Below are 1,153,433 nucleotides of genomic sequence, written 5' to 3' on the forward strand. Positions count from 1 at the left end.
GACATGCCCTAATGCTTGCATACTTACACAACAATCTGTCAAATTTTCCATACACTCTTAACAGCCTGTAAATTCACTCCTAACAACACCCCCTCCACTCTTCCAGTATAGGCCAAAAGGGTGATTATTTACAATACCATGCTTGTGGAACATTACTATCTATGAATCTTACAATTGTTTGGTGAAAAAAATTAGGGGACCCTCAAGGTTTGAGTAGAACACAACAGTGATATCCTATCCCTAGTGCATACTCCAACCACCTAGTGCATACTTTTTGCAGGGTAACATTACTTGAAAAGTTCATACTGCAGATTATTACTACGTAATCAATGTTTAAAGTGGCTTGTGCTAGTAAGGGTTTCGCATATAGTTGCAGTCTGCGTAATGGATTTCTAAATGGTGGCTAAGCGAGCTTCTTGATACGTACACATAGTTACTTCGAAGAGCGCAGAGATGGGACACAGGATAGACCACGCAATACAGGTACTGTGTAGTATGCTTTAAACCATGAGCAACTATGTGCATGAAATGTTTTTAAACTTGATATGCACCCAGTACATGGTCCTAAGAGAATACTCCAGTAGCATTTGTGCCTTTTGTTTTTCGTGGCTGCTTTAAACAACGAAGTCATTATGATAATCACACGTTCTGATGGCCAGTGGCAATGCACATTTGTACCATGAAATACTGCGATATTACATATTGTATTGTGAAGCGTGTATACTAGACGCGTGTATTTGTAAAGCATGAAAATTATTTTTGAGCAGGCACGTGGCTTTGTGGTAGAATGCCTGCTTGCCACACAAGCAGCTTGGCTTCTATTCTCACTCAGACCTAGAAGGTTTTATTTGTTATTCTTTTTATTTCCATGTTTTTATATAATAGACCAGATGTAAAGTGAACATGGAGAATTTCATGCACCAAAAAAATGCCAACGCTGCAGCTGTACAGGTGGAATCACACTTATCCAGAGCAGCGGAGCGCATGGCTCTTGTTAGTGACGGCTTCTACTTCACCTTAGCTACATGCTTCTGTTCACGCTTAAGTTATCGCACAAAGGCCTAGCACGTCGTATGCCATGTTAGATATTCATACGGCGTCGCCATTAACATATTTCAGCAGAAAACAGCAACTGGAGCGGTTGGCTGGGTGTTTTAGACAAGTGTGATTCAATCTCTAGAAATATAAGTGATTTAACACTCCAAATTTAATTTTGTTGTGTTCAATTCAACAGTCATGATTTGCAAAACTGTATATGTTTTAAAAGTTTACTAATGTTTTAAAATGTTAAGTACACCAAAATAAAAGAAAACTTGTGCAACAGTATGATACACAGCATCCGCCTTGGCACATTAAAAGAAAAAAGACTTGAGAAGTTGTGTAGTGCAGCTGGCTACTCAGCTCCAGGAATGTGCTTGTACCAATGAATACTTACCCTTTCTCAACGGTTCTGTGGATTTCGAGGGCTTGATTATTTCCTACGGCCAATCAATTTTTTTAATGTACATTTCTTTTATGTCACTGGAAAGCTCGTAATTCAGAATGTCTAATCACGCATTGGCAACACAAAAAAGGCAATGAAACAGTTTTCACCAACCGTTGTTGCTGATGGAGTCTTATATGCAACACATGTTGAAAACAGTGGCCTACAGCTGTTCACTGCATTGGTACCAAATTCTGCCATGACAGAGTGCATGAGCAAAGTGCTGGAGAGATGGTGTGTGCATGCACTGTGGTTCAATGCAGGTTTTTTGTTGCTGTGAAGGAAGCTCCACTGCTGCGCATCAATTTCTTAACCTTTTGATGGTTAATAGGATAAATGCAGCCCACTTTTTCCTCAGTAAAACTTTCTCTGCCACTTTATGTTGCCATCAGCACAATGCCTTCCAGTTGTGGTGTACCAGAAACATTAAGGAAACTGAGAAACTATATATTGCACATTTACAATGCATGGTATCAGTGATACGTTGAGTTTAAAATCTTTTATTCTGTTAATATTTTTTTTTCAGCCGGTGTCATATTGCGTACCAGGTAGCTAAAGTTTCAAATTTATGGTATTCTTCTGTTCAGATTTTTTAAAGAATTTTAGCATGCAACTATAGATTTTCTTTCTAAATTGCAAAAATTATATCTGCCTAAAATCATTGTGGAAGTGCACTCGAATGAAAAATGATGAAGCAGTTCCTTGCATAGCCTAACAACATAGCATACATGCATAACTGTTTTTTTATCTTTGATGGATGCCACAAAACAGCACATTCTTTTATATTTTTTATCATTATGAGGAGAGGCAATGAGACCAAAAGCTGTGGCTAAGACACTGTTGCTAAAATTTCGTGCCAAAGGAAAAATATGGCAAAATAGCTGCTTCATACAGCCAGGAAGCCAAAGAGAACATGAGTTTTCAAGATCATCAAATCATGCAAGATATATGAGAAAAGCAAATATGTCACACCTTAATAGAGTTCACGAATATGATGCAGCATTTGTTAATACACTTACGGCATTCAGTGCATTGACACCAAGTCAAAGTGGCTTGCCATGATTCATTACCACAATTTTAATTATTTGCGAAAATGCAGGCTTAACTAAGATGTTCGCCCTTATTCATTGCAGATACAAGACAAGACATGCATAGACACAGCTTCGTTAAATGTGAATGAAAAGCAATATTCTCCTTTTTCTTTATTTTCATATGAATGCGGGCAATCATCTATGCCTGCTGTTTTCTCCTTGTTTTCGACGAGTTTCAATATTATCGCCACCTACCGACAAGACAGACACAAGCTGAAAGGGTACGTGTATGTGAAGGCCTTGGGACAGAGCCGCTAGACTCAATGCCACAGGCAGAGGCGCAGAATTGCGTAGAAAATCTGAAATTAAGGTTCACTGCAATTTTTCTCCCACAGTTTTAGAAGTGTTCCTCTGTACTGCTTCCATTGGGCCTTTTTGGGCAAGAAATTTGGCAGCAGAATTACAGCTTAGTGCCCTTATGAGACAATGTAAATGTGTTGCCCCACTTATTCAAAGATGCTTCATGGGTCGATGAGCCACATGCGTCCCACTTTTTTCTCATAAACTGATGGCCATATTTCAGTGAAGACTGTGTCACACTATTTTTAGGCATGAAGTTCTGCAAATTTCTGTTATTATGTGAAAAATATCGATGAATTCACGAAGGGTAAGTTAAATTGCATTATAAGCAAAATTGAAAGCGAGAATGCAATATATATGCTATATAATTTTAAGCCAGATTAACGATTGTCTGAGCTGCAGCAGGCAACGTGCAGAAATTCTCCAGAACTCGATACTAAGCTTTTGCCACGAAGCGGTGTAATGGCACAGCTGCTGTGATTTTCAAACACCATTTCAAAATACATATACAACTCAAATTACTCAAGGGAAAGGGAGCTTGACTTTATCATACTTCTGCATGTTTCCAAATAAAGATCTATTTACACTTCCTGGCCAGTTAATTGCTGTACCCCTAACCAGACATAAAAGTGAAAACCATGACATTTGGTAGTCTAACAATGGACCTAGGGATTTCAACATCACACCAATGTGATTTGGCATAAGCTGCAAAAGCTTATTCAATCAGTCATACATTGTTACCCTTTTATGCCAGTTTTAACGCGATAGTTTTAAAAATCTCGTGGGCATCGTTGATTGTGAGTGATGAACCTTGTGAGCAACCGGAAAAATCAAGAAAGATGCAAATAAAATAAGTAATAAAAAATTTCCCAGTTTGCGGGAGGATCAAGCCCAGGCCGTTTGCATGGCAAGCAGGCGTTCTACCGCACAGTCACACATCTACTTGGAAATTAAGGAAAATAGCTTCATCTGCTTGAAAATGCAGTGAAAATAATGTTAGGCTTTGCAAACACATGTGTCCTGTATACTGCCTTCACAATTCAATATGTAATATCACAGTAATATTTCTTGATACAAGTGTGCATTGTAATCAGGCATCAGAACATGTGCTCATCTTAAGGACTTCATAGTTACAAGGTGGCCAGCCATAACAAAACGCACACATTTTGCTGCACACATTTCCTTCAGACCACATAGTGAGTGCATACCAAGTTCGAAAATATTTCATGCACCAAGTGCTTGAAGTACGCACTAGGGCCAGGGTATCATTATCGTGTTCAATTCTTGAAAGCGAACCTTAAGGGTCGCCCAATTTCCTATGATGCAGCTGTGATATCGGGTTGACGTCAACTGTTGCTAGGTGCCATGCACTGAAGTTGATTTATGCAGCAGCGTCCAGGGCTACCATCCTCACTAGCACCAGCACTTCATACCAGCTTATTGATTCTGGTGTTCCTAATGCTCAAGTTCATGTTTGCATCATTGCACAAGTGCAAACAACTGGTTATATAAACACTTGGAATTCTTCAATGTATGTCTGTGTGTGGAACATTTGGACGTATATTTGGCATAATTTCATGACGTGCCGCTATAAAAAAATCACAACATGGTCACGCTAAGCATGCCTTCGCATGCTTTGCATAATGTCGATTCCGGAGCTACGTGGAATATGCTGAATTTTTCAAAAATAACCTTGGGCAAGACGTACCTTCGGCACGAATCTTGACATAAGTATGTGTCAGTTTTTTACAAGAAAATGTAACTCTTAGAAATGCCGATTACCATATCTTTAATTGTATAGTCAGTGTACTTAACATTTTAAGCAGTACTCTCTTTTATATTCACACAAAACATAGCTGTAGTGTATGCCTCATAGTTGAGGAAAATGCTGGCAAAGCACAACTTGCACTTTTGCAGTTAAGACAACATAACTTAAAGGCCCACTGAACGTTTGTGTTATGCATGGTGTACTACTAAGTTATTACCGTTACTTCGTGCGATCAGGCTGACATTATGATCTGTGCATGATACAGCTCCTCAGCTGCACGACAGTGATTTTCATTGCAAAGCTGTTTTCTGGCACGACAGGCATGAGAATTTTAGGACAGGATGTGACAACGAGCATGTACGCTAAATATGAGTGTGCCGTCAATTATGTCGATCTGTGTATAGGAGCAAAAATTTAGCCAGGTAACGGTAAAAAAGTGACACAGGGAAAAAACGAGGAGCCCTCAAAAATGAGGGTGAGAGAAGTTCAGTGTGCGTGTGCCTCCTTCTTTCTCTCTTTTCTTCTCTCTTTCTCTTTGAGAGCTCGCCTTTTTTTTCTTGCTCTGTTCCCTGTTTTATCTTTCCTGTTTGTTTTCTTTTCTGCCTTTGGATGCATCACTTTCTACATTCTTTCCTTTCCAGGTGAAAATACTCCACGGTTTCTGTTCACTTTAACTGAAACCATGGCTATATACAGCTGGGACTAAGTACAAGCCAACACATTAGCAACATGTTCCAGTTGGTCCCAGCATGAACCACTCGAGACTGAAAATGACACCAGCTGGCCTGGAAATAGAATCAGCTGGAATCATTTGTTATAATGAAACCAGTTGATGTGAATTATTATTATTATTATTATTATTATTATTATTATTATTATTATTATTATTATTATTATTATTATTATTATTATTATTATTATTATTATTATTATTATTATTATTATTATTATTATTATCTTCCTTATGGCCATTCTCTTCATCCCAGAATAGCTGTAGTGCAAGGGAAATAAGTGATAAGGCACATTGCCTTCATGATGTTTTTTTTTTTTTTTTTACATCTAATGCTGACAACATTTACAGTTCATTGTATGCCAGTACAAGTTTCATTTCAAAAAGGCACAGGGTATTTCAAGCATTGCAAACAACTAAAAAACAGTTTGTGTTAAGCACAGGACATATGCACAACCAAATATTGCTGTGTGCTGCATCGAAGTTTAAACGGGCTGGCACTCCCTTACCTCCTATTGCCTAGCACCTCTCTGCCAGAGGAGGACATGGCGCTGCAATTTATAGAAAGGCATAAAGCTACCCTGAAAAGGTCTAACTCCTTTGCCTCATACTGCCATCACCTGATCTTTTGGAGATAAGGTAAGGTTGCATAAAAAACAGGTAGCCGTGCATCAGTCATTCCCTAATACATACCTCGTTCAAAAATCCAAAACATCCCCGGGATGTCCTGAAATGTCGAAAATATTCTTGTCTTGTAGGGTGTGCCACAAGACTGGCTGATATATCTGAGTCCATCAAATGCAGTTAAGATATGTAGGTCTTGGTAATGACATTATAAATACTGCCTAGAACAGTGTAACAGTGAAATACAGATTTAATGAGTAAACTGCAAATCAAGTGCAATGTTATCAATGCAATAATAATAATAATAATAATAATAATAATAATAATAATAATAATAATAATAATAATAATAATAATAATAATAATAATAATAATAATAATAATAATAATAATGAATATATTACTAACATGATTATAATAGTATTGTGGGGTTTACACATACAAAGTAACTAATTGCAAGGATTAAAAGGGGGTGCACAGGAAGGCAGTGAGGTATATTTATAACAAATTCAATCTAACGAATTCTCCTACTGAGTTGCAAACGAAAGCTGGTCTATTAACACTACAAGATAGGGCAAAAATAGCAAAACTAAAGATTTTATTTCAATTAATTCATAGTGACATAAACATCGACACGTCAGAAGTAATTTTTTTCTGTCATTTTAAGTTAACACTTTACAGGCACTCACAAACACATAATAAATACACTTTTAAATCAAGTTGCTATAAATATTCATACTTCCCCCAAACCATGAAAGAATGCAAACCAAATAAGTCCTTTTGGTACTGATGCCTCATCTTTCACTGTGTCCTTAGATATGGTACAAGCATCACGCATAACCGAGAGAAGAGAAAACAAAGAAAGGAAGGCAGTATTTGCCGAACAGTATAATAGACAGCGCTTTCTTAAGAATTAAATAGAAACTGCAGTTGGGTAAAGATAACTAGATGGCGCTGTACCCCTACTCTCAGATTGGCTGCATGGGGGGCTGTGCCTGGATATGCATAGAACGAGCGGATCTCTCAGTCTCCTTTATAGTCACCATACGTAGTGGATCGTTGGTGGGGCATGAACGAGGCAGAGTGGCGGGCACGTTAAAGACGCTTGCGCTCGGCTCCTTTGGCACGCGTCTCATCGGTGTTACCCATGCGTCACCTGCATTCTCAAACGCGATCGAACGCATAGACGCATGCATGGACGGACGCTTCACCCCACTCATAATCAATCACTACATGAATATGCTGTAATTTTTTGTAATTTTCTTTTTTTCTTCTGGAATTTAAAAATTTATTATTATTTTTCCTCATTTTAACTTGCACATATGTTGTAATACCACTACTATTATTATATTCTAACAAAGCTTATTCAGCAGCTAAGTACCTCTATATCACCCTACATTTCATACAACACTACGCAGTATAGATTTAAAACTACGCTTCAAAGTTAGACTCCACTTATTTACTCATAAATTGTGCCATTCTCTTGATGGAGTGATTCATAGACTGAATTATTTTATAATTTTCTAACACATTTGAGAGGGTCAGTCATAAACATTTACCTTAAAATTAAGTCATCTGGACCTTGGCACTACCGAACAAAGTTTAGTACTTTGAATGCTTCGCATGAAATTGAACTCGCTTTGTGCTCAGCTAAGCCCAGCTTATTTCTCATTTTAACTGCCAATGCCCCTTCCCTGCTATCATATAAATTTCGTCATGATTTGCTGATAATAGTGTTGTCATTTGTGAAATTACTAACAGAAACTATTTGTACCACATGTTATAGATATATTGCTAAAAAATAGGCTGGAATTAGTCTGAAACTCCCGCACTAACAATAAAGTTAGTGCGGGATAAATACCATATTCTTTCGTCACGATCGTAAAAATTCACATGGCGGAGGCATACTTATCGCCACTAAAAAAGAACTATCATGCTCTCTAATCAACACATCTTCACAACTAGAATCATTATGGGTAGGTAATATGCCGTGCCCCTCCCGAAGCAATAATGCTTGGCGTATGCTATAGGCCCCCTCGAACTGACCCAGACTTCCCGCGCAAACTTAACGAAATCTTATCCCAGGTAACTAATAAACACCCTAACGCACGTGTTCTGCTTTATGGGGATTTTAACTTTCCCTCCATTAATTGGCTCAATCAGGTTTCACCAACCTCGGGAAATACTGAAGCAAGAGAATTCGTCGATGTTTGCCTCAACTTTAACCTCATCCAACAGGTAACCAAACTAACGCACGTCACTAGTGAATCCTCAAACATTTTAGACCTGGTATTAACAAATAGCCCCGAAAGCTTGAAATCTATTGCATACTTACGTGAAATCAGCGATCACAAAGTCATCTATACCATATTTAACTTCACCCCAAAAATACGCTCCATTTTCCGGAAAACGATTCACTTGTATGATAAGGGTAATTATGAATTAATTAATCGTGAATTACGAGATTTTCTATCATACTTCGAACTCAATCTAGGTTCCTGTTCTCTCAATGACAGCTGGCTAATGCTTAAGGACAAGATAACTGACTTGACTAATAAATTCATCCCCACAGTGAGCTTTACTGCCAATAAAAATAAACCATGGTTTTCCACAAGTTTGAAAACACTTGAAAATAAAAAAAGCACCTCTTTCGAGCTGCGAAGTTTAATGGTAATGCGTGTGCATGGAGCAAGTACTATGCTGCGGAAGAAGCTTATTATGCTGAAATTAGAAAAGCGAAACAGACATTCTATCACAATGATTTAACTAAAATTCTGAAATCTAACCCTAGAAAATTCTCGGAAATCATAAACCTGCAACTAACACGAGACATCACGCTTACAAACGATAAAAATGAAGACGTAAGTGACACTGTTTGTGCCAATATCTTTAACACCGCGTTCTCATCAGTGTTCACTAAAGAAGCCAACGTACCGTTTCTTACGCCACCTACTACGACATTACCAGCGATGGACCCTGTTGTGTTATCCGTTAGTGGCATTTCATCACTCATTGACAAATTAAAACTTTCATCATCAGCTGGCGTAGACAATATTAACTCTAAATTGTTAAAAAATACTAAGGAAATTATTGCAGTGTACTTTTCGATGATGTTCTCATTGTCACTCGAAACAGGAATTTTACCAGACGACTGGATGGAGAGAAAGGTCATTCCAGTCCACAAATCAGGTAACAGACAGTCGCCCCTAAATTATTGACCCATCTCTCTAACAAGCGTCCCCTGCAAAATCATGGAACATATCATATAATTACACATCATGAACTTTCTTGACACCAACAATTTTTTTCATTTTTCCTAGCACGGATTTCGTAAATCATTATCCAGTGAATCCCAACTTGCTATATTTATTCATGATATACACTCTTCTCTCGACCATCACTTTCAGACCGATTCAATCTTTCTCGACTTCGCAAAAGCCTTTGATAAGGTACTGCACAAACGCCTACTGTTAAAACTTTCCCAGCTGAACCTGCACCCCAACATTCTTGCATGGACAACACAATTTCTTACTAACCGCTCTCAGTTCGTCTCCATTAAAAATACCCGTTCTAGCTCCCTCCCAGTAACATCCGGCGTCCCCCAAGGATTTGTACTCGCACCCCTCTTGTTCCTAATATATATTAATGATCTTCCTGTTCATGTATCTTCCCATATCCGTTTATTTGCCAACGACTGTGTCATCTATCGCACAGTTACTAACATTTCTGATCAAACTACACTCCAACAGGATCTGGATCTCGTGCAACAGTGGTGTGATCTTTAGTTAATGAAGCTTAACCCTACTAAATGCAAACTCGCCTCATTTCAACGCCAGCGTAATCCTTTATCATTCTCATACCTAATCTCTAATTCCGCTATCGAACAAGTTCAGTCATAAATACCTAGGCGTCACCTTAACATCTGACCTTTCCTGGAACACTCACATAAACATCATATCATCCGCGAACAGACCCCTCGGTTTCCTAAAGCGTCATTTGCGTCACGCACCACTAGACATAAAACTTCTGGCTTACAAATCGCTCATCAGACCTAAACTAGAATACGCAGCGCCCATCTGGAGCCCGCACCAGATATACCTAATAAACGAAATAGAATCTGTACAAAATCGTGCCACTAGGTTCATTCACTCTTCATATTCATACGAAATAAGCATATCATCCCTCAAACATGACATTGATATTGATAATCTTTCTGTGCATCACCGCATCGCCAGCCTCTGTTTGTTTCACAAGTTCTTTCACAGTTTCCTCAATCGAGCACCTTACATTAACCCACCAACGCGCATATCTCACCGCACAACCCATTCTTATTCAATCGCATGCGCACGCGCTGGCACTACTACTTTTGCTGCCTCATTTTTTCTTTGCACAGCAGTGGACTGGAATGGCCTTCCCCATGACATTGCAGCCATCACGTGTTCATCAACGTTTGCGCAAAACATAAATACATATTGCTTGTCAGAAGATCCCTCTCTGTAACCTCCGTTTGTTAACCTACCCCTTATGTAGTACCCCCTCACCGGGGTCTTTAAGATAATAAAGTGAAGTGAAGTGAAAGTTAGCAATGCTAACCACATGCTTGGCTTGTGCGAGAAATGTCGCACCACTCCTTCCTTTCTTTATGTTAACGTACAATCAAACCAAAACATGTGCACGCATGTGCCTTTAACACATTTTGTAAACAGATTTGTCCAATGCCTATGAACAAGCCTTACCAATGCCTTTTGGCCTGTTTGGCACTTCAGGGCCTTCGATGCACTGTAAGGGCACAAGAAAACTTGTGGGTCTTAAAAGTGACTTGTTTCAAGACTTTGCAATATGATGGTTAATTGAAAGGGATAAAATACTGAAGTTGATAAATGAGTTAGTTGTGGTGTCTTGTATAATAATATGCATACTATTAAAAAAAGAAGCAAGCATGCAAATTTCTAAATTCATAATGAAAACATAATGACATCAGTGGAAGATTGGTTGTTGTGGTAACTCACCTGCAGTTTGATCGTAATTATGGAATATGAATGTTTAACTATCTTGAGTTTTAATGAACTGGCATTTAGTTTGTGAATAACAGTATGCTAAAGAGCATGTACATATTTTTGTTTGGTTGTACAACAACAGCGTTAGGAAATATTTTTAAAGAATGAGGGGTAAAAAATTTGTGGCACAAGCCAAGAACATTATTAGCATTGCTCATTTTGTAGCCAGCCTGGACATTCGAGAATAATTTAACAGACATCTGCCCAGCCAAGTATTTAAAATTACCAAGGATGTTTCAAGGGATGACTACATAATAATTGCACCTGCATGCATGAGCTTTTGTCTCTCAAGTTTCATGCATGTGCTTCGTCATGGCAGAGCATGGTGCAAATACACCCAATCGTTGTCAGCCACTGTTTGGTACACAAGTTGCGCAGCAAAACGAATTTGAAATAAAATTTAACACAAAATGTTTCATTGCTATTTCCCAGTTGATGTATTATTTCCATTGCAGTATAAAAACAAGTACATCAAATACTGGCTGTATCTCCCTTTGCAGCTATGATAAGGACTCCTAGAAATCTTAAAAGTAGGAATCGAGTATCTGGCGAAAACATCAAGCCCTTAAAATCTACAGAAGTGTTAAGAAAGGGTAAGTGACAATTGTATAGGTAGCAAAATTACTTTCCTAGAGCGAAGCAGCGAGCTGCACTAGATAAGCTGTCATGTTTAATGCGTATAACCTGCCAGGGATGAAACTTATGACACTTTTACACATTTTTGCTTTATTTCAGTGCACTTAACATTTTAAATTTTATTAAACTAGTAAAAAATGTTTAGTTCTACAAATAAGGGCGACTGAATCAAATAGAACAGTATTCAACTTGGTATGTGAAATCGTAGAATATTTTGCACACTCTTCGAATTTGGCAGTTGCAGAATTTCCCTGGGACGCATACTTCTCCATATGGGCTTTACATGTTTTCTAGAGAAAGCTTCTGGCCATCATCGTGAAATAATTTTTTTAATTAAGCCATCATAGCAAGTGTGGTACTTCATTTTTTTTTTGCAAAGCAGTTGTAGGGTTCACATATCTCTATTTTCAAGAAATATGAAGTGAATGAATGAAAGTATAGTTAGGCAGCTAACTGAATGATATAATGACCCGTATGGACTATGACCACTGGAAGGGTGAGGCGTGTGTTGTTACACGTGAACTTACAGGCTGTTAAGGGTAGATAGACAAATATGGCTGATTGTGTGTAAGTATTAGGGCATGTCAGTTCAGATTAAATACCAGACAAAGATTACAGGCAGCAGTCCTGATAGATGTGAACTGTTCGAAGCAGTTCAAGCTGGAAAAGAAGTGGTGTATTTAATTGTGACACATTTGTTGAAACTTTGAAAACCAGGAAAATTTCTCGAGCAGGCAATGTTAAGTGATGTTGTTGATGACTGTGACATTGCACACTGTCACTCTTCACATGTGTCTGTTTCCTTATATATTTTCTACCAAAGCCACAAACAAAGATAGATGGCAGTTAACTTGCGTCCTGTTCCCTGTCTTATGCAAGTATCATTCTGCACTTTATTACCTTAGAAGTACTTGCTGCTAGGCAGGTTGGTACAACATTATTAGGGAAAATTCTAGACGATGCGAATGTGTGGTGCAGTGTAAATATTTTCTGTAGTTCAGCTGCGACCGATGCTTTTTTTCTGTGCTTTTTCATTTTTCCAGTGGTGCTTAGGCGTCTATAATTTTTGCCCCTTAGCTTAATTAGCTCCCTGAAGCTATGCATCATCTTGCCCATTAACAACCATTGTTAAACTATTGTATGTGGCATTGTTGATGAAAAATGACCTTAGAATATATGCTAAAGCTCCTGCAGGATCACCGGCTGAATGTGACAACCAGTTCACCATTTATAGGACCCAAAGTATTGACATTTTCAATATATCTGTTCCCACAGTACTTCATTGGAGTCATGCAAGCTTAAAATATGGTGCTCCCACAGAGAAATTTTTCTTCCTGTGCTGTGACCAATGGAAAAACTATGCAGACAATAATGAAAAGAGATCACAACTAGGCTTAGCTGTGTGATGTCTGCCTCAATAAAAATGTAATAAATTAATGCAAGTGTGCTTGTATCATCATGGTGTTGCCAGTTTATTACTACATTTGATATGAATCTCTGCTCGCTCCACCATGGTGTTCCTAAGGGCGTACACAGTCTTACCTCTGAGACAGCATTGCCAGAACTAATTTCACTGTCACAATCTTGAACAGGTGTGCAACAAGCATTCGCCAGTGCAGAGAACACAAGAGAAGTGGTCACTGCTTGCATGTCCAAGGTCGTATACACGCACACCGGACTATGATTTTGCAGTGTCTTACATTTTGAGTGGAGTATACATCGTGATGGCGGGAGCCATCTCTGTGGTCACCAGCTAGACTGTCACAATGTGCATATTGTTGCTTCAGACAACTGTTTAGGACAAAAAAAGGGCACCGTAGAAAAAAAATATTTTTAGGCTAATGTAAGAGCTTGTGGTGAGGAGACTCTCAAAAGGTATATGGTGTGTCATCTTGCAATAGAGAAGCAACATTTATACCTAGTTTATGTTAGTAGGAGTCTGCTAAACATTGGCCATACAAGCTTGTGGCTAGAGAAGGATGATGTCCAGAAGATGCCCTCCTGAAATGTTAACCTGCACCGTCCTCCCTTGCCCTTCTTGGTGCACTGGAATTTTTGCCCTATAGGTACTAATTCCTTCAGTGGGTACTCTTGAAGGGCTTCTGAATAAGCTCACTCTTACCACCTGCTTTACCCAAGGGCAAATCCTACTGTTAGAACTTGTTTGCTTGGCAGAAATTTTTAACAGGAAAAGAAGCTTCACTCGTTACACAAATAAAGCTACAGCATTGCAAGATTACTATGATGTTATGTACACAGACCTCCCACATACAACTCACTAAAATGTCACCACTTACCTCTATGGTGAGCCTGATTATGCCTTAAGACAGCATGTAAGTTTCTAGATTCTATACTTTTTAATCAGTACATGAACCTTGAAAAAACAAGATCATCACGTGCAGTCCGTAAAACCAGTGCTTATGAACTGCAATGATGCCATCGAAAGCATCAGCGAAAGTAAATGCACCCTGCTGGAAAGCAAATTCTGCATGAAGCCTGTAAATGTACTGTTAACAAAGTCTTCTCGACAACTTCATTACGTCTATTTCTGCAATTTGCATAATCCGGTTTCATACATACCTTGCTGTTCACCCTATAATTATTGACCTCTGAGTGTTACTCAAGTGACCATGCTCATTTAACATACCTGCAAGCCTCAGTGCTAACCTAATGAAATTGGAGACTTTAATAAAGTAATGCTCTCTAATGCTCAACCCTTCAAAAAAAGTTTTTAGCATCCCCTGAAAACCTATTCTTTAAAAATTTGATCATCAGAGATGCGATGTATCTCCACACCTGATGACAGACATTTGTCCAATTACAGCCACATTATAACAACAAGCAGCCTTTGTAAGATGCGTGAACACGTGCCATCATCTCAGATCAATATGTTTCCTGAAACCAGCTTGCTCTTAGTTATGCGACAGAATGGTTTTCATAAAACATTTTCTTGCTAAGCTCAACTAGCCCCATGACAAACTGTGTGTTTAATTTTAGACCATTCTTGGGGAGCTATTTCTCTTAATAACTAAAGAAAGCCCGATAAAGTGAAGCATGAGCTTTTAAAAGGAAATTTGCAAAACATGCACAACCATCTTCAATACCTAGCCTGAGTATATATTTCACTAATAATGATCATTTTCATTTTAGAGCACATATCTGATGGCACAAAATCTGGAGTACCAAGGAGTCTGTCACAGGTATCTTTCACTTCTTTATTAGGGGTCATGCAACAATTTTAAATTATTCATGCGATATACTAGAAGTTTACCGCAGTGTGAATCACTTGTCACAATTAAAAAAAATAATTATGGGGGGAACATATGGACTATTTACAAAGGTTGAAGTTGGTGCTGATGCCGTCTGTCGCATGACCAGTAATGAGACAAAGCACGGCACATCGCATTAGGCCTAATAGCAGTGCTACGCTTCCATTTCACACACACGCGCGCGCGCACAATGTATGCTTTACTGCAATACACTGCAAGCACTTCACCCCATGACACTGATGTATTGCGGCAATGTTAACATTTAAAAAGACCTTTACGGGTTAGCAATTGAAGCTCGACAATGCTCCCAGCAATGAAACTTCTATTTTATTACATTTTTTTTTCATTGTTATACACTTGCCTAAACTAGTGTTACCAGCCGTCCCGAATTTCGCTGGACTGTCCAAGACTTTGCCCGCGCTGTCCCAGTCGGGACAAATGTCCCCGATTTTTTCCGGACTGTTCAGTAAATGAAAAAAAAAAAGAAACGTTTTGCGTTATAAAAGGCATGCCAAGAAACGAGCGTCCGTCTGATAACATAGACAAAGAAATGTTGCTGTGGTTAGCTGCAAGGAACTTTAAACACTTCAGCTGAACTTTAGCGTCAACTTTTACTAGAGCATTCTAGAGCGAGAGGAAGTGTCACGAAGAGCACATAGCAAAATTTAGTGCCACATCAAGAGACCGACGCAATGAAGAGAAGAAATAACGGATTTGTTTGGAAGGCACCGCAACAAAGGAAACTAATTTCCTCACCCACACACAACTACCTTCACTGTTGGTTACCCCATTCTAAACACACACTGCTAAGCAAACAAATTGCCATCATTTGCGACTGCTTAATAAAGCCACTCGAACAAGAACGTTCTCAAATTCCAACTTGTGCATGCCGTATCTATCTCGCGCACTTACGCAAGAACAAGCTTCAATGAAAGCGTTGGCACAGTATATACTTCCTCCCATGTGACACCAGCTGTTTGATCGGTCCTCAAGCAACACGCATGCACCTACCATACATCCGCGTAGTACATGCATCAGACCAATATTCACAAATCGCGTTCCAAAGGCCTTTATTTTATGCTCGTTGTCATTGCTTGTAGATTTGGTGGCAAACACTTCGGGCTGGTAGGTGTTAATTCTGTGCTTCGGGCGAATGACGTTAACTACTCGATAAGCACGGCGACATCACAGGAATTAAGAAAAGCGGCAGCGACTTGCGTATGAATCACTTTCTAACAACAGAAAGCGACCACGACCCCACGGGCAGAGGCGGTTCTCGCCATTTCAAACAGATTACAGTCCAATCCAACACCAACATCGGAGAAAAAAACATCACGACTAGAATACGATGAACCCGCCACAGACTGTGTGTCACAAGCTAGTGAGGAACTCTACCTGAACCACAGAATAAGAACGCCCGAATCGCCTGAAAAGTGTTTTTTAACACACCGATTCTAACGCCATCTATTCATACACTTTAAGCCAAGTCAAGTCGGTTTTAAGCGGCTATTGGGTGAACCGAATCGTTTTGCCTCGAAATGGTTCGTGCCACCGGGGGAACCGAAACACTTCCTCTCGTCAGTGGTTGTAGGCTGTGATACCGAAGTAATCAGCTGCGCAACCATCCACACTCTAGCTCCAGCGTTGTCATTGCTCTTGCATTGACGGACGGTGTACATGACACAATTTATTCAGATTCCAGGGCTGCTATCAAGAAGGAAAATAGGAAAAAAAAAAGAACGGCAGGGAGGTAACCAGTCTATAGGCAGCCGGTTTGCTACCCTGCGCATGGGAGAAAGATGGGGGTGATTAAAAATAAAGAGGGGAGAGGGAAGAGAGATAAACACAGCACATTGAGCAACACACGCGCACGCACTCAGTCATAGTCCACTCTTGTCTTTCGTGGTGTGTGACATGGCTGTTACAGCCGCTTTTGCAAGTAAAATGGGTATGGTGGCTACCCAGGTCATATATATACAGATCCCTAAAAAAAGCTTAAGACCTCAAAAATCACTCATTGGTTTGGTTTCCTGCACACCTTGGACCGATTGAGGGTGCTTCGATCAATCCGAACAAGGGGGCGCATTCGGTTGCACGTGGTTTTACTGACCGTGTGCCGGGTAACGCGTCATCTCCTGGGCGATCCGAGCTAGAGTTGCTGTATACAGGTAGCATATACAGTAACTCTAATCCGAGCCTCTCTGCACGCACAAAGAGATGTGTTAGCACCATTATCTATCAAGAATAGTGCTGCCCCTGCCCCACTCCTCGCTGCGCAGGGCCCAGGCTGTTACCCTCAGACTGCTCCAAACAAGAACCTATACCCGAGCCCTGTGGCATTGCACACAATATGCCCCGAACGCTTCTAAAGCCCGGTGGCGGTTACGCGGACTTCGAGCATGTCCTATGGGGCTGCGCTTTTGCCGGTCCCCCTTTCCAGCAAGAGGAAATGAGCACGCTGATTAAAACGCAGGACCTCACTTCTCAAATCCTAGCCACCCAGAAGGCCCGCGCGAGGGCGGTCAGGTTTAACCTGACCGTCCCCGAGTGGGCCTAGCCAGGTGACGCTTATGGTGCATTCAGACGACGGACCGAATCCGGATTTGTCGTGGACGCGGACAGCTAATCCGCGGATGGTCCGCCTGCAGGCGCATCCACACGACGGACGGTGTCCTAGGGGAAAGCAGCCGGATTACCCTCGACAGCAGATTCGGCGCTCACGTGCGCCCGCTGGCAGCAGACCGGTTTGAGAGTATTCAACATGAATGCCCGCAAGAAGCGAAGCTTGGCTGCGATGTCTGTCGTGTTGTGACAAATGAACGAGTAGTGTTATTCTTTCAGGAGAAAAGGGAGTTGCTAGCAGGATATTCTTTCAACTACATTATTCCCCACTTGTAGAACTTCTAAACGTGTCTCCCGCCTTTTTTTAGAAGCGGCACGTCGCCGGTTGCAAAAGTTAGAATATTTCACCACCATGACGGCTAAGATTAATCTCGCGTGTTGAGCGACGGCGGCGACATTTCCCGAACCACCAAAAGTGATTTCTGCATATTTAATCACCTGAGAACAAAGTCTCCAGAAACTAAGTAAACAATGCTCAAGCGTAGATGATGCCGACCAGTCATGCAGCTGTCCGCGAGCCATGGAGGACATGCCGCGAGCAGACGAAAAGTGTACTGGTTGCCACCGACCCCGAGCTAATCCGCTGAAGTACCGGCTCTCCCCCGCCAGAATCCCGATGTGAGAAACAGGTTGGGTTCATCCGTCCGCGAGCCGCGCGGACGAGTCGCGGACGAGGGGAATCGCTGATGTGAGGTCACGTGACGCGCCGTCCGTCCCGCCACATCGGGATTCGATCCGTCGTCTGAATGCACCATTAGTAAACACGTCTATATACTGCGGACCTAATGAAGTTATTTCACTCACTCACTCGCCGTAGTGGCAACAGGTGGTGCTGACTGAAGCTTCCACGTTTAAATGTGCATATATATCCTATAAAGTGGACGGGGAGATGACCGCCACCGTATCTAAGTGCACGGGACGCGTTATTCGAAGATCGCAGATTCGAATCCTGCCGGTGGCACGTTATCCACGTTTCTTTCTTTACATTTACATTACAACTATTTCTATTGACATCCCCTATACATCCCCTAGCTATACGATAGCTCACGTTTCGGCCGACTGTACAAATATTTGCGGCAAGGTAACACTATTTGTTTAATCCCCGCTATTACTTACGTTAACGCTAAACTATACCAACACTCCACATTCAGTTGTTTACAAAAGCCCCCTTGCCTTTGAGCATGCACGCCCACGACAAAAGCCTTCGTCTTGTAAACGCCGCATTGCGCCACCCTTGACGCACGCAATAACACTGACCCACAAAAGCGCAGCGGGATCCGAGCCAGATTCCTCGGGGGTCGAGCACCGTGGCTCCGATGAGCAAGGGCGCGCGTCCTGAAATAGGCGCCGCGCGCGCGTCAGTCGTAGAAGCGACACGCGCGCCCGATCACCATGGGGTTGTATGCAGGTAAGCGATTCTGCTGCATGTATGCACACAAGAGCCAGCCGCGAGTACATCAAATGGAATCGTGATTCTTGCACGCACTAAAGCTCGTCTGCGCCGCTACATATCATACCTTTCGGCGTTCTCTCAAGTACGACAATTTCTGCTGATCACAATTTAAGCGCGGAGCACGCAAATTACGATCTTAAATTGCGAGAGGGGCGGGTTGTCGTAAGTCACTGGTCGTATATGCTGTCGTCGTCGCTTGGCATAGTAAAGGCAAAACCTCACATAGCATAACAAGGTGGAGCACGCGCGCGCCAAGGAGTGTATTTGTTTTTAGGGCGTCTTCATAATAAGTATGCGAGCGCTCGCGTCACCTTCCTCTTTCTCTTTGAGCGCCTTGTCAATCGAAACTTCAAGTGCGGAGCACTTTATATATAACAACGAATAAAAATAGAAAAAAAATGAAGCGCGAACTTTAGAAAGAGAAAAAAATGGGAAGAAAAATGGACATAAAGAAAGTGATAAAGAGAGAAAAAGTTAAGAGAAAAAATAAAAGAAGAGGATCTAAACAGAAGACCAAAAATAAACACTGTACTTTCTTGAGGCTCAATTGCGAAGCTGCTTTATTTTTTTTTTTTTAATTGAAGCCGCCCTAAACATAACGAAAGGATATTCAACGCGCAAAATACCAAATGGCGTCCCCTCTCATACATTAACATATAACAGTTAGCTTGCATCAGCGCGACAAAGGCGAAACAACGCGTAGCAGTTGCGACTTGCACCAGTTGGGCACGGGCCCAACAACGCGCGCGCATCATACGCGCGACGAATGCAGCTTTGTTTAGCTGACTGAAGCTCGGCACTTTCACTCGACACCATTATATAGTTATAACACGGCGGATTAAGTTGTGAAAACATTGCACGAAACAATTAACGTCTCTTTTTGCGCGTGGAAACGAATCTTGAGAATGCGAGATTGAAGAACAGGCAGTGTTGATATTGCTACTTCTCGTTTGCTGAAATATACATAGTTTTCATTGACATCACCGTGGTCGCCATCTTTGAGAACCATCTGGTTGAGATGCTGCGTGAACTTTCACTCGAACGCGTGAAGCAAGAAACGCGACGTCAGATTAGTGCCGGTGCCCTCTCGCATTCCTTTGTGTTCCCCCTAGGCGCCGCTGGCGTACAGAAGCGGGGAGAGCACAAAGAACGCGGGGACCGAACGACTGTTGTAACTGTGGTGTCCTCCAGCTGCACAGACACGCTCTGTGATAGCCATGGGGGCCGCCATGTTGCGGTACTTAGTGCAAAGAACCTGTCTGTAACGTCTCATAAAAACTGTGTAGTTTTCACATGGCTACATAACCAAATGAGATGTCACGGTGGCTGCCATGTTGAGGTAATTAGCACAGATAACCCATTCTGTAACTTTATCTAAAAACTATGTAGTTTTCCTTAGCCCGAAATATCCCTACCAGGTTTCTGGACCACTATTTTAAGAATAAACCTCAATTTATTATTTCCCTCTAGTATTCGCCGCCGTGAAACTGCCCCCCTTGACATCGAGAACGAGATTGTTCTTTTTAAAGGAGCAGAATAAGAATACACTGAATGGGGGAAGTGATTCTTAAATGAGTGAGAAAATAAAAGTAAGCCCCGTAACTGTCTCTCAGGGGGAGGACACCTCAACAGTAGCTCACGAGGGATAGGGGTAAGGAAGTATTAAAACGATAGGGAGGATTAAAAGGCATAAAGATAGAGAGAGGGGCATGGACAGAGAGACCCACATAGTGAAGTAAGGAGAAGATAGGAAAGATGGACACGGTCGCAGGAGTCCGAGGACGGGGCACCACTCAGCGAGAGCTTTTGTCGGCGTCAAGAGATGACGTAGGGCGAGTCAGTCGGCCAGAGCTGCGCTGTCGTCGGAGATCGCGAGGGCACAACCAGTCGGCACGAAATCCAGCGAGCGAGTCTTACACTGAATGGGGGGAAGTGATTCTTAAATGAAAAGTGAGCCCCGTAACTTGTCTCTCAGGGAGAGGACACCTCAACCATATAGGAGGCTATGCCTCAACAGTAGCTCACTAGGGTGGGGGTAAGGAGGGATTAAAAATTATAGAGGTAGAGAGAGCGGAAGGAGAGAGTGAGGTGCAGGGACAGCCACACACGAAAGTAATTTAAGAAGATAGGAAAGATAGACACGGTCGCAGGAGTCCGAGGACAGGCCACAACTCAGCGAGAGCTCTTGTCGACGTCAGGAGATGGCGTAGGGCGAGCCAGCCGGCCAGAGCTGCGCTGTCGTCGGAGATCGCGTGGGCACAACTGGTCAGCACGAAATCCACAGAGCGAGTCCCGCATATGCGTTGTCAGGCCTTTAGCACTTCGGCGACGCTGGCATTCATGGCCAAGTAAGCCCCGGCGTTCCAAACGAGCAGCCTTGCTCGGCTTACGTGTATCAAACGTGCCACTTACGTTACGTTAATTCAAGGCATATGAACCAAGACTTATCGGGCCAAACACGAAGGGGTGTACATGGTATGCAGTGCGTGTGGACAGGAGGAGGAAACTGCCAAACACTTGATAATGTTCTGAAAAGCGCTCCACCCTATAGTTCACGATGATGGTGCAGAGTTTCACAGCACTGGGGTTTAGAACAGGGAGGACAAAATAGACTTTAAAAGGGTAGAATTAACTAGAAGGAGGTTATCTAATTGGTGGCTACAACCAGAGTGCTTCAATGCTTTGAAGGACTCTGCTACAACCAAAACACGAGTGAAAATTAAGCTCTTCACTGCAAACTGCGAGGAGTTAACTTTAACATTAAAAAAAGATAAATTTAGTTTTTGTTCACTAAGTATTACGGCTAGGTGTCGTTAGCCGCCGCCCGATCTAAAGGGTACAGCCATATCAGTCCATCCATCCATCGACATAAAGTCCTTAGATGAAACTTGTTTTCATCTTTCATCTAGGGAACCTAGGCCTATCGGGTGTCTAGAGCGCGATCCTCCACAGGGACCGGAAGTAGGAGAGTGGGTTGCCCTTGCAGTCGCCGATGGTCGAAAACCTTGGGTGCAAACAGGGGAGTGAAGTGTGGCTGTGGTTTCAGGCTTTTAGCTAGCGGCAGTGATAATATAGGAGATGTAGGGCAGAAAAGAAAAAGCGGCGCCAATGGTGAGGAAGAAAAGGTGGAGGGTAAACTAGGCAAACAAGAACTAGAAGCGGCATGTCCACCAGAGATACTTCGACGAGCCAAGCGACAGGCATTCTAGGAATTTTTGAAGAAAATTTAGTGTGCAGTGCATGTGGCGTCCTCAAGTTCCTAATGAAGAAACTATGCACACAGCTCGGAAAAATTATTCTCATAACACTCGTAGTTGGGCTAGTTGCTGCATTGCTTCAGATGAAAAATTCCAGCCAATAAAATAATGAACACAGGAAACGAAAAAGGAGACAGGAAAGCGGCTAGACTACAAACTGCTTATTCACAAACGCGTGGCTCAAGTATATGTACTCATGCTGATACATGGTCAAGCTAAAGCTTTCAACAAAAACACTTAACAAAAATTGCAAAATAAAATAAACACACAATCTTTCAATGCAATCTTTGCCATAATAATCACTCAAAAATTACAAAAAAGATTCCAGGAAGGTTTTTACTTCCTGCGCAATGCCACGGAGCTATCCCAGCAGCATGCTCCACCATTCTTTGCAATGTGAAAAGCTTCTAGTATTTCACGTGCCAATTTTTCATGGCTTCTGCCCAAAATCCTGATTTTGTTCAGCACTGGCTTACATTTACACGGTTTACAATGAAGAGCTAAATTGGAGCCCGTTCCTTTCTCTAACAATTTAAAATGTTCCCACACTCTAAAATTCACACAACCCTATGTATAACATCCCGCAAGTCAATGGAATTGCATACATTACGCTAACAACACATTTCACAAAAATCTGCTCATGCCTCGCTTCACACTCAGACTTCTTTTTTTTTCGATGCGTGCAAATAAACCACCCAGTTTTCTTGGTGCCGAAAACACCACGGACACACCATATCTGAAAGCAACTTTTTTCAAGCCATGCGCAACACGGTGCATGTAGGGCACCACCTGTGGTTTCGTTTGCTCTAGACCGGTCTATGTGTGTTTCTTTTTTCCTTTAGTTTTTTGTAGCAAAGATTCAGATACAGTCAACAAAACGGATCTTGGAAAGACAGCGTTATTTAGTCTATCGTTCTGCACGATGAAGCCCATCTCAAGCATGTGTTCACAGGACTTTGTCGGGGCAGATTCAAGGCAAAGAGAACAGATGGCCCTCTTAACAGTTTTATAGTGTGTCCAGCCATACGGTAACAACTCTTTCTTTGCTCTTGGCAAATACATCCAACAAACGTGTCCTTCACAATACATAATGTTTATGTCTAAAAATTGCAGACTATTGTTCACCGGCACCTCATGTGTAAAACTCAGGCCCTTCCCTAGAGTTTTAAAGCAGCACAGTAGGCTTTGCACTGTGTCGTCGCAGGCCACGTTAAAATCAGTTGCTAAAATTAGCAAAAGTCATTCACGTACAAAAAGTCGCAGGACAGTGCCTTTGTAAAATGGGAATTCTAACTCCCGGTCAATAGAAGAAAAAAAGATGTTACACAGCACAGAGGCAACACAGGATTCTATGCATATCCCTTTCTTTTGAACATACAAGGCTGTGTCAAAAGAAACAACCGTCCAGGGAAGATAAAACTCAAGGAGCGACATACACTTTTCCACACTAATGCCCACAAAGTTCTGAAATGTAATACTTACATTATACTTAATGCAATCTCGGACAGACTTAATCAGTTCTGTATGCGGTATGGAGTAGAATAAATTTTCGACATCAACAGAAAATATTTCATTTCATTTATTGCATCCTTAAAGGACCGAGGGCATTACATATAAAACCTATTTCCTGCTGATTTTTTAGAAAAGCAATGATGTGTGTCAAATTTTTTAAAGAATGGGTCATGCAACTCAAGCCCTCACAAACCGGTCATGTAAAAATGAGCTAACTTCCTGTAACCAAGTGCCGCGTTCACTGACGATACACCTGAATGGCATGTGCAGCTTGTGTGTCTTCACTGCAAAGAACACGTTCAGAGTTGCTTTATTGCATTTACTAATGGCACTCGCTAACCTAGGAAGCTGCATATCATAGCACATAGCTATCGCCTTTGTTTTCCCTCTGCAAGTTTTGCTGCTCACCAGTACAAAGTTCTTTGATAATGCTTCAGTAGCCTTTTCATCGTACGTTGACACAGACATCACCACAAATTCGCCTTCTTTATCTCCTTATAGTAGTCGTAGGTTGTTCCTTTCAAAGTAGGAGACGACATGCTGTGTGCTGTCCTTTGGTAGAAGGTCTCTTTTCATGATGCTGTCCCCACCATTTAACAGACACCGCTCACTGTCATCTCCAGCTTTATAAGCCAACTTCCTGTTTAACGTGAGTAGATCGAGTGCCTGGATCATAGGCAGCACACTGTACTTCGGTCCTTTCTGCAAAATGGCAGCTACACCCTCAGGAACAGACGTGTCATCCAGGAGAACCAGACAGTAGGGTTTTGTGCGCGCCTTTCCGGCCTTCTTCAGCGAGAACTGAAGGACTCATTGCCACAGGAACTTGGCATTCTGCATTACGCTTCGCCTGAAAGTCTTCATCTTTTCTTCAGCAATCCATGCTGCGTCACGAGCACAGCAGAACACATTATTCAATCGTACAGTAGCCTAATTTGCCTCCGAATTTCTGACTTCATGATCCAGCAGATACGCTTGACGTGCCCACTAGACGGTGTAGCTTTTTAAAAAAAAGCTGCAATTTCTGGTGGCACCAGACCGTTTCGTAGGTAGTAGAAATGACGCCTTGCACAACATGTTGCCGTGGCAATTTGACCGATGAGGACGTGTACTTGAGCCCTGTGATGATAGGAACATAGAACAGGCTTAACTTTAGCCCTTCATTGTTAACAGTGTAAATGTAAGCCAGTGCTGAACAAAATCAGGATTTTGGGCAGAAACCATGAAAAACTGGCACGTGAAATACTAAAAGCGTCTTACATTGCAAAAAATGGTGAGGCATGCTGCAGTGATAGCTGCGTGGCACGGCGCAGGAAGGAAAAAACTTTTCTGGAATCTTTTTTGTAACTTTTTGAGTGATTCGTATGGCAAAGATTGCATTGAGTGATTGTGCATTAGTTTATTGTATGTTACAATTTTTGTTAAACGTTTTCATTAAAGGGCGCCTAAACCCCCTCTGATATTTTCCCAAACAATTCAAGTAAACAAGCGCATCGTGTGCAGAATGCTGTCGCGATCAACGATGCCACACGCCGTAGCGCTACAGGTAGTAGGTGTGCCACAATTTCGAAATAACAATAGCTTCTCCTTTCCGGTTCCCGCCATTCCCGCCACTGACATGTGTGACATCACCAGTGAAACTCGATGACGTTACCACTTTGGATGCTTGCAATTGGCTGAACGACAACCGATGACATCCGGTCACTCTGCAAACAGCTGTTCGCGCGCACCTTGCTGTTCTTGGTCGTGTTGCCGCTTGCGAATCGACATCTGCGGCCCGTAACACAACACAGGGTACATACCGGCACGATTCATAGGGATGCTGGTTGGCACGACAGCAACAGTGGTTAGTCAACGATCAGTGCACCCAGATGACGCACACAACACAGTTGATGGCGAGCTGGGTCGTCGGAGTGGCGGATTGTGGCAACTGGAAGTAGACACTGTCTCAAACAGAGCATCAGCGGTGAGGTATGCCACGCGAGATGAGGAGGGGCACTCAGCTGACTCAGCGAGGAGGGGCCAAGCGGTTTTGGGAAAGGGTAGCATAGGAAAGAAGGGATCGTCGCGTTTTGATCATCAAATACGTGTAACTCCGCTATTATGGCACCGTTTCAAAAAATTATCACGACTACGTGTTCGTTGTAAACTCGAGCACAACTTCCTCACCTCAACTAAATTTCGACCGCTGGGTGGTTTAGGGGCCGTTTAAGAGCTTTAGCTTGACCATGTGACCGCATGAGTACATATACTTGAGCCACGCATATGTGAATAAACAATTGGTAGTCGAGCCGCTTTCCTGTCTCCTTCTTCATTTCCTGTGTTCATTATTTTATTGGCTGGAATTTTTCATCTGTCGCAAAACTGTATGTGATGCAAGCAGGTTGGTCCTCTAAAGACTCTGCTGACAGCAAGGAAAAATGTACAGTGTATAAGAATGTCGCACATCTCGCGTGCGATGCGATGTGCATGCGAGCGTATCTGCATACTTGATTTTTTTTCCCTTAAATACAAGTGCACACATCTTATATACACTATATAACGTTAGCAATGTACCGTTGCTGTTTTAGGAGTACCACCTGGCAAACCTTTCGATATAGTATGCCACAGCATATTTCACTCAATATAATGGTGGAAACTTGAAATTACGTGTAGCACACCAACGGAGCGAAATGCTACACGTCTTAAACTTCCCGTTTTCAGTGCATGCTAATGCACTACAGGTGGTCTAACTAAGCCGATGCCCTGAATTACGGCATGATCTTACATAACCTTGGTCGCTTTGGGATGTTAAACCCCACAAAACGCAACAAAACAGCATAGACACGTCATTATATCGATATACAGGGTGTTTCAATAAATGTGCCCAATATTATTTGGTTATTACAGAAAGGGGATCTGTGTCTTATACCTGCGGCACTCCTTTTACTTTGGCAGAAGACATCTTCAGATGCAGAGAAACATTAATTATGGCAGTACTTATAGAAATTAAAACAATAACCTTCTTAACCAGTGGAAATAGCCAGTCGAGTCAAATGGGCCAATTAAGGTGCCTACGAATAGTCTACAGCCACCTATAAATTTGAGAAAAGTGATCACTGGTAATCACTGCGAAGCGATAAAATCTGGCAAATTTAGCAGGCAAATCCAAAACTGATGCACCAAACAGCGCATTTACCGTTCACTTCGAAAACACCCTCAATAAAAAGTTAATTGCTTTGATTTCTTTAATTACTGTTTTAATCAGCGTTTGTAAAAATCTGAAGATGTCTTCTGCCAAAGTAAAGCGAGCACCACAGATAGCACACAGATGCCACTTTTCCGCAATGTCAGAATAATATTGTACACATTTCTTGAAACACCCTGCATGAGACCCAGGCCTAATATGGGCCTGACCCAAGCCCTGCCCAACCTGAGCTCGAAGGTCATGTCGATCCAACAATGTCGTACTAGGCCCGGCCCAGGTCCCTGCAGGGCTCTAGTGGCGACCACCTCAAATTATCAATGGTGGCGGCATGTGCGGTGCTTATCGCAAGTGTCACCAGTCTACTGATGCAAAGTGCGCACCACGATGAGATGCTCTGTTGAGCTTCAGAATAAATGTCACCACAATTCTCAGCCAAGGTTACTCAATATAATAACAAGACTTACATTATCACACTTTCTCATTTGATCGACTGTGGAGAACGCAAGTAATTCGCTTATGCAACACGTTTGCAACAGCCCGTATCCAGCGCTCTTGCCGTTCTGCTTCGCGAAAGCTAAGGAAATCGTAAAAACTGAAGTCCTTTACATCCGTGGCAATTCAAAATGCAACAGTAGCTTCAACTAAGGTCTTTCTTTGTAGAGAGTGAAGCTGTTGCGTCTGCTCTTGTTTTCGCTGTAGTTCTTTCTGGTACAGTGCAGTTCTGTTGAGCGAGCTAGCAAGCACTTCATGGCAGTTTAGTGACGCATCCGACTAGCAGAGAAAAATTTGTAGCGCTTTTTCTGGTAGTTCAGTGCGCAAACACGTCTATTATTTCGCTTAATCGTTGTTTCACACGCACTACATGTACCTGGCTGCGCAGCAGACCGTGCAAAGAAGTCGAGCTTTGCACTACCCAAAACTTTGCCGACAGTTGGCGCTACGTGTCTCTAAAACTCCAAAATCTGAAACACGCGGACTGCGGGTTCACATCGAATAAAGCTTCATGACTTTGCTAAATAGTACTCACATTTTTTTTCTTCACCAATTGCAATAAATAGTACTTCTTTAGGGTAAGAAAAAGATGGGGTCAGGTCCCAAGAATTTCTTTTCGCGAGATACAACATGAGGTCAATATGAGCTGAAATAAATGTTCTATTAAGTATAGCATCCAGATTTTAGTTATTATGAAAATCGGTATCGATACTGTTTTCAGAACATGATGTTAAATAACAGTGAGAAATGACCTATACAGTCGAACCCCTTTATAAGAGGCACTGGCATAAGAGGCAAATGGGTGTAAGAGACATCAGCATGCCTAAAGTAAGATATGGGTATACAAAAAAAAAATGAATATGGGGTACCCTTATAGGAGACATCTCATATAAAAGACAAGAACTGCTACCTGGAGCATGCCTCTTATAAAGAGGTTTAATTATATGGAATGGTTGAAGGTAAAAAAGAAAAAAAGAAAACCCGAAGACACTGCGCCAACCAAAGTGAAAAGTGATTAAAACACATAAAGAAGTTTCGGCTCCCACACAGGAGCCTTGTTCTCAAGTGAAATGAAAATATGTCAATCAGTTTTCTACATACATGGAATGTGGGGACGTTAAGTTAAAATGCAATGTTAAGTGGCATTTTGTTCAAACTCGCTGCTCCCCCCTCCCCCTTCCTGATTACACTATCCTCACTGTTCTGGTCATTGTGTTTTGACTGAATTTCATGAAAGCAGCCTGCTGGCTAGGGCAAGTTTTTATAATTTGCGTCAGTACTACTTGAAGCATTCTTCACCACTAATTGAGACCGTATCTCAATAACTGGGCTGAATTATAACCAAAATATGGTTAGCAACACATCATTACTGAATTCTACAGCAAATATGAAAATTGTCACAAAATGACTAATCATCAGTGCAGGATGCTGCCTCGATACATTCGAAACGGGTGGCTCACACTTCCACAGGTTGTGCACCGCCACCTTGCCCTATGTATGGATGACCTTGCATGTATGCCTTACCGTTAAATGCTATATTATGATAATAGCATATGTATGCGACAACTATGGCTACATCATTTCCATTCTGCGCATGCACAGTGTGCAGTGAACAGTGCTAACATCAAACCCTTGAGTTTGCATGAGTGCAGGTTTATCCTTTCTTAGGTTGAACACGCTGCTGCATGGCACCCCTCTGCAAAGCACCAGTGCATTTGGAATGGCCAGGAATTGAATTTATTTGACGCAGGCTCCCCATCAGTGCCTCCTCTATTTTTTCAGTGCCCAGGCGAAGGAGCAGATTTCAATGGGCAGCGACCGTTGGTGCTATTGCGGCGATTCACCGCCAGGCGCCGTAACTGGAGTAGAGGTGTCGCCGCATCGTCTCTCGCGCAAACGAATGCTGCAGCTGCATTCGAAGCTGCTACACGGCTCGCCTTTCGACTGTGTTCGCATTGTTTAAGGTGTAATGAAAACTTGTAAACGAGAATCTGTGAAGAACTTATTGTTCTGGACATCCAGCTCATTTCAAAGGCATGCGTCAGTCCCGACTACTTAATCCAGGTGCTTGCGCTTCGTCTGCTAGGCCAATACCAGATAGCTCATGCCAGTAACTCACGGAAGATCGTTTTGTCACCGCGGTGTTCGCTTGACTGAGAGTTTCTTTTTTGACTAACTGAAAGTGGAATTTTGATAGAAGCCTTTGCCAGAAGCTAATATTAAAAGCTTGAGTGCCAAATGTTCCCCGATGCTTGCTACTCTCTAGTGGCATAGCACATTATGCGCAAGCCTGGAGTTCATGCACTAAATAGCACTAAATGCCACTAGACTGATTCCATAGATATAGGTCATCATCCGTTCCCTTCGCAAAGCATTACATGTGTTGCCACCGAGAAAAAGCAATTGTTAGGAAATGAGGAACTATGATAGGTGATTTCAACATTTGACAGCTTAAACATTGAAATCATCGTGAAATAAACAAAAACAGCTCTATATGCAGCGTGATTTCTGCGATTATGGCCCATGTTTTGAACATGCGCTATTAAAGTCAGAAGCCTAATGCCGACTCTCAACTTCAGACAAGGTGACAGACATGAAAAATGCGGTCTTTGGTCAGTTGCTTGAGTTTGTCTGTGTATTCGTGGACGGATAGTTATAGCCTTTATACGCGGCTGCTCAGCTCTGTTTCTTTCTTCTTCTCTCTGGTCTCTTAATTCGGTAGCGAGCAGAGTAGAGGCCAAATTGCTGTGTGGTGCCCATGGGCTCCCATTCAGCTTCAGGGCGTAATGTTAGCATTACACACGGCAGTGATCGCGAGGCAGCATTGTTAATGATTCTCATTTGTTGACTGTTCGGAAGCAGCGCACTCCCATTTAGTGATATCGATTGCCATGTTGCCAAACGTGACGGGCGGTCTTCAGCCACCACTACTTATATTCTATAAAATATTCGGGTTGTAAATGACAGCTACATATTAGAGTGTAGTACGAAGATTTTTTAGGAATCTAATTGTTCTGCCTTATTATGCTACCACGCTCCCCCGAACACCAGCGGAAGCTGAAATTTCATGGAGCTACAGCCGTGCAGTGCGTTAAAAAGATAGCTTTAAATTCCTCATCAAAAGCGAAAATCCATTGCAGGTTGCCCCCGGCACCTTCTTGCGTCGGCGGCGTGAACATGTGTGATGCAATAAATCATCGAAAACATCATCATACGATGTCACATATCACAAATGTTTGTGATGTATTGGAATGGCACATAACTTGATGGCATCATATAACATCTTCGCTCGGTCGAAATGGGCCGATCATGACGGGAGTGCATAGCTAGCTGAGGGGCAGAAAACTAGCTTTGTCTCCAATCCTTGAGGCAGTAAGAAAACCATGTTGGGCGTAGAAATATCCCGGAGGAAAGTAGGAAACATTCAGTGCATTGAATCGGAAGAAAACGAGGTTAGTCCCAGGCGAACTTATAAAGGAAATGGCGGGGTTTTTTTTTTTTGTAACTAATGAGAAATGAATAAAGACAATCTGATTTTTTTTCTGTCAGATATGCAGAGTGGTACACAGCAGTACTATATATTGATGCATGAAAATAATGAGCTTGCAATACCTTGAAAGAGAAAATAAAATGCGAGTGATATAAAGCTCAGACGCATATATCAAACCGGTAGCACAGCCTGACAGAGCCGGGGGAAAACAGCGTGCCACTATGTTCGTGCTACTTTTCATCCTCCCTGCATCCGTGAAAGCCGTCAAGGAGCCCGACTGCAAATTAACTCGCATGAATACACGAATTCATGAGCATCATAATACGCGCGACCGTTCAGTGCCAGCATCCCAAAGTCTACTTGCGCTGCGCCACCATGCGGCAGCAGCGAGTGGAGGGGGAGTGCGTGCTTGACGACCTGAAGAGAGCGTTCACCTGAGAACTGGAAAAAATAAAGGAGGCGCTGTCCTTTTGCACTGAAGCAGAGCAGGAGTGGTGCATTTTAATACTGTAGTAGATGATGTGAAGTACCTTAGAATAAGGGAGATGACCTAGTTGGTAAACTCATAGCCAGAGCAATAGTGGTGGATAGTGCTAGTAGCTAGTGGCAGTAGCTAGTGGCAGTAAGCTAGTGGTAAGTTGGTAAGCTAGTTGGTAAAGACAGGGCATGCGAACGCGGGCACAAGAAAGAAGTCATGACACCACAAATCATTGAAATGGCAAATTTTCTCACATGGTTGAAGTTTTCAAAGTTTTACTCTCAATATGAATTCCGCATGCTGATAAGCTAACCTCAACCAGTCGGCGTACAGCTGCTTCTGATGGCGATAGTCACGTGGAGCAAAGCAACAAATCTTGAGGTTTTCCTGGTGAATTCTGACTGGACGCCAAGATTCTGTGGTCAATACGGCACAAATTCTCTTAGCACGTCTGGCAGATCGTTGCAGAAAGCCGCAAAAAAGCATAAATTCAACTGGGCAATCTCTACTCTTAGGAAACCATGACGAAGTCCTAGCATGGAACAAACAGTAATTAAAGAAGCAGGACTGTTCAGATAAGCAGGAGAACATAAAAAATAACTTGGAGTACTAGAAATAAAGCTCAAAACAATAGAGAGCTGAGCTAGTTGTTAAGCATTAATTTTATAAAGACAGGGCAAGCAAACCCGGACATAAGAAAGAAGTCGCATATTGTTAACACAGTCACAACTTCTTTCCTGTGTCCATGTTCCCACACCCCATCTTTTTAGAATTGATGTGATGCTACTCACGTGGGTCCTAGTGCATTTGCATGAATTCATTATGATGCATAGCCACGCTAAAGTAGTGCTCCGCAGAGTTCAGCCAGAATAAGCCACGTTCACCCTATGTATGGTTCTGTGTCAGTGCGTGAATAATTATACCGTCAAGGACGTGCTGACAATTCGATATGTTCGTCGTGTGGCTGCTCTAAGACACTAAAACACGCTATTTTAGAGTGCCGTAAGTTCGTTGTACAGCGAGCACTACTCAAGAAGGACTATGGACTGATTGGACTTAGATGCATGACCCTTGACGATTTCTTGTTCCCAGGATGATGTGCTTCTAGGCTTGACCAGGCTCCCAGCGCCCTTTTAACTTTTTTAACGAAAACAGACTTGGCGTCATGTTTATAAACATCTTTCATGTGACTATTTATTCTTTTTTACGTGTGGTTTTTTTTTCCTTCTTTTTTTTAAACTTTCTTTTCTCTCCTCCTTACTTCCCATATTTCCACCATGCCTCCCCTTCCTGAAGGAGCAGGCAGGCAGTTGTCAGCCTGTTCCCTCCCTATTTCTTGTCTTCGTATTTTCTATATACTCAAACCAAGTAATAATAATAATAATAATAATAATAATAATAATAATAATTATTATTATTATTATAATAATACACAGTGAGCACATTTATAAAATGCCATGCAACCTTTGACAAACCAAAGGCTTATCTATCTGACAGCCTTGCACTGCCATGGTCGCTTCATCTACTTCGTATGCACTAAAATTGGGATGGTATAATATGAATGCACGCCGAATATAAACACAAGGTTGAGACATGACCAGCTTCACATTCATGTCATACATCATTATGTACATGACAAAGTAACATCGTGATGCAATGATTGTCGTTCGATCATTTGCTATATAACATACCAGAACATATAACTTAGAACGTTTGTGCACACTAAACATGCATGACAGCTCACAACCCAAGTATTCATAAATTATACAAGTGACACTGCAGAGTTGTCGCAATGGTTTCATTAATATGTTTTTTACCAGAACAAATGTCTGCATGACAAACATGAATCGCTTGTCAATAACCAAAAATTGGTTATCTCTTTTTCCAGGACAGCTAAATATGGGTGACAAAACATTGAAAACATGACGAGAAGAACACGAGGCAGAATGAAGCACTGCTTGGTGTTGAATCTATAGCAGTTTTCGTTTCAACAACTCCTAACTGAAACCATTCTGTAACGCGACCGTTTGGTTCATGACCTTATAAGGACAGGGTTCAATCTAAGGCACATCCATTGTTTTTATTGTACTGCAAGAGATTTTTAAGCACTTGAAATAAAACACTACAAAGAGAGAAAAATTTTTTGAAACAGGAGGAGCACTGCTCCTTCTGTTTCAAGAAATTTTTTTTGTGCCTCAGTTTTCTGCATCGAATATGAACCACCTTGCCCAAAAACAAGTTTTTTTGAAAATAATTTCCCCTGCTTGAAATGCAGTGAAAGTAACTTTCATGCTTTACAAACACACACATCCTGTATAGATGCTTCACAATACAACGTGAAATATTACAGTTATAATGCGTGGTACAAGTGCCCATTGCCAACATGTGATTATCATAAAGAATTCGTGGTTTGAAGCCAGTCACCCACTAAAAAAGGTACACACGCTACTGCACCCTAAAGGCCACTTAGTGGGTGCATAGCAAATTCGGAAAGGTTTAATGCACTGTTTGAAGTAGTCACTAGGAACAGAATATGGCTATCGCGTTCAACTCCTAAAGGCGAAGCTATAGGGGCCCCCCATTTTTTATTTGTGAAATTTGGTTCTAGTTGCATGCAATACCTTGTACATGTATAAACCTTTTTTTTTATAATGGGTAGATTTGAATGTCTGTTTCAACACTTGCTATTTTGAGCAAAACAAACCCCATTCAAAGTTGATGAAGGTAATCTCCACACAGTGGAACAGTACAGTAGGAAGAATTGATAATCGAAAGTCTCCAGGCACACATATTCCTGCAGACAAAGAAAGCAGATATTGACACTCCAGAGATAAATTAACCGTTTATTATTATAACTTTAGTGTCATTCACTGTACTCTACACAATGATCACTGAATTAGAAAAAAGGATATCAAAGATTAAAATGAAACATGACAAAACATTACATGATGTGTGTGGAATGTTCTTCCTCCATCCACATTTTTCGAACTGATATCCTCTACAGGTGCTGAGTCTACAACTGTACATATAAACTTCAGAGGCGCATCACGCAGCACTTGTTTTTTCAAATAGCTTAACTAGAGTGTGCACATATGCGCAGGCTTCTTGTGTGGACAATTAGCATATCAAAGATTAAAATGAAACATGACAAAACATTACATGATGTGTGTGGAATGTTCTTCCTCCATCCACATTTTTCGAACTGATATCCTCTACAGGTGCTGAGTCTACAACTGTACATATAAACTTCAGAGGCGCATCACGCAGCACTTGTTTTTTCAAATAGCTTAACTAGAGTGTGCACATATGCGCAGGCTTCTTGTGTGGACAATTAGCAGTCATTTAACTTAATTGCGTTGCATATTGCTGCAGAGGATCATTTTGCTAGAGACACTACCACATTTGACATGTGGTAGTGTCTATTCACAATGCGCACGGGCCTGTAGGTGGCGCGCCGTGCAATTCAAAATGGCTGCGGCAGGATGATCAACTCGTGAACTCGCATAAGCAAAGATAGGACGCACAGACGTACGCCCCACTGTCGCTTTCACCAGATGAACTCTTGATCGTTGAATGAATATACAGTATATCATACCAAGATACCCTCCCTAACGATAGGAACTATTTTGCTACCTCATTTCTTGGCGCAGTGCAAAGGGTGGTGATGTCAGCTGATTGACTGTGCATCAATGACGCCTTGCGCGATTTCGCATGTGCTACCGAAAACTGCGTGAACTCAAATTCACGTATAATCTAAATGGCACTCCGAGATAACTTGTGCCGGGCCTGCCTGGCGGCTTTGCCACAGTAGTGGGCTACTAACGAGTAGCGCGCCGTCGCGGCTGCACAATCGTACTGAATGTTTAACGTACCGATGGTTTGCAAATATATTACGCCGTAATCATTACTTGCGCTGTAAGCACCATGGAATTGCTTCTTCAATGGAACACAAGCATTTAACTTCCTATTAGGTAGCACTTGTGTCACAGACTCTAACAGTGCATATTTCACTGCTCTGAGATGTCGCAGGTTCCATCAGCGCAATCACAACAAAGATATCGAAGCGAATACATGCCTATGCTTTTCGCAACGTTGAAATTGTGAGAATTCGTCGAACAAGAAACAACGTCGTTTGGAGAGTACTGGTGAAGTGCAGGAGAAGTTAGCAGAGAGGCGTGGACTGTAGTCGTAGCTGCACATTTCATTGCTCTAACCATTTCGCTTTGCTGGTCGAGCTCGAGTGTGTTGGTGGCATGCAGCACTCCGTAATATCTACTGTAATCGGGCTACATGCAATGCACGAGAGCAACTGCTTTTATTTTGAGTTCACTGAAGAATATCATACAATAAATACAATCAAAGTGACTTGCAAGCATGAAAAAACACTAACGCATGAGGACACGTGAAGTGCGACTCGGTCGTGAGCTAGTAGCTGATTGTTCATTGTCTCTGTCACTCTCGTTGCGTTCTACATCCAGTGAAAAAGCCTATACGTCAAGACAGTTTCTTTGAACAACACTGCTGAAACTAATCTGAATAATTCACAGCGCCGAACGACTTCGATAATACCAACAATGCGTCACTCACCATGCACAACAGCAACATGACGTAACTCACCACGTTTGAGCGCAGAGAACAATTCGCTCCGAGGCCCGGCAAGAAGCGAATCGCTTGCAGTGTGCTGCTATCTATCAACAAACGAAAAAAATCAAGCGGCGCAGCATAAACCAAGGTTTAAAAGCGGAAATCGAGGCCTACGCTACTTTCCACGTACTATGAACGTTAAGGAATTCATGTACTACAAAAGTCGTGACGAATGCTATACGCATGTAACATAAGGCAAGTTTCAACTGCAAAGGTCAGACGATAACATTTAACTGTTCTGTTCAACGTGGCTACAAAAAATTTCTTGAAGCTGATATGTGTACTCTGCTGGCCATAATCCAAAGTGTGAGATGTCATGCATATTTAGGAAAACTTCGCATCTCGCAAGAACGAATCAGATTTATCGTGTCATGATTGGTCCGGTATATTCACTGATGCACAAAATATACAAAGTGGTTAGTGTTCGTTTCTTACTAACATGTTAACACTGCGGCTAGCACAGTCGAACAAGGGAGCGTTTGCCTACTGATCGTCCCCGAGAGGACACTCCTAAGTCTTGCTAGGCAACACGACAGTCCATGAACATCGCGAATCGCCAATGTTTTTTGTTGTTGTTTTTTCATTGCTCAAAACTAATACAACCAAAAAACACACTGGGCACGCGTTTTGGGCCCACCTTTAAATATTTTTATGCAAGGACTGAAGCTGACTGACTGAAGGATAATTAGGTGTTTAATTACATACTAATTACTATAATTACCAAACTTTCACAAAACAGCACATTCCTTCATTTTCTTTTTTAGAATGCAATACTTAGTGCCGTTGAAGCCTGCCATACAAATCTGATGCATATGCAGACTTAATTCTGTGCTAATTAACATTATTACTAAAGCTCGCACAAAACATTCCTTTGTTTTTTTTTTTTCTTGGAATGTAATACGAAGTGCCTTGAAATCCTGCCAAGCAAATTTGATGCAGTTGCAGAAAGTGCATCATAATTTGCCCCTGAAGGGGATATAGGTACTTACAACCTAGAACACAAAGCTTGGTTAGTACTTGAAGAACTGTACCAGTTCTGTCCCAGTTCAATTTGCGCAATTCTTTATAGTCGTGAATCACCAACGTGCCCAGCAATGAGTCCTAAAGCTTGTTTAACAAGCATGCAGAAGTGAAACATGCACAACCTCTTTTGCATGATTTGTCTTTATCCATGAATACTTGGCCATGCGCAGGACTGGAAGAGGACGAGCTCTGCCGCCTGCTCTGCCCCAGGGGCCGCCTGGAGCTGCCACGCGAGCCGTACAACGAGGTCTACCCGGGCATACTACTAGGCGATGGCACAACAGCGCTATGCGTGGGCATGCTGCGACGTCTCGGTGTGACACACGTGCTCAACGCGGCGTGTGGCCGCGACTCCTCTCTCTGCCTGGTCAACACAGGGCCAGCATTGTACCGGGCGGCTGGCATCCGTTTCTTGGGCATCGAGGCATTAGATATGGCCGGGTTCCGGCTGGACCATTTCTTCGAAGAAGCCGCAGAGTTCATCGACTGTGCTCTGGCTGAGCCCGGGGGCCGCGTTTACGTTCACTGCCACCAGGGGATCAGCCGCTCGGCAACGTTGGTGATCGCCTTCCTGATGCTGCGTCGACGACTGAGCGCCCGTGAGGCTGTGCGCATCGTGCGCGCACGCCGCGAGATCGTACCCAATCGTGGCTTTCTGCGACAACTCTGCCTGCTCGAACACCGGCTCACGCAAACTGGTGTCCACGCGATGCCAACCAGGCGACCAATTGTGTCAGGTTGCGGCAGTCATCTGCGTTAGAGTGCACAGGTGTCTTTTTAAAGGGACACTAAAAAGAACCAGGATAAGAATAAAATTTTATTATTGCATAAAATCAAGTTATCGCATCTAAGTATACAGAAGCAGGTTCTAAAGTCTGAGACTGAATCGGCACCTCCTGAACATGGCAAACACTAAAAAAAAAATTATAGCAATGACAGGGAGGAATAAAAATTACAATTTGCATCTTAAAATAAGTTATTATTTACACTGCAAAGACAGAAAAATAAACATGAAGACATGTGATGCACTTAAAATAAAATCACAAGGTTTGCACATTAAACCATATCTAAAAAAGCTTTATGCCTGTGTCGGATAAATGTAATGTTGTATTGGTTGATAACGAACTTTTTAAATTCTCTGACAAGTGACTTGAGGCATACGGCAACAAATTCCATATGAAGAATGCGCTCGAATGGGCAGTTTGTTTACTGTAGTTAGTGTGAAAACAATGAATCAGATTAGATTGATCATTTATACTTGGAGTGCTATAATGTTATTGATTTCACCATTATATGTTCATTATTACAGCAGATAATCAAGGTCAAAGGTTCGTTATTAAACTTCATGCCGAAATATCCATGCGTGGCATTACAGATTGTTTTGGCAACTCTGGCAAATAAAATTTTTTTAATATTAGTACACTATGCCTTTGGCCTCTGCAGAGGACAGTGTACTTCATTTTTACCGATCATGGGCTACGTAGGACCAAGTAGATGCCGCCAAAATCTATGATGTCACAGCCTTTGTTTAGAGAATTTGAAGGTGGCGTCGCTACCAGCACATTCTTTTCGTACGTTTTGTTGCTAACCGAACGCCACCTCACAGTAAGAGTGGTGTTTTCGGTATTGTGATACTGTATAAGGAGAAAAATAATTTTTGTTTTTAGTGTCCCTTTAAAGAAAAATGCATGTTTGGGCACATTCTGCAATGCACCGCTGCCAAAAAAAAATAAAGGCACCGTGTTGGCTACCCTGTGTATAGCCTGAAACGTCACTTTTGGCACTAAGTTAACAGGTAATGCAAATTATGCCACTTTTCCTGCCCAACAAGTAATTTATTTAAAAAGAGAGATGCACAGAATGAGCACATAAGAAGGTCTTTGGATAACAACTTTTCTGTTTCTTCATAGGTTAATAACTTAGCAATACCCAAAAATCTTTCTGCTGGACAAATTATTTCTCTATGGAACCTTGTCAAGAGACTGAAGGATTTACAAAATGAAGCAGAGAGTTTGTTACATATTATGTGCACAGCCAAGTGTATGTAGAAGGATGCAGCATTACTCAGATCAGTGCTTCCTTTTAGATTGATTGATTTGATATGTGGGGTTTAATGTCCCAAAACCTCCATAAGATCATGAGAGACGCCGTGGAGGAGGGCTCCGGAAATTTCAACCACCTGAGGTTTTTTAACGTGGGGTGAGCGCTTCCTTATGCACAGTGTAAGTATGCTCACTCCAGTTGCACAGAGCTCACTTCAATTGCAAGTCAGAAACCACACTAAGAATCCTTAAAACACCAAGATGTAAAATAAAGGTTACAACGACTTGAAATAAGGTTTGAAGTACCTTACAAAATAAATTCAATTCAACTATATAAAACAGCTACAAAGACATATTTTCGACAAGGTTAGCAGCTTGCCAAAAAATAAAAGTGACATATAGAGATATCTGCTCATAATGTATCGCCTTCTCTTTACTTCTTTAAGACACACCAACAGTGACACCAACATGGACATCTGGATTATTCTCCGGTATGCATTTCTTCCCTGCCTTTTTTCCGGCCTCGATTTCTGATTTCTAATGTAGGAATTTCAACTCAAATTTTCTGTATGAATCAACTGTGTGATAGACATGATGAAACAAAAGATATTGTAATAACAGACACACTGCAATAATTTGCCAGCTCTTTTGGGTTGGTGCTATCTTCCGCATAATTTAAACTCTCACCTTGAGTGCAGTGAGTGAGTGAATAAAGTTTGTAGAATGAACCCAAATAAGCATCATCACTTCCGAGCCTCATTTTGCTTTTTGGAGCAGAATCTGGGGCAGAGAAAATGGTGCTTCGGAGCAGCCTTGAGTGATTTTGGAGCAGAAAAAAATGCTAGTTTACTTAGCTATTGGTGTTTTTGAAGCATATGTATGTTCCTAATGACTCCTGAAGTTTGAAGCATCATTTAAGCATATATATATTTATTACTAAACATGCAGTATGCTAGTATGCAGCTAGTATACAAGCAGTATAGTAGCATCATTGGCGTAAATCATGGTGTTGTCAGGGGGGTCCAGATTTCCCTTGTGTTCAGAATGGGGAGAACAACACTTGGAAGTGTCCCCCTTGAGATTTAGCTTTAGCACATGATATAAGTGAGTCTGTTTATCGTAGTTAGTGTTAAATCAACTTGTTAAAAAATTGTTTATCCTATACTGAATAACTCTGTTAAATGCCCCTCAGCTGTGTGAACTATGGCTAAAAAAAAAAGTTAAAAAAAGACAGAAAAATGCAATTCATCCAACACCATGATTGTTTTGTTTTTCTTGAATTTTGCTTCCAAGCATACCTTAATTCTTATACATATATAAAGTTACAACCCACATTAAAAATAAATAAAATGGCCACCACGGCCTGAATTGAGTCACCCCTTGCGATTTTTTTGGATTTATGCCACTGAGTAGCATACCTGGATGACAATGTATACAGCTTGCTCTTGTTTCGTTTAGGCTCACTGGATATTCACATGGTTCAACTTCATTGTTTTTAGTTTGCTCACGCCATTTCAGAGCAGGCTTGGAGCAGTTGCTAGCAAATATTGCACTTTGCAGCAGCATGGAGCATCATTTCTATATTGGAGCAATTGGAGCAGAACTTCCATCACAGCATTGGTGGCATAGAGATTACTGAGCAGTTTATTCAATGACGACTGGTGAGTTGAATGCCTGGATTCGATTAAAGCTACAGCCCTAAATTTTGTGTAACTTTTAATAAGGTTACGTAGGCTTTTGTACAGCACACCACAATTTTGATATGTGGGATTTAACGCCCCAAAACCACCATATGATTATGAGAGACGCCGTAGTAGAGGGCTCCGGTCGACCACCTGGTGTTCTTTAACGTGCATTCATATCTGAACACACGGGCCTACAACATTTCGCCTCCATCGGAAATGTAGCCGCCGCAGCCGGATTCGATCCCACCACCTGCGGGTTAGCAGCCGAGTGCCTCAGCCACTAGACCACCGCGGCGGGGGCACACCACAATTTTGAAAGCCAGCATCTCATACTAGGCTTCCACTTAAACCCTTTCAGACTTCATCTATGAAGAACTGTCAGGTAACGTGTCAAATTGGCCTAACATTATTGTAATGCACTGAATATTCCATTTTACAAAAAATAATCCCATACCATGTTGATTTATGTATGTTATACTGACTTATTCTAACTAAACTGTAATTATATATATTTATCCTGAAGTCATTTATACTCTGTTTTTGTATAAAGTCTAATCTCAAGCTAGAAATACAGTGCAAATTCATTTTTAGTCATGTTCATTTTGAGCAAAGAAAAATTATTTTTTTGTATTTGCTCACAGGAAGCCACAGGTCAAACTATTGGTTGGACATGGTAGTGCCTTCAGCAATGTAACTATATTACACAGTACACTGCGAAATGAAATTAAATGACACAATTATCATGCAGGAGGTTGAATTGACCAAAGCGTCGGTTTATCTTGCACCATCTTAGCAACTAGTCAACCCAACTAAAAAAAGCAACTTGTCTTCACAATTGGGTACAAAGCATCCGAAAGGGTTAAAGAGATGCAGCCCAGCAAGGTGCCGGAAACTCAGCCGCTCACCAATGCCGCTGTGGTGGCGTCCCAGATGAGGCAACCTACAGAAGCGCAGTGCATCCAACAGGGTCTTGGGCCAGTGGCCCGTGCACTCGGCGAACGCCTGCACCAACAGAGCATGGGTGGCCAATGTGCTATGGCTCATATAACAATATGAACCAACTAGTCTATAAACAAGTACTTCAGAAAAGGATACAGATTCCACTCATCAGAACAACACCACTTTGCAAAAGGCCATGCATAAAACTTAAAATAAGCGACAGCTGGACTAGTTTGCAGGTATTTATTCTTAAAGGAGCACTGACATCAAATTTCAAGATCGAGTTGTGCCCATCATTCGATCGCTTGGTATGCATAGGTCTTCTTGGCCAAATTTGAACGGCAGCCGTCACGTGGAAGTTATTTTAATTCGATGTCAAACAGCGTAGAAAAGCTAAGGAAAGAAACGGAAAATAGACTGCCTTGCGACATCGACACTAGTGCTACGTGTTCGGTGTGATACATTCCACAAATACCATCCTGAGTGACGATGCCCTAGTAGTGATGACGTGTACGATCGGAGTGTTCTTATTCTGGCGCTGAAGCGCAGAAATGCACTCGCTCATCGCGTCTGATATTCGGCGCACTGGTTTGAATGATTTCGTGAAATTATCAAGATAAGAACCACCTTTAAAAGAATAGCGAAAAGAAAGAGCATGATTAAATGTGTGCTTGTTGGTCGACATGTCAGGGAATCAATGTGATGAAGCCACAACAGAGAACCCTCACAATTATGTAATTGACAAGTAGTTTGTTTCCAAAGTGCACATAATTGCTGTAGCGACACCTTCTGCAGCTGGGCTGACATCACTGGCTACACATGTGATGCATTTGCTATGGCGCTAATACATTCTTGCTCACACAACACAGAAATCAAGATGCTAGTCAGAATTTGACTTCTTTCTTGCCTGTGTTTGCATGCTTTTTCAACACCAACAGTCCTCACTGAACTTACCTTTTTCAAGTTGATCCATCGAGTCATGTAAGGCGGCACAGGTATGCCAAGGTAGGCACACTGTGAGGGGAGCCTGTGTATACCCCAACCTGCTTATTAACCACAGTTTGAACAAGAAATAGCAAGCAGTACAATTCAAAACAGCAAGAAAGGACGAGTTTTGAAGTGGCGTTTAATCGTTTAATCAGAGCATAGCACTGAATATCAAAAACCTAGTGCAGATAGATTTATGCTCATAAACTGAGTACTGGAGAGCTGTTCTCGAAGTACCCACCTATGGACATATCCACTTTGGCGGAGTGCAAAAAAACTTCACAAGTCTGAACTTGCGCATAAATGTGTTCAGATGTTTGAGAACGATGCAAGGAAAGTGTACCGACCTTCCAGGTGCATCAGGCGGATAGCCGCATTATTAAGCCTAACTCAAGTGCTAAAATCATTACAGTTCATGCACGGTCCTCAAGATGCGAGTCCAGAAGCGGATCTCTGACGCAAAGCCTTCGTTGTGTGAAATGTGTCCTGTACACCTAATTTGTGTCGAGAGTTGCAAAATCTTCACAACGTTAAAATTGCATAGCAGAAAAAGGACTGGAAACAGGGGGCACACTGCTCGCCAAACTCCAGCTAATCAGTGGAGGCCAAAGTGGATAGTTCACAAGGTGGATACATCGAGAATTGCATCCCTGGAGTGACAATTGGGTGGAATTATATGGTCAAGTGGTCACAACGGTGAAGAACGCTAGTGCAAGACTGGGATACTTTTTATTTGGGCACACCCGTGCTTGGAAAATGAAAGCTCAAAACATAAGCGATACATGCTGCCTATGAAAGTGGCATGAACAGTCATCGGCCGTGGAGTAATCTAATCTCCCATAAGGCATGTCAACATTTATACATGCGGCATTGAACATTCGAGCCTACTCGCTGGTGGCCGCGCCATTTTCGGGCTTATCTGAACTGTTCGCATTTGCACGCTCAAGCCTATCTGGAGATACAAGAATGTCGAAGATGCCCAGACATTCAGGCATGGTTTGCACGTGGCAGACCTTTGCACATTGCAGCCACACTGGATTTTAAAAAAAAAGGCTTCCACGTATCTGCTTCTCTTTAGTTCAACAGTTAGATTTCTTTTCGCACTCTTCCTCGCAATCTTACGCATGCACACATTGTGTTTACTTAAGACAAAGTGTACTGAAAGAGTGGTGCCAACTAAGAGATGAAAAAAAGAGGAAGGCATCCTCGCAAAGCGAATAACGACTGTATTTTACCTCCGACTTCCCCCAACTCTTTGAATCTCATAGTATAGAAAGCAGCATTTATTTCAGCAAGGCCAATAAGAAAATTATCAATAAATTTTAGCACTATTTTTTGGCAGGGTAGCAGGCACGCACTTCGTTTCTGTAGTGTCCACAGTGCTGTCAAGAAAAGTCGCCAAGTAACGTTTGTGACATACAAAGTTAAGCAGTATGGCCTCACATTTTCTGCAGGTCCCAATCACCAAAGGTAATAAACACTGTCCGTGCCTGAAGCAGGCCCTCCTTTTGCATCCAATCATCAAAGCGGCTGAGCACTTCCTGCAGATGTGGCTGATCGTCCACCATATCTTGCACAATGCCCGTCAGCTGCACACACGAGCAGAAAAAAATATACAAGTGAATACTGTAGTGAAACAAATAACAGAAATTATCAACTCCAGTCTGAGTCAAAAACTCAGTTCAGTTTTAAAGATTACATAACCTGCATATAAGGAACAACTAAAGTTATGCCACAGGTGAATCGGTAGCATAGCAGGTATGATCCAACAGCATAAACAGAACAAAAAAGAAAAATTATATGACAAAAATGCTTCTTCTTGCAGATATCCCCTTCAGGTGCATATTGTGATGCACTGTCTAAGAAAATTAAGAAATGTGGTGTTGATAGTGTTTAGATAATTTGTGTTAATTAGCATGTAATTAAATATCTAATTATTATTCTATTAGTAAGGTTCAATCCATGTGTTGTGGGTGTGCTATCAGCCCCTGCAAAGTGATTTGCGCCACACGTCTCACGGATAGGCCACATTTATGTTTGATAACCACAGAGCAGTAGGTGGCACAGTGCTCGTGTGAATTCACTATTACCATCATCATCATCATCGTTAGCTTGATAGCTGCAGCAGTGCCGCCCTGCGGCGAGGTTTGGTGCTTGCACAGAAAATATTTGGGACAGTCTTTGGCGTTTCGTGGCTGACGTGGATGGTCGAATCCTGACTGGGGCCCGTGGGAAGCGACAACCACGGGTCGTGTTCCATGCGTCCCTCGCGGTGAGTTGAACATCAATAACGCTGCCTTCGCATTACCTTGTGTTTTTTTTCTTTAGTGTCATATTGGGATAATTGTATAAAGTTGCTTTTAGCATGTCAGACATATTTGATTCAGCTCGTGATATCGTCGTTCGTAAAAGTAGCTGAATACATGTACAAGGATGCAGCGATGTCTTAGTGGATAGATTAGCAGCCTCGCGTGCAAAAGGTCCATGGTTCGATTCCCGGTGTCGCGCAGTTTTTAGCCGGATTGCAAAAAAAAAAATATATCCATGTGATCATGAAACTGCATTAAGAGGCCTGGGGTGTGGCCTCATCGGTGACCACCATAGGTAACGCACTCTCTCACCAGAGAAGGATTGGCCACCCTGGTGCAGTATCTGGCCACTACCTCCCACATGCATACATTAATTAACCCACAGCCCTCAGTAACCAGCGGCTACGAAGCAACTGACCACGACGGCGGTCAGATCTGCAATGCAGCAGAGGGTGCTAAGAATCTCTTGGTCCGGACAGGCCGTCATTGGAACCTCAACTTGGCAACGTTTAATGCTAGAACCTTATCTAGTTGGGAAATGTAGCTGTACTATTCGAGGAGCACAAACTGCTGGGCGAGTTGGTAATTCATCTTAACTGAGTTGCACGAAAAAATTGAAGCACAAAAGAAATGCGCAGCGCAGCGCGCCGTGTCCAAGTGTTTTCTTTTTGTACTTCAATTTTCTCGCGCAACTCAGTCAAGAGGTACTATACGAGTAGCTAGAGGGTGTTAAATGGGATGTAACAGGGCTCAGTGAAATTAGGAGGACAGATGAGATGTATACAGTGGCACAGAATGGGCACGTACTTTGCTATCATGGCTTGGCTGAAAGAACAGAACTGGGGATGGTGTTTCTTATCCACAGAAATATAGCTGGTAACATAGTGGAATACCATAGAATTAATGAAAGGGTCATAGGTACCATAATTAAACTCAATATGAGATACAAGATGAAGGTAGTACAGGCTTACGCGACTACATCCAGTCATGATGACGCACTAGTTGAAAGGCTCTATAAAGACGTGGAGTTAAAATGAGTAAGGTAAAAACAAAGTATACTATACTGATGAGTGACTTCAATGCAAAGGTGGGGAAAAAGCAGGCTGGAAACCAGGCAGTAGAAGATAATGGCATTGGTACTAGAAATGTCAGAGGGGAACTACTAGTAGAATTTGCAGAACGCAACCATTTATGGATTTTGAATACTTTCCACCGAGGGAACTGTAAGCAGACATGGAGGAGCCCCAATGCCGAAAGTAAGAATGAAATAGACTTTATACTCGGTGCACACCCAGGCATTGTGCAGAATAAGGAAGTGCTAGGCAAGGTACAATGCAGTGACCATAGAATGGTACAGTCTGGAATTTGGATGGACTTGAAGAAAAGCAACAAAAACTGATATGCAAGAAGCCAATATATGAGCTAGCACTGAGAGGGAAGTATAGGAGTTCAGAGTCTCGCTTCAGAACAGATCAGTCTCGTTTCAGGAAACCAGCCTTAGTGTTGACACTATGAATGATAATCTGACGAGTATCATGACGAGTATACGGTAGTTAGACAAGACACTGGCTAGCTGTCTCAGGAGACGAAGAACCTCAATAAAGGGGCCCTGTGACACATTTTGAGTATGTATTTCTAACCAGTTCTTCTGGTGCTGTGGAACACGCCGATATCGTTGCGCACATGGCAAAGCCGAAATTGACGCTGTTATAATGTCAATTCGTGAGACAAACTACCTTGATTTAAAACTACGGCGACACATCAGCTACTTTTGTGATGGCAAGTGACGTCATGTCATAAGACATGACGACAAGGACCGTGTGCTTTTTATTAGCTTGACGCGACAAATAGTGTGCAATATTCATATGGTAATAGCTAGGCCATACGAGTGAATGCTAAAAACAGCATAAACCTTTTTATGCTTTCTCAGAAAGAAATCATTCCTGTTTCTAAATGATGTAGTTTCAGAAGAACGAACACAGCACTTAGCCTGCGAACGAGGCTATGGTACGCCAGCAACTAAAAATAGAAACGCATGATGCGTTTTTAGCGAGCCAAAATTGCGACAGGTGGTGGGAGCCGGCGTTGCTGTAGAACGCGTCTTGCATGCAAGCCGAGAAGTGTCCCCCCCTAAGTGTATGTGTGTATCTTACACAGAGTGACCGTGGGAGAGTCTGCTACCCGATGCACGTGGTTCGTAGTAACCATGTTGACGATGCCATCAAAAAGAGCGATAGCGAGGTATTGTGTGAAGGCCTCAATGAGGTGACATTTCCGGAATGCCTGTATGAGATGTGCGCTGTGATTGGAAGCGGTCTTTGACGTCAGAACGTGGGTGAAATGCGAAAGAGAATGTTTTTCGTTGTCATCTGCTCGAGTTTACAACTTTGAAGACTCATAACTTCACTTTACGTGCAACAATTTTCATTATTCTTATTGCATTTGTTGCAAATTGTGTAGAGGACGAGGAGCGACGCTATCATCATTAGGACTAGAGCAGCGTGTTCGGGATAAAGAAGAAGCAGACGGGTGGGCTTCGCTATGGTCACGGTGGCTCATCCTAAACATTTTGAGGTCAACGTGGTGTCCATTACAAACGCTCCGCAGCACGAAGTCTCAAGCAATGTTCAGTTCAGTTTTCAGTTTTAGTTCAGTTTTATTTCCTTAAAGGCCCCCATTCAGGGGGTGTTACATAAGGGGTGGGATTACAATTCAAAACAGCGGAGATTCAATTAACATTGCAAACAAACAGTTAAAATTGAATTAACATGGCAGATGATCGGTGAGGCGTTCCAGGAAGGTAGATGATGAGGCAATTGTGACAATGTCGTAGGGCAGGCCGTTCCAGTCTGAAGCTGCTCTGAGGAAAAACGAAGCAGCAAACGTAGTGGTGCGTGATGGCGGGCGGGCAACTTGAAGTGAATGACTGGTGCGGTGGGAAATGCGTGAGGCGGCTGTTATATAAGGAGCTTGATTGAGTGAAGAATAAAAAAACTTATGATAAAGAGTTAGGCTAGCAATGCGGCGACGATAAGAAAGGAGTGATAGGCCAGATTCATGTTTCAATGGTGAAATGCTGATGTCATATGAATATGAGGAATGGATGAAACGGGTGGCCCGATTTTGAACACCTTCCAAGGCAGTGATTAGGTATGCTTGATGGGGGCTCCAGATGGCAGATGCGTATTCTAATTTTGGTCTTATAAGCGATTTATACGCGAGTAATCTAACATGTGGTGGGGAAAGGCGAAGGTGGCGTTTAAGAAAACTCAGTGTTTTGTTCGATGCTGAAATGATGTTTGTAATATGGGCGCGCCATGATAAATTAGAACAAAGGGTGACTCCTAGATATTTATACGATTCTACTAATTTGATACATGATTTAGAAATAGAATACTGAAAGCGAGAGGGATTGTGACGACGAGAGAAGGACAAGAGTTTGCATTTAGTGGGGTTGAGAGTCATTAGCCAAATATTACACCAGTTTATTATATTGTTAAGGTTGCTCTGAAGGATGTGATGGTCATGACAATTAGTAATAGTATGATAGATTACGCAATCGTCAGCGAACATGCGAATGTTACAGGAAACATGCAATGGTAAGTCATTAATATATATTAGGAATAGGAGAGGACCGAGAACAGACCCTTGTGGGACGCCTGAGGTGACTGGGAGTGGTTTAGACAGGTGGCCGTTAAGATAGACAGATTGCGAGCGGTTAGTTAGAAACTCCTCAAGCCACCTGAAGATGTTAGGATGCAAGTTTAGTTTTGAAAGTTTCAGTAACAGACGCTGGTGAGGAACCTTGTCGAAAGCTTTTGCAAAATCAAGGAATATTGAGTCGGTTTGGATATTGCAGTCGAGATTAGTCTGTAGGTCATGAACGAATTGTGCTAATTGGGTTTCGCAAGAAAGGCCCTTTCGAAATCCGTGCTGTGAAGGATGAAAAAATTCGTTGGAGTCCAAAAAATTGAAGATTTGTGAGTAGATGACGTGTTCCATGATCTTACAAGGCACGCTGGTTAATGAAATGGGGCGGTAGTTCAAGGGTGAGTTTCTGTTACCTGATTTGTAGACTGGAACGACCTTGCCCGTTTTCCAATCATCAGGCATGATTCCTGAGGTGAGTGACTGTGAGAAGATAAGACATAAGTATGCTGCGCAAGTCGATTTCACATTCTTGAGGAGTTTCGAGTTGATGGAATCCATACCAGCTGATGAAGAAAGTTTTAATTTGTGGATTATAGATGAAATGCCTTCTTCGAAGAAGGTGACAGCAGGCATGAAAGTTTCTACGCTAAATGATGGCGACTGTGAGGGCATGTCAAGTTCAGTAGTGAAGACAGATGCAAATGCTTCGTTGAATATTTCTGCGCAATCATGGTCAGTCACTGTCTCGTGTGAATCATTCGTTAGTTTAATATCGGAAGGATGTGTGGGGTTTAGAACTTGCCAGAATTGCTTGGGGTTCCTGATTAAGAGATTAGGTAAGTCTATATGGAAAAACGAGTATTTGGCTTTACGAACAGATAGCAAATATGATTTTTCAGCTTCGATGTATTTTTGCCATGCAGTAGGCTTGCCGTTGCGTTTGGCGGTACGAAAAAGTAGTTTCTTTTTGTTTTCAAGTTTTTTTAAATGCCGAGAAAACCATGGTTTATTGCGGTTAGTTTGAAAAGTAATCTTCGGGATAAACATATCAGAGAGGTGATTTACTTTGCCCTTAAAGATCAACCAGTTGTCATGAACTGAGCGCGTGTGAAATGTAGATTCATACTGATTAAAAGAGTTACTGAGATCTTCAGATATTGCACTATAGTTACCCTTATCATAAAGAACAATTGTTTTATTAGTCGTCTGTTTTTTGGTCGAGGTAAATGAAAATAAAGCATGTATGACCTTGTGGTCGCTGATCTCAGGAAGGTAAGTAATAGATAATAGGTTCTCGGGGCTATTGGTTAATATCAGGTCGAGAATATTTGCTGATCCTCGTGTGACACGGGTTGGTTGGGCGACTAATTGTGTAAGGTTAAAGTTGAGACATACATCGAGGAAGTTTTTCGCCTCTGCGTGACATGATAATGTAGAAGTAACTATGTTTTGCCAGTCAATATTAGGGTAGTTAAAATGACCGAACAGAAGAATGCGAGCCTTTGGGTAAGCGGAAGTAAGTTTTTGAATGGAATTGTTCAGATGACATGGAAAATTTGGATCCGTTTGCGGGGGCCTGTAGCAGACGCCAAGTAGGACAGTTACGGTGTTAGTACGACAAATTAGCCACAGGGATTCGGTATCGGAATCGACGATACCGATGTCAAGGTGTCATGCTTCTTGACCTGGTTCTCGGGAATGGTTTGGCTTCGCACATCAGCTTCACAAAAGTCCTCGAGGCTGCGACTGCGGTCGAAATTTGTGAACGCCGCTACGTCTCACCTCCGAAGGTCCTTTCTCCCAGGTTTCGGCACCAAAATGCTGAGGAAAAGATGAGCTGCCTTGCCCATAGCGAAGCCCGCCCGTCCATCTCTTCTTTATTCCGAACACGCTGCTCTAATCCTAGTAATGATAGTATCGCTCCTCATTTTCTACACAATTTGCAACAGCATTAATCTCAGTAATCATCGCTACACGCGCTCCGGTGCTAGATAAGAATGTCCCAAAAGTGTCGCAGGGGCCCTTTAAAAAACATCAAAGAATGAAAGCCTCAAATGCAGCAGTCAAACTAGAACTGACAGAGCTTTCGAAGTTGATTAATAAGCGTAAGGTATCTGATGTAAGATGATATAACATGTATAGATTTGACACATTCTAAAGAGCGAAGGAAGCATCAAAGCCGTGAAGAGGAAACTTGGAATAGGCTAAAACTAGATGTATGCACTAAGGGACAAGGAAGGCAAAGTAACTACCAATATGAATAAAATAGTTAAAATAGCAAAGGAGTTTTACAGGATAAGGATGAAGGGCTGGATCCAAAACTTTATGACGATAAACTTAAAATTAATGACGAAACATATGTTTGGGATGATTTAACAGGTAGACGAATGAAGCTCATATTGTCCCCCGCGCAGTCGCAGTCGAAGTGACATGATCCCGGCAGCGATTCTTATCGCAACAGGCTCGTTGTATTGAATATGAATGCCCAAAGTGTTGTCAATAAATCCCAATCCCTGGAAATTGCATTACTTGTGCACAACCCCGACGTAGCAGTAATAACTGAGACTTGGTTAACCAGCGATATCACTGACGACTGCGTCTTTCCTTTATCGTTTTCGGTCTTCAGACGTGAACGTGGGTCACGAGGGGGGGGTGTGGCTGTTCTGTTAAAGAAAAATGTGAAAGCTGTGGTTTTAAATCAAATAGAAGACCACGAAAGCCTACTTCTCAAGATAACATTTTCTAGTTTTACTTTCGTCCTATGTGCACTGTACAGACCTCCCAGTTCTGATTCTTCTTATTTGCGAAAGCTCCAAGATCATTTGTTTAGTTTCCGCAAAACCAGGCTTATGCTTGTTGGCGATATCAATCTACCAGGTATTGATTGGCCTACTGGATGTGTCGGAGCCGCAGAGCACTCTGATATTCTATCCGACATTATGCTAACTCATAATTTAAACCAGGTTGTTCTTGAGCCCACCAGAATTTGCGGTACAGCTAGGTCCGTACTCGATCTTGTGTTCTTAGATCGCAGTTTTTCTGATTATTCATTACATGTAAGTGACGGGATTTCTGATCACAAGGTTGTAGTTACCAATGTCTTTCTAGAACCTAAAAAATGTTTAGCGGGAGTTAAGCATACATATGTCAAAGACTACTCCAGGGCGAGGGATGAGTCTGTTTTGGATTACCTTGACATAGCTTACGAAAGCTTTCAAGGTAATGATGTGCGGCATTTGTGGGAAATGTTTAAAGAGCATTGCAAATTTTGTTTAAAGTCTTTTATACCTGATAAGAAAAAACGAACCAAAAGGGTCAATCCATGGATTAACCGAGATATTATTCACCTAAAACGGCGAATTAAACGTATCAAGAAGAGTCGCAGTCCCGATTGTGATGTCTTAAATAGGTTAGTCTCCAAACTTTCGAGCAGCGTAAAATCCGCAAGGAAACAGTATTTTTGTGAAAGTTTGCCTCAGTTCATTTTAAACGATCCAGGAAAGTTCTGGAATCACATCCGCAGTGCACGTAAATCGGTCGATCAATTATTGGTTGATGGCAAGATGGAAACATCTCGTCTCTCCATTGCTAATGCTTTCAATTCCTTTTTTCATTCTGTATTTTCAAACGATCTAGGTGATGAATTTTATATGGAGGCTCATTCGGAACAGATCGAGCTTGTTTCTTTTGAAGGAGTTTTTGAAATGCTTCTGCGATTAGATCCTAAGTGCACTACTGGCCCGGATGAAATCCCGAACGCCTTTCTGCGTCGCTATGCAGAATCTTTAGCTCGGTTTTTGACAGTGATTTTTTGTGAGTCTTTTCGGACGTCCGTGCTGCCCCATGATTGGCTTATGGCTAGGGTAATTCCAGTTTTTAAAAAAGGAGACCGTTTCCATGTTGACAATTATCGACCAATTTCCTTAACGTGCTGTTGTTGCAAGACGATAGAACATATTGTAGCTAACCATATTCTTGATGTACTGGAAAAGAATAAAACATTGAGTCCCTTCCAACATGGTTTTAGAAGGGGATTTTCTACTGTTACGCAGTTGGTCACCGCCGTTCATAGTTTTAGTTCAATCTTAGATCACTCCGGGCAAATTGATGTTTTGTTTTTAGACTTAAGCAAGGCATTCGACAGGGTTCCTCACGGTAGCCTTCTTTTAAAACTTAAACAAGCAGGAATTCCTTCTACACTTGTAAATTGGGTTAATTCGTATTTGAAAGATCGAACGCAATTTGTAGACATCGATGGTACTTATTCCTCCTCTCTAACAGTGACATCAGGTGTGCCCCAGGGAAGTGTGCTGGGGCCCCTGCTTTTTTTGTTGTATGTTAATGATTTAGTGTCTGTGGTTGGCGATACTGTGAATATTGGAATGTTCGCGGATGATATCATGATTTATACTGAAGTGCAGTCTGCTTCTGATCAACATCGGCTAGATAAGGCTTTATGTGACATATCATCTTGGTGCGACAAATGGGGCATGAAAATTAGCACTACAAAAACAGTTCTTTTACGTATAACCAGGAAACGAAACCCCATAACTTTCCGGTACAAAATTAAAAACACCTTAATCGAGGAGGTTAGTAAGTTTAAATACCTAGGTATCGTATTGAACTCCAGATTAGATTGGAACGACCACATTCAGCAGGTAACTTCTTCAGCGCTAAAAAAACTTGGTCTTTTACGGCATAAACTTCGAGGTACACCTAGTAACGTTAAGCTTTTAGCGTATAATTCCATAATTAGGCCTAAACTGGAGTATGCAGCGGTTGTTTGGGACCCGTACACAAACAAAAACATTAACGAATTGGAGAAGGTTCAGAGGAGGGCTGTCCGTTTTATTTATAATAAATATAAAAGAAGTGATTCTCCGTCAGGTATCATGACACTCAATAAAATCCAACCACTACACATTAGACGCCAAATTGCCCGCTTAGCTTTTATGGAATCCCTAATTAAGTGTAAGACTGGATTATCACCCACTCCATTCATTAGTCCGTCCACCACGAGGAAAACACGACACACACATAGCCACAGTTTATCCCCATTCTTTGCCCGAACAAATACCTTTAAGTTTTCATATTTTCCACGCACGGTAGATGACTGGAATAAATTGCCAGAAAGAATTTTTAGTGGAAATTTTATGACAGCCCTACACGATCATTTTAGAAACTTTTAATTACTGACGATCGGGTTTTTAGCAATGTTACTTGAAGTTGTGCGTGATTTTCTAGTTTTATTTGGATTGGAAACCCTGCTATGTTTGTGCGAAAAGTCGGTTTCACCGTGGCTTGTTTATTTTGTAGTTCTAAGTGAATTCTGCGTTTTGTTGCTTCATTGTTTTTTTTTTGCATTGCATTGTATGTGCATGAACATTCTTTTTTTCTGCCCGTCCTGCTTGGACCATTAAATTGGTCTGCAGTATTGTATAAATAAATAAATAAATAAATAAGACCTGTACAGTAGCTGGAAAAACCACGACCCTAATATAAGAACTAGCAGTAACCCACATAGCATCCCACCAGTAATGATAGAAGAAGTAAAAAAAGCCTTGGAGGGAATGCAAGGAGGCAAAGCTGTTAGTGAGGATCAGATAACAACAGATCTGCTGAAAGACAAAAAACAGATTGTGTTAAAATAACTAGCCGCAAAGTTTATGAAGTGTCTCCTGACGGGTTGGGTACCAGTATCTTGGAAGAATAAGATCTGCTGAAAGACAAAGGACAGATTGTGTTAAAATAACTAGCCACGATGTTTATAAAGTGTCTCCTGACGGGGTGGGTACCAGTATCTTGGAAGAATACAAACATCTTGAGGGGAGATGCGGGTCGAAAAACTAAAGTTTTTTTTCAAAATTACAGATTTTTTTTATTTTCGCCTGTTTTGATAAGATTAGTACCTCTAATGTTATGAAAAAAAAAATGCAGGTCAAGACTTAATTGGAAATGCTTTAAAACTGAATCTAAAGAGCACAAGGTGCCTGTTAAAAGGTCCAAATTGTGCAGTCTTTGAGCACCTTGCTGCCGATAATGCGCCGCCGCTAGCCATTGTTGATCGCATGAGTCGAAGAGTCGAGCCTCACTCTTGAAATAACAACAGTTTCTCTCGCTGATGCAGCGCAAGAAATAATAAAAAGAATCACTCTTCTGCGTGTTTTTCGAGCGCCTTGACTGGCTTATAGCGTCGTATGAATCGGGGACCGCCATTGGCCGCTGCGCGCCTGTATGTGCTGTGAAGCCTATTTGCGTGGTCCATGTCTTGTCGAGCAGCACAGCTGAACAATGCTTTTCTCTTGTAATTATCTTCTTTATGAATGAAAAAAGCTACTGCTTACAAGTGAAAGACGTTGTGCAGTGCGCTTTGTAAGAATAGGCTACGAGCAGCTGGTCCGATTTGCGGCAGTTGTTGGCGTGCAAAAGCCAATGCATCAAAATTCATTCACACCCGTCAGCCGAAAAATTCGTGATGCGGCAATGGATGACGTCAGCGCCAATCTTGCGAGATCGAAACAGCTCGCAGTGAGGGAACTTAGCGGGGACGACATTTCCATTATGTTCGACAGTATGTGGCACAAACATGGCCGCAAAATGGCATGGCACTAGACTTAGTTTGGATTTCACACTCCTAGCTTGCAGTTGGCAGAAGGCTCTGCCAAACGGAGTGGAAGTTTGGCAAGTGTTTCATGGTCCTGTCTGTGAGCGAAATCTCTGTAACGATTCGGCTCGAAAAAGACGAGAGGGACAAACTTATGGTGCTGGCATATTTTAGTGGCAGCGGCCCCTATAAGAAGCATTGTTCTTTTTGGTTGTCAAATTTCATCTGATTTAATGATACCTTTCATAAATAAAAACTCAATTTTAACTTTAAAACTCGTTTTTCTCAAAACACAAATTTTGCCATTTCTTTTCAATGTGCCCCTCCTTTTTCGGGCACTTTTAGCACCCGGATACGCATGAAATTTTGCCCGATTTTTTTTCAAAGTATGACAAATACAATTATCTAGTTTAAATTTCAATATTTTATTGTATAATGAAAAAATTGTATGTAAACTTTATTAGGGTAGGTGAGATATGGACTTTTTACGTATATTATTTTTCACACCTCTTACATATTTTGTATGTGCTACCTAAATAGTTATTTGCATTCTACACTTTATTTGAAACATTAGGAACTATGAATGGTAAAAAAATTATGGAAGTTTGGGGATGAAAAGAGGGGGGCAAAAGTTTTCCCTTTGTCATGTTGCAAAGATATAAGTGTGCAACTTGCAAGAAGAGTAATTATATATTTGAAATCAGCATAAAAAGTTCTATAAACAGATTAAGTTTCATTGCTCTAGGATGAATATTAAAAAAAAGTGACTTCGAGTAGCATCTCCCCCTTAATACATAAGAAAGGAGATGACCAGGACTTGAAGAATTCCCGGCCGATCAGCTTGCTCTTTGTCATATAAAAGCTATTTACAAAGGTAATTGATAACAGAATTAAGACAACATAAGAATTCAATCAACCAAACGAACAAGCAGGGTTTCGAACAGGCTACTCAACAATAGAATACATTCATACTATCAGGTAATAGAGAAATGCTCAGAATACAGGCAACCACTAGATAGTCTTCATAGAATATGAGAAGGCATTTAATTCAGTAGAAATATCAGCAGTCATGCAGACACTGCGGAATCAGGGCATCGATAAAGTATATATAAACATCCTGAAAGAAATCTACAGGGGATCAACTGCTACCATAGTGCTTCATAAAGAAAGCAACAGAATACCAATCAAGAAGGGCGTAAGTCAGGGGGACACAATCTCCCCAATGCTATTTACCGCGTGCTTACAGAAGGTTTTCAGAAACCTAGAATGGGAGCAGTTAGAGATAAGAGTTAATGGAGAGTACATTTGTAACCTGCGGTTCGCCAATGACATTGCACTGCTGAGTAACTCAGGGGACGAATTGCAACTCATGATTACGGAGTTAGACAAGGATAGCAGAAAGGTTGGTCTTAAAATAATCTGCAGAAAACGAAAGTAATGTACGAAAACCTCGGAAAAGAGCAGCGCTTCGAGATAGGTAATAGTGCACTTCAAGTTGTAAAGGCTATGTCTACTTAGGGCAGGTAATAACTGCGGAGCCAAACCACGAGATTGAAGTAACTATAAGAATAATAATGGGGTGGAGCACATTTGGCAAGCACTCTCAAATGATGACAGGTAGATTGCCATTATCCCTCAAGAAGAAGGTATATAACAGCTGCATCTTGCTTATACTTAGCTACGGAGCAGAAACCTGGAGACTTACAAAGAGTGTTCAGCTTAAATTGAGGACGACGCAGCGAGCAATGGAAAAGAAAATGGTAGGTGTAACTTTAAGAGACAAGAAGAGAGCAGAGTGGATTAGAGAACAAACCAGGGTTAAGAATATCATCCATCCATCCATGCAGTGGACTGCTGCGCCACCTGTAGGTCCCGCACTTTTCTCATAGTGATGCTTGTGTCGGAAGTCCACACTTCTACGCAATAATGTAGTCCAGTAACAACTTCCATGAAAAAAAAGTGGTGGCAGCAAATGCTCACCTCTGTGCAAAATGCAGTCAGCTGAGGATGTGCCTGTGGCTGGACGTAAGAGTGGAAAGTTGACTCTGTCTCAAAGGTCTGGCCATTAACCTTGAGGACTGGAAACTCAATGATTTCCTGCAGAAGTGTTGAAAAGCAGGCTTGAATTCATTGTGAAATTTTGGCAGTGCAAACTAACTGGACAAAGAAAGAGTGGGACACAAACAAGCACAGGTTTAAACTTGGATTTATTGACAGATGATATAAATACTAGAAAAAAAACATGAAAAAAAAGTGAAATACTAGAAAGAATGGTACACCAAAACCAAGTGTTATCCAGAAACAAGATCTTATTGTCTAGAAGCGATACATAAAGTGAGCTGACTCAACTATCAATGTTCTTTTTTATAAAAATGCTTTTCACGATCTCCAGAGCTTTCATGTCATGATTAGCGTAGAGAACAGACATGCGTGAACATTCAGGTATGCAACCACACTTTATGCGATGGGCAAACAAATCGAAACCTGGTGCCGACTTGAGTGCATTGTGGTGCTCTGGTATTCAGTGAATAAATACAAGTTTAAGTCTGCGTTTCTCTGTGTCCTGTTTCTTCAATGTACCACTAGTTCACACTGCCAAAATTTTACAATGAATTTTCTGCAGAACTGCGATGCCCAGAAAATTACGAAAGCAATAATGTAAAGCATCAACTCGGCAGACACTAAACCAAGGCTTGGAGTAATAACCTACCAAGATATTTCGCTATGTCCTTTGCCAGCATCATTAATTTTAGAGCCAGGGTCGAGAGCAACATATTACTGAATCTCAGAATAAGAGAGAGCTGAGCTAGTTGATAAGTATTGATTCTAAACGAGACTGGGCCTGCAAACACGGACAAATGCCGAATAAAGGTGCACAATGATGAAAAAGAAGCAAGGCATGAAAACAGACAAGAATAATAGACAACCGACATAACACGCCAACAAATTCACTAACTTTCATACAAGTGGTACCCGCACTAGGTGATTGGCCGGGATTTCGTAGTTTCAAATTTAGTACATCGTTTGAACTGTTTTCGTGTCTTCTTCCTTCTTAATCAGCGTTTGTGGTGTCTTGACTTCTTTCTTGGGTCCATGTTTGGAACCACGTTTTTTAAAAGCAACTGGCAACACACTTAGGCAAAAGCGGGCAGTGGATTACCTGCGGTGTTGGCACTCCTTTCTCTGCGCTGCAGGTGGCCTCAAAGTCAAGCACGAGGAAATAATCATACCCCTGCTTGGGCATCGCAGTGGCGGGCGAGAGGTACGCCGGCGATGCCAGGCGAGACATTTGTTTTTTGGGAAACGCCAAGTGCGTGTAACCAGCCGACTTTGCAAGGCGAGGTACTGTGGTGCCGGCCTGCAGTGCCGCATGCGTAATACGACACAAAAGCGACGCGTTCCTGTAGAGAACGAACTGTAGAGCCATTCACTCGCATGGATAAAGATACCATTCACAACGCCTTCACATACACACACATATGACACCTAGCCAGCTAACTATGGTGTCAATCAACTTTCAAGTGAGAACTGCAGTAGAGTGCCTAGAATTTGCACTAGGTTAACGCCATGTTTTGCCATGTGCTGTACGAAACTAGGGCTGTTTTGGCGCTCAGTCACCCATAACAATTTAGCTTTTCCTCCGTGGTAAATGCCAAAAATTCTGCAACTTGTGAATAAAAACAAAGCTTTTAATGTAATTTATTTTATTTATTTGACAATACTGCTAGCTCTTCGCACTAAACTGTTGTACAGGGTGCGTTCACAGCATCCTGTACATAAAGTAGTGTCATACATACATGTGTTTTTTTTTTCTTTAGCTTTTTCATTTCAATTGTTTTATTGTTTTCTAGAACAAGAAAAAAATGCTGCGACTAAGGGCACATGCGTCTAGTACAGTGCCCCCAGTGAAAGAAGACCCAACACTTATATATATATGCAGGTTGTATGTACCCAGACAACACAGAGCCATCCTTTGAATTCACCTAGGATGCGGTGCTTAGGATGTGTAGGAACTTCTAAGGATGTCCCAAATATTTCCCGGAAGCCTCCATGAAGGCTCCAAATTGAGACAAAAAAACGAGATCCTTAGCACATCTTGGGATTATAATGTGATTATATTTGGATGTCGCACATTCCACTGTATCCAGAAATTACCAGTACATGCAGCATTTGAAGGACGCATGCTAGTTAGTAGAAAGAACTGTCTTTTTGAAAGTCTTGCATTTCTTTACATGTTTTTAATACCCCTCAATGTACTCTTCCAGCGATGCGATGCACTCCTGCTTTTCCACCTGACTGCAGGCTTATAACACGTTGAGTGGTTCTGTTGCCTTCCTCTTTGCTTGTTATTTTCCAAATCTTGAAAGCACTGCTCTATTATGTGTTTTCACCTGATTATTTAATATGTGTATATTTATGAAGGGTTGCGCAGGTTCTATATATATGTACATGTGCGTTAAAAAAATGATCGCTGAAAATGTACACTAATTCATGAAGGAACGTGCATATATGAGAATATCAGTAAGTAGATTAATTGAAACCGAGTTGGATTATATATACCATGTCCATTAAACATCCCATATTGGGACATGAATGGGTGGATGCATGTAGATCTCACGCATGCATCTTCACATTCACGACCTCTTCCGGGATATTTAATGAACATCCGTTCGTTGAAGTCTACAGGACATCAATACGACTTTCTTTATTGGATGTGGGACTTAGGTACTTCTTTGGGGCATCCTTACGACGTTTCGTGTTGTCTGGGTACAGCACTCATATTTGAGCAATGATATATTATTAATACTCATTAAAAAAAACAGCTTTCGCACTTGAGTTAAAGCTGTGATATGAAGTGCATAAGAAAGGAACTTCCTATAATCAACTGGGAAGTAATGAGTCGAACAATTTTATGCTTTTGGTTTTATCGGTGGGTGGATCTAGGGTATTCAACCTAACGATTATTTGTGGTAAAAACAATACTTAAGAACATTATCCGCTTGATATGGAGTGATTGAAAAACAATGTCGTCGTCTTCGTGTACCGTAACCTGCTGAAAAACGCAAATAATTGGACATACTGCGGTTGAGGTAACCTCTAATTATTTTAAACATAAAACGTATTGTGAGATTTTATTGCTGTCCGATGTGTTAATATACTTCCTTAATGGATAATATTTATATATATGACATAACACATATATATATATAACGTAACACATAACGGCCCGTATCACATAACGGCCTGCTCAATTGCCAGCATTGAAGTAACAGTCGCTGAAATTTCAAAGAGGCTCAAGCCATCTTCTATGAGATCGCACGTACACATGCTAAATATTATTTCGTGGCTGTTGCACCTGATACTGTATGAATACTATAGACGTGTTTGGAAGAAGTAAAAAGTCTATCTTATTTTGTGTTAAATTAACAGTGGCACCTGCAATAACTGAGGTTACTTATTCTAAATGAAATGATTAGATCTGAAGCAACGTTTTTTGAAGCCCTACATATAATTAATTTCGATGCATTAGGAAAGGTGTAGCTCTTCTAGATCGGTCAGTTGTGATCTTGTATGATCCCAGTAAATGTGCTCACAATTCTTGCTTCCGCGAAAAGTGACCACTGTGCAAGACAATGCCGAAAATTTGCAAGCTTGGGCTGCAGGTCTGTAGCCCCAGCTTCCTCCTTTGTATGAAAGGAAATAAAACTTCACTTCAAAAGCAAGATTGGTAATTACCTGATGGGCAACACGCTAGACAGACATATTAAAAGAAGATTTCGCGAGTCACGCAAAAAGATGCAGATGCTCAATCGTAACTACCGCAAACAGTAGTGGTTAGAAGATAAGAAACGCGCCGCGCATGCGATTCCGTAAGCGCTAGCGACCCCCCCTCCCCCACCCACCCAGTAACGCTGCAGCGGTGGTCCGGGTAACTAAAGTGATTTCCCGCGCAATCAATCAGGAAAAATTTCTTTTTTCGGGAAATTTTTGCCCGTAGTCAAAGGACAAAAGGAAATCTTCGTGATATTGCAGGCAATTACAGGAATAGTTAAATTCTCATAGGACGACCGATAATTTGCGGCCTTCATCTGCTCAGCTCTTTTCTAGTTCACTAGGGGTGTTAGACTTGAAGCCCATAATGTGCAGTATATTAACAGTATATGAGTTAATAAAGTAATTCTTCTGTTGTGCGGATGTGGATGGGCTAGTCATAATTTTAAAAGTCGCCCGTACGTGAGACGCGTGTAATTAACTAATTATAGTGTGTGTGTGGATGGGGCGGAAATTAGACTGCTGTGCAGGGAATTTCTGGCAATTTCGCCAAAGTAGGGAAAAGTCCTCGAAATAGAGAATTTTAGTGTCTCTGAATGGGAAGTTCTCGGTGCAGTACGGAACATCACTACCGGTTTCGGAGCACGCGGCGGGCCGTACCCGTGCGCTTTTTTATCCAGCGGCCGTGCCACTGCAAAGCTGCCTTTGTGTGCGTGTTTAAAAACAGCGAAGACGTTCTTGATCGAGGCGTTCATGTCCTTTTTTAAGACAGAGAAAAACAGCACAGGCGCTGGCGTTCTACTTCGCGTCCAGTGTGAATAAAGTTCAGAGAACTTCTTTCTTTCTGTACTAATGCAAGAATTCGAAAAAAAAAAAAAACGTCGTAAGAGGACTAAAACCGAAATCGAAAATGAAAGCAAACAACGGTGAGAGGTCTCGTGACCCAAGCCACGGACATGCGCTTACATGCATGCCGAGCACAAGGTCGCAGACAGGCAGATGCAACGGTGTTTGTGGAGGCAACACACCAGTTGAGCGACGTACTACGCGACCAGCTTTGCGTTGTTGTGCTAGACTGCACAAGCAATACGGGAGAGGTGAGCGTTTTTACGGGCGCCTTAGAGCGTTGCTGAAACCGCTTGTGCCGGCAACAGCAGTTTGTAAATGTGCGGTGGTAGAACGCACATCGTGCCTTGTTCTTTGTCTCGCAGAAAGCGTGCCCACGAGGCATTGGTTTATCACCATGTTTTCTGCTCTTTCTACTCGCCTTGTGGACGCGTCAAGGTCAGTCTAGCCGAGACTGTACTTCATGCTACGCTAGCGCTGTCCCTTACTTGCTAACTACGCATGGCTGATGTTTAAAAGCACGCACAAGTACTTGCCCCTCCCGCGGGCGGTGAAGCGGTAAGCTGGAACGGTAGTCGGATGGTCCGTCGAAAATCGACGTTATCGACTTGTATATCCGCCCCGCCCCCGCCCTTAAGCATGCAGTTGTGTTGGGGGTCTGTTGCTTAGTCAACGAGAGTACCGTCGCTCAATAATCTGCACGCGTCCATTTGCAGGCTAGGAGCTGTGGTGCTAGCCCGCAAGACCATGGTAAGCAACGACTGCGTTCTTGTAACAAATCATCTCCTCACGCCGCTGTTTTTTCCTCGTTTGCAGGCGACCGCCGACGACAGTTGGAAGGACGCGTCCTCCATCTATGACTTCTCGGCCGTTGACATCGATGGAAACGAAGTTTCTCTCGATAAATACAAGTAGGCACACAAAAGCCTAGTATTAGGCTGATAGCCTCGACTGCACCTCGCGGTGGTCCTTTGTGTCGATTCTCTTCTTCTAAAAGCCAGCGTTGTTCATAGTCGCGTAGTTCTGCGTGGTTTCTGGCTGCCACATTTTGCCAGCTTGTGGCAAAACGAGAGCAAAATACATTTCTCATTGAATGAACTGAACTTTCTCCATAGGCAATATGTATCGACTTATCCTGGGTGTGCAGCATATCGTGGTGTCCTAAAATTAACTAGAGGGACTCTGGCGCTGCCATCGTTGAGCAGCAATGGGAATAACGGGTAGTACACACATTTGTCGTAGTCTTTGAATGCACTTGTAGCTTTGTTTATTGTTATTTTAATTTTGTTTTTAATGAAAGAACAAATCCTTTTGAACTTCGTGACCCAATTTGAAATGGTAAGCCTAAAGGAATAAGGTGCTGAAGGCAACCGCTGAACATTTGCTGATTTTTGTTTTGTGAGAAAACAGCTCCAAGCCACACAAAGCCAGAAGTATGAACATTAAACATATTTCTGTACTACCCATCATTCCCATGCTTGCTGTGCGTTGCAGCTGCCATATGCACTAGCGCTAGAGCTCCCTCTAATGTATTCATTGGAAACTCGTGCCTCGTACGACTGTAATAGACTATATTTTGGCGAATGCACAGCTATGTACGACAGGTCGGTCTTTGTGCCGCATTCCAGAACCAACGTTGAAAGTACTATAACCAAAAGCTAATTGTGCACACATTTGGAGGTGATCCCTTGTTGATTTTATGCCAAAATTTAATACGACTGACTGCAGGACAGTGATGCATGTATTTGCATGCTCATTACAATTATTGACTGGAACTCTAACAAAACAACACATTACTTCATTTGTTTTCTTGAAATGTAATATTCATTGCCTTGGAATTATTGTACGTGAGTTAGAGACATCGTAGGCTGTGTTATAATTTCGCTGAAGGGGATATGTTTTTGAGTGCTGGAACCAGAAATGACTAGGTGAATAATGGTTGGCAAAGATGCTCAAGTGTCGTCACTACAAGTATCGCAAGATGCACGAGTATGTCAATGGCTATTAGTACGCATCACTGGACAACCAGCAACTTTTCCTGTGCTGCTTTGCAGTTTGCATTGCCAGCGTCAAGGTTGCAAGGGCAAACTGTGACGTGCTGCTATATTCAAGATGTCATACATAACGTTTCTGCCGAGGTCACATGACATGTGGTTGCTCTGGCTGTTGACCCTAGCTCTAGCATTTGAGATTCTGGCAATATTGTGTCAACCGTGAGCCACTATGACTAAGGTTACTGTTCCCCATTCAGTGTCTCAGTAATACACTAGAGAAAAAACTGGCACTAGGGCCTATGAGAGCTGCCGTGCATTTAAGGCCAGCGTGGGAATGATCATTAGTACTAAAATTTGTCTAGGCTTCATTATATTGGCTCTGTGTAGCCTGCAGCCACTTTGTTGCAAGACAAAGTTCAGCAAAGATTCAGCAGCTCCACATTATCACCTTGATCTTTTAGGCTTGCCAATTTAGTCATGAAGTTTACAATGATCCATTCTTATATTAGAAACTAACTCCAAAATTGAATGGTAACCAAAGCCACAGGTGCTTTCAAAGCCGCAAGCATGAAGGTTAGGCATACCTGTATGCTACCTATCATTCTCGCGGTGGCTGAACGATTGAAGCATCAGAGTTCCCCAGTAAACATTGCAGGAGACATTATGCTCCTTGCGACATTGGCAAAGTAGTGATACTTGTGTTACTTTGTCATACAGACATACTTTTCAAAACTGTATGTTTTATCGGGCATGCAAGTGTAAACGACAGTGACTGGTTAAAGCTGTGTTATCCATAGCAGCGCAGGAGTATTTGTCACATCTGCCGCCAATGGATTTGCCAGATTGTTCATGTAATCTTGTACTTTTCTGTGCAGAGGTCATGTGGCACTCATTGTTAATGTTGCATCCAAGTGAGGAAAGACCAACAAGAACTACACGCAGCTTGTTGAACTTCACGAAAAGTATGCAGAGTCCAAGGGTCTCCGCATTCTCGCTTTTCCCTGCAACCAGTTCGGGGGTCAGGTGTGTAGACAAATACTGGGTTCTGACTAAGTTAGTTGCGCTTGCACTTAGTTGCATAAGGCTTGGCACAGCGAAACAGGACAATTGTGAAGACTAATTTGGTTGCTTGTACATTGTTTCTTAGCTTAGAGAGGGCGTGTCAAGGTTGGTGTAGCCCTTCCGTTAATTCGGGGTTGCTGCTGTTGCCTTTTCCGTTTTGTATTGTGTATGTATTCGGTTCACTGCCATCGCTATACAGCCATTTGTCGGGCTGTTTCCTCTTTAGTGGTATTTACCCAGTTTCTGTGGATTGTTAGGTTAATAGACCAGTGGTGAGCATTGGGGACTACCAAATTTATGTTGTGCGTGCCAGAGTCTTATGGTTCAGGGTTGAACGATTTTCTAAACAAGTTCGCTGTTGACATGCATTTACAGAGTGATGGCAGTGGTGTAAATTAAAAGGGGGGATGCACATCATGACCATTTTGATTTCATGAATATATGTTTATTTCTAATTATGCCAAAATATAAGTCATGCCTTAAAATAAAATGAAGCGAGGCTAGGGATCTAACAGGGATGCGCATTCAATAGTAGAAACGTGTGTTGGTGAAGCAAAGTTTTCAATTTTAGTTGATTAATGGGCTTTGGCATATGTCTAGTAAACAATTAATTGGGTTAAACAATAAAATGCTAATGGTTGAACATTAAGCTACTGATTTCGTTTTACTTTAGCTTTTTCTTTCTTAAAATGAACATTTTAGAAAACAAATTTGCATTGTATTTCTAAACTTGGATTTTGGTCTGTTTATGCAAAAATAGAATATGAAGGATTTGAGAATAAATATATATTTAATTACACTTTATTTAAGTATAAATACTGCCAAACATGCGAATCGATGTATTCTGGCAATAGTTTTGTTGCAATAGAATATCGACTGCCTTGCTTAATGTTGTGCAGCTTTGATGCATTTGACAGACAGTTCCTCATAAGCTGTGTCTGGAAGGGTTAAATAGGCTCCTGTGGGATACTACTGGCTCACAGTAATAACTGTCATTGTTCTGTGGCCTAATCTTCTTGTCCAGGAGCCTGGCACTGAGACAGACATAAAGAAGTTTGTGGAGAAATACAACGTGAAGTTCGACATGTTCAGCAAGGTAAACGTCAACGGGGACAAAGCGCACCCATTGTGGAAGTACCTCAAGCAGAAGCAGTCTGGGTTCTTAACGGAGTAAGTGTTTTCTGCCTGGATGAAACGAGCGCTTCTGTGCACACACTGGTCCGATTTCCTTCGTATAGGATTGCTACCACTCACTCTGTCAACAAAGTATCACTTCAGAAATTCTGTCCACGAAGCAAAGAAAACATGTGCAATGTATAGGAAGCAAGGCGAAGGGTCATACAATGGACAAAATTTCACAAATCAAATATAGACTTAAAGCTAAACATTTAAAATCTCATTATAAATAATTTATTCTTTCGACTAATGTCATAGTTGATTCAAAGGCATTTATAAGTAACAGTACTTGTACACTTAGTTGATTTTAAAAATTTCTTTTGCTGTTTATCATGATACTAAAAGAATTTATTAAAGTGTACTTTGAATGTATATTATGTAAAAAGCAGGGTGCTATACAATGTGCAACATTTTTGTGCATGTGTGCTGAAGAAAGCATGTTTAAATGTATTGACCATTTTGAATATTAATGTAAAATTATATCATGTAAAATTAAGCAAATATATCAAACTAATGAAATGTGTAAATGATGTCACTGATGTGTAAGTGTATACTGTTACAATTATGCATCACTGTTTTAGTTATCAGGTCAAAATCTCAAGCTTTTCTTAGTCTTTGCCTCCCACAAAGAATTTTTTTTTTCTGCTGCAAATGAACAATTTACAAAGTACTACTCCCTGACAAGAAATGTAACAAATTTAACTAAGGTTTAGCGTTGTCTCAGCAGTGCCATCAAATGGAACTTCACGAAGTTCGTTGTTGACAAGGAAGGTCAGCCTGTTCACCGCTATGCACCCACGACTGATCCTTTGGTGAGGCATTTCTTTTTTTATTGTTCCAGTGGCATAAATATGCAAGTTCATTCTATCCCTTTCAAAATCCTCTCCAATAAGACTGGCAATTGTGCAGAGCTGTCTATGATGCTCTGGTGCTGAGAAACAATAAGCATGACAACACTAGTTGCTATGTTGCCCTTTGTCGTATTAATGAGAGCTTTGGTAATTCAAACTTGTGATAATATAAAAAAGAATTCTGAAGTTCCCCCAATTTTGAATTATGGAGCCCAATGTGTTAGTTTTCTGCTTTTCTGTAAAAAAAGTTCAAAAATATTTTGTAAATATGAACCCTTTCAGTTATGAAAATTGGTTAATGTAAAGAGTGCTGCAAAAGCACAAGATAGAAAAAGGTATTTTGCATTGCTTTACAAAATTGAGAGCAATCTAAAATATTTTAAAATATCATGAGTAGGTGCAAATGTATAATAGCATTTGTACTGCACTGGTTTGTGTGAAAAGTGTGATTAGGACTATGGATTGGTCCCTAATCGAAAATTTGTGAATTGTGCAGTTTTAAATCGGCAGTTATTACATGGGGATGCCAGCAGTATTTGGTCCCAAAAGCCACTGTTAAACAAAGAACCCCTGATTGGCAAATGTTAATACACACACTGCCTAGTAAATCATTGCTGGCATTTTGTTACTTAACCTGGGTTACCAGTATTTTTGAGTTAAACGTAATCTATATGCACGTAAAAGGTGATTAAAATTTGCTGTTAAACTCCCACAACTAATATTTTTAAGAACAAAAATAAGAAGGACGTGCAGTGATTGTTTCACGCTGGTATCAAAAGTTCAAGCAGTGTGTAAGTGAAATTGTGCCTTCGGAAATGTGAAAACGTTTCGTTCTAGAACCTCGCCATGCTTTGAATCGTTGGGACTATTAAAGGGGCCATGACATTCAATTTTGAACTGTAATCCATGTGATGTGGTTTAATCCACAGTAAACAAGCTGGCAAAATTTCGGCACATTTGGTCTAAACATAAACATGCGAGTGGTGAGAGTCCAGCAACACAGGTGCACTCGCAAGATCGACGCTTGCTAGCTGTGAGAGTGTCTTCCGAACGATATTGCTCCATGGTTATCTGTGCGTGAAATTTGTATTTTAGCTTTTTTCAGTTTGGTACTGAATATGAACAAGGCATACAGCAATTGAAAAAGAAATATTGTAAGTACTATGTGAAAACATTTCACAAATAAGGATATCAAGATAATTTTTGGTTTGTTCAATTTCTAAAATGAATGCAATCAAATATCACATGCAAAGGTTATGAATTGAGTGCTAGCTAGAAATAAAACTGATAACCATTCAGTGGCAATGCTAGATGGAAGTGAATTCCATTGGTCTATTGATAGTGCAAGAGGTAAACTTGGTATTTTTCAGTGTGCCAAAGAATTGGTTTGGCTTTATAGGCATGGTCTAACCTAGCCAAGATGAGGTAAAATATAAGATCATAAAAAAAAACATGGTGCTATGCGGTGGCCAGCGGTAGGTGTAGTTTAAAGCCGGAGACTGCTAGGCCCCGCTTTGCATTTATATATTCTTTTATGGCACTGGGGCTTTCATATCTGTAGACATAGTAGATGCTCTACTTGTAGTTTTTCTGTGAAAACCTTGCATTGTTTGGTGGTTGTGTCATGGCCCTTTTAATCTATTCTCGGTTGGCAAATAGCTACTTCCTGACACTCAATTGAAGATGTAATAGCATCCATTACTGCATTTTCTTTTCCTGGCAGGACATTGAACCAGATCTCCTGAAGCTCTTCTGAGCTGTCAACAGCTGGCACGCTGAGGTGTCTGCAAACGTGGACTGCTTCCTGGGCAAGAGACCTTATGACGGGCAATCTACAAACCGTAATTTGCGGCTGGCTTGCCCTGATGTTTCTCCAGTCTTGAGTCGAGAAAGAAGACGCCTTTGCCGGAACTTCGGCAAGCCTTGCTTTTGATGCTGTGAGCCCAAATAATCTTGATCAAATAAAGCCTAGTTTCACTCGGTCTCACTGTTGTCCCCCCACCCTTTTTCTTTTTTTGAGCAGAAATTTAAGCGTAGATGTAAGATTCTTGAAGTGTAGCTCTTGGGCGTTTGTTCCTGCATGGAGCAGTGCTGCTGTGACTGATGGGAAGCGGTGAGTGATAGGAAGAAAAAAAAAAAGATACCCAGGATCTAATCGGATTTCATCCCGGGTCCTCAGCATGGCAGTTGAGTATTCTGCCCTAGAGCCACGCTGGTCCTTTAAATGTGCACAAAGACTGTACAGAAGTCATCTTGGACAAGGAATTGTGTGACCGACAGCGTGGCAGGTAAGTGAAATAACCAGCTGTCATGCAGTACAGATTGTGAAACGTGTTTGGTGTCTAGATTCCAGCCACTGCCAAGTACTCGGCCGCAATTCGTCATCAATATCTAATGCTTATTACATGGGAAAGTAGAGAAGCCCAAGAGAGGAAATCCCTAGGAAGTTTGTCTGCAGTTTTTTGCACAATATTTCTTGCAAATGTTGTAGGTATTCTGTTATCTCCTGGTGAGCCATGTGCAAAATCGGTCTCTGGGAAACTCCCACAATGCAGGTTGGACCTGCACTTTAGGTTTACTTGTGTATTTACGGTGCACAGTGGCATAGACACCAGCATTATGCGTAAGGATTTCAGGCCTGGTGTCTTGCATAAGGTTAATAACTTCTTCGGTAGGCTGAAAACCGCTTTCTGCACCTACTGTGGTAGGCTTGTGCGAATAATTGAGTGAATATTACTGTAATATGTTTAAGTTATTGGCAATCTTGAAGTATTTGAAATTAACAAATAAAAATCTGCATGCAACATCTTTGTAAAGACGGCTTCACTGTAGTGAAGGGGTGCTGTGCCATGAATACACCTGTAGAAAAAAAAATCTGCTGCCACGAAGCCTCACTTCAAAGTTAGCTTTTCAAAAGCTTGTTACTCGACTTATGTCCTTTAAAATGCAATGTATCTTACGGGTTATCATTTTTGCCTTCTACTGAGAGCTAAATCTTGCTACTGTTCAAACCCAGCTGCAGTGGTCTAGTGGCTAAGGTACTTGGCTGCTGACCCGCAGGACGTGGGATCGAGTAGCGGCTGCATTTTCGAAGGAGAAAATGCTGTAGGCCCGAGTGCATGGATTTGGGTGCATGTTAAACAACCCAGGTGGTTGAATTTTCCTGAGCCGTCCACTACAGCGTCTCTCATAATCGTGTGGTGGTTTTGGGATGTTGAAGCCCACATGTCAATCAATCAATGGTGCTATTTGAAATTACCCGCACTCCTCTTTGAAAAATATTAATTTTTCTTTGCAATATAGACTATTATAGGTGTATATATATATTGCAGCTGGCAGAGTATATTTGCTGAAAAGTTTTCTGCACCGACTGTAGTTGCCAGGTGGTCTAGTGGCACCAAATTCCAGAAAAATGGCTGGCGCTATCTTTTGAACCGGCGTCTTCATGCCGGCCATTTCAACCGAGGACTGCTGAACATCGCTATGCAAGCAGCCGTTCTTGTCTCCTCTGGTCTAACCATGCTGGGAGGGCAAAGAAATATTCCTGGATATGCAAATAGTGAAATTTTAGAACAGAGTCAAATAGTGATGAAACCAAATCGAATACCAACTGAATAGTAAGGGAACTATTTTCAAAGCACCCCTAGAATAGTAGTGGAACCATTTTCAAAACTAGCCCAAGAACTTTCACTAAAAATAAATATTCATAAGCTTCAAGAAAGGAACATTATGATCCAATTTAGGTGATAAAAATACCATCAATACGTACATTGATGCAAGCTTGTGCACAGCAGCAGAAGGGAATCTTGCAATAGCCAGTTGAAATACAGCAGTGTGTGTCCTGTCCACATTATCCAAGGTGAGGCTTCAGCGACATTGTGAATGTCGCGATGAAGATAGTGGATCGATGACTGCATCGCTTCAGCCACACAGGTGTTTTAAGCTAGAACACTCGCATCCTGATATCAGTATGGCGTCCATGGTCCAGTAAAATCTTGGGCTGCTTGCATCTCGGTGATGAGATCAATTAAAAAAAAAAGGAATGTTACCACTCTTCATTAAAAGATTTCATTCCTCTGAAGTTTTCTCAATGGCGCTCATCATTTGAAAAATATTACAAAAGTATTTGGGATTTCCGATATGATCTATTCAGTTCGAGAACCAAGTCGAATAGGATGGTATTCATACTTCATACATTCGTACTTGCTACGCTTTTAGAGACACAGCCTCTCTTTTTTGCATAATGCCGTCACTGCATTACCATTTCCTGGGAAGCATAAACCTATCATAGAAGTTGTTTTTTTTTTACAGTTGCTTTTAGTTCAAAAAATGACATGTAACAGAAATGTTTGTACACTTTATCCCTTTAGGTGCCAATTATGATGTACTGTCTGTTAATGTGTCACATTCACATAGCATAAATCTCTAGGCACTCAATATTGCATCCAAATAAACAAAATGAATTGGTTGCTTGGCACGAGGTTGTCATTTATTGTAAATTGCATGTAATGAAATATTCAATTATTCTTTAGTCAGTAATAAGGTTAAGTTCATCCATTTTGCTCTCTTTCTGACAGTAAGTTCACACTACTAGTATCATGGAACAAGTTGCACATACAGACGCATCCTCTGTCACTGAAAAGGACAGGAGACCCTTCATGTAAAAGACGTGAACTGCTTTCCGGTGTTTCTCTCTTATGAAAGGGTTCAACTGTATAAACAAAAACACATTGCACTTGCATTACAAGCATCATATTTCACTCTTCTTGTACAGAAAATACGAAACAGTTGACTTAAGAATATGTGGATTTCTGGTTGCACTAATTATGATAGCTTACAGAAAATTGTACTAAACCGCATATCTCATTTTTGAATAATGCATGCTATGCTCTCGTATTGAACGTAATATTTGAAGGTTGCAGGTTCAGTTCCCACCAGTGGCACGGTATCTTTTTGTCCATTTTACATGCTTCTCACTTACATCAAAATACTTGCAAATAATATCCCCCTATACTTTCCTTGGCTTTCTTGTCTGACAGTATTAGGTAATGTTGTGTCTAGCAAAGAAAAACGAGCACTTAAAGTTTCTCTTCCTTCATTTTCTTTATTTCAAAGCACAACTGATTCACAGACATGTCACATAACAGCAGAATCTATTGCAGTCCAAGCGGTTTAAACTGCACAAAGGACCAATGACTGATGTGCATTTGCAATAACTAATCCTAAAGAGGATGCTATTCAAGAAATTTAATAAACATCAGTTTTTACAAAGAATACAATAAAGTATAAATTTAAAGTGAAGTATAAATGTATATAGTGAGTTGCATGAGTATTCCTCATTGTGCCATATAAGTATACAGCACAGATTAAAAGAAAACATGAAGGTTTACCATAGCTACCATTGGCAGCTGTGGATTCGTTAAGTCATATTGCACTTCAACCAAAATGTAAAAACAGGAAACTTGCACAACCACATGCTTCTATTTAAGTTGAGAATGTTCTAATGCTTTTTGAAATATGCAAAGTATTTGTTCAATCAAAACTTAACACATAATTTTACTTGAGTATTGATCAAATAAGAAATGAAATCACACTTTTACTTTTTTAAAATTTTCTCTGTTCGGTTGAATACAGGTTCACCCCGCCGCGGTGGTCTAGTGGTGCTCGGCTGCTGACCCGCAGATTGCAAGATCCCATCCCGGCTGCGGCAGCTGCATTTTCGACGGAGGCAAAAATGCTGTAGCCCCATGTGCTCAGATTGGGCGCACGTTTTCAAAAACTCCAGGTGGTCGAAATTTCCGAAGCCCTCCACTCCAGCATCTCTCATAATCATATGGTGGTTTTGGGATGCCAAACCCCTTGTATCAATCAATCAAACAATAGATCGCATTTTGCCGCGGCAAACATTTTCCATGCCTTGATAATTATTTATTTAGTGATGGTTGGAACTAGAGCTGCTAGTTCCACTTAAAATGGGACGATTTGGGCTTCCTTATTGGCCAAGTCGCTAGTAAAATTTTCTTGTCCCTTGTTGCATTTCTGGGCTTATTTGAATTTTCTGGCAAATATAGTTAGTTTAGTGATCACCATGTTGACCAATGGCATGTTTGCCAATGACGCTGAGTAGTTGAGTGTTGAAGTCAAACATATGTTGGGCAGAATCAACAAGTAGCATTAATGATACATCTGTAAAAAAGCTTGACACTCTCGGCGTGCTGAATCGTACATGAATAAAGAGACATGGAGGCACGGGTAGGACACATACGAGCACGAACTAACAACTGTATTCAACAGAAACAAGACGAGCATGTATAGGGTGAAAGGAAAAAGAAAAGAAAGAAAGCGTAAACCTGCGCACTGCCCACTACAAAAAATCAACCATCTACATTACATCAAATCTGCATTCAAATAAATGAAGACTGAAATCGAGACAATGTTAAAAAGTAAATAGGTGCTTCTGTTCATATTTGCACATATTTTTGTTGCATGAAGTATACAGAGGAATTTTTGAGCTGAGTGATATATTTTATCCTAATTAAAAACATAACCAAGGACGGGTAAATGTCTTGAATTTCTGCATCTTTTGTGATAATTATTTGTTTGTTAGCTTAGTGGAATTTGGCAACTCTAATGGTAACCATCCTTGAATGTTGTTTTTGGAACATTAGATTTTCAACGAAGGCGTGTGTGCTGTGGTCAGTAATAAAGTGACACACTCTCATGCTAGCGAGGCATTGCATGAATAGTCATGCAAATGGTCATATCCAAGTATGCAAATGTCAACAAGGAGGAAGCAAAGCTTACATACTGTGGACCTGAAGGTCGTCATTCTAACAAGTACCATCATATTTAACATCCCTATATCATAAAGGACACAAAATGAAAAAGCATTGCAAGAACTATAAAAGCAGCTATATAAGTCTCCAGAGAGCACTTAAGGGTCTTGAAGTTTTTAGTAGTTCTTTATCTACCGAGGCGAAACTTGTAGTTTATGTATATTCAGGCACAGATTTCAAATAAGCAATTCGTTTTCTAATATATAACCTGTACTTTTTAGAATGTCCAACGTTTCGTATGCTTTTTGAGAGCCACAGTTTGCCTAAACTGAGACAGTTACACAGCAAATAGGTCCTTCGAAATGAATGAATGCTGAATGCTAGAAAAAAGAAATGACAAGTCCTAAACATGCTTGAACAAATGTTATGCAATGTTCAACATTTCTACATAAGTCTACATCAAGCTATGATTTTAGTCATAAGTTTTCAAATAACAATTTATCTTCAGAAGGTTTTATTCTTCTTTTCTTGCACGGTGTATTCATTCCAGGTAATTCTGACATGCTTATTTAATTTGCAAGTCTCTCACGAGAGTTTAGCATAGCTACCGAAATGGCACCTGCAATTATTGCACAAGGAAAATAATTTATTTGAAATCAGCACACAAATATACATCAACTTGGCGAGTTTCATTTAAACTAATGGAGAAGTTTCCAGGCACAGTGTCTCCCCTTAAAAAAAAAGAAATGGTACTAGTTGAGCAAAATTATCAACTCAAGTCACGCCTTTGAATGTTTGTCAAAGTAGGCGGATTACAAGAAGTGTTTGATTCGTTCAACAAAATAACAACACCAGTTCCTTTTTCCATGAATAATTGCACAAGACGAGAACTAAACGTGCACGTGTGGTATGCAAGTGAAACACAAGAGCCAGAACAAATTAAAAGGAAAAAAAGGAATGTTTTTAAGAAGGAAATAGAACAGGTTTATCATTACCGGGGGAGACAGTCATGATAAAGGGAGAACAACAGGATGCTCGCTTGTGTCGTGTGGTTATTTGTTTCAGTCGTCATTGCGCGCTCTCCGGAAACAGTGAATACATAGCCCAGTTTTCTGCTAGGTTGAAAACAGGTTTTGTGCGTGAATGTCCAAATAAGTATATTGGCCTCGTACAGGGGCGTAGCCAGGGGGTGGCACACCTGGCACGAGCAGTGCAGACGGTTTCGAGCAGTGCACGTTCTTTGCAGCGCTGGTGCGCACCCATGCATGCATGACGACCGCGTAATCGGAGCGACTAGTGACTCCAGATGTGACCCTGTGTCTCACATAACGATACAAGCAAAACTAAAGCTCCTGGAAACTGTCAGAGAAGGCCACCTGGACACTTTAAATGCGCGGTGCACCTTCGCAAATACTTTTTGTAGAACAAATTTTCCCCAACTCCTAGAAACACCTTTCCATTGAACATCTGGCAAAAATTTCAGGCACTTACTACTACTCAACATAGTCAAATTGCAAAGCTGACACTTTAATTCAATATTTGGCTAGCAAAGGTTCTTTTCATTACAGAACTTCGATGTTGCTGTAGCATAATCACGAGGGCCTCGCACTTCTGTCAAGTTCGCCAGCCTAATGCACTTTTTCAACAATACATGCACATTAGTTCGCGCTAAGGACCGTCAAAAATCACTATGTTGTTAAAACGGGCAAATTCAAATTGATTCCGAAAGTTGAGTGGCTGGACTAACTATTAGAAAGCGCTGTGTGCACGATAAACAAATTTAACATGCCGAAATAGATGATCCAAAAGCGTCAATCACTCGTAATCGGTTTGAATAGGCATGGTAACGAAAGAGTTAAGGGGGTGCCCCTCCCTAAATCAAAGCGGTGCCCCCCCCCCCACTCTCCCCCCAAAATATTTCTGTCTACACGCCTGGCCTCATGTGTACATATAATCACACACACAATTCAGGAAAAGCAACAGCATATAACAGACCAATGATATATGGGGTTTAACGTCCCAACACCATTACATGATTATGAGAGACGCCGTGGTGGAGGGTTTCGGAAATTTCAACCACGTGGGGTTCTTTAACGTGCACCCAAGTCTGCGCACATGGGCCTACGACATTTTAGCCTCCATCGAAAATGCGGCCGCCGCAGCTGAGATGCGATCTCATGACCTGTGGGTCAGCAGCCAAGGTACCTTTGCCACTAGACCACCATGGCGAGGCGCATATAACAGACCACGCCAAGTACATTCGATTGAACTTAAATAAGCAGCTATTACAAGAACAGTGCACAGTTTTACCAAAACTTTTTTGTGAAAGTGTGATTGCACTTTCAGGCTGCACAGAGGCACACATGAATTCTTGCACGTCAATTTTGCAGCTTCACTGGTCACTTAGTTAAGGAGCGATGACAATTGAAAGACGCAAGTTTTTTCCAAAATTACATATTTTTCATTCTCATTTGCTTTCACAATTTTAGTTTCTCTACTTTCATGACCAAAAAAACTGAAGATTGTAATTAAACTCGAAGTAGGTTAAAATCACTTTTCAATTAAAGAGCATGGGGTGGCTACTAAAAAACCAACAACTCATGGCTAAAGCTCTCTAGAAGTTGTCACCTGGCTTCTTGCCAATGGCATGGGCACTTCACCAAAGCCAGATGTTCAAAATAATTTCCCAGCTCTCATTATGAAAGAATCATTTTAAAAAACATAGTTTTTGCCGCACACATGAGCTGTCGCTTTAACATGTGTTTTTCTCAGGACCCATTTCTGGGCCAATTGCACACTGTGTTTCTGGTCCTTCTGGTTGCCAGATTAGAAAGAAACGTATTTCTAAACATGGGAAGAGTGCAAGTATTTCCTTTAAAACCTGATATCACCCATGTAATTATTATGAACCTAAGGTGAGTAATTAGTATGGACTGAAGATTCTACAAAATTTCACCATACAATGTCTATAAAAATGTCTTGTACACACATTCTTGAGACTTATTTGCATTCTACAGTTAATGTGGAGCAGTAAAAGTGATTAACGGCTTAGAACCATAAAAGTAAGTATGGGCTGAGAATTCTACAAGTTTTCACATTACAATTTTTCTTGTCTATGAAAATGTCTTGTACACACTTTCTTGATACTTATTTGCATTCTACAGTTAATGTGGAGCAATAAAAGTGATTAACGGCTCAGAATCATAAAAGCTAATTGGCATAAAAAATTTCCCCAGAACAAAAGCATACTTTACACATTATCATGGCACAAAATAAAAATGGAATAACTATAAAACTAATTACATATTTAAAGTAAGCATCAAAGCATATATATGAATATATAAATAACAAAACAATATTTCCCTAAGCTACAAATTAATGCAACTTTTGTTTCGAATTGCATTTCCTCTTAATAGGGTAAATAAACAGCAAGTGAGAAAAAAATTTAACAAACAAAAAGCAGGATTATCAGTAACGATTCAAAGCACTTCCACTGAAAATTATTATTCATGAAACCACATGTTAACAATTTTTAATGCAAAATAAAATACCGAATCTCCGTCCCCCCAGAAAAAAGAAACTGAAAACCCTCTTCCGAATTTTAAGGAAAACAAACTCCAAAAACACAGAGCCTCAGCCATAAGATTAGAAAGCCAGAACCACAGATAAGTAACTTCTAATTACGAAGGAACTTCTGAGAGCTTCTCAGAAAGAAAGAATCTCATCAAAAAAGTTTCTTAGAACTGATAATAGAACGTACCATCAGTGCCTTCTTGGGCAGTTACTCTCAGAATTAATCGGGAAGCAAGTAGATGACAGTGCAAGGTCAAGCTAACAACTAAATGGAACCACTGTGACTATAAATTAAAGGTAACAACTGTTACTAAATGCATCTAAACACGAAAACTAGGAAATCTGCCTAGTGCTCATGTTAATAAACATAAACAACGAATGCCCCCATGGTTTATGAATCGAATATTGAGTTTTCCAACTCAGCATTCATGCAGATGACGTTACAATGGCGCAGACAACTTGACTCCTGTCAAGTTGTCGCACTGCTTCTGATTTGTGAGAAACGCTTCACCCGAACCGGTTGGGCCATACATGAGACAGTTTGCCTACCAACTATACGAGGCTATTCTTTGAAATTGAAACAGATGTTTTTACAAGTGAAGAAACTATAGCATAGCACAGCGAGTCACCTGAGAATCCACATGAAAATCATCTTGTTTTGAGAGTGCATGGCACGCATGGAACATACATGGAACGCTTTGAACACTTTCCAGCATGGTTGCGGTGAGCTCTGTCTCAATGAAATTTGCAAGATTGGGAACATTGTGCTGCACAAAAGCAGATTTGCTTCTGAGTCACGTTTTTCTCTTGTAATACTGACCGTTCAAGAAGGAACTTTACTAACTTAGTAATGAGAATAGCCAAGCTGCTGACAGCAGTGATCGCAGAATCGCCTAATTATGCCATAATCATGCAGTTATGCAAAGGCCAGGGATACATGTTTAAATTGAGAACCCAACTTGGGGTACTTACAGTATTTATTTATCAATTTTCAGTCATGCAATAATGCAATAAAAATTAAATGAAAACAAATTTCATGTTACTAGAAAAAATGATTAAAGGTAAATGAAATCGTGAAAACGAAACCAGCTTGCTTTGCACAAACCACAGGGATGAAACTTCAAATGGCATCAGTAATTCTTATCAGTTAGGTATTTTGAAGCCCAAATAATCCAAGCATTACTAACACACAATACAATGAGTAAATGCTTATATCAGTCTATGTTCTGGTTTCATTCTGCTTCTTTGGGAGGTAATTACATGCATGCAATATTCAAACAAGCGACCAGCCATGCATGCTGATGGGGCACACAACGAAAAGAGAGCACCATATTTTTTTGCCTAATAAATTCAATCATATACTTATAAAAAAAAAAGCAATTGGCCATGAGGTAAACATTTTATCTAAAGTGCTTGCTGCCTGCTGTCTTGCAAATTGAAGTCTGAACACTTCTGCTGCTCTTTACAGCATCATGGACTCATGGACCGCATCAAAACAATCGTGATGAAAGGAAACAAAGACTGACATTAAGATGCATGTATTTGTGTTGCGGCAAAGATCAAACAGCCAAAAGTTAAATAAAGCTGATGAGGGTGGACTGATTACTGCCATGACTTTTTGTGTTATTACATTATGCAAGTTTGCAAATTAATTCAGTCAAAGTAAATGCAAACCTGTCAAGTGTCCATGGCTTCTTTCTCTCCACAACATTTCCAACTAGTTGATCATTGCTCTCGACTGTCAACACTGCTCAAGAATTACTCTCATGTCTAAATTATGTCTATGTGCCAACCTGCACACAATGTGCAAATGTTCAGTTAAAATCTACAATCCAAGGCAGCCTAGCAGGTTAAGGCAAGGCACTGTTAAGCCCAAAGATGTGGGCTTCATTGCCAGCCATGGCTGCCATATTAGAACAGCGACAAATTGAAAGAGCCCCCCCCGTAATTATATTCAGGTGCACAGGTGGTCAAAGTTCATCGGGAGTGCTCCGAAATAATTTGCCACATAAAATCCCAGAATTTGATTCAACTAATCAGTTAAACACTTGCTTTTCTGAACGCACATAGTGTATGGCACTCAGTAAAGCTAACTGAAAAATAAAAAATGACATAAAAACTAACCTAAAGTACGGCTACAAATTTGTCCTAGTAATGTCCTGGACTGTACAATGAAAGCCTAAACAAAGTAGAAGACCATTTATTGAGGCAAAAACAGTGCAGACAAAGAAAACACAGGACACAGTGCTATCGACTGGTTTCTTTATTAGAAAGCCAGAAGAATATATAGGGAGGCTAGCAAAACAAAAAATGGCAAATGTCCTGTTGTCCGGGCTATTTTTGCCACAATGTTCATGAAACTAAGAAACCTGAATCATTTATTATATTCCCCTTCTGATTATACCTGCAAGAGATGGGCGAAGCAGCAAGGTTCCAGCCAGAACAATACAAGCCCAATACACATACTAATTGGCAGTTGAAGAAAAACATCAAAGCACCACCTAGTGCCAAATTTTACTACGGTTCTCCAAAGCTGAAAGAGAAGCAACTATGTCGATGTCTGTAGCTTTTGCAGGTCGTAGACCACCTCCAGGAGGCATGCGTGGCTCCAGGCCTGAATGGGGCAGGCGTCGGGACAGACGTCACCATCACGGTTGGTGAGTTCGGGCAACCCTCGCCAGGGCGATGACTGAATGATCTGGTAGTTGTTGGAGAGGATCCCCTTCACCTCGTCCACTGCAGCAGCCAGCGCGTTCTTGCTGTCAGCCACCTTTTGGGCAAAGTGCAGCCTCGCTCTGAGGTAGAAGCCCATCGGCCAGAGCCACTCCTGAAAGAGCACTTCTGATAAATGATCGATGCGCTTTTCGAGCCCATGCATACATACACACACACATATATATATATATATATATATATATATATATATATATATATATATATATATATATATATATATATATATATATATATATATATATATATATATATATATATATATATATATATATATAGGGCATTTAATATACCTATCTACTTCATCTATACATTATGATCACTATACATTATCATCATGCATCCTCATTGTTGTCGTGTATGAGTGTCATCATTCTTGGTTCATCGTAGCTGTCGGCTGCCGAGTCCTCGGGGCTAATATAAGGTCATCGGCCGAAATGTAAGAATTAATAAAAGCTTTGGTACATTCACTGACTCAAGCCTATATACTATATACAGTTCACGTAAAATTTGAGACGAGAACAGAAGAAATTATAGAATGCAATGGTTATAATACAATGTTTCTAAGTTCTTAAATGACAACTTTTTCTGTCAGATATAACAAGAGAACCACCTTCTACAGAAATGTATTAAATACTAATGCATAAATATAGGTAATTGTGTTCCCTATTGTTGCATTATCAATGCAAACATTTGTAGGCTGAATAATATGTTGTATTGTTACTTATGTCACTGATGTTAATTCTATTATTGAGAACTGACAGACATTTATGCCAAAAAAGTCTAAGGAATATTATTAGAAGTAATTGTAATGTAAATGTGAAAAAAAAAAGTGGATGAAAACTTGACTTGCCTTGGGCAGAAATTGAACTTGCGACCTTCAAATAACGCATCTGATGCGCTACCATCTGAGCTACCACTGCGACTATCCCCCCCCCATCCACTTTATTGGGTGTAATAAATGTGGGAGCATTAGTCCGCACCGCCCGTTGCCCATGGCAACGAGATAGGTGAAGGTAGCCTCAGTCGAGGCTGCCCATTGCCGACAGCAACGGGTGGCGCTGACTGACGCTCCCACATTTAATGTACATACATAACCAAAAAAGTGGATGGAGAGATAGGTGCCGTGGTAGCTTTATGCCTGTGGTTGTCTCGGCTACTGTACAGATCTCTGTAAAACTCCTCCACTATTTTAACTATCCTATCTGTAATGGTAGCTATTTGCCTTCCTTGTTCCTTACTGCATACATCTTGTTTTTGCCTATTCCAAGTTTCCTTTTCACCACTTTGACATTTCCTCCATTCGTTAGAGCATGATCAATTGTTTCCATGTTGTATCTTCTTACAATGGACAGCTCATGCTTATTAAGGGGAGATGCGGGTTGAAAAACGCGAGTTTTCAAAATTACCGATTTTTTATTTTCGCCTGTTTTGATAAGATTAGTACATCTACCATTATAAAAAAATAATACAGGTCGAGACTTAACTGGGAATGCTTTAAAATTTCATCTAAAGAGCACAAGGTGCCTGTTGAAAGGTCAAAAGTGTGCAGTCTTCAAGCACCTTGCCGCCGATAATGCGCCTCCGCTAGCCATTGTTGATCGCATGAGCTGAAGAGTCGAGCCTCACTCTTCAAATAACAACAGTTTCCCTCGCTGATGAAGGGCAAGAAATAATAAAAAGAAGCACGTTTCTGCACCTTTTTCGAGCGTTGCGACTGGCTTATCAACATGGTACGAATCGGGGACCGCCATTGGCCGCTGCGCGCCTGTATGTGCTGTGAAGCCTATTTGCGGGGTCCGTGTCTTGTCGAGAAGCGCAGCTGAACAATGCTTTTCTCATGTAATTATCTCCGTTATGAATGAAAAAAGACATTGCTCGCAAGTGAAAGCCGTTGTGCGGCGCGCTCTGTAGGAATAGGCTACGAGCAGCTGGTCCGATTTGCGGCAGTTGTTGGCTTGCAAAAGCCAATGCATCAAAGTCATTCACACCCGTCAGCCGGAAAGTTTGTGATGCGACCATTGATGACGTCAGCGCCAATCTTGAGAGGTCTGAAGAGCTCGCAGTGAGAGAACTTAGCAGGGATGACATTGCCATTATGTACGACGGTATGTGGCACAAATATGGCTGCAAAATGGCATGACACTGGACTTAGTTTGAATTTTGCAGTCCTGTTGAACTTCTTCCTAGCTTGCAGTTGGCACAAGGCTCTGCCAGATGGAGTGGAAGTTTGGCAAGCGTTTCATGGCCCTGTCTGTGAGCGAAATGTCTGTGACAATTCGGCTCGAAAAAGCAGAGAGGGACAAACTCATGGTACTGGCGTATTTTAGTCACAGTGGCCACTACAAGAAGGATTGTTCTTTTTGGTGTGCAAATTTCATCTGATTTAATAATATCTTTCATAAATAAAAACTCAATTTCAACTTCTAAACTCGTTTTTTTTTCAAAACACAAATTTTGCCATTTTTTTCAATGTGCCCCTCTTTTTTCGGGCACTTCTAGTGCTCAGATCTGCATGAAATTTTGCCCAAATTTTTTTCAAAGTATGACAAATACAATTATCTTGCTTAAATTTCAATATTTTATTGTATAATAAAAAATTGTATATATACCTTTAATAGGATAGGTGAAATATGGACTTTTTACATCTATTATTTTTCACGCATATTACATATTTTGTATGTGCTTCCTAAGTAGTTAATTGCACTCTACACTTTATTTGAAGCATTATGAACTATGAATGGTAAAAAATTACAGAATTTTAGGGATGAAAAGAGGTGAGCAAAAGGGTTAAGGTTTTCACTTTATCATGTTGCAGAGCTAAAAGTGTGTAACTTGCAAGAAAAGTAATTATATATTTTAAATCAGCATAAAAAGTTCCATAAACAGCTCAAGTTTCATTGCTATAGGGTGAATATTAAAGAAAAAGTGTCTTCGAGTAGCATCTCCCTTTAATCAACTTCGAAAGCTCTGCCAGTTCTATTTTCTATGTCATATTGAGGCTTTCATACTTTTACGTTTCTTAACGAGGTTCTTTGTCTCCTGGAACTGCTTGCTAGTGTCCTAACTACCATACCTCAAACTTCTACTGCGCACTCCATAAAAATACTTATCAGATTATCATTCATTTTGTCAACACTAAGGCCGGTTTCCTCGGTAAACATTAGCCGCCCTCAATCAAATATCCCCAAACAAGCACGCCACCTGTTGGACAGTGCTAGAAGCTGGTGCAGGGGCCTTGCATATTCCTCGAACCGGGTTAGGATGCAGTCGGCTTTTGGTCTTCAAGCACACTGAGAGCTAGAAAATTGCAGTAATATTTTATTACTTCCTAGCTATCATATAAATTTTTTATTTTAGAGCAAGCAAAGAATAACAGTAAGTTTACAATTTCAAATGTGTTATGATGACTTTCGCCTCGCTCAGCTAGTACCTACGGCAGCCAACGGTGATGCATTGTCTTTCTAAAATTGCAATAATTCTAGGATTTCAAACGAGTGTCCTTAAACATAGGCTGGATAGATATTGCAACAATATATTAAGGGATCGGCATGTCCAATGCCTCTGAAGCCACAAAAATTACAACTGGGCAGCTTCATTTTTTTCCCATGATCCTTTTAAGAGGTGTTTTTTTTTAATAGTTGGTCAAGCAGAATGAAATCAAGTGCATGTTGGTGTCACACAGTGCACTGCTGACTGTGACCAAGCAGGATCAGGATTGAATTTCTTAACACTGATTGGCCCTTTATCTTGCAAAGTATGTCAAGGGGCAATCACGATCAACAAATTTGATGCAGATCACGTCTTATCACGATAAAAAGTGGTTGTGTAACAGCGGCATTATCCAGATTTTTCTTCAGACTTCGTACCACTGAGTAAATTTTTAAAGCTGCACTAAAAAAAAACATATGCCATTTCTACAGAGTTCTTTAGCATTATGGATAGTGCTGGTTGTGGTGGAGTCAGCATAGAGATTAATTGATGATTGATATGTGGGGTTTAATGCCCAAAAACCACCATATGATTACGAGAGACACTGTAGTGGAGGACTCCGGAAATTTCGACCACCTGGAGTTCTTTAACGTGCACTGAAATCTGAGCACAAGGGCCTACAGCATTTTTGCCTCCATCGAAAATGCAGCCGCAGCAGCTGGGATTCGATCCTGCAGGTCAGCAGCAGAGTACCTTAGCCACTAGACTACCATGGCGGGGCGGAGCCAGCATAGGACACAATGGACACAGAGCGCTCGTGGCTCAAGCTTTGCGGCCACAGATGGGCAGTCAGAGCCAAGCTCACGATCAGTAAAGACATGTCCATTGGTGTCTTGGCCTCCTCCTTAACGAGTTCCAGGCAGTGGTCAACCCAAAACTCAGCAGCGTAAGTTTTGTGAGAACATTTGGCAACTTCTCTTTGTCAAACACAAAAACAAGGTATTTGGTAAGATTGCTGAAAAGCTGGTCTAGCCTATGATGTAATTTATGTTCTTATAATGTTGTTCACCAAATTATAAGTGTTGATAATCATAACATGTACAAAGTGATGATTATTCACCCACACTTGCATCCACTTATTTTGTATTCAAAGTTCATTGAAAACAAATCAGCATCACTGGCTAGACCAGCTCTCTGGCAGTGTAGCTGCATAATTTGTTTTAGTGTTTGACAAAGCAAAGTTGCCAAAAAGCACAAAAAATATGCTTTCGAAAAATCTTTTGTTTGAATGAATGAAGCTATGACAGCTATACTTGAAAAAGTTAAACGAGTGTATTGAATTTCGTTCAGTTAACCCAACTAATAGAGAAAATTTTTTAAAGACCTACGTCTCTTTCCCCTTTACAGGTTTTTGTTTTGTTTTTACAGGTAAATATGTACAGGGCACAGCATTTACATTTAGGCCACTTGAGCGTTGCAAGAAAGCTGCCACACTGCATGACACTCTCTTCAGAGAACTGTTCTGTTACGCACATATTTCGTATGAGTGTCAGCTTTTGTGTTTTTGTCATCACTAGAACAGAAGCTTGGGTGAGTAGCTTCTTTAATAAACAACCAATGCAAAAAGACCAAAAACGAGAAAGGTGCGTGTTTCACTGTGTGCAGACAAGTAAAAAATGTGTTCCTTGAAAGGGGCTGACAGAATGTGTGATTAGATCATGGTTAAAATGAAATTACCGTGAAATATAGAGACAGATTCGAGCATGCATTTCATGTTGTGAAGAGGATTTTCTTTTCTAAATCGCGTTCAAAAGTAACAAAAACTAATATTTTACACCGCCCAGTGAAGGTCCTTCGGCCGCCCTATCCCGTAAAATAGCAAACAAGGTACAACTAAGTCAAGTTCCATGCCTTTCATTTGCCCCTCTTTGCCTGCGAAATTTGGTATATTCATTTAAAGCTTGAATATGGAGTCAATCACTCTACTCTATGTAGTCACATAGTCAAGTGATGTCATGTGTGCCTAAATTAGTCCTCAAAATTATAGTAAGATCATTATCCATACAGGCTCCGTTCTTTGCTGCTTACGAAGTAAAAGGAGTTGCACGGTGAGAAGCAGAGCTGCCATCGCCGCAGCCTGTGGAACAGGCATGACGCGACGCATTCAAAATTTGCGCTTGAACCCAAACTGGTCCAATGCTCATTGTTTGCAGCATGTATTGTCGTGTGCATATACGACGTCATGTTCGCCACAGATAAAAAAATTCTGTTCAGATATGTCTGGCAGCATTTTCCATGCTAAATAAAATAGGTAGAAGCATAAAAACTGTTTGTTGGTCCCTTTAACACGAGTTATTTTTACTGAGAGGTGAATCGTGTTAGAGGAAGCTGTTCCAGAAACTCTGCTTATGAAATTTACATTTACCGAGGGTAGACTACATAAGTTAGATGCCAACAAAGATTCGCTTTAGCTACAAGGAGCAATTCTCGTGTGATAACAAGAGAAGTGCACTCCAGGTAGGGTGGTGTATTCTACTTTCTTTTCACACAGAGCATGAATGTTTGCTCCCTTTCAGATGCTGCCCACAGCTTGTTTTTTCAAGGAGTGAAGAAAGAGCAACATACATTGAGGATGACCTCCTGCATTTATATTCATTCAACTTCCCTTCGTACAGTTACATACAATCACTTTGCTGAAGGCACTGCCACGTTTGACGCGTCGTTCACAGGCCGCTTCCTGTGAGCCCATGTGAAAGATGTATTTTTTCTTTACTCAAAATGAACATAGCCAAAAATGAATTTACAATATGATTCTATGCTGAGATTTCATTCAATTTCTGCCAAAACAGAGCATAAATGGCTTCAGGACGAATAGCTGTTGAATTGTAACTTGATTAAGATTATTTACTATAACACACACAAGTTGACATAATCATATGACATTATTTTTGTTTTAAAAATGTTAAGTGTTTTGAAACGATGTATTGGTTTGACACATTAACAAAGAATTCTTCATAGATGCTGCCTGAAAAAGCTAAAAATTTGAAGGCACTGCACACTTACCAAGCAAAACTATACTAGTTTTAATCAACGCAATTGCACTAAGTGACCATACATTAGTGAAAAAAATGCACCTTTTCTTCTAACCTTAATCTTAAAGGAGCACTGACATCAAATTTAAAGATCAAGATGTGCCCATCATTCGATCGCTTGGTATGCATAGGTCTTCTTGGCCAAATTTGAACGGCAGCCGTCACGTGGAAGTTATTTTAATTCGATGTCAAACAGCGTAGAAAAGCTAAGAAAAAAAAATAGACTGCCCTGCGACATGAACACTAGTGCTACATGTTCGGTGTGATACATTCCACAAATACTATCCTGAGTGACGATGCCCTAGTAGCGATGACGTGTACGATCCGAGTATTCTTATCGTGGCACCGATTGGCGCCAAAGCGCAGAAACGCACTCCCTCGTTGTGTCTTATCTTCGTCAAACCGGTTTGAATTATTTCCTGAAATTGTCGAGATCAAAACCACCTTAAAAGAATGACAAAAGAAAAGAGCATTATTAAACATGTGCTTGTAAGTCAGCAAGTCGGGGAATCATTGTGAGTTGCAGGTGAGTTGCAGTCGTCTAGTTCGAAGCACGCAAAAAGCGCAATGAGGGTGTCTTTTCATATCATGTATGTCTTACACATCAACACGACCACAAGCTATCAGAAGTGGAACAGCTTATAATCAGATATCATCGCTAACAAGTAACACGCAGGCATCGTTGAATTTTAGTTCATCTGTAGACTTTGCGTCCACGTAAAAGTGGTAGTAATACCGTGTTGACCGCAGGAGGCTGGATAGGTGGGGCCATCCGGAGGTGCAAAAAAGAACCTGGCAAGCAGGAAACGCATTCTTTTTCTCCGCTGATGCTCATCCGTGATAGCTATATTGCATTGACCCCTCTGCGTATACCTGAATGCTTTGCACGCCAAAACACACCGATATAGCTAACTGAGACACACGAGCGAACATGGCTGAAGCGGGCATCCTCGGGCACCTCTGCAGTGCTGCTTGAAACGGAGTCCATTTTGAAATCACTGTTCTGCAGAAGGTACATCGAAGCAAAAATAATTCACAACGTTGCAAATCGCGGGGATTCCAAGCTCCAGACTATCGTATTGAACCCGAGTGGGCACTTTGTACGGCGACGACAGCAATGCAGGTGACAAGGCACGACTGACTGTGTCCGCCTAGCAGACGAAATGTTTTGCGGAGCAGCTGAGCCTGACGCCACTCTTTTCTGTGGAGAAGTGGTCAGCTGTGACGTGATCTGGAGTTGATCGCAAGGTAGTGTCACTGCTGGTGCTCCCAGTGCTAAAAATGGCGGGATTGCCGGTCGTTTTGAATAGTGCTAGATACCAGTGATATAAATCAATAAATGTGATAGTCATTCATCCCTCAGTTGCATTTTAGGTCGCGAATCACTGCTATGGGGTCTATAACTACTCGCTGGCATAAAAATCTTGGCATGAGTAAATTTGATGTCAGTGCTCCTTTAAAGCTCTGCAGTAAAGTTTTCATTAGTACTGCGGCTAAGCAAACAGTTTCTCAATAATTTTCACTTGAAGCATTCTTTTACATAAAACTTTCAAAACCGTATCTATGGCTGTTCTCCTAGCAAGTAAATTCACTTGAACTAATAAAAACAAATGGTAAATTCTGGCCATTTTTTCCAGCAGGCGCTTGAATAAAGGATTGGTGATCAGGCACCAACACATGGCTACCGCCTTCATGCCAGACCATCAAATTTTAAAATATTTTGTCATGGTCAGTGTTTCTGTTCAGTTGTTCCCAGTTAGAAACTTGAAAGGCTTCATTACATGAAATTCAATGCTTGAAAAAGCAGAAAGAAGAGCTTTCTGCATTTGCAACTATAGGTGGACAAATCAAGCTCCCTCGAACTCACCAAAATTTTGCTGGAGTGGACTCACTCGAACTCAGACTCGTGAAACTTTTCCTAAATCGGGCTCACTCAGACTCAAAATCATGAAAACTTTTTTTTCGCTAAACTCACCCGAACACACTCTCACAAAATTTTTTTTTAACCAGCACATGGACAACCTGTTCTTCAGATTAAGTTCATTTAAAGAACTGGAAGAATAATGCGTGTGCGAAGTTCTGCTAAATCTTGAAAATACTTTCACATAAGCACTCCAGTCGCTTAGTCAAGCATTGAGGAGGGCTATATAAATCATGCGCTGTGTTATGGTAGGTTCAAGCATTTGAACACAGTAGAATGTTGGTCGGTGCCAATCCCAAGCCTGGATGACCTTCCATGTCAACAGATGATGACCCTATCAAAAGAGTTTGTGCTGTAATTCGAGTAAATTTTAGTTAGACCGCTTGAGAAGTTGCTGATGAAGTGGGTATTACCATAGGCTAATGCCATAAAGTTTCCTTCTAATTTCTACATTGAAAGGACACCGTGTCTAACCCATTCCAGAAAAAGCATTCTACGACGCTTCAAAAAAATGAAAAAAACGAAACGATAGGAACCGTGGATTACCAGTAGAGGGCAGTAGTTCGAGAGGGGCAATGCTCAAAATGTTGTACCACAAGCAGTGAAAGTGTAATAGAAAAAGCTCAGTTTCTGTTTGAGCACACCTCAAAATCAGCGACCATAGTGCACTTGTACTTACAAACGGAATGTAACAGCGCATCGGGTGGAAGCACAAAAGAGCGTCGTAAGCTTGGTCTGCTAACTGGGCTCACTTGGCCTCAGACTCAGAAAACTCTTCTCGAGGTGGACTCACTTGGACTCATACCCACGGAAATGTATCCGGACAGCTGTATCGGAGTCTGGATGAGTATGCTGAGATGACTAATGAGTGAATTTGCTCACCTCTGCTCACAACAGCCAGTTTCAAGAGATCAGAAAAGTGTTGATATGCCTCATGTTCGTACTTCTTCTTTATGAGCACATCTGTCTATAATTTCAGCAGACAAACTTTTTGCAAGAAGAAATTCACCGAGTGTGTCAAACAAAAGAAAGCAAGCAAAACTCACTGGACCCTGGTGGTAGTTGAAGCCGTGGGCGCACTTGTAGTCATGGGAATCATTGCTGTTGTAGTAACAGCCGTTGTAATTCATGTCACTGAAAAGTTGACAAAATTGAAGCTGGTCACAGTAGAACCCCTCTAATGCATTTTCACAGAGACTTGGCAAAAACCAACCAACCAACAAACAAAAAAGCACGCACAGTAGATGGGCAACGTAACTCAGACGTGCGGTTAAAACTGGGGAAAAAAATAGCAAAGCTAGCACTAAGCTGAGCAAACCTTGAAACAGTGAAATTGGAAGATTCTGAAGACTGGTTGTTTCTAGGTTGTTTTTAGGCTAGGTGATGCAGGACTTGCATTATTAGGCTTCAGTTGTGTGATACTAGGCTGCTTACACACTGACATTCAGCGCGGAGAGGTGCAATTTAAGCCATAGACAGTTACAGACACAACACAGGCACGTCGTCGTTGGCTTTCCATCACATTGGGCACTTCCCACAGCTGCTGTTGCCTTCCCGTTTCCTGGTGTTCTCTTGTGGTACGTATTTGTGGTTTTCAGCTCACTGCCACCACTTGCATCCTTTAGTTGAAATAACTGTTGCCTCTTTTTTTCTTTTTAGTGGACCAGGGGTGCGATTCTCGCGGTGTCCAGGGCATGTCCACTTCGCCAGAGCGTGTGCAGTTACGCAAAAATAAGGTCGAGTCGTAACGTCATGGCGCTCTTAACGTCGACGCACTGAACCCACCGGCACATTCCCAGCACAACAGAAAAAAAGTAGACGAAATGTACACTGACAGGACTTTTAAACAAACCTGACAAGTCTGACCTTGTGTATGAATGTGTTTGAAGAACGATGCAGGGAACGCACGCCAACCTTCCAGGTGCATCAGGCACACGGCCGCGTTAAACGTAATTGTGATTTAGAGTTGGTGCATGTCCTCATATATGTGCATCTAGAAGCGGATCACTGGGGGCAGCATTCATTGTGGTGAAATACATCGGTCTTTCTCATTTGCGTTGAGAGTTCTGAAAGCTGCATGGCATCAAAATGACGTTGCGGAAGAGAGACTAGGAACAGGTGGCCCACTGACCTTCAGACAATAAGTGAAGGCCGAAACGTACGCGAGTAGTGGGATTTACTCAATTGGTGCAGCCTGCTTATGATAGTTTTTTGCTACAAGGTAAACAATGTGCTTAACAGTCCTGCTGAAAATACAGATGCACTGCACACTGCATCACCTAAAAAAGAGATTGCTTCAAGTATTTCACTAACAGGGAGCAAACCAGGTCATGCAAATGTGGTCTCGGCAGCGCCTATATTCACATTGCGCTATACAGATAGTTAATGAGATGTGGGGTTTTAACGCCCCAAAACCACCATATAGATGCCATAGTGGAGGGCTCTGGAAATTTTGACCACCTGGGGTACTTTAACGTGCACCCAAATCTGAGCACAAGAGCCTACAGCGTTTTCACCTCCATCGAAAATGCAGCGGCCATACTAGGGATTCCATCCAGCAACCTGCGGGTCAGCCTTAGCCACTAGACCACTGCGGCAGGGCACTATACAGATAGTTAAACCTCCAAGCAAGGAAGCCGGTAAAGTACTTCGTTATGTTGGCACATCATTAATTTAATTTCAACTTTTTAAATAAGTTACATTCACCAAACACTTCCTTATTGCAGGGCAAGTGCCAGAAGGCTGTTAAAATAATACAGCAGTACAAAAAACTGATTACAGTGCTGTGCCAGTGAAGTCCTCTTCACAGTGGTTGTTTATCACGTCTAAATGAACACATGTTCAATGCAGTGCAGTATAATGGAATACACAAAGTTATCAGGCATGTCCTGCCTCCATGGCTTGACATGGAAACCTCAGGCATTGCCCAAAGTAAAGCTGGGGTTAACACCGGTGCCTACTGAACCTTAAGGGGGGACACTACATCTGAAAACTCCTTTATTTTAAGTTCTTTATTGATAATTAAGTGAAACTCGTTGAGTTTCACTCAGCGAGTCCCACAGATGAATCACGAATGTCAGCATATATTACCTTCCTTTACGTACTCTTTTATGGAAGTGACGTTAACATTAAAAATAACGACAGATTTAATATATTAACACAACCTCAATAAACTGAAATTAGAAATTGAGCTGGAGTTAACCAAATGCTAAGCTTGAAATGCGAGCTACCAGCAATAAATGTGTAGCTGAGGACATTTGTTGTTACATTACCAATAATAATAATAATAATAATAATAATAATAATAATAATAATAATAATAATAATAATAATAATAATAATAATAATAATAATAATAATAATAATAATAATAATAATAAAGGCATGATATAGCCCAGCAAGCCACTGCTGATGGCAGTCCTAGCCAAACCAGAAGGCCTTCAAGCCAAGTTGAAATTGTTGCCAAGAGAAGCATGTACAAATTTACAGATATGAGTAATGTTGCAATATGAAAGCCAGCTATGCCATGTGATATGCAGAAGCAACAAGCATCCAAACAGTTCTACCAACATGAAAGCTAAGTAATGCTTTAGTTGATATGAAGTACAAGTTGCCAAGCAGAGATTTCCCTGGTCTTGTTTATCATAGGCTGCCATATATATTGTGACAACCAGTACATCGGTACAACTGGTGATTTCAATAAAAGAGTTAAACAACACGAATATGACGTCGCAAAACCATGTGTGGCCTCGAATACCCTCGCTGAACAGGTGAATTCTACAGGGCACCACATTGACTGATCAAGCATGTGTGTTGTGGACAAAGAAAAGAAGCTTGCATCATGCCTACACCTGGAATATAGATACAGACGACTGCACATACACTGGACAGGAATGATGGGACGCTTCTGACAATGTACTCTCGCTGCCTACGTCACATACTTAGGCGTATTTAAGTACGCTGTGCCTTTTTTAAGACTTTTATAGTGAATAAGGCTCCCGTAATGGGTGCCAAAACATCAGTGAACTTAGTGTTCTATTGGTTGGTGTATCCTTTTGTGTTTAAACGAAGCAACAACAGTTATTCACTGCCTTTTTTTTTTCATGCCTTCTTCAGCCGACTGAGTGACTTCTAAAGCTTTGATCAATGGTAACGCTTATTTTTTGTGATGGTCACACAAACTGCTGTCAGTTTCCATGATCTGGCCAGGTTTTTCAGAAATTCCCTGACTTTTCCAGAAGGGTCCGAATTCCCTAACCTTTCCAGGTATTCCAGGTTGGTAGACACCCTGATACTAGAAAAATGTTGCATATTTGAAACCTGCACACAAATATACATGAACTCGGCAAGTTTCATCTCATTTTATGAAGAACTGAATAATTAACAGAGGCTTGGCTCAACTATGCTAGGATATATATAGTATCGGCTACAAACAGACGGACTAGTGAGTGAGCTCACACCAGTTGAGCGCCATCTCACTAGTGATAAGTCACTCCAGGAGCTTCCAGGCCTTCTAAGGCGAGCCACCTTGCGCCATGTGATGTAACTACTCCTCGGGCATGTGCAGCACGGCTCTCAATATGCTCCACGACATTGCTCAACCTCGGACAGTGTAGTTTATGCTACAAAATATCTTTCAGGACCCATGTCCCCCCTTAAGATTCGCTTTCCACTTTGTTTCGTTGCATTTACAATCATTTGAGACAGTATACTTATTCTTTGTATTAAGTTCACAACTCAAGAAAGCAGAAACGCCTTCCTGGTGTGTGTTTGTAGGGTGGGAGGCAGGGGTGAGGAAAGTGCAAGAAGGGGCATATCCATCAAGAACACCGACATTAGAGTGGACAGTTAGAGAGCAAAGCAGGGTACGGGCAAAGAGTTTTCTACAAGTACACTAGAGGGAACTCTGGCGCTAGCGTCTAGGAAGCTGCAAGGCCATCAGCCAGCATGGGAATGGTAGATGGTACACGGATTTATGTAAACATCGATCTTTGGGCGCCATGTAGCCACTTTGTCACAAGATGAAGTTCAGCAAACATTCAGCAGTTCCACTTCACCACCTTGACTTTTTTTTAGTGTCGTTAGTTCTAATTGGCTCATGAAGTTTACAATTATCTATTTTTTCATCTATAATAAATGCCAAAACACAATATAAAAAGCCACAGGTGTGTGTTTGAAGCCACAAGCACAACAATTAGGCAAGTTCGTGTGCTCTCCCATGGTGGCTGATCAATTGCAGTGCCTAAACTGCCTCTAGTAAACATTGTAAGAAGTGGTTGAGAGCCCCTCGAATTGTCACTGTTCAGCTTTAGTGATCACCTGGGATCAAGAGTCTTCATTCCAAACGGGCCAACAAGGATCTCCTTTACAACATTCAGAGCATCCCAGGCCTTTTCAACAGTGAAAAGCTCAGGTGCCTGAAATGATCAAGAAAACAGGATGCACTCTCACACAAGCGTAATTGAACGCAGAAATTTGGGTTAGCTGGTGGGCGTAGAACTTGTACGTCGTAACAAAGCAAGCGCAACATAGCAAGAAAGGCACATGTAAACAGAACGAACCCTAGACCTCAGCTAGAAGTTTACTGGCTTAAAACGATGAAAATTTACAAACTTGCCCAGAACCCACAAAGAGATGGAGACGGCACTGCTAATGCAGATACCAGCAATGTTGCTTCAGTTACGCTGTTTCTTTAGAAGGGTCTCATGCAGGGCGAGTTGGTAATATTCCATCCATTATTGATGATGAGTGGTATTTTGCGGCGCAATGGCCAAGTGATGGCCAAAGAGCGCCATTTCAGTAGGCTAGAGATATGAACAATGATATGATGCGTGGCTGTAAAGGGGCCTTAAAATTTCTTGTGCTAATGCGGGTAAAAACATAGAAGTAATAAAATCATGACAGTGGCGCGAAATATGTGCAGTGAAAGTGAATGGCAAAATGTCATGATAATAAAACCATGGCGGAGATGTAGTCACCGCAGCCACGACCACGGTACAGAGGTCGTGCTACGAATCACCTCGAAATATGGGGTGAAAGCTACGAACATCTTTTAAAAACATTAAGAGTGATTGTAGCTTAAAAAGTGGATCCCTATTTCACCCCCTTTCACCCTCTTTGACTCTGACGTTTGTAATAAATTTTTAATTGAAGTTAAGCACTGGTGTTGTGTGCTCCATGCAATAGTTGCTGCGCTTCCTACCAAGACAGATTCATACCAACCGGCCTGATACATTCACCTTGAAATTTATGATGATGGTAATTTACAAAGATTGCTTAATATTTAAGTATCAGTTTCATTTAAAAGATGTTGATACCTTGAATACTGTAATCACTGCTATTTTTCAGCCTGTTGGTACAAAATATTTTAAACCTATAGTTGCTGCTCATTTTACATAGTTGTAGTACTTTTTGTTAGTTAAAGGTAATTATAATATTCTTTTGCCAATGCTTGTCAATATTTGTTTCAAATAAAATGTAGAATTCTCGAACCGTTTTTGAAATTGCCACCTTACCAGTTAAGGCCTGCTTTGAAAATTGTTGCCTTACTAATCGAAGAGTATTTCATTTGTGCTCAATTCAGTTTTAAAATTCACTATTCACACAAACCTAATTGTAGGAGCTCCAGTGAACATGTGAGCCAAAAAATTTTGCCATTGAATGCAGCAGGCAATTCACTAGGCTTGTGCGATTATTTGAGCAAATATTACAGTGTTTAAATTAACTTCAATTAGAACTTAAACTACTGAAAATTTCAAAGTATTCAAAATGAACAAACAGGTGTATATTCATCCAAATAAACTGTACTATTTCCTTGCATAGTTTACACTCTCGCACAATTTGCACACCACTAATGTTTAGCCACTTTTACTAAAAAAAAATCTACTTGCATATCTGGCGCTCCCTGCCCCGCTCGAGCCAGCTCGCCAGGGGCACAAAAAGTTGGAACCTTTAAAAGGGCTCGCCGTTTGCCGAGCGTGCGAGCGCAGTCATACAAAAAGCAAGTGTGAAGTCCCTTCGTCTGAGGACTTGCATCGAACTTTGTCCCTAGAACACCGCACCCAAACCTGTTGATGGGTCATCGGAATTGGAACTGATTGAGCGTTTGCCTCCCTCTATCTGACCACCATGACAATGCATGTTCACATCGCAGCACAATTTTCTGGATCGGCAGTCGAGGGCCCGCCTTGTCAACTGTTACCCTGCATATGCATTGCATAGCACGCTAGGTTGATTTCGAAAGCTTAGGTTTCGCCCTCCGTTCGTCGCATTTTTATTGTTTTCCTGCAATGGGCTACAATAATCATACATATGATAAAACTCAAGCTTGCTGTTATAAAGTTTGCCAAACGAAAGGAGAACTGTGCGACCACCAAGCCCTTCAGCAAGAAGTTCAACGTGTGACAATTAGTAGGGAAGAAAGCTGAAGAGTGGGCACTTGCTAATACACATAATTCCTGCCTTTGAAAAACACCTTTTTGAAGTATGTGCAGAAGGTTAGGTTCTTCGGTATCGCTGTGCTGTGGGTATTGGTTTCTCTTAACATTGTCAAGAAGAGCTTAAAAATGTTTCTATTTTAGCAAAGTAATATGCAGGTTGGTTTGATCATGACAAATATGCTCATTTTTTTCTATAGCATGTGATACATACTATTCGTATTGGATAACAATCTTTGACCAAATTACTATTCATTTGGAAATCCCTTTGAACTTAAAATTTGTATTCGCACAAGCCTAATGAAAACAACACGCCAAGTGCTTGATGATTTTTGATATTTGCAAGAAATGATAAAATGAGTGACTTACCACAACCATAGCGATTGGAAAATTTGGCCGCAGCTGATAGTCGGCCCACGGCCAAATGGCACCGTACGAGTCCTTGTAAATCAGACGGCGATTAATCAATTCAGGGTGTAAATCATCATGGTGCACGGGCTGATGTTCAGCAGGCACCCAAAAACATGGTTCAAAGTTCTTTTTGATCAACGACCCCCACTGATCGAAAGTCATCACTGTTGTGACACCTGCAAAACAGCATAAGGGTATAATGTTGGGCAAGTGTTTCAAGTGAACGCATAATGAACAAGTGTTAACACTAATGTTGTCACTCGTTCTTTCTGCATCCTTATTTCTGTCGTTCACTTTGAAAAAAAAATGAATGGAAACTATGATGCCTCGCTGAAACTACCTCCTAAAAACTTGGAGGACACTTAAGCCTCACTTTCAAGCGTATGTAGAATGCGAAATCGGGCATCGTGCCCACCGCCTTCTGACCTGCTCGCCTGTGTTCAGTTCCCACTGCGTGCCTCAACCGTGCCGTAAGCAAACGAATGGCTGTGGTAGTAACATTGGCCATTTGCAAGTATCATTGTTTCAAAAAGTGTTAACTGCGCATAGAACGATTAGGAAAACGACAAGACAAGAAAATAAGAGAGGTAACCTTTCACTTTGTCCTTTTCTTAATCATTCTATGCACTCAAAACTTTTTAAAATCAATCCCCACCAACTTGCCCAAGCGTCAACCCTTTCTATCATTGAATGTCTACTGCAATCACAGCTGTTAAGTTCCTACTACACCATCATTCTTCCTTTGGCAAATCATCAAAGGGCCCAAGATTTCTTGAATATGTACTATCTATATACTGTTCAGGTTTCGAGGTCGATGGCAGGTACGATGGGTATCTTTAGGGTAGCTGGCTCCCCACCATCGTCCGCTTAGCCGATGCTCACCAGTGAGGAGACATCTTCTTAGAGAGGGAACGAAGGTTTATTTACATGATGCAATGAGATGGAACTGTACAGTGATCCAGCAGCGATTCAGCTCTAATTTAGCTAGTATTTACAAATTGTCCACCGCTTTTATAGCTTGTCGTCTCCTTACATGGAGGTTCGAAAAAGGTGGTGACCACTCTTGCCCACGAATCAGGTGACGTTAAGTCTCAGTGGTCCACCCACCATAAAAAGTGCAGAAATTGGGCCACTCGTGAGAAGAACGTGGTTGAGAATGTCCAATGGTTATCACGAGCGCACCGTACAATGACGCACCCGGCCCACGCCTTGAAGGCATCGCAGGGTGAGGAGGTAAAGTCCGGTGGAGGGAGAAAGTTGAGCTCCTTCAGGGAGAAGATGGCCGCTAATACGAATGTCAGCAGCGGTCGATGGCTGCGTTATGTTACAGTGTACCAGAAGTTTCTTGAACATGGCAGTCCAGGTGCTCAATCTCTGAGAATGCTACTGCAACGCCTTCCCACGCTTCCGAACTGTCAGTGCTTTACGACGACCTCGGGAAGGTGACAATAGCCGAGTCGAGAGAGGTTGACTACATGGAAATGCAACCATGCTGCCGTCTCACGCTGTTCGGCCCGGCTCAACAAAAGGGTTGTTCCGCAAAGCTTCAGTCGAGTTTCTCGTAACCCGGCCACAGAAAACAGCCTGACCCATCTGCAGGACAGCGTGGTGCTTTTCGCTTCTGGGGCACAAATGAGATTGAAAGCATTATAGCAGACTGGCTTACGCACAATGACATCTGCTGAGACGAACTGCCGGGCCAAACATAATACACAGAGACACTCTCTCTCTCTCTCTCTATATATATATATATATTGTCACGTGGTCGTGACGTGGCCGAAGACAGGAGACTTGGTGTTGGTATTTAACTGTTTATTTGGGCGAACCTGTGCCCGGTAAACGCATTTATACTCTTGCCGTCGAATGTTCTAGCGTTATTGCTGGCGGTGGCGTAGGTTCCAGAACAATCTGTACCGTTCGCACAGTGGGCGTGATCTTATTGAAATGATCTACTACAGTCCGGAACCTTCTCGAAAACTGCAGGCGCGGTTTGCGCTGAGAATCGTGGTGTTTTGGGACGATAACAAAAACTTGGGAAATGGAACGTGGCAATATATATATATATATATATATATATATATATATATATATATATATATATATATTGACACGTGTGTACTGGTGAACCAAAACGACGATAAGGGGATTTGGCGGACACCAGGTAGTGGAGCTCTGGCTGATCTAAGATAAAGTAGCCAATCTTTCTGTTCGGCTGCTGAGAGTCGCTGTGTCAACGTTTATCTGCTTTTGGGTCGCGCTGTACCGCGACACTGTTGGAGGTGCTAGGGCGCAACCCTACCTAATGTTCCATACTCCCACTGGGAGCCGTTCATTTAGCTCGGACACATTGTCACCCATTGCAACTCCCGTGCACCAGTTCAGTCGGCGGCTGATAGGCCTCACTCCAGAGTTCACTCCTTCCACGGAACTTCGCAAGTGCCGATTACCTCTCCAAATGGCCAACGCCAGTCCGCAACCGGCACCCCAAGGCCCCCCGCCAACACAGCCTTCATAGGTAACCATCTTTCAACCAATGGTTCCCGATCACTTTAGTGGCGGCACCCATGAAGACGTACATGACTGGCTTGAGCACTATGAGCGCGTCGCCAAGATTAATCTGTGGCCTGAACAAGAAAAACTCTCACACGCCTATTTCTACCTTGACGGCGGTGCGTAAATTTGGTATGAGAACAGAGAAGGCAGTCTGTTAACTTGGGGCGACTTCCGACAACAGCTTGTCGATACGTTCCCCAATGTCGATCGACGCGACCGTGCGCAGCAGCTGTTGGAGCTACGGGTTCAAAAACCCAATGAAAGCGTTACTATGTTTGCTGAAAATATGACTCGTCTTTTCCGTCGAGCTGACACGAACATGAGTGAAGATAGGGAGCTGAGCTACCTCATGCGCGGCGTTAAGGAGCAACTTTTCGCCGGGCTACTGCGCCACCTTCCAAGTACCATAGTTGACTTTATCAAGGAGGCTACAGCTATCGAGCGGTCCCTCCATCAACGATGCAGGCAGTATCATCGAATGTCTAGCAGCGCCCCAATCAATGCTGCCGCCATACCTGAGGATCAAAGCTCCCTGCGAGACCTCATTAGGGAGATAGATCGCGAAAAACTGCAAAAGTTTCGGAATACAGTTGCTCAAACCCCCGTTGCGTACGTCGCTAACTGGTACGCGGCGAAATCCGCCACGCATTTTCTACCGCTGGTCCTGGTGACGAGCACCGTCCTATGAGCTATGCCAATGCTCTGCGACGTTCACCATCTGGTACATCGCCGCCATATCACCCAGTGCCGACGGCCCCTTGGTCACCGCTGCAAGAGCAGACCCCGAGCCGACCGCCAAGCGAACCGACGTACCACCAGGCGTCCACAGCAGCACCATGGACATCGTCGCAAGAAGGGAGGTTCAGACGTCCACCGTTCCGAAGAACAGACGCATGGCGCACAATCGATCGACGTGCACTGTGCTTTAACTGCGGAGGTGCAGGTCATGTTGCCCGTCATTGCTGGCACCGCAGTGATTCATTCCGCCCTCTTCGAACATGGTCTGACGATTGATGTGCGAACGAAGAATACATACCACGCCGGTAGGACGCCTCTTTCCATGGAGCCCATTCTCACTTTTACCAATACCGCACTTCTGACGAGGAGGCAATACCTACCCGCCAGCCAGGTTTGGGACGTCAATCCCGCTCTCCTCCCGCTCATTCACCTTCATCACACCCATGTACCTCCGCGGACCTTAACACAAGAAGGTCACCCAGCCCGCGCCGGGGAAACTGAGGCGGTGACCTCCGGAGGTAAGGTTGCAGGCCATGAATATGATGAGGAAAAGCCCCCATTACACGATGCTGTAAATCCGACAAAACGTGAGAGCGACGACATTGTGACCGCCGACCTGAGTGTTTTCCTTGACGGCCAGAAAATAACAGCCTTAGTCGACTTTTCTATTATCAGTCAGGACCTTGCCATCCGCCTCAAGAAAGTGAAGACGCTGTGGACAGGCCCTCAAATAAGGACGGTAGGTGGTCAGTTATTGATGCCCTCTGGAAGATGCACAGCGAGAATTGACATAGGAGGTTTTTCTTTCGTTGCGTCGTTCGTCGTTCTAGCCGCATGCTGCAAGGATCTAATTATTGGTATGAACTTCTTACGAGAGTACGGCACTGTCATCAATATCCCAGACAGTTTGATTACATTCCGCAACAGTTCGGGTGCACCTGATTGTACACAGGCGCGACCAAACCAATTGCGTCTAACTGATGACGATGTGATTCTCCCTCCTTGGTCATGCACGCTTGTTTCTGTGGCAGCCACTGTCCAGTTTGACAGCAAAGGAGTAGCAGACGGAATAACCTCGCTCCTCCTCACACACGGCATTTCCGTCGCAAGAGGTATCGTCAGTGTCGCCGCTGGACGCACGGACTTGCTTTTGACAAATGTTAGTGATGAGCGCCGGGACCTTCCAAAAGGCATGGCCGTCGTTTACTTCGACAATATCACAGACGCAGAAGGCTGCTTGGCAGTAGTCGACGAGGCGCCAAAACTTGATTCAACACCAGTTCTCGACGTTAGCACTACTTTGCCTAAGAATGAGCGAAAGAGGCTTCTTGAGCTACTGGCCGAATTCAAAGACTGCTTTTCGACAACATCAAGAGTTGGCTGCACGCCTCTAACCAAGCATCGGATAATTACCGAGGACATGGCGAGACCAATTCACCAAAACCCCTATCGCATGGCTGCAAAGAAACGCGAAGTGATAAAAGAGCAAGTCGACAAAATGCTAGAAGATGACGTCATTCAGCCCTCAAAAAGCCCCTGGGCATCACCTGTAGTCCTCGTTAAAAAAAAAGACGGCAGCCTGCGCTTCTGTGTAGATTACCGAAAACTCAATCAGGTGACAAAGAGAGATGTGTATCCACTTCCTCGTATCGATGACTCTCTCGACAGACTTCGACATGCTCGTTACTTTTCATCGATGGACTTAAGAAGTGGGTATTGGCAAATCGAGGTAGACCCAAGAGACCACCAGAAGACTGCTTTTGTGACACCAGATGGCTTATATGAATATAAAGTCTTGCCCTTTGGTTTATGTTCAGCGCCTGTTACCTTTCAAAGACTTATGGATACCGTACTTTTTGGGTTGAAGTGGAAAACCTGCTTGGTCTACCTTGATGATGTCGTAGTTTTCACCGCAACATCTGACCAGCACCTTAAAAGATTTGAGGCAGTTTTACAAGCCATAAGGTCTGCGGGCTTGACGTTGAAGCCTGAAAAGTGCCACTTTTGCTATGAAGAGCTGCAATTTTTTGGCCACGTTGTCAGTCACGCAGGTGTTCGTCCTGATCCTGAAAAGATCGCAGCTGTTGCACAGTTCCCGGTGCCGACTGATAAGAAGGCTGTCCGACGATTCCTCGGACTATGTGCGTATTATAGGCGATTCATCGCAAACTTCGCACGCATTGCATCACAGTTAACCCGCCTCATGAGAGAAGACGTTGCTTTCCAGTAGAGCAACGAAGAGGAAGCTGCTTTTAAGAACCTCCGCCAGCGACTACAGACGCCTCCAGTGCTTGCCCACTTTGATGAGAAAGCCCCAACGATGCTACACACTGATGCCAGCAATATTGGTTTGGGAGCTGTGCTTGTGCAGCTGCAAGAGGGCACAGAAAGAGTAATCGCCTATGCAAGCCGAACACTAACACGCGCCGAGACTAGTTACTCCACGACTGAGAAGGAATGCCTCGCCATGGTATGGGTGGTCACAAAATTTCGCCCGTATTTATACGGCCACCCTTTCAAAGTCATCAGCGACCACCATTCACTGTGCTGGTTGACAAATCTTAAAGATCCTACCGGGATATTAGCGCGTTGGAGTCTCAGGCTGCAGGAGTACGACATGACTGTCGTACACAAGTCAGGGAACCACCACATGGACACCGACTGTCTATCCCGCTCACCCATTGAATCGGCAACTCTATCCGATGAGGGGGAAACAGCATTTCTCGGTATGCTTGACTCAACCGCTATTGCACAGCAACAACGTGGCGACCCTGAGTTACTTGCCCTAATTAATTACCTGGAGGGAAGATCTCAGAAGGCACCAACTGTTTTCGTAAGAGCACTGTCATGATTTTGCTTATGGGGCGGAGTACTATACAAAAGAAACCTCTCTTCGACAGGATCTGTGTATTTGCTCGTCATCCCAGCAGCCCTTCGCTCCGAAGTACTCGAAGCATGCCACAACGAGGTGACTTCAGGCCACTTAGGTTACACAAGAACGTTGGCCAGAGTACGGCAGCGCACCTTCTGGCCAAGACTGACTATAGCCGTAAAACATTATGTTCGTACTTGCCTCGACTGCCAGCGACGGAAGTCACCGTCGACTAAACCAGCTGGCTTCCTGCACCCCGTGCAGGTCCCAAGAACACCATTCAACCAGATTGGCATAGATATTTTGGGCCCACTTCCTACTTCTACTGCTGGGAACTGCTGGGTTATTGTCGCGACTGATTACCTTACCCGTTATGCGGAAACAAAGGCTATCCAGAGAGATACAGCAGCGGAGGTGGCACAATTTTTCATCGAGAACGTTGTCCTGCGGCATGGTGCACCAAGCGTTGTAATCACAGACAGAGGAACCGCATTTACGGCAGCTCTTTTGGAACAAGTCCTCATGCTGAGTGGAACAACCCATCGTAAGACCACCGCCTACCACTCGCAAACGAACGGGCTTACAGAGCGTCTGAACAAAACAATTGAAGACATGCTTTCAATGTACGTAGACGTCAAGCCCGGAAATTGGGACGAAATCTTGCCATATATCACGTTTGCATACAACACTGCCAAGCAAGAAACAACCCGGATGACCCCGTTCAGCCTAATTCACGGAAGGAAAGTACGAACCATGTTAGATGCGACGCTAGCGCACGAATGCGACGACATCGAACCGGACGCCGAGATGTTTACAGAACGAGCGGAAGAAGCAAGGCAACTAGCACACCTACGAATCCAGCAACAACAAGAGTACGACGCGAGCCGCTACAATTGTCGCCGCAGAACAGTCGTTTACCAGACTGGCGACAGAGTATGGGTTTGGACGCCCATGCGGAAACGAGGACTCTCTGAAAAGCTCCTAAGGAGATACTTTGGGCCATATCTAGTACTGCGACGACTGAGTGATGTTACTTACGAGGTCGTCCCCGACAGTTCATATAGTATGAGGCTTCGCCAGCACCGTCCTGAACTAGTTCACGTTTTGCGCATGAAGCCTTATGAAAGGTAGTGACTGCGCAAGACACTTCTTAAAGAACAGACAAAAAAAAACTGCACTACTGGTTTAGCATCGGGGCGATGCTCATTAAGAGGGGGCCAAATGACGCGTGTGTACTGGTGGACTAAAACGACGATAAGGGGATTTGGCGGACACCAGGTAGTGGAGCTCTGGCTGATCGAAGATAAAGAAGGCGATCTTGCTGTTCGGCTGCTGAGAGTCGCTGTGTCAACGTTTATCTGCCTTTGAATCGCGCTGTACCGCGACTATATATATATATATATATATATATATATATATATATATATATATATATATATATATATATATATATATATATATATATATATATATATATATATATATATATATATATATATATATATATTCGTTGAAGGGCGTGTCAATGTCCATGTGCCAACATGAACATTGAGAGGCTCCTCAGTGGCCCTTAGGAATGTCCCTCAGGAATGTCAATTAAACGTACAAATTTGTTACCTTTGTACAACATCTGATGTACGTCCATCGGATGTACTGAATACTTTCGTGGACGTCTGATGACTGTACAGAATATCAGAAATGTGCATCTCGTCATATTACTACCGGATATCCATCTTTACTTGGGAGTTTGTCAGCTTCACATAGCCTGGTGGCCTGCTTTTGCGTTCGGGATTCGGGAGCAACAGTTCCTTTGCTTTAGGAATGAAAAAAGTGGGAATTTTAAGGGCTTGTTTTTTTTAGACACAATATTAAAGAGAACTAACAGACAACTGTCAGTGTGCAACCTGTTACAACCATCAGTGTGCAACCTGTTAACAGATGAAGATGTATGCAGTTACACGAGTTACTTGAGAGTTATGAAAAAGAACATCATAAAAAAAAAACAGAAAAGATTAAAGGACCAGTGTTGTCCACTGCTCCATGCATACGTTAACCCTAACACAGTAGAACTAGCACATCATCTACCATATTGTACACATGAGGTGTGCTGTCACTATCACTGTGGCTGTACCATGCTCAGTCTTCTCCACTGCATTGTATGGGTAGTAGCCGTCCTTGTACATCTGGTCCAGCCACCGCAAGGCAGATTTGCAGAGACCTACCAGTTCCACTGCAGACCCATCTCTGCAGAAAGGAAAAGTAAGCGCATAAAACCATCTAAAGAAAATATCTTGTTTCCAATATCCTTGTCGGCACACAAGCCCAGCAGTATGCAATTATTCACTTCCACTTCTGATCATTTACTATCAAACCACAAGCACTGACATAATAAATCAATGGTTATAATGAAAGAAATGAATGTGCATTTATTAATTTTTAGGTCTAACAAAAGCCACTTATACTTAGAACACACCTATACTATAGTGAGGCAATGTGAGTGGTGCCAGTAAAAGCATCTAGGAACGCCACACAGAAAAGATCAAAGCACCAGTGTTGCCCACTGCTCCATGCATAGGTTAACCCTAACATAGCAGAATTAGCACATCATCTACAATATCACTGTGGCAGTACCATGCTCAGTCTTCTCCACTGCATTGTATGGGTAGTAGCAGCCGTCTTTGTACATCTGGTTCATCACAACTTATATTTCTACCAAATGCATAGAGATGTGCTATATAAGATGAGTTCCTGGCATTTAGAAATGACATACTTCTCACTGTACAATCAACAAAGTACTTACTAGTCTAGGCGAGGTCCGCTATGCTGATAATACTGTCACGGGGTTGTGACTTCGAAGTTTGAAGATCAAACTGTTTATTCAGCCAAACTTGTGGCCAACCAACAAAAAGTCGGATTACAGTGATACATGCTGGTACTGAGAGCGGCGAACCGAGTGTCGACTGTCAATCAACTGACAAGTGGTAGAGCGCGTCAGCATTTATACATGTGCCATCGAATATTCCAGCATTACTGCTGGCAGCCACATAAGTTGCAGAATAATCTGTAATGTTTGCAGTGCGGGCATGTCCTAACAAAATGATCTACTAGAATCCCGAAGCTTCTTGAACACTGCAGTTGCGGTTTGTGCTGAACATTATTTAGAGTGTAATGGGGTGATGACAAAACTTGAAGAAGGAATGTGGCAATATAATAATTGTTGCGGTTTGACGTCCCAAAACCATGATATCACTATGAGAGATGCTGCAGTGGAGGGCTCCAAAAATTTCACCTACCTGGGGTTCTTTAACATGCACCTAAATCAAAGTGCACCTGAGACTGTGCAACTAGCCTCGAGTGTTTCTAACTCCATTGAAAAGGCGGCCGCAGCGGCTTAGATTCGATCCCACGACCTGTGGGTCAGCAGCTCAGCACCATAACTACTAGACCACTTCAGCGGGTTAGGTCCACTATCTTGTTAGCCAATCATTCTGCGTCTTTTGATAAATGCAGAATACAGTATAGAACACCTATAATGCTTGTTGCCATGGCCATAAACATTCGCACTATAAGTATGACACTTCAAAAGCTCCAAACATGCATAAATCTGTGCAGACATGTGCGGGTGAATGCATCGTCATTTTCAGGTTGATGCACTATAAAGCTGTTGTCAATACAGCTCCTTTTGTCTATGCCATTGACCTTGTTCTTCAGTGTGAGCCGTTTTATTTCTGTTATAGTACATTGACAGCCTTATCTGAAAGAAGAAAAGAAGTAAACTTCAAGTGCTTGTTTTTCTTTGTTAGACACAGTACTAATGAGTACCAACAGGCAACTATGCCAGAAACAGCCTTTTCGTCCACTTTTCTTTCTTCACATTTACATTAGAATTATTACTCAATATCCCCTATACTTTCCTCAGCATAATTGCACACACATGTGTTCGTTTTCGTTGCATTCAACTATTGTTTCAATAAACTTCAGTAGTCCCATGCTCTGTCTTTTTTTTCTTCTGCTCCATCTTGTTCCCACAATTTTTTTACAACACGCATCACTTCTAACATACTCAGCTCACTACTTTACTGGTACTTAAATTCTGCCTACTTTCCTTCAATCAGACAGAAGATTCTGTTCTGATAGATTTGATGCCTTCGGGTAGTATGCAAGACATCATTGGTCAGCTACCAGCTAGTAATAAGATCAGGTGTTACAACCACACACGCCATCATAGCTACTAGCAGTGCTGACTGACACTACCAGGTTGAAATGCACGTACATACCCCATAATGTGGATGGAGCATGACCACTGGCATAGCTCAGTGGTAGAGCATCGGACGCATTATTCGAAGGTCGCAGGTTCAGCCCCTGCCGGTAGCAAGTTACGTTTTTGTCCACTTTTATGTCTTCACATTAACATTACAATTACTAATAATAACATCCTCAATACTTTCATTGATGTCACAGTCTGTTAGCTCTCATTAATACTGACGGTAGTGAATGGGTGAAATTTATTAGGGAATGTTTTTGTGAACTTTTGGTGGAATTTCAAAATGTTCGTGCAGACATACAAGGAAGAAGAAGATGATGACAAAAAAGCAAGCCAGTGGCAGGTGGCATACGTGGCGGTGGCATGACAAGGAAAAAAAAAGCAGACAAAGAAGAGGAGCATGAAGAGGGCTGAGCCAAAGCTGGCCAAAGGACACGCCGGGCCAGGGCACTTTCCTCGAAGATTCCTTTGGCCATGCTTGGCGAAGCTTTGGTGCTTGCCTGGTGTTCCAGCGGCTCCAGCTAGAGCACATCAAACCTGGGCACTCTTCGTGGAGCTCCTCCAGTTTGTTCCTGGTGATAGAGGCCCGGGAGCCACCCCGGGCCCCGATACCTGTCTGGGGCTACCGACACCGGGCTCGGCTTCTACTGTGTCAGCGTGCGGGACAGGAACGACCAGGTTCAGACACAAGGCCTTAGGGAGGCCTTATCTTCGTGCCAAGACTGCACGTGTTCCACCCACACGTCTGGGCTCGCCACCTACAAGGGTCATTGCCGCACGTGGACTGCTGCCTTCTGAAGACGACATTCGCTACAAGACCATGAGATCTTGCCCTTACCCCCTAGACCGAAAACTTCATTGATGGTAGGACTTTAGGTGTGCTCAGCTCTGTGCATGTTTGTGTGTAGTGTACCTCATTAGTTCCTTGTCTTCGTAAACATAGCTTGAAACTCTCTCGTATAAAGGTACTTTTCAAGGTGCTAATTGAAGGTGCTACAAATCTAGCGGTCTCTACAAATCTAGCGATCCATGTGCACCACCCTCACTGCAGGACATTGAATGTGTTCTCACTGGCTCTGTTTGGCAACACCATCTCAAGTTACCTGGGTGTGGCAGGATGCCCCTTGTTGCCAGCTTTCTCGGAGCTTCCCATCTTGTCCATCCATGTTCCACAATTCCAAGGATTGCCGCCATACACGAAGCCATTCTTGGTGTCTACGCCAGCCTTAACATTGAAGCCTGAAAAGTAAAAGACATGCTCGGTACCTGCGCTGCTAAAGACAAACGAGCATAAAGACAGGCAAACGTAGGCAGCGAGTTAGGGGGGCCTGGGGGCTCGGACCCCTCAAGGCTGCTTCATCAGGGGCAAAGCGTCCCCTGGCACTGGCCTGAGATATTTTTTAAGAGCTTGGCTAAGGCTCTCATCTATTGCCACTGAACTGTTTGCCACCCTTTTTTGCTGCTATATCACAGAGGACTGTTTATGCCAGCTCCTTTTCCTTTCAGGCTTTTAAAATTTCGGTTAAGGATTAATGACAAGTAGGAAGTCTGGCGCTATGGTCATATTGAAAACAAAGTCACCCGAAGACAAATATTGTGGCGTTTGCATGGCTCTTGTGCAAAATAAGTACAGGATATACGCATCAAGAAAATGAGTTTTGTTTTATGTAAAAGACAATTGTTAAAAGCAAGTTCAGAGTACACAAACTAGTGACATAGTGACAGGTAAACTGTAGCACAATCGCACTACAGTGTAATACATGAAGCTCTGCGAAAAGCTTCATAAAAAGCTTCACAAAACACCCACACAAATTACTGCTGCAAAACCTGACCGATTCAAACCAAGTTAAAGGAGTACTGACACAAAATTTTAAACGTGAGATAACCTGTGTGATATAGTTGCGTGAATGCATGCATCATCTATGAAATATCACTGAATAATATATCCTAGAACATCGGACGTAATAGCCTAGAACCACTGCCCGTAAAACAAGCCTTCGATTTTCGTGTAAACAACCAACCACCCCTTGCAGCACGAGTGTGTTGGCTGCCCCAATCTTTGCGAGTGCTTTCTCTGAACAGAAATGGAAAGAGAGGGCATACTTGCATGGGAGTACAAAGAGCGATGTCCTTGCATCGGTGGTGCATTTTTTGGAAGTCATGCACATTTTCAACACCCCTTAGGGGATTATAGCAGCACTCAGGATACCTTCATTGAAATAGTTGTCAATGTGTGCTCAGTTGTTAACCTAAGCAATGTGTGCTCAGGTTAAATAAAAGATTAAAAAGCAATTCAAATGTCCTGCACAAAAATGCAAAAGCAATGCTAACATTTAAATTTCAGGACTCTGTCAGGTGCATCAAAGATACCACTTTGAACCACGTGAAAATTACAGGAAAAGTGGAATGCTTTGCATCTATCCATGCCTTTATGCACCGTCTACAGAGTGCTAGTTGCACTAGCTGCAGATGCCTCTGAAATGCGTACTCAGAAAAACGAGGACATATTCGTCACCGTGAACCTTTTGGTCATGATAAACAAGAGACCTTCTTTGTGTCCCTGCTTCTGTTTTTTTCTTTTGCTAGTTTTTAACCTTGCATCACGTCTTTCATGAAGTTATGCACCAACAGGCCTAACGTCTTATATTGTTATATTTAGTGGTTCCAGCACAATCATGCAAAAACTCAGGAGATGCCAATTGTTCCACTGCTTAGAGAACTAAAAACAAGGCACAAGCACTGAACATTCCAAAGAGCACTCTCCAAAACATAATCTTAAGAATTAAAGATTATTCGTGAGAGAGCAGTAAGAAAAGAAACAAGAATAGTCGCGCATTAACGTAACCAAAAAGGGTGAGAAGTTTACACCTGTCGTGTAAAGCTTAAATAAAGAGCAAAGCAGGTTGATCTTAGGGGCTTAACATTGCCTTCTTGGCCGATACTGGGACTTTCCTTGGCATAGACAGAGCAGTGTCCAACCACAGCCTTTCACGGATGGTGCAAAAATATCCAAACTCCAGCACCGGAGCTAATGTGCGAAACTGGCTGTGGCACCTATGGTAGAAGCACAGGCCTTTTATCGCTCGTAACAGCTCGAACCATGCTGGGAAACTCGGCGCAAAGGCTGCACGAACTGTCGCCATCGGTGGACGTGGCTGGTAAGCAATGGCACATGACAAGCAACGACGTGGAGGGTTTTTTGTGGACATCCAACATTTCACCTCGTGCTTTAACAGCTTTGCTCTTAAAAAAACAGATAATATCCCCAAGTAGCCTTTTTTCCAGAGAGTACCACTATTTCTTAAATCTTTGAAGCAAGTAACAATTCCCAAAAACATAATATTATTTTTTTAATCAGTAGTTATATGTCTACAAACTAAAGTGCGCACACTCGACAAAATGAGGAACACTGCTAGTGCACCATGCTGGCATCACATTCAGTACATTCATAAATGTGCATTTTATAAAGTCACAGCAAGCTGCTACCGACAAACCTGGTCCAACACAGCTCGAAAAATTGGTTTTCACCGACAAAGTTGAATAGCTCTTCTTCAAATGACTTCAGCTGTGGGTTTGTGCACTGGCATAAATCCAGAAAAATCACAAAGGGAGACACAAATCAGACCATAGCAGGTTTTTTTAATATGGGTTGTATTTTTATTTACAAAAAAATAAAATCATGCTCTGAAATAAATTTAAAAAACAAGCATGAGGTCCGAGCTCGAGTAACTGCACTGTTTGGTACAGTCTCTTTTGAACCAGTCGAGGGGCTATACCGATCTCCAGTCTCACACAGCTGAGTGGTATTGAACACAGGTACACACTAAAAAATAATCTGCCTTTAAAAAAAATTCGAATGTGCTGCACTCAACTGTCAAGTAACTAAAATATATGATGTTCTAAAGCTAAATCACAAAGAAAGACACTTGCAAGGGGTTTCATGCGCCCTCCCCTCCCCCACTTGAAAATGAGGGGGGTCCAAACTCCCTTGAGCCCCCCCCCCATGATCTACGCCAATGGACTTGTGTGGTACTCACCTTCATCGATTGATTTGATTTGATTGATTTGTGGGGTTTAACGTCCCAAAACCACTACATGATAATGAGAGACGCCGTAGTGGAGGGCTCCAGAAATTTCGACCACCTGGGGTTCTTTAACGTGCACCCAAATTTGAGTACACGGGCCTACGACATTTCCGCCTCCACTGGAAATGCAGCCGCCACAGCCGGGATTTGATCCCGCGACCTGCGGGTCAGCAGCCGAGTACCTTAGCCACTAGACCACCATGGCGGGGCTACTCACCTTCATCGGTCATCTGGCTGTCGATCTGGTAGCCTGCATTCCTCTCCCTAAATGCAATGCCTGCAAAGTGGCGCTGGAGGGCTTCCTGTATCACTTCTTCAAGAGGCATCTCCTGCACAAGAGAATGGATCAGTTGCATGCGTGCCAATGACCAACCTACGTACATGCTGTAAGATGTGAGGACACTCGTGAGACACAATTAATCAGATAAAGTAACAATGCCAACCGCTCGTCGGATCGTTCATAAGCGGGTGATGCAACTTCAAGACAAAAACGTGTTTTCGTTGCAGCTCGCACTTCGTGGGAAATCTGCTTTTCCCAGTCAGTAAATGCGGCTACGACATGCATGCAACTAAAGTTCGATATGCATACCGTGTCTTTCACGGACAAAAAATACCACATGCGTCAGATGTCGGCACTGCTTTGGCGAAGATGAAGACAGCACTTTCTGTCTTTGGGTTGCGTCTTTCAGCCAACAGATATCTGCTGCCATCAACAGACACTCGCCGTTTTACTTTATTTGGTCGAACGTGCCTTGCATGCAAGCTGAGAAATATTCCCACCAGAAAAGAACTTACACCATGCCTCTGTACAGCCACGCAAGACACTGATGCACTTATGCCTCTGAAATACAGTAGGATCTGGACAAACTCTGGCATGCTATGTATACTACTCGTATCAACTAGGGGCTAAGAAAGAGCTAGATACATTGAGCTTTGGATTAATTTAATCCACTGCATAATAAATTTGTCTTCATTCACCTTCATTTAGTAGTGTACTGTTGCATATGGTTACTTTGCAGAAAGCACAGCCACGTTTCGCACGTCGTTCAACGTGTCGCTTCCTGTGAGTCATGTGAAAAGTGTAATTTTTCTTTGCTCAAAATAGATATGACCAAAAATAAATTCGCAATCTAGCCTGCAGTTTCGGTCTATCTATGCCAATTTTCAAGTCTCGGTTTGATAACGTGCAATTTATTATCCGTTATTTATTAGGCATTGTCAGATTTATTAGGCATTGTCAGAACGCACAGAGCTGCCGTCGTAGGAAGGGTTTCATGTCAATTGCAGGGACGGCCAGTGATGTATTGGCGGGTGCGTGGTCGTGCACAGACCCAGCCAGCTGGTCCACCACTACGTTTTCAGCAATCTCGCGGTGCCCTGGCACACAGCACACCACAACCTGTCATTTGAGTGCGTAAATTGTGCATAAAAAAGAGTAAAGTGATATAAGGACAGGATTTTTATGTTTTTTCAGCGTTTTCAAAGCTGTTACGACATTCAGCTAATCTGTGTACACAACCGCACGTTGCAGTTCTAACTCATTGATATGCTTGACGGCCACAGATATTGCATGGGCTTCTGCAGTGAAAATACTTGTTTGCGGGTGCAGAATACCGGATTTTGAAAAGAATGGGCACACAGCTACATAGGACACACCAGTACGCATCTGTAAAAAATTCCGGGCAAGTGAATTTATGTTGAAGTTCAAGGAAGTGTGTGCGGAAGTGTGCAGTAGGTGCGTGTTTGGTAACCTCCACGAAGGATACGTCACAGTCAATTATCTGCCACTGCCACGGCGCTGGATATGCTGCGAGAGCCATCAACCGGTGCTCTAGAAGTGGCACGCCTGTTTCCTCAGTGAGGCTCCTCACACGGAGCGAGTAGGGCCGTCTCAGTGAAGGACAGTTGTTGAACAAGGCACCATTGGACACATCAGTAATTATGGTGTGAGTAGGATGTTCCTCGCCTGCGTTAACCTTGTGGTAGTATGTAAAGGACATGCAACATCTCTGCAGATGAAGCGATCATTCACTTGATTCTACATACATGCTTTTTACGGGACTAGTTCGAAAGGCACCTGTAGAAAGGCGAATGCCTAGATGGTGGACAGGGTCGAGCATCTTTAAGGGTGATGGGGTCACAGACTGATAGGTGATAGTACCATAAACTAGGCGTACGCGTACGAGGCTTCTATACAAATCCATCAGGCATTTCCTGTCACTACCCAACGTAGTGAGTGACAACACTTTAAGAATATTCATTGTCTTTAAGCACCTGTTCCTTAAATACTTAATATATGGCATGAAGGTTAGTTTTGCGTACAATGTTAGGCCCAGAAACTTATGCTCAGACTTTACAGCCAGACGTTTACCATGCAGGTCCATCTCAGTATCGGAATGAACGCTCCTCTTCCAGCAGAACTGGATGCAGGTTCTCTTTTGCGCATTCAGTTTAAAGCCATTCTCATCTGCCCATTGAGAGACCTTGTTCAAACCTCATCGAACCGGACTTTCACACACTGAGAGGTTACAGGACTGGAAACCAACCTGCACATCATCAACATATGTACAGTAAAACATATTTCATGGTATAGTGAGGCGCAAGGAGTTCATTTTGACTATAAATAGTGTACAACTCAATACACCTCCTTGCGGCACTCCTGTTTCTTGAACAAATGTACAAGACAATACAGTGCTTACTGGTACACCGAACGTCCGATTGAACAGGTATAGCCAACATTCTGCCTCACACACCTAGGTGTGACAGGTCTCGAAGTATGCCAAAGGGCCTAGTTGTGTCATAGGCCTTCTCCATATCTAGGAACACAGAAAAAAAATACTGTTTGCAAATGCAAGCATCACGAATTTGTGCCTCGATATGGACAAGGTGGTCAGTAGTGAATTTAGCCTCCTGAAACCCGCACTGGTATGGGTCAAGCAGGCTATTTGTTTCAAGAAAGTGCATCAGTCGCCTGTTTATCATTTTTCAAAGACCTTGCACAGGCAACTCGTCAATGCTATGGGCCTGTAACTTGATGCTGAAGATGGGTCCTTACCCTGTTTAAGGATTAGAAAAATTATGGCTTCTTTCCAGGTGAAAGAGATCACTCCGGATAACCAAACAGCATTATAAAAAGAAAAGAGGGTTTTTTAGGTTTCAGGGGGCAGACGTTCCAGCATTTCGTACACTATACAGTCAGAGCCTGGGGCGGTCCTGTTACAGGAATTTAGCGATGCTTCTAGCTCTACCATAAAAGGTTCATAGTATGCGTCATTATTTGTGGATTTCCGTTCTATTTTTTGTTTTTCTGTTCTTGCTTTGTAACGCTAGAAAGCTGGACTGTAATGGGTTGAGCTGGAGACCTGTTCGAAGTGTGCACCGAGAGAGTTTGCTTGGTCTTCCAAACCGTTGCCTTGTGTGTTTGCTAGAGGAAGAGGATGTGCATCTCGCCCTACTACCCTACTGACCATGCTCCAGACTTTTGCCTCATGTGTATATGATTTGATGCCAGATAGAAACTTCTGCCAGCTCTCCCTTCTGGCTTGCTGACGCATTCTCCTGTTTTGTAATTTGATGTTTTCAAAAATTGACAAGGTTCTCGGTGGTTGGAAAGTCTCGAAAACGCTTCCATGCTTTGTTTCGTTGTTTGCGCGCATTGAGACACTCACTGTTCCACCAGGGAACACGCCGTTTTTTGGATAGTCCCGATGTTTGCGAAATGCACTTAGCAGCAGCTTCAATAACAAAAGCAGTAAAGTACTCTACAGATGGATTTATGCTATAACCGCATATGTCAGTCCAACTTAAGCTAGCTATCTTATAAACTGGTCCAAACTGGCTTTTTCTATGAGCCATTTGGGACCATGTGCAGGACATTCAAATGATGTTAGTGTACTCAAAATTATAGGAAAATGGTCACTTCCCTAAGGATTATTTCTTACTTTCCATGTGAGTTTCGGAAGGAGCGATGGAGAGACAATGCTGAGGTCTATCGATGAGTAGGTATTATTAGCCAGGCTATAGTATGTTGACTCTTTTCGATGGAGGAGACGCGCACCAGAAGAAAAACTGTTCAATAAGGCGGCCTCGCGCATCGCAGCAAGAGTCACCCCATAGGCTACTATAAGCATTAAAGTCGCCTAGGACAAGACACGGTTCTGGAAATTCATGGATCAGCGACTGAAATTCCTGTTTATTCAGTTGATGGTGTGGAGTTATGTAAGTACTGCAAATTGTTACCAATTTGTTGAAGATGACAGCTCGGACAGCTATTGCTTCCAGGGATGTCTGAAGGGGTAAACTTGTACAGGCTGTTCCTTGATTAACTATTATGGCAACCCCACCGGCTCATCTCGGTCCTTTCGAAAGATAACGTAATTGTGTAGAAAGTTAGTGTGTCTTGATTTTAAGTGCGTTTCTTGCACACAAACACTTTTGGTGTATGTTTGTGTAAAAGTTCTTGGATATCGTAGAGGTTCCTCAGCAGTCCTGTGATGTTCCACTGTATTATATGTGTCATTTTAAAGTTATCACCTCCTGTGAGGTGGCAAATGGTGCCCCTTGAGTAGGCACATTCACAGAATTTTTGGACCTAACTGCAGGTGCAGTGGTCTGGGTCTGGCAGACTTTGAAGTCTGCTGAACCTGTTTAGCAGGAGGAAGAGCAGCACAGGCTACTCTAGCCATGGGCGCAGACGGCAAGACCGCGGTCACACTTTGTGTGACATTCGCGGGTGCGGTAATATGTGATGCGGCGCCCTGACGCGTCACATCTGCAAAGGAAGGAGAGTGCTTGTTATGGAGAGAGAAGCACTGGCGTGCCTCTTGAAAAGACAGATTGAATTTCCCTTTAAGTTCAAGAATTTGTTTTTCGTTTTTTTAGGATGAGCATAATCGCGAGTAGGCGGGATGGTCTCCTTTGCAGTTCGCACAGCGGGTTGCAGCAGTACAGCCGTCCGATGGGTGTTCGTTGGAGCTACAGTTTGCGCAGGTAGCGCGCCCTCTGCAGCTTTGCGACCAATGTCCGAAGAGCTGACATTTGAAACAGCTATGAGGATTTGATATGTAGGGCCTGACACGAAGCTTGCAGTAGCCAGTCTCAATTGAATCGGGTAAGTAACTGGTACCGAAGGTGATAATTACATGTATCGTTGACAAATTTCTTTGTACCTTCCCTACATTATGGTCTGGTCAGCCTTCCAACAGTTCACTCTCTGATAATCTAAGAAGATTATCAAAAATGACACTGCGAACTGTGTTCAAGGTTGTGTGGGGGCTTATGGAAACTGGGACATCCCCAAACGCTACTAGTTTAGATAGCTTGTCGTATTGGAGCTTGTCGCGAACCTCCAAAAGGGGGTCGCCGCTTCCCAACTTGCTTACACGATAGCTTGGGCCAATTGCTTCAGTGAGTGTTTTTGAGACAAGGAAAGGTGAGATTGCTCGGACTGTTTTGTTTTATTTCTGACTATGCACAACATTAAACTTGGGGAAAGACTGCTTTGGTTTTGACGAAAGGAACTGTTCTTCGGTGTGCCACCTTATTGGGCGGCGATCAGAGAGAGTGGGGAAAAAGTTGGCCATACAGATAGAGTAAAGTTCGGCAGCGATAGTGGCCACCCACCACCGAGCCCAACAGGGGGCGCTACAAGGTAGAATAGTAAACACTTGGAGACCCCAGCCATGGATCCCCGCTATAACCGAATATAACTACCGAAGGTTGGGTAACTACACAGGGTTAACCCTCGCCGCCAGGAAATTTGGAAGTAAATGGAAAAGAGAAGAGACAGGACAGATAAAAAGTGAGAGATAAAGACGAAGATGTAGGGAGAGAGAGATAAGAAACGGCGACTGCAAATTCCCCCTGGATGGGTCAGCCCAGGGGTGCCATATATGTGAAGCCGGGGCCAAAGGGGTGTATTACCTTTTCCAGGGGGCTTAAAGATCCAAGCACCCAGCTTCAGCTCAATTCCCAGGATCCCCTTTTCCCCGGACACCGCTCAGCCATGCACGGCTAGGCATGGGAAGGAGTCGAAACCCCCCATTAGCTCAAGTACGTGGTGTCACTACACACCAAACGCCTGCTTATGCAGACGCCCCTGTGGGGAAATGGTCTCATCGAGCGCTGTGGGGAAATGGTCTCATCGAGCGCACAATGAGACCATTTCCTCACCAATATGATTCTATGTACGTCAATGCAAGGCACAAGAATTGGGATGATATCCTCTTCTTTATTACGTATGCCTACAACTCGGCAAGGCATGAAGCCACTGACTACGGCTCCTTCTATCTCCTTTACGTTCAACCATCGCGGATCTTCCTTGACACCATTCTGCCAATTCATACTCATGTGGCCCGTTCGATTGCTCGGACTCTCTGCCACGCAGAGGAAGCATGGCATGTAGCTCAGCTTCATACATTGGCATCCCAGGACTGTTCTAAGATCACCTACAATTCATAGCACAAAGATGTCTCTTCCAACAAAGGCAACATAGTTTGGCCCTGGATGCCGCTATGCAAGTGTGGCCTGCGTCAAAAGTTTCTGGCACGTTGCACCAGTCCCTTCATCATTTCTGATTGCCTCAGTGACCTGACATACTCAATAGCTCATCTCCTAAATCGTGGCTACCATTCTCCGCACACGCAACATGTTCCTGTCACACGCCTGAAGTGCTGTCATCGGCGCGACTCGGCGTTAACATAGCTGTTACTCACCCGGCGGGCTTTGTCTCTGGAGGGAGGAGTGCTACACTAATGCAACAGACAGGATGAATAGCGCTTGTGTATCGGTGTGGGGGGCAGCCATTCAGCCCCTTTTTCTATCAGCGCATCTTCAAACAGACATCTTTCATTGTAACAATATGCTGTGTATTGCTGCAAAGGATCGATGTGCCGCGTACCAGGACCAACATTGACAGTATTTTTTTTCTTCGCTGACAATGAATACACCTAACAGACAAACTGTGAAAGCATATTGGGGCTAATATTCGATTATTTTTTTGCAACAGTTGAAGCCATTTTGCAGAATTAGACATTTAACTGCATGCTTATTAAGATTAATTAGTAAAACTTATGCAACACACTACATTCCTTAATTTTCTCTTTTGAAATGTAATAATACTGAGTGCCTTGGAATCATGTCTTACAAATTCGGCATATTTACGGACAGTGCATCGTAATTTGCACCTTAATACAATGCTCCAGAGGCAACGAACACACACCTTAACACCGGGCTCCTGCGGTGGGCTGTCGTCAGTCGGATAGAGACGTGCGACCTTGTCTTTGAGGATAAGGTAACCATCAGGAACCTCCTTGGTGTAGTCCTGAATTGCCTGGATCCACCACCACACAGCGTCACGACAGTTGTACCTTGCGTGCGTGCCCTTATCCAGCAGGTTTGGAATGAGACCGTGTCGAAGGCAGCCCGCAAATGCCAGGATTATGTACCTGCCATTGTTGCACACAATACAAATGTCAGTATGTTTTGCCAATTTTAATTTGAAGAGACACAAAAAAATGAGGTGCCAACTTGCCTGCCTCCTCCTTTTGTGTTTGTTTTAGGCTTGTGAGGACATTTGAGCACTTCGAATATTTGGAAATATTCTAAAGAATATTACAGTATTTGAATTCACTTTGATACCAATTTTAATTATCCGAAATTTAGAGCTATTCGTAATGAACCAAAATTTCCGCATGTACACAAATGGAACGATGATGAAGGAGCTTGCTCCAGAGGTTAAAACCAGTAAACTGTGAATCCTCTGTACATATGCTCAATCATCTTCATATAAAGACATGACATGAGAGCTGTTATGGTGTGAGCATGTATACATGTTATATACACAATGTTTATTATTGACATATCCATGTACTATATAAGGATATTTACATACTGATGCCGTATATACATTTTGTTCAAGAGCTTATTTACTGATCACATAGGCTCAGAGGTACTTTCATTTAGTATAATGGCTTTGTGATCCGTAAGGTAAAAAGCCAGAAGATATCAAATTATAGGATATAGTGGAAAGTTCGAGAGGGGTCCTGACAGCGATCCCGCACTGTAGCCGTGTTGCAAGTGGGTAACACCCCGAGTGTTGTCCGGCAAAAGAGAGAAGAAGCACGTCGAGGGAAAGTGCTATATATAGGTGCGGCCACCTAGCGGTTTCCCACCAAACCAGAGCACGCGCTGAAAGTGGAGCGAGTGTCGCCCGAGCAGCAGCACACCATCTAGTGAGCGCTCTTGAAACGAAGAGCACAGCTGCGCCTTTAGCGGGAGCAATGATCACTAGTGTTCACACCGGTGCAACAACGAGAGACAACACCCAAACAATAGAAGCAAGCTCCTAATAACTATACATAATTCTGAATTCAACTTTTTGTAAAAATGGCTTCACTGCAGCAATAAAATGTTATGCCAAGAAAATGCCTGAAACACTATGCCGTGTAAACATTTACACAAAAGAAATCCACACTGCTGCAAAGTCTTATATCAATGTTAAATGAGTACATTATCCTCACATCGATTCATAACTGTTTAGTTTGAAAACTTGTAATATTGGCTTATACGTTCCAAGTATAGTAAATACAAATTTTACAGGTTATCACGTGCGTTCTGTCGAAAGTCATGTCCTGGTAGTATTTAAAGTTGCTTCCTTTTCACTTGAACCAAAAAAAATGGCACTTGCAGGAGCCTCATTTCAAACTTACAAAAAATTGTGTGGGTTAGTCGAGTTCTGACAATAATGACCATTTTTCTTTATAACATGTCATATATACTATTCAAATTCGTTTCGAAATTATTTGATGAGATCACTATTCACTTCAAATTCACCTCAGACATAAGATTTACTATTCACACAAGCCTCGTTTATTTTATTACTGCTAAATCAGTAAGTTTGTAATGTAAGACTAACTGGCCCAACTGTATGCCTTACAGACATAGCACACGCTAACTACTAAATCTGTAAACAGAGCTCTCTGTGTCACAATTACATTCCAGAATATGCACAAAGGACACATTTGTGTGCTTATCTATGCAGCAGTTGGTGACCACCATAGAGTATTGTTGAAGTACAAGCTCTATTTTCACTGAAAATTGCCTTTATTTACATACATGCACTAGTCAAGTTGTAAGAGCAAAAACAATAATGGCAGCCGACGAAAACGTTGAAGGCAGCAATGCAGTGGCTGCAGTATCAAATGTTGAATTCCAATAGTAGAGTCGGAGCAGCCAATGAATTTCGCAAGCGAGCACTCGACTCTGGCGTAAATGCAACATCTCCATGACTGGAACATGTGTTGCTGGAGCAATGCGGAAGTGGAAGGTCCACCTTTCAAGTGAAATGTTGCCCAGAGTATCTAGCACCCAGTTTCAGTAAAGGCTCATTAATTTGAACTCAAGCGAGACTATAAAATTGTTCAAATTAAGTGGAGTTCCAATTAGTGGGCAGGCACTAAAATTTACAAACAATGCACCACACTGCGCAGGCTGAACTCAAAGAAACCACCTCAAAGAAGCATTGCACACTATGCACTACTACAGGTTTGTAGAAGGTGAGTTTGTTGATTAAGTTCATGGAGCTTTTATCAGTAAACAAAATTAATGCATCAGTCAATGATGTGCCAGAAAACCACCAGTATACATTCATGTGAGCAGTGAATCATAATCTGAAAATATATGATGCCATTCATATTTAGATAGTTGAGTAATGCAATCAAAATTATAAGTAATCGGGGTCTTCCGTGAATGTTCTTTGGACCAGAATAAGCCTAATTTTAGTTTACTTGCACTTCTTCTCTTGCAACTCCATGATAATTGTTTGTTGCTTGCCCAAAAGCTCCAGCGCAGCATCAGAAATCTCATCTGCTGAGAAATACTGCTGTTTGTTGTTTCAGTTTGGTTTGCTTTTGCAACCTCTTGTGATCCCTCTGGGCTGCCTTCTGCATGGAGCAATGAAAAACGAGTACTCCCAGTTTAAATTATCGGGAGTTCCCTTCACAGAAATACACAGGGCTGTGCCAGGACCAGGGCATCAGTTCGAATCAACTGCATGTTTGAACTGACGCACTTTTATTGTATTCCATTGAGCTGTGAAATTCTGTCACATCTCCACTTGTTCATGGCAGTTTTAGCATCTCTGTTACTATCTGATGGTTCATGCAAGAACATCTTTACGACTCGGAGCTGTCACTATTGAGCATCAGAAAAAACAATGGCACACAATTTGCTGGCTGGTCCATGTCGTCCACCATTACCACCACTACTGTTACTGTTAATGCACATTAAAGCATTAACAAGCAACTACAGGCAACATCCTCAAGCAGGAAAAAGTGAGTGAGTAAACAAACTTTATCCAAACCAGCAGACTGAGGTGTGGGCCTAAGCTGCGCCAGGGGTGGTGGAGAGACCCTGGCTCTCAGCCACCTCCCGTGCTCGCTGGATGGTCCATATTTGATCTGCCCAATCTGAGCTAATCAGCGCAGCTTTCCACCACGCTACCAAGCTGTTCTGGGGAGACTGCATTGGCGTCCTGTATCTGTGCGCATCATTTTTATTGACATCAAAGTGTATGAAATATGGTAATTTAATTAATACACTATGCTTTTACCGTAGTCATAGAAATTTAACCGTAGTGAGGTGCCCCTGGTTTCTCATTTCTTTTGCGTAACTAGCGGTACAAGGTACGGTTTCGATTCTAAGTTGATCGGGTTCTTAAATTTGAAAAAATGGGTCAACCTACAATCGTGTTAATACCGTAAATTTCCAAAACCACCTTGACAGCCTGTCAACAGAGCAAGAGGGGTGAGGAATAATAGCCCTCGCTGGGTGCCAGTAGATTTCATGTGCGCCTCGTAAATGTTCTGTGATGTCAACAATACTCGCTTTTCCTGTAAAGTGCCACGAGAGGCCTCTGTCTATGTCACACTAGTGGCGATATCGCAAGGTGCTGACAATTCAGATGAGCACTTACGCTTACTTCAAAACCTAATTAAAATATTGTAAAGGCAATGAGTGATTAATTGATTGGTTGATTGATTGATTGATTTGTGGGTTTTAACGTCCCCAAACCACCATATGATTATGAGAGACGCCGTAGTGGAGGGCTCCGGAAATTTCGACCACCTGGAATTCTTTAACGTGCACCCAAATCTGAGCACATGGGCCTACAACAATTCCGCCTCCATCCGAAATGCAGCCGCCGCAGCTGGGATTCGATTCCGCGACCTGTGGGTCAGCAGCCAAGTACCTTAGCCACTAGACCACCACGGCGGGGCTATTGTAAAGGCAATGTTCGTTAATCATAGCCGGTCAGAAGTGCCCACCCATATGGGACTATCAAACAGAAGTTTCAAATTTGGTGTCAGGGATACCTTAAGGGTGAGACATGCTACATTGCTGTAGGTAAAAATGACCTGTTGAAGGTAGGTACCATGCAAGAGTTATAAAGTTGGGTTTTTGAGACCTAGCAAAGTGCATGTTTGGACTAGCTAGCAGTCCATTGCTGCTAGGTACTTTCATGTAAACTTCACTATACTGAAAATATGAAAAATGCTCTTTACTCGTGCTGACAAAAAAAAACACAAGAAAAAGTCAAAGCAGCAGAAATGGCCAAGCATGATCAGCGTACCTTCCACTGCCCTGTCAAAAAATTGTGCTTTCTAGGTGTAGCACTTGACAGTGCCACATGTATTATGTATAACTTCCTAGCTTTGCGTGTAACTGATGTTTTTTATCCATCTTGTGAGCTCACTTCACTATTATCACATTTGGGTGTCGTATGTGGAGCTGAAGTGGTGCAGGTGAGCAGCTATCGTTACACATTATCATCATCATCATCATCATCATCATCATTTATTGTACCCTCAACTCTTTCGTTACTGCGCCTATTCAAATGGATCGCCGCTGATCGACACTTTGGATCGTCAATTTCAGCATGTTGAATACGTTTCTCGTAAACCCAGCACTTTCTAGTAATTGGTCCAGCCACTTAACTTTCAGAATCAATTTGAATTTGCCAGTTTAGACATCGTAGTGGTTTTCGACGGACTTTTATGCAAACCAATGTGCGTGTGTTGTGGGAAAAATGCACTTGGCTGGTGAACTTGACAGAAGTCCATGCCCGTCGTGCTTATGCAACAGTAACATCAAAGTTCTGTAATCAAAAAAACCTTCGCAAGTGAAATATAAAATTAAGGTTGTCAGCTTCACAATATGAAAGTGTTTATCACTAAGAATTGCCAGAAATTTATACCAGATATTCAATAGAAAACCGTTGCTATAGAAGTAAGGAAAAATTTGTTCGACAAAAAATATTTCCGAAAGTCCACCACATGTCTAACGTGTGGAGGCGGCCTTCTCAGCCAGTTTCCAGCAGCTTTAGTTTTGCTTGCATCGTTATATCAAATGCAGTGCCGCAACTGGTGTCACTGGTCGCTCCTATGGCGGCGGCGTCAAGCATGCATGGGTGTGCAGCTGTGCTGCAGAGTGCACGCGCCACTCAAAACTGTGTCACTGGTCGCTCCTATGGCGGCGGCGTCAAGCATGCATGGGTGTGCAGCTGTGCTGCAGAGTGCACGCGCCACTCAAAACTATCTTGCAACCGCACCTGTATTGAGTGAAAACTAGATTAGAGTCCAAGGATGACAGCACCTCTGCTTGAAGTTCAGTGCCGGTGATGTTTTGCGCCAGCCTGCAGCTGTCTAGGGTTTGTTTTCTTTACGGCCTCAAGTTGTCTCCTCCGCCGCAAGTGTGTAGCTGCTGAAGTTTGAGCACAATCTTACAGCTACTCTGGTAACGGGACACGTCACTGGGGTGCGGCAAGCTGGCGTCAGCTGCAGAGCTTTTCCTCGCGACAAGAAGGCGAATGGAGCACATTGGGCCCGACTATGAAACAGCGCAAAACGTTTTATAACTGCGCGCTATAATGTTATTTTCTTTAATATGATGTGCAAAATTCAAAGAAATACGCTTGGAAGCTTATATTGGAAAGCCAGCCTATGCGGAGAGATATGGCTCATGGAGAGAAGTGATGCTAGACGATATAGTGAAGTTCCTTATACATATGATTGATAGAGGGATTATTCACATCATGGGCATCCATCCTATATTAGAACACCTACAGGCTTTCATTGCAAAAAAACAAAAACAAAAAAGAATACTGAGAAAAGCGTATGAGTTCACATGTGTAACACGAAAAACCAAGCAATGTTGCACCGCATCGCACGAGGAATGAAGTGGTTTATTATTATTATTCCTATCTTTAAATTATATATTTTAGTTTTTCACGGTTTTGAATATTTTAGCATATATAGCATTTTTTATAGCACTGCTTACCAGCAGGCTACTAAAATTGTACACTTTTCCTATTTTTATTTGTGTCAAGATATTTTTGTTGCTCTACAACATATACTTTTCAGAAGGAGCATTTCATTGTGCAGAATTTGGTATGCTGCAATGCATGTTGAAGTACTTTTTAAACTAGCAAAAGCTATCTTCCGGAGACATATTGCCATGTTCTTTTCCTCAAGCTTTGTTATCACCCTGTTAGACTATGTTCAGCGCAAACCGTGCCTACGGTGTTAGAGAAGCCTCGAAGCTTCTCTAACACCGTAGCTTCTCTTTTTTTAGAGAAGCTTCGAGGCTTCTCTAAAAAAAAAAATGTTTGCAAAAATACAGAATAAATGATTTCACTTTCAAAAGCTAAGCAAGGACAGTGCAATAGGCAGAACAAGTGGTATAACTGCTTTTAAAAAAAGGAATAGTACATGAAATAATACTGTGATGGTGGCAGATTACGGGCCGAGAAAACATGAAAGTATGTGCCTACATATGTGTCTTAACAGTAAAATTCAGTTGGAAGTTAGAGCTTGCATGTGCCATGTTCTTTTGTCCCTAGTTTTGGAAGTTTTTATTTATTTATTTATTTATTTGATACTGTAAACCCCGTGCTATTGGTCATTACAGGGAGGGTGTTACATAATACATAATATTCACACAATAAAGCAGTATTCAATATCACAGAAATAAGAGATCAATAATCATCACCATGAAAAGAAGAAATAAACAGCAGTTACTATGCTGATTAAAAATCGAGAAACAAATGCTGCTAACAGAAGTTAGCAATTATCACTGCAGAGAAAGCTGTATAAAGCATCTTTTAAATTGCGAGGGTGCTTTACCTTTACCCCACAACTTTACCCCCTGTAAAGTTGTTTGCGCTGCGTGGCGCACGTGTTTTGCCTAAGAGCTGCATTTTGGGTTACAACTACTGTGTGGTAGGTGGCGTTGTGTTTGCGAGTATTGATCACCACTATCATCATCATCATAGTATAGCGCGGGCGGTGACAAGCCTTGGTAGTGGCGAGCGGGAAATAAGCTGGTCTCTTTGGGTGGTGGCGTTTGGCGGGAACGGTTGTCTCTCGTGGTGGGTGTCTGCCGTGGACGCAACCGTGGGCCGCCTGCGGTAGGCCCACGTGGTGAGTCAGGCGTTAGAGACACCGCCTTGATTGTCATGTTGTTGAGTGTTGTTTAATATTGTGTAAAGACGTCTTCGAGTATTAATTACAATTGATGTATAATCATTCGGCTGACGATATCGTCGTTCTAAATTAGTTAAATAAGTGTGTGTATCGTTTGGTTTGGACAACCGCGTCTGCTGTGTTCGTTCACTCCAAGAGCATGGTGGTGGCGCTCACCATTTCAAGACACCACAAAGTTGATTTACATCGTTTGTTGCACAACTAAATCAGGTAAGCTATTCCACATTTCTGTTGCGTCTGGAAAAAAGGAGTGGCGGAAAGCATTCTGCGTGTGAAATAGGGTTGAATAGCTCTACTATTATTAAGACGATCACGTCGCCTTCCAGTTGGCTGAAGATATAAATACTTGTTTATTTTTGTTTGCCCACTTATAATTTTAAAAAGAAATTGGAGGCGTTGTTTGCGTCTACAATATTCTAAAGACCCAAGCTCACAGGACTCTGACAAGGCCGTGACGGAGTGTGTGCGTTGATATTTACCACATATGAAATGGACTGCTAATTTTTGTATTCTCTCAATTTTAGTCCTCAAAACCCTTTGGTGAGGGGACCAGACAATACTAGCGTACTCTAAGACTGCTCTTATGAATGCTTTGTAAGCAGTTAGTTTCTCGTCTGGTGTGGCATGTTCCAGCTTTTTCTTGAGGAAATGAAGTTTTTTATTCGCCTTAGAACACATGTTATCATGTTATCGCCTTAGAAGACATGTGTGCATGATACTAACTCCTAGGTATTTGAAACAAGCGGCATTATTTAAAGGTCGATTTCCGATGTGGTACATGAAAGACAGTTGCCGCCCACCTGAGTGAATATGCGTGGATGTTGTCTTGCCATACTTCATTTCCATGTCCAACTTTTTGCACCACTCATCTAATGCCAGCAAGAGCCTGTTCAGATTAATTGGCTAGCTTTCACAAGTCACTGGGGAATAAATCAAGCAGTCATCTGCAAACAGTTTCATTTCAATAGGTGCCTTAACCATTGAACATATATCATTATCAAATATCAGAAAAAGAATTGGTCCTAAAACAGACCTATGGAAAACGCCTGAGTACACGCGTAGTGGTCTTGAAGTATAGCTTTCAATTCTTACATGCTGTTGACGCATTGATAAATAAGCTCCTATCCATTTTAAAACTTCTTCGCTCGTACCTAATCTTTCAAGCTTAAAAAGTAACTTACGGTGAGAAACCTTATCGAAAGCTTTCCTGAAATCCACACAAATTACATCAGTCATTTTCGCGCATTTTCGTACATGTGGGCATCGACATTTCTATAGAAATCGTGGAGCGTTTCTGCTAATTGTGTGACCGTTGAAAGTTTATACTAAGGTAGCATCAACAAATGGTGAGAGGTGCGGCTATGTACAAAGTTATGGGGCAGCACAGAATCATACGTTACCTTGCCTCCTGGAACCGGCCAGTAAGCAAAAAGAGGCCCCGTAGTGCGATGAACGTGTCTCGGCCCCAATTCCTCATGTAGCCAGCTGCAAAGTGAGGCAGCCCTGCAAGCACACCAGCAAGATGTTACTGTCTGACAGGTGTCTTGCTCAGCAAGTTGGTACGATAACATCATTAAAGGTACTCTGCAATGCTTTTTTGTCAGCAGTCTGCAGCGCTGGAGTGCGTGTAGTGCTGAATAGTGAGATAAACACAAAAAGAATTACAGTACAATCTCTATGATACGATTACGGTTGATGCAAATTTTGCAATGATACGAATTTTAAGGTTCCTTTGAATTGACATTATACCAAGTACGCCGTGATTAGGTGTTATACAAACAAGTTCCCCAGCCACAGCTGATGATACGAACGCGCGATTGATCGCTGCACGCAAACGGCGCAACGCGGCTTGTCTGTGGGCGGAAGGCTCGTTCACACCGTGCCTGGAAGAGAGTGAACGTGGCAAAACTCACGAGAATTTTTAGCCACCTAAGTGGCCAGAAAACTACGCCGCGAGGCTGACGTGAAAAAATCCTCACGAGACTAATTTTTCTACCACATGATAGCGGATCACCTATTTGCTTCACAACTTATGCTACACAGGCTGCACTAGGTCTCAAACCACGTGATGTAAACAACGAGCCGCAAATTCAACATGGTGGCAAAGGCAACGGCGGTGACTTGCATCGATGCAGTCGCGAACTACATGCGCAGAACGACAAAGTTAACAGCCTTGACAACAACGCCTTCATCGAGAGTCTGGTTTATATTATGATCACTGTGAACACCGAAAGTAACAGGTGCAGCAGGAGCGAGTTGGCATGACCTAAGGTGTCTCGCTTGCTTTTTTACTGCTGGCTGAATCCGTCGGCATCGCTGTCAGTGCATCCGCTCGTGTCGCTTCTGCTGACTTATCTCCCGAACTAACCTTTGTAGTGGTGTAAACTGTTTCTTTTGAGTGCTTTGAATGCATAACTAGGACTCGTTACGAACTTTAATGCTCAGGAAATGGGCAAAATGGCGTAAATTCTCAGGAGGCCAAGGAGGCAGTGGTAGGCAGAACGAATTTGAACAATTTTCAGTGGGCCCGATTGTTGTTTCGTGGCCACTCTGGCAATTTCACTTGAATTCTACCGTGTGAATGATTTTTTTCAAGTCGACCTCGCAATGCGTTCTTCCGGCCACTTAAGCGGCAAAGCGAGTGAATTTACAATAAGTGTTGTTGCTTTCCCTCCTTTCGATGCCAAGTGTGAACGCGCTTTAAGTGCCAGCAACATGAGTGTGGAAACCATGGCCATTATTCAAGAGGCGGTGAAGGCAGAAAAGTCCAAAATAAAATCATGGATGTTTTTTGAGTAAGCATTAGTTTACCCCAATAAAGTTCTTGTTCATCTTCCTGATCAGCTTCAACTGGTTTTTGGCTCATGCGAATTCGGGATGATATGAATACTTTACAGGCGCCCTTTGAACACGTATCATCGAGATTTTAGTGTATTGAAATTGCTGCATGTCAAGACAAGTTATTAGTCATATAACTGCAAAAGCCCAGTAGGGAATGAGAAAAAAGTTTCATTTCATTCTCCCAGTTGACATCAAAGGCCAGTTCCAATCCCTGCGTGCCTCTTACATGGCGGAGGACTTGTCTCGTGGTGGCCATTGTGCAACGCACCTATATTCCATCCCACCACTACCATTCAGCACAACCGAGGCTACAGGGTGTGAGCAAGCCATACAATTACGCAGCGAAACATAGTTCCAGACGTTATTACCTTACAATTGACAGTGATATTTGCCCTTGTTTGAAAGATGTTACACCACATCGATGCATCATATGTTTATTTTTCTTCACACTGGTGTCATTGTGCCGTGAATAGCTGCATTACTAAGTGCTGGTAGCAGTAGTTATACAAATCAACATGCCAGCGTCCATGCAGATATGACTGCCCGCTTCAATTTGAACTAGTGCTTACTCGCCCACTGCACTGGCAGCAACAAATGAAAAAATGAGCCATCAATTAGTGCCATCTTAGGCTGAGGACAAAGCATCAGGTAAATTCTGTTGTTATTAGCGAGATAAGCTGTTTGTTTAGCCATGTCTGTTCAGCCTAACCAACAGAGAATTCAGTTATGGTTGTTAAAATTACCACATTGCTGTCAAAGCATCAGCACATTATTCTAAAGCAAATACAAACATCGGTCTGTAATTTAAGCGTCATACAAAGCACAATGACAACTTGATAAATTCGAAGCACAGAGCACCAACTGCAACAGGTGCGGCCAATTTTATTTTTCTTTGCGATGCCATCAATTCGCTTCACTCGCCCTATGCATGCAAACAGATGCTAGGTAGACGCAATGCGGATGAATACATGTCGAGAGGCTAGTTGCCCATCTCGTTCGCTACCGGGGCCCTGTAGCCTTCACAGTGATGAAAGGAAGTTCTGAGATGGAGTATAGCACTGTGATATGTGTCGTGCGCGAAGCTTCAAAGTGCGCGCCATTCAAAGTGCGCGCCATACAAAGTGCGCGCTTGAAGCAGACAACGACGAAGGTAGCACGAGCGCTGAGTAGCGTGGCGGCGAAGGTACGAGAAGGAACGAGGAAGACGGGGCTCTCGACTCGGCCGTTGGGTTCCGGACCCGAGCCTAGTAACAGTCGAGCCCGGCCTACCTGCCACGTTCTACCTGCCACGGCCGTGCGTCGCTGACGTGCTGCGGCTTCAAGGCATCCTGTGCTTGAGGACACGCGGAGCTGTCGGGCTACGGGCACGAGTTCCAGCAGAGGTGTCCGGCCGGGACGCGGCCGGTGGTAGTGCCTGGTCTACCGCGCCAACGGGTCCACCTGGTCTACCGTGCGAGCAACGCGGAGCTGTCGGGCTACGGGCTCGAGCTCCAGCAGATGTGTCCAGCCGCGACGTGGCTGCGGGGGCGGAGCCTACCCATCAACTAGTCGCCTGGTTGACCGTGCGGACAACGCGAGCCAGCTCAAGACGTAGCAACGAACCTCGGTGAGACCGACCTCATGTCTTGCGTCCATGCTAAAAAGGAGGGACGGTTAGTTTAGGACTTTGATAGTTCACAGAGACAGTGAAGGATTCTTTAAATAGCCTGTCCATGTTATGTGTGTTCGTTTTTCGTGTGTATAAAGTGTGGCGTACAAACGGCCTCGTCTTTTCGTGGGAGTCTGGGGCGACGGCTCGGACACCCATTAACTAAGAACCTGCACGTTGCTATAACACCCACTGCAATGTAACACTGGCGTCCGCTGCGACAGGACGAGGCCATTTGTATCGCTTGAGTCAGGCTGACGATTAGTGAGGAAAAGATGAGCTCGACAGATTTAATGGCGTTGGCCATGCGCATGGGTTTGGAAGGTGCGGAATTGAAAACTTGGATTGATGAGCGAGAAGCTCGAGCTCGTGAGGAAAGGGCGGCAGAAAGAGAGGCGAAGAAGGAACAAATGCAGTTGCAATTACAAGTCGAGGAGCAGGCCCAAAGGACGATCCAATTGCGCCTTCAACTGACTCAGACTGAAACCGCCAGAGAGCCTGTCGGGGCAGACATAGGTCGATCATCAAGGGTGTCTTCCAACGTCAATCCTCATAATTTTATACCAGGATTTGATGAAAACCGGGATGACCTAGATGCGTACTTAAAAAGGTTCGAGAATGTGGCGACAGGGCAAGAGTGGCCTAGAGACAAGTGGGCCACGGCTCTGAGTTTGTGCCTAAGCGGAGAAGCGCTAAAAGTGTTTGGTCGCCTATCCCCTGAAGATGCACTTGATTACGAGAAAGTGAAACTGGCTCTATTTCAGCGATTTCGCTTCACAGCGGAAGGGTACCGTGAGAAGTTCCGGCACAGTAAGCCTCAAGAGGGAGAAACCGGCCGGCAGTACGCTGCACGATTAATGAGTTTTTTCGACCGATGGGTGGAAATGTCGAAAGTAGACAAAGAATACGCGTCAGTTCGTGACCTGATTGTAGCTGAACAGTTCATCAGTAAGTGTCATGATCGAGTGGCGCTCTTTTTGCGTGAAAAGAATTGCCGTAAACTTGAAGAAATGGCTGAAGCGGCAGATCAGTTTTTAGAGGCACAGCGACAGTCTAACCTGCTTGTTTTCCGAGAAAAGGCTGAAAACGGCATGGCTGTGAAAAGTGGGAGCACGACCTCAAAAACTTCAGTGCAATGTTTTGTTTGCAACAAAATCGGCCATAAAGCCTCAGATTGTCGCGCTCGGACGAAGCAACCTTACTGTGGGCATTGTCGTAGGGCAGGACACGATACCCAAGTTTGCACCAAGAAACCCGCCACGTATAAAAAGGCTTCATGTATATTGTCCGAAGAGAACTCTAAAGACAATGATAACGCATCCGGCGGCGGGCCCGAGAATAATGTGTCGGGGGCAGTAAACACGCAACAAATGGCAACGAAATATCAGATGCCAGTTCTCCAGGGTCTCCTATTTGGTAAGCCTGTCTCTGTTCTTCGGGATACAGGAAGTAACACGACGGTTGTGCGACGTTCCCTCGTGCCCGACGAAGTGCTGACAGGAGCTATGACGACAGTATTTTTAGCCGATGGGAGCAGAATAAAAGTTCCCGAAGCAAAAGTGGAGATATTTTCGCCCTATTTTTCTGGTACGGTGATCGTTAAATGCATGACTTCCCCATTGTATGACGTCATCGTGGGAAACGTGCCAGGATCCCGTGATCCCAATGATCCAGATAGCAGGTGGAGCGAGGGACTGTCGGAAAGGAAGACGAAGTCTAAAAGCGTCAAGGAGAGATTAGGGGTGATGAAAGCAGATCGCTACGAGAGACCAATGATCAGCGTAGTCAAGAATTCAAGTACTTCGTTGGATTCGGTGAAAGCAACCGCTTTGAATATCAACCAACGAATCTTCAAGATTGAGCAGGCGGAGGACAAGAGCCTAGATCTCTGTAGGAACAAAGTTGGGCAGGTGTTTTTTGGGAGAGGATCGACAGAATATTCGTTTGTTATGCAAAAGGGAGTTTTATATCGCCATTATCGGTTATCCTCCGGCAAGATAGTACAGCAGGTAGTTGTTCCTCGCAAACTGCGGAGCCAAGTACTGCAGCTAGCTCATGAAAGTCTGATGGCGGGCCATCAAGGCATCAAGAGGACAATTGACCGAGTACTAGGATCATTCTATTGGCCAGGAGTTCAGGAAGAAGTAAAGAGATACGTGCGATCCTGTGACATTTGCCAAAGAGCATATCCAAAAGGTAAAGTGGGCAAGGCGCCTCTGGGCGTAATGCCGTTGATCGACACCCCTTTCGAGCGAGTGGCAATCGATATTATCGGTCCTTTAAAACCTGTGTCGAGAAACGGAAACCGCTACATATTGACCATGGTGGACTTCGCCACGCGCTACCCGGACGCGGTGGCCCTGCCAGCAATCGATTCGGCGACAGTAACAGAGGGCCTGGTGGAGATGTTCTCACGCGTAGGATTCCCGCGTGAAATTCTATGTGATCAAGCATCTTGTTTTACTTCCGAACTGATGAAAGAAGTCAACGAGTTACTGGCCATTAAGCACCTCAGTTCTACACCTTACCATCCTATGTGTAACGGGTTGGTGGAACGATTTAACGGTACGTTAAAACAGATGTTGCGGAAGCTCTGCCAGGAGGAACCAAGATCCTGGGATCGGTTGCTTGCCCCACTCCTTTTTGCCTATCGTGAAGTGCCTCAGACCAGCACGGGATTTTCTCCCTTCGAACTTATTTACGGGCGTGACGTCAGAGGACCACTTAGTTTGTTAAAAGAATTATGGATTGGAGAACACATCGGCGACGAGGCGAAGACAACTTACGGATATGTATTGGATCTGCGAGATCGTCTTGAAAAAACACTGCAGTTGGCTCATGAGAACTTGACACGAGCAAGAAAATCACAGAAGCAATACTATGATCAGCGAAGCACGAAACGTCAGCTTGAAGTAGGCGACCGGGCCCTTATTCTACTCCCTACTACGGAAAATAAATTACTCATGCAATGGAAAGGACCTTTTAAGGTCACAGGGAAAAAGGGCAGTCATGACTACTGGTTGGACTTGGGACGTGACACCAAGTTGTTCCACATCAACATGTTAAAGCGTTACGAGGATCGCGAACCGGAGAGGTTTACACAAACAGCGTCATTCGTAGTGATGGAAGAAGAGGAGGCAGATTCACCTATACCAGTTTACACTATTGACCAAGGGACTGGGGTGGAGACAATTAATATAGGTGAAGGGCTGGCTGAAGAGGAAGCTGCTGAGCTCCAGCGGATTCTGACCAAATACCAAGATGTGTTTTCCGAAATGCCAGGAAAGACCAATTTGCTGGAATGCCCGCTTCGACTGACAACACCGGATCCGATTTGCACTCCGCAGTACCCACTACCACTGGCGATGAAAGAAGTGGTTGAAAAGGAAGTTCGAGATATGCTCAAGCTCGGGGTGATTGAGCGATCCAATTCGCCATACAATTCCCCCTTGGTGCTAATTAAGAAGCCAGATCAAACTTATCGGACATGCATAGACTTTCGTCGCATCAACGAGGTGTTGATATCAGATGCGGAACCCATACCACGGACGGATATGATGTTCGCAGAGGTTGGGACCAAGAGGTTTTTCTCGAAATTCGATCTTACCAAAGGATACTGGCAAGTTCCACTGGAACTGGAGTCGAGATCGGTAACCGCATTTTCAACTCAGACCGGACATTACCACTTTATCTACATGCCATTTGGAATCAAAACTGCGTCTGCAGTGTTCACGCGTTTGATGAGAACACTTCTCCAAGGCCTCCCGAACGTAGCGCATTATATAGACGATGTTCTCATCGCTACTATGACATGGAAAGAGCATTTAGACACATTGCAGCAATTCCTGCACAGAGTGAGAGAAGCAGGATTGACTATCAAACCCCAGAAATGCGAAATCGCTATGACTTCCGTCGTATTTTTAGGCCATCGTTTAGGAGGAGGGACCATCCGAGCAGTGGATAGTACTGTCGAGAAGATTGCCAATGCACAAAAACCTCAAACAAAGAAGCAGCTTCGATCGTTTCTTGGATTGGCGGGATATTACCGCGATATGATTCCCCATTATGCGGAGAAAGCTCAGCCTCTCACCGAACTAACTAGGAAAAAGGAGAGAAATAAGATTTGTTGGAATCCTGAAAGAGAGACGGCATTCGAAACACTTAAGCAAGCCCTTGCTTCTGGACCAATTGTAAAGGCTCCTGATCCGGAGCGAAGGTTTGTACTTCGGTCGGACGCATCTGACACCTGCATCGGAGCGATATTAATGCAGGAACATGACGGATTGTTACACCCTGTATCTTATGCAAGCCGCCAGTTGCTGCCCCGGGAAAAGAATTACTCTACCATAGAGAGGGAGTGTTTGGCATTGGTATGGGCGGTACAAAGGTTTCACATTTTTTTGTATGGGAACCAGTTTGTTGTACAAACAGATCACCAACCTCTACAGTACTTAGCCCGAGCCAGACACTTGAACAGTAGGGTCCTGAGGTGGAGCCTGGCATTGCAAGAATACTCATTTAGCATTCAGCATATAAAAGGGTCGGAGAATACCGGTGCGGACTTCATGAGTAGATTGTGAGCCAAGAGTTCGGACTTCAAGCACTGTGATATTGGGTGTTGGACACTCAAAGTATGTCAGTGTATTTAACGGTGTTCTTGTGTATTTAGTAAATATTGGACCTCGACATGTGAACTATTCAGAGGACATATACAGTGAAGGGGTTTACAGACCGCGCACGTGTCAGCAGTTTTTTTTTTTTTTTTAAAAAAAAAAAAGAAAAAACTCATTTAAGGGGGGGCTTTTGTGATATGTGTCGTGCGCGAAGCTTCAAAGTGCGCGCCATTCAAAGTGCGCGCCATACAAAGTGCGCGCTTGAAGCAGACAACGACGAAGGTAGCACGAGCGCTGAGTAGCGTGGCGGCGAAGGTACGAGAAGGAACGAGGAAGACGGGGCTCTCGACTCGGCCGTTGGGTTCCGGACCCGAGCCTAGTAACAGTCGAGCCCGGCCTACCTGCCACGTTCTACCTGCCACGGCCGTGCGTCGCTGACGTGCTGCGGCTTCAAGGCATCCTGTGCTTGAGGACACGCGGAGCTGTCGGGCTACGGGCACGAGTTCCAGCAGAGGTGTCCGGCCGGGACGCGGCCGGTGGTAGTGCCTGGTCTACCGCGCCAACGGGTCCACCTGGTCTACCGTGCGAGCAACGCGGAGCTGTCGGGCTACGGGCTCGAGCTCCAGCAGATGTGTCCAGCCGCGACGTGGCTGCGGGGGCGGAGCCTACCCATCAACTAGTCGCCTGGTTGACCGTGCGGACAACGCGAGCCAGCTCAAGACGTAGCAACGAACCTCGGTGAGACCGACCTCATGTCTTGCGTCCATGCTAAAAAGGAGGGACGGTTAGTTTAGGACTTTGATAGTTCACAGAGACAGTGAAGGATTCTTTAAATAGCCTGTCCATGTTATGTGTGTTCGTTTTTCGTGTGTATAAAGTGTGGCGTACAAACGGCCTCGTCTTTTCGTGGGAGTCTGGGGCGACGGCTCGGACACCCATTAACTAAGAACCTGCACGTTGCTATAACACCCACTGCAATGTAACAAGCACCATTCTACAGTTGTTTTCAAAATTTCATATTTAAAAACAAAGATCGTTTTGTATCTAAGAAAATATATAAAATGCTTTGATAATTTTTAGTGCACAACAGCGTGGCCTAGCTGGAATCATATGAATATTACGTGAGGCTTGTAGCGTCAAACCAGTCAAAACGTACGGTCAATATCATCACTCCCATGTGATCAAAGCATTACTGCCAATCACAAAATAGCCATTGTGAGTTACTCTAGGCCAAAACCAATGTGGTTTCTCTATTGAAATAAAATTATAGCAGCTTTGCTTTTTGCACTGCCACTCGCGCAACACTATCAGTGCGTTCCACTGTTCAAAGAGCAGCAATAAAAACTACACGCATAATTTATGTCACTGGGCCCCTTTAAAGGCCGCACAAAAAACACGGACAGAGAAAAGGAGCACACATACTACACATTCTAGTGATGGACAATGCTGGTATTGTGACTAACAAGATAATGATTATAACTTGGCAGCAAATTATGTACTATAAACTTTCTTTAGCTCCTTCACTCAATGCAATCCACACATTTTCATTCTGTGATGTCTCTTACTTGTTTGACGGACAACTGGTGTGTTCATAAATACGTTTCATTGAAGTAAGCTACAAGGTTCCCAATTGACACCTTGCCTACGTCTACATGCTTTGTCCAAGTCATGGAAAAGATCTCAAGCGATAACCTTCTTCAAGTGTTAACAAATTCAAGTGATGGAGAATGCTGATATTGTGACATTGTGGCAAATAAAATAGTGATCACAGGGATTAGAGTGAGATAGTGACATGGTAACAAACGATGTACAAACTTATGCAAGACGCATGTACCACAACATAAAGCAGCAAAGGTCCATGATATTAACTTTTCATCATAACTAGGCTCGTGCAAACATTCGAGCACTTCAAAACTATTCAAAACTTCGAACTATTGAAAGTGAACAAATAAGTGAGGAGCTTTTTTTCTAAATGGGCCATATCCAGAATCAAACCTAAAAATCAAATAAGGCTCTATAGGTGTATACATACTCCCAACTTTTCTCTAAAACAGTATTAATAAATTATGATGATAGCTACCCATTTACTATTACAGTTTTATAGAAAAGTTGATAGTATGTATATGAGAATACGATCTTTTTTGAGCTAGTTTTGGCTCAGAATTTGGCTTATTTAAAAAAATGCTCCTCAAGTGTATATTTGTCCGCATATAATGCCCCTGTAAAGACGTTTTCACTGCAGTAAACGATCACTATACTGTGAATACACATACCAAGAAAAATTCCGCACTTCCGTGAAACCCCACTTTAAAGTTATATGAGCACATTGCCCTCGCATCATTTGTTTTTTTTAAGTTTAAAAAAAGCCTGATATACTGACTTGTGTGATGTAACGTAACACATTTCACAAACAATTAAATTTGCAAATTAAATTTGCAAAAAATTAAATTTGCATGTGTTCTTTTTTTCTGCACAATTTATCCCATTTCAACCTGCGCAATTTGAAAATAATTTTGTGCAAGTTAGTAGAGTCGTGACAAATATGCTTATTTTTCGGTATAACATGTGATATATTCTATTCAAATTCAATTTAAAATTATTTGACCAAATCACTATTCGCTTTGAATTCCCTTCGAACATAAAATTTACTATCCACACAAGACTAATCTTGACGGAAAAAAGAGCTTACTCAAGCACACAGACCAAGGAAGGCATAAATGATGAAACGGGTGCCCACTCGCAAGGGAAAGTTCTCTGATAAAATATGGATTCACAGCTTTTTCATTAGGCACAGGGCAAGGTTTCTGTCGTGGAAGACACAAAATACAAAGCCTTCCACATTTGCCTTCCACATTGAAATTTGCCTTCCACATTGAAATTTGCCTTCCACATTGAAGGCAAATTTTATGAGGGCACATGCATTAAACAGAAAGGCAATGTGGAAAAAAAATTACTTGTGGGATGAGTTGAATGCGATAGCACAATCGGACGTAGTGTGCGTCACCTTCTGAGCTGCTCACCTGCTTCACTTCTCAGTGAATGCCGTGAAAAAATGAACAACTGTGCGCGTAACATAGGCTGTTTCAAACTGTCCTAAAGGCCCACTGCAAGCACAGTTGTGATGTGCCCACTACACCATAACTACGTATTCCTCTTGCGAATGGCGTGTCCGCATAGGCCAACACGCGAACCTATATACATGCAGCTGTTCACTTTGTTGAAGCGTCTGCTACTGCTGATGATGATGAAATGTGTCCAAGCATTTGCGATAGGTGGGCCTTTGAAACACCCACTCATTTCACCATTCACATGCTCTGATATTAGGTGCGATTCTGTGCTCCTTCCATGCAATATTACATGCGTTAAGAAGACTTCTTCCATTTCATCACCATCACAGTGCTTTTTCTGAACGAGTTTTGAGCAATACCATCGCTCAGTGGTAGAGCACCTGCTTGCCACACAGACCGCGTGGGTTTGGTTCTGACCAAATTTGCGTAACATTAATTTTATTTGCACCTTTTTTTTATTTTCAAGTCATAGACGTGATAAAAAATTTTTCCCTTCCAACCAATGACACATGTACCAACGCCGAAACCAGAATTCCTGCGAAACAAGCTCCAACACTGTCACATAAATAATGTGATAAGGTGGACATTACATATGCATCAGATCACAAATACCACGTGAATACATTGAATACTATCTACCGTATTTTTCTGTGTATAAGACACCCTTTTTTCCCTGACATTTTTGCTGGTGCGTCTTATACATGCAAAAAATCACGCGATTTTTCAAGACCACGTCGCCATTTCATTCAAGATTTTGATAAACTGAGCACGAGAGCATTCACAAAAAATATCTAATCTTGTCACAACAATTAAGCGAGTGTGGTTTTTGATGTCAGCCACATGCTGTTCAAGCAATGTGGTGACCGCAGAGATTTAGGCCACAACAAATGATGCCATTGTCACGTGCATAGAGTTTCCTAAATATACACTAGAGGGAACTCTGGCGCTAGTGTCTATGGGAGCTGCAACACATGGCACTTCAGCGAGCATGGGAATGATGGGTAGTACACAGATTTGTCTAATCTTCGTACTTCTGGCTTCGTGTGTGTTCGTGTGGATCGGAGCTGTTTCCTCACAGAACAAAAATCAGCAAATGTTCAGCGGTTTCACTTCACCACTTTATTCTTTTAGCCTTACAATTTCAAATCGGGTCAGGAAGTTCGAAAGAGTTCGTGCTTTCCTTCGAAACAAACCTCAAACACAACAATAAATGAAGCCACAAGTGTGATTTGCCTCCTGCCAGTACGAAGACTATGCAAAGCCGTGTACTACCCATCATTCTATGGTCACTGAACGACTGCGGTGCCAGGGCCCCCTGTAGTTAATTTTAGGAAATTATATGTTGCTCTCATCCTAGTTAGTATTGGTAGAGCGACCACCCTGAGAAGGTGTACGTCATGGGTTAGATCGCCAGTTCAAGATGAATTTTTCTTTGACCGGGAAGCTTTCCTTTCTAGAAAAATTGTGTGGATTTCCTTGTTCATTTACGTTAAAAGAGAGGTGGCAGTAAATTATCCTTTCCATGCTTTCACGCCTCTATGAGAAACATGAACGAGAGCATTTTAATGAGAAAAACCAGACTCGTGTACAGCATGAGTACGACGATGTATAGCTCTGCGTGTTTTTGATTCCCACATCCTGAGGGGCAATCTGAGCGTTTGTTATTATGTGCGCGCAGAACAAGCTCATACACGTATACAACGACATTCAAGACGCGATGTCTGAAAAGCCAGCGCCTCCGAATTCCTAATAGACTTGACGCAACCGTCGCTGTTTACGCAGTGCTCTACACGTGGCCAAGGCTGCGAGACAAGTACAAGGCCAGTGATTTACTGAATTAAAAAAAAAAAAAAGCGGAGTTACTTAAACAAAGCCACGAGTGCATTCGGCGCCTGCAAGTACGAAGACTAAGCAAATCCATGTTCATACCCATCCTTCCCATGGTCGCTGAATGATCACAGCGCCAGAGTCCCTTCCAGTTAATTTTAGGAAACTCTATGGCCACGTGAACCATGGTATTGTTCGAATTGCTTATTTTTAAACGAACCAATAAACCTATGGAATGAGAAAATAAAGCAGGGTAGCTCAACTATAGTGCCTAAAATATAATTACTAGTGTGTCAACCGCCGAGCGTTTCCAATGGGAGACGCTGGCACTGCTGATGATGCCTTCCTCCGGAGGCCACAAGACGGTGACAACCTTAGGGACCGTGCTATCCGAGCAACGGGGCGCACCGAGAGAGAGCGCGTGTCCCACACGTGTTCATGTGCGTCGCTTGCGCTTTGGATGCACTTCGGATGCACTTGCACTTTGGATGCACATTCATTCCAGATCTGCTGTTCGTTAGTTAAAGCAACACCTTTTTCAATGTTCCTTTCACAGTAGTACAGCTATTTTTGAAGTATGCTTTCAGTGCTTGCTATTCCTGTCACAACTGTTCCATTTATGTTTTCCCTCACGATACCAATGCTAACATAAGTTGCTTTCTTCAATCATGTATTTTATTTCTATTGCCTTTCGGCATGGTTTCAGCTCTGTATAATGGCTATAACTTGCTTTGTATCTTGTGATTATTGCATACATTGTGTATTAATAACATAATTAACGTTTAACTTCTGTACTGCTCAATGGTTATATGATCCTCATGTCCTGTTATTATGCTTGCATGTTTTTACGTCTACATCCTTTTTTTGTGTGTGTGAAAAATTACTACATTGCCCAACTGCCACGCTCTAGAAGGAGAGTAGCAGTATTGTAAATAAAAAATAAATAAATTAATTAACCCAGTCGGTTGCGGTGTAGTTGAGGGGCATTTCTGCTGTTACGAACATAGCACATGCCTCCGCATGTCTTTGCCCTGTTTATTTTCTGTGCATGTTGTTAACGTTTGTGTCCCTTCATGAAACCGGGATGTCGTTGCAGAAAAAAAAATGCAAGGAGAGCGTTCGTTTTTTTTTATATATTGTGTGAGTGGACACTGCTATAACAACGAGCGCATTTTATTATTGAGTGGCCCTGCAGACCCAGAACGCTGCGCCGAGTAAGATAAAAACATAAAGCGAAAGAATCGAAGACTATCTGTGGCAGCTGTTGTTAGTGAGAAACATTTTAGTAATTGCTATATTTAGTGCTCCTTCAAAATCGCAGTCAATGGTGTCATCAGTGAAATTCTCTGTAAAATATTCAAACTAAAAATTTGTGTCCTTCATTTTATTTGCCACTCTCAATTTCTTTTGACGGCCAAGATGATTTCTCGCTTAATTCGCCGTCGCCGACACCGGCATTTCTACAAATAGAGCTCTCTAATGCTGTTGCGTTATTAATCATTATTTTTCTTACACTACTCGACAATGTCTGCATCGGTACCGGGTGTTTCAATAAATCTGTCCAAGATTCTCAAAAATGAAAAAAAATTCTATATGTGCTGTAGCACTCAGACCATATTTGTTATGAAATTAAGCTATTTACATTTAATTAGTACAGTTAGCGTCAACGTCATTGGAGAATTGAAGTTCATGTGAAAAACTCATCCTACCTTTGAGCAATAGAAAAGTGGCTTATAGTAAGTAAATTTTGTGGCATAATTAAATCAACCAAATACCGTGTGTTTCACTGTTGAGTTTCATCAGCTTTATTAAAGTTGACTTTTTTTCTCGGAAACCATGCGCATTCTTTTATTTATTGATAATTTTTTGTTCAAATCCTCGATATCATGTACCGTATTAATGATAACGGAGGCATGCACATTTATAAAAGTGCTACAAAAATACTTCTTTGATTACGCATCGCCTCCCAACCAGCGTTCTACAGTTCTAAGTGATCGGCGCCTGTCACACGCGCGCGTGGGCAGAGAGACGGTTGCGCCCGTGATAGAGATGCCGCCGACACCGCTCCGCTCAGGCTCTCGCTCGGGCCGCTCGGCTATTGGCTCGGCATAGCACAATCCCTGCGGCTATCGCCGTCTGGTGGCCGTCGATGGAAGGCATCATTCTCCGTGCCACCGCGACGGCCGCAGTCGGCACACTAGTAAGTATATTCTAGGCACTATAGCTCAACATTTTATTGTAACATACTAGCACTCGCAATACCAGTTGCGGCAGCGAACGCACCACTTTGCTACCCTCATCATCAGTTTCCGTGCAGTAGTTGCAGCTTCCGGCTTGCTATTGCCATTTGTGTCGTGTCTTAATTCGAACTTCCGGTTATTCGAACTCACGATGAGGTCCCGTCAAAGCTATGTGTATTCTAATGGGCAGAAACGCCCGGTAATTCGAACATCCAAGCACTTCCGACAGTTAATTCGAACATACCGCGCTCCGAAAATGCTCTCAGCACCCAGCCCGATCCCGCAGCGGCACCTGTGACACCTCAACGCTGCCCGCAAAAGGACTGAAAACGAAAGAAAAGGCTGCGGTCGAATGTTTGCTCTCTTTCAAATGCCGATCTGCGACGCGCCCGTGTCACACTTCTCCTTTTTCCGTCCCTGCCAGTTAAAGACCCTCCTCCTTTCAATGCAGTGGGGAAAGAGGGAGAGAGAAAGAAAAAAAAGCCGTCGCTGGGTTGAATGATTGTGTGGTTGAAGGAAAGGAAAAAGGCACAATCTTATGCAGCCCTTGCCCCTTGTGGGAGCATGGCTCTGGGCCTTGAGGGGGGTGTCTCTCATGCGCCGGTGCCACGCTTTCCCCTTTTCCTTCCCTGCCACCTTTCTCCTTTCAACTACATGTGCGAAGAAAGCAAAAAAAAAAAAGCTGCCGTGGAGTGTTGGTTTTCTCTGAAATGCTGATCTGCTTTTCTCCGCGTGGAGACGCTCCTCCTTTCTCGTCACGTGCTGGCCCTGCTGCGGCTGCGTAGCGGAGAGCGGAAGGCTCTGCTATGCAGCAGTCGTTGTTGTCATCTTTAAAAAGTGTCGACGCTGGACATTTTTGCGTGCAACTTCTTTTACCAGAAGAATGCTGAAGCCGAAGTAGAAATGCTTTGCAAGCTGCGTGCGAAATCGATTTACTCGCTGCAAGGCAAACGTGTGCAGACGCGCATCACCGATTATCACCAATTCAATTATTAACGAATGTCCTGTGATTTTGTGAATAAATGTAAATCTTCTTAAACTACCCCCTGTGTGCACCACCGATTACTTCAATTATTAACGAATGTCCTGTGATTTGTGAATAAATGTAAATCTTCTTAAACTACCCCCTCATGTGTTAGCCCAATGCACATGCGCCACTGCATGGAGAGCCGTCCGTTTATTTAGCTTTCATTAATTCAAACTTCTTTTATTTTGAACAAATTTTCAGGCCCCTTCGAGTTCGAATTATCGAGATTCGACTGTACCGTAGAAACGATGTCAATGATGTGCTTGAAGGTGCTTTCAATGCCATGTAAGAGTTAGTACTAAGAGGCTAAAAACAGCAGCTCCACGATACCACTAACCGAGGTGAAAGTGCACCCGAAGATGTGGTTTCGGATCTCGAGGAATAAATACCGTGAAACACCATCAATACTATGTGCCAGAAACGGCGGCATAACTACGCACTATACATACTACGCATTATTCACCAGCTACAAGTTTACATCTACTGAAATGTGCCATCGCCACTAAACATTGAATAAATTCAGTGCCACAAGAAATATTGCCGAAAGTGCCCACTGCAAAGCCGTGTCTTTCTTTTTGCCAAGGTGCGGAAAAGTTTCTGGCTTTTGCACAGCCGCCCAATAGCACATGATGGCGACGCCGGGGAGCTTTTCGAAACTACTGTGGAGTCCGGGACGGCGTGTTGCATTCAGTGTACACAGGGTGGTAGAGCGACAGAACGGACACAATTGGCTGTTCGTGAGACAGTTGTTCCGCAGAGTGCTTCTAAGCGAAAAGTGATGCAGTTTTTTTTTTTTTTTAACCCTGTACAGTCGCATGGAGCCGAATTGTTTACTCTATGGCTAGTTGCGTGCAGTGCGTTTTTACTCGGCGCACAACATCACTGCCGATCCGCTTGCTGTAGAACGCCCACTGTGCTTCTGGCCATGCACAGTTGCGGCGAGTAGCCAGCTTGGTTAACGTGGCGATAACGAGCTTTCCGCAAGCAATGGGCTCTCCGCAATGCTCTAGTAGTCCTGGCAGCAAACGAAGGTGCGTTTTGGCTGTCGCTGAATAGAAGCGCCCATCATGGTTACAACAGCGCTGCACTTGCTGTATGGTGCGCATGTTGCATAATACAGCAAGGTTTCTCGATGCCCACGACCTGCGACAGCGAGCTGCTTGCGTTTCTGAGTGTGCGCTTCAACATGGTCCCACAAAACAAAGCGGCAGCGATCAGCGGCCAAGCACATTCAGGTAGTCGCCTACTAAAAAAGTACAGTAGACATAAACAGACGCTACACCACACGCCTGTCCAAACAGACAACCGAGGATGCTTACTGCAATAAGGATTTTCGCGGCAATAGGTCACACTGGTGCGTTTGTCAGTGATCGCCACCTCTCCTTTGTTTTTCCCCGATGATTGCATGGCAAGCCACCACTGCGATCGCGCGTAAGTCTGAATCGGCTGATCTCCACCCCCTTAACATGACAGAAAACTGTGCAAGGCACATTGTGGCATCTGCAACTTAAGTGGCACAGTAAAACTTTCTGCCACAAAATGTTATCACGATACACAGTTAATATGCACTAACCGGTAGGCATAAGCCATAAACTACAATTTAAGCGATCCGCGAATGCATTAGTCTCTATGAGACTCGATAGGAGATTCGTTGCAACTAGGTTTTAACGATTCGTATTCCTAAAGAGGGTACGTACTAACAATGTTTGACTTCATTCGTTTTCTGCACCTCAAGACAATGTTATTTACATGTTTTACACAGCTGCTTAGACGTATTCAATGCCGTGCATGACTCCGTTTTCAAATGCGGCGTCAAAAATAGGAGCGTTATACCAAGGTGCACCTTATTAAACTTTTTTCTCCACGAAAGTCGTAAAAGGTAGAGGGTGAATCTTATACAAAGGCGCTGCTTGTACACTGGAAAATACAGTTCTTCAAAGCCTCAGCTAAGTACACCACTTCCTACCAGCAGAAATCGTGGTGCACGTCTCCTGGCGAGCATTGGTCTTCTCGTCGATTCGGTACGGTGGTTGAGGTGGTGTCAGCTGACGCGACAATGGTGGCAGGTGCGCTCCCGGGACATAGCCACCCAGGACCACTGAACCAAAGGCCAGTTCTCGTACCAGCATGGAACCATTCTTCACAAAACTGCAGTGCACATCCATAACAATGATTTTTGGGGTTTAACATCTCAAAACCACAGCATGATTATAAGAGATACTGTAGTGGAGAGCTCCAGAAATTCAGACCACTTGGGGTGCTTTAAAGTGCACCTAAATCTAAGCATAGAGGCCTTGAGCATTCTCGTTTCCATCAAAAATGTAACCGCTCCAGCCGGGATTCGATCACGCAACCTGCGGGATCATTGAGCACCATAACCACTAGACCACTGGAAATGAATGCAATGCCTGTTCATACAAACAGAGTTACCAGATCCGCTTATAATGAGCTGATTTGGGCTGCTTTTTCGATGAAGTTACTAGTAAAAACTTAGAACCGCTTGTAGCATTTTTTGGGGCACTTATTTGCATTTTGCCAGCAAATATCCCTTTCCGGCTCAGATTAACGTGCATTCTCTAGTGTCAAATTCACAAAGCATAAATCCAAGGTACTCAATATTACATACATCCTAATAAAGAAAATGATGCAATTTTATGTCAAGTGTGATTCTCTAGTCAGTCATGTTGCATTTTATATCATAATAATAATACAACAGGCCTCAAATGCGTGCGCAAAATTTGATTGATATGCGAGGTTTAATGTCCCAAAACCACCATATGATTATGAGAGACATTGTAGTGGAGGGCTCCGTAAATTTCGACCACCTGGGATTCTTTAACGTGCCCCCAAATCTGAGCACACGGGCCTACAGCATTTTCGCCTCTAACGAAAATGCAGCCGCCGCAGCCGGGATTCGATCCTGCGACCAGCAAGTCAGCAGCCGAGTACCTTAGCCACTAGACCACTGCGGCGGGGCAATGTGTCCGCAAATAGTTCTGGAACGTATTCATTTCAAGAAAAGAAATGCAGTATTTTCGTTTGGACATTGGTTCCAGAATGCAACATGTCGAATAACCCATTGAACAGTGTGCTGCCTTCATTACACTCTCCGTGCAATTAGCATTGTGGTTGTCATTTGTTTAGTATTATGCCAGGCTATATTACATAGGCTAATGCTATTCCTTGTCCAACACGATGACTTTTTAATGTATTTTTGATAGTAATTAGATTCAAGCACCAGTGCAGCTCTGCGTTGAAATACTCGACTGTTATGCAGAGGGCTCGAGTTCAAATTCCATTCAATACTGGGCATTTCTTTTTTTCTCATTTTATTATTTTCTTTTTCATGTCTATCGGTTATGGCACCAAAGGGGACAGCAACGGCAACTCCACTCAACACAGGAACAGGGGCCTAAGAGCTGCACTTTAAAAAAAAACACACCTCCACCAAGTAAATCGTGATGAGTGGGCGAAGACCTGGGCATTATATCAATGAGCAACCACATGTTGCCCCATGTAATGAAAACTGAGTGTCATAATGTACAAAAATATGTCAATTTATTTCGCCTTCTAGTCATCTTAAGCAATTCAAGGTATACTTAGAAAATTGCTGAAGTGGAGCATATGCCTCAAAAGTGAATTCGAGAACCCCCCGCCTTACCGGAGGCACGATACCACTTTAATATAGGTAATTCACAGGGACATATAATGCTCGACATGTGCCTTTGTGTTTAAGGTTTATTTGGGAAGCCTCAACATTTTAGGCACATTTTAGCGGAGATCACCTCATCAACACTCTTTTCGAGAGGTTATTTCACCACGGAATAGCTATTTCTAATCCAGGAGTGGATCTAGTCACTCATATATATATATATATATATATATATATATATATATATATATACACGCACACACACGCACACACACATATATATATGTGTGTGTGTGTGTGTGTGTGCATGCGTGTGTGCATTTTGGGGGGGGCAGTCACAAAATACCGTACATAAGGTGGGTATGAACCCACCTTATATTCAGAAAAGTTAAGGACAATTCAGGGGGAGGGTTCATTACGCCGGAGAAAAAAATCACGGGAGTTATAGCAGCGAAAAGTTTGCATGACGGTATTGCTTGTTCTGACCCATGAAATGCACGACGAATTGTTTTTGTAGCCCGAAGCTCTTGTTTTCTCCCATAATGAATGTGCATGGATCAAAGCCGAATGTGTCATCCAGCCGTTCGGTTCCCATGTCCACTGCGGCAAACCCGACAAGAAAAACGCAGCGTCACATGGCAGCACACAAATGTTGCGGGCGATGCACCATCGGCGTGGTGGGCCCTTTGATGGCTTGCGAGATGGCAGGCGCGTGGCATGTTTATACGCCCCGCACCCGTCATCTCGAAGGCCATGCATTTGCTTTTAAAGAAGTCTTTCTTGAGGACCACGAACGAAAAAATTTTGGTATGTCTATCTGTACATTTGTCTGTTTGTCCGCCCTAACGATCACCCCAAATGGCATTAAACAGCCAACCCCATTCGCTGTGCCAACCAATATTGCTCAAGGTTTACGTGTTAATAGTTGTGCGATTGTCAATTAAAAAGCAATTATTGTGCATATCTGAGGTACCACAACAACGCTTCGATGTTTTCTATGTCTGCCTTTATACTAGAAGAGGCACACACAAGTAACTCTAAAGAATGGCGCTGCGCTGACAGTGCAACGCGCTGCTCAAAAACGTGCTTCTAACGCTTTGCTACGACGTCATGGTGGTGGCACCTGCCCGTCACTTTGCGTTCTACACCTTATTACCTTCTAGACTGGCGCACATCTTTCTTCACGGGCTGCACGCCTTCGTTTTCGAAGATAACTGCCAGATGACACTTGTGTCTAACGTGCCTAGATGCGCTCGTTCGTCTCCGCCACACACTCGAGGCACTCTAACGCAGCGCCTGCAGAATACCATTCACCGATTTTCTTGCGCAGAACATCAAATAAATGTTTTGTTCACTCTCTCCGGACGCAAGACTATTGTCTTTCGACAACATTTACAGTGTAACATGTAGATTCGGGCCATTTTTTTTTTTTTGCTTTGTTCTCATGCCACTGTGTTTGTGTGGTGCTATAAGCAAAGAGGTTTCTCCTGCATTCGGCAGATAGCGATCTGTTGCAAAAAGCGGGACTTTTAAACTTTGATTGACGTTTTCCCCGTTCGCACTGCTCACAACTGTTTAACATGACTGGAAAACTATGCTCCGACTTTTATTGCGTCATTATTTTGTGATATAATGGCTTGATTTAATGTTGTTTCGATTGGGAATGGCACTGGCTATCACACCGAAACAAAATGAACAGATACATTAAAAATTTTCTTTTTCTTTTTTTCAAGAACCAAGGGGGTGGTAGGGTTCATTATGCAAGTGCATTCATTACACGAGTAAATATGTTACTAGAAGTAAAACTGGAAAGGGAGGAGGGGGGGGGGGGGGTTCTTACTCTTGCTTGTAATAGTTGCTGTCATCAGGAGAACCACAAGAACCACATCACAACATAAATACCGCCAAGAGAAGATGTGATCCTAAAAAAAAAAAAAAGAAATGTGTAGCCTAGGCCGATGATATTTTTACTTTATGCATAGGTTTTCATGCTGATTTCAAATATGTCATTAGTTCTATAATAAATTGTACAGTTTTCGTTTTATGCCGTGACAATGTGTAAAGTATTGTTTATATTGAATAAACTTTTTATGCCACTAAACCTTAACGGTTCTGAGTCATTAATAACTCATATTTCTCTACATTAACTGTAGAGTATAAATAGCCATCAATAAAGGGTGCATAAAATGTTATAATAGACAAGAAAAACTGTATATTGAGAAAATTCTTAAAAGTCCTCAGCCCATACTATTTACTTCCTTCAGATTTGTAATAATTGGTGCTGTGCTTGCTACTGCCAATTTATACCTGCAAACTTCTTAATCTCATCTGCCCACCTAACCTTCTGTCTCCCCCTAGCCTACTTGCCTTCTCTGGGAATCCAGTTAGTGACCCTTAATGACCAGTGGTTATCCTGTCTACGCGCTACATGCCCGGCCCATGTCCATTTCCTCTTCTTGATTTCATCTATGATAACCTTAACCTCCGTTTGTTCCCTAATCCACTCTGCTCCCTTGTTGTCTCTTAAGAAAAACAGATAAAACAAGAAAAAAACGTGTAATTTTAGAAAAACTTGGAGACAGGTAACGATGGAAAGGGGGGGGAAGGGTGATGACACAGGCTAGAGGGGGAAGCTATTGCCCCTATCGCCTCCCCCCCTGGATCCACTATTGCTCTTATCTTATAATTAGCCTGTGTCTACGTTCAAGATTATCATAAAATCTTCTTTTTTGTATTTTATATGTGTTTCGCCGATAGCAACAGTTCTATACTGTGACCACATGGGAAGACAAGACTAGATCACGAGAAACTTCCCCCTTAAAGAAAAGGACACCTAGTATACATCTTTTCACTTTTGCCCCTAATCAAGAAAACACGTTGTGGTGACATTTCTATGAATATCGAACATGTAGTACATACTTTGGATGGATATGTGAGGTTTAACGTCCCAAAACCACCATATGATTATGAGAGACGCCGTAGTGAAGGGCTCTGGAAATTTCGGCCACCCGGGGTTCTTTAACGTGTGTCCAAATCTGAGCACACGGGCCTAGGGCCTAGTACAGCATTTTCGCCTCCAATGAAAATGCAGCTGGGATTCCATCCCACGACCTGCAGGTCAGCAGCCGAGTACCTTAGCCACTAGACCACTGTGGCGGGGCTGTAGTACATATTTTATATGACTAAGATTGCACTCTAGGCGCTAGTTGACAACAAATGAAAATGAGTACAATACTTACCTCGACATTTTGCTCCATACTTCCTCAAGCACAAGGCAGTATGTGCTGGTCACCACAGCATCAAAGTAGCAGGGGACCAGGTAACGAGGAGTCTTTTTTACTGAGGCAAACACTTGGTCCAGCCACTTAGCAAACTGCATGCAATGAGATAAATAATAGGGAGCTTTAGAACAACATATTCAAAATTTCACATATGCTATTCCTTGCAGTCGCAGTCACAGAGCACACTTCACGATAAAGAGTTATAGCAAGTTGCAGAAATTTGGTACACAAATACGCTACTGTATAATAGCACCACTATTCTTTAAAAATTATTTAAAAAAATATTATAAAAAAAGCTTTAAAAAATTATTGAGGGGTTGTCCTTGTTGCCAGTCAGCCTATGCATTGTTAACCTGTCGTCTGGGGGACACTGTCACTGGACAGGAGAAACACTACAGCACTGCCTTACTGCATTTGCATATCTTATCTCCATAACTTACTAAAACTCTGTAATGCTAATCGCTATTGGTGTTTGCGTTCCTCCCACAAAAAATCTAAAATAGTGTGCAGCCTTCAAAACATTTTTGTCATGACGTTGAGAACCCTCTGTGTGCTTTAGTGTCGCTGTGAGCTTGTGCTAGCATTTGCAGTGGACAAACACAATACTAAAACTCATACTGTGCCCTTCGCCCACAACACCCCCTATCTTTCCATACGCTATTCTAAAGCTGCCTAATGTTGTCATTATCAGTCTATCTTACGGTCAATGTAGGATGAAAGCCTCTCCCAATGATCTCTGGCCGATACAGAGCCAGGTTCTTTTATCCGGGACAGGCGAGTTCCTTCAAGGGGGTGCAGAGAAATCGAAAACTCAGGCACTTTGTTTAGATTGTTAAAAGAAGAAGTGCTACAAATCTGCGAGCACAAGAAAAAGAGAGCAGACAAAGGAATGGTGCTACTAACAACTGTTTATTTACGTCACATTCGAGATACCAATGAGCAAAACAATTTTTCTCATATTAGCACTAAGTTGCTCTCTCACAGTACCAAAAACACCACATTTGCAGCAAGAAGATGCTTGTGCCTAATGAAGTGCTTCATGAGCTAGACACCATTTTTATGAAAGAAAACATGCAAGCACATGACTACACCTGCAGCACCGTCAGCCAACGAATAACCTTTGGCGGCATCACCCGTTGCAAGACCACAGCAGGAGCGTCATCCAGCAGTGCCCGTCTAACAGTGTTATTATCTGTTGGTCGATGGTGCTGTCGGCAGCCACGGCAAGGCCACACGCTCCCGTTCTTAAAAAATGACAGAGTACATATATATGCTTGCAAAAGCCTGCAACGCTATTGCAAGGTAAAAATTGTGATTTAAAGAGCAGACTAAATTGACAAGGCATACTTTTAGGTTCTAAATAAACTTTCAGTTATTAGAGCAACTTGTGTACATGTCTTTCTCCTCGTCTGGTCTCTTGTTTTCACTGACGCTGCTTTACTGTGCACAGTGAATGCATAATTTCGTCATCACATCAACCAGTCTCTGTAGAGCAGCACAAGGGTCCTTGCCTTAGTGGTGGTGCGCTCCTGACTGAGGCGATTGGTGATGTACTCCATGAGCCAGTCACCAACACGCAAGTTGTCACAAACGGGGTGACCGAGGTCATTTCTGATGCGAATCTCTGAGAGCACCGACATGATGCCTGCAAGAATTAATGAGAGGCTAAAGAACAAGCATTCATCACAACGCAATTGAAAATAATGGCTGAAACACACTTGGAGCTAAAGCTTAGCATGCTATTGGCACACCACAAAACCAATTCCATCCAATCATGCAGTTCTCAAAAAGTAACTAGAGGGAACTCTCGCAATAGTGTTCTGCCACAACCATTTTATTTGCACCTTTCCTAATTTTGCAGTCACAGACAAGGTGATGATTTGTCATTCACAACTTTTGGTCATGGCTTTCCAGGGTGTAACAGCAGAATGTAAACAGTTCTCAGAATGCAAAGTATGAAGGGGTCTTTGATGGGCAACTTTTCACCAAAGACCTGTATGACCATTGTTCTGCACTTTAAATGATCACAGGACAGGGCCGTCTGAGGATGGGTACAAGGCCCTACTTAGATGATTAGGAAGGGCAACGATATCACCCCCTACTGGACACCCCCCCATGCACCTTAGGGTAAGCTGCATTCTGACGCAGTTTTCTGATGACGCTAGTGTAACAGAAATGCGCTCGGCACCACTAGTGCCAGATCAAAGAAATCACTCTCAAAACACCGCATCCTTCACCCCTCCTGAGGTTTCAAACTACTGGAGCTGAAACACCCTTCCTGACAGCTTTTATTTTTCTCATTGTGCATCTCACCTGACCTGTGTTTTGACATGCTCGACTCCCACTGAGACAAGGGGACAAAAAGGGCAGCACACGATGCACCCACCTTGGAGGCCACAGTAAACGAGGCTGCCAAATCTCGGGAAGTTGTAGGCAGACCCACCCCTGTCCTCTGCACGTTCCTCAACATCGCAGCGAAACAGAACTCGGTTCAGGTCGGACAGCGTGAGGGCCTTGAGGATGCTCACAATGCTCTCTTCATTACTGCCAACATCGGCTGAGGCAGCACGGCGCTCACGTGGTTCTGCCCCGATGTATCCCATGTTAGTCAGGTGCTTGTGGAGGTACTGAATTGCAGCTTTGCTCGTTGGATGAGGGCTGACTCTAGAATAAAAAGATAATCAATTTGTGGAAGATGAAGAGGCACTTGCTTTTACTGATTAACATAGAGTCTCTTACAACTTCCCAGAGGAAACTCTGGCACTGCGATTCTTAAGCCATTATGGAAATGACAGGTATTGCACGAATTCGCCTAATCTTCATGCTTACGGCTTTGAATGCAGTTGTGGCTTTGTCTGTTGTTGGGTTCTGGCATTTGTTTTGAACAAAGGAATGAATCATTGTGAACTTCATGAGTCGATTTTAATTGGCGAGCCAAAAAAGGTTGAAGTGGTGAAGTGTAACAGCTCAACATTAGCTGAACTTTGTCTTGTGGCTTTATATATAGTTTTGGTTTTATGCAAAGTGTCGACAACACCACAAATCGTAATTTTTGTCAAGTGGGACATTACCGACCATGCCATTATTTGTCTTTTTGCAGATAAGCAAGGTACCGGCGTTGTCAAAAATTCCCAGGCCATGCTGCTAATGGAATACATAGGATAGTGGCCTGGGAACTTTTGACGGCTCTTGTACCTGCTACACATCTGTAAAGTATGAGGTGCACTTTGTTGACACTGCACATGGCTAATGATGAAAAATCAAGGGCGAGCACATTAAACCACACATTTCCTGTCTAATTACGGCAGTGACAGTTTACTCTTCTGCTGGCACTTGCTCCCGCAGGCAATTGCTATGGCTAATGATGAAAAATCAAGGGCGAGCACATTAAACCACACATTTCCTGTCTAATTACGGCAGTGACAGTTTACTCTTCTGCAGGCAATTGCTCCCGCAGACCCGCAGGCAATTGCTCAGCATTTTAACCAGTACTTTCAAAGTGTATTCTCTGATTCTTGCGCATGTATGTTGGCGCATACCGCAGTGTATCGTCCTAGTGATGTTGGCTTTATTTCTTACTCTGGTGTGTTATCTATGCTTTTGAACCTTAATACAAAAAAATCATGTGGTCCCGACAGCATTCCAAACATATTTCTTCGTCGCTATGCTGAGTCACTGGCTAAATTTCTTGTTGTTTTATTTCGTACTTCTTTAATTTATGGCGAGCTCCCCGAAGACTGGAAGATAGCTCTGGTTGTACCTATCTTTAAAAAGGGCGACCGCCTATGTTTTCAAAATTACCGTCCAATATCACTAACATCTTCTTGTTGCAAACTAATGAAACACATTGTCGCCACTCGCATTCTTGAACACTTAAACGACCATAATATTCTAACAGGTTTCCAGCACGGGTTCAGGAAACGGTACTCCAGCGTCACACAGTTAGTTACAGTATTTCATTCGTTTGCACACACCTTAGACAACACCGGTCAAATAGATGCAATATTTCTAGACTTCAGTAAAGCATTCGATAAGGTACCACATGACAAATTAATTCTTAAGATGCGAAATATTGGCCTCCCCGAAATTCTGGTCACATGGGTTGCAAATTACTTGACAAACCGCAAACAACTGGTCATAATAGATGGAATAGGGTCTGGCTATCTTGATGTCACTTCGGGAGTTCCTCAGGGAAGTGTGCTGGGTCCATTGCTTTTCATAATGTATATAAATGATATTGTTAATGAAATTACAACTGGTGTGCAAATTCGGTTGTTCGCGGATGATGCAGTCTTGTTTCGGGATGTTTCGTGCTGTGCTGATCAGTGTGAACTTAATACCAATCTTACTAATATACTTGAATGGTGCAAGAACTGGGGAATGGTGCTGAACGCCGACAAAGCACTGTATCTTCACATAACACGAAAGAAAGTTCCGTACGACTATCAATACACACTAGGAACATCGCCATTGAAACAAGTCACCAGTCATAAATACCTCGGTGTCACACTAACCAGCAATCTCTCGTGGAATTTACACATTGACAATATTTGCTCATCTGCCTTTCGTAAGCTATGCTTCTTAAAACACAAACTCAGAAATTCCCCTTCTAACGTCAAGCTCCTCAGCTACTTTACTTTTATTAGACCTAAGCTCGAATATGCCTGTATAGTCTGGGACCCCTACACTAATCACAACATCCGTAAAATAGAAAGAATTCAGAGAAAAGCTGTAAGGTTTATTTACTCTAAATACTCACGCACTGATTCTCCCTCACAAATAATGCTTACTAACAAAATCCCCAGCCTTGAATCCAGGAGAAAGTGCTTCCGTCTTGATTTCCTTTCTTCACTAAGTAAAGGTGCACTGTCCATTGACCCATCTCCGTTCTTGTCACTGTTACAAACAAGACCTACTAGGCACCACAACCCAAATGCTTTCGCCCCATATTTTGCTCCTACTGACACCTTCAAGTACTCTTTTTTTCCGCGTACGATACAAGAGTGGAATGAATTACCCCCTGTATAAGTGCCTTGTTTGCTTGTATTGTTTGTATTTTTGCATTTTATCTTCTTGTGCCCCCCTGTTTGGACCTAACCATGGTCTGCAGTATGTATTAAATAAATAAATAAATAAATAGCTTAACGCGATTTCTTGCCCGACATGAGGCATTTATAGGGTCTTTTCGCAAATGACTTTCAGGCACCAGCACTGCTCTGTTGTTGAATACTTGACGGCCACCCAGAGGGCCCAGATTCAAATCCCATCAGATCCTGGGAATTTTTATTTTTCCATGTCTACAGCAATGAAAATGGTAATTCCGCTCAATGTGGAGAGCTGCACTCTAAAAAGTGACACCTACCTGAAAGCGATGACCGAACCTGGTGTGAAGTTGGTCAAATCCAACTCCTGCAGGTTCTCCTCACTCTCCTTACTGAGGTCCACCATTTTAGATTCCACCAGAGAAAGATGCTCATGGATCTCGAGTTGGTAGTCGTGCATCCCCACAATGTACTCCTTGTTCTTGTCCTGTTTAGTGTTGCTGTCCTTATTCACTTTAACAGTTTTCGCTTCAAAGATTACCTCCTCAATCACTCCAGGAATGCACAGCGGCGGGATACAACCGGTGTCGTTGGGGTTGGCAGGCATCTGGAACGATGTACGGGCCACCAGGACAACTGACTGATGCGTGGAAGCACTGTGTCGAGTGACAGCGATCGTGTTAGAATCAACCTGGTCAACAAAAACCTGTGTGTAATTTTGTAGGCCTAGCTCATAGTGGACCCTGTTCAGTGCCCGCTTGGCAGCAATAATTCCCGAATGTAGGTGGACGCATGAAGGCTTTTCAGATGGCTTTGCTGACCACACAGGGTACTGACGAAACTCGTCGACAACGTCAATGTGATGAGAAACAAGTTCATCATAACCACGGTTCGATCCTGTAGCACAGCATGCCATCGATACCACGGCAGCGCTCGGAAGATAGTCATATGCTGAACGTTTCTCGAAAGGTGATGGGTTGTCATGTGTGATGTCCATGAAAAGTGCGTGTGCAATGCATGGTTTAAGGCAACGAATCGGAGGTGGTATAAAGCTTCCAACCGGTTCACCACCGTACCGGTAAACGAGCCGTCCTAGCTCATGAGCATTAGGAGCGCTCATGGCTTCTCGGATAAGTGAACTGATTCCCAGTCGATTGACGAAAATGTTGTCCACTTCCTCCCTCGAGGTGAACAGCTCGGCGATCACGTAGAGGTCCGGACGTATTAGCCGGGCCGCATCGAGTACGTACTCTGCGAGAGGAAGTGGCGTGCTGTGGCAGTTGTCCAGGCGTATGCCGTGGAATATCTTGGCAGTCTCGCATACGTAATCCTTCATGTACAGCCATAAGAAAGGGCAATCATCGGGGGACTTGCCGTATCGAAGCTTGACACTGTCGCCCCAGGCAATGAGCTCGCGTCGCAGGTACACGTTCGACCCGGCCTCGGCGAAGTTTCGCAGAGGGTCATCGTTCATGACCCAGCCGTTATGTGCCATTACGTAGGCAGCTTTGTCACTGAAAATTAGCTTCTCAGCCTCTTTCAGGTCCAGGACTGGAATATCCGTGTTGACCACAAAGTATCTGCAAAGCATATCAAGCGTTAAAATGAATTGCATTTCTTTTACACTGCTGTACCCATAGAGAAGAATAACACAAAAAAGTAAGGTGCAATAAAGAGTAAAAGGTGCGCTAAAACTGATATTAAAGTATATGTTCATTTTGACTACCATAGAACAATCAAGCGTTGGGCGAGTTGGTATTCCATTGTAAACGACATTGTGCGCAAAAAAGAAAAAAAAATGGATAAGAAGGAAGAGAGCACAGACAGGCATAAACTAACAACTGAAGTTTATTTTCAGAAAAACACACATGTAAATGAAAGGCAATGACACGTGGTTATGATTACAATTTGGCAGTTAGATAATGCATCTCGAGTTTGTAAACGTTCACCGATGACCTCGCCACACATGCGCCTCAACAATCTCTCGCGGGTCATATATTTCAGCCTCGACAGCACTTCCATTTCATTTATTAAAGGATGACATCCACGATCCTTACAATGAAGGCGGAGATTAGACGAAAGTTGCCTTTTCGGAGAATTTCTGTGGTCCATTAATCGATTACTTAAACAGCGCCTGGTTTGGCCGATGTAACACTTCCAATATAATAGTGGAATGCGATAGACTACCCCCTTTCCACACTAAACCAGTCTGTCCCGGTGATTGACATCACACTCATTTCATTTTCTCGTCTTGCCACCTCTCAACTTTCCTTCCAAGCGCTGCGCAGATATGACCTAGCTTGTTCTTGGTGGAAAATGCTGCGTGCGAGTTCCACAACCACCACGTACCTGCATGAGCCAGGAGAGTAGGCTGTCGCGCGGTTGTTAAAAAAAATAACGCTCAAGGGCTCACTACTTTACTTCTGTATACAAGTTTCTAATCATTTTTATACATTTTACGACCAGCGCGGCAACTACAAGTACCAATCTCGGAGGCTTTGTATCTAAGCTGCTCATAAATTACTTCAGAGGGCGCCAACAGGTGGCGACACAGTCGTACGGTGTGCTCTGGCAGCACAAGTTGTCATCGAAAAAAGAGACACGTCTGAGGCGCCAGATGGCACACTGCCCCTTTCCAGTACACCATAACACTAGTGTCTATAAGAGCTGTGATGCATGGTGCTTCAGCCAACATGGGAATCGCGGGTAGTACACTAAATGGTCGAAGCTTATCACTCCAACCTTAACCTATTTATATTGACCCTTCTGCAATACTCAATCATGAGTCTTTAAGTTAATAGAATGAAATGCAATTTTTACACGTCTGCAAGCACCAGCAAGTATTCTGGAATATATGGCTGGTCAGCTATATATCAGACACATTTGCACAAGGGGTTGGATCCTATGGTTCATAAAAACGAGCACTTAAGATGTTTCTTTCCATTGTTCATACTACTGGGTCACATATCAAATCTGTTAGACTTGATATATGCAGGTGGTATGGGAAGAATTATTGGTCAGCTGCCAGCTTGTAAAAAAAAACATGCCCTTCATAATGCCAAGCACAAAAAAAAAAAGTGTTTTGTGTCGCTCATTTGCAACATTTTGTGCTCGGCGTGCACTGAAGATCATCCCAATCAGCTGGATTACGAATGACCAAATTAACAAGTTTGATGTCATTGCACAATATTGTAGCGATGCTGAGGCCGACAGGTTAAAAAAAAACAAGCGTCTTTATTAGGGCGAACTTGTGCCCACGATTCTAAAGACTATGGTCGTCAAGTCCGAGTAGCCGAGTGGCACAGATCCAACTATCTTCCTCTTCCTCGTTGTTGGAGAGCACGAACGCGTGGCGCATGCCAGCCGAGCCAAGTCTTGCTGGTGCTGGTGCCAAGATGATTGTGGCGGGCTACTTGAACGTGGCGAACCTGTCGCAGCATTACCCTCCTCCTCAGACGCATTGTCCCGATGCTTAAGACAGTGAAAAGATACATGCGCACTCTCACTCGTTTTTCGATGATCTGCCATGATAGGGCTTCATGCGGACTATGTGTACCACTTCCATGGGATTGCGGCGTCTTGAACTCACGTGTCCAGCGGATCTGACTTCATAAGTGACGTTGCTGATACGGTTGAGTACTTCATAAGGGCTGAAGTATCGGCAAAGAAGCTTTTCAGAGAGTCCGCGGCGGCGCACTGGTATCCATATCCACAATTTGTCACCGGGATGATAAAGTGCGTCACTGCGTCGCTTGTTGTACCGACTAGAATCGACGTGCTGTTGGTAGCGTATTCGGTATCTTGCCATTTGCCATGCTTCTTCGGCTCTTTGCAAGAAGTCATCTAAGTCAGGTGGATAGCTGCTTTCGTCCTGTAGTGGTAACATGGCATCCAGCAGGGTGGTCACTCTTCGGCCGAATACTAGTTCGAAAGGGGCAACGTGGGTTGTTTCTTGAACGGCTGTATTATATGCGAATGTTACGTAGGGTAATATTTCATCCCACTGTTTATGTTCAACATCGACATACATTGATAGCATGTCGGTCAGAGTTCTGTTGAGGCGTTCGGTTAAGCCATTTGACTGAGGGTGATACGCCGTTATTCTTCTGTGATCGGTATTTGTCATGCGCATCAGGCATTGCATTAGGTCTGCAGTAAATGCGGTGCCCCGATCCGTAATAACGACGATGGGCGCACCATGTCTGAGAACTATGTTGTTCACAAAGAACTTGGCGACTTCGGCAGCTGTCGCACTGTATAGAGAGTCAGTTTCAGCATAACGGGTGAGATAGTCTGTGGCTACGACTATCCATTTCTTGCCTGCACACGAAGTCGGGAAAGGTCCTAGGAAGTCCATGCCGACTTGTTGGAATGGGGCATCTGGAGGGTCTATTGGCTGGAGAAGGCCACAATATACATGTTTGCTCGGACCTGAGCACATGTTCAAATTATCCGATTTTCCAAAATAACTAGTGTCAAATTAACAAGCTTTTACTCTACCACAATTACTACAAAACACTAAACACAGTACGATGAACACACCATATACGTTCTTGGCTTAATTATCTGCTGGATTTCAATGATATTTTGTCACAAATAAATACAAGCCCTCAAAGCTCTCTTCCTTCATTCACTGCTATTGCAATTTGAAAGATGTTTCTCCTTCCTTCCATAAGTTTTCAGAGAGTTCTTGCTGCAACTACGACAGGCCCTTTTAGCGGAGGTGGCTGCCTAGGCAACTTGTTTGTGCCAGTTGTGTGGCCAAAAGAGAGCAAGATACAGCTTCCATGGTCAACATGTCTTGACTGCAGCCGATCACTTTTGTGAAAGCACCACAGTGTTGAACTGGTCAAAAATATTTCTTTTTTGCAATGAATTGCAAAAAATAAATTGCATTGCACAGAAATTGCACAGAAATTGCACAGACATTGCACAGAAAAAGGCATTAGTTGGTTTGCAACGCCATCAGCCGAGCGCGAGCGAGCTGACAGGCATAATCGGCTTGCGCAATCGCGTCACGGGCATACTCGCTGGTGGATGAGGTGTGAGCTGAGATGACTGTGTCCAGTGGTAAAGTTGGCTCTCTTCCGTACAATAAGTAGAACGGTGAAAAGCCCGCTGTGTCGTGACGGGATGAATTATACGCGAAAGTTGCATAGGGTAAGGCAAGGTCCCAGTCTCGGTGGTCGGGCGACACGTACATAGCGAGCCTATTTGTTACAGTACGGTTAAATCGTTCTGTGAGGCCGTTTGTTTGAGGATGGTATGCGGTTGTCAGTGTGTGTTGCGTGGAACAAGAACACAGAATGTCGGCGATGACTTGGGATAGAAATGTACGGCCATGGTCTGTGAGGAGCTGTCTTGGAGCATCGTGATTCAATATAACGTCTTGTAACAAGAAGTCAGCGACGTCAGTTACATAGCTGGTCAGTAGAGCTCGCGTAATAGCGTAGCGTGTAGCGTAGTCTGTAATAATGGCTATCCATTCGATTCCCAATAATAATGTGGCAAAAGGATTAAGCAGGTCTAACCCAACTTGATAAAATGTTTCCACAGGTATGTCAATTGGTTGGAGATGGCCAGCGGGTAGCAGCGACGGTGTTTTACGACATTGGCAAAGGTAACACGTGGCAGCGTATCCGCGTACCGTGCGAGCAAGGCCTGGCCAGAAAAAACGGCGCCGGACGCGCTCGTATGTGTGGGATATGCCAAGGTGTCCAGTCGTGGGAGCATCGTGAAGTTCGGTGAGAATACAGCGGCGCAAATGCTTAGGCACAAGAATGAGAAGGTCGGGCTCGTCTGGTTGAAAATTGCGGCAATATAGCACACCCTTTTGAATGACAAAGTAGTGGATGGAAGTGCCATTTGGGGAGGATTCCGCACGGCTGATGATGTCAAGCAGCACTGGATCACGCTTCTGTTCTTCCCCAATGTTAAGGAAGTCGAACACTGACAAGATAGAGTGCTCCATGGGCTCGTCAGTGACCTCAGGATCGTCGACAGGGTACCGGGAGAACCAATCGGCATCATGGTGTAGGTGGTCAGATTTGCAGACCACCGAATAGGAAAACTCTTGCAGGTGCAAAGCCCAGCGACCAAGGCGGCCTGACTGATCTTTCAGAGAGTTGAGCCAGCAGAGCGCGTGGTGGTCGGTAACTACCGAAAATGGGCGTCCGTATAGATAAGGTCGGAATTTCGCCACCGCCCCTACAAGGGCCAAGCACTCACGCTCTGTGATCGAATAGTTACATTCAGGGGCGGATAGGATGCGGCTGGCTTATGCAATAACGCAATAATGGCCATGTTGTTTCTGAGCCAGCACTGCAGCAATGCCATGTCCACTTGCGTCTGTACGGATTTTCAAAGGGGCAGCAAGGTTGAAGTGTGCCAGAATTGGAAGACTAGTGAGAAGAACGATAAGAGTCGAGAATGCAGAAGCCTCTTCCGAGCCCCATGAAAACGGGACGTCTTTCTTGAGGGGCTGCGTAAGCGACCTCGCTATGTGTGCAAAATTTTTCACGAAGCATCGGAAGTAGGAACATAGTCCGATAAACCTGCGTATCATGATATGTGGGGTTTAACATGCCAAAACTACCATATGAATATGAGAGACGCTGTAGTGGAGGGCTCCAGAAATTTCGACTACCTGTAGTTCTTTAACTACGCCCAAATCTGAGCACATGGGCCTACAACAATTCCGCCTCCATCGGAAATGCAGCTGGCGCAGCTGGGATTGGATCCCGCAACCTGCGGGTCAGCAGCCGGGTACCTTAGCCACTAGACCACCGCGGCGGGGCGATAAACCTGCGTACATTATTCGCAGATCATGGTACAAGAAAGTTTTTGACGGCACTGATTTTTGCCGGGTCTGATTGCACACCGATGGCGTCTACTAAATGGCCAAGTACTATGATTTGATGGCGCCCAAAGTGACATTTGCACGAATTGAGCTGCAGGCCAGCGCGACGGAAGATGCCTAAGATGGCTGAGAGGCGCTCTATATGAGTTTCGAATGTTGGTGAAAAGACGATTAAGTCGTCCAAGTAGCATAAACAGGTGGACCATCTGAATCCTCTGAGCAGGGAGTTCGTTCGAAGGTGGCTGAAGCGTTACAAGGCCGAAGGGCATGACCTTGAACTGATATAGGCTATCGGGATGATGAATACCGCCTTTCACGGTCCATTTCATCTACCTCCATCTGCCAGTAGCCGGAACGAAGGTCTATGAAAGAAAAATAGTGGGACCCATAGAGGCAATCGACCGCATCATTTATTCGTGGCAGAGGGTACACGTCTTTTTTGGTAATGTTGTTGAGGTGTAGAATGCCATGCACGTAGAAACGCCATGCACAGTCTTTCTTGCGGACTAGCACTACAGGAGAAGCCCAAGGACTGCAGGATGGCTCAATGATGTCCTTGGCGAGCATTTTGTCGACCTCACTTTGGATAATGTGACACTCTGCCACCGACACCCGATATGGACGCCTATGAATAGGATGCTCATTACCAGTGTTTATGCGGTGGGTCATACCAGTAGCTTTCCCCAACGTACGGCCGCTGAGATCAAAAACGTCGATGTAGGACAGCAGAACCCGGTGGAGCTTGTCAGTCTACTGCAGCGTTAAGTTGGAAGCGATCATCGACGTGATAGCACTGTCGGAGCAAGTGTCAGATTGATGTTGAGCTTGGGGGTCAGAAGGAGCAAAACATCTACCGCATTGTCTTTTAAGGTACAGAGCAACACCAAAGAGATCCCTTGTGGCAGCACTTGAGGTGCCAAGCTAAAATTGACAACTGGGAGGCACGTAGAATTTCCTTCGGTGGACAGAATGGTGTGCGGTAATGTAATGCCGCGGTTTACGAGGGCATCATTGATAGGGGTCAAAACATAGTCACCGTCAGGAACTGGTGGTATTGAGACGTGCTCTACGTAGGTCAGTGTCTGTGGATGGAGGCGCGCATGTCCCATCGTGCAGAGGCGACTCGGCCGTTGTGCAAGAGGTTCTGTTGCGGGCAAGTGTAGACGGAGCATACTGGTCGAACAATCTGTGAGAGCATAACGCGCGGACAGCAAGTCGAGGTCTAAGATTACGTCATGGGGGTATTTATCAAGGACGGTGAAGAGAACAACTGTGTGTCGATCTGCAATGCTTACACGAGCGGAGCACATTCCAATGATAGATGCTATTCTGCCATCCGCAACACGGATGAACTGAGTGGTCGCAGATGTGAGAACCTTCTTGAGCTTGCGGCGAAATTCACTCGTCATCACGGAAAGTTGAGCCCCGGTCGACAAGAGCAGTGACATGTACGCCGTCTACTTGTACGTCTATAAGGTTCCGTTTTGTCTGTATCGTCAAGAGAGGATTTTCTGTCAGTCCGAGCGATGCAGCGCCACCTCCGGGGGCTGCAACACTTAGTTTTCCGTCGGGGAACCTCGTGGGAGGGCGGGGGAAGGCGGTCAGCGGGGCTGCGGAGAACGAGACTGCCGACGTTGGGGGAGATGGAGAACGAGAGTAGCGGTGTTCAGTAGCAGGTTCCTGGGCAAAATGGTCGCGGCTGGTCTCATGGCGATAGGCAGGACATGCATAGAAGGGATAAAAGGAGGTTTGTGCAGGAGGACCCCAGCGACGTCTGCAATGGCGAGAAATGTGCCCGATTTGGTAACACGAGAAGCAGACCGGCTTGTCATCGTGTGTTCACCATGGGGACGGATTACGGAACGTTGAGGGAGAGCCTGTCGGGAATGGACGTGCAGGCGTGTATTGGGGCTGGTAGTCGGTGCGTGGAGGCAGTGAGATAGAGTGAATTTCCAAGCTGGCAATTTCCTGCCGGACAACTGCTTGAATGAGGGGCAACATAATTGCAGGAGAGGGGTCAGGGAACGCTGGTCCCACCTTAGCTGAAGCAGCCGCTTCAAGTTTTCGCCTGACGACTCGCCTCAAGTTGTCACAGGCGTCTGGTGGATGATGTCTGTCGAGACACGAGGACGTCGCAGCGGTGTTCAGAAGGCGCTGAAACTGATGGGAGATGTGCCTACTTTTAGCTTGTTGGAACCGGCGGCATTCTTGTATAATCGCATTAACAGATGACACATTGTTGAATACCAACAGGTTGAACGCATCATTGGCGATACCCTTTAGAATACGCGCAACTTTGTCAGGCTCGGACATGTTTTCGTCAGCTTGGTGGCATAGTGAGAGGACAGCCTGAATGTAACTAATGTAGGACTTCGTGGAAGATTGTGCGCGAGTCGACAACTCATTCTTCACAGCTTCACGACGACCAAAGGGGTTGCCGAAAAGCTCACGTATCTTTTCCTTGAAGCTGTCCCAGCTTGTAATGTCATGCTCGTGGTTGTCAAACCAAACACGAGAGGTTCCATCGAGATAAAGGATGACGTTTGCGAGCATAAGTGTAGAATCCCACCTGTAAGTGGCGCTGACGCGTTCGTAGAGGCGTAGCCACTGGTCGTTGTTAGAACCCTCGTGGCCCGAGAACACGCCAGGGTCTTTGAGGGCGAGAAGCGTCACGAAAGTTGTTGTTGGCACTGGGTTGACAGGACGGGCAGAAGGGCGGGCGACCGGGGAAGATGTAGCCAAGTTTTGAGTGGTCATGTTGAAAGCTGCGAGGTAGCGTCCGCTTCGGAGTTCCGTGGCGAGGAGGGGGATCGCACAACATCACCAAATATGTTACGAGAAGGAGACCAACTCGGAGGGGTAGTCACAGATGTATTTACAGCCAGTTAAGCGAGCCGCGCCAGCCACAGAGATTAGTTCGTGCCAGTCTATATGCTTTTTCTTTTTCAACTCCATGCACTGGTACGTAGCAGTACATTGTTTTGTGTGAATTTTAGTAATTCATGTTATTATGTAAATTAATATCAAACTGGTCGCCGCCAGGTACTCCCTACCAGTCCGTACGTAGAAAATACCGGCTATGCGCGACCTGCAGGACCAAAATAGTTTTTTTTACTCCATTCCATTCTGAACTGTGTCAGCTTTAAGTCATATGTAAAAAGAATGAATTATTAGGCCTTGAATGCCTGCACAGTTCATCTTTTGCCTGCATTCATTTCAAGCAAAGAAAAAAATCCTTGACGCTAGTCCTGGAATGTGATAACGTTTCCAACAAAGTGATCACCTGCAGCAATACGCTGCCCTATGAAGTGAAATGACCACTACTTGCCCGCTCAGGAAGTCTGCACAAATGTGCACAATGAATTTCAAGCCAGTTGAAGTAACACACGGTGCATTACACGCCTTTGAAGCTGATGTGTACGATTGTACACACAGCCACTAATGAGGATATCACTTGGGTAGACTAAAAAAATATGTACAGCCCCGCTCACCTTCCCACTAAAGGATTCTTGGCAGAAACTTCTGTTTTCTTGGGTCCATCGGCTTGAATACGGAGGTAGCGGCAACCGCGTATAATGTTTTCCACCGCTGCTTGAAGATGGCTGTGCAGTAAATTCCACTCGGTGCCATTTAGGTGCTCCAAATAGCGCCTGAACTCGGCACAGCACCTGTCGATCTGAAAGCATGCACTTGCTAGTGAGAGCTTTGGCATATGGGAGACTGCATGATCAGGTGTCGCAGTGACCATGGAGTTTCCTACAATACTATTTACTAGAGAAACACTGGTACTGTGATTGTTCGCCCACCATAAGAATGATGGGTAGCACACAAATTTGCCTAGTTTTCATGCTTGCGACTTTGAACATACTTGCAGCTTTGTTTATTCTTGTGTATAGCCGTTTGTTTCTGGTAAAAGAATGAGCCATAATGAACTTCGTGAGTTGATTGAAACAGGTATTATATATGACTGAAATCCCAGCTTGACATAGACTCACCTGCGAAGGTTCAACATACCATCACTTTTGTTCAAGTGGGCTTGGAACATCCATTCTTCTTTTCTTACACTTAGTACTCATTGTAGGATATGCTTAATTTATGATACTGTGAATTTTAGTTTAAACTGAGAGAACAAAGAGGCACTGGAAATTTCTGATATATTAAAAACAAAATATTAGAAAAATAACTGCATATCTAAAATCTACTCAGAAATACACATGAACTAAGCAAGTTTCATCTCAATCGATGAAGAATTTAAAAAAGATATATTCAGTATGCATGAATATTTTGCAACCGGCAAAAAAGAAAAAGGAAAAACCTGTTAATATCAATGAAGCAATTGTTTTGCTAATTTTGTAGAGCCTCTCTTAAAAAAGTGTTTCAGGTCCCACGTCCAGGCCTCAATCGAAATCAAATTAATGAACTCTTACTGCATTTCCACTGTTCCAGCTCACAGCCTAATATCTGATTTTTCTGGTTGCACTTCATGCAAAAACAATATGATGAGTGATCAAACTGGCACCAGGCATCTTGTTTTGTGAAGTACATGTACCACACACTTATCATTTTCACCATAGGTGTGCGCAGGGGTGGCCAGCACGGTCTGCCTTAGTCACCCTATTGGGGGGCAGGGCATGAAGTCTGCTTCATATATTAACTTAATAGGAAGGGGGTGGGGGGGGGCACTGCAACGAACCATGACCCCAGCTCACACCCGGCACACACTTCTATTTTTTACTGCAAGGATATGAATATCTACTTAAAATCAACTTGTAGGCTATTGGTTGGTCATATTTACGATAAAAATCGGCACACACTGGGATAAAACAATTTTCGTATTCTGTGTGTTTTAATCTGGTGTGCACTACCATTTACCATAGATAATTGATTGATATGTGGGGTTTAACGTCCCAAAACCACTATATGATAATGAGAGACGCCGTAGTGGAGGGCTCCGGAAATTTAGACCACCTGGGGTTCTTTAACGTGCACCCAAATCTGAGCACACGGGCCTACAACATTTACCATAGATATGAATAGTATCTGAGTGGCCAGGTCAATCGTACCCGATCAGGGGCATCATGACTGCTAGGATCCCAGTTGCGATTGAAGATCTGCAGAGCGTTCTTCATGTCGATGGTGGAGCTGTTGCGCCGGTACTCCGGATCACGCAAGATTTTTAGGCTGCCACCGTCGGGAATAGGACCGCTATTTGGCTGCCCCTTGTCTGGAAAACAGTGACATTTGTTGAAAGTGTAGGGCTTCAAATAATGCTCTATGTTAAAATTGTAACCGTATTCTGCTCAGTTTTATTACGTATTAAACCACAACTACACGAAAATATTTGTGAGCACTAACAAAAAACAGTGCCAGGGAAAGTATAAGAGAAGGTGGTAGTAGTAACTATAATTTAAATGTGTAGAAATGAATGTGGACAAAAAATAGCTTGCTGCTGGCAGGGACTCGACCTATGACCTTCGAATAACACGTCCGATGCTCAACCTACCAAGCTACAGCATGGGTGAGTGTGGAACACACTGTCTGCCTCTCTTTGACAGGCAGAAAAAAAGACTATTCCACACTCGCCATCATTGCTACTAGCGGTGCTGGCTGACACTTCCAGGTTTAAATACACATATACACCCCATGAAGTGGACAGGGGAATGGCTAGAGCTGTAGCTCAGTTGGTAAAGCATTGAAAGCATTAGTCAAAGCGCACAGGATCGGTCCTTGCCAGCAACAAGTTATTTTTTCATTTATTACTAGATATAATGTTATGTATAAAAGATACAGACACAGTAGAGACGACGTAACATACAGGCAAACCCACTTCAGTCGAAACTCACTACAACTAACACCACTTCAACAAAATTTCTGCTGCTATGAAAAGTTTTTAGTTCCCCCGTCAGGAATACATAGGAGTCAACCCATAAATATTCTTGACACAACAAACACTTCTTCTTCTGACGTTCCACTTCAATGAAATTAGACTATGCAATTTCAGGCTCAGATACTTAATACCATGCAGTAAACACAACCTTGAGCATTTTGATGCATTTTGAGAAAATAAGATTATCTCAAAAAAGTATACGAGGCTCATTGGCACCACCAGAAACCGCCGCTGTTTACTAAACACAGGGCCGCCATTCCTCGATAGCGACATCAATGAGTGCCTGCTTTATGTCACTGGCTAGCTTTTGAGCCGCAGACTATCTGAAGCTGAAGCTCAGTCGCTCAGTTCATAGTTTCCTACACACAACTGTTGGGTGCATTCATGGAATGATGCTTTAATTTGCCATTTTTTGATGCCAGTGCTTGTGGCTCATTCCGCGCGTGGCCAGAGCGGCCGTGTTGTCAATAAAATCAGCCAGCCACGACTAGTTGGTGATAAGAGTAGCATAGAAGAAAGCATAAGTTACCGTGCCACAATACCACGCCTTCGTCTCGGCACACTTTGACGGCAGACTGGTGTTATCATGCAAGTTCAACTGTTAGGCTCGTTCACTAAAGTCGTTGTGGCCATTGTTTCAGCATGCTTTTCATCATGGTGGCGCTGTGGGTTATTGAGAATTGCATTGCAAAGCTGCTGGCGAAGAAAAGGTAGCAACCGGCACTTTTTTAATTTTAGGAATATAATTTCTTTTGTTTTGATAGCTCAGGTCATCAATAATTTTTTTTAATTTCACTACAACCCAATTCTCAATTAAACAAAATTCTTTCCAGGCTCCGTCAGTTCTGTTGTAGCGTGGTTCGACTGTGGATCAATACCAACAGGCCCAAACAGCAACCTTGGTGACGTACATTACAACTAGTACCAAACACATCCTCTATACTTTCCTTGACCTCATTGTCAGTTAGTTCTCATAAATATTGCATGTGAGAGAGGAAAATGAACCCCTAAATTCTCTCCCTCACTAGTAGAGTGACCCCATACTCACAGGCTGTGCCACAAACATATCTGGTTAAGTGTCTAAGAGTATACTGATCTGCCTACCAATGATTTTCTTCCTGAAGGTGTCAACAAGGCCATCCACATTGATGGTGAAGAACTCGTGCAGCTGCATCAGCGGAAGCCAGTTCAGGTTGAAGACGCGTCTTAGCGCCTGAAACAACAAGGTGTACACACTGTCTTCCTTGGGGACGCTCGATTCAGTCACTACTGGGGCTGGAAAAAAAACTCATAGAGAGTTTTTCTACCAGCAGAATGTAAAAAAATGTTCTTTATCACAAGAGCTGTTATTCAATGCACAAGATGTCCCATATATCACGCAGCATGATTCAAAAATAGTGAAACGTCATCATGTGAAGCACATCTAGTGCATATCCATCCTAGTATACTGCAGTAGCCACTATTAATTTTTTTTTGTTAATGAAGCTTAGTTAGTTGGTCCAAATTATATTGCTAGCTCAACAAGCACTTACGTAATAATTAAAACTCGATGAGAAATATGTAGGCATGCTCAGATAACATCTAAATGCACTATTTTCAATCATGTACTAATTGCATACTCTTTTTTTTTCTGGCCGTGAAATCTGAAAAATTGCATGTTACTAGACTGCAGTGCAATTCAGGAAGCAGACCCCTCAAACAGGATTACTGTAAGGTAGCAAGTCATGACAACAGTCCTACCTTTTGGGGGTGGGAGCATAACCACATGTTACTTTTCATATTTCATGTAATTTTTTATCAGCCAGAAAATAGCGACACAATTAATTAATTTATTTATCAATTAATTTGTTCATTTATTTATTGGTATTTGAGGTGCTAATGAGGGGTGGGTATAACTATTACATGATGGTTTCTATTGATGCCTCGAAGGAAGTATGGCTAGAGTGGTGCACCATGTTGGCAGGAATGGAATGGAATGTAAAAACTTTATTTCAGTTCTGCAGGACGCGCTTAGCGGGCATATCCCACGTAGAGACTGACAGGGAGTCAATTCCAGTTCTTTGCAGTCACTTCTTATCTAAACCCTAACAATTTGTATAAGCTAACCAACACTCCTCTTCCTTATCTCCTATTGTCTCCGGCGTGCCACCAGGCACTGTTCTGTGACCTTTGCTTTTAATATACATTAACGACTTACCTAATGGTTATACTTCTAAAATTCATTTGTTTGTTGATGACTGTGTAATTTATCATCCTATACTTACAACGATGACATCCTCACCCTACAGTCTGACCTTTCTCTCATAGAATCCTGGTGTAACAAATGGCTAATGTTTCTAAACGTAAGCAAAACATCCTTTCTAACTTTTCATTGCCATCAATCATTCATTTCTACTAAATACATGATAGGTGGCTCGGAAATGAACGCTGTTTCATCATACAAATACCTTGATGTACACTACACCACAAATACACCACACCACAAATACACCACAAACTTGGCTAATCGCGCGCTTGGCTATTTGCGTCGTAACCTGTGCCTTGTTCCTCTTGCGGTGTACTACTAGCATACTTAACACTTGTTCGGCCAAAACTTGAATACGCTTGCTCAGTTTGGGACCCACATAAAACTAAGTTCTCATCCACACTGGAATTCATACAAAATTCTGCAGCTAGGCTTGTTCTTTTGGATTATTTTTACCAGTGTCACCGAACTCAGGTCATGTCTTCATCTTCAAACCCTTGAGCAGCGCCACAAAACTGCCAGATTATGTCTTTTTTTAAAAGTTCTATCGCCTTTTTACATCAACAGGCTACTATCGAACCCTGGCTTCGTTCTTCATCCCGTCATGACCACCCAAAAGCAGTTTATCCCCCTGCAGCCCGCACTACCGCCCACATGAACTCAATTTTCGTTCAGACTGCAAAGGACAATTAGTATGTTGCTAACAAATAGCATAGTTAGATGTAACTTTAACATGCCTAGATTGGCATTTAAATCAATAAGTGAGTACATCTCAAGTTAGAAACATCATTAGGACTAATTACTTAAATTTAATTAACAGAAGAATGACAGGACCCTGAGCTTCACCTTTAGGAGTTGAACACAATAGCGAAATCCTGTTCGTAATGTGTACTTCAAACACTTTGTGCATGAAACCTTTTCGAATCTACTACGCACCCACTTATACGTAGCCTTAAGGGAATAGACGCAGTAGCATGTGTGAATTTTGTAGTGGGGTAACGAGTTTCGACCACAGAGCCATTATGATAATAGTAACATATGCTGAAGCCCGTTGGCAACAGGTGCTCGAGCACGCATTATAACTCCAACATTTCATGCTGCATTTCAAAGCATATATACATGTCGTGTGTTTATAAAGCATGAAAGCTACTTTCACTGCATTTCCAAGCAGAGCAAGTTTCTTCCAGTTTACACAAGCAGAGGCATGGCCGTGTGGTAGAACATCCACTTGCCACGCAAACAACACTGGTTCGGTCCCCACTCTGCTCCAGAGTTCTTTTATCATTTATTTATTTTATTGGCATCATTCTCGATTTTTAGGTCACGCATAAGATGATGATTTCTTGCTCACAACCAACGAAGCCGACACCAACACCGACAACAAAATTTCTGTGAAACGAGCTCCTTTATGTTATTGAGTTAAAAAATTTGCAGTGGATACTACAGTATCCTAGAAACAATTTGCACTCGGTGTGCTTCACGCAACGATGATCTTGTAATCAGGCTGCATGCTATTGGGACGCCTTGTACAGAGTACTCGTGGATTGAAAGGCAACAACTTAAAGCTAAGCAATGCATTTACAATATTTTAGAACCGAAACAACATGACAATTTAGGACAAAGTGTTGCACATACTACTCTCATTTTCATCATCTTCAGTTTGGGTCATTGGCATTATTCAGAGTCAAATGCATAAACCAACATAAACTTTACAGATCAAATTCCTTGTGACGTGACGTGGTTTTCTTGAGCAATAGTGCTCACCAGTCGTTATGCCAAAAAAACTTGTTGCACTTCAATTTATGAGCACTGTATATACTTTCGTTTCCAGTCCTCAGTTCATGCCACATCAGTGCAATTCGGACTAGCACCTAAGAGTGCCAGTCCAAATTTGGTTTCATTGGTTTCAGGTGGCTTCACTACAAAAGAGGGGTGTATAACATGCTTCACTGCAAAAGAGGGGTGTATAACATGAATACATTTTTCCAAGGAAAGTCCGCACTGTCGCAAAGCACCACTTCAAAGTTGATTAACGAACATATGTATAAGCCCCCCTCACGGCACTTCGTAATTGCTTAAGTTTAAGAGCTTGTTATACCAGCTTATATGCTTTGAGAATAGTTACATTTTGAAGTATTTTACAGGTTATCACTTGTATTCCATTAAAAGTCAAATCCTGCTACTATTCAGAGGAACTTCTACTTCCCTTTGAAGCAAAAAGAATATATTGTGCAAGTTAGTTGGGTTATGAGAAATATACGCATTATTTCGATAATACGTGATATATGAACTATTTGAAATTATTTAACTAAATCACTATTTGCTTCAAATTCACTTCAAACCTAAAATTCTTAGTTTGCCTAACAAATATAAATAGTCAAAATCAATCAAGAGTTCTAAAAAAAAGAAGACCAGCGTCGGGCAGTTTGACGTACATCGAGGTGCTCCTCTCGTGTGATGGATGCGGGGATTCCCTCGGACGCCCACTTGCCTGTGGAGATCTCAAGGCTGAAACAGTGGATGGCCACATCCAGGAGGAAGGCTGGCTTGAGATGCGGCGAGTTTTTTAGATTGTACGCACACTCTGGGTGCTCCCTGAGCCAGGCAGTCTCATTGGCCGTGTGGTTTAACACAACATCTGTCAATGACAACATCTGGGGGAGACAGTGCACAAGGTGCATCACCACTCTTGCATATGCACCTCTGTCAATGAATATCAGGGGGAAAAAGTTGCAAACACCATCTGAGGACGAAACAGTTAAAAAGTTTTAATGTGCTTTCCAGAAGATGTTGTATCTTTTTGATGTGCAAATGAATGTGTCTTATATTCCTTTGTTTGTTTAATTACAAACAAAAGAGACAGCTTGAGAAGAATTCTCATTTTGCATGTTGGTACTGGTTCATAACTGAGGATACTTTTGGTGCTAACTGAACGAGGACAGAAAACCAAGAGAACAAGATGGCCACCCAACTTACAACTAATTTCATTCCACAGTAGAAAGAAGATTTTATAGAACAAGCAAACCACACAGACGATGTGTGCATGCACCTACCACGATTATCTCGGAAGTACTTCTAGTGAATGCGATTGAGAGAGAGACAGCAGTGGGAAGTAGCAGAGCCAACACCCTTTGCATCATGTCGTTGCTTCCTTTCGAGGAAACTAAATCCCTGCTTGCTAATTCTACCTGTTTATTGCTGCACATCAAGGCACGCAGATTGCCAAAAAACTATGACAACATTATTGCTTTTACTGACTTGCACTGTCATTCCTTTTCGCTTTTATGTGTTACTGAAACATGGCTAGGATCTTGCGATGGTAATCTATGGATTTCGATTATATAACTCTGAATATTGTCACCGCGATTCGGGTCACTATAGCGGCTCGGCTATCTTTATATCATCTGAGATTAAATACAAACGCAGGTCTGACCCATCTTTAAATGTTCTGAACTGCGAATCAGTATAGATCGGGGCTGACTTTCCAACTTCCAGTAGTCTGAATAAAGTGATTATTGTGTGCATTTACTGATCCCCATCTTCATCTATTCCGCATTTTCTACACAATCTAGCTGCTTCCCTCAACATTGTCACTGCTGAAAATAAGCAAGTTGTTCTAGTTGGTGACATCAATATTAACCTAATCGATACAGATAATAACAGTACCATAGCATATAGTGATTGCTTTTTGGCACCCTAACGGAGCTGCTAAGCGACTACTTCCAGATCCAGGTTACTGGCGCTTTCGCTGCGAGGCAACACTGTCTCTTTTGACCTTCTTCGTTCCACACTCTACAGCACAATGCCGCCTCATCTTTCATCTGGAGCTTTCAACCACGGCTCGCATCACGCACCACGAGCCTTTCTGTGACCAATCACGTGGCAGGAGCGCATACAATCGAGTACTTTTCTGTGGCTCCGTACATCATTGCTACTCGCAGACCTTCCGCATGTACCTTGTGCTCCTATATTCGTGACAGCATCACAGCTTTTTTTGACAACCAAAGAACTTCAACGTGCTGCTGAGAAAACTAATCTTTTTACTTTGAAGGAATAATGATTTGAGGCCTTCTGTTTCAGGAAGCTGAAAGCCTCAATGTCATATCTGAACTGCTGCACGAAGGTTGCTACAATTTTCGGACATAACAGTTTCGTTCACTTCCACAGCGCACACTTGTTGGGCATACTATCCCCGCGGCAGGAAAGGCCTATCAATTTATCAAAGTGCTCATTCGAAAGTTATAAAAAGACGCATTGCAACCATGTGCTAAAAGCAGTTTGTCCAAAAACGTGCATTCATAAAGTGACAGCTAGTGTCGTAGCACAGCTCAGCCGGAGAAGGAAGCTGGATACCCTTCGGATTTGATATCCAGCGTTAGTGATACAGCCTTGAAGCAGATGACACGCCCAGACGATGCCCAGAGAAGAACAAGAAGAAAAGAAGAAAAAGAGAGCATGCTGTTGCAAGTGGTTCAATATATTCATGCTACATCACACAATCTGAAAAAGATAGCATCCCACTATGGGGTCCATATCGCACTGTCAGTGCCATGTTAGCTCTATGCTTCGTGCCCTATGATGAACAAAAAGGAGGAGATGATTTGTTCTACAAAGCATGCAACAGTTTTTATTTATTGAGTGCACCACCTCTGGAGTTGTGTACCTTACTCCATTGAGTTGTGGGAAGGAATATATGCCAAACTGGCAGTGTTTCAACGACAGGGCCAGACAATGCCGTCTCAATGTAAAAAATAGTTCTGGCTGCCTGATGGAAACACATCGCAAGGTGTGTGGATGCTACCAAGGTTCACTGAAGCATCGTTTATAGGCAGAGAAAAAGAAAGGTGGAGAGAGTGGCGTGTTACATAAGGCCAAGAGACGACGCCCGCGTCTGTACAGCTTCGCTTTTCCTTCAAGATAAAGAGATTAGATTTCTGAGCAGCACATTGTGGTTCTTTGGTTGTTAAGAAAAACTGCGACGCGCACACATTGTCACATGGATTGCTTGTGCTTTATATATAAAATCCTCTTTTCACTGTAGAATAAAATTAGTTGCAAGTCCGGCAGCAATCCTGTTCCTTTGTGTTATGTGTGCTTATTCAGTTTGCGCTAAAAGTATCTTCGGTCATGAACCAGCACCAACTAGTTTAAACCAGAATTATGCTAGGGTTGTCTTCCCTGTGATAATTCCTTTGAGGCAAGGCAAGTATACTGTAAACAAAAAAAAAAAAAAATCACCAAATATCACATTTACTCGCGTAATGAATACACTCGCATAATAAATGCGCCCCCAACTTCGATAGTCAAAATTTGGATTTTCTTTTTCCTGCATAATTGACGCACCCCTTACATTCATCCACTGCAGTCCCAAAAACCGACACCTGGCACCTTCTTGTCTGTTAGGTCTTTTCCGTTTTTTTATTATTCCAAAACCCAGAGGCTCGCTACTTCCCCCTTTGCCCGCTGTCATGTACAGTTTTGTTTCTCTTTCTATATTTGCATCGTAAGTCCCCTGTTTTCTTTTAATTATCCGTGCGTCACAGCAGGGTTCAGGAATAGGGCAAATACAGAGACATTGCAGTTGGTGAGCACACAGCGAGCAGAGGTCACGAAACTGCCCGTGCCAACCATAGAGCTGCGCTAATAGTCGCTTCCGGCAAATACAACTACATGCACGCGACTTTTCAGCGACGACGACAAAATTAGCTGTTGCCATGGCTGTCTCAAAAGGCCATTCTTTAGTGCAAGAAGTATTCCAAGTTAAGAGACAGCTTTAGTAACAATTTGTAGGGTTTAACGTCCCAAAACCATGATCTGATTATGCAAGACGCCGTAGTGGAGGGCTCCGAAAATTTCGATCACCTGGGGTTCTTTAACGTGCACCCAAATCTGAGCACACGGGCCTACAACATTTCCGCCTCCATCGGAAATGCACTTTCTCGGAGTGGCCAAGCCTAGCAAAAACATTGAATGGTTCTGGCATGTAGGTGTGGGTATAAATGCCTGTTTGGTTACAAAAGGTGAAAATTTTTAAATCCTGTAATTTTTTCCTTCTATGCGTTGCTTTATATCACCTCCTAAATGTACCCCTAATTACCCTGAGACTACACTGCACGCTCCTGCGATCCTTGCCAGCATTACTCACTTTCCATTCATCACACATCATGTTGACCAGTTGCTCTACGTCCGTCATGTCGTATGTGTGATCTGGCGTGCTGAACATGGGATTAAGCTTGCGATGGTCACGGAGGGAGTAGGAAGAATGGGAGGCCCCGAGCTCCTGGATGGGCGTGAAGTGGACAAAGTTGTAACCACTCTCACGACTGACTGCGAGCTTGTCCTTCCAGCTATCAAAGTGGCCTAGGCACTTGGTCAGCACTGTCTGGCACTGGATACAGTCCAGGGGCAGCACCTCTCGATCCTTGCCACGATGAAGCACAGGATCAACAAGAAAGTAACCCGACCCAGCTTGTTCATTTCTGCGCACACCACATCATGGGCATGTAAGTTTCGATTTAGCCAAACAAATATGACCAGAGTTACCAGATTCTGCCAAGTTAACAAGCAAATAATCATCCCAAAAGAAAACCAAAAAGTGCACGACTTTTGCCAAAAAGCTTGAAAGTGGGTACTTCATTAATTCTCTCATTCTTGACAACATTCTTTAAGTGCAATAAGAAGTCGCTCAAATACGAAAAGAAGGCAAAAAAAATACCATATCTATTCAGTACAGCAAGCATACGCACAACTACGAGCGAAAGAACATATTTACTTTTTAACATAGTCTCAGGGTAGTCTCCACTCTTCTTAATTATTCGTGCACATTTGCCAGTGCATGAATAAATTTATTGAATACTTCAGTGCATGTTTGATTACAACACCAAGCTATACAAAGTCCTCGACAAAAGCTCTATCACTGAATGGGAGAAGTGCTAAAATAAGTTTGTAATAATAAATAAATAAATTTGTAGAGAAAGTATGAATAAAACAATAAAAAGCAACAATCAATGAAAAAGTTTTCAAGCAACTTGGTAAAAAAAAAAAAACAAGCCCGATTCTGCTTATTATAAGCAGAACTGGCAACTCTGAATATGTTTGAACTTCAAACCATAGTGTTTTATGAATACACTAGAGAAAACTCTGGCACTAGTGTCTATGGGAGCTGTAACACACAGCACTTCAGTGAGCATGGGAATGATGGGTAGAGCATAGATTTGTCTAATCTTCATTCTTCTGGCTTCGTTTGACTTTGTGTAGTTTGGAGTGGCTTTGTCACGAAACCAAAACGAGAAAATGTTTAGAAGTTGCAGTTCACTACCTTAACCATTTAGCCTCACCATTTGAAATTTGCTCACGATGTTCAACCATCCATTCTTTCACCTGAAACAAAAGCAAAACACAGTAATAAACAAAGCCACGAGTGCATTCGAAGCCCGCAAGCACAAAAGCAAATTAGTGCACTACCCATCATTCCCATGGTAGCTAAACGATTGCAGCATTAGAGTCCCCTCTAGTTAATTTTAGGAAACTCTATGCATCAAACATAGTCATGGAGTCATAACCAGAGCCCTTCACTAACAAAAGTTGCAGAACTACCCACAGGTTCACTCCATGTATGAAAATCTAGACCATCAACCAAAAATTGCAAAGGCTTCCCAATCGTAGAAAAAGCCTGCAAGCGATGCCATGTTGATCAAACAAACAGTGTGTTTGGAGTTTTACATTTCGCAGACGCGATTGTGGCCATAGTACTTTTCTACCTTTCTTGAATTACTTTTCTTAATTCTTGCCATCCCAACTTGCGCAATGACCGTGATGACTGCACAGCCCTGATAATGTTATAGAGCACTGGGAGGCCGCGTTGACCAGCTCAGACCCAGTCGTCCAGTTAAGGGTCGTGGAGTGGGCCACACAGGTCGCTGCCAACCTTGGGTTGATGGCCATCTAACACAGAATCATCCTCAGTTGCTTTCTGACGAAATAAAGTTTTTCCACCCATCCATGTTATTGCACTAATGTGGCACTTCAGTTTGTTATACTCAAAAAGTTTGCAACTTACCATGAGGGTGTATTGGTTAGACTTGAAGGTCGCAAGATCTGATTACAACCATGGCGACCGCATTTCAATGGAGGCAAAATGGTAGAGGCCCACATGCTCAGATGTAGGTGCACTTTAAAGAACCCCAGGCGGTTGAAATTTTCAGAGCCCCTCATGTAGAATTTCTTATAATTATGTAATGGTTTCGGGAGTTAAAGCCCTAGAAATTATTATTATTATTATCTGAAAATTTTGTCTATGTTTATGTCCCCATTCTAAAGTTTTGTTGTGCAACTGGTTAGATCTAAGGTTAGAACAACGCAAACAAATAGACATAGAAGTGTTGCCAGCTGTGGTATGATGTGCCCGAGACAAAGAAACCATTTTTACAGAGAGAAGCACAGAAAATGCATGCTTTTAATCGAGCTCTATGATACTAACTAAGTGTGCCTAATTATTGTGGCGAATTAAGCGTGCCTAATTAAGCTTACTCTGGTACAGTGAGATCAGGCAACACTAAAGTACTTATAATGCTCTTTCACCCCAGAAAGCACCATCTGCTCTGACGCCAGCAACACACAAGGGCAATTTTCAGCATTGGAAGGGCCGTTTGGTGATATGACAAGGATGTCGGTGGCTGAACCTTCCAAATGGTTTGACATGCCTAGTTGCACGTAGAGTAACTGCATATGGTCCCTATGGGACAGAGTAGCGCAACTGTTTTCCAACGCCGCCGGCGCCGCCAATAATCATGCATTGGGGAGGAGCTGACGCTCAGGCCAATTTCGTATTTTCCGCCGCCGCTGCTGCATTGCAGCGGATCATCGCCAGTCAAGTTCAAAGCGAATCCGGCTGGTCTTCCGCACGCATCCATGAACCGGCTGGTTCGTGGATGTGTGCGGATGACTGTGGATCAACTCTATGTGCGCACCAGGTCTGCAGTTCTACCATTACAGCCATCAGAATGTTACAATGACTGGGTAAACTGGTAAAGGATGTTTTTCTAGCTGCTGAGTGCTCCTTTGTTAGTGGTGTACATGCTAAAAGAGAACTGCACTTTTCTTTGTTACACATTCATATCTGTTCAAAGGGAGCCAGATTACCTATCTTCATGCAAGAAAAGTATATTTATTCTCCACTGATGTAGCTACAAGAGCACAGTTGTGAAAGTCACTGAATATTACAGCAAAAGCTCTTATGAGATCACAAGAGTGACTCCGGCACCACAGATGTTCACCACCACCAGTGTCCGGGATCACTATTGTATAAAATTTAAAAAAAGAAAAAAAACATATATTTCCTACTTGGGAATCGAACCCGAGTCTTTTGCATGGCAGCAGAGTACTCTACCGCAAAACTATGACAAAACTGTGAGCTGTACTCTAAACTGACTTTATGTAGGCTGTCTATCGGGTAATAATTTGCGTTTACGTGTAAAATCGATTGTTTTAGAACAGTGAAGTAACAATCGTGCGTCACACAACACAAATTATGCAAAGAGTGCACCGTTATGCTCTTACACACTTCAAAAGCCATTGGGTTATATTCACCGTGACTAATTTGGCAATTTCATGTATTGTCAAGGTCAGTGAATGTCACATATTTCACCAGCGTAATGTGAATACGAATGCTCCAGCTCGTTATCCGGTCAAAACTTCTTAAAAATTGCGAACTAAGATGAAAATGTTCACTCTTCACTTTTCGTCACACGCTGAACAACACGTCGTTTTTTTTTTTCTTTGGCCACGCAACTTGTTCAGCTCTTACGTTGCACTTTGTTGGCAGTTGGGCAGAAAAGCGGCCTTCAAACACTGCAAACAGTGCTTGAAGAATGCAAGCCAAGCTAGTATGTCAATATGCAGCACGGCAAAAAAAAACACGGCAGGGGTATTGTCTACAAAAACAGAGGGTGACTTCGCTGCATAGCTGGTTGCTAGCCAGGCAAGATGGCGGACCTATGCGTTACTATGGTCCCGCAGGGACCATATACAGTTATTTTAGTTGCCATAACCTTCACACAGTCTCAGCTAGGCCATACTACATATTGTGAAATAAAAACACATTTCACTTGATCAGACACAAAAGGATTTCTGTTTGGTTATATTTTTCAGACAATTGAAACATAACACCAGGTGTCTGTCCTGTGCAGTTGGTTTGCAAAGACCACCATGGTGCAACACTTCCGGCATATGTCATAACAAATGCACGGTGATTGAAAGCAATCATAGATGCCACTGGAAGGGTGAAATGTGAAAAAGAATGTCTAGTATCATTGTCTACTTAGGTTTCAAGAATATGAACATTAGTTTTCATTCATCAATTCCAGAAGTTTTTTTTTTACTCGCATTTCTACTGGTATTCACTTGGCTCAAAAAATCTTCAGGAACTTGGTATTTCAAATCTATGACCCCCATAGAGGTACATCTACTTCATTTTTACCAACCAGAAGCGAAAAAAAGTTAGACACTGCCAAAGTTTATGGCATCTCAGCCTTTGGAGCGGAAATTCCTGGCTGGTATCGCCACTTACACTATCCTTTTGTATAGTTTCTCGCTTGCCAAGCATCTTCTTACAGCAAGAGTGATGATTTTGAAATTGTGAAAAGAGATTTTACTAAAATAAGAAAACTTTATTTTCTCTTCAGTGTCCTTTTAACAAATCCAACAGAGATAAGATATTGTTCATAGTCATAAACATCATTATTTAGTGCAATTAGTCAGCTCTAAAAAGCCAACATTAAAATTTCTAAATTTATTTTAGAGCCGATGTAAAGGCACCCTGTGTTGCAACTTGTTTTTTGCTTTACTTTGTATGTTTCACTGGGCTTTCTATAAAGTCTAAACAGAGTGTGAGGCACTCCACTGTATGGTGGTAAAGAAAGACACACCTGTTTTTGTGTAGTGCTTGATGTTTCTTAACTTCTCACTCATTTTTCCCCATCCTTGATGCCCCTTTTTCGTTCAAGGCTACATGCACATTTTTGAAACTTCTGCATTTTTATCATGCCCAGCAACTTTGGACATGCCTCACCAAACACATCCAGCGACTTCAGTGCTCGTTAACCCAATATACCTTTCAGCAGCTATGTGTAACACGCCAACAAGGATTGTGCAGCACTGTGAGCACAGTGTGTTTCTTTAAATTGCCTTAAACGCAGCTTGAATATTTTTGCGGCCTTGCTGAGTATAAAAGTAGGGGTAATTTAATGTCATTGTGTTGCGTACTGCTGCAGAAGATCACTTTGTTGCAGACACCACCATGTTCCATAATTGTTCCAACGTGACATAATTGGAACAGCGGCAATAGTAATATTTTTCTTTGCTCGGAACAAATACAACAAAGAAAAGAAAGTAGGCATGCATTTTGAGACGAATATTACATTCTTTTAATCTAAACATTAAACCTAACGATGGTGTAAGAATAATTAGGTGTTGACACTGGGCATGCCTGAGCACCCAGATAATACTCGGCCTTGCGGACGCGCTGTGCTGCGAGCCCCCAGGTGGCGCCACGGCCAATGCACCCAGCAAAGCAGTGCTGGCGCATTAAAATTCATCTGCCTGACAAACGTTTTTGCTCCAAACAGTGTGATTAACACTCAAAGAACGAATAAAATTTGTTGTTTCAGATTAAAAGATTAAAGTTTACCAGGTCTAAGGATTCATTAACATGAAAATAGCTTGTGCAGGGCATTAAAAGTCGTCAACATGGATCGATCTGGAAGTGCTCGAAGCTAAGTTCTGCACTAGTATTTTTGTCTGTTCACGGCGTTTCTCGATACAAAGTAATAAAAAAAACGTTATACAGCGTGCTATTGCTTTATCAAAATATTTTCCCGTGGGGAAGAAATGCAAGAAACTGCTGCGTGCTTAGATTCAGGTGCATGTTAAACAGCCCAGGATGGCCAAAATTAGTCAGGAGCCCTCAAATACGCCGCCCATCGAAATCAAATTGTGCTTTTGATGTGTCGACCCCCAGTAACGATGATTATCCCCTAACTAAGGAGAATAGTTACTGCAATAGAAAGGTATTTTATTCGTATCACTGCTTTTTTCTACACAGGCAGTCATTGAATCATAGTTGTGCTTGTTACATGTGAATGTGATATAAGGCTTGCATGTTTCAAATATTTATATTTGAAACATGCTTCATATGGAATGCTTGCGTGTTTCAAATATTTATATTTGAAACACACAAGCATTCCATATGAAGCACACAAGAGCGATGCAGTTGTTCCACGAAATATATAAATAATCGAACCAAGTAAGTCTTTCATATACAGCCCACTAAAGCAATGCGGCTGTTTATGCCTAGATGTTACTATGCGAATTCACATATTTACATCAACGATCATTGTCAGGCGTCATTTTGAAGAGAGGCACACGTTCGCACAATTCCGATAGCCAGAACGAAAGTTCAGTACAAAGCACGTTCTACCCCTTTTGGGAAACTCTCAGGAGTTTGATGTTACCTTCATCGATAGATCAAGCACATGCAAACAAAAAAACCTGGCTTAAAAACAGCATTGTCACACATGCCAACAAGAAGACCCAGAATCAGCAGCATGCGCATTTGCGCTGAGCGTGCTGCCGAGATGGCTGACCCCGCTCGTCATAGCGCCATCTAAGAAGGCACCAACGGAGCTGCAACATAACTGATAACGGCCTGAACATTATCTGGACGCACTGGGATTGTGCCTTTCAATGCGTTGCGAGGAGAGAGTCAGCACTTTTATATTCTTACACCGTTAACCTGACTGACTACAAATATTTAGATATTTTATTAAATGCAAATTAATATTAATTATTGTAGCTCACACAAAACGACACATTCCTGCATTTTCATTCTTGGAATGTAATACTATCGAGTACCTTAGAATATGCTTTTCAAATTTTATTAATTTGTAGACGGTGCAACATTGAAGGGGATATAACTGTTACCTAAAAAAATGCCCCCACCCAATTGAACTATCGGACCAACCGAATCACCGTGTGATTGACTGATTGGCAAAATAGAGAAAAAACAGCTTTCACATGATGTGCAACTTCTTAAATAACATTAATATTCAGTTGCACCAAGGTCCTCCAGACACATCTTCAGAAGCCCTCACGAAGAACCAACATCACATTTTTAAAGTCCTGTGAAATATGTGACGATATCAAGAACTTGTAATTTCACATGCTAAACTTATTACCAGTGCTTATTTATTTTTTAACAACCTTGTACTAGTGACAAAGGTTTTTACAGTGTCATTCATGCTGTCATTTGCAAATATATGTTAGAGCAGCGCATAAGACTGGCAACAGCTCAAAAGGCAAATGAATGCAGTTGCATTCTGCGTGTGTAGTCTGTTTAGCTTGAAAATGCAATTAAAGTAGTTTTATACAGACAATTCAACTCATAATAGGTTAACAACATGGAGTTTTCTACTATATTTACTAGAGGGAACCCTGGCACTGCAATTGTTTAGCATGATGGGTAATACACGAACTTGCCTAATCTTTGTGCTTGGGGCTTCGAACTCACTAGTGGTTTCGTTTATTGATGTGTTTTGGCTTTTGTTTCAGATAAAAGAGTGAATCGTTGTGAACTTTGAGAGCTGATTCAACTCAGTATGCCTAAAAAGGTCAAGGTGATGACAAGGAGCTGCTAAATATTTACTGAACTTCATCTTGCGATAAAGCAGCTGGATGCCGCGCAGAGCCAAACAAAGCTGAAAGAATGAAGTCAAAACAAATCCTTGTGCTACCCATGCGGGCTGAAGTGTCGTTACAGCTCCCATAGTTTATGAATGGTAAAAACGCGCTGAAAAAAACACACAACAAGAGCGCAACTTTCAATAGTTTATTTTGTGATCCCAACACTACTTTTACGGCAGAACATGAGCACATCTACTGTGAAAATTCAACAAGAACATTACTAGGCAACATCATGGACACCAAAGAAATAAAATTTTTAGCAGGAGTACTCATGTTCCGCCATATAAGTATTGTTGAGATCACAAAATTAACAGCTAAGTGAGTGCATTTGTGTTGCGTGATAGTGTGTTCATCTTCAGGGAACTCTTCCCATTCATAAACAAGGACTACAAATGAGCCCACATTAATACCTTGGTGAGCTTCCATAGACACTAGTGCCTGATTTCCTTCTGGCGTATTATTGGGAAACCTTACGGTTCATAGACAGAAATAAAACTGTATGGCTTACTCCTCATTGCATGTGAAGTAGTAATGAAAGCTTCCAGCCAGTGTGAATGTGACATCAGCAAAGTATGCCGTCTCATCATTGGGGTTGTGGACGTCATGGCTCCAGTGAACTTGGTTATACTTTGTCCTCGAGTAGCCAGAGCCAGCTACAAGAGGGGTGTTTATGAAGAACTTGACATTTTTGCCATACAGCAAGGGACCCAGGATGAACCGAACTTTTGTACCTGCAATAAAGTTGTCATATACAACAAGACCCAGCAAAATTTACCACAATAGCATTAAAGAGAAGTAACGGACAATTATGCCAAGGAGAGTATTGGGCATTTGATCAGTACTAATTGCAATATACATGTGAAGAAATAAAAGTGGATGAAAAAGTAGCTTGGCACTGGCAGGAACCGAACATGTGGCCTTTGAATAATGCGTCCAATGCTCTACCAACAGAGCTAAAGCGGTGGTCATTTCTCTGACTACTTCATGGAGTATGTATGTGCATTGGAATACATAAAATGTTGCTGCATTAGGTGCTACTTCATCCCCAACAATAATAAGTACCAAAACCAGGAGCACACTGCACAGATCATTATATATAAAGTGATATTCATATCCACAGTTTCATTTGAATAAAACCTAACAGCTCAGCTAGTTACCTTTGGAAAGCCGGTAAATAGTGCTTTCCAGGACTCCATTGTTGAGGTGGAAAACATTGATTGGAAGGGCCGATTGTGATGACTCTTCACCGGACCAGTTGGCGATTTGCATGGCGTGCTCTGACAAGCCGTTCGATTCAAATGCTGCGACAAGGTGGGGGTCTGCAAATTACAATTGGGGCAAAACAACACGTCAAAAACAGTTGGTTAGTAAAACCTCAAGCTATAGAGTAAATGGGTGTAGCAAAAAATCATCCACAGGAAATACATCTCTGGAAGGCATGTCAACAGAAGGTTCCACAACTGCTCGAGATGGCCACATCATGTCACTACGAATCTGGCCTCCAAAGATATTGTTGGCTCTATCTACACGCTTGAGATGAAATTATGCCAATGTGATCCAAATTTAAGATCTTGCAAACAAAAGGACAGGGATTCTTAGCCTCAAATTGTCCTGTTTCAATCTACGAGCACATCTCTGGAAGGTAACTCCACGTAATGTGTATCCCCAATTATGTATCAGCGCGATGCAGTGTTATCAAGGCACGTCACTGCAACGTCACATGGGCTTAGTATAAATACAAGCTGCTCAATAAACCATCGTTCTTGTAGCGTTATCTGGCTTTCTTGTAGCATCTGGACAGCACCATAACAGTGGCGACGAGCAGACCTGTGCAATCACGAGTGCCGGGCAGCCGCTTGAATTCGGAGGGGTGAATGGTACCTGGCCAATGTATCGTGTTCATTTGGAGGCTTACTTTGAAGCTCGTAACATCGCAGACGAAGCAAAGAAACGAGCACTCTTGATATCGTCCCTAACGGACAATGCAGTGGGAGTTGTTCAGGGGCATTGCCACCCAAAGAAGGTCAACGAGCTCAGCTATGACGAAGTTGTCGGGTATCTGGAAGAACACTACACCCCGCACGTCAACGAGACCGCCACAAGCTATGCCTTCTTCATGAGAACACAAAAAGCTGGTGAGTCTGTTGAGGATTTCATTGCCGAAATCAGGCGGCTGGTGGAGAAGTGCAATTTCAGGACATCGCTGAAGCGCATGCTGAGGGACCGAATTGTGTGTGGCGTGCACGATGAAGACGTCAGGCGACATTTATTGACGCAACAGAAGCTCACGCTAGAACAGGCAGAATGCTTTGCTATTTCGGCGCAAGACGCCGCTGAAAACGCCCGAATAATGCATTCTACCGACCAAAGTGCTGTAAATTTCGCACGCCAGAGGGACCGTACTCAGAAATTGCGACCGAAACTGGATACTCGCGGCTGCTGCGGTCGGTGGGGTAGCGCGAAAAATGTAGCGTAGGAATGTAAACACCTGCGCACAATGTGCCACAGGTGCGGCAAACGAGGCCACTTGAAACGAATGTGCCAGACAGCCAAGTCGGGTCACCGACAGAGCTCACATACGGATGTACGATGGCAAGGGGCGTACGCGGCGACAGCGGAAAGCTGTTCAACCTCGAATAGTTAAAAGGCCTTGTACACTATACAGGCCGTCCTTCATCAAGAAGCAAGCATACGCAAGGTGAACCCCATTTACAAAGTAGTAACCTGGGATAGCGTTCCTCTGACAATGCTGGTGGACACTGGATCACCTGAAAGCATCTTTTCAGCATTGGTGTTTCGGAAGTATAAAATGAAGTGGCCGCTATTGGGAAAAACGAAGCAAAACTGTCCTGCCTATTGGGCGAACTTCCAGTGCTTGGACGGCTACGTATGACAGCCTGATGCGACGGCAAAAATATGCAAGGCACGGTTGATAGCATGGGACCATCGTTTATGTGGCAGAGACACGATAAAGGCTTTTAACGAAATCGTAGTTTCCATGCTGACAAACGTCGTCGCGAGCGTGCATCCCATTAAGTTGAACGAAGCCAACACGAAACTAGAGGCCCTGCTCAGCGAATATGCTGATGTCTTCGCTCGAGGTCTTGGACTTTGTAAAGGACCACCGGTGACATTCCAATTGAAAGAAAAAGTAGTTCCGCGGTTTTTCAAGGCCCGCACCGTACCTTACGCTTTGTGGGACAAGATGTCAGAAGCGCTGGATCAACTAGTAGCCCAAGACGTCATTACGCCCGTGAAAACCGCCGAGTGGGAACACCAGTCGTACCCGTCATCGTAATAAAAAAGGATGGTTCGCTCAAAATGTCCGGAGATTTTCGCATGACTGTCAATGTGGCCACTTTGACGAAGCAGTACCCGTTGCCGCGAGTGGACGACATTTTTGCAAAGCTGAACGGCGGGGAAGTTTTTCACAATGTTGGACCTGCGCCAGGCTTACAACCAGTTACTGTTGGATGAAGACGCCCAGAAAATAGCAGTATTCAACACGCAAAAGGGTCTTTTCTTTTTCAAATGATTGTCTTTTGGTGTGAGTTCCGCACCAGTCATGTTTCAGAGACGAATGAACGCACTTCTGAGCGACATTCCAGGAGTACAGGTGTACCTGGATGATATCATCATGGTGGAAAAACGAAGTGACATGTCGCGGCCGCATTAAGTCTGTCAGAGATTACGAGAATATGGTCTACGGTTGCACAAGGAAAAATGCAAACTTCGACAAGGTGAGGTCACTTTTCTTGGCCATCGTATCGACGCAAACAGATTTCGGCCGACAGACGAGAACACCAAAGCTGTTCGCACAGCGCCGGAGCCCACATCAGTGAGTGAGCTGAAAGCCTTTTTGGGTCTTGTGAACTATTACGGCAAATTCTTGCCGAACCTAGCAACCACACTAGCACCGTTGTACGTGCTTCTCCAAAAAGGGGCCAGATGGCAGTGGAATCAGGAGCACAAAGAATGTTTTCGGAAAGTTAAAGAGGCATTACAAGCATCCAAGTTTTTGGCCCTTTTTGATCCTGATAAGCCACTGAAGCTGGAGTGCGACGCATCCCCAGTAGGTATCGGAGCGGTTTTGACCCACCGTGTCAGTGGTGCTGATTACCTGATAGGTTTCCGTTCCAGAAAGCTTACAAAGGCAAAATACAATTACTCATAGTTGGAAAAAGAGGCCCTAGCACTTGTGTTCGGGGTTGCACGGTTCAAGGAATATTTGTACGGTCATGAGTTTGTCTTGGTGACTGACCATAAATCTCTTACTGGGTTAATAAATCGAAAAAAAGCGATACCACTGATGGAAGCCGCTCAGATTCAGCGTTGGGCCTTGTTTCTAACTACAACTATATGGTACAGTATCATAAGGGCAGTAAACATTCAAACGCAGATGCCCTCAGCCGATTGCCGCTGCTGGTTACAGAGCCATGAGAGGGCCATTCCAATGAAAGGGAATATGTTTTGTTTGCCCAATTGATGGAGGAAACAGCTGTGCGCTCGAGAGATGAAACAAATGACCAATCAGAACTCTACTCTCCAACAGGTCAGCGAGTGGATTTTACAGGGATGGCCGCGGTTCCGACCCCAAGATCACGAGCAGTACCAGCCGTACTTCAACAGAAGGATGGAACTGACCGTAAGTGACAATTTGGTGTACTGGGGCTATCGCATTGTTGTACCTGTAGCGGCAAGAAGACGCTCACTAAGCCTGCTGCATAAAACTTATCCCGGCATAGTTGCCAAAAAGAGTATTGACAGGATGCTATTCTGGTACTTGGGACTACCCTCTGACATTGAGCGACTGGTCAAATCATGTGATATTTCTGCACAGGCTTCCGCGATGCCATCTGATCAGATGCCTGTATCCTGACCAGTGACCGGGGAGAGCTGGAGCCATCTTCATGCCGATTTCGCCGGGCCGGTAGACGGCCACATGGTCTTGGTCATCGTAGACTCGGAAACAAAATGAATTGAAGCGGTGCCAATGAAAACTGCTACGTCTGAAGCTATGGTCAGAGCTTTGCGTTCAATATTTGCACGGTTCGGGCTTGGCTTCCAAAAATGTTCGTGTCAGACAATAGACCGCAGTTCGTGAGCTCATACTTTTGTGAGTTCTTGGCACGTAACAATATACAGCAACTAACAACAGCACTCTATCATCCACAGTCGAATGTCTTAGCCGAGAGAGCGGTGCGCACGCTTAAGGAAGGATTAAAGAAAAATCCAGGATGTGACTTGATAACAAGGTTGAATCAACTTTTGTGCAGATACTGAACTCCGGGAGAAGATAGTAAGTCAGCGGCGGAACGTTTGCTGGGTTATCAGATTAGAATCAAGATACAGCATCAAGTCCAAAGAAAAACATGCTGATGGTTCGCCAACAGCAAGTGCAAGAAAGTTCAATGCAGGTGGCCCGGTTTAGATGTGCAGTTTTGGAAGAAGTCGAAGATGGATTCCAGGAGTAGGGCAAGACCATCAAGGTTCCAGAATGGTGACCGTGGATTGTGCTCAAGGACTGCACCAATGGCATCTAGATCAGCTGAGACATCGAGCGGAATTGGTGGACAGTGACCCTGGCCAGAAACAAAAGCAGAAGCCAGTTGAAGCCACCACGGAAACTGTGCAAGACAGCCCGAAAAAAACGGTGACGGAATCAGCACCAACACCACCACTTTTGCGAAGATCAAGTCGGCCACGAAAACAACCTGAACGCTATGGATATTAAAAGGGGAGAGATGATGTGTCAGTGCGATGCAGTGTTATCAAGGCACGTCACTGCAACGTTACATGCACTTAGTATAAATAGAAGCTGCTCAATAAACCTTCGTTCTTGTTGCGTTATCTGGCTTTCTTCAAGTATCTGGACAGCCCCATAACACCCAAGTGAAAAAGTAGATGAAGAGTAAATTTTGTGGAAACTCACGTTACAAAGAACATTCAACACTTGGCATAATTTTTGGCCCCGTTGGTTTCGAAAAAAAATTATGTTATAATCGAATACTATGTCCAATAGCCCTCAAGAAATGACAAATGGTGCGAAGCGCAGGGCAATTACAGAGACGGACTAAGTGCTGCCCTGCATTTGTCATTGTCCTGTTTCATGCTGCTTCAAGTTTCCTTGAATATGTGCCAACCTGCCCAAATATGTGCTCTAGAACCCTCAGGAAATCTTCAATTTTCAACTTCCCAATGGTGTAGTTTTTGCACAGGTTTTGTAAATGCTTCTGCATGGCGATGAGCACTGACAGGTTCATGTTGTTTTGGAGCGCACTGACTCAATACTGGGCCATCTTCATAATCATGGTGGCTTCTTTCGAGCGCAAGGTGTCAATGGCCTTCCACTATGTTCAGCGGACGTGGGCCATGGTGTTTCTCAGCCTTCTGTTCCAGGCCTTTGCACATTTTTCACCCCATGCCTTCCATGAACAGTAGCCTAGTTAACGTATAGGGTATGCTAAAATTTACTAGAGGGAACTTAAACGCTGCTATTGTTTAGTCACCATGAGCATGATGAAATGGGAAGACTTCAAATACACTTGTAGCTTTGTTTACTGTTTTGTTTTGGATAAAAGAATGGAGCGTTGCAGACTTCGTGAGCTGAAGGTTATTGTGGTAAAATGAGACTGCTAGACTTGGTATACCGACAAAGCGAATGCAGGTCGCAAGGGAGCAGGAAGAACACAGACAAATCCGTGTATATTATCCATCATTCCCGTTCTGGCTGAAGCATCATGCATCGCAGATCCCATAGTGCCGTAGAGTGTATTCATCGTAACTAAGTTGTGCGAAAAATTAAAGTGCAAAAGTAAAACACCTGGACACTGCGCACACTAACTTTTCACTGTGTCAAGGTATGTTCCTTGCACTTCAATTTTTCTGGCAACTCAGTTAAGATGAATTACCAAATCGCCCAGCAGTCCGCGCTTCTCATGTATTTGTAGGAATCTTTGTAAGTTCAAGTACTGCATGTTGCCTCCTTTCTGCCTTTGCTTCTGTAAACAGTAATCTTTGTGGGGGAAGCTCTATGATTCAACTGTCTCTTATTAGTGATAAATGAAGGAGTGGCTGAGAAAAAGGTGTTACAGTCAAGGCAGTAATGTGGGCTGGTTGAATGGAATCCCTGGCATTTATTTCAGTAGCACAAAAAATAGACGCATACATAAGACGGGTCACATCAACTGACATTATGTGCGTGTCTGTCTAATGGGTTTTGTATATTTCCTTGCAACAAAGTCAGTTCATGTTTTGCACCAATCGTGTTTATTGTGTCTGCTGGAGCCTGCATTTTTATTTCTTGTGCTACTGAAACGAATGCCAGTGATTCAAGCCAACTAGCCCCCATTACCACCTTGACTGTAACACCCCTTCTTCAGTTCCACCTTCAACGGGCACATGAACTGACTTTAGTCCAAAGAAATGTACAAAACCCAAAGCCTATTGCACAGGTACACATGCAGTCAGTTGATGTCTAACACCTGTACTCTTTATGTGTCCTATCTTATGTCTGCATATTTATTTTTTGTACTAGAGCCTTGATAAAGGCAAATCTGCTTGAACTAATCTAGCATTGAAGAAAAGTCCACTTGTTGAAACGTCGAGTGGAACACATATCCCCTATTTACGGCATCAATATACTGTACAAGAGTGAAATTAAATTGTTTTGGTGTCAAATGTTCTTAGCCTGATAAGTGGTGTTGCCCCAAATGCACTCGGTCCCTCTGCACAATTCCTATGCTCTGTATTTTATGGCAACTTTAGCAATATACCAGTTGTTAGTAGCGCTTAGTACTGTCTTCTATAGAGTGTCCGTCTTTCTAAACGCAAAAAAATGAAGACCTTTATTTTTTCTATTTTTTCGGGAAAGACTTTTTTTTTTTTTTTTCAGGAACAGTTGTTCCAATTTTAGACTTCATCACTGCCGGTGTTCCAGTACGGAAACAGATTCTAGCCAGAATCACCGCACGTTGAGCCACGCTCTCAACGCTGCCTGAATTTATTATCGCTTTAGGACGCACGACAGGGAATAAGACCTCTGGTAGACTTCAATGGAGGCCAACGGACGCATTCGAAACTGCAGAGTGAACAGCTTGCAACATCAGATACTTCACCATTCTAACACCTGGACTATATTAACGTCGAAATGTACATCAAGTACTCTTTTAATTCTAACATTAGGCGGTGGCACAAAACGTCAACCTGCAATGACTGATCGTGGTCTGCGATTAATGCGCGGTCACTGGACTTGTTTGATTTGTTGACAACGCAATGCAAATAACGCCGCAGTACGATGACACTTTGATCTTCGCAATCCTTTTAAACTAAACAATGAAATCAACAGTTAATCATGTGTACGCTCCTTTGGAAGACATCACAAAACCGGCATCGAAGACAGGAGGGCAACATCTAACGCATAAGCGAAACTAGCACCTACCTAAGCCAGAGACGATCTCACGGTCGCTGCAAGTTGCAGGGAAAGTTCAACGCGCTTTCATCGTCGGCAGTTCTGGCTTAATTCTAGCAGAAAGAATACACCGGCGCAGCTGACAGTTCAGGGGGTCCGCCGTAATAAAACAAATGAACCGCACAGCCCGTAGAGGTCACCCCGCTGAGCTGCGTTCACGTGAGCAGCGGCAATAGTAAACAATCAAGAGCACTAGAGTCCCTAGATATTTCCCTAGAGAGAAAATTCCAAGGAACGTAAAAATATAGGAGAGGCCCCCCGTGCCCTACGTTATCCCAATGCTAGAGTGCCTAGAATATTTCTCCTAGTGTCGTGAACGGGCCGGCCGAGGGGAAATGGTATGCAATACAGCCGCCAGGTGGCAGTACCGCTCTCTAGCGCGCTGCTTTTTCGGCAAGCTGGGGAGGCAGCAAGCCGGAGCAGACGCTTTGCGTTGAAATTACAGTGGTGGTTTCATGGCTTAGCACGCGATTGCCTTGTTATCCTGCGTTTTCCATGCAGACTGTAAATAAAGCATGTGAATTTGAACGAAATGTATGCGAGCTCTCTGCCTTGTTGAGATTTTGTGTCCTCCTGCCGTGCCGCCTCTTCATAGATTGGCCGCTCGCGCGTTACCAATGCTACTTTTTAAATTGCGGTAATTAAGGGGTGGCCAACCGGGGGCTCCCAGCGGTACGACTGTTCAACACAAAAAATCACATATTTCTCTCCTCATCCGCGACCACCATTCCCTCCTGTAGGCTGCTGTCGCGACTTTGTTGTCATGTGCAGAATCGCAGGCACTGTACAAACCCTCTTCTCGCAACTTTTTATATATACAATGTATTATGGACACTTACTTTCCCTGCACTCGGTGGCAGGCCTGTATGCACCCACGTACAAGGGTCATTATCTCTTCGATTGGCCTTTCACGCCTCGAAGTAATCAGAAAAATAAATAATGCCAAAGCAATGACAGTGCTGATTTTCTGACAGTGCTGATTCCGCTGATCTTGAATCAGTCTCCTCAGGTACTTGCACCTCAAGCAAGCTTTCCCATCCTGCGTAGTAACCAAGCACTTGGTCGAAAAACATCCGCTTCCGAAACGGACGCACTTAGTGCCAGCGGCAGGCTCAATTTCGCAGCCGCAACAAAGAAGCAGATCGTCGGCCCTTTTCAGCGAAGCGAGTGCGTCAGTTTCGGTGCTGACATAGTGCTCTTCCACATTTATGCCGCGGCAGTAAGTACTGCAAAGGTACCCATCTGCAGCACCTACTTCCTTGCTTGACGAAAACACTACGTGTTTCAACACGCACACGTCACCCGGCACTGTATTGTAGTGCCATGCGAAGCACAATGCTTCTGGGTTACTGGGCAAGCAAATTTTGCTGCAAAATGCCGACGGCGGCGTTATGCTGTGAAACGGGTGCGGCGCCTGTGCTGTTTCCTCGCCAGCGGCAGCATCGTCACAGGCCTGGGAAGTCGTGGGTTCATTCGGCGCTTTACGCTTAGAGCTGTGCAGTCAGCAATATTCCTGTCTTTTCTTTTTCGAGGCACTGGTTTAGTCAGGTAAGCGGGGCCATCCGGGAAAATGGTAGGAACGGCGTCCGGCGTTAGCGATGGTCGTTCACGGTCGAATTCGACGTCCTCGCCGTTGATGACATGCTTGAAAGTTCTTTGGATGTAGCGATCATCAAAATGACGAGAACACGCTACACAAGTTTCGTCTAGAACTTTGTCACCTCTTTTGATGTTTCGCGCCCATTCTTGAAGACGAACAGAGACACCTTCTCCTTGAAAGACTTGTACCCGCCTTTGCACAAAGGCACAAAGCACGTTCTTCCTTTTTTTTTTTTCAGGCATAGTCACACACAATCGCTGCACGAGAATTCACGGTACATATTCGAAACGTAGCGAGAACACGCTTCACCACACAGACAATTCGCCACCCGACACAACGTTGAAAGGCCCGGCCGGCACGCAAACTGACGCGCCAGTTGCAAGTAGCGCCCCCTAACGCTGAATCCAAATCAATTTCCCAGTCGCCGATGTGGAAGGCGCCTGTTCATGACACTAGGAGAACATTCTAGGCACTCTACCAATGCATTGTGGCGGAAGTGACGTCAATGGGGCAAACAAAACAGCAGACGCTCTGCGGCGTGCTCTCAGCGCTGGTTCACTTCTGTGCGGACTTATGGCCCCGGCGTAAACTTGACGCGTATTGTATGGTTTGCATGCAATAAAATGTTACAAGCACACCTTTCCGAAGTTTGTGCATGGCAGGCCCGAGCGCGGCGTGCTGATATACTTCGTGGAGTGTTTTCATGCAACAGCATAGGAAGCACCGGTACATGTCGTAATCGAAATCATTCAGCCCCTAAATTATCGTACTCGAACTCACCCAGCAGTGACTTACGCGTTCTACTCGCCGTAACCCCCCCCCCCCTTTTTTTTTTCTCTTAGCCAGATTTTCCAATCTACGGGCTGATTAGCAGTTCTTTGCTCGTATATAGTGTCATTGTGGCAATACACGATTTTGAGAGCTTGCTTCGTAGCTATTCCGTGCAACGCCAGCCTAGTACTTGACGTACTTCCCGTCAGTAAGAAGGCACCACTGTATTGTACACGCAATCGTGGGCGTAAAGTGTGTAATTCCAGTGCGTGCGCACACAACACGCAGCGAGTCCACACCGTACGATACATACACATTTAGTCCGATAACTAGAAAAGTTTATTGTCCTTCCGTATGAACGACACAACTTGTACAAACGCGACACGATGCCTACAACACTAAAAACAAAAGTTAGCGTGTGTTCTCAGTTGACACAATGAGTAAGAACCAACGGAGCTTGTATACAGCAGAGAGCTCCACATGCAAATACCATGCATTACTGAACAACAGTGAAGCGAACATACGTGCAAAGTGCCACCAGGTACGTCCGGTGGTGCACGTACGCGATTCGCACCGAGTATACACTACAGCTGGGCATCGCACAGCTTTCCTAAAAAACACGCAAGAGAAGCAGTACTCGTGAATTGACTCGCTGCCGGCAGAGAACACCTACAGGCTTCCACCCTGCCGGCGCCGCTTCCGCCACGGCGACAGCTCGCCGGAAATCGTGAAGTGTTCATTTACTTTTCCGCTAGGAGGTAGTGCGAGTGTTAGCGATTCAAAAGTTGAGGTCCACGGAGAAAGGAATCTTCCTCCGTGAGCAGGTCGGTTGGTGCAGAGGCAGTGCGCAACATGAGATAATTTTTCCTTTATTTCTTTGTGTTTATAAACATTATTATTTTTTTTCTTTCTTAATCAATAACTTGCGTTGCGAGAACTGTAGGTATGGGACACATGTAACGTTGCAGTGACGTTGACCACGTGAACGGGGTAGGCGGCTGTTTTGAAGAAGTTCGGTGTGCCCATTTAGTTGTTAAACAGCTAGAGCCGAACACGAAGGGGACCTAGTGAGAGGCTACTAGCGAAATTGAACACGTGTGTGTGCGGTGTAGGCGGCAGCTTCAAACAGTTGTTGAGGTAGGAGAGTTAGCGTAGACGGCTGGATAGCGGAATTAGGGTTGAACTTAGGGCTGTCGGGCGCTCGGTTCGATGGTCGGGTAGGCGATGGCTAAAGAGGCTAGGAAAACCACGGGCGAGAGTGAGCTGGTGCAGTGCGAAGAATGAAAGCGCTGGTGCTACTTGTACGAGACAGCATTCACGAGTTTCGCCGACGCGCAGAAGGCGAACTTCGTGTGCAGGCTGTGCAAAGCACTGAAGGCGGCCGTGCAGCGCATGGAGGCTAGCATCAAGGGGCTTCAGGGGCAGCTTAGGGCGGAAAGGGAGCAGAGGATAGAACTTCAAAAACAGCTTGGAGCGTCGCGTGAGCGGGAGGAGGCTACCGCCAGCTAATTAGAGCAAATGAAGGGCGACCTTCGAAAAGAAGGGGAGGGGCGGACCGAGCTCGAGCAGCGCTGAAAGGAGCTAATGGCGCTTTGCCCCTGCCCCGAGCGGTGTGAGACGGAAGGCGTGAGTAGCGGAGAAAGCGACAGGCGAGAAGGGAGGTCAGGGGGCCGCAGTGTCTGGCCACAGCACGGAGGCTCCGAGAACATACAGCTCAGTGGCGCGGCAGTCTTCGAGCAGGGCAGGAACACAGAGTAGATGACAGAGAGAAAAACAGGTAAATCAAACAGGGTCGCCATCACAAACAGGAAGCCAGCGATTGAGGCGTCGAAGGGTCCAAGTGGTGGGGGGCTCTAACGTGTCCAGGGTTAGAGATGGCGTCTTCACGATAGTGAAGGAAGATGGGAGAGTGAGGGTGGAGGCCCAGTCAGGGAAGAGTATGATGGATGCACTGGGCAAAGCTCAGGACGTTGTAGAGGACACATAGAGGGCGAAAATGTCGTCATTATTCATGCTGGACTCAATGATGTGCTGAAGGGCAAGGATCAGAACCTTCTGAGACAGTTAAAGGATGGGATGCGTAAGCTCCGAGAAGCCTCTGGGGGTGTGCATGCGAACATACGCACAGTCCCAGAGGTCCGGGGGCAGTCTCGTGGGATTTAGTGGAGGCCAACTGTGTGATCAAAGGTATAAGCCGGCAACTCGGATACAGCGTAATGGAGGTGAACCAAGACGTGTGCGAGACCGGCGCTCGCCCCTTTGCACAGGATTGCACTCATTACAGTGGTGCGACGGGCAGGAGGGTTGTTAATGGGATGGGTCGTCAAGCCACAGTTTTTTTAGGGGGACCCAGAGCCCTGAGGCCAACAGTGTAGCCAAAGACGGTTCTAAAGGGGCACAAATATTCAAGCCACGCGGAGTCCATGCAGAAGAAATCAACGTAAGCACAAGGGCCGAGCCAAGTCAGACATAGGCTATATTAAGATGCAGGGTGGCAGGAATAGGTTAAAGTGGGAATAGATAGAAGAGCAGTTGAGGCAGGAGGAGCTGATGGTATATGGGGTTGTGGAGACACATCTTCGAGACATGGAGCAACCACCTTGCAATACGGACTACGTATGGGAATATTGCAATAGAACAGAACGCAGCAAAAAAAAAGAGGGGGGGTGGAATTGGTGCATTCATACATAAAGGTATGGGTCGGCAAAGAGTCAAGCAGGGATGCATGGAGCATTTATGGTTAAGAGGGAAAGTAGCTGGGCAGATGACACTCCTTGGTTTGGTGTACTTGTGCACAGGAGCAAAGGCCAGAGAGGAAAACCAGGCAATGGTGGAGTGTATATCAAAGGATATTGAGGAATTAGGAGGAGAGTGCGAGGTAATTATACTAGGAGATATGAATGCGCACATAGAAGATATAGATGAGTATACTGACCCAACAGGCAAAATGATCATGGATATGTGTGAAAAGCATGATTTGATCATTTGCAACAGTACTGACAGGTGTGAAGGGCAAATAACATTTGAGTTAGGAAGGCTGCAGTCGACGATAGATTATGCATTGATGTCACATAAGATGTATGACAAGCTCAGGGGAATGCACATAGATGAAGGTGGCTCCAGAAGTCTGGGTAGTGTTCACAAACGTGTCAGGCTAAGTTTCGGAAGAGCAGTGAAAGTAGGAAGGAGGCAAGATGGGCAACTATGGGGAAATTTTTATTCAGAAAGGCAAATAGAAATAGCTACTGAACAAATTGAGAAATTAATCACTGAGGATAATAAAACAGTACGGACATACACGAATCTAATTAGACTGTTTGAGCTAGAGCTTGCTAAGGCACGTGACAAGTCACCCCGGAAAACAAGACACAAACCAAAGAGTTGGTGGGATGAGGAACTTAAAAGAGCCATAACAAAACGTCAGGAAGACTCTAGGGAACACAGACATGCTAAGCAGCGGGGTGAACCGACAGATGATGTTGAAAGAAAATGGGCCATCTTTCTAAGCTGTAAAAGGGAAGCATCCCTTCTGATCAATGAAAAGATTAGAAGAAAGAGGGCTCAGTGGCTGGCAGAAGTACATAAAAAGGATAGAAAGGCAGCTGCGAAATTTTGAAATCATCTAAACTCTCTTAAGAAATGAGACACGCCTAGAGCAGAGGTTTATAACTACAGCTCAAGGTGCTAGGCTAGAAGGGGACGAAGCTATTGAATATATAAGAACAAGGGTGACAGGAAAATTTCAACAAATAAGTGACTTATGCACCACAATAGACAAGCATGGATCAAGAGGCGCAATGGCTCCATTTTCACAACGAGAGTGGGAAAGAGCTGAGAAGAGGGTTCCTATAGCAGTACATCAACAGGCCCAGATGGCATTCCAATTATGCTGATAAAGACATTGGGTCCGAAGAATAAACAGACTTTGAGAGAGGCAGTGAGCTAAACAATAATTGATGGTGAAGTCCCCGATGAATTAGAAGCCAAATTAGAGGGAAGTGGACTTGGCTTCAACCTTTCTTTCGTCAAACAAGGAAAACTCATTGTTCGGGCCCTACCAGCATTAATGTACGCAGATGATATAGTGCTAATGGCCGACAACAAGGAATATTTGCAGAGATTGATGGACATATGCGGTAATGAGGGAGATAGGTTAGATTTTAGATTCAGTATGGAAAAGTCAGCAGTCATGATTTTTAATGATAACGAAGGTAGTGAGCTTAGAATACAGGAAGTCACGCTAGAGATAACAGATAAATACAAATATCTGGGCGTATGGATAAGCAATGGGACCGAGTACCTAAGGGAACACGAAATATACCTGACGACTAAAGGTAACAGGAATGCAGCAGTGATGAAACATAGGGCACTGTGGAATTACAATAGGTATGATGTGACAGGAATATGGAAAGGGGTCATGGTTCCTGGTCTGACTTTCGGCAATGCGGTCTTGTGCATGAGATCGGAGGTTCAAGCAAGATTAGAAATTAAGCAACGTGGAATAGGTAGGCTTGCTTTAGGAGCTCACGGGAATACACCAAATCAGGGAGTACAAGGTGATATGAGATATCGTGCGAGGGCAAGGAAGCTAGCAGCAAGATTAAATTTGAGAAGCGATTGAGAGAAATGGGTAATGAGCATTGGGGTAGGAAGCTTTTCAGCTACTTGTAAATGAAGAATGGCGATACAAAGTAGAAGCGAACCAGAAAATTATCGAGGAAATACTTAGAAAAGAGCAGGGGGCCCAACCAAAAAGAACCATTGGTTAAGAAGAAAGTGAAGAAACGGGTACCCATATGTGGAGAATTGGCGTGATCAAGAAGTCCGCACTAGAGATCTATCGAACTTTTAAGCAGGAAATTGCCAAGAAAAGGATCTATGATAATACTCGGGGTAGTTCTCTTCTGCGTGATGCCAGGACGGGAATATTAGGAACCAAGACATAACGGGCCAAATACGACGGGGTAGACACGGTATGCAGGGCATGTGGAGAAGAGGAGGAAACTGCCGAACACTTGATAATGTTCTGCAAAGGGCTTCACCCTATAGTTCAGGATGATGGCGCAGAGTTTTTCAAAGCACTGGGGTTTAGGGACAGGGAGGGCAAAATAGACTTTAAGCGGGTAGAATTAGCTAAAAGGAGGTTATCGGATTGGTTGCTAAAGTCAAGGCGCGAGTGAAAATAAACCGTTCATTGCATAGTACCAGTCCTAAACTTTACTATCTAAAGAAAAAAAAAGATAAATCAAGTGGTTCACTAATTATTACAGCTAGGTGGCGTTAGCCGCCACCCGATCTAAAGGGTACAGCCACATTAATCCATCTATCTATGCGGCAGCTTCACGAATATGACGTCATGGCCTCTCCTATATTTTTCCTTCGTCCATGCTATAGATACTCTAGAGAAAAAGCTCCCTATAGGGCCCATGCATTAAATCCAAGGAGGATACATGTATCCTCCTAGATTAAATCCCATAACCACTCAGGTGCCGCCATGATGGAACGATATTCTGCTTTCGGGTGACGTTCACTTGCAGTCGCCACAGCATGCTGAAATTACACCCGGCATTTTCTCTGTTTCGTGGATCTCTGTAACGTCGCAGAAAGATATTGTCACATGAAGTCGAGTTTTTGGCGCATGGCAAAAAAAAAAAAAAAAAACGGACGCCGATTCGCCCGGCGTGCAAGCTATATATAGTCCAACGTTTCTGAACTAGAAAGTCGGCGCCATCGGCCACACGCCGCATCACCACACTCTCAACGTTAGAAGAAAGGTGGCGCTATCTACTAAAGAAACCTAGAGTTACTGTATAAGCATATACAGTAACTCTACAGAAACCTGCAAGCGCTTCTCTATACGCCAGTAAATAGATAAACACCCACTGCATCTTATCTAAAAAAATATGTATTTTATGCTATTTTGTTTATTTTTTTACGTGAGCACGCTTGTTTATAATTTTTATTGCAAAAGTTCTAATGTTTTAACCATTTAACAATGACAACGTTCCAAGATGTCAGCGTTTTTTTGGTTATAGCTTTTCCGGCCCAGCTTTTCCACTAGAGTATGTATATTAACCAGCGTTTATATTAACTCTAGGCTCACAACATGTAGTCAAACCAAAAGTCAAGTTTTGCGCTCTTTTCAAATTTCAGACTTACTTGAATTTTTGTATTCTCTGTGAAATCTTCTCGGAAAGTACTGATTCGTAAGATGTTCTGCGAGGAAAAACAGGTGAAGCAATGAGACAGAGGAGCAGTGCTATATAGATATGGTTCATTTTTTGTGTTAATAAAGATAAATTACGTGAGGAAAATTGCCATTTTGGCTTTGTGAGCGAGAAAACGCGCAAGAGAAATAAAAAGAGAGAAATGCTTGAAGTTTCCGCATCAGCTTGCCATGACAGCCACTGTATTAAAAAAAGCAAAAATGTGGCAGACTATTTTAATCAGCTCTGAGCATGGCCGTGGAGGAGGTGGGGAAAGGGGAGAGGTGCAAAGACCCCACACTGTGGTGTACTACACGGAGGAAGGTGGTGTACAACATTGTTGTAATGAGAAGGGGCACTGTTAAGCCGCAGGCAGCTGTGTGTTTATATATATATATATATATATATATATATATATATATATATATATATATATATATATATATATATATATATATATATATATATATATATATATATATATATATATATATATATATATATATTTAGCCACTTACGTTTGGGTGATCTCGTGGTCGCCCCGTTAATTCTTGGGAAGTAAAAACAGCGCAATAATATAGACAAGGACGGAGGAAGAGACGACACTACACTGAACTCGCAAGTAAACTTTATTGGAAGATACACGCACATATATCAAGCATTCAACCCGGTCACGTGGAAAACCAAAGGCGTCTGCGCATCAAAGCAAACAAGGTACGAAACAAGCCTGATCATATTGAACATCAACACGTGTGTAACAACCGAGGAAAAAAAAACACCTTCATACTTGCCAAAAACATACGCAATAGTCCACACACAACAACACACGATTTACACGGAACATATCTATTTTTTCTCTTCTCCGGAACGAATGAGCCGGTCTTTCGTAAACCCGAACCTCTTTTCTGCACGGCTGTGGTACAGTGTACTAGAATAGTTGTGGTGCCCTACGTGCACAAGTTTTCACATTGCTTGAAAAATGTGGTCAGTAGGTATGAGGTACGTGTGGTGATTTCCGCTCTCAAAAAGTTCAGGTTTACGAAAGACCTGCTCGTTCGGTCCGGAGAAGAGAAAAATAGATATGTTCCGTGTAAATCGTGTGTTGTATGTGTGTTGCCATTGTCATGCGGGGAGGGGGTATATAGGATAAACCGGGTGGTGAGACTGAAAGAACACTTAACCTCTTTAACGGCCCCTGGCGGGTTGCACCTGCCAGCTCATTGTAGGGAGTGTGGCTGCGAACCTTTGGCAGATAAAGCAACTTGTTTGTTTGGACATCGGGACAAGTGCACTAGGGAAGTCATGGAGGCTTTTTTTCACTGAAAAGGAGAGAGAAAGGTGTGTAAGCAAGCAGTCTGTGGCCCTTGGTGTAAAAGAAGTTCGGTACCTGGGTTCAGCGCTGCCATGTTAAAGTGATTGTTAGTTTATTAGGGACTGTTGCGTATGTTTTTGGCCAGTATGAAGGTGTTTTTTTGTTTTTCTCGGTTGTTACGCACGTGTTGATGTTAAATATGATTAGGCTTGTTTCGTACCTTGTTTGCTTTGATGCGCAGATGCCTTTTGTTTTCCACGTGACCGGGTTGAATGCTTGATATATGTGCGTGTATCTTCCAATAAAGTTTAGTTACGAGTTCAGCGCGGTGTCGTCTCTTCCTCTGTCCTTGTCTATATTTTTCGCGCTGTTATTACTACCCAAGTATGAACCACCAACTACCCAACTTAAGCTATTGTTGCACCCCCTTAACTTTGCGTGAACCAAAGTTAACATATGAGAGGGTTACATGGTTTGACGAATGTGATGCGCTGGTCAAGACAACAATATGTCACAATCCCGTGGCGTACGTCGTCAAACACTTACCGCCAGACCAGTGGTACATACCCACGGGTGGTGGGTATGTGCCACCGCTATGCGGGTATGTGCCATAGGTGATTGACCCTACGAAGGACGAGAAGATACATGGGCAATTTAACGCGCGAGGGTTTAGAAATGCCCGACATCGGCAGCGACGACCCGGCAAATTCAAAGAATAAATGTCAGGGTGCCAGCTGGAGTCGAAACCAAGCATTCTGCGTGGTAATGAAGCATTTTACCACAGTTATGCTAGGTCTCAGAACTACTTTTCGAATAGACGCTAATCTTCGTGAAACATCAGTTGTGGTTGCAGTGCTGCCTACAGAATTTTATAAACATTACATGCGTACTCCTTTGATACAGCCGTCACGTGGGGTTAACGTCAATTGTAGTTAGTTGCCAGGCGCTGAAGTTGATTTATGTAGCAGTGCCCAAGGCCAGCATCCTCGAGAACATGAGCGCTTCATATGAGCTTCTGGCGTTGCTAATGCGTACGTTCCATTAGGCATCGTTGTGCAAGTGCAAACAACTGGTTATATAAACACCTGCAACTCTTCAACATATGTCTGTGCGGGCAACATTTTGTACATATATTTAGCGTCATTTGATGACGGGTCGCTGAATAAAAAAATTGCAAAACGGTTACCTTCCCTCCGCATGCTTCGCAAACATTGACTGCCAGTTACGTGGGATCTACCAAATTTTTATGATTAGAGGTAGCTGCTTTAATTTGCCGCGTGCCCTGTAGATTTGAACGTCGTTAAATTATGTGCGACGCCGGGAGGGTATGGGGGGTTGCTCCTGGGCTCACGTGACGTGACTGGAAGGTACAAGGCTTCTTATTTTATTTCCTCTCAGTCGATATACTGATCCTCCCCTCTGCGATATTTCTGCAGCTAACGTGGTTTGGTTTCACTGTCTCCATGATCAGGGCGTTGCAAGTTTTCTCCACCAAACTTGATTTTGTCCCGGTGAACGACCCACTCTCGTCCAAGCAAAGATGCCATGCGATGACTCGAGTACGTAACGTCCCGTGACGCCATTGTTACGTCATGCAGGCACTGTGCACGGCAGGAGCCACTATAGGATAAGACGTCTGCGCCTGAACAGGCCGACGGAAGGTTTGGCGATTTGTGAAGTCATGTGCTGACGTCATCACTAGATTATTACGTCCTGCGTAGCTCCTGTGGTCGCCGACACTGTCGACTCAACTTTCACGTTTAATGAAAAAAAAAAAAACACTGATATGACCGAGGAGCGGGGCTACAGCAGTGAACCATGGTGCCGGGGCAGAAGAACCCTTGCGAGGCATCTTGCTTACACAAAGGACAGACGATTTATTTACATAATTACAGAACTTGGTCACTAGGCAAGTAGACGTGAGCAACGCCATGAGATACGACCGGCCGTAACGAAGGCCAAAGAGAGAGCGCAGACCCCCCACACGCGACACGCTTTTTATAGATGTCCGACTCTGGAGTTTTGCCGACACGCAGCGCCACTTGTCGACTCAGTTTTGAGTGGTGCAAAGCCGGACTCCCTCGCACAGATTGCTGCGCAACCAGGTGCAACTGCAGCGTAAAAAAACAGCGATTGTGCCAAATATTAGGTGTAATTGAGCATTGAACTATTACACAAAGAGCTACGAGTTTTTCTGCGCTAGTCAGGCGTGTCACCGAACTAACGAACCACAGTGAAGTGCTTGCTGGTTCAATTGCCAGAACGACGGCGAAAACAAGAGCAGGCGCAACAGCTCCGCGCTCTACGAAAAAAGACCTCAGCCGACGCTACAGTTGCGTTGTGCATTGCTGCGGAAGTTAAGGACTTCGTTTTACCGTTTTCCGCAGCTTTCGCGAAGCAGAACGGCGAGAACACTGGACATGTAGCTGTTGTGTTGGGTAAGCGAATCACTCGCGTTGTCTACAGCCGCTCGCGTGAGAAAGTGTAATAATGTAGGTCTCCTGTTATTGTTTTGGGCAGCTTTGACATCAAAGGGAACCGTAGTAACCTTGATTATGGAGCTTAACAGAGCTTCTGACCGTGGTGCGCACCGTGCAACAGTAGACAGGTGACACGCACGATCGCACATGCCGCGACTGTCGATAACCTGCAGCTCTACAGCATTACGCCTGAGGGCTTTCAAGGCTCGAAGTTCTGGCTTTATCTATGAAATCTGAACATGCACGTCATACAGGCAAATAGAAAAATGATCATGACCACAATAAGTTTTTTTTTCTTTCTTGTCGTTGTTCTCCATGATTGTCGTAGCTGTCTAGGAGGCCTCGGTTTTGCATGTCGTTGTACACCGAGACAGTGGACACGCATGCATCCCTATTTGCAGCATACACAAAACGAATATGACAACCGTCAACAGAACATTCTATCATGCGTAATAAAACAGTGTAACGCACGTACAGGAGGCGAGACATCAATGGAGAATGTAACTGCAATGGCGAAAATCGCCAGGGCTATTTGTGCCGAATAAAGTGAACTTCGTACCACTGATCGTGAGATAGATTGCTCGTGTATGCACTTCATCGCTTCGGCATCATGTGCATTCCCACACTTAACGCATTTAGGCATTACAGAACGGACGTCGGAGTGCTTGCCTGTAACTCGATGTCATGCGATGCTCGCTTGCACTTATAGTGCCAGTTGCAGTGTGCCGAATAAACTGAGACATCTTTCGCATTGTACCCACAGTTTTTTTTGATGAGCTTCCTACTTTTTTGAAACGTGGTTGGATTGAAGTAAGAAGCTTGTCAGGTCCTTGATTTTCAGGAAACAGCGCCTCAATGCCAATGAAAGAGGAAGGCCTATGCACGTTCGCTTGCGGACGGCTCGCTTTGCACTACCCATTTATGACCGGCGCGTCTATGGGGGCGCCGATGGCGGCATTTTTCGCAGCGCCGCCTGCGCAGAGTCTGACGTCTATACCCCTCGTCCGTACATGCGCTTCTTGTCCGACGCCGACTGCATGTTTCAGCGATGCTGATGCGCGTTCGATGTGGCGCGCACGGACGCCTCTTGCGTTGCTGCAGGATGCGGACCGCGTTAGCAGGGTTCGCCGATGACTGTCTCTTGCAGGGCTATGTCCTTGCTCTGCCAGTCATAACAGCTTAAGCCTCTATAATGCATTATTGTTGCGGCAGTGAAAAGTAGAGCTGCGGAATCCGTAGACGATTATAACTGTATAGGTGTAACGTCCCAGAACGACATGATTATGAAAGGCCTTACTGGGTTCTGCAACGTGCTCCTAATAAGAACGCGGGACTCTATAACGTTTTGCGCGCATATAAATGCTGCCGCCGCGGCCGATATTCAATCCCGCAACCTTCGGGTCCATATAGTCGAGCACCGAAACCAGTAGCCCACCGTTGTGTGTAAGGCGAGAGATAAAGAACTAAACTCTTTTCGGCGAGCCTGCCCCAGACAAAGCTGGTGTGACGCGAAGCCAGAGCAGTGAGCTCACGCGTCGAGGTGTAATACTGGGTGAAACGCGTTATCTGTTTAATAGTCTGTTCATGACCATGTGCACTGACCCAGATTTGGTAGGTTCTACAGCATACACCACTCTCGCGTCGTATTTAAGTTCTGATTAAAAACGCGATTGATATCACTAAAGAAATCGTAGAAATTTCAGAACACCAATCTGATTGGCCGCTGTTGTCTTAAATTGCGGCTTGAAATGACGTTATTAATACTTAGCTTAATTATTAATACAGCGAAAAGTATGACTTCGGGAGAGGCGAAAAAATCAGTCAGAGATCTTGTCAGAGACCGAGGCTGCACATTGCCCTCCTTTCCACCCGCTTAGGTGATGAAACGGGCAAATTTCTGCTGAGCTTTGCCAATTTCGCCCATTTCAAGACCAAGTGTGAATGCACATTCAGAGATTGGTTTATGCTGTATCGTAGTCACTCCTGGGCCTCAATCATAAGGGCACCCAAACAAAGCTGACTCACAGTTTGTCAGTAGCCCAAGTATAGTCACGTAGCGAACTCGTCAAAGTCGACGCCAAGTCTTTTTTTTTTTGTAGCCTAATTTGGCTATATATAACCAAATCTGGCAACACTGAGACATGACGTAGACGACGGAATTTCTCTACGTAAACGGTATTGCTGTGACGGTAGTGCTCTGACGTCGCTAACTATATCACGTGACACGGCGAAAATTATTTCACACGACGTGCAGTCTGTGTAAAAAATGAATAAAACTTGCGATAAATAATGAAACACAAATAGGGAATGTGCGCGTGTTTTTCTTATTTCTTCCCCCTGTGAATCGCAATGAGATGTCGGGCTAATGTGTCTGCGTTTCGAATGCGCTCATGTCCCCGCGGTTCATGCCGTGGTTAGCGCATCGGTTTCGCGCCGCTTCAAAATACTTGTATTTTCAGCTCGTAATAAAACGATTGAAAACAATCGTTCTATTACGAGCTGAAACAATCGATTGAAAACAATCGGTGACATAATGATCTTCTTCGTTCACACAAATTCCAACTATAATTTGTTATGGGACCTGGTGAAGGGCCATTTCAAAAAATAACTTTCGAGTTGAAACAGATTTTATGCTGCTGCATCGTAAAAATGAACTCAAAAATGTTGCCGTATAATCAGCTAGCTTCCCGCATTCCAATGAGGTCAGGCTGCGGGGGGGGGGGGGGGAGCTATAGCTCTTGCAAACCCTCCTCCCCACCTTTATCTTTATTTATCCTTCAGACTTCCTATATTTCTACTGCTTGGCAGTTATATGGCATTGAACCTTTTAAATGCCTTTTTATTTTGTAGTGATGCACCTGTGTAGGGTCACGTCAATTGTATGAGTCGTTTAAATCACAACTGCCACTCTGACGAGACGAGGATTTGTGCAGTTACCTTTTATTTACACATTCATCTGCCAGCAAACGGTCGAGAGTGAGGCGCGCGCTTCACTCCATTTTATATACGCACGACCTCCACCAAGCTCCCGCGATGTGAGCGCCCTCACACGCCAGGGCACGCTCCGCCTCTTTACTCACTCTCCGCTACTTCACCTGCACCACCATCTCCGGTTGCTAGGGGCGAGGATACGCGCGCGTGCCCACAGCTGTTGCTATGGCAGAGGGAGTGGGAGCAAAGAGATACCTGCGGGCGCGCGGGCGCCGCCTGTCGCCTCATATAGCTTAGCTAAGAAATGCACTCGCATTAAAGACAAAACCTACATTTATAAGAACGAAATGGCCGCCATGGCGATATGTAGGGCCCTTCTAATTTTTCGTTTATAAAGAACACAAACACGCTAGGCGAGAACAAGGACAACAGATGCATCTCGTTCTAATGTCGTACCACCCATGTGCGTAAGATACAGAACGCCTATGCTACCATCTGCATAAGCCGTATTCCTTCCCTGTTTCCCCTCTCTTATTTGTATATCACCCTTTTTATACATGTTAGCGCACAATAAACCAAATGTTGGCAGTCAGCGCACGTCATTCCTCGCATCATGTGTTTGCGTTCTTGGTGTGTATTAATTTTAGTGAATTGTGCTTCGGAATAACACTAGCGTTAATGGGGCCCTGCGACACTACTTGAGTGTGTATTTTTCATCGGTTCCTCAGGTGCTGTGGAACGCGCCGACATCGTTGCGAAAATGGCAATTAACGCCAAAATCGACGCTGTTAATTTCAATTAAAGGCACCAACTACCTTGATTTTAGACTATGGCGACATGCATTGTCTATTTTTGTTATGGGAAGTGACGTAATGGTATGTGACGTGACGATAAACATCGTTCGCTTTTGATTGGATGGACGCCAAAAATGGCGTGCATTATTCATATTGAAACTTTGGCGCAAGCACAAAGGGACACAGAAAGGAAGAGAAGCGGGCGCAATTCAACTAGGCCGAATGGCAGTTTTGCTTTATTCATATGGTGATAGCTAGGCTATAATTGCTAAAAACAGCAAAAACCTTTTTTAATACTTTCTCAGAAATAAATCATTCCTGTTTCTAAATGATGTATTTTGAGAACAACGAACACAACACAGCCTGCGAACGAGGATATGATACGCCAGCAAGTAGCAAAGCAACTAAAAGTGGAAAGGCATGCCGCGTTTTTAGCAAGCAAAAAGTGCGGTGGGCGCCTGCGTTGCTGTAGAACGAGTCTTGCATGCAAGCCGAGAAGTGATCCTGCTCAAAGTGTATGTGTGTATATTACGCAGTGTGACCGTGGGAGGGTCTTCTACTCGACGCACGTGGTTCATAGTAATCATGCTAATCGGACGCCGACAAAAAGAGTGGTAGCGAGGCATTATGTGAAGGCCACCATAAGGTGACATTTCCAGAATGCCTTTATGAGATGCGCCCTGTGATTGGAAGCGGTCTTTGACGCCAGCATACGAGTTTAGTGCGAAAGAGAACGTTTCTCCTCGCTGTCTGCTCGAGTTTTGAACTTTGAGGACTCATAACTTCACTGTCCGTGGACCAATTTCCATTACTAAATTATGTTGCATTCGTCTCAGTAATCATCGCTACACCTGTTGCGATGCTAAATATGGCTGTTCCAAAAGTTTCGCAGAGCCCTTTTAATAAAATACGACAGTGAAACAATGAGTTAACTAAGATTGATAAATGTTACACTGAGAACCATTATTTGTTAATTTCACCAGCATATGCTTAACAATAAACAAGAAAATAGGAAGTTTCATTCCTAAATTCCGTGCTGAAATTACCACGTGTGACGTCACGTATTTCAAACAATATTTTTCGTATTTTGGCGACAATGGCCGAATGGAATTTCTTGAAAGTTGGTGAATCATGCATATGGCACTTTCACAGTACGATGTACTTGCCGATTCCCAACGGCGTCGAAATCGGTGAAGTCACTGCATTTGGTGCCGGAATGTCAAAGTGGCGCCACCAACCACATTTTCTTTTGATAATTGGCCAATGACGCAACGCAACACCCTACAGACGAAAAAAGAAGGGGACATCATAGGTCCTCAAGAGCGAGATGTGTGCGTCAAGGACGTCTGTAACCCAGCGTGAAGCAGAAGGGCATTTTTTTTTTTACATCACGATGTCATATATAAGTGTGGGATTGTACGCCATTATCCTGCACATATTTCTGCTCGTATATAAAACAGAGCTTTTTAAAAATATATTCAGTACGTTGCAAGTCAGCGCTCTATACTGTCCCGTCCTTTTTTCGTCTACGTAGATTGTGTTAATAATCTTTCTTCGGCAACTAACCCAACAACATGTTTATAGAATTATTAAGCTACATTTTCTTTCCATGCGTTTCCTCGCTTACCAGGCGTATTTTTGTGGTGCAGTGCCTAGAATGTACTATTCGAGGCACTGTAGTAATTGAGTAGTGTGTTTGGTGTTGCCATTATAATTCAGCAATGCGTGAAAGAATTGCTCTGGTGGTTAGGGAGCACGAACGCGGGGATTATTGATGAAGTTTGAACATACGTACTCCTGCGTTCCCTGGCGGACGCAAACGTCACGAATATGCCAGTGTTGTAGGAGGCCGAGTTCAGCGTTTCATCGAACGCACTCGTCGACTTCTTGCGAGACGCCGTCATCTTCAACTCCAACCATCGCCACGAAATTTGGAAACGGCTGTGGGGTCATTCGTGCGGCCCGGTAAACAGTATGGGGGTGAACGGGACCTGACTGGCGGCCATATTTATGGTCACCAACGCGCACGAGACTTCTTCCTCTTGTAGCGACTAGCGAGCATGTTGCATTTGATAAATTCATTTCGGTGCATATTCCGACCATATACGGCAGCGGTGGTTGCAAACATTTTTTCCCAATTTTATTACTTACCAATTTTTTTATTTATATATAAAAAATATGGAGAGTTAGGCAGCCCGTGTCCCCCTACCCCGAACTTTTTATTTAGAAGCTTGCTCGGTAACCTCTTATAGGCATCACAAGCTCGGCCAGGGGGCGCTGCGCCACGCGCGTTTGGCTGCCTTTCTAGCGAAAGCCGGTCGCTCGGTTAGTTCACTCTACTAGGGTACAGTATACTAGAAGGGGGCAGTGGAATGAACGAGGTGCCGCGCCGCATCTCGGCAGATTCTCCGGCGGGTGACAGTAGCGGCGGCACTGTTGTCCCATGGTACTTGAAGTCCCTAGATGAAACAACTGTACCATAGAACAATATATATATATATATATATATATATATATATATATATATATATATATATATATATATATATATATATATATATATATATATATATATATATATATATATATATATATATATATATGTGTGTGTGTGTGTGTGTGTGTGTGTGTGTGTGTGTGTGTGTGTGTGTGTGCGCAAGCACACGCATTCAATTCACACCATGCAATGCCCCTTCGCACAGCTACTATTTTTAGGCGGTGCATTTCTCGTCCCACTACGTTAGACTTGAACTACTTTTAAGACGTCATAATATCGAAAAGGTGAAATTCACAGTGCGCATTTGTAGAGAGAACCACTATTTGAGCTTCGCGAACTGTATATGGTCGGCGTGAAGCTAGCACCCAGATTTTTTTATTTTTTTAGAAAGTGGGACGGGGGGGGGGGTGCTGCAAACGACTAACTTTGACAATTGGTGGTCGCTGTGAATGCGTGTAAATATGTTAGTATACCATAAAAAGTTACATTACGAAAAGATTTCGTGGTGTAGGGGGTTCAGATTCCCTTCATCGCCACTCTCTACTTACGGCCTCCTGGTATTGCGTGCGTTTGAAATGGTATTTTTTTAATCTCACAGCTTTCTGAGCACAGCTAGCTTCCAATAAATCGGCTCAGTTATTTTGAATATTGTAGACGCCTAACTAAAGAAGAAAGTGTTATGACAGAAGATATCTGTGTAAGACACGCTCTTTCTGAATTATTCTCAATCTCTCATAAGGGCTCTTATGGAGCTCAAATTCAGTGGATTGACGTGTCATACTTCAAGGGCTATGGAATCATGTGCTAGACATGAATTATGGGCAGGTACCAAGAAACCTTCATCAAGAAAGCGCGACGGAGGAACCGAAGCGCATAGTAGTTCCTGCACGTGGCGCGCGCACGCCGACAAGAACTCTCGCAAGTGGTGCCCCGTCCTCGGACTGCTGTGACTGTGTTTTCATCTTTCCTATCACTCCTATACCCTCGATATGTCCTCGCTCGCTGGCTTAGCACATCTCTCTCTCTCTCTATACCTTTAATCCTATTCTTTTATTCCTTTCTCATCCCCATCCCTTGTGAGCTACTGTTGAGGTGTCGCACCGTGATGCAGACAGTTACGGGGCTCACTTTTCTCTTCCTTTCTCTCTTAGAACCACTTTGCGCGCGGCTCTTTCAGTGGACGGATGGAATGATATCGCTGTACCCTTTAGATTGGGCGGTGTATTACTAAGTATTACCAAGCCGTAATACTTAGTGAACCAAAAACTAGATTTTTTCCCCTTTAAATAGTGAGGTTGAGGACTCGTACTTTGCAGTGACGGGTTTAATATTCACTCGTGCTTTGACTTTAGCCGCCAATCAGATAACCTTAACCTCCTTTTAATTAATTCTACCCGATTAAAGTCTACTTTGCCCTCCCTGTCCCTAAACCCCAGTGCTTTGAAAACGTCTGCGCCATCATCCTGAACTATAAGGTGAAGCCCTTTACAGAACATTACCAAGTGTTCAGCAGTTTCTTCCTCCTCTCCACACGCACTGCGTACCATGTCTACCTCTTCGTATTTGGCCCGATATGTCTTGGTTCGCAATACTCCCGTCCTGGCCTCAAACAGTAGAGAACTACCTCGAGTATTATCATAGATCCTTACCTTGGCAATTTCCTGCCTAAAAGTTCGATAGATCTCTAGTGCGGACTTTTTAATCATGCAAATTCTCCACATGTCAGTCTCTGTTTCCTTCACCTTCTTCTTAACTGATAGTTCTTTTTGGTTTGGCCACCTGCTGTTTTCTAAGTATTTACCAGTCAATTTTCTGGTTCGCTTCCTCCATTTTGTATCAGCACTATTCGACTGCAGCGCCGCCACTATGGGCAACGAGGAAGGGATCAGGTGGCGAGGCGTGGTCACGCCACTCAACACTCTTCTAGTACACTCTAACTAGTGTGAAACCGGGGGAGACACGAAGAGACTTCCTCCGTGTGAGTGTGGGAGCTTCCTCCATGTACAGTGTTTAGAAATATACAAGACACTGTACTCCGCTGTACTCCATGGGTGGGAGTGGTTATTTTTTTTAAACACTTAAATTTGGCACTTATCTCCATAGTACCAATGATATGTTATAATTAAGTTTTATAAAATCGCTGAACATCGAAAAATCGCCAGAGTTCCAACTTGAAAAACGAATTGAATGATTATACATAGCCTGTGGCCCGTGGGGCTGAACGACGTTTTATGACTGCCAGTGATAATGGTGGCACCTACTGCATGCAATTTCTTTTCGTTTTCTCCGAAAGACTGTCCTTTAGCAGAATGCATAGAGGAATGGTATAATGCGAAGCCTGCTCAAAACTCAATATATGCCGATTTCGCTGGCATTTCATAACGGAGTTCGAAACCTGTCTTGTTGAGTGCCACATACATGGTCACATATCCAATAACATTGTCCGATAGTACGCCCACGACTCTCACACGAAAAAGAACTTCTTTTTAAGGTAGGGGCCGTGGCTGGCCGCGTAATACGACGAGTGCAGAACACGGCTCACTACTGGCACGATGCTTCAAAGCGTACAACCGCGGTGTCCTTTCTTAAGTTTTCCAAGTTGCCTGAAAAAAATGGCTTGTTACGACATCAGCAGATTCTGCAAAGCGTGATAGTTGTCCGAATATAACTAATCGAAGCATCGATTCCAAATTGATAAGTCGGCTTATGCAAATGCATAGCACTGTCGTCTGCTAGCTTAGTCTCGTTCCCATGACGTATCTAAAGTAAGATACTTTAGCATCACATGTCGTTTAGCTATTTCCACTCAAACCTACAAAAGTGCTAATTTAACAAATACAATGTTATTGACATAACTTGCAGAAGTTTTATTAATAGTTTAGACTCACTGTTTTATTTATTAGTTTACGCCAAGAAAGGTTAATTCGCACATGCTTGATTCGCGTGAAGTAACAGTAGTTGTGGTCTTCATTCTATGGACTGTCGGGTTATCTCACTGATTGTTAATCCTAGGCGTTCCCGTATAACTGTAGAGGACCTGTGGAGTCACTACTGTTGGTATCACTTGACCTGCCGACGAGAGTAAGCGCGTTTCTCTCTTTCTACGGCTTCCCTCGAGTTCATATTCGCCGCTACCGCCGGGAATTGCTGATTTAGCGGTGAGTTCGGCGTTCATTTTCGATAAGTGCACGGATTTGTCAGTCGCGCAGTCGGCCTGTTTGTCTCTCGCGAACGCGGCAGTGGGTAGTGACACCGGTTGAGAACGCCGGCGCAAACCCGATTAAGTCGGCGCCACAAGTACAAGTGGTGTTGTTAGCCCTAACCACGCCGCAGCTTCGGGGGCGACTTGTGAATTGACCGGGCCGTGATCGCTTCTCAAATCGTCGCACTGCGCCGTGAAAAGATGGCCGTGGGACTTAAGGAAGACGGCCAACCGCCTTCCCACGCAGGTTTGATACCGTGTTTCCTTGGCATTTACCTTTCCCTTTCTGCGTTTGTCGATTACGTTGACGTATTGAGTCACAAAGGCCTCTTCACCTCTACTCGCCGGGCTACCCGCTAAGCATTGTTCTATTCCTTATGCAGGCATGAATGCCGACAAGCTGAACAAGCTCCAGGCGCAAGTCCGCATCGGCGGCAAGGTAAGTGTGTAGTTGGCTTTCTTTTGCTCAAGTGCGATGCGTCTCGAGGCGCTCCAGGTTACCCGCCACGGTACTCGACTGTTGACCCGCAGGCCGCGGTGATGGAGGCCCGCGTGCTTACATTTAGGCGCAGCTAATAAAACCACAGGTGTGCGAAATTTCTGGAGCCCTCTACTGCGGCGTCTCTCGTGTTCATATGCTTTTGGGACGTAAAACCCCAACAATTGTTATCAGCGCTCCAGTTTTCGTAGTTGTTGCCAACGCTCAAGTCTTGCGGTGGCAACGTGACGGTCGGTGAAACAGCTCGGACTGGTGTCAACTTCACATTTCCGTGACCACGTTTGGATGTCAACTCTCGTCCCCCCCCGATTGCGTCACAGCGGCAACACCCCTAGTGTGGCGCAGTTTCTCGTTGCAAAACGGCATATTTCTATTTATAATTCGGATTTGATTGTACACTTTAAATGCTCCAGCTACGGTTGTGCTTATCCCGAAAAGTTCGCCCCGTGCTGGACCGCAGAGAAAACTCGGCGCCTATGGAATGCAGTAATTCCGAGTGCCGCGTCTGCAAGTAGTTTTAGTGGTTTCAACTTCACAACATACGCATCTGTTTTATTGTCAAAATCTGTGTTGCATTCCTGGAGTTGTTATCGGGCCATCGTATCCCCCCCCCCCACCCACCCATTCACTTTTTTTTTTTTACTGATTTTCAGCTACGGCGAATTGTAGTTTAAAGTTCACGATTGAAAATTATTAGTTGAAGTGTATACACGATTATGTATGTCTAGGGCAACTATTATCAGGAGAGCCTAAGTCAGAAAGAGAAATTCCTTTAAGAATAAGAATGAACTATGTGGATTCACTGTTATTAAGGCCCAACTATATCCAGCGTTCTGCTGGTGTTTTCTTGGCGTTTTGTACACTGACGTCACTCGGCGTTGACGGTGGCTGAAGCATCTACAACTGGACGATTCAAATATCTGCAGCATCGATGCCGGAAGTGAGCCCATGGATGGAGAACCAATCGGCGCACAGCTGACAGCAGCTTCAGCCACCTAATAGCATTGTCGCTGCTGCCAAAATGGCTGCCGCCCGCCTCGGATCTATTTAGTTGTCGCTGTGCTCGAAAATTCTCAACTGATGCTTGTTCCTCAGAAGCTTTGAGAGCAAGTGCTCTGGATTTCTTCGAGCCATTTTTGAGCGCCATACTCAAGTCCATTGGTAGGGTTAGCAGGCCCGAGTGTATTGACTGAATACGTGGCCTCGCAGAAGTAGTACAATGGTTACTTAAAGGGGCCCTGAAACACTTTTTGAGCATGGTCAGAAAACGCCGATCGGTAGTAGAGGCTCCCAACAACAGGCGACCTAAATACACAGCACAGCACGCGGCCTGGAATTCACAATAAATTACCTAAGTCAGCTAAAAACTGCTTTCTCTTCTCTTGACAAATGGTGGAATATGCCTAAAAATCACACGTGCTCAAGGCCACGAGGCGCGTGTGACGTTTTTATGGGGCCCGGCCATCTCTCCCTGCTTAGCTTCTAGCGCTTTCATCGTGACTAGAGAAGAGAGAATGCAAGTGCAGAATGCGACAAACCTTTGTAACTCCACTCGCACTAGACGGATTCTTAAAATTTTTCAAGCGTTGAATTCGTGAGGCAATAAGCTTTTCTAGTGAATTCATTCTGTGGTTACTTGAAAAAGCATTTCAGGGCCCTTTAATGGCTGGACACAGCGGATGTAGGCTCAGGCCCAAACAACGAAACGTTCCTTTCCTTTGACCGCGTCCTCTCCTTACGTGAGGCTTCCTTACAACCAAGTACCGACGGAGGAAGCAAGCGTACTCTGAAAGCTCCCTTAACCCGTCCTCGCGGGAGGAATGGTTGCCGCGCTCCTGCGTTCGAGATTATCGACTATAAGCTTTGCTCACAAGCATTTATTCTGTAAAAAAAAGTTAGGTCACCACATCACTTCCAAATTGAAGTGTTAATATAGAGACGCGTGTATGCTTTCTTCCAACTACGATTACTGAATGTGAAAAGCCACCGTAGTCGAGCGCAAAACGTGGTGCATTCTAGCAACACTGAAACGCCCCACGGAGGAAGGAAAAAGGTTTCCTTTCCTTCCTCCGTGGTGCAGTGCACGCACGCTCGCCGCTCGCGTCTCCCCGCAGAGGTGGGGTGGGAGGGTTGCCTCGAAAACGAAAACATCACGTGGGCTAGCTGTGAGGCGAAGCGCTCGTTCAGGGCAAGGAGCGGACCTAAGGGCGCACGAAGGTAGCCCCAAAGCAACCTTAAGCTGAAAAAGCGCCAAGGAAGCCTTCACCGAGGGCTCCTTAGTGAGGAAGCTTTCAGAGTGACATAAGGCGGCCTCACAAAAATGAAGGCTTCCTTACTGAGGAAAGGAACGTTTCGTTGTACGGGCCTCAGAGTTAGTGACCAAACTAAGAAGCCCGCAGGGATAAGGTGCTCACCTACGCCACATGGGCACAAAAAATGGCACTGGACTCACTCTCTGGATTTCCTCGCTGATCGGTTATGCCCCCGCGATCTCCGACGACAGGGCAGCTCTGGCCGACTGGCTCGCCCTACGCCACCTCCTGCCGCCGACAAGAGCACTCGCTGAGGGGTGCCCCGTCCTCGGACTTCTGCGACCGTGTCCATCTTTCCTATCTTCTCCTCGCTTTTGGGTGCCGCTGTCCCTGCGCCACGCTCTCTCCTTCCCCCTCTCTATCTCTATTAATTATATCCTTTTAATCCCTCCTTATCACCATTCCTTGTGAGCTACTGTTGAGGTGTCGCAGTCTGATGCAGACAGTTAGGGGGCTCACTTTTATCTTTTTCCCTTTTTAAGAATCGCATAATAAAATGGTACTGTACATCCTTAAAGGGGCACTAAAAGGCAACTGTTAAGACGACATTGATTGTCGAAAAAGTGATCTAGAAGCCTCATAGTTTAGCTTTTGTGCCAAGAATGTGCTTATCTTGAAATAAAATTGTTTCAGTAGCTTGCATCGAGTTAGCGCACTTCAAATCACCTTACTAAAGTAGAGCGACTAGAGTTATTGTTGCCGTACACAACGCTGCCCGGCTTACTGCGCGGCCGCCGACACTGCAGCAGAACAAAAGAAGCGGGAGCAACAACAGTGATCGAACAATTTTTTGCCATAGGCTCCTAAATGGCAGGAGTGTTTTGGTTCAACTGCTCCCCTCTAAATGGCACGACCTGTCCTCATTAACGAGGCGAAAATTGAAATTTTGAACCACTCGTGCCATACTCCATAATAACGTTCGGCAGTTCTTTTTTCCATGAATGATACAGAAACCAGCAAGCAGTATTTTATTACGTCTCTTGATGCACACGGAAGGTTCTTTATTTAGTGCAGCTAGTTATATTACTGGTGATTAATTGTAGGCTATCACTCTGACGTCCTTGGGAGAATTTGCAAATATCTTAAAACGGCATACGTGTTCCCGTGCATTTACTTTACTTTCTCGGTAAGTAGGGCACTGCGTTGATAATGTTGTCGTTTTAGACCTTGTCATACATTGAGCTTTCACTCTCATGTAAATTATTTGACTTTAGTGGTCTTCGAGGACACTGTAGAGCAAAACTATTATTTGCATATTAGTAAATTACAATTTGACTGTCCCAAAACTGCCACTCTTATCGCGACATGGCGCTCGGGTAAGTGAGAAAACGCGTGATAAAATATGGGTGGAGACGTCAGTTTGGTAGGTAGGTAAAAACTATTTTTCCTGCACTAAACAGAGTGGTGTCGTAGGTTTTTAAGACATCTAGTGGGCTATACGTAGCTTCAAATTGATAAAATGAAGTGCATTGTCAAATGTGGGTGCCATAGGCTGGCCAAGCTATAAAAAAAAATTAATAGAACCAGTGGCCCAAAAATACCAAAAATACATTTTGAATTTTCAGGCATCGCGTGAGGATTTCGAAGCAAAATTCATAAGTGAAACCTCAACCTTGATTTTCTCCGCTCCTAATGAACTTATGACAGCGAGACACGGCATTAGTGTCCTGCAGTTTTTCATTGGGCAATCTAAACTAACTTTAGTGTCCCTTTAAGGCTTTGCGATTTAATGTCATTTACATGATGTAACACCGAAAAATGAAATGGCATTCGCTTTAGTTCCATTTGTCACGAAATACCTTTGCTAAAACCTATTCAACTAAGAAATGCGTAGTCTTGACATCAGAGCTTGCTTTGAAGTAGCATCTCTCTTGCCATAAATATTCTATTCACGAGTTTCAACTCATAGTCTTTTATTTTTTATTGCTTATTTTCCTGTTGCACGAAATTCACTTAAGAATTGCGATGGCTTAGACTGACAGGCACCATGTTGGAATGTTGACTTCAGATTCAACATGAATGGCGAAATGGACGAATGGCTTGCTGTGGTTTGTCGCAACATTGAGGAGGACAGGAACCAACTCAAGCTAATGGCATTATAGTATGCTTATTCCTGCATTTCACTCATGATTGCAGAGGTAGTTCTAAAGAGCGTCTTTTATTTCGTTATTACCCTGAAATTGCAGACATTGAAAGTCACTGTTATCAACATCATCCAGTCTAATACCATTAAATTTAAATTTGTTGCAACTTGGCTGAAAAAATTCAGGAACTTGAAAGGGTTATGAAACTAAGATTAACCTTTCCTATTTGCAATTTTTTCTCCTTCAATGAGGATTAGGCATACTGATGCTGAAATGTTTCAACACATTATTCAGTCTGTAATTAATGACGCCTGTTTGATATGTTTTTTTGTGCTCGCTAGCTGCCATGCGGGACCATTGGCAGCTATAGGCATTAACATGCGACGTCTGTGAAATGTCAAAGAGAAGTTACAAACAGGGTGTGAGGTAATAGATTTATAGGAACCTAACAAAGAAAAAAAAGAAAATAACAGCAATGTTTGCGCTCTGAGCTGTATGCTGTGCAATCGCAGCGAGTGGTCTGCCTGGTTCCGCTTTCAGGTACATCCGGGCTCTGTCACGAGTGTATCTGGGCTTTCTCGCCGATTGCCTTGGCTCGATCAGTGCAGTGTCCCAGTTTTTCTTTAGTTGTTGGCTCCGGTTGTGTTCTACTGCGCGTTCTGAGTGACTTCATCCTCGCTATGCCAACAATGTGCATTGTCGGACAGTGTGGCACAAATACTATTTACATTCGCCTCCACAAACTGCCCTGCAAGCCATAGTGCAGAGCTGTGCGGCTTTGAGAGATCAACCGTGATGGCCCTGATGGTATGGACAAAAACGGGCTCATAGTCTGAGTTTCAGCAAGCAGAGGTTCTGCCACGTGGTTTTGATAAGAGTGCTTCTGGGGTGCGGGCTTCTTCGCCGCCGCTGGCTTGCTCTGACAATGGCCAATCATGCACTCTCATGGGTGCGTCGGCTCAAAGACCAAGAGCCGATTTCGCTCTTGCAGACAGCACTGTAGTTCAGGAAGGTCAGCCATCCTATGCTGTGTGACGTTAACCAACCTGGAGAAGATTGTATAAATCCACGTGAAAGCATGTCGTCTATTTGCGCCGTAATGACGCGGTGCTCTTCGGCGGAAACTCGGTAAGGACGCTGTCGATAGTATGACTGATAGTCGTGGTGCGGCCTAATGAAGGTTGGTGACAGTCGAAAGAAGAAAGAAACTTGTTAAGGAGAGCAACAAGTTAGTGGTGATGAGAGGGGGGAAGGTCTGTGTCAATGGCGTTGTCGAAGGCTGGCAAACTTGGTGGCACAGATGCATGAGGAATTGATTCAATGTTACAACATGGGGTTTCATCGGGAAGATCAAGACCATTGATATGATAGACAGGTTGTACATATCCTAAAGTTTCACCTTGAAGTAAGCCAGTGGGGTAGTTGCTGTGGTTAGTAACTAGCATTATGGTTGAACCAGATGCAATTGTGAGAACGGCAAATGGAAGAACGGTGCCCTTGCGTTCAGTAAACACTATAGATGGCGTAAACACCTATAGGCGTAAACACCTCATTGGCGTCAGGTTGAGCAGCACATGAATGGGTTATAGGGACTGAAGCTTCCGGAGGCAAGTTGGTGTCGTCAATGATGAGTTTGCAGGGCACAGGAGAATGGTCTGGCGATGGAAATTCACATGTTGGCGCAAGGGACACTTCCGCACGTGAACAATGAATGATAGTTGTACGACATGATAGGAAACCCCAACCCAGGATGAGGTCATGAGAGCAAGACGGTATATCGAAAAATTGGACGATGTACAGAACGCCTTGAATGACGACGCACGCCGTACACACAGCCGAGGGATGAATGCGTTGCACGCTTGCTGTGGACAGCACCGTGCCACAGAAAGATGTGGTCACTTTTTTGAGTCTCCGACACAAGTTTTCGTTCATCACACACACGGCAACCCAAGTATCAGCAAGCGCTAGTGCGGCGACTCCCTCAACATAGACATCAATAACGTTTTCCGGCGAATATAGAGGCCTTGAGAATTGCGCAGAAGTTGCAGTTCTTGCCTCCGGAACTGCACTGATTGTTTACCTCCTCAGGAGGTGGTAGACCACGCATAGGTGATGGCGATCGGCGATGCAGGGATGGGAAACGAGCACTTGATGAGTGGCGATCTGAGTCGGAGTGCCTTTGTTCAGATGCAGATGTGATGGCATGCTGCGGCGTGTAGGTAGGAGTTCCAAAGGAGGCGTACGTAGGTGTGGGACGGCAGCAGCAGACACATGCAATATGGCCAGCAATGCCACAACCGAAGCAGACTAAGTCATGGGTGCTCCACGCATCACATGGACGAAAAAAAGTGAGGTAGGGGCCTGTAGACTGGAGGCGAGGCGGGATTAGGTAGTGCTGAAAACAAGCATGGATGCTGCAGGAGCCATGCGACCATAGCTGAGAGGTGAAGTTGGCGCAGGTGGTGCGTAGTCGGCAGTCGAGAGAGGGGATGGCAAGGAAGGGCACGGGTAAGATGCCGGAGTGAGTGATGAGGGTCTTGAAGGTGGACCATTTGGCAATGGCGGTTTCGCAGTTGGTGAACCAAAGCTTAGCTATGTCAGCCAAGTAAAAGATAATGTAGCTGAGCTTAGAATAGTCGTCCCACTTGTTGCTGGCGCTTACGCGTTCGTACGAGGAGAGCCAGTCTTCGACGTCTTGCTCAGCACTGCTGCGGAAGATTGGCAGGTCCCGTTGACGGGTAGCGCCGGGGCAGGGAGACGGGACAGCCAGTAGTGCGGGCTGAGCTGGGGTGGGCTGGTTGGTGACGGAGTCGGTCATGTTGTGCGGTGGTCTTTAGGCCAACTTTCAAGAGCGGAGCTCAAGGTCTGTTTGGGGATCTTGGCAATCTCCACCAAATGTGATGAGGTTTATTGAATCAGAGAGGTTGCAACGGAAAAGAGCCGTACAGCAAGGCTGGGAAATGCGGCACAGGTTCTCGCGCAAAACCGAGAGCAGGCATTTAGTCCTCCTCCGAAGGTGCATACGCATTTATTTATTTATTTATTTATTAGAATACCCTCAGGGCCCGTAGGGCATTACAGAGGGGGTGGGTACAACATATATAACACACAAGAAAAAAAGACAAAATAAAGAAACAAGTATCAGATGCGCAAATCAGGAAGGCAACATAAGTCAACTAAAAATGTATAAGAATTCAAGCACATACAAGACAAAGATAGATAATGGAAACTGCGTATGGTTACAAGCATTGCTGAGAAATTGCAGTCTTGAATAACAAAGGGTCTGTTATTGATACAACGAAAGAGGGAAGGTGGTTCTAATCGGCGGCTGTTTTGGGTAAGAAGGCTGCTGAAAAGAATTTGGTGCGGCAAAACGGAATGGCAACCTTATGCTGATGATCAATGCGCGATGAGTGGTATGACGGTTGTGAAATGAGGTCTCGCTTCATTGATGGATTGTGAAAAAATATCTTATGAAAAAAATGCAGTCGCGCCAGTTTCCTCCGGACAGTTAAATTGGGTAGGTCAAGGTTAGATTTCATTTCTGATATGCTAGCAGCACGGGAATAATTAGAACAAATGAACCGAACTGAGCGGTTCTGAACATGCATATGCATTGGTGCATATGCTCCACCACAGCTGTCTTAAAGTGACATTAGCTGCAAAGTTGAAAGGAACTTGAGCTGGGAAACCGAATTTAACCTTTATAAACAACTCAGCAAGCCCAGACGATGAAACGAGTCTAGGTACATTTTTGCACGAACGGCCAGGATTTTGAATGTGGCAAAATGTTTCTCATCGGACACCCAACAACCTCCACGATCTAACAAAAATTTGGTATGAAGCCTAGTGAGTGGCCCTTCAACACTGAAGAACGTGGTGGTTATTTTGTAAGCATTCAGTGGTGGACAGAAATGCTGCTGGAGGACGAGAGGGAACCGCACAGGATTGTTCAAGCCTAGTCTGACAGTCGGACATGGGAATAGCAATTGGAAATGGCAGTGCTGTCAATTATTTTTGGCTCAGAGTGGGCGGAAGCACTGTTTAGTCTCCTAGAATAGATGTATTGTAGTGTGCACATATCCCAAAGGAGTACGGCCACTAGCGTGGGTTTGGTCTTAGCGAACCGCAGGGCACGCATTAACCATCGCCGTGGTGAGAAGTAGATACTGCTCAAGGTCGCAACACTTTATTGCCTGCGGCAACAGCAAAACGTAGTACAGCCCGTTGCAAAAGCGCAGCGGGAAAGCAAATGGGCTTGCGCCACGGGCGAGAAGCACTACACAGGGGTGTTGCGAGCACGTCTCCGTGGTAAAAGTGATTAACGGTGACACCGGGACAAAGGGCTTTGTTGCTCGAGCGAGGACAGACTCATTGGCTTCCGAAAGATGCGGGTCTGCGCAGTTTGACCATGCACTAAGACACCGTACCGCTCTTCGGCCTAGCGTACGTAAAGAGGCAACAAAAAGGTGAGCGTTCGCCTCTGGCGCGCCGCTGGCGAAGTCCGACGAGCCCCAAACAATGGGAGTCAACGAACAGAAAAGAGAGTGCATGCTTACCCGTAGCTGTCCCAGAGAAATCTGACTCACTCCTGACGCGCGCGCGCGATACCTCTCAGGAGACTGCGCGCGGTGCCACAGTCAACATCTACTACCAGGTGAGAGGGGTTAAGCGTCGCTTCTCGCTCTCCCAGCGCGGCAGACCACGGGAGGAGGGGTCATGTCAGGACATTAGAACGGCAGAAATAAGCAGCAAAGCCTGCGCAAAGGCAGCGGGCTGGCCTCAATTCCCACAATATAAAGATCTCCGAATCTGGATCAAACACTAGCGCTAGGGTTAGAGAATCGAATGAGCCTGCTTTGTGTCAGGCCTACTCCAGTGCTGCATCGGTAGGTGGCAAAAATCGCAACGAGCACCCCGATAGTTGTACGTCTCATGAAATTGTGACATCACTTAGTGTCCACTCACGTTAACTACATGAATTGATCAAGTCATTGAGTTCTTGAATAGTATTAAGCTTTGAAAAAGATGCCTGCCAACCTTGATATTCTGTAACAATAATCGAATTTATTCATGCACCACCAAACATCTCCTGAAATTGCTACACCACCTAGCATTTATTTAAGACCTTAACACCAATAAATTCTTAGTCATTGAGCTTCATTCTGAAGCATTAAAAAAAAGTGCCTGCCTATACTGTTGTATGGCTATAATAATTCTGTATTCATGCGTTGAAAGCATTTCCGAATTCCCCCAGCTCACCTATTCTAAACCCTTTTAACAAAAGTTGTATGTCGGACAATCAGTATGTCACGCTGGTATTGTGGGCACAAATGTTCAACATACAACTTCAGTTAATGTCGGTTTAGAACATCCCCTGTTTTTTCCTGCATTCTGTACTCAACACGGGTTATATTAGTATGGTTTCAAAATGGCACCTGAAATTTAAACTACACGGGAGACCCGCTCAAGTTTGCCCGGCGACGCCAGCGCTTGCTTTTCCCCTGCCAGAAAAAGCGCACAACAGTAGAGCGTTCCGACCATTCCGCTCCCTTTGGCTTCCACGCATTTACGAAGCACGCGCTGCACGTGAAACGTCCATCGTTCCGCGATGTCACCCCAACAGAAAAGGGGGTGACATCGCTGCGTCGTCAACTGTCACAATAACAATGCAAACACGGAGAGGTCGACTCCACCAGTGAAATTCTACCGATTCCCAAACCGATGGTACGAAACAAGCAGACGACAGAAATGGATTAAAGCAGTGCGCCGAAAAAAGTATGTAAACAATTTTTTTCATAAACATTAGCACGCGCACAATATTCAAAATTACGTCTGTTAATTCCAGCGTCACCGTTTCTCTAATCTATCGAGTTACTGGGAGATGCACGTCCCCATCTTAAAAGTATAGATTTTCAACGCCCGTCTTTAGAGCACTGTTAAAAAATAGTGAATAGTTATTTATGCTGCTACTATTATTCGATATTGTTGGGGACGTAGTAGTTGAAGCTGTGTGCACATGGGGTATTGGTAATGTGTTTTATATTTTTAAATCTACGTAGCGCCGACGGAAGTGTGTGGTTGCCAAAAGCTTGGACAGCTATGAAAAAAAGAACAAAATGCATTAGCCGTTGTTGCACGTCCGTTGGCAGATACAGTGAACTAGTTGTTACTGAGTGTGCAGGGGCAGCCCGAACAACACGGTGCATTTTTGATACGTGACCAAGATAAAATGCCTTTATAGCAATGCGCTTAACCGCTTAACTTAAAGCACCGCTTAACCTAAAGCACGAGAAGCGGCCTTACCCATCCATCCAGGAACAAACATAGTGCATAGTACACAGAGTAAACCAAATAAAACAAGTATATAATAATGAACGTACAGAAAGTTTTTATTCACCTCTAACGTTGTAAACAGCGTCGTCTTTCACTTGCGAAACGCACTTCGCTCTGACGAGAACGGCGTCGTCTGCTACAACTTGCTTCGCTGCCCTTTTACTAAATTGCTGCCACGGGAAAAAATTCCTCATTTGCGGCATCCTAATAAATGCGGACAGAGCGCACCGCATGCGACGCGAAACTCTCAAAAACACGTGCAGAACGCGTGCAGCGCGCGTGCAAAGAAACGCGTTTTCAAGGCAGGTTGAATGGGACAGCGGAGGGGCGAAGACTCGAGTAACCAGTTTTCTCCCCGCATTGACTGACAGCGCCACGCTCCCTCCCTCGGCGTGGGTCTCCCCTACACAGTCTACTAGAAAAGAATTGCATATTTGAAATCTGCACACAAATATACACTATGATGGTTTCATTCAAATCGATTGAATTGAAAAAATTGAAGTTTTCAGGTGCAGCTTCGCCCCATGAGAAAATGTACCACTAGGTTAATCAATAAAAGCACTCTTCTATCTCTTAACAGGGCACGGCACGCCGGAAGAAAAAGGTGGTCCACAGGACAGCCACAACAGATGACAAGAAGCTGCAGAGTTCCCTCAAGAAGCTCACTGTAAATAACATCCCTGGAATTGAAGAGGTGAGGCTGTGAGCACTGATCTCTGCTCCAAGTACAGTAAAAGCTTGTCAATTTGACACATGCTATATCGGAAAATAGGATAATTTCAGGAGTGTTTTTCATTGGGGTAGTTTTTCACACATTGTAAAAGAAAAGCAGTGCAACATGCAGTGATTATAAAATAAAAATGGTGCAAAATTCAGATGCATTCTTCAGTCCCGGCAAGTCTATGCATTGTTCAGTGGCATAAACTCCTTGTTAATTGCCACATTTTGCTGTAACTTGGTCTGTTAGGATGATTCACATAAAACTCGGCGCCGCAAACGTCCGATGCAAATGAGCGGAAGCGGCCTTTGCGGACGACAACCAAAGCGAGGCGGCAGTCTACATTGCTGTCATCAGGTTGAAATGTTTGGTAACCCCTGTAAGGACATTTCGTTCAAGTTAATCTCTGTTTACATGAGTCACATCGGGAGTGAAGTTGTGACTGGCAAAAGTTGCCGTGTTTACAGTGTTTTGTTTAGAAGTACATGATCTTTGTATACATCATGAAAGGGAAAGGGTATTGACATACCATATTTACTCGCGTAATCCTCGTACTCCCATAAATAATTCTCGCATCCCCCCACATTGCCGAACAAAAATACGATTTTTTTTCTTCGAGTATTTATCGCACCCTCAGAAATTGTCGCAATAATGTCGTGTGGTCGTTTCAGCTGTTGGTAAACTTTATTGCTTCAGAAGGAAACTGGGGACGATTCTGTTAAATAGCCATCGGCCCAATACTGACACCCTACGCTTACTTTTTGAGGGCTCCGGTTGAGTGACGAACGCTACTGCAACGCCCACAAGCTTTGCGTAGGGTATTGTAATTCTAGACTATTTGCTTGCACTTTTTATGCCTCAAATAAATCTTGCCTTGTGTTGAACCTCTGCTTTTATTGTTGAAGTAAATTTTAATTACTACTTCTCAAAGCTTGCGGTTAGTTGCTGGTGTAAGAATCCAAATTTGCGGCCACTTCGTTTTCTTTTTCGCTCTGTACGTTTTCGTCGAAAGTTTTCCCCGCGCAATTCTCGAACCCCCGAACTTGGCATTGGTTTTCCGCCGAAAAAAAGTGCGAGGATTGTGCGAGTAAATACGGTAATACACGTTTGTTTACTCACAGTCGACGTCTGATTTCCTGGACCATGCGGGGACGACGAAAATGTCCGGAAAGTCAGGCAGTCTGAAAAAGCCGATACAAGCGAAAACGCAATTTTTTAATAGTTTTTTTTGGTGACTGAGAGGGTCACAGCAAGAGTACGAGATTCTCCTTGCAAATCAGCGAATGCCTCGTTTAGGCGGCTCTGCAAAGAACTGTCTGTATACAGTTAAATCTGCTTATAACGAATTTCTCAATGTAACGAAGTTTTTATTCTCTGCCGTTGCTTCATAGAAGAGCATGCATTTGCTATCTATATGTAACAAAGTAACAGCGGGAGACAACCTTGATATAACAATTTTTCGCATGGACAATGCATACATCTTCCGTGGTGGCGTGGCGCACACGTTGCAATAGGCAAGTGAGAAGCTCGTCCTTGCCGTCGCAGGAATCTGTGCGGATGTGCTCGCTCATCCTTCACTGTCCAGAGAGGTTCTCTCACTCCCGCCGGGCGCGTGCGTGAAACTTCTCGCGAGACTTGAGCATGTCGCCACATATATTGCCGGGAGGTCAGTGTCACTCCTGCTCACCCAGCGTACCGCAAAGGAGGAGATAGTCATGTACATGACAGTGGCAGAAATAGGCGACAAAGCCCATGCAGTGTCAACAGGCTAGGCTCAATCCCCACACATTCTAGCAAGACATTCTGTCTCGCTCTCTGCTTTTCTAATCAGCCTAATGGGAATAAAGTTCATATTTCGCACTCATGAATATTTGGTCGAGGTACGATTCGAGCCAATGTGGTTTTCTTCAACGGAATCTGAATGTCGTAAGATGCAGGGTCAGCGTAAATGTGCTCCGTATAACCAATGTTTTTAATACATTATTAAAGACGATAGTCTTTCCTGGGAAACTTCAACGCAAAAATTTTCGTCAGTTTGTCTGTACATGAGTCTGTCCGCTCTTAACGGTACCCTAAACAGCACCTAAGTGGCCAAACGATACTGCAAACGGCCGACCCTATCCGCAGCGCCCACCAATATTGTTCAAGTGTCAGCTTTCATGCTTGTGCGATTGTCAATTAAATAGCAATTATTGCCAATTTGAGGCACCATAACAACACGTCAACGTTATGTATGTGTATTTTTTACTAGAATTGGCATGCATAACTAATTATAAGGACCGTAGAGTTTATCACGCTGCGCTGACCACGCAACACTTGCACGAAAAGGCAAGTGTTTTCAACGCTTTGCTAAGACGACACGGTGGTGGCACCTACCCGTCGCCTTGCGTTCTACACCTTATCACCTGAGACGGGCGCGCTCAGCGCGCGCCTCGTTTTCCAGGATAACTGCCAGATAGCGCTTATGTCTGGCATATGACGTGACTTGATGCGCTCGTTTGCCTCTGCTGCACGCTCGAGGCACTCAACGCAGTGCCTTCAGAATACCATTCACAGATTTTCTTGCTCAGAACATCAAATGAACATTTTGTTCACTCTCCAGATGCAAGACTTTCTTTTTCGACGACATATGCACTGTAACATGCAGATATTGGGCCAATTTTTCTGTGTGGGGATCTTGCTGGGACTAAACTTGATTTATCGTAAAATTTGGGTTGTTGCAAAACAGGGGGATGTGTAATTCATGTTTCACTGTATACCAGCATGCTCAACTCGCAATTACTCGAAATATGTGAAAATGTATTGGAAAATTTGTGTCAAGACTCCTTTAACTGTACCCGACAAAATGGAAAGCTCATTGTGCCTTTAACATGATTGGGTTAGAAAAGGAGATGGTTAGAAAAACCATATTGTGTAATGCTATTGTACTTTAACTGAAATATCAATGACATGATGTTATTTTCATTCAATACTAATGGCCTCAGTCCCAAATAGTGCTCAGCTCCTGAGCCGAATGCTTTGCTTGGTTTGTGCATATGCAGGTAAACATGATCAAGGAAGACGGCTCGGTGATTCATTTTAACAACCCCAAAGTCCAGGCTTCGTTGGCAGCCAACACATTTGCAGTCACTGGCCATGCTGAGACAAAACGTAAGTACCATGTGGTGGCCATTTTATAAGGAGGAAGCGTTTGGATCACAGTGTCTTCATCACGCTCTCAGGAATGACATTCCTGTTCCTTTAATGTTTCTGATACTATATGAGAAAATTCTTATGGGAACAGAGCCAGTGAAGCGTTTCTCTCTGCACAAAGTAAAAGTTCATAACCCAAATGTACTGTTGACAATTTTTCAGACCTTCAAGAGACTGCAAAATTGTCTGGGAAAATCAGGCAATTCGAAGAAGCAAATGTGCCCTCGAAATGCTCAATTTATTGCTTACTATTGAGATAGAGGGCTGAAAAAGTGATCGCTTGCATCAGCTCAGCTGTCATTGTCGTCGTCGTCATCCTCGCTGTCTTACTCCGGAAGCACTTAGCGAATGATTTCCTTATTTATGAGGCCAGTCCACAGTTCTAACTCTTTGTCAACACACGCAAACTCTGAAAACGAGACATCTAGGGGAATCTGGAAGCCCGCAGTGCGAAGGTAGTCTATGAGCTCCTCGCTTTCATACAGCTGGTCATGTCGCTGTTTTCGTCCAGTGGGGCCGCCCCGCCGCGTTGGTCTAGTGGCTAAGGTACTCAGCAGCCCGCGACCTGCGGGCTGCTGACCCGCAGGTCGCGGGATCAAATCATGGCTGCGAGGGCTGCATTTCTGATGGAGGCAGAAATGTTGTAGGCCCGTGTTAAACAAAATGTTGTAGGCCCGTGTTGTAGGCACGTTAAACCCTACATATCAATCAATCGTCCAGTGGGGCCGACTCTCCTTTCAACACAAATCCCACATGGCCGGTACACTTACGCAGCAAATCGACAGAGTATGCTTTTCCGCTGCTGATGCTCACCACCACATGCGGGAGCAAGCGTGACCAATAGTTCACTTTGAGTGTGTGCTCGACACCCTGGTCCATTTCTTTAAGACACTTGTGTTTGTTAGCAAGAACTCGACACTCATAGCCTTCAAGCTGTTAATGTGGCCGTATTTATGTTTATTTACATAATACTGCAGGCCCAGTGAAGGGCCCAAGCAGGAGGGACGTATTTACAAAGCTCGTAATAAGGACAACAGAAGATCAAGACCATGAAAAGCGCGAAGAATAAGGATATAACTCAAACAATGAATGAGAAAGACATTTAACACTTTAACAATACAGGTCAAGATACAATATGTTCAATTGAGTCTATGATATTTATGAATAATGCTGCTAATTGATTCCATTCGGTTACAGTGCGCGGGAAAAAGGAGAATTTGAAAATGTTAGTTCTAGCATTGAAGGACGTTAGAGAGTCGAGAGTCGTTGGAGAGTATGTAGCGGAGTTGTCCTCAAACAAGAAAATTTTGCGGCTTCTAGATCGAATTTGAGATCTAGTCTTTCGACATACCTTTCAAAAGTATGCCGAGTTGCCCAGGCCTTTTTGCTAGCCTTGTACAAAGCAGGCAGGGACTTTACACCTTTGAAGCATCTCAGAGCTTTTGACTTGTTCTGTGCTTGACATATTGTTACCGATTTGTACTGTAATTCAGTCCTTTCTGCGTTTTCCATCATTGCAAGGGTCGTTTGCAATGGCAGGAGCCTTTTCTCATCAGCTTGAAGAAAAGTCCGGTCTTGTCACAGTTGAATGTATTGTCTGGGAAATACTCCTGTAAACGGGACAGCAGCTTTTCAGAACGGTAGTTCGTAACGGTGTTATGGTCGGCAAGCACTTTCACTGCACAGCTTTTTAAAACTGAGGTTGAAGTGGTTATTGAAGTTTCTTAGCCAGCTGTCACTGACCTGGAATCCTTCGATGTTCATTTGAAGTGCCATCGTCTAAGCTTTTTGTTTGAGGGGGCCCCCGGAGACGGGAACCTTGCTTGGCATTGTTGACTTCAGCCACACAAGGAGGGCCTCCTCGAGCTTTGGGTAGGTGACTTGGCTTACATTTTTTTGGCGACATCCAGTACACTTTTCTGCTGCCTTCAAAAACTTGTTTGTTTTTCATGTAGTCCTAAAAGGTCTGTTTGGAAATTTGAAACTTTTTCACAACGTCTGCCTGCGATTGACCACTTTCAACAAGCTTGACGATGGCAGCTTTCTTCACGATCGACATGGTGACATGCTTTCCCCGCTTCATCGGAGCTCTCGAGCCCGATGATCACATTGAGGATCTCTTATTCATTACAAATCGGCACATTGAGTAGCTAGGCGACACGTGGAACACATAGCGCACGCACAGGCGAACAATCCTCAGAGGGGGTCAGGTCCATTCAATGATGACAGCAGAGAAAAAAGAAAAAATGTTTGGCAGTGGCGTGGCGCTGATGCGGAAATAGCATCGATCCAGCAGTTCCAGGTGTTTGGGATAGCCATCCTAGCGGAGGCATCGATGGCGCGCAAGGCCAGCACCGGTTCGAGGCTATTAGAGGAAGACGTCAACAAACAAGATGGCGACACGAAAAAATGGTAGTCTGCTCAACTGACGCTTGGCAAGTCCGAAATATCGAACGGCCTGTCCTTTTGTGGGAAATGGGACCCAATAATGAAATATGTTAGTATTAGGCCTAGAGACACGATTTTTTCAGGGAATATCCATAAAAAAAATTACTATTGTTATTTTATGAATTTGGGATGTGACTTGCATAAAAAGTAATGCATCAAAAGAGCTTTAATTGAACCTGGGAAAACTGGCTCGTGTTTTTTCAGTCTTTGGGAAGAACTGCCTGGTCTTGTGTAAAAATTCGCTATGAATTGAGCGTGGTTTATGCCCAGTCACGCGCATATGTACCGTCCTGGGACAGTGCAAGGAAGTGCATAGACTCCGTGTTTCTGACAAGCACGTTTTACCAAGAGGTAGTTAGCTTGGCTGCAAAATCGCGGCGAAACTAAGTGGACGCACCCTCTGCTCAATCAACTTCGTAAGCGGAGTAAGATGTGTGCTCTACGCTCCACTGCTTGCATGATAGTTTTGCACATGTGCTTTACACTTCCTTTAATGATTTTGTGCATTAATCACTACCATATGCCAGTCTGACCGCTGCGAACCATAAACGCTCTGGTAAAGGTGCCTAATGGGCATAGAGTCCGAACTCTCATACTGACGGTGTAGTTCTAACCAGTGCCTTCTTGTTCCGAGCCCAGATTTTACGGCTTTCAAAGGCGTGTATGAAGACAATTTCAGACTAGAGTTTTCGGGCATCTCGATATTGTGGAAAAACTACTGGCACAAAGCAGAAACGCAGAGTGCGAGCCCAGAAGCAGGCGCACACATTAAGACAGTCACAGCATTAAATTCATCCAAAGGAAAAAAAAATCACTTGCCGCTGCGCCAGCCGATGGGTGACATGAGAACGGTGCACTCTGGAAAGCGTACCATGTGAGAGCCAATCAGGAACCTGAAAATGACCCTGGAAAAAAAAAACGCGACAGTGGTCACTCAGCTTGAGCAATGCCACTTTGAGAGGGCGCAAATTATGTACAAAGAGAACAGCTTCAAAGCTAGCTCATGATGATGGCGCTCTGCCCACTGCGACGCTTGTGGCATGCACGCGAAGTTCGAACAAGTTTTGTTCTTTTAGGGGCATTTTACTGCTGCTGGGGTGCTTTGAAGGCCTGTTTTATTGCGGTTCGAGACTGAATTTAGCATTCCTAATTTGAAAGTAGGTGCTCAGAAGTTCTGCTGCTGTCTGCATCACTGCTCCTATTGCCCACAGAAATCACAGAGATGCTCCCTGGAATCCTGAACCAACTTGGGGCTGAGAGCCTGACGCACCTGAAGAGGCTGGCCAGTGTCCAAAGTGCAATGGGTGAGTATTCACATTGCATGGCTTGCTTTCTTGTTTTTCAATGCAGTAGCATTAATGAGCACGTTTTGCAGAAGTTACAGTGCCATTAGTTGTGAGTGAAACATCTTGTCCGTGACTGAAAAAAATTAAGAAAGATGCAAATGAAATGAAAATTTTAGGTTTGCAGTGAGAATTAGACCCAAGCCGCTTCTCTGCATGGCAAGCAGGCCTTCTATCACTGAACCGCATCATTGCTTGAAACTGGTTTCAAAAAAAAAAAAAAAAAAAAACTGAATGTCATGTAGTGGTGGGAGCCTCTCTAGAACACGTAATACAGTGCAGTTTAGTTACAGGGATACCACATACTATAGCGATTGTCTACTCTTGTTACAACGGACTGCATAATCCAACAAAATGGGTCTGTATTGTCCGAACTCTGTGCAAGGGGTAGGGGGTGCGTCATTGTGGGATGATTATTTCGATTTTGCTCAGCAGTATGCGGGCAGGCTAGTTATGGCCTGCGACAAGTCTTGCAACGCATACATATGTCGAAAGAGCGAGATAAAGGGGGACACGGGTCTTAAAAGGTTTTCAGAATCTGTACCTTTCTTCGCACCTATCGGAGAAGTTTCTAGCTTCTCGCGTCATTCTTTCTGACACAAAATCAATTTATAACATCCCTGTGAGATGAATGTGAGCGCAAATTGACTATAAAATCGCGCTTTTTTCGCGCCGAACTGTTGCCGTTACACACAAGCTATTGTGTTCATCTTGGTCTCGTTTGGAAGGGTCGTTTTTCCTTTTCAATTTCTCGCCACCACTGGCTCGCCTTGCTCATTGGTTTTTCAGCAAAAACGCGACATCTAGAAATGCTCACGCGCGATTCTATTGGCTGCTTAGGGCACGTGACAAAACCTAGGCATCCCATTGGCCAAGTGGAGTTTCCGGCGTCTGCTTCCCGATCGTGACGCACACATGCGCCATTTTGACATGCGCCATTTTGTCATGGTGCTACTGACTACCTGCGGCAGTAAAGAAGTGCCGTGCTACAATAATTTGTGAAGTGGGTGTGGTGATTGTTCGTTTGCTGTGAACTTCAGAATGAGCCCCACTATGACCCAGGACAACGACGATAACGAACTCGACGCGATCAACGGCGGTCGCCGAGTCACCGGTGTAGGCCTAGCTCACGTAAGAGCCCGTTGGTTGCCGACAACGTTACTGAGAACGGCTGTGTTTTGCAGCTTCTTCAGTTAGAGGACGGCAAGTAAAAAGCAGAAGTGAAGCTACAAGAGATATCAATCTTTGTAGTGACAGAATGGAAGCGCAGTCTTACCGCTAAACGCGCCGATGGCGCGATTCCCCCCGCCTGACGAAAGGACCTTGAACTGCGCGACGGGTCGTCAGAGTGGAGTACGCTGCGCGTCGACGAGCAACAGCAAGTCAATCCGTTCGCGGTGAACGTGCTCGCCGCCCCCGCAATGGAGGCTACTGGCAACAGGTAGCCTGCTTTTAACGATGCGTTCGCAACGTTGTCGCGATCTTCGCTCAAAAATGCGGCAGTCTTACGTGAAAAGGAAACTTAACACCTCGGCACTCGCGTAGCCTCGAAATTGATGAGCGAGGGAGCAACTTGCTGGCGACATTTACGGGTAACTCATTCTGGAAAAGCCGGAAAACATCGCCGTGTTATTCGACGGATCGCGGATGACGCACGCACATTCGTCGCACATCGCCGTCAGTACAGTTACCGAACTGATAAGCGGCCTCACGGCAGACGAGCACACGGTGACAACTTGCTACAGGACTAGAAGAAACGACACGCTCGTGCAAGCAATCAGTCCTGTTACATTCTCGGTCTCTGTGCATATTAACTGACTAGAAGTATGTGTGCCGTGATATTTTTTCCTCGGAACGGCGAAATTAAGTTTTAACAGCATTATTCTCGAAGCACAGATTTTGACCACTTTCTTTTGCTTGTACGGTAAAAGTGGACCTAGGACAGCTAGAGCTGTAATTGTTATTGCACAATGTAGCTAAATGTGCACAGAAACAATGCTGGGAGCTTATTTAATTGGACAGCTTCATATTTTGTTAATAAAAAATTTTTTTATTTGGTTACATGCAATTAACTTTACTGCGATGTAATTCGAAAAGTACTCGTTCAATTTTCGATCAGCTTGCAGCATTGCACTGCTTAGGCTTTCTGGCATTCATTTATATGTCAATGGCTATGTGATTCTAAATACATACATTTTTACATTAAAAATGTTAGAACTCTTTGTTTTCTTCATTTTCTCAAAATGGCAATTTTGTACACCCTGCATGAAAATTAATGCAATATATCGGAAACTATTACAGATAGCAGAATATTGTTTTTTGCAGCATAAAGCTGTATGTTTGGAGCACACAACATAGGAAGCAGATTTTGATTTCTCTTGATGCAAGTTTTTTAAACTAGTCTTTTGTGTGACCACACAATGGCGACATTCAGAGCTGTAAAATTTATTGTTCTGTAAAGTAAGAAATAATGACCCAATCAAAAAGTGCTTCCTATGTTGTATGTCTTATGCTTTCTGCTGTCAATCGCTATGTCATTTATAAATTTTTGATAGGTGGTTATTTTTTCTATTGTGGTAAAAAATATAGAACTTGTTATCTTGATTATTTAATCAACTAATGAAGCAACAGAAAAAATAACTTTATTTTTAGAATCTGGAGAACAAACTAAGTAAGCTTGCCAACTTTTGTCACATTTAGTTCAAGAATAAATGAAATAGCCCTAAGACCCATGTCCCCCCTTAATGCACCCCATATTTATTATCAAGCAAGGAGGAGGTTCATTAACACTGGCGTCTTTGCTGCGTCGCTTTCTCTGTTAAACGCTAGATTTTTATTGCTGTCGCCAACACCGACGAACGACCCTCAATTGTGACCATCTCCCAGGCCCCATCATTATGTCACGGTTCAGGCAGTGGTTCATCGAGCAGAAGCAGCGACGACCTTGTGTACGCTGCGCATTTTGACTTCGACCTCATCGCCACCAGCTCAAGCGATGAGGACAGCTTTGAAGAGGGGTCAAACCAAGATGCTAACGACCTCGGCATTGTGGCAGACGCTGCAGACGACCTTCCGCAAGGATAAACAGCTTTATTTTAAGAGAGTTTGGCATACAGGCGTCTGTTGATGCTGCATTCATGAACAAGTGTTACTTTGTGCAGGGGATTTGGTAAAGCGTGCAGATTTTGTTTGCTAGTACTCTGCGTGCATGCTCGACTTTTGGTGCTGAACATATAGTATAAACCGGACTATAGGTCGAGTGGGAATATAGGTCGACCCCCCAAGTTCAGGTTACCGAAAAAGAAAAAAAGGAAAACAACCCAAAACTGCCGAACCACATTTATTCGTGAGTTGGGTGCACCACACCCCGATCGTCGGAGCTCCCCTCAACCACCATCGCAACTGGATCCTATTCGTCCGACGAAGCAACACTGTCTTCTGAAAACGACTTTGTTGCTGGCCGCCTCCCATAGTGCGTCCCCCTCCGTGCGATCCAGCGAGTTGCTGATGCAACACTTCTTAACAGCCTTTTTCACCATAGAATCTGGCAAGGAACGCCAGGCTGGAAAGCATCCAGCCACAAAGAGTTGCAAGCGGAGGCCTCTGTGGGTGGCCCGTCGGTGTTTTTGGGTTGTTGCCGGACATCCACTTTTGGTACTCTAGCCGCACTCGGTCCTTGAACGGCTTGTTCAGCACAACATTGAGCGGCTGGAGGGTGGACATCATACCACCTGGTATCAAGGCGAGGTTCATTTTCTGTCGTCGAGTGTGCGTTTCACAGCGTCTGATAAGTGACCACGAAACACATCCAACACCAGCATGCTGCGAAGACGCAGCAGTGCACCTGCCCGACGGTTCTACACTACTCTTATCCGTTCGAGCATCATGGCCTCGTCCATGTATCTCTTTTTGTTGACGTGAATGACAACACCGGGTGAGAACACTTCCTTCGACATTGTCTTCCGTTTGAAAATGATGAAGGGCGGAAGCTTTCTACCATCTGCTGTGCATGCCAGCATGACAGTGAAGTGCGAGTGCTCGTTGCCAGTGGACAACAGCTTTACATCCCTGGCGCCGCACTGCGTGATCGTGGTCGACAAGGCCTGTCAAACCACACGGGGTCTCATCGGCGTTGCCAATCTGCTCCATCGTGTAGTCGTTCTGCTCCCGAAGCTGGTTCACGAAGCGCTGAAAGTTTATAAGCTTCTCCTGGAACGCCTTGGCCAACTTCTGACAGATGGATGTGTGCCGCCGGACAGAAAATCCTTTGCGTCGCATAAATCGACACACCCAAGAGTTTGGCACACGAAACTTTTCTCTCGCGAGCCCAGCTTCTTGAGCGTGTTCCACGGCTTTCTTACGAATTGTATCCGCGGTCACTGGCAGCGAGCGCGCACGAACTTCCTGCACGAAGTGCGCTAGCTTATCCTCCAGCTGCGGATGAACGGCACTTCGTCCACGAAACGACATCTTTCGAGGATTGCACATCAGCAGCTTCCCTTTGTGCGCCCTCCAATAGCGCACGCTTTTTTCCCGATACACCAAAGCAGCGCTGAGCAGCCATATTCCCGTTCGCTTCTGCGAACTTAACATTTAGTTTAAATGCAGCCAAGTACTGCCTCCTCGTACCGCTACTCATATTGAGTGAACGAAAAAAAATACCACTAAAAATGCAGCGCAATCTCAAGTGGAGCGAAAACTCTGAACAGATCGGAAACAAATCATGAACACGAAAAAAACAGACCGAGAGCAAAAAAAAAACAGCCTGCGATTGGATTTGGATAAGGTTACGGCCGCGTCCAGCTTCTCAAGCACATGCAAGCCACATGTTGCCAGACAGCGATGCACTTTCGGCTAGGCACCGCTATATAAGACGAGGGGCGACTTAAGGTTAATATTTTATTAAAAATATCTCTACTTATATTCCGGTTTATTCGGTGATAAGTAGTCGTAACAATGCTGCGCATTGGGAGTTTTTATCGGTTATTGCGTGCAGCGTATGTAAATTAGTCGATGCGGACGGCATGTCGGTGCGGCACTTTGGTCGATCACGATATACATTTCGGTTGAATTTTCGCTTAAACTCTATGGATTGCATTCGGTTCCAGTAAGAAAAATGGCAAATTTGACACTGAACCATGACTCTGTCTGTGAGTAGTTCCAATAAATATTTATTCATAGTGGCAAACGGCATACACGTTGCACATCTACAGGACACTTTTTGTCAGATTGACAAAGATTGTTTGCTGGAAGTACCAGGGCTGCATAAGTGATAAGGTGGCATTGTTCAACCGCTGCAAGTCATTTAGTTCGAGCAGCAAGTTGAACAACACAGTAAAAGCTCTTTTGCAAGTGCAGCTGACCATGGAACACGATCTTCCTCCGGAATGCAGACCATGCAGCAGCTCACTACATCACAGCTAGCGAGTGAGCCAACGTTGCCAGACTCTCGGGCTGCTTGCTCGTTCATTAACATATCCAATCATAAATTTACGGCACGACCAAATGCGCTAAAATTTTACCAACTATTCTAAACATACAAGGATCAACCCGCATAACACAGATTATGCTTGACAATCTGGTGTCATGACCCCTTTAAGGGGAAACACTGCTCTTGGGACCCGAAAATTCGCCCATAAATCGAATTTCCCAAAAGTGTCATTTTCTTATTCTTTCTACCATTGTGCACTAGTGTGCAAGTTTTCGCTTCAAAATCCCGCATAATAGCGGCATAACAGTAAATCAAAGATGCAATGGCACACCCTAGCCCTTTAAATTAAGGACAAATCACACTTATTTTGGCTGCCTGTAACTCTTGAACGGCCCACTCCAACGATCATGTAGCTAAAATGGCGTAGTCTGATTGGCTTAGGGCGCTGTATTTGAAAACCTGGCTTCTACGATGAACGTGCTTGGAGGACTGAGAACTACTTGGTGTATCAGATCAGCCGAAGGTGAGCCAAAAGGAAAAAAAAGTGCTAACAGCATGACATCACTGGCTTCTGCAAGCGAGCGTAGGTGCTTTGGCACCCGATTATGGTGATGGAAATGATTGCGGCCCACTCTGCAAATGCACGGTATCTCCGTGCTGGGGCATCCTACATTGTCGGGGCAGGTAATAGCAGTTCGCAAGATAAGGGCATGCCGTCGTTCAGCTTTAGAGGCGATAATCAAGCGACCCACGATGATGCAACCGTCAGCAATTCAATTGAGAACGACAGCATTCTTCACGCTGACTCTGTAGCCTTGTGCAAGTTCAGAGTGAAGCTGTCACTAGCAGCGACATAGCCCAAGTGAGTGCGCGTGAGCAAGTCATGCCTGAACATCAGTTGACACCGGCGACAGTGCAAAAGACTGCGGCTTTCACCGATGCAAGCAACACGTTATATCGGCCTTCGCCGCGGACACTGTAGCTTCGTATTTGAAAGTGACGATGGCATGTAACTCCCTCAGAGGAGATAGTGAAAAGTCCTGCAATGCTTTAAGATCAACATTTTATATTCACACGTGAATAGGCACTGCAAGCTTTGACTAAGCATTTTCATATGCCACTGTCTTTGATCACTACTAGCATTCAAGAGAAAACTCGCCTCCAAATTAGTCGATGCAAAAAACATGAATTTCTCGATGTATTGAAAGTATTTGTTACACGGAAATCAAATTGCATATTTGAAATCGGCATGTCAAAATACATAAAGATGGAAATTCGATCAAAATTCACACACAAAAAAAATTTAAGTAGGGATGCTTCCTTAAGGGCTAGTTAATACGAATAAGTTAATACTTCGTGCTAGCAGGGACCGATTTTTCTGTTTTGTACCTCTTAGTTGTCCTCTTCAAGCACTTTGTGAGTTTCACATCTTGGCTCTGCTATGATTATACCCTAATCCCTCGTTAACTTGAAGTCTTAAAACCCAGGGAAAATTTTGAGATTAATGTATTTTAGGTATAAGCAAAGTTGTACTAATCGTCTGGAAAAATGAGTGCTTTAAAAAAAATCGCTACTACCGTAAAAATTCGCATATATTTCGCGTTTTTTTTTTCTAGATTTTAAGGCTGGTGCACACCGGCGACTAGCAGCAGTCGCGCGACCATTTGCGACTGGTCGCAACCAGTCGCGAACGGTCGCAAACGGTCGCAAAGCGACTGCGTTGGCCAGTCGCTTCTTGACCGATTTTTTGGTCGCGCGACTGCAGTCGCAAAGCTGCTTAACCAATCAGCGATGCTCAATTTTTTTTTCATTGCGCTGGCTTCCTGCCGCCAGATACAAACGAGTGCGTTCCTCTAGGTCTGTGGCACCATGGCCACCACGGAATACTTGGCTTGGAGATGGCGGGCCGCAGCAACTCGAGCAAATTGTCGAATTTACGTGGTGGCATTCGCAAGAAGCTAAACACCGTCAAAGTAAAGAGAAAATAAATTGTGCACTGTCTTTTCCCCGTATTCGGAAACTTTTTTTTGTCTTGAACTTGACTTGTCAGCGCATTCAACGCAGCGTGTTTGGAAGGCGTTTGTACTTCATGCCTTGGCAACGACTTAAGAATACACGTTCGAGACGCATTTGTGCTGCATTGTAGGCTGTGGCAAGTCAAGGGAAATTTAAGGATGGTTTCTGAATACGTACGACTCTCGGAAATACTCCTCGTCGTGTCAGCGCAGCTCTGAAGGTAGGCGGCTTGCATGGCCGGTCGATTCCCGCGATCGAAAGGATGGTCACATCCACTACCGGCTTTTTTTTTTTCTTTGGAGGCATCTGTGATGCCAGCGCTGACACCATGGCACAGTGCATCAGCACCATGAAATTGTCTTGTTATTCGCTTGAATCGAACTTGACGCTGTTGGGAACGCTGTGCGAGAACGGACTCAGCTGGCGGCGATCAGCTGATCGCGCCGGTCTCAGGAGTTCTCGCTCATAACGAGATCCGGACGTGACTCTCCGGCTTTGCGACTTCCGGTCGCTCGCATGCAGCCTCTGTCGGTGTGAACATCAGTCGCTTTTTGGTCGCCAGTCGCGAATGGTCGCGCGACCGCTGCCAGTCGCCGGTGTGCACCAGCCTTTAGGGTACGAAGTATCAGCCTGTACTTTATGCGAGTCCCAAAAATTTTCTGCTGGAATTCAGTTTGGTTTTGGCATAGCATGGTGCTATCATCATCAAGTGTTTGTGCACTTCTTTGCTAGGTGCTAGGTAGGAATAGCGGGGGTAGCAGGTGTTAGCCTCACAGACCCAGATTTGCAACAGTGGTCAGTGGCTTTTGCTTCAACTTGGCACGCATAACGACGGCCACAATATTGCTCCTGTGATTTTATGCCATGTCGGCACCGTGGAGTCAGTACTTGGCTGCTTTTAATAGGAAAGTTATGGCTACTGCCGAAACCATTGGCAACTGTGCCACGGAGCGGCAAGTTCGGAGTCAACGAGCAGAGTATTCGTGGATCGCAGAAGCAAAAGGACACCCTTTTTGCTTGTAGTGGCCAGCAGAAAAGTTTTGACAAGCCAGAAAATGGAGTGTTTTTTGACGTGAAACAAGAACTTGCAGACTTTGTGTGGAAGGAGCGAGCTGCACATCTCGCTGTTAATGTCAAGCTGCTACAAGCAAAGGCAAGAGAGATTGCCTGAGACAAAGGCATTCAGCCGGAGGATTTCAAAGCGAGCAAGCATTGGGTGTCTCTCTTTATGTGCTGCACTGGGTTCTCCCTACTTCAGCATAGTATGTAATTGTGTTGCCAGAGGCTGTCCATTTCAGCTGGACCAGAGCGGCAACGGGCATCAAATGCCACTCTACCTGGATATTACCTCGATGCTGGACCAGAGCGGCAACGGGCATCAAATGCCACTCTACCTGGATATTACCTCGATGCTGATGGTGCATCAGAAAGGCTCCAGGCAAGTTATCGTGAAATCGACTGAGAACGAAAAAAACTTGGGTGACTGTAATGTTGTGCTGTACTGCAGACGGTCGCAAGCTACCAACCTACGTGGTGCTGAAACGAAAGACGCTGTTGAAGGGGAAAAGTTCCCAAAAAATGTCGTCGTCAGCTGCCAAGACAAGGGGTGGATGGACGAATTGCTAGTGCTTGACTGGATAAAGTCAGTGTAGTGTTGATGGCCCGGAGCACTGCTGGTACTCCCTTCAATGGTTGTTTGTGCTTTACTGGTTTCGGTGTCCCGTGACCAACTCTGTAAAGCGACTGCTTCTCAACTCCCTCACCAAGCTCGTCATCATCCCTCCCGGGATGACATCACAGCTGCAGCCATTTAAGTGCCATGTCAAGTGCCTGTACGTGGAGTGGATGAGGTCTGGAGACTCAAAAGTGACACTTTGCCGCACGGCTAAAACGGGCCTCACCACCGACGCTGTGCTCGTGGATAGTTGAGGCTTTGGGCCTGCATACTCGGCGTGCTCGTTAGCCACACGTTCGAAAAGTGCTCCATCTTGAACGTGCTTGATGGCACTGAGGATGGTGTGCTGTGGAAGGACATTTAAGACAAGGGAGCTTTTGAAGCAAGTGCGTCTGACGACGATGAATGAAGATGCCATTAAATGCTTTTTTTTTGTTTTACTTTGGCTATATTCGAGTGAAATTTTTTTCTTCTCGGGTTTATCCCCGAATTACACCACGGACTATATGCGGGGGTCCGAGCTATATGCCGGCTTTTATGGTATATACCGGCTCTTAGCGGCAGTTCCTAATCTTTCTTCTCGTGCAGGAAAAGAGAAAAAAATAATATACAAGAGACTGTAACCAGCTGGGTTTTGTTGCACTACTATTTTATTTAGCAGAGAGAAAACTGCCTAATGCTCGTCTGCTTTGGGGTGGTACTCGAGCCTAGGAAGGCGTCCTTCAGCTGCTTGACGCATCACATCAGTCTATCTTCCCTGTCACTGCACTCGACCTTATTTCGAAGCAAGTGCAGCAAATATCTAGTCTCAAAAGATGTCTGCACCTCGAAGTGGTTCGTCGTCGCCGTAGTCTCCGCCGCCCCCTACGTTAGTGGCCGTATGAACTATTTTGGCCTCCAGCATTTCTCCAGTCTCCGCCACGTCCGCTCACGCAGCGCGTACTTTAGAAAAGTCATGTCATTTTCGGCGGAACCTTTACCTCTAAGCTTGATGATCTCTTGACAAACTTCCTCACAGTCTGTGAAGTCGTCTGTCTCTGCTTCTGGCAAACTTGCGGCACGTGGAAACCCAGCGTGCGCAAAGCGGTAGGCGATAGCTTCTGCGCGAAATCGCTGCCACTCTGGCATTTCGCAGCCATACCATCTACGCCATTTCAGTGTCTGGGAACTTCAACCCTCGAACTCGCTTCCGCTGGCTGGAGAAGCTCTGCTGACATTCATCCAGCACTTTCTGCTTGTTTTTCAGCACCGTTGAAAGTGCAGGCAAAGATATGCTGAATTCTTGTGCGATGCTTGATTTTGTTCGGTTTCCTTTCTCCACATCCTTAAGCAATTTTTTTTTTCTAGCGTTAGCATGGCGTCTGCTTGCCACACTCACGCTAAGTTGCCGCTCCTCACAGTCAGCGGAAAATCTCTATCGCTCTGTTTGCTCAGATGAACAGGGAAAATCACAAGCACTGCACTCGCAGTTAGCGAAATATCCCTACCACGTGGTTTGTGCAGATTAACGAAATCATACCTCAGGGAAAATTACGTGCACTACACGAAGTGAACGAGACAAACTATGCCAAGCGTGGGTAGAGGGCCTCCCTGCTCAGTGCATGTGTCACATGATGTGCCACAAGACTGCTTGACAAAGTTGAGATTTCGCTGGGCTGAGACTATGCGCACTTCGCGTTCATGGAAAGCATCGACGTAGTGACAGCCGCGGCCAAATTGAAAAAAAAAAAAAAAAAAAAAACAAGGGACTTCAGGCGTGGCAGCATCACGCGAATCTTGTAAAATAGTGCAGCGGTGGAATTTCCTTCTACTCCCAGTCCAGATTTAAAGTGATTCAGTATTTGACCCCAAAATACTTCAAGATAAAAGGAAAAATGTACGTGGGACATATAACGCGGAATTTTGACTTAGCCGATGAAGTGATTCAGTATCTGACCCCAAAATATTTCAATATAAAGGAAAAAATGTATATGGGACGATTAAGAAAATGTTAGGTGCCGTAGAATTTTGACTTAGCCGATTTTAGATATGCCAGTTGAAGTTAATGAGGTACAGTTAAACCTCGCTATAATGAGATGGGCTATAACAAAATAATGGATATAAAGAGCAAATCCTAATTCCCCTTGAAAGTCCCCTTACAAACCAATGTATTCAAAACCTCGTTTCAACGAGGCAAAATTTGCCTGTTATGGGATATAAAGAACAAATTTTGTTAAGAAGTAAAATTTTGAGCCGATGTCACGACAGTGCACAACGCGAATTTGAGATGGCGCGCAACGCAAGAACTGTATTTAGCAGTTCAAAACTCCCGCCACGCGCCCTCCAGCAAGGCGCGCAAAGCAGACGGCACGCGCTGTTTCCGGAGGAGAGGTCGCTGCACGTGCGCCGCTTGGCTACCACCGACAGCGGAGCGCTCCGCGAAAGTCTCGCCCTTTTCTTTTCTTTTGTGTCTTTATATTCTTCCTCTCCCCTTTCTCATGGCGCTGAGGCGCGCTTCTTAATCTTACATACCTCCTTCCCCTTGAGTAACCGATTACTAGAGGGCAGCGCAAAAGAGCGCCCCTTCTCCCCCTTCCTCTTCACAGTCACTTTCTCTGCAAGTGTTGTCGCTCGCCGACGTGAGCCGCGTTGCTTTTGCGTGCGTGTTTCTTCTCTTTTTCGACCGCTTCCACCTTATTTTTTATTGTGCTGCGCTCGTGATTCCAGCAACATGAATGCGCCAGGCGGGAAGCGAACGCGCGTAACGCTAGATCAGAAGGCGGCTATGATAAGAGCCGTCGAATCGGTGACCAAGAAAGGCAAAGTGGCAAGAGACTTTGGCGTATCGACGAGCACACTGTCAACCATCTTGAGCAAGCAGGAGTCCATCATCGACGCTGTTGCACATGGCGTGAAAGGAAGCGCTAAGAGGATGAGGGCACCTGCCTTTGAAGCGGTCGAAAGGGCCGTTTTTAAATGGTTCTTGGACACGCGGGCCGTGAATCTGGCGGTGAGCGGCGCCTTGCTGCAAAGAAAAGCGAGAGACTTTGCCTGCATCATGGGCTATGACAACTTCGTGGCAAATTCGGGTTGGCTCCAACGCTTCAAGGAGCGCCACGACATTGTCGGGAGAGCGGTCTGCGGCGAATCGCAATCTGTCGACGAAGCAGAGGCTACCAAGTGGGCGAAAGAAAACATCATGCGGCTGCTAGAAAAATACAGCGCGGAGGATATTTTTAACACGGACGAAAACGCTCTCTTTTTCAAGATGTTGCCACACGACGTTAGCCCTCAAAGGCGAGCCGTGTCATGGCGGCAAACAAAGTAAGCTGCGGATCACTGCGCTACTTTGTGCAAACATGACCGGCTCTGAGAAGCTGCCAATTTTTGTAATTGGCAAAAGTGCATCCCCTCGCTGCTTTAAGGGAAAGAGGCAGCTCCCAGTCAAGTACGTAGCCAATCGCAAAGCCTGGGTGATTAGAAAGATTTTTTCAAAATGGCTTTGCGAATGGGACGAGAAGCTGGCAAAGGCGAACCGCAAGGTGTGCCTTGTTTTAGATAACTACACCGCCCACCATACCGCTGCCGTGCTTCAAAACACTGAGCTGCTGTTCCTTCCTGCCAACTGCACAGCAAAAATACAGCCGTGACCAAGGCGTGATTATGTCGCTGAAGGCAGGTTACCGCAAGCGTGTGATAGACAAGCTCGTGCTCAACATGAGGATGACGCGAGACACCGATGTTGACTTCTACGCTGCGCTCGAAATGCTTCAGGCGGCGTGGATTAGTGTGACGGCGACCACGATCGCAAACTGCTTTCGACACGCCTCGTTTGCCGGCGCACTAGACGCCAGCGATGAGCCATCAGACGAGCCCACTGTGCCGGACGGTCTTGCCACATCAGAAGTCGCTGCATCATGGACGGCACTTCGTGACGCTGTTGTCGTGCTTGACAGCGAGTCGTTTTGCGACTATGTGAGTGCGGACTGGGAAGTGGTGGCAACAGAGCAGCTCCTGGATGATGATATTGTGCGCGCTATCAGTGATCGTAACGAAACCATTGACGATGACTCTGTCGACGAACAGGAGACAAATGTGCCGACGGCGTCGGAGGCATTAGACGTGGTGAACGTACTGCGCTGCTACTTCGGCACTCACGAGGGCGGCGAAGATGGCTTGAACATTGCGGCCGCAGCTGAGCGAGCCATCGTCGCATCGGGAAGATGCATCAACGTCCAATTACGGACTTCTTTGCAGCTAAGGCTGCCTGAAATGCAAGCTGTGTATGTTGAAGTGCATTAAAACAGGTGCATGACTTTTTCCTTTTTATTTGGGAATGCGGTTATTTTGTTGCATACCACGGTGCGGCGGTATGCTACTTCGCCCGCTATTTTTTTTGGGGGGTAAGTACAGTGCGTAATATTTGCGGTAAATGCCCGCTACGGCTATAACGAAACATTGGTTATAACGAGCAAATAGCGGCGGCCCTCCAATTTCGTTATAACGAGGTTTAACTGTATTACTGTAATTGCATTGGCAGTGAAAGTGGTGTATTTGTTTCGTTTCAGTGAGCCATTCAGAACAAAGTGGAGGTGCCGGCGCCTGTGCCGGCGACGATGAAGACGACGATGTTCCAGATTTGGTTGAGAACTTTGATGAACCTTCGAAGGCTGAAACACTCTAGGCTGTTCGTTCGCCAAATGCAAGCACAAGGACATGCAACATTTTGCAAGGGTGGGCTCGAAAGCAGCAAGTTACGGAACATGAAGCAACAAGGTGCTCATCAACAGCAGCATCGCTTGCAAATGCTTGTGGTTCTCCCCGTGTTTTTCCTCGCGGTGCCACGCTGGCATTGTGTGCATATGCAGGACTTTTTTTGTTAAGTGTATCATCATTATTAATAGTTTGCAGATTGTTTTGGGGCTCTCTGGGGAGGCATGTCGAAAAGGCATTGATCGGCAAGCACCGAAAATAAAGTGCTGCAAAGCGAATCTGCCCACATGTGGCTGTTCCTTCGCGGAAGGGTGTGGAGCACCTTGGGGGCAAGGCTGGCTGACATTTCCTGTCATCACAGTGGGGTATGCCGGACAATTGGTAAATCCCACTGCTCTTCTCCACCAAACTGGACAAAGACAACAGATGGCCGACGCTATATTCCCTACATGCTGTAGGAAATGGGGTATGCAGGGAGGAAATGCCACGTTGGGGTAAGCTGCATTCCGACACAGTTTTCCCACGTTAGTCGAGTGGAAGCACCCTTCCCTAAAAGCCTGGTTCCAGGCTTGGTATCACAAGTGTTTCATCAAACAAATTGTAACACTGCCTGCTTTGCCCCTCCGTGGGTTTGACATTGAAACATGCTTCATCTCCCCTCCCGTTTGACATCACTGTTTCTTTCAGTAGTTGTATGGGTGTGCGGAGGAAAACTGGTTTATGTCCACTTGTCAGGAAAATGTGTGAACAAGGAATTTAATGAAACACCACAGTGCATTTAATGTGAATTCATTGTTCATTCCACTCTGCCAAGGTGTTTTACCAGTGAAGCTGATGTGGTGGTTGGTAGAGTTTGTACTAAGCACAAATGCATTTTTGGGCGTATATGTCTACTGGGGCAATGTAAGCCATTGCACATAACTTGGTCGTGTGACAGCCTTGAAGAAACTGAATGTTGCTTGCAAGATTCATACAGCTGTGGCTGATAAGGCATGTTATTTGAATGTATTGCCTAATAATTACGAAGGCCACATCATGATATAGGATGTTGCGATCTCGCGCAGTTCCTCGCATAGAATGTAATGGGTCTTATGTGCTACAAAATCACTGACTGATATGCTATATACAAGCCAAACAGCGCGAGTTATGACCGGAAAGGCAATACACTAACAATTTACTAATCTGCTTTTTGTGTGTGCTATGGACCATAATCCACAGCATACGATTCGCCTGCGTGCGTTGCCATGTATTTGCTAGTCTTGAAAGAAAGAATGGCATTACACATGCTACAGAGGTTCCGATTTGTTTAGCTGTGCCTTAAACAAGTAATGTCATCATGCTTACTGCCAATGCGAAGTCAGGCTAGGTCAGCCAACAAAGGAGCGGCCCTCACTTTGTTGTTTGCAAACCCTCCTTCTGGCATCCGTTTGGTGGCGTAACACTCTGTGCATTGGGAATGGCAGTCTAACATTATGCACTGGACTCTCAAATACCCGAAACTCGCTTAAACGAAAATGCCTTATTAACGGAACTAAACGGGCTCATATGGCTGGATTTCTATGTCCTGCGCAGTTAATTCATCGGTTGATCGAAACAGTGCTTATTGGTCACCTACGGTTAAACGGCACAAACTCTAAACACAGCATAGACTCGCTCATGCCAAAAGTAGTCTTACAACCATGGCGACACCTCGAGATCGAGACAAGCCAATCCAGTAGCCATTCTCGCTTGTGGCTGTTGGAGCAGTCAGCGAGTCAATTGTGCGTTAGTCCTATTTGTGCAGCTAAGTGCGGTGGATCACTGTGTTATTTTAGCCCGATAGAAAGGAAGCAGCCGCACCATGCACTCTCGCTTGAAAAAAAGCTGCAAATTCTTCTGAAGCTCGATCGAAGCGGTCTGCCCAAGATGGAGGTGGCGAAAAAATACATCCCGAAATCGATGCTTTTGTGGATCTGGAAAGACTGCGAAATGGTTGAAGGCACTGTTGAACATGACCTTTAGATCGAAATGGATGTGGGTGCAGACGACGCCTTATGAACAACTAAAAAAAGTTCTTTTTCTGTGGTTCAAGCGTGCACAAAGTTCCAACTTGCCCATAAGTGAACCAATTCTCGAGCAGAAAGCTCGAGATCGCCATGCAAATGGGTGTTAAGAACTTTGTCCGAAGCGACGGATGGCTCAGCCGCTTCAAAACACGCCATGGCCTAGTCTTCAAAGCAATCTCAGGTGAGAGTGGTGCAGCAAACAGGGACATTTGCACAGGCTGGAAATAGGTGGCTTAAGGAAATTTCGATGAGCTTTGAGCCACGAGACGTCTTCACCGTCGACGAGATGGGTCTTTCTTTTATAAGGCGCTTCTATCAAAGACTCTCACCTTCAAAGACGAAGCCTGTAGGAAAACGCAGTAAAGATCTCATCATTGTGCTGGTGGGTGCAAACATGGCAGGAGATGAGCAATTGAAGCTGTTGGTAATAGGAAAATCAAGGCACCCACATTGTTTCAAAGGCGCTTGACACCTTCCCTTTGCGTACGATGGGAATGGAAGAGCGTGAATGACCATGGCAATTTTCGAAAACTGGCTTCGGGAGGAAAGACTCCAAGATTCACGAGGCAAGGCAGGAAGGATGTCTTCATCGTGGATAATTGCCCAGCCCACGGTCGGGTTCAAGGACTCTAAGCCATCACTCTGGAGTTTTTGCCAGCCATTGCAACGACAGTGATCAAGCCAATATATCAAGGGGTTATTCAGAACAATAAAGTTCATTACCGTAGACAATTGCTCTATCAAATGCTGCTTAGAGCAGGCAGCGGGAAATTCTACAGCATAAATTTATTGCCAGCCATCTATATTTTTACTTGTGTCTGGGAGCGAAATTAAGGCAAGAATACAAAGATGCTTTCACCATGCTGGCTTTCAAGCGCACGAAAGCAGTCCCTGATATAGAAGAAAGCCCTGCCGATGCCGACATCGAGACAGTATTCAATCAGGTCGTGCTATCTGCCCCTTTCATGCTGCTAGACTATGAACCGATTGATAAAAATGTTCGTACCTGTCGTCAAGAGACTGTCAAGGAAATGATTGCCGAAGTGCAAGATGAGGATCAACCGTTCAACGATGAATGTGATGATACTGCCATTGCAGTGGTGCCACCAGACCGATCAGCTGAAGAGGCTGTTGAACTTTTGCAGCGCTATTTTGAGCATGAGGCTTGTCCAGAATTTCTAGCTAGTTTGTCAAACATGGATGCGTACCTTGTGAAAAAACAACTCAAGCTTGCCAAACAAACCACTCTTTACTCCTTTTTTTTCCTACTCGTCTTCGTGAGCAAGGTGAAGTTTGTGCAATTTGAATGAAGGTCTTGGTTCACTAAATAAGTGTACCTTGCTGAAATGAAACTTTTCGTAAACGGAACAGTATTATGGATCCCCTTCGAGTTCTGTTTAAGAGGAGTCGACTGTATTTGCACCCCTCTCATACAGTGAACTAGTACACTGTGCTTATAATTCAGTGTAGTGTTCTAAAAGATTCAGCCAGCTACTTTGAAATGTTGCCTGATTGCAGAGGATTATGCCAACAAAAGTTGCATATGATACAGTCGCCGACCGATTTTAGGACTCCGAAAATTTGGACTTGTTGGCTATTCCAGACTTCAATAATGCACCGTCAGGGTTCCCATAGGGCTAATGCATTTTTTCCACCGATTTTTCGTACTAAATCACTTGTTTTGTGCCGTGCCACGAGCTTGTAGGACTTTGCCATGTTGGGTTTTTCGCCGGCTTGACTTAGCTTGGCGAATTTGTTTTAAAATGACTTTCATGCTGAGATTGGAAAGCGAACATCATATTTCAAGTTCCGGAGGCTGTGTTTGTTATAGAAAACGCGGCACGGGACCATTTTTTCGTCTTCTGTCAGCTTAGTGGTCAGCACTATCGTCATCGCACCATATCGGGAGGAAGCGGAGTAAAGATTATTTTTCGCAGCAGTTGCAGCTTGCCAGCTTGTTCCAGTCCTCATTTACCACGTGTTCTGTCGGGTCGGATCGAGACGTTGTGTGCTTCGCGGCGGCTATCTGCGGCATCGAATTTCCTGTGCTCAAGCTTGACGCCGTGGCTCCGCCATCTGTACCATCGCGAGAGCCAGGTGGTGCGAAAAAGCCTGGGAACCATATGACCATGACATTGAGAAGAAAGCTGCAATTATTAAGTTGATAAAGAATGGACGGTCACAGCTTGATGTCGCCAAAGAATACCACCTCTCAAAGCAGACGGTATCCGGCTATGTCAAAAACTGAATGAAGATTTTGACAGCGTTTCAGAATTCATACAAGAGCCAGAAAAACGACAGCAAAGGCGTACATCCAGCCCTTGAAGATGCTCTGCAGTTGTGGTTAAAAGGAGTGTTGGTGGAAAACCTGCCCGTGTCGGGAGATTTGTTGAAGGAAAAAGCAGACTTGTTCGCACTCAAAATGGGCATTGAGGATTTTAAATTCGGTGACTAATGGCTTCTGTTCAAGAAAGTGAGCAGTGAAAGCGGAGTGGTCAACCAGACTCTTGTGTCCGATTACCGTGTCACGAAGTTGAGATTCTTGCTTAAAGAATATGCTTCTTCGGACATCTTCAACTGCGATGAGACAGGACTTCGTTTTAAGATGCTCCCAGACCGTACGATAGCATTTTCGGGAGAATCGTGCTCCGGCGGGAAGCCTAGCAAGGAGCGCTTAACAGTAATAGTAGGTGCCAACCCCACCGGTACAGAAAAACTGCCTCTTTTTGTAATCGAGAAGGCGAGAAATCCTAGGTGTTTTAAGGCGGTGAAGACCCTCCCTGTGGACTACAACAGTAACTCCAAAGCATGGGTCACGCAGTCTTTATTTGAAAAACATCTTCACAAACTTGACCGCAAGTTTGGGCGTCAAGGCAGGAAAGTCATTTTTTGTTGTCAAGTGTGGCGCCCACAGTAGCATGCCGAACCTGAGGCCATTCGGCTAGAATTTTCGCGGCCTAACACTACAAGCGTGCTCCAGCCAATGGACCAAGGCGTGATACGTAACATCAAAGCAGACTCGCCTGCTCAGCCGCACCGTCTTGAGCCTTGACAATGGGAAGACCTACAAGGTTAACATTCTCGCTGCGATCTATATGTTGGCCGAAGCATGGAAGGTGGTGAAAGCAGACACCACTGCACGTTGGTTTAGGCATGCCGTGTTCGTTGCTGCCGAACAGCCCGAGGCGGAGGACCTGGACGTAGGCGATCCGAACAGCACCTATGGCGGGGAAGACCTAATGCGCGACCTGCTCAGTGGTGGAGTGGATGTGCCTGCCACGATGACATGTAAGGACTTCGCTCGTGCGGACGATGACATTGTTTCGTGCGGGGAGCCCGCAGACGAAATTTTTTGCCAGGTTGTGCCGCAGCAAGAGAGCGGCTCGAAATTGCCCTGCCGCAGTGGTTAGTGGCTAAGATACTCGGCTGCTGACCCGCAGGGCGCGGGTTCGAATCCCGGCTGCGGCGGCTGCATTTCCGATGGAGGCGGAACTGTTGTAGGCCCGTGTGCTCAGATTTGGGTGCACGTTAAAGAACACCAGGTGGTCTAAATTTCCGGAGCCCTCCACTACGGCGTCTCTCATAATCATATAGTGGTTTTGGGACGTATCAATCCACATATCAATCAAATCAGCGGCTCGAATGATGAGGATGATCACCCTTGGCTGTTGGTGGCAGAGATCGCCACCACTGTGACGCTTTTGTCAAGCATGCCGACGCTTTTGTCAAGCAACGACGATGTCACCTTGGCGCAAATATGGGCGAATCAAATCGCTTCCAAGCATAGCACGAGGCAAGGCAGAATCATGGACTTTTTTAAGTCTGCCTGATGCAATAAAGTTAATATCTTTGACAAAAACGAATTTTTCAGACTGTTCGATTTTTCGGACTTGCCAGGTCTGAAAAATCGGTTGGCGATTGTATACAATGTATGTGCTCTCTAACGCGAGTGCCGACGTTTTAGCCGACTGTGTTGCCTTTTATATGTAGATGTAGTCGACGCGCCTGGTGCACAAAACTTAGTCGTAGTGATGATCCAATTGCACCAAAGTTCACTAGTCGTCCTTTTTATGCAACATCGGATCGTTTAAAGCCCGAAACTACTTTTGGTTGCAACAAACACAACTATAGATTTTTTTTAATGCCGCTGCTAACCTAAGTATCTACGCCGCTGCGCGAGTCTTCGTTGAGTTTAGCATGCCATCAATAGCCCCTCTTATTTTTTATGGAACTGGTAATAACACATACAGAAAAGTGATTTTTTTTTTTTTTTTAGGGGCGAAGCTCCTCATGCTGTGGGTCTGTCCATGCATATCTCTTTGTGACCAGTTCGTAACCACCCAGTTGTAAGACTCACTTAGGAGGTGGCACTAGTGTAACAAACGGATGGACAGACAGGACAAACAGACAGTTGGAATGCTCGGATGGACGAACGGGTAAACGGACGATTGGACACACGGATGGGCGCTTTTCCCCACTCATCCTCATTTACTTTGTGAACATGCTGCGATTTTTTTCTTCGTTTGCGAGTTATTTCGGGTACCGTAATGTAGTCACAGAGGCCACTGGGCAAAAGGCAGTGGCACTGCGTGTTAGAAATGGCCTATTCATGCAAATTAAGATTAAGCCGTGAAACATTTTGTTCGATATTTCGCAAAAAAAAAGTTTATGCGTCTTCATTGTGCTGCGCATCGTTCCTCGGCATGTCTATCGTAAAGTTAAACTTGAATATCCCTGTAGAGTGTGTCTGGCGTGATGAGGTGCTACTGCTGCTCATGTATGTTGAAGGGCTCGTCATGCATCTTGATTGGGAAACCGACTGATCGCGGGGGATAGCCAGTGCACCTACAAATTGAGCCACGAAGTTGGCCACAAATAAAGAACAAGAACTGCTCTCGCACCTCCTTAACACGGTTAGAACAAGCGGCATTATCGTCAGTAAAAATAAAAAAAATTTTACCGGAACTCCTTTCATTTAATGCTCACGAGTCCGGTTCTCATACAACAACTCAAGGCTGTCCAGAAGGCCCACGATGCGGCGGTGAGGCTGGGCCTCCCCGTCCCAACGTGGGAGCGGCCCGCGATTCTACCCCTATAAAACGGAGGTGGAATCCTTCAGGACCCCAATAAAAGTTTTTCATCCATCCATTTTACCGGAAGGGTGAAGCAATGAATTTCAATAGAAACAAATTGCAATGTTATATTAAGCAAGGCTGGCAGCTCACTCTTTAGGATTAAATGTAGCGCAGATGTACAAAACGCGGCTTTAAGTGATTACAGCCACTTCAGGAGCACTTCACACCTTCTCCTCGCCCTGACAGCATAGCAAGATAACGCGTGGCCAGTGGTGACCGCGCTCATCACTGCCGTTCTGGTCTTCAAATTATAGGCTTCATCTTAATTTCAGCAGCGCACTGAGGGACGAGGACTAAGGAAAGAATGTGCACAACGTGGATGCTATGTTGTGCATTCTTTTCTTCTTAGTCCCCAGTGCGCTGCTAAAGTCGAGATGAATACGTACCAACTTGCTCAAGTTTCAATTCTCATGCACTTTATAATAAAGGCTTCCTTCGCTGAGGCACGCAACAGCACAGTGCCGAAAGAAAGCAGCAAAGCTGCGGCTCCAGCCATTTTCGGAAAAGTGGTCACGAGCTTCGAAAACAACCTCTTTTGACCTCAAGCAATATAAAACTTGCAACCGTGGAGACCAACTCTCACTGTAGGCTTCTGACACATTGCAACATCTTTGAAGTGACACAGCTGCATTAGAACGCACAGAAGACAGCATGAGACGCCAGCGTGCCCTCCTAGCCCTACAACCCCCCTGCAAAATCACGCGACTTCTGCCACAGTTTTCGTTCTGCAGCTTGCATTGCGAGGGACTCTCCTCAGGTTTCTTTCCTCCATGACTTGTGCACATCACGCACATCTTGTACAGTGTAGTGAAACAAGAATGTGATACTTTGGTGCTAAGAACCAGATTAATGACTGCCCTCTGGATGTCTGTTTTGTCTCTTGGTTAACATTGCAGCAGCATTTATACTTGGCACACTAATAAAAACATTCATACAAAATTTAGACATGTTTTTTGCCAAATGATCCTAAATTTTATTTTGCTCTAAAATACTTTTTCCTGCTATAAAAATTGCTCCAAATCCATTGCACTTGCAAGAACCTGTGGGTGCACCTCTTACCGCTTGACTGCTTCGCACAAGACATTTCCACAAGGTGTAGGGTCTCCTGAAGTTTTTTTTCTTTTTATTGAGATCCGATTGAAGTTGGGGATGTTTTCTACTATTTTGCATAGAAGTCGCTGTGCAGCTTGTATGTGCCGAGCGTGTGCTTTGCATCATAGGCGCACTTTTTACCATATGACCCTTATATGCACCATATCGTAAAATCTTTCCATGGCATAATGCCCCGAAAAGTACTTGAAGTAGCCCTACGACACTTGCCCAAGTATTCATCAAATGACCTCACACTTATCGCTTGTGGGAATCGTGCTAATTGAGCAACTTGTGTGATGTGCTGTGCACCAGTGATGTGCGTGTCCCATAACCGGTGGCGCTGCCGAGAGAATCTGCAATGGACTGCTGCGCAAGGGGAGGGTATGCCCCAGCGGGATGAAAGTTAGGGGCAGCGTTGCGTGTGACCGCACTGTTGTGTCGTCTAGCTATTGCGTGGTTTTGTTAGTGTTTGTTTTTGGAATTCGACCCGGCCCCCATCATTTCCTTGGCAGTAAGATGACACAAACCCTTCATGTTTTACAAACTGCTTGCCACAAATATTTCTCTCATCCATCATGTCAAGGCGGGAACGTGGTGGTGTTCCCTACAGTAGCGGCTGCTAGGATGTCCCTCGTGGACACCTTGGTGGCTTAAACTCGTCGGGACCTTTTCATAGAGTTCTTGACTGAGTGATCCATCATGTACTGCCAGAGTTAAAATATTTGTTGCGCGCTTTAGACATTTTCTCCCTCCTTTCAGCCCAGTGAGTACGCTTTTATAAAAGCACTGACCTCCACTACAGTGGCTAGAATAGGGAAGTGTTATGAACACGCCACCTAGCGGGCAACACCTTGGGAGGAAACTGCCAAATGGTGCTGGCACACGTTTGTGCGTTTAGCTTGAACTGACTTGGTGGATGAACGTGTTTTGCGAGGGCTCTCGATCGACTGCGCAGATAAGTGTTTTTGCACGTGTCGAGCTTGCTTTTATAATATTAAGGCAGCAGTGTAAACATTTATAGCACTTACTGCATTGTGCGTCTTTTGGGAGAGTAAGTCACCTGGTATTTACTTGTCTGCGTTTTTCTCCTGCCACCGCAAGGTGGGGGTGTGCTTACACCAAACACGCAAATTTTCGTAGTAGAGCCTAGATTTTTTGCTTGGGACAAGGTTCACCGTCTTGCAATTATTGAGCGGGATAATTCAGCAGAGCGATTGTTGTCAAAAAGACCTAATTAAAAAGACTGTGAAATGTTCAGGATGCGGGGTGGGTTTGGAAATAGATGCTAGTGCGGACGCGAATGCTGGGAGGCTGACGCCAAGTGTAGGCAATGTGAGGTTGAGGGAAAAATGGGGGAAATGGTGGTTGCCTAGAGTGAACTGCTGATGAGAATCGCTGGGCTGGAGACTGCATTGGCGACAGAGCAAGAAAAAACGAAGGCTACAAGAGAAAGGCTTAGGTCGGCCAAGGAGGCACTAGCGAAGGTGAACAAAGGAGCGGCCGATGTAGAGAACGGTAAGGCACCCAGAACAGCAGACATGAAAGGGAAAACAAGTTGATTAAAAACAGGTTCAATGGTCACAAGACCCAGCTTCAGCGAAGTAGTGGTGGGGGTGGGAGGAGATAAAGCAGCCCGCGGTACAAGCCCAAGTAACCTCCAAGTGCGGGACACTAGCAGAAAAGTTGGAGCATGTAATAATTGCTGGGGACTCGAATTTAAATGATGCGCAGAAGCAATCAAAGAGAGGGCTAGAAGAGGAGGAATAAACATTTATTTTTCGAAACGGTGTAGCAGTGTAGGTTCCGTGTTCACCTTAGGTGGGAGGTCTACTCATTCCAGAAACCCTCTGGCCTTCGCTGCCTCTTTGGCCCTGGGGACTAGAGGGTTTCATAGGGACGTTCCTCGGACATAAGCTGGGAGCAGTCATGAGGCAAGCTAGAGCAAAACTCGTAACTAAAGCTAATGGACGAAACCTCGTAATAATTGTAAACGGTCTAAACAATGTCTTAAATGAAGAATCGGCAGGAATAGCGACCACACTGGTGAAAGGGTCAATGGCATGCGGGCCATTTCCTCTCGGGTACAGGTAGCAATATGCACTATACCGGAGGTACCAGTACGTGACGGCAACCTGCAAAGTGTGGTTGTCGATGCAAACAGAGATATGGCAGATGAGTCTAGAGAAAGGCTTTGAGGTAGTGGAGATAAACAGTGGTGCATAGTTGGGGTGATTTTCAACGAGACAGAATTCACTTCGATAGGAGGCTAGGTCATGAGGTGGGTCGGCGACTTGCAGGATGCGCAGTAGCTTTGCTGTTGCAATAGCTTATAACAAGCAAAACAACCAGGGGGACTCTTTGACAAGTGGTATAGACAGATCTGATTCCAAAGTGCCGCCAATATCATATCTGTCTGTCTATCCATCCGTTCATCCATCTAGTGAACACTCCAAGTACTGCCATCTCGCGTCTTTTCAGCATATATTCATCATATAGAAGCACCGCCGTCCAGCAGACATTCCAAGGACTAAACGAGAGGTGGCACTCGCGCACTTTATTACGGCCTGCGCTTCGTGACTACTTCTCACCTTTCACCGCCTCTAGTTCATGGCTGTATACTAGTTCACTATATTCAAAGACACGTAGAGTCCGGCGTAGAAATCGACGTATGCACAAGGGCCGAGCAAAATCAGACGTTAAGTATATCAACATGCAGGGTGGCAGGAATCTGTTGAAGAGGGGAGAGATAGAAGAACTACTAAGGGAGGAGAAGCTGATAGAAACACATCTCAGGCACATGGAACAACCACCTAACCATCCAGACTACGCACGGGACTGTTGTAATTGAACAGAATGCAGCAAAAATGGGGGTGGTATTCTGGCATTTATTCATAAAAGCACAGGACGGCAAGGGGTCAAGCAGGAGTGGAACATTTATGGCTAAAAGGTAAGTGACAGGGCAGATGACGCTCCTGGGCTCTGTATGCTCGTGGACAGGGACAATAGCCAGAGAGGAAGACCAAGAAATGGTGCAGGGAAAATGACATTGAATAATTAGAAGAGTGTGAGGTAATTATATTACGAGATATGAAAGCATACGTAGAAGATATGGATGGATATACTGACCCAACAGGCAGAATGCTAATGGATATGTGTGAAGGCATCATTTATTTTCAATAGTACCCAGAAGTGCGAAGGGCAGATAACATGGGAGGTGGAAAGGCTGCAGTTGATGATATATTGCGCAATGATGTCGCATAGGATGTATGATCGGCTGATGAACATAAATGAATATGGGTCGAGAAGATTTTGTAGTGATGACAAACTTAGAGTTTTGGAAGAGAAATGAAAATTGAAAGGGGACATTATGAGCAACCACATGGTAATATTTATTCAGAAAGGCAAATAGAAATAGCAACTGAACAGGTTGAGAAAATAATCAGCGAGGATACTAAAACAGAGTGGACGTACACAAATCTAACTCGATTGTATGAGTCTGTAGTGCCATCATCACCATCATCATTTCTCAATCGCCGCGCCGCGCCTCTCGCGCAGCTGATGCTAGCTCGAGCTGCGCGAGGATTAGAACGAGCTCACGCACCTGGCGCGTCGGACGTGGACAGCCACCGCGGCTCCTCTTCAGGCGTGGAGTAAAGTGGCGAGATCAGCACGGCCGCCTTCGACGCCGTCTCACGTCTCTTTTCTCTCGCCGCTACAATGGTGACCCGGAGAACCCGCCCTTCGCCGAGCGGCCCGCTGCCATGTTCCCGCAACTCTGCCCGCCAGTGCCGCCGTTCCAATCTACCTACCCCAAGGTATGGTTCATGCAGCTCGACGCCGTTCTTGCGTTGAATGGCGTCACGGACCAGCCGCTGATGCACGCCATTCTTCATGACGCCCTTCCGGTAGAGTTGCGTCATCTCTCTGCCACTTCAACCTCCAGCCAGCAGCCTTACGATGACCTCTGCTCTGCGGTGCTTGCCAGCTATGGCCTCACCTACCACCCGCTGCCGTTTACCCGCGACTCTCAGGTTTTCCCTGCGTCGCAGCGTGCTGGACCCTCCGGCCCGAAGCTCTCATCTGACCGCAACCTAACTTCCCCGACAACGTCTCCCTCCACCTTGGGTCCGGCCACTAGCGCAGTGAGTCTCGCACCCGGTCACATATCCGACGAGGTTCTTGAAGTCGTTCCTGCTGCCGACAACCTGTCCATCACGAAGTGCGTTCTTTCGAAGTCCTCGGCCGATGGTCCTTCTGGCATGCTTGCTACCTCCATGTTTTCCACGAAAGCGACGGCACGAGACACCGTGGCCCCACCAGACTCCATGACGACCACCTTGCCGCCCACATCGGAGTCTGGCACAGGTAACCTTTCGCCACCGAGCTACGCGGCCATGTTCCAGTCAGCACAAACCTGGCAGTCTCAATTCGACCCGCCACTGCCCCCGTTCCGGACCTCTCGCCTAGAGTCGTGGTACGAGGAGTTTGCGGCGGCCTTGTATCACAACGGCATCTGGATCCAAGAGCTCATGTATGAGGTATTGGAATACCATCTTCCACATGACCTCAAACACCACCTCACATACTTCTCCTGGAGCCCTCGCCCGTACGATCACTTGCGAGACGCCGTGCTCAAGTTTTACGGCCTTAAACATGCTCCTCCTCCCAAAAATGACACAACTGCACCTGGCTCATCACCTTCCAGGACGCCTCTCGCCCCACAACCAGTCCAGACCATTCCCCTGCCGGTCACTGGCCACATAGATTCGACACCGGCCGCTGCCCCGTACACCGTCGCATTCGCTGCGGAGACTTGGTCGGCTGAACTGTCTGTCCCGGGCGATTCGGCGACCTCAGCTGGGCCATCTAACCTTCCTGCAGACTCCCCGCCTGTCCCGGCATCTGTGGAGACCCGCGACATCACTCACACTATGGACCCAGAGCCCGCTGTGACACTGCACGCCATCAGTTTCCCCTGCACACCGGTGCCTGCTGCTCAAAACCTCGTGGACTGCCAGCACCTACTAACATCATCCTCGATGTATCCTACAGAAGTTCAAGCCCCTGAGCATGCACAGCTCAACGTGCATGATGCTGTGACGATGTCAGGAAATCCCGAGGGCCGCACGCCTGGCTCACCACAGGTGGAGCACACCGTGCATGCCCCAACAAATGCGCAGTTAAACCATCCGCCTACCACTACGTACGCGTGCTTGAGCATTTCAACGCCGTCGACGGCCCATGACAACTGTGACGCCACATACCCGCCGCTCGATCTCGCATCACCAAACGCCGGTTCTAGCTCGAACAACGCGACGACTCATCGGCGTACGGCTGCGCGTTACACATCGTCAAAGGTCGGAAAAAGCAATCTATCAGTGCCCTCTGAGCCGGCTCGTTATCACTGTAAACCATGTCGCACTTCATCGGTCCAAAGCGCACCGTTTTCAACTTATCTGCACCCTACTCGGCCGACCAGGCGGCCGCCGCAGCCGGTAATGTGCTACCGGAAGCGACGGTACCAGCACTGTAGTGCCTAGAGTATATTCTAGGCACTATACCAGCACGGTAAACACACTACCAGGGTTGACCGCACTCCCCGTCGACGTTCCCACCAGCTTCAACAAAGGAGTAACACTAGACCTTCTGGACTGGCCGTACTACACTCATGCTACAGTCCATCTTTTAAGCATCAGTGTCCGAGTGCGCGCGACAATCGACCGCACCGAAACGGCCCGTGTGTGTTCTCGGCCCTTGACCATTTTTCGCCTTGTCGTTGGTACTCGCTATCAACAAAAGTGCCCCTTCATCACGACCCTCGCCCGCTCCTTCCAACAGCGTGCCTGCGTAGCCACCCTCGTCCGCTGCGCCATTCCCAGTGTCGCCCGCCAGAGACCCGCTGCTTACCGATGGCCCATCAACGTTGACAACCTGGACTTTTCAAATGAACACTTTATGGATTGTCGTTCATGTATATAGCTTTTGTCACTATCTTTTTTTTTTTTCATATGCCTTCAAATCGCGCAAAGCGCTAGGGGGGAGCCCTGTAGTGCCATCATCACCATCATCATTTCTCAATCACCGCGCTGCGCCTCTCGCGCAGCTGATGCTAGCTCGAGCTGCGCGAGGATTAGAACGAGCTCACGCACCTGGCGCGTCGGACGTGGACAGCCACCGCGGCTCCTCTTCAGGCGTGGAATAAAGTGGCGAGATCAGCACAGCCCCGTCGGCCGCCTTCGACGCCGTCTCACGTCTTTCTTCTCTCGCCGCTACAAGTCATATCAACCGGTAAAAGGAAACACAAACCCAAGAGCTGGTGGGATCAGGAAGAGTCATAGTAAGATGTCAGGAAGCCTCCAGGGAACACTGGTATGTTAAACAGAAGGGTGAACCGAAAGATGGTGTCAAAAGAAAATGGGATAACTTTCCGAGTTGCAGAAGGGAAGAAAGCCTCCAATCCGATCAGTGAAAATATTAGAAGGGGGAAGTAAACTAGGCAGTTGCAAAGTTTTGGAACTATCTCAAGTAATAAGACATGCATCTAGCAGAGGTTTATAACTAACGTTTAAGGGGTTAGACTAGAAAGGAATGAGGCAATGAAATATATAAAAACAATGATAACAGAAAAATTTAACACCGAAAAAGTGCTGCATGCGTCATACCAGATTAGGATGAACCAATTAGTGTAGTGGCTTCACTGGGACGAGAGTGAGAAAGGGCAGAAGACAGAGTTGCTAATAGCACATCAACAGGCCCCGACGGCATCCCAATCATGCTAATAAAGAAACTAGGACAAAACTCTAAGCAAACATTAAAAGAGGCAGCAAGTAAAGCAATAATAGATGGTGAAGTACTCGGGGGATGGAAACTTAGCAGGATGAGTATGATCTGTAAAGGAAAGGGGGAAAAAGCCGACATAAACAACTACTGTCCTATAACAGTGACATTAGTGGTCTACAGGCTGATGGTGCAGATTATAAAGGGAAGACTGCAGGCATGGTAAGAGTACGAGGCAGTGCTGGGGAACTGCAGAATGTGTTTCGGAAACAAACGAGGTTGAAAGACGATCTGTTCTCACTGACGCAGTGCATCGAAATAGCAGAAAAGGAAGACAGGCCCCTGTAGCTAGCATTTTTGGATATCAGGGGAGCGTACGATAGCGTGGTTCAAGAGGACTTGCGGGGAATACTGAACACACTGCGTGTAGAAGATAGTCGCTAATCTTTTAAAGGATATCTTTAAAAGTAACAAGGTAGTTATAAAATGGGAAAAACAAGTATCCAAGCCCACAGAGATAAGACGGTGGCTTAGGCAGGGGTGTTCTCTGTCACCCTTGTTGTTCTTGATGTACCTACAAGGATTAGAGAGCAAATTTGAGTGGAGTGGGCCTGGGCGGGTAACCCTGCAGAGTTTCCTTTTTTTTATGTTTTTTCATCCGTCCGAGGGGAGTGGACTTGGCTTCAGCCTCTTTCGTCAAACAGGCACTACCAGCATTGATGTACACAGATGATATAGTGCTAATGGCCGAAAAGGATTTGCAGAGATTGATAAACATCTGCGGTAATGAGGGAAATTGGTTAGATTTCAGATTCAGTAAGGGAAAATCGGCAGTCATGATTTTAATGATAATGATGGTAGTGAGCTTAGGATACAGAAGGTTTACATTAGAGATAACAAATAAATACAAATATCTGGGCGTGTGAATAAGCAATGGGACTGAGTACCTAAGGGAGCATGAAAGATACGTAATAAGTGAAGGTAACAGAAATGCAGCGGTAATAAAAAATAGGGCACTGTGCATTTACAATAGGTATGATGTTGTAAGAGGAATTCGGAAAGGGGTCATGGTCCCGAGTATGACGTTCAGTAATGCGGTATTGTGCATTAGATCAGAGGTTCAAGCAAGATTGGAAATAAAACATGGCATAGGCAGACTTGCTTTGGGAGCTCACAGGAATACCCCTAATCAGGGGATACAGGGTGACGTGGGTGGACATCGTTTCAGCGCATGGAAGCTCGCAGCAAGATAGAATTTGAAGAGCAATTGATTGATTGATATGTGGGGTTTAACGTCCCAAAACCACTATATGATTATGAGAGACGCCGTAGTGGAGGGCTCCGGAAATTTAGACCACCTGGGGTTCTTTAACGTGCACCCAAATCTGAGCACACGGGCCTACAACATTTCCGCCTCCATCGGAAATGCAGCCGCCGCGGCCGGGATTTGAACCCGCGCCCTGCGGGTCAGCAGCCGAGTACCTTAGCCACTAGACCACCGCGGCGGGGCGAAGAGCAATTGAGAAATATGGGAGAGGAGCATTGGGCTAGGAAAGTTTTCAGCTACTTGTACATTAAGAATGTTGATACTAAATAGAGGAAGCGAACTCGAAAATTGTCAAATAAGCATTGAGACAACAGCAAAATACCAAGCCTAAAGGAAACATTGCTTAAGAAGGTGAAGGAAACGGAGAGGGACATGTGGAAGATTGGAATGCTTTCGAAATCATCACTGGAGACCTACCGAACTTTCAAGCAGGGAATCGCAGTGAAATTATCTATACAGGCGGTTACATGCAGACTAATATACATCCATTTGTTTATAGGGAACACTTTGTAATCTTCAATAATTTAAATTCAAATCGAAGGGAATTTGAACACTCTACTATTCGTTCGAAATTTCGCACAAGCCTTAAATTTTGTTATAAATGCTGGATACTAGTTGGGGTGTGCCACGGGAACCCTATTAACTTGTGTAGACTTTATGTAGTTTACATGGTTCGGCTTAAGTACACCCTCCTTGTTTACAGATTTTCACTGCAACCACCACTGGCATTCATGACCTGTAGAGATTGATTAATTTGTGGGGTTTAACGTCCCAAAGCCACCATATGATTATGAGAGACGCCGTAGTGGAGGACTCCGGAAATTTTGACCACCTGGGGTTCTTTAACGTGCACCCAAATCTGAGCACACGGGCCTACGACATTTCCGCCTCCATCAAAATGCAGCCGCCGCAGCTGGGATTTGAACCCGCGACCTGCGGGTCAGCAGCCGAGTACCTTAGCCACTAGACCACCGTGGCGGGGCGATCTGTAGAGGTTCCATAGTGTACATTATACTGTAATGATTTTACAATGTCTGATGCTGGAAAGTGCTTTATTGAAAAAATAATAAAAGGGGGAGGCACAAGACCCATGTGGGGATAAGCTGGACTTTCTAACTACTCTACTGTAAATTTTCACTGTCGTAGGTTTTGCACTTATTATAGTCACTATCACTAGTACTGAGGCAGTATGCGGTTGGTACTGTGGTTTGACGGACCCCCTAAACCACTCCAACTTGCGTATTGCGCAAATAACTGCATGCTTGGGTTCATAAGGAGCGCCTCACAATAATTTGTGGCCTGCAAAGCTTGTATGGCCATTCACCCTTTATCAAATGCAGAACACTGCCACAGTAAGCGGTGAATGTCTGCGGCAGCACAGCACGCAGCGATTGCACATCATTGTTGCCATTGTGCCAAAGAGTTGAGTGTGTGCACAATTTGCGTGGATATCACGATTATTAACGAAGACTTCTTGAGAGTGCGAAGGCGAACACTTGCTAGAAAATAGGACTGGTGGGGTAACCTGCGCAATGGGTTTTCTACTAGCATGTCTCGGGGGCATGCGCACGTAGTGCATCATGACTACTGAGGGAGCCATTTGACTTAAGAGCTCATACGAGTTTACCCCGAGGGGCAGAGAAAGATTGGTCGACCCACCTGTTCAAGGAGCAGCGGCATGTGCCGCCGTATGGCCCCAGGGCACACCTGTAGGCCCCAGCATCTAGATAATTTCTATCAGCCTGCAGGCTTTTTCATGCTTACGAATGATGCTTTGAATAGCAGCAGCTGTAGCATCTTCTCACGCTGGACAATGTTGATATTCAGTTGTACACAAATAAGAGAAGTAGACTACATATGCTTGAGCTTTTATTTACTTCCAGAGGCAGATGTTACTTGAAAGCCTCGTATCAACAATACAATGAAAAAAAAAAAGCACCTGTGCATTGGAGCTTCTATCACATCCGCAAAGCAAAGCCAAGTTCCTCATGGCAAACATTTAGTGTCTGCTTTTCTTGTGATTTGATGTAATTAATTACAAGGCACACAGAACAAAACTTCTGCACATGAAACATGAAAATGCACGACCGAAAGAAAAGGAAGAACAAAACATTCTCTCGTGTTATTTTCACAATAAAGGTGAAGAGTTTTTATCACAAAATGCTCGTCGAAATGACATGTCAAAAGAATGACAAAGAAACTGCCTCCACATTGGCCCCCTTTCAACACAATCGCCACAATCGTGCTGACCATTCCTTGTTTCGCCATATATAATAGCAGAGAACATTGGTACGAAAATTTAGAGCACATTCACGAAGTGCAATATTGCATATGCGTTCCGTGGTCATAAATGGCCTCACAAAGTGAGCAGTGGTGAACTTTGATAGTATTTTAGGCAGGCGTGAAACTCTTGAAGTAGCTCTGAAAATGCTGGCAGGGCAAAGCTGTCGAATACACATGTTTATGAAAAACTTCATCACGTGATTTTGTACATACTTATGCAAACTGCCATTACAAGGTATCCGAAGAAAACACTAATGCAGTTAGAAAAATTCACCCGGACAGCGTGCTGAAAAGTGGACTGCCATGCAGTCATAAATTGTTTCATTCGCAACTATTGCTTCTACGAACCAAATGAAACACTGCACTAGCCATTACACAATTTCTTTATGTACAATGCTCAGAGTGGCACACTGTTGCTAGGTGGCTTTCTGGTGCACTAGTAAGTTCACACCTTGAGACATCTGTGAAAATTGTGAAAGAGGATAAAAGCAACAAACAAGCTTCTTTTTACTGACAACCAGTGCCTATTGCAACTTAAGAACTATTGGTAAATAGACGAGCAAGAACTCAAAAAATGGCATGCATGCTTCGTTGGCAAAAATATTACGAGTGACGAAGGTGATAAAGGTAGCCGATTTGAGATTCTCTACCCAAACAAGTTGATGCAAAGACACGCTGAAAGAAGTACAACACGAGGAAGTGTTTCTTGTTGAGGAATGCAGCTAAAGACATTTCTTGGTTTTCCTTTACATGCCATTCATTTCGTACTTGAGTTCCATGAGGTTGTCGTTTATCCGTTCAACAACCTCACTTAACCTGAAATGGATAAGAAAAAAAAAAAGATAAAAATGCATGGAACAAGTCCAATGATTACAGCATACTAGGCTTGTGTGAATATCGCAAATTTTAGGTTTGAATATAATTTCAATACAATCTATCGCATAATAAGAAAAATGAGCACAATTGTGACCAAATAAACCTGCACAATATTTTTTTACAAATTGAAAGGAGGCATGTGCAAATGTCGGGGGGTCAAAAGAAAGTGTAAGCAACTTGGAAATGCAGCAGGATCAGGCGGATACTAAAACAGTGCGAAAGACTGTGCACAAAAAGAAAAAGACGCAACAGTGCTGACTTACAACAAAGTTTATTCCTTAACACCGCACAATATATATTTGCACAGTACCAAATGAAAGAATACAAAGACAAACTATGATGAAAACATATCTGCAGCATCACTGCTAACCATGCACTTCGCGCATGCATCGGGCAGAATCAATTTCTTTGCCTGTCAAAGCAACGGAAGGTGCTGTTCACACATGCACTGCCGCAGAATCTTGCAGTTTCTAACAGCTCAAATTTTTCGTGCCAGCTGGTCCCGATGATGCTTTACAACCATGCAATGCAGACACTCAGGAATGCAGCCACAGTCGCAGTAGTCGATACCAATGTGGCCAGATATCACCTAAGAAACACTGTAAGCATGTTCATTTAGACACTCGTAGAAACGTCTGCCCGTTTGGCCGATGAGACACTTGCCACAAGACAGTGACAAGAAGTATACCACACATTCAACACATGGCTTTTATCAATGCCTATAATTTTTTCCTTCCTTTCTTTTATTTGGGACTGCACAGATAGATATTATGGTGTGTTAAAGGGGCACTGACAATATTTCATGGCCATGATCACCAGCAGGATCGATTCCTCTGAACATTCATATAACACTGCAAAATATCAACAGCAAATATAGCTTGGATGGCATTTTAACTTAATTTTGAAGTTTGATTTTTTTACCCCCTTCCCTTATGTTACCACATTACAGTTTATATGTATATTCAAAAACAAAAAAGCTATGATGACGTCATAGCCACCATTTTTCTTTTGTAACGTTTGTTCCAGCTGCCTATACTTTGAGGCTGCTCGGGAGCCCTTGGCTGCAGCACACGCATTGAAAGTCTGGCGTTTGGCGACACTGCTGTCCCATTCCTTCTTCGAAAGGATTTCATGATGCTCACCATGCGGATGTGCGTCACAGTTCTGCATGCTGACGTGGTTGAGGGCTGCACATGAATGCTAGGTGGTGATAGTTGCACCTGATGGCTCATAGTTCTTCGAGCTCTCTCAAACCGAAACTGGTCGGTAATTATCCATCGCCAATTAATTATCCATTGCACACTGCAGCCATGTTTTGACTAACATGGCCCCCAGCAACACACGGCAGCAACAACACGAGGCCAAAGTTTGTGCGAGTACCCTTTAACAAATAAACTTTGTTGTAGAAGTGTCCATTTTCTTGTGCTCCATCTTTTGCACTGTTTTTCTATACACCATGATGTACCAACACTCCCAACGATTCGCTGTACTTAGAGCATATAGCCGGTATAAAGAACTTTGAATCGATGTGAAGGTAATATGCTCAATTAGCCATGAAATGGGGCTTCGTGACAGAGCAGATTTTTTCCTGTATAGGTGCCTTAACGTTATAGCAACCCATTGACCTCCATGAAAACTTCCCTGCTACTGGAGGCCAGAGCATCTGAAGCCACTGGAAGTTCCTCAAAATCTGCCCCGAAAGCGGCCATTTGCTGCCTTTTTATGCGCGCTGAGCTGTTTTTGTTATTGTATTCGAGCTGTTTTTACATCACTTCTTTTGTCATCAATTGCAAGACAAGGGAGCATGCGGCAGTTAACGATGCAAATAGACAGACTAAATGAACTTTTTGAAATGAAAATACATTCACATACGTCTTTTTCAAAGTTGCGCCTTCATATGAACACTCCATGTTGCGATTTTATAAATGCTGATTGCGATGTGCATAGAAGTGAGGCCATCCGATTACGCTAAATGTGTTCAAGATACCGGAATAGCTACACATTGTTAATAGCGACATTGATATCCACGCATTTTTTTTATGGATAACTCAAAATGATGAGTTTCAAGACATGCTTGTGGGTGTCTGATCTAATAGTGTTGCTATTTGGCTACTCTATATATTTGAATAGTGATGAACACTAATTTTTGTATGTGATACAATTATGCCTTTCACGTGAAGCATAAATTTGTTGGGCTCAGCAGTCGATTAAAGCTTGTCCTTCTGCAGCTCTGGTTGTGGAAAGGAAGTCTGCCAGGAGCTCGGTCATGGTTGACACAAGAGTGAGACATTCTCTCTCCAGAAACCTAGGCTCCCGGGTGCCGCATCAATTTCTCTTTTGTCTAAAAGATGGTGCCGTCTGTACAATGACAGTTTTACTTGATGAAATTTTCACAACTTGCGACTGGGCACACCGTGAGGTCTCGCTATCCTGATAGCATGACCGACATGACAGCGACATCTTAAAGACTGGGCTCATTCTCCAAGTTCCAAGTTAAGTGTCGTACGACGTTATCGACATAGACATGACCAACTGCGTAGCAAATCAATGCAAATGCTGCTTACCTCTGCAGTTACACTAAGGTGTGTTGCGGCAAAATGTGCCGCATGGACGTTCTAATCTTGCACATCGCATAAAAAACCATCTTCCGTTAGGTTGTCATGCGTACTAAGAGACGCAAATCTGCATGCCTGGCCAAACCAATGAAAAAAACCGACCAGCACACCAGAGTACAAATCAAAACTAACTTGCACAGCCTTTATAGTGTGGTGTAGTGCGCACCGTGTTGGCTTCGAGTCCTACCCTCGGCATTTTATTTTTCCCTTTTCTTTTGTCACAGCCATTGTGTTTTACTCAAAATTATAATTTGGGCATGAACAAAACTTTCAAAAAGTGGTTGAATTGACTGATTCTGGCTTACAACAGGTGTCAGTGTGCTGGGTGCCAGTGCCAAGCGTGCGTCGTGCAGTAAGCCAGTCCCAGTAACCGTTGCTGCAATGGTACGATAACCGTGCATCACGTTGGAACAGCGCCCCTAGGTTTTCCAATAGGGTAGCCAGTAATGAGCGCATGTGTTGCGGTACCTACACTTGTGAGGAAACGTGAACCACCCGATATTTTATGCGAGGCTGAAGTTGATAGTACGAAGTGGCTCGTGGCTCAAGGGATTTGCCGCCTTAGAATCAGAACCACAAAGCCTGCAATGTAGCCAGCTACATTGTCAACATAGTGTGACAGTGAAGGATTATGCCTACCCTTTAAATAAATTTTTTTCTAGGGAAGCTCACAAAAATGCTCGCAATTTTCACTACCAACAGATCATACCTCACAGCTTATTCCCTAGTAATGCGAGCAAAACTCGGTCGAATTTCCTGGTACCCACTCGTGAAATGCCTACCTTGAAGGCCTTCTCAGTCAGTTTGAGAACTTTACAGTGCCATACAGGAAGGCGTATAAGGCAATATAGAGAATGAAATGCTGGTCCGCCACCAGCAAACGAGTGGTTGCGTGTTTTGTTCCAGGACACCAACGGCGGTTTCCGTCGACTTCAACTCTTCAACTGCGCACGCTCGATTCGCCATCCAGCTCCTAGTGAATATGAGTGCAACACCCCTCTACTACAGTGAAACCACCCTTACAACTACAATACGCCTACTTGTTCACTTTGAATACTGCAAAATTACCAATAAACTAAATTCGAATTGAAGTGAATCAGATATTCAGTTGAATATATGAGGTGCTCGAATACACGCCTAAGCCTAGAATTTTTAAATACTCGTCAATGATCTGGTTTTGCTGGATTTGGTCATTAAGGTGTGATCGTAAAATTTTCAACTATGTTTAAATATTGTAAGTCATCACTTGCCTAGCCTTCATGGATGCCACATCGGCTTGGTTCTTGTACTCCTCTGGATTGTCCAGCAGATCCTGCTTGGCTAGCTGCAGCTTTGCTGTCTGTACCACAAAACAAGCACTAGTAAAAAACACCAATCACTGTACAAGGTTGCATCAGAAACTCTGAGCCGGAGATTTCAAACTTTGAGTGACTAGTAATGTTTGTAATGTTTAACTAATTTCAATTACAACATTTGTTAACATTTAATTGCTTGTGTGTTTCTTAACAATTGCATTGCCAGAGTTCCTTTGGGTCAATACAGTAAGAGCCCGTTATTTCTGAGCTCAAAGAAGACTAAGATTAGATTAGGTGGTGTTCAAATTAGGGGGCATATGCTGGAATGAATAGGCACCACGCCACACTGTGTAGAGAGAACACATAGAAGCCACCTCTGGGCTCGTTCTTCCAAATTAGGCGATGCTACATGTTTGTGGTGGGTAATTTTGTAAACCAAGTTTACGCTCTAATAGTGAACAGAATTTATTGATCAGTTAGTGGTACGCCAGAAACAAGCAGTGACTTGCATTCACGAGAGCAGTGAGCCTTAATGCATGTTCGTTTACATGGTAGAGCTAAGGAAATCAAACGTGTCCAAGGAGACACGGCTAAAGGCAAACATTGCCCGACTGGTCCGTGCCACCCAAACAGCAGCAGCAGACAGACAACATTTGCAATAATGACAACATACACGAAATTTATTTGTAACACAGAGATGCAAGTAACGAGTCATTTCAGTGACGAAGGCCAGGGGGCTCCCAGTTTAATTTGACCTTTGTAGACACTAACGCACATGAATTATAGGTAGAATCATCCCAATAGAAATACAGAAGACCGTAGTGACACTAGGATATCAGTTCTAATTAACTGTAAGCACAAATTAACAAGCATTTACTGTATTGTAGATAACTATAGTTGAGCCCTTTTACAAGAGGCAATGATGTAACAGACAATTGGGTAGAAGAGACAATAGTGTGCCTGCATTAAAATAGGGGTTGATGAGAGAACGTGCACGTGGTACCCTGCTTATGAGAGACGCCTCATATAAAAGGGTTCAACTGTAATTAAATATAAAAGAGCGGTTGTCCATACCAGCTCCAGCTTGACTTTTTCCTCTTCTTGTAAGGCTCGCACATAATCTGCTAGGTGTCCCGAATTATAGTTGAGCCTCAGCCGCCGTTCAATATCCATCATGCCCTCCGAGATGCGCTTGAACTCTTGGGTCACCTCACGCACCAGCTCCCGAAAAGTGGGGAAGTCGTAGTTGGGGGCAGTCGACAGGTATATCTTGTGGCCCCTGGAGAACACCGAGCACAACACCAGTCTTTCTACCATCAGAAAAGAAGAAAGCTGGCAACTATTAAAGCAATAGTTGCACGAGATCACTGCAGAAATAAAATTATCAATTTAATAAATGCCATAGAGTTTCTTACAAAACTACCAAGAGGGAAATGTATTGCCACCATCTATGCGATCGCTAAGAATAAAGATGTATGTGTCTGCGAGGCTTGTGTAGGCGGATGTTGAGTGAGGCTTCAACTCAAAAGCGAATAGAACTGCGTAAAAAAAGCTTCTCTAAAACAAAAAGTTTATAAACAGATCTCATTCACGCAAATTATATTTTAAAATAAATATCCACTCATCTTGGCGGCACAACAAAATGGCAAAAGAAAGAAACGGATGGCATGAAGTGGCAGAGGGAATGCTCGTTTTGTCGTCTGCCTGCCAAGTTTAGCGGCCGTTGGTTGCTTCTTAAGCTTCATAAAACTGTACTGTACATCGACACAGAAGGTTTTAGTGTTAAATAAAACACGTTTCCATGCAATGACAAAAAATAAATGTGCTATTTTAGTAAGAAATCAATCATTTTAACTTGAAGCCAGACGTGTATTCGAGGTATACGAATCCGAGTCAAATTCGAAGCTCGCATATCCCGGCATTCTCTTGCATCCAGCAGCCCACAAGCGCCAGATTTCCCTCAACACAATTTTGTGAGAAACTGACAAATGTCACTCCTCAGCACACCGCAATGTAGATGTCTCAAATCGAAAAAATGGCAAACTAGTGCTACATGACGCCAACAAGAGGAAAGTGTTCCACACTTGCCATTATGGCTACTAGCAGCACTGACCACTTTCCCCAAGTCTAAGCAAAAATATACACCCTAAAAGTGGACGGGTGAATTATCGCCACTGTAACTCAGTTGCTAGAGCACAGGATGCGTTATTCGAAGATCGCATGTTTTAAGTTTTGCCAGCAGCAAGCTATTTTTTCATCCAGTTTTCTTCAAGTTTACATAAAAATTACTACTACTGTATTTACGCGCGTAGTCCTCGCATTTGCGTAATGCTTGCACCCCCCACATTGCCCAACAAATTTTTTTTTGTGAGCAATTGTCACACCCACAAAAATTGCAGCCATATTGTCGTCTGCTTCTTCCAATCACTGATGATACTGCACGACAGCCTGGCGCCATCTTTTAAGCATTGTGCGTATTATCAACGCATGATTCTCCAATCTAATTCAAGCCAAGCCAAAGCGACAAGTGCACGTTGTGGCGTATTAGTGTATGCTGTGTTGGTTCTGTGGTTACGGCTACTTTGAAGTTGAAAGTGATTGATCACGCACTAAACAATAACATTGGGGCCGCCAGAAGGCACTTGTGTTCGCTACTGGTGACGACAGCATGTGCAGCTGAAAGCTACCAAGTTGCGCTGGGCCTTCCGTGTGCCCAAGACTGAGATGGATGGAACTATTTCGTCAGAAGGTAACTGCGGACGATTTCGTGTTGCCATCAGCACAAGGCTGACATCGTATGCTAACCTATTGTAGGCTCCCGTTCAATGAAAAACGCTGCTACGCCCGCAAGCTTTGCATGCGGTATTTCACGACTCTGCTATTCGATAGCAGTTTTTGTGTCTCAAACAAATCTTGCTTTATGTTGAACCTGTCGCAATATTATTAAGGCAAGTCTTGATGATGTTACGAAGCCGAGACGCCAAAACGGTCCCGAAGGCGCCACTGCTCCGAACTCCGCCGACACGTTCTGCAGCCGTTTGGTAGCGTAGGTTTCTCAGCTCGCGACTGCTTCAGCGCAGAGCTGATAGACGAGCGGACAAGATGACAGCGAGTTAAAGCAAGGTTTATGTACAGCATAGAAATAGAGGCGTTACAAATTTGGCACTGGGGCCGTCAGCTTAGAGACTCGAAAAGCCGAGATGTTTTCTCTCGCACGCATCCGTCGGCTTCTTTCTCTGTTACGAAGCGCACCGCCCACGAGGTTACGAAGGGCGCTCCTCGCAATGAGAGGCTTCTCTGACACATAGGTCTGCTGCTGGCGATGCGCCGCCGGGCTTTTTTTTTTTATAGGCACCGGGTGGATCCTTTGAGTAACCAAATATCCAACCAGAAGCGCTGCTGGCCGTGATGTCGGAATCCTCCAATGGGGCTCGCCGCTGTGCGTGGTTGCATCAAGGACGAGAGATGTTGCCACGCATTGCGTAAGATTCGCCAGACTGGAAAGCACCGATTGCTTAAATGGGTTTGCGGGCCGAGGGAGCTCGCTGTGCATTGTGTGACAGACCGCCGCCGCCGCTTTATGACGTCGTTGAGTCGATAGTGTCAGGCAGGCTCGAGCGCTGGCCTTGACACAGATTGCATTTGCAGAGGCATTGGCGTTCAGTGTGGACTCCCAGGCATAACAGCACCCCCGCCGCCAGACAATGCGCCGGAAAGACGAGCTGCTTCCACGTGGCTCAGATGTCGGGCGCGCTCGTTCGCCAGGGCCCTCCACGTTTGCCTCCGGAGAATGCAGCTCCAGACTCCATTCCGCGAACACATCCCAATCTTGAGGACGGATTCCAGCTCCCACTGGCTTGTCGCCACAACACTTGCCGGCCAGCTTTGCTAGTCTCTTCTGACGATTTTTGGTCACAGCACTTGTCCATGGTTCTGCAACTTGTCAAGAACGGTTCGACAACAGAGAACACGCAACACAAGCAACTGCCCTCGGTCACCCGACAGAACACCAGACAAAGTATAGTACAACATATACCTAGCTACGTGTCTATCGGAATTTCGTTCCCTCTACATCAAGAGGCACATGTGGTATACAAGGGTCTTAATATGAGAACTCAGATTTTTACACTTACAGCAACGTAATGAAATAGAATGCAACATAAAGTTGGCCCCTTGAGATCACTCTGAACGAGAGCGCTCGGCTAAGGCCGTGATGAGGACGAAATTTTGCCCCGAATCGCCAGCGATAAACAAAAAAGTGGAGAAGATACTACCTAAAACGCACAGCTCAATGAGTCTGCATTAGCGTTTAGCTTTCCTTTTTTTTTTTTTGCAGCGAACGTCAAAGTTGTGCTGTTGGAGTATCATGCTCCACCTCAGTAACCGGCCACTTTAAGGTGACAATACCTATGCAGTTCCAAGAGCTGCTCATACTTGCGACGTAGCACATCTGTGTAACTACAATATGGGGGTCCCAATTTCTCATAAAAAGAAACATTCTCTTTCTTGGTTCCCATCTTTACACTTTCCATTAGCGCTTTGATAGAGAGGTTCTCGCGCTGTTCTTGACTGAGCGTTTCTCGATCAGCCCTCGATGGCTCACTCCAACTTTCCGCTACAGGCGAGAGCGTTGCACCCCTCTCGCTCTGACTCAATGGCGCCATGTCGTCTCCTCCGCCGACACAGACCGCGCCAGTCGCTTTGGCGACGGGCCGCTCGAGTGACTGCTCAAATGACTCACACGGAGGATTTCCTGTCTGAGGTTCCGTCGACTCACCGTCAAGGTCACACACGTCAGCAGTTTTGCACTTGGCACGTGCTTCACCACATTGAACAAGATCAAGTTCCAGCGAAATCTTCCGCGCTTGCGATCGCGTGAGGACCATGTACGCTAAGTTGGAGAAGAACGGAAAACGATCGGGAAGCGCGCCAGACGCAGCCGCTTCGGTGCGAAGCTTACCCAACGGGCCTTCAATGAAACCGTAGCGATTGGTAAGCAAGCACTCTGCTTCTCGGCGACTTGCCTGATCCACGCGCATTCTCCTGTAAAGTCATCCGGAGACACCAACGAAGAATGGACAACGTCCATGGTTGCCGCTCAGTCTCGAAGTGCTCGACACGTTTTCCCATTCACACTAATTTCTTGGAGATACGGCTCTAACAACGGCATGTTCTTTTCCGATTCTCGGATTGTTGCGAAAGCAAACTTTTGCTTACAGTTTATCGCGACATGCCCTTCTTTTTTGCAGTTGTAGCAGATTCGCGGCTTCCCCGTGTGGTATCAGTGCGTTGTTTAGGAACCGCACTCGATTTCTTCACTTCCGTTTGCCCTTCCCCTACAGTTTTCGATTCTCGGATTGTTGCGAAAGCAAACTTTTGCTTACAGTTTATCGCGACATGCCCTTCTTTTTTTGCAGTTGTAGAAGATTCGCGGCTTCCCCGTGTGGTATCAGTGCGTTGTTTAGGAACCGCACTCGATTTCTCCACTTCCGTTTGCCCTTCCCCTACAGTGTTCTTCATAAGAGACGGGTCCTTCTTGAATACACGGTGCGGAGCGGCTTTACGTTGATCAGGTTTCTTTGAAAAGCCTTCTTTCCTTTCATCCTTTTCAATGTGCACTGCCCTGCTATGCAATTTTCGGGGAGTACAGTACTCCTCAGCTAACTCTGCTGCCTTGTTTAGCTGTACTTCGCCAAGCTTGTCCTGCAGCCAAAGCTTGACATCCTCCTCGATGCAGCGGTAGAATTGCTCCAATGCAATGCATTCTACCATTTTATCGCGATCGTCATAAAAACCTTCGCCCTTGAGCCACTCAATTAAATCGGCTTTAGGACGAAACGCGAAGTCAATGTGTGACTCATTTCCCTCTTTAGCATACCAAAACCTTTGCCAGAAAGCCTCGGGTGACAACGTCGTCTCAAGAGCACTTCTTTAACCTCGTCATAGCTCTCAAAGGCTTCCCTCGACAAGACCGTTATTGCGTCGGACACTTTGCCGGTAAGAAGAGCTAACACGTTCGGCGCCCAAAGAGACCGCTCCAAAGCATTTCGCTCACAGACGCGTTCAAACTTGACGAGATACTTCGCCATGTCCTCGCGTACTACAAACGGTGGCAGGTGGTCACGAATCCTCCGACCGCTGACCTGAAGTGTCGCAGAAGCTACGCTAGGCGCCTGTGAACACTGTAGGATTGCCAATTCTATTCGTTTCAACTTAATTAAGGCGCACCTATCTCTCGGCCTCCTCACGGTGTTCTCACCTGTCAGCTTCTCCACGTTCGCGAACTTCTCGCCTTTCAGCTTCATCGCGTTCGCGAACTTCTACTTCTTGCTTTTCGGCCTCCTGGCGGCATGCTTTGGTATCCGACCAGGCCTCATCGACTTCCTCAGCCGACACTCCTTCATCCTTCATGATCTCAAGAATCGCTTGCTTTCGTTTCGCACAGCCCAAAGTAATGCCAAGTTCCTCACAAATTTCGATGAGTTCCTTCACTTTAAGGTTCTCCATCGTTCACACTAGCCTCTTGCTGTTTGCCCCTGTTAAGAATCTGCTTGCCATACCCACTATAAGTCTACTAGCAACACGCGCAAGCAATTTTTAACACTGCCGTGTTTACACCCTCCGCATTAACTTTGGTTTCAAAGCGCTCTGACTTGGCTTGAAACGATCAAAGCTCACTCTAATGCTTCACACAGCCATTCTCTAAACTACTATAAACTGAGCTAGAGTAGTCTGGTGAACTGAGGGGAAAACATCAGGCACTCACCGCACCGATGTCGCTGACGCCGGCCGATCCCGCAGCTGCCAACCATTGTTACGAAGGCGAGGCGCCGTCACTGTCCCGAAGGCGCCACTACTCCAAACTCCACCGACACGGTCACCAGCCATTTTTTATCGTAGGTTTCTCAGCTCGGGCCTGCTTCTGCGCAGAGCTGATACACGTGCGGACTAGACGACGGTGAGTTAAGGCAAGGTTTATGTACAGCATAGAAATAGAGGCGTTACAAATTCGGCACTGAGGCCGACAGCTTAGGGACTCGAAGAGCCGAGATGTCTTCTCTCGCACGCATCTGTCAGCTTCTCTCTCTGTTACGAAGCGCATCACCGACTGCGAAAGGGGCTCGACGCAATGAGAGGCTTTTCTGACACATAGGTCTACTGCTGGCGGCGCACCGCAGGGCTTTTTTCATAGGCACCAGGTGGATCCTTTGAGTAACCGAATGTCCAACCAGAAGAGCCGCTGGCCATCATGTCGGAATCCTCCAATGGGGCCCGCCGCTGCGCGTGGTTGCAGGAAGGACGAGGGATGTTGCCACGCATTGCGTAAGGCTCGCCAAGCTGGAAGGCGCCGATTGCTGCACGTGGTTGCAGCCAAAGACGAGTGACATACCCACGCATTGCATAAGACTCGCCAGACTGGAAGGCGCCAATTGCTTAAACGGGCTCGTGGGCTGAGGGAGCTCGCTTAATTGCGTGACAGACCGCCGCCGCCGTTTGATGACGTCGTCGAGTCGATTGCGTCAGGCGGGCTCGAGCACTGGCCTTGACACAGATTGCCTTTCCAGAGGCATTGGCATTCAGTGTGGACTCCCAGGCATAACAATGACTACTTCTCAGAGCTTATAGGTTACTAGCGTGAGAATCTTTCTTTGCGGACACTTAGATTTTTTTTGTTTACTTGGAAGTTTCCATGGAAAATTTTCCTCACTCGATCCTTGCACCCCTGCCTTTTCATCAGGTTTCCGCGAAAAAAAAAAGTGCGAGGATTATGCAAGTAAGTACGGCAACATCTCCTGTACCTTTTTTGACATCATTGTCTGTTATTATTAAAATATTGTGTTTTTCAAAACTAACAGGACAAGAGACCTGTAACACTGCACTAACCACCACGACATGCAGCACAATACATGACATTACACCAGATGCAGAGTAGTGTGTGGCAAAGACATACAATCCAGGTGTTCGGAAAATTTCATTCCTTCCATAATGCAGCCGGGAATAGAACCTGCACCCTCAAGCTCAGCTTTGCAACACTGTACGTGCTAAGCTATGACGGCAGGTGAACCTTCGATGTTCTCAAATAAAACACACACTGGTGCAATACAAAGCAATGCAGTATGTCCTTTCACCCTTACAGATGCCACATACATGTGTCAAGTTGATACAACACTAGAACTAGGTACTCAAGGATGAATGAATGTTCTTATTGAAAAAAAATCAAGGTGTGCTCGTGTAACACTAATTAATCCTAATGAAGTTGCACGGTCATCATCATCATCAGCCCGACTATGTCCACTGCAGGGCAAAGGCCTATCTTATGATTGGCCAACCAACCCGGTCTTGTGCTTTCTGCTCCCTTGTTATACCTGCGAAATTTTAGGGGCGTAGCTCCTTAGGGCATGGGTCTGTGAATCCCTTGTATGTATGTAGTAGTACATAGCCACCGGTGGTATATACCCGCTCTAGAGGAGGTATGTGCCACAGGGAATGCGAGATGGGAGATGGCGATACTTGTTCAATAGATAGACGCACGGATGGACAGATAGACGCACGGACGGATGGATGCACGAATAGAAAGACAGACAGATGGATAGACAGACTCGCGGATGGACGCATAGACAGACGGACAAATGCACGGATGGTCGCACGGACGGACGGAGGCACCGACGGGCTGAGGGACGCTTTGCCCCACCCATCATCATTCACTCCGTGGATATGCTGCGATTTTTAATCTCATCGGCCCACCTAACTTATTGTTTCCTCTTCATGCATTCGCTTTCTCTGGGAATCCAGTCAGTTACCCTGAATCTGCACTTATCCTGCTTACATGCACATTACATTAGTTTTGTACATATTAATTTCTTACCTCCTCTTACTCGGGGACAACATTTTGTGGGAATGCAGGGAAAGCTACGGGGCAAGGGCTAACTGCACATGTATTCTTACGCAAAGTAGTCCGGTTTGGCTCACATTTCGAATGACGGCCGTGTTCTAATACTACCACTATATAGGATTTGCTATGTCAGCTTGCACAGCTATTTGTGAGTGAAATTCGTCACAAGTTCCTTCAGCGAGTCGTCTAAATAGCTGGAGGGCAACGACTGCTCACCTGAAGAAAAATACGCCATTGACTGCGAGATGCACCTAGAATGTGCCACATTTTCAGAGTAAAAATGCGAAATGACACTTTTAAAGCAACATAAATATCTCCCTGTTTCGTGCAGTGTCTCTTTATAAACAGCATACTGTAGAAAACATAGTAGCGTTTTATATGATTTTCACACGTAAAACACAGACGAATTTATGGGACTATGTTTTACAGCGGTGACACACGCCCACTTTTGTTCCGTAGCCTTCTCTTCATTGCCACAGAAAGTTGTCCCCAAGTATAGATATTTATTGTAAAGCCACTGATGCTTTGTTTTTTCATATATAATATTGTTACGAGTGACTGATTGATTGATTGATATGTGGAGTTTAACATCCAAAAACCCCCATATGATTATGAGAGACGCCGTAGTGAAGGGCTCCGGAAATTTTGACCACATGGGGTTCTTTAACGTGCACCCAAATCTGAGCAATCGGGCCTACAACATTTCCGCCCCAATCGGAAATGCAGCCGCCGCAGCCGGGATTTGATCCCGCGACCTGCGGGTCAGCAGCCGAGTACCTTAACCACTAGACCCCCGCAGCGGGGCCACATATAATATGAAATCTCAGACAAGAAACATAGGGCAAGTTCATTTTTGGCTATGTCTATCTTGAGCACAGAAAGATTATACTGGCTCACAGGAAGTGGCACGTCCAATGTAGTAAAGAATAAGTTGTATAATAAAATTAGATGAGCATTAATTTATTATGCAGAAGGTGTAACTCATCCTAAACTTTATCACTCTCTCTTGGTCTGCAGTTGATACACCCAGTAGGTAAAATTGTGTACATAAGGTGTTGAAGGGTTATGATTGATTGCCGTGAACTGTGTACGTGTGACAAGAAAGGAGTCTTGTGACCAATATTTACATTATCAATACAGAAAAAGGGAAGAAATATAAGTAGGAGTGCTCAGAAACTGCAGACAGCAAATGTCGCATGCAGGGGCGCAGGCTCTGCAGCACAAAACATTGACTTAACCATTATCAATCATACTCCAATAAAAAACAAAGGTCATGCTGCTATCACACCTGTATGTAGCTTTTAAAAGTGCAGTTGCTTTGTAAAGATTTATCAAGCACTACTTTGAACCCGCAGAAACAGCCTTGTAAGTTGCAATAGTTACACTAGAGGGAATTCTGGCGCTAGTGTCTAGGGGGGCTGCTATGCATGGCACTTCAGTTAGCATGGCACTTCAGTTAGCATGGCACTGATGGGCAGTACGAGGATCTGTCTAGCTTTCTTTTGGCTCCATTTGGCTTCATGTGGCCTGCATATGCTCTGAAGGAAAATGTAAATTTAAGGGCTCGTTTTTTGTTGTTGGATGCAATATTATTGAGAATTAACAGACAATACCAGGGAAAGCATAGGGGATGTTATTGGAAATATTAGTAATGTAAATATGAAGAACTACCTAACGATGGCAAGTTATCTTTTATGGCACATTTCTTTCTTCACACTATTACTTCCAATAACATCCTATATTCTTTCCCTGGCATTACTTTCCGTTATTTTTCATTGCATTGCAAGACAAAAAAAAAAAAAGATCAGCAAACATTCAGCAGTTCCGTTTCACCACCTTGACTTTTTTCTTTAATGCTGACCAGTACACAACAATGCATTCTTTTACCTGAAATACGGGACACAGCACATGAATTCATGAAGCCAGATGTGGATTCGAAGCGAGGAAGCACGAAGACTAGGCAAATCCAGTTACTACCTATCATTCCCATGGTCGCTTAATAATTGCAGCGCCAGAGTTCCCTCTAGTTAATTTTGGAAAACAATGCATTTAGCTACACTAACAGAAGTGCAAGCAAGCAATAGGACGATGGTAGTTGTTGCGTCTAACTGACATGAGACAAGGGACGAGAGTCAGGAACTCACTCTTCAAAAAGTCTGTATGTATATGCCCGTTCCTCCTGAAGACTGCAAATCTTTTTCAGCAAACTAAAGACGTCACTACTGCTGTCAACCTGAAAGAAAACATGCAAGCCCAAATAAAACCACATTGCTGGGAAAGTTGTGTATTCTTATCAGTGGAAGCAAATCATTGTATTTTTTGCAATGACAAGTGGTTGCACTAATTGCAATGCAACACTGGTGTCAAATGATACACTGCTGATGGAGATGAAGCCCACTGAAAATCAAATTGCCCAACAGTGATTGGCTCTCTGCTCTAGCTTGCGTAAAGGAGCCAATCATGATCAAGAAATCCATTTGGATCAAGCCCTATCATAATCAAAAGTGAATGCCTGACACCAGTGTAAAAGATAAGTGCTTTGCGGTAGCTTACACTAGTTTTCATACTGTCTGCGTAGTTGGATACTATTGACTGCATTACATGCAATAAATCTTGTGCATACATTACAGTTTCGTACAATTTGCTGCCGCCGGTGTTCATTATATCATTATCAAGCGAAACTAATAATTGATGGGGTTTAATACTCCAAAACCACGTGTTTATTAGAGACATCATTGTGGATGGCTCCGGAAATTTTGATCCACATGCGCCTCGAGCATTCTTCCCACAGCAAAAATGCGGCCGGGAATCGATCCCGCGACTTGCGGGTCGGCAATCTAACACCATAACCACTAGACCGTGGCGCGTCTTATCTAGTGAAACTGCTCGATAGGTTGTGCCATCCATGCACGTTTTTGATGTGTCCGACAAAGCAGATCCAATGGGAACTTGCGCGCCTAACGGCGCTATGACGGAGCGACGCATAAGCAGCTCACTCTAGTCAAACCTGTAACACGTGGGGGGAGGTGGCGTTCAAACGTGCTGTACTACACGTTATTCACTCGCAGCGCACTGGTTACGCAACCCGAATCGATTTCGGAGAGCTTCATGGCAGACGTGCACTCACGTTTCCAATGAGCACGTTTCATCAGCGACTCTCACAAGAAGCAATCGGGCTGAGTCATAACGACGTTCAGAAACTAAAACGCATCAAGATTCATCTGTGCGACGAGACGGGAGGAAAAAAAAACGCAAATTTGTCGGGTCGTTTAGGACTAGTTGGCAAACGGACGGGCCACGTGAAAATGACCTATTTCGGTAATAATATTTATAATAATCATAATGCTTAACGTGGTTTGCCGTGACAAGATTACGAGAGACCGCAGTGAAGGACTCGGGTAAGTTCAACCGCCCGAGGTTCTTAAATTTGCATCTAAATCTTGCGAACACCGGCCTCGAAGATTTTCGCCTCCACCGAAATGACCTATTTCGCCGTTTAACATTTTGAACAAACCGGCCGGTGTGCTTCTTCGTGAGCATGGAAGCGAGGACCCGTTTCAACCGAAACACATCGCAGCCGTCGTTTCAAGAAGGGGTAATGCATTCGCCCGGAAATTCGCAACGTGAAACCTGAACTGCCGCTTCCGCAGTTGGGTACCCGCTCTGGCGATATTGAGCAGCACGGTACAGCGACACTTTGAAAAGCGCCGTTACGCCGCGGCGACATCAGCTAGACAATGGAGAGAAGCGTGTGATGTGGTCGGAGCCATGCCGCTGCACGGCGAGCTCGCCTAATTCGGGATGAGCCCAGTAATGTCAACCTCCATCGCCAATGACGGGCTTGTGTGATCGAACGCTATTCTACGTATTCATAAGTTGAGAACTTAAAAGGGACAATAGCAAAGCTGGCGAGAACTAAATTACCATTTTTAAAGCCGGCGTAGCGTCCGTCAGCTGCTCCAACGCAACAGGTGCTGAGAAAGGGGAACGGCTCATGTTGCCAAGAGCCGTCGCCAAATATAAAAAGAGGCAGAAGTAAGCGCCCTCTTTTAAAAATTTCAGTCACCATTTTATGCAATTCAACCGAATTTTGGTTTTTTTTTTCATTAACAAAACGTTATCTAACACAAATAGCAGGAAGAAAAAAAGCGGCGTTGCTGCTTTTTATTTAATTGCAACCTATCTCTCATCGTGTGTGGGTTTCGTTGGTTTCGTCAGGGAACATCAATCCTGGGGAATGTAATGTTCTGTGTTGTGCTCGGCCGTAGGTGTTATGTGGTTAGACTGACATAGCTCTATCTGGCAGCTTTGTTATAATCCGGAGCATGAAGGATGGAGGCACTACGTTGTTCTGACATGTCAAGCTTGCTTACATCCTAAAGCATATATGTGACTGGCGCAACTGCTGTAAACATTCTCGCTTTCAGTCATCGGGCTCAATTAACTTGATACCATGGACGACTCAGAAAAAGCTGTTCACGAGGCGTTCGTCACATCCAAAGGGGACTGCAATCCTCTGGAGCTCCTTTTTGTTGGCGGCCTGTTGCTGTACAGCACCGTTCTGCACGCAACGCTTGCGCACTTGCCCCCGATCAAAACTCTCAGGAAAAACATCTGGTAATGTTGTCTAACCTTTCGTGCTCAGACCTAACTGATGCTGCTATTTCGATTACAGGTTTTCTTCGAGCCTGGCTATCATTGTCCAGTGTGTGCCGTTCATTTTGTCTTTCACTGTTCTTGCCGACTACTGGGCTTGCCTAGTGTTCACAGTGATCGCCCTCTCACTTGGAATACGGCTTTCATGGCGTCTCTTTGACCAGCAGACCCCAACAAAAAGCCAGGGGAAGAAGTCAGTTATAAAAAGGTACGTGCAGCTCAATGTTTATAGATACATATATATATATATATATATATATATATATATATATATATATATATTTTTTTTTCAGTTTGCGAACTCTCCGTTTCGCTTTCGGAGAGTAGGCGGCCGGCTGTAGTCCCCGCCACCGCTGCGCTGCAGTCCAATTTTGCGTCAACCAAACAAGGGTCGTCTGCTACAGCTAGGCGTGGTGTAGCCGGTGAACAGCGTTTACACTGCACCGCAGTTTCTTGATTTAGGTACGGGGAGTATAGCTTCAGGCCTAGATGCGTGTGCGGCGTTTTTCCGGGTCCTCAGTAGAAATAATAGCTCGCTTTCCATCTTATCGCAAATGTGTGGTTGTGAAGAAAAGAGTAAATAAATCTCACTACCAGTGCTGGAAGCCCCAGCTCGCTGAGGTTGGGTGTAAAGACTTCATGGTCTATATTGTCGTAAGCTTTTGTTACGTCCATTGCTACTACTGTGCGTATTGCGTGGTGTTGTCTAGAAACTTGTAAAATATCGTCTAACAAGATAGAAAGTTAGTCTTCAGTCCCCAAATGAGAACAGAAGCCAATTTCAGCCAGATGGTAGTCATTGTGTTGTTCAAGCCACCAGGTGTCGCGTATTCAAGATCCGGGCCCTACACAAAGAACGTCCATGTTTATTTCGACTGCTCGTGCCTAAAATCTACCTTGTCTTCTACGAGGTTCTGCTTCTTGTTGCCGCCCGTCCGCAATCAGCAGCAACATATTCCCCAGGGGCCAAGGCTGTTAATTCTCACTCACTTCCTTTCAGAATATAAGCCTTCTGAACGGGTCGTTTGATTTCCTGTCCAACGGCCTGTCGTAGAGTATAGATGTGCGCACACTCTTCGCTGGGTGCACTGACATATTACTGTTCAGTTATAGTGCCACTCGACATGCCCTGTAGTCACATACAAGCGCGTAGCCTGTTCCCGCACAAGCGCAATCACCAGCACGCAGCCGAGGCATTTCAGGACCAGGCCCATAACGCATGAATCGCTGTAATAGGAGCTACGACCACTTCTCTCGAACCCGTCGGTGCGCTGGGAGATGCTCATCATAGCATATGTGGCAAGGTAGGTCTTCTTTTGTAAATGCTTGTAGCCGGAGAAGGTAGCTCATTGCAGAAAGTCTTTGTCACGTATTCCGAGTGAGCAGTGTATTTGTGTCAGTGGTTAAGACTTTTCTGTATTATTGTAAAGTTACACAAGAAGTCTGCTCTTGACAACCAGTTGAAACTCCACAGATTGTAGTCATGAGTCCTTCAGCGTTGAAACTGTTGCTCCCAAGTGACCACCCCAATGCAGCCTTTGTAGATCGGATGACGCTCTGACCAGCCTCCCCACCAAGAAGTCCTGTCGCCCACGAACTTCCAGCTGACGGTTGGCTGACATTGGAAGACAGTGAGCATCTGCACAGCCTCAGCATCGAGCTTTGAACTCTTCAGCTGGGGATCCTTCTAGCAGAGATGACTTAGGGCGGGCGGTAAAGCGTCAAACACAGCATGAAGCGTCGTGGTGGCACCTTGGTAAATGACTGCGTGATGGGACGTAAAATATACATTGTCCCTTCGCAGTGTTTCAACTCTCCCTGCATGTTCTTCATTGACAGACGCTGTCACTGCTAATTTACCCTTGTTCAGGAGTTCTCATTTTTCTGTGAAACTGTTCGCTTGCGCTTGTGCATAGCACTCGGCTGAGCTTTGATTGACGCTAACTGAAGGTATCTCTGCACCTTGCTCATTCAGCAGCACTGGAATCCAACCACAAAAGTTCATTGTGCTCTCCTCAAATGTCTTAAATTTTTACAGAGCCGTGTTATTTCTCTCCACAGATGGTTCGATTCTGATGATGAGACGCTGCGTCGCAGAAGCATCACAGTCGGGGAAAGAAATCGGGCTGCAATTCCAGCAAGTGCAGACGTCGTTCGTAGACGTCCCACTGGTACTGTCGGGGGTTGGACGTCCTCTTCGAGTAGCAAACGCCAGAAACCCGACACCATTCGTCCTGGCCTGCCTTTCTACCGGATCTCAATCTGAATGCGAAGGAAATTAAGCGATTCGGCAGCCTGGCAAACTCTCCGTTCAGGTGTCGCGATGCCGGACATTTTCTGCGGCGCTTCCTGCATCCTCTGGCGGTAGAGAATCGCGAGATCGACCGGCAGACACTTCATCAAGTTGTGGTTGAAGACCACGTTGTACTGGTCAGGTGGGGGGCGCCCAAACCAGTAAACGTGACACGAAAGTTGACCTTGTCGTAGAGCAGGCGAAGCTTCTACACGTCTGCCAAGGACCTGACTGGCGCGAAGGCGAGCAGGTGGTCAACGTGCTCGTTGACAAACAAGTCATGTCGACCATATCGCTCCATCAAGGTCTTGATCGCGATGTTGTAATTGTCTTCGGTTAGTAGGATGCCCTCGATTGCTCTCTTTGCTGCACCTCTCAAATAGGACTGAAGGTACTTGAACTTCTCGATCTGTAAAAGGTCTTCATTCAGGTGAGTAGAGGCACTGAAATGGTCCCAGAAAGACTGCCAATCGCTAAGTGCGCCGGAAAATGTCGGAATATGTAGGTTCAGCAGGACCACCGTGCGATGACGCGGCATCGTTCCTTGCTTAGAAATCGTATCGGCTGCTCGAAACGAGTCATTGACCTGGCTTTGGGCTGCGGTGCTGGGACCACCAGTGTCGGTTTTCGGTGATGTGGCCGCCGACCTTGCAGCACTCGTTACTGTCACCTTGTCTGCGGCCTCTCCGGGGAAGAAACGCACTCGTGTCACGGCATAAGAGACCCTTCGGTTGTACCCTTCCGCAACCTCGAGCTCTTCCTCATAGTTGTCGTCAGTCGCATCGAAGATTTCTTTGTTTAAGGTGACGAGTTCGGCCTTCTTCTGAGTGAGGTAGGCAACGTGGGGGTCGACCTGACTGGCATTGGGAACGGAGGCCACGAGCGGGATAGTTGGTGTGATGCTCGCCCAGACGACGCAACGGTTCTTGCACAGCCATTCCAACGACGCCATTGGAAGTAGAAGTCTTGGAAGGGCGGGACCGGGGTGTTTCGGCACCAGAATATAGAGAAAAGGATGAGCCGCCATGCCCATGGCGAAGCCTACACATCCACCTCTTCTTTATTCCGAATGCTGGTATAATCCCCAAATGATGATAGCGACTATCTTCGTCATTAACACAATATTTAACATCAACATGAAGGTTCTTGGTGTGGGGCTCTGGTCTTGAATACGCAACATCTTTCTGGTGCCGTGAAACCCGGGAGGCAGGACCTTAGAGGTGAAACGGAGTGGACTGCGCGAATTTTCACCGCAGTCGTAGTCTTGAGGATTTTTGTGAGGCCGCCATGGCTAAAGCTGATGTGCGAGGCCTAACCACCGCTGTGACCTGGGAGCCCTACTCCGGTTGCAACTAAGACTACTAGGAGCACCCATGGACTGACGTGAGTGCAGGCATCGTCTGGAGGTCGCGAGATGGGAGCCCTCACGTCTACTTTGGCTCCGTCCTGACTCGCCCTTCACGACAACGGCCCGATGTTCACAAGTGAAAGCAGTCCATTGGTCAACGGCGTACATTTTGGCAGCGCAGCCCTGTGAGTGCAGGCACCATCTAGAGGCTCGCTAGACGGGAGCCCTCACGTCTTCTGTGGCTCAGTACTGACTCGCCCTTCACGACGATGGCCCGATATGTACAAGATCACGAAGAACGGCAGCCTGACAAGTGACGGATATTCGTTGTGTGAACCTCCTGCGATGGATGCCGTGTTGACTCCGACTTCGCCTCGTTACCCGGCCGGCCAGTGACTTCTCACGTTTCCGACACTGGACCAGATCATAGTGGCCCTCTACGAAAGGCTGAGTCAAACATGCAAGGCAGTCATGCAGGTCATCGCAGGTGTCGAACGTCTTCAGCAATTGGATCGCCCACCAATCTGTGAGTTACGACGTATTCACAGAATTTTGATTGAGCAGTATGAGGAACTCAAAAGAATCAACAAGGAAGTAGAGGATGCAGTTGACATCGATCGCTTGGAAGCAGAGATGGAAAAAGCTGACGTTTACGAGCACAAGATTATTCTAGCAAGGGTCAGAGCAGAATATAAGATCACAGATACATTAAAGGCTCGGCAGACGCACCTAGACTCAATACGACAACGTATGAGAACAGAGGCCCAGAAGAAAGTACGCTCTTCGACAATGTCACCGCAATCTTGTCGCTCAGAACTTGGATGAGTGTACCACAGTACATATAGAGGGACAAAATGGCAGCACACAAGCTAGAACTTTAACTACAGAGAAGGCCTCTTCCGCACCGTTAGAGATCTCATCAGCGTGCGGCACCCATCAAGCTATTGACAAGAAGTGTACAACAACTGCAGGGTTCGAGGTGAAAAGCATTCCCATGATTGAGAACGAAGAAGACTTTGTAGATCTAAAAGGCCATTCACCAGATAATAATAACGCATCCAAGTGAAAGCTGGCAGACTCCGACGATACAAAGCCCTCATCAGCCTGCGTTCAAGTGCCCGACGGAGGAAAAGGAAGGCCAGCTCACAAAGCGAGAAAAAACGGAAGAAAGAATAGGTCGACTGATGGGTTTCGCCATGGGCACGGCGGCTCGTTCTTTTCCTCAACATCAGGAAACACATGTGGCCAGCATCTTTTCAGCAAACTGGTAGACAGAAGTCGTCAATGAAATTGGGCGTAAGGATTGCTGGTTATTTGGAGACTTTCCTGGTTTTGGAATCGGGACGACAACTGAGTTTGCAATCAGATGCGCCATCCCCAGTCTCCCATCTCTCATACTTCATTAATAGCGTGCATAAGCGCATTAAGAGCTTCACCTTCCATGTTCTTGAAAACTTCTGAAAACTGCACGATATTTAGATTAAACAGAGAGTAAGACTACCGAAGCCTTTTACATGCACGTCAGCACTCTCTCAATCGTTCAGAAGGAAATTAGCTTTTTGAAAGAAACCATATCGCTGCATATGTAACCCTTGACACTTTTTCAAAAAAATTGTTTGATGCTTGCCCTGCCGTGGTAGTCTAGTGGCTAAGGTATTTGGCTGCTGACCCGCAGGTCACGGGATCCACTCCCGGCTGCGGCGGCTGTATTTCCGATGGAGACGGAAATGTTGTAGGCCCGTGTACTCAGATTTGGGTGCACGTTAAAGAACCCCAGGTGGTCGAAATTTCCGGAGCCCTCCACTATGGCGTCTCTCATAATCATATGGTGGTTTTGGGACGTTAAACCCCACGTATCATCATTATCATCATTGTTTGATGCTTGGGTATGTTTGCTTTTTCATTTTTTTTTCATATTCTGTTTTTCTATTGTTGAATTTTCCTCTCTTCTTTTTTTTCCCATACATAAGTCTTTTCATGATCAAAATAAAGTGGTTGTTAGTTTGCACATCACAAGCATGAAGACGTACCAACTATTCCCCTTTTGCCACCTTATTACATTGACTTAATGTTAAAAAAAAAAAAAGGAGGAAAGAAACAAAAATAAGATTCGTCAGCAAGTATGTGGCAGGCAGTGTAAGTGACATGGTAAAAAAGAGCGTTAAGTAGAACACCTGGAAAGAAAAAGCTCTGTAGGGTAAAGTGGGGATGGCAGTGTTAAAAAGAAAACTGTTTGAGTAACTACACCAAGGGTGAAGACGCGATAAGAATTTATTTTACGGTGAGGAAAGCACTTTTCTATTAGAAGCGAGCTGGGGTTGTCTTAGAATGTGTAGCTTTAAATTGAGAAGGCAAAGTAAAGAAAATCTTTTTGTGATATACATGCCTGCATGAGCTAAGAAAATTAACGAAACATGTTGAATGTGAAATATACATTTTATTTATTTATTTACAAATACTGCTGTCCCATTCCTGGGACATTGCAGGAGCGGGTACAGAAAAATCAACAAAAGCACAGAAACAAACAATAGTGCGCACAAATTTATGTGACTAACACATCAAATTTTTCCCGAACTCTACAGTGTTCAGTCTACGCAATGCACCATCAAGCTTGTTCCAAACTTCCACCACACGCGGAAAAAAAGAGAATTTGAAACAATCCAAACGAGACCTGAAGGGTACAAGGTTCAAAGCGTCTGTACTACGTGTTGTACGCACTGGTATATCAGCGAAAGATAAGGACGCGTGAGCGCGGGTCATGTTGTGTACAATCTTGTGCAACAAGATAATACTCTCACGTGTACGGTGGTGTTGTAGTGAATGAAGTGACAACAAATGAGCATGTGAAGACGGGGAGAAGTCCCGATCATAACGGTTAAAAACGAACCGTATAGCCTTATTCTGCACAGATTCTAACTTGTTTTTATCTTGCTCCAGATGAGGCGACCAAACCACAGAGGCGTACTCGAGTATCGGTCTCACTAGTGTCTTGTAGGTAGTTAACTTACAATCTTTTGTCGAGTTTTTCAATCCTCGCTTTAAGTAACCAAGTTTCCTTAAGCTTGACAAGTTATCTGATCAACATGTTTGCCCCATTTAAGGTCATGTGTAAAGGTGATGCCTAGGTATTTGAATTCACTCACATGTGCTAGGGTGGACCCATTGTAGTTATAACTGAAACTGAGAGGCTGTTTTTTATTTGAGAAAGTCATAGCTACAGTTTTCTTGTAACTTATGGGCATTTTCCACGTTGAGCTCCAATCGCGGAATAACGAGAATACGTTGTTGAGGACTGACTGGTCTTGAAAGGTAGTAATGCAGTTATACAGTACGCAATCATCAGCATACAGACGTATGTTTACAGGGATTCCAGAGATGACATTAACAACATCATTAATAAATATAATAAATAAGAGAGGCCCTAGCACAGAGCCTTGCAGCACACCGGATGCGATTTCAACAGGGGATGACTGCACCTGGTTGAAAGTAACGAACTGAGATCGAGAACGCAAGTAATCCGCAATCCAACCGAGTAATTTAGAATCTTTAAGAAAGGAACTAAGTTTTAGAAGAAGTTTTTTATGGCATACATTGTCGAAAGCTTTCGAGTAGTCTATGAAAATTGCGTCTGTCTGACCCCTTTTGTTAAGGGGAGACGCGGGTCAAAAAGTCGCGGTTTTCCGGAAAATTTTCGCTTTTTTTTTTTCCGGCTGTATTGGCATCCTTGGACTATAATCTATTACTTTTGAAAATATCAAGCTGAAATTCGCACGAGAAATTATCAAAAAATGCTTCCAAGTGGGCAGCGGTGACGCGAGAAATGCGCGAAAGTCGCGAAAAACGGCGAAGTTCGCGTCGTCCTGTCGCGAAAACGACGCGTTGGCCGCCATTTGCAATCGTGCACGCATGCTGCGAAGGCCGTATCCTTCATAATCCACTAGTAGCCAGTCTCGTGCCTTCACGCAGAATAAACAAAAAACGAGAAAAACAACGCGTACGTCACGCGTTTTGAATATCGCGGCACACAGCGCGAGGCCGCCATTGGACGGCGGTGCGCTCCACGCTCCTCCCCCTCCTATCTCTCCGGCAAAAGAGCGAAGCCTCGGACGTCGCGATCGAGTTTTTCTGCGTTTCTCTGCATTTTTGCGTCATGGCAAGCCCGAAGAAGTGCAGTTCAGATAATCGAAATTTCAGAACTCGCCACAAGTATCGAGGGAAACGGCGTCGGATGCTTCGCAAAGCGACAGCGAACGACGATGTCGCCCCCGACCAACGCCCCGACGCTCCGACTTCGGATAGGCCTAACACCGTCACCGAACCCTGCGACAGTGGTTGTGAAATAGCCGCTGCCGTGGAATTCGTCAGTGCATCCCAAAGGAAGATTGGATTCTTCGAGAGTGAACGTAGACCGGTAGATGCTGCTACTGCGAACATGCTGCTTTGCGAAATCGATGCGCTGATGGCACTTGTGGCGGGTGCGCAATGCCCAACCTGCCGCGAACGGAAGCTCGGCGTGCGAGAGGCAGCTGGAAAGCGCAAAGGACTTTCGGCATTCCTCGAACTGTGCTGTAAAAATTCTGATTGCCCTGAATCTGCACTTTCGTTCACGCACAAGTCGAGACGTACTGCTTCGGCCGGGGACCAAGGAACGAGCGCTCGTTTTGACAGCGGCAGCTCGCGTGACAGCTTTGCTGTAAACGTGAAGGCAGTTCTGGCAGCACGCGCTATAGGCGCAGGCCACGACCAACTTTCACGATTTTGTGCGATTCTCGGTCTTCCGAGCCCGATGCATCACAAGACATTCAACGGCATTTGCAAGAAGCTCCATGGTGCGGCGATGACGGCAGTGAGCAAAAACTTGCACCAGGCACGAAACATCACGAAGGACGCAGTCGGCGGCAGAGATGTGCCAGTCATGTTTGATGGCACCTGGCAGAAAAGAGGTCATAAAAGCCACAATGGAGTGGGCACAGTCGTGTCCCTGGACACGGCTCTCTGCCTCGATTTTGAAGTTCTTTCGAACTACTGCCATGCTTGCAGTATACACAGGGACCTTGGGGAGGATGAAGAGATATGGCGAGCTTTTCATCTTCCAGTTTGCCAAAAAAACACTGACTGCTCATCCCATGCAATGGAACCTGCGGCAGCTGTCAATATATGGCAGAGGACCTTGTCTTATGAAACTCCACTGCGATTCACCAGCTTCCTAAGTGATGGTGACAGCAAGGCCTACACTGCAGTCTGCGAGGCAAATGTATACTGTGACACCCCCATTGACAAAGAAGAGTGCACGAACCACGTTGCAAAGCGCTTGGGAACTGCCCTACAGAAATTGGCAACGCCACTGCCACGAGGCGAAAAACTGAAAGATGCGACAATAATAAAACTACAAACATATTACAAGATCGCCATCACGAGCAACAAGGACAGTGTCCGAAATATGTACACTGCCATATGGGCATCGTATTTTCATTGCTGCTCCAGTGATGGTGCCAGTAGCCACAACTTTTGCCCCGTGGGACCAAATTCGTGGTGCAAGCACAAGCGTGCGGAAGCACTGGGGGAGCCTGCACCACGCCACACCCCACTGTTGACGAAGGCTCAAGGATTGGCAATTATGCCTATCTACAAGCGCCTTACAGAGGAGAAACTCCTTATTCGGTGCCTTCATGGCAAGACACAGAATGCAGCCGAATCGCTGAACAGCAAGATATGGCTGCTATGTCCAAAAACAAAGTTCGCCTCCAGAACAACTGTGGAGACAGCCACCGCTCTTGCTGTACTCTGGTACAACAAAGGCCACAGGGGCTTTGAAGAAGTGCTCGAAGGCATTGGAATTCTCCCCTCACAAGATCTGGCCACACATGGTGACCACTGTGACGTCATGCGCATCAGGAAGATGAACCTGAAGCAAACTGCAGAAGCGAGGGCACACCGTCGCAACACAGCGAAGAGAGCTCGTGTTGAGGACACTGACCGCAAGAGCCGTGAAGGACCAAGCTATGGTGCAGGGGACTTCTAGACACTTGCAGTGCATTCAAGGCAAGGTATTTTTCATTGTGCCCCAATTTGATGCAAAAAGAATGATTTCCTAATAAATGCCAACTTTGCGAACTTTCAAACTTGTTTTTCTCATTTTAATTTTTTCTGACAGTTTCACGTTTTCCGGGCAGCCTTTTAGAAACTTATATTCATTGTATAGTAACGAAACTTGGCACACATATTCTTCAACACATGCAGAATGCAAATATCTACTCTAAATTGCAATGCCTACCAGCATTAGTTGTGAAAATATTAGCTTATTGTTTCAAGGGAGATTGAAAATAATAAGTCATTCAATACAATTTTTTTTTCTTGGTTCCAATATTTCTGTGACATATCTATATAGATATTTGCACTTTTCAATCTACCAAGAGTCAAATAAGATCAGACACAGTGCTTTTACTGAAAGTTTAGTACATAAAAGAGTGCCCGCAAAAAATGTAACATTTTGCTATTGTTTATGGCATAACTCAATAATTATAGCAGCTACACAAAAAATGATTGCATATTTGAAATCTGCATGAAAAACTATACTAATAACAAACTTTTCAAGTCTCTATTACTAGAAATAAAAAAAAACTTTTTCGAGGAGCGTCTCCCTTTAAGTGATGTGGCAATGTCATGGGTGAATTCTAGGAGCTGCGTTGTTGTAGAAAATCCAGCTCGGAAGCCATGCTGACACCGGGACAGAAGGTGATTTGAGTGTATGTTAGGGCTCTGACCTATATATGGAGCCTTGGGCTTTGAGGGCAACAACGAAAAAGTAAACCAGTCATTGATAGAGAGAATTACGTAAAAGACAACTGCAAGATTTGTGGGGGAGAAGAAGCAGAAAAAAAAAAAGAAATAGAAAGGTCGTGTCAAGTTTCGCACGCTACAATAAAATAAAATCGAGAAAATGAAAAAGAAAACAGCTATGCAAGTGCAAGCACACTACTGTTCCATGCTTGTGTTCCCATTCTTTCTTCATTCATTGATTTTCTTTCATTGTAGTGTGCAAAAGCTTACACTATGTATAACCAAGTGGTCCCTACCCTGGCTATTCTAATGTTATTCTTCAATAAAGCGCAGAAAAAAGGTGTAGTCTGTGCTTTGGTTTGTGGTTTTATATTAGGCTGTGGTTTCATAAGGTTGTTTTACAAGAAGAGAACATTAATTCGGCTGGAGTATATGAGGCCATAATGATAATAAATAATAATAATGAGAAGAATAAAAAGGAAAAGAAGAATAACAATACCAATAACTTAAGATTGAGCTTGGCGTAGTGGAGGTTGCAGCCCTGTTTTGAAAGGTTTCCCATTTCATATATTTGTCTACTGTCATGGAAAGAACTTGCACGGTCACCTATGCATCCACCTAAGATGTCGGGATTTTGTTGACTGACTCGAGAGATTTCGATGCCTACTGTGGTTTTGTGTTGCCTCCGGTTTTGGCCCACCTATGATCGTAGCATATGATGACATCATCATCCCACATCACATTGTGATGTCACAGTGACAGCTTCATGATGACAAAAATTTCTGGCAATATGTGAGATGTGAGGCCATGATGCCATCATGAGGAGGTATACTTGTATCATAATGGTTTTTTACAACACTTGTGTTGACACCAATGATCATTTTTTATGTTTGATGAGACATAACTGAAGACGGCCACTGTCGCGAAATTTGTAAGCTCTTGATGAAACGAACAAATGGGAGACTGCAGGAAAGAAAAAAACCATCCACGAGAAAAAAAAAAGGCTAGAAGTATGTGTGGCATATTACCTTGTCTTTGCCCGGTGCTTTTTACATGGGAACTAAGACAATTGCAATGTTACTTAAAAAAAAAAGGTTTTTGGATCTCTTCGGGATTGTAACCCTCACATATGATCTACATTTTTCACTCATCAGTGACAAGCAAATTGTTGAAGTTACCCTATGTCTTATAACAAAACTACATTACCGCCCCACGACCATTTTTCGACTAAAAAAATTTTGAAAATGCCCTACAAGTAGGGTAATTCCCCTACGGTTGGTAACGTTGCACCCAAGCTTAATTCTAGGAGATGATGTACTTGTTCCTTTGTCAGTGATGTCATCCATTTCTTAAAAGGCAGTGGCTTTTTACGTAAACTTTATAGAGTTGCAGATAACGGACTGGCGTCTACAAAGTGTCTTGTGTCTGGCACAGCTTAGCCTTATTTTTGGTTTCGCTTGCACCATCACGCCCAATTTAATTAACTAACCAACCAAAGCAGAAGACTGCAAGTGTGAAAGCACATCAAGGTAACACGCCTACTTTTTTTTTTTTTTTTCGATTTGAAACCTGCTTTAGAGATGCGCAGGACTATGTACCCCTTCTGTACCCACTCTAAACACCTCTGGTCAGATGCCACCCCGTGGCAGGAAACTCACAGGGGCCACACCACGTGTTGCAGTTTATTAAAAAAAAGGGAAATGTCTAAGGGCATTGGATACTGCATTGTCGGCTCTTGTAGCGCATTGCTCAAACACGAAAATGTAATGACTATGGAAGCTGTTTGTTGTACTGCATGTGACATTAATTTCTTGCTATCACGGTCATTGCTTTGCTTTTGTGATAAAACTATGACTTTTCTTGGTACCACTTTCATCTCGTGACAAGAATTACTTAGTTCAAGAAAAAACTCAGCTCACAAGGGACAAGTGCTTCTTGCAGCTGTTTTCCCTTGTGTGTCTTTCTTGTGTGCTGCGTTTTTTCTTGTGCTAAGTAATTCTCGTCAGTCTCCACCAACTATGCCCTCAAAAAGCTCTTTTATCCAGAACTTTTGCTCCTATTTTATTGTATATATATATATATGGTAGCTTAGAAAGGCTGTTGTGATCTAGAAAAAAAATTGCTGTGTCTATAAAGTGTTCATCACTTTTCAGAAGTGTTGCCACAGTTGCACCGCACGACTACCCCGGATTAAGCTCGGGTCGTGCCCAAGTCATCCTAATGACCATCTTTGGCATTTTGGCTGTGGACTTCCCAACTGTGCCCCGGTACTTTGCTAAGACCGAGAAGACAGGATTCAGTCCCATGGACATGGGTGTCGGTGCGTTTGTCATAATCGTGGCCGTAAGTTCCCGAGAGGCCAAGAACAGGCTTTCTGCCGAGCAGTATGTCATTTCACTTGTGTGTTCTTATTTAAATGAAGCCAGTAGCAATGATCAGTACAGTGATCGGAAAAATATTGTTGCACGCCTTTCACATGGTGGCATTTCCTGAAGCAAGTGTATGCACGTGTTTCTACTTATGACATGCAAGTTCTATCATTGTTTTATCATTACAAGGTTTGAGCATTGCGAACAAACAAGTGAAGATTAAGTTTGAGAAATACCAAATAACTGTCTGCTGCTTAAATGAAAATTTGAACAGCCTTCATCTTGAGGAATCTGGGCATCGAGCCAGACATAAAATGACCTGGAGAAAAGCTCTACGGAACACTAAGTTCTCATAACAATGCTATAACATATCTTATTGTCTGACAAACCAATGCAAAGTACTAGGGGTGTGCAGATAGTCGATTTTTTAGCTAAATGGAATACGAATCAAATAGCAATGACTCCAAACCCACACGAAACAAATAGAATACTACGAAGCGCTTTCGGGTAGTAAGGCAGCCTTAAAATGGTAATGCAATCATTTTCAAAACTGCTCTAGACTTCATCTTATTTGAAACAAGTGTTCCCTATCTTTAACAAAGGAACATTGCAGTTACTTTCAACTGAAAAAAAAAAAAAAAAAAATCACTAGTCCACCTGTTTGCACTGTATTGCACCATTTATGGCCCAAAGCTTTTCTCGGTCTGGCAGCGAACGCAACTAGAGCTTTGCCATAATGCTACCGATGCCCTTTTCGTGCTCCAGCGATTCGCTTTTTGTCATTATATACAGCCTAATTATAGTTTTTGCATCGCTGTGTGTATCTCCTTTGCTGAAAGCTTAGCATACTGTCAGTAGTCTCTTATTTTTTAGGGCGATAACATGTGGAAAAGGGATTTTTTTCTTTGTTGGCAAGTCACTCTGCATGCCGTAATGTAGCCACCGTGGTCAAGTGGCAATAGCTATCAGCACTGTGTGCTGTAAATGGTGTCTTCATGCAGATTCGGCTTTGAAAAATTTGTTTTATATTTCGTACAAGAAATAAATGCCTCCAAATTAAGCTGCACACGTTCATTGATGTGCATATCGCTAGCATAAGCGTAAATTTTCATGTAAAGCATGTCTAGCATTTCTGCTCATGCACATCCATTCTAGCTATCATATCTACGGGTTTGTTGCGCATGTACGTTGAGAAATCGACGTAATGCTACGTCAAGCTAGCCCACGTAGAAACCATACCGTGCAGTCAGTCACAAATTAAGGGCACTGTCACGTAATCTAAATGCCGTCGGAATAGTCAGTGTTGTCGCCAATCAACAATAAACATCAATGAAGTCGATCCAGCTTGCAGATCTGTGCAACTGATTCCCTCTCACATGTTGAGAACTATGCTTGTGAGCGTGCTCTGTGCAGTCCTATTTGTTCCCAAATCACACATTGATGAACATTGGCATCATTGGTTGTGAGCACAAAATCATAATCTTGTCCGTGACCGAAAAATGGAGAAAGATGCGAATTAAGTAAGTGATAAAAATTTCCACGTCCAAGCGAGGATCGAACCCAGGCCATTTTCATGACAAGCAGGTGTTCTACCACACAGCCATATGTCTGCTTGGAAATACAGTGAGATAGTGAAATGGGACAATGAAATAGTGATAGTGAAAAACAATGACAGGGACAGTTAGATAGTGAAACAGTGAAATACTATAGTGAAAATACAGTGATAACCAACTGGTTAGATGAAAGAAGTGCCGGTTATTTTTTTGCAAGTTGGGGAAGAAGGCGAGGGCGAGGTGCTTGGCCAAACACACCCTCCTCCCCGCTCCATCCACAATCAACTCCTCTTGGATTAGCTGTTGACACTGGTAGTAAGATGGGTAGCTCCAGGGAAGGACATTTTAGGGTTCCACTAGTGCTAAAGACTAATGCAACTACATCCGGTCACGCTTTGGTGCATAGTATCTTGGAAATGCAGTAAAAATAATTTTCATGTCTTACAAACACACACGTCCTGTACGCAAGCTTCCCACTACATGTAATATTGCATGGTAAAAGTGTACATTGCCATCAGGCATCGGAACTTGTAATTATCGTAGCGACTTGGTGGTTTAAAGCAGGCGACCCTCTACAAAAGTCACATACTTTACTGCGCGTATTGCCTTAAGACCATGCAGCGAGTGCATAACAGGTTCGAAAATGTTTCACGTGCATAATTGCTCGTAGTTTAGAGCATGCTGCCCATTACACAGAATGCACGAAAGCTTAACTCACTCAAGCCGCTTTCAACTTTATCAACTACATTGTAGCACTCCACAAGTTAAGCTTCTAGAGAGAGATCATACAATAAAAAGTATGCAGGATATCAAAATTGCATTCAACTTTTAAAGACGAAGCTTAAGGGCCCCCCAATTTTCGTTAGAAGGCTCTCCAAACATGTGGAAGACCGGAAGCAAGTGCTCAGTTTTAAGTGCTTGAAAGTGAAAGGAGAATCTCTAGCTCTCTAGACGGTACACCATCTACGCATTTTCCCCTCCATTGCCGGCAGTGTAGCTGAGCTAAACAAAATCGCTGGGGTGATGAGGCATACAGACCAGCGCATGTGTGAAATCGCTGAAGTGTTTCAATTCAATAGTAAAAGCAAGAGACAGGTGCGTGAGCCAGCCTTCAATCGCTTTCACAATGCTGAGATTTCGTATCTGCAGCATACGTGATTACATGCTTGGTGGGGATTTGTTAAGATTTCTTATGCCTTCCTGCATGCTTATATGTCCAGAAGGACAACAGCTGCGCCAATTTGATACAATTTCTGATTGTTGCGCTTAGCTGCGCCAAAACTGTAAAATTTTCTGAAATCGTGCCATGCTGCACCAAAATGCCTAGCCAGCCTCAAAATTTTCTCATGTGCACTAATTTAGGCAAAAAAATGCAGGCTACGTTGGCCACCTGCAGTTTGTGCCATCTGTCAAAGCACGCAGACCCCAACTATAGTGCCTAGAATGTACATAAAATATGACCAGATGAAGTAACAACGCTGCGTGCCCATCGGTCCGTTGACCATAGTGGATACCTATCGGCGCGACGATGGTAATTCAAGACGAAAATGCATTCCTGTAGCCACCAACGCTTCGCGGGAAATATAAGTTTCTTTGCCTGGAAACGCGACTATGGCTTGTAGTGTTCTCTACAGGCTGGAAGCATTTTTCTCACAAGCTGGATGAGCTGCGAACACCGGAATGTAAGGCGGATAAATAGCAAAAGGGGTGTAAGGGAGAGAAATAACCAAAACGTTCAGTGCACTTGAAGTTGAGGGACTTCTCAGAGACTTCAACAACTGGCTTCTACAGTATATGACGTCTTGCTATGCTCTATGATGTATTTCGTATGACTGGAAACTACCCACAAGCATTAAGAGAACTTGCTTGTCTTTGCCAACTTCAGGCTAGATTTGATAGAAGAATCGCTAGCTCTACATTTCATGGACCACAAAGCAGTAATAATGAAGGGAAAATAAAAATGCACAATTCGATACAGCATATTATTTATTTATGTCCAATAATCACTGTGTATAGCTGTACACCGCTTTGTCAGTAGTTCATATGAGTGAAGGTCAATGTCACTGGTGATTTACAGTAATGCCGGACGATCTCACTACTTCATCCATTCATCATCATTCACGTCGTGGGGATGCCATCATTTTTTTTTTCTGCCTGTTGGCGTCATGAAGCATGTGATCTTTTTACATGCTGGAAGCTGACCAATAATCCCACATACATTACCTTAAGGTATGAGGCCAAGTGGAAAAAGCGAATTTTTTCTCAATATATTGTTTTACAGTTTTTGGTTATGTTAAATGCCCAATTTATTGCCCTTCATTTTGCTGCTTAAAGTGTCCGTCTACATAGTTTCTTTTCAAAGATACAAGCAAGAATTTTTGACCACTCATTACATATGAAACTGAGAGTGCCAATTGTGTGTCAATCATAGGATTAGCTTGATATATAGTATTTTGTTGGTTATTTAGCACTGATATCAAAATCGAACATGTAAGAAGGCTCTAAAGGTGTTGTCAACACATCATTTTTAGTCATAAATGTCATAATCTTCTCCCTAGGTGGATGCATAACGTAATAGATGTGTTTTCATGCTCAAGGGCACTTATGTGAGCCTGTAAAGTATCAGATTTACTTTGCCTGATAATGTGTGTGACTTTAGTAATAACAACAGAGCCATATTTAATGTTTTCAAGCAAATTGGGATCAAGCCTGACCCCTACGCTAGAAAAGCATGCCTTACAATCAGCACTGTAGCGTGATAGCACCTCGTCATGTCACTGTTTCTATAAGACAAGCTAAAAAAAAATAATAAGAGCTGCTGCTCAAGAAGAGGCACACAGTAGTAATGTCCACGATGGAACTGCCAACAAATAATGATAATTTTAGCCATCCCGAGTGTCTTGTGTAAGCACTGCAACAATACTGATTGTTGGCCTAGTTGGTACTTGCTTACTGACATGCTTTGGCCGCAAATAACACACACACAAGGTAAAGAAACACTCAATGACAAGCACAAGCGGCACTTCCAACTAAAGTAGACCGGGCGCAAATCCAGACTTAAGTAACAACATACAGACATGCGCAGTCTTCACTCAGCCTTACGCTATCCAGCTATCGAACGATCTCTTCTCCGATAAGTACAACGTCACCACGGTTCGCTAATACATCTTTCACCTTTTTTCTTAATGTAATATGCTTCCATCAACTCACACGCAGTTTTATGCCTACTTTTACCTAGAATCTTAAACTCATTAAAGGGTGGTACACACCCACAGGCTTTACAATGCATAGGCAAATGCGCCAAGCCATCTTTCATTAAATTTAATTCATGCTCCCTAACCTATTCATTAATACAGTGCCTGGTAGTCGCGATGTAGGAGTTGCTACAAAAAAAGAAATCTCATGAACAACGCCTTAGGACATTTCCCGTACATCGTGCCATGTTTCTTGCCGCATCCCTGACGGCTCGCCTCCACCCCCCGAGCAGTTCTCAGGCACAGCAAACATGGCACGATGTACGGGAAATGTGCCAAAGGCGTTGTTTATGAGATTTTCTTTTCTTGTGGCAACTCGTACATCGGGACTACTGGGCACTGTGTTAATGAATGGGTTAGGGAGCATAAATTAAATTTAATGAAAGATGGCTTGGCGCATTTGCCTATGCATTGTAAAGCCTGCAGGTGTGTACCACCTTTTAACGAGTTTAAGATTCTAAGTAGAAGTAGCCATAAAACTGTGCGTGAGTTGATAGAAGCATATTACATTAAGAAGAAAGGTGAAAGTTGTATCAGCAAATTGGCGGTGACGTTGTACTTATCTGAGAAGAGATTGTTCGATAGCTGGATAGCGTAAGGCTGTGTGGAGATTGCGCATGTCTGTATGTTGTTACTTAATTCTGGATTTGCGCCCGGTCTACTTTAGTTGGAAGTGCCGCTTATGCTTGTCGTTGAATGTTTCTTTACTTTGTGTGTGTGTTATTTGCGGCCAAAGCATGTCAGTAAGTAAGCACTGCACTCGTTTCAAATCTCCTTTGTCAATTTTGTCAAAACCTATATTTCTGAAATTTTTTCGTATGTGGACAGTCGTAGCTCTTTTGCTAATTAACATTTCTCATTAAAACTTTGCACATTTTCTTATCGCAATATTAGCTGTGCAATGAACCTCAATAAGCAAAATCGTGCCACAATATTTTATATGGCTGCCTGTTATACGAAGGTGCCCCTAGTGTTAGTGCATACTTTTTTGGTTATTTAATTACTATGCTTTTACTATTCATCAGATCTCATTTGTTTTGGTTCTTCGAGCAAGCTTGATACAATAAGAAAGCTTTTTATATGTGCCTGAAAAAAAAAAAAGAAACTTTTTCAACGAGCAGAACGAGTTAGGGGGATTTGCACAAGGCACACTTTTAATCAAATATTTAATAATGAAGAATTAACATAAAATATGACTGGCTTTATAACGCTAACATGTGCCTAAAGAGATGTGCTTTATATTGCAGACTAATTATTTCTAGTGATTATTGCTTTAAAAAATTGCATGACTTGGCCTCATTCTTTAAGGCAATCAGTCTGGAAAAACAAGATTTTGCTATGTGTGAATGAAAGAAGGGAAACTTTAACACCTCTCCATTAATTAGAACTGAAAGACAAGAAAGGCAGGGATAGTATAGAGGGTGCTATTGTATAGTAATTATGATGTAAAAGGATGTGATGTATGGTAGCATTTTTTTGTTGTTGTTGTTTTGTATTTAGGTCAAATTACCCTCGAATATTTCTTGAAGCTCGGTGTGTTGAATTTCTGGCTGTCTTAAAAAGCGATGTACCCCATTTTTATAATTCTAACAGAGGATGCTGTCAAAATCTGTGACTTCATTCTAATTGGTGTGGTGTCATCATGCGTATTTCTATTCAATGTGTTTTCTAGCTCACGTAAAGTGTCCCAAGGTTAAAGAGGTGTTTTCACTGTCGTGAAATTATCCCCTTGAGGCATTGTGTGTACAATTGTGCACATAAACTTTGGGTACGTGTCATGCGCAGTGTTTCGTCAAACGGCTTGAAATGCACATTCGTGCAGGCTTCCTTAGGGGACAAGTAGTGGTCATTTGACTTCATAGTGCTGCATATTGCTGCAGACGATCACTTTGTTGAAGACATCACATTCGACAATCGTTCAATATGCCACGTTCCAGGACTAACACCAAGGGTTTTCTTTCTTTGCTCGGAATGAATGCAAGCGAAAAATGAGCTGTGTAGGAATTTCGGGCTAATAATTGATTTTTTTACGCATGACTTGAAGCTGCCCTATTTCAAAATATTACCATTCTAGTGGAGTTTTCGAACAGTGGGTCGTCCTCTCCAGCGCCTTCTGGTGGGTCACCCTCTTCGTAAGAAGAGCAGCTCGTGCAGTCAGTCTGTCCCCGCATTGACTGTCGTCGTGCATCATCGCCAAGTGTCCGCAAATAAACGGCTTAACGATTTGGTGAAGAGTGCTGTGCCCTTCAAACACCTTCGGTCCGCATTCGATACCCTTGGAGCTTCGATCCTGTACCGTGACATCTACCATGCACCAAGACGCCGCCCAGCAAACGCTTCTGCTGAGCCGCCTCCATGTCCCGGTGTCCCCCGCATCCGCGACCCTCTTGTCTTCACCGGCGCGGATGGCACCGACGTCGAGTACTGACTCGCCATGTACGAATGTGTGAGCGTCCCCAATCATTGGGACAAGGCAGATAAACTCGGCAACCTGGTTTTCTACCACGCGGGTGTGGCCGGCATGTGGTACAACAACCACGCATTCGATTTCTCAACTTGGTCCGCTTTTAAAACCGCCGTCGTCGACGTATTCCGCTGTCCTGCCGTTCGTAAGCTGCAAGCCGAACAGCGTTTATGTGAATGAGCACAGCAGACTGGTGCGTCCTTCACAATTTACATCTAGGACATTCTTGACTTGTGCGAGAAAGTGGACGCGAACATGTCAGAGGCTAAAAGAATCACGCATGTTCTAAAAGGCATCGCCGACGATGTCTTCACCATGCTCCTGGCCAAGAACCCTCGCACTGTGACAGAGGTCAATACACCATGCCAAAGTTGCAAGGAGCTGCGGCAGCAGCGCTTGATGACCCGTCGACCGCCATCACGTGACGCTGATCTCTCGGCCTTGGCAGCAGTTCTGAACCACACAACCTTACTCGCCGAAATCAAGTCGTTCGTGCGTGAGGAAGTTGCCCGCCAGGTCTCTTTACTGCCTTTTGCTCCCCCGCAACATACTCAACAGCCGTCAAGTACACTTCTGCCTCCCCTCCGCTGAGCCATTCAGCAGGAAGTCACGGAGGTTGTTCCTGAATACTACCAGCCGCCTCATGCATTTGTGCCACTCAGATGCGCCCAAGTTGTCGCCAGGCCGCCCCCACCGATTCCTGTGGCTGGCCCCCTTAGTTACATCCAAACAATCGCCAGGCCCCAGGCCTTCGGAGAAACTGTGCCGCCTACATACGCCGCCGTCATCCACGTGCCCCAAGTGCCGCCCACGATGCAGTCACATCAGTAGCCGGCTCGTCCATCGCGTTCTGCGACATGAATGGGAGCCGTGAACTGATGGCGCACTTCTGACAATCGCCCCCATCTGCTTTGCTTGTGGTTGTGTCGGTCACGTAGCACGCTATCGCAATCGTGTGTAGCAACCGCAGGTACCCTTCAACTTTCCCAGCCAATCAAGCTGCTCTTATTATGATCAACCGCCGTTTATGTCACCATCATCCCGCCCCGCTCCGTCTACCCGCCGTTCACAATCTCTGCGACGTCGCACACTGTTGCCGATGCGGCCACGTCCACTCGAGGGCGACCAGGAAAGCTATTCGTTGCAGTCCACGAGGCAAAGGCTGCAACGCTGTCGAACTGTGGAAGCCCTCAGGGAAGCCTGTCGAACATGATATACGTGCTTGTGGATAGTCTTCGTGCATCTGCCCTTGTAGATACTGGAGCCGCTGTATCCATCATGGACCCAAAACTTAGCCGATTACTGCACAAAGTGACCACGCCACTTTCCGGGCTCTCCCTCCGTACAGCCAGCGCCCAAAGCATTCACCCTACAGCGATGTGCACAGCCCACCTCATGATTCCGGATGGGATGTATGTTGTCGAATTCATAATAATTCCTGCATGCTCTTGCGATGTCATCCTAGGATGGGATTTTCTCTCCTGCCACGATGCCGTCATTCATTGCGCACCAGAAAAAATAGAGCTCACACAATTCTCTTGTTTGACACCGGCCGACAGTCCATCTGCTGCAAGCAAGTTACTCGTCAGAGACAACACGCAATTGCCTGCAAACTCTTCCACGGCGGTGTCGCTCTACTGTGCGTCTTTTCGACACCGCTGCACTCTTCCCGCCATCTCATTATGTTTTCATCAGAAAAGGCTTGCTGGTTCCTTTCGCGACCGTGCAAGTCACTCACGGCAGCACCACTATCTTTGTTCTTAACTAATCTTCGTTCAGTGTTATGTGGGTGCGAGGGAACGTGGAACCATCAGCGTGGAACCCATCGCGTGGAACCCATCGAAAATGCACAAGTTATGGATCAACCCGATGACATGCACTTTCCAAGTTCTAGTACGCTTAGTGCTGTTTCTACATCTGCTTCATCATCTGCTGATGTATTCGGTCCCTCCATTGCCGACAACCTTACGCCGGTCCAGCATACCCAGCTTCTGGGCATGTTGGAAGAATTCCGCTCTTCTTTCGATGTCGCTCAACCTTCTCTCAGCCGCACATCGTCCGTTACGCATCGCATCGACACAGGCGCGCAACCACCACTGCGGCAACGTCCATATCACGTATCTCCCACAGAACACCGGGTAATCAACGAGCAAGTCGACTACATGCTTCGCCGCGATGTTATTCGACCCTCTAACAGCCCCTGGGCATCCCATGTCATTCTCGTCACAAAGACGCGTACGGTTCTGTGTGGGCTACCGACACCTCAACAAGATCACTCGTAAGAACGTGTAACTACTACCGCTGGTAGATGACCCGATTGAAAGCCTGCAAAGAGCAGAATTCTTTTCGTCCCTCGATTCGCGCTCGGGGTGCTGGCAAGTACCTATGGCTGAGGACGCTCGACCGAAGACCGCTTTTGTCACCCCCGACGGCTTGTTCGAATTCAACATCATGCTGTTTGGGCTGTGCGATGCGCCCGCCACCTTTGAGTGCATGATGGATACCATTCTGCGTGACCTGAAATGGCACTCGTGCCTGTGCTACCTCGATGACGTCGTTTTCGATCCGGTCTTCTCCACGCGTCTTCAACGCCTGTGGTATGTTTTGACGCATCTGAGTGACGCCAGTCTGCAACTGAACCTAAAGAAGTGCCAATTTGTAGCTCGGGGGCTGACAATACTCGGCTACGTCGTGTCCAAAGACGAAATTCTCCCTGATCTAGTCAAGCTTCCAGCCGTGACCGAGTTTTCCACGTCAACATCCGTCAAGAGACTGCGCAGTTTAGTTGGACTGTCTTCCTACTTTCGGCGCTTCATTCGAAACTTTGCGACTATCATATCACCGCTGAGGAAGCTCCTCGGCAGTAACGGGCCTCTCCATTCGTGGTCATCACAGTGTGATGACGCTTTCACAACACTTCGTCGTTTGTTGACGTCACCTCCTGTACTCTGCCACTACGACCCTACGGCCCCTACAGAGGTATACACGGACGCCAATGGTGTCGGCCTCAGCGCTGTCCTTGCACAGCGCAAACCAGGGTTCCCGGAATATGTTGTGGCGTATGCAAGCTGTACGCTTGCAAAAGCCTAGACTAATTACACCGTCACTGAGAAAGAATGTCTGGCACTCATCTGGGCCCTTACAAAGTTCCGACCGTATTTGTATGGTCGCCCATTTGATGTCGTCACCGACCATCATACACTGTGATGCTGGTTGTCGTCATTGAAAGATCCCTCAGGCTGTCTTGCCCGGTGGGCACTTTGCCTGCAAGACTACGACATCCGCCTTCTGTACCGCAACGGAAGGCAAAATGCTGACGCCAAGGCCCTGTCGCGCTTTCCCTTGCCTGACAATGCCCACACCTCAGTGTCTCACCTTGCCATTTCTTCCATTAGCATTCATACCATTGCTACTGAACAGCCCAAGGATCAATGGATTGCCTCACTAATAGACTTGTTGACTGATCCATCCACTCCATTCACTCACGCGTTGCGTTGGCAAGCCCACCATTTTGCCGTTCGCGTCGACCTCCTCTACCGACGCAATTACAACGGTCACGGCCGCCAGTGGCTACTAGTCATACCCTGCAGTCGGCGCTTCGACATATGCGAATTCTTTCGTTCTGATCCGTAATGTGCGCACTCCGGGGTACCGAAGACTTACCATTGCATTCGCCAACGCTATTTCTGGCACGGCATGTTTCGCTTTGTGCAGAAATTCGTTCGCTCCTGCATAGATTGTCAGCGCCGCAAAACTTCAATGCACCTGTCGCCGGTAGGTCTGCAACCTCTACCTTCCCCTGCCAGGCCGTTTGGGTGCGTTGGCATCGATTTGTATGGGCCACTTCCACTAACGTCGGCTGGTAACTGTTGGACCTTCGTCGCTGTGGACCACATCAAGCGATACACCGAAACTGCCGCTCTCCCCGTGGCTACTGCGAGCGATGTGGCCTCCTTCCTGCTCCAACGATTCATGCTGCGACACGGTCCACCCCAGGAACTGCTCAGTGATTGAGGCCGCATCTTCCTGTTCGAAGTCATCTAAGCCATTCTCAAAGAGTGTAACGTTGTTCACCGCAAAACTGCTGCTTACCACCAGCAGGCGAATGATCTCACCGAAAGCTTCAATCATACTCTCGGCGACATGCTCTCCAAGTACATCACCGCCGATCACACAAATTTTGATGCCATTCTACCCTTCGTCACCTACGCATATAATACCGCCCCTCAGAGCGCTACTGGCTTTTCACATTTCTTTTTGTTGAATGGACCGTACAAGCCAGATCTGTCTGAGTGTGCACCTATTTCTGCTACAGCCAAGCTTGCTGAAGAGTTTCGAGAGCTTGCAAAAACCTTTACTGCGCATGATCAAGAGCAGCAAAAAGCATTCGCGCTGACACCAACACTACTGCGCCCACGTTCCTCCCTGGTGCGCTCGTCTGGCTCTCGATTCCTACCACTGCAACTGGGTTATCTTTAAAACTATTGCCCAAATACGAAGGCCTCTATCGTGTCATCGAACGCACTTCCCCTGTAAACTACTTGATCGAACCCATCGAACCATCTTCGGACATGCACCGTCGAGGGCGCGACATTGTCAACGTGGAGCGCCTGAAGCCCTACCATGACCCGCTCATAGTAACCAGCTGTTAGGTCGCCAGGCGGTTCCTTTTTTTTACCCGGGGTAGTTGTTGCAAAGCCTTCGAACATTGGGTCGTCCTCTCCAGCGCCTTCTAGTGGGTCGCCCTCTTCGTAAGAAGAACATCTCATGTAGAGAGTCAGTCCCCGCATTGACTGTCGCTGTCGTGCATGATCGTCGAGTGTCCGCCAATAAATGTCTTAACAACGTAATTCATTACATTTTAATTAACATTAAATACTAAAACTCACTGAAAACAGCAGATTCCTTCATTTTCTTTTTTGGAATGTAATACTGAGTGCCTTGGAATATGCAGACAGTGCATCATAATTTATGACTGAAGGGGTTGTACAAGAAAACTTGTTTTTCTTTTTAGAGTTCATGGTGGGCATCTTTTTATAGTACATAGTACCACAAATCAGATTGCCATCGTCAGTCATATATACATGAACTGTACCGTGCTTCATTGTGTACCACTGAGCTTGCATCAAGCTTGTATGCTTTCTTCCTATAAGAAAAGGTCTCTATTCTTTGTGGTTTTGGCAATTATAGTTGTACCCCTGTATAAGAGACATATACCGGGCAGAAATTGTTGGCCTTTATACGAGTTGTCTCTTGTATGCAGGGCACCACATATGCATTTTCTTATCAACACCTATTTAAATGTAGGCACTCTGGTGTCTCTTATAACTTCTCAGTTATATCTTACGGGGGTTTGACTGAATTTCAATTGATGCACTGAAAGCATACTCTAGCTTCGGCTTCGCTAACCTCCGCGGTTGCATCAAATTCTTTTGCAGCATACAAAATGTGTTCAAGGCAGTGCGTGGCAGTGTGGCTCTTGTCATTCTTGGGATGCTGCGTCTCTTCATGGTGACGGTCCTCAATTACCAAAACCCTGTCCATGAATATGGTGTTCATTGGAACTTTTTTTTTACACTAGCAAGCACCAGGGTAAGAGATCTTGTCAACCATTAGTGTTGTATGTATGTGTGGAGGCATTATATCTGAGTAGAATTGCTTCTTGGCCTAGTTGGTATTGCTTACTGTATGACATTCTGCTGCTAGTAAAAACCACATGCACAGGAGAGTCTTGAACAGGACATGGGGGCACTTCCAACAGGTTTATTTCAAGCATGAAACAGAGTGATATATACATAGGACTGACACGTGCGCACAGTAGCCAACAATGCCTAACCCACCGACCTCTCAAACAATCTAATCTCAAAAGGCCACAGCTGTATGGACATGTTGCCTATACATTCATCATCTAACTTACTGATACAAAAGGCTTCTACCAACTCACGTGCTGCCTCATACGTGCTCTTGCCCAGGATCTTGCAGACCTTTCAGTGCTTAGGAAGATTCGCAAGTTATATTTTGGTCATATTTCCTGGCTCGTACGTTCATACAGCGGCGAGCCTGCCCTACATGAATGCTGCACGTCAGGGAGATCTGGTAGTCATTTCCTGTCTCACATTTGGTGTAAGCCGAAGTATTTCTTGTAAAGTTCAGCCAGCAGATCCCCCAGCAGTGGTGCAGGGGCACAGCTAAGACAGCTCCACAGGGGCAGAAAAAACAGAGGAACATCAGTCATACCTGCCTCCTACCTTCAAGGGGTTGTGAATCACCTTATAAAAAAAAGGAACCACTGCAGGTCTTATGGTGCTAGTAGCCATGCTTGCTACCACCGGTTTCTTGCTGCCTTCAATCTTCTGCACAAGAGTATTCGCCACGTAGCTGGTGGGATACTGAAATAAAATACATGGTGAATTCCAGTAGCAGATTCAGAGTGCCTGACAAACTCTGTATTAGAGAATTCTGCTCCGGTGGAGGGTAACCAAACTAGATCTGCCAATACAACACAGGCACTCCAGTCAGCAGTCAGAGCAAATGGCAGGAGGCACTAGCAAACATGCACTTCCAGAAGGGCCCAGCATTTTTTGCACTTTGTCCCTTCGCAGGCATGCGCAGAGAGAACAGCTGCGTTTGGGCTGTGCATTCTGTCAATCATGTGGTACACACAGGGTGCTTGCAACTTTTGGTCGAATCTACCACTCTTTGTAGACTGGAGAAAGCTGTTTCGTAGAGTGGATCTGGTGGCGTAGCTGCTTTGGATCTGCCAATGAAACATACAAGAGGCACTCCTTATCTGCCAATCGAACAGACATGATCCACATAAAGCAGGAAAACTGCTACTGCATGTGCTCTGAATGTATTAGTGGAATGAACCAACAATTGGGAGATCCAGCCGATGAATGGCTAATCTGGCTGGAGGCAAGATTCCTCGACTACCTGGCTGATCTCAAAAGTCAGAGCCTGGCAAAGAACTTCCTAACCAAGGTGACTTACGAGGGCCTTGTAATCACAACTCATTCGAATGATGAGCGCATTAGATATCTTCTTGAAGAGATGTCTTTTCACTTCATTTTGACGATTAAAATGTCATTGAACCAATTCGAGTTGTTGTTCGACTAGCTGAGAAAACCAGCAAGATCAAATGATGAAACGAGCGTCTGTGCCGTGCCCACAGGCATTGAGGAAACTCTCGATTGATGTTGCATCGGCGTCGAGTACAAGCAACCTAATGGTAGCAGAAGAGAGTGATTGCTTGTCAATGCTGCCACTAGAGAGCAAACCAGCGAGGAGTTCCTCGCAGATGCAGGTAGAGAGCTCAATGAGCGACTAAACCGGGATAAACCTCTCCATTCCACTCCAAATGAGGCTGCATTGGCTATGGCTATTCAGAAAGAGTTGTACGTGAAAACTTGAAAAGTGAAAAAATCTTTGCGCTCCTAACAAAGCCAAATGCTTCAACGCTATCAGATAAGCTCATTAAGCACCAACATCGCGATGGACCCGTCCGCACATCTGCTCTACGCAAGTTCGTCAAAGTTTTTCTAGTGAGAAGAACGCGTACCCTTTAATGGAGGATGTGAACGATGCTGCCAAAATTCAATGTGAGCACAAATCTTTGATGTGCTCGAGCACCAAGAGAAATTGCTCAAACTGTTTCTTACAAAGTTCTTTCACCCAATATTCACGAATTTTGCTTTGGAAAAGACAGACAAACAGGATGTCGCCAATGTGTTTGAAATAAAGCCGCACCCACGAAAGACCCTGAAACTATCAGCTTTATCTCACAGCTGGGGGCCTAAGTGAAAGGTCCAGTCTTCGCAATATGTCTCGTGTTGCTTGCTTTCAATATAATGTGGGGCTAGAAAGAAAGCGAACAGTGAGACATCTATGTTCTCTGCTGTTTCACATTTCTTTACGAGGGGTTGTAGCCTGCATGATAGAAGCCACTAGAGTAAAACTATTTTGGCATCTTTTTACAGCAAAAGCTGTTATGAGATGACAACTCGGGTCACACCAAGTTGTCCGCCGCCGGTGCCCGTAATCACATTGTGCGAAATTAGAAGAAAAAAAAAACTAGCACCAATGACACAGTGGGACTCGAATTTGGGTCCGCTGGGTGCCAGCCCAGTATTCTACCACTGAGCTACGCCAGTGCTTGTGACTTGTTGGCAAACTTGCCTTAGGCATGCTTGATGTCAGAAAAGCAATCGCGTTAATATGACTTATAAAGTGTTTTAAAACAGTGAAAGAACAACTTGTCGTTGCACAATGCGAATAGCGTAACGAGTGGGCCGTCCAGTGCTCCAACCCATTACAAAAGCTTGTTCTGGTTCCTCTATTAACTGTGGCGCATACCCACTTAAGTCATAATTCCTTATTGTCGTCAGCCACTGCATAAACAATTTGCACAAAATTTGTTGCAAGTGTTCAGCGGATACCACACTTTTCAGAAGAATGATGAAAAATAGCATAGCGAATGCCAACCCACTTCCCGAAAAATTTCTTACTAATGCCCTAGTGGGTATCAAGCAAGTGTGCTTGCAATCGTTACCCAATGAGTGTTTTGAAAAGGCTCTGAAAGACCGTTCTTCTAGCTTTCGCTGTGACTGTACTGCACCTTCCGCGCACGCCTGGCGTTTTTTTTCCCAGCAGGGTCACAGCGGGATGAAAACGTCACGCCACACTGTTCGCATTTCTTTTTATCACACCTGTACATGATGAACAGACACCAATGCAACCTGCGCAATCATTTTACAGCTCTACCTCTAATACAAACGCAAGTTTCTCTCCACAATCATGTGTGCAACAAGAAAGTGGATATGGGGTGGCAGCGCAGTGTGGTGGCGAGCGCATGAACTAGAAGGTACAAGCGGAGTGGCTTGCTCTGCTCACCACTTAACCTAACCTTCGTAAATCAAGTGGGATGTCACAGAAGGGGACACAATAAAAGGAAACTGGGGCACATTTTTATTTATTGTGTCCCAGGAGTGCAGCAATGGCTTCCAGTAAACACTATACAAGCCAACAATCGTACAAATGCACAAAATCACATGGGGCCCACACGCGTGTGTAGTCGTGGATGAAATTTGCTGTGTGCCATGACAGCTACTAGCTTGTCATGTTACTGTCACCATGTCAGGGCAGATGCGCAAAAGAAAGAACACAAAAGGCAAGTGTTCGAGCCCAAAACAACCCCAGTTTATTGTCCGTGTCTTTTTTACGGCCACAATGGATGGAGCAGTCACTGGTGAGCTCGGATGCTGCAGCCATCCTGGAATGCGGGCATCGCTGAGCCAAATAGCAGACCAGGTCAATGTGTTGCTCGGATGCGTGTTTCTTGAAGTGCTAGTTACATTTGAATGCAATGCCACACAGCTGGTTCCCAATGTTTGTATGTTTTTTGGCATGACACTGTTGTACTGCGAAGAAACGTGTTCTAACAAGCATTCTGCACGTCACAGACTGATGCCAGAGAGTTTTGGAACTGCTATCATGCTATTTTCTATTTGAGGCAAGGCTGTTTTTCAGGGTGTCTATGGGTGTGCCTGTGCAGTTGGTAGTTTTCCAACAAAATTTGGAGAATTTGCAGTCGTACAAAAGCTCCAGTTAATATTACAGTCTGAGCACTCGCGTCCACCCTGCAATATCGTTCATGTATAGCTATTAAGTGCTTTCTGAAAGACATAATAATAATGAAAAAAAAAACATCCTGTATAGTGAAGAAAACAAAAAAAAAACATGGAAAACACTGACAAAAAAAGCATGCATGCACAAGCACACACATGCTACTTCCAACAAATTTATTGTTACAATACTACCACTGCTTTCAACACCACCTAAATGGCCCATATCAATTTGCAGATGTTCAAAGCCCCTAACGGACACTTTCAAAGTAACATTGTCACACTCAGAAAATCAAATTCTTTTTGTGTGTGGGAGCAATTGATGGCATGCTTACATATATTTCACTGATCTTCTCAATCTCTAGTGCTTCAATAATGTTTCTTGATGTTTTTGAGAACTTTGCACATACCCTACAATAAAACGTAGCCACATGTGTTACAATGTACCGTCAAAAAACCACCAGCGTCACACTAAGAACCATCTTGCATAGCCAAACCATACAGTCACTGTCGTCCACTGTGCAAGCTCAGATTTCTAGCCTGGACCATTGTATCGCTTAACATTGTGTCACTTAATATATCGTAACAGGCTTGTCATACATAAGTTGGATACAACTGTGCTCAAGCCTATCTGCAGATAGATCAAAACAAAATGAGCTAATATTGACTCGAGGGGGCGGAGATTTCGGGACAGTGCCATAAAAACCTTGGCTCTGACACTGGTGGAAGTCAAAGGGGCCATGACACCCAATTTTCACTCATAAACTGTGTTATGTGGATTCATTCTTCGGTGTTCACAAACAAGCTTGTGAAATACCAGGGCATTTCATCGACAACATAGTTTATAACGAGTATTTAACAGCATTACCAGCATAACAGGCTTGAGATTGCGGCAACTTTGGTGTCATGACATAACAATGCATTTGCTTAACAAGTATCTGTAGGCCGGCCAGTGATTTTGTTTCGCAGTGAACTGCCTGTGCAATGGAGCCATTAGAGCTTGCTTGAGTTCATCATTGAAAACTGAGCGATTTGCAGTGGCTGAAACCTAGGTGAAGTTATATGAGCCAATCTTGTGATTTACATCATAAACAGGAAGTTTGTATAATCTGCAGATTTTGACGTCACTGGTGTATGCGATGGTACCCATTCATATGGACTGGGTGATTGGTGTTGCCCTGGCTTGCGCATATGAAGTCTGCCTCCTGTTCACTCCTCTGGCATCATTCCTGGACAGTGACAACCGGTCAGGTTTCCTGGCAGCAAACAAAGAAGGCCTTGCATCCATTGCTGGCTATGTGGCACTCCACTTGGCTGCTGCAGCAACTGCAAGAACTCTGGGTTATAAGCCACGGTATGCGTCTTTGAAAACTTGACATAGCTTACAGATGAATACACTCACTCATTTGAGCGTGGTGAGTGAGAGCGTGAACTTGCATCCACTCACCCTCATGCGAGTGTGAATGCTGAAAAACTTGTGTTGTGTGAGCATGAGTATTCTCTTTAAGTGCCAACCTATGAAACTGGGGCACGATTCTCAATGCATCCGCCTTCTGTACACTTCAGCCTCCACTGATTGGCTGGAGCTCGGTGAGCAGTGCGTCCCATTTCTGGTACTTCTGCAACATCATTTTAACATCACAAAGCTTTCAGAGCATTAAAAATTATCTAGATTATTACCATGGTGATAATTATCATGGTCTAATTTAAAAGGTCCCAATTATCAGTAGGATTGTTAATTTGCATGATTGTAATTATTATGAGTGTTTCACCACAACCAATGCTGTCGCCAGAGATCTGTTTTTGAATCAGTGACTCAGAGGCCATGCGTAAACTTTAATCACATTAGCCCTTGAATCGGGATTAATTTGGCCGCCAGCCTAATGCACCCGGAAAGTCTGTACGAATTGCCTGCATCATTCTCAAACATCTGAACACGTTCATACACGTGTGCAGACTTGTCAAGTTTAAGTGTCCTATTTCTGTATATTTCATCCACTTTCTTTCTCTTTACGCTGGGAATGTGCTGGCTGGTTAGGTGTGTCAACATGGTCAAGGGTGCCATCACATCACGGCTTGCAGCTTTTTCGAGTAACTGCCTAAGTAGATATGTCCACTGGGTCGATACATTGAGGACAGCTCTCCTGGTGTCTTGAAGTGGAACAGCTGTTACGATAGTTGTAAGAGAGCGCATGTAACTACTATAAGTGAGATAGCAGGAAAGCCAATTTAAAGGGGCCCTACAACACTTTTTGAGCATGGTCACAGAACGCTGCCTATCGGTAGTAGAAATGAACTCTCGAGAATACATGAGCCAAATATTATAGCACGGCACGTGGCCTAGAATTCACAATAAATTATCAAAGTCAGCTAAAAATTGCTTTCTCTTCTTTTGACAAATCGCAAAACACGCTCAAAGATCACTCGTAGCAAGCCAGCTATCAGCCATTGGCTGATTTGAACATGGCGCGCTTGGTCGGTTGAGACATCGCCGCAAGAGGCCACGACTTGTCCACGCATACGCACAAGATCACACTGAAAAAGTTGTGTATTCGAAGGAAAAACAATAAAAAAAGTGCTCACATGGCGCGCATGATTATTTTTTTGCCTATACCATCCCTTCCTGCTTAGCTTCCAGAGCTTCTCGGGACAAGAGAAGAGAGAATGCAATTGCAGCATTCGACAAATCTTTAACTCCATTCGCGTTGGACGGATTGTTAAAGTTTTTGTGGCGTTGAATTTGTGAGGCAATAGGCTCTTCCAGTTAATTAATTTCATGCTTACTTGAAAACATGTTTCAGGGCCTCTTTAAAAAGACTGACGACTACCCAAAATATGAAATGAAATGATTCCACTAGAAAAGGATTGCTTGTTACATTGACTCTAAATAACCCTGTTTTTTTGTGGGAGGTGGCGTTATATTGTTATTTTTCATTGAAAGTCGTGATGACCTGTGACCCTCTTTGGCGGCACTAACATGGAAAATTCGATGTACCTGGCCAAGTGATCATTGATTGCTGTACGCAGTCGACAATTTTTTTTTTGTTAGTATTGAAACATTGTTAGTTTCTTTTTATCAAAAGATATTACTCCATAAAAATGTGCATACAGGCCTGCGTTCTAAGTATGCATTAAAGTGGCTCTGCCTTCACGTGAAATTATGATCCCATGTTCGCCAGCCAGCTAGAGCAACTTTTCAGCGCACTCATGCAGTTCCCAGGCTGCTAAGATTCTGGAGCGACATAGTTTTGCTACCTTTATTTCGTTTCTGAAATGATGTGCACTGCTACCCAACATAGCCGAGCATACGCGAAGTGACGTTTTCAATGACTTGGCTTGATTATGTGTCTTTGGAATGAACTACTTCAGCCACAAACACTACGAAAGGTGAGCTTTCTATTGCACCGTAAAAAAGATGCATTCAGAAAAATCAGTTGTCGAATCCTTTAAGGTACACAGGAGACATTTTTTGGTGTAATGTACGTTCATGTTCCCCACATTTAAAAGGGGCACTTAGGTGCAAGGCTAAATTAGTTTAGACAGATGTTATTGTATTGCCATCATAGGCTAGCTATTAGAAAAGGAAATTAAGGTCTCACATCTGAATTTCGCTGGCTTGTGCGAATATTCCAATGCTTCAAATATTCAAACGAATAGTAAAGTATTCGAATTTGGTTCGATTCGAATTTAAGGGGGCGGACTGGTCTTAGACATTTTTTGTTTATTTCTTCAGTGATCTTGATAAAACTGCACAGAGTTATGCAGTTTTTTCTGCTGATTTCAAATATTGAATTAGTTTTCCTATAACTCACTTTGTTTCTGAGATAACCTAAGTTCACCCCCTATTGTTTAAGGCCACCATAGAAAAAAAAGTGCTTAATTAAAAGTGATATTTAGGATATGCCAACGTAGACTAATGACTATAGAGTGAAAGTATGGAAGAGGTTTTTGTTTTTAGGCCTTTATTGGTTATTTTGCAGCAAAATGAACTATATATTTTTAAAAGCAGTTGGAATTGTGTTACAATTTTGATTAGTAATTAATTAAAAAGGCATGTGCTCTAAATTCTGCTCCCATACTTGCATTCTACACACTTACAGGTTTCCACTGCAAAGAGAATTATTGTTGTACCTGCCCTAGCTACAGAGATATTGAGGCCTCAAAATTGAATAGTCACAAATTTACTTTTTTGAGAAAAATAGAAAAAACTGAAAACACACAGTTTCTTCAAAAAGCAAAAAACATGGTGCGCATGTTTTGCAATCCTCATTAAGGCGCTCATAAATTGATAGTAGAGCTTCAGACAAAGGTGCTGGCAAATTATAAAGAAGCCTCAAAGTCGGTTCCCCATTTTTTTGCAGGTTCTGCATGTTAACAGCACCAAGAATCTGGACAGTTAAAATGACATTACAAAAAAATTACTACTTCCTGGTGCGTGAAAATTTGCAGAGAGATAAAAAAGTACTTGCAGAAACCAAATATGTCAATTTTAAAAAATGAATTTTTTTGTCACTTTTTGGCCCCAAAGAGCAGTCTGCCCCCTTAAGTTATCGAATATTTTGATGTATTCGACATGGACGAATAGGTGTATACTGAATCGCATGTAACTACCTATAAAAGTGTTTTCACTGCAGTAAATGGTAAAAAACCGTGAAAGCACATATTCAGGAGAATATTTGCTTTGCCGCGAAGCCCTTTTCAAATTTAAAGGGGCCCTGCAACACTTTTTGAGCAGGGTCAGCAGACGCTGCCGATTGGTGGTCGAGACAACCGAGAACACGTGAGCTAAATATAATAGCACAGCACGCGACCTGGAATTGACAAGAAATTCTTAGTCAGATAAAAATTGCTCCCTCCTCTCGGCAAATGATGCCACAATGTCAAAAATTGCTCGTCACAGCCATTGTGCCAGCCATTGGCTGATTTGAGCGTGGGTCGCTCGGTCGATGTTGGGGCCTCTGCGGGTGGCCTAGACATGTCAGCGCATGTATGCGTGCTCGCACTCAAAAGACGCGTATTCAAAGAAGAAAAAAAGAGAAAGAAAGAGCTCAAGGTCACGAGATGCACGTGACGTATTCTCTTTTTCTATGCCATCTCTCTTGACCTTGCTTCAAGCGCTTTCGTCAGGACGAGAAGAGAGGATGCAATTGCAGCATGTGGCAAATCTTTGTGACTCTGCTCATACTGGACAGATTCTAAATATTTTTGGACGGTTAACTCAGTAACAATTGAGGGTAGCCCACCACCTTTGCACGGGCTTTACCGCCTTTTCTGCCGTTCTCATGTCCCGATTGACTCCCCTCTTCCGCTATCTGCCGCGCTGGAAGAGCAAGGCGTGACACTTAACCCCTCTCACCCGGTAGCGGATGTCGACTGTGGCACTGCGCGCGGGGTCTCTCGGGACGTTTCGTGCGCGCGCGTCGGGAGTGAGATTGTTTCAGGACAGCGGAGGGTGAGCGCGCATTCCCTTTTTTGTCCATCGACTCCTATTGTTCGGGGCTCTTCGGGCTTCGCTGACGGCGCCTCGCAGCCGATGCGAACGCTCACCTTTTGTTGCCCTTTTGCGTACGCTAGGCCTAAGAGCGGCACAGTGTCCTAGTGCGTGGCCAAGCTACGCCGACCTGTATCTCTCCAAAGCCAATGCGAGCACCTTCGCCCTCACTTAAGCAACCGGGCCTTGGTCCCGGTGCTCGCGGCACCCTGTGTAGTACTTCTCGCCCGTGGCATGGATAAGCCCATTTGCTTTCCCGCTGCGCCTTTGCAACGGGCTGTACTGCGTTTTGGTGTTGCCACAGTTAATGAAGTGTTGCGATCTTGAGTAGTATCGTGTTCTTGCCACGGCGATGGTTAACGCGTGTCCTGCGGCTCGCTAAGAGCGGACCCACGCTACTGGCCGTACTACTTGGGGATACGTGCACACTACAATTCATAAGGCAATAAGCTTTTTTAATGAACCCATTCCGTGGCTACATGAAATACTGTTGCAGGGTCCCTTTAAATGAACATATTATCTGCAAATCAATTCATCATTTTTGAAGCTTAAAAGCTTGTTTTGCCAGCTATACACTCCAAATGCAATGAATAATGTTAGGTATTCTACAGGTTATCACTTGCATCCTACTGAAAGTAAAATTCTGCTACTTCTCAAAGTTGTTTAGACTTTCTTTGAATGAAAAAAAAAAAGTTCTTGCCTAGAGGCCTTTTTTAATTAAGAAAAATATTGTGCAGGTTAGTTAGGTCATGATAAATGTGCCCATTTTTTAATACGTGATTTATTCTATTCGAATTTGGTTCAAAGGTATTCAACTGAAGTAGCTATTCGCTTTGAGTTCACTTCGAACCTAAAATTCACTATTCTACAAGCCTAGAATTTTGTGTTGAAACTTCAGCAGGTGAACTTCAATACAATGTTGTGAATATCATTCCTTTTGCATATTTGTAACCACATTGGTTCAATTAAAATTTTTTTAAACTGTTCTAAACGAACTGAGCTGTTGCCTATTAACGACCGCAGCTGCAAAAGCTACGTAGGCACCAGCAGACGCCATCTGTTCCGTCATGGCCACTTGGAGGTTAACTACGAAAAAAGTTTCATTTGCGTGACTTGGCTTACATCTAGAAGTGTGAAAGCAAATGAAAGCATGACTGTGCACATGTAAGGTAATGAGCAAAGCAAGCTGAGTGGAGTTCAAAAGTGAGTTAGTAGATTATAATAAAAAAAGCAGAATACTCAGAGACTCGTTTTCTTTGTTATACACAACATCAATTAGAACTGACAAGAAAGCCAAGGAATCTGAAGAAAATGAAGGGGGAAGTTCGAAGACAACTTTCCGCTAGCAGTTCATTCATAGCGAGAGTCTCAACCTTGCAGACTAAGTCCCTTAAGGTAGTATACGAGGGGTTATTCGTCGGCTGCAAGCTCGCAAAAATATTGCTGCTTCGTGATGCCAACAGACAAAAAAAGAGTGTTCCACACTTCCTGTCATGTATACTGGCAGCACTGACTTAAAATGCACAGATTTTCCCCCCCAAAAAGCTCAGTTGGTATAGCATCAGATGCATTATTAGAAGGTTGCAGGTTTGGTCCCTGCCAGTGGCAAGTCATCTTTTTGTCCTTTTTTCGTTGTTCACATTTACACCATAATTATTTTAGATATATTCACATTTGCATCACAATTACTGCAAATTACATCCCCTGTACTCTCCTTGGCTCCCTTGTCTGTTAGTTCTAATTAGTATTACTCAATTATAGATGACAAAAGGACCAAAATAATTAGCACATTACATTAATGATAGTGACAGTTAATTAGCAAACATTATATGTTGACACAAAGTGCACAATAAAATAACCACACTGGATGACTGTCACCTATGATGTGAGGCTGCCCAGGAGACCGTGCGAGTTTTTATAAGGCTGAATTATTGTCTTTTCTCTCAAGGAGCTCTGCACGTGACTGGATCATGACAGGATTGCAGGCCGTTGGAGTGAGTGGTGCTGCTTTCACAGCAACGTATGTAATGCACACTGCAGTGGATCCCGTTTCAAGAAGACTAGCAAACCTCTCCTACTGCCTGTGGATGGTGCGTATACTCTCTCTCTTCTTTTTTTTTGGTGCGCCTCGGCTGTTTTCTTGTAGAATTATTTCTTTTAATGCGTGAACATAACGAAAGTAGCCGACAGACCACACAATTCAGATAAATACCGATGCCCTTCATGTCCAGCAAGCTTACGTACCGCTTACACTTTAAATTTGTTATTGCTTGTTTGTTCTGGCATTCTGATGTAATGAGAAAGGCAGTAGCCAACACTGCACTGTTAACGCACTCCAGGTACTACGTTCTGGGTTTCTAGATGCACACATGCTCCTTGTGGTTCTCAGTGTTTACCAAAAGCTCGGCCACCTATGCAAGAAAGTACATATGCTTTGGAAGTACACATATGCTTTGCAGGATATCGAGGTGTAGCTCAACCCGCCGTATGAAGTATGGCTGATGCCACATTGTCACTCTCAACAGTTATGCATGTTGTTCTGTCTTCAGAACAATGACAGGACGAGTGTCATCATTTCCGAATGGGTCTGCGACCAAAACGAGGCAGTCAGTGCTGCCCGCCAGTACCATCGTCAAGATTTCATGCTAAGTCACTGGATGGCTGGGAACGTTGACTACCACAAAGCTGTCAATGTCGATCCACCATCGGGAATCATTCAAGCAACGCCCGATTTCACTGCAAAGTCGCAGCGTGGGCGAGATAGTCGACCACCATGACACACCCAATGTCGCCCTCCAGAGGCATTTTTGGCAGATCTCCCATGCATGTTACAGTGTGGTCAGGGCAGACAATCATGATGCAGCCTAACCCACCCACCCGAACCACTGCCGGCAGTTCTACCCGCTCGCAGTCATGGCCGAGTGTGATCACTAAAACCAGCACTGGGAATCAGGCTGGGCTAGCACGAGGGCAGCTAGACGAAAGAAAAGGAGGACGAAGTAGATAAAAAACAGCCGGCCCAGTGAATGAGCATTCTCTCTTGTCTTGTTAATTACTAGGCTTGTGCGAATATTAGAATCCCTTGAATATTTGAACATTCAAACGAATTGTAGAGCATTCGATCTCGTTTTGACTTGAACTTAAACTATTAAAAATTTCGAAGTATTCGCAATGAATGAATGGATGTATATTAGTCCGCATGTAGCCGCCTGTAAAGATAGTTTCACTGCATTGTAGATGTGCTAAGCCGTGAAAGCACCTACCCAGGGGAAATTCGCTCTGCCGCGAAGCCCACTAAATTTAAAGGGGCCCTGCAACACTTATTGAGTATGGTCAGAAAACGCTGCCAATCGCTATTCGATGCTACCGAAAACACGCGAGCCAAATATCATAGCGCAGCACGCGGCCTGCAATTCACAATTAATTCTCAGTCAACTAAAAATTGCTTTCTCTTCTCTCAACAAATGACACTACAAGCTGAAAAATCACTCGTCACAGCCATTGGCTCATTTGAGCATGGCGCGCTCGGTCATTACTGGGGCCGCCGGGGGAGGCCGCCACTTGTCCACGCGTATATGCGCGATCGATTGAAAAACCGCGTATTCGAAGAAAAAGTAAAAAACAGAAAAAGTCTCAGCTTTGCCGGAAAGGCGAAGCAATGGCTGTGATACCAACGAATTGAAAGATCACACGCAGAATTAAAAGCATGCCCCGCGTTCCTCACACACAAAACGTACTCACAGGTACGAATGCATGCGAATAAGTGTCTCATTTGTTACTTTGCTGTGTCTGAAAATTGCGCGCTTTTCACAAACAGAGACTACAATGATTGCAGTGACCTTTGTGCACCAGGTAACTACAGCAGAATTGTTCCAGGTAAAGCCCGAGGCCAGCCAAGGCGTACGACCTTTCCCTCCTCGCCGCCGCAAGATAAGGGCTCCCTCATGCGCCTCGCCGGGCGAAGTACGCATAGGAGGCTAGAGCGGGCGCCACCGTGCGAGGTGGCGATGGGCGCTCTTTGCGCCATCTGGCTGGTAATGCTGAAAACACAACTCCCTCTGAGATACTCGTGAGCAGCGGAGTGTGGTAGATATAATTAGCTTGCCGTTTGAACGGTGAAGGATGTGCTCTGGGGTGGCTCAGTGGTTAATGCTTCACTTTCACGACGCAGAGGTCCCACGTTCGATTGCGCGTGACAAAGTGTTTTTTTCTGGATTTTTTTCTTTCTTGCATTTTCATATGTATATATAGATACGTATACATATACGGGGCATGACATCGACGCCGGCGGCAAAATCCAGCCGAAAGTGTCCATATAGTTGCTATCGCAATAAAAGTGCTCAAGTCTACGAGGCGTGCATGACGTTTTTTCTTTCCCCATGCCATCCCTCCCTGCTTAGCTTCCAGCTTCCTCACCAGGACAAGAAAGGAGAATGCAATTGCAGCGTGCAACAAATCTTTGGAACTCCACTCGTACTGAACTGACAATAAAAATTTTGCAGTCGTGAATTCGTGAGGCAGTAAGCTTTTTTAGTGACTCCATCGCTCCGTGAAAAAGTGTTGCAGGGCCCCTTTATATGAACATGTTACACTCAAATCAATTTATTTTTTTAATACTCCTAAAAGCTTGTTATGACAACCTATATGCTATAAGTAAAATAAATTTTAAAATGTTATTTTACAGGTTGTCACTCGCTTCCTACCGAAACTCGAATCTCGCTGCTACTCAAGGTTGTTCTGACTTCCTTTGAACGAAAAAAAAAAAAAATGCAATTTTTGTAGAGCCCCTATGTCAATTAAAAAATATATTGTGCAGGTTAGTTAGGTCATGATAAATATTCCCATTTTTTTATATGTCATACACACCATACGAAGTTGATTCGAAATCATTCGACCAAAGTAAATATTCTCTTCAAACCTATTCAAGCCTATCCATTACACGTAATTCATATCCAACTTTAGTGAGAAGTCACGCATGCCTTTTCATAAAGACATGGCGAGACTTGGTGAGTGGAAATCTAGACCCAGGGAAGAAAATTAAAAACAGAAGTTCATTGAAATTGAAACTGGAGTTTGTTGAAGTGGTAAAAGGTGCCACGAATAAAAAGATGGACTGGCATGTGCATTTGCCCCCTCTCGCTGCATCTGTCAGAGGGTGAGTGCACTTACTTTCAGCAAAAACCTGCAAGATAATTTTTCAGTATGCAGTATCAATGGTGTTAAATTTGGTGATGAAAACTTCCAATTTATGTCACTCACACAAGTAACATTGTCTGTTTGATTATCTTTCATTCATGGATGTACACGTGATGGCATATCTTAGTTCACTTGTTGCGATGTTATTGCCAACTGTGAGAAGCAGGTTTCTCTTCAGTCAACTTCAATTTTCAATCAGCGCCTGTCTTGTGTCTTCTTCTTCGTGTGCGCATTTATACGTGCCAAATCTCAACATGAATCTATACCAGCTCAGCCAGTAGACACTTTATTTCACTTAGTCATTACAGAGACTCTGCAACACAATAATTAGGTGTGTTGCTTTCATCGCTACTTTTTAAAGGAGCACCGACATCAAACTTCAGCCCCGCCACGGTGGTCTAGTGGCTAAGGTACTCGGCTGCTGACCCGCAGGTCGCGGGATCAAATCCCGGCTGTGGTGGCTGCATTTCCGATGGAGGCGGAAATGTTGTGGGCCCGTGTACTCAGATTTGGGTGCACGTTGAAGAACCCCAGGTGGTCGAAATTTCTGGAGCCCTCCACTACGGCGTCTCTCATAATCATATGGTGGTTTTGGGACGTTAAACCCCACAAATCAATCAATCAATCATCAAACTTCAGAATAGAGATGTGCCCTTCCTTCAATTGCTCGGTGTGCATAGGTCGTCTTGGTCAGATTTCAATCGCGTCCGTCACGTGAAAGTTTTTTTATTTCGATGGCAAACAACGTACGACAGTTTAATGAAAAATGGAGTGCCCTGCGACATCGACACTAGTTCTTTGTGTTCAGTGGTATACATTCCACACATGCCATCCTGAGTGACGATGCGCTAGTAGCGATAATGTCTACGATCCAAGTGTTCTTATTGTGGCGCCGACTGATGCCGAATCCTAGAAACGCACTCACTCGTCACGTCTGATCTTCGTCGCACCGCTTTGAATAATTTCGTGAAATTATCAAGGTGCAAACCACCCATTGAAGATCGGCCAAAGAAAAGAGCATGATTCAAAGTGTGTCGTCAGTCAGGACGTCGGGGAACTATTGGGAGTGGCAGTTGTCTGGTTCGAGGCACGGAAAAAGCGCAATGAGGGTGTCTTTTTATTACATATATGTTACACGCCAACACGACTAAAAGCTATTGAAGTGGAGTAGCGTATAGACAGATATCATCGCTAACAAGCAACACACAGGTATCGTTATTAGTGAACGTTAGTTCGCCTGTAGACATTGCGTCCGCGTAATACTGGGTTACAGCCGCCGCAACCGTAAGGGGCTGGATAAGTGGGGCTATCTGGAGGTGCAAAGAAGAACCTGGCAAGCAGGGAACGTACTCTATTTCTATGCTGATCCCCATTCCAGATATTTCATTGACCTCATTGCGTATACCTGAGGACTGTGGATGCCAAAACACACAAATATAGCCGACTGAGACACACAAGCGAGCATGGCCGAAGCATGCATCCTCGAGCACCTCCTCAATGCTGCTTGGAATGGCATTCATTCTGTAATCGCTCTTCTGTAAAGGGTACGTCGAAGCAAAAATGATTTGCGACGTTACGAATAGCGGGGATTTTAAGATCTACACTATCGTATTCAACCTGAGTCGACACTTTTTACGGTGACAACGGCAATGCAGGTGACAAGGCATGACTGAATGTGTGCACCTAGCAGACGAAAAAAGTGCCTCATGTCACTTTTTTCTGTTGAAAAGTGGTGAGCTGTGGTGCGATCTGAAGGTGACCACGAAGTAGCACCACTGGTAGCGCTCCCAGCGCTAAAAATGGCGGGATTGCCGATCGTTTTGAATCGTGCTATAAACCAGTGATATAAATCAATAAAAATGATAGTTATTCGTCCCTTAGTTGCGTTTTTGGTCGCAAATCGCAACTACGAGGTCGATAGCTATTCGTTGGAGCAAATATCTTGGCATGATTTAATTTGATGTCAGTGCTCCATTAAACTGTAAAATGCACTTATATCATTGTGTGAGTGGCAATGTGAGAAACAAAGCGGTTATAATAGTATTTTGGCGGAGAAGTCTGTTCATGGACTAGAGCACTGCACAATGGCTATTTACGTTGTTGAAAGTGACGCTGCATCACATAGGAGTGACGACATTGGCCGGTTGTTTTGATTGGTTTTATGCTACATCGTATGTAATATTCATACGGTCTCAGATAGTTTATGCAATTGTGCATTAAAATTATAAAAGCATTCCTTATACTTCTTTGGATGCAAAAGGATTCGTTTTAAATACAAAAATTTAAAGACAGTTTTAAAACAATGCTTGGAGCACTACACGAAGCCACCATGAAACGAGTCCACCAGTACCTCTTTAAGAGACGCATGGTGATACGAACTGGCCTTTGATGTCTGTGGGCGAGTTCAATGTGAAAGCGAACGTTTTCTGTCATCATCTGTTGAAATTTTGAAGCTTGAAGGCTACTCTGCCCCGGTGGTCTAGTAGCTAAGGCACTCGGCTGCTGACTCGCACGTCGCAAGATCGAATCCCGGCCACAGCGGCCGCATTTTCGATGGAGGCGAAAATGCTTGAGGCTTGTGTTTTTTAATTTAGGTGCACGTTAAAGAACCCCAGGTGGTCGAAATTTTCGGATCCCTCCACTACAGCGTCTTTCGTAATCATATGGTGTTTTTGTGTTCTTAAACCCCATCAAATATTATTAAGCTTGAAGGCTCATAACTTCTGTTATGTTTTTAATAATTATTTTTATGTATATATCTCATTATTCAGCAGTGTACTCACTTCAGTGCTGCAGAATGCAGACAAAAAAAACTTGAAGCGAAAAATCTGGTAATTATGGGCCATTTGTAAACACAGTTTATGTTGCAGGTATACATGTACGTTGGTGTGGATTATTAATTACTTTACGCTTTTTTTCTTCCACAGTACTCGCTTGGAACATTCGCGTTGGTCATGAGTATCTTGGTGACATTCTTTCGGGTGGCATTGCTACCTTCCAACGCACACGTCGACTACAATTTTTTCGATGTAGCCAACCCCGACGATAATGATGTTGACCTACTCTGGAAAAGCGTCAACTACAATGGGATGGCTGTGTTTCTCCTCGCAAATATTCTTACTGGACTAGTCAACGTTTTCTTTCATCCAAGGAGTGCCAGTGATACTGTGTGCGTGGTCACGCTAATTGTGTATATTTATGCAGTGTGTATGTTTGCTGTACTTTTGTATCGCAAAAAGATCAGACTGAAGTTGCCATTTACATGAATTTGCCTGTTTTACTTAGGTTTGTGCAAATAAAGCAGCCAGTTCTAGAGCCCTTTCATTTGCATATTCTCTGCCGCGCAGTGTGTAAAATTGTACACATCAGCTATGGAGCTCTCTTTGTTTCTTCAAATGGCTCGAAATGCAGCATGCACATTTGTATGGGATGTGCATTGCTGCGTGTCATTGTGCTGCGTATTGCTGTGTGTATGTTTACTGAAACCTTGTATCGCAGGAAGATCAGGTTGAGCTGCCATATACAGAACTATGCAGGCTCGTCTGGACATAAATTTCGAGCCTAATATTCAATTCATTTGATGCAAAGATATAAGCTGACTGATTGTCAAATAATTATATATTTAACTAAATGCTAGTTTAAGGGGAGATGCGGGTTGAAAAACACGAGTTTTTTTCAAAATTAACTATTTTTTATTTTCGTCTGTTTTGACAAGATTAGTACCTCTACTGTTATGAAAAAAAATAATAGAGGTCGAGACTTAACTGGAAGTGCTTTAAAATTTCATCTAAAAGCACAAGGTGCCTGTAAAAAGGTCGAAAGTGTGCAGTTTTCGAGCACCTTGCCGCCGATAATGCGCCGCCGCTAGCCATTGTTGATCGCATGAGTCGAAGAGTCGTGCCTCACTCTTCAAATACCAGCAGTTTCTCTCGCTGATGCAGCGCAAGTAATAATAAAAAGAACCACTCTTTCGCGCGTTTTTAGAGCGCCGCGACTGGCTTATCTCATGGTACAAATCGTTGACGGCCATTGGCCACTGCGCGCCTGTATATGCTGTGAAACCTATTTGCGGGGTCCATGTCTTGTCGAGAAGCGCAGCTGAACAATGCTTTTCTCATGTAATTATCTCCGTTATGAATGAAAAAAGACATTGCTCGCAAGTGAAAGCCGTTGTGCGGCGCGCTCTGTAGGAATAGGCTACGAGCAGCTGGTCCGATTTGCGTCAGTTGTTGGCTTGCAAAAGCCAATACATCAAGTCATTCACACCCGTCAGCCGGAAAGTTCGTGATGCGGCAATGGATGACGTCAGCGCCAATCTTGAGAGGTCGAAAGAACTCGCAGTGAGAGAACTTAGCAGGGACGACATTGCCATTATGTACAACAGTATGTGGCACAAACATGGCTGCAAAATAGCATGACACTCGACTTAGTTTGGATTTCGCAGTCCTGTCGAACTTCTTCCTTGCTTTAAGTTGGCACAAGGCTCTGCCAGATCAAGCGGAAGTTTGGCAAGCGTTTCTAGGTCCTGTCTGTGAGCGAAATGTCTGTGAGGACTCAGCTCGAAAACGCCGAGAGGGGCAAACTCATAGTGCTTGCGTACTTTAGTCACAGTGGCCACTACAAGAAGGATTGTTCTTTTTGGTGTGCAAACTTCATCTGATTTAATATTATCTTTCATAAATAAAAACTCAATTTTAACTTTAAAACTCATTTTTCTCAAAACACAAATTTTGCCATTTTTTCCAATGTGCCCCTCCTTTTTCGGGCACTTCTAGTGCTCTTATCTGTATGAAATTTTGCCCAATTTTTTTCTGAAGTGTGAGAAATGCAAATATCTAGTTAAAATTTCAATATTTTATTGTATAATAAAAAAAATTGTATGTATACCTTTTCTAGGGTAGGTGAAATATGGACTTTTTACGTCTATTATTTTTCACGTGTATTACATATTTTGTATGTGCTTCTTAATTAGTTATTTGCACTCTAAACTTTATTTGAAGCATTATGAACTATGAATGGTAAAAAATTACAGAATTTTAGGGATGAAAAGAGCGGGGGCAAAAGGGTTAAGATTTTGCAGAGCTAAACGTGTGCAACTTGCAAGAAAACTCATTATATATTTGAAATCAGCATAAAAAGTTCCATAAACATCTTAAGTTTTTTTTTTTTTTTATTGATATGATATATAAGGAGATGTTGGCGCACCATTATGGCGCCGGCTACTCCTTATCTTAAGTTTCATCGCTCTAGCGTGAATATTAAAGAAAAAGTGTCTTCGAGTAGCATCTCGCTTTAATATTGATTGCATGAAGTCATGCAAAACAATGCATTGCCTTATTTTTTTCGGAGATGTAATACTGCCACGTAATTATGTGCTAATTTGGCATATTTTTAGACAGTCCATTACAATTTGCACTTGAAAGGGATATATATACCGCACTTCATTTAATTAAGATAAATTACAAATAGTGGAAGAACTTGCTGTATGTGTGAGAGCAATCTATTTCACAGTATTTGTAAGAAATGAGAATTATGAATAGTGCAGAGCTTAAGTAGTCAGTAGACTGCATCACAACTCTACTCATGCACGCTATCCAGCCACTGCGAAAAATGCTGTTGCTGTCTTCACTGCAGGCATGCATTTCACACTGATATTAGGGGAAAACATTGGCAGGTTTACTTTGAAAGGTTGAAGAATTCACTGCATTAAGTTTTGACTTTTGCTTGATTCAATTTTCAAATACTAAATCTTCAAAAGGCACACTCCTACTGCTTAAGGGTGGAAGTCAAAAGTGAACATTATGGTTATTTTTTCAAGCGAGAGAACATGAATATGTACTGATGCCAGTGGCGAGCAGTTAATTTGTTTTGTAGACCATATATTTAATAGGGTGTCATCACAAAAAAAGAATGTGATGCAGGGGCATCAAGCATGCAGAGATTTCAGCATCTTACCTGTATAATTTCTACCTGTCTACTCACTATTGATTGAAAACGGGAACAGATTGAGCTGAATAAAAGTTTCTTTGGCTTGCATAATGCCTGTGATGTAATTACAAGCATTGTGTGCATTGTATGCGTCTATCAATGTAGAGTTACTAGTCAACGAGCAAGTTCTCTTCGGGTAATGGGTTAACAGAATGGAGGTGTTGTCCTCAAATGTGAAATATATATTTATTTTCCCACAGCATTAGGAAAGGTCCCCCTTTGTTGGTGGATTTCCTGATGGAGGGAAGGCAACCCTTCTGTTGTGTTTACTCATATGTATATCCCACCATCTATACAGTGTTTGTGTGTGTTTATTGCCACACATGCTCCATTCTTTCCATTTTCATGTTACCGGCCCATTAAACGTGCAACTGCTGCCTTTCAGGCACAAACCACGTTTGAATGACTGGGAAACTTCTAAACTATTTTAGAATGTTCCTATAATATTACATACCTACATTATAAACAATAGAATTTATTCTGGAACTCTGACTGCCACCAGCTATAATGCTGGAATCTTCAGTGGTAATGTATGTGCTGACCCGCTTAACCGCTTGTCAGAACATTCAACGGCTGATGCTGTTTTTGCTGCAATCAGTGTACAGCTTGAATTGCTCCTTATATGTTGACCCTTACATAATTCGTGCCGGATAGAGTTTTGTCCTAAACACTGCCAACTAACGTCGCGACCACTGACGATAATACATCCCCTTCAGTGGCAGTCACTAAGTTTGTGTACACAACTAGTTATGTCAAGCTGTGGCCTAAGGAGAGCGCGATGCATTGTTGATAGGATGAATTTAACTTTCTGCATATACAGTCTACCATGACGATGTGCTGCACATGACTGTAGCTACCCACTTTGTCGAAGAAACTACGGTTTTTGACAGGTCGTTCGACATACTGCGTTTCACAATCAATGTGAAGATTATGGTATGTGAATTTGATGCATTAATAGGCAGTGCATCATAATTCATTCCCGAAGGGGATATACTGTACTTTTAAACATCCATCAATGTAATGAAGTATTTCACTTTTCTCATCTTCATGTCCACGGAACAACATGTATTTCGTGCCTCCTGTTTATCTGTAATTTCAATAGAATGAAGCATTGGTACTGTCGCGAGAGCAGACGCAATAAACTGGATCTTCTTATGGGGCTAGTGGTCATATGCTTAAAAGGGCCACACAAATTGAGTGTATCGTTTTTATCGCTTTTTCTCAAACTGTAAAATTCACCAGTATCACTGCGCTAGTGGCAACGCTAAAGACAAAGCCGTTATAATTTATTTCTACAAAGAAACCACATTGTTTTTTAACTAGAGTGACCAACAGGGTCCATTTTGTGATTGAAAGTGACGATCCAGCACGTGGGAGTGACAACATAGGCCATGCATTTCAATTGTTTCGACACCAACAAGTCGTGTGAAATATTTGTATGGTCTCGGATGGGTCACACTATTGTGCGCTAAAAATTATGAAGGTCGTTCTTATACTTCCTCGGATAGAAAAGGATTTCTCTTCTTGAATATAAAAATGTAAAAAAAATTTCAAAATGATGCTACGAGTGCTCCACGACGACTATTAGAAGGCGAGTCATCTGGTGTGTCTTTGTTTTGTGAGAGGCATGGGGCGATTGGAAAAGGCCTTTGACATCAGTTAGAGAGTGAAATGCAAAAAGGGAGCATTTTTTTCATCATCTGCTGTGGTTTTGAAGTTTGAGAGCTAATAACTTTTGTTACTGTGTACTGACCTTGATAATTACTTTTGCATTCATCTGAGTATGGCCCTACACAAAATCCAACGCCGCAGAATGTAAACTAAAAAGCATTGCAGGGCCAGTTGCATGCAGTTTTTGTAAATGCTTATCTTGTAGTAGCACAGGTCATAGGACTTGCATTTCTTTTGGGTTCGTGCATCCTGTTGGGCCACTTAAAGAGGACATCTTTTCTGGTGGGGCATGAAGCTGCGCTCATTGGATGGTGGAATCGGGAAAATTCATATTTACTTTTGTCATTGAAAATGGCTCTTGGTACTGCCGTACTAGGAAGTTTTTAAACAGGGGTCCCAAAGCCCTTTGCGTATGCATGCTTTGGGTCAAGCAGGAGTGAAGAGTTTTCGAATAGGGTCTGTGGTGCTTTAGATACTTGTCCAATTCTTGATCATGCCACTCGAGAGGGTGTCATCATGTTTGTCTGGCACAAAGCTTTTCAGGCTGGCTTTGGGGCTCCCGCTAAATTTGAGAAATAGCGTCCGCAACCCGAAGCCGAAATTCAGTTTGGGTTTTGCGCATGCGCAGTGGCCTTGACGCTATTTATTTAGGGCTCCAAACTTTTGGGGCCCCTCTTCGTAAACTTCCTATTATTCCAACAGTCTTGCAGCACATCGGGTGGTGCTGAGAAATAAATTGCTTGGTAACTATGTGTTACTGAAAAGGTAGAATTATAATCTAACAAATTTTCAATACAACAAAGTAAATTGCGGTTTTACCGACTTGTGTGTGTGAGAATTTCTGTTTTTAGAGCTTTCATTCAATTCGGCATGACATTCATCACTGCATATAGAAAGACGGAGGGAGCTGTGTCGCTCGTGCTGATTCGACCCCAATTCTCGGACAATAGGGAGTTTTCGAATAGGGGCCTCAAAACTTTCAGGCCCCAAAGAAATAGCGTCAAAGCCACTACGCATGCGCAAAACCCAAACCGCGTGTTTGGGTTTTGGGTTGGGGACGCTATTTCTCGTATTTAACGGGGCCCCAAAGCCTGCCCCCAAAAGTTTTGGGTCAGACAAACATAACGCCACCCACTGAAGTGACGGCTCTCGGCCAAGACTAGAGAGTGGCATAGAATAGGGAGAGTGTCCAAATCACCGCAGACCTTTTTCGAAAAGTCATCGCTCCTGCTTCACCCAAAGCGTCCATACGCAAAGGACTTTGGGTCAAGCAGGAGCGAATACACCCCAAAGAAGTAGTGTCAAGCCCGTTGCGCATGCACAAAACCCAAACAGCGTTTGGGTTGGGGACGCTAATTCTCGAATTCAGTGGGTGCCGTTCCGTTTGTCTGACCCAAAAATTTTGGGGCAGGCTTTAGTGCTCCCGCAAAATTCGAGAAATAGCGTCCCCAACTCAAAACCTAAATGCAATTTAGGTCTTGCGCATTCGCAGATGCCTTGGCGCTATATCACTGGGGCCATTCAAAAACTCCCTATGGCCGTAAAGTGAACGCAAAAAGATGCGCACACGACACGGCCAGCCAGGCCTAAAATCCATCCCCTCGTACAGGGTGGGAGACGCGCATCGCGTTCCATTTTGAACAACCCTGTCTCATAACTGCATTTTTTTTTTGTGCACCAGGCTGTGTTCTCAGCCTGCGGTCACATTGGAAAACTCAACTGTATGGTCTGCGCTGGCGTTTCTCGATGCTGCTTATGCATCATATGCTAATATATTCTGACAATAGTCATATACCAGCTAGCCCAAACTGTCACACTGCTCATACACCTAAGATGGATGGATGAATAGATGGATGGGTGGATTTATATAGCTGTACCCTTTAGATTGGGCGGCGGCTAATGCCACCTAGCCGTAATACTTAGTGAACCAACAACTAGATTTATCTTTCTTTTCCTTTAAATAGTGAAATTGAGTATTGGTACTGTGCAGTGAAGTGTTTAATTTTCACTCGTGCCTTGATTTTAGCCACCAATAAGAAAACCTCCTAGTTATTTTTACCCGCTTGAAGTCTATTTTGCCCTTGCTGTCCCTAAACACCAGTGCTTTGGAAAACTCTGCGCCATCATCCTGAGCTATAGGGTGAAGCCCTTTACAGAACGTTATCAAGTGTTCCGCAGTTTCTTCTTCCTCTCCACACGCACTGCATACTGTGTCTACCCCTTCGTATTTGGCCCGATATGTCTTGGTTCGCAATACTCCCGTCCTGGCCTCAAACAGTAAAAAACTACCCCGAGTATTATCATAGATCCTTTTCTTGACAATTTCCTGCTTAAAAGTACGATAGATTTCTAGTGCGGACATCTTAATCATACAAATTCTCCACATGTCAGTCTCCGTTTCCTTCACCTTCTTCTTAACTGATAGTTCTTTTTGGATTGACCCCCTGTTGTTTTAAGTATTTACCCGTCAATTTTTGGTTAGTTTCATCCATTTTGTATCGACATTCCTCATGTACAAGTAGCTGAAAACCTTCCTAGCCCAACGTTCCTCCCCCATTTCTCTCAATCGCTTCTCAAATTTAATCTTCCTGCTAGCTTCCCTGCCTTCGAACGATATCTGATATCACTTTGTACTCCCTGATTTGGTGCATTCCCGTGAGCTCCTAAAGCAAGCCTACCTATTCCACGTTGCTTAATTTCTAATCTTGCTTGAACCTCTGATCTCGGGCACAAGACCGCATTGCCGAAAGTCAGACCAGGAACCATGACCCCTTTCCATATTCCTGTCACATCATACCTATTGTAATTCCACAGTGCCCTATGTTTCATCACTGCTGCATTCCTGTTACTTTTAGTCGTTACGTATATTTCGTGTTCCCTTAGGTACTTGGTCCCATTGCTTATTCATACGCCGAGATATTTGTATTTATCTGTTATCTCTAGCATGACCTCGTGTATTCTAAGCTCACTACCTTCATTATCATTAAAAATCATGACTTGATTTTTTCTTACTGAATCTGAAATCTAACCTATCTCCATTATTACCGCAGATGTCCATCAATCTCTGCGAATCATCCTTGTTGTCGGCCATTAGCACTATATCATCTGCTACATCAATGGTGGTTGTGCCTGTTCAATGAGTGTTCCTCGTTTGACGAAAGAGAGGTTGAAGCCCATTCCACTTCCCTCTAATTTGGTCTCTAATTTTTGTAGGTACATCATGAATAATAAGGATGCCAGAGGACACCCCTGTCTAAGCCCCCGTTTTACCTCTGCAGGCTTGGATACCTGTTTTTCCCACTTTATATAACTATTTTGTTACCTTTATAGATATCCTTTTAAAGATTAGTGACTCCATATCTTCCACGCCTAGTGTGTCCAGTATTCCTCACAATTCCTCTTGAACCACGCTATCGTACACTCCCATGATATCCAAAAATGCTAGTCACAGGGGCCTGTGTTTCTTTTCTGCTATTTCGATGCACTGTGTCAGTGAGAACAGATTGTCTTCCAACCTCCTGTGTTTCCGAAACCCATTCTGCAGTTCCCCTCCCCCTCATCCTCTATCCATGCCTGCTGTCTTTCCTTTATAATCTGCATTGCCAGCCTGTAGACCACTGATATCACTGTTATAGAACGGTAGCTGTTTATGTCAGCTTTGTCCCCCTTTCCTTTATAAATCATGCTCATCCTGCTAAGTTTCCATCCCTCTGGGAGTTCATCATCGATTATTGTTTTGCTCGCTGCCTCTCTCAAAGCCTGCTTAGACTTCGAATCCAATGTCTATCAGCATAATTGGAATGCTATCTGGGCCTGCTGATGTACTACTGGGTACCCTCTTCTTAGTCCTTACCCACTCTCATTGTGAAAATGAAGTCACCGTGCCACTTGATCCATCCTTGTCTATTAAGGTGCATAAGGCACTTTTCTGTTGAAATTTTTCTGTCACTGTTGTTCTTATATATTCAATAGCTTAGTCCCCTTCTAGCCAAACATCTCGAGCTGTAGTTATAAACCTATGCTCTAGGATTGTCTCATTTCTTAGGGAGTTCAGATGGTTCCAAAATTTTGCAGCTGCCTTTCGATCTTTTTTGTGCGCTTCTGTCAGCCACTAAGCCCCTTTTTTTCTAATTTTTTCATTGATCAGAGGGTATGGTTCTCTTCTACAGCTTAAAAAGATGTTTCATTATCTTTCAACATCATCGGTTGGTTCACCCCGCTGCTTAGCACGTCTGTGTTCCTTAGAGGCTTCCTGATGTTTTGCTATGGCTCTTTTAACTTCCTCATCCCACCAACTCTTGGTTTTGTGTCTCCTTTTCCGGGGTGACTTGTCACGTGCCTTGGAAAGCTCTAGCTCAAACAGTCTAATTAGATTCATGTATGTCCTCACTGTTTTATTATCCTTAGCGATTACTTTCTGAGTTTGTTTAGTAGCTATTTCTATTTGCCTTTCTGAATGAAAATTCCCCTGTATTTGCTCATCTTAATTGTCTCTTTCCCACTTTCATTGCTCTTCCAAATCCTAGCTTGATACGTTTGTGATCACTACCCAGACTACTGGAGCCACATTCATAAATGTGCATTCCCCTGGGCCTATCAAACATCCTATGTGACATCAGTGCATAATCTATCATTGACTGCAGCCTTCCCACCTCCCATTTTATTTGTTCTTCACACTTCTCAGTACTAGCTGTTGCAAATGAATAGATCATGCCGTTCACACACATCCATGATCATTTTGCCTGTTGGGTCAGTATACCCATCTATATCTTCTATGTGCGCATTCATATCTCCTAGTATAGGGGGGCGCTAAGTCCGCCCTCTACATTGAGTAATATTGCCCCGCCGCGGTGGTCTAGTGGCTAAGGTACTCCGCTGCTGACCCGCAGGTCGTGGGATCGAATCCCAGCTGCATTTCCGATGGAGGCAGAAATGTTGTAGGCCCGTGTGCTCTGATTTGGGTGCACGTTAAAGCACTACAGGTGGTCGAAATTTCCGGAGCCCTCCACTACGGCGTCTCTCTTAAGGTTTTGGGATGCTAAACCCTACATATCACTTACATTGAGTAATAAGCAAGGGGGCAAAGTCAGCCCTAAGCGCTGCCTTCGCCCCTCCCCCCCCTCCCCCCTGAAGGGGAACCCTGAGCACGCCTATGTCCCTAATTACAGAACCCTAAAACCCTCTGTTCGCACAAATGTTTCCCACGTTATTACCGCCTGGCTACACGCCTACCCACTAGCTACCATTAACCAGTAGCCCGCATCGACATCACAAAGTGTGGGAGTGTACTTTAGGTTGTTTTAATTGTTCTCCTTTTCTTTTTTCCGTCCTCTTTTTTGTTGTTATTCAGGCTACTCCGCGCATGAAGCGCAGGCGACGCGATCCAAAAGGTCGGGTCACCTGCGTTTTAACCCTTTCAGCCCTGCATTTTTTATTTTAGTCAGATACACTTTTTGCGTGCGTTTTTCTAGTAGTTAGGACCTCAGAAGACCACAAACGAAAAATTGAGCCGCTGGAACAAGTATTTTCGGATTAATTAACGTGGCATCAAATTAGGTAATCAGGGCCCTGTGATTGGAAAATGAAAAAAGTGGCTTATTTTTTTCTGTCAATCAATAGTGTACACAAAATGGAAACCAACGTCTTACTTTTCAGCCTAATACTCACTGAAACAGCTTCGGTACGTCGCCCCGAAAATGGCGCTTGTCCGCCTCAACTTACGCGCCTCGGCTTCACGGAAGACCTTGGTCAGGCTTCTTCTTCTTTGTGGCTGCTACCTCCACAAACGTGCCGCAATATTGATGTCAATTGCAGTGGGGATCATTGAAGAACTATGCCCAAAAAAATGAGCAGTATTGGTTACGTTTCCGAGATACTAGGGGAAAATTTGTGCGGTGGTGTCAATTGACACCGCCAGGGCCGAAAGGGTTAAGATCACAAGCTTTGTAATTCCCCCCCCCCCCCCCCCGGCAAAAAAAAAAAAAAAAACCTTTGGGTTCCCTTATTTACCAGCTCCTAACGTCGAAACTGAGAGCACATTTTCAATTTTTTTTGTTTAGAGTAACGAAAGCCTATCAGCCTTCCAAATAAAAGGAACGTGCGGAAAATTCAAGAAAAATTTGTTACAGTTTTCATGTAACTCAAAACAACATTTAAAAAAAATATTTTACCAAATAGCTGAAAACAAAGTTTTAAAAATCAGCGGGCTATTTTATAAAGCTCTTCTTGCCCACCGATGCAATTTCGGCACATTGGTGGACGAAACCATGTCACCATAGAGATTCATTTTTGTATGAAACTCTATGCATATCACAAACCGTATCGCCATCGCAGAAATACAGCGACCCACAGTCCACAGTTGCACTTTGTTGTCACCGGCAAAGCCACGATGGAAAATTAGACTTTGTGAATAATGACGTTAAAACGGGACAAAGGTAGAAAGTGCCTTTCGTCTAGACACTCTGGCAGCATTTTTGCAAGTCGTGACAACAACGTGGTAGCGAGCGTTCTCAAAAGTAACCACCGCATTGTGAGGAAAGTTTCACTGGTCCACACATTGGTGTCGTTTCGAGGCGTTTGTGTTTGATTAACTGCACTTGTAGCCGTTTCCCAAGATGTCTGAAGCAGTGTCGGGTGACAATCAAGGTCCTTGCACAGATAGTGCTGTACGAAAGCTACGCTTGCCTCGTAAAGACTATACCGCTCTCTTGAATCCTGCACCGCTCGATGGCGATACAGATACGTCCGACGACCCCGACTATGTGGGGAACACAAACAGCGAAGACGCTCGAATGAGTCCGTCCTGCTTCACCTGTGTGATCTGCTTCGCCGACGCACCCGACAAGTGCTCGCACCTGGAACACCTCGCGGCGGCACATCCAAACCTGAAGACTCACTGCCTCGCGTGCGAGTCTCAGTACGACAGATACGCGGACTACACCAAACATCTGCGCGACTGTCACCCGCGGGTGCTGCAGTCTATCGACGAGGCGGAAGGCCTGCACTGCCTAGAGTGCGGCAAGGGGTTCAACAAGAAGTCCTACCTCTACCAACACCGGGCTCAACACTTCATGCTGAATCGCGTCCCGTGCGATGTATGCGGGAAATCGTTCCTCGAAGGAGCCATGTTGGAGCGGCACTTGGACACCCACAAGGAGCCAAGTACGCACAAGTGTTCCCGCTGTCTGCGCACCTTTCGAAGCGCGCTCGGTTTGGCCAGGCACGACCGAGCGCACCGGCGCCACAAACACTTCTGCCAGGTGGGCCATCCCCGCTTGTGCTCCGTTGTTCACCGCGGTCTTGGGGTGTATTTGTTATGGCTTGCCAAGAACTCCCACCTGGTCGCTGCAGAAATGTTCAAAGACTGGCGCCGTAATGGTACCTTACATAGCCACACTGCTTGTTAGGATGTTGTGCTAAGCTTGTAGCAAATGTGAGGTAGCAGCTACAGACAATAGCATTCACTGTCACGCGCTCCAACGCTCTAGACAAGCGTGTTCTGTACTTCATGGTCCACCAGAAGCACAACCACACACGGACAGAGGCAAGAAAATACATGGAAAACAGAGCACTGGTTCATAGCTGAATTCTTATTTCAAAAATGACACTCATTAGAACAACCAGCGTATGCGTAAACTGAAAGAATGTGAAAATCACTGAGTATTAACAAAAAAACAAAGCGAACACATTTTACGTTGATGTCACATGTACTGGTCTCACAGTCAGTTTGTTCTCACAGTCAAGCAATGTCAACGGTAGTTCGCGGATTCGTGAACCAGATTGTTACCTAAAAGGGTTAAATAAGGCTCACTACATAAGAAAACGATCCAGTTCATTAATCAGTGAGCCATCTGTGACATTCTACGATTGCGAGTACAAAATTTTTAGCGTGAGTTCCATTGGCTGTATTCTCGCAGTGGCCACACACCACCAACCCTGGGCCGTTGCCTATCACATGCCGCAGCTGGCAGTCGCACTCACGCCATTGGCATGATATCAGAGGAGTAGTCAGCGTTGCCTCGCATATACATATATGTATATATATATATATATTTATAGATAGATAGATGGAGGGATTAGTTAGGTGGGATTCATCGGCCGATATGAAAAATGAGTCGAAGAAACTGGAAGAAGCCAGGCTTCGTCATTGGAGCGAAATCAAGATGGGGCGCTGAGACGAGGAGATGGAGGAAGAATGAGTCTCGCTTCAAGACTCATTACCATGCAGAGAACAAAGATGAAAAACAAGATTATTCGTTCCTCTCGCTAGCACATCCAACCATAACTGACTTAAGCCGCAGCCAATTTTTTTTAGACCATTGCATGTGAGTTTAATGTGGTGCAATGTTTCTTGTATTTTGTTGTTGTTGTTGTTGTTGATGCAGAGTGAATTTGGGGTTCCTTCAGATTGTGCTTTTAATATTGCTGTTCCCGAAAAAAAAATTCAATTGTGAGTCAGCGCTATTTTGTGTACCTTCATTTCTGTGTGTGTGTGTGGTTGTGCTATGGGAAAAAATATCCAACATCGAATTGGATTTCAACCATGGCTCTCTGCATGGTGGTTGAGTATTCCACTAAAGAGCCATGTTGGTGCTTGAAACTCATTTGCAAAAGGGACATGTGTAACGTCGGCCAAAGAGTCACGTTAACTTATGTCATACAACTTGGCAGAAAAGTAAAATAACCTGTTATCACAGAGTGCTAACTGCATGATGAGGGTGTGGTTTAATGCTCTCACCCACTGCAAAGTGTTCATCAATTACTATTCATTATCAGCTACATGCAGCATCAACAAAGTTCACACGTGTAGTGAGTACCTCGGTTATCCACCAAAAGAGGAATACTGGCGCATTGGGTGCTAACTTGCCGCTGGCAGGGGCTGAACCTGCAACCTTGGTGTGACGCATTGATTAACTCTCAAGTCTGCCAGGACTGCACCCTCGCTATTAATGAAGGAAAGAAGTGGAAATGATCTCTGAAACGCTGCCATGGCTCCTGTAGCAGGGTGTCTACCAAGCTGTAAGACCTGGAAAAGTTAGAGAATTTGCACCCTCTGGAAAAGTCAGAGAATTCCCCCCCACCCCCCCCAAAAAAAAAAAAAAAAACTGGCCAGGTCGTGGAAATAGACAGCAGTTTTGTGCGACTGTCAAAAAAATAAGCGTTACCATTTATCGAAGCTAAAAAAGTTGCTGCTTCGGCTGCAGCTGAAGTGAACTGCTTGTAGAGATGTGAAAAGAAAAAGGGCAGTGCATAACTTACTTTTTAGTGTAAGTGCGAAAGGATACACCAAGCAATAGAACACAAAGTTTACTGACATTTCGACAGCCTATGTGGGAGCCTTGTTCGCCATAAAAGCCATAAGAAAGGCGCATCGACTTAAGTACGCCTAAGTGCGTGACATAAGCAGTGAGAGTACATTGTTGAAGTGTCTCATCATTATTATTCAGCATATGTTTGTATATGTACCTGGATTCGAGGTGCAGGCATGATGCAAGCTTTTTTTCTTTGTCCAGAACACACGCACTTGACCAGTCAATTTGGTGGTCTGTAGGTTCCACATGTTCAGCAAGGGCATTCGAGGCCACACTTTGTTTCGTGGCATCATATATATGTTTAACTCATTTTTTGAAATCGCCTGTCTCACCGATGTACTGGTTTTCACAATTGGGGCAACCCATGGCGTAAAGATGACGGGAAATTTCAGCTCGGCAACTTGTCCTCCACATTCACCAATGCATTCCTTAGCTCCCTGGGTACATGCATTATTTTGGTATATTGCTTGTACATATCGCACGGCATGTCTGACTTTCAAACCACAACATTACTCATGTCGGTAAATTTGTGCATGTTTGTCGTGTCCTCGATTTAGACTCAGCTTGAAGGCCTTCTGGTTAGGCTAGAACTGGCATCAACAGAGGCTTGTTGGGCTATCCCATGCCTTTATTATTATTATTATTATTATTATTATTATTATTATTATTATTATTATTATTATTATTATTATTATTATTATCTTCTGATTTAACATGGTCCCTTCACATAACGCACATTACTAACGAAGCAAACCGTGTTCTTGGCTGTCTGCGCCGAAACCTTTATCTAGCTCCTACCCCTGTCAAACTACTCGCTTATCAGACACTAATCAGACCAAAACTTGAATACGCATGTGCTGTTTGGGACCCTCGTCAGAGTAACAATACTAAAACACTTGAAACAGTGCAAAGCCGGGCAGCAAGATTCATCTTTTCAGATTATTCATATCAGTTAAGCGTAACCGAACTTAAATCTCGTGCTAACCTCGCTACCCTTTCGTCACGCCGCTGTATAGCTCGTCTGTGCCTGTTTTTCAAGTTTTATCATGGATCGCCTTGTACTCCCACCATCAAGCCAGCCTATCGTCATTCAGACCGCATCAATCACAGGAAAGCTGTTTACCCGCCAAGAGCTCACACCACTGCGCACCTTTCATCCTTCTTTGTCAAGACCGTACAAGATTGGAATGGCCTTCCTCCTCACGTTGCGCACCACTCCAGTATCATCAACTTCAAAGCAGCGATAGAGCATCTACTCCTTTAACCGATTGTAATAGCCCACCCCTCATGTAAAATTCCTTCATTGGGGCCTTTGAGGTACTGTAAATAAATAAATAAACAAACAAATAAATAAATATATAAAATTATTATTATTATTATTATTATTATTATTATTATTATTATTATTATTATTATTATTATTATTATTATTATTATTATTATTATTATTATTATTATTATTATTATTATTAGTGATGTAATAGCAGATGTCCTCAGCTACACACTTATTGATGGTAGTTCGTGTTTTAAGGGTAGCATTATGGTAACTTCAGCTAAATTTCTCATTTCAGTTGTTGATGTGTTATTAAATTTGTGAATATTTTTTAGTGTCACGTCCACAGAAAAGTGGTGAACGAAGGTAACATGCCAACATTTGTGATTCATCTGTGGAATCGAGGGAGCTGCTGCAACCAGACAAATTCCTTCTTGCCACTACATATTCAACGTTGGCATACTTTCATTGCAGGCATCTGAGGACTTTGTTTGCACTTCAAGCATCACAGCCAAAAGAAATAAAACCTCAACATGCATGCGGTCATCAGAAAAAAGAAAGAAAAAGTTTGTAATACAGCTCTGTTCGTGCAACATTGTCATTAGTCATAAGTGCACAGAATACGCGAGTACTGTTTGATATGTGGGGTTTAACGTCCCAAAACCACCATATGATTATGAGAGACGCCGTAGTGGAGGGCTCCGGAGATTTCGACCACCTGGGGTTCTTTAATGTGCACCCAAATCTGAGTACACAGGCCTACAACATTTCCGCCTCCATCGGAAATGCAGCCGCCGCAGCCGGGATTCAATCCCGCGACCTGTGGGTCAGCAGTCGAGCACCTTAGCCACAAGACCACCGCGGTGGGGCAATACGCGAGTACTAGTAGTTGTTCTTTTTTGCTGAAAACCATATTATAAAAGCGGCAAATTAGGTGGGGATGCAAATCAGTAGTAAATACAGCAATCCAGGTGGAATCAGCCTCATTCCAATCCACATCTTAAATGGCGAAGTCAGTAAATACAGCAGTTCAGGTCGATCTCATCAGATTCAATCCACATCCTAAGTAGCATGGGCTGTAGCCATTATAGTGGACTAGAATATACTCCAGTGGTGGAACCAGTCAGGCTGCCGTGTCCTCCTTTTACAGGAATGCCACCAGATGGCACTACTGTTGCATTTCCTAGCAACTTTGACTGTGTTGTCGGACTATCGTAGGCTCCTTCATACATTCATCTGCTGTTAATTTTTTACTTGTGTGTTTGTTTCCTGGTTCTTTTAAACATCAAACAGCCGAGTTGCTCATTGCCCGGCTCAGAGGTTTTATTTTAGCCTGATATACATATTTTTTTACATTTACCACATGTGCTCAGAACATTCTGAGCGGTTGCAGTAAATATGTTTACTTATTTTATATGAGCTCATGATATTTTTTTTTTGCCACTAGAGTGTTTGTTTCCAGTGCACAGAGTTTTCCAAGCAGACGTTACGGTCATGGACTTTGCTTTTAATTGTCTTGGAAAATCTGGAAGTCAGAAAACTTGGAAAAATCATATTGGTAGACACCCTGTAGGGGTGCTGACTAATATAGTTTAATTTAAATGCACGTATATACTCCCTAAAGTACATGGGAGGATGACCACCCCTGTAGCTCAATCAGCAGCACACCACATGTGATATACAAAGGCCGCAGGTTTGGTTCCTGCCAGCGTCAAGTTGTCTTTTTGTTCACTTTTCTTTCTTTAAATTTACATTACAATTATTGCTAATGTCATCTCTTATATATAATTTCTGCTGCTTTATTTTGTGTTAGATTTGTGGCACCTTCTACCAAACAGCGATTGCCCTGGAAGTTCACAATTGCACCACGCACCGAGACAGGGACGACCGGCACTGTTGCTCCCTGTGCCAGAAGGAGTACAGCAGCGCTGACTGTCTGCGCCAGCACATGACGCACAAGCACGGCAGCAAGATGGGTGGCGAGCAGTCGTTCTCCTGCGACATCTGTGATCGACGCTTTAGGTGGGATCTCTTGATATGGGAACATTTCTAGGGGTGAGCGAGATGGGACAGCCATGTACATTCCTGCTCAGTGTGCATGCACAGTCTCCAGACACATACATATGTACATACACGTTCGGCAAGGTGCCTGCCAAGCACCTATGTACAAGGTCTCCAGATACTGTTCGAGGTATAGTGCATCCAGGAAGGGACAGAGAAGAAGACACAGAACACATACACGGCGTTAACTTTCAACAATGTGGTTTAATCCGAGAAACAGCAATACTTATACCCAAACATTACGCGTCGCAACCACGTGCTAGAACCAGAAAATTGTGATCTACTGCAACTCATACGACATCCAAATAATGCAGTTATTTCAATGATTTATTGAAACTAACTAGCCAGACTGCTGCGTGAAGTCACCAGGACTAGTACTGTAGCCTGATGTCAAGTTAGTGTCGATGTTGGTAGGTTACCGGGAGAAAATTGACTTTGATGTCAAAATAAAATATCATCATTTGCTGTGCGTCACACTTGCTCAGAGCCATCTCTGTATACATGAGATTTGTATGGCCGAGTAAACTCTCCTCCGAAAAAAGGTTTTAGTACCCCTTTAAAAAGGCATTCAATCTTATAGTTTATCAGTTCAACTGTCCAGTCCTTGGGCAGAAACATCACTGGCTCATCCTACATTTGCTTGCATATACTGTGTGCAGATGGAAGTCAAGTTTGAAGATGCATGTTAAGCTTCACCAAGCAATGGACAGCGATGTGAAGGTGTTTAAGTGCATAAAGTGTGACCAGATATGTCCCAGCCAGTGCTCTCTCAAGGCTCACATGATCAAGCATAGCGACCGTAGGCTGTTCCCCTGCAAAATCTGCGGTATGTACACTATTGCTGGTCAAAACACGGCTATATGTATTATCCAGATTTGTGCAACTATTCGGACCAATATTACAGTATTTGAATTCACCAGTCGTATTTTAGTTAGTATTGGTTAATTCAAAGAATTCGAAAAAAAAAAATAGGTCTATATTAGTCCACTTGTTTCACTGCTGTGGTGGAGTGCTGCACCATGAGTGCAATTTTTTAGGGAGAGTCTGAAATGCCGGGAAGCCACACTGCAAGGTTAAACGCTCTTATCAAGTCATAATTTTTTGAGTTTAAATGCTTGTTATACCAGCCTATATGCTGTACTTATAGAAAATTTTCAAATGTACTGTACTTGACAGGTTTTTACTGCTATCATTCTAAAAGTCAAATCCTGCTGTTATTCAAGGTTGATTCCAATTATTTTTGACCAAAAAGAATTACATTTGCACATGCCTTGTTTCAAGCTAAAAAAAACACGCACATGCATGCACGTGCACACACACACACACACTCACACACACACACACACACACACACACATATTGTGTAGGTTAGTTTGTTCATGACAAATAGTAGGCCCATTTTTAAAATATGTGATATATACTATTCAAGTTCAATTAGGAATTATTGCCCCGCCACGGTGGTCTAGTGGCTAAGGTAGTCGGCTGCTGACCCGCAGGTTGTGGGATCGAATCCCGGCTGTGGCGGCTGCATTTCCGATGGCGGCGGAAATCTTGTAGGCTCGTGTACTCAGATTTGAATGCACGTTAAAGAACCCCAGGTGGTCAAAATTTCTGGAGCCCTCCACTACGGCGTCTCTCATAATCATATAGTGGTTTTGGGACATTAAACCCCACAAATCAATCATCAATCAATTAGGGATTATTAGACCAAATCACAATTCACTTCAAATTTGCTTCAAGCTTTAAGTTTACTATTTGAACAATCCTAATAAAAGAGATTTTGTGTGGGCTTTCACTTTCTTGTGGCGAGGGTGCAGCCATGTCATATGCAAGATTTTTACAGATGGCCATTTAGTGAAAGGAGATACACAAATGGCATGATATGGGTATGTGTACCCATCTAGTGCCATCAGTTATAACTGCATGCAATAAAATGAGTACGAGGTTCACTATGTAACAAATTTTTGTTCTTGACAAGTACTATAGTCTTGTCAATAGATCTTAGAGCATGAATATTAAACATTTTCGCATTGCTCTGAATAAAAACACGGGTGTAGAGAACCTTAAGGAGAATGTCATAGTGCTTGAAAATACACTGAATGTATTTTTAATACTGCTACCTTAAAACAACAATTTCGGTTTCTGCATTGAGGGGGTGGCTGACATCACAAAAACACTGCAACTCGCAGCACACAAGCAACAGCTGTCAGTCGAGCATGGTTCACGTAATGAGTGAATAGTCGTCCAGAGATTCTGACTGCTGCATTCAGGATGCAGATTTTGCAAACCCAGTGAACTCTGTTGTGTTGCCGTGATAGTGGTAGAACTGGCTTGCAGATACTCGGTGGCAAAAACTTTGAAATTGTACTAAAATATTTTACACGTGTTGTCTGGCATGTGAAGAGCGTTGTCACGGAAATGAAAATATTCCTTTTTGGGGTGCCGATAAATCATGTCAGTACTCTTTTGAAGAGTTTTAACTGCGTAATTAAGTGGAGGTGCGTGATGTGTGTGCTTCTTTTCCCCCATTCCACACAGGCATATCTTTCAAACGCAAGTATGCCCTGAAGGAACACTCCGAAGCGGTGCACCGTATCGAGAAGAACTTCCAGTGCGCTGCCTGTGGTCAGACCTTTGTTGTGAAACGGTACCTCGATGCGCACTTCAAGCTGGCACATGTACCTGGCCCACAGTCATTCACGTGCAGGTAGGTGGGCTCACCTTGTTCAGAGTGACAATATTATTATACTCTCAGGGCCTAAAGGTAGTAGGGATGATGCATAATACAATAAAAGGATAAACAAGAAAGGTACGAGTACGAAGTGACTGGCAAATACTCACAGCGATAGGAAAAAGCAGTAGGAAAAGATTAAAACAATGGCAAGGACCGAACCTGCTACTTTCGAAAAGCTCGTCCAATGGTCTACTAACTAAAGCTTCAGCAACTGTCATTCCCCGTCCACTTTTTGGCATGCATGTAAGCATGGAAGTGTTAGTACTGCTAGTAGCGGGGCAAAAAAAGAAAGCGTTCCATGCTAGCCATCATGCACAAACTTGCACATGAGGTGTTGCTCATGTATAGTGCATGTGTTAGAGTGTTGCTTGTTGCCCCGTTGCGGTGGTCTAGTGGCTAAGGTACTCGGCTGCTGACCCGCAGGTCGCGGGATCAAATCCCGGCTGCGGTGGCTGTACTTCCCATGGAGGCGGAAATGCTGTAGGCCCGTGTGCTCAGACTTGGGTGCATGTTAAAGAACCCCAGGTGGTAGAAATTTCCGGAGCCCTCCACAATGGCGTCTCTCATAATCATATAGTGGTTTTGGGACGTCAAACTTCACATATCAATCAATCAGTCAAATAGAGTGTTGCTTGTTGAAAGGCCGTTGTGATATCTAACGAGTACCAAATGAATGGCCTGGAGAGAACCATTTTGCAATAAAGGGGAAAAAATAGACATGTGTGCAGATCCTGTGTGCTCAGGTTTCATGCGAGGACTGAATGTCAAGGGCATGTGGGAATATCTGTGGTGCCTTCAGTGACTCTTGCATAGGTGACATGTGGCAGTGAAAACAATCTAATTATTGCTTTGCTGCTCGAACCAAAACTTTTTGAGCCCATTAAGTTGAACATCAGGAATTTCACAGATGGACAGGGCAGTGCCTTTCATCTTAGCTAAATTGATATAGCATCGGACACATAGTTCAAAGGCTGTGGGTTGGGATCCCATCTGCGAAAAAGGTTAATTTTTGTCCACATTAATTCATGTCAATTTTTGTCACAATCTTCAGTTAAAAGGCAGCAGTCAATATCCTCTATTGTTTCACTGGCCTACTTGTCTGTTTGATGTTGTGTCTAAGGGATGAGCCCCTCAAGAAAATGTTTCCATTATAACCTGAAGCACATGTTTTATGGGAAACAAAACAATCAAGTGAAAATGGGATAACCCTTTCAGCCCTGGAGTTGTAAAATTGGCTGGAGGATATTTTTGTGCGTTTTTGACTCATGTTTAGGGTCGCACAAGACCATAATTGAGCCTATTGAAATGACGCTCCTTGGCCATCAATTTGCCTTGCAGACAAAACCGTAGCAGATGCGATCGTAGATGGCACAAAATGACTTGGTTTAGAAGGCATGCGCATGGCCAGCACACAGGGATTTTTTTTTATTCATACATATCCCCGCTTTGCCAGAGGCGTTACAGCAGGGGGGTTACAAAGTTGAAAAAAATACATCTTCATTAACACTGCACACTTGCTTAGATGTCAAACAATTCCATTCGTTAATAGTTTTAACAAAAAACGAGTTTGAATACAGGTTCGTCCTGGCCCGGCACGGCTTTATTTTGTGTATGTGGTCTGTACGTTGAGATATGTAATCTGGTCTTTTTAAGTAAGTGTCGCTGTCTAGTCCCGTTTTTTTATGAAATATCTGGTATAAAAGCTTCAAACGCAATTTTTTGCGACGGGACGACAGTAACTCCCAGTTTAACTCCTTTTTCATTTCGGTACAACTCTGCTTTTGTCCGTACCGACCCAAAACAAACCTGGCTGCTCTGTTTTGTATTTTTTCTAATTTATTTATCAAACCTGTTTGTGTTGGGTCCCAAAGAGTACAGGCATACTCCAAGATTGGACGAATACAAGCGAGGTAGGCCGTGCTTCTAAGGTTAGGATCTGCACATCTCAAATTCCTTTGAATATAATTCAACGCTATCGCGGCTTTGGAAACCACATAATCCACATGTGCATTCCAGGAACAATCATGCGACAGCAATACACCCAAATATTTGTACGAGTATTTTTTATCTAATTTATTTCCTCCTAGACAAAAATTTGCATCAAATATTTTTTTCTTCTTTGTAAAACACACATGAACGCACTTATTTGTGTTTAACTTCATTTGCCACTTAAGGCACCATTGATGAATACGTGCAAGATCAGCCTGCAATTCAAGGACATCATGTTCTTTCTGAATTTTTCTGTAGACTACGCAATCATCAGCAAAGAGCCGTATACTTGAGCTTATATCTTTGTTAATGTCATTTATAAAAATTATGAATAGCAGAGGCCCCAATACAGATCCCTGGGGGACGCCCGAAGTGACCTCTAGAAATTCCGACTTAGTACCATTCAGGACAACACATTGGCGGCGCTGTGACAGGTAATTCTCTATCCAATTAAAAATTCTCTCATCTATATTAAATATTCGTAATTTTTCGAGGAGCAGAGGATGCGAAACAGTGTCGAAAGCTTTACTGAAATCTAAAAAGATGCAGTCTGTTTGCCCACCTAGATCAATTTCGGATACTAGATCGTTGTAGAACTCGAGAAGTTGGGTCGTACAGGAAAAGCCCTTACGAAAACCGTGTTGAGTCTTTGTTAACAAATCGTAATCTAATAAATGCTTCATTAGAGCCTTATATATTACATGTTCAATGATTTTACATGATATCGAGGTAAGCGAAATAGGTCTATAATTCGTGACATCTTTTTTAGGACCTCCTTTGTGGATCGGGACTACATTTGCCACTTTCCAGTCTTGTGGCAACTGGCCAGTGCTTAGTGATTTTTCAAAGATCAGGTAAAGGTAGAGCGAAATGGGGTTAACGCACTGTTTTAAAACTCTTGGAGAGACACCGTCAGGGCCGATAGCTTTACTGTCGTCGAGATTCCTGAGCAAGGCCTCAATACCGCTGACACTAATTACAAGAGGTTCCATGAGAGGTTCCATGAGATTGAAAAGAACAAACTACCATTTGTCGCAACTGCCGCGTACAAAACCGCGGTCGCGGCGGCGTAATAGCGATCTACGTGCTCCGAGGGCATGAGGCTAACGCAGCAGTAGATTAAAGGCAGTAAAGACGTAAAATAGTCTATGGAAACGTTTTGGCATAATGGTCCAAAAAATCAAGTAGTGAACAAAGCTCTGACCCGCCGTTTTGCGGCAGCCAGCTGCGCTGTCCCGTCCATTCACGTGTGTCCCAGGAAGACATACGCGAGTTGCTTTGACGGGAATAGATTTTGCTAGTTGTTTTGATCCTTTGAGGCTCTCACTTTCTATGGAAACCCTGCTCTCGTGTGTTCGGCCATTACAACACCGCAATGCTAATGAAGACCCCCCCACTCCCTCTTGTTTTTCGTGATGTTTTTTTTTCGTTTTCTTTTGGTGCCGAAAAAAATTGGGGCAAATAATTTAATGCGAACCTCCCTGTTGCGGAAATCTTCCGGATTCAGGATTCTTGAACTTGGCAGGTATGGTGTTGTAGTATGTGCTCAGTGGTGGCCCGATTCATAATGCAAAGCGTGAAAGCATCGCATTGGGTATCACATTGCAGAGAATCCACCACACATCTTGGTAGGGTGCAGAAGCAAAGGATACGTTTCAGAAATCTATTGCATAATTATGACTGCTGTGCAGAAAGAAAACATGTTATGTGTTGCAGAGTGAGCTTGATGTCGGTGAGTTAGTGCAGCATACTAAATAAAAAAAGCTGCGCAAAAAAAAAGAAGAGCTCTAGAAGGAACACTTTCAACAGACTAGCACAAACAGCAGCATGTGTGCTGTGAGTGTGCTGGTGCACAAGTATGGTATGGTATTAAGAACTTTATTATAGCATCATATATTTTGATATTGAGGCTCTCTGCTCACATGAATGCATTTCACGGCTTGTTTCTGGCATATCACTGGCTGATCACTTAATCGTGTTTGTTGTTTGAGCTCCATGAACCTAATTTACAAAATCACCTGCAAAAAAATGTGTAGCAGCCGCCAATTTACTGTAATGAATCCCAAGGTGGCTGCGATTGCTGCTAGCACTGTGGGGAGGGATGTTCATTCATTCTAGTGCCCACCCTTTAATTCGAACCGCGCTTAATTAGAATGATTTGATAGTCCCCTTCATGTTCTAAATAACAATTTTACTGTAATGGCATTTGTGTGTCTTCAAATAGACTCCAGTTGATAGTTTGCACTCAAGTGTTTTGCAGTGAACGCTGTTATCTAGTCACATCAAGGGTCATGTGCGCTGTAGTTGTCCGTTGACGTCGCCGGTGTTCATAATTACTATCATGCAAAATAAGGAAAAAGCTATGTAAATGAAATACACGAAGGACACAATCGAATTCGAACCCTGTATGCCAGCCCGATATTCTACCACTGAGCTGCGCCGGTGCTTGGAACTCTACTGCAAACTGGGTGGCTTGATGTCAGGAAAGGAATCATGTAAATATGAGTAATAAAGCATTTAGAACAGCAAAGGAACAACCAGGCATCACACAATGCGAATTGCATAACGAGTAGGTTGTTGAATGCTCCAACTCATTGCAAAAGCTTCAGGCATAATTCTTCATCCTTGTGAGCCACAGCATTAAAAAATTGCACAGGATTCTTTGCAGGTGTGTAGCGTGTACTATGCTTCTCCAAAAAATGACAAAGGATAGCATAATGAATGCCTCCCTACTACACAAAAATGATTATCAATGGCATAGTGGGTACCCTGCAAGTGTGCTTGTAGCAGTTACCAATAGAGTGCTTAAAAAAGGCCTTTAAGGGCTGCTGTTCCAGCTTTCTCACTGATTGTGCTGCATGTTCTGCGCAGGCCTGGTGTTTTTTATTTCTTTACGTGCGCCAGTGTTCTTATGTTAGTGTCCACTTCAAAAAGTTATCAAAGGGGGTGCACTTTTCTTATCCCCATGAAAATGACTAACGTGACCCTCTGGTGCTTTTCCAGTGACTGTCCAAAGGTCTTTAAGACGGGAAAAAGCCTCAAGTCTCACTGGCGCACCTGCCACGGTGACATCCCAAAGGGTCACATCTGCGACATTTGTACCAAGGCATTTTCATCATCTAAAGACCTCAAACGGCATGCTCTCATTCACAGTGGCGACCGACAGTTCGAGTGCGGAGACTGTGGCTCTGCCTTTTACAGAGTCGACAATCTGAGGCGCCATCAGAAACAGGCCTGCAAGTACAAGGACCTTTGATTGTGGCCTCCTGTACAGGTTCCTCAGGAGCGCTTTTATTTTGTGTACTGCGGAAGGGTACATATATTTGAGTGCTGGATGATTACTATCAGGAAACTGTGGTATAGACCTTTTTTCACGAAAAGGAGAATCGCTTTCTTTCTGGGTTGTTGCACGGGAGCACAAAAGCCGACGTCACAGCCTCGTCATCATTGGCGTGCGCAGGATTCTCCTTAAGGGGGGGGGGGGGGGGGGGCAAAGGTTTTTTGCAGTGCCCCCTCCCTTCTATACATCAATGTATGGGACAAACTTTGCTCCCCCCATCCCATCCCTATTGAGTAAATGTATGGGGCAGATTTTGCACCCAACTTCTTAGGTGACTACAGGGTTGGCCACCCCTCCTGCCCCTTCATGCGCAAGGGGTCACGCATGTTAACAACAGCCTAGAGAGGACTATGGTGGCGTCCAGGTAGTCTTCAGTGGAAAGGTCTATGACATGGAGTGAGCAGCATTCATTCATTCTGTTGCATCTTATAGCACATTTTTCTGGTCTTGTTTACATTGTTTTACGTGAGATGAGGTGACATAGCTTTGATCTTGGACCATTCTTTGTAGTTCAATGTGCGAACATTTAAATGTTGATATTGTTGGATTGGTATCATGATATTTTGCCCAAAATCTTGCATCACTGTGCTTGCTGATAAGACACAAGCTAAAATAAACTTGTTACTGAAGGCAAAAATATGTATGGCAATAGGGCTGCAAGAGGTTGCCTTCGAAGGACAGAATGAAAACTAGTGCATCACATCACATTACTTTAATAAGAAAATGCTGTGCTGCTCGCCATGTGTAGTGCATATACATGTTCACATGTAACAAAGACTGCGGGGTAGGTGTCAAAGCAGTGTGCAACGTGATTTCAGTGAAGGCAAAATGCAGCCGTGTGGTTAGATTTAGGTGTGTTAAAAGTCAGTTTTGCCAAAAGGGTGAAGCAATGAATGCGATATCAACACATTCAAATGTTTCACGAAGCAAGGCTAGCATTTTTAGGAGCAATATTAATTGTAGTAAACATGGCCACAGGAGATGACCACAATAAGGCTCGTGCCTAGTGACGGCACTGATGAGAAGCGTCTTCCATGGGCAGCGTATGCTGGTACGAAGGGGTATACGTCGTGTGTCGCCACTGGTAGCACTTTTTTTTTTTTGTGTAGAGCACATCTCTATGTGGGGAGGCCCTCCCTCGGATGTGCTCGGAATGATGGTGCCACCTGGCCATGAACTGCGGCGAGCGTGAGCCCGCATTCTGCAGAAACGAACAAGGAAGTTGTTTTTAGGACAGCGCGTGCTCTCGCCGAGGATTTTTGGTTGTGTCGCGTGACTGACCTGCGTCTCTGCGTCTACGCAGTATTCCTTACCAGAAGTTCCTCTTTTTCACACACAACAACTGGTGGAGTTGCTGTGTATTCCCAGCCAATGATCCAAACGCCTCCTGGTAGCCCTGCCACAACACCTGTCCACAGGGCCAGTCAGAGAATCCGAGGATTGTCCCCCGAATGTGAACCTCTGCAGGAGATGAAGTCAACTGCATCACCCTAGAGCGGTACGGAAAATACTTCTATGGCTAATTACCCACTGCAGAGGCTACGAGTGCCGAAGGCGTTCCGCGGCTCCATGTTGGAGGATGTCGTGGACTGGTTGGCTCACTTTGAACGCGTTGCTGCTTTCAACGAGGGGACCGACACCAAAAAGCTGCGGAATGTATACTTCAGCCTTCAGGATGGAGCTCGTCCTTGGTACGAAAACCGTGAACCCTTCTTGTCATGGACTGTGTTTTGCCGTCAGCTGCTGGCAAGTTACGCCGACCCCCATCGCCGTGAACGAGCGGAGCAAGCCATTCAGTCACGCATTCAAATGCCGGACGAAAGTGTGATGACGTACGTGGAGGACAGGACAAGCCTTTCCCGTCGCGCCAACCCAGGTATGGCAGAAGATGATAAGCTGCGTCACCTAGTGCGAGGAGTTAAGGAGCAGCTCTTCGCTGGTCTCGTCCGAAGTCTCGTCCGAAAAGAGAGGTGATAAGGCTGATGTGAAGGTTGTTTTCTCTGCTCCAGAAAAGCTTCCAGTGCTCTGCATGTGCAGTCCTCACAAAGGAGCTGCTGCACGATCAAACATAGGAGGCTATTCTTAGCATGTGTGATTGCCGTCGTTTACTTGATCCCATTGTCATGCAACAAAATGTACGTCAGACAAACGGGCAGGTGCCTGAATGAGCATTTAAAGGAGCATCATTAACATATATGCTCGTCAGTTCAAGGCCATCTGGGTATTCATTTAGAGATAGCGGTTGCAAACCGGAATTTGAAAAGTGCACCGTTGTCACAAAACACCGTCAGCATCTAACAGGAGAGATTGTTGAGGCCAATCAAATGCAATTGCTGCGTGATCTATGTATCAGTATGCCTTCGGTTGCACTCACTGAAAAAGCATTCGAGTATCCGGCTTTGACGCAATAGATTGTGAGTTTGTGCTGAGTTGTGGTGTTGTATCCACATAAGGAAATAATGATTATCTGGCTGTGACGCAATAGGTTGCGCGATTGTGCTTTGATGTGCTGGTTTCTATCACAAGTATATATTTCTAGCGTTTGCGCTAATGAAATTTCAGTTGAAATAGGCGCTCTTTTCTGTCTTTGTATTTTCTTCCGTAGTTACACCGTAACTACTCGTAGTCCTGCGCTGTGCAATTATGTTGATTCCCAATCGCCAACTAGCCCAAGCATCTGTCTTACCACCTCGTGATGACAGAAGTGTGTTGGCAATGACACGCAGTGCACTCGTGACGCAACACTTTTTCTGAACACAATATTCAGACATGTGTTGTTGCGTGTAGTTGGCTCTGTGATGTCAGACAGGAGGTGAAGTCCAAGTTTGGCAGTGAGAAATGCCATAAGCCACTCATTTTCACATCGAAGAACATTCACGTAGAAGTCTCCTGTGACTATCATCGGCACATCCTCTTGGCACACCGCACTGAAGTTGTGGAGCAAGAACTTAATGATGTCGTTCTGCGACATTGCCAGCGAAGTGTAGACTGCTGCGACGATGTAGCCGTGTGATGTTTGGCAACTCATGCATCACCACAAGTCACCTAGGTCAGCGAGTTGAGTTGATATGAAATGCTGCGCGGTAAAAGCGTTATCCCGTCGAAGCGTTCGTAAATGGCAACTCCAGCATCTCGGTAGGGTTTCGCCATTTTGCGAGGCTGATGCACTTGCATTCTGGCTGTTCGACCGCAGTGTCCATCCACGTTTCCGTGAAGCACAGTAAAGGTACGTTGCAGACGACATGATCGTGCGAGATATCGACGGCATTCGCGGGCTACGAGCGTATGTTCATGTTGCAAATGCCAATGTGTGCGGTGACTGGAGGAATGCGAAGCACTTGGTAGTGATAGTGTCAAGTTAATGAGTTTCCAATCGGCGAAATTTGCCCGACAACGTGTGATCCAGATTTTCTCTACCATGTGTTACGAGCCGCGTCGGTGGCCGCAGCGGACCCCGTAGGTAGCATGGAGCTGGGTGGTGGTCGTCATTCTGCAGGCCACGGTGACGTTCAGAACTCTAGAGAGCTGAGGCAGAGAGACAGGCGTAAAGGAAAACTTAACAAGACGTTTATTTGAAACATGTTGGACAGTAACGTCCGAACGACGACTCTTCTCGCGACACTCTCCTGTTTTCTTCTGCCGGGCTGTTCCCGCTGCCTCGCCGGGCAGTTCCGAAGATAGGGGTGGAAATGACACTTCGGGGGAACCAACCACTCATAGAGAGCACAACACAAGTATCCCTTCACACGTGGCAGATGAAACGTGGCACACGCGCGGGGACTAGGAAGCGACCACGCAGGAGAAATTCATGGCAGTCGCTCCTGTAGCACACAACCGGCCTTCCGCACATTCCAGAGGGGCCCGCCCGTAGCCACTGCCCCGCAGGCGAAGCGCACAGCCGAGACAAATACAGCCGGTGCAGGTGACAACCCGCACCCCACAAAAGAATGTCCGAGATGACGGGAAGGCACGCTTGGGGGCAGCCGGCCCAAGGACTTCGTTACTGCTTTGTAACAGCTTCTCCGGCGGCGGGTCGAGACCTCGACATACAAAGGTCATCCACCTTTGTGGGGAGAGGTCGATGAAGACAATGCTGGTGTGCTGAAGCCGTGGACACCTCGATGCGGCTCTGCTGCATTCCTCTGCCACCCCCCGGTGATCTGGAGCCTCTGGTAGCGTCGTCCAAAATGGGAGAAAGGCTCCCGCTCTGCTGGCCAACATTCCTTCTCGAAAGACAGCACCTGTGTCCACCACGCGAGAAACACAACTGCCAAGCAGGCAAGCGCCCATACTCTCTTCCTGAGACCCACCAGGCTTTTACTTCGTCCAAAACGACCTGTTCTTCATTACAATAGCAGCAGCACTTCCAACAACCCAACCTGAAATAGGCTGCTCAAATTCACAAACACGTGTCGTGATAAAGCACAAATAAAAAAAAAAGCAATTGTAAACCTGTCACACACACAAAAAAAATGGAACCTAAATACCCAAGCCAGATTACCTGACGCCATCAAGATCCCTAGAAACAACGACTTAAGCCGTCAGTGTTGCCATTCAATTTGCCTCTCTTGTAACGAATTTCGAAAGAGTATTGTTGCAATAGCAAGCTCCAGCGAAGTAGCCGGCCGTTCTTAGGCGACATCGTTTGCAACCACGTGAGGGGACAGTGGTCCGTCTTGATAATAAACTCTGATCCTGCGAGATAGCATGCGAGCTTCTGAACCGCCCATACAACACAGGCGCATTCTTTCTCTGAAGCGCTATAGGCTTCCTCCCTTACAGTTAGTTTGCGGCTTGCATATAGCACGGGATGTTCCTCTCCTGCGTCGTTTCTCTGACACAATACTACGCCCATGCCGCGGTCACTTCTTTTGCACTGAACCACGAAGGGTCTAGCATAGTCGGGGGCTTGAAGTACAGGTTGGCTCATGAGCGCATTTTTCAGCGCTAAGAATGCCCTCGCTTTCTTTTCATCCCACTCCAGAATCTGAGGTTCGGTTTTTCTAAGAGCGTCAGTAAGCGGGCTGGCAAGCTCTGAATAACGGGGAATGTAATGCTGGTAGTACCCTGCCAATCCTAGGAACGACCGCACATCTGTCTTTGTCCGGGGCTGCGGAAAATTATTAACTGCCGCCACTTTGACATCGGAGGGTCTGCGGTGGCCTTGCCCCACTATGTGACCCAGGTAAGTAACCTCTGCTCGGCCAAGTTGGCACTTCCGAGCCTTCACGGTCAGACCTGCTTCGCGGAAACGTTGAAGCACTGCTCGCAAGTGGGTGAGATGTTCGAACCATGACCCTGAAAATACTGCTACATCATCCAGATAAGACAGGGCAAACCCCTCTAAACCCCGCAATACCTTGTCCATGAGAGCCAAGAAACAGTAGGGGGCATTCTATAAGCCGAAGCTCAACACCTTAGGGCGGTATGTTCCTATGGGAGAAATAAACGCCGCATATCTGCTGGCCCTTTCGGTCAAAGGCACCTGCCAATAACCCTAAACGAGGTCGAAGGTAGAGATGTACTTAGCACTGCTTACTGCCTCAATTCTTTCCTCTATATTTGGTATGGGGTAGGTCTGATCCTTCGTTATGTGATTTAACCTCCGGTAATCAACGCATGGTCGCGGATCTTTCCCAGGAACCTCCACTAATATAAGCGGAGAGGTATAATCGCTTTCACAAGCTTCAATCACATCGAGCTCGAGCATTCTTTTAATCTCGGTCTCAGTAATGGCACGCTGACGCGGCGACACTCGATACGCCTTTGACCGCACGGGCTGAGTGGCCGTAAGCTCTATGTCATGCACTACCAAATTTGTTCGACCCGGTTTCTCCGAGAACATGTCCTCATATTCTATCAGGAGGCTTTCAAGGTCACGCTTCTCGTTAGCTGTGAGCTCAGCTACCTCAACCATGGCCTGGAGCGTTTGACCAGCGTTATCCTCCTTTCTTTCCGCTCCCGAAAAGGGGAAATCTAGTGGTGGCTCTTCGGGCACGTTTACCGCCATGTTTACGACAACCTCTCTCTCGCGATATGGTTTGAGCAGATTGCTGTGGTAGATCTGCTGCGTCTTACGTCTACCTGGCATCCTTACCAGATAGTTTGTGTCGGACAGCCTTTGAACGACTTCCGCCGGACCTTCCCATTGGACATCTAGCTTATTCATTGGTGAAGGTTTCAGCCACATTACTTGATCTCCAGCTTCAAACCGGCGTGATCTTGCCGACCTGTCGTAGTAGCGTTCGGCCCGAGCCTGTGCCTTGCTCATCTCATCCCCTGCCAGCTCCTGTGCTCTATGCAACCTTTCTAGCAGAGTTAGCACATATACAACCACCGTAGAGTCCTCCGCTCGCCCTTCCCATGACTCCCGAAGAATACGGAGTGGGGATCGCAGAGAGCGATCGTAGACCAATTCTGCCGGGGTAAATCCAGTGGCTTCATGAGGTGCAGTCCTGAGCGCAAACATGGTTGCTGGCAAGCACACATCCCAGTCGACTTTGCGCTCGAAACAGAGTGCTCGAAGGACGCGTTTCATTACTGAGTGTAACTTTTCTACTGGGTTTGACTGGGGGTGATACACCGAGCTGTGGATTAATCGGATTCCACATTTCTCTAAGAAAGTTGTAGTCAGTGCACTCGTAAAAACGGTCCCTTGATCGGACTGTATTTCAGCGGGAAAACCAACGCGTGCGAAAATAGACAACAGCGCGTTTACCACTTTTACCGAGCTCAGTTCCTTTAAAGGCACTGCCTCTGGAAACTTGGTCGTGGGACAAATTACTGTTAAGACATGACGGTAACCGGATGTTGTTGTTGGAAGAGGCCCTACTGTGTCGATCACGAGTCGTCGAAAAGGCTCAGTGATCACTGGCACGAGCTTCATTGGGGCACGAACCTTATCCCCTGGTTTTCCTACACGCTGACAGGTGTCGCAGGTTCTGACAAAATTCTCTATTTCCCGGAAACAACCCGGCCAATAGTATTCCTGCAGCAGGCGATCCTTCGTTTTTTTGACCCCCAAGTGACCCGACCATGAGCTACCGTGAGCTAAGTGTAAAAGATCACGGCGGTAACGTTCCGGTACCACTAACTGATCAAACTGCACCCGTCTGCGATCTAGATACTTACGATAGAGTGTCCCGGCCCTGTTCTGATACATCACGTTTTTCTTTGAAATACCCTCATGAATCTGACTCCTTATATTTTGAAGAGTGGGGTCTGCTTTTTGCTGCGCTATAAGGGACGATCGATCCACTCCCAGCAAAGTCTGCAGACTACTAGATGCAGAAGTAATCATTTCCTCACACACACTTCCACATTCAAGAGGGTCTTCCTCGTTTTCATCCGCGCCTTCATCGCTCACTTGATCAGTGCTTGGTGTGATCGTGTCTACCGTGTTCGTGGGCTCTCCATCTCCGGCTTTCTCGGTGATTCTCGAGGGAACATCGAGCGGTGCGGCTCTAGTTGCGAGTTCTCGCGCCTTTGAGCGAGTGAGCGCGCACACAACCCCATCCCCGTACGCTAGGTTCTTCTGTCCTAGTAACCAATCGGATCTGTTTGAAAACAAGTATGCATACTGCTTTGGCTAATAAGCAGATACTGCAGCCTCTGTGTGCAATGCGCCAAAGGGGCCCTCGATGCATACCTTAGCAATCGGAAGGCATATGCTTGATGGTTCCGCTGCTTGTTTAATCCAAGTGCACTCTCCTGTGAAATGTTCAGCTTCAACATACGAGGGATGGACCACGTCCATTGTCGCTGCCGAATCCCGCAGCACGCGACACTCTTTTCTATTTACTATCAGCTCTCTGATATATGGCTCCAGCAGTCGTATGTTTTCACCCTCGCTGTCGACTGAGAAGCAAACAACTTTTGGACTCTTGCAGACGGCCGCAATGTGACCTGGCTTGTGGCATTTATAGCACACAAGTGGTCGCCTCTTTTCAAACGCACTGTTTTGGTGCCTTTCCTCAACCGTGGTCTCATTACTTACCTCCCGTTGCTTTTCGGGATCAGTGTTGCGCTCTCGGTTCTCTTGGACTGAATGTCCCCTCCACCCAGTTGCCTTTTTGATCTGGCCCTCCCGCTGGGGAATTTCTCTTCTATCAAGCGCTCGGCGTGAAACAAAATCCTCCGCTAGCTCCGCGGCCCTCGACACAGTGGTTACCTCCTCCTTGTCTTGCACCCAGAGCCTAACGTCTTGGGGCAAACGACGGTAAAACTGCTCGAGTCCGAAACACTCCACGATTTTCTCTTTATGCTCGAACGCCTTAGCCTCTTTGAGCCACTCCCTCATATTAGACATTAATTTGTATGCGAAATCAGCATACGACTCGTCTTTCTGCTTTACGGCGTTCCGGAACTTCTGCCTGAATGCTTCTGCTGACAATCTATATTTCTTTAGCAGGCTCGACCTAACTTGGTCGTAATCATCTGCTTCCTCTTTTGTCAAGCGGGCAATTACCTCGGCAGCCTCACAGGGTAGTAGGGTAAGCAAGCACTGTGGCCACATCGTTTTGGTAACACGCGACTTCTCGCATGTGCGCTTGAAATTTACCAAGAACAGACCCATGTCCTCTCCGGAGCGGTAAGGTTGCATTAGGTCTTTCATCCTGAACGACTTCCGTTCTACTTCGCTAGACGCTTCGCTACCTTCACTACTACCTTGAGCCTTGAGCAGCTCGATTTCAAGGCGCTTCATCTCAAGATCCTTTTCTTCTGCTTCGCGTATGAGCTTCTCATTTCTCTCTTCAGCTTTGCGCTTTTCATGTTCGTCTATCAGCTCTAGACACTCTGAGAGCTCGTCGTCTGCGTTAAGGTTCTCAATAGCCTCGATAATCTCTGGCTTTCTCATTTGTTCACGAACATCCAAACCCAAACTTTTAGCTAACTCTAGCAAAAGCGGTTTTTTCAGTGCCTTCAGATTCATGGTTGCTACAAGTGCTGCTAACTTCACTACTACTAGGACGCTACGTTCCCATGCACAGGTCAACGTAGAGTAGTTATCCAAATTTACCACCTTTCCTACAAAACTCTAGATAAAGCCTGGTAAAATCTCAGTGAAGAAAAGTCAAGCACTCACCGCACCCTGCAGACATGATCTCAGCGGAGACGATCCCGATGCTGGCCCGAGCTTGTTGCGACTTGGCGTGAGCAGAATCCTGTCGCTGCCATCCAGTTGTTACGAGCCGCGTCGGTGGCCGCCGCGGACCCCGTAGGTAGCATGGAGCTGGGTGGTGGTCGTCATTCCGCAGGCCACGGGGACGTTCAGAACTCTAGAGAGCTGAGGCAGAGGGACAGGCGTAAAGGAAAACTTAACAAGACGTTTATTTGAAACATGTTGGACAGTAACGTCTGAACGACGACTCTTCTCGCGACACTCTCCTGTTTTCTTCTGCCGGGCTGCTCCAGCTGCTTCGCCGGGCAGTTCCGAAGATAGGGATGGAAATGACACTTCGGGGGAACCAACCACTCATAGAGAGCACAACACAAGTATCCCTTCACACACGTGGCAGATGAAACGTGGCACACGCGCGGGGACTAGGAAGCGACCACGCAGGAGAAATTCATGGCAGTCGCTCCTGTAGCACACAACCGGCCTTCCGCACATCCCAGAGGGGCCCGCCCTTAGCCACTGCCCCGCAGGCGAGTCGCACAGCCGAGACAAATGCAGCCGGTGCAGGTGACAACCCGCACCCCACAAAAGAATGTCCGAGATGACAGGAAGGCACGCTTGGGGCAGCCGGCCCAAGGACTTCGTTACTGCTTTGTAACACATGGTAAAGGGTGAGTCTCAAAGTAAAGTTGTTTTGGCACTCAAAGTCTTATAATTATGATATTAATTAGAACTAATAGACAATGATGCCAAGGAAAGCATAAGGGATGTTAATTAGTAGCAATTGTAATGTAAATATGAAAAAAAAAGTGTACGAAAAGAGAATTTGCTGCTGACAAAGGCCGTACCTGCAATCTCCGAAAAGTGCGTCCAATGCTCTACGAACAAAAGCTGCAGCGATGTTTATCATCCCGTCCACTTTTACCTTTGTTACATGGGAACATTAACCTCGGTCACAACGAACTTCAGTTTATATTTTTAATCATGAGACTTGCTTTTCGCGAAGTTATCTTTAGTTGTGGTCATGAAGTGAGTCTCGTGACACCCAGTTTCGTGAATAAAAATATAAACTTCAAGTGAAGTTCATTGTAACTGAGGTTAGTGTTCCTGTGTAACAAAGATATTTATGGGGTGCATTTAAACTAGCACATAAGCTATTACTTAATGCACAGTGCCTGTGTTCGATTACTGATTGTTTAAAGGTCGTTATGTCTGGCAAGTGCCTAATGTATGACTGGGAGAGAACCATTCTGCAGGAAGTAAGAAAAATTGGGAGTGTGTGCAGATGCTGCAAGCTGTTGTGGATAGCGATGTCCAAGTTTCATGACAAGGAGATGTCAAAACTGAATGTCAAGGGCATGTGGGAACATCTGTGATGCCTTCAGTGACTCTTGTGTAAGCGACATGTGGCAGTGAAAGCAGGTTGAATGTATCCAATGATTTCTTTGCTGTTTAGCCACATGTATATAGTATATGTAATTCAGAAAGGAAAACATTACATATTTTTATAACTGTGACCTAACCATGTTGCCTTTATCAAATGTGAAAATTGACCATCGTCGTTGGCATCCCATGGTGTGAACGATGACCGATGCAAGAATCATAACATGATTACGCCAGCATATGAAGCCACAGGACCTTGAGGTCTTTCTAAAGCTTTTCTGATAAGCACAGGCGCCATGCTAAGCACTCACAAATCTGTAAACAAAGTTTATTTTTTTTATTTGTCATATCATCTCACTATGAAATCTGCTGTCCTTAGAAAACGTGCCACGTCACAGGGTCCGTCCTGCTCTTAAGGTACTTAACAAATCTGTTGTTGAATGCACTTGGTCCACACAAAAGCACATGAGGTATAGAGCGTTTTGTTAGCTCCGCTTCAAGAAGCTCTTCATCGATTTCTCCACAGTGAACTTCATCTCCATACTTTATATCTTGAACCTTTGCTTCCTGCATGAAGATGAGACAGTGATGTACAGTTGGCTAGAAGCAAGCAAGACATAGAATGTCTCGCAATAATACCTTGAGGGAAATCTGGCACCACTTTATATGAGAATTTGTTAAGGAGCACTGTTGCTGCCACGGTAATAATATGTCTGCGAGGCTTGTGTTGGCTGGTGTTGAGTAGTAAGGCTTCAGCTAATAAGAGAATATGACTGCGCAAATGAAGGTTTAATAAAATAAAGCTTTTATAGACAGAATAGAAAGTTGGGCGAGTTGGTGTATATTCATATTAAAAGATCTGTCTTTCTATAGACAGATCTCGTTCACAAGGATTATATTCTAGAATAAAAGTCCACTCACCTTTACGGCCTAACCAAATGGTGAAAGAAACTGACAGACAGACAGACAGTGGCAGAGTGAATGCTGGCCTTGTCATCTGGCCACCAAGTTTAGCGGCCGTTCGTTACTTTTTACACTTGGTAAGATTGTACACTTGGTAAAATTGTACAATAGCGTATTGCATGCTCCTTCAGTGAGAAATTAATTCTTGTGATGCAAGGGACAAGTAGAAGCCAGGCACAACTTTGAGGTGTCCGAGCTGTTCGTGAACGATGCTAATTGAAGTAAGGTCTGAATCTCACCCATCTCAGCATTACCACATGTGCAAAGCTCTTAGCGCCAGTTCTCCTTCTAGATAAGCATAAAGAACTCTATGAAGCAAGCTCTCTCAAAGCATCAAGAAATGACAACCAATGAAAGTAAATGCCTCAGTAGTAACACAGAATTTGTTTGAACTATCATAGCTGACGACCAAGAAGAGACCCTGACAAAAGGAATTGCAATTTACAATTGCAATTCCTTTGCAATTTACTAGAGAATTGTAAATGAGGCAGCACCAATACGGCTCTAATAAGGTAGGACCGAAATACATGCATAACACTGCCCTTTAGTGGCAGTGTGCACAGTTGTACACATCAACTTCTGAGGTGCGTCATACGCCATGTATTGCATAGCTCTTGGGCCAATGTTGTGAACAATGCGAGACGACGACGAAGCTTCCAGAAAGCAAGCCACAACGTTGGTGGTAGACACGTGACCCTAGCTTATGCTTGCTTGCATTTCGGCCTCCTGACGTTCGTCATCCTTCCAGTATGTTTAAAGGTGAATAAATTATGTGACGCTTCAAATGGCTTCATCATCTAAATAGACAAGACACAATTGTCACTTGTGACCAGGCAAAACTGTGTCCATCATTCGTTGAAAAGTCGCGGGAGCGGAGCACAGTCCAAAAAGAACCACCTTGAATTTGAAGAGCCAATGAGGAGTAATTAAGACGGTCTTTTCCCGTTCACGCTTATCGACCTCAATTTGTCAATAACCACTGCGTAGATACATGGATGAAAAATATCGGGTGTTTCTAAGGCGGTCGAGTGAGTCGTGGATGCGAGGAAGCGGATAAACATGTTTCTTTGTCAGGGTGTTCAGTTCGCGATAATCAACACAGAAACGCAATGTGCTGTCTTTCTTTTTCATCAACACAACTGGTGATGCCCATGGGCTTGTAGATGGCTGAATGATGTCGTCAGCAAGCATTTGTTGCACTTGGTCGTGGATGGCGTCTTGTTTTCTGCAGGAAACTCGATAAGCATGTTGTCAAATAGGCCTTTCGTTGGGCTCTGTTATGATTCTGTGCTTCGCGACGGGTGTCTGTTTGATTTTGAACGTCGTGGCAAAGCAATCACTGAAAGAAACCAGGAGGGAGTGAAGATTCTCTTGCTGTGAAGTCGACAGTGCCCAGTTCACATCAAGCTTAACCGGAGACTGTTTGTCGTCATAAGGACTAAAAGAGAGTTGCGCAAGTGATCAGCTGGCTTTCGAGTCTCCGATTTCTTTGAAGTAAGCAATGACACAACTGCGAGAGCCGTTCCGTTGATGTCACTCAGCACGTTAACCAGAACACTGGAACGGGGTGGTAATGTCACTGAATCGTCGGATACATGCAACGCCATCATACACGATTCGCAATCCTGAGAATGTGCGTTATGTGAGAACGTCACCAGCAATTCACGGAGATTTATAATAGCCCCATATTCTCAAAGGAAGTCTAATCCCAAGATGACCTGCTTGGAGCATTCCCGCAGTACGACAAAAGTCCCGATGAAGGTCGAAGCGCCAATATTTACTCGGGCAGTGCACCTTTCAACCGGCGTCACTAGTTGGCTACCCGCGGTACAGAGCTGTGAACCGTTCCATGGCGTCACCACTTCTCGGAGAGCAGCCGCGAAATCACCACTCATAACGAGATAATTGGTGCCAGTATCCACGAGTGCGGTGGCCGAGTGATTGTCGACGATTATAGAAATATCGGCGGAAATTGCTGCATCGCGTTCAGAAAATTTCATGACAGAGAAATCAGTGTCGTCAATGTGTCGTGGCGGAGGATGTTAGTCCGTTTGGTCAACAGCAGCCTTACCCCTGGAGGCCGCTAGCCTCAGTTTTCCTGGCGTGGGCCAGGACTTGGGGACTTGTTTTGTACACCAGAGAACATGGCGTAACGACCAGGCAAGCCGAGGCGCCGAAGAGAAGGTGAGCACGGCCTGTGACTTTGTGCAGGAGGGAACGGCTGCTGCGCTTCTAAATATTGCTGAATCTCTCGAGGATGCTCCCCGTTGCTCGGTCGATGTGCGTTAGAGTGAAATCCTTGAAGGCCCATCATGCGATATGCACACTGGCGGTACAGATGGCCGGCTTTGCTGCAGTGGTAGCGAAAGGGCCTGTTGTCAGAGGTGCGCCATACGTCAGATTTACGGGTGACTTCGCGCCGAACGTCATACTGGAAAGTCTTCTCGTGTTTGTTTGCAGGTGCGAATTTATAGGGCGATGGTGAAAAAGTAGAGGGCAGCCGGCCTCCTGTAGAAGGTTGAGGACTCCAATTCTTCGGCGTAAGACAGAGCAGGAGCTTCTGCACGCATTGGGAGCAATAGTTTCACATTCCTGAGTTCATGGCGAATAATGTCACCCGGAATCGTTGCACTTGGGTGAGTAGAAGTGGGATGAACTTTTTTGAGCTACTCGTGGACCACGCTCCACACACGCTCGCGGAGTGCTGATAAGTCCTGCCCACAGTTGAAAGGTGACACCGCGGCAACAGAAGCTTGGCGGTCGTACTGCAGAGAGTTGCTGAAGTGCTCGTTCCATGGTAATAGCTTCAGCAATTAACTCATCGACAGTGGTTGGGGGCTTGCGTATGAGTCCAGCAAAAAGTTGACACTTGACACCCCGCAAGAGGAGTCTCGTCCATCCCTGGGTCAGCGCACTTAAACATGCGTGACATGTCTTTGACAAACATAGCCACGTTTTCATTTGGCTTCTGCACCCGGCTCTGCAGAGCCTGCTCGGCTTTTTTTTTTTTTCTACTTTCGGGATTTCTGAATGCCTGGCATAGCTGTCGCTGAAATTCTTGCCAGTTGGTGATAGACGGCCCATGGTTCTCATACCAAATGCAAGCATGGTCTTCAAGTGCGAAATAGGCGTAGCAAAGCTTCTTGGTTTCATTCCATTTGTTGGCAGATGCGACCCGATCAAAGTGGTCTAGCCAGTCATCTACGTCCTCGAACACATCACCATGAAACGGCTTCGGGGTGCATGGTGTGTAGACGATGCTTGGGGTGGATGTGAGTTGGTCTACGTTGCTCTCTTGTGTCTGACTTGCCGTTGTGGTGGTCATTCTTGCCGAACTCAAGGAACCAAATTCAGGAGGTAGTCCTAGCAAGCGGCTTAGGCGAAGTGCCAGGTTTTCCTCCGGAATTGTTGAAATGGTGGCAGAAGTTTGAAGCAGCTAGAGTTCAAACTAGCGAATTGGGATTGTACCCAGGAGCTCCACCAGTTTGTCATGGTAATCAAATCATGCAAGTAACAGTGTAGCAAACATCGGAACAGCTTCGATCGAGCAGCGAGTTCGTCGTCATCGTTCTCCAGCCAAAATTTTTTGGCACGCACAAGTAATAATGAAATTAGCCACGCAACAGCCAGAAACCTACTACATGCTTGTGTCAATATTATGAACTGCAAAATTCGTGTATAAGTCATCTAATTTTGAGTGCAATCTAAGTAAAACAAGACATTAAAGTTCTTGGTGCCCATACAATACATGTCCTGTAGAAAAGCAGTTGCAACAAATTCCATGACGAATGATTTATCAGAGATGGAGGATATTTGATATTCATGAAACTTGCGGCAGTCTGCACAACAAGTTTTAAGACCTCGAATATTACATTGAGGCCGAAAAGATGCTAACATTACATCGATAAGGAAGACTCAAAGGACTTGCAGACTACCTTACTTTCAATGTTATACAAAATAACATATAGGTAATTTCAAATAGTATGACACGATGGATCACAGCCATGTGGTCAATCAGGTAATCGAGAAATCTGCTGAAAAACCCTTCTGCATGGCTCTCATAGGCTTCAGAGGCATCTGACTCTGCAGTATTAGAAGCAACATGTTTCCAAGAATTACTTGGAACATGTAGAGAGTACTAGGCATGTGTGAATAGTAAATTTTAGATTCAACGCGGATAGCATTTCATCAAATAATTTTGAATCAAATTTAATTAATGTAATAGTATGACATGATATGATACATAATATAAGGAAAAGTGAGCATATTTGTTATGACACAACTAATGTGCACAATGTTTTTTTTATTGACACAAGGCATGATTATAAACGCTTGCTGGTTCAAAGAAAGTGGAAGCTACTTCGAATAGTCGCAGCACTTTCGGTGAATGCAAATGGTAACCTGTGACGAATGTTATGTATTCAAATTTAGTGCACTTATGGCATCTAAGCCGGTTTAACAAGCTTTTAAACAAAAAAAAAACTAATTAATGTAAGGTGACCATAATCTTAAAGTAGGGAGGGACGCTTCGCGGCAGTGCAGATTTTTTTTGTAAAGATGTACTCACGGTATAACACCTCTGTACTGCAGTGAAGCCATCTTTACAGGGAGGTTACATGCGAAGTTGCATTATGGCCTCCGAAATGGCAGGCGCATGGCGGGTTTCTGTTCTGTCGTCCCAATCACACGGAGAGAGCATGTTTCCAGAGGTGGGTGTGGCCCGCTCTTTATATTCTGAAGCAGCTTTTTGACTAGCCTGTGAATGCTATCCCTCCCTATGAACGGGCCGCAGGTGTTGGTACGGTGCGAAGCCTTGATGTCACTCTCCCTTGCCTGCTGAACGCTCGCCACGGCGCTTGAAGCTGCTGCCTCATCCGTTCGCAGGCAACACCTGCCGCGACCGCTGCTCTCTACACCTTCGACTCTTCGGTTCACGCGCACTAAACCCGACGTGCACCTAATGTACGCGTTGAAACATGTCTGTACGTGTCACCTACAAGACCTACGCCAGTCGTCGCTTCAAATGAATCTTTCAGTGCTCAACGCAGCACCCGCGTCAGGGCCGTTCACCCCGTGACGCCACCCTTGCACAACGCTGCTACCCATCAGGGTTCCCTTCTGGAAGGAGGCCTCTGACTCTGTTTTGTACCAAATTACACATAGCTCTCATTATTGCGCTGCTCTACAGAAGGATCTCGACAGAGTTTTTGAATGGTGTAAGAAGTGTGTGTGTTTTTGTTTTACTTTTTAGTGTCATTACTTTGCAGTGTCATTTTGCATTTCTCTGCACGGCGGCGCTCCTTTGTATAGTCGAAAAGGCTGCCACGCTGTTGGCGAAGCATGTGGCGAGAAAAAAATGGGTTCGCGCTTTTTTATATAACTCCGCACTCATTTGGGAATGTTGGGCCAAGGTGCATGAAAAGCAATGTCAATGCTTGCTCAAATGGGCTTCTTTTTTTGCTGTAAATTTGAGCCGCCCATATGGGCGCACTTATAATTGCGATGCCTCTGCATGAGATCAGGATATGCTGGAAACTTACTGTATTTCGAAGTTTCCAGGCTGTATAGTATGAAGAGCACTGGCGAAGAAAAAGAATAACAACCCGACACAAGCAAAGTCAGCAGAGTGCCGCGTTCTACGCTCACGGGTTACAATTGAACAAAAGGATTTTTTTTTCTTTCATAGAACTAGCGCTGCTTTTAATTTTAATGCCGTTTCAAGAATTCTCTCGGCGAGCCAAAGAAGCAGGATACAGGAAAAAAGGTGCAGGCGGTCGCCATGCGTCTAGGCTATGCCTAGACAATGCGGTCCTTGCCGGTTCTGCGATGACCTTGAGCTGGTCACTTATGGTCACCCATTTGCACTGAGAATTTTACGGTGTCCAGTGGATACGTTGGGCAATGTAAGAACGAACATCGAAATGCTTTGTTTGTTCAAGAAGTATGCAACATGCGTTCAGAGTATGATGAACCTGGTATGAAACACTCAGGTGTTACATAGCAGTGACAATTTGCACTTTTTCTTCTTTTTTGAGTAGACTACCATGGCGAATACTTAGTTTTTATCAGAAAAACATCGTTATGCTACATGTGCGACCCTTCGATTTGGATGCAGTCAAGAGTACAGTAAATGAACACGACACTGATATTGCCATTGTGCTACTGAAACAATCAAAATTCAGATGACTAAAAAAGAGACGGTGACAACTCAGGCACTTTCACTGTGAAAGCCATGGGGAGTAAATGTAGGTCGGCTAATCGAAGCCTTATACGATATTCCGGCAAAATTACTTTACACGAACCTCACTTCGATGACTTGACTAGGTTAACCAGTTATATAGAGCATAACTGCCTCGATTGACCACCTCATAAATATCCGTACGTGATATAATAGTAAAATTACGAGTGAAGATAGCAGAGCAATATGATTAAATGATGATACTTAGCCCAGTTTTCCCCCATACAAGTCTCCAGAAAAGAGGAATGCTAGAATGCCTCTATATTTCTCAAATTGAAGTATTTAGCACCGAGACAAAATGAGTCGTATTGAAAAAAAGTAATACTGCCACAGACTAATTGATACCGCCTTACAATTACCTATGAGGCACCAGTTGCCACGCTTTTCTTCGTAAATTGGACCAAAATAAATGCAGTGACAGAAAAAAAAAAGTCTCACTTTAGCGAGAAGATTCTAACAATGATTCTTGCTCGTGCGCAGAAGAAAACAAACCATGCACACATTGGACACCCATGCTGTCTGTCGCGGTCTCCGCTGCCAAAATATGCGCCCTCTCACAAGAGTTGGGTGCGTGAAAATGTACTCGTTCATTTTGCTGGGCAGCACGGCGATTGGGACGGCCGGAGAAAAACGCGCCACACACCCGCCGTCTCGGAGGCCATGGTTGTACACATCTGTTTGTTGATTTCAAATACTTTGGAATTTCCAATAATCTAAATTTGAATCAAGGCGAATTCGAATACTGTTATATTTCTTCTAATATTTAAGGTGCTAGAATATTTGTACAAACCTAAACAACAGTCGTGCTTAGCATGTTTCTATCCATTTACAATTCCAAATAGTTTGAGTTGTTTTATAAGCAAACGAGTGGCAGTTAAAACTTTAACAGTACTTACATCACTGAGACAGTACAAAATGCTGACGTTCCAGAAGCGTTTCAGTTCATCCAGTTCATCCTTCAAGTATATGTCCCTGTACTTTGCCATCCCAAAAAGCAAGTGAACCATGGTGTAGTCGTCGTCCATACTTGTAATGTGCCGCAACACTTGCACCATGGGGGCAATGCCAGTGCCAGCAGCCAGCATCAGCATGTGCTTGTGCTGAAATCGCAAATATCACTTTTGATTGGTCCTTCTATGAGCACATAGTCAGATGAGTAAAGATGAAAGCACATGCAAGTTTTCAGTTTCAGTTTAATTTTGTCATTTGACTTTGAGCCAATCGTTACAGGGCAGTTTGCCGTCTGAGTAAATTGAGTAGTCGTGTGCGATATCTAAAATCACCAGGCACGTAGACTAGACTATAATCTTTAGAGGGCATAGTGAAGCCTGGTGTAATGCTAAAAGTTACATTTGAGCATAGTGGTCTGTTTCATTGAGAAGGGGTGCATGGTAGATAGTAGCGTGCTGATGGGCATAGCATGAATAGAGTTCTGTACATTCCAGAGGGGCCAAGTAATGCTTGACAATAAGATCTAGCGTTATCGAGGTGAATGTGTAATATTAATTATTCCAGTGTAAGAGCGAATAGCCAACATTATCCCCATCAGCCAGCAGTAGCTATGTTTGTGTATGCAACTTGTTTAGACTAGTTGGGTCAACCGGTGGCCAAAGGGAGCGAAACACATGCTCATTGAATGATTTTGAACTTTCTGCACAGTCGCCTGATTTAGCCTCAATGCCCTGCGTGCCATAGCCAATCACTTTGATGTTTGATGGGCAGTTCAACGAGTCGTGTTCTAGAACCAATGTCAAAAGTATTACTTTTATTTTCTCGAAATGAATGCAGCCAGAAATTCATTGCACATTCATTTAGAGCCAATGATTACATCCTTTTTATGTCAAAACAAAACAGTTGACTGCTGGATAACTAGGCACTTAATTACATGTTCATTGTAATTAATAAAACTGATACAAAACAACACATTACATAACTTTCTTTATTGGGATGTAATACTGAGCAACTTAAAATTATGCTACTTTGTGAATTGGACACTTCTATAAACAGTGCACCATTATTTGCACCTGAAGGGTTTATGCGATGCCAGCTGACATTGAACCAGTTCTCTGCCTGAGAAGTCTTCGTTTACAACTGAGGGGCATTACATAGCAAATATTTTTTGCCCTCAGCTCCATTACCATGTTAGGCTTGTAGTCTAGCCTTCCCAGTGGACCTCTCCACTCCACAGAACATCCTTCCTTCAGTGTCCTGATGTACTTCGACATCTTTCCTGTGGGATAGACCTGCATATTGTACAGTAGTGTTCAGAGTGTAACAAGTTGCGAAAGAAAAACGCTGAAATGTCTTCTCATTTAAGAATGCTCATGCAAGACACATTAAAAAAAAAAAAAGATTTTACCTGCAGCATACCTTGACGTGCAGTGTGCTTAGATTTAACTCATTTGCTACAACGAGAAAATGGCTATTTTTCATATGTGTCAAAAACAAAGTTCTTGCCAGGTAGCGAAGTACTCTATTATGCATTGCAGTGTACCATATGTTCTTCCTGAAAAGTACGAGTTGTAGCGCAACAAAACTATTGTGGAATGTATAAGAATTTAAAGAGTGTGTACTTTTGGTTGCTAGCTAATTAAGAAACATGATATAAGCAAAACCAATTAAAACAAAGAAAATTCAGAATAAATATTTTGAAGGTAAATGACCCAGGAATAGCACGAAAAATAATAAATGTTCTACGTGATGTTCCTGACAGAGATGAAAGAAATCTGAGCCAAGGTATTGCTTATGCTATGCGGTCAAGTATTTCTTGTTTTTTCGTGAGACACAGGTGAACTGGTGTACTTTCCACATAAAGTTTTTTTTTTTGTTTTTTTTTTTAAGGGCGAAGCTCCTTAAGGCGCGGATCTGTTCATCCCTTGGTTATATGTAGGAGTACGTAGCCACCATGGCACGTACCCGCACTAGAGCAGATATGTGCCGCAGGGGATGTGAGATTTAAAATGGAGGTACTTAGAGTGTTCGCTAGATGGATGGACGGACAGAGAGACTGGCAGATTGACGAACGGATGGACGCACGAACAGATAGACAGACAGATGGATGGACGGACTCACGGACGAACACATGGACGGACGGATAGTTGCGCGGATGAATGGAAGCAGAGACGGGCTGACGGACGCTTCGCCCCACTCATTATGATTCACTCTGTGGAAATGCTGTGATTTCTTACCAGAAGAGCCTGCTGTGTTGTTCTAGTATAGATAGACACGTATGCGATGTGAATACACTATGGTTAGGCATTGATTTATCACATTAAAAAAATTTTTAGGTGTTTTTAAACCCTATTGCACGCAATGAACAGAAATCAGAGGTGTAAAGTCCGCAAGTTTATTGGCTGTTTACTGCTGATCAAACATATCAAAGAAATCGTAAATTGCCAACTGCTTCTTTGCTCTATGTGTCTTCAGCACAAAATTCTCTACACCAGTTGAGAAGCATCATGGTTTACCATGCATGTGCTTCGTTTCAAACATTTCCATACTGGCAAAGCCTCTTTTCTTGAAGGCCTGAGGCGCTTGTTTTTCATTTTTAGACGGTTGGAATTATAAAGCACGTAAATTTTTAAATAGTACTGAAAAACCAGGATATATTTTCTGGCATCAAGCTACAAAAAGTATGAATTAACAGAATGTTTAAGTTTGATTAAAAGGCTTCTAAGAAATACATTGAAAAAATAGATGACCAACCAAAAATTGGATTTTGTTTTAATTAACCAAGAGTATGATTTAGAGTTTGAATTATCTTGAGTCTACTGTAGATCAGATGTTCAGTGAACCTCACTAGTTCATGTGGCGTCACCTGTTTTTGTGAGCCACCTCACCTCGCCTAGGTTTATGTTTGAATTTGAAAGTATGCATCCAAACATATTACTAAAAATAGTATTGAAAAAAAAAAAAACAACAATGAAGTCATGTGCAGACCTAAAACATCTCGCGCCACTGCGTAGTGCGGGACAGAGATGTGCTCCAGTGGCACTATTGTCATAAGGAGTTCCGCAGCTGGCATCTGCACATCGTGCCTCAGCACCGTATGGACCTCGCACGTAACCAGAATAGCTCTAAGATTGCACACAAGGGTCAGCAACTATGCATGTGCGATGGAGGAGACCACCAGAGGCCGTACACAAAACCAACCCCTGAACGACTGCGGATGTCCTAGACTGACGCAAAACATTGTCACCATCATAGCTTGATGCTGAGGTACTGTGACTTTCGGACCCGAAGCTCTATTCAGGTGCAGTTGCAAGATAGTTTCGTGCAGCATGCATTTCTCGCACCCTGGGTATGCACCCATGTGCACGTGATGACGCTATAGCAGCACCTAGCGACACTGAATGCGGTCTTGTGTCTTATGTAACTACAGAACCAAAACTGAAGCTGCTGAAAACGGTCTGAAAGACCACTTTTATATGTTATACATGCAACGGACCTTGGAAAATAATTTTGGTAGAATAAGTTTTCTCAGACTCCAAACTACAACTCTCTAGTAAACAGCTGGCATAAATTGCAGGCAATTGTTACGGCTGAATACTGTCAGATTGCGAAGCTGATCACATAATTTCATATTTAACTTGCTGAGGTTCTTTTGATCACAGAATTTTGATGTTACAGCTGCACAAACACAAGCGGCATGCATTTCTCTCAAGTTCGTCAGCCAAGTGCATTTGCCAATCACACACACACACATTCATTCATGAAAAGGTCTGTCAAACTTCAGCATGTTGCTGAATCGGGCAAATTCAAACTGATTCTCGAACCAACAACTAAGAAGTGCTGCATGCACGAAAATTGAACTAAAAAAACCAAACACGATGATTCAAAGCGTCGATCACAAGTGATCGATTTGAATAGGTGTGGTAAGAGCTAGAGGTGTGTTGACGCGAATTTTAATGTTCTTGGAGTGCTGCTCTAAATAAAAACATTGAAGTTGTAAACACTGAAAAGAGTGTTGTTATGCTTGAAAATAGATTAAATATATTTTTAATACTGCTGCTTTAAAACACCAATTTCGGTTTCGGTATCGAGGGGGAAGTTTAGCAGTAACATGTCAACACAAATCAAATGTCCCAAGAAGACTGCAGCTCGTGATGTACTAGCAACAATTCTCAGTTTGCTGTCAGTCGCACGTGGTTCACGTAAACAACGACGAGAGAATTCTCATTCAGAGGTCCTTACAGCGATTTCTGCTATTTAGGCTACATGGAGTGCACAGATTTCCAAATCCAAGTGCACTGTGTTGACTTGTCATGATAATATGCATAACAGTGGGGCTGGCTTGCAAATGCTAGGCTACAAAAACTTTAAAGTCAATGTAAACTACTTTATAGGTTTTGTATAACTTGAGTGTTTGGAGAGTGTTGATAGTGCACACCATAGAAATGGAAAACTTCCTTTTTGGGGTGCCTCAAAATTTCATCATTGACTCCTTTAGGTGCAAGTTAAAGAACACTGGGTGGTTAAAATTTATATAGTGCTGCACTACAGCATCTCTCACAATCATATTGTGATATTGGTATGTAAAAGCACAATAAATATTATAATTATTACCTTGATGATTACTTCAAAGAAGCCAAGGGCACTTGCAAGTGAAACAGGAGTGTACTGACGCGTCACGATTTCACCATCGACAGAAGCTCTGCAAGAGTGCACCCACAAATTACCAATAGAAACCACAGACATACAAAACTTCCATAAGTAATTCTGCTTGTTTTGTGATGGGCTGCGCAACACGGACAAAATGGAAATAGACACTATTGGTAAAAGCTCACAACTGTTTTATTGGAAACTACCAAATGCACTTTTGTCTTCAAGAAACACAGATGCCATCGGCCAGTAAACTCGAATACCTACTAAGTAAAACTGAATTTATTCAGCAACACTACGTCATCAAAAATGTAAAGTATGCTTTTTTTCTGTTATTTACATAGGGTAGCAGAATATGTTTGTTTAGTTTTATCTTGTAGGAATTTCGAGACTACGAGCGGGCAGCCTCTGTGTTTCTCGAACACAAACGTGCATTTCATTGTTTCCAATAAAAAAATCCCTCCATATCCATGAAGTGAATGATGATGAGTGGGTGAAGCTCTAGGGGTAAATCTGGTAAACCGTGAATTCTCCATACATTTTGCCCACTTGATCATAAAAGGCATGACACAAAAACGGTGGTGATGAGCAGTATATACTCTGTTTATTATTCATATATGAGTGATCATGTTTGTTCAAGAGCTCTTTTGTTTTATAGAGGAGAAAGGGGGGTGGGTTCCCTTGATATTGTTTTAGTCATATATGACTTTAAGCTCAGGGGTATTTTTTCCTTTGAGTGTAACGGCCTTGTGGTCTGTAAAGTAAAAAGCCAGGGGATTTTAATTGGATGTAGTTTGAAAAGGCAATGTTGATATAAGTTCCCCTGATGGTAGTGGGACGTTTCTAGTCATGTGAAATGCACCAGAGCACGTAAGGAGACACCATGTATTGAACTAGCCAGTTGTCGTTCTTGATGTCCATGTTAATCTCAGGCTAGTACAAAGGCCTTGTCTTCTTCATTGTTTGGAGTATTAGTAGTAGTAGTGCACAGTGTGACGACCGTCCATCCACGAAGTGAATAATGATAAGTGGTCCAAGCAGTGAGATCGTCATCGTGTATAGTGGGTACTTTGCATGTGCTCGGCTACGATGAACGCCATCGCCGCCAATGAACAAGCCTCGACCTTAAAGAACTTCGCCCCTAAAATTGTGAGTTTGTGCTCGTGGTTCCTACTTCTATCTTGTCCATGTGTATGTTGTGCAGCCACTCATGAATCAATCAATACTAACTCACCCAATTGTCTACGTGCGCTAATCACCAAATGCTGCGTGTGCTATTCACCAAAAAATGCCAGGCCTGTGCCTGAGCCACAGTACAGTCATAGCGAAAGCTAGAAGAGCGGCCTTTCAAAGCCGTTTCTGAACACTCATTGGGTAATTACTGCAAACACACTTGCTTGATACCCAGAACGACATTATTAATAAAAAAAATTTGGTAGAAGGCCGGCATTCGCTATGCTATTTTTCGTCATTCTTCTCAGAAGTGTAATATCCGCTAAACAGTTGCGAAGAATTGTGCCAATTGTTCATGCAGTGGCTGACTATGAGGAAGTGGGTATGCACCGCAGTTAATAAGTGAACAGGAAGAAGCTTTTGCAATGGGTTGGGGCATTAGACGACCCACTTGTTACGCTATTCGCGTTGTGCGACAACTGGTTCTTCTTTCGCTGTTTTAAAATGCTTTCTAAGTCGTATTAACGCGATTGCTTTCCCGACATCAAGCCTGCCTAAGGCAAGTTTGCCAACAAGTCCCAAGCACCGGCATGGTTCAGCAGCCGAATACTGGGCTGGCACCTAGCTGACCAGGGTTTGAGCCCCACTGTGTCATTGGTACGTTTTTTTTCCTATTTCATGCGACAGTGGTTATGGACACCAATGGCGGAAGCGGCGGACAACTACAATGGCGCGTGACCCGAGTTGTCATCTCATAAGAGCTTTCACTGTAATAATGTACCTCATTATAAGATGCTGTCCAATGCCGTATCCAATGCTTCCGAAGTCATTGATTGCAAAGGTGTATTTCGAGCAGCATTCAGTCATTTTCCTGATCTTCTGAAGCACGAATAATTTGTAGTGGTCAGGGCTTATGACTGAACCCTGTTGCTGTAGGAGAAAAAACAAAATCAAAGAACTACATGTACATAGTCTGCACTGTAAAAAAGGGTGTTTCTGTTCCGATACTTTGTGACACTGGAGTCATGAACCTGAACAGGTGAACATGAGCTGCATGCTGTTCTTCAAGTTCAGCTTATTATAAAATGAAAACAACAGTATTCTGTCAGAATTGTGAACAGGGCGGAATACTCAAGCTGAGAGAGTTGTAAACTGAGAAAGCCACAAGCAAAAAAAAGTGTGTGTGTGTGTGTGTGTGTGTTGTATGAAGTCATAATAGGAGATACCGAGGATGAAGAAGTGAGAATAGAATAGACATGGCAACAGTGCCAGGCCACATCTCCCACATTTTGTATCGTACATACTTCTCTTCACCTATTGTACTAGACCCATCGATTTGAATTCCCAAAGTACATACATACATACATATATATATATATATATATATATATATATATATATATATATATATATATATATATATATATATATATATACACACACACACACACACACACACACACACACACACACACACACACACACACACACACACACACACACACACACACACACACACACACACACACACACACACACACACACACACACTTTTCTTCATTTGATAATAAACGAAAAGTGAATCGCGGATGCTCAATATAGCTTTTGTAAAAACAGAACCGCTGAATCGCTTTTTGTTATAAGAGAGAATGTATCTTCCACAACTCTGAAGATGAATTAAGTAATATTTAGCGCAATGAATATTTAGCTTGCGAGTATTACCACTGTATATATATTACCACGGTGACACACAAATTAAACTAAGAATGTATGCAGATGACTGCGTTATCTATAACACCATCTCTAGTGTTGAAGATCAGGAAGCCCTGAACAGTGTTTTTTCATTGTTTTGTAATTGGAGTGAAAACTGGCAAATGTCAATTAATTTCAAAAAAACTGTAGCCATGACCTTTTCAAATAAGAAACAGCCTCTTAGTTTTGCATACACTAATAATGGTGTCAGTCTAGCTCGTGTCACGGAGTTTAAATACCTAGGTGTAACTCTGACAACAAACTTAAAATGGCGCACGCACGTCGAAACAATCTGCAACAAGGCTCTTCGAAAACTTTGGTATCTCCGACGCACTTTAAACAACTCGACAAAAGAATGCAAATTGACAGCGTACAAGACCTTGGTCAGGCCCATACTTGAATATGCGTCGGTTGTTTGGTCGCCTCACCATAAACATGACATAGCTATGTTAGAATCTGTTCAGAAGAAAGCAATAAGGTTTATTTTTCGTCGCTATGACCAGCGGTTCTCGCCTACTTCGCATGCGCATGTTTTATCACTGCAGTCTCTAGAACATCGGCGCACTTGCGATCGTATCATCCTCCTGCATAAGACTGTTCACACAGGCTTGGGTGTTCTAGCGCCCATTTCTTTTGTTGCAGCTTCTGCGCGCCGTACCCGACGATTTGATCCCTTAAACATTACGCCCTTTAGAGCTAGTCTCGACTGCTTTAAGTTTTCCTTTTTTCCGTGGACCGTGGATCTATGGAATGAGCTTGATGGGTCTCTGCGCAGACTCGATGCTCTGCAATTCGAAAAAGAGTTGCGTAGTCATGTATTCTGATAATTTGTTTTACTGTTTGAACATTTGTATTCCACTCCTGCAATGTCTCAAAAACTGAGACAGCAGTATTTGTAAATAAATAAATAATATATTTGCCCTTTGGTTGCAATAAATCATTTTGTTGAAAGTGTATAAAGTTATAAAGATGACCTTTTAGCAATAGTTTCACCTGTTTATTTTAATCTACTGAATGAATATGAAATTAAAGGCCTTTTACTCACTTCTGTATAACTATTTTAATAGCATTCTGTTTTTATTCTTCAGGCAGTATTACATAACTATTTAAGGCAATGTTGTTGTGTATTGCCAGACAGCATTCTGCGCCTGTCTATGAGAAGGTGATACTTGCAATTTACTTGGTTGAAAGGAGTGTGTTCATTGAGTCGTATTACCGGGCTAATTTAATTCATAGATTTTCATAAATTTAACTAGAGGGGACTCTGGCACTGTGATAGTTCAGCTATCGTGGGAATGATGAGTAGTATGCAAGTTTGCTGTCTTGATGCCTCAGAGACAGTTGTGGCTTTGTTTACTGTTGTTTCAGTTTTGTTTCGAATAAAAGAATGGACTGTTGTGAATTTTGCAGCCCGGTTTGAATTGGTGAGGCTAAGGTGGTGAAGAGCGACTGCTCACAGTTCGCCTATTGTTGGCTCCTGAGAAAGCAGCTCCAGGCAAGGCGTTGCCAAATGAAACCAAAAGAACCAATTTGTGTACAGCCCATCATTCCCATGCTGGCTAAAGCGTCATGCATTACAGCTCCCAGAGCTCTCTAGTGTATTTATATGAAACGCTTATGAATTAATTACCACAGTGAATAAAACTCTTGCTTTTTTCCTTGCAGCTGTTCACAGAAAAGATACTCGAGCAAAATGGGCTAATTTTCAAGCAGAGCAATTCTTTCAAATGACACCTGAACAGGAATGTGCTGATTGGTGGGACGACCTGTGCCATTGTCCTCTTGCTATGCCTTCCCAAGTCTTAATAGTGCCAGTAGTGCATGTCACATGTACCAAAGGACCAGCTGCACTCTAAAAACTTTGTTAATCCTTTTACTACTGTAAGAAATGAGTTAAAATGTGCCCAAATACCGAAAATTTTCTTTTTGGCCCGATTTCTAGAGTGTGTTTTTTTTTTTCCAGAATAAAACAGTACCATTTTTTCAATTCATCGGGGTTTATTTATTTCTGTAGCCATGTAAAAAGAAGATAGCTCTAAAGTGGCTCCACTGCATGGCTAGACAATAAAAGATAGCCATAAAATGAAAGCCAAGACACAAATGGCCCGAAATGAACAAGTGGAGTCGTCAAGGAACGTATAGGGCACGTTGTTAGTAGTGATTGTAGAGTAAATGTGAAGAACGAAAAGCGAACAGAAATAAAACTGGCCCATGGCAATGTCTGCACCTGTGGCCTTCAACTAAAGTGCGCGATGCTCTAACAACAAAGCTACAGCGCCGGTCATTCTTCTGTGTACCTTATGGAATATAGATGAAAATTTAAACCTGGGAGCTTGTAAAAAGATTATGTAATCCGTGACGCCAGCAGGCAGAACAAAAAGTGTTCTATTCCACACTCGCCATCATGGCTGCATGGCGTCAATGCTGCCAGGTTTAAGCGCACATGTATACCATTGCTGCGGAGCTGCCACTTCTGAATTCGAATTGGATGCACAGGCATACAAAGAATTTTCTCACCCCAACCATGCTTGCAAGGCGAGCTTAACAAGTGTGGGTGCTGAAGAGGAGCGCGGCCCAGTGTATTCTAGCTAAGAAAGGCACAAGGTGTCCGAGCGATGCACTGTTCCAACCCAATACCAGGAGATCTCTCCATTTTCACAACTGCTCCACAATCCAGATGCATGGCAAAACTGCTTAGTCTTATTTTGAACACTAGTTTCTTTCTGGCATAAAAATATGCTATGTTATCATTTTAGCGTTAACACATTTAGCTGTAAACAATATTAAAAAACAGCACCATTCGTTCAAACATGTTGACCGTGCAAATACCATAGATAGCGAGAGAACTGCCCCTACGGAAATTAGGTGGATGATTGTGCAGCACGAGATACGACACCAAGCTATTATTTCTCGACCTTGGTAACTAGTCTTGCATACTTTTGCAGTTCTTAATGTATCTTATTACATCAGCTTGATGGGGTGTTCATTCTTTACTCAATAAAGCTATCAAGATGCCTTTCCTACGCTGAAAAATTACAGGAATAGAATTGAACTGCCTGACCATTCCCGGAGTGAGAATGACCAAAGTGTTTCCATTCTGAGAGAGATTGAAAGAAATGAAATAACGGCAAGTTCTCCGGAATGGAATAATAATGGAATGAAGGCACCTATTCCGCAACACTGATATATACCCTATGAAGAGGCCGGGGAAATTACCCCTCCCAGTAGCTCGGTTGGTAAAGCGTCAGACGTGTTATTTGAAGGTTCGAACCTTAGTCAGCGGCAGGTTACCTTTTAGTCCACTCTACTCTACAGGTAACATCCCCTATGCTTTCTTGTTTGTTGGTTCTAATTAATGTTGTGTCTAACAAACAACAACAAAAAAACGAGCTCTTAAAATTTCTTTTCTTTCGTTATTGCCATCTTGTCATTTATGTCACGCATGCATAAGTCAAGCCATGACATATCATTAGAGACCGGATTATAGGCAAATGCCTATTTTGTTCCTTGCATTCCTATCATGTCATTTTGATACATGAGCATGAACTAGAAGTTAAAAACGGGTTTTATGGCGTTTTTATAGTGCCTATAAATGCCTATTTTAGGTGTTCGTGCCTAAATGCCTATAAGTGTCTATAAATGCCTATTTTCCAAAGGAGTGCATATGTGAGTGCTATTCAAGCCCAAATTGTTTTCGAGCATGGTGTGAAGCCGTTATTTATGTAAAGAAGGCAACATTATTATTTCCAAACACTATAAGGTTCAACGAAGACAAAGCTGACATGCTGCGAGCGATTGGATGGAGGAGGAGCATAACGAGTGAAAAAGACGCTATTTCTGCAGCCCCAAGTGGAAGCACGTCTCAGCGTCTGCAGGGGTAGGAGTAGGGAGAATTAAAGATGGAGTAAGAAACTAAAGGTGACGTCTATGGTTGAGGACGCGGTGACCGCCTTCTATAGGCAGCTGTCAAGCACCCTGAAGGAACTGAAGAGCCACCCCGAAAACCTAGTGTTGCGATGGGAAAGGAAAAGCAGGTTTTTCTGGGCAGCCACGGGTAGCTGTAGAACGAATGAAAAACCTTGGAGGGCCACTCATGGAATGCTCTTGTTGATTCAGTTGTGCCGAAGGTCGCCGAATCGTTATATTTTATACAGAGAAGCCTGAGACAGGCGCCGGCATGTTCACAATCAACGGTGTATTTAGCATACATTCTCCGTATGCTTGAATACGCTTGTTCCATATGAGATCCCTCGTCATATGTCTTTAAGAATGGGCACGTCCTTTGCTATCGGGGCTTGGCAGACAGAAGAGAACTGGGAGTGGGGTTCCTGATTCACAGAAACGTAGCAGGCAACATAGAGAAATACTATAGCATTAATGAAAGGGTGGTAGGTATCGTAATTAAACTGAATAAAAGATACAAGATGAAGGTAGTAAAGGCTTACGCGCCTACATCCAGCCATGATGACGCTTCAGTTGAAAGCTTCTATGAAGACGTGGAATCGGCAATGAGTAAGGTAAAAACACAGTATACTATAGTGATGGGCGACTTTAATGCAAAGGTAGGGAAGAAGCAGGCTGGAGACCAGGCAGTAGGAGACTATGGCATCGGCACTAGAAATGCCAGAGGAGAGCTACTAGTAGAATTTGCAGATCGCAATAATTTGCGGATTTTGAATACCTTCTACCGAAAACGAGAAAACCGCAAGTGGACATGGAGGAGCCCTAATGGCGAAAATAAGAACGAAATAGACTTTATAATGACTGCACACCCAGGAATCGTGCAGGATGTGGAAGTGGTTGGCAAGGTACGATGCAGTGACCATAGAATGGTGCGGTCTCGAATTCGCCTAGACTTGAAGAAGGAACGACAGAAACTGATACGCAAGAAGCCAATCAATGAGCCAGCACTGAGAAGGAAAGTACAGGAATTCAGAGTGTCGCTGCAGAACAGGTACTCGGCTCTTAGTGAGCAAACCAACCTTAGCGTAGATACAATGAATGATAATCTGACGAGTATCATTACGGAGTGTGCAGTGGAAGTTGGAGGCAGGGTAGTTAAACAGGACACTGGCAAGCTTTCCCAGGAAACGAAGAACCTAATTAAGAAGCGTAAAATCATGAAAGTCTCAAGTACAACAGACAAAATAGAACTGGCAGAGCTTTCGAAGTTGATTAATAGACGTAAAGTATGCAATGTAAGAAGGTATACCATGGAGAAATTTGAGCATGCTCTGAAAAACGGAAGAAGCGTCAAAGCAGTGAAGAGGAAACTTGGGATAGGCAAAAGTCGGATGTATGCACTAAGGGACAAAGAAGGCAAAATAACTACCAATATGGATAGGATAGTTAAAATAGCGGAGGAGTTTTACAGAGATCTGCACAGTAGCCGAGACAACCACGACCTTCATACTATAAGAACTAGCAGTAACCCAGGTGACACCCCACCAGTAATGATAGAAGAAGTCAGAAAAGCTTTGGAGAGCATGCAAAGAGGCAAAGCTGCTGGTGAGGATCAGGTAACATCAGATCTGCTGAAAGATGGAGGACAGATTGTGTTAGAAAAACTAGCCACCCTGTTTACGAGGTGTCTCCTGACGGGAAGGGTACCAGAGTCTTGGAAAAACGCTCACATCATCTTAATACATAAGAAAGGAGATGACAAGGACTTGAAGAAATACAGGCCGATCAGCTTGCTCTCTGTAGTATACAAGCTATTTACAAAGGTAATTGCTAACAGAGTAAAGAAAACATTAGAATTCAATCAACCAAAGGAACAAGCCAGGATTTCGAACAGGCTACTCAACAATTGACCACATTCATACTATCAATCAGGTAATAGAGAAATGCTCAGAGTATAACCGACCACTATACATAGCCTTCATAGATTACGAGAAGGTGTTTGATTCAGTAGAAATATCAGCCGTCATGCAGACACTGCGGAATCGGGGCGTAGATGAAGTATATATAAACATTCTGGAAGAAATCTACAGGGGATCAACTGCTACCATAGTGCTTCATAAAGAAAGCAACAGAATACCAATCAACAAGGGTGTAAGGCAGGGGGACACAATCTCCCCAATGCTATTTACCGCATGCTTACAGGAGGTTTTCAGAAGCCTAGAATGGGAACAGTTAGGGATAAGAGTTAATGGAGAATACCTTAGTAACCTGCGCTTCGCCGATGACATTGCATTGCTGAGTAACTCAGGGGACGAATTGCAACTCATGATTACGGAGTTAGACAAGGAGAGCAGAAAGGTGGGTCTTAAAATTATTCTGCAGAAAACGAAAGTAATGTACAACAACCTCGGAAAGGAGCAGCGCTTCGAGATAGGTAATAGTGCACTTGAAGTTGTAAAAGACTATGTCTACTTAGGGCAGGTAATAACCGCTGAGCCTAACCATGAGATCGAAGTAACTAGAAGAATAAGAATGGGGTGGAGCACATTCGGCAAGCACTCTCAAATTATGACAGGTAGATTGCCACTATCCCTCAAGAGGAAGGTATATAACAGCTGTGTCTTGCCGGTACTTAGCTACGGAGCAGAAACCTGGAGACTTACAAAGAGGGTTCAGCTTAAATTGAGGACGACGCAGCGAGCAATGGAAAGGAAAATGGTAGGTGTAACCTTAAGAGACAATAAGAGAGCAGAGTGGATTAGGGGACAAACGGGGGTTAAGGATATCATAGTTGAAATAAAGAAGAGGAAATGGACATGGGCCGGGCATGTAGCGCGTATTGACAGGATAACCGCTGGTCATTAAGGGTAACTAACTGGATTCCCAGAGAAGGGAAGCGGGTTAGGGGGAGACAGAAGGTTAGGTGGGCAGATGAGATTTAGAAGTTTGCGGGTATAAATTGGCAGCAGCAAGCACAGGACTGGGTTAACTGGCGAAACATGGGAGAGGCCTTTGTCCTGCAGTGGACGTAGTCAGGCTGATGATGATGATGATGTCTTTAAGTGACAAACATGAAAAAATACACAGAACAGGGCTTCAAGGTTTGTTCTAGGCCATTACTCAAAAATGATAGCTGTAACAATATGAAAAATGAACTAGCATGGGAATTACCATCATCGCATCGAATTAAACTGCGGTAAAAGCTCCTATGTCAAGCATTTCATGGTAAAACTCGCATTAGATAATGAATGTACCTAGACAGTCCTCTTCGCGCAATGGTATAATTAAGATTTTGGAATGTGATATCAGATATAATATTTCTATTAATTAGTTTTTTTTTTAGTTTCATGACAATGAAATGGCTTATAAAGAGAACAAACTGTGTTGTGCCAATAAAGGCATGTTTTCTTTGACAATGTAACCCATCTGCTGCAGCGCCTTCGGGTAAAAAGTGTGATGTGCACGTGGCTTTTGTTTTGTTTGTAATTTACTTTTTAAGCAACACTCTTTAGGTGACATAACAAGTTGTAGTTAGACGCTGGAAGTTCTTGCGTGCCTAACGGAAAGCATTCTAACACGGTGATTTTTCAAATTGGCTCGCGAGCAGCCACCAAAGCATGATGCAAAGAAGCAAGCTTGAATCCCTTGCCTCTCGTCCCATGTAGCCATCCTGAGCCTTATTCCTTCCCTTTATCCTTTAGTATCAGGGCTGGAGAATCACACGACGAATACGCACCAAGAACAACATGTGTAAGCAAGGTCATGCACACATGACCTGCCCCAGCCTACTTGTGCACGTACACCATCGATGTTGTGTCGTTTCGATGTTCTCTGTTGTGTACTACCCGTTTCTGTGGGATGGATCAGTCAGTGCGTGTACTTTAGGAGAGGCTGGCAAGGATCATGTATTGTGACCGCGATGCACCATGTCACTCCGCTGAAACTGCCTTCAGAGACGACGCCCCAAACACAAGCTAAGCGTTGTCAGGGTTGTCGAAGGCACGATGCAGGAACGACGAGAAGACGAACGCAAGTGAAATAGGTAGTAGTAGTAGTAGTATTATATATTAGTAGTATTAGTAGTGGTAGTGTGTTTGGTTTTGCATATAAAAACCCCGATATGAACATGAGGGATGCCATAGTTGAGGTCTCTGCAAATTTTCACCGTCTGGTGTTCTTGAAAGTACACTGACATCGCGCAGTGCACGGGCATCCACTTTTTCGCCTCTATCTAGATGTGACCACTGCGACCACAATTGAAGCCGCGGCATTCGGGTCAGCAGCGGAGCACCCTATAGCAACTGGTCCACCGAGGCGGACGCGAAACGAGGGCCGATTAGTGAATAGCACCTCGAGGCTATTCAAAACGAAAATAAAAATAATAACAAGCTGAGATTATGTTTGCATGTTTTATTATTTTTCTTAGCTTTCATTCATTATACTGATTTTGAAAAAGCAGTGCAAAGACACAGGGTAAAAAAAAACAAAGACAAAGAGCGCTGTCTTTCTTTTCCCTTTGTCTTGGCGCTTTCCTTTCAAAATAATATGAAGCAGCCAACCCAAATTAAAGTACTCCTCATTCATGCTGCACAACAGAACACACAAATCACACATGCCAACTTGAATAAAGTCACGTGCAACGCTCTTGATCAGGCACTGTTTAAAACGCAGGATAGGTATAACCAGGAGATGGGACATTTTTCATCTGCATATTTAGATAAAGCTAGAATTTAACGAAGTTCTGATGAAGAGCGTATGGTATGCGACGTCAGCCCACCAATGTCAACTTAAAGAAGCGGCGTTCTTTGCTGTACGTCACTCCCTAGATCTTGGGGTGCATGCTCGTGAGAAGAGCATGTGGCATTCATTAGAAATTGAGCACATTTCCGCGACATGTAATTTTGCAAATTTTAACAGGAATGATCCAAAGTGCCCAAAGCACCACTACGCTTGTCAGCTCGAAATGCCTAAACCTGGTGAGGGGCCTTTTAAAAAGTTCATCTAAAGGAGAGAAATTGGTCCTACGCAATTGGACCTAGCATCCCTCTCTTCTGGGGTATCAGCGGTCTGGTTATTTGCTCCTGCACTGCCCTTCCCAGCTACAACGAAATGAAAGAGACCCAGGAGAGTGTTAATTGAATGGTAGACACTTGACGCACAATGCTAGACAATAAAACAAAAGGCCACATACTGCGAATCGCGCGGGAAATGCATGCCCATGTTCAATCATTGGTACCTTTCGGCAGTCTTAAACAATATAATTTTTTTTTTTTACTTCTTGCTGTAGATACAAGTCACCGACGTCACTGTTTTGGGATATTTCAACTTTTGTAGAATTGTTTATTGTGCCTATAATTTTGATTTTGAGGGCCTGAAACGGTGTTTTACCTGCCTGTTTTTGGCGCCTAAAACACTTTTTCAGTGCCTAAAAATCCCGCCTCTACATATCATTTATGACCACAGGTTCTTAGCGACCGCTACAACTTGATTCGTTACGCACATACGGTTTGCATGTCGTGATCTGGCCTTCACGTTTGTCACACACGCACGCCATGTGAGAGCACGAACCAATTCACGCCTTCCAGATCCGTACTGCAGTTCTCTCTTGCACTCGTTTTCCCAGATAGTCAGTTCCTGTGCGTAAATGTCGTAGACACACACGGCGCAGCCGTCTCCGCAGCATTCGGCAGCCGTCGGCTGTCTGGGCTTCCGCGCCAACATTTCCTCTGATATTGTCGCCGGCGGTAGAGGTTTGTTGTTATTTTCAGCCATACCGTTCTCCTACGCTGCACAAGTGCACACTAAAACATACGCGACAAATGATTGAAATTACAAGCTGCGGACCGGATTGCGTTGGCTAGCAAATCGACCTTTCCCGCCTTCGGCTGCTTTCACCGCCATAGCACTATAGCCATAGTCACCGCCATGACCTACTACACTCCTGACCTGTTCAGATAGCGGGGTTCCTATGGGAGCGCGTGTCCCCGCTCTCGTTCAATCGCTCGCCGTAGGTGGCGCTACCTATAACCTGTTCGTCTGCTACTTTACGGCTGTTTGGACGGCGCTAGAGTAAGAACGGCTGCATTCCGTGATGAACAGCCGGCATATATGTGACTATTTTTTCACTTAGATGACTGGTCAAGTAAGCTGTTCAGTGTGACGAAAAATTTATTGCACACTGGTGGACAAATGCGAGAATCCGTAGACTTACATAGTGTAGGACAGCATATGTGATGTTGCGTCCATTTAATTGCAAAGAATTTGTGAATGACTTTTGAAATATTTGTTTCAAAATTATTTTTCATTAGTGCATAATAATTACGCAATATGAGTGCTCTGTTGGCCGAAATATGACCACGAACACTCAAGCTGACGTCAGCGAACAGGTGCTGACTAGCGCCACAGTGCTCCTAAGTTACGGCCCTAGCGGCAGAAGGTATGAACTAGAACGTGGGCGCTGGAAGAGGTGCTCTCTGGGCAGGTCAGGAGTGTAGTAGGTCATGGTCACCGCGCGCCGCGAGGGGTTTTGACTGGTGTAAGGTGCTGATGTGAAACAAATGGATACTTCTGAGCACTCCGACAATTATGCTTGCAAATTAGACTGTGTTGTTCGTCCCGAATAGCCGGAATTATCACAGAACATGCTGAAGATAAAGGTAAGCGGCAGGCAAACCTGCATTCTGCTCATGAATGTGATAACACGTGACACACCGGACGTTGCACGCATTGGTCTATGGTGCTTCATGAAGTGATTTTCAGTGACGCAGCAGTTTTAACTTCGTTAAGATGTTTGTGTTCTCATTCACTGATTACAGGGCACGTAATTTACACTTAAAGCATACCGTGTAACTAGCCAAACTTATTAAGGCGACAGAATTAGTTACCTCATTAAAACTGAAAGGGTCCCCTGCGATTAATGGGGGACCCCGTGAGGATGGATCGAAAAAAGAAAAAAGATTACAATGACACAGAGGGTTTACTGCTATAATGGCAGATTTCTTTGCGCTTCCTTGGCCAGATAACTGGTGAATGCGTCACGGAATGTGTAGTGTTTTCTAGACATGCGATGCTATCTGGCAGTGAGTTCCAACATCGAACAGCACGTGCTCGGAAGTACTGAGCTATCAAATGCACGTGGTGATCCGTAAATGCGCTAAAAGCTAAAATGATTATCCAGCCTATGTGACGCAGAGTAGGGTCGTGTCAAGCATGCCAGTGTTCGAGATGAGTGAATGAATTCGTGAAACTGTCAGCAAGGCAATGTCACGGTGAGTAAAAGGCTGCAATGAAAAGTGAGTTTAATTCGTGTGACACTAGACTGATATTTGTCATTGTAAGAATGAATGAAGCGGCTTCCCCAATCCTGAACTCGTTCTAATATGTCGATTAGGTATTTTTGGTGAGGGGACCAAATAAGGGAGGCGCACTAGCTCGAGCTGACCATAAACCTGGAGTTTATAAACCATAAACTAGGTGCGGCCTCCATGTGGAGGCCTCACCTATTTTGGCTTCGCGGACCTCATTTTACAGCGAAAGCTGTTATGAGATCACAACTCGGGTCACGCGCAGTTGCATGTTGTCCGCCGCCGCTGGTGTTCGTAATCACATCGCGCAAAATTTGTCACAGTGGAACTTGAACCCGGGTCCGCTGGGTGCTAGCCTAATATTCTACCACTGAGTTACGCCAGTGTTTGTAACTTGTTGTCAAACTTGTCTTAGGCAGGCATGACCTAGCACCAATGGTACAGTGGGGCTCGAACCCGGGTGCGCTGGGCGCCAGCCCAGTATTCTGCCACTGAGCTACTCCGGTGCTTGTGACTTGTCAAACTTGCCTTGGGCAGGCTTGATGTCGAGAAAGCAATGGCGTTAATACGACTTATGAAGCGTTTTACAACAGCGAAAGAACAACCAGTCGTCGCACAACGCGATTAGCGTTAACGAGTGGGCCGTCCAATGCTCCTACCCATTACAAAACTTAAGCTTGTTCTTTTTTTACCCCTATTAACTGTGGCGCATACCCACTTAAGCCATAATTCCTCATAGTCGTCAGCCACTGCATGGACAATTGGCACAAAATTTCTATCAAGTGTTTAGCGGATACCACGCTTCTTAGAAAAATGACGAAAAATATCATAGCGAATGCTGACTACCCAAAAGTTTATTAATCCCCTAGTGGGTACCAAGCAAGTGTGTTTGCAGTAGTTACCTAATGAGTGTTTTGAAAAGGCTCTGAAAGGCTGCTCTTCTAGCTTTCGCTGTGACTGTGCTGCGTCTACCGCGCAGCCCTGGCGTTTTTTTTTGTTGTTGTTGTTTTGTTATTCGTGTCAAGGCTTTAGTGCAGCGTCGGGTTGAACACACTGCCCTCTTGCTCCAGGTTTTGCTCGTTAACACTTTGTGGGGAGTACTTGGGTGGTGTGTTGAGGGGCGATGCTCCTTACGCTGTGGGTCACACGTCCCGTGCCGTCGTCGCAGTAGCCACCTCTCGTTTGGTCCTTATGAAACGGGGTAACTCAACCTGGAACTCTGCAACAGGAAACTACCTGCCATCTCAGAAATAACCGAAGAAAATACCCGGCACCTCTACCACTCTGAAACGGGGTTTATTGGCGTAAGTGGTACTTGTACAGCAGGTCTATAATTGATACGGCAAGCGGGCGGTAGCAATCAACACAGGAATCGCAGCGCTCGGGGCAAGAGCTCGCGCTCGGCTCCTTTCGCTAAAGGCGTGACCCACTGCGGCACATAATCTTCTTCCTCTCTACATTTCGAATGTCCGCTGGATGGTGGTACTTGTATATGATAAATATATGGTGAAAAGATGCGAGATGGCGGTACTTGGGGTGTTCACTAAATGGACGGACAGACAGACGAATGGGAGCACGGACGGACGGACGGATGCATGGTGGCTTCGCACCACTCATCATCATTCACTTCGTGGATCTGCTGTGATTTTTTTTTCCTGTTTCGTACTCCGCGCAGCGTGCACGGTGCCGTAGGGATGAATTAACGCAAAACAAAACACGAAAACGAGGCAAACGCCATATGAAGCATTGCTTGATCCTCATCATTTGCTAAGCACTGATTCGTTCAAAGTGGCCGCTGGTTAAATAAGTGCGAGGCACTTTTAAAATATTTATCTTCGTATATCCCTTTCAGTCCCGAATTTTCCGTAGGGTACGAAAAAAAAATTATGTTCTCTTATAGCTAAAAGGATTTTGAAAAATCTTGAAAAAAAATTTCGGAGACTAAGTCCAATGTTGTTCACGGTCGAACCATGTCCGGCATACTGGACACTAGGAATCTTTTCTTGCACTTGTGGATACATGCACGTTCTGCTATCTTCTTTGAAAGATTGTCGCTTTTGGTCCTGTCAGGAGGTTAATCGTCTTATAAAACACAGAAGGGGTTTGTTATGGTATTAGAAAAACAAGGAAAAATTTTCATGGTTTACAGTCTTACATAGCGCGTTCTACGTTTGGTTGACCATGCATGCAATGTAGTTTCTCGGTCCTTTGCTCTGCTGTGTAGCTCACACATGCTGTGTTTCCCTGTCCTTCTTTATTGGTTTTACTGTAAAGGCGAAGGCCTTACATGACCCCCCAAACGTAAAAATTGACTGACTGCGTCCCGCGCCGGAGGCGTCAACATGTGGTGACGCAAAAGGTTATCTGCTCGTGCTCACGACTTATTGATGTCTAAAATTGATTGATTTGTGGGGTTTGACGTCCCAAAACCACCATTTGATTATGAGAGACGCCGTAGTGGAGGGATTTGAAAATTTTGGCCACCTGGGGTTCTTTAACGTGCACCCAAATTTGAGTACACGGGCCTACAACATTTACGCTTCCACCGGAAATGCAGCCGCCACAGCCGGGATTTGATCCCGCTACCCGCGGGTCAGCAGCCGAGTACCTTAGCCACTAAACCACCATGGCGGGGCATTGATATCGAAAATTAACCTTGCATGATTTACAGCTTGCGCAAGTTTTGTACAGAATTATGGTGCAACCGCTCTTGCGCTGTCACCCTATCAAACATCTATTGATAACTTAGAAATCTCTGCTGCATGCAACCGATGTGTGCTTTGATTTTTACAAGCTGTGAGGATCTGCATGTTCGGCTATCAGTTCACTGTCTACGAAAACGGTGAACATTTCACTCATCCGGCTTCTGTATTTACCTATTGGCATGGAAATAGGAAAAGGTGGCCGGTATGCGCACCTTCATTAAATGCGTCATTGTTCATTGCAGCTATGCCAATAGGGCTCATGCACAGTCCGCGGTGCAGCCTCAACAGTATCCCGATCGTTGATGGTCCCCGTCGACGGTTGATAGGCGCGCGCGAGCTCTCCATCTTTTTGCACTGTACGCCGTGAGAGCGTGGAAAATCCTCGGCTCGGCAAGATTTTCCGAACGTCGCGCGGTCACTTGACAAACGTCATATGGTCCACGCGAACGATGTCACTCTCATCGAAGTGGTTTTCGCACACGCGCACATTCGGGAAACACATGTGAAGCCACCAGTTTCTTGTCGCGGCATTGCTCACTTCCACTTTTCTCGCCGATCACTGTAGGCACCGAGAACTCGGAGACTTTTTCGTCATTTTTTTTTTGTAACCGGATCGACAATCAGGTACCCAGCAGGTATTATCATTCCCGATCTTGAGGCATATCACACATAGGTACAATTGTAAAATTACAGCGAAAAACTACGCGATGGCACGCCACGATAATATGTATTCACCCGATTGGCCGCGAGATCGAGCAGAGTCGCCGCCTGGCGCAAACTGGCCGAAGAGGCGAAGTGTGGATTGCTTCGTGCGTCGTCTGCTATCCACGTCGTGTTTTCTCTGCACCTTCTGCACCTTTTCACGGTGCGCTGCACCTCGATTCCCGTTGGAGGAGGAGCGTTGGGCTAGGAAGGTATTCAGCTACTTGTACATGAAGAATGTCGATACAAAATGGAGGAAGCTAACCAGAAAATTGACTGTTAAATACTTCGAAAACAGCAGGGGGCCAAACCAAAAATAATTATCGGTTAAGAAGAAGGTGAAGGAAGCTGAGACGGAAATGTGGAGAATCGGCATGATTAAGAAGTCCGCACTGAAGATCTATCGAACTTTTAAGCAGGAAATTGCCAAGGAAAGGATCTATGATAATACTCGGGGTAGTTCTCTACTGTTTGAGGCCAGGACGGGAGTATTGCGAACCAAGACATATCGGACCAAATACGAAAGGGTAGACACGGTATGCAGTGCGTGTAGAGAGGAAGAGGAAAGTGCCGAACACTTGATAATGTTCTGTAAAGGGCTTCACTTTGTAGTTCAGGATGATGGCGCAGAGTTTTTCAAAGCACCGGGGTTTAGGGACAGAGAGGGCAAGATAGATTTTAAGCGGGTAGAATTAACTAGAAGGGGGTTATCTGATTGGTGGCTAAAGTCAAGGCACGAGTGAAAATTAAACCCTTCACTGTAATGTACGAATCCTGAACCTCACTATTTAAAGGGAAAAAATCTAGTTTTTCGTTCATTAAGTATTACGGCTTGGTGGTGCTAGCCACCGCCCGATCTAAAGGGTACAGCCATATCCATCCATCCATCGATTCTCAAAGGCACAGCGCCGCCCCCGTACAGGGTCTTTGTTAGGTGTCGCCGTGGTACCGCGAACCCTTGCACCTTCTAGCGCGAGGGTTTTGGTGCAGCCTCGCACATTGCTGTCGCGCGCTAGCAGAAAACACCTTGCAAAGTTGAGACATGCCTGTGAGTCGTCGTAGACACCGACGGAAATTTTCACGATTGTGTACGATCTTGGCGTGATACTCCTAGACGACGACGCCGAACTCTACGCTCTAGCAGGTAACTGTGCAGAAGTGATAAAATTCTTGACAAGTTGGCTCAGATGCACGACGGCGACATTTCTTCGTTATCCGTTGTTTTATTTTTTTTTATAGCAGAACATTGCGGGTTGTATGCGCGTTGTGCGAACTTGCCACCACTGACTCGACAAACGGGCGTGAAACAACGCTGCAAGACCACGCGATGCCGATGACGCTACGCGGCCACTGCAGCAGCTGCCGTGCTTCGTCAGAGCGCTGATCCTGCACGTCGCGAAGACTCTGACGAAGTGCTGTGAAGCAGAAGAAAAACGAGAATTGCGGAAACAACGGCAAAAAGGCGCTTGAACTCGTAGTCAAAATAACGGACCACAACTTCCTCGTAGTACCTATAGGTGTGCGGTTTCGCACGATCGCTGCGCACCAGTTGAGCACCGGCTTGACACAATACTGCGTCCAGTTCCTCGCTGTCGGATTCAGTTATTTCCATGGCAATGTGGAATTCCTCCATGCTGGCAAATCAGGAGCTGCAAATCCGTGGGCGCACAATACACACGACGACTTACGTAGCCGAGCAGCAGACGACAGGTGTCCTCCGCTCGCACCTCGACATTCGATCGACACTAAGCGGTGGCGCTGCTGATGCGTTGCATTTGCACCCCGAAATGGGTGCCGAGACACCAATGGTCTCTTCGTTTTGGCTGCACCGGCTGAACCAGTTCAAAGGGTGCAGCACCTTCGTCCTCGTTTTGCCGGAGCAGCGCGCGCCCTCTGTCGCACCCTCTGCACTGGCTCCCTCGTTTTGTCTAGGTGTAAGCCTAGTTCCTGACGAGTTCTGTACCGGCGTGCACGCACTCCAAAGCAGGTGCAGAGTAGTGCAGCATGGCGGGCGTCCCCCCAAGGCCAGAGCAGACGACGTTGCAAATAGTTGTTCAGGGCGTTCAAAAGGAAGTTAAGGCACTTCACAATCCCGACGGGTCATTTATGACGGACGCCAACGGTTACGTCTATGAGGCATCAGGTAAGTCAGGCTGCATGCATTGCCAAAAAACGTGGTTAGCGGCCAGGAGTCGTAGTCGGTCAGCAAACAGCCTCGTAGCATTGCTTATGCTATGTCGGTATTTTTAATCTTGGTTTTCGCCCTTGCAGACGGCAAGCGCGTTACGTTGCGGTTCATGGCAGGGAATCGTGAAAATGACCCCCCTCCGGCACAACCGCCGACGCCTTCTCCTGCCTGCGACGGCGACGTTGACAGCGATGGGGCTTTAGCCGCATTTCCAGCAGCAGCCGCGTCGGCTGAAGATGTGGAAGAGCTTTGGAGCGCCCGAAAAACAAGGTTCTTCATCGCCAAATACTCGGAAATGAAGGACTTGGTGGGAAAAACCAGGGCACTTCGGTATGTCATCCTATGTCCAAAATTATTTGCAGCTTTTTATTATTCCGTTTCACTCTAGGCAAGCACCAACAAGATAAGGGCGCATGAAGTTCACAATGGCGATGGTTATTGTTGCCTACATTTTACTGCCAGCAATTTACATTTTACTGCCCCCCCCCACTGAAAAAAAATTTTGGCTATGCGCCTGACTGTGACATATACGTTTACATATACACACAAACAGTATGTATAGTCACGCACATATATACACAACGAAGGCATTCGTAATGTTTCATTAAGTCAAGTGATCTTCAAAAACAGCGACGGTGCTTTTGTGTTGGGCATTGCACAACCGCTGTCTTGCCGAAAAGGTGCAGCACCTCCAAGCTCAAGCCATGTTGCAAGTGTAGTGCTGCCTTGAGAATTTGCACTAGAGGGAATTGCATGTTGTTATTCTGAGGCACATCTCTAGCAAGTCTCGCCCTGCAGTCCTTGTGTCTTCACTGTCTGTCCGCATTTCTCTCGCACTGCCACTTTTCAAGATGGTGCAGCTCATTGTTAAAAGAGATATGCTTCTTGACACGTGCTACCCTATCTTTGAACCTAGACTGCGCCGTCGTGTCAGCAAACAAGGTTGCGCAGCTGCATGTTTTACAATGCAAAGACAGGTTAGAATATGGCTGTCTCCTTAGTGAAGCTTTATGATCCAAAAGAGTGATTTACACAATGTTCAACTTCTCCAACATAATGCTTCCCGCACAAAAAGAACGTTCGCAGTTATCAGAAGTGTGTGAATAGTGAATTTCGGAACCTAATCAAGTAAGAGTCAAATAGTAATGGCACCAAATAGAATACAAATAGTAATTGAATACTGTTTGAATAGTAAGTAGACCATTTTCAAAACAGCCTTAGAACAGAACATTTTATTTGAAACAAATAGTCACAAACTTTCGACAAAGGCCATTACAGTCAGTTTGAATCTACTCAAAATACCACAATTACGAAAACTAAGGTAATCTCGTATGCAGCAGGAACTAGAATATTCGTAACATTTTGTAATTGTAGGTTCAACTACGGCATTGACTAGCGTTATCAACGTGAGACTTTGTCACCTCACTTTAAATAAAATTGGGACACAAAAACAAAACAATTTACAACCAAACATTGCAGATACAACTAAATATGTAACGGAGCAGATCAACCCGTCATCACAACATGGCCTGCGCACTAAAAGCGGATAACAATGGGCGTTGAAATTTACATCTGCAAGAACAATTTACGCAAACGCAAAACTTGTATCTGTTGCTAGTCGTGAAGCTGCAAGCACTCGTAGTTCCCACCTTTGGTTATTACAAGACGAAGACAGGAGCTGATAAATGCGATACAGCTAAAGTGCAGTAAAAATTGAGCAAGAATGGAGCTTTCAGAAGCGCATTCATTCGACAATCAATATAGTGTAGGTAGTCTTGCAAAAGCTTGGGCTGCGTACAGGTCACATTAGGGATTGAAAGAATGACTTGTAGCTGTTTCGTTGTTTTGGGGTTCTCCCGCCAGTGCCGATTATTAAAAGAATATTTGTTACTTAGAATATGTGCAATTCGATTCGACTTAGGAACCGAATACAGTGCTGTTTGATTCATTATCCAAAATTTTCGAATAATCGAACATCCCTAGCAATTATCCCTGAAAGCTACACATATGAAGTACTAAGGAAAGGTTCATGTGCTACTGCAAGACTTGGGTCACGTTACGTCGCTTCCTTCTTTCCTACTAACTGTGCTTTGCTTTTTTGTTTAGCACAAGAAGGCTTCTGTGGAAGAAGTTGGCTGAGGCCATCAATACGGAGTTCTTGTGCAACGTGACTGCCACACAAGTGGAAAACAAATGGAAGTCGCTGGACAGAGCATATAAAAAGTCAAAAAAAGACAACAATTCTTCAGGTCACCACCGTGTGAACTGTGAATATGAAGAGTAAGTTACGATTGTGTCTTCATATCTTCAGTGATTCTCATAGTGTCTATTACAGAGAGCTGGCAGAAGTCTTGGAAAAAGAACATAGTGTAAATCCAAGGCTGCTCTTGGAGCCTGGAAAAACAATCCTGCCTAGTGCAAGTCCAGAGTAAGTAAAAATTACTTAATTTGTGCTGTAGCCTGGAAATGACATGGCACCTGTACAATTACTTTCAACAGCACCAGCATCACTGAAGCACCTCAAGATGCAGCAGTCCCAGTCGAGTGCAACACAGCATCCAAAGTTCGGAGCAGCACAACGCCAAAAAGGAAGCGCCAGAGTAGGTCCCAAGTCACGCCGCTCTTGGAGGCATTAGAAAAAATGCAAGCTTCGAGAGCTAAGCAAGAGGAGGCAGCAGTGAAACAACTGGAGGAAAGAAAAAAATGGGAAGAGGCAAAGGCAAAGCGGCATGATGAGCGCATGCAGCGATTCGATCGGTTGATCGACGTACTCTCAAATAAGGACGGGTTATAATATGGGCAATAAACTTTTATAACACTAGCAGTGTCTACTCCATCTAATTTGTTAAAAAAAAACATTGCTTCTAGACGCGGCACCCCACTTCGCAAAACATTTGCACACTGAATAAATCGCGAAGCAAAGATGAACTTCTAGCACTGTTCCTTTGCAATGAACTCTCGCAGAGACTGACTGTAGCCTGGCAGACTGCAATCAAAATCTCCTTCACTTTCATCATTGCCCACATCTTCTTCTTGGGGAAGCGTTGCAAGTTCCTCAAGGAAGTCCCTTTCATCGTTGCACATGTTGTGTAGCACACACGCAGCCATAACTATATAGCAGCACTGTTGCACACTTTTTGCATCAACAAGGTAGAGCCTCCTAAAACGCTGTTTAAGCAGGCCGAAGGTGTTCTCAATAAGCACTCGTTGTTGACTGTGTCGTTTATTGAAGCTCTTTTTCCACGTAGGAAAAGAACTTCCATTGTCCTTGAATGGGGTCATGAGCCATGGCATCAGTGGATATGCACTGTCACCCAGTATATAATTGTCTTCACATTCCTGAATTGCGCGTGCAAAGAAGGGGCTCTCCCTCAGGACACGGGCGTCGTGAACCGAACCTGGAAACCCAATAAACACGTTCAGCAACTTGTTCCTGTCGTCGCAGATTCCTTGCAGGATTATCGAAGGCCACTTTTTCCGGTTGAAGTAAGACTGCGTAGATTCGCTTGGAGTGAGTATCCCGATGTGTGATCCATCGATACAGCCGATGGTGTTTCTTGGGCCCTTGCCTTTACTTTTGGCGAGGAAGCCGTTCTTTATGCGGGTCACTTCCGCGCTACTAGGCCAGCAAATTATCTCATCGCTAATAGCGTGTAAGAAGTGAACGACCCGTGTCACACAAACATGAACAGACGACTCGGTAACATCGAATTTGTCGCCTATGGCGTACATAGATATTTGTGAGCCTAGGTACACAAGCGCTATGAGGCATGTTTTTTCGGCACTGATTTGTTGGCGGCCTTGCACTGCCCTTGGGTAGAAGGCTGAAGTCTTGAACTTGGCCCTGAAACTATCAAAAGTCTCCCTGGACAGCCTGAAGAGGCGCTTGAATTCATACTCATGGTACCTGCCGATAATGCTTTCGTACCCGGGTACACGGTTGGCATCGTCGCGCACCAACGCGCACGCGACCAAGATGCACGCATCGTCGTACTCATCGTCGCAGTCACTGCAAACGGCACCGCTGACGGAATCGTCGTCGCTGCTCGAGTCCAGCAATTCCATCGCAGTCACAAGAAGTGCCATCACGGCCGTGTATTGATCGGACAAGGCGGCGGAGGCGGCTATTTTAGGCTTACACTACAAGGTGTTCTCCGGCCTGCACTCACGTCAACTCACGCCTTCGTTTTGGCTGTAGCCGTCGCGCGCTAGTGTCGGCTAGTGCCGAGGCGTGGTTGAGGCTGCACCTGCACTTGCTCGACCGGCGCTGCACGCTCACTGCACCGCTTGGCACCGCTTTTTCTGCACCTGCACTTTTCTGAACTAGTGCAAGCCAAATCGAAGATTCCTCAAGCTACACCTGCTGCACGTTCTCAAAGTGTGCTTTGTCCGGTCATGTCAGAGCGAGTGTAACTCTTTCTACGGATGCCTGAAAGAACGTACGAAAGCACTTGGTCTTGCTCGGCTGCTAATGCATTGTAATAGGATCGGCGAGTGCAAATTTCCAGAGTGCTGTTTATTGTCGTCGTACCCTCCATTCACCAGAATACTTTCGGAGTGGGTGCCGCTTTCGGTTTCAAGCCCGTCGCAAAATGCTCTTGGCATCCTCTCAAACATGACGACTAATAAATGGTGTGTGAATTCAGCGTATTATAGTGACTCGGTTGTAAATTAAAAAAAAAACGAAAAAGCTCAAGACCATGCACTTGCGCGCTGTTGGTAGGTGTACAACAACGGCACTGTAGTTTATCGATGATGCGAGGAGCTTTAGTTATGTTTATTTAGCCGTGGTACCTCTGTATAGAAATATTACCATCACATAAACCGTGACACATCGGTACTTAAAACTGTACTTAAAAATGAGTTACCGTGCGCAACCGTGTGCTTCGATTTAAGAACGCTTGAAAGAGCTCAGATGTTGAAAATTAATTCAGACGGCACGCCTTATGTATAATGTCGTATAGTTTCGCTGCAAATTTCATCTTTTTTACATTGTCTTCAGCGTTTGTGTGGCATTTTTAGTGACCGACGGAAAACAGTAATTTGTCGTCTGAAAAAAAAAACATGCTTGTCACCAGGCCTTTGTTGTAGTCATGCTCGTAATCCATCGAATAGAGTTTTCTGTTGAACTCTCATATAAGATTTTTATACCTAGTGCAAAAAAAAAACTTGTGCAAAAAAACATATGCGTACACGTGGTAAACGCCATGTAGCGCTAAGCGCCGTCAGCCACTAAGCTTTCCCGACGAGACTTGTCGACTGCCCCGCATTTCATGGTGAACAGAATGAGAGAATAAAAATGCACGCAGCGGGGCTTCATTGCGTGCGATCTGAGCCGATTGTCGGTGGATAAAATGCGTTGACTACAGTTTACTGTTGACATCTACGTTCTTATCCACTGAATCGGTGCACGACGACGCCTATGCAACGTTAACATTACCAGCGAGTAAAGCCGATTCTGCCATTCATAAGGATGCTCGCCCTGGGTGACTCTCTTTACGCTTTTGCACTAAATCACACCTTTGCTGCCTTGTTTGTACGTTGCTAGCTTGTGTTCCGCCAGCTACGCACTGCTGTAGCATGACTAAACTACTTGTTTACATCTTTGTCATCTGCATACTACAAAAAAAAAGAGAGAAAGAAAGATCGTAGAAAGCCCTGATATCTGTGCGATTAGTTCAGTACCACTATTCGCACCTATCACCTTCGCATCGGGCGAGCAGGTCCGGTCAGGCAACCAACGCATTCCTCCTCTCTGGCATGCGGGCGACGGCTTAAATTTGTGTTGATACCGGTATGCGTGGCGTTATCAGGCGATTTGCCGTGTATTAAGCTAAGCTGCGGATTTCGTTTTTTTTTCATTGCCATGACGGCCAACAATTGGTTATCGGGGAACACTGCGCTGTTTTTGGGTGCAGCTAGTAACAACTACAGAAAAAAAAAACCGCTGTCGGAAAAAAATATGTCATGTGCATCAACAGACGCGGAGTTTTTGTAGCTGTGGACTCTTCAAGTTGCATCGTTTTCTTGTTAACGAGGAACATCGACTTCTACGGCTTGCAAACGTAAACAGGAAAACTGCACATTTTGCGGGTACTCGGGTATCTTCAGAGCACATCTTCTCAGGCGAACGAACCGCAACGACTTTGACACCGGTGCTCAACCTCGGCTATGAACGGAAGGTGCGCAGACTACAGCGATTTCAACGATGACGATATTTCTCCGTTAAACAGCCCCACGTAACACTTCTCTATATCGCAGGTCAAATTAACGTGACACCGAGAACCACTCAAATATCGCGATTGAAAAAAAAAAAGATAAAAGGGGGATGCGCAGGCACGTCAGCGTCGCTTGACGTAAAAACTGTATTCAAGTGCGCACCTGTAAAAAACAAACGAGCCAGTAAGATACGGTCCCTACTTCAGAGTTGAGAAACAAGTTAGACAACAGTTAGTGTGCAGTTAACGAAAACCGTCAGCGCCAAGAAATAAAAACGATCCACTACACTACAACGCATGGCTTCATGCAAGAGCGGTAGCCGATGCGACGGCGTGACGTAAAAAAAAAGCGTATGACTAAAGCTCAAGAAAGATATTCAATATGCTCTCGACGTGCTGTTGCTCATTCAGAGAAAAAAGACCTGAAAGTACTGCGCACTCTTCGAGCAGAAGGTCGGTTCATCAACAGAGGGGGACTCGTTCACGGCACTGTATAATAAAACGATCGACCTTCAACGACTTGAACCTTGTCAGGACGTCTCATAGACTCATTTTCTAAAGAGCCTGCATCACTTCAGTCGAAATTCACCGCGTAAAACTGGAAGAGAACGATAAAACCGCAGCCGCACGCTTACCTTCAATGCAAACAGTGAGCTTCCTGCATGCCAGATGGGTTGTCAGACCAGAGAAGGGCTGCCCGCAAGCAAGATGGCAGCACCCAAGGAAAAAAAAAAAAACGTCAATAAGCCGTTGGAGACTTCATTCCGAGCAACCGGGCGGTTAATTACGATCGACGTGTAGGGAAGATGGCCAATTAGCTTCCCTCCGCTTTCCTTTCGGGATTTCCTGCCACCCAACGTGTACGGGTGAACGTTAACCGGTTGACACGCACCCCACCACCGATCTAACTACCCTGCTCTAGGGTAGTTAGATCACCTGAACACCTGTGTCGGAACGGGGTGGACCCGACCACCCCCTTCGAGGACCTAGCCGACAGCATTGCCTCCGCTGTGCCACTTGTGAGCAGTGTTCGCAGATGCAACTGCCTCACCCTCACCTTTGCGGGGACATCATGCAATGAAAAGTATGCACTGTTATAAGTACGCACTGGAAACGTATCGCTATCGTGTTAAACTCAAAGGTGCAGATTAGGGATCCACCAATTTTTTTGCAGGTTTCTTCACATGTGCGCTATTCAACATCATTGTTCAGACCAGTATTAAGCGCCTTCTACATGCATATGTTGTACTCCGAAGAAAGCGCCATTGTACTGTATATTTACTTTGCGATTCTGTCACATCTTGAATACTAATTGCAGCGTGAATACTTCACTGCACCACATCGCATTAAATTAGGACGAACAAAGGAAGGACTCGTCCTCAATCCATGCACTATGAAACAGTGAATTATGCAGCACTACTAAGCCCACGGCTTAACGTTAATAGGCACCACAGAAACGCTCTTTGGTCAATCCGTGTCGACAACATGGCGACAACGCCGCAATCGAACAATGAGCCGATAGTGTTGCCGCAGAATTATGTATAGCTCCGCCTTTGAGGCATCTGTTTCACCGTAGCAAATCGTAATGGTGCGCACTAAATTTGGCAAAACAAATACTCGAATTCTAATTTATTTTTGCCCTCTTTCCAAATCAACTCAAAGTTGCAGAATCGTGCGAGGGCGAATGCTTCACTCCCGCTTCAAACCCGTCGGCTTGCTTTCGTAGCGGTACAACACGCCACCCGCTGACATGGAGGAAGGCGGCCGTCCATCCGTCCCGCACTTGAACAGGCTGCCTCCGAAAGCCTTCGACTGCGTCCGAATCGCGGTTTTCTCCCTAGAGCCGACGCCTAGCGCGTTGAGCACAGGACAGCCGGACCTGCGAACCCCGGGCTCATTAGTCGCGACGAGGCTTACAGGTCGCGCGATAAGCAAGTACTGCTGGTTGAAGTCGTCCACAGTAGCCGCGGGGTCTTCGTCGTCGGGCGACTCTGAGCTGAACCGCTCGGTGACCTTCCTGACGAACTCGACGGACCTGCCGCCTTTGTTCCGGGGCGAGATTCGACCCGGCGAAGACGAAGAGGACGACGAAGACGACGAGTCGTTCTTTGCGGATCCCCTCCTTTTCTTTCCTTTCGACTTTCGGCGTTTGCTCTTGCCGTCCTTGTACTTGTGAGAACGATTTTTGCGTGGATTGCCGCGAGACGAAGAGGATGAAGATGAGGATGAAGATGACGATGAGGACTTGTGGTGTCGCGAAGTTCCTCGCCTCGGTCTAGGCGACTTCCTCTCCTCGTAGTCCCAGTCGTCATGAGGTCTACGGTGGGTGCGCGAAGACTTCTTACCTCGTTCCGGAGGTAGACTGTTCCTCCTGGCCGTAGCCACACGGCCTATGTCATTGTCGGTGTCCATCGTTATGACGTCTCTCCGAATTTTCTGCAGCACCGTCTCGGCGCGATGCGCGTCGATGTCCTCTTTTATTTTCTGTAGCAGGTCCGAAGCCCTGCTCATAGAGTGGTTGGGTGAGAACCTGCTTTCCTCGGTGAAGTCGTTCATTGGAGGCCTCACATTCTCCCTCGAAGTAGTTCGCCTTCCCCTAGGACCATCTCTTGGCCAAGCGGCGGAACCGGACATGGGGGGATCCATACCAGGCCTTCCGTATCCCCCCTGGAAGCGTTCCGCGCTGTAAGCACTCGCCATGCCAGGTGTTGGTGCGCCGTAAGGTGGCATCATGGATCCACAGTATCTGTCTCGCATCGGCAAGTCGAAACCGCCATCCGACATCAACGGTGGTGGCCCTCCGAAGCCCGTGGCGGGACCACCAACACGCCCTGCCGTAGAATCTAATCCCATGGGTATCGGAGACCCCTCGGCCTTCCGGGTCATGTCCATTATCTGGTCTATCTGGCTTCCCATATCCAGCAGCCTCCGAACCTGGGGTCCCATCTCGGCCAACTTCGCGAAATCTACTCCTCCGCCAGAGTTCATCATTTCCCTGAAGTCATCGCGGCTTCGCTGGACGCCCACTGGAGAGGCGCCGAAGCCACCACCCATGGTCATATGCTGGCTGTATCCACAGGGCCCGCCGGTTCCCATGCCCATCTCCATATTGTTGCTGGACTCGATTCCTGGCAGTGCCGTTCCCGGAACCATCCCAGGCAACATTCCCGTAGCGGAAACGCTGCGGTTCGTGGGCAAGCTCTCGATGAACATCTTGCCACGAACGATATTGGCGCCCACTTGCTGTTCGTACGCCTTCACAGCGGTCAAGTATTCTCTCTTGAACGGCTCAGAAGGTGCGCCCTTGACCGTTGCCACCGCGCACGTGCCGGATATCTGGCCAGCTGCCTGCGCGGTGTACTGCTTTGGCACCGCAGTATGGGCCGGCTGCACCCACGGTGCAACTGTTTGAGGTGCAGGATGTGGCGGAGCAGCAGCTGAAGCTGGTGGCCCTGCAGCAGGGGGAGGTAATGGAGCAGCATGCGTCGATGGTTCAACTGGCGACATTGGTGCGGCAGAAGGTGCTTCTAGATGACTCGGTGGTGCGAGGCCTTGTGGTGGAGTTTCAGGAGGTGAAGGCACACCTGATTGGCCTGGTGGAGCAGCCGGTAGCACTCCCGGGTGACCTGGTGGTAAAGGTGCTGGAGGTGCTCCTGAGTGACCTGGTTGTAAAGGGGCAGGAGGTGCACCTGGATGGCCCGGTGGTAAAGAAGCACCAGGTGCACCCGAATGGCTTGGTGGTAAAGGAGCACCTGGATGACCAGGTGGTAACTGGGCAGGAGGCACTCCTGGGTGATCTGGTAGCGGGGCAGGAACCAAGAGTTGCGGTCTTGGAGGTGGGGCGGCCATCTTGAATGACGCGGCGTGGTCGATAGGGCCGCGGCTTGATTTTGTACTCAGACAGCGGTGCCTGTGGCGAGCTCAAGTCGTTCTGCCGCTCACGAGTCAGCAAATAGAACCCCAAGATGCCGAGAGACCTAGGAGATCGAACGAAAGGTCCATATAACGAAAAGATTCCACGGAGAAATAAAAAAAAATATATGATAGTGTCCGTTAGGTACGCCTCTCTGCGAGCTACCAACACATTTCGAGAGCCATATGAGCGAGTCGGCATTTTCGCTTTGTCCGCGATTGAATTCGATCCAGGCCCATAGCCAGAGGAGGCGGGTTCCCACTAAATATGGATGGAGGGGGTGTTTTACTGAGGTCAAGTAATAAAAAATAGGCCTTCTTTTAGGCCTTCCGCGTATGTTCCCTCCCTCCAACGCCCCCGAAAACAATTCCTGTGCCTGATTCGATCCTACATTTATAAAGCGAATGTCTAAAGCAAAACGTTCTCCAATTGTGCTATGTCAAATTTTTGTATTGATTTGTGTGCTACGTACGGCCTGCATGCGGAGATGTTGCAGGAGCAGATTCCTTTGTCAGGCCACACGAGCTTCTGCTTCCTTTCTGTTGTAAACATGAGAAATAATCAGAATCCAATTAAATTTGTACGATAGTATCTTCACCGTTAAGGCAGCGTTACAACGGTTATACATCATGGTCAGAAAACACTGCAGCTGAAACTCCTTGAGAACACGTGATCAAGACAATGTAGCGCAGCACGCAGCCTGAAAGTTACAATTAATTCTCAAAGTCAGCTAGAACTCACTCGCTTTTTTCTCAACAAATGACGCCATAAACCCGAAGTACAAGGCAACTGGCTGATTTGACCATTGTGAGATGCATATTACGCGCGGTCGCCGCGAGGTGCCGCCACGTGCTCGTGATCACACAAAGTAAAAGACGCGTTTTTTGCAAAAAAAAAGCAACCAAAGAAGAGAAAGTGCTCAAACACATGATTCGAAGCGAGCTGACGAACTAACGAAGCTTCGCGTACTAAATACCTATTTCGTAGATATTCTTTACTTCAGGATTTCATGAAAATTACGCCTCACCGCAGTGGTCTAGTAGATAAGATACCCGGCAGCTGACCCGCAGGTCACGGGATCAATTTCTGGCTGCGGCGGTTGCATTTTCGATGAAGGCGAAGATGTTGTAGGTCCATGTGCTCAGATTTGGGTGCACGTTAAAGAACCCCAGGTGGCCGAAATTTTCGGAACCCTCCACTACGGCGTCTCTCATAATCATATCGTGGTTTTGGGACGTTAAACCCCACATATTAATCAATCAAATCAAATAATCAATTCATGAAAATTGGGTTACGAGTTGAAGAATATAACCTCCTCACAAATTGGAAGCTTGCTCCACGAAATTTCGTTGCCGAATTCCGCTTTTCCATTTTTATTTATACGAGTCTGTTCAGGTGCCATCTCCGCTTTGCTTTTAGTGTCAAGAGCCTGAAAACATTAATCATTTTTTACTTACATGCCGACGTTTCACCAGCCATAGGAAAAAAACATTTAGAATTTTTTTCCAGAAAATTAAGCATTATAATCATAATTCTGAAAACATTCTTTTTATTATTGAAGATCAGGTTCTTTGAAATTCACCAATTCATTTCAAATAATACTCATGTAGCTACTTTAATCGTAGGTGATCTATAATTGTTGAATGTCGTAATTCATATATATGTCTGTTTAATTGATTTTCTTTGATCAAATTGGAAACTACAAATCCCAACGACAATGATGCGCACTCAGTCCCCCGTAGTGGGTACGAGCCAAAACAAAACATAGACACAAGCAAGCAAGCCTTCTCGACATCAATCCCACTCAGCCATCCACTCTAAACTTCGGCACGCCCTAGGCAGAGACGCGTTCCATAACCCTGGATCGAGGACCCTTGAAAGCAGGCATATCCTAGGAGGAGTTTAGCGCGCAGCTCGACTGCACGGTGTCTGTGGAACAAGGCGAAGGGGAACACAGCCTTGAATCGCGCACGCATCGAGGCACACTTCGTACCAACGAGAGCGAGCCCTCGCTGAAGAGAGGAGGAGGAGGCTCAGCGCCACTCACCCTCTAGTCCGGCGATGTTGGCAGCCCAGGGGGCCGACAGCTGCGGGCGACGCGCCTCCCACGGGGGCCCACTTGGCACACCGGCGGAGACGAACGTCCGGTCCGCCCAGTCTCCGTTCGCGACGCGCGAGCCACAGGCACGAGCCCTTGGCCAGTTTCGTTCTCTTCGGCCAACCTCGACATGCGCGCCAGAAAAAAAAAATGTAATTTAGCTCGTAACGACTTATTGCTGTTTGATCCTCTTTACGTAAGGCTGAGTAAATATAATGAAACATGACTGCATTTCATTCGCGTTAGCTCCTGTCCAAAGTCGCGAGCAGGGTTTTCCACTGCGTTGCTTCAGAGTTGCCGGTCCCGCTTACAATAAGTGGACACAAAAAGTAAATACCTGTTTTAGTTCTTAGTTGTGCAAATCAACGTGATTTTCCCAGCTCCCCTTTGTATTTGGGTGACACTTCTTATTCTGATGAAACATCTTTTCATTAAATTTCTGCTTCCTTTGGGGCTCATCGCAAAAGTCACGCCACTTTTTTGTAGGCTTCTTTTGTGATGATTATTTTCTTGTTGGCAACTCTGCGGGGCCTTCCCCGTGTTGTGTCAGCTGGCGGCGTCCCAACGACGGCCCTATCGACACCAAGTCCCGCGGAAGCCCGACTACGACTGAACCAGCTAGCGGCCGTTTTCATTGAAACCACACAACGAAGCGACGCGTACAGACGGGATTCGTTCATGACAATCACGTGTGCCGATCAGCAATATAGATAACACACACCACTGCGCATCCTACTCTCGGATGGCGTCACAGCACCACTCTCCGCCTGGTCGATGGATGCATGCAAAACTTTTATTGAAGGGTTGGAGCCTGGAGGACCTGTCGCGAGCGATTCAGGGCGCAGCAGGCCACTCCCACGTTTATCAAAATCTATTTTCATTAAAGTATAATTTCGAATTGAAGCCGCTTTTATCTCGGCAGAAGCGACTTTCCCCTTCTTAACAAATTAAATCGAGCGCAGTCGTTGACCATGAGATTATTGCCGGCAGGTTCGTATCCCAGAGCGATTGTATTGCATAAAATGTATTCCAACATTTATCCCAATAGCTCCTTCAGACACTGCAACGAGTTCACTGACCGTGGCGGAAACCACAGGGCTACACCATGCGACAGTCGGGCTTGGCCCGACTGTCTCAGCACGGCACGGCCCGCTGCGCGTTGAGTCATGCAGCTCAGAACTGGCAATAAAATTTTGCATACACCAATCCATGAGTGTAACCAGTTTTCAAGGTAAACCTTGCTTACCTTGTACAAATTTCACAAATGTGCATTTGTACAACGAACCGAATTTTCGAGTGCAGTGTATGGATGTGTGAACGCACCTGGAAACCAAATTTCGTGCAATTAAATTTAGCGGTGTAGCCAGGGACACCACATGGGTGAATACAATTCACCAGTGTGCCACTCCCGCTCCTGGCAACGCCATAAGATTTCAGTGCTTGCAACTTGGCTGGCACGTGCATTTGTAGGTGTAGATCATACCTAAAATTTGACGGCAACCGCTTGGTCGGGGAAATCTATAGTGTAAACGCGAAAGAATAGACCGGCCAAAAAGTTTACTTGGCGTTTCTGCCCCACATACGGGAGGCTTGTTCACAATAACTTAAACCATAAGAATGACACAACGCATTTAAGTACGCCGAGGTACGTCACGTAAGCAGTGATTATGTTGCACATTTGGTATCATTAAATAATGAAATATTTTCAAATGCAAAGAATTCTTTTGGGTACAGTTGACAATTTTGGCGTATGTATGTATGTATGTATGTATGTATGTATGTATGTATGTATGTATGTATGTATGTATGTATGTATGTATGTATGTCTTTATATCTATCTATCTATCTATCTATCTATCTATCTATCTATCTATCTATCTATCTATCGATCTATCTATCTATCTATCTATCTATCTATCTATCTATCTATCTATCTATCTATCTATCTATCTATCTATCTATCTATCTATCTATCTATCTATCTATCTATCTATCTATCTATCTATCTATCTATCTATCTATCTATCTATCTATCTATCTATCTATCTATCTATCTATCTATCTATCTATCTATCTATCTATCTATCTATCTATCTATCTATCTATCTATCTATCTATCTATCTATCTATCTATCTATCTATCTATCTATCTATCTATCTATCTATCTATCTATCTATCTATCTATCTATCTATCTATCTATCTATCTATCTATCTGCATTCATCTGGGTGTTTTCGTTGGTTGGTTGGACCGGAGTCCTTCAATGCTTTTTACTGGTCGTGAAGCTTAGCCGTAACTCGATGAGAGATCTTAGTGCGCTGCGAGCGGGGCCGCGGGGCGGCGCTGCATGACGGTGCGGGGTATTGAAATAAGTAAGAGACGGTTAGAGTATTGGTGGCAGAAAATTAGAGAGAAAGGACAAAAATAAATATTGGAAAAATAAAATATGGACAGTGTGCCGTAAATGGCAGAGAACTTAAGCTGAAAATTTACCTTTTTTCCATTAAGATAGAATTTATCGAAGTAGAGGCATTAGGCCAACATAAAAAAAAGGAAAAAAAGAATTTTTTTTTTTTTTGTCGAGACTGGTGGCATACTTGTCACCACCCCGTTATAAAGGGGACGCTCATAGCATCCATCCACCCATCCATCCGGGTAGAGTGACTGCATATACTCCCTAAATGTAGCATATACAGTATCTCTAGCGCGGGGTATCGGCAGACCGGAGGGAAGCTGGCTGCTACGTGAAGCCGAGATTGGGCCATAGGTGGCAGCACCGTCCCCGCGCAAGTGTGGATACGCGGTCGGGGGCGCGTATACAAATTCCCACAATGGCGCGTCGTTGCGTGCGATCTGAGCCGATTGTCGGCGGATAAAATGTGTTGACTATAGTTAACTGTTAATATCTACGCTCTTCTCTACTGAATCGGTGCACAACGGCGCCTATGCAACGTTTTTCGACGTATGCAACGTATTTCATCACAAATACGTGTGTATTCCAGACTAAGAAAAAGCGTATGAATTTGCTGTGAGTATTATATTGAGAAATAAATTGTGGTGCAGGCGCGCCTAGATAATATGGGAATGCATCGGTGAAATTCATCTGCCATACGAGATGGGCGCCGGCCATTGCACCCATATATATGACAAAAAAACGTGAAAGCTTCACTCAAGAGTAAGTTTACACGAAGCGCTGGACGAGTCCATTTACGTTTATCTTGGTCAAACTTTGCGCCTGGATGGCACTGGTCCAAAGGAAGAAGTGCGTTAAACAAGCGCAGGGTTTTGATTATTCGGCGCCGTCTATGTCTGACTGTATTGTTTATGTGCAGCAGAGCCGCGCAGCTTGATCAAGATCAGCGTTCAAATGAGCATCTGGCTTCGACTAAAAAATGCATATTATAGCGTGCGGAAGGCTACAAAAGAAAACATACCTGAACGCGCTCAATAAGTGTTGCGCTTCATGCAGATCGACCGATGATGTCGGCCGAAGCAGCGACCCCGAAATGAAATCGTTGCACACTGCTACAGTCATCCTCATCCCCTGAGATATTCAAGATAATTTTTTTATTTGTAGTAAGGTATCATACAATGAAAACTTTTCTGTATCGACTGATCTGCTAGCCAAACTCACAGTATCCCCGAGAAGCATAACAGCATTGCAGATCATTTTAGTGCGGTAAAAAAGTTTCGTTACTGTTCTCGACTTTCGTAGCTTGTCATCGTCGCAGTCACGGTTGGCAAAAAAAAAAAAAAAAAAGCTTCTATACACTGACATTGCACAAAAAAAAAAAAATGCTTCTTTTTTCAACGGAGCAGTACAAAGATGCGCGCGTGCCGCTGCTAACCCGCGTGGTGCGTCGAACTGAAAGCCGTCGTATCCCGCAGTTCCCTGCGATTGCCCATATTGCCGGTCACCTATTCTCATATTCTTCCTAAATTATCTCGTCGAATTCAGACGCACGTTGGTACGAAGAGGTAAGCTAGTAATTTCATTTCTGTTAGCTCAACTACTGAACTTGCAATGTGGCCGACTGTGCAGCTGCGCACGACACGTTCTGCCATCTGGGGTAGTTGTTAATAACCATGCCTATAACATCACTCACACTAAAGAACAAAACAAAGCCGACCAGCGCTAAGTAGTGGGTAGGTGCCATCAACCGAGGAACAAGCGAGCGAGATTTCTTCTGACATGGTAAGCACTTATCATCAGCACATGTTTTAGACACACGCAGTGCCCACTCTATAAATGCCGTTTCATGAGCATGGAATTTTATCAGTGGCATGTGCAGTCTCAAAATGTCGACAGAGCCGCGCAAAACTGGCAGTTTCGAACATCATTTATATGGGTATAGCGCACCACGACAAGGACCCAAAAAAAAAAGAGGACGCGCACACACACAGCGCTATGTGTGTGCGCGTTTCTCTTTGGGTCCTTGTCGTGGTCCTCATGTAAATGATGAACCCCAACCAGCTAGCCCGGCAACGTGCCTTAGCAAGTTTCGCCGAATTCGTTCTGCCGCACGCGGCATTTCATGTGTCGTCGATACCACGACGCCGAGGGACCCTCGATTGCAGACGCTAATAAACCGCCGACGTTTACGACATCGCATTAAAGGGGCCCTCTAACATTTTTCAACATTTCCATTATTTACTTCCGTCGCTTATCGCCCGCAAGTGCTGGGCTCAAGCAGCCGATAGCGAAAAACCGGAAAAGACAAAGACTACGTACAGGTGCACGTGACCCTGCCCGAGTCACGTATGCGCAACAAGCAATAACGCAATGTTTACGCATGTGCATGTAAAAGAAGTGCTGCAAGACATTCATAAACACTTTCCGTTCTATTATACAACAATATATCTTATTTTCAAATTGCATACCGCTTACTACGCGGTTTTCTTGGTGCGAGTAGACGGCCTCATGCCAGCAACAGTGGAGTTCGCTCGCCGAAGCCGTCGCGTGAATGAGGTTTGCCTGCGCTAGCGACTGATCGCGCGAAGACGATCTACGTCGCGTCGCTGTCGCGTGCATTTTTGCGCTTATGAGGTTTGCGCTTAACGCACGGAGAAATTAGTGCAGCAAGAACGGCAACGATAGCGGCCCGCAGTACGAAGTTATTCAATTTAAAGAGAAATTCAAAATGCAAAAAAAAAAAAAAATGCCTACCCTCAACTCGAATTTCGCGGGGTGACATGACCTAGAAGTGTGGCAGCGTTGCAGGGGGTGAGGCAGCTTGGGGCCTACAATGACGTGGGCTGAAATCTCTTACGTAGAGGAAGCTCGTACAACATAGTTGCCTGTTCAGTCAAATGTGCTTATGACGCTGTTGCTATAGCAACAGGCAACGTGGTGCCTGACCGCGCCGTTTTGTTTACGCGGTGAAACAGCTGGGTGAGGCTGGTATAAATGAGCCTCCCCGACTTGTCAGAACTCGAGCAGGTCCTTTAGCCTCTGAGCGAGGCTTTACGCGTCCTGTGATAGGCTGTGCTCATCGTCATCATTTCCACCCTGGATGGATGGATGGATGTATGGATGGATGTGGCTGTACCCTTTAGATCGGCCGGCGGCTAACGCCACCTAGCCGTAATACTTAGTGAACTAGCAACTATATTTATTTTTTTCCCTTTAAATAGTGAAGTATATGACCGGTACTTTGCAGTGAATGGTTTAATTTTCACTCGTGCCTTGACTATAGCCACCAATCAGATAACCTCCTTCTAGTTAATTCTACCCGCTTAAAGTCTATTTTGCCCTCCCTGTCCTGAAACTCCAGTGCTTTGAAAAACTCTGCACCATCATCCTGAACTATAGGGTGAAGCCCTTTATAGAACATTATCAAGTGTTCGGCAGTTTCCTCCTCCTCTCCACATGCACTGCATACCGTGTCTACCCCTTCGTATTTGGCCCGATAAGTCTTGGCTCGCAATACTCCCGTCCTGGCCTCAAACAGTAGAGGACTACCCCGAGTATAATCATAGATCCTTTCCTTGGCAATTTCCTGCTTAAAAGTTCGATAGATCTCTAGGGCGGACTTCTTAATCATGTCAGTTCTCCACATGTCAGTCTCCGTTTCCTTCACTTTCTTCTTAACCGATAGTTCTCTTTGGTTTGGCCACCTGCTGTTTTTTTATAAGTATTTACCAGTCAATTTCCTGGTTCGCTTCCTCCATTTTGTATCGACATTCTTCGTGTACAAGTACGACATCGCCCTCGTAGTTCTAGCGAGCGCCACTGTGCGCCGACGCAGTCGGCAGCAATGAGGTGATTTTATTGCTCGATTAAAATACTAAATGATTTGATATCGGTACTTGGACCTATGCTAAAATTGTCCCCGGCCATCGGTCTACGCAAAAAACTTACAAAAAGTACAAAAAAACTTCAAAAGTGTTGGAGGGCCCCTTCTAGACCCGACCACACGCGCGCGGAGAAGCCCGTCAGCGCGGCGTCGCTACCTCTCCCCATAGAAGTGGCTACGCAAAGCTGCACTCCCCTCTCTCTCTGCAGGGAGAGGAAAGCCAAGCGCTGACGGGCTGCAACGCGCACGAGTGGTGAGGCCTTAAGGGGACAATGAAGCGGTTTCGCATTCGCTGATTTATTGCAAATTCGGTATCTGCGACCTCTTACAACTTGGTACGACTGTTTCTTTGTCGATTTTCGATTAAACAACCGCAAACTTTGACCGAGGGTACCCCCCTCCCCTTCGATGCGCGTGGAGGGAGAGATAGACACGTAGAAAGGTGACGTCATCGAAGGAGGGAGTCGCTGGGCCGCCTGCGTCGCTCAGTCAACTTAGCTTGTTTACTTCGGAATTGTGTCTTAATTGTTTCTGTTGCGATATGCTGCCTAGTGAAGCATCAGTACTGCCAGTACTTAGGGCTTTCTTGCCATTGCACCATTCTCCTCTTCTGATTAAAAATTTTGGCCATTCCACATTCACTAGTTGTGTTTGTGCGGGGTTGAAGTGGACTTGCGATGCTGAATTACTGCGTGGCACATTGCTATACCGTAGCACTTTCGGTTGCTATCAGGTCACGTGTCACAAGTGTTCTCGGGATCAGAAGATGGCCGCAGAATGGGCCGCTCCAGTTAAAACAAAACACTTCAGACCTGCGAGAAAGTCCCTAGAATTCACGATCGGGTGTGCGCGACTAAACAGTGACGCGGTTTCTTCTGTGTTTCCGCGCCTGAAGGGGCCCTTGCAGCCACCACGAGTTGCCTTTGTGAAAAGAAAAAAATTCGGCAGATCCCACGTACCTTACGAATCGACGTTATGCGAAGCATGCGGAGGGAACCCAGACAACACTCGACGACCTGAGGTCGTCCTCATATGGTACAAACGTCCTCGGCAGTTTCAGGACGTCCTCATTTGGTCCTCTAGTCGACACTTGCAGGATTATCCCCAAAATGCCCCTTTGAGACCTTTTTAAGGACGAAGAATTGTCCTGATATCGTCTGCTCGAGGACGTTTTGAGGATATGCATGTTTCGTAGGTGCATGCAGCTTTCGCAATTCGTGTTTGGTTAATTTTCTGGCTGTTAACGAATAAGTCCACGGGATTTCGTATGCCTACTTTCGAGTCATAATAGTAAAGTACTTCTCGATCATTAAAATGAGATAGTTACACGAGGAAGCACTTCAAGCCAACACGAGAAAGACGTGTTCTTTTATTTATTATTTATTTATTTACTTTGTAAGTGATCGTAGGCCAAACTTTCTGCCTGCACGTTTTCGTTGGTCGTGATCTACCGCCGACGTGCATACGGAATTATATCGCACTGACTGTGGTCTGACCCGTTTCCCCAATGAACGCACGTGCGGCAGACCAAGTTTGGTGCGAGTATAAACGGTGTCGGCTCCAAAATGAATGCAGGCGTGAAAACTGTGAATAGCGAGCACGTTATTCTCGAGTGTCCAGTGTTGCAATGCCGCACGGTCCCATCGAGCAGACGACAACTGACCATGCTGACGACTGGGCTGGCCTAGGTTATCGTGAATAGAGCAGCATTGGAACTAGAACGCTGTGGGAAAACGAATGGGCGACTGAAGTTGTGGTGGTGCTAACAAAAAAAAAGCAGTACCTTAATGCGGTCACCATGCGCAGTCAAGGTGCTTTTAAATCTGGATGTCTACGACACTGTTTACCCATTTTAAAGTGACGCAACTATCATCATCATCATTATGGGCCTGCAGTAAGTCAAGTCGAGTCATTGGTCGAGTCAACATTCCAATACAACACTTCTCGCCATAGAGGAAGCTTCTCGCAGAAGCCCTCAAAGAATCGTAAGCATGCCAGGTGAGTGTCTTCTGTTAAATTTTCATATTGAAGTTGTAAGCCGCAAAGGTAAATAAATAAAAAAAGAGAGGACAGTTGATTTTCAGCCTCGCGCTGTATATCTTTACTGCTTATTCATGTATGTATGTACAAACCAACTGACTAGCCTAACAACGTGTTCTGGTGGTGGGTGTTCTTTGGTCTAGCCACCATTCTACTGTGCTCTGTGCTGTTCAAGATGGCTGAGAGCGCGGATCGCAAATTTCGGCGTGAAATTAATCGGCGCGTCAATGCTAGTTTTCAGCTTATTGACAGTGAGGCCGATGTCATAAATGACACGCGGTACGTTGACCGAGATTCCCGCAACGCCGAAAGAGAGAGCGACTTGCCCTCCGAGGCTTGTGCGGTCGACCTCGAAGACGGCCATCGTCGCCTTTGTGTTCATGACAGAGAACGGCCTTCGGCACACTCCTCGATCGTTCCAGAAACGGATGTGCCCCAAGGACACGTTTTGATTTCTGGCGACGCGTGCTACCCCAGCGGCTGCAGTGTTTCTGTGCCTCACGATCACACAGACTTCGAACGGCGTGCCTTCCATGACAGCAGCGCTGCGGCTTCGACTTCGGCGACCTCGCAGGTGAGGCAGAGGGATTCTTTCGAATTGGCACCGACTGGGAGTAACGAAGAGCAAGTTTGTGAACGCGGCAGTGTGGACAGCTTGCTGGCCTTTCGTGAGAGACTGCAAGCGTGGGCCTTACAATCTCGCGCATCGCACACTTCAGTTACATCGCTCTTGAGAGTACTACAGTCCCACGAATGCTTCAGCGCGCTCCCTTCAACTGCAAGGGCATTGTTACAGACGCCCAAGAAGTGCCTGGAAGTGTTGCAGCTGGCCGGCGGGAAATACCATCATTTCGGCCTCAGTGCAGGCCTACAGCGAGTGCTGCAAGATTGTGCAGAACTACCAAGAATTTTGAAGCTTAGCTTCAACATTGACGGTCTGCCGGTTTCAAAAAGTTCACGGGGCCAATTTTGGTGCATACTGGGACGCATAAGTAATTTGGAGGACAAAGCACCATTTATAGTGGGTGTTTTTTTCGGAAGCAGCAAGCCCAACAACGCGAATGATTTTTTGCGACCATTTGTTTGTGACATAAATGCTGCTATCACAACAGGGATTACCATTGGAGAAACTGCAATTCCTGTTAGCTTGTATGCCCTCATATGTGATGCACCAGCAAAGGCATTTGTATTATATGTCAGAAGCCACACAGGCTATTACAGCTGCACCAAATGTGACGTAAAAGGTGTCTACTGTGAGGGCAGGGTGTGCTTCCCAAACGTCAATGCTCGCAAGCGAACAGATGACAGCTTTCGCTTAAAAGTCCAGGAGGAGCATCACACAGGCGAAAGTATTCTTGAGGAACTTCCTTTTGACCTAGTGAAAGATATACCATTAGATTACATGCACCTTGTGTGCTTGGGTGTCATGAACAAGCTCTTGACACTGTGGGTACGTGGCCCAAAAGTGACCAGACTTGGAAGCAAAGTGCGTCTTGAGATGTCGGAAAAAAATTCTCAAATTGCACGGTGTGTTCCATGTGATTTTAGCCGAAAGCCGAGGAGCATTGCTGAACTTGATCGGTGGAAAGCGACTGAGTTTCGCTTTTTTCTTTTATATGGAGGACCCGTTGTTTTGTCATCACTGATTCCTGCACACATGTACAAGAACTTCTTAGCTTTACATGTGGGGATCTCTGTTCTTTCCACACCAGCTGCACCTGCAAGTGAGATAGAGTATGCCGGAAACATGCTCAAGTTTTTTATCCGGACATTCATAAGCATTTATGGCAAAGAGCATGTTTCACACAATGTGCATGGCCTGTGTCATTTGGCAGATGATGTTACACACCTTGGCCCCTTGGACTCATGGAGTGCCTTCCCATTTGAAAACCATATGTCCTCGTTAAAGAGAATGCTGAGAAAGCCAGACCTTCCCTTGGAGCAACTTTGCAACAGGCTTGCTGAGCAGGCACACCGTCCTCTGAGGCATAAGAAAACTGAAAGCCATGTCGTATTTGCTGCAGAGCATGCTGACGGGCCACTTGTTGCTCCATGCCGAGGCCCCGAGTTTAAAAAAGTAACATTGCCTGGCAATGTCATTCTTAGAGCTGAAAAGAGAAATGGGTGCTGTAGGCTAAGTGATGGGTCAATCGTCGTTATTGACAATTTTGCTCATCTCCCGTGCGGTGAGCCATGCATAATTGGAAGGAAGTTCCTCAAGTGTGAAGATTTTTATTCTCTGCCATGCCCTTCCTCCATACTGGGAATTTACTCAGTGTCTCAGCCTTCTAGTCTGCGGTATTGGCCTCTGAAGAACATCTCACAGAAATGCCTGAAAGTGTATTTGAAAAGGAAAAGCATTGTTTTCCCTCTTTTGCATGCTACAGTGCACATGTAATGCATGCTACAGTGCATGTGGTGCACTGTAGCATGCTACTTTTGCATGCTACAGTGCACCACAGGCCAGGAAGGGGCTTTATGTAAGACTATGTTTGATGAACAGCTCAAAGTGCATGTGTAGAATTACATTTCAAAGCTTCACTTATGTTTCTGCAGTGACTAGATCCAATATCAGTGAAGTGCCTGCGTTCGACTCCAGTTCACCAGCAGGCATTAGGCCATCACAAAGAGCCCCTTCACCGAGAATGGCATCACCTGAGGGTCAAAATGTTTACAGAGGTTCATACAGCAACAACTGCAGACCTCTGGGTAAGTGATACAAAAGCTGCCTTCCATGGGTGTCACTTTACGTGTGAAGTCTACCTTCATATTTATTGTGTGTTATGTATGCAAGTTGTTATTTTACTTTAGGCACCAAGTTTTCCATATGCTAAGCAATATGTTTAGTCTAAAGCTATGGTAGAGCTAAATGGCATGGATGCTTCTTTTCAGTTTTGGAGCAACTTACTAACTGTAGTTGGTGTGTCAAGTGTAAATGTAGTTCCAGCCTTCTAAACTCTGGAACAACTAAAGCTTTGCATCACTTTGCAACTAAAGCTTTGCAGCAAGTGTTGATGGAAAGATGGTGGGAGCTTCGCGTAACTGGCCAAAATAACTGTCCCATCACTCTGATTCTTGTCCCTTTTCTTTTTTATGCAGACAATCTTGAAGGGCCACCATTTCAGCAGCATTACAGCAGTCAGCAAGGGGCTTCATGTAAGACGGTATTTTTGATAAAATGCTCAGGGGCTGTTTTTAGAATTGTGCAGCTTAAAAGGCTCATCTATGCTTCTGCAGGGACTGCACCCAATAATTGCCACGAGCCTGGCTTAGGCTTTCCCTCAACATCATCTATGCCTGCTCAGAGAGCAGGATATAATGAGGGGCAAAATGTCATCAGGAATTCTCCTACCAGTAGACACACACCTTCCAATTCCCCTAGCACTAGAAGCATACCTTTTGGTAAGTAACATTAGAGCTTCCTTAGATCGGCACCTATTGTGATGCAGACTACCTTTATATTCATTGTTTGGGGAATACAAAGTGTTTTTGCCTGTACGTTATAAAGGTTTGCAAGTGCTAAGCAACACGTTTCGTCTGATAGCTGCACCAGTGGTAAACAACATAGGGTGCTTATTTGCAATTTCGGAACAATGTACCAAATGTAGTTGCTTTATCAAGTGTAAATGCCTGTTGTCTCAGAAAAATTGAAGCTAAGGTGCCAGTAATTAAAGCTTTAATACATAAACAACTGTTATCACCTTTTTGGTGTACAGAACATGCCTCTTGATCGCAGTGGAAATGAGAAAACTGCGTGTCACTTCGATGGCAATGAGCACGCTTTTACCCCATAATCAAAAAAAAAATATTTTTTTTTCAGTAGACAGAAATGACAGTGGCATCACTTTGTAGCAAAAACAATGGCAACTGTCACTTGTAGGAACTGTCACTTACAGAGCATGCAGACAACCTTGAAAGGCAAGTGTTGCAGCAACATAACAGTAGTCAGCAAGGCCCTTCATGTAAGAATACTTTCGATGAAATGTTCAGAGCTAGTTTTTAGAAGTGCATCTTAAAACCTTCATCTATGCTTCTGTAGGGACTGCACACAATAATACCCATGGGTCTTCATTAGGCTTCCCCTCTAGCAATAGAAGCTCACCTCCTGGTAAGTAACATTAAAGCTTTCTTACCCGGGTGCCACTTCAGAGGTGAAGACAATCTTTGTATTTATTGTCTAGGGAATACAGTTTTTTTTCTCTTTAGATTAAAATCTTTGCAAGTGCTAAGCAAAACGTTTTGTCTTATAGCTGTGCCAGTCGTAAGCAGCATAATTGCTTATTTGCAATTTCGGAACAATGTACTAACTGTAGTTGCTTTATCAAGTGTAAATACCTGATGTCTCAGAAAAATTGAAGCGAAGGTGCCACAATTAATACTTTTAATTCATAAACAACTGTTGTCGCCTATTTAGTGTAGAGAACATGCCTCTTGATCACAGTGGAAATGAGGACTGTGTGTCACTTTGATGGCGATGAGCACGCTTTTACCCCATAAATGAAGAGTTATATTTTAAACATTTTTTTTTTGCTTTCGTTGGGAAAGTGATAGTGGCATCACTTTGCTGCAAAAACTATGGCAACTGTTATATGTATGGTCTGGTCACACATTGTTTCAGTGCTTAAAACATTAAAGTATCTGTTTCTGCTTATTCTATTTTTCACAAATTCACTTAATAACCTAACTTTCAACAATTTTTCTGAACTTATTCCAAGTTTTTGTTGAAAACTAGGTTGTAAATATATGGGTACACTGAATCACAGCACGCAATGAAGGTGCTTCATCTCAGTGTCAACTCTGCATGCGTATTCAGGTCCTAAAAAGGCATCACTGAGCATGCTAACAAAATAACTGAAGCCATGTAGGCACAAATTTCTAAAACCGACAATAATGTGCAGAGAAGCCATAAACAACTGTGTGCTTGTTTTGCTGTGTTTAGTAGCACTTCTCATTTTCAATGTTATCTCAGCTTTTGCCATTTTATATGTTGCAATTCAGCGCTATTACTTCATGAACACGTCTTTACAGAATACGTGCGTCAACTCATGCGAATTTCGCAAACTATCCTGATGAGGCTAGAGCAGCTGGGACGACAGGTTGATGCCATGCAGCAGCACCTTTTCAACACAACAGTGAGGCTTCAAGATGAGACAAATGATGATGTGGTTTTGACACCGGTCAAGGATATTGACCAATTTCTAAGTCTTGAGGGGAGACTTGCTGCTGATGGCAACATTAAGCTAAAGCTTGTACGTCATTCATTATATTTTTCTATAATTTTTTTTTCTAGTCACTGCATTAAGCTACTCTTCTAAAAAAAATAATGACCTCAAAACTTTACAGATACAGCAGCTTGCTGGCCTTGGTGGCTCAACTTTTGGGGCAGCAGCCAGGAGGATGCTGGAGCTTCTGCTAAGCCTTGAGGTTGCTGTGCAGTTCAGCTGGGCAGGCCAAAAAGGCAAAAGGAAGTTTGTGGATCTAGGTGTCACAGATGTCATTTGCAGTGAGTAATTTGTTTCACAACACCATGTGCTGCAAGAGCCGTGTTTGAGTACAGACATTTCTAAGTCTGTTATCCACATTATCTTTCATTTGAAGTCAATAGCAAAAGAACAATCTTTTCATGAAAGCATTAAATTTTTTAGGATGCTTGCTAATTAAAATTATGTGCTTAAACGTGGAAAATTTTTAGCATGAAATATCTGTTGTCAGTAAGAAACCCTGCAGCTTCTTCAAGCACACTAGTATACTTGCATGGCACACATACGCAAGCATTCACTACTTGCAGAAGTTATTATCAGGTAGCACTACTAGGCATTCTTAACTGTAGTGGAAATCTTATGTACAGATGAAAACTAACAGATGGAAGCTCATAGTGATCACTGAGGATCTCTAAACAGGAATAAGTACCTAAGACAAGCTGGTCAACATTTTCATACATGGACGTATTTTCGTCAAAGGCGCCTCATCATTCTTTGCATGCTAGGTTTCAAAAAAGTTACAATGATGTCTTCTTCGTGGTGTTCTTCTTGTAATGCAACACATAGTGTCAATGTCAGTACTCTTGAAATTAACATGGGGAAGGATGGCAAGGACCTTTAATGATGATGTGCCCACCTATCAAAATGTCGATCATGCTGACTAGAGGTACTTCTTCAAACAACCTATGTAGCATTATATTAATGTATTATGTTTGTGTAATTCCTGTTTTATGAACTTTGTACTTTTTCAGAGGCCGTGAGGCGAAATTTTCCGGAAACAAAAAAAAATGACATCGAGTGTGTGATTAAAGTGTGGCTTCGGCATGCTGGGGAAAAGCTCCAGAAGCAGCGCTTAAGAACTTCTCGCACTCACCATGAGGGTGAGTTTTATTATCTGTGCTGTTGAAGCTATCATAACATATGATACTTTTGCTGTTATAGTTTAAATAATTTTCTTGCCTTACTCGAATTTTGATGTGTATGCAAGCATGAACTATATAAATCATTTTCACCATTATATAATGGCTAGTTCGTACCTGCACATTATGGTAATATAATTTTCATTTTATGCTTTCAAATCTGGCATGCTGTTATTGTCTTAATATTCTTATTGATACTCTAAATTCACTTGTGCTTCAAGATATGCTGCTTTCTATTACTACAGAATGTCTTCAAAGTGTCGCGTTGTCAAGCCCATCGGATGAAGACCTCTGAAGGCACAGGGCAAGAAGTCTCATCTAGTGAAAACTGCCAAGTTTCATTCCTGAAAATAAACATGTTTTCTGTGCATTGCTGTTTTTATTGCTATACTTGAAGAAATTGTTACTGAAACCTCACAGGCAGTGCTTTAAAGAGTGTGCATGTTCAGGCACTTTTGATTGATCAGTTGTCATTTCAGCGCTCCAAAAGAAGAATTAGAGCAACTTTTCGTAAGGTCTGATGAGTGCCTAGGTCTTGTATGCTTCGTCCTCAAAAAGTACTAGACTCATCATAATGTGCTCTTTTCTGGATGCCCTGAGGACGATCTGAGGCCGGACAAACGGACTGGTTTAGGACCACTTGAGGTTCATTTGAGGGCTTCCTCAGGTCATACTTTCGTACGGTGTAGGTCATCCTCAGGACAACCTCAGGTTGTCGGAGCGTTGTCTGGGAAGATGACCATGTGATGGATCATAAAATTGCGCTAAACATATGGATAATTGTATCACACAGACGTATGTTGAAGAATTTCAGATGTTTATAAAACCAGTTTGCACTTCTACAACGATGACAACAGGAACATGACACCACCAGAAGTGATAACGTTATGTTAAGGTGATGATAAGGTGAATACCATATGTTTGTACGATCAGATAGAGTAATAAATCGCCACATTTCTGCTCATCTCAATCTCTCTTCACCCATTACTGGAATTAAGGGTTCGCTATTTAGGCCATAGCAGCCAGCTCGCAGTCGACGTGGCTGAACCGGAGGTATGCAACCTCCTTCTCGCGATAGCGTCTCTGCCAATCGGAGGAAAGGACCTTTCAAGCATATGAAGGTGTAATCACAATCAAGTCAGAGGCATCATTCGTAATGCTGGATACTTGACTTCTGAGGAACTAATGAACTCATTGCACTGCCGCAAGTGCAAAATTCTGCAGACATGCCCCCTTGGTGACAAAGGCACTGCCATGGTCATGTTGAGGGGTAATAGCTTACCCTATCAGGTAGGCTTGCGGTAATTTGCGATCCATTTTTTTTGTATCATGCACGAGTGGCTGTTTGTGACATATGCCACAAGATGAGGCATCACAAGGAACAATGGCCGAATATTTTGGCAGCTAGGTGCTTGACATGCGGTCTGCAGCAACACGAAAAGGGTACGCAATGTCCGAACACAGAACAGAAGTGCCGCAGCTGTGGTAGTTCTCAAATGGCCACAGCCACGAACTGTCCAAAAAGACGAGAGGTGAACAAGAAAATTGAACGAAAACGCAAGAAAGGGAACACGCAGAAGCATCAGCACGCTCCTTCATGACACAAGGTTTTACAAGACCCATGCTCAAACCAACGCGACAGTGTTTTCACACAGAAGGCGTCTGGGGCACCACCTTTGCGGATGTAGCTAGACAAGTGAACGTGCCACTAGCTGGTTCTAGTAATGGTATACCACATCGATAAAGCTCAACACTGGCGTCCTGTGCGCACCAGCCTACCTCGAGTTGAGGGGCGAAGCATCCTCGAAGCAGCATAGCTCAGTCAACGGGGCTTCTGCTTACCAGCGACCATTCACGTCTTCCGCCCTATCGACACACCAAGAACTCAAGCGGTGACTAGAACAGCGTATGACTCAAATGTAGGTCTATTTATTTCATTTCAATTTCAGTTTATTTTCGACATCAATATACAGCGTACAGTGATGTTGTGAGCAGTGGACAAAAAGCCTCTAAAATGGGCTTAAAAGCGTCCACTAACCATAGCATTTGACAGACAGCCAGCAGTACGAAGCAATCAACATAATGCAGTACAGCAGTGCAAGTAAACAAGAAACAATATACAAAAAGAAATTCAATAATACAAGTTTACATAATGCTGTGTTTTTACAAAGGTGAAAATTGTAGTCATCATACCGGACGGTTTGAATGAAGTCAATAATCTAAATACATAATATAGGCTAAGCTTCACGAGCGAAATTCCGCCGCTAAAAGCAATTACTGAAAAAAAAAGAAAAAGAAAGGAAATAGTAACAGTAAAGACTTGAAGCACGAAAAGTGAAAATCGATAAGGCACATTGCTATGAAACCTGTTTATTTAGGAGACGTGGTAACTGTATGCACAACTTTTGTTCCCCATAAGTAGCTCTGCAACGCGGAACCTCCCACATTTTTTAAAATCTGGTGTCACGTGTATGTACGTTATGTGACAAGTAAGCGGTGCTTCAAAGGGATTGGTATTTTTTTCTAACTTCTGATTCATAGCACTTAATGAGGATATGCTTATATAGGTTTGAAAGCGAGACCGAATGCAACTTGCAGGAAAGTGGTTCTGAATGACTATCGTGTGAAGCATTCACAATGGTTCGAATGGCTTTTTTTTGTATGATGTGTAGTTTCCTCATGTCATGTGTAGTTTCCTCAGTTTCCTCAAGAAAGATAGGAGGTGTCACAAAAAGCTACTACATGTACTGAGCAGCTTGATGAGGTGGCTTCCCCTGTATCAAAAAGAATTCAGTAGCGCAGCTTCAAATTATTCGCAAGATCTGCAGACATTTACTCATAGTAGAAGAAGCACATGGCAAAAACAAAAACAAAAAAATGAGCAAGACAGAAAAAAGGTAGGAGAAAATAAATGCGTGAGACAGAGGGTCATCCAGGGCACTAAGCCGGCCTAAGCGCGCACAGTCTCAGGTTCGAAACCGTGCTGTTTCTTTTTATTGGAAATTGGACTTGCAAACTGTTAAGAAAAAGTCAGGTGAGCTACCTGAGTTGAGAGCTGCTAGGCTGTCAGGTGGTATTCTATAGTGCTAAGAAAGTGCAACAGCACACCCTACTAGAGATAGCACAGCAGCCTAGCATGCAATGACAAATTCGGTTCGAATGCAGAATCTGGATTTCCTACAGGCTATTCCACAATAGACCATATTCATACTATCAGTCAGGCAATAGATAAATGCGCGGAATACAACCAACCCCTATACATAGCCTTTATAGATTATGAGACGGCGTTTGACTCACTCAAGACACTAGCAGTAATGCAGGGGAATCAAAACTACCGGGCAAACAGTGGGAGTATCGTGAGCTGTTACATGAAGTGATAAGGGAGATGGAAAAAGAGAAGAAGGCTACTTGCTGAAAGGAAAAAAGAGAGCAAAAAAGGTGGTAGAACAGAGAAATCCGGAAATCTATCGAGAAGCAGCGTGAGGCATCACAGGAGCACATATAGACAAAAAGGGAGAAACAGCCGCAGGATAAAGTCAACAAAATTTGGGAAATGTATTTAGAAAAAAAAAAACACTGCGGAGAAATCGGTCGAGGCAAAAATTAAAGGTGAAAGTGAACGCTGCATGACAGATTCGGGAAAAGAAGAATGTCGCGCATAGAATTTTTTTGGAGCAACCTAAAAGCGCTAGGTAGGAAGTTTGTCACATTGTGGCAACACATGGTAGATGAAGGAGGAAATAAATTTAAAGGGTATGAGGTGCTAGGTCATATCCGAAAGGTAACAGAAATTTGTTTAAAAAGCTTGCCCTAGTGACTTCCTCGTGAAGTAAATGTATGAAAAAAGTGTAATCGAGGAAGAGGTAGTACTTGAGAATTTCAATTGGAAGAAGGTCGAAGGAAAAATTCATAAGCACACTACTCTGGGCCTAATTGAGGTTCCCCCTGCCTCATTAACAAACTAGGACATAACAGCAATGAAGCACTGCTGAAATTTGTATAAAAGTGCTTACAGGAGAAGGAAATACGCGACACTTGGCGGAAAAATAGAATGAAATTATTCGATAAAGGCAAGAGAGAAAAAGTTAGCATTCGCTCATATTGACCGCTATTATATATGTGCTATTCAGGTTGGCAATGCAGGGAGTAAAATAAAAAATAGAAATGAGGGCAGAGCGAAATAATATTTTGGGAGAACTTCAGAATCGATTTTGAATTGACAAGTGGTTAGACAATAACCTGTTTGTTTTTGCTCAGTGTATAGAAATATCTAAAATAGGAAAGAGACCCTTATACGTAGCTTATCTGGACATCACTGGGGCCTATGACAACGTTAATCATGAAGTTTTTTGGGACATATTGAAGGAAGTGGGCATAGGTAATAACTGTATACAGATTTTGAAAAAAAATATACCAAGAAATTACAGTTTGCTTAGAATGGGAAGGAATAAGTAGCAATGACAGCGCTGAAATTGACAAGGGGCTGAGACGAGGCTGTCCTTTGTCCTCACTGTTATTCATGTTGTACGTATGGTAAAAGTGGAGAAAGTGCTGGAAGGTAGCAACAGGGTGTTTAATCATTCACACAAACAGGCTGGCGCAATGCTTAAGCAGAAGCCTCGAGCTCTATTTTATGCAGACGATATTGTCCTATTTGCGGACAGTCAGGACGATATACAGCGGGTGGTAGATATATGTGGAAGGGAAGGTGAGGCTCTAGGACTGGAATTTAGTGTAACAAAATGTGGATTGATGGCATTCAATGATCACAAAAACCAGGTGATCTCAGTACAGGGCCAAGAAATACCAAGGGTAAGCGAGTACAAGTACCACGGAGTATGGGTAAATGAGGGAGATAGATATATGGAGGTACGGAAAAAAACATCGGCAGCAAAGGGAAAAAGAGTGCTGCAATAATGAAGCACAGAGCGTTATGGGGGTATAATAGGTACGAAGTGCTTTGAGGTCTGTGAAAAGGCATAATGGTTCTAGGGCTTACATTTGGGAACTCAGTCGTGTGCATGAAGTCAGAGGTGCAATCAGGAATAAATGTAAATCAAAGGACTGCGGGGCGTCTCGCGTTGGGCGCTCACAGGAAGACTACGAATTAGGCTGTAAAAGGGGATATGGAATGGACAGGCTTTGAAGTAAGAGAAGCTCAGAGAAAAATGAGATTTGAAGAGAGGCTTAGGAAAATGAAGGAGAGCAGATAGGCTGAGAAGGTGTTTAGGTATTTGTATATGAAGAGCATGGACACAAAGTGGGAAAAGAGAACTAGGAGGCTCACCAGCATATATAGGGCTGGAAGTGTAGGTGACACGGCAACAAAAAGCATTAAGCGACAAGTCCGAGAAGGGAAGAAGATTTTTTGGATGACAGTGATGGAAAAGAAACCGACTATCACTAACTACTGAAAGGGCAAAAACGAAAAAAGGCTGGAGAGGTTTTATGATAATTCAAGGGGAACCGCGTTATTGTTCGAAATGAGGTTGGATTGCCTTAGAATGCGTAGTCATAATGCAATGTTCAGTAAAGGAGAAGAACAATGTACATGCTGTGGGGGAGTTAAAGAAACGATAGAACATGTTCTGATTGAATGCGGCAATATCCACCCAGGTATATGTGTGAGTACAAGCCTACATGAGGCTTTGGGTTTCAGGGACAAACTTGGAAAGCTGAACATGTCCACAATAGAAGTAAGTAAGAGACGGTTAGAGTACTCGTGGCAGAAAAGTAGAGATAAAAGGCAGAAATAGTGGAAAAATGAGGTCATTCTGCCTGAAGGGCAGAGAGATGGAACACATATTTATGTTTTCCTTTGTTGTAATAAGATCGATTTAATCAAAGTAGATAATGCATTAGGCCAGCATAAAAAAAAGATCTAGTTTTTTTTTTGCGAGCCTGGTGGCACCCATGTCATCGCTCCATTATGAAGTGTACGCTCATAGCATCCATCCATACGTCTGCGGTATCGCACTGCAAAGGGTGTGGCTTCACAGGACACTGCTGATTGGGTAGACTTATTGAACAGTCTAGAAAAGCCCCGTTGATGATTGATTGATTGATTTGTGGAGTTTAAGGTCCCAAAACCACCATATGATTATGAGAAACGCCGTAGTGGAGGGCTCCGGAAATTTCGACCACCTGGGGTTCTTTAACGTGCACCCAAATCTGAGCACACAGGCCTACAACATTTCCGCCTCCATCGGAAATGCAGCCGCCGCAGCCGGGATTCGAACCGCGATCTGCGGGTCAGTAGCCGAGTACCTTAGCCACTAGACCACCACGGCGAGGAGAAAAGCCACGTGGTTTGTAGTACAACACTATAACTTTATCAGAATGTTCCAGTGTATCTCCCCTGCATATAAAGTGGAGTGATCAGACGTGATTTTTTTCGCCTACTTGCTATTGAGTTACGGCAGGTTATCACTGTTGCTGCCGAGAAATGGCGGTACGTGCACGTCTCAAAATCCTGGTCATGTAGTAAACCTAGGAATAAGCTTTTTTTTTTATAACAGAATAAGTTTTATAGAACAGGTTTTTCTTTCTTTGTGTGTGGGCTTGCCGCAGAGCGAGGCCGCTGGTGGCTTGGGACGCATTCGCTGTGGCGCGATGGGCTCGCCGTCGGAGCATCACGCGACGGCTCACGGTGAGATGAGTAAAGACTTGCAAGTTCCAAAGTGTGTTTGGCCAAAACCTGGGGTTATTTGACTGAGTGTGCCATGTCTCTCTTTTTTTTTCTTGGCCGCTCTGGCATCACGTCATTACTGGGAGAGCGTGAGGACGCCACTTTCTTTTTTTCTTTTGCAGGACTTCTAAGGAACCATTGAAAATACGTAAATCGACTGTGTTATTCTCTCCAGGCGTTTCGATTTTTTTGCGGCTCAATAAGTGATGCCATCACTTTGTTCACGTGACATCAGTATGAATAATTTTGGAAATAACTGCGAAAAAAACAAGAAATCAGACAAGGAAGGGCACATACAGAGCGCCTTGTCCTTCTTTCTCTGGTTTCTCGTTTTTTCTGGCTGTTTCCTTCCAATATGCCGTACCGACACGCCAAAGGAGCCACTTTAGAGTGAATAAGCTCTCTATTAGTCGACATATGATAGATATCTGCATGTAAATTGTCTCGTACCCTGTTTGCAGTCGCATGTCCGTTCTGCCTTGTCCTGCATGACTATTATGCGCATGCAATGAACTGATTTTATTTATTTATTTATTTATTTATTTATTTACAGATACTGCTGTATCGATACACGAGACATAGCAGGAGTGGGTACATTAGGAAAAGGAACGGACATACATTAAGCAATACCGAAAAAACATACAAAGCATTTAAAACATATTACAAAATATGGTTAGGCAGTTCTTTCAAAAACAGTTCAATTGGTTTTTCGCGTAGGGAACCATCTAGGTTGTTCCAAATCTCAACAACGGCTGGAAAAAAGGAATGCTTAAAGCAATTTACAAATGGTTGGAAGGGAACAATGTTGAGTGGGTGAGATCGGCGCGTGGTTCGTCGTGCTGAATCACAAAAAGAAATCGGTGCTTCAATGCAACTGCGGCTGTGTACAATCTTATGTAGCAGAGTGATATGGTCAAGTGTGCGTTGGAAAGCAAGGGGTTCTAACGACAATGAGCATGCGTGAGATGAGGGAGGAAAATTGCGGTCATACCGGCCAAATATAAATCGTATTGCTTTTTTCTGTATGCCCTCGAGCATATTTATGTCAAGTGCAGTATAGGGTGACCATACCGCTGAGGCGTACTCTAGCAATGGTCGGATGAGCGATTTATACGCCGTTAATTTGCAGTCCTTGGTAGAGTGCTTGAGTGTTCGTTTTATGTATCCCAGTTTTCGAAGTGCTCTAGCGCAAATTATTTCAATGTTGATGGTGCCACTTTAGGTTTTGAGTGTAGGTAACACCAAGATATTTGAATGTATTAACAGAGTTTAGGTAGTGCCCATTGTAACTATAACTAAACCTTAGCATTTTGTTTTCTTCATCGGCAACTGTGCATGCGGAGATTAGAGTGTGTAGCCGAAAGATGCGACATTCCTGACTGAATGAACAGTTAGTGCTTATGTTACACGTGTTTTTGACGAAATAAGCGGCGAGGATAATGTAGCGCTTGTAGGAAGGCTAGAAAGAAAGAAGTATACATTTTCGCCCTTGAACTTTGTGTGACTTTTAGAATGAATACTTAGCTTCCAGCTCAGCTCTCTGTTGTGGCTGTAAGTTGTTCATATCGACGTTGAAAAAAAGTGCCCCAACATGGTTGACTGAATCGTATCTACCAGTGGACGATACATCGCCGCCGGAGCAGGTGGTAGACGGCGTGTCGAGTCGGCCGCTGCCACTGCTGATGGCTGCCGGACTAGTGGCCGGTGCGGCACTGGGATTTACCATCCGTTACATTGATAGCCCCTGGACCAAGCGACAGATCGTCTACCTTGGGTTTCCCGGTATGCACTGAATGCCACCTATTTCCCTACATACTCTCATTGAAGTGACTAAATGAAAAAAAAAAAAAAAAAAAAATGTGGGTCTTATTATTCTTATCTAGACTATACTTTGCGACATTTCTGACAACTCTGGAATTTACAGAACTGAACCACATGACCACGCCAAAAAACACTCCTAAACTTTACTCATAATCTCATCATTGGCCTTGTTGCTTTATTAATTATGAGACTCAAATATTTGCAAGAAGTCGTAGTAAAAAAGCTGTTATTGCAAGAATGCCTTTCTTTTCACATATAGGACATCACCAGCTTTTCACTACGCCTGTTTTTGTGATGTCAACGGGATGCGCAGTGTCTCACTGTGCAGCCCGTTGACATCAGAAAATTTATTTTAAAAAATGCTTGAAATTATGACACTGCAATCTATGCACTGAACAATAGGAATGTTTCCTCTATTTGCGTTTTCGTGCATAAATTTTCTAAATGTGTTAAGCCTGTTTATTATGCCTGTTAAACAAGTTTATTATACAGCAGACAAAGAACCGGGACAAGTGTATCACGTATATTATGCTACCTGCCGTTGGTGAAACTCTGTCTGAGGTGGTCTACTGAATCATTGAAAAACCTAAGGGGCTTACTATTTAGTGTAGAAACATACAAATCTGAGTGCCAGAAAAGATGTAGACCATTCGGAAAATTTCAATGAAGAATGTGCTCGCACATACCACACGGTGACCAAAAACACGGCCGCAGCTCACCACTGAGCCTTTTTATATAAACTTTTATTGTGACTCCAGCGAACAAGCACAAAAATTTAGGTATGAATTTTGCAGGTGTATATATGCTGCGTCCCAAAAATCAATCGCTGAAAGCAAGAGAAATGAATTGGAGAAACACACGAAGTTCTGCGTGAAACACGCTCGCATTTCTTAAGCCTTCACCTAGTTGGAAAAGCTAATAGAATCATACCAGCAAACTCTTGCTTTTGCTTCTTCATGGCCAGTTGTATGAGCGTGCAATAAGCATCAAACGTTAAAAAGCCAAAACAACAAAAAGTGACTGCAAACGCTGTTTATTTATTATAAAAGTCACGTTACACATAGTACAATCAGGGTACAGACGCGCCAAAGTCGAGCGCCTATTGATGAAGAACCTCGCAGTACAAGGGTGCCAAAGTGAGGATACTTGGAGCAAAGCGTGGTTTTTAGCTACGACTGAAAACAGCGGTGGCATGTTTTGCGGGCAACACTGCCTGCCAGAGCAGCGGGTGCGCGCAAGAGCAGCGGTAGCAGCGGCGCATGGGAAACGAACTCGCGTTGCGCGTCCTCACGCCGCGACTGCCTCCGCTCGGTCGCTAGCATGTGAAACAGGTTTAGCAATGCGAGTGAGCGAAACCAAAATTGCCCCTATACTTGCTGGGCAACACAAATGAGCGGAAATCCTTCCTTCGCTCCGCTGTCAAGATAAGTTGTCGGTTATGTATGACGTTGTTGCTCTCAGCAGAACGCCGCATCAATTGATTCCGACGCTGCATACTTATTCCTCTATCTCCGGTATGCATGAAATCACCCACTGACCAAGGCGAATTATTGTCGAATAACACAATCTCTCACTCTGATTTTTTTCGAAATTTTCACCAATAATGATGAAGTGGCGCCTATGCATGTGGCTTTACGCGCTGGAGACAAAGCACGACCAGGAAATGGTCGGGCCAGCAAATGGTCGGGCCAGCAAATGGTCGGGCCAGCAAATGGTCGGGCCAGCAAAGTCTGGTGATCTTGTAGAAAATTGAGAGCAACTTTATACTGCCACAAAACACTCATACATTACACACCCTGCCACACGAGAAACACACACCATACGCAGCGCTCACTGCTTATTGTGCCGAAATGATCCATTTATATATACTTACAGTAAAATGCACAAAAGCAATGATCAACAAAGAAGCACCACCACCCAACAAGGTAGCAAATTTTAAAAATCGAAGGGAAAAAAATTAAAAAAACAGATAAACCAGCTAAGAGCAATAAACCCTTGCTCTTAGAAAAGATATTTCGTTTTGATGTAACGCCAAGCATGGCTCCCTAACACGACTATCTTTATCTTTTTCAATAAAATATGCTTTTAACAGCAGACGTACGAATTTTCTGCTTCTTCCGAGAGCCTATGTGTCTGGAAACCGTAGTTCACACCCTGTGCGGCAGTATGTTTCACAAGATGTGCGTACTTATCCTCGGTTTTCTTTTAACTTTTAGCGCATGGTCTCTGAGCCGGTAATTTAGGCATATCTCTCGGTTTGCCCGATGTACACTTTTCCGCAGCATAATACCGGGTGTTCAAAGTTAAGCTTTACGATTTTTTAGTTATGCGCTCTAAGGCTCATGAGAACCACTTGTGCAAATAAGTGGTCAGGGGGACAGAAAGTTAGATGATAATTATCGCTGTCAGCAGCTCAATTCGCTAAAATTTAAAAAGCAACTTTTTACTAGCTGCGGTAATGTTTTTATTGAAAAATGTAGGCAGTGGTGTTTGTACAGTTTCAGGTGGAATATTTTTCTTAGCGTGCCTGCGCTCCGAGATATCTGGCTGAAAAGTTTAATTGTTTTTCGCATGATTGCCCCTGCCAAAGGGTGAGGGTCAGTGCAAAGCTCCTCCCTAAATTGACGCACCTGTTGTTTGCGCTGTTTAGTGTGTGAAAAGGTTGGAAGCATAAGCATAGGAGATAACAGTTAGCCTTGCCCTCTCGGCCGTCGAAATTAAAAAATCGAGAACTCTTGCAACCAGTGTCGTAACACGCAACTGCAGAGCCTCTAACGATAGTGGCAGATACAATGCCGAGCAATGATGCGAGCAGAGAATGGGGATGACAGTGTGCGTGTCTAATAATCACTAGGAAAGCGTGCGTGGTCGTTGCCTGGGCTATGCGAATGACAAGACTTCTGATGTCCAAGTACTGTAACTTTTATTGAAATGAAGAGCAACAACACCACCATTAATAACTGGAATGGTTTTATTCTTGCTAATGCATATTTCCTGCAGTTACTTAAGCTTATTTCGGTCATGCGCAAATCTCATTGAAACTCTTCACCTCTCAAGACGTAAACGCCCCCAAAAGTGTTCAGAATGTCTGCCTTTGGCAGTAACGCAGCATGAACCGCTCTCGCGTCGACACGATGACTTGGTGCACTACTTCTGCAGGAATACTCACTCGCTCAGGCAGATGTTATTTTGTCTCACTAACATCGATGGGCTCTGTTACGTAAACTCGATCTTCAAGGTAGCCCCAAAGGAAAAAAAAAGTCGAGTGTAGAAAGGTCAAGAGGTCTTGGTGGCCAAAAAATCGCTCCTGCATGCTCAATCCACTGTTGTGAAAAACGGCTGTCCAACCAGTTTTTCGCCCTGGTAGAAAAATCTCGTGGAGTACCATCAAGTTGAAACCATACCTGGTGCAGGTCATTCAGGGAAAGACTGCAGAAAAGGTCATCAATGACAACACCTAATATTTCTTCTGTGTACATCTTTACGTTCAGGTTGTCCTCAAAAAGTGAGGTCCGATGATATTGTCTCCAAGTATGCCGCACCACACAATTACACTCCAACGAACTTGATGCTTGTGCTGCCTCAGCTAGTGTGGTTTTTTTTGTGCCTAATAATGAGCGTTTTGAAGATTAACGCTTCCATTTCGGCAAAACCAAGCGTCATCGGTCCAAATTGTTTTGTGCAAAAAGTCACTTTCTTGATCAGTTTTGTAGAAGTCAACTCGCCTTTCAAAGTCCGCCTCAATCAGGTCCTGACGAAGGTAAACATGATAGTGTGGATGGAATTTGTGCTTTCTTAGAACATTTGTGACTGTTCCGACGCTGCGACCACAGTGATCGGCAATCTGTCGGATGCTGAGCTCCGGCATCGAGGTTACGCATGCAACATTTATTTCAAGTCTTCATCGACGATTGCCTTCGGGGTCCATCTTGGAAGGTGGACAGAGCCTGTTGTGCAAAAGTGTCGAAATATGTTTATGAAAGTGGGCCTTGTTGGAAGGGGACGGTGTAGGTGGAGGGGCAAGATAGCTTCATTGCAAGCTAGGCGTTGCCATTCATTTCAGCCATTGCAAGCACTTGGTAGAATAACTCACGCCAGAAGCAGCCATATTAGCTCAAAAGGACTCCACGTGGATTTCCTTAATAGACCTTCAATGCAGAGACGCTGTGCTATTGGAGGCACCCTACTACAGGATGGTGAAGCTAATGCGTTCACAAGACGACGTTCATGTGATCTAAAGTCACGAAAAAACATCGCGAAAAATGGTCTCTTGTTATCGTGTTCATCAGGATCATACGTAAGGCTTATGGCGCACCGTGCTGTCACATTTTGATTTTGCCGGCCGAGAGAGCAAGGGTAATTGTTATCAAGTATGCCTACGCTTTCACCCCATTCACACACTAAACACTACACACAACAGATGCGTCACTTTAGGGACGAGCTTTGCGCAGATTCTCATAGTCTTGCATGCGTAACCATGCGAAAGACAAACTTTGGAGCCAGATATCTTGGAGCACAGGCGTGCTAGAAAAATTCTTTCAACTAAAACTGTGTACAAACACCACTGCCTACATTTCTTTTCAATATAAACATGCCAACTTACCACAGCCAGTAAAAAGATAATTATTAAAGTTTAGTTAATTGGGTTGCTGATAGCGATGAGTATCATCTAACTTTCTGTCCCCTTGGCCGCTTAAGTTATTTGTACAAGTGGTTCTCACGCGCATTCGAGCGCCTAATTAAAAAAAATCATAAAGCTAAACTTTGAGCACTTGTTGTAATAGAGTATAGGACTCCCATAGAACACTTAATGAAGGCTTTCTAAGTTACTTCTGGCAACCATTGCCAGAAGTAACTTGCCATTGCAAATGCGTGGGCATAACTTGGTGAGCTTTTCTGGCGCCAAAGATACTGGAGCCACATCATGCCTTGCAGCGGCCTTCTTTATAAAAACGGAATCACTTGAGGCTTGTACCCCATAGATCCCAAGCTCCATCCCTTTGTGTTCCACGTTTCATCTTCTGCATTAGTGGCTCAACGACCATGTTAATGACTGATGAAGGGAAGCCCGCGGCTGATAATTGGATGTGCACAGTTTTGTCAATACATATTCAAGGCAAAGCGAAGCGATTCTTCTTTTAAAACAATCTTAGAGTGTGCAGAATCATACGCAACAGTCTTAGAGTGTGCAGAATCATGCAACAATAGTCCCTTTTTCGCACGAAGATGGTAATACAAACAAAAGTGGTCACAGTCCCACATTAGCTTGAGGTCTAAAAACTGTACACAGGTTTCTGGGGGTACCTCGGTAGTGAATGTAACATTAACAATCTTACAATATGACAAATTACCAACTATCTTAACAAGTTTTACTGAGTCTGGTGATCTTTCGTGGATTCCATGTCGTCCGCGATTTCTGACGCCAGCTTAGCTCTCGCCGATCAGCCCGCCGTCCGCGATCTTCCAAGGTCTTGCAGCTCTCGTCGAGAGTGCGCCATCTTCGTACACCTTCGACCGTGATCTTTCTTATCTCTTAGTCTCTCCCTTTTCTTAACTCTTGTAGGGTGCATGCTCCATCCGCAACATCTCTCGCTATCTACTATTTTTATCCTCTTACCCTATCTCATACAGACATTAGCTCCTTTTTTTATCAAGAACCACCAACAACATCGTGTACGCGGGACCCGCGAGGCAGAAAAATATGACACAAATTGCACATCTCTCCATGTGTATGCATACTTAATATGTCATACCCTCATTCGGCTGTCTGACTAAACAGCAAAATAACTCAACATAATGAAGTCAGACGCAAAAAAAAATAAAAATTCTGGCTGTATTTTTAGTGTACTTAGGTTTAAGTGCACGTTAGAAAACCTCAAGTGGTTAAAATTTCCGGACTCCTCCACTACAGCGTCTCTTGTAATCTATCCTGCTTTTGTGACGGTAAATCTCATCTATCACTATTGAACAAAATGAAAACCCATGGGGGTCACTCATGCAATTCGCCTTAGATGACTCGAAGGCATCTTTCTCTTCTTCCCAGTAGTACAGCAGGGAGGAACACGAGCTGTGGCTTCACGTTCCCCACTAATACTGAGAAGGAACATGGCCAAGCATCGTATTTCTTCTCTCTTCTCGAAGTCGGGCGCTCTCCGTGGTTCTGTTCGGCTCCCCAAGGAAGACGCTACAAGGGTGTCGTGCGTCATATGGTGCTACATCATATGAAGTGACGCCGGAATTAGGGACGCCATGGTAACGTCACAAAAATTTGCATTCTGCGACGTCGCGATGGCTTTATATGATGATGTCATCACCTCATGTAAAGTTTTGACGCCACTTGTTGCCGATGGTCAAATGTCCCATGTTTTGAGGCAGCTAAGGATTTCGCAATAGCAAATACGTAAAGGTGGTGAAAAGAAAAATAAAAGCTGGGAGTTAGACAAAAGTACCCGATCATAAATTTTAAAAATGAACAATACATGAAAATAAACGTATCTGTACAGCTGCGCGAGAAAGTGCGGATGAACAAAAGTACCCAGGATGAGCGAAATTCTGCACATCACTATCATCAATGTTTGCTGTTAAGCGTTTGCACCGTAGTTTTTGGCAATGTTATTTTTTTTCTCTTGTTTTTATTATAGGCACGTGTCAGGCTGATGTTTATTCACATTGAGCAGCTTTGGCCTTCAATATCAAGGCAGATTGACACCGAACACAAAACACTCAATCGGACAAGCGAATGAAGACGAAGAAGCAGTGAGAATGCGTGGGGTGCGCGGCTGTTCTGATTGTCCGTTTGTCCTTCTGCCGCTCCACCGCGGGGGCGAAGCTATCCACCAACTTGTGCAGTACGTGTCGTCTTCTTGCAGCACTAAACGATACTGCGCGTGTCTCGGGCTCCAATTTGCTGCGGTCGAAGAGGAAAACTTTGCGCAGAGAAGATTTGTTTGGGCGCGATCTTGGCAAGGAACCACAGGTTTTCCGCTGTTGCCATCAAACCATGTCTGCTTTCCAGATCCACGCTCGGTGTGAACGTACAGTTGAAGTCTGCGCCAATTCTGTGTACTTCCCTTCGTCCGTGTTTTGTTGCTTAAGCTACACTGACCGAGGTTAAGCAGCTTCGCGTGGCTTACGGTGAGCAGTTCTGGGAAAGCGCCAAGAGCATTGACGTCACACGGCTAGAGTGTACTGGAACTGTTAAGGTCTAACCCCACATATCCGTCGCAGCGCGTCAGCGTGAGGTTATTTAGGGTGCATGGCTATGCGAAGCTGCACGCTCCCTCTGTTCATATGGGAGAGGGCTCGACGCCGCGTCAAAAAGACATGCACTGCGACGGGTACGTGGGGTCAGGCCTTTAGAGGGCGCACAGCTGGCGCATTGGAGAAGGCCTGGAAGCTCTTAGAGGGACATGTGGACTGGCGCATGACTCGCGTGAGGTCGCTCGCTCGCTAGTCCGTTCGTCTGTGTCTCCTCCAAGTCCAGCGCTCGTGTAGTCGCATTCTTGATCTGCGTTCTCGTCCTTTCTCATGTTGTAAGCTGATCAAAAAATGATCTACCACTAGCTAGCATAGATTTCTCTTTTTGTTTGTCCGTCCGTCTGTCCAATCATTATTCGTCCGTTCGTTCATAGCTCACGCTAGGTATACCTTGGCATAGCCGAGCTAAGCCACTGCTCATTTTTCTCGCGCAGTCCTGCGTGCAAAATTCAGGGACACTGTAAATTGCAAAGCGTGCTAGGCGAATGCCTGTGTCTATTAAGACGGGGTTGGCCAGAAATTCATTAGTGGACTCGTTGTGGCCTGGCTTGACAAACGCAACCAGCTATGCCCGACTGTGCCATCCCGTGATTTCTAGGTGTGAGGGGGAAAAGCCACAGCCAACACCGTTTCAGGGCATGATTAGATGGTTGTTTTCGTTGAAATGCAGGCGAGCTGTTTCTTCGCATGATGTCCGGCGTGACGCTACCGCTGATTAGCACCAGCGTGGTGGCCGCGCTGGGAAGCTGTCGGCCGCCCGTGCTCGGACGCGTGGGCCTGTGCGCGTTGACCTTGTCCTTGGCTTGCAAGTTCCTGGCCGCAGCCGGTGCGCTAGGCCTCGTGGCCTTCCTCTCGCCAGGAAACACTGTGCGGCTGGACGTCGTCGAGACACCCAGGCCAAGCTCGAGTTTCTCCAACGTCGCCATTGACAGGCTGCTGGACTTGATCAGGCACGAGTGGTTTTAACGCAATAGTGTTAGAGAGCTCGTGTCGCAGAAATTTTACCCTCGGCGTCAGTCCCATTGATTGCGAGCGAAAAATCGTTCGTGAGCGAAAAAGCTCGTTACAGAGATCGCCGTGGGAGGCTGCTACTTGTCCACGCGTGTGCGTGGGATCACGATGAAAGAGCTGCACATTCGCAGAAAAAAAGAAGAAAAATTGGTCCAAATCTACATGTTACACTGTAAATGTCGTCGAAAGAGGACATTATTGCGTCTGAAGAGAGTGAACACAACGTTTATTTGATGTTCTGCGCAAGAAAATCAGTGAATGGTATTCTGAAGGCACTAAGTTAAGTGTGCCTCCAGCGTGTAACGGAGGCAAACAAGCGCATCTAGGCATGTTAGACACGAGCGCCATCTGGCAGTTATCTTCGAAAACGAAGGCATGCGCGACCGCGGAGAAGGATGCGCGCCAGTCACGGAGGTGATAAGGTGTAGAATGAAAAGCGACGGGCAGGTGCCACCACCGTGCCGTCGTAGCAAAGCGTTGGAAACACCTTCTTGAGCATCGCGTTGCACTATCAGCGCAGCGCGTTAAACGCTACAGTCCTTAGAGTTATTTGTATGGGCCTCTTCTAGTATAAAGGCAGACATACAAAACATAGACATGTCGTTATGGCACCTCAGATATGCGCAATATTTGCCTTTTTAATTGACAACCGCGAAACTATGAACGCTAAACCTTGAGCTATATTGGTGGGCGCTGTGGATGGGGTTGGCCGTTTTATGCCGCTTGAGGCATCGTGAGTGCAGACAAACAGACAAATGTACAGACATGAAGACCAAAATTTTTACGTCCAAGGTCCCCAAGAAAGACTATCGTCTTTAAAACACCCCCAAGGTCACGAGGCATGGGTGATGTAGTTTCTTTGTCCCTGCCACTCCTGGCCCTGCTTAGCTTCCAGCGCTTTCGTCGGGACGAGAAAAGAAAAAAGGCAATTGCAGCATGCAACTAACTTTTGTAACTCCACTCACACTGAATGGATTTTAAAAATTTTTGTGGCATTTAATTCTTGAGGCAATAAGCTCTTCTAGTGAATCCATTCCATAGTTACTTGAAAAAGTGTTTCAGGGCCCCTTTAACGCATTTTGTTTGACAGGTGTCACGACAAAAACAAGCCCATTCCGCAATTCGTAGGCGCATTTGAAACGCCTCACACTACGTTGAAAAAGGTCAGGATATTGCAGCCATCGCCGCTAAAAACGCACAGGAACTTTCAAACAGTTCTAAACATGGACAACTATGTCCATCTAGCGGAAAACATATCATTTTTTTCCAGAGGCGTTGATCAAACAAATGGCAAACGCTAAATGATGTGCTGCTATCTGTGAAGCATTGTCAGACTCTTTATAGCCTCCGAGATAGAAAGCGCGAGGCGTGTATCTTAAAGGCCATGCGACTCTTGCTTTAGATCGAAAACCTGTATGTACCATTCGCGCGTGCATGCTGGTACAATCTACTGTGGGCGTGTGTGTGTGTGCTTGTGTGTGTGTATGTAACAAAGCATGTTAACAAGTATGCACTTAGCAGTTGAAGGGCGCACTAGGGGGTCGGATTTTGATATCGCGTTCAACTTTTAGAGACGAAGCTTAAGGGTCCCTCAATTTTTTATTTAGTTTGTCCTGCAGACCGTTATACCCAGGACTGGGCAGTATCGAAGATACATGTAACACTATCTTAGATGTGCTATTTGGGTATCCTGTGTCTGCATCCTGACACATCTCGGAAGACTAATATCTGTATCTTTATTTGCGATACATTTGAAAATGTATCAGGTATCTTATGGTACAAAATATTGCAATCACAACACCCCCGTGCTAAACAGTTGTGGCTGATTTTGATTATCAAGCTTATCCACTCTGCCACCTGAATGAAACCAAGGGCAGAGATGTAATTTGATCTTGCTGTCATGGGCTGTGCGCGTCCCTTCTGATGAGGAAGAGTAACATGACTGCATGCTTTCACACACTCTCGACAAAAATGTGCCTGTGATTTTCCAGTTTTAGATGTGTTGTTGGCTTTAGCCACTCAAGAGCGCCACGTACCACAATACATGTGGCGATGATCGTACACATTATGATGCCGCTCTCATGCGTCGTACTTCGGTACAAAACTTGCAGCGCAGGGTTTCTTTGCATCTCGTGGCTGTTTCACACATCAGCGTTTCGAAGCATCTTGTGGATTTAACTCTGAATTACATGCGACTGACTTATGCACAAGTAAGATTTTAGCTATAGCAGCGGCATTGCCGATGTCAGATTTAATGAAAGAATCATTTACCTATCAGACGATATCACTCGCCACGGTGGTATTGACCTACTGGTCGCGGAATTGAATCCTTGCCGTGGTGGCGGCATTTTCGATGCAGGCGAAAATGCTTGAGGCCTGTGTGCTTAGTTTTAGCAACTCCCTCTGGCGACTCCCTCCTACCATGGGAGTAAATCTGAAATGTACTCCTTGAAAACACCCTCTATGACAAATACCTTCCACAAAGTTAATGGAAGCAATGAGTTTCACGCCCTTTCACTGGCAAGTAGGGCGAGTAGTGTGAGGACACCCCGAACTACCCAGAGTACTGAGCAACTAGCTTGAAAACATTAGAGAGGCTTTGCAGCTGTCGTTGACACATTGCGCTCTGGAAGCTGACATATTATTCTTTTATGCCTGCCACTACCTTTAACAATGAATCAAAGTTTGAGGTTGAAGCTGACATGTGCCTTGGTGAAGGTAAACTTCCTCTGCAAATACCATGTTGAGAAACACAAACACAATCACCAAACTACAATCATAATTTACAAAGTAGAGTGAATACCATTACGATATCGCTATTACTCAGTGTCCCTATAAGGATACAGTTAGGCTGAAAACCTGCAGGCAGGCAGGCCTGCCTGCCTGCCTGCCTGACTGCTTGCCTGCTGGCCTGCTTGCCTGCTTGCCTGCTCTCCCGTACGCCTGCCCGCCTGCCATGCCCTGTCCTGCCATGCCCTGCCCTGCCCTGCCCTGCCCTGCCCTGCCCTACCCTATCCCTACCCTGCCTGCCTGCCTGCCTGCCTGCCTGCCTGCCTGCCTGCCTGCCTTGCCTGCCTTGCCTGCCCTGCCTGCCCTACCTGCCCTGCCTGCCCTGCTTGCCCTGCCTGCCCTGCCTACCATGTAGCTCCGAAATCTTAAAGACCTGACACTGCATGCACGGTTCCATGAGCATGCAGAAAAGTTGTTCGTGCTGACGAGCATGAGATCATTACGTCATGGGAAGGCAGCGCCACAGTAATGCATACTACTAAGGCAGGCCTGTACATTTTTATGGAGTAATAGTCTTCACTATAAAAAGCAAACAATATTTCAAAACTAACAATAAAACTGTTGGCTGTGTACGCTAATCTACAGTCACATGACAGGGTACATCGAATGATTTAAGTTTCTGCCACCAGGTGGCACTACAAGCTATTTCTACGATTTTCAATGAAGAAACGAAAATCAAAGACCACTTTTCACGAGAAAAACAGGGTTAGTTTGAGTCACTATGAGGAACAATTTTTCTATCTGTGCAGTCATGTCATTTCATGTTCTGGCAGTTGCCCGTCATTTCAAGCTAGCGAACAATCGTGCATGCATGGTGGCGCCTGTGCAGTACATAAAAATTGTGTGTTTTTAAGGAAGTAAACTTTTGTTGTTAGTTCGTGCCCTGTCAACTTTCGTTTTAGTTTTTGTCCTCTTTCCGTAATTCAACAATTACAAACACTTGGGAGCACTATTACTTTACCTGACGTAGGAAATTTTGAGTGTTCACAGTATTGTGAAAGGGGCACTCATCTTCTTTATTTACTGTTGCAGGAACCTTTTCCCGTCGAATATTGTAGCAGCGCACATATACACGGCAAGTTACCAAAATTTCAATCCTAAATTAGTACTGGTGATTTTTGCTGCCATGAATATTGATTCTTAATGCATGACATTGTCAGGTTTTTTTTTTATGAAAAAGGACGTGACATCATCACTGCTCTTGCACAATATTGAGTGATGAAAGTGCTGCTCCAGTTGCTCCGAACTATATCAAAAGGGCAATGCTGCTTCATGCTGCTTGTTGAGGAAAAAACGAGCCACTGTCCCCATGGCCGTGATGATGATGATGATGATGATGATGATGGCCTAAAAGCATGGCTCACACCGACTCTGCGGGATGGGCCAAGAAACAAGTAATTAGATAAAGTATATTACATGTTGCTTTTTTAATCGAATGAATCATCAAATGGTTAGAAGAAATCAAATTTCACTGACTGAAAGAATTGTAATCAAGAACCCCGTGATTCGATTAAGAATCTTTCTATAGCAGAAGAGACATCCTGGGGACAATCACCTATTGAGAGGGCTCCCAAGGAAAGAATATTAAAAATAATGAAATTCAACCTGATTCGATTAAAAGCCGCTTTAAGAATGCTTTTCTTCAGTGACTTGAAGCGGCCACACAATAAAAAATATTGCTCGATTGTTTCATTCTTGTTACAGAATAAGCAAAAAGGGGAAGGGGCCGGACCAGCTCTATGCATGTAGTAATTTAGTTTTGGAACTGTACAGCGTAATTTCGTAAAAACAATCTACTGTCGACCTCTTCTTTATTCCTTGTTCCGAACTGATCTTATCCTAATGATGGTATTGTCACTCATCTTGTTATTCTGTCAATCTTGTTATTAACTGCTCCTAAATGTCACTAGACATTTGAGAACAATGAGCATTAACCGTGTGACCATCCAGCGAGCCATCAAATCATCCTATCACATCAAATTGTCCCATCAAATAATCGAACCTGTTGCATCATTGTGATACATATAATCAATCTAAGAAAGCTACGGGCTGAATTGTTACCTTTTTATACAGTTATAGGAGTAAGATTCAAGCGCGTTAAATGATGTAGCCTTCCTGAATAAACTTATCATTTGCCCTACCTTTTTTTCATGAAGTACTGAATATGACAAATATGCCTAATTGCGGTATTCTTGGTCTCATCGCCCAAGAATATTGGCTTTCTTTCTTTTTTTTTGTATTCAATACTAGTGTGCTCGAAGGATGAATTCAGTTGTGCTTCAGCGGTGTGTGGTAGATGGGACACAAGCTCAGCACTTAAAATAAAAATACAAGAAACATGGCACTGTGCGAAAGCGCAGACAGTCGCCAAGGGCGAACATTCGTTTTACTGGTAGATTGCGTTTATATCACAACTAATAGTAACGTTCGACGAACTTCGTGCATCCATTCTGCAGTGGACAGCATATATATTACAAGTAGGCAGTAGTCAACAAAGTTTATTCTCTGACAATCTGCTCACACCGCTCAGAAAACGCGCCGCTGAGTATATTTGCATGCGTGTCGCTGACCACGCTATAGCACGGTGATGATGCTGCCCTATCTCAGGGTGCATAAGGGATTGTACTTGTAGCAAGTAGAAAAGTGTTTCACGACATCAATCGGCGCTGACTAACACTTCCAGGTTTAAATATACCTTTATACCTTGTCACCGCCGCTGTAGCTGAGCTCGTAGAGTATTGGGCGCGTTATTCCAAGGTCTCAGGTTCGGTTCCTGCTAGCGGTAAGTTATCTTTTCATGTTTCCATATTTACATCGCAATCACCATTGGTAACGTACATTTCTTATACTTTCCTAGGCACCGTGGCCTGTTAGTTTTCATGAATATTGAAGTTGATGACGTCACACTGCCATTGGTGTGCTGCTGGTTCAACGCGAAATTAAAACATGAAACATTGATATTTACTTCATATTCTTCTGATCGCCTGTGGTGACGAAATTGTCGATGATGGATTTAATAAACACGTCCATAGTGATTTCATGTTTATCGATATTGTTCCTTTAGTGGGCTCATTTGGTATAGCAAAACAAATTTCGATGAATGCATCGGTATAGGAATGAAGAAATGTGCCTGATGATTGAGGCATGGCATATCGATAATAGCGATATATAGCGCATGCACAAGCCAACCGTCACATGATTATGAAATTAGCAGTTATCTTTCAGTAGCGACCACGCATGCCGTATGGATAGGGAAGCTAGCAGGGAGAGTTGGGCCAGTTAGTGGTTCGTGTTTTTTACAAAAAAAAAAAAGCTCAACAACATGCAGGCACAAAAGATACGAAGCGCTGCATAACGCGAGAAAATTGTGGAGAACAAATCTGATTTCAACAGTAGTAATTGGACAAGCAGGCCGTGACATCATACATTTTAATGGCGTTTGTCAGTGCCTATGTAATTGTTTGACACAAGAAACGACACACGTTAGTCAGTTGTGGTTTCCCAGGCCTAGCCGGATAGCAGGCTTACCGGGATAGCGAGATTGAAGTGCGCGTGCGCAGAAACAAACGCGACCCGTACCGCTCACCATATGCACGCTATTTTTCAAATTTAATATTATCATGTTAGTGTTGTTTCCGTAGTGTACGTAAAACATGAGGGGGGTTTCAGATGCCAGCTTCAAAGTGATTTTGCCGTAGTTGTTGAAAAATTCACTTTGTTTGCAGCAAACAACTGTTTAAAATGGCTTCGCTTGCCTTCAGTTAGTTTCGATGAGTGAATACTGTGGATAAGTTAGCGCAGTTTTTGAGATAGCTTCCGATAGTGAACGTCTCTAGGCTTAACTAAAAGATCGATGTAAACAAATTGGCAGCATAAATGTTTTCATGTTTGGTGCGTGGTTCCTATTTATTTTATTATTACTGAAAAAACTCGTAACATTGTTTCGCTCGTCATCACAGTCAAACATTCTCCTTTTATTTTATTTTTCTTTGTTCTTTAACTTAATCACCGTCTAATAGGTGGTGCCACTGTCCCAGCTGGGACACGTAGATCACGTTAACACTATACTGCTAAAGCCACTGTCCGCAACGAACGTTGGCGGCATGGTTGATACGTTGATAGGTTTGCCTATTCTATGGGCATGCGCCAATAAGTTTTCACGCCTTTTTTTTTTCTGCTGTTGTGCAGCATGTTCAGTCGGTCTTTGTGGTGTCTCGACAACCATCTTGTGTCTCTGTTTGCAAGCCCGGTCTTTTCAGAATGAGTCTCAGTGCTCTGTTATTCTGTAGCAAGTCCTCTACGATCTTAGCTTGTTCGTGCACGGTAGGCATTCCCTGACAAATCCATCTGGCACGCTTTCAGCTTTTTAGCGTGCAAGCCGACACGACTGATGAACTGGCGCTGACAAGACGAAGCGGTAAGTTCTTTCAGAAGAGCATATGATGTTGTGACACCACACCTCATTTCACCACAACGCGAGCCCGATGCAGTAATTTGTTCAACGTCACACATGCTGTCAGTGGTGATAGGTGACTAGAATAAATATTGCCATGTTCCTTACTGAAGTTTTCTTATTGCCCTGTCACGTTGTGCGTAATTCTCAGCACGAACCGCGCCTGCAGCGTTTGAGAAGCTTCGGGACTGTTGTAAATCATTTCCTTAAGATTCCGTCCACTTCGCGAACATTACAGATTATTCTGGAAACTACGCAGCCACTAGCCATAATTCTAGAATATTCGATGGCACGTGTATAAATGCCGACGCGCATCGTTGCTTGTCAGTTGATCAATGGCCGACGCTCTGTTCGCAGTTATCAGTGCCAGTGTGAATCGCTGTAATCTGACCTTTAGCTTACGAGCCGCAAGTTCGGCTGAATAAACAGTTTGATCTTCTAACTACAGTATGCTTTATTCGTCGACGTCACGACCTCGTGACACCTGGTGATGGTGCCTCTGTCAGACCGTGAGCCAAGCGTCAGTTGTGAAGACATCGACGACAACCTCGAGCAGCAAACAAGCCACAGGCAACAAGGTTACTGCCAGAGTTCGGGCGTCTGCCTGAGAGCACCAGGCAAACCAAGAGTGGCTTCAACCACAGGCACGATGACCACCACTGTGCCACCTGCGCCAATCATGCTCCAGCAGCCTAAAGAGCTACCAACGTTCTGTGGATCATCCGTAGAAGACCCAGAAAGTTGGCTGGAGACGTATGACTGAGTCTCTGCCTTGAACAGCTGGGACCCTGATGAGAAATGTCGCCGCATGTATTTTTATCTAGAATATGCCGTGAAGTCGTGGTTCGAGAAGCGGAAGTCCACACAACGAAGCTGGGATATCTTCTGGACAACGCTTCTCAGTACGTTCACAAGCGTCGTTCGCAAGGAACGTGCTGCTATTATATTGGAGACGCTTGCGCAACTCCCCAACGAAAACATCATCATCTGTTGAAGAGATGATCTGCTTGTTTCATCACGCAGACTCGCCATAGCCGAGGAGAAGCTCCGATTCCTGATACGAGGTGTCAAGGAAGGGTTGTTTGAGGGCCTTATGCGCAACCAACCCAAGACATTAGAAGAATTCCTCATTGAGGCCACAACAACCGAGAAATGTGTACAAGGCAGTATAACCGTTGCTGTTCAACAGGCAACTACTCCGAGGCTCATGCCCCCAGCACCGACGACCTGCAACAAACAATCCGAGCGATCGCAGCTTTAAGTGGATTCAATCGCCGAATCGCCGACATTGTCCTCAAAGAAGTTCGGCAATCCCTTGGAATCCCCGATGCGCCGCAGCCTGAGCCAGAAGCTCTGAACTATGCTGCTGCAGTGTGCCATGATGCTCATCAAACGCTGCTTCGGGACACTGCCCCACCGCAGTTCCATCACCACCAATGCCATTCCGCCTACCTGCTGGCCAACGCTACGCTCCTATAGGAAGAATGACAGTTAGCGCCTCCCTGACCACCGCCCTTTGTACTACCACAGCTGCGGTGAAGCAGGGCACACGTACCGCCACTGCCAGTACTGATAAATGGGGCTATGCGGATTCGACGTGAATGCACCGCGTCTACAGCAGGATGAATGACCTCAAGGTATTGCCGATTACCTCGCAGGAGTGCAGCAGAGACACCAACGACCTTATCGTTCATCATTGCCAGGCTGCTACATGTCACCGAAACAACGCCAGTATTCTAAGCCAATTTCTAAGTCCATATTCGGAACACTAAGACTGATGACGGAACGAACCGATAATGGTGCCTGCCGCTGACAACGCGACGAAACGTTAACATGCCGCAAGCAGGACAGAGCCCTGAAATAAAATCTTTCCGGCTGAACAAAGACCTGGCGACGCCGCGTGGAAGCAGTGCAGTAAGCCGAGGTAGCCGTGCCCCGATGCCACGACCTAAGCGCAATGCATGACGACATACTAACGACCTCGATGTAATATTCGACAGCCACAACGTCTTGCTCTCGTCGACACCAGGGCTGACTATTCCATCATCAGTGGGCCTTTGGCTATGAAGTCGATGAAAGTGAAGACTTCTTGGCTAGACCCTCAAATCCACACCGCTGGGGGTCATCTAATTATGCCGGCTGGTGTGTGCACAGCAAGAGTCACCATCAATAACCGGACTTCACATGCCAGCTTTCTAATTCTACAGCACTGCTCCAGGGACTGTGGGGTATTTGGGATGGACTTCTCAAGTCAACACCGCGCCATCACCGACCTAACGTCTGAGGCAATAACGCTTTCCACGGAAAAAGCACTGCCGCCAAGCACGCCGTCAGAAATGCACACTTCGAATGTGCTAAAAGACCAAGTGACCGTTCCTCCTCAGTCCAGCGTCAGCATTTTTGTAGGCACTCAAGAATCAACAGATTTGCAAAGCATTCTTGAAGGCGACCAGCACCTGTTGATCAACCGCAAAATTCGCGTCACGAGAGGAATAGCCAAGCTGCGGGAAGATAACGCAAAAGTGATCCTCATTAACTTCAGCAAGAAGTACAAGCACGTGAGCAAATGTACGACGGTTGCCTAGATGGAAGAAATACCCGTACTGAAACCAGCAAAGCTTTCGCGGTCACCGATTCTGCCGAATGCACTTCGACGGCTCAAGCCCTTCAACCGGCTTTCGACGTTAATCCGAGCCTTCAGACGCATGAACAAGAACAGCTCAGAAACCTGCTCCTGAAATAGAAAAACTGCTTTTCGTCACTGTCAAGAATTCAACAGACCCCTGTAGCGAAACATCGAATCGTAACGGAAGAATGTGCTTGGCCACTCTGCCAGAACCCGTACAGAGTTCCGACGCAAGAACGCGAGGCCATAAAAAAAAAGCAAGTCGACGAAATGCTACATGACGTCATCACCCAGCCTTCAAAGAGTCCATGGGTGTCACCGGTGGTGTTAGTAAAGGACGGCACTATATGCTTTTGCGATGACTATCGCCGCCTAAACAAAATCACAAAGAAGGACGTATACCCGCTCCCACAGATAGACGACGCCCTAGATCGACTTCCCAATGCGAGGTACTTTTCTTGATAGGATCTGAAAACCGGCTACTGGCGAATCGAAGTTGACAAGATAAATCGAGAAAAGACTGCCTTTATAACACCGGATGACCTGTTCGAGTTCAAGGTCATGCCTTTTGGTCTTTTCATGGCACCTGCGACTTTCCAATGAGTTATGGATACAGTCCTGGCTGGCTTGAGAGATTTGCAACGTTTACTTGGATGACGCTTTGTGTTTTTGTCAAGCTTCTACAAACACCTCCAGCACCTTCAACCCATACTTCAAGCAATCAGGACCTCTAGACTCACTCTAAAACCAAAGAAACGCCGCTTCACGCACAAGGCATTTCCTTTTTTTTGGGGGTCAAATGACCAACAAGACATGCCATTTCGGCTGCGGCTCTATTATCACTGGTATCACGCCACTTCACTGCCGAAGCTACCTTTGTCTTGACATCTGCGCCTGCCAAACCAGTTTTGAAAATATCAGCGTAACACTTCTGCAGTCCGGATTCCAAATAGGCACGAGCACGAACAGCGTGAGGCTTATTTTATTTTCAAATTGAGAACATTAGTAGCCAGCATCAACGAGGACCCTGGAAGACTCTCCTGCCTCCTGGAAGTAAGCCAGGAGGAAATTGGCAACAGAGATTCATAACCGGACATCATGCTTGTTTTTTTACTGGCTCGTACATGTACAGTGTCTTTCCTTGTTTCTTTTCTCTTATTTTTTTTATGCACGTAAAGTGCTTACGCTCTCCTACTACTTGAAGGCCATTGAGAAGAAACGGGCAGAAATAAAAGGTGGAAAGCCGACCCACTAAGGGGAGATTCTTCCCACATGCGCGGCAGGGTGAGCTCCTTTTACCTACCGCGGCGACAATTTTGGGTGGGCCCACACACGTCGAGAACCAGCCGCCAGCACAGGATCAGAACCAAGTGTGGACTTCCAACGACTTTTGGCTGTGCACAGTCAGGTGTCGTTGTTTGCGTTCTTCCTTGTTATTTTTGAAACTTTTTGTAACGTTTTATTTCCTTTTTTCTCTTTTCCTAGTTTTTTTCTTACTCTTGCAAACATATTTCAAGGTAAGAGCGACGCGGCAGCAAACAAGTATGAATGTCTTCGTTAGTTCAACTTATCCACTGACGAAGGGAGGACCCCTCTCGAAACTCTTGGGAAACAAATATATGTATCGATGTTGACTGTGCTTCTGTTATATTATAACCCATTTCTTCATGGAGACAAACTGGCTCATTAAAATAGTACTCTCAGTATATATATATATATATATATATATATATATATATATATATATATATATATATATATATATATGTACATATATATATATACATACACACATACATATTGCCGCATTCAACCTGCAGGGAAGACCTCACGCAGTTAGAAAGAAAGACGAAATTTTTGCCCAGTTCTCTTTACGAGTGCCTTGCATTTAATTAAAGTGAGCTCTTCTATTCTACATCCGACTTCTGCTGTGTGGGCATGGTGACACTAGTGGAGGAGCAGGGTACATGTCCGGACACCTTCCAATAGCCCGGGGTCTAGTCCGCAAAGACTTCCGCTGGTCGAAACACCCGTTCACCGCGCCATCCATTGCCTGTTGGGCCTGAGCCCAGATTTCGGTCCTTGGACGGAAAACATGACCGCGCCCGAAAGCAATAGCCCCGCCATGACCAGCCAAAGCACGACACAGGTGACTGTTCTCACCCCTGAAATTCCTGTGAACTTCCATGGCAACACATATGAGGACGCAGATCACTGGCTTGAGCGCACAGCCAACGTTAACGGGTGGAACGCTGCACAGAAGTTGGGGTACGTGTATTTCCCTCTTTAGGATGGGGCTCGCACATGGTTCACGAATGGCATGTGGTGAACGTGGGACTAGTTCTGGTGGAAGTTCCTGGACACTTTCGCAAACACCGAAAGACGGGAGCATGCACAACTACTCCTCGAATCACGGATTCAAAAGCCAAACGAATCTGTTGCTATGTTTGTTGAGGACATGGCTCGTCTCTTCTATCGAGCCAATCCCGATACGTCCGAGAGCAGAAAGTTCAGCCACCTCATGCGCGGTGTTAAAGAGCAGCTCTTTGCTGGTCTCGTGCGGAACCCACCTTCAAGCGTCGTCGAATTTTCGAAGCAGGCGACGGCCATCGAACACGCACTACAGCTACGCTACCAGCAGTACGAATGACCAAACAACAGCAGACAAATCAGCGCAACTACCGTGACCACTGTGACACCTGACGAGCATTCTTTGCGTGACCTGATACGCAAAATTGTGCAAGAAGAGGTAAACAAGCTCACCGCCACACCGAATTACTGCTCGATTGCGTCGTTCACAGAAGTTGTGCGTCAAGAAATAATGCAAGCGCTTTCACTTCTTGAGCCAAACACTGACAAGGTTCCTCACGAACTCGCCAGCAGAAATTAGAAATTGTACACATTGTGCGGATGAAGCCATATTGCAGTGAGCCAGTTGTATAATACGTCAACTACATACACCGCGTATTTTGTAGCAGAGCATCGGTACGATGCTCTTCCTCTAGGGAGGCAAATGTCGCATTCAACCTGCAGAAAAGAGCTCCCGCAGCAAGAAAAAAAGAAGTTTTGCCCGGTCCTCTTTACTAGTCCCTAGCATTTAATTAAAGTAAGCTCTTCTCTATCCAACTTCTGCTGTGTCTGCGTCATGACAATATTGCTACACGGCATCGGCAACGAAAGAGCATCATAGACGACGAAGACGATGAAAGCGACCGTGCTCGTGTTGTTGTTGCTGCTGTTCTTCCATCTCGGCTGAAGCTGCCTCTGACTCTCCCTGTATATTTTGTAAATATATTTATTTCATTCATTCTCTCACCCCCGTAACATTTGGTGGAGGTGCAGCATGCTTCAACTTGATTTACCGTGTTACCATGACGACCCAACACCAGCTCAACTCCGTCTGTGTTCTGCAGATCACGTTAGCCTAGCACCTCAAGCCGTTACCTACGTGAACCTGAGATCTGTCCCTCCTGTTCCCGATGGTGATTACATGTTGACACCTATTGCTGACGTTCTGCTGGCCAAAAATGTTGCCGTGCCTCACACACTTTTGACAGTCACGGGAAATACAGCATCTCTTCCGATCCTAAACTTCAGCTGGTGCACTCAAGTTATCCCAGATGGTATGACTTTGGCAAAAGTTTTTTCTATAGATGCTACCATTTCGGCCTTCGTTGCCGAATCTTCTTCGTCTTCTGCTCCGTTTTCATCCTCGAAGAGCACAGCCGATGCCACCATCGACAAGATGATCGCTCCGGACCTTCTTCCAGCACAGACAGCTGACATCCGGCACCTGCTGAAATCCTACCGCGACATCTTTGATTTCGATGACCGCCCTTTGCGTCAGACATCTTTTGTAACTCATAGGATTAACACTGGAGACGCCAGCCCCATTCGACGACGTCCTTATCGCGTGTCTAATGCTGAGCGACAAGTTATCCAGCACGAAGTTGAAGAAAAGACGTCATCACAAAAGACGTCATTGAACTTTCCTGCAGTCCATGGGCATCGCCAATTGTGCTAGTCAAAAAGAAGGATAGCAGCTGGCGCTTCTGCGTAGACTACCGTCACTTAAACAAGGTAGCACGTAAAAATGTGTATCCCCTGCCGCGGATTGACGATGCTCTCGACTGCCTACATGGGTCTGCCTACTTTTCATCTATCGACTTGCGATCAGGATACTGGCAGATTTCTGTGGATCATCGAGACCGTGAGAAAACCGCATTCATCACACCGGATGGACTTTTACAGTTCAAGGTTATGCCATTCGGATTGTGTATTGCCCCAGCTACATTTGAAAGAATGATGGACTCTCTCCTGCGTGGATACAAATGGACCACGTGCCTGTGCTTTCTTGATGACGTCATCGTATTTTCACCTACATTCGAAAGCCACCTTAGTCGCTTAACGGCTGTTCTTGAGGTTTTCCAAAAAGCAGGACTTCAGCTCAACTCTTCCAAATGTTGCTTTGGCCGTCGGGAAATCACTGTGCTCGGCCACCTTGTCAGTGCTCGAGGCGTGCAACTTGATCCTGACAAAATTCGAGTTGTCAAAAATTTTGCCATACCACGTTACGCAAAAGATGTACGGAGTTTTATCGGTCTTTGTTCTTACTTTCGACGTTTCGTGAAGAACTTTGCTGACATTGCCCGAACACTTACGGAGCTACTGAAGAAGGACATGCCTTCTTATTGGGGTACTGTCCAAGCAACTGCCTTCAGCACCCTTACAACATTATTTACTTCCCCACCCATCTTGGCCCATTTCAACCCGTCAGCCCATACTGAAGTTCGTACTGATGCCAGCGGGCATGGAATTGGTGCTGTTCTCGCCCAGCGGCAACGAGAACAAGATCGCGTCATTGCTTATGCCAGTCGCCTCCTTTCTCCTTCGGAGAGCAAGTTTTCCATTACAGAGCGTGAGTGCCTCGCACTAGTCTGGGCAGTCGGAAAATTTCGACCATACTTGTTTGGCCGCACCTTTTCGGTAATTACAGATCACCATGCTTTGTGCTGGCTGTCGTCCCTTAAAGATCCAACAGGACGACTTGGCCATTGGGCCTTGAAACTACAAGAATACAGCTTCGACGTGGCATACAAATCTGGCCTAATGCATCAGGATGCAGACTGTCTATCCCGTCACCCCGTGGACCCACCTGACCTTTCAGCACATGATTCTGACTCTTGTGTCTTCGCCATGTCGGCTTTCACCGACATATGTAAGGAACAGCTCAGCGATGTCCACTTGCGGTCTATCATGCAGAGTCTACACTTGCCCCACGTAGACCCGTCGCTACACTTGTTCATTCTACGCGATGGTATTCTTTACCGACGCAACACCAGCGCCGAAGGACCAGAGCTACTACTCGTAGTTCCTGCGACACTCCGTTCCGCTGTACTTGAACAGCTTCACGACGCCCCAATTGCGGGACATCTCGGGGTCACGCGCATGTACGATCGCGTGCGGCGTAGATTCTTCTGGCCAGGCCTTTACCGTTCTGTGCGCCGATACGTTGCTGCATGTGATTCCTGCCAGCGCTCCAAACATTCCACCTTGCCACTAGCTGGTCCGCTCTAACCAATAGACATACCCACCGTTCCCTTCTACCGCGTCGGTCTTGATCTCGTTGGACCATTTCTTACTTCTCTCACTGGAAACAAGTGGATAGCCGTAGCCACAGATTACGCCACAAGATACGCTATCACACGAGCGCTACCGACAAGCAGTGCCACTGACGTGGCGGACTTCTTGCTTCATGACGTAATTCTTCACCATGACGCTCCTTGACAGCTGCTGACTGATCGTGGTCACTCATTTCTTTCAAAAGTAGTAAGTGACATCCTTCGCTCGTGTTCGACGCGTCACAAGCTCACTACGGCCTATCACCCACAAACAAATGGTCTTACCGAGCGCCTAAATCGAACATTGACAACAATGCTCTCCATGTACGTTTCCAAAGATCACCTTGATTGGGATAGTACTTTGCCTTATGTGACATTCGCGTACAATTCGTCACGCCACGACACCGCTGGCTTCTCCACTTCTATTTATTGTTCGGCCGCCATCCAGCGTTACCCTTCGAGACTCTTCTCCCATCAACTACGCAAACGGTTACAGAGTACTCCCGGGATGCCACTGCTCGGGCTCAAGTGGCCCGCTAAATCGCATGGGAACGTCTTCTTGGCTCGCAGCTCTCTCAGAAGGCCCGCTACGATAGCCATCACAGAGTAGCTTCCTACTCTCAAGGTTCATTGGTCCTCCTCTGGACACCATGCCGCCACGTTGGCCTCTCTTCGAAGCTCCTGACTCGCTACTCGGGGCCTTACAAGGTTTTACGCCGGCTTACCGATGGCACATACGAGATTGCTCCATTGGACAGTCAGCCATCGTCGTCCGCACCCACTACTGACATCGTCCACGTGACCCGCCTCAAACCGTACATATCCGCATATGACCCTACTCTCCTTTAGGCGCCCAGACGGCGCTGCCAGCAGCGGGGGGTTATATGTTACACGGCATCGGCAACAAAAGAGCATCATAGACAACGAAGACGATTAAAGCGACCGTGCTCGTGTTGTTGTGCCTGCTGTTCTTCCATCTTGGCTGCAGCTGCCTCTGACTCTCGCTGTATATTTTGTAAATATATTTATTTCATTCATTCTCTCACCCCCGTAACATTATATATATATATATAAAGGAAATAAGTGTATACTTAAGGGCTCGTTTTTTCGAGTTTGACACAATATAAATGACATCTAACAGAAAATAATGGAAAGTATAGGGGAAGTTATTAGACCGAATCGTAATGTAAATGGGAAGAAAGAAAAGTGGGTGAAAAGATAACTTGCCGTGGGCAGGAACCGAACATGCGGCCTTCGTATAACGCGTTCGAAGCGCTGACGCTAACTGATACTTCCACGTTTAAATTCACATATACACCCAATAATGTGGGTGGGGGGATAGCCGCCATGGTAACTCAGTGGCAGAGCATTGAATTCACTTTTCTTTCTTGACATTTACATTACAATTAGGTCTAATAATTTTCCCTATACTTTCCTTGGCATTATTGTCTGTTAGATCTCATTTATATTATGTCAAACTCGGAAAAACGAGCCCTTATGTATACGCTTCTTTCCTTAATACATTATATATATATATATATATATATATATATATATATATATATATATATATATATATATATATATATATATATATATATATATATATATATATACACACACACACACACATCATCACTTTTTTGCACCCCTGTCACCAGAGAGAACTAGCTCAGTCTCAGTCCGACCTCCCTACCTTTCTGTCAAAAAATTCTTTTCCCCTCCCCCCCCTCTCTTATATATATATATATATACGTGTGTGTGTTTGTGTATATATATACGTGTGTGTGTTTGTGTGTGTTTGTGTGTGTGTGTGTATATATATATATATATATAATCGCCTGACGAGAGTATTCATCCATATAACTGCAAAACACGTTTTTGTACTTGACAATAGGAGGTCCCGATCCCGTGTTCACGTCACTGGATAATGCCAACCTGATGGGCGTGCTGTGCTTCTCAGTGATTCTCGGTCTGGTTCTGTCCGCGTTCCGCGATGAGCAGAACGTGGTGCTGCACGTGTTTGTCTGCCTCAGCAACACACTCATGACGGCCACGCACATGCTCCTCTGGTTCGCCCCAGTGGGACTCTGCTCGGCCAGCGTGTCGCTTGTGCTGCAGGGTGCCGCAGAGTTGCAGGTGCGCTTCACATGCTTGATTGCAGGCCCACCGCTTTACTCGAAGGACAAGATGAACCTGCTGAGCCTACGAATTGTTGGTTTCATTTCTTTAGGTTAATTTAGCGATCTTCTTCAGCACAATGTTACAGTACTTTGATTTAGTGTTTTCAGTTTAGTACAATTGAACTTACAATGATCGGTGCAAAAAGATATTCAGACGAGGGTCCCAATGCCAGAGACGGGACCCTCAGTTAAAAATACAAAAAGAGAAGGCGTACAGTAAGAACAGAAAAAAAATGTATAGGATACAATTCAAAATAAAGAGGCAACATCAAAAAGTAACACATCTGTAGCAGAAAGAACATCAAATAAGCAACATTATACACCGAGAAATGAATAAAATAAAGCAAATAAAGCTATCTATGAAACTATTTACAAAATAGTGTTTTCATACAGTGTTTTCATACAACAGTAATGGTCAACGTAAAACATAATGGAAATCAGATTAAATTGTGAAAAAATTTGAAGGACAGGAGTGGAAAGCTGCAGCAGCTTGATGGGATTCCTGACGCTGAGTAGTTTGACTGCAGACACGTGATCATGTACAAAAAATGAAATACCGAAAAACAAACAGGCAGAGTACAAGCAAGCAAAAGCAAATTTAGCAGCAAACTGTAACTGCACAAGCCATATGAAAATCGGCAGACACTTCAAACACGTGGGAAAACAAAACGAAAAAAAAAAAGGAATCGAACACTATTATAAGAAAAAAAAAATGCCTCCCACATCTTCCCACGGGGGAACTCGAGTAAATGCGTCCCAGAGTGGTATAGGTATTGCATGAATGTTGTGTGATTGGGTATGGTTTGGTAATAGTTAATTGATATTTCGTCTTTATTATTCCTGTTTACTGAAAGAAGAAGCGTTGTCTTCAACGTCAAGCAAAAGCCAAGTAAACATGCTTTTGACTGAATTCCTAACGTGTGATCCAGTGCCTACATATAGGGGGCGGCCAGTGAATGGTTGTGCAGTGTGAGCAGTCGCTTTTTTTTTACTAGGAGACGCTGCCAGCATCCACCTTGTGAGGCGAGAGAGAGGAAGGGAAGCGATACTTTTGCGGGTGTCTTCCTGGGCCAGCGATTGTGCGGCATGATACATGAGATGCGATCATGCACAATGGGGGTGTGGACCCTGCCAACGATGACGCCGCAGTGCGAAATCACGATGCTCCGCATTAAAAAAAAAAAATAACACTACGTAGGAATGGTATGCATAATGAAAGCAGAAGTACATGAAACAGCTCGTGTTTGTGCATGTAGTATGTATAAAAAAAGCAAAAATGTACTTATAATCAAACCAAGCAAGGAATTTAAAATTGAAACTGATACTTTACAATAATACACCATCACAATGGACTTGAGATTAAATTATCACAATCAGGGACGTTGTCTGGGGTTGTTAATAAAATATTCTTTCTACTGCTTGTATGTCAACATATGACTTCCAATGCCATTGTTGTTTAGGTAATTCAAAAAGTTTGGCATCATGTGCTTATGACAGTCAAGTCCAAAATTTGTTCGTGAAAGCGTATGCCATGCGTCACTTTTCATTATGTTGCAAAGTGTTGCAGATGACTTTTTCAGCTGGCACACTGTGAGAAAATTGTTTTTATTCTTCAAACTATGCCATATTTAGCAAACATATTGAACTCGTACAGCTGTGTTCTACTTGGAGCACATTAAATGTTGTGCATAAGGCTAATGTATGGGTATCATATAGAACAACTGCGATATGTCGTATTGTCTTCTTCTGTAGCCTGATCAATTTTAGTTTGTTCTTTTCTGCCACGCCACGGTGGTCTAGTGGTTAAGGTACTCGGCTACTGACCTGCAGGTCGCGGGAGGGAATCCTGCAGCTGTGGCAGCTGCATTTTCGATGGAGGTGAAAATGCTGTATGCCCGTGTGTTCAAATTTGAGTGCACGTTAAAGAACCCCAGTTGGTCAAAATTTCTGGAGCCCTCCACTACACTGTCTCTCATAATCAAATGGTGGTTTAATGACGTTAAACTCCACATATCATCATCATCATCATCAGGTTGTTCTTTTGTATGATGTTTCGCCAGGCAAGGGTACAGTAATTGACGTGCGATTGAAATAGGGAATTACAAATAAGGAGTTCAACTTTTGGGAGGCTATCTCGAATTTTCAAAGTAGTTCACATGCCTTGGCAAGCTTACACATGCAATTCCCACATAGGAATTTCAGTTTATGTCTTCACTCGAAGTGGCTCCCAACAGGTTAACGTATTGTGCAATCTCAATCTTTTTGTCACTGAAATGTAAGTCTACGCTACCATATATATTTTTCGTTTGTAGGTTTATACAGAACAGCCTTTGTTTTAGCAGCGTTTACAACAAGAGAGTTCTTTTCACTCCACTTTTGTAGCTTTTCGAGCATGTCTTGAGCTAGTATACTAAGATAAAACACGTCATTGGATTGAAGGAACAAGCTCGTGTCATCTGCGTTGACTGAAAATTCAACGTTCTCGCTAACTCTTACCACGTTGTTTATGTAGAAGTTGAATAACATGGAGTCTAACACACTTTTCTGCGGAAAACTGGTGTTAATGTCTACTAACGAAAACCTTTGATCTCTAATGCTTACACATTGCCTTCAGCTACTAGACAAGAATTGACAATATTTATACCTACACCTCGGAAACCATAATGTTCTAGTATAGTGAACAGAGTTTCTAGGAGTATTTTGTCACACGCCTTAGGAAAATCAATACATTCACCCAGTGTTCTTCCTCCCTTTAAAACGATTAATTTTTGTGGGTGTTCAACCTTGAGGAAAACCAAACTGTTCTTGCGCAAGCAAGGAGTGTTTATTGCCGAAAGTATAATTCGCTTACAGATAACCTTTTCTAGCCCTTTAGAGATAACGGGCAATGTTGTCATTGAATGGTAATTTCAGGAACTATTCCCATTTTCTGCTTTATACAATACGCTATAAGTTTAGCATGCACACATGTGCATAGCTCTCACAACCATGTTAGTTGTGAGAGATATGCACACGTGACGTACGACATTGTGTGATTCTAGCAAGATCTGTGAGTAATGAGCTGCTGTTGCGCTCTGTTGTCTCGAATTTGCTGTTTTGTCCGTGTCCTTGATATGTGCTGCCAGTAAAAAGGGATGTTTGTTTCGAGTGCAGGCCCTGACGGGCGACCTGTCGATGTACGTGATGGCTTTCCTGGCAGCCGTTGCCCTGCATGGCCTGCTGGTGCTACCTACACTGTACCTGTTCCTCACGCATCGTCAGCTGGGTCCATTTTTCCGAAACATGGTCTACCCACTGTCCGTAGCTCTGGGCACGTCCTCCAGGTACGTATATTTTATTAGAGAACTTTTGGTTAGGCCAGTTGGTGTACGGTCATGCGATTTTTAAGGCGTGAAAAAAACAGTCACATGAAAGCAAACGGCACAGAACCCCACTAAAAACTTTTTTATTTGCATAAGTGTGAATACATATAATATACATCCTTGTCAAAGTGTGCGTAGTGAATATGTTCACATCAAAGGTAATGTCATAATGCATGCTCAATACACTTTTACTCGTGTTTATACAACACTACGAAAATGTCACTAACACACATGACACCTTTTCTTAATACCACGTAAAACGCATCAGTTCTATGGCTACTCTATCTTACCTTGTGCGCTGCCCCTTAATAACGACGACTGAGCTTATAAGAGACGCCATAGTGAAGGGCACTGGAAATTTTTATCATCTGGTGTTCTTTAGCATGCACTGACATTGCACAGTGGGGTGTCTACCATGTTGCCTCTATCAAAATTTGGCCGCCAGGGCTGATATCGAAACCATGATCTTTGGGTGAGCAGCTGAGCACCATAGCTACTGTTCCACCGAGGCGGATTAGCACTCCGTCCCGTGACCTCTCTTGTGATTGTGTTTTCTCGCACCTTAAAATCGATTACGAGCGCACTTTTCTTCACTTTCGATCTCATGCGACCATTGCCTTCAAGGCGAGTCGGCTGAAGGAAATTCCTGTATTTCGTATTTTATTGCTGCTGACATGTTAAACTGAGTATAATATGATTATTGAATTTTTTATTTTCAGTTTTTTTAAAATAATGCTCGTGGTTTTTGCACTCACCATCATACTTATTAATTGTACTATAATATATGTGTGGTTTACCGAAAACGCCAATGTTTTTTTTTCTAGTCTCTCTGATTAATGTCAAAGAGGTCGTCTACAATGTACATCCACAAAAAAAAAAAAATAGTTCCATTTTTTGCTTTGCTAACCAGCTATATTGCGTCAAATGTGACCAGTTCAGCCTTGCAGCTGCTTCTTTCTTCAGGTACAGCAATGCATATTGCTTCAAAGTAATTATACCCGACAAAGAAAGAAGATGTTCAAGAAAAAGCTAAACATTTAACAAGCTGGTTCATCTTGGGGACCATAACGTGGCTTTCTTGGCTGGTTGAATTCAATTGAAACTGGAATTTATTCCGCAACAAAACCTTGTTAGGAATAGTGTAGATAAATGCAGAGCTTGAGTAGCCCTCATAGGGTAGTACCCTATGAGGGCTACTCAAGTACTCAACCTAATAAAAGGATTGTATGTTTCATAATGTGCTTAAAAAACTCACTGCAGGTAGAGAGAAAAGTAGTCGCCATATCACATCATTATACATCCACTGATTGCCATTGTTTTGGGTGATACACGAGACTGTGCTATTGTAGCTACGAGAACAGAGCGACAACACTCGGTCGATGAACTGGCTGTTCTTATACATAGTATTCTGCCCATTCGTTTTGCTTGTCTGCTGGGTCTTTCCTAGGCGTCACTTGATACTTGGGCCTGTGGCACAATGATTTTCGAGTATATAGCATCATTTGCTAAGAGCCGAGAGAAGGCGATTTTTGCCGACTTTAAGAATTTATTGCAAATTCTAGGTCGCGGGCTGCGCTTTATTTGGCCCGCGTGTTTTCAGTAGCCTTGACTACCGATTGGCAGCGATTTTTTTTTTTACCATGCTTCGAAAATGTTGCAGAACACCTTTAAATAAAAGCTCCCAAGTGCACTGTATCTCAGGGTCCCTTGCATATTTTTCTTCTCTTCATCGTCATTTCTTGAATCCATAAAGGGGCCAAGACATGGCCACCCAAGAGTTTGTAGTTTCCAGTGAAAAATTGAAGTAGAGGGAATACCCGCGCAAACAGCTGCTTGTTACGTTCAGGCTGGTGAGTGCTCTGGTGTTGCCCTGGTCTCAGGATACTCGCGTGTTTGCAAAAACATTCAATAATAACTCAAGTGCACAATAATAACGGAATACGCTAATGTTTTGCCAATTTATTTGTGTGAGCACAAGTATTAACCCACATTACACAGATTGTGATTGAAAATTGGGTGTCATGGCCCCTTTAAAGGCATATGTTGCATAGGGGGAGGGACAAATAAATATTATAAGGACATTACATGATACAAATGCACTGCTTAAAAATAGCAGTCAAAGTAAGTATGAATTTTGTAGCATTGAACATAAAGTAACATTTTATGTGGGTATAGATAGGAGTATTGTGATAAGTTGGGGAAAGGGTGCAAAATCTGCCCCATGCATTGATTCTATAGGGATGGAGGCGTTGTGACGAACCTTCGACTCGCCTCTGCCTTGATTGGTGATGGTATGGGCAAGTGTGATGACATGGGCAAGAGCAAGATTACATCGAAAACCCCGAGACAAGAACTACCTAGGCCAAGTATGCTGCTTCCTCGAGCCTCTATATGTGAACGGTTGAAGCATGTTGAACTGAAGGGTGAGCTGGAGGAAATCATGAGAAAGCCTTTCCTGTAGGTCAGACCACACGTACCCTTCTGAAACCATCGGTGCATTGCTTTTTGACACAGCGTAGAGCCCTTCCCTTATGTGGAGAGAAGGCACGCACTTCGCGTATCTGTGTGTCTTCTCTCCTCAAAAAGAGAGGGTGTGGCGCCACATTAAAAAACAACGCCCTGACGCGCTTCGGTGTCGTCAGGCCTTATGACAACTGGAAGGCGAGAGCCATCTTTTCTGTTTAGCACTGATCCTTCACCACACCTCTATGCAGAGAGCGTAAGTTTCTGCACTAATTAGGTTCCTCCACGATTGACCTGGCTTTGACCAAGTGACAGTCTCGTATGGTGACTTCACAAAATTTTCTGTCCTTGAGCTCATTGTGACGTGATAGAGTGATGTCATCGCGTGATAATTTTTTTTGCCCCACTCATGCTGATGCCGACGGTCGATTTCCGTGTTTGACGAGACTTCTATATACTTCACGTCAGAAGTTCCTTTCAGCACTGTGAATCTAAAATCAAGATGTGAGCTGACAGATCGAAACACATAGTTGAATAATCAGAGTGAACAGTGAAAGTACCTCAGACAGGCTCGCGGATGTTTTGATAAGAGGACCTATTTTTGTACAAGGCGCCTTGTCATTTTTGGCATGTTAGTTTTAAGGGGTTTAGTAATGACATTATCTCCTGGTGGTGGTGCATGTCCCTGTTAGTGGTGATGTTAGTAGTGACGTCATCTCCTGGTGGTGTTATGTGTCCCTCCTCGCCAACAAGATGCTTTTTCCAGTGCTTAACTTCTGAACGTCAGCCGAAGTTCTTTCCCCAGGCATTGTGCTAGCAGAGCTTTCGAAAGATGCGCAATTTCTTCCTTCACCCCTGATGCAAACACTGGGACCAAGGTTGTCATATCCACGCACAATAAGATGTTCCTGGACGAAATGATGTCCAGTGACCTCCTACCTTCCTAAGTTGAAGCCCTGCGCAGTGTTTGCTTTCTTTCACAATATTTTGACATTGTCGACCGTCCACTGGGCCGCACTAGCGTCTTGACCCACCATATTGACACCGGCGATGCCAGTCCCCTTCACAAATGCTTTTACTGTGTGTCGCACGCGGAGGGCCAAGTTATTCAGAAGGAGGTAGAAAAATGCTCGAAAAAGACATCCTAGAGCCTTCATCTAGTATTTGAGCATCACCTGTGGTTAAAATTTAAAAAAAAAAAGACATTTGGCACTTTTGACTATCGCCACATCAATCGAATCACTAAAAGTGATGTCTATCCCCTGCCTCGACTCGACGACATTCTCGACTGCCTCCATGGTTGCAAGTATTTTTGTCACTCGATCTTCGATCTGGATATTGCCAAATTTCAGTAGATGACCACGACCGTGAGAAGACAACATTCATCACACCTGACGATCTGTACCACTTTAAGGTCTGACTGTTAGGGTTGTGTAACGCTCCTGTAACTTTTCAATGCATGATGCACTCTCTCCTACACGGTTTTAAATGGTCAACCTGCCTTTGCTATCTGCTTGATGTCGCCCTGTTTTTCACCCTCATTTGAGAGCCCTGCTTCTGTCAGCCATTCTTGACATGTTTCACTGTGCTGGCCCCAGCTGAATTAGTTAAAGCGCACTTTTGGGCTCCGTCAAATTGAGTTACTTGGCCGCCTTGTCGATGCTGCTGGAGTCCCACCCAACCCCGATAAAATCCGCACTGTTTGTTCATTTCTTGTTTTCCGCGTTCTACAAACGAGGTTCGCAGCTTTCTGGGGCTCTGTTCATACTTCGCCGCTTTGTCGTCAACTTCGCGGATATTGCTCGACCCCTGTCGAATCTCCTAAAAAAAGTCTGTCTTTTTCCTGGGGTGTGAACCAAGCACATTCCTTCGCATCAATGATTTTTGCTCTCATGACACCACCAGTGCTGGCCCATTTCGACCCAGCCGCCCAAAATAGAGCTTCACACTGACACAAGCGGCCATGGCATCGGGGGCTACACTTGCTCAGGTACAGAGTGGCACAAACCGTATTATAGCATATGCTAGCTGTCTTCTGTCACAGTCTGAAAGGAATTATTCTATTACCGAGCAGGAATGTCTAGCTCTTGTCTGGGCCATCACTAAATTTCGTCCATATTTGTATGGACGCCCATTCGCAGTCATCACAGATTATCCAGCGCTGTGCTGGCTATCAACACTGAAGGATCCTACTGGAAGACTCGGGCGATGGGCATTACGACTGCAGGATCACGCATTCTCAGTGGTGTACAAATCTGGAAAGTTGCACAGCTATGCCGACTGCTTATTTAGCCACCTGAATGAACCATTCAACTCCACTGAACTGGAAGCTGATGCCTGTATTTTTGCCATAGTGGATTTTCTACACGTGGCAGATGAACAAGAGCGAGATCCACCACTCCTCGTCATTGACCGCCTTCAAGCCGGCAGTGCTGATCCTTCGCTAAGCATGTTCTTGCAGCAAGACAACGTTTTGTATCACCGTAATGTACACCCTTAGGGTGCAGACCTTTACTCGTCGTCCCACATCATCTGCCCGAAGACTTCATCGTCATTATCATCATTTATTTTCCTTTAGGCCCCTGTTGGGGTATTACATAAGGGGGGGGGGGGTAACATAGAAAGTTAGACATGAGACTTCTTTGGTCACAAACTTGAAACACACATCTCAGTGAAATAGATTACCTGTTTAGACGCAAAAATAAAATCATTACAATTTAATGAGACGTGGAGAACAGTATAAGGTCGTAATAAATATTGTAGCGTGAGGTGATGAGTAAGCAACTGTTTAAACACAATGGGGTTATGCTCGGTGACAACACTATCTGGCAATATATTCCACTCTATAATGGCGATCGGTAAAAAAAGATTGATTGAAAGAAGACGTTGAACCATGCAACCGCTGGATGCTGCAAGAGTTAAAAAAGCGACGAGATGTACGGTCTGGGAGGTTTAGGAGTTTGCCACGAAGTTGAGGGAAGTTGTAATAGAGCCTATGGAACAAGCACAGCCTTACAATCTTACGTCAGAATGATAAGGACTCGAGTCCCAGAAATGACATTATGGCACTGATGCTTTGATCTCGGCTGTACCTGGAAGAGATGAATCTGGCCGTACAGTTCTGTATAGATTCCAAAACGTTAGTGAGGTATGCTTGATGAGGGCTTCAAATAGCTGAGGCATATTCAAGCTTACTCCGTATAAATGTTTCATACGCCAGTTTTCGGGTGGCTGAGGGACACAAGGAGAGAGAACGTCTGATGTAACTAAGTGATTTAGTAGTATCGGCAGCTAATTTTGTGATGTGATCATATCATGTCAACTTGTTATTTATTGTGAGACCAGGTTAACGATATGATTCGACTGAGGACAAAGCTATCGAGTTTAGGGAGTACGTGTAGCTACTGTTTGAGCGCTTACGGAATATCTGCATCACTTTGCATTTCGAGATGTTGAGTTTCATTAATGAATTGGAATACCAGGTTTCGATTAGATCCAGATCATTTTGTTTGATATAATGGTCACTATGGTGTGCGATGCTACGATAAAGAACACAGGTGTCTGCAAAAAGTCGAATAGGAGGTGAAATGCCGTTAAGAAGGTCGTTTGTGAAGATGAGAAAGAGCATCTCCTTCAAAAGCTTCACGACGCCTCAACTTCAGAGTACTTAGGCTTAACCCAAATCTACGACCGCGTTCGACGACCGTTTTTTAAATGCGAATGCATTTCTTAGTCGTGGCATGTCAGGCGTCTGTTGGTGTTCTCGCACCAGCAGGTGTTATCTCTCCGCTCTCACTTTGTTTCCCATAGTAAGAGGTGCTGGCGTGCATGCTTATCCTCGCCCCTAGCAAACGGAACAGGTGGTACGGGCAAAGTAGCGAATAATGAGTGGAGAGGAGGAACACGCTTTGGCGTGTGAGGGCGCTTGCATCGCTCGAGCTCTAAGGTCCCATGATAAAACAAGTTTCCAAGGTTGCGTCACTCATTGTTCTCGAGCCGTCTTTCTCACTCTCTCGCTTACCGCTCCTTTTCTCTGCTATCTGCGTCTGTAATTGATGCATTCCTTGCATGTGATCTTGCAAATGGCTAGTGGTGTTATTTATTATTATGCAAATGATTCAAAACGAGTATGCACGCGCATATGGCTACAGCCGGATTCTCACTGTGACTGAAGACGAAATCATAGCCAGGACATGAACTGAAAAGGAGGAGCGTTTCAGTGTGCGCCAAGTCGACCAGTTGACCAAGATAGTTTTGCGGTGCTCATTCAATGCAACATCCACATTTTTAGCAATGCTGCGTTGCCATAAAACAACTGAAAATGGTTTCAGTCTCTTCAACTTAACTCGTGCTATCCGAGATGAAGCACACCGTGAAGTGTAGCTATGAAGCATTCCACGCGAATACTTTCGTGGAACTCCGTCGACGTACATCTTCACGGATCTGCGAAGTGAGCTTATTTGTCGCTTTTTATTGAAACGCAAGGCGCGCATCTAATGCGCATCTAGTGCATGACAGTTGGTACAAATACTTGTGCATATGTACGTTTACAGAGCAGCTGGAGGGTGTAATCAACGTACCTTCAGAAGCGTTTCACGCTTGATCAGTTGACCTGAACGCGGCATAAAGGAGTTGAAATGCGCAACTTTGGGGCACCTCACCAGTAGAACTCTCACTTTTCAGGAAGTTCGGCGCATCACACCAGAATCACCTGGCATCACAATTGTCAAATTGGGCACATTTAAAAAAAAACCGTCATCGCAGTGCTGCTAGTCAAGTGTCTGTACCAGTCTGGCTGTGGTGTTTCCTTGCATGCGCACAATCTGGCTGTCATCACGCGCCACAACGTCACACCTTGTGGTCACTGAGAGGATCCAGCAAGAAGCGCGTTCGCTGTGTCACAGCACGAACAAAACAGATTCGAAGAACTAGACTAGTTATAACTGGACGAACTACGATGTACGACGCCAGAGGCCATGGCTAGTGATGTAAAATATAGAACTGCACAATGTTGCCAGTTGAGTAAAGCAATTCCCGCTTGCTCTTGTGTTGTACTGTTTATGTTCATAAAGGTAACCATTTATTCTACAAGTCATTTTGCTCTATTTTGTTTAATTTACATCTATTCACCGTAGCAATCGAACCCAAGCATTCGCTTTTTGATCAAAGTTTTGAACCTTCTAAGGGGCGCCCCAGGAACATAGTCGAGGAGGAAAGGGAAAGGTGTCACTACCTTGGTAACTTGTTTCATCTAGGGGCCTCAGGGAGCTCGGTAGAGCTTCCTCGTGTGTGTAGGAGAGGGTAGGCACACTGCTCCACCGCTCCTTCTTTCGCTATTCGCTCTCTATCCTTCCTGCAACCCACTTTCCCATCCGCTCACTCCTATGTATATACTACAAATGGAGTGAAGCGCACGCCTCACTCTTAAGCGCTCGCTGGCTGATGAATTTGTAAACAAGTGGTTATGGTACGAATCCTCGTCTAGTCATTAATTTACATCATTAAATTACTACGCTGTGTACTCTCGGCGCAAGAAATGCATTCGCGTTTCCTCATGATTATGTTCAGGGAGATGGGGGCAATTTTTCCGGAAAGGCTCTTATCGACTAAGTTGCGGCTTGCGACCTCTGCCAGTGCCGAAGGAAACCTACGACACCCCCTGCCGGTCACCTCCAGCCTATCCAAGTCCCAGCAGAGCCACACTCTTAAAAAAAGTTTGTAAGAAGCAAAATGTTAGTAATAGTACCTTCTTTTGTCATTACTAATCTTTTACCACCATTTTACTACCCACGTTTGCAAAGGCTTGAGGGTTGCAATGGTTACTACGTTTTGCGCACTGTCAGTAACTTTTTGTCGTGCGCATATTTAATGAAATTCTTAAACAAACCTTAAAGGTTATTACTACGAGCGTCTAATAACCTATTTATTAGCACGGGGATGCATTCAAGTTCTTTGACACAATATATGTAGACTTACTACCCAATACTATGTCTTGTATATGAGGCCGTGTTGAGGCAGTATTATTCAGAATAGACATAATTAATTGTTTTTCTTAATATGCATGATTGAAAATCCTACACTACGTTACCTCTCTCATCTATAAAAAAATAATATGCTTTACAAATAAAGGCGCCTAAATTATACATCCTACAGCATAGCCGCCCACCGGCACCAGCTGCAGTTAGGGCTATAAATACTCCTGGAACCGCTCACGAACTGTACTTCTCGCGTGGACTTGTGTAAGTGTGCTATTCTCCTTTATGGCATTATGTGCATAATTACTAAGTGATATATCAAAATGTTGATGCCCGGGAATATGACTGTTTTAAAACAGGTGATTCGTGAGGCAAAATGATCGCGTCTAGTAAATTTTTTTTGCTAGCAATCATTACTACCTACGTAAGTAACCATTACTAACTGTGTTAGTAACAGGGAAGGTAGTAACGTTTACTAACCTCTCCATTACTAACTTCACTTACTAACCGGTTAGTAATATATGTGACAAGTACTTAGTAAACCGAACTTATTAAGTACACAATCTTTTTTCTTTAAGAGTGCACTTCATCAAGTGGTATTGGATTTGTTTGGTCCTTTTTCAACTTCAACAACTGAAAATAAATGGATTGCAGTAGCTAGAGATTATGCCATTCAGTGCACTATCAACCGAGCGCTACCGACCATTTGTGCGACCGATGTTGCTGATTTTCTACGATGTGACGTTATTCTTCAGCATGGCGCTCCTTTTCACCTACTCACAGACCGTGGGTGCTGCTAACTCTCTCGGGTGCTCGATGACCCACTGCGATTGTGTGCTACTCGTCACAACTTAAGCACGTGTTATCATTCTCAGATCAACGGGCTGACCGAATGCCTCAACCGCACACTGACAGACCCACTTTTTATGTACACTTCCGACGACCACATCGATTGAGACATTGCCCTCCCATTCGTCAACTTTGCCTATAATTCATTGCGCCACAAAACTGCCGGCCATTCACCCTTTCAACTTCTGTTTGGGCGTGATGCTTCAAGAAGGAGCTTCTATTTGCTTCGAGCGAGAAGCTTCTATTGTGATATGTCGGGCTTTACCAAGTAGTGTGCCAGGTGACACCTAGTCACCTACGAGATTTCTCCAACAACCAAATAATCGAACTCATCGACTCTCAGAACTGACATAGTACTTCTTTCTTGCCTGAAGGCCTCCGAAAGTGACACGCCGGCCCTTTTAGACATAACTCGCACTGAGACGGTGCTTTACAGGCCGAGGTAATAGCACGGGTGTGGAAATACCTCTCCGGCAGAACCGCTGAAATGACACCCAACGGAAGAAGACAACGAAGTTGTTGTTGTGGGGCTCAGTCTGAATTTTCCTGTTGACTGGCAATCTGCGCACCCTGTGCACTGTGATCCGGCTCTGGTATCGACTCACGACTCCTAAATAAATGCTCTCTATAACAATATTTACACCTGTACTGATAATCCTAATCTCATTTAGTCGGGAATCACACTTCCATGTATTGCAAGAGTCAGCTAAATTGGTTCTTTTTCTTTTTCCTTTATATTTCGCAGATGCTGCATGCCCTGTCATTTATGCAGCACTTAGTTTGGCCTATGTAGACCTTTCCGCTGTGAAGTGCATAAACAAACAGCTTGTCATGGCAAATAACGACAAAATGTACCTGATACTTTGTCGTCAGCGTGAGGTGGCACAAAATTATGGCTCGTCTCACCATTTATTTGTTGCTAGACACGAACAGCTAGCGTGTGTTCGGATTGAAGCGGTGGTCGCGTCTGTATAGACACTGCCATGTTGATTTGTAACCGCAGTTACTAGTCGTCACTGACACATCATTTAAAGACATATGCCATAAATGTAAAGTAGAATAATTATTATGCATCGATATGGCATTACATGAATAAACTTATCTATGTGGCGTTAGAGGTGTCAAACAAGCACAAATGTCTCAGTCCTACCAACAAAGGTAATTATTTATATATATATATATATATATATATATATATATATATATATATATATATATATATATATATGCTTCGCTGCACAAGCGTCTAACTTGGTTACACCCTCAGGTGTAATAGTGCTGAACATAGAGTTTCCTACCATTATATACCTAGAGGAAACTCTGGCGCTGCGACCGTTAAGCCACCTTACTCTTCAAAAAAAGAGTAAAAACAAAGTCACAACTGCCTGCCTCTTTAAGTGGCAGCTGTTGTGGGAATTGAGGCGAGCCTTTCCGTGGGCTTTGCCGCCTTTTTCTGCATTCTGATGTCCCGACATGACTCCCCTTTTCTATGGTCTGTCGCGCTGGGGTAGCAGGAAGCAACGTTTAGTCCCTCTCACCTGGTAGCAGATGTCCATTGTAGCGCCGTGCGCGGAGCTCCAGGGGACGTTTTGTGTGTACGCGTTGGGAGTGAGTCAGATTTCTCTGGGACAGCTGAGGCTGAGCTCGCATTTTTTTTCCGTCCGGCAGCTGCTATTGTTTTGGGCTCGTCGTACTTGGCCAACGGCGCCTTGCGGCCACGGTGAACGCTCACCTTTTGTTGCCCTTTGTGATGCTGCGGTGTCCTAGTGCGTGGCCAGAGAACACCGACCCATATCTCTCCAAAGCCAATGCGAGTGCATTTTTGCCTCGCTCGAGCGACCGGGCCGTTTTGTCCCGGTGTTCCCGTGAATCACTGTTGCCCACGGAGACGTGCTCGCGACACCCTGTGTAGTACTTCTCGCTCGTGGCGTGGATAAGCCCATTTGCTTTCCCGCCGAGCCTTTTCCAAAGTGTTGCGACCTTGAGCAGTACCGTGTTCACGCCACGGCGACGGTTAACGTGGGCCCTGCGGCTCGCCTAGACCGGACCTACGCTAGTGGCAGTAACTCTTCGGGATACGTGTACACTACACCATTGACCACTTTTTTCCTAAGGGGAGTCACAATACTTTGGTCGACGCTCTCTGAAGGATGGATCGTGCTTGCAGCTTCGAAAGCACTTGTGACTTTGTTGTTTTTTTTGTGGTGTTTGTTTTGGATAACAGAATGGACCGTTGTGAACCTCGTGAGCCTGAAAAGCTAAAGTTGCTAAAGTGGAACTGCTGAACATTTGCTGAACTTCGTCTTGCAACAATGCAGTTGCAGCACAACGGGTCCTGAAGAACGAAGTTTAGAACAAATCCGTGCATCATTTCCATGCTGGCTGAAACACCATGCGTCGCCGCCTCCACAGACTTTTTCCCTCTATCGTACTAAGCACTAGCGGTGAGATGGTTGACCGTGACGTCGAAGCAGCTGTCTTTTTTGCAGCTCGGCGACGGCGCCAACGCTGATTATGTCGATGGAGCAGGGACTTAGGATGGACCCTCCGCTAGCCCGTTTCCTGGCGCCCGTCGGTGCCACGATGAACATGGACGGCACCGCCATCTACTTCATTGTCACTGTGCTCTTCTTTGCGCAAAAGAACAACATCGCGTTCACCTTCGGAGAACATCTTGTCGTCGGGTAACTATGGTGGTCAACTGTTTTTATGGTGAAAAAATAGCGCACGGCGTTAGACAATGTGAAGCAAAAAAGGGTACAAGCACATTGTAATTATTGAACTTTTATTGAAAAATAACATAAAAAGAAATTGAAGGACACTGCTAATTCCAAAGCGTGTTAGTTGAAAGCCTGTTATGCTTCGCCTAAAGGCTGTTTCACATGCCGTGATTGCAGTGAAGAAAATCGTTCCGTTCGCTCCATTCGCTCTGTTCACAACCGCTGCTAATGGTGGTTTTGTTTCACACAGACTGAAAGTGCTCCACTATTTTCGCTTTGTGGCTGGAGCGGCGAGTTCTTGCTACGATTCTTTGAGGTAGGCACGAATGTAATATAATAATCTGTGCTTTATGATCTAATCAAGTTTCCATAAATGGCAATGAAGGAATAACCTAATTGTTTCATCATATAAGAACATTTTCTAATTTAAGTTCATTTTAAAATGCAGAGCATCGGCCATTAACAAAACAAGCACGTCGAACCAATTTAGACGGATTGGACGGCCCGGCCTTATTTCGATGGGTCCCGACGAAAAATCACTTCACAGCTGAAATTTCCAACATACTGGTAGCTCACCACAAATCGCCGTGGCGTGAGCAAACTGCCTTTTTTTTTTTCGCTGCGAGCAAATTCGCAGTCTGAAAATTGCTACATTTTGTGTCATGTGAAATGGCCTTAAAATGCATACGCAGACCTTCAGCACTGATGTTCTCTACAGCGAAAGCTGTGTATGACTAGGAGAAATGAAAAGCCATTCAGCATTGGTGTCACGAGCAGTTTCCACCGGCTGTGCTATCAGTTACGTCACTCTCAGCATTGTACCCAAGCATATGTATGCATTGTTACTGCATGTAGTGCGTGGGCAGTATAGCCGCTGGTCATTAAGAGTAACTGATTGGATTTTAAGAGAAGGCAGAGGCATAAGAGAGAGAAGGAAAATTAGTGGGCAGATGAGATTAGAAAATATTACGTGGTTGTAGAGGGCGCAGGACTGGCTTGATTGACACAACATGGAAGAAGCCTTTGCCCTGCAGTGGGCGTAGTTAGAATTATTATTATTATTATTATTATTATTATTATTATTATTATTATTATTATTATTATTATTATTATTATTATTATTATTATTATTAAGGTTACCGCTCCATCAAGCTTCCCCTCTCTAATGAAGGTATACTTTGGGCCGTGGGTAAAAGAGTAATGGCCACTATGACAGGGCGGGTCACCCTGACTCTGGTAGGGGGCAGTCCCCTCGTGTCCCTTTCGAGGGTGCCAATGCTGTGAGGTGCAGGCATATAGCACTCTATCGTGCGCTCGAACTTCGAAATATCTCTGAAATATGTTTAAGCCCCTATCACTTTTTATATTTTACATGTACTTGCATGTTCACAAGAATCGACCTCACATAGTATATTTTGCCCACGATAAGGAGGTTCATGCGTGTGTCGAGGCCTTGATAATGTATCAAATACTCAAATAGATAGTATCCAGTGGCTTTCATAATGGCATCGGCACTGCGAGAGTTTATTGTTAAGGAAGCTTTTGCAGGTTGATGTGCTGTCTGGCCACCCTGAATACAAGCCCGTCGCCTCAGGCCGGCCGTGTGGTATTGGTGTACCTGATGACCTCCCTCGGGATTCCGCTAGACGGCATTGGCATACTCCTCTACACGGACTGGATTATGTGTGTATTGCAACGGCCACTCGATACAAATACGATGATGACAGTTTTGACCTCGTTGGCGCTAGTAGACGCCCATCCACGCGCCTTAAGGCTGACCTCATGCGCGCGTTGCAGCCAGTCAGTGCATGGCTTTTTGAAGCGGCGCCGCGCCCTCTTCCTATGGAGAAAAAAATTGGTTCTTTGATGTGGGGGGTTTAACTTCCCAAAACCACCATTTGATCCTTAGAGACGCCGTAGTGGAGGGCTTCGGAAATTTCACCCACCTGGGGTTATTCACGTGCACCCGAATCTGAGTGCACGGGCCTACAGCATTTTTGCCTCCATTGAAAACGCATCCTTCACAGCCTGGATTAGATCCCGCGATTTGCGGGTTAGTAGCCGAGTACCTTAACCACTAGACTACCGCGACGTGGCTATAGAAAAAGAAAGTGCGCTGCTACACAAAGCTGAGCTTTCCTCTCTCTCCGTAGGGAGAGGACGGGGTGCCGCACCAAAAAGCGAAGCGCAGACAGGCTGCAACATGTACGTGTGGTCAGGCCTTTAAGAACAAGGCGAAAACAAACAACAAGGGTTTGGAACCTTCTCAAGGCACTGTATCTAGCTATATATGAGATGCCAAGGAGCCATTGCATTTTCGGCTGTCTTTAAACAACAAGAATTCATGTCAGCGTCGATGACCACGCTTATAAGTATCGAATGGTGTTAAAAATCTATATAAAATATCTTTCATTTAGAAGAAAAAAAACGCATAGAGGGGAATGTTGATTACTTGGTCGCCAATAATATTTTCCAAGTTTTTGAGCATCCTCAAGAAACCTGAAACGCATGGGCACTCTACTTTTCATCAAACAATTCTAACGCGACCTGTCTTGTGGCTCCATAGCGGCAATTCTTTCAACTGGGCAGCTCCCGCCACTCTTGGGGCATGCAACAGGCCGCACCCCCTTTCACAGCGAACGCTGTTCTGAGATCACAACTTGGGGCACGCGCAGTTGTCCTGCACCACTGCCGGTGTCCATAACCACATTGCGCGAAATTAGAAAAACATCCTAGCACCAATGACACAGGGGGGCTCGAACCCGGGTCCACTGAGTGCAGGTGCAGTATTCTACCACTGAGCTGTCTGTGTTTGTGACTTGTTGGGAACCTTGCCTTAGGCAGGCTTGATGTCGGGATCGCAATCGCGTTAATACGACTTATAAAGCGTTTTGAAACAGCAAAAGAACAACCAGTCGTCACACAATGTGAATAGCGTAATGAGTGTAATGGGCCACACTGCTGTCCAATGCTCCAACCCATTACAAAAGCTTGTTCTTGTTTCCCTATTAACTGTGGCGCATATCGACTTCATCCATAATTCCTCATCGTGGTCAGCCACTTTTTGAACAATTGGCACAAAATTCCTTGCAAGCGTTTAGCGAATACCAAGTTTGTCAGAAAAATGACGAAAAATAGCATAGCGAATGCCGGTCTACTACCCAATAAATTTATTATTAATGCCCTAGTGAATATCAAGCAAATGTGCTTGCAGTAGTTACACAAAGAGTGTTTTGAAAAGGCTCTGAAAGGCCACTCTTTTCTAGGTTTCGCCGTGACTGTGCTGTGGCTTCGACGCAGGCCTGGCACTTTTCAATGGCCGTGTTACTTCAACAGAGAAGTTAAAATGTGCAAATAGTGAATTTTCAAATAGAATTTGATACAAATTGAATAGCGATAACACCAATTCGAACAGTGTTCAAATAATTTTTGCATGTGGATTATAATATGTGGAATATCACATCCCAAAACCACCATGTGATTATAAAGGACGCCGTAGTGGATGGTTCCGAAAATACAACCATCTGGTATTCTTTAACGCGCATTGACATCACACAGTACGTGAGCTTCTAGCATTTTTCCTTCATAAAAATGAGACTGCCGCGACCGGGATCGAACCCAGGTCAGCACTGACCAACCGTGGTGGACTTTCGTACAGAGAGGCACCCATTCTTCAAGCAGCTCCAGCCGGTAAATGTAGCAATTTTAAAAACAGGCCCAGAATTCCACATTTTATTTTTTATTTATTACGGTACATTACAGAGCCCTCAAAAGGTTTTGTGTAAGGAAGTAGCTACAGAATATACGTTGAGCAACACTCTTGTGCCATGTCTGCGACGCAGGTAGCGCAGAAGATGCAAGGTTTAAAGTCACTTTAGCAATGTCACGGTTGCAGCACCGCTACCGGGGACAGGTGGCGAAACACACTCGGAAACTCTCCCATCGCTATTGCGACGGGTGAGGAGCCTGTAAGAAAAGAAGCGCGCACAGGTGCTGTCTAGTCCAGAATTACTGTATGCTACCTTTTATACAGCAACTCTAGTCTAGCCTGGCCTTGCATTGACCACGATGATCAGAGTGGTGCTAGGGAGGTCGTGCCACCAGCGACGTGACAACACACGTTCCCCGAGCTGTCACTCGCTGCGGCCGTGTGACGCTGCGATGTGACGACGAAAATACCTGCTTGGTTTGATGATCGCCAGCCATGCGATGCGGCGGTGCGATGCGGCGGTGCGATGCGGCGGTGCGATGCGATGAAATGTCACAAGTCTGGCTGCCGTATCACCACGCCGCATGCCACATCGAATGCGAAATCACACCGTCTGTCTTGTGCTCAACTGTCGCTGCTTGCATCAGTGACGTATTGCATTGCCACGAGTGGTATGTTGATGCAGGAATCGTCTTTCTACGGCTGTGAACGTGCTGGGTGACGCCGTGGTCGCCAGTGGGACACAGGAGTTGTGCAGGGCCACTCTGCCGACCGGCCATGACCAAGAATGACTGCCTTATGGCACGCAGTATACGAGACAAGATACCATCTCTTGAGACAGTGTTGTGAACTTTTAGTTTGGTCAGCTGTTAGTGTTCATGTGGGGTTTGCTTGCGCAGCGCAATTTTTCAGTTTCATTTTAAAAAAGTTGCAAGTGGGTGCTTGTTGTTTTAAGCTGTATTTTCATCCGTTTTGCGAACGAAAAATTAGCATCCCGGTGTTTACAGCCACTTTGTTTCAGTGCGTATCTTGACGAATGTTCTCATGAATAATCATACCGCTTTTATTAGCTTGCGGACTCCAATAATCGGCAGCTATGCTCTGTAAGGTTCTTCGCTCTGCGCTAATAAATAAAGCACCGATTGATTGAGTTCACAATAAAGGAGGCGTCTCCTGTTTTCGTCATCACTGACTTCTGGCCACTCAGTTAAGGCAAGCTCAAATTGCTGTCTCGGCAAATGTAAAAATGGAGAACACTTCATAAGGTAAAGTTCTGCTCAAAGTCGATTTGTATTTACCTGTTTTTGGTGGCGCACATGCAGATTTGTTTTAACTAGTAGTGCTTTGTCGTAGAGAAACACATTTGTGTGAAATTAGGCTAGCCGCACAACCAACTACAGTGGGTGCAAGTGTCAGATGAATACGTGATGAAGAGAAAGGAAGATACAAATAGGTAGAAAGTAGAGGGTAAAAAAGTCACAGCTTTGCTGCAAAGGCGAAGCATTGAACGCGATAGCAACAAATTAGAAGGTCATGCGCAGCATTGAAAGCAGATCGAAACGAGCCCCATGTTTCTTATGCACAAATAATGCAGGAAACGTACTCACAGATACAGATTAACACGAATAAGCGTCTCAGTTGTTACTTCGCTGTGTCTGAAAAGCGTGCTATTTTCGCAAACAGAGACTGTGCAACGATTGAAATGACCTTTGTGCGCCTGGTAACTACAACAGAATCGTTCCAGTGAAAGTCAAAGGCCAGCCAAGACGTACGATCCTCTCTACTGTGAGATAAGGGCGCGCGACTGAGCATCCACCTCCTCCTTTCCACGGGGCAAAGTGTGCATGCGATATGAGAGCATGCACCATCGCGTTGTGACGATGTGGCGACGTGCGCTCATTGAGCCACCTTGCTGGTAATGCTGAAAACATGATATTTCCCTTCCCCCCCCTAGATGCCCATCATCAGCAGTAAGTGGTAGATATAAATAGCTTGCTGTTTGAACGGTCACGGTCAGGGACATGTTTCTCCATGGCTCAGTGGTCAACACGTCGCACTCACGTATCAGAGGTCCCAAGTTCGATAACACGTCGCACTCACGTATCAGAGGTCCCAAGTTCGATTCCACGTGCCGGAGTGTTTTTTTCGAATCTTTTTCGCATTTATATATTCATCACGAAATAAAAACGGAACCAGTCAAGCATGTCGTCACTAGTACAATAGCACTGATTCTGGTTTACATAATGAACTTGATGTTTGAAACAGGCATATTCCCAGATTGCTTAAAGATTGCAAAAGTGACTCTGATCTCCAAAGAAGGAAATAAAAATTAGGTTGCCAATTATAGACCTATTTCAGTCTCGCCATTCTTTTCAAAATTATTTGAATGGGCCATAACCGAGAGACTGTCGAAATTTCTACTCAAATACGTCCTATCTAACTCCCAGTATGGGTATTTAAAAAATGAAGTCCACAGAGCAGGCATTGGTTCATGTAAAAGAAAAAAATTATTGGAGCAATTTAGCAAAGGTATTACACACTAGGAATATTTTCAGACCTACGAAAGGCCTTCGACACTTTCCACCACGAAGTGCTGCTGTTGAAGCTTCAACATTATGGGATAAGGGGCATTCCATTAGAACTCATGACAGGTTATTTACGTCATCGATGCGAATTCACAACAATGAATAACTTTTCATCCAGCCGATTAAATGTCACAAGTGGAGTACCATAAGGCTCGATACTTGGGCCAACTTTGTTCCTGCTGTATATCAATGATATAGCGGGTATAGGTATTACACAAGACATCATTATGTATGCAGATGACACCAACAAATTCTTCACTGCAAAAGACATGAACCTGTTAAAAACAATGACATACTCCTATCTAGAAGAATCAACTATATGGCTACATCATAATAAGTTATAGTTAAATGCAAATAAGACACAGTACATATTATTTGCACCACCGAATAAGCCAAATGTAGGTGATATAGCATATAAATATGGATCCACACAAATTACACGAGCAAAAGAACAGAAATTTTCAGGAGTCTGGTTCCATGAAAACATGACATGGAATACGCACATATTACACTTGACAGCAGACATAGCCGAAAGCATAGGTTGCAGTTGGAGAATCATTCTTTGATACCACTGTGGTTAAAAAGACAACTTTACTACTCATTGGTGTATTCAAAACTGACATACTGTACTCTAGTTTGGGGAACAACTACGAACACCAATTAGAATAGGTTGTTAGTTTTACAAAAAAGGGTACTGTGTATATTTAAAAATTATATAGGAGACATACACAACTTTAGCACTCGAAAATTGTTGAATAAATACAGCATATTAAAGCCCAGCCAGATCTATCTATTTAAATTATTACAGTATATACACAATAAAAATGCCTTTGAAGTAAACAATTATACTGATACAGACAGGTATAAGTTCAGGAATATTCAGTGTCGATTAACAAAGTTGGGACGAATTATGGAAAGCAGACATTATATTACCGAATTGCACATTTCCTGAACAAATACAAAGGCATTGCCTGCTGGACTGATTTTGCAAAAAAAAAAAAAAAAAAACATAAATTTGAGGCACATCTCATTACCACTGAAGTCAGTGATTAAGTGTTTATATACTATTTTAAGTTGCTAGCTATTTGTTTGTCGTAAAGTTATACATGTTCTATGTTTATGTAACATTTTCTGTTCATTATGGTTTTGTAGCATTGTATTTCTGTAACACTGTAGCAATCACCACTGTCGTGGCGTCTCATTACCATTCAATTTTGTACATAATTAATTTTTTGTATATGTGTGGTTTTAAGCGTTACTGTTTTGCTTTATGTGTACCTGCTCAAAACTCCGGAGGCAGAGGCTGCCGTCATGCGATTAAAGCCTTTAGCCTCTATCTGCTCAGGGCACACCTGAAATAAAACTGAATTGAATTAAATTGTATACATATACGGTGAGTGACGTCAATGCCGGCGGCGAAATCCAGCCGAGAGTGTCTATATAATTGCAATAAAAGAAACAAATAGAAAAGAGGGAAATCGAAACATAAAAGAGAGGATAATAGCGATAGTTATATCGAATGCGAGAGCGTAAGTAGCGATCGCCGTGCTTCGATAAACAAACCCGTCCAACTTCGCTATTACGGCATCGTTTCGAAAAAATCTGGTGGCTCCTAGTTCGTTGTACACTCACGCACAACTTTCCCACCACAACTGAATTTCGACCTCTGGGTGGTTTAGAGGCCTTTTAAGACAAAGTTCTAACTTGTTTTGGTAATATTTTCAGTAAGTATATGCCCTTCATTTTTCTACCTTTATCATATACACCACTGAAGAGTAGCCTTTAAAAATGCTTATGCCGTAAACTAATATACGATCCTGCACATTACAGATCAGGTGGGAATTAGTCGCATGTTCTCAAACACTTGTAAAAATGTTCGTGAGCGCGTGTGTGTTAGCGGCAGAATGTCATACAGTTCTCCAGCAAGTTAGCCCTTTAAAACCTTTAAAGCTCCAATAATAGATAATAAAATGATTAGAAGTGATCATTTATATAATTAACACTTATGCACAACTGTGTAAAAAAATGGAGCACACTTTTGACAATTCCTTCTTCATCATTCGTCAAAACTCTTTCTGTGTGAAATGAAATCGTCATCTGCTTGTTACGGGACGTTGCAAATCCTTGAAGTATCGCCCCGTTAAAATGGCTTCTGACGGAATAGCCAGAAAGTGTCTTAACCCGAACTGAATTCCCGAACGCTGCAGCTCACACAAGTGAAGGCTAATATAACAGCTGGTGAGATGAAGTCATGCCAGTATAATAAAAGATATTTCTCGTATAACAACTGTGACGGACCGGCAGTGTAACCATGTACACGCATACAGAGAACAAACAACACGAAATCGTAACGCTGTTCCTTCTTTTCTCAGTGTCACAAAGTTAGCTCTAAACAGACCGTTCTATCGGGCGAGGCGGACCAGACTGGCAACCAGCGTTTTCCTTTTTTCTAGAGTGTGCCGATGGCGCAGAGCGTACTGGCTGATGCTTGGATGAGTGGCGTTGTCGAACAATTTATCATGTTTTAGTTCGAACTGCGAATTTTTTATGGCGATATCAGCCAGCGAAAGGTAAAAGGGAAGCCACTATCAGGCACCAGAAACTCAGCGCTACTTTTGGTTTCAAGGAACATGCAGTCTCGTAGCAGTTGCTGGGCATCCCGAGGTCTGGTTGAGCAGAATGAGGTTGATGAGAATGATCGCATTTATTGGCTTCTGGAAGTTTTAATAAATAAAAAAATTCGACACCCCTGTAAAGAACTTTTTTTTTGGTTATATGTCTATTCTTGTTTCTTATTTTGATAATATTTAATCAGGTGAAGGGTGGAAAGTCATGGATTTGCATTTTTAGCGGTTGCCTCTGCTCTTTTTCGCCTTTCGCTCACTGATATTAGAAGTTAGATCGCGCTCAGTTACCTCACTCAGTTTGCGTGTCAACTACGGGAAAGATAAAGACAGCAAGTTGTGGTGGGCAGAGAACAGAAACCGCAGTGAGCTACGCCCGACTAGTCAACCATGCAATCATCGAAGATGACTTAGTCGGACAACACATGTTTCGCGCTGCTCTGCAGTGTGCTAACTCGGGAATTTCTAGTTTTGCGAAGGTTCTTCAGCATTTCCTAAAGGCAACGGGTGAGCACAATAATTTGGACCTGTTATTTGAGCAGGTTTGCATTTTTCATGAGTACACTGTTGTACTTTATGAAAGGGAACACATGAGCGCGAGGCCTGCGCTCTGCGGCGGCTGCCTACAGGACCATCATCAACCGGCAACAAAAGAAAAGACATTGGCTTTTGGCGTCATCTATTGACAAACAAAAGAACGAGTTATGGCCGCTGGACAAGCGCTGCAAGATACTGTACGCAGCTGTTGTAGAGAGCAGGCCATGCAACTGCATGTTTCCTTTCATGCAGAACGACAGTGTGCACATCATTAAACTCACGTTCTCTGCAAGCCTGACGGAACTGACAGAAATGCAATGTCGCTTGAATAATTGGTGAAGACGGCAGCCAAGCTCCTGTCTGGAAACTGCGTTTTTTGGAATGCTTGAATTCGAGTCGGCTCGGCTACATAGTTTTAGTTTCTTTTACTTCCGGCGTGTAGTTGAAGTGATGTCAAGTTAGCATATGTTGCTTCCTGCTCATGAAATTTTTGTAGCAGCGGTTTGAAAATTTGTAAGTCTTTACCTCTAGTAGTGTCACTCAAATACACATGATCAACTAAATGCTTCTAAAAATTGTTACAGAGAATGTCAATGAGCCAATGTTTTTTGACAAGCGAGCTTTTTCTTCGTCAAAGCAGCGCTATTGTCCGGACGAAGACAAGCCATCTTGCCGAAACACTGTCTTCCAGTGACGTTCTTTCTCGAAAAACTTATGATCGCATCATGCCTTGTCGTGCCTCTGGAGTTCAGTCTCGTTTGCTACTCAAGTTCTGTAAGAAAACTATGCGTGTCGTCAAAACAAACATGATTGAGTCAAATACAATGTGTCCTACTCGTGTTTACTGATCATTTTCGCACTGGTTCGGGCATTCTACGTTCAACGTTTGCTCATTATGTCCATATGTCAATTGTAAATTAAAGCTGATTTTATAGGTTGACACTTTTACACTACGCGTATGTCTGTTATTTATACAGAATGGGGAATCGAAAAATTCATTTTATTTGTGCCGATAAAGTTATGTCTTACTGTGAAATCAGTCAGCGTAACTTTCGCCTCTTCAGAAAAAAATAACAAAATCAAAATTTAAAAAAAGTTTACGAATGGCCGCATCGCCCGAGTGGTCAACAGACCTGAAAAAAGGCATGAGAGCAATCCGCTTGCATGCAAAGTGGGAAAGGAGGGCTCTCAATTTTTTTGTCCTTTCCCTCTATTTCAGGACGTCATGAAATAAGTTTTCTGTTCGTGATTCATTTCTAGCAGGATGATCGGCAACCGGCAGTGGTAAATACGGCGCTGCGCTGCCGAGAGCAAACACATAAGAGATATATTTCCACCCCCTGCCTCTGTACCTCTTTGGTTGTGCGGTTGCTTCATGGTATTCATCGTTTGTGTGCATAACAAGTTCTTTATCGGCATTTGCCGTAACATACTCGCAATGCCCAGTGTTCCACTCGACCAAATGACAATCAGATATGGTTAGACTTACGATCCGAAATAAGCAATAAAGTGCAAAACATCTAAGTACCACTGGTGTAGCACGCTGTGTTTTCACTTTGTTTTATTATTATATTTTAGTATAATTGGTTTGGTCAAAACAAATAGCCTCATAGTGTGGCTAAACATGGTGGTCAATGTAGTTGATGTGACTCTATTAACATGGACGATAAACCTTTCACTCCGCATCGGGGTAACCGGCATGACACATTTAGTTTGTTCTGCACACCAACCTTGTGCGACCCGGACATTCACTAAATTTTACATGGCAATTACGCGGCGCTATTCTTGTTGTCAGTGTTGAACTTACGTAAGATGGTGGGATGTATCGTGCACTATGTGCAATGTGAAAGCCGAATCGTGAAAAAAAAAGAAAAATGAGTATGTCACTTTGTTTTTTGGAATAACTACCTGAGGGAGACAATTAAAGCACGTTGTGGTTGTCTATTGTTTCTTTAACTGTCAATTCCAGTGCATAGCTTTGCGAACGACAAACACTGTTTCGCAAAAGCTGTACAACCGGTAGACAAAATTTTAAAATATGAACACAAGAGTCGCACATTTGCCGACCATAGGCTCGAGCCCGCCGGGTGCGCTTGGTGCCTAGTAATGTGGCTTGGTGCCTCATCGGCGAAAGGAACATTAACTATCTTTACTTCATCGCTGCTGCAATTTAATCAAATGCCACAAATCTAAAAAGAAAACAAAAGAAGAAGACGTGTGCAGGCATTATAAAAAGCTTCAGCATCGCTTTTTGTGTAGCAGCACCACCAGTTCCAATTTTGTACACACCAGTGGGCAATAAACGAGCGAGTAACAAGGGCTCATTAGAGGTTGAGCAAAAGATGGACAACAGTTCGTGAGCAACAAACAAATGTCGTCATCGCCATGAAATCGCAGCTGTGTGCTCACGCACGATCGCATGTGCGGGTAATAGTCGCTGCTGCGACAGCCCAAACTAACTCCGAGTGAAAAGATAAGCATATATATTGGGGTCCAAGAAAAAAAAATCACAGCAGATTTACGCAGTGAGTGATGATGAGAGGCGAAGCTTCGAAGGGTTTTATTAGTAAACCGCGAATCAATTGTTGGTCGCATCTGTTCGTCCATCTGTGTGTCCATCCGTCTGCCTGTCCATCCGTCCATCTAGTGAACACTCCAAGTACCGCCATTTTGCATCTTTTCACCACATATAGAAACTATCGTGAGAGCGCAAGAAAACACGACACACAGAAAGAGACAGACGGGCATGTTCATCATTAGAGTTACTGTATATGCGACATACTACCTTTAGATAGCAGAGTTGCGTCACTTATAGAACTCGCCGCTCGTGCCCCCATTTGCCAAGCACATTCACGTGCGCAAAAAACGTCTCTTTTAGGAAAAGCTAACTTTACGGCCGCACGGTTGCTGGCGACCGCCGTGCCACAGGCGCCACCACCACAGCTGCCCAAACAGTCCAATGAGTTGATCCCGCTGAGTGCGGAAGTACTACTTCGTTGGTGTTGTGATTGTGTCTTGTGTTGCCCATTTGCAGTGAACGTCGGTGTTAGTGGTGTCTGTGTGGCGCATCGCCGTGACTCAGAGCTGCGTAGTTGTCACGATGACAGGATGTTACAGCTACGCATAGATATGTCGAAAATTCTCGTTTGCTTGCTTTATTTATAAAACACGGTAGGAGAGTTCTAGCAATTGTTTTATCGAGCCACCAGCTTAATCGTATTGATCGGCGAAAAGCTTCCTGAAACAAGTTGTGCGCACATTTGTGTGCACTATTGTTTGTTTCTGTGCTTTTGTTGATTTTTCTGTACCCGCTCCTGCAATGTCCCAGGCATGGGATAGCAGTACTTGTAAATAAATAATAAATAAATAAATAAATAAATAAATAATTAAATAATTTATTGGCAGAACTTAAGTTGTCACAAATCGTGTACACAATTCTCGACGAATTAAGTCAAGGCGTTGTTTGATATTTAAAATAAAAATATCTTCTTGTGGTGACTGCCATCGAACAAGCTACAGCATCAGTATTCCTTCTTATTTTTCTTCGAAGTGAAAGTCATTGCACCAGCGACGGGTTATGAACGAGCGAGAAAACGTATGGAGCCGCTGGGCTGCATTGGCTTCTACATTCGAAATGGGTGGCTTTTCTGCATGACATATATTTCTCAGCGGGCAAGATGGTAGACCTAGCACAAGCGATGCCAACAGGAGATTCATCTGGGAAGAAACACAAGAGTGGATCAGAAGAGGTATCATCCGCCCTTCAAAGTCCGCCTACGCCTCCCCTGTAATCGTTGTCGACCAACCATATCATGAGACTACACCGAAACGATTGTGTGTGGACTATCGATTTTTGAACGCGAAGACGGTCAAGCGAGCCTACCCGATGCCAAAAGTCGACACACTCATTCGGAAAGTGGCCGGATCACGATATATGTCAAAGCTGGATGTCAAGAAAGCCTTCTTGAACATATCACTACGCGAAGAAGACATTTCTAAAGCTCTTTTCGTGACAGAACATGGACACCTCGAACCACTACGAATGCTTTTTGGCCTATGCACAGCACCCACAACAATGCAGAGCGTCATGAATGAAGGTCTTCAAGAACTCATCGACAGTGGTCATGTGATCGTCTACATTGATGATGTGTGCATCTTCACTGACACTATTGAGGAACACATTGAAGTGTTTGACAAGGTACTGAAGGCTCTTCATGACTTAGGACTGCGTGTTGTATACAGCAAGTGTATGTTTAGAGAAAAGCAGATACCATTCCTTGGATTTCTCATATCACAAGAAGGAGTGACGATCGACCCTCTACGCATTGCAGCGATAAAGAACTTCACGGCGCTGAAAACAAAAAGCGAAGTGAGATCATTCCTTGGACTCGCATCACATTACCGCAAGTACATAAAGGACTTCGCAAAAATTGCTCGACCACTGTCACTTCTCACGAAAAAAGATGCCATCGTTCAGTGGACGCCTGAATGTCAAGGTGCCATGAACACGCTGAAGGAACGACTGACAAAGCCACCTATATTGGTGACGTTCAACCCAAATCTGCCGACACAAGTACATGTCGACGCCTCCCACACAGCGCTCGGAGCAGTCCTTACGCAGACACACGGTGACACCACACGGGTAGTGGAATATGCAAGCAAGTTTATGCTTGCATAACTTGCAAGTTTATGCTTGCAAGTTATGCTTGCATATGTTAAGAATATGCAAGCAAGTGGAATATGCCTCCAGTTCCGTCGAATGCTTGTGGCTGTCGCTGTCTCCGACAGCGACAGCCACAAGTATTCGACGGAACTTGAGGCAATCGCAGCTCACTGGGCCATAACCGAACGTTTCCGCTGTTACCTGCAAGGACTAGAACATTTCGAGTTCATAACAGACAATTGAGCTGTTACGCACATTATGTCCAAAAATAATCCCAACAGGCAATTTGCATGCATGATCCTAGACCTGTCCACATACCATTTCACTGTGCGTCACACATCTGACAAGACAAATACCGTGGCAGACACACTATCGAGAATGGTGAACGCAGTATTTGTGCTGAGGACAAATGATTCACGTCTGTGTGAAAAGTCCAGTGCAAAGATGCAAAAGTGGTCACTATTATCAGACATGGAAGTTGCCACTGAAACGGGAAACCAAAGCAAAGCTGGCAAAAGCTACCAGATCGTTAATGGCATGCTCATGCACAGTATAACCCAACATGGGAAGACAATACAACGGGTTGTTGTGCCCGAATCGCTACAATCTACTCTAATGCAAAGTCACCACGATCATGCTGGTCACGGAGACGCCCTGCGAACGAAGTCCAAGCTATCCAAACGTTACTACTGGCAGAATATGAACCAGGACATTGCACAGTATGTGAGAGAGTGCTGGGTGTGTCAGCAGCACAACCATGCAACGGGTGTACAACCAGGAACTCTCAACGCAAGGGAGGTGCCACAAACACCCTTGCACACAGTGGCCATCGACCATGTGGGGCCAATCAACACAGCTGACGAGAACAAATATGTCATAACAGCTGTAGACGCAGCTACGAGGTTCATTGTCACATGGGCAGTGCCGAGCAAGTGTGCATCACATGTGATCCAATTCATTGAAGAAGAGATTGTCACCAAATTCGGAGTTCCAAGAACCATAATCAGTGACAACGACAGCGCGTTCACGTCCAAGACAACGATTGACTATCTACATCATCATCACATCGAACGCACGCTCACAGTGCCGTATGCACCACGGACAAACGGACTTGTTGAGAGAGCCAACGGTCAAATTCTCCCACCTTTACGCAAGAATGTTAATGGAGACGTCGACCACTGGAATGAATACCTTGCCAAAACCACCTTCGAAGTAAACACACAATTCCACGCTGGACTCAAGATTTCACCGTTCGAACTGTTAATTACACACCTCGAAAGATAATTGACAACCAGCTGCAGGTAGACATCCACGAGGCCCATCAAGACATCGAGATGGTCCGGCAAGAAGCATTTGACAACATAACAGCCTACCTAAATGGTATGAAAACCAGACACGACCGAAAGCATCGGCTAGCACCCTATGAAGTAGGTGATCAAGTCTGGTACGAGACATCATCTAAAGCCGGGAAGTTTGATCCTTGGTACGACGGATCATACACGATTACTGACCGCGACAAGGAAACTTTCACGATCACCAGAACGAAGAACAATCGCACGGAAACAAGGCTGACCAGCGCCCCGCCGCGGTGGTCTAGTGGCTAAGGTACTCGGCTGCTGACCCGCAGGGCGCGGGTTCGAATCCCAGCTGCGGCGGCTGCATTTCCGATGGAGGCGGAAATGTTGTAGGCCCGTGTACTCAGATTTGGGTGCACGTTAAAGAACCCCAGGTGGTCTAAATTTCCGGAGCCCTCCACTACGGCGTCTCTCATAATCATATAGTGGTTTTGGGACGTTAAACCCCACATATCAATTATCAAGACTGACCAGCGCAACGCAGTTAAAGTGCTTTCATGAGAAAACACAAGACACAACCCCGCAACTGCACAATGACTCTGCCCAATCCACTCAAGCACGGTTAGCTACTGATGACCGGCGCAGACTGAGAAATCCATCACGTTGGCTTCAAGATTTCGTCACAGATTAATAATGCGAGGACGCATTACTTAGGAGTCTGGGTGTGTTAGACAATTACATCTACTGCGGACAACTGGCGCCACCTATCGTGATGTTGTGGAACTACTAGCGGGTTGAAGAGAGTGGCCGCAAGGGGGACGGGAGAGATGGTTGGCGAGCGCGAAGCAGTTGACGAGGTATCAGTTATGTAATCTCTTTGAATCATTAATAAATCAGTTTGTCGTTCAATCAGTCGTGTCATCGTATGCATCGACCCCTGACAGGGGATACCAAGAGCGGATAATTTGATTAGCAGGTGCTTGTGGGGTACACGATCGAAGGCCTTGGAGAAATCTAAAAAAATTGCATCTATTTGTACATGATCATCCATTTGCAATAGTATGTGATTAGTAAATTCAGCCAGCTGTGTTTCGCAGGAAAGATACTTTCGAAAGCCACGTTGTAAAGGGTAGAAAAAACTGATTGATTCTAGGTAGGTCATAAGAGTTGATGCTATAATATGCTCAAGGATTTTAGATGAGACACTAGTTAAGCCAATCGGGCAGTAGTTAGCGGGGATTTCGCGCCGGCCTGCTTTAAAAATGGGGACTATTTTAGCTTTCTTCCAATCATCTGGCAAGGTTCCTGTGTTTAAAGATTGGTTAAATACAAGGTACAAAAATTTGCTAGAGAGTGATATAGTGGTTTTTAATATTTTAGAATTGATGTCGTCGCAGCCAGCCGAGGATGATACTTTAAAAGAGTGGATTAGGTTGCATACGCCATCAAGGTTTACTTGTATTTCAGGCATGGTCTGGGAAGAGAAGTCTGGTGTAGGTTCGACAGGGCAGGTATTGGGTATGTGAAATACGGACGTGAAAAAGGTATTTAGAGCAGCAGCGGTTTCCTCGGAGCTTATCAGTTCATCATCAGAGTCAAGAAGATTTATATGGTTAGTTTGCGGCTTCGCAGATATTACACGCCAGAATTTATTTGGGTTTGAACGAAGAATTGTGATGAGGTCAGCAGAAAAAAATTTATTTTTGGTCTCAATAACTGCCTTTTTATTCGATGTTCGTGGCATCTTCAGCAGATGGAATAAATCAACCAATAGCATATACTTGTCACATATACACGTTCCCTCCCCCTCTCTTTTGTCTCTTATGCTCCTCCCCTTCTCTGGCAATGCCGATGCAGGCAGCATCTGCTAGTCTACGTTCGCTCCCCCTCTTTCTCCTTTGGCATCCCTCCCCACCGCATTTACACAAGGTAGATACTACTGGTAGCGAAGGCTCCGTAGAAGCCCATACGTTCAGAAAATGGCAGCTGATTAGCTGCTTATGGAGCTTAATTAGTGCCATCCCTGTGAGGAAGAAACACTTCCGGTGGAACAAAAAAAAAAAAGCGGATGTGATTCAATAGCTGGTAAAAAATGACGTCATTTTGCGTTTACTAGTGCAAAATTTGATCTCAAATTACATTTCTAGACTCCTGATCGCTAACAATTCTCGCTAAGGTGATTGCTGGCAAGTCTTCCACCATCGAGTGCTCTAATCTAATACTAATCTAAGCTAATCTAATATGGACTCATGACTAAATAGTGATGTTTAGAACTGCTACCATTCATTTTGCCTGGGTTTCAGGAGGAAACTTATTCTTCGAACTTTTATTCGATGTTCGTGGCATCTTCCACAGATGGAATAAATTGACCAATAGCGTATACTTGTCACATATGACACGTTGATTATTTGCTTCACACATAAGCAGGTTGTTTAGCATGCGCAATGCTTGTGTTCTTCAGTTTTAACAGGAAGAAATGATGCCTAGTCATGCCAAAGTTATCACATATCAGTTTTTTCACTGGTCACAATAACTAAAATTTATTATACTGCACGCAATTATAATAAGCACAGACAAGCCTGCGAACACTACTTGCATTGTGCTTTCCTTTTTTTGCATTATGCTCCGATAAATTACCGCTATGTATATTGTAGCGTGCTAGACAGCTTGGTTTTTGTCCGACAAAAGCACTCAGAATTCAGTCAAGAACGGTTTACTTGGCTTTTGCTTGATGAGTGCCAGCGTCAACGTCGTCGCCGGTGTAAGTGTTAGAGCTCCCTGCTTCGCCTCTGCACATGGTTCCTTTTAGCGGGAGATGTTCCAATTTTTTTCATGCTTTAACTTTCCGGGTGGCATTTACACGCCTTCATATCGACTGATAGTTCACAAAGTTAGCCCCCCCCCCCCCCTCACCGAAAAGGTTCTTGGGTATGATCCTGGCTCAGAGTGACACCATCCTGCGTTGATAACGTAGCACTCGATCTTTGCAGTTACCGTTGGAGTGGCCATATGATTCTGACAAAAAATGTGGATCATCCCCCTATAGGAATCGGTGTAACATGAAAGTGACGCATGTCTTTACAGAGGTAGTCGAGCTTTTATTGTGCATTGTTTCAGCACAGTAACAAATTGCAAAGTCACGTTAAGAACAGCAAGTAGCTCAAAACTTGCAGCACACAGCTCAAGCAGAAAGCACCTACGTGATTAGCATACACAGGACGTGCATGGACCAAGTGTCACAGCTCTGCACTTGAAGGGTTTTCAATTAGAAAGATGCAAAAAACGAGTGCAAAAGTATATACGGGACAAGCACGGACAACTGTCACAATTCTTACTTCATCGTACGGGGCCAGCATGCTTCTTTTGTAAATGCGATCGCACTAAAAAGCCGCGTCTTGCAAAATAATAAAGTGCTCAAGGTCATGAAATACGCCTGACGCAAAATAAATACCGGTCTCCAACTGTACTTGAAAGTGAAATTCCAGGTCAAGTAGTGTTCATATATAAGCACCGATTCTGAAAAAAAAAAGGCATTTACAGGCTCTTAAATGAATATAGGCACGAATATCAAAAATAGACATTTATAGGCACTATAAAAATCTTAGCATATTCACGGAGTGAATGATGAGTGGGAGGAAGCGTCTGTCATCGCGTCTGTGCTTTTGTTTGTCCGTCAAGAAGGGGAAAGACAGACTGTCGTCTGTTCTTTCCCTTCTTGACTGCATAGTATCTTTCCTTCATGCTCAAACTGAGCTGCGCTAAAGCAATATCACTATAATTTATGCTCATATATAAAAATGGCACGACAAAAACGCAAGATACAAAATAAACATTTGCCTATAACCCAATGTTTAGTGATGACACTGTAGCTTTGTGCCAGTCTTGGTCAGCTGCCATGCTAAAGAAGACAGCCACGGGTTTGTGATGCGCGAGCCACAAGGTGGTCAGAACGCACAAGCTCCAGACCTGGCTGGACGCTGTAGCCGCAACCGCTTTTACGCCCGCGTACAAATAAATGCTTGAGATGACGGCACGGCCTGGTCACTCGCCGTCACGTCTTTAGCTGGTTGTAAAATTGACTACTTATATTGCCGCAAGTCGTTCGACACGCGCTGAAGTTTTACACTGCCTAGCTTCTGCTCTTATGAATTCCGCCACACCAACTGACAAGCAAAACGCGCCATGCAACGCTGCATAGACGGCGTGTGTCACCACACCACCACACGCTGGGGAAAAAAAAAAAAAGACTGGTGGCTCTTTGAAGGAGCAGCACACGGTAAAACACAAGAAGTCGGCGAAGTTCGGACCAGAAATTTTAGGACAACGTTTGTATATTTAGTTGGTGGGCACAAGTTCGCCCTAAAAGTTGTTTTAGTTACCGATGCTTTATTCGTTCGTTACAATATGTTTTTTGCACCGAGTTCACTAAGATGAAAAATTTTCCCGTGTACTAGCCAGTTATGCATTAAATATTATTCATGAGTTGGGAAGAACTCATTCTTAAACATTGAGCCTGCACTCAAAGTCTCTCAGTGTTGGCACACCCACTCTTTCACAATTAAACATTTGGTGGTATTTGGCTACTGCTTGTGTCAATTTGCGTAGCACATAAATGTTTTATCCCCTGAAAATTTTTCTGAAGGGCAGTAAATGAAGCTCCCACTACAACACACTTTGCAAACATTGCATTTTTCATACGTCAATAACCACTACCTATAATGTCGTTGCAGCTCTAAAAACTGTTACCACTGCCGGGACTAGCAAGTGCTGACGAGGTGCCCATGGTCAAGGAGTTTCGTCACCAGCAACTTATTGGGGACCACCACAAGGATTATCATTACTGCAAGCTTCAACATTGCCATCAAAATGGCAAGTAAACCCACTAATGAGGCTTGCGAGTGTTGGGGGTTTTCCCCATGATGGAAGTGCATGTATTAGCTTCAGGTGTAGCGAACACTAGGCAGGCAAGTAGCCTGCTTAGTGTTTATATACTAGCTGTTAGGGGGTTTCCTTTGTAGAGGTAGAAACCATCCGGAATGCTGTTGCTCTTCCGGCCACCATTTAGTGCCAGCTTCTCTCCTGCTGCGAAATCTAGTTGTCATGGGTGCAGTATGGCACCAAGAGTTATCTTGTCAGCCTGCTTTATTTCAGTCGGCGTCTGCTTCATGGCACATCATGACCGTTGCTGCAATCAGGTATGCTTTTTTTTTTCACACTTACATTGTTTTATGCCGGGATCCACCACGGCTTCTCTGACTTACTTCCGTCGCAAATGTGACGTTGAAAAATATATACTAAGGTACTACAAAAAGAAAACCTGGAAGCAAATATCTGTTTGTTGCGCGGGATCTAACCAGCAACATTTCGTTTCTCATGGTTTGGCACTACCCACTGTGCCACAAAACGTACATTGTCTGGATCGCTAATGGCAAGCCATTTATAGACATCATACACAGTTTGGAATTCCTCAGAACTTCGAAATTTTTGCGGGTTTTGGTTCAGTAGCGCGATGGCGCGACAGACTCGTGTTGGGCGAGCTCTAAAGGCCGTCGCCTCCACGAAGCATCACCTCCACGGAGCGTGGCCTCTCCTGTGCACGTGCTTATATGAGAGAGACTTGTAATTCAGGAGAGGACAAAGGTCACTTCGCACGCTGCTGCGGCCGCATTTACGAAAGGAGCGCTGCTGACACACAACGCAGGAAGAATTGTGAAAGTTGTTCACGCTTGTCCTGTGTATACTTGTGTGCTCATTTTGTACGTCTTTTTGTTTGTACAGCGTGCTTTAAGTGTTGAGCTATGACAGTTAGTCTGTGCTCGTCTGTGTATGCTAATTTTGTGCGTACTTTCTGCTTGAGGTGTGCGCTGCAAGTTTCGAGCTGCTTGCCATTCTTAACGTCACTTTGTAATGTGTTGCTGTTGCTGAATCGATCCAAAATAAATGCTCAGCTATCTCTGTAAAGACACGTTTAACTTTTGTGTCGCACAGATTCTTATATAGGAGGATTAGGCACCTTTTTTCGCTCTCTGGTTGACATATATGCTTGTCTGTCATGTTTCGTTTTGTTTGTATTAATTTGCTAATATTAAATCTTATTGGATTCTAAGATCTAGTGCACGAATTGAATTTTTCAGTGCACGTTAAAGAACCCCAAGTTGTGCATATTTTCTAAGCCCTCCACTAATGGTGTATTTCATGGGTTGCTACTTTTGTTTTTAGGGTATAAACCTGCAAGAATTACGTAAATAAATCTATTTGTCTTCTTCTTTTTCTTACCACTACAATTGCATATGTTTCATTCCCTGCTGCTGCCAACTTGTGAAAGGTTGGTCAGATTCCAGTGGAAAGGAAAATAGCATGAATTATGGCGACAGGTGACAGCATGCTTTTCGCGATCTGACTGGGATTGATATTTTGATCTAAATTGCGTTCAAAAGTAAGGAAAACTGGTATGTCGTGACCCTTAGCGCAAGAGTTATGAACCACAAATATGAAGTTCTAACAACTTGCTGTCTTTATTAAAAGTGCACTGAAATAAGGCCCTAAATTTTGAATATGTACGATATTGTTCATTTTCGTTTGTTTTTATGTGGCTTAACAGGTAAAAAAGTAGAGCATGGAAAGTGGCGCTGCTTTTGTGGCCTCACAGGAAAATGAGTGCAGTTGCGCATTTGCGCAACTGGAGTAGCACACCCCCTGCTTCAACTCTATTCAGTTTCCCCAAAAACGCACCGTTGTGCATAAGAATGGTGGGGGTGATTTCTCCGAGATGGTGGGCGCGCGGCAGATTTCTCTATGGTCGTCCCAATCACACGGAGAGAGCGTGTTTCCAGATGTGGCTGTGGCCCGCTCTTTTCTCCGCACCACGGCGCTCCTTCATGTGGTCGAAAAGGCTGCTGCACTGTTGGTGAAGCCTGCATGTGCCGAGAAAAAAATGATTTCGCACTTTTATATAACTTTGCGCTCATTTGGGAATGCTGGGCCAAGGTGTATGAGAGGTGAAGTCAATGCTTGGGTGTATATATATTCTCAAATTGACTTTTTTTTTTTGCTGCAGATTTGCGTCGCCCATATTAGAAGGCTTATAATTGTGATGCCTCTGCATGAGATCGTGATATGCTGGAAACTTACTGTACTTCGAAGTTGGCAGGCTGTATAGTAGAAAGGACACTGGCGAAGAAAAAAAATGACAGCCCAATCAACAAGCGAAGTCAGAAGAGTGCCACGCTCTGCACTGGTTACACTCGATTAAAAGAATTGCTTTTTTTTCTTTTCATGGAACCAGCGCTGTGTTTCATTATAACATTGTTTAAAGAATCCTCTCGCCGAGCCGCCAGGATGCAGGGAGGAGGGTGTAGGCGGTCGCCATGCGTCTAGACTATGTCTAGACTGAACATCACCCGTTCTGCGATGACCACTGGGTGGTTACAGGCACGTTTTGATCACTTATGGTCACCCATTCGCCCCGTGAATTTTACCATGTTCAGTGGATACATTTGGCAATGTAAGCAGGGTGTTTACCAACATGGAAAACCTGGAAAAGTCAGGGAATTTAGACCTTTCTGGAAAAGTCATGGAATTTCCGAAAAACCTGGCCAGGTCATGGAAACTGACAGCAGTTCTGTTCGACCGTCACAGAAATAAGCATTACCATTGATCAAAGCTTAAAAAGTCTAAAAAGTCTCTCTCTCATCTGTAACTACAATGAGCTATTGTTGCTAGAAGACGTGTGAAAAAAAAGACAGTGCATAACTCTTGCTTCTTAGTGTCAATGCGAAAGGATACACCGACCTATAGAACACAAAGTTTAATGACGTTTCAGTACCCGGTAAGGAAATGAGCCTTGTTCATAATAAAACCATAAGAAAGGCACAGCGTACTTAAGTACGTCTAAATACGTGACGTAAGCAGCAAAAGTACATTGTCAGAAGCATCCTATCACTCCTTTTCAGTGTATGTCTGCATCTGGATTCGAGGTGCAGGCATGATGCAAGGTTCTTTTAAATGTGGAGCATTTTATAGTCGCACCTACTCGCAAATCCGGCGTTGGCGATGGTGTATACACCCCAACTGCGCATGCTCGCGTCTCGTGCCAATTGTCGCTCCCCCAATTCTTTCGCCTCACAAGGCTCATGCAGGCAGTGTCTGCAAGTAAAAACGGACTGCTCACGCTGCACAACCGTTCACTGACCACCCCGAATACGTAGGTACTGGATCGTGACTTTTGAATTCAGTACCTTCAACCAGTAGTGGGGCACAACCCAACAGTTTGCCATCACACATTTAATAAATACGAATATTAAAGACGAAATAACAATTAAGCACTCCCAATTGCTTAATATTCACGCGATAGCTCATCCACTTTATGACGCATTTATTCCCCCCCCCCCCCCCTGTGGGAAGAGGCAGGTTTTTTTCTTTGTCCAGAACACACGAATCTGCAGATTCCACTTCTTCAGTAAGGGAAGTCGAGGGCCCGATTCGTTTCGTGGCGTCATATTTGTGTCGTTTAACTCGTTTCTTGAAATCCCCAGTTTGACCGATTTACTGGTTGTCACAATTGTGGCAGCCTGTGGCACTGGCAAGACTAAGGAAATTTCTGCTCGGGAACTTGTTTACATTGACTAAAGCATTCCTTAGTTTCCATGTTCGTACATCCACTATTTTCATGTCTGTTGTTTCTACATGTCACACGACATATCTGAATTTTGAACCACAACTTTACTCGCGTTTGTGAATTTGTGCATGTTTGTCTACGTTACTATTTCGGCTCGGCTTGAAGGCCATCTGGTTTGCCTAGGCTAGAACTGCCACCAGGAGAAGCTTGCCAGGCTACTTATGTCTTTTGTTATTATTATTATTATTATTATTATTATTATTATTATTATTATTATTATTATTATTATTATTATTATTATGTAGCGAAGCCTCCGAACTATGAAATGGGTCGAACTCTTGCGTACCTTCTAGTGGGGCTACCCAACAAGGACGCCGCTCGCGCTGAGAGTCCGTGCTTTGCTGTGACTGTCGCCATTGCATATTCTCGCTCGTTGCCGGCTAATAAACGCCTTAACAATTTGGTGGAGAGTGCTGCGATCCCTGTCTATGCCTTTGGAGCTACGATCACGTACCCTGCCATCTACTATGTACCAAGACGCTTCTCAGCAAACGCCTCCTCCAATGCCACCCCCTTGTCCCGGTGTCCCCAGAATCCGCGATCCACCCATCTTCACTGGCGCTGATGGCACTGACGTGGAGGACTGGCTCGCCATTTACGACCGCGTGAGCGTCCCCAACAAATGGGACGAGGACGGCAAGCTGACAAACTTGGTGTTTTACCTTGCCGGTGTCGCCAGTTTGTGGTACAACAACCACGCGTCCGATTTTGCCACCTGGTCCGATTTCAAGACCGCAATCGTCAACGTCTTCGGCCGCCCTGCTGTTCGCAAGCTGCAAGCCGAGCAGCGCTTGCGTGAACGTGCTCAGGAGGCTGGTGAGTCATTCACCAGCTATATTGAAGATGTCCTGGACCTATGCAACAAATCCAACCACACCATGTCCGAGTCTGACAAGATCCGAAACATCATGAAAGGCATCGACGATGATGCCTTCACGATGCTGCTCGCCAAAAACCCCGGCACGGTGGCTGAGGTCATCACACTGTGCCAGAGCTACGAGGAGCTCCGCCGGCAGCGTTCGATGACCCGACGCTCCCCACCACGAGCTGCAACGCTTGCTGGCTTGGAGGCCAGTTGTGACCAAGTGGCGTTGATGGCAGAACTGAAGTCCTTTATCCGTGAGGAAATCGCGCGTCAGTTCTCCCTCCTGCCCTTTTCCCACCAACCTGCTGTTCAACAATCGGCAACTACCCTTCTCCCTCCCATCCGCCGAGCGATTGAGCAGGAAATAGCGGAGGTAATGCCTGCTTACCACCCCCAACAGCCTCCGGCTCCTGCGTCCCTGAGTTACGCGCAAGTGGTCGCCAGGCCACCCCAAGTCGTTCAAGCACCCGCCCCTCTGACCTACGCTGAAGCTGCTGCACGACCTCCGTCCGTTGCAGCGGGTATGCCCGCTACGTATGGTGACGTAACCCCTCAGCATCAGCTTCAGTCCACCATGCAGCCACCGTTCCGTCCATCAGCCCTTGCGACATGGGTGAGACCTACCCCGGTGAACAGATGGCGCACACCCGACAACCGGCCCATCTGCTTTGCCTGCGGTTACGCCGGTCACGTGGCCCGTTATTGCCATCGCGTACAGCCGGCTCCAATTTCTTCACCTGTTGCTGGCCAACTCAGCCGTCCTTATCGCGAAGAACCGCCGTCTATGCCCCCTCGATCTCGCCCAGGTCCGTCTCGAAGATCACCGTCTCCACGACGCCGTTCCCTGTCTCCCATGCGGCCAAGTGCGGCATCTCATGAGCGGGAAAACTAGTCGTCGCAGTCCCTGAGGCAAGGACTGCGACGCTATCGCAATGTGAAAGCCCTCAGAGCAGCCCCTCGAATGTCATTGACGTGCTTGTGGACGGTGTTTGTGCATCGGCTCTTATTGACACTGGAGCTGCCGTATCAGTTATGGACGAAAAACTCTGCCGCTTACTTCGAAAAGTGACGACGCCACTTTCTGGGTTATCCCTTCGTACTGCGAGTTTGCACCGGATTCATCCTACAGCAGGGTGCACAGCTCGCGTTGTCATCCAGGACGTTCTGTATGTCGCCCAGTTCATCGTCATTCAGGCATGCTCTCATGACGTCATCCTGGGATGGGACTTTCTCTCCCGCCATGACGCCGTCATCCATTGTGCCGTTGCCGAAATTGAGCTCTCACCCTTCTCGCATTTGACGCCAGAAGACAGTCCCCCGACACTGAGCAAGATTCTAACGAGAGACGATACAACAGTGCCTCCAAACTCGACGACGGCTGTGTCTGTCTACTGCGCTGGTCTCTCCGACACCATTGGACTTGTTTCGCCATCTGACCGCGCTTGCAGCAGGAAAGGGTTGCTAGTACCTTTCGCGACCGTGCAGGTCAACCAGGGCAACACTGCTATTTTTGTAACCAACCCGTTCCCGTACGCTGTTACCTTGCTTCGAGGGGAATGTCTCGGCAGAGTGGAACCAGTCGACGACGCACAAGTCCTGGACGTACCCGATGACACGCGCGCTCCCAGGTCGTGTACCATCAATGCTGTTTCCACTTCTGATTCGTCGTCTGCTGATGTATTTGGCCCCTCCATCGCTGACAACCTTACGGCCGTACAGCGTTCCCAACTTCTGGACCTGTTACAAGAATATCGTTCTTCTTTCGATGTCGGGCGAAGTTCTCTCGGTCGCACGTCCGTTGTTACGCATCGCATCGACACTGGTGACCATCCACCTTTACGGCAACGTCCATATCGCGTGTCGCCTGCTGAACGTCGAGTAATTAATGATCAGGTTGACGATATGCTCCGACGCGACGTTATTCGGCCCTCCGACAGTCCATGGGCGTCTCCTGTTGTTCTTGTTGCGAAGAAAGACGGTTCTGTGCGGTTCTGTGTAGACTACAGACGGCTCAATAAGATCACTCGCAAGGATGTTTATCCACTGCCACGCATCGATGACGCGATTGACAGCCTTCATGGAGCCGATTTTTTTTCTTCTCTCGATCTGCGCTCGGGGTACTGGCAAGTACCCATGGCTGACGACGCTCGACCAAAGACCGCCTTCGTCACGCCAGACGGCTTGTACGAGTTTAACGTCATGCCGTTTGGTCTATGTAATGCACCTGCGACCTTTGAGCGCATGATGGACACCATTCTGCGCAACTTGAAATGGTACACGTGCTTGTGTTACCTCGACGATGTCATTGTCTTTGCTCCGGATTTCTCCACGCATCTCCAACGTCTGAAAGAAGTTTTCGCACGTGTGAGCGATGCCGGCTTACAACTAAATCTGAAAAAGTGCCGCTTTGCAGCACGGCAACTCACCATACTGGGGTACGTCGTGTCCAAAGACGGCATTCTTCCTGATCCTGCCAAGCTTCAGGCCGTGGCCGAATTCCCCAAACCTGCATCTGTCAAAGAACTGCGTAGTTTCGTGGGCCTGTGCTCATACTTCCGACGCTTCATACGAAATTTCGCCACGATCATATCACCGCTGACGAAGCTCCTTGGAAGCAACGGGCCCTTCAATTCGTGGTCATCCGAGTGCGACGACGCGTTCGCGAAGCTCCGCCATTTGTTGACGTCGCCTCCCATTCTACGCCACTACGACCCTACAGCCCCAACGGAGGTGCACACGGACGCCAGCGGAGTAGGCCTCGGCGCTGTCCTGGCGCAGCGAAAACCCGGATTCCCTGAATATGTCGTAGCATATGCAAGCCGTACGCTCACGAGAGCCGAGAAAAACTACACCGTCACGGAGAAAGAGTGCCTGGCGATCGTCTGGGCTCTTACAAAGTTTCGACCTTATTTGTATGGTCGCCCATTCGATGTCGTCACCGACCATCATGCACTATGCTGGCTTTCATCATTGAAGGATCCCTCAGGCCGTCTCGCCCGTTGGGCTCTTCGCTTACAAGACTACGATATCCGCGTGCTGTACCGCAACGGACGCCAGCATGCTGACGCCGACGCCCTCTCGCGCTCCCCTCTGCCTGAAGGTGATGTGCTCTGCTCAGTATCCTCGGCTGCAGTTTCTGCCATTGATGTTGACATCATCGCTACCGAACAGCGAAAGGATAATTGGATTGGCCCGCTCATCGACATGCTCTCTGACCCATCCGCAACGCCATCCACGCGTGCATTGCGTCGTCAAGCTCGCCATTTCGCCATTCGTGACGGCCTCCTACACCGACGCAATTACGACGCCGACGGCCGGCAGTGGTTACTCGTGATACCCCGCAGTCTGCGGTCAGAGATATGTGAATCATTCCATTCTGATCCGCAATGCGCGCACTCTGGGGTATTCAAAACCTACCATCGCATTCGACAACGCTACTTCTGGCGCGGGATGTACCGCTATGTGCAGCAGTTCGTTCGCTCTTGCCTCACTTGCCAACGCCGTAAACCGTCAGCCCACATGTCGCACGCCAGTCTACAACCGTTACCTTGCCCTGACCGTCCCTTTGGGCGCGTAGGTATCGATTTGTATGGACCACTTCCTCTGACGTCAGCTGGTAACCGCTGGGCCATCGTTGCCGTTGACCATTTAACGCGATACGCCGAAACCGCCGCTCTCCCTGCGGCTGCTGCGCGCGATGTTGCGTCCTTCCTGCTGCATCGATTTATACTGCGCCACGGACCACCCCAAGAGCTTCTCAGCGATCGAGGCCGTGTCTTCTTGTCGGAAGTCGTCGAAGCCATTCTGACGGAGTGCCATTCTGTCCACCGCAAAACTACTGCTTACCACCCACAGACGAATGGCCTCACCGAACGCTTTAACCGCACCCTCGGCGACATGCTTTCTATGTACGTCGCTGCCAACCACACTAATTGGGATAATATACTGCCCTTCGTCACCTACGCCTACAACACCGCCCCTCAGAGCACGACTGGTTTTTCACCTTTCTACTTGCTGTACGGAAGGCACCCGTCGCACACCATGGACACGATACTCCCGTACACGCCGGATCCATCTGAGTGTACACCTATTTCCGAGACAGCCAGGCTTGCTGAAGAGTGCCGCGAGCTTGCCAAGACTTTTACGACGCAAGATCAAGAGCGGCAGAAGAGTATCCGTGATGGCTCCACCACTTCTGAGCCCATGTTCCTTCCTGGTGCGCTTGTATGGCTCTCGACCCCAACCTCTGCCGCTGGCCCCTCTTCCAAACTACGTCCCAAATACGAAGGCCCCTACCGTGTCATCGAGCGCACCTCACCCGTCAACTATCTCATCGAACCCGTTGAACAATCTTCGGACATGCGCCGCCGTGGGCGAGACATCGTCAACGTGGAGCGCCTGAAGGCTTATTATGACCCGCTAATAATAACAAGCTGTTAGGTCGCCAGGCGGCTCCCTCTTCGACCCCGGGGTAATTGTAGCGAAGCCTCCGAACTATGAAATGGGTCGAACTCTTGCGTACCTTCTAGTGGGGCTACCCAACAAGGACGCCGCTCGCGCTGAGAGTCCGTGCTTTGCTGTGACTGTCGCCATTGCATATTCTCGCTCGTTGCCGGCTAATAAACGCCTTAACAATTATATTAATATTATTGGTATTGCAATAGCAAATGTCCTCAGCTACACAATTATTGCTGGTAGCTCGTGTTTCAAGGGTAGCACTTCGGTGACTTCAGCTAAATTTTTCATTTCAGTTTCGTGAGATTGTGTAAATAAATCTGCAATCGTTTTTCAGCATCACATCCACAGCAGAACTCGTAAATCAAGGTAATGTGCCGACATTCGTGATTCATCTGTATCTCTTGTAAACTAGCCTAGCTCTGCACAACTCGTTTTCGATAGGAGCTGCTGCGCTTCGCTCATCCACTCTTAAAATTGCGGCTTGAGAGTCTTTGGGCTTTCACTTGTTCTTGGACCACGCAATTTGTAGTGAAAGCGAGATAAGGGGCCCTCCTAGGGCGTGGCGGGCAGCCAGTGTACGCGGTGACTGGTATACGTGTCGCACATCATGACTTTCTGGTCTTGTATCGAGTGAACTAAAAAGGCCTTCGTGGTCTGTTGAGCTCATTAAAGTACGACAACAAAAAAACCACAATGCTTCCCTTTCAACATCGTACACAGCAACAGATGAGCCCCCAACAAACCGCACTGCAGCACGCGAACTTCTGTAGGTACCCAGGGAGGTACCCCGGCATGGCGGAAGAAGGCGACAATGGCGGAAGTGACATCACATGAACATTATGTATAGGAAAGTTTGATGAACGTGCCGGCTGGCGCGTAACGCTTTGGAAAGAAACCGCCAGATGGCGCTGGCACACGTTTGCACTTCACCCAAGGCGGCGATGCGCTGCGCAGAGATGGCAATCAACCACACGTGTGGGCAATATGAAACATTTAAAATGTATTTTTTTGCTCGTGCATGGCCTCAAATGGCGACCGAGAAAATTTGTTAAATTAGGTTCTGGGAAATGGATGCCTATGCGGGTGCACGACTGAACTGAAATATCGTCAAGTTGACAGGATGCCGAAAACGAGCGCGTGACGGCACTGAAACATTTTATCGATGTGAAGTGGTAGAAGAGTGGAACGATTAACTCAGTTGTGAGTCATTGCTTGCAACACTTTCCACGGCGAACCATCATTTTCTCAAGCAATAATCTGTAAATAAAGCCCCATCATTCAAAGCGCCATACTCAGAGACGAGAATCACGAGCGGTATCTAGATGAAAACCTTTTATTTTCTGCCCACAGGCCATACAACACATTTAAGAGTAGTGACTCACCATCTGTTTACAACAATGCATTCTTAATCATTTGTCGCACGTCCTTTTTTATCCCCAAGAAAAAAGTTTTATAGTTCACAAGCGCCCCACAGAACATTGGGCTTCAAGCCTAGGTGGTGCGCCTGAGCTTCAGATACTTCCTTTTTTCACTGGAGGATGCTCGCTCCTTGTGGAGTACCTTTGTGTGAAAACGCAAATGGGTGAGCAGAAAAAACTTGTTTAGATGATTGGTTGGGCTCGGACCATGTTGTGAGCTGCCAAGTGTGAAATCTTTTTTTTTTTTTTTCAAGAAGGAAGGAAACAAGCTCTTCCAAGCTGTCACTGCGAAGCTCGTTGCACCTAAACCACTTTGAAAAAGTGATTTCAAAGGCGTTTACAGATGCGAAGAGCTTCTCCGAAAGGCCTACCAATAGGCATCCGCACGAGGAGGGCGAAGGGGGCTGGCCACCTGGAAGGGGGGTGCCAAATCTGTTCTATACATTGACTAGGCAGCGGGGCACTCTTTTAGTCATCTAAAAGGGGGGCGTAAAATCTGCCTTTTACACTGATTTATTGGGAAGGAGGCGCCCTGCAATGAACCTAAACCTCCTCCCCCCCCCCCCCCCCGAACGGCAAGCACGCCCATGGGTCTACCCCTTTCAATGCGCACAATTTCGGCAATCACAGTGTGCTCGAAGTGCCTGGAGACGTACCTCTCGCCGAAGTGCAGCTCGCACTCAGCCGAGTTTTCTTGAAGCAGCTTGTCAGCAAGTGGGATCGCTCTCCGCCGATGCGCTAACAGAGCTTCGTCCTTCGGAACGCCGAACAACGCATGCTTCTTTTTAACTGACTTGTAGCCTGTAGTGAACCTCGGGACGAAGCAGTGACTGTTTTCGTGCCATGAAAGTGCATACAGAAGCATTGGTGTTGGAGTGTCCCCGCAATTGAAAAAAACGGACGAACGCGTCCGATGAAACTGTCGGAAACAAGCAAACAACGTTGGATGGATGGATGGATGTGGCTGTGCCCTTTAGATCGGGCGGCGGCTAACGCCACTTAGCCGTAATACTTAGTGAACCAACAACTAGATTTATCTTTTTTTTTCCTTTCAATAGTGAAATTGAGGACTGGTACTTTGCACTGAAGGGTTTAATTTTCACTCGTGCCTTGACTTATTTAGCCACTAATCAGATAACCTTCTTCTAGTTAAGTCTACCCGCTTAAAGTCTATTTTTGCCCTCCCTGTCCCTAAACAGCAGTGCTTTGAAAAACTCTGCGCCATCATCCTGAACTATAGGGTGAAGCCCTTTACAAAACATTATCAAGTGTTCCGCAGTTTCTTCTTCCTCTCCAGACGCACTGCATACTGTGTCTACCCCTTCGTATTTGGCCCGATATGTCTTGGTTTGCAATACTCCCGTCCTGGCCTCAAACAGTAGAGAACTACCCCGAGTATTATCATAGATCCTTTCCTTGGCAATTTCCTGCTTAAAAGTTCGATAGATCTCTAGTGCGAACTTCTAAATCATGCCAGTTCTCCACATGTCGGCCTCCGTTTCCTTCACCTTCTTCTTAACCGATAGTTCTTTTTGGTTTGGCCGCCTGCTGTTTTCTAAGTATTTACCCATCAATTTTCTGGTTCGCTTCTTCCATTTTGTATCAACATTTTTGAGCTGAAAACCTCCCTAGCCCAACGCTCCTCCCCTATTTCTCTCAATCGGTTCTCATATTTTATCTTGCTGCTAGCTTCCCTGTCCTCTAATGATGTCCATACCACCTTGTACTCCCTGATTTGGTGTATTCCCGTGAGCTCCTAAAGGAAGCCTACCTATTCCACGTTGCTTAATTTCTAATCTTGCTTGAACTTCTGATCTCATGCACAAGACCGCATTGCCGAACGTCAGCCCAGGAACCATGACCCCTTTCCATATTCCTTTCACAACATCATACCTATTGTTATTCTACAGTGCTCTATTTTTTATCACTGCTGCATTCCTGTTACCTTTAGTCATTAGGTATATTTCGTGTTTCCTTAGGTACTCGGTCCCATTGTTTATCCACACGCCCAGATATTTGTATTTATCTGTCATTTCTAGCGTGACCTCCTGTATCCTAAGCTCACTACCTTCATTATCATTAAAAATCATGACTGCTGATTTTTCCTTACTGAATCTGAAATTTAACCTATCCCCCTCATTACCGCAGATGTCCATCAATCTCTGCAATCTTCCTTGTTGTCGGCCATTAGCACTATATCATCTGTGTACATCAATGCTGGTAGTTCCTGTTCAAGAGAGGTTAAAGTCCAGTCCACTTCCCTCTAATTTGGCCTCTAATCCTTCTATGTACATCATGAATAACAAGGGAGACAGAGGACACTTCTGCCTAAGCCCCCGTTTTACCTCGGTGGGCTTGGATAGCTATTTTTCCCACTTTATAACTACCTTGTTACTTTTATATAGCCTTCAAAAGATGCCTATATATCCTTCAAAAGAAGGGATGCTTCCCTTTTACTGCTTAAAAAGATGTCCCACTTTCTTTCAACATCATCTGTTAGTTCACCCCGCTGCTTGGCATGTCTGTGTTCCTTAGAGGCTTCCTGACGTTTTGCTATGGCTCTTTCAACTTCCTCATCCTACGAAATCTTGGGTTTGTGTCTTCTTTTCCGGGATAAACGATAAACGATTGCGCACGTCCCCACGCGGCTCCTCCTCGGAGGCTTCAGTGGTGGTAGTGGTTACATTGAAGAGGAAAAAGGCACCTAATTTCTGTCTGCCTTCAGGCGACACGGCGCAGTGCCTTATAGGGGTGGGGGGAAGGAGGGATAAAAAGAATAGAAGGAAAATAGACGGAGAAGAAGACAGCCAAGTGAGAGAAAAAAGAAGGAGATAGGAAAGTGGGGATTTGGTCGAAGCAGTCCAAGGGCGGGGCGCCACAATGCGAGAGCTGCACGGCTTCAGGAGACCGTGAAGGACGAACCAGTCGGCGGGAGTACGCTGAAGTCGGAGATCGCGAGGGCACAACCGTCCAGCTTGAAATCCTGCGAACGAATCCCCGGAGGCTTCAGTGCGCTCTGTAGGCGCCACTTGCCGCTAATCGCACTTTCCTATTCCAGTCACTATACTAGAACAGGTGAGTGCCCGGACCAATCTCCGAAAGTGAAGCCCAAACAAGGTCATTCCGCTTGTGGCGCTGCGATGGGTAGTATTCACTTCTCGCTTTACTTCCGAGCTGTGCGGACGTGTTTTCGCGCGCTCCACCTGTTCGGCGGATTCAAGGTCGTGCAAGGTTGTGCAAGATTGATTTGTGCAGAAGCAGCGCGCAACGAGAGATAAATTTCTTTTCATTTCTTTGTGTTTGTGAACACCATTATTATTTTTTTCTCTCCTGATCAATAATTAGTGTTGCGAGCATTGTAGGTGTGGGACACGGGCAACGTTGTAGTGACGTCGACCACGTGAACGGGCTATGATGCTGTTTTGAAGAAGGTCGGGGCGCCCGGTTCATTGTTGAAGAGCTAGAACTGAACACAAAGGGGACCTAGTGAGAGGCTACTAGCGAAATTGAACACGTATGTGTGCAGTGTAGGCGGCAGCTTCAAACAGTTGTGGAGGTACGAGAGTTAACGGAGGCGGCTGGATAGCGGGATTAGGGTTGAACGTAGGCTTGTCGGGCACTCGGTCCGATGGTCGGGCGGGCGATGGCTAAGGAGGCTAGGAAAACCACGAGCGAGAGTGAGTTGGTGCAGTGCGAAGAATGCAATCGCTGGTGCTACTTAGATGAGACAGCATTCACGAGTTTGGCCGATGCACAGAAGGCGAGCTTTGTGTGCAGCCTGTGCGAGGCACTGAAGGCAGCCGTGCAGCGCATGGAGGCTAGCATCAAGGGGCTTCAGGGGGAGCTTAGGGTGGAACGGGAGCAGAGGATAGAATTCCAAAAACAGCTCAGAGTGTCGCGTGAGCGGCAGGAGGCTACTGCCCGCCTATTAGAGCAAATGAAGGGCGACCTTCGAAAAGAACGGGAAGGGCGGACCGAGCTAGAGCAGCGGGTAAAGGAGCTAATGGCGCTTTGCCACGGCCCTGAGCAGTGTGAAACGGAAGGCGTGGGTAGCGGAGAAGGCGACAGGCGGGAAGATACAGGCGAGAAGGGAAGTCAGGGGGCCGCAGTGTCTGGCCACAGCACATAGGCTCCGAGAACATACAACTCGGTGGCGCAGCAGTCTTCTAGCAGGGCAGAAACACAGGACAGACGGCAGATAGAGAAACAGGTGAAGCAAACAGGGGCGCCATCACAAACAGGAAGCCAGGGATTGGAGCGTAGAAGGGTTCTAGTGGTGGGGGACTCAAACGTGGCCAGGGTTAGGGATGGCGTCTTCAAGACAGCGAAGGAAGATGGGAGAGCCAGGGTGGAGGCGCAGTCAGGAAAGAGCATGGTGGATGCACTGGCCAAAGCTCAGGAGGTTGTAGAAAACAGCATGGAGGGCGAAAATCTAGTCATTATTCATGCTGGGCTCAATGATGTGTTGAAGGGCAAGGATCAGAACCTTCAGAGAAAGTTAGAGGATGGGATGCGTAAGCTCCGAGAAGCCTCTGGGAGTGTGGTTGTGACCATATGCACAGTCCCAGAGGTCTGGGGGCAGCCTCATGGGATTGTAAGGAGGGAAGTGGAGGCCAATTGTGTGATCAGGGGTTTGAGCCGGCAACTTGGATACAGCGTAATGGAAGTTAACCAGGACATGTACGAGCCCGGCGCTCGCCCCTTTGCACAGGATGGCATTCACTACAGTGGTGCGACAGGCAGGAGGGTCGGTAACAGAATGGTTCACCAAGCCATAGCTCTTTTAGGGGGACCCAGAGCCCTGACGCCAACAGTGTAGCCAAAGACGGACCTAAAGGGGCACAAATATTCAAGCCACACGAAGTCCGTGAATGAAGAAATCGACGTAACCACAAGGACTGAGCTAAGTCAGACGTAGGCTATATTAACATACAGGGTGGCAGGAATAGGTTAAAGTGGGAAGAGATAGAGGAGCAGTTGAGGCAGGAGGAGCTGATGGTATATGGGGTTGTGAAGACACATCTTCGGGACCTGGAGCAACCACCCTGCAATCAGGACTACGTATGGGAATATTGCAATAGAACAGAAGGCAGCAAAAAGGGGAGTGGAATTGGTGCATTTATACATAAGAGCATGGATTGGCAAAGAGTCAAGCAGGGATGCAAGGAACATATTTGGCTAAAAGGGAAAGTGGCAGGGCAAATGGCACTCCTTGGTTTCGTGTACTTGTGGACGGGAGCAAAGGCCAGAGAGGAAAACCAGGCAATGGTAGAGTGTATATCAATTGACATTCAGGAGTTAGGAGGAGAGTGCGAGATAATTATGCTAGGAGATATGAATGTGCACATAAAGGATATAGATGGGTATACTGACTCAACAGGCAAAATGATCTTGGATATGTGTAAAAGGCATCATCTGATCATTTACAATAGTACCGAGAAGTGTGAAGGGCAAATAACATGGGAGGTAGGAAGGCTGCGGTCGACGATAGATTACGCACAGATGTCACATAGTATGTATGATAAGCTCAGGGGAATGCACATAGATGAAGGTGGCTCCAGAAGTCTGGGTAGTGATCAGAAACGTATCAAGCGAAGTTTTGGAAGAGCAGCGAAAGTGGGAAGGAGACAAGATGAGCAGCTACAGGAAAATTTTCATTCAGAAAGGCAAATAGAAATTGCTACTAAACAAATTGAGAAAGTAATCACTGAGGATAATAAAACTGTGTGGACATACACAAATCTAATTAGACTGTTTGGGATAGAGCTTGCTAAAGCACGTGACAATCAACCCGGAAAAGAAGACACAAGCCCAAGAGCTCGTGGGATGAGGTAGTTAAGAGAGCCATAGCAAAACGTCAGGAAGCCTCTAGGGACCACAGACATGCTAAGCAATGGGGTGAACCGACAGATGATGTTGAAAGAAAATGGGAAATCTTTCTAAGCTCTAGAAGGGAAGCATCCCTCCTGATCAATCAAAAGATTAGAAGAAAGGTTGCTCAGTGGCTGGCAGAAGTACATAAAAAGGAAAGAAAGGCAGCTGCGAAATTTTGGAACCATCTAAACTCCCTGAGAAATGAAACAAACTTAGAGCAGAGGTTTATAACTACAGCTCAATATCTAGGCTAGAAGGGGACGAAGCTATTGAATATATAAGAACAAAGGTGACAGAAAAATTTCAACAAAGAAGTGCCTTATGCACCACAATAGACAGGGATGGATCAAGTGGCACAATGGCTTCATTTTCACAACGAGAGTGGGAAAGGGCTGAGAAGAGGGTTCCAAGTAGTACATCAACAGGCCCAGATTGCATTCCAATTATGCTGATAAAGACATTGGGTCCGAAGTTTAAACAGATTTTGAGAGAGGCAGTGAGCAGAACAATAATCGATGGTGAAGTCCCTGATGGATGGAAACTTAGCAGTATGAGCATGATCTATAAAGGAAAGGGGTACAAAGATGACATACACAACTACCGTCCTATAACAGTGACATCAGTGGTCTACAGGCTGGTGATGCAGATTATAAAGGAAAGACTGCAGGCATGGATAGAGGATGAGGGGGTGCTGGGGGAACTGCAGTATGGGTCTCGGAAACACAGGAGGTTGGAAGACAATCTGTTCTCACTGACGCAGTGCATCGAAATAGCAGAAAATGAACACAGGCCCCTGCGGCTAGCATTTTTGGATATCAAGGGAGCGTACGATGGCGTGGTTCAAGAGGACTTGTGGGGAACACCTGACACACTAGGTGTGGAAGATGGAGTCACTGATCTTTTAAAGGATATATAAAAGTAACAAGGTAGTTATAAAATGGGAAAAACAGCTATCCAAGCCCACAGAGGTAAAACGAGGGCTTAGGCAGGGGTGTCCTCTGTCTCCCTTGTTATTCATGATGTACCTAGAAGGATTAGAGGCCAAATTAGAGGGAAGTGGACTTGGCTTCAACCTCTCTTTAGTCAAACAAGGAAAACTCATTGATCAGGCACTACCAGCATAAATGTACGCAGATGATATAGTGTTAATGGCCGACAACAAGGAAGATTTGCAGAGATTTATGGACATCTGCGGTAATGACGGGAGATAGGTTAGATTTTAGATTCAGTAAGGAAAAATCAACAGTCAATATTTTTAATGATGACGTGGGAGTCGCCCGCTGCGCGCTGACGCGCGCCTTGCAGGACCTCAATAAAGTTTCGCAACCAACCAACCAACGAAAGTAGTGAGCTTAGAATATAGGAGGTCACGCTAGAGATAACAGATAAATACAAATATCTGGGCGTATAGATAAGTAATGGGACAGAGTACCTAAGGAAACACGAAATATACGTGACGACTAAAGGTAACAGGAATGCAGCAGTGATGAAAAATAGGGCACTGTGAAATTACAATAGGTATGATGTTGTGACAGGAATATAGAAAGGGCTGACGTTCGGCAATGCGGTCTTGTGCATGAGATCAGAAGTTCAAGCAAGATCAGAAATTAAGCAACGTGGGATAGGTAGGCTTGCTTTAGGAGCTCACGGGAATACACCAAATCAGGGAGTTCAAGGTGATATGGGATGGACATCATTTGAGGGCAGGGAAGCTAGCAGCAAGATAAAATTTGAGAAACGATTGAGAGAAATGGGGGAAGAGCGTTGGGCTAGGAAGGTTTTCAGCTACACGTACATGAAGAATGTCGATACAAAATGGAGGAAGCGAACCAAGAAAATGACTGGTAAATACTTAGAAAAACAGCAGGTGGCCAAACCAAAGAGAACTATCGGTTAAGAAGAAAGTGAAGGAAACGGAGACTGACATGTGGAGAACTGGCATGATTAAGAAGTCCGCACTAGAGATCTATCGAACTTTTAAGCAGGAAATTGCCAAGGAAAGGATCTATGATAATACTCGGGGTAGTTCTCTACTGTTTGAGGCCAGGATGGGAGTATTGCGAATCAAGACATATCGGGCCAAATACGAAACGGTAGACACAGTATGCAGTGCGTGTGGAGAGAAAGAAGAAACTGCGGAACACTTGATAATGTTCTGTAAAGGGCTTCACCCTATAGTTCAGGATGATGGCGCAGAGTTTTTCAAAGCACTGCGGTTTAGGGACAGGGAGGGCAAAAATAGACTTTAAGCGGGTAGACTTAACTAGAAGGAGGTCATCTGATTGGTGGCTAAAGTCAAGGCACGAGTGAAAATTAAACCCTTCACTGTAATGTACGAATCCTCAGCCTCACTATTTAAAAGAAAAAAAAAATAAATGTAATTGTTAGTTCATTAAGTATTGCGGCTAGGTGGCGTTAGCCGCCGCCCGATCTGAAGGGTACAGCTTTATCGATCCATCCATCTATCCAACTGTCTTAGGTGTACGAGCAGTGTGGCAATTTGGGCTAGTTTGCATGACATGACTATCGTCAGGAGATATTAGTGTATGACGCATAAGCAGCGTCGGGAAACGCCAGTGCAGACCGTACAGTAGGTTCTCTGTGGTAGGTGTTTTGTGGTACAGTCGAGTTTTCCAATGCGACCACAGCCCGAGAACACAGCCTAGCGCACAAAAAAAAAAAAAAAAGCAGTTATGAAACGGGGTTTCAAAATGGAACTCAATGCGCGCATCTCCCCCCTGTACTAGGGGATGAATTTTTGGCCGGGCTGGCCTTGTCGTGTGCGCGTCTTTTTGCGTTCACTTTATGGCCTTAGAGAGTTTTTGAATGGCCCCAGTGATCCATCCATCCATTAATGTGGTGCTACATGTTACAAAAAGTCACGCGAAATATGAAGTTAAGAAGAAGAAATTTGACAGCGAGCGTACTGGGATTTGACCAGCGGCTATCCAGTACGCTTGCTGCCAAATTTCTTTTTTACTCCCTATATCGCGTGAGTTTGTGTAACAGCGCGTAGAAATTGAAGCTAGGTTTAAAAAAAAAGCAAACCAATATTTTGTACAAGTAAAACTATGAATAAAAAAACTTTCAATCCAAAGCTGTCATTGAAACCTGGGTCTTTTGAGCGGAAAGTGAACATTTTTTTTGGACCACTTTTACGGAGCCGTGCGCACCTCTTAAAAAAAACGACACATTGCAGGTTACCGATCGCAGCGCCACCACCGGGTTATTCCTGTTTGGGCTTCACTTTTCAGAATTAGATCCGGGCACTCCCCTGTTCTAGTACACTCTAATCACAACCAAGCACAGGTTCGGAAAAATGGCGGACAAGCGTCAGCCCGCGCGCGATCGGCGTAGTGAGCGAGTTGAGCGAGCAGCGGACGATGAAGACAGTAACGGCAGTAGCAGCAGTTCGGAAGGGCAGAGTGACACCGGTTCTAACTCCAACTCACTTAATGCGTTCGCTAACGACGGTGGCTTTCTCGAGAGATTCAAGCAAATGCAGGAAGCCTGTAAGCTGCAAGCCGCTTCGCAGGAAGCGCCGCAGTTCGCTGTCCCGCGGTCCGACAGCGCCGACACCACTTCGGCGAGCAGCGAGAAAAGCGAACCCACCGAAGCGGACGCAGCCGCTACAGCCAAGAAACGGGCTCTCCCATTCGTAAGATGGTGCACTCATCACAGAGTGCGTTTTCTCACCGTCGTCAGAAAGACATGAATGGCTGCATCAATTCGTCCGATGCTAGGTTGTGTAGTATCTTTAACGGAGCGAAAAACTGCGGATGCACACGTTGTTCAAGACATATGTTGTTTTCTTGTCGATAATTCAAGAGCGCCTTCTTACCCGGAAGTCTCATTTTCGGTGGAAGTGAAAATGCTCTACACTCGCCTGCTTAGATTTAGGTGCGCGGTGAATTACCTCGGGCGGTCAAAAATTTGCAGAGCCCTCTACTACGGAATCTCTCATAATCATACCATGGTGTCGGGATGTAATGCCACATGAATCAGTATAGCTTTAACAACAGAGAGTCTGTGCAAAACCGACATTTGAAACATGAGACGTTCATTCTTCTCAATGTTCATAACGCGGAACGTGCGCCGCCAGTTCCGTGGAGGTATGATTATGCCGTTGTGCAGATTAACGATGTTCACTTCTTTTTTTTTATTGTAGCCTTGTGGAAACTGGCTCATAACCCCGAAAATTGGCGACAAAACTCGGTTATAAAAGAAAATGTGAACCTTCGTTCAATCAAAGAAGAAAATAATTAAATGCGAAGTAAATAGGGAAAGAGGCAAACGAGTTCAGCAAACCATAAGAAATTGATAAACAAAAGCTAGTTTTTTTTTGTCAGTAGCTCTAGCTTCGAATCTTACAGTTGCTTGGATAAGCTTGCGCAACACTGTCATAATTGCACCAAACTCCTAAAAATAACACCGTCTCCTAACAATAACAGGTTAGGAGTATGTGATGGTAAACCCGGCCTGCTGGACTACATCTTTAAAAACATTCTACAGAGTGAGGCCAAACAGCATCACTGAAATTCGAGACATTGCTCTTTCCTTTTTTTATGTGCATGCAATCCGCAGCCATAACTTTGGGCTGAGCCGTGTAGGAAAAAATGAAACGCTGTTCACTTATACTGTGGCAAAATGGTATTTGGTTTAGATCTTGATTCTCATGTATCTAATGTCCTAGTACTTACTTCCTTTAGGTGGGTAAAAGAAGGGGTGGAAAAGTTCTAAAGACGGGAGTTGTCCACAAGCCGAAGGTTGAAGATGAGGTAAGCTCTAGCTGCAGGTGATCTCTTGATTTTTCTGTGGCCATTTATGTGACAGTTTCATCTGCTAGCTTATTTATGTGAAGTTTCAATGTCCCAACAAGAAGAGTGGGACCTTGTGTGTGTGATTGTGTGTAAAATGGTGAACTACTATACTTTGAGATGATTTATCTTGATAGCACTGTGGAACCTACAGAACTAAAGTGCAGGCCTGATACCGTGCTGAAGAATAGTACTCAAGTTTACTAATAACTTGCTTATTTTGCCTTGCTGAAATAAATACTCTTTTATTTATTGCGAGACTTGAACAGCAGGGGAAAGTGGTACTTAAAATACTGTTATCGTTCACTTTGTACGTGTGCCTTTAGAGCACGAACTTCTCAGAAGCATGCTCATTCTCAAAAGTAAACAGTGCCGTCCATGACATATTAGGTCAGTGTGTGGCCGCAAACACACACACACACACATATATATATATCGAGCATCGAAGGTCCCAGGTTCGGTTCCTGCCCACGGCAAGTTATCTTTTCACCCACTTTTCTGTCTTCGCATTTGCATTGCAATTATGTCTTATAACTTCACCTATACTTTTCTTGGCATTATTGTCTGTTACGTCTCATTATTATTGTGCCAAAACACAAAAAGACGAGCCCTTAAGTATACACTTCTTTCCCCTATTCATTAACGAGGGTCTCGTACTGGCAGACTTAGTGCCTTAGGTTGTGTACGAGGGATTATTGGTCAGCTGCCAGCCCGTAATAAGATCACGTGCTACGGGACGCCACACAGGCTTTTGAAGAGTGTGCCACACTCGCCGCCATGGCTACGGATGGCGCTGACTGACACTCCCACGTTTAAATTCACTTATATACCAAATAAAGTGGCTGGGAGGATAGCCGCCATAGTAGCTCAGTGGTAGAGCATCGAACGCGTTATCCCAAGGTCGCAGGTTCGGTTCCTGCTCACGACAAGTTATCTTTTCACCCACTTTTCTTTCTTCACATTTGCATTACAATTCGGTCTCATAACTTCCCCTATACTTTTCTTGGCATTATTGTCTGCTACATCTCATTAATATTGTGTCAAAACATGAAAAAATGAGCCCATAAGTGTACACTTTTTTCCCACACACACATATATATATATATATACTTACACATACATACACTCGTAATACGACACTCAGATGTGCACTCAACACTCTAAATGCACTCCCATTTACATTTCTCATAAATGTATATAATTTTCTTTTAAAAAATGCGAGTTAGTAAAACTGAAATCAGCCGCAAGCTGCCGTTCTACTTGCAGAGCAACACAAATGTGGGAAGCCCTGCCTCGTAGCCTTCACTCCAATGTCAAGTCGAGCATAGTGGAATCTTATGGCATTGTGGCTACACCGAACAACTACAAAATGGGGTCATTCCACGCCAGCTGTCCCAACCTTGGAGCTCGACCATCTCGGATTTGCTTCAAAGAAATTCACAAATATCTACCTAAAGCCAAAAGTGTTTCCCCAAAACATTTTCTGCGAAAAAAGTTGTCCAGTATCGTAAGCCTCATCTGAATTTTTTGGGAAAACTTAAAAGCATAGCTCGTAAAACACGTGAAAAAATTAGTTCTTTTTACAATAGGTTAAAACAAACTTTTATCTTTAGACCAATGGTAGGCATCTAAAATAAGTTTTACGCTTTCGTGGATTTTTATGTGACCTCGAATATAGGGAATCTGGCCCATATTGGGTTTTCTTTTTTCACAGAAAGAGAACATTAGGGGATAGTTGACATTAGCATATTGCCAGAATATTTTACTTAAGACTAAAAATTATTTCAGGTCTATACAGTGTGAAATAAACTTTACAGGTGGCGACAAAGTTGTGAAAATATTCATTTTGGCACATGCTCAGCTGTGAATTCAATATTGTGGCAGTCCTATTAAAAATATGCTCAGTATAAGATTTAGTAGCAACCTTCACTGGGTGCTCATTCAGAATGTTTTATCAAATTAATTTTTGCTTTAGGCGAAAAAAATGTTTTTGGATTTGTGTGTTACCGCACTCGGGGTTTGGACGTGTTTATAAGCCTTAATAAGGCATCCTAACAGTTAGTATGAGCTGCACCGGCATGGAGCCCATCTGGACATTGTAATCAATTTTGTCTGTGCTTAGTATATAAATTATTTACAAGCTAGTATTACCCTTAGTTAAAGAAAAGCGTGAGACCTACTAGGCAGCATTTAGCCACGTGCAACTGTCTGTTGGCAGTCTGCGTATAGATATTGTTACGCACAATCCAAATGGTGTAAGAATAACTGTTTATTAGGGCTAACTTGTGCCGGAAAAGTAAAGGAAAATGTAGCGGCGTTTCTAACTGCCGATCAGCAAGAGGAATCAATCTCCGAGAAGCCCTTGAGCGGCACACCACTTCTTTTTCATCGAAATCCCGTGCTGAGGAGGCGGGTGCCATCACGGCCTTTTCTTGTCTCATCATCGGGCCGCTGGTCTCTTGTGGGGCGCATGAACTTGCACGCATAGTTTGAATACTGCGTCTGCCTTGCGTCAATATGCTTACGCAGCACCGGGGAATAGTACAGATCTGTGGAACACACTGGTTACCTGTATGCTAACATATAGAAGTAGGAAAAGCACGATGAAGGAACCGATCAATTGAAGTGAGAGAAACAAGAAACGCCAGGCCTGTGCGGAATGCGTAGCACAGTCAGAGTGAAAGCTAGAAAAGTGGCCTTTTGGAGCCTTTTCTAAACATTCTTTTGGATGCTACAAGCACACCACTGGATATCCGCTACGCCATAAATAATCTTAAATTTTGTGTAGTAGGCCAGCATTCGCTCTGCTATCCTTCCTCATTCTTTGGATAAGAATGGTATCTGCTGCACACTTGTTAGGAATTTTGTGCAATTTTTTATGGAGTGGCTGACGAGAATGAAGAAATATGCCTGAAGTGGGTATGCACCATAGGTAATATGTGTCAAGAACAAGTTTTCTAATGGCTTGGAGCATCGGACAACCCACTCATTGTGCAATTCACATTGTGTTATGCCTGGCTGTTCGTTTGATGTTCTAAAACGCTTCATTGCTCATAATAACACTATTCGCCTCTCGACATCAAGCCTGCCTAAGGCCAGTTTAGAAACAAGTTCCAAGCACTGGCCTAGCTCAGTGGTCAATAAGGACAAAAAAAAACTGGCCTGGCTCAGTGGTAGAATACTGGGGTAGCATGCAGCAGACCCGGGTTTGAATCCCATTGTGTCATTAATGTTTTTCATTTACTGGCTTTTTTTCATCCTATACTGGTTACAGACACCTGCGGCGGAAAACTGCGGCATCGCGCGTTACCCGCATTCTGATCTCATAACAGTTTTCGCTGTAAAAGAAGGATGTGCTGCTTGGCAGCTAAGTTGCAGTTATGCGTCGACATAGGATCACTGGTTTAAAATGGTCAATTATGTACGATTATGTTGGTTCTAACTGTGACTTGTCTGCGATGCAAAACATTTTTATTTTATTTCTACATAGGACATTTTCTTAATCGTACTACTCTCTCTCATTCGTAGTGCTCTTCCTCTTAAAATAAACATGTTTTATATCACGGACAAGTCACAGTTAGGACCAACATAATCGTACATAATTGACCATTTTACACCAGTGATTGTATGTTGATGCATAACTGCAACTTACCTGCCAAGCTGCACATCCTTTTTTTGTTTTCACTTGGATTGATCCTTTCCTTCATGTGATCTTCCTACTTCTAAATGTTAGCATATAGGTAAGCTGTGTGTTGCACACATCAGTACCACATCGCGGTGCTGCGTAAGCATATCTATACGCAGGTTGCCAAAGAACAGCTGCACGTGGCTAAATGCTGTTTAGTAGTCCTCGTGCTTTTGTTTAACTAAGGGTAATACTAGCTTGTAAATAACTTAAATACTACGTGCAGACAAAATTGATTACATTGTCCAGATGGTTTCCACGTCCGTGCAGCTCGTACTTACTGCTATGGCGCATTGTTAAGGCTATAAACACGCCCAAACCCCGAGTGCAGTAACACACAAATTCAAAAACATTTTTCTTGCCTAAAGCAAAAATGAATTTGATAAAGCTTTCTGAATGAGCAGCCAGGCAAGGTTGCTACTAAATCTTCTACTGAGCATATTTTTAGTAGGACCGCCCCAATGTTGAGTTCACTGCTGAGCATGTGCCAAAATAAACATTTTTGTAACTTTGTCGCCACCTGTAAAATTTATTTCACACTGTATATGCCTGAAATAATTTTTGGTCTTCAGTAAAACATTCTGGCAATATGCTAATGTGAACTATCCCCTAATGTTACTTTTCTGTGAAAAAATTGCCAATATGGACCAGATTTAACAAAGTGTTTGATTGGACTGGTTGGTGCTGCATAGTAGACGAAGAGAGTGCTTAACAGCGCAAACGACAAGAGGGCATAGAAGAGATGAGAACAGCGCTGTTCTCGTCTCTTCTATCCCTTCCTGTTGTTTGCGCTGTTAAGCACTTTCTTCGTCTACCATGGACCAGATTTCCCATATTCGAGGTCACATAAAAGTGTGTGAAAAAGTAAAAGCCCGTAAAACTTATTTAAGTAAAACATCTATTGTTTTAAAATTAAAAATTTGTCTTTAAAAAACGAACGGATTTTTCAGTGTATTTTACCAGCTATGGTTTCGAGCTTTCCAAAAAAATTCAAATGAGGCTTGCAGGGCTGAAAATTTTTTTGCAAAAAATGTTTTAGGGAAACACTTTTGGCTTTAGGTAGATACTTCTGAATTTATTTCAAGTAAATTGGAGATGATCTAGCGCCAAGGTTGGAACAGTTGGTGTGGAATGACCCAGTGAAGACCTCTAAAAATGACTTTCTGGGTAACAAATAAGGGCTAATCTTAAGGGAAGGCTTACCATAAGCACAGGAAGTAATCGAATGAGCCGGAGGAATGTCATTATTTTAAGTCTGCCTCAGTGCTAGTTGCTGCTGAGACATCAGCGAAGGGATTCTGGGCACAATTCAACAGCAATATCCTAAATTTGTCTCTGGGTTACCACAGCTCGTGGAGGAATACATAAGGTACAGTCTCACACTGTTCTAGCACAAATATCAGCAGTTAACCTTGTCCACACCGAAACAGCAGTAGTTTTAGGTGGGAGGAGGTATAGAAAAAGTTATTTAAAACTGAGGCCAACTTAAAATAAGCTCTTAACAAGAGATGCTACTAAAAAACACAAGTTTTTTCCGAAATTGCATTTTTTGTTTTTACTTACGTTCACACGCTCAGTTTCTTTATAAGGAAAAAAAAGATTAAGGCTTTAATTTATTTGAAGTACGTTAAAATCACTTTTAAAGAGCACAAGGTGCCTTTAAAGAACAACAGATAGCTCATTGTCAAGAGTCCCCTGAAAATTGTCCCCGGGTTGCTTGCCATTGCATTTCGCATCAGGAGTTCACCAAAGCAACGTGCTAAAAAAAATAACCACGATTCCTAAGCTCTCATGAAATCAAAAGCACGTCTCTGCCACATAGATGGGCTTTTTATAAAACATGTTTCTCTAGATGCAATTTGGGGTAACTTCCCGAGTTTGGACATCATGTTTTGGTACTTTTGATGGTCCGATTGGGATGAAATTTTTCCCACGTGAAGAGTGCAGTTATCTCCTCTAAAGCGTGATATCATTTATAAAATTGCTATGAACTTAAAATAAGCACTTAGTATTGACTGAGTATTTCAAGAATTCTCACATTAGAGTTTTTCTTGTTAGTTATTTGCATTCTACAGTTGATGTGGAGCAATATCAGCCTTAATGGCTCGAAACCAGAAAAGTTTTGTAGCAAAAAAGGTGTGTACAAAAAGAGCTACACCTTACTCACTTTCGTGGTACAAAACAAAAACTAAGCAATTTGCTGTGAAACTTATTACATAATTATTTAACATCAGCTTTTTGAAGAGCAAGAGTATCACTGCCCTAAGCTACAGATTAAAGAAACTTTTTTAATGTAACATCTCCCCTAAAGCTCGGCTTTTGTTTGCGCAACAGTATATCACCCTCTATCCCCAGGTGCAATGTGTTGTGGCAGGTACAGGAAACCTTACTCTCGCTAGTGTGTTATGCAACACCAGGGGTGAGTTGCACGACACAACACAATGATATACTGATATGAATAAACACTCTCCAGCCACATTTAGTGCTTAGTTTGTAATATTACTAACTGTCTGTACGTTTCAAGGCCCATTCGGTTCCTTCATCAGGAATGACTGTTCGGCCGACTGTGAAACTAGCACGTTTGTTTTTAGGGGTTGTCTCCCTCTCCACCATCGTTCTTCTCCCCATTTTGTTGCTGCATTTTTTCCTCATTGGTTCTGCAGACCGTGTACATACCTGGCCAAGAGCGTCGCAGTTGACTGGTTAATTTTTCGAGGTGTTGTTTGGATATGCCTAGATTCTAAGAATTGGCTCTTGACCCATGCTTAGCATTACATCTTCATCTCTATCAATGATTAAACAAAAACCCGTGTGGTAGCTGTAGTAGTTAGTGGTAATCAAAAAAAGTGGTGTGAGAGCCAGAAAGCACGACTGATTGGACTGACTAAAGGGAAACGCAATTTTTCTTTGGGTGAGCCGGAAAGTTCGTGTCACTGCCAGGTGAGGCAGGTGTGCGCTGCAGATCTATTTTTGTTTCGGATGGATGCTGTGAACGAGGCCAGTGCTTCAGCTAAGGTCGCCACCCTACATGGTGTTAATGCTGTGGCACTTCTTTTATTGGAAATGCGCTGCATGGACTGAACAGGTAGCAATGACGTTGTAGGAGCTAGTATGGAGGCCGTGGTGAGGAGGAATTACTTAGAGGGCAGCACCAGCTGGCCAAGCAAGAACACTGTGAGAGAGAAGTGGGAGATATGTGTTTGTAAAGCATCCAGACTGCATGTGACCATGGCGCAGTGAATAGTGTGCCCAGCTTCTGTTGCGTAACGAGAGGTTGTTGGTTCAACTTCGCTTGAAGAAACTCTGTTTTCTTTGCCATCTGACTGTGCCAATTTTTTCGGCGTCATTTCTGTGACGGAAATATGTGTGACGAAAAGTCTTGGTGGACCCCGGTTCAAAACACTTTCGTGTTGAAATGGTGGATTACAAGGTGGAAGCCATCTGGTTTGCAGGAGGAGCTTCCTAAGGATGCCTGGTCAAGGTACTTGGCCGAAGTGCGCAAATACCGAGAACGCTCATGCGACGACGAAGAGAAGACCCGGCCGCTCGTCAAGTGATGAACGAAACGAGTAATGGAGTGGGACATTGCAACGCCCATGGATCCACTTGCCTACACATGCTGCGCTTCAACTGCACAGGCACTCTTCTTAATGGCTGCCATCAATACCTCCTATTGCTGAGTTGAAGGATGTATGTCGAGTAAAGTTAACAAATCTGCTATGCAGCCTATTGCTGTCAGCAGTCTAGCAATGTCTCATGTAATTCGGCTGGAAAAACATATCGATGGTTGACAGTGCAATGTACCACATATTTATACTGTACATATATTACTGTAATAAAATTTGATGATGGGTGAGCAGCGTACATTAGCAGAGCTTTGTAGTCTGTCTGGTTTTCCACTAATGCAAAGGCGTAGAGTAATACCGAATAGCATGTGCTGTAGCCACCGCCACGTCAAGTGGCACTATCTATAGAGGGGGGCAAGAAACACATAATCCTGAGATTCTAGGAGTGCCAATCGCTATGCCCACAGCATTCATTTGAGTATGTCACTCGAAAACGGTGCCAAAACTATGCCTTACTGTCAGAGCATCAAGACATGAATTCAAAGTAAAATTAAAGGCATCTGCTTGAAACTAGCAAGCTACAGTGCACACGATGGCCACTTGATTGATTCAAGGTTGATGGCAACTGATTTCGGCAGTGCGGCTACGCAATGCATTATTTATAGTAGTTGTGTTCCGGACAGACTAAAAACCTCTAGTGACAGTGTAAGTTCAAGAAGTTTGCTTGCATAGGGAAAGTCAAGATTCTGTCTGCATTTTTGGTAGTTATGCGTGAATCGACAATACTGAACTGAAAGAAGCAATACTAGATATTTAGCCAATATGCCAATGTAATTTAGAAACTGTGGAACAGATTCAAATTCATAATGTAGGGCAAAAAATGACAAAATGGACACAAAAAACAACACGCCACTAGCGCTTGTAGTGTGTTGTTATTTGAGTCTGTCTTGTTTTTAGCGCTGCATTAAAAATTTGACCCGGCACCAATTAGCCCAGGAACAAGTCCTTCTGCCGAACAGTTTGATATTGACTTTTATGGGGCAGGTTGTAGCACAGAATTTATTGAAATTGAGCATCTGTTCTATTTAGTATGTGAAATTCAATTTTCTTCATTTGAGTATATAGGCCTTTGTAAATTTTTTAAATCTTTAATTCTGAGAGAGTGCATGTTGCGTTACAACAGGTGCTGGCAACGTCCCATTTCAAATGGACTGAGCTGTCTTTTAACAGAACTTCTTTAAATATATGCAGTTAGACATTCTAGAGATTGCAGAAAAAGCTGGAGGCATTGTTCCAAATAAATCAGAAGTGAGCTGTCTTACTTGATAAATAAAATTTCATCGGATATTCACGGCTGGACATCCTAGAGACTGCTTTTTGGTGAGAAGGTGTATGTAGGGAATGTAGCACAGCAGTTTTCATGATTTCCTGTGCAATTCCTCTCTCTATTTTCACTCCTTCCCAAATGCTGATTGTGTTGCATCACAGTGAATGCTTATAGCATGAAGCTCATGCTGTATGAGGCTTTGGTTTTTCAAACTGTGTTCAGGCACTTTGGTTGACCTTTTTTTTTCCCCACAAATTATTAGTCTGGCTGACATTTCTTTTTTAAGAGGGAGAAGGAGGCTCCTAAAAATGGTCTAGCATGTGCTCAGCTTGGTAACTGTGGTTCTCAATTTCTTGCAGGTTTAATTTATCATTAAATGGTACTTTGCTTTCTGTAATTTTTTTGTGTAATGCTGTCTGGCTCAACTTGATTTTTTAGGTAAATTGTCAAGGTCTTCTGTGAACACGCACAACCATTCTTACGTCATTTTGCAGTGTAAAAGAAAATAAATTTGACAGTGACTAGAATTTAGGATAGTGCTTGGTGCGGAAGGTAGTTAAAGAAAGATGCGACTTGACATGTGCTTAATTATGTAATGTTCCGAACGGCTTGCCCAAGGCAATAACTGTCCATTTGGTGGTTAGTGTAATTGTGTGTATTCATGTTGCAATCATTGTAATTGCAGTAACAATTTCAGTGTTATCTCTTGTTGCGGTTCAGGTTTGTAAAAGCAACTATATTATTGCACTAGCTTTGGCCAGCTTTTCATTATAGCTTTCTAAATACTGGCAATTGAGCTATCTATATTTTTGAACAAGTTAAATGGAACAGAGGTTGGGCATGGTCTGCGGAGAAAGTCGCTAGATTCAATCTCAGGGAGAACATATGAGAATATTTGTAGGCCTGCATCAAATACACGCCCCGTAATACAGTTTAGACGCTGAGCTAGTAAAGCATGTTAACTTCATCCTAAACATTCAACTTAGCAGTGCCTGTTCTTTATCTGCGGTCAAATCTTTGCATCTGCACTGGCAGCTGCAAATTGCAGGTGAAAGTTTACTTAACCAATGGGGATCATACTGGGCACATGAACTTCCAAGATTAGCACATCTAGGCAGTTTAAGTGCTTTTGTTTTGGAACCATGGGAAGATTGGGCACTTCCAGCTGAAAATCACAAGTTCAGTGTGGTCACATTTTGAATGGGTAAATGAGAATTTTTGGCAGTACGAGTGAGGATCTTGGGCAGCATATCCTTTTTTGTATTTCAATTCGTTAAGCAATTAAAGCATACCAGAGCAGCAACCTACCAAAAAGTATTCGGAAAGCTGTTTCAGCAATGCCTGTTTTTAACTCGCATGACCCACTAGCAGTTCTGCCTTGAGAAAACCTGCGAGAAAACACAATTTTTACTTTTTCTGTAGAGTTAATTTTGACGAAACTGAGTGAAATTTTATTTGAGGCAAATTAGTTGTTAATAAAAAATAATTACAAGTATAGCTCAGTGTAACTTTATTATAACATGTTAGGTATGTAGTATTTTATGAATCTTTGACAAGTTTATAGTCTTTTTTTTGAGACATTCATAGTATCAAATATGATTTAGTGGGCATTACAGGGATGCTGACATTGCCAGAAATAATAAGAAAATTAGCACTAGACTTGATTGACCAATTGAAAAGGCATTATTCGCAGACTAATCTCCAGCAGGGCCACAAAACAATGCACACGTGATTACTTAGATTTAAGTTTAGTTTGTCAATAAGGGCACTGGTACTGATCAGTAGGACTAGTTTGATGTGTATGGACTGTACAGTACTCATCATTTCTTTAGTGTAACCACTGAGTGTGCATAATTACTCGCTGTAACCACATCGTGTGGTAAAGAAACGAAAATGTTCACTCGGATCTATGCATTTGAGATGAAATCACTCTAATATGATCCATAGTGAGTACGGTGGAAACAAAAATATGTGCGTTACTTAGCCCTAAATGCTTTTCAATCTGCGACTACTGCACATGTGACGCTTGCTAAAATTTTTAAATTGAATGCATTAAACATTCGGTATGAGTAAACTATTCAGTGTTTCTGGTGTGCTGAATGCAAGTTTCGTAAAACAGCACTTGCTGTGTACACATGTTGTGTGCAAATGAGTGCTATGTCTATGGCATGCTTGTTATCGTTACACTTGTATGTCTCGAGATACCCAGTTTGAATGTACAGGATCAATAAAAGCTCTACTTATAAGATGCCACTGATGTACCTTTATTATGTCTTGCTGTGGCTACAGCTGCTTGCTATTGGTGCCCTATATTGGAATACAACCCAAGAAAACAAAAAGTTACTTTCTGCTGTCAAGTATCCCCTCTAGCCAGTGGCGTTGCTGTGTCATCCTGTCATTAAGGCGTTCTGCCTTCGCACCGCGCTTGCAAAGGAATAAAGAAAGCGTGATCTGCCGTGTTGATGGACCTCAAGCAAAATGGCCGCCACCCCGGTTCGCAACAACCATAAACTTTTTCAAGTGTTTTATCCTAATGAGAACCTGAAAAACATTGAACTAGAATTTTATCTTCGCTAAAAATAAAGGCTTCCAGAGGAACTGCTTTACCATGCAGACACACGCATAGAAGTTTGGGTCAAAGTGCTGCTTGTAGGTTCAATGCAGTCTGCTGAGACGTCATAATGACATGGCAACTGCATTAGTTGGATGGGGGTCCTTTGATGGAGAAAAGCCGCTTTTTCAGGGGCGGAGCTCCTTAGGCAGTGGGTCGTTTCCTCCTCTGTAGTAGTAGCATGTAGCCACCTTTAGTTTATGAGTTGCTCAATAGATGATGTGTGTATACGTCCTTGGTAATAATATAACTTGATGGTGTTAGTGATTTTCACAGCATATCCACAGACTGAATGATGATGAGTGGGGCGAAGCGTCCGTCTGTGCATGCTTCCTTCCATCTTTCCGTCAGGACGCAAGGACGAACGCTTTGCCCTACTCATCATCATACGCTCCATGGATAGGCTGTGATTTTTTTAGTTGGATTTTTAAAAAGTACACTGTGAGTAGTTGAACAGAAGCAGGGACAAGCTTGAATATACGCAGCCTTTTAAAATGTGATCACTGTGATGGTTTTAGTAAAGGGACAAGAAAAAACACCAAGAGGAAGGTGACACTCCTGATATTCATACCAGTATTGGGTCAGTTTATTGTTGTGGTTGTTTTTTTTTTTTTTTTTGTCCTTTGAACTTATCCAGCAGTGGTTCTGAAATAATGTGTATGCCTTGCTCAAAGGGGTTCCGAAACGCTTTTTGAAGTAACCATGGAATGAATTCACTGGAAAAAGCTTATTGCCTCACGAATTGAACGCCTAAAAAATTTGAACAATTCGTCTAGTGCGAGTGGAGTAACAAAGGTTTGTAGCATGCTGCAATTGCATTCTCTCTCATTTCTCGTCCCGACGAAAGCGCTGGAAGCTGAGCAGGGAGGGATGGCAGGGCCACAGAAAAACGTCGCACGTGCCTCTTGGCCTTGAGCACTTTTTTTTTCTTTGGAGTGTCGCTTTTTCAATGTAATCACACGCGCACGCGTGGTGAAGTTGCGGCCTCACACGATGACCTCTGTAACGAGCGAGTGTGCCATGATCAAATCAGCCAATGGCTGATGAATGGGTAATGCATGTGTGATTTTTGGGCATATTCCGCCATTTGTTGAGAGAAGAGAAAGCAATTTTTAGCTGACTGATTATTGTGAATTCCAGGCCGCGTGCTGTGCTATATTATTTGGCTTGCATGTTGTCGGGAGCCTCTACTACTGATTGGCTGCGTTTCCTGACCATGCTCGAAAAGTGTTGCAGGGCCCCTATAAGGGAGAACTTTTTGAGTGAGATAACTTGTAGTTTGGATGGACCATCTGCAAAATATTGGTAGTTAGTATAACATATAGTGCATACCTAAAATCAATTTTATAGTCTTGCAACTGCCAGTGAGACTGGCCACCTCTCAACAACAATTATATTAACTTTGTTTCGATGCAAGCAACCGACCACCTGCATCACAATTTTTTTATTGTCTGCCATGCTCCTTACAAGCATTGTGTCCTGCAATTGTGAACGCAGTTCTTGGTGTGTGGCGAGTGTATCAGTGTTTGGTGTGTGCACATGTTGCCATCCAGTGTGACTGATGTAAAAGCTGCATGCACGCCAGGAATCTGTAATGAATGCTTGAAAATAGCCAAGTTAAAATTAGCCTGGCCATCTGGCCAACAGTGTGTCTGTGTAGCAAAACTGCAACTCGTTTACAGCAGAATACACCGTTTTCTCATTGATTCCAAATGAAGTGCAGGCATGGAAGCTTCAGTCAGGGTTCCCTGCTACCTAGTTATAGAGTTTCCTGCTAGACAGAGAATGAACTCTGGTGCTGCAATCAATCGGCCATCATGGGAATGATGGGTAGTACAGGAATTGACTTAATATTGGTGCTTTTTTGTTTTGGCATTTGTTCTGGATAGAAGAATCGATGATTAAGAATTTTGTAAGCCAATCTGAATTGCTGAATTTAGAAAGGTGAAGGTGGTGAAGTGCGACTGCGGAACATTTGCTGAACATTGTCTTGGGACAAAGGGGCTCCAGGCCACATGGAGCCAAAATAAGAAGCTCAGATGAATCCATGTATTACCTATAATACCCATTGTGCCTGTAGCACCATGCATTGCAGCTCCCATAGACACTAGCACCAGAGTTTGCTTTAATGTGTAAATAGCAGGGGTGAGACAGCTGTGCCTATTGCACATTTAAGATACGTTTCCGTTTTCTTGCGCCAAACTGCTCCAAAAGCATAAAAATTGCAAAAACTACGCAGAACTGCTCCGAAACAAGCAAGAATTTCGATGCCAACTTCAGCTTCAGTGGGGAAAAAAAGCTGAGTTGACTACATGATTTTCTGAGCAGCGCCAGGAATACCAAGAAAAGACGCGCCCTGGTATGTTCTTTACTTGACACCTTTCTGGTCGTGAAGGCTCCCACGGTGCAACCATAATCTCCTGTGGACTGTTGTAGATATGCATGACCCCACATATATGTGCTGCCGTGCATCGAGTGAACTGCTTCAGCTAGCTAGCCTGTGCGTTCTGACGCCACTGTCACTTCGCGAAAACCATTGAGTCGGCCACGTCAACCGAGTGGCATGCGTTGCTGGGTTTCGGCTTTCAGGTTCTTTGTTGTGCGTAGCACGTTCTTTGGGTCGTTCTGGTTTTCATGTCGGTACTGTTGCGTGCGGTCACTTACATGCGCACGCTTTGCACATTGGTGTCTGCAGGTAGTGTGACTGGCATATTTATTTATTTTTTTCTCTCAAGAAATCTGGCATCTGTTCGTTCCGTAGTTCGTTTGCGTAGACCACTTGACGGTGCAGGTAGCAATCGCAAGTTGATGGCCATTGATACTAAGAAGAAAGTAGCTAATGTGGGTAGTACTAATAACGCAAGGTTGCACCTCGAGAGGCGTTATCACCTAGTACCATCCGCTTGTCACTTAGTGCCGTATGCACGCGCTTTACAAGATGATCGGTGCAGCGATGTTTTTCCGCTTTCGCACCACACTTTTGAAAGTGGTCCCTCACGATGTGGCCGCGAATTGCGGTACATCGCGCTTTTGTTGTTGGTAAGAAGCTTGCAATACACTTTACAAAAGCATGTCACTTTTCTTAAGCAAAGGCCTACTGTTACATAACTATGATTCTTGTGCAATCGCAATTTTTCAAATTGTTTATATGAGTGTGATGCATTTTTTTTTAAGTGTTTCCAGTGAACCTAGTTTTCAAAACCTTTTTTCCAATATTATTTCACATTTGTTACGAGGTCTGGATAGGTCGTGTCACTCGTGTGGTATGTAAAAAGATGGTGCAGTTCATACCTGGTGATAATCAGTTCAGAAACTTCTAAAGTCTATTTCAGTGTAGTGTGTATTATTGGTAAATTAAAGTATGCACTTGTGCCCCCACATTGCTAAAAATTTGTTTTTTCAAGCTTCGAGGACGACATATTACATGGACGACATATTACAGACAAATGCACGAAGGGAAGACAGGATTCGATTTAGTTAGGCCGAAGACATTAAAAAGTTGGCAGGTATAAGTGGAGTGGCAGCAGAGAGCACAAGAACGGTGCATAGGAGAAGCCTTTTTCTTGTAGTGTGTGTAGTCAGGCTGGTGGTGATGATGTACACACAAATGTATGTTGATGTTTGTTTTTGGCATATTCTTGACTGATAAATTAATTCTGCTTGCTGGTAGAGCTTTATAAACATAATTGTAAAAATCACCTGCTACAAACTTGTAGTAGGGTTTAATTCATGATAAATCCAGCGGTGGCCTCTTCAAGTTCTCTCCACGCTGTGCGACATGATGTTGGTGTATTTTAGCACCTGCCCATTTATACAAACACCACTTAAATCGAAAAGTTTTAACATGATTGTGTTAATGAGCTCATTTCACAGAAATTTAAGCATTGGAAGCATTAGTTATGAGCAAGAAAGCATCAACTTATCCATGATGACAAAATCGTGAAAGATGCAAATGAAATAAATAAAAATTTCCTTGTCCTAGTGAGGATCGAATCAAAGCCATCAGCAAGGCAAGTAGGTGTTTTACCACAGAGCCACGAAATTTGTAATATGTGTGTGTGTGTGTGTACGTGTGTGTGTGTGTAACGTAAGAAGGTAGCGATAGTTAGGAGTTGGAAGTAGAAGTCAGAATGGAATAAACATGGCGTATGAGCCAGGCCACATTTTCCAGTCATCATAGCGTCACACGAGTCGACAGGATGGAGACCTGCCAGCCCCTTCATCAGTCGCACATCATAGACAAAGTTCTCCGTAAGACACCCTGACTATAAATGAACTACCGAACCAGCACCAGCAGTGCACATCGACGAGCATCATGACGGAATCATCGACTGACCTTCCCATCCCCAAGTACACCGGAGCAGCGGACGATAGACCTGTACAGGAATGGTTCGACCTGTTCGAGCTCCACACTGCTGCATCATGGTCAGAACGGGAGTTGGTCGCCAACTTTACAGACTACGTCTCTGGTGAGGCCTTCAAATTCTACCTCACCCACATATTTCAAAACGATTCATGGAAAATGATCAAACAAGAAATGATCATTTGGTTTAAAGAATACAATGACGACTACGATGAAGACTTGCTTATAACCCACCATCCACAGACAACCGCACTCAATCGTCACAGTCAAAAGCAGCCTTCACGCATTGACCAACCTCCTGCTTTTCCATCGCGTCGATCTTCGGTCACAACGCTCACCTCGCGTCTCACACGTTCACTATGGTCGGAATAGAGCAGAGAAGCTCGGAGCATACTCAGTCATGCCCGGGACCTACAGTTCCGTTTCATGCGGCAGAAGAGCTCGCATTGTTCGTTGCACAGAAAGACAGTCATTCCCAACTAGAATCTGAACAAACCACGCCTATTGCGGTGTCGCCATTGAAGGCACAGCCATCTGAAAGCCCAAACACAGGAGGCTCGGAAGCAACTCTTACAGGTTGCTAGGTGCCAGAAGCCTACGTAATGAATGCTGTCACAGGCGCCCGTGATGTTACTCCAGTCAAATCTGTCCTATCAACTTCGCTGCCTGAAAAGCGTTGCAACAGCTACCAACTGGACACTACGTCAAATTGCCAAGAAAGACATTGTCCTATTCCAGAAAGGCTGCCACCTCAACACTTTTCACATCAGCAAGGCCAGCACAATGAAATCGGCCAGGTTAAGCGCCTTGTTATTCGACATGGTCAACTAGAGACGTCGGAAGAACACACACGGAGTCAAGAAAAACTGAATGCAAGAACAGCGCAACCTAGAAGTAGTTACTTCGTAACTACGAAAGCGAGAAAAAAAAAAACAAGGACAGAAAAGAGCGCTGTTTCGAGGTTCCGCAGCAAACTTTGGCCCAAGTCCCAAAGCATTATGCACTTTCTCAGGAAGTTCAACATCACCAACGATGTGTACCCGGTTCTTCGGCAAGACTGGCTTCTTTGAAGGCTAGGTGTCTAGGTTGCGCTGTTCCTGCATTCAATTATGTCCTACCAACTTGCCCAAGCTTCCACGCTTCAAGAAAAATGTTTACAAATGACTCAACCAAAGCGACAATATATTCAAGTTGTCTCACTCGAGACAAAGAACGCATCGAATCCCAGACATTTTCCCAAGGGACGTCGCGTAAGTTTTCTCCAGCAGAGGTCAATACTCAGACAACATGACATACGACGACGGAAAAGGCGCAAACCAACGCCCTGTATTATAACGCGGAAATCACCGCAACAACCTTGGTCAACAAATACGCAAACGGGTGGCGCCATATGTGTACCAATCAAGACAAAAAGCACAACGCCTACGCAAGTTATGCTGCTGGTGCTCCAAAGCTTTCACACCACGTTCATTCCTCGCAAGAATACAAGCAGTGTCATCATCAGTTTCCACGCTCAAGGTGTACTTATGTTTTCCAAAACGCAACAGTCAGCCTCATCCACCAGAGCTGTACTAAACCTGGATTGCTGCCCTCTCCTGTGAAATACTTGTGCGACTTTACGGAACTTCAATCTGATGTGGAACTCCAGCCCATTTGGACATTTTTTGTGTGTTCTAAGACTGCTTGTTCATCATGCATCGTAATATGCAACGCGCACATTCTTTCGGAGGGAGGGGTAAATCCTGTAACGTAAAAAGGTAGCGATGGTTAGGAGTTGGAAGTAGAAGCCGAGAAGGAAGAAGTCAGAATGGAATAAACATGGCGTAGGAGCCAGGCCACATCTCCCAATCATCATTGCGTCACATATATATATATATGTATATATATACGAATTTCATCCAGTGCAAGGAGACTCCTTAATGTCTGTAGTGATGTAGTAGTTTGTGGCAAAAGTGTAGCGATGTGTCAAAAGATGTGAATTAAACAACCAGTAGGTGTTTTAAAGGCCCACTTATTACAAAGTGCTCAGTCACATTTCACCATCAACAGCAGAAGCATCAATGAAATGAACAATTTGGTGGAGAGTGCTGCGATCCCTGTCTATGCCTTTGGAGGTACGATCACGTACCCTGCCATTTACTATGTACCAAGACGCTTCTCAGCAAACGCCTCCTCCAATGCCACCGCCTTGTCCCGGTGTCCCCAGAATCCGCGATCCACCCATTTTCACTGGCGCTGATGGCACTGACGTGGAGGACTGGCTCGCCATTTACGACCGCGTGAGCGTCCCCAACAAATGGGACGAGGACGGCAAGCTGACCAACTTGGTGTTTTACCTTGCCGGTGTCGCCAGTTTGTGGTACAACAACCACGCGTCCGATTTTGCCACCTGGTCCGATTTCAAGACCGCAATCGTCAACGTCTTCGGCCGCCCTGCTGTTCGCAAGCTGCAAGCCGAGCAGCGCTTGCGTGAGCGTGCTCAGGAGGCTGGTGAGTCATTCACCAGCTATATTGAAGATGTCCTGGACCTATGTAACAAGTCCAATCACACCATGTCCGAGTCTGACAAGATCCGAAACATCATGAAAGGCATCGACGATGATGCCTTCACAATGCTGCTCGCCAAAAACCCCGGCACGGTGGCTGAGGTCATCACACTGTGCCAGAGCTATGAGGAGCTCCGCCGGCAGCGTTCGATGACCCGACGCTCCCCACCACGAGCTGCAACGCTTGCTGGCTTGGAGGCCAGTTGTGACCAAGTGGCGTTGATGGCAGAACTGAAGTCCTTTATCCGTGAGGAAATCGCGCGTCAGTTCTCCCTCCTGCCCTTTTCCCACCAACCTGCTGTTCAACAATCGGCTACTACCCTTCTCCCTCCCATTCGGCGAGCGATTAAACAGGAAATAGCGGAGGTAATGCCTGCTTACCACCCCCAACAGCCTCCGGCTCCTGCGTCCCTGAGTTACGCGCAAGTGGTCGCCAGGCCACCCCAAGTCGTTCAAGCACCCGCCCCTCTGACCTACGCTGAAGCTGCTGCACGACCTCCATCCGTTGCAGCGGGTATGCCCGCTACGTATGTTGACGTAACCCCTCAGCCTCAGCTTCAGTCCACCATGCAGCCACCGTTCCGTCCATCAGCCCTTGCGACATGGGTGAGACCTACCCCGGTGAACAGATGGCGCACACCCGACAACCGGCCCATCTGCTTTGCCTGCGGTTACGCCGGTCACGTGGCCCGTTATTGCCATCGCGTACAGCCGGCTCCAATTTCTTCACCTGTTGCTGGTCAACTCAACCGTCCTTATCGCGAAGAACCGCCGTCTATGCCACCTCGATCTCGCCCAGGTCCATCTCGAAGATCACCGTCTCCACGACGCCGTTCCCTGTCTCCCATGCGGCCAAGTGCGGCAGCTCATGAGCGGGAAAACTAGTCGTCGCAGTCCCTGAGGCAAGGACTGCGACGCTATCGCAATGTGAAAGCCCTCAGAGCAGCCCCTCGAATGTCATTGACGTGCTTGTGGACGGTGTTTGTGCATCGGCTCTTATTGACACTGGAGCTGCCGTATCAGTTATGGACGAAAAACTCTGCCGCTTACTTCGAAAAGTGACGACGCCACTTTCTGGGTTATCCCTCCGTACTGCAAGTTTGCACCGGATTCATCCTACAGCAGGGTGCACAGCTCGCGTTGTCATCCCGGAAGTTCTGTATGTCGCCCAGTTCATCGTCATTCAGGCATGCTCTCATGACGTCATCCTGGGATGGGACTTTCTCTCCCGCCATGACGCCGTCATCCATTGTGCCGCCGCCGAAATTGAGCTCTCACCCTTCTCGCATTTGACGCCAGAAGACAGTCCCCCGACACTGAGCAAGATTCTAACGAAAGACGATACAACAGTGCCTCCAAACTCGACGACGGCTGTGTCTGTCTACTGCGCTGGTCTCTCCGACACCATTGGACTTGTTTCGCCATCTGACCGCGCTTGCAGCAGGAAAGGGTTGCTAGTGCCTTTCGCGACCGTGCAGGTCAACCAGGGCAACACTGCTATTTTTGTAACCAACCCGTCCCCGTATGCTGTTACCTTGCTTCGAGGGGAATGTCTCGGCAGAGTGGAACCAGTCGACGACGCACAAGTCCTGGACGTACCCGATGACACGCGCGCTCCCAGGTCGTGTACCATCAATGCTGTTTCCACTTCTGATTCGTCGTCTGCTGATGTATTTGGCCCCTCCATCGCTGACAACCTTACGGCCATACAGCGTTCCCAACTTCTGGACCTGTTACAAGAATATCGTTCTTCTTTCGATGTCGGGCGAAGTTCTCTCGGTCGCATGTCTGTTGTTACGCATCGCATCGACACTGGTGCCCATCCACCTTTACGGCAACGTCCATATCGCGTGTGGCCTGCTGAACGTCGAGTAATTAATGATCAGGTTGACGATATGCTCCGACGCGACGTTATTCGGCCCTCCGACAGTCCATGGGCGTCTCCTGTTGTTCTTGTTGCGAAGAAAGACGGTTCTGTGCGGTTCTGTGTGGACTACAGACGGCTCAATAAGATCACTCGCAAGGATGTTTATCCACTGCCACGCATCGATGACGCGATTGACAGCCTTCATGGAGCCGATTTTTTTTCTTCTCTCGATCTGCGCTCGGGGTACTGGCAAGTACCCATGGCTGACGACGCTCGACCAAAGACCGCCTTCGTCACGCCAGACGGCTTGTACGAGTTTAACGTCATGCCGTTTGGTCTATGTAATGCACCTGCGACCTTTGAGCGCATGATGGACACCGTTCTGCGCAACTTGAAATAGTACACGTGCTTGTGTTACCTCGACGATGTCATTGTCTTTGCTCCGGATTTCTCCACGCATCTCCAACGTCTGAAAGAAGTTTTCGCACGTGTGAGCAATGCCGGCTTACAACTAAATCTGAAAAAGTGCCACTTTGCAGCACGGCAACTCACCATACTGGGGTACGTAGTGTCCAAAGACGGTATTCTTCCTGATCCTGCCAAGCTTCAGGCCGTGGCCGAATTCCCCAAACCTGCATCTGTCAAAGAACTGCGTAGTTTCGTGGGCCTGTGCTCATACTTCCGACGCTTCATAAGAAATTTTGCCACGATCATATCACCGCTGACGAAGCTCCTTGGAAGCAACGGGCCCTTCAATTCGTGGTCATCCGAGTGCGACGACGCGTTCGCGAAGCTCCGCCATTTGTTGACGTCGCCTCCCATTCTACGCCACTACGACCCTACAGCCCCAACGGAGGTGCACACGGACGCCAGCGGAGTAGGCCTCGGCGCTGTCCTGGCGCAGCGAAAACCCGGATTTCCTGAATATGTCGTAGCATATGCAAGCCGTACGCTCACGAGAGCCGAGAAAAACTACACCGTCACGGAGAGAGTGCCTGGCGATCGTCTGGGCTCTTACAAAGTTTCGACCTTATTTGTATGGTCGCCCATTCGATGTCGTCACCGACCATCATGCACTATGCTGGCTTTCATCATTGAAGGATCCCTCAGGCCGTCTCGCCCGTTGGGCTCTTCGCTTACAAGACTACGATATCCGCGTGCTGTACCGCAACGGACGCCAGCATGCTGACGCCGACCCCCTCTCGCGCTCCCCTCTGCCTGAAGGTGATGTGCTCTGCTCAGTATCCTCGGCTGCTGTTTCTGCCATTGATGTTGACATCATCGCTACCGAACAGCGAAAGGATAATTGGATCGGTCCGCTCATCGACATGCTCTCTGATCCATCCGCAACGCCATCCACGCGTGCATTGCGTCGTCAAGCTCGCCATTCGTGACGGCCTCCTACACCGACGCAATTATGACGCCTACGGCCGGCAGTGATTACTCGTGATACCCCGCAGTCTGCGGTCAGAGATATGTGAATCCTTCCATTCTGATCCGCAATGCGCGCACTCTGGGGTATTCAAAACCTACCATCGCATTCGACAACGCTACTTCTGGCGCGGGATGTACCGCTATGTGCAGCAGTTCGTTCGCTCTTGCCTCACTTGCCAACGCCGCAAACCGTCAGCCCACATGTCGCACGCCAGTCTACAACCGTTACCTTGCCCTGACTGTCCCTTTGGGCGCGTAGGTATCGATTTGTATGGACCACTTCCTCTGACGTCCGCTGGTAATCGCTGGGCCATCGTTGCCGTTGACCATTTAACGCGATACGCCGAAACCGCCGCTCTCCCTGCGGCTGCTGCGCGCGATGTTGCGTCCTTCCTGCTGCATCGATTTATACTGCGCCACGGACCACCCCAAGAGCTTCTCAGCGATCGAGGCCGTGTCTTCTTGTCGGAAGTCGTCGAAGCCATTCTGACGGAGTGCCATTCTGTCCACCGCAAAACTACTGCTTACCACCCACAGACGAATGGCCTCACCGAACGCTTTAACCGCACCCTCGGTGACATGCTTTCTATGTACGTCGCTGCCAACCACACTAATTGGGATAATATACTGCCCTTCGTCACCTACGCCTACAACACCGCCCCTCAGAGCACGACTGGTTTTTCACCTTTCTACTTGCTGTACGGAAGGCACCCGTCGCACACCATGGACACGATACTCCCGTACACGCCGGATCCATCTGAGTGTACACCTATTTCCGAGACAGCCAGGCTTGCTGAAGAGTGTCGCGAGCTTGCCAAGACTTTTACGACGCAAGAGCAAGAGCGGCAGAAGAGTATCCGTGATGCCAGCACCACTTCTGAGCCCACGTTCCTTCCTGGTGCGCTTGTATGGCTCTCGATCCCGACCTCTGCCGCTGGCCTCTCTTCCAAACTACGTCCCAAATACGAAGGCCCCCACCGTGTCATCGAGCGCACCTCACCCGTCAACTATCTGATCGAACCCGTTGAACAATCTTCGGACATGCGCCGCCGTGGGCAAGACATCGTCAACGTGGAGCGCCTGAAGGCTTATTATGACCCGCTCATAATAACAAGCTGTTAGGTCGCCAGGCGGCTCCCTCTTCGACCCCGGGGTAATTGTAGCGAAGCCTCCGAACTATCAAATGGGTCGGAACTCTTGAGTACCTTCTAGTGGGGCTACCCAACAAGGACGCCGCTCGCGGTGAGAGCCCGTGCTTGGCTGTGACTGTCGCCATTTTATATTCTCGTTCGTTGCCGGCTAATAAACGCCTTAACAATATATATATATATATATATATATATATATATATATATATATATATATATATATATATATATATATATATATATATATATATATTTCATCCAGTGCAAGGAGACTTCTTTCTGTAGTAGTGTAGTAGTTTGTGGCAAAAGTGTAGCGATGTGTCAAAAGATGTGAATTAAACAACAAGTAGGTGTTTTAAAGGCCCACTTATTACAAAGTGCTCAGTCACATTTCACCATCAACAGCAGAAGCATCAATGAAATGAACAGCTGCACAAGTTTTTCTTACCTTACAGATGCATAGTGGGGACTTAACTGTGCTTGCAGTAGGCATTGAATGATGGAATGAAATGGCAAATACTATGTGCATAGTCATTAGTTTCCTTATGACACTGCTGATACATGCGCCGAAAACTAAAACAGGGTAGAAGTCCAAATAGTGATGCACGCGAGGGCCAATTATCCTATCGCTATCTAGTCATGAAGGCGAACCTCAAACGATGTTCAATATTTTTGATATACCCTTAGAGTTAGAATTAACTTTCACTGTATACACATCTGTAATACAAGAAAGTAATTATTTTATTATGGGTGATCTGCTGGTGGCAGCAGTTGGGATCCAAGCATTCAACGAGAAGCTGTATTGACAACTGTATTTTTTATTTTACTATCTTTGTACACAGGAGCAACGCGGCAATTGTTGCATATGTACAAATAAATATTTCACACTTTAACGATACATTCACAACATTTCCATACTGAAGCATAAGCATAGTACTGATGAAATAGAGGTGCACTCACTTTCTGGTACATTTTTTCAACAGTAGGTCACTTTTTTTTTTTTCTCGGAACTCAAGAGCAATAAAACGCCAATAACCACAGAAACGAGGATTCACATCAGGGTCCACACTCCCAACCGAGATGTGCGCTAAAGGCAATAAGACTAGAATTCACAGGAAATTGCAGTAAGGCTACTTGATGTGTTACTTGACGGCACCCAACAGGGACACTGTATGCAGTTAAGTGGGTACATGGGTCTCGATTTCTTCTCAATTATGTATCGATTGATACAAAAGTTTATGTATATTTGTGAGCAATTAGAAATATGCAATTAATTTTGTTGTATAACACGTAGTTTTTAAAGTATCTATGCTTTTTGGGAGCCATAGTTTACCTAAACTGAAAGTAATTAAGCAAATCGCAATGGCCTGAAATGAGTACGAGGGCAAAAAACAATAATTGATGTTCGAAGCCCCTTTGAAGCAAAAAAAAGCTATGGCATGTCCAACATTTGCCAATTAGCCTACATCAAGCAGGGATCTCTGTCACAAGTATTCAATATACCACAACTTTTGTTGAAATGGGCTTAAAACATCTGCATTTGTTTTCTTGCACTTAATACTCATTCCAGATTATTTTGACGTGCTTATTTATTTTGTAACTTTCTCTATTTAGGCAAAGTATAACTCCTAAAATGGCACCTGAAATTTAAAATCTACTTAGTGAAATAGGATAGAAATTGCACAGTTTGAAGTAATAAGTACATAAACTTGGTGACTTTCATTGAAGTTTAAATATTAAGAAAAGCTTTCAGGTGCAGAGAAGCATAGCAATGGGGGACATTTTTTGTAGTAATGTTGGGAACTGAGCAAACTGTACTGTACAGATGAAAAACAGTAGTGACTTGGTTAAATGGGAACATCCACACTATGTCGAAAAAATCCCGGCAGTTTCATTTCTTGAAGAGCATCCGTCGCGACGGACCTCGCTGCAACAAGTCCACAATGATCCTGCTGGGTTTCCAGCACACTTGAGAGGGGTAGATAAAGACGAGCTGCAGAACATATAGTAAATACACATGTTAGAGAGAAAAAGATAAGCATACAATGAAAAATTTATTTCACAACCAGATTTTACGGATTTCTTCATTAAATTGGGAAGATTTAACGAAGAAATTCAGATTCCCCTCGTAGTTTCCCATGCGCTTAATGTTTTTATGAAATCTAAATAATCAACCAAACCTCACCGCCAAACTCAATTTAATGAAGCATTCTAGGAGAAAAAGATGCATAGAAATGGAGCCTTTTTCATATTTATGGCATCTAGACTGTCTGCCTATTAGCATTAAAGCAGTATAATCGTTGCAGCGAAGAGGGTCTCGTTTTGTTTATTGCAAAACTGTAAACCAAAACTGTATGAAACAACAGAGTGTGTATTTCTTTCCAGGCTTAGGGTCAGTTCCACCAGATAGTGAAAGCACGCATCAACTCTCAACGCATGCAGGTGAGTGTTAACGGCACTGGACTAATGTGGCAGCTTTTGTTAGTCTCTGCTATACAATTTATATTAAAATCCATTTCTCAATTTTACAAAGTTCCAAATTTAATGGTCTCGGTGACTGCGTGAAATTAACGCTCAGCTGTAGGAATAAAGTAGAGCCCTATCTGAAATTCTCAGTCATGTAAAATCCTAATGGACATTGCGGTAAATGCTACACAAACAAGTGTTTCATTTAAATGAACCTGTGATAGATGTTTTCAGATTTACTGTTTTCAAAACAAGGCAGGAGCGGTTGAGATCAAGCATGTGCAAATATTTGAGCACTTCGAATATTTGAACGAATAAAACAGTATTTCATTTTACTTTGGCACTAATTGAAATTATTCAAGATGAACAAACTGGCACATATTAGACCGCATGTAGCGCCACTGTAGGAATGGTTTCGCTGCAGTGTAGAAATGACGAGTCATCAAAACACCAGCGCATTAAAAAATCTGCACTTACCCAAAGCCCCACTCAACGTTGCATGAAATTTTAAGTTTAAAAGCTCGTTACAGTGGCTCTACGTGTAGTAAACTTTGACATGTAACATATTTCACCGAGGTTATTATCCTATTGAAATTCAAATCCTGTGACTATTCAATTGGATACTTCAACTTCATTTCAAACCAAAAAGCAAGACATTCTCACATGTCTCCTTCCAATTTTAAGATATATTGCGCAGGTTAGTTGGGTCATGACAAATGTGCAAATTTTTCTTTACAATATGCTATATGTACTATTCAATTTGAATTATTCAACTATTTCTTTAGTACCTAGAATTTACTATTCGTACAATCACAGTATGCAGTCACCCGCTTCAATTTGTAAATGTGCCTGCCAATAAGTCATATCTTTCAGCATACTACTGATTTTTACACTGTTTTACTTGAAAAAACATTGCTTTGAAAAAAATGCAGGAAAAAAAATGCTATGTCTTCGCAAAATTTGGCAAAAAATTATGTCGACCCTTTCCAGCACAGTTGCGCAACACCGATATGCAGTCTTTATTTATTGTCAGTGGTAGCGGAGGTGTGGGTTTTATAGTGTGTTTTAAGTAGCTTCAATAGTTGAGTAACAGAATGAAATTTAATACACTTACTTAGTAATACTGCACATTGCAAATCTATGAGTAGATTTTAAATAGTTGCATTAGAACAAAAGATATGCTATCTCAACAACATTTTCTAGCATAATTTTTTAGGAGGATCTACTGCACCTTCTCTTCATTAGTCCTCATTAAACAGAGCGCACGAAACTCGGGACAGAAAAAGATCAGGACAAGTGCTCATTATCAACTGAAATTTTATTGCAGAATCAGACACCCATCGAAACCGCAATAAAGAGGAGAAAGAAAAAAGAAAAGGAAAGAAACCAGAACGAAAAAAGGACATGTGTCTACGTTAAGACACTACACCTCTTGTACAGAAAATGATACTACGTTTTCTGTGCAAGAGGCGTACTGTACAGAATTCCTGTTTCATGTGGCAGGTATTACATAGGCCAGACTGGCAGATGCTTCAACGTTCGCCTGCAGGAGCATAAAAACAAAATCGGGAACACTGAAATTGACGGACACTGTGTTCCACTGTTCAGTCAGACAGTTGTACTGTATCGGCACCGGAAAAAAACGACTAGAGAAATCGTAGAGGCGGCAGAGATAGCGAGGGCAGGTGACAGGTGTGTTAGTATCCCTTCCATCCCGTTATTTGTTAAAAAGCATGAATTCTTGGCGTAGACACGTGTCCTTTTTTCGTTCTGGTTTCATTACTTTTTTTTTTCTTTTGTTCTTTCTCCTGTTTATTGCGATTTCGATGGGTGTATACATGCTCTGATTCTGGAACAAAACTACAGTTGATAGTGAGTGCTTGTCCTGATCTCCTTCTGTCCTGTATTTTGTGGGCTCTGTTTTATGAAGAACTATAAATAACCAACACGCCCAAACCTTCTCTTTTTTGAAGTTCTCTTAATCCAAAAAAAAAAAAAAAAACAGAGTATGCAATGAGCCTGCCAGAAAACAGGTGTAGCCGATGATGCTATTTACATACTTATAATGTCGTGTACAAAATTATAATTATTTGTAAGTATAAAGCAATAGCTTTTCACTCATAATTGCATCTGTTGATATTGCATTCGAAGTTCAATGAAAACAAACTAGCACTGACGGCTAGGCTGGCAGTTTTGCCACATAGCTCGCTTTTGTGTTTGACAAAGCTAGTTTGCTAAAAAAACACCCGAAGAAATATGCTCTCACAAGTTGCACATTTTTCGTTCTAGTGCAGATAATAAAAATCTATTTGGATACTAGAAATATGCAGAAAAATCTTCATTCAGTAAACACAACTAATAAAAAACATTTTTTTCAAAAAGCATGCACATATTGAAGTGAGAATGAAAGCTGCTCTTGCCTTTGGGGTGGAATGTTCTGGAGTTGTACCACACTAGGCCTTCAAAGAGTCACCCATGCTGATTTTGGCAGACTGAAATCACAGAAGGATAATTGTTTTTCACATGTTGCCAGTTACAACCATTGCAAGAGAGCCCCGCCACGGTTGTCTAGTGGCTAAGGTACTCGGCTGCTGACCCGCAAGTCGCGGGATTGAATCCCGGCTGCGGCAGCTGCATTTCCGATGGAAGCGGAAATGTAGCTCAGATTTGAGTGCACGTTAAAGAACCCCAGGTGGTCGAAATTTCCGGAGCCCTCCACTACGGCGTCTCTCATAATCATATGGTGGCTTTGGTGTGTTAAACCACACATATCTAACCATTGCAAGAGAGCATGCACTGGTCGCTATGACATTACTTGTTATGTGCTCCTCAACAGACAAATGAGAGCAGCATGTCCTCATTTCCTGTGGTGAAAGTTCGTTAATTTGAAAAATTGGATTAGTTTAACATGTACATTGGTCCTGGCCAGCATATTTGTTTACTGCAATCAAACTGTCATTAATTTGACTGTTTTTAACTGCAGTCCAGTTAAACTGGGACGATCCTCAAGTCGGGAATGATGAAGATTGCGGCTCACACTGTCCTTTTTGCAAGTGCTGAAGTTACACGTTCGTCGAGAAAAAGTGCATTGGTGAGGTTTCTTCAGTGTTTTCTAGATATACTTTTGATAATTTGGCATTCGGTTGATTTGGACAGCTAGCTGCTCCAGTCCTGTGAAATTATGAGCTTTTGCTGAGCCACAATTGGGGATTCAAGCTGTGAGAGGACGTCACCCTCTCTGCTTCTAGCAGTACATGCATCATTTGCCATCATAGCCGGCACTGGTAGCTAGAATATCAACTTGCTGTTAAGAAATAATATTTAAACCTGCAGGGGTTTTACATGCCAAAACTACAATACGAGTCACACTTGGGAAATTTTGACCACTTGGCAGTGGAGCTAAGTTCAACTCTCTAGGTTTGCGCCTCTATCAAAATACAACTGCTACAATCGGAATCGAACCTGCATCTGTCAGTTCAGTAGTTGAGAATTATGACTGCTGAACTATCAAGGCAACCAATCATCTTGATAGCAGAGTGGCAGCACTGATGCCTGAAACAGGGTGCCATTTCAATAATATATTGACAAAGTAAATTTTGTAAAACCAGTGATGCATAGAACATTCGATCTACATTCCGAAAGTGAAGAGATGACAGTGGGGGCTTGTAACTTTTTACAAATATGATTATAGCATCAGCAGTAAAGTTCAATAACAGAACTGGACACTAAATACAAGTTAGCTGGTCAAAATGTCAGCTTTGAAGTGTTCTACTACATAAATAATGCAGTGGCTTAAAAACAACATGAAGACTAACACTAAATAGAACATTCACTGCTTATGAAGAGAGGCAGGCTCAGGGGTGCAACAGCCAAAATGAAATTTGGAGCAATTTATGGAGCAGCAAAAGGTTACTATATAACACCACTAAAATAGAAATTTAGAGCGGTATGAAAAAGAGAAGGCTTGCATTTTGATTATATATATATATATATATATATATATATATATATATATATATATATATATATATATATATATATATATATATATATATATAAATAATATAAAACAAATCATTCGACTACACCTCAACAGCGCAGAGTGAATATGAACACTGCTGTTTCAATAAAAGTGGTATTTTGAACCACCCCACTCGGCAAACAATGACGAAGTCTACATTAGTACCTGCCACACTTGTCAAATCCTTTGACAGAATTTGAGGATTCAAATGTGCATCTGCTAGGCTGGCAACCTTGAAATGTGTAAAACTGGGGAGTAGGTGTGGCAAAAAAAAAATGGGGGGTGCACAGTTTTGTTTGATTTTTTGGGGACTGGCGAAATCATATTAGTACAGTGATGACTAACAGCAACAGCATCAGGATTCTAGTGCGCGAGGAGTTAGGGAGAAGAGGAGGAGGACGAGATGCAGAATGAAGCAACTGGCCTCGGGAAGAGTCTATTGAGTCTATTTGTGTCTACAGTACACACAATTATGTAGCACACACACACACACACACACACACACACACGTGAGACAACAAACTGTGCTGTGCCCCACGACTAGTGCTAACAGCCCCTTCCAAATCTTGAAACACTTTTCAGCAGGCCAACGGTGTACGGTGGCAAAGGTGGTTTAAGCGACCTTCTGCAGGGGTTAGAACAAGACCAAGATATCCCCCCCACCCATTCCTGTTCTTTTATTTACAATCGGTTTAGGTTTAGGGCACAATTTCTTGGCTCGCTTGCAAGGTGTATTTGACTATATAAAGCAACAAAAGCATGCATCCATTGACTTAGCAATGGCACCCGATATCTATCACATGTGTTGTTCCTACGGCAACCAATGTGGTCGCAGGCAACGTCGTCGTTCCTGGCACGCCGAGTTTGCTCCCGCACAGTAGCAGCAGTATACGCTTGCAGCTTTAGTTCCTACCATGACATGGCCACATTTGCTGATAGAAAAATTCACATTTCCCACAGAGTGTTGCTGGCTACAACAATGCATTTTGCATCATCCCGCTGATATCCACTGCTGTAATGTGATGTTACTTTATCTGGTCAACCACGTTTCGAGAGTGTCCTGGCCTAATGAGTACGTGTCTTACAGCGTGGTTTAGGGTCAACGTGCCTGGATTCCTGGATTGATTGATGACGCAATCTACAGGTGGCCAACGTGGCCTCCATTTCTCGCCATAATGAGTGCAACTGAGAAAATTTTAAGGCTGGTCAAGAATTTTGGTGCAGTGTGGGGCGATTCGGTAAATTTTATATCTTTGGTGCATTGGGAAATTGGGAATTGTATGAAGTTAGTACAACTGGCACAGCTGTTGCATCCCTGCAGGTTAATTCGGTCAGAAAAGAAACAGCAGAATCTAAATTTGAAGGAGCAAATTCAATAGGTCATCATCATCATCAGCCTGACTACGTCCACTGCAGGACAAAGGCCTCTCCCATGTTCCGTCAGTTAACCCGGTCCTGTGCTTGCTGCTTCCAATTTATACCCGCAAATTTCTTAATCTCATCTGCCCACCTAACCTTCTGTCTCCCCCTAACCCGCTTCCCTTCTTTGGGAATCCAGTCAGTTACCCTTAATGACCAGCGGTTATCCTGTCTACGCGCTACATGCCCTGCCCATGTCCATTTCTTTTTCTTGATTTCAGCTATGATATCCTTAACCCCCGTTTGTTCCTTAATCCACTCTGCTCTCTTCTTGTCTCTTAATGCTACACCTACCATTTTTCTTTCCATTGCTCGCTGCGTCGTCCTCAATTTAAGCTGAACCCTCTTTGTAAGTCTCCAGGTTTCTGCTCCGTAGCTAAGTACCAGCAAGATACAGCTGTTATATACCTTCCTCTTGAGGGATAGTGGCAATCTACCTGTCATAATTTGAGAGTGCTTGCCGAATGTGCTCCACCCCATTCTTATTCTTCTAGTTACTTCAATCTCATGGTTCGGCTCTGCGGTTATTACCTGCCCTAAGTAGACATAGTCTTTTACAACTTCAAGTGCACTATTACCTATCTCAAAGCGCTGCTCCTTGCCAAGGTTGTTGTACATTACTTTCGTTTTCTGCAGATTAATTTTTTAAGACCCACCTTTCTGCTCTCCTTGTCTAACTCCGTAATCATGAGTTGCAATTCGTCCCCCGAGTTACTCAGCAATGCAATGTCATCGGCGAAGCGCAGGTTACTAAGGTATTCTCCATTGACTCTTATCCCTAACTGTTCCCATTCTAGGCTTCTGAAAACCTCCTGTAAGCACGCGGTAAATAGCATTGGGGAAATTGTTTCCCCCTGCCTTACACCCTTCTTGATTGGTATTCTGTTGCTTTCTTTATGAAGCACTATGGTAGCAGTTGATCCCCTGTAGATTTCTTCCAAAATGTTTATATATACTTCATCTACGCCCTGATTCCGCAGTGTTTGCAATTCAATAGGTAATGAAGCTGAATTATGTGGTTTTGCAGAGTTGCGAAAAGCTTACCCATTACTTGCCAAAATGGCTTTCGGTCCTGATATGAGGTGTGCAGTGCTATAAGAGTACAGTCTCAATAACAACAAAAAAAAAATTGGCCCAAGCATAGGTTGGCAAAACTTGTGGAGCGCATTCAGACTTACTCATGAAATATATTTTGAGCTTTGGACTCACTCGAACTCAGACTCACAAAAATTTTCTTCAGCTGGTCTCAAACTCACCAAAACATTACTCACGGCTTGATCAGAGTCGGATTAAGTCAACTCATGAGCCCATCAGCCTACAATTGGCTTCTTCGACCATGGTGACGATGCTCTTTAACACCTTATCTTACGTAATCAGTGCTTTTTTTGGTGTTTGACATAGTATCTTCGAAAAATTGTGATAAGTACATGATTAAGATGCAAAAATAAAAGAAAAAAAATGGCAACCCTGTGGAATTAAAGACAACTCAATCATAAATTATGCATCTTTTAGCTCCTTTCTTGGTGTGATACAGTTTCACATGCTAACCACAAACAGCTGAAAATGTTTCACTCTCAACTATTTTGGGCTTGTATGTATACAATAGCTCCTTTTTTTAACCAGGCATGCTTGGAAGAACGAGGCACATGAGGCAGAATTATGAAGGATGATGTACGATGTTTACCGGTGCAAGGGCTATTTCATGGCCTAAGAGCGCCAAAAGTTTAGTAGCTGCTGTATAGGGGCCTAAAATTCCTCACGTCAAAGGCGAGTAAAATGTACGAGTATTAAGATCATGACAGTGAGATGTTATGTGTACAGTGCAGATCAATAACAAGTGGTGGCAATAAACTATGGAGAGATGGCTTAGAAGATGCCTCATCAACAGCTTTTGTTTCACATTACACATGACATGAAGCCAAAGGAATCACCATTGTTAAAATAATTATACAAGTCATTACGTATGTTAAGTAAATGAGGCCTAACTTACCATGATGACGGCCACAATTAGGCCAAACAAGCCAATGGCACTGGCAAAGATCTCCACAATAAGAAGCTTGACAAAGAGTGCTGGGTTAGCCGCATCAGCAAGCGCAGCACCCGAGCCCACCACGCCCACAGACATCCCGCAGAAGAGATTGCTCAGGCCAACCACCAGGCCTGCTCCAAACATTATGTAACCTGTAAGGACAAAAGAGCGGCAAGACATGTCAATCGACAAAAAAACTTGGAGGACCCTTGAGCTTCTCAGGATAAAATGTGGCATAGTGCTAACACACACGGACATTGAAGAGACAAGCGCGATGCTGTCCTCTCTCGCAGATCTGTGCATGTTAGTGCTATGCCACATTTTGACACCTAAGATTTGCCTTCAAGAGCAGAACACAGTAGTGTAATTGAGCCACCTGTGCAATTGGGCCCCATGACTTTGCTAGCTGTGGATTCGCGATTTCAATACAAAAGTTAGGAGTACTGGGATCTGGAGATGTAATTAAAATTATTGTTAATACTCCTGTTCAACATTGTATTACTACTGAGAAAGTGTCTGATTTAATTTTATTTATTTCTGGCACTGTTTGATTAGTAATTGAATTAATTTCAAAGTTCCCTGTTCTTATGTACCCACTAAAAGGGGCTGTAACATGATCAACCACCGAATCACGGTTTGCAGTGAAAAATGGAAAAAAAGGGGCCTATTGTGCCTGTGCGTGTATGAAAAATTACACCATTGCCCACTAAAAGGGAGCCATGCAAAGCAGCGCATGGGTCGACTTAAAAGTTGCGCTCATCATGGGCACCTTGCCTGATGCCAATGCGTCCATGCAAGTGGAGTACACTATGAATCCACTGTAGTTTCTGTTGCTTGCCCTGAACTCTCGTTGGAGCATGCCACATGAAAGCACACCACACGGGAACATGTGGGTTCATCAAGCGTCTGCAGAATCTCGTTCCCCGACACTGTCATGTGATAGCTGAGAGAGTGTAAGGGAGAGAGACCACAGCCTCTTACGCAGGCCGAAATGCTCTAGCACATGAGTGGGTTCTGGCAGTACTGGGGCCAGCTGTTGCACATGCGCGGTAAGGGTGGTCACACCGCACACCACCTAATTGAACTCTATTATAAGTTGCTTCACATCTAAATACGCTGGAAAAGAATATTTCATTGCAAATTGAGCACTTAAAGTTGCCAGCTATAAACCCTACCCACTGCCAGCGACCTTCATTTTGCCATGGTGCGTGTGACGTCATGTGCTTATGGAGTGCAGCCGTCGTCCTCTACCCAAGTTTCAGCTACTGTAGATTATTTCATTTTAAATGCCAAGAATGAGGCTGCAATAGCTTTATTGTACGCACCATGAAACGATATTATTTGCCAGAATACAGATGCTTGCAAAACATGTGGCTTGTTACGTCAGCTTGAGAGTACACTAGTGGAGTCAGGTGCTCGCGCTGCTCGTGTGCCTCTAAAAATACTCGTTATATGAATAAAACCACATACTGCCATTTATGAGCGAAAATTTAGTGCCACTGCCCCAGATGGGTACAAGGGTTTGGGTGTAATCCTGGGAGCAGGCAAAGGTGCCTTTTGTAGCACGCTTGGAGCAGCCAGAAAGACGTTTTGGAGCAGGTTTGCCAGAAAGGCCACCCTGATAGCAATTTTAGCGCAGTAAGAGAGAACATTCTGAGCAGATGTAGCCCTGTTTCACAAAACTAGTTAAGCAACATTTGTCCAACCCTGCATTTCTTAAACCCTAAACTACGTTGTGCTTTACCCTAAGATAAATTATGCCATAGCCTTGCTATTGTGAAAGCAATTACATGTCATGGATACTCTCAACAGGTTGTTGCTTTTGCCATTATGTTCAGTATAACGTCCACATTGATAACTCCATCCAGCATTATACTTTTTACCCATGGGTAGAAGTGCGTGAGCGTGGCGAACGAATGCGGCTGATGCAGAGATCGAATGGGCCAGCCCATTTTCTTCACTCTGTGGGTGCACACAATAACATAAGCCCAATCAGAAGGATTGCCATCTAAGCTGAGAGGAAACGCCCTGCCAGTCTTGAACAAGCATGAAAGAACATGAGGGGGGGAGGGAGTTGTCGCTCGAGCGGCAACAGTGACCTTTGCTCTAAGGGTGCAGTTACAATCACAGGCGCATGCGCTAGCACAGCAACCATCAGCGGGTCGTTTGTGTACACTTCTACAGGCTCATCGCAAAGAGACTGCGAAGAGTTGCTCTCCGTGAAGCGGCTTTATTCTTTTAGAGCCGCGCCTTGTAGTTACATAAGATTGGATTCAAGAGAGCCAGCATCACTTCATATCAAGTTTTTAACCTTAACGTGCGAGCGTTAACCGAAGAGTCTATAAGCACCGTATGGAGCACAGCAGGGAAGTGAACAAGAAAATTTTCACTGGCGCTCTATGAGCAGTCTTGTGCATTTGTCTTTGTTAGGCAGTTCCAGGAACCATACACCAAACATCCTTTTCTTTTGAGCACTGTTACCGTCATCTTTTTCTTTTTCTAATCACTGCCATCAAGTTGGGCTTATGTGAATACTGAATTTTAGGTTCTAAGTGAATTCGAATCGAATAGTGATTTTAGTTGAATAATTTTGAATTAAATTCGAATAAAATACATCACGTATAAACGAAAATGGGCGTATTTATCATTACCTAACTAACTTGCACAATATGTTTTTTTTTTTTTAACAAGGCCTTTATGCAAGAGTTTTTTTATTTTTTCCATACAAAAGAACTCGAAACAACTTTTAGAAGTAGCATAATTTTACTTTCAGTAGGATGCAAGTGATAACCTCTAAAATATGTAACATTATTCATTGCAGTTAGTGTATAAGCCAGAAAAACAAGCTTTTAAGCTTAAATATGATCAATCATCTTGAGTATAAGTGACCCTGCAACAGTGTTTCAGTAGCCATGGAATGAATTCACTAAAGAAGCTTATTGCCTTATGAATTAACCGCCCAAAAATTTTTAGAATCTCTCCAGTATGAGCAGTCACAAAGATTTGCCACATGCTGCAATTGCATTCTCTTTTCTCGTCCCAATGAAAGCGCTTGAAGCAAAGCCGGAAGAAATGGCATAGAGAAAGAAAATATGTCATGTGAATCTTGTGACCTTGAGCACTGTCTCTCTTTTTTTTTTTTTTTGAATACGCAGCTTATCAGTGCGATTGCGCATGTGGACATGTCGTGGCCACCCGCAGTGGCCCCAGTAACGACCGAGCAACCCATGCTCAAATCAGCTAATAGCTGGCACAATGGCTGTGACGAGTGATTTTTGATATTGTGGTGTCATTTGCCGAGAGAGGGCAATTTTTATCTGACTTTGAAAATTAATTGTCAATTACACATCACGTGCTGCGCTATAATATTTGGCTCGCGTGTTCTCCGTTGCCTCAACTACCAAAGGGCAGCATTTGCTGACCGTGCCCAAAAATTGTTGCAGGACTTTGAGTTTGAAAAGAGCCTCGTGGCAAAGCAAATTTCTCCTGGATAAGTGCTTTCATGGTTTTGCACCACTGTACTGCAGTGAAAACACCTTTATAGGCAGAACATGCAGTTTAGTATACACCTACTCGTTCATGTCGAATATGTCGAAATTTTTGATAATTTAAATTCCAATCAAAGCGAATTTGAATACTTGACTATTTGTTTGAATATTCAAAGCATTTGAATATTTGCACCAGCCTACATCAAGGTATTAAAAAAAAACAGTTTCACTGCAAGGGCGAAGCAATGAATGCAATTGCAACAAATTGTAATATTACACGAAGTAAGGCTAACTCTTTTGGATCCGCATAACTCTGCAAAACGCATGTGTAATATGGCTGTGCCAGGAGATTCTGTTTTCGCGCGGTCACTTCGCGTTGAAGACGCAGCACGTAGAAGGGTTCCACTTGGGTTGATCGGATAACTGTTCAGATTGAGCGCGCCATCGACTGCACCCTTGAAACCAAAGTTCACAGCTGTTGCTTGAACGATCAGAGCTTTGGCGAAACAAAAAACCTTTTGATGAAACAGAAAGCCCAATTGTTTCAAGCACGTTTTCGGTCATGGAGCTTGGTGGCACCCCACACCTTGCCGCTACATTCGGGTGCTGCGATGCAGTGCGGTACTTATTGATAAACCAGTTTGGCGCACTAGGGAAAGTTCAGCGCAGGATGGTGCAGATAAACAAGTTTGGAGCTCAATAGTGCAAATGGTGCAGCTGTTGCACCCTTGCTCCTTTAAAGGGACCGACAACTGATTCTTTTTCGACTCAGTTTTTTCGGCACCACAAAAAGCTTACCCTTCGCAGTGTTCGTAGCTGCAGTAGTTAATCCAAAAAACATGTATTTATTTTACAAGCCATATTTTTTTTTTATCAGAAAGGCTCTAAACATGGATGTTCCTTTTGTCTAGCAACGCTGAAGATTATTAGCGATGCCGGTAGCCTTTCAGAGACCTGCGCATGCTCTTGTCTGCTTTCGCAGGAGTTCCTGTAACTATGCTTAACCACATTTATTTGAGCTTTACAACTATATTGAAAATAACAAGCTATTACAATAAAACGGGGCGGCTTCATACAGGTTCTCATTATTTGTACCGCGTTACATGGGCGTGCGCCCAAGGTTGTTGGGCCTGTGCAATCACCGGAAATGTCACTGCGCATTTACTGCGCGGCCGTGACGAATAGCACTACACGTAATTTCCAAGACAAAGTGTAGGTAGAAAGACCATGTCGCCCAAAAATCTTGGCGACCTGTAAACTGTGTGCAGCGTTTTATGAGCACGTAGAAAAGTTGCTCAGGAAGTGCTGACGAGCATGAGATCATTACGTCATGCGAAGGCAGCGCCACTTCGAAGCGTATTACTAAGGCAGGTCTATATGTACATTTTTATGGAGTAATATTTTTCACTATAAAGTTGCAATCAATATTTCAATACGAACATAAAAATTGTTGACCGTGTACACTCATCTACAGTCACATGACAGGGTCCATCAAATAACTGAAGTTTCTGCCACCAGGTGGCACCACAAGCTATTTCTACGAATTTCGATGAAGAAACATATAAATCCACTTTTCAAGAGAAAAAGAGGGTTAGTTTTAGTCACTACAAGGGACAATCTTTCCATCCGTGCAGTCATCTCATTTCATGTTCCGGGCAGTTGTTGGTCCTTTTAAGAAATTCACACAGCAGGTGCTGCTAGACTTCCCTCTAGGTATTATTGTGAGAAACTCATGGCATTAATAAATGCCGAGTCATACCCGACATGTAGTTGAGTGCCTTCTGTTTGTAGTCGAGTGTGTCGTCGTTGAATCTGTTGATCTGGCCCTGAAGAACAATGGCCATGATGATGCCATAGATGGCGACGGCTTCGCAAAAGATGATGGAAACTAGGTTCTTGGTGCGAATGCGTGGGGCCTTCACACCCCCACCCACGATGCTCACGCCTGTTGTGAAAATGCCACTGCACGAGAATAGATTTTGCCATCAATATTCCGAAGAGACTTGACCAAGTTTTTGCAGCACTGATAAAAAAACATAATACACACAAATGACTTTCGCTGGCTTCCAACTGAAGTTTACTGAGTAGCACAAAGCCAGTTTTTATACATGTGCACATGTTATCAGCAACATGAAGCGCAATCACTGGTGACAAAACAAAAACTGCATTTCTCGGTCAGTTATACTTGGAGCAATTACACGAGTACTGACGTCATTTTGACACCGTTCAAAAAATGTTTTTCGTTTCTTTGGTATGCAGCTTTAATGTTATTCAAACACTGGACTCAGACAATGGGCATAAAATACTTTACTTTGATGTTAAGGTTTTCGTCACTGAGCATTAGCAAGCCAGCCTTGCAATGGAAATTATCTCGACAAATCAACACAGTTCCACTAAGTTTGCAATCTCAGCGTCGTGCGTAAATCGCAGAAACTGCTGTTGGGATCACTGGACGAGACATTTATGCGCACCATCAGCAGATCTGCCTCTATGAAGTGGCCTGTCTCGCCATGACACCACACTGACATGACATGTCACTGGGAAACCTCTCCAAAACTGAAAGTGCTTTTTTGAGGTATTACAAAGATATTGGTGCATTCCCAGGCACCACAGTTTCATATTTATGGTTCTAGACACCACAGATTTCATCTTAAAGAGACTATCCTGTGAAGACTATCCGGCGTTCTTCGTTTGCGAGAGCCCTAAGTCTTTAGCGGAGCTGATGAGACCGACGTGGAAGACTGGTTCGCTAACTACGAACCGGTGAGCGCAAACAACAAGTGGGATGACGCGGACAAACTGACTAACGTCATCTTTTACCTCACTGACATGGCCGAAATGTGGTATAATAACCACAAAAACGACATTACGACATGGTCCATCTTCAAAACGTCGTTTGCTGATGTTTTCGGCCAACCCGCTGTCCGCAAGTCCAGAGCCGAACAACGCTTGCGGACTCGCGCACAGAAGCCATCTGAATCGTTCACCAGTTACATCGAAGACATTATTAGTCTTTGCAACCGAGTGAACAACGCCATGCCCGAGTCGGAGAAGATTCAACACATCCTCAAAGGGATAAGTGACGGCGCATTTCAGATGCTCCTGGCGCGCAATCCCGCCATTGTTGCGGAACTTGTGACTTTATGTCAAAGTTTCGACGAGTTGAGGAAGCAGCGCACCCTGACTCGGCCATTTTCCTCACACGCTGACTCACTATCTAGTCTTACTTCTGTTTCTGGTTACTCAACAACCCTGCAAGAGATCAAAGACTTTGTGCGTGAAGAAGTAGCTCGGCAGCTGTCGTTGATTCCCTTCACGCAGCAGCCGTCGTCTTCTCGTCTGCCCTCGCCACTCCGCGACGTTATTGCCGAAGAGGTAGCTCAGGCTGTTCCCGTCGCTGCCGACCAGCAGCCCGTGGCAATGCCTGTTCTCCATGCGCCGGCTATGAAGCCCGTGGCCGCGCCTGTTACTTATGCCCAGGTGGTACACAGCGGACCCCGCCAGCAGCTTTTGCCACCCATGCCTGCAGTTGCTCCCCACTCTAGCCCTCTTTCGACACCTGGGGCCGCACCGCGAGTCAGCAATTCCTGGCGCACTGCTGACAATCGACCGATCTGCTACGCCTGCGATACTCCAGGACACGTGGCACGATATTGTCGTCGTCGCTTCCAATCACAACACAACGCTACTTGGCCGTTACCGTATGACCCGCAGCCCATGCACCTATCTGCTCCCTATCCTTCACTGCAGTATGGCTACACTAATCCTCCCGAGTCTCAGAAACCCCAGCCCCCAGATCCGACTCACTCTCCCCGCTCGCTGTCTCCTCGCAGGCGATCTCTGTCCCCAATGCGTCCCCGACCCGCTTCCTCCAACCGGGAAAACTGAACGCCGCAGTTCCAGAGGCAAGAACTGCGCCGTCGTCGAAATGCTCAAGTCCTCGCACTTCACCAGCTAACGTCGTCGCCATATCTGTCGATGGTGTTTCTACCTTTGCCCTCGTCGACACAGGTGCTGCCGTTTCTGTTATAGCCGCCCAGCTCTGCCGCTCCCTACACAAAGTGACCACGCCGCTCTCTGGACTATCGCTTCGTACAGCTAGCGCACAACCAGTTCGACCTCTCGGCACCTGTACGGCCCGCATATTCATCCAAGGCTCTATGTACGTTGTCGAGTTCATCGTCCTTTCGGTGTGCTCGCATGAGGTTACCCTTGGGTGGGACTTCCTGTCACATCATCATACGGTCATCGACTGCGCACGCGCTGAAGTTCAATTTTCGCACCTGTCTGATGAACCTTTGCACGAAACTCTTGAGCGGTCCCCAAAACTCGTCGTACGTGAAGACACTGAAATTCCGCCAGCCTCTCTTGCCGCTGTCCCTGTTTGCTGCGATGACCATAACGATGCTACAGTAATGTTGACACCTTCCGACATTTTCATGAGCCGCAGAGCCGTTTCCTTGCCTTTCGCTACACTCGACAGCACTGCGGGCCGAAGCAATATTTTCGTCCACAACCCCCTTTCTGCACCGCTTACGCTACTTGCCGGCGAATGTCTTGGTCGAGTAGAGTACCTCGATTCCTCTTTATTCCTTAACATGCCAGACGAATCGTGCAGTAGCGCCTCGACCGAACTTCATGCCCTTTCCCCACAGGAATGCTCATCGAGTGACACCTTCTCGAGTTCCATCGCCGACACCTTAACTGCTCAAGAACGCGCCGAGCTTCTTAATCTCCTCCAGCACTTCCAAATTCATTCGACGTTTCTCAGCCGCAATTGGGTCGTACTTCAGCAGTGCACCACTACATTGACACCGGTTCGCACCAGCCATTGCGTCAAAGACCGTACCGTCTCTGCTGCAGAACGTCACGTCATCAACGACCAGGTCGAAGAGATGCTACGCCGTCGCGTTATTCAACCATCACACGGTCCTTGGGCATCTCCTGTCGTTCTAGTTCGAAAGAAGGATGGATCGATTCGATTTTGCGTCGACTACCGGCAATTGAACAAGGTGACGCGGAAAGACGTCTATCCATTACCACGCATTGACGACGCCCTTGACAGCCTCCAAGGAGCCGAATTCTTCTCCTCCTTAGACTTACGATCTGGATACTGGCAGGTTCCTATGGCAGAAGCTGATCGCCAGAAAACTGCGTTCATTACACCAGATGGCCTGTACGAATTTAACGTAATGCCATTTGGGCTTTGTAATGCTCCTGCCACGTTTGAACGAGTCATGGACAACACACTGCATGGACTGAAGTGGTCTGTGTGTCTATGCTACCTCGACGACATTGTCGTTTTCTCTCCCGATTTTCCTACACATCTGCTTCGGCTCCAACTGGTTCTGACGTGTTTAACCAAAGCTGGGCTTCAACTAAACCTTAAAAAGTGCCGCTTCCCCACGCGAGAGCTGTCCATCTTAGGGCACATCGTGTCCAAGCATGGTGTTCGACCTGACCCTGCAAAACTGCGAGCAGTCGCTGAGTTCCCGAAACCTACTACACTGAAAGAATTACGCAGTTTTGTCGGACTATGCTCGTACTTCCGGCGCTTCGTGCGAAATTTTGCGTCGATCATGTCACCACTGACCCACCTCCTACGCGGTGACGCAGACCTTTTATCCTGGTCTTCTGACTGCGACGTCGCGTTTGCCACGCTCCGTAGTCTGCCAACATCTCCTCCAATTCTTCGGCATTTCGGCCCAACAGCTGCAACGGAACTTCACACAGACGCTAGTGGGGTTGGTCTAGGTGCCGTCCTCGCCAAACGCAAGCCGGGCTACTCCGAATACGTCGTCGCTTATGCGAGTCGCACACTTACTAAAGCTGAGGCCAATTACAGCGTCACTGAAAAAAGAGTGCTTGGCGCTAGTGTGGGCGCTTCGCAAGTTCCGCCCTTATTTGTACGGTCACCCATTCGACCTGGTGACAGACCACCATGCACTTTGTTGGCTCGCCACATTGAAAGATTCTTCTGGCCGCCTAGCTCGGTGGGCACTGCAAATCCAAGAGTACGACATTCGTGTCATCTATCGCAGCGGACGCAAGCATTCTGACGCTGACGCCATGTCGCGTTCGCCTTTACCTCCCGACTCGGCCTGCGGAACCACTGGTACCAACTCCGTCGCATCTCTCGACCTCGACTCCTTTACCAGTGAACAACACAAAGACCCGTGGATCGCTTCCCTTTTTAACTGTCTCTCTGGATCGTCAACCACTGCGGTACCACGATCTCTCCGACGTCAAACTGCTCATTTCGCCATTCGTGATCGGCTGCTACACCAACGCAACTACGCCCCCGAAGGTCGTAAGTGGCTCTTGGTTGTCCCGCGCAGTTTGCGATCACAAATCTGCGCCTCCTTTCATGACGATCCCCAATGTGGTCATGCCGGAGTTTTCAAAACTTACGAACGCATTCGCCATCGCTTCTACCAGCGCGGAATGTATAATTGCGTTCGAAAATTCGTTATGGGCTGCCCTGACTGTCAACGCCGCAAATCACCGCCTTTCCACTCGTCTGGTGCTCTTCAACCGCTTCCGTGCCTTGCCAAACCTTTCGATCGGATCGGAATTGATCTCTATGGACCTCTACCGACAACATCAGATGAAAATCGGTGGATCATAGTCGCTGCAGACCATTTAACACGCTACGCTGAGACCGCCGCCCTTCCAAGGGCCACTGCGCGGGACGTAGCATCCTTCATCGCTTCATACTACGACATGGTGCACCTCGAGAACTACTAAGCGACCGAGGTCGAGCCTTCCTATCAGAAGTCGTCACGTCTCTGCTTTCTGAATGCCATGTTGTTCATCGCAAGACCACGGCATACCACCCGCAGACTAACAAGCTCACGGAAAGATTTAACCGCACCCTTGGCGATATGCTCGCCATATAAGTACATCCAATCACACTAACTGGGATTGCATTCTTCCATTCATCACGTTCGCATATAACACCGCGGCACAGTCTACCACTGGATTTTTCACCTTTCTTTCTTCTTTATGGACGCGAACCATCCCACACCATCGACACTCTCCTTCCATACCGTCCTGACGCATCCGAATGCCCATCTGTGTCCGAAGCTGCCCGAAATGCGAAAGAGTGCCGTGAACTCGCACGCACCTTTACGTCACAAGAACAACAGCGCCAGAAGGAAAACAACGCCGACTCTTCACAAAGCCCCAGCTATTCCCCAGGATCACTTGTATGACTGGCTGTTCCTTACCAAACCCCCGGCATTTCCTCAAAACTCGTTCCAAAGTACGAGGGCCCATACCGCGTTTTGGAGCAAACCTCGCCGGTGAATTTTCTCATCGAGCCACTTTCCCCATCTGACGACATGCGCCGGCGTGGACGTGACATCGTCCACGTCGCCCGCCTTAAGCCATATCATAGCCCTCTGCCTCCAGACTCTTAGGTCGCCAGGATGGCTCTTTCTCGGCGGGGGCATATTGTGAAGAAGAAAGAGCATCGTTGGCAAGCAACATCGCCACCGCTTGGGTACTGGGTGCTGGGCTTCGCTCGCTCGGCTCGTGCTGATCATCGCTGGCATCTGCTTGACCGTTGCTCTTGCCCGATCGTGTTTCATTGTAGGACCACTGTCGCAACAGTCGCCAATAAACTTTTTTCCAATCCGAATATATTTAGAACTGATGTTAGTACTCCTTTAGGCAGTCGAAATCTACTTCCCAATGTGAACAGTTTTTGTTTGGCTGTTAGCAATTTCATCTTCGAGTTGTTGATAACATATGCACATGTATAAAAACTGTCTTTATGCTTCTCAATAGATTTTAGGTCAAAGTCAATGCATTTCTGTGTAGTTTATGTATCTTCTACAGCCCTCATTTTTTAGCGCTACAAATACTCAGTATACATATATAGACATGTACCAACCAACCCATCAACGGAGTCTTCTCAAACAAACACTGAAATGAGGAACCCAATTAATACAAGAATGTTTCTTGCAAGTCCACGAACAATAAGCCAGTGGTAAATAGTTTGTCTTAGATGTTAACATTCGACAGAAGTCTGTCTGGTTGGGTATAAAAACTGGGAGATGACTAGAATTTTTTGAAGAAACTTGACGTTTCGAAACCGACTTGGTTCTTTCCTCAGGGGAGACTGCCAGACTACGAAGCAGCGGCGTCTTCAAAGCACTCGGAGGAAGGTTATTACCCGCTCCGCGAGTGCTTTTAAGACGCCGCTGCTTTGTAGTCCAGCAGTCTCCCCTGAGAAAGGAACCAAGTCGGTTCTGAAACGTCGAGTTTCTTCAAAAACGTTTCGGTTAGTTTAAATCATCTCCCAGTAAATAGTTTGTATATATATACAAAGCTCGCCGTTAGTGACATAAATAGCATGACCGGTGTGGCCTAGCTGGTTAACGTAGCACAACGTGGAGTGAAGGGTCGCTGGTTCAAATCTCCGGTAAGGCGCCTTAGAATTTTTGTTTCTAATTTATTTTTCTTTGTGCCTTTTCTAATCATATATACATACATATACATATCTGGGACATAAAACAACGGCTGAAATCAGCTGAGAGGGTCCATATAATTTCTATCACAATAAAATTGGTCCCAAGCGAACCCAATGACGACCGTATCTGCTGTAGCTGTATTTTTCTTTGTGAAATGGCCCCACTTGTCTATGCTTTTTCAATAGAGCTTATTCCTCCTTCTCCTGCATCTCACCTTTCATTACATTAGCACCCCTAGTCCCACACATGCGATATTTTTGAACGTAATTAGAAAAATAAACAAACATTATTGCGTTGAAAAATTGGTGCAGTTTTATTCAGAAAAAGAGGTTCTACAACTAGACAGGAAAAAAAAATGTTTCAATCATTTTGGCAAGTGTTTCCGTTTTTTTTTTTTTCGTCGCTTTCACTTGTGAAAGGGTTAAAAAGCAGGACAAAGCAAGAACTGCATTTTTCGAATTTTGCCCGAGACAATGTTATGCCCCCACTACCAAATTATAACAGGGGGGATCCAACTGACATTGGAATATTTAAAAAAGCTGCAAACATGATTTAATGATCACAAATTGAGTGACAAATTTCTCCAGTGGCTCCATTGTCTTTCCAGTACCTCGCCTTTCTTCCGATTCGAATTAAAGCTTATTTGTCCTGAATTCTCACGTAATCAGGAGCAGAGCTTGAAGGCTATACAGACTGACAAAGGGGCCTCTGTTCCTAAATGCAGTTGGGTACGTGGGCCACTGAGCATCCTGATACATGAAAAATGTGTTTCTAAAAATGACAACACAACAAAGATTACTATGGTATTATTATACAATGTCAAATAAAATGCAAGAAAACAACTTAATTGCTATACAGTGTGAAATCAAGCATAAGAAAGAACATCATGTAACTCAAATCGATGAAGATGCTAAAGGTCAAAGGGTAAGCATACTCAATATCATGTGGCATCGGGATGGATTTGATAATGGTGTTAGAAGGTTCAAAACTGAAATCGACGCAACCATGTAAACAATTTAATGCTGTAGGTATTTGATAATGAACGTGTTGCCATATTTTGTCCTTAATGTCGGGATCTTCTGTAGAGCTGACACCATAGATGTCATTAAATCAAATCTCATCAGCTATAATGCCGTTAGTGGCATCACCTTTAGTGACATGGTGGCACAAACATTCAGTGGCGGGACAACATAGTAGTATGCATAATGCCTACCTTGCTGCGCCAACAACCGAGAGTGAGATGGACAGACCAATCCCGAGGCAGCACCACATGTACGGCGATATTCCTTCCAAGAGCCTGTAGAACAATGAGCACTCGTTGAATGAAAAGACAGAGGTACACAATGCAAGGCACAGTGCAAAAGCACGGGAGAGCATACTTAGTAACTGCTGTGGCTTATGTCGTTAAAAAAGCATACGTCCTTGAAAAAACACCTCCTTCAGGTGCACTGGGTATGAATAAGTTGCATTCACGCACCACGATTTTAAGGCACTCGATGTTACATTCCAAGAAAGAAAAAACACAGTGTGCTGGTTTATGCGAGTTTCAGTAATTAAGTGTAGTTAGCAGGTACTTAAACTCTTCAATATTCTGCAGTCAGTTGTGTTCCATTTTCACATAGAAGGAATAAAATCAGGCTCCAAGTGTGCGCACAATTAATCTCTAGTTGCATTAATTCCAACAAATGTAATAGTTTTGAATAGTAATAAAAGTAATAGTTTTGAAGTTGGTTCTGGGACACGACAGGTACAATCATCCGTCGAACATCGTGATGCCCTCATAAAAGTGATCTACTAAAGACATACGCAGCACGACTTTTAGTGAATTCATACAGGCCATGGAGAAAGTTCATTTCATTTTATGAGCAATTTATCTTGCTCTCTTTTCGCCCTTTTCTAGTTTTGCAGAACCACAATTGATGCATGAGGATAAGCTCACTTAGAGCCACATAACACCACACCACAAAGGAGTGTCTTTTAGGTATATCACAGTTGAAGAAAATGTACACTCGCCAACTGTAAAAGAACACGAAACAACATAACTGGTGCTTCAGCAGTCAACACGAGTGCCTTGTTCACAATGAATGAATCCACAGTGGTCGTTATGCATCAAAAGATGCAATTTTTTTGCATGTATCTTAGGGAGTGTCTGATTAATGTGTTAGTGTGATTAATGTGTCTGAACCCGATGTCTGATTAATCGTGTTAGGAGTAAATTGTATGCGGAATGATTCGGCGACCAGGCAGAGTGATAACAGCTGAATTTATTCTCAAACAAACAGAGCCACCAGAGATAACGTTCAAATATTCGATGCCGCATGCATAAATGCAGACGCACCTAGCCACAGATCAGTATATCGACAGTTGAAGCTCTCTCTGCCGCAATCAGTGCACGCTGTGTTTAGTTAGTTCGACCTCTAGTCTCCCGTAGTTCGACCTCTAGTCTCCCGGCCACAGGCTCGGCCAAATAAAGAGTTTCATCTGTTTCACCTTGGAAACGCTGACTTCTGCCTTCATCAACATCATGACCCCATAACAATATTTTGCGTTAACTGGAACTATTTGTCAAACTTTCACAACACAGTATGCAGGTGAAAAAAAAGAACGCTACATCCTACTACCCAATGCTGGCACAGCAGACAGCTATTGGCAGACTGAGTGGAAGTCATAATAACCGATCTTACCCCTAATTCAAAGACCAGTGGCTTATAGATAAGCAGGTGGGAAAAATGATTACAGATGCCACAAAATATTCTAAGGCACACAATATTACATTCCAGTAAAGAAATTGACGCAATTGGTTATTTGGCGTGAGTTTCAGTCATTAAATGTAATTAGAATAGAATAAAATACTCTATATCCAGTAATGTACAATTTTGATTGATATGTGGGATTTAGCGTCCGAAAACCACACTATGATTATGAGAGGCGCCGTAGTGGAGGGCTCCGGAAATTTTGACCACCTGGAATTCTTTAACGCGCACCCAAACCTGAGCACACCGGCCTACGGCATTTTCGCCTTCATCGAAAATGCAGCCGCCGCAGCCGGGATTCCATCCCGCGACCTGCGGGTCAGCAGCCGAGTACCTTAGCCACTAGACCACCGCGGCGGGGCAATGTACAATTTTGACATATAAAGTATGAAAACAGGCCCCGAATGTATGCGCAATTGGTTTTAGGTTACCTTCATTTGGATGAAAAAAAATAATAACGTTTGACGTTGGTTGTGGAACGCGGCAGGTCGACTGACCCGTCGAACATCGTAGTGCCTTCACCAAAACTGATCGGCTAGTCATAAGCAGCATACTGTGGCTAAGTTAAGATATACTGACTATAGAAATGGTTCAGTTAATTCAATGACCAACGTATCTAGCTCCCTTTTTGGCATGTTTGACACAACTAGCTTAAACAGGTTGCGTACACAAACGTAGCTACCGCCGCTGAATGGAATAATGTATACCTGAATGTAGTAAAGACTCACACTACGCAAACAGAAAGCAACTTACCATCCGAAATCTAGCCTCGAGCCTTTTCCCGAGAGGATGTAGTACAGGGCTGAAAGAGAAAGATAAGGAGCGACATTAGCAAGGTAGAAGCTCATCTTGCGTGCGCATTGAGTAAGGCCCGGCTGCTGCAGCGCCAAAAAGAAAAAAAAAAGCCGAAACTACGGAAGATAGATTGCTCGACTAGTAACAATATGCGGGAAAAACTCCGCCCAACAACCAGCACTTTCACAGAGCAAGCTTCAGGTGGGTATATGTTCGCAGGCTGAAGAAACTACCTTACCAACGCACAGGATCACAAAGCTGGTTATGCTGTAAACAGTGTACTGAGCTCTCGCTAGCAGGCCCATGCTGTTTTACTAGGTTCTTGAAATTTCTTCCACAAAACAGACTGTCTATGCAGCTGAAGCGATGAGAACAGCCCGGCTTTGAAACGTCGGGGTCAGCCCCACATCAATCGAGCGAGTCTCATGACATTCGCAACGAGCAAAACGCGATGCGTATCGAAACGGAAGTAGTTGAGAGTTATTTTGGTACGTTGATCTCCGAATATGCGCACGAGGCGTGTATTGAGTGTACAGTAAAACATTTGTTCGTATTTATTAATTATAAAACCTTTTGCTAACAGACGGAACAAATGAATAAATGTTCTCTGACCGCCGCTCGGCTGCTTCGCCGGCCGAAGCACATCCGCGCATCGTTTTTGGGCGGCCATGATGCATTGTACGAGCGAGTGTCCGGTGTAAGTCGGAGAAGTGAGATCGCAGTAACGTGTGGGTCTCTGAAGAACTACAGCGAGATCGTGGTGAAAGTAAGTCGCAGTTCTTTCGTCTAGAAGCGCGAGGCCGCGACGAAAGTGTGCTCGTCGTATCGTCACCCAGCGCTCGTGCACGCAGCATGGTGAAGCGCAAGAACCGGGTGGTGTTGGAGTCCAGTAGCGGTGAGAGTGACAGCCCGGACGACTTGGACGGCGAGTTGCTTCTACTCGCTAAGAAGAAGAGGTGCGAGTCGGAGAGCTCGCCGCAGAAGTCGCAAGCAGCCGACGAGGTCTCCAAACCTGGCGGCGCGACCGCGTACAGCGACTCGGAGACGTCCGAGAGCGACGACGACTGGACCGTGGACGGCAAAGGTGGCGGAGCCAAGGCACGCAGCAAAGGCAAGCTGTCCAAGAAGACGGCGCGGAAGAACCGCTCGTCCGGCAGCGAGGCGGAGAACAAGAGCGACGCGTCGTCCTCGTCTGAGCCCGAGGAAGGCGAAGTCTCGGACTCCGGCGGTGGTTCCTCGGCGCCGGCCGGCGGCAGTGGCAGCGATGACGACGATGAGGACGATCTCGAGGAAGAGGAGTTCAACGATGGCTACGACGAGAACCTAATGGGGGACGAGGAAGACCAGGCGCGGCTGGCACAGATGACGGAGAAAGAGCGCGAGCAGGAGCTCTTCAATCGCATCGAGAAGAGAGAAGTGCTAAAGACGCGGTTTGAGATCGAAAAGAAGCTGAGGTTAGCCAAGAGGAACGAGCAGAAGCGCAAGGCCAAGAAGGAGGAAGGCAGCTCAGCCAGCAACAAGGGCGGTGAAGGCGTGCCGGCCAGCTCCAGGTGCAAGGAGAGGCGACGCATGGTGGAGGAACGAAAAGACAGGTTGGACAAGAAGGCGCAGGCCATCAAGGACCTAAAAGCCGAACGCGAGAAAAAGCGCAAGCAGCTTCAGGAACAAATGCAGAAGGAAGAGGAGGAGAAGCGCAAGTCGCAGGAAGAAGAGGAAGCCCAGGCCCAAACATCCAGGAAGCTCAAAGCCAGTGACATCTACTCGGACGACGACGACGACGATGCTTCGGACCGGGATGACGAGCAGGACGATCAGGCCGGAGGCGACACCTCAGAGCGCCGACACTCTTCCTCTTCGTCCTCCTCCTCCTCCGAGGACGAAGAGCCGAAACCACAAGTAGCCGCGACGAAGGAAGAGGTCGGCAAAATACGACTGTCGCGTCACAAACTGGAACGTTGGGTGCACGCACCGTTTTTTGCAAAGACTGTAATTGGTTGCTTTGTTCGTATCGGCATTGGCTCAAACAATGGTCGTGCCGTGTACAGGGTAGCGCAGATTACCGATGTGGTTGAAACTGCTAAAGTGTACGTCCTGGGTCGTTGCCGTACCAACAAGGGTTTACGCCTGAAGCACGGTAAGCAGGAGCGGGTGTTTCGACTGGAATTTGTCTCCAACCAGGACTTCACTGAATCTGAGTTCTTGAAGTGGAAGGAAGTGATGGCTCTCGAGGGGGCTTCTTTCCCTACCGCTGAAGAGGTCACACGAAAGGTTAAGGACATCCAAGACGCACTCAACTACCAGTACAAGGAGTCGGATGTGGAGACGATTGTGAGTGAGAAGCAGCGTTTTCAACGCAATCCACACAACTATGCAGTGCGGAAGACTCAGCTTATGAAACAGAAGGAGATGGCCGAGCAGAAAGGAGATCACGAAGAAGCACAGAGGTTATCCGGAGAGTTGGAGCAGCTCGAGGAGCGTGCCCGCGAGTTGGACAAGCAGCGCACGAGCACAATCAGCGCCATCAGCTACATCAATGAACGAAACCGGATGAAGAACATAGTTGAGATTGAACGAGCAATTCTGGAAGAAGCCAAGTTGAATAAGGAAAAAGCGGATGACCCTTTCACAAGACGAAAGTGTGCTCCTAGTCTCGTTACGAAAAAGGGGCCGGCAGAGCCCAAGGTGGCCATGCCTGTGCCCGTGAAAAAGCCGGAACAACCAGTCGTTAGTCCGGCTGCTGTCGAACCAACCCGTAAGCAACAAGATCAGCAACCTCATCGGAATGAAGAAGACATGTTTTCCGCTCATGACTTCGACATAAAAATTGACTTGGATATTTCTGTCTCAACGGCACCTTCGGCTGTGGCGAGGCCATCATCGGGTGCAAGGGCGGCCGTTCCCAAACGTTCACTTAACCTTGAAGAATATAAAAAACTGCGGGGACTTATATGACCCTTTCTGCATTGGCGGCCTTTACTAGGCCGACAACTGTGTGTGCCGTCATTTATGTCGCTACGCTAAGCTATCATCTCTATCGGCCTTGCGGTAGCCATGTGCATATTGCTTGGGCACGGGCGCTCTTGTGTTGAGAATTGGGCCACTTGATTGCCGAACAGCTAATTTTTATGCTTATGCAAGCATAGTTTTCTTTGGAGGGATTGTTGTTAGCATCTGCTTGTGTAAAATGTGTTTTTACACCTGTATCCTATGAAGTCTTATTCTTCATTGCTAGTGGTGGCATGTCTTTAAGCACACTGCGCAGTTTTGACTGTTGTACATGTACACTGAAGGCACGTGAGAGATAGATTGGACAGCAGACCACTGTTGCTTAATGCAGCATCCAATGCAAATATGTACAGTCAGGACTGCGTTGTTAAAACCATGAGATCGAGCGCTACTGTAGTGTAACTATATTTGTGAAGAATCAGCCATTGTGTAGCAACAATCGTTTAATTAATATGCTAAAAAGATTGTGTAAATGAGAATCTTTAGGTGTGGTTTGCCTCTTTACATGTAACCACCATAGGCACTGTACATATTCATTAAACTGTACGAAATGTGGCATCTTGCCAGAGCATGACCAGAGCATGATGGCACCTGGCCTTATACACTTAGTGTCTTGTTTGTTTTCATCTTTCATCAATGTGTAGACTAGACTAAACACTCAATGCCGCAATAAAGCAAAACATGACTTATCCATCTATTTTGTATTATCCGAATAATTAGGCAAATATGGGCCCAATAGTACAGCTTTATGTTAAATTTACACAAATTAGGTACTTCCAAGCCCGTTGTGCTTACTTTATCGTTATGCACCCTGACCGAGATCAAGCATTGCTAGCAGAAAGACTTGGGACTTGGGAAAGGCTTGCCTTTAAGAGTACAATGGGATAGCGAAATCTGGGCCCCATGCATTTTGCCTTTAGCCATGTCGCAAGAACTCTTGTTCATGTAACATTGGCCGTTGGAAACTATTCTAGAAAGTCTACTGTAGTACCGTTGCTAAGTGCCCACAACGACACAGTTCTTTCTTGTGCTAATTGGCACCCATTATTCGGTCGTATATGGTGCCACGTGCAGTTGTGCAGCTGCACACATTACAATGGGTTGGCAACTTGAAACTACCTACTTGTCGCGCTGTTCACTGGTTTTGACGCTTGATGCGATTCTGCGGTTCTTCCGCACAATATTACCTGCGCTAAGAAGGCTCCTTTCACAACATGACAAAGCAGTTCCAGGCAATGATGTTGGTCTGTGGTAAACATCTGCTTGCCACGCACATGGCCTGGATTCAATTCATGCTGCGAAACTTAATTATTATTATATTTGTATCCTTAGGTTGGCAAAACTTGTGGAGCTCACTCAGACTCATTCATAAAATATATTTTGAGCTTTAGCCGGACTCACTCGGGCTGGGACTCATAGAAATTTTCTTCAGCTGGACTCACTCAGACTAAAACTCGCCAAAACATTACTCACTAAGACTCGGATTTATTGTTCGATCTTAGTCTCAGTGAGTCCGAGTGAGTCCAGCAGGCTAGAAACATCTTCGACTGTGGTGTCAATGCTGTTTGACATCAATACGTTTCGTAATCGGGGCTCTTCTTGGTGCTGTTTGACAGAGTATATTTGAATATTGGTTCTGAGCGCTTCCTAGCTAGTAAGGTCATTTCTTGTGTAAAAGATGACAGCATAAGATATAACAATCAAGAAAGTCCCCGGGACAGTTGGGGGGGGGGGGGGGGTCAAGGCATCCTAATAGGTTATTAAAGCCTCTAATTAATAAATATTCAAACAGTGTATGAAAGACACTGCTTTGGAATACCTGTGAGTAGACGAGAGTATAAACGTGAATCCAGGTAAGGCTGATAGTAATGCTGAAAAAGACTAGATAAGACCTTAGGTCGACAAAAGAAAGTGGAATTCACTCAAGAAATGCATTTTGCACTTTATACTCGCGAAAATTTTCTTCGATCGGACTCGCAAAAATATTACTCAGACTCGCTGCTCGATCCGAGTTCGCCGACCTATGTTTGCATCTAATTCAATTTTTCTGTCGCGTACAACATGGTGGTTCTATGCTAAAAATGTATTAATATGTAATTTAGTGGCAATCGTGTGCGCAAAGTACCGCAACGGCTTGCAAAAGCAGCTGAAATTTCTAGTGATTGTCTCCCAGAAGGAGGCAGTGAGATGCATGTCCAGCTCCATCAACTTACGCATGCTGGCTGCAGTGCACATAGCTTGGAGATTTCTGCGTAAGCTCGTAAAAGTAGCTCGGTAAACGTGGCCATGCAGCAAGAAAACAAGGCACTAAAAAAAAGAAAGTAAAAATCGCCCAAATTTGCACTGTGCAAGCCTGGAAACAGCAAAATTAAGTGATTGTGAATCTGTGCAGCTTCTAAGTAGGCCTTACCTGCAGATTGCTGTTAGGTCGTTGCTGGGCTCGGTGAATCGAGCTTAATTCTCGGCACGGAGAGGTTCGAGTCACAGACATGAGATGGGCACGCTCCGGAGTCTTCTCACAGCCACTGTTGCTTTTCTTGTTTTGTAGTATTTTGTCGGTGTATGTACCTGGGGTATTGGCTCAGTGCTGTCGCTTCACAGTCATTTCTAGTTGGGCTTCCTGTTGCCTCCTTCATTTCTAGTGGAAGTTGTGTAAAGTGGGGTTTAGCCAATTTCTGTGGCACTTAGTTATTTATGATAATAGTTTTATCAAAGTCCGCAAAACATTCAGTGGCACATACTGGTTTTTGTACTAACAGTTGCCTTCTTCATTTTTAGTAGATCAGTTGTTTGTGGCACAATACTGGCACATACCCACTCTGGGGAATTGTCCATGAAAGCTTGTGGCGTATATGTGATACACTGATTGAGAGCCCATTGTTAAAAGAACAAAAATAATAAATAATAAAATAAATTATAATCAACTAAAAATATTAAAATAGAGATGAATCAATAATAAAAAAAGAGCTAAAACTACATTAGAAGACAAATTTTGAGTAAACCAGACAGTTGAGTTTATCTCACCTGGTCTAAATCGAATGAATGTGCGACTTTCATTCACATTATCAATCATATCACAAGTATTCGTCAAGAATATATTTAAGCAGGTGTTATATTTACATGCGCTTAGAATCTCGAATAAAATTGCATACAATATCAAATACGTTTCTGTGGCAATGTCCCAAGCCAGTGGCGCCGTAACTGAGAACATTGTCTGCAGTTAAATTTAAGCCTACTGTGGAAAACGGAACTACTAGAAGTCTTTTTCTTATTAATGAATGGTTTATTTTATTTTTATTTATAAAGTACTCCAGGTCATAAAAATGGCCCAACAGGAGTTGGAAGTGGTACAATGATAATGATATGACCAATTAATAGGTGTACAGAAAGAAGAAAAAAAACAGAAAACAATGACAGAAAAAATAAATCAGACAGGTGTACAATTTATTTGCGGTTCACATAACTTGCACTTCAAAGTAATTTTCTAGAGATTTTAGTACATTTGCAAACTTAAAAATATGGTGCGGCAGTTCATTCCAGTCTGTTATTGTGAGAGGGAAAAAAGAGTACTTGAAGTTGCTAGGGCGCGCAAAGGCAGGTGTGAATTTGTAAGAATGGTATCCCCTAGTAGGACGTGAAGATAACGGAGTGAGGACGTGCGAAAAGTCTATGATAGTGTTTTTCTTAGATAGGTGAAAAAGAAATTTAGATCTAGCTAGTTTCTTTCGGGATTCTAAAATTGACATTTTGTTATTAATTATTAGTTTTGTTGGGGAGTCAGACTGTTGGGGACGGAAGCGATTGTAAATAAACCGAACAGCTAATCTTTGGACTTTCTCAAGAATATTAATATATTTTTTAGTGTGTGGATCCCAGACTTGAGACGCCTACTCTGAACAAGGCCGGACTAGTGTTAAAAGCTAGGAGTTTAGTTTTAGGGGGTTAGCTTTTGAGGGTGTGCTTTAGTAACCCTAATTTTCTACGGGCTGATGAGCAAATTTTTTCAATGTGGCAGGACCAATTAAGTTGTTGGTGATTGTGATGCCAATATATTTATAACTTTGTGTAAGTAAAATTGGAGTTCATTTAATACTGTACGAGTAAATTAGGGGCTGTTTTTTGTTAGTAATGCGTATAGATACAGTTTTCTCTGGGTTTATGTGCATGTCCCAGCACTCACACCAGGTATTAACTGCATCAACACATTGGTTCAATAACACTTGGTCATCTGTGGATTTCACTGAACTAAACAGAAGGCAGTCATCGGCAAACAGCCGCATTTCAACACCATATTTAGCATAGGATGTAATATTATTGATTAGATTAAAAATAGTAGTGGTCCCAGGATGCTATCCTTGGGAACTCCGGAGTTAACGGGAAGAGGATGGGAGTAGGTACCGTTGATATCAACAAACTGTGTGCAAGAAGACATAAGATGTTACCTATTTAACAATGGTCGAGGGAAAACCAAGCAAGTTAAGTTTGTGAATTAATTTGGAGTGGGGTATTTTGTCAAATGCCTTGCTGAAGTCAAGGATGATGATTTCAGTTTGACCGGATTCATCTAGGACTGAGGAGAAAGAATGTATTGTTTTACCATCATCAGTAGTTGCCAGGCTGTCGCTGAGAAACGTAGCCGGGCAGTGCTCCCACGCCTGGAACCGCAGTTCTCTTGGAAACAGTTCTGCGGTGGGGAGCGACAAAGGGATTAGAAGACGGTTCGTGAGCCAATGTCCCCACAAGCGATTCCTCCGGGCCTGCTTGTTTAGTGAGACGGAGAAGCAGACCGACCGCACAGGTCGTGTCTCCGCGATTCAATTGTCTACTCCTTGGCTGCCCTTCCAGGGAAAAATGGAAGAAGCAATTTAACCGCCAAATTGTTCCAGGAGAGAACCCCATTTCCCCTATCCTCAGAGCATTGCGTCAAGAGGGGCAATAACTATTCGGTGGACCATGTGCTACTGAATTATGCCCTGTGGGCGGTGTCTAGTGTGTGTGTGTGATTGACGTTCCAATTACGGAGGAGGAGCCCGACAGGGTTTAAAACGATGCTGCAGAGTGCTGGACGTGGCTCTGAACCATGTAACGGTTCAACCACCACGTTTGTGGTTTGTGAACTCCTAACCTCATGCTGTAAATAATTGTAAATAGTGCCATAAACCTGTTTGTTTTTCGTATCCCCATCTTGTCAGCATTCGTTTCCTCAACCCGAAGCTACACCACGCTACCACAAAAGACCGGGCAGACCCCGGTCCGCAACAACAGGTGCTCAGCGCTGGGATTCGGAGCGACTACTGGAGAACAGCGCCCAGAGCCGCCACAGTATACAGGAAACTAATTGGGTTGTCATGGATAGACCATTACGGAAACCGTGTTGGAATGGTGATAATGCGTTGTGCTCGTTCAGAAAATTAATCATATAGTTGGAAATTATGTGCTCTAGAAGTTTACAACAAGTGCTAGTGAGTGATATTGGTCTGTAGCTATACAAAAAGTGTTATTTGCTTTTTTAAGTACAGGAATTATTTGAGCAATGCACCAGTCTAAGGTAACGATGCCTTGAGATAACGATAAACGAAAGATTAGTACAAGAAAGTGGGAAAGCGAATCAGCGTAATGATGTAAAAACGTATTTGGCAGGTTGTCCGAACCACAAGAAGATTTTGTTTTAAGGTTCAGAAGCATGGAAAAGACACGTTCAAACGTTATGAAGTCAGGATCAATTTCTACTGAATTACTGCCAATGGCACTATTAAATGAGCATGGATTGGAAAAAACAGAGTCAAAGTAACGGTTAAATTCTGTGGCTATTTGTTTCTCATCTTGAATAATTTGATCCCCAAGCACAATGCAATCTGTAGTTTTCTGTTGATTAACTTTGACGTGGCGCCAAAACTTGGCTAAATCACCCTTAGGGAATTGGGGTATTTTAACAGTATAAAATACATATTTGCTGGACCGTATTATTTCGGAAAGCATTCTTTTTAATTTCTGACATGGCAATCCTTTTGAGTTACGCTTTCTCATTCGCTTTACTTTCCATGCAATTTGAATTATTTCTCTAGTTATCCATGAATTGTTGGGATGTTGCTTTTTAGTTTTGTTTGGAATAAAATTGTTGAGGCAATAGCTACAAAGTTATCGAAAGGTATTCCACAGATAGTTTACATCATCACCAGAAAAGCGATCAAAGGCTACATCGAGGTAATCTAGAACTGTCTAGTCATGGGCTTTAAAAAAATTTTTGAACACTTTCCGTTTCCCGTGCATAATGTCAGATTGATTACCAAGACGGCATGTAAAAAAAAACCAATATGTGGTCAGACAGACCATCATCAACAGACATATGTACGTCAGAAAGGAATTTGCCATGAAACACAAGATCTAATATTGATGGTGTATCATCCTGCACCCTTGTCGACACATTCACAGCTTGTTCCAGATCGCATGCCAGCATTAAATCAAAAACAACCTGGTCACTTGAGGATAAAGAGCATAGTTTAGACCAATTAATATTGGGTAAATTAAAAACCCCTGTTAGTATTAGGCGGCTTCCAGAATATTCAACACAGAAATCATAAATTTTAGACAAGAAATCATCATCTGAAGTCGGAGAGCGGTAGTACGTTTCTAAAATAATAGAATTTCTGAAGACGTTTAGTTTCAAACATAAGCTTTCATGGCCATCTATTTGTTTCAAAGGTGTAACTATTACATGAGAGCTGAAAATAACGGTGACACCTCCGCCACGCGATGGTTTGTCCCTTCTATACGCTTTAAAGTTGCGAGGAACAATTTCAGCATCACTGACACCTTCGTGCAGCCAAGTTTCAGTCAAGGCCGTGATGTGATTCCTACATGATATAAAGTAATTCTCTATTTTTTCTGTTTCTTCGCAGATTGGGCACAGTGGAGATATCGCCAGACCAGCTCTGTGTAAATAAAAGTTTAATGGGGGGACACGACGTCGAAATTTGGTTTAAATAACTTCCAACTTTCTAGATTCACTCCACCGAGGTTTCCAGGAATATCTCGGGTGCTCATACTCCGTCCATTTAATAATATTTTCCATCATATATGTATAAATAGCTAATTTTCTGTATCCGATTGACACTATGTGTCCTATTTCTGGGAGTACTGAGATCAGAGCACCATCAAGTGAAGCTCGGGCTAATAAGTAGGCCATTTTATTCAACTGTATGCCACAGTGTCCTAGGACCCATAACTTCAGGAGCTTCCGTTGGGGTGCAATGTAATGTGTGCAATGTCACTAGGGCTCTTTTGTTCTGAAGCTGTGAGAGCAGTACACACCGAAAGAGTATCTGTAATTATGACTGCACTGTCTTCGTCTGAAGGCAGTTTTCGGAGCGCCAAAATGATAGCCAAGAACTCGGTTTCGAAAATCGGAGGCAAGTCTGGCAGTCATACTGAGAATGACCAACCCAGGTAATCATGGGCCATTCTTACTGCTGCAATTTCATTATTCACAAAAGCGTCTGAAACTTAGATAGCGGGGGGGGGGGGGGTCATCATTAACTATTATGGCATTGTGATTTGAGGCTATAGTTTGATATTACCGATCTGATGTCCACCTTTATGTACAAAAATATTCTGGCGAGTATGAAAGATTGACCAATGAGCGATGAAAAAGGCGTCAGGGTTACTAATAAAGGCGGTAAAATTTTAAGAATGTTTGTACAATTAGAATATAGAATCGGCAAAAAATAGTTGGTATGCGAGCTTCCTGATATATTGCATTAATAGCAACGTACTTGGGGAGTCTCGTACACAAACAGTATGCACCGCGGTGAACAAGAGTTCTACAGCGGCGGCCCACTTTGGCTCCTGCCCCTCCGCGGTGGTCTAGTGGCTAAGGTACTCGGCTGCTGACCCGCAGGTCGCGGGTTCAAATCCCGGCTGCGGCGGCTGCATTTCCGATGGAGGCGGGAATGTAGACCCGTGTGCTCAGATTCGGGTGCACGTGAAAGAACCCTAGGTGGTCGAAATTTCCGGAGCCCTCCACTACGGCGTCTCTCATAATCATATTGTCACGTGATTACAGAACGACCACAACGTCTGTTCACAGGAGCAGCACTGGACGTCGAGCCGAACCGAACGTTAGAGCACGAGCACACCAACCGTCCTCTTCTTTTTTTCACACCATGGCACGTACTCGCATTGGCATGGCTAAACCTCGTTCCATGCCTGTGGCATTACTCCCCCCCCCCCCTTTTGAAAACAAAAAAGTACCACCCCGATGACCAATGCCGATTAAAAGTTAAAGTAATCGTGTACACGCACAAAGACGCACGATGAAGCAGTGTCAGGTGGCTCGGGGGTAGTGTGGCTTCATCCGTGACACATGAACAATGTCGGCCTGCTGAGAACATTGAGATCGCCGAGCTGTGTCTTCAAGCAGAATTTCGTAGTTGACATCTGTGAGGCGCCGTAGTACTCTATAGGGACCGAAGTAGCGGTGAAGTAACTTTTCCGAGCGGCCCCTTTGGCGAACGGGGATCCACAGCCAGACCAGATCACCGGGTTGGTAAATAACATGGCGATGACGGGAGTTGTACCTCTGCGAGTCGATTCGTTGTTGTTTTCGGATCCGCTCGAGTGAAAGCTGGCGGGCCGCGTCGGCGAGCCGGATAAAGTCGTTCGCATCAGTAGGAATATCGGTCATGTCAGGCAAGAGCATGGCATCAAGCATCGTAATTGCTTCTCGGCCGAGAAGCAACCGGAAGGGAGTGAAACCCGTAGTTTCTTGAACCGCAGTGTTGTAAGCGAACGTTACGTATGGCAAAATTGCATCCCAGTTCTTGTGATTACGGTCGACGTACATAGATAGCATGTCAGCGAGCGTCTTGTTTAATCTCTCCGTCAGACCGTTGGTTTGTGGATGGTATGCGGTCGTTTTGCGATGAGCTGTTCCCCTAAGTCTCGTGACGTCTTGAATCAATTGGGCTGTAAAGGTCAGTGATAAGAACTGTTGGCGCTCCATGGCGGAGGACGATGTTGTTGATGAAAAAATATGCAACCTCATTGGCGGTGCCTCGTTGTAGGGCTTTCGTTTCGCAGTACCTCGTTAAATAGTCAGTAGCGACTGCGGTTGCCATCATGTGACTTCGGGAAGGGCCCAAGCAAGTCCATGCCGATTCGTTCAAACGGTTGTGAAGGGGGTGCAACAGGCTGCGATAAACCAGCAGGGCGCTCAAGTAAGGCTTTATGGCGCTGGCAGTGATTGCACGTTTTAACGAAATGCTTGACATCCTGGGTGAGCTTTGGCCAGTACTAGCGAGTCCGAATCCGGGCAAGGGTACGTGCGAATCCTAGGTGGCCGGAGGAAGGCTCGTCGTGGCAATATGGTGGTTTTGGGACGTTAAACCCCACAAATCAATCATCAATCCACTTTGGCTCCGTAGCCGTCCCTTCATTGCCACAGAAAGTTGTCCCCGAGTATAGTGCGATTTGGCCAATTTCTTTGATACATACGCATTTAAAATAATGGTTGTTTTTTCGTGCGGAAAAGGGATTGATTTTCTAAAGAACCTTGGTGTTAAAAATTTGTTGCATCTCTGCATAGGTTGCTACAAATGTTTAAGTGTGTGAGCCCAATAGCACCATGATTGTGCACACAATAGGCACTGCAGTAACACTATATTAACGTAGATCTGGTTATGTTATACCAATGGGGGCCACACTTTCAGCCACAGAATGATGAGCTAACATTCGTGAATACATTACTGACATTCTCAAGCAAGAGCAATTTACCAAGTGTTGTTTGCCAAGGTGCTCCAGATTTCACCGCTTCCTGGAAATCACTGCAAACATTTAGTGCATTGCCTCGTTGGCTGAGGCTGACATCAACTATGTTCTGTATGGGCAGTTCCAAATCCTGGTTCACGAGAACGCTGAGAGCACTCCCTGCCTTCCTTTTTCTCGTTTCTCTCTCTCTCTTTCTACGAAGTTCCCTGCACTGATTGCCTCATCTCTTACATTGCTGAGACGAAAAACTTTTTGGAAAAGGATACGTCTTCTATGCAGCACAAAAGGCTCTCTGAGAACACAGTGGGGAGATGAGCCATCGCATCAACTTCTATGCCGCCTGAGTCATCGAAACGGAAAGTAGCTGCATAAAAAGACAATATAATCTTGGCGTATTCAAGGGTCATCTAGAAATATTACCCTTCTGAACGTGCATGTGCACGGCCGCTCCAGGTACACTTTTGGCACCGCTTTTTCGTGTTAAGAACGCAGCCCGTAGAAGCTCCCACCTGCTGTCGGGGCACAAAGCGCGCGCTGGTCCAAAAGCGCCCCCTCTTGTTCACTCACGAGATAAGCGTGAGCGCATATGACCCCGGCTGGAAAGGCGATGTTCGCTCCGCAGAAAGGAGAGGTTAGCGCATCCTTCCCCATACATACATATACATATACGTGAATGACGACGGTGGAGGCAAAAAAAAAAAAAAAAACACGAGACTGTCCATATAATTGCTATTGCAATAAAACTACGAAAACAGCGTGCGCACATGAGTGCACCACAATGATTGTGCGTTGTCTGTTATGGATGGATGGATGAATTGATATGGCTGTACCCTTCAGATCGGGTGGCGGCTAACGCCACTTAGCCGTAATACATACAGTAAACAAAAACTAGATTTATCTCTTTCCCCCCTTTAAATGGTGAAGTAAAGCACACTGGCACTCTGCAGTGAAGAATTTAATTTTCTCTCGTGCCTTGATTGTAGCCACCAATCAGATAACCTTCTTTTAATTATTTGCCCTCCTTGTCCCTAAACCACAGTGCTTTGAAAAACTCTGTGCCATCACCCTGAGCTATAAGGTGAAGCCTTTTACAGAACATTATCAAGTGTTAGGCAGTTTTCTGCGCATCTCCTCACGCACTACATACCGTGTCTACCCCTTCGTATTTGGCCTGATAAGTCTTGGTTCGCAATACTCCCGTCCTGGCCTCAAACAGCACAGAACTACCTCGATAGTTATCATCCTTGGCAATTTTCTGCTTGAAAGTTCATAGATCTCTAGACCCGACTTCTTAATTATGTCTATTCTCCCGTTGAGGACCGGGGTCTACCCTACGCTTCACCGCTGACGTGGGTTGCCTAGACGTCAGGGTTTCGTCGGACCTGGTCTCCTGTGGTAACGTGGCGCGATTTCGGGTGGAGGAAACGAATTCTGATAAGTAGGGTAACCGAAAAATAAACATGTTTACTGGCACTTTATACAAATATTTACAGCATAGAGGTTAAGAGTTCTGCAAACCACGAGCGTGGTGGATGAACCGTTAAACTATGGTTCAGAGCAACGTCCGGCACTGTCAAGCGTCGTTTTAAGCCCTGTCGGGCTCCTCCTCCTTGACTGATGCACCAATCACATACAAGATACCACCCTCCAGGGCTTCAGTCAATAACACACGGTCGCCCAATAGGGGTCGCATCTCCTGACACAATGCTCCTCCGGTACGAGTAAGAGAGAGGAAATGGCTTCCTTCCCCGAGCAAGGTGGCGGTTGGGTTAGTGCTGTCTTTCCCTGGAAGGGCAGCCGAGAAGTAGAGATAGAAGGTGCACTAACACACTCAAAATCATCACGTGTCGTTCCTGCTGCTTCTATAATCAAATGGGTTAATAAATCTCTGTCCCGATAGTGCACCTTCTATCTCGCTCACGCGGAAAGAACTTTGTTTTTTTTTTTTTGATGGTGTGATAGATAATAACGAATGAATAATGTACGGCACTGCACGAGTGCGTTTTGTTGTTCTGCCTTTTATTATTATTTTTTCCTTTTTCACCGCCTTCATATACTCTGACGTTTGCTATAAACGTTTAGTTGAAGTTAAGCGCTTGTGTTGTGTGTTCCGTGTAATAGTTGCTGCGCTTCCTACGAAGATGGATTCATACCAACTTGCTCGATACCATTGCTTATTGAGTTACAGAGACTAAAAGCCAAATTGGAGGCGAGTCGACTTGTCTTCAGCCTTTCTTTTGCCAAGCAAGGCAAACACGTTGAACAGTCATTGCCAGCATTGGTGTATGCAGTATATAGTATTAATAGCCGACAACAAGGAATATTTGCAGGCATTGATAGACATCTGCGGCAATGAGGAAGATAGGTTAAATTTGAAGTTCAGTAGGGAAAAATCGGCAATCATGATATTTGATGATAACGAATGCAGTCACCATAATATACAGGGAGTCACACTAGAAATAGTGAATAAATACAAATATTCGGGCTTATGGATAAATAATGGGGCTGAGCATTTAGCTAAGGGAGCACGAAAGATACGTAATGACTAGGGGCAACAGGAATGCAGCTGTAATGAAAAATAGGGCACTGTGGAACTACAATAGGTAAGGCGTTGTGAGAGGAATTTGGAAAGGTGTCATGACCCCGGGTTTGACGTTCGGCAATGCGGTCTTGTGCATGAAATCAGAAGTTCAAGCAAGATTGGAAATTAAACAACGTGACATAGGCAGACTTGCTTTGGGAGCACACGGGAATACCCCCAAATCAGGGGGTACAGGGAGACATGGGATGGACATCGTTTGAGTGCAGGGAAGCTAGCAACAAGATAGAATTTGAGAAGAGATTGAGAAAAATAGGAGAGGAGCGCTGGGCTAGAAAAGTTTTCAGCTACTTGTGCATGAAGAATGTTGATACTAGATGGAGGAAGCGAACTCGAAAATTGACAAACAAGTATTTAGACAACAGCAGAATACCAAGCCTAAAAGAAACATTGATTAATAAGGTAAAAGAAACAGAGAGTGACATGCGTTAGATTGGAATGCTTACGAAATCATCACTTGATTGGTACATACCATACTTTAAAGCAGTAAATTGCCCATGAAAAGATCTACAATAATTTTCGGGGTTGTTCTCTGCTGTTCGAGGCCGGAACGGGAGCAATGCGGACCAAGACGTACCGAGCAAAATACGAAGGCACAGATACGTTATGTAGTGTGCGTGGAGAGGAGGAGGAAATGGCTGAACATTTGGCAATGTTCTGCAAAGGGCTCCACCTTATAGTCCAAGACATTGGAGCGCAATTTTTCAAAACATTCGGAGTTAGGGAGAGTGAAGGCGAAATACACTTTAAACGGGTAGAAATAACCAGGAGGAGGCTAACTGATTGGTGGCTACAATCGAGGCGCGAGTGAAACTCAATCCTTCTACACATAGTGATACTACTTAACTTTATGGCCGGGTACGTGAGCCGCCGCCCTATCTATATAAAGGGCACCGCCGGATACATTCATTCATTCATCTGGTGTGAGCGTACTGGTGGCAGAAAAATAGTGATAGAAGACAGAAATAGTGGGAAAATGAGGTCATTATGCCTCGAGAGGCTGAAAGATGGAACGGAAATTTCTATTTATTTTTGTTATAATAAGACCGATTTATTCAAAGTAAATAAGACATTAGGCCAACATAAAAAGAAATATTTCGTTTTTTTTTCTTGCGAGCCTAGTGGCATACATGTCAGCGCCCCGTTATAAAGGGGGCGCTCATAGCATCTATCCATCCATCTGGTGTGCCCACTCTGGAGGCGCGCGCACATCGAGGCAACCAAGGCGCGGCTGCTGCATGGGTGAAAAAGCAAGCGCGCCTTTAGCGGGCGCTTCTGCTTAAGAACGACAGTTCTGACAAATCGCGCTTGTTCTGCGGCCAAGATAACTTCGCTTTTGCTGCGAGTACGCACGTCGGGATTGGTTCTCGACAGACGCCTCGTTCCGTTGACCCTTGGCTGCTTGTGTTTTCCATCTTTTCTGCACGCAATCAGGCAATAGGGAGTTTTCGAATAGAGGTCCCAAAAGTTTGGGGCCCCAACGCCTTTTGCGTATGCCGGCTTTGGGCCAAGCAGCTGCGACGAGTTTTCGAATAGGGTGTATGGCACTTTGAACACTCACCCAATTCTTGGTCACTCTGTAGTCTTGGCCGAGTGCCGCCATTCCAGTGGGTGCCGTCAAGTTTGTCTGATGCAAAGCTTTTGGGGCAGGCTTTGGAGCTCCCGCTAAATTTGAAAAATGGCGTCCCCTACGCAAAATCCAAATCTGGTTTGGATTTTGCGCATGCGCCGTGGCCTCGACGCTATTCCTCTGGGGTCCCAAACTTGTGTGGCCCCTATTCGAAAACTGCCTAATATCTTAGCCCGTGGACCTATACAAGCCGTGCTGTAACCCCAAAACCAAGCTACTGCTTGGTTTGGGAGTTACAGCATGGCTGTGTTGCGCCCAGCCAAAATGTTCCTGCTGCTCACGCGATCTTTTTATCAGCCTAAAGGTTAGGCGCCGCTATATTCCATTTATTTATTCATAATACCTCAATGGTTCCTCATGGGACACTACATGAGGGGTAGCGGTAACATCTCGCGGGTCGGCGACCCATCTTGCTGGCGGGTGGGCGAAAAAAAGCTGGGGGTTCAGGATAGGTTTCATGACTTGAAAGGTGATCTTCAAAGGCAGCCTTGAATTGAGTAATCTCAGTGATGAGGGTGATATGTGAAGGAATAGCATTCCATTCTCCGGCAGTATGCAAAAAAAAAAAAAAAATACACAGCATTTCGATGCGAATGGCGAGAGGAACGATGTGCAGGAATGACGATAGAGGTAGTGAATGGAAAAATGTTAAAAATAAGATTAGACTAGCAGACTTTCGGCGAGAAGAAAGAGAGGGGATGCATTGCTGGGATTTTAGGGCGGATACACTTGCCCTGTAGTAATAATCTCAAGGAATGAATCTGGCAGCACGGTTCTAGGCTGATTCTAGAGAATTAGTTGTATTAGCTTGATGGTTGTCATAAATACTAGAGGCATATTCTAGTTTCGATCGGATCAACGTTTTATATGGAAGTAATTTGACTGTAGGAGATGCTGATTGAGTGAAATGTGGGGTTTAACGTCCCAAAACTACCACATGATTTTGAGAGACGCCGTAGTGGAGGGCTCCAGATATTTGGACCACCTGGGGTTTTTTAACGTGCACCCAAATTTGTGCACAGGCCTACAGCATTTTCGCCTCCATCGAAAAGCTGCTGCAGCCGGGATTCGATCCCGCGACCTGCGGGCCAACAGCTGAGTACTTCAGCCACTAGACCACAACGGCGGGACGACTGTATGGGATGCTGGTGATAAGTTACGGCGTGGGTAACCTAATAAGCGACTGCAGGAATCGGTTAGTTGGTGTATATGATGGGTCCAGGACTAATCGCTAAATGCAAGGTAACGTCTAACATAACATACAAAAGTTTCAGTTCGTTTATTACCAAGTCAAAAATAAAAGGATGGGGCCACTTGGCCAATTTCAGAAAACTTACATCCGTATGTTACCAGCACCGCTGCCTTGCATGCGCTGAAAAATTCCACTAGCCGTTACACCGCCATGATTTGTTGCTAAGTTGAAAGGTGTGTCTTCGCGCTATTCATGAAAAAAATTATTGAGCAGTTGAGTGTTCAGCTAAATTAATACCAGGCAAGCGCCGCTGACATATATTTGCTTCTGTAAGCAAGCACTGATTGAAGATTCAATCCCCTTTTGTTGCTAGGCGACCCGAGGGCCGCGTGTCGTTTTGTAACTATTTTGGCTCAAAGCACGACGCGGAATGTTTTCCCCGAGTTCACAGCACAGTCAAACACCTCTTTTTTACAAAGGTTGGAGATTGGGTGAGTCGTACTTGAACTGGTATAGCGCGCTACGGGAAAACAGAACTGGCCGAAGAAGACAGGTTGTTCCAATTAAGGAAGTTATATTGCCAACGTTTGATTACTGCTGCGCATCCGACGCGCGCACGGGACACAGAAAAAAAAAAAATCCGCTAAGTCTCCGTTAAAGTGCGTGCAGGCCTGCAGTCTCAAAGCATCATTTAAGCACCCCTCCCACCCCAACAGCCTCCGGATATAAAAGGGTATAACAAAAGTGTTATTTTCGCCTGGCGTTTCTCGTCTTTCTGGCGCCGGAACGAAGTGATTCTCGTTACGTCTACGTAATACATACTCTCATTTGGCCCTACGTAGACGCGAAATATCAGATGCGCATCGCCTCCCACTCTACGTTGCCCTGCAGCTGCAGGGACGTAGCCAGAATTTGTTTCGGAGGGAGGAAGGGGGGGCACCTTCTTTATTTCGTGGAAGGCACCCCCTTGATATAGTCATTTTTCGATCTATATGTCATGAAGAAAAATATTTCGTGTGGGGTAAACGGAACCGGTGTGACACCCCCTGGCTACGCCCCTGTGAAGCCGCCCATTCGTTCTTCCTTGTCCCGCATTACTATCGCGCGCGACCAACTGATCTGACTTCATTTTGTGTTTCCAACTACGCAGGCGGAGATATCAACCGCCAAGCGCGAAATATTGGTAGGTTCACGGCTTAGTGCGTACGCGTACACTTGCTTTTAAGAAGTGGTGCGAAGGCGAGGAAGCAAGTACTCTTTCCTCCTTCAATGCAAAATAATACAAACTCATAAAAAGGCAATGCAAAATAATACAAACTCATAAAAAGGCAATTTTTAAATTTTGCAAGTCAAAGCGCCATCTATGTTGAAAAAATATTACTAATCTTATGACTGAAGACGGAAAAATAGTAATAATACAGTAACGGCGCTCAACAAGAGGTGGAAAGAGCATCTCTAAATGCCAAATGTAAAAATAAGTATGGTTCTTTATTTTGCAATGTGAAGAACGTTAGTTGCCTCACAATACTTATGACGAGTTTGCGGTGAAAGCGGCGAAAGTCGCCCGCAGCGAAACGAGTGGCGTCGGCAGCGGAGAGCTCGGCGGGCTTGTCGGCGTAGTGGGAGCTGCGCGAGTTGCCGGCGCGGTTGTCCGAAGGTGGTCTTTTCGAAACGACCGATTTTCGCCTTCACGTGTGTTTGTGGCTGTTGCGCGCTTCCGTCGCTGAAACACCAGAGTTTTTATTCCGCTTGCACTAAGAGTGCAGCTGTGTTGTGGTGTGTGTGTGTGAACCTAATGATCGACAGAGCAGCTACAACGCTCGCCGCTTTCCGTCAACGGAGCGATTCTAAGTGCATCGAGAGAAAAGCGTGAGTGCTGCTTCTTACCACGTAAGTTTAGCCAACAACAGAGTGTCATGCACGCCGCGTGAAAAGTCGTCATTCGGAAAATTAACGCCAAGAGTCACACGGACGGCGACAGTTTGTTAAAACCGAGAGACGTCACCGGGTCCCGTTTTGATCCGTCCGTGTGGTTCTTGGCGCTACTCTTCTGAATTATGCACTACTAAATAGCCCTTCAGTCTGTCCTTCTAAAAAGTCGTCGTCGAGCCGCGAAAGTGTGACTGCGTGAAGCTTTTTTTTTCAGTGCAGTCTACGCGCGCCCGTGCACAGCTGTTCGAGCAAGTCCGCGATTTCAAGGCTGAACCAGTTTTTTTTTTTCCTTCTTCCATGTAATGCTTCCGCTACACGCGTCTCCTTTCTTGGAATCACTGCTACTCACGCACACGTGAATGGCTACAGTGATCTAATTAACATTATTTTTGCTTACTTATTTTCAGATACTGTTCGCCGTTTGGGCCGTTTCAGGGGCGCGCTACAAATCTGACACAAATTAATCATTGTTCATCAAGTGGCAATCTACAGCACATACTTAGTAGCTAGAATTAACAATATGTCATTATATACATAAATCATGAACATCTGACATATTGACCATCATGCCAAACAAAACAGCTGTGCAAAGCGATTACTTTTTTTTACATCATGATATTTCCTTCTACATTTTACATACGTTTTGTTATAATAATGCGCAGTGCGCTGACTGCATCCATATTCGTTTATTTTATTTTTTTGGTTTATGGTGTAGCACATATGCAGTGAATCTTCAAGAAACAACGAGGACAAGACGATCCTGTTGGTCTAGAAACTTAACCTTCTAGGTGGTTGTATTGATTTAATTTATGTACACGTACTGCTGCCTCGATCGCGAGAAGTAGCTGGAGTGGGGGCATGATGTTAATAAATCAAATAACCATAAAATGCATTTCAGAGGTATGGCAAAATATAGTTTGCAATTCTTCCATGCGCAAACTTTTTGTTAATCCCGCCACGAAACGTCTAAGCTGCTCAAAATGTCGACAAGTCTCGCAAGAAAAGAATGCTAAAAATTGGCAATTCCCACGTACAGTGCGAATCGGTGATATGCGAAGCACGAATGAGAAATGTGGATATGGCACTTTAAAATCTGCACAACGTTATGAGGTGGAGGTAAATGATGCCGTACATGACTTCCGTGTTATGATTATTATGTTCGGATGTGTCGTTTACCTTCGTCATCTATTCATGTCACGTGATACCAAATTTAGTATATGTGGACCTAGCGAAACGGCCGCGAGCGTGGCATGTAGTCGTGTAGTTTCATGACATGCATTACACGATTTTCATGTTAGGGTCTGTCGCTTGTGTTCGTCATGCAATCATGTCATACCATACCAGTTTTGCAACATGTCATGTGAACGAAACCACCGCAAGAGCTGCAGGACCATGAAATGTAAATCATGACATATATGTCATGATTTTCATGTTATGACTAGTCAAATGTGTTCTTCATGCAGTCATATTATGTCATACCAAGTATGGTATGGTATACCAAGTAGGTTGTTTTGTGTTAATCGTAGTAAAGCTTCGGTGCGCTGAGATGCGTGAGGAAAAGTACACGTGCAGCGAAATCCAATTATGCATAGTTGATTATGCTATCCTTTCATTTATCCGAGCAAAATTAGCCCAAATAAAGCAAACCTTATTGCGGCCAATTAATCCAAGTCTACTTCCCAATGAGTCTAGAGGCGCCAAACCCTACAAGGTACTAATTACTACTGACTGACACTATACCAATCAAGCTAGTTTATGTCTAATTAGTGTTAGTCAAGACGCGTACAGTTATGGTTGATTCATATTAGTCCGATATCCAATCACAAACAAACACACTGAAGTTTCACGTGATATAATTAGGCCAATTATACATAACCAAGCTAATTATTCTGTGCCCAGGTGAGCGCAAACAATCTGACTGTGGTTGATCATGGCATCAATCTATTTTGATTATAAATAAAGGTAAATAAACTAGTTTTAATAAAACACAAATAAAGTAATTGAACTTCAATTTTCATGAGCTCAAAGAGTCCAAGCTCTGAGGAAGAAAAATTACTAATAACCGAGCCTAGTTTCATTAAGCTTAATCGCCGTACTTATTGCGCTTGTTTCATCATGACGAGGCTCGTTTAAGTTCAACTTGGCCTAACGCAACTGAGGCAAGCTGAGCTCAAAAAATTTAATTTTGTGTGCTTGGCTTCATCAGGTTTTGGGATGCTGGCTACGCTTAGTTATGCTAACAAATTGGTATAAATCACATCGCGAGCCCGGTGCTGGAACCGGTGCCGTTGCAGCCGCTACGTAGAAAAAAATGGCCCCGTATCTGCATGTTAATCTGCAAATGTCGTCGAAAGACGATAGTCTTGCGTCTGGAGAGATTGAACAGTGTGTTTATTTGATCATCTGCGCAAGAAAATCGGTGAATGGTAATCTGGAGGTGCTGCTTTAGAGTGCCTCGAGCGTGCACGCCCATCTCAGAGGTGATAAGGTGTAGAACGCAAGGCGACGGGTAGGTGCCACCACCGTGCCGTCTTGGCAAAGCGTTGGAAACACTCCCCTTTTCGTGCAAGCGTTGCATGGTCAGCGCCGCGTGATAAACGCTACGGTCCTTAGAATAACTTATGTATGCCTTTTCTAGTAAAAGACGCACATACAGAATATATACGTGTAGCTATGCTGCCTCAGATATGCGCGATAATTGCTTTTTAATTGAATATCGCACAAGTATGAACACTCAACCTTGAGCAACATTGGTGGGCGCTGAGGATGGCGTTGGTCGTTTGGAGTATCCGCTGGTGCCGTTTAAAGTGGCCAGTACTGTCAATGGTGGACAAACAGACAAATGGGCAGACAGACAGACCAAAATATTTGCGTCGAAGGTCCGCAAGAAAAAGAAACAACGGCACAAATTCGTTGGAGCAAGGACAGCGACACCCAGTTGTCGTTTCGGCTACGAGTGCCTCGGAAAGAGCGACATGAGGGGCCAACTGATACGACGGGATGCGCATGCGCACCGCAGCAGGCGTCTCGTCGCCAGATAGCGCGTCGATGCCTTCGGCCACGCGATCCCGTGGTCTGTACACTTATGCTCACGCCTGTACCTCGGGAATCAACGTTATGCGAAACATGCGGAGGGAAGATGGCTGTGTTGTAATTAGCTAAATGTTACGAAACTTCGCTAAGAATATGTAGTAATGTTATATGCTCAGACTTGTTGAACAGTCACGTGTTTTATTTAACCAGTAGTTTACACGTGCGTAATGACGCTGACAGCAACATGAGTGTTAGTAATATCATGAAGCGGGTAAGTTGAGATGTAGCGCTTGTGTTCGCGAGAATGGTAGCCCTGGGCACTGCTGCATCAATCAAATTTAGTCTATGGCCTACAATTGACGTTATTTATTTATTTATTTATTTACCCTCAGGGTCAACGACATTACAGAGGGGAGTGGTAAAAACAACAAAACAAGTTTGTTTTAAAAACAACAAAACAAGAGGCAATGCAATGTTCTTGGTTATACAACAGCAGATTGAAACAAAACAAAAGAAAAAAAAAGAAATGAGAAATATCAAAATGGCATATGAGACAATAGAATGATAAATACTTATAAAAAGATAAAAATAACGTTTCTAAGTATACAATGAGCATTGTTTCACTTCAGTGCAACAGGTACAACAAATACAACAGGTAACAGTGAAACCTTATTTTTAGAAATGTCTAAGGTGAAATACTACGACCAGGTATTCAAAGAATTGATTAATACAGTCACAAATGCGTCACGATCTGAAATTCTTACAAACGATTCGGGAAGGCAATTCCAATCGCGTGAATTGCGTGGTACGTATACAATTGTCGGAATGACTCTGTTTGAGACGATGGGATGCAAACTTTATCAGCGTGATCTAAACAACGAGAAGCGTAATGCGGCGGAAGGATTAGTAAATCACGGAAGTATGAGTAGTGATATATTTTATGGAAAAGGGTTAAGCGGATCGTAGTACGATGAGAAGCAAGTGAAAGTAATTAAGGGTAGATTTCATTAGTGTGATGCTCGTGTTTCGAATGTAATTAGCTGTTATGAAGCGAACAGTTATTTTGTACCATTTCCAATGAATGCACCAAATTATGGTGGTATGGATCCCAAACAGATGCGGCATATTCAAGTTTAGTACGAACTAGTGTTTTATACAACATCAGCTTGACAGAAGAAGGTGATTTGATAAAGTTACGACGAAGACACGCGAGCATGCGATTCAGCGTTACAAACAACATAGTTAATATGAGTATTCCATGTTAGGTTGTTACTGATATAAACTCCGAGGTACTTGTACGAGGTGACACTGTCTAATTGTGTGTTATGTAAGTTATAAGTAGGTAAAGTGGTGATCTTTCTTCACACACGCATGAATTTATATTTTTTACTGTTCAATTCCATGAGCCATGTGTTACACCAGTTAAGGACAGAAGTGATGTCAGATTGAAGAAGGACGACATTCTTAGGTACAGTTATTTCACGAAAAATTACGCAATCATCGGCAAAAAGATGAACAGATTAGGTGACGCAAAATGACAGATCGTTAATATAGATTAGAAAAAGAAGCGGACCAAGAACGGAGCCCTGTGGTACACCAGGACGTACCGCACATTCCGCGGAATTAATTCCATTAGCCGAAACGAATTGTGAGCGGTTAGTAAAAAACTTTCAATCCAAGTTACAAGGCAGGGGTCAAGGGTTAAGTAGTCGTAATTTAAAAAAGAGCAGTTTGTGGCACACCTTGTCAAAAGCTTTGGAAAAATCGAGGAAAATGCAGTCGGCGAGCAAGCTGTTGTCAAGAATGGTGTTTAGTTTATGCACGAAAAGTGTTAATTGAGTTTCGCAAGAGTATTATTTGCGAAATCCATGTTGCGATTGAGTGAAAAATGAGTGTGACTCTAAAAAAATTGCTAGGTAGGAAGCCGAAATGTGTTCTAGTATTTTACATGGTATACTAGTGAGAGAAATGGGTCTGTAATTTAAGGGAGAATGCTTGTTACCCGATTTGTGGATTGGAACTACCTTCCCGACTTTCCACTCAGATTCTTCCCGACTTTCGACTTTCCACGTTAATCCAACATGCCGGCTGCTCATAGTACATGTAATGTTTATAAAATTGGATAGTCAGCACTGTAGCCACAACTGACGTTTCACCAACATTAAGAGTGTCTTTTTTTATGTAGCAGTATATATCTGGCGTTGCTCTGTGGTAGAACGCTCGATTGCCATGCACAATTTTTGGGTTTGATTCTTGCTGAGATATTTGTGATTTCCATTCGTCGGGTCAGCGCTGCCGATGGCAGCTTTTTTTCTTAACGCACTCGGATTAAAATTACCAATGTCTGTTTTCTTTCTTCCCTAGTAGACAAATTGTCAATCACCTGTGGCGCGTACCCGCCCGCGGGTATGTGTCACACGTTTGGCGAAAAGGGTTTGACGACGTAGGCGAACTCACAGACAGGGAGTACTGCCAACGAACTTTCAGACAGGGAGTACTACCGGCGATATTGTTATCATAGGCGTAGGCAGAAATATTTTTTCAGGGGGGGGGGGATCAAGTAGACGTGCTCGAGTGTCATTTAGGGATCTGTATGTAAGGAAAAAAATTTCCCCCACCTCCCCGAAGAGAATCGTGAGGAAATACGAATGCATTTCTTGCGCTGAGAGTACATGGCATAGTTTTTAATGGTGTAAATTAATGACGAGACGAGGAGTTGTACCGTAACCATTTACCTGTACAATCATCAGCCAGCGAATGGTCCAGAGGGAGGCGTGCGCTTCACTCCATTTATACGTACGAGCGAGTGGACGGGAGAGCGGTATGCAGGGAGGGGAAAGAGCGAACGGCGACACAATGAGCGGCGAAGCACTACACCTACCCTCTCCTACACTTTCTCCACACACGCTGGAGCTCTGTCGAGCTCCCGCAATGCGAGCGTCCTCACACGCCAGAGCGCGCCTCCCTCTCCACTCATTTTCTGCCACTCTGACCGCACCACTTGCTGCAGTTGCTAGGGGCGAAAATAAGCACGCTCCGTAGTCCTCCACTACGGCGTCTCTCATAATCATATGGTGGTTTTGGGACGTTAAACCCCACAAATCAATCATCAATCAATCAAAATAAGCACGCGCACCCGCAGCTGTTGCTGTGGGAGAGAGAGGGAAAGCGGAGAGATAACACCTGCCGGCGCGTGGACACCGCCGGACGCCTGACGTAGCCCGACAAAAAAATCCATTCGCAATTAAAACGGGAGGGGGCGGGGGCACGGGCCTTGCTACAACACTGAATATTTGTCAAATCGCAGCAAGGAGTGCTTAGAGTTCACTTTGTAGAAATTTAAAGACACTGTGGTTCGTGCTCGACCAAGTTTAAACATATAGGTTTAATTTTACGCCAGAGATCTCTGTGTGACGCAGTGACGGATTCAGAGAGGGGTAGGGGCAATGCGCTACACACGCCACGGCGGGCCAGGGTGTAAAGATAGCGCATATGCTCCTTCTGACGCGTGAAAAGCAAGTTGGAGATGTCATCCGACGCGGAATCCAGATGTGCCAGCTCGTCTGAGCTTACCAGTGACAAGTTCAGCGATGATTGCAGCTACTATATAGGTGTGGAAGCATCGCCTTTTGATTTCGCCCCGCCGGCGCGTGAAATCTCTGACGTTCCCCGAATCGATCTCCTCGTTGCTCAGTAGTGTGCACGCACAAGACCCGACGCTGTACGCAGCTGCGCATCATCGGTCTGCTGGGCAAGGAGGGGTTTTGAAGAAGTATATATAGGCACCACTTACGCCACATACACAGGGTGGCCCGCGTTGCCGCCTTGGTAGCTAAGTTGGTAGAGCGTCGGACGCGTTATTCGAAGGTCACAGGTTCGGCCTCCGCCCACGAAAAGTTACCTTTTCATCCACTTTTATTTCTTCACATTTACATTACAATTACCTCATATAACATCCTATATACTTTCCTTTGGCATGATTGTCTGTTATGTCTCAATAATATTGTCTAGCAAATTGATGGATATGTGGGGTTTAAGGTCCCGAAAAAAACCTCCACATTATTATGAGAGACGCCTTATTGAAAGCTTTACCGCGCACTTTTGTGTCTAACAAAGAAAACGATCCCTCTTGTTTCCAACAAACTCGTTGTGTTTCGAAAATAATTAGAGCGCGAACACACGACACATTCACGACTCATTCACTCAAAATCAATCAGTTGCGAGCCCACTAACAATTGTTACAACTGAAACCTGGCGCCTGGGTGCAATAGACAACAGCTGTAGCAGCTCGATCGGTGCGAATGAACTGAAAACAACACGCTGTAGAAATTTGCCTGAGAAAAATCAAGAGTGGTCAGTGGAGTAACACTGCGTGAACCCCGCATCTACAGCCGTGCATGCGGCGGACAATTTTTATGCCCCGTGATCAGTGAGCGAATCCCGAAAATGAACAAGGGACACAGTATCTTGCAATGGTTGCCATTTCGTTTACAAATGTAGCTTTTGTTTTTATTGTTATCGTATTGCGCATTGCTTAAAAAATGAACACTTGGGATGAAGGGCTAAACGGACACAAACGCAAACTTTCAACCGAGTTTATTGGACAGAAACATGATGCTTTTATGCAATCGCATTTCATGCAATTTTACAAAAAGGTTTACAAAAAATTGAATGTCAAAAATTTTTATACTGTTTAATTCAAATGACCAGACATGCTGAGGTAACACGCACCCATCTCACATCTTGCATTGTGGGTTAAGATACGTCACTTCTTTCTCTTTTGCCTTTATGCCGGGTTGTTTCACTCACTTCTGCGTCAGTGTCAAAGAAGGCATACTGACGCAGTCATCTTGCAGGCGGATAAAGAATGAATAGCTACCAACTAGCCCAAAGAAGCACCCTTATAAGTTTTATTTTTACCCGTATAAAAAGTGAAGTCGTGCTTTTGCAATTAAGTTACAAAACGAACATGTTCCCAGCTCGCGCTATTGCACAGTGCTATTGAGTCTTCTCGGAAACGGCAGTCGAGTGGCTGTTACGACTTCAATACATTCTCAGCTGTACTGGACACAGGTATACTCGTAGTAAGTAATAAATGTGTTGCTAAAGTTGACCGCGCTGTATATTACTGTGAAACAGTTCAAAAACGATCTGCGACAAACGAATTCACTTAAAAGGGTTGCGGGCCCCCCTGTTCCAGCACAATTGCGGTCGGGTGGCCCTACCTCTTTAATTACAGCAACGCTCGTGGTGTCGTCGTTCCAAAAAAAGCGACGTCTACCACACAAAAAAAAGTGAATCTCGAGGCGAAATGGAGCCATAGATCGCGTCGCCCTCGATGAGTGTTTTGTCCCCAATGTGTTCGCCTTCTTTTACTGCGCCACCATTGACACCTTCTGGGCGAAATGGGCACACGTATCGTGGCAGGCAAACGCCGTGACAGCGTCCACCATTTTTGCACGACTGCCGCCTTGAAACGCAGCTCACTGCGGCGAAGGAAAGACGCCCTCGCGGCGTCATGCATTCGCTCACACTTGGGCTGATTCTGCAATGGGTGCTCCAAGAACTCCTCCGAAATGCGCTTTGCCTTCTCTGCTTAACACTGAGTTTGGCTTATCTTGCATCTCCATTCGTAGACTTCTTCGCTTCGCAACTTACTTCGTCAATGTGTGAATCGCCCCGCCACATATATGTTTCTTTTAAGAGTGGATCACTTGAGGGGCCGGGCTGCCGTCGCTTGGTGTAACGCTGCGTGTGTGGATCGCCAAGAAGTACTTTCCCTCTTATATTTCGAGTTCCTTGGTGATGACCACAAAAGCAACTATAGTGCGCTTGGTGTAGCGCGCAAAAAAAAAAAAAAACACGTGTAGAAACAGAAAAGAAAAAGACAGGAACTAAGCACGAAATAGAAAGAAAAAGAAAGGGGAAAAAAGAGAAAAGGATGAAAGAGCAAGAAAGAGAAAGGTATAGATAAAAAGAAGAAGAGGTAAATAGAAATGAAGACAAAAGCTGACAGAAAAAGACAACTGAAAAAGAAAGAAAGAGCCGCCATAGCGGTCGTGCTGCAGAGACGAACCACAAAGAAGATATAAACAGCACGACACCGCACTCGTGTCCTTCAAATCTTCACTGTGACTCGTCCCTGCGCTGTTTCACTATGAATACCAGCCCAACTCTTCAGTTTGGTTGCCCTGATCTCTTTTATATTGGAGGTCAGTTGGTGGGCGCTCGGCTGCCGACCCGCAGGTTGCGAGATTGAATTTTCGATGGAGGCGCAAACGCCCGTGTGCTCAGATTTAGGTGGACGAAGTGGTCAAAATATCCGGAGCCCTCAACTACGGCGTCTCGCACAACGCCATCAATTAAAATGAAAGAGAAAGCAAGAAGGGTGGCTCGGCACCACTAGTGTTTTCGCTACTGCGAGGCTCCCTTTTGCAAAAAAATTGACGGCTCTAATGCTTTCTAAATATAGGGCGTCCACTCGTCATTTAGTTAAACACGGATGCTTTGTTTGGCCGTGTCCGTCATGCATTGCAGAGAAGAGGGTGTCCTGAAGGAGCGCTCTTCCGCGTGCACGCCGAAAGTGGCTGCAACACTTCCGGAAGGAGAGCTGAGCCTTCTTGCTCGTCTCTCATTGCGTGACACCCCATTAACCCAGTGACCGGCGGATGTTGCGTAAGCGACTAGAAAAGCATGATGGTAGCGCAGACACGGACAAAACAAGGCACATTGAAGACAACACAGCACTAACTTTCATCAACTGTTTGCTGTTCGCTGATCGCGGTTTTATGTGTACTCCTACAACGTCATACGTCACGGGTACATAGCTCCCACAACAATAAATTGTAACCTACGCGCATGCATAAGCACATGACAACGCTGTATTGTACGCATTGTCTTTTTTCTAGTGCGCAAACTAAAAACCGTTTATCGCGAATACATGTAATTTAGTTGGTATTACATTTTACTCAGTTGGTAATCTAGTTCCTTATTTGTCAACACCACTGATGGAGTATACTCACACAAGCGTCACCAAACGCTGAAATTCTGCCAGCCTCCGTTATCAACTGCATCATCTACCTACTTCGCCCACTGCAGGGCAAAGGCCTCCTCCATGTTACGCCAATCAACCCGGTCCTCTGCTTTTACGTGCTTGCTACTATATCTGTTTTTTTTTAACTTCGTGCGAAAAGCTTCGTGTATACTGCTAAACTGCCACGTTCTAAAATGAGAGCGAGTGTGTGTATATAGGAAATAAGTGAATAAATTGCGAATAAACAAGCAAACAAATAAATAAGCGTGCCATATAGAGGGCCCAGCGTTGGGCAGTGCAGGAGGCATTTGTCGGAGAGAGCGATTCCTAGGGGTGAACAAATCTCCTCTTCTCGGGGGATGTCCGCTGCTGGAGCTCAATTGGCAATTTAAGGTCGTGGTCAGAAATCCCGGCTGCGGCGGCTAATTCTTGGTGGAGGCGGAAATGCCCAATGCTCGTGTACTTTCACTTGGATGCGCGTGAAAGAAAGCAGGGTAGCCGGCTACTTATCGCCAAATTGGTGAATTAGAGATAGGCCAGTGGCGACCGAAAATTATGAATGACGACATGGTCAATTTTTAGTGATTTTTGACTTAGGTCTTGACTGAGTTAAGCATTCTATACCCAGTGTATTCAAAACAAATGGGCCACATCTTTTTTTTTTCTATTTTTCGTAGTTTAGACGCAAGCACACTTTACGCAGTACATGTGTCCTCGTTTTTATCCCCTCTATTGACCGCGATGCACACTGAATTAAGCGTTTGCCAGCACCCTCCCAGCAAAACTTTGGTCAGCGGGCTGCTGACCGGTTGTGTTATACGCGACGTGGTTGTTTTGTACTATTTCTTTGGGTGCTCTGAACACTTTAAGCTTCTTCAAAGTTTCGCTTCTGAAGTGACTATAGGTGACGATTAGACCACGTGTTCCAACCACAGCCTCACTTGCCCAGAATAGCTTGTCGATTTCTTGACTGCTATAATACCCCATAATGTAGTGTGTAGAGTTTAAACTTGTTAACATATATATACTTTTCGGGCTGGCCAAAGAGTCGGCTTCTTTGGTTGGCCTTCAGAAAGTATACCTTGAAGTGACTATAGCGTAAACATGACCGCCCTGAAAGTGTGTGTGTGGGGGGGGGGGGGCACTGTGGTGGTCATGCTGCGCTTTGGAATGTATATTCTGTAATGACGAAAACCGAAACTGGAACTCTCTCTGGCACAGACTCGCATGCTAGGAGGAAGAGGACGAAGACGAAGCAGAATAAGAACAGCCGGCCTGCAGCAAAGGCGTTGTGTCTTATTTCTCTCGTCGTTACAATGGCGCAGTCGATGAAGAAGACGTCATACGTCCCGGCTTCGTCATCCAGGACGCCCGCCGACGTGCAGATGCGGTAAGCGTCGCTTGGGGACGGCGTCAAGGCCTCCTCAGCAGCTGTTCACCTGCCGCCACTGCCACCACCGTTCGGGGATGGCGCCAAGGCCTCCTCGGCGGCTTTAGTATACCCATCACCGGTATTTCTTCATGAAAAGGGACACCGTCTACGCGTCCTTCGCCACGGATTGTGCCGTGAGCACAGGTCGACAAGTGAACCCTGCGGCACAAGCCACCTGTCCGTACCCTCGTGGATCATCGGCAGCGTGGTTCTCTCATCGTAAAAACGCTGTTCACGCTTCCTCGATAATGGAGCCGACAGCCCTCCTGCAGCCGGGAGCACCTGTGCCGCCATTCGGGGACGGCGTCCAGGCCTTCTCGATGGCTCCTGGGCAGGCTTGCCCCGGCCCCACCACGACAGTACATGGCCTGTCGTTGACCGGGAATGCCGTTCACGCTTCCCACTGCGACAACGTCCTGCTCAGTGCTTCATCGGCACCTCAGCCGCTCAGGGGTGCTGTTCAAGCTCCCTCGGCCGAGGGTACCACAGCAGTGAGTACGCTGATCGGGGAACACGTCCCCACTGGCTCCGCATGTGGGCCGCCCGAGAGTGCCACCGAGCTTTCGCGCACCATTGCGCGACTCCGCCTCGAGGTCGGCGCCCTGACAGCGTCGAGTTCTGCGATATTCCCTGCTGCCTTGCCGGGACTTCACATTATCGATGAGGCGTTGGCCGCGGCCGCCTCGCAAGACCATTCAACAACTTCCCCCGAGAGCCGCAGCAAGCTCCAGTATACTCTCGCGGCTCTTTCACACCAACTTGGCTGTGTGGCGTCGCTATTTTCTGGAGCTTCGCCTGCCGTGACACCACCACCGGCTGCCTCCGAGCTACCCGAGTTTCGCGGCTTCCAGGACGATGCCGTCGATTGGGTGGCTACCATCAATGCTCTCGGAGCTCGCAAGGGATGGAGCGACAATCAGAAGTGGTGCGTGGCCTTAGACCGCCTTCAAAATCCTGCTGCTGCGTGGCACAGGTACGAAGGCGTGCGGCAGCAGTCCTGGGCGGACTGGAGCGCCAAGCTCATTGCTGCGTTTGGAAGAAATGAGTCTGACCTCACTGCTACCTCTCATTCTACCCTCGCCACTACCGAGCAAGGGGCTATTGAGAAGCACAACGACGAGGCAGCTGCACCCTCTGCCAACCTGCCCTACCTCGGAGATCAACCTCACGAGGCGCCGCGCCCCCCTACAGCTGTGCCGCGTGCCCCCTCCCCGGACAGCTTCCCAGAGTACCCTGCGGCAATCATCGAGACAAGCTGGACGGTGTACTCCTCCGGGCAAATCTCTGACTCCGCGTCGACACCTGACACACAATTACCCTTGACCCAACTTAGGACCGCCTATAAAGCACAGAAGCCAGTGAGCCAGCGTCCAAGCTGGTCAGCCCCAAATGGCCTGGATCCATTGACCTGCTGCGTGACGACGGCGGCTCTTTCACAACCAGCCGGAGACCAAGCACACGTCACAACGGCCAGTTTGACCCATAGTAAGGAGCCGCACCATCCCCTGCCACCTTTGCCGTCATTGGCCGAGTGCGTGGACGCTCGTAACTTGCCAAATGCCGTCTCCCCTAACGAGCCACAAGTGCCTACTCCACCTGAGGAGGATGCCATCGAAGTCATTCCGGTGCAGTTCACGGTTGCTCCGGATGGCGAGGCAACTGGCCATGTCGACATGAACGCACGTGACGGATTGGCAAAAACCTCCACTTCGACCAGCAGTGCATCAGCGAAGACGCTAGAGCACGACTTGCGTCGCAAGTCTACGCGCAAAGTCTACACAGCGATGTCGCTGATATCTATCGATATAGCCCATCGTACCTTCCCTCGCTCTGAACAACGCAGGCGTCCCCGCTCAGTGTGGGCCGCAGTACTGCATACTGGTGTCCCTGCAATGTCATCCAAGCAGCGAAGGGGTAGTCATCGCGATGGTCCGCCACCAATGCGATCACTCCGCACCAGCCAGTATCACCTGCTGGGTTTACATTCTCCAGGTGACTACATTAACTTGCCGCGCGGACGCGACCTGCAACGACCACCTCGACACAGCCAGGGTCGTCCACCAGAGTACAGGACAGTTCCACAGGACAGCTCGAGGCGTGCACATGACAGACTACCACGGCACTCCCAGTGCCGCCCTCCAGAGAAAATTGCCCTTTGCGCGCTAGCAGTCATGGCCGAGTGTAATGACGAAAACCGAAACTGGAACTCTCTCTGGCACAGACTCGCATGCTAGGAGGAAGAGGACGAAGACGAAGCAGAATAAGAACAGCCGGCCTGCAGCAAAGGCGTTGTGTCTTATTTCTCTCGTCGTTACAATTCGTTGTTTTGTAATTAATTTGTTTGATTATTGGACACATGATTCTACTTTGCAGGAAGGCTACGCACGCAGTCCCTCCCTTGTTGTAGCGACTGATTCGGCTTGTATTTGTACGACTGAAACCATCGCAAACTTTTGTAATTGCCGGGCACTAGCGTTCAGGGACGTGTATGCATGCCCTTTCTCAGTGCTTTCATGGTGAAGCGTGTGATGCGACTGGCATTGATATAATTTAGTGGTTAGGGATGCTACTGTAATCAGTGGGACTATACATAATGGACAATTTGTATTACGCACGTAACACATATGTACAGTGTTAGCCTTTTTATTTTTGGCGAAATTTGAAGAAAAACGGCGACATTTGGCTACTTTTCGATTGTTGTTTGGTGAATTTCACTCAAAAGTCAAGGGCAATTCTGAAAGTAACCCTCATAATAGAAACTTCCGGGCCCTTCACTGCGTTTCTCATAATCATGTGGTTCGGGGACGTTATACCCCGTATATTATTATTATTATTATTATTATTATTATTATTATTATTATTATTATTATTATTATTAGCACGATTCGAAGGTGGCACGTTCCTTCACATTTACACTGAAACTACTAGTAATAACATCCCCCATACTTTTCTTGACACCGTTTTCTGTCATTAATACTGTGTGTTGTAAAGTAAAAACGAGCCCTTCCTCTTCCATTCCTTTCCTTCGCTTATATGTAAAGCTTTCCGGGGGAAGTGTTCTGAGTGAGGCACCTCGAGGTTTTGTGACGTCATTTCTTTTCGACGTCGTGCGTCCCGATTGCTCTCTCATTAAAATACCGGGCGCAGGCAGGAAAATTAGTGCTGCGTTTCAATGGACGATTACATCTGGAAAGCGCCATTTCTCGCCTTTCTTTTTTTTTCCCGTTTTACAGCGAAAGCTGTTTCGACGTGACAATGTCGGCCATTTTTGGTGCCGTATACTTGTGCGCCGCTTGTGTCGGTATCCGCTATCGCACGAAATAAGGAAACAAAAACGCAATAAATGAAAAAAAAATATCCCAGAGAAAAAGGGATTCAAACCATGGCCCTCTGCGTGGCAGCCCAGTATTAATGATGATAATGATAATGATCCTTGTTACTCTGGCGCACACGCACATAGGGGAATCGGCCAAGAACCGGGCGGCAGGATCTTTAAGTAAAAGGTTTATGGTTTTACAAACACAAAGCCATTTTGGACGAAAAAATTATATAAAAAGAAAAGCCAGAAATCGAAAAAAGAGTATATCTGAGCAGGGATCGATGCAGGCTATCAGATGTGATTTGAGACCTATCGCACAGCTCCGATGTTTCCTTTTTTTCTTTTCTTAGTGTCCACCGCGCTACGCCGATTCGTGGAAATCGTTTGCAAACTGACCCAATGCGGGCTTGATGTTTCACGAGGAATAACGCTAACATGTGTAATAGAGCGTTTTAGAAGAGTAATACAACAACCAGGTGTCACACGATGCAAATTGCGTAACGCGGTGTCGTTTAATGTTTCCAACTAATTACAAAAGGCTCAGCCGTAATTGGTCATCATCATCAGCCACATACGCCATCAGCAAAGTGCACATATGTCGGATGTGTAGCAGACATCTCTGAAGAATGAATAATAGGTGCTTTGCTACTTACTGAAATTATTCCGTTTTATGCGTCATGCACCTGTGGTATCAAGGGCGTTTACAAACCGCCCTAGCTTTTCCAGCTTTCGCTTTGACTTTGCTGCGCTTTCCATGCAGGCCTGGAAGCGAATTAGTTGCAAGAGCGAACACCTCCCCGGTACAAGTGCTTCCTTTCTGCGACTTTATCTGTAAGCCCTGCTCAGCGAACGTGTTTGGAATGGCGAACGGCGACAGAAACGGAGTGTTCGTTCGAAGGCGTTTCTCGCGTGGACACCGCTCGAAACACAAACTGGAATGCCCGCCCATGGCCTTTATCTACCCCGTTTTATTTTTTTTCTTCATTCATCGCTACCACCACGCAGCTTTGGCTGTCCCTGTGACGTCATCACTAATTGATGTCGGCTCGCCTTGCTATAGAACCGTACAGCGCTGTGGAAGCCGGCCTGAGAAGAATGCAGGGCGCGTATTCCGCTGCTGTTCGAGATGAAGGTTAAGGCAGAGATATGCCTGCATGACAGATTAGGTGAAAACTGCCCGGATGTGGCCATATTTTTTGTACAATGTGTAATCATTATGCAAAAGTAAACTAGATAATGCTAAACGAATAAGTGCCAAAATTTGACAAGTACAGAGAAAAGGAGGGCAGACAAAGGACTGGCGCTACTAACTACTCTTAATTCCCGTTACACAAACCGAGTTTACGTACATTTTCGTAGTGTTGTGCAAAGTAAGCGAAAAGTTTAGCGAGCGTTGAGCCGCAGTGCCATGAATACAATGAACTAGTATATATCATGAATGAACTCGAGGTAGTTAAATGTGGGAAGTAGGCACGAAGTGCAAGCCGTAAGAAAGTAAAAGCTGAATTCTCCAGTCTCTCATTTCCCATGCAGCCATTGGCATGTACATTGAGCTCTATCTGCCAGGAAAAGGTTGCTACGTTATACTCGCTGGGCGTAACCTCCTTGGTTTTAGAAAGGTTTAGCGAGTGTTGGACCGCAGTGCCATGAATACAGTGAACTAGTATATACCATGAACTCGAGGTGGTTAAAGGTGGGAAGTAGACCCGAAGCGCAAGCTGTTAGAAAGTGTGCGTGTGCCAACTCTCGTTTAGTCCTTGGAATGTCCGCTGGATGGCGGTGTTTCTATATGGGGAATATATGATGAAAAGATGCGAGATGGTGGTACTTGGAGTGTTGAATAGATGGACGAACGGACACACAGACAGATGCATGAATGGACGCATGAACGGACGCAGGGGGGGATGCATGGACGAACGCAGGAACGGACGCACGCACGGACGGGTGGACGGACGCATGGACGGTCGCACAGATGGAAGGAAGCAAGAACGAATGGACGGACGAATGCTTCGCCCCACTCTCAATCATTCACTCCGTGGATATGCTGCCAATTTTTTATTGTTCAACAACGCACACGGGAAATCTCGCACTGGCACTACCTTGGAGTTCAAGATCCAGTGCATATATGTATACGGTGTGGCCAGTGAACGGTTGTGAAGTGCCAGCAGTCGGTTTTTTCAGTCAAGAAACTCGCTAGCAGACGCTGCCTGCGTCGGCGTTACGAGGCGAGAGAGGGGAAGCGTAGAAAAAGGATAGCGAGGGGGAGGGGACGCGCATGTGCAGGGGGGTGTAGACGCCGCAGGACTGTGGAACGCAGCGCCCGGCGTAAGATGCTTCGCATATAAAATTGAGGGGCTCTTTTAAATTCTAATTGATTGATTGATTGATTGTTCTTTTTTTTGGGGTTTAACATCCCAAAACCACCATATGATTATGAGAGACGCCGTAGCGGAGGGCTCCGGGAATGCCGACCACCTGGGGTTCTTTAACGTGCACCCAAATCTGAGTACACGGGCCCACGACATTTCCGCCTCCATCGGAAATGCAGCCGCCACAGCCGGGATTCGATCCCGCGACCTGTGGGTCAGCAGTCGAGTACCTTAACCACTAGACCACCATGGCGGGGCTCTTTTAAATTCTAAAGTATGTTCGGTGAAAGCCTGTGGCCAATGGACTGACTGTCCATATTCCATATTTTTTTTTTGTGCACGTTCTGCATCGGGACAATCCCCGTTCTTTGGGCGCTTCTCCGAATCGCTTTCCGTTGAATCGCTCGCCGGCGGACGTACCGTTCTCCCGTGAAAAACACTCGCGCTAGCTGGTTTCCGCTCAGACAGCGAGTACTGTTTTTCAGCAATAAGCATAATATTAATTAAAGCTTTGCAGTCACTGTTCATATTATTGTTTGGCTTAGCAGCGATGTCAGAATAACGAACGAAATCAACTTTCTGAAACGAAACGAGCGACACAATTGTGGGTCTGTATCATGACGGGAGCAAAATTATGTTTTGGCCCGAAACACTTTCGCCTTGATAAGTTCTGCGGACGCCCTTGCTCGAAGTCTGTGTGCGTGCTGCACGGTGTTAGCTGGGCGCCGCAGTTCGCCGCCGTCCTTGGGCGGCCCCGGTCTGCTTTGAAATTCGCGTCGGTGTGCCAGGTTCGCTCTTTGTCTGCATTCTGTTTCTTTCATCGGCGCGACGAATCCTCCTTTTTACAATTCCTGTGGTGGCTCTGTTGTTTTCAAGGCTCATTTTATTCCTCTTGAGTGTAACGCCGCGTATTCGCCGAAGCGGCGCCGTGGCTGAAGAAAGCAAAGGAAGAAAAAATGAAGCAAAAGTTGCTGGGGCGTAAAACAGAGATTGACCCAGATTGGTTACCGCCTGCGGCGGCATATTCCTTCGGGGGCTAGCCTTCTCGCCGATACCTTTCCGGCGGCATTTCTTCTCTTCGTTGGTGCTGGCGATTTTGCGCTTGTTACGCGATTCAATTCGCATGACCGGTTGACCACTCAGAGCAGTCGCAGTCTCGGACTTCTCGTAGCGCATTCGCTGGCAGGCGACGACGCTTACTCGAAAGCAGCCCGATTACGTCATCGTGTACACGTGAAACCGACCATGCAGCTCCCCGGAGCTGTCAATTGATATATATTTTTATTTGTATTAATGTAGAAGTTGTCGCCATTGCTTGGCGACCCCTTTCAACTTGGTTGTTAGGAGGGAAAACATACTAAGAAACAAGTACGTTAGGTGCATGTGTACAGTACTACATTTGGCTGGTCCGAAAATTCTCGTTTGGGTGCAGCAAACATGCAGTCAATATGGCCCGCTCAATAATCGTCACAAAGCCTGGCGTCTCTAGCAGCCTAGTCTCTAGTCTCTAGCATAGAGTACTATACTTGAAGGGTCAAGATAGGACACTTCCATAGGCCCCTGCGGCTGGATGGATGAATGGACTGATATGGCTGTACCCTTTAGATTGCGTGGGGCTAACGCCTCCTAGCCGTAATATTTAAGGAACCAAAAACTAGATTTATCTCTCTTTTTTTCTTTTAAATAGTGAAGTTGAGGACTGGTACTTTGCAGTGAATGGTTTAATTTTCACTCGTGCCTTGACTTTAGCCACGAATCAGATAACCTTCTTCTAGTTAATTCTACCCGCTTAAAGTCTATTTTGCCCTCCCTGTCCCTAAGCCGCACTCATCTTGCGTATTACGGGCGTTTATTGTGTGTCCTTCTCCAACAGCGCGTTCAAACAGCGCTTCGGAAGTTTCATCATGAACAGAGTTTATTGTGCGCCTCTCTCTCTCTCTCTCTCTCTCTCTCTCTCTCTCTCTCTCACACACACACACACACACACACACACACACACACACACACACACACACACACACACACACACACACACACACACACACACACACACACACACACACACACACACATACATACACACAGACACACAGACACACACATACACACAGACACACACATATATATATATATATATATATATATATATATATATATATATATATATATATATATATATATATATATATATATATATATATATATATATATATACACGATGTAAAGTGGGCGGAGAGATGACCGCGGCGGTAGCTCAGGGATGGAGCATCGGACGAGTTAATTGAAGGTCGCAGGTTCGGTTCCTGCCGGCGGCTAGTTCGACCACTTTTCTGTCTTGACATTTCCGTTACAATTACATCTAATAACATTCCCTATGCTTTGCGGAAGAAGCCGCGTTGGGGCGCCGCGTCCCTTCCCCACGAAGGGAGAGGGCGAGCGGCGCAGGACGGAGAAGCCGAAGTGTGCGCAGTTGCCGCGAACACAACTCCACCAGTGCCGAAGTTCGGTTAAAAGATGATAATCACCAGCGTGAACACTGCTGGCCTCTGCCGTGTCTCTCCAATTAACGCTGTCCCGTGCTCAATTGCCGTGGCCACATCATTTGATTTATTTTTACCTGCTGCCGCCGCAATGATGCTGTTGCAAGAATGGGGGAAGAATGAAACAGAAACAGCAAACAAACATTACTGAACATGGTCCCAGAAATTCCCTAAGTGGTAAGGAATGGACACTTCCGGACAACCAATTCCTGAACATTTCAGTGCAGGTGAGAAAAGTGGCAATATAAGGGCGTGGTCGAGCCTCGTAGACGAAAGTCTGAATAACGAATTTCCGCAAACTTCTTAATCACACCTGCCCGCCTAACTTCGGCTCTTCCCCTTCTGCGCTTCGTGATGTTTTGGTTTCTGCAGCGCGAAAGACCAGATGTGGCCACATCGTAGCCAGCTCTCCGATCGAACTTGTGAAACAGTACGCGGCGAGCCAGAGGCTCTCAGGTGGTGCCAACGTTCCAGCTGCAACAGCGGGGGCCGATAATTAGCGCGACCAACACGCTCCCGTTTTGAGACGCGCGATTGCGGCCAGCATTTGGTCGCAGTTGTCCCCCCCCCCCCCCTCCCTGTCCTTTTCTTGCCATACGACGCGTTTTGTTCAACACGGCCATGGATGTCGAAATGTCCTCAGCGGGCGCCGAAGCGTGTTAAATGTCGAAAGGCCTGGCAGCTTAGAAAATGTGTTGCTGGTTCACTGTGTCGCGTTCCACGTCCCCGCACAACAATGAAAACTGCTGCTGTGAGGGCGCTAGCAGAAACATTCGAACATTTCTTGTTTTCCCCCCATATAATTGTTGGTGTTCAACGTCTCAAAACCACGATATGATTACGAGAGACGCTGTAGTGGGAGGGCTCCGGAAATTCTGATTGTCTCTAACGTGCACTGACATCCTGCACTACATGCGCCTCGGCAGAAATGCGAACGAGATGGAACCCGTGAGCTCTATTTCTGTAGAATTGGTTACTTGGGTCATCTTGTAGTTAAAATGAAGATATTGCGATCGTCAGAGAGGACAAACGAACAACAACGAAGCCAGTTAGCGCGTCAACGAAGAAACTGTTTGTTTGACCGAACTTGTGGCCGGTAAACGGAAACTCATATTACAGTGATACACACGCTGGCACTGATAGCAGCGAAGTGAGCGTCGGCCGTCGATCTACTGACAATCGGTTATGTGCAGTAGCATGGAAAATTAGGCTCGTTGGTACTTCGGTTCATCTTTTAACTGGATAAAGGCGCGCACACAGTCACGGACACTATGGGCGCTTATGTTGTGTGCATTTTCCTGTTCTATAAGTGTGCGCGCCCTTATTCGCTTAAAAGATGAACGGTTATGTGCGTTGGTATTTATACGTGTTCCGTCGAATGTTCCACTATCATACATGTTCCAGAACAATATCGCATCGAAAGGTTTAAGATTATCTCGGTGGTTCTCAATCCATGGTGCACACACACGTGTAATGGGGCGATAAAAGAACTTGACAAAGGAGTGTGGCGGTATATGTAGACTTTTCGAAAGGCTTTAACAAAGCGTGCCATAACCTGCCTCTGTATAAATTACAGCTTCTAAATTTGGATTCTAAGCTATTCGCATGCCTTGAATATATATATATATATATATATATATATATATATATATATATATATATATATATATATATATATATATATATATATATATATATATATATATATATATATATATTGACAAACCGTTCTTAGTTTGTCTCTACTAACATTACTGACTCTCCTCCGAATCTCCAAATCCTGTTTCGTCAGGTGTATACCACAAGTATTACTACTTGGTCCTCCTCTTTTTTACAGCGAAAGCTGTTATGAGATCCCAACTCGAGTCACGCGCAGTTGTCCGCCGCCGCCGCTGATGTTCGTAATCAACCGCGCGAAATAAGAAAAAAAAACTAACATATAGTAACAAAGACACAGTGGATCTCGAAACCCGGGTCTGTTGGGTGCTAGTCCAGTATTCAACCACTGAACTATGTCGGTGCTTGTGACTTTTTGGCAAACTTGCTTTTGGCAGGCTTGATGTCGGGAAAGCAATCGTGTTAATACGACTTATAAAGCGTTTTAAAACAGCGAAAGAACAACCAGTCTGCTGATTGATTGATATGTGGGGTTTAACGTCCCAAAACAACTATATGATTGTGAGAGACGCCGTAGTGGAGGGCTCCGGAAATTTAGACCATTTGGGGTTCTTTAACGTGCGCCCAAATCTGAGCACACATGCCCACAACATTTCCGCCTCCATCGGAAATGCCTCCGCAGCAGCCGTGATTCGAACCCGCGCCCAACAACCAGTCTTCTCACAATGGGAATAGCGTAACGAGACGGCTGTCCAATGCTCGAACACATTACAAAAGCTTGTTCTTGTTCCCCTATAAACTGTGGCGCGTACCCAATTCAGCCATAATTCCTCATCGTCGTCAGCTACTGCATGAAGAATTGACACAAAATTGCTTGCAAGTGTTCAGCGGATACCATGTTTCTCAGAAAAATGTCAAAAAATAGCATAGCGAGTGCCGGCCTACTACCCAAAAATGTTTAATAATAATACCGTAGTGGGTATCCAGCAAGTGTGCTTGCAGCAGTTACCCAATGAGTGTTTAGAAAAGGCTCTGAAAGGCCGATCTTCTAGCTTTCGCTGCGACTGTGCTGCGCCTTCCGCAGGCCTGGCGTTTTTATAATCTACATTGTCGATTTACCTTCTTGTGTCACGTCCCGTATGAACTTGTACACAGATGACTGTGTAATATTTTAGGATATAACCAGCCCTGACGAGTCCACTATTTCGCAAGCATATTTTGACGCTGCATCCATATGGTGGAAAAAATAATGCATAAAATTATTCTAAAAATACGAGGTCATGCGCCTATAGCTCGAACTTCTAATATGACAGTTTGGTATTTTTGGACGACTGTCTATTGGAGGTAGTATCATAATATCTCGGTGTAACTAACGTGAAATGAACACATTGAATGCATGGCGTTAACGAAGCCATATGGGAAATTCAAGCTATCAAACTTTTATTGTATGAATCACTAATTCACTTGAAGCTGGAATACGCCGCCTGAGTTTGGTACCGATTGCATCATAATTTTAATTTCTCAAAAATTATTCAGAAGAATTCGACATGCTTCATTATGTCGAACTATGCGCGAACCATAAGTGTTACGAACATAAAGGCGAACATTGAACTATATACCGTCGTTATTATCCCACCGTAAAATTTACCGTTTTTGCCTATTTCGTGGCATATTTCATCATCAATCATTAATCTTCATCTCACCTCCCCAATATATATCGTTACACATTGATCACTGGCACAAGGTTTCAGTGCCCTTTTGTAAAACTTCCACTTTCCATAATTCATTTTTTCCTATAGGACTTGCGAGGATTTGAACCACCTTCCTACTCTCACCGCCGCGGACATTACAAATAATCAACGTTTTGGACAGCTTTAACTGAGTTTTCGTTGATGTATTTTTGTTGTTCATTATTTATTATAATGCTGTTTGTTACCGCTCTCCCCTGTAATGCTTTGGATTTGAGAGTACGGTAAATTAAATAAGTGAAGTGAAATATAGATAAGTTGTTAGGGAAACCAGCCTCTGGTGGGTAAACTCCCTTACAGTAAGAGTCCCTTGTCAAGGTGTGGTTGTCACTGTCCTGACACGCCGGACCATGTTGGGCCGGAAGGTCTTGGCAGCCGAGCACGGTCATCTCTGATTGGATTGGGGTAAAGAAGTGTTTAGCTGCCATATCCATACATGCGATAGGTGTCAACCACCTACGCACTGTGTACTGGCGGAGGCCGAAAAGGGAGAGTCAAAATGCTTAAGGTACTTCAAGGAGCAATACGCTTTCCCTCGTATTAGTAAAGTTAGATTTCACCATCACAAAAACACCACTCTTACCACGACACAACACTTCGTAAGTGCGACAACGCTCGAAAAGAAAATGCCGTTGCAGACACCATCTTAAAATTTTCAAACCAAGCATTGTGACGCCGTAAATTTTGAAGGCGTCTACTGAGTCCTTTGTAGCTTCTAATTGATAAAATTGAAGTACATTGTCCTCTGTGGGTGCCACAGACATAGCATACGAAGTTTCAGAAAATTTCATTGAGTAAATGTTGCAAAAATACGAAAATTGTATTTTGAAATTTCTTACGTCTTGATTTGATCAACTAATAATAACTAATAATGAACTTATGATAGGAATTTATGGCCTTAGAGTTCTGAAAGTGCAGTTGAACAATCTAAACCGTCACTGTTTCTCTTTAGTGTCCATTCAAAAGCTGCATTTCGTAAGGCTATACGTTCGACCTTGTTGATAACTCATTGAAACAATCTTCAAGCTCTGATGGTGGACAAGAAGGAGGCCACCGGCTGTAATGGTATAAACTATATACGCAGCCCATGGAGTCGGTGATAAGCGGTGCGTCGACTACGACAAGAAGGGCTCGCTCGATTCTGCGGAATTTACTTCGAAGGCGGTGGTTGCTCGCACTTCCGCATACTTTGAGACCTACTGCTCGCGGTGCAGCGTTGCGGCTGTTCTAAAGTGTCCGACAGCCGCACGTGTGCTCCGGATGACGGGCCTCACCGCTCCGCTAAAGAGGCTATATAGGACCGGCAAACAGTATACTGTCGGGTGATGTCATTTAAAATGAAGGGCTTATGAAAATAACTGGCGATGCTGCTTATATATGTGAATCTCGACCTCGTCTTGAAGTTTCGCTTCACTCAAGGAATCAACTGTGCCATAATTTTTGTGTTTCTGCGGATAAGCGAGGTACCCGCTAATCACATGTAAGGTATTACGTGTTGATGCTGCATGTTGTTGATGATGATGTATTACGACTGTCATTAAACTACACACTCATTGTGATGAATAGAGGGCGGATTTATGGGCACTAAAAAGCAGTGTTTTGGGCGCCAAGAATAGGCGAGCAGAACACTGTTTTAGGCCCTTGAAACCGTCACAATAAATTAGACAAAATTCAAATTTTTGGAGAAACAGGTGTTCGATCTGTGTCTACGACTAGAAAGCAGACAGAAATGTTTTAGTAGTATTGAAAACTGGGCAAGTTGGTAACAATTCATAGCTAGTCGAGGTAAACAGCGCAAAAAACGATGACGCAGTAAAGGAAGGACTCAAGACGAGTGCCATCTCGAAATAAAGAATGTTTTAGTTTATGATGGTACAAAGGGGCCAATGGTTTAGAATATACCCATTCATTTTTTTTCCGCAGGATTTGCGGAATATGCTCTCCAGCATGGTTAGTTAAGTGTCCATCGAATAAACATGCTCCTCTCTCTCTTTCTCTTCGGGCTGGCTGAAAAGGGCAACACAGGAGCGAAAAGCCACAGCGCTAACATGCCAGAGGTGACTTTTTGCTTCGCATCAACTTGGTCCATTTCTTTTCTGTCCGAGAGCACCTTAAAGGGTCCTTAGCCAGCTTTGAGGATTTCGAGCAGGCAATCGGAATGCGTGCACTTGGCGCTCGCTGTTTCATCTGCCGAGATTCGCGATGCCCCGGAAAGAGGTGAAACGTCGGACTGAACGCCGCTTGACCCTTCACCTCACGGGCGCGCGCCGTGACATGCGTGGTGACAAGGAATGGTCCTGCGTACGTCAAAGCTGTGCGTCACACTGCGAGCATTATTCGAAGCTACGTGTGTAACCTGTGCAATTAGTGGCCTGAATAGAAGTATGAAGGCATACAAATGGTATTCATGCGCGTTATTTTTTTTTTAAACTTCGGATCGAACGAGGTGCGAGACTGAGCTGCCTCCCTTTCGTCAGCGTTTTCGCCGTTCTCGCAACGCGCCACAACGCTTTCCGCGTTTTTGTGCATCGCCCCAGCGGTGCGACGCTGTGTTTCGTGGTAACGACACACTATCCGTGCCAGCCTCTTGTGCATGACGTGTTCGTGCGCTGCAGGGTCGTGTCGTCTTCCGAGTTTCTGCGATACCGAACAAGACAGGCTAAGAATTTCAATTTCGAAATCCACAGTGGGCGAGTGGCCAGGTTTTCAAGCTCCCATGCATTCAATACTTGTAATCAACTGATTAAAAGTTCGAGTGGTGCAAAGCTTTTCATTAGGCACACAACGAAGAAGTTCCGATGTTTAAGTAAAATTTCTCACGTTATACCTATGGTGAAGCGCCGTTTAAGCAGTAAACGACGAAAAAAAAACCCTATACCCCATGGACATATATAAAATTTGGTATTATGTGACGTGAATGGAGGACGAAGGTATATGATTAGTGAACACCGTAATTATTACATGTGTGTGATGTAAGAACATGGCTACATACCACGCTCACGATGCACTCGCGGCCGTTTCACTAGCTCCGCATATACAAAATTTGGTATTACGTGACGTCAATAGACGACAAAGATAAATGACACGTCCAAACATGATGATCATGACATGCGTGTCACGTAAAACATGACTACATGCTACGTTCATGGTGCGCTTGCAGCCGTTTCGCTAGCTTCAGATATACCAAATTTGGTATTACGCGACTTGAATGGACGGCGGGCACAAATGCCAGATGCAAATATGATAATCATGACATGGAAGTCATGTATGGCATAATTTACGTCCGCCTAGTAATGTTGTGATGATTTTAATGTGAGAATTCAACCTTCCTCATTCGTGCTTCGCATATCATTGATTTCCACTGTACGTGGGATCTGCCATTTTGTTTTTCGTTCTTAGTCGAGTCGACCAAGTGCGTGCAGCCCGTATACTTGCAGTACTACGGACGCGGTATGGAACAGAATAAAAGCATTTTGTTTATTAAAACACCAGCGTCGACGAAGCAACCGTACGTGTCAGCAACTGCCGAAGCTATTCCGAATCTTCACTATGATATTCATGATGAGCTGCTAACAAATTAGCAAACTAGCACTTTGCATGCTGTATACTATATGTCAGCCTGCAGTTACGAAATATTCCGAAAGCTCCATGGTTGCTGCGAAGTATAAATAATTATAGTATTTGTTTGTCATTTAAACCTAATGTGTCTTATGTTAGAGCTCGTAGATATTTGTTGCCAATGAAATATTGTGGAATTCTTGAGATATTTTGCGTATTGTCACGTTACTTGTATATGGCTGCTTTGAATGTGCCCTTACTATTAGGCAATTATTCGATTCGATTATAAAAATTCACTGTTCGCTCATTTGTACGGACAGCAAGGGCGTGGCTGTGCGCCCATGCAGACAGGTGCTATAAGGGGCTTCAATAATAAATGAGAAAGTTGCGCGAGAAGTCAAACTGAATTCGGCGTTTTACAGCGAAAGCTGTTATGAGATCGGAGCACAGGTCATGTGTGGCGCCATAGTTGTCCGCTGCCGCCGCCGGTGGCCGTAACCAATATCGCAAGGAATAGTAAAAGAAATCAGTAATAAACACTGTGGTATTCGAACCCGGGTCCGCTGCGTGCCACCCCGGCATTCTACCACTGGGCGGCACCAGCGCTTGAAACTCATTTCAGAACTGGCATTGGGCAGGCTTGACGTCGTAAAAGGAATCGCGCTAATATATGAGTAATACAGCGTTTTAGAACATCAGAGGAACAACCAGGCGTAACACAATTACAAATGCGCAAAGAGTGGGTCGTGATGATACAACTGAGCTTGTTGTTGTTGACCTATCAACAGTGGCGCATACCCATTTCAGGCCTAACTACTGCGTAAAAGTATCGCACAATATTCCTAGCAAGTGTGTAGTGGATACCACGCTTGTATACGAAGAACGGTGAAGGATGGCATATATAGTGAATGCCAGCCTACTACACGAAAATCGTGATTATTTTTGGCACAGTGGGTACCCAGCAAGTGTTATTGTAGCAGTTACTTAAAGAGTATTAAGAAAAGGCTTCGAAAGGCCCCTTTTCGAGCTTTTCCTGTGATGTGCGTTTCGCGCAGGCTTGACGTTTTTATTAGAAGATCTGATGAGAAATGTCACGCTGCATGTCAGTGAAATAGATTTCTTGAGCGCCAGCCAATAAATCAAATCTTGTTTGTTTCCGTTTAAATTTTGACTGATTGATTTCTGCACAAATAGTTGTGTGTGCATTTTTCAATTAAACTAGGTTAATAGTTTGCGCTGTGTCCGTATGGTTCTTCCGGTGTTCATGTTCTTTGTGCTAAGCAATGCTGACCCCGCCCTCGCAAGCCACTCTTCTGAACCGGTATACCTATTAGGCATCCTTGTGTACTTAGCCGGCCCACATTTGACAGCGCCGTTTGGAGGAGACAATACCGTGATAGAGCGGCAGTCGCTGCATGCCAGCTAATTTGGAAAGCTCCAATTACCGGCGCGCAGGGTTGCGCACTGTAACCAAGCTGAGAGCTGATCGTGTGCCGAAGGACGGGGCGGGATCTAGTTTCCATAGCTGGAGGGATTTCTGGCGCCGAGACGAGGACGATCGGTCAAGCACGACATGGGCGCCGACCAACTTGCACCGGACGGAACAATGGTGGACGCCAACAATTATTCTTACTCACAACACTGTCGGCCATAATTGCATATACGTCGAACTACCTTTTCGCTGCTTTTTTTTATTAGCCATGCAGTATCTTAGTGTGTTTGTGAAGCTATGTGCGTACTTCATCCTATACTTCATCGTAGCCCCCTCATCCTGTATGATATGTATTGACCAGGTGTGATCACATATTTTTTGATGCCCCCCTTCCCAATGCTTAGCTCCAACTAGGTCTGTAAGGACTGTTTAAATAAGTACGGCCGTCACGGATTGCGTTGTAAGGCAACAGTACAACAATGTGAATGTTACAACAGCAATTACATCAGTACAATGTCAGACATAAAAATGCAATCGTAATTTGACCAGCGGCTATCAAAATGTGGAGCTAACGTTATGAATGTGATTGTTACCAATGCAGTCGGGCAGTACAATAATCTCAAACGGCACATAAAGTAGCCAACGTGTTTCCGGCTTCATTGATTTGCTTACAAGAACAAACAAACAAACAAACAAACGAAAAGGAGCAGAAGACGGTAGAAAAGAAAAGAACTAGCCAACTATAACTGTTGGGCTTTCACGTCCCGAAACCACGACGCGATCATGAGGGACGTCGTAGTGGAGGGCTCCAAAAATTTCAACCAGCCTGTGTTATTCACCTCAATCTACACGGGCCGCCACCGTGGCCGGGACTCGATCCCGCTACTTGCGGGCTAGCGGTGAAACAAGGGAACCCTGAATTAAAACGAAACCAGACCGACAGGAAGGCTGCAATCACTCATTACATGAGAAAAGTAGTCATCGTTCAATATATTACCAAAGTCAATTCACAAGAACAAACAGACAATATTGCTAAGAATAGAGGATGTTAGTAGTAGTGATTTTCATGCAAACGGGAAGAAAGAAAGGTGGACGAAAAGACAACTTGCCGCTAGCAGGGACCGCATCTGCGACCTTTCCAATAAGGCGTCTGAAATTCTGCCAATTGAGCTACAGCAGTGGTAGCTTTCTTCGGCATCATCGTATGCTCTCATTAATATTGTGTCAAACAAAGAAAAACGAGCCCTTAAATTCACACTTCCTTGCTTTAATGCCAATTGAGTTGCAACATAAAAGAAAGGTAATGATGATCGATCGACTGTGCGTATTGCTGTTTGACGCCGCGTAGCTACAGCGCCGTCATAGGACCGAAAATGGGACAGCATCCACCGCCTAGTAATTCTTTAACGTGAACATACCTAACTTTGGACCCAATTATAGTTGGTCGGTGGCGCCAGCACGTGCACAATCACGAGATGGCAAAAATTGTTACCGCGACAAAGCAATATATCGTAAATCTTTTTGAGAAAGCCCCACGGAAGGTTGGCTAAGGCCCAGTTTTTTTCCTATCCAACTTTTGCGATGTCTCGACATCGTGCGAGTGCACCGCTAAGTCTCCACAGTCCTCGTGTTCGCCCATAACGTGCATTCCCGACGTCGCAGGGCTGCCTCGTTCTGAGAGGTTTGCGGCCGCCCGGGACGAGTCTGGAGCAGCCGCGCTTCACTCGGCGTCAGCAGCTGCCTCACCACCGGCGGCGGCACGCGACGCCCGGCTCCCACCACAGCAGCGCCAGGGCGGGCCTGTGGCGCCGCGTGCGCACGCTGCTGGGCCAGCGGAGCAGCCACGCCATGGATGACGACCTTGGCCTGGACCAGTTCGAGCAGCAGCAGCTGGAACTCGAGAGGCGCCGCATCATCCTCGACCAGGTGAGCCGTCCCGAGCGTGGGTCGGGAGAGAAAGAACACGCCGCTGTGCCATCACGGTATTGCTGAGAGAGTGTGAGGGAGAGAGGCCTCAGCTAGCACCGTTCCAGGGCACGGACGGACGGACGGAGGCGAGTCGGAGCCATTCAAACCTTTCGCCTTAAAATTGAAGCTCACTCAGACTCACTCAAAAAATATTGTTTTTTCCGAGGCCTCACTCGGATTCAGATACCAAAATTTGATTTAACTGAACTCGCTCAAACTCACTAAAACTGAACTCCCTCGGAAATAAACAGCCTTACATATTAGTCAGCTGGACTCACCCAGCCTTACGGGTTGACCTGAGTCTAAGTGAGCCTGAGTTAGTCGGCTCATCAGTGCAGTGACATACGATTAGCCTTTTAGATCATGGTGCCATTGCCCTCTAACGCCAATATATCAGATAATCATGCTGTCGCAGTACGCCATTTGCTCCTGTACCTTCAAATACGGTGCATCAGTGGTTTCAATTCAGTAAGGACATTTTTCTGAAGTATTCGCAACTCACGCGAAATAACTTTCTCAAGAAATTCCCGTGCTGTCGAATGGCGGCAGTTACAAACCCGATCCTTCCCGAGTCCAGCTATCATGCACCTAATACACCCAGATTTACACACGACAGGCACCGAGTGCAGACACTGCGACTCTAAAGCCACTTTATAACGCACGCTACGAAAATGTCCAGGCATGGTAAACAATAGCACTGACGCAGCCTTAAGCAGCGACAGCTTCCGCGCGCGCGGAGTCAGCGTTGCTCAGCCCGGCGATGAAGCAACAACCGTCTCGCGAGCCGAGGAAGCCGCCAAAAGCCAGCAACCCTTGGCCGAAGCCCAGGCGGGGAACAGGCCCATCCATACGAGTCTCTGGGCTCTGAATAAAGTGATTTGATTTGACACGAACAATCACCCGTGAAAGAGTTTACATGGGGTTATGGCGTCCCCCTCTTTATAACTCACGCCTCTTATCAATAAATACTAAGCTGGTGCATGAAATCTACTACATTGATATACATGAATAGACCTGAGTGTTAACCGTAAGCCGATATAAGGCTCATGGTAATTCTGAAGATGATTATGGATTGGAGTGCAAGTATGCTAGTTGCAGTTACCCGAAGACCGTACAAAGAAAGGCTCTGGAAGGCCGCTCTTTCAGATTTCGCGGCGACTGTGCTGCGCCCTCCGCGCGGGCCTGGCAGTTTCTTGAATTCGTTTTGTTGTTTTGTGTTCTAGCTAATAATTATTATGAAGTCCCTCTCGCATATTTTCATGAATTGCTTCTATTGCCACATTCCTTCAACAGGTTTTGTGGTCGCCCCGTTACATTGTAAGTATATGTTCAGCGCAAACTGTGCCTGCAGAGTTGAGAAGCCTCGGATCTGTAGTAAATCATCTTTTTAAGATTACGCACGCAACGCAAACATTACAGATTATTCTGGAACTTACGTTGGCGAAGCGATAACGCTGGAATATTCGACGGCACATGTATAAATGCCGACGCTCTGTCCGCTGCTATCAGTGCCAGCCTGTATCGCTGTAATCTGAGGTTCCGGTTATCGGCCACAAGTCCGGCCAAATTAAGTTTCATCTTACACATACAGTCTGCTCCCTTCGTTCACGTCTCGACTTCGTGGCATTACATTGACTACTTGTGTTGCTTTATTTGCCATTGAAGTTATGCACATGTGTGTTTCATTGAAATCTTTGGATGCTTTATAGCTCGCAGCAAAACCATGTGCATGCATGCCGAACATGCAAAGGAGTAAGAGCCGGGTAGTATGACCTTTAGCTGTTAGTGCTCTTTCTGAGTAAGAAACAAATACGATAAGCTTCAAGCTTCAGGTGTTTTTAAAGAAAATAAAACGAAAAATTCACGCATCTACTCGAAGTTCATCATGACGAGTGGACGATTAAGCTCTGGGTATCGTATAGGTAACTGCACGTTACCTGAGAGTTGCCCTGTATCATGTGCATCGAGTGAGATGTAGTAACGTACATGTATATTTCCTCCTGGAAAATTTCTAGAGTGGAGGATATGCTTCGAAAGTGAATAAAAAGTGGCAAGGCACCGTTTTATAGGATGAGTAATTTGTTATGACACATAGTGCTCGACGTGTGCCTTTGTGTTACAAGTTTTCTTCGAAAGCCTCAACATCTATTCACATTTTAGCAGAGGTAAGATCATCAGTACTCTTCTAGATAGGTTACTTTCGCCGGTGATCTCTTACCTTTATAATTAACTATGTCTACGTTGAAAGTCTATTGTTGTAGAACCTGTGTGTGGGAGGGGGGGCGCAACGACCACTACAGGGGACAAGGCTGGGTCCTGCAGAGCTTGGCCCCTAATAAGATATCCTTTGTGCGTGCAGGCCGTGCGCCGCAAAACGATCGACAGCTGGGTGTCATCGCGGTTGAGCGTGTTCGACAGACCGCCGGACGAGGACGTCGCGTACGACGACACCGAGGTGCCCCGTCCGGCACCTCCTCTGCCCCCTCGCAACCACCCGGGGAGGATCAGCTGGCCGATAGGGCGTCACTGCGACTCGCCGCCGTCGTCACCCGCGCCGCCTCTGCCCGCGTCACCGCTGCCAACGGGTGAGTCATTCCATACATAGTCACATGTTTATTTTGTACCGAGAGACTTCAGAAGACGTGAATGTTGAAAATGGTTTTGGCGAAAAAGATTTATTGGGACTATGTACAAGAGGTAGGGCAGGCCTTAAAGGGTTACTGAGATTTTTTTTTTCGGCGGTGTGTTTCATTGCTATACAAAAGAGAAAGTGGGAAATTATTAGAAAGCTGAGGGGTCAGCCTCAACTAGTTCGCTCTAGCCTGCTTCTCTACGCAGGAGATGAGGGAAGGAAAACAAAAGAGGGACGAATGGTGATGACGGGGACAAGTCTCCTGTATACAGAGATGGCTCTAAGCAAGTGTGAGGCTCAGCGAATTCTGCTAAGGTATTTTTTATATTAAAGTCAATTTTCTTGTTGCTCACCTACCGATATCGACACTAGCTTGCCGTCATACAGTACTAATTGTTTGTGACTTCATGCCAGCAGTCTCTCCAGTTGTGATGACGTCAAGCACTAAAACTTCATAAATGGCCGCTTGTGCGTCAACAGCGGAGCCATGGTGCGAAGGCAGGGTCACGATAGGCAGCGCGGCACCGTATAGAAAACACCGTGGTGGTGAAACTCGGCAAAGACGCTATTCAATTAATTGTCTTGTTTGTGATGGCTACCGCCGCTGTTCTAAAAACCGTGGGTTTGAACGCTCATTTTAAAAGCACAGTGCTTTGTTTCTCAAAATTGCGGTCGCAGCGAGCGCTGCGCAACGAGAGAGTGCTCATCTGCGCCTCTACATGATCACCCACCCATGAGAAGGGTGTTAGCTTTCACAACTATCCCAAGAATTCGAAGCTGAGGAAAAAGTGGATAGTCAAACTCGAAGAGGCAAAATGCCCCGCGCCTTCATCGACCGTATGCAGCAAACACTTCGCTGACAGTGACTTTTGCTATACCAGCCCTACGCTCCACTTTTCGGTAAGCTTTTAACCGTGTTTCAGCGTCTCGCCTGTACTTCAGCCATCAATTGCACGCAGGCTAAATACGTGGGTGACTTACACCAGGTGGGGTGCCGTCCCAAAACCTACCGCGAAAGCCCTTAGACAGGGAGCTGACGACGTGGCCTCCGAATCGCCTGTGGTACGTAAGGGCCGTTTCACGCGCTTCCCGCACAGCCGCAACGCACGTGCCGGGACCCCTACCGCGCTCAAGCGGGGGACAAATAATCCGATTAGCGACGCTGGGGAGGGTGAAAGAGCGTCGCCAATTGGCTTATTTATCCACCGCTGGCGTGCGGTAGGAGTCGCGGCACGTGCATTGCGGCTGTGCGGGAAGCGCGTGGAATGGCCCTATAAGCGCGCCTAGTGAGCGCAGCTCAGCGGCGCAGGATATTCGAGACTGCAGCTTTATTTGGTTGGTGTATGGTTACGTATACAGGGTGTCCCACATAACTTCAGCCAAGAATTTGAAAATGAAAGACACTTCAGTGGCGAATTGAACCAAACGCATAGTACTCGCACTAGCCTGTAAGTACTCAGGCTATTCTTTCTTTCTCCCCATACTAGTTAATTAATAATTCTTAATTGCCTATTTTTAAATGATGGGCTGGAAACCCAATATATTAACACTAAAATGTAGAGCACTTTCAGAAACCACTGATTAAATTGTTTCCTGTACGATACGTCTCGCGCTGTTATTTTTTCCACGTTTAAAGAAAGCCCGCGAAATGTGAAAAGAAGCCGAGTGACGGACCGTGAGCGTACTGCTATAGTGCTGCTATAGGCTTTACTTATGGTCGCGCGGACGGACGGAAGCACGCATGGGCTGACGGACGCTTCGCCCACTCATCATCATTCACTCCGTGGATATGCTGTGATTTTTTGTAGGGGCCTGGAGAACCAGCATTTTTAATTTGCTAGAGTGAAAGTCTCCAAAGGCAGATTATTGTACCGTTTCAGTGCGCCGAGGCAAAAACTTTCTAATGCACCAAACAAACTAGATAAATGCCCTTTGTCGAAATGAAAAGTTCTGGTACTCTGGTCGAGGTCGTCCGGCTTTAAAAACATTATTTCATTTTTTTTTGCTGACAATTTGTTCTAGAGACACTTTAAAGGGACACTAAAGGCAAATTTTAAGTCGATGTTGATTGTTGAAATAGTGGTACAGAAACCTCGTAGTGTAACTTTTGTGCCAAGGAAGGGCCTAATATGAAATAAAATCACGTTTTAGTTGTGCTTATCGGGTTAGCGCACTTCAAATTACCCGCCGCAAGAAGCGGACCGACCGGACCGACCCACGTCACTGTTGCCGTGCACAACGTTGCCCGGCTTTACTGCGCTAGTAGCAGCAAACCAAAAGCAGCGGGAGCTACAGCAGCAACAATGGCCATTGATCAATTTCCCACCATTGGCTCCGAAATTGCAGACGTTTTTTTGGTTTAACTGTGCCCCGCTAGATGGCACTACATGTCGGGTGTAACTGCGCAAAAATTGAGTTTTCGAACCACTCGCGTCATTCCCCATAGTAACGTCTGTTGGTTCTTCTTTCCGTGAATCAAACAGAAACGAACAAGCAGCATTTCATTGCGTCTCTTGATGCACGCAAAGTTCTTTATTTAGTGCAGCTAGATTGACTACTAGTGATTAAATGTAGGCGGTGCGTCTGATATCATCGGGATCATTTTCAGAATGTCGTACCGCAGTGCATGTGTTCATGTGCATTTATTTTAGTTTCTCGGTAAGCAGGGCGCTATTGTTTATAATATTGTCGTTTTAGATGTTGTCATACATTGAGGTTTCACTTTGATGTAACTTGTTATTTGACTTTAGTGTTCTTTTAAGCAGTGTAATGGTCTCCTTTCCTTTATTTTACCTTCTCTTGTCTTTTTTTTCTTCTTGTTGCCATCTTTTAGTCCCCTTTCCTAGCACAGGGTAGCCAGCTGGTCTAAGAACTTGCTAAACTCCCCGTCCGTCGGCTCCCCCCCCCCCCCCCCCCACCTCCTCCTGCGTCACTATTTAATAAAGATTCTTCAGTCACCATGGCAATGATGGGTAGTATATGGATTTGCCCTAATGTTCGTGTTTGCGGCTTCAAAAGCACTTGTCGTTTTGGTTATCGTTCTATATTATTGTTTGTTTCGTGTAAAAGAACGGATAGTTGTGAACTTCGCGAGCCGGTTTAAATTGGTCAGCGTAAAGGGGTTTATGTGATGTGTGGAAATGCTGAACACTTGCTGAACTTCCTCTTGCGAAATTCACCTCTCCTGGGATGTCATATGCGGTTTTATGCGGTCGTCACCTGACGCAACGCAGAAAAAACCTCGTGTAAAAGTGGAAACATAGAGGAAGCCAGCGACTATTAGAAAGAGAAATGAAATGTGAAAAGAGGAAGAAATAATGTAGAAATAAATTGACATATAATGAAAAGTACCCATAAAAATACAGAAAATTCAAATAAAAAATGAAATAAGGCGGAAACAAAGAGAAAGCCGACGATAAACAAGGAGGGCTGCCCAGCTCGGCACCTCCTTCGGGCTTGGCACCGCTTTGCCGAAGCTGCCGAATCGGCTCTCTCAGACTCCGAAGGGCCAACGCTTTCTTCGAGCGGGCTCATTAGGACTCAATCACAAAGTATTCTTTCAACAACATTCACAATTTTTTCCTCAAACGGACTAACTCCGACTCGAGCTCATGGTGCAGTCACCGTCTAAGTGAGTCTGAGTCAGTCGTCTCATGGGTGAACCTGCTGAAACGCTCCCCGAAAGCCCTGAAATGCCCTCATGGTTTTCTTCGTACGCAGCCAAAACTTCAAAAACCGCGCCGTGTTGGTAACATTTGTACGTAGCGCCATCTCTCCGCAGAGGCGAGACCTTTTTAAGAAGCAAGTTTTACGCGACGGCTCCAGAGGGCGAAAGCATACGGTACTCGGGGCACGAACCGTTGAACGTAGTATTTCATTTTACACAAATGGAAGAAATGTAGATATTGAAGTTTGGAACTTTAGGGGTTCGGGCTGTCGTATACTGTCATCGTCGCTTGTCATCGTCGCGTATACTGTCATCGGGCTGTCGTATACTGTCATCGTCGCGTAACGCTTCATCTGTAGCACGGAGGAAGGAAAGGTCCTCCGTGATGTGTAGCTTATTGAGCGCCAAAGTAGAGTGTACTAGAATCTTTTGAGTGGCGCGAGCAGCTGCCTGGGAGCGGCCGTTTCGGCGTGGAATGATGCGGTGGCGCTGGCGTCGACCAATCTTCCCGGGCGGATGGCTGGCAGGCGTTCCGCGTACGTGTTGGTACCTCTCTGTCGCGCCTAGTGTGAAGATGATCTCCCTCTTTTTTTTCTTATTCACATACTTCCCCTTTTTCGCGCAAATAAAGGTTATTTGACATTATTATTAATGAAGTTGCTGCTGACCGCACTGCAGCCCGAAGCAGCATAGCACATTGTACAATATAACGAGCGCGTTTTTTTTTAAATTTTTAAAGTGTACACATTTTAGACGAGAAACCAGCTGGCCGGTACACACCGGAAGCGCCCCCCCCCCCCCCAAAAAAAAGGAATATGGTGCACACAAAACGAAGAACTCTTGGTCCATTCCACGTAAAACACCAAAGCTGGACTCAAATAAAAGGCTCATTGCTTGTGGCTGCTTGCACACACGACAAAAAAGTAGGCTTTATTGATATTATTTGAAGAACAGCAGAGTTTTTCCAAACCTCCCTTTGGTTTTGAAATATGGGAATAGATGCATTGTTGTAGGACCCACAGAAATGCAAATACGTAATACTGCAAAAGAATGTCTTAGGTGAAACATAGTAGTGGAAGATTTTGAGAGTTTAAAAAACGGAACAACACTGCAAAGCACAGTCATAACTAATGTTAATCATAATTGATAACATAAAATGCAAGGTTTACATATTTATAAAACAATACATTTGCAATTAGGTGAATTGTAAAAAACGTAAAATATAGAGCCAGGATACAAAAGATAACATAAAGCAAAGCAAACAGAACGACAGAGTTAAGGTTGTCTTTCCAAAATGCATTTGAAAAAAAAAAAGATGTTATGGTCGAAAGATCGTTTGAGGGGACACTGAAGTGCAACAATGAATCGTCTTAGATCTATGAATTATGCACCGAGATCCCTAATGCTGCCAAATTTACCATCACAGGTTTAATACAAAAAGATTCAAGATCAAAGATTTATTTTGAGATTTCGCGTCATTATTTGCACGTTCTCTCGCTTACAAGCCTCTTCTAGGAAAAATTGTTTTTCTTCTTGGTGTACCGTCAAAAAATTAAGAGTGTAAGAAAATATGCACGAAAAATGACATCCTTTTTACGCCACTGTAGCAATTTATAGCCTACTCAGTTTTAGGTGCTTCTGTGCGCTTTCGACACTGTAGAAGATTTCTGATCTTGACTTCATTTGCGCGTGTAGACCGTGGGTAAGGTCCGATGGTGGCAAAAATGAAGTTTCTGCTGCTCCACAACAGAGTGGGACGCTTGCAACAAGCTGCAGAGCATCCGAGGCTTCTCGAACAGTTACTAAACTGGACTTGCAGAATAGTTTCTCTTGCACGAATGCTTCACATTGCACGATTCCATTGTCTGCACAGGTGAAGTATACGTCTCGTTGAATGCAAAGTTCACGAGTGCTAGGATTCAGTGAGCACGCTACGTACGACACGCCGGCAAATCCAGGAAACTCGTGCAGCGCCCATGACTTTGATGGTAGGACAAGACCACGAAGGTCACCGAGAGTGACAACCGCGTCAGACGAGGGACTTGAGCTTGCCTCGTCAGCTTCGTCGCCATCTGCAGAAGTTGCACCGTTGGTATCCACAAGGAGCTGGGCAGGAGTGCTAATGCGTCGCCGTTTTCTGTTGTCATTCTCAGCCGGCCACACACTGATGACGCCGCTTTGTTTGGGTCCGCGGAGCTGGAGTTTTGAGCGTCAAATATTGTCACACATGTCCCGTTTATTAGGGAGGCGATCGCCGGGCTAATTCCAAGAGCCGAAGTATCGGCCCTCCGAACCGCACCACGAAAGCGTGGACAATTTAGAAGTGGTCCTTTTTGGCGCGCCAGCGGACGCCGGCTGTGGCCCAAAGAACAAGTCAGAGCCGAGAGTTGATAAACAAACAAATTATATTCTCAATAATGGCAGATCGAAAACAATACACAAAAATGCACACTCCACAATAGTTGCATACAATATGTCACCAATCAAACCAATCAATCAACGTACTACACAATACAATCAGCCACACTTGAAACAACGGACACGGACAACAATACGCACTACAATGCAGTCGCATGCATTGAACAACCAAGACACTTAAAGACTAAAGAGATAGAAAACCTATTCAGTCCAAAGTTCTTGGAACCAAAGTCTAGATGATACTCTTCCGAGAATCACTCACTCAAAGTCCAGCGTTGTTGTCGTTCCGTAGCTCTCGAAGTTTCTCTTCCAGGAAACCTCGCGTCCTCAAATGGCCACTCTCCAAGCTTCAAACTTCTTCGCCGGAAATCCGTCGGCTTCACACACGCAGCTGTTGCCCGCGTCTTCGCTCGATAGCGGTAAACCCACGCTCTTGCCTGTAGCTCGAGCCGTCCCTACGGACCAAAAACTTCGCCGACTACACGGCGGACTCTCTACGCACTCTGGCGCTCACTTCCGTCTCCTCCTGATTTCTCGTCTCGGCCGCTCGATTAAATACTTTCCGCGCCACCTTCCAGAACGTTCTCCTCATTTCGTCGGCGCGATGCGCAGCGAAGGCTGGGGAGAGGCACGAGACGGTTCGACTGCCCTCTCCGGAGGATGATTCACTCGGTCTGACCCCGCCTCCTTCGTTCGAGAAAAATCGCGGCCTTGCTGGGCCGCCGATGTGGGGTGAGGAGGATCGTCTGCGAAGCCGTGCTTCTGCGGGGAGAGCGCGCGCCCGGGAGCCCTGGATGTTTGCTTTCTTTTTTTTTCTTTTTACCTCGCGGCGTTTCTGCCGCCCGTTGTCGCAAGGCTTTGGGGGCGCGCTCTTTTTTAGCGCTCGTTCTGTGACACCAGGAAGCGTTGGCATTCCCTTCGTAACACCGGTTGGCTGTTTTGACATTACAGCCCCCACAATAGGAATTTTCTCCCCATTCTTCAACTCTACGAATCCATCAGTGACGGCATTATTATCAGATTTCGGTGCTGCTTGCACACAGGATACCTGGTGAGTTTGACTCACTCCGTTCCGACATGCATCTGCTTTGTGCCCAGTCTGACCACACTTGAAACATTTTACTGCCGTAGGGCTCGTAAAGATCGTTCGACAGTTTTTCGCGCGATGACCCACTCGGTTGCACAGAAAACATCGCGGAATGCTCTCTGGTGCACGCTTCTTTTCTTCAGGAGCCAATTTCTTCGAATCATCGGGACACTCCTTCTTTACCTTGGCCAAATTAGTTCCGCCTTGCGCTTCCAAGAATTGATCAGCCAATTCAAGCATGTCTTCAAGTGAGTCAGCCTTCCTCTCTTTCAAGTACAGTGACAGACTTGGGTGGCAACTAGTAAGAAATTGTTCTCTAATTAGGAGCTCTCTAAGCTCATCGTACTCCTGTGCTGTCCCTGAAAGTTCAATCCATCTGTCGAAATAATGGCAAAGTCGGGCGGCATACTGCGTAGCCGTCTCACCGTCAGCTGGCTTTCCTGTCCGAAATCTGTCCCGGAATCCTTCCACGGTGAATCTAAATCGCTTCAACAAAGCCGCTTTCACCTTTGCGTAGTTGGCTGCATCGGTCGGCGTCAGCCTACCGTACACACTGAGCGCTTCACCACTCAAGCAAGTACTCAAAGCAGTTGCCCATTGCTGTTCCGGCCAATTCTGGCTCCTCGCAATCGTCTCAAATCTGTGGAGGTACGCGTCTAGGTCGTCCTTCCTTTCATCAAACGCTACGAGCAGCTTGCTTGGGTTCAAGCGGAAGCCGTGATCTTCCCGTTCGCTGCTTTCAACTCTAGCTTGGACGGGAGTTTCACTTCGCTGTTGCAAACGGAGCCGCTCGAGTTCCATCTCGTGCTGCCGCTGCCGCTCCCTTTCAGCCATCTCCGCTTCTCTTTCTTCTCTCGCCCTCTCAGCCGCCAGCTTTTCTCTTTCCAGCTCAGCTGCCTTTTCCTCTTTGACCCTCTCTTTTTCTTCTTTTTCCCTCTGGGTCACCCACTTCCGTAGTTCGGCGCCAGAAAGACCCATCTTCTCACCCAGAGCAACTAACTTTTCGAGATCCATGGTGTCTCGCAAATAAAACCTTGCCGCGTGCCAAAAAGTATCTGCCTAGATCAGTCTATCGGAGCACTCCCCTGCACTCGTTACCGAGAACACTGAACAACACACAAAATCGTTCCGATAGCACTATCACAACTCGAGGCTCTTTCTCACTACTTTGGACACACTGTGCACCAAAAAGTCCTGTCGCGGACGCCAGATTAATTGTCACACATGTCCCGTTTATTAGGGAGGCGATCGCCGGGCTAATTCCAAGAGCCGAAGTATCGGCCCTCCGAACCGCACCACGAAAGCGTGGACAATTTAGAAGTGGTCCTTTTTGGCGCGCCAGCGGACGCCGGCTGTGGCCCAAAGAACAAGTCAGAGCCGAGAGTTGATAAACAAACAAATTATATTCTCAATAATGGCAGATCGAAAACAATACACAAAAATGCACACTCCACAATAGTTGCATACAATATGTCACCAATCAAACCAATCAATCAACGTACTACACAATACAATCAGCCACACTTGAAACAACGGACACGGACAACAATACGCACTACAATGCAGTCGCATGCATTGAACAACCAAGACACTTAAAGACTAAAGAGATAGAAAACCTATTCAGTCCAAAGTTCTTGGAACCAAAGTCTAGATGATACTCTTCCGAGAATCACTCACTCAAAGTCCAGCGTTGTTGTCGTTCCGTAGCTCTCGAAGTTTCTCTTCCAGGAAACCTCGCGTCCTCAAATGGCCACTCTCCAAGCTTCAAACTTCTTCGCCGGAAATCCGTCGGCTTCACACACGCAGCTGTTGCCCGCGTCTTCGCTCGATAGCGGTAAACCCACGCTCTTGCCTGTAGCTCGAGCCGTCCCTACGGACCAAAAACTTCGCCGACTACACGGCGGACTCTCTACGCACTCTGGCGCTCACTTCCGTCTCCTCCTGATTTCTCGTCTCGGCCGCTCGATTAAATACTTTCCGCGCCACCTTCCAGAACGTTCTCCTCATTTCGTCGGCGCGATGCGCAGCGAAGGCTGGGGAGAGGCACGAGACGGTTCGACTGCCCTCTCCGGAGGATGATTCACTCGGTCTGACCCCGCCTCCTTCGTTCTAGAAAAGTCGCGGCCTCGCTGGGCCGCCGATGTGGGGTGAGGAGGTTCGTCTGTGAAGCCATGCTTCTGCGGGGAGAGCGCGCGCCCGGGAGCCTTGGATGTTTGCTTTCTTTTTTTTTTTCTTTTTACCTCGCGGCGTTTTTTCCGCCCGTTGTCGCAAGGATTTGGCGGCGCGCTCTTTTTTAGCGCTCGTTCTGTGACAAATATGCAGGCAGGTTGGGCAAGATCGTCGGGACTGCATCAGGGGCAAGTGTCGGCGTTCCCCTAGGAATTCGGACTTGAACACCATTGATAACGTGTACGTAGTCTCTCACAATGAAATGTGCTTCGAAATGTAACTCGCACACAGCACAATCGGCGTCAAGTGGCTTGTCAAGCCGATGGAGGTTCCGCTCCCAAAGAAGTCGTCGATCTTCGTCTTTCGGGGCCTTAAAAAGCGATAACTTCCGACTTTGTTGCACACGCGGATATCCAGTTGTGCAACCTGGCGCGTAACAATGGTTTAGATGCTGCTTCTTCGTCATTTCGCGACTAAAACCGAGATGCCGGCCATGCCGCCGAGCCAGCCGAGTAAACCAAGTGGGTAGATTGGGCGATGGCAGCGCCGCCGCTACTTTCGCCACAAGTTGGGGATGGAGAAAGCAAGGGGAAAGCGTTTCGGTCGCGCCACTCAAAAGTTCTAGTACACTCTAGCCAAAGGAAGGTTTTCTTTCTCCCGTTTTTCAAGCGTCTCGATGATGATCATTTATCATGATCATCACAATAACAAAACAAAAAATAACAGTGTGTGCGTTCGACGTAATGCAAGTAAAACCACGTGTAATATGCAAGAAAAAAAGCGCTAAAGGCAGGAAAGTAAAAAAAAAATGGGAAGACGAATAGAAAGAGCGGCCAAGTTCTGTTTGGCGTTGCATAAGTGCTTGCCGAACTGAGAAGGTTGGTGTTGCCAGATTGCCGCCAAATTTGGTAAATAAATTTGCTTGTGTAGTAGTGGCTTCCTCGCGACAGTTTGGTGTCGTCCGCGGTGCATTTTGCGAGTGCATGAGCGATGCTGGCTGTTTTAATTAACGGAATGAACCGCGCCTTCTAGACGTTGGGGCGCGTTGTCTTGCTGTGTGTGCACCTGTGCAATTAAGAGATCGCGTCTGAGTATTAGGGACGACGGGGAAAACTGAATCGAGGCGCAGCAGGCGGTGCGCTGCCCCCCCCCCCCGCCCTTTTTTTTTTCACAGCTGATCGTGGCTCGTCGACCGCGTGCTACGATGGGGACATTACGCTTCCCCTAGCTGTGTTATCACAAGACATATCGTTCGGACGCGTGTACATGTGACGAATAAACGTCCCAAGGCTGGCTAATTGGGGTACGTCGGATATGCTACAGCTATATGCGCCTAAAAGGCTGTTTTATCGATGCAGTTGCAGTGAATTAAGCGCGACTCGCGCGTACCTGTAAAGAGGACCCCGCCGACCAGCCAGCGTCGCTTGCAGGGCCCCTACCCGCAATAAGCACAAACGACCAAAATTCCAAATAATGAATGCTTATGCGGGTTCCCATTTACAGGTACGCGCGAGTCACGCTTAATTCGCTCCAACTGCGTCGATAAAGCAGCCTTCCAGGCGTATATAGCTGTAGCATATCCGACGTACCCCGATTAGACAGCCATGGGACGTTTATTCGTCACAAGTACACGAGTCCGAATGATATGCCTTGTGCTGACACAGCTAGGCGAAGCGTAGCGTCCCCGCCGTGGCATGTGGTCGACGCGGCACGATCAGCTGTGAAAAAAAAAAGGGGGGGGGGGCAGCGCACCGCCTGCTGCGCCTCGATTCAGTTTTCCCCGTCGTCCCTAATACTGAGACGCGATATTTTAAGTGCACAGCAGCGCACACAGCTAGAGAACGCGCCCCGACTTCTGGAACACTCGTTTTATTTTGTTAACCCTTTAATGCCTGAATTATGAAAGCGCCGAAGAAAAAAATTCGTTTTCCATTTTTCAGCTTTAAATAGCAATCTTTACTTCATTCGGAAATTATATTATCTGAAATGCAACTTTATTGCATACTTTTAGGTTTGTCGCGAATTCGCGACAACAGGCACCTAAGTCAATATGTGGTCCAAACGAGAGATGCGTTCAATTCAACGCAACTATGTGATCGCCGCATCAATAAACCGAGTCTGATCAGGGCTACGGAGCTTGGCATCTCTGGTAAACATTTATTTCACAGAAACTGAATCGTTCAATCAAAAATATTCAGCAAAACATATCCTTTACCCAGGATTTAGTAACAGCATCTCGTTTCACGGCTGGTGAAAATCCACAAAGCAGTTAGCATTCTTATTGAAGCACAAGTGAACGTCGCATTTTGTGCATTTGAAAACGGTTTGCCCCTTGCATCCTGGCCGCTTGCACCGCTGATACAGTGTGGTTTCGACAGTTGGCCAGTGACCTGTACTGTCCGTGCTGACACTAGCGACTGGCACGGGTTTCATGGGCCCTATTTTTTTTCTTGCACTCAAGCTGCGATTCCACAGATGAGGACGGCCTGCCCCTTTTTTTCGTTGCAGTGTTTTTGTTCTCCTTCAGCAAACAGGTAGCGATGTAGAACTTGAACTTGAGGAGGTCCATCTGCTGCTTGGTAGGAACGCCTACTGCATCACAGTCACGTCTGTTAAGCAGCCAGGCGACAACGACGACCATATCCACAAAATGAAAAAAAATCTTAAGGTAAAACTTTTTGGACCTTACATGGATTCTGTAATATGCAATCAGTGCATCCAGCTGGTCCACGCCTCCCATGAACTTGTTGTAGATGCTGACCGCACTTGGGCATTCAACCTGTACGGTCATCTTTTTTGAGCGTTCCCACCTGCCAACAGACGTAACTGGCTCAGCACCTGCGAACGTGCTCAACGTTGTGACCGCTCGGTTATCGTACCACTTGAGTGCAATTAGTTTTGTGGCATCAACCACCGTCTCGAATTCTTCGAAGGATCCTCGGCCCTTTTTCTTGAGGCTTGCATCAGAAGGCAGAGGACAACCTTGCAGTCGATTAGCACGGACTGTGCCAAGACAGTGGACATCTTTTTTTGATAATGAGCTAAAGAGCTTCAGGGACGTAAACCAATTATCGCAGAAAAGAAGATGGTTCAGTCCTGGCTGAATGTTTGGGAAAGCTTGAGTACTATATCGCCACTGGCACCAATGTCGGGCTCCCCAGGGACAGCATCAATCCTTCCTGTGTATATTTCGAAAGAGTGCACCATGCCCTGTGGGTCGCACAGCAGAAAAACTTTGTAACCCCATTTGTGGGGTTTGCTGGGAATGTATTGCTCTAGGCTTGAGCGTCCCTTGAACGGTACCATTTGCTCGTCGACACACAGGGCTTGTGTTTTTGGGATACCTTGAAATTTCGGCAGGAGGAAGTCAATAACTGGCCGAACCTTGAAAAGACGGTCCTTGTGTGGATCATTTGGTGGCGGCATGTCATCATTGTTGTTGAAATGCAAATTTGCTTTGATTGCCTCCCAGCGATCACGTGACATCGTGTCGGCCACCGTGCGGACTCCGGACTCGGCCGCCTAGTATAGCCGACTTCTTGGGAGTCGACAGATCGACATGAATGTGACGGTGCCGAGAAATTGATCTAGCTCATCACGAGACAGAGCAAGTCCTTTGTTAGGATTTTTCTGCGTCGCAAACACATTGCTCTGCTCAACGATGTGATTCATGAAGTTGTCATCAAAAAAGTCCTTGAAATATTCGATAGGAGCTCGTACAGTGTCAGCCTCAGGAAGAGCGCTTTCCCAGGGTGGTACTTCTCGCTGTTCTTGACAACCGGTTTTTTTCCATCGCACCGCACGTTTTCGAGAGGCACTTGGTTCATCTACCGCATCTTCGTCTTCATCCTCACTGCTAGATGAAGACACTCGAGCTTGTGTATGATGATAGGGAACAACATCGTCGTCTTCGCTGTCACTGAGACAGCTGTCATCACTTTTGTCTTCAGGTGGCAAGCGCGTACGAAGCCCCCTTTTCCCATAAAACGAGCGGGAGTCCATCTCCTGTCAAGAAATGAAAAACTAAATTATCATACCGTCAGTCACCACTTGCGCAAACGCCGGATGTCGCGAATTCGCGACATACCATGAAAGCAAGGATTGTGCAACAAAAAATGTACTTCAAAACGATGTAACATGTCATATTCAATCTCTTGGATGCGTGCACACCGAAAAAAATTTATAGTAGATTGAACTTACGTCACTCCGGCAGAAAACAACGAAGAAATGAGAGCTGTTGCACGTGCTTCGCGCTCACCGCCAACTCGGACACAACACTGGGTCCTAGCTTGGAATACCTTACCTGAGATGGCGCTAGATGTCTCGTACTGAAAGCTACGTTCGCCGCGAAGACGTGACAGCCGGCGCTGAAGGCAGTAGGCGTGTGGTAAGTTGCTTGGTCGGCCTTTTCCGGTATGTCGCGAATTCGCGACAACCGGCAGTAAAGGGTTAATTAAAACTGCCAACGTAGCTGACGCACTCGCGCAATGCACCGCGGACGACACCAAACCCTCACGGAGAAGCCACAACTACATGGGCAAATTTATCCACTAAATTTGGTGACAGTCTGGCAACAACCACCCCAAAGTCTGGCAACTGACTTATGCAACGCCAAACAGAACCTTGCCGAAAGAGCAAGCAAAAATAAATTAATAAAGCTAAAGGGATAGAAAAAAAAACGGTGGAAAAGAAAGAAACAAAGAAGGCTGCCCAGCTGCACACTGCATCTATACTTGGTACATTTCTGCTTACACACACACACACACACACACACACACACACACACACACACACACACACACACACACCGCAGGTCGCGGGTTCAAATCCCGGCTGTGGCGGCTGCATTTCCGATGGAGGCGGAAATGTTGTAGGCCCGTGTACTCAGATTTGGGTGCACGTTAAAGAACCCCGGGTGGTCAAAATTTCCGGAGCCCTCCACTACGGCGTCTCTCATAATCAAATGGTGGTTTTGGGACGTTAAACCCCACATATCATCATCAACACACGCACGCACGCACGCACACACACAAACACACACACATACAAACGCACACACACACACAAACGCACGCACGCACACACACACAAACGCACGCACACACACACACACACACACACACACACACACACACACACACAGACACAGAGAGAGAAAGAGAGGTTCTACAGCAATAGACTTTCAACATAGACATAGGTTAATAATAAAGGTAACAGATCACTGTTCCCGGCGAAAGTGTACTCGTGAGCTTATCTCTGCTAAAATGTGAATAGATGTTTAGGCTTTCGATGGAAAATATATTCCTGCTCATGGCAAGTTATCTTTTCGCCCACTTTTCTTTCTTCACATTTACCTTACAATTCGGTCTAGTAAATTCCCCTTAACTTTCCTTGGCATTATTGTCTGTTATATTTTTTCATGCACTTTTCTTTCTTCTTTCTTCTTATTTACATTCCATTGGCTCTAATAACTTCCCCTGTACATTCCTTGGCATTACTGTCTGTTATATCTCATATATATATATATATATATAATCTGGCTGATACGCCATGCGTTGCAGCTCCCATGAACAGTATAGAGCGCCAGTTTCCTCTTGTGTACTTTTTATTGCTGGCAGAGGTTACTGCACCGTATTATTGAGTCATATCTGGGCCAGTAGACCTGCGGAACCGCTGTTAATCGCAGCCCTGTCGTATAGGAGCGGCGTTTTGAACGCGTGGCCGCGAACTGGCTGATGAATGGCTTCGCGAGCGGCTTCGTTCTTGACCGCCCAGAGCCTTTGTTGGCGCTCGCCTCGTTCTCCACTGGCCGACTGCGCGAGACAGCACCGAGACGTGTTGCTTCGAGATGTTCAACATTCCCTCCGCCTCGTTCTTCTCTCTGTTTACTTTTTTTTTTCGGAGACGCTCCTTCGAGCCAGGCAGATTCCCGTTACATAATGGGAGGCCCTCACTGGACTGACCCACATCGGACTTTGGTCATTGACGCCATTCACTCGCTCGCTCGTTTCACGCGGTCGATGTATTCTACGACACAATTCATCATCGCGATCGATGCCGTATATAAAAGGCAGGGGCGCACACACGGACGTAAGAAAGAATGCACGACACCGCAAACTTTTTTTCTTGTGGCCGTGTTTGTACGCCCGGTCTTTTACCTCACCAAAATACCAGAAGCGAGCGCGTTATCATCTCCGGGCGTTTCTCGTCTTTCTTCGTGACGCACTGAAGAACGGTGATTACCGTGACGTCAACACGTTGTCGATCGGCCCACATTCGCGAAATATCAGTCGCAAATTGTATTCGACACTGTTTCGCCCTGCTGCTGCGCATCGATCCCGAGCGACTTCATTCTGTGCGTTTCCGACTACGCAAGCGGAAATGTAGTCGTGACGAGAGTGAAATGTTGATAAGCTTCAACTCTTACTGCTGTCACTGTACACGTGCTATGTGAATAAATAAGTGGCGAGAAGGAAGAGTAGCGAATAGAAAGAATGCACTCTCTCGTGTTTGAACGCGGGGCGGCTCTTTAAAATCAGTTATTACCTTCTAGCTCAGGCTCCAAGTTTTTCGACGCCATGTGACGGTTTTACCGAGTACTGCCGTACCCCTTTCGGGCTAGACTGCCTGGAAGCAAAGCGACGGTTCCAAGTGCTACGAGGCCAGAGGGCATACATCACCTAATGGCGACGCCAGTGGGGCCAGCACCTCATCATATAACGATGTTAGTGACCCTTCACCTCGAGGAACAATTGGGACACCAAGTCAAGGAACTGTGCCGCGTCATCGCAGAGTGGTCCTGCCGAAGCTACAGATTCCGACGTTTTCCGGCGCACCTCGCGATTGGCAGTCCTTCTGGGATCACTTCAGCGCAACGATACACCTAAACGAGGAACTTCTGTAGACTGAGAAGTTCAAGTGCCTGCAGTCGTACTTAAGCAGTCGTACATCGCTATCAAGACTTTGACGGAGCGATTTGGTCGGCGCTTCATGTTCATTAACGAGCACGTTGACCATCTCATCGCCTTAGCACTGGTCAATCTCAGCCGATGTTGGGAACTTTCGGCTGCTATACGACAACGTCCAGTTTCGAGTCTGCATTGACTGGCACGGGCGTCTCACTTGACCAGTACGACGTTGTCCTCAACCGCGTGCTAATGAAGGGCTACCTTGATGAACTCGTGATACTCTATCGCCAGATGGTAAAAGAAGCGTCGTAGGATACGTCTGCCCTCGCGACCCCTGGAGAGACAGAGAGCTCGCCACGCAGCAGAAAAAATCAAGTTCCTGCGCATCCAGAATGAAATCAGATCGGAAGGCAGGTTAGGACGAATGCAGTCAGCTTTCTCGCGTTTGTTACCGGAAGACATCGTTCAACGTCCGCCAAAGCCAGTGAGCCATGTGCCAACGACGTTGCCTCGCTGCCGAGTATGTTGCAGTTACGGAAAAAGCTTGCTCCTTATGCAGTGACTCTCGTCACACCACGGCGGAGTGCAACACCCAGCTCTCAGCAGATGAAAAAAAAAAAGCAGCATATGCCAAGGGTTAATGATGGAGAGTGGGACGAAGCATCCGACCGTCCATTCGTTCTTGCTTCCGTCCGTTCATGCGTCCGTCTGTGTGACCGTCCGTGCGTCCATCCGCCCGTCTGTGCATGCGTCTGTTCGTGCGTCCGCACGTCCGTCCGTGCGTCTGTCCCTGCGTTCGTCCATGAATCCGCCCCTGCGTCCGTACATGCGTCCATCCGTCCGTGCAGCCATCCGCGCGTCCGTCCATGCATCTGTCTCTTTGTCCGTTCGTACATCTAGTCAACACTCCTAGTCAACACTCAATCTCGCATCTTTTCATCATATATTCCGCATATAGAAGCACCGCCATCCAGCGGACATTCCAAGGAATAAACGAGAGGTGGTACACGCACACTTTCTTACGGCTTGCGCTTCTTGTCTACTTCCCACCTTTAACCACCTCGAGTTCATGGTATGTACTAGTTCACTGTATTCATCGCACTGTGGCCCAACGCTCGCTAAACATTTCTAAAACCAAGTAGGTTACGCCTAGCGAGTATAACGTAGCAACCCTTTCTTGTCATATAGTGCTCAATGTACATGCCAATGGCTGCTAATTGGGAATGCGAGACAGGGGAATGCGGCTTTTAGTTAACGCGCACGCTGCGAATTTTTCATTGTTCACCAAAGCACAGGAGAAATCTCCCACCGGCACCACCTTGCAGGTCAAAGCGTAAGACTGTTTACGCACTACGACAACGACGAGGGATGAACGGGGGCCGCTTTAAAGAGCTTCGCCCCTAAAACGGGCTCGTGTGCGCCGTGATCGATGCTGCTATCGCTTCGGCAGGATCAACAACATGGCACAATTATGTCAGCGTGCGTGAAGCAGCAAGTACCGTCGTCGACATTTGACGATTCTGTGTGAGTTGTTCTGGCCTGCTGCACCAATTCGTATGGACGCGACGAATCAGGACGATCCTTGAGTGACGCTTTTAGTGACATCAGCCCCGAGCGCAATGCAGTCCTACTGCAAACAGGATGGATGTGAACTGAGTGCGGTTCCCGAAGGCCTCTCGTGCACATTTATTAAAGCAGACTTCTCAAGGTACCTCAGATGCCCGGTTATGAGAACCGCAGAACGTTCTTTGGTAACGTTTGGCTGCTCGAAGCCCCGCGAAGTAATGCGCACTCGAGGCGTAATACCGTGGAGGCCTTGGAGGCACCTGAAGTGTGTACGACCACAAACCCACCGATCAACAGTACAGAATTTTGACGTTGCGGACAACTGTCATCCCGACACATAGAGCCCACACAAATAAGTGTGCTACTTTGAAGGTAGCAACTGGAAGGATAGTGATCTGATGGTCGTGATCCTGTGATCTGACGGCCGTATAAACCACGTTTGAATGGGCAGTTCAGAGAACAACAGAAGCAGCAGAAAATTTACGTACTAACGCGTTATTTTTGAGTTGTTGCACCACTTCCCTTCATGACTGCGATGATTCTGCGATGCAGCGTTTGGACATCAGAGTCGAGCCATCCTTTGAGGAAAAGGACCAGACTCCGGGGAACCTTCAGGCATTAGGCATCTTGATATCAAGTTAGGCGGGTGCTACAAAGTTCGGCTGAAACCACAAGTTTCATGGATACACTCAGGCAGCGATAATCGATGATCAGGTAAACGCTATAGTTGCCATTGGACTGGTTCAAGGAACAATCTGAAAGCGGAGTTAAGCGAAGAACAAACAAGGCGACTCAAAGTACCACAGCCACAAGACGCCTCATCATGCAGACATACAGAAAAAGGCTGTCGCGTCAAGGCTTCGTGCTGTGTGACGCCTCGTCGCATGCGCTAGATCATCCCTGCCACAACGATGCCCTGATGAAGGGCTCAAAGCTCGACGCTGACGTTATGCAGCTGCTGCTCATCTTCCAGAGCTAACTAGTTGTCCATTGGAAGTTCGTGGGAGATACTTGCTGGGGAGACTGGTCAGAGCGCGTCAACCGCTCGACAGAAAACGCACTGAGATGGTCATCTGTACAATGGTCTGAACGCCGAAGGCCTCGTTGCTGTTAGTTATGAAGTGTGTTCCTGTGCTCAATGCTACAATAGCTGAATGAAGTTGTGAGTGCACCCATGAGAGAACGATATTGCGCGCATGCTTTAGGGTGACTAGCTCCTGGAAAGGCAAATAATGCGACTGGTTCATTATATATATATATATATATATATATATATATATATATATATATATATATATATATATATATATATATATATATATATATATATATATATATATATATATATATATATATATATATATCAGTCACTTAGACCTAACTAGTGACCGCCTTGGCCCCTTTGGAATATGTTGCCAATAAATGCGTACGGGCGGCAACATGGAAGAAGAGCATAGGAGAGAAGAAAAAAAAGCGTTTGAACATGAGCAGTCGAATAAACACGGAGTTCTTGCTGTAAAGCTTATTACGAGACAGTCGCCACAGTGCGAGCGTCGAAGAGACGCAGTAAAACGCCCGCCTAGTCCTTGGCTCTTACACCCTGTATATGCGTTTAGAAGAAACTTGAAAAGCGCTAACGACGAATACGAAACACACACAACAACAAGACAGCAGAACAGGTTGTTGTCAGGAAGGGAGCCACAAAACACTGCAAGTGTCCTTACATGCCTCTATTTCACACAGCTTTTACAAATAAAGGCAGACCAAAACGAGAACGCGAAATTATCAAGCCTTACGTGATAAAGAAAGCATGCGATTTGTGCGTCAGCTGCGCATTTTCGGTATTGAAAAAAAAATAAACTGGCTTTTCTTTCGACACACTTTAAATTTGATATGCTATAGTTTGTCTCAATATCTCACTTTCGAAGACTGACCCACGCAATCTCTTGTGGGATGAAGTGTGTATATGCTTGACGCGCGGGTAGACACCAAAATGTTCGGTACGAATAAACGCCAGTTGCAAGTAAAGCGCCCGTCCCGTTGTATGAGTTTCGTCACTGATGTTGGACCCAAGCCAAGGGATCGTTATGCGCTTGAGCACCACGACCAAAATGAAATTACCAAACAGACTTGTCCGTGTGCGCATGTAAAAGAACCATTTCAATTCATGACTGGTCAACTAAAGCGCGCGAAACTCCCACGTGACGCCTCGTATGCAAGCTGCTGACAGATAATGAAAATCAGCGGCCCAAGTGGTATACACGCAGTGCTCGCCACCCGGCAGCCGCGTCTCGGTGCCTGATGCCAATTCAACTGCAATTACGGTCGCGTCGCGAGCGCAGGCCCGGAAAGACCATTACGGTAACGAGCCAAGTATCCCCTGCTGCAATGTGGGGTGCGCGCGGGTGCACTTGCCTACCGCATATATGTGACATGACTGTAACCAAGTCTTGGCGTTTTCTCAGCGGAGGGCGCCCTTAGTTCGGGACGGCAGCAAGTGTGCATTTCCTCACGAAGGCCGGACACTGGATGACATTTCGGAGTTAAGTACATCGTTCTGATTCACATGAGCACCTTTTTAACTACTGGACATACATCACAAATTGGAGCCGGAGTCCGGCCTTCGATTGTCTGATGAAGAAGGCGGAATCTCGGCCTACACGCTGGCACAAATCAATATTTTCGTACGTTCGTACTTTGCTTTCACCGTTCACTGGATCCCCCAAAACATCTGAGTGAGCCAGAAAGAGCAATACAATGACATAGAGAGAGAAAGAGAAAGGAAAGTCAAGCAGGTTAAAAATGACACCCTATAAATAGTCTGCTGCCCTGCAGCACTTGGGAAGGGGAAAATTATGAAAGCGAAGAAGAAGAGTTTGTGACAGTAGCAAAAGAGAGAGATAGAGAGAGAGAGAGAAAAAAAAAGAGCGTGAGGTGACCAACGTCAGAGTACTACTCAGGAACATTGTCCGCAAACTGTCACACTTTGCAACTCCGTCCGCTTGCTTGAAGAAGCCGCCACAAATTCGTCGGAGGGGCTCGAGCTATATTGAAGACCGGTTTGGCCAGTGCTGAATGTATTGATACTGCTGCGTGGCGCAATGCATTCGCCAGATGAACTTTATCCCTGCATGCATAGATGGTGCTTTGGCAAGACAAACCACATGGGATGGCTATCGATGCACGAGAGAAGGAATAGAGCAGAGGGCAAGCTATGTAGGCGCAGACGACGAGATGAGGAGACAACTGAGAGTCTCACTGTCACTGTCGCTTAGCGTTGGCAAGCGCTACTCTTTAACCTTGAGACGTGAAATTCAAGACCTATTTTAAAGCGGTAAAACAAATGGCACCTTTTTGGCCAGCTGCTGTGGCTAAGGTACTCTGCTGCTGACCAGCAGGACGCGCGATCGAATCCCGGCAGTGGTGGCTGCATTTTCGATGGAGGCGAAACTCTTGTACGCCCGTGTGCTCCGATTTAGATGCATGTTAAAGAACCTCAGCTGGTTGAAATTTCTGGAGCCCTCCACTACGGCGTCTCTCATTATCATGTACGTAGTGGTTTTGGCACGTTAGACCCTACATATCAATAAATCAAAGCGGCGAAATGGTATGATGTCTGATTGAACTTCTGGTGCGCTTGCTTTATAGTACCAAAAAGCGAGCCACGAAATTTCGATCGAGATTTTTCTGCAAAATCGATCCAGAAGCCAGTTCGAGATATTCGCGCCTTTTCTGCAACGATCAGAGCTTTTCTTGCAAGGTTATTTCAATGTTCAAGGGGTGGCTTACTGACCCATCAGCTGTAACGTTGTTTTGTACAAGATTTCGCTGCGTAAAGACGCACGCACACTGGCCCAACTGGCCCCCGAGTCGGAACGCCCTATTATGTCAATGTGCGAGGCTGAATTCGCGCCGCTATCTTACGTGACTATATATTCCAGTGCTCGCACTTACGGCCTTGTAAATGTGCACCGGGTTCTCCCTTCCCCACGAAGTGATGAGTACTGGTACACCCAGCTTCTAAAAATTATGTCTTATGGCCTTGTGGGTACTTTGCAACTGCACATTTTGTAGTCGTCCCAAGAAAGTTCACAACTGGTTCTAAAAATGCCGCACCTTCAGCTTTCGCAGTGGCCGTGCCGTGTGCTCCTCGCAGTCCTCGTGGTTTTTTTTATTTTTTATTTTTCTTCAACCTCGCTTTAGAAAACAACACTCATCATTTGGCGCATTATCTGTGGCATGAATGTTCACGAATTCTATCATTGTTCTTGAGAGAGTCACTCTTCTTTTTAGAGCGCCTTATTTGTTTTTCCTATATTATGCGTCCCCGTACATGTGCTCCGTCATGACACAAGTCATAGGCACTGAGCGAAATGACGAGCGTATTTTTCTAATATTCCTTTTTCTTGATGCTTGGGCTATAAAGTGTTGTCCCATTGGCTTGTTGCGACCAAGTTTGCTGCATGAGGAAATAATTTATCAGTTGCAGTCTAGCGTGTTTTCCCTTCGTGCCCGTCTATGTGTGCTCTAGCCTTTCATAACGTCAAGCATGCGGCTTACCTCCAGTCAGTACAACACCGCGGCGGCCTTCCTGGCGGTTTCTGTGTGGACGAAGAGCAAATAGTCACGATGTGTTCTTACCACGGGTGTCTCGCACCCGATTTTCTGCGCCTTTTTTTTTTAAGGTAGACCGCTCGTATATGCGGCACAAATATAAGTTCACTTGGAATTGTGCGCGTTTGCCGTATTCAACATGCTGTGGCTGGTGTAGGTAAGCACAAAAAGCCCCTGCGCTGGGAACGTGCAACCATGCAAGCAAGTTTCCTCCAAGGGACGATCAAGAAAGGATTCCAAATAAAAAAAAATACCAAGAACTGAGCAGGAAAATGTCTCTGAAACCTCGGCACTTGACAGTCGCGCATGTTTATCTTTTTCCTTCGAGGAATAATTCTCGTTCTACCCAGGGACACTTTTTTTTCTTTTGTGACTTGCGCACGTTATGACGTCACGAAGCGAGTCGCGGAGCTTCAAGAGGCGTCGAATAGACTGTTATTCGCAACAGTGCCTCCTCCATTTTTTCATAGGAGAGGCGCTGTTTGGAGTCAGCTGCCAGTTTGTTTATTCTCTACTGCATATGATGTAGGCATACATAGTAACCACTTTATCTCACTGGTTCTATGTGACTTCTATAAACTGGATATGAAGTTTAACCACTTCATCCCACCATTGTAAGAGGGAAAAACGGTGCCAAATAGACGAGATGAACGAAGAAACACATAGGATGAGCGCTGACTCAAAACTTACTGTTCAGTCATAGAGGTTGCCTAAACATACCTACGTATGCCTCACTGGCATCTGAATGATAACGTGAGTATTTGTCGAGCTAGAAACATAATTAGGACTAAATAACTAAACCACGGTAACGAACAAAAAAAAAAAACATTGGCGGCTAGTATACAGTGCGCGGGGACCAAAACGCACTTGGTGTGCCTCAAGTAACGGCGTTCGTTTTTTTTCTTTTTTTAAATTGAGCTGAGTAATATTTGGGACACCCCTGTATACGTGTGTATAAGTGTCGAGACGCTGCTTCCACCGCCCTCCCCCTTTTTTCTTCTGCCTTCGTGCGAAGCGGCCTTGTGTTTGTTAAAATCTGACCTAGCTATAGTGCGCCTCTTTTCTGTGCACCTCTCGCAAAGAACAGCGAAGAAAAACGAGGCAAGGATTGCAGGACTAGACCTCGTTGTTATCTGGGTGCGCACGCTATCGGAGGCGGCTTCGCCTGCGCGTCGATGATTTGCCGGCGAGGTGTAAAAAAAAAAAAAAGCGTTTCCAGCGTGTCTGGGATCTCGCTCTATTTCTCACGCAAAAAAAAAAAAAAAGCCATCCGAGGCAACCACCTCTCGTTCCCAAGAAAATAGCGGAATTGTTATTCCTGGCGAATAATTGTTTTTCTGCGTTTTCCAGCCGTGCAGGCTCACAACGACGGGCATTTATATTCGGAGGAGAACTACACCATGAGAAAATTTTGTGTTTTTCTTTTTTTAATTCCATTTGTTTATATGTCTATTCTTATTCTTCTTTCTCTCTGTGTTTATTTCTCGCTTGCGTCTTCTATTTCAGTTTGTGCACGGGGTTTTGTTTGTGTTGCGCTAAGCGACGACAGAATACGACAGCCTGGGCCCCTATAGAGGGCTCCGCGCTTAATATCATCATCAAGGCGCCAGAAAAACAAAACTCTTTGGCGCTTGTGCTTGCTATGGATGACTATGCGACATGTGGTTCTGCCTGCGTTACGCCAAGTGACGGCAACAACTTACGACGTTCCTATAACACTCCTCATGTGAGTTGATATTTAAGCAATACTCGTGTTTACTCTTACGCTGTTGATAATCAAGTGTTTTGCATTGTTTGAGCATTTCGAGTTTATATATTGTTTCTTTTCACGTCTATTATTAATATCCGACCACACTCTTAGAAAAAAGTAGTAGTACTTGCTATCTTTGGGGTAGGAATGGTTTGTCACATGTTACAGCCTTGGTAGTAAGCGCAGTGTGTAACGGCGAGGGTGGTAACAGTTGTAACTACCTTTGCTGTTACTACCAGCATTTAGTAACTGTTATTACCCTAGCCGTTACCACTCATGGGTAGAAACTTTTAAGAAACAAGTAGTAACCGATACTACCCCATTCATTTGTTTAGGCATATTATTTTGTCATTGCATGGTTGGTCAATCATTGTCTCAGTAATACACAACTTTGGGTAATCATGCGTGGTGTGCCATGAACGCGAAGAATACATAGTAATGTCCCTTCTGCTAGGGACCTTTGAGGAAAATAAATAAATAATTAATTAATTAATTAAATAATAAGTTCCTTATTTTTTTACGCTACAGTATGATGTAAGCGTGGGGTATGTGTATCACCTACTTTGCAGATGCATGTCTGGCACAGGGAAGCATTTGTGTTTCAGAATGAATTATAGCAAATGTGAATCTAGAGCACTATATCATACCACCTAGTTACGTGTGTTGTGGACGTAGCAAAAGACTTTTAATCAGCCCTACTTATGAAAAAAGTATATGTCATAGCTATTTATTATAAGAGGGCCACAAAGCATTATGTACAGTGGCCTAAACAAGGTACCATACCCATTAACATAGTATCAGTGCATTTCAATGCTTCACATGGCTAATATATCATCCGTTAAAATGTAATATTCGTTTTGGGGGTTAGACGTCCCAGAACAACGATAATATTTGGAAGCACGCCGCACTGGAATAATTGTGACCGTCCTCCGGAATAATTGTGACCAAAAAATTTTGATCCGCTGGTCTTGTTAGTTTGCTGTAATTTACTAAGCTTTTTGTGTTTGTCTAATACAACGCGTGTATCACTTGCTTATGGTTTGTTAGTTTGTGGTTCTCCGTTTCGACAATATCAGAATGACTTTTACATATCTCGGTTGCGTAATTTAAAACAAAATGTTTTTTTGTTTCTTGGTCTATCTTCCGCGTCATTTTTTCGTTTAATGATGATATAAACGTCGAGACGATTATATCATCCGGGTAGGCAAAATGTAGTAACGGAGCAAGAAAGGTGGTAACGGCTGCAGTTACTACCTCTTTCACTCCAATTACTGTTTACGGTTGTAACGGTTGCAGCTAGTGGCTCTTTACTAACGTAGGTGGTAAACAGGTAGCAAAAGGGTAGTAACGCTCCAGGAAAGACAGTAAGTGCTGCAGTTACTACCTACTTGCTTGCAGTTAGCGCACACACACACCAAGTCGCCTCGGGTCTGTGCTTTCCCGAGGAAGATAGAAGTAACCGCGCTGCTCGCGCGCCCACTTGTTTTGCAGCGAAAGTTCACAACTCGGGTCACGCGCAGTTGTCCGCCGCCGCCGGTGTCCGTAACCACATCGCGTGAAAATATTAAAAAAAACCTAGCATCAATGACGCAGTGGGGCTCGAACCCTTGGGTCCCTTGGGTGCCAGCTCAATATTCTACCACTGAGCCACACCGGTGCTTGCAACGTGTTGGCAAACTTTCTTTAGGCAGGCTTCATGTCGGGAAAGCAATTGCGTTAATGGGACTTATAAGGTGTTTTAAAACAGTGAAAGAACAACCAGTCGTCGCACAATGCGAATAGCGTAACGAGTGGGTCGTCTAATGATCCAACCCTCTACAAAAGCTTGTTTTTTTCACCTATTAACTGTGGCGCATACCCACTTCAGCCATAATTCCTCATCGTCCACTGCAAGAACCATTGGCACAAGATTACTTGAAAGTGTTTAGCGGATACCACGCTTCTTAAAAGAATGACGAAAAATTGCATAGTGAACGCCGGCCTACTACCCAAACAATTTTATTATTAATGCCCTTGCGGGTATCAAGCAAGTGGGTTTGTAGTAGTTCCCCAATGAGTGTTTTGAAAGGCTCTGAAGGGCCGCTCTTCTAGCTTTCGCTGTGGCTGTGCGGCGTCTTCCACGCAAGTCTGGTGTTTTTTTATTTTATACCATTCCGCTTAACGCTCATTAAGCTTCTTATTCTTACATCCCTTACATCAATAACACATGTTTTTGATGATGCATGCTTGTTATTGGCAGTGAGCATGTGTGTTTTTTTCTCATTCGTTGAAATACAAGGCTATGAGCCAGCGTGTAAATATGGAAGTGCTGACCTGCGTGAAAGTCGTTTCAGCAAGTGACAGCAGCGCGAAAGTTGAAAAAAAAAATAGCATACGCGAGTGAAGCGTGCGGGGCGCATAATGCGAAAAACGTGCGTCCAAGGTCTTCGCGTCCCTGAACGAGCAAAAGCGTCAAGACTCGGCTCGCAAACGGACGCACCTTGAAGCGTGGAGTGGCGATTGCATCGTGCCGCGCAGAAACGGATAAAACGAAGCGAATCCGCCGCGCTCTGTGTAACTGCATGCTCGCCGCAGTGCATGCAGGGACGGTTCCCACGCCCTTTGGCGCGATCTTTCGGACGATCGCGGAGTGTTCGTATATTGCGAGGAACCTAGAAGAAGACGTCCCTCGGACGTCCTCTATCGAGGGACGGACGTCTGTTTCAAGCGAGGGCTGCGTCGGCCGCCATCCGCGCGAAAGATGATCCGTGTAAGGTTTGACGTGCGAAAAACGCGATGTAAACATGAGACACGCCCTCATGTGGTATTCCAGAACTTCCACCAACTGCGTTTCTTTGCCTGAATACAAGAGCTGTTCTTTGCATTTCGCTCCCATTCAAATGCGGCCGTCGTGACCGGGAATCGAACCCGCGCCCTCGAGCTCGTCAATGCGACACCTTGTGTTGATCTACCGCGGAGGGTAAATTTGCATGCAGCGTACCTCATCTCAGCAGTAGAAGAAATAATGATGGTACGCTATGTTCGGTCATTTGCTGCACTCTTTACTTGAAAAGCGTGGCGCAAGGTTATGAACGAGTCGCGTTCTTGCTTCTTCTCGGTTCTAACCTTTTGCCACGTCCTTCAAGCAACGTGATGATTTTTTTCCGACCGCTTAGATGTGGAACGTGTGTGAACGCCGAGGCATCGCAACTTGCTTTGACTGTGAGGAAACTAGCGAAGCAATAATGTTCGTGCGCTTACCCCGCAATGCGCCATAACCTTACCGGCAAGTGAGATGTCTGCGCTATAAAAAAAAAAGGGGGGGGGGGGTATCAGTGTGTACCTTATATGATTCCTGTCTCAACTGAACGCCATCTACTATCACCTTCACTTGATCGTGCATCTGAACAGCCACCAGCTCGAAGGTTAGGAGGAAGCACTATATATACGCAGTGAGAAAAGAAGGGTGACACTAACGGGAAATCCGGTGAGGGACGATGCATGCAAGCAGTAAGTGCCAGTGTTTTCCAGTGCAAAATGTTCACTCTTTACTGATTTACTCGCCACCGGCCCACTAACGCACTATCACTATGCAGACATATTTCGAGAAGGGGCGTTTCAAATGGATGGCTTTTACCATATGGAAATGCACATTCGTGTCTCTGGTTTTAGACAAAAATTTGAGCGCTTCGGTAAATGTTTTGGATGATTACACTGCTGCTAAGCGAAAGATGATGTTTTAACGACGAACCTTTAACCCCTTCCCCAGCACAGAGTAGCCAGCCTAGCCTCCCTGTCCATTCTCTCTCTCTATAGACAGCGGTGGCGAGGATTTCTGTGGCGCATACCCGTTTATGATAAACCGTGACGTGACGTGACGTGACACGACACACACACACACACACACACACACACACACACACACACGCGCGCACACACACACACACACGCACACACACACACACGCGCACTCACACACGCACACACACATACAAAAGCATGACCGTGGTACCGTGGACGGCAGTTGTTGTCTCCGACCAAGATGTCGTCGGTTCGACTCCCATTGACGGATCTTTTTTCATTGTGTTCTAGAAAGTTACTTTTCAGACCATTTTCTTGACGGAAGTACGTCACTGAAATCTTTGTGGACCGCGGCATAAAACATTTTCGTGATAAAAAAGGGTGATTAGGGGTGACGATGGGGAGGGGAAAAAGTTGTGCGTATATAGACAAGAACCACGCAACATAATGGTTTCGCTAGTCTGCCGCCCAGTCCTGTACTCTAGAACATCTATCATACCTTATAGAAGTTGTTCACGTCGTCTGGTCACACATTGCTGGCAAAGTGACAGTCTCGCTTGGTGTCAGCAATGATCGGCGTAGACCACGCCTCGGTGTTCGAGAAGCTTCGCGATTGTAGTAGACCATTTTGCTGCGATCGGGAACAGTCAAGCTAAGTTTTAAAGGGCACGCGGCCGCCGTCGATGGCGTTGAAATCTTTCACAGCAAGTGCACAAACGTCGACGCGCTTTGCCGCTTGCAATTTTATCGATGACGGACGCTCTGTGCGCCGATATGCAGTGTACGGCGCAGATTCTTGCTCTAATTTGTGTTTCTATTTCGTGGCCTCGAGTTCGGACAAATAAAGAGCTTTACTTCGGAAAAGTCGACTGCTGCCTTCGTCAACGTAACGACCCCGTAACACCATCAAAGGTGTTCATGCGAGTGGTCACTTTGACAGTGGACCGCACTCTACATGCGAATCATATCGTAATCTCCCGAAAAAATGATCCTCTCGAAGCGCCGGACTAGGAACTGTTCTCTTTCGGTTGAAGTCAAAAGACGTAATCAACTTTCCCAACGAGACGGGCGAATTCCGTCGAAATGTTTAAGTGTGTTTAGCTTCGATCCGTAACCACAGAAGCGTGATGGCGCCTGCGGAAGAAATTGATTGATTGATTGATTGATTTGTGGGGTTTAACGTCCCAAAACCACGATATGATTATGAGAGACGCCGTAGTGGAGGGCTTCGGAAATTTTGACCACCTGGGGTTCTTTAAAGTGCACCCAAATCTGAGCACACGGGCCTACAACATTTCCGCCTCCATCGGAAATGCAGCCGCCGCAGCCGGGATTCGAACCCGCGCCCTGCGGGTCAGCAGCCGAGTACCTTAGCCACTAGACCACCGTGGCGGGGCGTGCGGAAGAAATGGTGAACCGACTGTAGCAAGGTGTTCGGTCTCTCTTCGCCCGACACCGCATTGTTCCGCCCCGACAGCTGACACCCTTTTTCGTCGCGGCCATTCGCCTCGCTTTTTCCTGCTTCGCCCCATTGTCTCTATTTGTCCGCGGCGAGAGTGACCCTGCGGAAGTCCGCGCCGGCCAGATGACGCTTTTTTGTCGGCTGCTCTTCCACACCGCTCGCCACTCGTGCTGTTTTCGCTTCTGCTTCATCAGCGGGCGGTGATCGGCAGAGGAAGAAGGCGCCTGATTTCTGCAGCCTGCATGGTAGCGAGCACGGGGCAGCGTCTTGGCATTCTAGTGACCCACGACTATATAGCTGCGCAACACACGCACGGACAAGATAAGGCGGGTAAGAAAAGCGACGTTTAACTAGCAGGAATGAATCGCTGATAAGCCACGTAGCTTGCTCATGCTTCCATGTCGCAATTAAGTAGTTGCGCTGTCTCTTCCGATGTGCGACCGCCAAAGGAATCGCTTTCAATCAGCTTCTTCGAGGGCGCTGCTTTACGATGCGTCTGGGAGCGCTGTCACGTGGTATACTTTCCATATTTGGCAGGGATCGTTTATCATTCAGAAAAACTGCGTACGCAATTCATACGTTGCTGAAAATAGCGCAGTTCGATGCACCATGTGGTTGACTACAACTGCTTTATTGATTAGAAGAGTATTTCTAGAATGTGATGTTTGTTTCACTTAATAATTGTAATGAACAAAAATATTATTGGGTAGTCCACTGTACTGTATAGGGACAATATGCAGTGGTTTTTTTTTTCGAGTAATGCTAGCGGCCGGCATCGTGCTGAGAGAGTTAACAATTAAACGCGCGTTACAATTAAACCTTTGGTTGATCAGTTGATAGTCTGAGCTTGTCCTTGTCTGCGTCTCGCCCGTGTTTTCTACCGCGCAGTATACACCAATCCTGATTTAAAATCAAAGTAAAATATTTTAAACGTGTCTGGCTGAGGTTTGTGGAGAGCATTGATAGTGCATGCACACTGCCGCGAAACCAAAAATGACCCTTTTGAGGTGCCTCAAAAGTATCTCAACATGCGTTCAACGCGCGTGAGCTTCCTTTCAAGTTATTGGAAAACGAGATTAATCGAGAGCATACTTCGTATCTGAAAATGAAAGGGCCGCTTTGGCCCCTCCGTAGAGTTCAGTCGATCTCGTGGTTCTTCCGCGTGGTCCTCGATCGGCCCCGCGCTCTCTTTTCCTGCAACCTTTCCGTTTCGCGCATGTTCTCTCGTTTTCTCATCACGGCTTCGGTGCGAAAATGTCTCCCGCGAGATCAGCAGCGCGTGCCTTGTAGCGATCCTATTCTTTCCTCGTACTCCGTAAAGGGCTCTTCTTTTACCGTCTGATCAGCAAAGGACGCGAAAGAAACCAACAGCCGTAGTGTTTGTCGAGGAAGTCAAAATGGGAGGAACATTTCCTCACGATAACGCTCGGAGAAAGCACCTGCGATGAGGATTCGCGGCAATGCTCAGATTACTGCAGGGTTTAGCTTTGCGTGCTGCACTTGTGCCGCAGATCCGCGTGATGTCGGCTAAGAGCTCTGTAAAGTGTACATTCGTAAGTAAGACCACGTCCCGCGTAAACCGGGAAGTTGTGTAGTTGAGAGGTTGAGAGACGCCGAGTAACTGCACTGCAGGTGGCTTCACTAACATGCGTTTTTTTTTTCTTAGCAGCAACGCGTGCAATGTAATTTAATACGCAAATGATTTCTTACGTAAGCTCAGTCCCAAGCGAATCCGCTTTTGAACGAAGAAACATCACTAGAAGGGACGAGCTCGAGAAGACGCGAACACGGCGCTGTGTACGATTGATTCAAGACGTTAACCCTGTTCTGCATCGTTTCCTGAATCGATGTGGGACTAACTCAGGTCGTATGCTCCGCACGCTTTCCACGAGGCTACTCGGCAGAGTGCTCATCGGCAAGGAACATCTCCTTCCGATAAGAGGCATTATTGGGATGCCTCCCTCGGATCGCGTATGGCCGTCTGTACTGATAGTCTGCACATCCGCCTCAACCACTTTGACGGGAACTGCGCCGTGTCGCCTTTCGGCAGACAGAAATTAGGTGCCTTTCTTCAAGAAGCACCACCACTTTCACCGGCCGAGGAGAACCCGCTGGCCTCGTCTGCCCTTGCGTGACGACCGCTCGCCTTTAATATACCTGTTGCGTGTGTTTGTACTAGGCGCTCCACGAAGGACGTCACGGACCGCCCCGCCGCCGACGCTCCAAGCGGACGCGACGGGAAGTAGGACGGCAAAGCCGCGCCGGCAGAAGACGAAGCCCGGCGTTTTCTGCTCGCGCCTCGTACACCGGAGCCGACGCGTTGTACCTGGCGCGCTAGGCAGACCGCCACGCCTCCGTGCAGCACCGTCCCGTGTGTCGACCACGCGTTGGGATTACGCCCCTAGTGATTGTGCAGAAGGCTGTGCAACCTGGTGATTGTGCCCGTCTTCTGCGAAGGTGTCAGTGCCTTCAGTGGCAACGCGGCCTTCGCTGTGAGTGTGTGCGTTGTTTCGCGTAATCGAAACTCCTGTCGAGTGACGCGCGTATTCTGCACGTTTTAGCCAGTGTTTTCTCGTCGATCAACGAACAAGTTTCTGCAAGTGATCATTGCCGAACTAGCAGTACAGAAAGTTGAAATTGCCGCGCAGTTCTCCGTGCTTCCGGTTTCGGATTTCCTCACGATTGCCGGACATCTGGCAGGCCTCGATCGGAAGCGTTCTCACGTAACCGGAACTTCTTTCGAGTGACACGCGTATTCCGCGCGGCCAGTGTCCGATTGTCGACCAACCACTTTGAACAAGTTTCTGCAAGTGATCATCGCCGAACTAGCAGCCCAGGAAGTTGCAAGTGCCGCGCAGTACTCCGCGACTCCGGTTTCGGTTTTCCCACGATCGCCGAACGCCGCTAATTCTGAGCTTGGCGGACAGAGTTTGTGCCGTTGCTTCTTCATCTGCCTACTTCTGATCGATGGTGTAAAAAAAAAAAAACGGACGGAAACACAAAAGAAGAGACTTGTGGTTGTCTGTAGGCAGCGATTTTGGTTGGCCTGTCGGTAAAACTCTTCGGTGTTGTGACGGACTCGTCCTGTGCTCGTCTCCGGAGGCATTCGCATTTTGCTGCGAAGCTCGTGTGCGCGCGCCAGAGTGTCCATCGTTGCGAGCGAAGAGACAACCATGGGTGCGTACTACGCAACGCCCGAGTTGACCCCCGAGCATGAGTTTGCTCCCGAGGTTGTCGGGGTGGAGCATCAGCACGGCACGCGAGTCGAAATCGGTGAGTGTACTGGGCGTACTGTGTGGTTTACTGGGCGAGAGGTGTACTGCTGTGTGCTGGGTCCAAATTGGTGCACTAGACGAGCTGGTACATATTCGTGGCCAGACTGAGCATGTAGCAAAACAGAACAAAAGAGAACAAGACACGGGATGGACGGAAAGCTGAAGTTCAATGAACGTCAGCTTACGTATACGTGGCAATGACGCGACGCAACAATGCAGCCAATGATTTACTCTCACGTGAACGCACATGAAATAAACAAAAACAAACCAATTTTAGCGTGTGCTAAAACCGTAAATCGAAAAGTTGTCACTGCAAAAAAAAAAATTAGAGGTTACCAAAAGTTAAAATGTTTCATGTGTTTTCAAAGTGACCGAGATGACGAAGGGGCCTGTCAAGAAGAATTTGTTCTTGAAACAGTTTAGTGAACGAAATGCTCACCCAACTGTCAGCCAGTCGTTACCGGCAAAAAAGTAACCCTGTTATAAGTAATTACCCACAGCAGAAAAGTAGCCCTGTTACGTACATGTCAAGTAATAACGCGTTATTCGAAAGTCGCAGGATCGGTCCATGCCAGAGGAATGTTATCTTTTTCGCGCACTTTTCTTTCTTCACATTCACATCACAATCACTACAACATCTCCCTATACTTTCCTTTCCTATATATAATATGATATAAGGTGTCAAATATCATTTGAAGTATACAGTAAGGTGACATCTGCGTGCTACCTGCAGTGTTTTCTTTACTAGAGGAAGGCATCTTCAGATACGGACAAGCATTAATTACGAAATTAATTATAGAAATAGTTCAACGGGTGAATTCAAGCCCTTCGTGCGAATATTCCATAGCCTATTTGAAATTTCTGAAAGGTGGTCACTGGTAATCACCGCGGAGCGATGAAATCTGGTTAATTTAGCTAACCTATGCACTAAACGGCGCATCTACCACTCACTTCATAAACGCTCTCAGTGACGAAACTGTTTCACTCGCATTAGGGAGGAGGATAAGCGAGTGTCGATAAGCGGACACGGGGCGAAGTGTCTGAGGGTTTATAACGTCGAGGAACACAGTGTCCGCACTGTGGGCGTTTTCGAAGGGAATGGTATACATGCGTTGTCTGGTGCGTCGGTTTCGGTTTCGCCTGCTGCATTGGCCGTATTTCATCGCTCACCAATGGTCACCAGTGGCCACCTTTCAGAAATTTCAAATTGGCTATGGAATATTCGCACGAAGGGCTTGAATTGTCACTTGTACCGTGACAGCGTTTCACGTCCTTGCCCCGTTAAACGTCTTTCTCCGAATGCCCTCGATGCCATCGAACAGTCGATGGCTGGTGCAACTGCCGCCAATCTGGGTTTTTCAAGTGTGCCGCCTACTGAACGTTAAGTTTGCGCTGTCCTCTCGACTGCACTCGCTGTGGTGTTAAACCTAAGGCAACGTTGTTTGCTCCCTCGACAAAACGATAGTGTGCCGTGCGTTGGATGCAAAATTGTAACGATGTAAATAGTCGATGTGTTCGTAAGAGAAATGGGTTCTCACATACATATATAGAGTTTCGTATGTGTACATAACTCTATGATAGCTGCACGGCATTGCACTGGACGATAGTTATAGCGCGAGAACAATACGACGACGCAGAGACAAGAAGGACACGAAAGACCTTGTCCCTGTGGCGTCGTATTGTTCTCGCTCTATAACTATCGTCATGCCATACCAACTAGCCCAAGCTGCCACACTTCTAAATTGCACTGGAGCCAGCATGGAAATGCTGGGTAGGGCACGGATTTGTCCAAGCTCCGTTCTTTCGGCTCCGATTGGCTGAAGGCGCTTTGTCGCAAGACAAAGTTCAGCGAATGTTCAGCAGTACCACTTGAGCACCTTTCAAGGCTCAGCACTTCTAATCTCATTCTTTCACCCAAAACACTCACAGCGACAAATGAAGCCGACGCCTCGTGTACGAAGGTCCCGTGTACTCATTCCCACTGCGGCTCAACGATCGCGGCGCCAGAGTTTCGTTGGGAAACTTTCTGCTCATCTACTCGGAAATTGCGAGAAGAGCTTGCGAGCGCATTAATGAGCGTTCCCGCAGCAATAAAGTGGCGCGAGATTCCTTCGGGGCCGCATGATCGCGACACGAAGCAGAGCGCATAAATTGCCGAACACCTGCTCGGGCTACTCAAGGCGTCGGTCGTAATATTGCTCCGGGGATACAGGGCCGTTCTAGTTTATTCGGCTATAACCAGCTCACCGTAGGGAGGACAAAGCTTATATGACCTCGACTGATTAAGTTCTATACCAGACGTTTTTGTGTAGCCCTCAAGCATGGTCGGAACCGAATCAGCAGGGAAGCACGACCGCAAAGGATGACATGGATCGCAACGTCCGTTTTACTGTATACAGCTTGTTTTCATCTTTTCTTTGATATGCCGCATGCATGTAGCCTGTGCGATCTTGGTGACGCGGCTGTGCATTATAATTAACACACCTATATTCGCGACAATACATATATAGTTTCTATGAAAGCTGTCGCTTTGCGTCTGTTTCGCCGTCATGTGTTTTTTTTTTTCCTTTGCGATCGTGCCTGAGTGCTACAGAAAAGCGTCTGTTAGCAAGTAGCCTACCCACTTGCCAAACAACACCTTTTTTCTGAATAAGTTTATTTCTTCAAGTTCTGCAGCGAAGAATCAAAGGGAGGGGGTAACACAAAATAAACAATGAACAGTTAAAAAACACATATGGCACACTAAAAGAAGTGAAAGCCTTGCATATGGTACCGTTTCAAGCTATAGCGGTGGCTGGCGATACTATGACATGCGGCCAAGTCTTGTATCCATATCCACCGCTGATCAGCGCTATTGTGGATCTCGCCGAGTGTTTATACATTGTCTGCCGTAACGGTTCGCTGCGTGATGCGCAGCTACACACTTCAGCACTGGACCAAACCGGAACGGCGACTTCACAAATGTGAGCCAGAAATGATGTTCCTTTTGCCCCCTAAATTGACGCGGCGGCACATGGCAAGTACGATCCACCGCATTCATCTTGGTGCGGCGTGCACAAGGCGTTACACTCATACCATCGGCCTCAGTGACACCGGTCCTAATTATAACACTGTGGCTGTGTTCCGATTTTTACACAGCACGCAGACAGTCTACGCAGAGAGCTTGGAAGACAGCACCGTCCGAGAAATGGAACACGGCTTCTACGCGACAAAGCGTCACGTCACATCGAGAAGAGAAAGCTAAAATAAACAAACGTAACTGTTATTTTTTAGCTTATTTCGTGTTAAAATCTTTAAAAAATCGAATGTTACTCGCATTGAGCGTTTGGAGAAGCGTATGCTTGTGTGCAGACGACCGTTGCGGCGTAGTCTGATCTATCTGAGCGATTCGCTGAGCCGCCATTTTGTTCAGACAACAATGTAGCCTGCATCGCTGCCTGAATCGTGTTTGTCTACCATGCCGTCTGCTCGGAGCTTTCTATTTTGCTGTCCACGTAAAAATTGGAATTGGACTTAGGATGGCCGTTGTCCATTTAGCTGTCTATTTAGCCGCCTACGGTGAGTATTGGAACACACTCTGTGATGTGCCAGGAACACTTGAGCGCAAATTTTGTGATTTCGCAGCATACATGCACGTGCACGCAAACACTGATTTCTTCTACTGAACGATTTCGCAGTCGGTCACTAACTGATGAGACCGTGTGGCCTGACACCAACAGTACAACTGTGGTCATAAGAGTGGTTATAGCCTTTTTAAAAGCAACTGGACTATATATGCGCGACTATAACATTTTTCTCGGCAGGGAAGGTATACTCACCTCTCTATCTCACTATTGTCATCCATTACTTTTTCTTTTCTGCTTTCCTCTCCCTCAGTGTAGAGCAGCAGGCTTTATATATAGAGCAGGCTATCGCTCAGGCCGACCTCTCTGCCTTTCTGTAAATAAACCCCTCCCTCTCTCTGCCGTAACGGTTACGACAAGATGGCGCGTTAAAGCACACTTAGTGAGCATGTGACCTTCCTCCTTGGGGGGCTAGGTTGTCGTGTGCTGTCGTCGTCACTTGGAGTAACGCTCCGTGTGCCGCCCATTGAGCGCGTGCTGGCGCCAGGGAGAAATCTTCTTCCTCGTGTTCTTCGAGCGCCCTGATGAGGATCACTTGTCCGCAGCCAAAAACTAGCGCGCTGGGCGTAACGCGGGAAATATGACGTATAAAAATAGAGGAAGCAAGTGCGAAATAGGAAGATAAATAGAAAGAGAAGGAAACAGAGCAAGAATTAAATAGAAATATAGAAGGGGGAAAAGGACAGGATGGTAAAGGAGAAGAAGAAAACGAAGAAGTTTGTCACTTCTTTCGACCTGGGGAGAAGCTGGTTTATTTTTTTTTTATGCTGCCGTGTACTTACCTGGTTATTACATGAAAACACAAAAGAATGAAGATTTCAACTCAGGGTTATTTAGGATGGCATTATACGCACACTTTTTGCTCGCAGACTAACAAATCGGGCTACGCAGAAATCGGCACGCGCTCTGGCGAGCAGTGCGACCAGGACAGCTTCGTCTCCTCGCCTTGAACCGGATGATATCGACGTGAATTACTCCGTCTGAAATTTTATTTCTACTTAGCGCTCGCTCTTTCTTTCTATCTTTTTTTTTCGTGGGCCGTGTCTGGTGGAAGTGTTGTACGTGCTCGGAATTGGCAACAGCAGCTCTGAAACCTCCGTAGTACTTTCACAGGGGCTGTGCCTCAATGAATCGGAAGCGCGTTTTAACGCTGAGTGCTCGCTTCGTAGAAATTGCGGCATCGTCATCGATGTCGTTCCTTCCAAGTGAAAAATCTCACCCGCGACCAAGAAATTGAGAAGTATACAAATTGAATATTTTAAAAAAATCAGTGTTGAAGTGAAACTCGAACCCGAAGGCCGTTTGCGTGGCAGGCGGGTGTTTTACCTCATAGCCGCGCATTTTCTTGTGAAATATTTGAAAACAAAATCACAGCGTATCCACGGAGCGAATGATGATGAGTGGGGCGAAGCGTCCGTCAGCCCGTCCGTGCTTCCGTCCGTCCGCGCGACCATCCGTGAATCCATCCATGCGTCTGTCCATCTGTCCGTGCGTCCGGTCATCTGTCTGTCTGTCTGTCTGTCTGTCTGTCTGTCTGTCTGTCTGTCTGTCTGTCTGTCTGTCTGTCTGTACGTCCGCGCGTTCATTTAGTGAACACTTCAAGTACCGCCATCTCGCATCCCCATTTGGCACATCAGCCCGCTCAAGAGCGGGTATGTGCCAACGGTGGCTACGTACTACTACATACATACAAGGGATGGACATACGCCCCTTCGCCCCTTAAAAAAAAAAAAACGCCAGGCCAGCGTGGAAGGCGCAGCACAGTCACTGCTAAAGCTAGAGCGGCCTTTCAGAGCTATTTCTAAACACTCATTGGGTAACTGCTGCAAGCACACTTGCTAGATAACCACTACGGTATTAAAAAAATAATGATAATTTCTGGGTAGTAGACCAGCATTCGCTGAGCTATTTTTGGTCATTCTTCTAAGAAGCGTCGTATACGCTAAACTATTGCGAGGAATTTTGTGCCGATTATTTGCGCAGTGGCTGACGACGATGAGAAATTACGCCAGAAGTTGGAATGATGATGATGAACATCATTTATTATAAAAGAGAGATGTACGGGGCCAAAGCATGACCCCGCTACATGGTCGGCGTCCTTAGTCCGGGACACCGCATGACGAGGCCCCTACTCGCGCCCGTCTCACCAGAGCCCGTTGAGACTCTAGTGATGAGCAGTTGAGGAGGGCAGTCTCCCATGCCTCTCGGGAAGGGGTAGGGGAAGGGGGTAGGTGGGGATTTTTCGGACATGCCCATACCATGTGGAAGATATCACACGTCTCCCCACAGTGTGGGCACCGCCCATCTGTGTTCGCATCGAAATGTTTTAGGATTGCAGGACAGAGTAGAGTACCTGTCTGCAGGCGCCTTAGAGTTCGCGCTCCCGCCTTACTCAGCTCCTTTGCAGGAGCCGGGTAAAGGCGGTGAGTGTCGCGATAATAGGTCAGAATTTCTTTGAACCGCAGCAGCGGTGTATTGGCCTCCGAGTCATAAGAGCCAAGGTGAGGAGCCCGGTGGGTAAGCGCTCGGGCGGCCGCGTCAGCAGCCTCATTACCTCGTAAGTCCTGATGGCCAGGAGCCCATACGATGCGTTTCGGGGCTGGATCAGCGAGAGCCCGTTTTAGAATTTGGCTGGCTAGAGGGGACATCTCTCCTACCAAGTAATGAGTACATGCTTTCCTGGAGTCCGTGATGATAACTTTCGAGTTGGGGTCCGCAGCAGCAAGCGCTACCGCGACTTCCTCAGCGCGCTCTGGATTTTGTGCTCGGAACGAGAGCCCATTGACATGCTTTTCCCGGTGAACTACACAGGCCGTGTAAAATCCCGTGGGCGAAGGCCCTGCTATAACTACGTAGAATACACCAGGTCGGGAGCCGTGTTGCCTCTCAAGCGTCCGAGCCCGCGCCTGTCTTCTGCTTTCGTGCGTGTGCTTATCCATGTTACTGGGGAGTGGAGAGACCGAGAGCATATACCGCCACAGTTCCGGAATACGCTCCGCCTCCTCTGCAGTGCAAGTGTGCTGTATATGTAAGCGGTTTAGCAGGCGGCGCCCGGGAGCCGTCTGCACGAGCCGCGTATATTGATTCATAAGGTGGGCCTCCCGCAACTCCTGGTAGGAGTTGAGCACACCTAACGCCCTCAGTTTGGCGTTGGAAGTGGCCACCGGGAGATCCAGAGCTCGTTTAGTAGCCTTACGAATGGTGGCATCTATTCTTTCGTCTTCTTGCTTGTTAGTGCGAACGTATGGGACGGCGTAGAGGATCCGGCTAGTCACGAAGGCATGGGCGAGCCGAAGCGCGTCCCTGCCCCGCAGACCACCCCGCTTGTTGGAAACGCGGTGGATCATGCGCCCTACCTGTTCGCCTATTCTCTTGAGTTTCGCTATAGTAGAGTCCGGTCTGAGTCTGTGGTGAATGAACAGGCCCAGAATCCGGAGCTCCTCCACCTCTCTGATGGGAACCCCAGACAGGGAGATGTGTATGGCTGACTTATCTCTTGGCTTCGCTCTAACGTGCAGAAGCTCTGATTTGTTTGGAGCACATTGGAGTCCACAATCGTTGGCATACGCCTCGACTATGGATGCGGCCTGCTGAAGGCGTTCCTGCATTTCACCAAGGCTCCCTTCAGTGGTCCAGATTGTAATATCGTAGGCATATACTGCGTGTTGTGTGCCTTCCACCCTGGCCAATTCGCTTGGAAGGCGCATCATGACAATGTTGAAAAGGAAGGAGCGGTGATAACACTGCTCCCTGTGGGGTACCCCGTGTTCCCATAATGTACGGGCCATATTCCTCGTCCTCGATCCGAAGAAGTGCCTGGCGTTTAGAGAGAAAATCTCTGACATATGCAAAGGCCTTAGCCCCGCAATCGGTGGAGCTCAAGTTAGCCAGGATGCTGCTGTGTTTAACATTGTCGAAAGCCCCCTTCAGATCAAGGGCGAGGATGGCTTTATCATTGTGTTGCATAGTTATGGGCTGTATGACGGCCCTATGGAGCTGGAGAAGGACGTCCTGTGCAGACATGTGTGGGCGAAACCCAAACATGGTGTCTGCAAGGAAGCCCTTGCCCTCAAGGTATGGGGAGAGGTGATCCCGTACCATCGTCTCCATAAGCTTGCCCGCACACGAAGTCACTGATATGGGCTTCAGATTTTCCGTATTCATGGCCTTGCCTGCTTTGGGGAAGTTGGTATGCGCCACAGTGAATAGCTGAACAAAAACAAGCTTTTGTAATGGGTTGGTGCATTGAACGACCCACTCGTTACGCTATTCGCATTGTGTTACGCCGCGTTGTTCCTTTGCTGTTTTATTACTCATATTTACGCAATTCCTTTCCCGACAACAAGCCTGCCTAAGGAAAACTTGCGAACAAGTCCGAAGCCTCGGCGTGTCTCAGTGGTAGAATACAGGGCTGGCACGCTGTGTACCCGGGTTCGAGTCCCACTTTTTTCCTATTACTAAGTTTTTTTTTTTTTTTTGATTTCGTGATAGTAGTTGCAGACACTGGCGGTGGCGGACAACTCCAACGACAACGATACGGCGCCGCGCGTGACTCGAGTTTTGATCTTATAACAGGTTCGCTGTGGAAAAGAAAAGTATATGGCTGTGAAGTAGTGGAAGAAGCTTCCTTAGCATATGAAATACTGCGTGGTAGAATCTTATCTCATCAGGAGTGAGAGTGAATTGCGCAACGAGTGGGTGGCTACAGGCTGATCACCCATTATGAACTACGCGAGAGCGCGTGGCGCCTTACGCAGAGGGTACTCAGCTAATTCGCAAAAGGAAGAACTATGGCGTAGTAAACATTTAGCAACTGCAGGCATTTAGAAGCTGTAGACATTCTAGGATATAGCTTGAAACGGTCAATGCTATGCGAACGAGCGTTCGTTTCCTTGCGGGATTGTTGAAAGCAGTTCGCACGGGGCCCGGAGTCGTGTTGTGCTCTTGAAGACGAAGCTCAAGCGTCCTCAAAGTTTTTTTGTTTTTTTTTTTCATGGGCAAAGCTTCTTAAGTCGTGGGTTGTGCGTCCGCGATGTATGTAGTATAGTATACTGGGTGTTCCACGTAACTTTAGCCAGAGTTTAAATATATGAACACGTAATTACGACGCGACCAAACGCATGTTGCTCACAGTTGCCTGGAGTTAAACTAATTTTCTGTGTTCTCAAATATTGTTTAATTATATCTGTTTATTTAACTAATATTTTAAGGAACGAAGATGAATAAAAATTTTCTGTGGGAAATTTGTAGATCGGTTTGCAAAACGTCCAGATATAGCTTTGAACTTTATATGTGTTAAGTACTAGTGTCTTTCTGCTAATTACAAATGCCTGCGAAATATCAAAAAATACCACGTGACAAATCCGCTCGCGCGTCAGTGCGCACGATGATTCTAGTGCTAATTCTCTTTCTTTTTTCCGTCTTTACGGAAGGAACTGCAGCTGGAAAAGGAGACAACAGCCACGGCCAGCCAGATCAGCAGCAGCGCACGACGCGCTGGCGTGGTGGTAAGACGTTGCGAGTGTAACCGTCGTAGGGAAGTCAGCTGCTCACACGCACGTACGAAACCGTGGGACCGGGCGGGTCGCGGCCTTGCTCCTCTCGGTGCGCGCCAACCGGACGACCACGTGACCGACGGCGTCCCTCGTTTTCCACAGTGCGATGACTCGCGTTTGCGCAGCCCAGCTTTGGGCAATCATCGCCTATTCGGTGCGCAGAATCACCTAGCGTTTGCGAAATTCAGTGCGTGGCTAATGTCGGGCGGACGTTTTTGACCAAGACGAAGCACAAGCAGGTTGGTATCGAAGGAGGGTAGCCGTTTAAGCTTCTTCGTTTAGCATGACACTGGTTGAAATTGCAATAAGATGAAGCCAAAGACGTTTGACACACACGAGCGCTGACGAGCAACAGTACTTTATTGGTGCACAAGCAACACATACATGTACAGCCGTCAGCGCCTCTAACTCGAACGCTCCGACGCGTGGCCTCGGCTGGATGGATGGATGTATCCGGCTGTGCCCTATGGATCAGGCGGTGGCTCATGCCACCTAGCCATAAATTACTATAGCACTGTTTGTGTAAGGATTGAATTTCACTCGCGCTTTGATTGTAGCCACCAGTCAGTTAGCCTCCTCCTGATTATTTCTACCCGTTTAAAATCTATTTGCCTTCACTGTCCTTAAACCGCAATGCTACGAAAAATTCGTCGCCATTATCTTCGACTATAGGGTGGATCCCTTTACAGAACATTATCAAACGTTCAGCAGTTTCCTCCTCCTCTCCACACGCACCGCGTACCGTGTCTGTGCTTTCGTATGTGGTTCGGCACGTCTTGATGCGCAACACTCCCGCTTTGGCCCCGAACAGCAGAGAACTAACCCGAGAATTATCGTAGATATTTTGCGATTTCTTGCTTGAAAGTACGGTAGGTATCAAGTGATGATTTCGTAAGCATTCCAATCTTCCACATGTCCCTGTGTTTCCTTCGCTTGGACTGAGGTCAGCGCCGCCAAGCGTCGAAAATGATATGCTCGCTGCAGTTAACGATAGATGGAGCGCGCGTTGGTTTCACTAGTAAATTTTTCTTTCCAGTCTGCCTGACCAGCGGGTCGAATGCATTCACTGGGCCTCCCGTTTTCGCCATGTTTCGCTCGTGGCGCATTCATTGTTGTATACTTATCTCGACAATGAGCCATCAGTGCGTGCGACAGCTTGCGCACCTTTCGAGTTCGAATTCGCGGCGGCTGCTCAAAAGAAATCACATGTGTAAAAAGCAGAGAAAGCGCACGTTCATGGCGTGTGTAAAGGTTGCACAATAAATAAATCTGAAATGCGGCGGCGTTGTTCATATTCTGATTCATTATTTTAAGACAGCGTGGATTGAACTGTTCTCGCAATTTAGAGTTAGCATTCCTGCTTGGTAATTACGCCGCACGAAAGATTCCTATATCTTTCGTGCACTAAAGTCCCCATATTTTTCCCGAAGGAAAAAAATTTAGAGACTTTAGCTCTACGGACACAGACGTACTACCCACTAGCACAGAATGCTAGCTTGTAATACCAGTTAATTATTATAAGACTTATAATGTATCATATTCTACAGGGTTGGGCGTATTACTGTTTTATGAATCATCAGCTTTGTTTTAAGCATAGCACTTCTTAACTTAAATCCTGCTTGTTCCTTTGGTTGATTGAATTCTAATGTTTTCTTTACTCTGTTAGCAATTACCTTTGTAAATAGCTTGTATACTACGGAGAGCAAGCTGATCAGCCGGTAATACTTAAAGTTCTGGTCATCTCCTTTCTTATATATTAAGATGATGTTTGTATTATTCCAAGATACTGGTACCCTCCCCGTCAGGAGACACTTCGTGAGCAGGGTGGCTAGTTTTTAGAACACAATCTGTCCCCCGTCTTTCAGCAGATCTGGTGTTATCCAATCCTCACCAGCAGCTTTGCCTCTCTGCATTCCTTCCAGGACTTTTCTGACTTCTTTTGTCATTACTGGTGGGATGTGGTCAGGGCTACTATTAGTTCTCACGTTATGGTCGTGATTGTCCCGGCTACTGTACAGATCCCTGTAAAACTCCTCTATTATTGTAACTATCCTATCCATATTGGTAGTTACTTAGCGTTCCTTGTCCTTTAGTGCATACACCTGGTTTTTGCCTATTCCAAGTTTCCTGTTTACCGCTTTCAACGCTTCCTTCGTTCTTTACAGCGTGTTAAATTCTCCCAATGTTATACCTTCTTGCATCGAATACCTCGCGCTTATTAATCAGCTATACGAAAGCTCTGCCAGATTATTTTGTCTGTTGTGTTTGAGGCCTTCATTCTATACAATATATTCTATACAATTTCGCTCTATGGCGAGTACGGACACCACCGTCGCCGCTGGTGGTGTCTGTACCCGCTATAGAGCGAAATAATAATAAAAAAACGTGAATAAAACGGGTTCGATCTTGGGCCCTTTTTGTGGCAGCCCAGTATTCGACCACAGAGCCTTGAAGGTGCTTGAATTTCCATCGCGGAAAAACCCTATACAGGTGTTATGTAGGGACCACGTTAACATACGTACTACATCGCAGTGGAGGAGGAGGAGGAGGAGGAGGTAAGTTTATTTACAGAAAGGCCGAGAGATCGGCCTGAGTGATAGCTCGCTCTAGCCTGCTACTCTACACTGGGGGAAGGGAAAGGGTAAAAGAAAGATTAATGAATGACGATGGTGAGATAGAGAGGTGAGTATGTAGTGTTCTTTCTAGCTGAGACACATTTCATAGCCGCGCACATAGTCCAGTTGTTTCCAAAAAGGTTATAACTGCTCTTGTGACCGCAGTTGCACTGTTGGTGTCTGGCCAAGGGCCCAACATGGTCTCATCAGTTAAAGACCTATTGCGATATAGTTCAGTAGAAGAAATCAGTGTTTGTCGTTCACGTGCGTATGCTGGGCAGACACAAAATATGTGCTCAAGTGTTTCTGGCACATCACAGTGTTCACAATTAGGACCGGTGTCACTGCGACCGATGATATGTGCGTAACGTCTGGTGTACGCATAACAACCAGGCGTTACGCAATGCGTAGCTAGCGAGTGGGTCGTTGAATGCTTCCAACCCATTACAAAGGGCGAAGCCATAATTCTTAATCGTCATCAGCCACTGCATCAATTTATGGAGCAGTGGGTACCTTGCAAGCGTGCTTGTATTAGTTCTGCTCTGTTCTGTTTTGCTCTGGATAGGTTGAGGTCTATATTACCTCGGTTACTACATGTTGATAAGTTCTGCAGCGAAAAAAAAATAATGAAGCGTTACTAAGATCAACAATCAACAAAAAAAGTATATATAAAACATATTAGCGCTCTGAAACCAGTTCGAAGATTGTTGCAGGCAGTGTGTGTCTTCTACGCGTGCTGAGTTTGTCCAGCAACTAGTTGCTTCTCATGTTTGGAAGCTGGCTTATTTTTCCACATAAAATACAAAATAATACACATGAGATGTGTTTGGGAAGGTGGGAAGAAAGTACGTTCACATAGCTTGACTGGCAGAGCAGACACTTCAGCAGAAGCAAATTTTGAGTTACAAAGCAAGGTTAGTAAAGAATAGCGGACACTTCAGGAAAAGTAAATAAAGCATGCACGCAAGGAACATAGCAGCGATAATATCTGCTGAAGAGTACACACGAAATGGCGAATACGTGCAGTTATATCACCAACGAGAGTGAAACGCCAGATGATAACAGGCATTAGGAATAAAGTCTGTACGATTCATTGCTCAATGAAAGTTCACGCAAATTTTCAATAGTCAGGTGAAATTTATTTAAAACCTGGGGGACGAATTGTCTGTAAAGCATAGTTTGTTCGTGGTCGTGGTACGCGCCAGTTCTGTGCTTCTCAAGGAAATAAATGTTCTACCGCCAGTTTGAACATCTCCTCACAGTATTTGTGTTCCAACGTGTATGTACATGAAAATTCATTCGAGCTATAGTTGGTGCATATTCTTGAATTACCTTCGCAAATACACAAGACGCCACACACGGAGAAGACACATGAGCGTGGACTATCAACTGTTTCATTCCTTTGGTTGTCAACGCACATAAGAAGCCCAAGGCAGCCTTACCAGTCATGTGTACACAATAAACGCAGGTTTTAAACGTAATAATGTTTGAAAGTTTTGTTTATTTTAAAACTTTGGTTTGTTCTGTACACTTGTGCGGTAAAGCTGCCTTTGGCTTGTATATTTATGGAGCACCAAAGAAATAAAGCAGTCGATGGTCAGCGCTCCTGCGTCTTCTGTCTTTTCAGTGTGGGGGGTCTCGTGCGCTTGCGCTGTTGATTTTACTTCAGATTCACGGATTTCAGATTTAAGGAAAGAGGAGCAATAGCTTAACATCTTGTTATGTTTTGACAAACGGGTCCAATCTGCGACTCTGACTAGCGGGCCATAGAGACGATCATCGGCCCGCATGGTCTGGGCCCGAGGGAGGACCTTCTGTCTTCGGCGCCTACGCGCACGCACTCGCAGAACTGTTCAATCGGCCCAGTCTTGTTTGCGCCGGCGACGCGTGGCGCACGCGGAAAGAGCTTGACCGCTGTGCAAACCGGCCTCTCTTGGCCGCTCGCGATGAGGAAAAAAAAAAAAAAAAAGACGGCGCGCGGAGAGGACGCGGACTGACCTTGCATTGATGGGCCACATACTGCTCCAAGGGGCCGCCGCACAATTCAACGCTTGCGAGGCGGCTCTTAGACCGGCCCGCTTAGGGGTGCCGATCTGTACCGTGGCTGATGGTATTACGACCATTGCCGGAAATGGGGCGTCTTTTGGGGAAACTGAGTTGTGATACGAAAAAATCTGGGAGTACCGCACTGTTTGTCAGGGTGCATGACGATACCACATCGCGAATCGGTGGTGCCTATTCCCACTCGGGCGTTGTTCCGCAAGAGGAGACTTCATGGAAGTGAACACTTGAACGACGTAAACACCCAAACGGAAATAAACCGACCCTTTGTGCCTCGACCTGTTGTCATAGGAGTGCGCAAGAGGGGTGGGGGGGAGGGGAACCTAGTCACTCAAGAATGTAGGGTGTTGCAAAACGTGCCCCGTCCCCAAGAAGGTGCAACACTGTGCACGCTTACGCCTGCAGGCTTCAAAAATACGCCAGGAATCGTAACACCCGAGCAGCTCCTTTCAACAAGTTGTAGCAAAGTTTGTTGCTAATGAAAAATAATAAGTCTGACAATGTAGAGAGTTCTGCGGAACAGTGTGCACGCTCCGGTTGCCTGTTGGCCATCTCGCGTCTCTAGAACAGAATTGCTTGTAGAGGGCAGCCATAATAATGAATGACAGTCTACCACTGTACCTTAAGATGAAGGTATATAACAGCTGCATCTTTCCGGTAACTACCTACGAAGCAGAAACCTGAAGGCCTACAAAGAGGGCTCATTCAAAATTGAGGACGAAGCAGCTGCCGATAAAAAGAAAATGATAGGTGTAACCTTAAGAGACAGGAAAAGAGCAGAGTGAGTCAGGGAGAAAGAAATATTTTTTTTAAAACCGAAGCCCGAGTCTGAGCTCCCGGGTGAGGCTTTACTAACCGCCCCTAAGATGGTTAGTGTATGGTTCAGGGGAATTGCCTACGAGGAGGTTGTTTCGACCAGATTCGCAACCCAGGCCTCCCATGCTAGTATGATAGCTAGAGTGGAGTGATTGATGTTGTGGCGTGTTGGCTCCAGGATAGTGCCAGTATGTGGGTGTTGACGATGTTATAGTTGTAATCAAGAAGAAATTGACTTCGACCGGTCAAATAGCGCGTAGGCAGGATAACCGCTGGTCATTAGGGGTAGCCAACAGGATTAAGGCAAACGCGCAGGGGGAGACAGAAGGCGATGATGATGATGATGACAACGACGACGGCAATGATTATGATGATGAAACATCATCGTATTAGATGTAGCGTATTCAATACGGGAAATGCTAAAACACAGTGATCTGCCCATCGCCACAGAACACATTATATTGTGTACACAGAAGAAAGCAAAACAAAAACAAATACAAAACAGAACTCGTTATGTTACGAATGTACCGACAAATTCGCGTTGCAGCTCTCGAAAACATCATTCATGAATGTCAAAAATGAGAGTCACTTAAGGCAAATAGTTGCTTAGTTACCGGGCGGCTTCCCTACCTAATCGGCTACGCGACGTTCACTACACTTTATTTGAACTGCAAGATGCGAAGACGACAACCGACAGACGGAGAGTACACATGCAGGGCGCCACTTCTAGCAATGTTTATTTTTAAATGGTCAGATGTTCAAAATGAGCTAGACGTTCAGATGTTCAAAATGAGGTAGAATGAGGTGGGGTGGAGGAGGTGGCAGAGCACGGCCTCCGCTTCGTTCCGCCTCTCCAGTTTATCTCTCCGGCACAGCTGTGTGCTCGATACGATTCTGCGCGCGCTCGTTCCTTTGCAGTCCGCTAGCAGCGCGGGATGTTCACATTGAGGCACACGCTCGGTCGTACACACAAATGGAAAGTAACATAAGTGGTACACAACATATACACAACTACACTCACGAATGAAACTTACACGCAAACATACAAAATGAAACACACGTGAACACCAGTGTTGCTTCGAATTCCCACATGGCCCCTTCAGAGGGAGATGGTGTTAATTTTTGTCCCATCTTGGATGCGCTACACCTTTGTATGCTATGAACCGCGAACAAGACTGTCATGCTACCAGTTGAAGGTCACGTGGAAGCGATGACCACGCTAGCATGCGGCATGTCTTTATCGCGTGCTTGACGCCAGTGTTCATAATAGTCACCAACTGTGACGTCACTGGACCCACAGTCCGCCGTATGGCCGCTCTGGCATGTCACAACTGTATGGCTCAAGAATGTTATCGATTGCCCTAAACGCGGGTTCGACCGCTGAACAATGTGATCACTAGTACATTCAGTGAAACAATTAATTCAGGCCTGACAAAACAGAGACACTGATATATTATTGTTTAAATCTTCAATTTGTCTTAACAGGAAAGGAATGAAGTGTCACGTTTTGACGTCTGCAAAGCTCGAAAAAAAAAGAGAATAAAAAACTTGAGAGGCCGAAGCAAAGATAGTGACAAAGAGGTGGTATGTGTTGAGCATGTGCCTACATGTCCATCAACCAACACTCTTGCGCCTGAATTAATGAATGTGGCTTTTATTAAAGTAAATGACGAATATCGGTCGCTGTTCGGGCTGAGGTGCAAAAGGAGCATGAAGGGCGTGAAGAGCAGCGTCATAGCACGCCTTTGTAGATATGTTCATGCATTCCATTGCGCGCGTCTGGTATGACCGTGCTTACAATCACACTCGGCGGAATGTAAGCGCCTCTCTCTCTCTCTCTCTCTCTCTCTCTCTCTCTGTGTCTGTGTGTGTGTGTGTGTCGAATATCGAACAGCGGGCATATATCGAATGAGCCACTAAAGTCCACAAAGTATCAAGCTCAGCATCATCTAATAAAATGTTCAACTATCTAACACAACGAAAGTACTGTGAATAAAAAAAAAGCAGTATTATTCACAGCTCGACTAGTTCACGCCCCTCAGGCGAGCACAGAAAAACAATAAGAGACCGAGTGGTGTCAGCACCACATGGCAATCGGACAACCCATGGGCAGTGTGCTACAACAGGCATACACACTGAAATTGCGATTCTCGTGCGTAAATTCTGATCGTATTCGAAACAAGAATGGTAGACTGTGTTCAAAACATTTTTACGCAATTGTCAACCAGAAACAAAAATAAGGTATACGTGATACACTGCATTGAAAACAACATCATGTAGATTACTACATTATAAATTACATAACTTAGTTTCTAACCAGGCATTCAGAGTTTTTATTTTATGTAGAATATTACAGCGAAAGCTGTTATGAGATCAAAGCTCTGGTCAAGCGTTACTGTAGTTGTCCGCCATTATTCACCAGTATTCTGTCCTGCTTTCTCTGAAAAATTTTCATGTATATTCAGTGTGTTGTTTTCAGTATGATACTTTCAATAGATATAAATTTTTTTTTTACTTTTCATGATGCTTTCACTATTGTTTCTTTTTAAGGGCGACGCTCCTTGTGGCGTGCCTTGTGCGTCCCCCGTTGTCGTTGTGTGTAACCTGTGGCACATACCCGCCCTCGGGCACATATCCGCATGTCCACATGTTACGTAAAAGCGCTGACAGCAGAAATGTGCTACATACTTTCGTTTAGTGCTTTAATTGTCCACTGGATGGCGGTTCTTGTATACGACGAATATATGACAAAAAGAAGCGAGATGGCGGTACTTGAAGTGTTCACCATACGGACAGACAGACGCACGGATGGACAGACAGACAAACACACTAACGGATGCACGCACAGACGGGCGCAGGTGCGGATGAACTGACGCACGGACGGACGCACGAAGGGGCGCACGTACAGATGAACTGACGCACGAAGACATGGACGGATGGACGGACGGACTCTTGGACGTAAGCACAGACGGATTGACGGATGCTTTGCCCCATTCATCATCATTCATTCTGTGATTATGCTGTGATTTCCTTTTCTGTGAGGGCTCTTAATTCCTCTAACCTTTTTTGTTTGGAACCCACCTCTATCCGCTTAGGCTAGGGGACGAAATATTCGTATACGCATTTCTAATATTATAGTGCAGTAAATATTCATTTGATTGACTGATTGATTGATATTGCCGTAGTTTCTGCTATTCGCCTCATTTTGTATAAGTAGAACCACTGTTCTTCGCATTTTACGCTATCATGCAAATCGACATGCACTCTCGAAGAAGCGCAAGGAAAGCTTCGCGTCGCCGAGCAAGGGTTTAGGACACCGAAAGGAGCTTCGCGAAAATAGAAAAAAAAACTTTGTTCGCTGGACCAAACGCCTGAAGCCAATAGCGCCCTGAAGAAGCGCGCAGCACGAAGTGGCCCATTCCTACTTGCGAAATAGGTGGGTTTCATCTGGACCTTGATCGGCTTCCCTTGAGATTAAGTGTGCAGGCAAATGGGATTAGAGAGTACACCTGTATCTGAGTCAGCTAAACCGTTCAGCCATCCTCAAGGTCGCTTTCTGTAAGCAAAACATCAAATGTGACACGACAGTCGGGAGTGGGTTGTCTTTTTGTCATTATGTGCTTCTGTTTTGCTTAACGAGCTCTGTTAGTTATCTGCTTTATGTTGTCATTATTTATACTAGCTTCTCTAATAAGTTCTATGCGTCATTCTTGATTGTAACCCCACTTTGCAATGACTCACCATGCAGGAGTTAGCAGTATTGTCAAATAAAGTAAATATAAATAAGTGCTTCGTCACTATGCAAATGTGCGTGGAGATGGTGAGGGAACTTCTGTGTTCTGTTTTGTTGTTTTTTTTCTTTTGCTTCCAGTACTCACAACAGCACAAGTCGTGGTGATTGGTGTCATAATTTAGAGCGCAGCGTACGTGCCTGCGTTGAGCGGCGTCGCCACCGGTGGCGCAACCGAGGGACTGGGCAGCCAAGCGCTTTGTAGTGAGATAATGAAATACTACAATTTCACCAAAATGTTCTCGGTCTTAAGTCTCTGCTGTATAGATCCCGGAGTCGTTTTTGACAGCTAGCCTATTTCAAAAGATATGACTTTTTTTCGCCTGTTCTCCATTCAGTTATGGTAGGACGCTGCCGCCGTCAGATGGCGTCATGTACCGATGTCCTGAAATCTTAGAAATGGACGACACACCGCGATCTGCTGCTCTGTTAGAAATGCGCTGCGCATTTTTTTTTTTTATTGTGCCGCAGTGAGCCGCCGTAAACCGCCTCTCAGCTTCCTGTCCCGAAACCTCTCCTGTCCATCCCTCCCATGAAATGCCTCATTTTCTGGCAATCGCTTGTCAGTGGATTTCTTTGAGAATGGTGCTTGCCTCAGCTCGTTGATTGCACATAGCGAGTGGGTTCAAGCCGACTACTTGGACGAAAGTAGAAAGAGAGACGACACACTGGTGGACTAGTAGCTGAACTTTTATTGATACTTCGCTTTCATACGTCCATGGTTTTTCATTTTCTCGCTGACATAATAACTGCCGCCGCAGTCGCGCTCGACTGGCCAAACTGAAGCAGAGCCGCAGCGATCCAGTCTGCGCCGCGAAGTGAGGCTGCGCGACGATTCAGTCGCGACAGCGCGGCACTATTATTTACGGAACGTTATGTCGCTTGGTCAGTTTTCGAACGATGGGCCGTCGACCATGCAAAGGGAGTACAGGCGCTAGTGTCCACGAGAGCTGCAGCGCGTGGCGCTTCAGCCCACATAGTCCTAAAATTAACTTGAGTGGGCTCTGGCGCTGCGATCGTTCAGCTACCATGGGAAGTACCCGAATTTGCCTAGTCTTCATGCGGTGGGTTTCGAACGCTGTTGTGGCTTCGTTTGTTGCAGTTTTTCGGTTTTGTTTCGAATAATAAAAAAAAAACCGTTTCGAACTTCGTGACCCGATTGGAATCGGTCACCCAACTCTTAAGAATAGGGTGGTGGAGCGTAACTGATAAACTATTGCTGATTGTTGTTTTCTGACAAAACAGCTTCAAGCCATGCGAGGTCAAACTGAAGATTGAGTACGAAGACTAGGCAAATCCGTGCACTACCCATCATTGCCATGCTCGCCGAGACCGTGTTCCAACGCTAGACAGCATCGTAGACAGTCGACGCATATAGAAGACCGCATCGAACCCACGTTATTCGAGAAACGGAGCACGTCTGCACGGCATCTACGCGACGAGACACCACCTCGCGTCGAGAAGAGATAGCTAAAATAAACAAACCTTTAACCATATACACAGGGTGCCCCAACTATCCTTAGCCAGAGTTCACCCACACATGCAGTGACGACGTGGCTGAGGGCCGTTGCCTGGAGTGAGTCGCACTTTCTTTGTGTTCTGATTAATTGGCTAATTACGCCACACTTAGTAACGATTGAACTTGTTAAGCAACAAAAATACGTCGAAAGTTTAATGAAAAATTAATATATCGGTCTGCAGAACGTCCTATTAGACTTTTCCGAGCCTTGTAGCTGTTAATTATTAGTGTTTTCTCAACTTTTTTCGATCGAAGCGAAAATGCTTCAGGTCCGCGTGCTTATATATACTTGGGTGCACGTTACTGAAGACCTAATGGTCAAATTTTCGAAGCGCTCCACAACAGCGTCCCTCATAATGATATGGTGGTTTTAGGATGCTAAAACCCAACAGTAATTATTCATTAATCTTTGTGACTGCCTGTTAGCAACTCTGGCGACGGGGCACGCTCGCAGGCGCGGAGCGGGGCGCGTTGTTCTTCTCCGCCGGGGCGCATTATCGTTCGTCGAAACAAGCAGAGCGTGCAGTCCAGAGGAAGCAGATCGCTACTCCCGATGCATGGCCGATGAGGGCTCTGCGGCTGCGCAAACGATTCCGGAAGTACGGCTCTCTTTGCCGGAACTGTTCCGCATTGGAGGAGTGCGCGCGGCGGGGAGTCTGTGCCGACCACTGCGCGAGTCTTGAAGATGCCGAGAGGTGGCCAGCCGCTGGGAGTTGAAGTGTTATCGGAGGACAGATAACAATGAATACGGGGCCGTGGGCTGCTGCATCGTTCCTCGACGTGGTACCGCATTTACACGAATGTTCAAAAGAGCTCAATCTTCGGCGAGTTAGTGACTAAATTTGCTATACATGTTACTTGCGGCGCAAATGTAAAGACATATACGAAAAAAGAACAGAGGAAGAACACCGATGAGCGACAAACTGCCGACTTCTTATTGCTGGCAGAGGCTGAAAATCAAGAAAACTTCGACGCATCCGCAGTGGCGTAAAACAGGGACGCCAAACAAATCAGCACCTGGGCTGTGTCTTAAATAAATGATGAATAAGTATGGCATAGAAGAGCGAAGGCTTGGGAGGAAAGGAAAACTACTTGAGCGTCTCTCTTCCAAGCAGCCTTCCTTTGCTTCCAAGCCTTCGCTCTTCTATGGCATACTTGTTCATCTTTTATTTAAGCGACAGCTCAGGTGCTGATTTGTGTGACGCTACTTATCTGCGCATGCTCAGGAATGGCATCACCATTTATCAATCAGTGACACTCGCGGCATAGCTTTCGCAGGTTCATGGAAAGCTCAGCAGTATAATCAGTCGCACAAATTTCAATAAAATGTCCGCTTACTAATACAGCGAAAGCTGCATATGGCTGGGAGAAACGAAAAACCATTCAGCATCGGCGTCACGAGTGGTCTCCATTGACTGTGCTATCAGTTACGTTGTTGTCAGCGTCGTACCCGAGCACGCACACCATTGGCTGCGTTCTTAGTGACGTCGTCCATGCCGCCGCAGACGTGGTGCCGAGCACGTTCGCATCAGTTTCTACTGAGGTTTCCACGTGGAAGCCACGGACAACTCTAGAAGAGCGCCGACAGTGGAAGCGTTAGAGATTATGCCGGGCCGATGCTGCAGTCCGGGCACAAGAACAGGCCCGGGAGACCGAGTGTCGGCAGCAACTGCGTACCGATGATCCGGCAGCCTTCCAAGCCGCGCTAAATCGCGAACGGTAGTGCAAGTGCCGGTGGCGCGCGGATGCTACAAACCACGCCGCCGAGTTAGCTCGCGATGTCGAACGCCTGCAACTCGGCCGCGCCGAACGAGCGCCGTTGCGGACACAACAGCGTCATCGTGATGATGGCGGGAGTTTCTCTTGGCTTCGGCTGCTACGTCTGTGACCGCCTGTGGGTCGAGAATAACCACTGAGATTAACGCATTGCGAAATGCATTTGACCGCTCATTGCGCTCCATGCGAGGCAGAATGTGTGGCATGTGAAATAAACACTGTGGTGAACCCAAGCCAAACGTATGCCAACCTCATTAAGAAGCGCGAACCACTGATAATGAAATGATTCAGTGCAGCGTCGGTTTGAACTCACTGCTAAACACCGGCGCCGCACGGTTCACCTTTCGCTGGTCAATATTTGTACGGAGTGCTCGGGCGGTTATATTTTAAATAGATGAACAAGCCTTACGTTAAGGTATAGTGCGTGGCTTGATGTTCTTGTTACAATACAATTGTCGATGGGCTCTCAATTGTGGCTTTTCATCACGCTGTTGATGTCGATAACTTTAATGAATACCGCGACCCTCGCTCTTAATGCGGTAGCTCCAATGTTTTAATAATTTTTTTCTGTAAATATTCGCTTGGATTTTGTTTTGTCAGTTTTTTTTTCTTAGTGTGACAAGGTCTATCACAACTGGACGCTGTTTCGTTAACATGAGATATGCATTCGTGGTCGCGGTGCTGACCCGAGGGTCGCGGCGGTCACATTTCAATGGAGGCGAAATGTGCATTTGATTTCCGGATATTAAGGCGCTATTGCGCCATCGCTGGCATTCAGCAAGAAGCGTGAACAATGTGCCTTGAGTAGATTCGAAAGAGAATTCTCGTTTACGCGGACAGGCAGTACACGGCCGTCAGCGTCAACCATCTGTGGCTGTGGGCGTTGGCAGTTTCCAAATAGCCTGGCCGAAGTGGATTATCGGCATCTCAAATAAGGGCGGCCGTTTTTCATTCTTTTACTTCGACCTCGTTTCACTTGATATCGAAAAACGAAGAAGAAGAAGGTGTTTAATGAAAAGGAGGAGGACAGGTCGGCCTTGAAAGAGAGAGCAAACGAACTTGCACATGAAATACTGCAACGCGAGTTATTGTCAACTGCCGGTCCACAGGCAACAAATGTTTATATTTTTTGTACGTTTGTAGCTAACGCCAAGTTATCTTTTCGTCCTGTTTAAATTATACTTCTGCAGATACCCTAAATTTTTCTTGGTATCATTGTATGTTAGTTCTCTATGTCTATGGAATCAATAACGAGCCCTTACATTTCTACTTTCATTCAATCATAGCGAGGGTCTCGTTCTGGCAGATTGAATAATTTGAGTTATTATTCGAGGGATTAATTATCTGTCAGCTGCCAACTCGTGAGGAGATCACGTTCTGCGTGGCGTCAGCAGGCAGAAAAAGAGTTCGCACTGGCCGTCATGGCTACTGGTGGCGCTGACTGTCATTCCCACGTTTAATCGCGCAATTGCATCCCACAAAGTGGACGGAGGGATGACCGCCGCCGTAGCTCAGTTGGTGGAGCGTTGGACGCGTTATTCGAAGGTCGCAGGTTCGATTCTTGCCCACGGCAAGTTATCTTTCCGTCCACCTCACTTTCTTTAGTCTTACAGTAAATTAATGATAAAAATCCCCTACTAATTCTTTGGAATCATTCTCTGTTAGTTCTCATTAATACTTTGTCTAACAAGCGGGATAAAGAAAGAAACGACCTCTTAACTGTCCCCTTGACGGCTGAGGGTCACTCGAACTATGCCCTTTCATACAGCACTTGTGGAAATATATCTCACGACTAGTTCTTGCGTCGGCTGATAACGGGCTAACACGATTTTTAGGCGGTAACAAACGGCTCAATTTTTCCCGTCAGGGCTGCTTGGAACACGTGACAACGCTGACGAAAATGATAAGTGATGGACTTCGGGGGATACGCACGAAATGAACTTAGTTATCGCGGCACAAATCTGTCACCGTGTTTTGGAGACGCGGTCACGACAAATATAAAATACAATATAGTTTGGCAAACGGCAGGATACAGCTGAATAAAATAATAATTTTTAAATTGTTTGAAAGATGTCTTGACAGTCGTCTTGGTGTGATCCAGCACTGAGTTATAAGAATATAAAATACATATAATTAAATTCAAGTGTGCGACACCATTCAAAGAAAAAGCTTGTTCTTCGTAAATATTTTGACCGGTATAAGTTTTCCAGTGTTAGAACCGCATTTATGAGCAGGGCTGTCGTATATCGACCAATCGAGAACTTATAATTTCGTCCTGATGTCAGGTGAACTAGCAGCTAATTTTACGAATGTTGCCGCGAAGTCAGGATATGGCGGGAGAGGATAACGCGCTCTTTCTACGTGTGTTCAGGTGTAGTTTAGGGGTCCTTCAAATACCTAGCTTATTTCTAACCATAGTCTCTCTGTGGTTAGCGTCACCTAACTAGTTTAAGCAATGTAATATTTTTTTTTTGTTTTTGCAGGTGAGTACCCCTTCACACGTTCACGAGTCGTCGTGCGGTCCAGGTGTGACCTCGCTTGGCATGCACAATGGTGAGACCCGTACAAGGCGTTTCAAAACTGGTGGACGTATTAGTTGGTCAGTGGCAGATGCATGGTTGACACGGTTTGAAAAGGAGCCAAACATCAAGCAAAAAGTAGCCATGTCTTTTAATTTCAGTGCCAAATTAAATTTAGTCGAACTATAAAAAATTACGACATTATGTTATGAATGAATTATTATTATTATGTAACAATAAGACGACTTCGAATAAACGAGAACACAGAATAATATTGCTTGCTGTCTGAGCCGCACGTATTTTAAATTATTATAATACTATGGCGCACACACGTGCAGTTTGCCTAGAATAGAATTCTCACCAAAGTAGTTTTACGGCAATGACTCGGAAAGAGCATGAAACATTGACGAATCTGTGTACGCCGTAGACAAAAGTGGCTTATGAGGACAACTGAGCTTCAGGAAGCGCGTCGGAGACGAGCTTCGCTTTGTCCTGCGCTGTGGTGCAACAGTCGGCGCGCAAGAATTTATTCCCGTGAAGTCATAACTTTGTCTTTGTAGTTGCGCAGCGTTTTATAGAACGGAAATTACATCGGCTGCTATAGTTACAAATGGTCTGTCTCTTTGCGCTGCAGATTCTGTTGGTGCTGACTCGCACATAATAATGGCGTTTCGTCCCCCCCCCCCCCCCTCATTTCAGAAAAGCTAGATTAGTTTGAGTGCCTGGTCATAAAAGGCTGCTCTTGAACGAAATGGCCGATTCTTTAGCGAAGTCATCATTAACTGGGCCAATTCTACCGTGATGTCCACTCCGCTTATGCAACGGCTGCGCGATTTAGCAGGCGGAACATTATGGAAAGCTTTGCAAGTACATAACTCACAAATTCCACAGAATATCAGCACCTGGTGCCGATCATTTTGTAAAACACGTAAACTGAAAGTGGCAATTACGAGGCTGTGCTGTCGGGTGCTGAAACTAAATTTCTACCAATAACACAGGTCTGGTCAGGCTCTTTTTCCAATGTGACCTTCCTGTGGCGACCTAAGGATCATTTCTTTTCGACCTGTAGGCGATCTGCTGCAGCCCGTAGACCGAAGTTGATTGATTGATATGTGGGGTTTAACGTCCCAAAAATACCATATGATTATGAGAGACGCCGTAGTGGAAGGCTCTGGAAATCTCGACCACCTGGGGTTCTTTAACGTGCGCCCAAATCTGAACACACAGGCATACAACATTTCCACCTCCATGGGAAATGCAGCCGCCGCAGCCGTAACCGACGGTAGAAGGTCCTTTACGTGCTATTGGAATGAATTTATCCGTGTCCGTGATGCGGTCTTCTAGAGGCTCTATTTCAGGCTTTGCAAGTGTGAAAATTTGCGTTGCTGTGCTGAATTATCTTAATGAAACCAAAAGACGAACAAACTAATCTACACTGTTACCTTTCTGTGTCGACATATGCATAAATTTTCCTAATTATTTATGTCTTTAAGTTGGTATTTTCATTCACTTTATTATCTATCAGTAAAAAAATATTTATAGTTCGTCCATTTCCGTGAGCATCGACGTTTTGTTCTGAAATTTGTGACGTTTTACTTTGGTATGCTTCATTACTTTTAAATTGACTGCTACTTCATAAGACCACTCAATTCATGACTGATCCCCCACTATAGGTATGAGCCACAAGAGAAGTACAACCTCGATGTGCACGCTGGTGCAGGAAAAACATCATGACAGGCCAACAAGACAGAAAATTCGCAGCAGTTTTTTTTAGGCTTGCCTACTATTTTATCTCCATATAATATAAATAAATGGCTAGTAAACAGAAACCCGGAGTAGCCAAAAATTAACCGTGGCCGCAACCTGATATTTCAATCAATCAATCAATCAATGAAGCTTTATTTTCATAAATAGATATATGCAATTACAGGGATTATTTGGACCGATAGCCTAAAGTGGCTAGTGGACGGTCCAATACAATGTGCAACATAAAAAAGTGTACAGGTCAGCTCTGAGGTAACAACATAAAAAAAAAACAATCATGTGATACAGATAACACAGTAATACATTTTTTCTTGCAGATATGCATACTTATTAGCTTGCAGCTAGTTTCTATACATAGGCACTTATTAAAAAAATACAATGAAAATCGAATCACACACACATGCTTACATGTCTTGACTCCACAGAAAAAATGATTTACATGCCATGCTGAAATTACGTGCCGTTTTAATCTCTAGGGGGACCGTGTTCCATATTTTTGTTCCACTAAACTGTATCAGTCTTTCTCCGTAAACATTAAAACATTTGGGCAGATTGAAATTACCATTCGAAGCATGTCGCGTATTGCGTTTAGGAATTGAAAAAAGATCAGCAGGCAAAGGTGAATTTCTATTAATTATGTTATTTACTGAAACAGCAATTTTGTAGTCACGCAACATCGGAACTGAGAGAATGCGTTGTGATTGGAAAATATTACTTACTGATTCACCTTGGCTTATGATTTTCAGTGTACGCTTTTGAAGTCGCTCAAGAGTTTTTAGATAACTGTTGTACGTCACACCCCACGATTCCAGACAGTAACCTATGTGACAATGACACAATGAAAAGTAGAGTGTGCGGAGAATAGCTTGTGGAAAATATTGGCGAGCTTTTATTAGAGAATAGCAGCCATAGGCTAGCTTTGCGCACACACTTTGTACTTGCTCATGCCAGTGTAAGTGTTCATCAAAAGTGACGCCTAAATATTTAAAACAAGGAACTTGTTGAATAGGAGTGTTGTTTATTGTTAGGTTAAGAGATTCAGCGTCAATATGTTTCCTACGAGAGTGAAACACCATATACTTTGTTTTAGTACAGTTAACAGTCAGCTGATTCCTGGCAAACCATTCCGAAATGTTCGATAAATCGGTCATCGCGTCATTTTGTAAATCTGCTAAGGAGTGTCCTGTGAAAACTAAAACAGTGTCGTCCGCGTACATCAGTGCCCTTGACCTTTGTAGGGATCGCGGGACATCATTAATATAAAGAGAGAACAATATAGGGCCCAAAACTGAACCCTGTGGCACCCCGCATTTAATATAACCGTAGGATGATTTGATGTCACCAATGACTACCTTTTGTTTGCGTGCCGATAGATAACTAGAAAAAAAATCAAGCGAGTTACCTTTTATCCCATAAGAATGCATTTTTTCCAGTAAAATGGAATGACTAATAGCATCAAATGCCTTTCGTATGTCTAAAAATACTGCTATTGCTATGTTGTTTTCATGTAGCGCGGAATTAATATATTGCGTAAGCATCGAAACAGCAGTTGAAGTGGACCTGTCGCCAAAGTCGTAAAGTAGTCAATTTGACGCAATGTAGCCACCAGCGGCAACTGTGAAGCGACGGACCTTTAGAATATTGCTGAAAAAAAAAAAGGGCAAGGGTATTGATCATAGCGTTTGGTATACACGTGTGTGCGTTATACACATTACATATGTTTGCGGTGTGACTCTAGCGTTTTTTTCTTCTGAGCCAATAGAAACTTCAAACCATTTGAACGAAGACTTTATCAATGATAGATTTCAGCGTCATACGCGAAAACATGGCGCCAGCGAGCCTACCTAAATGCGCACCTCGAAGAACAACGGACATTTGGGGGAGTTAGACGCTATCGAACATGTTAGTTTCAGCGCAAACAACGAGGGAGTTCTTACAATTAACTTTTATTCGCACCGGAACACGTATCTTAAAGCGCAGTTTAGTGAATTAGAAACACAGTGTACAACTACGGGAACACACACCGATGGCGTCAAACAGAGAATAATGGTCAAGAGAATAAATGTGGGCCATGCAGACAACTGTATCAGGTGGCAAAGCCGTTCAAGAACAAAATTTATCTGTCATGCAGAAAAATAGAAGGCACGCTTGCTCAATCGGCTCGTGCGTTTTTCGTGAATGTAAAAAGCTTCCGTGATTTCTCTCGTAGCCTGATCCGCATGCGAAAAAATACGCGCAGTGCGCATGCGGATCAGGTTACGAGAGAAATCGTCTAGTTCACACTCCTCGTGCTCAGTTACATCCGTTTTGGCTCGACGCTTTTCTAACCCTGCCTGCTTAAAATGACAGGGTGCGCGAGACGATGACGCAGATCATGTGGATGTTGTGCACGTAGGCGTGCGCAGGGTTCCCATTCAAGGGAAGGGCGAAGGTTCATCGCAGCGCCAGCACGGCCTATTTAGTCAATGTATGGGTCAGATTTCGCCCCCCGCCCCTCTGAGGGGACCATAGGAGAGCGCCCCGCCCTCTAGTCAATGTAGAAAGCAGATTCTGCGCCCCCCTCTTAAGGGATTGGTTGATAGATATGTGGGGTTTAATGTACCAAAATTAACATATGATTATGAGAGACGCTGTAGTGGAGTGCTGCGGAAATTTCGACCATCTGGGGTTCTTTAACGTGCACCCAAATCTGAGCACACGGGTCTACAACATTTCCGCCTCCATCTGAAATGCAGCCGCCGCAGCCGGGATTTGATCCCGCGACCTGCGGATCAGCAGCCGAGTGCCTTAGCTACTAGACCACCACGGCGGGGTGGTATAGTGGCTAAGGTACTCGGCTGCTCTTAGGTGACTAAAAGGGGGATGACCGCCCCCTATTTCCCCCCCTCGTGCGCACGTCTATGGTTGTGCATGCAATTACTTGAACGTTTTCTTTGTAAATTATTTTAACGGTGGTGCACCCTGCGAGATACCTTAATGAAAACCATTCCCCGATGATTACGACTCTGCCGAATGCGAGTTCCGAGCACAACTTCGTGTTTGTGCAAAGCTAACTGTGTTTGCCATTTTGGTGATTCTCAAGGTATTGGCTACGCCAAAAATGATAATTTTTGCTGACTAGCACAGTCCCCACTACGCCATTGTTCTGCGCACAAATGAGGTACCCGCTGCACATCGTCAAGGTATTATGTGCACTTGATTGATGTCTCAAGTGGTGATGAAGAATTATCACTGACCACTTCGCAGTGTGTGGGAAGCATCAAACCACACACTCGTTTGTACGACGACCGTTTGTAATTTTACTCTTCTGCCACGCTATGCTACATCGGTTAACATCATTCTTTGCACAACGCCTGTATAAGGCCTTTTCGCCAGTTTGGTCGAAATATGAGCGTCGCTCTGTGGTAGAATACTCTACTGCCACGAAAATGGCGTAGGTTCAAATCCCATTGAATTCTGGATACATTAACGCGAAAGAATTAAATAGCTCGTTTCGCCGAACTTTCTGGCGTTGGTGTCGGCGTTGTTTGTAGTGAGAGAAAAATCATCTTTGCGTGACCGAAAAATTGACAAAGATGTAAACAAAATAAATAATATAAAAATTCTGGGTCTGATTGGGGATCAAGTCGGGTACTTTGCGTGGCAAGCGGGTGTTTTACCACATGTGCACAGCCACGCCTCTGCTTTTTTTCCCTCTTAAATGGTATTCAATACAAATGCGGTTTACGTATATACATAGCATAACATACATAAGGCCGCTTAGGCAAATGTACAATAGACATTACAAAGCAAGTACCATGCAAGACAATGTCTAAAGGGTTATTTGAGCAGCACACTTCATGAACTCTGATACCAGTCTGGCTGAAGCTGCGGTTGCTCATAAAGGTCTTTTAGCTGCACAGTCATATGTACAAAGTGGGATCGCGAAGACACCATTGGTTCTGCATGTCTGTCCAACATGCGAGTTTTTCGTAAACTATGCATGACCATTAATAACAGCATGTCAACTGGCATGTCATTGTATGTAGGTAGTATAAGATAATAAACACTATGAAAATTTAAATCCAATCGTTTTTTTAATAGCCTTGGGCAGGACGGCCCAAAAGAGCATGGCGTCTTTACAACTAACAAAGCAATGTTCTATTGTTTAAGGAACTTCGCATACACGGCAATTCATTAAGCAATTCATACATAGATGCCTTTAATTTTTAAGCAGGCTTTCACAGATACCGTTTCTGTATGCACTTTGTGAAGAAATGTCCTGGTTATTGGTGAAGTAGGTATTTTCGTTACACGTAATAGCACGTCATGACTAGACAATCCAATATATAGTGAGTGGTTAAGTGGGGTCGCAAATACCACATCCAATACAGCATAATGTAGGTCTTTTTCGTAGTTAGAGAACAAGTATTCATTGAAGAATCTGGCTGTCAGGAAACGCATTTATTCGTATACTTCAAGCATGAACTCTTGCATATAGGTAGGCGATGCAAAATTAGTAGATACCACTAAGTTTGGTAAAACATCCGCGAAATTCACTTGTCTGGTCGAAGCAGTGAACTGTGTTCATCATCTGCTTCGAACAGCCACGCCTCTGCTTGTGAATACGGTGAATAACTTCCTCTGCTTGGAAATGCAGTGAAAGTATCTTCCGTGCTTTAATAACACACGCGTTATGTACACATGCTTCACAATACAGCACAAAATATTGCCGTAATAATGCTTAGTGCAAGCGCACATTGCCATCGAGCGTCAAAACATTAATTATTTCGTAGTTTAAAGCCAGTCACCCACTAGAAAAGGCACCCACGCTATTTCACCCTTAAGGCCACGTGGTGGGTGCATAACAGGTTGGAAAAGATTTCGTACACTTATTGTTTGAAATACGCACAAGGAACAGACTATCGCCATCGCGTTAAACACCTAGAATCGAAGCTTTAGGGTTCCCTCTTTTTTTTTCTCATATTGTTTTTTCGTGTATAACGGTTACGACATTGACGACGACGTACGGTGACGGCGATGCCGTTTATGCAGGAACGGGCGCCTTAAAACTGCGCTCTAAAATCGGCCATCACGTGTGCACCAAAACCACCGCTTGTAAAAGCGGTGTTTCGAGATGGCCATGGATATTCAGCGTTCGGAGCTGGGGCACGTCCGTGATCGCTGCAGCGGAACAAACCGTGCAATTACCGAAATCGCCGCGGTTCGTGAGCGAAGCATCGATTAGCGCTGGTTTGACCACACATCGAGGACTCCGTCGTATTTCTGCACCACAATTGTGTGTCCTTCCAATAACCCCCTCCTTTTAGGGGCAAAGCTCCTTAAGGTGTGGGTAATTCCTTTCCCCGTGTGTGTGTGTATGTATGTATGTATGTATGTATGTATGTATGTATGTATGTATGTATGTATGTATGTATGTATGTATGTATGTATGTATGTATGTATGTATGTATGTATGTATGTATACACATACACAAACTGCACATCATTGTCATATTTGGTAATGGAGCATGGTAATATTGAAACAGTCTGGGTACATAGCTCCACATGAGGCCTGCGGAATATCCATGTCTGAAACCGTGTTGTGCCTCAGTTATTGCATGATTTTGCGCTAAAAATCGTTTATGGATTTTGCTAATATGTCACGAACGAGACGTCGGGGAGCATTCACGCCTTTACCTCAAATGTGGACTCCGCGACTGGGATTCCATCCCGCGACCTTCGCGTCAGCAGTCGTGCGCCATGCATTAAACCACCGCGAAACTGTTTTTTCCTGCTCTATAGCTCTATGCTAAATGATCAGTACTTATTCTCAAAAGAGTTTCACTTTTATCGTGGTTGCCGAGACTTAGAACAGTGTGTTTGGTGGGTCATTTATTCTTAATATCATGAAATAAGCGTAGGGGCGTTTGGAATCATGTCTGATGCGGATTATCTCGTGTAGTTTACTTCACGACTGCATTTTCACCCAATATCCACCAGAATGCCGAAGGAAATTGGCAAGGAAGAACAAAAGACAGAGCGTGAAGAGAGGACTTCTGGGAGAGCACACTGCAGTGTGTCCCAACAAATTCTTACAACAGAGGAAGCAATCACAGAGAGTTGAAAAAGGCGTCGGAAGAAAAACAAAATGTATTAAAGTTCATTGAATTATGTTTCTTCTTTGGGGTTTCATTCGTGATGATTACTTGCTTGTCAGCTTGACAATATACGGCATCCGAATTACACCCGCTGGCGCCTCCATCGTGCGTACGCTGCGGCCGAGAAAGCCCAGCCGCGAAGAATATCGCTGTGATTCCATCTTGATGGGGTCGCCAGTGGTGGGGAAAGCCCGAACGAAAAAAAAAATGCGCAATGTTTTTCGGCCGCACGTATATCCTGAGGGCCAGCCAGCAAGGCACCGCCGGTGTGCTAATGACGCCGGTGTCCGTCCTTGCTGCCGGGTTCATCAGCTCGGAGGAAACGGGAGGCCACATCGCACGGGGCTCGCCTCCGCGCCGAGCTTGGTCGCCGAAACGAAAAAAAAGCAAAGAGAGCTCAACGACGTCGGTTGGTCACTCAGAGGAAAGTAAACAGGCCGGCCGCGGAGCAATCGTGCGTGACCACGAGATGGCGACGCCGAAGATGGCCGTGCCGGTTGCGGAGGTCGCGCTTCCGACGGTGAAAAATTAAAGGCCTCCCCGCGACTGCGTCACCTTTAAACAAAACCCTGGCGATAGTGTCTATGAGAGCTGCAGCGCGTGGCGATTCAGACAGCATGGGAATGATGCGTATAGCACGCGGATTCGTCTAAGCTTCGTTCTTTAGGCTCCGTTTGGTTTCTCTGGCCTGGAACCGCTTTGTGTGAAGACGAAGTTGAGCCAATGTTCGGCAATATTACTTGACCTTTCAGGCTTACTAATGTAAATCCGCCCATGAAGTTCACAACGATTCATTATTTTATCGAAAATAAACGGTCAGGCACAACGGTAAACAAAGTTGCGTTCGAAGCCGCAAGCACAAATATTAGGCAAAACCATCATTGAAGCAAGACTGTGATTCGGCGTAGTTGGAACACATCCATCTTGAAATGTCTGTGCAGGCACACGGGGACACATAAGAGAACACAAACCCATCATTCTCATGGTCTCTGAACGATCGCAGCGCCATAGTTCTCTCTAGATAATTGTAGGAAACACTTTGTGTGGCACAGCGAGTGGCAGAGTTGCCAGTACCGCTTATAATAAGTGGATTTGGACTTCTCGTTTTCGCCGAATCGCGCGTGTAGTTTTCCAGTTGATTGTCTAGTTTCCCTCTTTTTTTTTTTTTGGGAGGGGGGGGGGGTTGAAGGGGCTTATTTGCATTGTTTCAGCAGGTGTACCTATTTTATTGATTGGCACGTTCAGGCGCGTTTGTTGTCCGCTTATGGCGTGTTCGTCGATGAACTTGTGAAGTGAAGTGTTTAGTTCAATATTAGCTGGGGGAACCGACAACTGACGTTAATCATGCACTGGCAAACGTGCACTCAACCGAAGGCAGTCTAAGTATAGTAAACACAATCTTAGCAAATAATTATGTGCTTTCGTTCATAGTCACGCATATGTTCGTTATGTAAAAATAATTGATTTTGTCAACTTTTCTTCTTATTTGAGACACATTTTTATTATAATTAGGATAATATCGAGAACGAGAAAATTTATTAGGTTCATGTTTTATGTGCACGTTCACAAAAGTCGCGCCGCTTTTTAGGGCTCATTTTGTGACGATTACCATGCTTGTTAGCTCGGCAGCATATGGCTACTCTGGGGCCTCCGTCGCCAGAGGCTAAATTTTAATTATGCTGGTTGTAAAGGACGCGCTTCCGACTGAGAAAATTGAAGGGCTCCCCACGAAGCAGTAGCCGCATCGACCTATTTGCTTCTATTACGCAAAACGTTGTCTTCTTTTCGCTGAGTGTCAGAAAATGAGCGTAAGTCGCAACTGGGACACACTGCTTTTCGGCGTGAGCCAGCTTTCGGCGCGAGTCGCAAAATGTGAGACGAACGTGCCGTGCCTATTTCTTGCTCATCTGCTGGCAGCCCTCGGAGTCGGTTTCGTCCGTGCTATTCATTTTAGGTGCAAAGCGCTTAACGGTCCTGGCTTATCACGTTGATCCATTGTGAACAGGCATGCATCACAAAAATTGGCTAAATGCTCACCCCTGGTACTACATTAAGCATATTATGAGTTTAAGGTTTGACGTTACTGCATTATGTTGGACTTAGCACTGGTATCAGAATTCTCGACTAAATTTGCCGAGTTCCAGTCTATAACCAGAGAAACAAACTTATCTGCAGAGTGATGATGCGTTAGTGAACCGGTGCCGAATAAAGCGGTGAAGAGTAGAGATTTCGCTGTGGGAAACACCGACTGATACTGCATGTTTCCCCCTCGATCACCAGGTTTCACGTAGTGGAGCTGAAACACCCGTTCTTACTCGTTTCATAGTATTTTGTTTTAACTTTGTTTTTGCTTTCTCACTCGAAGGACATTCTGAGACGACGATATAGGCGTGCCTCGTCGGCTGTATTTTCTAAATAGAGCTGGATTAGCGTGGCGGCGCAGGCGAGCGAAATATCGTTTCAACCTCGATCCGTGCTACATGGGCGTAGGTGCGCGCTGACAGGTGACGAGTCGCACCTCCTGTTGAAACTGTGTCACACGGCCTCCGCCGACGTACAAGTTCGCCATTGCGATGTTCACAGCTGCTCTCATGCGTCCTGTCGCGCGCGTGACGTGGCTGTTTGAAGCAGGCTCGCGTTTACACCTGGCACGCACTTAGTCTATACAGTCGCAGTGTATACTGAGCGCACTCAAAGGATGAAGCTCACCGACAAAAGTGAATGACTGCTCTTCATGCTGGTTGGCGGAAAGCTGCCGGGCCGCCGACTTGATGAACAAGCTCTGCTACAATTTTAGAAAGTCTGGGTTCCCAACTAGCTCATGCGTAGAAAAAAACAAAACGCCAGGCCTGTGTGAAAGACGCAGCACAGTCACGGCGAAAGCTAAAAGAGCGGCATTTCACAGCCTTTCTAAACAATCACTGGGTAACTGCTGCAACCACACTTGTTGATGTACCCACTACGGCATCAGTAATAATAATTTCTGGGTAGTAGGCTGGTATTCGCCATGCTATCCTTCGTCATTCTTCTGGGAAGTGTGGTATCCGCTAAACACTTGCAAGGAATTTTGTGCCAATTGCAGTGGCTGACGACGATGGAAATGATGCTTAAAGTGCATATCCGCCAGAGTTAATAGATGACCACGAACAAGGTTTTGTAATGGGTTGGAGCATTGGTCGACCCACAGCATGGATATGTGTACTACATATTGTAACTCCCGTTCGGAATTTCTCGAATCGCTGCGTTTACGTGTGAGCACTTTTGAACTCATGTGGTTCATGTTGTTGTCAACTGAGTTTAGAGCAGAGAGTACTTCGGAGTGATCAAACGATGCACGAAGAAGAATTAACAGTGGTTCGCCACATTGCTGGGCTGCTGACCCAAATGATTTCGGCTGGTGTGGTTGCCTTTAACCTACTTTATAGAAGGCTTAAAAAGAACTGGCACGTACACTTGCTTGCAGCATACTAACATCATCTCTAGCAGAGTCTATTTTTCCCAAGACATCCTTGGACTGTTAAGTCGACGTTTTATTGATTTTGTATGTCGTTACGCAAATCGATAAGACCAAGAAACTTCGTATGCGTACACCCAACTGTTTTCATGTGTACGACTTTTCGCTTAGTTGTAACAGAGTCAGAACACAAAGGTCAACAACCTACAATGGCGGCACTGATGGCCATGCGTAAAATAGTCCATTTCAAAGTCCACTTTCCTGAGCGGTGCACCACGAGAGCACTAATTTCGAATTGCGTGTCGAATCGCGCGACCCCACGAGGACGACGTAATTGTAGTGAAGAAGGGGAGGAGGGCGCCGTTGCAGACTTTGCCGGTGCAGGGCTGTCGTCATGTAAGTGCGGTAGTGAGGTTGGACGGCTGCCAATAACGGTTGGCTTCGCTGCGAATCGCTATGAGCAGAACGATTTCGCGAATAGTGCCTCATTGGTTGGTCGGTTGGTTTTCGGGTTTTAACGCCCCACAATTTCTCGTTTTAAAAAACAATTAAAACTACTTCTTATGGCTCCTACAAACGTATAACAGCATTTCAATGATGTATCATAAAATGCCGATAATTACTGTTTGCTTTATATTGTACGTGCTTAATGTACAAAGACCACAACTTCTACTATTGCAGTTTATGTAAATTTTTCCCGTATATTAGTGCCGAGATCATTCTTTTTAATTTCATTCTTATTCACATACTTTGTAACGCACAGTGCAATTATTTCTATAGTTTGACATGGTTACGCTGTTCTCGCTCCTGCTGTCGGCAATGTAATTCCGGGGTGAAGGCCTCGTCAGGAGACATTTGAGTCTCCTTATGCCCCTCGTGGACATATCTCACTCTGTGAATTGTGTATATATGTGCTAAATAAACAAATTGAACGGAAAGCAGTGACCCGAATTGTGCGCGACTGCGTATGGGAGAGGGGGGGGGGGCAAGGGATAAATGAATTGTCAGGGGTTTCTTAAAGCAGTGCTGACACGATCTTGAGGCACCGCAAGAAGAGTCATCTTTCGTTTCCATGTCGTGCATTTTCAACGATCTCTATTCACCGGAGCCAGACAATACGTATAAAATATTTTACTTTGACAAAGTGTTGGTCACGCAGCATCTGTAAGCCAGCCCTACCGCAATGGACATTATCTCTACAAGTGGGTTTGCGATATTGGCGCCTTGCATGCAGCTTATACATTGCAGAAATTACTGTCAGAGCCTTTAGACGACAATTCACTTGTTTATTTGAACTACGTGTGACTGATGGCTGTTTCTAGCATGCCACGAGTTGCAGTCTTCATGTGACATCAAACTTATGTTGACGCATCACAGCGACGCCCCCTCTCGATACCGAAACGTAAGTTGCTTTAACGTAGTGGTATTCAAAAATATATTCGATTGTGCTACAATGCCTTTTTATGGTTCTAGGCTGCTGTTTTTTTTTTAATTTTTAGCAACAAGTCCAAAATATCTATAAACGCAATGATATCGCACTGCTAGGGCGTGGCACTCGGGCCTCCAACGAAATGCAACCGCCGCGGCCGGCATCGAAACCACGTCTTCACACCTCGGTATTCTGTGTTCTGAAAAACCAAATGTTACGGTTTACCGTCCTCACGCGTTTCTTGATGACAGCTCGTTAGACAGCACTTCTGTGTGTGTGTGCCTAATTTTTTAGCTGTGGAGCGCTTTAGGGGCCATGCTAAAATTGTTTAGGCATAAATTGTGCCTAAACCCCTGCTGTGATCGTATGCTGTCGTCGTACTTGTCATAGCACAGAAAAAAAACCCGAAACGGCATAGCCATCTAGCGTAGTGAGCGTGCGCTCGCGCTAAAAAAAAAGTCTTCTTTCGCTTGTTCGTCGAGCGCTGTGATGATGATATAAAGTGCGGACGTTACTTCTACGCCTAAGGAAACAACTGGAAGAGAGAACACGAAGGAGACGTGGAAAACTGAAAAGAAACCAAGAAGGCTGCCCAGCTCCGCACATCGTCACGCTTGGCGCCACTATGGGGCGAAGCTGCCGTACTTTTAAAGACGATAGTCTTTCTTGGAAACTTCGACGCAGAAATTTTAATCTGTCTGCCTATTTGTCTGTTTGTCCACGCTTAATGATAATGGTGTGTACTCTAACCGGCACCAGCTAACACCCCGAACGGCTGACCCCATTCGCAGCGCCCATCAATGTTGCTCAAGATTCAGCATCCATACTTGTACAATTGTCAATTGAAAAGCAATTATTGCGCATATCTGAGGCACTTTAATAATCATCTTATCACCTCTGAGACTGGCGTGCATATCTGAGGCACCTTAACAATAATCTTATCACCTGTGAGACTGGCGCACACACCCGTCTCAGAGCCGCACGCTTCGTCTTCCAAGATAACTGCCAGATAGCGCTCATGTCTCACGTGTGATGTGACCTAATGCGCTCGTTCGCCTCCGCTACACGCTCGAGGCACTCTAATGCAGCGCCTCCAGAATACCGTTCACCGATTTTATTGCGCAGAATATCAAATAAACGTTTTGTTCATTCTCTCTAGATGTAAGAATATCGTCTTTCGACGACATCTGCGGATTAAGATGCAGATACCGGGCCAATTTTTTTTTCTTCAAGATAATGGAAACTTAGTTCGGGTGGACAAACCCATCTCCCAAAAGGCAACCGCCCCCTTATAAAGGCTTCACTCGTGCAGCCCGTCCACGTGCGGCCACTCGTCGAAGCCGGCTGACATCCGAGAGCGCGCTTGCGGCGTCTCATCGAGCCGGTCGGGTCGGCCGGCCCGAGTTTGGACAACCTAGATTCCGGAGCCACGCGCGCTTGTTGCATTCGGTGGCCGTGGGAACGCGCAGCTCCCCCGCGGCGCATCATGCGAGACCTTTGTCGCACATTTCGTTCGGTGCGAGCACGTTTCGCGCTCAGTTTAGGAGGAGAACAGAGTGACAGCAATGAGCAGTGTCGCCCGTCGATCCGTTAACAACGATAGTGAAGTTTAGAACTCTCGGCAAATATATTACCACTCCTCAGTGGTATAGTGGATATGGTGCCGGACCCGCAGGTCGTGCAATCGAATCTCAGCCGTGGTGAGGTAGGCGAAAATGCTTGAGGCCCGTGAGGTGGACATTAAAAAACCCCGAATAGAAAGAATACTCCGGGGCCCTCCACGATGGAGTCCCCCTAAACATATCGTAGTTTTGGGACGTTAAACCCCACCAATTATCATTCGCGAGTTATTCTAACTTCACGCTGGTGCGACACGTAGACGTGGCGCAGAACGACACCGTGGCATGCAAGATATATTTCACGATGTCGTCGGGAAGCCCACTGCCAGCGGCGTTGCAGGCCTGTATATGGCGCACGAGACTGGTGGGAAATAGCCAGTGTGAGTGGTGGCGCAAGGAGGGGGGGGGGGGGGGGGGCAGCTGACGCCCCTTTCTCCTTATTGGCAAATCTATTCAAAACACAGCGACAAGTTTCCCAGCCTCCCTGCACCCCAGGGGTGGTGCCCGCGGTGGGCGTGGGTGGTATCAACGCATAAAATTTCTGACGTCCTGCCCGCGAAAATAACAAATTTGTCGTGCGGGCCCCCATACCCCAGAAATAAACCCGGGCGCTGCCACTGTTGCCCCCTTAAAGCAACTCACTCGTTCAATAGTGGCTTCTTGTTGATCAGACTGGAGCATAAATAAACTAGAAGAAAGCCACTAAAACGTCGAAAAGTGAAAACGAACCAAAATCAAAAATAAAACTGACAGGTAGAAAGAAGTATAAACAAAGACACAGAGATGGCTACTAACAACTGTAACAACTGAAAGCCGTTAGGATATAGTCAGTTCTATGTCATGCTCTGTGGCCCTCAGTTCTCTTTTTCTTTTTCGACGTTTTAATGACTTTCTTTGATTTTAAACTCACTTATTATCGATGATGCCCTCATCCCGCTTGGTAAAAGAAATCTTGGCGTCGTGCCTGGCTAACGTCGTGAAAACGTGCCCAGCTCCTCAACGCGCTGCCTTGTACGAGGGAGAACACAGAAGCAGCATTCCCTGTTTTATCATCCAAGTGCTGTCCTGTTTGGATTTCTGCAGTCATATATCTACTAAGTGCTACATACGCGATTACTTATATTGCAAAAAAGATTTCACCTGTTCTCGGCTCTTTCAAACTCGCAACCAACTGTTTCAATCTTGTTTTCAATGTCATTCATCTATTGTGGAACCTCTACGAAGGGTCTTATCCAATTTTTCGTTCCTACATAAGCTCGTTCACCTAGGACGACTCTAAGTTGAAGCAATCTTACTTTCTTTCTTCTGACGTCAATGTAAACCTTTTCACAGGAGAGAAAAAAACGACGTCGTGTTGGGTTGCCCAAGGAAGTACAAAGACGGACGTCACAGCCTCGGCCGGGCATTTTAAAGGGGGGGGGGGGGGGGCACGCCTATTCGCTCAGTCCAGAAAGAACTGTGGCGGCGCCCAGGGAGTCCTTCGCACACGAGCCGTGCTTTGGGTGCCAGTTGCAAGTGCCGTCGTCATTTTCTTCTCTTGAGGTCGCGCGCTCTGTGGTTTCGTTCGCCGTTCAAAGGATGGCGCTACGACATTACGGGCTGATGCGTCATATGAAGTCAAGCTAGAATTTGTGACATCATGAAGGCCTCGCAAAAGTTTGGAATCCTTGAAGTGATGTGGTGACGTCATCACATGACGACGATTTTTCGTAACCCATCCCCGACGCCGCGGGATGGTCGCCGCCGACGGCCAAATTTAGCGTTTGATGAGGCTTCTTCTTCTTAATAATTAAGATGGCAATAGTGCTGTTCGAGATATTACAGAAGCAGCAATGTGTGTTTATGGTGCTAGCAAGACGATGCCGAAGTGCAAACGTGGAATACCAATGCGAACAGCGCGTGACGCTTTCACCGGCGTATTTTACGTTAACTGCTACGCACGACGTGACGGCCAGACGCACGTGCGCCTCAGGCTGTGACTGAAACTCGTGAGCGCTGCCACGTCTTATTAGAGGATCAAAGCCCTGTTCCAAGCATAACAGAAGAGACAGCGTTGCTGATAATATTGATCTTGTTAGCGCGCCTACTTGGACTTAAGTTTAAGTGTGAAGCTAATAAATTTCAAGGTAGAAAGTCGGATATCTTCAAAAAAATTCCACCATCTACCGCTAAAGGGAACCATGTGTAGGTGCCGCGAGCAGTGGGAACTAACGCTTACACTGGCGGCGACGTGGACGCTGGTGCTCATCAAGCGAAAGCTAAATAAAGACGCGCTTGACTGAATTCCGAATGCGCGATTAGGTTCCTCCATATACGGGGTGCCAGTGAATGGTTGTGCAGCGCGAGCAGTCGGTTTTTACGGGCGAAGTCCCTAAAGCCGTGGGTCTGTCCATGCATCTCTCTTGTGACCTGTTCGCCCCGCCGCGGTGGTCTAGTGGCTAAGGCACTAGGCTGCTGACTCGCAGGTCGCGGGTTCGAATCCCGGCTGCGGCGGCAGCATTTCCAATGGAGGCGGAAATGTCGTAGGCCCGTGCGCTCAGATTTGGGTGCACGTTAAAGAACCCCAGGTGGTCGAAATTTCCGGAGCCCTCCACTACGGCGTCTCTCATAATCATATGGCGGTTTTGGGACGTTCAACCCCACTAATCAATCAATCAATCAATCATCATGTGACATGTTCGCAACCACCTAGTTGTATGGATCACTGAGCAGGTGGCGCTACTGTGAGTGACAGAGAGACGGACGGACTGACCGAACGAACGGCTGCGCGGACAGCCAGGCGGACTGCTAGGACGGACAGAAGCATGCATGGACAGACAGACAGATGGACGAACGCTTCGCCCCGCTCATCATCATTCACTCTGTGGATATGCTGAGTTATGTGGGGTCTCGATATGGAGAAAATCACGCTCTTGGAATGAACGGACACACTAGGCGTGGTCGGAACGATCCAGACACCACACATTTATTTAACTACTTTAGAACGACGATATCGTCAGCCGAATTATTATAACTTCAATTAGGATCAACACGCTAAAGCAACCTTACACAATAATACACGGCACTCAACAACCTAACGAACACAAGAACCAACACAAGGCGGCGTAACCAACGCCTGACTCACCACGCGGGCCACCGGCGCGCAACCCGCGGTGCCGCGCACCGGGGACCCACGCTAGAGACAAGCGTTCGCGCCAAACGCCACGCACAAAAGAGCACCGCTGACTGCTCACATCTCGGACGCCGCCACCGAGGCCTGCCGCAAGGCGTCACTGCCGGCGCTACGCACTAACCATGATGATGATAGTGGTGACTATAGTGAACTAGAATATGATATAGTGGTGACGAACGCTCGCGAGCACAACGCCACCTACCGCTTGGGAGTCGTTACCTCTTAATGCAGCTTATGCGCGAGACCTTTGTGCCATGACGCACAAACAACTATACAGGGGGTGTTAGAACCCCTACCGTTTTTATTGCAATATCAATTATATGGACAGTGTCGGCTGTATTTTGCCGCCGGCGTTGACGTTGGAGTCGCCGTCACTCACCGTATATATATACGCATCTATATATATGAAAGTGCAAGAAGGAAAAAAAATAAAAAAAGACTCCGGCGCACGGAATTGAATTTGGGTCCTCTGAATCGTGAGTGCGAGGCGCTAACCGCTAAGCCACCGAGGAGCAGTTTTTTTTTCATGGTATTTAATAGACTGTTTGCGTAATAAGGACAAAATCAAGTGAACAAAGCTATAACCACATGGCAACAATAAGTGCTCAAGCGTTACTAATAAACGCTCAATGGCTAACACAGCGAAAGTCCGTCACATCGAGAGTTCTTCACGTCGTGTTACGCAAACAAGAAAGGGTGAGGCCAAACACCTCTCCGAAATGGAGTACCATTCCGGTGTAAAGTCTAGGCCGTCGTAAATATCTTTGAGGTGAACAGCCATTTGAATGAAGTGTGTGTTGGAAGAGGGGAGAGGGGACCTGCATTGCGGTCCCGCGTTCGTGTATTCCATTGGCTGTGCATACCCCTTAGGAAAAACATATCATATGGCGTTTCATCAAACGATGCTGGTAGAAGATAACGTATGGCGTGAGAATTAAGGAGGAAACGTTTTTTCAGTGCTCGCTGAAGGACATCCCAAAACAGAATGGGCATCTTTGCACCTAACAAATTAATGTTCAATTGTTTCCGGAACATCACATGGACGGTAGTTAACAGATGGAATAAACATACCTTTTCTTTTTAACCATGTGTTTACCGCCAATATTTCAGGGTGTAGTTTACAGAAGAATGTTTTTAAATTCGTTGGAATGTTTTTTTTGCGCACTCGCTTCAACACATCGTGGCCTGGAAGGTAGGAGTACAGTGAGCGGTACAACGGAGGTGGGAAGAGCATACTTAGTAGATCCTTATACAGTACACTGCACGATACTGTGTACATGTATTCTATCTATAAAAAAGCGAGCTTTAAGGAACTGAACTGCGAAGTAAACTTCCTGCATGAATCCCCACAAATATGGGCGTTAGGAGAAGTTGGATGAAACAATTAGGTCTGCTAAGCAATTAACATGTGTAACCTGCAAAGATGAACGGATTACAGGATGGGGATTGTCTCGAAAAAAGAAGAATCGTGACACTATTTATCATAGATAAAGGTGTTATAATCCTAAGCCACCCTCACTTACTGGCTTGAATATGTTATCAAAACGCATGGATTTAAGTGTCGAGGACCATGTGAAAGTAGCGAAAATCCGATAAAAGCGTTGTATATAAACTCTTGCGCAATAAATAATTTTCAATACATATCAAAGTTTTAATTGTTACTAAAGAAGTATCGCAAGCTGCAGGACATTTTACCAGAGAGGAGGGATGAGGACACGTAAGTCCGGTCAAGGCGAGCATGAGAACTTCCCTGTACTCTTGTATATGCCGTTGCCTGATTCTAGACCCCGATGTCAATTAATCCTGCATTATCTACAATACCGGATAAAAGCTCGGCACTCCTGTCTCTCTTTCCACATGGGTTATTATGATCATTAGCTTGACATACGAAGTTGAAATTTCCCACAGGTGCCATGCATCTGTCCGCGTCAGTTAAATTACGCACTTTATCAAATAATTCAAGTCGTTTGGAACCTCATTATATATATATATATATATATATATATATATATATATATATATATATATATATATATATATATATATATATATATATATATATATATATATATATATATATATATATATATATAGGCACCCGACAGTGGGCCAGAGGGTGCGACGAAGCTTTTTGGGCCGCCTCAGCATTGTTGGTACCGACCGCCAGGGATACCAAGAAAATGAAACTCTCGCTGAATACATTGAGACGCTGAAGTGTCAGTGCCCTTTTTGGCACATTTTCAAAGAAAACTTCCTGGGCGCTTACATAATGAGCCGTGACCTCCTGCACACAACTAAAAAAGAAAATAATATGCACGTGCAAGTCCGGTTTTGCTGCGTCTGCTCGCTAGGCTACGCATTGGAAGACTCGATTTTGCTGTGTCTACTCGCTAGGCTGTTCGTTCTGGCGCTACCATAAGATCTCGTAAACTGCATTGCCGGGTGCCTGTTGATAATTCGCCACGGCACTCCTTGCAACAAAACATCACAGCATATATACCTGCCCTCATCATAAACACAAGGGCACAATGCTGAACAGGATAAGTTCTTTCCCAGAAACAACCTACAGCCCGCAGATAAACCTTTTGCATGTGAAACACACACGTTATACTCAGACAGAAAACGCCGCAGGGCCTTCCCAATCTCTTCCTCGCTCTCGATCTTTGTCTCTTGGATGGCGACACAGTCAAGACTCTTTCGATTGAAAAGTCTACGCAGCTGTGCCTGTTTCTGCGAAGACCTAAGGCCGCGTATGTGTAAGGTAGCAAAGATAAGTCGCTCAGACTGCGCCATGGACTGTGCCACTGAGCAGCTCGTCCGTCAACGTTCAAATGGCAAGCTATTTATATCTACCACTTATTTTACTAGCAAACACTGAATGCGTTGGCCTTGCAAGGATGGATGGATGGATGGAAATAACTTTATTTCTACGTCCTGTACAGGGTGTAGCCACCTGTCTGGCTAGAGAGAGAGAGAGAGAGAGAAGGAATCTAGGAAAGGTAGGGAGGTTAACTAGACTATGCGTCTAGTTTGCTACCCTACACATGGGAAGGGGGAGAGGGGAGTAAAAAAAAGAGAGAAGGATAGACACATGTCACATCACACACACAGTGCCGAGTTTCACAGGCGGTTCCTCAGTGAAGTTGCTGTCAAGACCTGCCTGGCTAATGCCACGTTGGGACTGGGAGGTAAAGCCTCGTAGCCCTGTCATGGGCGTACTGGGCAGCCAGGACCCGGGAGATATAGTCGTGAGACTTCATCCCTGTAAACCGTTCATGATCCCTGTAAACAGTTCCCGAGAAATGCCACGGCCAAGCGACCCACACTCCCAGAGCATATGCTCAAGCGTGCATACTTCTTTCTTACATGCCTTGCAAATAGCATCCATATCTTGCATATCGTACCATTCTTTTACCTGTGCCGGTGAGTAATAAGACGGTGTCTGTAATTGTCTAAGTGTGACTGCTTGTGCTCTGTTTAGTATACTGTGAGGGATGCAAACTCTCTCCTCCCCAGGTAGTAAGGTTAGTAATTTCATTATATCTCATGGGCGTATCCCTTTGTAGATTTTCGAATCCAGCAGAATCAAAGCCATGTGTAAAAGCGTCCTGGTCCGTAAGTTCGCGGGCAATTCTGTTGGCCGATTCATTTGAATTCATGGGAATGTCATCGAGTGATCCAAGGTGCGCTGGGAACCAATATATGCAATGTGTATCAACGGCCTGTTTACTATTAATAATTCGAACTGCTTGTGGTGTGATCCTGCCCCTGCTGAAGACTCTGATGCCTGATTTTGAGTCGCTGCATATCTTGGTGTATCGATCATCCGTCAGGGCCAACGCGATGGCAACCTGTTCAGCGACTTTCAGTTTGGAAGTGTAAACCGTGGCGCAGTTATTTCACCTGTCCTGGTGGTCAACTACTACCGCGGTGAACTTATTTCGGTCTTTATATGAGGCTGAGTCGACAAAGCAAGCCCCCTTGCCTCCTTTATCCAACTTCTTCAATAAAGCCTTAGCCCGGGCTACCCTTCTGGTGACGTTGAAAGTTTAGTGCATATTTCTTGGCAACAGGGCAACGATGATGATCTCAGCAAAGTCCTGTGGTGTCTTGGTGTACGTTTCCTGGTCGATGACAGGGTTGATCATGATTCGATCGAGGATCGATATCCCCGTGCAAGTTGTAGAGAGTCTTGCTATTTGTGACCTTTCTTGAGCCTCCGCAATTTCTCTAGTCGTGTTGTGTACCCCCAACTTGAGCAATGTTTGAGTGCTGGTGCGAAGCGGGAGACCCAGTGCACTCTTGATGACTTTCTTTATCACCGCGTCAAGCTTCTTTAATTGGGTTTGTGTCCAGTTATACATAGAAGCCGCATATGAAATATGACATAGCACGAAAGAGTTGATCAATCTGATAAGATTGTTCTCTTTCATGCCTTTTTGTCTCCCTGCAAGTCGTCTGATCATCCGGTATGCGTTCTCTGTGTTGAAGATAATTTTCTTGAGTGCCATGTGATTCCTGCCATTTGCATTTATAAAAAAAGCCCAGTACCCTCATCGTGTCGACTCTGAGCATATCCACCCCGTTTTCGGTCAATATATGTATGTCACTTTCGGATAGTGGCTTCTAGCCCTTAGGTCTCCCCCCTTTCTCGGAGTAATAACTCCGATTTCTGTGGGGAGCACCTGAGAGCAGTGGACCTCAAATATACCACCACTGTCTGCACCGCTTTTGTGAGTGCATCTTGTACCTGTCCTTCACTACCACCAGCACACCATATAGTGAGGTCATCAACATAGATGGTGTGGCAAATGTTGATGATATTGCTCAGTTTCCTGGAGAGGCCAATCATGCAAAGGCTGAAGAGGACGGGAGAGATCATCGAGCTTTGAGGGGTTCCACGATCACCGAGTTGAATCACGTCTGAGTTGGTGTCTCCTACCCTTAACCTCGCCGTACGTGCTCCTAAGAAAGATTTTATGTAATTATACATTTTCGATCCAAGTCCTATTTCCTCTATCGTTTGAAGGATGTATTTGTGCCTAATGTTTTCGAATGCTTTCTCCGTGTCTAGTACGAGGATGGCCTTGGTATCTCTAGAGTATCCGTCTAGAATGTGGTGTTTAATCTGCTTCATAGCATCCCGAGTAGATAGTGAGGATCTGAAGCCTAACATATTGTAGGTGCATATGTTGTTGTGCTCCGAAAATCCGTAAGCCTGTTGAGGATTGAATGCTTGGCAACTTTTCCTACACATTATGTTAGCGATGTTGGTCGCAGGTTTTTCAGACTTTGGGCCTTGCGAGGCAAAAGAGAGGCAGGGGAGCGACAGTTTTGCGGGTGTCTTCCTGAGCTAGCACAAGCGCGAGCACCCGCGTCTCGGCAAGAGACGCGAGCATGCTGCACGAGACGGGAGGCGCGAGAATGTGCACTGGGGGCATACGGAGGGACAGCCTTACACATACTAGTCAAAGCGCTGCTTCGCATCTAAAAACCTTCTCCGCCGTTAATTATAAGCCTCGCCAACCGACGGAGACATTCCGCGCAGCCGCCGCACCGCGTTTCTTGGCGTGGTGCGAGCCGAGTACGAGCGACGAAAACCCTACGCTTTTACCAACGGTGCCACAGCCAACTTCAGCAGGTTAGATCTTGAGTTTGGTAATTGTCGCGTGGTCTGTGATAGGTTGTCGCTCGACTACGCCAAGGAAAAACCTATAGCGTGAGCCGAGAAGGCCATGTAAAAGGGTTACTGACGCAAAAACTTTGGCCTTCAGTTTTTCTGCTGCAATGTGGTGCTGAGGGCCTGTTAGTCACGACACGACACATCGTTTGCTGCAGCACACGACAGATAATTAATTACAGGCCCCTCATTATCGATCAGTTACGGTTTGAGAGAGCACCAAAAACTGGGTGCAATTGTCGCCACCTAGCCTGTGCAGCTCTTGACCACGTCAGTACACAGAACTGTGACACACTTCCGCATGTTCTGCATCAAAAATTACTTTCGAATAGGAAACGTGACTGCAATGTTGCCCAATACAAATCTTTCTAAGCGTGCGCCACGGCCTCGCACTCGCAACCAGCAACCGAGCCAGAACAAACGTGGTAAAAGAAAAATAACGGCTATGACGTCATCATAACTTGTTTTGTTGTCACTGCAGCGTGGTTACGTGAGCGAAGTAGGGGATCCCCAAAGGCTCCCCTCCGAGGGTGATGATGGAGTCGAGGGCTCACGCAAAACTTCAACATTCCTTTAATATTCCTTCCCAGCTATATTCGCTGTTGATATTTTGCAGATTACATACGAATGTTCCTTGCGTATTGACCCCGCAGGCTATCTCGGCCGCGAAGTTTTGTGTCAGTGCCAGCCTATAAGACTAACCAGCTTCGGTATTGCTTAAGCTGTATATATACATGACTATTGTAAATTTATTGCTTTGTTTAGGAAGTTATTGCACTTTTCTAGGAAAATTGCAATGGAGACTTGTTCGTTATTCTCAATAATGTGTCAAAAGATGGTTGTCACCTTTCTACGCAGTGAAGCGAGGGCCTCTGGCAATGCCCACCTTCTTTGGTTGCCCTATCGCACGTCCAAGTTCCTTGGCCTGCAGTGTGCGCTGGACATGCGCTGTGTTACGCGATGCCTCCTCGTCGGTGGGCTGTGCCTTTCTCGGGCCGCAGGTCGCCATTGTCGCGGGGGTTCGCGGTGCACTATTGTATATGCCGCGAGACAGTGGGACAAAAGGACGGCGTCCAAAGCACTGAGACGGCGGGCAGGACCGGCTCTGCCCTTTGCACAAAGGCCGGGAATACGTGAAACGGTTCGAGTTGGATGATGAAAGTAAGGTGGTACGGGCATGCATGCGACCACTGGCGCACAGGGATTCTGCGTGCATGGCTTCTCGCTCAGGCCTGGACAGCGTGGTCGCATTCAGTGTGCAAGGCCAGGCCGCGATGCAGATAGGTGGCTCCTTTTCAGGTGCTAATATTGCAGCGTTAGACGACCTCGCAAGGGTGAAAACGCACGCAACTGTACACGGAGCAACTCTTCCACTGCTGCGTGGTGGACTGCTCGCCTTGTCGATGATTTGATGGTTGATACGAGGAGGGAAGTGCGCTAACTCAATTTGTAAAGAAACTACAAACAAGGTATATGAATTCCGCAACGGTGAATTAGCTATAAGAAATAAAGAAAATATCAGACCTTCTCATGAGTTCTTGCATAGCAGTCGAAGCACCAAAAGAAAAAAAAATGGCAGCATATCCACGGAGTGAATGATGGAGAGTGGGGCGAAGCATTCGTCCGTCCATGCGTCCGTCTGTGTGACCGTCCATGCGTCTGTTCGTGCGCCCGTCCCTGCGTTCGTTCATGCATCCGCCCCTGCGTCCTTTCATGCGTCCATCCATGCATCTGTCTGTGTGTTCGTTCGTCCATCTATTCAACACTCCAAGTCCCACCATCTCGCATCTTTTTATCATATATTCCCCATATAGAAGCACCGCCATTCAGTGGACATTCCAAGGACTAAACGAGAGGTGGCACACGCACACTTTCTTACGGCTTGCGCTTCGGGTATACTTCCCACCTTCAACAACCTTGAGTTCATGGTATATACTAGTTCACTGTATTCATGGCACTGCGGCCCAATGCTCGCTAAACCTTTCTAAAACCAAGGAGGTTACGCCCAGCGAATATAACGTAGCAACCTTTTCCTGTCAGATAGTGCTCAATGTACATGCCAATGGCTGCTAATGGGGATCGCAGCGTGCGCGTTGACTAAAAGCCGAATGCTCCTGTCTCTCATTCCCCATTAGCAGCCATTGGCATGTACATTGAGCACTATTTTTTATTGTTAAACAACGGACAGAAGAAATCTCTCACCGGCACCACCTTGGAGGTCAAATGTTATACCTATTTCGGGTATGTGCCACTGGTGGTTACGTACTACGAGGGACGCACAAGCCACGCCATAAGGAGCTTCGCCCCTAAAATGCCCCCACCTCCCCGAAAGAAAGTGAGCAAACGCGAATACATTGTGTAGCGTCCATAACGGTGTTTCGCACGTGAGAACCCAGCGTTAGAAAATAATGTTTTCTTTTGTTTTTCTGTCGCGAGAAACGCGGTACGCTTTTCCAGCTCAAATACAGCTTTTCTTGTCACCGAAGGGAAAGCTACGAAGACCAATCTCGTACATCTTACCGCCAGTGAACGTTGTTCCAAAGTAGAGCCCGTATTTTCAACGTGAAATATAAATGTTCCTCTTTTATTTTCTACGTGGAGCTATTTGAGACAGGACGCAGCTCATACCAGTAAGATATTCGTAATTCTTTCAATTTAACTATTGTGACTTCGTGTTTTTGAGCGCGTGAGAAAGTCCCGCCTTTTTACGTGCACCTCAAACGCTAAGCGGCGTCTTCGTCTACAGGAAACGCTGATGGTGCGCCCCATGCAGTCATTTTCTACAGCGTTACGAGACGCGTGCCAAAACCGACTACTTCGCTCAGTGCTACATGTGCAGAAGCTCCGCCTCTGTAGCTTTCCCTTCAGTGCCAAGAAATGTCGCCGAGTACAGTGTTCACGATTAAAAAATACTATGAAGTGAACCGAACAAACAGTGTTCTCGAATCGGCGTTGGCGTCTCACCGCAACGTCTCGAGCACACATCTCGGGAATGTCTTGAGAGGCGCCCGGCCAGCGAACAGTCGAGAGCGAGGGGCGAGTGGACGGGAAATTGGGCTTCAGGGAGAAGAGAGAGCGAATGGCGAGAGAAGGACCGGCGAAGCATTGCGCCTACCCTCTCCTACACTCTCTCGCACCACATGCTCCGGTAGCTAGAGGCTAGGATAAGCGCGCGCGCCCGCAGCTGTTGCTATTGCAGAGGAAGGGAGAGTAGCGCCGCGGACAACGCCGGATGCCTGACATAGCCCGCCTAAGAAATGTATTCACATTTAAAACTGGGCAAGGGCGAAGCATCTAGGGAATAGTATTTCAGCTCCACTAACCTGAAACCTAAGAAGGAGGTATTTCCTTTACAGGCAATGCCCAGCCTGATGCCAGGCGAGGAGGGAAGGGTGTTTCCGCTCCACTGACGTCGAAAGAAAACTGCGTCTGAATGCAGTTTACATCCTGATCTTCTTCACTAAATGCCTGGTTTCAGCTCCGTACGCCATGTAGGATACGCTGCTTCGGCTCCGCTAACGTCGCAGGACACTGCGTCAGAATGCGGCTTACCTTCCGATTCTTCTTCACTACATGCCTTGTTTCAGCTCCGTACGCCATGTTCGGAAGAAGGTTCCAGCTCCACTAACGTCGCAGGAAAACTGCGTCAGAATGCAGCTTATAACTTCCGATTCTTTTGCTCTACAAGCCTGGTTTCAGCTACCTACGTCGTATGCGGAAGCCTGTTTCAGCTCCACTAACGTCGGAGGAATGAAAACTGCGTCAGAATGCAGTTTACTTTCTCCTTCTTTTTCACTACAAGCCTACTTTCAGCTCCCTACGCCATGTTCGGAAGGACGTTTCAGCTCCACTAATGTCGTCGGCTTTTTGTTGGGCTAATGGTTGCCTCCATTTTGCTTCAAAGATGGGCAAAAAATCTGGAAGGCGAAGAAAAAAGGACCAATCTAGGGTAGAATAAAAAATACCAATTCCACATTTTTCTTCACTTTGTGATGCATCAGTCGCTATGACTGCGTGTATTGACGTATGTTCCAGGTAATCGCTTAATATAGCTGCTAAAAAACTGAGCGGCATCAATTCCTCACGCACTCCGTCTGCACCCCATCTTCCTCGCCGAGTACACCAGCCTGTTCGCGTCCACACAACCAGTCGTCGTCGTCGTCTTTCGCGCGGCGATGCACTCGTGCGCACTTATCGCAAACGTTTTTTTGGGGACGAATAAAGTGACATAACCAACCACTATATAGATTACGAGAAGGCGTTTGATTCGGTAGAAATATCAGCCGTCATGCAGACACTGTGGGAACAGGGCGTCGGTGAAGTATATATAAACATCCTGGAAGAAATATACAGGGGACGAACTGCTATCATGGTGCTTTATAAAGAAAGCAACAGAATACCAATCAAGAATGGTGTAAGGCAGGGGGACACAATCTCCCCAATACTGTTTACCGCGTGCTTACAGGAGGTTTTCAGAGGCCTAGAATGGGAACGTTGGGGATAAGAGTTAATGGAGAGTACCTTAGCAACCTGCGCTTCGCCGATGACATTGCATTGCTGCGTAACTCAGGGGACGAATTGCAACTCATGATTACGGAGTTAGACAAGGAGAGCAGAAAAGTGGGTCTTGAAGTTAATCTGCAGAAAACGAAAGTAATGTACACCAACCTCGAAAAAGAGCAGCGCTTCGAGATAGGTAATAGTGCACATCAAGTTGTAGAAGACTATGTCTACTTAGGGCAGGTAATAACCGCGGAGCCGAACCACGAGATTGAAGTAACTAGAAGAATAAGAATGGGGTGGAGCACATTTGGCAAGCACTCTCAAATTATGACAGGTAGATTGCCACTATCCCTCAAGAGGAAGGTATATAACAGCTGTATCTTGCCGGTACTTAGCTACGGAGCAGACACCTGGAGACTTACAAATAGGATTCAGCTTAAATTGAGGACGGCGCAGCGATCAATGGAAAGAAAAATGGTAGGTGTAACCTTCAGAGACAAGAAGAGGGCAGAGTGGATTAGGAAACAAACGGGGGTTAAGGATATCATAGTTGAAATCAAGAAGAGGAAATAGACATGGGCCGGGCATGTAGCGCGTATAGACAGGATAACCGCTGGTCATTAAGGGTAACTAACTGGATTCCCAGAGAAGGCAAGCGGGTTAGGGGGAGACAGAAGGTTAGGTGGGCAGATGAGATTAAGACGTTTGCGGGTATAAATTGGCAGCAGCAAGCACAAGACCGGGTTAACTGGCGGAACATGGGAGAGGCCTTTGTCCTGCAGTGGACGTAGTCAGGCTGATGATGATGATGATGATGATGATGATGAAAGTTACATAAAAGCTTTTTTAACGGAGTTCCCGAATAAGTTATTTTAGCCATGCTACAAGATTCACGACATCAACTTCAATTTTGATAGTAGCGTGTCGAAATTCGTTGCCACAACAAAATACCATCGTATTATTCGCATAAATGATGTATTCAGAAGAATTCAGTGACGATAGTAAGTCATTAATGTAAATAAAAAACAGGTCCTAAAATTGAGACTTGTGGAACTCGCTCGTTAATTGCTATTAGGGAGGATAAAGCAACATCATAGTTGGCAACCAGGATTTTGTTGTCGAGGTAGCTGTGTGACAGGGCTAAAGTTTAGGCCCGCAAATTCTCAGGGTTTTGAGTTTAGCGTACAAAATACTGGCTAATAGAGACGACGTCTTTAGTGAAATCAACAAATATCAACCATGCTCATTGCCCATAATCTATAAACTGTTGTATGCTATCAAATAATGTTATCAATCCTAATTCGGTAGATAACTCATCAAGGAAGCCAAATTGCTTAAGTTTATTATGCAATTACCAATCAGCTTCTCAATTTGCTTACTAGAGAATGTGAGGACGGTTGTAAGCGTCGGTAATTAGAAATTGCATTTCGATCTTCCTTTCTAAACAAAGGTGTTACTTTTTCGCTGTTTGAGCATTTTAGAAAAAAACGCCAGAGTGAAATGTGGTGTCAATAGAATCCGAAAGCTCAGGTAAGTCATGAGCAACAACAAGCTTGATTTTACTAGGATAAACTGAATGGAGGCCACACCCTGTCGTCTTCAAACTTGGTGAACTTTGATCGAGTTTGAAGCAGACGAAGAAGTTCGTTCAGTTCAAGGACACTGTGTGATGTCTTGGTGGTTCGATCATAGTGGATGCATTTATGCTTTTAGGTACAAATGGCCAAATCACTATCACCGAGAATGCGGTACACGACAGTCAGCAGACTTTCTTGCTTTAATGCGGCAGTTGTCTACCCACAGGAACTGTCACTGTTTTTCTTTCTTAAGAGCCAATGCCTGAGCAAACGGCCGCTTGTCTTCTGGTGTCAGGTGATCATGCATTATGTCGATAGATCGGGTTGAGAGACACGCTTTTCTGGCCTATGAAGCAAACGCAACCTTATTTTGCCGAAAACAAAAAGGCTCAGTAATGTTAGGACCATGTTTATCAAGGACCTTGTGCTTAAAATAATTTTGACATGGCTCACGGGACAACAAATCATTTCGGCGATCTGTTGCAGAATTTCTTCGAAGCTTTCTTCTTTTGTTTCCGGAGAACCTTTTGTTTCAACGTTGTTCATATATCAATATTGCTGCAATTCAGCAACTTGTTTTGTGAGCTGCTCATTTGATTAAGAGACCTCTTTATTTCCCTTGACCAGACTTGCCTGATTAGACTTTACAGTTTAATAGACGTCATTGAACATTTCGATGCTTTTACACAGTTCTCCAATTTTGTTGCGCTATCATTCCAGGTGCAGGTCTTTAGATAGTTCAGCACAAATGGTTGTTTTGGCTTTGGCAGCAGTGAGAGCGGCAAAAAGGAAAAAGGAACTTGTTCTCAGTAACGGAAGTTCAACCAACTTGCGCACGTAAGAGGATGCAATGACTGGAATATTGTGTTGCCGCTGACTCAGCTGTCAAGTGCAGAGTTCTGCGTTGATACTAGCTAGATGGTTTTGATACAGATGGACACGTGGCGTTTGTCACATGTGGCACATGGCGCTGGGATGACACAGTCAGTCCAATATCTTCCTGCTATTGGGCCATACACTTGTATTGATCGCTGCTATTGCGCTGTGGGTTTTCGGTGATCTTGCCCCGGATTCGCAGATACCTGCGCACTTAAGATGGTGCAGTCAATGGAATGTTGCGCCGTCGCTGACCCAGCTTCCGAGTTTGTATGTAGGATATGCGCCACGCTGACATAAGTTTAGCCAATGTCCTGTAAAGGAAAACCTCACCGGACGAGTCTTTAGAACCGTGTAAGCCACCGGGTAATCATCGTTCCGACATCATTTGTGTGATACACCACGCAACTGTAGCGTGGGTTACAGAAGCCGAGTTGGCTTTTGTTTTCCTGACGCGTGCGATTTCTAATGTCTGCTTTACCTCTTGTGCTGCGGAGGGCGTTTGTACCATTGCAGCCACAAAGGTCGATGAAGCTTTCGCACAAGGTGTTTCCTTTTGACGTTTGCTTTGCACTGTAGGTACGCGAAGCAGTCGCGTGGATCAGACGTACGGATCGTTCAGCCACCACGGGAATGATTGGTAGTGGTACACAAATTGCCTAATCGTGCTCTCGGCTTCAAACGCACTTGTGGCTTCGTTTATTGTTGCGTGTTGGCTGGCTCTTGTTTCGGATAAATGATAGATCGCTGGGAACTTCGTGAGCCGATTTCAATTGGTGAGCTTAAAAGGTTACGGTGCGGAAGTGGAAATAACTGCTGAACGTTTGCTGAACTTAGCCTTGCGACAATGTAGACGCAGGCTACGCGGACTCAAATGGAGTCAAAAACATAGGCGTGCTTATGAGGGGGGCGGGGGGTGGGGTGCCCGTGCCCTTTGATCACCTAAGAAGTGGGTGCAAGTTTAGCCCCATATATTGACATAATAAGGAGGGGGCGCTCCGACGAACCCTCGCTTCGCCCCTCCCCTCTGAAAAGGGAACCCTGCACACACCTATATATGGTCAGAAAGAACTGGTTGATATGTGGGGTTTAACGTCCCAAAACCACCATATGATTATGAGAGACGCCGTAGTGGAGGGCTCCGGAAATTTCGACCACCTGGGGTTCTTTAACGTGCACCCAAATCTGAGCACACGGGCCTACAACATTTCCGCCTCCATCGGAAATGCAGCCGCCGCAGCCGGGATAGGCCAGAAAGAACTAATCTTCGTTAAATCCGTGTACTACCCGTCGTTCCCATGCTGGCTGAAGTGCCATTCGCGTCAGATTTCACAAACACTAACGTCAGAGTTCCCGACTACTGTACTTATAGGAAACTTTATGGCTCCGTCTTGTAAGAACTGCCTTGTGGCATTATCACCAATATCACTTTTCCTGCGTGCGCGTTTGCATACGAAAACAACAACAACAACAAAACAAATACAGCAGCGGTTAAGCGACGTTTGCTCGGGGGCGTGTCGAAGCTCGTCAGCGTAACCGTCGCGTGTCCCAGCAGGAAAAACGGCCGGCCCCTGTTAAGGAAGTTGCTTTTACGATCGCTTCATTCTGCTCGACTACGTGCGATTGCTACGGATGGGTAAGAGCGATGCATAGAGCCGCTGTGCTCCTCGTAAAGTCACGCAACAAACACTAAGCGAAAGTCTCTTCGAGACTTGTTTGGACATGACGGAATCGACAACTAGCTTCATTTAAGTGTCTTTCAGTCGCAAAACCCTTGATTCGGGCTCTGCTCATAACTAGAAAAAGCTATATACATTGTCAACGCATTGTATAGTGTGTATATGTGTTTTTTTTTTCTTTTTTTAGAGCCCAGCTTTTAGAAGCCCGTTGCTGTGTTAAGTGGCGTCGCCTTTACTTGTCGCAGTCATTGTCGGTGGCGTAAGCGAGCGGCATGAGAAAGAAGTACCCAACACAAAATGGAATTTGAACCCGGCCCCTCTGCGTGGCAGCCTAGCATTCTCTCACAGAACTACGCTGGTGCTGGAAACTCATTCGCTAAATGACTCTATACTGCAGGTGTCATATGTCGGGCAAATAATTGACATATACGTGGGGTTTGACGTCCCAAAACCACTATATGATCATGAGAGACGCCGTAGTGGCGGGCTCCGGGAATTTCGACCAACTGGGGTTCTTTCACGTGCACCCAAATCTGAGCACACGGGCCTACAACATCTCCGCCTCCATTATGTCGGGCAAATAATGGCATTAACCAATACCAATGGCGTATTCGTGGCCGAAGAGCGAAGCAGCAACCAATGAGCGCACAACGCTAATTGTGCAACGAGTGTGCGGTTTCATGTTTCCCCCGCGCTGCACAGTCATGATTCTTCGCCCTGATCAGCCACATGCAGCGTCGACAAAGTGCACATAATGCTTTACAGATGTGCTACGGGTACATCGCTTAAACACAGAAAGACTAATAATGGCGTTGCGGGTGAAGTCCTGCTTCACAAAAGTTATGATTTGTGGCGTTGTCAATACCTTGCGGTAAGCCAGAACTTCAAACACAGTTGGCCTTGCCTCAACACGAAGTGGCGCTCGGTATTCGCATTCGCAATCGTCGCATATTTTTTTCCGTCGTACGGACATCTTGCAAAACGATTTTCCAGAAAGGATGCATCGTTATTCTACTGGCACAGGCATGCAGTAACCACGATTCGCGTGTTGTTATGCTGATGTGAAACTAGAAAAATAAAGAAAAAAAGAAAGAGCGGGCGCCTTACATAAGTGAATGCACATCTTTGCACTGAGCAAAGCTGAGCTGAAAGAACAATGGTCCGAGTCGTATTTTTACGGATCATGGCGACGTCGCAAGTCGGATTGAAAACTAAACACTACAGAGCTAAAACGACGTGTGATGTCAGGATGTGGCCAGTGGTCTGTCTATTCAGTAAATGCCTACTGCAGGTCTATCTATCTATCTATCTATCTATCTATCTATCTATCTATCTATCTATCTATCTATCTATCTATCTATCTATCTATCTATCTATCTATCTATCTATCTATCTATCTATCTATCTATCTATCTATCTCCATCCATCCATCCATCCATCCGCCTACGTTTGGGTGTTCTCGTGATCACCTCCTTAACTTGGGTAAGATGATTTAACCACCTTCAATGAGCTTGCTGGAATGTGAATATAATCTATATACTGCACAAGTCTGATGTCTTGTCAAAGTGATATTGTGTGTCTGTCTGTCTGTGGAAGAAAGAACGGGGGGGGGGGGGGTGTTTGCTTTGTGCAAGCGGTCTGCGCAAGTGTGTACGCATGTGCGACATCTAAAAGGGTGCACCTTTTTCCTATCTTTCTTGAAATAAATTTTAATTAGTGCTCGTCCTGTCCACTATTTCTTTTCGGTCCTTGTTTTTTGCGCTTCAAGGTTGTTTCATAATGATTTGACGAATATGACTCGCTGGTCATGACATGAATAATGTGGCAATGCCGTGTACGTAGTCGTACCCTTTCCGCCTTACACATGTTGCACATACATGAATACCACGGGCGGGTATGTGCCACACGTGATTGACAGTTTATATTTACCTAGGAACGGCGTAAACAGGCATTGGTAATTTCAACGCGAGAGCACCAAGATAAAGCTGACATCGGCAAAGTTCGCCCGACCTATGCAAAGAATAAATGTCAGGCTGCCAGCAGGAATCGAAGCCGAGCATTCTGCGTGGCGATCAAGCATTCTAACACAAAGCCATGCTGCAGGCCTCGGAATTGCTTTTCAAATGGACCCTATGTTCGTGAAACGTCAACTGTGTTAGCATTGCTGGCTATCCAAAGTTACAAACCTTACATGTGCACTCCTTTGAATCCGGTTACCGTTTTATGATGTTTGTCTGTATGGAAATGATTTTCACACATTGTTTCTCTTCATTTACGTTCAGATTTTTTTTTCCAATTTTTGAAATGCATAACATGTAAGCAATGTCTCTCCCCCTCGTGTAATACCGTCGTCATGAGGGCCTTTGGGCTTTTTTTAAATAAAAATAAATAAAAATGATTAAAAATACAGCAGTGACGTCGGGTTGGCTTCATTTATAGTTCGGTCCCATTCATTAAAGTTGATTTATCTAGCAGTGTCCAGGGCTGCCATCCTCGCGAGCACAAGCGCTATATACATATCAGCTTACCGATTCTGGTGCGCAAATACCCATGTTGCTGTTAGCATCGTTGCGCAATTGTGAACTGGTTATATAAAACGTATTTGACGGTGCAACATATGTCTGTGTAACATATGTCTGTGCGCGTACAACATTTGTACCGATAAAGTGATGGTGTCGAGAGATGAAGGATTGATTGATTGGTAAGTGGGGTTTTACGTCCCAAAACCACCGCAAGATTGAGAGACGCCGTTGTGGAGAGCTTCGGAAATTTTGGCCACTTGGGGTTCTTTAATGTGCACCCAAATCTGAGCACACGGGCATACAGCATTTTCGCTTCCACCGGAGAGATGAAGGAAAGTGTAAATTTAAGGGATTGTTTTCTTTGATAGACCCACAGTCACCCACTATTAATTCATTGTGGCTAAGAGCGTCGTGACCCAGACTTAGAGTAGAAGTGAACAAAGCACAGCGCTGAATATTGAACAATATTAATGAGAACTAAGAGCTTGTTAATTCTCAATAATATGATGTCGAGAGATGGCACTCGTGGGTTGTCGCGCCGCAACTGCCATCTCTTGCCGACAATCACAGATGCGACGTGGTGCCCTCTTCATAATGGCCGCTCTAAGCTCATATCGCTTACGCGTAAGACGCGCTGTCTCTGACGTCTGGCGGAGAGGGTTGTACATGTGCTGTGCATCAGGTGTCCGCGCGCAGTTCAACGGTCGGGCCGGCCGCGTTTCCGCAATATACAAAAAAACGGAGCCAGTAGGTTTCGGCCGCGCACCGTCTGGGGGCTCCACTCACAACAGCCTCTACAACATGGCCGCACAAAGCGCTTCTGAGTTTCGCGTAAGTGGCGCTGCCTGTGGCGTCTGGCGGAGGGGGTCGGAACTGACGCTTCGCAACAGGTGTCCGCGCGTAGTTCGACGGCCGCCGCAAGAGACGATAAACCGCGCCAGCAGGTTTTGGCTCGCACCGCCTGGGCTCGCTCCGCTCACTCTCCTACCTGCTCCTCCTGTCTTCGCTTTGTGCCCAGGAAAAAACCGTCCGTGTGTGTTTGTTGTGCCTCTGTGCCCTTGCCTCGTTGAAACCCGCGACCGCTGCAGTGACAAGTGCGTTTTTTTTTTCCTCGACGTTTTCGCTGCCGTTGATTGGTGAGTGGTCACGCAGTCGATGTTCCGTTTGCTTTGTAATATCGCGTTTTGAACGATCAACGTCATCCGCTTATTGCGACAGTGATGGCGTGCCCACCATTGAATCGATGCGGTTAACTGTCGGGGCATTGCTGGAATTTCTACGGACGGAATCACCCTTGTCTAAAGCAGTGAAGTGCGTTACTGCGGATGCTATTGTGGTCCGCAGCTGTTACCTGACGTCGCCTACAAACTTGCGTTCATGCTTGAATTATAGCACAAAGACGGAGCATGCAGTGTGACTATGTTAAGTTACTTTACGGCGTCGGTCTTTGCATATTTCTGCAGAAAATGACAGCGGAAGCGGCTGACTGGCTGTTCTAGACAAGCGTGATTCCGTCTGTATGTGTACCTAGAGCGTCTATAATCAGTGTTTCGAAGTGGGGATCTTGAAATGAATGATACTTATATATAAGAAGGAACTCAATTCAAAAACAAGCACTACAAAAGAGACTAGTATAGGTTTCAGAAAGAAAACATTGTTAGCGATGTCATTGTGTTTCCTTTCGCCACTATTTCATCTCTGGCGTTATCATCTTTGAATACTCATCATTCCTGGTGTCTAGTGAAATATAGACAAGTGAACTCGAATACTAATATAAAGTATTCACTAGAAGACCCATGAAATTAGTGAAAGATCAGGAATCAGTCGGAACAGTCTATCCTTGAATATGCCTGTGCAGTAAACGAGATATTCATGGTTAAATTTTAATGCATTAACTTGAGGGCGTACAAAAAAAAATTAGGGGACCCTAAACCAATACAAGATGTGAACGAAAAAGGAAGGTATACGTCTTGTCTCTTAAAGTTACAGCTATAATTTTCAAAAATGCAATCCAAAATATGCAATTAAAAATTAGAAGGTATTTGGAGCCCCCGACACGCTGTGTACAACAAATAACGGAACTAAAAATGGTGCTGAAAGACATGGACGGACATATATGCAATAGATGTATATATCTGCTATGCACTACAGGAAATGAAATACAGCTGTGAGTCAGTGTGTGCCTTTCTGTCCCTGGCTCCTCGTGCAGTGCATTAAAACCGACTAGATTACCAACAAGCATTCTCTAACGAATGCAGCAATACAATACTTGCAGTAAACGCGTTATTGTACTATATTTCATCATTAGCCTAACTACGACCACTGCTGGACAAAGGCCTCTCCCATGTTGCGCCAGTCAACTCGGTCCTGTGCTTGCTGCAAGCGCAGGACCCTTGTCCAGCAGTGGTTGTAGTAAGGCTGGTGATGAAACATAGTACAATAACACGTTTACTGCGATAATAGTATTGCTGCATTCGTCAGAGAATCATTGCGGAGTTTTTTCCTCCCTTTCGCACGGCAGGTGCAGACGCCGTCGTGACGTACCGGACGCACTCGTTGCAGTACACTTGCATGCGAAGTTCCCCGCACGTAAACACGAGTCAGCCGCGCTCCGTGTTGGATACGAAACCGCTGTCACCATGGCTATAAAAGGCTGCGCTCCTGCCCGATGCTTTGCCGTGCGTGCCACGCTCCCGCGGTTCCTAATGTTGGCTATACCCTGTGCGCGCTCCATAAATCAATCAATCAGCAATATGTTCAATGAATTAATTATACTAATAGTTAGCAATAAGGCCATTTATGTAACGTGCCCAGGAATATCTCTGATGTGTGTGCAGGCAGGCGCACGCAAAAATAAAACAATACAGTACGAAGAACTCTATTTTAGAATGCGGAAAAAAGGACATTGTGGGCAGCTCTAACGTGGGGACAGTTAGACATATAGCCTAACCGCCGCATCGCAGGCTCTCTGGAACGCCCAAAGCTGATGCTGATATTCCAAGCTCTTAATGTCCAAGCTCCATTTCTGCTCTGTAAGGTCCTTATCCCCACGTAACGAGGTGCAGAGCCAAAGCACGTGTTCTAAATCACACGTTCCCCCGCAGCGAGAGCTCTGCGAACTGAGGTGATTTGGGAATGGACAATGAACGAAACCGAGATTCGGATAAGAATTAGTTTGTAGCATCACAAGGGTCATCGGCTGCGGTTCTGTGTGCTGTAGGAAATACTCTTATTTCCACATAGAAGTGCTTTGTGAATTCATTAAATGTGAATAAGTGTCTCCGGACTCTTGAACCCTGCACTATGACAGGGCTTCTCTTCCCGCGCGGAGAGTTGGCGCTTGGGAGTGGGCGGTGTCGTTCAAGTTGGTGAGCGAGTCAATATTTTGACCTAGGTGTACCGGGAACTAAGTGACTGTGTGCAGAGTTATGGCCCTGTTCTTGAGAACGTCATGTGCCCCTTTCGCTATGGCGCCCGAGGCAAACGCCCGGACTCCCGATCTAGAATCTGACTATAGATTTGCGTCCTCTTGTCATCCAAGAGGGCCAAAGCAATAGCAACCAGCTCGGCTTTAGAAGTAGTGGTCCTAGTCAAGGAGGCCGACGAGATGATTTGACTGCTGTTATCTACTGCGACACGGCATGGTGAGATGAGCGTCCATATTGTGCCGCATCTACGAAAGAGATTTATGTCTCTTGCTCTGCTCCTTTCCTCATTGCTGCGGGTGCATATTTGGAGCGATCAGTGCAACAAGAATATTTTCTTTTTGCTCCTCGATAATTCGATGGCTTCTCTCCTCTGCCAACATCGGATAGGCCCAGAATGGCTAAAATTCCTCTCCCTGCCAAAGAGCAGGATGGTCGAGTCAGCTGGGCTGATTGCTGTGCTTCTATGATTTCGTATGGCGTATTGTGCATGTATAATTGACGGAGGCGTTCTGTGCTAGCAGTCATGGGAATATTGAGCACCCTTTTGATGCTTTGCCGAATGAGGGTGTTAAGCTTATTTTTCCCCAAGTTCTTAATATTGGATATACCCTGTGTGTATAACAGTAAAAATAAACAATACCATAAAGACACAGTCTTCAGAAAAAAAATTAAATAAAAAAGAGCGATAACACACAGACGAAAGAAATCAGCGTAAAATGGCAGGAATAAAAGACAATACGAGAATCATTAAATGGTAGTGAGAAATAATGCGGAATATACGCAGCTATGCGGAAGGCTTCCTAAAAGATGGAAAAGGGAAGGATTGGTATATTGTGCAAAGCTATATGTTATGATAGTGCGAATCTCGGATAAAAACAATGACTGTGGAGAATGAAAAACAGCAAGGTGAAGAAAGTTAACGTTGTAGAGACTACGTATTTTGTGAACGGTGAAGTGTTGGAAGAAGCTGGCAGATATGATAATATGTGGGACTTGACGGTCCCAAAACCACCATATGGTAATCAGAGACGCCGTAGTGGAGGGCTCCCGAAATTTCGCTCGCCTGGGGGTTCTTTAACATGCGCCCAAATCTGAGCGCATGGGCACACAGCATTTTTTTCCTCTATCAAAAATGCAGCCGCCGTAGCTGGGATTCGATCCCGCGACCTGCGGGTCAGCAGCCGAGTGCCTTAGCCACTAGATCACCGCGGCGGGGTGAAGCTGGCGGATAATAGAAATTAATAATCAATAATCTATTTAACGTGCCCAGAAACAATCAGGTGGTTTTTGTGCAGGTGCACGCAAAATAAAATAATAATAATAAACCATACAGTACTGTGTACAGAAAAACAATCAAATAAATAGAGCGAAAACGCACAGACAAAAAGAACTCAACGCAAAAAGGGAAGAATAAAAGACAAGACAAAAATCATGGAATGGCAGCAAAAATAAAGTGGAATGTACACAGCTATGTAGAAACCTTCCTGAAAGACAAAAGGAAATGGATGAATCTGTGAATTGCCCCGCCGCGGTGGTCTAGTGGCTAAGGTACTCGGCTGCTGACCCGCAGGTCGCGGGTTCTAATCCCGGCTGCGGCGGCTGCATTTCCGATGGAGGCGGAAATGTTGTAGGCCCGTGTGCTCAGATTTGGGTGCACGTTAAAGAACCCCAGGTGGTCGAAATTTCCGGAGCCCTCCACTACGGCGTCTCTCATAATCATAAGGTGGTTTTGGGACGTTAAACCCCACATATCAATCAATGAATCTGTGAATTGTGAAAAACTATTTTAAGACAGTGCGAAGCTGACATAAAAACAATGACAGTGCACTGTGAAAAATATCAAGATCGTGAAAGTTAACACTATATAGACTTGGTATTATGAGTGGTAGAGTGTTGAAAGAGGTTGAAATGTACATGAAATAGTCGATTATCTGGAATCCGAAATAATTACACAACTGAAGCAAAGGGCAGGATATCATACCGTTTAGTAGTTTGTAAAGAAATAACAGGTCAGCGTGATTTCGTCGGCATTGAAGTGGTGGCAATGTTATGGCAAGCGATGGCTATCTGGCAGTGTTAGAACATTCGAGATTCTCTGGAGTAATTTATAGCGAAAGGATATAGCTGTAAATGCTCATGAATTTTTTTTCTATACTCGCTAAATGGCGTCACTGCCTGATTTAGTGATGTCATTTCAGGTCACAGACGCATTCTCTATTTGAAGAACACATATATATTGCGATGTAACTTTCCTGGAAGGCTGTAGAAAAACTGCATTCTCGAGAGGTTTTTCAAACACAGCCGAGAGAACGAAGGCCAAGCACGGCAACACATTTAGTGCGAGCAGAAAAATTTAGCATGCCATCATAAAGAACATCAAGATCGCTGAACTCATAAATTTACATAACGACATGGCATTGACAGAGTGTGGAAATGACGGGATAGATGTTTTGCGAGAACTTGCTCTTTAAGGTATTCAGGGAAAGGATATAATTGTCGCACCATTCAGGGAAACAACATAAATCAGGCAGCAGCAAGCGACAGTCGTTAACTGAATAAACTTTACTAAATATCTTGATGTCATTGGCAGAAAAGAGGAAGAATGCATTGCAAAACAAACGTCGTTAACATTAATTAAAAATAAGAGTGGTCCTAACACCGATCGTTGAGGGACTCCGCTAGTCACTTTTTACAGGGAAGACGTTTGGCCATTTACGGTAACATTACATGGTCTATTAAGCAGATAGTTGTGCAAGAGATTCACAACAGAGAGTCACCATCAAACTTTGCAAGTTTAACCAGAAACAGTGAGTGGCTGACAACTTGAAAAGCCTTGCTTATGTCACAGCATTATTATTATTATTATTATTATTATTATTATTATTATTATTATTATTATTATTATTATTATTAGCATCGTGACAGAGCATAGATGCATCAAAAGATTGACCTACGAAAACCTTATTAAGCTTTTTGAAGAGGAATTAGTTGGGATGACGAAAAGAAAGGCAGGACAAAAAGATTGGGGGAGGGGCAGAAGCGTGTAAACTATAGGCGCGTGCGTACAGCAGAGCGTGAAGAAATGAGTCGATACTAGCACATGTGACATCAGCCAGCTGCGCATGAGTTTCGGTTTCACATTCAACAGCCGTACAATGATACAACACCACCAGGTTTTCGGTGAGCGGTAGAAGTCAGGGGAAGAAAATAACACACAATAAACTCAGTGTAACATTATTCTAACGTGTAGGGAAAAAATGAGAAACTGCGAATTTTTTTCGTATACCGAGACTATGCCACTATGTATGCTTGCACTGAAGGTGCGTCGGGCTGCTTCGAACGCTAGATGCCGCAGTGAGCCGGCACTGCGCCCCCGTCCTTGCGTGCGCGAGCTGTCACAGCCCAGGGTCACCTGACAGTTGTCACGTCTCGGTCACAGGATGTGCGCACGCGCATGTCGAAGCGCCGCGTTGTTGCTCCCTCCCTCGTTGCAGGAAGTAAAGCTGCGCTCAAACCGATGTCTCTGCGTGCGTGTGATTTAGGATGACCAAAAAAGGAAGAAAACAAACTATAGGTGGGCCCTTCATATGTGTTGGTTCTGTCCACTAATAAGAATTCGCTTGGGAGTAAGTGCTTGCGAGGTGTGTTTACCTACATTGTCCTGCGTCGTTTATTCGAGTTCCAAGTATTACAATTCACTCAACAATAAAATTTACGGAAAAATCGACAATTCATCTATAAGCGTTGGTCGGGGCAACCGTTAGTGTGATTCTTTATATAAACATGCATGGTCTGTGAAAAAAAAAGAAAGTTTGGGTCGTTGTGCACAGCGATTCATCGATGAATTCTCCGCCTTTTTGCTTCATTTTGCGTGTTTCCGGGAAACATTTTGAGCAGAATGGCTGACAGTTGGGCGTTCCGGGTCATGATTCTACGATTCCAGTTGATGATGAACATAGTTGATCATAATTAGGCATGTTGGTGCATGAGCATGTATGAATGTTTACAGTTTTGACAAAACATGAGACGTGCATTGTCATGGTGCCATAGCAAAAGGCACGTTTATACAGGCCTGACTGGGCTCCTGGTCCCAAGAGTACAGCGGACAAGTGCAAAAAAATATTAAAATTACGCAGGCATATATAACACATCTTTATGGGCACGTGCTTAAGATGCACAATAGCTAATGGAAAAATTCAACACGGCATAATAAAGAACAGTAAACAGTAAATCGAAGTATGTAGATGCACCGTTTTTCAATAATGAAATCTGAGGTGGATATTTTTTACAACACAAAAAAGGGAGGGAGGCGACCGACATAGAGAATGTTCCATAATATTGAACGGTGCTCCGTGTGTCGTCCTCTCTTCATGCAGTCCCTGTCCTCAACAAAACTTGTTGTTGGGCAAGTCGGTTATTCGTCGTATTGTAAGATATTTAGCGCAACCTTCACTCTCGCAAACACTCACACTAACACTCACACATTCATTCGAGTGTCGTGTGTGTTATTCGGGCAACACACACGCATACGGCAGGCTGCCGTATTCTGTGGTCGGCGCTTGGCGAAACGCAGGCAAAACTACGCTCAGCATGATAATGATATGTGAGGTTTAACGTCCCAAAACTACCATATGATTATGAGAGACGCCGTAGTGAAGGGCTCCAGAAATTTCGCCCACCTAGGGTTCTTTAACGTGCACCCAAATCTGAGCACACGGGCCTACAACATTTCCGCCTCCATCGGAAATTCAACCGCCGCAGCCAGGATTCCATCCCGCGACCTGCGGGTCAGCAGCCGAGTACCTTAGCCACTAGACCACCGCGGCGGGGCGACTACACTCAGCATATAACTAGTTGTAGCCGCACGCTAGCGCCAGACAGAAGACTTCCAGACTTTTTCCCCGTGTTTTTCGAAAACGTTGATGATGGTTTTAACAGAGACAAACATAAAGCACAGGCGTCTGTAGCATATCAAGTGTGCGCTCATGCCAGAAAAATGCCTTCTTCCTCCTGTTCTTCGAGCGTCTTGACGATGGTAGTAAGTTCGGAACACATTATCAAAATTTAAAAAAAAAAAGACCAAGCATGCGAGAAATTGAAAGAGAGAGAAAGGAAGAAAAACACGAAAAGATATAGCAATGGACAGAAAAAACTCGGAAATACAAAAAGAGACAAGGAGGCGAGGAGGGAAAACCGACAAGAAACAGCTCCGCACTTCCTTCAGGCTTGGCGCCGCTCCAGTGCGAAGCTGCCTGGATTTTTCTTTATTTGCGGAAGCGTGTTGCCAGTGGTGTCTATAGAGACCAACCTACATAGTAATTTGCGGCACAGTCGTAGAATCGGCATGCGACAGCTTCCAGATCCAGGTTGGGATGGTTCAGGAAAAGATCAGCTGGAAATGGAGACGTAGAAAAAAAAAAAAAAAGAAAGTCGGGTGTTTCCTGTTGCATTGTTGCTCTCGAGCTAAATGTGTGAGTATGTTCGAATCACTTTAACCAGAAAGAAAGAAAGAAAGAAAGAAAGAAAGAAAGAAAGAAAGAAAGAAAGAAAGAAAGAAAGAAAGAAAGAAAGAAAGCGCTAGCCATGGGTGGCGAGTTTGAAGGAACTGCGGAGTGTTTGTTTCGCTTCGATTTTTTTTCCCTCTCTTTTTTTCTTGTTCACTTTTGTAGTTATTGCTGCGTTTTTTCTTTATTACTGTTTATTTAGATTTTTTCTTTCTCTCTTTCTATTCTTCGCCTGCGTTCTCTTTCAATTGTTAATAAGTTGTTTGTGTGGTCGTATTTTCCTATAGCCATAGTAGTATATAATGTTCGCACTTAATGTCAACATCGAGACGCTTGAAGAAGAAGATGAAAAAGACTATATGCAAGCTGGCTATGCTATGTGTGGAGTTGCCTGCTTTACGCCAAGCGGTGACGACAACGTACACGATCACATCATGCCTGGCCCCCAAGTGCATGCTTGCGTGACGGCGTACTAGGTGGGCTAGTTTGTTCACAAACATTATGCCAGAACAGCCCGGGAAACGGGCCGAAAAACACAGCGCTGGCTTTTTAGCTGGTGCATGTAAACTTTTATCAAAAATCATAGTTATGCCGGCCAGTCGAGTCACTATAGATAGCGTTTAGAATAACAGAGAGCTGAGCTAAAGTCCCTCCATCGCGTCCACAGCAGCCGGCGGAATGCGCACGGAGGGGCTATCGCTAACCGGAGGCTCACCTTGTAATCTTTATTGCCACTGTCGGGAGCGTAAGTGCATGCCGAAATTCTATGAATAAGTGGTGTTTTAGCGGCATATGAATGATGAAACGCGTCTCATAATCGAGGCACAACACATCGATAATGCGTGAGCCAGCCGTCGATTAACTTGCATAAGGATGAAACCAAATCCCCTTTGCACAAAAACGAAACCGCTCACCGTCATGGCTACTGGCGGCGCTTACTGACCCTCCCATGTTTAATGCGCATATATAGCTCATAAAGTGGACGGGGGATGGCCGCCGTGGTAACTCAGTATAGATGGAAATCATGTCTGGATGGCCTTATCCAGCTGTTCTGTTAAGCCAGTGGCTTTCGGATGGTAAGCTGTCGCCCGGCGATGTACGGTGCCGCTGAGTGTCATCACTTCTTCCAGCAGTTGGGCGGTGAAGGCCGTGAAGGTCGGTTAGTATATACACGGCCGGTCCATTATGGCGGAGGATGACAGCATGAATGAAGAAATCGGTGACATCGCTTGCTGTACCGGGTTGAAGTGCTCGTATTTCGCAATAACGAGTTGAATAGTCCGTCGCAAATATTACCCAGTGATTATCCGCTGAAGATTTGGGAAATGAACCTAGCAGGTCCACGCCAACTTCTTGAAACGGTGCTCGGGGTGGTTCCACAGGGTGTAAAAGACCAGCAGGTTTCATGGCCGGAGTCTTGCGACGCTTGCAGTCTTGGAAGGTTTTGACGCAGTGCTTGATGGTACGGGGCAGTTTGAGCCAGTACTTGTGGCGGATACGAGCCAGAGTACACGGGAACGCTAAATGCCTGGAAGAAGTTTCGTCATGGCACGCCTTGAGGATGTCGTCTTGCATAGAATATGGTATAGCATCGGACGCGTTATTCAAGGGGTCGCAGGATCGGAACCTGCCGGCGGCAAGTTATCTTTTCGTCCACTTTTGTTTCTTCACACTTACATTACAATTACTTCTAACAACATCCCCTATACTTTCCCTGGCATGATTGTCTGTTAGATATCATTAATAGTGCGCTCGACGCGTTTATCTTTCACCTATAGACCAGCAGCACGCGTGCCGGATTGACAGGTTCGCATACATGTTGCACGAGCTTGCACGTTTCGGGCCTGCTTTCCGCCTTTGTGCGCGTCTTCAGTTGCGTGGTGCCGTGGCTTCTTGTATATGTGTTTGCACGCCCTGTATTTCTTTAGCATAGGTAGTGTTTGTGCAACTTTTAGGTTATTTGTTGGTCATTGTTTCTTCGCCAATTCATTCTCTGCTTTCCCAATAAAGAAACCGGTTGACAGTCTGCACTGCGTTCCTTGTTCGCATCGTTCCATTTTAAGCGATTTCTCGCACAAGATTCATGAGCCATTTATTGAAGTATTGGGGCACTCGCCACAGAGCTAAGAAATAATTTTTTAGATGAAAGGCGCGTGACGAGAAGCACTCGTGAACCCCCCCCCCCTCCCAGCCTTTACGACACACACACGCACACGTAAGACGCATGCGCAACAAAGGTTATTGACGGACGGCACGGCTAACTTCACCTCGCGGACGCTGGATACAGACTGTTTCAACTGTAGCGGCTGCGCTTTTTCTGAAGAACGTCGGTTTATTCTTGCCCTTTCGCACTGTTCTCGGTTGAACAATCCGGCCAAGACCACTGTTTTTACGCCAGCTACTTCCCGTTATCTGCATTACCTTTTCCTTTTTCGCCCGACTTCCGGCCGGAGCAGCAGCGCGTGTATCGAATTCTGCGCGTCCTGACCCTTTCCACTTTTTCTGGATCGCCGCGTCCGGTCAAGCGGGAACGACCTGCGGGACGTTCGCGTCGAGAAATGCGGGGCGGAATGCGTTTGCGAAGAAGAGAATCAACGACAAAAAGTTGCGATCAAGTAAAATGCAACGCCGGGACAACAGCGAGGGAAATCAAGTAAAAAGAGCCCGCCGCGCGATTCGAATTCCGTGAAGCATTCAGTTCCTTCCGCATGCTGAGAGGGCTTCAAGAAAGGCGTAAGAAAAATATCTCACGCTGCCGGGAATGCAGAGATCGCGACGAGGGCACCCCCTGTGTCTGTGTGTGTGTGGCGGGTCCCGTCAATGACGTCGACGTTGCAATTCCAGTAAAAGAGAACTGTGCTAGTTCCTGAAGTATTCATTCTAAAGTACCGGGCGTGAGAACGCGGACAGAAAAAAGAAGTCGAGGCACCAGGAACGCCGGCGAACAACAGAAGACGGAAGCAAAACAGACACGGTACGCATGCAACCTATCAATACGGCACGTGAGTCTGCGAAAAGGGCATGCGACTGCATCTTTAAGCGAGTTGCGGCTGGCACACGCGCGCGCTGCCCCTATTATCAGGTGCGTTTATTCATTCGTATGACGGTGCAAAACTATAACCTAAATGTTGTAATATAATGGAAATCACATTTGCAGTGTAGTCGCATTTACATTACAATTACTACCACTAACACCCCTATGCTTTTTCTTGGTACCATTACCTGCTAGTTCTCATCGGTATTTGAAGGGAAATGAAGCCAACTATTATGTCGACGTTGATTGTTGAAATGGCGGTCCAGAAACCTCATAGTGCTACTTTCGTGCCAAGGAAGGGCCTATTTTGAAATAAAATCACGTTTTAGGGCTCCGCATCGGGTTAGCGCACTTTAAATTACCGGCCTCAAGAAGCGGACCGACTGGTTCGTCTCACGTCACTGTTGCCGTGCATAACGTCGCCCCGTTTTACTGCTCTAGTAGCAGCAGACCGAAATCAGTGGGAGCCACAGCACCAACAACGGCCATTGATCAATTTCTCGCCATTGGCTCGCAGATTGTAGACATTTTTTTGGTTCAACGGTGCCCCGCTAGACGGCACCACCTGTCCAGTGTAACTACGTGACAATTTATTCTTTTTACCCACTCGCGTTATTCCCCGTAGAAACGTCCGGTGGTTCTTTTTTCCATGAATCAAACAGAAACGAACAAACAACATTTCATTGCGTCTCAGATGCAGAGAAGGTTCTATATTTAGTGTAGCTAAATCGATTACTAGTGATTAATTGTAAGTGGTCCGTCTGATGCCATCGGGATAGTTTTGAAAATGTCCTACTGCGGCGCTTGTGTTCTTGTGCATTTAGCTTAATTTCTCGGTAAGCAGGGCACTGTTGCCGATAATATTATCGTTTTAGGTGTCATACATTGAGCTTTCACTCTGACGTAAATTGTTGTTTGTCTTTAGTGTCTCTTTAACGGTTATCTGTCCCGTCGACCAGCCCCCATTCGTGGCCGCATACATGGGTTGACGTGCGTGCGCAGATAACTTTCGGTGCCCGTTCCGCCATTGTGCGCATCTTGAGCCGGCGTGTCCCAACTTCCTTCGAGTTTCCATGCCCTGTCTTTCAGAGTGGCATTGCACTTCCGACTCGCGATTTCGCGGCTGGCCACGACGGTACCAACTCCTGGCACAAGGGCACGTTGCGCTTGAAATTGGACGCTCTCCGAGACGCAACGGTGAAAGCGCCGGAGACGGGGAAACGTATGCGTTGCGTGAAATCCCCGGCCGCGAGGTGTTCGGGCTGCACAACCGGACTCTCCGTCGAGATGGTCGCTGCACTATCACTGCGTACCATCGCTGAGTGCACAGAAACGCATCGTGTGTGCTGCCTTGGGAACTCGTTACAGTGGCTACGACTTTGCGCAGCATTCTCTTAGCCTACAGACCGTTCTATATATATATATATATATATATATATATATATATATATATATATATATATATATATATATATATATATATATATATATATATATATATATATATATATATATATATATATATATAGTGGGAGTAATAATTCAATGGGCCAGTTAGTCTTCGTGAAGGTATGGGATATGGCACAACGGGAGCGTTGTCAACAAGGATAAATATATTTATTTCCCAACAGTTTCGGGAGGGGACCTCCCTCCCGAAACTCATCCCCTGAGTATAACTCAGGGGATAACTCCCGAAACTCATCCCCTGAGTATAACTCATCCCCTGATGAAGGGAGGTCCCCTCCCGAAACTGTTGGGAAATAAATATATTTATCCTTGTTGACAACGCTCCCGTTGTGCCATATCCCATATATATATATATATATATATATATATATATATATATATATATATATATATATATATATATATATATGGGGTCATGACCCGACAATAGGTTATCAAAGAGAAATAGAATTAGCTGGTCTATTGCGCCTATACAGAGATAAAAAGTGCGACAGAAAAGATCTCAGGGCAAAATAAGCCGTAGATGTCGCCCGCTATATACACCGCCGGCGACGCCCATTTTTGCCGTGGCGTCTATGACGTCATGCGCTGCATCGATTAGAACCGTGGTCTCCTGCCGAAGCTTCAGCCGTTTACGAATCGTTCAGTTTCAGTGCCAAGCTGAAGAAAGCTAGAAGAATATCTCGATTTCACGCTCAACCGATTCACGGTGCAGCATTGTTCTCCGGGAAGCAGCACCTTGTTACGTCACGGCTCGCGAGTGCGCGCGAGTCGCCGGACTCTCATGCAGGCCGCTGGCCTGTTTATAAGCATATCCAATAACTAATTAGTTGATAGACCAAGTGCGCTGAAATTCCGTCAACTTGTTTGTGAACGCGTTAGGATTAACCTGCATAACGCAGGCTGTGATCGAATACTGGGTGTCATGCAGTGGTGTTCCGTATTATACGCTGAAGAATTCCCATTCAGAGACATGGGAATTTCCTATTTCGGGGATTTTCCTCCGCAAACGTTGAAGAAATTCCCAGCATATTTCCGGGCTCAAAATTACTAATATCCGTCCCAACCACGCACACACCTACTATAATTGCACGTGTCTGTGCATACTGGTGGATTTTGAAATCATGACCAGGCCCTCCACTGCCGCACAACGAAAGCGTATATTCAATAATTCATATACTATTAGTACACAGCACATTGTGGGCTTCAAGTCTAACAGCAATACTGATCTAGAAATTGATCCACGTAAATATCAGAAACAAATTCCAATGGCTATATGCTTGCGTGGTACATGTGGCTGAACCGATTACACAGATGAAGGCGCACTGTGACCGCTAATTATTGGTTGTCATAGGAGAATTGCACCATTACCGAAATTCCCGGCAATATCGCGAAGATTCCCTTTTTCCCTTTGGCTCAAAATGACAGGCGAAAATTGCCCGGAAAGGGAAAATTCTCTGCACGAAACATTACTGCTGTCATGGCGCCTTTAAGAAATGTCGTACTCATTCGCTACTGCGGGTCAAATGTACAAAGCCCGTTGTTGTATCGGTCAAAACAGATCGGGAAAAAATAGTTATACGTGCTACACTCGATGCGCTTGACGCGATGCGCATAGAGTAAAACGACGAAGGCACCAAGTGTGTAGAGATGGATTATAAGGCGCTTTACAATGAGGTACTTTGTTTCTAGGTAGCACTGTCGCCGTGCAGCACGAGAACTGTTTCTGTTTGATATACGGTCGCTTCATTGTGCGAGCCATCTCCATTTGCATAGATCGTGAGCCGCCGGCCCACCCCAGCGCCCACCCGTGGCGATGTGCTCCTATATATTGTCGCAGTCGTGGTGATAGTTTTCGTGTTAACACAGTTTCCTACAATAACATAAATGTCACTCTGGCACTGCATTCCTTCAGCCAGCCAGCTTGGGAATGGTGGGCAGTTCATGCATTAGCGTAATCTTTGTGCCTTCCGCTGTTAATGTTGGGTTTTTGCTGTTTGTTTATAGCATAATGGAATGAGTTGCTGTGAGGTTCATGAACCTATTTGAATTGGTAAGCCTATAGATTGATACGGTGATGAAGTGTGACTGCTGAAATTGTGGTAGCTTGCCTCGTTATAAAGCCGCTACAGGCCACACTGAGCCAAGCGGTGCCAAAATAACGATGCTTAGACAAATCCCATGCTTGCTGAAGCGCCATGCATTGCTGCTTGTCACTGCCAGACTTCCGTCTCGTGTATGAAACAAAAACGAAACACCGGTATCTGTTATTACCTGGGTGGGTGGTGTCAGTGATAACCTGCGCAGTTGCTACATCACTGTGCACGTATACAGGAACGAATCGTGTGTGCGCTGCACTGGGCCGTTGATTTCGCCTTTCGTAGACTGAGGCCGTAGGCCAGATGGTTGGCTCAGGGCGTGTCATTGTCTCTGCTGATCAGGTTTAACGCAACGGCTATGTCGCAATCACCGCGTCACCTTCTCGTACTGAATAGCGAACATAATTAGCCTCGATACTTAAAGTTCCTCTTTTGATTGCCCCGCCCTAAATGCATATTGCGTCATCACACAAGCTCGGGCGATTTCGCTAAACTTGTAGCAAAGAAGCGTTCCCACATATGTTGAGAATGCATACGAATACTTAGACACGCTGCAGTTGGATACTAACTAATATAGCGTAGGGGGTTTCGCATTGCTTGCAAGCACCCCCGGCCCCCACCTCCCTTCATTTGCCGTGCGGCCCTCGTTCCGTCGGCTACATGCAACCCGGCCGTCCGCCTCAAAAGCTTGCCGACCTGTGTCCTAATATCCACACAACAAGATGAGAGCAGTAGCGGGTCAGGCAATGGATGCCGTGTGCTAAACAGTTTCTCGTCAAAATCAAGAAGAAATGGACATATAGTAAAATGTAGAGTTGTTCATTCCAAAGCCACCATATATTTATGGAATACGCCGCGGCCTGCGAAAATTTGACTATCTGTTTTTTTTTTTTTAAGTGCACTGACATCACATGGAGGCCTCGAAATGCGACCGCCGGGATTGGACCTCCGGGTCAGCAGCCGAGCGCCGTAACCACCGCTAAGGACGGAAAATAATGATTGAAACAGGAGCGTGTTTCTCCGTGCCCGATGGACGAACTTCCGTTCTGGGCACTGACTGAACAAAAACCTTCTTTGTTTCGCATTCGCAATTACCTTTGCTTACACAGAATGACGCCTGCCTATTTGTGCAGGCCGTATCTGAGAGCCTGTATGGCACACGTAATGCTTTGCGGGTGCGCCTAGTGTGGAAGCGAGGCCGAGTAAAACGTGCCTTTTACCCGGTGGCCTGTCAATAATACTGCATATGCTTTCCCCTCGTATAACTCGGTGCTTGAAGGAGCCATGCCATCCAAATATCGCTCGTAATCTGGTTTATACGGCGGCTAATTCTTGCGTGTTAACAAATAAGCTGGCGAAGTTTCAGCGCACTCGTTAGTGAGAGAAATGAACTTTATTTTGACCTGCAGGGCTCTTTTTACTTCAGCCCTTAGGTGGGTGGCGTCCTCAGTCTTATAAGTAGCCACGGCTCGCTGCCGCCACCCGAGCTCTTTTCACTAATAGTAGCTGGTTGTCAGGGTCTTGCGCCACTAGCAGAGCCTTCCACTGGTCTTCGAATGCTTCCTTTATATCCGTTTCTTTGTTTCCACGTGGTGGTGAGGATCGTGGCAAGTCCAGATTGTTGCTATATGCTCCAGCACCATGTGGCGCACGGTGTTGCGCGCAAAACTCGCAGTCCCGACCGTAGGACCCTGGATGCATTGCGTACGTCAATGTTCTCGCGGGTAAGTTCCGGCTTGGAGTCTTCTCCGGGTCGCTGCTGGCTCCCTATTCGGACTGGTGTGTTCCGGCGGGTGCCGCTTCCTCTGCTTCCTGCAATGCGCCACAATGTATGAGCACTTCTTCGCGCTCGCCTTCGTCGTGACAGCCGGTGGTGCGCGTTGTCAGCTTGTCAAAGATGGCTCGTAGTGCGTGATCTTGAAAGCCGCTCTGGGCGCCGCCTGCTTCTCAGCGAGAGACTCGTGTCCCGCTGTCTGAAGGACGGTCAGTCTTGGTGTTCTTTAAGACATGGAATGCTGTCTTTCCGATGATTCCATTCGTGTACTTTCCGCATGCCTCTTGCGACTCCGTTATCACGGTAGCCGGCGTCTTCTTGCGCGCAGCGATATGGTGAGGGCTCTGCCCAGCTCTTCCGCTGTACTCGCGTCCTTGACATGCGTGGATGTTGCTCTCAATTATTTAGCGTTTTCGTCGACCCCGATTATAGTACGACGGTCATTTGTGTAAGTTAATTTAGAACGAGCATTTTATGAACACGCGAGTACCCAGAGAGTCTGACAACAGTGGCGCACTCGCGAGCCGCTCCGTAATAAGCTGTTTGTGTTGCGAGCGTCTGAATTCCGGCCAACGATTTTGTTTCGCAGTCGGCTGCGCGTACAATGGACTTATTACAGCTTTGTTTACTTCAACATTGAAAATAGAGCTAGCGACTGAAACTATATAAGATCGAAGACGATAGCTCCACTGCGCAAAACACGTGACGTCACACGCGCCATGACAAAATGTCGGTCACTGGCTGCGGGCAGGGTTTATATTCGGCGAATTCTAGGGCCCGTTTTGCAGTGAAATGCTTTTCTAGTCAAGTTTTCATTCATTAATACAATAGACCCCCTGCGCCCATTTTTCGCTGAAAACTGCAATTTGGTAGGTTGCCGTACCATGGCTCCTTGAAGAGAACTGCAGTAGAGTACGGCAAGTTCATCGTCTTGAGATGCCATGGTGCTATACGCACTGTCTGTTCTCAAAACGTAGCATAGACGATGATTTGAGCTGTTCTAGCATATACTGAAAATGCCTCTACTAAACTAGTTACTTTTCCTGTGGTTATCCTAATCATGCTGTTTGCCAAATATGCGTGACCCTAACGGACTCTTATTCGTAACAAGTACTGTACACAACACGCCGCGGCTTCACTCAGCACACGAGTATTCGGTCAGTCCGGTGCCTCTTACTTGATGACAAAAAAAAAAGGGGGGGGGGGGAGCGGAAATGTCGAGGTGTGAGAATTAACTGTGTGGCGGCATATATGCTTCACTGGCCTTTGCATGCACGCGAGCTGAGAGAAATGTTTTCGTGTGAAGCTGCCGATGTTTTCCTGGCCTGACAAGCTACACACACTAAGCACTGGGTGATGTACACCAACAAACACAACGCATGCAGCCACACCTGCGCAGACTCCACTGTATCGTGCAGGCTCGTGGGTCGCAAGAACATCAACCGCGCTTTTGGCGCGCGTAACGCACAGCAGCTGCTTTGCCCAGAATCATGTCGCAATTCTATGCACGACTGCCGCTGAAGCTGTAAGGCCGCCTTGAGAGATCGCAATCGATCGTTATCGCAATTCACATCTATATTGCAATATTGCGTCTGTGTGTGCGTGAGTCTGTGCGCGTTTTTCATCATGTTCGCGTATTCGAAATTATTAAACTGCATCGCATGCGCGTAGAGTGCAGCTGCTCGATATTTGTGAATAACACGCACGCCTTGCTCGCCCCGCCTGTATTTCTTCTATAGAACCAGTGGTGCGTATTATTATCCCCCGGTGTTGCTCCGTTGCAACCGTGTGCGTTGCCAATGCGCTTATCGAGCGTATTCGATCTTTGCAGTGCAAGGAACGAGCAGCTCCCACCTACGTAAATGAAGGGGCGACCTCGATGATGTGGCGCGGCAATACGTGTTTGCTTTATGGGAACCCGAGCGCCAGAGAAATTACGTGATCACCAACATAACTTAATCTGCAGACCGTTTGCCACGAGGCTATAGCTGTCGCCTGCCTCTTATAATATCGGGGGTTTTACTGCCCGAAACACGTTATGACAGTTCTTTTTCCAGTCTGTACGATATTCCTATGACGTAAAGGCGTATTTAGCGTAGCGTGTGTGCAATACCGTGTTGCGTGTCCCGTAGCTGCCATCACGTCTGTAGTGGCGCCATTTATGGTGAAAAAAAAAGACAACTAACAGACACATAATAATTTCTTCATTTCGAAAGCGCTACACACCCGTTAAACCTATCGATTATTTCACTAAGTCTCTCGCAAACGGTGCCGAATTGACACAAATGCTTTGCTGTCGAAGCCTATAATGACAGGAATCTCAAACTAATAAAACCATCTGTTCTGTGCTAGCAAGCTACATAGCGCACGACGGCCACTTGATATATTGTGGGTGGACGACGACCGTTCTCGGAGGTGCATGCCTGGTTCAAAACCGCTGTTAGACGCAAGGACTGAATAAAAACCTCTTATAGTCGTAAGAGCGGAGGGCCTTTAGTCATACGTGGAGGGCTCTGCAAATTTCCATCATCTGATGCTCTTTAACGAGCACTGACATCAGGCAGCACACGGGCCCCTAGCATTTCCACCTCCATCGTAACACGAACGCCGCCGTCGGAATCGAATCTGTGACCTTCGGGGCAAGCACCTTAACCGCTACACCAGGGGTGGGCACTGTCGCCTGCCTCGATCACCAATAACATTATCGGTGACAATTTTATGCATGTTTTTGTTTGCTTTAGACAAATCATTTCGCAGCAGCTTCTGTTGCCCATGTGTAACGTCGTATGGTTGTCGTTTCTGGGTTCAACGGCCTTCGTACACCTGTTTTTTTTAATTATTCCTTTGAAAATATATATCCCTGAGCGAGGGCGCACAGAATAAGAAAGATTTCTCTGTATTTGGAAATGGTATACAATCGCAGAAGTTGTGAAAAAAAAAATGCAATCGCAACAATTCGCATGCACGTTCCTTGACCTACGTATTACTCCTACGTGATACTTGGTTGATATTATACCCAATAACCTTCTGCGGATGCATCCAGTGCGAGTAATAGTACTCATAACCGCTCAAGGCACAGAGATTTCTTCCCTCATCTCTATATACTCAAGCAACATCTTTTATCAAAACACGTCGTCGCGTGCGATCTATAGCACATCGCATGCTTCTTCCAAGGTTCTTTGATTCAAAATCTCTTAATTGTGGCAAAATGCAGTGATATCGCTCGACACGGAAGGTATGTCTCGCTGCATCGGTCTTTTTATTTCTGTGCGCTTTCATGCGAGCCGCGTGCGACATCGAGGTCGCCTAGTCCGTCCTTCGATGTCTCAAGGCCAGCCTTCGGGTTGATTTTTTTCTTTAAACATAATCTGGCGCCACTATTTCAGCCAACGCAGACAATGCTCTGCTTCGTATCTCGCCCTTCGAGGCTTTCTTAGCGGAACTTGAGTGTGGCCTAGTTGGTGTTTACTGTTGGCCATCTTAGCACATCTTAGCAAGTGCCTAATTTAACACGCTTTAATACCTTTCTTCACTTGTTCTCAGCTGATCATGTATGCTAATTATTTCAAATAATTTACTCCTAATTAACAAAAGTACAATAAGCTCTAGACAAGGACTAGAAAACGCCCATTTTGTCGTGCATCTTCTTGGAAAAAAAAGTTGTGATGTTTTTGTTTTTTTTTTCATCTGAATGCTGTTCAAAGGCTATTAAAAAATAGTACGAGCAATACTTATTGTTCGCTCACATCGCACCTTTAAACGTCTCACAGTTGCGACTGATTGCACTCGGCTGATCCTGTGGCGTCCGTTCTAGCGCACATTGACAAAGAACTCATGTCTGCATAAACAATTCTTACATGTCGTCGATAGAGGAGGTCACTGCTGAAGGCCATGAAGGCACTACTGAGGTTTTCAAAACAAAAAAATTGACTTGGACAAGCGGCTGTGACAGTGACGTCGCGTACCACGCACGCCAGGGTGACGGACTGTGGCCAACTGCGTGTGTGCTTGGTTATGTGCTGTCTTTTCTCTCCACACTTTAATCTTCGCAATGTCGTTCTCTTGCGTATGGGGTCCCAAACCGATTGTCCTCAACTGGTCAACATGACTGTCTTACCTTTTATACCATTACTTCTCTCTCTCTCTCTCTCTCTCTCTATCTCTCTCTCTCTCTCTCTCTCTCTCTCTCTCTCTCTCTCTCTCTCTCTCTCTCTCTTTCTCTCTCTCTCTTTCTGTCTCTCTCTCTCTCTCTCTCTTTCCTTGCGCGTCACTGATTAAATTTAGTTGCAGCGCATTTCACGCAGCGTTTTCTCTCTCTCCCAATCCTTTTATCGTCACCACGTCAGCTGCAAATTTTTCTTGATAGACTAACGTGCTGCCGCGTCAGAAAATGTTAGCCGCCCCGCTGGCGCAGTGGTTACGGGGTTCGGCTGCTGGCCCGAGAGCCGTGGTTTCGATTGGGATTTTGATGGGGGCGAAATGCTCAATGCCTGTAAATTTAGGTGCATCATAAAGCAAATAAAAAAACTCCAGGTGGTTGAGATTTCTCGAGCCCTGTTATAGCGGCTGAGGTATAGCGCGTCGAGGATGAAGCAGAGAAGACACATAACACGTACACAGCGATATGTGTCTTCTTTTCTATCCCGGCCGTCCTTGATGCGCTATATACCTCAGATATTATGGATAACTAACAAGCCCACCGTGCAACCTTAGTCGACTTGTAGTGGTGTTCGTTTGATTTCACTTTCAATTTTTATTATGCCCCTCGAGCCAGAGGCATTACAGAGGAAGAGTGGTCAAAGCACATGCATACACAAAATACGGAAAGAAGGAATGGAAAAAATGCAAGTGCAGTCGAATAATATCTCGGCTTCAAGGTCCCAAAGCCATGATGCGATTATGAGACGCTCCGCAGTGGAGGACTCCGGAAATTTCGACCATCTGGTATGCTTTAACGTGCACTTACCATTTCGCCTTCATTGAAATTCGACTGCCGGGGTCAAACTCGCGACCTTCGGGGCCGAACATGTACATAACCACTGCTCGGTTCGTGGTGGAAGTGATAAAAGTATGACAGTATTTACATCGAGCGACTCCAACTTTGTAAGGATAGTCAGTGCGACACAAAATGGTTGAGCGATCCGACGATCGCGTCGAGCGGGATGATGGCACATTTTATGGAACACTTGAAAGGAAAAAAAATATTATTTTTTCGACTTCCCTTCGTCTTGACAGAGCATAGGCTTGGACGTCACAGTGTTGTTGATTCATTTGCCCGGTTTAGCGTCCTGTATGAAACAAGTAGCGCTGTGTCCGTGTTGTTATTCTGTCCTCCGTCTTGGGCTTTGCAGTGCGCTGAAACAGTGAAACGAACTCCTCTCCTCCATATCCTGCCTCCCTCTCTCGGCCGCCATCATCAAAGCGTTCTCGGCTTTAACCAAGTCTCGCGATGGAAGGGGCTCTTGATACGAACGGCGTCGTTGCAACCGCGTCTTGTGTGCTAACGTGTCTGCCGATGTCAAAAGAAAGAAAGAGATAAATAGAAAGGAAAGGTAGGGAGGTTAACCAAGCTTGACTCGGTTGGCTACCCTATAGCGATGTCAAAAAAATGTGCTCTCGTTTCTGGCCTCACTTGCGCATACTTTGACGTTGTCGTACCTATAGTGTCACTTGTAACCTGAATTTATTTTTGCTTCACTTTTCCGTGTTTTACTGGTCTGATCGGAAATGTTCTATGCAACATGTGTCAACTTTGCTAATAATTGCGTTAGTTTGCTGTGTTAGTTGTTCCTATAAATGTTTGTATAACTAACCGAGGGTCCCACTACAGCTTTTATACTTTGAAACCCTCGGCTTTATTTTTGTGATGTTGAACTACGTTTTTGAAAGTCCGCCGTGGTATAGAGTTATACGTGGTACACGGCTGCCGACTTCGCGGGTTCGATCTTGTGCGATGTCAGGGCACGTTGAAGAACACCAGGTGGGCGAAATTTCCGGAGGCTTCCGCCATAGAGGTCGCGCGTCATGCCGTGGTTTCGGCGCGTAAAACCGCTGGTATTATTGTTTTTTTAATGGAATTAAACTGAATTGCATGGTATACTTGCTGTGTAGGGCACGTGCGTCATCGCTTCATGCCTGCGCCTTCGAACGCGTCCAAATTTTAGGACTACTTTCAGACAGCGCTTTTATGCTGTCGCGTTTCGTGAGCTCCCGAGATTCTTCCCGACCTTACGATGTTAGATAGCGATATTTCCACCCTCTCTGTGCGTCAGCGCACACCTGTATGTAGGATTGCGATTTGCGGTCGCGTAGCTACATACTTCTAGGGTGCAGCGTCAATAGGCGTTGCGTATATACAGCACCACGTGTCTGAAAATGACGGCCTTTTCGGGTCATATGCGGCTTTAAAAGAAGCGTAACAGGGATACGTTCAAAGGACCAGGTCATTTCCCTCGGCAGTGCGGCTTCCGGCGACAAACAAACGCGCGAGTAGCTGGCGGCCTTCTTTGCGCGAGCATCATCTCGAGGCCGCCGCGAGAGAAAAGCTATTGTTCACCGAGCGACGTGGTTCGGTTTTCGAGCCTGCGTGTATCGACGCACAGCTCTCGCCTCGCAGCACCTTTTCCTCTTCGCGAAGAAAGAAAAAAAAATGCGTCTCAGCAGGTGCGCATTGGAAACACTACCGGAGCGAAAGAAATGCGAAGAGCGGCGGAAACTGGGTCGCTCGTTGTGTTCTGCGCGTGAACGATGGATCTTCGGAGCGGCACGCGCTCTGCTTTGTGACATGCGTTTCACAATGCGCGCGGCGTGGTAGAAAACGGCGAAAAAACCGTGTCTGCAATCGATGTTGATCCAGATATGTTTGTTTATTATTTCGACATATGACATTCTCGACGGCTTTTTGCCGTCGCCGTCATGGCCCGTATATGTCATCATCATGATAAACCTGACTAACGCTCCAGTGTTAAAGGACTCTCCCATGTTCCACCATGTATATATATATATATATATATATATATATATATATATATATATATATATATATATATATATATATATATATATATATATATATATATATATATATATGGCACAAATTAAGTCAGAAGGGGTACAGATTGCGAAGCATCCAACAAGCGGGGATTCGATCGAGCAAGTGCGGGTTGGTTAGACAGATACACTGCCAGAGCGACATAAAGGCTAAGAATGGCGGGAACTGCGTCGGTCGCGATGGATCTTCCAACTGGCTACATCTTGCACGCGTCGTTCTTTTGTGTGTGTGTGTGTGATAGCTTCCACGTCGCACAGTAGGCGCGGCGTCGTAGAAAATGCGAAACTGGGTGGCCAATGTTTGTGGATCCGGCTGTGTTTCCTTGTTTCTTCAATCACCCGACGGCCTGCCAAGGACAATTTGGACGTGAGAACGTTAAGGGTGAAATTCGGAGCACTTTAAAGGGTTGGGTGGCCGTATGCTGTTGTTGTTGCTTGGCGTAACGCTCCATGCGTAGCGCATTGAGCGTGGCCAAGACGAGGTCATCTTGCTCCTATTTCTTCGAGTGCCTTGATGATAAAAGAGCGCGCACCAAGCAGAAGTTATCTTCTTCCTAGTGTTTTTACGCCTTGATGATGTTCACACATCATCGGCAGCTAAAAAAGAAAGACAGAATTCAGGTGACGCTTGAGCTTGGCCTTCAAAAGTAGGCCTCGATAGCATGAGCGGGCTTGGTGCGCACCGCCTTCTGAACTGCGAGCTTGCTTCAGTTTTCCGTGGATTCCTCAACCGTGCCCCGCGGAAGCGAGCGATTGTGCGTGAAACGTTGGCCGTTTCCAACTATCACTGAGTGGCTACTGCAAGCCAAGTTGTAAAGTCCCCATTATGCCTTTTTTTTTTTTTTGCGGATCAACCAGCTCACGTCAGCCTCACTATAGAGAGTGAGCCCCAGGATGCTGCAAGCGACCACCTACTTTACAGTGCGCTACTGCACCGCATTTCACCAAATGCCTATGCCACATAGTATGTTTATGCATACAAAACCCTAACACCGCTACACAAACCGAAGAGCAGTGGGAGGTCAAGTTATCGGACCCACGCCTGAAGAATCAGCGCAGCAGGTTCAACGGGAGAAGGCTGTCTGGAGGCCGGCCGCCTTGGGTGCAGAGTGCGCTTGCTCGAAATGAAAGCTTTTTTTTTTTTCTCTGCGAATCAGCGAAAGCTCCACAACGCGTCCATCGGGCAACACGCGAACCTACGCTGCTTTTCACTTTGTTGGTGGTTGTACTGCTGATAGCGTGTAAATATGCCTCAGCTCTTTTTAGTGGGTGGACTTTTAAGACACCCACTCGTAGCTCAATTCACATCTTTTGACATGGCGCGATTGTACGCTTCTGCCACGTAATACATGATACTTAAAGAGACGCCTTCAACTACATGGCATTCATATAGTGATTTTTTTAGAGCACTTCCAACAAATCTCGTCGCTGTATGGTAGAACACCTTCTTGTCAAGCAGACGGTTCTGGTTCGATCCTCTCTTGATCCCGAATATTTTATTTGATTTATTTGCATTTTTCTCGATTTTTCGGTCATAGACAAGGCGATGGTTTTTCGCTCACAACCGACAGTGCCCGGATAACGCTGACACCGCTGCCGGAATTTCTTCAGAACGAACTTTTTCACACTCTTGCGTTAAAACAGCTACTACGCTTGGCGTAACGCAGACAAAACCATGTATAAAATAAAAAATAAAGATAACGCAAGTGCGAAATAAAAAATGAAAAATATAGAACAAGAAATAGGAAGAAACAGGTATTGAAAGAGGAGGAAGAAACGAATAAGGAGATGAAAGAAGACAAAACAAAAACAGGAGAAAAAAAAGGACAAAGGCGAAGAGAAAAAAAGGTGGCTGCCCAGCTCCTTCCGCACTTACTTCAGGCTCGGCACCCCCAGTGTGAATCTGCCTTGATTTTTTTTCCTGTGCACCTAAATTCGCCCGCTTACGGTGCGCCACATCGGAACACGTTCCGTGTACACGTTGACGAAATATTGTCCTGGCATGCTTCCTTTTTTTTTCTTATTTTCTTCGTTTGGAGGTCCTTCAGTGCGCGTTCTCGCTTAGCATAAATTGAAGCGTTACAAACAGAAACCAGCAATACGGCCTTCGCATTTGAAATCTTTCTCGTTCGGCATACAACGGAAAGGACTCACGCTGTGGATCGAGCGCAAACTCGTGCACGTTTTTACTGGAGCGCAACAACCTTGAACAGAAAGTGCGAACGGAGAGAAGCGAGAGCGCGCCGAAAAAGATGGTTTAAATTGATAAGAGAAAATACGCTTCCCACGTGAACTCCTTTGGAAAACGACGCCAATGGTCGCCGTCATATAGAGTTTCCTTATACGTACACTACAGGAAACTCTGGCGCTAGTGCCTGTGGGAGCTGCAACGCATAGTGCTTTAGCGGGCATGGGAGTGATGGGTAGTACACGGATTTGTCTGATTTTCCGTTGGCTTCGCGCGGCTTAGAGCTGCTTTGTTACGAAACAAAGATAAGCGAATTTTCAGCTATAACACTTCACCACCTTTATCTTTCATGCTTACCATTTCAAATCGGGTCACGAAGTTCAAAAGGTTTCTTTGCATCCTTCGAAACAAAACCGAAACACAGCAATAAGTGTTGTAAGAATGGCAGACTGGGCTTGTTCGTTCAACATATTTGCGTGACGCTCCGTGAGTGTGTACCTTATCTTCGTCCGTGTCGTATTCGCGCCTTAAACTTGAAATAAGCAATGAGCGAAGCCACAAGTGAGATTCGAGGCCCTCGAGTATATATGGAGATTAAGCAAATCCATGTACTACCCATCATTCGCACGTTCGCTGAACGATCGTGGAGCCAGAGTCCCCTCTATTTAATTTTAGGAAACATGGTCACTGTAACCGTATCCTTTAAGTGAACTCTGACGCTAGTAGAGAGTTTTAGTACTGCGTACGCTGCGTACGTGGCAGCGTTGCGTACGTAAGGACGCCACGTTCTGCGTAGTGCGCATGCGCAGACCGCAACGCGCACGTATCGCATTACGTACGCAGCCGCTACGTACGCACTTATGAGATGCGTGCGTGCGTACGTACGAGGTGATCGCGCTGCTCTCGAACAAGTTCACGACAGCGCGAGACTTCGTTTTGCAAAATGGAGGCATCAAAGGCAAGCATCGACCGGCTCTGTGGCTTGAAATATTGCCATAATCTGGCTATAACACTTGGATTGGCTCACATTGGCTGTGAACAACACGTGCTTCTTTCTATTTTGATCTACCAGATGGCGCAACACGCTTCAAGCTCGTTACGTACCAGGGTACTACGGCGTACTAAAAGCCGATTAGTGGCAAACGACGCCACGTAACGCAAGGTGCTTGTGTGATGCGTACGTAGCACCATTCCGCAGTACTAAAACTCTCTAGTGTCTTTAACGCACGGCGCTTCAGCCAGCATGGGAATCATCGGTCGTTCATGGATTTGTCTATATTTCGGCTCGGTTCGACTCCGTGTGGCCCGAAGCCGCTTTATTACAAGAACTCCAGCAAACGTTCAGCAGTTGACCGCCTTAACGTGGGCTCACTAATTCAAATCTGGTCGCAATATTCACAACTATTTATTCTTTTATCTGAAAGAAATGCCGAAGCACAACGATAAACAAAGCCACGAGCAGATTCAAAGCCTCATGGATACTAGGCAATTAAATCCGTGCACAGCTACCTGTCATTCGCGTAGTGGGGGAACGATCGCAGCGCCAGAGTGCCCGCTAGTAAAATTGTAAGAAGCTGTGTGGCTGTAACGACTGATGATTTACGTATAATGTCCTCGAAAGCCGAGGTGACAACAGTGCTGAATCCGATTGTTCGCAACAGTTCGCCTTTGAGGGTGCGCATGACTATAGTTCGTGCATGAAACGACTTATAATATCGACGTTCGGGATGCTCTAGAAGGAAGTACGACGATTGCTGAGGTGTACGGCTTGTTTGAACTATCACGTGGTCTTCTAGAACCATAGACATGGGCGTCGAGGGCATAGACCTGAGTGACAACTAAAGCGCTACGGAAACGCCTAAAATCAACAGATGTGAGTAACCGCGCCTGTAGACTGGATGTGATTCCTCTAGTGGTGCTTGTGATATTGTATCCTATTATTATTATTATTATTATTATTATTATTATTATTATTATTATTATTATTATTATTATTATTATTATTATCGATAAGTGTGGGCGAGCTCAGATGAACCCGTGTACGAGTGAGATAAAATGAAACGCAAACTAAAGATGCACGGTATTACCGCAAGGTCAGTCATTACGCTGCGAACCACAACGCAGAAGCAACAGACTTATCAGTGACTAACTATTTTGTTCCCCAAATTTTCTTCAGTCAGCGATTCTGAGCCCTTTCCTCAATGTTGGACATACGTTAGGAAGATTGAGGATGAACGAATTCGAGAAAGCTCGAGTGGTAGCAGTGCATGGTAGCCATCGCTCGTTTGACGAACTCTGCAGCTGCTCGTTGAAGCAGCCGAGTTCGCTCGTCCTCATTTTCACCTGTCGCGTAAAAGCGTTTTGCTTTTGTTTCGTGCCATACGCGGATCACTCGGGGGCGGACTGTCGTATGCTGTCGTCGCTTGGAGTAACGCGGCCAAAGCATGAATAAATTTGCAAAAAAAGAACCAAAAAAGAACCATAATACGAAAGAAATAACGAAAAAAATAGCAAGAAAAAAAGCGAAATCGATAGAAGTAAAGAAAAAAAAACGCAGAGCATACTGGAAAAAAGAAGGATAGGTAAAATAGAGGAGGAAAAAAATAGATAAATCGTAAAGAGAACGCTGCGCACTTGATTCATGCTTGGCACCACTATGACACGAAACTGCCTGAATTTTTTTTTTTCGCGCGCGTCACTACAGCCCTGCCTTGCTTTGTTCTCGACGGCAGCGCTTTCAAAGTGCTCTATAGGTTCTTTAGAAACTAACGGGTCTTGCTCAGCGCGAAAACTTGTCATCGCGTCTCGTGGTATGGTAACACGCTTCGCTCGCTCTCTTTCTTTCTTTCTTTCCTTCTTTCTTTCTTTCTTTCTTTCTTTCTTTCTCGTTGACGAAGTAAATGCATGTAATTGCGACGGTTTCACGCATGTCCGTGGTGGGCCTGCTTCGCTGATGGTTAAATCGTGCGGTCAGCTGCCCTCGAGGACCCAACGTTATGCCACTGTGCCACGTACGGCAGCAGAGGTCAAGTGAGGAACGCTTTCTCACCGCAACGATGCGTGCTTGGCCTGCGGTGGCCACCGACTGCGCGTGCGAAGCGAGTGGAATCCGAGTAGAAAAGATGCGGGAACACAGCGACCCCCAATGGACGCGCCCCCAAAGGCAATCACACTGTGACCTCTTCGGGCATCCCACACGACGCAGGGGAACAGAGTCGTTGCTGTGTGGGCATGAGCGGCTCATTATAACTTGTTGGGCTATAGATGGTAACTCCTCCTGTTGTTAGAGCATCTTGTGAATCTCTCGAAAAACACTCGTCATAAGTGTATTTGGCATCGTGATGCTCATCGCATTTGCAACGATGTTCTTGTCGATCACCTATATTATAGTTACTTGCAACGAACTAGCTCACTAGGAAAGCGGAAGCAGGCAATCTGCAAGCTTGTGCGATGCAAGTGAGTAAACTTACCAGGAATCACAATGCCCAGTCCGCAGCCCTGCCTCCTTCGGGTACACACATGCTGCGAAGGCGTGCGTTCATTGGCGCAGCTGTTTGGCTTACAGCAGATTGTCTACTCTGGCTTAGCAAAACGTTTTCTTGAGCTAGTTCTTAGTTCATCATTCCCGAAAGAAAAAAAAATAAAGCGGGAAACTACTCAAAGACTGACAAGGATAGCTCCCGTTCCTTGTCCTTGTGTTGTTTGGTGCTACCATTTGTCTTCAAGAAGTCTACTCTGGCGGCGCTTGCCAGCTCTCCACAGCCGCTCCTGCTCGTGACTAAGCACTCTAGCGTTAAAGGCATGATTATATCAATATCTCTATGAAATGTTTGGCCTAATCAACGTCACGGATGCCATCATTCGTCCCTCGACACAGTGATGGAGTAATCGACCGTACTGCCCCGTAGACAGACTTCGTTTTTCAGCGGGCAGCTCTACCGGCTTAGATTTGATAGCATTTGCCGATGTTATAAGGAGTTCTATTGACAAAGGAAAATTTACTGGTTCAGTATTTCTTAGATTTTACAAAGGTTTTGATACAAATAACTAGATTATATCGTTTCTTAAACTTGAATATTTAGGTATAAATGGCCCTGTCCTTACTCTCATGAAAAGTTAGTTATGTAATGAAGAAAAATCAGTCTATGTTGGCGGGGTGTTTTGTGAGTCCACACTGTTTAATCAAGGCGTACCACAAAGTCCCTTGTTCATATAGGGTCTTTTGTTGTTGTTTTATATATAATAATGATTTACCTGATTATCTTAAGCTCTCTTACACTGTTTGATATGTTGATGATGCTACTATTTTCGTGTCTTATACGTCCATAACTTTCTAACTTTTTAAACTAATTAATCAACTAGAATGAGTTGTTGAGTGGTGCAAGAGAAATCAACTCATTTAAAACCCTATAAAAACTCAGTTCATGTTATTTAAATCTAATTAGAGGTTGTTGTTATGTGTACCTCAAGTAACTATCAACAATCATTCTGCATTTGCGACCGACTGTGTATCATTTCTTGGAATTAAGTTATATTCAAGCTTGAAATTCGCCTATCATGTTGCATTCATTTAACAAAAAAATTGCTTTAGCATAAGAGCAGTAATCAAAGCAAGAACATATTCTCCATTACAGTCTTTATTATAATTATAATTTGCGTTCATTCATCGCTATCATTCAGCTATCGGGGGGCGCGGCGCTGATGTCTTGGAGAACCGTGACCCTCCCATCTCGTATAATGAATTGACAAAACATTTTTACATGGCGCGGAGACAATACCCTCCACCGCACAGAAAACTAAGCAGACCTCAGGCTCTGACACTCAGGCTTCTTCAGATCGGGGCGTACCCTAATACCGCGCTATTGAACAAAATTTATCCCGAAATACAGCCAACTAACACATGTTCCTACTGCCACGATATAGCTACCTTGGAACATTTGCTCTGGCAGTGCCCCGCGTTACGCTGTGGGGAAGTATCACGCTCTCCAAATGGGAGGGTGCTATTGCAAGTCCCGGACTCGAACAACAGATATGGGCAGTCCATCGGGCCCGCAACGCAGCAGAGAGACTTGGTCTTTCTGTTCCGACGTGGGAGCGGCCCGCAACGTGCTAAAGCACGTTCCGAAGGACAAAATAAAGTTCATTCATCCATCCATCCATTCATAGTCACATAACTTATGGGATCTCTTCAAGAGTGCCAGCGCGTTTATGCGCTCGTGGTGTGGGAAGGCGTCGAGCCGAGCATTGCGGCCTCGTCGTCGGCGACCGCTCGAGTGCCGCAATTAGCGCGTCTAATTGGGTTACGAATGCACACAATGCGAAGTCTGACCTGCCGCGTGCGTGACGTCTCTTGACATCGTTCCGCGAAGCAATTCTCGTGCGCTAATGAAGCCGTTTACGTCATGATAGCCTGCCATAGAACACTTGGAACCAACATCGCCCGATTATACTATACTGGAGCTCAGCTTTCGCACAGGGAAGAATAAGAAAGATAACATGGGACAGGCGCTGACTCGCAACTAAGTTTTACGGGGAAAATACATACACACTTTTTAGGGGTGAAGCTTCTTCGGGTGTACGTCATTCCTTTCTCTGTAATGGTGTGTTGTAGTAGCTACCTCTAGTGAGTTTAATAGTTGCTCACTAGATGGCGTCGTGTGTAAATGTCAGTGGAAAAATATTACTAGATGGCGTTACTGGTTTTCTTATAGTAGATGATTAAAGAGGATAGATGGTGCTGCTATTATATAATAAGAAATTCACAACATATTTACGGAGTCAATGGTGATGAGTGGGAGCGAAGCGTCCGTCCGACCGTCCGATGCGTGCCGTAGTGTGGTAGGAGGGGACAGACCGACAGACAGACGGACGGACGGATGGATGGACGGATGGACGCTTCGCCCCACTCATTAGCATCACTCCGTGAATATGCTGTGATTTTTTTTTCCATTTCGATTTACAGAATGCCGTCAGCCCTCCATGAGGGTTATTACAGGAGTGGGAAAATACATTGTACAGGCAAGGTAATGCGATGGTGATACAAGAACAGTACGAAAGATTAAAACGCATACAAGAGTAACGACAGCATCACGTGTGAGCGCCACGATCGTAGGAATTGCCAATGTATGCGACATGCAAGCACGACAGTGTATTGCCTACAAAATCAAAAGATTGAAGAAAATAAAACGTTTGAGCGTGAATACTTTCACATGTACGCAATTAGTTTAGCATGCTGGTCTGAGAAGCACCAACACGAGATCCTCAATACTTCCTAGAATTTTTTTTTTGAATTGTTGGCTGTGCTACGGTACTTAAATCAAGCGTATTCCGTTTTATTATTACGCGGGAGAAATATGAAAAATAGGGAAATTGTATTGCAGGGATATATATATATATATATATATATATATATATATATATATATATATATATATATATATATATATATATATATATATATATATATAGTAGGGGGTGTTGTTTGCTGTGCGCTATTTCTTTTTCTGTCATGATGGCTCAGACATTAGTTTTAAAGTGGCCATTCAGCAAGTGGTACAAGAAAAAAAAAAACCTTAAGCCGTGTGTTTTCGCTTTGTCGCGGTGCTCAAGATAGCTCTGCTCGGTGAAGAATTTCGGAAGGGAAATTTGTTCGCTCAAACTGTTTGAAGACGAATCTTAGTGCCTTGCGCTGTACGTTCTCGAGCACAGCTATGTGTAAGTGACCTAAAACATAAAACGACAACAAAAAACTATAAAAAACATGACAAGTTGCGAGTCAGTTGGCGATGCTTTGCATATACACGAACTGGCTCAAGCTTCCTTCCTTATGTATATAGGCTTTGGGAAGCACAATATTTGCACTATTGTATGCAAGCATTGGGATCTCTCCCTCCGATCTTTCATATTTCAGCCCACTGAGTGCATTGCCAAGTTTTGTCGGGTTGCTTCGCTACGGTAATTTTCCTATTACAGATGCAGTCGAAAGCTGTAGCGTATATAGTCCATGAATGTGCCATCTGGTCGACTACGAACTTCTTTGCATCGCGTCGCAAGAAGGCAATCATTTGTGTCACCGGGTAAAAAAACGAAGCTAAAAGAACGAGACAAGATTGTTTTCCGACGAGGATTGTCGAAAAAAGTTGCTTACCTGAGCAGTAATGAAGGACATCGGGCATAAGGAGACATGGCTCCATCCCACTGCGTGCTTTCGTTGAATAGCTCACAACACGCCAACAACCGCGCAAGGGGGCACTGCTATCGCGGCCGCAGCTGATCTGAAGATTGTCTGGCTCGAAAGCAGTGTTGCCAGATGGTACCGAGCTCACAAGCAATCACAAACGAAATGAAAAAAAAAAGAACTGGCGTGACATGAGTGAAGAGACTCAAGAGAAGCGAAAAATAATGAATATTTGCATTCTTCGAAAAATTTTCACTTATAATAAAACAACCGCTGAAATACGAGGTGGATTAAAAAAAATCGCTTAAAGTTATTTTGTAGAGAGAAAATATGCGCAACTGTGAACGACAGCACATATTTATTTATTTTTTCTGATCATCTACAGGTGTCCATTCGATTGAATGCACGTTTTTCAGTGCATGGTTACCGTTGCTTGATAATTCTTTCAACGTACGGGGTCTGTTAGAAAAGTATCTGACCTTTGGTGGAAGAAAAAAAAACGGGCACAATTGGAGCGTTTGAAACTTAATCCCTTCCAAAGTAGTCCCCCTTGAAAATCCACTCACTTCTTTCAGCGGTTCTGGCATTGTTGGAAGCATTCGGAGAGGGCCTCTTTTTGAATGGTGTTTAGCTCAGCTAATGTCATCCCTAGTCTGAAATCACTCTCCTTTCAATGTCCTCTTGAGTTTATGAAACAGCCAGAAGTCGCAGGGGGCCATATCATGAGAGTAAGGAACCTGTTGAATTGCAGGAGTCTGACTTTTCGCCGAAAAAGTCTGAACAAAGTGTGAGGAGTGTGCGGGAGCAAAGTCGTGGTGGATGCGCCATTTTCCGGTTGAGCACAACTCAGGTATCTTGCGCCACGTAGGCGACGGAGGACGTCGCTGTAGTGCTCTTTGGTGAATGTTTGACCCTGTGCTGCGTACTCGAGGAGTGCCACACCGCGGGAGTTAAAGAAAGCACTCGGTACCACTTTGACATTGCTGCACACTTGGCGGGCCTTCTCTGGTCCTGGTGACGTGGAATGCTTCCACTGTGACGACTGGGATTTGGTTTCTGGTTCCTACTTGTACACCAAAGACCCTTCACCAGTGATAATGGTGCTCATGAAGTTAGGGTCACTATTTCGGAAATCGAGCATGTCTTGTGATACTTCAACGCGAAGGTGCTTTTGCTCCACCGTGAGCAGTTCTAGCACGAATTTCGCCACACCTCTCTTCGTGACCTAATCTTCGGTCATAATGGAATGTGCAGAAAATGTGCTGATGCCCACCTTTTCAGCGATTTCTCGGATAGTCACACGACGGTCCCGCGTCACCACAGCGTTGACTTCGCATTTAACCTGGTCATTTCGGCATGTTGATGGCCGACCGGAGCGTGGCTCGCTATACGCCAATGTGTGGCCGTCTTTAAACCGGTTGTATACCCCTCCTTAATTTGTGTGCGGCTCATGGCTTCGTCACCGAAAACCGTCTTGATCTTCCAAATGATTTCGAATTGGCTGTCGCCCAGTTTTTGGCAAAATTTGATGCAGTAGCGCTGCTGCAGTCGCTCCGTCATTTTCCTTGCAATGAAAAACCGACGAGAGCACTGCTCACTCAAACGCTGCGTCCCATCGACTGGCGCCATAGGCAAGCGGGAGAAGAATTCACGCATGTGCACGAACGTTGAAGGATAGGCTGATGCAAGCGCGCTTGTTTGAAATCCATCAGGTGCTCGCAGAAAGAAAAAAAAAGATCCGATATTTTCTAACAGACCTTGTATGTTTGACTTCAGAGCTACTCCCAGTCATCGACAAACACGCTATTCGTGTAAGTGATGATCACTAATGTTACTATATTTCTTTGTGAAATTTGCATATAACCCTGAAACGTGAATAGCGACTGGAAGATTTGACAAACTACTCGGCAAAAAAAAAAAACCCAAATCTGCTTGCTATAAGAACTGCGGCAACTCTGCCTTGCAGCGTGTATTTAAACGCGTCAGTATCAATTTTAGTTGACAACGTACACTCGCGTTACTTGGTCATCCCTGTTTGTCGCATGCGCACAGATCACAGCACCTTTGCGCGAGAGATAAGCGGCGAGTGTCGTAGTGCACTCATATACGCTCGCTCCTACTGGAGAAAATAATTCGTTCAAATGATACGGGAACGATCGTCATGCAAACAAATAGGGTCATTCTATCCGTTGCCTCAATGAGAACTCGCCTTGAGTCGTGGTATTTTCTCGTAATAATGTTTGGCGTTTCACGTCCCGACAACGCGATGTGAGGGGCGCTGCAGTGGAGTGCGCCTGGACATTTCGACCGCCCTGTGTTCCTTGACGTGCGCTGACAGTGCGCGAGCCTCTGGCATTTCGCCTCCGTGCAAGTGCGACGGCCGCCAGCGGGATCGAACCCGTGACCTTCGGATAAGCAACGGAGAACCTCGACTGCCGCACCACCGTGACGGGCGGGTACTTCCTTCTCGCTCGTGCAGAATAGCATTGAATGTATGAGCAACTGACGCGTGATCGAACTTTGCCGCCTGTTTAAGTTAATTGTTCGCGACTGTCAGCCAGCTTGTCCGTTAAGAATACTAGGTGCCCTATAGATTGTTACTGCATTCTGCGTTCGTCAGTTTGCGTACGTGGAGTCGTCGATTCCCGAATTCTTCCTGAGGAGTGTGGTCCTTCGAGTGATTGTGGTGCTCCACTGTGGTGCTCCACTGCGATCTAGGCGATGTGGCAGAGAACCGTCTACTGTGTGATGGCATTGAACAACGTTGAAGAACGCCAGATGGTCGAAATTTCAGCAGCCCATAAAGGGCGTCTTCCATAATCGTGTCGCGGGTTTGGGGCTTAAAACCCCAGATATTACTGTCCAGTAGAATGGGCGCCTCCGTGGCGAAGTAGGGCTGGCGAAGTGGCCGGCAACGCGCGCCGCTGGGCGTTTCTCCCCCGCTTTGTGCGTGCGCAGAACAACAAAACGGCGTCCGCGTATTCTAATGACGAGGCGGTGGCGCCTGCGACGGCCTTGGTCGCTCAAACGGCCGATCATTTTGGCCGATATACACAGGCAGCGCGTGGTTAGTCTGCCACCAATTACTCTTTTTTTTACAGGTGCCGTTGTACAAAAGACGGCAATGCGAGCGGCCCCCTTTTGCGCACCGAACCAGGTCCGCTATTGTCTATTCCTGACCGGCTAGTCACCATATCTCCACCCAGGCTCGTTTCGCTCCCGTCTTTCGTTGCGCGGGCGAGTTCGTAGCGAACTTTATTTATTTCACACAGAAAATCGCCGCTCTTACAACTACGGCGAACCTTTGTTGTGTATTTTGCTCGTCGCTTTGGGGCCGTTAACTTTTTCACAGACCACCTGTGAAGAACTGTTCGTATGCATGTGTCAATTGATACGTTATTTTAATACACTGAGTATTCTTTTGCATAAAGAACAATGTTATAAAATATAGGGTAATATACGTATGTCATAAAAAGTGATCCCAATTAAGTTGTATTTAAATATATCCTATAGCTGAGGCGATTGATTCTCTGTTTTCGCATGAGCAGAATCGCAGGCGCGAAACGCAGTGCAAGCTCATTTTAAGTTATGCCAACTTAGAGCAAAAAAAAAAAAATATATACCTTTCTCATGACTCATGCAGAACACGGAAAGAATACTGATACAGGACAAGGGCTACTAGCAGTTAGTACTTACTACAAAAAGCCTTCCTACATATTGAGACAGTTTTTTGTCCTTTGTTTAACCCGCGCCATGCAGTATTTAGGATAACTAATCAACTAACAAATTTTGTTGAGAATTTCGTCAACTACGCCAGAAAAAAAATTTGTTAGGTTGCTTCTTCTGTACACTGAGTGGCAAACGCGCTGGTATTTGGCACCTTAATTTTGTATTGCTCGCGAAAACAAAAATAGCGTTCAAGGCGTTGGTATACTGCAGCTTGAGTGCCAGAACAGTGCAGCGGCTGGGAGCTTGCCCCGCCGGGCAAATGCGTCTTCGTGATTATTATTATTATTATTATTATTATTATTATTATTATTATTATTATTATTATTATTATTATTATTATTATTATTATTATTATTATAATGCTATACTGTCATGATGTCGGGATAGCCGGCTCTAATGTAGCGTATTCCTTCCTATATTTTGCCAAACATGAATAAAAAAAAACCAATGGCAACAACAACAGTATAAGAGCCACGGTCTGTGCGCTCACGTTTTGCGAAATCGTGCTGCTGGTCAATCAACGCAGAAAAAAAAAAAAACTGTGACACAAGAACATTCGCAGACGTGTCTATGTTTCCTTCGGTGGCGTCACGGCGAGGAGACGGCGTGGCTTGCTCCTAATGAAAGACGGTATTTATCCGTCGCGACATCAGCACTGAGGGCGCCCATTGATGTTTAATCTTCACTATTTTCGGGGCAAAAAAGAGCACGGGGACAAATGAAAGCAACACAAGGATCAGTGCAAGCTAACGATTGGTTTACTTTGCGAAAACATCGATCCAATGGACCTTCGATCAACTCCAACTGATCGAAATTCTTAATTTTTTGTGCTTTTGTGTCTATCTTGTACATTACTGTCATGATGTTGGGATAGCCGGCTCTAACGTCGCCTACCTTCCCAAATATTACAAAATATACATAAAAAATAAATAAAAAAACATTCTACGGCGCACGCACTACAAGCATATGGTGACATACCTTAAAGTAATTAGTGATAACAGGAGCGAAACTTCTTTTCCCAGCAACGCAACAGGTTGGTGACCAACACACTTTCTTTTTTTTTTACGTTATCAATACTGAAGGCTTTCGCTATTTCCCGTAATGGATGGATGATGGATGAAAAACTTTATTAAATGGATGAAAAACTTTTATTATTTCCCGTGAGGTTCAATAGATTGTCCGAAGAAAACATGGTGCGCATGCGCAAACATTGCAACGCAGTGCAAAATGTGTACCTGGGTGACCTTTCAGTATGGACATGTCTTTCCTTAAACCTTTGTGTTTACATATCTGCCGTTCTGTCTCATGTACACATGACCGCGCATTATAGCAACATTATCCTTTACTCATTTAACAAACTGGTGCTTAAGTTTAAACTCTTCCTGCACACCTTTTGTGTGCTATAGACTGGGTGTTTCGGTACGCACGAATGAACGCAAGCTGTCGTAAAAACGAGGTCGGCAATTCGAAAAGCTAGACTCTTTGGCAATTTCAAACAGGCACGGGGCCGAAAGGATGAAAACAAACAAACAAAGGAAAAAAAACGTGGCAATGCAAGTCGTATCGTCACGACTTCGGCAGCGCGCCAGCGGGCATGTGTTCTTCGCTTGTATGCTTTCCACGCGTGGTGGCTGATGAAGTGGCGGCAGTCGATGCGTGCAAGAGAAACCAGGCCTCGCTTATCGCCTGTGTAGAAAGGCGCGCCGCAACTCCCTGCATGCGGAGGACATCTAGGAGATCTGATGAGGCCTATCGGTTTTGCAAATGTCAAGGTATTGCGCAAAATGACGACACGTATAGAGTCAAGAGTTTGACGTTGCATGAGCTGAAACACGGTCACTGACTGAGTCAGACGAAATTATCTGACGCTTCACATAACCACGAACGGCTTCCTTGTTCACTGAGCTGTACTAGAAGTCGGCAGTTGATCATTGACGATGGATTCTAGTCCAGCTCACTCAACAAGCAGGCCGTGTGCGGTTCCGAAACGTCAGATCATTCCGTCAGACTTGGTCGGTGACCGTGTCTCATCTCGGAATAAGACACCGAGACCCGCCATGCCCCAAGGTCGCAAGTTTGATGGTAACCGCGGGGCCGCCTTTTGGTGGAGGCTAAATGACAGAGGCCCACGTACGTTAAAGAACGCTGGATGGTGAAATTTACTGGGGCCCTCCACTTCGGCGTGCCTCTTAATGATGTCGTGGTTGAGGAGTACTTTAGGATGTCGTAGTTTGGCGTAACGCAGCCAAAACCACACATAGCATGAGCTATCCGAGCGTTAAGGAGAAGTCGCCTTCCTCTTGTTCTTCGAGCGCCTATAAATGAAGAATAAAGAACTATAAAGGAAAAGAAGAAAGGGAGGAAGAAAGACAGAATAGAAACAAAGGAGGATGCCCACTTCCCTCACTGAGACACAAGTAAAAGCCGTCTTAATTTTTTGCTACATGATGCGCTGCTTGCAACTCGTGTAGTGGCGGAAAAAATATGGGTATTTAAACATCAGGTAAAGCATTCGGCTCACACTGGACACAAAACACCCTGTCAGATGAAGGCAGGAAAGGCGTGCGGACACATTCGTTGCCCAATTGCCTCACTGTCATGAGACAGTGTCCTTTTTCGAGCGCACATGTCTGAGCTACGGCATATGATAGAAAATGTAAGGGGTTTGATTACATGCGAAGTCCCTGCAGCGTATTTCTAGATTGCCATATTTTTTCCCTTAAAAATCTATAACTGTGCTATTTCAGGCGTTCACGAAGCCACCTGGCCATTTTTACGACGTAACTTTTTCCGCAGGAAAACGGAATTCGGTCCCGCCGCGGTGGTCTAGTGGCTAAGGTACTCCGTTGCTGAGCTGCAGGTCGCGGGTTGGATTCCCGGCTGCAGCGGCTGCATTTCCGATGGAGGCGGAAATGTTGTAGGCCCGTGTGCTCAGATTTGGGTGCACGTTAAAGAACCCCAGGTGGTCAAAATTTCCGGAGCCCTCCACTACGGCGTCTCTCATAATCAAATGGTGGTTTTGGGACGTTAAACCCCACAAATCAATCAATCAACGGAATTCGATTAACAGTTTTGCATTGGACTTTCTTATTCCTGCGTTAAGTGGCGAAAACGTGAAACTTTCTGGTGTTAAGCCTATATTTCATTTCGCACGTCCGTGAAAGTCTTACAGGTGACGAAAACACTGCTTGCAGCTGCTACTTTTACGTAGTCGATGCGCACCCTCAGCGAGGTTCTTGACGTGTGAAGGTTAACGAAAACTTCAGTTGGAATGAGCTGCTGCATCTATAAGAAACAGCTGTAACAAATGCAATGCATTATTTGACAGCAGGTATTTGTTAAGGCCACTCGATCCGATTACGTAAATTCTTTATCAGGTCCTGTTTAGACGCTGGCTGTATCAAGGAAACCAAACGAAAATTTTAAGCGGCACTTGATCAAGGGTGTAAGCAATAAAAATCACCAGGACTGCGCGGAACGTGCCGCACAGTCACAGCGAAAGCACGAAGAGCGGCCTTTCAGAGCCTTCTTCTAAACACTCTTTGGGTAAATGCTAGAAGCAAACTTGCTGGGTACTCACTACGCTATAAGTAATCACAATTTTCGTGTAGTGGGCCGGCATTCACTATGCTATCCTTCGTCATTCTTCAGAGAAGTGTAGTATCCGCTAAACACTTGCAACGTATTTTGTGCGAATTTTGTGTCGCTTTCAGTGGCTCACGGCGATAAACAATTACGCCTGAAGTGGGTATTTGCCACAGTTAATAGGTGATGAAGAACAAGGTTTTGTAATGTGATAGAGCATTGGACGACCCAGTCGATACGTGATTGGCATTGTGTGACGCCTGGTTGTTCCTTTGCTGTTCTAAAACGCTTTATTACTCATATTAGCGCGATTCCTTTCGCGACATCAAGCATGCCTAAGGCAAGTTTGCGAAGGAATCCTAAGCACTGGCGTGGCTCAGCCTTCATGCCGGTGTCCTGCTAGTTAAGACGTGGATGTCTGACAAAGACCTATTAGTTCCGGGGGGTGATCACTGCTTTTTGTGTCGGAAGCCCGAAACAATTGAGCATATTTTTGTTGATTGTCGGGACGCGGTGTTCTTCAGGGATGTCCATTACACAAAGGACATTAAAGAAATATTTCCCGCTAGACGCACAGGGAAAACGTACCTCGCCATTGATGATGAGGATGGATTTCCGGTATAACATCGTCACGCTGTTGGCTTTGCATAGTATTTGAAGGTCGCGCATGACTATACGTTATGCTGATGTCGATGCTCGACGAGCTATTGATTACTTTCGAGAGTCCTTAACTTTGTTTCTGGAACTGCTAAATGTGCAAAACGATATGTCTGATTGAGTATCGGTCATGGAATAAATATTGTTCATAAAACAATTGTAGAAAATGTGTTGTGTTGAAAACTGTTGAAACACTGAGTTAATTTTTGTTAATTTTCTCCTCCTCGACTAGCTTCTGCACTAGCTAAGGAGGGAAGATGTTTGAGGTTCGGAATGGGTCCCCTAGATGACTCGAGTGCACGGTGGCAGCGTGAAGAAAGAGCCATAGTCCGGTGAAGAGACGCTTTATTGCAGCCTCAGGCGTATGCCCGAGTCCAAGCCCGAGCCTCCGCTCCCGAACCATGTGAACGAAGGAGTCTCCTTTCTTTGCCGTGCTCGGGTCTTCCGCGTTCGCCTTCGCAGAACCTATCAGCTTTATTATTTGACGGGTCGGGAGCTGGCTCCGTGGTCTGCATCAACCGCATTAATTGCGATACACACAACACGCCGGTAATTGTTCCCTCATACTAACTCACTGCAATAAAAGGAGTGGCTCATCAATAAAGAAAAAAAAAAGGAGTGGCTCATCGGTAGAATACTGGGCTTGCACGCAGTGGACCCGTGTTCGAATGTCACTATGTCATCACATGTCTTTAATGTTTTTATTGGAGTTTTTTTTTTCATTTTCGTGCGATAGTGGCTGCGGACACGGGCGGCGGCGACGGACAACTACGGTGCTTGCTGCGCGTGACCCGTGTCGTGATCTCATATCAGCTTTCGCTGTAAAACTTTAGGCGAAGCTGTAGCGATGCTGCAAAGAGCGCAGCACTTGAGAAAAGTGAATGCGCTTTTCTGTTGATTTTAGACTACGTTGAAAGGAGGACATTACTGTATTAACTTAAATACGTTATTTCTTTTACAAAGCATGTGGTGCCAAATCGTACTAGTAGATTGAAAGGTGCGCTCTGAAGGTATTGACCGTTGTATAAATGCGTTTGTTTAAAACCCGGTAATCATAACAATGACTTGTTTCCAAAAACTGCGATATTATTATGAGATACGCCGTAGTGGAGGACTCCCGAAGTTTTGATCACCTGGGACTTATACGTGTACCTATATCTGTAAGTACAACCGCCCAAATCATAAACTATCGGGCGCAGCGGTGACTTTTCTGTCTGTCAGCACCATATGATAGAATGCAAATTGCAAAAAAAAAGTTTTGTTGGAATGTGCTTTGAAAAGATGCACTTGTCGCCACCCTTTTTGGAACTTAGTTGAGTCATATCGCGAAGATACAAAGAAAGAACTGCCGCTTGTGCATGGTATAGTATTAATTACAAGGACCCGTGGTCGGAGGTCAGGAAGACAGTTTACTCGACCAGGGCTAGCTTCGCATACTCACTTCCTTGTTTCATTTATTTCTCTACGTCTGCCGCGCCTACCCCTAAGCCCCACTTCTTTGTGTTCAACATCCTCCGACGGAAAAGTAACGCATGACACAATCCATGCTGTCGCTAACATGTACAACATTCGTACCGGGGCCCACCCTGTAGTCAGTTGCCATACGCACAAGCAGGCTCTGACTGCTTCGTCTCGTCTCTGATGCACACTGGGAAAGGTATTCTCGTGCCACGCCGATGACACCTCTGTGAGATGAAGCCTTCTGATGCGACACGCAAATGATGCGCGCGCTTCCATTTGCGTCATTTCCATCTCGACGCGGCGTTTAGCTGTACTGCACACTAAGGTTCTGCTGTAGACAGCATCGTTTTAGAGAAGACTCCATGAAGTGCTTAGATACCTGCAGCGACGTTTCTTGGGGTGTTTCCAGCCCTGTGCCTTGCTCTCTCGCTGCTCTGCAAGAATATTCTTGATGAGACGCTTGCGCGGCTGGATTACGCAGTGGTGGTCCTGCTTAGGGTCCTTTTTCAGAGCCCTCAGGTTCGCTTTCAGAGGCACAAGCAGAGTGTTCACTTTTGCTTTTAGGCGGCCATCGTCTTTTTTGGTCACAGCATCAGCCAGTTCTTCGAAGCTGAGCGAAACCGACTCTGGAGGTCCACGCTTCTCACCCAATGGCAAGAACCCTACGGGAAACACAGGACTTCTAGCTTCACCGCCGAGAAGATCGAAGGAGCTATTATTGGGCTAGCTGACAGAGGGCTCTTCTCTGGCACCCTTCATCAGTTGGTTACTGCCAGAAAGTTGTTCAGTATCGTTATTCTTGTCAAACATGCCACATCTACCGTTTCTTCGACTTCCTTCGGCCTGTTCAAGTTTGGCAATACCTTGATCTTCTGCTATTGGTTCTTCCTCCAACATCAAAATACTACCAGAATGCTGCAGTGGCAGAGATCTGCAGGGACGGTTCTACACTCTCACACTCTGTTAATCCCAATGCTGTGTTATTTCGTTCAACTTCAATCTAACTGATCTTATGTAATTCTTGCTCTGCGGACAGACTGCTTTCGTGGTTCGAATCTGAGCCTGCAGAACATCTCGTGCATTTTTCGTTGTTTTCGAAGATGCTGGCACAGGCCTCGGCGTTTCTGCAGAAACGAGGTCGCTTGTAGTTTCTGACGTAATCAAGAGGCGGACAGCACGTGCCGCGTAGATGAGGGAATTGTCCACGCTCACTCAGTAAATAGTGCCCATCATCGATTGAATACATATTCTTCACGCGGTAGCGTGCAGCATCCTCGAGTTCCTGGTCAACTGCCTCGTCTTCTGTTTCACCGAGGATCTGCTTGTCCAACTGGAGGAGCTGATACTCTAGCGATCAAAACGGTGACTTGCCTGTTCACCTCTCGTGCTTCGGGGTCGGAGTCCCGCAGTAGTCCTCTCAGTAGCGTAATATTTCGTGAGATGATTGCCCTGACAGTCTTATGAACCTTCCGACATCGTAGTCCCGGACATGGTAGTGCCGGAATGACCGCTTCTCGGGTTTTACGGCACCAAATATGATGTGGAGAAAAGGACGAGCCGCCGTCCCCACCCGTCCACCTCCTTTCTTGCTAACAGTAATATAGTCTCCCCATGGTGATAATGTCGCTCCTCGTCTTCTACGCAATTTGCAACAGTAGCATGAGTTGGGTGACTGTGTACCTGGCCTCAAGCATTTTAGCTTTCATCGAAAATGCGGCAGGGATTCGATCCCGTGATCTGCTGGTTGGCTTGTCGAGCATCATAACCACTACAACACCGCGGCAGGTCGTAAGACCCAGCAAGTGAAATCTGTATCGCACGCGTTCGTTGTCGTTAAAAAGCGCTGTTTTGTTGGTTGGCTCCAGGGCGGAAGTGCCGCCGACTTCCTCCGCTCGATTGTTGTTAGAAAGAGCGCAAGACGACCCTAGCTGCCAGTGGCGAGCAATTTGATGACCTCTTCCCCTGGTCAACTGCAGCGCGAGGCCGTCGCGACGGGTCAGCAACGCGTCGCTTGTGCCCCTGCAGGAAAGGTCGCACTCTGCGTGAGAACACTTCCTTCTCAGTGCTCATCGCGCTTGGCGCTGTCGTGCACCGATATCTGGTTCCTCCTGCTACGGTACGTCTGAGGTACGAAAACCGGCCATTGTCCCGTGGGTTCGTTTTCTGTATTATACACAAGCAATGAAACCGACAGGCAAATAATGGAGTGATGATATGGTCAGGATCAGTAATCTTAGTTTTTTCATAAAATCAAACTTCTCGCTGACCATTTGATCAGCGCATGATTTCATCGGCTAGGTCAAGTGAAGTTAGCACGCGTGGTAGCCACATTCGCGTCAACTCCTGTTAATATTGTTAACCACCGTTAAGCACAACCGCATGCAGGTAAAGCTGCCCGTGTGACGCGGGTATAACACGTTCCGGACAGCGGGAAGAAAATTGATGTCACTCATGGGAAGCTGCGTGCAAAATGACGACCCGCATAAGCGCATTGTCGTTGCCACTTTTATTAAACGAGGTCGCTCCCCCTCTCCCTCTTTCTGCTCCCTCTCCTCTTCTGCGCTTTTGTGTAATGAACGGAACTCACGAGGGCAGGGATGCTCCACCATTAAAGCGCGCTCCAGACGATCCGGGCTGCTATTATTCGACGGCCCTCTTTTTTCTGGGCCCCCTTCATAATGGCGGCACCTGTGTGTACGGAACGCCGCCGTACGCGATAAATCGTCACCACGCGGGCGCGCGCTGCACTGCAGCGCCGCCTGCGCATTGCTCACTGTGGGAGGAATAATATTGCGAGAGGCGCAGTCTGGAGTTCGTCCCGAGACTGTTAATAATGGCCCCTTTTGCTCGCACGCAACGCCCCTTAAAGACGTAGGTGCGAATTGTACTCTGTTCCAGATCTGGCCGGCATCTGGGCTATCCCGAGAGAAGAAGAAAGATTCTCTCGCCTCAACTGCGAACCTTAAGTTAGCTCTCCGAGAAACGCGATATGTACGTGCGCGTTTTCAAGATCGCTTGGAGGAGGCCGGTTCACACTCGAACATTTGTGCATTATGAACTGGCTTCCTTGTTTCCCTGCCTGTTCTGTTGGCAGTGGTGGATCATGAGCGGGGGGGGGGGGGGAGTCTGGTAAATGCAATGTCCCCCCCCCCCCCCCTCCAAGCTCACCTACTTCGTAAAAACTTTCTTGGACAAAGGACGGAACATATTCGGACAGGCCGCGCACGTTTCGTCCTATGTCCAAGAAATTTTTTGCGCAAGAAGTAGTTGATCATGAGGTAACAACTATATCGAACCCACACCTTGTTAACCATGCGTCCCAAATTTTCTGTCAGCACTCCCCCCCCCCCCCTTCTTTCTGTCCTTGTCGTCCACCTTATATATTCCCCAATTAGTAAAACTCTTGTAACGATAGTAACTATAAACACACAAAATTCAGGACTGTTTGGTTTTAAGTCAAGCAACAGCTTCCCCTCTTAATATGGAGATTTATTTAATGCCATATTTTGTAAACAATAATCGGGAAATGTTTGTATGATTCACGATTGCAGTTTCACATACAATCTCAGGAAAGGGGTAAAGATTACCTTTCACTTACCTCTTAACACCCCCTATACTGCATACATCTTTTCTCGCCGTCTTGATAGCGCTTAGTATTTACTTTTCATATTTTTTGAATTGTTGTCAACTGTTTTCATAAATTGATTGGCATTATTTTTTGTATAAATATTTCCTTGTTGCGCATTACTTCTGTATGTGTAAAAGATAAATACCTACCTCTTTGTTTAATTGATTGTGTGTTGAAGACATTTGACCATCTTTCTTGTTGTATTGTTCCACTACGTTCTCATAGTTTTCCACCTCCTAGCACTGTGGGGGGCCGTTGCGAGGCAGTTGCATCTGCCTTTAGCCCCTTCATCACGGACGAGTGTCTAAATAGGTTCCAATAAAAAATGAGTGGCTGGATTCGCCCCTGTCTGCCGGTGGCGTGTGTTTATCGAGACGTGTTAATTTATGACACCGTGGGTTCGCTTTGGACTCTTGCGTTCGGCAGGCATTGCCAGAGACGTGGGTTTGAATTTACTCATTTCCCTACATTCACAGCGTACCTCGCGGTAAAACGAATCGTTGAATCGTTCGCAGTTGTGATGTATAGCGCTTACAGTGCTCGTGCGCTGAACCGAAGGTCGCGGGTTCGATCCTGGTGGCCGCATTTCGGTGTAGGCGAAATACTAGAGGCCTGTGTACTGTGCAACGTCAGCGCACGTTAAAGAACACCAAAAAATGGTCGAAATTTCCGAAGCCATCCACTATGGCGTGCCAATAATCATATCATTGTTCTAAAAACCCCAGTTTTTGGTCTGTACGCTAACGCCAAGGTGTAGGTACCGGTACTACGTACTACTCTGTACCTATAGCGTGTCCCGTATGCCCGCAACTACCACTACCCGGCTGCGGCGGCTGCATCTTCGATAGAAGCGAAAATGCTGTAGGCCTGTGTACTCAGCTTTGGGTGCCCGTTAAAGAACCCCAGATGGTCGAACTTTTCGGAGTCCTCCACTACGGTGTCTCTCATAATCATATGGTGGTTTTCGAACGTTAAAACCCACACATCAATCAGTGAACTACCACTAGGACTACTAGGTAGCACTACTAGGAATAACGTCTACTAGGTACTGGGATAACTACTAGGTATGAATTACTATCGTGAACGAGGCTCGACTGAGTTGCACGCGCAAGTCTCTAAATGACAATATCCTCCCTGTATCCCAGAGCGTAGCGAATGGGGAGGGCGCTTACATAATAAGCATTTCATTTCTGGGCTCTCATGCAAATAAAACCTCTCAGCCTCCCTTCCGCACTCACCTAAGACAACTGGGAGGTGACAGTCATCATTTCGATTGACGTATTATAAAGGAGCAAGGAGGAATCTGAGACGTGGCTCCACGTGCATCACTGCCAAGCGCCGTCTTCATTTTCTTCCCTTGAGGTCATATGAGGGCGCCACAACGGCATCGTGGGGCGTCATGTCATATGACAGCACTCCATTGGTTGTGACATCATGCGGCCGTTACCATTCTTTTTTGCAATCTGAGACGTCGTTATGACGTCACATGGTTACATCACGGGATGATGTCTTTTTAGATGCGAAGCAGTTTTTGCTGGGGGCTCTGTCCGTCCGTGGGCGACCGTCCGCTCCTCCAATGTGCATGCACCAATTCTCTCCCTCTCTTCGCGCTGAGTGCGAGGAGGTGGAGTAGAGAAGGTGGCAGCGAGTGCTGCCTCCGCTTCGTTTCTCCTCTTCCGTTTATGTCTGTGCCACAGCTGTGCGCTCGTATATACGTAATGCTGCGCGCGCGCGCTCCGTTGCACTCTCCTAGCATCTCGTGGTGTTCACTTTGAGGCACGCGTACACGGTGATACACATAATAGAGGGGGGGTGCAACGTACACAACATATACACCACTCTACAAAAAAAATACACCGAAAGATACACGGAAACATACAAGTGGAATCACACAAGTGAACACCAGTGCCGCTCCGCATTCCCACGTGGCTCATAATGTGATTTGTTTTCTCATCGCTTGCTCCCGACACCGCAGGATGGTTGCCGCCGATGGTCAAATTTCTCGTTTGCGAAAGAATATAGGGCTTTAATAAGATAGTCGATCCTGTTTCGGCAAAACTAAGAGTGGTACACAGCAGCGGAAATCGAGCGAGACCTCTCGTTTTAATTTCCGTTGTCGTTTTCTGTTTCTTCACTATCGTGAATGAATCTCTTCGCTGTTTCCCCTTTGTCCGCGCTGCGTCCTTGGTCGGGCGACCGTGACAACCGAGGCTGACGACGACTGTTTGTTTGTCGTGGCTCCAACGCTCCTTTCGCGCGGCAAATCTATACAGGAGGCGTGTGCTCGCCTTAGGTCGCATTGTCGTCGTTCACGGTCAGCACGCTAATTGCCGGTGCAGCTTAAGCCGCAGTACCGATCGGTGCTCCGCATTGTATGGCACGGGCGTGCTTTTATGCTCGATGTCGAGTCGCTGCCTGCACTCGTTACACGAATAGGTGTGGCATCGGGGTACGCAAGGGCGCCTGCAGGGTGGAGCACGACGGCTCGGCTCGTGTGCGGATGATCGAGTTTTCGAGCGCAGCCATTGGGCGCCCATTCCTGCGTGGAGCGGCGTCGCCGGCGTAACCGATGTGAAACAACAAAAATGCCCAGATTCGAGTGGAATTTCTAATGGCTTCGTGGCTGTCGAGTATTCTCCTTCAGAGTCACGGTGGTGCTTGAAACTCGTTTGCTGAAAAACCATACATGCGTCATCTCGGGCAAGGCGTCGCCTTAACCTATATATCATAGCGTGGCCGGAGAGTAAATTATAATAACCAGTCAACACACAATGTAAATTGTGCCACGAGTGTGTGGTTTAATGCACTCACTGCAAATGTGTGCTTGGCCATAATTCTTTATCGTCATCACCCGCATGCAGCATCAACAGAGTGCACGTAAATTCTTAGATGCCTGGCGGGTACATCTCTTATCCGCAGAAAGACGAATAATGGCGCATTTGGTGCTGCCCTCTTTATAAAATTTAATATCTATGGCGTAGTCTATTCGTTGCGGGAAACTAACTTAAACACACTTTGCCCCAACCGCACTAGCCATTGTCGTAATCGTCGGAGAATATTTATCCGGAGCTCTTCATTTCGGTGTTTATCGCGCATGAAGAGTTTCTTCGCCGCTTCAACGAACAGCGGTGTGAAGCGAGAGCTATGGCGTCGTCTTTAAGCTGCGGGAATCGCCGCTCAAGCTCTCGTTCGGAGGTTTCCCATTTGGTTAAACACCGTGACTTGTCGCTTCTTTCCGTGTTTCATCTCTGCGAATTCTTTTACCTTATATTGATCTGCGTTTTCTTCTGTGTAGAAAGACCTGGCAGATTCGTTCCGTCGTTTATAGCCATGCTGACCCCATGCCACTCGGAACAAAACTTAAGAAAAAGTTCGTTGTAAAGTCGACCTCAACTCTTTCCTTCAGAATAAACGGACGGCGACAGCTCCAGCAGTGTCGTTTGCATATGCTTCAGTGCTACACTTGCCCAATCGATCTAACCGAAACGCCGTCAGGTTATGTTTTCGTTTGAAAAAAAAAAAAAAAAACTCAAGACCACTCTACTCAAGTCTGGACAAACAACTTATCATGACCGAGATGTTCGTGATTATCGCTTTATTGGCCAATTTAACAGTGTTCATTCTTGCATAAGTGAACGCATCGGACGCGTTGCCTTTCTTTCTGCTCAAAAAGGTATTTAAACTGAGGATTTATTGTCTTCATGAGGACCAGTCGTCCAAACGTGTGGTCGGCACATTTTCTACCGACCATTGTGCCTGCAAAATGTGCCGACCTACGGCCATCACTCCAGCTTCGACTATGCGAAGAATAAGCAGCGAATGCATTGCCGAAGTTGAGTCCAGCGTATTCGATTCGACTGGTATTGGCCTGCCGTCCACGCGATGTGCATTGGCACAGAACTCTCAAAGGGAGCCTTTCCTGGTGTTCGCCAGGCCTCGTCACGTAGAATCTCGTTTCAGCTTTGTACTCGACTGAGCCACGAGCCTTCGAGTGCGGCGCGATCAGAGCACTCGTCGTGCGCCAGCCATCGTCCCGGAGACGACGGGCGTGCTTGTCCGTGTGGCAGCAATTGGCGGCGCGCACTTGGCCCCGTTCTCCCTTGACCTGTGCTCTCGGTGTGGCGTTATTTTCGAGGCCCGTCGACCCCTGCCACTACGTGGGACGAGGCGCTATCGAACCTGCCTCCGCAGTGGGCCCTAATAACAACCCTATTAGCGAGGACCTCCCCTCCTCGCCCCTGTGAGAGTGCGCATGTCGATGTCGACTGCCTGCGCGGCATCCAATTCTTCGGGATGGCGTGTCACTGGATGAGGTTTCTAGTTGCCATTTGATGGTCGGTAAAAAAAAGTCCGTAAGTAAGGTTTGTGTGCTCGAGCCGACCTTCAGACAAGTGGGCTTGTCTTCTTCAAGCCTAGAACTAGAAACTAGAACTAGCAATAGAAAGAAGGCATAAGTCCACTTGTCGAACTGCATCCCAGTCACACAACCCCTGTTTACGGATTTTTCTCATCACGACCTTCCATCTCCGCCTTTTTGCTATCTATCGCTTCTTATATCAGAGAGGGCGGGGGAGAGATTAACGTCCCAAAACCGCCATACGATTGCAAGAGAGGCCTTAATGAAGGGCTACGGAAGTATTGACCACCTTCAACGTGCACCTAAATATGTGCCTACGGGCCTATAGCATTATTGGCTGCATCGAAAAAGCGTTTTTTTTTGTTTTTTTGTGTGCGCATTTGATTGCCGGGTGCAGGTGAATTGCCTCTCTCGTACACATAACGTATTTTTTAATGACTCAATTAGTTTTGCCTCGTTACGTGCGCAAATCAAGCATTATACAAAAAAGAATGTGCAATGAAGCTGGGCTCGCAACACGAATGGTTTTATACAAATTCTAGTCGAATATCTTTTATTTTATTTTACTTTATTTATTCATATCTTCTGAATACCCGTGAACTTTCCAGCAGCATGAGCGACATCCTCCATTCAAAGAGCTTTATTTACATGCTCAAATCGCTGAAACGGTAGTTATTTGCGTTTCAGGTGTTTCAAACAGCCTGAGTTGCTGTATATGCTTCGTGGTGAAGTAAGGATTGAAAGGTGCGGCGTAGACTTCTCACCGAAGATAGCGTACAGTGATATTGCCATGCGCGTTTCTTTTTTTATTACTCGCTTTTCGCTCACAAAGCTTGTCAGGAATGCTCAGCGCAAACTGCCCCTCACTGTTCGAGAACGTTCGCCATCATTGTTGATCGTTTTGTTCATAATGTGTGCAAGACGCGAACATTCACGATTATCCCAGAGCTGGAATATTCGGCGGCTTTGCCGCTATGAGTGGCAGTGTGTATCGCTGTAATCTAACTTTCCGTTTACCGGCCACAAATTCGGTCAAATAAACACTCTAATTTGGTACCTACAATCTTCTCCCTTCATCGACCTTATGACCCCTGATAGTACAAAATGATATTTTCACATCCAGCGAAGCCCCTAATTGTAGTAGCAGTAGTAGTCACAGTAGTAGTCGAGGGCTGTCATTATGTGTAGTAGTAGTAGTAGTAGTAGTAGTAGTAGTAGTAGTAGTAGTAGTAGTAGTAGTAGGTATACTCTAAATTATTTCTTGGAATACTAGAAAAACAACAAAGGCAAAACGTGTTTCACACGCCTGACAAATGACTCTGCGTTGAAGTGCGCCACAAGTACACATTTTGGCACATACGCTCAAACAACAGCAGCAACAACGACAACAAAAAAAACATTTTGACGTATCATGTAACTACATGAGCGTTTACAAAGCTGTGCTGCAATCAAAACAAACAACACATAGTGCGGATACACAAGTCCTACACATATAAAACATAAACATGAACAGAAACGTCGATTCATCGTATAACGACATGAGCAATTAAAAAAAGAAACAGTACTTATCTGTTTCTTTTTCATTTAATTTTTTTTAATTTAAGAAACCACGAGACACTATAGTACGCGCCCTGTGCGGAATCACTGACGGCATCATCTTGTGGCATAGTTTCGTCTGCGGGAGCCTGAGGTAGAACGCGAGCAGGAAACGATCGTATAGCGGTGACTTTCAAACGGTGAGCCGAGTTGACCACCGATGGCGCCGCCCCACGAGAACGAGACAATACCCCCCCCCCTCCTCTCCACGCCACCCAAGCTGCACGATCGGCTGGCCCTGTTTCATTGTCGATACGATGGCGGTACTACTCCATGCAGCACTCACCGTGCTGGCCAGCCGCCTAAATCCGTGCAGCGCCCCAGGAGCCTGGCGCGATGCTGAGAAAGCGACTCTACGTTCGCTCTCTCGGGCACAGATGTAAAGGGTGTCGACGTCTATGCACGCGCAAGGCATAGTGAAATAATTTTAAACGAAACAACAGAGCAGGCGAAAAGGTGGGTGGCATGACGAAGACATCGATCCGCGAGCTCAGAACTTCCAAATCGGTGACATTTTCGTCCGGCTTGGATCACGCCTTCGTGAAGTTCGTGAAAATGGCCGCACAGAAGACAAAACATTCTCTGCGAATCGCGTCCCGATCTTCGCGCGGAAGGCCTTCTTTAAAGGGGTACTGACAACGTTTTTCGAAGGCGCGTTTATACGCCACCGTGGTGCGATTAATATTTATATAACAATGATAGGAATAACATTGAGAGGTCGGAGGACGACAGCATGGGTAAGAGAACACACATCAGTTGCAGGAATCTTAATTAACATAAAATAAGGACCTGGGTTTGTCACGCAATGCGTAGAACAGACAAGTGGTGGACATTACGAGCGACAGAATGGTTATCAATGGATGGGGAACGCAGTCGGGGCAAAGTTAGATGGAGTGGCGAAAATTAGGATGTTCGCAGGGATAAACTGGAATAAGTTGACACAGGATATGTAAACTCGTTGTGAGAGGCCTTCGTCCAGCAGTTAACTAAAACAGGCCGAGGATTACCATGATGATGATAAATCTCCTGTATACAGAGACGGCTCTGAGCTAGTGAGACTCAGTAGGTGCTGATAAGCTATTTTGTTTTGACATTAAAGTCTGTTTTCTCATGGCGCACCTACATACGTCGACACTAGCTTGACGTAAGGCTGCAGTACGAATGCTGGTTACTTCATACAGCAGTCTGTCTGGTCGTGGTGACGTCAAATGCTGAAACTTCAAATGGCCACTTGTGCGTCACCGACGCAGCCACGATGCAGAGCGGGCGTGGAATATCTCGTGCGAGCATGTGACGACCAGCTATAGTGCCGTGTTGTAATGTCAGGGTACAGTATGATTGATATGCGGGGTTTAACGTCCCAAAACCACCATATGATTATGAGAGACGCCGTAGTGGAGGGCACCGGAAATTTCGACCACCTGGGGTTCTTTAACGTGCACCCAAATGTGAACACACGGGCCTATAGAACATTTCCGCCTTCATCGGAAATGCAGCCGCCGCAGCCGGGATACGAACCCGCGACCTGCGGGTCAGCAGCCGAGTACCTTAGCCACTAGACCACCGCGGTTTGGCGTCAGGGTACAGTAAGAACCGAAACTTGCTTTTGGAAACACACTGTAATTACCTCTTCCGGGTGAACTCACGCTTAGCTTGAGCAAGCTCATTTTCTGGGCGCTTGAGCACAAGCATGCACAGGGTCAAGTGCTTTCATATTCGAAGCGCAAAACGGAAAAAAGATGGAGACACAAATTGAACACATAAACAGGACGGGCGCCCTCGCATCAGGGTCAAGGCTGGTTCACAACAGCTCCCCCTCTGAGTCAATTTATGAGGCAGATTTCGCCCCCCCCCCCCTTCTTAGGTAAACCTATCGTTGGTAGCTCTACTTAGGGTTCCCTATTTAGTTACTCCTACCTGATAGAGCTACTGTAAATGCAACTTTGCTACACAGTTATTGTGCTACCTAAGAGTGGGAGGCGCCCCCCTTTGAGGTAGCGCCCCCCCCCCCCCCCCTTTCCAGCAAGCATGCGGCGGTCAATGCTCTTGAGGGCTTGGCCTTCCATTTGACGCAACAAAACGTCGACTGAAAGTTTTCGTGTCGGTACTCCTTGAAAGAAAGGGAATGCTGTCGCGGCATAAAACGGCAAGTCCTACATGCCTCTTCGCCCATCTTCTGCTTTTGTCGTGCCCAAAAAGAACAGGGTCCCGTTGTGTAGCGAATGCGGCGCGCGCTCCGGCTGCACGCTCCCAGCGCAGTCGTGCCTCCGAAACTGGCAGCGTGGAAACCGGCGGCCGCTTTTATGGCTGCGGCCGCGAGAATCTGGGCCGGTCATCGGCGCCGCCATCGATGACCCGCGGACACGTGGCCCGCCGAAAACAAAGGCGCTCTTTTCCGCGCGACTACGATGCATTTCTCGCTTTCCGCGCCGTTTTTGCCGGGCGCTTCTGCGCGGTGCGCGTCGAAAGGCTGAGCGGACGGTTCCGCCAGTTTGAAAAAACTAAGAGTGCGTGGTACACATGGACGAAAAAAAAAAAAAGAGCAGACATGTATACACACTCACAGCCACCCCTCAGTAGCCTCTGAATTTACAAGAACGGGCTCACTATTCTCGTGGCGTTTCTGGCACACTTCGTGACTCAAGAGCAGTACGTGGTTCCCGTGACGTCTATACAGTACATGCTCTCTATTGGTCCTGCATATACGCGAAATATCGTGTGTGAATCGTCTCCTGCACAGTTCTGCAGTGCAGCCGCCCATCCGTTCTTCTCTGTTTCGCATGACCATCGCACGCAATCGACTGATTTCTCCTCATTTTCTGTTTCTACGTCCGCAAGCGATGACAACGGTGTGTAGCCGACGAGCGCCAAGTCTTGACAGTCTCAACTCGTAGTGTTGACATTGTATTTGTGCTCTTGAAAAATTAATGGCGGGGGGGGGGGGGGGGGGAGAAATATTGTAAGTGTAGCGAGAATAAAACTGCTCTCTCGTCTTCGATCGCGGGGTGGCTGCGGTTCTTGAACAAAAAACAACACAATGGACAATTTCGGCAACTTGGTAGACTCAAGTGTACCGTCAGATCTTTTCTATAGCGCTCTGTTCGCTTTCTTTGCACTGGCAATTCCCCGACAATCACGATATACTGACTGATGCAGATTCTGTGCGCAGCTTCGTGTTGGGGCAATATATGTTCGAAGTTCCGACTTTCCGCGAGGTAGCGCCATAAATCGACCCGCCACGGTGGGGCACTCAGCTGCTCGCGGAATCGAAACCCGGTCGCATTTTCGATGGAGGTGAAAACGCTCGAAGGCAGTGTGCTTAAATTTAGCTGCACGTTAGAGAACCCCGGTTGGTCGATATTCCCGGAGCCCTCCAGTACGGCTTCCCTCGTTATCATATGCTGGTTTTGGGACATTCAACCCCAACAACTATATTATTAGCTATGCGCCATAAATCGTAATTTTCATAGTGTAGGAAAGCCTTGGCTTCGCCATTATTCGTCTTTCTGCGGTCTGATGATGATGACGAAAAATTATGACTGAGCGTCTTGCAGCAAGTGGCAAGCATTAAATCACGTACCTGTTGCCCATTGTGTAATGACTGGTTGTTAGTGTACTCTCCTGCCACGCCATATTACATAAGTTAACGTGATTTCTTGCGCGCCCAGACGCCTACTTTCGAGCACCAGCGTGGTTCCGTTGTAGAATCCGGCCCGCAGAGGACTTCGGTTCAAGTCCCATTCGATCACGGGTATATTTTTCAGGTTTTATTTTTTCCCATTTGTCAGTTACGCCACTGAGGGCAAAAACAAGCGATGGCACCGGCGACGCCGCTCAACGCAGGAACGGGCGCCTTTTTTAGTTGCGCTCTAAAAACATCGCAGTAATGAACTTGAGAGGGATCGCCCAGAACAACTCGGCCAAGTACGCTGCGCTGACCTACATCGGTGAACAGAATTCGTGCGCGTGGCAGAAGGGTGATCCTTAGAACTGGCGCGCCGTGAACTGAACGACGACAAACAGAAAAAACGGCCAACTCGTTAGCGAATTACCCTGACTGAGTTATTTGTTTTGTTTGCCACCGTAAGAAACCGCGCTGGAAGGAGAACCAGTCCCGCAGGGGGCGAACTCGATGAGGCAAAGATAAATCCGACGGCGTCGTGGATGCGCTTGGGCTTCGCGTGCATGCTGGATGGATATATGCTCAACGAGTCACGCCCCGTCGGCTGATTCCTGAGGCTATTATGTACGCTTTATTTTGAGGGCAGTTCTTACCTCGAAAGAGATATGGCAGTATTTGGTGGCGCGTCCGGTCGTGTCTTGGAAGCTTTTTTCAGAGCGCAGATCTTCGGCCCTTGTTCGAGTGTTGATTTGAGTCGCCATTGGTGGTGCTACTGACAGACATGTAATAGTGACCAACAGACCCGAGAGAATGGAGTGCGAAAAAAGAAATACCCAGAATCGAGTGGGATTCGAACTCGGGCCTTGTGCGTGGCAGTCGAGTGTTCCACAATGTAGTGCCATTCTGGCACGTGCTCGCAACTAATTTTCTGAAAGACAGTGGCGTCATGTCGAACAAGGAATCGAGTTAATCTATGTCATATAGCGTGGCAGAGGAGTAAAATAACAATCAGTCATCAATGCTAACTGCACAACGAGTACGTAGTTTAGTGCTTTCCACCCATTGCAAGATGCTTGGCCATAATTCTTCGTCACATGCAGCGTCAATGAAGTGCTCGTAATAGCTTACAGATGTATAGCGAGTACCACGCTTATCCATAGAAAGACGAATAATGGCGCAATCGCTGCTGTCCTGCGAGACAAAAATTATTTAGGGCGTATTCGATACCTTGAGGCAGCGCGAAGCTGCGCTCAGAATTCGCCTTAGGCAGAATTGTAATCTTCGGTAAATTTTCCATGTTTGTTTCTGTTTGTTTTGTGTGTCTGTGTGTGTTTTTGGAAGTCCTCCTGTCACCTCTAAAGGTGCACCACTTGTATAAAAGGTTCAAGGATTACTTTCTGGTGGCGTCTCTCGTAACCGCATGGTAATCTTGGGACGTTGAACCCCACATACTAATCGATTGTTTTCTGGCCTGTGCTCTACTAGAAGCCTTGTTATAGTCTACGAATAATACAAAAATGATGTAGTGAGAGCTGGCCTACTTAATAAACATCTGTGCTTAGAATTCTCATCATAGGCAGTATCGTAATCATCGGTAAATGTCTTGTTTTTTTCGGCTTGTTTATATGCATGCACGTCTTTACGCAACCGTTTACGTAGCTTCAGTTTGCAGTCCTGTTGCGGGACGCCCTTTTAAGGCAATCTGCTGAGGCATACGCGCCGAACGCAGATTAAGTTGGGCGGCGAAGCGTGCGCGAGTATTTAGAAGCCGGACTTTTTAAGCGCCCGGCTGCCGAGAGATAAGACACCACCGCGCCCCCAAAACAACGTTCCAATCACGCTTTGCCGCTGACGAGGCGCGTGCTCGTTGCGGGGCGCAGGATCTTATCAGTGGTGGCGGTATCGGAGGCCCGAAGAAAATCGTGGTGCACGCAATCGAAAGCTGCTCGACTGATGGAGCCTCGTCTATCATGCACTGACATGACAGATTGAGGTTGCTCGCAAGAACGTATGCGCAGGCATGGGTGCTATGCCATACAATAATACACAAGACACGTTACAGAATTTCCGGAGCCCTCCACTACGGCGTCTCTCATAATCATATGGTCGTTTTGGAACGTTAAACCCCGCATGCCAATCAAATAATACACTTGAGGGAACTCTGTCTAAGGGAGCTTAAATGCATGGCGCTTCAATACGGTAGCTCCAGCAAGCATGGCAATGCTTCCACACAGATTTTTCAAAGCTTCGTTCTTCCGGTTCCGTTTGGCTTTGGCGTGGTCTGCGCTCGGCCCCTCCGTCATATCGTTATGACACGAAAGTAAAACATGCCCTCAAAAAGGTACCTTCACTGTACATTCATATAGGAGAGTTTGCAAATTTATATTGCTCAAAGTTGTCCGCCACCGCCGCAAGATAATGTACAAGCTGTAGGGCGCTACTCCAGCCTTTGGTGGTATAGCCTACACACCCTCAAAAAAGAAAAAAATGAAACGCCGCGCAAGTCTGGCACTTCTTTTTTTTGTTTTTTTTAAGTGTACAGGCTACCGTCAATTTCACAACTTGCTGCTCTACAGTATGTTTAACTTGTATGTGATGGCGACATCCTTCAACATTCTCACTCAGGAACTATTATAATTCCTCCAAGCTGAATTGAATGTTCTTGATAATGCTAAGCTTGTTTTTGTTTAAACCGTCGTATAACACTGCGTTTTTGTTCTTTTCTTGTTTGCAGGTGAGTGAGTGTTGTCTACCCTCCGGTGGTGTTCTGGATTACGTGAATACAGTGCAGCTCGCGGCAAGCCAAACGTGCGTTTGTGTTGATTTTTTAATAATAACTGTTAGGGTCTAACGGCCCGAAACCACCATATGATTATGAAAGCCGCCGTAGTGGGGAGCTCTCAAAACTTCTATTATTGGAACAGCGACTCTAAACAATTAAAAGTTTCCAGCGAAAACTAGAAGTATAGGGTCTGCTATGCCTGTAGATATGAAAAGAGGGTCGTAAAAAATATTCCAGTGCAAAACATGTCCATGAAGTTTTTGGCCGTAAACCGTGCCCACCGCCTGCAACCGCAATTTTGTCATGACAAGTGTGACATCACTTGCAGCAATTAACAGAAGCGGCGTCTTCTTTCTGCCACTGCAGACCGTTCAATTTCAGTGCTGAAGTTGAAAAAGCTAGAATATCTCGATTCTACGCGCAGCTGACCATGGAACTTGGGCGGAATGCAGACGCTTGCACAGCTAGTCACGGCTCGCGAGTTGCCCGATTCTTAGGCCGCTCGCATGTTCATGAAAATGATTGTAAATAGTGTACTCGGCCAAATGCACTGAAATTATACCAGCTTATTTACGGATGCACAAGGATTAACCCAAATAACACAGCCTATGACTAGTCTATTGTGAGCTGGAAAGTTATGTTGCCGGGCTGGTGTCTAGGTATGTTCATGTTTAATTATAAATGCTTGTCGGAGTTGAGTGCAATAAATGCCATGGACAAAAAGAAGAGCTTCGTAGAACCGTTTTCGCGAGCAGGAGCTGGTCCGAAATTACTAGGCTTATCATTAGAGCTTTTCAGTTCGTCTAATTATCCGGTAACGCAAAGGCGCAGCGTAATACCGAATAGTCTCTGCCGTTGCTAGAGATAGAATAGAACGTTTATGATTATGATTTTCTTCGCGAGTGCATAGATAAGTGGCTTCTTTGCTGTCCCCATGTCAAGTTGTGCGATTTATAATGAGGGTAAAAACAACTAAAAAATCCGTAATCTATATACTCCGATATCCTAACAGCGCCAGTCCCACATGGTCCCTAAGCCTACAGCATACAGATCAAATGCTTTGCCGTGTAAACATCATGCAGGACGTCAATCTGAAATAAACAAAGGCTTCATCTATAGGAGCTAGCGAGCTGCAGAGGGCATGACGGCGATTTGTTAGATTCGAGGTGGACCGCAACCGCTTTCGGCGTTTTACGCAATCCATTTTGTGTATAGTGCTGACCAGACTAGACACTTCCATTGAAGCAGGACTAATCGATCTTTTCGGCGACGCCATGCGTTATCAAAGCATCGTTGTCTCTGTGCACGCAGCAATTGCATTTGCTGCGCATGGAGTGTTATAAGTTTTTATTTTAGTCGCCTATATGAACCCTGTGTCTTCTAGAAGAAATCCCGTCTTGGTATCAATGGTGATATTGTTTTTTGAATAGTGTTCGTTTGACTGACGGGCGCAAAATATCATCGACAGGTAAATGAAGTAAACCATTGTTGTTAGTTATATAGCGCCAGAGTGTATACGTCTCTTCCTTTTGTGTTTGTCCTTTAGCGCATTGTAAACTCGTATACATACAAGTATGACTCAACAACAGACCCGTATCACCACCTCGTAGTTGAATATTAAATACTGGTTTTCGACAGCTTTCAAAGGAGAATAATCTGGTTTTGAATATTTTAAGTGAATTTCTAGATTAAACATTAATTATGGCGATGGTAAGTAAATGTATTTGTGTCAATTTCGTGTTAGATTCCTCAAACATTGCGACAGCTTATTTACTATGCTACACCAGTTGGCCGAATTATGAAGCTGTGCTGATATTATGAATGCATAAGGCAATGAGGTACCGCAATTTTCTATTTCAGTTTCAATTTGCTGGCTGCATTTGCATCAGTTGCAAAATGCATTTATAAATCCGAAGTTCCCTGACAGTAAATTCTGATTTTCGAAGCAGCATCGCACAGAAGGGCAGAAAACACGCACACATATAAAGGACTCAAGCACCTGCAACGCTGCACTGGAACTGATGATTTGTTTTCGAAACACCCAGCTTATGTACGAAAACACGCAGATGCGCACTGACAGCACTGAAAAACGATGAAGGTCTAAAAAAATAAAAACAAAAACACGTACGTGGTACTGATAATTTGCTACAAAAAACAGTATCTGGTTACACACCAAGGTATCTGCGCGCATTTTGTAGAGAATGGTCCATCTTGAACAGGAAACTCAATTAAAAACTATAAAAAAACAGAATTCAAAAACAGAAAAGACAACAAGAAATAGAACACCAAAGAGAAGAAAAGAAAGTTGTCCAGCTCCTCACTTCCTGTAGCATTATAGGGCGAAGCTGCTTTTGTTTTTTTTTTTTTTTTTACAGTGAAAGTTGCTTTGTGCTCGCGAGAGGGACCACTGTCGGCGCCGTAGTTGTTCCCCGTCGCTGGTATCCGTAACCGCTATCGCGCGAAATAAAAAAAAAATGGAATATGTAAAAAATACCCCAGGCTCGAATGGAATTCGAGACAGGACCCTCTGCGTGACCGCTTAGTATTTGACCACAAGGCCACTCCTTCACTTGAAATCTCGTTGTAAACTGACCCTACACAGGCTTCATCTTGGTTAAGGAATCGCGTTATAACATGTGTAGTATAGAGCATTTCAGAACCGTAACGTAGAAAAAGCCCGCGTCACAAAATGTGTGTTGCGTGCTGAGTGCATGGGTCGTTGAATGCTTCCAAACCATTACAAAAGCTAAGTCATAATTCTTCTTCGTCATCAGCCTCAGCATCAACAAAGAGTTTCACAGGTGTGTAACGGTTACCGCATTTCTGAGAAGACTGAATAATACTAATTTAATAGTGCACGCTTTTTTTCCTTCACGAAAACTATGATGATTTATGGCGTAGTGAGTACCACGTAAGTGTACTTGTGTTACATTTCTCAAGAGTGTTAAAAAACAAAACTACAAAAGCGGCTCTTCCAGCTTTCGCTGTGACTGGGCTGTGCATCCCGCTCTAGTTTTGTGAATTTTTCTCTTTCTTTTTTTTCTTTATTTTTTTGTTTTGCTCGTTAACTTGGCAGCATCCGCCAACACTGGACTCGCAGAAGCGGGACGGCCCGTTCGCAGCCCGCAAGAAGTGTGGAAAAGCGGAGCTCCCATTTGCCCCACATGGAGGTGAATTGGGCGGGCATTGTTCTCCGCAAACATCGTGTTATCGCCGCGGCTAAAAATGTCCGGTGAGTCGGCCCGGAGCAGGCGCTTTCTTCGGCTTGTTCGTCGGCGAAAAGAAAGGAGAACCGCCGTTGCCCGTGTTCACACAATGGATGCGCTGTCTTATCCTGAACGCGCGCCGCTCTCACGGACCCTCTTGGTCAACGAACCAAAAGCGGTCAGTGTATGGATGTACCCCTTTCCCTCCGTATTTCGTGTCTCTGGGCACATGCGCGACTGTGCGGTGAGCGGAACGCTACGTATATATGCCGTCGCATCAGGAACGCCTGCTTTGTGGACGCCATAGAGTTTCTAAGAAAACTTACTTGAACGAACTCCGGCGCTGTGACCGTTCGGTCACCATGAGGATGAAAGATCATCATCGTCGTCGTCGTGATCATCAGCCCGACTGCGTCCACTGCAGGGGCCAAGATCAGTCCCATGCTCCTCCAATCACTCTGGTCCTGTGCTTGCTGCTGCCACGTTGTACTCACGGACTTCTTCATCTTCTATATATAGCCTCCGTGCTTGCGACTTCCAATGCACTCGTGGCTTTGTTAATCGTTGTGAACTTCGTGAGCTGATTTGATTTGGTGAGCCTTAAAAGGGTAGAGCTGGTGAAGTGGACCTTCTTTGAACTTCGTCTTGCCACACGGAGCCTGCAGGCGCTTTGATGACGAATGCATGTAAAGGCTGACACACGCACAAACGGCTTCTTAGGACGAAGAAACCAATAGCGATAAAATCTACTACTAAAGAAAACACTACTGCTTGCTGTGAATAAAAGCAGCGTAATCGTGAGCTGTTGGCGAGCTCAGATGACGCGTTCCATAGTTTCGTGGTAGAATTGTTGGCCACTTGTCACTCTGGCCTTGGCACCACTTTCGCGCCCCGTACTGGGCCGAGGAGTAATCTAGCAAATGCACAAGAAGGTTAAAGAAATTAAAGCACAATGTAAATTTCAAATTGTGTTCGGGGAATGCCTGCGGTAATTCTACTATGTCATGTATTTTGTGTGTGTGTGTGTGTCTAGCGTTCGGTATAGGGTTTGGTACCGAGGGAACATGGTCGTAGGCCGGATTTTCTCTCGGCGGGTGCAAGCCAGTGTTGCTTCGCGGCTAAGGGAGGAAGAGAGCACTGGTGTAACTTAAGTGAGAACACGTGTTCGGGTGATTCTTGAGAGGGGCAGGTGCCTTTTTGCACCCCCCCCCCCTTGCTGACGCCCATTCTGGGGAATACACATTCCTGGGCCGCTTCTCCTAACCGCTTGCCCTCCTTTTGTGAAAGACCATCGCGCTAGCTGGTTTCGGCTCAAGCCGCAAATGCTATTTTTCGTCGTATATAAGCACTACGCATGTTATTAATTCATAGTTAGTCGTTACTGTTAACACTATTGTTTGGCTGAGCAAGGGTGTCACGATATCAAATGAAATTTGCCAGGACGTTCAAGTTCAAATGAAACCAGTGACACAATCGTAGGTGTGTATCATGACGCGGACAGAGATATCTGGGTAAGGACGGATGGATGAACGGACGGACGGGCGGGAGCATGAGACGTTACAAGCTTTCTCTTTAAAATTTCCTGTAGTGGAAGCTTTCGCAACGCTTTGTCAGAAAAAGTAAAGCGAGCTTTGCCCGCCAAATAACTAAGAAACGTGCTATATTCTGGTGGTGCTTGCTTATAGTTCAAGTTGCTTTAATCATTTAGTGTAAAATCCACGTTAATTATAAAGTTAATCTTAATGGTTCCTGACAAAACAAAAACACGTCGATGCGACTATAGGAAACTTAGTGTCCAATAATATTTATAACACTGATGCTTACCAAGGAAAAGTTGTAACAAAAAGACGCTCTTCGAGCACTGGCTGACCCGGAAAATTCGCTGAATCAAACTCGTTGGTGGCCCCGCCGTGGTGGTCTAGTGGCTAAGATACTCGGCTGCTGACCCGCAAGTCGCGGGATCGAATCCCGGCTGCGGCGGCTGCATTTTCGACGGAGGCGGAAATGCCGTAGGCCCGTGTGTTCAGATTTCGGCGCACTTTAAGGAACCCAAGGTGGTCGAAATTTCCGGAGCTTTCGACTACGGCGCCTCTCATAATCATATGGTGGTTTTGGGACGTTATAACCCCACCAATCAATCAATCAAACTTATTGGGCGTGCGAGAACACTAATTTTTCTTCGCCGAACGCCGACAGCTTATCATGCCCCTACTAAGATGGCACCCGCCATCTATTGGTGGGCACGGCTTCACTCCTGGGCAATAATTTCCACTCTAGCATGCGCGTCAGTCAGTGGTCGGTGACCTTTGGCGACTCGGGTAATTTGGCTAGTGCACATAAAACTCGAGACACGTGCAAGCGGCTTCTTAGGGCGAAAAGCGCGCAATTGTGTAGTGTTGGTCAGCGCAGACGACCCACTGCGCAGTTCAGTTTCGTGGCTTGGTTGTTGGCCGGTTGTTGTTTCTGGCCTTGGCACCACTTTCGCGCTCCGAACTGGGCCGAGGAGTCGGCGACCCGCTTTGGTTGTCTCGCCTCCCCCCCCCCCCCCCTTCTCTCCTCGTCCAGCTTGTGGGCGCGTGAAACAAAAAGGCAGCTATTCTGGCCCAGTCTGGCCACGATCCGGCTTTTGTTTTTCCTGCTGGCCAGTCGACCGGTCACTGAAGACGCGGGGCCAAGTCTCGGGGAGCGAAGCCTCGTTTGTCCGAACCGAGACGATATGTGTACACACACCACTTGTTCTTGTATCAACCGAGAAAGACTGAAACAGAATGGGGCCATGACACCCAACAATTTGTGGTTTTCAGTCAGTGGTAGAGGAACTATTATGCCTTTACAAATATGAAAATTAGACTACAAAAGAATAATTCAGTGCAAAACAAGCATTGAAGTCGTCGGGTGTAAACCCCACCCACCGCCGGCGACCTCCATCTGTCGTGGCGCGTGTTACGTAATATGCAGCAAGGAGCGGAGCCGTCGTCTTCCACCAGTGTTGTGAGCTCGAAAAAGATCGCCCACAACCTCCCCTGAGTAGTGTGTGAGGATGCCGTGAGTCGAGTTAAAGCTCTGTAAAGAGGTGATCGTTATTCATGGCTACGTCCATGGCTGTGTTCATGGCTGTGTTCATGGCTGCGTTCATGGCTGCGCACACAAACTCTTTGCAAGCCCTCGCCTCCGCCGCACTCTAGCTCATGTCTTCGTTCATACCACTGCGCTGTGTGTGTGTGTGAGAGAGAGCGAGAGGAGTAAGCGTTTATGTTATACAGAGCAGTGCCGCGCCGCTAGCGGTCTCCACTGATGCCACAGCGCGTGCCAGAGTGGAGTGAGCACTCTATCGCAGAGCCATCTAGTGGGCACTCCAAGAACCAGCGTGGGTATGGCGACGGACAAGGAACGAACCCCGACCATAAACTACCCCCATTTCAGGTGCAGCTCATCCCGAAACAGTATCGCTCGCTGGAATGAACAGCTCGCGCAGCGCGCTGCTTTTGCGTCACCGCACGAGAATTCACCAGTGTTGCCCTACTCTCAGCGCGTTCGTGAGTTTATCAACACCGCCAGTGATAGAATAAAGGTTCGACCAAATGTGCAATACTTTCGCCAGCATGTTTGTCCATGCACAAGGAATACTCCACATAACTCAAATTATCATAGAAAACTGGGTGCAGTGGCCCCTTTAACCGTTTGAGACGCTGTGTGCAAAATTGTGCACACCACATGTTTTTGTTTTTGCTTTGTGTACGAACGAATGGCTACAAATGAACCAGATATATCAACTGTTGAATGACGTAAACCCCCGCTTAACCAATTCGTCTTTATTTAACTTAATTTTGCAGTGGACTATCGTATATAAGACTTCTGCTGAAGGTACCACCTCGTTAGATGTGCCGTTTCATGCGAGTCAGGTGTGAAGTGCGATTTAACCATAAATCAACTCGCACAATATTTCTATCTTGAGATTTCATTTTAATAATGCCATAACGAAGAATCAAAAACTTCAGGGTAAATGTATAATTTAACTACAACTGAATTAGTAATTATTGCTGTGACACACATAAATGACACAAAAATGACAGTTCTGTTGCAATGAACTATTGAGTGCCTTGAACTAACCCCGTATCGATTCGACACACTTACAGACTGTTCCTCATATAAGTGGCGTCTAAAAGGGTTAAGGATGCGTCACAGCTAGGATGTCTGTTTCACTGGTCCGATACACGGTATCTGATACCACAGCTAAGGTGAAAGACAAGGTTCGACTGCAGCCCCATTTCGACGAGAATTCAAGGACGCATGTGTACATCATCATCAAGTCGCCACGGTAGTCTAGTGGATATGGCCCTCGACTGCTAACCCGAAGGTAGCGGGATCGAATCCCGGCCGCCGCGACTGCATTTCCGACGGGGGCGCAAATGCCTGAGGCCCGTGTGTTTAGATCTAGACGCACGTTAAAGAAAAAAAAAACACCAGATTGTCGCCGTATAGTCGAGGGCTCTGGAAATGTTGACCGTCTGGGGCTTTCTCGAGGCGCACTGACATCGCCCCTGACTTCCACCATGTCGCCTCCAACGAAATTCGACCGCCATGGCAGGGACCGAACCTGCGACCATCGAGATCATCCGAGCCCCGTAACCACTGATCCACCGTCGCGGACGAAAAGATTCCTTCCCTTCTGCAGTACACATCATTTTCTTCTATTCCGATCCTTCTCTGGTTCTTCGCCTCTCGACCTCCCCGGACGCGGATGCAATAAAATAGAATTTTCCGCGTTCCGGTGGCAGCAGATCGCTGCATTTGTTATTTCGCTTAAAAGGCCGGCTCTTCGCTGATACTAGTCTCGCAGTCCAGGCCTCCGAGGTCCGGCACGAGAGAGAAGGAGAATGCCCGGCGAATGTCCAGTCGCGACCTGTTTCTTGAACTTCGAGGAGGTTTGTGCTTCTTCTGTGCGATATTGGTTTGGTTTAAAAGCGTTCCGACCACTATGGTACACACTCGGCCAAATATTTAGCCATTGTGCATGAGTAGCAGTTTCTTCTCTGTATTTTTGCCATGTCATTGAATTAAGTTTCAAGAAAACTGTGCACAAGTGTTTGCCCACAAAGCACATGTCCACGAAGCAATTTTTCCAACTTCGTTCCATAGTATCGCGCTGAGGGTCAGAAAAGTGGCCGCTGCGCATAATAGTTACTGTTTTGGCTTCGATGGCTTTTAGCGATAACAATTATAGGGACACTCGGCAGTATCTTGACACTGGTGCGCAAATGTGCGCTCGACCACGCTACCGCAGCTGCGTGTGCATTTCGTCATCGCAAGCTTTCGTCCATATTTTCATTTAGCAGCGCGCAACAAGAACGAGCAGACTGATAGGTCAATGAACGACAGGGCTGCTCCACGTGGTCCACGAAGACAGCGCCGCTCCTCGCCGCGTAACTCTTTTAACCTCGTAAGCAGCATGACTTTACGATAAGCTTCTCTGTTATAAGTGCCCATCTTGGATGGCCGACTTTGTAATATGGACGGAAATACATGCCCATACAGCTCTTTCACAAAATTTTTCTTGAAGCAACAGGCCTAAGGAAAGAAACATATATCCTTAATTCCACCTGCAGGTCAGCCCGTCGCGATCATTATTTAAATGTCAAAGAATATAGCTCTGCTTTTAACGTATATCAGCATTCGTTTTTTTTTTTTCAAGAGCATGCCATAATTGGAATATTCTACCGGAGGAGGTTGTCTTGTCGCCAATCAGTTGTCCGTGACCACTGTCGCGGAATAAGAAAAAAAAACCTAGTACCAAGGACGCAGTGGCGCTCGAACCCGGGTGCGCTGCGTGCCAGCCCTGTATTCTACCATTGAGCCACGCCGTTGCTTGGAACTTGTTCGCAAACTTGCCTTAGGCTCGCCTGTTGTCCGAAAAGGAATCCAGTTAATATAAGTATGAAAGTGACGAGGCGTCACACAATGCGAATAGCGTAACAAGTGGATCGCCCAATGCTCCAACCCATTACAAAAGGTTGTTCTTGATCACCTATCAACCACTTCAGGCATAATTCCTCATCGTCGTTAGCCACTGCATGAACAATTGGCACAAAATTCCTTGCAAGTGTTTAGCAGATACAACCCAGAAATTGTTATTCTTAAGGCCGTAGTAGGTACCCAGCAAGTGTGCTTGTAGCAGTTACACAATGAGTGTTTAGAAAAGGCTCTAAAAAGCCGCTCTTCTAGCTTTCATTGTGACTGTGCTGCGCCTTCCGCGCAGGTCTGGCGTTTTTTTTTTTCTTTGCCATGACGTGTGCGACGTCATACGTACTTCATCGAGTCCAGCCGTCGTTTTCTAGCTCAGTCGCTGCGTACCGTTACATGTCCGATGCCAAACTGAAGAAAGCTGTAATAGGCCCATTGCACGCGCAGCCGGCCATGAAACCGTGTCTTTGGCCGGAATAACGGTGTAACTGTTTGCGCAGAATACAGACGCTCGCAAAGCAAGTGGCTCTTTACGTCACGACTTGCGAGTGCGCCAGCGTTCTCAGACTCTCGGGCCGCTCGCGTGTTGATAGAAACGCTCGTTATAAGTTAAGTGATTGGCCAAATGCGCTGAAATTGCGCCAACCTGTTTGCGGAAATCCAAGGAATAACCGTCATAACACAGATTATGAGCGATAATTGGGTACCATGGACCTTTTAATGCGTGCGTGTCTTTTTCGCGTCTGCTCTCGTTTTTCAACGCTTACTTTACCTCGCCACACAAACCTCCTGTACAGAGGTCCAAGTAAATAAGAAGCTTAATAAACGCTGAAAATATAATAGATGAGTTTTCGAACGTTTTGTAGCTTGGAGGAAATAGCATCACAGCCACTGGGCACGCGCGTGACCCATGGGCAACATGACGATAGTTATAGCGCGAGAACAAAACGACGACACAGTGTCTTTCGTGTCCTTCTTTTCTCTGTGTCGTCGTTTTGTTCTCGCGCTATAACTATCGTCATGCCATACCAACTAGCCCAAGCATCCACACCATGGGCAGCGTTTTGGTTTTCCGTTGGTGACGCTCTTTGTCGCATTTAGCTGCATGGAGCCCGAAGCCTGCAGTCTCAGAATATTTGCGTCAAAATAAACGTGGCGGCACCCATGAAATCTACGGCTCTCGGCCAGAACCAACCTGACTCGATTTTCGAGCTGATGTTATGAACTAATTAATCCTGGTGTAGGCTATCGCTTTCTCCTATGTCTTACGGACAAAAATTGGCCGAGAACAATAGCTCGTGTTCTTCAATCAGTTTGGCCCGTGTGCTCAGATTTAGGTGCACGTTTAAGGACACCAGGTGGTCAAAATTCCCGAACACTCCACTATGGCGTCTCTAATAATCGTATGGTGGTTTTGGGACGTTAAACCCCACATATCAATCAATCAATCCTAAATCATTTAGCGATTTGAAACACATGTTCCTTGGCATAATTGTCTGTTAGTTCTCATTTTCTTTATCGCGCGGCTATCTTACTTTTCGCTTTCTCTTTCATCTTTCTTCCCGATTTCCCTTTTTCTTAGTACGGAGTGGCAAACCGGATGCCCCAATTTCCGGTTAACTTAGAAGTGTGGCAGCTTGAGCCAGTTGGTATGACATGACGATAGTTGTAGCGCGAGAACAGAACGACGACAAAGAGACCTCCCTGTCTTTCTCTCATTTTGTTCTCTCTCTTGCTATAATGGGTCTTCTTGTTTAGGTGCTCGTGCTTTCAGGATGTTTCGTTTAAATATTTTTGAGTGGATGTTCGTGCAGTTCAAAGCTGCGTGTTCTGTCGTTCTTATTTTGTCTGTAATGAGTCGCCAATTAGTTTTTTTTTTTTTTTTCGCTATGTATAAGGTGGCTGTTTGGGCTTATCGGTTTGGCACCGTACACGGTGGAAGCGCGCAAAACGAAAACAGAGAAGAGGCTTGGCGCACAGGAATGTTGGCTTGCAACAGTATTTCTTATTCGAAAACAAGCAACCATTTATGTAGCTAAATACCAGTGACATGTGTGCTGCCTAATCTACCAGTTAGCTCCGCCTCAAAAATGTCGTGGGTTCAATGACTACTTCACTCACTTTTAATTTAATATCCGAGGTTTCACGTCCCAGAAATACGATATCATGAGAGACGCCGTATTGGATGGCACCGTAAATGTGACAATATGGTGTTCTTTGACATGCACTGTCATCGCTCGCACTGCACACGGGTTTCTACCATTTCGCCTTCGCCGAAGTGCGACATCCGCAGCCAGGATCCAACCTGCGACTCGTGGTTCAGCAGCAGAGAACTATTTATTAGTATACCGTGGCGGATAAGCCTTGAATAAAGTTAGATGAAACGAGCGCCCGTCCTGTCTCTCTTTTTGGCTCTATTTCCCGTTTGCTTCGTTTGTTGACTCAGTTTTGCTGTGCTTCCGTCGTTATCCAACAGGTTACGTGCTCATCTGCCACCACCCTTGAATCCTGCTCCACGGCGCATTCTCGCGGAGAGATGAGCGGGCGAGAAAAAAAGCAAAAGCAGCGCTTACATAACGAGCTCACACGTAACAAGGGCCCCGTGTGCCATGCTTGGCTTGTCATTCAAGACGTACGAACCCGTATTGCTTTGTTTTCGGGCTTACACGGCCCTCACGACGACAACGTAAAACGTAGCGCCTACGAGGAAAGAAACGCCGCCCCGGTTTGCCGAGCCTCTTTTTTTCTTTCCCCGAAAATAGAACGCATGCGCCTACACGCATGAAAAGTTACGCGCGTAAAAACGCCGCCAAAAGGCTATAGTATAGAAAAAAAAATGAAAAGAGAGAGCAGCGTGTAATGGCGGCGCCTAGTGCCGAACAAATGGTTTCAGAGAACGAAACAAGCCTGTATCCGTACGCTGCTCACTGCCCACAGACGCGCGGCCGCTGTTTCATCCTCCCCCCTTTCTCCCGAAATCTATGCGATGCCATGGACGTCAGACGTATTTTTTCAGTCAGCGGCGAATGACCTATTTCTCAACGCTTTTATCGGCTGCTGTGTCATTCGTGGTCCACCGTGGTGTATTACGGTGCTCGGCTGCTAACCCGAAGGTCCTGGGTTCGATCCCGTCCGCGGTGGTCGCATTTCGCTGGAGGCGAAATACTAGGGGCCCGTGTACTGAGCGATGTCAGCGCACGTCAAAGACCATAAGGTGGTCAAAATTTCCACACCCCTCCACTACGCGTGGAGGGGTGTGGAAATTTTGACCACCTTATCCCGGGGTTGGCTTGTGAATACCCACATATTATTATAACTGTGTCGTTAATTAAAGTTCTTAAACACTACGCAATCACCAGGGAAAATTACCCAAGCATCGTCGCTAGCTTGAGTATCGTAGTTCTCGTCTTTCATTGTAAAAAAAAAAATCGCAGCATATCAATGGAGTGACGATGATGAGTGGGTCGAAGAGTCCGTCCGTCCGTGCGTCCGTCAGTTCGTCTATCTATCTATCTATCTATCTATCTATCTATCTATCTATCTATCTATCTATCTATCTATCTGTCTGTCTGTCTGTCTATCTGTCTGTCTGTCTGTCTGTCTGTCTGTCTGTCTGTCTGTCTGTCTGTCTGTCTGTCTTCAAATACCCCCATGTCGCGTCTTTTTATCATATATTTATCATGTACAAGTACCGCCATTTAGCGGGCATTTCAAGGACTAAACAAGAGGTGGCTACCTACTACTGCTACTACATACATGGGGCACGCACGACCCTCGGCTTAAGGAGCTTCGCCCCTAAAAAGAGTGATAAAAACAAATAGGCCGTGTATCTACATGCGTGCTGCGTTGCATGTAGATACGCTGCATGTAGATAAACAGACTATATAGTCTTCTGTCAGGCGGTGCTGCGTTAGGAACATATATGGTAACTCTACGCTGTGTGAGATTTCGGCTCCATCTGGCAGTAATGACTGGAAACGAAAGCTTGTGTAGAGCGCAGGGCCACTGGTAGGTGGCAGCAACGGATCGTCTTACGAACTGTGGGAAACATCCGCTTTTCATGTATAGCGTCGCATTGGCAACGCAGCGTAAGAACCACTAGGTCTTTAGAATTACGTATGTATGCATTTTATAGTAAAGAAACACACCACCTAAGAATGTAGCCACCAGATCAAGATGGCTGGGTGTTCAGCAAAACTTTCGCTGAGGGGGGGGGGGGGGGGGGAGTGCATTAAGTGACAGACCAGAATTTCTGCGTTTACGTGTCCAGAGAAAGACTGTCGTCATTAAGATCGCCCAGTGTGCTTGTGTGTGCCGAGAATTTCGGCACTACCAGTTTTATCGATATTTAGGTGCGAAGCACTTTAGAGACCAGACTAGGCTTATCGGCGTGCACAACATTGTGCAGATACCACTACTCGAAATCAAGAGAGGGATTATGGTTATTAGAGGGAAAAGAAAAGTGAGCCCCGTAACTGTCTGCATCAGCGTGCGACACCTCAACAGTAGCTCACAAGGGACGGGGTTAAGGAGGGAGTAAATTGATAGGATTAAATGTAGAGAGAGAGAGAGAGAGAGAGAGAGAGAGAGAGAGAGAGAGAGAGAGAGAGATCCGCAAGGACAGTGAGCGACGACATAAGAGAGATAAAAAAGATGAAACATGGTCACAGGAGTCTGAGGACGGGCATCACTTGCGAGAGCTCTTGTCGGCGACAGGAGATGGCGTATAGGGCTACTCGAGATCAAGAAGTCAACCCCACGTTAGTGGAACAGTCTTCCCTACATATGGAACTGAAATCTCCTCCCTGCCCCCTTTTCCTCCCCTTTCCGTCTGTGTGCTGGGAACAGCACACCAAACCTTCCTTCCTGTCTTTGAACGGAATCCCTTGTGAGCTACTGTTGAGGTGTCACCTGTATGCAATTGAGAAGAAGCACCTTAGGGTGAGCTGTTTTCCGACGACATTAGTGAAGCGCAAACACCCTTCAGCCCGGTTCCAGGCTATAGTGCCTCATCAAAAAAATCTCTCTTAAAGCACTGCATGCTTGGCCGCTCTTGTTGGTGTAGCTGAAATACCTTGCCCTACGTGCTTCGCCCCTCCGCACTCTTTTTGTTTTGTTCGTGCTTTCTTTCCTGCTCCTCGCTGAGTGATGAGGAGTGCACAGTATTTGGTGAGAAACCAAAGACAGAAACGACACCTCCGTTCTGTAAGGCAACACGGTCGGTCTCCTTTTTGTTTGCCTTTCGAGATGTTCTAAGCGTTGGTTCTAACCGAGATCGAAAATTATGATGGTCCTCGCAAAAACATTTACAAAAAAGTAAATCGTTTGGATAAACAAACCCCATCAATAGCGATAAATCTTGGGCCCACGGCCATGAAGAAGTACGTGTACAAAACACTGCTGCGCCCGCAGTGGTGAAATTTTCGGAGAACCGGAAATATCACAGAATTACTGATATGCCTGGCTACAATAGTCATGTGTTTTCATTTTAAGTGAGAATGCTTTGTGAAAATCTAAATGTTGCAGTTACAATGCAGCATTTAAGAATCAATTTACATGATCGGCCTTGAAAACATTTTAGTAAACTTTTATGATTTGTGTGCACATATTCATTGCGTGAATGCTTGTGTTTTGTCAATCTATGTGTTGCGTGGTCAGATATTTGCATTGAAGAACTGAGTGTGTGTAGTGTACAATGGGCCCTTCGTAATCTGCTATGCTACTACAATTGTTGTGCGGGAGCAGAAAAGCAGCCGGAACCACACATCGTCACCAACCTCTCCTTTCATGTACTTGATAATGGAAAGGGAATACCAGCCTTCGAGAGAACAACATGACGCTGAACCTGTGGTAACAGAATTGCCAGGTCCGCGTTTGATAAGTGGCTGTGGACCTCTTTGAAGTCGCTTGTCGCGTTTTCTGGGGCTTATTTGCGTTTTTTTCTGGCAAATATAGTAATTTTATTCGTCATCGCGTTCACCAATAGTACGTTTGTTGTTCACTAAAGGCGCGTTTGTCGATGACATTCAGTAGTTGAGTTTTTAATTCAAACGTCGTACATACGTTGGTGACTCGTATACCGTTTGTCATGCAATGGCATTCAACCGAATGGTGACTCTGCTGGAGACAATTTTAAAAAGTAACTATGTACTTTTGTTCATAGTTGCGCATATTATTGCTGAAAAAAAAAAGGAAACCATTTTCGCCTTCCTTTTCCCAGTCGTATTTTTCAGTCACTTTACTTTGTACTATACCTAATATATTTTGAACAGAAAATTTGTTGTATTTCTGCTTCTTTTGCGCTTCATAATCACGCTGTTTTTTTTCTCTTTATTTTTACAGTGAAAGCTGTTACAGAGATCGCAAAATAAGTAGCGTGCACTGTAGCTGTCCGCCGCCGCCGGTGGCCGTAACCGCATTGGCCCAATAACATATTTACATCGTATGGTGCATTACTATTGATGGTATTTTTGAACGGCATATAGGAACGTAACACCACGAGCTGTTATTGGAAATTCTTTTTGCCAATTACAAACTTGCCAGGCCAGTTTGCAACTCTGTTGCAAACTGGCCTTAGGCAGGCTTGATATCGGAGAAAGGAATCGGCTTGGTATGACTAATAAAGTGTTTTATAACAGCAAAGGAAAAAAAACCAGGCGTCACACACTGCGTCATGGAACGGTCCAACCTATTATAGAAGCTCGCACAATTCTCCATCTTCGTCAGCCACTGCATAAAAAAATGCACAAAATTTCTTGCAAATATGTAGCGGGTACCAGGCTTCTCCGAAGAATGAAGCATAGTGAATGCCTCCCTACCAAAAAAAAACTTATAATGATATGTGGCGTAGTCGGGACCCTGCAAGTGTGCTTGCTGCATTACACAAAGGTGCTTTCGCTGTGGCGCGTTTCGCACAGGCCTGGCGGTTTCCTTTTTTGGGGGGAGGGGTAGTTTGTGATGATTATTTGCTTGTTAGCTCGGCAGCATCTGGCAACGCTGGTCTCTGAGCAAGGAATGCGAGGCGGACCCCGAGCGAACAACACGACGCTGAACCCGTTGCGAGAAAACGACGATGCGCTTCGTGCAGTGAAGCTGCGCCGACGCACTTCCTTGTGGTTTGCGAGACCGCGTCGGGCTTTTCATGGCGTGGCTTCGACGAAGAACACGGTCACTTCTTTCATTTCTCAGCCATTGGTGGAATCGTTCCGTTGGCGATTGTGAGTCGGCCAGAGCGGCGGAAGCTTTGTATGAGGTGCACCCAAGGAGGTCTTAGAAAAGAAGAAAAGAAAATTGCTGGAGTAGAAATTATTGCCCAGGAGTGAAAAGATGGCGGTTGCAGTCGCCATCTTAGTAGGGGCATTATAAACTGTCGGCGTCGATGATTGAAACAGAGAAGTCTATTGCGTACTAGTAACAACAATTCAGGGTAATACATCTGTCCGGGGTAAGGAAGCGTTTTTCTCGCACGCTCAACGAGTGCAATGTGACAACTTTTCCGGGTTAGATACTGCTCTAAGTAGGCCTTTGTGTTACTAGTTGTCCTTAGCAAGCTTTGAATTCTTGGCAAAATTTAGTAGAGATTAAGCCACCAATACTCCTCTTCGTACGTTACTTCTTCGAGAACAGCTATATTTTATTCTATAATTAACGGAGCATTCACACTAGCAGATCAAAGCCACTTGATCTCTAAGTGGGCACCACTAGAAAAGAGCATGTCTCCGAGATCATTGAAGGGGAAGAGCTAGATACGCTTTTTCTGCGAGGCATTGTGGGAACTTCGACTGCAGTGATTTTCAGGGCCGAAGCTAACCGAAACCGAATGCCTGCACAACGAAAACATTTGTGTAAAAAACCCACTTTATGTGTACATCAAGTATATGACAGCACAATACATTATCATTTGCGTCGTCCGTCCGTTCGTTCATCCGTCCGTGCACCCATGCCCCTGTCCGCGCATCCTTGCTTTTATTGCGATATTGGGAGATAAGTGCGCAAGTCACACGTCTTTATCTTTGTTTGATAAGGAATACTTGGGTTTTAGCAGCGCGAAAAATGCACAAAAGACAAGAAAGGGACGAGACAAGCGCTTGTCTCGTCCCTTTCTTGTCTTTTGTGCATTTTTCGCGCTGCTAAAACCCAAGTATGCCATACCAACTAGCCCAGTCAACCGCTCTATTACGTTAGATTTGATAAGGAACTTGGTTTGCGTGGTCTCCGGCCTGTAAAATGGTAAATTGAAATGCTGAATACGTTTTTGCTGTAGGATGAAGTCATCGGGCATGACGCGTTTAAGAACACCAGAAGGTCAAAATTTCCGGATCCCCCCGATACGGCGTCTCTCATATTATTATTATGCTACAGCTGGCTATGCTACGTGTGGTTCTGCCTGCGTTACGGCAAGCTACGACGACAGTATACGACAGCCAATGTGCTCCGTACTTGAAAGCAACGACTGACAGCAGACTGAGCGCGTCATGCCGTGTTTTGACGACCTTGTGCAGCATCGCGTGCCATCTTGTGCTTGGTCCGGTGCGTGGACTCCGCTGAAAGAAAGAAAAAAAAGAAGGTAATACGTGACTCCACCGCGGATTTCGATGTACCCGGATGTACGCGAGGCAAGGCATCATCACTTGAGTGCGCTTGCAGCTGACCGCTGTTGTGCACGCCGTGCTTTTTCTGTACGCTTGGCAGGTGTCTCTTTTTGTGTCCATTCACAGAGCAGCGTGCATATGCAGCTCGATCTCGTGAAAGACACACCGCGAGAGTGTGGTCGCGCAAGCGCCGAAGTTTCCCTTGTAATTAGCAAACTTGGGCTTTCTTTCGCCGAGCCGCTTCTTTTCCAGTCACTTGCAGCGTTTTTCGGGTTTATTTGCATTTTTCTCAGCAAATATAGCTTCTTTAGTAATCAGCACGTTCACCAGAGGCGCATTTGTCGATGACGTTGAATGTTGGAGTCAAGTAAACATTGGGCTGATCAGCAAGTAACGTAAGGCATGCCTATGTCTGTTAAAAAGTGCTCTCGCTCATAGTGGCGCCTATTTTTGCTGTACGAAGTAATTAACGTAATCTTTCCAGCACCCCTGCATGTTTGAGTGACATTTTTAATAATTAGGAATAATATCAACAGTGAAAAAAATTTGTCGAATTTCCGCTTATTTTGGGCTTCTTTGCGAAAGTTGCCCCTCTGTTTTTCTGTAGAGCTTGGGGGGGGGGGGGGGGGTTAATGATTATTTTCTTCTTAGCTGAGCAGCGTTTAGCAACTCTAAAAAGTACTGCACATCTTTCAGCGAAATTCAAAAGATTTATGCGCATGCTATACGAGGAACATTAACCGCCGCAAATAATCCCAACCACGCTGTGCTTCATAGGTTCATTTCAATATATTTTAAGCCTGTAAATACCTTGTTTAGCTTGTTAAGCACAACATGAATTCGAACTAGCAGACAAGAAAACATAGGAAAGTATATGGCATCTTATTTGTTGTAATTGTGAAGAAATTAAGTAAAGTAGATGAAATAATGAGTCCCGTACTTGTGAACGAATGTATTGTGTAGCACTCAAAACTAAGTTTTTCCGTTAGCTATGCACCATCTCATGGGATTTCAAGTTTTATTAAATCAAAACACACGTGTGCTTTTTTTTTATTTTGCTCCCATTGGAATGTGACCGCCGGTGGCCAGGGCTCGTGTACCATTCAGGAGATGGATCAGTGTTGCCACGTTGATAAAGGGTTTGCATCGAAGGTCTAGAAAACGTTCTTCTCGGTGCTTTTGTGTAAACGGGCGTCCTCAACCCACCCTCCAAAAAGGAGACCCCCCCCCCCCCCCTCGTCCCCCAATCGGCCCCCAGAAACGGGGAACACTTCGAGCAGGCAATGTGCAATATATATATATATATATATATATATATATATATATATATATATATATATATATATATATATATATATATATATATATATATATATATATATATAATATTGTAAGTTTTGTGGCGTCTCTTGTCGATACCACAATTTAATTTTGTTATAAGACACAGCGCAGTGGGGTATTGGTTTTAACAAGTTGTCTGAGGTTCTTTAACGTGCACTTAAATCAAAGCACACGTGGGCTTCTTCTTTTTTTTTTCTTTTCTTTTTTTTTTTCAAGTTCGCCCCTGTTGAAGCGTAGCCTCCGTGGCCTGGACGGGTGTTCCATAGAGGATTGACCAGTGTTGCAGCAAAAGCGAGGAGTGCGGCTGGTTAGTTTCGGCTTTATTTTGAAACATCGCAAGTTACGGACACAAAAGAAGACTCGACAAAGCACGAGCGCTGTCAAGACTGTCGGATTCGTGATATCGACGTCAACGTGCATAATAGCGCCCGTATTGCGAAGTTTTTGCGTTCGCTGTATCGAAATATATCGGCGTTGCCAGGTTGACGAAGAATCTCGGGATCGAAGGTTTGGCAAAGTTGTTCGTTGCGGCGCTCTCGTATGCGGGCCTCTTCTGAAGAGCGGAGCCGCCCTCCTCTCCCCCGGCGAGGCAGCCAATGGGGGCGCGCCTTGTAGTGGCCGGTCGAGTGTGCCGGCACAACAGGTCTCCCCTCGGCCAACCTGTTTGAGCCGGGACGCCGGTGGGAGCGCGTCGACGTCGTCCTCTCGAGTGCAAGACGGCGACGACCTGTGTAGTGCTCACCTGTGGATTTTGCAATGAGGATGCATTATTGACTGCACTTCGGGATTTGCACACAGGTAAGCCGCGTGGTTGTCCTCTCGCTTTCTGCCCTGTGCGATGAGTGCCTTTCTCTACCGGCCGCGGAGGTCTACTGGTGATGGTGCCCGACGGCTGCGGCGGCCGTATTTTCGATGAAGGCGAAAATGCTTGAAGTCCGTGTGCTTAGATTCAGATGCACGTTAAGAACCCCAAGGGGCCTATATTTTCCGGAGCCCTGCACTACGGCGTCTGTCATCACCATAGCAAATAGCTTTAGGACGTAAAACCCCAGCAATTTACTCAGTCTGTTTCTCTGTGCGAATTTCTCGCTTCTTCACGCTGGACGGGCTATCGGTCCATCGGCCGTTTTCGCTTGTCACAGCTCAAGTCGAACACGCGCGACACGAGAGCTGCTCTCTGGTTGAAAAAGTCGTCAGACGTAAACCACCGAGGAATACGGGGCAAAGACAAGAGCGTGCATGAGTCGTTTGGGCTGGGATCAGTTTCTAGCTGCTGCACTGAAAATGACAGATTGCTGTGAAGTGACGTCTGTTGTGTTGTTGCGCTTGAGTGACTCGGTATATATTGCGATGATCTTTCATGGAGGGAAGTTAGTCGCAAGTGACGCTCTTTTTCCTCACGCTCGTTTTTCTCGGCGGTTTGCGTTTTACATTTTCTCGAGAGATACGCCAACTAGTCTCAACAACGATTTCTTGCTCTGTGGTTGTTGAATGCCCGGTTGTGCCTGGCTGTTCGTGTCTGATATCCCCTTGAGGCGCGAATAATTATGCACTGTCTACGATTGTGTCGAATTCACATGTCACAATTTCAGGACACTCCACATTACATCCAAATCATTAAAATGAAGTACTGTGTTTTCATGTAAGTTTCGGTAATTAAAAGATAAGCATGTAATTAAATATTCAATTCAGTTATTCTTCGGTCAGGCAAACCACATTTTGACCTAAGCAGGATTGAATCATGAACTCTGAATGTCTGTGCATTTAGTTTTCGGTTGCGTTCATTTCACGAAAAGCAAACGGATACTTTTTGGCGTTGGTTCAGGAACGCGGCACGTCGAGTGATCCTTGGAGCATCGCGGGGCATTCACCAAAGCTGCCAAAGCTGACAGCCATACGCCGCTCACCGACGTTTAGTCACGACATGCTGACTATGTAGAAGGTTCGATTCGTCTAATGAGCAATGTATCTTGCACTCTTTTGGTACGCAAATAGCGCAAACAAGTTGCGTACACAAACACAGCCACCGCAGCTGATGGGGATATAACGGATGATATTTACGCCAAGATGCATTTGAAAGAAGCTAGCCCATTTTTGTCGATGAATGACGAACTGCGGAGCTTATAGAAACAAACGTTGTCTTTCTCAAAATCTTACGTACTTTTAAGCGAACTAGTAGGTTCCCCTCTCTCTTCGAATAAAAAAAAAATGGCTTGGAATTAGTGGGCGCACTCGCAGTCGTTAAAACTACGCGCAGTTGTCAGATTCTAGGCAGAAGTAGGTTCAAATCGCGCGCGAGTTGATGGAAGCCCGTTACGTAAAAGAGGAAGCAGAAAGACGTATCAGTGAAACGTCGGTGAGGTTGTATACGTATCAGAAAAGAGACTGCGCATGTCTCTGAAGTTATTTCTCGGTTTGTGCTCAGTGTAACTCCTCAGTTGGAAGTACCGCATGTCCTTGTCGTTATGTGTTTCTTTATTCTACGTTTGTATTATTTCGTGGCTAACGTATGCCGTTAAGCAAGCGCCAACTAGACCCACAAAATAGTCTTGATGCAGTTGTCATTGCCGATACGTTGGATCCACACGAATGTTCTTTTCAAAATCGTTTGCGTCAGAGTGATCGGCACAGATAAGCGAACTTGGTCTTTCTTCTTGGACAAGTCGCTTGTAGAACTTTACAGTCGCTTTTGGAGCTTTCTAGGGCTTATGAGCATTTTCCCCGCATGAATAGTGACAGTCACGTTCGCCAACTGCGCGTTCAATTGTCGATGACAATGATAAAGTTTAAGTTCGAGTAACCAACAAGTAACGCTAATTATGCTCTGGCAAACGTGCATTCAACCGAATAGATTGAAACAAATGATGTGTTCTTTTGAGGTTGCGGATACTTTTGCTGTACAAAGTATTCAAATCGATTTTTTTCAACTGTCCTTCGTACTTGAGTGGCACGTTTTTTTTTTTTTTTTCATATATGTAGAGATATCTTGGAGGATCGGGAAATTCATTGAAGGGCTGCTTCTTTGGACTTTCCCGCGAAGGTCGCATCGCTTTTTTGTATGCCTGGGGGGGAGGGCTTGTTTTGTGACGGGTTTTACTTGTTAGCTCAAAAGCATGTGACAACTCTGTTTGTACCATCTGGTGCTCGCTCCACATGGTGAACGCGGCCGTTATTGCGCACAATTTGGCGCCTTTTCTTCGTAACTCAACGGTCACCCTTGCTATGTTACTCTAATATCGTGAAACAAAATTAAGCGCTCGATTTTTTCTGTCGGATACAATAATATTGAGCACCGACGGACAATCAATAGTAATTTTTAACGTAAACGTGTCTAATGTTATCGTAGTAAACGTAGCTAATGCTAATATTAAGTAGCTAATGTTATCATTAGTGATTGTTTACGTAAACGTGAGGAAACTTGGACGACAAGATAGCTTGCCGCCGCAAGAACTGAACCTGCGACCTAGGAATAGCACGTTTGCGGCTCTCTACCAACTGGGCTACTGCGGCGGCCATCGTTCACTACATGGGGTGCATACGTGAATTTAAACCCGTTAGTACAAGTCAGCTCCGCTAGTAGCCGTGACGGCGAGTATGGAGCCCTCTTTTTCAATCCATAGGCAGAGTGTTCCACACTCGACTGGGGTGTTGGTGTCACTGTAGGCATTCTATGAACTTTCAGTTATGTGTGGCTTTCTGTGAAAGATTTGCCCTCCTTCCGGACTTGCGAACGGGAAGCTTCCAGAACACTGTTTCGGGTGCGAGGAACGAGGCAAAGCATTCGCGGTGGCTCGCAGCACGATGTCGTGAGTCTCCTGGAATCGGGGCCACGGAAAGTTTGTTTACTTTTTTGCCTCCTGCGACGCTCTCGTGCAGCGGCTCGCGTTGAGTAAAGCCAGGTCGATTTTAGGCGCCACTTGTGCGAAAACACGCTGGTTCAAATTCGCCGCTCAGTTTGATATGCAGTGTGTATGCGAAATTATGGCGGGACGAATGGAAACGCCGCGAGCGATGACTGCTGACTCCCCTGTGCGGAAGTCGTGGTTGATCATGAAGGAATGTTTGGTGAGATTTTGGTTCTTGAGGGAGGCAAGCAAGAGCTCGCTGTCTCTTTGCTTCATAAACTATGTTTACTCATTAAAAAGGCGACTCAAGTTAAGCACGTGAATTCAAGCGATCGTTTCTGTTTCTTTTTTTCAAACAATGTTAATGAGAGCCAACAGGCAATGATGCCACGGAAAATGTAGGGGATGTTATTAGAGTAATGTAAACGCGAAGAAAGAAAAGTGGACGAAAAGATAACTTGCCGCCGGCAGGGGATGAACCTGCGTCCTTCGCATCCGATGCTTTACGGCGGCGGTCGCCCCTCCGTCCACTTTACAGGGCATACATGGGCCGTCAAACGTGGGAGCGTCAGTCAGTGTCATTACGATGAGCGGGGCACACTCTTTTTTTTTTTTCTGCTTGTGGGCGTCATCTTATTACGTGCTGGCAGCCGACCCGTAATTAAAGCATTACGTCTGCCGGAACGAGACTCTGATTGAATAAAATAAGTTTGCATTTTAGAGCTCGCTTAGTTAAGCGTGCATTTTTCATCGCTTTCTATCGGACTGTTAAATGAACCGGTGCGCGAGTGGCAACGCTGAAAACAGAGACGTTATAATTTGATTTCAACGAGAAAAAAAAAAAAACACGTTAGTTTCGGACTACAAAGCGACACGCACCTGCTATTTTTGAGATCGGAAGCGATGCTTGATCACGTGGGACAGACAACATTGGCTAATTCTTTCTATTCGTTTGAAGCCACATGTCGCAAGTAATACCCACATGGTGCCAGATAAGCCACGCTGTGGTACGCTAAAACTGATAGCAGTACTATTTTAAATTTTTTTCAGATACAAATCAATTTCGGCAAATAAAAAATGTTAAAATTTTAAAACAATTGCAAAACGACGCTAGAAGCGCTGTGCAACAGTCAACTTAGCCACCAGACGGCGAGTCGTCCCGTACGTCCCTGGAAGAGGCGCGCTGTGATTGGGACAGGGCCTTTGACGTCGGCGGGAGACTGAAACACCAGAGGGAACGTCTCATCTCGTCGTCTGCTGTGGTTTTGAAGTTTCGAGGCTAATACCTTCGTCACCGTGCGCCGATTTTGGTAATTCTTATTGCATTTGTCTTAGCATTAAGTACTACATGCACTTCCGTGCTGAAGAACTTCTTTCTTCTACCGAAGGTATGCCACGTCGACGGAAACGATACTAACAATATTACCGGCCTCACTAATAGCGAAAACGAGCTAGTAACGATGGTAATAAAGGGCATGAGGACTGCAGTGAGTGTGACTGGAAAATTCCACGAGCGACTCTGCGACCAACGATGCTCAAGTCTGCTTCAACAGGAAACTCCGCGTCAGTCTGTCGTGCTTTCTGGAAAGAGACCTCCGGGGTATAGTGGGCCGCCGCTTCTTTTGCGGAGATCCTTGTGGTGTCGTCCTTGTGCGTGCGTGTAAGCGGTTACTCCGTGTTTTCTACGGATTTCCCACGGGCTGCCACAAAATACACATGTTGCCGTCGTCCTGCTGCCTCCCTAATGAGGTCCGCCAGTGGCATGCGCAGTGCGCCGAATAGCGACGAGGAAAAACGCGACAAACACGAATAATACCCAACGCTTTAATCTCTCTTTCTTTCTATACTATCGCTCGGGCTTTCATTTATCCTTCCAAGTTCTTGCGCGATATTAGCGCCTCACGAATGAATGAAAGGGTGAATGAAAGAACTTTAAACTGAGTGCGGCAGTTTCCTTCGGGCGAGGAGCAGGGTTGGGAGGGAATTAACCTTAGTCCCGTCACACCCTCCGTCGATGATGATGGCGGCGCCTCAAGTGACGTCTCGAACTCCTCGGTCCTGGGTGGCATCTTAGACTTGCCGGATGGCCCAAAGCTGGTCGGCGGTAATGAAATTTTTAAAAGCGAAGCGGTTTGGTTCATTGTTCGTTCTTTCAGTCGCCAAACTTTTAATAAACAGAGGACTGTATTCCCCGGTCTTTCCAGACCGAGACGGGCCGCGTCCACGTCGGATACCGTCCGGTCGAGCCTTGTGGCACCGTTGTGGGCCCGTAGCTGATGTTGATAGCTTGAGACCGTCTTCTGCTCGTCAATATAAATGGGTACGCACCCCAGACAAACTATCGTAAACACGTGTGTATAGTACAGAAACCCCACTAACTTCCATTAAAAAAGGAGGAGGTTACCAACAAGTGGCTCTGCGAAGACTGGAGGCAAAGGCGAGAGCAGGCCCCGAAGCGATGGAAGGCCCACGACGACGTAGCCGTGTCGTGTCTCTGTGTGGTTTCACTCGAACCGCTCTGCGCTGAGAAACAACCGAGCATCACCTATAGCTGAAACCTGGCAACATCCTAACCAGATTAGTCTCCAGAACCTTCCAGTCTCGCTGTTTCAGGCTTGCACGGCTTTGCGAAAGCTTCACCTTTCTTTTTTATTTAGGTTACTTTCAGTTTTTGTACGATTTCTTTTTCGTGTTGCATCATAACAGTCGTTGATATTTTCGTTTCATTCAAATTTTAAGTTGCTTGTTTTTTGTGTACATGCACATCGAAGGAACGTGCCTACAAATGGCAGAACCGAACAAGCGCGTTATAAGAAGGTTAATCGAAAAAAAAAAATAAGGAGGCAGGCGAACGGGAAGCCTCTCGTGAATGTTTGAAGGAGTGAAAAAGTGCGCTTATCGCAGAAACTAATAACCCAAAGTAGAGGTTTGCTAACAAAAGAAAAGAAGGGCTCATGTGCATAGCTGCGCATTTAATGAAGTATTAACACGTGATGCGGCAGTAAAAGTCGAAAAAACCGTGCAACAAGAGCCGACGTTTCGGCACGAAGACTGGCCTATATACGTTGGAGTCCCTTTCCGACGAAGGCTGGTCTCCCGGGCCGAAACGTCGTGTGTTCATAATGGCGCAGCGCTAGAAGGAACAGGGACTTTAGCAGAACATAGGAGAAGGCGCTGCTAGCAACTGAATTTTTTTACTTAGAAATCAGCACTTTTTAGCCCCATTTTAGAAACCAGCACTAATAAATCAGCCCTAAAAAACAGCAATTTAGAAGTATGTACGAATACATAAAATAAATGTTCTTCATTGATAAAAAGGCAGAAATAATCACGTGATCACAAAATAAACTAAGAAACAAAAGATACAAATAGTGCATGCCTTCCTTTCTAAAAAAAATCAACCCATAGGAAAGCAATAATAGGAGAGCAAAACGTACGCTCACACACGTACGCTCCCCTTTCTGAACCAGCATGCACCCACCGCGCATGTAAGTGTACAACATGTAACCACAGTACTTGCTATACTGTAAGCGCCAATGTGGGCCTTCGTTGTTTTGTGTCATGGATGTGTTGCTTTCATCGATCAAAACGTGAGGAAGGCGTTCATGGGATGTACGCTACGCAGATTTCTCTGCCCGCGGTTCCCGCTAGCGTTTTTCGTTCTTTTTAATGTATAGCAGAGGAAACTCCCCGGTATCCCCAACCGTCTCGAAGAACGCATGCACCAATGCACTCGTCCCCCCGCAACTGCACCCCGGCAAAGAAGTCTGCGGCCGAACTGAAGGCAGCTGGTCCGCTCCCCGGCGCGGTCTCCTCCTTCCACCTGTGCCGCCACTGGTGGGAACCGCTCTCTTTTTGGCGAAGCTATTCACTCTGTTTGCTTGCAAGCCATCCGGATATCCGGACGCACTCTCCGTCTCTCCAGTGCCGGAATGCACAACGCCGACCAGCGAGTTTTTCTTTTTTAACGCTTACCGCTTCGCGCAGCTTTGTTTCAGCGTGGTGACATAGCTGTAAAACAGCTCGGTTCTGTCTCCTCGCCCATTTTTTAATGAGCGTGACGCCAGGCCGAGCGCGTCCATACCGTTCCTCGGAGCGTACATGATTGTCGCTCACCCGCCACCGTTAGGGCCGGACTGATTGGCGGGACTTTCGGCACCACTTTCTTTCTCCTCAGGACCTTAATGGAGTCCACACTCTTTCACTCACTAGTGCTCGAATGCGAACCCGCAGGTCGCGTCCTTTCTTCGGCGGCTGCATTTTCGATGAAGGCGGGAATGCTTTTTAAGCCCGTGTAGATAGATTTAGGTCCACGTTAAAAAACCCCAGGTGGTCGAAATTTCCGCTGCCTCCCACTACGGCGTCTCTTATAATAATATGGCGGTTTTGGGACGTGAAACCCCGTCTGTTATAATTACATGGCATTGTCGTGCGTCGACGGTGCTTTAGATTGACCGAGCATGAGAACGTGTCACCCTTGAGCATATGAAATCCGCCATTACTGCACAGCGATGCCCCTGGGGTTTTCATTGCAGATAGTCCCAGTTTTCACGCGAGTGCAGCTGAAACACTCTGCCCGACATGCACTTACGTCACGACTTTATCGCTCACAGACAACGCCGCCGTATTTTATGCGACAAGAGCTCAAAGCGACATCTCGTTCAGACGCACGAGACCGAGAGCGCATAGCACAGTGTTGGTTGGATCGCAAGAACGTTACAAGCGACGGTCAGCGTGTGCAAAGGACGCGTCATTCAGGAAGTGATGACGTCATCACAGGGCATCGTCGCTCGCTCTAAGGTGGGCGGACGCACTGCAAGACCTCGTGAGTCGCCTATAGAGTTTCCTGCAGTATTCATTATAGAGGAAACCATGGCACTGCGATCGTTCAGCCACCATATATTGCATGGGAAGGACGATGGGGTAGTACACGGATTTGCCTATAGTCTTCGTCCTGTGGGCGCACTTGTGGTTTCATTTATTGTTTTGTTTTGGCGTTTGTGTCGGATAAATATTGCGGGATTCTTAAGCTTTGCTTTTAAAAGCTGAACGCGATAGTGGCATTCTGTCCTTGTAGTGCGTAATACGTGGCGTTAAAAGCCAACTTCGGCCATTTTTTGACCATGTCAGGATAATGGTGTTTTTATGTTCCTTAGACACTCTTCTCACGCGCACGATAACTGAAATGCTCAGAAAAATAGAAAATAATTTTTAGCTACCAAAAAACCACAATACCCGAAGCGAAACCCAACCTAGTGCGCTTCTACGTGTGACGTAAACATTTGCCTGACGCTGCCGGAACCTGGCTAATTGCACATAATGCCCGCCAGATGGCACTACCTGTCCACGCTGTCCGCGGTGATCGGCTAAAACGCTTACGCTGTTATGATGAATATATGGCGAATCGTGTGTGGCTCACAACGCAACACCACTTGGCACCTATCGCATGTCCACTAACACGGAAAAGGAAATCGAACGCTCAACCAAGGAAGATCTGGCCAAACCCACACAGTCCATAGCAGACAAGCAGAAGCTGCAGTGGCACATCAGTTCAATCACTACCACTTTCCAAAAATCAACGCCGCTCGAACAATGTTGTTTATTAATTCTGGCAAGCGAGTTGAGTGTTTGGAGGCAAGATATAAAGTTCATTTGAAGAGAATCCGCGAAACTTTCAAGCCCGCTATTGGTATATGGTGCAAACGTGCAAATGAACGTGTTCAGTTAATTTTATTGAGTTCTGTTGGCCTCGAAAAATTGCCGGATTTGGCCCTTAAGGGAACAGGCGCAGTAACGTGTGCGCCTTGCGTAATAGGTGAATGACTTTAAACCATGAAGTAATTATGATAATCACATGTTCTGACGCCCAAATGCAATTTACGCTTGTACCACGCATTATTACTGCAATGTATGCTGAATTGTGAAGCATGTATACATTACAATCTTTTTGTGGGGCACGAAAGTTACTTTCACTGCATTTCCAAGCACAGAAAGGTATTAGATGCGAAGCAGCTCTTTGACTAGTCTGTGTAACGCTCTCCCTTAGTCTGCACTGCGCTCCTCTGGCTGCAGGTGTTGGAACGGTGCCAAGTAGGTCATGCCTTCCCTCCCACTGCGCGCGCGTTTACATCACTCTCTCCCTAGCCTGTCGCCGCGCGTCATCTCTCTCGCTTCACCCTCTCCACCGCTCGCAACGTTCGAGCGCACATCGAGCAGTCTTTTTGCGATAAAACTTACAGGAAACCCAACCATGCCTCTCGTGTCTTTGCGTTTCAAACCAACGTTTACTCGAGTAAACTCTCCACCGAGTTTCGCTTCAAACCGTTCTTCCAGCACCGCGTCGTCGCCCGTTTCAGCCGGGTCAACGCCGTGCGCACCGCTGCTGCTTCGCATTCCATCAGGGAGCCCTTCGGGAAGATGGTCCATAATTGTTTTTTCACTGTATTTACAAGCAGACGCGTGGCTCTGTGGTAGACCATCTGATTGCCATGCAAACGGCAAGAACATTTTATCAATAATTTTATTTGCATCGTTGATTTTTTTGGTCACGCAGAAGATGATTTTTCGCTTACAACCAACGACACCGACGCCGGAATTTCTGCAAAACGACGTTTTTGACGTTATCGTGTTAAAAGAACGAATCCTTGTGAACTTTGTTCGCCGATTTGAAATAATGAGCCAGAAAGGGTTAAGATACTGAAGGGAAATTGCAGAACATTTGCTAAACTTCGTCTCGCGACAGAGCAGCTTCAGGCCACACGGAACCAAACGAAGCCGAAAGAATGAAAATTAGGCAAATTCGTGTGCTACCCATCATTGCCGGGCTGGCTGAAGCGCCCTGCGTTGCAGAGTCCCCTCCCGCAAATATTGTAAGAAATGCTATGGCATAACGCTTCAACTTCGTCCGATCGCGGTGGCAGTTGAGAACAACGTTGGCTGTGGAATCGAGCCGAGCGGTTTCCTCGAGAAGGTGCAGCTTCACTTTTGCTGCTGCTTGCGCAAGTAGAACGATAGTTCACTCGCGATTTCTCGCTTTGACGCTTAAAAAAAAAAGAAAAATTCACCGATGATGCTGGCTAATGCACATTCTGAGCGCAGTTTCCTGTTGGGGCAATGAAGTTTGAAGTTTTTGGCTTTAAGAACGTAATTTTTTGTTAAGTATTGACAGCACCCATTGCACCATTATATTTGTTTCTGCGGATAAGCCAGGTACCTGCTACACATCTGGAAGGTGTTACGTAGTACGTACGTGCACTGAGTTGATGCTGCATGTGGCCGATGACGGACGAAGAATTGGGGCAGTACACTTTGCTGAAGTGAAACGCATTAAACGATACATGTGTAGCGCAATCTGCATTGTTTGATGCCTGATTGTTATTTTACTTTTCAGCCACGCTATATTACGCAAGTTAATGTGATTCTTTGCCCGACATGACGCCTGTACAGAGTCCTTTTGCTAATTAGTTTCAAGCATCATTGTGGCTCTGTGGTGAAATACTCGAGTGCTACGCCGAGGGTCCGGGTGCAAGTGCTATTCAACGATGGGGTTTTTTTTTTTTTTTTTGCTCGTTCTATATATTTTTAATGTCAGTCGTTTACGTCACCGACGGCAACGGCGCCGCCGCTCAACGCGGGAGTGGTCGCATAAGCGCCGTGCTGCAATACAAAACTTTAATAAAAATAACAAATAAATAAAAAAAAAGCGCGGAGAAGCGCGACCTCCGAGTTCGAATGACGAGCGTGCCCTCGCAGGCATCGCCTCCGAAGAATGGAAACAAGTAGGCCACCGTTGCGTAATAAATTCTTGCCCGCATGAATTTCGCGCTCTGTGGATGCGTGTATGTGGCCGCTCCCCTTCGCTAATGCGACGCCCGGTGCGTTTCTCGAGGCCGCATAGCGCTGATTCTGTACGCAAGAAAATCCTCGAACCCTGTGCTTCGCCTTTATACATATGTGCATATCCGAGCTTTGTGCGAAGCCTTGCGCTGTTCCGTGGGAATCGCACTGGGCCGCTGTAAATATCGGCCAAGGGATTCTGTTCAATGTTTATTTGTCTTCCGAATGAAGAAAGGAACTGTCACAAAAAGCTATATACTCGAATGAAGTAAAGTAGCAGGGCTAGTTGGATCATACTCATCACGATCAGCGCACAAAAAGGACAAAAAACACAAGAAAGTGCACGACACAAGCGCTGTCTCGCCCGGTTTTAGACCACTCGTGCCTCATTGAAGAAATCTCTCTCAAGGCACAGCATGATTTGCCCAGGTTGCACTTTAGTCGAACTGAAGCGCATTTCCCTATACATGCTTAAGCTCCGTGGAGTTTCTGATGTCGTTTTGCGCATGATTTGTGTGTAGCCAACGCCTCCTTCTTTTCATTCAATGCCATGGTGCAAACGCGCGCTCTTCAACGGGAGCCGCCGGTCTGCCTTAGTTCAGAGAATGGTCGTGATACGACGCCACATAAGGGGTATAAGGGCTCCTGCATCACACATGCTTTCGAGCACTTTCCCCACAGAGACGTGATAGACGCGTGTCCCTCTCCGATATCATACGTCTGTCAGATTTGTTCTTTCATGCTTATTCTGTGTGCCTGGATGCAACGCCGCCGCCACCTCACACCGCTAATTATGCAGCAGCGTCGTCGTGACGCGTCCCCATTGGTTGTCCGCATAGCGCCACGAACGGTGACGCGCTATCTCAAAACACCGTATCACTTACAGAGCCAGCACGACCGCCAATTGTGATCGCGAGGAATGCAAGACGCCGTCCCGCGAATCTGCACTCAACTGAACAAAAGATTACTTTATATTATTCCGGTCGTGGCACTGCATGAAGCGCCATCTCCCCTATGGCTGCAAATCACACGCAAAGGCTATGCGATGGGCGAGGGCAGGGAAGAGGCTTGAGGAGAGGGCGGGTAATGGCTGGTATTGATAGAATAGAGGAGGCGCTGGTGTAGCAAACAGACGACCACTTCACTGTCGAAACGCCTTCTGCCAGCGTTTTTCTTGTTGTGACGTGTTCCCATTGTACATATACACGTGTCCCTGACTGCGGGCGCTCACGGGGCGGAATAACGCCATCTGAGAGCTGCGCTTTGTAATCCTGTAGTCACGATCTTATCCAGGGCACTCGGTGAATGAAGATACTTTGCGTATGCGGCCTGAGACTGTGATAATGACAGGCATGATTTCATGTATATATGCGACACATACGCTGAGGTTTATTCTGTATGTCTCTGCAGTTAACCAAAGTTCGATGCTACGCCCATGAATTGAACTTAGACTACTTGTGAACAACTTCTCTAGAATCGTTGTGTCTATGGGTTGTCCTCTATAAAACTTTGTTCGTGTGGCGTAACAAAAGCCAACAGGGCAACATCGACGCACTGCATGGCTGTGCCGTTTTGTTCGGTGTAAACGGCTTGTGGCCGAAAGGAAACCGAGCTTGAGAGATTCACGATGCCAAGAGGCTCGTTGTCGTCAACAGAAATCAGTTCTCTCGCCGCTTACATTGCTTTCCGGCCTGCCTGGCGTCCTTCTGTATACAGCAGTTCATGCATATGTGCCATGTGGGCTACACAGGCGTATAGGCATACGGCCATATATGGCCATATAGGAATTTGTCCATATATGATATATATGGCCGGTGCACAGCAAACAATTAGGTCATGCCTGGAATACAAAGGACGATATCGTGGGCTATTTCAATATGCTTGTCTGTGTGATCACAGCCCACAAAAATGTCTTGAAGCGGATGGGCAGAGTATAAGCGTCACTTCGTTTGCCACTCAGTCAAGTTTTGGGGCGCTGTGATAACATCGAATGTGTAGTTGTTGAATGCAAGCGCTAGAAGTTATATGCAACCTTCGTTTTTCAGCTAAACCAGTAATGAAATGAAGAGCATATGTGTTCACCTGGTGCCAGGAGCAACATGTACGTATTACTGTTGGTCGTTCGGTTATTACTGTTATGCTTCTGTCAGCGCAGGCATACACGGACAGAAAAAAAAAAAACAATAAGACACAGCGCTGTCCGTGTCTAACCACGTTGCGCCGTCCGCCACTGCAGTGAACCATGCAGTTAGATTGCGCGGCTGCTGACCCGAAGGTTACGGGTTAATGGTAGAGTCTGTGCGGTTGTCTGTGCACGTTTCCACCTGGTCGAAATTTCTGGAGCTTTCCACCTGAGCGTCGGCCATAATTATATCTTGATTTTGGGACGTAAAATCTCAGATGCTATAATTAGCCTGGTTGCGCTGTTATGAAAATACCCGCAAATGGGAGGTGGGAGCTGACTTTTCGGGAAGTGGACTTGTCTTCTTCAAGGCTGATGTAGTTATTCTACGGTGTTATTTTGTCACGAACTTCAATGCCTGACTCGCGATTTTGCTTCAGCGTATTTCCTGTACGGAACTAGACAGGCAGTGTTTCAGAGTCGCGTTGGTCTCTGCAGTCTTTGTTTGAGCGCTGTTTTATATTGTTATCATGTATTTGCTACAATTGGTGTGAATGGCTAGGAAAGTGAAATGAATTGAAGAGCGATCCCAGCTTTCTCTGTCGTCATATGCAGAATATCTGTAAAGCCACGTGCGTTCCTTGCATTTGGGAAAAACAACGCCAAAGGCGATGAAACACAAGCGCTGACAAAAAAAAAAATTAAGGCAGCCTCGTGCCAAGCCTGAAGGAAGTATGGAGCTGGGCAACCTTTATTGTTTTTCTATTTAGCTGTCTCGTCCTTTTTTACTCTCTTTGTTTATTTTTCTCGTGTACAGTTTTTCTGCCTTTATTTATATTTATTTTTATTCTTTATTTGCTTCTCTCTCTTTCTTGCTATTTTCTTCCTTTTTTTTTCTTGTTATCTCGCTTAATATCTGGCACTTGCTTCTTTTTTTCACTATTTTCATACGTGGTTTTGTCTGCATTGCGCTATGCGCACTAGCTGATGTTCATTTTTGCTGCTGATGACAAGCAGGCACCCATCCGCACGGTACACTACTATATACGCAATGTATCCCGGCTACTGCATCAGGAACTGTTAGTATTGCCCGGACGCGTATACCACACCCTGTATGCCACATGGTACGAGGCTATTGAGACAACCTGAGTGTTCCGCCCATGCATGGACGAATACAGCGTACAAGAAAATCTAGATGACCAGTGGTTGGCGTGGCTGACTTCGGCGAACCCTGAGGACCAGCTTCGGCTGCTGGAAAAGGCTCGGGCTTTGGCATCTAGCTATGGCTACCAGGAATGAGGAAGTCAGGCACCCACACCCAACTCTGCAGGCGCCGAGAACGCGCACCTGGTCGCAAATATAGTTTAATTCTCTCTCTCTCTCTCTGCTGATGAGAGAAGTGATCCTCATCGAGGCGCTCCATGGAAGGGAAAAAAAAAGAAGTCTTTCGACAAATTAAGTTTATGTTCTTCTTCTTCTCCTTGGCGCAAGCGTGCCCGCAAAGTGAACACTTGGAGCGTCACAGCAAGGAACAGCCCGGACTCCTCTAATGTTCTCTGCTCTCAATAACTTTGGTGACATTGTTGTGCGTGAATCTCTTCGCTCGAGCTTCGTCTATCCCGGCGCTTTCTTTTTTTTTACCTGATCGCGAAAGAGGGGCCGACCAGAACGACGTGCCAAACTTTCGCATTTTACATTTCATACGTTTCCTCCATGGTTTCCTCTGTGCTGCAAGGGAGCCGCCATATTTGCTCGCATAGCCATGCACTGTCGCTCGGGTACGGCGCCTCGGATCACACGGTCATGACGAAGCCATGGCCGTGCGTTTTATGGTGGAAAGGCTGTTTTGTTATACGAAGGGAAACACTGCTGTTAAAAAGCATTGTGTCGTGTAGCGAAGGCTCTGATAGTTTAGCAGAGCGGGCTAGTCGATTCGTCTCAAAGGACCACTGACATGTACTTGAAATATTTTCAGATTTTGTTTACAAGTAAAAACATGGGAGTCCAGAACCCTATAAACGGCATCGTAGTGCTTGGCAGTGCACTGAATATATCTCGAATGCATCTGCCTTAAAAGAGCACTTTTGTTTTCCGTTATCGACAGGACAACTTCGTAGTGGTGAGTCAACGCAAGTCTGACGTCACGTGAAGACTTCGGCTCGCGACATACCAGCATCAGCTATGTCATTCACTGTCAGTCACACGTGGTTCCCGTAAACGACGAGGAGTGAATGGTCGTGTAGAGACTGCGACAGCGATTAAGGCTCGCACACTTGGCGAACCTCGTGAACTATGTTGTCATGGATGAGGTCCATTGCGGTGGGGTTGGCTTGCGAAAATTTTAAAATCAAAGTAACATATTTCATGCGTTTTGTTTGGCTCCGGTGTGGGGAGAGTGTTAATAGAGCACACTGTGGAAACGAAAACGTTTCTTTCGGGCTGCCTCGGAATCGTGTCAGTACTACCTTAGCAGCAGGCGGAGCTGGTCTCCGAGAGGTGTGCGCATCTGGCACGAGAGTCGCGTCCGCTGCTTCGCCGGGTGGTCAGCTCTTCGAGGAAGCAGCCCACTGCGGCGCATCTGTGGGCGCTCCTTCGGAATAAATGAAACGTAATGTGCGCTAAAAATACGCTCAGCCTGTTCCCGTTTTTTTTTCTTCTCTCGGCAGACGACCCTTTGTGATACGAGGACGCGCTTTAACACGCACGGCGGCGCATTTCTGGAAGTTCAATCGCGACACGACCAGGAGAGTCGTCTGCGTGGATGTGTTACACTCGGCGACAACGTTTCTTTACAGCACTGTGAAAGCTACGAAATCTAAGTGCAGACCTCCTACTGGGCCTGGAAATACTATTTCACTACAACGATAATTTCCTCCTTTTGCCTCACTTGCGTCTCTCATAATTATTTGGTGGTTTTGGGACATAAAACCCCACAAGATACTCAATCATTTTGCCTCGATGAAATAGATTTATATGGGGTGCAAACAGTCGCGGGAAGTCGCAGGTAAAATACAGTTATTGTTCGCTTTGGAACATTAGTCTTTATTTTTGTTCTATTTTTTAGATGTCACCGCCTTTTCCCCCACTCCCGTTGTCCCATGTTAACATGGCGTCCGTGACGACCACAAACGGGCCGTTTAGTTTTCCCAGTGAAATATACATTCGCAATACGAGGCTAAAATGCACCCTGAAGTGTTTCTCCCATTCACATTTTTCGAGCGCGTCAACGTGGAGAGTGAGCATAAGCCAAATCGGCCGCACTTGCGGAGCAACATCGATGACGGTAGAAGTCCCGCCTCCGTAGCCAATTTATAGATAAGTTATTGCTGACAGAAAACAATAAACCAAGTGCTGGGCCTTTTGACACGACTCTTGTCCTCTTGATTGAGTCAGTGGACGCACGGACCCTTGATATCGCCTTCCGCTTCCATGTTAAGGCTTGCCTATAGGGCTGGTCGGGCTTTCGTCCGTAATGTTTGCTTCCATGTTACAGAAACGAAAATTAGTTTAATGGTACACTGAGGGTCCCTATACTTAAGAACGCTATACTTGTTAAATTTACTAATTTAGTCCTAACTGGGATTGTCAAGCCTCTCATCTTTCTTCGAAGGTTTGGCGTGCGTTCACCATCTATCTCTTCCACGATCTGCCTACTTCTCAAACACATCAATTATTATTATTATTATTATTATTATTATTATTATTATTATTATTATTATTATTATTATTATTATTATTATTATTATTATTATTATTATTATTATTATTATTATTATTATTATTATTATTCGATGTGTTTGAGAAGTAGGAAGATTTTGGAAGAGATAGATGGTGAACGCACGTAAGACCTTCGAAGGGAGATGAGAGGCTTGACAATCTGCCTTTTATTTGTGGTAACAGTTATGTTGGCCAAGGTGGACGATACCTCAAGGTAAGCTCCGGGAGCATCATTACAGCGTGTCATAGATGAGCGGGGAGTTGTCAGAGATGACAGACTGTTCACTTGTGAGCAGAAGTAAAAATCGGCTCAACCGCGACATCTTTGGGGCTAACCCCCGCATTCAGAAACGCTCCTCGACTCGAATTCAATCCTTCACTTGGCTGAGTTGAGCACTGCGCCGCTGCTCAACTGACGCTGCGCTGCTGAAGAATCGCTGCAGAATAATGCCGGATATGCAGTGACTTGTTCCGCTAAGCGATGGCGCTCCCACCGACTTTTTCAAGTCGAGGAGAGTCCTTGAGTGAAGGAGCGTTTGTGAATACGGGGGTTAGTGCATTGATAGATTAGGTGACGCAAGTGTTTCCAGGCCGTCAATTGCTCTTCTTAAGGGAGAACTATGTTTCTTGCGTCGGGACAGGAACGCTGTGCAGACGGCGCACGCGTCATGTGTCAAGGGCTTTCAGCTATAAATGCGTGGTTGCTTGTTTCCAAATAAAATTCGCTCGTGTGCGCGAAGCCTCTTATCTGTCTTCATCTAGCTTGAGCGCTTTCGCCCTGTTGCGTCAAACCAGCAAGCCCAAAAAGCCATCGTTGTGAACTTGGGAGAGAAGGCGAGCTCGGCGCTTGACGAGAGACAAAGTGCGTGTCAGGTTTCCACGCACATGATTGACTATAAAGGGGCACGTGAAACTCTATCGACTACTCTTAAAAGAGGAGAGTTCAGTGACCTCTTCTAGATTTGTTGTCGTCCGTGTGATTCTTGGCTCAGTTGTGCGATAGAAACTAGTCCACCTGTTTGCTCTCTCAAACGAGTCACACATACTCTTTTTTTTTGTCTATTTTATGGATTGCCGCCATACTGGGTTGTTAACATTTGTGTTTTGCATTTTGAACAAATAACCGTACAGTGTTACGGTAGACGCATACGCATGCAAACAGTTGGATTGGTGCATGCCATGTTTCGATGCCTCATTAATTTACGTGGCGATATACAAAAACCAGGAGACATCGACTTAACAGCACAAGATGGTGGTGCCCTCGTGGTAAAATGGTGAATGAACCTCGGGTTTTTAGCTAACGCTATGCATACGGCCACGGCGGTGGTTTGCGGTCATTCACGCATAACCTCGGCTGTGTTCGAGTGCCTGTTGTCGTCGTCTCCTTGGAAGAGGAGCGGGACGAGTACGCTCTGCATGGGTGCGGCATTGAGTGACCGCGTTTAGAAAAGTGCAGTCGGGATCGAGGTATTCTTTCAAAGTCGACTTTTTGCGTGCAGTGCACAATGGACGCCACTGTTCCGAAAGGTGCTGGTTCCATAGTTGCCAGATGCTGCTGAGCTAACAAGGACATAATCATCATCACAAAAGAAACCCCTAAAAAAAGCGGCACGATCTTGGCAAACATGGTCTTAAAAAAGCGGGCATTATTTTTTTCATATATATCCCGAACTATAATAGAAAATGTCTCTCAAATACGAACGGGTGTTAGAAAAATCGCTTTAATGATGTTGCACAATAAAAATATGCGCATTTATGCACTAAAACACATATTTGGATTTTAACATTGGTTCCAGGGTAGTCACCACTCGGTTGAACGCACGTTCGTCCGTGCATTATTAAGGTTGGTTTGTTTATTCCCCCAACGTACGCTTGACTTCAACTCTTAACTACTCAACCTTATCGACGAACGTGCTATTGGCGAACGACAAACGAGCTTTTCGTAAACGTGATGATCACTAAAATAACTATTTGCTGAAAAAAAAAACGGAGATGGTCGATATTATTAAGAGCCACGGAGTCTTTCGCTTTTGGTTGTTATAAACCACATAAACCAAACCGACCATACCGCACAAACATCACACACTTCGGGCTTGTTGACGGAACATTATTCCAGTGCTGCTGAATTAGTGTATGGCTGGAAGACAGCGCAGAGCTCTCGTCATACGGGTGTCGGGAATGTGTGCTATGCTCTGATATACGACCACATCGCCGGGTTAAAATTCAGGTGGCAAACAGAACCGTTTTCGCGTGCACTCACGTGATTCGTGTGGTAGATACTTGTGTAACTTAAAAAAATAAACTTCTTTATCATCTTTAGTACTACATTCATTGTTGGAACATATTTGCTGTATTTTTGTGTAAAATGAACGCTGTTCAACATTTAGTTTCGCTGTTAACCATTCTGATGATGTATTTGCATACTTCAATAATCTTGCCCGTCACGGTTATGACGCTCGGCTGCTTAGCTGCGGGATTGAATCCCGGCTGCATCTTCGATGCGAAGAATAATTTGTACGTGCACTTGAAACTGTCAAGAACGTTAACGCGTGTTAGTGCGTTACGTGTTACCAGGCTTGTAGCCGGAAGGTGGCGGTGCGAAATACGAAGGAAGCGGGGCGGTTTGCGCAGAATAAGCAATGAAAATAGGGGTGTTTGAAAGCTCCCGCAACCAGTGCCCCCCCCCCCCCCCCCAAAAAAAAAACGAAGAAAAAAAGAATCCTGGCTATTGGCCTGGTGTTCACGAAATTGAACTGACGAACTGGGTGCAATGTTTCCTAGATATTTGTACATACGAAATGCAATGCGGGGACGAATGTGCCAATGTAGTGCTAAAATATTTAATAAGAATAACTCATCTGTGCAAACTGACTTTCACTTTCAGCTGCCTCTTTGCATATATGAAGGAAAGAAGTGGAAATTTGAGGGCTCGTTTGTTTTTGTCAGACGCAACATCAATGAGAAGTGGCAGACATTGATGCCATGGAAAGTAGATGGAATGATACTTGTAGTAATCGTAATGTATATGAGAAGAAAGAGAAAAGTGGACTGAAGGATAATTCGCCTCGCTTAAGACGAGTGGTTTGCCCTCGCCGGTAGATGCTCCCCGGCGGAGCTGCCCGCCAGAGGTCATCGCCGCCGTCGGAACCGGTTTCTGTGTTGACAGCGGGATCCCGGCGTCGGCGGCTGCTTCCCCCACTTTTGCTGGCACGAGTGTGGCAAAAAAAAAAAAAAGCATTTGTCATGGCGGCATTGTGCGCCTATTTTTGAGTATGCCACGCACACAAGTGTTAAAGAAGCACTGACACGCTTTTTAGTGAAAGTGGACGTTTTCCGTTTCCTCAGTAAGCAGTGTTGACGCTCTCCACACACCGGAGTCTGACAACATTTCGTCGCAGAGCAAGCCAGCCCTACCGCAATGGCCCCGACGAATCATCCTAGTTCATTTGAGTCATGATGCAAACTGGCGTCTTGCATGCAGTTTAAATCGCAGAAACAACTGTCGGGGTCATTGGACGACAATTTGCTGATCGTTTTTTTACGGTCACCACAAGCAAATGACGGATCTTCCGCTAGCACGTCGCCAGTATTTGTGACCCCGGGACGTCACAGTCATAACACGTCACTGAGAACCCTCTTGATATCGAAACTGAAAGTGTTTATGTCGTGGCTTTGAAAATTAGGCTTGATTGATTGATATGTGGGGTTTAACGTCTCAAAACCACCATATGATTATTATAGACGCCGTAGTGAAGGGCTCCGGAAATTTCGACCACCTGGGGTTCTTTAACGTGCACCCAAATCTAAGCACAGACCCACAGCATTTCCGCCTCCATCGAAAATGCAGCTGCCGCAGCCGGGATTCGATCCCGCGACCTGCGGGTCAGCAGCCGAGTACCTTAGCCACTATTTCGCCGCGGCGGCGCTAAAGATTAAGCTTGTGCGAATAGTGAATTTTAGGTTCCAAGCGAATTTGAAGCAAATAGTGCTTTTGGGTAATAATTTGGAATGGAATTCGAATATTATATGTCACATGTTATAAAGAAATTGAGCAAATCTGTCATGACCTAACTTATCTGCTCAATATGTATCGATACAAGGCCTGTGTAAATGCGTTTTTGTTTTTTCGTTGAATAGCAGCAAACTTTGGCTTAAAGGTAGAATGCAAGTGATAAGCTGTAAATATGCGATGTCTTAACATTTTCTATACTTAGAGCATATATGCTCGAATGTCATGCTTCTAAACGTCAAAAATGATGAATAGATGCGAGAATGATATGTTCATTTAATCTCGAAGTGGGGCTTCGCTGCAGTGCAGATTTATAATAATTAGTTGTTTTCACGGCTTAGCATTGTTTCACTGCAGTGAAACCACTTTTACAGAGATTACACGGGGTTTAATATTTCCTTTTTTATTTTACTTGCGGTACTTTACAGAGCCCTCGAGGGGCATTGGGTAAGGGGGGGGGTGGTACAGATAATACGATATATATATATATATATATATATATATATATATATATATATATATATATATATATATATATATATATATATATATATATATATATATATATATATATATATATATCGTATTATCTGTACCACCCCCCTTATTCATTCCGAATGAATTAAAATTCGGGTTGTAGTGAATTTGATTCATTTAATATATTCGATGTATTCCCAGGTTCCCAGGCACCCGAATACTCATTTTAGAGTACTCCCTTTTCGCCAGCGAAGGGTAGCCAACTTCCCTGCCTTCTCTCTTGCTGTTCTTCCCCAACACCAGTGTCTTCTTTTAGAGCTGCAATGAAAAAAATATATTTAACATTCTTGTCATTTCTGTCGTCGCATTCTGTCGTAGCTTGGCGTAATGTAGGAAAATGCGCGAATAGCACAGCCAGGCAGATAGATAGATAGATAGATTTTGTTGGTTATTATGCCCCGAAACTACGATATCATTACGGGCAACAGCTCACCACGCCGTAGTGGTGAGCTGTAGAAATTCGGAGCGACTCGTGTCTTTAACGTGCACTTATATTGCAAATTTACATGGCTTCTACTATATTGCCTCCATCGAAATGTGATTGCCGCGGCCGGGATCGAACCCGTCGCCTTCGGGTCAGTAGCTGAGAACCATAACAACTGCTCCAACGCGGCGGGCTCTGAAAACATCTAATCTCTCTCCTATATGCTACTGCTGCTACTGTGTTTTTCTTCTGAACAGAGGGCTCATGTTACTCGGTGTACCTTCCTCGCAGATTCGGGGCCTAGCGCGGCAAGGCTGGACCTTAGGCAGAAGAGCGCGGCCGCCGACAACATGGCTGACCAAGAAGACCAGCAGCTGATAGGCTTCGACGACAGTCCCGTGGTCCTCCCGACCGAGTCATCCAAGAAGGTCGCCACCGCAGCGCCTAGCGAGGCCGAGCGAATCCTCAACACCCTGAATGCCGAGAAGAGCCAACTGGCGGGGGCTACCACCACCAACGGGCACAATGGTGACGCCGTGGTCACCACCAATGGCCACAACGGCGACGTCGCACCCAACACGAATGGGCACGACGAACATGAGAAGACGCTCAACGGCCACGTGCCCAAGGCTAACCACATTGAGGCTGGGGAGCCCGTCTACACCGAAGTCCCAGAGGACAACATCTACGAGGAAGTCATACCCATGCAGGAGCCTCAAATCTTGCCGACTGCTCAGGTGACTCGTCTTTTCTATTTTGGTAGGGAATAGGACAACTGACATTGCCAGAAGCAAAGCCTCCGAGATAAAGGGGTGTTTCAGGACTTCCCTTCTAGGGGAAGGGCGCATGCACCAGGACATCGTTTTATTTTCCTGTGCAGCCCTCTGCCGTTTATGGCAAGGAACGGGACAATTGGTACTACCAGAAGCAAAGCCTCGTATATGAAGGGGCGTATCACGACTTTTCCGCTAGGGAAGGCGTGCACGCATCGTGGCACTGTAAGAAAGGCGAATTGGGGTCACTGCTGTTTTCACAGTGGGCATTCAACCCACAGTTGGCACGCAAGACGGCATCAGCAAGACACGTAGGATTACAGACCACCGGAGCTCTCCAACTCGCCTCAACTGGCGTTTCTCAGTCCCAAAATTTAGGCTCACGAGGACCAGGATCGTAGTTACGAAGTGCATGCAGTAGTAAGGAAAGCTGAGCTAGCTTGTGTACGACCACATTGTGTAATACCGCAAATAATTAAGATACAGGGACACAGGTGCTAACTTCACAGCGACTCCACTAATGAAATACTAGTTTTCCCATACCGACTTTTTTTTTTTAGCGACGTTTAGTTTTCGGAAAGACGACACACGCAAACAAGTGGTCATGCTCAATGACTGCGTAGAGCAGGACACACATAACCAACTTTTCACTTTTCCATTTTACAGCCCTTAGACAAGCAACCCCAGTTCCTTTTCTGACAGGTATAAAGATGCATGGGTAGCTCATGCATTTATCTCCCAATCTTGTAATGAAAAAAAAAAAGCATTTCCGACCTCTATAGCTGCTTTATTGTCGTGTTGAAATAGAGTGGTTGTGTCATCAATCCATCAAGACCGAGTCCCTGTCAGTTATTTGTACCATTCCATGGTATAAACAGGTAAAGATTGTAAAAGCAGGGGAAGCGGGGCCAGTTTCAGCAGTGTCACCTGAATACGCCATTGTGAAGGACGCTTTTTTCATATCTCACATATAGGTCCTTTCTCCAGAGGATTTGACGTGCAGGTTTAGAAAAGCGCGTCGCCACCAATTTCCACAATGACTAAGTGTTAGAGGCCAACTCTAAAAGATGGAATTTTCTTTACATGATGATGTTTCAACTCACAGCGACCGCAAGAGCTTCCGCACAAAAAAATAAAAATGCTTGCCACCAGTACAGCGTCGATTATAAGAGAAAAGGGCAGTTAATTGCAGTAGGCGACAAAAATCACAGCCTATCATGCTGTGAATAATGATGAGTAGGGCGAAGCTTCACAGGGTTTCATCGGTAAACCGTAAATCCGCCCGTCCATCCATATGTATGTCTGTCTGTATGTATGTCTGCCCGTCCGTTTATGGAAACATGTCGAATGATGCGAGCGCCATCTAGTGATACAAATACTTCCCGTACTAGGGTACTATGGCAGACAACTACGGCAGACAAACCTAAGGAGCTTCGCCCCTAAAAACTCACAGAAATCCTCGTGCATTCACCGAAGAGGACTCGAAGGTGAAAGGCATCTTCTTCACCTCCTTCTCAGTAGTAGATGTACTCTACAAGGTAGCAGAGAACACAAGCCGTGGCTTCACGTGCACGCCCCACTGCCAAGCGCCGTGTTCATTCTCTCCTGGCGAGGTCACGCGCTCTCAGGTTCTGGTCGCCTCCCCAAGGACGACGCTACAAGGGCATCGTGCGTGAAGTCCCTTTAGTCGTGTAGCGTTACGGCGCATGACCGCATGCCTGAATTTGTGACATTCGAGATTTTCGCTTCCTCTAACGTCATGATGATGTCATACGGTGACGATATACATCATGCGATTGGGATTTTTTTTTTTGCATTACACTTCCCCGACGCTGCGGGATGGTCACCGCCGGCGGTCGAACATCCCGTCTAATTAGGTGCAGCATCCTTCCTCATGAACGGCTTGTGCACTCATGATCACTATAGAAGCTGCATGCACAGAAAAACAGGATAGTGCATGGCGGCACTAGCACTGGCCGAGAACGGACGGCTGTATTTAGATTTGTATTGCTAGCGGCGATTGTTACGTATAAGAGAAAAGTGCACGATATTGTTGAACAGTTATTTATTTCTTTGTGTATATATTTCATGCATCACGGCAAATAGAAACCAGTTGGGGGTCAGCACTCGCGTGTGCGCCCCTTCCATCGTTGTCTTCTTGCGCAGTTTTTTCGTTACAATGCTGCCAAACCAACTAGCCCACATTATCATCACGCCTTAACAGTCTGTAGCCAGGTTTGTCTCTGGCGTCCCGTATGGTCACTTATGTTGCTGCAAAGAAGCGCATTGAAATTCATTTCTTCAAAAAACGTCTTGCTCGTGCTTGTAGAACCATCTAGCAGAATAAGTTTCTGCTAGACTTAATGCGACTTTATTCTCCTCGCAGACAACCCCGACAGAGAGCACGGGTGTCCTTTACGACGACTCATCGCTGTCCAGCGAAGTGTCCGCGGAGCTGTCTCCACCTCCCTCCAACATCGGTGACTGCGGTTCCAACGGCACAACCTTGTCTGACCCCGAATGTGACGCTGCTATGGCCGAAGCGTCAGCGCCGGAGTCTCATTCCGACATTCCTTTCGTCGTCGTCCAAGAATCCACGCCTGTGGACTCGGAACAGTCCAACGACGAGCAAGACAGTGCCTCGGAGGCCATCACGGAGGTAGCAAGCGATGTCGAGCCGGTAGTTGTCGAAACTACTGGCTCGACAACCACTGGCTCGCCAGCTTCGGATGAGAGGCCACCCAATGAACATTGCTGCGATGCTCAGCCAGTAGTGTTGGCCGGGGAGTCGCGCCTTGGTGACGTCGAGTCTGAGTTCACGAGGGTCGACGACGTTCAGTTTGTGGAACCCGAGCTCGCGGCGGGCTGCTCCGTCGTCTCCGTGACCGACACAGAACCTGCCGTTGAAGAGTGTAGCTGCAGCATTGAAGCAGTGACACATATCGGGGGCACCGATCCCGGCGTTGAAGAGACGTCTGCACAGGAGCAAGCCCTTTCTGTAGAGCATGAACTGGTCCACGATCCTGCAGAGTGCCAAGATTTTACTAAGGAGGCGGGGACTGTAAGTGGTCTCGCATACTTATTTTGAAAAAAAAAAAAGTGCTGTAGCTTTATTTATTATTTATTTATTTATTTAGTCACAAAGCTCCCACAGGCTCCAGCTGGAGTATTGTGTGAGGGGGTGAGGAGTTATTCAGTGCATAATCATATTATGCAATGTAAAAGCTTTCGCAAAGGTTTCTGCCAAAGAACATTATAGTTTTTACGGTGTAGAAGAAGCTCCTCCATGTCTTCTTCAGCTCTCCAGATGAGTATGTAGCACTGTCAGATTTCCTTGTTCAGTGTAGGAAGATCTTTGTAGTATGGTCAGCCTATTATCATAAAATAAAAGCGCCAAATGACGGACGAACACAGAGACACAAACAAGTGCCAGCTTCCAACTGGTTCGTTTTCAGAAACAGTATTTGTAGCACTGACACATCACGCAGATCAGATAATTAATACAGGTCAAACGTCCAGGTGCCTCAATTCTAGATTATCTGAGCACAAGCACAATGCTGAAAAATATAAACAAGGCATCGTTGTTCTCGCTGCGGGTGCATTCCGCTGTATGTCGGGTGGAGTGTCCTTTCTGAAAACCGGGAGCACATCACGCGTGAAATCACAGAAGTGGGCTTAAGCGCTGAGCTCTTCTCCTTTAAAAAGAAAGAGTTTCTGCGCATGTTGTGATTATCTACTTGTATGTGTCAGTGCTATGAAATCGGCCCTTCTTAAGAAATAAACCAGTTTCGTCTGTCTCGGGGTGTCTGTGTTTTGCGCGGTTATCTTACGATCGTGAATGACCAACTAGCCTGATTCGGCGCCCTTGTCAACCTATTAGTTATGTGCGCAGGCGTCCCCTGTCTGTGAGCAAGAAGAGCGGGTCGCCGAGCCACCTCCGCTGCCGACTGTGAGACACGAGTCGCGTCACCTGAAGCAGAGCGTCGAAGACAGCATCGTTGCGCGCGAGATTCGGGCCCAGAAGGAGCGCGAGGAGATGATCGCCCGGGAACGAAAGCTCGCCCAAGAAGCGGCGAGGCTTAGCTCTGCAGCGCCCGAGAAACCATCATGCGACAGAGCGCCAGAGACGCCCAAACCTGCGCGACTCACAGCGCCTCAGCTGTCTATGGCATCGGCAACGTCACCTCCTAGCGTTGTCTCCAGTCCCGCACCGTTCCCCGCTCCCATCGAGAAGCGGTTCACGTGTCCGTCCGACTCGAAGATTGCCGACGAAATCCGGGAGCTCCAGGAGCGGGAAGAAGAGCTGCGGGAGCTCAGGGAGCGCCTGCACACCCAGGTACGGTGTTTCATAATCGAGACGAACACAAGCGCTGTCTCCGAGTGCGCTGGGTGCTATCTTCACGAACTAGCCCAGTCAAAAACCTTGCATTTCAGTTGGCCAGCGAGTGACGCAGGCGGCAACGGTACATCAGAACAGCATAAAACGGTAGAAAGGGGAAAGCTTAATTTGCTGTATATGAATAAGAAAAAGAAAATGAATTCGTAAACAATTGCGTGCTGATGTTTTGGCTAGTGGACTTGCCTTCTTAATTCAGGGCTATAGAACTGATTTCCTTAGCGCACGCCTGTACACGCTTCCTACACTCTCCTCCAATCAGTACGAAAGAGGGGGAGGGTGTAGCTGCAGGTGGAGGCCGTGGGTGCCGGAGGGTGCCGCTGTGACGAGTTGTGTGAGGGAAGAGGGAAGAGTTATTCCGTGAATTAAAAAAAAGAACTAGGGGGAGTGGCTTCAGACATTTCGCTGAATCACAGTTGTCAAAAAGAAGCACCACTACATAATGGTTGGTTAGAAATTCCCAATAGGGGCCTAACTGTCATTGGTTTTTGTTGTGTATTAACCATATTGAATTCATTTCGGAGCCCCCTTAGACACGTTTATACCTGCTGGATGGAGTGTGTTGTACTGTTGGACTTGTAAGGTATATTTCCTGTCCCCTGCGTACAGGAAGTTGGCTTGAAACATGCAAAGTTTGAAGTGTCGGAACTTTTTTGCATTAAAGTGCGTGCCAATCCTTTCGGAAATTTCTTCGGCGTGTCTGCGTCATTATGTATCTTTTAATTTCAAAGCATATTAATTCTCGGAGATTTATCTCAGTCAAGTCATGCAGCCTTCAATGGGCATCGTGTCGACATTACGTTCGGGCTCAGTGTGCACTACTCGCGGGAGCGCATGATCATGTGCACTGTAAGGTTGTACTGTATTGACATGTTTATGACTCATAAAGGGAGGGTTTGGCCGTTTCTGCGAGTGCAGGCCGTCTCAACTTGCTTTCATGCTTTACGCTGTCGCGATATCACCTTTGGAAACGATAACTGCGTGTCGTCCTTGTTCGAAGCCAAACTTCGAATATTTTTTTTCTGTAAAGCTTCAGTAGAAGGAGGGTGAAATTAAGTGATTCGGAGTGATGCGCACTCATAGAGACAACCATATCTTCTCCCGATAACTTGAAAATATGCCACGATTGGTGCCACTGTACAGCCTTGCAGGGGCCGCACACTTTGTGGGGCATAGCTCTTACTGTTGGTGATAGTACAGGCCAAATACAGTGCACTCCTTTCCATTTCGGTGATGACGAGGCTGCTTCTCTCGCAGAGCAATGACCACCTCAAGTGCAGCGAGGTTGGCAGCAGTGGCAATGAAGACGGTGTCGCTGTCAATGACGTGTCCAGCCCGGTCGCATCTGTGACCTCAAGCAGCGGACTGTCTCGGACCGTGAGTGTCGAGTCGATTCCTCCGAGCGGCTCGACTTTTTTCGGACCACGCAGAAAAGACAAGATAACAGTACGACCCCTCTCGGATGCCACAGAAGATTCAGTGCCGTCCCCGACTTTTGTTTCGGGCGAGTCGCCGATAGAACGTGAGATACGGCTAGCACGTGACCGGGAAGAGGCCCTCAGGAAGGAGAAGGGGCTGCTGGGACAACTCCAGGCGGAAGGATTCATCAAGAAGGGTGAAGCGGCCTCTCCAGTCAAGGGTGCTAAGGTCGTCCCTGCGTCCATGGGGCTTCGCGGAGTCAGCACACAAAAGATCCTTGCCACATCCCGAATCCAGCAAGAGATCGAAGAACAGACGCAGCGCGAGATGGCTCTTCGAGAGTCCGGACACATTCAAACAATCTCACAGGAGAGGACCGACTCCAAGGTGACCAGGATAGGAAACGAAACTGTCGTCGCGTCACCTTCAACGCCGATCGCCTCTGCTACGAGGAGAGTGGCACCGTTCGAATCGTCTCTGCCTAATGTTGAGATCTTCGAGAAAACTCCAGCCCGGGTCTCTTCTCCGACGACTTCAGCCTGCAGTGTCGCCTCGGCTGTGGCCAAGGCAGCCAACGGCCACGTTCACGCCAATGGTCACGTTGTGGTAGCGAAGGCCTCTCCCGTTGCCAATGTTCGCGGGGTGAGCATGCAGAAGTTCCTTGCAAGTCGTGGGAAGGAGCTGGCCTTCACCAGTCCCCCATCACCTCAGAACGGCGACAAGCTGGAGTACCGGGAGATGAAGCCTCCGCAGCTGCAGAAGGGCGCAGTTGACGCCGTCCGCAAGGGCCTCGTCACGGCGGAGACGAAGATCCAGGAGGAGATGCGTGCCATGAAGGAGCGTGAAGAGGAACTCAGGTTAGTTTTTTCCTTCCGAAAAGAAGGGATGGCCCAAGGAAGTACATAAATGTTTGAACATCTTCATTTGTCGGTAGGCATTTGTTGGCAGGCATTGCGGTGTCTTGACATCCTTCTTGTGAGCGTGTTTGCACACAGTGTCATTGGTGTGCCAAGTGTAGGTCTATACGAATAAAATACTCTCCAGCCAATTATAGTCCATAGTATTGCATTAATTTCGACAATGTCCAGGCTATCAACACGGAAAGTAGCCACACGAAAAGACAGTCCGAGTGTATACATGGGCACGTTAAAGAACCCCAGGTGATCGAAATTTCCGGAGTCCTCCACTACGGCATCTCTCATAATCATATGGTGATTTTGGGACATTAAGCCCGACATATCACTGAATCGATTGTATACGTGCGCGGTGTACGGAACTAGTGGAGAAAACACTGCAGCAACAAGAATGGCGGGAAGAAGGATGCTGGATAGGGTGATACCACCAAAATAATATGTCGCTAGCTGGCCAAACAGTCACCCCTGTGGAAGGGGTCGAATATGTGCCGAAACGTCGGATCAGCTTTTAGTTTTTAAAATTTATTTTTAGAAACTCTGGACTAAAAGTGGCTGGATAGTTTATTTTATTCGTATGAATTTTTACCCAGCCAGACAGATCATTGTCGAATATGTTCCCCTTTAAAAAGCTCTCTGTTATTCCAAACTGAAAGTACACCAACTGAAGCGATTCATTTGCTGCGCTGGTACTGCCTTGCCTCCCCCTCCGCCTGCTTCATCTCTTACGCTTTATATGCACGCACACAAGCCTTCAAAACAAAGGGGGTCCCCTTCTCGGTGCAACTGCGAGATATGCCCCTGTTTCGCTGCATCTTTGACCGGTGCAAATGCTTTGGGAGGCTCAGCGTGGTGTGTCTTGTGTGCCCCCGCATTGTTATCTCAATAGCAGTTATGGAGACACTCATGACGGGTTCGCGCCGTCGCGATGACAAAATGGTTGGGGTTTTTTTTTTTCTTTCCTTGAACATCCCAAGCGATTCGCTTCAGGCACTGACTTAATTTTATAATTGTGATAACAATGTATCGACAGTCTCGGCTGGTTCTTCGCCGCCGCCGCAGCCGCCACCGTCAATCACCGTAGATGTATACGTATATATGCATATATGAAAACTCGAGAAAAAAATGGCCCCGTATTCGATCTGCATGTTGCACTGCAAATGTCGTCGAAAGACAATAGTCTTGCGTCTGGAGAGAGTGAACAAAACGCTTGTTTGATGTTCTGCGCAAAACCTCAGGTGGTCGAAACTTCCGGAGCCCTCCACTACGGCGCCTCTCATAATCACATGGTGGTTTTGGGACGTTAAACCCCACATATTATTATTATTATTATTATTATTATTATTATTATTATTATTATTATATTCTGCGCAAGAAAGTCGGTGAATGGTATTCTGGAGGCGCTGCGTCAGAGTGCCTCGAGCGGGCATCGGAGGCGATCGAGAGCATCGAGTCACGTCACACGTGAGGCATGAGCGCTATCTGGCAGTTATCTTGGAAAACGAAGCGCGCAGCGTGCGCGCCAGTCTTGGAGGTGATAAGGTATAGAACGCAAGGCGACGGGTAGGTGCCACCACCGTGCCGTTTTAGCAAAGTGTTGGAAACTCTGGCCTTTTCGTGCAAGCATTGCATGGTTAGTGCGGCGTTATAAACGCTACGGTCCTTAGAATTACCCTTGTCTTTTCTAGTATAAAGTACACATTCAGATTATTGACGTGTTGTTATAGTGCCTCAGATATGTGCAATAATTGCTTTTTAATTGACAATCGCACAAGTATGAACGCTGAATCTTGAGCAATATTGGTGGGCACTGCGGATGGGGTCGTCGGTTCGTGTTATCGTTAGGTGCCGTTCAGACATTAGAATATTGTTAAGGGTGGACAAACAGACAAATAGACAGCCAGACCAAAATTTTTCCGTTGAAGGTCCCCAAGAAAGACTGTCTTTAAAACGAGCCCTTTAATTTACATGTTGTTGCGGACCGGCGTCTCATCCGACGTTTCCCCACTGACGTGGGTTGCAGAGACGTCAGGGTTAAGTCAGATTCGGACTCCTGTGGTAGCATGGAGCGACTCCGAGTGGAGGAAATGATGCTGACAAGATGGAGAAACGAAAAATAAATAGGTTTACTGGCACTATTTACAACTATTTAGAGCATAGAAGGTTAGAGTTCCGCAAACCACGAGCGCGGTGGATGAACCGTTAAACCATAGTTCAGAGCGACGTCCTGGACTTTTCAGCGTTGTTTTAAGCCCTGTTGGGCTCCTCCTTTTTGATTGGAAAATCAATCACACGCATGACACCACCCACCATGGCATCAGCCAATAACACATAGTTGCCGAATAGCCATTGCATCTTATGATGCAATGTTCTTCTGGTCAATGTTCTTTCACTAAAGAGAGGAAAAGTGTGGTCCTTCACGGAACAAGTTGGCGGATGAGTGATCCTGCCATCTTTCCCTGGAAGGAAAGCAAAGGATTAGCGACTTAATCGCTTTGTCATGACCTGCGCTGTCGGTCGGCCGCGCTGTCTCTCCAAACAAGCCATCATCGAGGAAACTCCTGTAGGGGCATTGGCTCACGGACCGTCGAAGTTGCCACTTTCCTATACCTTTGCTGCTTCCCACCGCTTGACGCTCGTTCCTAGAAAAAAGCATTGGAGTTTCAGGACGTGGGAACGCGCCCCGGCTATGCCCCTCATGGACAGCATGCTGCCCACGGACGAGAGTCACAACAATGTGTCTTCGATAGTGCAGCCCAACCTTGCCCTTCCTCACTAGGACTCACAGCTCGATCTGATTCTCAGTTTTCCGACCTATGCGCGGTCTCAGTGATATATATAAGGTAGCAATCCAACTGTATCTTGCTGACCCTGACAAGTGCTTGAACATTCTTCTTTCTGGCAGACGTCAACGCCTTCGACTTCTCGGCCAGCCCAACCTGGGTCTGTTCGAGGGAGGCACATTGGTCGACGCGGATCACGCCGTTGATGCTGGAGAGGCACCCACCCTGCACTGCGTTGCTAGTGATGCAAGCCTTCTGGAACACGCCGCTACCGGTGGATCTCCAGAGGCCTCCAGCGTACGTGTAACCACGTTGTAATGCACTTGCTCTGAGGAAAATATGTGAACGAGTAACGAAGCAAGAGGACAGGATAGGCGGTGCTCAAACCGTTTATTCTCGCAAAAACGCGTCAAAGATATATGCGAAAAATTGAGGGATCCTTAAGCTTCGCCTTTAAGAGTTGAGTGCGATAGAAATATCCTGTCCCTAGAGCGTACTTCAACCACTTAGTGCATACTTTTTACTGTATGATGTTATTCGAGAAGTTTAAATTGTGAATTACTGCAATTTCGTCGATAAAAGTTAGTGGCTTGTGTCGGTGCAGTTATAGCACATGGCCGCAGTCTGTGTAAAGAGTATCATGCTTTAAACTACGAGCACTTATGCGCGTGAAGTGTTTTTGAACTTGCTGTGAAATCATTACGTGTCTGAAAGGACTTTAAAAGATGAAACAGCGCTAGAACAGGATGGAGATGAGAACACCAACTTGTATCCGACCTGTTCCTGTGCTGTTTCTTGGTTCGAAGTCGTTGTGTACCAGCCAGCCCGATTCGATACACTAATACAGTCCTAAAAGAATGCGCGCAGTAACGCCAGTGTCTTTGTAATGAGTGACTGGCTTCAAACCATGAAGCCCTTTTGATAATCACATGCTCTCACGCCAGATTTCAATGTACGCTTGTACTACGCAATATTATTGTGATAATAAACGTTTTATTGCGAAACGTGTACATGTGCAGGATGTGTGTGTTTGTAAACCATGAAAGCTATTTTTCCCCCACTGAATTTTCGAGCAGAGGAATTTCTTTTCACTGTATTTGCCAGCAGATGGGTGGCTGTGTGCGAGAACACCTGCTTGTCACGCAAATCGCCTGTGCTTCAATCAGACCTGGCAATTTTCATTATTTACCTTATTTGCATCTTTCTCGATTTCTTGGTCACGGTCAATGACGCCGTTGCCAGAAATTCTGTGAAACGAGCTCTTTAAAGGGCCCATGACACCCAGTTTTCACAAATAGGCTGGATCAATTTTAGCGAATTGGGTCGAACACTTAATTTATAATTGAATATTTTTGTAAACACGCGAGTGGCCTGGGAGTCGGGCAACGCTGGTGCTCTCGCGAGCCGTTACGTAACAAAGAGCTATAGCTGTGCGGGGTGAACAATGTTCCGTGGTCAGTTGCGCGTGAAATCGAGATATTTCATCTTTCTTCAATTCTGCATGAAAACTGCATGATTTGGAGTGGCTGAACACGGTAGATGACGACGTCTTCGCTATTTACAGTACATGACGTCACGCGTGACTTGGCAAAGTGGCTGTCGCCGGCGGTTGGAGGAGCTTGCAGCCGGAGACTTCTAAGGCGTTTTGCCATGAAATGTTCTTTTACAACCCACTTTCTTTCTCTTAATAGGCATAGCAGACCCTCTAATTCTAGTTTTCGCTGGGAAACCTCATACTGTTCAATGTCCTTGTCAAGGTCACTTTAACGATCTTGCCTTAAAACCTTGAAGATAACATGGAAATTTGTCACAATGTGATGTTCATGAAAGCAAGTCATCTTGGGGCGGTCATGTTCTGCATATCTAATGTTACGCTGTTGTCAATAAATTTAAAAGCGGCCTCACTGAGAGAAATAGATGCCGAGCTCACTTGATTGCGTGATGTAAACGTCACAAAAGATCCGGCAGATCCCACGCACCTTGGGAGTCGGTGTAATGCGAAGCAGGCAGCGGCATACATGTAAGTCGCGGCAAAAATGCTATTCATGTAAATATTTTGACGTTATCACCTGATGTGTATCCCGGCTGCGGCAGCTGCATTTTCGATGTAGGCGGAAATATTGTAGGCCCGTGTAGTCAGATTTGAGTGCACGTTAAAGAACCCCAGGTGGTCGAAATTTCCGGAGCCCTCCACTACGGCATCTCTCATAATCATATAGTGGTTTTGGGACATTAAACCCCATATATCAATCAATCACCTGGCGTGTATGTTGGTCATATGGTCACTAAGCGTAAGAAAAATTTTGATGTCTAGATCAGAGCACGTCTATCTCGCACCCAGGGGCACAGGCTCGCAGCGACATGCTCTCGCATGCATGTGCCATCTTGTTTCGAACTGCCAAGGCGTGTATCTGTAGCGCCAAGTTAGCATGGTGAGCGGCATCTCTGGCTCTTTATAGGATACGGGAAAACGCCTATTCACGCTGCTCCGTCTTTCAAGATGTTGTTTGGGAACCACTGCGCCATCTTTGGATGCAAAAGAAAGCGGTGCAAAAGGAAGATATTACTCGGCACTGTCTGTGAAGATCACAACACGACGCGGTAATCGTGCCTTTGCGGCGTCCTCACTTTGCAGAGATTTCTATCCGCAACGAAAAATGCCACCGCTAGTGGATAATTACAAACAACAGGAAAAACTACGAGCCCCAGTAAAACTGTGCGAGTAAGCACGCTTCGTTAATTCTAGCAGAACAACAAGCATTTCGCTATTCACAGCAATTACTTGCGTGCAGTATGCTGGTAGTGTGCGGCGAAAATCACTGCTGTACACTCTCAATTTTCGCAGACTGCGTGCCAATAATAGAATATATTACGATTCACACGCGTAGGCACGCAGTGCGCACGCGTAGTACAATTGCAATGGCGTACTATCGCGATGCAGAGGAACGTGAACAGCGGAGAGCCTAGCTTTCGACTCAGTGGAACTGTCTTGAGTCGCTAGGCAAATCTGCTTTCAGCTGGCGTCACCGTAACACAATAAAATGTTGCTCCTGCTGGAACCTTCGCACCACGTGTGTGTTTCGAATATCAGGCATGACGGTCCAATGCTAAGCACATGCGATGCATGAGCGCAAGCCGGAGGAGGATTTCAGCGCTACGGTGATGCCGCCTTACAGCACTAGTTTTACCTCATTACGGCTAAGGCATGCATGCTGCAGTTCGACTCAGTCAAAAGCAACGCTTCCTGCTATTCGCGTTTCTTTCCGTCGCGATAGTACATACTTGATGAAGCTGCTTCCGCAGTCTGGAATGCACATGCTGTAGACATTCCCGAGCGTTGAGGAAAGCATTCTCGACGTTTTACACGAAAACAGCAGGAACTTCTACGAGATGTAAAGCGCGAGAAATGCTTATAGCCTTACTCGTCGTAAGAAGCTTCGCGTTTGATTTGCAGAGCATCTGCTCACGAGGCAGTTCAGAGTGTTGCTTCACCGCTCTTGGAACAGATGATGCCACGGGCATTCTGAATATGGTAGCAGGCATTTATGCATATCAAGCGCGCAAAACGTGCGTATCAGCGCGCAAAACGACCGCGAGCTCACTTTAAGCGTGGCATGTAGATGATCATGTCATTCATAGCATGCAATTAGTTTTTGTCACGTTACGATGTGACAGATATGTTCATCATACAGTAACGCTGTGCAAAAGCAATTTTAGTGTAGATCCAGTGATTGAATTGGCAGCTTGTGCAGCATGCACGTGTCATCATCCACATGACACGTTTGTCATTATTTACCTTTTACCACCTGTCGTATATGTTCGTCACACATTCATATGTCACCAACGCTAGTTTTGGTGTATATCAGGTGAGCGAAATGACCACGAGCTCACCATGAGCGTGACATGTGGATGATCATGTCATGCATGGCATGTAATTCTTTATTTTCATGTTACCACTTGCTTATATAACGATGTCGCGTTATATAGTCGTCATATACTCAAATGGCACAATACCAATGTTAGTGTAGATCGAATGAATTAAATGATTACAAGCTCACTATGTGCGTTACATAATAGTCATGGCACACATGACATGTATATCATTGTATACTTTTTGCCACCTTTCATACATGTTCGTCATACAGTAATGTCCCACAACACCACTTTGGTGTATATCAAGCGAGCAAAACTACCGCGAGCTCACCTTGAGCGTAGCATGTAAATCATGCTATGCATGGTATTCAAATCATTATTTTTTTATTACCACTAGTCATATATGAATAAATGTCTTATGGTCACGGTGCACAACGCCTATTTTTTGCTGCATCATAAGCAAGCGAAACGTGCACGAGCTTCCCATTAGCGTGCACGTAAGTCATAGTGCACATGACACGCATGTCGTTATTATCACGTTACAACATGCCGTATATGTTCGTCATACAAATCACGTCGCACAATACCGATTTCGATGTATGTGAATCGGTTTCAACCGTAAGCTTGCCATGAGCGTAACATGGAAGTCATGGACATTACATGCACATCATGATTTTCATGTCACTACCTGTAATTTATGTTATTGTTACAGTCACGCTTGTTGCCTACCCTCTAAATTAAATGGCCGCGAGCATCCCGAGACCATGACATGTAAATAATACCTTACATGTGTGTCATGACTGCACCTTAAGACTTGTCATTTATGTTCGCCATACACTCTTGTCATGACATACAAATTTTGGTATATATCAAGTTATTTGAATAACTTGTCGCCTATGGAACAAGTATGACCGCTGTAAATTCAGCCCACTGCCATGTATGCCATAAATATCTAACTTAACAAGACCTCTTGATTTACCAGGTAATAAGCCTTGTAATAATCAACGAGTGAACAGTAAATGCTATAAGCTTGCTTTCAAATTCTGTTAAAATATATTCTTTCTGCTGAAGCAAAGCTAAATCTGTTGACCTAGTTTTTGAGAACTTAAACTGATGGGGTACGTGTTACAGTGGAGCTTTCGACAAACTTACAGAACCCATGAATTGCTTTTTCAAGAATCTTTGAAAAAATGGGTAATATTGGTACTGGGTAGTAATTGGCTAATTCATTTTGTTTCCCTTTTTTGAGGAAGCACTGCCACTTTCGTTTTTTGCTTTTTATGGAAAATGTTGACGCAGTATTAAACATGTCTGCAAGAACTGTTGCAATTACAGCTGAAAAAATTTCAAGAGTTTTAACGTAGCAGCATTAAAGAGCTCGGTTTACAGAAATTCTGGCGTTGGTGCCCACGTCGTTGGTTGTGAACGAAAATTCATCTTGTTTGTGACCGAAAAATCGAGAAAGATGTCAATAAATAAATAATAAAAAATTTGAACCCAGGTCGTCTGCGTGGCAAGCACATGATCGACCAAATATTCACGATATTTGTTTAAACTGCTTTGAAGAAAAAAAACACTATATGAATGTCCTGTTGGGGGGAAGGTGTTGCCTTAGCGTATTACATATTGCGTGGCAAAAGTGGGCCGGGCGTCAAAATATGTTGAAGCAGGTAGCTCAAATGAACCAGCTATCCGTTCTCGTAAGTGTCAAAACATGTGCAACCAGTGAGCGTTTTAAAGGCTGACCTAACACAAATGCTTGGACACATTTCATCATCATCAGCAGCTGATGCTTCAACAAAGTGAACAGCTGCATGTATATTGGTTCGCGTGTTGCCTACGGGCACGCCGTTTGCAAGAGGAATACGTAGTTATTGTGTAGTGGGCACATAACAACTGTGCTTGCAGTGGGCGTTTGGGGGTAGTTTGAAACAGCCAGTGTCACGCACACAGTTATTCATTTTTTTACGGCGTGCACCGAGAAGCGAAGCAGGTTAGCAGCTCAGAAGGCGATGCGCGCTACGTCCGATTGCGCTATCGCATTCCACTCTTGAAGACGAAGCTCAAGCGTCCGCCAATTTTTATTTCAATTGCAATTATATGGATTTTCGATGTGTTTCTGACGTCGCCGTCACATCCCGTATGAAGTATAAATTTGTAAAATTCCATCGCATGTTCTACCCGCAGTTGATAGCGTGCAAGCGGGGGTGACGAATGCTGTTGAAGCAGAGATCAAACAAGCCGATCCACCTGCTTAGCTCCGACGGTAACATGCGCTAACTGATAACAACCCCCTATCTGTTAGATCGGCCGCCTCAAGCAGAGAGGAAATGCCCTGCTCGCGTAGTTAACGAGCATGAAAAGATGTGAGGGCGGTGGGAGGAAGAAGGATGCTCGAGCAGCTGCAGTGAACTTTGATTTTACGGGCGCGGTTACGTGCTATCTCTGTGGTCAACAGTGGCAGGTGGCTCTCTGCGCAAAGAGACTGTATGAAAAGTGTCCCTGGAGCGGCCGTGTTTTCTTACACCAGTGTTTTGTAGAGTTGCGCGAAATCGGACCCGAAAGAGTTGGCTACCTGCCTCACTTCGTATAACATTCCAATTTATTGCTATCACAACAATAGCTTCACCAGTGTGGTGAAACTGTGACTTTTTTTTTTCTATTTCGTTGATATACGTAAATATAAACTTTACTTTTTTTTTTTTTTCAGCAGGCGTCCAACAGTGTCCCCCGGCGCCGCAGTGCCCTCATCGCACAATGGGAACAGATGATCCACAGCACTGACGTCGCCAAGTCGTAAAAGAAAGAGAGATTGTCATTTACTTCAGTATGCATATATATGTATAAAGGCCGATAATCTATTTCTGCCAGCCCAGTGCGACGCACAGTACTTCAGATCGTTTTGTATTTTGCCTTAGTGAAATCTTTCCTTTTTTTTTTTTTTGAATGGGTGTCTTTGAAATAATGCTGCACCTGTGCTACGAATAGTGTTTGTACACAATGAGCTGGTTTACACTGATGATTTCGAAGAGCAGCTTACTTGAGGAATGAAGCAAGAATGAAGATGTGAAGCGCCATCGTGATTGGCAAGAAAGTGTTGTTGGTTTCACATGTTGCTATTTTCTAGTGCAAAGAAGGGAGGGCAGAAGTTAATTTTCTCGTATTGCACGATGCTAGGAGATCATACATACTAAAACTACACCTGGTTTAAACCCAGCGCGTGCTTGAAGGCCCCAGAGTAGTCGGTCTCCACTATGAATTCTGCCCACATCAAGTGGGCTCCTCTGCAAATAGTGGCCTTTGTAATTTGGCTCCGCTAGAAATGTGTGCTTACGCATTGGAAGTGGTAAAGCATCATTTAATGAGCATTTTGCCGAAATAGCTTTCCAAATCAGTTTAGGAGAAACTGCAACATTGTGATGTTGTCACATCACCGAGACGTGTTGTCCGCTGTCAACTCGTGTACGCCTTTGATGGCGTACACGAGCAGTTAGCCTTTGTTGCATTCTCCAACTTCAAGAAGCCGACCCACGATACTTTTTTTCTCTCTTTGTATATTGCGCTTGGCGGTGAACATCCAGTGGCAGAATCGAATGCTACGCAATGATCTGGTATGCTCCAAGCAGTACGACCTGTATGGCAGATGCATGCCAGCGACTTTCACCGTTGCCACATCTTGCAGCTGTGTCATGCTTCGCAGTCGCGACTGCCACCGAGTGCAGGGGCGTAGCTTTAGATACACGTGGCGTGATGTAAGCTTTATATTCTTAACATTAGGCACCGTGAGGCACGCGAATGCCACCCGTACTGATAATTTGTGTTCGCAGAAGGGCGAAAAGTGATATTAAAAATGTAACTAATACACACATACACATATATATATTTATATATCTTTGTTTTTGTGGTTAGGACAAATATATTTTGTAGAAACATACAATAAAAATGATTTCATAGTCAACCCGTTGTGTTATCGTGCCAGTTTCGTCTTTGCACTAGAAAATTGCACCGTTTTTATTCATGTGTGTTTTGATGACTGTACTTCAATAGTACAGTCATCAACCTATGGCAACTATGATTTCATAGTCAACCTATGGCTGCTAAATATTTGTTTGTTTTTTTCGACGGGCCATGGTATGCTATCAAGCCACGGCATTTACTTACAATTTGTTGGCAGCAGTGCTCTCGCTAAGTTTTGTGAAGGGACAACGGTGGCCGTTAAATATGCGATGCCATACCACGAGAGGCTGCTTCACTTCATACACAAAATCGGTCTTGCAGCCTGTATTTAATGCACATATATGCAAAAAATATTATGCCTTAAAGGGGTCATAACACGGTAACCCACCAACTCGTGGTTTTCAGCTAAAAATTGAAGTAGATCGGCGATTGAGCCTGTGCATATGTGAAGGATGTACTGTGAAAGAATATTTTATTGCAAAATGGGCCCCACAAGCCGCCTACTGTAAACACTGCACATTGACCGCGACCGCTTTTTTGCCATGGCGTGTGTGACGTCGCGTGCTTCATGGAGCGGAACCGTCGTATTCTGCCTAAGTTTCAGCCGCTGACAATCTCTCGAAATGAAGAAACCTGCAATAGCTCCGTTGTACACGCAGCTGACCACGAAACAAAACCGTTGTTTTGACAGATGCTCGCAAAGCGAGCGGCTCGAAACACCAGTGCTGTCAGACTCTCTGGCCGCTTGTGTGTTCATAAAAATGTTCATTATAAATTAACTGCATCACCAAATGCGCCGAATTCTCACCAGCTTGTTTGTGAACAACTAGGGATCAGCCTATGCAACACTGATTATGAGTGAAAATTGCGTTTCATGGCCCCTTTAAGGTAAAGTCTATGAGAAAAAAAAAGAGTGAGGATAATGCCTACAGTTTCATCACGCATTTTACGCCTACACAAGCTGGGGAACACGTGATGTGCATCACTAAGACAAAATGCCAGTGGCTTTCAACACCACATGGAGTTTAAGTAGATGCCAGTATCTTGTACCACTTCGCTGGAGTCTATTATGAGACTGAAAGCAAGAGCGCATGTCCGTGCTCTGGCCTCGTTTAGAGTGTGTCATTTTATGGGAAACTAGCAATGTACAGAGTAGTGTTCGTACCTGTTTTTAATGTACCCCCAAACATGGTGTGCATGATGGTATTTTACAGCTGAAAAGTAACAAAATTACCGTTACGTGAGATTCTTGGTGTGCATGCAATTTCTATATTGGGAAAAATGGCCAATTTCACAAGCTGCTAGCTTGTCACCCAACGACCACCATCAATATAAAAACGCAGCTGTCAATTAACACATTGCCGTCTATTCATACTGTTGCACATTCCAGGTTCAGCAATCATAGCGAATAGGGTTTATGGCCTTTGCCTCAAAAACAAGTTTTTAGCTTGTAGTCTCCAGAATGCCAAACACTTTCGCTGCTGCTTCATTTCCACAAGCTTAAAGGTTCCATAACAGGGCCACTGCACAATTTGTGATTTTTTTTGGTGATAGCTATTATTACATTACAATTATAGTTACACATTAAATAATAATAATGGAGGGTCTATTAAGCCCATGCATAAATAAAAAGTGTACGGTAAACAGGCCCTAGAAACCACTGGGTAGTAGAGCCCGCCAACAGCTCGCGACTGCCATTTTGGCATAGCGTGTGTGACGCCATCTGCTGCATCGAGCGGCGCCGTTGCCTTGTACCAAAGTTTCAGCAGCTGCAAATCGTTTGATTTCAGCACCAAACTGAAAATATCTCGATTTCACGTGCCGCTCGCACAGAAGGCTGCTTGTTACTTCACGACTCGCATGTGCGCCAGTGCTGTCATACTCTCGGGTCTCTCGCTTGTTACTAAATATAGTCAACTGCAATATTAGGTACTCGACCTAATGCACTGAAATTTCGCACGCTTATTTGCGAACGCAGATTGGTTAACCCACAAAACAGATCATGATAAAAAAAGGATCTTATGGCATAGCCCCTTTATTGTGTAGAGTAACTTCACTCAGCGAGCTTTTTCCAAGAAAGCGGAGTGCAATCGCTAAGCCAAACCAAGCGAGTTTTGTTGTCATTTTTGGTGGCAAGAGCGATGACTGTTGCTTGGAAACTATAAGCTGCTGACAAGGATAGATATTGTGCCTTATCCAACTATCCCATAAAAGTATACTTTTTCGGGCTTATAGGAAAAAGCGTACACCTTAGAATAGTGTGAAAAGGGTACTCGTGACAACTTCACTCAGTACAATTACTGTGTGTAGGTTACAGTAGCGCACTTTGAGTTGTGGTTACTCTGATAGCACACAGTAAAAATAGTGGCTATGACAAATATCGTACGTCATTATGTATGTCTAACCGACTTATGAGATGTGATGCCTGGCACATCTACAATGTATTTCTTTCGTGCGCTATGGTACTGTGAGTGAACGTTGCTATACCCGTAGTGCGCAGTGTTGGCACAACGCCTCCTTTATTTCTTTCAATGCCAATGCGAACCCGCGCTTATCAACGGGAGCCCTCGGACAACCTTAGTTCAAAGAGTGGTCGTGATGCGACGCTGCATGAGGGGTCGCGCTGCTTGCGTCACACGTGCTTCCGAGCGCTTTCCCCCAGAGGTGCGATATACGTGTTTCCCACTACAGTATCGTATGTCAGTCATATCTGTCCCTTCGTGGTCCTTTTTTGTGGCTCGAAGCAACACCGCCACTGCATCACGGTGCAGCTCATCTAGTACCGTTGCAGTGGCTCTTCCCCATTGGTTGCCCGCATAGCGCCACGAACGGCGACACACTATCTCGAAACACCGTGTCTTTTACAGAGCCAGCGTGACCGCCAACATAGTGAACACAAGGAATTGAAGACGCCGCCCCACGGATCTGTACACAACTGAACAAAAAATATGATTTCCGTTGTGAGACACTGCATGAGGGGGCTCCCTCTTCCATGACAGCAAAGCACACGCGAAGGGTAGGCGATGGGCGAGAGCAGGGAAGGGGCTAGAGGAGAGGATGGTGAATGGGTAGATCGGGTGCATCTGCCTGGCATTGATAAAATAGAGGAGGCATTGGTTGGCAAATGCTGCTCTTGTAATTGAAGCCAGCCTAATGCACTTGGTTTTTTAATGACACATTCAGAGCGGTGAAATCGCTTTCCTTGTTTCGTGTCTGTTTTTGAAGTACTGCCATAGCTACTTACATAAGTGCAAGATGCGTGGGGAATCGCCTCCATAACGAGCTCGCACGACTTTAATTTATTCTTTTATTTTTGGCTGAGGGGATAGTTGTGCAGGTGTGTGGAGCCCTGAAAAAGTTCTTATTACGAACCATTGTTTTCCTGCAAGCCTCTGTGTTGCATTCCACACTTCTGTACTTAGATGCCATTGCTGCTAAAGTAACAGAAGTGCACTATTAATAAACGTATTTGGAATGCCACAGGGGCAGTCGCACTAACGAGAAATTAAAGTCATGCCCGTTTCATAGCCGTGCTTGCAGTTATTTCGAGATGCATAAATGCATAAATTTGCGTCCGCCAGCCAAAGCATGGCTTTCACAATTGCACACGTAGCCACCTGAGTGTTTTTGGAGACAAATTGTGTGAGTGAGAACGTATGCACGAATAACTCATAGTCAAATTCGTGTGTACGAACTGGACATGGTTGCCTGCGTGAAATGTGAACTGGTAAAAGGTAGTCCCTTCATTTGGTGATTTATTGGCAAAACTTGAGCGCACCTCTCAATTGACGGTGCAGTGATGTGAAAAAATAACAGTAGGGTGTGTTGAGCTTTAAAAAATTGTGACTCGGATGTATAGGAGGTAGCTTCCACGAAGGCACAGTTGACATGAAGCAGCTGTAACGTCTAGTAACTATTTGGCCAGCATTGTCGACGACCATGTCGGTGGTTCTGCGACGATGAATCCTGCTACAGCTTTTAAAATTTTACGATGATAATCTGTGTCCTAACCATTCCCTCTTAACGATGCTAATAACATTCTGTACAAATAGTACTGGCCAACGGTATTAAGATGATCGCCAATCACTTCTCCCCAGAGTCGCCAATCACCGGCCATGTTGTAATGTGTTGTTCACGGTTCCACTTTATTGCAATGTGTTGCTCATGCCTCCTAAAGCAAAACCAGGATTGTCGCATCATTTCTGTTGCTAATATGTTTCTATTTACTTTATTTACGAGTGTTTCCAACTTAACTTGGGAAGTGAAACTCACAAGAGGAACAGTGTCATTTCCCACTCATAATTGTATTGTATATGTATGTGATAGTGGACAGCTAGCCTTGAATGAATATGTTTTAATTTGTGTTCATAAAACGGATCTTTGTTGTGTCATGCACCATAGATTTTTTGCTTAAAGGGACCCTGTAACACTCTTATAAGTAGCCATGAAATGAGTTCAGTAAAGGAGCTTATTGTGTCACCTATTGACCGCTGCAAGAAAATTTTAGAATCCGACCATAGGCGCGCAGTTGCACAGATGTTTCGCACGATGCAACTGCTTTATCTCTTCTCTGGCACCGAGAAGAGGGTACGTCACGCGTGCCTCGTGACCTCGAGCCCTTTTTTGTTGTTGTTGTTTTTTCTTCGAACGCGCCGTTTTCAATGCGTTCGCGCGTTCGATCTTGGCACGTCGCGATCTCCCGCGGCGACACTCCCCAGCCCGCCATACTCACATCAGCCAACGGCGTGATAATCGGACTTATGACGCTATGATTTTTTAGCATATATAGTGAAATTTGTCGAGCGAAAAAGAGTGATTTTATATATAATTGTTGGGGTTTTAACGTCCCAAAACCACCATAAAATTATGAGATACGCTGTAGTCGAGAACTCCGGATATTTCTACCAACTGGCGTTTTTTTAACGTGCACCTGAATCTAGGCACAGGAGCCTCAATCATTTTCGCCTCTATTGAAAATGCGGCCGCCGTGGCTCGGATTTGATCCCGTGACCTGCGGGTCAACAGCCGAGTGCCTTAGCCACAGTGGCGGTTGAGAAATTGATCTTAATACCCGTGCCACACGGGCATAGAAAATGACATTTGGTGGCGAAGGCCTTCAGTTCCCGAATGACATTCGTTTCGCCGGCGCTGCTACACGTCCAAAGCGAATGACATTTGACTTGATGATGTCGATCACAGCACCTTCCAAGTGAGCATTGAGTGAATAGCAATAAAAAAAATTAAGAAGCATTTACAAGCTTCATACACATCAGATAATCATCAAATGAAGAAATAAGCGTATTACGTTGTCCTAAGTTTTAGTTTCTTGCTTTGTTTTACAACGTTGCAGCCGATTATAGCAACCTAAGCCAACACTAGTCAGATCCACAGCGTAAATAGACACTAAAATTGACAAGCGTTTCATTATCAATACTCTATTTTCTTCGTATAACGTTCAAAGCATCTTTTTAAGACTTTAGTGCAAATAAAAGACGGGAAATTTCAATATGATTTGTTTTATATACTTTCAGGTAAATCGCACTTCGCGAGCTGTGTCGTCGAGAGTAGGCATTTCTCAGTCAACTGAGTTCTGGCCACGGTGTAAGAAGTAGTAGCTTCTTACACCGTGGTTCTGGCGAAGGCAGTTGGCGGCGAATGGCATTCGAATGGCATTCGGATGAATGCCATTTTGTTCTCCCGTGTGGCACCGCGCGAATGGCAATAAATCTGAAGGCATTCGGGGGTAAATGCCATTTTTTCTGCCCGTGTGGCACGGGTATAAGATGACTTTGATAATTAACTGTAAATTCTAAGCCGAGCGCAGCGCTGTAATATTTGGCTCGCATGTTCTCAAGAGGAGTCCCTGCAGTGTTTTCTGACCATGCTCAAAAAGTGTTGCATGGCCGCCTCTCCCATCCCGCGCAGATCCTGTTGCAGTGTTCCTTCTGTGTTGTTAGCGGTGATTGTAAGTTCTGGATTTTATGTGGAGCCTTGCATGCAGCTGGATTTACTTGATATTTCGTCGATGGTCAGAATTTGTCAATTGTGAGAGAGAAGACTTTTCCTTAACTTTTTGCTTATGTACGAGGGCACTTTACTAACCGTGCGCCGCCAATTTTAGCGAGTCGTGTATTTTTGTAAACTTAATAAAGGACTACACCGGATACTTTTATTGTCTGTTTGCACTGACTCGCATTTTTACCGAAGCTGCAAAAGCTTTCTAGCAACCATTGTCACGGCTGTCTCCTTCATTGTTATCGGCCTGATTAAGCCCATTAAGGCCTGTTCCATGTTCCTCTGGTCAACTTATTCCTGTGCCTGTTTCTGCCACGTCATACCTGCAAACGTCTGAATCTCATCTGCCCACCTAACATTTTGTCGCCCTCCCAAGCGTTTGCCTTCTATTGGAATTCTGTCACTTACCCTTGATGACCAACGGTGATCCCGCCTAGGCACTACGGGCCCGGCCCACGTACATTTCTTCTTATTCCGATTTCAACTTTGATATAAATTAATATCAACACCCGTTTGTTCCCTGACCCACTGCGCTCTCTTAAAGGGTCACTATATAGACGTATTAGTAAAGCACAATTTCACATTCCTGAAAATGCCAGTCCCATCGCGACACGACACTTGGTAAGCGAGAAAACGCGCAAAAAGAAATTCGGGGTGTAGACGCCACCTTGAGATTCCCGCACCACAGTGACGTCATCAATTTTTGAAGGCGTTTACTGGGTCCTACGTAGCTCTTAATCGATAAAATTGAAGTACATTGTAATCTATGGGTGACATAGACTTAACGTTCGAAGTCTCAGAAAATTTCATCAAGCCAATGTTGCCAAAACACAAATACATTGTGAATGTTTTACGTCACGCGTGGAGCTTACGGCGCGAAATTTAAAAATAAACTTGAAATTTGATTTTGGCGTCTAAGTGGAACCCTTTTTGTAAGCCCCCAGCTCTCCGTAGGTAAGTACCGGTAAGATGCACCTCTTATATGCCGTCCCCTCAGGGGATTATGGCTAACTAATATTCATAGCGGTCTTGTAGTTTGATAGTGCCATGTGAACATCATATTCGATAACTCTAGCCGAACATAAATTCTGATCTGCTCTTCATTGTAACCTCACTTCATGTTAAATACAATAAAAGAACTACAAGAGGGACAATCCACCCTGACTTTCTTTGGTTAATCATCTGACCCCTTTTGAAAGGCAGTATCACAAAATAAAAATGTTGACATTTCTGTGAGCGTCACAAATTACAATTCGCTGTCTACGAATGTGTAATTAACATATTTTCATGGAACTCAGTATCACATTCCAAGAAAATAAGTAATGCGTTGTTTTCCGCGAGTTTCGGTAACTAAATTAGATCGGCATTTAATTAAATATTTAGTTATTCTGCAGTCGATCACGTTCTATTTTGACATGAAAAGAATGTATTCATGGGCTCCGAAGGTGGGCAATTGTTTTTTGGTTCCAATCATTTCGAGTAAAAAAAAAAAGTGGTTATTTTGACTTGTCTCCTAGAGCGCGGTGCATCGGACGACCCGTTGAATATCGCAGTAGGCTTCACCAGACTGATAGGTTGCAGTGAGATGCAGCATACTGAAAAATCGAGTCAGGACTATGCATGCAATATGTATTTCTCTCGTTTAGTCAGAACTAGCATAAACAAGTTGCGTACGCACACGTAGCCGCCGAGACCTTGCCGTTCACGCCGTATACATATCGTGTGGCTGGCGTGCGCATCTGCGGTTGTGCAAAACATTTTACTGTTTCGGCTACGTCACAGGAAACGGCTTTCAGAAGTTCCTGTGCGCTTTATCGAGGTGCCTGCGTGAGAAATTCTGTGCTGTGCCCAGCTTCAACAATGAAAATTGCTATCATTTGTCAACACAAAGATAAGCCTCACTATATTTATTTGTCAGGCATTATATCAAAATGAATTTCTTCGAAATCCTACCAACCTTCGAGAAATAGAAAAAATAAAATATTTCCAAAAGCCGTTAGCTTACTTATATTGGTCAGATATTCAATTAAGATGAACTTCTTCGAAATTTGACCAACCCTTGAAAAACAAAAGAATGGATGATTTCCAAGTGCCAGATTTCTGGCTATATTGGCCTGAAAACCGGTGCAATGACCCTTTGCACATTCGTCAACGGCAAGAATGTCAAATGTCATTGCTTGCCGTACTGTTAAGAACTCTGATCAAATTTTCGGAATGCGACTATCCTTTAAGGTACTGCGAAAATAAAGATTTAGTCTTGCATTTTGGGTTAGAAATTGCAGCGAAACATGGCTGATCCATCCGTCATAGCAATCGGTGCAACAGTAAAGTAAAACGCCTCCTTATAGAAGTAGTTCAATGTTTACTGTGCATTCATACGACAGCATGCGCATGGCTGTTGATGTTTGACTGCTCCGTTCAACGTAAACGCATCACGCTTCGTGCACATCTTCATCCCGATAACTCACGTCCGTGATTAATGATTGATTAATGATTAAACAGGCCCTCTCGGCCACGGACGCCCGTGATAGCTGTAGTGGTCAACGATGAGAGCGGTACCAATGGAAGCGGTGTGACAGCCAGAAGAGCGTGACTGATTGTATATACGCGAAACTTGGGCTAAGTTCGCCTACTCCCGGCGTGTTAAATATAAATTTAATTATTTATTCAAAAATACCCTACAGGCCCAACATGGTATTGTGTAAGAGGAACATCAAAATAAGATATACATGAATTTGCACAACTTGCATACAAACAATAACATAAAAAATGTCAATGATTATGCAATGCCCAACAGCGACAACGATAAAAAAGAAAAATATTAGTACTACTAATAATACCAGGGCAATGAAAAACAGATGACTACAAATGTGAGATATTGATGTAAAACAATTCATAAAAAGAATTAAGCACAATTTGTGACAAAGACTCTGTTATTCAAAACAAAACATTGCTCAAGATTACACACAGAATTGAATGTCATGCTAGCATTCAAACTTTTTTTTTTAAATTCTTAAAACGAGGAAAAGAAATGAAAGAAGAAAAGAAAATAACCCAAGGAACTAGCAATCATGAAAAGCGTAAGTGCAGAACTTGGTATGAATAAACCTAGCAGTTAATCCTGGAAATGGGTGATTAGAAGGTGCCGTAATTTTCCTCAATTGCATTCAGCTACGATGTCATCTGGAGGGCCGTTACACTTGCGGATGACGCGTGGGAGGGCAGACAAGATAAAAATGTATGTTTTGGCGTAGATGCGCGTCAATGAAATATGATTATGTAGTCTCTTTGATGTGAATGCAGGTGTTTGAAATTCGTGCACGTATTTATGAAATAATGAAGGAAGGGTTATATCACGATGGCTGCTCAAAGAGAAAAGCGATCAGTTCTTTTTAATTCGCGTTATGCTTGCGGTGTGATCGTAGTTTCTGGAGATGAATTTGGCGGCTCTATTTCGGATCTACTCCAGCATGTTAGTTGAATAAGTGTAAGGAGAGGAGCAAACTGCAGAAACGAATTCTAGCTGAGGGCGAACAAATGTCGTGTATGCTAAGGCACATGTTTGTATTTGTGGGTGTCTTGCGGAGATTACGGCGTATAAGTAGTCTAATGATCGTGAGGTGTTGCTGCAGATGTTGGTGATGTCACGTGGACAGTTCAGGGAAGGTTGGGTGTTAAGGTTACACCTTAATATTTACGAGTTAACGCTAGATATGTGGTTGATATTAATAAAGCATAAAAACTCTTTAGCAGTGGCTTTTTTTTTCTTTTTTCTGTTCTTTTTCATTCGCCCCGGCTGACGCGGTTCTAATATAAGCGCCCGCCCCGGCAGACGCGGTTTTCAGTTAGAATGTTTACAAGAGAAGGACATTTACATATACTTCCATTAAGGGACATAAGCCAGCAATCACACCAATTGCCAATGAGGTCGAGGTCGTTTTGAATTATTATGTGATCACTAATGCTAGTTATTGCTCGTTAAATTATACAATCGTCAGTGAAAATGTGCAGCTGTGAAGATAATTGATTGATTCATATGTGGGGTTTAACGTCCCAAAACCACTATATGATTATGAGAGACGCCGTAGTGGAGGGCTCCGGAAATTTCGACCACCTGGGGTTCTTTAACGTGCACCCAAATCTGAGCACACGGGCCTACAACATTTCCGCCTCCATCGGAAATGCAGCCGCCGCAGCCGGGATTCGAACCCGTACCCTGCGGGTCAGCAGCCGAGTACCTTAGCCACTAGCAGCTGTGAAGATAAATTACTCAATAAGTCGCTAATATAAATAAGAAAAAGTGGCCGACCGAGAACACTACCTTGCGGCACACCAGAAAAAAAAAAACATATGAAAGTGGGGAGGAAAAATCATTAACAATGGTCAATTGCTGCCAGTTAGTAAGAAAGTTCCGTATCCTTGACTGAGTTAAAGAATCTAGACACAAGGAAAGTAGTTTAGAGATTAGTTGACAGTGAGCAACGTGATCAAAGGCTTTCGAGAAATCCAGATAAATACTGTCAATCTACAGGCTTAGATCTGAGTTATGATGCGGTCAGTTGTGAATTTAAAAAAAAAAAAAAGCTGTGTTTCCCATGATAGGGCTTTTCTAAATATATGTTGGTTTGCAAAGAAAAAAATTGCTCTAAGTGATTGTAAATATGGGAGGCGATTATATATGCTCGAGCATCTTACAGCAGGTGGATGTTAGAGAAATGGACCTGTAATTTTGAGGTAATTCTTTATTGCCGCTTCTAAACACGGGGATGACCTTCGCGATTTTCCTGTCATGTGGAAGCTGTCCTGTTTATATATCGATTGCTGAATGACGTGACAGCATTTTACTCGAGAGTGAGGTCATACTGTTTAGTACTTCGGTCGTCAATGCCTGCTAACGTGGACAGTTGAAGATTGTTTATTATAGATGCGACTCCGTCAACAGTGATGTCAATGGGCTGCAAAAAGGGATGGTCAAGATCGGCTACATCGGGGACATTTGTATGATAATCAATGGTGTGTAAAGAAAGTAATGAAAGCATTAGGACAGTCTTGGTCTGGAACGGCAATGTGGTCGTCATTGTGCAACGTGATGTTATCGTGACGTTCTGGGCACTCTTGTTTCCAAAAGTTCTTTATATGAAACTTATATGAAACTGTGACGTTCAAGGGCCACGTGACTCGTGGTACTTTGCCTCCTCCACTTTTCAGGCGAGAGCACTGCAAACTGCTCTTGGCTGCTCTCGGCACAGCAAAAGCACTCTCGCTCTACCAATGGATGACAGTGCTCCTGCACCTATTCGACCACTGAAACACGGCGGCTCTGAAGAGAGCACTTTCAGCGTGCTTTTGAGTGCTCCTGCTCTCTCAATGGAATTCGCCATAATTAAGTACAGCCATCTCACATCTTTTCATCGTGTATTCATCATGTACAAGCGCTGCCATCCAGCGAACTTTCTTAAGGACCACTTTTTTCGGGTATGTGCCACTGGTGGTTACGCACTATAACGTGGCATCAGAAAGCACAAGACCGGGTTGATTGGCGGATCATGAGGCCATTCCTTCCTCCATGGGAGAGGCATTTGCCCTGCAGTGGGCGTAGTCAGGCTGAAACTCGAATGCCGCAACACAATGATAGCAACGTTTGTTCAGCGATGTCGGTGTTCAGTTATATACGTATATTAGTTAGGTTTCAAGAGTATTTACACAAAAATTGAAAGTACACCCATTCCAGTACACTGTAGTTGAAAGGTTTCGATATGCGCGAGTTACTAGTTTTGAACACTCGTAATAAGCGATACAAACCTTGCTTGATTGACGTTGTTTTTCCTAGTCAAGGCCAGTTTTGTCACCTGGCGATAATTAGACATGCCAACCGCGATTCAGCAACGATAAAAAAAAAAAAAAGACGGAGTACCTCAGAGAGTGAGCAATTTAGCGATATAAACGTTTGCAGATTCATCTGGGAATTCCTGTGTCGCACAGTCCTTGCACTAGGAGATCACTTTGCTGAGTCATTGGTAAGCTCTCTTTCCAAACCACGCTTAAATTTAGCATTTCATCATTAGACTGCATTAATTTAACCTATCATGCATTATGACTAATTCTCAGTCATTCAAAACATTTTTAAATTTATTTACTTTTCTTTTGTGTCAAAATGACCATATTCTGTTAAAAAAAAACAACAACTAAGCAACCACTTTTTGTTTTGGCCAATCCCCCTTCCTCGGTAAGAGTCACAACAGACGAACAAGCAAGCAGGCAAGTGCAAGGCTGTAGTTATGGTAGAGAGGCTAGCTCTCTAGTTATGGTAGAGAGTTCCTCAATTTGGTGAGAATTCCTATTAGTACATTCTAGTACGCTGTACCTATGAGTTATAGTGCAGTAGGCTACACCAGTTTTTTCTAGGAGGCGTTGGCTACACAACCAGCAGTAAAAATTGCGACGGTCGAATGATGATGGTAAGCGCTATCACGGCCGCTGGATGAAAAAATTGGCGCCGTATCTGCATGTTACACTGCAAACGTCGTCGAAAGACGATATAGTTTTGCGTCTGGAGAGAGCGATCAAAGCGTTTATTTGATGTTCCGCGCAAAAAAAATCGGTGAATGGTATTCTGGAGGCGCTGCGTTAGAGTGCCTCGAGCGTGCAGCGGGGGCGACCGAGCGCATCAAGTCACGTCGCACGTGAGACATGAGCGCTATTTGGCAGTTATCCTGGAAAACGGGGCGCGTGGCGTGCGCGTCCGTCTCTGAGGTGCTAAGGTGTAGAATGCAAGGCGACGGGTAGGTGCCGCCACCGTGTCGTCTTAGCAAAGCGTTTGAAACACTGGCCTTTTCGTGCAAGCATTGCATTACAGTGTCGAGAAATAGACATTGTAGTTGCATGGTCCGTGCAGCGCGATAAACGCTACGCTCCTTAGAATTACAATATATGTATGCCTTTTCTAGTAAAAGTACCCATAAATAATATTGACGTGTTGTTATGGTGCCTTAGATATGCGCAATATTTGTTTTTTAATTGACAATCACACAAGTATAAACGCTGAACCTTGAGCAATATTGGTTGGCACTGCGGATGGGGGTCGGCCGCTTGGAGTATCGTTTGGACACTTTGGTGCCGTTCAGGGTACCGTTAAGGGTGAACAGACAAATGTACAGACAGACAGACCAAAATTTTTGCGTCGGTGGTCTCCAAGAAAGAGTATCGTCTTTAAAAGCACCCGTGCGCTCTTTTATCCAGTGGCCGTGTAACATTCATGGATCGGATCAATCCTTCCTCCATGGTGGTAGCATTAGCAGCGCCATCTCGCCTCACGGTATTGAAGATTGCAGTTCAGTACGCCGCCGCTACACTCCGCTATTCTCTGCAGTCATCACGCTCGTCTTCGTTTTACGTGACACAGGTGTTTGAGTTGTTTGCGCCGTCTTAGTGGTAATCGACAACGATGTCCGACTACGACTTGGTGACAAAAGCTCCACTAAAGCTGAAGAGTCCCTCTGGGATTAAAAAGTAAGCCGTCTGGTCGCGTCAGTTTGTCGCGCAATCACACCTGGGCTGGACTAGGCGGCGTTTGTTTTGAAGCGAGTTGTCCTAGACCACTGCCTAGACATGCCAGAAATTTGATATCGGTTGGGTCACGAAAGTTGTCATGTGAAGCTGACGGACGAACGCAAAAATTCAAAAAAAAAATATTCTTTAAAGGAACTAGTACTGACACAAGATGATTTGGGGGATAGAATTCTCTGGACACGCATCGTTTGCGAAAGGTCAACGAATAATACTGTCTGTAACATATTTAAAATCAATCTTGAAGTGCGCGTCGCGTCACCGCGCGAGAAACTCGCCTCTGGTTTTCGTGGAAACGGTGAACCGCCACCTGTGTCACGAGTTTTTGTTGGCCGCCGTGATCCTTGCGAGTGCTCTATCCTAGCAGACCTGTTCAGCGAGAAGAAGGGGCAAGCTTGTGCTGGAGTGCGAAGGCTGATGTCCGTGCCTCGACAGTTCATTCTTTGGGGGTCAGACAAATTTACGTTACGGGTTAAGTACCTAGATTTTTCCCTTTTATTTAAGTACCGACGACAGTCTTCTCTCCTGGCCCTCTCTCACGCGCAGCTGGCGTTTGCCACCATATTCTTCATAACTTGCAAGATTGAAAAATTCACATACGTTTAATTCGGCCGCATCTTTCAGTAGGCAACATGCTGAGACTATGGGTCTTTCTCCTCCTGTCAGTCCCCCATCGTTAACAAGCAGGGGATGCGTTTCATCAGGTGCTGGAAAGGTGCACCAGGTGTAAATGACCGTTAGCCAATTAGATTCGTCAGTGGCTTCAATGTCAATACTCAAGAGTAAAGAGCTGGCAACGCGGTGCTCATGTAGCGAGCTAAGTTTACGCGAAAAATACTGCGGATCCCAATTCACTTCGCGCACTCTGAAGCTGAAACTGTTACTGGGTGGTGTAAAACTTATTACAAATGATTAACCATTGCACACTTCCCAGCCATGATAAATGCATCATTAGCTACTTATTGCAATGGGAAACATGCAGCATGTAAAGGTGGCACAACAATACACTGCACTAATGCACAGCCAGTCCCGCATGTGGTGAGTTCCGGCGACTTCAGTTTCAACTGACAAGCTACGAATCGTCTCCTTTCCATCAGCTACTCCCACTTTGTATGCAAGTGTGTGTGCACGAAGGAGACAGATTATATAGGCTTTAAGAAAGGTGATTCTTTTCAGAAAGCATGTTTTTACAGAGACCTCAAGCGTAGAGAAAGCATTCAAACTTGTGGATTCAGTAATATTCTCGATGGGACAAAGCATGAACGTGCAACAGATTGTTTTGAAAGGGCAATTCATGAGGCTGTCCAGCGTAGAGCTCAAAGCATAGGCTGTCAGCATCAATGTTTGCGTGCATCCTTTCTTGTCATTTTGCCTGTTTTTCACTAAGTAAACAATGGCATTAGTGTCTGACATATGTTACGCAACCTCTTGCGATGCGGGAAAGTAACCCGTGTGCTCAGATTTGAGTGCACGTTAAAGAACCCCAGGTGGTCGAAATTTCCGGAGCCCTCCACTACGGCGTCTCTCATAATCATATGGTGGTTTTAGGACGTTAAACCCCACATATCAATCAATGCAGACAAGTAAAATGAACGGTTGACGAACTGCACGTGTTGCATATTTAATAATGCATAGCAGTGCCACATGTTTTCTGGGCTGTAACTGAGCTCCATATGTAGGCATTTCTAGGGCTGAACGAGTCCTGAGTAACTTTTGTCACGTGCCAGCTTTCCACATATCTCTACTGTCACGTAATGCAATAAAACTGTGGGGTGCAGTTTCGCTTGTATGCACAGTGCCATTATAGGCAATAGTAGCACAAGGAGAATACATTTTAAAATTTTCAATGTCCATGACACATTTTTCCTGGCATGAAGAGCTTCTTCCTTATTGTTACAGTTTAAAAACAGCGCCAGTGTACGAGGGAGAATTTCTACAGATCTGTCAATGGCTTTCCGCCAACAATTTGTTGGCTGCAGTCTCGAGATATAGTTGCCAGCTCCCACTTGGTTCCTTCAGCGCTCTAAAAATATCGGTTAACTTGTGTGGAGTCTAAATTCACTGCGAGCTAGCTATAGCATCTACTTCATTAGCGTAACTGTGGGATCCCTTGCTTTACACTGCGTACACTAATCCAGTGCTCCCGCCAGTTTCTGGAGCATGGTCACGGTGAAAAACTGCAAAACTTCATTCCAGGTTTTATAGTTATCAGCACAGTTTATGACACTGCAATTCATGCGTGACACTTCGAAGAACTGCGAACAACCTGACGAAGCTTCGCTCATGGGTGGGATGCTAAACAGAGATGCCAGTTTCTTTAGTTCACTCCCGCACCAAGGTACCACAGGATCAGTGCACGTGTCCTATACAAAAAAGCAATATGCTAAACTTTTGTGTCAGTGCTCCTTTAAAGGAGCACCGACACAAAATTTCGTGGCCAAGATATTTAGCGAAATAGATTTATGTGGACACATACACAACATCTACGCAATATTAAGGACAAACATAGCCTAGAACATATTTAAAATCAATATTGAAGTGCATACCACACGACTGAGTCAGATGCAGAGCCCCTCGCGATGCCGACATCAACGTGGTGGCAATGTGAACAAATCTATGTCACGAGTTTGCTTTGGCTGGTTGCTGGCACGTGCCTTGTGCTTTCACTGCCGGCAGTTTCTTCCTCCGTGCGTGCAGTTTTGTGTGTGCTGGCTGTCAGTGCAGCTCCACCCCGTAGTTTTGCGCAGTTGCATGGCCAGCTGAGTTAACCTTGAAACCAGAACTGCTTTTGCCTAGCTCGGTGCTCTTAAAAAACCGAAACTGTGACTGGGTGCCCTAATGATGTCTCTAAATAAATAGCCATGGTGCGCTTGTGCAAATGAGCTTTCTCCCAAGTGGGTCGTTAGCTAACAGATGAGTTGATCGTTAGCTACTTATTGCTAAAGAAAAAAAACATGCAACATTTTTGTGTCAATGGTCATTTAATGCCTCACGTTGCCTCTTTCAGAAAAAAGAAAAAGGACAAGGATCTCAAGAAGGCTTTGGAACACACAAGCGTGACTTCACCAGAAGGACAAGGAAAGAAACCGGTCGTCAAAGAAGTACACCGGACCAATGCGGAGAAGGCATTCCTAAAGATGCAGGAGAAACGGGTAACGCAGTTGTTGTTCTTGGTGCATGGCACCATATCATACCAACAATGGTTCGCTTTGTTTTTTTTTTTGTTATTGTGTTCTTTGTTTTTGCATTAAACCATTTGAGCGGTTTCGATGGCCAAAGTGATGGTTGGATCCATGGAAATAAACAAGGATTAAGACGAGAATCATTGGCACTGTGCATGCTCATATGTGGCGCATTTGCAGCTGCAGATATCGCTTGTGCAGTTCCTCACATGACACTCCATCATTCTAGACACTGTACCTATATTGTGAGCAGCGATGTTTTAACGCGAATTGTATTGTGCCCTGCAGTGACCGTGCATGCTTGGTTTTCGGTTTACATTATGGACAAGGCTTCATCGGGGGCGTGTGTGACATGCACGCAAATGAATGGCGGTTCCTAATCATAATGTGGCTGTATCCTGCGCTCCCCGCCTCCGATTTATCACAGCGGCCAGTGCCTTTGGGAGGCCTCGCAAGCCAGTGGCCGCCTTTTCAAAGTCGTTGTTCCATTTGTCGGCGTGCGTTCTCTTGCCTTGCTCATGCAGAGAAAGCACCACTCATTCACGCTCACATCACAGAGCTCCAAAGGTACTGCTCATTGCTGTGAAGGAATGTATAGAAAACAATGGGGAAATACTATTTCAATATAAAGCAGGGATTGCTGTTCAGAAATGTGTCTTCTTTAGAGCTACTGTATTTACTCGCATAATCCTCGCACCTTTTTTGCCAAAAAACCGATGCAAATTTGGGGGGTGCGTGAATTACGCAGGGAAAACTTTCCACGAAAACGCAGAGAGCGAAAAAGAAAACGAAGTGGCCGCAAATCGGGATTCTCACGCCAGCAACTTACAGCAAGTTTTAAGAAGTACTAATTAGAGCTTACCTCAACAATAGAAGCAGAGGTTCAACACAAGGCAAGATTTATTTGAGACACAAAAAGTGGAAGCAAACAGCCGAGAATTAGAATACCATACGCGAAGCTTGTCGGCGTTGCGGGCATAGCGGTAACGGTCGGCGCTCAACAGGAGCCCTCAAAAGGTAAGCGTAGGATGTCAGTATTAGGCTGATGGCTATTTGTGATGGTTCAGCGAACTTGGAGCGCGGGGGTAAACGCAGACACAAAGCAAAAAAGAGGCACACAGCCCAAGCGCTCAACTAACGACTGGTTTATTCTCACGTTTGAAGGACATACAAGTACACAAGGGTGCGCATGTCAACAAAAATAGCAAGCGTGGCGTTCATTCGATGCACTTGTCTATGAATTATCAATATAGTTAAACTCACAGTCAAGTAGTGATAATGACGGATGGCTAATACAATGATTCTTATTTCTAAAAATGTGATATGCTTAGGAAATTTCATGCGTGGTTTGAAGCGGATGCCGGAAAAGTACACTTGTTTTTTCAAACAACGGTTGACACTTGCAGGAATTGCAATGTGAAGCTAAAACGGAAAAAGAAGTATTTTTCAAGGAACTCAAATGCTCCCTGAGGTGTATGTTCAAATATTGCCCGGTCTGGCCGATGTACATGCGACCGCATGTTAGCGGTATGCTATATACCACTTTTAAAAAACACTCAACAAAATGTTTTGCATGTTTCTGCAAACATCCTCTGCTTTTTGACGTGCCCTGTGCCCTCCTGTGCACCATGGCGCATATACGGCCTAATTTATTGGGTGCAGAAAAAAACGCGCACACCAAACCTGCTACCCACACTTTTCAGTCCAAGCACCAATTTATGAATGTAAGGGATGACGGCCACGCGTTTGTTTCCTTTATTGCAGTCTGCACAAACACACGCACGTTTATCACCGTTTCTCACCATCCACAGAAGTCCTTCACACACCGATGCGATTATATACGGCGGGTACCCCGCCTCGAATAACCGTCCTAGCTAGCTGTGTTTACCTTGACTCCGGAACTGCTCCTGCCTAGGTCAATGCTCTTTTAAACCGAAACCTTGACTGGGCACCCTAAAAATGTTTCTAAATAAACAACCATCGCACATCACACACTTCTACAAATGAGGGTTCCAGCTGTGATGAGTGGGTAATAATCTACTTATTACATGACAAAAAACACACACACAAGGCGCACATTTTCAGTGCTCCTTTAAATCTCTGTATGGGGACAGACTTTGCACCCCCTCCCTTTCGGCTCATGCCTATACTAATAAGGTATCTAAATAAATTCTTGCAACAATGAATGCATAAGGTATTCAACTTCTCTTTCACAGCAAATTGAAAGGATCATGGAAAAAGCATCCAAGACACACAAGCAAAGAGTAGAGGTAAGTTGGTGCCAATTTTTTATATTTTTCAGATACATACTCAGTTGATAATTATGACAAACACGACATGAAATTCGTTAAGTTGATGCACTAACAAAATTCACTGAGGATCTTCAGAAATGGCAAGAAAATAAATCAACAGCTAGCAGCATATGTGGCCTCTTATGCTTTATTTCAACGAATGTGTAAGGGGCTTACTCTGTTACTTTTTAATCGGAAGCTGTTTGAAAGCACAAATATTGTTAAACCATACTGTTTTATTAGCGTTTAGTAGTTACTTCTGCAAGTGCAGAGCACTCTGTGGCTTGGGCTGTCATCGTTGCTTGGCGTAATGCAGGCAAAACCACATTTAGCATAGCCATCTGTTGCATATCGAGCGTGCGCTTGTGCCTAAGAAATGTCTTCTTCCTCCTCTTCTTTGAGCGCCTTCATGATGATATTAAGTGCAATGCACTTTAGGGGTCCAGGCTGTTGTTACTTGAGGTAATGCAGGCAAAGCCGCGTATAAAAACAAAAAAAAAGGGGAAAAAAAAGAGAAAAAGAAAAAATTGGCAGAAAGTAGAAATCAACAGAAAAGTAAAAATACAGATCAAAAGAAAGAAGGTGTGGAAGGGAAAAAAAAAAAGAATCGATGAGAAATGCTGCTCAGCTCCGCACTTTCTTCAGGCTTGCAAAGCAATTCTAATGTTTTAAATCTTTTTTTGTCAGCTTACACACAAACATTGGTACAGGAGGGTACAGAAATAAATATGTCTGTGTTAGTGCATGGCTTATGTATTTGGCTAGGTGTCATGACCAGAGGTACAATACGTTTACAAATATAGCTGTTTTTTGTACTGTGGAATTTCTTCTAATAGTGCTGCTGACAGTAACTGTCTGGTACAATTTTTACTGTTATGCACTTACAAAACCAGTCTTTACTTTACTGCAGGAATTCAACCGGCACTTGGATTCGCTGACAGAGCATTATGACATTCCTAAAGTGAGCTGGACGAAATAAGCATCCTTCATGTGATTCTCGACAGGACGTTTGCTTTCAAGGACATTCATCAGCTTGCGCTGCGACGCACTGTGCTCATCTCAAAGACCTGTGGCAACTAGAAGCATGTATAAAGTCTGCAAGCGTGTTGTGTGTAGAAAGTTTATGTAGGTTCAACCATTCTTGTTGTGTATACATCCATAAGACTGTATATTGGTAAAAATAAAGTGGCCCTTCTCCTGATGACAAATGAATTTGCTCTGTGAATAGCTCAGTGTTTCATGAATGTAATGAGGTGGTTTTAGTGAATGCTAAAACATCTTGGTGAGATTTGAGTGCTTTTAGAGTGCAGCTCTCAGGCGCCCGCTCCTGTGGTGAGCTGCTTTGCCTTTGCAGTCCGTAATGTAAACTATATACATGAAAAATTAAAACAGAAAAAAAAAAAGCCAGGATTGAATGGGATTTTAACCCTGGTCCTCTGTGTGGCAGTTAAGTATCTTACCACAGGGCCGCCATACTGGTGCTTGAAACTTGCTTGCAGAAAGACCTTATACAGGTGTAATGTCAGGCGGAGAATAGTGCTAACTTATGCAAAAATATTGTTGCAGAAATGTAAAAAGAAAACCAGTCTACACAAAACATTGATTGATAAACGAACATGTGGTTTAATACTTCCCACCCAGTAAAGAGCTTGGCCATCATTCTTCATTGTCATCAGTCACTTGCAGCATCAACAAAGTGCACATAAATATCTACAGGTGTGGATACCTCAGTTAAGTGCAGAAAGATGAATAATGGCGTAGTGTGTACTGTTCTACATCACAACACAAATTGTAGTTTATGGGGTTGTTGGTACCTTGCGGGAAGTTAAAAGTTCAAACAACATTGGCCTTGCTGCAACACGAAGCTGCACTCAGAATTTGAATTGGCCAGTATCATAATCATTGTAAACTTCTTGGGGTTTTTGGAGAGACTGTCTGTCTGTCTCCCCCTATGACATTTAGCTCTCCTTGCCGATTCAATAATGGTATTGATACCAAATTTGGTATGGCATAACATGAGAGTATGACGAGCATATGTGACTAGTCTTAGAATGAAAATCATGACATGTATGTCATAAATGTCATGATTTACATTTCATGGTCTTGCTGCGCTTGCGGTAGTTTGGTTCACATGAGATATTGTAAAACTGGCATGGTATGACATGACTGCATGGTGAAGATAAGTTACAGACCCTAACATGGAAATCGTGACATGCATGTCACATAAGTCATGACTACACGCTCATGATACGCTCGCGGTGGTTTCGCTAGTTTCACATATACCAAATTCTGTACTACGGGATGTTAATTGATGACGATGGGATATGACTGGTGTAAACATCAAAATAATGATATGCGTCATGTAAGAACATGTCTACATGCCACGCTCGTCATGTACTACATAATTTACGTTGGCCTCGTAACATTGTGCTGATTTTAAAGTGACATATCAACCTTCCTAATTAGCACTTTGCATATCATCGATTCCCACTGTACATAGGATCTGCCAATTTTTTTCTCTTTCGCATGTTCATGTAGGGGACAATGTTGCTTGCAGTCAGTATGCATGCTTGACGGCGCTCTTAGCGAGTTAACCATAAATGGCTGTTCTATTATTAGCCTCCATTCATGAGGCTGAACCTATGAATGATATAGGCATAGGTCCACAGAAGTTTCTAGAAATGCTCCTTCCTGTTAACTGCCATGAATTTGAGGAAAACGCAAACATATGCCACATTTTCAAGTGTAAAATGCAAGTATAATATGGAAATTGTTTTGATTTCATGGCAGAAAAGGCTGTGAATCTTTCCAGAGTGCAAAGCACAGGCATCCTGTAAGACATGCAATTAAAACTATACTCATTAAGGGTTGACCCAGCTCAAATTACTTCGTTAAGTTGGAATTAATGACAGCTGTGGCTAAAGAAATGAGTCGAAGAATGCAGCACAGCGTTGCACAAAAACGTCTTGTTTTCGACTCCTGAGGCGTGCTAATAATCGCAGTGCGAGATACAATAAAAATGACTGCTGGGCACAGTGAAAATGTACTGCTGGACAAGGTTATCTTCGAACTTTGAGAGTCACGTCTCCTCTGCAATGAACACTTTTCTAGAACACCTACCTTAGATCGGAAGCACTCGCCACTAGAGAACATCAATTCGGTTTTACGAAGTGACGCGCGTAGTGCACCTGAAGTCACGATGAGTTTTAAAGCGCGCGGAGCTCAGTTGTTGCGTTATCGTCGGTTTGCAGCAGCACGGTGAGATTCAATGACCGTTCAGCGCTGGATCACGACAGAAACGGCCGCATTTTCGCGGTCTCTAAGCCCCGCCAAATGTGATTACGCTAGCAGACGATTCCGCGACGGCGTTAATGGCGCCCGCATCTAGTGTAGCCAGATGCTGTCGCAGCAGTCTAGTACTTACGCGTAAATCAAGACACCACCATTTTCATTTCTTACACGTGGGATTAGACATTTCTTTATATTTTTACTAAACTACTAGGGAGAAAATTGTTTTCCCGTTTTTGCTGCTTGTTGCAAAACACCGCTAGGGTACGCCCCTGTTGTCGCGCTTCAGAGCATGCTTCAGAGCCTGGTGGCCTGGTTTCACCCGTTTCACCATAGTTTCGCGTTTGCGGAATGTGGCGGGAAACGTGCGACAACAACGCATTTTTCTTCTCGTTCGCCTGATGTCTTTGGAAGTTCCAGAACACCGCAGTGGCCTTCTACTCACAAAAAGTAAGTGTATTTCTTTGCTCGCCGGGCGAAAGGATTTCCTATGGAGTGATATTCGCTTTTGCAAAAGGGTCGCCAACTTTGATACTACGCTTGAGCGGCATTTGCGCTTGATCGCCCCAGAATAATGTATAGAAATCCACTTGTCAGGGCATATAACTAAACTTTTCTACGATTAGGTAATGTCATACGCATGCTAACGATCCGTGTGGTTATGATAAAAACCACCCCATAAGAGAACGAAGCCGACAACTAGTAGGTGAGGCTCCCTAGTACGGGGTCCCGTCGACGATAGTTATAGCGCGAGAACAAAACGACGACACAGAGACAAGAGGGACACGAAGGACTCTGTGTCGTCGTTTTGTTCTCGCGCTATATCTATCGTCATGCCATACCAACTAGCCCAAGCAGCCACACTTCTAAGTCCCATTGACGTCGGCTGCTGCCTGGGCTCGTCGATGCAAGGCCTTTTGGGCCTGAAATTAAAAAAAAAAAAACAGCCAAACGGGGTCGCCTCCCACTCCTCCCAGGTTGGGTTGGGGATAGGTAGCACATATTCGAAGACTTCTCCGCACACTGTGAACAATTTTCGCAAAAAAGGCTCGAGTGCTGCCGGGCACAGCATAGTAGCGGGTGAGTCCTGCGCCGAGGGTTTGCTGAAGTAGCTCTATTAAGGAGTTTGCAAAAGAATGACCGGAAATGCCTGCCGGTGTGACAACCATGAACCTGTTGCATCGCGACGCCTATAAAGATGTACAGCCGCCCATTTTTAAATACATGACCGCGCGAGCGTCGAATGGATGGATGCCATCTTACGAGCCTGCTCCTTATGACGGCGCAGTGACAAGTGTACCACCAGGCTCGACAAATAGAGAAAAAAAATGTTTCCTTCTGCTTATAAGTTGGCCTAATCTTGTCTTTTTCGATTAATTATCTGGTAATAGAAAAAAAAAACGCAAATTCATGGCCCAATTATCTGCCCTTAACAGCATAATGTCCTTATTTTCCCCACAATTTATTTTTGTCTTTTCTCTTTAGTTTTCTGGCACCAATACTCCGACCGTCACTTACTTGTTGCTCCTTCACACCCTGCATTAGGAGTCTGAACATATTTTGTCTCATCCATCTCTGGGTCAACGCGTCGGTACAAACGCGACATGTACTCAACAAACATAGCCACGTTTTCATTTGACTTCTCAACTCGGCTCTGCAGAGCCCGCTCAGCTTTTCTCTCTGGATTTCTGAATGCCTAGCCTAGATGTCGCTGAAATTCTTGCCAGTCGGTAACAGATCGCTCATGGTTCTCATACCAAGTGCGAGCATAGTCGTGAAGTGTGAAACAGATGTAACCAAGTTTCTTGGTTTCATTCCATTCATTGGCTGCTGCGACCCATCGATGTTGGCTAGCTAGTCATTCACTTCCTCGAACACATCACCATGAAATGACTTCAGGATGCATGCTGCGTAGTTGCTTAGGGTTGATTTGAGTTTGTCTTTGCCACTCTTTTGTGTCTGACTTGCCGTTGTAATAGTCATCCTTGCCAGGCTCAAGGGACGAAGTTCAGAAGGTAGTCTTAACAAGCGGTGGCCGTAATGAAGGGCAAAGTTTTCGTCCGGAATCGTGGCAATGGTGGCAGAAGCTTGGGCATCTCGAGTTTTTACTGGTGCATTCGGATTGTACCCAGCACCTCTATCAGTTTGTCATGGCAATAAAAGGAGAACAACTAGCAGTACAGCAAACAGTGGAACAGCTCCAATCGAGCAGCGAGTTCTCGCTTTCCTCAACTATCAGTGCTACCTTCGTCACGCACAAGTAATGATGAAACTAGTCATGCAGCAGCCAGATACCCACTAAATGCCTGTGTAAATATTTATGAGAAGAAACACACAAAAATGCTGAGGAAAGTGTAGGGGATGTTATTAGGAGTAATTGTAATGTGAAGAAAGAAAAGTGGAGCGAAAGGTAACTTGCTGCTGGAAGGGACCGAAAACAAGTTATCTTTCTGTCCGCTTTTCTTTCGTCATAATTACACTACAATTACTCCTAATAACGTCTCCTATGCTTTTCTCGGCATCTTTGTATGTTATTTATTATTAACCCCATGTCCAAGAATTTCTCATATGTTCTCGCTTTATTCTTTTGCTGAACATCTGCCTTTTTGGAATTATCAAATTTGCCGGCTAGTGAAGCTCCAGAAATTGATCTGACGCCACATTACACAGGCATGCCTTTATTTATCACTCTTGACAGTGAAGTAAAATGCGATTGCATAACGTTGGCATGATGCAGCAAATTGACTAGGGCAAACTCTACAAGCAGAGATCCAGAAGTTTTTTAGAATTCTTGCAGTTTTCTAGACTTCTAACAATGTGGCGTTAACACACCTAGAGGAAGTTTTGAAGCTGCTTAGGTCTGAATAACTTCTTAACAAAACTTCTAGTATACTTTTGGAATTTCCTTTCGGTATGTTTATTAGAAGTTTTCTTGCTTTTCTTGTGTTTTGTGGGTTGCCACATAAATTTAAATATTATGAATGCAACCATCACTGGCCCTGGCGTCATCTGGTTTGCAAGAGCGTTACCGACTACAGAGTCCATTATTCTGTGCGTGTCTACAGAATGATTGGGCGAGTTGGTGATACATGATTACTTGAAATAAAAGCGCACTACGTAGACGTGGACAGGATAGACAGGGATTCAGAAAAAACTCTGGTGATATTAGAAAAAAACCTTGTTAGAGTATGGTGGCCAGGCTAGTTCATCAATTCGAGTTGGTAACAGTAATAGACCTCGGGAGCATTTTCCGGAGAATAGAAATATTTTTTGTTGGATAGGAAACATGAAATATGGTTTGTTTGTGTCGAGTTTTATAGGTACTGTTTTTTCTGCCTTATAAGCCGGTACTGAGTGCATGATTAAAGAGAAACCCTCATCTGTCAAACATAGATGGAAAAAATCAGAGCCTTTTCACTCTTGTTATTTAAGGAAAAACTTTGTCAAATCGAGTTTCTTGGCCAGGTTAGTTTGCCAGTTTGGGTTGATGACAACAGTGAACCCTGTCAGCATTTGCCAGAGAACGGAAATTTCTTCGTTGGATCTAAGCTCTAAGAATCTGGTTTGTTTGGATCGGGTTTTAACAGTATTTGTGTATCTGCCTTATGTGGCGTTACTGAGCCTATAATGTGAACTGGGAAGAAGGCTAGTAGTACTAGAGCTTCTTGCTTCGCAAGGAAGGTGCTCCATAAGTGGGAAGGTCGAGGCTGTTTAATTAAAAAAAATTTTGTAGCTGAGAATTTAACGAAACTTGCACAACATGCAAAATGGTGATTCCTCTTGTCTGTGTATATTAAAGGTTGTGACAAACACAGTAATATGAATGCCTATTCTGTATGACCTTATTAATGTGATGCGACTTCTTTGCCCCATGGTTGGTCAGCTTGCAATATGCATCACCCACGACATGGACGAAATACGACTTAATGCAAAATCACTTTCACTTCTATGCTTTTCAGCACAATGCCAAGTCAGTATCATGTTTCATGCATACCACAATCAATAAACTGTGTTCTTCTCCCAGAGAGAAAAAAGCCTTTATTGTTCAACAGTCTCATTGCTCTTGCAGCCAGTCTAAGAACATGGCATACGTCGCCTGGAAAGTTAAGTTCGACCAGTTTGACACAAACTGGCTTCATTGGGCAATATACAGGTGCACCTTTTTTTTTTTACATTTTCTGTGGTCTTGTGACCAAGCCACATCTAAACAATGATGCAGTTACTATTATGCATTCGTGCGGCCTTAAGTAAAGCAAAGACCCACTTTACAGGCTTCTACAAAAGCTAAAGAAGTGCTAAAGGCAAAAATTTGGTCACAAACTACAGTGCATAATTTTCTTTCTTTGCGCCTGCTGTGCAGGAAAAAAAAAAGAAGCTTAGTGTAAGGTAAAGTTAAAGAAAGCTAAGTGTTTTTGCACTGAGTAACGGCAACCCTGAAGACGATGTAGGCTCTCATCGGGGCACGCGAGCACGCAATTGCATGCCCAAAGAAAGTTTGATCCGATCCAATTCAATCATTGAAACTAAGTTGCGTGCATTAATACACTGCATATTGTTCATGGCTGCAACTCAGTCGCAGCACACAAACCTAATGTGAATTCAGTATCTCTATGGCTATGCTTTGCCATAATTTGAATCAAGTTAAAAGGCAGCACAGAAATGTATCTGCAAGTTATTCCGAAATGACTAAGCTGCTTATTTCTTGCACATTCATGCTAACAGTAATCTGCCTAGGTGAGCAGTCAGTGGCACTCCTCAATAGCTGCCTTGGAGCAAATGTGACCGTTCTGCCTTTAACATGACTCTCGTGCCACTAGTCGAGAGTCTCAAGCTCATCTCCCGAGAAGTGAAAGCTCTGTTACCAGCTGCATCGGCCTATTTGATTTAATAGTTTTGTCACTCTTATCATCACCACCAGCATTTTGGAAGTCCATATCTGAACAAAGGCCTCTTCCAAAAAGTCCAGGTTTTTACACCACATATCCGAAAAATGGCTAGTGTCATTTTTCATGGTGGCAAATTTGACATCATGTCACCTAATCCTCTACAGCCCTCAACTGTGTTACTTTTTCTTGGCAACCCATGTTACTATACAGCATTCCACTAACTACATCAACTATATAGTTTTTATAAATACACTAGAGGGAACTCTGGTGTTAATGCTTATGGAGGCTGCAACGCATGACATTTCTGCCAGCATGAGAATGATGGATAGTGTGTGGATTTGTCTTATAACTCCGTTTGGCTCTGTCATGCCTGTGTCAGCTTGGTTGCTAGACAAAGTTCAGGAAACGTTGTGCTCACTAATTCAAACTTGGTCACAAAGTTCACAAGGATCCATTCTCTTATCCAAAGCAAATGCCAAAACACAACAATAGACAAAACCAATACTGCATTCGAAGCCGCAAACACAAAAGTTGGACATCCCATGCATGCTACGCACCATTCTCATGGTGGTCGAGCAATAGCTGGGTCAGAGTTTCCGCTGGTAAATATTGGGGAAAACTACGACATCAACATTTAGTGACACACTAATAGCCTATCTGTTATACATTACATGAACTACCTGTGTAGCTGGACCAAATTTCTGCCTTTAGTGCCCCTCTAAGAACAGCACTGGGCTAGGACTAAAAAAATTTTAAGCAAGCACACTCTGCACTGTCACAGAGGCAAAGAAGGCACACGCCGTTGTAGAACGCAATTGTGCAACTATGTCACAGGCACAGCAATACAAAATGCTATCACAACTCCTTGAATATATCGTCTTAGTACATCACAGACTTTTTTTTTTGTTTATGTTGCATCCTAGACAACCTGTTGGACACTGAAGCATGTCATTTGCAGGGAGGCTTGTGCTGTGCCTCTTCACACAGCCAGTTGTTTTGAATGTGATGTTTAGTTAAAAAAATTTAATGAGAATGCTAATAAAGGACAACTTATATTTAATGGAAGGAATAATGCACCAAGGAGATAAACAAAAATGACATGCATGAACGCCTTCTAACAACAGTTTTCTTAGAAGAACAATTGGGAATAGATATAGGCTTAATCTATAACATCTCTCTATGACAGCGCTAATCACGTGGTGTACTTGAAAGCGATAAAATTCGTACATTATTACATATCTGAATTATACGTATTGTCCCTGTCACTTGTGTATTTGTCTCATTAATATCTTATTTCCTTCCTTTAAACATGCACCAAATAGTTCAACAGAAAGTTCAAGAAATCATATTGTTGGCGGTGAAAAAGTGGTGAAAAGTGTTGAAAAGTTGATAAGCTTTTGCAGTAATTTGACACACAATATTTTATTACACCCAAGACCCAACAACCACAGCAACCTTTCTTCCAACACCACCCTTCTTGCAGGCCACTGACTAGTCTAGCATATTCTGCACATCGAGTAAAAACTGTTTCCTTAATGGAATGCTGGTTACATATTTTGTGTGCCCTCATTGTGTCTTCCAATACTTTCTTCACTGGTCAAGAAAGTCTTGCAGATTTCTGCATAGAAGGGACAAACCGTAACTGCTAGAGTGATTATATTAACAGAAGGGTAATGGGTGGACCTCAATAGGAAAATGCATGTGAAACTACTGCCGCAATGTCCTGCTTAGCAAGTAGATCGCACGTTAGCTTTGAAGTAAAGAACAAGAGAGGAGCAAAGCATGCAGGGAAGGGTGTTTCAGCTCCACTAACATGAGATCCGGGGAAGGGCAAAGCATGCAGTGTTTTGAGAGAGATTTCTTTGACGAGGCACTAGTGAGCGCTAAACCTGAAACCGGGCATGTAGGGGAGGCACTAATGTCGTCTGCAAACAGCATTGGAATGCAGCTTACCCTAAGATGCATGATCTTTCTTGCATACATGCCTTGTTTCAATTCCCTACTGCATGTAGGGAAGCATGCTTCTGTCCCCCTCAAGTCATCTTCTACTTGTTGAGCCAACTGTTGCCTTCTTTAGTTTAGTGGGCCAGTGGTGAGTTGTAGGATTTGCTCCATTTTTAATGGTGGCCCATGACACACCGTGGCAACAGGAGACACCGACCAGCCTAGCCCTTATGGTGCTTCGCACTGAGAGGTATATTTTGTAATTTCAGATATGCACTGGCCTGAGCATCATCTGCAGTCACTTTCAACTGGAAGGCTTTAGCTGACATATGTGCACAATAATAAGTGTCCTCTAAAAGAAAGGTGGCTCTAGGCTTTAACAGTAGCACTCCTCTGTTAATTAAACGAAAGCTGCCTGACCATGTAAACAAAGTATTGAAAGGCTGTGGCATTGGCAATGAATGCAGACTGAAAGCCTGTGGTGTCATCAAACCAGCTTAGCTGTTCTGGAAGTTTTTTAAAAAGAACATCGTCTATCATCAAGTGTTTTATCTACACTCAAACCTCTGTACACTGAAGCACCGATATAGCAAAATACCTATTATAACGACGTGAACATAGAATAGTCTTGCTATACATAGTGTTAGCAATCTACGTTTCTAACAAATTTTTAGATATAACAAACTTAGTTTTGTGTAACATGTACCTTTATTATAACCAGGTCCTGCCACAGAAATACTTCCTTGTATTTAGAAATTTGTTATAAACATACAATACTGTAACTGTATCAAAACTTTTCTTCCTTTGTTATAACCGATAATTCCTCATATCTGTGCTCATTATATCGAGGCCTTGCTTGCATGGTGGGGCAAAGAAGGGAATCTTAGCTTACACCAGTGGCCCCCCATGCTAAGAGTGTCTGAAGTTTTAATTATTAAAAACAAATAAACAAATGATATAGTGGTGACAGAATAAAAGCCTCCCTGCTTTACGAATGCTCTAGTGCAGGACAGTTTAAGTGCACAGTCTGTGACAGTAGGCACCTGTCATCACTTCATAAATTAAGAGAACTGTAAATAAACATCTAAACAACATTGGTCCACGAGAACACCACATCAAACTTTGAGACAATGTCTTTTTTTTTTTCTGAATGACACATGATGAAAAATGAACAATTTGGACAAGAAACACTAATTTAGTCTGCACCCCACCTCCCATCTTTCTTTTTGTGAATGACAATGTGACTAGGCCATGGATTATATGTATAACTTTACACAACCAAATTTTTTGCCCACAATGATATGTTGCATAGACCAGGGCTTAAAGAAATGAAGAACACTCAGTGAACCATGTGCATAATGGACTAGAATGCATTGAATGTGGCTAATAACAAGCACGGCACTATGCCTACCCAAACTGAAGGCACGGTCAAAATTGTATAACAACTAACACATGTAGAGCGTGCATATTCAGAAATACGAAACATCCTTGAAGAAAATATGCAATGTCTCCTGTTTTCAAGCATGTTGAAGGAATGTAGCTGATCAATCATCCTGTGCAACCTATAGTTGACAATGTCAACGTTCATACCTAAAATGTTGTTTTATGAAACTGCAAACACATATTTGTGATATGGCATATAAGTGCTGTGAATTTAGATTCTACCCTGTGCACCTAACAGCTTGGTTTTAATGCACTGCACAAGCATCGACTAGAACCACCGGGATTAATAACAAACTGTTGGGTTTTAAGGTATATATAAAAAAAAACCATATACATTTTTTGTACAAGTTTTATCTAAACAAACTATGAGTTCACTACAAACACTGTTTTATCTTCAGTGAACCTGATGCAGTCTAGGAATGCAATCTTTACTAAAAGAAGCTTATCCCATCGTGATGCAGACTGAAGTTCAGAAAAGCCAAGGTTTGGTAAGACCATCGTGAGGCAATATATGCCTTGATTCATTCAATCTTTCTAGAAACTGCTGCGGTGCATCATAAAGTTTGAAACAGTCTGCTTATGTGGGTGATGTGATGGTGGCAACAGCAGCAGCGTCTAAATGACGTGCTGTCTAAATGACTATGATAAACCTTAAGACAGTATACTTATCATGAACAATGGTATGCTCATGCTCACAGGTTTGACATGTTTTAAAGCACCACATCTCATTTACACACAAAACTTGCATGCTTTTTCTTTGCGGGTTCTCCTACAGAACAGCTGCATCGCACACAACTAAATGCTAATAATGGCTCTGTTTTGAAAAGGTAAAAACCTGCTTATGTCTCATCTTAATGGCAGTGCACATGCTAATCTGACGTCATCCTTCGAAATTCTTCAACATTCTTCACTGGTTCTATTTGCAACTATTGAGTGCTCTTCATTCTTTTTAATTCTACAGGTACGCGAGTCAGGTGGCAAATAGATCTAAAAAAAGTTACTTGCCGGCTACACTTTACACAAGCCACACAGACAGTCCTGTGCGATACCAGTGTCACACGAGAACTTTCTATCACGATCAGATCTTTATTAAGCTTGATCCGGATCGCATGCTGCTGTATGTCACATTTATTTGGGATCAGGCACCACCAATATCAAGATGATCGCAATCTACGCTTCACGATCTGGATTTGTGATCGTGTTTTCGCTGATAGCTGCACCAAACTCTCTGGACGAGGTTGTAGTGTGTGACGCAGTGATGCAGCGATAGACTTGTGTATCGTCATATTTAATCGCAATCAGGCATGATAACTCTATCTAAATTAGGCTGTAGTGTGTAGCAGCGATAAACTTGTTGATCATCACATTTAATCCCAATCGGCCCAGTCGAGATCAAGACAATTGGGATCTGTGCGTGGTGATCTGGCTTTGAGATTGTAATTTTGCTGATGTCTGCACCAAACTATGCCCGGGTTAGGCTTTTGGTCGTTATAGCTTTTGGTCATTATATTAATCAACAAGCTTTTGGTCATTATATTAATCACGATAATGCCCGATTGGGATCAACACGATCACAATCTGCACATAACTGTCTCGCTTCGTAGTTATGATTTCGCTGATACCTGCGCCAATCTCTATCCAGATTAGGCCGTACTGTACCATGCAGCAGCGACAAACTTAATGATTGCAATCAATAAATTTGGTTAATCTCTGTCCTGATTGTGATCAAAAGTGCTTGTGTGACTTCATTATAAATTCAATCTTGGCAATCAGTTTCGCAAGCATGACTGGACCCCAGCACGTTCCAAGAACGCTGCCTCTTAGTACACAACAGCTGTGCATAGTTCGGCATTGCTTACGCTAATAAATGGCGTAACCTTAACCACAACCTGGAGAACATACACACAAACTCCAGCAACCTTTGTTCAAACTTAAGTATGTGCTGCTGCTGACTAACCAACCAACCAACCGAAAAAAAAACAACAACAAGGCATTGCAAGAAGTGCAAATGTGATGTGGCAAGTGTTTTCAAAGAAAAGGTGTTCACTGTCAAGCAGTAAAAAATAATCCCATAGTTTCAACAGCAAGGAACATCAAGCACTTTTCAGAATAATGCGAAATGGTCCCTCATATTAACAGTTCAGCCAAACAGGACAATCTACTGAATACAAAGCTTTATGCGACACCCTAGCTAACAAACAACATAACAGAATAAAGGTTGGTGACACACCATTTGAAGAGGCCTCTCCTTGTAAACTTCAAAGATGCGTTACAAGTTCAGTTATTTGGCTATGACATCAGGAACAATTGCTTGAAAGATATTAGTTGTTCGCACTACCAAAAAAACTCTGCAGCAAAGTACTTCACTTTCATTCATATTCACTTCAGATTGCAAGATGCTGCCATACTCCTCTATGTGCAGTCACATATTTCATGGCTGCTATATATGCTATGCTGGACTATTCCACAAACCAGGAGCCCTTACATTTTGATGCAAAGTGCCAACTGCAAAATTGAGTGTAGGAATAATCTGACACTTCATAATCTTTACCTATACATGCACATTTGTGCCCACTATAGAAAGTAGTGTTTTCCAAGCAGAGGCCCCCTTAGAACAAACAACGAAAATATCTGTACAGGTGGCACTACCTGCCAGCCAATGTCCTCAAAACATTGTCAGGTTTATAGTGGCCCGATAGCCCCACAAATGTAGTGCAGTCGTTGCTTCTTCCACGTAAGAAGAGCTTGTGGTCCAAATCTTGTTGAGGGCCCACTCACAACATTCCTGTGAGTGGTCGCGTGTTCTGTAATCTCCAAAATAACAAACAGCAGTGTACTACCAGGCTCTCATTGAAACTCCCCACGACCTCGACCACTGGGCAAAATGCAGCGATTTCAGAATACAAAAAAGTCTGAACTTGATGTCCAGGCAGTGGCATGAATCCATTCTGGCAACTCGTTGAGGAACTTTACAAAGGCTGGCTGCTTGTGCTCAGACTTCTGTAGGTGGTATGTATGAAAGGCAATGTCCACAACAGATTTGCTTGCTGGGTAGCCATGGGGTAGCTGTCATTGCAAGAGCAAAGAGAAATTATCACAAATCAATTCTGCAGAAAAGTGCAGGGTGGTGGAAAGGTTAAGAAAGTGAGATTTGCAACCATGGCTTCCTGGAATATTTACTAGAAGAAACGCTAGTGCTGCGATCATTCGGCCACCATAGGAATGATGGGTAGTATGCGGATTTGCCCAATTTTCATGCTTGACACTTCAAACACACCTGTGGCCTTGTTTATTGTTGCATTTCGGTGTTTGTTTCTGATAAAAGAACAGATCATTGTAAACTTAGTGAGCAGATATGAATTGGTGAGCCTTTTTAGGTTAAGGTGGTGAAGTGCAATTGTTAAACGTTTGGTGAACGTCGTTTTGTGACAAAGCAGCTCCATACCATACTGAGCGAAATGGAGATGGAAGGAAGAAGCTTAGGCAAATCGATATACTACCCATTGGTCCCATGCTCTTGAAGTACCATGCGTTGCAGTTCATAGACACAAGCACCAGAGTTCCTTCTAGTGTATTTATAGGAAATTGTGTTGAAAACCACCCGCTTGCAGCATGAAGCTATAAGGAAATTCATGTGGGTTTCTCAAAAAGGAGGCTTCTTCGGTGTTGAAAAATTTCAGTTAAGGGGAGATGCTACTCGAAGACACTTTTTTTTTCATATTCACCCTAGAGCAATGAAACTTGAGCTATTTATGGAACTTTTTATGCTGATTCCAAATATATAATTAGTTTTCTTGCAAGTTACACACTTTTAGCTCTGCAACATGACAAAGTGAAAACCTTAACCCTTTTGCCCCCCTCGTTTCATCCCTAAACTTCTGTAATATTTTACCATTCATAGCTCATAATGCTTAAGATGAAGTGTAGAGTGCAAATAACTAATTAGGAAGCACATACAAAATATGTAATATACGCGTTAAAAATAATAGACGTAAAAAGTTCATACTTCACCTACCCTAGTAAAGGTATACATACAATTTTTAATATACAATAAAATATTGAAATTTAAACTAAATAATTGCATTTGTCATACTTTGGAAAAAAATTGGGCAAAATTTCATGCAGATCCGAGCACTAAAAGTGCCCGAAAAAGAAGGGGCACATTGGAAAAAATGGCGAAATTTGTGTTTTGAGAAAAATATGTTTTAAAGTTAAAATTGAGTTTTTAATTATGCAAAGTATCATTAAATCAGATGAAATTCGCACACCAAAAAGAACAATCCTTCTTGTAGTGGCCACTGTGACAAAAATACGTCAGCACCATAAGTTTGTCCCTCTCGGCTTTTTCGAGCAGACTCCTCACAGACATTTCGCTCACAGACAGGGCCATGAAACGCTTGCCAAACTTCCGCTCCATCTGGCAGAGCCTTGTGCCAACTGCAAGCTAGGAAGGAGTTCGACAGGACTGCGAAATCCAAACTAAGTCCAGTGTCATGCCATTTTGCAGCCGTGCTTGTGCCACATACCATCGTACATAATGGCAATGCCGTCCCTGCTGAGTTCTCTCACTGCGAGCTCTTTCGACCTCTCAAAATTGGCGCTGAGGTCATCCTTTGCCGCATCACGAAATTTCCGGCTGACGGGTGTGAATGACTTTTGGTGCATTGGCTTTTGCAAGCCAACAACTGCCGCAAATCGGACCAGCTGCTCGTAGCCTATTCCTACAGAGCGCGCCGCACAACGGCTTTCACTTGCGAGCAATGCTTTTTTTCATTCATAACTGAGATGACTACACGAGAAAAGCATTGTTCAGCTGCGCTGCTCGACAAGGCATGGACCCCGCAAATAGGTTTCACAGCACATACAGGCGCGCAGCGGCCAATGGCGGTCCCCGATTCGTACCATGTGATAAGCCAGGCGCGGCGCTCGAAAAACATGCAGAAGAGTGCTTCTTTTTATTATTTTTTGCGCTGAATCAGCCAGAGAAACTGTTGTTATTTGAAGTGTGAGGCTCCACACTTCGACTCATGCGATCAACAATGACGAGCGGCGGCGCATTATCGGCGGCAAGGTGCTCGAAGACTGCACACACTCGAACAGGCACCTTGTGCTCTTTAGATGAAATTTAAAGCATTTCCAGTTAGGTCTCGACCTGTATTATTTTTTTCATAACAGTAGAGGTACTAATTTTATGAGAACAGGCGAAAATAAAAAAAATCAGTAATTTTGAAAAAAAAAAATCGCGTTTTTCAACCCGCATCTCCCCTTAACCAGGAAGCCAGCAAGTGACAGCACGAGTGTGAATTCATCAACATCTCAAAGGACATGCCATAAAATCTTGAGCAAGTGCCTCCTTCTACAGTAAAAGATAATCCAAGTACAGTTGTAGCTGATATTGGGCACGTTTCTTATTTTCACTTTTTTTTTATTCTGTTTTCACCTACATAGCCTGTCAGACATGCTCCGCGCTAAGTGCACCTCATTGTTTGAGAAGGTTCGTGATCTACATAGATTGTTCTGTTAAGATTGCACACAAGATGTGAACACTCAAGATTATTCCAGAGCTTGCGCGACAAGTGATAAGGCTGAATATTCAACGGCATTTGTATAAATCAACGGCCGACACTCTGTTCACCGCTATCAGTGCCAGTCTGTGGCTGTAATGTGACTTTTCGTTTACTGGCCACAAGTACGGCCAATTAAACAGTTTCATCTGAACGTCCTGTCTGCTCTTTTCGTTGTGTCATGACCCCGTGACAATATTATAGCAGATATTAGGTCATAAAAATTGATTCGGGCTGGTCACATAATGTGTGTAACAGACAACCAGTGGGCAATCACAGCAATGGAATGAATACCGAGGGTGCAGAAATCGCAGCTGAAGATGGCAGTGAGTTAGATAGAATGACGAAATGAACAAGTTCCTAAGTAGAAAATGTAATCAGCTTATACAAGATAAGTTTAATTAGAGATCATTGGGAGAGACCTTCATTTTGAAGTATATGAAGCTTGTGGAAAGGTTGAGAAAGGGAAATTAATGACGACCAGATTGAAGCATAAAGCCAAAAGAAAATCCATATGCATTTCTCAGAAACAAGGCCTTTTTGTTGCTGAAAAAAAACATCTTGGTCCGGGGATTGAATCCAGAAGCAACAGAATAGCTAGCAATCGGTAGAACGATTGCCTTTCCAGGGCCGGTGTTCTACCAATTGCTAGATTCTGGATCAGCTTACATGACAGAGCAGCGATGCAGAATGGCGTTGGTGCTGGGTTCAATCCATAAACAAAGACAAATTTTTCGTAAACTAAGACTTGCAGAGAAATCTGTATGATTTCTTTGGGGCTTTAAATGGGTGCTTTTCAATTTTTCTTTTAAAGCTAAGAATAATGTTACACTGATGAGATGTAGCTCTGTAAGGCAGTTATTCATTCATACGAGTTGCAAAACTCACTATAAGCTCCATGTATCGAAGTCCGGACACGTCATTGGCCTAGATGTCTGGAGTGAGCAGATTGTAGCACTACTTGTTGATCAACACACTTACTATTAAACACATTATTTGTGTGTTGCCACTCCCAGCCAGAAATATTGGGCCAACTGAGTGTCCGTATTTCGGAACACAGTTTCGCAAGTGGTATGATTGAACAATTCTGCTGTAAGGTGGTCCAGTCAAGCATCAGTACAACTGAAGTCCCCCTCCCTGAGGCCATTCTATACAAGATGGCTTCCTACCCTGGATGGCCTGTAAGAGACCAAAGCGATGTTAAGATTTTTTATTCCGAACTAGGGGGGCACGATCTAAAAGTTGCAGGCACACAGACAGGTGTGTGTGTGTGTGTGAGAGAGAGAGATGTCTAACTGACAATAATGCCAAGGAAAGTATTGGGGAAGTTATTAAACCTAATTATAATGTAGATGTGAAGAAAAAAAAGTCGGCGAAAAAATAACTTGTCATAGGCAGGAACCGAACCTGCGACATTTGAATAACGTGTTCGATGCTCTACCACTGAGCTACCGCGGCGGCTATCCCCCAGTCACTTTATTGGGTATATATGTAAATTAAATATGGGAGTGTCAGTCAGCGCCCTCAGTAGCCATGGCGACGAGTGTGGCTCACTCTTTGTGAGCGTGTTTGGTGTCATGTAGCATGTGAACTTATTACGAGCTGGCAGCTGACCAATTATATCTTCTCTCTCTCGTGTGTGTGTGTATATATATATATATATATACCAGATTCTTTGAACGTCATTCACGCTGGACCGGACGGATTGTAGGCAAGAAAGGGACGACGAAGCTTTCGTGGAAGCGTCTTTGCTAAACGTTTTCAGCTGGTGGACCAGCCTTCGTCAGAGTAATGATTACTCTGACGAAGGCTGGTCCACCAGCTGAAAACATTTAGTAAAGACGCTTCGACGAAAGTTTCGTCGTCCCTTTCTTGCCTATATATATATATATATATATATAGGTATGGGATATGGCACAACGGGAGCGTTGTCAACAAGGATAAATATATTTATTTCCCAACAGTTTCGGGAGGGGTCCTCCCTTCATCAGGGGATGAGTATAACTCATCCCCTGATGAAGGGAGGACCCCTCCCAAAACTGTTGGGAAATAAATATATTTATCCTACGCTCCCGTTGTGCCATATCCCATACCTTTACGAAGACTAACTGGCCCATTGAATTATTACTCCCACTATATATATATATATATATATATATATATATATATATATATATATATATATATATATATATATATATATATATATATATATATATATATATAGATGCTGTACTCTTAACCACTTTGGTTAAGAGTACAGCATCAACCTTTCATCTACAAATTAAGGGGATTTTGACTGCGACACAAGCAACATTGTGTACATGCTTGAATGCTCTGTGTGCAAACTCCAATACATCGAACATACTGAAACACCTTTTAAACTGCGCTTTAATAACCATAAGTCACATGCCACAAGCCTACCCAATCTACCTTTGTCTAAGCACGTTAACATTCCTGGTCACTCATTCAATAAACTAAGAGCTACTATACTGGAATCAAGCTTCCCTTCACACTATGATAGGGAACTGCGCGAGTCATTTCTGATACACAAGTTCAACGCGATCTTATCCGGTATAAATGAAGATCCAGGCAAACTAACGTTTCTTTCGGCGCAGAAATAAGTTCTAGTTTCATCACAGTATGTTCATAATCACTGTACACGCAGATTTTTACTACACCTTTTTGGTGCAGTGAATTTCTTGACTTTGTGTCATCAATTCTGTTTGTGCCCCATGAAATTCTTAGTTACGCATCTTGTTCCATATGAACATTTTCTGCTATACTTTTTTGTCTTTTTTGTGCGTGTGATTTGCTGTATGGGTTTTATAGTTTTGGTTGTACATATTACTGTACTTTTCAAACTGCTATTCATGTGATCTACTTGATGTAAACACCGTTCATGCATTCTCATAATCTTTCTTTGACATCGCTTTGACATTCTCTGCAGTTCATTACTCGCCACGTCACAGTAGATAGTGCATGATAGTGATAGTTCACGTGTCAGGGGCCCTTGATATACCATACCTACTTAAGAAAAGCGCATTTTTGTAACATGCTTTTTCTGATGAAGGCCGGTCCCCAGCTGAAACGTAGGAAAAATAAAAAGTTTTCGTTTTGCCCGTCCTCCACTTCTTGGTATGTATGTGTGTATATATATATATATATATATATATATATGTATATATATATATATATATATATATACACATACACACGAGAGAGATATAATTGGTCAGCCGCCAACTTGTAATATATATATATATGCATGTGTGTGTGTGTGTAAGAGAGATAAAGTCATAAGAGCATGTCCGCACCACCACTAATTCGAAAAGGAAAACTCCGTGCCAATGACAGTGACTTACTTCTGGATTATGTTTGCTAAACTCGAAGCCAAGTGATGTGGCAGCTTGCGGCCAATTTTGGTCCTACTTTCTTGCATTGCTAATTTGTCTAAAGAACTATATATACACAAATGTGAAAGCAACATTTCGATGGTTCAGTGCACATTTTAGTGTCTTGTCACGAGTATATATTTCTTGTAGAATTAAACGATGCTTTTGCGGCCGTGCGCTGACCCACTACGTCATGGACGCCATATCTACTTTGGAAAACGGGCGTGCTGAAAAATGGTGGTGTCTTAGAAATCGAAAGAAAAGAAAGGCATTCGTGTAAAGTGAACAATGACAGTACTTTACCAATGACTTCCTGCAACTGTGCGAGTCATTATGCTAAGAGGGATTTATTTCAGCGACGAAAATGAGAAAGTTATAAACTTAAGTACTTTCTTATAGGTTTGCTAGCAAGCATGCACTTCGGTTCTGTAGCTTCCACAGTGCTGTCAAGAAAAGTTGTTGCCGAGTGTAGCTCCGACCTAGTTATCAAAAGCAGAATACTGAAACAATTCAACCACTGCTGGAGCTACGAACAAAGGCATTTACTGATAGCGAAATTCTTACTGACAAAAAACATTTTTAGCGCTGCTACATTCCCAAACATTCAACACTTTTTACCTGCAGCTCAATCCAGAAGTTCCAGGGTCCCATGTCGATTCCTTGAGAGAGGTAGACAAAGGTGGCATCCCTGTTGTTCTTCCACTTGATGCCTCGGTACGGTGTGCCAGGAGTGAATGACCATTGAGTGAGGTTTACTCCTTCCCAGGGCGACATGATTAGACCCATGTGGCTGGGACCTAAAACCAGAGCATAGTTGAGGGCTTCTAGTCAGTCCATTTCTTAATTTTTGAATGTTTTGTAGACTTGGAGTGAATAGTGAATTTTAGATTCGAAGTGAATAGTGATTTGGTAAAAAAAATACAGTTGAATTAAAATAGTATACATCACATTTTATACAAAAAAATCTGAATATTTGTCCAGATCCAACTAACCTGCTCAATATTTTTTTAAATTGAAATAAGGCATGTGCAAATGTCATCTATCGAAGAGAAGTGGAAGCAATTTTGAATAGGTGTATTCGTGGCATTGCATCCCTTTACTGCAGTGAAACCACCTTTACAGGGGTGTTACATTTGGCCTAATATACACCTGTTAGCAATGTTACTAGAATAAACTCAGTTTCAAAGCTCCGCATCTCTGCCAGCAGAGGAGAATGGGCCAAACAGCAGTCGCGAGAATTAGCGGCACTGCAGTCTGTCCTTGTGCTACTCTCGACGCATTGTCTGCAACGGCGACGTATCGTGACAGTTCGCTGCGCTGTTCCTCGTGCCTGCTTCCCTGTTGTACTGTTATTGAACTTAATCATTCATCATGCGCTTCCACTCAACATTCTCGAGTCGCATTTGTGAACAGCTTATAATACACACAAGATCTCTTGTATAGATTGGCCCGGATGTGCTGCTCATTGCAAGTTGGCTAAGAATCGATGTCCTACTTATAATTGCACTTCCTGCATTCAGTTTAACCTCCAAGTAAGGGAAATTTTATTTGAATGAGCATTTTGAGCATAAAAATTTTATGACGACCGCTACCATTTCAACCACTGTCATCTTGCCTAGACGAAAAATGGCTCAAAACGTCTGTAAAAGCCTCAAACAAGTTGACTTACTGGAATACAAAAATGCTTTGGAAAAACAGTACTCATGTTTTTTACTAGTTACAAAAAAAAAAAAGGACTTTATTGAAGAAACAGTACCCATGCTTCATACTGTTCATGAGACATACTGTTCATGAGACAAGTCTTTGCGACAGCTACCAATCGAGAGCAGAGTGCAAAATATTACAGCAACTTCACCTTCTTTCTCGCATTTTCTACCTTTTAAGAAAGCTCCTGCTTGGTTTTTTTGCAAAAAAAAAAAAGAAAAAAGTGGATATTCCCATCACAATGTACAGCATAACCATGACATTTTTATGATGAGCGGTATAACTCAAAATATGCAGTGGCAACCACTCCAACTTTTCAAGCACAATCCAAAAGAGGTCATCAACCAGGGGGTTTTTGTGAAAAGCCTCTTGACAGTTATCAATTGCTTTTAATGTAGAAAGAAGGCCATGTAAGGGATGATTTAAGCAGCCTTCTTGAAAACACCTCATCTGAATAAATGCACTTTCCCGTGGTTTGGGCGCGCCTGCTCTAGGGGTACTTGTGATAGACGCTGGAGGCCCTCTTTGCACGTTATAACTTATTCAATTTTTTACGAAGGTACCTACAGATGCAGCGCACTGATAGTGTGCTACTTCCCGGTGCACTTTGCTGCACCTGGAAGTGACACCGACATGTGCCACCGGTACCTGCACTAAGGTTCAGAAATGGGAACACTGGAATTGAGAAAAATATCTATTGCTGTAATATGAAGAAAATGTAACAAAACCTTGTCACTGGCAGAACAGGACTACTTACACACGTTTGTGTTGGTTAATAAGGGAAATATATATGAAAGCAATAATATCCACTATTTTTAAGGCAGCGAGACAGTTGACAATTGATCGAATGTCACTTTGATGCAACTCAAAGTATCGACAGCGTTGCTCGTTGCGTGCTTTTCGTCTTGCTGTTTTATTTCTATCGGCTCCTCCAAACTGGGCTCTGAGCATTTGAGGAGCACCATGCGTTTAAGGGTGCAGGACGGGCGCCTTGGTTATGAACATTTCGGCTTAGATATATGGGGCGGAATCGCTGGGAACAAGCGCGGATTGGTAGCGGGTGCGAGCTCCCACTTTTCACATGAGATGAAGACTTCTTATCCAGTAAGACATGACGGTAGTGCGTTATGATGCCGTCATTCTCACATTGATTGTCATGGACTTTGCATTTGGCAGTGAGCCAAATGCAAAGTTCTATTTTTGTAACGCAAAGCTTGGTACCACCTTTGAATTGTGACGGATTTGTTTGGAGGTTTATCACGGTCAAGATTAACTGGTTTATACCCCACTCAAGACTAAATGATGGCATGCAATTGATTCACTTGACTATGCCCAATTTATACTATAGCAACATGGCCTTGAGTTGTTTTGATTATCTGGTCACTGTCCCGGGTTATTTTTGTTGCAGGTTAAAACAATTTTTTGGTGTGTGCTTTGATCAGGCTCTCACATTAGGTTGTAGGATAAACAACTGTCTCTTCACCTATACTTATATTTATAATGTTTATGCACTGTATATTAGTGAATGTTATAGCTTTAACAAGCTTGCTTCACAGAAATTCCGATGTTGGCGTCGCTGTCAGTGTCTCCGGTTGTGAGCGAAAAAACATCATCTTGTCTTTGACAAAAAAAAAAGGAAACCTGTCAATAAGATAAATAACAAAAAACTTGAGTACGAGTGAGAATAGAACCCAGGGTCTCTGCGTGGCAATCAGGTGTTATACCACAGAGGCACCCCAATGGTCAAAATTAGAAGCGTAAAATCGCGCCAGGCGTCTAAACATGTGAAAGGCGCAATGAGTGGGTGTTAGAAAGGCTCAGCCATTATAGGGCACTCAAGCTTATGTTTGGGTGTTGCTTTATGCACGTGTAAAAAAGCCCCTTTGCCAATTCCCAAAAGGAACAATTATGGCGCAGTGAGCACTTCACAACTGTACTTGTAGTAGACATTCTACAATAATTTGAAACGGCCAGTGTTGCACGCACAGTTGTCCGTTTTATCACAGCACGGTTGAGGCATACGTCGAGACCGAAGCTAGGCTAGTAATTGAGAAAATCGTTCGCACAGGGCCCGGTTACGCTATTGCGTTCTACTCTTGAAGGCAAAGCTCAAGCATCCTCCAAGTTTTGTAATTGTGTTTGTAACTGTTGCCCACAATATACATACTAATACTCAACGACACCACCTCTGCCATATCTGCCAATTGCTACCACATGTAATAATAATAATAATAATAATAATAATAATAATAATAATAATAATAATAATAATAATAATAATAATAATAGAATTATAATTTTTATTTGCCCTACAGTATGAATTCTCTAGGGTAACGTGCAGGGCTAGACAGCAAATTTGCTTACGATCATTCGTCTACTAGCCCATCACCGCTGAGTGTAAGAGATCGGAGGCTACATATATGAGGTTCTTAAACTGCGTATAGCAGCTTTTATGTTGGCCCATGCTACTGTATAACCATGTTTACATAGAAAATAAATAATGAATAAACAAACTAACGAACGAACAAGTTGCGTAAAGTCGAATCGTCATTGGGCCGCCGCTGTTGGAGCCTGGCACAAAGCTAGTCCGCGTACCTCAATGTAGATGAAACTGCTTCTCCTCGCTATGCCTCATACAGTTCAAGAAGTGACGTGGAAATACAGCGCACCATTTGCGGTAGCCGCTTGCATGTCGCCACCGCCGACCACAACACGCGAACACCGGGCCGCTAGAGCAAAATCTTATTGCAGCGCCACTAGTTCTTGTGACCATCACGCAGCCCGCCTCTCGGGCGGAACTTTCAAACTGGGTTTATTCTAATAAAGTTGCCTGTTAGTTTATTTTGAATATTTTGAAATTTCCAATAATTGAAATTTCATCAAAACAACATAGAATACTGTAATATTCATTCATATATTCAAAGTTCAAATATTCAAATATTCAGTGCAATATTAATTCAAATATTCAAGGCAACTAGGCCCAAGCCTAGTTGTTTGTAGTGAATATGAAAATTTAGGTACCAAGTAATAATGTGAGAGTGATTAGATAGATGCAAATGGACACATAAAACTAAGCAATGTGCAACAATATCGAGAAATAAAAGCGCTTTTCCAAAGGTAGTGAGACAATGGAGAACCGAACCATGAGAGTGAAATAGCTAGAAAAATAGGAATAGGATAAGGAGCATTCGAAAAAAAGCATTCTCAGATCATGACTGATAGTCTAACACGATTCTTAAGAGGAAGGTCTAACATCTGCACTTTACCGGAACTTACAGAGCAGAAACCTGGCGGCTTACTTAAAGGTTTCAAGTCAAATTGACAACGAGGGAGCGAGTGATAAAAGGAAAATGATAGGTGTAACCTTAAGAGACAGGAAGAGAGCAGAGTTGGTCAGGGAACAAAGAGGATTAGGGATAACCGCTACGTAGGCAGGATAATTATTGGTCATTAAGGGTAACCGACTGGATATTGATTGATTTGTGGGGTTTAACGTCCCAAAACCACCATATGATTATGAGAGACGCCGTAGTGGAGGGCTCCGGAAATTTTGACCACCTGGGGTTCTTTAACGTGCACCCCGACTGGATATTGAGAGAAGGCAAAACGCATGAGGAAGAGACAAAAAAAAAAAAAAAGTTAGGGTAGATGAAATTAAGAAGTTTTCCGTTACGTGGCAGCAGAAAGCACAGGACTGGGTTGATAGGCGGAACACGGGAGAGGCCGTTTCACTGCAGTGGGCATTCTAAGACTGCTGCTGATGATGATGAAGAAACAAACATATGCTTAGAAAGCCACCTGATAGCACCATGCTTACTCTTACCTGTAAGTTCGAAGCCGAGCCTTATCGTGTTGGCCTTAGTAAGGTTTGTAGACAGGAGACGAAATGTTCTGCCCTTGTCAAAGATGGGACCTGGGAAGTCGGCATAGTACGTCTCCCTAGAAAAATTATTCGAGGAATCATTAAGAAGAGCAAACGACCAGCATGCCAAAAATAATTATTGTAAGCATCATGCAGTAAAACATTATCTTTTTTCATTTATCCCTTACTTTCATTACAACGATGCCAAACGGAGAAGCAAAGTGTATAGTGTCTGTGTTTACATATCGGATGATAACAGGTCGTACAACTTTACTAAATGAGTGCTTCACTTTGTTGAAAAATAATATGGCAGCATCTTAAAGCAACGAAAGAGCAGACACATACACGAGTTAGGCTTTTTTGAAGTTACAGCAAAGTTGAAGCACCATAGAACGAAGCATTATAGCGTTATTATAATCAGTGGTTGGAAGCCGACGACATTGCTATTGCAATCTCTGGGGTGTGATAATTACTCGCAGAAAAATAAATGGCACTTTTGTTGGGCGATTCGGGGGTGCGAGAACAATGCAAGTGCAAGGATTACGTGAGTAAATAGGGCACATAGCTTGGCTGTACGCCCAAACCTGGATATAACAAAATAGGATATAACGAAATATTGGTTACTGTAAAGTAAACTAATAACCTTGCAATAATAGAAACAGTGTTAGGAATGAACATTTATAACAAATTTTGGGTATAACGAACTTACTTTTGTGTAAGATGCATCTCTGTTATAAGGAGGTTTGGTTACTAAGCCACCCTAGTACAAACAGGGCCAGTCATTCAAGACTAGCCACGCAAATTGTGCCCTTTTCAGAGATTGCCATGAATGAGGTCATGGAGAGCATCACAAATGAAAGGGAAAGAAAGTGCACTTTAAACAGGTGTTCGTCGGTGTCACATTTGTTTTGGTCCCTTTGTATCAATGCACCAACCAGACCAGTCAGGTGGCCTGCTGCCAGAGCACTACAAAAAACGCTGGTCATCCTTTGACACAATGAAAAATAGAATTTCACAAGTATCATAGGAATGGAGCTTCTTTTATCATTTGTCTGCAGTGTCTAGTGTTCTCTGAAGAACTGCACATAATGTGCAATAGGGCATCAGTTGTGCTCTTATAATTATGTGACTCTTGGACACTTGGGCTAGTGGTTGTAAGCTTTTTTTGTTCAGCAATGATGAAGTGGAAAAATTTATCACAGTGAATTACAAAGTACACTTCCTGTATACGTTAAATTACTGCTACTATTACTAGTACTATCACCAAAACCACCTCTAAAACATTAGTACGCGTGGAGGTTTTACTTTGATACATACTTTTGATACGATAGCATTTAAGAGCTCATTTTGCAGAAATTCATTGTTGGCGTCATCTTTGGTTGTAAACAAAAAAGTAAGTGTTGTTCATCAGAGAAAAAGGAGGTAAATGTAGATAACAAAATAGTAAAATTAAATCTTCATTTCCAGTGGGATTAGGGATTCAAACTTGTAACCCCTCACTCTATAGCACGATGCATTTAGACACTCGGCTACCACGCACAGATCTTCTACCATACCAACCGCAAGTAATTTATATCCCCTTCAGTGGCAGTAGCTACGTTTGTGTATGTAACTTGTTTACGCATCAACTTGTTGGCAAAAAAAAAGAGCAAGATACATGTGCACATTTTACTATCTGAGCCTTCTGCATATTCAGTATGTTTTTTAACCTGACTTCCCTGAAGTACATATAACTGCGGTCAATCACTTTGATCAAGGCAATGCAATGTTTGACAGGTCATTTGACATGCCACATTCCTGAGCCAACATCATAATTATTACTTTCTTTTTCCTCGACATGAATAGAATAAAGAATTGGTTACACATTTAGAGCTTATAATTTCATTTTATGTCAAAATGGAACATGAGTGAATGCATAATAACAAGGTATCGATTGAGCTATTAATGTGCTATTAACCCATGTTTATGCATTCCTGATTTCAAGCTTCCATCTTCCCCTTCTTGCAATGCGAGTTTGACACATATGTAGACAGTGCATCATAATTTGTGACTGAAGGGGATATACCATAGTACACCATTTGGCATTGGTGGTGTGTGCATCGCAAAGATTATTTGGCGAGTTGACAGAAAGACCATGAGATGGTGCAAAGAGCCACGAGCGTGCTTTTCATGCTACCTCGCGCCACATGCAATGGATGTAGAAAGTGGCATGTGTCTGCACTTTGGCTTTTTTTGCCGCATGGTTTAGGTGTCAATAGAGAAGTGAAGCTAGGCTAGCAATTGGGAAGGAAATAAGAGCATGGTCTGAGTACGCTGTCGCGTTCTAGCTCTTCAAAACAAAGCTTAGGCATGGTTCAAGTTTTTTCTCATCATATGCAAGTCCAATCGACAAAGTAGGGAACAATCAACCCCACAGGGCGCACTCACTTGAGCTTTGAGATGACCGGAAAGTAATATGGCATGCCACAGTAGACATGCTCGCTGCAGTCCACTTTTTTTATGTGGTGCTTTGTTCCTATATGCTGCCAAATAGTGCGTGGACCATTGAAGTCAAGCGGGACAGCCCACACTCCTGCATCTTGTTTAACCATACTCTGGTGTTTGTCGTAAAACTTTCGCTCCACATTCTGAAACAGACATTACACACTAAATCAATACTTTCACTGAACAAACCACATACAAGACTGGTGCACTACTGCATATGTAAGACAGCTGCAAAAACACCAGGTATTTTGCTTTAGTGATGCGCTCGTGATATAGCATGGGCGAAAATGGATTTGATTGATTGATTGATTGATATGTGGGGTTTAACATCCCAAAACCGGAGGTTTCGACCACCTGGGGTTCTTTAACGTGCACCCAAATCTGAGCACACAGGCCTACAACATTTCTGCCTCCATCGGAAATGCAGCCGCCACAGCCAGGATTTGATCCCGCAACCTGCGGGTCAGCAGCCAAGTACCTTAGCCATTCGACCACCGCGGCGGGGAGGGCAAAAAACGGAGACTCAGTAATTGTCCTATTCAGCAGTCTACAGTGGGGTGGTGTGATTATGTGAGGTGTGTGTGTACACACGTGTGTGTATGTGTGAGAAAAAAATCACTTCTTAAAAACTATTTACTTGTAATGTTTTAACCAGAGACCAGTCTTGATCAAACTGAGCTTTACCTTGAAAAAGACAAATGCAAAAATGTAAGATATTTTATTTTAGTGATGTGCTTTTTATAAAGGCATGTCAGAAAACAGACACAGTAATTGTCGTAATCAGCGTTATACAGTGGTGTAGTGCACTGTGACATGGCATGGCATGGCATGGCCTGCATCTGTCTGTGCAGGAAAAAAAAAATCTACTTTCTTAAATAACTATTTTCTTTATAACGTTTCATTTGGCGATTGATTTTGATCAAACCGATGTCTGATAAAGACCAGTCTTTATGATCAAAACGTTGGTAAGTAAACATTTTTGATGAGCTTCCCATGTGAGCATTTGACGGAATGGCAACAGAGGTGGTAATTCAAACTCACAAAAAGCAGCATTCGCTGTGGAGCCACATCTCCCGGAGTAGCTGAGAACGGAAACCCAAATGGGCTCATGGCAATCAGCATGCTCAGTACAACAAGCCCAGAGAGCACGGCTACGGGCTTCCATCCATCACGTGACACATGTGTCAGTGGCACCTGAAGCAAAACAAAGGAGAAATAAAGTTTCTTGCAATATTAATCAGTTCAAATCCAGGAGCCTTCACCTAAATGATTGCCTTACTGGTGCTGCACTACAAAGGGAATGCAAGACTTGGATCTGTGAAACCTTAAATGGAAGCTGAAGATGTTTTAAAATGAGCAAGAAAGAACATTATTGCCGACAATGTAGGAATTTTTTTCGTGGTTGTTCCAGCAGCAGCTTTAGAATACATGAAAGAAAAGCTTGTCTTTCTCCACCCACATGAGTGCACCAAAAGTGCGGGCATAAAAATATATGTCATCTTTGGTTTCTATGGTGGAGCTGTGCTGCATTCTGATGGAAGGTTCCTGCCACTGAATGAACCGAAATGAAAGGTGCTGATTAGGGCTCACGTAGGAATAGTAAAGCGGAAAGTTCTGTTGCTGGATTATGATATCTGGAATAACAACAAACAGCCATGCGCTGCATCCACAAGCGTCTCTTGTAGCTTCAGTCATGGCCTTCAGGACTAACTCATGCTGTTGCTGGAATTAATCGAGAAGGCCGCATTTCAGCAGTGCTGCTGTTATAGATAATGTGCATACGGGGGATGACGTCACTGCATTTCAAAAAGCCCTGCAGCCACAGCCTCCATTTTTCTCCAAGATGTGCCATTGGCATTCACTTCTGAAAACTCTTTTTACTTTTTGAATTAAGTAGGGATCAAACTGTCTTTATATGCTCCAAAATCATTTTTCTTGAAACATGCTTCAGTTTTCGTTTCGTTACCACGCCTATTCAAATCGATCACCAGTGATAGATGCTTTGGATCGTCAATTTTTGAATGTTAAATTTGTTTCTCGTGCGCCCAGTGCTTTTTAGTTGTCACTCCAGCAGCTCAACTTTCAGAATCAATTTGAATTTGCCTGTTTTGGCAACATGGTGATTTTTAACAGACCTTTTCACAAACCAATGTGCATGTGTTGTTGGAAAAATGCTTTAGACATGGTGAACTTGACGAAGTGCATGCCCTTCTTGATTGTGTTACAGTAACACCGAAGTTCTGTAATGAAAAAAACTTTTACAAGAAAAATATTGAATTAAAGTGTCAGCTTTGCAATTTAATGGTGTTTAGCTATAATAATCGCCAGAAATTTATGCCAGCTATTCAACAAAGAGCTGTTTCTAGAAGTGACAAAATATCCGTTCTGCTAAAAATATTTCCGAAGGTCCGCCGCATGCTTGAAGTGTCGAGGTAGCCTTCTTAGCCAGTTTCTAGCAGCTTTTTTTTTTTTTTTTGTACCGTTATATCAGACACAAGGTCACATATATCGTCACTAGTCCCTTCTACGGTATCGTTGTCATGCGTGCATGTTAGCACATCAGTGCTGCAAAACATACCGGTGACTCAAAATTGTCTTCAACCCCACCTGAATTAAGTGACGATGAGCTTAGAGTTCGAGGATGACCAGAGTTTTATGGCAACTATGTTTTGCGTCATGACTGAGACATTTGCAGCCATTCATAGGTTTGTTTTGTTTACGGCCTCAAGTTGTCATCTCTGCCGCACGTGTATAGCTATTGACCTGCGTGCACAATGTTGTAGCTACTCTGGTTACATACAAGGTCCACACTAGGCTGAGGCGCGTTGCGCTGGCGCCGGCTGCAGAGCTTCTCCTCATGACAAGAAGGCCACCAGAGCACATCTTGGCCCTAGCTACGGAGCAGCGTGAGACGTTTTTGAACTGTGCGTGATATTGTATGTTTTTTTATACGATGTGCCAAATGCTAGGAAATATGCTTGGATGCATATATTGGAATGCCGACTTACGTGGAGCAAGGTGGCTCATGGAGAGAAGTGATGGTAAACAAAATAGTGATCTTTATTGTAAATCTGATTTATACAGGGATTATTCACACCACGGACATACATCATACTGGAACATCTGCAGGCGCTTATTGAAAAAAAAAAAAAGAGAAAAATTTACTGAGAAAAGTGTACGAGTTCACTTGGGTCTCACGAAAAACAAAGCTATTTTTCGCTGTATCGCACGAGCAACGAAACAGCACCTTGGCTCCTTTTTTTTTGTGTCTAGGTGAATAGAAACAATTTGCACAACATTTATTCTTCTTATATTGTTTCTGGGTCATTTATCATCCAAATGTATATTTTAAATTTTTTTAGTTTCGAATATTTTTGCATGTATAGCGTATTTTACTGTACTCTTTACCAGCTGGCAACCAAAATTTACACACTTTTTGCATTTATATTCATTCCAAAATATTGTTATTGCTTTACAACTATTTTTGTTGCTCTACAACATGTATTTTTTAAAAGAGCTTTTCATTGTGCAAAGTTTGGTATGCCGCAATGCGTGCTGGAGTACTTTTCAAACTGGCAAAAGTATCTTCCCGAGACATATTAGTCGAGTTGAATAAACTTTATTTGTCCAACGGTTGTTCCTGTGCCTGCGGCTAGGCTGCCAGGGACACATCGTTCGACGTCCTCGGCGACAGCCCTGGCCCGCTGGACAGTCCACTCTTGGTTTTCGAGGGCCTCGCTGAGAAGGGTGGCTTGCCATCGCTCAGCAAGACACCCCATTTTGGAGTGTCCTTCAGTTGCTGACGTCCCTTCTCATGGCCTATCTTCACTTCTTGCGCACTGCCCAAGTATATGTGCCATATCCGCTCGTTCAGGCGTGCACCATGGGCAGCCAGGCTCTGTCCAGTTGCTCTGTCATTTTTCCTTGCAATGAAAAACCGACGAGAGCACTGCGCACTACTTCACCCAAACGCGACTGACACTATTGGTAGGCGGGACAAAAATGTATGCATGCGCACGAAGGTTCAAGGTCGGCTAATGCAAGCGTGCTTGTTTATTTCATGATGTGCTTTCCATCCCCAAAATAAAAGGTTGGATAATTTTCTAACAGACCTCGTTTAGGAACAGAGCCAACAATATCTTTAGAGACCAGCTTTCCATCCCCCAAATAAAAGGTGGGATAATTTTCTAACAGACCTCGTTTAGGAACAGAGCCAACAATATCTTTAGAGACCAGATTAGTCTCAACATGGCGTGGCTATCTCGAGCAGTCGTGCATATCAGTTGTTATACTTAAAAACCTGGTGTTGTGTTTGAAATCGTGAATACTGTACAAGCGAACAATTCATCATTTTTTTCTAGCTTTGGCAGCCTGCTGGTACTTTTGACATCATTCTGACAGGCAGAATATAGTTCGCCCAGGTGTAGCCAGATGCATCTTTAAGTGTGCTTAGCTCTTCAGTGATGCCATGCTAATGCCACCAATTCTTGGCATTTTTATTAATGTAAAAGCACCAAAAATACCAATTTATTCTACCAGTGACAGTACTATGGTAGCAAGCTCAGCAAGTACTCTGTGTGTAGAATCAAACAGTTGCGGCAATTCAATGGTAAAATAGTTATTGTTCACTTTGCAAGAATGCCTTCCTTTTTCCATTTCTTAGACAGCATCACCTTTCCAGCACGCCCACTTTTCAAAGTAACTATGGCGTCCATGACGTAGTGGGTCAGTGTGAGACCAGAAAGGCACTGTTTAGTTGATGAAAAAAATATATTCGTGGTATGACACTAAAATATACACTGAAGCATCAAAATGTTTCTCTCATTCACATTTATCGCACATATAATCTTCTAAACGAGCAAAATAGAAATCAGCTGAAGATGCTGTACTACTTTTTCAGCAACACAAATGTGCCGAAGGCCTGTCGCCATAGTTTTCGTTCCAATGTCAAGATAAGTTGTCTCCAAGTATATAACACCAGACCCAACAGAATGAAGCACTTGTGGCACTGTGTTTAGTGAAGTTTTACATTCCAAAAGTAGCAGAAGCTGTCATGCTTTTTGAAAATGGCTTCTCTCCTTATTCCCTAAGCATGCTTTAGCTTATATTGCTAATGATTTCGGCAGTGCAGTCTTGGCTTGCCTTAGGGTGCTACAGGATGTTCCCCTGCTGTGTTCCCGTGTTTCAGTTCTACCTTCTGAAGACATGGCACTTCAAAATTTCTTTAAGGAGCAAAGCTCCTTAAGCCCGCACTCAGTGCTATTGCTGCCGTCGCCATCAAAGCCCCTTGTGTCAGCTAAGTGCGCCGAGCAAAACAGCAAGTGCGCTACCGCTACACTGTGCAGTGGAGCACAGGTGTAGCAGCAGATAGCTCGTGCGGCGCTGCGTGCCCTGGGCACTCACTTGCTCAGCCGTTTCCACTATAGAGTTTCGTAAAATTAGCTAGAGGGTACTCTGGCACTGCGATTGTTTAGCGACCATGGGAATTTGGGGTACGACATGGATTTGCCTAGTCTTCAAACTTGCGGGCAGCAAATCACTCTTGTGACTTCTTTTATTGCTGTGTTTCGGTTTTGTTTCAAAGGAAAGAACAAACCCTTTTGAACCAGATTTGAAATTGTAAGCGTGGTGAAGCGCAACTGCTGAACATTTGCTGATTGTTGTTTCGTGACAAAGCAGCTTCAAGCCATGCAAAGCCAAAAAGATCATAAAGTACGAAGACTTGGCGAGTCTGTGTACTACCCATAATACCCATGCTCGCTGAAACGCCATGCATTGCAGCTCCCATAGACACTAGCGCCAGAGTTCCCTCTAGTGTATATTTAGGAAACTCTATGGTTTCTGTCACTGAGCGCAGCAGACTCTCTTTCCGCCCCACTGCCTTCATGAAAGCCAGTAGCGAGACCAGGAGCATAGTCGTTTGGATCTCAATTTTAAGGAGCCGTCCTCATCAGTTGTATTCATCAATGGAACAACTACTAGTTTGTTTTTTTATCTGATTTTTCTGGAACCTCTCGAGTTTATGTCTATTTTTGGGCAAATTTCAAACATGTAATTATCTTTATAGTCTATGGCATAATTCTAAAATCATTTGGGGAGCAAGATTTTTTCTAAACTGAATGAGTTACAAAGAAATCAGCATATCACAATAATCTGTACTGAGAACTTTGTGCAATGCAACAAAAATAGATGTTCTAAACCCATTAAAAGAAAAGTTATGGTATGTGGAACATTCGCAAGTGAAACCAGCTTGAAACTGACTTGCTTGTATAAGTGTTCGGCCTACCATAGCTTTTGTTCAAATGCTTTTGTTCATATCTTTTGTTCAAACATTCATTTTTCGTTGCACTTCACATGCATTCTGGTTGCAGATTGTTGTGATATGCTGATATGCTTTGTGTAATGCACCCAGTTTAGAAAACAAAATCTAGTGCTTCAATAGGCACGTGAAATAGTTTTTTATTTTTAAAACTACACATTATACTGAAAAAAGTCACAGCTTTGCTGCAAAGGCGAAGCAATGAACGCGACAGCAACAAATTGGAAGGTCACGCGCAGAATGGAAAGCAGATCGAAACGTGCCCTGCGTTTCTCATGCAGAAATGATGCACGAAAGGTACTCACAGGTACAGATGCACATGAATAAGAGTCTCAGTTGTTCTCTGTGCCGGAAAAGCACGCGCTTCTCGCAAACGGAGACTGAAATGATTGCAGTGACCTTTGTGCACTCGGTAACTACAACAGAATCATTCCAAGTAAAGCCCGAGGCCAGCTAAGACATACAATCCTCCCCTCCTCCCCACCGTGAGCATGCAAGGGAGCGCCGCCCCCCTGCTCTAAGTGGGGCAAAGTATGCGTGGGAGATCAAAGCGCGCACCGCGGCGCGATGTGGAGACACGAGCTCATTGTGCCATCTTGTTGGTAATTCTTAAAACACAATTCCCCCCGAAATGCCCGTCAGAAGCGGTAATTGGTAAATATAAATAGCTTGCCGTGTGGACTGCGAAGGACAAGCTCGTCGGTGGTGCAGTGGTTAACGCCTCGCACTCGCAATTGAGTAGACCCAAGATCGATTCCGCGCTCCGAAGTGTTTTTCTGGGTTTCTTTTCTTTCTTGTATTTTCATATATATATATATATATAAATACATATACGGTGAGTGATGCCGACGTCGACACCGACAGCAAAATCCAGCCGAGAGTATCCATATAATTGCTATTGCAATAGCATATTTGAAATCGACACACCAACATACATAAAGTCGCTAAGTTTTATCAAGGTTGATCGAGCAATGAAGAACAATTTTCAGGAGCATTGTATAAGGCCCCAAAAGTTCTGTTTAGTTGTTTAAATAAAGCGTATTCATGATATACTATAATGTACACTGAAGCATTGAAATGGTGCTCTGGAACCTTCACTGCATCGGTCCAGAGGAGGGCTGTGTAAATTCTCACCACGAATGACGTGCAGGCAATGGCAAGTACTCCGGACATGATGGCCACTGCAATCTCTGGGTTCTCCAAGGTGCCATTGCGGCCCATGATGGGCATAATGCCCATGTGAATGTTGAAGCACAGGTAGACAGTGAGCAGCAATGGTAGGAACACGGCACCCAGAATGGCGACCATCAGGGCCTTCTTACTGCCTGCAGAGAGGGCACAGCACACGTTGGAACCACCGACTGGGAGCCTTGCACGAAGATTGCCGAGAATTGCAAATGTGCAAATATTTGAAAATGTTGAATAACGAATTGAACAGCATTATATTTGATTCACTACTCAATTCAAATATAGTGCATATGCGAAATACCAAATATTTGTCGAGCACTTTTTGAATGATTGCCACCGCCAGAAAAACCCCAAAGGAAGAACACGTAGAAAGATTGAAGTGCCATTTTCGTTATATTAATTAGTGAATTGCCAAGGTGCATGCAGGTCAAGTCTTTACAAGAATATTAAGACTCTCTACTCATGCATCTTTGATGGAATTTTCGCTTCAAAATTCGCAGTTGCTGAAGGCAGTATGTCCCCAATTTACTATTATGATGAGATTCACGCGGTTCAATCATGAAAAGCTATTTAACTTATAGGTCTTGCTGTTATTTCTGAAGTAACTGCTATATTCACCCTACACCTCAAAGCAAGTAGTAGCGACTAGAGCCTTGAAGGATCCAGTAACATGATATTACTTTCTTAAGACCTGTGAATATTTAGATGAAATGAAAAGTTGAAGAATTTTAGGCCTGACAAGAAAATGGTTGTTTTACTATTCGAAAACTATTTAAAAAGAATACGATGCATATCCGTATTCGATTTGGTATGTTCACTAGTTGATTTGTACTACGTTAGGTTTAAAATTTCACTATTTGCCCACCCCTATTCATAAAAAATATGATTCACCTGATTCTTCATAAGTATTCAGTATTGCCTAAGACTTTGGATCCAAGTGAAGAATACTAAAATAATTAAATTCTTTCATTCTACTCATAAAAAATGTGATGTAATTATGAGGTACTCTGTAGTGGGGAATTATCGTTTAACTTTGACCACCTGTGTTTTTTTAAAGTGCTCCTGAATACGATGAGTACTACACTGGTATACTTTGCCGCTATTAAAACAATGTCGCTGCAGCCAGAAATCAATCCTGTGCACTTAGGCTTAGCAGCCCAACACCTTAATGACTAAGCTAGCATAGTGTGCTCCTAATTCGATGTCACTCAGTGATATATCAGAAAATGAAGAAGCTAGTGCTCAACTGACAAAATTGAGTGCAGTACAGTTCAACGCCAGTTTAACAAAATTGCCGAGACCCGATTATTAATAGCAAAGACAGGGCGGCGAGCTAAGTGGTTCTGTTGCATTGAACAGGGCTAAGAGTAGGCAAAATTTTCTAAGGACGAATAGAGTAGGAGCACAGCCAGGAAAACTCAAACACAAATCGTATTTCAAACCTTGCAATGCTATGAAACAACAGATATTGTGCTTTCGTTATTTCTGTTACATGCATCATCGCTGCTGCTATACCTATAAAGCTGCTTGACCCTTTCGCAACTTAAAAAAAATGTGTCAAAATCATCGAAAATTCTGTTTGCTCAATTTGTTGAGTTTATTTGTTTTTTTTCTGAGTGAAAAATTGGCATTCTTTCATTTCAGTGATGCTCATTCATTTCACTAATCACATAGAAAAAATACCTTGAAGGTTTCAATGCATGGCAATACAATGAAAGTCTGGACACATATGTCCCAACATGGACAAGTTGGCCGTCTAGCATCAAGAAACACAAGCATGAAGAGAGTAGCATGACATTTGAAATGGCGCCCCAACAGGTTTCTGTCTAACCGTCCCAATCCCATGAAGAGAGCATAATTTCAAAGGTAGGCGTGTCCTGTTCTTCTGCACTGCGGCGCTCACCGCCGAAGGTGGGACAGGCTGCTGCGCTGTTGGCGCGGCTTGCATCAGCCAAGGAAAAAAAGTTTTTGCGTTTTTCACAATCTTCCACTGATTTGGGAATGTCAGGTCAAGGTGCAAGACAAGCAAAGTGCTTGTCACAGTGCTTGTCAAGCACAAGAAGGCCGGTGTTGGGAGGAACTGACCTTTTCGAAGTTGTGCATAGTATTGACATATGGAACACTTGTACAAAAAGTGCAATGATACAAACCGCACAAAAACATATTTTCATGTAGCACGGTGTGCGCACACTGGTGATGCCAAAATTTGCTCTCCTTTTTGCACAATACCAGTGACACATCCACGTGAAGCATCCGCGCCCACGCAGTAGCGTGAGCACGTTACAAAGGAGTAAGGCCGAGCTAACGCTGGGGAGGAACATCAACTGAGCCTACCAAACTCTGCACTTGGCACCAGCACTTAGCATGCTTTCCGCTTGTGAGCTCACTGGCGCCGGGTCTGCCATGAAAGCTGCGATCCCATAGGGTGCAAGATTTTGCACTCGCCCATGAGGCTTCTCTAGTTTTCCTTTCCAACTACCCCCTGTTTCACTGAAGCATGAGCCAGGGAGGAGGGTGGAGGTGGTCGCCGATACTGCGGTAGCTCCAGACAGGTTGCAGGCACATTTTATTTCCTTATAGCAGCCCATTTACATTATGACTTTTTCGTTGTTTAGTAGATACGTGGGGCATTGTAAAAATGAACATTGCAATCTTGAGCTTTTTCTGAAAGAATGCAATATGCGTTCAAAGTTTGGTGTGCCTGATAAACATTGGTCATTGAATGACAGTCACAAGGCACACTTTTACTTTTTTTCAGTTGTCTTCCTGGATAAATACTTAGTTTTCTTTCAGAAGGAAACCCTTATGTTGCACAAGCGGCCCTTTGGATGCAGCCGAGAGGTCAAGACCTTTTAGGACAAGCCCTCAAATGCCCCTTCTTTCATTCAGTATATCAATATATCTTTTCTATGGAAAAGGCCCATAATGCACAAGAGCATGAGTCGAAAAAGTCAACGTAGATTATATTGTCACAAGTGGAGGTGAATGAGAAAAAAGACTTTTGGGTGTGCTGTTTCGAAACAGGTTATTAGAAATATACTGCAATCATTCAGGCTTGCCTATTTCTCAAGGTTATCATCAAATTTTTAATATTGACAATATTGCTGTTTTGCCACCAAAACGAGCAAAATCAAAATGAAAAAAGAGATGACAACTTAGGCACATTTGGATGACGTATGGGGCAAAATTGCTTATGGCCATAGTTCAGCAATATGAACGGGTAGCCGAGTTATATTAAGAAGCGTTTTTTTGTAGAGCTAAACCATGCTTGGGTTAAACGCCTCATACATAGTTGTACGCGATAAATAGCAAAACAATGCGTCATGATGGTATGATTCACCATCTAAAATTAGTCTTGTTTTCTATCCACACATGTCTCAAAAAAGGAGCAATACTAAAACACCCTTACATCTCCCAAATAGAGGTATTTCGCACCAAGGTGAAACGGACAGTAAGGAAAAAAACAGAACAAAGTAGTACTATCAAAAATTGTTTCACCCTTATAATGGTCTACATCAAGGAAATGAAGCAGTTACTGTGCTTTCCTTTGTGAATTGGGCCAAAATAAATGCATTAACATAAAATAACACTTGCCTACAGTGCATTAAGAAGATCCAGGTGCTGAGTATTCCTTCCACTTGAAAAAAATACTATTGCACACGTTAGTATGGCGTGTGCCTTATTTTCTTCCGCGGTCTCTGCTGTCACTAGAATCCACACATAATGTATGTGCCTTCTCATGACAGCCGGGCACGCGAGGTGCCGTATATTTTATTTGCTGAGGAGCACGGCGATTGGCATGACCAGAGAAAAACCTGCCAGCCTGTCATCCCGGAGGCCATAAGTGTAGTCTTTGTCGATTTCGTATGGTCATCCCTGCTCATTTTGTTGGGTAAATTTCATGACGACTATTCTCCTTAGCATTTTTTTTTTGGTTCTGGAATTCGTTTTTGTGCTAAAATTCTGGAATATTGACTGGACTTACCTTTGCGGCCCATGCCCAATGTCCAGTGCGAAAGCACAGACACAACAGTGCCAGTGAAGACAGCCCAAAGGTTTGGGATGTAATAACTCAGTATGTTCTTGGATGACAGCCAGAACACTAGTGTCAGCCACAGCAACTGAGTGGCGTCCATGTATCGTTCCAGGACGTTCCAGTCATCACACTCCTCACTTTCACCCAGAACTTTTAGCCCCTGCAGATGCATTGAGAACGCTTCTATTGTACACTTGGTATATCATTTATAACTAACTGACAAACCCAGAGAAAGTATGAGGGATGCCATTTGTAGCACTTATGATGAAAACTTTTTTCCTTGGCTTTCTTGTCTTTATTTCTAATTCATGTTGAGCTCAACAAAAAGAAATAAGCCCTCAAAATTTCCCTTCTTTCCTTCACGCATAGTGAGGGTCTCGTCCTGGCAGACCTTAGGGTAGTAAGCAAGAGATTATTGGTCAGCTGCCAGCTTGTAATTTGATTACGTACTACATGAGGCCAACAGGCAGAAAAAGTATTCCACACTCGTAGTGGCTACTGGAGTCACTGATACACGTTCAAGTTCACATATTTATCCCATAAAGGGGGGGAGGTGACCACCGCTGTAGCTCAGTTGGTAGAGCATGGTAGAGCATCGGACGCATCGTTTGAAGGTTGCAGTTTCGGTATTTGCTAGCGGCAAGCATCTTCTTGTGCACTTTTCTTTCTTCCCATTCACATCGCAATTGTAACAAATAACATCCCTTATACTTTTTGCTTGGCTTTTTTGTTTGTTAGTTCTAATGCTCTGCTTAATAAAGAACAAAACAAGCCCTTAAATGTCCCCTTCTTTTATTCAGTATATCAATATATCTTTGCTATGGGGAAGGCCCATAATGCACAAGAGCATGAGTCGAAAAAGTCAACTCATCATGCAGTGAATGTATGCTTGAAAAGGCAAGAAATATTTTAATCGCCATGATAATGGTGAATGCCATTGTTGATTAGTCACTGAATTAAAATCACGGTTCAAGTTGTCCTACTTGCACATGCACCACCATACGATGTAGGAAAACTGCTAGTGCTCATGCGCAACTGATTATTTTCAATGATAGTTTCATTAAGCACGTGATCTGCTTAGGCCAAGTTTTTTCCGAAGATTGAGCAATAAAACTATAGGTATTACAAGTGTTTTTGTGCTCAACAATAATTTCACAACTGCACTAATCTTGTAAAAACACTTTGCAACAAAAGTAAACTGCACATGCAACTACTATTATTTTATTTGTAATAAAAGTGAGTAATACAGGCCACAGGTAACAAAGAAAAATTATGCCATATTCATAGAATGAATGATAAGTGGGTGAAGTTCAAGAGGGGGAGATCATTGGTAAACCGTAACTCTCCTGTAAAAAGTTAGCCCATTACATCATTATAAACACGTAAGACTGCGTGTATTATACAAATCAACTTTTATTTAGGTCTTGTTCGTTTGTTATTTTATATGTGGCGTTTAACGTCCCAAAACCACCATGTGCTGGCCGGCTCTGTACAAACGACAACCTGCTACAGTAAACGCTCCTTTTTGTTGCCGTTTTCAAAACGGATTGCCTCCCTGCTTTGCCTTCGGGCTAAGGCTTGAGCGAAGTCCACTCGACTGCTCGTCGCTCTTCGCCACCGCTACCATCGCGTCACAGCAAATTCCTAACAGGGGCTTGTGGTGGTCTCATGCAAGTGTCTAAATTTTCAAGCATGTCTGAAATATTTGCAGCTTTGTCATCCTTATCACTGTCTGTTGGTATATTCCATTCCATAATATAGTTTTCTTACTACAGCCAACTGTTTCACTATTTTGCTTTCTTTCTGTGGAACCCAGTTATAGCAATGATTAGTTATAACTTTCGAATTCTCGTGGCTCATGAGTATTAGTATAAGTGGGTTCGACTGTCCGTCCATTTAAACTTGAAGTAAGGCTTTGTGGCAGTGCGGATTTTCTCTGGACATGTGTATTCACGGTATAGCATTCCTCTAATGCAGTGGAACCGCCTTTACAGGGCTGATACATGAGGACAAATATGCACCTATTCGGTCATTTCAAATACGTGAAAATTTTCCAGTAATTTAATTAGAATCAAAGAGAACTGGTATGTGTTAATATTTGTTTGAATATTCAAAATGCTCAAATATTGGCACAAACCTAAAAAGTTATTTTCTAAATAGTTAAGCTATATCTTCTTCAGCGGTGGTGGCTATGTTTGTGTATCGAACTTGTTTATTCAAGTTGTGTCTGCTTGTGACCAAAGGAGAGCAAGATATATTACTCATTAGACAAGTCAAGCCTTTTGCATAGTCAACATGTCTTGACTTAACCTCGGCGAGCTGCGTGTGGCTGTAACCAATCACTTTGGTGAATGCATTACAATGTCCAATGGGTCGTTCGACACGCTGTGTTTTAAAACCAATGTCAGCTATTCTTTTTTTTTTCCGAAATGAATGCAATCAAAAATGAACTGCACATATATGTGGAGCCTTTGTTTACTTTTTTTTTCATCGCAAAGTGGAACATGACCGACTGCAAAAATAATAAAGTATTTGATTAATGCTCATCACAGTCAATTACTGAAACTAAAAAAACAACACATCGCTTAATTTTCTTTCTTGGGTTGTCATACTGAGTGCCTCAGAATTATGGTACTGAATTGGACACATTCGTAGACAGTGCATCATAATTCACGCCTGAAGGGGATATGGAAGTGAGCAAAGTGGAGGGGCCGGGGGCGGTGGAAGGACCAATAGGGAAATGTGGCCTTTTGGATAGCCCAACAGGCAGATAGGCTACTGTCTACCAGCCACCCTTGTTTTGGAAAATGGAATGCTTGGCAATCTCACTACCAGCTTTCTCGTGAACAACAGCACAGTGTTTCGCGATTTAGAAGCTCCAGTGACCATTCAGTTGTGCTACTATTTTTATGTTGGGACTATACACATTTGTGTACATAGCTTGTCAAAGGGTTAATCAAACCCTACTGACCATGGTGGATGACTTGAGGTGCCTGCGACGTAGCATTGTGAGGCCCCAATGGCAGGCCATGAGGGTGGCGATCATGGTGCTGTAGTAGAGCCCCAGCACCAGGACCGGCTGTTTGTACCAGGACATGGTGCTGCCGGTGACTGTCAAAGTCAGGGCCACAAGTACGCAAGCCACCAGACCAAGGCCCCAACTGCATACGGTCACCAGGAGTGCCTGGATCCGCCCCCACACTTGCAGCGCGAGCTCGTGCCGGTGAAGCTCGCGTCCTGTCACAAGTCAACGAGAAGAAACAATTAATTTTTGTTCTTCCAGTTATGACGATTAACAGTAGCTCCACCTAAAAGGGACCATGCCAACCAATTCTTGCACATAAGCTATGTTTCTTGGGTTGATTTTAGGGTGTCCACAAGGAAGCTGGTAAAATTTCAGTGCACTTAAGTTAAGCACTCAATTTATAACAAGCATTTTTATGAACACATGAGTGGCCCTAGAGTCGGACAAAACTGGCACTTGCGCAAGCCGTGACGTAACAAGCCACTTGCTTTGAAAGGGTCTATATTCCAGCCAAAGATCTTTTCTGTTAGTCAACTGGATCTTGTCATGGACACTTAAAGTTATGATTCCTTAAAGGGACCTGACTCGGGCATCCACTAACTTGTGGTTTACTGCAAAAAACAGACGTATAGGGCCTATTGTATGTATGTAAGCCTTATTTCCACAAAACACTATACAGAGTTACAGAGGGCAAATTGGGAAAAAAGTGATCAAAACGAGTTGATGATCTTGCATGTTGAGTGGTTCAATTCAATTCAATTCAATTCTTTATTTGCAAACTGTGAAACATACAGAAACATCACGACTGGTTGGACCCATAGCCGAAGGCTAGTTGGGGGTCCAAAAAAATAAATAACAAAGGGTTCCATGTACAAAAAAGATATATCACACACATTCACATAGTTATCGTGCATCCTTAATTTGCACGAGTGAAACAAAGGGAGAGCGAAAGTGTCAGTAAATGCACGATTGTTTTTAACAGTTCTAACTTACGAAAATACAAATAAACAAAGCAGATGGTTGCATTATTATCAAAGGTTAAAATATGCATGGCTAATACTGAAAACAAGAACCTAATCATTGGGTGACAATAGTATTTTTAAACGATTTCACGTTTCTGGCAGAGACACACACGCACGCACGCGCACACACACACACACACAAATTACATCATAATTGTTTTCATTGATAAACATTGTTCTGTGTAAGTAAGTATTTCTTGAGAACTGATGAAAAATTATTCGACTGTTTTATTTCTGCTGGTAGTATATCCCAAATTTTTGGCCCTGAAAACTGCAGCAAACCTTGTCCGTAAGTATTCTTCATTGGAGGAAGATTGAAATTTCCATATGTTTGATTTCTGGTTACACGAGAGGATGTGCAAAATAAAGAAACATGAAAAGGCAGGTTGTTTTTGATAATATTGAAAACACACGTGGCAATTTTTAATTCGTGTACCTTATCATAAGGCAAAATATTCATTTTCATAAACAAAGGCATACTCGGCTCATTGTAGCAAGATTGGGTGATTATTCTCAGGGCTCGTTTTTGAAATTTGCGAACAGGTTCAAGAAACGTTTTATATGTCGTACCTCACGATTTATTGCAGTACGAGATGTGACTGTGAATGAATGAAAAATATAAAGCACGCAGAGTATTGGTATCAAGATGATGACGTGCTTGTGAAAGTGCGTAGCATCCCAAGGAGAGCTTTGTACAAACTGCATTTATTTGCTCTTGCCAGTGCAGATTTTCATCAAATATCACGCCAAGATATTTAAATGAGCTGGCTTTGTCAAGTTGAAATTCGTTTATTCACAAATCTAGTGAAATAGGAGGCATGATATTGTTGCGTGATCGAAACACTACATATTTAGTTTTTTTTGACGTTTATAGTAAGTTTGTTCTTCACGAACCATTCACTTGCTTTATTTAACTTTGTTTGCTTTAGTTTGCAGATCTTGAATGTTGTCCGCTATTATAAGAATACAAGTGTCATCGGCGTACATCATAACTTCACTAGTGTCTAAAATTTGTGGGAGGTCATTAATATATAATGAATATAAGAGTGGCCCTAGGACGGATCCTTGAGGGTCTCCAGTGCGCATATACTTTGGTAGTGACGTAATATCGTTCATTCTAGCTACCTGCACTCGCTCATGAAGGTAGCTAGTGAGAATATCTATTGGGCTACCGCGATAACCATAATGCTTTAGCTTATGTACAAGTTTGTTGTGATCAACCGTATCGAAGGCTTTTTTCAGGTCCAAAAATATGACACACACAAGTATATTACTTTGCGAAGATACATTATTTGGGCGCACGTTAAAGAACCCCAGGTGGTCAATATTTCCGGAGTCCTCCACTACGGCGTCTCTCATAATCATATGGTGGTTTGGGGACGTTAAATCCCACATATCTATCTATCTGCGAAGATACATTAATTTTTTGAGTTAGCGTTAACACTGCTGATGAAGTAGAGTGATTTGGGCTAAATTTAAATGCAGGGATCAAAGAAAGAAACAAAAAGACAGTGCTGACAACTGGCGTATTATTGAAACCCTCTGCAGAATATAATGGTCCAGCAATCTACAGTTAAAAACATGTGGTCAAAGATTACACAGGCTTAACAAGATTAAAAAGAGTTGCGCACTAGTCATGAAGTTCGCACATAGAAGCGAATGGGAAGCTGAATGAACAACAGAGCTAGGGAAGACGCAAACAATGCTCAGGCATGCGGAATTGCAAGCCACCTCTCAGCCCATTGTCAGACATGTGGGTGCGAGGCACGCTTTCACAGCACGGAAGTGACTGAAATGAGAAAGGGCGTGCATGTGCGTGTACGCCATGAAAAATTGGGGGACCCTTAAGCTTTGCCTTCTAGAGTTGAACATAATAGCGAAATCCGGCCCCTAGTGCACCCTTCAACCGCTAAGTGCATATTTATTCATGTTTTTTTACATGCACACGCACGCACACAAACACGCACACAGTAAATTGGATCAGCGCGCGCTATTATCACCGAATGGGCTCATTTTCATCGTGACACTTGTCGAACAAAATGCGTTAAAGAGGCCCTGAAACACTTTTTCATGTAACCATGGAATGAATTCACTAGAAGAGCTTATTACCTCACGAATTCAACGGCACAGAAATTTTAAGAATCCGTCCAGTGCGAGTGGAGTTACAAAGGTTTGTCGCATACCGCAATTGCATTATCTCATCTTTCATCCTGATGAAAGCCCTGGAAGCTAAGCAGGCGGGGGTGGCAGGGCAAGAAAACTACCGCGCCTCGTGATTTTGAGCACTTTTTTTTTCTTCGAATGCGCGGCTTTTTCAGTGTGGACAAGTAGCACACGTGGACGCACGGCACCCGTAAACAAGTAGCAGCCTTCCGCAGCTATCTCGGTAACTTGATTATTCGGTCACAGACGCAGACGATTTTTTGCTCAGAACCAACAGGGCCGACGCCGGCGACGGGTTTTCTGCGAGACGAGCTCTTCAACCCTATCGCGTTAACATAAAAGGCACAGATTGTATCAACACCCCATTAGTTGTGCTGCCTTGGAAAGAAATGGACTAACTTCATAACAAGTCTACAACTATTTATGGTGTAGTGGGTTTTCTGCAAGTGTGCTTGTAGGAATTACCCTAACAGTGTTCAACAAAGGCTCTGAAAGGCCACTCTTCCAGCTTTTGCTGTGACTGTGCAGCACAGTCCTGGCTTTTTTCTATTATTAGGGTGAACGGAATCAAATCTAATGCATTTATTTGTGTTTTTTCTACAGATTTCAAATCTCAGCAAGTTATTAACAGTAATATATGCTAGTTAAACATTTTCTACTATATTTATTATGTAGATTTCTGGCGATTTCTATTTGTCAAACACAAAAAGAAAATATGTGGCAAGGTTGCCAAAAAGCTGGGCTAGTCGATGATGCAATTTATTTTCTTTTAAAGTTGTTTATGAAATGATATTTGATTATCATAGAGCGTTTAAAGCAAGAAATGTTCACTCATATTTGCATCCATTTATTTTACATCACTGGCTGGACCAGCTCTCTGGCAGTTCTGCCACCAACTGTTTTTGTGCTTGACCAAAAATTTTCATTATTTTATTTGCATCTTGATTTTCTGCTCATGGACAAGATAGCTTTTTGCTCATATCAAACGACGTGGACATTTATGCTGGAATTTCTGCAAAATGAACTCTTAAACACTACCGCATTAAAAACTTACTTGATTTAGGATCTGCATCTACAGTTTCATTAACTTAACCCCACTAATATAGAAATTTTTTTTCAAAACTCACTTCTCCTCTTATATGACTCCCGTATGTACTCGAGAATAAGTGGCACTTTTTGTACATCAACTCTTGCTTGGGTAACACATGAGTTTGGCCTATAGCTACACACTAACACACTGTAGTGGCAAACGGCTAGTGCAATGGATAACTGAAAATAAAAAAAAAGCTGGTGACAGCTATCAACTTTTCACTTAGCTATTCAATGTCTAATCACTGTCGAATGAGCTGACATCATTGGCGTGCTCCCAGAGCCGATCGTCTTCTGCGACACTGTGTTCGAGTGACGAAGCACACGCAACGCAACACAATCTTGGAGGCCATTGTTTAGGTACATTCTAATTTTTAGTTTTATATTTTTGTGCCAGAAAGTGGGTATTTATGGACTAGTTTGAGTGCCGCCATATTGCACTGTTCACCTATGTGTTTTGCATCTTTAACAGCTAAACGAACAGGGTAATGGTAGATGCATTTGGGTTGGTGCCTACGATATTTCGTGACGCTATCAATTCACGTTGCAATATACAAAAACAGGAAAGCACTGACTTAACAGCCCAAGATGCCGGCGCCCAGACAAAAAATAATCTATTCACAGGGACAGCTTATGTGCGGGTATGTATGGTATAAAGCCCAGCAAATAACTCACCGCCAGTAGCAGAAGCTTTCATCCGCAGCGCCATGGAAACGAGGGAGATGACGATGATGAGCTTGACCACGATGCTGCTCACAGACACTGAGTAGGTCACCATGAACACACCAAGGAAGTCGTAGTACACCGCACGTATGACATCCGTGTCTCCGGTGCCTCCTAGCGAGCTGCTGCCCTCATTGAGTTCTCGAGCCTCCAGGATTTTAAGGATGAGTCCCAGCATGTTGTCACCTGGGTGTTGAAATAGAGAAGGTTAAAAAAATAGCTAGAGTGGAGCTCCTGCAGTGCTCTGCCAGCAAAAGTGAAACCAGCTTTTGCCCTTTGAAGATCTGCAAGAAACATGCTCTCCTCTGGTGGTGCCTACTTGGAAAAGATCAAGTGGCTTCTTGGAGTTTTTTGGCTTTGTATTCATATTTCATACGCTTTATTGAAAACTTCACAGAAATTGCTCGTCATGTCACCGGTTTTCTTAAAAGGGACAGCCTTTTAAGTTGGGGATCTGAGGAAGCTCAGGAATTTTCCACGCTTACGAGTCGCCTTGTGAATCCGCCCATTCTGGGTCATTTTGACCCATCTGCTCACACGGAAGTCCGTATGTATGCAAGTGGCGATGGTATTGGCGCTATTTTGTCCCAGCAACAGGGAGAGCTTAATCGTGTATATGCTTATTCTAGCCGCCTTCTTTCAGCCTCAGAGCGCAACTACTCAATCACAGAATGTGAATGCCTAGCCCTTGTCTGGGCCATTGCCAAGTATCGCCTGTATTTGTTCGGACGGCATTTCACTGTGGTAACAGACCATCACGCCTTATGTTGGCTCTCTTCACTCAAAGATCCTACGGGGCGCCTCGGCAACTGGGCTTTATGCCTCCAAGAATACACATTTTCAGTGTCTTGCAAGTCTGGATGGCTACACATGGACGCTGACTGCCTCTACCGTTATCCCGTCGACCCACCTGACATCACCGAAAGTGGTTCAGGTACCTGTGTTTTGTCGCTCAACGACTTTGTACACGTCACCGACGAGCAGCGCCGCGATGCATATTTGCAATTCCTTATACAATGCCTCACTTCAACACCACGGGACGGGTCCCTTCATATGTTTGTTCTGCATGACGGCATGACGTTTTACCATTCGACGCAATATGACAGCACGTGGTGCCGAACTGCTCCTCGTTCCTGAGCATTTGAGTTCAACTATCCGTTTGCAATTACACGATGCTTCCACCGCTGGGCGTTTGGGTGTTTACCGAACTCATGATCGTGTGCGCAGAAGTTTTTTCTGGCCTGGCCTATACCGCTCGGTTTGGCGCTACGTCACTTCCTGCAAACTCTGCCTACGCCAAAAAAAGCCTTCTCTCTCCTGCTGTGTACCTTTAGCCCATGGCTATCCCCAGTCAACCATTCTTTTGTTTCGGCCTGGACCTCCTTGGTCCTTTCCCGACGTCGTATGTCTGCAGATAACAAGTGGGTGGCCATAGCGACTGACTATACGACACGTTATGTCATTATGCGAGCCCTTCCTACCAACTGTGCAACTAATGTCACTGACTTTCTTCTACACCAAATCATCTTACACCATGGTGCCCCGTGTCAGCTGCTGACTGATCGAGGTCGATAATTCTTTTGGAAAGTTGTCGATGGCCTTCTCCGCTCTTGTGCAACGTCTCACAAGTTCAGCACGGCTTATCATCCGCAAACAAATGGAATTACTGGGCGCTTGAATTGTACACTCACGGACATGTTATCCATGTACGTGTCTGAGGACCACCTAAATTGGGACTGCATGTTACCACTCGTGACGTTTGCCTATAATTAGTCCCGTCACGACATTAATGGCTATTCTCTGTTTTATCTCTTGTATGGCCATGACCAGCTCTTGCCTCTCGACTCGCTACTTCATTCTGAGGCAAACTCAATCATGTTTTGCACTTACAACACCATCGTGCGGCGACGGCACATCGCGTTGCCCGTGATCGACTTCTGGCATCTCAGGCCAACCAAAAGCGCCATTACGACAGTCACCATTATAACGTGAGTTTCAGCCCTGGCTCCTTGGTCTTGCTCTGGCTGCCTTTGCGTCGGGTTGGCTTGAGTGAAAAACTCCTGCCGCACTACGTAGAGCCTTACTGATTTCTTTGTCGAGTTGCCGAAGTCACATATGAGATTTCGCCACTAACTCCCAAGACTTTGTCCACCTCACCAGCTACTGAGACTGTGCATGTTTCCTGCCTAAAGTCCTACGTCACGTTCACTGATCTGATGCACCGAGACGATGCTTTTGCCGCTGGGAATTCATGTTAGTACGTGTTGGTGTCAGTGTCAACTAGAGGACGCTTCTAGATATAGAAAAGGTTGAAGCGTCTCAGGCTCAGAACCAATTGTGTCGCACTTGCCTACGGCGTCTTCAACTGCAACTTCAACACTACATGTATCAATATTATGCAGGCTGTTATGTCATGATAGATATGCCCATTTTTTTTTATACGTGATATATTCTATTCAAATTCGATTCGAAATTATTCAACCAAAAACACTATTGGCTCCGAATTCACTTCGAACATAAAAGTGACTATTCGCACTAGCCTAGACAAAAGTATTACCTTTTATTTATAAAAATGAATGCTTCCAAAAACTACTTGCACAACATTCAAAGCCTAAGAGTTGATTGTTTTCATGTCAAAATGAAACATGACTGACTGCAGAATGACTAAGTATTTAGTTACATGATAACTACCACTAGTTGTCAAAACTCACACAAAACAACATATTACTTCATTTTCTTTCTTGCAATGTAATATTGAGTGTCTCTGCATTATTTTATGTGATTTTGACACATTTGTTGATAGTGAATTATGATGCGTGCCTGAAGGGGATGTCATACTGAACAATGCGGCAGTGGGAGTGTTCAAGATGAAATCGAGCAAATTTGTGCTCGGGAAATGAAAGAGGCAAACTACAAACAATTCACACGGTACACTGGTAAATCCTATAGTGCGGGCTGAGGCGTTCTTTTCCTACCTTATAATAAAGAATCTACACTGGTAGCGGCAAAAACTGTCGGCAACCATTGAGTAATCTGCCAAACTGTAAAGCACGTTAGCATTTACATGTGCCGTCAAAGATTTCAGCATTATCGCTGGTGGCAGTTTAAGTTCTGGAATGAACTCTAGTCCACGTTGTATGTGTTTTTGTCAGAAAATTGTAAGGTAATCTGAAACTGGACCGTATCCAAGAATTTTTTTTTCCGGGAAAGGAGGGAGGGGAAGAAACGCATATGGCAGTATCAGTTATTTTTTTTTTACCTTAAGAAATAGGTGCAAAGCATTTAAGTACAAGGTATATATATATATATATATATATATATATATATATATATATATATATATATATTAGGTACAAAGAAATAAATGCGTGAGAGGAACACTCACGGTTTTAGCTCAGTAGTAAAGCATTGGACATGTAATTTGAAGGTTGTCTATCTGGGCCCAACTTATGACTGCTACATTTTTTTCGGTAAAACTTAATAGTCTAGTTAATACATGTCCCTTTTACTTATTCTTCCTCATTTGCGTAGTCTAATCTTGTATGTTTTTTTTTTGTTCACAACAATTCATGCACATTCATGTCAGAATTACTTTGACACAGTCAAAAATAACGAATAAATGCCTTGCATGATTTTGCTGTGATGTTGGCTTTAACAGAGGAGCAGATGTCATTTCCTTCTCGTGCACTGGGCACAAAAAGTTATTGTATGTATTATGCTCTTACCTGTGTATGGAGCAGAAGAAAGGTGAGAATCAAACCATGAACATTTTGCGCAGCAGCTCAATGCCTCAGCCACAGACCTGTTACGCAAGTTTGTACGCTGTACGGTGCAAGCAGGCAGCATGCAGGAGCAAAAAGAGCTAGTAAGGCTGCAATGGTAGCTAATTGGTACGTCTTCATGTGTTTGATACACTGCCAGGTACGACAGCGTGATGACGCAAGGTGATGTGAAAACTAACAACTAATGTACTTTATTTTGAGCCTCGACAGAATCGTGCATGAGGAAGAAAGGAACATCAAAAGGGGGATATTCTGTGAAAAAAAGAAAGCATATCAGGGTGTCAAACAGTATCACTGACACATGTTAAGGGTTACACATGTGCTGACAAGATTTACTTGAAAAAGTTAATTTGAACAAAGCTACGTCACCATATATCAGCGAAAGGTGTGTTCAGTTACCCCTCTCAAATGCCCTTGGTATCTCTCCTTGACTTTCTACAAAAGGAAGTATATAACATTTTGTGTGAAACCATGTCATCGCATACATAACTCTTGGCACATATTGGTTACATTGTTTGACACCTGGTTATGCTTTCTATGTATATTTTTTCTACTGTTCTTAACACTGAATTTCTCCCTTTTTGTGTTCCATTCTTCTCGTATATAAGTATGTCTGTGCTCAAAATAAATTAATTTGTTAGTTTCATCCTGTGTTTCTCGTTTTTATGGTCCGTGTTGTACTTGGTAGTGCACCAAAACATAAACAAAAAGAGCTCACTTGCCTGCATGCTGAATTGAGCCATCTGGGATGTAGTCCATGTTGTCGTACTTTGTGTGGTACACATAGCCATTTTCGGCAAAGGCAAAATCAAGGCCTGTTGATAAATAGTAGCGGGGACAATATGAAGCATGAATTCTAGGCATCGAAAAAATTCTACATGCACAGCACTGCAAGTAAAGCCACAGTAGTAAGTAGCAGCATATTCAGGAAGAATTGGTATGAAATTTCACCCATTGTTATGCCCATGATATTACTGTATGTTATGTAGGAGAAATGGATTTGTCGAAACTTGGTAATTTCGGCTCCGTTTGGCTTTGTGAGGCCTAAATCCGGTTTGTTGCAAGATCAAGTTCAGCAAATGTTTTACTGTTCAACTTTATCACTTTGGCCTTTTTTAGGCTCATCAATAGAAACTGACCCACGATGTTAGCAACGATCAATTCATTTATCCGAAACAAACACCAAGACAAATAAGTAAAGCCACAAGGGCATTTGAAGCCGCAAGCAAGAAGATAAGGGAAATCCGTGTACTACCCATCATTCCTATGGTGGCTGAGCGATTGTAGCACCAGAGTTCCCTCTAGTAAATATAGTAGGCACAAACAGCTAGTTGTGCGAGCGTCCGGTGAAAAATATTGTTCAGCTCTCTGTGACCTCGAGATGTTCCTTCTTCTGCTTGGCACTGAAGTTAAACGACCAGCTGAAACTTGAGTAGAAGATGAATTGAATTGGTGTCCAACTGAACTAGTTGAATTAGTGTCTCATGACAGCAACAGGCTTGTGGTTGGCTTAGCATTAGCTGAAGGGAGTGTCACACACTATCCACTAACCGAACCACATGCTTAATTTTAGAGTGCAGCTTGAGGGGCATCGCCGTCACCGTTGATGGCTTAAAAGCCAGCATCGAAAAGAGTTTGAGGCTGGGCCCTCTGCATGGCAGTTGAGTATTCTGCCACTGAGCCATGCTGTGGATTCACACTGATTGCCAAGAAGCCTAAAAATAGGTGTCAGGTCGGGGAAGCAATCGTGTTAATCTATCTAATATAGTATGGTAGAAGAGTAAAATGACAACCAGTCTTCACACGTTACTAATTCTGCAATCAGTGTGTGGATTAATGCTTCCCACCCACTGCAAAGTGCTCAGCCGTAAATACCTTACAGATGTGTGGCGGGTGCATCGCCTACCCACAGAAAGACGAATAATGATGTAATGGGTGCTGTCCTACTTCACAAAAATTATTATTTATGGCATAGTTGACACTTTGCAGAAACTCCAAGCACAGTTAGCCTTGCCCCAAAACGAAGCTGCGTTCAGAGTTTGCTTGGGCAGTATGGTGACGTTTTTACTAGAAAAGCAATTAACAGAAGCACAAAAGAGTGCCTTGCCTGGTATGCCTCCAAAATCTCTGAAGATACGAAAATCTGTGTCAGACGGAATAAGGCCACTTTGAAAAACTTCTTCCGCAACGATGGATCCAAACGGTCTCATAGCACCATCCACATACGCCTTCACCAACCATGGGTCACTGGGACCTAATACAAAGACAAAAGGTTCAAATATCCTCCTTAGTGGCAGTGGCTACGTTTGTGTATGCAACTTTTTTATGCTAGCTGTTTCAACATGAGTTCAGAAGAGAGCAGGGTACATTGCTCATTTAATAAATCAAACCTTCTGCATAATTGACATGTCTCGACTAAATCTCAGTATGCTGCATATAACTGTTATCGATTACTTTGGTGAATGCAGTACAATGCTCGACGAGCTGTTCGATGCACAGCATTCCAGAACAGACGTCGAAAGTATCGCTCTTGTTGTTTCAAAATGAATGTAACCAAGAACTGCACACATTTGGAGCCTATGATTTTATTCTTTTTATGTGAAAATTGAACATGATTGAAGGCATAATAATGATGCTAAGTTCAATAATAAATTTGCCCAAAATAACTAATAACTAGTAATAATACTAGTAATAATAACTAGTAATAATAGTAATTAAGGTAATCTAAACATGCAGAAAGAAAAGGAGAAGAAAAGATAACTTGCTGCTGGCAAGGGCCAACCTTCGCATAAATGTGTCCGATGCTCTACCAACAGAGCTATAGTGCCTGTAGCTCAGTTGGTAGAGTGAATCGTGAACTGCATAATGAGTGGTCGTTGAATGCTTCCATCTTATCACAAAAGGCTCAGCCCTAATTTTTCTTCGTCATGAGCCACGGAATCAACAAAGTTGACATAATGTCTCACAGGTGTGTATCGGCAAACTCACTCATGAGTCGACTCACCCAGACTCGTATCCGCGAGTCACCCAGCCGCGAGTCTGGGCCAGTAATATTTTCGAAACTTTGTGTCTGGTTGAAGAAACTCTTTGTTGGTGTTACTCTGAGGGAATCCTGCTGAGGGAAACTTCGGTAAGTGTGAGTCTGAATGATTCCAAAGCGCAAAATATCTTAATTACTTGATTGAGTCCTAGTGAGTTCCTCTTTTGCTTGCCGACCTATGGTAGCAAATACCACGCTCCTCTGAAGAATGAATAATTGGCTAGTGGCTGCTTCTCTACTTCACAAAAGTATTAGGATTTATGTTGTGGAGGATGCTGTGCAGGTGTACCTGTAGCTGTTGCCCCAACACTGTTTAAAAAAGGCTCCAAGAAAGCTGCTCTTTCAACTTTCACTGTGCTGAGCATTGCACGCAGGCCTGGCAAATTTTGGAAGGCGAGATGTTTTAAAATTGCATATTTGTTGTTTTTATTTGCTTCCACATGTCTAGTGTTTCTACTTTAGAACAACAAAGGTGCAGGTTGTAGTTATACTTGAAGTAAGCGGAAATTGCCTTCAACGAGCACTAGGTAGCTATAGAAATTTGAAAAGTGATCATTGTCAAGAGTGCCATGAAAATTGTCCCCTGGCTGCTTGCCACTGCATTTCGGATGAGGAGTTCACCAAAGCCACATTCTCAAAATAACCATGCTTTCCAAGCTCTCATGATGGAAGAAACCATTTTAAAAAGCACGTCATTGCCGTACAGATCAGCTTCCATTTTTACATTTAAAATGCGGTTTTTACAAGATATAGTTTTTGGCAACTTCTAGATATAGACAGCATGTTTTTGGTACTTCTATTGGCTAGATCAAGATGCATTTTTTCCTACATAATCTTTAACATGCCAAGAGTGCAATTATCTCCTTTAAAACATGTTATAATTTATATAATTATCATTAATTTCAAATAAGCAACCAACATGGGCTGAAAGTTTCAACGCTTCTCACATTATAATTTTTCTGTTCATTTAAGTATACTATACACACTTTTATAGTTGCTTGTATTCTAGAGTTAATGCAGGGCAATACGAGCCAAAATGACTCATAAATATAAATGTTTAGTGGCAGAAAATCTGTGTAATAAGAGCTATATTTTGCACACTGCCACGGCACAAAACAATAACTATGCAACTTACCAGAAGACTGAATACATATTTGAAATCGGTATAAAAACTTTTGTGAACAGCAAAAATTTTATTACCGCTGGCTACAAATTAAAGAAACCTGTCATGACTGCTAGCGGCGCTGACTAACACATCACAGGAGCACATATAAAAACAATTTAAATTGGACAGGGAGATGACCACCACTGTTACTCAGTTGGTAGCACTTCGGACGTGTGTTATTCGAAGGTCGCAGGTATGGACATAACAATTATACTACAAATAAGATCCCCTATGCCGTCCTTGGTTTTTTTTGTCTGTTCTAACCAACATTGTTTCTAGCAAAGAAAAACAGGCCCTTAAAATCTCCTTTCATTAATTACTAAGGGGAGTCACGCAACAGCACCTTACTTGCTTGGAAGAGCAATTCCTTGCCCCCTGCACCACAGGCCTCCAGGTTCACAAAGGCGGCCACCTCCTTTGCCCACTTATGTTGTGTGATGAAACCATGTGAGCCCTAATGCAAAAAAGAGAGAGGCAAGATTGAAGAATTGCCTCAGCTGAGCAACATTCAAAACTTTCCCTACACCTTAATAAAACCTGTTATAATTAAGCTTCTGTGAAGCACTGGTTCATGTCAGGAACAGAACAGCATATAATAGCTACTGTTGCCAAAAGCAAATAAGGAATTACAGCTGGAGACTGCTGAACAAAAAGCATATAAAAAAAAAGTAAATGTTCTAGAAAATCCCCACCACAAAAAGTCTTATGTACAAGAAATTGAGAGTGACAAGATTAACTGTATCAAGATCGACATTGTGACTACTGTTATTTTTAACACAAGACTTGAGGCTTTTACACACTCTTTACAGCTTTACATTAATAGCTATACTAGTATGTTGGACCTCATGTCAGTGAAGTGCATGTGTATATATATACTGCTACGTGACAATAACACTGCCAGTCGCTAGCTACAGTCAACTTCAACTTCCCACAGACACCTTTTTGGGTATGTTTTTCTATACAATGATAATGTCAATGAAGCCACTTAATATTATATGTGTGTGTGTTATTCCATATCAAAAGTATCCAGTAAATTTTCAACCACTTCTGATCATGCTCTCACAAATCGTGTGGGTGTGTATGTAAGTGGAAAAAGTAATTATTAAGGTGTTATATTTTGGAAAAATATTTTGTGCTGCCTAGAAGGTGGTACACTTTGGGAACCAAAGTAAAACTAAGTGACGCTAAATATTTATATATTATTACTGGTCTGAGCAATTACTACAAAACAGTTTTTTTCTTTAAAATCAAGGCCCCACTGTTTCATGACTATGATAGTTTGTTCATTTTTGCTTTAACTTCATTTACTTTTCATATTGTTGAAAAATTGTAATATGTTTAGCTTTTTCTATAAAATCCACAATTTTTTTTTTCACCACTAATATATTTACATTTGTTGTTTCAAATGTGCCTACATTAAACAATGAAAGTACTCCAAGAGCAAATGAAGCAAAAACATTGCTAAAATAATGTGACAAATTTGATATAAGCAGCATTTTTGCTCATACTGCAGCTTAATTTCCTAAATGTAGAAATATGGCTTATGTATTATTGTTGCATGTTTGCTTTGTTGGTAAGAGATAGAGGAAGTTTCAAAAGAGTGTATTTATATGGCCAATGTGCCATCAATAGCTGGCAATGTGCCATCAATGGCATGGCAGGCAGTGAGCTAGCTCGGAGAAGTGGGACACAGCAACATTTACAAGTGACCTGCCATCACTGACAAGGAGACAGATGAATTGTCTCTGCTGACAGATCATTGTGTGCACTCTGAAGATACTGGCAGAATGACAGCTCCAATTGTCTTTGCAGACACTAGGAAACAACAAAAAAGAAAGCCTAAGAGGAAAAATGTATGCACGAACCTGCAGGATGTTTTCTTCCGCTCCATTAAACAGGAAAATGACGGGATGGGGCAGTGGTTCTTTCCTCCTCGAAAGGACGTGAAGGATCTCCAGCATTATGGCACAGCCAATGGAATCATCACTGGCACCTGAATGAGTTAGTGGTGGGATGGCATCAAATGAATATAACAGGATAACCCTGCCTAATAGGGCAACAAATGCTGAAGCCTTTCTGTGAACAACTTGTGCATCTTAGCAAGTGTAACGAAATAGACAGAAATAAACACGTAAACAGGACAGGCGCTAGACATCAACTGAGAGTTTACTGACATAAAATGATTAAAATATAGAAGCATGCATGCAAACCCCACAAAAAGGTGATGACGGAACTACTGATGTAGATACCTACAATTTTACCTAAGACACTCAGTTTCTTTGGCCTGCAAAACCAGTGAAAGTGCATTCACGCATTAATGAGCTTCTAAACTGATGCTTTATGCCTCATAGACTTCAAGGGCTTGCTGACAAGATATGGGTGCCCTTAAAGTCAGGCACGCACGAACACCTGCGGCAGTGACCTGCCAAGTGTCCACCCCTGGCCAATGAATAGACAGCTGCGTTATGCTCTTCACATTTCTGTGATGTATTACGCTTCATTTCCAGCTGCCCTATGCTGTGACTACTACACAATGTCTTCAGTTATTGAATGATTGTGCTGTGAAATACCTTTATCAGAAAACCGAAATGTCTGGCATTTACTGTTCGCTTCTCAGAATAGTAAGTTCTTTAACCCTTAGAGATGCTATGCACACAATTGTGTATAACACCACTTGTATTTGCTATTTGTGCCAACTAGGAGCTAACAAAGAGCTTAGCATAAAGCGAATGTCTTGCATAATACATTTGTCTACATTTAACATTATTCTGCAGTGTACTGTTCTTCCATATGGTCACTTTGCTGTAGGCACAACCACTTTCAAGGAGTCTTTTGCTTTTATGCTGCCTGCAAGTTATATGGAAAGTATAATTTTTATTCCGAATTAACTCAGCCAAGTATGAATTTGTTAGTGTTTTGGGGAAAATGATCATATGCAACACCACACTGCACGCTAAAGTTCAATGAAGACAATTTTACCGTGCAGGAGGTTGAAGTCATCTAAAGCTCAATATATCTCGCTCTTTCCCAACACCTAGTTTATACTACAGTAAAACCTCATTGAATCAAACTTGGATTTAGGAATCCCGCTTAGTTCGAAGTATTTCAGCGGTACCGTATTTTGCAATGCAGGTATGTGTGGATAATTTAAATGGCAATTAGCACGAGTCTGATTAATTCGAAAACTTTGGATGCAGTGTGCCGATTCGCGATCCTGATTACGCCGCGAAACCGCGAGAACAACAGCCCTAAAGAGCCACTAAGCAATGTACTGCAGCAATGCTAATGAGTGGCAGCTGAAGCACGCCAAGGTTGACGATTCCAGGTTGAAAAATAAAATTCCCCCCAAAAACAAAAAAGCGGTTTCATGATCAATTGAAATGTGCGCCTGCAGAAACCAAGACTTGCTTCACAAAACAGCGAGGACACACGGGCAGCATGTGGCATACTTCTCGCAATGTCGCCGCGTCATGATTTACGCATTCTTTCCGGGAATAAAAAAAGAACACAATACAGAACAGTCTGGTGAAATTCGCAATGCATGCGAACTTCCGAGTGCCGTTTACTCCAGCAATTTTCATGAAAACCCTTGCACTGCTGGCGGAACACTATCCATTATTAAATTCTTTATTTTACTAGAAAAACGGCCAAATGGTCGAGTCACGACGTGATGACGCAGCGAGGGGAAGACGACACTCTGCACGCATGTCACTGCTATTTTTTAGTGAAGATTTCTCTTTTTTTTTTTCGCAAGAGCGCATTTCAGTTAAATTGTGATGCTTTTTCTTTCTCCCTGGCAGCAGCGAGGTCCAGCGTTCCCCCTTGTTTGTGGTGGTGAAATTGCGGCCTGGTATTGCTATAAAACATGACCCTTGAAGAAGCTAACTAGCCGGCACAGCAAACGACCTGCACTGCAGTTACTTTAAATAATTCCAAGCTCTGTTAATTCGAAAACTCGCTTGATTTGAAGATTTATCATGGTCCTTCGAATTAATGAGGTCTTACTGTGTATTAGCGAAAATGTGCCATATAAACAATTGGTGTACACTATATAACACGCCACAGAGAGGTGTATATATATATATATATGTGTGTGTGTGTGTGTGTGTGTGTGTGTGTGTGTGTGTGTGTGTGTGTGTGTGTGTGTGTGTGTGTGTGTGTGTGTGTGTGTGTGTGTGTGTGTGTGTGTGTGTGTGTGTGTGTGTGTGTGTGTGTGTGTGTGTGTGTGTGTGTGTGTGTGTGTGTGTGTGTTGTGAGCTGATATATATACAGGAAAGAAGTGTACACACTTCTTTCATTTTATATATATGTGTGTGTGTGTGCGCGTGTGCGTGTGTGTCACACACCGTGATAGCACTGCATCTCTTAAACAAGGCAAAAAATGTAACCATAGGAGCGAACTGTGGCTATTCATCCGGGCATGTCCCTGCATAAGGTCAGGCTCATTATTCATGCTTCGCCGAACCACACCCAGGAAAAAAGGTTCGCTCCAATGGCCCTGCCATCGGCAGTGAACAGGTGGTTCAAAATGACTTATTGAACGCACCTGCACGTGCATGGTACTAAACTATGGTCTACCAGGGGAAAAAAATGGGTGGTTTTTAAAGGGGACATGACACCCAATTTTCAATCATAATCCTAGTTGTGTGAGTTAATCCATGAGCATTCTCAAAAACTGGTGATACTTTTGGCTGCATTTTGTCGAGCTCTCAATGTTTAACTCAATATATCTTCATAAATACGTGAATGGCCCGAGATTCTGCAAACAGTGGTGCACTCGCGAGCAATGATGTAACGAGCAGCTGGCTGTGCAGCCGTATGCATTTGGCAAACAATATTTTTCTGTGGTCAGCAGCACATTAAATAGAGAAATTTGAGCATTTTTCTGCTTGGCCCTGGATTTGAATGATTTGCAGGGGCTCGAACTGTGACAGAAAATTGTGGTAGTAACTGTGATGATGACACCATTCCTTGCTGCATATGACCCCACAGGCATGATAGCAATGACTACAGTGGCTAGCAGCCACTATACAATGGCGGTTGCCAGTGATGGCTGGGATTTGCAGCAGCAAACTTCAAGGGCCCGTTGCGCACTGAAATGTTTCGAAATGCATAATAGACATTCTGATTCTAGTTTTCGCTGAAAACCACAAATTGTTGGGTGACCGTGTCATGGCCCCCTCACCCCTTTCGCGATTGGCAAAAAAAAAAGGAATACTTGAGAAAATGATTAAAATTTTTCCCCTCATTTTGTGGAGTTTCTTTGTCTGAATAAAGCAATGCCATTACATCGTAAAATAGCTTTATTTTATTTTCCAAACTGTGTTAAAAGACAGAGAATGCACGTTGTCAGAGGCAGCAATGCGATGAAATGCAAGACGCAGGAGGAGGATGCCGAAAAAACATGGAGCAGTGAGGCATCTTGCATAGAAAAACACAAATACAGCAGATATAGCTCCTATTTTTGTTGATGAGTCTAGTCGTCATTGGTCCTACCGTTAGAAAATCTCATGATGTCTGCACTTAATTGTCATCGGTCACAAATGGGTTAATTCGATTATGTTTTGCCTTTTCATAGCACTGTCACATGCACGTGCTTTGAATATATAACGTATAATTTATGAAATTGTATTGTGGCTGTAATATACTTTTCATTCATTTATGTATTGCATTGTAATCGTATTATATTATTCCTACGTAATACTTACTGTTATGCTTTGCAACTTTTTTCGCTTTCTGTTTAGTTATCTGCTATTTTATTTTTCACTGAAGGAAAGGCGTATGAATTTAAGGGTTCGTTTTTGTTTTGTAGACTCAATATTAATGAGAAGTAACAGACAACGATGCAATTTAAATCTAAGGAAAAAAAAAAGTGGATGAAAACATAGCTTGCATTGGCAAGGTCCGAACCTGCGACCTTCGAATAACCCGTTTGAAAAAATAGCCCTCAGAAAAATGAGCCCTTGAATTTTCACGTCTTTCCTTCATGCATAGCGAAGGTCTAGTTCTGGCAGACTTGATGCATTCAGGTAGTATGCGAGGGATTATTGGTCTGTTTCCAGCTCGTAATAGATAACGTGACACTATCAGGCATAAAAATGAAATGAATACATGTTCGAAATGAGTACCGAAAAAAAACTGCATGTATTTTGGGCCTAATCATCAATCTTTTTTGTGCAAGTATTAAAGCTGAATATTTAAAATAATTAGATAACTAGTTGCACATTAATTAGCATTAATTACTGAAACACATAACATACTCCTTCATTTTCTTTCTTGTAATTATTACATAGCACCTTGGAATTACGCCATGTGAATTTGATGCATCTGTGAACAGTGCACTGTAACTTGCAATTGAAGGAGATATTTTACAGTAAAGAGCAACAGCATCAATCTTCATTTATTGGGATCTTTGCGTCCCAATCTCACCCCATCACGTTCCCTCCAGAACATAATTCATAAAACCTTTGCTTTTGTTGTATTATGCAATGTTGCTTATGTTGAAGTACTCATTTTGTGTTGTACTTTAACAGTTGTTTATTAGTGATAAGTACCAACAAGCGTTTGGCCTACATCACATTGCCATGTAGACGGCTTGGGTTTAATTCTCACTTCAAAGAACAAATTTGAATTATTTTACTTGCATGTTTCTTCTTTTTTTTTTTTTTTCACGAACAAGATGATAATTTTTTTCTCCTCGAACACCACAGACGCTGAGGCTGGAATTTCAGCAAAACTAGCTCTTCACCACTGTCGTCAATTCTGCATATGCATACGCTATTGTACTGATTAAAAAGGATAGGACAAGGTGCGATTGTAAAGGTATTGTGTTGTGACAGGTGTTGTATATGGAATACCGCTGTCGTGTGCGAAGATGTATGTGGGCCAAACAGGACGTTGCTTCAACAACCAAGCTTGAGAGCATGAATTACCTTCAAGAAAAAAAAAATCGCACTTATTTGTGCATTGTATAGTCTGCAGATGTGAGCTTCGGCTTCGCAAGATCAAGATAATAGGCAAAAGCAATGGCACTTAGCGCGAGAGTTATTGGAGGCATTTCACATTAAGAAGAGAGGCACAGGTTGCATTAGTTTTACATCTATTTCAGTTTACCGAAATGTGCTGCAGCTTCTTGACCACGCGAGTGTGACCAGTGATTACCCATTTTAATGCGCGCATGCACGTAGAGTTGTTATCTGATGGCTAGTTCTTTCAATTAAACAGCTGAAGTTTACTGCCTGACCTTTCTGCTTTCTTTTACTTCTTTTCTAAAATCTGTCTTTCTGGGAGTTTGCGCTATTATGTACCCCAGCAAAAGTAGTGTTTTTGGCCCACACAATACTGTGTTTGTGCAGATAGCCAGGCCTGGCTCATCAGAGAAATAAAACGGAAAGTTGGGCTAGCTGGAATACTTTCATGATTGACGCAGCACGTAAACACTAAGACATAAAAAAGGCAGTGCACAGAACAAGCGCTGTCGCGCAGTTGAAATATTTATGATGAAAAGATATGCTTGACTTTCTTCTTTATGTGCATGCCTGCCATGCTTTGTTTACCTGTATGTTCTTTTTTTTTTTTCAAAAATAAACTTTTCAGTTGCGAGACGGTGCTTGTCCTGTTATGTGAGTCACGAGACAGTGCTTGATCTTTTTTTTTTTCTTCACGTTTCATGTGTTTTGTGCTGCATCAATTATTGAAGAAGCAAGTGAGCAAAAGAAGCATTAAAATACCTTCCTGATGGCACTGATGCAGTAGTCCATCCACAAGCTTCTATTGAGATGTGGCAAAAATTATGTGCATCAGAGTGAACGGTGTAAAGCAGGGTTCTCCAACATGCGGTCCACAGACCTATCGCTTGCAGCCCGCAGCTTCACTAGGAATAAACTTTTGTGGCTTTGTTAAAAAGTATTCACATTATTTTCTCGCCTATTGTAATTGCTGTAATAATGCCTTGTTAGTGTAAGCTACAGAGATTGGACTGGTCTCTACTTTAGGATTTGTGTTTCTGGAGATGAGTATTGATATACTTCTATAAACCTTAAATCAATCAAATATAAATAATATGAGATACGGGAAAAGCGTTTTTTTCAGATAGGGATGTCAAGCGACATTTTGTTCAAAAGTCTCCCAAGTTCTGCAACGCAACTCCTGCAAAGTTTCAGTGCTATCTATATTGACCCACCTGTGAAGTCAACATGGTTACTGAATGCCCTGAAAAACAGAGGCATTTAGTTTCTTTTGTGTTTCTGTTTCCATCTGTGGCATTGGCGTGGCATTGGCGTGGCAATTGCTTTTGCTGAGAAGCCAGCATGATTTCGAAATGGCGGAAGACAGCACCCTAAATTCATATTTTCATTACCAAGGAAAGTCCTGGCCCTAACCAAGTCCCCAATGAATTTTTGTACAGGTATGCCAGTCAGGTTGCGAAGTTTTGTGCCTCCTCTTTCGAACATCTCTTAGTACTGGACACTTCCTGTCTGAATAAAACTGCGTGCAGATCACACCCATGAGCAATTCTGGCTGTAAGTCTGACACTAAAAACTACTGGCTTATACCTGCCATTTCTATTAGTCATTTAACATTCATTAGAAATAGCACTTGGAATAAGAGATGTAAACTATTTGGTAAGCATTCACTCTAAAAGACATGGCAGGCAAACATGGACACAAGAAAGAAGTCAATACACCAGAGATGCCCACCAACAACTGAAGAAGTGTGCAACGGCATAAAGGAAAGAAGGTACGAAAATGTAATATAACCGAGCATATCAATCTGGCATGCGTCTGGGTCTGCGTGAAAGAAGGTTAAATTTTAACTTCATTTTCCTCGGACCCAAGAAGGGAATTACAGGTCAAATAATTGATAATTCTTATTGAAGATTTATTTAAAATGAACATTTGAAAATAGGCAAAATTACTCATTTTTACTAGTTACATTGAAATAAAGTTTAGTTTACACAGCTGTTTTCCGCAACCAAGACCACAAACTATGCATAAAAATAGATTACAACTTCATTGGAGAACATTGCTACTCGAAATAAGTACAAAAATAAGCTATCAAAAATTTTATTTACGCACCGCAAAGGCAAAAAGGTTGAAGTTCCTGCGAAACATCGTTTTCAAACCCACTGTGCATCACAAATGCTCGACATGAAGCACCATCTCATTGAGTAGTGCCTTTCACACAAGCAATTCAAGTTGAAGGTAAAAAAAAAAATCTGCTTCAGAATTAACTGCGCTAGCTCGAAGCAATGACCCTAATTGTGGTCACAGGGAAACCATGCAAGTTGATCGACTGTTGACTCATGCGTGTGCTGCCACTGTTATCGATATGCTATGCCTCAGTCATTAAATATAAATAGTGCACACTTAAAGAACCGATTCTCGTGGCCAGACAGATATTGTGGGCTTAGATTCTTTTAAAGATCACAATAAAGTGCCATGCCTCATGTTCAAGAAATTGCTGTTTTCACAAACGCCTCTGTAGTGCTGTGCTTTTGCTTATACATGCATGAATGCCTTAAATTTGTGCGTTTGTAGGACGGAGATTGAAGCATAAACTTTTCAGTCCTTATGTTTTAAGTGTTGCATGTCTTGTCATGCTAGATTCGTTCAAGTATGTACCAACTTTCCCAAGACAACTTATTATCATGAACACTATTCTTTCAGGAGTTACTCAAAAGCACGTCTTGGTGCCTCTTCCGAAATGACCTATCTTGCAGTCTTACAGTGCCCGTGAGACTATATCTGCAAAAGATTGCATATCATACAAGGAAATCAAACTTATCTAGACCAAGTTGAACTTAATGCCAATCTGCAAAAATATAGCACATTAGCGTGATACCTGACAAAAAGAATTAAATATAAAAATAGTCTAAATGTATGTTTCAAACACATAAAAAGCTTCTTCTCAATTGTGAGTATTTTGTTGGCAACCACATCCTATCCTATTTAATAAATGAATAAATAAAATAAATACCAGACAAATGGTACTGAATATAAATAAAACAGTGTATCGTAAATGTGCATTTCAAACACTAAATAATATTCCCAGTTATCAGTATTCTATAGGCAGGAGGCGGAAATGTCGTAGGCCCGTGTGCTCAGATTTGGGTGCACGTTAAAGAACCCCAGGTGGTCAAAATTTCCGGAGCCCTCCACTACGGCGTCTCTCATAATCATATGGTGGTTTTGGGACGTTAAACCCCACAAATCAATCAAATCAATCAAGTATTCTATAGGCAGCTGCATCCTATCAAATACAGAAAAACAATTTGGGACTCGCATAAAGAGTGCAAAGACTTGCTTTGAGGTTCCTTTTTTTTTTTTTCGAGGTTCCTTTTTTGGGTGCCGGTGTTGGTCCCCATCATAGTTTTGCACACTTGCAGACTTTTACTCGAGCTCAGAAGTTATGAAAGACAAAGTTCTTCTATCAAGTTATTTATAAATCAGCAAAGTGATCACAATAAATACTTTCAAATGATGAAACTTCCCAACATCCTCACAGTATATTCATTCTACCCCTATTTACCTGGAATCATTGCTTTGAGAATAGTTCTTTTTTTGCCTAGAACCATTTAAGAGTGGGACTCATTGCCTCAAAACGTAAAAACCATGTTACACATATTGCTGGCCAAAATAATGATGCCATACAACATGATGTTGTTTAGTTATCTGGTTCTCTTCTATGTGTTTTGATTTTCTATGTTCTAATTACTGCTGTTTTGTTTTTTCTCTTTTGTTACCATATTAACTGTATCCCAGAGAATCTTGTATTGGTGACCCGTATGAACATGATTATACTTTTTTGTAGTGCATTTCTTTCCAAATAAATAGTTTATTTGTGTATGAACATGAAAATCATGTTATTATGACACTGTATTTTATACTTCTGTAATAACAGGGCTGACACTATTAAATAAATGAATGAGTATAAACTGCTTACTTGCTGTACTGGTGCAATAAAATTTCTGTTAACTTTTCTATATACTGTTAGATCATTTTCCTGTCCCAGTACTAGTTAAATCTGATAGATAAAATGTCATCATACAAAATGTAATTAATGTAAACTATCAAAATTTAATTCACTACATAGTATTAATTGATTTTCTGCACCAATGCATACTGCATCTGATAATAGATGCTTTGGGCAAAGCTGCAAGTTGCAAAACGTTTAAAGAAAAAATAGTTTCAAGATATCATAACACCCTTGTAGTTAATGTGAACTATATAGAAATTTGCTGTTAATTTGCTACATTGTGATTTATTATTTTTCTGTGCCAATACCTACAGGTCATAATAGATGCTTTAATTAAACCTGCAAATTATAAAACTTTTCAAGGTAAGATGCATTTTGAAAATATCTTTACACCAGTGTAGGGAATATAAGTTATATTGAAATTTGCTGTTATTTATTTTATATTGCCATTACATTATTTTTCGTGGCCAATACTTGCTAAATCTGATAATAGAGGCTTTGGGCAAAGCTTCAGGTTGCAACAGTTTTAAAAGTAAAATACAGTTTTCAGATATCATCACGCAAATGTACTTAAACATTTGCTGCTAACTTCGCTATATTGTGTTTCAGTTACTTTTCTGCCAGGGCATTGTCATTTTCAAAGGTCAGGGTATTGTCATTTTCATTTACTGCGACTTTTTCAAATTTCAGAGTAATGCCTACAATGCCCTGGCTATCTTAAGAACTCTCCTTAACCCCCTTGAACTTACATGCAAGCTCCCGTATGAGACTTTTGAGAAAGGCTGTATGACCTTTCTTATATTCTTTCTCTCTCTTCCCATGTGCGACTTCGTATCCTTGACGTGTTCTTCCTTTTTAGCAGCGATCACATTTGTTGGCTATACCAATCTTCGGGTAATAAACCTTTTCTCCCATTCAACTCAGCACTCTCAAAACTGGTTAGTCAGGGTGTTGTAAACCTCAGCTTGACCAATGTGCTCAAACGGCCATGTCTTCGTAAACTGCCAGAAGCGTTAAGACAACAAGGGAAGTTACTGCAGACTACCCTGACCATGTAATTGATTCTGTGGCAGAGAGAATGCCCAAAACATGCAGTGAGGGACAGCAAACCCGAAAAGTATTTACATGGTCATCACATGTGGAGAAGTCTAGCCCAGAAGTCACTTCCAATTTATACCGTTGCGATGCTCAATGTGCATATTCCTCCTGTGCTGTATGCCTGTAAAGTTCAATCACCAAGCCCAGATGAATGATATTGTGTACGCTGTAGCACAACGCACACTCAGACATGGATATGCAGTGTCATATTCCTATCTTTTGTGTGCGGGATCACAATTTTTTTATGCACAAATAATATATTGTGGAAATTTAGCGCAGTTCCGTAAATGCAAAAGCGAAAGCCACACAGTCGCTTGCTCGTAAAACAATGGCAGTTCCACGGCCGCGCGATTGTTTGACAGTAACAGATGCATTCCACTCCGAGTAGACTATCAGCCAGCCCTCCTGATTTCTTGGTTCATTTTAGTGGAATGAGCATGTCCAGAGGACATCTTAAAAACCAACCCTGTTTCATGTGGGATGTTTGGACTTTCTTGGGATGTCCCTGGGATGAAGTCTGTTATCTGGGCAAGTGTGCACTGATAGTGAGGAAATTTGGCGCAGTTCCGTAAATGTAAAAAGCCGCCGTCGCCTTCGCGCAGAAAAATCGCAGTTCTACGGCCACGCGATCGTTTGACAATAGCAGATGTATTCCACACTCACAGAAAATGTCCGGGCAGCGTAGCTGTGCCGCGACAGGAAGCAACAAAAGTATTCTCGGCGCGTCGCACAACCACGGCGGCCCCGGAAGAGGCGCCCCGGGAAGGTTACGTCAGTTGCGGAGCGGTACGACGTCGACGAAGGACGCGTGCGTAATTTGGCTACCACCAAGCTCTCGCTGGCCGTGTGCAGACGCGACCTTCGCTCGCCAGAGGAGCCGCCCGACGACGCGAAGAAAACGATCACACTGGGAGACGGGTTCCGCGTGTGGGCAAGCAGCTGTTCGCGAAATGAGTGAGGGGGGGCGTGGTCGCCGCTAGCAGACGCGCCCGCCGTCGAAACGACAGGCGATCCACGTAAGGCGTCGCGCTGCTCCGAGTCGTCGTTCTATTCCACGGTGCGGCGGTGTAATCTTCTCAAGTACCTCTGACATTTGATGTGCACACAAAAGCCGGGGTGGTTGTCTGACCCGCGCGCTCCTCGCCGCGTGCACCCCTCACTGAAGCACTCGAGACTTGTATGTTTTCTTTTGGACAGCCAATCAAGGAACACGGAGCGGTGCGCGCGCTCGTCGGAACCGTCCGAGCCAAGTTTAGGATGGAGCGTGACTGATCGTCGGAATCGAGTTTAGGAACGAAGCGTGACTGAGCGTATGCTTACCTGGACTGCCGGGAGCCGTGTCGTAGTGACAGTTGACGAGCAAGGAATGCCTCTGATCGACCGCCGGATGCTCCCTCGGTGAGAGCCGGGCGATCACGTTTTGTATTCCGCGGTAGCTGGAGGTGAAACCGTCGATGAAGTCTAGAAAGAAGGACCCGTTCGGCTTCTGCACCTCAAACTCGAGCCGGTGCGCGGGCCGCGCCCGTTCCCTGAGCTGTTCTAACTCGCGCATGAGGTAGTCCACGGCGATCACTTCGTTCTCGAGGCTCCCGACGGAGCGCTGGCCGATGGCGACGAGTTTGGCGAGCCTCTGCTTCGCCCTGGCACCCACAAACACGCGTCCTTCATCGGCGGGGTCCGACGAAACGGCGTCGGGCAGGGACACCTGTAGGCTACGCACCAGCAACGTCGTCGCGATGTAGAACGCCAGAAGGAACGCGTAGAACGTCTCGCCGAGCAGCCGCTTTTCGTGCCTGGATAGCGGTTGCCGCTGTCCGTTGGCTTGCGTCGTGACGTAGCTGACGCCGTCTTGGAGGACTCCGTTCCAGGGCGGCTGGTGAACGCCGTTGGTGCCTTTCTGGCGGTAACGAAGCGAGCCGTCCCGCGCATCGCACGCCATCGCGACGACGTCGTTCGATTCTCTCTCGATGCCGACCGCCGCCGTCGCGCGCCGAGCACGTGACCGCCCTTCCCGCGTGTGCGCTCTCGGCTGTGCTGGCTGTGCGTCCCGTTCCGATGCGACCGCTTGGCGGCGGTGGTGTTGTAGATGCGTCACGTGACTGCTTTAACGGGCAGCGATTGGCTAGAGCGTCGATTATACCGTTACTCGGCCTGCCACGCGCGTAAATTCGAAGCGCCACGGTGTTTCGTACTCGCAATGGAAAAAACAAACTAGGAGGCTCACTAGTAAATATACGGTTGGCAGTGCTAGCCGTATGGCAACAAATAGCGTTAAGCGACAAGTCATACAGGCGGAGTGAATTACTGGATGGCAGTGAGGAAAAAAAAAAAAAAACACTCGGAGTAACTATCGAAAGGGCCAGAACGAAACAAGGAGGGAGGCATTTTATGATGACTCGAAGCTCTTTGCTGTTTGCCGCGAGGTCGGGTCGCCCAAGAGCGCGCAGTTATAAATCGAGATTCGGTAAAAACAATGCACGTGTTGTGAGAAAGATAAACGATAAAGCTAACTTATTTCAACTATCTTAAAATTCGTTATTAATACAATTGATATGCAATCACATTTATAAATTATTTGGTTCTTTCCCAATCTCCCAGAGTGGGTGTAATTGATTGATATGTGAAGTTTAACGTCCCAAAACTACCATATGATTATGAGAGACGCCGTACTGGAGGGCTCCGGAGGTTTCGACCACCTGGGGTTCTTTAACGTGCACCCAAATCTAAGCACACGGGCCTACAACATTTTCGCCCCCATCGGAAATGCAGCCGCTGCAGCCGGGATTCGAACCCGCGACCTGCGGGTCAGCAGCCGAGTACCTTAGCCACTAGACCACCGCGGTGGGGCCCCAGAGTGGGTGAAAGCCACGCATATAGGTCATCATCATAACCAGTGTGTTCAGAATGAATGTGGTGTTTACTACCCAGGTGTACGTTTGGGTGTTCGGGCAACAATGGAAAACTGAACATGCCCTCGATAGAAGTAAGAGATGATTAGAGCATTGGCGGCTCAAAACCAGAGAGGAAGGACCAACATAAATATTTAAGAGAATAAGCACATTCTACAGCAAGGGGCAGAGAACTGGGTTGTGAACTAACATTTGTTTTTTTCTCTATAGTAACATGCAATCAAATCAGACAAGGCATTCACCCCCCTACTCCGTCCCAAAAAAATTGAAGGAGAAGGGACAGACTATTTTTTTTCTTGTCGAGGCCTGTGGCACACAAGTCGTCGCCACTTTAGAAAGGGACGCTCCTACCATCCATCCAGAATATGCAGATTTTGCTGCGATGGTCCAAAGCGGGGGCACGCGCAGTAGCCATGGCCTTCCTTACTAAGTTATAGAAGGGGGTGAGAGGCACGGGTCAATTATGATCGCATAAACTTTATCACATTGCAAGCAGCACACATATCTCGGTTCACTGCGAAGAATATGGAAAACTTAGGTTGTGTAATGTGCACAGACCTGGCGTGGCTCCGTGGTAGAACACTTGATTGCCACGCAGAATGCTTGGGTTCGATATCTGCTGAAGGATTGGCTCCTAGAACGCTGAAATGTGCGGACGTGCCTCCGCGTCGCTCCGGCCTTTTGCATCTCTGTGATCTCTGATGTGTCAACTTTCATCCGCATTTTCGTTTGATCGAGTGCGTTTCGTCCCCCTGATCACGAGGAAGTGTGGAGAGTCGTCTCTGAGTGAGTTTTCGACATTTTTCGGCACTTTCAACTTTGCGCCACTGAAGCCTAGTCTGACCTAGCTAGGAATGCCGGCCGCTCCGAGCGGCATCGGCACGGCTACGCTTGCAATACCAGGGAGAGCTTCTACGATACTTCAGTTAAGGTCCCTATAGATGAAACAAGTTGTTTCATCTAGGGACCTTAACTTCAATCAACGTCGAGTGTCTCCAACCCCGTCGAAAGGGGTGAAGGAGATCAAATGGAAGCAACGGAAGGAGTTGAATGGCAAGTGGTTCAGTCTAAATCGGCCAAGAAGGGGCAAGCGGCGGAGAGCGGCTTGTCTCAACCCAACGCTTCAGGACGCTTCTAAGATAGCAGCAAGGTTGGCGTCCAAAGCAGCCGCCGGGCGGCTGCCCTAAGGAAGAGAGTGGTCGTGGCCTCGCGTATGCCAGAGCTACCTTCTACGCATCGGAAGATTATTGTCAGACACCAAGATGGTCTAGATTTACGCAAAGCCAGTTGCTACGGCATTTTCACCGCCATCTTATGGGGGGGGGGGGGGGAGGGGGGTCATTTCTGTCAAAAAGATTAGCTTGTAGCCTCTGTAAATGTAGTATTTTTGTATTGCGGAGTCATCCTTCATGTTTTGAGAATGTTGGTGGGGGGGGGGGGGGAAGATTTCAGTGCTGGCTTTTAGAAAAAAAAATAGATGAAACCCACGGTGTAGTATAAACTCCCTCTGATTGCTCACTTACAAGGCAAGGTCTCGGTGTGTAAAAAAAATAAACCATAAAAATTCGTCATTATTTTTTATATTGTAGAGGCATTCGTATATAGTTTAAATATATGCACAACGTTATACCATTCCCAGTGTGCTACAAGGTACAACTAGCCATGGTAATCTAAAAAAAATTAAGAATAACTTTCAAAGTTTTTCTGATACGTACTTAAGCAGAGATCTTGCATAGAATTTTCACCGCCATCTTCATGGCGGCCGGGATCACCGTCATTCAAGCCTCCACCGATTTAGTCTGCCCCAACGTCGTGCGAAACATCGTTGTGGTGTTCACCGAAAATGAAGACAACGCTCGCAAAATCCTGGCTCTCAGGAACATTGGCGTCAATGGAAAAGAGCTCGAAGTAGCGGTGTATGCCGCTACCGAAGTCAACTATGTCAAGGGGGTGATTCGCAACGTCAAACGCGACATCGGCGACGCCGAGCTCGCAAGGCTCGTTGTACACCAGGAAAACCCCACAATTGGCGGAGTCAAATGCATCAAGGAAACCGGCTCTGTCGTCGTTCTTTTTTGATGAAGGAGATGTGCCAAGCTACATCAGAGTCGGCCCGGCAATAGTCCGGTGCTACCGCTACTAGAAGCAGATCGAGGTGTGCAGCAAATGCACCCGCTTTGGTCATCGAGCGGACGTCTGCCCCACTCCACTGATTAACGTTTGTCGCAACTGTGGAACCAAGGACCCGAAGCAAGGACACTCGTGCCAAGGTAGCTGCAAACACTGCGGCAATTAAAGGCCACTCTACCGGAGGCAAAGCCTGTAAACAGAAGTACCAGACACCTTTTGTCATTCGACAGAGGGGAAAGGAAAAAGAAATGGAACGTACTTCCGACGTGGACCTGCGGGAATTCCCCACGCTCTAGGGCGGGCCGCCTGGGCCGTCTTGAGGTGACTGGTTGCAGCCCTTCACCATAGAACGTGGATCCGCGCTTCCCGTCACCGCGAAATGGGCCTCCAAAGAGAAGAGTGAAGAGCCTTACAGAGAACAAGCTGGACCTTCTACCCAGGTAAGCACGGGCACCATCACCGCTATGGAGTCGGAGGAGCTTAAGAAAGTCAGGAATGAGAACGCGACACTTCGTGGAGTTGGCGAAGGTCAGAAAGGAATTAGCAATGATTAAAACCGCCTTTTCAGCAGCGAGACCAGATGGAAACCAAAATGGTGCTAATGGTCGGAAGCGCCGAGTTGTAGGTGATGTTCCTGAGGTCGACGCCAATGAAAGTCTCAACCAAATCAAAGATTCCTTGAAGATTTCTTCGACGCTTCAAGAAATCACTGAAGACATAGCAATTCTCAAGGCACAGAATCGTTTTGATTCTCACTGGAGGGATTTTGAACGTAGGACGGTTTTCCCGGAGTATATGGCGCTCCTGACAGAATTATCGCAGTTAAAATCAGACCCCACCGTTGTGGCGGAACTTGTACAAAAGCAGATACCGTGCCCGCAAAGCGATCCGAAGGCTCAGTCTTCTGATAAACCTAAATTCTAATCATGGCTGCGGTATTTAACACCGACATTCGTGTCTGGCAGTGGAACTGCTACGGATTCAAAAAGAAAAAAAAAGCAGTGTTAGCTCAATACCTTTTACCGTGTGCATAAAAACCACAAGTAATTTTGTTACAAGAGATGCTCACGTCCGGCACCACGTTTTGTGGTTACAAGTCCTTTGAACGCGTAAAGAACGGTGGCAGATGCGTCGTTACTTTGGTCAAAAAGGGCAAAAGGGCATCACAGCCATCGATCACGGATACATAGATAGGTGCTCTAATGCCGAATATGTCTGTACAGAACTCTTACCGGGAAAGCACATGCGCAGAGCATTGCTTATCTTTAACGTATGCAGTTCGTCAAAACGAGCGCTTCTACGACCTCATAGGTAAAGCAGTAGAGATGGCTACCGGTGCCAGCATACCCCTCATAGTAGCTGGCGACTTAAACGCGCCTCACTCCTCGTGGGGCTACGTTGAAGACTCACTCAACGTGGCTTCTATATGTAAGGCTATACAGGACAATCTCATGCTACTATAACGTACCCCGGCTTCCTCACTCGTTTAGGCGATTCGGTAACGGGACCCTCGACCCCAGATCTCTCTCTGGTCGCCTATGGCGGCAAGTCGTCACGGCGAAACATGGGGGAAGATCTGGGTTCCGACCATCTCATTATCTAAATGACACTGCATGCTTAATGCAAAACCACCACAATACACCACATCGTTGATTGGGACCTCTTCCGCTCCAGCAGAATTCACAAAGCCCCAGGCTCCTATTGATTATGCAGAGTGGATAGACACCCTGTTTTCTGATGTCTCTGCCTCCACTAAGCAAATAGAAACAGAAGAGAATTTCCCAACCACGAACAGCCACTTGCACACCTTTTGAAGCTAAAGTGTCTAAAAAAAACAAAAAAAAACCGCTGGCTAAAGACAGATTGAACAGATCACAAAGAAAACGCATTGCCAAGATCAATGCCGAAATTGCGTCATACTCTAAAGTGTTAGAACAGAAACACTGTATCGAAACGCGCGACAAGGTCGACGGTCAGATGAGGGTAGGTGGCAATAAGTGGAACTTGCTTAAACACCTTCTGAAACATACCGACACTCGAGTCGCTCAAAGGTCGGCCATCTAGAGACTTGCTCACCAGGCACTCACTCATCGTAGCGAAGATTCGACCATGCAAGATCTAGCCGAAATTCATCTCCCGCTAGACACCACGCCACCACCGGCTGCACAGGATGCGATTCCGCCGAGCTGGACGGCGACATATCGGAATGGGAAGTCAGGTCTGCACTTCACAAACTCAACAGCACCATGGCGCCAGGCGCTGACCGTGTCATGAACCGCGTGCTCAGAAACATTGACTATGAATCCGTCACCTTCCTAACTGACTTAATCAACAAACATGGGAAAAATGGCTCATATGCACACAAGTGGAAGCACGCCACGGTCATACTGATACCCAAACCCGGTAAGAAACGCACAGCAGAAAATCTTAGACCGATCTCGCTCACATCATGTGTCGGCAAAATTTTTGAACATGTCATAAATGATAGAGTCTCTAAGTACATGGAGCGCAATCACCTCTTCCCATATAACATGGTTCGCTTTCGCCCACATCTTTCAAAGCAAGATGCCATGCGTCTCATCAAATCGCATGTCATCGACCAGAGATACCAGAGTCATTCTAACTCTGGATCTCAAAAAGGCGTTCGATACCATACTGCCCGATCACATCCTCGAAGCCATCTGGGAGCTGGGTCTTGGTGGGCGTTTCTTTAATTTCGTAGGGCTGTTCCTGTCAGACAGAACCGCCGCCATCAGGTTAGGGGAGATGGAATCGGAAAAGTTTTATCTAGTGCACGGGCACTCCTCAAGGGGCAGGAATCTCGCCTCTTCTTTTTAACTCAGGTATGACGTCTCTAGCTAGGAATATTTATACCAACAATGACATCGGCTCCACCATTTATGCCGATGACATCATTCTTTGGTACCGGGTGGCTCGGTGGGCTACACCGAGATTACGCTCCAAGAAGCTGTACGCACGGTTGATAAACACATATATCGTATGAACCTCGCGCTATCAGACAAGCCCGAGCTCCTTGTCTACCGACTCATTCGCATGGGGCAACTCCGTAATGGGTGTGTACCGACCCTGGAGATCGACATACCCCTGTTCACGAAGAGCGGTGCGGAAATCCCCCGCAAAGACACTATATAGTATAGGCGTACTAGGCATGTTCATCTTTGAGAACGGAAGGAATGCAGCTACTATACAGAATCTGCACCAGCACACTGCTGCCATCATTCGGCCTATTCAAAGGACCTCAGGTAGACGAGGAGGCATCAAGGAGGACAACCTCCTCCGGCTATTCCAGGCCTTCCTTTTAACTCGTATCAATTACGTTGCCTCTATGCACATTTGGACTACTGTCGAAAAGGCCAAACTAGAAGTCGATTTGGCAAGCTGTCAAAAAGGTTTTGTGCCTCGCTTCTTGAACGAGCACCAAGAAACTCGAGGCGTTGGGTGTCCATAACAAGCTCGACGAATTAATCGAAGTGCAGCGCATTGCCCAGATTTCCAGACTTTCGTGCACTGGAGCCGGCAAGGCCATTCTACCCAGAGCAGGCATCACCTGTCCTCTGACTAATCAGAGAGCAGTTCCTATTCCAGACACTGTAAGGTCGACAATCATGGTTCATCCACTTCCACGAAACATGCATCTGGTACATAATCAGGGTAAAAGAAAAGCGAGGGCCAAAGCCCTCTACTTTAATTTAAACAGCAGAAGCGAAAACGCGCTCTTCGTAGACGCATATCGGTCGGGACCGAATAGCTTTGCGGCCGCAGTTGTAGACATCAGCGGCCGCACCGTTTGTGCCACCTCGGTGAGGACGAAGTCCATCAGCGTAGCCGAAAAGGTTGCGTTTTTTCTGATTCTATGACGGCCGTCAGGTCATTTGACGTCAACCAAATCTTTTTGGCTGCTTACGGAATTCTCACTAACGGCACAGGGAGGAGCGAAAAAGATTGAAAAGACAGCGCCGTCTTTTCTTTTCTTGCTCCTTCCTAGTCTGTGTTTCTGGTGTTGCGCTGTAAGCAAGTTCACAATGAAGGACCAATAATTTTTCGCATTCTATACGTTAAGGCATCAAGTCTGCAGAATGAGACCGTTGCTATTAACGAATAAAACATCTTGCATACTTTCCTTGGCATCATTGTTTACTAGGTGACGGTAATATTGAGTCTAAGAAACGAAAAAAAAAACAGCTAAATCTTTCATTTTTGGCTAAAGGTGCGAACATGGGCTTGTTGGTTCAGCGTAAATATAGCTAGCTTGTAGCATATCCTGAAAACACACATGCAGAGACACAAACCAAGCGCTTGCGTTTATCCTGTACGTTTTCCTTGTTTCCTCACTATGATCCTAAAGCCAGCTCACTTTTTTTTGCCTTACTTCGGTCATTGTCCTTCACCGTGCACACTTTTTTTTTTCGAGCTTTCGGCTAATGCCGTCCGTTTCAATGCCGTGCGCAGTTTGACGTTGCGTCGTGGTCGCAGTCGTCAAGGCAACGATGCACAATCAGAGTTTGCGCAGCAGTAAACATATGGCGCCCAGAGCGGTTACTTGAGAGAGAGGAGAACGAAAGTGGATGCGTATAAATCGTCATGCGGAGCACACAATGGGACAGTGCAGGACACCGCACGCCATTGTGCGCTCTCTAATTCGTGAACCCCGCAAACAAAAGGCGAGCCGGGACAGCTGCATACCGCGTTGTACATGTCGCGTTGCTTTGTGAATGCTCAAGACGAGAAATGAGAATAGCTGTCGTACTGCAGCTGCTGACATGACATTGTTCGAAGGATGGACGATTTTTTGAGAGATGTATGCTGCGTTGCAATACGTATCTGGAACCCTATCACGGATATAGCGAGATTCCTTCCTGTCATACAGTATTTATTTATTTATTTATTACTGTGCCCACAGCGTCAAGGCATTAATCAAAGGAAGCTTACACAGTACGTAATTGGCATACTCCTAGGCATCAATTGCAATATAAAAAAAACAATGCAATAAGCGTTGAACGCTACAGTAAACATTCCTTAATGAAACCAAATTCACATCGCATTATAAACAAAAAGTAGAAGACAGTGTTACAGTTTATGGTGGCAGCGTAATTGATTAGCGGTTTCATTGCGAAATTTTGCGTTAAAATGTATTCCTAAATGAATAAGTGCTGCACTTATACTCTCTAATGTTACTCAAACGTGCAGTGAACTTGCATTCGCAAATAGAAATGATTCGGTGCTCTCATGAGCAAACACGCCGAGTCGTTCTTCTTTTAAACCGAGTAATAAAATAAAGAAGGTTTTGTTATACATAAAAAATATCGCAGTTTGCACTGTAGGTCTGCACAATGCTTCGTTACTGCAAACCTGCTGGGCCCGTTGCTCGTCCTGACTTGGCTTGCCTTTTACTTAAATGCGAGTTTCAGTGCGAGCCAGTTGGTACATATCCCTAATAATAATAAAGCGCTAAAAAAGGCGAAGCTCACCCATATATAATACTTATCTTTCCAACACTGCTGCTCTCATCTAAGATCGTAGTCGGCGGACAATGCAAGTCTCTGAACAATCACGTATGCAATAAATGTGTAAGAAGAGAGGTTACACTAAGTATTTTATTACAAATAGTGGTTGCATCAATGCATGCGCACGATGAACTTGCATACATTTTTTTATATCAATCCAGTTAACCTGCGCAAAGTTATACAGGTATAGCAAGGGGTGGTAAAGAGAGAGAAATGAGAGGGTAAAAACAAAAATAAAACATCAGATGGACCTATACTTGGTTGATTAGGGTGGAAACTGAAGAGCGAAGCAAGACGGACCACAAAGAATTGAAGAGATAGGCATTGGCGCTTACTAACAACTGCTTTTATTCTACTAGACGCAACGCATATAAATGGCACTACCACTAAACCTTGCATGCGCACGCGTGATAATACAGGGATATCTGACAAAGATGCGCGCACACGAACTCATATTCGAAGGGTACCAACATATTGCCACATTCCTTCAAGTTTGTTATCGCCCTTTTACATAATGTTCAGCGCAAAGCGCACCTACAGTGTGTGAGAAGCTTCGATATTGTAGCAGATCGTTTTTATGCCCACTTCGCGAACATTATATAGAGATTGATCCGCTGGTGATAACTCTAGAATATTCGACGGTACGTGTATAAATGCTGACGCTCTATTCGCCGCTATCAGTGCCCGTGTGTTGCTGTTTGATCTTCAGTTTCCTGGCCACAAGTTCGGCCGAATAAACAGTTTCATCTGAACATGGATTGATTAATATGTGGGGTTTAACGTCCCAAAACCGCCATATTATTATGAGAGATGCCGTAGTGGAGGGCTCCTGAAAATTCGACCACGATAATGCTGAAGACATTATCGGATCTCACCAACCACTTGTGGCGCTTAAAGCAGCGCAGTAGCTGGGCCGCAGGGCCCGGTGGCAGTGCCCGCTCTTTATGTCATAAAGTATATTTCTCTACGGTACATGCGCCGCTGCTCGTGGTTTCGTGTTGAATCAATGTGTTGCATTGTGGTATGGAGTGAGACAGAGAACAAATACGGAGCAGGATTACTCCTTCCGGTCGCCGAATTGTCGGCTTGTAGTTCACCACGTGTACACTGCCAGCGTGGCGCTGCAAGGCTTACGCACATTCGCATGTAGACCGCACTAGCTCGCCGCTGCGCACCACTTTTATTGCCATCCCAGAACTCGACCCTCTCGTTCTGCGTGCTTAGGCCTTGTGCCTTGCACGCAGATCGCACGCCTAGATTGCGCCTTGCGCGCGTTCTCAGACATGATAAACATGTGCACAAAATCATGGAAAGTTTACTTCTGGTTTCTGCCTCGGCAAGAAAGAAAATGAGTGCCTGGCATGCCTTAATGCAACATGGAAATAATATCATGTATTAGTAGCGTTTGTGAAAACTGTAGCCTATTGTTGCATAAAAAAGGAGATGCTCTTTCGTTATTCCGCGGTCGACAGCTCTACGAATGCTGCAAGCACTGGGAATCCCCGAACCAGCGTAGTTTCATCTGGAGGCCATTAATTACGCTGTTGCAGTGCGTCGTAGCGCTCCCCACCACGCCCACGTGAAGACGCCGCACCACAGCAGTTCCACCACCGGACGCCGCTGCCGCCAATGCCATACCACTCACCTGCAGACCAGCGAAACACATCGAGGAAGACAGAAGTGTGGCGTGCCCGCGATCACCGCCCACTCTGCTACCACTGCAAGGAAGCTGGCCACACCTACCGCCCCTGCCTGTACCGACAGATAGGACTGCGTGGCATCGTCGTCAATGCACCGCGCCCGCAGCCAGGGGAACGGCCATGAGACGTCGCCGACCAGGAGCGCAATTAACACCACGAGGACCGTGTCGTTCACCGTCGCCCAGCCGCCGCATGTCACCGCACCGCCGGCAGTACTCTGTCCCAACCCGGGACCGGTCTCCTAGCCCGTACCCGGGAAAATAAAAACAGAAATCGATGGAGGTGCGGTAGCTGTGCGACGAACTACCAAAGATCCGCCGCTACGGAACTTCCCCAGCATGACGCGAACCAGGCAATGCCCTGACGACGAACCCTCACGTATCGAAGACAATTGATTGATATGTGGGGTTTAACGTCCCAAAACCACCATATGATTATGAGAGACGCCGTGGTGGAGGGCTCCGGAAATTTCGACCGCCTGGGGTTCTTTAACGTGCGCCCGAATCTGAGCACACGGGCCTACAACATTTCCGCCTCCATCGGAAATGCAGCCGCCGCAGCCGGGATTCGATCCCGTGACCTGCGGGTCAGCAGCCGAGTACCTTAGCCACTAGACCACCGCGGCGGGGCTACGGAAGACAACATGACGACGCAACATGGAAGCAGTGGAACAAGCCGATGCAGCCGTGACCCGACGCAACGACGTAACTGCAACGCGAGACGACGAACTTGCGACCTTGTCGTTCTTATAGACAGCCACAGTGTGACAGCTATCGTCGACACTGGAGCCGACTTTTGTGTAATCAGCGGAGCGTTCGCCACGAAGTTGAAGAAAGTCAAGCACGCCGGGGAAGGCCCCGAAATACAGACAGCTGTAGGTCACCTATATTGTAACGCCGGAGGGAATCTGTACAGCGATAGTCTGATTTAACAACCGAATTCACCCCGCAAGCTTCGTAGTACTACAGCGCTGCTCGATAGATGTGATCCTTGATGTGTTCTTCTTAAGCCTTAATGGTGCAGTCATCGATCAGAGATCCAAGTCAATAAGGCTATCAACAGAAAAAGCCCTACAGATGCACACGCCGCCCGAAAAGCAGGCCTTGAATGTACTGGAGGATCAAATCACCATTCCCCCTCGCTCCAGCAGCAACATTTCCGCCGGCTCTCAGAAATCAACATATCTGCTAGGCATCGTTGAAAGCGAACAGCACCTGTTAATCAACTGTGAGATTTGCGTCGCAAGAGAAATAGCCGAGCAGAGAGGAGGGAAGCAACAGTGATGCTAACGAACTTCAGCAACGAATGCAAGCACGTGGGCAAAGGCACGACGACGGTTGCCTAGTTTGAAGAAATTGTGGAAGTCAGCAACGCTATGGCCCTCGCCGAGTCTACTGAACTTACTTTGACGAATCGAGGTCTCCAAGAGAATTTCGACGTCAATCCGAGACTTCCGAAGCATAAGCAAAACCTGCTCCGGCAATACGAGGACTGCTTTTCGTCGTCGTTGAAAATTCAGCAGACACCAGCACAAAACACCGCATCATAACAGAGGCGAGTACCAGACCACTTCGTCATTGCTTGTACAGAGTTTCGACGCGAGAGCGGAAGGCAGTCTGGAAGCAAGTCAACGAATTTCTACGCGACGACATCTTCCAACCTTCCAAGAGTCCGTGAGCATCACCGGTGGTTTTAGTGAAAAAGGACGGAGCTACTGACTATCTCACCCGCTACGCCTACATGAGGGCACTGCCCAAAGGCAGTGCCACCGAGGTACCGAAATTATGTGTTAAAACTATCGTCTATACATCACGGCACCGCGTAGGCCATCATCGACAAGTATACCGTAGGCCATCACCGAAGTATACGGTATATATTTACGGCGGACCTTACTCAGGTGGTCTTGGCATACAACCAGACAAGCCACCGCCGGATGACAGCGCACCATCCACAGACCAACGGCCACACCGAGTGGCTAAACAAGACCATCTCCGACATGCTGGCCACGTACGTCGACGTCGAACACAAGACGTGGGACGGCATCCTTCTGTATGCGACCTTCGCATGCAGATTTTGCCGACGACGCAGATTTAGGCATGCAAGTTGTTCTACGGAAGAAACCCGACAGCGACGCTTGCTGCCAAACGTCGCCATTGAAGAAAACCTCGACGTCACTGTCTACCATCAGCACTGGTTTCAGTTTCCTGGCCACAAGTTCGGCCGAATAAACAGTTTCTTCTGAACATGGAGTGTGCTGCCTTCGTCCACGTCACGACTCCGTGACACTATGGACGTACCACTGACGCAATCCGCTCCCCCTCCCCCTTTTTTGCTAGGAAGCATTTATGCGTTCTGGCGAGAAGAATAAAAATGCCGCCATATCCACGAAGTGAATGATGATGAGTGGGCGAAGCTCCGGAGGTAAACCTGGTAAACCATGAATCCTCCGTACATTTTGCCCACTCGATTTTATTGCAACGCTCCCCCTAGCGTACGTCGCCGCACTATATCGAACTATGACACGCGCCATATGTGGCATCATTCCTATTTTATAACACCTCGCATCTTTCATAATCAACTACACGTACCGCCGTCTAGTTTATAACATCTTGCATCTTTTGGACGGACGGACGGACGGACGGACGGATGGATGGATGGACGGATGGATGGATATGGCTGTACCCTTTAGATCGGGCGGTGGCTAGCGTAATACTTAGAACTGAACGAGAGGTGGCTACATACAGGGGACACACAGCCCGCGCCTTAAGGAGCTTTGCTCCTAAAAAAAAGTCACAGCTTTGCCGCAAAGCCGAATCAACGAATGCGATAGCAACAAATTGGAAGGTCACGCGCAGAATGGAAAGCAGATCGAAACGTGCCCCGCAATTCTCACGCACAAATGACGCATGAAACGCACTCACAGGTACAGATGCACGCGAATAATCGTCTCAGTTGTTACTTCGTTGTGTGTGAAAATCGCGCGCTTTTCGCAAAAAGAGACTGCAATGATTGCAGTGACCTTTGTGCGCCCGGTAACTACTACGGAATCGTTCCAGGTAAAGCCTGAGGCCACCCAAGACGTACGATCCTTTCCTCTTCCCCACTGTAAGATAAGGGTGCGTGAGGGAGCGTCGCTCGCCTTCTTTAAGCGGGGCAAAGTACGCGTAGGAGATCAGAGCGCGCGCCGCCGCGCGATGTGGTGATGCGTGCTCATTGCGCCATCTTGCTGGTAATGCTGAAAACACAACGATTCCCCCCGAGATGTCCGTGAGCAGCGACAAGTGGTAGATATAAATAGCTTGCCGTTTGTGCGTTCGAGGACGGGCTCCTCAATGGTGCGGTGGTTAACGCCTCGCACTCACGATATAGAGGACCCAAGTTCGATTCCGCGCGCCGGAGTATTCTTGGGGACCTTCAACGGAAATATTTTGTCTGGCTGTCTGTCTGGCTATCTGTACATTTGTCTTTTTTCCGCCCTTGAGTGTACCCTAAACGGCACCAAAGCGGCCAAACGATACTCCAAGCGGCCGACCGCATCTGCAATACCCAGCAATTTTACTTAAGATTCAGCGTTCATACTTTTGCGATTGTTCGTTGAAAAGCAATTATTGCGCATATCTGAGGCACCATAACAACACGTCAATATTCTGTATGTGTGTCTCTTACTAGAAAAGGCATACATAAGTGATTCTAAGGAGCGTAGCATTTATCACGTTTGTCTTTTCTAAGACGACATGGTGGTGGCACCTATCCGTAGCTTTCCGTTCTACACCTTATCACCTCCGAGACGGGCGCGCGCGCTTCGTTTTCCGAGATAACTGCGAGATATCGCTCGTCTTACGTGTGACGCAGCTTGATGCGCTAGTTCGCCTCCGCTGCACGCTCGAGGCACCCTAACGCAGCGCCTCCAGAATACCGTTTACCAATTTTCTTGCACAGAACATCAAATAAACGTTTTGTTCACCCTCTCCAGACGCAAGACTGTCGTCTTTCGACGACATTTGCAGTGTAACATGCAGATACGAGGCCATTTTTTTTCTCGGTTTCCTTTCTTTCTGACAGCTGAGAGCTTCTATTTCTATTTATTTGATACCCACAGCGCCATAAGGCATTACAGTGGGGGGCATACAACATGATTACAAGACAGAACACAAGCTCAATTTGCGGCAAGTACAGTACAGCCTATCCAGATAGTAGGAAATACACTGAATACACAACGTAACGGAGATTGACAGAAATGTACGAAAAGTACCAGCGGGTAATATACAGTAAGACTAAAACCAATACAATATGTATACAAATACAATATGTAATTGCTGTCGCAATAAAAGTTGTTCGTAAGCGTCAGTGCTTGTCTCTCCTATTTTGTGTGATGTGCCTTGGTCTGCGCTGAGTTTTTACCTTAAATGAGAGGGTAAGAGCCTGCATTTAAAAATAGCGTGAAGCAGCTTTGTGACTTGTTCTGTGATTTTTTCCCTTTTGTTGTCCGGTTTATTGCGCTTCATTTCAATAAGTATGCATCACCAGCAGGTCCAGAGCAAACCCATACTCTTCGTTGGGCGTTAACGAGAATGCAGTAAAGGCCAGCGGTGACTGCCAACTGCTTGGCCTATTGAAATTTAAAAAAAAAAATGACGGTAAATGCTTGGTTCAATGAAATTTGGCTGCCAACTGCTTGATTTTTCAATTGGTGGTCAGTGCAGGTCATGTGCGCATTCTTGTCCGCGTGTACTTGGTGCTGTTTTAGAGGCGAGACACGTTAGGGTCCTGGCTCGTCCGACCATGGTATCCGCTGGCCGTCACGGTTAGTTGCTTGGATACGAGAAAGAAAAAAAGGTTTAACGAAAGACGTTTCAGTCATAATTGGGGGAGAACAGTATGGAAAACCTACAAGCGCTAACCTTTTATACTAGTCGGTGACTTATACGTAGACTTATGTACCTTAAAACCTAGCTTTGTCATCGACTATGTCACTTCGTGTCACTCAATGTACATTATATGGGGCAATACTCCAGTAATTACGGTGTACTCGACACATGTGTCAGAACACTTCGTAGAGATGCGTAGATATTTTTTGTAGCGATAGCTACACTGGCCGAAGTTGAGCAGTATCACGTGCCTTACGGTGAGTGGCTCTGCGCAAGTGAGAGGAGCTGTGACGTCACACGGCGCACAGCTAGCGCGCTGGAAGCCCCTGTAGTGACGTCTCACTAGGGGGCTTGACTCGCGTGAGATTGCTCGCTCCGTCCGTCCATCAGTGCTCGTCTGTCCGTCCGTCCATCTATCCGTAGTTTATCCGCTCGTCCGTCCGCCGCCCATCCATGGTTCGTCTGCCCGTCAGTCCGTAGCTCACGCTTGGCATAGCCGAGCTAAGCCTTGCACTGCTAATTTTATTTGCACGTCTCATCTCTTTCCTACCCAGTGATATACTATACATGGCTATGCTTTCTGTTTTATTTTACTTGTGACTGTTTCTTGCTATTTCGCTCTGTCAGTTTCTTCACCCGCTTTTTTTATTTTTTTGTCTTCCTATCTTGCTCTTTATTTCTCTTTCTGCGCATTCCTCTTTTCCTCTGTATATGCTCTCTCGCTCTCTAGTTTTTCCCTTTTTTTTTCTTTGGCATTTTTCTTTCTTTTTTCTCTATATATGGTGGTAGTGGTTAGAAGATGAGAAAAGGCACCCCATTTCTGCAACCCGGTCGGGAGCACGACGCAGTGCCTATCTATATATGTACTTGTTCTTCTATGTTCTCCTCTTTACACTCACTTCCCTTTCGCATACTTCGCTTGCTATACTATACTATGCAACGATGTGCTATGCTCTGCTAACGTGGTTGGATAGCCTATAGTATAGTTGCGACCCTGGTCGCTGTACCAATTGAGCTAATTAGAAAGCCGATTGGCTTTGTTTTACTTACTTCAATTTTATTGCGGTAATTTTGGCGCATCGTGATAATTAAAGTACTATTATTACTACAATTACCAGTAACAACGGCGACAACAGTAATTAATAATATGTAGCAACAGATCAAACTACATAAATGGCCTCGCTGAATTCAAAACACAAATCGCGGTCACGCTGAAGAAGGTACGTGCTGCGTGACCGCCGGTCCTTTCAGCTCAGTCCGAAATTGCCCGATATGACCGCTGCTGCTGACTCGGTTGTGTGTACGCCTAACTTCGATTACGATAATATTCAGTCTCGTTTTCGGCCGCTCGCCGGGCTGGATGGGCTCATTTCCGAAAGAGTGCTGCACGCGGAGAGGGACAACGCGAAAGTTACGGGTTTCGGTTGCGTCGTAGCCAAGGGCATCTCCTTTCGTGTTCTACCGATAAGAGTCTATATCGATCCGTTACAGGGACAACAGAGTCGTCGGTCGATGTATACGACGGCGTGTGCGGTGCACGCGCCTCTGCGTTGACGAGGCGCGCCGATCGACCGAAGCCACGATTGTCTGGCCACTGCTCGTCTGTTGGATTGCGCGTGTGGCGTAGCGGGCGACCCTAAGAATATGCGTTGCACTCAAGAAGAACAAAACATTTACTGAGCAGTCATATCTTGACTCTGTGGTAATAAACTCGAGAAAAGAAAGCAACGCACGATGATCCACCCTCGCACGCGCTACCCACTCACTTGGGCAGGCTCCCTTTCAACTCGACCCCCTTTTATCGATCATTTATGTACCGTACATAATCGTGTATAGGCCGCCACTGCGCATACCCCACACCCACTTCACCATTCCCAACTCTCGGACGCTAAAATTTGAAAAGAAAAACTAGAACGTACCGAATGATGGCCTCCGAGATTGGGCGTAGTGGCAAGCTTGCCGCTGTGTCCGGTGCTTGTTGGGTGCGACGACGAGGCACGCCGATCGACCGAAACCGCGAGTGTCTTCTTGTCTGTTGGAGTGCGCGTGCGGCAATCGGAATGAGGGGTTGCACTCAAGGAAAGACTCGTGATGATCCGCCCTCCGCGTGCCACTGTCCCCCACTCGCTTTGGCGCATCCCTTTCAGGTCGATCCCCCCCTCCCCCTTTATTTCTTTAACATGTATTCACTCCCCATTCTGCAGCTGCTTCGTTTGTTTCTCCCGCGCTTCTTTGTTTGGTGAATGCAAGCTCCTGGCGCACGTCAAACGAACATTACGCCCACCGACACAACTTAGACACCCATTTTTTTTTATCTTATACGCGCGCCTTGCTGCGTTTCCTTTCGCTTCGTGTTTTTTTTTTCGTGTGATTTCGAGAAGACCGGTGGACTCGTGGTGTGAACGGCGAAGACGATTTGCGTGTTTTTGTAAAGGGCAATAATAATAATAATAATAATAATAATAATAATAATAATAATAACTAGGGGTTGCTTTTTACCAGCTTACAGCGCGTTACAGCAGATCAAATGTGACAGCACGAGCGCTGACTTAAAGGGCCCATAAACCACGTCGAGCTCAAAGGCGAGACGGCAGTTTCTTTCTTAACATTTCCTATAGAAGTGCTATCAGCTCCTCACCGCTTGTTTCTTCGAAAAAATTCCGCCATATCCACGAAGTGAATGATGATGAGTGGGCGAAGCTCCGGAGGTAAACCTGGTAAACCATGAATCCTCTGTACATTTTGCCCACTCGATTTTATTACATCGCTCCCCCTAGCGTACGTCGCCGCACTAAATCGAACGATTGCCTTCAACCAATGACACGCGCCATATGTGACATCATTCCTATTTTATAAGATCTCGCGTCTTTCATCAACTACAAGTACCGCTTTCTAGTTTATAACATCTTGCATCTTTTCATCATCAGCTACAAGTACCACCATCTAGTAAACACTACAAGAACTAAACGAGAGGTGGCTACATACAGGAGACGGTACCGCCATCTAGTGAACACTGCAAGAACTAAACTAGAGGTGGCTACATACAGGGGACGGTACCGCCATCTAGTGAACACTGCAAGAACTAAACTAGAGGTGGCTACATACAGGCTACAGGGGACGCACAGCCCACGCCCTAAGGAGCTTCGCCCCTAAAACACGTGCACAGTGTTGACACTTAGCGTGGAGCCAGTCAGGAATCGGTGCTTTTCGACTGCACGTTACTATCTCCGCTTGCGCAGTCGAAGACGCAGAAAACGAAGTGAAATAAGTTTATTGCGCACGATAGTGAAAACTAGCTATTGATTAACATTTTGAAATTATATAAAAATTCTTTTAAATAGCAAAGCACCGATCGTTTCATGGCCGATCCCACATGGTAGGTTACGCCAGGATAAAGGGGGGCAAGCAAGCAAGTCTTCCGAGACAAGGCGGAGTAAGCGTTTCGACTGCATGGTAAAGCAGGGTAGGCGACCGTTTACAACAAATATATCTCGCTTATCGGCCGAGCGAGAGCTCATTTTATGTTGGCGTGACAAATTGGGCCGCAAAGACTGAAAACGCTGGGAAAGAATAACACGCTCGTGCTTCGTATTTTCAAAGGTGGTATAGGGGCCTTAGAAAAAACCGCGCTAATAAGTACAATGGCCGACAGTTTCTACGGAGATGCTGCGCGTCAGCAGAAGGGTCATCCAAGTAACGTCAAAATTCCAGAGCTCGTGGCTTGTAATATGCGTGCGTCTACAAACAAAGAAACAAACAAACATGTGCAAAAGAACTTGTTCCTGCGTTAGTGGTGAAAACAAACTTCAATTGACTTACAGTTCTAAAGGCCATGTCAAATGATGGTCGCCGGCAATGGGCAGGGTTCATAGCTGCCGACTTCTACGGCTTACGTTGCAGTGAAACACTCTATTGCAATCTATTTTTTATACACGTACTGTAATTGACCCTCTACTTCTAGTCCTCGCTGAAAAGTATGATTTGGTGGGTGACCTTGTCACGGCCCCTTTAACAACATTTAGTTCAGAGTCGCGGTGCTCGTGTTGTCACATTCTTTGGCCTTCGTCCTGTCATTCTGTGCTGACTGGTTATTTTTCTCTTTTACCGCGCTATCGAGGTTAACGAGATTGCATTCTCAACATGACGCTTGTATATGAGGTGTTCTTACATATCAAGCACCAACGTGACTCAGTGGTAGAATACTCGACTGCCTCGCAGAGGGCCCGGGTTCAGATTCAATTGGGTGCTAGGTTTATCCTCCTTTCTTCATGTCCATCGGTCACGCCATCGACGGCCGCGTCGACGCCGCCGAACGCAACGACGGGCGCTCAAGAGCTTGGCGATAAAAAGTCACAGTTTCGCCAAAAGGGCGAAGCAATGAAGGCGATAGCAACATATTTGAAATGTTTTACGAAGTAAGACTAGCATTCAATCTTACGGAACTAAACTCTGGTGTAAAGGCGCGTTTACACTAGAGCGACACGACACTGGCACGACCTCGACAAAGACACGGGGCAGGCGCGGACCATCGGCTGACAAGTCGCCAGGCCCTGTCTTGGGGAAGATAAAAATGCCCCCTCCGAGGCTTCCACAGTGTTTCAGTAGCCATCTTGCGCACCCCACGGAATTCTTTTCTCCGCTTCCCTTTTTTTTATCCCCACCCCTGTCCCTCGACGCCGTGGATTACGGTGGGGGGAGGGAGCATGGCTGAAAATGAGGTGCAGGTGTGCAAGTTTAGTCGGTGTCGCTGCGTGTGCCCTCAATGTGACTACAGACTTGGCCAACGAAAGACTGTGAGCACGACAAGGCGCGGACAGAGTCTTCCATAGACCATCGGCGGACCGTTTGTGTCGTTTTAGTCTAAATATGACGACCGCAAGACGAAGACACTCTCAAAGACAGGCGGCAGACAAAAATCGGTGCCTTGTCTTTCTATAGTGTGAACGCGCCTTAAGAGAACACGGCCGCTCCAGGTACTCTTTTGCCACCGTTTTTTCGTGTTGAGAGCGCAGCCCGAAGAAGCTCCCGCCTGCTGTGGGGGCACAAGGCGCGCGCAGATCGTTGCCGCGATAACGCGGCAACCATGAGCACCCCCCCCCCCCTCCCGCCCCCCCCTCATGTTCCCTCACGAGAAAGCGCGCGCGCGCAGACGACCCCTGCCGGAAAGGCAATAGACAGTTATAGTTTACGGCTAGCGTGATAGCAGAGGTTAGGGAATGGCGTTACTGGGCAGCAAACGTTCGTTGTGGACAGCGTCTCATAGTTTAGCGGAATAGCGTTTACGTGGTTTACGTGCCCCCGGCCGGGATGGTGGCGCCACCTATCAGATGGTTATTAAGTTAAATACAGTGAAAAGGAAAAGAAAACGAGAATGCTTGTCTATGCCACCGCGCGAAGCATTGTTACAAGTTTATTTTACTACTAATAAAAGCGAATAAATCTGAATGACGCATCAAACGCAAAAAAAAATTGTTGCCGATTTGTTCACATCGATCTTGCAGTTAGGCCTAGACGCGTTCGAAATTCGAATCTATCTAAAAAATTACGCCAACTTATCCGTAATACTCGGTCGTCGAAGGCAAGCGAAGCCACTTTAAGCAGTCGGTTGCTGCAAACAATGTGAATCTTTTGAACGACTACGCCACTTCGAAGCGGGCGTCCGAGAGCGCCGCAATGTATACGTACACGTCCGTTGCGGCACGTGCGTTGCGGCTGTGCGGCTAGCGCATATCCACGTAGTGGGTGCAAGCTCGGAAACATTTCACGCGCACGATTGCCGGTCGTTTAAAGCATGTTACCCTATACACAGAATGCAGCCGTATGCGAAAGCTTCACTGACACAAGCCATTTTGAACTCAGTGTGAAGTACGTAGCTTACTGGATGAATGCCTTACGTTTTAAGGATTGATTACACCCGATTAAAGAACGTTATTTTCATGCGTAGGACCGTTAATTGTATCTCTCGATGATGCCTTGCCGTGCGCGAGCTTTATGGCGATGCTCACTCCCTCAAGCTCAGGTCATCCGCATCATCGAATTTCTTACACGTACCTAGAGGGGAAAGTGGTACTGCGAGCTGTTGGACGTATGGGAATGCCTGTATGTGTGATATTCGGACTTAGCTTGCATCTTTCACGAAGAGGCCGGGCACCTCGAGGACGCGTCTGGCTTCAACGCGTTCTTTGCATCACAATGGTCGATTCGCTACTGAAGGATCACGCAGTAATCATGACGTGGCGGTAGGAAACGGATACACAGGAACATACACCATAGGCCATACTGACAAGATTAAGGAAAAATTGATGACACAGAGAATATGACGTCTGCTCGTTTGGAGCAGCATATATATATACTGTGTGTAATCGTTTTTTTTTTATAATCTCTGAAAACCCGATGAACAAGCGCTTTTTTTTTCTCCCATCATTGTGGCACAGTTCGTGACGCCAGCTGTCTGTTCAGGTGACGCCAAATGAAGTATAAGCCCTGTATTGGCCGATGTACGAGAGATATCTGTTGTGAATCGTCTGCTGCACTTCTTTGCCATCCAGTCGCATGCCTAAGTCTGCGTGGTCTCGCAAGACTGCCGTGCGCAATGATCTCGCTTCGCTTTCTGCCTTTGCGACTGCTCAAGTGGAGCTGGTAGCGTGTAGTCGAAAAGCGCGAAATACTCAGTGGTTCGATGTCTGGTTCTGTCATTGCACGTGTTTCATGAAGAAATAAGTGAATAGGAAGAAATAGTGGTGGTAGGAAGCGCGTAGTCAAGACGAGACGGAAACCACTGTATCACGCTAGAACTCCGTGTGGGGCGCTTTAAAGTTGTTAGTAGCGCCCGTGGTTCTGTGTGTCCGTTGTGTCTTTTCGTGCTACATCATAATTATCAAAAAGCACCAGCTAGCCCAAGAACAAGTCCTGACCACGCAGTACGCTATTCATTTTGCATCATTGCACAGAAAACGAGGTTAGGTGATCTTAAAAATATCTGCGTCGACGAACGATTTTTTCTAAACTTAACGAACGGCTGCTAAACTATATATAGACAGATGACAATGCCAGCATTCACTCTGCCATTATTTCTCAAGCTTTTTTTTTTTTTGCCGTCTGGTTATGCCGCTAAGGTGAGTGTACTCTTCTCGTGCAGAATTATGTCGTGTGAAATTTAGACATTTACGGGCAGCTAGTACAAACTAATTCGCGCCTGAAGGGTATCACACGCGTGAATAAGATACGTTTATAAAACTGTTGTTTCAGAGCAGCTTTTGAGCCGAAGCCTTGCTACGGTGGGTGGTAGTGGTTAGAAGATGAGAAAAGGCACCTAATTTCTGCAACTCGGTCAGGAGCACGGCGCAGTGCCTCCTCGCTACGCAGCAGCCGACATAAGAGCGTCTCCGACACGTATGCCGTCATTGCCATCGCGGCAACGGCGCAGTGTCGCACTAGCGGCAAGCATGCTTCGCTGTTTGACGTTTTCAGACAGCCGCGCGCGGCTGTATACGCGCACGTCAGTCGTTCTTTGCCGTTCGAAGAATGGGTCTGACACCACTTTTTGCGCCGTTTGTCGCAGGGTGACATAGTCAATCAACGATGGAGGAGCGACATGGCTGAGCCGCGTCGTCTGCGTCTGCCGCGGGACACTTCGAGCTGCTCGCTTCTTGCTCCGCGGTTTTCAGGCTATGTCGTACGTGTTGTTCCCACACTATTTTCCAGCAGTGAATAGAACATTTCAACCTGTCCGGCATTCAAAAAAGCGCACAGCCATTCAATATGACGTCTCTAAAAGCAGGCGTTTGGACAAGTGGCGCCAGCTATTCAGCATTAACAACTAACAAACGTGTAATGTAGGCCTTCCAAAATTTCGAAAGGCTTGCTTAAGCCCACAACATCAATTATTTGAGCCTGGCTCTCAAAAATGGTGCTGAACCGACTGGAGTACTGGGCTGTCGAAGCTTAAGGACACGAGTCCAAAGCGAATGCAAGCGTCCGTTCAAAGATTGCAAGGGCGCATGGTGGCCGCTTGATAGATTGGAGGGGGTCGACAACTGCATTCGGAAGTGCGCCCACCTTTGTCGCAGGCTGAAATGCCTCGCCGGTGAAGCTTGCCGAGCAATTTGAACTGATCTCCCGTGGACGGCAGCGGCCGCTGGTCTACCGCACCGCCAGGGCAGGCTCACCGCTAGCGTGAACCGGCCCTTACAGGAGCCATCACACCAAATTTCTGCTCATTATCTGTGTTGTGGCCTAATTCTTGGATGCTCACAAACAAGCTGGCCAAATGGCGCATTTTGCTAAGATCTTATCATATTAACACGCAAGCTGCCCGAGCCTGACACCGCTGGCGCACTCGCGAGCTCTGACGTAACTAGCTGCTCGCTTTGCGAGCGTCTGAATACCTGCCAACGATTTCGTTTCATCGTTGTTAGATGTGCGTATAACGGAGCTATTAGAGCTTTCTCAAGTTTGGCATTGAAAATTACATGATTTGCAGCCACTGAAACTTAGAAGATGACGGCTGCACTCCTGCCAGCATATGACGTCATAAGCGCTGTATCAAGAAGGCGGTCGCCGGTGGTGGGCGGGGTATATATGGCTGGCAACTTACAGGGCTTATTTTGAAATGCAAGGTTTTTACAGTTCTTTTTTCGTACATGTACAGGCATAATAGACCCACTAGGTCTTTTTTTTTTTACTGAACCTGCAATTCGGTGGCGCCAGCTAGATTTTTTTTTCTATAGATACTATTGTGAAAAACTCTATGACTCTACGTGCCAATCAAAGCAACGTATCGCTTGCCGACTGGATACCGCCATTCCTCGTACCAAACAACACGGCGGCATTTTAGCCGTCTGCGTGCTCGTGCGTTTTGTTATAGTCGTTATCGATTCCCCCCACCCTCATTACAACACGCCATCTCCTAGCTGTCCTCATTCTGTCTTTTTCCGATCGGCAAAAAGCATTTGTGGCCGCTTGGATCAATACGGTGGCTGTTTCCTTCTAAATCACGACTGTACTACGTTTCGGTCCGGCTTGCTTGCGCAGGTCAAAGCGGTTGCAAAAGCCATTGACGGGAAGTCGCGCACTCGCGAAATGCGACCGCCGTGCGCGCGCTTTTGGGGATGCCTTGCGAATCCAACCTTGCGCGAATCCGATGCGCGGTTGTTTAACAAGTTGTAGTGGCCAAGAGCGGACTTCCGACTCGTTGTAAAGTGCTCGCTGGCTGACTCGAAGGTTGCGGGATTGAATCCCGGCAGCGGCTGCCGCATTTTCGGTGGACGCGATAACGTTGAGGCCCGCGTACTTAGACTCAGGTGTACGTTAAGGAATTCTATAGGTGGTCGAAACTTTCGGAGCCCTCCACTACACCGCCAATGGTCTCTCATAATGATAGGCTCGTTTTGGTACGTTGAAACTCGGCAATTGTTATTATTACTCTATTTTAACGGTGGTGTTAGAGAAAAGGCAGATATAGTCTGATAACTCGAATTCGTCATGTTTCTGTGCCACGGAGAATCGTACTTGACCTTGGCTGAAATGTTGCTATAATTTTATTATACGGAAACAATGTTGGCAACGCTGCCGGGCTGGTAATCGTTAATGTCAGTCTTCAAGTACAACGGTCATTAAACAAACCCCTCGTTCAGTAGGCAAACAACGCGGAAGTCGGTGGTTGTTACGTCACCTCTTGGACCTTGGCCGCTTTGCGCTTAACCACCGGCGACTTCGTGGATGCAACGGTTACCGTTAACTATGGTGTTTACGATGGGGACTGTGAGTGGTGTATCGCCCCAATAGGCAGGCCAAGCAACGCTTTGAGGGTGTTCACTTTATTTACGGCTCGAGCATTTATGAGAGCCATTATCGCCTCGTAGTGAAGCACAAACCGAGTGCCACGTTGAATGAAGACTGTTGATTGAATAAACATAAAGAGAGAGAGAGAAATAAATAAAAGGAAGAGACAGGGAGGTTAACCTAGAAGAACTTTTTCTCTACCCTCTACAAGGGTGGGGAAAAAGGGCCGGAAAGAGGATAGAGATAGAGAGATATACAATAAATGAGAAAAAATTCACAATAAACATGAATACTAATAATGGATAATAATCACGTCTCAGTGACACAATAATATGGAGGTCGATCAAGGTGACAATCTGGGTACGTTGGTGTTCTATATATAGGTTTATGAACGGTGTAAGAGCGCTCTGAGGACATGATGAGCGTGCTTGCTTTTATTGCGTCTTCAACTTTCGTGTGCTCTTACCGCTAATAAGCAGTATTGATTTGTCGAAAGGTATTGATGTATTGAATAGTACTTGTGTGTCGAGATTAACAAAACATCCGCGCATGCGCAGAGGCGTGAGACACTGAGCATGCGTAGAAACTTTCGTGATTTCCTGCCTCTGCTAGCAATAAACAGTTCCAAGTTCGATGCCTTTTTGTCTCGTTCCTTTGTCTTCTTTGGTGTTTTTAGCTTTGGGCCAGAATAATCGAGAACCTTACTCAAAGCCTTGCGGATGCGTTGCGCATTCGTCGTGCGTGAAGCTCTTGCGGGCTCCCACTGAGTGACGAACGCTACGCCCGTGAGCGTTAACACGCCCGTAAACAGTCGGCTCGAGACGCAAGCATGTGGCACGATACGCGAGCATGAGCAATGGGTGTGTGGACATCGTGTGACTATGAAGTGCTCCGCATTCAAATGAGTTGAGCATTTGCGTATATTGGTAGATGGAAACGGTAAACTTCATCCTTAGTTGTACATATTTGAAATGGGTGTTTTGTTTTAGGCCTTTCCCTCATTGCGGGTATGTTTTGAAAATGATCGAACCCAGCATACATTATAATGTGCACCCATCGTCAAAAGTGTATTGGACGCATAATTTGGTTGTGGTTAAACTCTGCTGGCCCCTCGATGAAGTTATTGCCGACCACCCTGTACATGACTTGCACAAAAAAACAAAAATCGGCAGAACCCACGTAGCTTGGGAATCGACGTTATACGAAGCATGCAGCGCGAAGTACATGGCATGGCTCTGTCGCAGAATACTTGATTGCCCCGCAAAATGCTTCGGTTTGTTTCCTTCTGGTACTTTCATGTTCGCTGGCTCAACGCTGCAGTTTTTCTTAACGCCCCCGCATTGAACTTACCAAAGTCTGTTTGCCCGGTTCCTGGGTACAAGCAAACTGCCAGTCACTTGTGGCGCATACCCGTGGAAAGTGTTCGACGACCTACGCGACGAGATTGATATTATTCATGCCATGGCTAGCGGGTCATAATCGTCAAACCATCTTACCCTTTCATACTAATTTTGGTTCACCGATTGCTAAGCGGGTGATCGAGAGAGCACCCAGACGTATGTGGCTAGACAGATAGATAGATAGATAGATAGATAGATAGATAGATAGATAGATAGATAGATAGATAGATAGATAGATAGATAGATGGATGGATGGATGGATGGATGGATGGATGGATGGATGGATGGATGGACGGACGGACGGATGGACGGACGGACGGACGACGGATGGATGGATGGATGGACGGATGGACGGATGGATGGACGGATGGATGGATGGATGGATGGATACAAGCCCATGCAATTAAATGCAGTCAGATAGCAAACATAACGCTAAATATTCAGGAGAAAAAGGATATATTACTGTCACTCACACAAAACAAAAAAATGTGAATACTTATCACATGGTGCCGACGAGTTGTTTATGCTATCTTAGTGGTCTACAACCTTAGTGGTCTAAGGTTGTAGACCACTAAGATAGAGATAGACACAGATGCTAGTCAAATAAACGCGTCATGCGTCAACAGATGAGAAATTCAAGTAGCTGCGTAATTTCTTAAACTGTTTTCACCGTGTGTGCAAGGTATCCAATAGAAACCTACTGCGGGAAGTCAGTTAAAAAAAGGTAGACCATATCGCTATAAAGTGAGCCATGTGTGGATGCGAAACAGCGGGGAGATTGTTCACTTGAGCGGGAGATGATGTACTTCATTGAGAACTTGTGTTGGCGCTCTTCGCGGCGTTGCGCAGGAGAGATGGAGGCGCGCGCGCTTCGTGATTTTATACCACGGAACTACCGTGGCGCCTTCAGCGGAGTATTCACTGTCATGCACCCGTCGTGCATACGCGCCGCCCCGTAGAGGATTCCCAAAGGAGAAAGACTTCGCTCGATGTGCGCTCGAACGTTGCGAGTGAGAGAGAATACACGTGGCGACAGGCTAGGGAGAGAGTGACGTCAACGCTCGCGCACTGCGAGTAGAGGCGCGACCGACCTGCTTGGCACCGCCCCAACGCGTGCAGCTAGGGGAGCGTGCAGGTAGGGGAGCGTGGTGCGGATGCAGGGACAGCGTTACACAGGCTTGTCAAAAAGCTGCTTCGCATCTAAAAAAAAAAAGCACAGCTTGCAGAGGTCCCTCGTGCATTCACCTATACGACGAGTCGAAGGCGAAAGGGACCTTCTTTTTTTGTCTTCTTCTCAGCCAATTAATAAAAGAGCAGTGAACACGCCACTTTAGCCAAGCGCCGTGTTTATTTCTGCACTTAAGAGCTCGCGTGTTCTGCGGTTTAGTTCGGCGCCTTAAAGCGGATGCTACAACGACACATCGGGGTGTTACGTAACATTGCGTCATGCAGGAATTGCTCGCGGCAGGATGTCATCACAAGAATTTTCTGATTTATAAGTCATCGTGAGATAATATGGTGACGTCATCACGTGATGATATGTGGCTTTACTCGTGCCCGGAGCCGCTGGTTGGCTGCTGCCGATGGTCACATTTTCCCTTTTATGAGGCATCTAGGGCTTTTCCCGTAATATATTATCATAATTTATTTGGTACCCATAGCGCCGAAGGCGTTACAGTGGGGGAAAGGCTGTTTCGACAGTTAAATATTTTGTCATACACAAAGCATGTACGAAAAAAAAGAAGGAACTGTTACATTAACAGTATAAACAAAGAATGAAAGCTGTACAAGCAATATAAAATAATTTGCTGAAAAACTATACAAACTTGTAATGAAAATTAGTGATTTAATACTGGAGTGTAGCCAGCTTTTTTTTCATAACGTGTGAAAAAAAAAGTGCAAGAGATAAGAACAATTAAATACTGCCAGTGTACAGTCTGTGTATAGGCTTTCGACAAGGCTTTCGAAAAGGCTTTCGAAAAGAAACACTATATACGCATGTGACCAATAGTACTAGGCCAAATATTGAGCACCTTTCGCTTAGCCGTTGTCTTTGGCGGAATCCTCCACCGCCGCTAAATGCGAAGGCGCGAGACGGAGAGGGTGCTTTCTGCATGCGAGGAGGCATCCCTCCTCGTTTCCACGGGATCGATGGCTGAGACAGGTCCAATATTAATCCGGGCCTCCGCTCTCTCTCCTCGCTTCCCAGTCGCTGCGGTTGATCGCCTACGCGCAGCTCTGCGTGCGTGCCTTAATATAGACGAATTTATCAGGCGCTCTGGCACGACGCCATCCCGGCCCCACCCAAATACGACGAAGTTCTGGAAGACCATATTTCCCGTAAACGCATCGCAGCAAATTTCTCTATTCAGTGGCCGCAATCGATGTAAAGATTCCGGGTCTAGCGTGGGGATCGAACACGTGTCGTTCTCGTGGCAAGCGGGTGTTCTACCACACGGCTATGCAGGGCAAATTACCTACTCCGCTTGTAAATGCAGTGAAAGAAGCTTTCATGCCTTACAAAGTCACGCGTCCTGTGCATATGCTCCTAAATACAACAACTATGTTGAAATATTGCAGTAATAATGCCTGTACAAGCGCCCATTGCCATCGGGCGTCGGAACATGTGATTATAATATATACTTCGTGATTTAAAGCCGGTTACACACTGAAAAAGGCACGCACGCTACTGCGCCTATCTCCTTAAGGCCACGTAGTGGATGCATAGCAAATTGGAAACGATTTGACGCACTAAGTGTTGGGTGTATGGACTAAAAACGGGATATCGCTATCACGTCCAACTTCTGAAGGCGAAGGTGTAGGGTCCCAAATTTTTTTTACTGATGGGTTTATAGGCCGCCATGTTGGGCTGTTAACATTTGTATTTTCTATCTTTAACAGTTAAGCGAACAGTGTTCTTGTGGACGCATACGCATGAAAATGGTTAGGTTGGTGCCTATGATGTTAGATGACCTTGTTAATTCACGCTACAATGCACAAAAACAAGGAAGCATCGGCTTAACAGCCCAAGATGGCGGCACCCAAGGTCATACGGAAAACACTCTATGTGATTCATAGTCATGTACCAACTGACCCAGACTACAACTTTATTGCAAAGCACAGTGTGCCGTTGTCCACCACATCTTTGAGCTCCGTGCAAGCGATGGCCTGATCCAGTATTTGTGCAGCGTGTGTGTCAGGTTCAGCGCAGTAATAATTGATGAGAACTAATAGACAATGATGTCAAGAAAAGTATAGGGGATGTTATTAGAAGTAATCGTAGTGTAACGCGTCCGGTGCTTTCGGACGTGCTATTCGAAGGCCGCATGTTCGGTCCCTGCCAGCGGCAACTTATCTTTTCGTTCACTTTTTAGTTTTTCTACTCGTTTAAGTTGCATTCACTTTACTAATGATATCCCCTCTAATACTTTTCGGGGCATCAATGTCTGTTCTCGGTAATGTTTACGTGTAGTTGTCATTAATCAAATGACTCGGTAACTAAGCACACAGGGCGGAGGTCGGCACGTCTTACTTACTGTGTTGGACATTGGCCTGTATCGGCTTAACCAGCAGTGACGTTGTGGTGGCAACGGTCGTAACGTTACCCACTTTTGCGGTCTCCGTTCAAGGTATGACCTGATTCGGCAATACTGCATCGTGTGTGTCAGGTTCAACGCAGTGGAGCGCCTTTCTGACCTCGAACAGTGCAGGTAACGGCGCGTCGGTGGAAGCGAAAGGGCACTGCGATAGCGTCGTCGGCACAGTCGCTGCACTGCGGACCGGTTTCGGCAGCGAAACCGTCACAAGGCTGTCGGGGGCATTTCTTAGCGTTGCCATCGAGATTACAACGTCAGCGCTGAGCACAAGCGGCGCCGCTCAAGCCGATAGCCAAAGGGCTCGAGAAGGCCGAGCGTTGGAAAGCGATGGGTCGTATGCGGAACTGTGTGACTGAAGGAGGATTGGTGAAATACCCAGTGCGAGTAACGGCTGGGGACGCAGGAAGCCAACCCCACAGTGCTTTAACGACGGGTACACTTCCTTCACGCAATAAAATTCAGCTTTTGTGTTTTACTGCTAATAAAGAGCTGGTGAATAAATAAAAAAACGCATTGAAGGTTGTAAATCGCTACCAGCTTACCTCAGTGTACATAATTGTGCTGTATTTTTTTTGTTAACTGTAATGGTAACATTACTTTGTAAAAGTTTGTGAACGTTTGTCTTAATTAAGTTGCAGGACTCTAGGCCTGTCTTGAAAATGGCTGCCTTACTATTCAAAAGCTATTCAAATTGCATAGGATCCGCATTCGTATTCGATTAGGTTCTAAATTTTGCTGTTCTCACACTTGTTGGTGAAGCATTATAAAGCACACAGCGCAAGTCACGACGGGTGCAACTCTTGTGTTCCAGTCGTTACTTGAGCTCTGTGTTTTATTATGCTTTCTGTGTTTCATTATACCAACAGGTAAGTATAATATTCACCAACAAATATTACATAATATTTCATGAAGGACCATCATGAATGTTACGTAATGGTAGCGCATTGAAAATACATTCGCTTCGGCAATGCTGGAATTTGAAGCAAAGGCTCATTTGGTTATTCATAAAGCTTGGATAGTTCCGCCGAACTTCGAACTGCGTCCATATTGGCAATGAACTAGTTAAAAAATTATCCTTTTTTTCCATTGCGTGGTGTATTTGGGGTTTTTCCGTCTCTGCTAATTATTCAAAAACAATTGGAAAGGTATTAGGTAGTTGGAATAGGCGCTATTCTAACCGATGAACGAGTCGAATACAGCGCTATATTTCATGGATCATTCGAAATTTTCAAATAGTCGCACACCCCTCGTACCCACAAATCCAATTTCACTTTAATGGGAGAAGAAAGGGAAACTTGTCAGAAAGAACACACGAATGAAGTAGCAAAAGTCCACGCATTTCCGCGAAGTGGACCATGACGAGTGGGCGAAGCTCTGGGATCTTATGGGTGAGTAACGGTACGTTATCCGAGCTTGTGCCCACATAACTTAAATTAAGTGACACAAAGAATGGACGCCAAAGCTAGGTCCTAAGTTCACGTATAAGTCGCCGACTGGCATAGAAGGTTTGTGCTTGTGTGTTATGTGTTGTTCGGGCACAATCGCGATTGATATTAGTCTATTGCCAAACATTTGTTTTTGTGTCACATTTCGTACATTACCCGAGCGTTGTCCCATATATTTTGTATAGCTTTGACAATGGACACCGTGGACAGAGAATCCTCGTTCTTAAAGTGCTTCGCCCCTTAATGAACTCCTAATATGCTAACCTGCAGTTGTTATCGAAGTTTCGGCACGTTTCCGTCCCGGCTTCTTTATCGAGTGCTCTGAAGTCTTGCAGCAGCGGTGCTCAAGTGGTGAGAGTGACCTGTGTTGGAAGTACTGGGTTCGGCTCCCAATGCCGCCGGGCAGTGTTTTTATGAGCAGTTTTTCTTTTCAACGTTGCAAAAGTCCAGAGAGACCAGCTTGCTCCACGTTTCCGAGATAACATCTGTAAGCCAATCTACCAAGGAGCATAAACAGGAGGCAAGCATGAGGACAAACATGCGGGTGAGAGAAGTTGAAATGATTCAGTGGTCAAGTGTTGAATGTGTTAGTTCAACGTCTATCATGCCATCTAATGTAGAGCTATATGATTCTCGCTGTCGGTGTTTCAAAGCTGTTGTGAAGTATTTATCTGCTTTTTACATGGACAATATGTGGGTGACTTCATATATTTAGACATATATGTGCGCAGGGACGGGGGTGGCCGACTTAATTGAGGAGAGAGCGCTGCGATGAACCTTCCATCTCTCTACCGCTGTTTGATTCATTGTGGTGGTTGGGCCTGAAGGTTACTTTTTTTACGGCAGTTATGTCGCAGCGGTCATGCTGACATGACCTGTCTGCTCTGAAAAATGCCGAAACCAGAGCGCTACGTGAGTTCACAGTATACAGGGCACTGCAGGGATCGAGAGCTAAGACCATTCTATCTATAGCATTTGATCAATGCGCAAAACTCATCTTGTTTGCTTATGAGACTTGGATAATTAGATGCAACAAACGGCAATATATGTGTACAAAGATTTCTGGGTCATGCAGTGGTGACACGTTGCTCGTTTCGGCATTTGATCGTAAGCTCGCCATTGTGAAATCAGTTTGGACGCGAGCTGCTCTTCTAGTGCATCCTCTTGGCTGGGAAGACACCCATGAAAGCATAGGCGTGCGCAGAATCGTTGCAGCGCCCCTTCCATCTTAGGTAGACGTATGGGGCAGAATTAGCGTTAATCCGCTTCGGTGACCAGGTGATTTAGATACCGTTTAAGTGACCCTCCCCGCTTTCCCGTGCCCATGGCTGAAGGAACAACCAGTTACTGACAATGCGCCTCTCCTTCCCTTTGACCGCGTGTAAACCGGTTGAGTCACCTCACCGGACGTTGAAGGAATATACGCGGTGCAGGAAAACGTATGCGAGAGAAAGTTGGTCAGCCAGCCGGCGACCTCCGCCACCGTCGTTGTGACCCGGATACGGGCGACTGGCGAACACTGGGAGAGCAATTTCCACCCCGAGATTGACAGGCCGGAATTTCGTCTGGCTGCCAGGAGACGGCGAAAAATGTTTGCTTTTATAAACGCCGCTGAAAACGCCGCCGTGTCGTTGCCGCCCCTTGGAATGAGTTTCTGGTTCTTAGTGTGGAGCAATTTAGTATGGCTGGGCTGTCGTCGTCGCTTGGCGTAACGCTGAGCTCGCGCCGAGTAGAAGCCTTCTTGTTCTTCTATGATGATCGCTTATGGTGCATTCAGACGACGGACCAAATCCGTATGTGGCGTGACGGACGGCGCGTCACGTGACCTCACATCAGCGATTCCCCTCGTCCGCGACTCGTCCGCGCGGCTCGTGGACGGATGAACCCAACCTGTTTCTCACATCCTGATTCTGGCGGGAGAAAGCCGATACTTCAGCGGAATAGCTCGGGGTTTCTGGCAACCAGTACACTTTTCGTCTGCTCGCGGCATGTCCTCCATGGCTCGCGGACAGCTGCATCACTGGTCGGCATCATCTACGCTTGAGCATGGTTTACTTAGTTTTCGGGGGCTTTGTTCTCAGGTGATTAAATACGCAGAAATCACTTTTAGTGGTTCGAGAAATGTCGCCGCCGTCGTTTGACGCGCGAGATTCTTGGACGTCATGAGGGTGAAATATTCTAACTTCTGCAACCGGCGACGTGCCGTTTCTAAAGAAAAAGGATGGGAGACGCGTTCAGAAGTTCTACAAGTGGGTAACAATGTAGTTGAAAGAACATTCTGCCAGCAACTCTTTTTTCTCTTGAAAGAATAACACTCCTCGTTCATTTGTCACAACGTGACAGGCATCGCAGTCAAGCGTCGCTTCTTGCGGGCATCCTACTTGAATACTCTCAAACCGGTCTGCTTTCAGCGCGCGCAGGTGAGCGCCGAACCTGCTGTCGATGGTAATCCGGCTGTTTTCTCCTAGGACGCCGTCCGTCGTGTGGATGCGCCTGCAGGCGGATCATCCGCGGATTACCTATCCGCGTCCACGACAAATCCGGATTCGGTCCGTCGTCTGAATGCACCATTATCACTTGTGGCAAAAAAAAAAGTGAAAGCAAAGGTGAAATAGAACGATACAGAAAGGGTATAGCAAAATAAAGATGTATACATAAATCACAGCTCTTTGTACTTTGGTCAAACCATCATCACATGGATCCATTCAATGAATTCGAAATTACGCTAGCATAAGATAAATGTATGGAAACTCTTATTCACCGATTGAGGCTGGGCACCGCATACACAAAACACTTTTTGCACAGAATTGGCAGAGCTGAAACTCCCGAATGCGAATGTGGATTTACAGATGAAGAAGTATGTCACTTATTCATACTGTCCACGTCATGACACGCCGAGACGCCGTCTTAAATCAGAACTGTTGGCATTAGACCGCAAACCGTTTAGCATGAAGAAACTTCTGGGCCCATGGCCAACTGGAGTTTTACAGACACACGCTTTAAAAGCGTTAACTCGTTTCTTACAAAACAGCAGAATTGTTGACAAGTACTAAGCAATAACAAACTTTCATTTGTATAACACATGTCGTACTTATTATGCGTAGTATCGTATGACACCCATCATATGTGTGTGCTGAAGCGAACGACGTGTCGACTGTTATGTACACACGAGTGAATACATCATCACAAGGGCCAGACGTGTGCTCTGCTGTTTTGTGCTGGTTGGATCGAATATTAACGAGGGACATTATCAGATACTTAATTCGTTGACTTTCGAGCATTTTATTATAAATTTTTGTGATATATGCGTATAAGTGTTTCTTTCATATGTGCGCCCGGGTGTTCTATTTTCCATGCACTGCTTTGTATGATTTACTTTAAGATACGCGTTCAGGTTTCACCCCAGGGCTAAAGAGTAGCCAGTGCCATAATTATGCGCCAACATATCCTTATATATCATATCAATAAAAAGATGTATATATAGGAAGAAATGAATAGAAATTCAAATACAGAAAAACTGTTAAGGAGCATGAGAAAAAAACGAGGTGGCAAGATAACAGAACAGAAACGAAGTATACCATGCCCAGCTCCGCACTTCCTTCAGGCTCGATACTCCCAGTGAAGAACTGCCTTATTATTTTTTTGTTCTAGCAGACAGGGGGTGCAAACACAGACACAAGGAGGAAGTCAAAACACCACAAATTCTTATTGATTGATTGAAGTAGGAGCTTTAACGTTCCGAAATTATATATATATATATATATATATATATATATATATATATATATATATATATATATATATATATATATATATATATATATACGACGAGTGACTACAACAAATGAGACACCGCGACATTTATTTGATTGATTGATTGATTGATTTGTTAGGTTTAACGTCCCAAAACCGTCATATGATTATGAGAGACGCCGTAGTGGAGGGCTCTGGAAATTTCGACCACCTGGGGTTCTCTTACATTCACCCAAATCTGACCACATGGGCCTACATCATTTTCGCCTCCACTGAAAATGCAGCCGCCGCATCCGGGATTTGCTCCCGCGACCTGCGGATCAGCAGCCGAGCACCATAACCACTTCGGTGAACTCGCTCAGGAGTCGACTCACTCGGACTCATTCAGACTAGGATCGAGTCCGAGTGTGTAGTTTAGGTGAGTCCGGCTGTAGAAAATTTTCGGGAGTGAGTCCAAAGCGCAAGATGCATTTCTAGAGTGAGCGTGAGTTCCTTTTTTTGTTTGCCGACCACCGTGGCGGATGTTCTATCACCAGCTAATTGCTAACTTTCACAGAGGTCGTCTATTAATAAGACTGGTTTCGTTTATATTGTTTCAGTATTGTGCAGGTAATATGTATTTACTTTGTATGTATTATTAATTATATAAGTATTATCAAAGTCCTTCAATTTACGTATGAAATGCTCAAGTTTTGTGTATGGTGCACAGTTGTTTCTTTCTAGTCTTTGGTATCTTTTTAGTCTGCTTTAATTGATGTGATTTTAGAACACCTCTTACACAATGACACGCGAATTTGTATAGGGTATTAAAAAATCCCAGCATATCCACGGAGTGAATGACGATGAGTGGGATGAAGCGTCCGTCCGTCCGTGTGGCTGACTTGCTGGCTGGCTATGCCTGACGCAGGACAAAATTAGACTGAGAGGAGCTACGCCCCTAAAAAAAGAAAAAAAAAATAAGGACCGGCCGTGGCATAGCTTAGCAGCTAAGGCGTCGTGCTATCCGGAGGTGCGGGTTCGGTTCCCGGCCACGGCTACCGTATGTCGACGGGGGCCAAATCTAGGAGGCTTTACCGCAATAAGACGTTGAAGCACAATTGCTGAACATTTGCTGATTTTCGTTTAGTGAGAAAACATCTCCAAGCGGCACGAACATGCACGGAGTCAGAAGATTAGACAAATCCGTCATTGCCATGCTGGCTGGAATGTCGTGCGTTGCAGCTCCCATGAACACTAGCGCCAGACTTCCTATAGTGTGCATTTAGGAAACTCTATGCCGATGTTCCCCAAGCCCTTTCACCTGCATGCTCTCAACCCCGTTGAAGAACGCATTATCGCTCCACGTCTGCCATTTATGAGCGTTAGGAATTTGACTCGCGGCAGCGGCTAGTATGACATAAAGAGGCAGCTGGTTATCTGCTGATTGACGTGGCTAACTTTGTAGTGCCGGCCGCGGAACCTATACCCGACAACGCTGCCTTCGACGTACTGTACCCATCATGCGCCGGTTCGTTGACAAACCTTCCTACAGAAGTGGTCTCGCCAAGAAACGCCTGCTCAACCTCCGAGCAAGCTCCTCTAACGTTTTTGTGGTTATGGCGGTGATTTTTTTTTTAAATTTTGATTCACCGCGTTTATACCGCAATTTCAAGATGCGGATGCGGTTGGCCGATGAAGCTTTGAAAGAGTGGGCCCGCTGTTTTTTGCTGCGCTTATCACGGAGCCATATTTCCGCTCTGTGTATAGTTGAGCGGCCAGCGCATCTGTGTACCACACGGCTGAAAGGTGACGCTGAATTTTCATGAAGTGGCAGAGTATATTCGCCTATTCAAACGCGACATCATTTTTTTTTTCGTATAGCGACTGTTACGCCCTATTGCTCGAGATAAGCAGGTCACGTCGCGACGAATCCGGTCGACTATGTTTGCACTGACCCACGCGTTCGAGTTACACCGATACGAGTCTCCCTGAGGATGGTAAAAATGAAAGTATGTACGTTACTTAGCCATGAATTGTACCGTTTTAATCCGTGAGTACTGCGCATAAGGTCGCTTTTAAAATTATTAAAGGCGCTTATCCAGCTGAGCACCATTCATCTGGCTTGCCTCATATACGCTTGGCGTTTCGCATCACCTCGAGGAGCCAGCCGTTCGATCGGATTGCGTATTTTCGCCACATTCTGCTTTTCGCGACACTTTCATAATGGAGCAGTGGTGCGTTGTGTGTCTCGTCCGATTTGGGTAACACCCAACTTTAATTGGAACAAGCTGCGCTATGGACTTCAATTTTGCTTCGATGTATACTGCTTCCTTTTAAATTCCTCAATATGACGTATCTCTTTATTAACGGCGAAGCTGTTAATAAAGAAACACATCATAGCTGCCGCAACAAACACGTCACATCTGCCGTAATATGTGTGCCGTATCACGATTAATTAGCGGGTAAGTGCCACAAAAGTTGGGTAAGCCGCATTTAGCCCAGCAGTAGTGAACGGGAATGGCGGCTGCGAGAAGCTATCACTATCGTAACCTTGTATACGTGTCACAGAAATTGGGTAGATCCCACTAACAGGGATGTAAGTGCCACACTGCGCCAAACAGCTTCTCGTGCCATTCTGCTCCAAAGCGCACTATTGCGTCATAACTGCCCTCACGCGGTGGTCTAGTGGCTAAGGTACTCGGCAGCTGACCCGCAAGTCGCGGGATCGAATCTCGGCTGCGGCGGCTGCATTTCCGATGGAGGCAGAAATGTCGTAGGCCCGTGTGCTCAGATTTGGGTGCACGTTAAGGAAGCCCAGGTGGTCGATATTTCCGGAGGCCTCCACTACGGCGTCTCTCATAATCGTATGGTGGTTTTGGGGCGTTAAACCCCACATATCAATCAATGCGTCGAAACTTCCCCCACGCGGCCTTTTGGGCCTCATCATCCGCGACTCACGGCCCTCAGTCCCCAGCAGCTGCGAAGCAACTGACCAAAGCGGCGGTCAGATCTGCAACGCAGCAGAGGGTGCTAAGAATCTCTGGATCCGGACAGGCCGCCATTGGAACCTGAACTTAGCAACGTTTAACGCTAGAACCTTATCTAGTGAGGGAAGTCTAGCTGTACTATTCGAGGAGCTAGAGGGTGTTAAATGGGATATAATAGGCTCAGTGAGGTTAGGAGGACAGATGAGGCCTATACGGTGCTACAGAATGGGCACGTCCTTTGCTACAAGGGCTTGGCAGACAGAAGAGAACTGGGAGTGGGGTTCCTAATTCACAGAAACATAGCTGGCAACATAGAGGAATACTATAGCATTGATGAAAGGGTGGTAGGTATCGTAATTAAACTGAATGAAAGATACAAGATGAAGATAGTACAGGCTTACGCGCCTACATCCAGCCATGATGACGCTTCAGTTGAAAGCTTCTATGAAGACGTGGAATCGGCAATGAGTAAGGTAAAAACACAGTATACTATAGTGATGGGCGACTTTAATGCAAAGGTAGGGAAGAAGCAGGCTGGAGACCAGGCAGTAGGAGATTATGGCATCGGTACTAGAAACGCCAGAGGAGAGCTACTAGTAGAATTCGCAGAACGCAATAATTTACGGATTTTTAATACCTTGTACCGAAAACGAGAATACCGCAAGTGGACATGGAGGAGCCCTAATGGCGAAAATAAGAACGAAATAGACTTTATAATGAGTGCACACCCTGAAATCGTGCAGGATGTGGAAGTGATTGGCAAGGTACGATGCAGTGACCATAGAATGGTACGGTCTCGAATTCGCCTAGACTTGAAGAAGGAACGACAGAAACTGATACGCAAGAAGCCAATCAATCAGCTAGCACTGAGAGGGAAAGTACAGGAATTCAGAGTGTCGCTGCAGAACAGGTACTCGGCTCTTAGTGAGGAAACCAACCTTAGCGTAGATACAATGAATGATAATCTGACGAGTATCATTACGGAGTGTGCAGTGGAAGTTGGAGGCAGGGTAGTTAGACAGGACACTGGCAAGCTTTCCCAGGAAACGAAGAACCTAATTAAGAAGCGTAAAATCATGAAAGTGTCAAGTACAACAGACAAAATAGAACTGGCAGAGCTTTCGAAGTTGATTAATAGGCGTAAGGTATGCGATGTAAGAAGGTATAACATGGAGAGAATTGAACACGCTCTGAAAAACGGAGGAAGTGTCAAAGCATTGAAGAGGAAACTTGTGATAGGCAAAAGTCGGATGTATGCACTTAGGGACAAAGAAGGCAAAATAACTACCAATATGGATAGGATAGTTAAAATAGCGGAGGAGTTTTACAGGGATCTGTACAGTAGCCGAGACAACCACGACCTTAATACTATAAGAACTAGCAGTAACCCAGATTACACCCTACCAGTAATGATAGAAGAAGTCAGAAAAGCTTTGGAGAGCATGCAAAGGGGCAAAGCTGCTGGTGAGGATCAGGTAACATCAGATCTGCTGAAAGATGGAGGACAGATTGTGTTAGAAAAACTAGCCACCCTGTTTACGAGGTGTCTCCTGACGGGAAGAGTACCAGAGTCTTGGAAGAACGCTAACATCATCTTAATACATAAGAAAGGAGATGACAAGGACTTGAAGAATTACAGGCCGATCAGCTTGCTCTCTGTAGTATACAAGCTATTTACAAAGGTAATTGCTAACAGAGTAAAGAAAACATTAGAATTCAATCAACCAAAGGAACAAGCAGGATTTTGAACAGGCTACTCAACAATTGACCACATTCATACTATCAATCAGGTAATAGAGAAATGCTCAGAGTATAACCAACCACTATACATAGCCTTCATAGATTACGAGAAGGCGTTTGATTCAGTAGAAATATCAGCCGTCATGCAAACACTGCGGAATCAGGGCGTAGATGAAGTATATGTAAACATTCTGGAAGAAATCTACAGGGGATCAACTGCTACCATAGTGCTTCATAGAGAAAGCAACAGAATACCAATCAAGAAGGGTGTAAGGCAGGGAGACACAATTTCCCCAATGCTATTTACCGCGTGCTTACAGGAGGTTTTCAGAAGCCTAGAATGGGAACAGTTAGGGATAAGAGTCAATGGAGAATACCTTAGTAACCTGCGCTTCGCCGATGACATTGCATTGCTGAGTAACTCGGGGGACGAATTGCAGCTCATGATTACGGAGTTAGACAAGGAGAGCAGAAAAGTGGGTCTTAAAATTAATCTGCAGAAAACGAAAGTAATGTACAACAACCTCGGCAAAGAGCAGCGCTTCGAGATAGGTAATAGTGCACTTGAAGTTGTAAAAGACTATGTCTACTTAGGGCAGGTAATAACCGCAGAGCCGAACCACGAGATTGAAGTAACTAGAAGAATAAGAATGGGGTGGAGCGCATTCGGCAAGCACTCTCAAATTATGACAGGTAGATATCCACTATCCCTCAAGAGGAAGGTATATAACAGCTGTATCTTGCCGGTACTTAGCTACGGAGCAGAAACCTGGAGACTTACAAAGAGGGTTCAGCTTAAATTGAGGACGACGCAGCGAGCAATGGAAAGAAAAATGGTAGGTGTAACCTTAAGAGACAAGAAGAGAGCAGAGTGGATTAGGGAACAAACGGGGGTTAAGGATATCATAGCTGAAATCAAGAAGAAGAAATGGACATGGGCAGGGCATGTAGCGCGTAGACAGGATAACCGCTGGTCATTAAGGGTAACTGACTGGATTCCCAGAGAAGGGAAGCGGGTTAGGGGGAGACAGAAGGTTAGGTGGGCAGATGAGATTAAGAAGTTTGCGGGTATAAATTGGAAGCAGCAAGCACAGGACCGGGTTAACTGGTGGAACATGGGAGAGGCCTTTGTCCTGCAGTGGACGTAGTCAGGCTGATGATGATGATGATGATCCGCGACGTGGTGCGCCCAAACGAGCTTCACCTATACGTGCTCTCCTTGACGTTGGCGAACCATACTAAGTTTGGCCACTCTGGTTTCTAAATATCAAGAAAGCAACAGTTAGCTAGACAAATGGCCGCAAAGCGGCGGTGGTGAGCCGAAGACCTTGAATGTACTAAAACGAGAGAATATACTAGAGAATGGGATGGCGGTGGCGCCAATGACGACAGGCCCATGTAGTGTCTTTGACTGTGATTTACCTTGAACCCCTCTGCACTGAGAGTCAACGTAGAAATAACCTAACATCACCTAGCTGAAGCTCAGCATTGATCTAGAAGGAACTCATATAAATAATCATGAATCACCCAGCTAATGTCTATAGAAGCAACCAGATTAGTCTTCTTAGCCGTCCGCTGTTTCAAGGCTTGTGCTGCTTTGTGCAAGTTCCAGCGTTTTTTTTTTTGCGCTGTTTATCTTAATTGCATATTAACCAAGCGCTGTTTATCCTAATTGCATATTAGCCAACTCGTCCTGCATGCTTTACATTCTGTCGTGTAGAGGCAACAACTACACTAGCAGCGTGTAACATATGCGCCTCGCCCAGCACGGTTTGAAGCACACCGGCTTCAACTCGCACTGCTGTGTGATCTCGCAGGCCCGACTCGTTATTAATGGGCGACCGAGGCCGCCGGTCCGCGTAATCGGCTGCCCCTTTCGCCCGAGATCGATGACGCTGTGGAGCAGGTCTAGCCTATTTTCCTCGTGCTCGCCCTGCTGGCTCGGCGAGTACACACGCGCGCGAGCCATTCATCCTGTCTGGGATTCGAGATTGCCGCTGCGAGAATCCTGGCCCAGTTTCGGCGTCGCTGTCGTCGTCTCCTCTGCTGGCATTAGCGACAAGATGAGCGGCGCCGTATATACAGCCGCGTCCGTGTCTGTAGAACGCGCGGGCAGCCGGATGGTTGGGTGGATGGATGCTGTGAGCTCCCCCTTTATAACTGGGCGGTGACATGTGTGCCACCAGGCTCGCAAATAAATGAAAAGTAAGCTTTCTTTTTATGTTGGCCTAATGCTTCATTTGCTTCGAATAAGTCGATCTTATTATAACAAAAAAATTATCTAAATTTATGTTCCGTCGATCTGCCTCTTCAGGCAGAATGACATCATTTTCCTGCTATTTTGAAAGATATATACCGATAAAATACAGTTTGCATAGACTGGGAAGGAATAAGTAGCAATGACTGCGTTAAAATTACCAAGGGGCTGAGGCAGGGATGTCCTTTGTCCCCGCTGTTGTTCATGCTGTACATGGTCAGTGAGGATGGAAAAGATCACAGCATATCCGTGGAGTCAATGATGATGAGTGGAGCGAAGCGTCCGTCAGCCCGTCCGTGCTTCCGTCCGTTCGTTCGTTCTTGCTTCCGTCCGTCCGCGCGACCATCCGTACGTCCATTTATGTGTCCGTCCGTCTGTCCGTGCCTCCATACGTCCGTGCGTCCATCTAGAGAACTCTCCAAGTACCGCCATTTTGCATCCCCCGTGGCACACACCTGCTCCGTCCGTCCGTCCGTCTGCTAAGTTTGTCTGCCCGCCCGTTAATGCGTCCTCTAATGCGTTCATCTAGTGAACACTCCAAGTACCGCCATCTCCCATCTCGGTAGCTACATACGACAACAACGAAGGATAGACAGACCCAGGCCTTAAGGAGCTTCGCCCCTAAAAGCGCTTTGAAACTGCTATGAGCGCCCCCTATATAACGGCGTCGAGACAAGTGTGCCACCAGGCTCTACAAAAAAAAAAAAACATTTCTTGTTTTTAAGTTGGCCTTATAGCTTAATCGTCTACTTCTATTAAAATATAAATATTGTTGATAAAAAACAACGGCAATTCACCATTCAACTCTCTTCTCTTTACGGCAGATTGTCCCACTATTCGTTTTTGTCCTTCATGTTTTTGACCATTACTCAAACCGTCTCTTATTTATGTCGCGGGCGTTTTTAGCTTCCCATTTTTCTCCATAGAACTCAAGGCTTTTTGTAGGCTCGTGCCTAAACGTACACCTGTGTGGATATCTGTGACATGCTCCGTCGTTTCCTGATCTTCCTCACTCTTTCCACACCAGTCGTCCAAAGGAATGTTGCAACACCGTTACGAGTAGCCATGTAATGGATTATCTAAAGTATACCATCTTGCCTTAAAAATTTTTAGAATCCGTCCAGTTGGAGCGGAGGTACCAATATTTCTCGCACACTGAAATATCTTTCTCTCTTCTCTCGTCCCGGTGAAACGCTGGAAGCTATGCAGGGAGGGATGGCACGGAGGAAGCATGTACGTCACACGCGCGTCTCGTGATCGTGAGCTCGTGTGTGTGTGTATGTGAGAGAGAGAGAGAGAGATAGAGAGAGATAGATAGATGGATAGATAGATAGATACAGATAGAGAGAGAGAGATAGAGAGAGAGAGAGAGAGAGAGAGAGAGAGAGATAGAGAGAGAGAGAGATAGATAGATGGATAGATAGATAGATAGAGAGAGAGAGAGAGAGAGATAGAGAGAGAGAGAGAGATGGATAGATAGATAGATAGAGATGGAGAGAGAGAGAGATAGAGAGAGATAGATAGATAGAGAGAGATAGATAGATAGAGAGAGAGAGAGAGAGATAGAGAGAGAGAGAGAGAGAGAGAGAGAGAGAGAGAGAGAGAGAGAGAGAGAGAGAGAGAGAGACTTTTCAGTGCGATCGCACGTCCACGCGTGGACACGTCGCCGCCTCCCACGGCGGCCGCAGTAACTACCGCCGAGCGCGCGGTGCTCAAATCAGACAATGGCGCTGTACTTGTCCTGTAACGCAACTATTTTAGAGTGCATAGCATAATTTGTCAAAGGAAAGCGATTTATAGTTGTCTTTGAGAATTTATTGTACTTTGCAGGCCGCGTGCTGTGCAATAATATTTGGCTCGCGTGTTCACGGTAGCCTCGAGCACCGATCGGCAGCGTTTTTCATCAACATCATCATCATCATCCTTACTACGTCCACTGCTGGACAAAGGCCTCACCCATGTTTTGCCAGTCAACTCGGTCCTGTGCTTGCTGCTGTCAATTTATACCCGCAGACTTAATCTCATCTGTCCGCCTAACCTTCTCTCTCCCCCTAACCCGCTTAACTTCTCTAGAAATCCAGTTAGTTACCCTTAATGACCAGCGGTTATCCTGTCTACGTGGGAGCGGCCTGCGACGTTGCTCTAAAAGAACAGCGTTTCTGAGGACCCAATGAAGTTCTTTGTCTGCCTGTGAGCAATGCAGCTCCCTCTGGTCAGTGTGCGGTGCCTATGCCGCGTATCGCCGTGATTCTATATTCTTCAATGTTTTCATCGTCGCTTGTAGACGGTGATCACGCTAGCGACGACAATGTTGGTGGCGAAGACATGCCTATACACGTGCGCGCCGAGCAGACGAAATGTCAAATGAAGGTCCCGTCACCATTTCGTGTGGCCACGTGATTAGACAGAGTGGGACTGCGGGAGGTGACCACTTGGCTGCGCTGAAAATTGGTGGTCTTTAGATCCGTTTTGAAATGGGTTTGATACTGGTCATACTAATCGATATTACATCTACTGTTTTGTCCCTGTGTTGCGTTATTAGTAGGGAAATGTAACTATAGGGGTCAATAACTACACGTTGACGCAAAAACGCGGCATGCGTCAAGTTGATGTCACTGCTCCTTTAACTGATTTTTTCCTCGACGTGAAGTACAGAATATGGAGCATTTCAGTGCGCACATTCAGGTAGCATTTTTTTTTCTTGTTGGAGTTAATTTGTAATGTGGCATATACATATCTGCAGGGCAATGCTATATATTCTGTCCTTCATGTCGAGTAAAAAAATCACAGCGTATCCACGGAGTGAATCATGATGAGTGGGGCGAAGCGTCCTTCCGTCTGTCGGTCGTTCCGTCCGTCCATGCTTCCGTCCTATTGCACACACTTATATTGGACCAACGTCATCTAGGAAGTGATGAGACAGCGCCATCTATTACATTGTTCGAGAGATACTGCTGGTTACGCCTGACGCGGGAGAAGGTCACACTAAGAGGATCTTCGCCTCTCCTCTGCTGCCTTAGTGCGTGTTGGCTAGCAATATGAAAGCATCATTTTAAAGAGCTCTGCACCGTATCCCGTAGTTGTCTAGCAGTGTGAATAGCAGATGGCTCAACTCTATATCGTTGCATTAATAACACTTCTTTTTTTTTCTCTATAGAGGAGAGCTTGGTCCTAGCGAAGCTCTGCTAACACGCGACTGCTCCACAGAAACGTACTCACAACGAAACAGCTTTACAAGCGAGACCTGCAGCTGTTTTTCCACGTGTGTGAAAGGCCTCGTCGGTTTTTTTTTTTCAACCTCAACACAATCGCCTTCCCGCGCGCATTCTCGATCAATCAGTGTCGCAAATAACACTTCTGAATGAATGGAATGAGAGGAAAATTAAGGGCTTGTTTTTCTAGTTTTAGGCGCTTACGGCGTTTCATTGCTTAAGAGATATATAGAGAAACCAGCTCAGAGATAGAGAAGTTGATTGATATGTAGGGTTTAACGTTGATTGATATGTGGGGTTTAACGTATTGAAACCACTTATGATTATCAGAGACGCCGTAGTGGCAGGCTCCGTAAATTTCGACCACTTTCAGGTAGACGGGGTTCTTTGAAGGGACCGACAACTGATTCTTTTCGACCCAGTTTTTGCCGGTGCAACAGAAAGCTTACCTTTCGTATTGGTCGTAGCTGCCAGTGTTAATCCCCAAAGCACTTAGTTATATTATGAGAGTATTTTTTTTATCTGGAAGGCTCTGAACACGGACGTGCCTTTCTGTCTGGCAACGCTGAGAATCGATAGCGATACCGACCCCTGCACGTTGCCGTTGTTCTGCCTTCGCAGGAGTTCCCGCAACTATGCTTAACCACATTTATTCTGAGCTTCACAACATTTTATGAAAATAGCAAGTCGTTACAATGACACGGTTTGACCTTATACAGCTTCTCCGTATTTGTACCTCGTGGCGTGCGCCTGCGCCCAACGTCCTTGTGCCTGTGTCGTGGATGGCTTGTCCCGTCGTCGTTACTCTCTCGACAGGTGAGCCAAGCCAAGTCACCGAAAAAGTCACTGCGCATATGCGCGGCCGTGTCGGCTAGCAGTACAAAAGAGTGGTTGGTGACGCTGAGACTAGTAGTACACGTCATTTATAAGACAAATTGTAAATAGAAAAACCACGTCGCTCAAAAACTTTAGCGACACGGAAACTGCGTGCACGGTTTCATGAGCGCACAGAAAATTTGCTCAAGACGCGCTGGTAAGCATGGTATCATTGTCTTGTGAACGCAGCGCCACTTTAATGCGTACTTTTAACGCAGGACTATATGTACATTTTTGTGGAGTAATACCTTTTACTCTTAAGAAGCAAACAATATTGCTATACCAACACAGAAAATTGCTGACTGCATACGCTAGTTTCCGGTCACATGACAGGGCACATGGGATAATTAAAACTTCTGCCAACAGGTGGCGCCACAGGTCATTTCGGTGATTTTTCAATGAAGGGATAAACATATAACTCTACTTTTCGCGAGAAACACAGGGAGTCACTATGGGGGACAATCTTTTCATCCGTGCAGTCATCTCGTTTGATGTTCTGGGTTGTTTTGGGTCCTTTAACGTGCACCCAAATCTGAGCACACGGGCCTACAACATTTTCGCCTCCATCGAGAGATAGAGAGGGGAAAGGTGGAGAGGCAGGACCATATATGGGAGATGCTTTAGCCCCCCCCCCCCCCCGCCTTCCCCAATTTGGGGGAGGGTGGGTTTACCGAGCATAAATAATTAAAATATGGGTTTTTCACGGCCTTCAACAGGTGGGCGTTCCCGAAAAAAAAAAAAATCCTGGCTACGGGCCTGCGGAGAGAGAGAAACAACTGATTAACCAGAAGCGTGACCGGGAAGCACCCTATTCTTTCAAAAAAGAAAAGGGAAGAACGAATGCAGGGGAGGGTGTTTGAGTTCCACTTACGTAAAATTTGAGGGGCGAAACAAAATGTTTTGAGAGAGACTTCTTTGGTGAGGCGCTAGTTGTGCCAGGCATGAAACAGGGCCTGTGGGGAAGGCTCGATTAACCTTATCGGAATTGCGTATACAGTATGCAGCTTATCCTAAGGTGGTGGTGGTTCTTCTTTCCTACATGCCCGATTTCAGTTCCCCGCGGCATGCATGGAACTGTGTTTCAACTTCACCTCCGTCGTCGGCTATTTGTCGGGTAACTGTTGCCTCCTTTTTTTTTTTCTTTGGTGGACCGGCGGCAAGTAGCGGAATTTACCTATTGTGGCGCCTGCTTCTTTTTATAGTGGGCTGAGACGACATGACACACAGCAATGACAGCGGGCGCTGACGAGACTGGCCTCTAAGGTGCATCGCACTGAAAAGGAAAGAGGGCTTACGCGAACTTACTTGGAAGGTGCACACTGAGTGTAAGAGCTACATACCAACTTCAAGCTACCCGGCACCTCCGTTGCTTAATCCACCGTCGACGCACACCCGCCATGGTCCGAGCATCGTGGCTTTCGAGAATGGTCATCTCGCCATCCAGCTGCGGTTCGACGCGCCCGGAGAAGATGACGTCATAGGGCGAAACCAGTTTAGCACTCACGAGGTCCTTATACCTATATTTTTACCGCGAAGTTGTGGCGGATGTTACGTGCACGAAATAAAACAAGGAATCCCGCACCGCCGGGACAAAACTTTGTGCTTGTTAAAATGAAGGAGCTTTAAATTGACTCTCTGAAAGTAGTTTTTTTTTTTTTTTTGGCTCGGTGCAACTGACGGGTAGACGCGAATTAGTACATTTCGTGGACCATTCTCCTCCTGTTATGTGCAGAAATCAACAAATGGCTTGAATAGACGTCACTGTTACCGCCATGTTCGTGCTCTGCATGGCACACGCAAGGTTTTTTACTTCAGACGTTAATGTTGTCACTACATAACTTGCAAGTACTTTTGTTATTGATGCACTGATGCTAATAGGTCACATCTTCATCACATTGGAGCAGATTAAGCGCGATGTGATTATGTGGCCTCTTCGTCATCAAGGCTGCTATGTCGGTGAACCAGCGTGTTATGCGACCATGACGTCGTGCCTTGAGTGCAGGCGAACTTAGTACTTCGTCTTTTTCTGAATATAAACCGCATTTCCTGTTCAGTTCAGTGGCAAATGGTTGTTTTTCTCCTGTATTCGTATTCTGTTCGGGTAGACTCAGTAAAAGACAGATATGGTGCAAAGAGGATGGGGGTGAAGCGAGGAAACGAATTGACAGACACGGGTGCCAACTTCAAACTGTTTAATAAAATAAGGTAATCTCGTAACAGAAATTGATACATGGCAAAACTAGCAAACCATCATGAGCCACTAAAACAGCTGGAGCATGTGCCAGAAACTACACTGAACTGAACTCTGAAGACGTGCCAGTTAACATAACTGTCAACCCTAGTGTACGGAAAACGTGGGAGTACACAATCTAAACTTGACGTGAATCGAGGCTATCTTTCGAAAATGTTGTTTCTTTCGCGCTCAAATCTAGTGGTAGGGCACTAAGGCACTGGCTAACTGCCCTTTTAAGCAAGGCACGTAGCCAGTGCGTTGCCAGTTTGCTTTTCGCTTCGCCCTCGTTCTCTTTGCGCCGTGCCTGTTGTTTTTCTTCTTAAGCATGAACCAACCGGCTCAGCGACGAGTCCTTTTGAGTGTTCATTGGAACAGCCACGCACTTACAGTGTCCAATCAATGAGGGGCCCCACATTGTTCGCATGTGCCACATTTCGATCGGGGACACATTGACAGCACGCGTCCGTCGGGGAGCGGATGACGACTTTCCGGAGGACGAACAGCAGCAGCCACGTGCATGCTCCCGCCATTGCCGCGTTCAACGACACCGACTGCCGTCACAATGCGAAGCAAACGCTGCCACCCCCCACCGCGCGTCCCCCCAACCAGACGAGCCATTTGAGTGAGGGGACCACCGGATGCGTGAGTGTCTGCCCGCGCAAAAGCGTGCTGCATCATGCCGGCTGCGTTCGTCTACGCTCAGTTTTCAAGTGGAAATTTAAGGGCTCGTTTTTGTTAAGTCTAGTTCGACATAGTTCTAATGAGAACTAACAGACGATGAAGCCAAATAAAGTATAGCGGATGTTGTTGGTCGTAAGAATGAAAAAAAAAGACCTTAATCATTGTACTGCAACCTCGTTTTGATGTCACAAATTAGAAAGACGGAATGCAGTTCAACTCAACCAATGCTGCTCACAGATATCTGCTTTTGAACGCACATCTCGGAGGCTGCGCATGAGCTCTAATTATGTTAGCCTTTCAATTAGGTTTGATGCGGCCACCCGCCTGACGCACCTGGAAGGTCGGTATGCATTCCCTGCATCATTCTGATACACGTGAACTCATTTATGCTCAAGTTATGGCTTGTCACGTTCTTTTGAGTGCCCTATTACTCCACATTTCGTCCACTTTCTATCTCCTACTCGCTGGGAATGTGCTGGCGGGTTCGGTGCATCGACGTAGCCAAGAGCGCCACGACTCGCCGTTTTTCCCATGGCATCGAAAATCGACTTCTGTTCCCCCAGTGTGGTCAGCTTTTGGTTCGACATTATTATTCTCATGGGAGCGCGGATTTGCTTAGGAAAAGGACACACGACAGAAGGAACGCTCACTTGCAACTGAATTTATTCGAGAAAGCTTCACGCTATGAAAGCTTATGCGCAGGTGCATTGGCAACAAACACTGTCACAAAAAAAGTTTTTCCAAACCGCGGCAAATTCGTTACCGATCTAAAAATCTTGAAAGGGGGAGGGGTACGTTTAATCAGTTTCAGGAAACTGATGTGAAGGAATTCCGTCTCTTTCATCAAGTGCACTGACGCATGCGTCTGCTGCCACCTTAATTTGGTCCGCCTCTAATATCTTTCCCGCCTGCCCTTTTTCCTACGGACGACGTCAGCGTCCTCGAAGAGCTGCATGTGCAACCGAACTTCCTGCAATGCTCCCGAAGGTGCGCCCCGTCGTTCTGATCCTTGATCGCAGCCTATAGTGCTCCCTTAGTCGTTAAGACATCCGCCCGTTTGCCCGATGTACGGTTTCCCAAAACTGAGTTGAATATTGTAGACCACTTCGGTAGCACAGGGAACAAATCGCTGCTAATGTTTCTTTTAGCATGCTGTTTTTTTTTCGTTTGTTCGCTGGTAAGAGCACACAAACGTGAAAGCTTCAGGGTTGCCGTGAAGACGAGGCTCACGCCATGCTTTAATCCTATCATCTTAAGGTCATCAGAAATGGTGTGAACGTATGACATTATAACATACTTGTTGGGCATCTGTCCTGGTAAAGGCCGGGTCGAGCACCAATCTCTGTAAGGAGCGAAGATGCCTCGTCAACAAGCAAGGAGGAAGGGGAAACCCCATGCTAGAAGACGTGAAATTTGGTGAAGCTTGCTGGGCTATGTCGCAAAGTCAACAGCGAAGGACCTAAGAAAGAAGCATTCACTAAGAAACATGCTACGCGCTATATTGAATGTGTTTTAGTGATTGTACAGAAGATGCAACAGGCCGATGCATCAATGATTGGTTGAGGGAGCATGCTTACTATCTAAAAGGCTCCGTACCCAGCCACTTAGCGAACCATTGTAAAAAGTGTGGCTGTCAGCCAATAGGTGACCGGTAAAATAGGATAACGCAGGGAATTGTGGGATACGACGGCTGCCGGTTCGACGCACCACGCGGGTTAGCAGCCGCACGCATGCACTTTTGTACCGTTGCGTTGAAAAAAGCACATCTCCGTGCAATGTCAGTGCTTTAGAATTTTATTTTGTTTCTGCCTGCCGTGACTACGACAATGACCAGCTACGAAAGCCATGAACAGTGAGGAATCTTTTTGTCGCACCAAAATGCTCCGCAATTCTTTTATGCTGCTCAGGGGTGCTGTCAGTTTTGCTTAGCAGATCAGTCGATACAGAAGACATTTTTCACTGTATGATACGTTACTTCAGATAAAAAAAAACACGATTTTAAAGATCTCGAGGGATGGTGATGACTGTATAGCAGTGTGTTGAGAGTTCATTTCGGGATCGCTGCTTCAGCCGAAATCGTCGGTCGATCGGCATGAAGCGCCACATTTATCGAGCGCGTTGGGATACCTTTTTTTTTTTTTTTTGTATAGCCTTCAGCGCACTATAAGATGCATTTCTTAGTCGAAGCCGGATGCTTATTTGAACGCTGATCTTGGTCAAGCTGCGTGGCACGGCGGCAACAATACAGTCAGACATAGACGGCGCCGAAGAATCGAAACCCTGCGCTTGTTTAACGCTCTTCTTGCTTTGTGTGCCGTCCTGACGCTTAGTTTGACCAATATAAACGCAAACGGACTTGTGCAGTGCTTAGTATAAGCTTATTTTTGAGTGACCTTTTCGCGTTTTTTTTTTTTGTCGTATACACATGGGTGCAATGCCGGCGCTCATCTCGTATGACAGGTAGATTTTGCCCGCGTTCACGTAATATCTTTGCTAGGCGCACCTGCGCGACAATTTATTTCTGGATTTAATAGTCGCATCAATTCATGCGTAAGCTTTTTGTTAGTGTGGAATACACACGTGCTTGTGATAAAATGGTCCTCGCACACTCTGTATCAAACGTTCGGTACCCAAAGGCTACTTGTCGCTGCGGCTCTCTTCACAGCTGCGGCCCACCTCATTTTTTTTCTTTCTTCGTTTTATGAGAATCGATACATGTGTTTGCCTTTCACGCTCGGGTTGGAGCAGGCAAAGGCTGAACAAGAAACCATGGTTGAGCAGGACAAAGATAAACGGGCGACCGCGTGCGTGAATCCTGAATAATCTGAGGCTTGCGGCGGAGCGTTTCGCTGTCGTCTACTCTTCTCGAACCGGAAGCCGGCAGCAGACGGTGCATCCCACAATCTCTCGCTCTTTTACTGGTCACCTATTTTTGATAAGTGTGTGGTCATGGGGCGGTATAAAAATAAGTTTGAGCGCGAGAGTTAGCGAAGCCTTCCACATTCAACGACTTGGTGCTTCCTGTGTTAGCGTACTCTCAACTCAATTTTTCTTCACGGCTGTGAAATTTGTTATCTGGGGCCCACTGATGTGACGAGTTCTTGGTAATGTTCGCCGTATGGCGCATGTATGTGCAATTCCGCTTATGTCGCGCGGTTATGCGCAGATCCCGTTTCTTACTGGAGTTGGTTTGCAATAAACTTTGGTTGTTAGTTCAGCGCCGTTTATGTGTCTTCTTCTCGTCCCGTTTTCAGCGATGTTCATTCTTCGTCTACCACGTGATATGGCGTTGCTGTCAGTGAGCGGGCGTTGAATGGTATTTTTCGTAGGACGCCGAGTCCATATGTCCAGCTACGTGTTTTTCCGCGTGCCTGCAGTCTTTATTTTTAGCGCGAAAGTGTTTCATGCCGGAACCGCGAAGACTTTGGTGACGGATGTCCGTCACGAATATAGTTGTGATAAATTGGACGCCACCAAACGAGAAACAAAAAAAGTTTGAGAAAAATGTTCCCCCTCCCGAAATCGAACTTCTTACTCCGTGGACCGCGGCGGTATGCGCCCGATGCTCTGCCGACTGATGAATTTCTTTTAAGCAGGTGATAAACGCGCTACAAAGGCGCCTCATATGATTTGAAAAATGTATGTGTGGCCTATCGTGGAAATGGGTGAAGTATATCTTCTGGAAACGCGTCTTGTAAAAAGAGACGCCTAATAATCCTAGAAATGGGATGCTTTCGACTATGCCTTGGGCTTTCCAAGTTTGTGGAAAATAATGTGCTGTATATCGAAGCAAAAAGACCATATTTGATGTGTACATTCAAAATACTTACTATTCAAACCTCTTGAAACATATACAGTTCGCCTCAAAGAGAGTTATTTTGTTTTTATGAAAGATCCGAGTTTATTTTTAATGAAGGGGGGCACGATTACACACCCACAGATTATGTTCGTCCAGGCGCTGCTGGAACCAATTGTAAGTAAAAATGAAACATATTGACCCAACACGTATGATTCATTCTGTACTTCGCATGTAATTTGATATTTTCCTCCTGTTGTGAAACAGATGCCATTGCGATATTTACATGATCAGCTGCAAGATTACATTCTCACCTGAGAATTAACATAATTACGACTGATGCATCCGTATCAAACGAAAATGTTGGCGTAGGCATCTTCTCTCTTTCTTTTGACTAGTGTTTTCCTGTTCGACTTCCAGATGAGACTTATATTCATTGCAGAATCATTTGTTATTGTTCTGGCTATGCGAAAACTTTCTTCAAGTGAGTCAGAAGAAGTTGTAATTACAGATGCTCTTTCAGTATGTCACCGCTCTCTTCGTCAACAAATTTACCGCTCATTTGTATATTTCCTCATTTAATACTGATGTACTTGCGAAAAATTCAGTTGCTATAGGTACCCTATTTAAACGTTCCGTATGCTATTCCGATAATTTCGTATGTTAAGATTCTTACGGAAAACATGGATTCCGTGAGCGAACATATGTGATTCCGAGAACAGCGTATGGAACCGCGAAGTATATCTGAATGAATTGCTGCACTCATTAGCCACAATATCTCTAAGTGCACCAGTTGCACCAATTATACCTCGTACTGCTTTCCGGGCAGCAATAAAATTTCCAAATGCGTGTTTGCAGCATGAAATGGGCAAGTTTTCATTTGCTCAATTCAGCTACTTCTCACATGTACGGTTTTGGTGGAATAAGCAGTGGCGCGTATTACGGCAATTGGGCGTTACTTTCACCCGACTACTATGCATAATTCCGAAGTTGAATTATTACTTACGTGAAGCTGGACTCAGTGAGTCACGGTTCACTTTGGTGGTGAAATATAGACAGTGTTTTAGATTGTAAATGGTATTCTACTCAGAGAGAAAGGTACCTCGTCGGGACCCTTAAAAACTTATGATTACAAATCATTGTTGCGCTAATTTCATCATTTGGGGGAACCACATTAGGACAGTGATGTCTAATTTGCGGTTTTGATTACATACATGAAACAAAAAGATTGCCGTGTATGTGGGCTCACTTACATTATTATTTATAAACTGGTGTTAAATCCGCCAAACAACTCATCTGATAGTCTGACTGTTTGCTCTATACAATTTTCAATTTTGGCTGTATTTTCTTTTAGGCTGAAGTTACAGGGCTTGCTTTTTAGCTTCACGTGTATTTAACTCAACGATCCTGTCTCCCGGTTCTGTGGGTGAGCGCCGCCAGCAAGAGTATGTGATCGTGATTTCTCGCACGTTCGCTCTGTTCGCGAAGCGGTGAGGTGTCGCCGTCTGTGAGCGATGAAGAGAAGTAAGGCGGTATGGCCGTGGCCTCCGAGATTGCAAGCGCGCGGCGTGGTAAAGCGCCGATAAAGCGCCGATAAAGGACGAATCGTCAAGGATGCATTTAGTACACGGCGTCTGAGACTGCACGGCGGCGCGCGATCTCGGAGTCATGGTTAAAGCGTCTCGATGGAAGCAACAGTCACTGCTCGCGCTAGCATAGCGGAGTTGCCCAAGTCGTGATATAAGTCATTTTAGTTTTGTTCTTTGCCTTTCGCTTCGTGTGTTGGAGTAGCGCATCAACGGTGTTTCAGCGCCGACTACTTGGAGTGCAATAGCACCGGCTAATATAAAACTGATGCATTAGGTGGTGCAGACAGGCAATGATGTCGACGGGCGAATGTGGTGCCTTGGTGGAGCGAGGTGGAGGTCAGCGGAACGTGGAACACCTGCGCGCGTTCGCGGTTCAAGCGACGAACCACCCGTGTTGCTGAAGAGCGGTGTAATGGTTACCGCATCACTCGGGAGCCCACGCCTTGCCGTTTCTTGCTTTCACTGACGACGCTTTGAAGAAGTACGCATCACCAGTGTTTGTTATGCGCGCTTGTTGATGTCATTTTCGCGCGCGATTCACGGCACGTTGTGTCCAGGTACAGGTAAAAAACTTCTGCAACCACAATGGTTAATCATGGTCACGGGCGCTCGTCGTCCTGATGAAAATGTGCCGCTAGGTGTCAACGTCTGTGCGTCCAGTAGTAAAGAGTACTATAGCTGCCGAACACCAATAGACATTGCACAAACCCTCACAATGACTGCACAGTGACCACTACTTCTCGGAAGACACTTTTTCACTTTTTGTTTTATACAAATTTTTATGATGGAGGTATGAGCCATCTCTTTTCTTCAACCGCAACCCGACCCGCTGTTATACCTTTCAGAAACGTGAATTATGCATGGTAAAATGTTTGAATATTTTCCGTTGTTTTGTTTTTTTTCTACTTGTTCGTATTGCAATATAGAAAATCAGTCAGGCTGTCTAAAACAGTGATACTTTTTAAGGAGCTGGTCATATATAGTCTTCAGCCATGGTTACCATGGAGGGAAGGAAGAAACAAGCGGGAAAGATGGTTCAAAAGAGATTTTACGGGGGAAAAAAAGGGCGGGGGCAGCAAAAGAAGGAAAAATAAATTAGAATATACGACACCACTTGAAATGTCTATATGACCACTTGTCCGCAAAAGAAAAAAAAAAGAAAACACGTAACAATGCTTCCAAAGTCTTCCGGGCTGAGGACGGACTCGGCTGGTCATATCACACTACATCACATCACAGCACAACACACTATATCAAATCACATTGCATCACTTCACACTACATCACATCACACAATGCATCACATCACACTACATCACATTGCATCACATCAAACCCAGCATGATCGTTGGTCACCTCCTTAACTTGGAGTTGGAGTTCGATCGAAAATAATTTGCGAGGGTTGGATGGTGTTACAGTTATGACTGTCTCGTCACGACATGAAAAAAACTGACATTGGTAGCGTTGACCCGATGAATGCAGTTAATAAATGCCTGGGGTCCTAGCTGCGATAGAATCCAAGAATCGTGCGTGGCAAGCAAGTATTTTACCCCCGATGGAGCCATGCCAGGTCCCAGAATGGTTTAAAAAAAAAAAAAAACCTTATGCAGGCGTAATGGTGGTGAAACGTCAATTGTGGATGCAGTGTCGACTATCAAATCCTATGAGCGTCACTTGTGTACGTTTATGACACATGCGTCACTTCGAATTGACTTAATTTGTAGTCAAGCGCCTTCTATTGAATTTGGTTGACGTAACACTATCTAGAACTACCATATCCTCTCAAGCACAAGCGCTACATATCTGCTTACCGCTTCTGGTATTGGTAATACCGATGGCATCGTTAGGCAATTGCAAACAAATGGTCATATAAAACAGATATGCTACTGCTCAACATGTGTCTGTGCGTACAACCTTAGTACATATCATGGGTGCCATCGCGGAATGTTTCGTTCAATAAAAAGAGTACAACACTGTCGCCTCCCGTCCGCACGCTTGGAATAACATCGATTGTCATGGTATGTGAGAGAACGGAGTCATTTTGAGCAAGCGCATTGTGCGCCCAAGATGGGCGGCCTCCTTGTTCCGGGTAGCCGCGGGCCTTCGCGGGAGCTGCTGAATTCTTGAGTCTCAGTGATCGGAATCGGCTAGCGAAGTTTAAAGACTCATTATTTTTCTGAAACAAGCCCCAAACCACGCCAATAAAAAAAACCTCAGGTGAGTTCGAGCTACAAGCACGAAGATGAGACAATTGCGTGTATTACTCGTTGCCACGGTCGAGTAGTAAATATAGTAAACTATCAAGAGTGGTAGCTACAAAGGGGTGGCGGAGGGTTTGCCTGGTGCATGCTTCGGTGGCGACAGCGGGTTTCCCGGTTCGCTTTCCTGGCCCCTTCATGCGTTTTCCGTCGGTTGGAGGGGCTTTTTACAGGCATCGGGCACGGTGGATGCCTAAGCAGGCCCTGGTTCTGGGTGCCTATAGCGTCGGTGTACCTTGTTGTGGAGGGCAGTCGAATGTCTCTTTAATGACATGCGTGATTTGCCTTCTCTAATTTTGTCCACGTCAGACCCACGTAGTGCGAAAGCGCTTCGATTTGTTACCTCGCATAGCATTCTACTGCCTCACTTTTCTAGGGACATTCGCAACAGCCTCATCATCGGCAACAATACCATTGCAATGCTTGACAAATAGAATGTCAATCGGGCTGTTTGAAAAACTTTAATATATATTACACACACACACACACACACACACACACACACACACACACACACACACACACACACACACACACACACACACACACACACACACACACACACACACGCACACACACACACACGCGCGCGCGCGCGTTTGTGTGTGTGTGCGTGTGTGTGTGTGCGTGTGTGTGTGTGTTGCTGTAAGGGGAGGTAATTTATTGGCTAGGACCGCAATTCCCACAGCCCCGCCGCGGTGGTCTAGTGGCTAAGGTACTCGGCTGCTGACCCGCAGGGCGCGGGCTCGAATCCCGGCTGCGGCGGCTGCATTTCCGATGGAGGCGGAAATGTTGTAGGCCCGTGTGCTCAGATTTGGATGCACGTTAAAGAACCCCAGGTGGTCTAAATTTCCGGAGCCCTCCACTACGGCGTCTCTCATAATCATATGGTGGTTTTGGGACGTTAAACCCCACATATCAATCAATCAATTCCCACATGCTTTCTAATCAAACTTGAGCTGATATACCGTGGGACAGGTTACCCGAGGTCGCGTCGCCTCATATCTGGCGCACCGCTCGCTGAAGTCTACATGCAAGCACGCTGGCGAGCTGCCGCGAGATATGGAATGCGAGCATGTTGCGACAGATCATTCAGATACGTCGACTGCGGGGCCAAATATAGCGCGGCGCACAGCGGATAGCCGTGCCACGGCCGCCAGGCCCGACCCAGGCGGTTGTGCACGCGCTCGGGCGTGCGTCGTTGCTGCAGGTGCCGAAACAAGGTGACACGTGTTGCGCAAGCTTCATTGCGAATGGCGCGCCGACGATGCGGAGTGGTCGACCGTTTCTTTTTTTCGAACCATATTTGTTTTGATCGTGGCACATAAGAGGAAAAAAATTATAAATTTCCGAGATGGTGCTACTTCTGATATTAATATCTGGGGTTTAACGTCCCGAAACCACCATAAGATTATGAGAGACGCCGTAGTGGAGGGCTCCGGAAATTTAGACCACCTGGGGTTCTTTAACGTGCATCCAAATCTGAGCACACGGGCCTACAACATTTCCGCCTCCATCGGAAATGCAGCCGCCGCAGCCGGGATAAGATCCCGCGACCTGCGGGTCAGCAGCCGAGTACCTTAGCCACTAGACCACCGCGGCGGGGCATGGTGCTCCTTCTGCATTCCGTATAGACAATTTGTTTTGTAGAAAATAACAAAAAAAGCATGGCGTTAACTTTTGGGCCCCGCAAGTTCATACGCGTGGTGAAGTTTTTATTAGTTACATGGCGCACTGGTAACAGAGACAGAAAAATAGCGAGAAAACAGACAATGCATACGCCGCAGGTGCCCACTACAACGACGTTCAGCAAGATGTGGCGGGCTTGATTCTGGCTTCACTATTCGATTCTGCGTGCAAGGGATCGACGAGCTGCGACTCTCATGCATCAGAGTTAATTTCAGCGTCCCAGGGAATGGCAACGGCAAGGTGTGCAGCATTGACACGGTATGTACCCTGCCATTGTTCAGCCACTTCCCATGGAAAGGCGACACCCCTACATCTACCCGCCGTTGTCTGGATGTCGTCATACGCATTGACGTGTCCTGGTATAAACACTACACGGTGTCACAATAACCGACCTGACACATGTGCTACGTTCTGCGGTAGGTATGCCGCAGAGGCCGTATGAAGGCTCCCTTCGTCAGCAGTATGCGAAGCTGTTTTTGTGCCCATTTACTTATAAATTTACGTGTGTTGTCGCCTACCAGTTTTCTCAAACAAGGCGTATAGCTGCTTACGCACATTGGGAGCTCTCCAAGTTCAATTTTTGCGTGCAGACGCTTGAGTGAAGTGCATTGCACAGCGCTTGTTCGTATGATCGATGAAGGATATACGCCGTTCAAATAGCTGTGCATCATTTCGTATAAACACGCTATTGCTTAGGTATTCTTGCAAATACTCACTCGACATGATCACCATCATCTGTCTATAACCCAGCATTTTTTACCTTAGAGCTCATTTCTAAATGTTGTTGTTTGATACGAACCAATCGGATTTTCAAATGGAGCTTTTGCACACGCCCGTGACGATCGAACCTGTGGTTGGCAAGGCTGTTTGTGCCAGAAACGAGCAACCATCCCGGTATCACGCCTCATGTAAGTGTCTGCAGGACGTACATATGGAAAGAACATGGAAACATGACGCGCACACATGCACGCGGACGGCTCGGTAACACATTCCGTGTGACCGTTATATAATTCATAGAGTTAATGTAAATAACTCTACAGGAAAAGCCCTTACCAGACGAGCAGTGACATGGTGACATACTGTCATTGTTGCCATTACAATAACTTACAGAAATGCTTTAGAGCACGCAAATCGCTGCAATATAATAATAATCAAGTGTCTTCGCGTGATACAAACAGGCGCAAATCGTTTGACGTTTATATTGAATACTTTTGAGAAAGTTTTATTGGCCATTTATGCAACTTACTGCGTGTGGAAAAGACCGTTTGCCGGCTTGTTTACTAGACGGCGCCACGAAACATTCGAGAACGTGGCCGGGTGGTACGCTGCGCCGGCTTTCTCGCACGTCCTGTCAATAGGATTGTCTCGTTGTCCGCGTTTTTTATTTCTATGAGCCAGCATCTCTGATTTATGTGACAGTCTTTAACTGCAATGAAACGGGTAATCGTGAAATAGAAGTAAAAAATAGTTAGGAGTGATTTCATCGTGCAGTGGCAAATGCGAGAGGTCACTCGAAGACGTCACTCGAAAGCTGATAATCATTCCATCATTGCGGCAACCGCGTGGTTACAACTTTCTATGCGACTAATAAGCGAAGAGAACGAGGGTAACACCTTTATTGAATTGAATTAAATTCAGTTCACTTTATTTATTCTGTTTATACAGTAAAGAAGCAGAAGCTAAAGGCCATGTGGCCTGATAAAGGCTTCTGCTCCTACCGCAGATTGGCAAGCAGGCCGTACATAGCACAAGTCAATACAAAGTATACTGAACGGACGTATTCCACTGAATAGTCACGAAATTAAAAGAACATGTGTATTAAAAGTGGAAAAGCTCGAATAAACATGCTATGTCTGCAGAAAAACAGCAAGGAAATGTTACATAATGCTTTAATAGGTCATTTTGCCCAAATCAACAACTATAATTTGCAATTGAGACACGGAAATTGAAAATACATGCAGCAGCTTTGTCAGACAAACTCAATATTTTGTGAAATGAGCAATGTTTTAAATGATTCGCTCGACGCTTCCATAGCTTCGTCGCGAAATTCATGTATTCTACTGAGCATAAAGGTGCTCGGTAACTTAGTAACTGTTCGCCATAATTTGTTCTTATTTTTGGTGTTTTCAGATGGTGTTGCCGAAAGCTATAACGCGGATTTGCGACCTATACCCGTCGTCACAGGATTGACGTCTGTGCGCATTGCTTCTTATGAAAACAAACAAACAAAAAGCTTATGTTTTGTTCCGGCACATTTGATTGCGACCATGGGCGTCTGACTTGGTCTTCCACATTTCTCTCTCTCTCTCTCTCTCTCTCTCTCTCTCTCTCTCTCTATATATATATATATATATATATATATATATATATATATATATATATATATATATATATATATATATATATATATATATATATATATATATATATATATATATATATACGAGGGAAAGTTGTGTATACCTAAGGGCTCGTTTTTCCGTGTTTTGACACAATATTATTGAGATCTAACAGACACTAATGCACATTTTGTGCGTCCTTTTAGGCTTCACAAGGTTCACGAACGTGGTCATGATTCATAAACATAATTGTTGCCGCCCAATTCGCCTTTTTTTTTTAATTCTTCAGACTTCTGCAATTTGATCTTTAGAACTGAGCAGAAGAAGCCGATCGCGCCGGGACGGCCTCAAAAATGGTACACCAAAAAAGGTCGCGACTTCGGCCAATGCAGCATGATCAAGCCGCTGATCGAAACCGGCATGCACTGGCAACAGCACTTCACCAAAAATGCTCAGAGGTATGTTCGGCATGGCTGCGACATTGGTTGGAGCAGGCTACTTGTTTAAAAGAAGCCAAGACATCTTTGTCTTCTCGGGGAATGCAAAATGGCCAAAGAACCAAGCCTCACAGAGATAAGAACTCCCATCTGCCCGCGGGAGATTTCATTGAGTTTATATGTCAATTTTTAGCTGTTGTACTGAATTGCACTGAACGGTTTCAGGTGACTCGGGCTAAGGTCCCCCACTATGGGGGACATTGGCCAAACTTAGTTTGGTGGTACGTTGTCCTCCTCGGTGGGTGGCCAGGGTGCCTGGCTGCTGACCCGAAGGTTGCGGGCTCGATCCCTGCCGTGGCGGTCGCATTTTGATGAAAACGATATGGTGGAGGGCCGTATACTGTGCGTTGTTATTATTATGTAAATACTACAATGTTGTTAACAACACACACTATTATACCATTCGCTGTGAGCGGTGTTTATTCCCTCGTGACATTGCTTGGCGCACATCACCTTCCGTTCGAGTATACCGCGTGCAGCACCGTGGCGGCCTCTACGGATCGTGAGGAAGTGTTTTCCAGCGTTTCTCGTGGCCTTCGCTGCTAGTCCCGTCCGCGGTGAACAGAGGGCGATCGCATCGCGATACTTCACGCGCTTCGCTTAAGCGCGGAAGAAATCGATAGTAATGCTCTCTACCGTGTTGCAGTCGTGGAGTCGACGCCCGCTCCTCGGGAATCGGACTCGATTAGGAAGCTTGGCGGTCGAAAGTAATACACTCAAACCGCGGGCAGAAGCTATTGGCTGCACCAAGGAGGTTAAAGTAATATTTAGTAAGTAAAACCTCCCTGGGCTGCAGCAACTACACACACACAAAAAAAAAAGAGAAAGGTCGCCGACTTATGAAAACTCAGTGCGTCCCTGTCGCGGCCTTTTTTTCTTTTTGTGCTTGTCGCTGATGCAGTGTTCGGCGTGTTGTGTCCCGCGTGTGTGTGTGTCCGCGATATGAACCCTCATGTCCCTGTGCTATTTTGTGGTGTTGTCGATTTGATCGATGAGCTCTCGCCGCCGGTACGATCGGTAAAGCCGTACGCGCTCAGTGTTTAAAGAAAGATCGTTGTCGAGGGGGCAGGCTATACTGGGTAGGTAACGCGTCACAATAAGTTGGTGCCGCGTTCGTTGGGGTCAATGTTAGGGAGGTTATAATACTTTGAGCTCTCTATGTTCTTTTGTTTTACGGCGTTGTCAAGACACAGTTGATATGTTTCCTTCATTTGTTAGACTGTAATCGCACGTGTATCTCACAAAGAAAATCGATAAGGCAATGTTGGGAACAGTGCAATATAGTGTTTATCTGTACATCGATTCTGATTGCTTACGACGTAATATGGCGGCACTTCGAGCCAACGTTGTAACAGAAGAGATAAAGCGGAAATTAGGGAGGCGTGAAGCATGAATTGGTTTAGAGGGATTTCTTTGATGAGGCATTAGCCGGAAACCAGACGCATGGGGAGTAATGTGTCGGCAACGTCGTCGGCTATTTGCTCGGCTACATGTTGCCTGCTGCATTTTTGGCGAACCAGTGGTGGTAGCCTGATTTATTCATTGTGGGCACATATCTGCATCTGTGATGGACCGGGACGGCTGCAGACGCCCACAAGCCGCTCAGGCGCTTCGCAGCTACAAATAAATATTGGTGTTCATTTGTGTTCTGTATCGTAGATGAAGCGCAGCGTTCGACGTTTCAGCAGGAGATTCAAATATGATTGAGGTCCATTGTACTGTTCACACACCCAGTCAGGATTCGAGCACCAAGACCACTAGACCACCGATGCCGCCATTAAATGTGTTTATGCCTGTTTATTGTGAACCACTGTCTTTTTTTTTCTTGCGAAAGCGTGTACATACCTTACAGCTGTAGTATTATTCTTGGTAGTTTGCCCCTTTGAAAATTTTGTACCCACTCAGCTTAAACCTTGTGTGAGGGTCGCAGTATTCACAAATGAAACAAATGCGCCAACTACTGTGGAGTCTCCAAAAGTTACGTGAAAATGATAAGACGCACATGAAAAGTTTTTCTTTTCTGCAGTTTATTGAAAACACACCTGGACGTTTCGAGTAACGAGTGCATGTTCTGGTTTTATTACATGAAGAAAGGTACACGGTTTGTATAACGTGCAAAATCTGTTTTGTCTTTCTTTTGCAAATTAATAACATTTAACATAACTAAGGAGGTTTAACGTACTTTCTCGTTTTCTTCTCATATTAATTTTATTTGCATATCTCTGAAGCAAGCAGTACCCTTGAAATTATGTTCACAAATATGTCGCGGGTATGTTTCTTATTGGACTGTGTCTGATTGTTGATTGATCCATTCCTGTACTACTGTTGATCCATTCTTCTACTAGCGTTAGCAGTGTTAACAAACAAACGTCCCAAGACCACGATATGATTGCGTGAGACAACGCAGGGGAGGGCTACGGCAATTTTCACTATCTGGTGTTCTTCAGCGTCCACCTCAATCCAAGTTCCCGGGCGGCCTCGGGTGTTTTGCGTCCGCGTGCACGGCCAGGATTCGATCCCGGTACCTGCGAGTCAGTCGAGTACCACAACCGCAAGGCCACCGTGGCGGGTATTTGTTTCGCGAATGCTTAATTAATTTGTTATTGAAATGTGATTGACAGCAGGAGGTTCCTTGTGTTGTCCACTCTCCGGTTTTCAACCTCTTATCACAAAACAAAAAAAAAAGAATGTGTGCGAGATGGACGTGTGCGTAATAATGGGTGTGACATTACAGCAAAATTACAGCAGAGTAGTTTACCGTGGTAAGCGAGATTGTATTTTTCTAGGCAATGTGAGGAACAGAAAGGAAAATAGGAGGAAAAGAACGGCAGGGAGGTTAACCAGCCTATATAGGCAGCCGGTTTGCTACCCTGTGCATTGGAGGGGGATAGGGGAGGTGAAAGATAGAGAGGTAAATACAGAGTTGTCAGTAACGCTCATGATGACAAGTGGATTTGGCTTTCTTTTTCTACCGAGTCGCTTGTAAAAAGTTTCAGTCGCTTGTCGCGTTTTTGGGGCTGATTTGCATTTTTCCAGCAAATATGGCTATTTTTGGCGATTGTCACGTTCACCTGTAGCTCGTTCATCGATGACCTTGAGTAGTTGAGTGTTGAAGTGAAATACACGCTGAGGGAATTAACTAGTAACGTTAATCATACACTGCCTGACGTGCAGTCGATCGAATGGAGACAACCCTAGAGACAATGTTAAAAAGTAAATATGCGTTTTTTCACAGTTACGCAGCTGTTCCTGTACAAAGTAAGTAAACGGATGTTTTTCAATTGCCCTTCGTATCTGAGTCTCAATTTTTCATTATAACAAATATACTCTCAGTGATGGGAAAACCCATTAGGTTTGCGCTTGTTGAGAAAGGCACGCCACTTTTTTTGTTTTCTTTTTGATGATTATTAACTTCTTAGCTCGATAGCATCTTGAAACCTTGCCTAACTACGTAACGGGCCCCAATAAAATGAGAGTGCAGACGAGCGTGGCAGAGTGGCGTTGGTGGAATGATGACATTTGCCGTTGTAGGATGGCGTCTGCTGGCGCAATGCAGGGGTTACGTGAGATCGTTCGCAGAAGCGTTAGTCTGCAGGGTGACCTATAAAACGTGCTGATGGTGGTGACGCCAAACTGACACGATAGCGCTGCACTTCCGTCTTCGGCACAACTACTTTAGTTGTACAGAACTATACTTAAATGCATGTGTTCGTTAGACAAAAAATAAAGAATGAATGCATGCCTAACAAAAAAAAAAAAAACTTGTTATGACGAGCTATGTTTGCCTTTACCTTCGCCACTAAAGTCACCTAAGCGCGAAGGCGTTGATCATTCCTGCACCTGGTACCTTCGCGATTAAAAAAAACTTTTTCAAGCTCGTTTTTCAGCATGCGCCACCTATTTCGTCCGTTGTTTTAAGCGCGGTGCTCTTTCGGGAGTGTCCGGGGGGGGGGGGGGGGGGTGCAGGCTCGTGTATTCTCTCGTCATCGCGTGACGTAACGCAAGCGGGCCGCTGGATACGTGACAACACATTGCTGAAGACACCAAATCATTTCATGCACAACACTGGCCTAACGGCGCTTATTTATTACACATACGTAGAAAAGGGCAAGTCTGTGTCGCGATAATAATAATAATAATAATAATAATAATAATAATAATAATAATAATAATAATAATAATAATAATAATAATAATAAATGTGTAGCATAGCCAACTGTGAGCGCGCTCTCGCTCCAAAAAGAAGCCTTCTTCTCGTTCTTCGAGCGCATTGATGAAGATGTACGTCTGCACGCCACTGCTGTGGCAGAGGAAACAGGAAAACACAAACCACGTATACAAACAGAAAAAGAAAGGAATACAAGTAGAAATAAATTGAAAAATATAAAAATAAAACTGCAAAATACAAAAAAAGAGTGAAGGAAATAAAAAAAAAACTCAGAAAAACACGGATGGTTGTCCAGCTCTGCACTTTCTTCCTAGTGCGAGGCTGCCTTAATTTTACAGTAAAAGCTGTATATTGCTAGGAGAAACTAAAAACTGTCCGGCAGCGGTGTCACGAGTGGTCTCCATTGGCTCTTCTGTCAGTGTCGTCTTTCTCAGCGTCGTACCCAAGCAAGCGCGCCATTGGCTGCGTTGTGAGTGACGTTGTCCATCTGGTCGCAGCCGTGGCTGGCCTCGGAAAGGCTCGAGTTCTACACAATGCCGGACGGGGGCGAAAAAAATCGACAGCTTAAGAAGAACCTTAGTGGCTCCGTTTAAAGCTGCCTTCGGGGACGCCAAGAATTCCGCTGAAGGCATTATAGTAAGCTCAAAATTGAAAGAGACGAGAGCAACCATTTTCGCAAAAAAAAAAAAAGTGCGCTTTTCTGCACAATGGAAGGGTAACATTTTAATTCTGCGTTGTGCGTAGTATCTTCTGAGCACTGAATTTGTTTAGCGATCTCCGTGCCACGCGAGTTCTACTGTAGATTCTCTTATCGGTGATGAAGAGGAAAGCATGCGCTACTGCATGCAATTTGACGGGGGCACCTGACGCGCATATGCGCAGTTGGTTTTCATCCGATGGTTGGCGTGGTCCTCGGCGTTCCGTTTTCTTTCTAGCATTTTTTATTCGCTTCTGTAAGTCACTGCTATTTCTTTAGGTATAGTCGCTGCACTGCTGTATGGTACGTACCACAGGACCTGTCATACCGGCGAAGGCATCAATTTCTCTTCTACGACGATGGCAGGTGGACTCTCTTTGCCAATCCGCGCATACTTATTTCTTGTCGGTGATTTCACTCTCAGACCTCGTTACCGCTGTCAGTGTTGTGTATTTGTGCACTACGTTCATTTGCACTGATTCTGCACGTGTTCGAATGCCTGCACTTCTCTCGACTTCCGCTTTACCGCGATTTCCTTGCGAAAAACCCCACCTCCTTGTCTCCTCAGCTTGACCGCATGCAGTATGTCGCAATGCAATAAAAGTGGGGGTGTTAAGCCGCGCTCGGCGAAAGCAAGAGCGGAAATTGGAAGCTTTCACTGAAGCACCTCCTGATTTTTACCATTGCTTTGTAGTGATAATGCCTACAAGCGAGAGACGCTTTTCTACTTGATTTGCCTCTCAGGACTCTCGATAATAGTTAGAGCACAATAGATTTCTTTTTTTTTTGCAATAAGGCATGTTTGCTGGTTTACTATCAATAACTAATATTGTTCCATTTAATTGTTTTTATTGGTGCCAGCTACCAATGAATGCCTTTCGGTTCCTTTGTACGCACAGGTACTGTGTTCTGAAGAGCGCTTTGGTGTGCTGCTGGGTGTATCGACGCGCTTAACACAAGCGGGCGAAATCCAGTGAGGCACCCCTAGCCTTGCACGCGTCCCTGCCTTTTTCGTCCATTTCCGTTTAAGAAGGATAGCCATAAAATAAAAAAAAATCATCCGAAGTGACCGCGTAGGCGTATACGCACCTGGTATGTAATAAATAGGGAAACCATTTCTTCTTAAAAAAACAAAAAAAAAATAAACACAAATTTTGTTTTCCACTGTTTCGTTACGCAGCGCCATCTCTTGGGTGTCCTTGGCAGTTCCATGTGCTACCGCAGCTTATCTTTCGTACTGTTGTCGAAGCTACAGTTTCTACTGAGAGCTTCAGCATGGGTACGGCACGGACGACTCTACATATAAATCCGCCGATATCGGAAACGTGAAAGGCCGACGTTGCAGTCCTGGTACGAAAACAGGCCCGGGAGGCCGAGTTCCGGCAGCAACTGCGTACCGATAATCCGGCAGCCTTTCAAGCCGCGTTAAATCGCGAACGGGGCCCCACCGCGGTGGTCTAGTGGCTAAGGTACTCGGCTGCTGACCCGCAGGGCGCGGGCTCGAATCCCGGCTGCGGCGGCTGCATTTCCGATGGAGGCGGAAATGTTGTAGGCCCGTGTGCTCAGATTTGGGTGCACGGTAAAGAACCCCAGGTGGCCGAAATTACCGGAGCCCTCCACTACGGCGTCTTTCATAATCATATGGTGGTTTTGGGACGTTAAATCCCACATATCAATCAAAGCAAATCGCGAACGGGAATGCAAGCGGTGGTGGCGGGCGGATCCTGCAAACCACGCCGCCGAGTTTGCTCGCCATGTCAAACGCTGGCAACAACGCCGCGCCGAACAATGAACGCGTGGTTCTTGAAGAAAGGAGAAAGGCACATAATTTTTTTATGCCTATCACTGCCTGTACGGCGAACAAGGAGCATTGCGGCATCAACGTGATGACTGCGGGAAGTTCTCGAGCGGCACTTTGGCTTCGGCTGCGACGTCTGTGACCGCCTGTGGTTCGAGAACCACCACTGTGATTAACGAATCGCGAAATTAATTAAACCGCTTATTACAGTCCTCCATAACTGCGATCATGCGAGGCACAATTTGCGGCATGTGAAATCGCTGTGGTAGACCCAAGCCAACGTGTGTCTAATTCCATTAAAACGGTAAGGGCCACAGTAACTCCCGCTACACACAACTTTCGCGGAAAAGGAGGAAGGCAACTGTTTCTAGTGGTTTGTTGTTGTTTCATGTGCACGCTCACTAAACCTATATAAAGGCGTGCTACGACAATCGCGAAACTGCAGGTGAAAATAAAGAAAGAAAAATGAACGAGTGGTCGCTCTTATGACCGCTGTCCGCTATGAGAGCGTTGATCGTCGCGCTGCTAGTCACGTTGCAAAGCTCGTGTTGCACAAGCTGCCGGAGCCCGATATTGGCTCGCTCTGATGTCAATGGAACAGGTGCAGCGGATTGATGCGCAACGATTAGGCCGACGCACCGATGCCAGCCCACGTGCCGAATCTTGGTAGTTAACACTCCAAACCAACGGCAATTTTTAATAAAGGGCTTTCGCATTACGAGAATTTCGCGAACCTTTCGATAAGCCGCGCAATCCTTAAAACAGCGAAACTGGACGATTCTTCAAGGTTGTTTGGAGGTCGCTTCTAGGTTGCTCCTAGGTCGTTGCTATGCCCCGCCGCGGGGGTCTAGTGGCTAAGGTACTCGGCTGCTGACCCGCAGGGCGCGGGTTCGAATCCCGGCTGCGGCGGCTGCATTTCCGATGGAGGCGAAAATGTTGTAGGCCCGTGTGCTCAGATTTGGGTGCACTTTAAAGAACCCCAGGTGGTCAAAATTTCCGGAGCCCTCCACTACGGCGTCTCTCATAATCATATGGTGGTTTTGGAACGTTAAACCCCACATATCAATCAATCAGGTCGTTTCTACGCTCTAGCTATAGGTGATGCTGGGATGCTTCTACGTTGATTCTCGGTGCGGAGAGGTTCGAGTAAAACTGGCGACCGCCACAGACTCGACGTGGGCGCGTCGTCATTTGCGTATAGGCTTTCCATCTTTTCAGCGTTATGCTCCGTTGCCTTTTTCCCTTTCTCGTGTCGCTTCGCAGCCATTTGTAGTTGCGCTAACTGTTGCCTTCTTGCTAAGTTTCGGTGGAAGGCGTGTGTAGCAGGAGTTACGCAATATTGTAATCCTTACCACTTTATGGTGATGATGGTGTTTTGGCGTGGGATGAACAAGGAACAATTTGCTAAAGAGATTCGTTTTTAAAAAGTATGCATACGCATTCCCATCTCGCACGGGTACGGAGCGAAGGTCGCTGCGTCTAACCTCATTCGGAAGCAAGCACATTGTTGACAGCGTGTATATATATATATATATATATATATATATATATATATATATATATATATATATATATATATATATATATATATATATATATATATATATATATATATATTGCATACGTGTCCCTTCATCATCATTTCATTTTTGTATCCATATAACAGACTTCAATTAGGAAGGGTGATACGTCACTTTAAAATCAGCGCAACGTTAAGAGGTGAAGGTAAATTATGCCGTATATGACTTCCATGTCATAATTATCATGTTAGAAAGTTTCATTTACCTTCGTCATCTATTAAAGTCACCTGATAACTACTTTGGTATATATCGAACTAGTGAAGCGGTCGCGAGAACGCTATGAGCGTAGCATGTAGTCATGTTTTACATGAAACGCATAATATGATTATCACGGTTGGACGTGTCATTTACCTTCGTCATCTCTTCACTTACCGTGGTACCAAATGTGGTACATGTGAAGCTAGCGAAATGGCCGCGAGCGCATCATGAGTGTAGCGTGTAGTCATGTTTTTACGTGATACGCATCTCACGATTATCATGTTTGCGCCAATCACATACCTTCGTCATCCATTCACGTCCCGTAACACCGAATTTGGTTCATGAGAAGTTAGCGAAACGGCCACGAGCACATCATGAGTGTGGCATGTAGTCATGTTGTTACACGACACGCATGTCATGATTTTGATGTTAGGGTCTGTCGCTTGCGTTCGCCGTGCAGTCATGTCATACCATACCATTTTTGCAACATATCATGTGAATGAAACCACAGCAAGAGCTGCAGGACCACGAAATGTAACTTATGACATTCATGACATACATGTCATGATTTCAAATGCGAAGCATTTCTTGGCGAACCTCAGCGACTTTGAGCGTATCAGATCTATCTATCTATCTATCTATCTATCTATCTATCTATCTATCTATCTATCTATCTATCTATCTATCTATCTATCTATCTATCTATCTATCTATCTATCTATCTATCTATCTATCTATCTATCTATCTATCTATCTATCTATCTATCCTCTTACGCTTGGGTGCTCTCACGGGCACCCCCTAATTTTGCGTGAACCAAAATTAGCATGGGAGGTTAAGATGCTTTGACGAACATGACGTGCAAGTCAAGACATGAATAATGTCACAATCCCGTCGCGTACGTCGTCAAACACTTCCCGCCAGACAGTGGCACATACCTACGCGCGGGTATGTGCCGCTACTATGCGGATATGTGCCACAGGGGATTGACTCTTAATGTGTATACCCAGGAACGACGAGAACACACGAGGGCAATTTTAACGCGTGAGCGTTAATAAATAACCCACCTCGGTAGTGTCGACCCGACGAACGCAAATAATTACTGCCAGGGTCCCAGCTTTAATCGGTATCGATACCATTATCGGAACGGCCAGGAGGGCTAGAAGTCGTAGGCAGATAGATAGATAGATAGATAGATAGATAGATAGATAGATAGATAGATAGATAGATAGATAGATAGATAGATAGATAGATAGATAGATAGATAGATAGATAGATAGATAGATAGATAGATAGATAGATAGATAGATATCTGATACGCTCAAAGTCGCTGAGGTTCGCCAAGAAATGCTTCGCACTTAAAAGGGCGCGCGCTGTGTGACACGGGCTCCCGTGGTCCGCAAAATTTTGAACGCCACTGTACAGCCATCAGCAAGCTTAACACAAATGCACCGACGCACGTGGGATATGGACTTGTTTGACTGAAGCGCTAGACACTGTTGCCGAGATAATACCTGCTTGGATAGTACATCGTCATGCATCGTTACGTCATGCATCGTCACGCCCCGGCAACAGAACTCAAGGACACCGAGGGATCCCGTCAATCAAACTGCTTCAGAGCACCCGGCGTTGCGTTCGTGTTAAGCTTGCTACGACAGTACGTTTCTGTGTTGCCCTCGTCTAATGGAGCTCTACAATATTTTTTTAAGTAAAAAGGGGCAAGGATGCATTGCTGATGCAAGAATGACCTCTTTTCGTGAAGCTCCTAAAGGCAGCCACGCATTCTCTTTGTGACTTCTGGATAGGATTCGTATTCCTCAATTTTTTGCCTCGCGAAAGCGTGGCTTCCAGTGACGCAATCGTCTGTTGGTGCCATAGCAGCGTGGACGTCGGTGTCATATACAGTCGCCACCGAGACTGCAATGAGCGATGCGCGTCGCGTCGCCCACGTACTCTGCGTGGCTTACCGGCCCCTTCCTCCCCTCAGTCGGCTGTCGTAAAAAGCCGCCAACGAGACGACCTCGCTCGCTTGCCCATCACTGCCGGCAACGTTCGGGAATCGGTTCATGTTTTTTTTTCCGAAATAATCAAGACCGATTCATACGTACTGTTACACAGCCTAAGCTTGGGAGACTGTTACCATAATTCGTGGGGACGTCTGCTCGCATGAAAGCAAGCATTAGAGGTTACATGAGAGAAGTAGTAGATTCATGTATATTCCTTAAAACACCTTTTTAATATGAATATATCAGTAAAGTTCTGCGAAAAAAAATTTACACAATAATCTAGTAGAAACAGTTCTCCCTGTTCCTCTTTATAGAACATATACACCCTGTAGGTCCCGGCCAAATGCCTTAAATCGCGTAAAAAATATCAAATGGGGGTAGCACCTGGAGCGAAATCATCTTTCTTTAAATTGCACACTGGAACTTTGCCTGTGAAAACATGGATGCAGGAAAAAAGCTTATTTGTTCCTTCGGGTGATGATTGTTTTCTTTGCAAAAAAGCCGGAGATAATTGAACATGTTTTTTTTTCCTTACTGCTGGGATGCAGTCGTTTCTTGGGATGTTCTTCAAAGGACTTTCAAAAAGGATATACCTCTTAATGCTTATGGAATTACATTTCTCCCAGTTACTAATGAAGAAAAAATGCCTTTTGACCTAATTATGTTACTGAGCCTGTACAGTGTATGGCAATCTAGAATGGCGGTGTGCCATACTGATGTTAATGCACGTCCTGTCAGGCGACACTTCTTCCAATCTATCTGTTCATTCGTTCAATCATAAATTTTCAACAATTAAGGTGCGCCTCCTTTATCAAGCAGAAAGACAGATGAAGGAATTATAAAAAGACTTTGTTGAAATTCGACGCTTTTCACCTCTTCTCTTGTGTTTATGCTTGTCCTTTGTTTGGCATATATTTGTAAATGCTGTATGTACATAAGCAATAAATAAAGAAAAAAATCACAGCATATCCACGAAGTGAACGGCGATGAGTTGGACGAAGCGTCCGTTTGCCCTTAGATGCGTCCATGCGTCTAATCTCGTTCGAGAATGTGGAGGGTACGCGGGTAACTCCGACGAAACGCGAGCCAAGGACTTCAACGCGCCCGCCGCTTTGCGGCTTCGTCCATGCCCCACAAACGATCCGACACGTATGGCAACTATCCAGGAAGCTGAGAGAGGCACTCGTTCTCCCCGTACCCAGGCACAGTCCGCGCAGCAGCCAACCGGAGAGTAGCAGTACAGGGCCATCTAGAATATCCTCACTCAACTGCAGTTTGTATGTACTTCTATGAGACAGCGCCGTCTGCTATACTGTTCGGGTCTTCTTTTCTTTCTCGTCTCTTTTTCTCTCTGTTACGCGTGACGCATGACAAGGTGTGAGGCATGACAAACTAAGAGGAGCTTCGCCCATAAAAAAAAGGGGGGGGGAGGTGGAACCAATGAGCGGCCTCGAGAAGTAAGACTTGTCGCGTTGCTGGTCACTGAAACTGAAACCCAGTGAATCTCTCATAATTGCAGTGGAAAGAAGTAGAAATTGAAAGGGCCCCTGAACCATACCGAGCTCGATGGCAAGAGAGAGAGTATTTAGTTTCTTCATTGCCTTCACTGCCCTGCGTCTCACGATACACGTCAGCACTGCACGTTGAGCCAGTCTCGTGCTTTGCGGCTACACGCTGCTATCTCCGCTTGAACGCAGAAGTGGTATCGCACACGATAGTGGTGCGAGACGAGGCAAACCGTGCCTGCAACAGCATGGCACAATATGGTAGGTGATCAACAATGCACAACTGATATCTCTCCTATATCAACCCATTAATTCCTCCTGAAGTCTCGTGGGCAAAGTATACTGGCGTCACGACTTGCGCGCAAATACGAGAAATGACCGCAGCGAAACACGTGCTTGTTTTTGTTCTATTAGTGACTGTTTGGGAGGCCTTTAAGAATTCTTTTTTTTTCTTGTCGGACACAATGATACGAACTAACAGGCAGGTGCCAAGGGAGTGCAGATTATCTTATTTTAAGGAATTGTAGGGTAAATGTAAAGAGCGAGAAGGGGAGGAAAACATAAATTGCAGCCAGCAGGAACCGAACCTGCAGCCTTCGAATAGCGTGTCCAATGCTATACCAACATAGCTACGGCAACGCTCATCCTTCTGTCCACTTTTTGTGTGGTATATATATGCATTTAAACCTATAGTAGTGTCAGTTAGCTCCACCAGTGTACCCATGACGGCGAGTGTGGAACACTGTTTTCTGCCTGTTGGCGTCACGCAGCACGCGGCCTTATTACGAGCTGGCAGCTGACCAGTAATCCATCACGTACTACCTGAAGTCATCAAGTCTGCCACAACGAGACCCTCGCTATGAATGAAATATGTGGAAGCTGAAAAACTCGTTTTTTTTCAGTTCAGACAAAATATTTTAATGAAAACTAACATGTTTTCGTCCACTTTCGTTTTTCACGCTTACACTAGAATTCCTACTAATAACATCCCCTTACTTTGCTTGGCATCCTTCTCTGTCAGTTCTAATTAATAAGAATGGCGTAGCGCGAACACACAAAACACGTTACCCTATTAGCCTAACTTGTGTCTGTGTGCTGTGTGTTTTAGCTGCATTTTGTTTATTGTCGCTAACTTTTATTGCGATAGCATTTATGTGGACACTATCGGCTGTATTTTCCCGCCGGCTTCGGTATCATTCACCGTATATATATATATATATATATATATATATATATATATATATATATATATATATATATATATATATATATATATATATATATATATATATATATATTAAAACGAAAGAAAGAAAAATAATCTATTAAAAAGACACCGGTGCACGGAATCGAACGTCCTACCTCTTGCTTGACTGCGATGCGTTAGCCACTGAGCCACGAAGGAGCACTTCTTTCAACGTTGAAACGGCAAGCTATTTACCACTTAGCGCTGGCGATGCCCATCTCGGGAGAACTATCGTGTTTTCAGCATTACCAGCGATATGGCGCAATGAGCGCGCGTCGACAGATCGCCACGATGCGGAGGCGCGCGCTCTCATCTCCCACGTCTAATTTGCCCAGCGGAGAAGGGAGGGGTTGGACGCTTACGTGTGCGTGCGCTTATCTCGCGGTGGGGAGAATCGGGCGCCTTGGGCTTTCACCGGAACAATTCTGTTGTAGTTACGAAGCACACAAAGGTCACTGCACTCGCTGCACTGTCTCCGTTTGCGAAAAGGGTGCGCTTTTCAGACACAGTGAAGCTGTTACACTTATTCACGTGAGCAGTGCGGGGCACATTTCGGTCTGCTTTCCATTCCTCGCGTGACATTCCAACGTGTTGCTATCGCATTCATCGCTATGCCTTTGCGGTGAAGCTGTGATTTTTCTTTTTCGCTCAGAACTGATAGAAATGGCATATCAGAGGTAAAATGGACCTCAACCTTTCTACAACAATACATTTAAAATAGAACAGAATACACACCACGAGAAGCAAAGTTAGATAGACTAGACTGACGTGTCGCCCCGCCGCGGTGGTCTAGTGGCTAAGGTACTCGGCTGCTGACCCGCAAGTCGCGGGTTCAAATCCCGGCTGCGGCGGCTGCATTTCCGATGGATGCGGAAATGTTGTAGGCCCGTGTGCTCAGACTTGGGTGCACGTTAAAGAACCCCAGGTGGTCGAAATTTCCGGATCCCTCCACTACGGCGTCTCTCATAATCAAATGGTGGTTTTGGGACGTTAAACACCACAAATCAATCAATTAGACTAACATGTCAGCTTTCAGAAGTTTTCCTACTATTTAAATCAGAGCAAATGGTAGAGAGGTTGTACAAGTCAGACGTCTGTTGTCCTCTCTGCCGCGAAACATTTTTTTTTTCAGTCATTCTGTTGATGTGTTTTCACTGGCTAGCGTCCCCGCGATCTGCCGCACGCCAATTATTCGCCGGCGTGTTTGGAGAAGCATGTATTTCGTATTTCCTCAATTTGGTATGCATGTTCTGGTGTGAGTTTTGTGTGTTGTTTCGTGTTTTTGTGCTACACCGTGGTTATTAGCAAGCACCCACTTGCCCAGGTACAAGTACTTCTCCAGTGAATCCCTGTTAACCTCGCTTGCGTGCAATATCGTTGTGTAACGACGAGTGGCAGTGCCAGTTTAGTGATAAACAAAAAATAAACAGGAAATATATGTCTAGAAATGAAACTCAGCATGTCATAGAGTGTAAAAGCTTTCACCGGATCTTTTATTTATAAACGCGTATGTCATTCGTTTAGCCTATCATCTGTTTACCAGAAGGAACTTTGGCTCTGCGATCATCGAACCACCGCGGGAATAATGGTAAGTACACGGATTTGCCTAATCTTCTTCCTTGTGGCTTCGAACGCCCTTGTAGCTTTGTTTAGTGTTGGCCTTTGAAGTTTGTTTCGGATCGTTCTGAACTTCGTGAGCCAATTTGAATTAGTGGAGTGCAACTGCTGGGCATTAGCGGAACTTCGTCTCGCGACGAAGTGAATGCAGGCTTCACGGAACTGAACTGAGCCTAAAGAACGAAGCTTAGACAAATCGGTCAACTGCCTATCATTACCACTTTGGCTGAAGCGCCATGTGTTGCAGCTCTCATACGCATTGTAGCCAGAGTTGCCCCCGTGCATTGTACTAGCCTAAGAAACTCTGTGTGTGGCCTAAACGCGCCGCCGCGTGGCGCTCGACTGCTAAGCCGAAGGTATACCGCTATCACGTTCCGGCTGCGGCGGCTGCATTTTCGATGGAGGCGAAAATGTTTGGCGCCCATCTGCTTAGATATTCGCAATGTTCATAGACTGTCGCGCCGCCTAGCGGAATTCAGGAGCGTCCTCTCAAGGATGACCAAGACAATCCAAATGCTGCCTTGTTCGGTGGTGCTAGCCGCAGTGTTAACGCGTTAGCAAGAAAGGAACACAAACAACTTTGTATGTTTTGTGCGTCAGTGAATATACTAAACCGTTCGTGATACGATAAATCTGATTCGTTCTTGCGAGACGCGAATTTTTGGTGAAAATACGTGGTCACTCGCGCTTTCGATTATAGCCTTCAGGGTACACATATCAGCTTCGCAAGATTTCAAGCAGCCACTTTGGATAGGTAAATGGTAACGTCTGATCATTTCACTTAAAACTCGCCTTTTTACGTGCGTATAGCATTCTTCAGTGCTTTTGTAGTGCATGAATTTCATAACATTCATTGTACGCGGAAAGTAGCGCAGGCTCGCGATATGCGCTTCCAAACCTTGGCCTACGTTGTGCCGCTTCTTTTTTACGTTCGTTGATAGTTAGCATGCAGCACTGCAAAATATTTCTTTTTTTTTTTTTCGGGTATTGAAGTGAAATGGTTTCCGCACCCCCAGATAAACGGGGTGAGTGGCGCAGTGTGGGTGTTGTGTGCCGTGAATGACGCGTTGTTGGTGCTATCGAAGCCGTTTGGCGCAGATAATTCTTCAGGTTACTTTCAGCAGTGATGTTGAAAGAAACCGTATTGACGGTTTTTCACTGGACGTAGATGGTTGTGAACGCGCTGAGAGTGGCAGCGACGATGAACGATCAGCTGCTAGCTCACGAGCAGAGCTTCATGCCCCGTCGTGCGTTGTTTTTTTCACGCTCGTAAATCACTTTGATTGTATTTATTGTATAATACCCTTCAGCGATCTCCTAATAAAAGCACACTTTTTATTGTGCATTGAATGCATCCCAATTACAGTGGATATTACAAAGCGCCACATGCCGCCAACACGCTCGAGCTATACCAGCTAAGCGAAATGATTACAGGAATGAAATATGCAGTTACGGCTACAGTCCATGCTAACTTCTCCTACACTTCACTGGTGCCGTCAGAACGACGTTCTTGTTCGACAATGTTTTCGAATTTTGATGTTGCGAAAAGCGTACGCTTGTATTCGTTTCAATATCGTTGATTCGATCGCGCTGTTGAAACCTGCAACATCCAAGAGCAGGGAATTGCGCACTGTTTGAGTCTGATCATGGCTGTGACACAAGTGCTACCTAATGGGAAGTTACATACTTGTGTCCCGTTGAAGAAGCAGCATAATGATGCTTACAGCGTAAGTAACGACGACGTAATATGATTGCAAACCATCGCTAGGCTAAACATTCGTTCCTGTGCAGCCGCGACGGCGCTTATTTCGCCAGTGGCCTACTACTGCGGCAAGTACGCCAGACAGGCTCGGCACTAATGATCTCGGAGTGCCGTTCAGTTCATACGTGAATTCTGGTCCGCGCAGTTTTCTGTAGCACGCGCAGGATTACGCAAAGCATCCTTGATACACGGCCGATCAGCTGACGCCACCACCTTTTGGACTGCGGCGAGAAATGAGGTAGTGAACATTCAGCAGTTCCTATTGGTTGGTAAAGTACTTTGGTTAGGTATACATTCATTTGACGATCAAGAGTTGATTGATTGATATGTGGGGTTTAACGTTCCAAAACCATCATATGATTATGAGAGACGCCGTAGTGGAGGACTACGGAAACTTCGACCACCTGGGATTCTTTAAACGTGCACCTAAATCTGAGTACACGGGCCTACAACATTTCCGCCTCCATGACGATCAAGAGTTAAACCGGTGAAAGCGCCACGGGAAGCACGCCTGTGCGCCCCATCTTTTCTCATGCGAGTTCATGGGTTGATCATCCTCTCCGCAGCCATCTCGATTTGCACGGTGCGCCACCTGTAAGCCGCGGGAATTGCGAATAGGTGTGTGTATGTTGAAGAACCTGACGTGGTTGAAGTTTCCGGAGTGACGTATTGAAGTTTCCGGAGCCCTCCACTACGGCGTGTCTCATAATCATGTCGTGGTTTTGGGCTGTTCAACGCCAGATAATGGTTACACGCTCTGTCTGAGCGTGTGTGACGTCAGCGTGGCGCTTGTAAGACTGATAAATATAAATGATTTTAGCACACTTTCAACGCTCCTATAGGCGGCGCTCACGCACGTGCGACATAATTGGCGGAACAGTTGACAATCTTGAGCACCTCCTCTGGAGTAATATAATGCCGCGACAGGTTGGCCACGTTCAAGTACCCCGCCGCAATCATCGTGGCACCAGCAAGATCCGGCTGGCATGCGCCACGCGTTCGTGCGCTTGGCCTACGAGGAAGAGGAAGATAGTTGGATCTGTGCCTCTCGGCTACTCGGACTCGACGACCATAGGCATTAGACTCGTGGGCACAAGTTCGCCCTAATAAAGACGCTTGTTTTTTAGCCTGTATGCCTCAGCATCGCTTCAATATCATGGTACGGAGGGACATGAGAGACGGAGACGAGAAGAAGAAACACGGGACTACTCCCGTGTCTCTTCTCGTCTCCGTCTCCCATTTTGGTAGTACCATGGCATATTCTGGGTGCTAACTAGCCGAACTTTTCACCTGAACCACCTCTTCTTAATGCGGTATATCGCTTTGATTTGCAGTCACCTCCATGGCGTCAAAACCGACACAGTTACACTTATCTTAGCGGTGCGAGGTCGCCTCCACACCCCCAGCTCTCCCCTCAACTCCCTCCCTGTAAATTGCCCTGGTGCTTGTAGCGTTCCTCCCTTTTGATGCTTTAGTGCGAACTGCGGAGAAAGCATTGAAAGGGAGAAAAGTGTAGACGGAACGATAAACACAAGATGCGCAGGGCGTGTTATAAACTGTGGGCGCACGTAATTATGAGGACCGTAAAACGAGCGCGATAACTTCAGAAAGAAACAATAAAAGCTGAGGGAATGATCACGTCTTTGCGGTGCTCCTTGGGCCGAGCCTCTCGCGTTCGTCCAATCGCGATGCGAGGAAGCGTTCGTGACTTCGCCGAGCCTCCCCTCGTGTGGAACTCGTGTGCGCGGCGTGATGGGTGCCGTTGTTTGGCCGCTGCGACTCTGCTATCGGCACTTGGGCCTCATTTGCGCCGGAACCCGCGTCATTGCCTTTACGGCCACCACCCCCTCTTGCACTAAGAAGCCGCACCCCCTTCCTTATCCTCACCAACACTTGCAGATTACCCTTTGGTTTAGTATAGCTCGCAGCTACCGACAGCAATCTACGCGCTACTGCGGAGAGGGGGAAAGATTGCGCTCATCTTCGACCCGGAAAGTGTTTCGAAGCAACCGCAGTGAGCCGTGTTGTGTGCATGTGTGTAGGCATACCGCGGAGGTCCCGTCTGGTTCGATTAGGGCTTCCTCGTCGCCATGAAACGTTGTCGCAGCTCAGGTCAGCGACGTCATGATTTTTTCCTCTCTACTTGTTACACGTCCATTTTCGCGTATTCTTCTTTTGTGTCTGTTATTTTTTTATCGCCTCGCTATCGCCGAAGTGCGGTGGTTGACGTAATTATACCGGGCAAGAGTGCTGGCGAGGGCGTCTGCAGGACTTTCTGGGGGGGGGGGGGGGCTGCATGCGTAAGATGAGGTGAGGAGGGTACCTAGCAGTGGCCGCCTTCTTTCACTGTCATATAATGACAGGCGAGATCAGCCGATAGTTTGTAACGTGTGAAATTGAATGGTGATCCTAGAGGTCAGAACCCGAATGTGCTATTTAAGCCGTGTATACATTATTATTATACTCCACGCAAGAACATTATCTGAAATTCGAAGAGTGTTGACTCAATGCATAGCATTAGGTGCCCCTCCCCGCCTTTCTGGCGCACTTTGTGGCTCAAGAACAGAGAATCTTGTGTCGTCTACATAGCACATACTCTCGATTGGTCCTACATATACGCGAAAAATTCAGGCGAGAAGGGTCTCGCACAGTGCTTCGCCATGCAGCCGCCTATCCGTTCTTCTTCGTCTCGCATGGCTCTCGCGTGCGATCAACTGATTTCGCTTCGCTGTGCGTGTTTCCGACTGCGGAGACAACAGCGTGTAGCCGAGAAGCATGAAATCTTTGTAGGCGTAACACTTATAGTGCGCACACGTACTCGCGCTTTTTAAGAAGTGGTGAAGGGGAGACATCGACTGTAGAAAGATTAGCGAAGGCGAGGAGGAAACCACTCTCTCGATTTTCAACGTGGGCTGGTGAGGGGCCGTTTAGTGTCTGTAATTTCTATTTTTTTACGATTCTCACTCAAGGATACTCGGGCGAGTTGCTCTTGAAAGCGATACCATGCAGTCACGTCTCTGAAGCGCTACACACTAGCTCTGACGCCTGACACTCGTGCAACGCGGAAGATTTTCATGTGGAGCTAGCAGAGACGACCTGAGGATATGGGCGAAGTTTCGTTATACAACAGGCGTCTCAAGGTACGTAAGTTTTCTTGAAGAAGTCGTTTTGCATTTCGGGAAATGGTGATCTTTAATTTTCCAATCGCTTTTTTATTTTGTTTTTTTTTTCAATTTCGGACTTGCAGTTTTGCTATAATGTCGTTTTTTTCCACCAACATGAATGCTCGCGGTTGTTTCAGCAAATCTGTTAAGCATCGACTGAACCTTACACACGTTTCGTATTTTTGCGTGCGTGGGCTTGTGTGTGTATGTGTGTTAGAACATTTTCTTACCGCCCGAGTGACTGGTTGGTGAAAACAGCTTTGCAGGCGCGCTAGATGCAATCTAACGCAATAACAATAATTCTTAGAGTTTCACATTCCAAAACTACGATATGGTTAAGAAAGAAGCCGTAGTTGTGGGCTGGGGCTCCGGAAATTTCGACCACCCGAGGTTCTTCAATGTGCACCTAAATGTAAATACGCGGGCCTTGGTCATTTTCGTCTCCACCGAAAATGCGGCCGCTGTGGCCGGGATTCGATCCCGCGACCCCCGGGTCAGCAATCGAGCGCCTTACCTCCACGGTGGGTTGTCATTCAGTAGCCTATTTTTGATTACAGGCGATATACTCTTCCTCCAGCCTTAAGGGATGTTTCACTTTTCTTTCCGAGCAGCCGCAAACGGATTATCTGCCATGGGCTGCCGCCACACTGCTAACTTAGAGAAACAGCACCACCAAAGGGCACACCCCATTGTGATGTAGCGGGTTGAGGCTTCTTCATTTCGCCGAGTCGCTCGTAGAACATTCCAGCCGCTTGTCGCGTTTTTCGGGCTTGTTCGGGTGTTGCTAGCACCTGTATGTTTATGGGATCATAGCATTTAACCGTCGTGCTTTTGTCGATGGCCTTGAGTAGTTCAAGCCAGACATATGTATGGAGAACCAACAAGCAACGTTCAGAATGCGCGAAAAAATGCGCATTCCGACTACCCCGAAAACAATGTTAGGAGCAACTATTGATGACATGCACTTTCGTTCATAGTTGCGCATACGTTTGCTTCACAAAATGACTAAGGTGATTTTTTTCAACCCACCTTCGTACTTCAGTGCCATTTTATTCATTTTATTATAAAAAAAGTTTTCAAGAATGGGGAAATTCATTATGTCTCTCCTTCGTTTCGGCTTCTTTGTTATGAGTATTTGCTTGTTAGCTTAGTAGCATTTGGAAATGGCTCTGGGACCCGTTAAAGAGCCCCAAGAGGTCTACGTTTCCGGATTCTTCCGCTACGGCGTTCGTTATAATCTCATGATCATGTCCTGGTTTTGGGACATAAAACTCATTACAGCAGGTCCGTCAACCGAAATGTGGCAATGCGTTACTGTGCCCCGCCCATCGATAGTAAAAAAAAGACATAAGCAAATTGCAACATCCGTTGCTGATCAAATACGAAAGCTCAAAAGAAAGCAAAATACAGAGACCGAGAACACACAGAAAAAACATTTACCGTCTTTATATATTTGGAGCGGCTACAAAACCTATGCACGTGATCACGAATTTTCAATGAATTTATCCTGCAAAAGGAAGGGCTTATGCAAGTTTTTCAAACGTGAACACAATGAGAAAAAAGTAACGCACACGGTAAGACTGGACGTACAACTTAAGTGTATTCGGAGACGCTGTTCCCCAAAACATGGCCACGTCCGCGTAAAGAGCCAACCGCACAATCATGTTAACACGGTTCACCCCTCTTATTTTATATCCGTACCTTGACTGGTGCGCTACATGAGAAATTAGATTCGCCAGGTGTTCACGTTCTTTATCTGTGAAGATTCACTGCTACACGATTTCATTCGTTGATTCACCTGTTATAGCCGTGATCGGTATTGCAACAGGAATCCTTGTGCACTGAAACATAACGCGTGCGTTGGTTTAAATGGTGTTTTCTAGGACACATAATCAGAACAACGATAACGAAATGAATGGACTCGTTACGGCTTCATAATAAAAACGGCTTTAAGGACCTGTTCTCATTTATGCCTGCTATCTCATTCTGGTGCGAAATGTTATGCAGTGTCTACTAATGTGCAAAATTGATGCATGATGCCAAGACACTCAATATTACAGTCGAAGAAAAAAGCGCGTTTATGTTTCAGTAATTAATTGTCATTAGCATGCTATTCTTCATCATTTTGAAATTGGTCATGTTCTGTTGTGACAGGGAAAAAAATCATGTGCTGCAAGTGTGCGCGCAATCACATTTTGGTTTTATTATTTCGAGAAAATAAAAGTAGTATTAATGACGTCGGTGCTGGAACGCGGCACGTCGAACGACTTGCCGAACATCGTGTAGTACCTTCACCAAAGTGGTCGGCTACAGCCATACACAGCACTGTCAGGTTTAGTCAAGGTACAATGCACAAATTTCTATTCTTCTAATGAGCATTGTATCTTGCTCTGTTTTTGGCCACAAATTGACCCTACCAGCATAAACAGGTTGCGTGCACAAATGTAGCCACCGCCGCTCAACGAAAAAAGTCTCAACGGAAAAAGATTACCAGAAGCGAATGGTGGCCGCAGCCGCAAAATTGTGACACGTGCCGATTATTGTTCACTGCGCGCTGGTATCGAGATTGTCAAACGCATTCCACTTTTAAAGAAAAATCTGAGCATATCCACGAGGCACGTGTCGCGCTCTTTCCGTCCCGGCAACCGATCATTTGTGCCAATCTTTTTCTGGTCAGACTGTACTTATATGCTGCCTTTCACCATTGTCTGATTGATAATTGCTCGCTGTCCTCGATAGGAAATGCGATCTCAAAGTGGAGCGCCTATCGCATGACTATAATTACCGATGAATGGCCATCGGGTAAACACTTGTCTGAAGAACCAACATGACGGTGACGCTTAATGGAAACGCTTTCTGGAGCTTCGCTGCGCGAAGGTAATATTGCGTCATTACATGCGGGCTGCACGAGCGGATAGATTACATCTTTTTAGTGTGTCCGGCACACCTCTGTACTGCCCCGCCGCGGTGGCCTAGCAGTGGCTGTGACCGGTATACTCGGCTGCTCACCCGCAGGTCGCGGGATCGAATCCCGGCTGCGGCGGATGCATTTTCGATGGAGGCGAAAATGCTGTAAGCCTGTGTGCTCAGATTTCGGTGCGCGCTAAAGAGCCAGGTGGTCGAAATTTCCGGAGCCTTTCACTACGGCGTCTCTCATAATCATATGGTGGTTTCGGGACGTCAATCCCCACCGATCGATCAATCAATCAATCAACACTGCTCTACGCAAAATAATTCGCGTGTACCAGAATACTGAGTGCGAACTGCGCGTTGTTATGTTTGGCCCGGCAATTCGTCTGGGCAGACGCCATTGTGCGTAAGCCGGTCTGCTAGGGAGGCTTTCAATCCCATCGGCGCCCAGTCTGCAAGACGATGTCCTGTATATGTTCCAGGTAGCAGTCGGGTCTCATGAAAGCTTCGTGAGACAAGCCTTTTGTTGAACGAGCTCGAACAGTGGGGGACGGCACCACTGTGGCTGGTCTCATTAAGTCAACCTCTCGACTCGGCTATTGTCGCCGACGTGAAATCGTCACAAAAGCACAGTCAGTCCTGAAGCGTGGGAAGACGTCGATGAAGCCGTTCTCAAGGATCAAGCGTTTGTACAGCCATATTCGAAAGAGTTCTGGAAGCCTGTAGCTGAAAGCAGCCATGGGCCACTGCAGAAGTTCGGGTCAGCGGCCATCTCCCTGGAAAAGCTCAACCTTCCCTCTCCGGACTCTACATCCTCGCCCTGCGGTGCCTTCAAGGTGGTGGTCGGGTGCGTCATTGTATAGTGTGCTCGTGCTACCATTTTCGCCCAGCCGAATGGTGCAATTTCTGCGCCTTTTCTGGTGGGTGGACCATTGAGGCATCGTCACCTGATTTGTGGCGAGAGTGCTCACCGCCTTCTTCGGACCTCCGTGTAAGGAGACGGCGGGCAATAAAAGCTGAAGCATTTTTGTAAATAAGAGCTGAATCATGAGCGGAATCATGCACTGAATTTCTGGTGTACATAATGCGGGATCTTCTGATTCTCTGTACAGTTCCCATCTTTCATCTTACATGTAAATAAACCTTGGTTCTTTCTCTACGAACGCGTCTCCTGTGAAGAAACCCGCCGTACATGCCATCGGTCTCGAGCCTTTTACAACTGGCAGCGGTGGGATCCATCATCAACCTCGAGCCTTCACAGCATGCTCGCGCCCGGAAAACATGGTCGCGCCGCCGCTAGCGGTTGCCGTCCACCTCGACTCTGTCAAGTGGCTGTCGTGCTCTCTGTAGCTCGCTAGCTCCTTATTGGTGTTTTTATTAGCTTTAGATTAATTTCCTCAAGCCCTTACATCAAGGTATTTGTGTCGATGCAGTCTTTTTTTTTTAGAGACAAAAATAATCTACGCTGAAGGCTTAGCGATTGGCGCTTCTGAAATACTGGAAGACATATATTACGTGTCTCTTAGTTGTTATTTAGCCTTCATAGATGGTGCCACTCGACGTGGTGGCAACTAGGCCACATGCTGTGCAGCGCACTACGGACCCTACAAATTTCGCCTTTGCGTTACCGGAATACCGGTCAAACTAAAAACCACTATTTTCACCGTTACTTCAGCGGATCTTTCTTCACCTGGAGGAGTGGTTCTGTGTTTCGCGGTAGCCGCGGATTTCGGCGACTATTTACCGGCGCGGACGTTGTCAAAGTGAAAACTCGCACATTAACATTTTATTGTGCAAACACCTGCGTGCATAAAGGGGCAATTATCTCAATTACAGACAGTGAATGAGATGGACTCCCGTGGAGACTTCGCCTGTGAGGGACAAGATGTAGTTTTTCACTATTAACTAGAGGGAACAGAGGCGCAATGATCGTTCAGCCACCATGGGAAGGGTGGGTAGGTACACGGATTCGCTTAATATTCTTACTTGCTACAATCGAGCGCACTTGTCGTTTTGCATTTTGTTATGTCTGGACGTTTGTTTCCAATAAAAGAATGGATCATTTTAAACTTCTTGAGTCGATTGGAATAGGCGGTGAAGTGGAATGGTTAAGCTGTACTCCACAGTTGCCGCGCTCATCGTCGGTTGCCATGGGGTCAAAAGAGGCGCATCCATAGCCTCACGTGGCAGACACAACTCGTGATGGTCAGCTGTCGAACACGACATTTTTCGGTGGGACAGTTCCTCGCGAACAATCTGTTGAATGGTAGAAAAGAGGTAGCGGCCAGGATTCGTGTCCACGCTGACAACAGTTGTAACGTTAGCCAACCGACCAAACTTGGGCGTAATTCGACGCATCTTGAGCGTTTCAAACGTTCGGCAATGCTGAATGGCGCCAGACACAGAACTGAGGCTTTCTTTTCCCATTAGAAAATTACACACGTCCTCAGCACTCCGTTTGAGCAGATGCCCAACTTTGTCCTCTTCCGACATGGCAGCACAGACTACCTTGCACAGCCTTAACACTTCTTCTATGTAAGTGGTGCATGTCTCACTTGGTAGCTGTGCCCGTTGCGACAGTGTTTTCTCAGCCCGGTTCTTTCTAGCAACCGAGTCGCCGAAACATGCCCTGAGCTCTTCAACAAAAAGATCCCACGTCGTGAGTGAGTCCTCGTGGTTCTCCTACCATACCAGTGCGGTGTCGGTCAGGGAGAACACTACGTTGGCTAGCATAGCGGCTGCATCCCAACCGTTGGACTTGCTCACACGTTTGTACTTGGTGAGCCAGGCGTCGACATCTTCTCCGGCTTTTCCTCCAAAGGGTGGTGGAACTCGGTAGTACGGAAGTGGACCAGACAGCGCTTTCCTGGGAACGCCTGCTTCTTCGGGCATGTCGAAGTCAATATCTTTTGTAGAAGAAATCTTCCCTGACTCCTAGGAACAGCTCTCTATTAAACAGCTAACATAAACTCCTGGCGATAATTACTGCTCAATATTGTGAAATTGCGAAGATGACAATTTAATTGAATATTTAGCTTGCAAAGACTGTTTTCATTACAGAATTTCGATGTTACTGTAGCATAATCACGAGGGGCATGCACTTCTGTCAAGTTCGCCAGCCTGCTGCACTTTTCCAACAATACACGCACATTAGTTCGCTCAAAGGTCTGTCAAAAATTACTATGTCGCCAAAACGGGCAAATTCAAATTTATTCTGAAAGTTGAGTGGCTGCACTAACTACAATAAATTTCTGGGTGCATGAAAAAACAAATCTAACATGCCAATATCGACATCCAAAAGCGTCGATCACTGGTAATCGATTTCAATAGGCGTGGTAACGAAACAGTGAAGAGAATACGCGCAGTATTGGTGTACCTTTTGTAGTGGGTGACAGCCTTGAAAACATGACGTCGTTATGATAATCACATCTACTGACGCCCGATGGCAAGGTACGCTTGTACAAGCTTTATTACTGCAATATTTCATGGTGTATTGTGAAGCATGTGTATACATGAGCCGTGTGTCTGTTCACAACCAACGACGCCGACGATGGAATTTCTGCGAAACGAGCTCCTTTTACGCCGTCACGTTAAGAGCGGTGCAGGGCGGCCAACGTTTCTATTCTTAAATTTACCGTTCTTTCTTACTCTTTTTTTCTATCTCGTTTTTTTTTTGTCTGCGTTTATGAACATTTCTTTCTTTCTCGCTCTTTTTCTTTGTCTATCTCGCCTTTTCCTTCGTTTTATTCTCTTTCTTTCCCTGTTTTTTCTCATTCACTCTTTCCTCCTCCTTTTGTCTTGCTCTCTCTTATTGTGTCTATTTTATGTGTCTGTTTTATATTTCATCCAGCTGTTTTTTTGTTTTCACGTCTCTGCATATTTCCCCCCTTTATCTTTTTTCCTTACCTTTCTAACGCAGAAGCCTGTGAACCGTGCGATGTCGGTGCGCGGTTAAGAATACCCGCTGATCGAAATTTCCGGAACCCTCTTTTATGGCCTGCCTCATAATGATGTCGTCGTTTCGGGATGTTAAACCCTAGATATTATTGTTTTCTGATCTTTATCTCCCTACACTTATGCACCTCTTTCTCTGTAGTCATCTCTCGCGCATCCGTCTTATAATTTTTTTTTAGTCTCTCTGGTGTTCCAGTAACGCAAGGGCTTAGCGTAATGCCAAATAGGGTGTGCTGTTGCTGCCAACACGTCAAGTGCTGTCATCTACGAAGGATAGAAATAACTAACAAACACGTACTCTAGATCATCCGAGATTCCTGGAGTGTAAGCCTACTGCATGAGCTATCTGAGTATCTTTTTCTCTAAGATGGTGCTGAAACGACACAATCACACTACTGGCGAAGCTTCATTACATGAATATAAAGCAAATAAAGGTTCTGTTTTGAACTAGCGAGCTCCACAGTGCACCCGACGGCCACTTGATAGATTCTAGGTCTCCCGCTTTCGATGGCGTGTCTATGTTTTCCGGCTGGGTGCGTGCGCAGTTCACACTGGGTATTCCGGCACACGCAAAGCATTTTGTGTTTAAGGGTGTGCCGGACAGAGTAAAAGCCTTTAGTGTATCCCACGCCGGACATCGGCGCAGTGGCGTAGCGCCAATCGGGCGCCCGTGTTCGGGGAGTGAAGCAAAACACGAAGAGGACGGGGAGAGAGCGCTGAGTTCGTGATGATGATGATAGTTTCTTGTATATGGGAACCGGATGTTTGCCAATCTCAGATATCCCCGCGGTTAAAAGTGCGTCCTGCAGTAAATTGCCTTCACTCTTTGTCCTACTGTTGATTAACTTTTTTTATTCATTTGTATTTATAATGTATTGTAGGCCGCAATTTGATTCTTTCAAGGAGGGCACTCATATTACATACATAACAGGACATGCTATACCAAAATAGCAATAGGTCTTGTACAAACAATCCACAAACTTTTGTACATAGCGCTGAATAGGCCCTAATGTGCGTAAAAGAAAGATAAGATAACGCCGAAATGTGAGTAAGGTTGTACAAAGAATATATGTACTCATTTTCAAACACAACACACAACATGGGTAACGTGCTCATTTAGGAAGGTCGTCTCACACCAGCATGAGAGGAGTCTTTTTTTTTTCCTGCGCCTCGTGTATGACAATAAATATTGAACGGAGAAGAAGAAAACCGATCCTCCCGAGAGGCTTCCGGGTGCAGTTTCTCTTGCAAGAAAAAACGAGGCAAACACCGTCATAAACGCGATGCTCGTAACGGTGGTGCTCAGCTTCGCGATCGACGAGAAACAGCACTAGGGCCGATGAATTACAACGTCGCGAGGCCCCTCGGCGATGCGTGTCGTCTTTCTTAGATCGCGGTGCTTCAACTACGAGGAGAACCAATACCTATACGGAATCGTTCTGGACAAACCCGAACGTATCACTCGGTATAGGAGGGGAGGGGGCGGAACGTTTGAAGGAGGGATCCCTTGAAGAGGCGAACGAGAGTTGTCAGTTCCGCTTCTAATAAGCGTATTATTTTTTAGTCGAGTCGCTTGTAGAAATTTCCTGTTGCTTGTCGCAGTTTTTGGGCTTATCTGCATTTTTCTAGCAAATATGGTTACTTTGATGGTCATTACGTTCACTAATGGCATGTTTGTTGTGCACTAATAGTGCGTTAGTCTATGACTGGGTAGTTGAGTGTTAAAGTCATAAATACGTCGAGGGAATCAACTTGTTACTTTAATCGTGCACTGGCAAACGTGCTTTCATGTGAAAGGACCTTGGAGGCAATGTTATAAAAAAAATGTGATTTTATTCACAGTTACGGCTATTTTCGCTGTGCGAAAAAATTTAACAGTATTTTTTCAAAGCCCCTTCGTATTTGAGTGTCATTTTTTTTGTAGTAATTAAACATATGTTCAAGAATGAGAAAATTTTCTATATTGCCTTTCGGGCTTCTTCCAGAAAGTCGCGATGCTTTCTTTTTTTTTTGGGGGGGGGGGGGGAGGCTTTTTGTGTGTTGATAGTCTGCTTGTTAGCTCGGTTGCCCCTGACAACTCTGGGACAAACGCATAGCATGCATAAATGGAGGGAGGGAATGAAAGAGTGAATGCATGGAAGAAGGAAACGAACGAAGCCCCCTCGATCTGCCGCTACTGTGTTCCATGATAGCGTGCTCTTGGTGACTGTAGCTCGCCGTATCCAGTGACTCTCACGGTCGGCGACACAGACAAATAAGCGGCAAGTGTCCTTCGCCGACTCGTAACAGTATACGTATGGCCATTCGTTTGGCCGTTGACAGATGAGAGGACAATGGTATATCCATGCAGCGTAAACAGCAAATCAAGATTTGCGGGAAAGCTAGTAGGGTCTTGATAAGCGTCGTAATCGGGCAGTTGCCAGTCGCCGTATTAATATCTCGCAACTATGCATCTATAGATCCTCAACTGTCTTTGTAACTTTCGCCGTAAATCTACCTCGGCTTAACACGTGCCATTTCACGTCAACCTTCGATCAGAAAAACTTTATCAAGGCAATTCAAGGCTCTGAGTGGTCTTCCATTAGCACCTTAGAAAATCCTGAAGAAGCACTAGGCAACTTCTGCTCCCTATTTCTTAAAGCTGTGCATGCAAACACTAAAACTGTTAAATGCAAGAAAATATATTGGTTTCAACGTAATCCCTGGTTAACTAAAGGATTGTTAACTAGTATGCGGAAAAAAGATAATCTCTACAGCAAAAAAAAAAACAGCCATGTAATGTGAATTTGAGACTTAGGTATAAAAAATATTGTAAGATGTTGAATAAACTGCTGAAACAACCAAAACGACTTTATTATGAAAAAGAATTCTGTAAAGCAAGAAATGACCCAAAGAAAAAAATGGAAACTTTTCAATGACTTTTTAAACAGACCTCAGGTTGGTAATGTAATTGATAAAATTAGGTATAAACAGCAAATCTGTACTGAGTCCTCTGACATAGCCGAGTCTTTTAGTGACTACTTTTATGAAATATACAATGATAGGCCCAAAGTATCCTCGTACACCCTTACCCGCTGTATCCATTCATTCTTTCTATTTCTTGTTACCATTGACGAAGTCTATTCTACTATCCTGAGTCTAATTGATTGATTGATATGTGGGGTTTAACGTCCCAAAACCACTCTATGATTATGAGAGACGCCGTAGTGGAGGGCTCCGGAAATTTAGACCACCTGGGGTTCTTTAACGTGCACCCAAATCTGAGCACACGGGCCTACAACATTTCCGCCTAATCCTGAGTCTAAAAAACTGTAGCGCTGGACTAGACAATGTATCGGCGTTTCATTTAAAACTTGCTGCTCCAGACATCTCAGAAGTCTTAAGCAATATAATTAATGTCATTTTTAAACATGGTATATTTCCGAGCTCACTGAAAAAAGCCAAGTTAATCCCAGTACACAAAAAAGGTGATACGACAGATGTCCGTAAATACCGCCCTATTTCTATTTTGTCTTCCATCAGCAAACTTATTGAAAAATTATTTCTGAAACATATTAACAAGTACCTCAATAAATTTAAGCTGCTAAAGCCTTGTCAATTCGGTTTCCGGGCTGCATGGTAGTTCTACGAATTTAGCATTGCTATCATTAACCAATTTCTTGAAAACGTCCATCGACAACGGTAATTTCACATGGTCTGTGCTTCTTGATTTCACGAAAGCCTTTGATACCATTAGTCATAATATTTTATTTAGCAAATTAGAGTCCTTGGGTATCACTGGCCCATCCTTGACCTTCATAAAAAACTACCTTCTTGATCGTGAACAATCAGTCTGCATTGGGGGTGTTAATTCTAATGTTAAAATAATTAATCAAGGGGTCCCACAGGGTTCTATTCTTGGACCCTTACTGTTTTGTATCCATATTAATGATTTGCCTGACTGCCTTGAAGATTCTAAAAATATTCTTTATTCTGATGATACGACCATTTCCATCTCGCATAAATCATTACCTTATCTGATCAATTTGTTGAACAAAGAACTGACTAATGTTGTTGAATGGTGTCGCTTAAACAACTTAATTTTAAACCCGCTCAAAACTCAGTTCATGGTTTTTAAAACATCACAAAAAATGCTACCCTTCATTCCACAAGTGTTCATTGACAATCATTTCATTCCTGCGTCTAACTGTGTGTGTTTTCTGGGCGTAAAATTAGACCCTCATTTAAAGTTCACCAATCATATTCTTTACTTCAAACAAAAACAGCGTTTGGTATAAGATCACTAATCAAATCTCGTCCTTTTTTTTTCACTTTAAGCCTTATTGTCTTTATACTTTGCCTTCATACATAGTCACATGACCTATGGCATTACATCCTGGGGAAATACATATAACACTCATATTTCGTCTGTACAGCACATTCAGAATCAGGCCAGTCGCACTATTACCAACAGTTCATTTTATTCTAATGCTACCCCACTCCTTCAGGCTAACTGTATTCTTACTGTGTCTGGCTTATTTAATTTTCACTTAATCATATTGTTATATAAACAACTTAACAAACAGCTTGTGTTTGATTTAATCGATGCTAGTTTACTCACTAACACCAATAGCACTAGATTCGCCCACAGTCACAACTTCCTTTTACCTAAATGTAACACCAATTATGGCAAAATGACGTCCGACTTCGCGGTCATTAAATTGTGGAATAACCTGCCCTACACACTAAAACATTAATCATCTTTCATGCATTCAAACTTGAACTTAAAACCTTCATCTTGCGTAACTAGGTTGACAACGATGATAACTTAACGATTCTTATGTATCCGGGCATGAAATTGGTAAGTTATTGCTTTATGGCGTGATTATGTTTTACTTGTATAACTTATTACTATTGTTCTTGTGTCACATTCTGACTGCCTTTTTTGTTTACTTGATGTTATTTTATGTAAGTTCACTGTTTACTATTCACATGTGTTGCGTATTTTACGTGCTGTTATAATTAATAATTTTATTGTTATTGTCAACCGAGGGTCCCACTGCAGTCGCTTGACTTTGGGATTCTCGTCTGCATACTACATTCTACGAATTTTGTATTTTGAATGAATGAATAAACTGAAACTAAACTAAACTATTGGCTCACACCCACCCTGGTGCATTAGCCAAGAATTGAGTAGTTTCAACCAACCCACCCTGGTGTATTGGCCAAGAATCGGTTAGTTTAGCAAAACAAAATCTATATATTTAAATCCTAGCCAAAAGAATAATTAAATTTTTGTTCAGTACAACACAAATATTCGTTTTTTTTTGCAAATGATTCGTGCGGGGAAAAGTGGGATAAATTAGTTCCTACTGAAATAGCAATAAGGGATTTATATTAAAGAGAATTTTCCTATAGCCTACGTTGGTTCACTGATAACCTTTTGTATTGAGCTTATTGAGTACATCTCTTCGACTGTTTAATGAAATCTTGCACGGCATCGCATACTTTCCCGTTGGTGGGCCCAAGGGTATGTGTACCTAGGTATAGTAAATTTAATGTCAAATCTAATCCGAGGATTCGTCACGGCGTTTCTATATATATCTTCCTTACTGATAAAAACTTTTGTCAAGAGATCAAGAAGTTTTCTACAGTTTCCTCTTTCCACAAAACAAAGCGGGGAGAGAGTAAAGCCTGCTCCGAATAAAAATTCATTGGAGGAGTACGACTGTTAACATATAGGGAAAAAACCTTCCGGACATATGTTATGACATATAAGGAAGTTTTTCAGGGTGTCATTAGATGGTTGAAATCCGGGGAATTTCTTTAAAGTATTGTAGAGAATTCTTGCATCATCATTTGTTTCTGAAACCTAGCTGCTATTATAAAAGTTGTTGTAGAGATAATACTGATAACTGGTCCGTCTAATGCTGCTTTCGCTAGTAAATAAGTTGTTTTAAAACGCTTTATAAGTCGTATTCAACGCGATTGCTTTCCCGACATCAAGCCTGCACTTGGGCAAGTTTGCCAAAAAGTCCTAAGCACTGGTGTGATTCGGTGTTAGAATACTGGACTGGCGCCCAGTGGACCTGGGTTCAAGCCACACTGTGTCATTGGTACTAGGTTTCTTTTTCTAAATTTCGCGCGATGTGGTTGCGGACACCGGCGGCGGCGAACAACTACAGCGCTGCGCGAGACCCGAGTCATAACAGCTTTCGATCTAAAATGAAAGTGGCGGGTCTGTACTTCCTGGCTGATTAGCGTGGATGGTGAGCGCGCCATGCTTTTACCTCGAGCTTCGAAAGCTTCGCTCTTTAATATTTGCAATGATCATGTTCGTGTTCGATCATTTACGGATTTTCTACTGCGTGTGTTAGCTGACTGACCGTCCTTGTAGCTATGTTATGTTCACGTATATACCACATTTTTCATCTATTCGACTTCTCGTTATTTAAATAAATTAGAAAAATAAAAAAATAATATTTTCTTGGAGTATTGACAATACACGAGACATCAATTGTCATGATGCTGGAGGAAAACGTGTGCAACATACCCGACGAGAATTTCTGGCCTGCGTAACCGAATTTCTACCAGCAGTAGCTCTCGCAACGCAAACATTAACTCGTTAATTTTAAAGGCAAAGATGTAGAGATTTTTAAAGAGATACGGAAACATAAATGTTCAATTGGCCTTTATCACGCGAGAACCATGGGGATGTGCTGCCGACCTGTGAGTGCATCCTTAATAATTACTACGGTATGTTTTTAAAAGCTAGTTTCTGTTCCTATATGCGGTACGCTGACGCCACCACATGGTGCGATTTTCTCGTCACGTCGTCGTGCAAGATATGATATCTGCAGGGCTGCTCCGTACCGTGGCTAGGGCCCGTGGGTTCGTTGGTGACGCACAAGCGGCTATTTCGAAAGTTATTGTTACGCACAAGCTGCTATTTTGGAAGTTCCGGTATACCTAACGTCATCACAACTAGGCAGACTGCTGCGTGAAATCACAAGAATTCGTATATTCCACCCCTTGTAAAGGCTGTGTCGAAGCCTATGCGTCTCCAGAAAACTGACCTCAATATCGTAATAAAGTATCTTATCGGCGTTTGCTTAGCGCCTTACGCGTTTCTAAAACGTAATTTTTAAGTGTGCACTCACAGCTTAGCAGTAAGTCTTTATGCTCTTTGAGGCTTGGCCTTTCAATTGATGCAGAATAAACAACTGCAAGCTTTCGTGTCAGTACCCCTCTAATGCAGCATAACTAATTTCTCGTGTAACCATTGTTCGTTAGGCTGTTTGCGCCAGCCGTACTTCATTTAGTTCCTTTAACGGGAGCACTTGTTGCAAGCGGCTCTAACGGGACGGCGCAGTCGACCACGCAGTTTAGAGCCCTGGAAACTGGAGCGAGCATCTTATCTCCGCTGGTGGTGGATGTCTTGGACAGCCGCACCGGAAGGGCTGCTGCGTCGCTCTTCATGGGCTCCAATACGGTGGTGAGTACACTATCCTTTTCTTCAGGATGAAGTGTTCGACAAAAAAAAAATCTGCTTGGTATATATAATTTCAAATTGCAGAACTTCGCAGCCTAATTTGCTGCTATTTGAGACTTAAGGGCGTTCAAAAACAGACATCGGCTAGAACAAGGAAGCAATGGATCTTCAACGTTTGGTCTCCATTCATAAATGTCACTGCAGCGTGTTAAAAAAATTGAAAATAATAACTTGTTCATTTACGTGACTCACGTGTTTGTGCTGACGTGGTATTTGCAAGGATTATTTGGGTATTGGCATACTTGGTGTAATATAAAACTTCTGCTAAGCGCCATCGCTAAGTAACATATCGGTAAGAAGAGAAACACAAGCACACACACACCGCCGTTGCGTAGCATATATTCCGTAACTTCTGAGTGTAGATTTTCATAAAAAACCACATGAAGGGGACTTGTATTCGTGAAAGCAGCAGCAGATCCAAAACAAGTTTTCAGTCGGCTTCGTGTATATTTACAAGGAAAAGTGAGGCTTGTTGATGCGTGTGCCTTTCGTGATACCGTGGCGCTATAGTTTTGTCTAGCCTTGAATTCTTTTTATGTAGGGCACCACCAGTTGTCCATTCAGGGGATTATGCTGTCGTCGATAGAAGTGTGTTGCTTCGGCCATGAAATCTGAGCTTATGCATGCTTTGCGAGCGTGGCGGGTAATGCGGGTGATCTGGTTTTTAGAGGCGCGCTCCGTTCACAACAGTCTGTAATCCGAGCTGTGGTGCTCTACAGATACGCAAAGAATCTTGGCATATGCGTGCGCACAGCGACTGTGAGGTAAGATTTAAAAAAAGAAAATGATATGGTACATTCGGCGACATTTCTCAAAAAAAAAAAGGTACATAGTAGCACACGTTTGGAAAAGAAAGGCGCGAGAAAACAAGTAGAAGGGAGCAGAAAAGACAGGCGCTAAACTTCAGCTCTTTATAGGACCAGCCAGCAGATTACAACTATCTGCGTGTACGTGCATCAATATCGAAAAACAGTGGTCACACTTGCATGTTCCAAAGAGCTGCACCTCATTTTGGGAAATAGAAAGACATCACTCATGTGATTCGCGCATCTCTTCTTCCTATAATGTGAAACGCCTCCAATAACTCTCGCGATAATGTGCCGTTGCTCCTGCCTTCGTGAGATTAAGATAATGAGCGCATATGTATATATATATATATATATATATATATATATATATATATATATATATATATATATATATATATATATATATATATATATATATATATAATCAGTGCTGCGACACCTGCGCCAATCTGCACGAAGGGGGACTTACTGTGCCATACTGCTCCAAAGGGTTATTATTTTTTGTCAGATTTGCGCCATTGCTGCGTAGCAAGAAAAACCGCGTCAGCAGGGGCGAGCGAAAAGAAAAAAACCACGTCAGCCAGGACGAAAAAAAAAAAAACGCGTCTGCCGGGGCGAATGCAAAAAAAAAAACAAAGAAAAAAAACGCCCGCGGTTATCTTGTATACTCGCGCTGCTGCAAAATCATTGAATTGGCAGAATAATTATTATGACTTCCGCGCGATGGTAGCCGTTGGCAAAGGACGATGGGAATGTGGCGACTAGCGAAAACCGCGCCAGTATGACTTATCGCTCATAAAAAGCCTACGTGTGTGACGTAGCGCCGCTTTAAGCCCACTGTACGCTTTTAATAGTCAGCGTTCGCCTGAGAGCTCTGAGGCGCCAATCGCGGCCGCCCCAATCGTTGTGCGGGACCGTGTTCTGTGTGCATTGCTTTTCAGAAACGAAAGCAGCTCGCTGTTGCGGAGTTTGGCTTTGTGGATTGCGGCCACCGAGAGCAAGTGTAGCAACCTTTTCTGTCGATATCGTGCCCAAACGTCCGCTCGATTGATGTAAATTGGGCATGAAAACATCAAGAACTGCTTACTATACTTGGGGACAACTTTCTGTGACACTTAAGGGAAGGCTACGTGGGCCGCGGGCTATACTGCTCCTGTACTCCTCCGCGAAGTATACTCTGGTTCGGCTCGCGTTTCGAATGACGGCCGCGTTCATGCAATCCCACTGCACACAATTTTATACGCCTGCGTACACAGCCATTTGGGAGAGAAATTCGACACAAGCTCCTTCGGCCAGCCGTCGTAATAGCTGGAGCGCTACGTGCGCTCAACGAGAGATGAATACGCCATTTTGACCGTGAGGTGCAGGTAAAACGTGCGACGTTTTCAGACTCGCAAAAACGCGAAATGACTCTTCAGAAAGCAACAAAAAATAGGGTATCTCCTCATCGAGTGCAGCGTTTTTTTTTTAGGAGCGAAGCTCCTTAAGGCGTGGGCTGTGCGTCCCCTGTATGTAGCCACCTCTTGTTCAGTTCTAAGTATTACGCTAGCCACCGCCTGATCTAAAGGGTACAGCCATATCCATCCGTCCATCCGTCCGTCCGTCCATCCATCCATCCATCCATCCATCCATCCATCCATCCATCCATCCATCCATCCATCCATCCATCCATCCATCCGTACATCCGTCCATCCATCCATCCGTCCATCCGTCCGTCCGTCCATTCATCCGTCCGTCCGTCCGTCCGTCTGTCCGTCCGTCCAAAAGATGCAAGATGTTATAAACTAGACGGCGGTACGTGTAGTTGATTATGAAAGATGCGAGGTGTTATAAAATAGGAATGATGCCACATATGGCGCGTGTCATCGTTCGATATAGTGGGGCGACGTACGCTAGGGGGAGCGTTGCAATAAAATCGAGTGGGCGAAATGTACGGAGGATTCATGGTTTACCAGGTTTACCTCCGGAGCTTCGCCCACTCATCATCATTCACTTCGTGGATATGGCGTCATTTTTTTTTTATAAACAGCATCCAGAAGAAAATAATGTTGTTCTTTCTTATTATCTTGCGGAAAACACGCTTGCATTCGAGGCACTATATTCTACAGCCGGGGCACATCCCCACTTTGGCTCCGTAGCCTTCCCTTCGTTTCCACAGAGAGTTGTCCCCGAGTATATCCGTTCTGCGACACCTGCGCTTCTGGACACAAAATTAAATATGCCACCGTATTTCTCGAGCCTCGCCCACTAACGTGTTTATGTAGTGATGCCGCACTTCTGTCATTTAACTGCAGACACAGCCGGACTGGCGTCTTTATTTTGCGTCATCTCATCAGTGGAATTATTACTTCCAATCAACTTCTATACTTCTGTTCGTAGTGCCCCTCCCCCTCGTTCGTATTGTTTGTTTCGAGCTGTTTCCTCTTTCTTTTTAAAAATTGCGAGGGGAAGTGGTTAGTCTTCTTTTTTTCTAAAGTTTACCGCTTATACCTTTTTCTCCATTTGCGCGTGACATGGCATCAAATGTGATTTCTACGGACGCTTGTGTGCGTGTGTGTTGTATGTTCATATTAGGTTTGTTACTTTACTTACCTTTCTTTTATTTGATCAATATATACTATTCCCACGTTCTTCTAGCAAAGCGAAACGTAACCAACCGAAGATCCCCTGAACAACTTGCATTCATTTCTCTCTCTCTCTCTCTCTAGTTACCAAGTTTGGTTTTGAGTTTCCCGTATCGATCGGATGTGTGGCAACCAGTATATTACCTTAAAATGTTGATAGTCTGCAGTGACAACAGTACCGCATGCGTCACAATAACTGGATGTGGACAATAACAATATTTTACCTACAACTGTCCACAATTGTTTCAGTCTCGTAATCAATAAAGCGGCATCTATTCCAGCAACGCCACTGAGAAAATTATCAGGGAACTAAAGTGTCATTCTTTGGCGCGGCATGTACGTCTCGGTTCTGCAGCTTGCACAGTGCTGTGAAGAAACGTTGTCGCTGAGTATAGGAAGCATGGTATAGGAAGCACGTTGTTGCCGAGTGTAGGAAGTCAGCGGTAGCCTCCGCTAACACTTCTTTGCCCTCCACTTTTCCTATAAAACATTCACTGCCAATGAAATAATTTTCGCCCACTTTAAGGTCTCTGCACGCTCGAACTATTGTATGGTGTCTCACTCTGATTTTTTTTCGGCCAAGCGAATTTTATTGTGCGTAGTTGACGTCTTTTCTTCTCTATGGAACACTGCAGAACTGGTATCCCCTTTTAGCCTAATTCTGCGTTACACTACGGGCTGACAAAGGCACTCGCGAAGATACGGCCGACGGTAAATGATTCTGGTTTGTTGAATTACACAACGTGTTTGCGGAAGCGTTTGACAGCGTGCCAAAAAAGAAACGCAGAGCGTACAAAAAGTGGCGCTATAGCTCGACCTCTTCCGACTTCAAGCGCTCCCTGCGCCTAGCAATTTTGTAATGAAAGTCTTTGTTTTCACCACGAAAAGCGCGCTTCACTGCGCATCATGCAAAACAGTTGATGATGACGGGGAGAAAACAAATGAACCGGTCCTTGTTTTCGGAGGAGGGGCGGTTTTATACAAGAGCAGCTTGAATGACGTTAGCGGCTTCAGGGGCGCTGTGTCAGCGTCTCGCGCGGCCTTGAGGACGCTGGAAACAGGAGCACTCTATTTTCGCATAAATGTGACAGGGGAGCCGGAAGCAAGGAGAGACTCGTGAAAGGCCAAGGAGAGGCTCGTGTTTCATCCTTCTATGAGTGGGACGTCGGGCGCGTCTTGTCGTGTCTGAATGAAACACACACACACACACACACACACACACACACACACACACACACACACACACACACACACACACACACACACACACACACACACACACACACACACACACACACACACACACACACACACACACACACACACACACACACACACACACACACACACACACACACACACACACACACACGCACACACACACACACACACACACACCGATAATTACGATGCTGCAGCCTAAGGGGAATTTCGTAGAGCGGGAGGAAATTAATCCGTACCTGTTAGTGGATTAAATAGTTTAACAAATGCCGCACAGTAAAAAAACACACACCGACAATTACAATGCTGTCTAATGTAAATTCTGAATCCAGCTTTGTGTTGGGGTAGGTCCAAACTGTGTTGAAAATTTTGGCTTTCCGCAAAGTGTCGACTACGCCGCAAATCGTACTTATTTTGTGAAGTGTTAGCACTTACTAATCCATTATTTATTTATTTATTTATTTATTTATTTATTTATTTATTTATTTTCCTCAAGGGTCCCTAATAGAAGGGACATTACATGAGGGGTGGGCATACAAGAAGAGGGGGGGGGGGGGGGCGGTAACAGGTACAATTGTTTGTGGACTCTGGATGAAAACATTTTTCAGTGACAAAAAGGTACCATTTAAAAGGTTTCGAAACATTGCCTAGTACACAAAATATACATACATGCCATACTAGGAAGATGACACTGGAAACCATTATACAAGAAATAGCATGGCAGGTCACACGAAAAAAAAATTTGGCACGTTAGAAAGTTACCTGCGAATTTATTACAGTTCAGTGATGGTTGTCAGGGAATTTTTAAAGGCTTCTGCATCCTGAATGCTAACAATGGTATCCGGTAGGGCGTTCCATTCTTTATCTGTGCGAATGAAGAAAGATTCTGCAAATGTGGTAGTTTTGGGACGAGGGTAATGTACTTGCATAGTGTTGCAACAACGATCAGAGAAATGGGGGCGTTGGGTGACGTAAATGCTGGATGGGGATGCGTGATAGAATTTGTGGAATAATGCGAGCCGCGCAGTTTTTCGGCGTTGACTAAGGGGAATGAATGCGGCACGTTTCTTTAAGTCTGTTACACTGGTGAACGATGAGTAATCGGAAAAGGCGAATCTGGCAGCGCGGTTTTGGATGGCTTATAGGTTTTGGATGAGGTAATGCTGGTGTGGGTCCCAAATTGCTGCGGCGTATTCCAGTTTGGGGCGTATTATTGTGGTGAAAGCTAATTTTTTTAAGTGGCTGGGAGCAAACTTCAGGGTTCTTTGGATATAACCTAAAGATATACGAGCTGTTGAAATGACGTGATTGATGTGGAAGGTCCATGATAGGTCACTTGAGATGTGTATTCCAAGATATTTATACGAGCTAGTCAGTTGTAGAAAACTGTTATGTAGGGTGTAGTTGTACACTAACGGATTGGTACGTCTGTGAAAAGACACTAATCTACATTTGGAAATGTTTAAACTCATCTGCCACTTGTGGCACCAATTTTGAACGGCTGTTAGGTCTGTTTGTAAAGCTATTTGATCTTCATGACTAGAGATTGTTGCGTAAATAACGCAATCATCGGCGAATAATCTTATATTGTTAGTAATACAGTGTGGAAGGTCGTTGATGTAAATCAGGAAAAGCAGGGGGCCAAGTACTGTTCCCTGGGGAACACCGGAGAGGACGGGAGAGATTTGAGACCTGGCTGTATTTATGACGACGAACTGTTTTCTGTCAGTGAGAAAGTTATTAATCCAGGACAAGACGAATGGGTCGAGGTTAAGCAAAGAAAGTTTGATCATAAGGTGGTGGTGAGGAACTTTATCGAAAGCCCTATTCGTCTCTGTGTGGATAGGCGAGGTACTCGTACTACACATCTATAAGGTGTCGTGCACTTTTGATGCTGCATGTGAGACGACGATAAAGAATTGTGACAAAGTGATTTGCAGGGGGAGGGGGGGGGCATTAAACTACACACTTGTGGCGCAAATGCCATTGCCTGATTACTGGCTGTTAGTTTAATCACCTGACATGCTTCATGACGTAGGCTGAAGCGATTCCCCGCCCTCGGTGTTTTTTTTTTTTCTAATCAGTTTCAAGCACCAGTGTGGCTCTGTGGTACTTTTTTCGTTTGATTTCTTTAGAGGCGAAGCTCCTTACTCCGTGAATCGCACGTACCGTGTTTGCAGAAGTAGTCACCTGTAGTTTAGTCCTTGAAATGTCCGCTGATTTGCGGTACTTCTATATGATGAATATATCATGAAAATATGCGAGATGGCGGTACTTCATTAAATGGACGGATGGATGGATGGACGGACGAATGGATGGACGGACGGATGGATAAATTGATGGATAAATAGATGGACGGACGGATGGATAAATTGATGGACGGACGGACGGACGGACGGATGGATGGATGGATGGACGGACGGACGGATGGATGGATGGATGGATGGATGGATGGATGGATGGATGGATGGATGGATGGATGGATGGATGGATGGATGGATGGATGGATGGACGGACGGATGGATGGACGGACGGATGAATGTATGGATGACATGCATACATGTTTCGCCCTACTCATCATCATTCACTCCGTGGCTATGCTGTAATTTTTTTCTTCTCATGTCTGTCGGCGACGGCTCGAGTTAGACGCTCCGTATCTCACACAGCCTTGGACGCAGGATACGACACTCTATTTTCGCATAAAACTGACAGGAAAGAGGAAGCACGAGACCCGCGAAAGGGCAAAGCGGATGCTTGTGTTTTGTAACGTAGTGGGCGTCTCTTCGCATCAGAATGAGGAAAAAAGAGAAAAAAAAACTTATTTGAAGCGTTTGCCGATGCTGCAACCAAAAATTTATTCATAATGAGTGTGCGTGTGTGTGCACATGAAAATCAGGTCGCATACGTCGTAAAACACGTTCCTCCAGAAACGTGGGGCACAGACCCTTAATCTACGCGCCGTGATATGCGGGTATGAGCCGCAGTTGATTGACAGTTTATATATGCCAGGAAATGACGGGACCACACATTGCTAATTGAAATTCTAGACTGTTAAGAAAAACTTACATCGCAAGCTTTGACCCAACAATTGCGAAAAATAAATATGAGCGTCACTGCAGGAACCAAGTCCAAGCATAGAGCCAAGTGAGGTTTCGAAACTTCTTTAGAAAAAGACCCCATGCAGATGAACTGTTCGTGAAATGTCACTTGTGGCTGGTGTGCTGCCTGTTTAATTTTATTAATATTGCATATGTACTCCCATGAGGCGGTTGTCACGCCGGGTTAACGGACGGACGGACGGAACGCGTGAAGCACGTCTGCCTTCCATTCTCTTCTCAAGCATCTGGCGCGGAAATTACGACATGCGCGACGTCTGTGATGACAGGGAGATGGAGGCCAATTTGTGCCTCGCCGTTGGACACTTCGCGGCCATTATGCCGGATTTAGCCGGTGATTTGTCGGCTACACGGTGTGCACAATAACGAAACAGTCGCAATATAAAAAGCAAGAAGAAACGCAGAAACGAAAGGAAACTCCGAGAAGCTTCGGGGAGGAACATAACGGTAAGCCGTTTAGGGAAATAAAAGTCTGAAGTCGCAAGGACGCCCGAGGCTTAGTCACGCACGGCTATCGGAGAGCTAATCCTGTTTGGCCTCGTGTTCGCCCTGGGAATCGCTTGGGTTATGTCTCCACGTGTCGCCGTCTTCTTTCTTTCGCGTTTTATCAAACAGTGTTGACCTTGAAACAGGTGCCGATGTGTTTACGGACATTCAGCTGGCGTTTCGGTAACAAACACGGTGACACGTTTGTTTTCGCGGGAAATAGAACATCGCCGGGACACGTTACTTTAATCGAGAAGGCGAAGCACACTGTGCGTAAATACACTCTTTCTGCAAGACGGGGCGTGCAAACACAGACACGAAAAAAGATATGAGGACACCACAAGACGCCAACTAATGCACAAGGGAGATGCGCACAAGGGCGGAAAGGAAAGAAGACACGAAAACTTATATGCGCATGTCCGTGCCACGGCGAACCTATGAATCTGTTAGGATAACTATGTCAACAGATTTGATTTCGTCTATACGCAAGTTAGCCTGTGGTTGGCCCACTCATGCTCTACCACTCCTATCGATACGCCATGCCTCAGTCAGGTTTCGTCTTTGCAATGCCGATACAAAATTGCGCGTTCATCGAATTTTGGTGTGCACTTACACTCTCGACAGTGTAAGGATATGTACATTAAAAGGTGAACCTCCGGTTAGTAATCTCTGATGTGGCAATAATCTATGGTTGATGCAGCGGCCCAGCCCGTCTGTCCTACTCTGAAGCGAGCGCAGCTGAACGAAACCTTTTTGCACCTCGCGGCACCTCTACGGCGATCAGTTGGTGTCTTTTACCAACTAGCTCAGTTGTCTGTTATTCTGAATATAAAGACAGCCCTGAAGGTTATAGGCTTACTCAAGCCCACTGTACTTTCTGTGCAATGCACTCGATGATAACAAGGTACACTAGACGCCGGAGCTAAGGCTCTAATTTTCCCCCTTTTGTTTCAATTGTTTTAAAATTACCATTAAACACCTTTCGAAATGGTGCAGTAGGTCAACAGAGAGACGCTATTACCTAATGACTACAACAAATTGTCAACAAAAACTGGGGAGGGGTGAGGGTGCAGGAAAGGGTGTTGCAGCTCCGCTAACCACCAGAACACAGCGAGCTCAGTGCTTGCTGCCATATTGAAAAGCGCGTGGCGCGATCTGTTGCGAGCGTGCAAAGCAACTTCTCAACTGCCACGCTAGCAGACGCTCTGCAAATCAAACGCGAAACTTCACAATTCAAGGCCAGCTGTAAGCATGTTTCGTGCTGTTCCTCTACTAATATTGTGTACTGATTTCATGTGAAACGTCGAGGAGACCTTCCTCGACAGTCCGGAATGTCTGCAGCACGTGCGTTGCAGACTGCGGAAACAACTTCATTAGATACGTATTATCCGACTGCAAGAAACGCGAACAGCGTTAACTGCGGCGTGCCTTGGCTGTGACAAAGCAGAATTTGAGCTGTAAGCCGGCGCCCACGTAGGGCTGGAATCTGGCTCCAATTTACGCACCGCATGTGTATCAATTGCCAGTCCTGCCGGGCACACCAAGATTTTAAAATTCTACGGTTACGCCGGCCGAAAGCACATGTATAATCGCCTAGTGACAGTCAAGGCATGTTGCAGTTCGACCGAGTCGAAAGCCATACTTTCCGCGCCGTTCACATCTATTTGCATTGCGATAGTAGGCCGTTACAGTTGTACTAAACATGCGTGGTGCGTGCATCCACGCGTGACTCGTAATACGCATATTTTATTATTGGCATGCGGCCTGCGAAAGAGCACGGCAATATAGTTTTGTGCCGCATACTACAGGCATACTGCACGCAAATGGCTGCCGTAAAGTGGAACAGCTGGAGTCGCGCTTGAATAAACGCAGTTCACTGGGCTCGAAGTTTTTCCTGCTGATTGTGGTTATATGCTATAGGGCGGCCAAGCTCAGCGATTTTCGTTGAGGACAGAAATTTGTGCCATCGCAAAACCCCGCACCGGCAGGATTCCCGCGATGCTCTGTGAACTTCACAGGCAGTGCTCAGCAATATCTTCCTCTTGCGCTGGTTTGTCAGATGACAGCGCAGTGGTGTCCAGATGACATTTTAGATGCGGACGCTTTTCCGCATTTTAAACTCCCAGAGCCACTGCGTGCCATGCTATAGCGTGGCGTGCTTTGGCAGTTCCAAAGAAATTATGGCGTCTCCGGGAGCGAGGGTATACCGCTGAAGGCGCCTGGGTGCGAGATAGGCGTGCTCTTGCCTATGCGGGCGAAGCATGCAGTGCTTTGAGAGAGATTTCTCTACGAGGCACTAGTGGCACAGATAATGCTAGAGGTACCAAGCCTGAAACCGAACATGTAGGGAAGGGTGTTTCCACTTTCTAACACTATCACGACGATTCAACACAGTTCACTTGGTTTACGAAATCTGCGTCGTGCATGCATGCAGCCTAAACTGCAGAAGTCGATGCCAGAGTCGCTGGACGACAGTTCTCATCGTTATTCACGTGAACCACGTGCTGGTGACAGCAAATGACAGAACTGGTGCTAGTATTTCGCGAGTTGCTGTATTCCGGCGACGTTGCTATATTGGTTTATTTGTTTACATGATAAAGTTCTGGACTTGTGCGTTTTCACCTTGTGTCGTGCATGTATTGTGACGTCAAACCTCCGTTGATATACGTCACTGCGACAGGTTTTCAACGGTACCGAGACTGAAAGCCCTTTTTTTTTTAAAGGTAGTGGCTTTAAACGTATACATAAAATAGATTCTCAAACATTACCACACTGTAAAGGGCTCTTTACACATCTCGTTTTATTTACACACACAAAAAAACGAAAAGATTTAAATTTTGTGTCAGCACTCCTTTAATGGGCTATACGTGGCCAATAAAACTGCTCCTCCTAATCTAGATTAGCAAAATCGCTGGTGCCTGCTTTCTATAACCACATCGCCAGCAATCGAATGGTCATTTCTGAGCCTCCGCTGCGAATGCGTAAGAATATATTCAGTGTTCCACATTTGTTTTTATTATCGATGTCCTTCTATAGCTTAGCTGCCGCGTATTTCGTGTTAGAAGGAAATCGGGAACACCCCAGTCGTTTTCTTAGAGCCCAATGTCAACATCTCTTCTTGCCTGAAGTGTAAAATGCCCCACCGCTGCTCATAATGCTCACAGAATGAAACGAATTCAAAGCATTCGGTGCCCACTCAACTCGAAAGTTTGCTCAAGCGCTTAAAACTGGCGTCGCTTTTTATTTCAAGCACCGCAGGCGCTTGCCCTTCGAAATGGTGGAATTGACTAAATTAACTAAATTGAACTTCTTAATTAAATTAACCAAAATATTTAACTAAACTTTAAAAAGTAATACCTCAATGCAGATGTTGCCATTAACGTTTTTTTAGTATCTTGTACCAACTCAATCAACAAATTATATACAATGTCTTTTTTTTACTGGCCCCGCCGCGGTGGTCTAGTGGCTAACGTACTCGGCTGCTGACCCACAGGACGCGGGATCGAATCCCGACAATGGCGGCTGCATTTTAGATGGAGGCGAAAACGCTGTAGGCCCTTTTCTCAGATTTGGGTGCAGGATAAGAGAACCCCAGGTGAGCGAAATTTCAGGAGCCCTCCACTATGACGTCTCTCATAAGCATATGGTAGTTTTGGGACGTTAAAACCCATAAATTATTTAATTCTTGCCTGATATTTCGCGTACACGGACCGATCGAGAGCATGTACTGTAAAGACGTTACGGAAATCACCCTTCGTGCGCCACGAAAGAAAGATAAAAAACACCTGAAAGGATGGCCCGCTTGCTTTTTAGATGCGAAGCAGCTCTTTGACTGGCCTGTGTAACGTTTTCCGTCCGTGTCTCCGTGCCAACGCGCCGCACCGCGTTCTTCCCGCCGCAGTTGTTGGAACGATGTCAAGTAGGTCAAGTCGCAGCTGCGCGTTGACGTCCCCCCCTCTCACCCGCAGTACTGCCGGCTCTTCCCAACACACCTAGATGGTGTTGCTCCTCCGCCCTCGCAACCCACTTCTCTCTCGATTCACACCGTCCACCTCCCGCAACGCTCGACGGCACGTCGAGTGGAAGCAATAAAGAGTTTTAGTACTGCGTACGCTGCGTACGTGGCGGCGTTGCGTACGTAAGGACGCCACGTTCTGCGTTGTGCGCATGCGCAGACCGCAACGCGCACGCATCGCATTACGTACGCAGCCGCTACGTACGCACGCATGAGATGCGTGCGTACGTATGAGGTGATCGCGCCGCGTTCGAACAAGTTCGCGACAGCGCGAGACTTCGTTTTGCAAAATGGTGGCATCGAAGGCAAGCACCGACCGGCTCTGTGGCTTAAAATATGGCCATAATCTGGCTATAACACTTGGATTGGCTCACATTGGCTGTCAACGACACGTGCTTCTATTTTGATCTACCAGATGGCGCAACACGCTTCGCGCTCGTTACGTACGCAGGTACTACGGCGTACTAAAAGCCGAGTGGCAAACGACGCCACGTAACGCAAGGCGCTTGCGTGATGCGTACGTAGCACCATTCTGCAGTTCTAAAACTCTCTAATCTTTCGGCGATGAAACTTACATGAAACCCAACCCGCCTTCCGTGTCTTTGCGTGTCAAAGAGACGCTTGCTCGAGTAAAGGGTACACAGAGTTTCGCTTCCAAACGTTCTTCCAGCACCCGCGTCGACGCCCGTTTCAGCCGGGTGAACGGCGTGTGCACCGCTGCTGCTTCGCATCCCATCCTGGTGCCCTTTGGGGAGAAGGCCCATAATTTTTATTGCACTTTCAGAAGCTGAGAGTGGCCATATAAAGTTGATTTGAACATTAATGGCCGAACGCAGTGAAATAAAGGGGTAGTGGAACATACCTTTGAAGGTAAGTTTACTCGGCCATTAAATGATTTGAATACAGAAACATCAAGTGGGAAGCATCGTGATTGAGAATTAAAGTTTATTCTTTTGTAATCAAAGCTGATTTTCGCATGGCGCGGCTACTGATATCGACACTGTCGTGACGTCAGGCCTAGTGGCGGTCTATTTCAGTGACTTCACGCACTAGCATGGCTAGATAGGTTGACTTCAAGTACCAGAACATGTAAGATGGTCGCTTGCTCGTTATCAAAACCATTCAACATGGTGCATTGTGCGTCACCACTACGAGCAGTGGCTGTGGAAACGTCTACTTGTCTTGCGCGAGCACGCTATAGAGAAGCTGGCGTATACCATGTTGTGACGTGCGGGTACAGCACGAACCAAAACGCTTATTCTTAAAACGTACTGCAATTTCTTTTTCATGGTGCACTCACGCTTGCCAGCACACTTTCTATCCTCATAAATGCTTGCCATTTCATGTCAAGAAAAAAAAAACTGAAGATATCGTGTCACGCTTGAAGTGTATGTTTTGTTCTTTCGCGTTTCCTTTCTTGCGAGTGAGTGGTATAGATAAAGAAAAATAGAGAAAAGAAATTGTGTGAGCGTGGGTGTGTTCTCATGTTTTCGCACTTTCTTACTGCTATAGAAGAACGCAAAGACGCTCCGCTAAATATTCAACACTTTTCTCCCAGTACATAGGGAGCGCCGTCGTGTAGTAGCGTTTCCTACTCTGTCCCATGCCCCACATACGCTCGAAAAGAAACCGAGCGCGAAAGGTAGTGTCGTGCGCAGATGCATGCACAGGCATTTTTCATCCGCTGTACATCCGACAATTTATTGCTGACGAGAGTTTCTTTTGTCGCATTTCATCTGAAGTGCGCGACCTTTTCCAATTTTCTGCTCGAAAGAAGAAGGTCTGGCAGGAACCGGCCTGTTCTGCTCTTGCCGTCGGCTGTTCGTGTCCACGCGGCATTTCGCGAGAACCGCGGAGAGGAGTAAGCAAAACTGAAGCAGCTTCGCCATAATATGTAGGTGGTACCAAGCCTGAAGGAATTTGATTCCTCTAAAATGTGGGACATTCCCACTCTGGAGGATTGGCTAAGAAAGCGTAGCGTGCTTTTTCGACGAATGAATTAACAATAAAACACAAATAATGTAAGAAAAACCATACAGAGATAGATAGAAAGAAGGAAAAAACAAAAACGTGTTTTTTTTTCACATTTGAAAATTCAAGAATTAAGACCACACAGCCGCGTTCATTTCACCCAATTGTTCAGAATGCATGTGTTAAAACGTTTATAACTCGTGTTCTGTATCAAAAGGCACGAAGAAGAGCAACGATTGCGTGAGATATCGCTGTTAAAGGGCCTTGAAAATATAGTCGAACAAACTAATTCTTGGCTAATGGATTCACGAGTCGACTCACTCGGACCCTCTCAGACTCAGATTGACCCGTGAGTCCGAATGAAGAAAGTTTTCGTGGGTGTGAGTCGGGAAATTTTTGGTTAATCCGATTCCGAGTGAGCCGTATAGTAAAATATGTTTCGTGAGTGAGCTCGACAATTTTTGCCGAGCTGTGCTCACGTGTGTGGCAAAGAAGAGTCCAGCGAAACCTGCTTGAGCGTTGCTACGTACAATCGTGACTGCTTCTGCGCTGCTCTCTCTATTTGTGTCCTGCTTGAGACACACTTCTCGGCAAGCTTCACGCCATTATCGGCTGCTGATTTATAAACGATCTCCAACTTCTCGTCTTAACTTAATTTCGCGAGTTGAGCGGCTAGGTCGTTGCATTGATGCGGAACCGTCGCATTTAAACTGCGGAGCCTGAGATTGCACCTGTGTGTCGCCGCCCTACCTCCATTCTTTTCTCGCGTGACGTCAGCAGCCGCTTTGCGTGATGTCGGTCAGGCGCGTTCTTCGCGAATAGGCTCGTGTGGGCGGATGCTATTATATCGGAGGCGGCCACGGCTCGTCGGGGGATGGGACGCTGCCTCAGACCGAGGATTCTTCCGGAACCCGGACTCATCTTACACACACACATACACACACACACCAAACACACACGCACCATCCCCTATATGCTAGAAGCACTCGACTCATGGTCTGGTCAGCGCCTTTATTACTTTTCTCTCTCGATGTCCGCGCTGGCTTCCCCTACATTCACACTCCCTCGCCCACCCCCATTTTTTTCATCTGTTTTAGTGTCTCTGTCTGCGAATGAGAAAAGATCAAAGTTTAAGTATGAGCGTGGCGTTTGTTGTGCTCATCTCGAAGTCTGACGTGTGCGGAAACAGTGACCGCGCTCCAGTTTCTATTTCCGTCGTATAGGCAGCCTCGTAGCTCGTCTCGAAATGTAAGCAAAGAGGCCGTTCGGATGTAACTGCAGGTCGCTAATAGGATAAAAGCTGTGGAATGACGTGCGTCTTTAGCAGAACAGACTGTTGGGCTATAGTTGACTATTAATGATCACCAAAAGAATGAGGGATAAATATCGACGAGCAGACAAAGGACTGGCGCTACTAACGACTGTCTCGTTTTTGTCCTATACCCACCGTGTTTAAATACACTTTCGTGGTGTTGCACATGTGATACATGACTTTGGAAAAGGAAAACAAAAAAAATGCAAATGTGATAACACCTGACCCACAAGCGCATGTCATAAACATGCAGCCTTGCGGAAACTAAAAGCGGCATGCAGGGCACCGAAGCCTCACGTTTACATACCAACGTTATTTTTTTATAAAATGCACTTCTCAAGTGACCCATGGTGAAATGTGTCTGCCTTTGCCCAATATATTCTAGAGTCACGAAAAATTGGTTCGCACCCACACGCACGAATAGGCATCATATGCGCGTACCTATCCTCGTCGTTTTCGGCAATCACTGCCTTCTCCAGAAGTCTGTCATTGACGCTTCTTGCGGAATGGCCGATGTACGTACGTTTTCCCGTAGAATTGAGTAAACAACTTCTTCAGAGCATTCCACGAAAGTTAAACTCTGCGAGTATGACGGGAAAAAAATGTTAGTGGCGCCAGCCTTTGCTCTCTTATTCTGTTTGTCCTCTTATTATTCTAGTAAGATATACATAACTGTAAAAAGCGCTGGATTAGGAGTGAAGGTTATCGGATTGATGAAACTGAGGACAGGCATAAACGAATACAGTGAAGTGACGATTGAAAGCATATTCGCCACGTTGGTCTATCGAATGGTCATAGTGCTTGACAGCTGACCCTAAGGTCGTGTTATTGAACCCCGGCCTGCAATTTTTGATAAATACAAAGTCTAGAGGCTCATGTTCCCAGATTTTATGAACCCCTTCAGTCAGTCAAAGTTAGTTTTCTAAGTCCTCCACTACAGCGCCCGTTTTATTCACATCTTGGTTTTTGGACGTAAAGCACAAACAATTATTAATAATCAAAATCATTGCAAGGGCGCACGGGTTACTTGAGGTTTGTAATTGGCTGTCACACCTATGGCACCTATAGCACTGCAAGAGCTCGAGCTAAAGGTTACGGTCAATGGTTGAAATGTTAAAAATTGTTACGTATTAGAGAAATCGCCAATTGTGGCAATATTCATGGGGTATCAGTATATGCAATTGGGTTATAGACAAACACTTAGAGGTTATGTGGTGCACGTGGAGAGGGTGAATATGGGGAAATAAGGAAAAACGGGGTGGATTCGCTTTCTAGATAGCGAGGTGTACGCGGTATAGACTACAGTGCCATCAGAGGGGAAACGAACCCGTGAACAAATTCTAGGATTTAAAAAGTAGCAGTGATTCGCGAAACTGTCAACAAATGCATGAAAATGGTGCCTTGATAGGAAAATAACTTTGAAACTATTAGTGAAGTGAAGAAGTGGAAATTTGGAGGGCCGTTCTTTTTTGACAGACACAATATTAATCAGAACTAACAGACAATGATCAGAAGGACAATGTAGGGGATGTAGTGATCAGTAATGGTACTGTATATGAAAAGACAGTAAAGTGCATGAAGAAACAACTTCCCGCTGACATGGACCGAACCTGCGACCTTCGAGTAACGCGTCCGTTGCTCCGCCAACTGAGCTACAGGGGCAGTAATCCTTACAAAGAACCGAGATATTTGTTCTAATCTTTATTTACATTGTCGAAAATGCAAGTGCACGCCGGAATTCGAAGAATTCGCAGTTTTGTACTAGAATGGCGAAACGTGTCTGACGATTGAGGCATGGCATATATCGATAATCGTCGTAGAGCAAGCGTGAGACAACCGCCGATTAACTCGCGTAAAGGTGAAATCAAATACCTTAGCCGCTATATTTCCCTTCACGCGTGCCCGATCGAGTAAGTTGGCATATTATTATTAGTACCAATTCATTTTTCTTTCAGTGTGTGCATCCATGCTGTACCGAATAGGTTATATGATATAATTCAGTCTGTATAATTTTGTTTGTCTGATATATGTACATTGTATGATGCAGCACATACACAAGGATCAAATTTGTATGCATCTTCCCTGATATTTTCATCATTTTTAGTATTTTATTTTTTTGGCCATATTGGTGTTATGGTTGCTGGATTTTTCTTTTGTTTTCTTTCTTTGTTTTTTTTTTCTTTTTGCTCGCGTCCATGTAATCTTCTGTGCTATGCTGGTATCAGGATGTTTCGTAGGAATGTATATATATGTTTTTATTACACCGTATTTTGGTATTTTTATGTTAGCTTATGGTCTTTATTGTTACACACATCTTTTGTAATTGTCCCACCTGCCTTGTATAGGGTTCACTGGCCTCGTCAAGCTGTCCATAAACAGCTTTTAGCCAGTGAACCTCTCCAGAACCTGTTTCTTTCTGGGAAAATAAAATGATTTGATTTGATTACATGGGTACGCGCCTATAAATTTCCTTTTCGCCGTTGAGCCCGTCTTCAGCTCTTAGTCGTCGTTTGCGGCCTCTCGACTTCTTTTTTGTGCACGTGTTTGCACGCCTTGTCCTTTAGAATGTTCAATTAAGTTTCTTCTGCATAGCCGGAAGTGGTTTTTCATAACTATTTTTTGTAGTCACATATGATCTTTTTCGCGTATTTCTCTTTCAGTTACGGCAGGCCCTCGCTGTCCCCAACCACAGTCATGTAAACGCGGGAATGGAATGTCATATTGATGTCACGCCTTAGTCGACCTACCACGTTCCCTCGCCTAGCTTTTCATTTCCGCCTTCTTCCCGAAGGAAGCAAGCTAGGAAGTCGATCGCCCGAAGCGGAAGTACAACTTCAGCACAGTGTGGGTATAGTTCCGGGAAGAGCTAGCAATGCATGACATTCGCGTGAACCTGATATTTGTACGCTGACAACCACAATTGCGTGCTGTTTCCCCCCCCCCCCCCCCAGCTACGTTTCCTTCTGTGTTTGCGAAGGTGAGGTTTAGTTCTGGCCCATGTGATGCTAGCTGCCTTGACCTCTGAAACATGTGGCTGGCAGCTTGTATATATTGCGCTGTAAGCTTAAACATTTGGTTCTTTAACGCTGGCTTTAATAGGCCGCAAACACTCGAGAAGAACCAATGAGATTTATCAGCTATTGTAAAAACTGGAGAAGTCGTCTGCTACGAGCGCAGTCAGTAAAAATACTTTTATGGAGCATAAACTTTCGTACCAATCACTGACTCCCAGTTAGTATACTCAAAGGTGACGCCTTACGAGTCAACATGAAAATTTAAAGCTATTTCAAAATTTTAAAGGCTCCCGTACGGGGGCCTCGTTCACACTACTGAGTACTTTGTCTTTGACTGTGAGGATTCCCGACCAAACGAGTTTTCGTGGAACCCTTGTATTGTGAGTATGCCGATCTGAAGATACGCACTAAAGCGGGAAATGCCGTTGTTTTAGGTCAGCAACTTGAGGCTACGCTGAAGAAAAGTTTACCATATGACCACTTGAATGATTGTTTTGAAGGTGTGCATTCGCTCGCAAGTCGGCAGTCTGTGTGGTCGCAACCAGTCTACGATTTCGCAGGCGTTGCTCACCAAACATGCTTGTCATTACTGTCGTCGTGTACAGTCCTGGATATTGGTCTTACTTCCTTGATAGACCCTCAAGAAAATAGCCTATGACGTCTGTGGGTTGTCGAATTCTTGCAGCCTGACTTGGCCTCCCGTACGTAGTGGTTTCTTCTTGTTGCCGTAAACGAAAGGATGAGAATATTGAAGGCGCGGCTTCGTTGTTAGACACAAAAATAATTCTAACTAACACATGGGTAAATCAAAGCAAAGTATAGTGGTTTTTATAGTAATTGTAATGTAAGTGTGAAGAAACAAAAAAAAAGTGGACGAAAAGAAAACAAGCTGCCGCTGGCAAGAACCGAACCTGTGAGGCTGTGATTTCCGAATAACGCATCCGATGCTGTACCAACTCAGCTGTTGTTGTGAAGCATTCCTCGTGTGAATTGAATGTATCTCTTTGACTGCGCATGTTGAGGTGTCTGTTCGCGTTGTCGTCTCGGCACTCCATTTTGCTACTTACGGCGGAATAGTGGCCGCACAATTTCTTGTCACTCTTGCCAACAGTAAGAAAAGGAAAATAACTTACTCCTATTTGTGCGCTGTCGAAGCGTGAGTCAATTCTTACAATACAGCAAAAAGACCGGCTTGTGGTGATCATTCACGTTTAAAGAAAAAGTTTTTCATGAACTAAGAATTCGGTAGAACAGCGTCTAACTCGCTGCAGAATTCCAATTGAAGAGCATAACATTTAAAAGCCCTACGATACCGATTGCGCATGCGTACACGAACAAGAGGCCTCACTGTCCTCAGAACTAGGACAAAGATAACCGCATAAAATAATAATCTTCACTTATCGAGCAAGTCATGCTCGTTATCGTACCACGTGATGCGCATGACTGGCAGTGTTAGCCAGCCATCGTATCTTTACGCGATGTGTGTGAGGCACAGCTAACTGCGCACGTCTCTTCATATGAATTTAGTTGCTGCATTTGTTTAATGAACAGTCGAAAGTTTGCGCTTCCCTTGACTTCAGTTATTTCCTTGCGCGAGAAAAGCCTTAGCTTGTGGCCTGAACCAGCAAGGGCGCCCACAGAGCAGCGAAAGTATGTACCTTCTCACTATCGTCACTGTGACGCAATCATTCGCTGCTATTATGGACGGACGCATCTGGCAACGACCCATTGATGCAAAATGTTGTGGGCTTGGTAGATCCGTGGTAGACCCCACGGATCGTCACGCTCAGTTGGCGGGCCATTATACTTGTACTGGCTGGAAACACCTGGCAAGGCTGATAAGGCGAATGCGCGTCATGTGCACGGCTGCCATGAATGCGTCGATCTGCAAAGGTCGCTTTGGACATGGTTACGTGCTGCTTGTGTTGTGCCTACATCGAGACCGATCGTACCGGCATGTAACTGCAGACTAAATGGCTATAGCACTGGCATATAAGTACTTGATAGAAATTTCTTTGATGAGGCACTTGCCTGAAACACCAAGCCCGAAAGACGGGCATTCTTATTGTCCAGCTTGAGTTCCTACAGAAAAAAATGGGCTTGCGTCGTCAGCTGACTGCTCCTTTCATCATATCTAGTGGGGACGAGTAGTAGGATTTACGTGTGCAAATCTGTTGTTCTGATAGACCGTGACTACAGGAGACGCCAACAAGCCGCTGAGCTTATGGGTACCCTGTGCGAACACATGGTACCCATAAACGGGACGGGTGTTCTGCCTGTGTGTTCCTCGAGCTCCTGCATGCGTCACCGTGTGCTCGTGGCCACGCTTACCATTAATGCTGAGCATGCATCCACTAACCCAATAGTGAGTACTGCAAAGTCGTATAGCATATCTTATATGGCCGCCTATGTGCTCTAACAACGCGATGACAGTACTACCGTTACTCTTTGGTTGCGGGATCCAGTCCCGGCCGCGGTGGCTGCATTTTCGATGGAGGCGAAAATTCTGGCACTATTATCGTTATCCGTGTTGCCTAAAGAATGCCACTTGACTAGCATACTGCTCGCAGAGTCGGTGCCAATTCACAACTTAGGCGCCATGGCATGCTTTCATTCAAACATGGAGCATTACGACACACGGGAAGGCTTGATCCTACCACGGCATCAAGAACATCAGAGCGCGTGGTAGATGTTCGTACATCCGGTGGCATTCTGTTCTTTAATCTCGATTAAGAGCTACCAGGTGCCATATCCCGAGATCTCAGAGAATCTCATTGCTTGCGGGATCTTGGCGCAGGAGGTCACGTGTTGGGCGGACACTGCTGGGTTCATTAAAGACTGTTGGCTTAAGTTGTCGAGGCTGGCAGCGTGACTTGATGCGTCCCACTTTCTTTTTCCTTCGCTCTCGTTGATGATCGCGGCGTTTCCGTTTCCGCGTGGGCCCATGGAAGGGGCGCAGAGCCATTTCCTGCGATGAGCAGTGTCCTTCGGCTTCGCGGCGCTTACGTTTCAAAACAACTGCCGGAATTTAGTAGAGTACCGCGCACCGTCACTTCCAGCGAAGTTTTCCGGGAACGGGCAGAGGCGGCACGCCCACATACGCTCCCGTGTGCGTATACAGCACGGCGTGTTTTTATCACGCATTCAAGAGCGTATGAAACTATATAATAGACCAGGTGAGAGAGAGAGATAAAGATGCAAGGAAAGGCAGGGAGGTTAACCAGACGCACACCCGGTTTGCTACCCTACACTGGGGAAGGGATAAAGGGGAGAAAAGAGGTTGCAGAGAGATGAGAAGGTACACACAATCACGAGCACACTAAGGGAGCACACACAGTCTACAGGCGGTCGCTCAGGTTTGTTGACTTTAGGTAAAGTAGCAGTGCTTTAGTTGCTTTCTGCGCAACTGAGGCAGATGCCCAAGGTCCTAGTATCTTCTGCACAAATAGACCAGGTAGCCCAAAAATATGAAGGGACAAGCCAGGAACATGTACAGTTGACCAAAAAACTTTACAGATCATGCGAGCGCGTGCGAAAGCGCATGTATGCGCCACCTAGTGGTGCGCCACCTACCAACAACGTGTCCGCTAGCCCGAAAACGCGTCTTGTTTTTAGACACTGGCATATTCATTTTTTTACTGAATCCACCGTGCATCGTCGTTTTGACGATGAGCGCTTTTCTGCATTATGTCTGTCCTACTTGGATCGCAGAATCGCAGCTATCATGCCGTGCCCCGAACAGTGTGGATTGTTACCACTTTTAAGAAAGAAAACTGTGTTGACACAGACTGCGCAACAGAAGCCCATAATCACGGCTGCTGAGTGGCGCGTCGCTTTCGAAAGTGGACAGTGGAAAATATGTTTGATAAGACAGCCAGGCTGTCGATTAAAGGACCCCAAAAGCACGTCTGAAGATACAAAAAGGGGTCGTTTTCTGACTTTTCGGTAATTTTTTATGACGCCAGCTGTTTGTTCACGTTACGTCGAGATAAGATAAGCTGTTCATTCGTCAATAAATGGTTGTACCCTGGTTTGCCATGCAGTTATATGCCCACTCTGCCTGGTGTCGCATTACTATCATGTGCGATAAATTGATTTCATTCGTTTCCTGCGTTTGCGACTGCGCAAGTGGAGGTATAGCGGCGTATAGTAGAAAAGTTGGGGATCCTGACTAGCTTAACGCCTAGTGCTGACATTCCTCGTGTTCTTCTGAGTGGCGTGGAGGATAGCGAAGGCGAGAATGAAACTACTGTCTCGCCTTAAAACTCGGTGCGGTTTGCTGTCATTACTGCCCGTGTGTCATGCGTGTTTTTTGGTACTCGCCTGTTTGTTCGCTTAGGTTATTGATCATTCCTCCGGCGTAGGGCAGCTAATTGTAATATGTCTATAAATGAATAAACTCCCTTCCTTGCCTTTAATGTCCCTGGCTATCTTGATCGCTTCTGGATCGGCATAGGTGTCATCAGCATACGTTAAAATTTTTAACACGTCGAACTCAATGCGCCTTGTTGGGTTACCGGGCTCTCTAGCGTTAAGGCCTGACCACACGTGCCCGTCGCAGCGCGTTGCTTTTTAGCGCGGCGCCGCACCCTCCTCCTTTGGGAAAAGAGAGGCGCGGCTTCGTGAAGTTGCGTGCCCTTTCTCCCACGCGTTGGGCCGACACTGCTGGCTTTAAAACGGGTTGGCTTGCAAAGGCTGGTGGCGTGACGTCATGCTCCCTCCTTTCTTTTGCTTCCTCCATGGTGTCAATCATCTAAGGACCATTATCAGGAGAACCGACCGTGGACGCTTACTGGTAGTCGTCCGCCCGCGTCCTATACTCGAATGCCAACTTCGGCGGTTTTAGACCATTTCAGTGATTTTATGTTTCTTCGACACTCTTCTCACGCGTCCAATAACAGAAATGCTAAACAAATTCGAAAATAATTTTTAATTACCGAAAAACCGTAATACCCAAACCCAACTGAGTGTGCTTCTGTGTGTGACGTAAAGATTTGCCTTACGCTGCCGGAACCTGCCTTATTGCACATAATGCCCGCCAGATGACACTACCTGTCCACGCCGTCTGCGGCGATTGGCTAAAACGCTCACGCTGTTATGGTGAATATATGGCGAATCGTGTGTGGTTCACAACGCAACATCAATGCAACTCGCACGCCCACCAACACGGAAAAGGAAATCGCACGCTCAACCAAGGAAGTGCCGGCCACACCAACACAATCCTTATCAGACAAGCAGATGCTGCAGTGGCACATCAGTTCGTCACTTCCGCCTAACAAAACTCAATGTCACACACACAATGTTGCCAGTAATTCTGGCAAGCGAGGTGAGCGTTTCGAGGTAACCTATAAAATTCCTTTGAAAAGAATCTATGCAACTCTCAAGCCTGCGATTTGGCATGAATGCGCAAACGTGCAAACGAATGTACCCAGTGAACGTCATTGAGATCCACTGACCTCAAAAAATCGCCGTAGTTGGCCTTTAACGGCTACAAATCCTTATCCGCACTTCTGGCAGGAAATGGAGGAGGGGGGGGGAGAGGCAGCCAGCGTCTACAAGATAGCGAGCTTCCAAATTGTCCGAACCAAGACGAGGCAGGGGTCGCCGTGCTGCGGCGCGATTCTCTTTCTTTTGTAGATTGTGCACTTCGGTAGAGCAGATTGAATCACTCGACTATTCATTAGGGCGCCGACACTACATCGAGTACACGAGCTGGCGTACAGCAGATCGCTACAGCGCCTTACACGGCGACGTATTAGGACGTGTTTACACAGCGAGTTAGCTTTCATTGATCGAGTCTCCTTTCAAAGAAGCAAAAGAATTATGGCACTTTTTTTTTCAGTGGTGCGTTTGATTACCCTTGTCCATTCGTTAATGAACCCACTGGCTGGTTTAGCACTTTTTTTTATTCTTGTGCTTTATACAGGCATGTGGAGAGACCGCCCTTGTAAACGAGCCCGTTCGCCTATAATTCTCGCGCCAATACAATCGTACCGCTGTGTGTGCGCGCTTGCTTGCAATTTGAATGTCTGTCGTGCGCTCTTGTATGTGTCTCTCCTTTCTGTGCGTGCGCGCGTGTGCATGCTCGTAAGTTGTATGTGCGCGTGCGTGAGTCTATGTGTGCGTACTTTGTGTGTGGGCTTCTACCTTTCATGTTGCGCCCGTTGCGCATTCACTGAACACCGCGCACTAATACGGCTTTGCGAAACCGGCAACACCGCAGCGCGTCGCTGCCTTTACCTTCCGTCATTGCATTCCGCGTATCACACCCCCGCCGCAACACACGCCTCCATGTCTGCCTGCCGCCTGCATGCAAGACTGATTACGCTAATTAGGGCAGATTCGTTCAATGCTGCCTGCCCCGATATATCGCGGCGTATCAAGACGACTGTATACTATAGCGATGTATAGAATCGCGTGGGAGGTGCTTTGGCCGCTACGAAAGGCGTCGCACTCGAAGGCTCCGCATACCTATCCAAATGAATTGCTAATTAGAGCCGAATAGCTTAGTGACATACGCTCGCTACGTCTAGCGTCAAGATGCCTTTTAAATGTTTTAGGGTGTGTGTGCATTTGTGTGGAAGTGGGACCTTATTGACGATAATGAAGGTGCAATACACACACAGAGATATATATATATATATATATATATATATATATATATATATATATATATATATATATATATATATATATATATATATATATATATATATTTGCGGAACACTTTAGGGTGTCATGCTAGTTTTGCGTATAACGTACGCAAAACTACATATAGCGGAGCACCAAGAAAGTCCTCCTCCTCTTGTTCTTCGGACGTGTTGATGATGATATCAAACGCGAACATTTCTACCATTGGTAAGTAAACGCAACAACTCATATCTTGTATAAAAGTTGAAAGAGGAGCAAAAAAGGAATAGAAAGAGAGACAGTAATAGGGAAAGTATAAATAAATAGCAATAAATAGAAAAAAACTGCAACAACAAAGAAACAGAGCTCCGTACTTCCTTCAGGCTACAGTGAAAGCTGCTTAATTTTTTTGTCCATGTTTAAGGACATGAATTTCGCTCCAGACGCGACTATCTGTTGCAAATAACGTGCACAGTCAGCCTCGGAATTCGAGGAAGTGGCGCACACGACACACCCGAGATTAAGGGCGGCTCCCGTCATGCTCAGTTAGAGCGGTAAAACGGTCGTCGGTTGCTGGAATTTGTTTTATCGGCGCAGGAACACTAAAGTGAAACATTGTGTCGATTTAGGTTCGCAAATTTTACTCTTACAAGTCTAATGTTGTTAATTTCACCATACGTTACGACGAAATTTCTTGGCCCTTGGCGGGTTAGGTAGACTTCCTCAGAGCATAGGCTTTCCAGGTAGACTACCTCAGAGCATCGACTTTCATATAAATACACTAGAGGGAATAATGGCGCTAGTAGTAGGTGCAACGCACGGCGCTTCAGGAAGCATGGGAATGATGACTACAGTACATGGATTTGCCTAATCTTCGTACTTTATGCTCTGTGTGGCTTCGTATGGCTTGAAGCTGCTTTGTCACAAAACAACCTAATTAGCAATAGTTTATCAGTTACGCTTTACTACCTTAGTCATTTAGGCTCACCAATTCTAATCGGGTCACGAACTTCAGAGCAGCTGGTTCTTTTATTCGAAAGAAAACCGAAAAACTGCAATAAACGAAGCTACAAGTGCGTTCGAGGCCCGCAAGCACGAAGACTATATAGGCATATCCGTGTACTATCCATCGTTCCCATGGTCGCTGAACGATCCCAGCGTCTTAGTCAACTCTAGTTAATTGTAGGAAACTCTATGCTTCACAGCGCAGCGTACTTCGTTTTAGGGGAGAAAGCTTTTTATGGCTTGGGTATATCGCTCCTCCGTATGTATGTATGTATGTATGTATGTATGTATGTATGTATGTATGTATGTATGTATGTATGTATGTATGTATGTATGTATGTATGTATGTACATACATACATACATACATACATACGTGTGTGTGTGTGTGTGTGTGTGTGTGTGTGTGTGTGTGTGTGTGTGTGTGTGTGTGTGTGTGTGTGTGTGTGTGTGTGTGTACGTAGCCACCGGTGGCACATACCCGCTCTAGAGTGGGTATGTGCCACAGGGTTTGCGAGATAGGAGATGGCGGTACTTGGAGTGTTCACTAGGTGGACGCGCGGATGTACGGACAGATAGACGCACGAACGGATGGACAGACGAATGAACGGACTCACGGATGGACGCATGGACAGACGCATGGACAGACGGACGCATGAATTGACGCATGGATGGTCGCGTGGATGTACGGAAGCAAGAACGAACGGACGGGCTGATGGACGCTTCGCCCCACTTATCATCATTCACTCTGTGGATATGCTGTGATTTTTTTACCAACAGGAACTTTGTAGGGACCCAGTAGACGCCGTCAAAATTTATGACGTCTCGACGTTTGGTGCGAGAATTTCAAGGTGGCGTCGCCACTCACTTTTTTTTTTGCGTGTTTTATCGTCTACAACGTGTCTCCTCGCCCTAAGAGCGGCGTTTTCGGTGTTGTGAAATCGTAGTTTACTAATACGCGAGAAATTGTCTCTATTTTTAGTGTCCTTTTGAGAGGCGAAAAACAACAAAAGAAACATATATGTGCACTAGACAAGGCAGGTATGATCGACGAGTTCAACTAAATTTCACGTTTTTTCTATTGTCTATATGTTTTGCGTTCATTTTCTGATGTAAAAATGAATTAGTCCATATGTGCACCTTACGCCAACGCCTCTCCGCGGTGGTCCAGTGGCTAAGGTAGTCGGCTTCTGACCCGCAGGTCACGGGATCGAATTCCGGCTGCGGCGGCTGCATTTCCGATGGAAGCGGAAATGTTGTAGGCCCGTGTGCGCAGATTTGGGTGCACGTTAAAGAACCTCAGGTGGTCGAAATTTCCGGAGCCCTCCGCTACGGCGTCTCTCATAATCATACATGATTATGAGAGACGCCGTAGTGGAGGGCTCCAGAAATTTCGACCATCTGGGGTCCCCAAAACTACCATATATGGTGGTTTGGGATGTTAAATTTCACAAATCAATCAATCAATCAATCAACATGACAAGTGGCGTCTCTGGGACTTTTAAATACGGGAAAGCGCCTATTCACGCCGCTCCCGCTTACAAGAAGTCGTCTCGGCGCGCCTTTTTTGTTTGCAAAAACAACCAGCGCAAGAGGAGTATATTGTTCAGCATTATCTGAGAATATCACCACAAGCCGCAGGAATCGTGCCGGTGTTTTAATATTGCACAGTTTTCAATACACATCGAAAGACGTCGAGCTCCGCCGCCAGTAGATAATGGCAGTCAACAGGAAACTCGATGAGCTCAGTAAAAGTATACAAGTTCACTTACTGTGTGTATTCAAGCGTGAAGCCAGCGATTTCGCCTTGCAGCAGTCATTTGCATGCCGTATGCGTCCCCAAATCGTTGCCGGAGTCTTTCGCATGCCGAATGCACATAATAGCACGTCGCACACGACTCACGCGTGCATGCACACGCTGCACTCGTTGAGTACAAAATGTATCGGCGTACTGTAGTGATACAAAGACACAGCGGACAGTGTGGCTTTCGACTCAGTCCAACTGCTACATGCTGTGACTGTCGCTAGGCGAACCTGTGCCTTCAGCCGGCGTAACCTAACTCGATATGAAATAGTGTTTTGGCTGGCACTTTCGCACCGTGTGCGTGTTCAGAGTGCCAGGTGTTATTGGCAAATGATAAACACACGTCGGACATGAGCGCAAGCCGGAGCGGGATCGTAGCGCTACGGTGGCGCCAGCTTAAAGCGCATGTTCTGCCTACAGCGACAGTCGAGGTATGTTGCAGTTCGAAGAAATCGAAAGCCACGCTTTCCTCTGTCCACGTTTTCTCCACCGCGACAGTAAATACCTGATAAATTGGCTCCCGCAATCTGCAATGCACTTGCTTTCGATATTCCGGACTGGTGAGGAAAGTCCTCTCGACGTTTCACAAGAAAGCAGCCCACGTTTCCGGCAGAGGGAATGCGCGAAGCATACCTACAGCCGTTTGTAGTGCGGAACGTCTGCTGGCATGGCAGTTCAAGGTGTTGCTTTGCCGTGCTGTCGACGGATGGCGCGACGTGCTACCTAAATATGGCGGCACACACTCAACTCGCTGTGTTCTGGTGTACATAGAGAAGACGAAGAAGAAGCACCACCTTATAGGGGTAAGCTGCATTCCGACGCAGTTTTTCAACGATGTTACAGGAGCGGGAACACCCTTCCCCACATGTCCCCCTCTCTTTTTTTCTTTTTTTTTTCCCTTTTCTGTTCGTGTTGTCACGAACAGAAAAAGAGCATGAGCGAATTCGCTCATGCTCTCTTGGAATTTTCGCGAATAATATTTTGCTTATGTCGTCACCCGTCCGTGCTCAGTGGACTTTGCGGGTGCTCCTTCAGAAAAAAAAGGTCTTTTTATAACCTGCCTGATGACGGCACGGGGAAACGCGGGCCTGCTCGGTAATTAAGACTAATTGGCTGAGTGCCGGATGGAGCAGTCTGTCTCCGCAGGCAAGGAACAAAGCGAAAAAAAAAGCAGTTTGAAAGTGAGGATTAGGCTGTCCGTCTTTCCCTCTCGTTCGCGGCGAAGTCTTAACTAGACGGGTGGCAGATCCGGCTAGTTGGTACAACAGTGCTTTCGGTGACTTACAGAAATAGTAAAGGCAGACAGATGCCAACCGAGCATCAACAGATTGAACGGCGTGCGTGCGTGTACGAACATAACTAGTGCACAAAAACAAAAGAACCCTCCCCCCTTCCCTCTCAAATGAAATTCCGAAAATAACCCGGCAGTTGTCACCGCACGCGTCAATGCGCGCCTTCTGAACACGCACTGTCTTATATTAAGGGATATAAACGGCTTATACTCACGCAGGCTCAGCCCTGCCGCTTCATGGGAGCCGCTTCAACAGTGACGCTGGCAAAATGACTCGTTGGGCGAGTTTGTTCATTCGCGCCAAACGCTACGTTTAGAGTGATGTTGGTGCATTCATTTTTTTGCCGGTACAAAACGTGTTATCAAACACAGGACGAACACCAGACTGATCGCACTGAAAAGCCGGAAGACCGTCCTTCTTGTTCCGGACATTGTTTGCTTGTTCACAAAGTCGGTCTAGTCATCACCCGTTATTGTCCCTCGCGCTGCTGACGAGCTATTACGATTCTGTTGTTGACCAAGAGTACTTGCACTGGCATGGCGCATCACATAAAAGGAGAAGCGGCCGAGCTGCCGACCAACACGAAAGAACAGCGCGCTAGCTTCCAACTGAGCTTTATTGGCCAATTTCATCGAATGTGTAGACTTGCGCAAGCATACAAAAAAGAAACCCTTACGTAACGTCAACATTAGACGACACCGTCGCGACGTGACAGACCTAAGTATCTTAAGAATTAACACTTAGGGATTAACGACCCAAAACCAGCAAATGATTACGAGAGACGCTGTAGTGGATGCACCGAAAGTATAGACCATCTCGGGTACTTTAACCTCTACCGACTTATTCTAAGTACACGGACCTCAAGCATTTTCGACTTGATTGAAATGTGACCGGTATTCGATCTCGCTACCTGCAGCTGTCGAGCGCCATATATAGCCACTAACGTACCGCTTCGTTAAATCGGTTGTTAGATTCCCTTCGTCTGCGTAGTCCCTATTCTCGGTGTTCTGAACTTTGCATAGAAGTAAAAGGTCGACCGCTCGACCTTGCTTCTAAGATATATGCGTCACTTACCGGCGCGGCAGATGGAAAATGAGGAAGAAAAAAACACGAAGGACGAACAGATGAAATGGGCCGATAACGGCACGCATGAGCGACCATGTGCGTCGTATTTTTTTCGGTGATTGCCTTATTGTGTTTTCATTATCTCACTTGACGATCACGCCACGAGGAACGCGTTGACATTGTAAGTGCTCGTCATTGTGTTTACCTTTTAACGTTTTCGATGTTCTTAATAATTGTCTGTTTGTTTGTGTGTCTGTTCTGCCCGCCGCGTGGTCTAGTGGACAAGGTTGATTTGATTTCTGGGGTTTAACGTCCCAAAGTCGCCATGTGATTATGAGAGACGCCGTAGTGGTGGGCTCCAGAAATTTCGACCACCTAGAGCTCTTTAACGTGCACTCCATTCTGAGCACACGGGACTACAACATTTCCGCCTCCATCGGAAATGCAGCCGCCACAGCCGGGATTTGATCCCGTGACCTGTGGGTCAGCAGCCGAGTACCTTAGCCACTGGCTCCACCACAGTGGTCCAGTAAAGGTGGTCGAAATTTCCGGAACCATCCATTACGGCGTCTCTCATTATCATGCCTTAGTTTTGGGATATTATACTCCAAGAATAGTTATTAACAGGTGGGTCGCAGCGAAGGGATACACCAGGTTAGTTTTTACCACCGAGCGTTAATTAAAACGCACCTATAAGTACGCGAACGGGTCCGTTCCTCTCCTGTGGAAATACGGCCCGCTGTGAGAAGGATTCGAACCCGCGTCTTGGAACTTATCAGCGCTACACCTTAGGAGCCATAGGCGTGCGTAGGAGGGGAGTTGTGCCCTTTATCCACCTAAGAGAGATGGGGTGCATCTCATGTACTGACGTAATCGAGGGGGCGTGGCGCTGTGATGAAGTCGCAATTGATGTAACCCTCCGTTGACCACTCTCATCGCTCGTGCAAAAGAGCTGGTCAAAGCAGCAACATTCTATACGTTTGCTTCATGGTATGTTAGGGAACTGCCCGTGGCGTGGGTTGAAATAAACTGCTGGCCCTAACGGGTCTGGATCGAATCCAAGCCGTGGTGGCCGCAGTGTTGATGGAGGCGAAAATGCTTTAGGACTGATTTAGGCGCTTGTTAAAGAACCCCAGGTGGTCGAAATTTCCGGAGCCCTCCACTGTGGCGTCTCTCATAACGATATGATGTGTTTTGGACGATAAACCTCACCAAATTATATTTTAGTGGGTCGAAAGAAAGGAAGGCACGACATTATGTATTTGATAAATACCCCAGCTTTCTTCAAGATAAGCTGCTACCCTTGTCACGTGACCTTCCAGACAATTGGCGCTTATGCGCCCACTGCGCAAAACTGCCTTTAAACTGTTGCGCTGTTTGCAGTGGAGTCGCACTTACCATAACAAATTTAGACTTCGCTTGTTCGCTTGTAAATGTTGGCAGTCTTATTGTATTTTGCTTTCCTGTGGCCCTCTCAGCGGATCTAGTGGGAAGGGGGAGGGTGTATTGACCCAAAAATCTTTAACGCAGTCCGCCATCTTTATTTCTAGTTCTCCGTGGTCAAACTTGTCGCTCTTTTGATCCGTATATCTTACTTCGGCGACAAGAAACCTGAATAAGACAGACGTTAGGGTCAATATGGAGGCCTGGTGTGACAAAAAATAGCCGTGTGAAAATAGTAAAATTTCATGTGGAATCAAATTTGAATCGAATAGTACCGAATAGTGGCCAAAAATATCTAATACGGTCTCGAATATTGAATACATAATGTACGACTGAATATTGAAAGAAAGAAGAAAGGGGGAAATCTGCTCATGTCCTCGAGCACATAACTTGGCGAGTGGGTGCTATACCGAAAGACTGCAAGTTGTCTCGCAGAAACAAGACCTGTTCTACATGACCTCGCTTCGGGCTCCTTCTCTTGTCGGTTAGGGTCTTTCCTGCAGTTGAAAACATGTGCTCACTGGGCATCTGAGTGGCATGGGTTGGGTAGGTGTCGCAAAGCGATTTAGGCGATATCTTCATGAAGTGCAGCTGTACGCTCTTTTCAGTTGTTCAAAGGATCATCCTTTTTTTTTTTGGGGGGGGGGGGGGGGGTTGATGCGCTTATTGAAGTATTTTTAATTCTATTGACTGGGTTTTGTGTCAGAATTTTATGGCGTTAGTGGGTATATACGGGGTCAAAGCTCGCGAGAAGTATACGCGCCATCGTTTCGGAAGCGAAGTTGTGAAGGGCCTGACAGTTTTCTCTCTCTCTCTCCGCGCGTGCGCTAAATCAAATAATCTTCTTTGATATAGCCATGTTCTCGCTTTTGAAACAGTGCACCGTTGGCCTATATTGCATTTTAGATATTCGCCCAGTAGAATTAATCGGAATTTGGAATGCCACCTATTCGAAAGTGGAATCGAATTATTCGATTTCGTATTATTCTATTTGAATTTGAAACAGGAGTATTCCCTTACCTTTAATGATACATAGCCAAAAAGGCCTGACGGGGACAAGTCCCTTTGCCAAAACGTTGGCTTAACATTTGCCTCGTTCGCCCATTTTTAAATCGTCCTCAACAAAAAAGAACATTAAATGGTTCACATCGTTGTATAGCGGAAGGTAGCGTCGTCATTAATAATTGCTATAGGCATACGCATCGTGGGTGGAAGGGGGGCTTTTGTTACTTGAGAGGGGTGGCGCAGTATACTCCGTACATTCACTTGGTGGTAATGGTTAGACGAGGAGAAAGGCACCTAATTTCTGCAGCCCGGTCGGGAGCACGGCGCAGTGCCTCATACAATGACTTGATAGGAAAGGCTGGTGCTGCAGTGAGCCTTCACCTCCTCACCCTTGAAGGGGACCGTGAAGCTCGCGGCTATTTATTTTATTATTTGATGCCTTCCGTGATGTCTGCAAAATTACAGTTACGGTTGATTGACTCTCCGAGCGCAGAGTACTCTGTTTTTATCTTGTTGGAGCAGCGAAATTAGCGAAGTATATCTCAGTTTTCCGTCACCGCAGCGGCGTTCGTTTCCGCTGTCGGTTCCTAATCACATCCGAAGGTCAACGGCCACGCGTCGCGTTATCACGGGCAAGCAGCTGTGCATAGGTTCACGACCTTTGCCCGCTCTGCCTTGTATCGCATGACACGCGCTAAACTGATTTCAGTTCGTTTGAGCCCCGAGTTGGGGACGCATTGGTAATTCAGCTTAAAGATGTAAACGATGATTTCAACACAGTTTCTTCTTATAATAATCGGTGGAGTTAAACGTTCCAAAACTACCACGTGATTATGACAGACGCCGTAGTGGAGGGCTCCGAAAATTTAGGCGACCCGGGGTTCTCTAACGTGCACCCAAATCTAAGCACACGGGCCTCAAGCATTTTCGCCTCCATCGAAAATGCGGCCGCCGCTGCCGGAATTCGATCCCGCACACAGTTAATAACCGTTTTCACGGAGAGGAGGAGCGTAGCCTTGAACCGTTGTATTCTGTCTACTCTCACTCTCTCCACCGCGTGTCCGGCCGTGCGGCAACTATTCCTGGTGTGCAGAGATTTCCGCGTTTTGCATTGCGCGGCGCATCAGAGGTCAATGTCTATTGGTTTTTTGAGGCGGCAATGCATTAAGTCGACAATGCTACCGAAAATGACAATGTAGGACGAGGACAGGTTGGCAGGCTATGTCATCTCTCGTTGGCTGCTCCAACAACCATCGGTTGCCTAGAAGACTGGCAGCCGAGGCGTGTGATTTGCACCTTGAAATGACTTCACTTCGCTTAGGTCGCACCACTTCTCCAATAAGCAGCGTGTCATATGGCGTGTGGGCACTTGTCGTCATTTCTTCAACTTACGGCACGAGCTTGAGATTGAGGGCTGGCATACTTCATCATATACACACAATTAAGAAAAGCGTATGTCATATAGCTGACGATTAATACAAGAAATGTTTAGCCAGGAGTATTGTTGTCTTATAACGTCAACATCCCTCATTTCTGTGCAAAAAAACACATGGTTTCAAATGTTTTCGGCTTGTAAAATGTTTCAAGTGCGTGCTATCTCGATAATGTCGAGTTATCACTTTCCAAACTACATAACTGAAACGCTCGTATGATATAAACGTTCTTTGGCGCAGGTACGCACCTTTAGTGTTTTGTGGAGAGCACTTGCCTTCTGGACTTGTTAATATGGTGATGATAACTGGGGTAACGTTATAACAGGCGCACTTTTTGTTCCCCCGTGGCAACCTGCAGGTGTCTGAGTAATCGGCTCACGTTAATTTGCTAAGTCGTCAATTACCTGAACGCGTGCGTTGGTCGTAATGCTTCTCAAACACTCGATCCTCAAGAAACAGACTGCTGCAACAATTAATGGTAACAAAAATGAGCGCGCTTTAGGAATATCACTAGTGGCGGCTGCTCGTGCCGAAACACCACGCCTTGCTTCCTGAGAGAAACCGGCCTATTTTCATTTTCTCATCCTGTAGCTTCTACTCTGAAGTTTCATCTCAACCGTTGTACATCTGTTTCTTAACCTGCGCAATGATTAGAGGCTTGAATCAATGTGGGCGGGCAAGGTTCGTTCTCCAGATTTTGTTTTGCAACGTGCCGAGCAGAACTTGATGAGAGTATAGGGTTACGTTAAACTTGCGTAACCCCCAAGGAACCCAAGAGTCGCTTTGAGTACTAATGTGAGCACTTGACGTGCAGCGGGGTGTATACGTATTCACTCTCCTTCATTTACGTTCCACGTGTTCCCCTGAGTGCTCCCCTAATGTTAACGCTAATGCACACTCGCAGAACCCCACAAGCGTACAAACTAACTACCAATCAGCACGTGCTGCTTAAGAACTGCACTGAAATTTTACTCCCCTCTTGTGTCGTCGCCACCACTGCAGGAACGTCTCCAGGGCCGCTGATACGTGCCAGCCATATCAGAGCCTGACAGCTTGGAGATTACTTACTAGCGCCTTTACACTCGAGAAGCGCTGCTGCGTTTAGCCCGTGTAGCGCGAGGGACAACAATACTTCGTGAAGTGAGTGTATACGCTGCATTCACCGACGCAGGAACCCACACACTGGCATGGCCGCGCAACATCGCAGACGCTAGACGGCGCTGCGGTGGTGCGCTTTACAAATGATAGCTTCCTTGTGAAGTTGATGTATATATACGCATCACTGTTCTCGTTGCTTCGAAACACAAACGCCATCCGCGCCACAATTTTGGCAGTGGTCGATGCATGAAGGCAGGCAGCATGCCAGGCTAATTTAACGCGCTGTTCCGTAGACCGCACTGCGGAGTCTGTCGGCGTTATTTCCGGTGACTTCGCTTCCCGCGCTAATCGGAACCATCTCCCTTTGTTCTTTTACGTCGCAGGTGGAACGGAACGCCGTCCGGACTCGCGCTGCCGTTTATAATTAAATGGCACAGGCTCTCTGCCGCACATCGTATCTGAAGTCGTATCGCGCCGCTCGCTCGTTACTGGCGAGTGTGCGTTTGAATCTAACAAGCTGTGACCTGTACGCTCCCCCGTTCTTTATAATCACTTCGCTTTGCATTGAGGGCGGTGTTAGTGATCTTTCAGGCGAGCCTTTTGATACTATATATGCATCGATGTCGAGACTCGCGGTCTGGCCAATGTATGGGCTACATTATGTAGCATTCGCGCCCATATTTTCTGATGATTGGGATACGTGCTTATATTTGAAAATTTGGCTAAGCGCACAGAAAAACATGGACAAGAAAAAGTAGACAAAGCTCCAAATCCGGTTTTGTCCAAGTTTTTCGATGCGCATCAACCAATATGAAACGTAAACCAAATGACCCAACTCGCCCTCTTGCTGTGGTATACGTGCGAATATAGTCTGATGATTGGGATACGTACTTACTTTATCTGATGATTGGGATACACGCTTAGTTCGTTCTACTCCCTCTCCCCACTGTTTTAGTAACCATCACGTCATATGTATACATCTTTCTTTAAAACCCAGCGTTACGCGATTCGCAGGCGACAACTGCATATACGGCAAAAGGTAGTTATTACATTTTTTCAGCTTTATCACTGTGGAACACACTACCGTTTTCATTAAGGTAGCAGAACACTTTCTAAGTAATTTTTATTATCTTCCATCGACTAAATGACATTCATCATTGTAGTATGTCTCTCTCAGAGATCACTTCAATTGTAATCTCTCCGGAAGACCATATATATATATATATATATATATATATATATATATATATATATATATATATATATATATATATATATATATAATTTCAATACATTCTGAGTTGATAGTGTGGATTGTGTTTCGTATTCCTTTATGAGTGTTGCCGTTTTTTTTTTTTTCATTTCGCACCGCCGTTCTAAGATGAGCCACCAACTCTCCGAGCACTCCGTACTCCTCAAATAAATGATGCACGCGTCGCTGAACATGTTCGCAAACGCCCCACATTTCGCGTGTGATTGTCATCGTTGCCAGTCGTGACCCGAGTCGTAGCAGTAATCGGCTGAATCATGCTCGTTGTCAGCATCACTACTCGATGCAACCCGCAGTGACAGATACTGAAGCAGGTACTGCAAGTACGTATAACAACAAATGTGAGTGAAAGTACAGAATAATAATAAAATAATGCGATTTAACGTCCGAAAACCACCACATGATTATACGCGACGCCGTTGTGGAGGGCTACCGAAATTTTGACCACCTGGGGTTCTTCATGCACACCTAAATATATAAGCACGTGGACCTCGAGTATTCTCGCCTCGATCGAAAATGTGGGCTCCGCGGCCGGGATTCGATCCCGCGACCTTCGGGACGGCAGTCGTGCACCATATCCACTGAGCCACCATTGCGAGGTTGGAATTCTCGCGATCGCAGTTGCCAAGTTGATGGGAAGGGTTTATCTGGTTCTGACATGCGCAATGAAGTGGCTGTTTTTTATTATGTATATGAGAGAAATGCTCTGATAAATTGTAAGTAACTGCTGTCCTGTGTTCTCTTTCTGCGCCCAGGTCGTTACGTACACGGTGAAGATACAAGTACAAAGTGCATCGGGTGCACTTATGCGGCTACCATACGTACTATCTGTATCTCAAATAAATTATCTCTCGGTATCTCCTGCAAACCAGTCCGTTTCAAGTCAATACGTAATTGTCAACGCGCTTACTTCCTTCGGCTGCAAAACAATTTTACGTGATCGCATTGCTCTAAGATTGGCTCATTTTAGTCGAGTAATGTTTAATTATGTTTAAGCAGTTAGAAAGCCTCCCGCCTTGTTTCATTTGGGTTGGGTTACCTGACATATAGCTATGTCATTTTATGGTTCTCTAGCGGCGTACAAATCAGTGAACGAAGCGCAAAAAAGAAAGAAAAATTACGTCATCTCCCACTAAAAGATTCATGTGGGCATGCGAAGCTGCGCTTGGTGTTCACTTGTGTTTCCATTGTTTTCCATATGTATGTTTCCGCGTATTATGTTTCATTTGTGCGTGGAGTTGTGTATATGTTGTGTACCGCTTCTGTCACCCCCCTCCATTCTTTATATTACAATGCCTGTATTCATCGCACCGCAAAGTGAGCGCTGCTTCGCATTTCCACACCTTTAGCGGGAGCGGGCGTGCGTTTGTGTAGGACGCGAGACCAGCAGCTCTCAGGTCGTCCGTGCACTCTGACTGAACGCCGAACATGAACATTTCAAGCGAGTCAGTCTCCCCTCTCCAACGCTCCGTGCACGGTCTCGTAGCGCTTCCCCACGCGTTGCACTTCAGCTTTCTCAGCACCGTAGGCGTCTTCGCCCAGCGGAGGGAAGGGGACAATGTCTTGGTTGCCGGCGTGTCGACGTTCAGCTTCGCGAGCTCGGAGTTGTGCATCCGCTTGCCGCCGTTGCCGTTTACGTTCTGCGCACCTGCCCTTTACTGCTCAGCGCGTATTCTTGCGCTGCTTACGCTAATGCCTTCAAAGCTTGCGTGTCTGTTACAGTTTACGTTACCGATGCCGCTGCAACTGGCGCCAACGTTGACGTCCATAGCGCTGTTGCGTAGGACAGTGCAACGGGAGCAAACGCGCGCCTAATTATATACGAGCGCACAGCTGTGGCGTAGAGAGAGAAACGGGAGAGGAGAAACGAAGCGGAGGCAGCGCTCACGTTGCCTGCGCCGGAAGAGGAGGAGAGAGTTCGCGCATGCGCAGTGGGGGAGCGGACGCGGGAGGGAAGGACGGACACAGCCCCGAACAAAAGGTATACTTCGCATCTAAAAGATCACTCGAAGTATCCAGTCCGTAGGGTATGTTCGTCGCATCATCACTTCCGTATCCGAACATTTTTCTTATTTAGGTCTAGAAGGTCGCGGGTTCCATCCCGGCCGCGTCGCTCGCATTTCGAGGAGTTGAAATGCTATAGAGGCCTGGGCGCTGTGCGACGTCAGCCATCCACTACGTTTCTGAAGCCGTCCACTATGGCGTGCCTCATAATTACATCGTGGTTTTCGGCTAGTGTCATACTCTTTTATTTGGCCTCCAAATGACATGTAGATAGGTTAGAAATAAGGTGAGGTTAACGTTACAAAGGTATTGACACAAAAACTTTGGCCCCGCGTTTTTCTGCTACAATGTGTTGCTGTGGGCCTCTTAGTCATGACACGACACATCGTTTGCTGCTGCAGCACGCGACAGATAATTAATTACAAAGTCTTCATTATCGACCAGTCTCAGTTTCGGTTTGAGAGAGCTCCAAAAAACGGGTGCAACTATTGTCACCTAGCGTGTACAACTCTTGATCACGTCAGCGCACAGAGCTGTGACATACTTCCGTATGGTCCGCATCAATAATTACTTTCGAATACGAAACGTAACTGCAGTGTCGCCGAACACAAAACCGCCACGGCCGTGCAGTCGCAACCAGCCGCCGAGACGTATAAATTGTGGGTGCGAACGCGGCAAAAGAAAAATGGCGGTTATGCCGTCATCATAACTTGCTTTAGTGTAACTTAGAACTGTGGCAGCTTAGACTATAGTTGGTATGACATGACGATAGTTATGTCATACCAACTTTGTCGTCGTTCTGTTCTCTCGCTGTAACTATCGTCTTGCTTTAGTGACTGAAGCGTGGTGACGGAAGAAAAGTGGGGTCCCCTCTGGTGGTGTCGATGGCACGATGGAGTCGAGAGCTCGCGCAAGTTTCAAAATTAAATGAAAATGCGTTCCAAGCTATAACCGATGTGTATATTTTGCAGATGATATATGAATGTCACGCTAATCGACTCCGGGAATCGGCCGCGAAATTTTGTGTCAGCGCCCGTTCAAGACCGTAGGTTAGAACAGGCGAATAAGGCCACACTGGTGGAATTGCGTTCTCGCTCCTCGTGATGCCATGTCCTAAGCAGCTGAGTGAAATAGCCTTCTGACTAAAAAACAGGGCGTACAAACGCGGACAAAAAAAAAACGAAAAGAAATAAAAGTCCAGATGCCACAAACGTCGTCGTGGTGTCTTGACTTCATTTTTCACTCCGCGTTTTCACGCCCTGTTTCTTCTACGCCCCCCGACCTTTCGCGCCGCTGTCATGCGTTAATTACTGCATCGCAGTGGATAACAGTGCGAAACAACAAAGACGACAGGTACCAAGTGGGACTAACGCTGACTACCGTGCAGTTGCGTTTATTTTTGGCAGTACATGCTTTGTGGAAATAGTAATAATAAACGCCGGAGAGGCGCAATATTTTCCTAACACGTACGCACATGCCCTGATCTCTCTGAATAGCGTGGAACTCTCAACCGCGGAGATAGTTAATGTCTTTGTCTGTTAGCGCGATGTACGGAGACCTGATACATGAGTGGCTTGCAACATGAATGGTTTTTGATTTATTTGTGGGGTTTAACGTCTCAAAACCACTATTTGATTGTGAGAGACGCCGTAGTGGAGGGCTCCGGAAATTTTGACCACCTGGGGTTCTTTAACGTGCACCCAAATCTGAGTACACGGGCCTACAACATTTCCGCCTCCATCGGAAATGCAGCCGCCACAGCCGGGATTTGAGCCCGCGACCCGCGGGTCAGCAGCCGAGTACCTTAGCCACTAGACCACCGTGGCGGGGCTGCAACATGAATGGCGAAGGCTTTGTATTATGTTGTTATTGTTATATTAATGACTGAAAACAAAATTACCTTAAGAAGTCAGCAGGGCCGCCTATATACTACCGCATTTTTCTCCGGAACTGAAAAGTCTAGATGACCGTGCAGCGTTGGTCTTCACGCAGTAACATATTTGAAGATGCAAGTACACGCTTTAGTTTTGAGGCTGAGCTTTCTAATTCACTAATAGGAGTTTCCAATAGTGAGCTTTCAGTGGGTCTCTTAATATATTCTGAAAAGAGCCCTGAATGCTGTTCCGAGGTTGACCTGATTGGGTACTGTGAAAATATCGGGATATTGTTTTCAGGGCTACTTGAGGATAATCTGGGGCTGGACGAATAGAGTGGATCAGAACTTGTTTTTGAAAACGTCCACAAGTCACCTTTTTTTTTTTTTCGTACTCTACTGTGTAGGGCATTTACAGAACACCTTCAGGCTGTTTGAGCGTTGTCAGGGCATGAAAAAGCGGCGCCTTGCGCTCTTTAAAGTCGAGCCATCTGCAATTTGAAAAATTAATGTCGCCGTGAACATCTGCGGGGAGGAGTTCATCTGAAACGTCGGGTTAGCGAAAAGTCGTGCGTGTTGGGGGGTGGGCTGTGGGTGCGCTGTTTTAAGCCCACGCATGCGGAGCTGAGCGAACAATTAGCCAGTGGCGTAAATCACGGGGTGTCGGGGCGGGGCTGACCCCTTGTAAGAGTGCCGTCGTTGAAATTTTCCTTTCAGACATCATATATGTTAATAGCTTAGGAGTTAAGTATAAGATGTCCTACTTTTTAAGATTTTTTTTTGTTGTGATGCCTGCCGGTTCATGTTTAATACCTATCAGCTAGCCTGCTGCTCGATCGGTTTCAGAAAAGACTCGACAGAACAACGCAAGTGCGTCAGCTAGGAACCCATAATCATATGGTGTCTTTAGGACGTATATATATATATATATATATATATATATATATATATATATATATATATATATATATATATAATCTAACAGACAATAATGCGAAGGAAAGTATAGGGGTTATTAGACCGAACTGTAAGGTAAATGTGAAGAAAGAAAAGTGGGTGAAAATTTTCAAAAGGACAAGATGCGTGTTCTCCCTTCAATTTTTTTATTGAAGCCGCTGCAATTAGCAACATCAACGGAGCTATCGCGTAAGCGGTGTACGCATACAAATGCATGCCCCGCCACCAAACGGGCTTTAATTTAATTAATTCCAGTGAGTGAGTCATCCGCGTGAGAGAGGCAGGAAAAGAACGCCAGAAAAAAAGAAAGGAAACGAAAAAAAAAAAACGGCACGTCACCCAGAAAGGAAGCACGGGAAGTCGTCCGTGTTTGCTCGGAGAGATCGTTCCCGTCCCAAGGGCACCGAACGGTCGGCCATCAATAAACGGCCAGGCGCGTTATTTTGAGTGGCGCGGTCAATCGAAATCCGATGAGCGTGCTCGGCCACGTGCCAGTCACCGAGTGCGATCAACCGCCGCGCGTTTTACGTAAGATCGTTCTTCCAGCGAAAGGGCTGCACCCGGTCGAGGCCTCTCTGCACGGCCTGCCTTCGAGAGTGTACGTTTCCTGCTCGCTGCGACTTTCTACGTTTCGCATTTCCAATCAAGCAGTGGCGTCAATCCAGAAGGGGGGCCTAGTTAAAAACAATTGGTTCCATTCGCGAATTAGTACACAATTGGGCCATTTGAACCAATTGGTTGTATGTCAATTGGGTGAAATGGGGCAGCAGCCTGTAAACAATTGGAGCAATAATTCGCTGTATTCCTATTGGACCAATTGATTGTATTCCAATTGTGTCAAGTGGTGCAGTCAGTACATAAGCACTTGGACCAATTGGTGTAATTGGCCTACTTAGCACATCCGTCTCTAAAAGTATGTGTTCAAGCTAGACAGGTCAATGGTGAAGCATGTCCAGGTGAAAGTCCAAGATTACTCATAAAATTTGCCAGAACTTGCATGGATCTCTGCTGGTATATCGCATGTCGCGTAGTTGTTCCTTCGGTGGGCTCAGGACTTGCTGATCCAGTCAGCTGCACACTATCAAGGCAGCATGATGAGGAAACCGTGTATGTGAACACTTTCAGCAGGTGTTATAATTGCAAAATATCCTAACTTGAATTAGCAATGGGCTTCCACGTATTTTCGTACACAACGTGAAAGAAATTAAGGCAGTATTGATTCATCAAACTGACGCAATTACAGCAAATGTATAGTTTTACCAAATAAACATGGGTGGCATAAGTTCCTTCGTGTTTTGTTTAGAAGTACAACTTTAAACTGACCCTTAATTAGCGGAATCTGACGAGCGCTTCCACATATAATGCTGCAGGAAAACTGTATAACTAATGAATATTCAGGTTCGCCGTCGCGGTGGCCCATCATTTACGGTGCTTGACAAGCTGACCCGGGGAAAAAAAACACGTTCGATCTTGTGTGCAGCGTTCACATTTCAATGTAGGCGAAATCTGACCATTGCGCCAACTGATTATATTTTAATTGAAATGTTGTGATTCAATCGCTAGCGGTTGCTGTAAAGGCGCATATGGTGTAAGTATATATATACAAAGGATGCGTACACAAACCGGCATATATATAGACACATCCCGACGTGGCGGCCAATGTTATATATATAGATGTTTTATTTCTGATTCGGCATAAGCTAGAGTCATGCTTAGAAATTGAGTAATTAAAGAGAGCATGGGCCTCGGCGCAAAGCCAAGGAGCTTAATCTAGTAGGGATAAGCAGTCATTAGTAGAAATGCAGGTCCGTGAAGTAAAGTTTCTAAGTTTAATTTTTCATTAGTGACCTAAAGGGGAGACACTTGCGAGAGGTGCCCCCCTCCCCTTTCATGCTTCAGCCACCGGGCCGTCACTTCAGTTCATGTCTTCTCGTGATGAAAGCAGTGGTTTCCGAGGAAACGTGGCCCGTGAGATCAGTTCCACGCGCTTATCTCTGTACTCATGTTTAAATAGGAGCCAAAAATAAAAATAAAAACTATTTTGCGGGTATTGCTGAATTATAATCTCACAATGTCAAAAACACCACTCTTGCTACGAAAAGACGCCTGGTAAGCCAGAAAACAAGCGAAAGTAAAGTGTGGGTGGTGATGCAACCTCTAAATTCCGGCACCAAACGCTCTGACGTCACAGATTTCGACGGCGTCTGCTGGGTCATATGTAGTTTCGGATCCGTGAAAATGAAGTGCCTTACACTGTAAACAGAAACAAGCCGAGATGGGAGTAAACGACTTGTCTTCTAGCGCATGCCCTGATGTGGGTTTTATAAACACCGTCCGGAGGGAGTAAAACCTTTGCTCCCCAACAGGAGGGGGTTTTCAATGGATTCAGGGCAGTATTTATTTACATTCACCGAGGAACTTTTTCAGGTCAGTATGGGAGTAAATTTTTATATCAACTAAGAAAAATTACGTCAGAGACATAACATAACTTATTGGTGCTATGGTCGCCAAAACACATAATATAGACTGTCAAGACAGTGACGTCAAGCGGAAAGATCAAGCGGCAAATTCTAAAATGAAACTTTTGCCTTCATTTTCTTTTGCACTATAAAGCTGGCATAATGAAATCAACGACGTCAGAACTTTCACAGTAAAACTCATCAATCTGAACTTATTCATTGTGTCAATTTAGTGTCCCTTTAAGACGCTAAGACTTAATTGATGTTAAAGAGCGAAATGCTTTTTCGCGTATTGGTAACGTTCAATTTTCCGAAGACAGCACTCTTACCGCGACACGGCTCTTGGTACGCGAGAAACGCGAAAAGAAACCAAACATTGCGACGTCATAAATTTTCGAAGGCGTCTACTGGGTATCATCTAATCAACAAAATTGAAGTACATTGCAATATGTGGTTGCCATAGATTTAGCATATGATGATTTAGAAAATTTCATTGAGCCAATGTCGCGAAAATAAGAGAAATACATAGAATTTCTTACGGCCCCGCCGTGGTGGTCTAGTGGCTAAAGTACTCGGCTGCTGACCCGCAGGTCACGGGATCGAATCCCGGCTGCGGCGGCTGCATTTCCGATGGAGGCGGAAATGTTGTAGGCCCGTGTGCTCAGATTTGGGTGCACGTTAAAGAACCCCAGGTGGTCGAAATTTCCGAAGCCTTCCACTACGGTGTCTCTCATAATAATATGGTGGCTTTGGGACGTTAAACCCGACAAATCAATCAATCAATCAATCAGTCATCACCTAACAGTTTGCAGTTTTCAGCGACAACTAATAGTAAAAGGTCGGTTATGCCTCTACTGATATGAAAAGTAGAGAGTAAAAGAATAATTTAGTGCAAAACAAGCCCTAGAGTTAAGCGCTGGCAGTAAACCCCGCCCACCGCTGGTGACCGCCATTTTGTCATGGCGCGTGTGACGTCATGTGGTGGAAGGATCGGAGCCGTTAACATTTCAGCCGCTGCAAATCGTTCAGTGCCAAGCAGAGTAAAGCTAAAGTATCTCGAATTCATGCGCCGCTGACCATGCAGCATTATCGTTCGCCGAAATGCAGCACAGCCAGCTGCTTGTTGCGCCACGGCGCGGATGTGTTGGCGGACTCTCAAGCCGCTCGCGTGGGTATAAAAACATTCAATTATGAATCTCAACCAAAGGCGCTAAAGTCTCGCCTGCTTATTTGCCAACGCATAAGGATTAAGCCACAGAACACAGGTTATGATCGAAAATTTTGTGGCATGGCCCCTTCAATCGCTCGCACTGTACGAAGTGTCAAGCGCCAGGGTTTCAATGAATTCCTGCTAATGTACTTATAATTGTGCAGTGGCTGCACATTACCTATCGAAGTCGATCCAAATTGATTCACACCTTGGTTGCGATAGGCCCTCTTCTGCTACCTACCCGAATGAGCTAATCGCTATCGATGAATTTGATTGATCACATTCGATCGCGGTGTGCACACCCCCCCCCCCCCTTCTCCGTCTTCCTTTTGGAACTGAGGTATTCGTTTCTTATACGTAATATCATACCGGTGTCACACGGCCACATGGAGGGGCGAAGCACCTTAAAGTTTCGGCTTGTCATGTCGTCGTCACGGCCCACCACAAACGAGTATGCGCCACAGAAATTGGGTAAGTCCCGCCACTCGCCACCGGTCCATACTGTGCGCGTTATGAGTTGATCGTGGTAACGTTTAGTTTAGCAGTGGTACGTGTCACAATCCCTTACGGAATTCAGCAAGGCGCTTAAGTTTGTTGTGGGAAACCAGAGACACAAACGTGCTTCTACGATAAAGCCAAAAATGTCATTTCTAGAAACATATATGCAAAGTGATGGTGCGTTAGCGGACCTGTGGCGAGTGAAACAGTAAAGAGTAACGATTTTGATGTGGGAAACATCGGCGCGCACTGCATGTCTCACCCCTGGTTCACATAAGTGGAGCCGACCCCCCCCCCCCCCCCTCTTTTTTTTTTAGGGGCGGATGCTCTTTAAGCCGTGTGTCGTGCGTCCTCGATGCATGTAGTAGTAGTAGTAGGTAGCCACCTCTCGTTTAGTCTTCGGAATGTCCGCTAGATGGCGGTACTTGTATATGATGTATATATGATGAAAAGATGCGATATGGCGGTACTTGGAGTGTTCAGATAGATGGACCGACGGACAGACAGATGTATGAACAATTCACGGTTTACCGATAAAACCCTCCGAAGCTTCGCCCCACTCATCATCATTTACTCCGTGGCCGGGTATGCTGTGACTTTTTTTTTATTGCGCACGTTTTTCTTTTATTCTCGATCGGGCCTGGTTCGCATTAAATCCCTGTAGGGCTCAATTGCACTCGGCCGTGCACACTATGACAACGGCTACGCCACCAGCGCCGCGATTGCAATCTCGCTAAATTGGTGTTCTTCTGCCGCTCGACTGGTGGCCCGTAGGTCGGTGGATCGAATCCTGGCCACGACGGCCAGTTTCGATGGAGGCGAAAGAGCTTGAAGCCCGTATACTTGGATTTGGGTGCACTTCAAAGAACCCTATGGTAATAGAAATTTCCGGAGCCCTCCACTTCAGCGTATACATAACCCCTTCACGTGTTTGCTTAGATGGATTGAACCCTCTGCATAGTGAATATGCCTTGACTCAGTGTGCTGCGCGTGTTCCATGCAATGTTGGTGTCACGTGTAAGCTGCGACGTGCTTGCTAGCTTGTACCTATGTTTTGGCTCGTATACTATGAGGGATTGGCCATTAAACAGGTGGCTAATAAACAAAGAAAAAAGAATTTAAAATTTAGATGAAGAAAAATAATAATTAGTCATCTAGAGAATATAAAAAAATGGATCATAAGGTACGTACAGAACTATCAACTGAAATGAATAAATAAATGATAATTACAAAGTACTAGATTTCGATTAGGAATAACCCAATGAGTAAATCTTCTTGTGTCTCTAAGGAATTCGCAAATGGCTATGCAGCCGTTCCTGATTCTGTGGCCCAGAGAACACGAAGCCCCGTCCTCAAGGGATGTAGAAATAAGCGTCCTTTTTTTTTCTCTCCTAACTACCATCATTACCATCATGCATCTACGAGGTTCCCACATCCTGCGGCAGCATCTACATTTGACTAGCCGCTGTGTAAACGACCGCTTGCGTGGACAATGACATAAGAACTAAAACAGCCATACCAATTTGGCAGTGAATTGTGCTGAATGAGGTTGTACCTCAATTGAGCTTTCACCAGGCGCATCTTTTGCGCAGCTACGAAGATAACCGCGCCCTCGAAACACACATGAAGCTTTTTCATCCATGCAGGTCATTCATGCATGCCCTCCTGTATATCGCACTTACCTAGAGATCTCCATGGATGAGTGTCTCACGCAATCTTACAGATCAGAGTATGTGCTTTAAATCTTCTGTCTCTCCATCTCCTCTGTTTTTCTCCTTTTTGTACTGCAAAAATAAACGCAGTACGGTAGTCAGAGTTACGTATATAGCCTTGTCCTCATAAGTCGGCGAACTCACTCTTGAGAAGATTAGTCAGAATGAGATTCAGCCGTAAATAAGTCGAGCCTGGGTGAGTCCTGCTAAGATATTTTGGTGGGTTTTAGTCGAGCGAGTCCAACTAAGTTAAATAACGTGTCTGAGTTTGAGTGAGCTCGGTTGGCAAAAATAATGCGTGTGAATCCGAATGACTCTGCTTCAGCAAATTGTTGGTTAGTCGGGGCCCGATCGAGCGGGTACTAATCGAAAAACATTTATTGGGTGACTTAGCACGTACATTTATTTTGCCAACTTATGAATACGAACTGACAAGCTCACGTTCGCACGCTTTTCAAGGCCATATTCATATTTATGTTGTGATGGTGGTGGTAGTGGTTAGAAGATGAGAAAAGGCACCTAATTTCTGCAACCCGGTCGGGAGCACGGCGCAGTGCCTATATGTTGTCTGAAAGTCGCGGTAAAGAATAAGCGACAGTGCAGCACCGCTCCCTCCCTGTTAGGAGCAGGGGTTCGATGAGCAGACCTTGACCTTTTCTCAAGACTACGAAGCCGCATTTGTGCTTGGACTGCGGATATGCGTTTCTGTGAGCACGTGGCTGTTTTAAGCAACGCGTGCAATAATATAGCTTCAGCATGCTTCCGTTTCGAAGTTATGAGAAGAATGAATTCATGACAACTATTCATGAAATTACTACGCATGACGTGGTTTGCTCGTGTACAGTGTTTGCAAACTGGTGAACACCCTGCATACTTAGCGATTTCTTTTGTCTTGCCTGCGTGTGAGTTACATTCTCTGCTGTAGAGTCCGATATGGCCGTCTAGTTTCTCGTGTAGATAGCGGGTAATTTTCTTCCGCCCCTACTTCGGAGTGGTTCTTGAGAGAAAGGAAGAGAAAAGTGAGCCCCGTTATTGTCTGCTTCAGTGAGCGACACCGCCACAGAGCTCACAAAGGGATGGGGGTAAGGAGGGATAAAAGGGTAGAGGTAAAAGTATAGGAAAGAGGAAGAAGAAGCAACAACAAACTGAGGGGATAGAAGAGACAGGAAAGATGGAAAAACGGTCACTGGAGTCCGAGGACGGGGTACACTTGCGAGAGATGGTGTCGGCGTCTGTAGATGGCGTAGAGCAGGTCCAGTAGGTCAGAGCTGCGCTGTCACCGAAGACAGCCGGCGACAGGAGATGACGTAGGGCCAGCCCAGTCGGCCAGAGCTACGATGACGCCGAAGGTCGCGAGCGCGCGGAGCGCGCGGGCGCACAACCGGTCGGCACGAAATCCAGGGAGCGTCTCTTCCGCCCCTACTTCGTTTCTTCGAGCCATCTCCGATCCGCCGTGTTCGCTCGCTCTCCGTCCCGCCGACGGTCGCCGCCGCGCGGGCGGCGCTGCGATCGCAAGCCCTGTCCGCGTTTTCTTTTTCTTGTCTTCGGCGCGCTCTCCCTCCCCTTTCTCGTAGTCGTAGATTCTCGCCGCGCTGTTCGTCATCGTCGCCGCCGTCTCGGGCGCCTGGAGTCGTCGGAGTCGTCCTCGGCGGCTGCGGCATTTTTCCCGCTACACGACGCACGGCATCAACTCCGGCGTCCGAATGTTTTCCAGCCCCCGCTCGGACCATGCCGCTACGCATCGGCCTGTGCTTCGCTTCAGCAGGCCGCCTCTGCATTCTTGATCCTGTTGGCCTCAGGTAAAGGTGGGACCGAACAAACGCCCAAGAACGTTCTCTCTGGCAATTTGATGTCTCTGCTGATTCGCGGATCCGGTGAAGAGGCAACGCATCCTGTTTCTTAGTGCCCCTAGTTCTCAGGGGCGGTGGTTTCACGATGTCCTCCCCGGATGTTCTGTGGCGAAACCAAGCTGTTTTCGCGGCCGCTCGTTCGGCATGCCCTGCGCCAGTGGAACGCCGCCGCATCGACTGACGGCGAAGCGGAGGACGTAACGGGAACCCGCACGCTCCGTTATGTTCGTGATAATCCCGTTTCGGCCGCCAGCGTGCTCACGATTGCAATGTTTTTGGTCGAGTGCGAAAATCCGCATCACTTACAGAGTGGATGTTGCTCCCCCCCCCCCCCCCCCCCACCCCACAGAGTGGTGCATCTGAGCTTGCTGGTGTGCGTTTAGCGCGAGTGACGCGACTCGCGCGCAGCTGTTCGCGCGCGCGCCGTATCGAGCAGCTGCGCGCGAAGGCGTGCGCGAGCTCATCTCCCAAAGTTTACGGATCCTGACCTCAGCCCCTAGCTTCGCTTATTTTCCCCGCGAATAGTGCGGAATCCGTATCGGCGTGACCGTGAAACCTCGCAGCGCGTCGCCTTCTCGTCTGCAGCACAGTGGTTCTTCGCTGCGCGCGTGACATGTGTCGCCGCCGCTTGTTTCTTTCGAGACGCCCTTCTTTCGAGGTCACGAAGCTTCGTCGTGCGCTGCAATAAAGTGGTCCTACGGCAAACGTGCCTCGCTCAGCTTCTGTAGGATTCATGGGTGCAAACTTCTTTGTGGATCCGTCATATGTGCGTGCGCATCATGTGATACGCTTCTTTAAATCGATGAACGGTGCCGTGTTCCAGTCGTTTTATTGAACTGCCTCTGTATATGTGACCTTTCACCACCGTCTGTCTCCCGCCCGCTGCAGCTTAGTGAATTGCATCGCTGCTAAGTATATGAGAGAGGGATAACGTCGGCAGGCTAGCTCTAAGCACATTATAGTGCATGCACTTGTATGACCCTTTGCTCACGGGCAATCACTGTTTTCCGTGATGCTTTATGAACTTGCATACAGAAAGAAATGTTACTTGGTGTGTCCTATTGGCCACTCGTACATTCGATCACATTTTAATAAATTCGTTCATTGAACAGTATTTATGAGTACACTATTGCCGTGAAGTTTGTGCAGTAAGTATACCTTGCTAAAATGACAAGGACTATTGCCTGGCTATTAAATGATTCTTATTTTAAGCACTTATGTTCCACTGGTTAAACAAAGTCAGATGTCAATCAAGCGCCTGTAATATTTGTTTACATTACATTACGAATTGTACATTGGGTAATTGGGACTTTGCAGTGTTGAAATTATCATTTGTTATTGATTGCTGGTTTTGTGAAAACACTGTGTCCATTCCTTCTTTCTGTCTGTACTTTAACTTTATAGTGCTGTCAGTTATTCTGTGATGAATGTCTTTAAAGCTCTCGTAGTTGTGTTTGTTCTCAACTGTGCTTCATATCAACAAAAACCCCTACATATTCATCTTTTTATCAAAGTTGCCGCTTGTGTTTAGTATAGGTGTTCTTATCATTACATTAAGATATTATCCATTACAGGTGGTAAGGAAACAAGCCATAAGTATTTTTTCTATTAAAACAAGAAATCACAATTAATTTTAAAGTTTCTGGGGTTCATACCTAACAGAGCATTTGCACAGACCATTATTCATGAACACACATTCGTGCAAAAAAAATTAGCCAGAAATTTCTAAGCTGCTGTTTGCTTTATCAAGAGACTGAACAATTTTAAAATTACTTCCTGTTGCAGTTTTAAAACATCAACGCGAAATTCTTGTGTTTACTGTGCATAATGAAGTAACGTAACACAAAGGTATTTAGGAAAAGCTAGTTGGTTCATGGGCATTGTGGCAAAAGTAGTTCTGTGTCAGTTATGTTCTTCGTCCAGTTGTCATCACTGTTTAATAATAAAGACACTATAATAATATACCTGAGGTCCCTCCTTTCAGATGTGGCAGATTGAGAGGGTTATGGCAAAAAATGAAAGGTGTCGTCGGAACGCTTTAGCTTTCTAAGCCTTCAGATGCCTTAAAGGGCCAGTCAACAGGCTCTGACTTTTAAACAAGCTCGCACATCTTTCGTATGCCTGACCAAACTTCTTCCACGCGGAGTGATGTCAACTCGGTGATCTGCGACGTTGACTTCATTACTGTTTGTTGAGACTTGGTTTAGACCAATCGACGAGCTGCGTGCTGCACATGGAGGGAGGTTGGTCACGCCTAGAAAAGATGTGCGAGCTTCTTTGGGGTGTGTGAAAAATAGACTGAGACTGCTGACTAGCCCTTTAAAGCTTTTGTGTTACAGCGTAGACCTGCAGGCCTTACTACTTGCTTACATGCTCATGTCCGAGATCCAATTTAGAAATGCATGTCTACAAAGAAGCCTTCACCCATTGCTTCTTTTCACTTCCACAATAGCATCAAATTCATTGAAAATATTTGAGAGAAAATTTATTCGATAATTGCAAATGTCAGATTTAGAAACTGCGTTCACATAGACCGTTTTTCAATTTAATGCTGTCACTTAGCACAAAAACATTTGCCTTCTTTCTGTTAGCACTGGATTGGCAGCGGATGTTAGCAGTGGAACAGCACCTTTTTGTTAGCGGTGGCTGCCTACTATGAATTTGGGGGAAGGAACAAGAAGTAGCTAATCACGCTAAAAGCGTCTCTGACAATGACATCATTGTATAGATCAGTGCTAAGTGCTTTCTTCTGAACTGCCTCTTTTACATTTCTGCTTTTTTCTCAGCCACCTCTACTTCATCTGCATCAGCCACCGCGAAATTGGTCTTGGCACAATGCCAAAGAAAGGATCAGGATGAGCGACCGGAACACTCCACTCAAGCAAAACAACGTCCTACCAGGACAGAAGTCAACTGCAGCAACGAGAGGGCATGGGGATGGTTGTCAACCCATGAATGTGGCTACGGAACTGTCCACCAGCCCTTCAAAAAGTGACTCAACCCACACACCCTTCGTAACTAGCACTTTGCGTCCTGCCACTGCACCCTGTGCGAGACTCAGTTCAAAAGAGAATGAATCGTTTGCAAGGGCAAGCTCTTCGCCAGAAGTCTTGGACAACCATTCCAGGCCCTCAGGGTCGGGCGGTGCGGTTTGCCCTCAAACGGACATCCCCTTGCCTACCTCAGACAATAAGTTGCTTGCCAGGAAAGACAGTGAACTGCCACTGCGTCGTTCGAACAGTGACAGGCCCAGCTCTCAACCCTTGGTGCCAAAAGTGTGTGCTGACGTAAGCCGAACACTCAGTGTACCTGCAGTTACTTCGAAACAGTTATGTTCATCGCCAGTCAGGAGGAAACGCGTGGAGCAGGGGACTTCAAGAAGCTTGCCAAACCATGCCACAGCATCGGAGACCCAAGCGCCGGATGTGGCACGGATCAACCCAAAGACAAGCGAGCCATCGCTAAACGAAGTCTCTTCGCACGACCAAAAACCAGGGTCGCAAAGTGAATCTTCAAACATTGCCATGGTGCAGCAAAGTTCTACAGGCGCTGCTGAGTCCCCCTCACAGCCCATCATGTCAAGCCACAGGGATTCCCAGTCGTCGGTGCAGAGTGTGAGCGATGCCAGCTCCATAGAAGTGACGGTGGCCACCCCTTCGTCCAGCGAGAGAGATCTGCCGGCAGCGACAAAGCTGGATCTGTGTGGTATCAGTGCGTCAGTGAATAGTGTTGCTTGTTCGTCCGATTCAGATTCTCACGAAAGTGCAAAAAGCAGCCTTGTGTCCACGGATACGGATTCAGCGCTACGTGTCCAATTCACAGCTTTGGGTGGGAAGGAAAGGAGAGACAGCAGCGGAACGCTTTCTCTCAATCAAGCCCAAATGATTCCCAAGTCAGTATCATTTCACAGCGGCACAAGTTTACCTGCTGAACGAAAGATCTGCAGTGGTGAGTCTGATTACAATTTTCTTTTACGTATGGTGCAGTTTAGAGAGGTCAGGCTAGGAAATGCAGGAAACAGCACATAAAGCATAGCCAACTGAAGAGCGTCTTGCACCAAGGATAAGTTGTCTTCCTCTTGTTCCTTGAGGGCCTTGATGGTTATATTAAGTGCAGAGCACTTTAAATAAAACCGTGTGTAAAAATTGACAAAAAAATAAAAGACTGAGCAAGCAAAAAATTAAGAGACAGCAAAAAACGGGTAAAGTATAAGCAAACATCGAAATAAACAGAGATAAAGGGAAAAAGGAGGCAAAGAAAACTGCAAAAGAGGACAGGAGGGAAAGAGGACAAAAGAAAAATAAAACCAAAAGAAAAGAAAACTGAATCCAAATGAAGTAGGCTACCCAGCTCCACAAGACCTTGAGCATTGGCACCACTGGTGTAAAACTGCCTTACTCTTTTAGATCAGTCTTATTACAGTGTATGGTTCAGCATTTAATCAAAGAGGTTTTAGATTGACGAGCAAAATTGTATTTTTTTTTGTAGAAATCATCTTTATTAAAAAAACTCGGCAGATTCCTTGTGCTGTGACAATCAATGATGTACAAAGTAGGCATCAAGAAGTTTGCTATGTCGCCCTATTTGGCCTAATGTTACTAGGTGAATGGATGGGTACTCAGTAAACATATTTAGAAATTTTGTATGCATTCCCAAATTATACTGAAGATGATTGTCGGGCGCTGTTTCGTGCTAAGCGGGCGCATGGCGGGATAACTGAAGAATGCGGCAATGGTTGTCTCAAAGGTTGACCAGTTGGTAATTTCACCTTCGTAGTTTTTGAACCAGAAGCTGCAGCCACGTCAGCAAGGTTAAAGTGCATTTTTGAGAGCTTGTCGCATTCTCATTTGTGGAAGGCACTTACTATTTCATACTCAACGATCCAATCCTTGACATCGTGCTCATGGTTGCTGCGAAATACGAGTGGGTCACATTGCCGAGGCATGCCAGTATAGAAAACTGTCGACGTACACCACCAATATTGCTCCAAATACAGCACCCATATTTTAGCTTTAAGAAAACATGCGACAATCAATTGTTCATAGTTGTGTAACAATGGCACCACTAACGCACGCACTACTAGCACTAGCAGTAGTGGACTGAAATGTTGTTCTTTGTTTGTCCGTGATGATGGTTACATGAAGCGTAGTGCTTGAAAAATACTTAAAAGGCACCATGACTTCCAGCGTACAATCATAATCTGTGTAGTCAGATATGCTGATGAAATATTAGCGCATTTAGTCAAGCACATAATACACGAGTAGCCCTAGAGTTGGGCAACACAGCACACCCACAAGTTGTGACGTAATAAGTAGCTGGCTGTGAGCGCATCTGCATTCTGGGGAACACAACTGTTCCGTATGCAGCTGCATGTTAAATCGAGATATTTTAGCTTTCTTCAGCTTGACACTGAAATCGAACGATTTGCAGCAGATAAATATGGGTACAAAACAGCGGTTCCGCTCTTTGTTGTACATTACGTCAAACACGCCATGGCAAAATGGTGGCCGCCAGCAGTGAGTGGTATCAACAGGTGGCAACTCTATGGCCCCCGTGGCACTGAAATATTTATGGCCCACTTTTTAGACCTGTAAAGGCATAACAGACCCTTCAGGTCTAGTTTTTGCTGTAATTGAAATTGTTCGGTGACAGTGTCGTCGCCCCTATAAGTGCAGCTTGTAGCAGCCGCATGGGGCCTTTAGCGGAGGGCACCTGATGCCTTTGCTGCTGCATGAGTCTGGTTCATGAGCTGTGGCTAGTCATCATGTCTAGAGCTGTGCAGCTTGCCTCCCATTCAAACAAGGTGGGCTTGGAAGAGGAAACACCAGATTTTATTTACATATGCCATACTCACAATGCATCATGGTATTACAGGGTAGGGGTGGGGGGTGGGGGAAAACAAAGCATACATTGTGATAGCGAGTACTAGCAGCATCATGGAAACATATGTACTAAGTACATATACAAAAATATCATTACTGTAAGATGAAGGCACATTATAGTAATCATTTGAAGCATGGTTATGTGAGCAATAATAATTATAATAGAATTACAAGTGCATTAAGGTAGTCAAAAGTGTAATATAATATTCTATTACATAATTAGGTATATGAAAAACAATACTACAGAATTGTAAGTACTCATGCACACCTATCATTAGTATAATAAGAATGGGTATTGTAGTAATCTATTGAAGCATAATTGTATGAAAAATAATTAAAGGGGTGGTGCCATCAAATTTTGTGGCTGCAAGAAGCTTATCATGCATTTATTTTTTATGCAAACACACTCCACACGAATGGTCGGACACGGCAGACATTTAGAATATATTTTAATTCACTTCCAAAGTGTACCTAAGTGCTCGTTGTCCCGATTAAAACCCATAGTGCGTCCAATGCTGGCGTAGCTCCATAGGAAAGGCAGCGAAAGTTGTAGTGACGTCGCACCAGATCTGTAGTGACATGAGGGACCTCGGCAACGTACGTACGGGCATAGCATCAGTTGCTACGACACTCCCAGCTTCTGAAGCTAGCCAATGCAACGGTAAGCACTTTTGTTTTGCTGGTGCCATGTGCAGCACATACGTGTGTGCGAGAGCAAATGATACTCAGCACTATGTGCACCACAGCTTTGTGTAGTCATGTGGCCAAGCCACCTACACTGCTATGTCATTGCCCAACCTGGTGCCCAGAAACAGGAACTAAATGTTCCGGCTGTGGTGTACATTTTGTTCACGCCACATAAGAATAGGCTCTTCAGCCGTGTTTAGTATTTAGTTTTTAATTAAAAAAAAAAACTGGCCCCATGTGTTTTCTTGCATTTTGTTATTCTAGTACGTCTTTCTGGAGCTCCTGGCAATGTATTTTTTTTTTTGCAATGAAATTATTCAACCATAATTTGTAGTTTTACAGCTTAGTTCCTCAGAGAATAGTCGGCAAAATATACTTCAGACCGGGACACCTATGAACCACTGGTGGGTGCTGCCCATTGAATGTGGCATACATACTGTTATGTTTTTGAATAGCAAAGGAACAAATTACCAGAATTCTGCAAATTGGTCCAAGAGTGCTATTGCATTGAAAGAATGAAATTTTCATTTCATTGCTTTTTCGCTATTCCCTTTTTTGTATTCTTTCTGTGAGTGTACGCAAAAAAAACTTCGAAAGGGTTTAAGTGCTGACATTTCTCTTTGATGTACTAGTTCCAGTGTGCTATATTTGTTTTTTTTTGTTTCCGTGTTTCCTTATATGCACAACTCGCCCCTACTTAAGGCCTCATACGGAAGCTGGCGGTACTTCTGAAATAAATGAATAAATCAACGAAGAGGCACAGACAAAACCCTCACAAAAGTATCATTTTATGAGATAGAGCAGACGTGGGATGTATAATAGATTTTGGCACGCTAAGTAGCTCACATAGGCATAACATAACTTTTCATATACCATGCAAATGCCATTAACAATAATAACCATCCTCACTTACATTTCTCTAAATGAATTTATGGCATATTACAAAAATGAAGTGCCACATGCAAGTTGCAAGTGCAGTTTTTCAAATAAGAATTCTCTTGTTGTAAGCTGAATTGCATGTTTCTTTTATTTCTGGGGAAAACAAAAAACAATGTTGCTTCTAGTTCACACACTTATTCAATTAATGTTTTTTACGTTTCTTTTTGCATAGCTTATGATGCAAAAAAACGAGAGGACAAGCACTTGTCCTTCTCTCATGTTTTTTTTTTTTTTTCGCGCCACAAGCTACGTTAAGAATGAACCAACTCGTCCAACAAATCACTCTTCTTTTTTCTTTTAAATTACCTATCATAAAATGTTTACTCAGCGATGTGCTCAGTACTGCGAATGATGAAAAACATATATTGTGCATGGAGTACAACCTGAAATGGGCTTAAGACCTCTACCATTTGCAGAGATATGGAGAAAAAAAAGAAACAACTCATTCATCTAGGAATACAATTTACTATTAAAAAATGTAAAAACTCAGTCATCATATTGTTTCTCGGAAGCAAGAGCAGTAAGACGGCTAATTAAGTTCAGATGTGCAACTTGTTCATATTCCTTTTTTTTTCTCTGGGAACTTCTTTATATGCATGAGATTCGTTCTCTTGTTTATAAATACAGAGTAAAATCCCTCATCTGAACCATAATGCAAGAATGCCTTTTAAAGTCTCATGTCAAGTTGAACATTTCATTGTCTGAGCATTTGGGTGTGTTATTTTACATCAAGCAGGGCAGGTTGGCTTAGTCTGATTTGATAGCCTCCATTGTTTTCCTCTGTCTCTCTTGCTTCTATTTTTGCATTTTTGAATTTTCGGCATAATGTCAATGTACTAATAGATGTTTTGTTTTTTTTATTATTGTTCTATGTCAGTTGTTGTGGGCAGATGCCATGCAGCGTTCCATTCATGCCATAGATTCGATCATTCATTCATTCATTTATTAATACTGTCAGCCCTGTTGTAGGGCTATCATACAAGAGGAAGGCACATTGTAATACCATCATGCACTCAATGTACGTATAGAAAAAAAAATATGCTTTTTGAGAAAACCTAGTACAATAGGGTAACTCACGCTCTTGATGATCTGTAATATACTGATATATTGTAAAATGCCAAATAAGCATCCCCACCCGTGTAGGCGCCCCCCTCTGTTTTTCATGATATCTGAAATAAGCGCCAATGACGGATTCAGGACTGAGCACGTGCCTCCGCCCAAATTTGGTCAAATTATCTTTCACGTTAGAGTGGGCGCTTGCTCGGCATTTTACAGTAACAGTAATACATTAACAATAGTTATGTAACTGATATAACAGTCACTTGGATAGAGTTAAGGGAAGTTCAACAATTTCTAGTTTAAAAGCAGCAGCCTTAAAAGTGGCTTGTATTCTTTTCGTTCTCTTCCTTTTTTTTCTTTTATGCAGCTCATGACTGTCTCCAATTTATGATCACCGGCAGCAGCCTTCTTAAGATTAGGGCTAGCTCACGTCAGTACCGTCGCTACTTCACGCTTGAAGAGGATCTCACAGCCATTAAATGGGTGCCATCTTCAAAGAAATCCAACAAAGCACGCTGTAAGTATCGCACTCTTGTCAGAGCTATTACATACATTATTCGAAAGTGAAAGAATCACTGAAGTGGCTGTTTGGCAGGAAGTGGAGAAAGCTAAAGGAGTAAATGATAGCTGTAATACAACACATAGGCTGTTCATAAGCACAGTGAATAAGCAATACAAATGAATTTGTTACAGCTGAAAATTTTTATTGTCTACATATCTTTTGCAATAATGTTAATTCATATAGTTGGTCACATAGTCTAAAAATTGACAGTGCTAAGACGATGGTGGTTGAAAGCTTGGCATCATCGACTCTTGTACTGCAGGTCTCTGTAAACTATAAAAGGCAAAAATAAGCCCACATTTCTTTATGCTGCATTTTTAGCACTGAACTTGTTTGTTTTGCTCGTATATTGATAACAGGTTACGTTCTTTGCAGTGTCTATACGATCTATCCGAGAAATCCGAATTGGCAAGAGCACTGATGTGCTCAGGGACAAGGAAGTCGCTGGATGTTACTCCGAGGACTGCGTCTTCTCAGTCATATATGGTGATGACTTTGAATCACTCGACCTTGTGGCCTCTACTCCCGACGAAGCCAATTTCTGGGTCACTGGCCTGAACATGCTCATTGCAGCCAATCGATGTAAGCAGGCATTTCCAAATTTTTTGTCTGCTGATACTCCGTGACAATTTTTCGTGGCAGCTCTGTGGAAGCTACAGAACCGAAGCGTATCCCACACCAAAATTGTACTTAGGCTTAGTGATAATTTTCTCCTTGGCCTTGCTGGAAAAAATGCTGCTTTATTTATTATGATACTCAAACAATTGTGGAAAAATTGTTGGTAAAATGTCAACATTGTAGGAATCATACAGTTTCCTAAATATACACTACAGGGAACTCTGGCGCCGGTGTATATGGGAGCGCTGCAACACACGGTGACTCATCGAGCATGGGAATGATGGGTAGCAGTACATGTATTTGCCTAATCTTCACACTTTATGTTCCGTTTGGTTTCACATGGCTTGAAGCTTTTTTGTCACGAAACAACAATCAGCAATAGTTTATCAGTTATGCTTCACCACATGAATCGTTGAGCTCATAAATTCGAATCGAGTCACAAAATTCAGAACGGCTTGTTCTTTTGTTCGAAACAAAACTAAATTGCTGTAATATACAAAGACACAACTGTGTTCAAAGCTCCCGGCAAATTCGTGTACTACCCAACATTCCCATGGTCGCTGAATGATCGCCGCTCCAGAGTCCCCTCTTGTTAATTTTAGGAAACTCTACGGCAGAAATTCCTTTCTTTTCCTTCCGCTTATCGGGCAGCACCACCTTTTCAGCACATCCATTTTCCAAAATAAACATGGTGTCTGTGATGTAGTGGGTGAGTGTGCGTTTGCAAATGCACTGTTTAGTTGTAGTACAAGGAAAAATATACTCGTAATATGACATATAAATGTACACCAAACCATCAAAATGTTTATCATACACATTTTTTTGTACTATACGTTTTTTTAAACACGTTAAGGATGCGAGTGAGCAAAATATAAATCAGTTGCAGGCTGCCTTACTACTTGAGCAACATGAATGTGCCAAAGCCCAACCTCTGTAGCTTGCACTCCAATGTCAAGACAAGTTTCTGCAGAGTATAGTAATTGTAGATGAATTTGCAAGGTTAGGCTATATCGGAGCTTGTAGTCCACAACACAGTTAAGAAATGAAAGCTCAACTCTGAATGAGAATGACAAAGTGGGCGAGCTTAAGTTGATTGTGTAAAAACTGCACTTAAAGGGCTGAAGTGCAGGAAAAACAAATAACGAAGGACAAAGTAGAGCACATGGATAGCACCAGTGCTCATTTGTCATTCTTTAGTTTTTTTCCCCAACCATCTTTACCTTTTTTTCATCAATTCAGTGTGTCATGCTGAAGTTTTTATACCAGAATGTTATCCATTTCCTTATTGAAGTATGTGGACCATAACAGTTGAAAATGTGAATGTTATTTCAATTTAGAGAAGTTTGGTTTATTTGAACTTGGTTATTCCTATTTATTGTCTTCTAGTCTTGTACAATATATGTTGCGAAAATCTCTGGGAATGTGAACACTCTAAATGCACGAAATTTTTGTTTAGATTAAACATCATGGACTTGAACATGGTAAAATGAAGAAGTCTTCCCATATAACTGGAAAATTGTGATTTTCTTAACCATAAATTTTGCATTTTGCCTTTTGTACGTTTTCACTGGCAGAACAGTAATCCTGGCTGATATACATGTTGGAATAATTAGCCATTCTCAGATAGATAATGTGCCGCGAAAGGTTTTGCCTCGAAATTTCATTTGAAAGAGCCAAATGTTATTTGCCAAAAAAAGAAAAATCTAGCAAGAACAGCGAAATTGGCCGCTTATCTGCGTCTTTGCCGCAAATGTCGTTGAAAGAGTACAGTCTTCTGGCAGACGTCTTTTTTCGTGCATGGCATCACATTTTTAATGCTGCATAAGAAATGATAGGGTCTTGAGAAATGCGTATCTATGTATTTTCTAGTAAAGGAACATATCACCTAATACTTGCATATTGATGTGGCATCTCAAATATGCATAATATTTGCTTTTTGATGGACAGTGTTCACAAGTGTGAATGCAGCCACTAGTTTGAGATGGCTGGGCGTTTAGCAAGGGCTTAAACTTTGGCTGAGTTGCCGAATATTGGGACAGACTGACAGACTGAAAGACAGACTAAAATTTCTGCTTTCAAGCATCCAGAGAAAGACTATCGTCTTAAAAACAATTTCAAGACCAGATTAAAGCGGCTCTTTTCACAGATAAAAAGTGATGCACTTATCCGGTCCTCTCTTTGTATTTTGCAAGAAATAGAGGAGCATAAACAGGAGTGGTGCCTTTGCTGGCATTAGTTTCATGTAAACAGGATTTGGTTTCCTGTCTGTTTATTTCATTTCAAGTACCCTCAGGGTATAAACGTACATTGAAGAAGGAAGGGGCAAAAATCAATGCATTTAATAAATACTTGGTTATTAATACAAATGATAGAAATAACATGATACAGTGGCACGCTTACCGAATTTTGGTTACAAAGGCAGGAAACGAGCCAAACGAGAATAATAGAGCAATCAAAAGAGTTAATTTCCCAGGAATAGTTAGAAAGTCAGCTCGTTCAATACACTGTGAAGAGAGATATAAGAATGCAAACATAATATGCGAAAAAAAGGAATAATTCTTAAGATGAAAACATAAACGTAGCAGAAATATGCAGAACTTATGTGGCTTGCTAATAAAAGAAAAAAAAAAAGACTGAAAAGATGTGAAGTCATAACATACAGGTAAACCAATCAAAAAGGTGGAATACAAAAAGTGTGAGCCACGTTAATTTAAATTGAAACTCTGGCATTCGATTTTGAGGCAATCGGTGTTGGTTATGCTGATAATGAATGCATGTAAACTGTTCCCATTCTGGCTTGTTTAGGGGAAAAATAAATATGAAAGTTGAAGCATCTCCGTAGCTTATTTTATTTATTTATTTCATACCTGAATCACCACAGTGGGCGTTACAGCAGGTGGGTTGCTGTAAAAAAAACAAAAAACGCAATTGCACTCACAAAATGTTCGCAATGTCAGGTAGTTCAGCATCGTATTCTCATGGTTCATGAAAAAAAAAATACCTGAAGACGTCACTCTGAAAGAGATTGCCCATCTTGTTTATGTAACTCTTTCTTTTGTGTTTGTTCTGCTACACTCGCTTAGATGCACAAGTTCTGAAAGAAACTTTGTAAGCTTTAAATGCGTGGTTGCACCTCGACAACACAGGTTGCACCTAACCAACACATAAATTGCTTACTTGATATACCTTTCTCGCTCAATGCCTGTTTTAGAATGGTAAACAGCCTGAAAAAATTTCACTCAACGGTTTTCCCACCGATCTTGTAGTGCTTGCCGCAATGATTTGCGTTTGCTTCCTGTCCTGCTTAATGTTCTACCATAATTTTTTAGTACAAACTGTACCACCTTGTTTCACACCTTTTCGAGTTGTTTACTGTGTGTGGATTCCAAAAAATACAACCATAATCAAGTATATTGCAGACATAGGTAAAATGAAGGAAAAGAAAAACATTTCATATGAATTTGTGTTACATGCTTTGCTTAATGAGCATTGTGGAATAAATAAGTCCACAGTGCTGAATACAGGGACAGACTTCAAAAGAGAGAGGACACCCACGAGGACTGAACAAGCATTGCACAGTGCTGTGAACAAATATTTGTTCCTTCTATCCGAAACTAGTGGCCCATTCAGCTTCGACAATCTTGTCTGTTCTCAGCTGTAGGAGTTACGCAATCCCTTCTTTTCACGACCTTCCATGCGGAGTCGTGTTTCAAAGTGACAGGCGCAATTGTTTGAAGAACGAGCTTTCAGCTTTGTCCAGGATGCTCAATGTCGAGTTCTTCTTTACACAGGCGTTTTTTTTATTTCTTATTTCTCGCTTTTCCTGCTTTGTTGAAGCTTGTCTACTTGTCTTTTTTTTTTTTTGAAACAGTGCTTCTTGTCATGTAATGCCTTGCTTTTTTTTTTTTTCAATATTGTTTTGCTGTAGATGTGGCTGTTGTATTGTTCCAAGTACTCTCTTGTACCTGTCTGTAAGTGCCTTTTTACTAGTGTTTGCCAAGTTAAGGGGGACATGGTACTTATATTTTTTTCTTGATAGATTTTGATAAAGGTTGGCAAGTTTATGCTTGTTTATGTCTTGATTTGATATTCAGTCATTTTTTTTTTTGTATAATGAGTAGTTTCTAAAATAAGAAATATTTTATGTGCCTCTTGGTGAGCAAGTTTTTTTTTTAACTGATGATGCTACAAAGTAAATCAGCATGTCACAGTACAAATTCTAAATTTCTGGCATCGTAAAATGAAAATCGGCCACAAGCTGCCGTACCACTTGCTGAGCAACACAAATGTACCTCCGTAGCCTTGGCTTCAGTGTCAAGATAAGTTGTCTCCAAGGATTTTGTTCATTCGAGAAATTCACCCCATGTGTCTGCTGATGCTGCTTCATGGGGTCATGCCATGAGAAGTTTTTGAGATTCAGCGTTCACCAGAAGCGAAACATTGTCTTTAATTCATTTTCTTTTCTTTTTCAGCACCTGACAACCTGGATGAACGACAGCGCATGAGAGAAAAGTATCCTTGTTATCTGTTATCTCCTCGTAACCTTTCTTCACAGCACCTTTGGTGCAGCTTCTTGCAACGAAGGTGCATCCACGAGACTTATTGCAGGGCAATTTACTTATGTCTTCGGCCTCTTATCAGGAGGAAAGATAATGGCTTTGTCCATGCATGACGTCGAATTTGATTTTTCTTAGTGATATAGCTAATTTTTTTCACTGCCTTGGGGCACTTTTCACTCACCATCGTTTTTAGTGGCTTGCGCGTATGCTTTTTGGGACAGATTAAGCAATAAGTGACATGCTGTGTAGAGATCTTTGAAATGGGTACTGCAAGAAATGACACATGAAGAACCCACCACACAGCCCCATCTGAGAACTAACTTTTTTTAGAAAGAATGCGTACTATTTATTGCCAGAAAAAGAAGGAAGAACACATGCTTCTGCAGTGATTAGAAACAGCTAGAAAAACGGTCATCACGTGTGTGCTTTTTTTTACAATGTCAATTGTTGCTCAGTGGTTACGGTGCTAGGCTGCTCACCTGAACGACTCGAGTTAGGTGTCACATGCAACGGCTGCGTTTCGATGGAGGTAAAATGGTGGAGGCTCGTCTGCTGCGAGGTGTCAGTGCAAGTTAAGTAATCCTTTGTATTCCTAAACTTTCCCACACATTACCACTTATCTAGTTTAAAACTTTTTAACTAATTTTAGGTGTTCTGCGAAAACACACTCACGTGTCAAAATGGATGGCTGCATATGTATATTTTTTTCTTCCTCTTGTAGTTCAGTCTATCGGCAGTACATTAAAACTGCATGGTACTGCTCAAAGCATTCCCTGTGTTGTAGTTTTTGCTTTCTTAGGCCATGTTAAACTGGAATATAGGTAGGAAAAAAACAACGAAAAGTCGTTCCTTGCTTATATACGCTCATTGGCAGAAAAAGTTGTGGAAGTCTCGCAACAATGGGCAGCTGAAGTCGAAAGCCTCCATTGCCATTGTGAGCATCAGCAGCGGTGCTGTTGGGCAAGGCTAGGCAAGGTCTGCAGTGTCTTGGCAACACCATTTTGCCTCTGTTATGTGCTGTCAGTATGCTGTTTTCTTTTTTCCATTTCCTTCAGAAATGAGTAGTAGTCGATGGCAGCTTACGATAGGCTTTAACAAAAAAAAGTTATCGAGTATGCTGAAGCGCACGTCAAGTTGGTGGCACAACAGGAATTCGGTGCATCGAAGAAAAGTGTCCTATACTGGAGGAGCCAAAAGCGGCGCATCACACCCTGCAGCAACAACAAAAAAAATTTTTTCGTGGACAGACTGCTGTGCACTCCGAACTGGAAACACTACTCGCCGAATTCACTTGAAAAGCTTTGATATAACACAATGCGAAGCTCTGTGTGGTGTGTGTGCCATCTTTTGTTCATATTTTGTTTTGCGGTTCATCAACGCTTTTTGGTATGGTGTGCCACTTTTGGACATTAATTTTTTTCATTGATTGTTTGAATGATTGATTGGGCAGTGTTTGGTTGTTACATCATCCTTGACTGCATAAATAACCAGGTGGTTGCAGGAAATGTTTGAAAAAGCTGACACGGAGAGGAAGGGGCTTTTGGATGAAGTGGAAACCATAGCCCTGGTTCAGAAACTTAACAGCCAGCTCAGTGTTGTCCGACTGAAACAAAAAATGATGGTGAGTGGAATTCTCTCGTGTTTCACTCTTGCTTGAATGTGCTGCTTATGCTTACTGCTGCACTTTTCTCTGTGCTTAGGAGTTTGATGTTGGAAAGACAGAGCAAGACCGGGGCAGGATAGACAGGTCTCAATTTGTGAGCTTGTTCAAGGAGCTTGCTACTCGTCCAGAGGTGTATTTTCTCATGGTCAGGTGAGTGTCACTGGACTTGCACAATTCAAACCGGCTTATGTTCATAGTAATAGAATTAATTACCAACCTTCTAAACTCTTTCCAAGACAAAGACGTTACATGGGTTAGCTAACATTGGACCAATAACCTGGTGTGTGCAAATTAGTAAACTTTTGGTTCGAAGTGAATAGTGATTTGGTCGAATAATTTCGTATCGAATTTGAATAGTATATATCGAATATCCTAAAGAGAAATGAGCATGTCTGTCGTTGCCCAACTAACCTGCACAATATTTTTTTCTAAGGATTGAAACAGGGCATGTGAAGATGCCATTCTTCTTGGTTCGGAGGAAGTGGAAGAAACTTAACAGTAGCAGGATTGAGTCGAATGGTAGTGATAACTGTGGTACACTTTAAAGTTTAGTGCGTTTAGAGGATATAAGCTAGAATAACATGCTATTAAACTTTAAAAATGGTGAATCGATGTGAGGATAATTTCATTCAACCTTGAAGTTAGGCTTTGTGGCAGTGTCAATTTCTCCTGGATAACTCTATTCATGGTGCAGCACTTCTCAATTGCAGTGGGACCATCTTTGCAGGGGGAGGATGCATGGGGATTTATGTACACTTATTTGTTCATTTTGATTACTTTTGAATTTTCTATAATTTAAATTTAAAGCAAAGGGAATTGAAATGCTGTAATATTAATTCAAATATTCAAAGTGCTCAAATATTTGCACAGGCCTACAGATGACCTTAGTTGAACCCATCCTATAGATTGTTCCATCAGGCGAGGAGGACTGGACTGACAACCAGCACTTTCATGCTTTCTGGTGCGTGCCGACAGCGCGGAGTGTATGGGCTGGTTCCGGGATCAGTGGCGTTGTCAAACAACTTAGCATGTTTTACGTCAAACTGCCGATTTTCTTCTCCTTTGTTGCAATGTCAGCCAGCAAAACATCAACAGGAAGCCACCATGTCATTTCTGGTTGTTCTAAGAACAGCAGAAAAAATAAAGGAAACGGTAATCTGAATAAGGATGCAGCACGCATCACCAAACGCTCAGCGTTTGCGGCTGCTTCATGGTACATTGTTTGTGTTACATGACAAGTTTTATGTCGGCAAGTGCCACAAAATACCGGGAATGCCCAGGGTTCCACTCGGCCAAATAACAATCGGTATGGTTAGGTTGATGACCAAACATAATTGGTTAAGTACAGCTGTCCATTCAAGTGCGAAACACCTGAGCACCATTCAAATAGCTGCCTGTGCTGTTTTTGCTTTGTTTTATTATTGTACTATAATATTATGTGTTTGTTCAAGACCATTAGCCTCGTAGCTTGGCTCAACAAGGTAATTTCAAGCGTAGCACCTTTTCCTATCGTCTCATTGATGAAACGACGATAGCCCTATTTCGCTCACTTATTAGCGAAATAAGCTGGGAATCTGAACTGCTTGAAAGTGACCCAAATAAGGCATACAATTCATTTTTTGATAAAATGATTGCTGGTTACGATAAAGCCTTTCCGCAACATAGTGTTACAAAATGATCTAAAAAAATTAGGAAACCATGGGTTAATGCTGTGCTTCTCACAAAAATTAAAAGAAAAAATCAAATGTACCACACATTCATTAAAACACGGAATATTAATCAATTAGCTGAATTTAAGACTTATCGTAATCAAGTAAATTCAGAGCTAAGAAAAGCGAAGGAAAAATATTACGAAAGGGTTTTCTCGCGTATATATACGAATCCAAGAAAAATTTGGCAAAAAATTAAGAAGTTGCCTGGAGCGAATGCTACTTGTGAAAACGTACGAATATCTTCGGTAAATGGTGGTCTTACAGACGGTGAAGCTGCCAGTGCCCTAAATACTCACTTTGTTGAATGCTGTAACAGCAATTCCTTTGAATATCCCGAGTATGTAAGACTCGCTGTAACGAAACAATCTGTGCCAAATTCTTTTGTATTATTTCCTACGACTGCAGGTGAAGTTGAAAAGGTAATCAGTAGTTTTAAATGCAATGCAGCTGCAGGATTTGACGGTATACTGGCATCTCCCATAAAATATGTATCGGATATCATATCTACAGTCCTAGCCCATATTATCAATAGAATGTTCGAATGCGGAATTTTTCCAAGCAAACTTAAAATAGCCCGTGTCTCTCCAATTTACAAAGGTGGTGCAGACAATTCTGTAAACAATTTCTGACCTATTTCAATACTACCACTCTTCTCAAAACTTTTTGAGGCTGTTATTAATTCCCAACTGGAAGCTTTTTTAAATAAGTATGCTATAATTAGTACATCTCAGTATGGATTTCGGAAAAATAAATCATGTGAGGATGCACTCCTCAAAATAAAACATCAAATACTACAAAACATTGAAAATCGTTTATACACGGTTGGTTTATTCCTTGACCTTCGTAAAGCGTTCGACAGTATGAATCATGAAATACTGTTATCTAAACTTCATAACTATGGGATACGCGGTACAACGTTAGATCTCATGCGAAGCTATTTAATGGATCGTTTTCAGTATGTTTCACTTAATTAGGTGACCTCTCCATATCTTAGAGTACAGACTGGCATACCGCAGGGATCAATACTTGGCCCGGTATTATTTAACATATATATCAATGACCTCCCAAGCATTTCACCTACACCGAACATAGTCATGTATGCGGATGACACTAATCTTTTCTTTTCAAATTCATCCCTACAACAGATTGAAAAAGAAATTAATGATTATTTAGATTTATTATCTGACTGGCTGAAGTTAAACAAACCTCAATTAAATGTCAGCAAAACTAAGTATATAATATTTAAACCGATAAATAAGCCAATGCCTGTCAAGATTACTGTTTTATTTAAAGGAGAGCAGATAGAACAGGTATCAACGCAAAAGTTTTTGGGGGTATGGTTTCAAGAAAACCTCTCTTGGGACAATCATATCAATAAACTCAGCAGCGACCTCAGTAAAGTAGTAGGCTCAATGTATAAAATTAATAGTCTTATACCACTAACACTAAAGAAGGCAATGTACTACGCCCTCTTTCACTCAAAACTTAAGCTATTGTGCATTAATATGGGGAACAACAACTGCAAAAAATTACAGCAAATTAATAAAATTGCAAAAAAGGGCAATGCGAATTTTTGAAAACTATCACGGTAGACCGCGAGATTTACCCACACACAATCTTTTTGAGAAACACTCGTTAATCAGAGTAAATAAAATCTACTATTATAGATTACTTTTGCACATAAAAAAGCACAGGCTCCATGTTAGTAGCCTGCCCGTTTCTCCCCATCGATATCAATTACGCCACCAAGCGAGAATGCCACCACTTATGCGAACTAACTACGGGCGTCAGGACCTTTAGTATCAAGTACCCCGGCTATTGAACATTGCTGAACATCATATAGATTTTCATGCACCCCGCTTTAAAAAATTTATAAAGAACTTTCTGTTACATTCCACGATAACTTATCAATAAAATATATCTGTCTAATTTTCTACGTGTACCGCATATACAGTTTGTGCTACAATTTGAAAGTTCACAATTTAATGCATATAGGTATATAATCTTGGAGTGTCTGTATGATATGTTTGTTTTCATGAAGAGTTTTCATGTATGATGTCTATCTGTAATGCTTTATTTGCAGTGACAATTATGTACATGCATGTTTTGATTTTTCTGGTTGCTCTATTGTTTGTATACTTGCCTCGCATGCAAATATGTACATGCATGCCGAATGCGCATGGGAATAGGAGCCTCTGTCAGGCAATACGGCCTTTAGCTCTTACTCCTCTTTCTGTATCAGAAATAAATGAACTTCAATTCAATTCAAGTTCAATTCAATCATTGCAGTTAATGTAGATGTAGCTGGATTAACACGGACGAGAAACCTTTCACCACGCAGCAGCTTAAACAACGTGACACAATTAATTTGTGCTGTGCACCAGCCTTGCGAAGCTTAAACATTCAGTGAATATCGCGTGAAAATGGCATGGCGAGATATTTGTCGTAAGTGTGCCATTTACGTAAGACAGCGGGATGTATCGTGCACGATGCGGGATATGAAAGCCGAATAGCAAAAAAAAAAGGGTGTTCTGTTACTTCGTCTGTAGAATAACTATCTCAAGTAGTTGTTCCACACACGAAGCCAAAAACCGTGTCTGACAAGTCACGCAATTATATACAGCATATAGTTAATCCTTTTCTAAAAGGAATACAAGAACCACGTTGTTGCGCTTGTTTATTACTTATATAACTGTCAGTTTGGCTGCTTAGCGAACAACTGCCGAGATTTCATTAAAGCAGTCCGACTGGCACACAAAATTATTTTGAAAACAATAAACAGAAGATGGCTCTTACGCTAATCCTAAGTTCAAGCCCGGGCATGCTTGATGCATCATCGGCAGATGAAACTCTCACTATCTTCACTTTATCGCCACTGCAGTGTAATCAAATGTCACGACACTCAAAAAAAAAAAGAAGCACGCTGGCATGTAAACATCAGCCTCGCTTTTTGTTTACCAGCATCTAACTGTAAACAGCTGTGCACGTTTACGCACAATCACATGTACAGGGTGGTAGTCGCTGCGACGGCATAAACAAACAGTGATTGAAAAAACAAACTTAAGTATTACAGTCCAGGAAAAGATTCATTGTATCTTCAAAGGGTGCCAGCACCTGCTTGCCATGCCAGAACTAGTCAAAATATTCTTGCGTTTTTCTAACAGATATATTTTCTGCCGAAAATATATGACACCGAATACTTGCGACACGTTTGCACCATTGCATATTATCATATTTGACTCTGAATGGATCAAATTCAAAACCCTTCAGGATGCCTAAGACTCGTTTTCTACCTATGCTGCATCATTTGAGACGAAATTCGGCCTGTCGGAACGAAAAAAAAAAAAAAAACTGGCTGCAACTGCAACCTTATAAATACCTTCCATAGAAATGGGGAGCTTCACACGTGCCAGTGGGTTGCTAGACTTGGGACGGCGCCTCCCGCAAGGCATTATGGCGGCACTCACGTTAAGAAGGTTAATACTGCCACATTTTCTAGTCTTGTCTCATAATCTGGCTCTCACCTCTCACTTCTTTTAATTCGGATTTTCTAATGTTCTTCAAATAGCCACAGGTTATTCGTTTTTCTAAAAGAATCGACAGGTGGGCTAGTAGGTAATTAATAGTCTTTCAAGAAACTGGAAGTGCGGGAACAGACAACTGCTAAAGGAAGAAACACAGAACATGAGTGCTTTTTATCAACCAGTTTTATTGCACTTTAGAAGAACATATTTACAGTATATGAAAAATGTGCACGTTTCTTAAACATGTAGTAAAACAAGTTGCTAGTGAGTGCTCGTTTTGCATGGTTCTTCCCTGTTCGTTGTCTGTTTCTGCTTTCCCAGTTTGTTGAGCGGACATTTGTTATGTGTGATACTTACCTTCCCAGCTTCTTCTTTCCATGAAAAAAAAAAACAGTAGCTTTCCATTCACCATTTACACAATGCCAGTCATTTTATCTTCTTTGTTGTGTCTGCGAAACTCTTTAGATTGGTTCGGTTTTCATTGACAGATACTCTGGCAAGGACTACCTTACTGTCGAAGACCTCCAGTTTTTTCTTGAAGGGGAGCAGGAGGTGAGTGCTGAAATATTGTCAAGCTTCAAATCTGAGCTAATTGATCAAGGTCCAGTTCTTTGGAATACACCTGAAAACACACATGCACACATTTGTTCTCATAACACAGTAGCTTTGATAGAACTGAATCTTAGGAGGTGTTCTCAAAGCTACTTTGCTTACAAGAAGTCCCCTTTTAGCCTGTCAGTGATATGCTTATCTGCATCACGAAGTCTCCTTGCAGGCATCCACTGAGTTGGGTAGGGTATAAAAATGCGAAAACCTTCAAGCAGATGTTGCAATGATGCTCTTCAGTTGGATGCCTTTTGAACAATCACTACAAATACAGGTTATTATAGAAGGAACATTTTAATATAATGAAATAAAAGGTTGGCATGGCTTTTTTCAGGGATGCAAATGATGATTCTCGCATAAAAGATTAAAAGAAAGCCGACGCTGATTCTTACTTGTGGGAACTGAAATTTGTTCGCAATATCTGTTTGTGCTTCATTTGTTGACAATGATAGACCTTGGGTGTTGTTGATTGTAATTTGGGCATTACTCAAAAGGTGCCTGACAGGTTATTGTTTGCTTCGCTTCGTTGCTTGGTGTTGGGTATGTCCTTAGCCTGTTTTATAGATCAGAAAAAAAATCTCACTAGTTCACGGAGTGAATGATGATGAGTGGGGCGAAGCATCGGTCCATCCGTCCCTCCATACATGCGTCCGTTTATCCCTCTATGCTTCCATCCGGAAGCCCGGATGGACGGATGGACACACAGGTGGATGGGCACACGATGGAAGCATGGATGGACGGACGAAAGCGCAGGCAGACACACTTCTATTGCACACACTTTTATTGAACCATCGCCGTCTAATATACTGTTCGGGAGATACTGCCGGTTATGCCTGACGCAGGACAAGTTAGACTACGAGGAGCTTTGCGCCTAATGCAACTTGAGACCGTCTACGCAAGAAGATGCCACCATGGCTTGGTGTAGTAGCATAGCCAAGAGGGGGCACACCACTGGCTTAGTGGCTGCAAGCTACCTCTGACAGTCACATTTGGAAAGGGGCAAAATACCAAAATGTCTATGCACCAGATTTGTACAAATAGTAAATTTTAGGTTCGAAGTTGATTCGAAGTGAATATTGATTTTGTCTAATAGTTTTGCATTGAATTTGAATAGTATATATCACATATTACAAAGGAAAATGGGCATATTTTTTATGACCAAAATAGCCTGCACAGTATTATTTTTTAAATTGAAACGAAGCATTTGCAAATGTCATTCTTTCTGGTTCAAAGGGAAGTGGAAGCAATTTTCAATAGCAGCTCGATTTCGCTTTATGTAGAATACAAGTGATAATTCGTCAAATATTTAAAATTTACTATACTTTGAGCATGTAAGCTGGTATAACAAGCTTTCAAACTTAAAAAATAATGGATTTATGTGAGGGCGATATGGTCTTTTAACCTTGAAGTAGGGCTTCGTGGCAGTACAAATTTTCCTGAACACATAAATTGACAGTGTAGTACCTATCAACTGCTGTGAAAGAACCTTCACAGGGGACTACATGCAGTTTATATACGGTTATTCGTTCATTTCGAATCTTTTTCAAAGTGTATTCAATTACTGTAATAGTACTATTGGTTAGAATATTCAAATTTTTTGAGTATTTGCACAAGCCTACAATGCACCTATGTTAAAGATGATAAGTCATGGATTTTCAGAACTGTTTGTAGTTCTCTGCAACAGTGCCTGTGATCGCTGCTCAGTTGTATTGGGAAAGTAAGCCCTGTGGTTAAATTTTTCAGTCTATGCAGGACATATGTAAAGTCGGTTGTTTTTCTCTTCTTCGAGCAGTTTGAGAACGTCACTGTTGATGATTGCCTGAGGCTAATACAACGATACGAGCCTTCAGAAGAAGCCAAGAAAAACAAGCAGATGCTCTTGGATGGTGAGTTTTCTTTTTTGAGAATGTTGTGACCATATTCTGGTAAGAAGTTATTAGACTCTTAACGATTCAGCTCGTACCTTTGCTGGGCAGGGTTTACGCTCTTTCTGCTGTCAGATGAGTGCAGCCTAATGGACCAGGCACACAAGAAGGTATTTCAGGATATGAGCCAGCCCCTCTGCCACTACTTCATATCATCATCACACAACACGTGAGCAAACTTTCCACTTTTTCTGTAGTTCATTTTGTATTTGCCAGGCTGTACAACAGAAGTTAAGTGATTGATGTGGTCATAGAAGTTGGTCTTGAAAGAGCCCTGCAACACTTCTTTGAACATGGGCAGAAGATGCTGCTGCTCAGTAGTCAAGGCTTCTCTGAACATGTCAGCCTAATGTTATAGTGCAGCACAGAGCAAGGAATTAGCAGTTTAGTTTCAAAGTTGGCTAGAAATTGTTCTCTCTCCTCTTGACAAATGGTCTGTCGTGCTGGCGCAGTGGTTATGGTGCTTGGCTGCCGACTCGAAGGTCGCGGGTTCAGTCCCGTCTGTGGCAGTCACATTTCAATACAGGCCAAACGCCACAGGCCCATGGACTGTATGATGTCAGTTGGTCAAAATTTTAAGAGCCCATCACTACGATGGCTATCATAATCATGCGGTTGTTTTGGGATGTAAAACCCAACATTTCTTTATTACTATTATTCTTGACAAACGATGCATTAAACCCAATTTTATTGCATCACATGCACAAGGACATGATCATTGGCTCATTGGAGCATTGCACCATGGCCACCGCGGCCCCCTGCGCAGTGTTTGAGGTTTCTACCATGGCCACCGTGGCATCCTGCGCTGCACTCACGCCCTGCTCTATTGGGCTAGAATGACACACAGTATATATGGGTTAGTTATGGGTTATATATGAAGTGCTGCTTCTGAAATAAAAATTAGTTGCGAGTGTAGCGAGTGTCGTGTTTTCTTGTCCTCTTCGTCCCCGTGAATTTGCGCTACTTCACCATACGGTTAAATGACACAGTATATAATTACCCCGGTCTGCTTGTGATGACAATGAAAGTGAGCTCTCTTGTCAGCTGCCATCATAGTATTCACTTTTTCCTGCAGGTACCTTATGGAAGATCAACTAAAAGGACCTTCAAGCATAGATGGCTACACTCAGGCCCTCAGCCAGGGATGTCGAGTAGTCAAAGGTGTGTAGCCAGTACATATTCTTCTGTAGCGGCACTTTAGAGCATCCCAGTTTTGTATTGGTTTCACTTCCATCCTAATTGAGTTTGCTGCTTATTAGCAAAATTTTTTCTTGAAAATACCCTAATTGAATTTCTTTATGGCTTCAGATGGCCTACTTGAATCATTTTGATTTATAGCTTCCTTTACTAAGTTCGCTTCTTGTGTCACCCATCACATAATGTTGCTCCAATGTGCTGTACTCACAGATCAGAACGTGAAACCAAGGTTTTTAGTATAATGACTGGTGTGCATAATTATTTGAGATAACCAGGTCTTATCGTGATGAATGAGGTCCCCAAAGATAATTTTGGTTCTGGTATACACCTTCAAGATGAAGTTAGGATCATATGACCTAAACTAAAGATGGTGGAAAGGAAAGTATGTGTGTTACTTAGCCCTAAATTATCCTGTGTCAATCCATGAGTAATGTACCTTCATAAACTTGTTTTTCACCAAGCAAGCTACCAAAATTTATTTCTTCCCTTTGACCTTTATTAGAATTGAGGGAACTTGCACTTGCTAATGTACATATTAGAATACTGCTTTCTTTCTCTTATAATATTCTTGTGTGTCTTTTTAATTAACATTGCATTGTATGCACTGTAGCTGCGCGTTTTAATGCGATAGTGTTAAAGAGCTCATTTTATGAAAATTCCGCCGTCAGTGTCAGCGTTGGCATCCTTGGTTGTGAGTGAAAAATAATCCTGTCCATGACTGAGAAATAGAGGAAGATGCAAATAAAGTAAATAATAAAAGTTTCCAGGTTCGAGTGAAGATTGAACACAGGCCGTCTGCATAGCAAGCAGGTGTTCCACTGCCGAGCCACAAGATTTGTTGAAGCTGTTTTGAAAAAAGCACTATGTGGATGTCATGTAGGGGAAAGAGTCTCCTTAATGCATCATATGTTGCATTGCACAAGCATAGAATTGCGTCAGGCATCGAAAAATGTGAAATGAGCTAGGAGTGGGTGATCTGAAGGCCCACCCATTACGAAATGCTCAAACATATTTAATTATCATCAGCAGCAGAGCTATCAACAAACTGAATAGCTGCTCTGGTTTGCTTGTTCCCCTATGGGCCTGTTGTAGGCACTTTGCTGACTTGTAAAAAGAATGGTGATGGCATAGTGAGCACTTGACAACTGTGCTTGCAAGAGGCATTCAATAATACTTCTGTGAAATGACTTATGTTACACACACAGTCGTTCGTTTTTTTATGGCACAGTTGATGCATGCATTGAGAACACAAGTAGGTAAGTTCAGAAGGCAATGTGCACAAGGCCTGATTATGCTATAGCTTTTACAAAACTGAGGGGCACTGGCTGACTTTATGAGGAGACTGCACATGCATGTTTGTAACCACTTCAGTGGCCGGGTGTATAATTGTGTGCATAAATTACGCTGGCGCATTACGCACCGCATGTCTCTTTAACTTGCTCGAGACACAGTGTGCACATTCTTCCTAAGTGGACAACTAGTGGTCACTCAACTTCATTGTGCTGGGTATGGCTGTGGAGGATCACATGTACGACGATTGTTCAACGTGCTGCGTTATAGGACCAATGTCAATAGTATTTAATTTTTGTTTGCTAGAAATGAATGCAACCTAAAAACAAACTGTGCATGCATTTAGGGTGTCATGTTTGATTCTTTTAATTCAGTGATTCAAGTGAATTGATTGCATAATAGTTAGATATTTAGTTACTTGGTAATTAACAATAATTAGTAAAATTAAACCAAAACAGAACATTCCACAGTTTTTTTTTCTTGGAATGTACTACTGACTGCCTTGAAATCACACCACGTGAATTTGATGCATTTACTGACAGCAGTGCATCATGACTTGTGCCTGAAGAGAATAAAAACAAAGGGACAGAGGTGGGCACAGTGATTTCAGTCCTCAGTTCAGTTGGGTGGAATGTTGCCCGACTAAATGTTAACCTTGTCAGTTTGTTTGATTCTTGTGCATCACAATGAGCGAGTGCCTTCTGCTACGCGTTTTGCAGTGGACTGCTGGGGTAGCTCTGAAGGACCTGTGGTGTTCCATGGCAACACGTTGACAGGAAGAGTCCCTCTAAGTGCAGTGCTGGACACCATCCGAGAGCATGCTTTTCAGGCTTCCGAGTGGGTATTCATTCAAAAAAGTCACGGAAGCTTTTGTATTACTAGCGAACGCGCACAAGGACATCAGAGAAAGAGACAGGAGCGGCTGTCCTGTCTCTTTCAGTAGTGGTTGTCGTATACTTCTCTCTGGTGTGCTCATATGTATTCGCTAGTAATATGAAAGCATTCAGTCAATACCAAATACCCCTGGCGAATGGATGAAAAAGTGAGGAAGCTTGCTTTGAGGGCACGTTTTTATTTTATTTATTTGAATATACTGCAGCCCTAATGCAGGGCTATAGCAGGAGTGGATGAGTTATACAAAACTAATACAAACAGAGCAACAACAATAAAACAATAAAACTGAAATGCATTACAGCAATACATAAGAAAACATCACTATGGTATTGCAAACACAATCTTTACCTATTTTCTAAATGGGCAATAGCGGCATCAATGAAATTTTGTAATGATAGTGAACAAATACTGCCCGGTAGGGAATTCCAGAGGTCCATATTACGTGAGAAAAAACCAAATTTGAATGTGTTAGTACGAGCAAATAAAGGCTTTATGTTCAAGATGTGGGAGCTGCGGGTGCACGATTCTTCCATAAATGCGATGTAGTTACCACCAAAGATGCCAGGAGAGGAGTTGATGACTGTATATAATAGTTTTAAAGATTCGATGCAATAACGAGAATGTAATGGTACAATGTTCAGTGATTGCAGAGCCTGTGTTGGTGAGAATTTGTGGCTGTAGTTACGGCATATGAAGTGGATGCCCTTACGTTGAACGCTATCAAGGATTTTTAGGTCACCTTATTTGTGAGGGCACTAAACGACAGATGCGTATTTTAGAATAGGGCTAATCAACGTTTTATACAGAAGTAATTTGGTATCACGGGGGGATTTAGCCAAAGCATGGCCGAAATAACCTATCTTTTTTAGAGCTTTCGCACCGATATATTCAATATGGTTGTTCCAGGAAAGATTTTTTGTCAGAATCACACCCAAATATTTATATTGTGAGACTCTTTTAAGTTGTATACTATCCTAGTTATAATCAAACGAAAAAGGATTCTGTGCATTGGTAAATGACATGACTGTTTTAATAAAATTGACGTTCATCTGCCATGTTTCACACCAAGAGCTGAAATAAATGAGCGATTGTGAAAGACGGTGATGATCTTCTGCAGAATTAATGGGTTCGTATAATATGCAATCATCAGCATAAAGTCTTAATTTAGATGAGGTGCAGTGAGGTAAATCATTAATATATATGAGGAATAATAGTAGGCCTAGTACAGATCCCTGAGCAACACCTGACATGACGTCAACAAGGGATGAATCCACTGAGTTGAAGGAAACAAACTGTGAGCGATAATGAAAAACTGGAGATCCAAGGAACAAGACTGTAATTATTGAGTATGGTATCTAATTTCACAAGTAACTTAGAATGAAGAACAGGGTTGAAAGCTTTAGAGAAGTCAATAAAAATGGCATCTATTTGATTTTCTATGTCTAGGTTAAAGGCGACGTCATGAACAAAATTGACTAATTGTGTAACTGTGCTGCAGCCACGACGAAAATCGTGCTGAGCAGTTGTTAGAATTTCATTGGAGTCGAAAAATTCAGTGATATGCTTGTGAATAATGTGTTCCAACATCTTGCATGACTGTGGTGTAAGAGATATTGGCCTGTAATTAGATAAGAGTTGTTTATCACCAGATTTATACAAAGGCAAAACTATTTCTGTTTTCCATGAAGACGGTACTTCACCACTTTCTAGGGATTTCTGGAAAATTACAGTGATGTAACGAGCTGTCCATGCGGAGTATCTCACAAGAAAGGAATTCGGCGCATCATTATCACGCCACGTTAATGAAAACCATCACATAATGAAGCCAAGGAAGGTATAGGAAACATTGGCTGCACTTCTTAGTGTATCGTAGTAATTGTGATATGGATGGAAAGAAAATAAAAGGATGAGAATTCAACCCGTTGCCAGCAGAGCTCGAACCTGCAACTTTCGGATTACGAGCATGATGCTCTTACCATTTCAGCCTTGGCAACAGTCATCCTTTGTCCACTGTATCGAGTATTTATGGTATGCAAACAGGGTGTCTTTCTTCTTGTCAACATTACAATTACTGCAATACTCTTGGAACAGTTCAAGTAACAACTTCTATACCTTCCTAGGTTTCATTGTCTTCTGGTTTTAATTGGGTTTTTGAAGCAGTGTCACTTATCTACTGTTGGAGCTAGTACATTCAAAACACAAGGAAAAAGTCCTGACAACAGGACAGACGACATGTCTTTTTTTCCTTGAAGCTTCAAGCTTACTGTATGGTCTGCAAGAACTAGCCCATTTTCATGCTTTGCTCTTAGAAACTGAATTGAGGACTTTGCTCTATTGAAGCATTGATAGTTTAAAACAGTGGGAAGTAGACACAGACAAGAATGCGCGTAGGACCAGTGCTGACTGCCAACATGTTTGTGTATTCAAAAGGGTGCACACACACACCGAAATAGAAAGCTCTGGGAGGAAAACATATATAACATTCTGGCGGTGCCTGAATTCAGTGGCACGTTGTTGTTCATTCATAAGACATTAGTTAGATTAACCGAGGGTGCACTAACACATGTTTCATCTGTATACGAGATTCCAAGAACTTATGAGAGCAACTATCTCAGGCAGACAAGCTTTTGCCCTAACGACAGTGTGCGCGAACACGCCAACAACCTCAAGGCAAAAACTGGCAGTGATTCAGCCATTCAATATGCTAAGTGTGGCTACCTGCTACGTTTTTGGGAGACACTGCTGATGCACACATGCAAAGAACAGACTGCACGGGAAGTTTTTAGGCTTTCATGATAATCTTACAGGCAAAGAGTGTAGCTGTCTTTGAAACTACTAATCCATTATGACTAAACAATAATGTGCTGCTGGCTCCACCGCGGTGATCTAGTTGCTAAGGTACTCGGCTGCTGACCCCCAGGTTGCGGTATTGAATCCCGGCTGCGGCGGCTGCATTTTTGAGGGAGGCGAAAATGCTGTAGGCCCGTGTGCTCAATTTGAGGTACACGCTAAAGAACCCCAGAGGGTCGAAATTTCCGGAGCTCTCCACTACAGCGCCTCTCATAACCTTATGGTGGTTTTGTGACATTGAACCCTTCATATAAATCAATAATGTGCCGCTGGATGCAAGCACCGCTAGAAGATTTGATATTTATCCCTTCCCGAGTTTTTTTTGTTTCAGTTTATGTGTGTGTGGAACCCATTAAGTACACCAAGCAGTTGGCAATCGGCTCTGGTCCTGTGTGCATTCTTGTCCATGTCTATTTCGGGCTGTTTTCTACTATGAGTATGTTGGCTGCCATCCATTTTTTTTAAGTTATCTTGCACAATATATGCACCCGGGGGAAAAAAAAAAGAAAGGCATCGTACCATTTGTCATTCCAGCAAGATTCTTTTAAGTTTTAATACATTCACAAGCTGATACTATTCACAAGCTGGTACATATACATTTGTATTCCTCGGTTTTTTTAAATTCATGATTTTATAAAAATTCGTACTCACCTTGTGTTCTTCCTATGTGGGGTCAGTGCTTTGTTCTTCATTGAACCCGTGGCCATGCCTTTACAGCTACCCGCTAATTCTTCATCTTGAGAACCACTGCTCCTCACCGGAAGCTCAAGAAGAACTCGTTGCCTTGCTCATCGAGAAGCTGGGCAACCTGCTGTACATCCCTGGCAGAGATGGAGAGGAGTTCACCACCAAGTTGTCACCTCAATCCTTAAAAAGGAAGATCATTATAAAGGTATATATAGATCTTTGGGTGTGCTCTTGAAGGTCCTTCATCGGATGTAAATGACTTCCTGTATTTACTCCCGTTGTCATTTTGTAGGGATAAGTGTGTGCATTACAGAGTTGCCAGTTTCACTTTTAAGTTGCCAGTTTCACTTTTAATAAGTGCATTTGAGCTGCAAGGTAAATGGTGTGTGCAAAAAAAAAAAATGAAAGAAAGGGGAAAAGACGGCAACAAAAAAAATGGAGAGGCACAAGATTGAGGCATCTGTCTTTTTTTTTTTTTTTTGCTGAGTTGCTTGTAGAATTTTCCAGTCACTTATCACATTTTTTGGGCTCATTTGCATTTTTTGCAAATATAGCTATTTTAGAGATCATCACGTTAACCGATAGCGCGTTTGTCGATGACCTGGAGTAGTTAAGTGTTGAAGTCAAGTTTACCTTGGGGGAATCAACAAGTAATGTTAGTCATGCTCTGGCAATGTGCGTTCTACCAATTGGGGAGGCTTCACTGGAGATAATGTTAACAAGTAGATAAGTGCTTTCGTTCAATGTTGCACTCATGTTTGCAGCACAAAATAATGAAAGTTATTTGTACAACTTTCCTTCGCATTAGTGTGACATTTTTCTAATAATTAAAAATGTTTTCAGGATGGGGGAAAAATTATTAAATTTCCACTACATTCAGCTTTCTCAAGGCAGTTGCACTGCTCGTTTTGGTCGTGTTTTGCGGTGATTATTTGCTTGTTAGCTGGGTAGCATCTGGCAACATTGGTGCAGGGGCCCCATTGTTTTCTTTACGGGGATGGGAGGAATGAGGGGAAGGGAGAATGTCAATTCCAATTACAAAAGGAGCCGTTGTATGTTGCGCTAGTACGAAACTGATGTAGTTTCTCTAATGAAATGAAATTATAACAGGTTTTTTTTAGGGGCGAAGCTCCTTAAGGCGGGGGTTTGTCCATCCTCTGCTGTCGTACATAGCCACCGATGGCACATACCCACTCTAGAGTGGGTATGTGCCACAGGGGATGGGAGATGAGTGGTGGGGGTACTTGGAGTGTTCGCTAGAAGGACACATGGACAGACGCTGGACAGACAGACAGACAGACAGAGGGACTAGCAGACCAACGGAGCGGGTATGATCCACAGGGGATGCGAGATGACGGTACTTGGAGTGTTCACAAGATGGAAGCACGGACGGACGGATGGACAGACACAGACAAGCAGATGGACGGACGTGGGGACATACGAACAGAGGGGCCCACGAACAGACGGACGGATGCATGGATGGACGCACAGATGGTCGTGCGGATGGACGGAAGCACGGACGGGCTGACGGATGCTTCGCCCCACTCATCATCATTCACTCCGTGGATATGCTGTGATTTTTTTTCGCGTTGCCACTTGAACAATGATACAAGTGCATTTTGCAGTTTCAGTTGAAACGATGAAAAAGACATGCTTAACTTGGGTCACAAGACCCCAGCGAGTTTGTTCCTATATCTTCGGTGGGTTTCTATGAATAGGTATTTCGTAGAGGCCAGCATTTGCACTCAACCTGAGGTATGACGAACCTGGATATACAGTCGAACCTCTTTGTAAGAGACACTGATATGAGAAATGAAGGGGTATGGATACACCAGTATGGCTACAGTAAAATACGGTGCATAGGAAAATGCATACGAGGTTCGTTGCTTATAACAGACATCTCGAATAAAAGACAAGAATTGCTGCCAGGAGCATGCCTCTCTTATATGGCTTATAACGAAATATGGCTTATAACAAAGTAAATGAAAAATAGTCTTGCAATAAATACAGGGTTAGGAATAAACCTTTATAACAAATTTCTGGATATAGCAAACTTATTTTCATGTAAGATGCAACTTTGTTATAATGAGGTATGAGTGTATGCCGCTTCAAAGCATCCATGGGGCCAAAAGAGGAGCATACCCACTGTTGCACTGAGTGTTGATGTGTTGTTTGAAAAGGTGGTCTGGAAGCCCTCAACATTGGGACAACAAAAACTTCGTTTGTATTAGTCAGGTGTTTGCTGCGCACGTATTTGGCTTGATAACATCAAAGCAGACTACGTGGTGCACTCTGAGTAGTGAATGTTTCCATCTGTTTATCTACCTGCTTAGTGCTTTTATCTTGCTGCTCTTGGTGGTCAAAAGTTAAATTCTCATTCTTGGTTGTCAGTGACAATTTACTTTTTATATTGTATTTCAGAAATTCCTGCTTATTGGAAAAGTCATGCTCACTTTCCTATACAGCAGAAAACATTTGCACAACTACTGACTGGTCTTCACACTTTGATGTATCGATATATGGCTCTGTACTCTACAGTTGGTATAGAGGCACAAGCAGTGCACAGAGGACATACTTACAGATGTAACTGCCCATGTCACTGCCTCATGTAGAAGTTACCAGCAAATTGAAATGCTGTGATTATGCTCAAACATTTCAAAGTGAGCTTTACAGGCAACATTATGTTCATGCTGTTGGCTAATGTTTCTAAACTTTCAGAGTAAGAAGCTTCCCAAAGATTCCGAGGAGGCAGAAGTATCTGAAGAGGATGACTTCGTTGACAAAAACAGCAATAGCTCAGTGAGTATCATGAACAGTAGTGTGTCAGCATCACCTGTACTAGTTTACTATAAAATCCCGAGCAACTGCCCCCCCTCCCTTTTCACGAGGTTTTAAATGTTCAACGTGACTGAGCAAACCCTCACCCCCCTGTTACCTCCCACCGTTTTCACTATTTTTATTCGCACCTAGATGGCAAATCAAAACATTTATTGAGTGGGTATTCATGAGATTCCATGGGTTTGGGAATGTTGGTATTTTATTGCAGTTTCTAGCGGATACACGAGACAAAGACAGCTAACATCGACGAATACAGGCACTTGCATTCGTTGGTGTTACTTGTTTTTGTCTCGTGTATGCTATAGAAACTACACTGCAGTGCATATTCAATAAAGAATTTTATTAGAATTTCAGGGGCACATTCTTTGTACTTAGCTGCTATTCCACCACCACCTTGAATTTTGATCTGCAACCAAGCAAGGACCTCTCCTCCAAATCTTGTCAGATTATATTTCACCAAGGGGGAGGGGGTGTGTTTGCTTGGGATTTTACAGCAATCATTGCTCCAAGGATTCTGTCGCTATGCTGGCCTTATATGTTAGACTGAGTACAGATTGTGGGATCATTGATCGTGACGCGAGCAAAATGTGAGTGATGCATATCCTGCTTTACACACTGCCAGGAATCCCCCAAGAAGTTGAAGCTCATCAATCCCCTATCTGATTTGGTGGTGCTGTCAAGAATCCACTTCACTGATTTTGTAACTTCACAGCAATCTCGTAAGTGAACTCTTCTTATTAATTGGAAACCTATGCTGCCTTCATGGAGCGAAGGCTGATAGAAAATGGTGTGCTAATATTTTGCATCCCATGTGAATGAGTGTAAAATTCAGCGTAAATGCTGCGAAAAATGGCAGCGCAACTAAAGAGTCTTTTTACCTGTAGAGTAACCCTGAGACTATAATTTGCCTCGAAGAGCAAGTCTGGCTATGTTAAGGTATATGTCTTGTTAAGTTCTACGAGAAAATACACAGTAGATTGTCAATGGTGTCAAAGTGAACCATACATGACTGTCATATAAACAGTTGTGCCTTATGCACATAAACTCAGATCGCCTGCCAGGTATAGGCCTTTTGTTAAGAGACGCAGTGTTCAGTTAGTTGCTTGCTACCTTTCAGAGGCCGAAAATGAGGTGTGTACATTCAGCGAGACATCTGCTCTCAAGTTGGGTCATGCCTTGGCCGATGAAGTGGCAGCTCACACTCGGCACTTCCTGGCTCATGTATCACCAACAGCCAGTCGGGTTGACTCGAGCAACTACAATCCTCTGGAACTGTGGGCATGTGGCTTTCAAATGGGTAAGTTCTTCAGCAGTTAAAGGGCCAGTAAACAAACTCACGGTCAAAAACTTCTATTGGAGAAAAAACTCCACACTTGTTAAATGTGAACATGCTGCCTTAACATTTTGAATAAGTGCTGCGATGAGGAAGAGACAGAGTACAGAACAACCTGCTTTGGCTGGTTTTTGTATCTTGCTTGTCCTTCACATCCTTTTCTCTCAGTGGAGAGGTGTAGACGTAACCCTTTGTCTCGTCGTCAGCATGACATGACGCCAGTGATACGTCATATGCATGTATGCAACGACCGAGCAAGACTTCTCTTATGTGTGCACAGGGGATACAGCGCAGTGCATTTCAAACAGTATAAAACACTGGGAAGGTGTGCATCTTTCCCCCGTGTTATAGTAGAGAGATGCCTCTTCATCTTGAAGGCTTGCATTCTGGCTTGTACTGGTAGACTCGGGCCCTAAAGAATGGCAGAGGGCAGCACAGGAAAATCGAAGTGCAGACTGCGCTGCCAAAACTGCATCACCACAGGACCAAGGCACCATTTCATAGTGCAAAGGACCAATCGACAAGCTCATTGGTACGTCAAGTTGCCCATGGGCGCTATATGGTCACGGCATGTACGAGTAGGTTTACCAACTCTACAATGTAAGAAGCCGGGATGGGGGGGGGGGGGGGGTACACTGACATAGGAAGATACCAGACAAATCCAACGTTCTGTTATTGTTGAGTGCTCTTGAAGTGGTACCTCAGCTAACATTGTGCACCTCGTAGTAATTGGTCTTGTTGGAGAATGTACTTGTAGAAGTCGCTCTTCACGTGGAAGTTCAGCTACAGTGGCTAAAGCTCATCGCAGCCTCCTGTAGTCACCATAGCCGCAACATTGCTTTATGCGTGCGATTTGTGTGAACTTTGCTTTGTTTAGCACCCTGTGGACTACAAGAATTTAACTGGGTGGTCTGAAACAATTCTGGGACGTATATAGACAGTTTCCTGCTGTGGCGAATGGGTGCTACCACGTTTGAACACGTGACCTAATGGCCTTCCCATTCAGCATCGCCAACGGCCAGCCGATTCGCCCTCCCGCTCCCGGGAAGGCCACCAAAGTGGGCACAGCGATTTATGTCTATATGTCTCGGTCACATTTTTAGGGGCGAAGCTCCTTAAAGCGGCACCCGTTCATCCCTTGTAGTAGTGCGTAACATGTCTTACGCTTTGACCTGCAAGGTGGTGCCGGTGGGAGATTTCTCCTGTGCGTTGTTGAACAATAAAAAATTCGCAGCATGTGCGTTAACTAAAAGCTGAATTCTCCTCTCTCTCATTCCCAATTAGCAGCCATTGGCATGTACATTGAGCACTATCTGATAAGAAAGGGTTGCTACGTTATACTCGCTGGGCGTAACCTCCTTGGTTTTAGAAAAGTTTAGCGAGCATTGGGCCGCAGTGCCATGAACACAGTGAACTAGTATATGCCATGAACTCGAGGTGGTTAAAGGTGGGATGTAGACACGAAGCGCAAGCCATAAGAAAGTGTGCGTGTGCCACCTCTCATTTAGTCCTTGGAATGTCCGCTGAATGGCGGTGCTTCTATATGTGGAATACATGATGAAAAGATGCGAAATGGTAGTACTTGGAATGTTGACTAGATAGACGAACGGACACACAGATAGACGGACGCACGGATGGCTGCATGGACGGATGGACGCATGGACGGACGCAGGGGCGGATGCATAGACGAACGCAGATACAGACACACGGATCGACGTGTGGACGCACAAACAGACGCACGCACAGGCGGGCGGATGGACGCACGGACGGTCACACAGATGGACGCATGGATGGAAAGAGGCTAGAACGAATGGACAGACGGATGCTTCGCCCCACTCTTCATCATTCACCCCGTGGATATGCTGCCATTTTGTTGCACCAGGCGACAGCACAAGCTTTTCTGTTACGTCTCGCCATTGATCAGCATAGTCTCACATCATCGCCCGGCAGCGCACCGGGCTCGGCAAACTGCTAACGAGACATATTTTCTTGCAACGCTCGCCCGCATCCGCGCAGCCCGCTTCCCGCTGTTGGCTGCAGGTATAAATGGATAGATTCCATGTCTCCACCTCTTTATAAAGGAATAGAGACATCTGTGCCACCACGCTCGCAAGAAAAAATAAAAAGACTTTCTTTTTAGGGCAACTGCTGCCACACGTCACATCGCAGCCGCGCCGCAAAAGAGAAGGTCACGGTGTGTCGCCGTGGTGGCGCCATCTAGCTTTGCTTAAACAAACTAGCTGCGGAAAAACGTCTATAGCTATTTTTAGAGAGACTGTGCTAAACTTGGGACACTGTATGAAAAGCTGAGACAGTCCCGCAAAATCCGGGATAGTTGGTAACCCTACGTACAAGGAGGATTGGACAGGTATTGAAAAGAAACGCAGGAATTGTTTTTCGAAATTGAGGGTGTGTGCAGCGTTCAGCACTGTAATATTCGCAGAATGTGATGCTGCAGTCTGCTGCACGAATCAGCGAGCTTGTTTGGGGGGTTTAAAAAAAAAATGTGGAGCCTGTTTAGTGCCAACGTGACTGAAAATTTTTTCGCTTGCTTCATAGCGTTTTTTTTTTTATGATACACTGTCATTAATTTAATGAAGTTTTTCATTTTTTTATATGTGCAAAAAATTACTGCTTGTGAAGTATCAGGCGTGACAATGCGCTCAAAGTCAAGACATAGGAAAAAAGAGGAGGAATAAGCTCTTGAAAAAACACGAACAAAAGGGGCCATCTTACTTCGAAAAACACAGCCACAGTCGACTCTCGTTTATTCAAACTCAAAGGGACGTCTTAATTTTGTTTGAATTATCAAGAAGTTTGAATTATCAGAAGTCCTCAGATATATGACTGTGGGTGAAGTGACAGCATACATTATGATTAGGCATTGATTTCATCAGATTTAATTCGTGATTGTAAAACCTAAGTGCACGCAATGAACAGAAAGCAGAGGTGTAAGCTCCGTAAGTTTATTAACCATTTACTGCTGATCAGACCTTTTAAAGAAATCGTTAAATGCTAACTGCTTCTTTGTGATACAGTACACTCCCATTGAATGAAACCCACTTAAATGCAATGGCTGCTTAAATGGAACAACAGCATCCAATATGATTGGTTTCTTACTCAAGTTTGTGCTGCTGTTCATCTCTCAATAAACAAAACTACTTTTAAATGGAACTCGTATTCCAGGTCCTTTCAGGTTTTGTTTAACAGAAGTCTACTGTATGTGCCTTCAGCACAAAGCTCTCCATACCAATCAAGAAGCATTATGGTTTACCATGCATGTGTGTCATTTGTTTACTAGCAAAGCCTTTTTCCTTAAAGGCCTGAGCGCTTATTTTTCATTTTAGACTGTCAGGATTACTTAAGCACGTAAATCTTTAAATAGTAGTGGGTAAGAAGCAGATTTTTTGTGGTATGGAACTGCAAACAGTATGAATAAACCGAATGATGGAGATTGAATTAAGAAGCTTTTAAATACATTGAAATAATAGAGGGCTAACCAAAAAATTGAATTTTGTTTGAATTAATCAAAAGTATGAGTTATCAGAGTTTGAATTATCGCAAGGCTCCTGTACAGCATATACGTAGTCTTAATTGCTTCCACGTGGGACAAATTTTTGTTTATGAAGAGTAGAGTTGTCATTGGTCTTACTGTTAGAAAAAAAAATCTCACGATGACTGAACTAGTCAATAGTCGCGAGAGGGTTAATGCTAAATTTATGTTGCATAAACCATGGCATTAAAATCCTTCTTGCCTTGGAGTTACATCTGTGATAAAATGCAGAGGCTTAGTGTGGAATAGTGCTATAAGGGGTGGACATGAAGATGGAAGGTGTAATCTTAAGATAATTCATGCTAACCACAACTGAAACTATGAGAAGTGAATGTGAACACAAGTTATGGTGCATAGAACAGGTAGCTATTTGTTTATCATAAAAGCAGTGTGGGCAGGTAGTGGGCACCTCAGAATCTAGGAGCACACTCGGCACCGTGGTTTGGCACCCTCTGGTCAGAAAGTGAACTGTTGACGTGAGATATGTAGAAGACAATTTTACCGAAAGTTTGGAAGCCTTCTGTATGTTACTTGGAGTGCCAGTGATGGCCTACTTGTAGAATTAGGTAGTGTAAAGGCGGTTACTGAATGCTGGCATAAAGGTTAACCCACTGGCTCTTGTCATGGGCTCCGAGCACAAGCGGCGTACACGAGCAATGTGTGGTGAGGACAGAGCCTCCAGAGAAGGCGTGGAATGATGCCCAACTATAGCATTACTCCTTGCTACAATTGCCCCCAGCATGTCAGTGTACGCTAAAGAACACCACATGGTCAAAATTTCCGGAGCCCTTTACTATGGCCTCTTTCAAAATAATATCTTAGTTTTTGGATGTAAAATTCTGGATATTATTATTATTATTATTCCTACAATTACCCCCAGCAACGAAGAAGGAGCCATCTGGTGACCTAGCAGTGCATCACTGAGTGGATCATAGTACAGCTTGAGAATACGCCCCTCTATAGCTTTACTCTTCGCTGCAATAGAACAAAGATTATGGGGCAGCAATGCATTAAGCTACTGACATGAAGTTCTATGTTGGGTCTGCTTACCATGTGGGTTTAATGGGGCAGAAGTTCAAGGGAAGATGCAAGCTTTGAAAACATGAAAAATTACTGAAGATGGGATGTCACATGAGCCAATATTTTAACAAGCATACTTATTATTCAAGGCTGCAACTGCTTTCCTCAGTATGTGTATGCATGCATGCACATATGTATGTATGTGTGTGTGTATATGTATGTGTGTAATCAATCCTTTGTTTGGGTACGAAGCATATATATACAGTGCTAAAGAAAGCAGTTGTGCAGCCTTGAAGTACACAAGTCTGCTTGTGGAAACGTAGGCTCCAGCATGCAAGTTAAACGTCATACTGGTGCGTTGGACTAAATGTTCGGGCTGCACTCTGCTTCTGCAAGTCCAAAAACTGAAGCTGCTGGATTAGCAGCGATGTAAGAACACTTGTTGCTTCACATGTGTCCTTGAAATAAACTAGAAAGAGTGCGTGCAAGCAACTTCGACAAATCAGTTTTCTTCCGTGCAGCGGCCATGAATGTCCAGACATCCGGCGTCTCGATGGACCTGCACCGTGGATGGTTTCAACAGAATGGTGGCTCTGGCTATGTTCTCAAGCCTCCCTGCCTGCGCCAGCCATGGTCCGTGTTCAATGCCTACCGACGCGAAACATTCTCTGACAATGAACCGCTTTACCTGCGAGTCAAGGTGTGTGCTAGATTCTTTGAATGGTGTTAGGTGCTGTAGTAACTAGTGTTCAGTATAGTAGAGTAAAGTAGCTGAAAGAACAATTCAAAAGGTATTTATTGAACATTTGGGATGGCTTGTATAAATATGTCATGTTTACTTGTCGGCATGGTGCAAGCCGCAACCTCGGAGCAGGGCAAGATGTTTATAGATGTTGATGATCACAAATTGAATCGCCAAGAATAATCAAAAGAAGATAAAAATATAGATGTTGATAATTTGAAAAAAAACTTCATGGCACTTTATGAATAGTGCCACAAAGGGAAGAATTTATTTTGTACAATGCCTTGTTAAAGAGTAGCTACCTGAGCCAAAGGAAGCCACCGTTCAAAATTCTAAACAAAAACTTGACTGCCCCATTGCCTATTCTAGCATAGTATTTGTCTCATTTTTGGCCTGTTTGCTTGCTCTACTGTAGGTTATGTTATATAATATTCCTGGTAGTATGCATTGTGCCACAACATTGAAGGATGTTTCTCAATGTTGCCCCAATGTTGTGTCAATATTTGGTGCCGCTAGGTGTACTAGATGTAAAAAAAAAAAAAAAGACAAGAGCCCTGCACTTGTTTTCTTTGATTAGGTAGCTCGAATTAGCTATTTAAATTGAAGGTGAGGAGAAGTATCAGCATAGAGTATCTTAAATAAGGCTAATTCGGCTTTTGTTTGATGGCAGGTTTAAGCTGACTTTGTAAGCAACTACTTCAAACTTTGAAACAGTCAAGTATGACGAGATGAGAGTTAACAAGAGTTGCATGTGTTGTCTTCCTTCTTGTGTCCTTGTGTCAAGTTCGCGCTGAAACCAATCCGTCACAATGGGATGGCATGGATGTGGATGAGAGCTTGATATTTCTTGCCTGTATTCGGAAACTTTTAATTTTGTTCATTGCATTGTATCTTGTAGTGGAGACATGCTATGTGTTTTAATGTTGCAAGTGAACGAGGCGTACATCTTTTGCTACTGATGCAACAAGCAATTTTCAACTTTTGTCGAGGTGCGTGAATGGATCGCTCATCCCGTCTGGCGCAAAATATTTGAAAGTGCATAACGAACTTGCCCTAATACGACTTTGACGGAAGGGCATCGCTATTAATGAACCAGGCAAATGTATTCTGGATCATTGTCAAAGAAAGTATGCATAATATAGGCATGGCTCAAGAAAAGCAAAGCAAGCGTCAATGTTATAGCTCTCCTTTCAAGTCTGACGAGTTCTTTAGTTGAACTTTATAAGTGTCACAAAACAGAAGTGGTTTATTTAACATGCGCTTAGGCGTGTGTTGTCAGTCGAAATGTGTCATCTTTTGCATTCAAGATTCCGAAAGCACTTTAAGGGAGTGTGTATCTTCGGTTTAACGAGCTCACCTTTCAACATTGTCGTTCATGCAAAACAAATCGGCATGCCCATCATGCTCCCGAGTACACCCCATCCGGGCCCGCAACTGCCACGAAGTGTCGCCTCGCCGATTAAGGGCGGCTGCTCACGGGCTGTACACAGACGTGGACCCAGCTGTACTGTTAGTGGCACAGAATCTTCGGAACACAGTTTTCCCACTCTTCTTTGACAGATCATTAGTGGCCAGCAGCTGCCACTGCCCAGGGGTGCCTCAAGCAAAGCCACAGCCATCGACCCTTACGTGACAGTGCAGGTGTTTGGGATTCCCACGGACTGCGCCGAAGCACGTACAAAAACCGTTTCCAACGAAGGTCAGTGCAATTATGACATCATTTTTGCACAGATCGGTACTTCTCAAACTGTTATGTGTAGAATGTGAAGCAGTGGATAAACTACTTTTAAATCAGCAGTACCACTCGACTACCTTGTCATAATACCATTAGTATTGCTTTTATAGTTTTGAGGCCGCCCCGCCACGGTGGTCTAGTGGCTAAGGTACTGGGCTGCTGACCCGCAGGTCGCGGGATCAAATCCCGGCTGTGGCGGCTGCATTTCCGATGGAGGCGGAAATGTAGGCCCGTGTACTCAGATTTGGGTGCACGTTAAAGAACCCCAGGTGGTCAAAATTTCCGGAGCCCTCCACTACGGCATCTCTCATAATCAAATAGTTGTTTTGGGACGTTAAACCCCACAAAATCAATCAATCAAATCAGTTTTGAAACCGTAAAAATTCCCAATAAATTTGTCTAACTTAATGTGTATTATGGCTATTTATTTATTTGTTTATTTATTTTTAACATACATTTAACTCTTTGCATGGTTTTAGAGAAGTGGGAAAAACAAATTCACATCAATCAATCAATCAATCAATCATTTTATTTCCTTTTGATTAGAAGGAGTTCAGGACTAAAAGCTCAAGAGCTTGACAAGGTCCTGACCCCGTTCACAAGTTGGCAAAGCAGCAGTAATGGCAGACAATCATGCATAACGAATATCAAATGAACTTATAGGTATCACATTACAAAAAGTCATACAAAAACTTAAGAAAAAAGCGCTGAAAATAAAAAGAGAATAATTGAAATGCATGGTCATGAAGTGGCATGAACATGAAATAGAAGGGAAAGACATCGGCAGTAACAATAAAATTTGGCAGGAGCAGCTTGGCCGAACAAGTTTAAATTCATTTATTTATTTGTTTACAGTACCTTGCAGGGCCCTTGTGGGACTTTTGGTCAGTGTGAAGGTGAACAAAATGAAGGAGACTGCATGCACAAAATAAAGTAGTAGTGGATGCATTCATGTTACACTATAGGTGAAAAAAAATAATAAACACCATAAATCGCATTTGTAACAGCTAGTGTAAATACAAATATTTGCAAGCAAAGATAGGACTGCTTTAGCACCGAGTTTTGTGTTTATAGTATTGCAAATTTCACAGTTATGAGATGCATGCCTTGAGATTGTAATCTCCACCACTCTGTTTTTAAGTAAACTGATTACATGTTTTTGTAGGAGGATGTTGGTACTGTCAAGCTTGGTTTGCATTCCTTGCCATCTTGTTTTGCCCATCAGGTCATTCTCCAATTTTTGATGAGTGCTTCGAGTTCACTGTGGCTGCTCCAGAGCTCGCCGTTCTTCGCTTCGCCGTCCTAGATGACGAATTCATTGGTGACGACTTCATTGGCCAGCACTCAATACCAGTGTCAAGTTTGAAAACAGGTAGAGCTTATCAGTGCATGCTGCCTTCATAGTGCAACGTATACTGTGTTACTTTGAATTCTTGATGAGAAATAACGGACAGTGATGGCAAGGAAAGTATAGAGGATGTTATAAGCAGTAATTGTAATGTAAATGCGAAGAAAGAGAAGTGGACAAGAAGATGAGCTTGCTGCTGGCAGGGACTTAACCTGCAACCTTCCAATAAATGTGTCCAAGGCTGTGCCAACTGAGCTGTGGGTGCATTCATCTATCGGTCCACTTTACAAAGTAGATATGTGCATTCAAACATGGGAGCGTCAGTCACAGCCATTTCAGCGAGTGAGAGACAACACCCCCCTCTTATTTTTGCATGTTGGTGTCACGTAGCACAGGATCTTATTACGAGCTGGCGGCTGACTAATAGTTCCTTGCATACAACCTGAAGCATCAAGCCTACAAGAATGAGTTTTTCTATAATTATCGCATATTTTCAGCTGCTTTTCCGTCTTCTCTAAGTTGTATTGTGGGGCAGCGTTTTGTTTATGATTGACGCTTTTCCACCTACACTTGAGCTCTATCGAATGAGCACGTGCTAAAATGGATTGTTCACCAATCACACTTGCTCGGAATGCCTCTCTAGCATTATGTAGCACATTTACTCGTGCAAGGCTGCGCTTATGTAGGGCCTACATGGCTAGTATGAAGTGCCAAATTATGTAGAAACTCTTTAACCGAGTACCACAACCATATTTCCTTTAGGTGCAAATGATGGTACACTTTCTATGGATGTGCCCAATTCACGTAGCCTAATTAAAAGCACTCAATATTACATTCCAAGCAAGAAAAATAAAGCAGTGCATTGTGTGTGTTTTTTTGTTGTTTATTGTAATTAAATGCTTAATTTTTTTCGTGGTCAGTCATATTCTGTTCTGGCATGAAACGAATGAAATTATAGGCTCCAAATATGTGTGTGGTTGTACACATTGTGGAAAAAGATAAGCTGTACTTTTTACTTTGGTCCTGAAGCGCAGCACGTCGAATTGCCTGTCAAACATTTGATCAATTACAGTCATATGCAGCACACTGAAGTTAAGTCAAGGCACACCGGCTATAAAGAAGGTTCACTTCATCCGATGAGCAATGTTTCTTGCCACATGTTCACACTACTAGCATAAAAAGTAGTGTACACAAACATAGTCACTGCCGCTCAAGGCATTATAAATGATCTGGTTAGCTTCTGCCTTTCATATGCATTATTGCCAGTTAACATAAATATAAAAAAGGGAATGGGGAAATAAGGTGTGCGTTAATCATATATTGTGCATAACTTTGAGCTAAGTGGTCATTCTGTTTATGATATCAAGACAGTGTGAACTCAAGACAGGTAATTCTTGTTATTCTCCGCAAATTAATACTTGATTGCTCTAATTGTTGTTTTTTCCAGGGATAGTGAAATGGCAGTACTGCTTGAATCAAACAACCCAGGAAGAGGGGAGGGGATGTTACTTAATGAAAATTCTTAAACACTATGTTAAATTCTAACAGCATGGCTATTCGTGGCTGAATCTATCGTATCTTCAGAGAATCATAGAATGTTTTGTATATACAGTAGACTCAGTAAACGGAAATCTGTTAAGTGGAACTGCTGCTAAAACGGAGCAAGTGTTTCCGATAAGATTGTTTCCATACTTGTATTATGCACCCCGGTCCATTTCTCAGTAAATGAAACTCCTGTTAAATGGAACACATTTTCCTGGTTCCTTCAGGTTCTGTGTAATGAGAGTCTACTGTGTATAGGGGATTCGACATATAAAGTATGTAATATATGAACAATGCATTTGAAAGCAATATACAACTGTTCAATATAAATAACGATTCGTTATATGTGGATTCGGTGTATGCATGTAGGATTGTTATCAGCAGTTATGATCCCTCAGCAGCTTGAAATTCGGATTAAAAGGTACAGTGCAGTATGTTAAAATATGTCCAATGTGTAACTTTGCATGCCTTTATTATACAGTGTAGACCATTCATAACGTACCTGCTTATAGTGGAGAATCGGTTTCAATGCGGTCTTTTTCGACTCCCATTCACTCTCCCATAAAACGCCTCGGTGACTGATAAGCCCTGCACCAGCACCCGCTAGCATCGCTATGGTCACGTTTGGCTCAACATGGCACATGTATTTCCCATCCTTATTAACCGCACGTAACAGTTTTGTCAGGAAAGGGGTCGTCGTTATTGTGCTTGCTACAGATATCGCGTTTGATACGTTGTTGGTAAATTGAAAACCTTTTGCGGCCTCATGATGCAAGCTTTCTTCTTTGCTGCCAGTGGGCTGTCTTACGTAAGCTTGGCGGGATTTCATCGTTATCTCTTGGCTGCAAATGTGAACTTCATAACGCGTTAGCAGTTCTTGGTTCAAGGCGTGAGTGCAGTCTTTTCGATGACGGATCTTCATGTCTTGGACATACTTCCCGCGACAACATACCTAATGGCATGTTAGGACTAATCAACTTTGGTTGCTTTCGGTACAGCGGTCACGTGCAATCCAAGTTGCGGTTTGGTACAGAATCAACGAAACTTTTTGCGGTGGCTGCACTTGCAGGGAAGAAATATATATTGTTAAAGTAAAAAAATAAAAACAAAGGCAGCATGTGTAGCACTCGAATGGTGGTTTGCTGTTCGACTGCGACATCTTGAAATTGGGTGCGTGCCTGTGAAATCGAATGATGGGCATCTTTCAGACCATGAAATTCCAGATGTGATTCAACATTCTGTGTAATGCGCATAATCGAGGTGGTATGAGAAGCGGTAGGCAAATCGTTATCCCCCTGTTGTTGTTAACGGGGGCGCATTGTTAGCCCCTCCCTTGTTCATTTCATCGGCAATGCATGTTTTTGGATGTTAAATTATTTTAACATTCAGGAATTTAAAAGGGATAAGCTCCATGCATCGCATGCTTTAATTCTCAAAGACGCGAGGCTGCTTGCTCAACACGTTTTGTGCAATTGCAGCCCTTAAAGAAGGTTGTTTTGGTCATAGTGCGGTATCGCTTAGCTATAGTGCAGATATCTATGACTTCCGCGGCTGACGTTATAAGTGGTCTATACTTTAGTGCTGTTGAAAAATGAGCCGATCTTACCAGCCTTGTAGATGATTCGGCATAATGGCCAAAGTCCGAAGCAATGTTCTCACGTTTCTTTGCCCCTATCTTGCAGGCTACCGTCACGTACAGCTCACATCTGACACCGGCAAAGTGCTTGAAAACTCCTCGCTCTTTCTTCATGTCACTATGAGCACCCGTTCAGGAGACAAGGTACGAAAACACCCTGGCCACTCCTGCTACTGCAGGCAGCCCTGAAATAAGAGTTGCCAGATGCTGCCGAGTTAACAAGCAAAGTAATCATCACAAATGAAGCTCTAACAAAGCTGCATGGCTTTCATACAGAAACCCCAAAGAAGTGGGAATATTATTAAGGTAATATTTTTAATTGTGATGAAAAATGTCACTTCAATATGAACGAGAGATGAAAATACTCTTCTTAATTGTACAGTATTGTACAGTGAGAATATGCACAATTACAAACGAAAGCACATATACTTATTGTTTAACATTGTCTCTGGTGCAGTTTCCATTGGTTGAATGGGCGTTTGCCAGTGTATGACTAACGCTACTTGTTAATTCCCCTAGTCTATGTTTGACTTCAACATTAAAGTCATAGTCATCAACAAATGCAATATTGGTGAATGTGATGATCACTAAAATAAGTGTAATTGAGGGAGAATTCAAATAAACTCACAAGAAAGGCAACAAGCGGCTAGAGAATTCTACAAAGGACTCGCAGAAAAAAAAAAAAAGCCCAAATCCGCTTATGCTAAGTGGAAACTGGCAACTCTGCTTGAATACCTAAATAGTTTGATTTGATTGTGCCAATATCTCGCAATGTCTGTCCATTGTTGCACATTGTTTATGTGGCACATTATGTGCCACATAAAGTGAGAAAAGTGTCATGCATGTGTGCTTTCTCCAGCTCAGCAGAAAGCAGTTAGCTTTTGCAAATCCAAGCCATGCTTGTTTGAAAGCCACACTTATGGTATCTCTGAAAAAAGTATCATAAAAACAAAATTCAGAATATTGTCAGATGTGCCATTGCAACTAGGGGATTTTATGCACATCATCAGGTTGTGAAGAAGACTGTCACATCAAATGTTGAGGCATGTCTCCCGGACTTTGTCAACTGAGCTAGCATGCCACTGTGCAAGTCTTGCTTGTAACCTACTAAACAAACGAGTCGGTTAACTTCCAAGTTTCGTCACTCATTGCGTGCCTGTCGCTCCACAATGATAAGATGTGACTCTTGGCGTTAAACATTTACTTGGCTGTTATTAGCTCCTACAAAGGCAATTGGCATCCTGTGAAACAAACTGGGCTGCGGTCGTGCCTGTGTGACACGTTAGAATATTGGTTTCACTCCACTGTTGAGACATTGATACGGAACAAGGCATGGACGCTTATTACCGTAAAAGCCCACTTATAGCTCGGACCTGGATATAGTCCAGGGTGTAATTTGGGAATAGCAAACGCGAGAAAAAAATCGCCTGAGTAAAATGGAAAGATGCATTTGTTGACACACTTCATTCATCGTCATTGTCGACGCACTTTCTTCCGCCCCGCCGCGGTGGTCTAGTGGCTAAGATACTCGTCTGCTGACCTGTAGGTCACGGGATCGAATCCCGACTGCGCCGGCTGCATTTCCGATAAAGGCGTAAATGCTGTAGGCCCGTGTGCTCAGATTTGGGTGCACGTTAAAGAACCCCAGGTGGTCGAAATTTCCGAAGCCCTCCAGTACAACGTATCTCATAATCATATGGTGGTTTTGGGACGTTAAACCTCACATATCAATACGCACTTTCTTCCGAAGCTCCCTTGTCGGAAATGTTCTCCCACAGCACATCATCTTCAGTGCCGTCAAGTGTGTTCGAGATGGAGCACTTTTTGAATGTGCGGCAAACGAGCGCCCCGAGATCTGGCCCAAGCCTCGACTAGCACAGCATCCCTTGGGTGATGCTGTGCTAGTTTCAGCACAGCATCACCCATTTCAGCCGTTCGGCAGCGGTCACTTTCGATTCTCAGGACCTTATCCACTCCGCATGCAGGTGCTTGACATTGTCCTTAAATGGCTTATTAAGGCACACATCAAGCAGCTGCAGCTGTGATGTCATCCCTCCTGGGATGACGATGAGCTCAGTGCCGGAGTCATGCAGCAGTCGCTTTACGGAGTCGGTCAGGTGACACCGAAACGCGTCGAGCACAAGCATCCAAGGGAGCCCTAGCAGTGCTCCGGGCTGTTGACACCGCATGAGCTTTACCAGTGAAGCACTAGCAATTCGTCTATCCACCCCGTGTCCTGGCAGCGGGCGACAACATTTTTTGGGAACTTCTCCCCCCTTTGGCAGCGTCTTTCGTTTGAATACCACATAGGGAGGTAGCTTGCGACCGTCTGCAGTGCAGGACAACATAACAGTCACCCGCATTTTTTCGTTCCCAGTCAATCGCACGATAGCTTGCCTAGAGCCTTTCTGATGCACCGTCAGCATTGAGGGCATCTCCAGGTAGACTGGCGTTTCACGCCCGTTGCCGTTCTGGCCCAGCTGAAAGGGGACAGCCTTTCGCAACGCAATTACATACTTTTGAAACTACACAAGGTCCTCTATGTAGCTCTTTGGTGGTGTTGCGACCTTGGTTTGCAGGCACCCGAGTTCTGGGATGAAGATATCGAGGCAGGAGGAGGTTGAACTTCATAGAGAGGGTTTATTTACATTATTTGCATGGCACGAGCTCTCTGGCTCAAAACTCTACATTGAGAAGCTCTACATTGTGAGATCCTCCATAGAACAAGCACGTTGAACAAGCTCTCAGCAGCTCGTGAGGGATGATTTTAAAGAGTCTCACTTCCTCAGATCCCTACATCGAGGAACAGTTCTATACTGCACTGTTCAATAAAAGGTCCCACAGCACACACGAGGGTCATTATGCCAGCACTGCCCCCAACATACACATACACTAACCAAACGCTTGTATGGTCCCGGCGATGCTGCCTCTTTCAGCGAATTTCGCTTCCAGCGAGCGGGATGCAACGAGTCTGTCGTCCTGCTGCTTGGGCCGACCACCCATGCTTTGTCGAACGGCGGTCACGGTCTAGGCGCCTCAAAGAGGCCATGCGTGGACATCTGGTACTGATTTGAGCGTCGACGGCTCATCAGTCAGAGACGCACAGCGTGGTGGTCCGACGTCTGTAATAGGCGGAAGCTCGACACTGTGGCTTTGACTGGAGTACAAAGACGTCACATGTCCCATCTCTGCGCACACCCCAAGGACAGCGGTGCTCCGTCGAGTAATTTTAGTCACGCAGCGCCCAGTACATATGGAAACAGCAGGGTGTCTTGGCGCTGCTCCTTATCTCCATAAAATGAGGCAGCAGCCTTTGTTCCGTTCTGGCGGCCACGGCAAAAGGGTGGCTCGCCAAACGCAACAGGAGCTTCTGTGAGATCGGCAGCTGCTACTGCCACTAACACCATCTAGCACCAAGCGAAGAAGTGCGCAAACACCTGATGATGATGATAGCACAGTGTTATGCCTAAACCAAAACTGAATTTTGGACAAAAATACTTATGTACCGCATATAGCACAGGGCCAAAATTTCGTACGGTAAAATCTAGAAAAAAACACTGGGCTATACGCAGGCTTTTACGGTACGTAGAACGAACTATTTCAATGTCATTGGTCAAATTTAAACCACCAGAAACAAATCATAAATGGTTGACATAAAATTACAGCACCATTCATAAGTTCGAACCATCAGAATAGTAGGCTGCTTTCCCATTTTAGTTTTGTTCTTAGTGGATAAGGAATGTATTTATACACATGGAAAGTATTTTTTCTCACTTTATGGCCACTCTAAAGATTTTATATCTGCAACGAAAAAAAATTATCCTAGGGAACATTTTGTCCAAAAATTAAGGAGTGTTTTTTACTAATACAGACAGACGTATCCAATCATAGTAAAGCCACAAATAGCTGAGTGTATTTATTATGCCCAATAAGCTTATGTCTGTGCTAGACATCCTGAATTTTCTTCACTAATTTTCATATAAATGGTTGTGTCAGTGTTCATTGCACTGATGTTTGACATATCTTGCTTTTTATTATATGATCGATTTATAGCATCTTTCTTTGAGAGCTGCACACGTGTTTGCGGGATGAGTATAATTTTGCAGAGCTTCCCTCTTTCAGAAATTAAGAAGGAAACGATCCTGGCAGACTCGGCCACAGGCTGAGATGAGGCATGTTGGTATCCGGCACCTCGACGAAGCCTTCAAGGTGTGTTTGGGACTTGGGTGCTCATTTGTTGCATTTGCACATTTGTATGTAATTTCTAGAGCACAGCTCCGAGGCGCCCGTTCCTGTGTTGAGCGGCATCGCCGTCGGTGGTGCAACCAATAGGCATGAAGCAATAAAATGAGAAAAAGTAATATTAAATGCACCTGTTCTGTTTAAGCAGAAGTTCCACGTAACAGATTTCTGTTTACTAAGAGTCTACTGTAATGAGGTGCCAATTATCCTGCTGCCAGTTATATATTTCATTTTGGCATATAAAGAATAAAATCGTTGGCTTAAAACGTGTGTGCAGTTTGTTTTCAGCTGCATTCATTTTGAGAGAAAAAGAAGTAATACTTTTGTTGATTCTGGAATGCGGCACGTCAAGCGACCCGTCTAGCATCGTAGTGACTTCACCAAAGTGGTTGGCTACGTCATACGCAGTACGCTGTGGTTGAGTCATGCTGACTGCATAGAAGGTTCAGTTTATCCAGTGAGCGATAAGTCTTGCGCTTCTTTGGCCACAAATTGACACTACTGTAGTCGAATCTCGATAATTCGAACTCGAAGGGGCCCGAAAATTCGTTCAAATTAAAAGAAGTTCGAATTGATGAAAGCTAAGTAAACGGAGGGCTCTCCATTCTGTAATGCATGTGCATTGAGCTAACACATGAGGGAGAAGTTTAAGAAGACCTAAATTTATTCAGAAATCACAGGACACATGCTATTAATTGAAGTAATCGGTGATGCGTGCGCGTCTGCCCACGTTTGCCGTGCAGCGAGCCAATCAATTTTGCGTGCAGCTTGCAAAGCATTTCTACTTCGACTTCAGCATTCTCCTGGCAAGAGAAGTTGCGCGCGAAAATGTCCAGCGCCGACACTTTCTAAAGACGACGACAACAATGACTGCTGCGTAACGAAGCCGCCCGCTTTCCGTTACGCAGATGCAGCGTGTCCAGCACGGGACGAGAAAGGAGGGGCGTCTCCACGCGGAGAGAAGCAGATTGGTATTTGAGAGAAAACAAACACTCTATGGCAGCTATTTTTTTTTGCTCTCTTTGCACGCGTCGTTGAAAGGAGAAGGGTTACATGGCAGGGAAGGGAAAAGAGGATGCGTGGCATTGGCATGTAAGAGATCCCCCCCCCCCCCCCCCACTCAAGGCGAATAGTCGTGCTCCCGCAAAGGGCAAGGGCTGCAGAAGACAGTGCCTTTTTCCTTTCTTTCAATCTCACAATCATTCAACCCAGCAACCGCGTTCTTTTTTTTTCTCTCTCTCTCTTCGTGCGCGGCATTGGAAGGAGGAGTGTCTTCACGTGGCAGGGACGGAAAAGGGAGAAGCGTGACACCGGTGCGTCGCAGATCAGCATTTGAGAGAGAGCAAACATTCCACCGCAGCTTTTTCTTTTTCCTTTTCATTTCCTTCGCGGGCAGCGTTGAGGTGTCGCAGGTGCCGCGGCGGGATTGGGCGGGGTTCCGAGAGCATTTTCTGAGCGCGGTATGTTTGAATTAACCGTCGGAAGTGCTTGGGCGTTCCAATTACCGGGCGTTTTTACCCGTTAGAATAGACATAGCTTTGACAAGACCTCATTGTGAGTTCGAATTAGCCGGAAGTTAGAATTAAGCGTGTTCGTAATAATGAGATTTGACGGTAGCATAAAGAAGTGGTGTACACAAACTTAGCCACTGCTATTGTAGGGGTTATGTGTGTTTTTGTTACAGACACTAAAGGTTGTTTTTTTTTTTTTCATGATACATGAGAACATAATTTGGTGGCTAGGCAATAAAGTCTGTGCAAACGAAGTTATTGCTCATGTTTGCACTTGCAGAAGTTGTCCAGACAAGCTCAACGTCATTCTCGATCTTCGTTGTGGTAGTGAGAAAACTTAGCCTCTCCTAAAGCCACATATCATATCCATGAGGAAAGTTGTTGAGATAAGTGTAATCTCTAGGTGACACATATATGCATCCAAGTTTTTATTTTGTCACCCTCGATTGCTGAAGTTTCTTGTCTCTGTCATGTGCCACATAAGAAACATGCCCAGTACAATATGCGGGTGTGCTGAATTTTTTCGCTGGATTGCGATAAAGTAGTGCAGTCTCTCACAAGTTACTGAAAATGTGGACATGGTTGATTTCATGACACAGCTCTCCTGATTCCAGCATAATTTTTTTTTGTTAAAAAGCAGCTCGCCGTACCATTCAGTGTAAAATTTTTGATTCATTGTCTTCTTTGAGTTGTTGATGGTATTGGTTTGTTGCTATATCCAGTGACTTTTTTCATTTGCATTCTCCAGCTCCGTAGCTGCAGAAAGTTGTCACTAACATTAGCTAGATAAATGTGAATCTATGAGAAGCTCGGACGATGCAAAATCAGCACTTGTGTTAATTGAGTGCATTGCTGTCCTGGTGTGCAGTGGGTGCCATGCTGGTGTACCTGTAATAGTAAAAATGCTCTAGATAGGCCGCTCTTCCACCTTTAGTCGTGAGCGTGCTGTGCGTTTGGTACAGGCCTGGTATTTTTCAACAATGGTCATATATTCATTTGCACGCCATTCTGCAGGGGGCAGCTGGGGCATTGAACGAGTGCCAGCGGCTGAAGGGATCCTTAGATCGTGCCTTGCTAGAGTGTTGTGAAGAGTGTGGCCTGCCAAGCAGTGCAAACTTGGCCCAGTGCCTGCGAGCAGCTGCTTTGCGATTGGCTTCAGCTTCCGAAGTAGTTGGCATCAGCATCACCGAAGAGAAAGGGGTGAGACAAAGTTACTCATTTGGTTGCTCATTAATTTCCTCCGATATGTGATATGCTATTTCCTATGATTGTGAGACTTGTGCAAGCATTTGAGCACTTCAAATATTTGAATGAATATTAGAATTCGCTTTGATTCGGATTTAAATTATTGAAAATTTAAAGTATTCATAATACAGTGTCTATAGTCTGTATCTAGTTGAACGTGAATTTTCTGTTGGCAGTCGTGACACTGAATAAACATAGAAGCTTGGCGAACAAGCTCGTATCATCAGTGTCTCGTCAGTCTAATCTGTCGGACCACTTGTTTGTCTACGAAAACATAAAAATATTAGTTCGCATGCAACTTTTTGTAAAGGTGGCTTTACTACAGTTGAGGTGTGCTGTACTGTCAAGACACCTGTCCTGGGAGCATCTGCATTGCCAAGAAGCCTTACTTCAAAGTTAAACCAACATAGTACCCCTGCATTGATCCATCATATTTTAAAAGGGCCCCACAACACTTTTTGAGCATGGTCAGAAAACACTGCCGATAAATGATCGAGGCTTCAGAGAACATGCGGGCCAGGTATTATAGTGCAGCATGCGGCCTTTAATTCACAATAAATTCTCAGTCAGCTGAAAATTGCTTTGTCTTCTCTTGACAAATGACGCTGCAAGTTTAAAAATCACTCGTGAGAACTATTGTTGATGTCATTGGATGATTCCAGCATTGCGTTCGATCATTACTAGGGCTGCCGCAAAATTCTGTGATGTCTCTGTCAGTGTTTCATTTTTTTTTTTTCAGGTAAAACTGCAATGTTCTTTACTCAGGTTTTTTTGAAGAGAATGTTGCTTGTCGCATTTTTTTTAGTTAATATAAATGAGATTGTACTTTGTTAAAAAATTTAGTGCTTGGAGTTACGGTAGTGGCTGTTTGGCATAGGAAGCTTTCTAGCTGCAGCATTTTTTTTTTCTTTTGCTCATTAGTACCCGGTGTTCAAGGTTCAAGGTGAACCCTCTGTGAAAGCATCAAAACTGGTCACTGCATTTGACAAGGTAAGTGGATGCGTCCTTTTTGACAGTGGGTTTGTTGCTTGTGTCAAGTATTTTCCATTAAAAGGACACTAAAGTCAAACAATGGCTTGGTTTAGATTAACTAACTCTGCTCAGAGAACTCTAATGCTGTAAGCTCTATCATCATAAGTTCATTATTAGAGGAGGAAAATTAAGTTCAAAGTTTCATTTTAAAATTTTGCCCCGAAATTTGTGCATTTGACGTCAAGGATTTCAATATGTATTTTTTGTATTGTCACAACATTAGCTAGATGAAATTTCCTGAAACTTCATATGTTAGGTTGATGGCCCCAAAGATGACAATGTACTTGATTTTTGTCAATTAGGTAATATGCAGGACTTAGTAGCGACCGTCAAAACTTATGACATCATGATGTTTGGCGCGGGAACTTCAGATAACCTCTCCAGCCGCATTTTCTTTTGATGTGTTTGCTCTCTTACGAAGTGTCGTCCTGCGGTAAGAGTAGCATTTCCAGGATTGTGGAATTGTACTTTACCATTACACATGATATCATTTTGATATTTAGTGTATATGCTTGTGCGAATAATCAATTTTAGGCTCGAAGCAAACGGTGATTTTGGTTGAATAATTTTTAATTGAATTCACATGGTATATATCACATATTATACATTATAAATAAAAAGTTATACATTATAAATAAAAACCAAACCTGCACAATATTTTTTAAAATTTAAGAAGGGCCTTGTACAAATGGCAATTTTTTTCATCAATCAAAGTGAAAGCAACTTTGAACAGTAGCTTGATTTGGTTGGATAAAATTCTAATGATAGCCTGTAAAATATGTTACATGTTGAAATTTGCTCTGCTGAAACCTAAAGAGTTGGTATAACGAGCTTTTAAACTGAAAAAAAAAAGAAATTGATGTAAGGATATTTTTAACCTTGAAAGGGAGTTTTGCGGCAGTGCGCATTTCTTTTGGATATATGTTTTCACGGCTCAGCACAGCTTTGCCGCAGTGAAACTACTTCTACAGGAAGTTACATGAGAATTAATATATGCTCGAGTAAGTGGTTTTATGGTTTAGGAACCGTCTACTGCAGTGAAACTACCTTTACAGAATGTTACATGCAGATTAATAAACATCTATTCGTTCGTCTGGAATAATTCGAAATTTTGAATAATTTAAATTTGATTGCAACCTAAATTCGACTATGTATTATTTGTTCGAATATTGGAAGCATTCAAATGTTCGCACAGAACGACGAAAAGAGAAAACGAGCATGACATACTTTGCGGAATATGTTGAGCAGTCGAGCAGTGACGGCAAGGCAGGAATGAAATGCTGGATAGCGCGGGTTAGATGTAGTGCCAAGAAAAGAAATGAGCATCGAAGCTTAACACAGTTGCGCGTTCCCTTAAAGGGACCGACAACTGCCCAGAACATGAAATGAAATTGTTCCACGAATAAAAAGATTGGCCTTTGCATAGACTCAAATCAACTTTGTTTTTTTTATTTATAATATAATAATTTATACTATTTCTTCATTGCACGTTGTGAAAAATGACCCAAAGAAAGTATAAAAAAGTTGCAAAAGCATGAATCGTCTGATGTACCGGGCCATGTGACCATTGATTGCCGTACATGGTCAATGATTTTTTTTTTTCACCATTGAAATATTGTTGTTTTTTTATATTAAAGGATATCACTCTATAAAAATGTACTCGAAGGCCTGCGTTAAGAGTATGCGTTAAAGCGGCGCTGCCTTGACGTGACATAATTACCCCAATTTGTCAGCGCTTTTCAGCAATTCTTTAGAATGCTCTTGAAATTGCGCACTCAGTTTTCTGGTCGCTAAAATTTTGGAGCGATGTTGTTTTTCTACCTAGACTTCGTCTCAGAGGGAACCTGTATTGCTACTCGGCACGGTCATGCATATGCTTAGTGGTGTTTTTGGTAACTTGGCTTGGCTCGTGTTTTGGAAGAGTAGTGATGCAGGGACAAGTTGCTCATGACACAGGCATAGGCAACCCTGTGTGCAGGTGCACATAACCCGGTATAATTGCAGGGAAAGTGTATAATGCCATATCATCTCATTGTAACGACTTGTTCATTTTCAAAAAAATGTCTAGAAGCTTGAAATAAAGGTAGTTAAGCATAGTTACAGGAACTTCTGTGAAAGCAAAACGGCAGTGTTCACAATCGCGAGAAGGGCTGGTGGCATCGCTATATTTTTCTCGGTGTACGTTTGTGTTTAGAGCCTTCCAGATCTAAAAATACTGCACCTAAAATAAGTAGTACATGCTTTTGGGATTAGCTACTGCAGCTTCAAACACTACAAAAGGTGAGCTGTCTGCCGCACCATAAAAAAATGGTTCGAGAAAAGTCTGTTGTAGGTTTTTTAAGGAATTGCCACTTGCCACGAAATAAGTTTGTTATATCTAAAAACTTGTTATAAATGTATATCTGTAAAACTGTATGAGTAACAAATACGTATTTGTTTGACAAGAATATTCTTCATTTACTTCACTATAACCGATAATTTGTTGTACCCTTGTTCATTAAATCAAGCTTTGAGGGTAAATGAAGTCTTTTCATAGTGTTACAAACATATGTTTATAAAGAATTTTCGGGTATAACGAAGTGATTTTGTGGCAGGGTATCACCTTGCTAAAATGAGGTTTGAGTGTACAACAGTCATTTCTACCATGAAATAACTTTGTTATATTTGAAAATTTGTAATCAACATATATTTTTATATGTATGGCAACTGTTTTTTTATTTACATCATAATAACTGATAATTTGTTATACTCATGTTTGTTATGCCTAGGTTTCAGTGTAAATGAAGTGTAGTCTGGTCGTGGATAGTTTTATGATTGCTTGTTTATAACCTTCTCCGAAATGGCACTGAGGGAATGAGAAGGGAAAAGCTGTATGCACAACTTTTAATTCCTAAAGTAACTAAAAAAAACTTTATACTATCATCCTAGTAGGCCACAAGTGTGCAGCATTATCAGCTCTGACAACAGGGGCTGCCATGCCAAGCATGTAGCTCACATATCAATTCTTTTGTCAAGTGGACATACAGGCTACTTTGGTAAAATGTGAAAATGAGCAACATAGCTTTGATCTCATACTGATTCATCATCATCATCCTGACTACACCCACTGTAGAGAGCAAAAGTTTCTGCCATGTTTTGGTAATAAACACGATCCTGTGCTTTCTGCTGCCGCGCTATACCTGCAAACTTCCTAACCTCATCTGCCCATCTAGTTTTCTGTCTCCTTCTTGCGCATTTGCCTACTCTTGGAATCCAGTCAGTAACCATTAATGACCAGTGGTTTTCCTGCCTACATGCTGCATGCTTGGCCCATGTCTATTTCTTCTTCTTGATTTAAACTACAGTGAAACCTCGTTAATACGTACCTTCCGGGGGCGGCGTCTTAACTACACGCTAAATGCACTACGCATTAACCACCAGCTACAAAATCGCATCTCGTGACATGCGGCATCGTCGCCAACAAAGAAGGAAACTCGGGATATATTGCCTAAAGTGAACACTGCAAAGCTATTTCTTTCTTTTTGCAAAAATGCAGAAAAGTTTCTAACTCTCGCACAAGCGCCTGATAGCACGTGGTGGTGACGTCGATGAGCATTTTGAAACTACTGCACGTTACGGGATTCGCAGCGTGGTACAGCGACAGAACGAACACAACTGGCTGTCCATGATAGTTGTTCCACGGTCTGCTTCTAAGCAAAAACAAGCGCAGTTTTCTTTTTTTAAACGCGTTACGGTCGCAGAGAGCCAGATAGTTTACTTGCATGGCTAGTTGCGTGCAGCGCTTCGCTCATTCAGCGCACACTGTGGCTGCCGATCATCCGCTAGCTGTAAAATACGCTTTCTCCACTTCAGGCCATGCACAGATGCGGCGAGTAGCCTGCTGGATTGACGCAGTGACGAAGAACTTCTGGCAAGCAATGCGCTCTCCGCGATGCTCTAGCAGTCCTGGCAACGGATGGAGACGCGCTTGGGCTGTCGCTAAATTAAAGCAGGCAGCATGGTTACAATAGTGCTACGCTTGCTATACTGTGCGCATGTTGACGTAATGCAACAAGGCATCTTGGTGCCTGTGACCCGAAACGATAAACTCCGTGACAGTGAGCTGCTTGCGTTTCTGTAAAGCAGTGTGCGCTGGAACATGGTCCAGCACAACATAGCGGCAGTGATCGGCGGCCCAGCGCATTCAAATAGTCGTCTACTAAAAGCGTGCAGTAGGTCTAAAGAGAAGCTACATCACGTGCGTGCCCGAGCAGATAACCGGTTATGCTTACTGTGATAAGGCTTTTCGTAGGCAATAAGCCTTTTCAGTGGTCACCAGGACGCCTTTGTTTTTTTCCCCAATGATTACTCGGGATGTCATCGCTGCAATCGTGTAGAAGTCGGAATAACTTATCAGGTGATCTCCGCACTAAAGCAGTAAAAGTTCAGCGACGCAGTAAAGTATTGGGGAGTAAAATGTTATCCCGGTACCCATTTAGTGTGCACTAACCGGCAGACATAAGCCGAACAATACGGCCTAAGCGGTTCGCGAATGCATTAGTCTTTATGAGACTGGGTCAGAAAGTCATCGCAACTATGCCTTAACGGTTGGTACGCTTAAAGAGGGTACGAACTGATGATGTTTCACTGTATGGTGAAACCGCAACGAGGAGGCAGATACGGAAGCACACGCGCTAACTAGCCGCGGGTCTCTGTCAACGCATTCCTCGGAGCCGCAACGACCCGATGCCGAAGACGGAGTGTATTTTATCACAACCTACGCCGACGTTCTGCAGTGGTACAGAACGAGCAGACGCCTATATCCACCGCCTCACCGAGACCTACAACGCAGAGAAGCAGCCACACTACGGCAGCTGCAAGTACAAGCAATATAGACCCCCGTCTGGGCAAAGCACGTTTGCCCGGAGGTTTACACCACTAATGTATGCCAACACTGCAAGAAGGCGCGAGCCACCCAGAGACACCTCCTTTGGGACTGTGCACCACCGCCGGGTAACCAAGAAGTAACGCCAACTGCCATAAGCAGCAAAATTATCAGCTGAGAGCCAGGCAATCAAAGAGACGTGGTCTAGCATGTGCTTAGCATCCTGGAACGCCAGCGGCCGAAAGCGGCGCCCCCACGGGTTTGACGCGAGTAGGTTGCTGCTCCGGGACGTCTGAGCACGCTAGTGTCTCGCTTTAATCCCCCTACCCCTTCCCCCTTTATGCCGGATCGTCAATAAAGTTGTTTCACTCACTCACTGTATGGTATGATATCCTTAACCCCAGTTTGTTCCCTGACCCACTCTGCTGCCATTCTCTCTCTTAAGGTTACACATATCATTTTCCTTTTAATTGCTCGCTGCATCATTTTCATTTTAAGTTGAACCCTCCTCGTCAGCCTCCAGGCTTCTGTTCCAGTTATGTACTCCTTATTTGTTAAGTTATATTTGACTGGGGTTACTTATAAAATGTAGTGCTCAGCTTGACAGGTTTTATCTCATTTCTGCCATAAGTATTGGTAATTTAAATATATACTTTATTTCACGGCACATTCGACAACCAACCAGCTTTTAATTTTTTTTTTAATCTGCATTGATTGTTGTCTGTGAAAAATATACTATATTATACATGAATATTTTAGATGCATCGGCAATGCTTTAAACTCCATGACTTGTTTTACAAATTTTGTAACTGCTACTTAAACACAAATAGCTGCTCTCCAAACTAAAATTTTTTTTTCTGCTCCAAAAACGCTTATGGATGCTTTAAAGTGGTACGGTTTCTGCTCCAAATTCAGCTCCAAAAATGTAAAAAGTCGTTTCCATCACGTGGATATAACAAAGTTATTTCCTGGCATGTGTGACTCTGTTAAAATGAGGTTTGCATGTATAACACTCACACGTGCCATGAACTAACTTCGATATATTCAAAAATTTGTTATAAACATTTGTTTGTAACACTACATTTATGACAAGACTGTTCTTTATGTACTTTGTTATATTCATGTTCATTATATTGAGGTATGAGTGTAAGTGAAGAATATTGTTGTTGTTAATAGAGTGTATACATTTATTTAACGAATATTTGGATATAACTAAGTCATTTCGTGGCAGGTGTGGCTTTTTATGAGGTCTGAGTGTACTTTCTTTGAATCGCGTCCACTCTGAAGCATGCCTTTTTTGTCAACAGGTGCTGGCTGAATGCAAGGCCATTTCTGAGACATCACATTCTGTTTTCAAAACAGTGAGTTGGAATTTGTTCGTTGTCTTTAAAGCCAATGTCACATTTATTGAGCTTTTGAGAATTGAACTTCACATTTTCATTGTTCAAAAACAGCGGACTCATTACTAGCTTTGTGCAAATAATAAAGTTTGATAATCTCGGATAATGGTGCAGCAGATATGTAACCTTTTTTTTGACAATGCAACATTTGTTCCACTGATGAATTCATTAATGGTAATGGCTGAATTTGGTCCACAGTTGAATGAGCTGTACCAGACCATGAAGAGTTTCTCCGAGGACCTGAACGGCACATGTGTGGCAATTGGTCTCAAAGGAAAGAAGGCTGAGAAGGTGAAGTACAAATGGTTATTACACTCATGCCACGTGGATGAAAGAAATGACATTCAGTAGTTATGACATTAAGTTCCTGGATGACATATTTTTCCTCAAGCTGCTACTTGTTTAAATTTGACCTGATGTCAATAACACTGACTTTTGAAATGCGAAGTATTAGGATAACAATAAATTATAAACAATTTTAACCACTCTACTTTGCATTTACAAATAGTGAAATGTATAAGTAGGTGTATAATAGTGTTGTTAGCTTGAATTGCTCCTGTCTCTTACTACATTGCAACTGACCACAGCAACTTCAACCATTGCTTTTTGAATCCGAAGCCTAGAATCCGACGTGGCATCTGTCATGTCGAAGCCACTGCAGTTCTGTGGACTTTCAGTTTCAGTTTCAGTTTATTACCTTAAAGGCCCCCCTTTCTAGGAGGGGCATTACGTAAGGGGTGGGGTTTTATTTAGGTTAACAATAAGCAGTAAGAGTTGTTTTAGCATTGAAGATGATCAATAATACGGTCTTGAAAGGCAGATGATGAGGGGATGTTGGCGATGTCCCGGGGGAGGCCGTTCCAGTCCGTGGCTGCTCGAAAAAAAGAACGAAACAGAAAAAGCAGTGGTGCGCGAAGATGGGCGGGAAACCTGAAATGGATGACTGGTTCGATGAGATATGCGTGCTGCGGCTACTATATAAGGTGGCTGATTGAGTGAAGAATGAAATAATTTGTGATAAAGCACGAGAGTTGCAGTGCGGCGGCGCAAAGAAAGAGGTGGCAGTCCAGATTTTGCTTTCAAAGATGAACTACTGATATCGTATGAGTAAGATGAGTGAATGAATCTGGCAGCACAGTTTTGTACCCCTTCTAATGCTTTGATTAAATACGCTTGATGTGGGCTCCATATGGCAGATGCATATTCTAATTTAGGTCTGATTAAAGATTTGTATGCAAGTAATTTTACATGTAGGGGGGCTAGGTGGGGATGGCGTTTGAGAAAACCAAGTGCTTTATTACATGCTGAAACTACATTAGCGATGTGGGTACGCCATGATGAATCATAAGACAAGGTTATTCCAAGATATTTATTAGATGGTACTGATTCAATTGCGGTGTTAACGATGGAATACTGGAAGTGATATGGGCTGTGGCGACGAGAAAAAGACACAAGTTTACATTTAGAAGGATTAAGGGTCATTAACCATGTGTTACACCAATTAAGCACGTTGTTAAGATTGGTTTGGAGATACAGGTGATCATGCTGGTTACTGATAGTGTGACAAATGACACAGTCGTCCGCAAACATGCGAATGCTGCAGGATACATGGTCGGGCAAGTCGTTAATATATATTAGGAAAAGAAGGGGACGAAGGACAGATCCTTGGGGAACGCTTGATGTGACTGGGAGAGAGTTAAATAGGTGGCCATTAACAAAGACTGACTGAGAACGGTTAGTGAGAAACTGTTCAATCCAACGAAGAATGTTAGGTTCTAGGTGCAGGTGTGAAAGTTTTAGCAAAAGGCGGCGGTGAGGAACTTTATCGAACGCTTTCGCATAGTCTAGAAAAATTACATCAGTCTGCATGTTACGGTCTAGGTTAGTGTGCAAGTTGTGAAGAAAGAGCGCTAATTGTGTTTCGCAGGAGTGACCTTTACGAAATCCGTGTTGTGATCGATGAAAAAAATTACATGAGTCCCAGAAACTTGTGATTTGAGAGTAAATGACATGTTCCATGATTTTACAGGGTACACTAGTTAATGAAATGGGGCGGTAGTTCAAGGGTGAGTCTCTGTTACCTGATTTGTACACTGGAACGACCTTCCCCGTTTTCCAGTCATCTGGAATGATTCCTGAGGCGAGCGACTGTGAAAAAATCAAAAATAAAGATAAATTCGCCATAGTGCAACTGGGAAATAGTAGCATGCTGCTATGTGTTAAAAACCACAAATAAAATATTTTGGTATAGTATACGGTGTTTCAAATGTTTTATGTGCACTGCACTGAGCATGCTTTGGCATCGAGAATATGCATTAATCAAATGGGTTCTAGTGAGGGCATCAGGTGGTGAACGGCATTTAGGTGACTGCGATTTGATTTTCGCATATGGCACCTCGTAAATGGCATCAGAGGGACCCTAAAACAGGTTTTTAAACTTTTTTGGCTTGAGCATTATCAAATCATTTGCACCTCGAGTATAGCGACATGCCGTGTACCAAGGAGGCTACAGACAATCATAGCTATACCCTTCTTCTCACCCTTGCCTTGCCTCCTCAATTCGTGAGACACGCTGGCATCCCTAGTGATCGCAAGGCTCTTATGAGCACACTTGACGGTGTGAGCCTCGTCCAGTCATGGCCTCCGAGATTGCACACCGACGGGTTGCGCACTGTCTCAAAGGCCATAGTCGAGTGTGCCCGGCAGCACACATGCCCTCTCTCAACAGTGACAAATACTGTGGTGTGGATGATATCTGCTTTGACAGGTGCTGCCACATTACCAGCTGATCTTATTTTATTCTTCTGTACGGCAAAAAACCTGCAAAATCATGTTAACTAAAATGAATTCAAGCGATCACCAAGGAGCGTAAACTTGGGCAACGTAGTTGTGTCTTCAGGGGTGAAGTTACAGTTGTAGACACATGGATCTAGAGTTCACTCGTCAGTGACAGCGTGACGCTCACTGCAGTGAAAAAGCTGATGCGATTCTGCTCACGAGATTACTCATAAACATTACATGGTGCTTTAGAAATGATCGATTGCTAGATATGTGGTACAAAACTCAGCTAGGACAATTCATTGCATCCAAGAAAATAAACCTCGTTATAAACCTGTCGCTCAGCTCAGGTCAACACGGAGCACATGGTAACACAAGCAGACGATGCTCGATGCTCATCCAATAAGATCGATCACTGGGTGCTCTACGTACTGGTAGCTTTCTAAGTGTTAAAGGCACGAGAAGTTGAAAACTCGTTTGGCTGAGCCCCAGCAATCTGCAGTGATTCACATGTTAAATGTCTTGTAATAAATTATTCAGTTGAGAGCTGAAATCGGTCTTCAAATGATCCTTAAAACTTGCTTTACTGGCTCAATGCGTTTATACGAAATTGTCAAGATCGCTTTAGGTTTCCTTTAAATTTTAAGACATCAGGGAGGTATTTGTATTTTCTGTGTCTGTGTAGCACTGGTATTATCCCGCTGCTCTTGTTTGTTTCTGTGTATTTTTTTACTTATGTCTTTATGTTTGTCTGTGTATTTTTCTCCTTGTTCTTCTTCCTTAAAAGGCTGCTGAGCACTTTCTATGGAACGCAAGTATCGTAGAGTCGAGGATGGACATGCTTCGTAAAGTGGACAAAGAAAGCCGTGCCTGCATGAAACAGGTTTGTTTAATTTTTTTTATTGGGCTTTAAATCAGTATTGTCAGTGGTTTAAAGTGATTACACTATTCGAAATGCACCTAAAGCTCATTACCGGGCTAGTCGGTTAGGATTCATAATTCATATGGCATAGCACATCCCGACAAGAGCAAAAAAAGACACACACACACGCAGCACTATCTTGAAACTGATGGTATCATTTTGATCACACTTGCTGTTCAGCAATAACAGGAGATTGACAAAAAGAAAGGGAACAACATGTGAAGAAACTGGCCTTCATGTCACGGATCGAATCCCAGCCATGTGGGTCGCATTTTCAATGAAGGTAAAACTGCGCGAGGCCAGCGTACTTAGATGGTGCATGTTAAAAAACACCTGGGGGTCAAAATTTCCAGATCCCTCCACTACAGTATCTGTTAAGGTCATATCGTGGTGTCGGGACTTTATACATTATTACATGTGAATATACAGCACAGAGCACTCACGCGTCGTTATTAATCACACAAGAATCTGTACCCGCCTACTTTATAGCTTTTTAGGCTTAGGAAAAGAAGTATGTTGATTCGTTGCTTTGACATAGGTGGGCACAGACTGTCATGTGATTAGTGATGACACTTGTATTCTCTGTGCTGTATATTCGCTTGTCCCCTCGGTTTTTGTCGCTCTACTGTTATTGCATAAATAGTTGTGTGATTGCAAATAAAATCGTTAGTCGTAAGTTTACTCCAGGTGTGTGTGTCCTTCTCTATTCCTTATGAATACTGAAATTCAGCCCCATTCTAATAAGCTGGCTCACATTACAGACATACATGATCAATAGTACGAGCCAAGACAAATGACATCTAAGCTCTCCTTTCTCTCTGGTCAGCTCGAGTTTCCATCATTGATAGGGCATGGAAACGCTGTCAGATCTACTTAAATGTTTTTCATAGAACAGCACGAAAACTGTAGTAATATTCGTGTGGTCTTCTTTTTTTTCCCAAAAAAGCAGTGCATTTCTCAGTAGTATTTCAAGGGAAATAAATTTATATTGTGCTCTCACCAAGCATGTCTGACTAGTTTTGCTTTCAGGTTTTAGCTTTGCGTTTAATAAACTTAAGCAGTATTTGTTTAATCTTTTTATTCTCCTCTCCTATGTATTGCATTCAGGTACTACGACTTGGGCAGACTGCAAGACGGCTCTACCAGCGAGAAAGAGAAGGGTCGTCATCGCGCACACAGTCTGCGTCATCTTCTACGGGAAGCACGCTTTCTCCGCCGGGGGCCAACACACTCGGCTGCCCACAACCACCTCCGCCGACGCCGACATCCCCAGGTGGCAGTGACACCCGAATACGCGGTATCCTCAAAAAGACATCGAACCACCCTGCACCTCTAACCTCTCTGGAGGCCGTCGGTGCAATGGGAAATTCCAACGGAGGAGAGCCACCGCTCACTCCTTCACCGTCGCCTCGGGTGAAGCAGGCACCGAATCCTGCGGAGCTCGGAACATCGCTCTAGTCGTCGCAGCAGCTCTGCAGAACCCCTCGAACTATGCTGTGAAGTGCAACGGGATCACTAAGTCATACACATGCCCGACCTTCAGAAAAATCAGCAGGTGACAGAACGGTAGCTGTGCATGTTTTGAAAGTTCCATCCATGCTGCTTGCATGGCCGGCCAACATGTACGGTTGTGTGGACATTTGATCTTAGCGAACGGGTGAAACAAGAGAAGTAACACTTTGTTTCTTTGTGAAGTCATCTTCCTACTTACCATGCAAAGCTTGGCTAACGTGTCATCTTGGAAGGGTGTGAAACCATGTCTTGGTTCACATAGAGCATTGTTTCTGACAAGCAGTGAGAAGGTGCAAGCACTATCAACTCGTGACTTGGCTGTGCTTGCAGCAAGTGTTCATATCTGCTAATGTCTGTAGCTGTGGATGTTGTAAAGAGTGAGTTCTTAGCCCAGACAGAGCCACGATTCAAAATTCAGCATAGTGTGCTAGTCAAATGGAGACGACTGCACTGGAAGTTTTAGTAATAATTTACGAGAGCTGTGCGCATGCTGACATGAGTAGCCAGTGGACGACCACTTGCACAAATGCACATTTTTAAAGAGTCCATGGGCTTGTCTCAATTCCAAGGTCATCATGTCCTGTGCAGCACTGCAGCCAGTAGGTTTTGGGCCAAATAATTACTGAAGGACTTTTGTCTCGGCAGTTCTGTGCAGCATGGTTGAATCTGAATAAAGAAAGATATGTTGCTGAAGAGATAGAGCATCGTTAAACGGCAAATTGAGTCAGTGTCACACTGCTTTCTGAGGCAACCTTTGCTGCAGGTTGGTCCCAGTTATCCCTCTGTAAACTACTGCTTTGTCATTTACTGTTACAATCGTCAGCTGCATACTATGTATGTGCTTACTGGTCTGATGCCACGGGTCTAGCTTGACACAAAGACTACTTTATTTTGTGCATAATGAGTTAGCATATATAGCTCTGAGTCTTCCTTCTGCTGCACAGAACTACAGAGCTGTACTGTTGAGCTTGTGTGCCTGCTGCACAAATACAGCCACTGCAACTTGTGTGCAACCAAGTGTACATCTGTGTATGCATTGCCTGTGCCAATGGTGTCAAGGTGCCTTTCACAGCTGTGACGACATGTGTGAACCTTCGACTTGAGGCTTGCCCATGCTCTTCAGAGAGGATATCGATCCCAGGTGTTCAGTATGGTATCACAATCAAGGTGATCCCACGTTTGCAACTGTAGCATTGGCACGAGCTTGACAAGAAACAGTGATAGTCACTGTCCGACAGCTTTCTGTAAATGCGGTCGACGAATTGCCGTGTTTGGCGTGGCATCTGCAGGTGGCTTACCTCAAGTCATCCACGTGTACATAGTTGGAACCTTATGAAGATGTCTGTCATTCCCAAGACCATAACTGAACCTTGAGAGTGCTTGGCCTAAATGTCCTCTGTTTTCGGCATACAGAGGGCCTTGCACAGCCAGCTTAGATGTTATGCTCTCTGCTGAGAGTCTGTACATATTAACTGACCAGTGTTCACCTTTTTGCTTTAACTTATTACGCAGAAGGAGGAAGACCTTCTTTACCTTTCACGTGTTGACAGAATCCTTCGGAGTGACGGTGGCTTGCTGGATCACCTCTAGCTAGTTTTGTTGTGGGGTACACTTTGTTGTTTGGCTGTTGTCAGTACAGTAGACTGAGCTCAAGCTGTACTTTTCACTCGCAGTTGAGGAAAGGGTTATCGTAATCGGAGGGAGCTCCTGCACTTTTTGCTTCGGAGAGGTGACAAGGAACACAAATCTCTAGTGGCATTTGCTGCAGCTGCTTTGTGATAGAGTGACTTACGGAATGTGTGCATAATTCAAGTTGTTGCCTGTGAAAGCCTGCTGCATAATGTGTATGCTGCATGGTCACAAAGGTACTGTTTGTTGCAAGGCTAGGATATTGTTAGGCAGTGTTGAAGTGTACCGAAAGAGTAGTGTTGCTATTTCGCTTTATTTTCTAGAATCGAATCAGACATGGACAAAAGAACCAATGAAGCAATTACTGGCTAATTCCCAATCTGTTGTTTTCACTTTGGGATGATCATGTACTGGGCAAGAAAGTTCGGGGAGGACATTGCACCTAAAGACTTTTGTGAAAGTTCTCTATCGATTTAAGTCAAACTCAGCTCTCAAAAAGCATTTGAAATGCTTGATACTTAACATACTTATTATACTAACAAAATAATTGCTTATTTGAAATCTGCACACAAATGTACACAAACTCAGCAAGTTTCATCTCAATCAGTAAGGAATTGAAAGTCTGCACATGCCTTGTAGAAAAAAAGGCTTGTGACGTTTCAATAAGCTAACAAGAAAAACAGCCTCAGCATTTTTATTACTTAGCCCATAAGTGAAACTTTCTTTAGTACTTGTCGATAAATGAGTGATCACTCAGCTGCCCTGTGCTCCATATCTACAGTGAACTATTTTGTTGGGTGTATTGGCCCCCAACTTCTTGCATAAAATTAAATTGTTTAAAGCTAGCACTGTATTTGTCTTATTTTTTTCTCCACATTCATAACATGCTACTTTGGCAGTGCACTTAAAGCTTCAAGCATTCAAACCTAGTTGTTGGCAGTTTCTCATATTTTGCACAGTACATGCTTTGAACAGTTCTTTTTGGTACTCGATGTGCAAGTGCGATATAAAAGAAGAAAGATCTTGAGGATTTATTTTGGCAGTGCACAGAAATTGGCACTGCACTGAAAGCTTCATGTGCAAGTTTTGGCAGTTTCTCATACGTTGTGCAAGCTCAACATTGTTTGAACTGTTATTTTTGGAAGTGTACATGCAAGTGGGGTAAAAAAAGATGTTGAGGAGGGTTTACTTTGGCAGTGTACTAAATTGGCAGTGCACTTAAAGCTTCAAGCACAGGTGTTGGCAGTTTTTGTCATATTTTGTGCATTACATTGTTTGAACAGTTTTGAACATTGTTAGGACAGAAAAAAAGAAGAGAGATGTTGAGGAGGATTTTATTCTTGCTTGACAACACGATGGAGCTCAGCATAACTGTGGTCAAGTGTCACCAGAATGTTTGAATTATCAAGGTTCAAGCAAACACTTACACGCATGATATTCCTTGTAATCGGACTGCTCTCAAATTGCCGTTCTTTATTTGTTTCACTGTCTTCGTTTTATTTACGGTTATTTGTGGCTGTAGCTAAAACAATCAAGCTTTTTTTTTTCATACTGTTTCATCAGGGTGATCAACGTGCTTCACTATCCCTGTCCTGCAATTACATCAGTACTGTGTGCATTCTTTGTCTCAAGAAATTTTGTGGCTTACTTGTGATAGGTGAATTTGAGGCTCATATCTCAGCGCCCATTTGTATAAGGAGCCTTGCTTAAGCTGTGCAACCGTTCTGTCTGAGCTGAGGCTTGTGACTTGTGTTTACTGCTTGAACTATGCAGATAACTCTACTCCTACTGGAACACTATTGTTTTTTGATGAATTGTTATTGTGGCTAGAGTTTATATTATTGACACAGGATTCACAGCCCTGCACACTTGACTGGTTAGTTAACTATTGCAGAGATGTTGCGCTTGCTATCAGACAATGTTTTGTCTCATTAAAATCCTTTGCCTGGGGTTTTGTACCACTAGTACACCCTCATGTGGGCACCACTTCTCAATAGCAGAGGCACTTGTTGCATTTGTTGAAAAATCTGTTGTCCAAGAGCAAAGTGATACGTACCATATAACTGTTGGTAGATGCTTACTCTAGAGACCTCTGTAAATTAGGTCAGAGTAATCATGGTGCAACTGAAATGCTGAAGCACATATATCTAAAGGTTGATTTGTTTTTCCTTACAATTATTTGAAACAGAGGCTACTTGCTGACGAGTATCACACAGCAGGACTACTTTGAACTATTTGGTGTGTTGCTGACTCACATATTCAAATTTAAACGAACTTGTTAAAAGTGACAGTCGATATTCAGTGGTTACTTGTCAGCAAGGAGGCGCTTAGGAAGCAACCAGTTAACGGGAAGTTGTACATTAAGTGTACTATGGTTACAAAGAAAACTTGCGATTCATTAACTTAATACCCACTGTACAAAAAAAAAATTTCTTTTACGAGGCTTTCTTTGGAATGGGGTTCGCTTGTTTGTATAGTATCCTCAAAATGTGGTTTCTGTACACAAAGGGAAGGTAATGCTTTTTTTTTTTCCTTGGGAAACATGAGAAAACAAAAAGAGAAAGGAAAAGCTGTTTTCAAGCTTTAGCTTTTGAATAATTCTTGATTCCCTTTTAAAAATAACACGAATGCATTCAAACCTTATTATAACAAAGTTTTATCTTACATAATAATAAGTTTGTTATATCAAAAAATTTGGTATAAACGCTTATTTCAAGCACTATAGTCAGACTTTGCAAGACTATTTTTTGCTTACTTCATTATTACCAATATTTCGTTATATCTGGTTTCATTATAACGGGGTTAAAGTAAGTACCCTTAGAGAACCTTGGGCTGACCATAACTGGCACCTGAGGCTAATAATTGTGGCTTCTGTCAGGGCACGGTTGTAGGTTTCGTCAAGCCAGATCTGGAGAGTTTCTATCTGCATGAGAGTTGCTAGAGGCTTGTGAGCTGAAAAGCCAGGATTTAAGACAAAAGCCCCCAAAAATGAGAATTTATGGAATTTTCTCGTAAACGAAAATATTTTAATTCTAATAGAAAATGTGACTTGAGTACACAGGGGAGTTGAAAAAGGCACATTAGCTATTTTGTACAGCAAAAATATGCTCAACTATGAACGAAAGCGTATATTTCTTTTTACACAATGTCTCCTGGGTAGTCTCCATTCAGTTTAATGCATGTTTGCCTGTGCATGATTAGCGTAACTTCTTGATTCTCGCAATGTATGTTTGACTTCAGCACTCAACTACTCAACATCCTTGACAAACTTGCAATTTGTGGACATGATCACTAAAATAACTATATTCACTTGAAAAATGCAAATAAGCTCCCCCCCCCCCTGCAATAAAAAAAACTGAAAAAGCAGCTGTAAAATTCTGCAAGCGATTCAGTGAACCAGGGTGCATCAGCTGCACTGGTTTGATACGATTCTCCACTGTTGCACTGAGCTGCGCCAAAACCATGACATTTGTTGAAATTTTGCTACACTGCGCCAAAATGCCCGAGCAGCCTTAGGTGCTCTAATTTCAGGGAGAAATGAAGACCACTTTGGCCACCTACAGCTTGCATCATCAATCCAAGCATGCAAACCCTAGGCCTAAAACCGGGTGTAAGATATATACTATTTAGGCAAGGACATTTGCGAGACGCGATCGGCCAGATAAAGTAACGATGCCACGCGTTCATCAGTATCCTGACCGCAGTGGTTACCTATCAGCAGGACGCCGTAACTTCAAGACAAAAAATTAGGGGACCCTAAAGCTTCGTGTTTAAAAGTTGAACGCTATAGCAACATCCTGTTCGTAGTGTGTACTTCAAACACTAAGTGCATGAAACCTGTTCGAATCTGCTATGCACCCACTACGTGGCTTTATAAGGGAATACGTGCAGTAGCATGTGTGCCTTTTGTTGCGGGGCACTGACTTTCGACCACAGAGCCATTATGACAATAACATATTCTGAAGCCTGTTGGCAACAGGCGCTTGAGCAGGCATTGTAACTGCAATATTTAATGTGGCATTGCGAAGCATATATACAGGACGCGTGTGTTTGTGAAGCATGAAAGGTACTTTCACTGAATTTCTAAGCAGAGAAAGTTCTTTTCACTGTTTCCACAAGCAGAGGCGTGGCCGTGCGGTAGAACAGCCGCTTGCCACACGAACAACCCGGGTTCGATCTCCACTTCAATCCCACCAACCTGGCTTGGTTCCCACTCAGACGGAAGACCTGGCCGAAGCGTCGGACGCAGACGATCCAGGTTCCGGCCAGATAACGCGGCCGTCCACGCTGTTGCCGTCCAACCACCAGCTGGGGCGGCATTGCTGGCACGAGTACTGCATCTCGGGGCGCGGCCTGGCCTGCTGTTCTCTTCCTTGCCGCGTCGTCTCAAAGTCCATTTCTCCTCGCATGACACGCAAAACAAGCGTGTCGTGCGAGGAGAAATGGACTTTAAGACGACGCGGTAACAACACACACGGCGTTTATGACAGAGCACGAAAGATAAAAATAGAACATAGAACCAAAAACCACGAAGGCGAATAAGTAACAAACTGTCTGATCGAATGAGAAAACTATAGAACGCGAGTTCAAGACGAAAGTTCCAAAATCTCACGATGAGATAGGGGGCCCGACGGACGCCGAGGTGCAGGGCAGGAGGTGGCGACAGGCGATCAAGAGCAGGGTGCGTCTCGATGCGCGACGCTATGGTGACGATGACGCTTGGCGGAGTGGGGGCGTGGGTGCGACTACGGAGCAGTCAACCCGCATCGGAGACGCTATGCTCCATGCGTGTAAATGGCCAGCCCGTCCAGCAAACAGCTTGCGTCGAGACGCGATGCTCGGCGCAACCGCGACCATTAGCCAGGCCACGTCCGTCCCTGTGCCGAACGGCTGAACACGGAGATGCCTCGCCGAGATCCACGATGCCCCCGGCAAGGAAGAGAACAGCAGGCCAGGCCGCGCCCCGAGATGCAGTACTCGTGCTGGCAATGCCACCCCAGCTGGTGGTTGGACGGCAGCAGCGTCCAACCACCAGCTTTATTTTATTTGCATCTTTCTGTATTTTTCGGTCACAGATAAGATGAGGATTTTTCGCTCACAACCAACGACACCGACACCAAAATTTTCGTGAAACAAGCTTTTTAATGCTATGGAGTAAAAAAATGTGTTGTTGTAGCCACCAAATCCTTCTCAGGTGATATGAATTTTCTTGTGACCAAACACGGTAATGACATGCTAGGAAGTTTAAAGCGTATGCCACGTTTTCAGCATGCGAACAAACTTAATGTGCTGTGAATGCCAGCGTTGCCAGCCATCACGTTGGTTTCCACAAAACCTGCACATAAAACCTTTTTCTGTCTGGGAGTTGTGCCGTCCCACCGATAAATATTTGGTGCCTTCGCCGGGCTAATGGGTGCATGCTGTTGTTACTTTATCTCGTCGAACACGCCTTGCAAGCGAGCTGAGGAGTTGTGCTCTAAATCTAACCGCCACCATAGAAGAAAACAAAAAGGGGGGAGTGGGGTGCTGTTCGAAATTTTGTGGGCTTTGTTCTAACCCGCGCAGAATGCAGTTAAAACTACCTTTCCCGCAGTACACCATTGTCTTGTGGATAAGCGCTTTATGATTTCGAAGGGGTTATTAGCGCTAGTCACGGGACACAGCACATTGTGTTCACTTATTCATGCATGTATCTGCTACATAATTAGGAGTGCTAGTATGATTGCTGACGTCTTACAAAAGTTACTTGCAATCATTTTGAGTATTGAATGACATTTCTGCTGCCCTAAAAAATCGTACTCCAGTAATTTTTTTCGCCACCCTACTCCTCTGCTTTATGATTTTTCTAAATTTCACCGTTGCCAGCTTGGCAAAGTTACATTTGAATTTGCAGTCTGTCAAAGGACAGACTTTAGGGGTGCAGCAAATTAATGGGGCATTGTTTGCTTAGTGGTGTGGTTTAAAACACTACTTTCTTAGAAAAGATGGTGCCCATCTTCACTCTGCTTGATTTAGGTGAAATGAAATGGCTTGTACATATAGTTTTTTTTTCTAAACTTAAGCCATCTGTTTTATACTGCTCCAAATTTGGTCTTTCATGATAAAAAATTGATGCCTTTTTTACTGTAACCTGCTTCCAATTTGGGTCGTAGGACTCTAAAAGTAACATTTTGCTGCTCCAAACATTGCTCCAAATGCTCCCCAAGTGAAGAAGCGCAAATGCATTTATTATAAGTGGAGCTGGCGACTCTTATCTGCACAATGAAATGATAACAATCGCTGAGAGGTTGGGCAACTTTCTTGTTGCACTTATGTAGTTGACGTTACAGACTTCAGGCCATCCTGATGTCATGGAAGTGAGCATTAGCAAATGCTTATCCAAGCCAGAGATGTCAAGAGAGTCCAACCATTATGCCAACCGATGTGAAAGGCAAATTTTTAGAAAAGCTGGGGTAGATACCTACAGTCATTTCTGAACCTGGTGGAATTTCCACTGCTGTTTCGTCATAACTTTCAGATCTCATATGCTACAGGCACAAATTATGATTTGATGTCTGCAAATACGTCAAATTTGGATGGCATCATTTCAAGGCACTCAGTATTACGTTCCAATAAAATGAAGGAATGTATGGTTTTGTTTGAATTTTGGTAATTTGTGATAATTAGCCTGAAAATAAAAATCTAATTTTTCAATTAGTCAGCTTTAGTCCTTGCCTAAAAAGAATCAAATATTAGGCTTGAAGCACATGCAAAGTTTGCTTTTTGGTAGAACAATTGTAAAAAAAAACATGGTAGCGTATCCAGCATAGTGATCCTGGGCAGGGATACACAGCACGAGGAAGTTGAATGACAGCTACTTGTTCACTCGGGAAGCTTACACAAATGTGCACACTGTGTTTCAAGCCATTTGAAGAACCTCGCATAGCATGACACGTCTCAAAACTTGATGGCTACCGTCGTACACACCTTTACTGAAAGAGGTATTGGTCTTTCTAAAAGCGCACCAGCAAACTATATAACCTACCAAACACCAGGCTATGTCATTGTGTCTGCCCATAGGAAAGCAATTTTGCGGCCCCTCTTTTGACCATCTTGTTGAAGCAAATGTTACTTACTGTCAACACTGACATTTAACACTCAACAAGAAATTATGTTGTTCTTTTTTTAAAGCACTGCTAAAATGAAAAGGTTATGCGAGCTGACGAGTGTTTTGGAAGACAATCCACATTTTCTAGTTTACCCGTACTCTGAACCACAGCATTCCAGTGCTGAGACCCTGCTTGAGATACATATTTTTATTTTGAACAGATCTTGATGAAACATTTGCAGATTTTTGTTTTAGTGTCTCGACTTCAATTACAAAATTAATTTTGTAGCACAACTTACTGTTTCTAAAATGTAAAATGTTTCGTGTATATTGTTAGAAGCGAGATTTATTTATTAATTGTGAGTTACAAAGCAAGTTAGATATCACAATTACCTGGAATGAGTGCTGTATACAGTAAAACAGGTGTGTCCTAGGCCCATTTGAACAAAAGTTATAATTAGCTGAACATTCCCAGCTTGATCCCAGTTCGATCCAGCTTGACATAGCTCACTCTTGCAAATGTTCAACGTACCATAACTTTTGTTGAAGTGGGTTTAGAACATCTATTCTTGTTTTACTGCATACAGTATTGATTCAAAGTTGTTGTGATTTGTTTATTTGCTCTCTCACACAGTTCAGTGATAAATATTGCTCCTAAGAATACAAAAACTGTTGAATACACGTAGTTCCAAAACTGTGTGTTTTGTTTTAAAACAATAATTGCATGTCTGAAATCACTTGATAAAAATACATAACCTGTGAATGTTTAACGATGTGCTGAAAAAAAAGCCCTTTTTCAAGCAGGGTCTCCTCTTAACGGTCCTTTTTTCCTTCTAATCGGTGAACTATCTTACGCACCACTCTAAGTGAAAGTTGACTGTTACCAACGTAGCACATGCACAGCACCCAGTTGTTAATGTGATTAGCCACTAAAAAGAAAAAATACAGTAATTTTTTAAAGAACATTCACGATTTCTTGCCTTTGCTGTTCAAGACTTCAAAAAAATTGTTCTTGTTGAAGCTGCATTAGATCACAAACCCTGGGCATACATAATTATGCACTCACAGAGCCATTTTCATGGTGTGCTCATTTTCAAGTGTACAATGCTATGAGGTTTCTATTCAGTTCAACCAACTGAAGGGAAGCTGAAGTGTTGCTGCAACAGAACTTGCGAGATTTGATAATGTTGGTGAAAATTTAACTCTTTGGAGGTCCGGTCTACGGTTTCGTAGCAAGGCTTTAAAAAATGAAAAGCCGATGTTCTTATTGCATCTAGCAGCTTTTATGTGTAAAGTTTGTGAAGTTGTGGTTAAGTTAGCATTCTGTCAGATCTACACTTGTTTTTGTGAATGGATAATTACATTAACAGGATAGTTACAGTATGTTAACCAGATAATTAAGTGACATGATAATTACACTTATTGAGAATCATTACAGTGAATGGGTAATTAAGCTTAGTTAAAGAAGATGCCAAGTATGAAGCCCTGACTAAATTATTAAAGTACACTTTGTGACATTCAGCTGTTTTCATTCGTGTTGGCATTTACACATGCACTGTGTTCGTAGGTTGGGAAAAAACATTTGCCAAGTGTTTGAAAAAAAAAAAAAGCTCTGCAGCTTCCCTTTTGGGCTGTTTCACTTTACCATTGAACCGCCCGACATTCATCATGACATTTACTGACAGAGATTTGTAAAATTTGACTTCTTGAGTTGCAGTGTGTTAGTGATCACTGAATCTCTAGTATTGGTGAACTCGTAAAAGCACGAGAGCACATTGTGTCAGCATCGAGAAGATCTTTCCTATATCACGCATCACGTGTGTTTGTGCTCTCAAAGTCATGCATGACAGTTTCTGACTTTTTATTTAGGTTGCCATCTCTCACGCATATGTGAGCCATGTTTGGTTCCAGTGCTGCCATTAGAAATCTTACAGTATATCCGCCAGATGTGGTTTGATCCATTGACGAGAACTTTCTTGTTGTCTGTAAACAAATAGACAGAGACATTGGAGCCGGCATGTGGATTTCAGACTGTTTAAAGAAGGGTTGGGTCATCAAGTTCTTAATGCATGCACACTATCAGTGCAAACAATACAATGAATAAAAACACTGCGTTGTGAAGATAGTTCTACTAAAAAATTATTCCCCCAACCTTCATCTTCGGCAGCTGTGCGTATCTGAAATGCTATTAAGTGAGCTCGCTAACCACATACTGCAGTGGTACCTTGTCCCGTCTGATCATCCTTCTTTCAGCCAATTTTATTTTTGTCATCAAGTGAAGCAGCTTATGTTTGATAAAAAATATTCCATTCTGCTTTGACACAGAATTAGTACGCCATTGTACAAAAAAGAGATGCATTAGCTTATAAGAGGCCACCCTAATGAATGCTTTAAATTATGAAAGTGGTCTGTCATTATCATGTGGCCTTTACACTTGTTGATATCATAGTATTAAGAGTGATGACCATCCAGTAATGTTGGCCTACCAAACTACAAATGGGACTCCTTTATCTGGTTTGTCCAGCTAGCCAGTGATATTGCATTCATGGCATTTGCTGGTCATTCAGTTATGCACAATTCTCGCACCATATAGTCTTTGTGATTGCTATTTAATCTACAGGCTATTGTTTGCACGGCCCCAGAAAATAGATTTCAAAAGGCAATAACCATTAAAGTAAAATTAGCACATCAAGTTCCGCTGTTTTCTTGTACAGAAGTGATCCACATACTGCACCTAAATGTGCACTGAGGACGCCACCTGCATGGGTGGTGAAATGTTTATGTAATTTTGCTATGTTTCTGACAAGTCGGACTAAATGTTTCAGAATCATGCTGTATCGAGCAAAAATATGTCGCATGGGGCATTCAGGTCTGCATGGTCTGAGCCGCGATTGGTCATTCACTCCTCTAATGGTTACTGGACGGAAATTTGAAATCTCTTTTTAATTGCAAGATTACGAAAATATGAGGAGAGAACGGGGAGGGGGGGGGGGGGGGAGTGTAAAAGTCCACCTAGTGGACTCCTATAGAATAACCCTCCAGTCCTTATCGTCAAAGTTGAATTCTGATCGTATGTTGGCGTCCATATGTTCTTCATAGCCACAAGAGATTCCTGATTCGCTCAACTCTTGAATTTCGACGATCCACTTAGACTGCATCATGGTTCTTGGAGTCTCACATGCTGACACTCTGACAATACATTGGAATGAATCTAGATACACTGAAGTGGCAGCACTGTGACTACTTGCGCATTTAATGCACTCAGGCCATTCATTCCATTTTGTTAATATTCCTCTCGACTTCCGCCTTCAGTGCAAAGTGTGCTTTTGTCCAGTGAACTTGACTGAATAGAGTTACCCACAGTTCCTTCAAAGAGTTCAACTAGTCTATTGTTTTGTCATCATGCATTTTTATTTTTCTTAGTATGTTTAAAGAGCTGTTCAATGCAAAGTGACATGAATTGATGTTGCAAGAGTACCTTTAACACTTGAACCGAAAAGTGTGTTCTGTCTCTGTACACTGGTGTTTTATTAAAGGAAAGCGGTTACCATTATTTATGCACCATATAGTAAAAATGTTTCTTTCCTGTCGGTATACCGTGGGCATGGCTTGTGCTTGCTTTCGTTTGTAGGGTCTCCTTGGAATGGCGAGCACTTCGGCATGCAACATCTGCGCCTGCGAGGAAAGGCTTGAACACATTCTATGTCATTGCCCAGCATACCAGACCGAACGACGTATTATGGAAGCCAAGCTCTGTCAGCTGGATTCACGGCCGCTTACAGAAGAGAAGATCCTGGGACCTTGGCCGACGGCTTCTTATACGTGCAAAGCCACGAAAGCCCTCTTGTACTTTTTAAGGACCACCAGACTTCTAGACCGCTTGTGAAAGAACTGTGCGAGACCGTGCTGTGTAGTCTCGAGCTGACTATTCATGCTTCTCTTTCTTACTCCTCTTCTTTTCTATCTCTTTCCGTTCTATTATTCTTCCTTTTCCCCACACCAAGTGTAGGGTAGCCAACCGAGCCAAGCTTGGTTAACATCCCTGCCTTTCCTCTCTATTTATCTCTCTCTCTCTCTTGTAGGGAGCGCTACATCTGCCGTATTCTCGCTGTATTGCTGTGGCCTCTGGCGACACCGCGAGCTCAGTCGATGCCTATCAACCGCCGCAACAGGCGGCGCCGCTTACCGTCCCATCTGGCATTCTTTATTCATTCAGAAAAAAAAAAGAAAACAGGAATGTTGGTGGGAAGAGGTAGCGAAATGGGAGAGGAGCGCACGACAACTGTCTATTGAAGATGGGAGAGCCGGTGAAACCACGTTGCAGCAACAGAGGAGGAGCCGGCGTTGCATCGCATATCGCATGTGTAGAAAGGGTGGCTCGATGGGATTCGCCATCTTCTTCGTAACGAGACCAAGACGAAGCAGCGCGAGCCGAGGACACAGAGGGAGAACGAGCCGCACGCCTCGAAAAGCGTAACCGTACAGAGATCCAAGCTAAACAATAACCGTACCTCATACTATGCAAGCCCCAGCATAACGAAGTTAAGCCATAGCCATTTTTTTTACAGCGAAAGCTGTTGTGAGATCACAACAAAGGCAGTTTTTGGCGCCGTAGTTGTCCGCCGCCGCCGCTGGTCTCCGTAAACACTATCGCCGAAATTAGAAAGAAAAGAACTAAACAAGAAAAAAAACATCCAGGATACGGAACGGTGTTGGAATCTGGGCTCTTTCCGTGGCAGCTCATATTCTACCACAGAGCCATACCGCTACTTGAAACTTTGTAGCAAAAAGACGCCTTCATGTCGAGGAGGAACTACGTTAACATATGTATGCATTAATTTATAGCCTGGTAGAAAAGAAAAATAACAACTAGGCGTCACACAATGAGAATCGCGCAATGAGTGTGTCGTTGAATGCTTCCAACCCATTACAAAAGGCTCAAACATAATTCTTCATTGTTAAAAGTTTTCCCAAAGCAATCAGCCTTTATTATTATGTCATGTTAATGTCATCTTTATCGTGTCAATTTATACAGCAGGCTTCGTTCCCACCACTAAAGGGATGGCTGGCGACGGCGGTGAGACCCCGAGTACGTAAGACCCTGAAGTGATGTCTACGCTAACGATGGCATGCCCGTAGATCTATGAGAGGAGCGAATACCTTCTTTTCGTGTGACCCTGCGGTGCTCAAGTGTCTCGCCTGATATGTGCAACGCTTACTAAACGTGAGCGTCTTGCTACCGTTGCATACATTCTTCAGTACAAACATCTTCTGGATCGCAGCGGGAAAATCTGCTTCTCGGCAACCACACCACCACGCCGTAGGTCCCGCCTCGCCAGAGGCTAGCCTGTCACCGGCACCAACCGGCAGCACCCAAACGCGGCAGCCATGGATGTGCAAACTGAAAGCAATCACAGTGACCTTCACGGTCGCTACCTCTCACCAGACAACCGCCCTAAAACTTGTAATAATGATATGTGAGGTTTCTCTCAAAACCACGATATGATTATGAGAGACGCCGTGTCCACACGGAGGGATCCGGAAAGTTCGACCACCTGAGGTTATTTAACTTGCTCCCAAAACTGAGCACACGAGCCTACAGCATTTTCGCCTCCATCGAAAATATAGCCGCCGCAGCCGGGATTTGATCCCACGATCTGTGGGTCAGCAGCCGAGTGCCTTAGCCACTAGACCACTATAGCTGCGGTGGGGTGCCCTGCACCTCGTCCAACTCAAAGAATTGGTTCTCCGAACGACCAGTTACCCTGTCGCCGCTTACCCGCCACCCGCTGCAGTGCGTGGTGTCATCTCCCAAGCCTACTAGGAGGAAACTTCGGAGCCGATGCTGCAAGACCTTCAGACTCGTAACCCAGACGCTGAAATCATCGCGGTCCGCAGAATGGGTAGGACACTCTTCGCATTAATCACCTTTGTCCGCGTACCAGTACCTCACACCATTCGCTACTTGAAGTGTACAGGTGCACACAGTACAAGGGAAGCCCAGCTGCACGCACAAACTGTCGCGGACTGGGTCACACATAAGACGTGTGCCACCATCCAGAGAGTGACATGTGCTCACGATTCGAAGACAAGCATGACCAGCAAGTTGTCCCTCCCCTATCCCAAGCGGCATTTCCTGTGGGGGTCAGCTCCTCAGGTGCACTGGATCGTGCAATGTGAGAGATCGTGTTGCGAAATGCGCATCCCACTACCTCAGAAGACAATGTTTCCTACCAAAGAATACTTTCCTCTGCTCGGCAACACCAACTCATCTACGTCTGCGTGGTCCTCCGGGGTCATTGGAGCGGGCGGCACGACCTCCCAGAACACGGAACTGAAGGCTCTGCAGGAAGAGTTAGGGCCGTTCCACGTGCTCCCCGCACAGCCACAACGTACGTGCCGGGACCCCTACCGCACGCAAGCAGGGGACAAATAAGCCAATTCGCGACGCTCTATCACCCTCCGCAGCGTCGCCAATCGGCTTATTTGTCCCCCCGCTTGCGTGCGGTAGGGGTCCCGGCACGTACGTTGTGGCTGTGCGGGGAGCACGTGGAACGGCCCTTAAAGCAGCTCAGGGCAGCCTTCTCTGCCTCCACCCCAACTCTACCTCCATTTCACCACTCCCTTTGTTTTTCCATCCCATCTGACCAGCCTCCTCAGAAAAAAAAAAGGGAAGCCTGATGAGAGCCCAGCCCTACCCATAGACCTGGAAGCGAAATTTCAGGATATTGCCAAGAACTTAGAAGCCAGGTTCACAGATTAAGAACGGTAATAGTGCACTAAAAACGAGGACACAAAGAAGGCACACACACACACACACACACACACACACACACACACACACACACACACACACATGCGCTAAGTATGTGTTTGTGTGGGCCTTCTTTGTGTCCTCGTTTTTAGTGCGCTATTACCATTTTTAATCATGGAATACCAACGTACCCAAATGTCTACCTTGGTGTGAGGTTCACAGAGCTGATTGCGGTGCAAGTCACCGCACAGTGTCACATTATAATTCAAGCTATCATTACCCGTATTATGGATAATACGGATAATGCGCATCATGAGCAAAGCGGATGACCGTTTAGCTCATCTTACATCAGGGCTGTCACGAGCCTTGCCTGCCACAGCCTCCTTCGAAACCCCTGCCTCGCCCATTCACTTTACAACATGGCTCCTCCTACGGGCTTTTGTTACAAATTATCCAATGGAACTGCTAGGGCTTTCGACGAAAGCGTGGCCCTTTGCACGAAATCATTATCAATTGTTCATTACCACAAGACATTATTGCTATTCAGGATGCCAATATAGCCTGACAGGTAACTGCCAGGCTATATTGTTATTCTATCAGACTCAACAGATGCTCCTTGCGTGATAACATACGTCGGTGACTCCTTACTTTACGTGCAGCATGACATATCTGCCCCTATCGCTCACACTCTCGTTGCAATTTCGCTTACTAACCCAGTGCAGCCATTTGCAAGGCTAACTGGGCTCATATATGTGAGGATCTCCGCGGTGACATCTCTACAACCCGCGCTTGGCACCTGTTGCGCCACATGCAATCTAAAATCCCACGCAATCTAAAAACAAGACGCGTCTTAGCACTCGCCGCCTCACTCATAACCATCAACAGTACACCGATGCCTTTTTTACGCAGGTGAAATGCACCTATACTACGCCTGGTCTTCCTACTAACACCCCGAGTACACTGGCACATCCCGACCCCAGCTTGATGCCATAATTACAAAATCGGAATTTCGCGCAGCGTTATCTGAAATTGTGCATTACAGCAGCCGGTGAAGATCAATTTACTAATGCTGCCATCCGAAATCTTGATGACGCTTCCATATCTGGTCTAGGGAACTACTTTAATGTTGGGAAGCTGATGTCCTCCCTGCCTCGTGGAAATGCGAAAGCCACATATTTATCCCTAGACCTCACAAACCCATTATCATGGTCTATTTGCGTCCCATTTTATTGACATCCTGTCTTGCCAAGGTCTTCGAGTACATAATCCTTGCTAGACTAACGACGTACATGGAAAACAACCAACCTTTCCCCGGCAGCATGATGGGATTTCGTGCGCATCTTTCTGCGCAGGATGTCATACTCCAAATTACCCACGCCGTGCTTGACGATACCATTTCTACCTTACTAAAGCTATCCTGGCGGTGGACCTCACTAAGGCATTCGATTGAAGTCGACATGATGCCATGTTAACGCAACTGCAGGCACTACAAGTAGGTCCCAGAACTTATAAATACGTTCGTGCCTTTCTTTCTGGGCGCACTGCCTCCTTGCACATTGATAACCTGAGCACGGCACGCTCGGCGAAGTCGCGGAACTCCTCAAGGTGCGATACTCTCCCCCTTCCTCTATATTAAAGAGCTCTTGTTTCCTTAGCCCACAAACTCAATCTCATCCCACACCTAAAGCATGCTTTATACGCGGATGATATATTGATGTGGACTACTTACTGCTCTAACGGGAAAATTGAGGAAACAGTTCAATTAGCAGTGGACGCCATCTCAACTCATGCGTCATCTGTTAGGCTCGAAGGCTCCCCCTTTGAATTCGTGCTCTTTCTCATGCGACCAAAATCAGCCGCTAACTCGCCTACCGAAATCACATTACAAGGAACCGCTATCCCCCCTCACTGCGTATCCTTGGTCTTGCAAGATTCCGGACGAAATTGCCACACCCTCAAAACACTCAAGGCTTCCACACAATCTGCGTTGCAGCTTTTACGCCTCGTATTATTTATGCACAAAGGTTTAAACGAAGCGTAGAACATGAAAGTTGTACATGCTTTCACGCTTAGCCGTATTCTATACACGAGAACACAGCGAGCTCAGTGCTTGCTGCCGTATTGAAAAGCGCGTGGTGCCATCTGTGGCAAGCCTGGCGAAGCAACACCCTTAGATGCCACGCGAGCAGATGCTCTGCAAATCAAACGCGAAACTTCACAACCCGAGTCCAGCTGTAAGCATGTTTTGCGCTGTTCCTTTGCTGAAATTTTGTGATTTCGTGGTAAACGTTGAGGAGACCTTCCTCGACAGTCCGGAATGTCTGCAGCACGTGCATTGCAGACTGCGGAAGCAACTTCATCAGGTACGTATATTCCAATTGAAAGAAACACGAACAGCGGAAAGCGTTAACTGCTGCGTGCCTTGGATGTGACAAGGCAGAATTTGTGCTGTAAGCCGGCGCCAAAGAATCTGCCTCCAACTTACGCTCATGCACCGCATGTGTATGCATTGCCAGTCCTGCCGGGCACTCGGAACACACGTGCGGTGCAAAAGTGCCAGCCAGAGAGAGAGAAATAAACGTTTATTGAAAAACAGTGCTCCGAGCAAGGCCCGGTGTCACCCCAAGGTAAGAGGTTTCTCTAGTCCAAGAACACTCTGGCTTCGACTGCCCTCTCAGCCCTGGCGACGAGTTGTCGCTGGTCTTCTGGGTCCTCGAGGACGAGCTTGGCCAGCCAGAACAAGATTTCAAAATGCTACGGTGACGCCGACCGAAAGCACATGTAGTATTGGCTTAGTGACAGTCAAGACACGTCGCAGTTCGACCGAGTCGAAAGACATGATTTCCGCGCGTCTCTTTGCATCGCGATAGTAAGGCGTTACAGATGCATGCGCGGTGCATGCATCCAGACATGAGTCTTAATACGTATATCCTATAATATACATGCGGCCTGCGAAAGAGTACGGCAATAGTTTAGTGCCGCATACTACAAGCATACTGCACGCAAATCGCCGCTGTAAAGTGTAACAGCTAGAGTCGCGCTTGAATAAACGCAATAGCATACTTACTCGTACACTCTACTGGGCTCGTACTTTTTCCTGTCGATTGCGATTATATCCTAAGGCGGCGGAGCTCAGCGTTTTTCGCTGTGCACGTGGACGGAACCCTGTGCAATCGCAAAACACTGCACCGGCACGATTCCCGTGATGCACTGTGAACTTCACAGGCAGTGCTCAGCAATCTTTTTCTCTTGAGCTGGTTGTTGTCGCATCTGATGAGAACGCAGTGGTACCCACAAGGCATTTAATAAGCGGGCGCAGCGCGAACAAGTGCGCTTTCGCTTTCTAAACTCCCAGAGCCACTGCGTGCCATGCTAACGAGAATCGCCTTGGCAGTTCCAAACAAATTATGGCGCCTCTGGAAGCGAGGGTATACTGCTGAAGGGCGCGAGATAGGTTGGTCTCGTCTATACGCCACCCCATATCTCAAGCTGAACCGCACAGAAACTGTACGCGTGAATGCCATGATCCGCCTCGCAACTAAGGCAGCCTTGAACCTTCCTCGTTACACAAGCACAGCCAGACTCTTTGAAATAGGCATGTACAACACCCTTTCTGATCTATTTAAGGCACACCTTCATGCACAGTATTTAAGACTCCGCTAGCGCCACTGGTCACCGTATTTTCGCCTCTCTTCACATAAACATACCCGCTAATAAACCAACCTGTGTGGCCATTCCTCGACACCAACCCTCGTCTTGCAATGTTCACCCTCAGCAACACATCGCTCGCCGTGTAGCTCGCGCAAGGGCCCCTCACAAAACTTACGGACAAGCTCATGATGCCATTTCGGCAGACGCCGCTTGTACAGCACAGCAAGCTGTAGCAGTTGCCTACAACCCTATTTTACCCCATCCGCAGGCACTGCGCCGTGCTCCCGACCGGGTTGCAGAAATTAGGTGCCTTTTCTCATCTTCTAACCACTACCACCACCACCCATCCCCTGTTTCACCACTTCCCCTCATGCTGAGGCGGCAGAGTAGACCGTCATCGCCCTAGCTCTTGCACAATCCGATACGCAGTAGGTATTCACTGATTCAAGAACTGCTCTGTACAACTATACCAGGCTCTGTACAACTATGCTATCATAAGACTAACTGATGCTTGAATTTCCGTGTTTATTGATCTGGTACGCTTCCAGCAACACTCGTGCCCTTTTGTTTTTATAACGAAAAATCGCTGAACTTTTCTCAAACACCGGCGCGCAGCCGCATCTCCTGTAGTGCATTGCCACATGGGAATAAGGTGTGCATTTCAGTATTTTGTTGCATATAGTTCTCGCGCCACGTTCCACGTGGCGACGACCTTGATGGTGGATCAAATATTGATTCAGTTGGAATACTCGCGGGATCCTGTCAGAAGCACTATCTTGAATTTTTTTTAATTTAGAAAATATGCTTTTACGTTATGCTTTCTCAGCACAATAAAACGTTGGCGAAATACGGCAGCAGTTGAGAAATCAAAAGTAAAAAGCGTGTATAGAAACAAAAAAAAAAAAATGTGTTCAATGTCGCTTGCGAAGAAAGCGCCACAACGTGGCGTTTCACGGCGGTTGTTTCGCCGCGTCAGTGGCGCGTTTTGCACTGTTCTTCGCTTTTAAGGCTGCGCACGCTCGCCGCGCTAGACGGCAAAGTGGTAGGTGTTCTGTGGCCGGCACTGGTTGCTTGTAGCTGCTGATGCTGCTGGCGCGCGTGTGGCCCGGCGGCGCTGTGGGCCTCTCCTCCCGCGACGAAACGCACATGACTTCGCCTACACGCGCGTGCGGTGTGCGGGAAATTCGCTTGCTGGATTACGCTCCGCTCGGCGCGCAGCACGTGTTTACCAGTGGCTTCACCGCGGGCCCGTCAGACCCGGCAAAGGGTCTTCCCCGCACGGGGTGACTGACTTGCTGCTTTCCACAGTGGATTACGGTTTACCTGCTGTACTGCGGTCATCATGGAACCTCTCTTAGTCTACAAGGCAGGCCAGTTCGAGTTAACACGCGCTGCCTCCCTCAGTGGATTAAGATTCCCTGTGGTTTCGTGCATCGTGTATTGACTACGTGGTGCCTTCAGCAGTGGATTACAGTTTCTCTGCAGTGTTGCATGCATCGTAGGCCCCTCTCGCAGTCTACAAGCATAGCCGTTTTGAGTTAAGTTTGGATGGATGTGAGCTCTAGTGCTATGGTGGTGGTTGTGCCCGACGCCTCGGATAGTAGTCGACGAAGTGGTTCGGCGACGTGATTGCGCGCGCGTGTGTGTGTATGCTGAGGAGTACCGTGGAGTAACGTCGTGGTCGGCCCCACCCTCCTTTTGTAGCCGACTGCTCTCTGGAAGCAATGTCTGCGAGCTCGCCTAAAATGCACCGTGCGCAGCGTGGTCCCCGTCCGGTGCCCACTAGACTTCCTCTCAGGGGACGTCGGCACACCCTGGCCAACGTCTTACGGTGAGTGAGTTCGCGAACAGGTGGTTATAGTACGCGCAGGACATGACGTCCGCCACAATGCAAGGATACATCCCAAAGCCGTATTGCATGGGACGAGGGCTTCGTTGGAGGTAGGGCCACAAAGGTACACTATCTGAAGCATGACGTACCCTTGAGAACATGACGCTTCGCACAGGATGTGTTGCACGTTATGCACCAATTCATGAAATGAGAGGAGTTACAGGATATGAAGAACAGCGTAAACCATGGCTGTCAGTTTCGCAAGCCTGCCCATGCGTTGGACCGTGTAGCTGTAGCGTTTACATGTGCTACGTTTACGTAATAATAGGGAGTTCTAGAATACCGTTTGCAAGCGCTGCGGGCGTAGCGGTCGCCATATGAGCTTTAGAATAGCGTTTGCCCTGCTGCAAACCGCAACGCACGGTCGCAGTGACACCGTAGCTTCGAAACCAGCGCTTGCGGGCCACATGCGGGCCGCGATCGCCGCACGCAATTTCGGGTTTTCTGCGTGCGATCCGCGAATGCTAACGCCGACTCGCGTTACGACGCATGCGCAGTGGCAGCGACCGCACCGCAAGGGCTCACGGTGCGCTATTCTAAAACTCCCTAATGGTTCATGTATGAGGAACAGCGCGCGTTATAACTGAACCTTGCGATGTTCACAGAATATTGCAGTCGTCGTGTCAGCGCTCCCAAGCGCGATAAGTCGCGTGCGGATGATATCGCAGTTGTGCCTGTGAGCTCGATTCCCCAAAGCGATTGTCATCCACCGTTCACGAACGGTTGATACCGTTGATAACGCCGGCGGAGTGTCGCTATAGCCTCTGTCGAAGCTCAAAGGAAGAACAAACGTTAAAAAATAAATGAAAAAATTATTGCTGCGCAAGATCTGCTGGGAACATCCCCTAGCAAAGGGCCCCTCACCACATCGCATCACATTAAGAAGACGAGGGAGTGGTTTCCTCCTCGCCACTTATTTCTTCATAAAGAACGTGTCCAATGCGAGCACGAAGTGTTGAAGCCCACTAAGATTTCGCGCTTTTTGGGCTATACGCTGTTATCTCCGCTTGCGCAATCAGAAACACACGAAGTGAAATCAGTGAAATGTCATGCGAGACAAGCAAGAACGGATGGGTGGCTGCATGGCAAAGCAGTGCAGGAGACAATTCACGTCTGATATTTCGCGTATATGTAAAGCCAATCGAGAGTGTGCACGGTATAGGCGTCACGGGAATCACTATTCGAGCGTCACGAAATGGGCCAGAAAGATAAGAAATGCCAGGAGGGAATGATGCGCTCGTTTTTTTATTGTATCTTAAAAAAAAAACGGTTAAGGGTGCTTCAAAAAAAAAAAAAAAAAAAAAGCCAGGTCGGCGCGGAAGGCGCAGCACAGTCACAGCGAAAGCTATAAGAGCGGCTTTTCAGAGGCTTTTCTAAACACTCATTGTGTAACTGCTACAAGCACACTTGCTTGATACCCACTATAGCATTAATAATAAAAATGTTTCGGTAGTAGGCCGGCACTCGCTATGCTATTTTTCGTTATTCTTCTGTGGTATCCGTTAAACACTTGCAAGTAATTTCGTGCCAAGTGTTCATGCAGTGGCTGATGACGATGAGGAATTATGGCTCAAGTGGGTATGCGCCACACAGTTGGTGGTAGAACAAGAACAAGCTTTTGTTAGAGTGTACACTGTACTTTTGTAAAAGGTTGGAGCATTGGACGACCCACGCGTTACGCTATTCGCATTGCGCAACGACTGCTTGTTCTTTCACTGTTTTAAAACGCTTTAGAGGTCGTATTAACGCGATTGTTGTCCCGACATCGAGCCTGCCTAAAGCAAGTTTGCCATCAAGTGCCAAGCACCGGCGTGGCTCATTGGTAAAATACTGGGCTAGCACCCGCAGCGGACACAGATTCAAGGCCCACTGTGTCATTGGTACTACATTTTTTTTTCTAATTTCGTGCGATGTGGTTACGGACACCGGCGGCGGCGGCGGACAACTATGGCGCTGCGCGAGAGCTTAGTTGTTTGTGGTCTCATAACAGCTTTTGCTGTAAAAGCGCAGACTTTCTTGCGTTGTGTGGTGGTGTGTAACAGTAGAACTGGTGCGGACAGGTATACCGCGTGTTGTCTGACGTCAGATAACGGGTGTTTGTCCTCATGAAGTTCCTATAGTAAAGCTTAATTTTGCGTAACTGCGTCGTGTAGGATGTTTTGTATAGCGTTGTCGGTTCAGCTTTTTGTGCCACTGGTATAAGATGGAGTGTGTTGTCAACGAACCGCATGTTTACGTATACGTGTCCCCTTCGAGCGCGAATAATAATGCACTGTCTACTAAAGACACTAAAAATATGACAGAAAATGAACTAATGTGTAGTTATCTGTGCGTTTCAGAAACTGCCCCGCCGCGGTGGTCTAGTGGCTAAGGTACTCGGCTGCTGACCCGCAGGTCGTGGGTTCGATTCCCGGCTGCGGCGGCTGCATTTCCGATGGAGGCGGAAATGTTGTAGGCCCGTGTACTCAGATTTGGGTGCACGTTAAAGAACCCCAGGTGGTCAAAATTTCCGGAGCCCTCCACTACGGCGTCTCTCATAACCAAATGGTGGTTTTGGGACGTTAAACCCCACAAATCAATCGTTTCAGAAACTATAGTTGTAATCAGCGTGTGATCAAATACTTCACTATACTACAGTCAGTCATGTTTCAGTTCGACGTAAATATAACGTAAGCACAGGCTACAATTGTTGCAAATAGTTTTTGGTTGCGTGGATCTCGAAAAAAAAGGAAAGGAATCCTTTTGACGTAGATTCCAGAACGCCGCACAAGCCGTCGAACAACGCAGTGCCATCACCTAAGTGATCGGCGACAGCCATACGCGGCACACCGACGTTATAGGTCAAGACATATTATCATGCAGAACGTTCGATTCGTCTAAAGAAGTAATGCACGTTGTTGCGCTAGTTGGTCAGTCAACTTTGAAGACATATTTTAAACGACGCGAAGAAAACAACACGTTTGACACACAAAACACGCACACGTTCTGCGCTTCATTTGTGTGTGTTCTGTGTGTATAAATAATATGCAAGTTGCATACTAGCCACCACCACTGAAGGGGAAGTATATTTTTTTTCGTCGAAAACACGCAGTGGCCATTGTGGGGGAGTATACGTCAGACGAGCAACAAATGAAGCACGTTTGAACTTTTTCCGACTACGCCTTCGCAATCACTTTTATTGTTTTTTGTTTCACGACATCTCACGAAAGCGCCTGGCATGCGCGTATACGTGAACAGGAAACGTCAACATTCGTTGTTTTCATTTTTTCTTACTTCACTCCTTTCTCACTCTCTCTCTCTCTCTTTAAAACTGTCTGTTTTGTTGCTCTGGCGCATTTCGAGTCACGCTCGGCAGAACGAAGCCACATGCACCTCCTGAAGCGTTTTTTTTTTTTTGTGTGGTCACGCATGTGTATGTGTTTGGCGCTGCAGGTGGATTGTAGATCCTTGTGCTTTGGGTCGTTCCCTCCTCTTTAGTTAGTAGTAGTAGTAGTAGTATTTAGCGACCTCTAGTTCATGATTTCCTCAATATATGGCGTTGTGTGTATATGTCCTTGGATATAAAAAAAAATGGCAGATCCCACCTACAGTGGATTTCGATGAAAAGCGAAGCACGAATGAGGAAGGTTCATATGTCCCTTTAAAATCAGCACAACCTTACGAGGTGAAGATAAATTATGCCGTACATGATTTCCGTGTCATGATTATCATGTTTGAATGCGTCGTTTACCTTCGTCATCTATTCACGTTACGTGATGCCAAATTTAGTATATGTGAAGCTAGCGAAACAACCGCGAGCACGCTCTGAACGTGGTATGTTGTCATGTTCTTGCATGACACGCGTATGTCAACCACAGAACAACATCGTTCAGCGAAATGCAGATTCTCGCACGTCACGGCTCGCGAGTGCACTAGTGTCGCCCGAATCGCACACCCTCGCGTGTTTAAAAATGCATGGTTTAACACGTAACATATATCATAGCCAGCTGTTGCATATTGAGCACGCTCTCACGCCTAAGATTACTTTTGTTCCTCTTGTTCTTCGAGCGCCTTGACGATGAAAATAAATCGAAATAACGAGAAAAAAAAAACACGGGAGTAACTGAAACACAGAGAATAAAAGAGACAGGGGAGGAAATAAAGAAAAGGAGAACCGTAGAGAAACAATGGCAGCCCAGATCCGTACTTCCTTCGTACTTAGTACCAGTTGCGCCCCGCCGCGGTGGTCTAGTGGCTAAGGTACTCGGCTGCTGACCCGCAGGGCGCGGGTTCAAATCCCGGCTGCGGCGGCTGCATTTCCGATGGAGGCGGAAATGTTGTAGGCCCGTGTACTCAGATTTGGGTGCACGTTAAAGAACCCCTGGTGGTCTAAATTTCCGGAGCCCTCCACTACGGCGTCTCTCGTAATCATATAGTGGTTTTGGGACGTTAAACCCCACATATCAATCTTAGTACCAGTTGCGTGGCACGTTGCAGGCACCAACCACCAGCAAAGCACGCGAGCGACGCATTGCGCACTTTCGCAAAGTTGCGCGAGAACGCGCGTGCAGTGCACGCGATCAATCGGCGTATTGATTTGCGAAACGTCTTTCAGGGAAAAGACGATGGCGGGGAGAAGGTCGTTAAAGAACGCATTTCGTCCGTGCGCGGCTGAATGCGCCGCCAGTTCTAAAAGGATGAGACGACGATAAGCGGCAACGTTGTACTGGCTCCTTTATATTCCGCGGTGATAAAATATTAATGGAAACGAAAGGTTTCGCGGTTCTGTACAGAAGGAAGCCCTTACTTGCTATGTGGTCGAAGCATTGAGCCGAGCTTGACGTTAGAGTGAGCAGACGGCATCGACCAGAGGCACCGGTATGTGCTTATCTACTCAAATGAAAGGGAGGAGGCTCTGTTCATCCTCAAACCTTCTTCGCTCGATGCTACCGACTGGATTGTACGACGCTTTTGTTCGGCATAGTATACACAAAGCCTCTTTCGGTAACGATCTTCTTCGATGCGTCCAGGAGTGAGCGTTTTCAAATTTTATTCGCGGAAGATGCGCTTCAGCGTGGTACCATTGAGAAAAACTCTTGTACCGTAGTGGCATGTCAGGAATCTTTAGGTGGTCGACGTGCAGTTAGATCCCTCCGTGGCGACGTCTCTATAGCCTCTTTAGGAGCATTTGGGGCATTTACTCGTTGATTTGGAACCAAATAAATATATAGATTGATAAATCAATCAAGAGTGTATCGCAGTATATTTTTACACGATGATGTCGCTAAATCAGGTAGTGATTCTTGAAGAAAAAAGGCACTTAATTTCTGTCGGCCATAAGGTGACACGGCGCAGTGCCCACGAAAAAGAGAGAGAGAAAATAAAATAAGAGAAACGGGCGGCGCGGACTATGCGCTTTGCGCCTGCTTTGCTGGCCTCCCACCCGGGAGCGGCGATCGGCCGGCCGTCGGCGACGGTGAAAAAGTGGAAACGATTAGATCACTTGTTCAAACGTGGCAGCGCCCGTTTGCCACTGTGGAAAACCGTATATACATGTGTGGGTCAACGTGAACAACGATTAGTGGTCAGTCTGGCGCCTGTCCTCTTGTTTTCATCGCTCGTGTCTCGTTCTCTTTCGCCGTTCTTAACCGTAAACGTCTTTTAAGCGCTTTTTTCTACTAGAATTCTCCATTTTTGCATGCAATAATAAAGACTATAGTTTCTTTCCTCGAGTTTTGTGTAAGTTTTATGTTCCCTGTTCTCATCAATATTGCCTGTCTAACAAAAAAAAAAGGGGGGATGCCTTAAAGTTCCACTTACTTCCTTTCCTTTTTTCGGTGTGCCAATAAGAAAACTTTATGAAATTGCGCACGCTGTAGAAACAGGCTTGCTCGGGGTGCTAACCCTCTTTAAATAGTTTCCTTGAAATCATCCGCTCAAGTTTTCCTGTTTTTTTCATACTGTTGGCTATAATTTGTGATGGTATCAACGGCCCACTGAGCTTCTTGTCTTATGATAAATTCATGAAACAATCGCCGAATTTCGTTCATTAATGAATGATGTATGCTTTCCGGACATGGTTCTGTTTTTTTTTTAATGTGTAAACTCTATTTCATATTCTATTTTTAGTGTATTCACTCACTAATTTGTACGATGTTTCGTTATGCAAGATGGCAGTATGTGTACCTAAAACAAATAAATAAGCAAAACCAAATGGAAATAGAAGTAGCTTATTACAGGATACGTGCGTTGTATGCAAGAGGTAAATTGTGTGGCAAGAAGTAGCTTTAAGAAACTAGTAAAGGAGCTGAAAGCACGCGCAGTGACACTTTGACCTCAAGGTGTTAGGGAAACAGAGACTGGTCCGTTTTTTGTGTTTGTGTGTATGTCCTTTTATACTTACAGACATGTGAGGGACAAATACAATGAACCACACGGGTAGTTAACAACCATTTCTGTAGCAAATGAAGATCGTAAATAAGATAAAATATTCAGTGTTGAGTACGATGCTGCATAATGATAATTCAGAGTGCAGCTTCGTACCCGCCATGGTGGCTAAGGCACCCGGCTGCTGTCCCGCAGGTCGCGGTATCGAATTCCAGCCGCGATGGCCGCATTTTCGATGGAGGTGAAAATGCTTGAGGCCCGTGTACTCATGTTTAGCTGCGAGTTAAACAACCACGGGTGGTCGAAATTTCCGGAGCCCTCCACTACGGCGTCTCTCATAATCATATCGTGGTTTTGGGAAGATAAACCACAACAATTCTTGTGAGTGCAGCTTCGTCTTGGCGCAAGGCCAGCAGTGTTTTGAAGTTTTGGCTTTCCGCAAGGTATTGACTATAATGCCATAAATCATAATTTTTGTTTTCAAATAGTACAACACCCATGGCGCATCATTTGTCTTTCCACAGATAAGCGAGGTATTCGATACACATCTGTATAACGTGCATTTCGTTGAAGCTGATGACGATGAGGAGTTATTGCTGAAAACTTTGCAATTATTATTATTATTATTATTATTATTATTATTATTATTATTATTATTATTATTATTATTATTATTATTATTATTATTAATAATTGATTTGCATACAAATATACACAAGGGCACACAGGAAAGAGGGAGAGAGCAAGCTAGCAACTCCCACCTGGAGGGGCACAACGCCTGCTCACTCTATCGGGAGGAGACGGGGAGCACTAAACCACACACTCGTCGTGCGATTATCATTGTGTTATGACAGGTTATATCACTTTCCTGCTACGCTGTATGACACAGGTTAACGACTACGTGCTAGACATAACGCCTATATGGGGCCCTTTTGCAAATCAGTTTCAAGCACCACCGTGGCTCTGTGGTAGGATACTCGACTGCCATGCGGAGGGCTGGGGGCAAATCATAATCCTATTCGATCTTTAGTATTTTCTCCTCAATTTTATTTTTTTCATGTCTTTTGGTTACGCCACGGTCGGTTACACCAACGGCGACGCCACTCAACGTAAAAAGGGGCGCTAGAGAGCTGCGCTTTGATATAATAAAGAGGCTTTATTGCGCTGCATGTGCTACCACAAAGCAAGTGGGTGGCCAGGATTTTTTTTTTTCGAGAAAAGGGGCACTTGTTGAAGGCCCTGAAAAACAAAACGCCTGTTTCATTTATTATTGGTCTTTAGTAAGACACCCCCTCGATCCGAATCCCCCCCCCCCCCCTTCGCTACGAACCTCACTGCAAAGATTCCGTGTACGACAGAATGGGTGCGTGACTCACTACGTTGGGAGCCGCATGACGTCCTTCTTTTTCTTTGCGTGCCACCTGCACGAACTATCTCCTTCTTCCGGCTTCTAATTGCGAACCCGTGGGAGTCTATATATACGTGACCAGTCCCTTCTTCCTCGCGAGTCTTCTTCGGCGCGGCCAAATCCTCTCCGGCTGACTGCGCTGCCGAATGGCATCGGTCTGCATTAGACAAAGGATTCAGTGGCGCAATATCGATTCGTGGTGCGCAACTAGTTTCCTCCCGGAAGGCGCGTATAGTTGGGGCCCCGCTGCGGTACGCTTCTCGCCCTTCGTTAGCTGCTGCTGCTGGAAGCATTCAGCACCGATTCGTTTTTTCTTTGTTTTTGCTAATCGAGTGAGCGAGAGAGTAGGCTTTATCAAGGTCGTCATCGGCATAATTCGTTGCCCTCACTGATGCTAACATTATTTCGTTCCT

At 44.8% G+C, this 1,153,433-nt stretch overlaps 18 protein-coding genes, 3 long non-coding RNA genes and 2 pseudogenes across 62 annotated transcripts; 12 read left to right on the forward strand and 11 right to left on the reverse strand.

The window, feature by feature from the left end:
- Nucleotides 1-18,972: 18,972 nt before the first annotated feature.
- On the forward strand, nt 18,973-37,719 carry LOC142774857 (dual specificity protein phosphatase 3-like). Its single transcript, XM_075875998.1, has 3 exons — nt 18,973-18,988; nt 37,287-37,604; nt 37,652-37,719. The coding sequence occupies exons 1-3, from the start codon at nt 18,973-18,975 to the stop codon at nt 37,717-37,719; spliced, it is 402 nt and encodes a 133-aa protein (XP_075732113.1).
- On the reverse strand, nt 34,279-58,924 carry Snp (Snipper). 3 transcript variants are annotated; one of them, XM_075874881.1, is made up of 6 exons: nt 58,494-58,923; nt 57,314-57,430; nt 44,260-44,358; nt 42,737-42,809; nt 41,749-41,845; nt 34,279-37,867 (listed from the first exon to the last, which is right to left on the reverse strand). In XM_075874881.1, exons 1-5 carry the CDS (start codon nt 58,758-58,760, stop codon nt 41,784-41,786), a joined length of 618 nt encoding a protein of 205 aa, XP_075730996.1. In that variant the 5' UTR covers nt 58,761-58,923; the 3' UTR covers nt 34,279-37,867; nt 41,749-41,783. The 3 variants fall into 3 exon arrangements, with proteins under 3 accessions (XP_075730996.1, XP_037288487.2, XP_075730995.1); XM_037432590.2 differs by having other exon boundaries at nt 44,213-44,358; XM_075874880.1 differs by lacking the exon at nt 57,314-57,430 and having other exon boundaries at nt 44,213-44,358; nt 58,494-58,924.
- Nucleotides 58,925-62,055: 3,131 nt separating this feature from the next.
- Nucleotides 62,056-69,021, forward strand: LOC119181298 (glutathione peroxidase-like; annotated as a pseudogene). Of its 2 annotated transcripts, none has more exons than XR_012886429.1 (8): nt 62,056-62,202; nt 62,317-62,389; nt 62,668-62,701; nt 62,768-62,862; nt 64,821-64,968; nt 66,032-66,177; nt 66,908-66,995; nt 68,758-69,021. The product of XR_012886429.1 is annotated as a glutathione peroxidase-like, transcript variant X1 (transcript). The 2 variants fall into 2 exon arrangements; XR_012886430.1 differs by having other exon boundaries at nt 62,058-62,202; nt 66,911-66,995.
- A 3,097-nt stretch (nt 69,022-72,118) lies between these two features.
- LOC119181297 (glycogen debranching enzyme) lies at nt 72,119-210,000 on the reverse strand. 5 transcript variants are annotated; one of them, XM_075874883.1, is made up of 23 exons: nt 209,787-210,000; nt 200,428-200,484; nt 184,585-184,728; nt 183,936-184,158; nt 175,836-176,169; nt 172,126-172,344; nt 168,550-168,658; nt 166,622-166,782; nt 165,050-165,234; nt 155,020-156,279; nt 152,044-152,321; nt 151,169-151,302; nt 149,616-149,749; nt 144,691-144,872; nt 126,861-126,963; nt 118,140-118,365; nt 111,138-111,249; nt 107,939-108,074; nt 104,703-104,815; nt 96,367-96,584; nt 93,881-93,978; nt 89,608-89,695; nt 72,119-80,210 (listed from the first exon to the last, which is right to left on the reverse strand). In XM_075874883.1, exons 1-23 carry the CDS (start codon nt 209,893-209,895, stop codon nt 79,932-79,934), a joined length of 4,902 nt encoding a protein of 1,633 aa, XP_075730998.1. In that variant the 5' UTR covers nt 209,896-210,000; the 3' UTR covers nt 72,119-79,931. The 5 variants fall into 5 exon arrangements, with proteins under 5 accessions (XP_075730998.1, XP_075730997.1, XP_075730999.1 ...); XM_075874882.1 differs by having other exon boundaries at nt 184,585-184,746; XM_075874884.1 differs by lacking the exons at nt 200,428-200,484; nt 209,787-210,000 and adding an exon at nt 194,793-194,944 and having other exon boundaries at nt 184,585-184,746.
- A 3,432-nt stretch (nt 210,001-213,432) lies between these two features.
- On the forward strand, nt 213,433-246,722 carry bic (bicaudal). Of its 2 annotated transcripts, none has more exons than XM_037432454.2 (6): nt 213,433-213,646; nt 214,074-214,129; nt 225,502-225,615; nt 228,681-228,789; nt 232,491-232,583; nt 246,292-246,722. In XM_037432454.2, the coding sequence occupies exons 2-6, from the start codon at nt 214,076-214,078 to the stop codon at nt 246,405-246,407; spliced, it is 486 nt and encodes a 161-aa protein (XP_037288351.1). In that variant the 5' UTR covers nt 213,433-213,646; nt 214,074-214,075; the 3' UTR covers nt 246,408-246,722. The 2 variants fall into 2 exon arrangements, with proteins under 2 accessions (XP_037288351.1, XP_037288350.1); XM_037432453.2 differs by having other exon boundaries at nt 213,555-213,937.
- Nucleotides 246,723-265,382: 18,660 nt separating this feature from the next.
- LOC119180861 (required for excision 1-B domain-containing protein) lies at nt 265,383-282,817 on the reverse strand. Its single transcript, XM_037432001.2, has 5 exons — nt 282,699-282,817; nt 280,919-281,007; nt 270,956-271,160; nt 269,837-269,925; nt 265,383-265,911 (listed from the first exon to the last, which is right to left on the reverse strand). Exons 1-5 carry the CDS (start codon nt 282,768-282,770, stop codon nt 265,842-265,844), a joined length of 525 nt encoding a protein of 174 aa, XP_037287898.2. The 5' UTR covers nt 282,771-282,817; the 3' UTR covers nt 265,383-265,841.
- Nucleotides 282,818-282,963: 146 nt separating this feature from the next.
- LOC119180860 (glucosaminyl-phosphatidylinositol-acyltransferase PIGW) lies at nt 282,964-329,837 on the forward strand. Of its 5 annotated transcripts, none has more exons than XM_037431998.2 (7): nt 282,964-283,391; nt 283,450-283,638; nt 296,005-296,235; nt 308,930-309,083; nt 314,227-314,465; nt 320,551-320,692; nt 326,726-329,837. In XM_037431998.2, the coding sequence occupies exons 1-7, from the start codon at nt 283,228-283,230 to the stop codon at nt 327,062-327,064; spliced, it is 1,458 nt and encodes a 485-aa protein (XP_037287895.2). In that variant the 5' UTR covers nt 282,964-283,227; the 3' UTR covers nt 327,065-329,837. The 5 variants fall into 5 exon arrangements, with proteins under 5 accessions (XP_037287895.2, XP_075731003.1, XP_075731001.1 ...); XM_075874888.1 differs by lacking the exon at nt 326,726-329,837 and adding an exon at nt 322,479-323,111; XM_075874885.1 differs by having other exon boundaries at nt 283,269-283,396.
- On the reverse strand, nt 312,665-337,402 carry LOC142774528 (uncharacterized). Its single transcript, XR_012886431.1, has 2 exons — nt 337,125-337,402; nt 312,665-314,437 (listed from the first exon to the last, which is right to left on the reverse strand). It is a non-coding gene; the product is annotated as an uncharacterized LOC142774528 (long non-coding RNA).
- Nucleotides 337,403-337,763: 361 nt separating this feature from the next.
- LOC119180685 (zinc finger Y-chromosomal protein) lies at nt 337,764-380,382 on the forward strand. 2 transcript variants are annotated; one of them, XM_075874889.1, is made up of 5 exons: nt 337,764-338,716; nt 343,855-344,063; nt 344,762-344,928; nt 346,641-346,809; nt 380,059-380,382. In XM_075874889.1, exons 1-5 carry the CDS (start codon nt 338,072-338,074, stop codon nt 380,093-380,095), a joined length of 1,227 nt encoding a protein of 408 aa, XP_075731004.1. In that variant the 5' UTR covers nt 337,764-338,071; the 3' UTR covers nt 380,096-380,382. The 2 variants fall into 2 exon arrangements, with proteins under 2 accessions (XP_075731004.1, XP_037287708.2); XM_037431811.2 differs by lacking the exon at nt 380,059-380,382 and adding an exon at nt 351,829-352,804 and having other exon boundaries at nt 337,767-338,716.
- Nucleotides 362,983-388,157, reverse strand: LOC119180637 (NADH-cytochrome b5 reductase-like). Of its 4 annotated transcripts, none has more exons than XM_037431746.2 (6): nt 387,865-388,156; nt 377,423-377,571; nt 375,433-375,520; nt 372,006-372,110; nt 370,764-370,967; nt 362,983-363,233 (listed from the first exon to the last, which is right to left on the reverse strand). In XM_037431746.2, the coding sequence occupies exons 1-6, from the start codon at nt 388,066-388,068 to the stop codon at nt 363,042-363,044; spliced, it is 942 nt and encodes a 313-aa protein (XP_037287643.2). In that variant the 5' UTR covers nt 388,069-388,156; the 3' UTR covers nt 362,983-363,041. The 4 variants fall into 4 exon arrangements, with proteins under 4 accessions (XP_037287643.2, XP_075731006.1, XP_075731007.1 ...); XM_075874891.1 differs by having other exon boundaries at nt 387,797-387,984; XM_075874892.1 differs by lacking the exon at nt 387,865-388,156 and adding an exon at nt 387,488-387,743.
- A 642-nt stretch (nt 388,158-388,799) lies between these two features.
- LOC119181108 (excitatory amino acid transporter 5-like) lies at nt 388,800-524,332 on the forward strand. 10 transcript variants are annotated; one of them, XR_012886432.1, is made up of 10 exons: nt 388,800-388,952; nt 428,731-428,809; nt 430,466-430,630; nt 438,597-438,876; nt 442,760-442,802; nt 459,764-459,933; nt 471,749-471,943; nt 473,528-473,662; nt 492,123-492,587; nt 520,639-524,332. XR_012886432.1 is itself a non-coding variant. In XM_075874907.1 (9 exons), the coding sequence occupies exons 1-9, from the start codon at nt 388,938-388,940 to the stop codon at nt 476,477-476,479; spliced, it is 1,188 nt and encodes a 395-aa protein (XP_075731022.1). In that variant the 5' UTR covers nt 388,800-388,937; the 3' UTR covers nt 476,480-477,182. The 10 variants fall into 10 exon arrangements, 7 of the variants coding, with proteins under 7 accessions (XP_075731022.1, XP_075731026.1, XP_075731021.1 ...); XR_012886433.1 differs by lacking the exons at nt 471,749-471,943; nt 473,528-473,662 and adding an exon at nt 462,211-462,338; XM_075874907.1 differs by lacking the exons at nt 492,123-492,587; nt 520,639-524,332 and adding an exon at nt 476,374-477,182.
- Nucleotides 403,028-407,956, reverse strand: LOC142774531 (uncharacterized). 2 transcript variants are annotated; one of them, XM_075874904.1, is made up of 3 exons: nt 407,374-407,956; nt 405,799-405,865; nt 403,028-405,390 (listed from the first exon to the last, which is right to left on the reverse strand). In XM_075874904.1, the coding sequence occupies exon 3, from the start codon at nt 405,260-405,262 to the stop codon at nt 403,103-403,105; it is 2,160 nt and encodes a 719-aa protein (XP_075731019.1). In that variant the 5' UTR covers nt 405,263-405,390; nt 405,799-405,865; nt 407,374-407,956; the 3' UTR covers nt 403,028-403,102. The 2 variants fall into 2 exon arrangements, with proteins under 2 accessions (XP_075731019.1, XP_075731020.1); XM_075874905.1 differs by lacking the exon at nt 405,799-405,865.
- On the forward strand, nt 418,189-422,530 carry LOC119183601 (uncharacterized). Of its 3 annotated transcripts, XM_075874893.1 has the most exons (10): nt 418,189-418,240; nt 418,317-418,469; nt 418,860-418,916; nt 418,998-419,162; nt 419,657-419,722; nt 419,800-419,868; nt 420,789-421,009; nt 421,104-421,263; nt 421,993-422,121; nt 422,406-422,530. In XM_075874893.1, the coding sequence occupies exons 1-10, from the start codon at nt 418,204-418,206 to the stop codon at nt 422,453-422,455; spliced, it is 1,107 nt and encodes a 368-aa protein (XP_075731008.1). In that variant the 5' UTR covers nt 418,189-418,203; the 3' UTR covers nt 422,456-422,530. The 3 variants fall into 3 exon arrangements, with proteins under 3 accessions (XP_075731008.1, XP_075731009.1, XP_075731010.1); XM_075874894.1 differs by lacking the exon at nt 419,657-419,722; XM_075874895.1 differs by lacking the exons at nt 419,657-419,722; nt 419,800-419,868.
- Nucleotides 493,769-505,640, reverse strand: LOC142774534 (uncharacterized). The gene is made up of 2 exons (XM_075874913.1): nt 503,467-505,640; nt 493,769-494,306 (listed from the first exon to the last, which is right to left on the reverse strand). The coding sequence occupies exons 1-2, from the start codon at nt 503,673-503,675 to the stop codon at nt 494,201-494,203; spliced, it is 315 nt and encodes a 104-aa protein (XP_075731028.1). The 5' UTR covers nt 503,676-505,640; the 3' UTR covers nt 493,769-494,200.
- On the forward strand, nt 513,419-830,691 carry LOC119180814 (uncharacterized). 11 transcript variants are annotated; one of them, XM_075874896.1, is made up of 11 exons: nt 513,419-513,462; nt 538,434-538,490; nt 541,498-541,605; nt 611,364-611,627; nt 614,029-614,254; nt 806,705-807,150; nt 809,573-810,247; nt 811,079-811,522; nt 812,840-813,858; nt 816,818-816,992; nt 823,279-830,691. In XM_075874896.1, exons 3-11 carry the CDS (start codon nt 541,531-541,533, stop codon nt 823,366-823,368), a joined length of 3,414 nt encoding a protein of 1,137 aa, XP_075731011.1. In that variant the 5' UTR covers nt 513,419-513,462; nt 538,434-538,490; nt 541,498-541,530; the 3' UTR covers nt 823,369-830,691. The 11 variants fall into 11 exon arrangements, with proteins under 11 accessions (XP_075731011.1, XP_075731012.1, XP_075731013.1 ...); XM_075874897.1 differs by having other exon boundaries at nt 513,421-513,462; nt 823,282-830,691; XM_075874898.1 differs by lacking the exons at nt 513,419-513,462; nt 541,498-541,605 and having other exon boundaries at nt 538,458-538,490.
- LOC119181238 (V-type proton ATPase 21 kDa proteolipid subunit c'') lies at nt 536,847-561,945 on the reverse strand. Its single transcript, XM_037432434.2, has 7 exons — nt 561,735-561,945; nt 561,455-561,503; nt 559,162-559,245; nt 551,231-551,433; nt 545,945-546,135; nt 540,935-541,006; nt 536,847-538,041 (listed from the first exon to the last, which is right to left on the reverse strand). The coding sequence occupies exons 1-6, from the start codon at nt 561,799-561,801 to the stop codon at nt 540,968-540,970; spliced, it is 633 nt and encodes a 210-aa protein (XP_037288331.1). The 5' UTR covers nt 561,802-561,945; the 3' UTR covers nt 536,847-538,041; nt 540,935-540,967.
- On the forward strand, nt 562,152-565,195 carry Rtf1 (RNA polymerase-associated protein Rtf1). Its single transcript, XM_037432433.2, has one exon. The coding sequence runs from the start codon at nt 562,349-562,351 to the stop codon at nt 564,446-564,448; it is 2,100 nt and encodes a 699-aa protein (XP_037288330.2). The 5' UTR covers nt 562,152-562,348; the 3' UTR covers nt 564,449-565,195.
- LOC142774161 (protein GVQW3-like) lies at nt 740,278-740,967 on the reverse strand (annotated as a pseudogene).
- A 7,188-nt stretch (nt 830,692-837,879) lies between the features above and the next one.
- Nucleotides 837,880-844,787, forward strand: LOC119180813 (protein FAM32A-like). The gene is made up of 4 exons (XM_037431947.2): nt 837,880-838,049; nt 841,114-841,258; nt 843,505-843,558; nt 844,490-844,787. Exons 1-4 carry the CDS (start codon nt 837,985-837,987, stop codon nt 844,556-844,558), a joined length of 333 nt encoding a protein of 110 aa, XP_037287844.2. The 5' UTR covers nt 837,880-837,984; the 3' UTR covers nt 844,559-844,787.
- On the reverse strand, nt 842,419-847,153 carry LOC142774537 (uncharacterized). Its single transcript, XR_012886436.1, has 2 exons — nt 846,700-847,153; nt 842,419-844,035 (listed from the first exon to the last, which is right to left on the reverse strand). It is a non-coding gene; the product is annotated as an uncharacterized LOC142774537 (long non-coding RNA).
- A 25-nt stretch (nt 847,154-847,178) lies between these two features.
- Nucleotides 847,179-964,436, forward strand: LOC142774536 (uncharacterized). The gene is made up of 2 exons (XR_012886435.1): nt 847,179-847,317; nt 961,139-964,436. It is a non-coding gene; the product is annotated as an uncharacterized LOC142774536 (long non-coding RNA).
- Nucleotides 850,880-913,820, reverse strand: LOC119180811 (endoplasmic reticulum metallopeptidase 1). Its single transcript, XM_037431946.2, has 14 exons — nt 913,097-913,820; nt 901,567-901,694; nt 900,050-900,155; nt 897,604-897,750; nt 896,219-896,311; nt 891,667-891,900; nt 886,664-886,929; nt 883,642-883,852; nt 879,603-879,793; nt 873,191-873,343; nt 872,093-872,292; nt 869,627-869,742; nt 864,718-864,896; nt 850,880-858,206 (listed from the first exon to the last, which is right to left on the reverse strand). Exons 1-14 carry the CDS (start codon nt 913,713-913,715, stop codon nt 858,036-858,038), a joined length of 2,814 nt encoding a protein of 937 aa, XP_037287843.2. The 5' UTR covers nt 913,716-913,820; the 3' UTR covers nt 850,880-858,035.
- A 29,189-nt stretch (nt 964,437-993,625) lies between the features above and the next one.
- LOC119181260 (inactive phospholipase C-like protein 1) lies at nt 993,626-1,136,511 on the forward strand. Of its 3 annotated transcripts, XM_075874915.1 has the most exons (28): nt 993,626-993,705; nt 1,008,985-1,009,095; nt 1,061,114-1,062,275; nt 1,067,262-1,067,411; nt 1,067,832-1,068,038; nt 1,072,547-1,072,586; nt 1,074,125-1,074,254; nt 1,074,334-1,074,446; nt 1,080,021-1,080,084; nt 1,081,931-1,082,024; nt 1,082,115-1,082,232; nt 1,083,139-1,083,224; nt 1,085,270-1,085,387; nt 1,089,012-1,089,186; nt 1,091,700-1,091,780; nt 1,092,442-1,092,538; nt 1,092,937-1,093,116; nt 1,098,247-1,098,425; nt 1,100,028-1,100,166; nt 1,101,428-1,101,574; nt 1,104,775-1,104,872; nt 1,108,851-1,108,937; nt 1,111,496-1,111,681; nt 1,112,648-1,112,716; nt 1,118,930-1,118,983; nt 1,119,221-1,119,313; nt 1,122,588-1,122,683; nt 1,123,830-1,136,511. In XM_075874915.1, the coding sequence occupies exons 2-28, from the start codon at nt 1,009,078-1,009,080 to the stop codon at nt 1,124,178-1,124,180; spliced, it is 4,332 nt and encodes a 1,443-aa protein (XP_075731030.1). In that variant the 5' UTR covers nt 993,626-993,705; nt 1,008,985-1,009,077; the 3' UTR covers nt 1,124,181-1,136,511. The 3 variants fall into 3 exon arrangements, with proteins under 3 accessions (XP_075731030.1, XP_075731029.1, XP_037288361.2); XM_075874914.1 differs by lacking the exon at nt 993,626-993,705 and having other exon boundaries at nt 1,008,940-1,009,095; XM_037432464.2 differs by lacking the exons at nt 993,626-993,705; nt 1,008,985-1,009,095 and adding an exon at nt 1,058,032-1,058,276.
- Nucleotides 1,136,512-1,153,433: the final 16,922 nt, after the last annotated feature.

The sequence above is a fragment of the Rhipicephalus microplus genome, chromosome 10, assembly GCF_043290135.1.
Source record: "Rhipicephalus microplus isolate Deutch F79 chromosome 10, USDA_Rmic, whole genome shotgun sequence".
NCBI classification, from domain to species: domain Eukaryota; kingdom Metazoa; phylum Arthropoda; class Arachnida; order Ixodida; family Ixodidae; genus Rhipicephalus; species Rhipicephalus microplus.

Excerpts from the sequence above, each read along its gene's own strand:
- LOC142774857 (XM_075875998.1), top strand. Across the intron at positions 37,605-37,651 it reads AGCCGCAGAGTTCATCGACT|GGGATCAGCCGCTCGGCAAC; the intron begins GTGCTCTGGCTG and ends CACTGCCACCAG.
- Snp (XM_037432590.2), bottom strand. The coding sequence starts at position 58,760 with ATGGCTCTACAGTTCGTTCTCTACAGGAACGCGTCGCTTTTGTGTCGT. Across the intron at positions 44,359-57,313 it reads TGACTGCATTTTGCACAGAG|CTGACGGGCATTGTGCAAGA; the intron begins GTGAGCATTTGC and ends TCGTGTGTGCAG. Across the intron at positions 42,810-44,212 it reads GATTGGGACCTGCAGAAAAT|GCTCCCCTCACAGTGTGCCT; the intron begins GTGAGGCCATAC and ends GGGTATACACAG.
- LOC119181297 (XM_075874882.1), bottom strand. The coding sequence starts at position 209,895 with ATGACGGCGTCTCGCAAGAAGTCGACGAGTGCGTTCGATGAAACGCTG. Across the intron at positions 165,235-166,621 it reads GTCATGATGCCCCTGATCGG|ATCGACAGGTGCTGTGCCGA; the intron begins GTACGATTGACC and ends GCATGCTTTCAG. Across the intron at positions 118,366-126,860 it reads GGCCGGTTCCAGGAGGCAAG|GTACATAATCCTGGCATTTG; the intron begins GTAACGTATGAT and ends CAACAATGGCAG.
- bic (XM_037432453.2), top strand. The coding sequence starts at position 213,892 with ATGGCCGTGGGACTTAAGGAAGACGGCCAACCGCCTTCCCACGCAG. Across the intron at positions 225,616-228,680 it reads ACATCCCTGGAATTGAAGAG|GTAAACATGATCAAGGAAGA; the intron begins GTGAGGCTGTGA and ends GTGCATATGCAG. Across the intron at positions 228,790-232,490 it reads TGGCCATGCTGAGACAAAAC|AAATCACAGAGATGCTCCCT; the intron begins GTAAGTACCATG and ends TATTGCCCACAG.
- LOC119180861 (XM_037432001.2), bottom strand. The coding sequence starts at position 282,770 with ATGAGCCGTTCCCCTTTCTCAGCACCTGTTGCGTTGGAGCAGCTGACG. Across the intron at positions 269,926-270,955 it reads AAAAAGTCAAGCTGGAGCTG|ACAGCAAAGCTGCAGCTAGC; the intron begins GTATGGACAACC and ends TTTGTGGTACAG. Across the intron at positions 265,912-269,836 it reads GTGGCATCCATGAAGGCTAG|GTTAAGTGAGGTTGTTGAAC; the intron begins GCAAGTGATGAC and ends TATCCATTTCAG.
- LOC119180860 (XM_037431998.2), top strand. The coding sequence starts at position 283,228 with ATGGACGACTCAGAAAAAGCTGTTCACGAGGCGTTCGTCACATCCAAA. Across the intron at positions 296,236-308,929 it reads AACAGGCTTTCTGCCGAGCA|CATACAAAATGTGTTCAAGG; the intron begins GTATGTCATTTC and ends ATTCTTTTGCAG. Across the intron at positions 309,084-314,226 it reads TTACACTAGCAAGCACCAGG|ATTTTGACGTCACTGGTGTA; the intron begins GTAAGAGATCTT and ends TATAATCTGCAG.
- LOC119180685 (XM_037431811.2), top strand. The coding sequence starts at position 338,072 with ATGTCTGAAGCAGTGTCGGGTGACAATCAAGGTCCTTGCACAGATAGT. Across the intron at positions 344,929-346,640 it reads GTTCCCCTGCAAAATCTGCG|GCATATCTTTCAAACGCAAG; the intron begins GTATGTACACTA and ends CATTCCACACAG. Across the intron at positions 346,810-351,828 it reads CCACAGTCATTCACGTGCAG|TGACTGTCCAAAGGTCTTTA; the intron begins GTAGGTGGGCTC and ends GTGCTTTTCCAG.
- LOC119180637 (XM_037431746.2), bottom strand. The coding sequence starts at position 388,068 with ATGGCTGAAAATAACAACAAACCTCTACCGCCGGCGACAATATCAGAG. Across the intron at positions 375,521-377,422 it reads GGACAGCATCTTATAATGAG|AGCTTCTGTCGATGGTGAAA; the intron begins GTACATTATTAC and ends GCACTCTTGCAG. Across the intron at positions 363,234-370,763 it reads TTTTGTACTGTCTCAGTGAT|GAAGCAAAGGTTCAAGATAT; the intron begins GTAAGTACTGTT and ends ATCTTCATGCAG.
- LOC119181108 (XM_075874906.1), top strand. Across the intron at positions 430,631-438,596 it reads CGTCTACCTTGGGTTTCCCG|GCGAGCTGTTTCTTCGCATG; the intron begins GTATGCACTGAA and ends GTTGAAATGCAG. Across the intron at positions 459,934-471,748 it reads GCTCTGGGCACGTCCTCCAG|CTCGGCGACGGCGCCAACGC; the intron begins GTACGTATATTT and ends TCTTTTTTGCAG.
- LOC142774531 (XM_075874905.1), bottom strand. The coding sequence starts at position 405,262 with ATGGCCGCCCCACCTCCAAGACCGCAACTCTTGGTTCCTGCCCCGCTA.
- LOC119183601 (XM_075874893.1), top strand. The coding sequence starts at position 418,204 with ATGCTACAGTGCACCACAGGCCAGGAAGGGGCTTTAT. Across the intron at positions 418,917-418,997 it reads CAGTCAGCAAGGGGCTTCAT|GGACTGCACCCAATAATTGC; the intron begins GTAAGACGGTAT and ends ATGCTTCTGCAG. Across the intron at positions 421,264-421,992 it reads TGTCACAGATGTCATTTGCA|AGGCCGTGAGGCGAAATTTT; the intron begins GTGAGTAATTTG and ends GTACTTTTTCAG.
- LOC142774534 (XM_075874913.1), bottom strand. The coding sequence starts at position 503,675 with ATGCTTCTGTATGCACTTTCATGGCACGAAAACAGTCACTGCTTCGTC. Across the intron at positions 494,307-503,466 it reads GAGCTGCACTTCGGCGAGAG|GCTTCACCAACAGTGCAGCA; the intron begins GTACGTCTCCAG and ends CGGCACATGCAG.
- LOC119180814 (XM_075874896.1), top strand. The coding sequence starts at position 541,531 with ATGATGAAGATTGCGGCTCACACTGTCCTTTTTGCAAGTGCTGAAGTT. Across the intron at positions 807,151-809,572 it reads AAATCTTGCCGACTGCTCAG|ACAACCCCGACAGAGAGCAC; the intron begins GTGACTCGTCTT and ends TTCTCCTCGCAG. Across the intron at positions 811,523-812,839 it reads GGGAGCGCCTGCACACCCAG|AGCAATGACCACCTCAAGTG; the intron begins GTACGGTGTTTC and ends CTTCTCTCGCAG.
- LOC119181238 (XM_037432434.2), bottom strand. The coding sequence starts at position 561,801 with ATGGGCCTGCTAGCGAGAGCTCAGTACACTGTTTACAGCATAACCAGC. Across the intron at positions 561,504-561,734 it reads CTTTGTGATCCTGTGCGTTG|CCCTGTACTACATCCTCTCG; the intron begins GTAAGGTAGTTT and ends TTTCTCTTTCAG. Across the intron at positions 551,434-559,161 it reads TCGGTTGTTGGCGCAGCAAG|TGGCATTTTCACAACAGGCG; the intron begins GTAGGCATTATG and ends ATTCTCGTGCAG.
- Rtf1 (XM_037432433.2), top strand. The coding sequence starts at position 562,349 with ATGGTGAAGCGCAAGAACCGGGTGGTGTTGGAGTCCAGTAGCGGTGAG.
- LOC119180813 (XM_037431947.2), top strand. The coding sequence starts at position 837,985 with ATGTCCGACTACGACTTGGTGACAAAAGCTCCACTAAAGCTGAAGAGT. Across the intron at positions 838,050-841,113 it reads AGTCCCTCTGGGATTAAAAA|AAAAAAGAAAAAGGACAAGG; the intron begins GTAAGCCGTCTG and ends TGCCTCTTTCAG. Across the intron at positions 843,559-844,489 it reads CACACAAGCAAAGAGTAGAG|GAATTCAACCGGCACTTGGA; the intron begins GTAAGTTGGTGC and ends ACTTTACTGCAG.
- LOC119180811 (XM_037431946.2), bottom strand. The coding sequence starts at position 913,715 with ATGGCGTGCGATGCGCGGGACGGCTCGCTTCGTTACCGCCAGAAAGGC. Across the intron at positions 879,794-883,641 it reads ATTGGGCATGGGCCGCAAAG|GCAGTAAGAAGGCCCTGATG; the intron begins GTAAGTCCAGTC and ends CCCTCTCTGCAG. Across the intron at positions 864,897-869,626 it reads GCTCGGCTTCGAACTTACAG|GTCCCAGCCACATGGGTCTA; the intron begins GTAAGAGTAAGC and ends CTCTGGTTTTAG.
- LOC119181260 (XM_075874915.1), top strand. Across the intron at positions 1,074,447-1,080,020 it reads GTGTATTTTCTCATGGTCAG|ATACTCTGGCAAGGACTACC; the intron begins GTGAGTGTCACT and ends TTTCATTGACAG. Across the intron at positions 1,082,233-1,083,138 it reads ATATCATCATCACACAACAC|GTACCTTATGGAAGATCAAC; the intron begins GTGAGCAAACTT and ends TTTTTCCTGCAG.